Source organism: Mastigoproctus giganteus, chromosome 1, assembly GCF_048544385.1.
Source record: "Mastigoproctus giganteus isolate SK-2022 chromosome 1, ASM4854438v1, whole genome shotgun sequence".
Lineage (NCBI taxonomy): Eukaryota > Metazoa > Arthropoda > Arachnida > Uropygi > Thelyphonidae > Mastigoproctus > Mastigoproctus giganteus.
The window spans coordinates 47,261,780-48,327,285 of record NC_143575.1 but is presented as its reverse complement, the minus strand read 5'-3'; the positions used below and the strand labels follow the sequence as shown (position 1 = coordinate 48,327,285).

The 1,065,506-nt window shown below is 37.6% G+C and overlaps 5 protein-coding genes and 1 long non-coding RNA gene across 14 annotated transcripts; 4 read left to right on the top strand and 2 right to left on the bottom strand.

Annotated features, from left to right (window-relative positions):
• The first annotated feature begins 33,654 nt into the window (after window positions 1–33,654).
• Window positions 33,655–88,267, top strand: Alg11 (ALG11 alpha-1,2-mannosyltransferase). Of its 2 annotated transcripts, none has more exons than XM_090380035.1 (4): window positions 33,655–33,764; window positions 51,442–51,678; window positions 71,343–72,268; window positions 87,924–88,267. In XM_090380035.1, exons 1-4 carry the CDS (start codon window positions 33,715–33,717, stop codon window positions 88,199–88,201), a joined length of 1,491 nt encoding a protein of 496 aa, XP_090236161.1. In that variant the 5' UTR covers window positions 33,655–33,714; the 3' UTR covers window positions 88,202–88,267. The 2 variants fall into 2 exon arrangements, with proteins under 2 accessions (XP_090236161.1, XP_090236168.1); XM_090380042.1 differs by having other exon boundaries at window positions 33,704–33,849.
• A 13,862-nt stretch (window positions 88,268–102,129) lies between these two features.
• On the bottom strand, window positions 102,130–181,486 carry LOC150090770 (fucose-1-phosphate guanylyltransferase-like). Its single transcript, XM_090371545.1, has 5 exons — window positions 181,272–181,486; window positions 146,366–146,530; window positions 128,773–129,057; window positions 112,240–112,458; window positions 102,130–103,169 (listed from the first exon to the last, which is right to left on the bottom strand). Exons 1-5 carry the CDS (start codon window positions 181,354–181,356, stop codon window positions 102,130–102,132), a joined length of 1,794 nt encoding a protein of 597 aa, XP_090227671.1. The 5' UTR covers window positions 181,357–181,486.
• Window positions 181,487–225,160: 43,674 nt separating this feature from the next.
• Window positions 225,161–743,311, top strand: LOC150090769 (E3 ubiquitin-protein ligase HECW2-like). 6 transcript variants are annotated; one of them, XM_090372576.1, is made up of 24 exons: window positions 225,161–225,288; window positions 279,480–279,626; window positions 288,655–288,756; window positions 317,451–317,529; window positions 353,145–353,314; window positions 359,506–359,642; window positions 379,886–379,983; window positions 400,242–402,057; window positions 480,242–480,396; window positions 488,363–488,507; window positions 509,425–509,608; window positions 547,360–547,442; window positions 574,300–574,402; window positions 594,543–594,704; window positions 602,306–602,580; window positions 629,680–629,801; window positions 653,132–653,252; window positions 666,414–666,527; window positions 694,306–694,557; window positions 718,734–719,013; window positions 725,256–725,370; window positions 728,597–728,795; window positions 728,903–728,947; window positions 742,408–742,447. In XM_090372576.1, exons 4-23 carry the CDS (start codon window positions 317,508–317,510, stop codon window positions 728,940–728,942), a joined length of 4,593 nt encoding a protein of 1,530 aa, XP_090228702.1. In that variant the 5' UTR covers window positions 225,161–225,288; window positions 279,480–279,626; window positions 288,655–288,756; window positions 317,451–317,507; the 3' UTR covers window positions 728,943–728,947; window positions 742,408–742,447. The 6 variants fall into 6 exon arrangements, with proteins under 6 accessions (XP_090228702.1, XP_090228674.1, XP_090228693.1 ...); XM_090372548.1 differs by lacking the exon at window positions 728,903–728,947 and having other exon boundaries at window positions 742,408–743,311; XM_090372558.1 differs by lacking the exons at window positions 225,161–225,288; window positions 728,903–728,947 and adding an exon at window positions 267,163–267,267 and having other exon boundaries at window positions 742,408–743,311.
• A 58,675-nt stretch (window positions 743,312–801,986) lies between these two features.
• Window positions 801,987–857,272, bottom strand: ORMDL (sphingolipid biosynthesis regulator orosomucoid 1-like). 3 transcript variants are annotated; one of them, XM_090380018.1, is made up of 4 exons: window positions 857,166–857,272; window positions 826,042–826,228; window positions 819,512–819,663; window positions 801,987–802,795 (listed from the first exon to the last, which is right to left on the bottom strand). In XM_090380018.1, exons 2-4 carry the CDS (start codon window positions 826,213–826,215, stop codon window positions 802,660–802,662), a joined length of 462 nt encoding a protein of 153 aa, XP_090236144.1. In that variant the 5' UTR covers window positions 826,216–826,228; window positions 857,166–857,272; the 3' UTR covers window positions 801,987–802,659. The 3 variants fall into 3 exon arrangements, with proteins under 3 accessions (XP_090236144.1, XP_090236136.1, XP_090236150.1); XM_090380010.1 differs by lacking the exon at window positions 857,166–857,272 and adding an exon at window positions 856,711–856,970; XM_090380024.1 differs by lacking the exon at window positions 857,166–857,272 and adding an exon at window positions 856,711–856,970 and having other exon boundaries at window positions 826,075–826,228.
• Window positions 857,273–873,393: 16,121 nt separating this feature from the next.
• Window positions 873,394–908,048, top strand: LOC150090767 (uncharacterized). The gene is made up of 3 exons (XR_016547306.1): window positions 873,394–873,509; window positions 907,483–907,709; window positions 907,872–908,048. It is a non-coding gene; the product is annotated as an uncharacterized LOC150090767 (long non-coding RNA).
• A 241-nt stretch (window positions 908,049–908,289) lies between these two features.
• LOC150090766 (putative polypeptide N-acetylgalactosaminyltransferase 9) lies at window positions 908,290–1,042,885 on the top strand. The gene is made up of 10 exons (XM_090371424.1): window positions 908,290–908,564; window positions 923,411–923,577; window positions 941,169–941,333; window positions 960,085–960,292; window positions 994,891–995,008; window positions 1,000,617–1,000,796; window positions 1,014,995–1,015,126; window positions 1,024,981–1,025,094; window positions 1,032,754–1,032,879; window positions 1,042,709–1,042,885. Exons 1-10 carry the CDS (start codon window positions 908,290–908,292, stop codon window positions 1,042,856–1,042,858), a joined length of 1,635 nt encoding a protein of 544 aa, XP_090227550.1. The 3' UTR covers window positions 1,042,859–1,042,885.
• Window positions 1,042,886–1,065,506: the final 22,621 nt, after the last annotated feature.

Genomic DNA, 1,065,506 nt, shown 5'->3' with positions numbered 1-1,065,506 from the left:
TAACAAAGTCACACAGAAAATCAACACAGAGCATACATAAACTTTAAAAAATAACAATAATAAGCTGCACTAAATAAAATTTAAAAAATAGTACTAATAAATCTGTCTACTTCATTAATTTCTTTTATATCTTTACTCTTCCTTAGATGTCACAAGGTTGAGAGTGGGGGGGGGGGATTTAAATAGAAAAAATAGGATGGTTTGCTGAACAGATGTAAGTAAATTTATATTCAGCCAAAGAGTAGTTGATGGCTGGAATAAACTTATACCTAGTGTTGTGCCAGTTTTTTGTTGTTTTTTTTTTGCTGGTACTGTATAGGCTTTGCTTCCTTGCATATGCTGCCAAAATGAAATGTATTTACAATATTATAAGTATTTATTCACTATCTTTTCCCTTACAGTTTTGTTCCAACAGTCAATTGCTCATTGCCCAAAAGCAAATTCTCTTCTTTTAGTCTACACTTATTCTTTATGAGTTTTGAACTTCATCATCCATTTTCAATCCACTACAGGATGATGGCCTCTCCAGCAACTTTCCAGTTCCTTCTGTTTTGTGCAATGGCCATCCATTTACTACCCACAAACTCGTGAATTTCATCTGTCCATCTCCGTTGTTGTCTTCCAGGTTTTCTTCTAGCTATGAATTTGAACTTATGTCACCATTATGTGCATGTGCTTTTGAGAACGCTTCCAGTGTTGAATTTTTTTAGCTTTAAAATTGATCAAATTAGGTAATTATCTAGGTGCTCTGTTTCCTGATGCTCCTTGCAGAAGGACTCTCTCTATCCTGGACATTATTGGAAGGGGTACCCTGATTTTCAGACATCCTTCTTTTGCACTACCTCACATTTTTTACTAGCCAGTCAAAGAGATAACAGACAATAGTTTTATAACATAGTTACCCTCCTACACATAAGTAACACTGACATTTTAATTTTATACCTTTTCCCCTCCTAAAAACATTTCTGACAAGGCTGGTGCATCCTATAAGAATAAAACTTCACATCATGTTACACTTCTCTGTTCCCATTCCAGCCAATCTATACATGTTTCTTGAGTATGTAGGTATCTGGTAGAATAATAGGGTTAAATACATTCCTACTAACTGCCTCTTCTTTTTTTTTTTTTAAATATATTCATAAGAAATGAATATTTTGGAACGAAAGCAAATGGCATCATACAAAGAACGAAAACTATTACATGTAACTTAGTTGCTTTTGTATAAAACTTCTACAGCTCACACTCTCCAATATTTTTGTGAATTTTAATCTGAACTTAGAGCATTTTTTTTTTTTATAAACGTTATTCTCTTAATAAATATATATACCATGATTTACATATTAATATCTTCCGCCTTTGCTATATGCTAAAAATGATTTCTAATTGCAAATTAATGAAAGTTGCAATTCGAAAATTAACTACAAAAAGGGTACAACACCTGTGAAGTAAGGTATTTATAATTCCAAAATTTACAGATCTCGTCCGAACACACAAAAAACTCAAACACATTTCACCAACTACTCCTATGAATACCGTATGTAGGTTTTAATTTCTCTATTTTGAAATGAGAAAAACTGCATGACTCTACAGAAGGCGGTGGTGTTCAAATTTCTAATACGATCTTCATTCTTTCACAAGTGTAAGATGAACTTCTATTATTTTTATTTTATTTGTTTGTGCATGTGAGCCTAACACTTTTTTTCATAAAGTGACACTAAACTGTAGCTAGCGTACACTGAAGCCCAAATATACGTTTTGAACAAAACAATAAACTGTTAAGTACAACTGATATTTCGCACCATAAAACAGAAAACGATAAAATGTGGTCAAGCATCAATCCTCTTTTATAACATAAAAGAACACAGAGCAATCTATTCAAGGGAGAAAAATACCTTTAAATTAATTAAACCATGCGTGCCCTACAAATGCTTACAGTACTGAAAGCAGTCCAACGACCGCTTTTTTGCCACGAGATTTCCTGGAAAGCGCGGAGCACTTAAAAGGAAAGTTCCTGCTGAAATTGCCCTTCAAATACATTCCTTTTAAAGCTTATCGCTATCGAAATGTTTATGGCTTCACCAGACTGATTGCATTTTGATCCACATTCTCTTTTATACAGTGATAAGCTCACTAATATGGCTAATAATGTAATTAAGAAGAAAAGGTTATGTAGAATACGAGAATTTTTATAATCAGTGAAGCTCTATTTCACAAATACTGTATTTACAATTAAAAAACATGACAATATCCAAATGCTAATACTCCTTGAATATAGACTGCGTTTAAATCACAAAAGTTAAAACAATACTGACATAAAGCAAAAATTAATAAAATAAAATAAAATAACAAAGTTATGTAAGTTTCAGCACGGGGTGGCTACAATGGGGTGGCTACAATGGCCAGTTGGGCCTTTCAAGTGTTTTTTTTTTTTTTTTTCGATGTAAGTTTTTTAGAAGGGCTGGTGGTCAGCAATGAGAGAATATACTATGATTTTTAGGAAGGTGAAGAATTCATCTACATTTCGTTTCCTTCCCAAGATAAGCATTGGTGTTATAGGTTCTTGTATACTCCTGATACATAAAATTGTTTCTCATCCTTCCAGCAGATAACATGAGCGGTCGACTACAATACATAGGACCACCCACAGAGTAGTAACATATGTTACCTCTCCGGCACCACCCACAGAGTAGTAACATATCTTACTTCTCTGTGGCACCACCCACAGAGTAGTAACATATCTTACTTCTCTGTGGCACCACCGAGGGTAGCGAGAACAACACAGTGAGTACACTACGGAGGGCCTTTGCTTCAGAGAAGGTAAAGATGAGTTATATTAGTGTGCCTAATGCGTGCTTTAGCAAGAACCATTTGTGGCCTTACTTTCTTTTTGTTGCTGGAAGTCCAGAAGACAGCTGTCTTAATTCCATGTCGTGTTGTATGTCGTTGTTGTACAAATAGGCTTTTAGTTTTTCTGGAGGGGTCAAGAACTGTCTTTCTTACAGTTCTGTTATTAAATGTTCTGTTTTACTAATGGGCATCTTGGTTCGGTGGATATATCTTTCGCTACTGTGGATCATCTTGTTCAAGTCTGCATTTGTTGTGTCAGGAGGGTTCTTCGTCTTGTGAAGAGCTCCTTTGCAAAGCAAGAGAAGGCACTGTATTCATCCTGGGTGTCTAAGAGGTGAGATTCTTGATCCTTTGGAATATATCTCATCTTCGTAATGAAGATACAACGAAGGTCCTCATATAGCTGGCAGTCGTAGACAAGGTGACGCCAGCTCTCAAGCCCCCCCCCCCCCTCGTAGGTACATGTTGGGTCCTCTGTGATGCGGAGAGCAGCGAGTTTAGCATTTATAGAACCGTGACCAGTAAGTAAAAATGTTGTATAGGCCTGGCGAGAACCATGCTGGGAGTCTGGGGAAGGTTCTATTGACATCTGGTAGGAATTATTTGGTGATCTCTCCTTGGTCGAGTTTGACCACCTGGATTTCCAACACACACGAGAGTATATCTATGAATGGACACGTTATTTCGCGCTCCTGATTTTTACTTCTAAAATGTGTATATTTTCCAGTCTATAGCTAAAGTTTTCTGCACACAGCAAGTTATCAACATGGGGAACATTGTGGTGAACATAGTTTTGTGAAATTCCTGGGGTATTTACCAGATTTCAACGTTTTTCTCTATTTCCTTTGTTTGTGAGACCGCATGTCACCATGAGGCTCACAAGAAGGACATAGGGAGTGCACCGATATAACGCTGCTGCCGCGCTGAAGTCTGGACCTTGACAGGGGTGCTTCCGAACTGGGAGTAACTTTGGACCAAGTCAGAGTCCCATTTTTGGCCGATGTAAGCGTAAAACTGTCAAATAATGACAATGTTTGTGTTTCCTCTCCCCCTCTATCATAAACTTTCTATGGTGGTATGCAAATATTTTCCCAGTGTACAATGCAGCATATTAGATGTCACCATTATTTCTTGCCACCCCTAGAAAAGTCACAGGGAATTAGTTCCACTCCTCCAGGTGAATTTTAACTGTTGGCTTCCCCCCCCCCATCTGAACACAGTTGGGGATCGGCCCAAATATTTGCTGACGAACTGCTCAGCCCCTATTTCACTTAGAAAAAGGTGACAGGTGTCAATCTCCACCGAGCTACGGACTCTATGAAAATATATAAAAATTATAAATCTATATAAATTTTCTAGACTGTCCGCTAAACCGGACAGTCTCAAAATTCGGATTTTACTCAACATGGAGGCAAAGCCTGAAAAAACCCAGGACATTACGTACCTGAATCCCAACGATAACCCCATCATCATCATTACAGAAAACCAGGATGAAGCGGCGGAATCTCGCACTGGAGCCCCTCAGACTGGCAAGAAAAAATATATAAAGCCAACAGTGCTCAAGTTGGCTTTATATATTATCATATAAAGCCAACAGTGCTCAAAGAACCGAAAGAAATCTAAGATAACCAGCCAAGCCAGTGAGATGCCAGCGATGAAAAATAACCGGAAGCCCCTCTGGATCCGTCCCTGCCGGAGGGCGCCGGTCCCGAGAAGGCAATGTTCCTCAAGGCCGCCCTTGAAACTCTGTTCAAGGAACAGACCAACAGGATAACTACAGCTCTCAGAGGGCAAATTGTCAACCTCTGGAACAAGATAGATAAACTCCTAACCGAAATATACATTGAGAGCGAAAGAGCAACAGCCAAGCTCCAGGCATATATTGAATGTGGTGCGAAACAAATGCAACAGCGTACACCCATGTATACAGAAACGCTGAGGAATTACTCTAATGTACCATATTGACATAGTGTTTTTTTTAAAGCGGCACCGGTTCTTTCCCCACAACTCCGCATTTGGATCTCTTCTGAAGTAAGACAGTACTGTCAAGGCCAGATAGCATATGTTAGTGAATGTTCATATTTGCTTAATGTGAGCTATGTTGTTCATCTGGCCGCTTAGCCTACAGTCTGTGTAGCACTACATACCGCTGGTTACCATCACTGGCATTGGGAGCCGGACCAGGTAAATAGGAAGAGAACTCTGGCTGGCCAACCCCGGGGTTAGCCTGAGCTTCCCAGGGAGGACCCAAAAAATAATAATAATAATAATATTTTTTGAAAATGGAGAAGGGGTGAGAGACTGAGGAGAAGAAAGAAGGTAAGCAGAAGAAAGGGGAGGACGTAGGGTGGGGGGAGCCCACCCTATCTCGCCTTCCCCAGAAAAAGGAGAAAAGACTGTGAGGGCAAGTGACCAACAAATTCAGGTTGCCTAATGGCATGACACTGCATTTGACAAGTCAAATTCCAGTCCCATTCCCGGAGAAGTATTTATGTGAGTTCCTACTCAAGTAGGAAAATCAGATATTGTCCTACACTTCGAAGAGAAGAGATGCCAGCAAGTGAGTGGATCCTACACTGGGCAAGGGCCCACTGTCAGCAATTAAATCTGCTTCGGCCAAGGGTAACTTGAAGGCAATGAGCAGTGTCCCACGCTGCGCAGTGGATTTGGATCATCTTCTCAAGTTAGGGGATGAGAGGAGGCACAGCGATTCATGAAGCTCAAGGATTGCTTGGAGTTCTTGTGTCTATTGTAGAAAAGTCCCGAAAATATACAAACCAAAAACCAACCAGCAAAAAGAAAACCTCTTTTGCCAACTCCCAATATTGTTGTGCTGAGATCACTCACCACTGAAGACACCACCTCCAGTGAAAGTATAAAGATCCACTTTTTACAAGAATTATCTGATGATCTGAAATCGACAAGAATAAAAACAATCAGAAAAACGAGGAATTCGGGAATCATCATAGAGACGGAAACCATCGAAGAAGCTAGCCGGATTATGACGAACCCCAAAATAACAACTATAGGATTGAAGGCAGAATCACAGAATAAAAAAGGACCCTCCATCAAAATATACGACCTGAATAGCAACATTACGCCAGAAGAACTGACCTCTGAGATATACTTCAGAAACCTGCAGAGGTCCCTCCCAAATACCAACATGGAAGAACTGGTCACACCGAGATATGCGATTAAACCCATGACAGGAAACTCCAAGAACAGGGTCGTGGAACTTAGCCCCGCGGCAGGGCAAGTACTTGCCAAGCAAACAAGGATCTTTGTAAACTGGAGCAGCCACAGATTTCACGAACACATTGTGGTCTCCAAATGTTATAGGTGCTGCAAGTTTGGCCACATCACCCATACTAGAGCAAACAGTCCAGAAATGTGCCACTGTGCCAAAAAAAGGCCACAAATACAAGGGCTGCCCTAAGAAAAATGAACAACCAATATGCGCCAACTACAAAGGCCAAAAACTCGATGAAGATAATAAGAGATAATAAACTGAGATAATAAATAAATTTATTATCTCAGTAAGAGCTAATAAATGTCTACATAAAAATCGAGAGTTTGAACCAATCCGGAATCGACTATGGCAGCACACCCTAAGCAATACCACACCACGATTGTCAAATTCTCTCAACACAACGCACAAAGGGCAGGAGACGTAACAGACCAAATCAGGCTCAAAGCTGATGAAGTAAATGCTGACATTATCATCCTACAGGAACCATATACCCATTCCAAACTGGTCAGGGGGTATCCCCTAAAATACAAAATAATACAGACAGGGGAAACAACTCCATGGGCTATAATTCTCATAAGAAACCCGGATATAACAGCCATCAGAGTCTCCCATCTATGCACATCCTCAACGGCCTGCGACCAAGTTATAACCGCAATCGGCGCCTTCTGCATAATCTCCCTGTACTGCAGGCCTGGAGAAGACATCACTACAGCCACCAAATACCTGGAACATATCATGAATACGCTCCAAGACGATAAAATTATCATCGGAGTTGATGCTAATTTCAGATCCCCGGCCTGGTACAGCCACACACCTGACAGGCAGGGCACTAGTAATGGACAGCGACTAGAGGAGTTCATTGCCAGCGCTTCCATTTCTGTACTAAACAGGCGAAACCACATGCCAACATTTTGTAATCTGAGATGGGAAGCGACCATCAATGTCTCCCTCGCCATTCGAAATATAGCGGATAATATTTCTGATTGGACGGTGCAGGATGCCTGGACAACGTCCGACCACAGGGTCCTCACCTACCAACTCAATAGGAACCTCCACAGGCAAGCAACAGCTGGACCGATGCTCCAGCGCTACATGCTCCATACTGCAAACTGGGATCTATTTAAGGATACCCTAAAAATAATTGTTAACAAAAAGAGAACAATGGACCTAGAAAACGCCAGAAGCTCAGACGAATTGCAAAGGACAGAGAGGCACGGAACTCATACACTTCTCTCATACGGAAAAACAAACAAGAATCATGGGAACGACATGTGACTAACACGGCGATACTGACCCCTGGAGCACCGTTTATAAAATCGTCACGAACAAACTCCCCAGGGGGGAGGTAATAATAACTAATAATAACCACGATCACACCAGAAGGTGTTGCAACGTGTTCCAGGGACGCATCAACAAATAACATTCTGGATACTGCCATCCGCCCTCATGTGGACCCACAAAAAAGAGGAATATGTCTGAAAAACGACGCTTATCAAACTGACGATGTGGAGCCAGAATTTTCTTAACAGGAGCTCTTGCAGACTGCATCACTTTTAACTGATATAAAAATGCGTGGGCCCGGACCTTTTGGAGCCCGAGATTATTAAGAAGGTCACTAAAATTGACCCTGATCTATTGCTTCAACTGTTCAGCCAATATGTGCTAGACGCATCCGTTCCACTCGACTGGAAAATAGCCAATGTAAAACTAATAATCAAAAATCCGAACAAACATCTTCATACAGACCAATCGCCCTTTTCACCGTCTGCAGTAAACTTTTTGAAAGATTACTACTAATCCAACACTACTACCATCTAGCAAACCTACCTTCACCCAACCATTATGGATTCCGACAAGGTCACTTCACTGTTGACGCCTTTCAAAGCCTAATCACACAAGCAGAGGAGAAGGATAAAATACCTACTGGCTATTTCCATTGATTTTGCCGGGGCGTTCCACACCCTATGGTGGCCGAGCATCCTGGGCTAGTTGCGGGGGCCAGGGTCCTCTGCAACCTGTACAACGTTATCCGGAGCTACCTCACCGACAGAACGATCATCATCAACACCCCCTACAAGGCAATACAGAAACAAATCCACATAGGCTGCCCACAAAGCTCAGTGTTGAGACCAACTATGTGGAACTTGCTGATGGACGAATTCCTGAACAAGAACCTGGAGGAAGTTCGTTCGCAGCCTTTCGCGAATGACCTTGTCTTGACAATTGAAGCCAACTCCAGACTACAGCTTTAGACCAAGGCAAACCGCACCATACAAACTCTCCAAAACTCTGTTGGACTTCATTTGCTCCAAATCTCACCTGCTAAAACTAACTCCATAGTCTTCAAGGGAACGCTGGATATACGCAGACCTCTCCAGATAAAAATAAGTAATACAACCATCCGATTCAGCAAAGAACTCAAATATCTGGGAGTCATACTTGACACGCAACTGTTGTTCAAACCACACCTCAACCACCTGCGAAAGAAGATACGCTTCTGCAATGCCCTGGTTAAAAGAATTGCCAGGCAAGACTGGGGATTAAACCAACGCAAAATGAAGCTGTACTACAAGGCAGCACTTCTACCAATAGCAACATATGCAGCGGGTGCATGGTATAAAAAAGCCAGCACTGCTGTCAACTTAAGGATCCTGGATTCCACCCACAGAACTATGATATTGTCTAATACCACGCCTGCAGCATGGTGACCACACACGCATTACAGATTATTGCAGGAGCCCTTCCCCTCGATCTTAAGGTGGTCAAAAGAGGCATACTCTATCAGCTCACCAAGGGTACAGCCTGCACACACACACACACACCAGGATTTCAATGCAAACCTTTCAAACAACAACGCTGCAGAAAAAGAACACTCTAGACTCACCTGCTGCAGGTGTGGCAGCGCGCAGGGATGCCTCCACAAAGGGATATTCACCAAAAAATTCCTCCCCAAAGTTGATAGATTTCAGCCGAAGACGCCGGCTTGGTATTCACCAGGCTTAATCACGACCTACCTATTAACAGGACATGGTACCATCAAGGCCAAAATGACCTCACTCGGAATTACAGACGATCCCAACTGTACCTGCGGTAAGCAAGTAAGCAAGAAACCTGGTAGCACCTTATGTGTGACTGCCGCCAATATGATGACCTCCACAGCGAAATGGTCACAAGAATATAAGCTTGTCACAAAGACCAAGAACAACGTCTCTTAGAAGGCAAGGAGACATACATCGTCTTCTCTGAATATTCACAAGAATTATTCGCGAGACGCTGAACCCTGCAACCCCAACAAGTGAACCAAACAGCCTAACCAAGAGGAATAGGAGAAATCCGACACGGAGATGTGGACAACAACAAATCTGATGCAAGGAACAACCACAAACAAAAGGCTCAACTGTTCTAAGTACAAAATATGGCAGGTGGACTAAGATTCACCCTTCCGGAGAACAGAATCCCAGCCACAACAAGAGAGTGACTAATTGGGCACTCTAAAACAAGGAACAACTCAATACTTAACTGAAGACAACATGAACGTGGAACCATGCCACCTGAATGACCATAATATCTAGGACAGGACTGCTACACACTAAGCCCGGACTATGCAGCTTGCTGCCAATAGCCTTATTGGCGACCTGAATCGAGCACTCTAGCCCGTTTCACTTTTAACCGCACTCCCAGGTGGGGTGGAGGAGGAGGCCATCCCCCTGGCTCCCCCTTCCCCCACCGATCCTCTCTTCTTCTGGTGGGGCATGGGCAAGCCCCACTGATCATCTGTGGACACATTCTGTATCGTCTCCATTCATTTGCTTTACCCCCCCAGTCTTCCGCCTTCCCCCAGTCTTCGGCCTCCCCTCCCCCACTCTATCTGCACACAAGCGAATGCCCCACACATCAAATCTAATCACCACCAAATTTATAGTTTCGTCCAATCTCGGCCTATTCATTTGAAGCGACATCCCAACGCAATCGATAATTTTCTCTTTTTTTTTAAGTTCTAGCCTTTAAAACTCAAGAAAGTAGGCGGCAAGGCCTGCCAGAGTACCTAATTAAAAAACTGGTGTACCTGATCTGCCTCCACGGGGCGAAGTGCGGGTAACGTTTTGCCACAGTAGAGGTCCAGCGGCTAAATGGCCAGAGGAACAACGGTACATGACATTACACATTTACAATATCCATACACTTTTAAATCTCTGGCCTTCCCAGTGCACTGGTTCAACTACAATGAAAGCAACGCGGAGATGGGGGAACCCCTGGTGCTGTTTGACATCGACATACTTTACTTTTACCTGGTTTGCCTTTCCTTCTGCAGATGGGCATGGAGGCGATATTTTTCAGCTGTCTTGTCATTTCTGGATTAATTGTAAAGTTGAGGAAGGTTTGTCGGTTTCCCTTAGAAAGGTGGTAGAGTAGACTAGTTCTAATGACCTCGAGGTCGAGAGGTAAGGCACCAGCCAGGACCTGGAAGGCGTGAGTGCTCACTGTGTGGCAGGCACGGGAGGTGATTAGCAGTCTGTAGCGTTGGATGGCATCCAGCGTCCTTCTGTTAGTGGCAGTGGTAGCTTTGGTATACCAAATTACAGAAGCATATATTATTAGCGGTTTGAACATAGTTTTGAAGAATAAAGATAAGGTCTTCCGGTTGAGTCCCCAATCACGATGTGAGACCCTGGCAACCACGGCTGCATAATTTGGTAATTTTTTCCTGAGGTATTTCAGGTTTGATTGGAATGAGCATGTTGTGTCGAAAATAACTCCGCAGGTACTTTAGGCGCCTCCGTAGCCAGGTGGGAAGGAGCAGCAGTGCGTATCACATGCTTCTTGATTAGACCAGGGTTCGAGCCCGTCACCACCAAATACGGAGGATGCGGAAAGGTCAGGGAATGACCATCGCATATCCATGGAGCAATATGGCCTTAGTTGCTAATGCTCCTAAAAACAAAATAACAATAACATAACAAGCAGGTACTTTAATTCTGTTGAAAACTTGATAGTTGTTCCATTGATTCGATCAGGGGATCTTCTGATCTCCAGCTTGCCTTTGAGAAGGAGAGAATTGGTTTTAGTTGGGGATAGATGGAGATTATTGTCTGATGCCCATTCTTGGAGAGTATGGAGGGCTTGGTTTGCCAGGGTCTCGAGGCTGGCTCTGCTGTCAGCAGCCACAGTGATGATGAGATCATCAGCATAAGCTTGTGCATTTACCTCCCCCAGGCCCTTGTTGAGGAAACCATCCATGACAATGTTCCAGAGCAGGGGATCCAACACCGAGCCCTGCGAACAGCTCCGGAGAACTGTTCTATAAACACTCTGGTATGCTGCGTTAACCACTACATTCCTTTTGAGAGGTATCTTTTGATAGTTTTATATAGGTTCCTTGGTAAGGTGGCTCTGCGCAACCTGCCGAGGATTCTCGGCCACCAGAGGGTGTCGAACGCCCCAGCGAAGTCGACAGAAATCAGAAAAAAATACTTTTTGTCACAGTTGGCAGCCGATGTGAGCAGGTTGTGAAGGGCGCCCACAGTAGAAAGTCCAGATTTAAATTCGAATTGGTCAATAGCTGCAAGGTTAGCATTCACATAGTGCTGGAGGATTCTTTGGTGTAGAAGACTTTCAAAGAGATTACTTATACAAGGAATTAAAGCGATTGGCCTGTAGGATTGTGATAAATCAGGGGGTTTTTTGGGATTCTTTAGAATTAGTTTTAAATTTGCAACTTTCCAGTCATTGGGAAAAATTCCAGCTAGTAGGCAGCGGTTGAAGAGATCAAGAATCATCTCCGCACAGAATTCAATGGTCTTTTTGTTATCTCTGGCTCCAGAAAATCTCTCCCTCGGCATTTTTTTGTTTTTAATGAGTGGTGCTAAGCTCTTCCAAGTTAAAGAGAGGTTCCAGGTTCTGCATTTCGTAGTTGTCGTTATCAAGGCAGAGTTCAATTGCTCCTCTGTGACTGGGGCTACGAGCTGCTGGGAGGTGACACTCAGAATGTTGAAGACCGTCTGCTCCCATGAAGTATTCATGGTAACTTGTGGGGTCCTGGTGGCGATGACCACTTCCCCCCTGGGGAGCTTATTGGTGTTGACTTTGTACACCTCCCACCAGGGATTGTCATTACCCGTAGTGGACACTAATGTTTCCCAGGAGCGTTTTTTGCATTCTTTTATCTTTGCTATGTATCTGTTGCGGGCCTCTTTGTATAGGTTTCTGAGGGCTTCAACCTCATGCACAGGGCCAGGAATGCGTGCTCGTTCAAATTACTGTCCAGCAAACAAACAAATCTATGGTCGATTTATCTGTTTGCTGGACGAAAATCCCCAGTTTCTGGTGAAAAAACCTTGCTATCTCTGCCTGACCCGTCTAACTCAGCCACGTAGTGAAAAAAGGGTGTTAAAGTTGCTCACGTCATCGACGGGATTCGAACCCCGGCCTTTTCCACCTGGTGTGTGGAGGACGGTGATGACACCATTGTGCTACCCTGCAGACGAATCAGGGAGAACTAATATAAAAGCAACAATAATGATAATAATAATAATAATAAAGTTCTTGGCTATTGTCCTGGCCAGGTTCATTCACAAGCTTTCGCCAATCACCTGATTCCCACCATAGCTGCAGATTCCAGGGCTGAACTTGAGACCCCGGCAAACTATTCCCTTGGCGTCCTGCAGGAATGGGCATAGCAACATTATCTTTCTTCTTCAAACAGGCCTCTGAGGTTGGGTATATCCATACTGTGACTTTAGTGTTTTGCACCAACCTTGCGTAGAAGTAGAAATAAAAACACCAGGGAAACTAAACTTTTGATAACTGTATTTATAATAAGTCAAAATAACCCGCATCTACAAAAAATTTAACTTTACAATAAACTCTACATGTAAAATATTAAAATCTGCTACATTACAATCAATAAAATGTATAAATATACAGATTAAAACGATAAAAACCGTAGCTTTCAAAGGCTCAGCCTTCTTCTTCAGCGGTAACTCTTGCTATGCAGTACAACTTTAAATATCAGCAGGCTAACGGTACTCCTCACGTGTTTCCATTCTCGTGTGCCTCGTTCTCTCGCGTTGTGGAACTGGAAGCGGCCCGAGTGGAAGCCACACGGAATCGTTCATCTCTTCTGAGGATAATGGTCTCAAAGATGGGATGAATCCGCGTACCTCTATCCCTATTTATGTTAATTGTAGAACAAATCCGCAAACTCTCGAGCCACTTACGGTCCCAAAACTTATGCGCCCGATCGGTGATGATAGCATCGTCCGGGGAGATCTGGTGTTGTTTCTCCCAAAAATGCTCAGCCACGGCGGACTTGCCATATTCCGCATTTCTTATTGCCTTAGTGTGTTCCCCCAGACGATCTTTAAGACGGCGTTTTGTTTCCCCTACATAACACTCCCCACAATCCGGGCATCTAATGCTATATACGACCCCACTAGTGTTCTCTTTTTTAATGGGGTCTTTAACCTGAGACACGATAGTGCGCAGCCTCCGTCCCGGAAGCTGCACACAACGCGTCTGGTACTTTCTTAGTATTCTAGCTATATGATCAGTTAAACCCGGACAGTAGGGAATGTATGCAGTGGCTATCGGTGTAAATGGCTCGCCTCTCCTCTGATTTCCTTTAACATATTTCTCTATAATCCTCCGGGGGTAACCACATTTTGCAAGATCCGTTGCGACCCGTTCATACTCTAATTTTCTATCATCGGAGGCACTGCAATGTGACTTTGCTCTTTCAACTAAAGCTCTTACCACACTGTTCCTATGATGGTTGGTTTGGGCTGAGCTGTATGCGCCCCTGGAAAAGGTATGTGGATGATACGTTTTCAATCATTCGAAAGGGGAGTGAGGATCAAGTGTTGAACAGCTTAAATGGCTTCTCCCCATTCATACAGTTTACATCGGAGGTGGAAGAAGGAGGAGTCTTGCCGTTCCTGGATGTGTTGGTCTGTAGAGAAGGTCGACAGCTGAGGACTAGGGTGTATAGGAAGTCCATGTGTAAAGGGCAGTATTCGCATTACAGCTCAGCCCAAACCAACCATCATAGGAACAGTGTGGTAAGAGCTTTAGTTGAAAGAGCAAAGTCACATTGCAGTGCCTCCGATGATAGAAAATTAGAGTATGAACGGGTCGCAACGGATCTTGCAAAATGTGGTTACCCCCGGAGGATTATAGAGAAATATGTTAAAGGAAATCAGAGGAGAGGCGAGCCATTTACACCGATAGCCACTGCATACATTCCCTACTGTCCGGGTTTAACTGATCATATAGCTAGAATACTAAGAAAGTACCAGACGCGTTGTGTGCAGCTTCCGGGACGGAGGCTGCGCACTATCGTGTCTCAGGTTAAAGACCCCATTAAAAAAGAGAACACTAGTGGGGTCGTATATAGCATTAGATGCCCGGATTGTGGGGAGTGTTATGTAGGGGAAACAAAAGGCCGTCTTAAAGATCGTCTGGGGGAACACACTAAGGCAATAAGAAATGCGGAATATGGCAAGTCCGCCGTGGCTGAGCATTTTTGGGAGAAACAACACCAGATCTCCCCGGACGATGCTATCATCACCGATCGGGCGCATAAGTTTTGGGACCGTAAGTGGCTCGAGAGTTTGCGGATTTGTTCTACAATTAACATAAATAGGGATAGAGGTACGCGGATTCATCCCATCTTTGAGACCATTATCCTCAGAAGAGATGAACGATTCCGTGTGGCTTCCACTCGGGCCGCTTCCAGTTCCACAACGCGAGAGAACGAGGCACACGAGAATGGAAACACGTGAGGAGTACCGTTAGCCTGCTGATATTTAAAGTTGTACTGCATAGCAAGAGTTACCGCTGAAGAAGAAGGCTGAGCCTTTGAAAGCTACGGTTTTTATCGTTTTAATCTGTATATTTATACATTTTATTGATTGTAATGTAGCAGATTTTAATATTTTACATGTAGAGTTTATTGTAAAGTTAAATTTTTTGTAGATGCGGGTTATTTTGACTTATTATAAATACAGTTATCAAAAGTTTAGTTTCCCTGGTGTTTTTATTTCTACTTCTACGCAAGGTTGGTGCAAAACACTAAAGTCACAGTATGGATATACCCAACCTCAGAGGCCTGTTTGAAGAATTATTTCGATGTTATGGCCGTCCAATTGTGCAGTGCGTCAGAGAATTTCAGAGGCATAGTGTTAGGGAGGCGAAGCATGAACAGCATTTGAGGTTTGCCCATCGATGCAAGACGCATAATCTCATTCCACGAGGCTTTCAAACAAAGCTACCCTTTGAGGATGAACGAGTATTTAACGTTACCAAGTGGTATCAAAGGAAGATCCTTAATATATGGATCGGAAAATTACATAATGATTTATACCACATTAGGAGAGGTAAAAGGCAGTGCTTGGATAAGTTAAGTGGTAAGTTGTCTCCGGTACACTTAGCAGGAGTGGTTAGTGTAGTAACAGCTAAAGCAAAACGAATTTCGGACAGTTATAGACGGAGGCAAATGGGGAAGTTTGACAAGCTTAAAGAACGAACCAAGCCTAGGGGCAGTAGTGATAGCACCACCAAGAATTTTGTGGTGAATATGAGCAATAAACAGTTAACTAAGGAGCAGTTGGAGGTTCTAAATTTAGGACCGGAATTTGCCATGGTGCCGCCCAGATTACCCGTTGCAGAAGTAGCTATGGGCGTGGAAAGGGCTATAAGCAAACTTCCCGAAACTACAGCTAATGAAGTTCGAGTAAAAGTAGCAGCGATCCTGAGTCAAGCTAAAGATGCCCCCTCCAATCTTAATGTGAAGCAAAGAATTGCGCTAAGAAGCCTTAAACAGGATGATAGCATCGTAGTCCTACCCGCGGACAAGGGTAGAGCAACTGTGGTTCTTGATAAGGAAGCATATAGAAGCAAAGCGTTGTGTTTATTGGAAGATCAGATGACTTATAAAGTTATTCAGAAAAGTCCTCTTCTTAGGTTGGAACGCCAAGTGAACGGTATGGTACAGGGTTGGCTTAAGGCTAACAAAATTTCTAAGGAACAGTATTGGATGTTGCGCGCTACAGGTAGCCAAATGCCAAGATTTTATGGCTTGCCTAAAATTCACAAAGTGGATGTGCCACTTAGACCCATAGTCTCATTTATAGGCAGTCCAACCTATGCACTGTCTGGTTTCTTAGCCAAATTATTATCCCCACTAGTGGGGCTTTCAGAATACAGTATTAAAGATAGTAAAGACTTTGTTCAGTTTATTAGAAGCCAACCCATAGAAGAAGATGAGATCATGATTTCTTTCGACGTGAAATCGCTATTTACATGTATTCCGATTGATCATGGGGTGTGGTGTGCACGCTTGGCATTACAGAGGGACACCACCCTAAGTACTAGAACACAGCTAAAGCTAGAGGATATTGAGAAAGGAATAGAGTTATGCCTCTCAAGTACCACTATGGTGTTTGGTAATACTATGTATAAGCAGGTTAATGGTGCAGCCATGGGCTCCCCCATCAGCGCAATTATAGCTAATTTAGCTATGGAGGAGCTCGAGGCCAGAATATTTAATGCTAGTGTTCTCCCTATGCGCCCCTGGAAAAGGTATGTGGATGATACGTTTTCAATCATTCGAAAGGGGAGTGAGGATCAAGTGTTGAACAGCTTAAATGGCTTCTCCCCATTCATACAGTTTACATCGGAGGTGGAAGAAGGAGGAGTCTTGCCGTTCCTGGATGTGTTGGTCTGTAGAGAAGGTCGACAGCTGAGGACTAGGGTGTATAGGAAGTCCATGTGTAAAGGGCAGTATTCGCATTACAGCTCAGCCCAAACCAACCATCATAGGAACAGTGTGGTAAGAGCTTTAGTTGAAAGAGCAAAGTCACATTGCAGTGCCTCCGATGATAGAAAATTAGAGTATGAACGGGTCGCAACGGATCTTGCAAAATGTGGTTACCCCCGGAGGATTATAGAGAAATATGTTAAAGGAAATCAGAGGAGAGGCGAGCCATTTACACCGATAGCCACTGCATACATTCCCTACTGTCCGGGTTTAACTGATCATATAGCTAGAATACTAAGAAAGTACCAGACGCGTTGTGTGCAGCTTCCGGGACGGAGGCTGCGCACTATCGTGTCTCAGGTTAAAGACCCCATTAAAAAAGAGAACACTAGTGGGGTCGTATATAGCATTAGATGCCCGGATTGTGGGGAGTGTTATGTAGGGGAAACAAAAGGCCGTCTTAAAGATCGTCTGGGGGAACACACTAAGGCAATAAGAAATGCGGAATATGGCAAGTCCGCCGTGGCTGAGCATTTTTGGGAGAAACAACACCAGATCTCCCCGGACGATGCTATCATCACCGATCGGGCGCATAAGTTTTGGGACCGTAAGTGGCTCGAGAGTTTGCGGATTTGTTCTACAATTAACATAAATAGGGATAGAGGTACGCGGATTCATCCCATCTTTGAGACCATTATCCTCAGAAGAGATGAACGATTCCGTGTGGCTTCCACTCGGGCCGCTTCCAGTTCCACAACGCGAGAGAACGAGGCACACGAGAATGGAAACACGTGAGGAGTACCGTTAGCCTGCTGATATTTAAAGTTGTACTGCATAGCAAGAGTTACCGCTGAAGAAGAAGGCTGAGCCTTTGAAAGCTACGGTTTTTATCGTTTTAATCTGTATATTTATACATTTTATTGATTGTAATGTAGCAGATTTTAATATTTTACATGTAGAGTTTATTGTAAAGTTAAATTTTTTGTAGATGCGGGTTATTTTGACTTATTATAAATAGAGTTATCAAAAGTTTAGTTTCCCTGGTGTTTTTATTTCTACTTCTACGCAAGGTTGGTGCAAAACACTAAAGTCACAGTATAGCAACATTATCTGACCATATCACCAGCAAAGACAAGACAAACTCAATTCTCCTGAAGGGAAAAACTAAATATATGAAGATCGCCCCAAATAAACTAGATAATACCACAAAAAATTTCTGAACAATTAAAATACACACTAAGCGTGTATTTTAATTGTTAGTATTGGTTCAAAGTGAGTAGTATTGGTTCAAAGTGAGTAGTATTGGTTCAAAATCTTCCCTTTCAAGAACACTTGAATTGCTTAGGCTACAAAATACACAGCACTGGCGGCCAGAGTCTCACGAAGGGACTAGGGCCTTGGCAGACAATTTTACATCTATTTTACTAATCCGTCACCCATGCATCTGGGGTCTGGTACAACAAGGCCACCATGGTGGTAAACAAGACAATCATCGACTCCATGTAAAGAGTTATCTTACTCACTATCACCATCGCCTGCTGCACGGTGAACACAGACGCCCTTCAAGGCCTCTGTGAAAATGCTATCATTTTTATCACTTTAGCGCGCTATTAAGAAGCATTTATCCCTCAAAGTGCCGTATACTTTTTCCGCTGCCTGTATAACTAAAGTAGCGTCACTCCATAGGAATCAGTTGCGTTTCACTTTCGTTTTTGGACGCCCCAGGGGATGCGGTCGTTGAAACATTATATCTTCGTTGCGTGTCCAGTCAATTAGAGACGTCAGGTCCCTCTCCCAATAGCAGGCAGGCAGGCAGTAATAGCCCCAAGAACGACGAGGAGAGAACGCGGCCTTTGTCGGAGAAAGGTGATTAAGTAGAAAAAGAGACATGATATCTTACGCAATCGAATCCGATAAACATTGACTGTCATTTCAAAATTCCATACGTAAAAGTGTTTCGTTTTATGTTCCATGACCGCGATAGTAAAACAAAAGAAACTGCCCTACACAAATATGAGATTTCCCTTCTACATATAACATATCATTTTTAGTAGTGTCAAATCCCAAAAGTTGACAGTCCCCAAGTGTAATTTTTTGCCCCACATAATTAACCTGTGAATTCAGAACAGCTCATGGGAAACTTAGGAAGGGGAATGCAGGGATATATATATGAAAGGGGGATAGAAAACGAGACCTTTTTTGGCTAGATTTTGGAGCCTGCAGATTTGTGAGAGGAGATTTGAAAGTCGGTGGATGAGATTCAAGAGTTCCCAGCGTTGAAGAGTTTTCTAGAAGCCGAGTGTAGTCAACAGAGCTGTGAAAAACGCCAGAATAAGAAAACCGAGGAAGATTGCAGATCGTGTCGATTGAACAGGTATCCACAAAAATTGTATTTATGGAGCGAACAGCCAAAGCCAGAAGTACAGAAGAAGAACGACGATTTGTCGGTAAGTTGACTAGAATTTTTTTAGAACAAACCAAACCGGACTACTCAAAGTTAATCCTACTCCTTCCCCTCCTTTAATTTATCCATACCCATGACCTCTCTTCTCATAGACACATTCTGACAATTGTTTGTCTAATTTTAGTAATTAAAATTGAACAGGTAATGAGACTTAATGACCTAGTTGTCAAAAATACTAAATATAATTGTCAAGTTCATATATAACCTTATTCTAACAGTAGAACAGTTATATGGTATGACCGACTCCAGCCATTGTGAATACTCGCGAGAGTAATGGTGGAAGTGCCAACACGAAGAACACTGTAAAACAGTAATAACAGTAGCAGCAAGATTATACCTGCTATCCAGTAATTTCCTAAGCAATCAATTGCCAATAATCTAAAACTTTGACCGGTTTTTTGTAACTATTTGTATGACTTATATGTGTAATAGACCTTGTTTTTTTGATCATTTTGCCTAGTTACATTTCTCTGCTACACTGAGTAGATCATTGATTTTGAACCATAGTTAAGCGGCGCTCAAAGATCCAATTACAAAGAAAGGTTTTTGAGTGAAATCACAACGCAATCTTCGATGCTGCGAGCTTGCTCTCAGTGTCAATCTGAGTGAGTCTTGAGGGCACAAGATTTGTCCTAATCCAAACTACTGGACTCTCATATGAAACCCAGGTTTTCTGGATACACATATTAGCGTGTGTTCTTACCGGCAGTTGTATAATTCACAGAGAGCTTCGCTTGACGGCAAGACTGAACCAGCAGCACATGGGTATGCGCACACACTATAACAGAAAGAGCCTGTGGATCACCTCGCGGGCGCCCGCCCCTTGGACTTAGAGATCGTGCACTGTGGGCTGTTGTTTCACCTTGCCAACGGTATTCCAAACGCTTAGTTTGGCTTCACCACAGATCCCGCATACAACCGAAACGCGAAGAAGAAGCGGCAACCACGAAACTCGTTCTTGATGTCAGCCGAGTCTTCTATAGACTCCCTGTTTGGTGTTCGTCAGGGCTCTATGCCACATTCTTGTTCACGCAACATGGCTCCATAAAAGTCAAGCTTCACTGCCTGACCTCCAAGATTGCCCATCCTGCCACTGTGGTGGACTTGAAAGCTGGCAGCACCTCATATTTGACTGCCAGCTGTATAAGGATTTCCTCAGCATACTCATTACTAAGCTAACTTACTTACCTGAAGGACAGAAGTAAAGTTAGGATGAATATTTGGACTTCTCTCGCTGTGAACAAGACCTCTTTGCGAGGAGAAGGATCTACATCTCTCTCCCACAACAACAAGGACCTCCTGCATCTGTGACAACTGCCCAGCCTAGACAACTTCTGGATTTGACAAATTTCCAAACTGGACAACCAACCAGCATGACCCTCAGACATCAGACCTGTAAAAACCTCACTACACTGGACATTACAGCAAAGCTATCCACTGCCATCACTCCTGGCGAACACGTCCGCTCCCTTGCATGACGTTCTATTTTTTCAACTTCTCCCCCATCCCCTCCTTTCCTGGTGGATCTACACCAGAGACAGACAGGGTAAAAAATTCTTACCGGCAAAACTTGTAGCAGCCTCATACTAGTATTTAAGGCCAAAATGTTTATGACCAAAATCACACCGGTCTCCGACCCACCGGGAATTCTCCAGTAAGTCTTACAGCTAGTCCGCCTGTTATCTACAGCTTTCTTAGGGGATGACTTCTTCTACATCCCCTATACTTCAATTCTGTCTGCATGGTAGCACTGTGGTATAGTCATCGTCTTCCGCACACCGGTTGAAAAGGCCCGGGTTCGAGTCTCATCAATGAACAGAGAAATTTTTATGGGCATTTTTCACTCCGTTGCTGAGAAGTCGATCTCAGGCATAGACAGCAAAGTTATTTCCATGGAACCTGGGGTTTTTGCCCAACAAAGCAGGAAATCGAGCAGAGAACGCACGCAATTTACAGACACAATAAACCTGGGTAGATGAAATAACATTCCAGGTGATCTAATATATAGTTTTATACGTCTGTCTTTTTTAAAAATTTTATTATTATTATTTTTTATTTTAAAAATTTTATTATTATTATTTTTTATTTAAAAAATTTTATTATTATTTTTTTTATTTTTTTATTATTATTATTTATTTTTTTACTTGGAATCTATCCAGGAAGCTCAGGCAACCCTGGCGGAGACCAGCCAGATAACTACAGGCAGCCTGACTACCACCTAGTGGTGTGTTCGGGCAACGTGTGCTTCCAACAGGCCGTCCGACCAAAACGAGGAGGCATTAACAGAACCCTGCACTTAACTTCACATATCACACATAGCACATTTTCTAGCTTTCACAGTGATAATGTTTGATGTCAATGACTGATTAATAACTGCTTTACAATGGTTGCGAGCTTTGATGTAGGCATAAAATGAAACTGAAGAATTAGAAACCAGCCAATCATGATATCAACGTTCTTCTCTTGAACAGCATTGATTGGAAAACCAAGGTTTAGATAAAGGACGAGATTTTAAAGTGGAATGTGGGATAAAGGATTCCATTACTGCAAGAATAATTTCACTGACACGATCTGAGCAAACGTTGAATTCATATGGCGCAGATAAAGTGTAAAGTGTGTTTAGGGTCAAACGGCACCAGGGATTTCTCCCATCTCCGCGTTGTATTCATTGTGGGTGTAGCAGCCTGGTAGCGGGATTGCTGGCATCCACCGGTATTGCACAATATCCAGTGGGTGCGGGATTTATACACAAGGCATTAAAGGTGATAGCAGAACCTGGCTTGGCTCCTTGTGCCTTGGGGCAGCCAGAGGCTGGCTAGGTGTTGTCTCCTCCCTGGTGGTGAGGTGGATTGACACAAGCTACACACCATACACTAATACATAAAGCTTTGCAGAGTTTCTGCACCAAACACAGACGTGCAATATGGAGATGGGCTTAGGCCAAGGAGCGAACCTCGATACAGTTCAAAAAAAACACACAAACTAGTTCAGTACAATATAGTATCCTATATACAAAGGGTACTAGGAAAGTTTTGCAATACAGCTTTGTTTATTTAATTTTTTCAAAGTAATTTCCTCTACATTCAATACACCTCTCCATCCTCCGAAACCAATCATTAAACCAGTTCTTGCCAAGTTTCAATAGGGAGTAAAGCACACTCGTTGTCCCAAGCCCGTAGAAGGTCCTCATCACTGGAAAACCGCCTCCCTTTTAGCTTCATTTTCACATGCGGGAACAGTGCAAAGTCGCAGGGAGCAAGGTCTGAACTGTAGGGAGGGTGCTCGAGAAGTTTCAGTCCTGTCGTGGTCAAATATTCGGTGCAGGCTTTGGCGCGGTGAGCTGGAGCATTATCGTGATGGAGGTACCAGGTGTCCATTCTTGACTTTGGCCGCAGGTTCTTCATAGATCCAATGACTTTAGGCAGGCATTGTTCAGTATACCACTTAGCTGTGACTGTCTTCTGCGTGTCCAAAACGACACGTTCCACAATTCCACTCGATTTGAAAAATACAGCTATCATTTTCTTCTTTACAGATCGGGATTTTCTGACAATTACGGGTGTGTCGTCATCATCAAAGACCCAAACTTTGTTTTGAGCCTTGGTCGGCAGATCGTAATAGTACAGCCAAGTCTCGTCACCTGTCACGATGTTGTTCACATACCGAGATTGTCCCTTATCAAACTTTTTTAACATCTCCCGGCACCAAGTCACACGTCGTGTCATCTGCTCTTCAGTCAGTTGATGCGGCACCCAGAGAGAACAAAGTTTCTTCACGTGCAAATGATCTTGCAGAATCGAACGAATTGCTGGTGCATTTAGGCCCAAAGTATTCTCTATCTGTTGGTAGGTCACTCGCCTGTTTCCGTCAAGCATTTTCCTCACAGCAGTAACGTTTTCCTCCGTAACTGACGTTCGTGGCCTTCCCGGCCTCTCAGAATCCTCCAGAGTGAAATTTCCCCTTTGGAATTCTCTATACCACCTGAATATCGTTGTACGATGTGGACAATCATCATCTAGTGCAAGAGTCATTTCTTTTAAGCACTGGTCTATGGTTAAACCACGCACGAAATTATACCGCAAAACTGTCCTTATCTCATTTCGTGACCACGATGCCATCGCAAGCACTTTACACTCTCACTACTAATGAATAACTGAGCCCATCGACTTGGCGCGGCGGCTACTATGCACGCATGAACATGTCTCAACATGCAGCAACAAGCAGCTTCCTGTGATTCATTGTTGCGTCATATTGCAAAACTTTCCTAGTACCCGCATAATGACAATGCTAATGTATATAAAATTGTTTACATATATATATCTTATTTGTAAGTTTTGTATACAGGGTGTTTCAGTTAAACGTTGCAGAACTTCTAAGAGGGGTAGGGTACATCCTGACAACTCGAAATCATATAGCAATGTGGGGTCGGAAATGCTTTCCTGAAGCGGTGTTGTACACAGAAGCACCATAAAGAAAAGAGACAGTAAGTGAGAAATCGTTTTAATAATACATGAAAAGAAGCAAAAGGTACATGGATTAAAGTAAGTGTTCGAAGTTTCTTCCACGGGCTACAATTCACGCCTCACATCTCCGACGCATGGACATCCGAACATTCTGGAATACTCCAGGCGAATTTCGAATTTCTTCGGCAGCTACTGCGATTCTTGCAACCAGCTCCTCAGCATTGTCAACAGGGTGTCATAAACTAGCGATTTCATATGACCGTGAAAATTCCTTCACAAGGGAAGGAATTTTCAACACGCATAACGACCATATCTGGGCGGTCGAGAACCCGCATGCAATACGACGTCGTGCAGCACAGATTCGATTTTCGGTCAATTTATGGGCCGGTATTATGGGAGATCACCTCATCGGACCTTACCTGTTACCGTGTCGTCTAACCGGACCTATCTACTTGATCTTTCTGCAGCAAGTATTGCCACAACTTTTGAGAGATGAACAGATTTCTGCATCGACGCAACAGACAATGTGGTTCCAACACGATGGAGCCCCTGCCCATTATAGCGGAGATGCTCGTAACTACCTGGATGTCACATTTGGTCAACAGTGGATCGGACGTGGTGGTCCCGTGCGCTGGCCTGCTCGGTCACCCGACCTATCATGTCTTGATTTTTATTTCTGGGGTCATATGAAATCGCTAGTTTATGACACCCTGTTGACAATGCTGAGGAGCTGGTTGCAAGAATCGCAGTAGCTGCCGAAGAAATTCGAAATTCGCCTGGAGTATTCCAGAATGATCGGATGTCCATGCGTCGGAGATGTGAGGCGTGCATTGTAGCCCGTGGAAGAAACTTCGAACACTTACTTTAATCCATGTACCTTTTGCTTCTTTTCATGTATTATTAAAATGATTTCTCACTTACGGTCTCTTTTCTTTATGGTGCTTCTGTGTACAACACCGCTTCAGGAAAGCATTTCCGACCCCATATTGCTATATGATTTCGAGTTGTCAGGATGTACCCTACCCCTCTTAGAAGTTCTGAAACGTTTAACTGAAACACCCTGTATAATTTGTAACTAATTTCTTTTTTTTATATAAACCCCAAACACCAGAGGTATTAGAACCTATAGTACTTATTACCGTGCTTGGGTTGGAGGTTGAGAAGACTAAAGAAGAGTTTGTTGATATTGGACTTCAACTTCTATAGACTGTAATTTTCAGGAAATACGTATGAAGGACGGTTGTTCCAGAAAACGGCAGCTGAATGAATAAACGAGGAAGATGAAAAGTTGGTTCTCTGAGTTAGAAGTTGGACAAAAAATGGATGTTGGCTGGTGGCTGCACGTGTTCAGACTGTTTTGAAAGAGAGAGCGGGAATTATAGAAGCCAATTCAGAAGAAGAACAGTGCCCATGGAAGTATCTGTAGAAGCAGTATGCAGCAGAAACAGTATGTCTATGGGACAGCGAGTGGAGAGACTCTGTTAAAGATGAATCATTAATTAACCTAACTGCCCTCTTCTGAATGGAATCAAGAAGCCTGAGAGAGGTTTTGGGGGCACCACCCCAGATGTGGGAACAATATTCCATGGCAGGGCGGATTTGCGATTTATACAGAGTGAGAAGCTGTTTGGAAGAAAAGTAACGCCGAGAGCGAAAGCGAAAACCAAGTTTTTTAGTTGCAGAGGAAGCAATATTTGTAATGTGCTTGTGCCAAGAGAGATTAGAAGTCAGGGTAATCCCCAAAAGAGATATATCAACTTGCCTAGAAATCAGAGTGTGACCAAAGGTAAGCATAGGAGCAGAAGAATCCTTTTTGGGAGATATAAGACAAGACTGAGTTTTAGAAGGGTTGAAATCAACTAAGTTGTCTTTTCCCCACTGGAGAATTACCTGAAGATCGGCATTTAAGGAATTGGTAGCAGATTTTCGAGAAGTCGAAGCTGACTGTGTAGGGCAAGGTTTCTAAAAATGGAAAGTAGAATGCAATGTGCTATCATCGGCAAAACTATGGATAGGATTTCCAGTCAATGGAAGAAGGTCATTAATATACAAGAGGAAAAGAGTGGGTGAAAGAACTGAACCCTGGGGAACACCAGTATTAGTGGAAAAGTCAGAAGACAGAGAACCATTTACCATCACCCTCAGTGAGCGATCAGAGTATCACTGTATCACACCACAATGCAAGCTACATTGTGGTGTGATACAGTTTGCTGTAAAGACCAGAGATTTAAAAGTATGTGGATCTTGGAGTGTGTGATGTCATCTACCGTTGTTCTTCTGGCCATTTAGCCGCCAGAACACCTTAGAACACCTTTATGTCAAAACGCCTGAACACCTTTAGAACACCTTTATGTCAAACATGATCGAAAGCCTTTGAGATGTCAAGAGCAAGTACTTGAGTTTCACCGAACCTTTCTATTGAATTAGTCCATAAATGGGTAACATAAGCCAGAATATCACCATTGGATCGACACTGACGGAATCAATAATACTGGCGATCGTTGATAAGAAGAAATGTTTTTGTGTAGTTTAAGAGTTGGCGGTAAATTGATTTCTCCATTAATTTAGAAAGAGTAGAAGTAATTGCAATGGGACGATAATAGGATGGGAGGGATAGTGACATAGTGACATAGTGACATAGTGTTTTTTTGACAAGCGGCACCGGTGCTTTCGCACAACTCCGCATTTGAATCTCTTGTGAAGTAAGACAGTACAGTACTGTCAAGGCCAGATATCATATGTTAGTGTGTGTTCATGTTTGCTTAGTGCGGGTTATGTTGTTCATCTGGCCGCTTAGCCTAGGGTCTGTGGAACACCACAGACTGCTAGTTACCGTCACTGGCACTGGGAGCCGGACCAGGTATGTGGAAAGAGAACTCTGGCTGGCCGACCCTGGGGTTAGCCTGAGCTTCCCAGGGAAGGCCGAAAAAAAAAAAAAATAAAAAAAATAAAAAAAATAAATAAATAAAAAAAGAAAAAAAATAAATAAAAAAAAAAAATAAATAAAATAAATAAATAAATATAAAAAAAAAAATAAATAAATAATAAAATAAATAAAATAATATAAAATAAAAATAAAAATAAATAAATAAAAAAAAAATAAATAAAAATAAATAAATAAAGAAAAAAAATAAATAAAAAAAAATAAATAATAAAATAAATAAAATAAAATAAAAAAAATTAATTAATAAATAAATGAAAAAAATTTTTTTTTTTTTTTTTGAAATAGGAGAAGGGTTGAGAGATTGAGAAGAAAGAAGGTAAGCAGAAGAGAGAGGGTGAGGTAGGGGGGGAGCCCACCCTACCTCAGGAAGAAGAGAAAAGGTTGTGAGGTCAAGTGACCCACAAATTCAGATTGCCTAATAGCATGATCCTGCATTTGAAAAGTCAAATGCCAGTCCCACTGCCAGAGGAGTATTTATATGAGTTCCTGCACACGTAGGAAAATCAGATATTGTCATACACCTTGAAGAGAAGAGGTGCCAGCAGGTGAGTGGGTCCCACAATGGGCAAGGGGCCCAGTGTCAAGCAATTTAATCTTCTTCATCCAAGGGTGACTTGTAGGCAATGAGCAGTGTCCCACACTGGGACTTGGATAATCCTCTCTTAGGGGATGAGAGGAGGCACATGGATTCATGAAGCTCAAGGATTGCTTGGAGTTCTTGGGGCTATTGTAGAAAAGTCCTTTTTGGGTTCGTGGGTTTGTCAGATAGCTACCTTTGTGAACGTCGAGAGATTCCTGTTAGGTCATGACAAAGATCAATATTCTGTTTGTGTTTTCTGTGATTCCATTCAGGATATGTTCTGTGAATTGAGTTTTGGGTTCATTATAAGATGGGGGTGCGTTGAACAGTTTGCTGTAGGTGAATTTGACGCATTTCAAATACAGTCTGGGCAAAAGTAGTGAAGGCTTTGTAGTTGGTTTCGTCAATTATGTAGAGGTGTTCCTGCCCACTGGGTATATTTCCAGTTTTGGTGATTAGGAGACTTCTGGGTAAATCATAAAGAGGGCAATTATACATGAGGTGAATCCAGTCTTCATTGTCACCGCATGTGCAGAGAGGAGAATCGGTGAGACCCAGGGCATGCAGCTTGGCCCGAAACGATCCATGACCAGTGAGGAAGAAGGAGACGTGAAGGCCTGGTGAGTACCATGGAGGAGGTTTTGGTGCAGTTATCATAACTTGTGGAAGAAATCTTTTAGTTGTTTCACCTTTGGTTGTTTGCTCCCAAGATCTTTGCCAATGCTGGAAGAGCTTAGAGTAAATCTGTTTCATTTCGTTTTTTGGATCGTTAGCTAGATCGAGTGTTATATCCAGAATGGTGGTGGGAATTCCTCTCTTTATGCGGTATGCAAGACCGCGACGAATAACCTCCAGGTCCAGAGGAAGAGTGCCTGCTAAGACCTGCAGGGCAGGATTACTGACTGTACGGCATGCTCTAGTCACAGTGAGTAGGATATTGCGTTGAATTGTATGTAGCTTTGCTTTATTACGTGCAATGATGGCACGAGGGAACCATATGGCTGCACCATAGCACACAGCTGGTAAGAAGATGGTTTTATAAAGTAGCATGAGAGTCCTCCTTTTCAAACCCCAGTCTGCTCTGCTAATTCTTACGATCATGGCAGTATAACGACGTATTTTATTGGAGAGGTAATTAAGATGAGGTAAGAATGTTAATCGGGAGTCGAAGGTTACTCCTAGATATTTTAGTTCTGTTTTGAGTTGCAATGTCTGCCCAGAGATTTTAATTTGGGGTGGTCTTCTTATGTCCAAGGATCCTTTGAGGAGGATAGTCTTCGTTTTTTCCCCAGAGATGACTAACTTGTGGTTGTTTGCCCAATTTTGGAGGGTCGTTAAGGCAGGGGAGGCAATTTGCTCAAGCTGAGTTCTAGAATCAGCTTTGATAAGGAGGATGAGGTCATCTGCATAGGCCATGCAGTCCACAGGACCCAAATCCATAAGAAGAAATTCATCTAGTATCAAGTTCCAGAAGTAGGGCCCAAGAACAGAACCCTGTGGGCACCCTCTAACAACTGGTCGGGAGGTTTTCTGAAAATTTGTTTGAACAGTGACTGAGCGGTTGAAAAGGTAGTTCTGGAGACAGCGGTAGAGGTTGAGTGGAATATTGATTTGACGTAATCTCCTGACAATGCTGGGCCACCAGATGGAATCGAAGGCACCAGCAAAGTCAATGGAAATAGCCAGTAGATATTTTTCTGTGGTTGAGTTTGCTGTGTTGAGCAGATTGTTCATAGCATCTTCAGTGGAGCATCCTGGCTTAAAGCCATACTGCTTTGGAGAGTCTAAGTTGGCTGTCTGGTAGTAGGTGGATAATCTGGATTGAAGCAGCCGCTCCATTACCTTTCCCAAGACTGGGAGAAGAGCAATGGGGCGGTAAGATTTGGGTAGAGTAGGATCTTTATCTGGAGCTTTTAGGATGAGTCGAAGAGGATGGGAGGGATTTGTCACCCTTTTTTAGGAACTGGCTGATTAGAAGAAATTTCCAAGAAGGAAAAACACCTTTGGAATAAGAAAGTGAAAAAAGGCGCCAAAGAATAGGTTTAAGTTCAGGAGAACAGGTTTTGAGAACAAGTGGAAAAATACCATCGGGACATGGAGCTTTCTTAGCATCAAGATTCGTCAAAAGCCTTCGTGCTTTTGATGGGACACCACAGGAGACATTGAACGAAGCATGTTGGGAATGGTGGGTCGTTTTTACAAGGATCATTAATACATGAATTGAAAGAAAAATGGGATGCTAGCAGGTCAGCTTCATCCTTGGCCGAAGTGACAACAGAACCATCTGGTTTTCACAGAGGTGGGAGCAGAGATGGGCAAAAGTTGCGGTCAATAGCGTTGGCAAGAGACTAGAATACTTGGCTACCATTAGGACAAGAAGCAAGTTTTCTACTCTTAGCCTGTTTAAACTCTAGTTTGGACTGATTATTAACTGCTTTACAATTGTTGCGAGCTTTGGTGTAGGCAGAAAATGAAATTGAAGGATTAGAAACCAGCCAATTACGATATGCAACGTTCTTCTCTTGAACAGCCTTATCACATTTATTGGAAAATCAAGGTTTAGATAATGAACGATATTTTAAAGTGGAGTGTGGGATAAAGGATTCCTTCCTGCAAGTATAATTTCCTGATACGATCTGAGCAAACGTTGACATCAGAACTTGTGAAACAGTAATCCGCCCAAGGAAAAGAAATCTCGCAGGTCATCCCGTTTTGCATCCTTGTAATGCCAAGCAACACAAGGTTGGGAATAGCCATGAGATAAAGGCTCCATTGGAGAAGAGACAATCACTAAGTATTGATCTGAAGTGCCTGAAGAACCCTCTCACTTCAACTGTGTACTTAGAAGGGTTGTTTGTGAGGAAAAGATCAAGCGTGTTGGGGGTATGATTAGGATTGTCCGGTATTCTTGTAGGTAAATGAACAATCTGTGCAAGGTCATTAGTAATTGCAAAAGCCTCAGCTTCTCGTCCAGCTGGGTCGGTGTGACTAGAAATCGGAACCAGCTGGAATTGTGAACATTAAAAGCATCAAGGAAAATCCATCAAAGAGCTCCAAGTGATTAATGGAGTTGGGAGAAAGGTAGAGACAACAGATGAATTTTACACAATGAGGTAGAAAGATTTTATGCCAGACAAGATCGAAGAGAGGAGTTTCTAATTTACCAAGTCTCTGACAGGGAATATCAGAACGGACATATGCACAAGTAATACCTTTGGGGTAAAAGGAATCATACAGCAAATAATTTGGGCAACTGAGATGAGCAGTATTTGAATCAACCGATAACTGAAATTCTGTCAGAAAAAGTACATGGGGTTTTTTTAGACTGTAAGTGGAAATGGACATCGTTGAGATTAGAAATGAGACCACGTATATTTGTGAAATGAATTAGGAAGTGTTTGGGAGGTTTAAATCTTTTCGCAGATAAGCTTGCTCTGTTAGTTTAACAATTCCTTGTCTATTCAATAGTAAGAAAAAGAAAGTGGGACATGCTGGATGAAGTAATGAAATGTTTGGATATGGTGTACACATGGTAAGAATATATCCAGATCCTTGACATAATGTGGCCTCGATAGTGCACCCCGTATACACACTACTCGGACTCCCTATATTCACTATCTGGCAGAGTAGAGGTAGCAAGATTATACACTAGCCGATCCGGAAGCCTCCTAGAGAGTTACCAATCGGTTCGGTCCTGTGTACTAACTAGCGGCCGGCCTGTGAACACCGTTTTAGAGCTCTACCCTCAAAATGTAAGGAATAATGGATCTCTCCACGATGCTCATCATCACCTGAAAAATTATCAATCATACTACATAATCGAAGAGATGGGGAAGGGTTGACTGGAACTTAGCTCTGGAGACTAAACATGGGTTCCACCACTTCAAGCCTCAAATAAGCAAAGTGGTGGTGTTGCACCGGTTGCTGAGTGTTATCTGCCCCCTGGTACTGTCTGTTAACATAGAGGGACTGCATTCCTCCATGTGCTGTGGGCGCCACACCGTTACCCCTGCTTACGTTGGTTCACACCTTGGTGATCACCCACCATGTACTTGTGCATGAAGGTTATACCCAGGATTAGCAACAGTCCTACCCTCGTGAAGGTGCTAGCAGAGAATTTGGCTTCACAGACCGTCCGGACTTCACCGAAATCGGTTCTACTTGAGTTGAGTGTCATCCGAATATAAGTTCCATCAGCGTGTTTGACTCGCTGGTAGGAAGTACAGCTTGTCTGGCCTATGTGAGGGAATGTCTGTGACAACCTCAAGGGCCAATTGTTTATTATTTGGTTTTTAGGAGCATTAGCAACTAAGGCCGTATTGCTCCGGTGATTTGCAGTGGTCATACCCTGACCTTTCGGCATCCACTGTAAATAATTGTGTGTACAAATAAATGAAAAAAAAAAAAAAAAAAAAAAAAAATGGAATGTAGCAGTTCACTGAAAATGCCAGAGATTTAAAATTGTGCAGATATTTTATTTGTTTAGTGTCATGTACCCTTGTTCTTCTGGTCGTTTAGCCGCTGGACCCCTGCTGAGACCCAACGTTGTCCTACGTTTGCCCCATGGAGGCAGACAAGGAAATACCAGTAGACTAAGATTTACTCTGCCAGGTCCTGCTGCTTAATTTCTTTAGATTTCGGCGGCTAAGACCTAAAAAAAAAAAGAAAAAGAAAAAAAAAATAAAATAAAATAAAAGGGAATAGTCGCGGTGTGAGGATAGTGTTAGGATTTGAAAGGCCGGAAATATTAATGGTGGAATGTAATTAGGTCTGGAAAGTGTGGGGCATTCTCTTGCATCAGATAGAGTGGGGGAGGGAGACCGAAGGCTGGCGGGACAGGCAGAAATATTGGAGTCAACAGGCAAGACAACTCCAGATTTCGGTAAAGTGTAAAATGTTAGGGGTATTTAGGGTCAGACGGCAACAGGGGTTTCCCTCATCTTCCTGTAGCTTACATTGTGGTGTGATACAGTTTGCTGTAAAGGCCAGAGATTTAAAAGTGTGTGGATCTTGGAATATGTGGTGTCATGTACCGTTGTTCTTCTGGCCATTTAGCCGCCAGACCTCTATTGAGGGCCGACGTTGCCCGTACTTCGCCCCGTGGAGGCAGACCAGGTACCTAATAGTTTGTATTTACTCTGGCAGATCCTGCCATCTAATTTCATGAGATTACAGTGGCTAGGACCTTGAGAAAAAAAAAAAGTAAATAAAAAATAAATATATAAAAAAAATAATTAAGTAAAATAAACTGCTGCTCGTGCCCGCCTAAATTTGTCAGACAAGACTTTTCATTAACAAACCTGTGCTGTTTCTGAATTATTACTGCAGTCTTGTCTAGATGATCCTGCAATGAATCTTTAATCAGTGACTCCATTATTTTTCCCGGAACAGAATTTAAACTAACTGGTCTGTAATTACTCGTGTTACCCTTAGAAAACCATTTGGAATTGGGGATACATTTGCACATCTCCATTCCACGAATTCAAGGATGCTCGCATAAATATGGCTAAGTGTTTGCTTACTTCCTTTGCCGCCTCCTTTAATATAACTGTATAGATCCCATCCACCCCAGGTGAATTTGTTATATTTAACTTCAACAATTTCTTTTGCACTTTGCTCTCAGTTATTAAAAAATCATTAAGGACCGTGTTACAGTTTGATAAATTTCTGCTATTTTGCTGCCTTAATAACTCCTCATGTGTGAATGTAGATGCAAAATACTCATTCAGATTATCTGCTATCTTAGCATCGGTTCAGTCGAACCATCGATATCAAGAGTACCAATCTGAGTCACCCCTTTCCATTAGCCTCATTAATTTGTCTCACTTTCATTTAGAACTAAATTTTGAGCAGTATTCGGGGTTTGTCAGCTCGCAGAACAGGCAAATCTGTCTACGAACACGCACTTGTATAGAATTATATCCAACAACGCAATATTGCCTTAGTCGCTGATGTGCTTATAATCCTACGACAGCAATAAATAGGACGTCACGTAGGACATGTCATGGGGCATCCAGAAACAGCGTCTCCTCGCGGGATGCTCTATCGGAGATATGTTTTTCGTTTTGCTACTTTTTTTTTGTGTAACCCTCGTATATTTGCTTAAATACACATGTGTAATTTCCCTCTACTTTCATTCCAAGCGATTAATGAGCTGACAGAATACTGCATACTGTACACATGTACACCGTATCTAAATCTAAGGGACTTTATGTATAGTAATTATTAATATGTCCAGTAGATGGCCTTTGTTCATCGTCAGCAAAAGTAGTACGTCTGAGTTGTTTTTAACATGTGTTTGATAGAAGTTTTTAGTGTAACATTTTTTATTTCATTTTGATCTACATATTTTTCTCTATTTTTAACCTTTATAATCCTACTAGCGACCTCATCTTACCTGATTAGATGTGATGAGTGAATCGATGATATATGTTTATGGAGTGTTTTACTCAGTGTTCAAGTAAGTGGCTTGTATCTGTCAGAGCTTAGCCTTATCGGCATAGTATCATATGCAGTATCGAGGTAAACATGAAGTTTAGTACCGGGTAATTATTTGTTTTAATATATTGTAAACTTCCGTTCATTCCTTCCACCCTCAATGATTATTATTATATAAGTAATTTTTAAAATAGATTCAATTTATCATAAAAAGGTATTATAGAGTATGCCTATAAGTGCCAGTCAATTACCCACCACTGATATTCTACATTGAATGCATGACCAGTTAAAGAACGTTTAGCCGTTAACCTTATTCAGTACACTCTCGATAACTCGAGGTTAAAGGGAGAAGAAAAATATGCGAGCTATTGAAAGTTGGGCTTTTAAAAATTTACTGTTATCCGATAAAAAAATAAAGCACTGCCTAAACAAAACGCCGAAAAATACAGTATGCCTTATTGATGCATTGCACCACTGAAAAATTGTAACTGAATTTGGAAAAAAAAAATGTATTGTAGCAACAGAACTATTATGGTGTAATAAAAGTGTAAACAAACTTATGCGCTCATATTTTAACCTTTGACCTCCTAAATGAAACACGAGCCGTGTTGTGTCTGACATTGTTTTTTTTTTTTTCTTTTTCTTCTTTTAATTTTTGTTTTGAATTGAAAATGATGTTTCGTTAATTCTGATATGAATGCCTACATTTCGTTTTTAGAAATTGTTTGGCGCTGCATGCTGTTTCTTCATTATATTATACTCCCACGTCAGCCAATTTCCAGCTTTTTATCGGAAAAACACTCAGTGGAAGATGGAAAATTTCAGAAAAATAAAACAAATTATATTATGTTGGTGCAGATTATGCTGTATTAAAGTAGGTGTAACCGCACTGAGTTACAGTCAAATTTTTTTATGTTTGTGTAGTGGAAATAACAGCATTTCTTGAGCTGCATAAAATATTACCTGTATTTCATTATAGTGCAGCCTTTAATTTCTTTTTGTGGCTGAATACAAATAGACGAAAGCAGCGTTGACGTTGTTTACAAACACAAGGTTTGAAGTGCTCCACAAATGACTAGGCCAGTTTAATGCATCATATACTCAAAAAAGCAACATGACTGAAAAACTGAGGTTTCCATTGGTAATTATCAATGAATTGTCAGTCTTGCTTCCCAGTAGTAACTGATGGCTCCATGATCTAACAAAAGCAAACACAAAATGTACATTATTTCTAAATTATATATTGCTACCTTACAGTGTGTTCTTCAAGATTGTTGACTGCTTTTTTTTTTTTGGCTCTCTTTATTGTTAATCTGTACTCTGCACAACCAGTGAAGAGTAAACTGACTGAATATATATTTTTAACACATTACAGCAAGTTGAAATCATTGCTCTAATGTGTGGAGGATAATATTAAAGTTATATGCAAAATTGAGAACAGAGAAGAGACAATCGCTAATTATCCTGAGTTTCTTTTAGATGGATCAGTGATCCAGGCAGTTTGTAAAACAAACAAGAGATTGAGTCATCGGGGAAAATGTGATTCAAAGGACAGATGACTGATTTCTATTATTGAATAATCGTTGTGAGTTGTAAGACTTTTTTTATTAATCTCATTTTTATAGCAAAGTCTGTTGCATTTAATTTTTTTTTTTTTTTATGTGAACCCCAAACACGAGAGGTATGATGGAAGACCACAGGAGGCATTGAATGGAGTGTGTTGGGAATCGTGGGAGGTGTTTTACCACGATCATTAATACATGAGCTGGAAGAAAAATGGGATGCTAGCAGGTCAGCTTTATCCTTGGCTGAAGTGACAACAGAACCATCTGGTTTGGACAGAGGTGGGAGCAGAGATGTGCAAAAGTTGCGGCCAATAGCTTTGGCAAGAGACCAGAATGCTCGGCTACCATTAGCACAAGAAGCAAGTTTTCTACTCTTAGCCTATTCAAACTCTAGTTTGGACTGATTAATAACGGCTTTACAATTGTTGCGAGCTTTGGTGTAGGCAGAAAATGAAACTGAAGAATTAGAAACAAGCCAATTACGATATGCAACATTCTTCTCTTGAACAGCCTTAGCACATTTATTGGAAAACCAAGGTTTAGATAAAGGACAAGATTTTAAAGTGGAGTGTGGGATAAAGGATTCCATTCCTGCAAGAATAATTTCACTGACACGATCTGAGCAAACGGTGACATCAGAAGTTTTGAAACAGTAATCTGACCAAGGAAAAGAAGAAAAGAAGTCTTGCAGGTCATCCCATTTTGCATTCTTCTAATGCCAAACAACACGAGGTTGGGAATAGCCATGAGATAAAGGTTCCATTGGAGAAGAGACAATCACTAAGTTGTGATCTGAAGTGCCTAAAGGACCTCTCACTTCGACCGTGTACTTAGAAGGGTTGTTTGTGAGAAAAAGATCAAGCGTATTGGCTGTATGAGTAGGATTGTCCGGTATTCTTGTAGGTAAATAAACAATCTGTGCTAGGTCATTAGTAATTGCAAAAGCCTCAGCATCTCAACCTGCTGGGTCGGTGTGACTAGAAAATGGAAGCCAGCTGGAGTTGTGAACATTAAAATCACCAAGAAAAATTACCTCACTGTTAGGAAAGTTGGACTGGAGAAAGTCAAGTTGCAAAGAGAGAAAGTCAAAGAGCTCCAAGTGATTAGTGGAGTTGGGAGAACGGTAGAGACAACAGATGAATTTGACACAATGAGGTAGAGAGATTTTAAGCCAGAGGAGATTCCAAATTGCCAAGTCTCTGACAGGGAATATCAGAATGGACATATGCACAGGTACCACCTTTGAGGCGAAAGGAATCATACAGCGAATAATTTGGGCATCTGAGATGAGCAGTAGTTGAATCAACCGATAACTGAGATTCTGTCAGAAAAAGTACATAGGGTTTGGCAGACTGCAAGTGGAAATGGACATCGTTGAGATTAGAATTGAGACCACGTATATTTGTGAAATGAATTAGGAAGTGCTTGGGAGGTTTAGATCTTTTCACAGATAAGCTTGCTCTATTAGTTTGACAATTCATGGTGTATTCAATGGTAAGAAAAGTGGGTGGGACATGCTGTATGAAGTAATGAAAATTTTGGATATGGCATACACGTGGTAAGAATATACCCAGATCCTTGCCATAACGTGGCCTCGACAATGCTCCCCGCATACACACTACTCGGACTCCCTATATTCACTATCTGGCAGAGTAGAGGTAGCAAGATTATACACTAGCCGATCCGGAAGCCTCCTAGAGAGTTACCAATAGGTTCGGTTCGGTGAACTAACTAGCGGCCGGCCTGCGAACACCGTTTTAGATCTGTACCCTCGAAATGTAAGGAATATTGGATCTCCCCACGACGTTCATCATAACCTCAAAAGTCATCAATCATACTGCATGATGGAAGAGATAGGGAAGGGTTGACTGGAACTTAGCTCTAGAGACTAAACATGGGTTCCGCCACTTCAAGCCTCCAGTAAGCAAAGTGGTGGTATTTCACCGGTTGATGAGAGAGTTATCTACCACCTAGTACTGCCTGGTAACGTAGAGGGGCGGCGTTCCTCCATGTGGTGTGGGTGCCACACCTCGACCCCTGCTTACGTTGGTTCACACCTGGGTGGTCACCCACCATGTACTTTTGCATGGTGGGTGACCATGCATAAGTACACGGTGGGTACAGTGAGGCAAGAAAGCAAGCTTATGTAGCATCAGCCAAAAAAAAAAAAAAAAACTCCCAATTCCTGCACAAGAATTTGTCTAATTCTTTCTTGAATTTATTCAACCCATCCACTTCCACAATAACACATGGAAGCCTGTTCCAACAAGCAGCCACCCGTTGGCTGGAGGCAAACTTCCACACATTTATCTTGCAACCATCCTTCCTCAACTTGAATTTGTGCTCTCCTGTATGTAGTCTCAGCAACTGGAGGAATACCATTAACATTCAGCTTACTCAATCAATTCAAAACTTTAAACACCTCAGTCAGATCTTCCTGCAAGTGCCTAGCCTTGAGATGTTGCAGTTTGCAGACCTGAAGCCTTTCTAGGTAAGAGCACCCTTTTGTTCCCTTCACCACTCTGGCTGCCCTCCTCTGCACCTATTCTAGGAGCTCTACATCCTTCCTAAAATGAGGCCTCCAAACCTGTATACAGTACTCAAGATGTGGCCTAACCATAGTCTTAAGTAAATTGACAATGCTCAAATTCTATGGGGAAAATGCATTTGCAGTTTGGAACAGCAGACTTATTAACTTTTGAAATGAATCTATTCATAAGTTAGGGCCTTTCTTTGTGCTTTTGTTTCATTTCCTCTACATAACAGATTGTCACTTAAGAATTTTTGCATGTATTTTGTTCACAAATTAAGGAGCAAACTTCTATAGCACATTTTACATTTACAAAATTTTAAAATATTTAAAATTCATAAATTTATTTAGTAAATCAAGACAGCATAAAGATTTTTAAATGCCTGGAGACAACAAAGAAAATGCTTTCCCCTTCCTCACTACATGAAGAGGCTCCAGTAATACTGGATTCATTTTCAGTGCTGTATAACTATATGCAAAGGCCCCATTAATGCTGTTCATTTTGCTGTCCCTAAGAGCTTGTGTCCAGACACAGTTGCTTCCAGACCTTCAATCTTAATATGGTGATTGGGTAGACACCTGTGTCTGATTTAATAAAAAATTAATGCAACATTGATGTTTGTTTCAAAACATTGCAGAAATAAACTGTGGCATGTTTCCAATCTTAAACTCTTCTGTGTCAGGTTTGGAAATCTCATTTTAAGAAGGATAATCTGCTGGAAAGGAAGAGAAGAGCAAGAAGATTAGGTGTGGGTACATAATGGTATGCTTATCATGACGACCAACTGGGTTCTGTAAATTGCATTATAAGTTGAATTAACTAAATGCTGAAAGCATATTTACTCTTTCTCAGGCAACACACACACACACACACACACACACACACACACACACACACACACACACACACACACACACACACACACACACAAGGGTCCATAAATTGAAAAAGAATAGGTGTAGAATACGTGTGAATAAATTTGCCTTGAAAGAATAATTTGTTTTTGGAATAAACTTTCATCGGATATTGTGGAAGTAGGTAGTTTCAATAAATTTAAAGGATTGGGCAAATGAAATATGTAAACAGTTTTTTTTTTTTTTTTTTTTTTTTGTTGATGCTGCATAAGCTTACTTCCGTGCATCATTTTGTCAGTGATGCAAAGAGGGGATTGATATAAATCTCCTTCAAGATAAAATCAATTAAATTAGAACACAAAATTTACTTTTTCTAACATTTATCAATTGCAGGCCTCGACTTCTAATCCACTTTTTTGAAGTGATTAATAATTTTAATAAAAATTCCATCTTGTTTCTTACATGTTGTTCCAAATATAATAACTGGTATTTACAATACATCCTGTGAATAAAGTTTAATGTCTAATCATGGGGAATTTTACATTCTGCTCCATCTCATACATTCATATGTGTGAAAGTGGTTCTTGCACTGCCATTGGAACATAAAGCAGCTTGGAAAGCAAGGTGTGGGGATTCCAAGCCCCGATGTGGGTCGTCAAGGAACAAGTAAATACACGGGCTGTGTTAGGGTAACTAAAAGTAAGAATAGGTGCACACATATACTTGCATGTGCAGTAATGCTAGGAGCAGTATAAATAAATTTGATGAATTTGAAGCACAGATTAAGTCATGAAATGCAAATATTGTAAGGATATCACAGATGTGGTGTCACTCAGACATAAGGGATGCAAAAATTGAACATGGAGAGTGCAATGTATACAGATAGGATAGACAGAACAGGAGGGGTGGGTGAGGGGGTTATGCTCTTAGTTAAGAAGCATATTAAATATGCTTCTTAACTAAGCTGCCAGGTCATGAGCTTTTTTCAATGATATACTCTAACATACAGTTCATACAGTGGGCGTGAGTGGCCAGTGCAGTATTGTCAGGGTGGTTTGGCATAAGCACTAGGAAAATGGAAGTGGGAGTAGGAGTGTGTTATAGGCATAATGACAGTGATGAGTATAGAAAACCACTATACAGAGAATTAAAGTGGGCCAGTAAATCAGAACATCTTATAATGGCAGATTTGAACTTTCCAGATATTGACTGGAACTCTTGGGTTGGTCACATATGCACTCACACATTAGCAAGACTTTTGTGGATTTATTAGATGACTGTTCTTTACAGCACGTTAGCCAACAAGCACTACTCTTGACCAGGTTATCAGCAATGATTCTAATGCAGATAAAACCCACTGGGTGGTAGTGATCACAGTGTACTGATGGTGAATTTACTTAAAGATAGGTACTGTCAAGGGTGAAGGGAAAGGCTTTTGTAACAGTGACTACAGTGTTCTCAGAGAGTTTTTTTAAATTCTGTATGGCGGGACCAACTAATGATGTTACCAACAACGAACTCTAAATGGGAAGCACCCAGGGAATTAATCATAGATGCTACTAGGCAGTTTGTACCAACTAAGAAATATTGTTCAAGGTTTAGATCTAATGGATGTCAGATAAAGCAATGAGACTTGTAGTAGAGAAGAAAAATGCATAGGATGCATATAAATTATTAGGTGATACAAAAGCCTATGGTAGATACACTGTTCTGCCACGTTATTAGGTACACCGCTGTTGTGCATGCAAATAGTTTGTCCCACAACTATGCAAGTAACATGACCATAGTTGTGTATATAAATTCAGCAGAACAACCTTTTTAGTATTAGTTAAGCGTCCAAACTGTAGCAAGAATGGGGAAAAGGAGTGATCTGACAGACTTTGAACGTAGCATGGTAGTAGTTGCAAGATGTGCTGGACAAAGCATCTCTGAAATGGCAGTTCTCCTGAACTTTTCGTGCACCACAGTTTCAAGGGTGTATCGAGAATGGTGCAATGAACAGAAAACATCCTCTTAATGGCACTCCCGTGGAAGAAAATCGATTGTTCATGAGACAGAGATCAGAGGAGGATGGCTAGAATTGTGAAAGCAAACAGATGGGCCACAATATCTCACATCACATCAGTATACAACCTTGGTGTGCAGAACAAAATATTGCAACGTACCACTAGTCACACTTTGTCGCGAATGGGCTACGACAGCCGATGGCCACATTGCGTACCTTTGTTATCAATGAAGAACAAGAGAACACGCCTCCTGTGGGCACAGTAACACCAGCACTGGACTATCAAGGATTGGAAAACAGCTGCTTGGTCAAACAAGTCAAAGTTCCTGCTGCATTATATTGATGGAAGGCTCAGAATTTGGCAAAAATAACATGAATCCATGGACCCTTCATGTCTGACGACTACTGTGCAAGGTGGTGGGGTCAGTGTTATGGTGTGGGGAATGTTTTCTTGGCACACGTTGGGTCTGTTGATACCCATAGATTCATATCTGAATGCCACATTGTACCTAAACATTTGAAAGTGTCTGCAATTCTGCCCAGACACGATAGGAGAGAGTATATGATGAGAGCCTTGTCGATCAGTTCGGCCCTGGAAAGATTGTGCAAGGCTCAAGGGGTAGAATTTTTTTTCAACCTGGACTGTACTTGTTAACAGGAGAGACTGCTTCTACAGGGATGGGATACACTTAAATAGAAAGGGTGCAAGAATATTTGCTGATGCTATCGAGGCAGTGTTAGGTGGGTCGGAAAATGCTAGCTTGGGAGGGATACAAAGACTAATAGATTAACAGAAGCCACTGGCAGATGTGAAAGTGATTCTTGCACTGCTTCTATTGGAATGAGCAGAAGCTTGAAAAACAAGATGCAGGCTATTTCCGAGACTGCTGGGAGTCATTGCGGTACAAGTAAACACATGGGTTGTGTTAGGGTAGCTAAGAATAGAAACAGGTGCATGTATACTTGCATGTACACCAATGCCAGGAATTTGGTAAATAAATTTGATGAATTTGAGGTATTGCTCAAAGCATCAAAGGCGGATATTGTTCGGATATCAGAGACGTGGTGTCACACAGATATTAGGAATGCAGAACTGAAATTTGGCGAGTACAGCGTCTACAGAAAGGATAGACAGGATAGGAAGGGTGAATTGGTTATGCTATTAGTTAAGAAACACATAAAATCCAAGGAAGTGAAGCCAGTCGACATCGCTGGACAGTGCAGTGTCGAGTCAGTTTGGTGTGACATAAGCATTGGGAGATCAAAATTGAGAGTAGGAATGTGCTATAGGCCTAATGACTCTGATGAGTATAATAAGAAATTGTGCAGGGAAATAGAGTGGGCCAGTAAATCAGAGAGTCTTATAATGGGGGATTTTAATTTCCCAGATATTGACTGGAATTTGGGGGCTCGTCACTCACACACTAGCAAGGCTTTTGTGGATTTATTGGATGATTGTTTTCTACATCAGCATGTTCGAGAGGCAACTAGAGGGAGTAATACTCTTGATTTGATTATCAGTAGTGATTCTTCATGCATTAAGAATCTGCAGGTAAATGAACCACTAGGTGGCGGTGATCACAGTGTGCTGTGATCACCGCCACCTAGGGACCAACTGATGATGTTACCAACATCATCAGTTGGTCCCAACAGCAAATTCAAAATGGGAAGCATTCAAATAACTTATCTTGGAAGCTACTAGGCTTTACATACCAACGAAATATTGTTCAAGGTTTTGGCCTAAATGGATGTCAGATGAACTAATGAGACATATGACAGAGAAGAAAAATGCATGGGATACATATAAATTAACACGTGACACAGAAGCCTATGATAGATACAAGTTGATCTGTAACCAAGTTAAAAAGGAGGTTAAGCAGGCAAAGGCAGATTACGAGAAATCTTTGGCAAAGGATGCAAAGAAAAACAGCAAAGAGTTCTTTATTTACTTATGTAAACTCTAGAAGGAAGGGGATGAATCAGATTGGTCCACTTGATATCGATGGGTCAGCTGTTGATGATCCTGCTCAGGTAGCTAACAAACTAAATGAATTTTTTGCATCGACATTCACACATGAGGAGTTATTCAGCGAGGGGAATGCCAGAGGTGTATTCAACTCTGGCAGTAAGCTAGAGAATTGTGTAATAATTGAGAGTAAAGTGGAGGAGAAATTGTTAAAGATAAACACAAGAAAGGCACCTGGGGTAGATGGGATCTATCCAGTTATATTAAAGGAGGCATCAAAGGAAGTAAGCAAACCCTTAGCCATAATTATGAGAGCATCCTTGGACTCAGGGCAGGTACCCACAGACTGGAGATGTGCAAATGTGACCCCAATTCACAAAGGAGGCTCAAAGGCTTACACAAGTAATTATAGACCTGTGAGTTTAACTTCTGTTCCAGGAAAATTAATGGAGGCACTGGTTAAAGAAGCACTGCAGGATCATCTAGACAAGACTTCAGTTATAGCTCGGACACAGCATGGTTTTGTTAAGGGAAAGTCTTGCCTGACCAATTTGATTGGATACTATGATGCAGTCACAAAAGAACTGGATGCAGGGAATAACTCTGATATTATATACTTGGATCTTAGAAAGGCTTTTGATACTGTTGCACATGGAAGACTGCTGCACAAATTGGAGCAGTGTGGCATTGGAGTTAAATTGCTGCTATGGATAAAGGGGTGGTTGAGGGGGAGAAGACAGAGAGTGGTAATCAATGGACACTGCTCATCGTGGACTAATGTTATTAGTGGAGTCCCTCAGGGTTCAGTGTTGGGTCCATTATTGTTTTCTGCATTTATAAATGATATTGATGATGGTATATCAAGTGTACTGTCTAAGTTTGCAGACGATACAAAGGTTGGCAGGGTTGTCAAGGACACTACTGACACTATGCTGCTGCAACAGGATTTGGAAAGGTTGAGCAGATGGGCTGAGAGGTGGCAAAAGAACTTTAACATTGACAAATGTAAAGTACTACATATGGGAAACAGCAACCCCAGAGCAACGTATCAACTCTGTGGTACTACACTGACAGTGGTAGAGAATGAAAGGGACCTGGGGGTGGTTGTGCAGGCAGATATGAAGTTTTCTGAGCAGTGCAGATGGGCTGCAAGAGTAGCTCATGGTGTCTTGTCAATCATATACAGGAATTTTTCTACCAGGGATGAGGAGGTGATTATTCCCTTGTATAAGGCAATGGTCAGGCCACTCCTTGAGTACTTTATACAGGTCTGGAGGCCTCATTTCAAGAAGGATGTAGAGCTGTTGGGACGAGTACAGAGAAGGGCAACAAGATTAGTGAATGGAACAAAGGGGTGCTCTTACGAAGAAAGGCTTAAGTTTTTCAAATTACAGTGTCTGGAGACTAGGCACCAGCGAGGTGATCTGATAGAGGTGTATAAAGCCTTGAATGGTTTGAGCATGCTCAATGCTGATGGGATTGTTCTTCTTGCTCAGAATAATCACCTGAGAGGGCATAAATTCAAATTAAGGAAAGACAGATGTAGGATAGATGTGCGGAAATTTGCCTTTAGCCAGCGGGTGGTTGGTAGGTGGAACAGACTTCCATCCCTTGTCGTGGAAGTTGATAGCCTAAATAAGTTTAAGGCTCAGCTGGACAGGTATTTCGAACGAACAGAGGGGTGAAGTGGAAGTGGTTCTTTTTTTTTTATTTATTTATTTTACTTTATTTTTATTTTTTTTTTGGCTGATGCTGCATAAGCTTGCTTTCTTGCATCAAATGCCTCTACTAATGCTAAAATGCTGCTTCCTTGCATCATTTCTAATACACATGCACACCCATACACTATGTATATACATTTTTTCTGAGTTTCCTGGGCTTGGGATTAGATTTTAAATATGGTAACCATATATTTGTAATGTGATTTGTATGGTTATATGCATGTGATTGCCTAGTAATGTTATATCACATTATTTATGGCTAGACATTGAGGGAAGAATACAGCCAGGTCTTGCATAATGTGAGTTCGATTAACGCGTTTTTCGGTTACCGCTATTTGAAAAAATTATACCACTTTTCACTTTACACGATGCAAATTTCCAATTAACGCAACCTTTTTTTTTGTTTTTTTATGCGATGGTTGAATTGCGCGTTAAGCTTACCGTGTGTCGGACGGGCAGTAAACAAACGTTTGCCTGCCTCGGTGTGTTCCATCAACCATTGGAAGAAGACGTGTTACTTGTTTGTCTCCTGCTAATAAAATCAATGCAGACTTGTATTTAAAAATACAAATTTTTAAATGAGCCAGATGAAAATGTTACCGCGACGGAAATAATGGTAAAAGAACTAGATGAAATCTTTCATATCGCAGATAACCTCTGTGATATTTATTTTGCCAGGGCCCAGAAAAGATTCTTGTCGGCTATCAGATTTTGATTGATGAAAAGAGAAAGTCATCACTGTTGAAATATTTCTGCAATAGTCATTTATTCATTGTGTATTTTATGTCAGGGGTTCCCAAACTTTCTCGGTTCAACCTTAGTGGCTCAGTAATTTTTTCACAGTGCACCCAGACAAAAAGAAATACCTAACGGTTCCATTTAGTAGTTAGGTCCAAACAACTTAATAAGAAATAATGAAACTGTGAACTACCTCGAAACTCATTTTTCGATTGAAAAATAGTGGGATGGGAGGGTAAATACCCTACCTAAGCTAAGCACCCCCTCCTTGATGACACAAAACAATCGGAAAGAAAATGCCTCCACGATAATCACCCAATCACAGAACTTGACCGTATAATCACTGTTCTACGATCACATCCACTGAGTGAGTACAATCACAGCACTGAGTGGGAGGTGCCTTCACCCGCCAATCACCGCCGCCTTTCCTCACTTTCATCGGTGTACTCTATACTGGAGTTCAGACAAAAAATTAAAAATTTTTTTTTTTGGGGGGGGGGGGCTCTCCTTGGATACCTGGGCTACCCCGGGGTTTGCCCTGCCAGAGCTTTCTTCTTTCCTAATGTGTCCTGGCCCGCCTCCCCAGGGCGGTGACGGAAACTGTGGGTGTTAATAGCTCTCCACAAGGCCCCATACTGGCTGTGGCCAGAGGAACAACAAAACCCACACTAACACACACTCTCGCCTTATGCAGCGTATTGTATTATACACAGAGTAAAAACACAAAGTTGGGGGAGACCCCTGGTTCTGCCTGGCAAAAAACACTGTCACTATGATTGTTATCTAATCAGGAAATAACCTATGTAATTATTTATCTTATTATTTACCTAGTTATTATTTACCTGCATTTACATAGGTCACTTAGAAAAAGGCTGTTTGCTTCGGGTTGTATGGTGCATGAGGAATATTGTTGCATCATAAAGAGCAGGACTAAAATATTTAACTGAAATATTTACAAGCTATAAAAATATTTAAAATATTTACAAAATACTATTTACAAATATGCAATATTCATTAATGTACAAAAAACATGACAATGGAACGTTTGATGCCAGTTAGATAGAGAAGTATGTGCATGAGGCGGTGAACATTATGGAGGCAGTTGTCAATAATTAATTACCTTCCTAGTGACGTAATTCCCTCGCTCCCTTCTTCCATTGGCTCAAATAAATATCTTTAGGAGGAAAACTTTTTTAATGTATAGAGAGATATTCTTGGAAAAAAACTGTTGTGTGAAGAATTGCCCATGGATTATACGAACGTTTCAGCTTTTCTTAAAGGTTACAATATTTATTGTATGGATCTTTTTATTTTTTAATAAAAAAACAATTTTTAAAAAAATTTTTTTAAATTTTTATATTGTTATTTTGAAAATATCAGAAAAAATATTAATTCTTTGGTAAATTTAAAAAATGTACTAGGAAAAAATATAGACTGGAACTATTATTTATTTTCCAGTGGAAAAGATCATTAAATGCACCAAGTTTTAAATGTGTGCATGAACGTATACACAGTTGCTTTTTATAATATGAACAAATGCTTCTAAAAAATTAAACAATATATGTATGTATAAGTATAGTGCAAAAGCATCAATAATACATAGTCAAATCTGAATGAACAGAATATTAGCAAAGCGGCATAATTTTAAGTTATATCTCATATTGTGAATACCTTCACAACGAGTTGCCATGATATTGCACTACTTCGAATAAGTAACGCTTCACCTAAGGAGAAGACTAATGTTACTTATTCTCAGATGGATACCACCACCCAGACGGCACCGTTTCAGGGCTATTTGGCCCTTCTTCGGTTGGTGGGTAGGTACCCGAGTGATGCAGTGATGGCAAAACAGTTATGAAGTAAAAGGTAAAATGCAGCCATTGTCAACCCACTGCAGGATGGAAGCCTCCTCAACAATTCATGCTGATGGAAATGGACCATAATCTGCTACGCTGGTCCAGTGCGGGTTGGCAGATTGACTGTATTCAGCAGTCAGGGGCTTGAACCCTGGTCTACTCAAAGAGCGCGTGCTACTGCACTCCCACTCGGCTACAGAGGCATATAACTCCACAATATGAGAGATGCCTGATGGTGTATGATGTATTTAGACTATAAAGTGTTTACGGTGTAAGCCTCAAGCTATGGAAAAGTCTAGACTATGTATAAGTATAGTGCAAAAGCATCAATAATACATAGCCAAATCTGAATGAACAGAATATTAGCACTAGGCTTTTCCATAGCTTGAGGCTTATGCCCTAAACGCTTTTATAGTCTAAATACATCATACACCATCAGGCATCTCTCATATTGTGGAGTTATACTTCATAACTGTTTTGCCATCACTGCATCACTCAGGTACCTACCCACCCACCGAAGAAGGGCCAAATAGCCTGAAACGGTGCCATCTGGGTGGTGGTATCCATCTGAGAATAACTAACATTAGTGGCGCCTCCGTAGCCAGGTGGGAAGGAGCAGCAGTGCGTAGCACACGCTTCTTGATTAGACCGGGGTTCGAGCCCGTCACCACCAAATACGGAGGATGCGGAAAGGTCAGGGAATGACCACCGCATATTCCCGGAGCAATATGGCCTTAGTTGCTAATGCTCCTAAAAACCAAAAAAAAAAAAAAAAAAAAAAAAAAAACAACAACAACAACTAACATTAGTCTTCTCCTTAGGTGAAGTGTTACTTATTCGAAGTAGTGCAATATCATGGCAACTCTTTGTGAAGGTATTCACAATATGAGATATAATTTAAAACGATGCCGCTTTGCTACTATTCTGTTCATTCAGATTTGACTATGTATTATTGATGCTTTTGCACTATACTTATACATAGTCTAGACTTTTTCATAGCTTGAGACTTACGCCATAAATGCTTTATAGTCCCAATATATGTATATATTAGATACAATTCTATACTTTAATTTTCATATATTTTCAAAAAAAAAAAAAAATTTCAACACAACATGATATCTACTTATCTTGCTTCTCATAGAGTAGCGTCCATCTTGAATGAATATCATGTTGCATTTCCACATCTTTCCTAGTAAAAACAGTAAAAAAATCTTTCAGAAACAACTCCTGCTTGATTATGGGAGCGAAAAGACGCTTAATCTTGAATGCTAAACAAACATGGAATTCAGGAACTATTGCATTAAAAGTTTGACTGTATTTAAGAAGCCAGAAATAATTTCAAATTTTGAGTTAGTAGTTAAAGAATACAAGTCTTATTTTTGAAAGGCACCCATTAGGTACATTAATTTGCAGGGTTAATGATGTACCATGGAAGAATAATGTAATAAATGATGGTGAAAATTAAATACAGAGAGTTTTCTTAATTCCTTGTGCTTCATTCAGCATTTATGCACTTTAGCATTAGCATTAGTAGAGGCATTTGATGCAAGAAAGCAAGCTTATGCAGAATCATGCAAAAAAAAAAAAATAATAAAAAATAACCACTTACACTTCACCCCTCTGTTCGTTCGAAATACCTCTCCAGCTGAGCCTTAAACCTATTCAGGCTATCAACTTCCACGACAAGGGATAGAAGTCTGTTCCACCAACCAACCACCGCTGGCTAAAGGCAAATTTCGTCACGTCTATCCTACATCTGTCTTTCCTCAATTTGAATTTATGCCCTCTCAGGTGATTATTCTGAGCAAGAGGAAGAATCCCATCAGCATTGAGCATGCTCAAACCATTCAAGGCTTTATACACCTCTATCAGATCACCTTGCTGTTCCCTAGTCTCCAGACACTGTAATTTGCAAAAGTTAAGCCTTTCTTCGTAAGAGCACCCCTTTGTTCCATTCATCAATCTTGTTGCCCTTCTCTGTACTCGTTCCAGCATCTCTACATCCTTCTTGAAATGAGGCCTCCAGACCTGTATACAGTACTCTAGGTGTGGCCTGACCATGACCATTGCCTTATACAAGGGAATAATCACCTCCTTATCCCTGCTAGAAAAATTCCTATATATCATCGACAATACACCATGAGCTACTCTTGCAGCCCGTCTGCACTGCTCAGAAAACTTCATATCTGCCTGCACAACCACCCCCAGGTCCCTTTCATTCTCTACCACTGTTAGTGTAGTACCACAGAGTTGATACATTGCTCTAGGGGTTGCTGTTTCCCATATGTAGTACTTTACATTTGTCAATGTTAAAGTTCTTTTGCCACCTCTCAGCCCATCTGCTCAACCTTTCCAGATCCTGTTGCAGTAGCATAGTGTCAATAGTGTCCTTGACAACCCTGCCAACCTTTGTATCATCTGCAAACTTGGACATTAAGCTTGATATACCATCATCAATATCATTTATAAATACAGAAAACAATAATGGACCCAATACTGAACCCTGAGGGACTCCACTAATAATATTAGTCCACGATGAGGCAGTGTCCATTGATTACCACTCTCTGTCTTCTCCCCCTCAACCACCCCTTTATCAATAGCAGCAATTTGCCTCCAATGCCACACTGCTCCAATTTGTGCAGCAGTCTTCCATGTGCAACAGTATCAAAAGCCTTTCTAAGATCCAAGTATATAATATCAAAGTTATTCCCTGCATCCAGTTCTTTTGTGACTGCATCATAGTATCCAATCAAATTGGTCAGGCAAGACTTCCCCTTAACAAAACCATGCTGTGTCTGAGCTATAACCGAAGTCTTGTCTAGATGATCCTGCAGTGCTTCTTTAACCAGTGCCTCCATTAATTTTCCTGGAACAGAAGTTAAACTAACAGGTCTATAATTACTTGTGTCGCCCTTTGATCCTCCTTTGAATTGGGGTCACATTTGCACATCTCCAGTCCATGGGTACTTCCCCTGAGTCCAAGTAAGCTCTCATAATTATGGCTAAGGGTTTGCTTACTTCCTTTGCTGCCTCCTTTAATATAACTGGATAGATTTCATCTACCCCAGGTGCCTTTCTTGTATTTATTTTCAATTTCTCCTCCACTTTACTCTCAGTTATTACAAGATTCTCTAGCTTACTGCCAGAGTTGAATACACCTCTGGCATTCCCCTCGCTGAATAACTCCTCATGTGTGAATGTCGATGCAAAATATTCATTTAGTTTGTTAGCTACCTGAGCAGGATCATCAACAGTTGACCCATCGATATCAAGTGGACCAATCTGATTCATCCCCTCCCTTCTAGAGTTTACATAAGTAAAGAACTCTTTGCTGTTTTTCTTTGCATCCCTTGCCAAAGATTTCTCGTAATCTGCCTTCACCTGCCTAACCTTCTTTGTAACTTGGTTGCATATCAACTTGTATCTATCATAGGCTTCTGTGTCATGTGTTAATTTGTAAGTATCCCATGCATTTTTCTTCTCTGCCATATGCCTCATTAGTTCATCTGACATCCATTTTGGCCTAAACCTTGAACAATATTTCTTAGTTGGTATGTAAAGCCTAGTAGCTTCCAAGATAAGTTCTTTGAATGCTTCCCATTTTGAATTTGCTGTTGGTAACATCATCAGTTGGTCCCACTGTATAGAATTTAAATACTGTCTCAGTCCATCGTTGTCGCCTTTACGGAAGCAATAACTCTTCCCTTTACCCCTAATGGTAGTTACCTCTTTGAGTAAATCCCACTTCAGCACACTGTGATCACTGCCACCTAGCGGTTCATTTATCTGCAGATTCTTAATGCATGAAGAATCACTGCTGATAATCAAATCAAGAGTATTACTCCCTCTAGTTGCCTCCCGAACATGCTGATGTAGAAAACAATCATCCAATAAATCCACAAAAGCCCTGCTAGTGTGTGAGTGACCAGCCCCCAAATTCCAGTCAATATCTGGGAAATTAAAATCTCCCATTATAAGACTCTCTGAATTACTGGCCCACTCCATTTCCCTGTACAGTTTCTTATTATACTCATCAGAGTCATTAGGCCTATAGCACACTCCTACTCTCAATTTTGATCTCCCAATGCTTATGTCACACCAAATTGACTCGACACTGCTCTGTCCAGCAATGTCGACTGGGTTCACTTCCTTGGATTTTATGTATTTCTTAACTAATAGCATAACTCCTCCTCCCTTCCTATCCTGTCTATCCCTTCTGTAGACATTGTACTCCCCAAATTCCAGTTCTGCATTCCTTATATCTGTGTGACACCACGTCTCTGAAAACCCCACAATATCTGCCTTTGATGTTTTGAGCAATACCTCAAATTCATCAAACTGTTAATTCATCAAACACTTACTGTTAGACCATTAATTTTGGCTATAATGAGTATGTTTTGATTTTGCTAATTGTGTTATAGTAGACTTAATGTAATAATTTTTTAATTTTTTTTAACTTTCAGCTTACTAGCAAGAGTAATAGCACTCTTATCGCTGTTATTCACATTTCTTGTGTTTGCGGTGGTGCTTTTTTACCTACTGCTTCAGTGGTATATTCGTATAGTTTTAAAGAAAGATAATGAAAAGAAACGTGGTATTGAAAAGGGAATAGTTACTGTAGGTTTCTTCCATCCATACTGCAACGCTGGTGGTGGTGGTGAGCGGGTTTTGTGGACTGCAATAAGAGCACTGCAAAAGAAGTGAGTATTATTCTTTGTCTTTATTAGTGTTCGCCATTTTCTGAAATGATGTGTAGTGTTATGTGAGAAGTACAATGTATTTTTACAAATAAGTATTCTTAGAAAATAGCCAAAATATTTGTAAAAGCTTTTATAAAGTTCTGGTTGATGACAGGAAACCTGTTATCCAATAGTGGAAATTTTATAAAGGAATTTACACTCAGGGTTGTAATTAACCAGGTCACATGAAAAATAGTCTACGAATATGCATTTTTCACACGATATACACTGTGCTGCCACTTTATTAATTACACCTCTGCTGTGCACACAAATGGTTTGTCCCACGACGTTGCAAGTCACATGACCACAGTTGTGGATATAAATGCAGCAGAACAACCTTTCTAGTATCAGTTAAGTGTACAAGCAAGAATGGGGAAAAGGAGTGATCTAACGGACTTTGAACGTGGCATGGTAGTAGGTGCAAGACTTTCTGGACAAAGCATCTCTGAAACTTCAGTTCTCCTGAACTTTTCAAGCACCACAGTTTCAAGGGTGTATCGAGAATGGTGCAACGAACAGAAAACATCCTCTCAATGGCACTCCTGTGGAAGAAAATTACTTGTTGATGAGAGAGGTCAGAGGAGGTTGGCTAGAATTGTGCAAGCAAACAAATGGGCTACAACGTTGCACATCACGTCAGAATACAACCATGGTGCTCAGATCAAAATATTGCAACGGACCAACAGTTGCACTTTGTCGCGAATGGCCTACAACAGCCGATGGCCACATTGCGTACCTTTGTTATCGATGAAGAACAAGAGAGCATGCCTCCTGTGGGCACAGCAACACCAGCACTGGACTATTGAGGATTGGAAAACAGTTGCTTGGTCTGACGAGTCAAAGTTCCTGGTGCATCATTTTGATGGAAGGCTCAGAATTTGGTAAACACAACATGAATACACAGATCCGTCATGTCTGACGACTACTGTGCAAGGTGGTGGAGGCAGTGTTATGGTGTGGGGAATGTTTTCTTGGCACACGTTGGGTCCATTGATACCCATAGATTCACTTCTGAATGCCACATCGTACCTAAACATTGTTGCTGACCAAGTGCATCCGTTCATGTTAACAGTTTATCCTCAGCCAGATGGTTACTTCCAGCAGGATAATGTGCCGGTGCACAAAGCCCGAATCACTATGGAATGGTTCCAGGAACATGACAACGACTTTTATTTGCTGCACTGGCCCACTCACTCCCTGTATCTCTATCCTATTGGACATCTTTGGGATGAGCTGGAAAGGGCTGTTCAGTGTAGGCATACGCCTCTGTCGAATCTCAAGAAACTGCGTGACACACTCGTGTCTGCATGGTATTCCATTCCTGCACAACGTTTTCAGCATCTTGTTCAGTTCATGCCTATACAAATTCAGGCTGTTTTGAAGACTAAAGGAGGCTCAACATGCTACTAGGTAGGTGTACCTAATAAAGTGGCAGCACAGTGTATATATAATCCGTAGTCATCATAAGAAGATATAGACTATAATATGTTGGCTACATGCAAATAGGATATGAGGCCAAAAAAGTGGTTTGAAGAAGAGAAGAATCTTTTCATTATAGTAATTCAGTACACCTTAAATGTAGGAAAGTCATCCATTTCAACTTTCATTTTTTTATGATTTGTCCTGGAGCAAGCACACTAATTTCACTCCTATAAGTGGTTGCACCCATACATAAAGTGTACCAGTTATTAATAATAATCTTGAAATAGGAAGCCTAAGGGGCAAGCCAACATTGACATTGGTTCAGGGTACTGAAGTTTACAAGGAGTGCCAAAAATCAAGAGCAATAGAAAAAAATAAAATAAAAAAATAAAATATATATATAACTCTCAATCTAAAAGAAATGGGCGAACAGTGAAAAAAGGAATTTTGTATAGGCAGGCAATTAGTCAAAATGTTTTTGTTTGGGTTGACATTCTAAGCCTAATAATAAAATCATCACAAGCAAAGCCTTCTAAGAGTTAAATTTAAATATGTCGTTCTGCTTTCAGAATCAATCAGATATCATAAAAATTGCAGAATAGATGATAAATTTAAATACCTTTTTAGATGATTGAGAAAAGTTGGCAGTTGAATTGGAAATTGAACCCGAATTTGAGCCAACAAGAATTCGCTGTCAAATTTGATAGTGAACACCAAGACAAAGTTGGAACAATAAAGAAGGAAAATATTACAATTCACTTTGTTGACATTTTTAGACAGTGTAATCTAATTGTGAAAGACAGATTTGAGTTGATCTTAAAGAATAATGATCAGTTCTAATACAGATTTAGAAAGTCTGCTTACAGAGGGTGATCAGAAAGTCATCTCAATTATCAATTTATATGAAGAATAAAATATTTCGAAGGCAGTTGTTCTCGCATTTCATGTGCTCAATTCGACTGTATCATTGGAGAATCCTTGTAGTCTTGCCAGTATCAGTGGCCAGCACTGAAGGGAGCTTTTTCTAAAACCTACGAGTACCTCTGTTACACAACGACATAAGATTGGTTGGATGGTTCGACAATCCTATCAATTGAACATTCGATTGTCATGGATTTAGACCTGGATAAAATGATCCAATTTGTAGCTGTTAAGCTACAAAGTAAGACCCGAAAAGTTAATAATTGAAGCAGAAAATTTAACAAGTATGTAATAATTAATGCTACTTTTTAATTTACTAAATTATATTTTTATTTTAAGATTTTAATAAAATGAACTGAATGAAATAAACAAAATTATCAAAATATTTATTTTATTTTTGAACTAAAAAATCTTTTTTAGTTTATACGAATGGTATGTAGGTGTGTGGGTGCCAAAGTAAAGTTGGCTCGGGACACCCACAGCTGGTTCTGGAAAAGGCAAGTAATAGTTTAAAATTTCACTTTTTGATGTCATTCTTTATTTTAACACTGTTGACACAACTATGAATAATGCATTTTTTAACATTGAAAACATTATATTTATAAACAAATTTTAAAATAGAAACACCCATCGGTGTGCCTGCATAACTCTCATGGAAAGCTTGACTCACATGAGTAGGCATGTGGTGTACTTTCTGTGTCATTCGCTATTGTTGGTGTCATACCAAGAAATCTAGACTTTGAATATCATTCTTTATTTTAACCAACGAAATCTATGCATCCCTTGAAATTGTTGTTTTTAAAATTTAATAAAATTTAAAAATTATATACATTTCTTATTGTTTCCACTCCTGTCAGTAATTAATCAGTTTCATTTAATTTGGGAACCACCATGTATACTGCCATACAGTTTCTGAATACACCATCTTTGTGTACTGCAGTTTACTCTCTAAATAACATCATGTAAAAGACCAATAGATGACATTAAACCGAGAAAGGCTGTTTTTGAGGTTGGGAGTGAAATAAATGAATAATTTATTTCACTCCCGGGTGTTCTTGCCGATGTCGATGAAATGGAGAAATGACAATGGAAAGGTCAACCAAGGCAGTATATCTATATGCTGACAGAGTTTGAGAACTAAATCCTTAAATGCTAATTTAAGAAAAGAAAATAAACTGTCTATATTTGTAGAAGAATAAGAGAATTTTATCCCAATATGATACGTAGAACACTTCCATATGCTACTTTCCAGAAATTAAAACGAATGTAACATTAAAGCAAAATATTAAATTGAAAATAATTAAAAAAACAATGGAACGAATTAAAAAACAATTAAACTAATTTAAAAATTAAAAGAAGTTTAACGCAAATTTTGAAAAACGATTTTCCTTCCTGAAGTTGACAGAGCTTTTCGACCATATGTCGTGATCACAGGAATGGAAATTACTGAGTATGTGTGGGTATGAATCTTAAATAGACATTATTTGGCTTTGTGCATGCACATAAAAGACCACAAATCAGAGATTAGATATGGACGGCAAACGTTAATAGAATTCTGATGTAATTTTATTTTGATGGTTTCTGCAATTACACGAGAATTCTATTAACGAAATAAAATTGCATGAGAATTCTATTAATGAAATAAAATTACATGAGAATTCTATTAACGTTCACTGTCCATATCCAATCTCTGATTCATGGTCTTTTACGCACATGCATGAAGACAAATAATCTCTATTTAAGATTCATGCTCACACATACTCAGTAATTTCCATTCCTATGATCATGACATATGGTTGAAAAGCTCTGTCAGCTTCAGGAAGGAAAATCGTTTTTTTTAATTCATTATTTTACATTAATATTATATTCATTTTAATTTCTGGAGAGTAGCATATGGAAGTGTTCTACGTATCATATTGAGGTCAATTTCTCTTATTCTTTTACAAATATTGAAATTAGCATTAGCAAAGGCACATGATGCAAGAAAGCAAGCTTATATAGCATCAGCCAAAAAAAAAAAACGACAACAACAACAACAACAAAAAAAACCTTATTTCACCCATCCATTCGCTCCAAATGTTTGTCAAATTCTGCCTTGAATCTATTTAAGCTATCAACTTCTACAACGACAGGTGGAAGTTTGTTCCAGCAATCAACCACCCGCTGGCTAAAGGCAAACTTCCGCACATCTATCCTACAACCGTCTTTCCTCAATTTGAATTTATGCCTTCTCAGGCGATTATTCTGAGCAAGAGGAAGAATCCCATCAGCATTGAGCATGCTCAAACCATTCAAGGCTTTATACACCTCAATCAGATCACCTCACAGGTGCCTAGTCTCCAGACACTGTAATTTGCAAAACTTAAGCCTTTCTTCGTAAGCGCAACCCTTTGTTCCATTCACTAATCTTGTTGCCCTTCTCTGTACTCATTCCAACAGCTCTACATCCTTCTTAAAATGAGGCCTCCAGACCTGTATACAGTACTCAAGGTATGACCTGACCATTGCCTTATACAAGGGAATAATCACCTCCTTATCCCTGCTAGAAAAAGTCTTGTATATCATTGACAAGACACCATGAGCTACTCTTGCAGACCATCTGCACTGCTCAGAAAACTTCATATCTGCCTGCACAATTACCCCCCAGGTCCTTTTCATTCTCTACCACTGTCAGTGTGGTACCACAGAGTTGATACGTTACTCTGGGATTACTGCTTCCCATATGTAGTACTTTACATTTGTCAATGTTAAATCAACATAGAACATACTGAGCACCATAGCTCTGGTTTATACTATCAAACTCTGCCTATATATAAAGTACTAAAGCAGGAGGCGGCAACCTTTTTGAGTGAAGAGCCATTTTTGATCTAATTAAAAAAAAAAAAAAAAAGAATCCGAAGAGCCGTACTTCAGCTCAAGCTTAAAGGGGGGTAGTTTTTTAAGAAATGGAATAGAGTGGGAAGGGTTTTATTAAAAAATTATATATTTTGAAATATTATTTATTAATAATATTTCTAATTAATGACTTTTGCTGCTGAACTTCTTGAGTCTCTCAACATCAAGGAAGTATGCCATAATTTTCATCATTAAACATGCTGAGAGACTCGCATTGTTCAGACGGTTTCTTGATTTATTTTTAATATAGTTCATGTTCGAAAATATTTGCCCATAGAAATTCTTTGAACCAAAAACTGAGAAGTCTAAACACAAATATTTTCAAATTTATATACTTGTTTGGTAAGATACACCACGCATCGAACACAATTTAACCTTGCTTTTTTTTTTCAACTCATCTATCGGCATCCATTTATGTAGAAATGCAAGGGCAACCTTTTGCCTCTCCAAATCCTCAATTTCAATTTTAAAGCAATTTAGTTTACACTCCACATGTCCTTGATTTTTAAGTCTTCTAACTCCATTTAATATTGGGCTTCACGTGGGCTAAAAGTTAGAGTCGCAGGTTGCTGACCCCTGTACTAAAGTATAAAGGATGACTAGAAGAAAGTTTATATATGAAAATCTCCAAAATGTCTCCTTTACCATCTTAAAAGTTATCACATTGACTGGAGGAAATTTGGGAAGAAAAACTCCAAAATATTGCTGTGACTGTTTCACTGACATTTTTGAGTTTTTCACTTATAAAATTGTTTTGTTTATTTTGTGCTAAATTAATATTTGTGCTAAAAGTGTCATTGAAACTGCTTAAATTTTATAATATTGGTATAGCTAACAATGTTTATTTTGATAATGATATGTAAACAAAATGACATTAAAAACTTAGTTTACATTGCTACACTAAGAAATTTTAATAATTAGAATATAGGGTGGTGCACTATGGCCATAGATGCCGATGCACCTAATAAATCCCCAAACAAACAAACCATATAGGCAGTAATTTTTACATATTACAAAACTTGGTCTGACATGACTTGACCAACTTTAGAACATTTGCCTAGGCCAAGAATTCAAGATTGCATATCACCAGTTGATTTGGTATCACCTTCCCATGCTGAGCAGTGTAATAAATACCTTTACTGCTTATTAAGTATTTACATGATGTGAGAATGCAAGAAGCAGTAATACCCTACATAGCATACAGCTAGGGATTTCACATGGCATTAATTTTCACTACTTTTATTTTCAATGTATCCATGCATCTCGCATGGCTGTAGCTAGTATATACGTGTTAAGTAATTTTGCTCATTTCTCATGCAGACTGAAATCTCATGTGTTCAATTTAAAATGATTGAAGCAATTGAATTTTTACTGTGAGTAAAAACTAGATGTCAAGACAGTAAAAGAACCTGAAGCAATTGGGAATCATGTAGCAGATAAAAAGTACAATATAAGCAAAAGCTGTCAGCAAATGAAGGAAGAAGAAGAAGAGGAATGTTGTAAAACTTGTAGTAGTTAGGTTTTTTATAGAGAACATGTGAAATAGCAAACAGTTGACCAAAATATGTGTGAACAAGAAGTGGAATTTTGGGAACATGGTATTAACTGTATTGTTCTAGTTGAAAGCAGTGCCAACTGCAGAAGAACTTCAAATCAGTCTTTAAAGCTTCTTGTGGTTGGATGCAGAAATTCTTCATCCAAAAATGTATTGTACTTAAGAAGATGAATAAGCATTTTTCAGCTTCCTGACACATAAATGAGAAAGTTATGTTTTGAGGAATGTATTATATATTTGTAGAAGCAGCATGCTTATAGCCTATCATATACCGGAAATGAAAATTAAAGTTAAATGCCTTAATTCAAAATGCTGCTGAACAACACTGTTAACAGAAAATCTCAAAAAAAGATATCACAGTAAAAACTGACAGCAGCAAGATGTAATGGTTAAGTCATATATCATCACTGAAGATAGAATAATACTGCTATTGTGTGAATTTTTCTAGAAGACTGGATAAAACATGCTTGGTGGAATTAATCCAGAGTGGTTAATATTGCAATGCTTCATTTCCCTGGTGGAATAACCGCTTCTGCAAAATGTAACTGATGTCAGGCAGAGGGATTAGGATTTCACCCATCTGTTATTCCAGGTTAAGTCTGCATAACATGTAAATTGGCCTGTAGATGGACATCTTTACAGACTTAATATATAATAAACTGTATAAACTGACACTCACCATGCCAAAAAATCCTGCAGTCATCTTGCAATATTTCCTAAGTGGATGTTATCTACTGACACTAGGCTCCAACAGATAGAATAAAGTAGCTCAGAATTGAATGGTTGTGTGAAGCATGTATGGGAATGGATAGCAAAATAGTCTGTTTTATTTGAGACAGTGATGCTAGCATCAATCCAACTAGTAATGAGGAGAAATCATGAAAAATGACTTAAGTATACCAAATTTAATTTTGTTTTCTGTGCTTATCTTAAAGTATGATATTAGTCAGTTGTTTCATGCATATCCTGGAGTGAGGCAGAGAAGTAATTACAATGCTGCAACAGTGTATTATTGGTAACATCATGTGACATTTTCTTATTAGAGAGAGATATACAAAGATTAACCCAACCTTGAATTGAAAATACAGTAAACCCCCGCTATTCGCAGTCGCTGATTTAATATAAAATGAAACCTGAAAAAAATGTGAATTTTAAAGCGCCGTGAACATTTTCTGCCATAAAAAAACATGGGCGTGGCTAAAATTATCTTTCCCGGTCAAAACAGTGCTCAACGGGTGGGGGGAGAGGGGTGACAAAATCGCGAGCGTGGATGTTTCTCGCTAATCCTTGTTCAATATGTGTTATGTGCTTGTCATGGAAGGTTTCGTCGTTTGCTTTTAATTTATATGCTTATAAATTGAATAAATTTATAAATTGATATGCTTACAAAAGTGATAAATATACCGTTTTGCAGTAAAAAAGACTTTTTCGAGTGTGTTAACGGAAGAAAATGGACAAGTTCTTTCTAACCCGTACAAAAATATGGCTACGAATAACAAGGAAAATGTGAAAAGATCAAAGATGATGACATTAACGAATAAAATTGAGTTATTAGACAAAATTTCTAATGGTGAAAGTGTCTCCTCAGTGGCAAAACATTATAAAATCAATGAGTTAACGGTACGATCAATCAAGAAATTGGAAGAAAAAATCCGCCGTAGTGTCCGTGAAAACGCACTAATTGCTTCAAAAATTTGCTCTGTAACTCGTGATGTTAAATTAGAAAAAATGGAAAAGGCTTTAAATCTGTGGATACAAGACTGAACTCAAAATAAAATTCCGTTAAATTCACTCATCATTCGTGAAAAGGCAAAACTCCTTTATCAACACTTTAGCAAAACTGGTGATAGCACTGGCGGGATAAGTTTTTTAGCTAGCAAAGGCGCTGGTTTGAAAGATTTGTTTTGAAATTTCTAATAAATATTACATTTAATATTAATTTGTTTCTTATTTTTATTTCGATGCCATATGCTTGCATTTCACTATGTCATATTATGAAGGTACATATAATACATACATAGACAAAATTTTAGACTAGTTTTTCTTATATATTTCATACTTTGGAACGGAATCCCTTTATTATTATGGGAGCCATAACTCAGTATTCGTGTTTTCGGTATTTACGGCATTTCTCAGGAACGTAACCCCCGCGAATAGCGGGGGTTTACTGTATTGCATTTGAATGTATGGGGTAATTTTTATTGTCCATTAAACCATTGTAGTTGCATATATTTTTCTAATCACTGCAGTTTCAGAACTGAAAATTTAATACACTCTAGCTATATATGTGGAATTTGTGTTGGCAATTTTTTTTTTAACCATTTTCATTGTATGAGGGCTGTTCAATAAAAAATGGTCGCAATTTTTTTACAACATACCTTTATTAATTATCCATATTTTGATCCCTATTTGATTAAATGTATTTACTCCAACATTTCTGCCATTCTTCAAAAACATGGTGGAAGCCATTTTTTTAGATGTGTTTGTGAATTGCCTCTGATGTCTTTACAACTTCTTCTCACAACTGTAAATGTTTTCCTTGCAGATCCTTTAACTTTGGAAATAAAAGAAAAATCACAGGGTGCAAGGTCTGGACTGTAGGGTAGATAAGGAACACATTTGACATCAATGCTGGTAAAGTACTCAATGGCAGTATGAGCAATGTGAGGTCTCACATTGCCGTGATGCATCATCCACCTGCATGCTGTTGTGGTTATTTGTGACAAATGTGATCCCACAAAGTATTCAGTACGTTTCTGTAGTTAAGTCCCGTAATAGTCATACGACATGGCACAACATGCTGGTAAACCGAATGTCAAAAAAGAGATGACCATAACCTTTCCTACAGAAGCCACAACTTTTGCTTTTTTCCATGTTGGCGATGACACAGACTTCCAAACAGATCTGTTTTGCTTACTCTCTGGGTAGAAAAGATGAAACCATGCCTTATCTGCCGTTATCACCCTGCGCAGAACCTTGCCATCTTTGGAAACAATCTGTTGCAAACTCCCATGTGAACTTGCTGTTGCTCAGGTGCAAGTAGCCTTGGAATCCAGCATGCACAAACACATCATATGTGAAGTATCATGGAGAATACCATGCATACTTCCTACTGATATTCTCAACATATCTGCCAGTTTCCTTCCTGTTATACAAAGATCTCTCATGATAACAGAATCAGTGTTTATTGTTTCTGTGATGACAGCAGTGGTTGGAGCTCTAGGAAAGCTGATTTTTGTGATTTTTTTTTTTTTTTTTTTTTTTTTTTTTTACGAAAACTCCAAATATGAGCAGTTATAGTACTTAGTATCATGCATGGGTTGAAGGTTGAGAAGATGTTAGAAGATATTTGTTGATATTAGACTTGAACTTCTGTAGATTGTAATTTTCAGGAAATATATATGAAGATTGTTCCAGAAAAAAAAAGTTGAAAGAATAAATGAGGAAGAAGAAAAGTTGGTTCTGCGAGTTTGAATTTGGGCAGTATAAAGATGTAGACTAGTTGCAGAAAGTGTTTGAACTCCTTTGGAAGAGAGGGAGAGAGAGGAAATTATAGAAGCCAATTCAGAAGAACAGTGCCCGTGGAAGTATCTATAGAAAAGGCATGCAGCAGAAACAGAACGTCTATGAAACAGAGTGGAGAGACTGTTAGAGATGAGTCATTAATTAACCTAACTTCACTCTTTTGAATGGAATCTAGAAGCCTGAGAGAGGATTTGGGGGGGGGGCACTGGGCCAAATGTGGGAACAATATTCCATGGTAGGGTGGATTTGTACAGAGTTGAACAGCTGTTTGGAAGAAAAATAACACCAAGAGCGAAAGAGAAAACCCAGTTTTTTAGATGCAGAGGAAGTAATATTTGTAATGTGCTTATGCCAAGAGAGATTAGAAGTCAGGAAGTCAGCGTAATCCCCATAGAGATCTATGATCTTGGTAATCAGACTGTCATCGAAGATAAGCATAGGAATCCTTTTTGCAAGAAATATGATAGGACTGAGTTTTGAAAGAATTTAAATCAACTAATTTATCTTTTCCCCACTGGAGAATTACCTAGAGATTATCATTTAAGGAATTGGTAGTGGATATTTGGGAGGTTGAACCTCTTTGTGCAGGGCAAGGTTTCTCAAGCTGGAAGGTGGAATGCAATGTGGTATCATCAGCAAAACTATGGATAGAGTTTCCGGTCAATGGAAGAAGGTCATTAATATACATGAGGAAGAGTGGGAGAAAGACCCGAATCTGGGGAACAACGGCATTACTGGAGAAATTAGAAGACAGAGAGCCATCTGCCATTACCCACAGTGAGTGGTCAGAGAGTAAACTGAATACCCAGTTACAAAAAACTGTTGGCAAACTATGAGATGGAAGTTTGTTTAGAAGACCTTAAATGTCAAACACAACATAAGCCTTTGATATATCAAGCTGTTTTGAATTTCACCAAATGTTTCCAGTGAATTTTTCCATAGATGGATAACATAAGCAAGAATATCACCAGTGGATCTAAACTGACAGAATGCATACTGGCATTCGTTGATCAATGGAAGGTTTCTAGATGTTTAAGAGTTCGCGATTAATTGATTTCTCCATTACTTTAGAAAGAGTAAAAGTAAATGCAATTGGACGATAATTGGATAGGAGGGATTTGTCATCCTTTTTAGGAACTGGCTGGGATATGGGCAAATTTCCAGGCAGAAGGGAAAACACCTTTGGAATAAGAAAATGAAAAACAGGCGACACAGAACAGGAGTAAGTTCAGGAACACAGGTTATAAGAACTAGTGGAGAAATACTACCAAGACTGGAGCTTTCTTAGCATCAGGATTGGTCAAAATCCTTCTGACAAAGTCCACAGGAGATATCGGATGGAGTGTACTGGGAATGGTGAGAGGTGGTTTACCAATATTGTCAATACATGACTTGGAAGAAAAATAGGAGGCTAGCAGGTCAATTTTGATGATCTTTTTCTAGAGTAAAAAAAAAAGAAAAGTAAATTGCAGCCATTATCAACCCACTGCAGGATGGAAGCCTCCTCAACAATTCATGCTGAGGGAAATGGACCATAATCTGCCACGCTGGTCCAGTGCGGATTGGCAGATCGATCGTATTCAGCAGTCAGGGGCTTGAACCCCGGTCTACTCAAAGAGTGTGTGCTACTGCACTCCCGCTCCTGACCACTCGGCAAAAGTTGTAGCCAATAGCTTTGGCAAGAGACCAGAATTCTCGGCTATCATCTGGACAAGAGGCAAGTTTTCTACTCTTAGCTTGTATGAAATCTAGTTTGGACTGTTTAATAACTGCTTTACAGTTGTTGTGGGCTTTGGTATAGGCAGAAAATGAACTTTGAGATTTGGAAACAAGCCAATTACAATATGCAACATTCTTTTCTTGAACAGCCTTAGCACATTTATTGGAAAACCAAGGTTTAGATAAAGGAAGAGATTTTAAAGTGGGTGTAGAATAAACAATTCCATTCCTACAAGAATAATTTCACTGACATGATCTGAGCAAATGTTGACATCAGAAGATTTGAAACAGTAATCTGACCGAGGAAAAGAAATCTCACAGATCATCCTATTTTGCATTCTTGTAATGCCAAACAACACGAGATATAGAATGACCAGGAGAGAAATGCTCCATTGGAGGAGAAACCATCACCAAGTTCTGATCTGAGGTGCCTAGAAAACCTCGACCATGTACTTAGAAGGGTTGTTTGTGAGAAAAAAGATCAAACATGTTGGCTGTGTGGTTAGGATTGGCTGGTATTCTGGTAGGTAAATGAACAATCTGTGTGAAGTCAGTAATTGCAAAAGCCTCAGCATCTTGACCAACTGAGTCTGTGTGACTAGAAAATGGAAGCCAGCTGGAGTTGTGAATATTAAAATCACCAAGGAAAATTACCTCACTGTTAGGAAAGTTGGACTGGAGAAAGTCAAGTTTCAAAGTTTCAGAGTTCCACGTGATTAGTGGAGTTGAGAGAACGATAGAGGCAACAGATGAATGTGGTAGAGAGATTTTAAGCCAAAGAAGATCAAAAAGAGGAGATTTCAAATTACTATTCTCTGACAGGGAATATCAGAATGGACATATGCACAAGTAATGAAAGAAATATGGCAAATAATTGGCTCAACTGAGATGAGCAGTGGTTGAATCAACTGATAACTGGGATTCTATGAGAAAAAGTGAATGGGGTTGGCACACTAATTGGAAACACAAGCTGGAAGGTGTACCCTTGAAATGTAAGGATTTGGAAATGGACATCATTGAGATTAGAACTGAGGCCACATATATTTGAGAAATGAATGAGGAAGTGTTTGAGAGGTTTAGATCTTTTCAGAGATAAATTTGTTCTGTTATTTTGGCAATTCATAGTGTATTCGGAAGTAAGAAAAGGTGGCAAGGACATGCTGTGTGAAGTAATGAAATTTTTGGATGTGGCGTGAACAGGGTAAGAATATACCCAGCTCCTTGACATAATGTAGCCTCGATAATGCCCCTCATATACACTACTCTGACTCCCTCCAGTCACTATCTGGCAGAGTAGAGGCAGTGAGATTGTACACTAGCTGATCCAAAAGGCTTCTAGAGAGTTACTAATACATTTGGTCCGATGGACTATCTAGTGGTTGGCTTGTGAACACTGTTCTAGAGCTGTACCCTTGAAATGTAAGGAAGATTGAATCTCATCAGTCTGTCCATCCTAACCTCGAAAGACATCAACCATATTACATGATGGATGAGATGGGGGATTGCCGGAGTTTTGCTCTGGAGACTGAACATGGGTTCCAACACTTCAAGCCTCCAATAAGCAAAGTGGTGTTATTTCACCGGTTGATGAGGCATCTACCACCTAGTATTGCCTGGTAATACAGAGGGACAGCATCCCTCCATGTGGTGTGGGAGCCACACTTTCACCCCTGCTTATGTTGGTTTGCACCTGGGTGGTCTGCAGTGTGCTAGGTGCCTTATTTCAGGGCTTGCACATTGGGGTTATATTCATGGTTACTAACGGTTTCACCATTATGAAGGTGCAAGCAGATGATTTGGCTGTCACAGACCAACTGGACTTTGCTGAAATTAGGTCCACTTGACTTCACCCAAATATCAGTTCCATCAGTGTTTTAGGCTCCCAGGTAGCAAACACAGCTTGGCATACCTGAAGAACATCTGCAACAGCCTCAAGGACCAATTGAATGTTTAAAGATGAAAATTATTGATGAGAAACATTCTAAACCACCTGCAAGCTGTGCTATATGGAAGCATAGATTCACCACAAGTTTCTTTTAACATTTCATATGCTTCAGCTGATGTTTTCTTGAGACGGAAACAAAATTTGAGAGTAGCATACTTTTCCTCACGTGTCATGTCCATTGATACATAGGCAAAACTGAATAGGTGTAAACTTGATGAACCTCCAAGATCACATTGTGTGCACAAGTCAACTGCGCAGTTGCTATGAGATGCAACTTGGTTTGGTCTTAAATTCCACAGCTCAGCTAGAAATATCAAGCAGTACGGTTGTTCATGAAAAATTATAATCATTCTTTATTGAACAGTCTTCGTAAAAGAGTTCTGGGAATCATCTAGATATATCTGACATGTGAATGAAAGCAGGCAAAAATATTGAGGGGATTCTAAGAAAAGCTTGCATTGTCTCACAAAATGTGAGCTATAGCATGGCGAGAAAAATCTACCATTCTCTTTTTGAGCAGACATTTATCATCATATAACCCTTAACTGAAATTAGGAAACTCAAGACAGTATGACTTCTTGATTAGACCGGGGTTCGAGCCCATCACCACCAAATATGGAGGATGCGGAAAGGTCAGGAAATGACCACCGCACATTCCCGGAGCAATATGGCCTTAGTTGCTAATGCTCCTAAAAACCAAATAACAACAAGACAGTATGAAGTTTTTATTGTAATTTTTTTTTTTTTTTTTTTTTCATTCCATTATTTTGCAATGAGTTTTCTAATATTTTTGTTAAAAAACTACACATCTTAAATGCAACATGGTTTACTGATAAATCATTTTCATTTAGTTGGTTATATAAATAGACTAAATGCTTGTGTTTGGGCTTTAGAAACTGCTGGTATCATTATTAATAATCTCTTACATTCTGAATGAGTTATAATGAGAACTCCATTCCATTTAATTTCTTTTCTTTTCTGTGATCTTTTCCAGTATTGGCATCTTTGGACGTGCATTCCAGGGTGATTCTATAAGTAGGGTAATTAAGCTGTGCAGATGCATGAATTTTTTTGTCGGAAATTGTAATCTCACCCCCAAAATACTGCATGTATGACTAGATAATCTTCTCAACAATATGTACTTTGCTACAGAATTTACTTGATTAGATATTAACCACCAAACAATACATTAAATTTTACTTTCTAACACTATTTTATAATATTACTGCAGAATTTCATTTTACACAGTGTTTGATCATTAGCAGTGCCCTCCAGTACTATTTCTACATTATCCAAGGTACTATTTCTATATTATTTCTATATTTACTATGCTATTCACAAGTTCATTTCTATGCTATAAAAATGTGCATGCACAGTCACATATACATTACAACCCTTGTTAACAGGGCTGGCTAGCGTTTGTGGCACATGAAGCAAAACCTTATAATGGCACCCAATTCATATTGTTCCATAACATGCATGTATATGCAGTAGCAGATGTAGCAGTGCCTATTTTAGGCGGCACCTGTGGCAAGTGCCTCACTTGCACCCCCCCTAGGGCCAGCCCTGCTTATTAACATCGAAAGCAAGCAAAGTTAAGATTAATTTGAACCTGTAAGGCTAATTTGATACCACAGTCCTTTTAGTCCCCCACACCACGGTACTTTTTAGTACCGTGGTATGGGGGTTGAAAGTTAAGTTATTGGTCATGGGAGAATAGTTATTAAAAATAAAAGTATGGGTGAGCAAACATTAAAAAAATGCTAAATATCATAAATTGCAGCAGGATGTTGATTATCTGAACCACTCAGCTAACTGGCAGATAGTTACATCAGAACTGTTTTTCCTATATTGGAATACTATACACTCAGTGATCACTGAATTATGATTACCTACCTAATACTGCGATAGACCACTGTTTGCACGGATAATAGCCACTATTTGCCTAGGCATTGACTCCACTAGATGTCTGAACATCTGTCGGAATAGATGGCGGTTGTCCATACACCTCACTTCCTGTTCCAAAACATTCCACAGGTGTTCAATTGGATTCAGGTCAGGTGAATTTGGAGGCCAGTCAGGATGGGCGATATCTTCAGTTTGTTAAACAAACCACTTGTGCACAGCGCAGGCCCAGTGACATGGTGCATATTGTGAATACCTTCACAACGAGTTGCCATGATATTGCACTACTTCGAATAAATAACTAAGAAGGGCCAAATAGCCCTGAAACGGTGCCGTCTGGGTGGTGGTATCCATCTGAGAATAAGTAACATTAGTCTTCTCCTTAGGTGAAGTGTTACTTATTCGAAGTAGTGCAATATCATGGCAACTCGTTGTGAAGGTATTCACAATATGAGATATAACTTAAAACTATGCCGTTTTACTAATATGCTGATTTATTCAGATATAGCTATGTATTTCTGATGCGCTTGCACTATATTTATACATAGTCTATGTCCCATATATATTATTTTATCATTCTGACTTGTACGACCAGATGAATATTACCACTGCCCTAGCATATCAAGCTGTTCAGCTTTTTATACTGCGAGCTATGCGGCATAGACCATTACGGATGGGTTGGTCACATTTTAATTATCACTGAGTGCACTTCCATAATGGTAATATAATTTTGTCCTGTATTGTACTTCTATAGCAAGATTATTATGCTGGTTCATTTCAGTGGCATGTTTTTGGAGAAGAGGAAAGGAAAATCCCTCAATCAAAACTCCACTCCAGTTAATTTATTTTCTGTAATTAGATTGCTTCACTTATATATAATAGTGATTAAAAATTGAGGGCGTAGGATTATATTTCAGTAAAATATATACAATTTCTGTCTTGGGGAACTGATCCCTTCGGTGACAGAAACAGACTTTTGGCATTTAAGGCAACTCGGAAATGCATATAATTTTTAAATTATTTCATTTTTCTTGTGTTGAAATATAAACCTGAAACCTTTATTACTGTGCCATGTTGAGCAAACATGATTCCATATTAGGAATGTGTTCAACTGGAAGTTTTTCTTCCATTTACCACTTGGCTGCACACTTAGACTCAATACATTATTTACTGGTTTAAGTTAACGGAGGTCATCTGTCATCTGCTAGAGACCAGTATCACGAAACTGCTCTCATGACGGCACCTGGTTTTTAAAATAAATAGTAGATTACCTGTTTTGACGATGCCATTTATATTTAAATGGTATTAGCAATTTAGGGTAATGGTGCCATCCCTAACATCAGCGTAACCCAGCCTCGAATGCCGAATTTAAGTTTTTTTACTGGAGAGACCAGAATGTTCCCAAGACAGGAATTGAACACAGAAATATGTACTATTTTCAAAATTTCAACTGCAGCATCTTGCTTTCAGCAGTCCATTACTTTTCTTACTCCATGCTATACAAAATTACTTTTAGGTGACTTTATACTCTCCTCAAAGCTTTCCTTGTGAGACCTGAAAATTTATTTATTTTTTTTTTTTTTTTGCCACTGTCCACTAGCTTTCAGATTAATTTTCTTTATATAGCAGTTGTCTTACCTCAATTTCCCGAAATTTAAAATTTGCATTATAATGTATCTTCATTCTTTTATTTCTCTCCATTGTCTTTCACTATGGTTAGTTACACTTGGCTGTAGGCTTGCTGTAAAGGAAACTGAAAAAGGATAGCTTTGAGCAACTTTATGCTGAATTTAGTCTCGTAAAGTGGTGCATGTAATTCACATAGAGCATTAACTGTATTGTTCTTTGCACTTTTTCAGAAAAACAGTGCAAGAACTATTTTCCAAAAAAAAATCAACTTTGTTAATTTGCCTAAAGTTGATTAATATAATTGGGCTCATGCAGTAATTTTTTTTATCCTGGAATTTAAGGAAATATTCAGTTAAAAAAATAAAAATTCATGAAATGATTAGCCTGTTGGTTACATTGGGGTCATTTTGGTGCATGCATTTTTGCAGTTAAAATAATTGTGTTCACTCCGGACTTCACTCTTATTTTGAAGATATTTTGAGGGTCACAATCATTGACCCTCAAAATAACAATATTTTATACATGATTTTACCTGCCAGCAGGTTAAGGAAATGATAGGATTTACTAATAAAATGCAATATTATTTAGCAATACCTTAGCTAAATAGTATTGCATTTGGAGCAGCAGTACGAAAGTAATGCCTCTTATTTTTTCCTCAGAAAATTTAATTCCTACAACTATGCCTTTTACATCCATTAATCCTCAATCATTAATAAACACTTATTTTTCCACAAAGTCACCATCATTTTCTATGCATTTCTGCCATCTGAGTCAGACATTTACTCTTGCTCTGGGGGGCTTTGCGAACACTGTGCTTTGGCTGGTTGTCGTTCACAAAATGGGTTCCATGGAGTGCATCCTCCAGTAGGCCAAAGAGGTGATAGTCTGAAGGTGCAAAATCCAGACTGAGAGGGATGTGAGGAAGAACAATGCACTCCAGTTTTGCAGTGGCCTCCATCGTGCGCAGACTGGTGTGGGGGTCGTGTATTGTCATGGAAAAGAAGAACCTCATTAAGGTTTTTGTCTGGTTGAACTCTGCGGATGCAGGCTTTCAACTTTTTCAACATTTCTAGATATTGATGAGTTGATTGTGTTGCCACGCTCCAAGAAGTCCACAAGCAAGACCCTTTGTCCCAAAACACTGTCTCTATAACTTTACCGACAGAAGGCTGTCTTTTGAACTTCTTGCGTGGTGAATTTTGATGGTGCCACTCCATTGACTGGCTCTTTGTTTCAGGGTCATATTAGTGGACCTGGGTTTCATCACCTGTGACTATGCATGAAAGAAAAACCTCTCCTTCACTCTTGTAGCACTGGAGAAGTTCCGCATAGATGACTTTCCAGGCTTCACCGTGCTTACATGTCAGTATTTTCGGGACCCACCATGTGCAACCTTGTTGTAGCCTAGGTCCTTTATGATGGTTATTACAGCAGGTTATCGATGCACTGATCAAAGATTGAGATGGTCCTCTTTGATCAGTGCATCGATCTGGCTCTTATTGTCTGTTGTCACTGATGTTACTGGCTGGCTGCTTTGGGGCTTGTCAACAATGTGTCTTTCCCCCACTCTTAAAGTGTCATACCCAACATCTAACTGTACTCACGTCTACAGTATTGTCACCATAAACATTTTTGAGATGCTTATGGATTTTGATAGGCTTCACTTCTTCCTTTGTAAGAAATTCAATTACCACTCTTTGCTTGATACGTATATCTGTAACATCCACCATTTTGAACTATCTGTGTGCTGCACTCACAATACCAATTACAGCGCCACTCAGTATGGCGAAACCAAAGACCTCTAGTGACCACTCAGTGATGTGCAAAATGGTCCACCATGCTACATTTGAAAGCAGAAAATTAGGAGGTATATATCTCATTAGGTATATATTAGGTATATATCTTAGAAAAATTAGGTATATATCATTCCCCTTATTTAATAATATAATAATGGTGAAATGTTTTATATATATATATCTATATATATAATTTCCCTTATTAATAATTCTGACATTTCACATTCTTTCTATAGATACTTTTCAAAGTTTAACAGAGTTGTTCTTATGATTATATTCAATTATAAATAGTTGTGTGTTATTTAATTTTCAGATATTCAAATATCCAGTGTGTTGTGTATACTGGTGATATAGATGTGTCAGAGAATCAGATTTTGGAACGTGCAAAAAAATGCTTTAACATAAACTTGGTTGCACCACCTAAGTTCATTTTTCTTACCAAGAGAAGATGGGTAGAAGCAAATATGTATCCTGCTTTCACACTTTTAGGGCAGAGTTTGGGATCTCTGTACTTGGGACTGGAAGCTGTGACATCATTTATTCCTGATATTTATATAGACAGTATGGGTTATGCATTTACTATTCCTGTTTTTAAATATATGGGTGGTTGCAAAGTGGCTTGTTATGTTCATTACCCAACAATAAGCACTGATATGCTTCAGAAAGTTAATCAGCATAAAGAAACAATTAATAACAGTGAATTAATAGCTCACAGCACTTTTTTAACAACATTAAAATTGTTCTACTATCATATGTTTGGAACGTTGTATGCCCTTGCTGGAAGAAGTGCTGATATTATAATGGTGAACTCCAGCTGGACTAAAGGACACATTCTTTCTCTCTGGAATAGAAAAATGAAGACGTTTTTAGTGTATCCACCTTGTGATATAAAAGAATTCCTGAAGATCACCCCAATTTCTAATGTGTCTTTATGTAAAATATTGTCAATTGCCCAATTCCGTCCAGAAAAGGATCATGCTTTACAAATCAGGTCATTCCATGAGCTTCTGCAAAGGCTATCAAAGGAACAGAGGGCACAGCTTCAGTTAACCATGGTGGGAGGTTGTCGAAATGAAGAAGATATTGAACGAGTGAGAGACCTCAAGAATTTATGCAAAGAATTAGCTGTGGATAGATATGTGGTATTCAAACTTAATGTTGATTTTGAAGTTTTAATACAGGAAATGCAAGAATCTACTATAGGGCTTCACACAATGTGGAATGAACACTTTGGAATAGGTAAGCATCTTTTTTAATTTCTTTTTTTTTATCCATTTATTTGAAATACAAATCGATAGATTGTTTAGAGATTGCTTAGGTTTACTAATATACACTGGTGTTCAAAGAAAGTGCATCACCCCTTAAAATTGTAATTGTCATCCAAATAACGTAAGTATATGGCAGTATTTCTTACAGACTGCATCAGATAAGATTAACACGTGTAAGTGATGACGTAATATTGCATCAGCTGTTACTTTCAGCTTTATAAGCACGCTCTGCAAGAGTTGCAGTCTTGCAGAGCGTGACTGCTGTGAACCATTAGATACCATTGCTGTGAACCATTAGATACCATTTCAACTTGCAAAGTAATTGCATCTTTCAGGACGACTCTGCTCCTTGTCATCGGGCGAAAAGTGTAAGTAATTTCTGTAGTTACTTTAGCTTCGTTTCTGCATTAGAGGTTTGATAGTAATGTGTTTACATTTGTTATAAGTGAAAAAATGGTTGGAAGAATGGTCCATTACAACTGTTAGCTGGCTGGAAACAGCCCGGACCTGAATCCTATAGAGAACTGTTGGCATCGTGTGGAATCTCGTTGCCAGAAAGAAACCAAAGACCCTTCGTGAACTTCAGGAAGCCATAATTCGTCTTTGGAACCATGAACTATCAGTTGATTATCTGCAGAAATTGATCTTATCAATGCTTCGATGGTGTGCTGCTGTCATCAGGGCCAGAGGCAGTTCAACTAAATATTAGTTTGCACCTGGTGAACTTTTTATTTTGTTTTCCATTTAAAATGATAAAGCGAAGCAAATTGAGAGCTTCTGATAACATTTCAGCCATAATTGTTGTGTTTACCAAAACTGTTGTATAAAGGTTGAAAATGCTATTTTGGAATAATTTGAGAGCACCTGTCAAATATTACTTAGCTTTGTCTTAACTATTAATAAATATCTTTTGTTTATATTTATATTTGTGATGCTAGTCATTAATGTAACATACCATCACGAAAAAGGGTTAGAAATGTGAAATTCCTAGGTGATGCACTTTCTTTGAACACCAGTGTATAATTTCCAGCAGTAGCTTACTGAATGCTTTCTGTAATATAATTTTTGTGTAGCATTATTGCTTACAGTGCAGTTATACAGACACATATACAGGCAGTTCCCGTTTTACGAGTTCCTGGATTCACGATTTTTTTTTTTTCCCCCCAAATATCAACAAAATTGAAAATATGAACATTAATTACGATAAATAAATGCTAAACATTCATAAATACAGAATTTCAAATCACGCCATAACTATATAATACAGTACTACTGTGTGTGCATTTGTTTGTTCAGGCAGCGATAAGGAGGGAGGTCCAACTCTTAAAGAATTTTGGAGAGAATTCCATATTTTAGATGCAATCAAAATAAAACGAACGTGGGACAAAATTACAGAAAGAAACATGAAGTGTGTTTGGAATAAACTTTCTCATCAGGTTATTGATAACTTTGAAGTATTTCAAGAACCAGCAGAGATTGTACAAAATGAAACAGAAGCGGTTGTAAATGTTGCTAACCAATTTCAGCTTGAGGTTTCTACGACTGATGTCACTGATCTCCTTCATGTAGTAATAGTGGCATGTGATGCAAGAAAGCAAGTGTATGAGTTTATGCAGCATCAGCCAAAAAAATGTACACAATGGAGAGCTCACAAATGAAGACCTCATTGAAATGGCAAAATGTGAAGAAGCTGAAGAAGAAGGTTTAACAACTGAAACTCCTGTTTGTTCCTTCACTCTCAAGGAGCTTGACAAAGCTTTTCAACACAGAAAAAGCAATTGAGATTTTCGAGTTACAAGATTCAAATTTTGAGCACACTAGAAAAGTTGCTACAGATTTAAAAAATTCTTATGCATACTGTCGTGAAATTTATAAAGAAGACCGTCTTGGAAACAACTTTTTAGGCATTTCTGAAGATGATGACTCCTTGTGCTTCCAACAAACCGAGTGCCAAGCCAACAATGAGTGATGAACCATCAATGAGTATGCATTTAGTCGATGATGATGAAGAATAAACATTCTTTAACATTTGTGTGACACAAATAATTTCTTTATTATTACAATTTGCTTGATTTTAAAGGCAATGTTTTCATTTATTTAGATAAATAAATCATTGTTTAAGCATAAACTATTGTTTTGTTGACCTTTGCTTAACATTATTATGGTCAAATTTCATTGTTGAGAATGTAACCTGTTTTTTAACATTGCATTTATGGAAATAAATTCCCGCTTTATGAGTGCGTGCTAGGAACGAATTAACTTGTAAAGTCGGGAACTACCCATATACATATATATACACACACATTTATATACTTGTGTGTGTGTATGTGCATGCATGTGCATACAAACACATACATGACCAAAAAGCCTAGCGAATGTTACAAAAAATTAATTTTATTCAATAATAAATGTTTCCATTGTTAATGTTCTTCAATATAAACTCCTTCTGCAACCACATACTTTCCATTGTGCATGCCACTGATCAAAACAGTTTTGGAAGTCTACTTTTGTGACTGCTTTTAGGCAGTCCATACCATTTGATTGGTTTTCTTGTATGGATTCAAATCATTTCCCTTTTATGTCCTGTTTTAATTGAATAGACAGAAGTTACAGTGCCAAAGCAAGTGAACAAGGTGGGTTTGGCATGATGGGAATGTTTTTTGTTAGTTAAAATTTATTTATTGTCCACATTCAACTTTTGTGATTTTCAGCACATGCAACAAATGAGAAAAATAATATTCATTCAAAGCAGCATTCTGTTATACTGGCACATAACAAGATAAAACTTGGTGTGAACCTGCTCAAAAGATGTTGTTAGCCCCCACTCAATCTTTTAGCTACTGTGGCATGTTCAAAAATTATAAGATTGAACTTTTTTGATAAAATCTTGTGTGTGTACACAAAAATTTAAGGGGCAGCAGTGCGTAGCACACGCTTCTTGATTAGACCGGGGTTCGAGCGTGTCACCACCAAATACGGAGAATGTGGAAAGGTCAGGGAATGACCACCGCATATTCCTGGAGCAATATGGTCTTAGTTGCTAATGCTCCTAAAAACCAAATAACAACAACAACAACAAAAATTTAAAGTGGAAGGAACAGCCAAAAAATAAAAATCTTTGTCTGTAAAACCTTATATCACTTGTATCATACTCCACTGCCAGAAGGTACTGATCCTTTTGCTCCTTGAATTTCACCAGCCAGGATGTTCCAGTGGTCAACAACATGCTGACCAAAAATGTAAACTACATGAGGTCCAACCAGATAACCTAAAAGTGTCTTGTTTCCAAGCTCTGTAACCCAAACCTTTGTAATTGCACCTCATATGGATGACCTTTTGCTGATCTGACTAGCCAAGTCATTTGTCTTTGGACCATTTCAAGAAGCGCAATGTCTTTTAAATGCAGCTCCAAACTTGAACAAATTATTTCAAATGTTGACTAATCTCACTGTTGACTTTTATAACTTCCTTCTCCCTAAACACAAAAGGCAGTAAATCATTAGTAAGACAGGTTGTGTTTTCCTGACCACCTGCTTACACTACATGAAGGTTAGTGTGCAGTATAAGCGGATAGTCAGGAACATATCATCTCTACCCAACCTATTGTATAAGGAATTCTCGGGTTATTATTTCCAAAATGTGGGAAACCTTACTTTTGGCAGCATTAAAATGTAACAGCCATTCTCTGACCATCCACAAAGCCTATTCAAATCATTCTGAAGCAGCCCAGCTTGGTTTACATAATTAACCACCCGCTCAACCTCTGTATCATCTTCAGATTTCAAAATCTTACTCTTTATTCCCTCGGTAATATCATTGAATAAGAATAACCCTGGCCACTCTTTAGAATGACCATTTATAACAACCCTCTCCTCCTATCCTTTGTCCATCCCACAATCCTTCAGGATCTTGCTGTAATCCTAACACATTCCAGCTTATACAGCAACTTGTCAGGTTTTACTGATAGGGCAACCTCATTGTTTTTCTAATTAGACAAATAGTTCAAAAGTCACATTAAAATTTTTGTGACATCTTTGGATCTTTGTTTTCCTAATATGAGTCAGCATTTGTTTATGAGTTTTTGTATAATTATAAAAAGTAAATACACTGATGAGCCATAACATTATAACCAGCGAGTCGTTATGCAAATCGAAGCAATTGCAGGTAAACTACGGTGCATGTGCGGGTTGGGACACAGTATAAAAAACACCTGATACTGAGCTCTGTTAATCAGTGTTACTCTTGTTCTTCAGATGGGAAAGGCAGCAGACTTAAGCGAGTTTGACAAAGGCCAAATTGTAATGGCCAGACGACTGGGTCAGAGCATATCTGAAACGGCATGGCTGGTGGGGTGTTCACGGTCAGCCATGTTAGTGTTGGAATACCTACCAAAAGTATTCCAAGGAGGGGGGAACCCATGAATCGCTGGCGAAGTGTTGGATGACCACCGCTCATCGATGCTCGAGGTGAGTGAAGGCTCTCCCAGATGGTACGTGGCAACAGATGGGCGACTGTGGTGCAACTCGCCGGTAATTGGAATGCTGGTGACAGGAGTAATGTGTCACAACATACAGTACATCGAACCCTGCTGAAAATGGGGCTGCATAGCCGCAAGCCGCTCCGAGTGCCTGTACTAACCACTGTTCACTGGCGACAGCGCCTACAATGGGCACGCAAGCATCGAAACTGGACCTTGAGTGATTGGAAGAAGGTCGCCTGGTCCAACGAATCACGTTTCCTGTTGCACCACGTGGACGGCTGGGTACGTGTGTGTTGTTTACCTGATGGCACCTGGAAATCAAGAACAAGCCAGTGGTGGCAGTGTCATGTTTTGGGTGATGTCTGCTGGGATATCCTGGGTCCAGTCATCCATGTACTGGGCACTCTGATGTCTACCACCTACCTAAATATCATTGCTAACCAGATACACCCTTTCATGGCAACGGTCTTCCCCTCTGACAGTGCCGTCTTCAGCAGGATAATGCACCATGCCACACCGCCCGGATTGTTCGAGACTGGTTTGTGGAACATGAGGAAGACTTCCAGGAATTGCCCTGGCCTCCAAATTCCCCGGACATCAATTCCATTGAGCATCTGTGGTTTGTGTTGGAACAGCAACTCCAATCTGCAGCATCTCAACCACGGACCTTACAGGAGTTAAAGGATCTGCTGGTTGTGTGTTGGTACCAGATACCACAAGACACATTTAGAAATCTTGTAGCATCCATGCCTCGCCGGGTATGAGCTGTTTTGGCTGCACGTGGAGGACCATCATATTAGGTAGTTGGTCATAATGTTTTGGCTCATCAGTGTAGGTATAACACTGTTGTGTTGTATTTTACCTTGTTATATTTTATATTTTATTTTATACTGTAGTTTGGAACAGCAAATTAGAGCTGTAGTTCAAAAGCATAATAATCAGTACTTAGGAATATGTATTTTATGATCTAGTCAAATCAATGTTACACTAATAGCTCACAGTAACATAAGATTAGTGTGCAGCTCTATATTTAAAATTATAGTGAATGATTATTTAAAAAACCACTTCGTTGTATTACAGTTAATGTTTTTTTAATGTTTCATAATTTCAGTTTAATTTTACCTAACAGTTAAATATGGTTTCCATAAGGAAAAGGTGAGCATGGTATGACTCAGGATGGAATGGCTTTGGGAGCAGGGAGGGAATTGTCTTTGGTGATTCACCTCTGAATTGCTTGTGCTTAGTGTGGCATGTATGCAGCGTTTGCCATATAGTGTTTTTCACCATATACAGGGTGTCTCAAAAATATTGTTACAAACGTTTAGGGGAGGTAAGTAACATTTAAAGGAATGTGAATCGCATAGGAACCCATAATCGGAAACGTCATGGGAAAGTTTTTTTTTGCGAAACTCTGCTACTACTTTTGTCACGGGAAAGTAGTAGCAGAGGCACAAGAAGCAGAAATTACATAAGACAGTAATTAGTGGCAAACATTTATTTGACATAATATTAACAATGGAGTACGAGATGGATGCATTTCATGATGTTACAACAGATGCTCGAAGGTTCCATCACGAAACGCAATGAATGTGTGACACCGACGCAGCACGGATTGGCGAACACGGTCGAACACACCTGGAGTTTCTTTCACAGTAGCAGCAGCGCAGACGAGTCTCGCCACGAGATCCATTTCCATCTCCACAGGCGATTCATACACGATAGATTTGAGGGTCCCCACAGAAAGAAATCAAGGCTTGATAAATCAGGTGAGCGTGGGGGCCAGGCAACGGGTCTACCACGGCCAATCCATCGACGCTCAAAACGCCTGTTCAAATGGTCACGAACACACCTTCCATAATGGGCAGGCACCCTGTCATGTTGAAACCAAATGTTGCGTCTCACATTTACTGGAACATCGTCAAGTAACCCTGGTAGAACTTGTTCAAGAAAGATCCGATATTTAGCGGAGTTCATGTGGGATGGTAACAGGTATGGGCTGACTAAGCAGTCACTGACCATACCTGCCCACACATTTATTGCGAAGCGATGTTGTCGCGTGGGGGCGCACACCGTGTGGGCTGTCGTGAGCCCACACATGAGCATTGTGCTGATTGAATAAGCCTTCCCAAGTGAAATAAGCCTCATCCGTGACCAAAACATAGGCTGGAAAATTCAAGTCTTGAACACTTTCTTGGAGAAACCACTGCGCAAAAGCCACACATTCAGGATGAACTTGGGGGACCAGTAACTGAACCCTTTGGAGATGAAACGGGTGTAAAGAATTGTCGTGCCAGACATGCTGTACACTGCAACGAGACACTCCTAAGGCAGAGGCAATAGCACTTGTGCTGGTAGTAGGATTATTCTGGGCGGCATTCAGCATACTTTCTTCCATGGTGGGAGTTTGTGTCGAACGTGGTCTGCCCGCATTACTCCTGTTACCTCTAAATGACCCATAATCGCACAAATTTTGATGCACACGCGCAAACAAATGGTGGTCCGGTACATGTCTGTCTGGTAAATGACAGACATGTACCGGACCATAAATTCGTTGAGTGGCTTGTCCATTGCCCTCTGCTAATCTATACATTAGGTGCATGTCTGCCAGCTCACATTTCTTATATAGATGCATGCTCTTCGTGTGGTGTCTACCGCGCCGTCTACCGACTTACGGTGACGTTTCCGGTTATGGGTTCCTATGCAATTCACATTCCTTTAGATGTTACCTACCTCCCCTAAATGTTTGTACCAATATTTTTGAGACACCCTGTATATCATCCACCATATAGTAGGGTTTTTTTTTTTTTTTTGTATCCTTATATAATGGGAAACGAGATTAGCTCGGTGCGGGCAAAGTTTTTATGGCTCCAGCAAATAGAGAAGTTTATCTTAAATTTTTACCATTTTATTGACTAAATTGGCATATTAATTTATTTTATAGAAGTAGCTTTATATTCTTAGCCACAATACTTAGTTTATTTTGAACTTAGATAGAGATTTTGTGGTTTATTACTTAGTATCAGTAAAACTTGTACCATTTGAAACTTACTGCCAATGTTTAGTATCAATATGGAATAGCATTACGTATATCTCGAACTTGATAGCATAAGGCATAACATAAAACTAGAAAGCATAATACGTAGGACTGTAGTAGGAATCTATTAGCTTAGTATAGTATTGGAAATTAATCAATTAAATTTATGAATCCTTTTAATTTTTATTGTTAACTAAATTGTATTTAAACGGAAATCATGCCCCAGACTAGAGCAGCAAAGCAACTTGCGCAAAGTAGCGAAAGTGCCGTGGTTTGCGGGAGAATCATAAGGGATGATTCTCCAATGCATCAGAGTCTAAAAAAATATGCAAAATGCGATGTTTGCAGATATCTCTCTCTCGAACAGGACATGATCTAGCCATGGAGGATGTCTTTGTGTGTGCTGGGTGAAGAGAATGTGAAGAAATTAGGCACCAACTCAGCTTTCTGATTTTTTTTTTATCGTATGATGTGAGCAATACATGAAGGAACCAGTTTTTTCCTGCTTCCTTCATGTATTGTGGCTGTGAAATCCAACCGGATAGTGCGGCACCATCGTGACATCCAAGCCCGAGGCGAGATTCGAACCTGCGACCTTTGGGTTGCCCTGGAGGCACTTTACCCACCTGGCTAGCCCGGTCCAAAGCATTCTGATGGGCATCTATGATAGCTTGAAGAGTCGGGTGGATGCCCTCAAAGGAATTAAAATGGAAGGCCCATCAAGTTTTCAGCTGCCCAACTCAACGCCAGAGCACACGCTTATGCACCAGGCAACACAGCGGCAACCTTCGAGGCAGAATGCGCTGGTCCCACAGGAGCTAGTTATTGTTGGTGACTCAATTGTCAGGGAAACGGGAAATATATTGTGCAAAAAGGATGGGTGAAATAGGACCAGGGTATGTCTTCCAGGGGCAAAAGTTGATGACGTAGAGCAGATATCATCATTTAAGGGCACAAAAGGTGATATCGTTGTACACATTGCACTAATGACATTAAGTGTAGGAGATCTGCGGATTTACTAACAAGTACAGGTCAATGCTGAAAAAAAAAGTAGCGAGTTAGGGTTAAATTTGAAGGTCTCTGCAATTCTGCACACGATAGGAGGGAGTATATGTTGAGAGCCTTGTCAATCAATTCAGCCCTGGAGAGATTGTGCATGGCTCATGGTGGTAGAATTTTTCTCAGCATGGTCTGTGCCTGTTAACAGGACAGATTGTTTCTACAGGGATGGGATACACTTAAATAGAAAGGGTGTAAGAATATTTGCTGATGCTATCGAGGCAATACTAGGTGGGTCGGAAAACTGCTAGCTTGGGGGGGGGGATTCACAGACTAATAGGTTAACAGTAGCTGCAGGCAGAGGTGGAAATGATTCTTGCACTGCTTCTATTGGAATGAGCAGCAGCCCAGAAAGCCAGTTGCTGGGGATTTCAGGAACTGCTGGGGGTCATGAAACAAGTAAATACATGGGCTGCTTTAGAGTAACTAAGAGTAAGAACCAGGTGCATGTATACTTGTACGTATACCAATGCTAGGAATATACTAAACAAATTTGATGAATTTAAAGTGCTGGTTAAGACATCCAAGGCACTCTTATGCTGGGATTATTGTTGGGATATCAGAGACTTGGTGCCACTCAGATATAAGGGTTGTAGAATTGGAATTTGGGGAGTACAATGTGTACAGAAAAGATAAACAGGACAGAAAGATAGGAGGGGTTATGCCGTTAGTTGAGAAAAACATAAAATCTAAGGAAATGCATCCAGTTGACATAGATGGATAGTGCAATGTTGAGTTAGTTTGGTGTGACATAAGCACTGGGAAAGCAAAAATGAGGGTAGGAGTTTGTTATAGGCCTAATGACTCTGATGAGTACAATGAACCATTATACAGAGAAATAGAGTGGTACAGTAAATCAGAGTGTCTTATGTTGGGGGATTTTAACTTCCCAGGTAAAGACTGGAACTTATGGGTTGGTCACTTGCACATTAGCAAAGCTTTTGCAAATTTATTGGATGATTGTTTTCTACAGCAGCATGTTAGAGAGGCAACAAGAGGGAGTAACACTCTTGATCTGATTATCAGCAGTGATTATTCATGCATTAAGAATTTACAGATAAAGGAACCACTAGGTAGCAGTGATCACAGGATACTGATGTGGAATTTACTTAAAGATGTAACTACCATCAGAGGTAAAGGAAAGGGTTTTTGCTTTTGTAAAGGCAACTACAGTGGTCTCAGAGATTTTTTAGATTCTACACTGTGGGACCAACTGATGATGATGTTACCAACAGCAAATTCAAAATGGGAAGCATTCAAAGAATTTATCTTGGAAGCTACTAGGTTTTTTGTTCCAACTAAGAAATAACTCTCTAAGTTCAGTCCCAAATGGATGTCAGATGAACTAATGAGACTTGTGGCAGAGAAGAAAAATGCATGGCATGCACATAAATTGTCAGGGGACACAAAAGCCTATGGTAGATACAAGCTAGTCTGTAATCAAGTCACAAAGGAGGTTAGGCAAGCGAAGGCAGATTATAAAAAATCAGCAGACTTCTTTAGTTATATAAACTTCAAAAGGAAGGGGATGAATCAGATTGGTCCACTTGATATTAATGGTTTGACTGTAGATGATTAATCTCAGATAGCTGCCCAACTAAATGAGTATTTTGCACCTACATTCACACATGAGGAGTTATTGAAGGAAGAGAGGGCCAGATGTTTATCAAACTCTAACAGGAAGTTAAATGATTTTGTAATAACTGAGAGCAAAGTGGAGGAGAAATTTTTGAAGTTAAACATAAGAAAGGCACCTGGGGTGGATGGGATCTATCCAGTTATATTAAAGGAGGCAGCAAAGGGAAGTAAGCAAATCCTTAGCCATAATTATGAGAGCATCCTTGGACTCGGGGAAGTTCCCCAAGGACTGGAGATGTGCAAATCTATCCCCAATTCACAAAGGGGAATCAAAGGGTGACACGTAATTACAGACCTATTAGTTTGACTTCTGTTCCAGAGAAAATAATGGAGTCATTGGTTAAAAAAGCATTGCAGGATCATTTTGACAAGACTACAGCAATAATTCAGACACAGCATGGGTTTGTCAAGGGGGAGTCTTGTCTAACCAATTTGATTGGATACTATGATGTGGTCATAAAGGAACTGGATGGAAAAAATAATTTTCATATCATATATTTGGATTTCAGGAAAGCTTTTGATACTGTTGCACATAGAAAACTACTTTACAAATTGGAGCAGTATGGCATTATGGGCAAGTTGCTACAATGGATAAAAGATGGTTGAGTGGGAGAAGACAGAGGGTGGTGGTCAGTGAGTACAGCTCTACATGGACTAATGTTATTAGTGGTGTCTCTCAGTTGTTGGTGTTGGGCCCATTGTTGTTTTGTATATTTATCAGTGATATTGATGAAGGTATATCAAGCTTAATGTCAAAGTTTGCAGATGATACAAAGTTTGGCAGGGTTGTTAATAACAGTATGCTATGCTGCTGCAACAGGATCTGGAAAAGTTGGGTAGATGGGTTGAGAAGTGGCAATTGAAATTCAACATTGACAAATGCAAAGTACTGCATATGGGTAGCAGTAACCCCAGAAAACTATACGAACTATGTGGTGTTACACTCAGAGTAGTGGAGAATGAAAGAGACCTTGGAGTAATTGTGCATTCATATGAAGTTTTCTGAGCAGTGCAGACAGGCTGCCAGAGTAGGTCATGTGTTCTTGTCAATTATATACAGGAATTTTGCGTGCAGGTATAAGGAGGTGATTATCCCCTTGTATAAGGGAATGGTCAGGCTACATCTTAAGTACTGCATACAGGTCTGGAAGCCTCATTTTAGGAAGGATGTAGAGTTGCTAGAACAAGTACAGAGAAGGGTTAACAAGACTGGTGAAGGGAAAAAAAGGGTGCTCTTATGAAGAAAGGCTTAAGCTTTGCAAATGGCAGCTTATGGAGACTAGGCACCTGCGAGGTGATCTGATTGCGGTGTATAAGACCTTGAATGGATTGAGCATGCTTAATGTTGATAGGATTCTTCATTTTGCTCAGATTACAAACCTGAGGGACATAGATTCAAACTGAGGAAAGACAGTTGTAGAATAGATGTGTGGAAGTTTGCCTTTAGCCAGTGGGTTGGTGGAACAGACTTCCATCTTTTGCTGTGGAAGTTGTTAGCCTAAATAAATTTAAGGGTTTTTTTTTGGCTGATGCTGCATAAGCTTGCTTTCTTGCATCGTATGCCTCTATTAATGCTAACCTCTTTTCATTAATTATATTGCAGTATTTTTTTTTTTCAATTACTCAATAGTGATAAGTTATACATATTTCCACGCTTCCCCAGTAGAAAATCTTGTATTCCTTATTTTTAACATCTTTTTTAAGGTGTAGTCTTCCTCTTCAGTGTTTGTATCATTTCTTCAAGCACTTTAGCTCCTTAGTCCATGGTTCATATTAAGAAACTTGCATTTGGAGACAAATAAAATAGGAATATTTGTCAGCACTGTATCCATTGTTTGAGAGTATGTGTTATCTAACAGGAGATGGCATTTTTAGGATGGCCTTTGGATTTGGAATATGCTTTGGCTGAAGGCATAAACTTATCTTGGTTCATCCAAGGTAAGTTTATGAAAGATATTTTCATTATAATAGTCACATGGGGAAATTTTAATATCCGCTCCTTTGAAAGATATGGTTTTCTTTGCTTTCCCAACAATTATCAGCTAATTTAGGATTAGTATTAGTAGGGGCATATGATGCAAAATAGTAAGTTTATATAGCATCAGCCGACTACTGCTTATTAGTACTTGTGCTATTTGCACATGTCACTCTTGCTATCCTTTCTTTGCTTGACCTGAAGCTGTTTTTTTTTCTTCTCATTATGTGCATAAGTCTTTTATAGGAAGCACTCTTCCAAAATAAGCCTGACTCACAACATTAAATTTTTTTGTGGGCCAAATCATGGCTTTCTGTTATGCACTAAAAACTTGTAGTAAATAATGTTGTTGATGATTGTTCTTCACTTAATTTTCCCTCCATGAATTTCAAGCTGCCTGATTCCATGCTATTTTTCTAGCAGAAAACAAGACAGCAATTTTTATCTGTTTACGGAAATAGTTTTATCGAAAAGCAAGGGATATCCAAAATCAGCATACCATCTGCATATTTCTGCTTGAACTGCTAATAAACCAAAAAAAAATCCAGCTGACGAAGAGATGACCATTCCAAGGTTTTCCTTTCAGAAGTTCTATAAATGTATGATGAAATATATTTTAAAAAGCTATTTTTTTTTTTTTTTTCTTATAAAGATCATAAACTATTTGGATGCCAAGTCCATGTGAGCAGCTGATTTAGCAGTAGCAAATGATGCAAGAAAACAAGCTTATACAGCATCATCAACAAAATAAAAAAAAAAAAATCCCAATTTCACTTGTCCATTCCCTCCAATAGTTTGTCTAGTTCTTTGAATTCATTTAAACTATCACAGCAACAAGACCAGATGGAAGTTTGTTCTAGCAATCAACCACCCGCTGGCTAAGGGCAAATTTCCACACATCTGTTCTGCAATTGTATATCCTCAGTTTGAATTCGTACCCTCTCATATGCGTAGTTTGAGCAAGAGGAAGAATCCCATCAGCACTGAGCTTGCTGAATCCATTCAAAGCCTTAAACACCTCAATCAGGTTAGTGGAAAATTGCAATATCAGGTCACCAGATATTGCAATTTTCAGAACTGAAACCTATTTTGGTAAGAGCATCTCTTTGTACCCCTCACTAATCTCGTTGTCCTTCTCTGTACTCGTTCCAGCAGCTCTACATCTATCCTAAAAAGAGGCCTCCAGACCTGTATGCAGTACTCAAGGTGTGGACTGATCATTGCCTTATACAATGGGATAACCACCTCCTTTTCCCTGCCTGCAAAATTCCTGTGTATAATTGAGAAAACCTGATCAGCTATCCTGACAGGCTGTCTGCATTGCTCAGAGAACCTCATATCTGACTGCCCAATTACCCCAGATCTTTTTCATTTTCCACTAACCTGAGTGTAGTACCACATTGCTATGTTACTGTGGGGTTACTGCTACCCATATGCAGTACCTGCATTTGTTGATGTTAAACTTCAGTTGCCACCAATCAGCCCATCTGCTCAACTTTTCTAGATTCTGTTCCAGTAGCTACTGTCATTATTCACCCTTCCAACCTTTGTATCACAAACTTGAACATTAATCCTGATATACCTTCATCAGGTATCAATGATAAATAGAGAACAAGAGTGGGCCCAACGTCGAACCCTGGAGGGATTCCACTAATAACATCAGTCCATGAAGAGCAGTGTTCATGGCCACTCTCTGTCATCTTCCACTCACCCATCCCTTTATCCATAGCAGCAGCTTACTCTTAATGTCACACTGCTCTAATTTGTATTCTTTTATGTGCAACAGTATCAAAAGCTTTCCAGAAGTCCAAGTATATGATATCAAAATTATTTTTTTTTAATTTGGTTCCTTTGTCACTGCATCATAGTATCCAATCAGATTGGTCAGATAAGATCTCTTAACAAACACATGCTGTGACTGTAGTAATTGCACTCCTGTCTAGGTGGTCCTGCATTACTTCTTTACCACCAAATACGGAGGATGCAGAAAGGTCAGGGAATGACCACTGCATATCCTCCCGGAGCAATATGGCCTTAGTTGCTAATGCTCCTAAAAACCAAATAACAAACAATTACTTCTTTAAACAGTTGCCTCATTATTTTCCCTGGAACAGAAGTTAAGAACTTAATTGCTCGTGTTATCCTTTGATCCCCTTTTGTGAGTTAGCAATCAAAGCAAACTTTACACTTCCCAGTCCACAGGTGCTTTCCTTGAATCCAAGTATGCTCTCATAATTGTGACTGAGGGCTTGCCTGCCTCCTTTTAATACAATTAGTTAGATCTCAACCACTGCAGATGTGTTTTTTTATGTTTAACTTCAACAGTTTCTCTTACACTTTCCTCTCAGTTATCAAAATCATTAAACTCCCTGTTAAGAGTTTGATAAAATTCTGGCATCCCCTCTCTAAAGAATTCCTCATGTGTGAATGCAGGTGCAAAATACCTATTCAGCCTGGCAACAAACCGAGCAAGGTCATCATCAGTAAAGCCATTAACATCAAGTGGATCCATATGATTCAATCCCCCTTCCTTCTACTGTTAATATAAGTAAAGAAGTCTTTGCTCCTTTTCTTGGAATTCTTTGCCAGAGACTTGTAATCTTCTTTGGCTTGCCTAACTTCCTTTATGAAAGCAAAAACCCTTCCATTTACCCTTGATGGTAGTAGCATTTTTAAGTAAATTCCACATCAATACACTATGAACATTGCCACCTATTGGTTCTTTTATCTGCAAATTCTTAATGCATGACGCTTCTTCATGACGCTGATAATCAGATCAAGAGTACTGCCCTCCCGTTGCCTCTGTAACATGCTGCTGTAGAAAACAGTGATCCAGTAAATCCACTTTTGTGAATGTTTTGGATGACTGTTTTCTAGTGTATGCATGGCCAACCCACAAGTTCCAGTCAATATCTGGAAAGACAAATCCCCAATTATAAGACATTTGGATTTACTGGCCCACTTTATTTTTCTATACATTTCTTTGTTGTACTTCTCACAGTCATTTGGTCCATAACACACTCCTACTGTCATTTTTGTTTTCTCAGTGCTTAATGTCACACCAAACACTGACATTGTACTGGATGCATTGCCTCAGATTTTATGTGATTTTTAACTAGGAGCATAGGTCTCCCCCCCCATCCTGTCTGTCCATTCTGTATACATTGTGCTTGCCATATTGAAATTCTGTATCCCTTATATCTGGTTTAATTACTATAGTCAAATAAACACCATTTTGATTTTATAACTGGAGGAAAATTAATTTGTGATATGCATATAAGTAGTTGGTCACATCTTTAGATAACTGATTTGTTTTTTAAGGTGATAAAGTTTCCTCTCATTTTATAGTGTTTGTTTTTATACAAATGTAAAGGGGTTTGTGTGAATTTTGACTTTTTTTTAAATTCTTAAAAAATAACTTTTGGATTTCTTTTAAACAGGAATAGTGGAGTGCATGGCTGCTGGAATAATAATGGTAGCACATAATTCTGGAGGACCAAAAATGGATATAGTAGTGGATTATAATGGGCAAAAAACAGGGTTCCTTGCTGAAGATGTGAAAAGTTATGCTGATGCTATGCAGAAGGTCATATTTATGTCTGATGAGGAAAGGGCAGCTATCAGGAATAGTGCTCGTTGTAGTGTGAAACACTTTTCTGATGAAGAGTTTGAAAGGAATTTCTTAAATGTTACAGCTGCTTTATTTTCTGACTGTTAGTACACTTTCATATTTTGTTACTTTTGAGTGAAGTTTTAAAGGTCAATAAAATTTTGTGAACAGCAACTTGTTAATTAGTATAAACAAAAAACAGATTTTCACAGAAGTTGTTGCTTTTAATTATAATTCTTTATATCCAAAAGTACACTAAATATCAATCAATTAATAATAAAAGAATAGTGTTCCACATAGAGAACTACAAATTAAGCAGTTCACTGAAACTTAATAGGTATGATTATTCCATACTCAATACTGTGAACTAATTTGCTATTTAATGGCATTTTGGTATCCTTTATCAAGTCGGAAATTACAAAAGTGTTTTGTGTGTCGATGTTTGGTGACAGTTTCTTTACAGGCACTCCTGAATTTTCAGACTTGATAACGGACATCAAAACTTGATCTAAAATTTCATTAAATAGCAAATTAAATGTTGGATGTACTGTGTGCAGAATAATCCCTTTTATTAGACTTCGATAATCTGTTTAATTCTTTGCCATGTGGAGGATAGTTTTATTTTAGTTACTCAACTCGTGACGTGTTATGGCTTTCAACTTTCATTTTATATATGCTAATCATTTATTTTTCTGACAGGTGGGGGAAGAAGATTACAGGATCTTGATAATAAAAATTACACTGGTTGGTATCAATTTCCTCCCTGAAATAATTTTGACTGATTCTCATAGGAAATATGTTCAAAAACTCAGATATATGCTTAAAAAGTTCTCATCACCCACAATTTTCAAATATCATAGGTTAATGACCAAAAACCAAGAGAAGAAAGTGATGGACAAAAAAAGAAGGATTTTTCTTGTTTGAGGCAAAGGTTTCCTTGAATTAGTAAGGCCAAAATAAGAGGGAATTTTTGTTGGTCCTAAAATCAAACTGTTATTTCAAGATGGGGAATTCTTTAAAAAATTAAATGCTACAGAAATAAGAGCATCTGGTAGGCATTCAAAAACGTCTGTTGGAACTTTTTAGGCAGTGAGAAATCACAAAATTACAGTGAAATTGTGGATGAGCTAATTTTAGCATACAGAGTTGGGATGCAATGTGTCATTAAAACTTCACTTCCTACATTCCCATTTAGACTTTTTTCCTGAAAACTCAAGAGTGGTCTCCGATGAAGATCCAAGATATTTCTAAAATGGAAAAAAAAAAGATACCAGGGAAAATGGATGTTGGTAGACTACTGTTCGAATCTTGTACAGTGGACAATTATAAAAGGCAAAACACAACAAAATAAGTGTTTTGTTATCAGATAAACATTTTTGTAAATAGGATAAAGTTAATAGAAACATTGTTCAATATTTAGTATTGTATATAATATTTTTAAAATATGTGCAATTTTTTTTACTAGAAACTTTTTGATTTTAATCCCTTCTACCTTAAAAGTGGTGGGTGTTATACAGCAATATGTTGCCATATTTGAATTCAACAATGCAAATCTACAAGAATCTGAATTTTAACAGGAAGCAAAAAAAAAAAAATTTTTTTTTTTTTTTTGCTGACCGGTGTTATACTTTGTCTCGCTGTCTGTCCAGAAATTTATTTTGACAATAAACAAATTATATAAAACATTACTGAGCAGAACAAGGTTCACATAATGAAATAAATATTGCTTCTACTGATGAAACACAGTCAAAATTAGTCAAGTTTATTAAAAATAAATTAAGTACACAGATTATTATTAATATAAAGAGAATAAAAGTGATAAAATAAGCACAAAGAAGCTTTCAAGGCTATGAGCCTCTTTATCAACTTAAACAAGACACAATAACAGGTCCTTATATTATGCAAAGGTATACCCTTGCACATGTGTTAACAACAGCAGGTGTGGAAGGAAGGGAACAACGAAACACTCAACCATCAGATTCCGTGGGAATAGTGCGCCGTGCACTGACCTTGTTAACCTGCCATCTCTCATCATGATATAAAATAACTGCCTCCATAATAGGATGTGTGGGTCCTAGCGTTTTGATTAATGTTGGGACCTGTCACTGCTATATGGAGGGCCTTCAATCATGAAAAATGATGAGAATCATGGGCATGGTCTAATATTTCAACATTGGATCATGAAATGTAATTAAAATGCTGCTCGCACCAATAATGCTTCACAATGGCCAAGTCGAGGCAGTGTATTAATTATAAAAATGTACATGCCCCAGGGTGTGGTTCAATCAAACTGTGACTATGCAATGGAGAGGAAAGCGGAATTTGCCAGAATCAGGATGGATCTGTCCAAATGTGACTACTCCCCCCCCCCCCCACACACATTCTGGATAAGTAGTTTCAACTTTATGGTAATGGGTCTATTTTTCACTGTAACCAGGATGGTTCACTGACTGCCACTGCTTACATTTTCCACTATCTAGGCATTTCTCCACGCCCTGCCAGGGTGTTATGCTGTTACCACATTGGATGTGTGCAGCTCCCTGGCAGGAGATTACAGTCAACATTGTCAAAAGTGAAATTGACTATTCCATTGTGTGAATGTGGTTTATCACATTACTTGCCTGGATCGTGGGATTTGTTATATCGATGAGTCAGAATGTAGATTGTGATTGTGTCTCTGAGAGTGAGGGGGGGCAGGCTGATTTCACTGATTCTGACATTGCAGAGCATTATTGGTGTGATCAGAATTTTAATTACAATCAGTGACCCAATGTTGAAATATTAGTGCACCTGATTCTTGCCACAGATATATATAGGGCCTCCACAAGATTTTACAATAAAGAGGCTCATTACTTTGAAAGCTTCTTTGTGCTTATTTTATTGCTTTTATTTTCATGCACGTTTTACTGCTTTTATTCTCTTTATATTAAGTTTTTCTTTCATTTATTAGCTGTATATAATTTCGGTTTTACTTTCTACACAGCATATTTATTTTATATTATTTATCAGTGTCCATGTACTTAATTTATTTTTAATAAGCTTTTCTTATTTTGACTGTTTTGTGCAGAAGCAATATTTATTTCATTATGACTGTTCCTGGCACTCAAAGCCTCTTCTCTACCACAAGGTTCGCATACAAAATAAGATTTTAAAATGCAAACAGTCTTCTTTGTTAATAGATCCCACAAATTCTTTAAATGTGTTGCACTCAAGCTGAACAAATACATGTTTTGTTTATAACAAGTGTCTCAGCTTCTGGTAGGATTGTGTGTGTAATAAATTCCTTCCTAGCTTTATATTTTATTTGCTTATAAATATTTATCTAACTCTCTCTTTAAATCTACATAAGCTCTCTGCTTCTCTATGTGGAAAATTTCATAAAATGAAATGCTTCAGGTATATGCTTATATTTAACTATAGAAGCATATTTGCAATGTTACCAGTTCATGTGATGCATTGGAACAGCATTTGTTTGGATGTGTTACTGTCCAAGCCACACTCCAACTGATTCATGAGCATTCATGTGGGAATATGTCAAGAACCTTTCTAAAATCTAAGTAAATTATATTAATGTTTTTTTTCATTCAGTTCTTAGGTGAGTATCTCATATCTTGCCAGACAAAGATCTTGGTTTAACAAAACCAGGTTGTGAATCTTATAATACTGCTATTGCAGTGACCCTGTCTGGCATATAGCAGTGCAGTCACTGCAAATAATTTTTTTTCTACCAAAAAAAGTGAAACTTATAGGTGTATAATTTCCTGGACTTCACTAGAGCCTAAGGATGCCCTCCATTATTATAGATAAGGGTCTAGTTAACATTTTAGCTGCTTCTTTCAGTATATATATATAGCTGCTAACTCACCAGATTTATGTGGGGGGATCTATTTTACTCAGTTTGATCCTTCTCAGTGTCATAATAGAGTTGGTGACAAAGAGTTACTCCATCTTTTTGCAAAAAATCAGATTTTCTCCACCTTTTTCTTTTCACAAAAAAATAAAACTACATTAACATTAGAATTTTTCTTTTTAATTTTGCAAATTTTTGCTTATATTTGTTAACGAATTGGCCATCAGGAGTGCTGTGATAGTCTATGTTGCAAAATAGAAATGTGGGCTAGTAGCACCCATTGTTCTCTGTTATGTCCAGTCATTTCATAGTACTTGTGTAGTGTGACGCTAATTAACAATGTCTTTCAGTAAGATGCCAAAGAAATATGATATGTAAAATTTCAGAAGACACAGATGCAAGATTTGCCATGTCTTGCAAAATCTGAAAGAGGTAACATGTTTGTCTTGCATACCATTATGAGATATGATTTTTCATTTTCAGGTGGTGGGAAATGTGAAATTAGATATTTTGCAAACAAACAAGCATATGTAGTTTCCTTCTACGCAAAAAACAGTGTTACATTGCAAATGGGCCATTTTCGTTTGCTACAGATGGCAGTAACCAAAGTGATTCCAAGCCGTATCCCATTGTGTTGACTTTTTATAATTAAAAAAATAATAATAATAAAAAAAAATAATAAATCAAGCAGCTTGCTTTCAGTGCTAGCACTGAAAGGTGACTCTACAGGGTATAATGTTGGAAATCTGAACAACCTGCACAGTTTGTGGAATTTTTTCAAAAAACTGTCTGGTGCTTAATGTTGATAATGTGCCTGGTAAGCCTAAAAACTGGAATAGCAAGGGTATTCAAAGAGGAGATTGGACACATGTAATAGGCTGTCCTTGTCATCTTAATTTATGCTGAAAAGGGAGCTGCATTTCTTCCTGAGAAAGTGGATGAATACTTGGTGAAAATTTACCATCTACATGTGTTGGCTGCTTTTAACTGTCAGAATGTTTTTCTGACAGTTAAAAAAACAAAAAAAAAAAAAAAAAAAACATCATCCCTAACCTGTACCTGTTCCTTGGTCAATATTGTTAAGTGTGACACGGTTAGATTCTTTCCCATTTTGTAATAAGTGTATATATTTTATTCCTAGTTTTTATGGAATGTAATACATTTTACAGTTACTTGGTATTTTTATTTCTATATTATATACACTGAGTTGGCTTTGCATTAGCAACACTCTCTTATGTTGGAATGGATTGGTCTGTGATGCTGGTGACGAGTCAGGAATGGCTGATATAAGACTAGTTCACACACACACATGGTGATCAGTTTTGAGTGTTTGCAAGGAAGAATGGATCAGCATTGAGATCTTTCGGATTTTGGATGTAGAATGATTGTGGGGACTAAACTTGTAGTGCCATTATCTTGACAGCAGCTACGAGGGGTGTTCAATAAATTATCTACCTACTATGTAGGTTAGTGCAAATGCATCATTTTAACATAGCTATCTACCAAAGTAGTTAAATTGACTAATATGCACTAATCTACATATTAGTCATTCTACCTCGTAGTATGAGGCCTTTGCCCTTAAATACGTTATAGTCTGTTATCTACCTACCTATGAAGGAAATGAGATAGACAAAAATCTGGTTTTATTTTTCAATGTAACTCCCCTGAACTTCAATAGACTTGTTCCATTTTGTCCACATGTGAGGAAATACCAGATAAAATAAAATCTGGTAAAATTCTTTGTCCTGTCCAACTTCAGTTCATCATCAGCAAAGCTACGTCCACATACATTTTTCTTGAGGTGTTGAAATAGTCAATGGGGGCCAGATACGGAATGTAAGGTGGATGAGTAAGTTTTGTAAAGTTACAGTCTCTCAAAGCAGCAAGAACAGCATGTGATCTGTGTACTGATGCATTGTCCTGAAGAAGAAGCACACCTTTGGAAAGTTTTCCACAGCAGTATGACATCCCTTGGGTTGTACAGTAGCGATGCATATGACTCCCCAGTGAATGTCTGTTTGTGTTCCAAGTAGTGAATATACAAAATTCCCTCAGCATCCCAAAAAATTGGTGGCCATAATCTTGCCAGCTGAAGGTTGTGTCCGAAGCTTTTTGGGTGGGGGAGAACTCTTGTGCTTCCACTGCGTCAATTCTTGCTTGGTCTCAGGATCCCAATGTTGAACCCATGTTTCATCACCCATAACAATTCTAGAGATGAAAGTTTCGGGATTCCTTCCTTAAAGCTCTAAATTCTCTTCATAACATCATACTCTGAATTGCTTCTGCACAAGGGTCAGAAATCTGGGGACCCACCTTGCACTGACCTTAGTCAACCCCAAATGTTCATGGAGGATGGTTATAACTGTTCCCTCAGATATGTCATATTCCCTAGAAATTTGGGACACCTTTAAATTTCTGTCATTCAGCACAAGGGTTTCCCCAGCTTGGCACATTTCTGGAGTTGTCTCTGTCACAGTGGATGTGGATCATCTTTGAGGCTCTCTACCCCTACTTTTTTTTTTTTTGTTAGTTGTTGGCGCATCAGCTTCTGTGGCCATAATGCACCTCCCAAAGTTTTTGCATTTTACTCTGATCCAACCCCAGGGTGGGATTCAAACCCACGACCTTTGGGTTGCCAGGCAGGCAACTTTACTCACCTGAGTAGCCTGGTCGGCTTACCCCACTTGAATTGTTTTGACCAGAATTTCACCTGTTACTCTGATGGTACACTGTTACCATACACAACCACCATACTTTCATGAATAGCCTTTGGCCCATTTCCTTCTTTGATGAGAAACTTGATGACTGAACAATGCTCCAATTTCAGCAAATCCATAATTTGATACAGGTGTCTTCCTTCTTTCTGTTACAGCAGCACAACCTACAAACAAAGTGGGAACAAAATTAGTATGATTCAACTTGAGATACATAGGAACACGATAAATCATGAATCAATGAAATATAACTATGGGAAGTACCTTAGGCAAATAATTTATTGAACACCCCTCGTAAGTATGGGAGCAAAAGAATCCTTTTTTCAGGATATAAGACAGGACTGAGTTTTAGAAAGATTGAAATTAACTAAGTTATCTTTTCCCCATTAGAAAATTACCTGGAGTATCAGCATTTAAGGAACTGGTAGAGTATTTAAGAAGTTGAAGCTTGTGCAGGTCAAGTTTTCTCAAACTAGAAGGCCAAATGCAATGTGCTATCATCATAAAAGCTATGGTTAGGATTTCCAGTCAATGGAAGGTCATTAATATATAAGTGGTAAAGAGTGAGAGAAGGAATCTGAACTTTGGGGAACACCTGCATTAGTGGAGAGGTTAGAAGACAGAGCCACCTACCATCACCTGCAGTGAGCAGACACAGAGAAAACTGGATACCCAATTGCAAAAAGCAGTTGGCAAACCATAAGATGGAAGCTTATTTAGAAGACCTTTATGTCAAACATGATCAAAAGCTTTGAAATTCATGAGCAACTGCTTGAGTTTCAGCAAACTTTTCCACTGAATTTATCCATAGATGGGTAACATAAGCCAGAATTTCACCAGAGTGTCGACGCTGATGGAATCCATATTGGCAATCATTGTTCAGATGAAAGGTCTCCAGTTAGTTTAGGAGTTGGCAGTTAATGGATTTCTCCATTATTTCAGAAAAAGTAGAAATAAGTGCAATGGGATGATAACTGGATGGGAGAGGTTTGTCACCCTTCTTAGGAACTGGCTGGATGCAAGCAAATTTTCAAGCAGAAGGAAAAACACCATTGGAATAATTAAGTGTAAAAAGTGACACGAAACAGGAGTAAGCTTTGAAGGTTTTGAGAACCAGAAAAACAGAAAAGAGTTCTTTACTTATGTAAACCCTACAAAGAAAAGGATGAATCAGATTGGTACACTCAGCATAGATAGTTCGACTATTGATAATCCTGCTTGGGTAGCTGATAAACTGAATGACTATTTTGCATCTACATTCACATTTGAGGGGAATCATTCAAGGAGGGGAATGCCAGAAGCTTATCAAACTGTAAAGCTAAGTGATTTTGTAATAACTGAGAGCAAAGTGGAGAAATTGCTGAAGTTAAACATATGGAAGGCACCTGGGGTGGATAGGATATATCCAGTTATATTAAAGGAAGCAGCAAGGGAAGTAAGCAAACCCTTAGCTATAATTGTATAAGAGCTTCCTTGGACTCAGGGGAGGACCCCATGGACTGGAGGGGTGCAATTGTATCTCCCATTTACAAAGGGGGGGGGGGTTCAAAAGGTGACACAAGTACCTACAGACCTGTTAGTTTAACTTCTGTTCCGAGGAAAATAATGGAGTTACTGGTTAAAGAACCATTGCAGGATCATCTAGACAAAACTGAAATAATAGTTAAGACACAGCATGGGCTTGTTAAAGGGAGGTTTTGTCTGACCAATCTGATTGTATACTATGATGTGGTCACAAAGGAACTGGATGAAAAAAATAATTTTGATATCATATACTTTTTAGGAAAGCTTTTGGTACTGTTGTACAAATTGGAGCAGTATGTCATTAAGGGAAAGTTACTATAATGGAGAAAGGGATGGTTGAGTGGGAGATGACAGAGTGGTAATCAATGGACACTGCTCTTCATGGACTAATGTATCAGTGAAGTTCCCCAGGATTTGGTGCAGGGCCCATTGTCCTTTTGTGCATTCATCAATGATATTGATGAAGTTATATCAGGCTTAATGTTGAAGTTTGCAGATGATACAAAGGTTGGCAGGATTGTTAACGACAGTAAAGAGAGTATGCTACTGTAACAGGATCTTGGGAAGTTGGGAAAATGGGCTGAGAAGTGGTAACTGAAGTTTAACATTGACAAATGCAAAGTACTGTATATGGGTAGCAGTAACCCAAGAGAAATGTACCAACTGTGTGGTACTACACTCAGGGAAGTGGAGAGTGAAAAAGACTTGGGGGTAATTGTGCAGTCAGATATGAAGTTTGCTGAGCAGTGCAGATGGGCTGCCAGAACAGGTCATGGAGTCTTGTCAATGATATATAGGAATTTTGCTAGAAGGGACAAGGAGGTGATTATCCCGTTGTACAAGGCAATGGTTAGAGGCCACACTTTGAGTACTGTGTACAGGTCTCGATGCCTCATTTTAAGAAAGATTTAGAGTTGCCAGAACGAGTACAAAGAAGGGCAACAAGATTGGTGAGGGGGAACAAAGGGGTGCTCTTACCAAAAAAGGCTTAAGTTCTGCCTGGGAGCTGCAATAAAAGGCTTAATTGCAGCTCCCAGAGACTAGGCACCTGCAAGGTGATCTGATTGAGGTGTATAAGGCCTTGAACAGATTGAGCAAGCTCAACGCTGATGGGATTCTTCCTCTTGCTGATATTACGAACCTGTGGGGGCATAGATTCAAATTGAAGAAAGACAGTTGTAGAATAGATCTGCAGAAATTTGCTTTTAGCCAGAAGGCAGTTGATTGCTGGAACAAACTTCCATCTCTTGTTGTGGAAGTTGATAGCTTAAATAAATTTAAGGGTGAGCTTAGACAGGCATTTGGAGTGAATGAATGGGTGAAATGGGAGGTTTTGCTGATGATGCATTCTTGCATCATATACCTTAACTAATACTAATCTGAGGACTAGATGACCACTCACCTCGACTGTGTACTTCATAAGGGTTGTTTGTGAGAAAAAGATCGAGACTGTTAACGGTGTTAGAATTGTTATTACATTGTTACTGGAAGAGTGGCAACTGACATATGTAATTTCAATGCCTTATTCGATCTAAAAAAGTGAAATTATTCAAAACACTGGATCATTTACCTATTATACTTGCTGTTGATGTCAATATACAATTGAATTCCAAGAATGGAAAGGAATTTTGTAAGTTTAGGGAAAAAAAATCTTAAATTTGGAATTATCATCAAATACCACATGCAATGGAACCACTATTGATAGTATATTCACTCAAATCTATTGAATCAAAAAATTATGTAACTTAGTTTAGTTATCATAGTCATTAATTTCTGTAGCTGCAATACAGTCTAATGCAGTGGCTATGGATTGCGGGCCGTATCTGGCCGGCGAATAATGTTTATACGGCCCGTGTGGAAAGTGAACTGAAACATTTTAGAGGGTTCCGCCATTTCGTGTACATGTTGTCCAGTGCAGTTATATGTACGCCAAATTACAGTTATGTACAGATCAAACTTTTTCATATTGTGAAATTTTACTATTTTGATATAATTTATTCCTTGTATTGAATTAAAAAAATCATCCTTAAAAAATGTTCCGAAAGAGGAAAGTCGATTTGGAGTGGCATGTTTTTAATTAAAGGTGGACTGAAGACTATTTCTTCATTGAGTATGACAAAAAAGCAGTGTTAGGAGACTGTGTCAGATTTAAAGAATATAATTTAAAATGACACTGATTCCAAGCATAAATCTTATGATCAATATAAAGGAGTGTTGCAAAAAGAAAAGTGTTCAAAGTTACAAAACGAATTAAGAAAACAACAAAACACACTGAAAACCTATCACTCAAGAAATTTATCTGCTGTAAGTGCCAGTTACCAAATTACACATTTGATCGCTTTTGAAAGCAAACCAGTCGGTGATGGTAAATTTGTTAAAAGTTATGAAAGAAATTTTTCTGGAGAAACGAAGTGATACAAGACATTAATTTGTCTTGACAAACAATTATGCAAAGAGTAGAAGATATTGAAAAGAATTTGTTCCAACAAATTTTGTAAAACATTAAACAAATGAAATATTTTACTGGCACTGGATGACAGTTCTAATGTAAATGATACAGCCTAACTCCTTATCTTCATACGTGGAATTAATGATAATTTTGTACCAGTTGAAGATTTAGCTGATCTGCAGAGTATGCATGGAACTACAGTTGAAAATCGTTTTGAAAATTTTTGCCAGTCTATTGAAAAGTTAGGATTAAATATTAAAACCTGGAATGAGTCACAAAAGATGGTGCAAAAAATATGATTGGTAAAAACACTGGGCTTCTGGGTAGAAGAACCAAGAAAATGATAGATAACGGAGCTGAACCTCCAATTGGAATTCACTGCATTGTGCATCAAGAAGCTTTCTGTAGAAAGTATTGTATCTCCAACACATTATGAATGTGGTTATCTCAACTGTAAATTTTATAAGATCACACAGTACTGTTGTACTGAACTAAAAGAGAAACATATAGGGCCGCCGTAGCCTAGTGGTCAGGCGCGCAGGTGCATAAGTACATGTACAATGCCTTGAGTGACCGGGGTTCAAGCCCGTGACTGCTGAATACGGTGCTGTTTCTTGTATTCTGTGTATCTTGTAAACTCCTCTGATCGTTTGGTCGTCCCGGCATATAAACAGAAAATTTATTTATTATTTCCAAATAATTGTTGCCTCTCGTTATTACAATTACTTTTTGACAAGTTTGAAAGTCGATTTGCTGACATAAGATCCCACGAAAAAGACAAGCTTGGTTTTGAGAATCCAATTACTTTATGGCTGAAAACTACAATCCCAGCTTGCAACTTGAAATTATTGATCTTCAAGCCAAAACATGCTTCAAAAATAAGTATTACAGACTGCAAAAATAACTACTTGAATTCCAAGAGGCTGAAGATTTTCCGCTAATAAAAAAAATGCCATGAAAATGGCTACTTTGTTCAAATCAACGTATACGTTTGCAAGCAAATTTTTTTAACGCATGAAATCGAATAAATATTTAAAAAGAAACAAAATAACAGATTCCATATTGAACATTGGCTTCACAAATTTCCAACAATTATCTAAAAATATTCAGCCTTAATCATCTAAATAAACGTTAAGTTTTGTTCAGTAAATGTTATTGTGTATTGTACTTAATAAAATTTTTGAATAATTTCAATTTTTAGGTGTATCATTATATTTATTTATTCACTACTTAATATTGAAAAGCAGTGATCTTTTTCAGGTTGTAAATTTTCTAAAGTGAGCATTTAAAAGCAAAATAGGGTATTTTAAAAAACAAGTAAAATATTTTTGTTAAAAATCAAAAGTTAGTATATTTTTATTATTTTAATAAAATCCAAAAAATAAATCAGACATAGATTTGTTGCGCATAAGTGTTGGGATTTGCATTTTTTTATATATAGCCTGAAAATAAAAAATGGTAACATGAAAATAGAAACTTTCTTTTACATGTAACAACAAATATAGAAAATGTAACACACTAATTTTTCTTGAATCACTCAGTGCTGCCTGCGAAAAAAATCTAACTTTGAATATGGTCCCTGTATGGGAAAAGGTTGAACACCACTGGTCTAATGAATAAATGAATGTTTCAGGGGAAAAAAAAAAAAAAATGTGCATTTTTAATTATTACAACAATCATGGTGTGATGATCTAAAGACGTTTTCAATGTCTGCCGGATTGTGTACCTGGTACATAATATATATATTTTTTTTCTGACGGAGTGGAACCCAATTTGGTTGTTTGCCGTGATACCCCATCTGTGAAAAGGTATAAGTTGTACATTCTGAAATGCCTCTTTGGTTACCAGTGTTGTTATTTGACTGCCTGTAGCCTTTCTGCTATGTTACACAAGTCCTGTCAGCCTTCATTGGCCTCTACTTGAACAAGCTGTTTGTAACCATAGATCGCCACCTCAAGACAGCTGTATATGGAAACTCGAGCGGGGTGGTAATTTCTTATACTGGCACTGACTACCAAGCCACATTCAAAGTCACTAAATTGTTTATCTTGCACATAAACAGCTCTCATAAGTATCTATCCACTGCCCACCTGCTTTATATATATGTATATATGAACAAGTGATATTATTGAACAGTTGCCCCTTATTTATAAATTAAATCAATTAACGTGGGCGTTTTTCAGCAGTGTACATAATACTATTTTCAAACACAAGAATGATTTCTTCTATATCTTTCTTTCCATATAAACTCATTGATCTTCTGATGATGGTTGATATGATGGTTGATAACTTGGTTCTAATAGTATATGTGAATAACTGTGTGAAATTTCATGATCAATATTATAAGTCTTATATTTCAGAACTACACCCAAGCTTAATGTCACAAAATTATATAAGGTGCACTGATATGCCCTGCTTATGACAAGTGTTCCTGTAATTCTTTCCTCAATGTACATTCCTTGTAATGTTGAAAGTTTTACTTCCATGTTATGTCCTTTGTTAGGTGTTTTATGAGAATTTACTGAAAGAAAAACATTGCTGTTTCCAAGTATAATTTTATGCTCCTTATGTATCAAGAAAATCCTACCATGATTTGTACCTCTAAAAAAATTTTGGGTTTTAAATTTTTCTCTAATTCTTTTACCTTTACATGGTGTTATAGAATTTGGATTTGAGATTCACTCCAAAATTTGGAAACAGTTTTGAAGGAAATGGTAGGGCTATATTCAGCCAGTCTCGGGTGGAGGAAGCAGGGTTTTTCCTTCCGTGAATTATGGGCTGAATATTCTAGACTATTTGCCCATAAACCATGTGAACTATAGAATATTACCATTAGGAATGGTAAAATATGGCTTGAGTAATTGATCTGCCAGAAAAGAAAAAAAAAAAAAAGATGAATGGCAAGAAAGAATCATCACTAATACTCTGATAAAATCTTAAAAATAAACTAAACCTTAAATAGAAATAAAAAGTTTTCATTACAAATTTACTGAATGAATAATTTTTAAATGTTGGATCATTCTTGGGAGCAAGCCAAAAAGCAACAAGAAGCATTAATTAAAAAAAATAAATAAAAAACCCCACAAAAATTGTTCCTTATCAGATTTGAAAAAAAAAATATATATATATATATATATATATATATCATGATTGGCAAATTTATACAAAATTCCAGCATTCTCAAAAATTTTTAAATTACATAAAATATTGTTAAAAAAAACACTTAATGATGCCAAAAGTTATAATTCAACTGCAGTATGAAGATACTGCCAGAGAATACTACCTTGATCGGATAATCCCTCGTCTACTTTTTAGCACTTTCAACTTCTACAAAAGTCAAAATGGTCGATGAAAGTATATTGAAGCTTATCCCTCTTATCAAATTATATGGCCCATAACATCACTCACTACCTTATAAGACCAAGAATTTAAGTCAGTGATAGCAGAAGCATAATGATTCAAAAAGAATCCAAAATAATTCTTACTAAAATAATATACTCTATATAATATAAATAGTAGTTTCATTACTTTTAATTTTATCCCATAATACGTGACGATATTCCATCATATTTTTAACATCCTTATACCTCATGCATTCCTCCATGCTCAGATAAACTGAATCCTGGGTAAACAGTTGGCGAATATTGTGGCTGTTAGAAATATCTGTGATTTTAATGGAATTTAACATTTCTAATGTTACTTTAAAGGATTCATCCATTGTAGCTTTTACCTGAAATAGCTTTGCTTCCCAAAGAGAATGCTTAGCTCCATTTTCATTTCTGAATATAAGATCAATCACATTTTCTAAGGATACACCATGATACATCACTTTCTCAGAACCAGACAAAAAATAGAGTTTCTTTAAATCATCATCAATTCCAAATGCTACTGTAACATATCCAGAGTTTCCATCCATTCTTACTGCAACTGTATGTAATAGTGTATCTGATGGGATTTCTATGGGAACTGTCCTAATATTGGTTCCCCGGAGTTGGCAGTTGCTAAGAATACATCTTTTATTGACAGTTACAGCCACTGATATGTCACAGTATTCTATAATGGCAGTTCTGACTATTCTTGATGATGGATGGATAAGGGAATGCATTAAAACTCCATGGCAGTTTCTTAATGGAACTCCATGTTCAGTAAGAGAAACAGAAGTTATTCTATTTAATCCCAGCACTTCAGAGAAAAGGTCATTTGAACATATATTGTCAATATATTCCTTCATTGTTCCTAAGTGATAGAAGGTTGAACACTGCAATACTAAAACATTGAGTGGTATCTCTTTTAGCAAATCATAAATATTTTTTCTTGTGGTAAGCAGATCATCTGTAGCTTCCTTTACATTCTCAATATTTTGAATATATAATGGTGAGGATTGTATCCCCAAAGGTTGTAGAAAATCTCCATAGGAACTGATTTCACATTTGATTGAACTGGTTTTAAAAAAATCCATCATTTTGCACATAACATTACAATCAAAGAAGAAAACACTGTCTGTGAATACTTTCTCCTTTTCCTCTGTATCCTGTAAATCTGAAAGGGAAAAAAAATGGACTTTGTAAAGCACAGTTCATTAATTTGGAAATTTTAACAAATCATCCACTTTAAAAGTTGTGAGATTGTAATTTACTGTGGAGGCTATATAACTTGCATATGAAAACTCACCAAAAATACAGCGTATGTCAGTTTATGTGGGGAAGGGGAGGAATAACATACTTCGGCAAAGGTAAAGAAAGTCAACACGAGAACCATGGCAAACTTCAGGACTACTTATCTGACAAACTCGTTTCCCACTACCACAGTTTCTCCCTGCATTCTCAGTAAACAAATGGTGTGTGTTATCGGTAGCATCAGAAGTCGGTAACGATATACTGATAAGTTTTTTCTCATTATTAAAAGCAGATTATTGGAGTTCATGAGTGTAATGCCTTTGCAGCTGAAATTTACTTATGGGTACACCCTCCAGACTGCCTCAGTCTTAGGGTGTTTATCCCCCCCTTCCCGCTGTTTTAAAATAGGAAAACGACTTCTACAGATGGTGCGTGTCATCGGTAGTGGAGTAGAAGTCGTTTTCCTATTTTAAAACAGTGGGGGGGGATAAACACCCTAAGACTGAGGCAGTCTGGAGGGTGTATCCATAAGTAAATTTCAGCCCACTCATGAACTCCAATAATCTGCTTTTAATAATGAGAAAAACTAATCAACACATTGTTATCGACTACCACTACCGATAATATGCATCATCTGTTGTAGTGGGAAACTAGTTTGTCTGGTAAGTTTTCCATGGTTCTCGTGTTGGCTTTCTTTACCTTAGCCCATACTTTTATATAAGTAAAATAAGCTTAAAACAAATGCTAGGCGCACAGAATCTTAAACAAAAAAAAGTCTCATAATAGCATTACTCTCAAAGCTGTATTAATACTGAAACAAATTATCTGGTATTACACTACCGTTCATTATACGACATGTAGTAAGTGCCGGTCATTTTGATCACGTTTTTGAATTGAGTTATTTTAATTCTATTAAACGGTGATTCTAATAAGCAAAAATAGGAGGAATATTGTCCACAGGCTATAAAAGTAAAGATATAAAGCACAAATTTACACTTTATTACCTTATCAATTAACAAAATTAATGATACATGAAAATCGGAAGAATATTTTCCACAGATTAGCAAAATAAAAAATATATTTACACTTGCATACATAGCTTAATTAATACTGTAATATGTACATACTAACTAATTGATAGTTTACTGACCTGTTTTTTTTTTTGTGTTGTAAGATTTAAAACAGTAAAAAATATAAGCAAAGAACTCGGCACACACAAATTGCAACTTAACAGGATACGTGAAAGTGAGATATGGAGTAACAAGTTTACGAAGCTTTAAAAATAGGAATGAAGAAAAGATTCTGAAAATTTATGTTTTATATATGATTGAAGATTTCATGGAAGGAAAAACACATTTCACTGTAATAATGTAAAAACTCACACATTCCAGCTATCAGTATTATCACAATGCAGTAAGATCAAGTTTACTACCCGTTTATAATCGATTGCACTAAGAGAAAAGCCCAATAAGCCAGAAACTGCAAATTGTTTTTATTGTTTTATGGTAGTGATCTCCAGAAATGTGCTTTAGAAAAATATAAAGGCATTCAAAAATGATTCTTATAACTCAACATGTGATAATGATCCGGCAACTACTTATTTCACTTTAAGATGGACGTACGATTGTCACTGACTGGACCACTCTCAACCAATAGTATCATTTGTAAACATGTTTTGTTTTTGCATCCTTTAGTTGAAGTGATTTTTTGTGTTGTGCTTATTTGAAAATATGGTATTCAGTATTCTATATAAAATTAATACGATTTCCATTATAAAAATTACCTTTCAGAGAGATAAATAACTTAGTTATATAGTGAAATTTTCAACTTCTGTGGTCTTGGAACAAATTACCAAAAAACAATGTGCTATTGGGCCCACATTATATTTTCATGATGTGATGAGGTCTCTGGAACGGATTAATATCGTAAAGCGGGGGTCCACTGTATGTTGCTGTTTTTTTATAACAATATATGAACTCCTCTATAGCTATTTTAATGGTGTTGATATATTCTCGGGATAAGCAATAAATAATAAACATTTCAATTTCGGGAAAAGAAACTTCTACAACCGTAAGTGAAACTAAATTCTGTTCTCCATTAAAACACAAAGCAAATACTTGCCTTCAGCAGTTCAAATGCAAAACCACAATTGTCCTTTCTTTTCTTATTTAATTTATTTCATTTTGAATATTAAGTGGCTTGATACATAGGGGCAGAATTGCACCTTGCTAAGTTCAAAGTTAACTGCAGTAGCAATTTGTTACAGTTTAGTGTTCCTTTTTTCATAAGTCTTAGTGATATTACATTGGTTTTACCCTATAGTAAAGGGGAAAAAAAATTCATGATTTATATATTTAGTAAACTAATAACAAAAAAAGCTCCTCAGAAAGAAAAATTTTATATGAGCAAACCAAGAACAATTCTTTTCTGTGCATCTGTTATATTGCCAATTCATTACTTCAATCAACATATGGCAATAAACAGAATATGTTATTCAGTGCTTCAGCTATAATGAATATGTACAAAAAAAAGAAATGACAATTACCTGATTTCTCTATTTGCCCAATTTTTATGAAATTTGGAATAGCTCAAGAAATCTTTCTAAAAGAGCCAAATAAAAAATTTCATAAAAATTTATCCACTGGGAATCAAGTTTTTACATGCAGATGGAAAGGCAGGCATGGTGAAGACAACAGGTGTTTTATACGTATGCAAATGCACCTAAAAAGAGAGGGGTGGGATGAGAAGGTACAAGATAAGAGGATATCTAGTGCATGAATGTATGTATGTGTTAAGTGCCAAAACAACCACAACTATATGGCATATTGTGTCTGTAAATTGCATGCATTCTGTGGTTAATTTACTGGATGAGAAACTCAAGTTTCCAGGAGAGAAAGCCATATAACATCTGAGACTGATTAACTGAGCCACACTATGAAAAAGGTTCCACACATAACTAGTATTATGTACAACCATATAATGCAAGGAAGCTACAGGCTTTTGTTGCTGCATCGGCCATAGAAAAAGGTAGATAAGAAAATACAAATTATGCACTTCCTCATGTAGGTAATTCTTCAATTGACCCTTGAACTGCCAGCCTCAAATACCTGCAAAGGCAACTCATTCCAGTAATCAACTTGTTGGCTAAAAGAAAACTTCCTACAAATAAGTCTAAACCTGTTCCCCTGTAATTTGAATTTATAGCCCCTCATTCTGGAATACTTCATAACAGTGAAAATTCTGCCTTCATTTATTTTACTAACCCCTCTCAGAGGCTTATAAACCTCAATCATGTCCACCTCTAAGGTGCCTGGTTGCCAAGCTCTGTAGCCCATAATTGAACTCACTTGTCTTTGGACCCTTTCAAGAAGCTCAATGTCTTTTTTTTTTTTTTTTTTTTTTTTTTGAGATGAGGTCTCTGTACTTGGACACCAGTACTCCAAATGCTGTCTTACAAATGCCTTATACAGTGGAATTATAACCTCCCTATCCCTACAGGATAATGTTCAATAAATAATCGATAGAACACCATGGGCTTCCCTGGCAGCCTATTTACACTACTCAGAAAACTATAAGTTTGCCCGTATCGTAACGCCCAGATTCCTCTCTTCCCCTACAGTTTTTAATTCAATCCCACTAAGTGTATAATTTATTTTAAGTTGTTTTTCCCCAAGTATAAGACCTTGCATTTTGCTGCATAATTAACCTCACTGATTCAATATGCACTCTCTCTCTCTCTCATCGCCTCCCTCAAAATTACTGGGTATATGCCATCAACTCCGGGAGCCTTACTTGCCTTTATGCTCGAAAGTTTTTCTAATAAACAGTCATCTGCAATTTCAAAATCACTAATTTCATATGGCTCAGCCACTTCTCAGCACAAAGGGTCTTTCACCAGTAAACACCGATGCAAAGTACCTATCGAATTTATCAGCAAGCAATATCAGCTGGTTTATCTAACACTTTCCCACACTCAGTAAACAAGGGTACAATCTGATTCGTTTTCTTCTTTGTATTCATATAAATAAAAAATTCCTTGCCCAATTATTTGCTCTCTTAGCCAGTATGTTCTCATACGCAGCCTTGGCCTTCCTAACCTTACATGTGGTATTACAGATCAACTTGTAGCTATTGGCTTCAGTACTTTTCACTGCTCTGTAACTATCCCATACTATCTTTTTGTGCTCTATTAGACTGGCCAGCTTTGTATTAAACTATTTTGACATCCTCCTCATGCAGTATTTTCTTAATGGTATGTATGCATTCGTGGCTTCTGTGATTTTTTGCTTTAAAGGTATTTATCTATAATTCAAATGTATTTGCCCTCACTCTGCAATCCACCTAATCAACAGATGCCATACAGTGCCTAAAATTGTCATAGTCCCCTCTTCTGAAATCAAAACCTGTGCCTTTATCTACTACAAGATCTTTCTTCATCTCAAAACTAATGACTGCATGATCACTACCTGTCAATGGTTCCTCTACTTTAAGCCCAGTGATATCATCTGGTTCATGAGTAGTGATGAGGTTAAGAATATACTCACCCCTGATATTTTCTCTAACATGCTGGTACAAATAATAATCAACTAGTTTATTTTAAAAAAAAATTTTCTCCATGGTGACTTTCCCTCCTACTTATTCCAATCAATCTGGAGCAAATTGAAGTCACCCATAATAAGACATTTACACTAGCTTGCCCAATTCCACCTGCAGAGATTCCCGTCATCCTTTTCACAATCTTCTAGTCTGTAGATTACTCCCACTCTCATTATACCTTTACTTCCAACTAACTCACACCACATTCTATCTTCCCTAAATACATTATACATAGCATAGTGGAACTCATCATCTCCGATTTCTGGTTGTACCACGTTTCTGTTAGCCCTTTTATGTCAGAATTACCTGTCCTAACCAGGAGTTTGAATTCAGTCATTTTATTGACAAAACCTCTGACATTACTGTAGACACAGTTAAATCAAAGTATTCTTCTACTACTCTAGTTTACTACTCTGACATACCCCTTGAAGTTAATTAGGTTTGTTACCCAAGCTTTATTTTTCCATCCATTTCAAATGTTGCTACCCTCAAAACCTCTTGCCAGCATCGGCTATTGTGGCAACAAAGTCACTATAAATGCTGGTATGAATTACCCTTCTCCCCACTAACTAGCAGTTTCCTTGAACCCCTCAGGTATCCTCAATGATACTGGCAAAAATCATTGCACAACCTTTGTTCAAATGAATACCAACTCTACAAAATAGATTCCTTTTACTTACAAGTGTGGGCCCTGCTAATAAAAATTTAGCCCCCCCCAGAGTTTTGCAGATTCCCTCAAGTCTTGAGTTAATCCGCCAGGTTTACAGCTATAATCCTTCCTATTTTATCTGAGCAGAATTGCAGACATACATTCTGATTAAACTCGCAGAATTTTTTCAGCATGGTTCTATATTTATCCAACAAAAGGTCAGGTCATGTTCGTTTAATATTATTAGTCCCCACATGAATAGTAATGCTCTCTTTACCCCCTTTAAATCTGACAATCTGTTGGTATCATGATCAATTTTTACTCTCAGCAAACACCCTGGTTCTGGTCCATTCTTTATAACAAAAAATATTATGAGTTTCCCTGACAATAGAGTCTCCCAGTAAAATTAATCACCTTCAACCAAAGCAGTATGCACTTGACTATTTTCTGGGACCCAAATCAGGGGTGAATCACTTGGCAGGTCACAAAATACTTGAGTCTCATTTGTTTCTAGGACAAACACCCGTTTCTTCGTTGACTCAAATTCTTCTTGTAATGCACAAAGTTCTAATTTGAGATCAGTACACTCCTTACATTGGGTGCAAAGAAAAGAATCACCAATTGAACTAATTTGTCTAATAGACCAATCTTAGAATACATGCCATTTGTACTGTAAATGGATCTTGTAACAACCATTATTTAGGTAAAATTTGAACTTTAGAAAGATTAATTTAAATTTATAATATATTACAAAATTTAAATTAAAGTATAAGAGAAATTAAAGTTTTGTTAACAGTTTAATCACCATCCTCCTCACACTGGGTAAAACCCATCTGCATTTGAATCCCATCAGTTTTGAAGGTTTTGTTTTTTTATTCAATAGACTAAACGGTAGTTAATATATAATTTGAATTCCTGTAGTCACATAGAGGAATTTATTGTAGCTTAAACACAGAGCGTACAGATAAAGCAGAAATATATGAGCTTTCGGCTATATGGTAGCCTTCGTCAGAATTAAAATACATGAATGGCAGTTGGAATGAAGATGTGCACTGCCAGGTGCGTGAGACGCGAGGTTTAATTGTTTGTTGACGTCTGTGGCTGTGACGCATGATGACGTGGCCAGCGCTTGTCCAATGACAGAACTACTGACTCTGTGATCGGGTTGACTTGGTAACCACTGTTCCTGTTTAAGGATTTATCCGAAGATTTTATATTTAATGATTCCAACCAGGTACGCTTTAGGTAATGGTGGGATCTGTCTACCACCACGACATCGCGGTGTGGGTCGATGTCGTGGTGGGTTGTCCAGACATGTTCGGCGATAGCTGAGTGTTCTATATCCGCTAAACGGATCGCTCTTTTGTGCTCCGAGAGACGTTTCTCGAGTCGACGTCCAGTCTCTCCGAAGTAGCAGCTAGTGCAGTCACGGCAAGAGATGCGGTAGACTAAACCGCTCTGCAGAAGGGTGGGGACAGGTGTTTTCACGTTGGAAATGAAAGAACGCAGTTTCCTGCCTGGGAGCTGGATGCACTTTATTCCGTGCGTTCTCAGGATTCTGCCGATCTGTTGTGACAGGTTGGGGTAGTATGGGATGAATGCCCTTGTGGATGGCTCGTCACTGTTGGTGTTGTAGCTGGTCGTCACGATGTCACGTGTCTGTAGATCACACCTGTCGAGGACGTCAATGGGGTAGCCACACCTCGTAAGGTCTACTTTGACCCTAGTGACCTCTTTGCGTCTTTCATCAGCGGAGCTGGAGTGTGTCCAGGCGCGAGTAAGCAAGGTTCGGGCCGTGGAGAGGAGGTGGCCTCGCGCGTGTGCTGACCGGAAGTTGGTAAACTGGCCAGCACACATGGGCTTACGATAAACTGTAGTCCTCAGGTATGTGCCTTCACGTCGGACAAGTGTGTCTAAGTATGGTAAAGAGACCATACTCTTTACCATACTTAGACACACTTGTCCGACGTGAAGGCACATACCTGAGGACTACAGTTTATCGTAAGCCCATGTGTGCTGGCCAGTTTACCAACTTCCGGTCAGCACACGCGCGAGGCCACCTCCTCTCCACGGCCCGAACCTTGCTTACTCGCGCCTGGACACACTCCAGCTCCGCTGATGAAAGACGCAAAGAGGTCACTAGGGTCAAAGTAGACCTTACGAGGTGTGGCTACCCCATTGACGTCCTCGACAGGTGTGATCTACAGACACGTGACATCGTGACGACCAGCTACAACACCAACAGTGACGAGCCATCCACAAGGGCATTCATCCCATACTACCCCAACCTGTCACAACAGATCGGTAGAATCCTGAGAACGCACGGAATAAAGTGCATCCAGCTCCCAGGCAGGAAACTGCGTTCTTTCATTTCCAACGTGAAAACACCTGTCCCCACCCTTCTGCAGAGCGGTTTAGTCTACCGCATCTCTTGCCGTGACTGCACTAGCTGCTACTTCGGAGAGACTGGACGTCGACTCGAGAAACGTCTCTCGGAGCACAAAAGAGCGATCCGTTTAGCGGATATAGAACACTCAGCTATCGCCGAACATGTCTGGACAACCCACCACGACATCGACCCACACCGCGATGTCGTGGTGGTAGACAGATCCCACCATTACCTAAAGCGTACCTGGTTGGAATCATTAAATATAAAATCTTCGGATAAATCCTTAAACAGGAACAGTGGTTACCAAGTCAACCCGATCACAGAGTCAGTAGTTCTGTCATTGGACAAGCGCTGGCCACGTCATCATGCGTCACAGCCACAGACGTCAACAAACAATTAAACCTCGCGTCTCACGCACCTGGCAGTGCACATCTTCATTCCAACTGCCATTCATGTATTTTAATTCTGACGAAGGCTACCATATAGCCGAAAGCTCATATATTTCTGCTTTATCTGTACGCTCTGTGTTTAAGCTACAATAAATTCCTCAATGAATCCAGAGCGCGTAGGCCTGTTTCGTTATGTAGTCACATAGCTTAGTTTATTTTTGTATTTAAATAAATATTTGGAAAACTACAGCTTAATATTCAGATAGCCTTTGTTATCAGTATTTTGGTGGGAACTTTGTAACTTCCTACCAAAATAGTGAAGGCCATCTGAATATTAAGCTGTAGTTTTCCAAATACTTATTTAAATACAAAAATAAACTAAGCTACGTGACTACAGGAATTCAAACTATATATTAACTACCATTTAGTCTATTGAATAAAAACACAAAACCCTCAAAACTGATAGGATTCAAATGCAGATGGGTTTTACCCAGTGTGAGGAGAATGGTAATTACATCCACTATAATATCTAAAGTTAATATAATCACTATAGATATAGGCTAATATTTAGTGCACTCTAGTTATAGTAAACCTTGGATTCAGATTAATGGAGATGAAAAAGCATGAATAAAGGAAAACACTGATAATCTAAAATTATTTTATTTTTAGATTTCACATGCATATGAGCCCATCACTCTGACATGTTCTCATACTAATTATAGAAGTGTAGTTAATTCAACGTGGATGGGATGCAGTGGGTGGACTGGAAATATCTGTAACTAATCTATTTGTACCTGCAGTGCAAAGCTTTTTCAACACCTGTGTGTGTTGAAAAACTTGAGTCTCATTTGTTTCTAGGACAAACACCCGTTTCTTCGTTGACTCAAATTCTTCTTGTAATGCACAAAGTTCTAATTTGAGATTGTTTTTCAATTAAGAAATATTTACTAATTACATTGATTTTACATACCTTTCGTAAGATGACTTACAACAGCTCCTTTTTCATACATGGTTTTAATAGATGGCTTTTGTAATACTTCTAAACAAGGACTCATGAAAGAAGGACTGGATGAGCCATCAGGTGGATCTGGCAAAACATAGACACCATGTTTTGTACCAGTTGTCAGTGGGGAAGGATGTGCTACAGCTGTGAAACCACTCTGGTAAAAGTTCCAACATGAATCGTCACCTATAATGAGTAATTTAGTATTAAGGTATGATAGTCGAAAAAAAAAGATGCTTTCAAAAGTAAGCATGTCTTTGACTGCTAATAAGATGGAAATAGCCAGTCACTGTGTGTATGTTTTAAATTAGAAGCATTTTTGGAATTATAATAGATGCCAACTAAATAAAATCCATGTTAAGAAAAAAAAAAAAAAAAATTTCAATATATGGTTCCACAATTAAAGCTAATAAGCATGCAGCTCAAAGTAATCTAATTAAAAGGCATTAAATATCTTTATGTAGACATATATTAATCTACAGAACATAATAATTTGCTATGGCTACAAATACAGTCAAAATATATATTTGGGTCAAAATATAGTCCCTCTGAATCAATAACAGCTCTTTATGCATAAAAGGCAAACACACTATGCTCTTGGAATGCATTCATTATCTCTATTTGGATTGCCTGCATTAGTTGTACAACCTTTTGATCATGTCTGTATTCACGACCTTGAGATAATCCCACAAACTATCAGAAAGGTTCAAACATGGGTTGTGAGGTGGCACTTTGTATCAAAAGCTGGATGAATGTTTCTTCCATCACAATATTCTATTAATAATGCAGTTAGAGTTATTAATAATAACTCTTTGATGTATAAGTGGAAGAACACTTCATCCTGTTATATGGTCTCCTGGTCCAACGCTCCGCTCTACTACACATATCTTCAATTCACAGATACAGTAATGGAGTACCTATTAACAATTTCTTCAAAAATATGGTCCAATTATGAAAGTGGATGTGAAACCACACCATACTGTTACCTTCTCATCATGTAATGGTTTGTCAGTTATTGCATGTGGGTTTTCTCCAGCCCACACAACAGTTATGAATATTAACAGCACCGTGAAGATAAAAGTAAGCTTTGTCAGCTCATAAAACAATAGAGGCCCACATATCAATCTTGGCAGTTAGTGGTATTTGTGATACAACTGTTTATCTTCCACACCAAGGAAAAGACAAATCTTTTTCTTCTTCAATTGATATCAAGATGAAAGTATCTTTTATGAGTGTCTTTCATACCATGGTAGAATAAGTCTGTCACTATGTGAAAGAAACTCATAAAAGTTCTCATATAAACCATTTTTTTATTTTGTTTAATAAAGAAACCACCCACACATAAGCCATCACATACTGATGCCTCATGACCTTAGCTGCATAAATGCATATTCTAAACAACTTTTTATCCCAATAATTGTTTTTGAAGCTGCTCAGGAGCACAAAGAGTTAGCAGCAGAGACTAATCCTACTGTAGAAAATAACACTATCATACCACATACTAATAGAGCAATTAAGGTCATACATGGCTAGGTGTGAATTTTGCTGCCTGTGTACCAAGTTAGCTTAACAATTAAAATAAATGAAATTGATCACAGAATTAAAGAATCAAAATTAAATGCATATTCTAAACAACCTTTTATCCCAATAATTGTTTTTGAAGCTGCTCAGGAGCACAAAGAGTTAGCAGCAGAGACTAATCCTACTGTAGAAAATAACACTATCATACCACATACTAATAGAGCAATTAAGGTCATACATGGCTAGGTGTGAATTTTGCTGCCTGTGTACCAAGTTAGCTTAACAATTAAAATAAATGAAATTGATCACAGAATTAAAGAAAACAAATCTGGATTGTATAGGAACATCTGTTGTTTGCCGTATAGCAGTAAACCACTGAAATACAATTCTTTGGAGCTCACAAAGGCTGATTGTTCCTCTGAAGAAATGTTCTTCAAAGGAACTTGGAGGTTCCATAACTTCATTTTATTTCATTCACCCTTGTTTTATGTTAATTTATTTATTGGGGATGTTGGCATTCTTCCTTTGGAGGCAAGTCTCCTAGGGTAGGGTGATTGTGTATTTCCACTGCTAAGAGGTGGGGGTCAGAAATTTCAACATTGTTTTTCTTTTTTTAATATAATTCTATGATTAATTTATTTTAATTGTAAAGAAACTTGGTACATGGAAGCAAAATTCATGCCTTACTGAGAGTATGCCCTTAACTTTTGTATAAAAAGTTTGTTTACAGGTGACCCAACAATTCAAAGATAAAGAAAAAATGGAATTTGATGTTTTATATATCAATATGATAGTGCCAGGAATTTTTATTTTGTAGTGAACTCTAGAAAATTTTGGCGGCAGATTATTTTGCAAACGCAGTTTAAGAAATTGAATGTGATTGCTTTCTCGGGTAAGATATTTTGGCATGACTTGAACAAACATGACTAGATTGAGCAAGCTCAATGCAGATGGCATTTTTCATCTTACTCAGATTAGCATTAGCAGTAGTTGAGGCATTCGATGCAAGAAAGCAAGCTTATGCAACATCATCTAAAAAAAAAAAATCCCATTTCACCCATCTATTCACTCCAAATGCTTGTCCAGCTCAACCTTAAATTTATTTAAGCTATCAACTTCCACAACAAGAGGTGGAAGTCTGTTCCAGAAATAAACTGCCCACTGGCTAAAGGCAAATTTCCGCACATCTATTCTACAACTGTCTTTCCTCAATTTGAATCTATACCCCCTCAGGTTCTTAATCTGAGCAAGAGGAAGAATCCCATCAGCATTGAACTCGCTCAACCTGTTCAAGGCCTTATACACTTTAATAAGATCACCTCACATGTGCCTAGTCTCCAGGTGCTGCAATTTGCAGAACTTAAGCCTATCTCATACCAGCACCCCTTTGTTCTCCTCAACCAATCTTGTTGCTCTTCTTTTTACTCATTCTAGCAACTCTACATCCTTCCTAAAACAAGGTCTCTAGACATTTACACAGTATTCAAGGTGTGGCCTGACCATTGCCTTGTACAACGGGATAATGACTTCCTTGTCCCTGCTAGCAAAATTCCTATATATCATTGACAAGACTCCATGACCTGCTCTGGCAGCCCATCTGCACTGCTCAGTGAACTTTGTGTCTCACTGCACAATCACAATTACCACCAGGTGTTTTTCACTCTCCACTTCCTGAGTGTAGTACCACACAGTTCGTACGATTCCCTTGGAGTACTGCTACCCATATGCAATACTTTGCATTTGTCAATGGTAAACCTCAGTTGCCAATTCTCAGCCCATTTTCCCAATATCTAGAACAAGTTGGAGTAGCATACTGTCGTTAACAACCCTGCTAACCTTTGTATCATCCGCAAACTTGGACATTAAGCCTGATATACCTTCATCAATATCACTGATGAATACACAAAACAACAATGGGGCCAGCACCAAACCGCAGGGGATTCTACTAATAACTGCCATCGTTATACGATACGTGTGCTAGCGTACGGCTTAATGGAAAACTAGATAGTGAGTACAGTAGTATCAATTAATCAGTAAAATTTATTAATCTTATTAAATTTCATTGTCAATTGAATTGTACTTTTTTAACTAAATAAATATAGCGACCTAGTTATTACAAACGTAACATCATAAATTAATACATATAAGTTAACAGTGGGTAAGAAAGTCATATAATGTATCTCGGAGATAATATTCGATACCGAAATACATATATATAATGTTATAACTGCATTGGGATATAGGTTTAGGGTTATATTTTGTATTGTAATTTTATTTAACTTGAATAGCAATCATGACTCGGACCAGAGCAGCAAAGCAAAAGGCTCAAACTAGTGGAAGTGCTGTGGCTCAGAAGAGAACTGAGGGAGAATGGGCGGTTGGGATATAGGGATATAACTGCATTGGGATATAGGTTTAGGGTTATATTTTGTATTGTAATTTTATTTAACTTGAATAGCAATCATGACTCAGACCAGAGCAGCAAAGCAAAAGGCTGAAACTAGTGGAAGTGCTGTGGCTCAGAAGAGAACTGAGGGGGGGGCAGTTGTCCTCTGAATCACAGTCTATTGAAATGCACTGCTTGTTTGATGTTTATGGAGCAATCAGGAACAGGACGAGATATTGCCAAGGGGAATGTCTTTGTGTGTGCGCGCGATGTAAGAAGTATGAGGAAATCAGGCACCAACCCGGCATTGTTGTGGGCTTATATGAGAGCTTGAAGCACAAGGTGGATGCCCTTGAAGGATTTAAATTGAGGGGCCCATCAAGCTCTCAGCTGCCCACATCAATGCCAGAGCTTGCACTTGAACAACACGCAACACAGCGGAAACCCCCAAGGCAGAATGCGCTGGTCCCAAAGGAACTAGTTGTTGTAGGTGACTACTGTCAGGGAAACGGGAAACATATTGTGCAAAAATGATAGATGGAACAGGACCAGGGTATGTCTGCCAGGGGCAAAGGTTTATGACGTAGGGCAGATATCATCCTTTAAGGGCGCAAAGGGTGATATTGTTGTACACATTGGCACTAATGATATTAAGAGTAGGAGACCGGCAGAATTACTTAACAAGTACAAGACAATGCTGAAAAAAAGCCGTGAGTTAGGGTTCAATTTGCAAGTGTCTGCAATTCTGCCCAGACACAATAGGAGGGAGTATATGATGAGAGCCTTGTCGATCAATACGGCCCTGGAGAGACTGTGCAAGGCTCAAGGGGTAGAATTTTTCTCAGCCTGGTCTGTGCTTGTTAACAGGAGAGACTGCTTCTACAGGGATGGGATACACTTAAATAGAAAAGGTGCAAGAATATTTGCTATTGTTATCGAGGCAGAGTTAGGTGGGTCAGAAAACTGCTAGCTTGGGGGGATACACAGACTAATAGATTAACAGTAGCCGCTGGCATAGGTAAAAGTGATTCTTGCACTACTTCTATTGAAATGCAATTGAGCAGCAGTCTGGAAAGCAAGGCAATGGGAAGTTCCAGGACTGCTGGGAGTCATAGTGGAACAAGTAAATACATGGGCTGTGTTAGGGTAACTAAAAGTGGAAACAGATGCATGTATACTTGCATGTACACCAATGCTAGGAGTATAGTTAATAAATTCGATGAGCTTGAAGTTTTAGTCAAGACATCATAGGCAGATATCGTTGGTATATCAGAGACATGGTGTCACACAGACATAAGCAGTGCAGAACTGGAATTTGTGGAGTACAATGTGTACAGAAAGGATAGACAGGACAGGAAGGGAGGAGGGGTTATGCTGTTAATTAAGAAATACATAAAATCTAAGGAAGTGCATCCAATTGATGTAGGTGGACAATGCAATGTTGAGTCTGTTTGGTGTGACATAAGCACTGAGAAAGGAAAAATGAGAGTGGGTGTGTGTTATGGGACTAATGAATCTGATGAGTATAATGAGCAATTGTGCAGAGAAATAGAGTGAGCCAGTAAATTAGAGTGCCTTATAATGGGGGATTTTAATGTCCTGGATATCTACTGGAATTTGTGGGTTGGTCGTTCACACACTAGCAAGGCTTTTGTGGATTTATTGGATGATTGTTTTCTACAGCAGCATGTTCAGGAGGCAACTAGAGGGAGTAATACTCTTGATCTGATTATCAGTAGTGATTCTTCATGCATCAAGAATCTGCAGATAAAGAAACCACTAGGTGGCAGTGATCACAGTGTGCTGAAGTGGGATTTACTCAAAGAGGTAACTACCATCAACGGTAAAGGGAAGGGTTTTTGTTTTCATAAAGGTGACTACGGTGGTCTGAGACAGTATTTAAATTCTATATGGTGGAACCAACTGATGATGTTACCAACAGCAAATTCAAAATGGGAAGCATTCAAAGAATTAATCTTGAAAGCTACTAGGCTTTTTACACCAACAAAGAAATATTGTTCAAGATTTAGGCCTAAATGGATGCCAGATGAACTAATTACACACGTGACACAGAAGCCTATGATAAATATAAGCTGGTCTGTAACCAAGTTACAAAGGAGGTTAGGCAGATTACGAGAATTCTTTGGCAAAGGATGCAAAGAAAAACAGCAAAGAGTTCTTTACTTATGTAAACTCTAGAAGGAAGGGGATGAATCAGATTGGTCCACTTGATATTGATGGTTCAACTGTTGATGATCCTGCTCAGCTAACAAACTAAATGAATATTTTACATCGACATTCACACATGAGGAGTTATTTAGGGAGGGGAATGCCAGAGGTGTATTCAACTCTGGCAGTAAGCTAGATAATCTTGTAATAACTGAGAGTAAAGTGGAGGAGAAATTGTTGAAGATAAACCCTAGAAAGGCACCTGGGGGTGGATACAATCGATCCAGTTATATTAAAGGAGGCGGCAAAGGAAGTAGGCAAACCCTTAGCCATAATTATGAGAGCTTCTCTTGATTCAGGGGAGGTACCCGTGGACTGGAGATGTGCAAATGCGACCCCAATCCACAAAGTAGGATCAAAGGGACACACAGGTAATTACAGACCTGTTAGTTTAACTTCTTTCCAGGGAAATTAATGGAGGCACTGGTTAAAGAAACATTACAGGATCATCTAGACAAGACTTTAGTTATAACTTGCACACAGCATGGGTTTGTTAAGCGGAAGTCTTTCTGACTAATTTGATTGGATACTATGATGTAGTCACAAAGGAACTGGATGCAAAGAATAACTTTGATATCATATATTTGGATCTTAGAAAAGCTTTTGATACTTTTGCACATGGAAGACTGCTGCACAACATGGAGCAGTGTGGCATTGGAGGCAAACTGCTACTATGGATAAAGGGATGGTGGAGTGGGAGAAGACAGAGGGGTAATAAATCGACACTGCTCTTCGTCTACGAATGTTATTAGTGGAGTCCCTCAGGGTTCAGTGTTGGGTCCATTGTTGATTTCTGTATTTATAAATGATATTGATGATGGTATATCAGGCTTAATGTCCAGGTTTGCAGACGATATGAAGGTTGGCAGTACACTGCTGTAACAGGATCTAGAAAAGTTGAGCAGAAGGGCTGAGAGGTGGCAAATGAAGTTTAACATTGACAAATGTAAAGTACTACATATGGGAAGCAGTAATCCCAGAATAACGTATCAACTCTGTGGAACCACACTGACAGTGATAGAGAATGAAAAGGACCTGGGGGTAATTGTGCAGGCAGATATGAAGTTTTCTGTGCAGTGCAGATGGTCTGCAAGAATAGCTCATGGTGTCTTGTCAATCATATACAGGGATAAGGAGATGATTATCCCCTTGTAAAAGGCAATGGTCAGGCCACACCTTGGGTACTGTATACAGGTCTAGAGGCCTCATTTTAAGAAGGATGTAGAGCTGCTGGAACGAGTACAGAGAAGGGCAACAAGGTTAGTGAATGGAACAAAGGGTTGCTCTTATGAAGAAAGGCTTAAGTTTTGCAAATTACAGTGTCTGGAGACTACGCACCTGCGAGGTGATCTGATTGAGGTATATAAAGCCCTGAATGGTTTGAGCATGCTCAATGCAGATGGGATTCTTTTTCTTGCTCAGAATAATCACCTGAGAGGGCATAAATTCAAATTGAGGAAAGACGGTTGTAGGATAGATGTGTGGAAGTTTGCCTTTAGCCAGTGGGTGGTTGATTGCTGGAACAAACTTCCATCTGTCGTTGTAGAAGTTGATAGCTTAAATAGGTTCAAGGCAGAACTTGACAAACATTTGGAGCGAGTGGGTGGGTGGGTAAAATGAGGTTTTTTTTTTTTTTTTTTTTTTTGGCTGATGCTATATAAGCTTACTTTCTTGCATTATGTGCCTTTGCTAATGCTAACATTAGTCCACAAAGAGCAGTGTCCATTCATTACAACTCTCTGTGATCTCTCACTCAACCATCCCTTTATCCATTGTAGCAACTTGCCCTTAAAGATATGATATGTCTGTTTCTCCACATTTATGAGGAGTATGGCATGAAAAACAGTGACAGATATTGTACAAAGCAAGGTTAAGCTAAAAGAGTTTAAGGAGTCTGAATAAAGTTTTTCCCAACACCTATATGGTTATAGGTGCTGGAAAAAAACTTTACCACTATATGGTTATGGTAAATTGTCTTCTACTAAGTATCAATCAATAAAGTCAAGATAAATAAAAGCTTGTTTTATATTGTTTAGCTTTATTTCTGTGTTTCTAGTGCATACATATACAGAGTAACTGCTTAAATTTTTAATTAAGTGAATTACAAATGGACTCAAAAAATAAATAAACAAACTTTTGATTTAATGGGCTATAATGGACTTCTCCCCCATTTGTCCATCAATTGAGTGTTTACTGTAACAATGAAACAAAAATAAGAAAAAAAGAAGAAGAATGCAGAAACAGTTATATCAGAAATAAGTGTATATATAAACATACACATGTATAATTGTATATATAAACATACCCATACTATACACACCACTATACACAATTATATATAAGCATATACTATATGTATGATGTGTGGCAAATGGTGCTGTTTAGGTTACGTCTGATAAGTTTGAAAATAAACTTAAGTGGTATGTTGTAGCTCAAACTTCTTCCAACAGATGGTGATACAGAGATTGTCCAGTAGGTTGACAGATTGCAAATAACAACCAGTTTCATCAGTTGTGTTAATGTTTTGTGTCATGATTTTGCAATGGAACAATGAACACATATCTTATTTTGAATTAAAGTGTGAAAATCTGCAAAAGAAATGTATGAAATGTTAAAAACTTTTTATGGAGATGAAACATTAAGTCATACCAGTGTGTTTGAAAGGTATAAATGGTTCAAAGCTGGACATGGGGATGTTTGCAATGACACAAAATGTGGGGGTCCATAAATACCCCAGGGGCTCACATCTGGTGAGTATGGGCTTGGCACACCCAGGGTCCTGAGCTGGATATCATCATTCTTCCCTCTCTTGGTGATTCCTTTCTACTTCTCTCTCTCTCTCAGGTTAATTAGGGAATTTTTTTTTTTTTTTTTTGGCCGGTGCAGCATAAGCCTCAGGCTTCCTTGCACCATATGGCTAATAATAATAATAGTAATAATAAAATAATAATAATAAACCTCTTTAAACAAAGGCAGAGTAGCAAAAGTTCAGGAAATTTCAGAAAGCGATCGTTGTTTGGAAATCAGGATAGCTGATGAGTTGGATATGAAAAAGGAGACAATTTGTCAAATTCTGCATGAAGATTTAGAGAAAAGGAAGGTCTGTGCAAAATTTGTGCTTCACAGCCTTACAGATGAGCAGAAGTAACAAAGAGTGTCATCATGCAAAAAGGCTTCATCCAGACTTATCAAGACAATCCTAATTTCCTTAACTGTACTATTACTGGAGATGAATGTTGTATTGGTACAACCCAGAAACAAAGTGTCAGAGATGCAGTGGACTTCAAAATCATCACCAAGGCTGAAAAAATTTTGTTTACATTAAGTCCAGAATCAAGGTGATGCTAACCATGTTTTTCAACAAACAGGGTGTGGCAGACCACGTACCATGACTCGTCCAAGAAATTTGTAACTGAAAAGGAGAGAGTCAATGTTATGTTTCATGAACAGATGCTTCAAAGACTATTGAAGCGCATTTCCCAGGTGAGGCTGCAATTTTGAGAGAAAGGGCAGCTGGTTCTTGATGCATGACATTGTCCTGCCTAATTCTGCACTTGGCGTGATATTATTTCTGATGAAACATAAATCATCCATTCTACTCACCTTATCTAGCAGCAACAAACTTCTTCCTCTGTCCCAAAGTGAAAACTGCCCTCAAAAGAAGATTTGAGAGCATAAAAGAAAATGTAACCACCAAACAGAACATCATCTCTTTGGGCTCCTTTGCTAACTCTTTTCAGAAACATTTAGAATGTTTTTAGGTGTAATAAGTGAATTCAAACAGGTAATGATTACTTTAAAAAAAATTAAACCATTTTTGAGCTCCTTCACTTTGTGTGCTTTTATCGCACCATCCAGGAACTTTAATTACACAACTCGCATATATATATAAACACACACATATGCTTACATATAGTCCCTACGTTAATAGTCCTCACACAACTACATTGTTTACAGGTGAACCTGGAATGTGGAGCTAAAGAAATAACTGAACTTGATATTTTATTTATCAATGTGGTAATGCATGCAATTTGTATAAGGGGTATTTAATAATAGCATTAGCATTAGTAGAGGCTTATGATGCAAGAAAGCAGGCTTATGCAGCATCAGCCAAAAAAAAAAAAAAAAAAAAAACACTTTCCATTTCACCCATCCATTTGCTCCAAATGTTAATTTCGGCACATCTATTCTACAGCTGTCTTTTCTCAAATTGAATTTATGTCCCCTCAGGCGATTAATCTGGGCAAGAGGAAGAATCCCATCAGCATTAAGCTTGCCCGATCAATTGAAGGCCTTATACACTTAATCAGATCACCTCGCACATGCCTAGTCTCCAGACACTGAAATTTGCAAAACTTATGCCTTTCTTCGTAAGAGCAACCCTTTGTTCCATTCACTAATCTTGTTGTCCTTCTTTGTACTCGTTCCAGCCGCTTTACATTTTTCCTAAAATGAGGCCTCCAGACCTGTATACAGTATTCAAGGCGTAGCCTGACCATTGCCTTATACAAAGGGATAATCACCTCCTTATCCCTGCTAGAAAATTCCTGTATATCATTGACAAGACACCATGAGCTACTCTTGCAGACTGTCTGCACTGAACAGAAAAATTCATATCTGACTGCACAATTACCCCCAGGTCTTATTCATTCTCTACCACCCTGAGTGTAGTACCATGCAGTTGATACGTTACTCTGAGGTTACTGCTACCTGCAGTACTTTACATTTGTCAATGTCAATGCCACCTCTCAGCCCATTTTCAAAACTTATCTAGATCCTGTTATGGCATCATACTGTCTTTACTGTTGTTAACAACCCTGCAAACCTTTGTATCATCTGCAAACTTTAAGCCTGATATACCTTCATCAATATCATTAATGAATACACAAAAGAACAATGGGCTCAGCACCGAATCCTGGGGAATTCCACTAATAACATTATTCCACAAAGAGCAGTGTCCCTTCATTACCACTCTCTGTCATCTCCCACTCAACCATCCATTTCTCCAATATAGCAACTTCCCCTTAATGCCATACTGCTCCAATCTGTACAGCAGTCTTCTATGTACAACAGTATCAAAAGCTTTCCTGAAAAAGTATATGATATCAAAATTATGTTTTACATCCAGTTCCTTTGTAACCACGTCACAGTATCCAATCAAATTGGTCAGACAAGACCTCCCTTTAACAAACCATGCTGTGTCTTAACTATAACTGCAATCTTGTCTAGATGATCCTGCAAAGCTTCTATAACCAGTGACTCCATTATTTTCCCCAGAACACAAGTTAAACTAACAGGTCTATAGTTACGTGTGCCACCTTTTGAACCCCTCTTTGTAAATTGGGGATACATTGCACACCTCCAGTCCATGGGGACCTCCCCTGAGCCCAAGGAAGCTCTCATAATTATAGCTAAGGATATGCTTACTTCCTTTGCTGCCTCCTTTAATATAACTGGATAGATTCCAATACACCAGGTATCTTTCTTATGTTTATTTTCAACAATTTCTGCTCCACTTTGCTCTCAGTTATTACAAAATCATCTAGATCACTGCCAGAGTTTAATTCATCTCTGGTATTCCCCTCCCTGAATAACTCCTCATGTGTAAATGTTAATGCAAAATACTCATTCAGTTTGATAGCTACCTGATCAGGACCATCAACAGTTGAACCATCGATATCAAGTGGACCAATCTGGTCTTTGCTGTTTTTCTTTGCATCCTTTGCCAAAGATTTCTTGTAATCTGCCTTTGCCTGCCTAAACTCCTTTTACATCTCGATTACAGACCAGCTCATATCTACCATCATAGGCTTCTGTGTCACCTGTTAATTTATATGTATCCCATGCATTTTTCTTCTCTGCCACATGTCTCATTAGTTCATCTGACATCCATTTAGGCCTAAACCTTGAACAATATTTCTTAATTGGTATGAAAAGCCTAGTAGCTTCCAAGATTAATTCTTCCCATTTAGAATTTGCTGTTGGTAGCATAATCTGTTGGTCCCACTGTTTAGAATTTAAAAACTGTCTCAGACCAGCGTAGTCATCTTTACGAAGGTAAAAACTTAAGTATCCCTTTACACCCCCCCCCCCCAATGGTACCTGCAGGTAGCAGGTAGCAGAGTCATTAGGCCTATAACACACTCCTACTCTCAATTTTGCTTTTCCAGCGCTTATGTCACACTAAATTGACTCGACACTGCACTGTTCAGCCATGTCGACTGGCTGCACTTTCTTAGATTTTATGCGTTTCTTAACTAATAGCATAACCTCCCTTCCCTTCCTATATATCCTTTCTGTACACATTGCACTCCCCAAATTCCAATTCTGCATTCTTTATATCTACGTGACACCACATCTCTGATATTTCAACAATATCTGCCTTTGATGTTTTGAACATCTCAAATTCATCAAATTTGTTCACTAAACTCATCATTAGTTTACACTGTTCTACTATTAATGTCCAGACATCTCCATATTTATAAATAATCTTTATTTACAAGAAAACTAATAAAGTGTACAGAACCCTTTATGACAACCCCTAATCTCCTTGGAACACTCTCCACCCACCAGATTTTTGTAAATGTTCTCCAATATTTTATGCTATTTGACCTCCAAAGCAGCAATTATTTCAGCACTTTTTTTAGGCCATTTCTCCTCACATGTATTTTATGAGGCGATTCATTCCACACATTCTCTGTAGGACTGAGGTCAGGGCTCTGGGCTGGTCAGTCCAACTTTTCAATGTTTCTGTCCTCAAACCAGTTTATGAGCAGTGTAATATTGACCTACTGATACATATACAGGCCTTCCTCAATGTACTGCTACAACACAGATAAAGCATTATCATCCATGATATCTAGATAGACCTCAGCATTCATGGTTTCATCCTAAGCAACCAATGGTCCTGGACCAAACCACAAAAAACAGCCTCAGACCGTCATAGCTTTTTCCAGGCATCTGCCACACCTAGACACAACCATCAGACTGGTCGACCGTGTACCACAACTCATTACTCCAAAAACACAGCTTTCCACTAGTCTATGGTCCAAGGATGGCAGGCCTTCTACCAAGCTAGATGACATTTGGCATTCAGGGGTCATTAGTATCTTGAGGATGGTTGTGACTGTGGTAACCAATATCATGCAGTATCCTATGCACTACTGGTGCTGATATGTGTCCGAATTATCACACTGAGGACCTGCGTATGCTGTAACAATGTCAACCTGCATTCTGAGCAGGTGATCTTTGCAGGCTCTCCTGTCATATTCTATCAGCTTTGGAGGTCTTCTGGATCATTTGTGATAGGTTCAGAATCAGTCTGCTTCCATTTACAAATCACAACTCTAATCATTGATCTAGGGATCTTCAGTGCCATTGAAATGTCACATGCAGAACAATTGCTTATGTGACACATCATCATTTTGCACTGGAAGTCTATTAATACCATTGATTGTGACATCTTGCATTTACAATCATATTACACTCTCCTTAAAGGCCTATGAACATATTTATGGTTGTATCTGATAAGTGGTGCTTAGGCAGAATATGATCAACTATCAATGGAAGGGTGTCCAGATATTAATGGTAGGGAAGTGCACGCACGCACGCACGCACGCACGCACGCACGCACACACACACACACACACACACACACACACACACACACACACACACACACACACACACACACACACACACACACACACACACACACACACACACACACAACTTTTCTGTGTGTGTGTGTGCCAACTTTTCTGTTTTCAGTTTTTTGAAAGTCAAAAAACTGGAGATTGGATAACTGAAAACAGATTTTTTGGCCAAAGCAGGCAAAAATAGAAGGAAAATATACTTTAAAAACCAACTTTTAAAGTAGGTTTTTAAAGTCCACATTGCACTAAAAATTGAAATTCAATGACGACATACACATTTGATATTAAAATACAGCCATAGGATACTATGTACTAGTATACTATGTTATATATATTACTAGTATACTATGTTTTCAGATGTTAGCTTACCAAGGATTTTTCTGCTTTTGGATATCTGCTGGATTGTCTATTAGACATCAGCTGATTGCGAATGGTTCGAGAAAGTACTATTGCAGATGCACTTCTTCAGAAACGTTGAATCAAAGCTTTGTTTATAAAAATGGCACTGCTGTACAGACTTGGCAGTCAAGAACATTTCCAAGGCTTTACCAAAGAGAGAATATTTGAACTCAGTCCCCCCCACCCAAACCGACTGATTATTCTCTCATACTCAGCATTGCTATGAGGAACCGTTAAAATGCAAGAATGATCTGGAATAATTTTTTTATATTTCAAGCTTCTTTGTGCACTTGTTAGCTCCCATATCAATTCTTTCTTCTTTGATAACAGTTTCTGGTTCTCACACTGTAACTTTCATAATAGTTTTAGGTTCTCGCATCAAAAATAACCAAACTGCAAAATACCTCTTTCTTTTAACTTCAATGGTATTGAAAGCTACTGGAAACTAACTTCATTTTTTTTTTTTTTTTTTTAAAGCAATTCATTTCACAATGTGGTTCAAAAATTTATTCAGTACAAAGTACTACTGAATGATGAATTGGTTCTCCAAGTACAATGATTATATTTAAGTTAAAGTTGAATAATACAGTAAAATGAAATCACTTCCCATACCCTGTCAATTTACTATATATCCTTATATAAAAATTTTAATTTCAACGAATATCACTGTAATAAAAATATCAGTTAGCATAATAAAAAATTCCCCTCACTACGAAAAAATATAATTGTTATAATGAAATTTGTAAAAAGAAAATCCTTAAACAATACAAGCATCTAGCAATAATTTACCAACCGGGCTAGCTGGGTGGGTAAAGTGCCACCTGGCAACCCAAAGGTCGTGGGTTCGATTCCCACCTCGGGCTTGGATCAAAGTACTGCAAAAACCTTGGGAGGTGCATTATGGCCACAGAAGCCTATGCGCCAACTACCAAAAAAAAAAAAAAAAAAAAAAAGCAATAATTTAATAACCGGATGGTTATTAAATGCATGAGATTAGTGGCTTTTGATCTGCCTACCTTCATGAAGTCCTACATTAGTAATTTTGGAAGTAATGGTAATTGTTCATGCTGTTACATACTGTAGATGTGGTGTCAACGTGACTGAAATTATGTTTGTATACAGTTTTGCATGAGTAAAACTCGTGCAAAACTGTTTGCATCATATCTCCTGATGGCTGCTCTTATTACAGTTTTATTAATTTTAAAATGGAAAGGATAATGTTTTAATGTTTATAATTTAATGTTGAAAATAAAAATATCAAGCTTAAAAATAAACAATTACATTTAATAAGGTAAGTTTACTTTTTTTTATTATTTTGTAATATGTAACTATCATTCTGACAATTTTTATTACATTTCACTGTAATGAAATTTCATTATACTAAATTTATTTTAGTTGCTCATCGAACTTCATTATACTGATATTTCAATGTACTTGACTTTTTGCTTTCAAAAACTTAGTTGGCAATTTACTATCTGTGAATTCTGTTTGGAAGCAGCAGACTTTCAGATGTTGCAAAGTCTTAGGAATTCACAATACTAAATCACCTGGACAACTCAACTGGCAAAATAAACTGTCTACAATTACTAAATTTATTTATAAAGCCATATAGCATCTGCTACAAGTGTATTAAATATTTGAACTAACACTTCATCAGATCCTATCAGCTCACAAATTACCTCAACGGCATATTTTATTATTATTATTATTATTAGCCATATGGTGCAAGGAAGCCTGAGGCTTATGCTGCACCAGCCAAAAAAAATTCCCGAGTTACCCTCAGAGAGAGAGAGAGAGAGAGAGAGAGAGAGAGAAGGAGTGTCAGATATAGAAAGGAATCACCAAGAAAGAGAAGAATGATGATATCCAGCTCAGGACCCTGGGTATTTTCACATACTACTCATCATCCATCAATCTGTTTAGACATTCGTGATGCTCATCTCTTGCTGATCTTTTACAAATGTTTATAAATGTCTTTCAAATCATTTATAAATGACACGGAAGGCAGCCTCAAAGGGAATGTTTGAAAAATGGTAAAAAGAGCAATGAGGAAGGTGCTTCTGGTCAATTAATTTGTAAGCAAAAGTAAATGAATGATATTCTCATTCATTTACATGATATTCCCATACCCTTTCTATGTTTGAAAGGGTATGGGAATATCATGGTTTCAAAATTATAGTTTCATAAATTCAAAATAGTAATTTCTGTGAAAAAAAATTATATTAAAGAAATAATTCTATAATATGATTAAATCTAATCAGAAATTAATATATAACATTTTATTAAAGATTTTGCAAAAAAAATTCTTACCATCATCAGTGATTAAATATGTGATAATTGCATCTGAACTAGAAATAAACAATCCAGGCTGCATTCGTTTTAAGAAAGGCAGATAAAGAGCTATTATGAAATCCAGTACTTGAAACATAGGTTTCCCTAGAGGCAATGGAGAAAACAACTTTCCAAGTATACTGTGATTTGGCAACCTCTGACTTAATCCACCAGCATGGATTAACAATATTTTCATTTGGAAAAATTTGTCCCCATAAATACCATGCAGCTCTTCCAGTACAACAAAAGTAGACCCTCCACATCCTGGGAAAATAAAATAATGGCATTAGTAAATAAATAAATAATTTATGACCAGTGCTTTTTTTTGTAAAAAAATAGGTGCCGGTACTGATTCTTTGCTCTCAGGAAAAATTGAAAATTAAAAGGATATAAAAGTATTCTAAAAATTTTTTTTCCTAATATTGTTACTTCAGTAGTAATATTTTTAGAATAAGAACAACAAATTAAGTATATTAACACAGTTTATTAAGCATAAATTTATTATTCAAGTATATAAAAAAATAAGTAAAATGTGAGTAAAATAAGTAAAAAATAATTTCTTAATAAAGTTTTTGTAGAATTTTTATTAAGTTCTCATCTGACACCCTATGATCTAATTTTTGATCTAATTAAAAAAAAAAAAAAAAAAAAGAGAATCTGAAGAGCTACACCTCAGCTAAATTTGGGAGGGGGAGGGGGGAGGTGAGAGTTTTTAAGAAATGGAATAGAATGGAAAGGTGTTTATTAAAAATATATATATTTTGAAATATTATTTATTAATACTGAAAAAATGTAACAAACATCCAATTAGGTGCAAATCAATATGACTTTTGCTGATGAACTTCTTGATCGAGTCCCTCAACATCATTCGAGTATGTTGTAATTAAACAGTAAAATGAAATCACTTCCCATAAAATGCAAATTTAGTTAAATAATTTTAAGCTTATTTGAATAGTAGGTAAACATGTGAAAAAAAATTTACGGAATATTACAAATTTCACAGTGCATTGGATCCAAATGTCACACGTCACTAGTAAAGGTGCCAGTACGCCGTACCATTGCATACTGTCTCAAAAAAAGCACTGGTTATGACTAAAATTGTGAAATGCCATTTTACTTTTTCAAAAAACATATGCAGTGCTTAAATTTAAAGAATACTTAATAGTACCACAATTACCTTGTATATATTAACTGTACTCAATTTAAACTTCACTGTGTTGAGCTTTAAAAGATACTTTTAGAGCAATTATGTAAGCCACTTGATTTGTGAAATTATAACACAAAACAAAAGACTAAAGAAGGATTTCATTTGCTAGAGTCTCATTTCATCAGAAACCACAAAGCAAAAGAAAAAAGAAAAAAAAATCCCATACACAAACAACAAACAAGGGCCTAAGCATTGCAGCAATCTTTACACCTGACACTGGACTCTGCTGAAACGTTATGGCTCTATGCCATGAAAAATGAAGTGTGAAAAGTATGAGTTCAAACCAACCGAAAAACCATGAAAAGAAGAGAATGAAAAAACTTCAGTAATACTCTCTCTATGGGCAAAATTATTCAAAATGTTGAAACAAACATTAGAACATTAGCATTAGTAGAGGCATATGATGCAAGAAAGCACAATTCCCATTTCACCCATCTATTTATTGGTAAAAGGCAATTTATGGGATAAAAAAATTAAATAATTAACCAACCCTGTAATTAAAAAATGTAAACACTGAATATTATACACAGTAAGTGCCAGTTATAGTGATCACATTTGCAAATCGAATTTTTTAATTCTAATAAATGGCGATTCTAATAAGCAAAAAACAACAAATATTATGCACAGACTATAAAAATAAAGATATAAAGCACAAATTTACACTTTAATACCAAAAGTTTATGTTTGTTTGTTTGTTATTTGGTTTTTAGGAGCATTAGCAACTAAGGCCATATTGCTCCGGGATATGCGGTGGTCATTCCCTGACCTTTCCGCATCCTCCATATTTGGTGGTGATGGGCTCGAACCCCGGTCTAATCAAGAAGCATGTGCTATGCACTGCTGCTCCTTCCCACCTGGCTACGGAGGCACCCCAAAAGTTTATTATCAATTAAATGATGCGTGAAAACGTGAAAGCCAATATGAAACTATATTCGTGACTAGTTTCAAATTCAAGGGATGAATAACACTTAGGGACTGCATACATGGCTGTGGCCTGCACACTATAAAAGAATGGAGCAAAAGTAGCCTGTGGGTTAGGCACATAGCATAGTTCATTTTGTCTTAGTAGTAAAGTTGAAGTCATAGGTTTCACTTCTCCTCCTCCCAGTAGCAAATTCTGATCCACCTCATGAGATTCATGAATAGGCTCATTGTGCTTTTTAGCAACCAAACCAAACAACCATTTGCCCCCCCCCCCCCCCAACCCTATTTTTTTGATGAGAAAACATCTTTGGCAGTACCTACTACATTTTCAGACCGAGGCAAAACCAACTGGTGATGAAATTTTCTTATGGAAATGACACAAAGGCCATCGCTTCCTACTCAGTTAGAATAAGTAGCAGGCACGAGGATAAAACATTACATCCTTCACATTAAGAGACGGAAATCACACAAATGATGTCACGTCACTAACGCTGAATCAGTAAAGTAAGTAGCGGGGGTAGTACTATTATGCAAGAATAAAAGCTTAAAAGCCACTGAAGAAGCCTCTAGTGTCGAGAAAAGAAGGAGTTCAAAAACATAGAGAACGAAAAAAAATGCAGAGTTTAATTAAATCTGCTTCTGAAGATTTTGATCAACATCAACCTTCTAAGTAGCATAAGTAAGTATTGGGCGTGAGCATAAAATGCTACATCATTCATAACTTTGGTTCTAGCTGTTAGATTTTAATAGCTGTTCAATTAAACTATTTAAAAATTTAAATGGTTGTGATTTAAGAATGCAACAAAAAACAATCACTTCAACAAACAACGATCACTTCTTGCAATAGTTTTTGGTTATGACGTCATACTATTCTACAAATGGATTTTGCTAACTACCGAATTATAAAAATACCAAATCTAATTTCAGTTAACAACCTATAAGAGTATCTCAAAGATAGCTAAAACTCCAGCTGAGCGAAATTGAGAGAATTATGCAAGAGTAAAAGTTTCAAAACCACCGAGAAGCCTCTGAAAAAAGAATGAGTTCAAAAATATAGACAATGAAAAAAAAAAATGCAGAGTATAATAAAATTTGCTTCTCAAGATTTTGATCAACATCAACCTTCTGCATCAACTTCTCAAGAAGCTGGACCATCAACATCACGAAATTATATTCAAGAGCTTCCTGAAGATTTCGATCCAGAAGATTTGAGTTCAAACGAATTACCTGAGGATTTTCAACTGATTCCTGAACTGGCTAGACAGAGTGTACTGCAACAACCAGCTTCAACTGCATCATCCAAAAAGAAACAAAATCATATTTCAGCTCAATAGCCTGTTGTAGACCCTCCAGGTTTCAACGGTAGTTGAGCATGATATCATTTACAAGAACATCGAACATGACTGTAACTCCTATAAAGAATTTAAATGACAGTTTCAGAAAAATACATTTGGAGGTGTTCATAATACGTGATTGATTATGGTATGAAAATGATGTAAAATTGTGCACTCCAGGAAGTTATCCATTACTTCTCTTAGAATTACCAACTGCAGACATAACAACTATGAAGACTCATAATACTTGTTGAGTGTCTCAAAAATGATTCCAATCCAACATTTTCGAAGAAAATGGTTTTGTTTATCCTGCAATTCCACCTTGTCTGCCTTGATTGGATTTAGTGAGCAAGCAGCTCATTTCTCCTCGTGTACCATTCATGCAAATTAGAATACTAAGACATGGTTTCAGCCAATATGGAATTTTGGGCCAAATTATAAATGTTCCTGTAAATGTTAATTCAATGGTCAATCATTTGCCTTGGAGTATTGATGATGATGATTATTGTGCTAACGTTCATATCAAACGTAAGAAAATTCACAAATCGAGTTATTTAATGGGCTTGGTTCGTAATTGAGATGCAAGGGTTTGGTTAAAGTATATACTTATGATTCTTTTGTATTGTCTATATGATATCGAGATTGACGAAGCATTCTTCGATGAAGATACAGAACAAGATGATGCTCCTACACATGATGCTATACCTATTGAAGAAAGTTTAGTCACTCAACAACAAACTCTTTTATGGAGTGACGACAAATATTTACGAATAGCTTCTGGTGAATGAAATGTTCCACAATGTTTACATTTTGATGAACATACCGAAGAATTGTCCTTACCTTGGTTAGTAATGAGAGTTTACAGATAATTTAAAAGTTGTACCATTTATGATGGTATCGAGTGATGCCTTATCATCTTCTTTAAATGGCCATGAAAATAATGAGACTAAGAACTCGAGATTCATTAATAGTTGCTTTTAAATATGTCGGAAAAGACAATAAGCTCACCAAAAAACAAATCCAATCTCGAAAATATGTCAATAACTGCAGTGAAAATAATTTAGCATTTTTGAAATCGATTCCTAATTCAACTTATTACTGGACACAATGTAAAAGAGTTTGTGATGATCAGACAATTGGGCAAACCAATGTTCTTCTTAACTTTGAGTGCAAATGAAATCGGATGGCCTAAATTGCTAAAATTTTTATACAAATTAAAATACAATGGTCTGGATATCCCTGAGCAGGCAGAAATGTCTCTTCATTTTATGGAATGGGCGACATTAGTTAATGATGATGCCGTAACGTGTGCGATTCATTTTAATAAACTTGTGGATTGTATTTTAACTTTACTTCAGTCTAAGCATTTCAGTCCATTTCAACAATATTACGTCGTCAACTATTTTAAACAGATCGAATTTCAATATCGTGGCAGTCCATATGTTCACATTCTTTTGTGGCTTAATAATGCTCCTAAAGAACCTATGGGAAATGGTATGAATGCAACAATAGCAAGGATACATCTGCTCATGTCCGATTCTACTGCAAAAGCCTCTGGTAATAACAAACTCCAATCTCCACTCTTTACAATCTCAAGTGTACATATATCATATTCTAGCTATTACAAACTCACTGTAAGTAAATTAGCTATTGAACATGTATTACAACCTCAAATTGATGAAACTGTTGAAAAAAATAAATGCTTTAAAATGTTAAATGTGTCGTGTTCAGATTCTTTTCATTTCTAAAACCCTTTAACCTCATCCAAGCCAAGGATGTTTGCATGTAAAATAAAACATCTTATGAGCATACAGGGTACATGGTGCTTTTATTATTATTTTTTTTTTTTTGGCTGGTGCAGCAAAAACCTGTGGCTTACTTGCACTATATAGCAAATACTGATACTATACTAAATGACTTGTTTCTATTATATGCTTATGCAATTCATCTTAATTTATTTTTTAGGCTCATTAGCATATAAGCGTAAGTGCCTATTGTCTTTACCATATCTGCCTGTCCACAAAAATGTCTTTTTTACATAAAAACTGTATGTAAAAAAGAAATTTATATATTAAATGTAGTTTTAATGGAGTATTGTTAGCATTAGACAGTCCGTACAAGCTTTCTGTGTATCGATACCTACGATTTGTGAATGGTGTCATTCACAATTGTGAAGAGATATACATATATATAAATGGGTATTCAATGTAACTCTTTAAAGGTAATGTTTAAAGAGTTACATAGAAAAGAGGTATACAGTTGATGAAATGGTTTCAGTGAATGCAAGATTAATAAATTAGGTATGACAGATGCACCTAAAAGTGCAAAGCAGCATTAAAGGATGCAAGAGTATAAAAGAGATGTATTAATATTAAATTAAATTAAGTATGCACAAATGGATGTGAAAGTTACACAAGATGCCAGTAACTATAAGGGTGAAGAAAGTAGAAAAAGAAGAGTAGTAGATTAGTGAAAGGTGAAAGAATGTTAATATCCCAGAGGTTATGATGAATTAAGTAAATTAAAGGCTGAAGTGCCAAGCCAATATAAAGTAGGGGAACTGTAAAGTAAAATTAGTACAACAAAATACTAATAAAATGCAAATAAAAATTAAAATAAAATAAAATGGTATAGCTGTCATCAGATATGGGGGGAGAACATTTTTAGTAAATGGTCTAATATAGGTAATGCAAAAATGCTTTATCTGATGTTAGCTGAAATAAATATTGATACACGATCAGGTATTTCATCAGGGGACTACACCTGACCACGTATCAGGAACTGCATTTCTATATTTGCCCATAGTAGTAGAAGAAAAGTGAAGGGTCAAAAAGAAATGAAAATGAAATTAGCTTGTCCATACTGTATTAGAAAGTGCTAATTTCGACTTTCAAGTCCAGCTGACCCATAAGCTGAATTACTTACTTTGTTGCATATTCAAGGCTTCCTCAGAAACATTTATTATTTTTTTTTTTTTGGTAGTTGTTGGCGCATCGGCTTCTGTGGCCATAATGCACCTCCCAAGGTTTTTGCAGTATTCTGATTCAAGCCCGAGGCGGGATTCAAACCCGCGGCCTTTGGGTTGCCAGGCACGCACTTTACCCACCCAGCTAGCCTGGTTGGCTTACTATTTGTAACAAACTCTGGGAACAACTGCTGCCAGAAACCATTCCTTTATTAGTCCAAGAGTCTCCAATGTTGTTAACTGCATTCTAGACGTTATAACTTGTCCAGAATTCCTTCAATGTAGGTCAATTCTCCTTGGCAGTTACCCAAACAGCCTGGTTAATTGTTTGCCTTATGTAGTACTGCTTGAAAGTAGCTATGACTGTCTGATCCACAGCCTTAGTTCCATACTGCAGGAAATACATGAAGGCATAACAGAACTTTAATTTAATGATAAAGCTCTTATGATAAATGTAGCCCAGGAGCAGTGTACAAACCCAACAATGCCTTGAATGCTAAAGCATGTCTGATGCAATACTAAATACTACACTGAAAGGAGAGAATTCGTGGGACACCTGGTTTCTGGGCAACATGTCACAATCACCCCTCTCACTAGGGGATGTCACAAGTGGTGGGATGTCACAATCATCCCACCGCTTGGCAGGTATATAGGTACACTGCATCACTGCATTCACATAGATGGTAATTTGATGTAAGTATGAATAAACATTGTGAGTTAACTGACTTTGAAAGAGGTATGACAGTGAGTGCCCTACACATGGGTCACTCTATTGTGGAAGTGGTACAGAAATTGCACTATCCCTGTTAGACAGTATCAAGAGTGTATTGGGAATATGCCATTTCCAGAATAACATCTCATCGTGGACAGCGCTGTGGGTGGAGAATGGTGGCGGATGAACATGGCCGTTGACGTCTGTCTCACATTGTTTCAGCCAACTGGAGAGTAACTGGCACAAATCACCGCCGACTTCAATGAAGGAGGTGCCAGAAACATCTCCACCAAGACCATCAGGCGATCATTAGCTGCAATAGGTTATGGGAGCCGCCAACCCACCAGAGTCCCCTTGCTAACACCACGACACAGGACTTTACACCTCAACTGGGTGAAAGCACTGGACCTTGGATGATTGGAGACTGGTCTCCTGGTCCGATCAGCCCCATTTCCAGTTATTTCGAGTGGATGGGAGGTTGTGTATCTGGTGGAAACCGGATGAAGCAATGCACCCGTCATGTCAACAAGGAACTGTTCAGGCAGGTGGATGGTTGGTAATAGTCTGGGGCATGTTTAACTCTGGTACACGTTGGGACCCTCTGGTATGTCTAGATGAATCTCTGAATGGTTCAGGTTATGTGTCCATTCTTGCAGACCATCTGCATCCCTTCGTGGTCATCATGCACCCACAGGGCAATGGACTCTTCCAGCAGGACAATGCACCTCTCCACAGAGCCATGGTGACTACAACATGGCTTGGAGAGCATTTTGCAGATTTTACCACCATCGAATGGCCTCCCCCATTCTTTGGACATGAACCCTGTGGAGCATCTTTGGGATGCTGTGGAAAGGTCCATTCGAGCTTTGGGTTCTCCACCCAGGAATGCGACGGAATTATGGACAGTGGTGTAGCAGGCATGGATGGAAATACTTGTGGAAAGCTTTCATTAACTAGTGGACTCAATGCCTCGCCGTGTGACTGCCCTTATCTGGGCAAAAGGTGGACCTACCCGTCACTAGGCAGGTATCTCATGATTTCTGTCCACTCAGTGTACATGCATCTGTTCTAAGTTTCCCTAATATAGCCCATGATTTTCTTGTTCTATGATGACACACGGCAGGTTTGGAATTCCTGACACCTTGCTTTCCAGGCGACTCCAAGTTCCAATAGAAGCAGTGCAAGAATCACTTTCACCTCTGCCTGCAGTTCTAGTTAATCTATTAGTCTGTGTAGCCTTCCAAGATACCAGTTTTCCAACCTACCTATCATTACCTCGATAGCATCAGCAAGCATTCTTGCACCCCTTCTATTTAAATGTATTCTGTCCCTGTAAAAACAGTCTCTCCTGTTAACAAGCACAGACCATGCTGAGAAAAATTTTACCCCAAGTGTACCAGATTTATAAGGTTCAATTTTATTTTTTCTATAATAATTAGTTTTATGTTACACTGTTATTACTTTTCTTCAGTTTGCAGTTATTAAGAATCTCTGTATGTCTTCCTGCTGCTTTGGCATTCTAAGTAGGACAAACCTTTATATATTAGCATCGGTTTCAAATGATAGAATTGCACCGCCATTGTACTTGAGCAATGCTGATGATATATTTTGAGTACTGCTCTGATATAATCTGATTTTTTTTTAATGTTTTGCTTTAACTTGAGAATGAGTTTATTTAGACTCTTGATGCTTTTATCTAATTATTTATGAAGGTGATCAACTTGTTTTTTGCTTTTCTGCTAATATATTCCTTTTGTTTTGAAGAATATGTCCATCTGCTTTAATAAGTTTTATATTATTTTTTTATAAAAACCACAAACACAAAAGGTATTTTAACCTAAGGTACAGGGAGCCCCTGGTATCTGAGTCCCTGCAGTTACGAGCATTTGAAAATAAAAGAATTAAAGCTTTTTCCCTTGAGAAAATTGACCAAGCATTTGAATATTTTTTGGAAGAACGATCGTCTTCATGATCGTGCAACAAAAGTTAAGCGTGAAGTTAAAGGCATAACTAAATACAATGCAATTTTATCAGAAAAAATACGGCAAAAAAAAAAAACACAAACAAATCTGGATTCATTATTTATTCGTACAACTGAAAAATAGTGTAACTTCAATAAACTTTACTTAACATTACATTGTGCAACATATTATAATAAAAAATGGCTAATAAAATAATTTTCTCATTTTTCAGTTCCTTCATCTATATTTTACTATGTACAAGTACATGATAAACATTACTATATAATATCGGTGTAGATATACCATAGACAACTCTTAAAGAAAAACTACAATAGTAGTGTGAAAGGCATTATTTCATCTGTACTCACATTATGCTCATCCTTCACGAGTTGCCCATGTAATCATCATCATCAGCCATTCTCAATCCATTACAGGATGAAGGCCTCTCCAGCAACTTTCCAGTTCCTTCTTTTTTATGCAATGGCCATCCATTTACTACCCACAAACTCATGAATTTCATCTATCCATCTCCGCCTTTGTCTTCCAGGTTTTCTTCTAGCTCTTCTCGGGTACCATTCTGTTATTTTCTTAGTCCATCTGTCATCATGTCTTCGAGCAATGTGTCCTGCCCACGACCATTTTAGTTCTTTAGTTTTGATAAGAATGTCCTTTACTTGAGTTTGCTGCCCAATCCATGTGTTTCTCTTCTTATCTAACAAAATTTGTTCCATTCTTCACTGTGTAATTCTCAGCTTCTCTTCCATTCTTTTGGTGAATGTCAAAGTTTCACTTCCATAAGTCATGGTGGAGAGTATACATTGGTTCATTATTTTACATTTCAGACAAACTGAGATATTGCTTCTTAGTATGTGACTATATTTCCTGAATGCTATACATCCAAAATTTATTCTTCTCTTGACTTCCAGCCATTTATCATTATTACAGCTAATAACTTGTCTCAGATAATTATAAGACTCCACCTTTTCAATTACTGCTCCTTCAATCATTGTCCCTTTTTGTGGCATACTTGTTCATCATTACTTTTGTTTTAGCCATATTCATCTTTAGTCCAAAATCCTTGATAACTCTGCATTCTTCAGGATTATGGCTTATGACCACAATGTCAACTGCAAATCGTAAATGGTTTAGGTACTCTCCATTCACATTGACTCCTTTCTGCGACCAGTCTAATCTTCTGAAAGCTTCCTCAAGGGCAGCAGTAAACAGCTTCGGAAATATTGTGTCTCCTTGTCGAACTCATTTCTCGATTTTAAATTTGCTACTGTCTTTGTCTAGTCTAATAAAGGAGGTAGAACACTCATATATTTTCTTCAAAATCATAATATATGGGGTATTGCTTCTCAGTATGTCTTTCCAGTGCCGAAACATTGCCTTATGCTGTAGAGTCAAATGCCTTTTCATAATCCACAAATGCCAGGCATAATGGTGTTTTATATTCATTTGCTTTCTCCATTAGCTGTGATATTACGTGATGGTGGTCCATAGTTGAGAATCCTGTCCAAAAGCCAGCTTGTTCTTTCGGTTGATTCTCATCAAGTAATCTTTCTAATCTGTTAGTAATGACCCTTGTGAACAATTTGTAAATGTGAGATAACAAGCTAATTGGTCTATAATTTCCAATTTCTGATTTATCTCCTTTCTTATGCAGCAAAACTATGATTGCATTATTCCACTCCTTAGTCCGACATCCCACCTTTTCTAATGCATTTTGTGAAGAGTCTTGCCAGTGTTTGTGTCATGTCTCTTCCTCCCAATTTTAACAACTCTACAGTAACTTCATCTTCCCACGGGGCTTTCTGATTCTTCATTTTCTTCAATGCATGTTCTACTTGATCAGGAAGTATATCGGGTATGTCGTATGTGTTACTAAATTGTGATCCATCTTCCCCACTGCTGGCTTCATTTCCTCACTCCTTGTATAATTCTCTATAATAGTCTTCTACTATTTGAATTATGCCTTCTCTGCTATTTATAAGTACACCATCGCTATTCTTCAATTTCGGTATCATTTGTCTTTCTGTATTACTGCTCATGGCTGCTGATTTAAATCCTTTGTTTTCCCTTAATGCTTGTTCTACTTTTCTTGTGTTAAATCTTCTTATGTCCTCTCTGAGTCTCTTTCTAATGCCTTTGCATAACTCAGTATACTCAACTTGTTAGTGTTTATTTTGCTCTTCATTTGTTGCCTTCGGTTCATCATGACAAGTGTTTCTTGACTAATTTTTTTCTTCTTTGGATTTCTTTTTACCTATAGGTTTCTTGGGCTTTATCACATTCAGAAAGTTGTAATATTCCTCGTCAATATCTTGGTCCTGAGCAGTCTGCAGAAGCTCGAACTTGTTCTTAAGTTGTATATACTGCTTTATATACAACTTAAGTTGTATATAAAGTACACTTTATAATACTGCTTTTTCTCCTCTTCTGTTATCTCAAAGACCTTCGTATTATTTACTCGAGTCAGTTTTTTCCTTTCTTTTCTTACATCTATATCAAATGTGCATATTATCATTCTGTGATCACTTCCAACATTTACCTTGTTAAGGACAGTAACATCATTCATGATATATCTTCTGTTAGTGAGGATGAAGTCAATTTCGTTAGTTGTTAATCCATTTGGACTCTTCCATGTTCACTTTCCGTTCACCCTTTTCTTGAAAAAGATGTTCATTACTGACAATCCTCGAGATTCTGCAAATTCCACAAGTCTTTCACCTCTTTCACCAATTCCAAAATTTCCTATAGTTCCCCTTTCTGCGCTTTTTTGTCTTTTTCCAATCTTAGCATTGAAGTCCCCTATAATGATGGTGTAGTGGGTTTTCTGCTCAACTAGAAGACTCTCAATTTCGGTGTACATTTCTTCAACCTCTTCATCATCATAGCTCAATGTTGGTGCATAAATCATTATAACCTTTAGCTTGTACCTCTTAGAAATCCTGAGTATTAGTCTTGACACCCTTGGTAATGTACTTTTGAATCCCAAAAGGTTGTTTTTTATATCTTTACGGACCAGAAAGTCAACTCAACCTTTGCTCCTTTCACTGTTTCCATTGGTGTACAGCAGATTTCCACTTGATAAACTTATAAGTGATTCTTTTCTTCTTCTTGTTTCAGTCAAACCGATGATATTCCAATTCACACTTTCTAATTCCTTTTCCAGCTCTAATATCCTGTCTTCACCGATGAGCGATCTTATCGTCGTAACAGGCCAAGTTCAGTTTTCATGCATGACAGCCTGTTCGTACCCAGAGATGCTTAGTACCCTCTGCTTCCACTCTGATCCTCTCGCTGCCGTAAGAGGGGGAGTGAAAGCCACTGGGGACTGAGGGCCATTTTGATCTTTTCCTCTTCACACTGACCAGGCGTCTTGAAGAGAACCACTGTACACGTTCGTTGCCACCTAAGTGACGTAACAGGGCTTACTGTCGAGAAGGTCAAATAAGTAACACTTCACTAATAGAGAAGATTATTGTTACTTATTCTCGGTGGGCACCACCATCCAGATGACACTGTTTCAAGACTAGTTGGCTCATCGGTGGGTGAAAAGCCAACTAGCTTTGAAAGTGTGCCATTTGGGCGGTGGTGCCCACCAAGAATAAATAACAATAGTCTTCTCTATTAGTGAAATGTTACTTATTTGAGGAAGTGAAATACATGGTAACTCGTTGTGAAGGATGGGGAAGTGCTGCCTATTCGGGGGTTTGTGAGTGGTTTAATTCAGTGAGTGAGTGGGAGTAACTCTCCCTTTCTTCTTTCAACGGCATTTCTTCCTCTCCTACTATTACTTTCTTACACCTTTTTTGCTTTACTAAGTCTAATAGGGATAGTATGTGGATAACACATTTGCTTCTCCCATACCATTTTGCAAGCGGTGCATTTGGGTGGTGGTGCCCAACGAGAACAAGTAACAATAGTCTTCTCTATTAGTGAAGCATTACTTATTCGAGGTAGTGCAATACACGGTAACTCGTGAAAGATGAGCACAATATGAGATACAGAGGAAATAATGCCTTTCATACTACTACCATAGTTTTTCTTTAAGAATTGTTTATGGTGTATCTACACTAATCTTAAACTCTTAAAATATTATACCCATTTGCATTTAGTTTTATTTAAATAATAAATATTATGAGGTCTGGTCCTTGAGGCTGTCACAGACATTCTTCAGATATGCCAGACAAGCTGTGCTTGCTACCTGGGAGTCTAAAATGCTGATGGAACTGATATTCGGGTGAAACTCAAGTCAAGCGGACCCAATTTCGGCAAAGTTCAGATGGTCTATGACAGCCAAATCCTCTGCTTGCACCTTCACGATGGTGCGACAGTTAGTAATCCTGGGTATAACCTGCATGCACAAGCACACTGTGGATGACCACACAGGTGTGAACCAACATAAGCAGGGGTCAAGGTGTGGCACCCACACCACACACAGGAATACTACCCCTCTGTGTTACCAGGCAATACTAGATGGTAGATGACTCTCACCAACAGGTGAATACCACCACTTTGCTTATTGGAGGCTTGAAGTGGCAAAACCCATGTTTAGTTTCCAGAGCTGGTCATCTCTTCCATTATGCAGTGTGAGTGATGTCTTTTGAGGTTATGATGAACACCATGGCGAGATCCAAACTTCCTTACATTTCAAGGATACAGCTCTAAAATGGTGATTGCAGGCTGGCCGCTAGTTAGTACACCGGATTGAACCTACTGATAACTGTCTAGGAGGATTCCAGATCAGCTAGTGTATAAACTTGCTACCTCTACAAACTCACAGAACCAACTTTTTATCTTCCTCGTTTATTCATTCAACTGCCTTTTCTGGAACAACCTTCCTTCATACATATATCCTGAAAATTAGTCTGCAGAAGTTCAAGTCTAATATCAACAAATATCTTCTTTTGTCTTCTCAACCTCCATCCCATGCACAGTACTAAGTACTATAGGTTCTAATACCTCTTGTGTTTGGGGTTTTCATTAAAAAAAAAAAAAAAAAGTGGATTCTTTTTAATTGGAATTTTAATTGAAACCATGCATGAAATGAAACTTACATTGTAAAAGTGCTTTTTTGCGTACCATATATAGATAGATAAATATACTAATAAATTATTTCTTCTTACCAATTTTAGGTCCGGGTGGATCAGAAATCACATTAGCATTAGCATTAGTAGAGGCATTTGATGCAAGAAAGCAAGCTTATGCAGCATCAGCCAAAAAAAAAAAAAAAAAAAAAAAAAACCCACTTCCACTTCACCCCTCTGTTCGTTCAAAATACCTGTCCAGCTGAGCCTTAAACTTGTTTAGGCTATCAACCTCCACCACAAGGGATGGAAGTCTGTTCCACCAACCAACCACCCGCTGGCTAAAGGTAAATTTCCGCACGTCTATCCTACATCTGTCTTTCCTCAATTTGAATTTATGCCCTCTCAGGTGATTTTTCTGAGCTACAGGAAGAATCCCATCAGCATTGAGCATGCTTAAACCATTCAAGGCTTTATACACCTCTATCAGATCACCTCGTTGGTGCCTAGTCTCCAGACACTGTAATTTGCAAAACTTAAGCCTTTCTTCGTAAGAGCACCCCTTTGTTCCATTCACTAATCTTGTTGCCCTTCTCTGTACTCGTTCCAGCAGCTCTACATCCTTCTTGAAATGAGGCCTCCAGACCTGTATACAGTACTCTAGGTGTGGCCTGACCATCGCCTTATACAATGGAATAATCACCTCCTTATCCCTGCTGGAAAAATTCCTGTATATCATTGACAATACTCCATGAGCTACTCTTGCAGCCCGTCTGCACTGCTCAGAGAACTTCATATCTGCCTGCACAACCACCCCTAAGTCCCTTTCATTCTCTACCACTGTCAGTGTAGTACCACAGAGTTGATACGTTGCTCTGGGGTTGCTGTTTCCCATGTGTAGTACTTTACATTTGTCAATGTTAAACTTCATTTGCCACCTCTCAGCCCATCTGCTCAACCTTTCCAGATCCTGTTGCAGCAGCATAGTGTCCGTAGTGTCCTTGACAACCCTGCCAACCTTTGTATCGTCTGCAAACTTGGACATTAAGCCGGATATACCATCATCAATATCATTTATAAATACAGAAAACAATAATGGACCCAACACTGAGCCCTGAGGGACTCCACTAATAACATCAGTCCACGAAGAACAGTGTCCATTGATTACCACTCTCTGTCTTCTCCCCCTCAACCACCCCTTTATCCATAGCAGCAATTTGCCTCCAATGTCACACTGCTCCAATTTGTGTAGCAGTCTTCCATGTGCAACAGTATCAAAAGCCTTTCTAAGATCCAAGTATATAATATCAAAGTTATTCCCTGCATCCAGTTCTTTTGTGACTGCATCATAGTATCCAATCAAGTTGGTCAGGCAAGACTTCCCCTTAACAAAATCATGCTGTGTCTGAGCTATAACTGAAGTCTTGTCTAAATGATCCTGCAGTGCTTCTTTAACCAGTGCCTCCATTAATTTTCCTGGAACAGAAGTTAAGCTCACAGGTCTATAATTACTTGTGTCAGCCTTTGATCCTCCATTGTGAATTGGGGTCACATTTGCACATTTCCAGTCTATGGGTACCTCCCCTGAGTCCAAGGAAGCTCTCATAATTATGGCTAAGGGTTTGCTTACTTCCTTTGCTGCCTCCTTTAACATAACTGGATAGATCCCATCCACCCCGGGTGCCTTTCTTGTGTTTATCTTCAACAGTTTCTCCTCTACTTTACTCCCAGTTATTTCAAGATTCTGTAGCTTACTGCTAGAGTTGAATACACCTCTGGCATTCCCCTCGCTGAATAACTCCTCATGTGTGAATGTCGATGCAAAATATTCATTTAGTTTGTTGGCTACCTGAGCAGGATCATCAACACTTGACCCATCAATATCAAGTGGACCAATCTGATTCATCCCCTTCCTTCTAGAGTTTACATAAGTAAAGAACTCTTTGCTGTTTTTCTTTGCATCCCTTGCCAAGGATTTCTCGTAATCTGCCTTCGCCTGCCTAACCTCCTTTGTAACTTGGTTGCATATCAACTTGTATCTATCATAGGCTTCTGTGTCATGTGTTAATTTGTATGTATCCCATGCATTTTTCTTCTCTGCCATATGCCTCATTAGTTCATCTGACATCCATTTTGGCCTAAACCTTGAACAATATTTCTTAGTTGGTATGTAAAGCCTAGTAGCTTCCAAGATAAGTTCTTTGAATGCTTCCCATTTTGAATTTGCTGTTGGTAACATCATCAGTTGGTCCCACTGTATAGAATTTAAATACTGTCTCAGCCCATCGTAGTCGCCTTTACGGAAGCAATAACCCTTCCCTTTTCCCCTAATGGTAGTTACCTCTTTGAGTAAATCCCACTTCAGCACACTGTGATCACTTCCACCTAGTGGTTCATTTATCTGCAGATTCGTAATGCATGAAGAATCACTGCTGATAATCAAATCAAGAGTATTACTCCCTCTAGTTGCCTCCCGAACATGCTGATGTAGAAAACAATCATCCAATAAATCCACAAAAGCCCTGCTAGTGTGTGAGTAACCAGCCCCCAAATTCCAGTCAATATCTGGGAAATTAAAATCTCCCATTATAAGACACTCTGATTTACTGGCCCACTCTATTTCCCTGTACAGTTCCTTATTATACTCATCAGAGTCATTAGGCCTATAGCACACTCCTACTCTCAATTTTGATCTCCCAATGTTTATGTCACACCAAACTGACTCCACACTGCACTGTCCAGCGATGTCGACTGGCTTCACTTCCTTGGTTTTTATGTGTTTCTTAACTAATAGCATAACCCCTCCCCCCTTCCTATCCTGTCTATCCTTTCTGTAGACGTTGTACTCCCCAAATTGCAGTTCTGCATCCCTTATATCTGTGTGACACCACGTCTCCGATATCCCAACAATATCTGCCTTCGATGTTTTGAGCAATACCTCAAATTCATCAAATTTATTTACTAAACTCCTAGCATTGGTGTACACGCAAGTATACCTGCACCTGTTTCTATTCTTAGCTACCCTAACACAACCCATGTGTTTACTTGTACCGCAATGGCTCCCAGCAGTCTCTGAAATACCATGCATCTTGTTTTTCAGGCTTCTGCTCATTCTAATAGAATCAGTGCAAGAATCTCTTTCACCTCTGCCAGTGGCTACTGTCAATCTATTGGTCTTTGTCTCCCCCCAAGCTAGCAGTTTTCCGACCCACCTAACACTGCCTCGATAGCATCAGCAAATATTCTTGCACCCTTTCTATTTAAGTGTATCCCATCCCTGTAGAAGCAATCTCTCCTGTTAACAAGTACAGTCCAGGCTGAAAAAAATTCTACCCCTTGAAACCATGCATGAAATGAAACTTACATTGTAAAAGTGCTTTTTTGCGTACCATATATAGATAGATAAATATACTAATAAATTATTTCTTCTTACCAATTTTAGGTCCGGGTGGATCAGAAATCACATGGAAAGGTACATCTGCAGGGAACTCATGTCTATTGATTTTGTCAAAAATTTGTTGTTTATACACTTCCTTCTGGTAACTGTCACATGCTGTAATAGCTATACAATCCCAAAATGCTATCTTTTTTCTGTTCTCTAGAAAATCAGATATTAATAAACATGTTTAATGAAAATAGATAAACATTACATTCTTCAAAACATGTAACTTTTTTGTCTAAAGGCTACATTGGTTTCTCCTATTTTCAAAAATTAAGACAAAAGATATTTCAGCAAGTATATTTCATTATTCTCTAAATAAAAAATAAAAAAAAAACCAGTCTATATTTGGAGGTACGAATGGCATTCACTTTGCAATTTTAAAAAGCTAATTGAACTATTAATCAACAAGTTCTTGTACTACATTCATGAAGTTCTCTGAGCAATGCAGACAGGCTGCCATGACAGCTCAAGGAGTTTTATCAATGACATAAGTAGCGACCTGGAGCAAGGGGTATTGAGGGCTTCAGGGACAGATGGCAGTCATCCTGAAATAGGTGGGTATATGGGATGTGTTAGGGGGAATAGGAATATGTATGCTTGCATGTATATCAGTGCTAGAAGTATAGTAAATAAATTTGATGAATTTGAAGTGTTGGTCAAGACATCAAAGGCGGATATTGTTGGGATAGCAGAGACGTGGTGTCACACAGATATAAGAAATGCATAACTGGAATTTGGGGAGTACAATGTATTATTGTATTATTATTTTGTAGGAGCATTAGCAATTAAAGCCATATTGCTCCGGGATATGCGGTGGTCATTCCCTGACCTTTCCGCATCCTCCGTATTTGGTGGTGACGGGCTCGAACCCCGGTCTAATCAAGAAGCATGTGGTACGCGCTGCTGCTCCTTCCCACCTGGCTACGTAGGGCCCGCAATACACTGGTCCCAAAGGAAGTAGTTGTTGTCAGTGGCTCTATTGTCAGGGAAACGGGAAACATATTGTGCAAAAAGCATAGGTGGAACAGGACCAGGGTATGTCTGCCAGGGGCAAAGGTTGACGTTGTAGACCAGATATCATCTTTTAAGAGAACAAAAGGTGATATTGTTGTACACGTCAGCACTAATAATGTTAAGAGTAGGACACTGGCGGAATTATTTAAGAAGTACAGGTCAATGTTGAAAAAAAGCCGCGAGTTAGAGTTGAATTTGAAAGTGTCTGCAATTCTGCCCAGACACGATAGGAGGGAGTATATAATATGAACCTTGTCAATCAATTCAGCCCTGGAGAGACTGTGCAAGGCTCAAGGGGTAGAATTTTTCTCAGCCTGCCTGTCTGTGCTTGTTAACAGGAGAGACTGCTTCTACAGGGATCGGATACACTTAAATAGAAAGGGCGCAAGAATATTTGTTGATGTTATTGACTCTAGGACACACAGATTAATCGATTAACAGTAGCCGCTGGCAGAGGTGAAAGTGATTCTTGCACTGCTTCTATTGAAATGAGCAGTAGCCTGGAAAAGAAGGTACAGGGGATTCCAGAGATTGCTGGGAGCCATTGTGGAACAAGTAAATACATGGGCTGTGTTAGGGTAGCTAAGAATAGAAAAAGGTGCATGTATACTTGTGTGTACACCAATGCTAGGAGTTTGGTAAGTAAATTTGATGAATTTGAGGTGTTGGTCAAAAATAAAAGTGAGATATTGTTGGGATAAGAGAGACATGGTGTCACAAAGATATAAGGAATGCAGAACTGGAATTTGAGGAGTACAATGTGTACAGGAAGGATAGGACGGGAGGAGGGGTTATGCTATTGGTTAAGAAACACATAAAATCCAAGGAAGTACAGCCAGTCGACATGGCTGGACAGTGGAGTGTTGAGTCGGTTTGGTGTAACATAAGCAGTAGGAAAGCAAAATTGAGAGTAGGAGTGTGTTATAGGCCTAATGATTGACGAGTAATAAAGAACTGTACAGAGAAATAGAGTGGGCTAGTAAATCAGTGTCTTATTATGGGGGATTTTAACTTCCCAGATATCGACTGGAACTTGTGGGTTGGTCACTCACACACTAGTCAGACTTTTGTGGATTCATTAGATGACTGTGTTCTGCAGCAGCATGTTCGAGAGGCAACCACAGAGAGTAATACTCTTGATCTGGTTATCAGCAGTGATCATTCGTGTATTAAGAATTTGCAGATAAAGGAACCACTAGGTGGCAGTGATAACATTGTACTGATGTGGGATTTACTAAAAGATATAATTACCATCAGGGGTAAAGGAAAGGTTTTTTGCTTCTGTAAAGGTGAGTACAGTGGTCTCAGAAAGTTTTTAAATTCTGTACAGTGGGATAAACTGACGATGTACCAACAGTAAATTCTAAGTGGGAAGCATTCAAGGAATTAATTGTGGATGCTACTAAACGTTTCATACCTATTAAGAAATATTGTTCAAGGTTTAGGCCTAAATGGTTATCTAATGAACTAATGAGACTCGTAACAGGGAAGAAAAATGCATGGGATGCATATAAATTATCAAGCGACTCAGAAGCCTATGGCAGATATACAGCTAGTCTGTAATCAGGTCAGAAAGGAAGTTAGGCAGGCGAAGGCAGATTACGAGAAATCCTTGGCAAAAGATACTAAGAAAAACAGCAAGGATTTCTTTACTTATATAAACTCTAAAAGGAAGGGGATGAATCTGATTGGTCCACTTGACATCAATGATTCGACTATTGATGATCCTGCTCAGATAGCAAACAAACTGAATGAGTATTTTGCATCTACATTCACACATTATCTACATTCATCACAAGTTATCAAATTGTAGCAGGATACTTAATGATTTTGTAATAACTGAGAGCAAATTGGAGGAGAAATTGTTGAAGTTAAACCTAAGAAAAGCACCTGGGGTGGATGGGATCTATCCAGTTATATTAAAGGAGGCGGCAAAGCAACTAAGCAAACCCTTAGCCATAATTATGAGAGCATCCTTGGACTCAGTGAAGGTTTCCACGGACTGTAGAGGTGCAAATGTATCCCCAATTCACAAAGGGGGGGGGATCGAAGGGTGACACAAGTAATTACAGACGAGTTAGTTTAACTTCTGTTCCGGGTAAAATAATGGAGTCACTGGTTAAAGATGCATTGCAGGATCATCTAGACAAGACTGCAGCAATAATTCAGACACAGCATGGGTTTGTTAAGGGAAAGTCTTGTCTGACAAATTTGATAGGATATTATGATATGGTTACAAAGGAACTGGATGCAAAAAATAATTTTGATATCATATATTTGGATTTCAGGAAAGCTTTTGACAGTGTTGGAGCAGAATGGTATTAAGGGTAAGTTGCTACAATGGATAAAAGGATGGTTAAGTGGGAGAAGACAGAGGGTGGTAATCAATGGGTGCTGCTCTTCGTGGACTCCCACAGGGTTTGGTGTTGGGTCCACTGTTGTTTTGTATATTTATCAATGATATTAATGAAGGTATATCAGGCTTAATGTCGAAGTTTGCAGATGATACAAAGGTTGGCAGGGTTGTTAATGACAGTAATGGCAGTGTGCTACTGCAACAGGATCTAGATAATTTGGGCAGATGGGCTAAGAAGTGGCAACTGAAGTTTAACCTTGACAAATGCAAAGTACTGCATATGGGTAAAGTAACTCCAGAGAAACGTACCAACTGTGTGGTACTACACTTAAGGTGGTAGAAAATGAAAAAGACCTGGGAGTAATTGTGCAGGCAGATATGAAGTTTTCTTAGCAATGCAGACAGGCTGCCAGGGCAGGTCATGGGGTTTTGTCAATGATATATAGGAATTTTGCTAGCAGGGAAAAGAAGGTGATCATCCCTCTGTATAAGGCAATGGTCAGGCCACACCTTGAGTACTGCGTACAGGTCTGAAGGCCTCATTTTAGGAAGGATGTAGATTTACTTGAGCGTGTACAGAGAAGGGAAACAAGATTGGTGAGGGGAATGAAGGGATCCTCTTACCAGGAGAGGCTTAAGTTCTGCAAATTGCAGTGGCTGGAGACTAGGCACCTGCCCGGTGATCTGATTGAGGTGTATAAGGTCTTGAATGGGTTGAGCACACTGAATTCTGATGGGATCCTTCCACTTGTTCAGATTACGAACCTAAGGGGGCATAAATTCAAATTAAGAAAAGACAGATGTAGAATAGATGTGCGGAAATTTGCCTTTAGCCAGCAGGTGGTTAACTGCTGGAACAAACTTCAATCTGTCGTTGTGGAAGTTGATAGGTTGAATAAATTTAAGGAGGAACTTGACAGGCATTTGGAGGGAATGGTGTGATTTTTTTTTTTTTTTTTTTTGGCTGATGCTGCATAAGCTCATACACATGCTTTCTTGCACCATGTGCCACTACTACTATATACAGAAATTTTTCTAGCAGGGATAAGGAGGTGATTATCCCATTGTGGTGATTATCCCATAAGGCAATGGTCAAGCCATATCTTGAGTACTGCATACAAGTCTGAAGACCTCATCTTGGGAAGGATGTAGAGCTGCTGGAATGAGTAGAGAGAAGAGCAATGAAGGGAGGGGAACAAACGGGGTGCTCTTACCAAGAAAGGCTTTAGTTCTACAAATTGCAGCATCTGGAGACCAGGTACCTGTGAGGTGATCTCACTGAGGCATTTAAGGATATGAATGGATTTAGCAAGCTCAGTGCTGATGGGATTCTTCCTCTTGCTCAGACCACACATGAGGGAGCACAAATTCAAATTGAGGAGGAAGGAAGGAAGGATGCAGAGGAGATAAGTGGAATTTGCCTTTAGCAAGCAGGTGATTGATTGATTGCTTGAACAAACTTCCATGTGTTGGAAGTTTGTTCCAATCTTGTTATGGAAGTTGGTAGTTTAAATAAAATCAAGGAAGTTTCTTCCAGCAATCAACCACCAAATTTCTGCACATCTATTCTACAACTTGAATTTATGTACCCTAAGGCAATTAATCTGGGCAAGAGGAAGAATCTCATCAGCATTGCAATTGCTCAAACCATTCAACACCTTATACACCTCAATCAGATCGCCTCGCAGGTGCCTAGTCTCCAGACATTGTAATTTGCATGACTTAAGCCTTTCTTCATAAGACAACCCTTTGTTCCATTCACTAATCTTGATGCCCTTCTCTTCACTCATTCCGGCAGCTCTACATCCTTCCTAAAATGAGGCCTCCAGACCTGTATACAGTACTCAAGGTGTGGACCGTCCATTGCCTTATACAAGGGGATAATCACCTCCTTATCCCTGCTAGAAAAATTCCTGTATATCATTGACAAGACACCATGAGCTACTCATGCAAACCATCTGCAGTGCTAAGAAAACTTCATATCTGACTGCAGAATTACCTCCAGGTCCTCCTTTTCATTCTCTACCACCTTGAGGTTAGTACCATACAGTTGATTGATACGTTACTCTGGAATTACTGCTACCCATATGGAATACTTCACATTTATCAATGTTAAACTTCAGTTGCCACCTCTAAGCCCACCTGCTCAACTTTTCTAGATCCTGTTGCAGTAGCATACTGTCATTAATGCCATTAACAAACCTGCCAACCTTCGTATCATCTGCAAACTTAGACATTCAGCCTGATATACCTTCATCAATCTCATTAATAAATAAAGAAAACAACAATGGACCCAACACTGAACCCTGGAAGACTCCACTAATAACGTTAGTCCAAGAACAGTGTCCATTGATTACTACTCTGTCTTCTCCCACTCAACCATCCCTATATCCATAGCAGCAATTTGCCTCCAATGCCACACTGCTCCAATTTTTACAGCAGTCTTCCATGTGCCAACAGTTTACCCATTTTTATCCAAGTTTATCCATTTTTGGAGGCAAAAATTTTGAAGGCAAAAATAGGTAAAAATTAACTATTTTCCATTTTCATGTACTGTATTTAATATCCACCATATGTTTGCAATAATAAATAATCAGTTTTTGATAATTTGTATAATTTGGGTAATTTTAATCATTTAGATAATTTAATCTGTATAAGATGCAGAGTGTTTTCATTAGATTAGTCAAACTGCAATTTGATTTACAGGAGACTTGATAAAGTAAACCTTTATGAGAGCTTGAAGGACAGGGTAGATGCATTTGAAGGACTTAAATTGGGGATCCATCAAGCTCTTAGCTGCCCACATCAATGCCAGAGCTTGCACTTGATTATCAGCCAACACAGCTGCAACCTTCAGGGCAGTGCTCTGGTCTCACAGAAGCTAGTTAATGTCAGTGACCCTATTGTCAGGGAGACGGGAAATATATTTTGCAAAAAAGGATAGGTGGAATAGGACCATGGTATGTCTGCCAGGGTCAAAAGTTTATGCTGTTGTAGAGCAGATATCATCTTTTAAGGGCACAAAGGATGATGTTGTACAAGTTGACATTAATGACATTAAGAGTACGAGATCTGCAGACTTACTTAACAAGTACAGGTCAATGTTGAAAAAAAGTAGCATATCAGGGTTAAATTTGAAAGTGTTTGCAATTCTGCCCAGACATGATAGAAGAGAGGAAGAGAGTATATGATGCGAACCTTTTTACTCAATTCGGTCCTAGAGAGACTGTGCAATGCTCATGGGGCACAATTTTTTTCAACGTGGTCTATCCTTGTTAAGTGGAGAGATTGTTTCTACAGGGATGGGATACACTTAAATAGAAAGGTTGCAAGAATAGTTGCTGATGCTATCAAGGCAGTGTTAGGTGGTTCGGAAAACTGCTAGTTTGGGGGGTGGGATTCACAGACAAATAGATTAACGGCAGCCACGGGCAGAGGTGAAAGTGATTCCTGCAATGCTTCTATTGGAATGAGCCTGGAAACCAAGATACTGGGGATTTCAAGGGCTGCTGGGAGTCATCATGGAAGAAGTAAACACACGGGTTGTGTTAGCGTAACTAAGAGTAAGAACAGGTGTATGTATACTTCCATGTACACCAATGCTAGGAGTATAGTAAATAAATTTGATGAATTTGAAGTGCTGATCAAGACATCAAAAGCGGATATTGTTGGGATATCACAGACATGGTGCCACACAGATATAAGCAGTGCAGTATTGGAATTTGGGGAGTACAATGTGTACAGAAAGGACAAACAGGACAGGAAGGAAGGAGGGGTTATGCTGTTCGTTAAGAAACAAATAAAATTTTAAAAAAGGCATCCAATTGACATTAGCATTAGCAAAGGCACATGATGCAAGAAAGCAAGCTTATACAGCACCAGCCAAAAAAAAAAAAACACACACCCTTCTCATTTTACCCATCCACTCGCTCCAAATGTTTTGAGCAAGAGGAAGAATCCCATCACCATTGAGCATGCTCAAACCATTCAAGGCTTTATACACCTCAATCAGATCACCTCGCAGGTGCCTAGTCTCCAGATAATGTAATTTGCAAAACTTAAGCCTTTCTTCGTAAGAGCAACCCTTTGTTCCATTCACTAATCTTGTTGCCCTTCTCTGTACTTGTTGCAACAGCTCTACATCCTTCTTAAAATGAGGCCTCCAAACTTGTATAGAGTAGCCAAGGTGTGGCCTGACCATTGCCTTATACAAGGGGATAATCACCTCCTTATCCCTGCTAGAAAAATTGCAGTACATGATTGGCAAGACACAATGAGCTACTCTTGCAGACTGTCCACACTGCTCAGAAAACTTCATATCTGCCTGCACAATAACCCCCAGTTCCTCTCTACCACTGTCAGTGTACTGTTCTCGGCAGCTCCTGGTGCTGGTATTTCTCTTCTCGGCAGCTCCTAGCACTGCTGGCTTTCCAACAGAACGTGAACAGATGCAGATCTTTCCAATGAAGTTTGGACTTTGTCTGAAATTTAATTATATGTATATTTTATTTTTTATGTACTTTGATTATTTTTAAATTTGTTCGTATCAATCTTTTTTGGTCATGGCAGGTTTTTTTCACTCCCTGTACTTGGGCAAACAGGAGAGGTAGTATATAAGAGTACTGCTAAATTATGTGTAACTGACAGCAGGATTGTCATTGGTTGGCTGGGGCCGCTTTAAGTAATAAATATCAATATCAGTGTACTACCACACAGTTGATACGTGACTCTGGGGTTACTGCTTCCTATATGCAGTACTTTACATTTGTCAATGTTAAATTTCAGTTGCCACCTTTCAGCTCACCTGCTCAACTTTTCTAGATCCTGTTGCAGCAGCGTACTGTCACTAGTGTCATTAACAAACCTGCCGACATTTGCATCATCTGCAAACTTGGACATTAAGCCTGATATACCATCATCAGTTTCATTAATAAATACAGAAAACAACAGTGGACCCAACACTAAACTCTGGGGGAAATCCACTAATAAAATTAGTCCACGAAGAGCAGTGACCATTGATTACCACTCTCTGTCTTCTCCCACTCAACCATCCCTTTATTCATAGCAGCAATTTCCTCCAATGCCACATTGCTCCAATTTGTGTAGCAGTCTTCCATGTGCAACAGTATCAAAAGCCTTTCTAAGATCCAAATATATGATATCAAAATTATTCTTTGCATCCAGTTCCCTTGTGACCACATCATAGTATCCAATAAAATTGGTCAGACAAGCCTTCCCCTTAACAAATCCGTGCTGTGTCCGAGCTATAACTGAAGTCTTGTCTAGATGATCCTGCAAGGCTTCTTTAACCAGTGCCTCCATTAATTTCCCTGGAACAGAAGTTAAAATAACAGGTTTGTAATTATCTGTCTCCACCTTTGATTCTCCTTTGTGGATTGGGGTCACATTTGCACATCTCCAGTCCATGGGTACCTCACCTGAGTCCAAGGAAGCTCTCATAATTATGGCTAAGGGTTTGCTTACTTCCTTTGCTGCCTACTTTAATATAATTGGATAGATTCCATCCACCCCAGGTGCCATTCTTATGTTTATCTTCAATAATTTCTCCTCTACTTTACTCTCAGTTATTACAAGATTATCTAGCTTACTGCCAGAGTTTAATACACCTCTGGCATTCGCCTCCCTGAATAAGTCCTCATGTGTGAATGTAGATGCAAACTAAAAATTCATTTAGTTTGTTAGCTACCCGAGCGGGATCATCAAAAGTTGAACCATCAATATCAAGTGAACCAATCTGATTCATCTCCTTCCTTCTAGAGTTTACATTGCTGTTTTTCTTTGCATCCTTTGCCAAAGATTTCTCCTAATCTGCCTTTGCCTGCCTAACCACCTTTGTGACTTGGTTACAAACTACCAGCTTATATCTATCGTAGGCTTCCAGAGCGGGCCAGTAAATCAGACCAGCTTATATCTATGATAGGTTTCCGTGTCAACTGTTAATTGATATGGATCTCATGCATTTTTCTTCTCTGCCACATGTCTCATTAGTTCATCTGACATCCATTTAGCCCTAAATCTTGAACAATATTTCTTAGTTGGTATAAAAAGCCTAGTAGCTTTCAAGATTAATTCTTTGAATGCTTCCCATTTTGAATTTAATGTGGGTAACATCATCAGTTGGTCCCACCGTATAGAATTTAAATACTGTCTCAGAGACCATCACAGTCACCTCTACGAAAGCAAAAGCCCTTCCCTTTACCACTGATGGTAGTTGTCTCTTTGAATAAATCTTACTTCAGCACGCTGTGATCACTGCCACCTAGTGGTTCCTTTATCTATAGATTCTTAATGCATGAGAATCACTACTGATAATCAGATCAAGAGTATTACTCCCTCTAGTTGCCTTCCGAACATGCTGCTGTAGAAAACAATCATCCAATAAATCCACAAAAGCCTTGCTAGTTTGTGAGTGACCAACCCACAAATTCCAGTCAATATCTGGGAAATTAAAATCCCCCATAATAAGACACTGATTTACTAGCCCACTCTATTTCTCTGTACAGTTCTTTATTACTCGTCAATCATTAGGCCTATAACACACTCCTACTCTCAATTTTGCTTTCCTACTGCTTATGTTACACCAAACCGACTCAACACTCCACTGTCCAGCCATGTCGACTGGCTGTACTTCCTTGGATTTTATGTGTTTCTTAACCAATAGCATAACCCCTCCTCCCGTCCTATCCTTCCTGTACACATTGTACTCCTCAAATTCCAGTTCTGCATTCCTTATATCTTTGTGACACCATGTCTCTCTTATCCCAACAATATCTCACTTTTATTTTTGACCAACACCTCAAATTCATCAAATTTACTTACCAAACTCCTAGCATTGGTGTACACACAAGTATACATGCACCTTTTTCTATTCTTAGCTACCCTAACACAGCCCATGTATTTACTTGTTCCACAATGGCTCCCAGCAATCTCTGGAATCCCCTGTACCTTCTTTTCCAGGCTACTGCTCATTTCAATAGAAGCAGTGCAAGAATCACTTTCACCTCTGCCAGCGGCTACTGTTAATCGATTAATCTGTGTGTCCTAGAGTCAATAACATCAACAAATATTCTTGCGCCCTTTCTATTTAAGTGTATCCGATCCCTGTAGAAGCAGTCTCTCCTGTTAACAAGCACAGACAGGCAGGCTGAGAAAAATTCTACCCCTTGAGCCTTGCACAGTCTCTCCAGGGCTGAATTGATTGACAAGGTTCATATTATATACTCCCTCCTATCGTGTCTGGGCAGAATTGCAGACACTTTCAAATTCAACTCTAACTCGCGGCTTTTTTTCAACATTGACCTGTACTTCTTAAATAATTCCGCCAGTGTCCTACTCTTAACATTATTAGTGCTGACGTGTACAACAATATCACCTTTTGTTCTCTTAAAAGATGATATCTGGTCTACAACGTCAACCTTTGCCCCTGGCAGACATACCCTGGTCCTGTTCCACCTATGCTTTTTGCACAATATGTTTCCCGTTTCCCTGACAATAGAGCCACTGACAACAACTACTTCCTTTGGGACCAGTGTATTGCGGGCCCTACGTAGCCAGGTGGGAAGGAGCAGCAGCGCGTACCACATGCTTCTTGATTAGACCGGGGTTCGAGCCCGTCACCACCAAATACGGAGGATGCGGAAAGGTCAGGGAATGACCACCGTATATCCCCAGAGCAATATGGCCTTAGTTGCTAATGCTCCTAAAAACCAAATAACAACAACAACAACCACCAGTGTATTATGTCTTGGGAGTTGCCGCTGCATTGCGTGATGTTCAAGTGCAAGCTCTGGCACTGATGTGGGCAGCTGAGATTTAATTTAAATCCTTACAGGGCATTAGCATTAGTAGAGGCATTTGATGCAAGAAAGCAAGCTTATGCAGCATCAGCCGAAAAAAAAAAAAAAAAACCCCACTTCCACTTCACCCCTCTGTTCGTTCAAAATACCTGTCCAGCTGAGCCTTAAACTTATTTAGGCTATCAACTTCCACGACAAGGGATGGAAGTCTGTTCCACCAACCAACCATCCAACCAACAGTATCAAAAGCCTTTCTAACATCCAAATATATGATATCACAGTTATTCCCTGCATCCAGTTCTTTTGTGACTGCATCATAGTATCCAATCAAATTGGTTGGGCAAGACTTCCCCTTAACAAAACCATGCTGTGTCCGAGCTATAACTGAAGTCTTGTCTGAATGATCCTGCAGTGTTTCTTTAACTGGTGCCTCCATTAATTTTCCTGGAACAGAAGTTAAACTCACAGGTCTATAATTACTTGTGTCAGCCTTTGATCCTCTTTTGTGAATTGGGGTCACATTTGCACATCTCCAGTCTATGGGTACCTGCCCTGAGTCCAAGGAAGCTCTCATAATTATGGCTAAGGGTTTGCTTACTTCCTTTGCTGCCTCCTTTAATATAACTGGATAGATCCCATCCACCCCAGGTGCCTTTCTTGTATTTATCTTCAACAATTTCTCCTCCACTTTTCTCTCAGTTATTACAAGATTCTCTAGCTTACTGCTAGAGTTGAATACACCTCTGACTTTCCTCTCGCTAAATAACTCCTCATGTGTGAATGTCGATGCAAAATATTCATTTAGTTTGTTAGCTACATGAGCAGGATCATCAACAGTTGACCCATCGATATCAAGTGGACCAATCTGATTCATCCCCTTCCTTCTAGAGTTTACATAAGTAAAGAACTCTTTGCTGTTTTTCTTTGCATCCCTTGCCAAAGATTTCTCGTAATCTGCCTTTGCCTACCTAACCTCCTTTGTAACTTGGTTACAGATCAACTTGTATCTATCATAGGCTTGTGTCATGTGTTAATTTGTATGTATCCCATGCATGTTTCTTCTCTGCCATATGCCTCATCAGTTCATCTGACATCCATTTAGGCCTAAACCTTGAACAATATTTCTTAGTTGGTATGTAAAGCCTAGTAGCTTCCAAGATAAGTTCTTTGAATGCTTCCCATTTTGCATTTGCTGTTGGTAACATCATCAGTTGGTCCCACTGTATAGAATTTAAATACTGTCTCAGTCCATCGTAGTCGCCTTTACGAAAGCAATAACCCTTCCCTTTACCCTTAATGGTAGTTACCTCTTTGAGTAAATTCCACTTCAGCACACTGTGATCACTGCCACCTAGTGGTTCATTTATCTGCAGATTCTTAATGCATGAAGAATCACTGCTGATAATCAAATCAAGAGTATTCCTCCCTCTAGTTGCCTCCCGAACATGCTGATGTAGAAAACAATCATCCAATAAATCCACAAAAGCCTTGCTAGTGTGTGAGTAACCAGCCCCCAAATTCCAGTCAATATCTGGGAAATTAAAATCTCCCATTATAAGACTCTCTGATTTACTGGCCCACTCTATTTCCCTGTACAGTTTCTTATTATACTCATCAGAGTCATTAGGCCTATAGCACACTCCTACTCTCAATTTTGATCTCCCAATGCTTATGTCACACCAAACTGACTCCACACTGCACTGTCCAGCGATGTCGACTGGCTTCACTTCCTTGGATTTTATGTATTTCTTAACTAATAGCATAACTCCTCCTCCCTTCCTATCCAGTCTATCCTTTCTGTAGACGTACTCTCCAAATTGCAGTTCTGCATTCCTTATATCTGTGTGACACCACATCTCTGATATCCCAACAATATCTGCCTTTGATGTTTTGAGCAATACCTCAAATTCATCAAATTTATTTACTAAACTCCTAGCATTGGTGTATACGCAAGTATACATGCACCTATTTCTATTCTTAGCTAACCTAACAACAACCCATGTGTTTACTTGTACCACAATGACTCCCGGCAGTCTCTGAAATATCCTGCATCTTGTTTTTCAGGCTTCTGCTCATTCCAATAGAAGCAGTGCAAGAATCTCTTTTACCTCTGCCATTGGCTACTGTTAAACTATTCGTCTTTGTCTCCCCCCAAGCTAGCAGTTTTCCGACCCACCTAACACTGTTTCGATAGCATCAGCAAATATTTTGCACCCTTTCTATTTAAGTGTATCCCATCCCTGTAGAAGCAATCTCTCCTGTTAACAAGTACAGACCAGGCTGAAAAAAATTCTACCCTGTCCTTCAAGCTCTCATATAGGCCCATAACAATGATGAGTTGGTGCCTAATTTCCTCAAACTCCTTAAACCGTGCACACACAAAGACATTCACCTTGGCAATATCATGTCCCATTCCTGAGTGCTCCACAAATATTAAACAAGCAGTGCATTTCAAAAGACTATGATTCAGAGGGCAACTGCCACCCTCCGTTCTCCCTTGAGGCACAGCACTCCCATTAGTTTGAGCCTTTTGCTTTGCTGCTCTGGTCTGAGCAGCAAAGCAAAAGGTCATGATTTCTAATCAATTTCAAATTAAATTCCAATACAAAATATAACCCTTAACTTATATCCCAATGCAGTTATAACACTATAGGTATTTATTTCAGTATCAAATATTATCTCCGAGTTACATTATATGACTTTCTTATCTCCTGTCAAGTTATATGTATTAATTTATAATATGTTTGTTACGTTTATAAAAACGTAATATGTATATATGTATTTATACATATATATGTATTTGTAATAACGTAATATCGTTATATGTATTTAGTTAAAAAAGTACAATTTAATTGACAATGAAATTTAATAAGATTAGTAAATTTTACTGATTAATTGATACTATACTTGCTATTTAGTTTTACGTTAAACCATACACTATCTAGTTCAGGGTATAGGGTGTATCGTATAACAATGGTGTCAAGTTATGAACGGTAAATCTATGGACACTAGGTATTAATTACTTTCAAAATCACGCTATATAAATTCAAAATAAACCACAGAGCTTGACTAGGTCTGTAAGTTACTAATAGAAAATAATTTAATATAACAATTAAGTCAATAAAATGGCTAAGTAAAATTAAAAACAGCATTCGCGGGAGCTGCAAAACTTGTCCAACATGTGGATTAGATACCCTTACCGATACTAAGTAATAACCTACAAAATCTCTATCTAAGTTCAAATTAAGCCCAGGGGCTCACATCTGGTGAGTGTGGGCTTGGCACACCCAGGGTCCTGAGCTGGATATCATCATTCTTCTCTTTCTTGGTGATTCCCTTCTATTTTCTCTCTCTCTCTCTCTCTCTCTCTCTCTCTCTCTCTCTCTCTCTCTCTCTCTCTCTCTCTCTCTCTCTCTCTCTCTCTCTCTCTCTCTCCCTCCCCCTCTCTCTCTCTCTCTCTCTCTCTCTTAGGGGTAACTCGGGAATTTTTTTTTTTGGCTGGCGCGCAGCATAAGCCTCAGGCTTCCTTGCACCATATAGCTAATAATAGTAATAATAATAGTAATAAACTGCATATTATTACTAGGAATATAAAGCACTTTAAGAAAATAAATATGCCAATTTAAGTCAATAAAAAAAGCAAAAATTTAAGAAAAACTTCTCTGTCAATGCAATTTTGAGTCAGTGTGGTGTGACATAAACACTGGGAAAGGGAAAATGAGAGTAGGTGCATGTTATAAACCTAATGAATCAGATGAGTATAATGAGCAATTGTGCAGAGAAATAGAGTGGGCCAGTAAATCAGAATGTCTTATAATGGGGGATTTTAACTTTCCAGATATTGACTGGAACTTGTGGGTTGGTCACTAGCACACTAGAAAGACTTTTGTGGATTTACTGGATGACTGTTTTTACACAGCGACATGTTCGAGGTTCAACTAGAGGAAGTAATACTCTTGATCTGATTATCAGCAGTGATTCTTCATGGGTTAAGAACCTGCAGATAAAGGAACCACTAGGTGGCAGTAATCACAGTGTACTGATGTGGAATTTATTCAAAGAGGTAACTACCGCCAGGGGTAAGGGGAAGGGTTTTTGCTTTCGTAAAGGCGACTACGGTGGTCTCAGAGAGTTTTTAAATTGTATACAATTGGATCAACCGATAATGTTACTAACAGTGAATTGTAAATGGGACTTCAGGGACTTAATCTTGGAAGCTACTAGGCTTTTTATACCAACTAAGAAATGCTGTTCAAGGTTTAGGCCTAAATTGATGTTAGATGAATTAATGAGGCTCGTGGCAGAGAAGAGAAATGCATGGGATGCATACAAATTATCAGGCGACACTGAAGCCTATGGTAGATATAAGCTAGTATGTAACCAAGTGACAAAGGCGGTTAGGCAGACAAAGGCAGATTACAAGAAATCTTTGGCAAAGGATGCAAAGAAAAACAGCAAAGAGTTCTTTACTTATGTAAACTCTAGAAGGAAAGGGATGAATCAGATTGGTCCACTTCACATAGATGATTTGACTATTGATGATCATGATCAGGTAGCTAATAAACTGAATGAGTATTTTGCAACTACATTCACACATGAAGAGTTATTCAAGGAGTGGAATGCCAGAAGTTTATCAAATTCTAATGGGGGGGCTAAGTGATTTTGTAATAACTGAGAGCAAAGTGGAGGAGAAATTGTTGAAGTTAAATGTAAGTAAGGCACCTAGGGTGGATGGGATCTATCCAGTTATAATAAAGAAGGCAGCAAAGGAAGTAAGCAATCCCTTAGCCATAATTATAAATGTTTCTTTGCACTGAGCGGAGGTCGTTGTGGACTGGAGGTGTGCAAATGTATCCCCAATTCACAAAGGGGGATCATAGGGTGACACGGGTAATTACAGACGTGTTAGTCTAACTTCTGTTCCAGGGAAAAGAATGGAGTCACTGGTTAAATAAGCAATGCAGGATCATCTAGACAAGACTGCAGTTATAGTTCAGACACAGCATGGGTTCATTAAGGGGAAGTCTTGTTTAACAAATTTTATTGGATACTATGATGTGTTCACAAAGGAACTGGATGCAAAGAATAATTCTGATATCATATACTTGGATTTTAGGAAAGTTTTTGATACTGGGGCACACAGAAGACTACTGTACAAATTACAGCGGTATGGCATTAAGGTAAAGGGACCAGACATGCCGGATTATGCGGGACAGTCTCGGATTTCAGTAGTTAGCATTAGCATTAGCATTAGTAGAGGCATTTGATGCAAGAAAGCAAGCTTATGTAGCATCAGCCAAAAAAAAAAAAAAAAAAACCCACTTCCACTTCACCCCTCTGTTCGTTCAAAATACCTGTCCAGCTGAGCCTTAAACTTATTTAGGCTATCAACCTCCACCACAAGGGATGGAAGTCTGTTCCACCAACCAACCACCCGCTGGCTAAAGGCAAATTTCCGCACGTCTATCCTACATCTGTCTTTCCTCAATTTGAATTTATGCCCTCTCAGGTGATTTTTCTGAGCTAGAGGAAGAATCCCATCAGCATTGAGCATGCTTAAACCATTCAAGGCTTTATACACCTCTATCAGATCACCTCACTGGTGCCTAGTCTCCAGACATTGTAATTTGCAAAACTTAAGCCTTTCTTCGTAAGAGCACCCCTTTGTTCCATTCACTAATCTTGTTGCCCTTCTCTGTACTCGTTCCAGCAGCTCTACATCCTTCTTGAAATGAGGCCTCCAGACCTGTATACAGTACTCTAGGTGTGGCCTGACCATCGCCTTATACAATGGAATAATCACCTCCTTATCCCTGCTGGAAAAATTCCTGTATATCATTGACAATACTCCATGAGCTACTCTTGCAGCCCGTCTGCTCTGCTCAGAGAACTTCATATCTGCCTGCACAACCACCCCCAAGTCCCTTTCATTCTCTACCACTGTCAGTGTTGTACCACAGAGTTAATACGTTGCTCTGGGGTTGCTGTTTCCCATGTGTAGTACTTTACATTTGTCAATGTTAAACTTCATTTGCCACCTCTCAGCCCATCTGCTCAACCTTTCCAGATCCTGTTGCAGCAGCATAGTGTCAGTAGTGTCCTTGACAACCCTGCCAACCTTTGTATCGTCTGCAAACTTGGACATTAAGCCCGATATACCATCATCAATATCATTTATAAATACAGAAAACAATAATGGACCCAACACTGAGCCCTGAGGGACTCCACTAATAACATCAGTCCACGATGAGCAGTGTCCATTGATTACCACTCTCTGTCTTCTCCCCCTCAACCACCCCTTTATCCATAGCAGCAATTTGCCTCCAATGTCACACTGCTCCAATTTGTGTAGCAGTCTTCCATGTGCAACAGTATCAAAAGCCTTTCTAAGATCCAAGTATATAATATCAAAGTTATTCACTGCATCCAGTTCTTTTGTGACTGCATCATAGTATCCAATCAAGTTGGTCAGGCAAGACTTCCCCTTAACAAAACCATGCTGTGTCTGAGCTATAACTGAAGTCTTGTCTAAATGATCCTGCAGTGCTTCTTTAACCAGTGCCTCCATTAATTTTCCTGGAACAGAAGTTAAGCTCACAGATCTATAATTACTTGTGTCAGCCTTTGATCCTCCTTTGTGAATTGGGGTCACATTTGCACATTTCCAGACTAGGGGTTTGCCCCGCATTGCAAACTGTTCAGGAAAATGTCTCTGATTGGATATGTAGCCTCCATACTTAGTAATGGCAAACAATGTTTGCCGGAACCAATGGTACAACGGAAAGAGTTTTTTCAATAGTAAATAAGCTGTGGACTTCAACAAAACACAGCTGACTGTAGAAATGCCGAAAGTAATACTACAAATTAAGTGCAATTTTGCTAATTCTTGTGAAGAATTTTCAAAAGAAATAGGAAATAATGAAGAGTTATTAAAAAAAATTCACTCATCAGAAATATATATTTAATTATATCATTTTAATTGCTCTAGTTTTTATTGTTAAAAGATGTATTATTATTATTACAGAAAAAACCTAACCTTTTTTCACTAAACAAAAATGAAAATTGATTAAAAGCATGACCCCTCTAATAAGTGTTTTTTTCCCTTCTAATTACAATTATTTTTCTCAGTTCATATCCTTTGCACAACTTTCTCTTTGTTACGTAGCGTAAAACGAGGGGTACAGTATGCTGAATTTCAGCCTTTCTGAGAAAAACAAAACAAAAACAACACTATATATATATATATATATACACACACTGATGAGCCAAAACATTATGACCAGCGAGTCATTTTGCAAATCAAAGCAACTGCAGGTAAACTACGGTGCGTGCGCAGGTCGGGATACTGATGTGGACATCATATACTGATGTTGAATTTGATTAAAGATATAACTATGTCGGGATAAGTTTTTTAAATTCTATTCATTTGGACAAGCTGCAAATTCTAAATGGGAAGGATTTGGGGAAATCATCACAGAAGCAACTAAGCCATTACGTCTAAGATAAATTCAAGGCTAGACATAAATGGATGTCAGGTGAATTGATGACACTAGTGGTGGAAAATAAAAACACATGGAATGATTATAAATTATCATGGGATACAAAAACTTACAGTAAGTACAAGCTAGTCTGCAATCGAGGCACTAACGGCATTAGACAAACTAAGGCAGATTATGAGAAATATGGCTAAGAATGCCAAGAATTCTTTGTTAGGTTTCACTGGAAGGGAAAGGATGAACCACATTTGCTCATTAGATATGAATGGCATTAACTATTGATAATTCTGTTCAGAGTGTTTAAAAAACTGAATATTTTGCACTAATGCTCATGCGTAAAGAAATATTTAGATATGAGAATATCAGAAGCATACCAAGTTATAACTATAAATGAAATGATTTTGTGATAACGGAAAAAGCGGAGGAGAAACTGTTGAAGCTAAAAGTAAATAAGACATTTTGGAATGATGATATCTACCCAATTACATTAAAAGAAGCAGCAAGAGAGGTAAAGAAAACCTTTGGCCATTATTATGAGAGAATCATTAGATTCGGTGTGGATCCGTATAGACTGGGAATGTGCAAACATCACTCCTATTCACAAAGGGAATTAAAGGATGAAGTGAGTAAGTACTGACTTGTAAGTTTGACTTCCATTCCAGGGAAAATAATGGTGTCATTGTTTAAAAAAGTATTGCAGGATAATCTTGACAGGAATGTAGTTATCTGAAAGTCACTCAGATATAGCATGGATTTATTAAGAGGAAATGTTGTCTGACCAATCTGATAACCACTATGACGAAATAACAAAGAAACTGGATGCAAAAATTAATTGCGATATCATATTATTATTATTATTAGCCATATGGTGCAAGAAGCCTGGGGCTTATGCTGCACTGGCCAAAAAAAAAAAAAAAAAATTGCCCTATTACCCTGTGAGAGAGAGAGAGAGAGAGAGATAGAGAGAGAAAAGTAGAAATGAATCACCAAAAAAGAGAAGAATGATGATATCCAGCTCAGGACCCTGGGTGTGCCAAGCCCATACTCACCAGATGTGAATTCTGTAAAGCTTTTGCCCCTCTTTCACATGAAAGACTCCTGTACAAAATGACACAGTGTGGCATTTCAGGCAAGATACTGCTATAGATAAAGGGATGATTGCATGAAGCAGATGACAGAGGGTGGTTACATATGGCCACTGCTCTTCCTGAACAAATGTTATTAGTGGAGTCCCTCAGAATTTGGTGCTGGGTTCTTTACTATTTTCAATATTCACTGACCATACTGATGAAGGCATAGCTAGCTTATTGTGCAAATGAGACAATGGGTTGACAGGGTGGTTCATGACAGGAATCAAGACATGCTACTGCAATAAAACCAGAAAAAAATTAGACGTATGGATGCATGGATGGGCTGAGGAAGAGGAAAATTAGCTTTCACGTTGACAAATGCAAGGTACTGCATATGTGCAGCAGTAACTTCAGAATAACATATCATTTCAATGGTGTTGAACAAAAGAGACATGGATAATTGTACAGTCAGCATGAACTTTTGCGAGTAGTGCAGACATGCTACTAAGCCAGCTTGTGAGGTTCTGTCAATGATGTACAGGAATTTTGCCAAGCAGGAGGCTCTGGATAAGGGGATGGTTGGGTAGAACAAGACAGAGAGTGGTAATCAATGGACACTGCTCTTTGTGAACTAATGTTACTAGTGGAGTTCCCCAGGGTTAAGTGTTGGGCCCTCTCGTTGTTTTCTGTATTTATCAATGAGATTGATGAAGGTATATCAGGATTAATGTCCAAGTTTGCAGACAATATGGTTAGCATTAGCATTAGCATTAGCATTAGCATTAGTAGAGGCATTTGATGCAAGAAAGCAAGCTTATGCAGCATCAGCCAAAAAAAAAAAAAAAAAAAAAGTAACATAAATAAATAAAAATAACCACTTCCACTTCACCCCTCTGTTCGTTCGAAATACCTGTCCAGCTGAGCCTTAAACTTATTTAGGCTATCAACTTCCACGACAAGGGATGGAAGTCTGTTCCACCCACCAACCACCCGCTGGCTAAAGGCAAATTTCCGCACATCTATCCTACATCTGTCTTTCCTCAATTTGAATTTATGCCCTCTCAGGTGATTTTTCTGAGCTAGAGGAAGAATCCCATCAGCATTGAGCATGCTCAAACCATTCAAGGCTTTGTACACCTCTATCAGATCACCCCGCTGGTGCCTAGTTTCCAGACACTGTAATTTGCAAAACTTAAGCCTTTCTTCGTAAGAGAACCCCTTTGTCCCATTCACCAATCTAGTTGCCCTTCTCTGTACTCGTTCCAGCAGCTCTACATCCTTCCTGAAATGAGGCCTCCAGGCCTGTATCATTGGCAGGGTTGTTAATGACATATGGTTGGCAGGGTTGTTAATGACAGTACACTACTGCAACAGGATCTAGAAAGTTGAGCAGATGGTCTGAGAGGTGGCAACTGAAGTTTAACATTGACAAATGTAAAGTACTGCATATGGGTAGCATACCCCAGAGTAACATACCAACTGTGGTACTACACACAGGGAAGTAAAGAGTGAAAAAGACCTGGGGATAATTGTGCAGTCAAATATGAAGTTTTCTGAGCAGTGCAGACAGGCTGAAAGAGTAGCTCACGGTGTCTTGTCAATGATATACAGGAATTTTGCTAGCAGGGATGTGGAGGTGATTATGCCCTTGTATAAGGCAATCGTCAGGACACACCTTGAGTACTGCATACAGGTCTGGAGGCCTCATTTTAGAAAGGATGTAGAGCTGCTGGAACAAGTACAGAGAGGGGCAACGAGATTGGTGAATGGAACAATGGGCTGCTGTTACCAAGAAAGGTTTAAGTTCTGCAAATTGCAGATTCTGAAGACTAGGCACCTGCAAGGTGATCTAATTGAGGTGTATAAGGCCTTGAATAGTTTGAGCAAGATCAATGCTGATTGGATTCTCTCTCCTGATCAGATTACTCATCTGAGGGGACATAAATTGAGGAAAGAAAATTGTAGAATAAATGTGCTGAAATTTGCCTTTAGCCTTTAGCAGGTGGTTGATAGTTGGAACAAACTTCCATCTGTAGTAGTGGAGGTCAAAAAATTAATAAGCTCTAGTCTCCGTCACGCTATATCTAGGCAGAACAAGCATTTGGAGTGAATGGATGGGTGAAATGGGAAGGTTTTTTTTTTTTTTTTTTTGGCTGATGCTATATAAGTTTGCTTTCTTGCATCATATGCCTCTACTAATGCTAATACTAAGTAATACAAGATGATCTTGATAGGATTTGGGTGCCATAAGGCAATGACTTGTAATCACTATTTGTAGTCACCCATGAATTTGTGTGATCATGCTAGTATCATGGCTTTGGTCATTGAGGATGTCACAGACATTCTCTCAGATATGCCAGACAAGCTGTACTGGCTACCTGAGAGTCTAAAACACTGATGTAACTGATATTTGGGTGACATTCAAGTCAAGTAGACCCAATTTCGGTGAAGTCCGGACGGTCTGTGACAGCCAAATCCTCTGCTTGCACCTTCACGATGGTGGGACTGTTAGTAATCCTGGGTATAACCTCCAGGGTGACCACCCGAGTATGAACCAACGTAAGCAGGGATCGAGGTGTGGTACCCACACCACAGGGAGGAATGTCGCCCCTCTGTGTTACCAGGCAATACTAGGTGGTAGATGACTCTCATCAATCGGTGCAACACCACCACTTTGCTTATTGGAGGCTTGAAGTGGTGGAACCCATCTTTAGTCTCTAGAGCTAAGTTCCATTCAACTCTTTCCCCCTCTTCCATCGTGCAGTATGACTGATGACTTTCGAGGTTATGATGAACATCATGGTGAGATCCAATATTCCTTACATTTCAAGGGTATAGCTCAAAAATGGTGTTCGCAGGCCAGCCGCTAGTTAGTACAACAGACCGAACCTATTGATAACTCTTTAGGAGGCTTCCGGATCAGCTAGTGTATAATCTTGCTAGCTCTACTCTGCCAGATAGTGACTAGTGGAAGTCCGAATAGTGCGTATGTGGGGGGGGGCATTGTCGAGGCCCCGTTATGTCAAGTATCTGGGTATATTCTTACCATGTGTATGCCATATCCAAAAATTTCATTACTTCATACAGCATGTCCCCCCACTTTTTCTTACTATTGAATACACCATAAATTGTCAAACTAATAGAGTAAGCTTATCTGTGAAAATATCTAAATCTCCCAAACACTTCCCAGTTCATTTCACAAATATGTGTGACCTCAATTCTAATCTTAATGATGTCCATTTCCACTTGCAGCCTGCCAAACCCCATGTACTTTTTCTGACAGAATTTCAGTTATCGGTTGATTCAAATACTGCTCATCTCAGTTGCCCAAATTATTTGCTGTATGATTCCTTTTACCCCAAAGGTATTACTTGTGCATATGTCCGTTCCGATATTCCCTGTCAGAGAATTGGTAATTTGGAATCTCCTCTCTTCGATCTTCTCTGGCTTAAAATCTCTCTACCTCATTGTGTCAAATTTATCTGTTGTCTCTACCGTTCTCACAACTCCACTAATCACTTGGAACTCTTTGACTTCCTCTCTTTGTGACTTTACTTTCTCCAGTCCAACTTTCCTAACAGTGAGGTAAATTTCCTTCGTGATTTTAATGTTCACAACTCCAGCTGGCTTCTGTTTTCTAGTCACACCGACCCAGCTGGTCGAGATGCTGAGGCTTTTGCAATTACTAATGACCTTGCACAGATTTTTCATTTACCTACAAGAATACCAGACAATCCTAATCATACAGCCAACACACTTGATCTTTTTCTCACAAACAACCTTTCTAAGTACACGGTTCTTTAGGCACTTCAGATCGCAACTTGGTGATTGTCTCTTCTCCAATGGAGCCTTTATCTCATGGCTATTCCCAACCTCGCATTGTTTAGCATTACAAGAATGCAAAATAGGATAACCTGCGAGGTTTCTTTTCTTCTTTTCCTTGGTCGGACTACTGTTTCAAAACTTCTGATGTCAACGTTTGCTCTGATCGTGTCAGTGAAATCATTCTTGTAGGAATGGAATCCTTTATTCCACACTCCACTTTAAAATCTTGTTCTTTATCTAAACTTTGGTTTTCCAATAAATATGCTAAGGCTGTTGAAGAGAAGAATGTTGCATATCGTAATTGGCTTGTTTCCAATTCTCCAGTTTCATTTTCTGCCTACACCAAAGCTTGCAACAATTGTCAAACAGTTATTACTCAGTCCAAACTAGATTTTGAATAGGCTAAGAGTAGAAAACTTACTTGTTGCCCTGATGGTAGCCGAGCATTCTGGTCTCTTGCCAAAGCTATTTTCCGCAACTTTTGCCCATATCTGCTCCCACCTCTGTCAAAACCAGATGGTTCTGTTGTCACTTCAGCCAAGGATAAAGCTGACCTTCTAGCATCCCATTTTAATTCCAACTCAGGTATTAATGATCTTGGTAAAACACCTTCCACCATTCCCAACACGCTCTATTCAATGCCTCCTGTGGCCTTCCATCAAAAGGATTTTGACGAATCTCGATGCTAAGAAAGCTCCAGGTCCTGATGGTATTTCTCCACTTGTTCTCAAAACCTGTGCTCCTGAACTTACTCCTGTTCTTTGCCGCCTTTTTTCACTTTCTTATTCCAAAGGTGTTTTTCCTTCTACTTGGAAATTTGCTCATATCTAGCCAGTTCCTAAAAAGGGTGACAAGTCCCTTCCACCCAATTATCGTCCCAATGTAATTACTTCTACTCTTTCTAAGTAATGGAGAAATCAATCAACTGCCAACTCTTAAACTACCTAGAAACCTTCTGTCTGATCAACGATCACCAGTATGGATTCCGTCAGTGTCGATCCACTAATGATATTCTGGCTTATGTTACCCATTTATGGACAAATTCAATGGAAAAGTTTGGTGAAACACAAAGCAATTGCTCTTGACATCTCAAAGACTTTCGATCGTGTTTGGCATAAAAGTATTCCACACAAACTTCCATCTTATGGTTTGGCAACTGTTTTTTGTAATTGGTTATCCAGTTTTTTCTCTGATCACTCACTGAAGGTGAGGGTAGATGGCTCTCTGTCTTCTAAGTTCTCCACTCGTGCTGGTGTTCCCAAGGTTCAGTTCTTTACCCCACTCTTTTCCTCTTGTATATTAATGACCTTCTTCCATTAACTGGAAATCCTATCCATAGTTTTTCTGATGATAGCACATTGCATTCCACTTTCTATTTTGAAAAACTTGCCCTGCTCAATCAGCTTCAACTTCTCGAATATCCACTACCAATTCCTTAAATGCCGATCTCCAGGTAATTCTCCAGTGGAGCAAAGACAACATAGTTGATTTCAATCCTTCTAAAACTCAGTCTTGTCTTATATCTCGCAAAAAGGATTCTTCTGCTCCTATGCTTACCTTTGGTGACACTCCGATTTCTAAGGAAAATGATATATCTCTTTTGGGGATTACCCTGACTTCTAATCTCTCTTGGCACAACCACATCACAAATATTGCTTCCTTTGCTCTCTTTTTCTCTTTTGCTCTCGGCGTTGCTTTTCTTCCAAACAGCTGTTCACTCTGTACAAATTGCAAATCCACCCTACCATGGAATATTGTTCCCACATCTGGGGCGGTGACCCCAAAACCTCTCTGAGGCTTCTAGATTCCATTCAGAAGAAGGCAGTTAGGTTAATTAATGACTCCTCTCTAACAGAGTCTCTCCACTCTCTGTCTCATAGATGTACTGTTTCTGCTACATGCCTCTTCTACAGATATTTCCATGGGCACTGCTCTTCTGAATTGGCTTCTATAATTCCCACTCTCTCTTTCAAAACAGCCCGAACACGTGTCGCTAATGTCCATTTACTGTCCAACTTCAAACTCACAGAACCAACTTTTCATCTTCCTCGTTTATTCATTCAACTGCCATTTTCTGGAACAACTTTCCTTCTTACGTATTTCCTGAAAAATTAGTCTACAGAAGTCCACGTCTAATGTCAACAAATGTCTTTTCAACCTCCATCCCAAGCACGGTGCTAAGTACTATAGGTTCTAATACCTCTCGTGTTTGGGATTTTCATAAAAAAAAAAAAAAAAGCAATCTGATTAGCTATTGTCAGGTTGTCACAGAGGAACTGGACGCAATGAAATGAAATATTTCTGTAACTGAAATAACTGATACTTGAAATATGAAACTGATAATTTCATAATTGACATGTCAATTACATACACAACATTTCTGATGTATGTGACTAACCAAAGCAGTGTTCAGGTGCATTCTAGTCCACTCCAATCCTTAATCTTGTTAAATAATGTTTCAGGAAGTCATCACTGACAACAACACATTATCTCCCAAGTTTATTGCAGTAATTGAGTCCACAGCATTTTCATACATCATGAATGTCAAAAAATATGTGATTTAAAATGAAGCATCTTTTTAATTTTTTTTTTTTTGAGCATCTTTTTTTATTATTATTTCTTTTTCAAGCAAGGTAAACTGCATAAACAGTACTCAGGGGGCTCGCATCTGATGAGTATGGGCTTTTATTATTATTATTAGCCGTATAATACAAGGAAGCCTGAGGCTTATGCTGTACCAGGCGAGAGAGAGAGAGAGAGAGTCAGAAGTAAAAGGGAATCACCAAGAAAGAGAAGAATAATGATATCCAGCTCAGGACCCAGGGTGTGCCAAGCCCATACTCATCAGATGTGAGCCCCTGGGCTTGGCCCACCCAGGGCCCGGAGCTGGATATCATCATTCTGCTCTTTCTTAATGATCCCCTTCTACTTCTCACACTCTCACTCTCTCTCTCTCTCAGGGTAACTCAGAAATTTTTTTTTTTTGGCTGGTGCAGCAAAAGCCTAAGGCTTCCTTGCACCATATTGCTAATAATAATAATTTACACAGTTCACAAAATATCTGGACATGCCTAATGGGGAAAAAACTGCTCAAAAAAGCCAAATGAAAGGACAAATATTATTTATTATCATTACTGTTATAAAAAAAAAAATTCTGAATTACCCAGAGAGAGAGAGAGAGAGAGACAGAAGTAGAAGGGAATCACCAAAAAAGAAGAATGATGACATCCAGCTCAGGACCCTGGGTGGCCAAGCCCATACTCACAAGATTTCAGCCCCTGGGGTTACATGTAATAAACAACTAAAATTAAACAGGCAATATATCAGGTTCATTACAGTACTATATAAGAGGGGTTCAAAAATATTTGTAATCACCCATAAGTATCTGTGATAGAAAGGTGTAAAATTTTTTTTTTTTGATATTTTGAAATCTCTATAGAAACCACACAAATTTTGGTTTTCAGTATGACAATTCATTGTTTTTTTAATTTACAGCACTAAATAAAGTGTCGCAACGGATAAAGTGGAATACAGATTAATGATTCAGTTCCTCTTGCAGCAAGGGAAAAACACCCAAAACAATACATGAAGAAATGGTCGCTGTTTATGCAGATGACTGCCCATGTACAGTATTCTTGCAAGTTGGTATAAATAGCATTAGCATTAGTAGAGGCATATGATGTAAGAAAGCAAGCTTATGCAGCATCAGCCAGAAAAAAAAAAAACTTCCACTTCACCCTTCTGTTCGTTCGAAATACCTGTCCAGCTGAGCATTAAATTTATATAGGCTATCAACTTCCACAACAAGGGATGGAAGTCTGTTCCACCAACCAATTACCCGCTGGCTAAAGGCACATTTCTGCACATCTGTCTTTCCTCAATTTGAATTTATGCCCTCTCAGGCGATTATTCTGAGCAACAGGCAGAATCCCATCAGCATTGAGCATGCTCAAACCATTCAAGGCTTACATTTCATACATTTCTTTTGCAGATTTTCACACTTTAACTTAAAATAAGTTATGTGTTCCTTGTTCCATTGCAAAATCATGACACAAAACATTAACACAACTGATGAAACTGGTTGTTATTTTCAATCTGTCAACTTCTTGGACAATCTCTGTATCACCATCTGTTGGAAGAAGTTTGAACTACAACATACCACTTAAGTTTATTTTCAAACTTATCAGACGTAACCTAAAGAGCACCATTTGCCACACATCATACATATAGTATATGCTTATATATAATTGTGTATAGTGGTGTGTATAGTATGGGTTTGTTTTTATATACACTTATTTCTGATATAACTGTTTCTGCATTCTTCTTCTTTCTTTCTTATTTTTGTTTCATTGTTACAGTAAACACTCAATTGATGGACAAATGGGGGAGAAGTCCATTATAGCCCATTAAATCAAAAGTTTGTTTATTTATTTTTTGAGTCCATTTGTAATCCACTTAATTAAAAATTTAAGCAGTTACTCTGTATATGTATGCACTAGAAACACAGAAATAAAGCTAAACAATAAAAAACAAGCTTTTATTTATCTTGACTTTATTAATTGATACTTAGTAGAAGATAATTTTCCATAACCATATAGTGGTAAAGTTTTTTTCCAGCACCTATAACCATATAGGTGTTGGGAAAAACTTTATTCAGACTCCTTAAACTCTTTTAGCTTAACCTTGCTTTGTACAATATCTGTCACTGTTTTTCATGCCATACTCCTCACAAATGTGGAGAAACAGACATATCATATCTTTAAGGGCAAGTTGCTACAATGGATAAAGGGATCGTTGAGTGAGAGATCACAGAGAGTGGTAATTAATGTACACTGCTCTTTGTGGACTAATGTTAGCATTAGCATTAGCAAAGGCACATAATGCAAGAAAGTAAGCTTATATACCATCAGCCAAAAAAACAAAACCTCATTTCACCCACCCACTTGCTCCAAATGTTCGTCAACTTCTGCCTTGAATCTATTTAAGCTATCAACTTCTACAACGACAGATGGACGTTTGTTCCAGCAATCAACCACCAGCTGGCTAAAGGCAAACTTCCGCACATCTATCCTACAACCGTCTTTCCTCAATTTGAATTTATGCCCTCTCCGGCGATTATTCTGAGCAAGAAAAAGAATCCAATCCGCAGTGAGCATGCTCAAACCATTCAAGGCTTTATACACCTCAATCAGATCACCTCGCAGGTACGTAGTCTCCAGACACTGTAATGTGCAAAACTTAAGCCTTTCTTCGTAAGAGCAACCCTTTGTTCCATTCACTAATCTTGTTGCCCTTCTCCGTACTCATTTCAACAGCTCTACATCCTTCTTAAAATGAGGCCTCTAGACCTGTATACAGTACTCAAGGTGAGGCCTGACCATTGCCTTTTACAAGGGGATAATCATCTCCTTATCCCTTCTAGAAATATCCCTGTATATGATTGACAAGACACCATGAGCTACTCTTGAAGACCGTCTGCACTGCATAGAAAACTTCATATCTGCCTGCACAATTACCCCCAGGTCCTTTTCATTCTCTACCACTGTCAGTGTAGTACCGCAGAGTTGATATGTTGTTCTGGGGTTGCTGTTTCCCATATGTAGTACTTTACATTTGTCAATGTTAAACTTCATTTGCTACCTCTCCGCACATCTGCTCAACCTTTCCAGATCCTGTTGCAGCAGAATAGAGTCAGTAGTGTCCTTAACAACCCTGCCAACTTTTGTATCATCTGGAAACTTGGACATTAAGCTTGATATACCATAATCAATATTATTTATAAATACAGAAAACAATGATTGACCCAACACTGAACCCGGAGGAACCCCACTAATAACATTAGTCCCCGATGAGCAGTGTCCATTGATTACCACTCTCTGTCTTCTCCCCCACAACCACCCCTTTATCCACAGCAGCAATTTGCCTCCAAATGCCACACTGCTCCAATTTGTGCAGCAGTCTTCCATGTGCAACAGTATCAAAAGCCTTTCTTAGATCCAAGCATATAATATCAAAGTTATTCCCTGCATCCAGTTCTTTTGTGACTGCATCATAGTATCCAATCAAATTGGTCAGGCAAGACTTCCCCTTAACAAAACCATGCTGTGTCTGAACTATAACTGAAGTCTTGTCTAGATGATCCTGCAGTGCTTCTTTAACCATTAATTTTCCTGGAACAGATGTTGAACTCACAGGTCTATAATTACTTGTGTCAGCCTTTGATCCTCCTTTGTGAATTGAGGTCACATTTGCTCATCTCCGGTCTATGGGTACCTCCCCTGAGCCCAATGAAGCTCTCATAATATCAAAAGCCTTTCTTAGATGACTAAGGGTCTGCTTATTTCCTTTGCTGCTTTCTTTAATATAACTGGATAGATCCCATCCACCCCAGGTGCCTTTCTTGTGTTTATCTTCAACAATTTCTCCTCCACTTTACTCTCAGTTATTACAAGATTATCTAGCTTACTGCCAGAGTTAAATGCACCTCTGGCATTCCCCTCGCTGAATAACTCCTCATGTGTGAATGTCGATGCAAAATATTCATTTAGTTTGTTAGCTACCTGATCAGGATCATCAACATTTGAACCATCGATAACAAGTGGACCAATCTGATTCATCCCCTTCCTTCTAGAGTTTACATAAGTAAAGAACTCTTTGCTATTTTTCTTTGCATCCCTTGCCAAAGATTTCTCATAATCTGTCTTCGTCTGCCTAACATCCTTTGTAACTTGGTTACAGATCAACTTATATCTATCAGAGGCTTCTGTGTCACCCATTAATTTATATGTATCCCATGCATTTTTCTTCTCTGCCATATGTCTCACTAGTTCATCTGACTTCCATTTAGGCCGAAACCTTCAACAATATTTCTTAGTTGGTATATAAAGCCTAGTAGCTTCCAAGATAAGTTCTTTGAATGCTTCCCATTTTGAATTTGCTGTTAGTAACATCATCAGTTGGTCGCACTGTATAGAATTTAAATACTTTCTCAGACCATCGTAGTCGCCTTTACGAAAGCAATAACCCTTCCCTTTACCCCTGATGGTAGTTACCTCTTTGAGTAAATCCCACTTCAGCACACTGTGATCACTGCCTCCTAGTGGTTCCTCTATCTGCAGATTCTTAATGCATGAAGTATCACTACTGATAATCAAATCAAGAGTATTACTCCCTCTAGTTGCCTCCCTAACATGCTGATGTAGAAAACAATCATCCAATAAATCCACAAAAGCCTTGCTAGTGTGCGAGTGACCAACCCACAAATTCCAGTCAATATCTGGGAAATTAAAATCCCGAATTATAAGACTCTCTGATTTACTGGCTCACTCTATTTCCCTGCACAGTTTCTTATTATACTCATCAGAGTCATTAGGCCTATAGCACACTCCTACTCTCAATTTTGATCTCCCAATGCTTATGTCACACCAAACTGACTCGACACTGCACTGTCCAGCGATGTCGACTGGCTTCACTTCCTTGGATTTTATGTGTTTCTTAACTAATAGCATAACCTCTCCTCCCTTCCTAACCTGTCTGTCCTTTCTGTAGACGTTGTACTCTCCGAATTCCAGTTCTGCATTCCTTATATCTGTGTGATACCACGTCTCTGATATCCCAACAATATCCGCCTTTGATGCTTTGAGCAATACCTCAAATTCATCAAATTTATTTACCGAACTCCTAGCATTGGTGTACATGCAAGTATACATGCATCTGTTCTTTTTCTTAAGTACCCTAACAAATAATTCAAATGTGGAACAACCTCAGTACATGAAGAAGAAATTCAGGATGCTCAACAACTGTCATAACAGAAGAGAATGTGGCAAAAATTGGGTTAATAATCTTGGAAGATTGCATATTAGTGTCAAAGAACTAGCTGCAGAGCTCCAAATTAGTATAGGGTCTGTGGAGAACATCATCCATCAACAACAGCATATAAGTAAAATGTGTGCTAGATGGGTTCCCAGACTTCTGACCCCTTACCAGAAGAGGCACATGAGTTTCTTCTGGTAAGGGATCATAAGTCTGGTTAGATCTAAGAACCATCATAGTGATGGTCCTTAGATTCATCACTATGATTCCAAAACTAAATGAACGTCAACAATGAAAGGATACGGAATCACCCCCCCCTGCAAAAAAAAAAGCAAAGGTAATGCTGTCAGTTTTTTTTTTTTGATCAACATGGCGTAATACTAGCAGATTACCTTCAAAGGGGCTGTACTGTGATGGCAAAGTATTATTCTAATCTCCTACATGTTGCTACAAAAGAAAAAAGATTGGAAAAAGGTGTGCACCCACTCGACAATAACGTCCCTGTGCATTCCTCGCATGCTGCAGTGAGGTGTGCCCACAAATGTGGATTTGTTGCCCATCCTGTTTATTCCCCAACCTTGCACCCTTGGATTTCTTCTCTTTCCTGCCCTGAAGTCTTTTCTTTGTGGAAAACACTTTGCTGCTGATGAGGTGATTTCTCCTGGCAAATTGTGGTTTCAAGGACAACTAGAGGACTTCTACAAAGCTGGCCAAGGGAAGTGTATTGAGAGGTTGCAAAAATGTGTCATTTTGTCTGGGACTATGTTGAAAAAGTGTAATATGTGGTGTGCTTCTGCCTTCTATCACAACTACTTTTGGGTGAATAAAAATATTTTTTGAACCCTCCATCCTACAGATTTTTTTTTTTTTTTTTTGGTGTTATTGGAATAATTTTTTCTTTTATATATTTGTTTTAATTTTGTTGATGATAATAATAATGTGTGTATAAGGTAATAATGCACTTTAGTGTCGTGAGTCACAGTCAGCCATCCAGTTACCGCAGCTCGGAACTGTCGTGAATCGTATTATGACGGGCTGTTCCGACTTGACTGAGCATGCGCAATACTCACCCTATCGCTCGTTTGCTGCTGTGTCTGCCAGCCTACGTGCTGGGAATTGTCACAGAGCATGCGCGACACTCTCTGTATCTCCCGATCCATGTACTGTATTCTGACGGAGAAGTTCGGACTTCACTGAGCATGCGTGACACTAACTATATCTGCTGGTCTGTGCTGTGAATTGTCACGGAACATGCGCCCAGTATTTTTATTTATTTTTTTTTTTCGTTTTCAGAAAGAATAAAAAACAATTTTCTGACTACATAAAAGAATTTGATTTTAAAAATGAAAGTAGATAGCTATAAAACTATAAAGAAAATAAGTAATTATTGTTAATTTTTAATTATTATTTTCAAGTAATATGTTTTGTTTTGCCTGAAAATAATATGAGTATATTTTGTGATTATTTGTAATAAATTGTACACATCGCACAGTTACCAATTAACGTAAAAGACACTTTCCTTTCAATCATAAGGTCCCGTGGGCGACACTTACCTTTCTGTCATAAGGTCCTTCTGAGGAAAAAAAACACTAATAATAACTTTATACTTAAATTCGTACTTTGTACTTAAATTTAATGGGTATATAGCAGTGGCGTGGCTACCGTGTAGGCAGGCAAGGCGCCTCCGGGTCCGGCGTCTTTGGCTGTCTCATCCTTTTGCAATTTTCATTAATTAAGTAGGGGCCTGAACATGTTCTTTGCCTCCGGTCCCGAAAAAGGGTAGCTCCGTCAGGGATTTCCTGCCGGAGAATAAAAAAGGAAAAAAAAGCATTATTGAGGGAGATAGCTGAAAGATGTGGGTAAAAATGCGTCAACTGCGAACACTGTATTTTCTTCGCTTTAAACTTTGAATTAACGCAATGCTGTTTTTCCCTAGACTAGTGGAGAAAAGAAAAGCAAAGAATAACGATACCTTCTTTGCCTTCATCAATTTAGAAACACTCTGTTTCAAGAAAGGAATTATGCCAAGCCCTTTCAAAATATTTCAGTTGATCCAGAGCTTGTGGAACTGATTAGGGCAACGTTTCCCAATTTTTTTTAGTCACGAAACACTTTTCATCTCGCTTTTTTTTCTTTTTCATCTCACTTATGACACACAAGTTTAGTGGAAGCCAAAGAAGACCCCACTGCTCACAGCTGGTGAGTATGGGCTTGGCAAACCCAGGGTTCTGAGCTGAATATCATCATTCTTTTCTTTGCTTTCTTCTTCCTCCTCCTTTTTTATCCCCATCTTTCAGCTATCTCCCTCACTAATGCTATCTGTTTTTTTGTTCTCCGTCAGGAAGCTCAGGCAATCCCTGAGGGAGAGCAGCCAGGGTATCGTGGACAGCCTGGCTCATCTACCAGTGGGGGTTGCGGACAACGTGGAGTTCCACTGGGGACTCTGAAAATAATAATTAAAAATTTAACAATAATTACTTATTTCCTTTATAGCTGTCTACTTTCATTTTTAAAATCAAATTCTTTTATGTAGTCAGAAAATTGTTTTTTATTCTTTCTGAAAACGAAAAAAAAATACTGCGCGTACGTAGTACATTGCTGTTCCTTCCAGCAAGTGCTCCAATACAAAAATATCGTAACCCAACCCCCGCAGCTCACACCTATAGTTGTTTGTTTGTTATTTGGTTTTTAGGAGCATCAGCAACTAAGGCGATATTGCTCCGGGGATATGCGGTGGTCATTTTCTGACCTTTCCGCATCCTCCGTATTTGGTGGCGACAGGCTCGAACCCCGGTCTAATCAAGAAGCGTGTGCTACGCACTGCTGCTCCTGGCTACGGAGGCGTCCATACCAACCTAATATATCAGTGTACTGTGAGTGTCGCGCATGTTCCATGACAATTCGCAACACAGACCAGCAGATATAGTTAGTATCGCGCATGCTCAATAAAGTCGGAACTTCTCCGTCAGAATATATGGACCGACAGATACGGAGTGTCGCGCATGTTCCGTGACAATTCCCAGCACGTAGGCTGGCAGACACAGCAGCAACCGGGAGTAAAGTGAGTGTTGCGCATGCTCAGTCAAGTCGGAACTGCCCGTCATAATACGATTCACGACAGTTCCTAGCTGCGGTGACTGGATGGCTGACCGTGACTCACGACACAAAAGTGCAGGATTACCGTGTATAACATATATCAAAATAAATACTGCATTGTACACCGTATGGGGGAGGGGGTTGGTTGAACTTAAAAAAGGTTTATTCATATTGGCATCCCAATTTTCGTGTGACGTCATTTCCTTTGCTGTTCCTACCAGCAAGTGCTCCAATACAAAAATATCGTAACCCTAGGGACTTCACCCCTCCCCCGCAGCTCACACCTATAGTCCATACCAACCTAATATATCAGAAAGCTATTCTTATTTTTCTCTTTCTAAACAAACATTCTGGATATTCTACAATCTTTACTACGCTGACTGCAATGCTCTTGTAACACAGCCATCTTACCTCGGAATTCACTATAGTTCTCGATTATTTTTTTCATGAAAGAAGAGGTGGTCAACTTTTTATCCTTTGTACACTCTTCTCCCATTTTTACTTAGCCACTTGTTTTCGTGCCCGAAGATACAGCTTACAAAAGTACAGAACTACTTCCACCGATCGCTTATTGCATCACGTATATGTCGTATGCCACAGAGAAGTAAGATATGCTACTCTGTGACGTTTGCTGATTGGCAACACAGTTCAACTCTGTGATAAGACTGAGTGATGTATTTATTTTTGCACACCATATAAATCATAAATTGCTTTTGGTAATTATGATCGCTCAGCCAATAGTCATACTAACTAGAATGCCACTAAGTAGAAAACTACAAGATAAAAAATAACTTGTCTACTAATACACTCCAACCTTGCTCACACGCGCATGACGATTTTTCTAGATTCCGGTGACTGCAACGCCACGAAGTATAAAACGCCAATGAAAATAGAGTTTACTAAAGCACGTTTCAAATTACATTTACTCTATATCCGCAATGAGTAAATGTAACTTAACTGTAATTTACTCTATATCCGCATAGAGTAAATGTAACAACAGTAGACTGTCGAAATAACGGCACATTCAGATCGGATGTTTACATACAGCGCAGATGTCTTTCAGTGCCGAAAAAAAAAAAAAAGGAAACGGCAAGTCACGTGATTACTTTATTTGTTAAATTCGCCATTTTGAAGGTGATTTCTGTACTGATGCTACCATTAGCATCAGTAGAGGCATATGATGCAAGAAAGCAAGCTTATACAGCATAAGCAAAAAAAAAAAAAAAACATTCCCATTTCACCCATCCATTCGCTCCAAATGTTTTTCTAGTTCTACCTTGAATTTATTAAAGCTGAGCTGTCAACTTATACAAAAGATGGAAGTTTGTTCCAGCAATCAACCACCCGCTGGCTAAAGGCAAATTTCCGCACATCTATTCTACAACTGTCTTTTCTCAATTTGAATTTATGCTCCCTCAGGTTTGTAATCTGAGCAAGAGGAAGAATCGCATCAAAATTAGGCCTGCTCAAACCATTAATGCCATATACAACTCAATCAGGTCGCTGACTCTCTTTAACAAGTACAGACCAGGCTGAAAAAAATTCTATCCCTTGAGCCTTGCACAATCTTTCCAGGGCTGAATTCATCAACAAGGCTCTCATCATATACTCTCTCCTATCGTGTCTGGGGAGAATTGTAGACACTTTCAAAATCAGCCCTAATTCTCGGCTTTTTTTCAACAGTGACCTGTACTTAATATCATTAGTGCCAACGTGTACAACTATATCACCTTTTGTGCCCTTAAAAGATGATATCCGCTGTACAACGTCATCAACCTTTGCCCCTGGCAGACATACCCTGGTCCTGTTCCACCTATCCTTTTTACAAAGCATGTTCCCCGTTTCCCTCACAATAGAGTCACCAACAACTACTAGTTCCTGTGGGACCAGCGCATTCTGCCTTGGGGGATTGCCCAAGGCAGAATGCGCTGTGTTGCGTGATGACCAAGTGGAAGCTCTGGCGTTGAGTTGGGCATTTGAGAGCCTGGTGGGCCCTCAATTTAGATCCTTCGTGGGCATCCACCCTGTCCTTCAAGCTCTCATATAGGCCCATAACAACGCTGAGTTGTCACCTGATTTCCTTACACTCCTTACATCGTGCACACACAAAGACATCTCCCATGGCAATATCATGTTCCATTTCAGAGAGTTTGGCAAACATTTCACAAGTTGCACATTTTTTTAGGCTGTGAATCGTTGGAGAATTGCCCCCCCCCTCAGTTCTTCCCCGAGTAACAGCACTCCTGCCACTTTGTGACCGTTGCTTTCCTGCTCTAGTTTGGGGCATGCTATTCTGAATTAATAAGATCAATAAATTAAATTATTTAAATGTCAATACCACATATCTTTTTAATGTCTAATAGAAACAGTGAAGCGTAAAACAGTGAAGCGTATTACTGTTTCTATAATTATACGTTAGAGCTACCTAGTTACCTCAATTAAAAATTTGAATTCCCTACATTATATACAAAAACAATAGCTGCAAGATTCGAACGAAATAACGGTTTTACGTATATTAAGTAGTAATCCACAAAAACTCTTTATCTAAATTAAAATAAAAATTAATCAGCGTAACTATAAATATAAGACTACGTATTAAGTACAATATAAAATAACAATTATGTAAAAAAAAGGCAACCACTTATCGCTTTTTCGGAGCCTGTGACTCACAGCTGTAATTTTTAAAGAGAGTCAGCGCCCTCTTTCAAAGGAGGTTAGGCAGGCGAAGGCAGATTACGAGAAATATTTGGCAAGGGATGCTAAGAAAAACAGCAAGCATTTGTTATACAGTATAAACTCTAAAAAGTAGGGAATGAATCTGATTGGTTCACTTGATATCGATGGTTCCGCTGTTGATGATCCTGCTCAGAAAGCAAACAAACTGAATGAGTATTTTGCATCTAGATTCACACATGAGGAGTTATTAAGGATTTAAAATAATTTTGTAAAAACTGAGAACAAAGTGGATGAGAAATTTTGAAGTTAAACCTAAGAAACGCACGTGGGATGGATGAAATCTATCCAGTTATATTAAAGGAGGGGGCAAAAGAAGTAAGCAAACCCTTAGCCATAATTATAAGAGCATCCTTAGACTCAGGGGAGGTCCTCACGGACTGGAGATGTGCATGTGTGTCCCCAATTCACAAAGGGGAATCGAAGGGTGACACGAGTGATTACAGACCAGTTAGTTTAACTTCTGTTTTGGGGAAAATAATGGAGTCACTGGTTAAAGATGCATTGCAGGATCATCTAGACCAGACAGCAGCAATTATTCAGATGCATCATGTGTTTTTTAAGGGAAAGACTTGTCTGACAAATTTGATAGGATATTATGATGTGGTCACAAAGGAACTGGATGCAAAAAATAATTTTGATATCATATTCTTGGATTTCAGGAAAGATTTTGACACTGTTGCGCATGGAAGACTACTGCACAAATTGGAGCAGAATGGTATTAAGGGTAAGTTGCTACAATGGATAAAAGGATGGTTGAGTGGGAGAAGACAGGGAGTGGTAATCAATGGGTGCTGCTCTTCGTGAACTAATGTTATTAGTGGAGTCCCACTGGGTTCTGTGTTGGATGAACTGTTGTTTTGTACCCTTTTGTATACCTTTCGTATACCTTCATCAATGATATTGATGAAGGTATATCAGGCTTAGTATCGAAGTTAACAGATGATACAAAGGTTGGCAGGGTTGTTAATGAGAGTAATGGCAGTGTGTTACTGCAACAGAAATCTAGAAAATTTGGGCAGATGGGCTGAGAAGTGGCAACTGAAGTTTAACATTGAAAAATGCAAAGTTATAGGACAGATGTAGAATATGTGCGGAAATTTGCCTTTAGCCAGCGGGTGGTTAATTGCTGGAACAAACTTCCATCTGTCGTTGTGGAGGTTGATAGTTTAAGTAAATTTAAGGATGAAGTGGACAAACATTTAGAGAGGATTGTTTTGTATTTTTTTTTTTTTTTTTTGGCTGATGCTGCATGAGTACACTTGCTTTCTTGCATCACATGACACTACTACTAGTACTACTACCTCGCAGGTGCCTAGTCTCCAGACACTGTAATTTGCAAAACTTAAGCCTTTCTTCCTAAGAGCAGCCCTTTGTTCCATTAACTAATCTTGTCGTCTTTCTCTGTACTCGTTCCAGCCACTCCACATCCTTCCTAAAATGTGGTCTCCAGTCCTGTATACAGTACTCAAGGTGTGGCCTGACCATTGCCTTATAATAATGGTAATGGTAATCGTGGCATGTGATGCAAGAAAGCAAGCATATGAGCTTATGTAGCATCAGCCAAAAAAAAATTCACACAACCATTCCCTCAAAATGTTTGTCCAGTTCCTCCTTAAATTTAGTTAACCTATCAACTTCCACAACGACAGATGGAAGTTTGTTCCAGCAATTAACCACTCGATGGCTATAGGCAAATTTCCGCACATCTATTCTACAGCTCTCTTTCCTCAATTTGAATTTATGCCCCGTTAGGTTCGTAATCTGAACAATTTGAAGAATCCCATCAAAATTCAGCGTGATCAACGTGTATAAGGCTTTTGTATAAGTGTTTTGGTTAATTGTATAAGTGTTGTATAAGTTAATTGTATAAGACCCAAGGCCTTATACACCTCAATCAGATCATTTCGCAGGTGCCTAGCCTCCAGCCACTGCAATTTGCAGAACTTAAGCCTCTCTTGGTAAGAGGATACCTTCATTACTCTCACCAATCTTGTTGCCCTTCTCTGTACACGCTCAAGGAAATCTACATCTTTCCTGAAATGAGGCCTCCAGACCTGTACACAGTACTAAAGGCGTGGCCTGACCATTGACTATTATACAAGGGGATAATCACATCCTTTTCCCTGCTAGAAAAAGTCCTGTATATCATTGACAAGACACCATGTGCTACTCTTGCAAACCGTCTGCACTGCTTAGGAAACTTCATATCTGATTGCACAATTCCCCCCTCCCAGGTCCTCCTTTTCAATCTCTTCCACCCTGAGTGTAGTACCACACTGTCGATATGCTATTCTGGGGTTATTGCTATCGATATTCGGTACATTCAGCATTCAGATAATGCTCTACTTGCATTCTATTTTCATAAATGTTTCATGTTTTTTTTTATTTATTATTATTTTTTGAAATTTTTTATTTATTTATTTATTCATTTGTTATTTTTTTCTGTATACATCCTCGTTTTATATACATCCTCTGAGTGATCACTGAATTATGACCACCTACATAATACTTCGTCGGTCCTCCTTTTTCCCTCAGTACAGCATCATTCTGACGTGGCATTGATTCAACAAGATATCGGAAGCGCTCGGGACATATGGACAACCAAGCTGTGTGTAATGCGCCCAGCAATGCACGTATGGAGGTGATTGGTGTATCTGACGCCTGATATGCCTTTCCATATTGATCCACAAGTGCACTATGCTACTGATATCGGGGGAATTTGGAGGCCAATCGATAGGCTGGACATCAGAACTGCGTTCCTCAAGCCCTTCTTGAACAACGTGCCCGATCGCTCTGCACATTGTCATCTTGGAAGACACCATCGCCATTCGGGAAAAGTGTAACATTGCGGGACGTACACAGTCAGCAACAGTTGCTGATAGCGGAGACCACTGATACATAGTTCCACATGCACCAGGGGTCCAAGATCCTGCCAGGGAATCGTGCCCACATCCTACAACTGCCTCCACTGGCCTGCACTTTTGATACCATTCATGATGGATCAAGAGCCTCATGTTGTTGACGCCAAATCCGTACTCGACCATTCACCGTGGGGAGTAAATAACTGGACTCATCCGACCAGCACACCTTCTTCCAGTCTTCTGAGGTCCAACTTGAATGCTCTTTGCACCAGGCGAGTCTTTTACGCCGATGAACCATGGTTAGGAGGGGATGCCACAGGGGTACTGATGATATAGTCCTGTTATAGCTAATACGTGTCTGCGCGCGCAGCGCAGTGGTATCGTCACCGTCCTTTAATTATTCGGGCGGCCTAAAAATAATAGTTAATAACCCATACATGCGAGTGTGCGATGCATGGTCATGCCAGATATTGTTCCGGGTTGGCCCATGTTGTATTATTATTATTATATTTGTGTCTGTAAATTGTGTATGTTCTATGGTTGATTTGCCTGTTTTGCTGGACGAAAAAACCCCAGTTACTGGGGAGGAAAACCTTGCTATCTACGCCTGAGACCAACTAACTCAGCCACGGAGTGAAAAAAGCCCATTAAAGTTCCTCGCGTCATCGACGGGATTCGAACCCAGGCCTTTTCCACCAGGTGTGGGGAGGACGGTGACGATACCACTGCGCTATCGCGCAGACACCTATGTTGTATTGGGTAGTCAAATCTTCAACAGTGGTGGGCCTGTTCACCTGTACGAGTCCTCGAACCCAGCGCTCACCTCTAACATCAACCTTTCGCCGACCTTTGCAGATTTGCTATCGGGTCGTTGCTTGACCGTTTAGATGACAGTCCTGCTACACTTTAACTACGTCTGCTCTTTAGCACCCCAGCAGTTCAGCCATTTGGGAAATTGAGTCACCAGATCGTCGAGCTTCCTTTATAAAAGTGAGATAAATCCTTCCTTTTCCCTATCAGGATCGGAATCTAACTGCGTACTGAACCACTGACACCTTATCTATGCAACGTAGGTCGACTAAATCAGCACTCTCGTACCTCACATGGTCAACGGATCCCATTAAATTTTAATAGGGGTGGTGATAATTCACTGATCACTCAGTGTATATATATATATACTGTATATATTTTTTTATTTTTTCACTCACTCATTCATCTTTTTCTCACACAACAGGGGCGGATGCAATGATATATAGTGTAAATTTAAATACTAATTAAAGCTATGGTTAGCGTGTACTTACCTGTAGCATTTATGGTTTGTGTTCTTTTTCTCACACACACACTCTCATTCATTCTTTTGGCTTTCATTTCATTTGTTCGACTCTTGCTTCCTGCACTGCACTCTCTTGGCACCTTAACTAACTATTATTCTTCAGTTGTGGTGCAGGCCTAGCTGCAAGTTTTTTGCAGGCCAGGGAGAATGCAGTGATAGTGTTTGTGTTGTTAGTAAATGTTTGTTAGTATACAAGGTGTCTCAAAAATATTGGTACAAAGGTTTAGGGGAGGTAGGTAACATCTAAAGGAATGTGAATCGCATAGGAACCCATAACCGGAAACGTCACGGAAAAGTAATGACTCTGATGAGTATAATAAGATATTGTACAGGGAAATAGAGTGGGCCAGTAAATCAGAGAGTCTTATAATGGGGGACTTTAATTTCCCAGATATTGACTGGAGTTTGTGGGTTGGTCACTCGCACACTAGCAAGGCTTTTGTGGATTTATTGGATGATTGTTTTCTACATCAGCATGTTCGTGAGGCAACAAGAGGGAGCAATACTCTTGATCTGATTATCAGTAGTGATTCTTCATGCATTAAGAACCTGCAGAAAAATGAACCACTAGGTGGCAGTGATCACAGTGTGTTGAAGTGGGATTTACTCAAGGAGGTAACTACCATCAGAGGTAAAGGGAAGGGTTTTTGTTTTCGTAAAGGCGACTATGATGGTCTGAGACAGTATTTAAATTCTATACAGTGGGACCAACTGATGATGTTACCAACAGCAAACTCAAAATGGGAAGCATTCAAGGAACTAATCTTGGAGGCTACCAGGCTTTACATACCAACTAAGAAATATTGTTCAAGGTTTAGGCCTAAATGGTTGTCAGATGAACTAATGAGACATGTGGCAGAGAAGAAAAATGCATGGGATACATACAAATTAATGGGTGACATGGAAGCCTATGATAGATATAAGTTGGTCTGTAACCAAGTCACAAAGGAGATTAGGCAGGCAAAGGCAGACTATGAAAAATCCTTGGCAAAGGATGCAAAGAAAAACAGAAAAGAGTTCTTTACATACTTGAACTCGAAAAGGAAAAGGATGAATCATATTGGTCCACTGGATATTGATGGTTCAACAGTTGAGGATCCTGCTCAGGTGGCTAACAATCTAAACGAGTATTTTGCATCGACATTCACGCATGAGGAGTTATTCAGGAAGGAGAATGATGTAGGTAAAGTAAACATTGGCAGTGAGCTGGATGATTTTGTAATAACTGAGAGGAAAGTGGAGGAGAGATTGTTGAGGATAAACATAAAAAAGGCACCTGGGGTGGATGGGATCTATCCAGTTATATTAAAGGAGGCAGCAAAGGAAGTATGCAAACCCCTAGCCATAATTATGAGAGCTTCTTTGGACTCAGGGGAGGTACCCATAGACTGGAGATGTGCAAATGTAACCCCAATTCACAAAGGAGGATCAAAGGCTGACACAAGTAATTATAGACCTGTTAGTTTAACTTCTGTTCCAGGTAAATTAATGGAGGCACTGGTTAAAGAAGCACTGCAGGATCATCTAGACAAGAATTCAGTTATAGCTCAGACGCAGCATGGTTTTGTTAAGGGCAGGTCTTGCCTGACCAATTTGATTGGATACTATGATGTAGTCACAAAAGAACTGGATGCAGGGAATAACTTTGATATTATATATTTGGATCCTAGAAAGGCTTTTGATACTGTTGCACATGGAAGACTGCTGCACAAATTGGAGCAGTGTGGCATTGGAGGCAAATTGCTGCTATGGATAAGGGGATGGTTGAGTGGCAGAAGACAGAGAGTGGTAATCAATGGACACTGCTCAACGTGGACTAATGTTATTAGTGGAGTTCCTCAAGGTTCAGTGTTGGGTCCGTTGATGTTTTCGGTGTTTATGAATGATATTGATGATGGGATATCAAGTTTAATGTCCAAGTTTGCAGATGATACAAAGGTTGGCAGGGTCGTTAAGGACAATACTGACGCTATGCTGCTGCAACAGGATCTGGAAAGGTTGAACAGATGGGCTGAGAGGTGGCAAATGAGGTTTAACATCGACAAATGTAAAGTGCTGCATATGGGAAACAGTAACCCCAGAGCAACGTATCAACTCTGCGGTACTACACTGACAGTGGTGGAGAATGAAAAGGACCTGGGGGTAATTGTGCAGGCAGATATGAAGTTCTCTGATCAGTGCAGACGAGCTGCAAGGGTAGCTCATGGTGTCTTGTCAATGATATACAGGAATTTTTCTAGCAGGGATGAGGAGGTGATTATTCCCTTGTATAAGGCAATGGTAAGGCCACATCTTGAGTACTGTATACAGGTCTGGAGGCCTCATTTCAAGAAGGATGTAGAGCTGCTGGAACGGGTACAGAGAAGGGCAACAAGATTAGTAAATGGAACAAAGGGTTGCTCTTACGAAGAAAGGCTTAAATGTTGCAAATTACAGAGTTTGGAGACTAGGCACCGGCGAGGTGATCTGATAGAGGTGTATAAGGCTTTGAATGGTTTGAGCATGCTCAATGCCAATGGGATTCTTCATCTTTCTCAGAATAATCACCTCAGAGGGCATAAATCCAAATTGAGAAAGGACGGATGTCGGATAGATGTGCGGAAATTTGCCTTTGGCCAGCGGGTGGTTGGTTGGTGGAACCGACTTCCATCACTTGTTGTTGAAGTTGATAGCCTAAACAAATTTAAAGCTCAACTGGACAGGTATTTCGAACGAACGGAGGGGTGAAATGGGAGTGGTTTTTTTTTTTTTTTTTTTTGGCTGATGCTGAATAAGCTTGCTTTCTTGCATCATATGCCTCTGCTAATGCTAATGCTAAGTAGTAGCAGAGGCACAAGAAGCAGAAATGACACAAGACAGTAATTAGTGGCAAACATTTATTTGACATAATATTAACAATGGAGTACGAGATGGATGTATTTCATGATTTTACAACAGATGCTCGAATGTTCCACCATAAGACGCGATGCATGCGTGACACCGACGCAGCATGGATTGGCGGACACAGTCGAACGCAGCTGGAGTTTCTTTGACAGTAGCAGCAGCGCAGACGAGTCTCGCCACGAGATCCATTTCCGTCTCCACAGGCGATTCATACACGATAGACTTGAGGGCCCCACAGAAAGAAATCAAGGCTCGATAAATCAGGTGAGCGTGGAGGCCAGGAAACGGGTCCACCCCGGCCAATCCATCGACGCCCAAAACGCCTGTTCAAATGGTCACGAACACATCTTCCATAATGGGCAGGCGCCCCGTTATATTGAAACCATATGTTGCATTTCACATTTGCTGGAACATCGTCAAGTAACCCTAGCAGAGCTTGTTCAAGAAATATCCGATATTTAGCGGAGTTCATGCGGGATGGTAACAGATATGGGCTGACTAAGCAGTCACTGACCATACCTGCCCATACATTTATTGCGAAGCGATGTTGTGCCGCATGGGTGCACAAACCATGTGTGCCCTCTGCTAATCCATACCCTAGGTGCATGTATGCCAGCTCACAGTTCGTATATCGATGCATGCTCTTCGTGCGGCGACCACTTCTTGAATGAGTAAACCAGAAATTTCCCTCTCACGAACTGATGAACAGCGCCATGTACCGACTTACGGTGACGTTTCCGGTTATGGGTTCCTATGTGATTCACATTCCATTAGATGTTACCTACCTCCCCTAAACGTTTGTACCAATATTTTTGAGACACCCTGCATATAAAGTGGTGTGAGTTGTTATTAACTGTGTATTCTTTCAGCCATTACATTTGCTCTTACACTCTTTCCCATTCACTGTGTCTTTCCCTCATGCTAGGTCATTTTTTCTTTCACCAAAACTGCCATTTATTCCCTTTTATCATAATTCCTAGTTCACTCGGTGCCCAGCCTATTCATTCTGTCTTTCATTCTCATTCATTCGTTCTTCTTTCATTCTCATTCATTCTTCTTTCATTCTCATTCATTCATTCTTCTTTCATTCTCATTCATTATTCTTTCAATCTACATTGCATTCCCTTGCTATTAGCTTACTGATATTTTTCAGCTAATCTGCTTCCCTGGCTGCCTGTACATCTTCCTCTTCTATGTAGAGAGGAAGATGTTGGGTCCCTGGTTCCTACACACGGCAGGGTAGTCCTGGAGTGTTTTACCATGTCTGGTTTCTGTCAGAGCACAGAATACTGCTGTCCTGACAGTTTTTAAGTTATCGTGGGAAACATGCACAATTTTAACTATTGATTATTGTTTAATTGCTGGGGTGCTGAATTGCCATTCTTTGGATAGTTCTGCGCATTTCGAATACTTTCTGTGTGAAGGACGTAAAGGCGTTACAATTTTCCTCTTTTATGATTAACCGATATTCTTGTCCCCTGGGAAGGAGGCCAATCTGTGCTATTAGCTCTGTTCTGGGGAAGTCATACATTATACATTCATATAGAATGTGTGCCCGTCCAGTCTTCACTCTCGCCACAGGTGCAGTTTGGTTCATCAGTCAGCCATAAGGAGGTTAGTTCCGCCTTTAGGGAGCCGCGACCAGTCAATATAAATGTTGTAAAATGTCCAGGGGCATACCACTTAGGTGGCTTTGGGCTAACCATTGCCACCTGCGGCAGAAACCTTTAGGTAACCAGACGTGGTTTCCTGTTCCCACTTTGTTTGCCATAGCTCATGTAGCTTTGTGACTATTCTTTTTCTTTCAGCATTGAAGGTGTTGGTTGTATCAAGGGCTATCCCCAGAAATTCTGTGGGTATGCTCTTTTTAAGTCTATAATACAAGCCTCTTTTGGCTACTTCCGGTAAAGTGGGAGAGCTCTGGCCAAAACTGTAGCGCAGGTGTGTGCTTACTGTGAGACACGCTCTGGTAATAGGAGTAGGATTATCCTTTGTACCGATTCTAATTTGTTCCTATTTCTTACTATGACCGAGCGGGTGAACCATGCACCGGCTCCATAGGTGATAACAGGTAGGAACATTGCACGGTATATGATCCCCAGAGTCTTTCTTTTGAGCCCCAGTCTGTTCGACTGAGCCTGGCAATGTAAATACATCTAAGGATCTAAGTACAGAAAAATTTTGCTTCAGGTCTTTCGAGGGGATCCTCAAGGCTCCATTTTGGGACCACTTTTCTGGAACTTTGTTTTGCAGGGTTGGATAACCCGAACCTTTGACAATGCGAAGATCATCGCTTATGCGGATGATTTGACAGTCCTTCTTAGTGGCAATTCAAGTTCTTCAATTGAAATATCTGCCGAGAAAGTTTTATCTGATCTTCAACAACGGACAGTTGAAAATAAGTTAAAAATTAGTCCGATAAGACAAAATTATGGTTCGTCGACTACCAAGTGTTAAAATAAACAATACACAAATACCTCTAGTAACGGAAATTAAACTTTTGGGAATAACTATTGATTTCTGATCTTAATCTGCGATTTAAGATCAGACATTTGACGGCCCTCTTGCCAGAGTTTCTAGAACTGAGCGGGGTCTTTCTAGAATATCTTTAAGAATTTACTTTAACTCTGTGTTTCTTCCTATGGTTGCCTACGCTGATGGCGCTTGGTTCCTAGAGTGCAGACTGTACAATTTCAATCAAATTTTTGTTATTTCAGCGTACAATGTTACTTTGCCTTTTGTCGAACGGTTTCAACACCTGCTTTAGAAGTTTTAGGTGGGACGTTACCACTCGATCTCCATGTAATTTTCAGAGGCTTATGTTATCTCCTGAAATGTCAGGTTCCCATTCAGATCCTTTGAATTTCTTTTAACACTCAAATCGATGTTATAGCTGAACGACAAAGAAATTGCCAAAAGTTGATCAATTTGTGGCAGAGTAGGTGGGATAGTGCAACATTGGGCAGTGTAACACCTAATTTTTTTTCTGAAGTTGACACTCTTATGGATAAAAAAGCTACAATCTGGTTTAGTCTTGACTTCTCTTCTTCGTATTTGTTATAAGGACATGGATCATTAAATCATAAACCGTTTAAAATTCACTTTCTCTTTCAGAACTCTCTCATTGCGGCGGTGTGGAAGATTGGCAGCACGTGTTGTACTCTTGTCCCTCATAAAACGAATTTCGATTAACTCTGCAGAATGCAATTCCTAACTTTTCATCAGGATTGCAATGGGAATTGAAAGAAATCCGTTCTGCCACTGTGGCAAAGAGGAGTCTTGGGGTCACCTTATGTATGATTGCCCTGTTTACTATGACTGTATGCTCAAATTTTTTACTGAGATCCAGAGAAACCCTCGCAACCAGGAATCATACCTGCTTCGGGATGAAACAACATACAAAGCCCTAACGAGTTACGCGCAAGCGGTCTTTACCATCAGATGGGCAAAGCTTGCTAAACTTTGAGCTGCTCTGAACAACAACCCTCAAGTGTAATCACAAACTGGGGTCGGATAGCATTTTCCCAACTGATAAAAGATTAAGACAAAAGATTGTACTAAAGATTAAGATACTATGCTGGTATGGTATCATCATGGTCAGCACTCCTTGGAGTGCCGACTTCCAGAGAGTGTTTGGCCTTTGGCACTCACACAGGGGCGTCTACCGTTGTTACTTTTGATCCCTTTAACTAGGCATCAGCTCAATAGCTTTGCCATCAACAAAGCTGACTGGAACCTCTTTGAAGAAACTCTCACTGAAGCAATCCACTCTAGATATCAAGAAATCCAAGCGGAGACTGAGCCGGATGCCCAGCAACAAAAGCTACGGATCTCATAACAAATGTTACCCAAATTGCAATTAAAAGAAAAAATCCTATGCCCGGAGCGGTCCCATGGTGGTCCGTGGAACTACAGGAACTCAGGAAGGAGGTAGCAAGAAAAAGAAAGGACTTCCAGCGAGCCCGCAGAATGTGTCCGCGCACGAGGTGGAGGCACTAAAACAACTATATAACTGCTGTCTGAAAGCAGGATACTTCCCAAAACAGTGGAGGACAGCTAGCAAAAAACAAGTATACAGACAAGATTCAGAGAGGTAAAAGAAATGCATGGGAACAACTACTGAAAGCAAAGGGAAACAACGACCCCTGGGGAGTGGTGTACAAAGTTACAACAAACAAACTTCCTAGAGGCGAGGTACTCACGACAACAAGAACTCCCCAAGGCCAACTAACCACTACATGGGAGCAATCAATAAAAAACATCCTGGATACTATCTACAGGGAACAAGTGGTGCCGAGAACTGAACAACAGCGAGACTCTGCCACCAGAATGATAACTATGATCCAGAAGCACAGGAACCCCCCTTCACCTTGGAAGAGCTGCAGCAGGCTGCAGCAAGGATTAGAAACAGAAAGTGCCCCGGTACAGACCAGATAGAACCTGAGATCGTCAAGAGAGTGGTTGAATTGGCACCCAACCTACTTCTCCAACTATATAACTGCTGTCTGAAAGCAGGATACTTCCCAAAACAGTGGAGGACAGCTAGTCTAAAATTAATCCTCAAAAATCCTGGCAAGAGCCCTGAGCAACCAGAATCGCACAGGCCAATAGCGCTCTTAACCATAGCAAGTAAACTCTATGAAAGACTTCTACACAAGCGACTACAGCAACACTATACAGCAGCGGACTTAAATGCACCAAACCAATAAGGTTTCAAGCCTGGATCCTCCAGAACAGACGCCGTGAATAATCTCCTCATTGCAGTGGAAGAATGGCAAAACAAATATTTCCTGGCCATTTTGGTGGACTTTGCCGGCCCGTTCGACTCCCTCTGGTGGCCGAGCATCCTTGGCAGACTCTGACAGGCGCAAACTCCAACAAACCTCTTTCATGCCATCAGCTCCTACCTCTCACAGCGAAAGATAGAATTTCTAACCCCTTACAAAAGATTAGTCAGGGAAGTACACAGAGGATCCCCGCAAGGGTCAGTTTTGGGCCCACTGTTGTGTAATTTCGTCTTCGATGAGTTCCTGCGTATCGACCTGGGAGACGTCAAGTCACAGGCAACGACCTCATATTGACAGTGGCGGCTAACTCCAGAGCCCAGTTGGAAATAGCAGCAAACAAAGCCCTCATCACTCTACAGGAATGGGCAGAAGCGAACTACCTGGTAATATCACCCACAAAAAAAAAACATCTATACTCCTCAGGGGAACCCTTGTACCAAGGAGACCCCCACAGATAAAAATAAACGGAGCCACAAGCAGATTCGCCACCCAATTATCTTGGCATAATCCTCGACACAAAGCTCACGTTCAGGTCATACCTCATATAACTCAGAAAAACAAAAGTAGAAACTATGCTGCCATGGTAGTCCGAGTCACGCTACGAGACTGGGGACTAAACAAAAGAACACTGGCTCTTTATTACAAAGCCACTTTTATCCCCATAATCAGATAAGCAGCCACCACATTCTACCACAGAATGACGATTGTAGCAACAAAGGATCCTTAACTTAATACAACTGTCAATATTGTTGAAAATAACGCATGCTTGGAATACAATCAGCACTGAAGCGCTCCAGGTTCTAGCGGGAGTCTTGCCGCTGGATCTGGAAATTATTAGATGTAGCCTGATATACTACATAATGAAAGGGATTACCATTACTTTCTTGGGGCATACGATAGAACTGGAAAATGGAGGAAAACAAGAGAAAGCACGCTTCCATGCACACCTGAAACAAACGTGGCAGACCAGATGGTCCACCTCGCAGCAGGGCGAGGTAACGAGGAAATTCATGCCCCTTGTAGAAAAAACCTATCCGAAGTCGGCTGCGTGGCTCCACCCGGGCCTCAATACAACCTTCATGCTGACTGGCCACGGGCCCTTTAATGACAAACTCGCCCCGCTGGGTATACCCCAAGATCCAAAGTGTCCTTGTGGAGAAAGAGAAAACTGGGAGCATCTCATGTACCAGTGCCCCATATACGAGGACCTGCGGGGAATCTTCATAACGAGACTGAGATTCATACCCAAACGGCAAGAACATCACCTATTGGATTCAAGGGATGAATACCAAATCCTGTCCAGATTTGCCTGGGACTTCTTCAAGAAGAAGAACTCGAAATGCGATCAAGACTGATGTAAAGTTCCACTGAAGAGAATGTCGTAAGCAAAACCACACAAGCACAAGACATCCCAAGAGACATCGAGTAGGACTCTCAATTCCAACGATAAATCCTCCTGAGCACTGAAAAACAAATTGAGATAACCTGACCAAGCCAAACAACGATGGTGGACGCAGCGCATGCATGGCTGACAGTGATTCGCCACCAGCTGAGACAAATAAGGAACCAATCTCCCCAAAGAAAACACCCAAAGCAGGAATAAAAAAATACAAGACGGGGCTAGCCCCATAAAGGATGCAACTTGAAACGACGAAACAAAATGCAGCCAGCGTAGTTGACAAATGCCATATGGCGACCTGAAGAGGGTACCCTAGCCCAACTTCATCTTTGAATTACATTTCCCTTGACGGGTTTTTTCCCCGTCTCCTCCCTTCCTCACTACCCCCACTTTTCCTCTATAGTGGTGCATGGGCCTGCTCCACTGAAACCTGGGGCCACCTTCTCTATTGGCCCCATGCTTCTGCCTTACTCCCAGCCTTCAGTCTCCCTCCCCTCTCCATCTATACGCTAGTGACAACCCCACACACCTAAATTTAAGCATGTCAAATCACCTTTCGCCCATATTTTGGCGTTTTCAAATTCACGCGACACCACCCTCACGCAATCGATTAGTTAAAAAAAAATTTTTTTTTTTTTTTTTAGGTCCTAGCCGCCGAAATCTCAGGAAATTACGCGGCGGCAGGACCTACCAGAGTAAATGAGTCTACTTGGTTCCTGGTCTGCCTCTACGGGGCAAAAGTGGGGCAACGTTGGGCCGCAGCAGAAGTCAAGTGGCTAAATGATCAGATGAACAACGATACACGACATCGCACAAATACAAAGCCCACACACTTTTAAATCTCTGGCATTCCCAGCAAACTGGTACATCCACAATGAAAGCAACGCGGAGATGGGGGAAACCCCTGGTTTCCCCCATCCTGGTTCCCAGGCGCGCCTGGACACACTCCAGCTCCGCAGATGAAAGACGCAAAGAGATCACCAGAGTCAAAGTAGACCTTACGAGGTGTGGCTACCCCATCGACGTCCTTGACAGGTGTGATCTACAAGCACGCGACAACGTGACGACCAACAGCAACGCCAACAGTGACGAGTCATCCACGAGGGCATTCATCCCATACTACCCCAACCTGTCACAGCAGATCGGTAGAATCCTAAGATCGCATGGGATAAAGTGCATCCAACTCCCAGGCAAGAAACTGCGTTCTCTCCTTTCCAACATAAAAACACCTGTCCCCACCCTTCTACAGAGTGGTTTGGTCTATCGCATCTCTTGCCGTGACTGCACGAGCTGCTACTTTGGAGAGACTGGACGTCGACTCGAGAAACGTCTCTCAGAACATAAAAGGGCGATCCGTTTGGCCGATGTAGAGCACTCAGTGGCTGTGTGCTCTACATGTGGCTGTGACGTATGGTGTAACCACCATACGTCACAGCCACAAACATCAACAAACAATTAACCACGTGCCTCACGCACCATCCTGGCAGTGCATCTCTATTCCAACTGCCATTCAGTATTTTAATCCAATGAAGGCTGCCACCCAGCCGAAAGCTAATTTATTTATTGTAGTTTATTAATGCTCTGTGTAACAAAAATAAAAATAAATTTTCGCATGGGAGTAACGTATCACAACACACAGTACATCTAACCCTGCTGAAAATGGGGCTGCGTAGCCGCAGACTGCTCCGACTGCCCATGCTAACCACGGTTCACCATCAACAGCACCTACAATGGGTACGAGAGCATCAAAACTGGACCTTGAGCGATTTGAAGAAGGTCATCTAGTCCAATGAATTACGTTTACTGTTGCACTGTAAAATAGCTTTATTTTACCTCTTGGACTTCTTTAAAAAGTAATCTTGGAAACGCCAATACTTTGCCACGGCCTGTATAAGTAAAACTTCCTCCCGCCCCAACGGAGAAGGTTGCGTCGCTGCCCCCTGTGGTATGCAGGTGACGCCGCGCGAGTGAAACAGTATCGCCCCGTCATGTGCCGCCCGCTAGCGGAGAGTGGTCATCTTTCCCCAGGCAGCGTGCTGACGCATGTTTACAAAAAAGAGAAAGTGAGATGTGACACTCTGCAGAGAGAAAAGTTGCCCCTGTAAGAGTCATACTACTGATGCCGACTGAATCACGTATCAGCGGAATGTTTGGTAGTGGGGAGACTAAAAAGGGGAGAGGTGAATGTCACATAAACTTCTCCAAAGCAGCCCTGCACGAATATGCAAGCCCCTTCATAAATATCGTCCCTGGGTGAGTCAGGTCCTAAAAGTGTCAAGCAAAAACCCTTTTTGCCTGGCCGTCCAAATGAACACCTGCATCTGCGAGGGAAAAGCAGAAAGGGGACAAACTTATATATAGAGATTGAGAACAAAGGAGAAGTTGTCTGGTTCTAGGAGTCCAGGGAGTGGTCCAGTTGGTTGGTCAGAGAGCTGCAAGTTGCTGTCCAGTTGCTGTCTAGTAGTCGTGGTCCAGTGGTCGTAGTCTAGTTGATTGGAGAGAAGTAAGAAGAAAGAGGCAGAGAGCGCTATTTTCCCGATTAGAAGTGAGACGAGATGATGCCAGAGAGAATGAAGTCTTCGCTCCGACGTGGCTCGGAACTGTGTGGTAAGTTCATTCTATCTTACCAATAGAATTGCACATGATAGAAGGCTATATTACTCTATACATTAAAAGTCATATTATACCCACCTTTCTTCTCAATAAAGTAAGCTTTAAGATGTATTTTGATGTGATGGTAACAGTAAAGTAACATTGTCCAGTGATACTATATTGCTTTTATATTATTACCTTGGCTACGTACTTAACACGAAGATAGGAGAACATCTATGTCATCATTTAAAGGAAAGGAATCATTGTTCGCATAACTACATGAAGATACACAGACTTAATGTACCAACCAAATTCCCCTTAAACTAAATTAACCATTATCTTGATACTAGACACTATTATATTGAGTTTATTGTACATTTATATGTAATGTTGTTATGTAATGTTGTTGTTTAATAAACCATGTTTGTTTGCTAACTTTGCCTCATGACATTCTCTGGTTACACACGGACCACGGAATCCGAATTAAGAAAGAACCTTTATTTGCGGCCACTCTCGAGGCTCTGTTAATTCAATAGAGAATCGGGGTGGAGAACACAACGCCCTCCGATGTTGCCAATTTTATTCCACGAATAAGATTGAAGAACACGTGAGGTTTATGTCCTAATTCAAACTGGTAGACGAACACATTAAAACCCGACTCTCTGGACATTCATTTTAGTGTTGAGCATGCTTGAAAGTTGTATGGATATTGTGAAAGTTACACAGCATGCCCGTGCTATAACGGAGAGAAAAGGCGGCGTTACAGCACCATGTGGACGGCCGCGTACGTGTGCATCATTTACTTTCGAAAGTGATGGCGCCTGGATGCACGTCGGACGAAAACAAGCCGGTGGTGGTGGTGTCATTTTTGGACGATGTTCTGCTGGGATACCCTGGGTCAAATCATTCATGTGCCAGGCATTCTGACGTCTACAACAGACCAAAAGCTACTTGTGTACAAATCTCGTCACTTTCTCATATTTTCTATTTGGTATCACTCTACTGTCCTCCATCTGAAGATATCCAATCTCCATTGTGGCTTAATACCTCCACTGACCACAGAGGACAACTACTGGAGAACTTCATACTAGCACATATCCTGCATGTCCTAAATAAATCCAACCAACCCAGTACCTTCTTCGCAATACATGATGAGACTAACATCAACCCGACTCTCAGAACTGCAGCATCACAAAAAAAAAAAAAATATCAAACTGGGCTGTGATTGAGGATATAACATATACTGACCACCATGCAGTTTCATTTAAACTGACCACAATATCAGAGATGACCTCCTCAAGACTTGAGAAGATTTGCTGTAAAGCATATAAAATGGCTACTGTTCTCGGAATCAGTTAAGCACGACTTCCGTGATGAAATTTTGGTACTCCATTTACCGAATTCATTTAATCAGCTTAATGCCGAAGGACAAGCCTTCTATATCCAAACTGCCTTACTACGATCAACTGAATGCTCGACTAAGAGAATAGCTCCAAAAAATCATCTGTTCCCTGGTGGAATCCCCAGCTAACGGTTTTAAGAAGACGTGTTCACAGAGCAAGGAAACTATATCAAAGACGACGCTCTTGGCCTCCCAATTAAGTACAAAGACTCAGAAATGAATACAGAACCATAAAACATCAGTATAATCTCGAAATCTCAAAGCAAAAAATCGCTACCAGGCAGTCTTTCTTCTCCACTCTGGGCAACTCGAACCCCTCTATATATCTCGGACTACTCTATAACTTAGCAGAGATAAAATGCCAACCAATGATATTTACAACTCCATACTGACGAATGACTCTGAAACTACGACATGGCATGATACTGTCACAGTGATTCTGGATAAACGTTTCCCTTAGGATGATCAGTCAACAGACTCTCCCACTCAATCCATAACAAGAATCCCCAATCTTCAATTGTGGATACTGACCTGTTTACTCAACATGAGCTTCAAACAGTTTAAATAAAATGAATGTCCAAAAATGTCCTGGACCTGACTTGCTGGAGAATACTCTCATTAAGAAGTTCGGAGAAACTTATTCTAACATCCTGTTTAATTTCTTCAACAAATGTCTTCTCTGTGGTACTTTTCCCCATCTCTGGAAGAATGCACTAGTCAAACTACTAAGAAAACCCAACAAGCCACCATCAGATCAGATCCCAGAGCCTTCCGCCCCATTTCTCTCCTACCGAATTTGGGAAAAATTCTATGAACGACTACTCGCCCCAAGAATCTATGATATTTTCCAAGCTCAAGACATCTTTTCACCTCACCAGTACGGATTCGTTAAGGGCAAGTCCTGTGAAGATGCACTTTTGCGTTAAAAAATTACATCCAAAATTCCACGTCAAAATATGAAATGGCCATCTTCATAGACTTCGAAAGGGCTTTTGACTTCCTCTGGTGGGAGAGCGCCCTCGCAAGTCTTCGGAACCTCTCATGCTCCTCTCAGTTGTACCAAGCTATCAGAGCCTACTTTGATCACAGATCTATACAGGTTACTTCAAAAACCTGCAGGGCTCTGTTTTAGGGCCGCACTTCTGAAACATTACACTAAATACATGGCTAACCAGACAATTTGATTTTGCTACTCGTTTGCATATGCTGATGACCTTATCATTGTCTTCTCAGGCAACCAAAGGCAACAAATTCAAGAAAGAGCTTCTCCGGTCTTAAAGGATCTCATTAAATGGGCATCTGCTGACAAACTTAAAATATCACCATTCAAAACCCGGCTCATGGTCTTTAAAGGTCAAATAAATATCCATCGTCCTCCTACCTTGGAAATAGATAACAAGCAAATACCATATGTCAAGCACTTAAAACATCTTGGTGTGATCATTGATGATAGACTCAATTTTACTCTCCACATAAACCACCTAATAGATAAAATCAAGAAATTTACTATGGCTATTGTTCAGATTACAAGAACTGATTGGGGGCTTGGACGCAGAGTTCTCTTATATTACAAGGCAGTATTCATACCTATTGCAACCTATGCTGCTCCGGTTTGGTATGACAGAATTAAGAACGTCAAACTGAAATCAAAACTCCTTGCAAAGATCCGTGATTCTTAATGCTCCGTGTTTGCAGGGCTGTCTCAAATGATGCCTTGCAGGTCATAGTTGGAGCATTACCACTGGACTTAGACATTTTACATCGTGCCTTCTACTACTTTCAAAAACATCAGACCTCCATGGAATTCTATGGAAAACAGAACGATGTCCTTGCAGACACCAAAGCTGAAAAAACCCGGATTTGGTCTGCTTTAATAAAAATTTTGCAAGATTCGTTGGGATACAACCCCTAAATTCAGAGCTACATTTAAATTTATACCAGATGTCTCCTTTACTGCCAACAAGAAAAATTCCCTATCTTTCTCTCCAAACCTCTACACATCATTTATCATAACCGGTTATGGCTGTTTTAACTCCAAACTCTCTCAGTTTAGAATAAGCAATACCGATTCTTGGCTTTGTCTCCAATTGGAAGACTGGTTGTTTGTTTGTTGTTTGGTTTTTAGGAGCATTAGCAACTAAGGCCATATTGCTCCGGGATATGCGGTGGTCATTCCCTGACCTTTCCGCATCCTCCATATTTGGTGGTGACGGGCTCGAACCCCGGTCTAATCAAGAAGCGTGTGCTATGCATTGCTGCTCCTTCCCACCTGGCTACGGAGGCGCCTCGGAAGACTGTAACCAGTTGCTATATCACTGCCTCTTTATGCTGATCTACGGAAATCCATACAAGACTGTATAAACACCTTCTCACCTGGCAACGAAAAATATCTATTAGAATCTGTCTCACACTTTGAAATCCTACAACAATTTGCTTCTGATTTATTTGCTAGAAGAAAATTTCTGTTGGCCAATCCCGCTTCAGCTTCGCCTACTACGGTGCCTCTAGAACCGTCAATAATGTCGTCAGCCTCAACTGTTAGTGGTGTCTTGCAAAGATAAAATATTGTCACCTTGAATAGCTGTTAGATCATCTCTTAGAAGATCACATTGATCCAGTTTTTTTTTTTTTTTTTTACTTTTATCCCCTCAGACCTGGGCAACTGAGGTTGCTGGCACCCACTGGTATTGCACTGCCTCCGGTGCGTGCAGGATTTGTCTAATCTCAGACAATTCACTTTTATTTATTTATTTATTTATTTCTTAAATTTATTTATATATATATTTTTATAAATTTTTTTGTATTAATTTTTTTAATTTATTTTTATTTTATATACACTGTATATATTTTTTATTTTATTTTTATTTTCTTTCTTTATTTATTTATTTTTTGTAATTTTTTTTCTTCTATTTTCTTTAGCTGGACGATCTTGCAAAATTTTTATTAAATCAGACCAAATCTGGGTTTTTTTCAGCTTTGGAGGTGTACAATATGAGATACAGATAAAATGATGCTTTTTTACACTTCTATCGTAGTTTTTTCGTTTAAGAGTATTTACATCGATATCATATAGATAATTTATACTCTTGAACATATTATTAATATTATTATTATTATTATTAGCCATATGGTGCAAGGAAACCGGAGGCATATGCTGCACCAGCCAAAAACATTCCCGAGTTACCCTAAGAGAGAGAGAGAGAGAGAGAGAGAGAGAGAGAGAGACTTAGAAGGAAATCACCAAGAAAGAGAAGAATGAGGATATCCAGCTCAGAACCCTGTGTGTGTGTGTGTGTGTGTGTGTGTGTGTGTGTGTGTGTGTGTGTGTGTGTGTGTGTGTGTGTGTGTGTGTGTGTGTGTGTGTGTGTGTGTGTGTGCCCAGCCCATACACGCCTTGAAACGGCCGTATGGGTGGTTGTGTCCACTGAGAATAAGTAACAATAGTCTTCTCTTTTAGTGAAGCGGTACTTATTCGAGGTAGTGCAATACATGGCAACTCGTTGCGAAGGTGCACAATATGAGATACAGAAAAAATGAAGCCTTTTCCAGGGGCTCACATCTGGTGAATATGGGCTTGGCACACCCAGGGTCCTGAGATGGATATCATCATTCTTCTCTTTCTTTGTGATTCTCTTGTACTTCTGACTCTTGTTCTCTCTCTCTCTCTCTCTCAGGGTAATTCAGATTTTTTTTTTTTTTTTTTGGCTCGTGCAGTATAAGCCTCAGGCTTCCTTGCACCATATGGCCAATAATAATAATAAAATAATAATAATAATTTTACACTACTATCGTTGTTTTTCCATTTAAGAGTTATCTATGGTGTGTTTACACCGATATTATATGACTAAAGAAAATTAGAAGAAAGTCTGGGCAAGTGTGGGTCTTTTTTATTTATCTTATTTCATTTTATTAATCTTTTTATTTTATATTTACAATCATTACCTATTTATTTATTATTTTTTTCTTACCTTTATTTATAATTTTTTTATTATTATTTTTATTTTTTTATTTATTTTTATTTTTTTATTTAATTTTATTTCTCCTTCATTTTATTTATTTATTTTATTAATATTTCTTTACTTTGTATCTATATATATATTTTTTTTTTTAATTATTTATTTTTTTAATACTGTTTTATTTATTTTTTCTACTCTTATCTATAAATTTTTACCTTAGTTTATTTTATTTTACTTTATTTTTTTTTTTTAATTAAATTATTATTATTATTTTTTTTTTTAAATTATGATTTTTTTTTGATTTTTTTTTCTCTATGCTGGTACTCTAAGTTGGGTAGCTGTGGGTACAGGATTTGCTGGCACCCACTGGTATAGCACTACCTCCGGTGAATGCGGAACTTCGCCCCCTTCAGGGCAGACATAGATTGTAATCGTCTATCTCCACTTGGCTAAGGACATATCCAGTTGTGGTCCGTGTCCTCATGGTGTAGAGGGCACTGGGCTCCCTTTCCAGGAGATCGCCTGCCTGGTGGCAAAAAGGTCAAGAACAACACAACACATAATACACGCAAAAATAACACTACACGTTTCTGGTATTCCAGACGTTTGCTAAAGACGTTTTCACGAAAAAAAAAAAAAAACCGCTTTACCTGGCAGCGAATATCAATAACCAAGAAGACACCAATCACTGAAGAAGTAGCAGTTGGAGCAGATAACATCACTGTTATGGCCCTCATGCCACACTAAACACTTTTTTTTTTTTTTTTTTTCCTCACTATACACATATTGCCTTACCTTAACAGAGTCTGTAAAAATGAACAGTGCAACGAGACCATGAACTTCGTTCAAGGAGCCGCTCTTACATAAACACATATATACATACCTAAACATCATGATATATATATATATATATATATATATATATATATATATATATATATTATAGGGTGATTCACTACCAGTGCGACAAACTTGTAGGAAGCGTAGGGGGCACAAAGACGAATCGGATTCACATAGCATTGCAGGGTCCGAAATGCCTTCGTCATGCGGTAGAGGACGTTGAACGGGAGGTCGCGTGAACAGCGATCCCGCTGGAAGTCAGCATTTGGGAACCGGTTCCCGAGGCAGTAGGATGGACGAGTATTCAAACGTTGAACTGGCCGACATGCACCTCGTTTCTTGGCCAACTAGCATTCCGAACCAGGTACCCTAACTTGGTTCACTTTAATATCCCCTCCCCTGGTAGGGAGAGGGAGGGGATGGGTTTCTGTCTCCTCGCTCTCCCTGCTATCCCCTTTTTTCTCCTGGTGGGGCCAATCCCCACTGACCTTTCTGGGGTTGCCTTCATTATCATCCCCATATTTCTATCTGTCCCCCTTCCTCAGTCTTCACCCCTACTCTAACTAAATATTCATTTTATTCTATTTTATTTTTTATTTTATTATAATTTAGTTATTTATCAATACGAAATTTTTAGAAATCTTCAAGTACCGTGTTAGTAGACTAGAAAAGAATAGCGAAAGCTTAAAAAACGGTACTCACCTTGAAATTAATCTGCGATGGTTTACTTAGGTAGCGTGGTTAATGTTTACGTTGAATTGTTAAATTGAAAAATTAAAAGGGAGGGAAGTAAGTAAAGGTTGACTGACATCCAGCTATAGAATACTTCAATATGAAGCTCTAGTTATTGAATGGTACAAGCACCACTCTAACCTACAAATTCTGAATTCTAAACTCCCCTTCAATCTTTCCCCAATTTGGAACCTCTCGAGATTAAAGTTCCCACATGTCAAAAAAGGCATCACGAGAGTATAATTTTTTATTCTTAAAATACCATACGCGTTCTCTCCCCACACATTGCAACTGAAGACGTTCTTTAACTAACGAAAGTCCTCGTAAAGACTATTGGCTTCACCGGATTCACTTACATAGTTTTTAATTATTCTTCTTCTTTTTTTTTTATTTCGATGACAACCAAGGATTGGATGTGTACACTTCTGTTTCCTTGGGCCCATTTAACTCAGTCAACCTTTACTTACTTCCCTCCCTTTTAATTTTTCAATTTAACAATTCAACGTAAACATTAACCACGCTACCTAAGTAAACCATCGCAGATTAATTTCAAGGTGAGTACCGTTTTTTAAGCTTTCGCTATTCTTTTCTAGTTTATTTATTTATTTATTTATTTATTTTTATTATTATTTATTTATTGATTTTTTTATTATTATTATTTTTTTTCTTATTTATTGATTTTTTTAAAATTTATTTATTCATTTTTTATTTATTTATTGATTTTTTTATTATTATTATTTTATTTTATTATTATTTATTTATTTATTTATTATTATTATTTTTTAAATTTTATTTATTTATTTATTTTTTTATTTATTTATTATTATTTTTTTATTATTTTATTTTATTTATTTATTTTTATTTATTTTTATTTTTTTTTTAAGGCCCTTGCCACTGAAATCTTAGGAAATTAGGTGGCAGGGCCTGCCAGAGTAATTACTTCTAATGCGATCCCTCTATGCTTGACCTGCCTCCTTGGGGTTAAGTGTGGGCAACGGGGGGTCCCACTAGGGGCCCAACGGCTAAAAGGTCAGAGGAACAACACAACATGAAACTACACAACATAAACATGTACCTTACACTTTTCAAAATCTCTGGCCTTCACAGTGTTCTGTGTTTCACAAACAGAGTACACAACACGGAGATGGGGGAAACCCCTTGGGCCGTTAGATATTAACACTTTACACTTTTTTTTTTTTTACCTCGCGTATGGGGTTCAACATGGAGATGGGGGAAACCCCTTGGGCCGTTAGACAATGAACACTTTACACTTTTACTTACCTCGCGTATGGAGCTGCGGACTGTTACCGACGCGCCGCTCTGCGCTGGTACCAGGAACGTTTCCCGCACAGGCGTGCTTCTCATCATTCGATTTTCGAACGTGTGCACAGAAGGTTACGTGAGACTGGTTGTTTCACGAGAGGTACCATGGATCGAGAGCAAACGACGAGGACGCCAGAATGAGGAGAATGTACTACGTCTTGCAGAAGGCAATCGGAGTACGAGTACTCGAGGGATAGACCAACGATTGGGTATTTCCCAATCCACTGTATGGAGGATACTGTCAGCAAACCAAATGAGTTCATACCATCTGCAACGCGTCCAATCATTGGAGCCTGCGGATTATCCACTCCGGAGGTCTTTTGCTACTTGGTTTCTTCAACAGAAACGGTTCTCAAATGCTGACTTCCAGCGGGATCGCTGTTCAGGCGACCTCCCGTTCAACGTCCTCCACCCCATGACGAAGGCATTTCGGACCCTGCAATGCTATGTGATTCGGATTCGTCGTTGTGTCCCCTACACAAAGACGAATAATGTAATGGAATGTAATTCCTGTTCCCTATCCTGCTCAGATAGCAAACAAACTGAATGAGTATTTTGCATCTACATTCACACATGAGGAGTTATTAAGGTTCGAAAATGGCAGAAGGTTATCAAATTGTAGCAGGCTGCTTAATGATCTTGTAATAACTGAGAGCAAAGTGGAAGAGAAATTGTTGAAGTTAAACGTAAGAAAAGCACCTGGGGTGGATGGGATCTATCCAGTTATATTAAAGGAGGCGGCAAAGCAACTAAGCAAACCCTTAGCCATAATTATGAGAGCATCCTTGGACTCAGGGGAGGTTCCCACGGACTGGAGATGTGCAAATGTATCCCCAATTCACAAAGGGGGATCGAAGGGTAATACGAGTAATTACAGACCAGTTAGTTTAACTTCTGTTCCGGGTGAAATAATGGAGTCGCTGGTTAAAGATACATTGCAGGATCATCTAGACAAGACTGCAGCAATAACTCAGACACAGCATGGGTTTGTTAAGGGAAAGTCTTGTCTGACAAATTTGATAGGATATTATGATGTGGTTACAAAGGATGCAAAAATAATTTTGATATCATATATTTGGATTTCAGGAAAGCTTTTGACACTGTTGCGCATGGAAGACTATTGTACAAATTGGAGCAGAATGGTATTAAGGGTAAGTTGCTACAATGGATAAAAGGATGTTTAAGTGGGAGAAGACAGAGGGTGGTAATCAATGGGTGCTGCTCTTCTTGGACTAATGTTATTAGTGGAGTTCCACAGGGTTCGGTGTTAGGTCCACTGTTGTTTTGTATATTTATCAATGATATTGATGAAGGTATATCAGGCTTAATGTCGAAGTTTGCAGATGATACAAAGGTTGGCAGGGTTTTTAATGACAGTAATGGCAGTGTGCTACTACAACAGGATCTAGATAATTTGGGCAGATGGGCTAAGAAATGGCAACTGAAGTTTAACCTTGACAAATGCAAAGTACTGCATATGGGTAGAAGTAACCCCAGAGAAACGTACCAACTGTGTGGTACTCCACTTAAGGTAGTAGAAAATGAAAAAGACCTGGGAGTAATTGTGCAGTCAGATATGAAGTTCTCTGAGCAATGTAGCCAGGTTGCCAGGGCAGGTCATGAAGTTTTGTCAATGATATATAGGAATTTTGCTAGCAGAGAAAAAGAGGTGATTATCCCTCTGTATAAGGCAATGGTCAAGCCACGCCTTGAGTACTGCGTACAGGTCTGGAGGCCTCATTTTAGGAAGGATGTAGATTTACTTGAGCGTGTACAGAGAAGGGCAACAAGATTGGTGAGGGGAATGAAATGAACCTCTTACCAAGAGAGGCTTAAGTTCTGCAAATTGCAGTGGCTGGAGACTAGGCACCTGTGCGGTGATCTGATTGAGGTATATAAGGCCTTGAATGGGTTGAGCACGCTGAATTCTGATGGGATCCTTCCACTTGTTCAGATTACGAACCTAAGGGGGCATAAATTCAAATTAAGAAAAGACAGATGTAGAATAGATATGTGCGGAAATTTGCCTTTAGCCAGCGGGTGGCTAATTGCTGGAACAAACTTCCATCTGTCGTTGTGGAAGTTGATAGGTTGAATAAATTTAAGGAGGAATTGGACAGGCATTTGGAGGGAATGGTGTGATTTTTTTTTTTTTTTTTTTTTTGGCTGATGCTGCATAAGCTCATACATTTGCTTTCTTGCATCACATGCCACTACTACTACTACTACTACTATTCCTTCAAGTTTGTCGCACTGGTAGTGAATCACCCTGTATATATATATATATATATATATATTTATATATATATATTTTTTTTTTTTTTTGTAGCCAGTCAGTAGAATTTTTTTCCCCTCTGCCTGCGGGATTTTTTTATTTATTATTATTATTATTTCTATTTTATTTATTTTTTATTTATTTTTTGCCTGCCTGGTGTGGGCAGCTTGGGAGTAGGGAGATTGTTTTTTTATATTTATTTATTTATTGACTAAGCGGTCCCAGCCAGCTATCCTGGCAACCCTGCTACTTATCACAATACTGTACAGATATTTACAGACTTACATCACTAATTCCCGTTCCATTACAAGATATTGAAGTTATGCACTTTATGTTCCCGTACAATTATAAGACATTGAAGAGCTGCAGTTTTATAAAATGAAATTGTAGTCCCTGCTACAAAAAGTAGCTAGTGCGAAATTGCTGTCAGTGCATACTATTTCAATGTAATGTCCAGTCTGAGAAAGAAAAGTCTTTTTAATAAATGAAATATTACCCGGAAAGCAGAATTCCACACCATGGAACTATTCTCAACAGTAAATTGCAGTCAGGCCGGAAAAGCTTGGGAGTAGGGTAAGTCATTGCACTACATCTGGTGGGTGCAGTGTTTTGTGCTCAATGCACTGACAGTGAAGTAGACCTAGGCCTCGATCCTCATGCCCAGGACGGGCATCAGGAAGCAGACTCCCTCGTGGCGAAATGGCCTGTTTTTTTTTTTACATTCATACTACACACACACACACACACACACACTTCTTCATTCATTTAACTGCAGGCCCATTCGTAGAGGTTCGTCTTGCATACAGAGGATACTGGTGGGGATGGACGACAGTCCAGGTGCCACCTTCGGCATAACCCCAAGGGCTCACATCTGGTGAATATGGGCTTGGCACACCCAGAGTCCTGAGCTGGATATCATCATTCTTATCTTTCTTGGTGATTCCCCCCCCCCTCTCTCTCTCTCTCTCTCTCTCTCTCTCTCTCTCTCTCTCTCTCTCTCTCTCTCTCTCTCTCTCTCAGGGTAACTCAGAATTTTTTTTGGCTGGTGAAGCATAAGCCTCAGGCTTTCTGCAACTATATATGGATAATAATAATAATTAACCATAGATGCCTCAGTTATGGAGCAAGCCTTCAAGGGGAACTGCAACCCATACACGACCTACATCGATTACCGCAAGGCCTTCGACTCCGTACCTCATAGCTGGCTAATAGAGACCCTGCAGATCTACAAGGTCAATCCGATAGCGACAAACGTCCTAGGAGCAACAATGGCGAAATGGAGTACCACGATTAAGGTCGAGAACATCACAACCAGGGCAATCCCCATTAGAAGAGGAATCTTTCAGGGAGATGCTCTGAGCTCACTATGGTTCTGTCTAGCACTCAACCCGCTATCCACCATGCTCAACGGCAGCAAGTATGGGTATAACCTCAAAGAAGGAAGAAAGAACCTGTACACCGTCACCCACCTGATGTACATGGATGATATCAAGCTATATGCGGCAACCGAGAAGCAACTCCAGCAACTACTCCGGATCACCGAAGAATTCAGCAAGGACATCAGGATGGAATTTGATCTAGAAAAATGCAAGACACACACACACTGCACCAGGGAAAATTAGTTGGCCGACACTACCAGCTGTGACTGGTAAAGAGATCGAAGCTATGACAGAAGGAGAGACTTATAAATATCTAGGGATGATGCAGGCTGAGTAGTTAGAACACAAGAAAATCAAGAAGTGGCTGACCGAAAAATATCATCAGAGACTCAGAAGCCTGCTGAAAGCAAAATTGAACAGAGGGAACACAGTTAAAGCCATAAACACCTATGCAGCTCCAGTACTAACATACACATTCGGGGTCATAGATTGGACTAACACCGAGCTAGAAGATATCATGCGAAAGACAAGGACAATGACGACCAAGAATTGCCAACATCGCCACCACCAGAAGTCAGCGGTGGAGAGAATAACGATACCTCGGAAAGAAGGAGGGAGGAAGGGGCCTGATAGATCTGATAGAACAACAGAAAACAGCAATAGTTAACCTGAAGGATTACTTCGAGAACAACAGAAAAAAGCGATAGTTAACCTGAAGGATTACTTCGAGAACAGAGCACCACTCCACCAAGCCATAAGGAAGATAGTTAAGGGCTATGCCCCACTCAACCTAAGCGAGGAAACCCCTCCCGCCCAGACGGTACAAGAAACGAAGTTAGAAAGATTGGCAAAGAAGATGGCAGGCACTACAATGACCTCCAACAAGATCACATCGATAACATTGCTTCCAATGCATGGCTGACAAGCGGGACGCTCTTCCCCGAGACTGAAGGATTCATGCCGGCCATCCAAGACCAGGTAATCAACACCAGAAACTATAGAAAATACATCGCAAAGGAGCCTGGAATTTCAGATGACACATGTCGACGATGCCACCTGGCCTCAGAAACGATCCAACACATCACTGTGGGGGTGCAAGGTGATCACCCAGATTGAGTACACTCAGAGACACGACCAGGTAACCAGAATAGTACATCAGGAGTTAGCGACGAAATACCAGTTGACCAAAGAAAGTGTACCCATTCTACAAGTACGAACCCCAAGCAGTACTAGAGACCCGAACCCACAAGCTGTACTGGGACCGCGCCATAATAACGGATTAGACCATCCAACACAACAGACTGGACCTAACCCTTGTGGACAAGATGGAAAAGGCTACCTACCTGATTGACATTGCAGTGCCCAACACTAGCAATGTCTAGAAAACCCATGAGGAAAAAATTAGGAAGTACACGAACCTGAGACATGAGATCAACGAGATGTGGCATAGGGAAGAAGTATCAACTGTCACAATCACCGTGTCAACCACCGGTATGGTACCAAAAACTCTACATAGCAGCCCAGCAGCAGCAATAGGTCTCTCAGAGAACACCTACAAGGAATTCCAGAAAGTCGCAATCCTGAACACCTGTAGGATAGTCAGAGATTTCCTTGACCGACAGTAACACCAGACATTACAACCACCCTGTGTACTTGGTAAAAGTGCCCATCACGGAGTAGAATACCCCAATCAGGGAGAAATAATATAAGAGCAACAACAATAATATTAATAATAATAATATAAAGGGGCGTGATGGCCCAGTGGTTAAAACACTGGACTACCAGCCTTATGGACCCACGTTCGAAACCTGCATTGGTGGAAGCGAACGCGGCTCCATTACGCTGGGAGATCGATATTATAATAATATTAAATGATTAAAAAAAAAAAAAACATCGCGAAAGTTACCCCATTGGACTTACCTTCCCCAGGGTCTGAGTGACGGGTGAGGCAGATAGTGGCGCTATCTGGTGTCACTCGCGAGAACTGAAATAAATAAATAAACCACTGGACATAAGCCGAAGCTAAACAAGTCCACCTCCATAGATGGATGATGTCGCAGATAAATATTATTCATACTGCATCGAGCGTGGCGCAGGATAAAGTCACTTGCATTCAGGCCCTAGGCAGAGGGATCGGTTCGAAAAGTTGGAGACAGTCTCCCGAGCATGACAGTGGAGCAAGTGGTGCTGTCCCCCGTAAGGCTACCACAAGAGAAGGGCAAGACCATCCAGCCCCACCAACTGGAAGTGTTTCCTGCACAACTGCGCTAGTGACCACCCAGGAAGGAAGAAAACGCCAACGCATGAAGTGGAGCATTGAAATGAATACATACATCATGCGAGCATACTATGAAATGACCAGGCTAGAGAACGATAAGACAATGTACAGATCGCGACTACATACCAAGTGATTGGAACGATACCCGGATATTCAGGTCACCGAACAGCGATTAGCAGACCAAAGAAGGACCATCGTCACGAATAACCTAATAGCTCCTGCCATCTTGGAAAAAATCAAGCAGGATGTCAGCGAACTGCTACAAAGCACGAAGAATATGGTAAATATGGAACCAGTTGAGGAACAGTATACCATGGAACCAGAGGAGGAAAAGCAATAATAAATACAACCCAAAGTAGCTGATGTGGAAAGAGACGAGGTCATGCTATCCAGAATAGAAGACGAGTGGAAGAAGGCCCTAACAGAATTCGAAGGAATGGACTCCACAAGAATCCACGTGATACCTAAGAAGAGGCCAAATAAAATCCTGTGGAGAGTAACAGACCACCTCAATCGGCAAATAATGCCACATTACCTTGACAACAATGGTGCAACGCTGAAGGCTATCCACACAGCCGTATACTGTGCGGCCATAGCAGCAACTAGGAGTATTGGAAAAGAAACGAGCAGCAGAAGAACCGAAAACAGAACGAACCACCAGCTTGGGAAAGAAGACTTCAGCAGAAGATAGTAGAATTGAGAGTCAAGATAGGCCAATTGACCCAGTACCAATGGGCCAATAGGAGTAAGAAATTAATTTGGAAAGTGAAGAGCATTGCTGTGGCCGTTGTCTCAAGAGAGACAACGGCCACAGCAAATGTACAAGATCCTGACCAGCTGCATAACCAGGAAGATATCAGACCACTTTTTTTTATTTATTTACATAAAGACAAAAATACATAACATTCTCTATTTACAATCATTGAACCTGAGGAAGAAACTCCAGCAGAAAGTGGAGCTTCTCTTGCAAAATTGTAAAACACAACAAAGCTCTCAAGACTCAAGTAAAAGAAATGCATGTATGCACACTCAGTGACATTTATGTATTCATGTATGTATGTGGCCTGTTTGTAGCGGCTCCAGAACCTGGGTCCATCCCTGCAAATTGTCTCTATCTTGACTACAGAATCAGGGCTTGAAATGTGAGCAGCCAACACCTGATCAACTGCTGCCTGATGCCAGCCCAAAGCACGTAGAGCCCGACATAGTCAACTATCTGCGCTTCGGTAGTGCGCTAAAATCCCGCATCCACTGGAGGTAGTGCAATACCAGTGGATGCCAGCAATCCCATACTCAGGATACCCAGTCCTGAGTACCAGCAGGGAAAAAATAAAATAAATGAATAAATAAAATAATAATAATAAATAAAATAAAATAATAATAAAAAAATTAATTATAATAAAAATAAAATAATAATAAAAAATTAATTATAATAAAAATAAAATAATAAATAAAATATATCAATTAATAATAATAAATAAATATAAAAAAAACACACCAGTGGTTGACATCTCTGAATAACTTCAGAGGTTAAAAGAATTCAAGTCCAGGATTACTGGTAGGTGACAGAGGGAACAGTAAACAATAATTTGTTGAATTATCCAGTGTGGTGAAGCATTTGCATTCTTCTGCTGAAGACGTCGTTGGTGAAGATTTGAAGGGCTTGAAAGTTAGTCTCATTTTCAATTAAGGCTTTAAGATTGACTTCTGAGATGTTCTGAAACTTATTTTAAGTGTTGTAGACATGTAGACATGTATAGTGTCTTCTATATAGCAGCTCCAGGAACATAAGTTCATCTCCACCCTGTTATTCTGTGATGATACAAAACTCTGTAGAGCGGCCAGAAACGTGTTATGTTTGTGTATATTGTGTGTTATTGTGTTGTTTAGTTGTTTCTGGCCTCTTTGCCACCGGGCAGGCGATCTCCTGGAAAGCGTGCCCGGTGCCCGTCTACACCACGAGGAGGTGGTCCACAACTAGATATGTCCTTAGCCAAGTGGGGATAGACCATTACAATCTTTGTCTGCCCTGAAGAGGGCGAACTCCAGGGGCTCACATCTGGTGAGTATGGGCTTGGCACACCCAGGGTCCTGAGCTGCATATCATCATTCTTGTCTTTCTTGGTGATTCCCCTTCTACTTTTGACTCTCTCTCTCTCTCTCTCTCTCTCTGTCTCTCTCTCTCTCTCTCTCAGTGTAACTCGGGAACTTTTTTTTTCTGGTGCAGCAGAAGTCTTAGGCTTCCTTGCACCATATGGCTATTAATAATAATAATAATAATAATAAAAGTCCCGCACCCACTGGAGATAGTACTATACCAGTGGATGCCAGCAAATCCCGTACCCACAGCTACCCAAACTTAGGGTACCAGCATAGAGGAAAAATTAATAAATAAAATCGGAATTTAAAAAAATAATAAATAAATTAGTTAAAAAAAACAAAAAAGTAAAATAAAATAAACTTAATTTAAAAATTTATAGAGGAGTAGGAAAAAAAATAAAGAAATAAAGAAAAAATATAATAAAAAAAATTAAATAAAAAAAATGAAAATAAAATAAAACAGTATTAAAAGAAAAGTAAAATAAAATAAACAAATATATAGATAGATACAAATTAAAAAAAAAGGAAAAAAAAGGAAATTGCTAATAAATAAAATGATGGTTGAAGTAAAATTATATAAAATAAAATGAGATAAAAAAAAAAAAAAAAAAACAGTTGCCCGGACTTCTATTTTCTGTAGCCGGTACGGCTAAAGAAAATAGAAGAAAAAAAATTACACAAAAGTAAAAATAAAATATATTAAAAATTAAATAAATAAAATAAAATAAAATAAAAAAAAGAAGAGAAAAAAAAAGAAATGAGAAAAAAAATATAAATAAATTTAAAAGAAAAAAAAATAGACAAAAATAAATAAAAGTGAATTGTCTAAGATTGGACAAATCCTGCACCCATTGGAGTCAGCGCATACCAGTGGGTGCCAGTAATCCTGGGGTTGCTCAGGCCTGGGGGGATAAAAGTAAAAAAAAAAATAAATAAATAAATGAAAATAATAATAATAATAATAATAATAATAATAACTGGATCTATATGATCTTCTAAGAGCTATTCAAGGTGACAATATTTTATCTTTGCAAGACACCGCTCACTGTTAAGGCTGACATTATTGAAGATGCTGGAGGCACCGTAGGAGGTGAAGCTGAAGCAGGATTGGCCAACAGAAGTTTTCTTCTAGCAAATAAATCAGAAGCAAATTGTTGTAGGATTCTAAGGTGTGAGGCAGAGTCTACTAGATGTTTTTCGTTGCCAGGTGAGAAGGTGTTTATACAGTCTTGTAGGGATTTCCGTAGGTCAGTATAAAGAGAGCAGTGATAGAGCAGGTGGTTCCAGTCTTCCAGGTGGAGAAAAAGGCAAGATTTGGTATTGCTTATTCTGAACTGAAAGAGTTTGAAGTTGAAAGAGCCATGTCCAGTTATGATAAATGATGTGTAGAGGTTTAGAGAGAAAGATAGGGAATTTTTCTTGTTGGCAGTAAAGGCGACGTCTGTTCTTCGTAGTTGGGACAGGACAATAGGATGTGGTTCCAGGATTCCTCTTGGCCAAAGGAGCAATGAGGATTTGTCGCCAGTTCAAATTGGAACAGTTTCGGTTAAAGTGCGCCATGTCCTGTTAGGATGTAGGATGTGCTCATGGATGGGTAGAACGAATTACAACGTTGCTTATTCATGACAAAGGTGACATCCGGAATAAAAAGTCTGGTGACTGCTCCAGTGGGACTTTCATCCCATCTAACCTGCCAAATGGAAAGGAGTTTATTCCATAAGTTTATTTTTTCCTGTTTGATATTTGTAGCAGGATTGCAGTCTATTCCAAGGAGTGAGGTTGGTAGGTTTTTTTGTGTTTGTAGATGAAGTCTTCTTCGTGTTCCGCGAATAACATCAAATTACATAACTAGTACTCCTTTTGACTGACCCCTTTCTATAGCGGTTTTTTTTAAGTTTCTAGCCACTGAAACTTCAGGAAATTAGGTAGGAGGACCTGCCATAAATAACAAGAATACTAGTGTAACTGGTCTGCCTCCACAGGGCGGAATGTTGAAAATGTTGGTTCCATTAGGGGCCCAGCAGCTGAATGACCAGAGGAACAACGGTACACGACACTACACATATACAAAATCCGTACACCTTTAAACCTCTGGCATTGACAATGCTCTGTTTCATGCCTACAATGTATACTACGCAGAGACAGGGGAAACCCTTGGCGCTGTTTCACAGTAAACACCCTTTACACTACTACTCTTTTGAGGATAACAGTACTCCGTAAATGCCAGAAGTATGAAGTGTGGATTTATTGTGTAGATTTATGTCGGGTTCTTTTGTCCTTCTGGCTTTCTGGCCGCGGGTCCTGTTAGGCCTCCATGTTTCCCGTACACACCACTAGGAGGTGAAAAAGGCAGTGCAGTACATATTGCAACTCTTGTTGGTTGCTACCAGGGTCGTTTAATCTTCCTGGACAGAGATCAAGTTAAAAGAGAGAAAGAGAGAGAGAGAGAAAAAAAGATAAGTGAGTTCTTTGCCGTGAGGCGAAGGCAATCTTAGGAGTAGGACAAGTCCTGTATAAGTAATAGTAGCAGTAGTAGTGGCATGGGATGCAAGAAAGCAAGTGTATGAGCTTATGCAGCATTAGCCAAAAAAAAAAATATATATATATAATAATTACATCATTCCCTCCAAATGCTTGTCCAGTTCCTCCTTAAATTTATTCAACCTATCAACTTCCACAACGACAGATGGAAGTTTGTTCCAGCAATTAACCACCCGCTGGCTAAAGGCAAATTTCCGCACATATCTATTCTACATCTGTCTTTTCTTAATTTGAATTTATGCCCCCCTTAGGTTTGTAATCTGAACAAAGTGGAAGGATCCCATCAGAATTCAGCGTGCTCAACCCATTCAAGGCCTTATACACCTCAATCAGATCACCGCGCAGGTGCCTAGTCTCCAGCCACTGCAATTTGCAGAACTTAAGCCTCTCTTGGTAAGAGGATCCCTTCATTCCCATCACCAATCTTGTTGCCCTTCTCTGTACACGCTCAAGTAAATCTACATCCTTCCTAAAATAAGGCCTCCAGACCTGTATGCAGTACTCAAGGCGTGGCCTAACCCTTGCCTTATACAGAGGGACAATCACCTCCTTTCAAGTTCGTCAAGGTTGGGTTGTTTGTCCAAACAGATGTACATAAGAGTCTAATTTAGGTATTTTTTCGTAATTGATTGTCGTTGATATTATTATCCTCTGTTGGACACTTGTTGTGTTTTTCGCCGTGAGAAGAGGTCTTGCGCAAAGCATGTGAAGGCATTTTAAACCTCTTCAGAGTCCAACAGATGGTTCTCTCGGTTTTTTGGTAGGTATGTTATCCTAGTAATGAAGCTGCATCATAGGTCGTCGTAAAATGGACAGTCATACATCAGGTTTTGCCAGTTCTTCAGCCCCACACAGGAACAAGCCAGGTCCTTTTGCAATGCCAAGCAAGGAGACTTTGGCTTTCATAGATTCAAGAAAAAAGTTGAGTACAGGGCGGGAGTGAACCAAAGGGGAACTAGGATACCCTCTGCCAATGTCAGGGAAAAATTTTCTCATGATTTCTCCTTTAGTTGAGTTTGTGCATCTTTCTTGCCATACCTGCTGCAGATGGGTAACAAGGAGTTTTTTCCTGCTCTGTGACTGTTCTCCGGATCCACTGTGAAGCCTAGGAAGGTACCGAGGATCTCTTTGGACAGTTGGTATAGAAGTTCACAGCGGACGATCTCCAAATCAAGTGGAAGGGGGAGCTGCCAAGGTCTGTAGTGCATGAGTGTTAGGTACTGTGCAGCAGGCATGGCTGATGGTCAAGAGGATTGAACGCTGAATGGTTTTGAGGGTCTTCCTATTTGTTGCAGTTGTATCCTGTTTGAACCAGATGCCAGAAGCATAGGTAATAGCTGTGATAAATATGGCCTTGTAAAACAATGACAGAGTGCGCCGTTTCAATCCCCAATCACTTTGTGAGACAGGCAACCAGGGCAGCATAATTTCTGATCTTTGCCCTCAGATATTTGAGATGGGTTGGAATGAGTTTTGAATGATTCTAAGTTATTTTAGCTGCGTTGTTAGTTTAACTGTTTTACCTTCAATTTTTATTTGTTGTGGCCGGCAGATATTTATAGCATCCTTCAGTAGGATAGAGCTTGTTTTCTTTGGGGGAGATCCTGAGATAAAGAGTCACATGAACAAGTTCATCTCTCTCTCTCTCTCTCTCTCTCTCTCTCTCTCTCTCTCTCTCCCCCATCCTGAAAACATGTGCAGTAAATGCATTAAGAGCATTAAATGCAACTTGAGATTGAACAATTAAGGGTTTATTTTCACTAGTGAAGAGTCCTGCGATAAGTTGAAGTTCTTGTCTATAGTCCAAATAGTGGTGACAATCAAGTAAGATATGACCCACGTCCTCTTCACCACCACACAGACAAAGTGCAGTAGGAGACAGTCCCAGTTTAAACAGTCGTTACACTACAAAGATCCGAAGTAATCTCACTTTGACTTTGCCACTTTTCAATGTACATGGAACGCAGTCTTTTCCTTTCAGAAGTCAACGAAGCACACAACTCAAGCTGGAAACAAGGAAACAAGATGTAACCGTATGTAAATTTTTACATATAAAATATATAACCAATAAAAATATGCAACACGCGCATACGCCCTCGTGCGTAGCACAGTTGATAGGATTGCCACCCTCCTCACACCGGAGTCCGTCGATGACGGGAGGAATTTTTATGGGTCTTTTTCATAACGTGGCTCAGTTAATCGGTCGCCTACGACGATAGCATCGTTTTTTCTCCCGGAAACGTGTGTTTTTCTTCCAGTAGACAGAAAATTGGCTTCAGAACTCTCGTAATTTACATGCAAAAATCACGTAAATTAAATACAAGGAGCAAACTATTAGATACAAGGAGTAAAATATTTAGGGTCACCCGGTAAGTTATTACATATACCCATTTGTATTGTGTGTATTCTCTGGTCTATTTGTCTGTTTTTCTGCCCGAAAAACTCCAATTTCTGGGGGGAAAACCTTGCTATCTACGCCTCAGATAGATCAACTAACTCAGCCACGGAGTGAAAAACGCACATACAAGTTCCTCGCGTCATCGATGGGGTTCGAACTCGAGCCTTTTCCACCCGGTGTGGGGAGGATGGTGGCTAGACGCAATATAGCCTTAGTCGCCGAAGCTCCTAAAACGCTACTACAACGTAAACATCAACGCCTCACGAACAACCATAAACCGCAATAATGCCAGTGAAATAGAATATAAGATGGCCACATTTGGGTTTGCTACGCATAATCTTGAATTTTCATGCGCTTGTGGACAAAGTGGCAAATAAATAAGGTGTAAGGTGTAAGGTGTAAGGTATATTGTTGTCATGCGGCCCCGGGGTTTCCCCCATCTCCGCGTTGCTTTCTTTGTGGGTGTACCAGTTTCCTGGGAATGCCAGAGGTTTAAAAGTGCGTGTGGGTATTGTACCTGTCTAATGTCGTGTACCGTTGTTCATCTGGTCATTTAGCCGCTGGACCCCTGCTGGAGCCCAGCGTTGCCCCACCTTCGCCCCGTGGAGGCAGACCAGGAAACACCAGTAGACTAAGATTTACTCTGGCAGGTCCTGCCGCTTAATTTCCTGAGATTTCAGCAGCTAGGAGCTAAAAAAAAAATAAACTTATGTACACATACACATATATGCACATATACACAACAGTGATACATAATATATACAATCGTAATATATACAACCATGCAATCGTAATTACTTTGGGTGTTTGTATACAGCACGTGTGCATGCATTCATATGGCAGGAGTAGGGCATTGCGTAGGATAATTAGGCCGAGACTGGGCAAAGATTATTTTTCGGCTAGATTAAATTTAGTGTGTAGGGCGCTCGCGTTGTGTATAGATAGAGTGGGGGGCGGGGAGGAAGAAGGTTGGGGGGAAAAGGCAGAAGTATGGGGGACACAGAAGAGATTCCCCCAGGTGGTCAGTGAGGCATGCCCATGCCTCACCAGAAGGAAAGGTGGGGTAGCAGGGGGGCGAGGCGACTGGTCATCTCGTCCTCCTGCCAGGAACTTCTTATTGTGCAGTATGTGGAGAGCCAGGCTAGTGCTTGGCTCAGGCCGCCAGAACAGCTGCTATTCGTCCTTCATTCATATTTTTTGTCTATCTTCATGGTTGCTTAGTAGTCCATCTTTGGTGTTATGCACATTTTGGCTTCTAGCCATTATGTGGCTAATGTGCATTCAGGTCCCGTCTTCTTCTGTACAGGGCTTCAGCGAACTTTGAGAAGGCAATATATATTCCTGTCTCCCGTCCAGGAGGTGTTATTCTCTATCTCTGGGCAAAAAAGTGATCCGAGTGATGAGTTGGCAGCGGAGGTCATCATAAAGCTGGCAAATAAATAGGTACATGACTTGAAATGCTCATTGTAAGATGACATGTTACATGAATACGAGCTTCCACACCAGTTCTCAAACTTTGTGATATCGCGACCTGTAAAATGCTAAATGAATTTGTGCGACCTCCGCCCCTTCCTTCATGTTTAAAACTAATGATTACATTGGGGTTAAAATTGGGCAATGAATAAATATCCCAATTGCTTTGATAGCTAATATTTTATTGGAAAAAACAAAAAACATCAAATTTGGAATCCTGTAGTAAGAAATATAAATACTGTTAACCAATACGGTCAAAAGTGAAATCTTTGATAATAATAGAAACAAAATATAACAGCATAAATAGCAAGTGCGCGGAAAAGGTGCTTGTGTCTTGTGATTTGGTTAATGTAGCCAGTGTTAATAACATATCTGAAAGTTAACCCTCATTTTTACTATGAAGGTCGATGATTTTTATACTTTACACATTCAGCCGTATCCAGCTGTAACTCCACCCCTCTAAGATGCTTGCAACCCCCGTGGGTCGCGCCCCCACAATTTGACAAATGCTGATTTTGTCCAACCCGCTCCATGGTCCATCCCTTCTTATTGTGCAGTATGTGGACATATAAACTGATATCTGCCTTTAATGAAAGAGTAACTGATTGTTGGAATAAACTTTAACCAAGTGTTGTGGAAGTGGGTAGACTTCCATAGTTTGAGTAAATTTAAAGGGTTGGACAAATTATTAGGAAGGGGTTGATTGTAAAAAAAATTTTTTTTTTTTTTGGCTGGCTGATGCTGTATAAAATTGATTCCTGGCATCATTTTGCTAATACACTGGTGTGCAAAATTTAAGGACCAGTCAGATTTTCAGCTTCTCAGCCTCCTGTAGCTTCTCATAGGAGTGGCCTGGATATGGGAAAAGCATACCAAAGAAACCTCGTGAGGTACAGAAATGATGAAGGAAACAACACCGACAGAACAACGGAAACAAAACGAACGGTACAGAGGGACTTTATTCAAAAATGGCAACATAGCACTGTCTGCCATGATACAGATGCATCACTGCCAAAGATGGAACAAAGGGAAGAGGTGGTCCTCAGTAGGAGATATGGCCACCCCTAATGTCGATGTAGGCTTTGCATCGCCTGTCCATATTTAGAACAATGTTGTTGATAAGTTCTTGCGGCAATATCGTTCGTCCATTTCTCTGTCAGCGCCATCTTCAGCTGGTAAACATTTTCTGGTGGGTGTGGACGTGCCGCTAGGCATCTCATATGTGTTCGATGGGATTTAGATCGAAGGAAACGGGCACACCAATCCATACGAACAATGCCCTCACTTTCCAAAAGCATATCACAGCTGCAGTGCAATGTGGTGTGGCGTTATCATCCATAAATACGAACTCGAGGCTAACGGCACTTCGGAACAGACGCACATGGGGAAGGATTACCTCAGTACAGTAGCGTGCAGCAGTTACAGTACCGCCTTCCAGTATCTGGAGTTGTGTACGTCCATCCAAGATAACACCTCCTCATACGAGAACACCTCGACAGCTATATCGATCGCTTGCGTGGTGATACCGTGTGCCAACCTCTCGCCAAATTAGCTGACGTCCAGAATCGCTGCTGAGACTGAACCTACTGTCATCAGTAAAGAATGTCTTAAGTAAAGATTTTGTGGTTGTAATCTGTAGAAATAGTGTTGGTCTTTAAGTTTTGCACACTAGTATAGTATGAATAATGGGAAATGATGTTTGCCACTATTCATACGGGTTGAATTCTCACTGGTTGAAAAAAAAAAAAAAAAAAAAATAGCCAGTTAAAGTTCCTGGCTTCTTTAACGAAATTCGAATGAAGGCTTTCTTCCACCCAGTGTGAGGAGGACGGTAATTATAAACAAGATCATTATCACAATTATTCTGTAAGAGGGCACAATAAGTCGTCCTAGTCCTTGTAGCAGAGTTGATATAATCTCTCTTCTCCTCATACTGGACGGTAAAGACCTAAGGTCGAATCCCGTTAATGACTCGAGGTATTTTTATGGGCCTTTTTCACAACATGGCTGTGGTAATTGGTCTTAGGCAAGGCATTATTTTTTCTCTTAGAAACTTGTTTTTCTGTCCAGCAAACAGAAAATTGACCACAGAACACATGAAATTTACAGACAATATATACGGCGCAATATGATCTATGTCGCTAATGTGCCTAAATCTCTACAACATTCAACCATGGGACACTAAGTTATAATACCCTGTATCGGTTCAAGTAGGGCTGGCTTTTTGCACGGGCGGAAGAAGTAATTATCCACAGTTACTGGATGATAAAATGTTCCATGAAAATTGTGTATGGGAGTGAACAATAAATAGTTATCGTTTTTTTCCCCCTTTATAAAAGGGGTTCTCACTGTGTACTGGAGTTTTTTTGTTTGGGATTTTTTTTCAGGGGACATTGGCATCTATGGCCATAGTGCCCCAGTGTACCGGGACAAGGCGGCCTCGATAGTGCTATGCGGAGTGTGCGACGCACAGACATGTTGTAATTCTAAGAGTGCCTATCCTTATAAACACCGTTGTTTAATATTTCAGCTTTGTAGGGAAAATGCACACACACTTCTAAATTAATCTCAATCCAGCGCTGATGATTGCTTCAGTTTACTAAACTCATGAAGTAATATAAACTCTGATATTATGTAAAATTTATTGGGATCCCCTATCTCCCCATTCTTCCATTCTGAAGTCCACAGAGGTGTCCTTTGCACTCTTAGTTATTCTTGGTCCAAAAACCACAAAGGTTTTTGGATGAACTCTAAAATATAAACTGCATTCATCTTGCAATAGAAGTTATAGAGTACAGAGAGTTTATGTGATAACATATTTGTTTAGTTTCGATTAATAGGTTGTTTCCTCTCTCTCCACAGAGTACTACACTGTGTCTCTTTCTAACTATCTATCTGTCTATTCGCGGCGCCACCTTGAAGTCGAAAATCCAGAAAAATTAAAAATTTGCAAATATGCTTGGATAGTATCTTATAAGTGTATACCTTTAATGCAGTTTTTTCGTAATGCATATTATTTTTTAATGCATTTGTCCAATTTAAATTTTCTTTTAAAAATCTATTATACTGCCAGGTGACGAACAAAGATGGAGGCAATAACCAAGGTTTCTTTGCGAAGTGATGACAGTTCTTTTTGGAAGGTAAATTTTTACGATGTACATTTTTGGAGTTTGTGAAATATTGATTTGATACCGCGGATAGAGAGAATGTAAATACCGTGTATTATATGTTTATATTAGTAAACTACTGTATTTAAAATGTAAATTTGATTGTTATATTTTCAAGTGATAGCAAATGCTAGAGATGAGCGAACTGATAAATACTTTCAGTGAAATCCACATTTCTTGCTGTGCCTATATTAAACTCGGCCTATTTATTATTTTATCACAGAACAAGGCGAAGAATTTACAAAGACCATTTTAGAATGGTAATAAGCCGATGTATTCGTCTTCTTTAGGACATGTCTATGAAAAATATGACCGTTAATCACATTAGCAATTTTCTAAAAGGCTGTGCTATTTCTGAACATGGTTAGTTCCAAGCGTACACGTCGTGTTTTTCTTTAGATAGGATTTTTTTCTTGAAATTAAAATTACAGGTAATTTGCATTTCTACACTAATTTCTGTGGTTTCTCCCCGATTTTATTGATATTCCCATGTAGTGCGTACCATATTCTCAAATTGAGTTGGAACTGTCCTATGTTGTATGCTTGCTGTGTGGCTAAAGAAACATCACTGTTTAATATTTTTAATAGTATGGAGAAAATTTCATCCTGCTCACATCCGGATGAAAAATCTAGGCAGTATTAATGCCTCTCCAGGAAATATGAAATCTTGCTCTTGACCTATTAACTCCATGGAGGGGAAGTAACTGAGATTGATGACTCAGTTTGCTGTCCCTGTGAAATTTTTCTCTCTCTCTGGACCATTGCATAGGAAGCACTTGCAGGCATAGTGGTTATGATTGCATTCAGGGCCATTGCATCATAATATGCTATCCAAGACAAGAATATAGACCTATACACTATTGGAAAAAGTGTAGATTTTATTTTGTAGTTTTTAAATAGTAAGTACACATATTTAACTATCTTTTACTAACACATTACATGACACAAAACAACTTGCTGTATATTTCAGCATATAAATAGACTTTTTTTTTGGTTTCAGAATTTGTGTTTAATCATATATTTGGTATTTAAGTCAATCTCTTTTTATAGTTATATTTTGTATTTTGCATAGTGGTGTATTACAGAATCTGCATTAACAACCACTGTCTGTTTTTTAATTCAACTATTTCTGCTCATCCTTTTAAAAGTTTACGTTGTGACAGTTTGTTATATTACACAATAAACTATAACCAAAGCAATGTGTATACAGTACTCCCCTAAGTAGAAGGTTAAAAACCAGACCTTACAGTAATAGGTGATAATGCAAATGAGGCTAATCAGTCTATTTTCAGTCGTGAGAGATGGGATCCCATGGCATCCTTGGATACAGCCATTATTATTTTATAAACCTGGGGTAAAATCCTGTGTTTGGGAATTACCAGTGGCAAAACTAATGCACTGTCAGGCTGTCATTGTGGAGGCCCAATGGCTGGTTCGGTATGGTGGTTAAAGATCACATGAAAATATTATACTCCGACTGGGGGGGGGAAGAGGAAGCAAACTTTATAGCATCCCTTTTGTGGATTACTCACTTTGCTGTCCTATGCATACATTATACTGAAGATGCTTTAGGTATCCAGTATCGTATTGCCTGTTCAGTACTATACTGCAAATAAACAGTGCCTCACTATGAAAACACAATTTACTATGAGAAATTGACACAGTTGAAAGTTTATTATTCAGAACTTTCCACATGGGCGCCTTTGAGCTTCAGTATTCCTTACAGTTGATGTTTCTATAGCTCAAAGATCTGTTGTCTTCCATCTCTGAAGATGCTGTGGAATTTGGCCGCTAATCTAAGGAGTATGAATTAGTTAGCATATGCATAAATATAAAGAATTCAGAATTGGAATTTGTGGAGTATAATGTATACAGAAAGGAAAGACACGATAGGAAGGGAGGAGGGGTTATGCTGTTAGTTAAGAAACACAAACTCTAAGGCAGTGCATCCGGTTGCACTGCCTTAGTCTGTCCACATGGGTGGACAGTGCAATCTTGAGTCAGTTTGGTGTGATATAAGCACTGGGAAAGCAAAAATGAGGATAGGACAAATATCTCTGATGAGTACAATGATCAACTGTACAGAGACAGAGTGGGCCAGTAAATAAACGTCTTATAATGGGGGGGATTTTAACTTTCTAGATATTGACTGGAACTTGTGGATTGGTCACTCGCACATTAACAAGACTTTTGTGGATGTACTGGATGATTGTTTTCTATAGCAGCACATTCGAGAAGCAACCGGAAGGAGTAATACTTTTGATCTGATTATTAGTAATGATTATTCATGCATTAAGAATTTATAGATAAAGGAACCACTAGGTGGCAGTGATCACAGTGTACTGTGGGATTTACTTAAAAATGTACCTACCATCAGGGGTAAAGGGAAAGGTTTTTGCTTTCGTAAAGGTGACTGCAGTGGTCTCAGAGATTTTTTTAAATTCTATAGTGAGACCAATTGATGATGTTACCAACAGTAAATTCTAAATGGGAAGCATTCAAGGAATTAATCTTGGAAGCTACTAGGCTTTTCATACCAACTAAGAAATACCGTTCAAGGTTTAGGCCTAAATGGATGTCAGATGATCTAATGAGACTGGTGGCAGAAAAGAAAAATGAATGGGATGCATATAGATTATCAGATTACACAGAAGTCTCTTGTAGGTATAAGCTAGTTTGTAATAAATTCACAGAGGAAGTTAGGCAAGCGAACACAGATTACGAGAAATCTTTGGCAAAGGATGCAAAAAAAAACCCAGCAAAGACTTCTTTACTTATGTAAATTCTAAAAGGAAGGAGATGATTCAAATTAGTTCACTTGAAATCGATGGTATGACTGTTGATTATTCTGCTCAGATAACTGACAAATTGAATGAGTATTTTGCATTCACACCTGAGGAATTCTGTAGGGAACTGAAGAACAGAAAATTATTAAACTTTAACAGGGATCTTGTTGTTGTTTGGTTTTTAGGAGCATTAGCAACTAAGGCCATATTGCTCTGGGGATATGCGGTGGTCATTTCCCGATTTTTTCGCATCCTCCGTATTTATCATTATTATTAATAGCCATATGGTGCAAGGAAGCCTGAGGCTTATGCTGCACCAAGAAAAAAAAAGTTCCCGAGTTACCCTGAGAGAGAGAGAGAGAGAGAGAGAGAGGAGGAGGAGGAGGAGGGAGAGTCAAAAGTAGAAGGGAATCGCCAAGAAAGAGAAGAATGATGATATCCAGCTCACGATATCATCATTCTTGGCACACCTGGGTGTGCCAAGCCCATACTCACCAGATGTGAGCCCCCGGGGTTAATTTGGTGGTCATGGGCTCGAACCCCGGTCTAATCAAGAAGCGTGTGCTACGCACTGCTACTCCTGCCCACCTGGCTACGGAGGCGCAACAAGGAGCTGAATGATTTTGTAATAACTGAGAGCAAAGTGGAGCAGAAATTGTTGAGGTTAAACATAAGAAAGGCCCCTGGAGTGAATGGGATCTATCTAGCTGTATTAAAGGAGGTGGCAAAGGAAGCAAGCAAATGCCTAGCCATAATTATGAGAGCATCATTGGACTCAGGGGAGGTCCACAAGGACTGGAGAAGTGCAAATGTATCGCCAATTCACAAAAGGGATTAAAGGGTGACACAAGTAATTACAGACCTGTTACTTTAACTTCTATTCCAGCAAAAATAATGGAGTCGCTGGTAAAAGAAGCATTGCAGGATCATTACACAAGACTGCAGTAAGAATTCAGACACAGCGTGCATTTAAGGGGAAGTCTTGTCTGACCAATTTGATTGGATACTATGATGTGGTTACAAAGGAACTAGATGCAAAAAAATAATGTTGTTATCATATACTTGGATTTCAGGGAAGCTTTTGATATCGTTGTTCATGGAAGACTACTGTAAAAATTGTATGAGTATGACGTTAAGGGAAAATTGCTACAATGGATAAAAGGATGGTTGAGTGGGAGAAGACGGACAGTGGCAGTCAATGGACACTGCCCTTCGTGGACTAATGTTATTAGTGTAGTCCCCCAGGGTTCGGTTTTGGGCCCATTACTGTTTTGTATATTTATCAGTGTCATTGACGAAGGTATATCAGGCTTAATATTGAAGTTTGCAGATGATACAAAGGTTGAAAGGGTTGTTAATGACAGTAATGACAGTATGCTACGGCAACAGAATCTAGAAAAGTCGGGCAGATGAGCTGAGAAGTGGCAACTGAAGTTTAACATTGACAAATGCAATGTACTGTATATGAGTAGCAGTAACCCCTGAGATGTGTACCAACTGTGTGGTACTACACTCAGGGTAGCGGAGAATGAAAAACACCTGGGGGTAATTCTGCAGTCAGATATGAAGTTTTCTGAGCAGTGCAGACAGGCTGCCAGAGCAGGTAATGGGGTCTTGTCAATGATATACTGAAATTTTGCTAGAAGGGATAATGTTGATTAACCCCTTATATAAGGCAGTGGTCAGACCACACGTTGAGTACTGTGTGTAGGTGTGGAGGCCTCGTTTTAGGAAGGATGTAGAGTTGCTAGAACAAGTACAGAGAACAACAAGACTGGTGAGAGGAACAAAGGGGTACTCTTACGAAGAAAGGCTTAGAAAGTTCTGCAAATCGTAGTACCTGGAGACTAGGTACATGCAAGGTGATCTGAGTGAGGTGTATAAAGCCATTAATGGTTTGAGCAGGCCCAGTGCTGATGGGATTCTTCCCCTTGCTCAGATTATAAACCTGAGGGAGTATAAATTTAAATTGAGGAAAGACAATTGTAGAACAGATGTACGGAAATTTGACTTTAGCCGGGGGGGGGGGTACATTTCTGGAACAAACTTCCATCTGTCATTGTGAAAGTTGATAACTTAAATAAAATAAAGGAAGAAATGGACAAACTTTTGGAGCGAATGGATGGGTGAAATGGGAAGTTTTTTTTTTTTGGCTGATGCAATGTATATGGCTCTGTAATGCTAATACTAATAACCCATGAGAAACGGCAAAGATGTTTACATTTTATATCTACTTAAATGAAAAACATTCAGTTCATAAAAAGCTGATGGGAATGTGCTATAATTGTGATTTTCTTCATTCTGTTGCAATTTGGTTCTTTGCTGCCATGCAGAAAGAGCAGTAACTAAGAACTAGTCTGTTTTCTTTTTCTATGCATTTTACTGTGGCAAAAGAAAATTGCTTAAGTACAGTTCTGTCTTGTTTACAGCCTATGCTGTTTTAGTACTGAAATAGCATTTTCAGGGGTATTTCATACTAAACACCTCACCCACTTTCCCCCTTAATGTCTTCTTGCTAATCACTTGCAATTTGTGTACAAATTATTCTGGAGCCAATTGTTCTATTATTAGGGAACCATTTGAATCCTTTTCTTGCTGCTGCTCAAAGCATGTGCACATTGGTACCTGTGTAAACTTTGAACATGTATGTTGGCTAACATTTGCATAATGGTAATTGTTGTTCCCTTACTCTGGGCAGTTTACTTGTTTTGCCTATTTCAGCACTGTTACAGCAAGTCAAAAACTTTACATTGCTACCATTTGAAAAGTGTTGCTGCCCCTCTAACTTACCTCTGGTAGATACCCTGGTCTCTGTTCCAGCACACCATGAAGAAAAGGTATGGGTTCAATTCACATTAGCACAGGAGGAATTTTTATATGCAGTTTTCACACTGTGGCTGGGAGTCTGCTAGAAACTGCTCTCTTGTAGATTCTCAGCCTTTAGTCAGGTCGCCTTCTCGCTGGATGATAAACCAACAACTCTGGTTTGTCATCAGCAAACAAGTAAGCTGACTGAAGTATATATGCAGTTACACACAGTCCACATGTAGTAGTAGTAGTGGCATGCGATGCAAGAAAGCAAGTGAACTTATGCAGCATCAGCTGGAAAAAAAAAAAAAAAATCACACTATTCCCTCCAAATGCCTGTCCAGTTCCTCCTCAAATTTATTTAACCTATCAACTTCCACGACAGATGGAAGTTTGTTCCAGCAATTAACCACCCGCTGGCTAAAGGCAAATTTCCACACATCTATTCTACATCTGTCTTTTCTTAATTTGAATTTATGCCCCCTTAGGTTCGTAATCTGAACAAGTGGAAGGATCCCATCAGAATTCATCGTGCTCAACCCATTCAAGGCCTTATACACCTCAATCAGATCACCACGCAGGTGCCTAGTCTCCAGCCACTGCAATTTGCAGAACTTAAGCCTCTCTTGGTAAGAGGATCCCTTCATTCCCATCACCAATCTTGTTGCCCTTCTCTGTACACGTTCAAGCAAATCTACATCTTTCCTTCCGAGGCGCCTCCATAGCCAGGTGGGAAGAAACAACAGTGACGTAGCACACGCTTCTTGATTTGACCGGGGTTCGAGCCCGTCACCACCAAATACGGAGGATGCGGAAAGGTCAGGGAATGACCACCGCATATCCCAGGAGCAATATGGTCTTAGTTGCTAATGCTCCTAAAAACCAAATAACAAACAAGCTACATCTTTCCTAAAATGAGGCCTCCAGACCTGTATGCAGTACTCAAGGCGTGGCCTGACCATTGCCTTATACAGAGGGACAATCACCTCCTTTTCCCTGCTAGCAAAATTCCTATATATCATTGACAAAACCCCATGACCTGCCCTGGCAGCCTGTCTGCATTGCACAGAAAACTTCATATCTGACTGCACAATTACTCCCAGGTCTTTTTCATTTTCTACCACCTTAATTGTAGTACCACATGGTACGTTTCTCTGGGTTTACTTCTACCCATATGCAGTACTTTGCATTTGTAAAGGTTAAACTTCAGTTGCCACTTTTTATGGTATTAGCTGCCTCTGTGCTTATCATATACTATGCTGTAAAAATCTAATACATTAATAGCAGATATATGCAGAGGTGAAAATGATTCTTCTATTGCTTGTATTGGATATGCAGTAGGGAAAGCAAAGTGTTAGGGATTTCAAGGCCTGCTGGATTTTCTCGTGGGACAATAATTGCATGGACTGTGCTACTAAGGTTAAAAAAAAGATGCACATATACTTGTGTGTACACTAATGCTAGGAGTATAGTAAACAAATTTGATGAATTTGAAGTACTAGTTAAATCATCAAATGTGAACATTATTGGGATATCAGTAACATGGTGCCATTCAGCCATAAACGATTCAGAATTTGAATATGGTGAGTAGAATGTGTATAGAAAGGATGGGAGGGGTTATTTTATTAGTAGTAGTAGTATGTGCAAGAAAGCCACAGGCTTTTGTTGCACACTGGCATAAAAAAAAAAAAAAAACCCAAGTAGATAAGAAAATACAAATTATATGCTTCCTTCTCTTACAGGTAACTGTCACGTTGACCTTTGAATTTATTCAAACTGTCAGCTTCAACTACTTGTGAGGGCGACTTGTACAAACAATCAGTGACCCGCTGGCTAAAAGAAAACGTCTTACAATCTAATCTAAACCTCAACCCCCGTAATTTTCTTTATAACAGTGAGAATTTCACCTTCTTTCATTTTACTAATCCCTCTCAGAGCCTTATAAACCTCAATCAGGTCACCTCTAAGGTGCCTGGTTGCCAAGCTCTGTAGCCCACGTAATCAGTCTTTCCTTATATGGTCATCCTTCTGCTGATCTCACCATTCAAGTTGCCCATCTTTAGACCCTTTCAAGAAGCTCAGTGGCTTTTTTCAGATGAGGTCTCCATATTTTAACGCAGTATTCCAATTGTGGTCATACAATTGCCTTATACAGTGCGATTATGTCCCCCCTATCTCAACAGGATTACTTTCAATAAATCATTGATAGGACACCATGGACTTTCCTGGCTGCTGTTTACATTGCTCAGAAAACTATATACCAGACTGTATTATAATTCCCAGATCTCTTTTGTCCTGTATTGTTTTTAATTCAACCCCACCAAGTGTATAATTTATTTTGAGTTTGCTATTCCCCAAGCGTAAGACCTTGCATTTAAGCTGCATTAAAGCATAGCTGCCATTTCTCTGATCACTTTTGAAGTCTGTTCAAGTCTTCCTGAAGGAGCACTGTCTGGCACTGATCATTAACGACTCTGCCAATCTTTGTCATCTGCAGATTTTGACATCACACCTATCCCTTCGTCGATATCATTTATGAAAATGTGAAACAGCAGTGGTCCAAGAAGTGATCCTTGAGGGACCTCACTCCTGACGTTACACCAGTCTGAAGAATATCCATTAACGACAACCTTCTGCACTGCAGTCATCCAGCAATCCATTTTAGAATCTTACCAGTAATCCCAACTTGTTCAAGTTTATACAGTAACCTCTCATGAGGGTCTGAGTCAAATGCTTTGCTAAAATCCAAATAAACTATGTCAAAATTGTTCCCTAAATCCAGCACATGAGTAACTGTGTCAAAATAACCTACTAAAGTTAGTTAAACATGATTTTTCCCTTAACAAAGCCATGTTGTGTGTCCTTCAGAATGCCATATCTATCTGCAATTTTTCCTACCGCTGAAGTCAGACTAACCGGTTTGCAATTACCAACTTCACTCTTAGAACTGCTTTTATGTATTGGCGATATATTGGCACTTCACCAATCCAAAGGAACCTCCACTGAGTCCAAAGGTGCCCTCATATTAACTTCATTGGTTCAGTAATCTCCCTTGCATTCTCCATCAAAACTACAGAGTATATGCCATCAACTCCAGGAGCCTTACTAGCCTTTATGCTCAAAAGTGCGCCTCCGTAGCCAGGTGGGAAGGAGCAGCAGTGCGTAGTACACGCTTCTTGATTAGACCGGGGTTCAAGCCCGTCACCACCAAATACGGAGGATGCGGTAAGGTCAGGGAATGACCACCGCATATCTCGGAGCAAATTGGCCTTAGTTGCTAATGCTCCTAAATAACAAAACAACAAACAAGCTCAAAAGTTTTTTTAATAAATAATCATCTGTAATTATGACATCACTAATTTCAAATGGTTGTCTCACTTGCACAGTCTTTTCTCAGCATGAATGGTTGGGAAAGAGTTATGTTCTTGTTTAAGAAGTACATAGGATCTAAGGCAGTGCACCAAGTTTATGAGTGGCCAGTGCAAGGTTGAACCAGATTGGTGTGACAAGCTCTGGAAAACAATAATGAGAGTAGGAATGTCTTATATGCCAAACAATTGTGATGAGTGTAATGAACAGCTATACAGACAAATATAGTGGGTTAGTAAATTAGATTGTCTTATAATGGGATATTTTAACTTATCATATATTGATGGGAACTTGAGTTGGTCACTTGTACAGTAGCAAGTCTTTTCTAGATTTATTGTAAGACTTTTCTTCACTAGCATGTTATAGAAGCAGCAAGAGAAAGCATCTCTTGATCTGGTTATCAGCAGTGACTCTGTGCATTAGGAATCTTCAGATAAAGGAAAACTATTGGCAGTAAGCAGTGTATTGACGTGGGATCTACTTGATGTAACTACTGTCAAAGGTAAAGGGGAAAGATTTTGCTTTCTTAAAGGTGACTAGCTGACTCAGGTTTAAATTCTATTGATATTTTAAGGAGTCCTTATGTGCTGTAATGTAATAACTAGATCGTACGTATAGCTTAGCTTAATTTTCAGCACTCACCTCATAGTAATCCGCTTAGCTGGTGGAGGGTTTTATCACATACATAGTGGTTATAGGATTCTAATACTTTAAGGGGATTATGGGTTTTAAAATTAAGTTATGGGCTGTAGAAAAATTTTTAAGAAAGGAAAGTGCACCTTCCATGGTTGCCTAATAAAATTAAATTAAGAGAAAGAAAAAAGGGAAATATATAAGCTAATAATCGCGCACGAGCGACTTTCGAGTTTCCTCGTCTTCAGTTAGCTATAGTGGAGGGGGGGAAGAGAGCGCGCTTGTCTTATATACGGGTTGGGTTCCCGAAATGCATTTCAGTGCACGTGGAAACTTGATACGTGCTAAATTCCAAATGGGGGAGAAATTGGCGGGAATCTTTTTGTTTAACACGTTGAGTGATGTATGGCGCTTAAACCATTCAATAACGAGGGCTTCGTTTTCAAGGATTTTGTAGCTAGAATTTAATTTAATTACTGTGATGGCTGAATCGATGAGTGGGTTGTGATTTTGAGATTGGACATGTTGTGTTAGTTCTGTACTTGCCGAGTTAGTTTTGTAGCTATTAAAGTGGTAGTATGCACGCGTGTTCGCGATTTTTGATGTCCCGAATTTTGCTGTTGTACTACCTATGTAACATGCTTGGCAATCTGATTGGCATCTGATCAAATATATAATGTTGTTGTAATCTTGTGTCTCGTACTCATGTGTTGTCTTGATTACAACAAGATTACAACAACATTATATATTTGATCAGATGCCAATCAGATTGCCAAGCATGTTACATAGGTAGTACAACAGCAAAATTCGGGACATCAAAAATCGCGAACACGCGTGCATACTACCACTTTAATAGCTTCAAAACTAACTCGGCAAGTACAGAACTAACACAACATGTCCAATCTCAAAATCACAACCCACTCATCGATTCAGCCATCACAGTAATTAAATTAAATTCTAGCTACAAAATCCTTGAAAACGAAGCCCTCGTTATTGAATGGTTTAAGCGCCATACATCACTCAACGTGTTAAACAAAAAGATTCCCGCCAATTTCTCCCCCATTTGGAATTTAGCACGTATCAAGTTTCCACGTGCACTGAAATGCATTTCGGGAACCCAACCCGTATATAAGACAAGCGCGCTCTCTTCCCCCCCTCCACTATAGCTAACTGAAGACGAGGAAACTCGAAAGTCGCTCGTGCCCGATTATTAGCTTATATATTTCCCTTTTTTCTTTCTCTTAATTTAATTTTATTAGGCAACCATGGAAGGTGCACTTTCCTTTCTTAAAAATTTTTCTACAGCCCATAACTTAATTTTAAAACCCATAATCCCCTTAAAGTATTAGAATCCTATAACCACTATGTATGTGATAAAACCCTCCACCAGCTAAGCGGATTACTATGAGGTGAGTGCTGAAAATTAAGCTAAGCTATACGTACGATCTAGTTTAAATTCTATTGATTGGAAACAAGTGATGATATTATCAACTTCAAGTTCTAAATGGGAAACATTCATCTAAAAGATACCGTTCAGTATTCTCCCAGAAAATTTTGCCAGTCAGGTGACATTATGAAGTAGCTGGGTGGGGAAGTGTAATACTTTGCAATATTATACAACTTTCTGTTATTTATAAATGTGACTTAAGCAATCTAGAGCAAAAATTGCATAATTTAACATTATACACTGGTGTTCAAAGAAAGTGCATCATCCCTTAATATTGTAATTGTCGTCTGAATAACATAAGTATATGGCAATAGTTCTTAAAGATTGCATCAGATGAGATTGACACGTGTAGGTGATGAAGTAATATTGCATCAGCTTTACTTTCAGCTATATAAGCATGCTCTGAAAGCGTTGCAGTCATTTGTTGCTTGTGTCAGGATGGCGAGTTATGTGCAGTTGACGCCATGAAGAGTGCTGTTGTTTTACGCGAGGAAGGATGTTCTTCCTGGCTTATTGCTTATAGACTGTTTTGTAATTAGTCGACAGTGAGTAATTTATTTCCAAACTCAAGAATACAGGTTCTGCTGATAGGAAAAAAGGAACCGGATGCAAACGAGTCTCTACGCCAAAACAGGACCGTGTTTTGAAGCGCTTATGCCTTAAAAACCGTAAAGCTTCTTTGTCTGAGCTGAAAAGAGAATGGGAGGAACATACAGGAATGGTAGCAAGTGCAGTAACAGTCAGAAGACACCTCTTCAAAAATGGACTTGTAGTCCGTCGTTCTAAGAAAAAGCCCCTCCTTACACAAAAAATGAAAAAGGCCCGATTAATATGGTGTAAGGAGCATGTCAAATGGACATGCTCCTTACACCAAACTAATCGATGGACCCCAGAGCAGTGGAAGCCAGTTATTTTCGGATGAGAAGAAATTCAACCTGCATGGCTCTGATGGGAGACAAATGATTCGCCGTAGACATGGTAAAGAATACCATCCAGACTCTATGGTGTCTACAGTGAAATTCCCTACCAGCCAAATGATATGGGGGTGCATTTTGTATTGCGGAGTAGGTCACTTGCAGTTTATAAAAGGTTCCGTAAATGCCAATGGATACCTGGCGATATTGGAAGACAAATTGCTGCCAACTATTAGAGACCATTTCAACCTGCCAAGTAACTGCATCTTTCAGGATGACTCTGCTCCTTGTCATTGGGTGAAAAGTGTAAGTAGGCACTGCTGTAGTTACTTTAGCTTCATTTCTGCATTAGAGGTTCAACAGTAATGTGTTTCCATTTGTTACAGGTGAAAAAATGGTTGGAAGAAAGGTCCATTACAGCTGTTAGCTGGCCAGGAAACAGCCTGGATATGAATCCTACAGAGAACTGTTGGCATCATGTGGAATCTGCAGTTACCAGAAAGAAACTAAAGATCCTTTGTGAATTTCAGGAAGCCATAATTCTTGTTTGGAACCACAAACTACAAAGGGTACTAGGAAAGTTTTGCAATACAGCTTTGTTTATTTAATTTTTTCAAAGTAATTTCCTCTACATTCAATACACCTCTCCATCCTCCTAAACCAATCTTTAAACCAGTTTGCCAAGTTTCACTAGGGAGTAAAGCACACTCGTTGTCCCAAGCCCGTAGAAGGTCCTCATCACTGGAAAACCGCCTCCCTTTTAGCTTCGTTTTCACATGCGAGAACAGTGCAAAGTCACAGGGAGCATGGACTGAACTGTAGGGAGGGTGCTCGAGAAGTTTCAGTCCTGTCGTGGTCAAATATTCGGTGCAGGCTTTGGCGCGGTGAGCTGGAGCATTTTCGTGATGGAGGTACCAGGTGTCCATTCTTGACTTTGGCCGCAGGTTCTTCATAGATCCAATGACTTTAGGCAGGCATTGTTCAGTATACCACTTAGCTGTGACTGTCTTCTGTGTGTCCAAAACGACACGTTCCACAATTCCACTCGATTTGAAAAATACAGCTATCATTTTCTTCTTTACAGATCGGGATTTTCTGACAATTACGGGTGTGTCGTCGTCATCAAAGACCCAAACTTTGTTTTGAGCCTTGGTCGGCAGATCGTAATAGTACAGCCAAGTCTCATCACCTGTCACGATGTTGTTCACATACCGAGATTGTCCCTTTTCAAACTTTTTTAACATCTCCCGGCACCAAGTCACACGTCGTGTCATCTGCTCTTCAGTCAGTTGATGCGGCACCCAGAGAGAACAAAGTTTCTTCACGTGCAAATGATTTTGCAGAATCGAACGAATTGCTGGTGCATTTAGGTCCAAAGTATCCTCTATCTGTTGGTAGGTCACTCGCCTGTTTTCGTCAAGCATTTTCCTCACAGCAGTAACATTTTCCTCTGTAACTGACGTTTGTGGCCTTCCCGGCCTCTCAGAATCCTCCAGAGTGAAATTTCCCCTTTGGAATTCTCTATACCACCTGAATATCGTTGTACGATGTGGACAATCATCATCTAGTGCAAGAGTCATTTCTTCTAAGCACTGGTCTATGGTTAAACCATGCACGAAATTATACCGCAAAACTGTCCTTATCTCATTTCGTTACCACGATGCCATCGCAAGCACTTTACACTCTCACTACTAATGAATAACTGAGCCCATCGACTTGGCGCGGCGGCTATTATGCACGTATGAACATGTCTCAACATGCAGCAACAAGCAGCTTCCTGTGATTCATTGTTGCGTCATATTGCAAAACTTTCCTAGTACCCTTTGTATGATTATCTTCAGAAATTGATCTTGTCAATGCCTTGATGGTGTGCTGCTGTCATCAGGGCCATAGGCGGTTGAACTAAATATTAGTTTGCACCTGGTGAACTTTTCATTTTGTTTTCAATTTAAAATGATAAACTGAAGCAAACCTAGGGCTTCTGATAACATTTCAGCCATAATTGTTGTGTTTACCAAAACTGTTGTATAAAGGTTGCAAATGCATATTTTGGAATATTTTGAGAGCACCTGTCAAATATTACTTAGCTTTGCCTTAACTATTAATAAATATCTTTTGTTTATATTTCTATTTGTGATGCTAGTCATTAATGTAACATACCATTGCGAAAAAGGGTTAAAAATGTGAAATTCCTAGGTGATACACTTCCTTTGAACACCAGTGTATACTCCTGTCTCATTGACTTCGATTGCATAGTATGTTCGAATTAATATTGATCGAGATCAGTGAGCAGTCCATACAGTACTGTGAGAATCACTTAAATTTTAGCCGGGTGGTCAGTTAAATTCACTGGGTGGTGCACCCATTTGATAGGTCCTGGGGAGAACACTGCTGTTCAAAGCTTAGACCTATATGCATGTTAAATAGACTTATGAGATTAGTGGCAAATAAGAAAAATACATGGAATGCATATAAATTATTAGGGGATACAGAAACCTACAGTATGTATAAGCTAGTTTGCAACCAAATTGTGAAAGGGGTTAGGTAAGCTAAAGCAGAAGGGAAGTCTCTGACAAAGAATGCAGAAAAGATTATCGAACACATCATTATCCAGAGATGCGACCAGAGAGAGTAATACTCTTGATCTAGTTATCGCCAGTGATTATTTGTGCATTAAGAATTTGCAGATAAAGGAACCACGGTATGGCAGTGATCACAGTGTAATGATATGGGATTTACTTAAAGATATTACTATCATCAGGGGTAAAGGGAAGGGTTTTTGCTTCCATCAAGATGACTACAGTGGTCTCAGACTGTTTTTAAATTGTATGCAGTGGGACCAATTGATGATGCCACCAGTAACAAATTCTAAATGGGAAGCATTCAAGGAAGTAATTATGGAAGTTGATAGGCTTTTCATACCAATTAAGAAAAATTGTTCAAGGTTTAGGCCTAAATGGATTTTAGATGAATTAATGAGATTTGTGGCAGAGAAAAAAAATGCGTGAGATGGTATAAATTATCAGGCGACACAGAAGCCTATGATAGATATAAGTTAGTCTGTAATCAAGTCACAAAGGAAGTTAGGTAAGTGATGGCAGATTATGAGAAATCTTTGGCAAAGGATGCAAAACAGCAAAGGCTTCTTTACTAGAAGGAAGGGGATGAATCAGATTGGTCCACTTCATATCGATGGTTTGACTGTTGATGATCCTGCTCAGATAGCTGATAATCTGAATGAGTATTTTGCATCTACATTCACACATGAGGGGTTATTAAGGGAGGAAAATGCCAGAAGTTTATCAAACTGTAACAGGTGCTTAATGATTTTATAATAACTGGGAGCAAAGTGGAGGAGAAATTGTTGAAGTTAAACATAAGGAAGGTGCCTGGGGTGGATGGGATCTATCCAGTTATATTAAAGGAGGCAGCAAAAGAAATAAGCAAACCCTTAGCCATAATTACGAGAACATCCTTGGACAGGGGAAGTCCCCACGGACCGTAGATATGCAAATGTATCCCCAATTCACAAAGGGGGATCTAAGGGTGACATGAGTAATTACAGACCAGTTAGTTTATAATGGAGTCACTGGTTAAAGGTGTATTGCAGGATCATCTAGACAACACTGCAGGAATAATTTAGACACAGCACAGGTTTGTTAAGGGAAAGACTTGTCTGACAAATTTGATTGGATACTATGATGGCATTACAAAGGAACTGGATGCAAAAAATAATTTTGATATCATATACTTGGATTTCAGGAGAGCTTTTGACACTGTTGTGCATGGACGACTACTGTACAAATTGGAGCAGTATGGTATTAAGGGTAAGTTGCTACAGTGGATAAAAGGTTGGTTGAGTGAGAGAAGACAGAGTGGTAATCAATGGATGCTGCTCTTTGTGGACTAATGTTATTAGTGTGGTCCTCCAGGGTTTGGTGTTGGGCCCACTGTTGTTTTCTATATTTATCAGTGATCATATCAGGCTTAATGTCAAAGTTTGCAGATGATACAAAGTTTGGCAGGGTGTTAATGACAGTAATGGCAGTGTGCTACAAAAACTGGATCTAGAAAATTTGGGCAGATGGGCTGAGAACTGGTAACTGAAATTTAACATTGAGAAATGCAAAATATTGCATAAGGGTAGAAGTAACTCCAAAGAAACGTACCAACTGTGTGGTGCTACTTAGAGTGGTTGTTGTTGTTTGTATTTGGCTTAACGACACAAGGGCTACTGAGGCCAAATTGTGTCTGCTCATAGTTTATTCAGTCAAAATATATCGGTGTAGATGTTAAATTAAATACTCCTGTATAGGCCAATACATTTTAAAAAGATTATAAGAAGTTCTATGTTAATTTCTGAGGATATAAGTTAAATCAGTGATAGTCCCTTAGAGTGATAGAAAATGAAAAAGACCTGGGAGTAATTCTGCAGTCAGATATGAAATTTTCTGAGCAGTGCAGACAGGTTGCCAGAGCAGGTAATGCGGTATTGTCAATGATATACAGGAATTTTGCTAGTAGGGAAAAGGAGGTGATTATCCCTTTGTATAAGGTAATCGCCAGGCCCCTCCTTGTGTACTGTGTACACGTGTGGCAGCCTCATTTTAGGAAGGATGTAGTGTTGCTTGAATAAGTACAGAGAAGGGCAACAAGGTTGGTGAGGGAATGAACGGGTGGTCTTACCAAGAAAGGCAAAATTCTGCAACTGCAGTGTCTGGAGACTAGGCACCTGTGAGGAGAATTGATTGAGGTGTATAAGGCCTTGAGATTGCTACCTCCTTTATTAGACTAGACAAAGACAGTAGTAAATTTAAAATTGAGAAAGGAGTTTGACAAGGAGACACAATATCTCCGAAGTTGTTTACTGCTGCCTTTGAGAAAGCTTTCAGAAGATTAAGACTGGTTGCAGGAAGGAGTCAATGTGAATGGAGAGTACCTAAACCATTTACGATTTGCAAATGATATTATGGTCATAAGCCACGATCTCAATGAATTAGAGGAAAATCTTAATCAGTTATGCAGAGTTAGAAAGGCTTTGGACTAAAGATGAATATGGCTAAAACAAAAGTAATGATGAACAAGTATGCCACAGAAAGGGATATAATGATTGAAGGAGCAGTAATTGAAAAGGTGGAGTCATATACTTATCTGGGACAAGTCATTAGCTGTAATATGTTAAATGGCTGGAAGTCAAGAGAAGAATAAATTTTGTATGGATAGCATTCAGGAAATATAGTCAGATACTGAGGAGCCATATCCCAATTTGTCTGAAATGTAAAATAATGAACCAATGTATACTCCCCGCCATGACTTATGGAAGTGAAACTTGGGCAATGACCAAAAGAATGGAAGAGTAGCTGAGAACTACACAGCGAAGAATGGAACAATTATATTGGGAATCAGGCTGTTAGATAAGAAGAGAAACACATGGATTAGGCAGCAAACTCAAGTAAAGGATATTCTTATCAAAACTAAAGAACTAAAATGGTCTTGGGCAGGACACATTGCTCAAAGACATGATGACAGATGGACTAAGAAAATAACAGAATGGTACCCAAGAGGAGCTAGATGAAAACCTTTAAGACAATGGCGGAGATGGACAGATGAAATTCATGAGTTTGTGGGTAGTAAATGGCTGGCCATTGCATAAATAAGAAGGAACTGGAAAGTTGTTGGAGAGGCCTTCATCCTGCTGTGGATTTAAAATGTTTGTTTGTTTGTTATTTGGTTTTTAGGAGCATTAGCAACTAAGGCCATATTGCTCCGGGGATATGCAGTGGTCATTTCCTGACCTTTCCGCATCCTCCGTATTTGGTGGTCACGGGCTCGAACCCCAGTCTAATCAAGAAGTATGTGCTATGCACTGCTGCTTCTGCCCACCTAGCTAGATTGAAAATGGCTGTTGATGATGATGAAGGCCTTGAATCGGTTGAGCAGGCTTAATTCTGATGGGACTCTTCCTCTTGCTCAGATTATGAACCTAAGGGGCCATAAATTCAAATTGAAGAAAGACAGTTATAGAATAGATTGTGTGGAAATTTGCATTTAGCTAGCGGATAGTTGATTGCCGGAACAAACTTCCATCTGTCATTGTGGAAGTTTTTAGCTTAAATAAATTCAAGGAAGAACTGGACAAATGGTTAGCGGATAAGGATATGTGAAATTTTTTTTTTTTTTTATTTTTGGCTGATGCAACATAAGCTTGCTTTCTTGCATCACATGCCTCTACTACTGTAGAAGGAAAGGAATGCATTATATTGGTTTATTAAATATGAATGATATTAATTTTGATGCCCATGCTCAGATTTCTGACAAATTGAATAGATATTGCATCTAAATTCACACATGAGGAATTTTTCAGGAACCAGAAATATACAAATTACAGATGCAAAACAATTTTGTAATAGCTGAAAGGAAAGTGGGAGAGAAATAGTGGAAGTTATACATTGACAAGGCACGTGTTGCAGCTGGACTCTATCCAGTTATATCAAGAGTTTAGCCATTATTATGAGAGCATTCTTCGCTTCAGAGGAGGTGTGTATATGCATCCCCAATTCACAAAGGGGAGAATAAAAGAAGTGAGTAATTATAGACCTCTCAACTTGACCTCGGTTCCAGGGAAACTACTGAAGTCACTGGTTATAGAAGGAATGTAGTTTCATGGCAATTACAGCATGGATTTGTTAAAGGACAGTCTGGTCTATCCAATATGATTGGATACTGTGATGCAGTCACAAAGGGACTGGATACAAAAATTAATTTTACATCATAACTTAGACATTAGGGGCAAGTTCTGGATAAATGTTGTGTATTTCCTACATATCTGAAGAATGTCATACATTTCTTACATATTTGAAATGTCTTGCACTTCTTACAATTTTCAATTTGATCCTAATTGGTGTATTACAATATTAATTTAATAACAGTGTTCCATCTGTCGTTGTGGAAGTTGATAACTTAAATAAATTCAAGGAAGAACTGGACAAACTTTTGGAGGAAATGGATAGGTGAAATGGGAAGTTTTTTTTTTTGGTTGGTGCTGTATAAGTTTGCTTTCTTGCATCATGAAATGATGCAAGAAAGCAAACTTATACAGCAAAAATTCTATGACCATTATTATTACCTTTGTAAAAATAAAATTCACTCCTTTTACTCTTTACAATAGTTATTTTTTTTTAATAAATCCCAAAACAGTATGCTATTATTACGTCCACTAGTGGTTCCTTTATTTCTTTATTTGAAGATTCTTAATACACAATGAATTACTGATGATAATCAAATCAAGAATATTGATTTCTGTTTTTTTAGCCTCTCTAGTGTGTTGATATAGAAAGTAATCATCCAGCCAATCCAGAAATAGTAGTAATAGTGGTGGCATGTGATGCAAGAAAGCAAGTGTATGAACTTATGCAGCATCAGCCAAAAAAAAAAAAAAAAAAAAATCACACCATTCCCTCCAAATGCCTGTCCAGTTCCTCTTTAAATTTATTTAACCTATCAACTTCCACAATGACAGATGGAAGTTTGTTCCAGCAATTAATCACCCGCTGGCTAAAGGTAAATTTCCACACATCTCTTCTACATCTGTCTTTTCTTAATTTGAATTTATGCCCCCTTAGGTTCGTAATCTGAACAAGTGGAAGGATCCCATCAGAATTCAGCGTGCTCAATCCATTCAAGGCCTTATACACCTCAATCAGATCACCTCACAGGTGCTTAGTCTCCAGCCACTGCAATTTGCAGAACTTAAGCCTCTCTTGGTAAGAGGATCCCTTCATTCCCATCACCAATCTTGTTACCCTTCTCTGTACACGCTTAAGCAAATCTACATCCTTCCTAAAATGAGGCCTCCAGACCTGTATGCAGTATTCAAGGCGTGGCCTGACCATTGCCTTATACAGAGGGACAATCACCTCCTTTTCCCTGCTAGCAAAATTCGTATATATCATTGACAAAACCCCATGTCAATGAGGTTTGCCCTGGCAGCCTGTCTGCATTGCTCAGAAAACTTCATATCTGACTGCACAATTACTCCCAGGTCTTTTTCATTTTCTACCACCTTAAGTGTAGTACCCCACAGTTTTATAATCATTGAACTACGAATCCACAAGTTTCAGTTAATATCTAGAATGCTAAAATCCTCAATCATTTTGCCTATAACTTTGCCTATTGCCATTTTTGTTTTATGAAAATGTCATTGTCATACAAGACTGACTGAACATTACACTAGCAAGTTGTGACAGATATACTGTTTTAGAATCTGTGTGCTTCTGTAGCATGAGCATAACTCTCCCTCCTCATACTCTGTCCTTTATGTATACATTTTTTTTTGTATAATTACCAATTGTTAAAAACATTCAGTAACTATACAGGCAAATACAAAGTATACGGAAAGGACCTTTTTCCTCTTGTGCTGTCTGTCCTCTTTTGTATACATTTTTGTTACCATATTCAAATTCTGCATCCCCTATGTCAGAATGAAGCTATGTTCCTAGTTTCTGATGTTCCTGTTATGTTAGCATTTGATGACTTAAATGCACACTTCAGAGTCACCAAATTTATTACTGTGCTGCTAGCAGTAAGGTGCCTCTGTAGGCAGGTGGGAAGGAGCAGCAGTGCGTAGCACACGCTTCTTGATTAGACCTGGGTTTGAGCCCGTCAACACCAAATACGGAGGATGCGAAAAGGTCAGGGAATGACCACCGCATATTCCTGGAGCAATATGGCCTTAGTTGCCAATGCGCCTAAAAACCAAATAACAACCACAACATCCTAGCAGTAGTGTATAAGACCTGTACATGTATATTTCTCTATCTTCAATAAAACATTTCTTTAGACTTTGTAGGGTTCCGGTGCCCTCGTAGCCAGGTGGGCAGGAGCAGTAGTGCATAGCACACGCTTCTTGATTAGACCGGGGTTCGAGCCCATACCCACCAAATACGCAGGATGCGGCAGGTGAGGGAATGACCACCGCATATTCCCAGCCCGGATAAAGGGTGAGGGTTGTCGTCAGGAAGGGCATCTGGCCGTAAAATTTGCATGCCAAAACAATAAAAACGCTGAATCCATATAATAATGGGAAAAAGGCGAGGACAAAAGAAAAAAAAAAGAAAAAAAAAAGACTTTGTAGGATTCCTTTGATCATTTCTTTTATTTTACCCTGCCTTAAAATTTCTGCAGATATACTCCTTAATATTTTAATAAGAAGAGGTATATTAATAGGATTTTAGTATTCATAAATGAATGGATTTGCCATTATAGTATATTATAATTAGTTGCAGGTGTTGGGAATTGTTTAGGTATATTGTATATACTGTTGTAGAGTAAAAGATGGCTTTAAGTAGTCTGGAAGAGCATTTAGTGAAAAATCTTACCTATATATTTTAACCATTTGCAATAAAAAGTGTGTATGCCCATAAAATATTTTTAGGAAGGAAGATAGACTTAATAGAAGAGAACATTAAAATCCTTTTATCCATAGGTGACTTTTTTTATTTATCTATAACTTAATTACTTTAATAACCCCAGAGGCTTACATCTGGTGAGTATGGGCTTGGCACACCCAGGGTCCTGAACTGGATATCATCATTCTTCTCTTTCTTGGTGATTCCCTTCTAGTTCTCTCTCTCTCTCTCAGGGTAACTCGGAAATTTTTTTTCACTGGTGCAGCATAGGCCTCAGGCTTCCTCGCACCATATGGCTAATAATGATAATAATAATAATATTGTTGTAGAACCTGCTGGGTAAGTGTTGTTCAGAAGATATTTTTAGTATAAAACAAAGCTATTGTGATCAATCAGTTCTACATTGTATTTAAATATTCAGAAGAATAAGAGAAATTTACCTTAATGCTTTTGGGTTGGGGAGTCTTAGCCTTTGGATTCTGGGTGCGTCAAATCATTGGTGTTGCTGCTGTTGTGTGAGAATTCGTTTAATGTAATTTTATATCCATTTAAATTCTGGAGAGTGTTGTGCTGAAGTGTTCTACAGATGATATTGAGGTAAATTTCTCTTAGTCTTCTAAATATAGAAGATTTTTATACCGATTTGTTCAGTTTGTAAGTGAAGAACTTTTTTTGCTTTGGAGTCATGGGGCAGTTAGGTAGTTGTCAAACAATCGAGAAATTCAGCACAATAGACCATTCCCTCTCACTCAAGCAAGTAACTGGCCCACATTCTAATATCATTTATATTGTGTATTAGTGACAATTTCCCAGTAACCAAGAAGCTTATCATTAGTGTATTCTTCAGTTACTAGTTCTTCAACCCCCCTCCAATGTTGACCTCTCTTCATCAGAGAGGACTAATTTATAGAATCTCATGTCAGCGTAACTTGGATTACTTATCATAGAGCTTTGAAAGGACTGAAAGACACGAGTGACACATAGCACTTGGGTAAGCCAATATCAATGAAGTAGCAGGGTGTAATATCCTGACATGTTACCTCTTTCTTTAATCTAAAAGGAATACATATTTCTGCTGCTAATTATATTAAAAAAATAATAAGCATAAAATATGAAACATTTATTACTCCCAAAAACAGTATTACAAGATGCCTCAATAAGTAGCAATTATTCAAATAGACAAAAAAAATTTATTAGAGAAAAGGCCTCGAACATCAGAATTAAACGTACTAAAACATATTGCCTCAACTAACTAATAAAATAAAATTAAAAAAAACAAAAAAACAACAGTTTATAGAAACAAAAATATATAATTAAAAATTGAAAAGATATAATTAAAAATTACTGTATTATTAGTAAGACTTAAACAAATTAATTAAAAACATTAAAATACAAAGTTGGATTAAAAACAAAATCAAGTAAATGGGGCAAGTAGCTTTCTAGGCAAAGAGCCCCTTTGTCAACTTACTGAAGCCTACGACAGCAGTTGAACTATTATACAGAAAGGCAGCCTTGTGCATGCATGCATACAGATACCCAGCTATGCACCATTCTTGGCAAAAAAAAGAAAAGAAAGAAGGGAGGGCAGTAATAACGGAAGAGGATGTTAATTGCCAGACTCAGCATTGTTGTTGTTGTGATGTACATTAGGCAAGTTGTTAGGTCACCACCTCTCATCACATTGTAAAATGATGGCCTCTGTAATAGGATGTATGCAAATTCCAGCATTACGATTGATGGTGGAATCTTACTGCCACAGCTATATGGAGGACCTCTAACCACGAGAGTTTGCAAAAATTATTAGCCCAATCTATTACTTCAATACTGGAATGGGGATTATATTTGAAATGCTGCCTTATGTTTGTCGCTTGGGAGAGAGTAAGGCCCATTGGCATTCAGTTTATTCAACCTTTTTAAAGAAACCTTTATGCCCTTCTCTGCACCTGTTCCAACAGATGTGTCATTCCTAAAGTTCAGTTTCCAAACCTGTATGCTATTTTCAAGATGTAGCATAACTATTGCTTTATACAATGGGATAAATAATTACTGCTGTCCCCACATTATTGACAAAACTCCATATCTTAATAGCCTTTCACATAACTTCAAGTTAGACTGTACACTTTCAAATTATCAATTATCTTTGAATATGATGCTACATAAATGCATTATCCTGGGATTACATTACTGAAATGCAGTAATGTAATCCCAGCATATTATGTTATGCCCCAGTTGCCATTTTTCAGCCAATATGACTAGTTTGTCTGGATCTTGTTATAGTGGCAAACCCAGATTAATGTCATTAACCACGCTGTTCATCTTTGTATCGTGAAAGTCATCTACCACTAAGTGGCAGATGACTCTCATCAACCAGTGCAATACCACCACTTTGCTTATTGGAGATTTGAAGTAGTGGAACCCATGTTTAGTCTCCAGTGCAAAGCTCTGGCAAACCCTTTCCATCTTTTCCATCATGCAGTACGATTGATGTCTATTGGTTATGATGGACATCATGGCAAGATTCAATTTTCCTTATATTTCGAGGGAACAGCTCTAAAACAGTGTTCACAGGCTGGCAGCTGTACTGTACCTCTTGGTAGCTCTTTAGGAGGCTTCTGGATCGGCTAATGTATAATCTTGCTGCATCTACTCTGCCAGATAGTGCCTGGGAGGGAGTCTAAGTAGTGTGTATGTGGGGGGCATTGTTGAGGCCATATTATGTCAAGGAGCTGGGTATATTCTTACCATGTGTATGCCATATCCAAAAATTTCATTACTCCATGCAGTATGTCACCCCCAACTTTTCTCACTACTGAAGACACCATGAATTTATTATTATTATTAGCCATATGGTGCAAGGAAGCCTGAGGCTTATGCTGCACCAGCCAAAAAAAAAAAAAAAAAATTCTGAATTACCCTGAGAGACAGAAAGAGAAGAATGGTGATATCCAGCTCAGGACCCTGGGTGTGCCAAGCCCATACTTACCAGACTTGAGGCCTGAATTGTCCAACTAATAAAAGAAACTTATGTGCAAATAGATCTAAACCTCCCAAACACTTACTTGTTTATTTCACAAATACATACACGGTCTCAGTTCTAATCTCAGTGATATCCATTTCCACTTAGTTTACCAAACCCCATGTACCTTTTCTGACAGAATCCCAGTTATTGGTTGATTCAACCACTGTTCTTTTCAGTTGTCCAAATTATTTGCTGTATGATTCCTTTCGCTTCCATTGTGGTACTGTGCATATGTCTGTTTTGAGAAATGCAAATTGTGGGAAAGACTTGTAGAACAAACTGAAAATGAAGAACCATGGGGTCTGATCTACAAACTTATGATGGACAAGGTTATTCTGGGTGAAGCCATCTTTGACGCTATAGTCCATCAAAACACTCCCACACAAGAGAACACTTTCCAGACCAACCTTAGGCTTGACCACCTTGCACATGCAGGCATGCCATATGAGAACCTATCACCAAAGATGAAATCGGGGAGGCCATCTGGTTCACCAAATCCAGAAAATGCCCTGGCCTTGACATGCTCGAAGCCAAAGTCATAAAAAGAATATGGGCTGTGAGATCAGAGGTATATTTTTGAAATTTTATTAGTTATTCTTAAATAACTAATAAAATAGTAAACCTGCTGAATGCTTGCATCAGGGATGGAGTCTTTCCAGGCCAGTGGAAAAGGGCCCTTCTCAAGATAATTATCAAAAACCTGAAATGTTGCCCGGCCAACCCACTTCATATAGGCCAATTGCCCTTTTACCCATTATAGATAAAGTACTGGAAAAGATCATAGCCAGAAGATTCCTCACACTATCATTTTTTTTTACCTCTTTTGACTGACGTATAAGCTTGCTTTCTTGTATCATTTGCTACTATTAATACTAATTTTACCAATACTTAATAATCCAGCATCCCACTGAGACGTTGAATTATTGAGTTTTTCAGACCATCAGATGCTGGACTTTTGGACAACTCAAAAAATAAAATGTTAGGTAATAAGCCATTTATACAAAAAAAAAAAAAAAAAAAAAATCAGTGTAATTAATACCAGTGCTCAAGTATGTTTTTATTTTTTTTGAATGGTCATGTAGCCACATCTGTATGCACACATTCTAAAAACTTGCTCAATCTTGTGTTTGTTTCTCTTTGTTTACATCATAGTGCAAAACAGCATTTGCAGCTGTATCAAAGCACACATTTTTTAGCCATCTTGCATTGTTAATGCTAAGGAATCGTAATATTGTGTTTAACCCTGCTAATTAATAATATCCATGTCAAGAATATGCTCTGCAATTGAGAGTGCTGCTAACATAGGTCAAGAAATACAGTATATCTAAAATGTGCTTGCCATTTTAGATATACTGTATTTGCTTACTCATAAATATTTTTTGCTTACTCATAAATATTTTTTATGAAATTTAAAGTTCATAGTATCATTGCTAGGTGGTTCTATGAAATGATGGTATTAGCTTTAACCCCCCCCCCCAACCTTTTTTTTTTTTTTTTTTCAAAATATGTTATTATTTATTCTCAGTTTCTTGGTTACCCAACTATTGAATAAAGTAAGGAAGTTAAAATATAGACCACTAAGATAATTGTAAATTTCTGTTCAACACAAGCTAATAATATTATTTAAGAATAACTAATAAAATTTCAAATATTAGCCTAAATGTATAAAAAAATAAATTAAAAAAAATATATTTTATGAATAAATATCACTATAAATATACTCATAAATATTACTATAAATATACTCATAAATATTACTATAAATATACTCATAAATATTACTATAAATATACTCATTAATATTTTTTTATGAAATTGAAACTTAATAGTATCATTGCTAGGTTCTGCTATGAAATAATGGTATTAGCCTAACCATTCTTTTTTTTTTTTTTTTTTTTCCAAATTAGGTTATTATTTATTTTCAGTTTCTTGGTTACCCAACTATTGAATAAAATAAGGAAGTTAATATACCAGACATTAAGATAATTGTCAATTTCTGTTCTACACAAGCTAATAATATTATTTAAGAGTAAATAATAGCATTTCAAAATATTAGCCTGTATAAAAAATAAATTTTACACATGCTAATATTATTTAAGAATAAATAAAAGGAATTTGTGGAACTACAGGAGCCTGTTCTGTATTCTTCCAGTTGGTCCCATTAGCTGACTCAGCCTACATTAAGGACTTGTACATTATCACTCACTACAGCATCTTTTAGTCATAAGACATTTTCTAGTTTAAAAATTTTTCCATTGTCCCATGCCTCAACTCTGCCCAGCACGTCAGATTCGCCCACACTTGTTAGAGTGAAAGGGCATAAATTCTTCATTTTGTCATATAACACATAGATGAGAGGTTCTGTTAAAGGAAAATTTGACTAAATTCACATTTTTGTCAAAAAATTTAGTTTTGTGTTTTGGTAGAAAAAATAACTATGAAGCTCAGAGTGGTGTTTTTAATATCATAAAAGGCTGGCAGACAGAGATTCAGTTATTTTTTCTACCCTGAGCTCTTAGCTCCAAAATAGTCTTTTTCCTAACCATGCAATCTGGAACCTGTACTGTTTCCTATTTTAATTTTAGTTTATATATCTTTGTAAATGAAAAAAAAAAAAAAAGTAAAATAAATAAAAAAAAATACTAAAATTTGTGTACTAAACTATAAGAATTTGTGTACTAAACTAAACTAAAGAATAATGAGGAAGAGAATAAGGAAAATAAGTGTCATTGTCTTCAATATATTTGTTTATTATATTTCATTATTTAAATACTTGAAATGAAAGAACTTCACCCCTGTAAAGTTTAGAAAATCTATTTATTCCCAAGTTCTGAAAATCATACATTTCGCAGGTACTTTCTCCACTTTGTGATTAGCAAATAGGTGAAAGCACTTTGCCTGTGTAAAATTTACATAGGTGAAGTGCTTTTTCACTTGTGTAAAATTTTACATAGTAATTGAGTTAGAGAGACAACCATTAACTCTGTATCATGAATATTCTGCAAATGCATAAGAGATGCAGCTAATCGAGGTTTTGCCAACCATCACATACAATAAATAATTTTATTTATTTAAATTCTGATAAAAAAAATAACACAAGAAATAAACTTACCTTCTTTATGGGATTTTTAGATGAATTATCATCAAACAATACATTACATTTCTCCTACACAAGGTTTTGCTCTTGATTTTCTAAAATGGTAACTAATAATAACTGCAACTGAAAATAGTAACTTTATAGTGACCTTCAAAAAAACAGTAACGAATACAGAGGCACCCTGTATTGCACTCTTCATGGGAAATAGTGCTAAAAAGATCATTATAAAATGGTACTCATTAAAATTTTAATCCAGCTGTGTCATAGTTTACTTATGAATACTATTGGATATTAGCATTTATATAAATGCCAATACCCAATTGTGTTTCTTGACTATTACTGTTAAGCATAGTACTGTACTGTATATTTCTGTTATACTGATATTATAATACAGAAAATACAATTATAAAAAGTGATGTTTAAATAAAATAATAATTTTAAATGAGTTGCCTGACCAACATTGATCTGCTGCTTTTGATCACTGGTGAGCAGATTTTCAGCTTCAGTCACCACCAATTTAAAATTAATAAATAAGTAATATGTGAGCTCCACTTTAGCTTTCAGAATTAAAGGCAAGCCATTCATTTGAAAGGAAAATAGTTGATAACAATTTAACAACTTCAGAAATTGGCATGCCAATTTTAGTTCTCATTCCCCAGCAGCAACACCTCCTGATAATCAAACAGTAGGACTATTATATTCATTTGTTCTATCCATATATTATGAAAAGCCTGTACCACATTTTTAAAGTTGATAGCTTGATGTGCCTCAATGTATTCTCGAAAATCCAGACTTTTGAATTCAAATGTTTTCATCAGCTATTCTTCGTATATACTGTATGTTTATATATATATATATATATTTTTTTTTTTTTTCCCCCTCATCCTTTTCATCCTTCACAGTGATGAAATCATAAGGATTGTTGATTAGGGATTCCCAGGCATATTGACTGCTTTGGTTGTAGTGCACCTATTCATATGGTACTAGGTGTGATCTTTATTGTGTGTTATATCAACACACTATAAGGTAAAATGAGAGATATTAATGCAGTGGTTTTTGACCATTTTTTAATAATGGCACCCTTAAGTAATTTATTTTATTTTGTGGCACCCCTACTCAATTTTCTGCTTATTAGATCCGATTCCCTCTCTCTGTATGTATATGTATATCTAATATTAAACAATATGTTATATGATAATTATTATAATAATATAAACAAAATTACAATTCATAATACAAATTATATATACTTATATTATAATTTTATTCTTTATATAGAGGTATAAAATTTAATACCTCTCTATAAAGAATAAAAAAACAAATCCTGGAGTATGTTTGTGTCATGTTGAATTGCACTTGACCAGGGAGCACAAAAGGTTAACTGTAATGTAATATTGTATATAATGAAACTGTTATCTTTTATAATGCTAGGTTTTTTGTATTTTTTTATTTTAGAATTATGAATAGAATGATCAGTTGACATATGTAAATACTGTCATTGTGGTTTATGGAACAGAATAATAAGGATGTACTTTTTTATAATGAAATAAACATAAATAAAAAAATAAGTTCCTTCTTCTTCTTTGTCTTCGCCTTTTCCCACGTTATATGGGGTTGGCATTCAATGTTCCCAATTCACACTTTACATCCTCTTCTTCTCTTCTAGTTCAATTAACTTCTTAACCGGAACACATCTATTGGTTTTGGCATAGTTTTTATGACCGGATGCCCTTCCTGACGTCAACCCTCACCATTTATCTGGGCTTGGGATTTAAGCTGCCAATCTACTAATATGGCTGGCCATATAAATGGAGTAGCTCTTATTCAGTGATGAAGCTTCCTCGTGATGTTACAATTTAATAATTTTACGCAATTTATGCCGAATTTCTAGTCACCACTGAACAAGCAGGTGGCACTGCTGTAGTTCTTTTATCTCCTGGAAACATCTAAATGGCTGACTCGGTAGAATTACTGTAACCTTGAAAATACCAATAATGTATAACTCAGCAACACGTGAGTATTTTTAAATACAATTTGGTATCCTGACAACTTCTACATCAAAGCTATCAGGTAGCACAACTATTCTACTACGAATTCCCAGTGACTGATTATAGTTCCTTAAAAATTTAATGACCTTGAAATTTTCTGTTTTCCTATGTCTGAACATAATAATGATAGCCATTTTAAAAAAGTTCACAGTCCGAAAAATAAAACCACCTTTAGGTCCCCAATCTTAACCTATCACTCACCCACACTTATTTTATCTAAAATATAACTTCTTTTTGAGCAACACTCCAAAAACCTTCTTTATTAATTAATTTTAATAGCGCACTAATTTAGCTAGCATACAGCTGGTGCCACCAGCACCACGTTTAAATAAAAAAAATAAGTTTTAATTAACTTAAACCCAAATTTTTTGGCATCCCCGAAATGCTGTTGTAGCACCCTGGTTGAAAACCACTCCATTAATGTATATACTTTATAACTGTAGGATTTTATATTTACAATTTTTTTTCTTTCATTTTTTTTTTTTTTTTGCATCGAAAGCTGTTATAGTAGTAGTTATGTGCATTATATGTTATACATTTCATATTTACATAGGAAATGTATGTACAGTAATACCCCGACTTATGCGAACTCGGAGTTACACGATTCTTGATTTTTTTCTTGCTGTGATACGCATTGGACATGTTTCGCGCGAACTCTACGTGCGCAATTACAATTCGATGATCGATGAAAGTTAAGATTGTTTTGTTATACGATTTCTAAACCCTTAAAAAAACTGTCATTTAAACGACGTAAATCTGATTCTTCTGCACCTAGTAAAAAAAGGAAAACGATATCTTTGGAATGTAAACTTAATATTATCAAGGGTTTTGATAGCAGAATGAAAATTTGTGAATTGGCAAAGAAGTTTGATCTACCGGAATCCACAGTAAGAACAATCATAAAAGATAAAGAAAGAATTCTCAAAGCGGTGAAAAATGCTCAATCCTTGAACTCAAGCATAATTTGTAAATGTCATGGTATTATTGCTGAGATGGAAACAATGCTGAAATTATGGTGTGATAATCAAGTAAAAGTGAAGAATTGTCCAGTTGATCAGAATACTGTGTGTTATCAAGCTAAGTTGATTTTTGAGAGGTTGAAAGAAGAAGCTGGGGAGGCAGACAAAGATGAAAACTTTGTAGCTAGTAACGGTTGGTTCAACCGATTTAAAACTCGCTGTAACTGGCACAGTATCGTGGAGAGGCGGCAAATGCCGATAAAGAAACTGCATCTTCCTTTCCTGAGACACTCAAGCCTATGATAGAAGAAGGTGACTATAGCAGTTAAACCGTATTTAACGTGGATGAGACTGTCCTGTTCTGGAAGAAGATGCCTAAAAGAACTTTTATCCCGCTTGAAGAAAAAACTTTCCAGGCTTTAAGGTTTCCAAAGATCGATTGACAGTGATGGTTGGCCGGAATGCAGCTGGTGACTGCAAATTAAAACCTCTCTTAATTTATCACTCTGAAAACCCAAGAGTTTTAAAAAATATATCTAAAATTAGCTTACGAGTGATTTGGAAGTCAAATCATAAAGTTTGGGTGACAGCTTCCATTTTTGAGGACTGGTTTGGTCACCACTTCATACCCGAAGTCGAACGTTATTGCAAGTCTAAACAGATTCCATTTAAAGTGATGAAAATTTGTGAGTTGGCAAAGAAGTTTGATCTATCGGAATCCACAGTAAGAACAATCAGAAAAGGTAAAGAAAGAATTCTCAAAGCGGTGAAAAATTGACAATGCACCCGGTCACCCTCCTGCCACCCTAATTAATTTCGACCCACATGTGAAAGTTGTGTTTTTGCCTCCAAACACAACCAGTTTGCTTCAACCGATGGACCAGGGAGTCATCAAAACATTCAAGGCTTACTACACGAGGTGCCGACCGGGCTAGCCGAGTGGGTAAAGTACCTGCCCGGCAACCCAAAGGTCGCGGGTTCGATTCCTGCCTCGGGCTTGGATCAAAGTACTGCAAAAACCTTGGGAGGTGCAATATGGCCACAGAAGCCGATGCGCCAACAACTACCAAATCAAAAAAAAAAAAAAAAAAACCTACACGAGGCGTTCGTTTGCATGTCTGAATGAAGTTATGAGACAAAATAGTGAGATATCTGTTAACGACTTTTGGAAACAATTCAATGTTTTAGATGCCGTAAGAATCATTGAAGAATCTTGAGATGAAATTCACAAAAAAATATTGAATGGTGTCTGGAAGAAACTTTGTCCATTTTTTTTCAAAAACGAGACGAAAACAATGCCAGAAACTGATCATGTCGCTCATGTGATAGAAGAAGTTGTTAATCTTGCCAGGCAATTAGACTTGGAAGTCAATGGTGATGATGTCAACAAGCTGTTGGATTCACATAGTCAGGAGCTGACAATGAATGAGCTCAGAGATGCGTGAGCAAAACGTCACTGAAGTATCCGACACTTCAGACCCAGTTCCACCATAAAAGCACATGACAATTTCAAGCTTGACAGAAGGTCTCAGCTCAATTGAAAAGGGCTTAAAAATTTTAGAAAACATAAGACTCCAACAAAGGACACATTATAGCTACAAAGCAAGGAATAAAAAAATTATTAGCTTGCTACGAAGAAATTCAGCGTGAAAAAAAGGCGCTGTGTCATTAGACGAATTTGTTAGATTTTATGACGCCATCGACATCGAAATAACTTTTTTACGTAGCTCATTTATTTTTTTAATACATATTTTGTATTAATATGTATAAAGAACTGCAATTTTATTAAACATTTTTCTTCTAAACTAGTCCTTGGTCCAAATTAAAGAAAATTTATATGTATTTATATGCAAAGTTGTACCCCGACTTACGCGAATTCGACTTAAGCGATTTTCGTCGGACCCACCTATCGCATAACTTCTGGGTATTCTCTACTATAAATTTTATATATATTACAATGTAAAAATGTACAATATATTCTAAATTTTGATATTTTCATTTCTAAAATGCTTGGGTTTTAGCATTAGCAGATTCATATGATGCAAGAAAGCAAGCTTATACAGAATCAGCCAAAAAAAAAAAAATAAATAATTTTTTATTTATTTATTTTTTTAAAATTTCCCCTTCCCATTTTAACCATCCATTCACTCCAAAAGTTTGTCCACTTCTTCCTTGAATTTATTTAAGCTATCAGTTTTTTTATATGAAAACCCCAGACATGAAAGGTATTAAAACCTATAGTACTTAGTACCGTGATTGGGTCGAAGGTTGAGAAGATGAGAAAAGATATTTGTTGATATTACACTTGAACTTCTGTAGACTGCAATTTTCAGGAAATATGTATGAAGGAAGGTATGTTCCAGAAAATGGCAGTTGAATAAATAAACGAGGAAGATGAAAAGTTGGTTCTATGAGTTTGAAGTTGGACAGTAAATGGTTGTTGGCTGGTGGCAGCATGTGTTCAGACTGTTTTGAAAGGGAGAGCGGGAATTATAGAAGCCAATTCAGAAGAACAGTGCCCATGGAAGTATCTGCAGAAAGGCATGTAGCAGAAACAGTAAATCTATGAGACAGCGAGTGGAGAGACTCTTTTAGAGATAAGTCATTAATTAACCGAACTGTCCTCTTATGAATGGAATCTAGAAGCCTGAGAGAGGTTTTGGGCACACTGCCCCAGATGTGGGAACAATATTCCATGGTAGGGCGGATTCGCGATTTGTATAGAGTGAATAGCTGTTTGGAAGAAAAGTAATGCCGAGAACGAAAGAGAAAACCAAGTTTTTTAGATGCAGAAGAAGCAGTATTTGTAATGTGCTTATGCCAAGAGAGATTAGAAGTTAGGGTAATCCCCAAAAGAGATATATCAACTTACCTAGAAATCAGAGTGTCACCAAACATAAGCATAGGAGCAGAAGAATCCTTTTTGCAAGATATAAGACAAGACTGAGTTTTAGAAGGATTGAAATCAACTAAGTTGTCTTTGCCCCACTGGAGAATTACCTGGAGATCAGCATTTAAGGAATTGGTAGTGGATATTTGAGAGGTTGAAGCTGATTGAGCAGGGCAAAGTTTCTCAAAATGGAAAGTGGAATGCAATTTGCTGTCATCGAAAGTTATTAATATAAAAAAAGTTATTAATATACAAGAGGAAAGTTATTAATATTCAAGAGGAAAAGAGTGGGAGAAAGAGCTGAACCTTTCGCATTACCATCACCTTCAGTGAGCAATCAGAGAGAAAACTCTATAACCAGTTACAAAAACAGTTGGCAAACCATAAGATGGAAGCTTGTTTAGAACACCTTTATGCCAAACACAATCGAAAGGCTTTGAGATGTCAAGAGCAACTGCTTGTGTTTCACTAAACTTTTCCATTGAATTTGTCCATAAATGGGTAACATAAGCCAGTGGATTGATACTGACGGATTCCAAACTGGCGATCATTGATCAGACGGAAAGTTTCTAGGTAGTTTAAGAGTTGATGGTTAATTGATTTCTCCATTACTTTAGAAAGAGTAGAAGTAATTGCGATGGGAAGATAATTGGATGGGAGGCATATGTCACACTTTTTAGGAACTGGCTGGATATGAGCAAATTTCCAAGCAGAAGGAAAAACACCTTTGGAATAAAGTGAAAAAAGGCAGCAAAGAATATGAGTAAGTTCAGAGCACAGGTTTTGAGAACAAGTGTAGAAATACCATCAGGACCTAGAGCTTTCTTCTTAGCAACAAGATTTGTCAAAATCCTTCTGACATCCTTTTGATGGAAGACCACAGGAAGCATCGAATGGAGCGTGTTCAGAATGGTGGGAGGTATTATACCAAGATCATTAATACATGAGTTGGGAGAAAAATGGGTTGTTAGCAGGTCAGCTTTATCCTTGGCCGAAGTGACAGCAGAACCATCTGGTTGTGACCGAAGTGTGAGCAGAGATGGGCAACAGTTGCGGCCAATAGCTTTGGCAAGAGACCAGAATGCTCTGCTACCATTACAGCAAGAAGCAAGTTTGCTACTCTTAGCCTGTTCAAAATCTAGTTTGGACTGATTAATAACTGCTCTACAATTGTTGCGAGCCTTGGTGTAGGCAGAAAATGAAACTGAAGAATTGGAAACAATCCAATTAGGATATGCAACATTCTTCTCCTGAACAGCCCTAGCACATTTATTGTAAAACCAAGGTTTAGATAAAGGATGAGATTTTAAAGTGGAGTGTGGGAAAGGATTCCATTTCTACAAGATTAATTTCGTTGACATGATCTGAGCAAATGTTGACTTCAGAAGTTTGAAACAGTACTCTGACCAAGGAAAAGAAAAAAAAAAAGAAATCTTGCAGACCATCCCATTGTGGATTCTTGTAATGCCAAACAACGTGAGGTTGGGAATAGCCATGAGATAAAGGCGCCATTGAAGAAGAGACAATCACCAAGTTGTGATCTGAGGTGGACCACTCACTTCGACCGTGTACTTAGAAGGGTTTGTGAGAAAAAGATCCAGTGTGTTGGCTGTATGGTTAGGATTGTCCGGTATTCTTGTAGGTAAATGAACAATCTGTGCAAGGTCATTAGTAATTGCAAAAGCCTCAGCATCTTGTTCAGCTGGGTCTGTGTGACTAGAAAAGGAAGCCAGCTGGAGCTGTGAACATTAAAAATCACCAAGGAAAATTACCTCACTGTTAGGAAAGTTGGATTGGAGAAAGTCAAGTCGCAAAGAGAGGAAGTCAAAAGAGTTCCAAGTGATTAGTGGAGTTGGGAGAACAGTAGAGACAACAGTTGAATTTGAGAGAATGAGGCATAAAGAGATTTTAAGCCAGAGAAGATTAAAAGAGGAGATTCCAAATTACCAAGTCTCTGACAAGGAATATCGGAACGGGCATACGCCCAAGTACCATCTTTGAGGCGAAAGGAATCATACAGCAAATATGGGGCAACTAAGATGAGCATTAGTTAAATCAGCTGATAACTGAGATTCTGTCAGAAAAAGTACACGGGGTTTGGCAGACTAAGTGGTAATGGACATCATTGAGATTAGAATCGAGACCACATATATTTGTGAAATGAACTAGGAAGTGTTTGGGAAGTTTAGATCTTTTTGCAGATAAGTTTGCTCTATTAGTTTGATTGACAACTCATGGTGTATTCAATAGTAAGGAAAAGTGTCTGGGGGGGACAAGAACATGCTGTATGAAGTAATGAAATTTTTGGATATGGCATAAACATGGTAAGAATATACCAGATTCTTGACATAACGTTGCCTCGACAATGCATCCCCCCCATACACACTACTCAGACTCCCTCCAGTCACTATCTGGCAGAGTAGAGGTAGCAAGAGGTACCAATAGGTTCAATCCAGTGTACTAACTATTGGCCGGCCTGCAATCACCCTTTTAGAGCTGTACCCTCAAAATGTAAGGAAGATTGGATCTCATCATGATGTCCATAGTAACCTCAAAAGGCATCAGTCATGCTGCATGACGGAAGAGTTATGGAAAGGTTGACTGGATCTTAGCCCTGGAGACTAAACATGGGTTAGTTAGTTAGTTAGTTAGTTATTTGGTTTTTAGGAGCATTAGCAACTAAGGCCATATTGCTCCGGGATATGCAGTGGTCATTCCTTGACCTTTCCGCATCCTCCGTATTTGGTGGTGACGGGCTCGAACCCCGGTCTAATCAAGAAGCGTGTGCTGCGCACTGCTGCTCCTTCCCACCTGGCTACGGAGGCGCCTAAACATGGGTTCTACCACTTCAAGCCTCCAATTAGCAAAGTGGTGGTTCCGCAACGACAGATGGAAGTTTGTTACAGCAATCAACTACCTGCTGGCTAAAGGCAAATTTCTGCACATGCAATCTGAAATTCTTTCCTCAATTTCAGTTTATGCCCCCTTAGGTTTGTAATCTTAGCAAGAGGAAGAATCCCATCAACATTGATCTTGTTCAAACCAATCAAGATCAATTTAATTTGAAGTAAGATAATTAAATTTTGAATACCAATTGTTCTATTGCGTGGTATAAATTTGTCATTTATAATGTAATATACAGTAAACCCTCGATTTAACGGACTAATAGGGGAGAAGGGGTGTCTGTTAATGCCGAAATTCTGTTAAATCGAATGTAACCAAGGGGACATTTTTTTATTGTTCTTAATGTAAAAAAAAAAAAAAAAAAAAAGGTTTAATACAATGTACAGTACTGTACAATATAAAATTATTAAATTATAATAAAGATATGTAATATTCTGTTGTAAATATAAAATGTTGCAATTTGGCCTTTGATTTATGGATATCAGAAACAGTTTTTTTACGTCTTAAATTTCATGAACACGTGCTACTGAGACGCCTTGTTCTAATTTCTCAATTAGCTCTAATTTCTGTGCCACATTCAAGTTCACACGCTTTTTTTAACTCCTCTATCATTTAATGCCATTTTAAATTGGAAGGATTGCAAAATTATTTAATAAATAAAGTCACAATTCAGAAATCACAGAAACACTATATACAACCTGACTGCATGATAGCTTGAGAGCCGACCGGGCTAGCCGAGTGGGTAAAGTACCTGCCCGGCAACCCAAAGGTCGCGGGTTCGATTCCTGCCTCGGGCTTGGATCAAAGTACTGCAAAAACCTTGGGAGGTGCAATATGGCCACAGAAACCGATGCGCCAACAACTACCAAATCAAAAAAAAAAAAAAAAAAAAAAAAAGATAGCTTGAGACAGACTCAGACCGAAACAAAGCGAGTTGGTAGACCTGCAGTTTATTGTCCTGTGTAATTTTTAACTCACAAGTCACCGCCTGCTGTTATCTGTAATCACAGCTATTTGAGCATGTTTTCAGAAAGAATAAAAAACAATTTCCTGAATTTAATTATAAAAATAAAAGTAGATAATTATCAAAACAATAATGGAAATAGATAATTATTATTAATTTTTAATTAATAATAACACTGAAGTTTTGTATAACGTAAAAAAAATAAAAAAATAATTATAAAAAAAAAATAATTATAAAAATAAAAGTAGATAATTATCAAAACAATAATGGAAATAGATAATTATTATTAATTTTTAATTAATAATAACACTGAAGTTTTGTATAACGTAAAAAAAATAATATGGTTGAGATTAATATGTATATTACTGTATTATTATTTGTCCGGTCCGTTGAATCTGAAATCTGTTATGTCAGGGTCCTTTAAATCGATGGTTTACTGTATGTGATAAGACAAAGAAATCGTTACAAAGTTGAAGTGCAAATAAAAATTACTAAAATATTTTTGCATTCTCTGACCTACTGTAATTTAGAGAGAGAGAGAGAGAGAGAGAGAGAGAGAGAGAGAGAGAGAGAGAGAGAGAGTCTGTTGCTAAATAGAAAATAAATAGCCAGTACAGTAGATATTAATATAAAAATCAGATATAAAGTATATGTTAATAAAAGTAATAAACAGTACCGAAGTATTGTATTTGGAGTTTTGATATTTCATTTCATGTCAAAATAATAATAAAATTCATTTTGATATTTTTAAAAAATCAAAGTGATTTTTTATTTTTTTTTAAATCAAGGATAAAATCACTTGGTAAACCAGTTTTGCAAACATGTAGTTTTCATAATTCAACTGCTGATAATATCAGTACAAGTTAATTAAGATGATTTAATTACAAAACATGTTATTCTGGTTACAATTACATATTTATAGATTTTATAGTTTAAACTGAATACGGCGCCTCCATAGCCAGGTGGGCAGGAGCAGCAGTGCGTAGCACACACTTCTTGATTAGACCAGGGTTCGAGCCCGTGACCACCAAATACCGAGGATGTGGAAAGGTAAGGGAATGACCACCGCATATCCCTGGAGCAATATGGCCTTTGTTGCTAATGCTCCTAAAAAAAAAAAAAAAACCAAACCAAACTGAATACATTTATACATATAGTTAAAATAATACAGTACAGGTCTGGAGGCCTCACTTTAGGAAGAATGTAGATATGCTGGAATGGACAGAGAAGGGCGAACAGATTGGTGAAGGGAACAAAAGAGTGGTCTTACCTAAAAGACTTCAGTTCTGCAAATTGCGGTATCTTTAGACTAGGCGCCCTTGGGGTGATCTGATTGAGGTGTCTAAGGCCTTCAATGTATTGAGTAAGCTTAATGCAAGTGGCATTCTTCCTCTTGATGAGACCTACACACATGAGGGGGCATAAATTTAAGTTGAGGATGGATGATTGCTCGATAGTTGTGTGGAAGTTTGTCTTAAACCAGCGAGTGATTGATCGTTGGAATAGGCTTTCATCTGTCGCTGCGGAAGTGAATGATTTGAATAAATTCAGGGAGGAACTAGACAAGTCCTTCACCCTTACCTAGACAAGAACTATGTAAGGGTGAAGTGGTTTTTTGGCTGATGCTATCTATATAAGCTTGCTTCCTTGCATTATTTGCCACTACTACACTATTCCAGAAAAATGTTGTGCAGATTAACATTAGCGAAGGCACATGATGCAAGAAAGCAAGCTTATATAGCCTCAGCCAAACCTCCCCCCTTCTCATTTCACCCATTCGCTCGCTCCAAATGTTTGTCTAGTTCTGCCTTAAATCTGTTTAAGCTATCAACTTCTAAAACGACAGATGGAAGTTTGTTCCCGCAATCAACCACCCACTGGCTAAAGGCACACTTCTGCAAATCTATCCTACAACTGTCTTTCCACAATTTGAATTTATGCCCTCTCAGGCAATTATTCTGAGCAAGAGGAAGAATCCCATCAGCATTGAGCATGCTCAAACCATTCAAGGATTTATACACCTCAGTCAGATTACCTCGCAAGCAAGGTTTTATACACCTCAGTCAGATTACCTCGCAAGCAAGGTTTTATACACCTCAGTCAGATTACCTCTCAGGTGCCTAGTCTCGGACACTGCAATTTGCAAAACTTAAGCCTTTCTTTGTAAGATCAACCCTTTGTTCCATTCTCTAATCTTGTTGCCCTACTCTGTACTCGTTCCAGCAGCTCAACATTCTTCTTAAAATGAGGCTTCCAGACATGTATACAGTATTCAAGGTATGAGAGAAGTAGAAGGGAATCACCAAGAAAGAGAAGAATGATGATATCCAGCTCAGGACCCTGGGTGTGCCAAGCCTACTCACCAGATGTGAGCCCCTCGAGTTATCATACAGTATATGTAATACAATAAAAAAAAAAAAAAAGTGAAGTGCACAGATTAAGTTACACAACAATATAAAAGGAAAATTAACTGTGATAAGCTTTTAAAAAAAAGCCAGTAGGTCACACGTCACCAGATTTGGAGTTTATACTATATTTGTTTATTTAGTGTTAATTTATTTTAAATTGATTCTCTGAAATTTAATGTTTATAATGATGTACTGTGTTATTCTTCAGATAAATATTAGGAAAAGAATTTTTGTAGATTAACAAAAAAAGTAAAGGGAATGCTATAATAGCAATGCTAATTTTCGTAAAAATAAAAAAAAATACACACTGTATTGTATTGTACAGAGTGTGAAAGAGATGTGTACACATTTTAGGAAATAAATTAGAAACTGCAGAAATTATTATTATTGCATGTATTTGGAAGCAGTGATTTGTGTCACATGACACAAATCACTGCTTCCAAATCCCCCTTTGTGTCTCATTCACAAAGGAGATCTGAGGGTGACATGAGTAATTACAGACCAGTTAGGTTAACTTCCGTTCCAGAGAAAATAATGGAGTCATTGGTTAAAGATGCATTGCAGGATCATCTAGACAAGACTGTAGTAATGATTCAGACATAGCATGGGTTTTTTAAGGAAGTCTTGTCTGATAAATTTGATTGGATACTATGATGTGGTTACAAAGGAAATGGACGCAAAAAATAATTTTGATATCATATACAGTACTTGGATTTCAGGAAAGCTTTTGACTCTGTTGCTTATGGAAGACTACTGTACAAATTGGAGCAGTATGGTATTAAGGGTAAGTTGCTACAATGGATAAAAGAGCAGTTGAGTGAGAGACAAAAGAGAGGTAATCAATGAACGCTACTAATGTTGTCAGTAGAGTCCCCAGGGTTCGGTGTTGGGCCCACTGTTGTTTTGTATATTTATCAACGATATTGATGAAGGTATATCAGGCTAAGTGTTGAAGTTTGCAGAGGATACAAAGGTTGGCAGGGTTGTTAAAGACAGTAATGGCAGTGTGCTACTGCAACAGGATCCAGCTGTTTACTGCTGCCCTTGAGGAAGCTTTCAGAAGATTAGACTGGTTGCAGAAAGGAGTCAATGTGAACGGAGAGTACCTAAACCATTTACGATTTGCAGATGACATTGTGGTCCCAAAGAATTAGAGGAAAATCTTAATCAGTTGTGCACAGTTAGTAAGGATTTTGGACTAAAGATGAATATGGCTAAAACAAAAGTAATGATGAACAAGTATGCCACGGAAAGGGAAATAATGATTGAAGGAGCAGTAATTGAAAAGGTGGAGTCATATACTTATCTGGGACAAGTTATTAGCTGTAATAATGATAAATGGCTGGAAGACAAGAGAAGAATAAATTTTGGATGGATAGCATTCAGGAAATATAGTCACATACTGAAGAGCAATATCCCAGTTTGTCTGAAACATAAAATAATGAATCAATGTATACTCCCCACCATGACTTATGGAAGTGAAACTTGGGCACTCACCAAAAGAATGGAAGAGAAGCTGAGAACTACACAGCTAAGAATGGAATGAATTATATTGGGAATCAGGCTGTTAGATAAGAAGAGAAACACATGGATTAGCCAGCAAACTCAAGTAAAGGACATTCTTATCAAAATTAAAGAACTAAAATGGTCTTGGGCAGGACACATAGCTCGAAGACATAATGACAGATGGACTAAGAAAATAACAGAATGGTACCCAAGAGGAGCTAGAAGAAAACCTGGAACACAAAGGCGGAGATGGATAGATGAAATTCATGAGTTTTTGGGTAGTAAATGGATGGCCAGCGCTCAAAACAGAAGGAACTGGAAAGTTGCTGGAGAGGCCTTCATCCTGCAGTGGATTGAAAATGGCTGATGATGAACAGTTTGTATAGTAGTCTTTTTATGAACTATTACTTGCTTTTTTAACCAGTGACTATTTTTCTTGGAAAAGAAATCAAAAATCAAGTTAACAGATCTGTAATTACTCATTATAATGTCTCCCTTTGATCGACTTTATGAATTGGGCATCGATTTACACATCTCCAGATTGATAGGTGCCTTTTTTATGTTTAGCTTTAACAGTTTCTCCTCCCTTTTTTCTCAGTTATCACAAGAACTTTCAGCTCTCTGCCAGAATTTAACTCACTTCTGGCATTCTCCATCCCAGAAAAATTCCTTGTGTGAATGTGTATGCAAAATACCCATTGCATTTGTCAGTAACCTGAGTGGGACCATCAACAGTTAGTCCATTCATATCTAGTGGACCAAAGTAATTCGTCCCCTTTCTTCTACTGTTTATGTAAGTAAAGAAGTCTTTGCTGCTTTTCTTTTTATGTTTTCCAGAGAATTTTGTAATCTGCCTTAGCTTGTCTAACCTCTTTTGTGGCTTGATTGAAAACTAGTTTACATCTCTTGTAGGCACCTGCATCATCTTATAATTTATATGCATCCCATGTATTTTTCTTATCTGCCACTAGTCTCATTAGTTTATCTGACATCCATATAGGTTTAAGTTTTGAATAGTATCTCTTAGCTGGTATAAAAAGCCTAGTAAACTCTGTTATAACATTCCTGAATGCTTCCCATTTAGAACTTGCTGTTGGAAACTTCATCAGTTGGTCCCACTGCATAAAATTTATAAACTGTCTGAGACCGCTGTAGTCACCTTTATGAGCAAAACCTTTTTCCTTGCCTTTGACAGTAGTTGCAATTTGCTGGCAGTGATCACTCATACATAGTGATCACTGCCAGCTAATTGGTCTTTTATTTGGAGATTCTTAATTTATGAAGGGTCATTGCTGATAATCAGATCAAGAGTATTGCTTTTTGTTCTTGCTTCTCTAACATGCTGGTGTAGGAAACAGTCATCCAATAAATACACAAAAGTGTTGCTACTGTGTCCGTGAGCAATCCATATGGTTGAGTCAATATCTGCAAAGTTGAAATCCCCATTTTAAGACATTCGGATTTACTGGCCTACTCTATAAGTCTGTATGGTTTTTTGTTATTCTCGTCATAGTCATTAGGCCTATGACACACCCCTAGCCTCAATTTTGTTTTCTCAGTGTTTATGTCACACCAAACTGACTCAGTATTGCACTGCTGTAGATTTTATGTGCTTCTTAACTAAGCATAACTAGCATTAGCATTTTAGCATTAGTAGAGGCATTTGATACAAGAAAGCAAGCTTATGCAGCATCAGCCAAAAAAATTAAAGTAAAATAAATAAATAAAAAATAACCACTTCCACTTCACCCCTCTGTTCATTCGAAATACCTGTCCAGCTGAGCCTTAAACTTATTTAGGCTATCAACTTAAACAACAAGGGATGGAAGTCTGTTCCACCAACCAACCAACCACCCGCTAGCTAAAGGCAAATTTCCTCACGTCTATTCTACATCTGTCCTTCCTCAATTTGAATTTATGCCCTCTCAGGTGATTATTCTGAGCAAGAGGAAGAATCCCATCAGCATTGAGCATGCTCAAACCATTCAAGGCTTTATACACCTCTATCAGATCACCTCGCTGGTGCCTAGTCTCCAGACACTGTAATTTGCAGTTACAGTAGTAACTTATTTAGGCTTTAGGACCAACTGTGTGGTACTACACTTAAGGTGGTAGAACATGAAAAAGACCTGGGAGTAATTGTGCAGTCAGATATGAAGTTTTCTGAGCAATGCAGACAGGTTGCCAGGGCAGGTCATGGGGTTTTGTCAATGATATATAGGAATTTTGCTAGTAGGGAAAAGGAGGTGATTGTCCCTCTGTATAAGGCAATGGTCAAGCCACGCCTTGAGTACTGCGTACAGGTCTGGAGGCCTCATTTTAGGAAGGATGTAGATTTGCTTGAGCGTGTACAGAGAAGGGCAACAAGATTGGTGAGGGGAATGAAGAGATCCTCTTACCAAGAGAGGCTTAAGTTCTGCAAATTGCAGTGGCTGGAGACTAGGCACCTGCGCGGTGATCTGATTGAGGTGTATAAGGCCTTGAATGGGTTGATCACGCTGAATTCTGATGGGATCCTTCCACTTGTTCAGATTACGAACCTAAGGGGGCATAAATTCAAATTAAGAAAAGACAGATGTAGAATAGATGTGTGGAAATTTGCCTTTAGCCAGCGGGTGGTTAATTGCTGGAACAAACTTCCATCTGTCGTTGTGGAAGTTGATAGGTTGAATAAATTTAAGGAGGAGCTGGACAGGCATTTGGAGGGAATGGTGTGATTTTTTTTTTTTTTTTTTTTCCTTTGGCTGATGCTGCATAAGCTCATACACTTGCTTTCTTGCATCACATGCCACTACTGCTATTACTGCTACTACCTGAAAACAATAAAAAAAAAAAGAAGTTAATGTAAACATGTTAATGTCTAATTTTGCCGTGTTTCCGAGTTACAGCCACTTTTATGTTTCAGCAGTTCTTTCTACAAACTGAACTACCATAGCTGACTCCATTCAACTGTTTAGATTATGCATTTGCTGTGATAATGAAGGCTTAATCAAATTGAGAGATGGCAGACATGCATCTCATGTATGGACTTGCTAGATGTGATGCAGCCAAGGCAAGATGTGTGTATGCAAAAAAAACCTTCCATAATTGTCTTGTGCAAAATAAGTAGACATTTCAAAGAATACATGAATGCTTTGGGGAAACTGGTTCATTTAGAAAACAGGTTTCAGATGGTAGTAGACTCATCAGCACCATAACAGCAAATACGACAGACACCTGGACATTTGAACAGGTGAGGAGGTCTATGATGAGGAATTTGCAGGCTTGTATTCACAAGCAGTGGTTATTTTGAGCATTTCCTGTAAATGTAAGCAGATGGTTGCTGGAACAGAAAAATGGCTGTAACTCAGAAAGAAAGTGAAACCAGAGTTATGTTTACATGAACTTTTTTTTTGTTTTTAGGGCCTAAATCCATCCTTGAAGTGTGTCCCACATGTTATGATACACTATGTATTTCTCCTATTCAAATTCTGCATATCTGATATCTGAGTGACACCATGTCTCTGTTATCCCCACAATGTCTGTATTTGATGATTTGATCCGTACTGCACAGTCATGAAATTTATTTACTGTGCTCCTAGCAGTAGTGTTCATACAAGTATTCCTGCAACTGTTTTTACTCTTAGTAACCCTAATAACCCGTATATTTGCTTGTTTCACAAGACCCCCAGTTCATCTTGAAATTCCTTACACCCTACTGTTGCAAAATGTACAGAAAAATGTACTTTTTCATTTTTTTTTTAAGGTCATTGAATAGTATTTTAACATAATTTGATAAAATTGTGCTTTTAATATTTTAAAAAGCACAATTTAAATAGTAGTAATAGATTATGCCATATAGTGCAAGGAAGCTACAGGTTTACTGCTCTGGCAAAAAAAAAAAAAAAAAATCCACCAATAGATAAGAAAATATAAATTATATGCTTCCCTTTTTATACAGGTAACTATCCAATTGACTTTTGAATTTATTCAAACTGTCAGCCTCAGCTACCTGCGAGGGCAACTTGTTTTGGCTGTCATTGACTCGCCGGCTACAAGAAATCTAATCTAAACTTGAAGCCCTATAATTTGAATTTATGACCACTAGTTCTGTAATTTTTATAACTGTGAGAATTCCACCTTCATTTTACTAATCCCCACAGAGCCTTATAAACCTCAATCAGGTGACCTTTTAGCATTAGCATTTAGCATTAGTAGAGGCATATGATGCAAGAAAGCAAGCTTATGCAGCATCAGCCAAAGGAAAAAAAAAAACCTACTCCCATTTCACTCCTCCGTTCGTTCGAAATACCTCCCAGCTGAGCCTTAAATTTATTTAGGCTATCAACTTCCACAACAAGGGATGGAAGTCTGTTCCACCAACCAACTACCTGCTGGCAAGGCAAATTTCTCCACATCTATCCTCCATCAGTTTTTCCTCAATTTGAATTTATGCCCTCTCAGGTGATTATTCTGAGCAAGAGAAAGAATCCCATTGGTATTGAGCATGCTCAAACCATTCAAGACATTATATACCTCTATCAGATTACCTCGCCGGTGCCTAGTCTCAGGACACAGTAATATGCAAAACTTAAGCCAACCCTTTGTTCCATTCACTAATCTTGTTGCCCTTCTCTGTACTCATTCCAGCAGCTCTACATCCTTCTTGATATGAGGCCTCCAGACCAGTATACAGTACTCAAGGTGTGGCCTGACCATTGCCTTATACAAGGGAATAATCAACTACTTATCCCTGCTAGAAACATTCCTGTATATCATTGACAAGACACCATGAGCTACTCTTGCAGCCCATCTGCACTGCTCAGAGAACTTCATATCTGCCTGCACAATTACCCCCGGGTCCTTTTCATTCTCTACCACTGTCAGTGTAGTACCACAGAGTTGATACGTTGCTCTGGGGTTACTGTTTCCCATATGTAGTACTTTACATTTGTCAATGTTAAACTTCATTTACCACCTCTCAGCCCATCTGCTCAACCTTTCCAGATCCTGGTGCAGCAGCATAACGTCAGTATTGTCCTTAACAACCCTGCCACCCTTTGTATCGTCTGCAAACTTGGACATTAAGCTTGATATACCATCATCAATATCATTTATAAATACAGAAAACAATAATGGACCCAACACTGAACCCTGAGGGACTCCACTAATAACATTAGTCCACGATGAGCAGTGTCCATTGATTATCACTCTCTGTCTTCTCCCCCTCAACCATCCCTTTATCCATAGCAGCAATTTGTCTCCAATGCCACACTGCTCCAATTTGTGCAGCAGTCTTCGACGTGCAACAGTATCAAAAGCCTTTCTAAGATCCAAATATAGAATATCAAAGTTATTCCCTGCATCCAGTTCTTTTGTGACTGCATCATAGTATCCAATCAAATTGGTCAGGCAAGACTTTCCCTTAACAAAACCATACTGTGTCTGAGCTATAACTGAAGTCTTGTCTAGATGATCCTGCAGTGCTTCTTTAACCAGTGCCTCCATTAATTTTCCTGGAACAGAAGTTAAACTCACAGGTCTACAATTACTTATGTTAGCTTTTGATCCTCCTTTGTGAATTGGGGTCACATTTGCACATCTCCAGTCTGGGTACCTCCCCTGAGTCCAGAGAAGCTCTCATAATTATGGCTAAGGGTTTGCTTACTTCCTTTGCTGCCTCTTTTAATATAACTGGATAGGTCCCATCTACCCCAGGTGCCTTTTTTATGTTTATCCTCAACAATTTCTCCCTCACTTTCCTCTCAGTTATTACAAAATCATCTAGCTCACTGCCAGAGTTTACTTCACCTCTGGCATTCCCATTCCCGAATAACTTCTCATCTGTGAATGTAGATGCAAAATACTCATTTAGTTTCTTATCCCTGAGCAGGATCCTCAACTGTTGAACCATCAATATCCAGTGGACCAATCTGATTCATCCCTTTCCTTCTAGAGTTTACATAGGTAAAGAACTCTTTCTGTTTTTCTTTGCATCCTTTGCCAAGGATTTCTCATAATCTGCCTTTGCCTGCCTAATCTCCTTTGTGACTTGGTTACAGACCAGCTTACAGACCTCTGAGGTTCCTAGTTGCCAAGCTCTGTAGCCACATAATTGGAGTTTTTCCTAATAGGGCCATCCTCCTGCCAATCTCACCATTCGAGTTGCCCATCTTTGGACCCATTCAAGAAGCTCAATGTCTTTTTTCAGAGGAGATCTCCATACTTGAACACACTATTCCAAATGTGGTCATAAAATTGCCTTATACAGTGGTGCCTCCGTAGCCAGGTGGGCAGAAGCGCAGTGCATAGCACATGCTTCTTGATTAGACCGGGGTTCGAGCCTGTGACCACCAAATACGGAGGATGCGGAAAGGTCAATGAATGACCACTGCATACCCCCAGAGCAATATGGCCTTAGTTGCTAATTCTCCTAAAAACCAGATAACAAACAAACAAGCCTTATACAGTGGGATTATGACCTGTCTATCTCTACTTGCTTGTTTAGCACCTTTCAGAAAACTTCATATCTCCCTGTACTGTAACTACCAGATCCTTTTCCTTCTCCACTGTTTTTAATTTAACCCCACTAAGTGTATAATTTTTTTGTGGGTTGCTATTCCCCAAGTGTTAGACCTTTATTTATTTATTTATTTTATTTTTTGGCTGATGCTGCATAAGCTTGCTTTCTTGCATTATATGCCTCTACTAATGCTAATGCTAATTACAAACAGGTAATAAACTATCTTATTGCATTTGTAATAATACCGGAAACTGGAATTCTGTGGGTTTTTACATTACGGTATTATGGTGAAATGAGTTCCCCTTCACTGAAATCTTCAGTCATATAAAAACATAAATTTTCAGAATCTTCTCTTTATTCATATTTACTTATTATGATGGTGAAGGGAAAGGGACCAATGGAAAGTGCAAGTGCTGACAGTGCTAGGAAACGAAACATAATTTATTAAGAAGTACGAAGTGGGACAAAGTTTGTCATCTGTTGCATGGAATTGGGTCTGTGCTTCAACAGTGAATACTATTTTAAGGGACAGTGTGTGTATAAAAGAACATGTTAAAGGATCAATGCAATTAAGATCAACAGTGATCACAAAACAGCGTTCAGGTGCTATATTTAAGATGGAAAAGCTATTAATAATATGGATGGAAAATCAGATTTAGAAGCAAGTGCCCCCCCCCCCCCCCCGAGTCCAGTGGCCATTCAAGCAAAAGCAAGAAGTATTTATGAAGATATGAAGGTAAGTATGGCGAACTGCAAGCCAAGTTCGTGGCAAGCAACGGGTGGTTGAATAGGTTCAAGCATTGCGCTGGTTTCCAAAACATTACAGTATGCAGTGAAGTCGTCAGTGCTGATTCTGCAGCTGCAGAGAAATTTTGTGATGTGTTGGAAAAAACCCCTTCTGAATCTCCACAGCCCTCAACTTCTGCAGTGGCATGCTTCTCAGCTGGAGAGTTAATTCTGGAAATGATGCTCGCAAGGTAAAACTGGCTGACGTTATGCCTGTCTCCTCTCTCTCTCTTTTTGTAATTTTGTACAGTTTTATAATTTTTCCTGCGCATGAGATAAAAAAAGAATTGAATAAATAATTCTATTTACATGTTTGTCGAATATTTCTTTTTTGCTTCAATCCAACTTGCGAGGGCTGCATAAACATTTAGGGAAATTTCGACTTACATAGAGTTCCGTGGAACGCAACCTTTATGTAAGTTCGGGAATGGCTGTAATTGCATTCCTGTCTAGATGGTCCAGCATTACCTCTTTAACCAATGACCCCATTATTTTCCCTGGAACAGAATTTCCAACAGATCCATTGGGACCTCCCTTGAATCAAAAGGTGCTGTCATAATTGTTGCTAAGGGTGTACTTACTTCCTTTCCTGCCTCCCTTAACATAAACGGATAGATCTCATCTGTTCCAAATACTCTTATGTTTAGCTTTAACAATTGCTCTTCCAGTTTTCTCTCAGTTATCACAAAATCATTTAGCTTACTGTCAGAGTTTGATAAACTTCTGGCATTCGCTTCCCTAAAGAATTCTTCATGTGTAAATATAGTTCAAAATTCCCATTCAGTTTATAAGCAAACCTGAGCATGATCATCAGCAGTTTGATCATTGACATCAAGTGGACCAATATAATTCAGCAGCATCCTTGTACTGTTAATGTAAGCAAAGATGTCTTTGCATTATTTTCCAGAGATTTCTTGTAATCTGTCTTAGCTTACCTAATCTTCTTTGTGACTCGATTACAGACTAGTTTATATCTACCATAGGCTTCTGTATCACCTGCTACTTTATATGGATCCCATGCATTTTTTTCCTTTGCTACAAGTCTCATCGGTTCATCTTACATCCATTTAGGTGTAAGCGTTGTACAGTATTTCTTAGATTGTATGATAAGCCTAGTTGCTTCTACAGTGACTGCCCTGAATGCTTCCCATTTAGAATTTGCTGTGGGTAACATCATCAGTTTGTCTCACTGCCTAGAATTTTAAACTCTCTGAGACCACTGTAGTCACCCTTATAAAACAAAAGTCCTTCCCTTTATTATAGGCAGTAGTTATGTCTTAGAGTAAATCCCACATCAATACTCTGTGATCACTGCCACACAGTGGGTGTTTTACTTGCAGATTCTTAATGCATGAAGAATTGTTATTGATTGAGAATCAGATCAAGTATATTGCTTCCTCTTGTTGCCTCTCTAACATTATGCTGTAGAAAACAAGTCATCCAGTACAGCTACAAAAGTCTTGTTCAGTATCTGGAAAGTTAAAATCACACACTCCCACTCTCATTCTCTTTTTCTATTGCTTATGGTGGGGGATGGGGATGGGAAAGCTTTTAGCCCAAATAGGTTGCAAAAGTTTTCATCGAAGAGAATATTGCCAATCTGTGCTGTGACTCTTCTTGTGTGTTGACAGAAAATTTTAGTTGTGTAACTATATTCTTCTCCTTTACAGTGGGCATTGAAGTGTGGAAGGTGAATGAAGGTGGTGTCTGTTGAAAGAATCAGCACTCTGTAGTCATTGAGTACCTTCATTTAAAGGGAATGTTACCAAAAGAAATTCATGAAGACATGCAGCAAAAACGAGGGGATTCTTGTCATTTATATTGCCACTGTCAGAAGCTGGGTTGCAGAATTTAAGTGCAGACAAGACAGATTTGAAGATACAACCTGCAATGGGAGGACTGTTACTGTATTGACACTTGGAAATGTGGATGACATTCATGAGCTGATCATCACTGCAGAATAACAGTGAAGCACAAGACAAGATTCAACATTTTCCATGGGTGAGCTCACGATGTCATTTATTATTGTTAGTCGTATGGTGCAAGGAAGCCTGAGGCTTATGTTGCACCAGCCAAAAAAAAAAAATTTCTGAATTATCCCGAGAGAGAGAGAGAAAGAGAGTCAGAAGTAGAAGGGAATCACTAAGAAAGAGAAGAATGATGATATCTAGCTCAGGACCCAGGGTGTGTGCTAAGCCCATACTCATCAGATGTGAGCCCCTGTCTTAGGAATGAAGATTTCTTTGAGGTGGGTCACTAAAGCACTGAATGCAGATCAGAAGCAGGAAAGAGAGGCATTGTCATGAGATTGTGCAATAATTTGAAGCTAATGAAGCTTAGTTTTTTTTTGGGGGGGGGATGATAGGTCACTATGGAAAAAACAGTGGAAACATCCTTCTTCCACCCTAAAAAGTGCAGAAGTCTGCCGTGAAAGTTGTGGCATCTGTATTCTCAGATGCATGAGCGATCATTGTTGATTTCATGGAATGAGATGTCACTATCCAATGTCAAGTATTATCCTAACCTACTCAGATGTTTCTGCAAGGAACTGAAGCTCAAGAGGATTGGAAAATTGGCCAAAGTAGTTGTCTTGTATCAAGACAATGCACCGGCACATGCAGTGTTCGTGACTCAGGCAGCACTGCATGAGTGTGGGTTTGACCTGTTACAGCATTTGCCCTACTTACAGGATTTTACCTCCATTGGATTCAGAAAGTGTGTCAACTTAAGTGAGGAGACTGTGTTGAAAAATAAATGGGTTTTCCCAACTTTCAGCATTCCTTCTCTGAGAGGCTAGAAACTTTTCAACCTACCTTTGTATGTCACACCAAACTGACTCAACATTGCTTGGCCATCCCTGTTGACTGAATGCACTGCCTTAGGTTTAATATGCTTCTTAATTAAGAGCATAACCCTTCCACCTCTCTTCCTGTCTGTCCTTTCTATACACATTGTAGTAGTAGGAGTAGTAGTGGCATGTGATGCAAGAAAGCAAGCATCAGCCAAAAAAAAAAAAAAAAAAAAATCACACCATTCCCTCCAAATGCCTGTCCAGTTCCTCCTTAAATTTATTCAACCTATCAACCTCCACAACGACAGATGGAAGTTTGTTCCAGCAATTAACCACCCGCTGGCTAAAGGCAAATTTCCGCACATCTATTCTACATCTGTCCTTTCTTATTTTGAATTTGTGCCCCCTTAGGTTCGTAATCTGAACACGTGGAAGGATCCCATCAGAATTCAGCGTGCTCAACCCATTCAAGGCCTTATACATCTCAATCAGATCACCGCGCAGGTGCCTAGTCTCCAGCCACTGCAATTTGCAGAACTTAAGCCTCTCTTGGTAAGAGGATCCCTTCATTCCTCTCACCAGTCTTGTTGCCCTTCTCTGTATACGCTCAAGTAAATCTACATCCTTCCTAAAATGAGGCCTCCAGACCTGTACGCAGTACTCAAGGCGTGGCCTGACCATTGCCTTATACAGAGAGACAATCACCTCCTTTTCCCTGCTAGCAAAATTCCTATATATCATTGACAAAACCCCATGACCTGCCCTTGCAGCCTGTCTGCATTGCTCAGAAAATTTCATATCTGACTGCACAATTACTCCCAGGTCTTTTTCATTTTCTACCACCTTAAGTGTAGTACCACACAGTTGGTACGTTTCTCTGGGGTTACTTCTACCCATATGCAGTACTTTGCATTTGTCAAGGTTAAACTTCAGTTGCCACTTCTTAGCTCATCTGCCCAAATTATCTAGATCGTGTTGCAGTAGCACACAGCCATTACTGTCATTAACAACCCTGCCAACCTTTGTATCATCTGCAAACTTCGACATTAAGCCTGATATACCTTCATCAATATCACTGATAAATATATAAAACAGCAGTGGACCCAACACCGAACCCTGTGGGACTCCACTAATAACATTAGTCCACGAAGAGCAGCACCCATTGATTACCACCCTCTGTCTTCACCCTTTGTACTCTGCATGTTCAAACTCTGCATCTCTTATGTCCGGGTGACACCATGTCTCCGATAGCCGACCGGGCTAGCCAGGTAGGTAAAGTGCCTACCTGGCAACCCAAAGGTCACGGGTTTGATTCCGCCTCGGGCTTGGATCACAGTAAAATGCAAAAACTTTGGGAGGTGCATTATGGCCATAGAAGCTGATGCGCCAACAACTAACAAAAAAAAAAAAGTCTCCGATATCCCTCCAAAGTCTGCATTCAGTGACTTGATTGATACTTCAAATTCATTAAATTTATTCACAGTGCTCCTAACATTAGCACATGCAAGTATACATGCACTTGTTCTTACTTTTAGTTACCTTAACACAGCCCATGTATTTACTCGTTCATGATAGCTCACAGCAGCCCTTCAAATCCCAAACACTTTGCTTTTCAGGCTGCTGCATGCTCCAATGTCCTGTGGCTCTGTGTATTCTCCAAGCTATCATTTTTCTGACCCATCTAACACTTCGTCAATAGCATCAGCAAATATCCTTGCACATCTTCTATTTAAGTGTATCCCATCTCTCTAAAAAAACAGTCTCGTTAACAAGCATAAACCACGATGAGAAAAATTCTACCCCATGAGCCTTGCACACTCTCTCCAGGGGCAAATTGATTGATAAGACTATCAACATGCACTCCCTCCTATCTTGTCTGGGCATAATTGCAGACACTTTCAAATTTAATCCTAACTTGCGACTTTTTCTCAATGGTGCCCCGTACTTGTTATGTAAGTCCTCAGCTCTCCTGTTCTTAATATCATTAGTGCCAACATTTACAATATCGCCTTTTGTGTTCTTAAATGGTGATATCTGCTCCAAGTTATCTACCTTTGCCCCTGGCAGACATACCCTAGTCCTTTTCTTATCCTTTTTCCACAATATATTTGCTGTTTCCCTGACAATAACTTCCTCCTGTGGGATTAGCATGTTCTGTCTTGGGGATTGCCATTTTGTTGTCTGATGCACAAGTGTAAGCTCTGGCATCGAGTTGGGCAGCTGAGAGCTTGATGGGTCTCCATTTTAATTTCTTTGAGGTAATCAAATTTGCCTTATTCTTCAAGCTCCCACAAATTGCCAGCTTTTTGCACTGAACACACAACAAAGATATCCCCCCCTCCCCTGTCTGTATCATGTCCTGTTCCAAATATCTCTCAAAGAATGCAAAAGCAGGACATTTTCTAAGGCTGTGATTTGTAGAACTACTTCCTTAAATTTTCCCGCGACCCACAGCACTACCACTACTTTGAGCCCATTGCCTTACTGCTTTAGTCTGAGGCATGATTTACATTTAAATTCAATTTAATTTGAGAACACTATGGATTAATATGAATTACATTATCAAGGTTTGTAATGTTAACATAATTTTTAATTATGCATTCACTGTTTTTTAAAGATTACATTTACAAAAATGTATTAATTATTTACAATCAGAAAGCAGTTTACTTGGCATTCAAATTTCATCGATGCATAAATTACATGCATCAAATTCAACAGACTAATAAACTTGCATTTTGACTAATAAACATTCATCGTAAAATTATTTTATAAATGACAGCCATGTTTAAACACATTTATAGATGAATTTTCATGTGTAAAACGTAAATTTTATTCCTTTTCACAAACATATACAGTATATTTATATTGTCATTTTACACAAACGTTTAAATCTTAAAATTAATAAACTAAATTATTTTTAATACAGGTACAATGTTCCGAAACTAGACATCCTTGGAATTTGGAGGATTCCAGTGTTTTGACAGTAGATCAAAATAGTCTGCTCAGTCATGAATGAAGCATGAAGCAAATATTCATCATAATCATTAGTGTATTATTCATTTGTTTGATCAGGGTATGTTTTTTCTTTCTGAAGGTTACATAGTCTTACAACAGAGTGAAACTTGCTCTTTGAAACATAATAGTTCAATATGTTTCGTAGAGTTTTCTATTTATGTTTTGTGTAACTGGATTGTAATTGTTGCAATTAAACTACTTTACATCCATATAGTGTTTAGCCTTTATTTTTTAAACATAAGACTTTACTGTATATTATACCATTTAACCCATTGGTAGTAGTGTGAACTCATGTACAAAATATTGGTGACTTTGTGGCAAAATATTTGGAATCATTTTCACCTCATTCAGTAGAGACGTCTAGACTCCTTGAATTTTTAGTAACGAAACCATGGCAAAAAATTGCAGAAATTAGAAAGCACTGTGTTACTCTTGAATAAACAGAATGGGTCTAGTGAAAAACAGCAAAAAAAAAAAAAAAAAAAATCACTTCCCATTTCACCTAGTGATCTAGTTCTTGGTCACCTGGTGATCTAGTTCTTGAATTTATTTAAGCTATCAACTTCCATGATAACAGATGAAAGTTTGTTCCAGAAGGCAACCACACGCTGACTAAAGACAAACTTCCACACATCTATTTTGCAACCATCCTTCCTCATTTGAATTTGTGTTCAACCATGTGCATAGTCTGAACAAGAGGAAGAATCCCATCAGCATTGAGTTTGCTTAATCCATTCAAAGCCTTAAACACCTCAATCAGATCACCTTGCAGGTGCCTAGCCTTGTTGGCGCATTATAGCCTTAGTTGCTAATCCACCAATAAAACCCAAACCAAACCAAATCAAGCCTAGCCTTATATTCACATCTTGCAATTTGCATTGCCTGGAGACTAGGTACCTGTGAGTAGGGCTTACAATACCAGTCAAAATCTTAATACCGGTCTTTCGGTATTTTTAATTTATGAAACCGGGATACCAGTATTCCAAAAACAAAAGTTTTTCTCAATAAATTTTGATGAGAATTAGTGCAATAAAGTAAGGAAAAAAACAAGTACTGTAATTACTTGAATTCATGTTTTAGATAAACTTTTATTGCAATAATAAATATTCTGAAAAAAATCATTAAAATACAGTTATTCTAAAACCAAAAAAATACACATTGTTACTGCAAAGTTTAGTTATATTTAAGCATCCACACTACCTCTCCGAATAAAGTGAACTCTTGAGAAACATAAGCAATCAATAGTGTGATCATTTAAAATTGATCTAATTTTGGTATATATTTGATTAGCAGCAGAAAACGCCCTTTCGGATTCTATTCTGGTACTATTGTACTGAGATAATTGTAGATGATCTCAGTCCATATTTTCTAGGCTTTGAACTTTTTTACCAAAAATAGTTAAGTATCTCATTAATTTCCGACTCAAGTTCATCTTTTATTAAAATCTCATTGGAGTCAGGCAATTTCTTATTTTGGAAAGAATTTGTGGAACACTGATGTTCTGTTCCATGTTGGTCTTCCATGGTTGAATTATGTTCATTTTCTGAAGGAGAAAGAAGTTTTATTAAGTGAAGTATAATTTTCACTATAGTATCTTTACTGAGTCTGGGACAGAGCAAAGAGTGCAGTTAAGGAATTCTTCACATATATAAATGCAAAGAACAAAAGGACATATCAGATTGGGACCCTTATGTAATGGACGTGGGATAGTATTAGATACCCCAGGTGAAGTTGCAGATGAACTCAGCAGTTACTTTGCATCTATATTTACATAAAAAAAAACCTTTGTGTCAATGAGATATGATGGAAGTGAAGTTGAAAAAAATGTAATGATGTTGAAATTTCAAATGATTATTTAATGAGAAAACTTTCGTGCCTACAGGCGAGTAAGGCTCCTGTGGTTGATGGCATGTACCCTATAATCTTAAAGGAAGTGGCAAGTGAGTGCATTGAACCATTAAGGCTAGTTATGAGAGCATCACTGGACAGGAGAGATTCTGTTGGGTTGGTGTAAATTGGAACATAAAGGCAGTTCTAGGAGTGTAATGGGAAATTACCGACCGGCCAGTCTAACTTCAGTAGTAGAGAAAATCATGGAGGCAATGATCAAAGGTGGAATTCAGGATCATTTAGATGGAAATGGAATTCTGTAGGATGCACAGCATGGTTTTATATAGGGAAAATCATGTTTAACAAATCTGGTTAGCCATTTCGACAGGTCACTCTTGAGCTGGATTTAGGGTATGATTTCAGCAAAGCATTTGACTCAGTCCCGCATGAGTGGTTGCTTTATAAGTTGGAGCAGGCTGGAATCATAGGGAAAATCCTTAGATGGATAGCATGATGGCTTGAGGGCACCAGGCAGAGGGTTGTGATAAATGGTTATTCCTCAGATTTGGTTAATGTAAGTAGTGGGGGTTCCCCAAGGATCAATATTGAGACCACTGTTGTTTTTAATTATCTTAAATGTGACATCTATGAAGGGATGGAGGGCGTGAGGTCTGAACTTGCAGATGATGTAAAGATCAGTAGCATAGTTAATGATCGCTGCCAACAGAGCTTCTTCAGAGTGACCTAGATAGACTTCTGGGATGGTCAGAAAAGTGGCGGCTATGCTTTAATTCAGCAAAATGCAAGGTCTTACACCTGGGGACCAGCAACCCCAAAATAACTAATACACTTGGTGGAGTTGAACTAAAGCCAGTAATGGAGGAATGGGACTTGGGAGTTACGATACGGTCAGACTTGAAGTTGTCCAATAATTGTGGACAGGTTGCAATGTTGCACGGTGTCCTATTGATGATTTATTGAACATTTGCTAGTAGAGATAACGATGTCATAATCACATAAAGGTGATTTTATAACCTTTATGTAATTGAATTATAAACAATTATTTTTTAAAATTAGTACCAAAAAACCGGTATTTTTTGTATCAATACTGGAAAAAAATGACCGGGATCCTGGTATTCGAGATCCTGGGATACCGGTATTGTAAGCCCTACCTGTGAGGTAGGGCTTACATTATTATATTAATAATGCAGTAAGAACTTTAGGTTACTGAAAACAGCAGTTAACCTTTCAAAATTTTCAAACAGTTAAATCAAGATTATTTGAAAATTCTGAAATAGTTAAGGAATTCAGTTCTTTATAAAAGGAAATATTTTTAGCCATAAATAAACAGATCTTACAGTGAACAGGGTTTGTTGTAAAATATATAAATTTTTTTGCCCTTATGGTATTGGCAATCACATTTTTAATTATTTATGGAGTTAAAAAAAAAAAAACAAAAAAAAAACTGGTTGTTCGCATGATTTAAATGCAGAACCATGAAGCTGCCTATATAATATGTCACTATAACAAGACTTATTTTATTTTGACTACAGGATGATTGAACATGTTGCTTTCAGACCATTTTGTGACTTTTTTTTTATTATTATTTTTTTATTTATTGTGCCTTAGCAATATTCTGGCAACTATTGGACGAGTCAATTATCAGTCACTGGAATAGAAAGTGGTGTTGTTTTGCTGTGTTGTAAAAATGAGTAATTGCTTTTTAAGAAATCATTTCCTGTTCATTTCACTTTATTCCAAAAACTCATCTAGACATGATCTTCCCAAAATGGAAAAAGTTTCTCTTTTCATCTTGGGGAAGTCATGTTCAGATGAGTTTTTGGCTAGTTTAAGAGGCTTAAAGAATTCACAGGAATACTAATGACAGCAAACATTGACGTACTTACAAGAGTGATGAAAGCGATCGGTGACAAGCAATTTTGTTCATTCTGATTGATGGTTACCTTCGCACCTTTATCCAAAGAAAATCATTTTGATTGGACACATTTTTCCTTGTGTTCAACAAGGAAAAATTTTTCAAGATGATGCCACATAATTTAGTGGAATAAACAAAAATAGCTAAGAATTCCTATTTGTTTACTAATTCGAGGAGGTACAATAAACAAATATGATTAATTCGAAGTACTGGTTAAGTCATCAAATGGAAATGTTGTTGGGATGTCAGAAACATGGTGCCATTCAGACATAAGAGCTGCAGAATTTCAATATGGTGAGTACAAATGTATAAAGTGTAAAGTGTATTTAGAGTCATACGGCACCAGGGGTTTCCCCCATCTCCGCGTTGTTTACATTGTGATGGGTATGCCAGTTTGCTGGAAATGCCAGAGATTTAAAAGTGTATGGATATTGTTCATATGTAGTGTCGTGTACCATTGTTCATCTGGTCATTTAGCCGCTGTACCCCTACTGAGGCCCAACATTGCCCCACTTTCGCCCCGTGGAGGTGGACCAGGTACACCAGTATTATAATTAATTTACTCTGGCAGGTCCTGCCACCTAATTTCCTGAGATTTCAGTGGCTAGGACCTTAAAAAAAAAAAAAAAAATTTGCACGTTGTATGTTGATCACATACATGTTTCCCGGTTTGAAGGGGTTGCATTTGAAAATTTAATGGCCGGGGAGAGGGCGAAATAATTTAGAGAAGCTAGAATTTTGGTGTGGGTCTTGCGCTGGCATAGAGATAGAGAGGGGAGGAGACTGAAGGCTTGGGGGGGGGAATAGCTAGGAAAGACTGGGGTCAATAGAGTAGATGACCCCAGCATGTGCCAGTGGGGCATGCCCATGCCCCACCAGAGAGAAAGATGTGGGATGGCAGGGGGGAGGCAACAAGAAGGCTGTCACCTCCCCCTCTGCCAGGGAAGGGAGGAAAGTGTGCCCGGCAAGGGAGCCGGCACAGGTCGCCATATGGCCTGGCAGCTGCATGTCTGCTTGAGTCAGGTCCTTGTTGTCCCATCCGTGTGTAGGTTCCTGTCTGTGGTTGTCACTTGGCAGCAGGACAGGTGCCTTAGTCAGGTCCGTAGTTGTGGGTATTTAGTCCAGTCTGTACTTATGTCTCTATCTGGAGTCATGGTCATTAGTTATTGGATCCTGGGTCCATTTGTTGGATCCGAGTTTGTCGAGTCCTGGTGTTTTTTTTTTTTTTTTGTTTTTTTTTTGCTGTTTCTTCCTGGGATGCAATCCCTTTGTGGATTGTCTTGATGGTGACTGGCCGTGCACCTCATATGGTTGTTTGCAAAGTCATATTGTGGGCCTGAGAAACGCTATTGTGGCTGTGGGGGCAGAAGAGTATGCCTTCTGTGAAAAAGATCTTGTGCAAAGTTTGCCAGTGCTTTGTAGCTGTGCTCCTCCTCCAATAAGCGTTCCTCTTGATTCTCTGGTACATAATGTAATTCTGTAATTAGTCGGCATCGGAGGTCTTCATAAAGCTTGCAGTGGTACATTAAATGCTCCCACGTTTCCACTAAGCCACAATGACAGAGGGCAGTGTTGCTCAGTCCAAAGGTCATTAGTTTGAATCTGATGGCGCCGTGGCCAGTTAGGAGGTACGTGGCCAGCAATCCTGGGGAGAGCCAGCTTGGGTATTTTGGGTATACAGCCGAGACAGTTTTCGCGTTATTTGCCCTTTTGTTGAGTTTTGCCACCGTGTTTGCCAGGTTTGCTGAAGATGTACAGTTAGTCTTCTTTTCTCTATTTTCGGTACGCTGGCTCCATTTAATGTGAAATTTAGGCAGGTATCCGGTATGCCTCTGGAAAGGCTGTAGAGGAGTCCACTGTGTATCACTTCCAGGTCCAAGGGGAGGGCACCCGTGAGCACCTGAAGCGTGTGTGTACTCACTGTTTTGCAAGCTCGAGAGATAGTCAGTAAGATGTACCTCTGTATGGTTTATAGTTTTCTTTTATTAGTTGCAGTGGTTGCTTTCTTGTACCAGACACCGGAGGCATAGAGGATGACTGACAGGGACACAGTTTTGTGAAAAAGAGCAAGGGTTTTTCTTTATGCCCCAGTCCTTGCGGGTGATTCTTGCAAATAGTGACGAGTAATTTCTGATTTTATTTCTGAGATAGTTAAGATGGAGAGTGAAGGATAGGTTTCTATCAAGGACAACCCCCAGAAATTTCATTTCTATGGTCAGCTTGACGGTGGTTCCTTGTACTTTTATTTGGGGGGATCTCCTGGTGTCCAGGGTTCCCCGAAGTAGGATGGAGCTTGTCTTAGTGGATGATATCTTCAGGTTATTTTCGTCAGCCCATTGTTGTAGAGTGGCGAGCGCCCGGTTTGCTGTGTTTTCCAGCTGTGCCCTGGAGTTTCGTACAAATGTATAAAGACAGGACAGAAGAGTAGAGGAGTTTTACTCTTGGTTAAGAAGAATATAGAATCTGAGGCAGTGTATCTAGTCAATGTGAGTGGCCAGTGCAACATTGAGTCAGTTTTGTGTGATATAAGCACTGTGAAAACAAAAATGAGAGTAGGAGTATGTTATAGGCCAAATGACTGATGAGTATAACAAACAACTATACTAAAGTGGGTCAAAAATCAGAATGTCTTATAATGGAACTTTCCAAATTTTGACTGGAACTCGTGGCTGGTCACTTACACAATAGCTAGTCTTTTCTGGAATTATTTGATGAGTGTTTTCTCCACTAGAATGTTAGAGCGGCAGCTAGAGAAAGCAACAGTCTTGATTTATCAGCAGTGACTTCATGCATTAAGAATCTGTAGATAAAAGAATCATTGGGTGTCAGTGATCACAGTGTATTTATGTGGCATTTACTTAAAGATATAACTACTGTCAAGGATAATGAGAAGAGATTTTACTTTTGAAAAGGTGACTGTGGTTACCTTTACAATCATCTCAGATAGTTTTAAATTCTATTCAGTGGGATGAACTGATGTTACTAACTGCAACTTCTAAGTGAGAAACATTAAAGGAAGTAATCTTAGTTGGTACTAGGCTTGTTATATTAAGAGAGACTTTTCAAGGTTTAAATCTAAATGGATATCAGATGAATTGAGGAGACTAGTGCTGGAGAATAAAAATGCTTGGGATGCATGTAAATTATCAGGGAATAATTTAGCATGAAGTAGATGTAAACTGGTCAAGTCATGAAAGGGGTTAGGCAAGCTAAAGCAGATTATGATAGATCTTTGGCAAAGAATGCAAAGAAAAGTAGCAAAGATATATGTTAACACTAAAAGGAAAGGAATGAATCACAATGGCTGCTAGATACAAATGACTGTATCTAGCAGCCACTGTGATTCATTATGACTGTTGATGATCCTGATCTGGTTGCTGACAAACTGAATAGATATTTTGCATCCTCCTTCACACATGAGGAATTTTTTAGGGATGAGGATGTCAGAAATATATACAAATTATTAGACGCTAAATGATTTTGTGACAACTGAGAAGAAAGTGGAAGAGAGAGATTGTTGAACTAAAATAAAATAAGATACCTGGGCTGATGGAATCCAGTTAGATTTAGAGAGGTAAGCAAACTTTTAGCCATAATTATGAGAGCATCTTTGGATTCAGGAGAGGTCCCTATGGACTAGAAATGTGAAAATATATATCCCCAGTTCACAAAGGAAGGGGTCAAAGGACAAAATGAGTAACTGCAGACTTTTGTTTCAGGAAAAATAATGGAGTCATTGGGTAAAGAAGTAATGAAGGCCTATATATAGGAATGCAGTTATACAATAGTCACAGCATGGATTTGTTAATGAATAATCTTTCTGACCACACTGAGTGGGTACTGTGATACAGATTTAAAAGCAAATGGATGCAAAAAAATCATTTTTACATTTTATACTTAGATTTCAGAAAAGCTTTTGATATTGTTCCACATAAAAGACTGCTTTATAAATTGGAGCAATGGTGCCTTATTGCCAAATTGCTATTGTGGATAAAGAAATTGTTGAGTAGGAGAAGATGTTATCAATGAGCATTGCTTTTCTTGGCCTAATGGTATTAGTTGAGTTCCCCAAGTTTTAGTGCTGATGGGATGTCAGAAATATATACAGATGTTGTGTTCAGTATTTATTAATGATGTCGATGAAGGCATATGCTTAATGTCTAAGTTTGCAGGTGTTATGGTGGTTGGCAGGGTGATTAATAACAGTAATTAGGGCATGCTACTGCAGCAAGATCTAGAAAAATTAAGCATATGTGCTGCAATTGCAATTGAAGTTTAACATTGACAAGTGCAATGTAATGCATTGCACTTGTGGAGAATGAGAAAGACCTGACATTCTCTGACAGTGCAGATGGGCTGCTAGGACAGCTCATGGGGGTTTTATCAATGATATACAAAAATTTTGCCATCAGGGCTGAGGAGGTGATTATTCTGTTGTATAAGACAAGGGTTAAGCCTCATGTTAAGTACTACATACAGGTCTGGAAATCTTGTTTTAGGAAGAATGTGGATGTGTTGGAATGCATCCAGAGAAGAGCAGAGCAAAGAAATTAATGTGGGGAACAAATGGTAATCTTACTACAAAGACTTCAGTTAGGAAAATTGCAGCATCTGGAAACTAGGAACCTGTGAGGTTATGTAATTGAGGTGTTTAAGGTTTTTAAGTAAAGTAAATGCTGATGGCTTCCTTTTTTCTGTTCAGACAACACAGATGAGGGTGCATCAATTTAAATTGAGAAATGATGGTTGCAGGACAGATATGCAGAAAATTTCTTTATGCAGGTAGTTGATTGTTTGAACAAACTGCAATTTGGTGTTGTGAAGTGGGTAGTTTGAATAAGGTTAAGAAAGAACTAGACAAATTATTAGAGCAAATGGACAGGTGATGTGGGAAATGTTATTTTTCCTTCCCAGGTTGATGCTCTATAAGCGTGCATTGTTGCATGATTTGCTACTACTAGTACTAAAAACTAAAAATTTTAACAAGTATTTTTACCCTTGTTTTTGTACTATTAAGTATAATTTCCAAATTTTGAAACTGGGAAGTGAAGACTACTTAAAAGGAATTGTAATTCTTTAAAGTGTGCATGTGTATTATTATTTTTTTTTTGTTACTTCTAAATGTATGAAATGTTATTTATTGATGCTATTAGTTTGTTGACTTTGTTTAAGAAGAACATGGTGTTAATTTGAGATTTTCCTGGATAAAATTATATAACCAGTTAATGTAGAACCTGGTACACAATAAATCGTTCAGATTTATAATATTATTTGCAGCTTATATAAAAAAAAAGTATATAATTTATATATTATGTTACAGGTATAAAATGCAGTCTTGCAATGCAAGAACATCACAAGAACCTTGTGAGCTGTTGGTCCTTTGCTTACAGATAAAGAGACATTTGATTCATCCAGAATTCAGGTAATTTTTTCTTCTTCTTTATTAATATATATATTTTTTTGATTAGTGTACTTTACAAAAATTGAGAACTTGTTTCAGTGACTTCTGCATTTACAGCCAGATTTAAACCAAGTTTATAATATACAGGGTGATTCACTACCAGTGCGACAAACTTGCAGGAGGTGAATCGGAATCACATAGCATTGCAGGAATGCACAAAGATGAATCGGAATCACATAGCATTGCAGGGTCCGAAATGCCTTCGTCATGCGGTAGAGGACATTGAACGGGAGGTCGCGTGAACAGCGATCCCGCTGGAAGTCAGCATTTGTGAACCGGTTCCCGAGGCAGTAGGATAGACGAGTATTCAAACGTTGAACTGGCCGACATGCACCTCGCGTATGGAGCTGCGGACTGTAATGGGCGTGCCACTCTGCGCTTGTACCAGGAAAGTTTCCCACACAGGCGTGCTCTTCATCATACGATTTTCACAAGTGTGCACAGGTTGTTTCACGAGAGGTACCATGAATCGAGAGTGAATAACGAGGACGCCAGACAATGAGGAGAATGTCCTACGTCTTGCAGAAGGCAATCGGAGTACGAGTACTCGAACGATAGGCCAACGATTGGGTATTTCCCAATCCACTGTATGGAGGATACTGTCAACAAACCAAATGAGTTCATACCATCTGCAACATGTCCAATCATTGGGAGCCTGCGGATTATCCACTCCGGAGGACTTTTGCTACTTGGTTTCTTCAACAGAGTGCGGCAGACAGCGCATTTGCTGCGTCCGTATTGTTCATGGATGAGGCAAGTTTCACAAGAGAGGGAACCTTCAATCAACACAATGCCCATTTGTGGGCTTTGGAGAACCCCCATGGTACGCGAACACGTGCAACTCAACGCTGTTTGTCTGTCATGTTTGGGCCGGCATTGTTGGAGACCACCTCATTGGACCGTACCTTCGGCCCCCACATCTGGACGGTAGGGCATACTTGATCTTTCTACAGCAAGTCCTGCCCGAACTTATTGAAGAAGCACATGTTCCTCAGTCGTTGCTGCCGCTCAATGTGGTTCCAGCATGATGGGGCTCCCCCACATTACACCAGTAACGTCTGCCAACACCTAAATGTTACATTTGGACAGCATTGGATTCGTGGTAGTCTGGTTCATTAGCCTGCTAGATTGCCGGACCTATCATGCCCAGACTTCTTCTGCTGGGGTCAAATGAAGACATTGGTGTACGGGACCCCCGTTGATTCAGTTGAAGACCTCGTCACTCGCATCTCTGTAGCTGCCGGGGAGATTTGAGACACGCCAGGAATCTTCCAGAATGTTAGGGATTCCATGTGGCAGCGCTGTGAAGCTTGTGTCACTGCTTCTGGTCAAACTTTCGAACACCTTCTGTAGCATGGCTTTTTGCCAATGTAAAACTTGTCATTAAAATGATTTCTGTTACACTAACGAGTTGCTGTTTCTGTTCTTTTTCTTTGCTTCTTTGTTCACGCAACCTCCTGCATGATGAAGGCATTTCGGACCCTGCAATGCTATGTGATTCCGATTCATCTTTGTGCCCCCTACACCTCCTGCAAGTTTGTTGCACTGGTAGTGAATCACCCTGTATATGGGGGGGGGAAGGGGAAGTTATTTTGATCTGCTATTATGAAACAAGATAATGGCCAAAGTATAAACATCACCACTTTGGAATTTGTTCCAAACAAAAATATGAACAATATTTACAGAATGCATGTAGCATAAGGATACTTTGATGGGATATGAGTATTTTGGTTCACCATATTCATACAAGATCGAAGTAGGTACTGTTAGGTTTACTTAGGATTTAATTTTTCATGTTTTTTACTTTATTTTATTCTATTCACTTTATCTTATTTAGTTAAGAGCAGAATAAAACAAAACCGGCAACCATTGGATATCAGGGGCTCTAAGTGGAGGTAAGCAGTATAGCATGCCTGGTCCTGCACTTATAATGCCACCCTACTTTGACAAACTTTCAAATATGCCCGATTCTGTTATAACTTGCAAACTGACAATATGTGTGTCAAGTTATGCACGTATTTATTTGACACCTTGTTGGCAATTATGTGCCTGAAAATTAAAAGTTTTGTGAATGAAACTCACACACTGTTACGTTCTTCCTTATTAATGTAATTTCAGTTTATGGTTGCCCACAAGCATATGTTGCATATTTTGTGTGTAAAAACTTATAAGCAGATTCTCTCTCTCTCTCTCTCTCACACACACACAATGGTGTTTTGAAAAATGAAAAGCATTAAATATTGAAACAAAAACGGTTTCTGACGCAGATCTGGACATTGACGGAAGTTGTATTTTTTTAAAAAGAAAATTGGACACTGATGACAGATGCATTTTTAGTTTAGAAGAGAAAAAAAAGCAAGCTAGCTAGGTAACTGATCTTAAATTCATTCTTTAAAAACACTGGCCCAATACTAGAGATTCTCTTTCCCCTCCACTTCTTGGGTATCTTCTGACCTTCATTCGTGCATAACTCATGCTGATACCAAAATGGATGTCATCACTGAACACCATTCCTGTCTCCAGTTGACCCGTGTATGACGTCACTGAAGATATTCATGACAGTGAGCAGGAGTGAGAGTTAAACAAATTAGTGGAGGTGAGATCACATTTCAAATCCACAAAATGACTGCAAACTGCAAAGAATGACATGGGGCATAACAGCTCTCTAAACTGGGCAAAACTGGCTGATCTGTTTGGGAAAAACATCTGTCGGAGATGCCAGCCCTGCTTTTGTGAGTACTTTTCAAAGATCTTGTGCCTGGTCTTTGAGCAATGATGTGTGCCTTTCTCTTCTCATTATGTCCAACAATAATGAAACATATGCACCTCTCTTCCAAATCTTCCAGCAGTATTGCAGAACAACATCCTGCCTTTTATATGCCAACTATCCATTTTCTTTAAGTCTATCAGTTGGGCAGTTTGTTTTTCCTCAGCTTTATTCTAGAAATATATTCACACAAAAACTCAAAATTTATAATTTTTATGTAAAAAAAAAACAACAACAAAAAAAGATTTTTATCATTTATTTATTCCTATAATCCCTTTTAATATTATCACCACTTTTGTCAGAAATGGATCACTTTTGTGGTGCTCTGATTTCCTTTTTCAAGTGTATAACTAGTCTGCAAGGTAAGGCAGATTACAAGAAGTCTCTGGCAAAGAATGCAAGGAAAAGTAGCAGACTTCTTTATTTACATAAACTCTAGAAGGAAAGGAATGAATCACATTGGTCTTCTGGATATGTATGGTATAATCTGCTGTTGATCCTGCTCAGATTGTTGAAAAACTGAATAGATATTTTGCATCTGCATTCTCATTAACAATTTTTTAGTGATGGGGATGCCAGAAGTTTGTCAAAATAATGGGCTCTAAATAATTTTGTGATAAGTGGAAGAGAAATTATTGAAGATAAACATAAGAAGGCACCTGGGGAAGATGGTATCTATCCAGTTATATTGAGAGAAGCAGCAAACCTTTAGCGATAATTATGAGACCATCCCTGGATTCAAGGAAAGTCCCTATGGACTGGAGTCTTCTCCGTAGGTGAACCGTTACTTATTCGAGGTATTGCAATACCATGGCAACTCATTGTGAAGGTATTCACAATATGAGATATAATTAAGACAATTATATCTCATATTGTGAATTAAAACTACCTTGGTAGTATAAATGATGTGTGTGTTATGCATTAACCCATGCAGGTACGAGGTTATCCACACGTTAGGCAAGATTTTGCAGTTCTACTGAATGCTAAGTTTTTATTTATATTTAGCCGTTTTATTGACTTGATTGTCATATTAAATTATTTTCTATAAGTAGCTTTATAGTCCTAGTCAAGCCCCTTGGTTTAGTTTGAATTTAGATAGCGATTTTGAAAGTTAATACTTAGTGTCCGTAACTTGCTGCCATTGTTATACGATACAGAATAGCGTAACGTGTATCCCAAACTCGATAAGGTTTAACGTAAAACTAGATAGCGAAATATGTAGCACTATATTAGAAATCTGTTAGCTTAGTATAGTGTTATCAATTAATCAGTAAAATTTATTAATCTTATAAAATTTTATTGTTAATTAAATTGTACTTAAACAGAATCATGACGCAGAAAAGCAATGTGCACAGATTAGCAGGAGTGCTGTGGCTCAGGGGAGAACCGAAGGGGGCGATTCTCCAATGCATCACAGTCTAAATGTGCGAAATGTGAAATGTTTGCAGACCTTTCTAGAACAGGACATGATCTAGCCAAGGAGGATGTCTTTGTGTTAGGTGCAGAGATAGTGAAGAAATTAGGCGCCAATTCAGCTTTCTGATGGAAGTCTATGAGAGTTTGAGGTGTAGGGTAGATGCCTTCGAAGAAATTAATATGAGGGCCCATCAGACTCTTACCTGCCCAACATATCGCCGGGGCTCACTCCTGTGCATCAGGCAACACAGTGTCAATCTCCAAGGCAGAATGTGTTGGTCCCACAGGAGTTAGTTAATGTTGGTGATTCTATTGTCAGGGAGATGGGGAATATATTATGCAAAAAGGATAGGTGGAACAGGACCAGGTTATGTCTGCCAGGGGCAAAAGTTGATGACATTGTCGTTGTAGAGCAGATATTTTTTTATGGCACAAAAGGTGATATCATCGTACACGTTTGCACTAATGATCTTAAGAGTAAGAGATGTGCAGATTTACTTAACAAGTACAGGTCAACATTGAAAAAAATTTGCGAGTTAGGGTTAAATTTGAAAGTGTCTGCAATTCTGCCCAGACATGATAGGAAGAAGTATATGATGAGAGCCTTGTCAATTAGTTCAGCCTTGGAGAGATTGTAGAAGACTCATGCGGTAACATTTTTTTCAGCGTGGTCTGTGCTTGTTAACGGGAGGGACTGGCGCCTCCGTAGCCAGGTGGGAAGGAGCAGCAGTGCGTAACACATGCTTCTTGATTAGACCGGGGTTCGATCCCGTCACCACCAAATACGGAGGATGCGGAAAGGTCAGGTAATGAACACCGCATATTCCTGGAGCAATATGGCTTTAGTTGCTAATGCTCCTAAAAACCAAATAACAAAAAAAAAAAAAAAAAACGGGAGGGACTGCTTCTACACGGATGGGATACACTTAAATAGCAAGGGTGCAAGAATATTTGCTGATGCTATCGAGGCAGTGATAGGTGGGTCAGAAAACTGCTAGCTTGGGGGGGGGGATTCACAGACTAAAAGATTAACAGTAGCTGTAGGCAGAGGCGAAAGTGATTTTTGCATTGCTTCAATTGTAATGAGCAGCAGCCAAGAGAGCAAGTTTCTGGGGATTTCAAGAGCTGCTAGGAATCATTATGGAACAAGTAAATGTTACCCTGTGTTACGGTAACTAAGAGTAAGAACAGGTGCATGTATACTTGCATGTACACCAATGCTAGAAGTACAGTAATACCCTGACTTACGCAAACTCGGAGTTACACGGTTCTTGATTTTTTCATTTGGTGTATATCTAAAATTAGCTTACCAGTGATTTGGAAGTCAAATCATAAAGCTTGGGTAGCAGCTTCTGTTTTTGAGGACTGGATTGGTCACCACTTCATACCCGAAGTCGAACGTTATTGCAAATCTAAACAGATTCCATTTAAAATGATGCTTCTTATTGACAATGCACCCGGTCACCCTCCTGTCACCCTAATTAATTTCGACCCACGTGTGAAAGTTGTGTTTTTGCCTCCAAACACAACCAGTTTGCTTCAACCGATGGACCAGGGAGTCATCAAAACATTCAAGGCTTACTACACGAGGTGCCGACCGGGCTAGCCGAGTGGGTAAAGTACCTGCCCGGCAACCCAAAGGTCGCGGGTTCGATTCCCGCCTCGGGCTTGGATCAAAGTACTGCAAAAACCTTGGGAGGTGCAATATGGCCACAGAAGCCGATGCGGCAACAACTACCAAATCAAAAAAAAAAAAAAAAAAAACTACACGAGGCGTTAGTTTGCATGTCTGAATGAAGTTATGAGACAAAATAGTGAGATATCTGTTAACGACTTTTGGAAACAATTCAATGTTTTAGATGCCGTAAGAATCATTGAAGAATCTTGAGATGAAATTCACAAAAAAATATTGAATGGTGTCTGGAAGAAACTTTGTCCATTTTTTTTCAAAAACGAGACGAAAACAATGCCAGAAACTGATCATGTCGCTCATGTGATAGAAGAAGTTGTTAATCTTGCCAGGCAATTAGACTTGGAAGTCAATGGTGATGATGTCAACAAGCTGTTGGATTTACATAATCAGGAGCTGACAATGAATGAGCTCATAGAGATGCGTGAGCAAAACGTCACTGAAGTATCCGACACTTCAGACCCAGTTCCACCATAAAAGCACATGACAATTTCAAGCTTGATAGAAGGTCTCAGCTCAATTGAAAAGGGCTTAAAAATTTTAGAAAACATAAGACTCCAACAAAGGACACATTATAGCTACAAAGCAAGGAATAAAAAAATTATTAGCTTGCTATGAAGAAATTCTGCGTGAAAAAAAAAAAAGACGCTATGTCGTCAGATGAATTTGTTAGATTTTATGAAGCCATCGACATTGAAATAACTTTTTTACGTAACTAATTTATTTTTTTAATACATATTTTGTATTAATATGTATAAAGAACTGCAATTTTATTAAATATTTTTCTTCTAAACTAGTGTTTTTGTTAATCCTTGGTCCTAATTAAACAAAATTTATACGTATTTATATGCAAAGGTCGTACCCCGACTTACGCGAATTCGGCGTAAGCGATTTTCGTCGGACCCACCTATCGCGTAACTTCAGGGTATTAGTGTATAGTAAATAAATTTGATGAATTTGAAATGCTTATCAAAACATCAAAGGCAGATATTGTTGGGATATCAGGAACATGGTGTCACACAGATATAAGCAGTGCAGAATTGGAATTTGGGGAGTACAATGTGTACAGAAAGAATAGACAGGGTAGGAAGGGAGGAGTGGTTATGCTGATAGTCAGGAAACACATAAAATTTAAGAAAGTGCATCCAGTTGACATTGGTGAACCGTGAAATGTTGAATCACTTTGGTGTGACGTAAACACTGGGAAAGGGAAAATGAAAGTAGGAGTGTGTTATAGGCCTAATGATTGATGAGTACAACGAATAATTGTGCAGAGAAATTGAGTGGGCTAGTAAATCAGAATGTATTATAATGGACGATTTTAACTTTCCAGATAAATCTTGGAAGCTACTGGGCTTTTCATACCAACTAAGAAATACTGTTCAAGATTTAGACCTAAATGGATGTCAGATGAATTAATGAGGCTCGTATCAGAGAAGAGAAAATGCGTGGGATGCATATAGATTATCAGGTTACACAGAAGCCTATGGCAGATATAAGCTAGTGTGTAATCAAGTCACAAAGGAGTTTAGGCAAGCAAAGGCTGATTATGAGAAATCCTTTGCAAAGGATGCAAAGAAAAAACAACAAAGAGTTTACTTATGTAAACTCTAGAAGGAAGAGGATGAATCAGATTGGTCCACTTGATGATGATTGTTGGACTGTTGATGATTCTGCTCAGATATCTGACAAACTGAATGAGTATTTTGCATCTACATTCAGACATGAGGAATTCTGTAAGGAAAGGGAGGACAGAAGTTTATTAAACTCTAACAGGGAGCAAAACGATTTCGTAATAATGGAGAGTAATGTGGAGGAGAAATTATTGAAGGTAAACATAAAAAAGGCACCTGGGATGGATGGAATTTATCCAGTTATATTGAAGGAGGCAACGAGGGAAGTAAGCAAACCTTTAGCCATAATTGTGAGAGCATCCTTAGATTTAGGGGAAGTCCCTGTGGACTGGAGATGTTCAAATATAACCCCCAATTCACAAAGAGGGTTCAAAGGGTGACACAAACAATTATAGACCTGTTAGTTTAATTTCTGTTCTGGAGAAAATAATGGAGTCACTGGTTAAAGAAGTGATGCAGGAACAACTAGACAAGTCTGCAGTAATAGTTCAGACACAGCATAGGTTTGTTAAGGTGAAGTCTTGTCTGACTAATTTGATTGGATACTACAATGTGGTCAAAGGAACTGGATGCAAAAAAATAATTTTGATATTATATATTTGGATTTCAGGAAAGCTTTTGATACTGTTGCACTTGGAGGACTGCTGAACAAATTGGAGCAGTATGGCATTAAGGGCAGGTTGCTGCAATGTATAAAGGGATGGTTAAATGGGAGACGGCAGGAAGAGAGGTAATCAATGAACACTGCTCTTCATGGACTAATGTTACTAGTGGAGTCCCCCAGGGTTTGTTGCTTTGCCCATTGTTGTTTTGAGTATTTATCAATGATATCAGTGAAGGTATATCAGGCTTAATGTACAAGTTTGCTGATGATAAGAAGGTTGGCAGCATTTTTAATGACAGTAAAGACAGTATGCTAATGCAACAGGATCTAGAAAAGTTAGGCAGATGGACTACAAAGTGACAACTGAAGTTTAAAATTGACAAATGCAAAGTACTGCATATGGGTATAGTAACCCAAGAGAAACATACCAAGTGTGTTGTTACTACACTTAGAGAGGTGGAGAATGAAAAAGACCTCGGGATAATTGTGCAATCAGATATGAAGTTCTCTGAACAGTGCAGGCAGGCTACCAGAGCAGGTGAGGGAGTTTTGTCAAAGATATATAGGAATTCTGCCAGCAGAGACAAGGAGGCGATTATCCCTTTGTATAAGGTAATGGTCAGGCCAAACCTTGAGTACTGCCTATAGGTCTGAAGTCCTCATTTTAGGAAGGATGTAGAGTTGCTAGAATGAGTACAGAGAAGGGCAACAAGATTGGTGAGGGGAACAAAATGGTGCTCTTACCAAGAGAGGCCTAAGTTGTGCAAGTTGCAGCATCTGGAGACTAGGCGCCTGCAGGGTGATCTAATTGAGGTGTATAAGGTCTTAATTGGTTTGAGCAGGCTGAATGCTGATGGGATACTTCTGCTTGCTCAGATTAAGAAACAGAAACTGAGGGGGCATAGAATCAAATTGAGGAAAGACAGTTGTAGAATAGATATGCGGAAGTTTACCTTTAGCCAGCGTGTAGTTGGTTGCTGGAACAGACTTCCATCTGTTCTTGTGGAAGTTGATAGCTTAAATAAATTAAAGCCGAACTAGACAAATATTTGGTGTGACCGGATGGGTGAAATGGGATGGGTTTTTTTTTTTTTTTTTTGTCTGATGTATAGACTTGCTTTCTTGCATTATATTTCTCAACTAACAAGTAAACAATTTCATAAACTGAGGTGCTAGCCAAGAAATGTCTTTTAGACTACTGTAAAAATATGAGCACTGTGACATTAGTGCTGAGATACTGATATGGATAAAGGAATGGTTGAGCAGGAGAAGGCAGAGATGGTTTATCAGTGGGCAATCACTTCTTGGACTACTATTATTAGTAGAGTCCCTCAGAGTTCAGAGCTGGGCAACCTTTTTTTTTTTTTTAAATATTTATTATTGATATTGATGAATGCATACCAGGCTGAATGTCTAAGTTTCCAGATGACACAGAGGTTGGCATGGTGGTTATTGACAGGAATCAAGATACAGTACTGCAGCAAGCCCTACATAAATTGGTTGAGCTGAGAAGTGGCAATTGAGTTTTAATGTTGCTAAATGCAAGATATTGCATATGGTTAGCAGTAATCTCAAAGTAATGTGTCATCTGTTCTATTCCATCGATGGCAGTGAAGAATGAAAAAAGACCTGTAGGTAATTGTTTAGTCAGACATGAAGTTCTCTGATAGTGCAGACAAGCTGCCAGGACAGCTTATAGGCTTTTGTCAATGATATTAGCATTAGTAGAGGCATATGATGCAAGAAAGCAAGTTATGCAGCAGCAGCCAAAAAAAAAAAAAAAAAAAAAAAAAAAACGCTCCCATTTCACCCCTCAATTTGTTCCAAATGCCTGTCCAGCTCAGCCTTATATTTATATAGGCTATTAGCTTCCACAACAAAAGATGGAAGCCTGTTCCACCAATCAACTACTCGCTGGCTAAAGGCAAATTTCTACAACTGTCTTTCCTCAATTTGAAACTGTGCCCCCACAGATTCTTAGTCTGAGCAAGAGGAAGAATCCCATCAGCACTCAGCTTGCTCAACCCATTCAAGGCCTTATACACCTCAATCAGATTACCTCTCCAGGCGCTGCAATTTGCAGAACTTAAACCTTTCTTGGTAAGAGCACTCCTTTGTTCCCCTCATCAATCTTGTTCTCTTCTTTGTACAAGTTCTAGCAACTCTACACCCTTCCTAAGATGAGGCCTCCAGACCTGTACACAGTACTCTAGGTGTGGTCATACCATTGCCTTATATAACGGGATAATCACTTCCCTGTCCCTGCTAGCAAAATTCCTATATATCATTGACAAGACTCCATGACCTGCCCTGGCTGCCCGTCTGCACTGCTAAGTGAACTTCATATTTGATTGCACAAATACCCCCAGGTCTTTTTCACTTTCCACTTACCTGAGTGTAGTATCACATAGTTGGTACGTTTCTCTTCAGTTATCGCTACCTATATGCAGTACTTTGCATTTGTCAATGTTAAACTTCAGTTGCCACTTCTCAGCCAATTTTTTCAACTTATCTAGATCCGGTTGGAGTAACATACTGTCTATACTGTCATTAACAGCCCTGCCAACCTTTGTATCATCTGCAAACTTGGACATTAAACCTGATATACTTTCATCAGTATCATTGATAAATATACAAAACAACAATGGGCCCAACACTGAACCTTGGGGAACTTCACTAATAACATTTGTCCACAAAGAGCCGTGTCCATTGTTTGCCACTCTCTGTCGTCTCCCACTCAACCATCCCTTTATCCATGTAGCAACTTCCCCTTAATTCCATACCTCTCTCCAATTTGTACAGCAGTCTTCCATGTGCAACAGTATCAAAAGCTTTCCTGAAATCCAAGTATATGATATCAAAATTATTTTTGGCTTTCAGTTCCTTTGTGATGACATCATAATATCCAATGAAATTGGTCAGACAAGACCTTCCTTTAACAAACCCATGCTGTCTTAACTATTACTGCAGTCTTGTCTATATGATTCTGCAATGCTTCTTTAACCAGTGATTCCATTATTTTTCCCAGAACACAAGTTAAACTAACAGGTCTGTAGTTACTTGTGTCACCTTTTGAACCCCCTTTGTGAATGGTGATACATTTGCACACCTCCAGTCCATGGGGACCTTCCCTGAGTCCAAGGAAGCTCTCATAATTATGGCTAAGGGTTTGCTTATTTCCTTTGCTGCCTCCTTTAATATAACTGGATAGACCCGTCCACCCCATGTGCCTTCCTTATGTTTAACTTCAACAATTTCTCCTCCACTTTGCTCTCAGTTATTACAAAATCACTTAGCTCCCTGTTAGCATTTGATAAACTTCTGGCACTCTCCTTATTGAATGGCTCTTCATGTGTGAATGTAGATGCAAAATACTCATTCAGTTTGTCAGCTACCTGAGCATGATCATCTATAGTCAACCCATCTATGTTAAGTGGTTCAATCTGATTCATCCCTTTCCTTCTAGAGTTTACATAAGTGAACTCTTCTGTTTTTCTTTGCATCCTTTGCACACCTCCAGTCCATGGGAACCTCCCCTGAGTCCAAGGAGTTTACATAAGTAAAGAACTCTTTGCTGTTTTTGACAAGGATTTCTTGGCAAAAACAGCAAAGAGTGACAAACCAAATGAGTATTTTGCATCTACATTCACATGTGAGGAGCCAAGGATTTCTTGTAATCTGCCTTCGCCTGCTTAACCGCCTTTGTGACTTCATTACAGACTAGTTTATACCTGCCATAGGCTTCTGTATCACCTGATACTTTATATGCATCCCATACATTCTTATTCTCTGCCACTAGCCTCATTAATTAATCTGACCTCCATTTAGACCTGAACCATGAACAGTGTTTCTTAGTTGGAACAAAAAGCCTAGTAGCTTCCAAGATAAATTCTTTGAATGCTTCCCATTTTGAATTTGCTGTTGGTAACATCATCATCAGTTGGTCCCACAGTGTAGAATCTAAAAAATCTCTGAGACCACTGTAGTCACCTTTATGAAATCAAAAGCCCTTCCCTTTAGCCTTGATGGTAGTTACATCTTTAAGTAATCCCCATAACAGTATATTGTTATCACTGTCACTCAGTGGTTCCTTTATCTGTAAATTCTTAATGCACGAATAATCACTTCTGATAATTAGATCAAGGGTATTACTCCCGCTGGTTGCCTCTCGAACATGTTGCTGTAGAAAACAATCATCCAATAAATCCACAAAAGTCTTTCTAGTGTGAGAGTGGCCCACAAGTTCCAGTCAATATTTGGAAAATTAAAATCCCCCATTATAAGACATTCTGATTTACTGGCCCACTCTATTTCTCTGCACAGTTGCTCATTATAGTCATCAGATTGATTAGGTCTATTACACACACCTCTCATTTTTCTTTTCCCAGTGCTTATTTCACACCAAACAGACTCAACACTGCATTGTCCACCAACCTCAGTTAGATGCACTTCCTTAGATTTTATGTATTTCTTAACTAACAGCATAACCCCCTCCTCCTTTTCTGTCCTGTCTATCCTTCCTGTACATATTGTACTCCCAAAATTCCAATTCTGCACTGCTTATATCTGTGTGACACCATGTCTTCGATATCCCAACAATATCTGCCTTTGTTGTCTTGACTAGTACTTCAAGCTCATCAAATTTATTAACTGTTTTCCAAGCATTGCTGTACATACAAGTACACACGAACCTGTTCCTACTCTTAGTTACCCTAACACAGCCCATGTATTTACTTGTTCCACTATGATTCCCAGCAGTCCCCGAAATCTCCATCACCTTGCTTTCCAGCATGTGGCTCATTCTGATAGAATATATATCAAATATTCTGTTAGTATGAGAAATATGTCAGACTAATAGAGTAAGCTTATCTGGGAAAAGATCTAAACCTCCCAAACGCTTCTTAGTTCATTTCACAAATATACATGGTCTCAGTTCTAATCTCCACGATGTCCATTTCCACTTGCAGTCTGCCAAACCCCATGTACTTTTTCTGACAGAAACTTAGTATCTGTTGATTCAACTACTGCCCATCTCAGTTGCCCAAATTATTCGCTGAATGATGCTTTTCACCCGAAAGGTGGTACTTTTGCATATATCCGTTCCGAGATTCCCTGTCAGAGACTTTGTATTTTGGAATCTCCTCTCTTCAATCTTCTCTGGCCTAAAATCTCTCTTCCTCATTCTGTCAAATTCATCTGTTGTCTCTACCATTCTCCTAACTCCACTAATCATTTGGAGCTTTTCAACTTCCTCTCTTTGCAACTTGACTTTCTCCAGTCCAACTTTCCTAACAGTGAGGTAATTTTCCTTTGTGATTTTAATGTTCACAACTCCAGCTGGCTTCCGTTTTCTAGTCACACCGACCGAGCTGGTCGAGATGCCAACGCGTTGGCAATTACTAATGACCTTGCACAGATCGTTCATTTACCTACAAGAATACTGGTATTCTTGTAGGTAAATCCTAACCATACAGTCAGCACACTTGATCTTTTTCTTACAAACAACCCTTCTAAGTACAAGGTCGAAGTGAGTGGTCCTTTAGGCACCTCAGATCACAACTTGGTGATTGTCTCTTCTCCAATGGAGTCTTTATCTCATGGCTGTTCCCAACCTTGTGTTGTTTGGTATTACAAGAATGCAAAATGGGATGACCTGCGAGATTTCTTTTCTTCTTTTCCTTGGATTGTCTATTGTTTCAAAACTTTTGATGTCAGCATTTGCTGAGATCGTGTTAGTGAAATTATTCTTGTAGGAATGGAATTCTTTATTCCACACTCCACTTTAAAATCACTTCCTTTATCTAAACCTTTGAATGTGCTAAGGCTGTCCAGGAGAAAGAGGTTGCATATCGTAATTGGCTTGTTTCCAATTCTTCAGTTTCATTTTATTCCTACACCACAGCTCGCAACAATTGTAGAGCAGTTATTAATCAATCCAAACTAGATTTTGAACAGGCTAAGAGTAGAAAACTTGCTTCTTGCCCTAATGGTAGCCGAGAATTCTGGTCTCTTGCCAAAGCCATTGGCTGCAACTTTTGCCCATCTCTGCTCCCACCTTTGGCAACACCAGATGGTTCTGTTGTCACTTCGGCCAAGGATAAAGTTCACCTGCTAGCATCCCATTGTTCTTCCATCTCATGTATTAATGATCTTTGTAAAACACCTCCCACTATTCCTAACATGCTCCATTCAATGCCTGTTATAGTCTTCCGTCAAAAGGATATCAGAAGGATTTTGACGAATCTTGATGCTCACAAAGCTCCAAGTCCTGATGGTATTTCTCCACTTGTTCTCAAAACCTGTGCTCCTGAACTTACTCCTGTTCTTTGCCATCTTTTTGCACTTTCTTATTGCAAAGGTGTTTTTCCTTCTGCTTGGAAATTTGCTCCTATCCAACCATTCCCTAAAAAGGGTGACAAATCCCTGCCATCCAATTATCGTCCCATTGCAATTACTTCTACTTTTTCGAAAGTAATGGAGAAATCAATTAACTGTGAACCTAGAAACCTAGAAACTTTCCGTCTGATCAACGATCACCAGTATGGATTCTGTCAGTGTCGATCCACCTTGTAGGCCATCTCTTGGCAGGATGAGAAATAATAGATTTTTTGATCCCCATAGTTGATTTAATCCCCAGAGTCATTATACCTTAAGAGAGTATCTTAAGGTATAGTGACATTAAAAAAATCCTGAAATTTCAAGTCTGTATTGTGTTATGATACTGGTTTTGCTTATTTTTGCTTAACCTGCAAAAAAATAAATTACTCAATCTGACTGGGAGTGTCAATACACCTCAATATAGAGGGCCCTGGTACAAGGAAGGGTTCAGGTTGTGTTGTGATCTGAAAAATCATTTATAACTAGCTTCCCTTACATCATCATTTGAAAATTGATGCTCATTCGGGTATTTCTTCAGATTTCTGAAGAGGTAATATCCACTAAGTTCGGGGGATAGGTCTGGAACAGAGCTGCTAGTTTACTTCCTGGAATCTGCAGTCTTAAGAGCAGCAATTTCTTTATGGCCTTGTGTATGGGATCATTGTTTTGAGGAAGCAAAACACATTGTATAAATTTTCCTCTTCTCTATCCCTTTGTGATTCCTCTTAAATATTTGAGAGCAGCAGGATCGGTAGTATCTCTAGTGATTGTTCTCTTATGTGGCATGTATCTTATAAAAAGAATTCCATATCCCAAAAAATGGTGGCCATGATCCAGATTTTTTTGGTGGTGATGACACATTGTTTCCATTACATCGTATGCTACCACATGTAAATTTACTTAACTCTAGATTAAATGTTTCATTAAGGTTAGTAATATATGGATTTCATCAGTGTCGATCCACTGGTGATATTCTGGCTTATGTTACCTATTTATGGACAAATTCAGTGGAAAAATTTCGGTGAAACACAAGCAGTTGCTCTTGACATCTCAAAGCCTTTCGACTGTGTTTGGCATAAAGGTCTTCTAAACAAGCTTCCATCTTATGGTTTGCCAATTGTTTTTTGTAATTGGTTATCCAGTTTTCTCTCTAATCGCTCACTGATGGTGATGGTAGATGGCTGCCTGTCTTCTAACTTCTCCCCTAATGCTGATGTTCCCCAAGATTCAGTTCTTTCCCCCACTCTTTTCCTCTTGTATATTAATGACCTTCTACCATTGACTGGAAATCCTATCCATAGTTTTGCCAATGATAGCACATTGCATTCCACTTTCCATTTTGAAAAACCTTGCCCTGCTCAATCAGCTTCAACTTCTTGAATGTCCACTATCAATTCCTTAAATGCCAATCTCCAGGTAATTCACCATTGGGGCAAAGACAACTTAGTTGATTTCAAAACTTCTAAAACTCAGTCTTGTCTTATATCTCCCAAAAAGGATTCTTCTGCTCCTATGCTTACCTTTGGTGACACTCTGATTTCTAGGCAAGTTGATATATCTCTTTTGGGGATTACCCTGACTTCTAATCTCTCTTGGCACAAGCATATTACAAATATTGCTTCCTCTGCATCTAAAAAACTTGGTTTTTCTCTTTCGCTCTTGCCATTACTTTTCTTCCAAATAGCTGTTCACTCTGTACAAGTCACAAATCCACCCTACCGTGGAATATTGTTCCCACATCTGGGGCGGTATTCCCAAAACTTCTCTCAGGCTTCTAGATTCCATTCAGAAAAGGGCAGTTAGGTTAATTAATGACTCCACTCTAATAGTCTCTCTCCCCTCGCTGTCTCGTAATCATACTGTTTCTTCTGCATGCCTTTTCTGCAGATACTTCCACGGGCACTGTTCTTCTGAGGTGCCTCCGTAGCCAGGTGGGCAGGAGCAGCAGTGCATAGCTCATGCTTCTTGATTAGACCGGGGTTCGAGCCCGTGCCCACCAAATACGGAGGATTTGGAAAGGTCCGGGAATAACCACTGCATATCCCCGGAGCAATATGGCCTTAGTTGCTAATGCTCCTAAAAACCAAATAACAAATAACAATAAATGTTCTTCTGAATTGGCTTCTATTATTCCCGCTCTCTCTCTTTCAAAACAGTCCAAACACCTTCCGCCCCCAGCCAACATCCATTTACTGTCCAACTTCAAACTCACAGAACCAACTTTTCATCTTCCTCGTTTATTCATTCAACTGCTGTTTTCTTGAACAACCTTCTTTCATGTCTTTCATGGAAATTACAGTCTACAGAAGTTCAAGTCTAATGTCAACAAATATTTTCTCTTGTCTTCTGAACCCCCAATCCAAGCATGGTACTAAGTACTAGGTTCTAATACCTCTCGTGTTTGGGGGTTTCATAAAAAAATATATATATACAGAAATTTTTCCCAGTAGTGATAAGGAGATGATTATCTCATTGTTATAAGGCAATGGTTATGCTGCATCTTGATAATTGCATATAGGTCTGGAAGCCTCACTTGGGGAAAGATGTTGCTCTGTTGTTGGAATGGGTGCAGAGAAAAACGGTGAGATTAGCAAGGGAGGGAAGAGGTACTCTTATCAAGAAAGGCTTCAGCTCTGTAAATTGCAGTGTCTGGAAATGAGGCAAATGCAAGGAGATCTGACTGCTGTTGAGGTGTTTAAGGTTAATAAACTTAATAAAGGTGTTTAAGGCTTTAATTTTTTTTTTTTTTTTTTTTTGCTGATGCTATATATGCTTGCTTTCTCCCACTTTTGCTGCTACAAATATATAAAAGAGGAAATAATTAAAGCAATTGATTTTAAAAAAATTATAATTGTGAAGCATTTTTGAGTTCTCTTGTTGCTTTTGGTATTATTAATCTGATAATGTCTTAGTTTTTTAAAATGTAAAGTTCTTTGAATTATACAGTATACTGTTAAGTAACATGAAGTTGAGAGAAGGTGAAAAACTCTTGCTGCTGTTGAAAATTCAACTAATTGAATTATTCTCCTTTTATTTTAAAAATAAGTTGCTCTATGAATATAACTGTAACAGTAGACCAGCACAGAATATCTACTAATGATGCAGATGGCTTGTTTCTTCAGGGCAAAGGATGGGAAGTTGCCAGAAAATTTCCAGGCCATCTCCTTTCGGCTGATTGCTAAGTGGCCAGTCATACAACACACCATGCAAACTTACACATAAAACATACACAACATGCATCTGTATGCAGAAATATTACAACACAGATGATGTTGGCAGTATGTATATTGATCCCAGGGAACCATATATACTGTACATACATACTGTACATATATACTGAAACATATATACTGTACATATATGTATTTTGCTATATCTTCCCTATATATTTGGATATAGGAAAGTACAGGACAAGATGCAGTCATTTTGGTACATGAGATGGTGTGTGACAAGTTGACAGTTGACTGCAAGTGGTAAGTTGACAGTTGACTACAAGTGTTGTAAATTTTACATTAGGCAGACACTTCATAAACACAAGAAGAGGCAATATCCAAAGTGTGTCCCACCATACCAAATAGAAATGACTGTTTTAGCACCAGAAACCCAGAGTTCTCTATGTAATCCACCACCAAAAAATAAGAGCTTTTATCAGAGCCTTTCATATTCAAAGGAACTGTAATAATACAGTCAACAGAAATTTATGAGCAGAATGACAAAACCCCCAGAACATATGAACCCTAGAACATATAACCCTATTCTAAGGAAAGCAAAACCCAATGGAATCAGGTTATTTCCATCTTCACAGAACGAAACTAACATCTCTGATAACAGTAGTAGTCAAGAAAGTCACCCTCAACATAGAACAGATTAAAGTACCCAAAAAAGAAAGCACCATCTAAGCTAGTACATGACTGTGGGGAACACCCAACCCAGACTATCACCATGGCTAGTGGCAAGAGAATACACCACTTGATGACCTTCAGGCTAATCTGGACAAGTTACCCAGCCAGAATGTCTGACAGTCTCTCACCTCATATGACTAATTTTTCCATGATACCCAGCCTCAGACATTTGTCTATCCTTTGCGTTCCACGTACCTCAAGAGATCTTGTTTGTTACTGCAACAGAACATATTAGCAAGATGTTCTGAAGGCAGAAACGTTTCAAATGATCAGGTAGCTAAAGCCAGGGAAGCGAGCTTAAATAACTTTAAGGGGTGTGTCAGGGTAGTCAACTATACAAGGACACAAAGTCTTAATTGTTTATACAGTAATGTCAGAAGTGTCGTCAATAAAATGAGTGAATTCAAACTGCTAGTTAGGACAAGTAAAGTTGACATTATATGGCTTACGGAAACATGGTGCCACCCAGAGATAGGAGATGATGAGTTTCAGTATAGTATGTATTTAGGAAGGATAGGAAAGATAGAAGGGGTGGTGGAGTCATGCTTCTTATCAAAAGCAGCCTGAGCACGATGAAAGTTTCCTGGATTCAGACGTTTCGCAAGCTAGTATAGAATCTGTATGTTGTGAGTTGGTAGCAAAGATATAATTGAGAGTGGGAGTAATCTACAGGCCAGGTAATTGTGAAGATTATGATGAGAGCTTCTACATGCAAATGGAATGGGCAAGTAAACATCAATGTCTTATTATGGATGATTTTAATTTACCTCTAATTGATTGGAGCAAATGGGAAGGAAACTTGACATGGGGGACAAAATTTTTAAATCAACTATATGATTGCTATTTGTATCAACATGTCGAATGTACTAGGGAAAAGAATATTCTAGACTTCATCATCACCCCTGAACCAGATGACATAATAGGGCTGAAAGTACAGGAACCAGCAGCAAGAAGTGATCATGGAGTTCTATGGTGGACGATGAAGAGAGAGAGAGAGAGAGAGAGAGAGAGAGAGAGAGAGAGAGAGAGAGAGGTAGCAGTAGTTAAAGGCAAAGGAATGGGTTATAATTTCAGGAAAGGAAATTACGATGGCTTAAGATGCTATGTGGCCTCTATTAACTGGGTAGATATCTCACAGAGAGCAAATACAATTGAATTATGGTATACCTTTAAAACATTAATCACAGAAACCTTGAATGCTTATATACTATTAAAAAATACTTCATGTGGAAGATTCCAATTTGGATGAATAGGGAGGTTGCCAGATTACTTGAGCAGAAAAAGACAACATAGAAGAGTTATAGAGCAATAAAAAGTACTGAAGCTTATAACAGCCACAGATTGATCTGTAATAGTGCTACAGAAGAGGTTAGGCTGGCAAAGGCAGATTATGAGAAATCACTAGCAAAGAGAGCAAAAGGGGGGGGGGGATAAGGAATCCTTCACATATATAAATGCGAAGAATAGAAGGACAGACCAAATCGGACCCTTATGTAATGGACGTGGGATAGCATTAGATAGCCCAGCTGAACTCAACAGTTACTTTACATCGATATTTATGGAAGAAAAACCCTTTGTGTGAATGAGAAATTATGGGAGTGAAGTTGAAAAAAATTTAATTAATGACGTTGACATTTCACATGTTTATTTAATGAGGCAGTGTTAGGTAGGTTGGAAAATTGCTAGTTCGGGAGGATACACAGACTAAAAGGTTAACAGTGGCCACAGGCAGAGGCAAAAGTGATTCTTGCACTGCTTCTATTAGAATGAGCAGCAGCCTGGAAAGCAAGGCAATGGAGATTTCCAGGACTGCTGGAAGTCATAGTGGAACAAATAAATACATGGGCTGTGTTAGGGTACATGCAAGTATATATGCACCTGTGTAAGAGTAGACACAGGTGCATGTATACTTGCATGTACACCAATGCTAGGAGTATAGTTAATAAATTTGATGAGCTTGAAGTGCTAGTCAAGACATCAAAGGCAGATATTGTTTGGATAACAGAGATGTGGTATCACACAGACATAAGCAGTTCAGAATTGGAATTTGGGGAGTACAATGTGTACAGAAAGGATATACAAGACAGGAAGGGAGGAGGGAGGAGGGGTTATGCTGTTAGTTAAGAAACATAAAATCTAAGGAAGTGAAAGGAAAAATAAGAGTAGATGTGTGTTATAGGCCTAATGAATCTAATGAGTATAACGAGCAATTATGCAGAGAAATATAGAGTGGGCCAGTAAATCAGAATGTCTTATAATGGGAGATTTTAACTTTCCAGATTCGACTGGAACTTGTGGGTTCGTCATCGTACACTAGCAAGACTTTTGTGGATTTATTGGATGACTGTTTTCTACAGCGACATGTTCGAGAGGCAACCAGAGGGAGTAATACTCTTGATCTGATTATCAACAGTGATTAATCATGCATTAAGAATTTGCAGATGAAGAAACCACTGATCACAATTATCAGTTGTTTCCTCATCTGTGATCAATGGTGACAGTGATCACAATGTACTGATGTGGGAATTTCTTAAAGATGTAACTACCATCAAAGCTAAAGGGAAGGGCTTTTGCTTTCGTAAAGGTGATTACAGTGGTATCAGACAGTTTTTAAATTCTGTACAGTGGGATCAACTGATGATGTTACCAACGTTGAATTCTAAATGGGAAGCCTTCAGGGCCTTAATTTTGGAGGCTACTAGGCTTTTCATTCCAACTAAGAAATACTGTTCAAGATTTAGGCCTAAATGGATGTCAGATGAATTAATGAGATTCGTGGCAGAGAAGAACAATGTATGGGATACATATGAAGTATCGGGTGACACAGAAGACTATGGAAGATATAAACTAGTCTGTAATCAAGTCACAAAGGAGGTTAGGCAGGTGAAGGCAGATTATGAGAAATCCTTGGCAAAGGATGCAAAGAAAAACAGCAAAGAATTCTTTACTTATGTAAACTGTAGAAGGAACGGGATGAATCAGATTAGACCACTTAAAATAGATGGGTTGACTATTGATGATCATGCTCAGGTAGCTGATGAGCTGAATGAGTGTTATGCATCTACATTCACACATGAGGAGTTATTGAATGAGGGGGGAGGGTGCCAGAAGTTTATCAACTGGCACCTGGGGTGGATGGGATCTATCGAATTATATTAAAGGAAGCAGCAAAGGAAGTAAGCAAACCCTTAGCTATAATTATGAGAGCTTCCTTGTACTCAGTAGGTCCCCGTGGACTGGAGGTGTGCAAATGTATCACCAATTCACAAAAAAGGGGGGTTCAAATGGTGACACAAGTAACTATAGACCTGTTAGTTTAACTTGTGTTCTGGGGAAAATAATGGAATCACTGGTTAAAGAAGCATTGCAGGATCATCTAGACAAGACTGCAGTAATAGTTAAGACACAGCATGGGTTTGTTAAAGGGAGGTCTTGTCCGTCCAATTTGATTGGATACTATGATGTGGACACAAAGGAACTGAATGCCAAAAATAATTTTGATATTATAATACTTGGATTTCAGGAAAGCTTTTGATACTGTTGCACATGGATGACTTCTGTACAAATTAGAGAGATATGGCATTAAGGGTAATTTGCTACAATGGATAAAAGGATGGTTGAGTGGGAGACGAAAGAGTGGTAATCAATGGACACGGCTCTTCGTGGACAAATGTTATTAGTTTAGTTCACCAGGGTTCGGTATTGGGTCCATTGTTGTTTTGTTTTGTATATTTATCAGTGATATTGATGAAGGTATATCAGGTTTAATGACTAAGTTTGCAGATGATACAAAGGTTGATAAGGTTGTTAACAACAGTAAAGACAGTATGATACTCTAACTGGATCTATATAAGTTTGGCAAATGGGCTGGTAAGTGGCAACTAAGTTTAACATTGACAAATGCAAAATACTGCCTATGGGTAGCAATAACCGAAGAGAAACTTACCAACTCTGTTTTACTACACGCAGGGAAGTGGAAAGTGAAAAAGACCTAGGGGTAATTGTGCAGTTATATATGAAGTTCAGTGAGCAGTGCAGATGGGCTGCCAGGGCAGGTCATGGAGTCTTGTCAATGATATATAGGAATTTTGCAATCAGGGATAGGGAGGTGATTATCCCATTATACAAGGCAGTGGTCAGGCCACATCTAGAGTACTGAGTATAGGTCTGGAGGCCTCATTTTAGGAAGGATGTAGAGTTGCTAGAACGAGTACAAAGAAGGGCAACAAGATTGGTGAGGGGAACAAAGGGGCACTCTTACCAAGAAAAGCTTAATTTCTGTATATTGCAGTGCCTGGAGAGTAGACATCTACAAGGTGATCTGATTGAGGTGTATAAGGCCTTGAATGGGTTGAGCAAGCTGAATGCTGATGGGATTCTTCCTCTTGCTCAGATTAAGAACCTGAGGGGGGCACAGATTCAAATTGAGGAAAGACAGTTGTAGAATAGATGTGTAGAAGTTTGCCTTTAGCCAGCAGGACTGACCGGGCTAGCCGGGTGGGTAAAGTGTCTGCCTGGTAACCCAAAGGTCGCAGGTATGAATCCCGCCTAGGGCTTGGATCAGAGTACTGCAAAAACCTTTGGAGGTGCATTATGGCCACAGAAGCCGATGCGCCAACAACTAACCAGAAAAAAAAAAAAAAAAAAATTAGCCAGCAGGTAGTTGATTGGTGGAACAGACTTCCATCTTTTGTTGTGGAAGTTTATAGCCTAAATAAATTTAAGGCTGAGCTGGACAGGCATTTGGAAAACACTTTTTTGAAAATTAATTTAGCAAAATTAATTAATTAATAAAGAGCAATGAAACATAATTAAATAAATAAATTAATTAATAAAGAGCAATCAAACATAGAATTTTATGCTCTAGTTCTTTCTTGCATTATTCCATGGATCTGAAATAATGCAAATAGTTGTGTAATGGCTACTGTACATTAAATGCCCAAAGCAATTTGATGTACACTGACCATTAGGCATAATAATAATTAATTGAAAGGACAGTTTAAGTCATCCAGATGATTGAAGCTCTTAGATGATTGATTGGAGTGTTACATCTTCAATGATGATTTATAATAGGTGTGATTATTCTTGTAGGTGTAAACTCATTTGCCCTTGGAGATGTAAACAGAAACCCCTTCAAGCCTTTTTATCAACTATTTGGGGGTCATCTCCCTTTGATTTCTCACCTTTCATTTTTTCTACTATATTGGACATATCAGTACAAGATCCACACATCTATACAGGAACATTATAAAATCAGGCTGTGAAAAGACTATTAACCGCATTATAAATATAAAAGCCACTCTCCAGACAGATGTTTCAACAGTTCTTATCACTTCGTTGGTGAAGAGCTAGGCAAAAACAGAAAGACTTAAAGGGTAGACAGTCATAAACCATGTTTTTTTTTTTTTTTTTTGTTTGGGCACAACCATTCGACTAAATGTAAATCGAACAGTATAAGAGAGGGGAAGGGGTGGGGAACCAAATAAAATAACTAAAAACCAGATACCAAAACATAAATCAAAAATATTAAAAAATCTTGTTATTAAATATTACTACCATAGAACTAATGCAACAGTCAAACCTATCATAATGTTTAAATAAAACCACGAAAAAAAAAAATTATAAAGAAATTATCGAAACAGTTGTAAAGAAAACATTAAATCAATTGTAATGAAAAACACCAAAGATTGTGACCGACTTTTGAAACTGCATATTTATTAGAGGGAATGCTAAATTATTAGTATTAGTGATGGCCACATGGTGCAAGAAAGCCTATGGCTTATGCTGCACCAGCCAAAAAAAAAAAAAAAATCCGAACAAAACAATGATAAAAAATAAATAAATAATAATAATTAATAAAAAAAATGGAAATTAAACCTATCATCCTATGCGCTTCCCTTACCCGAAAGTACTATCCAGATGACCTTTGAATTTCCCCAAACTGTCGGCCTCTACCACCCATTTAGGCAACTTATTCCAGCAAATTATGGATGTTAAGTAATTTATGGATGTTAAGTGCCAGAATTAAACATCATAGACTAATTACAGATGAAATGCATGAAGTGACATTGTCTTGTAAACTTATGTAAGCAAATACTACATTGGACATACTAGTGTGAGACTTGCCAATTTATACAGGTACACTATAAAACTTAGCAATGGAATTCTTGTCATCTCTGTGAAGAGCTAGGTGAAAACAAAGACTTAAAGAGTAGACTATCATAAACCATGTCTTTTTTACCATGTCAATTTACCTTTAGTCAAAAGGTTGTGCCTAGGATGCATAAAGGTCATGGTTTATGATTATTTTTTCTTAAGGTTTTTTTCCATTTTTGTTTAGCGTTTCACTGTTGAGTTGATATGATTTGCAAAAACAGCTGTCTGCGAGTGGCTTTTGTATTCATAATAGGTTAAGTCTTCTTTCCATTGCCAGGTTTTATAATGTTTCTATAAATTAGCAAGCCTTGTGGTACGTATAATATAGTATTTGGTTATGAAGTTTATGAGATTATAGCACTTCATGCATTTTATCTGTAATTAAAAAAATGTTCTTGTTTATGCTCCGGCACGACCACCAGGTCAGTGGAATTTACAATAAATCAATCAATACAAATATTAATCATATTTAGCAGTCACGGGCTTGAAGTCTTTTATTCCCTCCTGCTAAGAGCCATTTTCTCTGAAATATCACATTCTCCCATATCTTTTCTCACTTCCAACCATGTCCCAGTGTATTGCATTTAAATCCATAAGTATACAGGATTTGTTCATAGATCAGTAATATGAATGACCCAAAAGTAAGTAAATATGTTCAAAAATCAAATAAAACTTTTAATATCAGATATTTATGCATATTATAAGAATAAACTGTAGCAAAGTGAAGTTTACTGTTAGAAAAGGCTAAGAAGACCTTCAGATTGTGGGGTCACTGTGAATTATCACATCAGCTTTTATGAAGGCAGTGAAAGAGTGGTGACCAGATTAACGTAGATATATTTCTCTCATTCATAAATCAGTTGGTCCAAGAAAATGAAAGGATTAGTTGCATCTCTTAGAATGCTAATAATAGTACCAGCACTACAGGGTTTATTATATGGGAGACAGGTTTTCTCTAGATGTTGCATCTTCAGCTTCTCCTCTGTAATACAAATAAAACAGCACCACTTCAGAGAGAAATAGGTCTACTGATTTGTATTGCAGTGCAATCACCTGGATGGCTGTTTTATTGGTTATTGCTCTTTACTCATTGAATAGGTATCCTGGCAGTGCAGAACTGGACATCTCATTGTTCTGACTTACAAGCGAGTGATGATGCTAAAAAGAAGTGTGTTAATTAAACACTTTAGAGCAGTGGTTCTCAAACTCTTATTTCCGTTAGGAATGCAGCATATTCTGGTAGGGGCAAAATGGACACAATCATAAATTTAATATTTAATATTTTTAAAATATCAAAGCATGAATTAAATTAAAAGCAGAAATTTAACTGATTAATGGATAATAAACCATCTTTATACATGCCCAATGTTGCTAACTCAAAAGTGTGTGATACATTGCCTCAAGCCACAGAATATCTTCATGATCTGGAGTGGGATGTCTTGACAGCTTCCTGTAATTACATTAGTGGGCATAATTTTCAGACCTGCCTGGGTTAAAAGTAAAAGCTTAAATCTTAGTTAAAACTGCATGTAAAACTATTATTACAGTTTTATTTTGAAGTATTGTAATTTTTTTTTCATTGTGATTGACAGGTTTTTAGATAGTAGAAAGTTTTCTTAAAAAAGTTTGTCCCATCTAAATTCAGATGTTGCATCACTCAGTGGCTGAATCCATTTGGATGATGTGGAAATATCAGTTTTATGGTGACTATTTTGTGTAACAGCTGTAGAGTTGTAAATGTAGCAGCTCTGTATAGTTGTAATAACATGCTGGTTATGGATGTAAACAAAATATACTGGCAACCCCTGTATAACAAAGTTTGAGAACTGCGGAAAATCTCGCATAACCCAATTTAAGAACTGCGGGAAATCTTGCGTAACACTGTATTTTTGAGCTTTTGTGCTGGGAAAACCCTGCTATTATGTTAGATGTAATTTTCAATGTTTCCATTCCTTTTTGTGAATCCATGCTGTTGACTCGCTAGTTGTTATCGCCTTCGTGGTATTTTTCTAAAGCACATTTCTGGAGGTCACTACCATAAAACAAAAACAATTTACACTTTCTGGTTTATTGGTTGGTCTTTTCTGTTAGTGTAATCAATTATAAACGGGTAGTAAACTCGACACATTCACCATAATAACGTGAAAACCCACAGAATTCCAGCTACGGGTATTATCACAAATGCGTGGTGAAATGTGTTTTCCTTTCCATGAAATATTCAATCATATAAAAAACATAAGTATAAAGTTATAGAATTCTTATAGTACCGTTATAATAGACTAAATATAAAAGTAGCGAAATGCTTAAAGTGTGGTACTCACCTTGAATATAATCTGCAATAGTTTTATGAAAAGGCTGATGGCTAAATATAATGTGGAATGGTTAAGTTAATGCATTAAGGTGGGATGAGATTTAAATTTAACAGAATTTTAAAATAAGCACAAGGAAGCAGAAGTGCACTACTCCGTCCCTGGTTGTCATAAAGTAGAAAATAGTTAATCTGGAACATAAAAGAATTGATATTGCCAATAGTTGTGACGACAGACTTTCGTTAAGTTATAACGTCTTCAGTTGGCGGTGTTAAATGAGAAGTAGCATTACTTCTCATTTAACACCGCCAACTGAAGACGTAGCATTTCTTCTCATTTAACACCGCGAACTGAAGACGTTATAACTTAACGAAAGTCTGTCGTCACGACTATTGGCAATATCAATTCTTTTATGTTCCAGATTAACTATTTTTACTTTATGACAACCAGGGACGGAGTAGTGCACTTCTGCTTCCTTGCGCTTATTCTAAAATTCCGTTAAATTTAAATCTCATCCCACCTTAATGCATTAACTTAACCATTCCACCTTATATTTAGCCATCAGTCTTTTCATAAAACTGTTGCAGATTATATTCAAGGTGAGTAACGCACTTTAAGCATTTCGCTATTTTTATATAAAAAACATAAATAAATGTTCAGAAACTCATTATTCTTGTATCATGTTTATTGCCACTTGTGCATGCCGTGTTCTTTGTTATTAATAGCGTATTTTTACTGTTTTAAATTTTACAACAAAAAAAAAGTCAATTAACAGACATCAATTAGTATGTACATATTACAGTATGTATTAATTAAGCTATGTATGTAAGTGTAAATTTATTTTTATTTTGCTAACTGGAAAATATTCTTCTGATTTTCACATATCATTTAAAGGGGGAGTCACTGTATTTTGTTGGGAGATCCCTGGGGGGTTAGGTTCTGTGCTATTGTGCTTTTTTGAGATCATAAAAAAATGTGACTTCGAAGCGTGCAATTCGTAACTTTTAAAAAGAGCAGAAGGTACCTAAAATCTAGATGCTGCAGAAGATTGTGCTTAGCAGTGATGAAGAGGAAGAAAATTGAATGAAAGTACATTATCTCACATAAGCATCACAGTTTGTAAGGTAAGACGTTTGTTCGGTTATTACTATTTAAGTTACTACTATTATAAAAATAAAGTTAAAATATTAAGTTATTACTACTATAAAATTTAAGTTTCCGATAGGTATAAAAAAAAAAAAAAAAAAGCATATTTTTGTTAGCTTTTGGAATGTAACCCCCTTTTTGTACTGATTCTTAGTCCTGTATAACACGGTTTCGCATTACATGAGATTTTGTAGTAACCAAACTACCATGTTATAGAAGGGTTACCTGTACTCTGAAGTACAAGATAATGGCAGAAATAATATTCATATTTTATGATGGAGTATATAACATAAGCTTAATTTTTTAAATGTTTTGTTAAATTAAATTGCTCAGAAAGATATATCAAAATTACGTGTGAACTGTTCATTAACAGAGGAGCTAAATGAATTAGTCTTGTCCAGTTGAATATTAGTATAAAATGGTTATTTAGCTACAGTAAATATATGGCATTTAGCTTTCATATACTGTAATAATCAGATTTCAGATTTTGTGGTGTGTTAAAAAAAAAACAAATAAAAACCATTCAGTTTATATTTATGGTTAACTATTAGAACATTTTTCATAATCAGCAAATTGCCTTTGTAAGTGTAAGGTGTAAATAAATAAATTAAAGGAGATATATTTTAGTATAGCATAATTCTTTCTTAATATAGAATGTTCACGAGAGTATTGGAATTGTGGACAGTTCCTGTGAACAGTATCCAGTAGAAATGGTGAAATTTACTCTTTCTAGTAAGTATCTGTATTGAGTGGTATTATTTTTTAAAAATTAAATTATATTGAAATCATAATTATATTCAAATATAATTTAATAATATAATTATAATCAAATTAAATTATATAAATTAAATTGATACTGTTGCACATAAAAGACTGCTATATAAATAACTGCAGCAATGTGGCATTAAGGTCAAATTACTGCTATGGATAAAGGAATGTTTAAGTTTAAGACAGAGTGGTTATCAATGGGCACTGCTCTTCATGGACAATTGTTATCAGTGGAGGCCCCCAGGGTTCAGTGCTGACCCATTGTTTTTTCCAATATTTATAAATGAAGGTATATATCAGGCTAATGTCAAAGTTTACAGATGATACAAAGATTGGCAAAGTGGTTAACAGCAGTAGTCAGGGTGTAACAAGATCAAAGAAAATTGGATCAATGGGCTGAGAAATGGCAAAGTTTAATGTTAACAAGTGCAAGGCACTGATTATGGGTAGCAGTAATCGCAGAGTAACTTATTAGCTGTGTGATACTACACTCCGGGTAGCAGAAAATGAAAAAGACCTGGGGGTAATTGTGCTAGATATGAAATTCTCTGAGCAGTGCAGATATGCTGCCAGAACAGCACATGGGGTATTTGTCAATGATATACAGTAACATTGCTAGTAGGGATAAGAAGGTGATTATTCCATTGTATAAGGCAATGGTTAGGTCACATCTTGAGTACATAAAGGTATGGAGTCTTCACTTTAAGAAGGATGTTGATTTGCTGGAATGGGTATAGAGAAGGGCAGCCAGATTGGTGAAGGGAACAAAAGGGTGCTCTTATCTAGGAAGGATTCAGTTCTGCAAATTGTAACTTGTGGAGACTAGACACCTGCAGGGTGATCTGATTGAGGTGTTTAAGGCCTTGAATGGATTAGTTGCAGGATAGATGTGTGGAAGTTTGCCTTCAGTCAGTGGGTGGTTGATTGTTGGAACAGGCTTCTATCTGTTGTTGAGAAATTGGATGGTATGAATAAATTCAAGGAAGAACTAGACAAATCCTTGGAGGGTATGGATGAGAGAACTGTATTTTTTTTTTTTTTTTTGCTGATGCTATATAAGTTTCCTTTCTTGCATCATTTACCACTACCACCATTACTACACTGAAAGGGCAGAATTCATGGGATACCTGGTTCCTGGGCAATATAACGCTATCACCCCTCTCGCTAGTGGGGGTGTGTCTCGTCTGTCTCGCATTGTTTCAGCCAACCAGAGAGTGACATTGGTTCAAATCACCACCGATTTCAACGAGGGGAGGTGCCAGAAACATCCCCAACAAGACCATCAGGTGATCATTAGCTCCAATAGGTTATGAGAGCCACCGACCCACCCACCAGAGTCTCATTGCTAACACATCATAGGACTCCGCGCCTCAACTCGGTGAAAGAACATCAGCACCGGACCATGGATGATTGGAGATTGGTCTCCTGGTCGGATGAGTCCCATTTCCAGTTATTTTGAGCAGACAGGAGGGTATGTATCTGGTGGAAACCGCACAAAGCTATGCACCCGTCATGTCAACAAGGAACCATTCAGGCAGGTGGATGGTTGGTAATGGTCTGGGGCATGTTCAACTGGCCCATGTTGGGACCTCTTGTATGTCTGGATGCATCTTGAGCAGTCCAAGTTACGTGTCTATCCTTGCAAACCATCTGCATCCCCTCGTGTTCATCATGCGCCCACAGGGCAATGGACTCTTCTAGCAGGATGATGCACCTCCCCACAGAGCTGTGGTGACTAGAACATGGTTCAAAGAGCATTCCACAGATTTTACCACCATGGAATGGCCTCCCCATCCACCGGATATTAACCCTGTGCAGCATCTTTGGGATGCTGTGGAAACGTCCTTTGGATCCTCTACCAAGGAATGCAATGGAATTATGGACAGCGGTGCAGCAAGCATGGATGGAAATACCTGTGAACACTTCGTGAACTAGTGGACTGAAAGCCTCGCTGTGTGACTGCCCTTATCCAGGCGAAAGGTGGGTGTACCTGTTATTAGGTGGGTATCCCATGATTTCTGTCCACTCAGTGTACTACTACTATTGTCATATGTTAAATACACTTTTAACTGTTGTATTTCATAATTTTTTTATTACCTAAAATCATCACTTGCTTCCTTGCATCATTTACCACTACTACTACCCCTACTGTTGTGTCATATGTTAAATACACTTAACTGTATTTCATAATTTTATTACCTAAAATCATGTATTGTTTTCTTCCAACTCCCTAATTAAATTGCTATGAAAGATATATTAGAATTTCATGTGAATTCTTCATTAGCAGAAAGAAGGGCTAAATGAGTTAGTTTTGTCCAGTTGAATATTAGTGTAAAATATGTCACCCATTTAGCATTTTTCCTCCATATGGCAATAAGGTGTTTATAATGTTTATTTCTGTATTGTTTTCATCTAATGTTTCCAATATTCATTTCTGTTCAAGTTGAAACTTTCTTACCCCATTAAAGAATGAGAGATTTGCAAATTTTTAAAAATATAATAAAAGTAAAAAGCTACTTGTAGTAAAGCATCATTATATCCAAACCAAATTAATGATTAAAAATACATAAATACCAAATAAATGACAAGGACTTAAAAAAAAAAAAAAATGTTGTGTATTAGCTTGATGCTTCCATCCATCATGTTACTCTTCCACTAATACAGTAACAGCAACTTTTGACATTGTATCTTATATATCAGTGTTATACACTTCAATTAATTGTTCTGAAGTTCCTGGACTGGTACTGGTGCTGTTGTGTCCATGTTCAGTGATTTTGAATATAAATGGAAGTGGTATGTTGTGGTTGGTTATTTGGTTTTTTAGGAGCATTAGCAACTAAGTCATATTGCTCCGTGAATATTTGGTGGTCATTCCTGACCTTTCCGCATCCTCCGTATTTGGTGGTGACGGGCTCGAACCCCGGTCTAATCAAGAAGCATGTGCTACGCACTGCTGCTCCTTCCCACCTGGCTACAGAGGCGCCATTATGTTGTAGTTCAAACTTCCTCCAACAGATGGTGGTACAGAGATTGTCCAGTAGATGACAGGTTGCTAATAACAACCCAGTTTTGTTAGTAACATTAATGTTCTGTGTCATGATTTTACAATGGAGAAACAATAAATATAAAATTTTGCTTTAAACTGGGAAAATCTGCAACAGAAATGTATGAAATGTTAAAAACTATTTATGGTGATGAAATGTTAAGTTGCACCTCCACCATATCATTCAGTGTGTGTGTGTGAATGATATAAGTGGTTCAAAGATGGACATGAGGATGTTTGGGATGTTCCAAAAGTGAGTATTCATCAACTTCTCGAAATGAAGGCAGAGTGGCAAAAGTTCAGGAAATCGTAGCAAGAGATTGTTGTTTAACCCTGAGAATGATGGCGGTTGAATTGGATATGAAAAAGGAGACTCTTTGTCAAATTCTGCATGTAGATTTAGAGGAAAGGATGGTCTATGTAAAATTTGTGCTGCACAGCCTCACAGATGAGCAGAAGCAATGAAGTGTGTTATCATGCAAAGACTTCATCCATACTAGTCAAGACAATACTAATTTCCTCACCTGTATTGTCTCCAGAGATGAGTGCTCTGTGTTTCGGTATGGTCCAGAAATGAATTGCCACAGCTTGCAGTGGACTTCAGAATCATCACCAAGACCCAAAATGTTTTGTTTACAGAAGTCCAGGACCAAGACAATGCTGATCATGTTTTTCAACAAATGGTGTGATTCACAATGAATTTTTACCTGAAGGGGGAGAGAGTCAATGTTCTACCTATAGGTGCTTCAAAGTCTATTGAAGTGCATTTTCCCAGAAGTCTGCAGTTTCAAGCGAAAGGCAGCTGGTTCTCGTTGCACAACAATGATCCCCCTCCCCATTCTGCAATTGTTGTGAAATGGTGTGATGAGTGCATTCAGTTAGGCAGTGATTATTTTGAATAAAAATAAAAAGATTTTTGAGCTCCTTTAAAAAAAAAAAAAAAAGCATGCACAGCATCAAATAACCTAATATATCATCTGCGGTAAGGCCTGTTCCACATAATGAAGATCTACCCATATGAGATCCCCAAAATCACAGGATAAAGGAAGCAGTGATGAATAGTGATGCAGACTTTGCTGAACAGTCCACTTCAATGGATTTGGACTATCAATCAGAATATAATGCAGAGCACTTACTTCAGCAAGAAGAGTTGAACGATTCAGTTCATGATTTAAACTGATCTAAAGAGCATGCAGAACTCTTTGGTTCTAGGTTATAAAAGGGGAAGTTCTTTGAAGCAGGAACTAAAATTACACTATAAGGAAAACATTGCAAAGTTTTTTTCAAATATTCCATTATGGAAGATGGTACATGTTTATATAAAGATATTGGGGGTCTTATGAATGACCTAAGCACTGAACATAATCCTAATAAATAGCATATATTTATTGATGCCTCAAAATTAAGTTTAAAAGCAGTTTTGCTGCACAATGGAAATGCATTCCTTCCCATCAGTTCCCTACTTCATGCTACTGGCTTGAAAGAAACATATGAAAGTATGTCCAAAATCCTGAGTGCAGTATAGTGCCATAACTTTGCTTGGAATGTTTGTGGTAATCTTAAGATAATTGCATTACTCATCAATGGGTCTACAGGGCAGAGAGGTTTCACAAAATGCAGCTGTTTTCTGTGTTTGTGAGACAGTCATGAAACAGAAAAACATTATATTACACAGCAATGGGAAAACAGGGAGGAATTTTTACAAGAGAGAAGTAATATAAAATATGTTCCACTTGTTAAACAAAAAAAAAAAAAAAAAAAAAAGTTATTTCACCATGCATATAAATCTTGGATTAATGAAGCAATTTGTTAGAGCTCTGGATAAAGAAGGAAGTGGATTCTGCTACCTAAGAGAAGTGTTTTCCAATTTAACAGATTCAAAACTGAAAGAAGGAATTTTCAATGGGCCTTAAAAATAGAGAAACTCCTCAAAGATGGTGTATTTGAAACAAAGCTACAGGATACCGAACTAGCAACTTGGAAATCATTTAAAGGAGCGATGCATGGATTTCTTGGAAGAAGGAAAGATGATAATTACAAATCTCTATGACTCTTCATAGACATCTGGTGCTGCCTAAACTAGGCCTCTGTAGCCAAGTGGTCAGGAGCGGGAATGCAGTAGCATATGCTCCTTGAGTAGACTGGGGTTCAAGCCCCTGACTGCCAAATACGGTCGCTCTGCCAACCCGCATTGGACTAGCATGGCAGATTATGGTCTATTTCCCTCAACGTGAATTGTTGAGGAGGCTTCCATCCTGCAGTGGGTTGATAATGGCTGCAATTTACCCCCCCCCCTTTTTTTTTTTTAATGTCTTTGAAAATTCAATTTCTTCATTACCATCTCAGTTTTTCCCTCAAATTTTGGAAATGTAAGTGATGAGCAAGGAGAAGCTTTCATTGGGAGAAGCTTAATGCCATTGGTGCTTCTTTCCATGATGGGAAAGAAGCACCAATGATGGGAGATGATGGCAGTTTCTTAAGAGGGAAAGCAATGTGGACCAAAAAAAAAAAGCTCTCTGAGTGACAAACATTTCTAAAGAAATAGAATGTACATAGTACAATATACAAGGTGTGGCAATAATGTTCCAGGACTGGTGCAGATGATATATTAGGTTATTTGATGCTTTTTTTTTATTCTGAATATTCCTGAAATTTTTCATTCATAAATAGCACTTGTCAGTGTGACTGCCCCATTCTCATCACACCATGTGAACATCAAAAGGCATACTTTTAATTAATATTCACAGTTAGCTGCGTCCTCAGATTTGTGGTGCAGGTAATGCAACACACATATGGAGGGCCAAGTTTTGTTGCATTCACCAATCTTGTAACCGGAGTACAAAGAATATGCATGTTTAATAATACTGTAATGTTCTTCCTCTGAGTTTTTGTTATAAACTGTCTGTACCTACAGCAGAAATTGTCAGAGTAATTCAGACCTTTTCTTTGCTTCTGCCTAAACATTTTAACCTTATTTTGCTAAGCAAAACACAAAAGCAAATTATATTCAAATAGATATGCAAATAAACAAGGTTGAACATGTTATTCTTCCTCAACATTACTGCCATCTACACTGCCTTGCCATTAATATCTAGTCATCCGCATACCTACAAATAACCTTTACTTGCAATAAACTAATAATATATTTTGAAACTTTTAGCCTTTATGAGAGCTTCTAGTGTTTGTGGAACACCCTCAACCAGTTTTTTTTTTAAATGTCTTCTGATATTTTTTGCCATTCAGCCTTCAAAGTGGTGACCAGTTTAGCTCTGTTTTTTGGGCAGTTTCTCCTCACGTGCACCTGACAATCCATTTCAGCCCAGAGGTTCTCTGTGGGATTGAGATCAGGGTCCTGGACAGATCATAGCAACTTTTTGATGCTCACTTCAGTGAGATCAAAAAGTTGATCTCACAATATGACGTAGAGTGTTGTCCTGCTGAAACAGGTATGCGCCTTCCCAGTTTGATAGTATAAACCACAGCTATGATGCTTGCCACTCAGAGAGCTTTTTTATAGTCCATATTGAGGTAAATTTTTCTTTTTCTTCTACAAAAAAGGCCCTTTTTTGTAGAAGAAAAAGAGAAATACATTATCTATGTTGTGCTGCCACAACATAGATAATGTATTATTGTCTAGGATGTCTAGATAGACCTCAGCATTCATGGTTTTTTCCAAAACAACCAACCAATGGTCACAGGCCAAACCATGAGCATTAGCATTAGTAGAGGCACATAATGCAAGAAAGCAAGCTTATACAACATCAGCCAAAAAAAAAAAAAAAAAAAACCCATTTCCATTTCACTGATCCATTCATTCCAAATTTTTGTCTAGTTCTGTCTTGAATTTATTTAAGCTATCAACTTCCACAACAACAGATGGAAGTTTGTTCCAGCAATCAACTACCTGCTGACTAACGACAAACTTCCACATCGATTCTACAACTGTCTTTCCTCAGTTTGAATCTATCCCCCCCTCAGGTTTGTAATCTGAACAAGAAGAAGAATCCCATCAGAATTCAGCATGCTCAACCCATTCAAGGTCTTATACACCTCAATCAGATTGTCTTGCAGGTGCCTAGTCTCCAGAAGCTGCAATTTGCAGAACTTAAGCCTTTCTTCATAAGAGCACCCCTTTATTCTCTTCACCAGTCTTCTTGCCCTTCTCTGTAGTCGGTCTAGCAATTCTACATCCTTCCTAAAATGAGGCTTCCAGACCTGTATGTAGTACTCAAGGTGTGGCCTGACCATTGCCTTATACAAGTGGATAATCACCTCCTTATCCCTGCTTGCAAAATTTCCTGTATATTATTCACAAGACCCTATGACTTACTCTGGCAGCCTGTCTGCACTGCTCAGAAAGCTTCACATCTGACTGCACAGTTACCCCCAGGTCTCTTTCATTCTTTACTATCCTGAGTGTAACACTACATAGTTGGTACATTTCTCTGGGGTTACTGCCACCCATTCAGTACTCTGCATTTGTCAATGTTAAACTTCAGTTGCCACTTCTCAGCCCATCTACCCAACTTTTCCAGATCCTGTTGCAGCAGCATACTATCATTACTTTTATTAACAACCATGCCAGCCTTTGTATCATCTGCAAACTTTGACATTAGGCTTGATATACTTTCATCAATATCATTGATAAATATACAGAACAACAATGGGCCCAGCACCGAACCCTGAGAGACACCACTAATCACATTAATCCACGTAGAGCAGTGCCCAATGATCACTGATCACCACTCTGTCTTTTCCCACTGAACCATCCTTTTATCAATTGTAGCAACTTGCCCTTAATGCCATACTGCTCCAATTTGTACGGTAGTCTTCCATTGCAACAGTATCAAAAGCTTTCCTGAAATACAATTATATGATATCAAAATTATTTTTTGCATCCAGTTTCTTTGTGACCATATCATAGTATCGCAATCAAATTGGTCAGACAAAACTTCCCCTTGACAAACCCATGCTGTGTCTGAATTATTACTCTGTTTTGTCTAGATGATCGTGCAATGCTTCTTTAACCAGTGACTCCATTATTTTCCCTGGAACAGAAGTCAAATTAACAGGTCTGTAATTACTAGTGTCACCCTTTGATTCCCCACTTGTGAATCGGAGATAAATTTGCACAACTCCAGTCCGTGGGGACTTCCCCTGAGTCCCAGGGTGCTCTCATAATTATGAGAGCATAATTATGAGAGCCTTGCCCTCATACTTCCTCTGCTGCCTCCTTCATATAACTGGATAAATCCCATCCACCTCAGGTGCCTTTCTTATGTTTTAAGTTCAACAGTTTCTCCTCCAAAATGGCGCCTCCGTAGCCAGGTGGGCAGGAGCGGCAGTGCGTAGCACACGCTTCTTGATTAGACCAAGGGTCGAGCCCGTGACCACCAAATACGGAGGATGCGGAAAGGTCAGGGAATAACCACCGCATATCCCAGAGCAATGTGGCCTTAGTTGCTAATGCTCCTAAAAAAAAAAAAAAAAAAAACCCAAACAAAATTCTCCTCCAAATTAGCCCCAGACCATCACAGTGTCTCCACCAAACATTGTTGGTACAGTTCAGTCTGGCAGGTAGAGCCTTGCCCTCATACTTCCTCTGCTGCCTCCTTCATATAACTGGATAAATCCCATTCACCTCAGGTGCCTTTCTTATGTTTTAAGAGGTGGCAAATGAAGTTTAACATTGACAAATGTAAAGTACAACATATGGGAAACAGTAACCCCAGAGTAACGTATCAACTCTGCGGTACTACACTGACAGTGGTGGAGAATGAAAAGGACCTGGGGGTAATTGTGCAGGCAGATATGAAGTTCTCTGAGCAGTGCAGACGAGCTGCAAGAATAGCTCATGGTGTCTTGTCAATGATATACAGGAATTTTTCTAGCAGGGATAAGGAGGTGATTATTCCCTTGTATAAGGCAATGGTTAGGCCACATCTTGAGTACTGTATACAGGTCTGGAGGCCTCATTTCAAGAAGGATGTAGAGCTGCTGGAATGGGTACAGAGAAGGGCAACAAGATTAGTGAAAGGAACAAAGGGTTGCTCTTACGAAGAAAGGCTTAAGTTTTGCAAATTACAGAGTCTGGAGACTAGGCACCAGCGAGGTGATCTGATAGAGGTGTATAAGGCTTTGAATGGTTTGAGCATGCTCAATGCCAATGGGATTCTTCATCTTGCTCAGAATAATCAGCTCAGAGGGCATAAATTCAAATTGAGGAAGGACGGATGTCGGATAGATGTGCGGAAATTTGCCTTTGGCCAGCGGGTGGTTGGTTGGTGGAACCGACTTCCATCACTTGTTGTTGAAGTTGATAGCCTAAGCAAATTTAAGGCTCAACTGGACAGGTATTTCGAGCGAACGGAGGGGTGAAATGGGAGTGGTGTGTTTTTTTTTTTTTTTTGGCTGATGCTGAATAAGCTTGCTTTCTTGCATCATATGCCTCTACTAATGCTAATGCTAAAGTTCAACAGTTTCTCCTCCAAATTAGCCCCAGACCATCATAGTGTCTCCACCAAACATTGTTGGTACAGTTCAGTCTGGCAGGTAGCTTTTTCCAGACCTCTACTGCACTCAGACACAACCGTCAGACTGGTAGAGCATGTAATGTGAATCGTCACTCAAATGCATAGCTTTCCATTCATCTATGGTTCAAGGATGGTGGACCTTGCACAAAGCCAAATGGCATCTGCTATTAGTTGAGGTGATCAGTGGCTTGTGGATGGCTGCATGACCATAGTAACTCATTGTGCAATGTCCTGTACACTATATTGGTGCTGATGCATCCCAGCTGTCTCACTGTGGGCCTGTGTATGTGTGCTGTAACAACATCAATCTGCATTCTGAGCAGTCAGTTCTTTGCAAAATCTTCAGTGTTGTTTAAATATCACGTGCAGACCAATTGCTCACGTAACCTTGTTAACATTCTATGCTGGAAGTCTTGATTCTGTCAATTGCAGACTCAGAACTTGCATTTAAAAATGCATTGCTATCTCCTTGAATGCATACGAGCATATTTTTATTGGTCTGATATGTCGTGCATGGGTAGGATGTGACTAGGGTTGCCAGATTTCTATAACTGGGTTAAAGGACACTTAAAAATAATTAATGCTACCACTCTCCAACTCTCACTCCATCCCTCCCACCTCAAAAAAGTAAAATCGAATGATTTTTTAGTTAATAATTTGTTTATATTTTTTAGATTTTGGTTTAAAAATTATAGTTTTCACAATGACTATAAATATTTGCAAATTTTAGTTTAATTTAGAATTTAAAATATTTAAAGGTAATCCATGGCTTTCTGTGGGGAAGGATATGGATTGATACATAAGGATAATGAACGATATGGATGATATAAAAACCATGAATTGATCCAAATATTTTAATGTAAGTTTAGTGCATTAATTGACATCAAGCTAAAGTAGCTTAGGTAGGTGAAAAAAAACAAAACAAAACAAAAAAAAAAAGCATGCATACTGTTTTAATTGCTAGAAATCATTCACATTGAACATTGTACTACTTTGGGCAGCCTTAAGAACTTGGCATCATTTTTAATTTTCTCAGAAAAGTCTAAACATTATCTTTTAAAATTGAAGTAGATCATTAGTTCGCTTTTTATGAGTGAAACTGAACATCTCTTTCGCCTATCCCTCCACTTCGAGTTCATTGCACTGTATATCCTTTCTCAATTTGCCAAAGTTCTCAGCAGTGAAAAAACAATGGAATGACCTTGAAAATATTTGAAAGCTTAAAATCAACAATTTTCAAAATTAAATGCCATTGAATCGAAGTACTCGAACAAGTTTTAAATTTTTCAGAGGTTGACAGTTTCATAATTTGTTTTCAATACTGAAACTTTATAAAATAAATCATTCATATTTAACTTTAGTTTTTCTATTAATTTAAAATATACTGCTACTTCAACAAATGAGTCATAGTTAGGATAACCATTTTTAAAGTTTAATTTGCTGAGTTTCAAAAAAGTGGTATTTTCATTAAAAATGAATTTCTTTCCTAAATATTTCAATACAGCATTATAAAATGCTTTGATTTATTACTATGCTTTTAACTACAGGGTCTAATTTTTGAAAATTCTGATGAACTTGATACCCAAAAAATTCTTGATCAAGATTCTTTAGTGAATTTTTTTGATCATTCATTATGTAAAAAATACCACTGGCACACGTTTCATTCTTTTCAAGCTCTTTTATTGCTTTGCAAATTATTTCAATCGCATACATTGAGAAAAGAAAATATACAGTGGATTCCGGTTATTTGGGCCACCGGTTAATCGGGGCAGCCGTTTATTTGGGGAAAATCTTAAAAAACAGAACCCAATCGAGAAAATAGCCAGGATTTACTTCGCTTAATTGGGACAAAATGCCATTTAATCGGGGCAAAAGACTGCAGCACTGAAGATTACCCTACAATTGTCCCCAACCATACCATGTAGTTCAGTCGAATTTCTTGAGGTCACAACCATAAAACAATAAAAACAATTAGCAGTCACCTGTTTATTGGGCTTTTGTAATAGTGAAATCTATCATAAACTGATAGTAAACTTGATCTTATTGAATTTGTGATAATACCGACAGCTGGAATTCTGTGGGTTATTATGGTGAAATGTGTTTACACTTCTATGGCATCTTCAATCATATAAAAAAAAATAATTTTCAGGCTCTTCTCTTCATTCCTATTTTTAAAGCTTCGTAATTTGTTACTCCGTTCTCACTGGCGCGTATCGTGTTACTTGCAATTTGTGTGTGTGCGGTGTTCTTTGTTATTGATTGCTTATCTTTTTACTGTTTTAAATATTAACCCCCACCCACAAATGACATTGAACAGAAATGTCAACTAGTTTAGTTAGTATGTACATATTAAAGTACGTATTAATTATTCCGATTATCACATATATTCTTCCGAATTTCAAGTATCATTTAATTTTTTAATTGGTAAGGTAATAAATGGTAAATTTGTACTTAATATATCTTTACTTTTATAGTCTATGGATAATATTCCTCCTATTTTTGCTAATTAGAATCGCTGTTTAATAGAATTAAAATTCAGTTCACAAACGTGATCACAATGACTGGCGCTTATTACACATCGTATAGTGAACGGTACTTTAAATGGTGACTCCATCGTAACGTGATTTGATTGAACAGTGAACCAATTGTAAGGGGGGGGGGGGAGTACATTGTATTTTTAACTATTTTCATGAAACTTCGGATAATTGGGGCGGCCGCTTAATCGGGCCAAAATGCACTAGTCCTGATGTGTCCCAAATAACCGGAATCGACTGTAATTCTATAATTATAGGGACCTCTGTTGAATTTTCATTAATTTGAAGGATTTGAAAAAGCTATTTTGGAACAGTCTTTTGGTTTTCTTATGAAATAAAGGCTCAAAGCCTTCCATGAAAGCAAAATTCGTTCTATACATGGTTGTAAGGAAAGCCATCTAGTTGGTATGTGCCAGAAAATTTCCTTAAACTCTGTTTTCCAAACTCATGAAATTCTTAAAGATTATCCCTTCTTTTAGCTGAAACAGAAAAAAAAAAAAAATGACCATATATTTTCAAAAAGTATTTTCTATATCAATATCTAAATTACTGAAAGCATATTTAGCTAAATTATGAATAATGTGCCTTAAATTTGTTTAGGCTATCAACTTCCACAACAAGAGATGGAAGTCTTCCACCAGTCAACTACCCGCTGGCTAAGGGCAAATTTCTGCACATTTATTCTACAACTGTCTTTCCTCAATTTGAATCAATGCTCCCTCAGGTTCTTAATCTGAGCAAGAGGAAGAGGAAGGAAGAAAAAAATGACCATATATTTTCAAAACAGTATTTTCTATATCAATATCTAAATTACTGAAAGCATATTTAGCTAAATTATGAATAATGTGAGCGTGGCAGTTTGCTTTAATTACGTCTTCATTTAATTTCTTAATATTTTGGAATAAGGATTTTACTCCCAAAATTACAATTTGTATTGTCTGCACTGAAACTACATTAGAATTAGTAGAGGCATACAATGCAAGAAAGCAAGCTTATGCACCACCAGCCAAAAAAAAAAAAAAAAAAAAACCCTCCCATTTCACCCCTCCATTCATTCCAAATACCTGTCCTGCTCAGCCTTAAATTTGTTTAGGCTATCAACTTCCACAACAAGAGATGGAAGTCTTCCACCAGTCAACTACCCGCTGGCTAAGGGAAAATTTCTGTACATTTATTCTACAACTGTCTTTCCTCAATTTGAATCTATGCTCCTCAAGTTCTTAATCTGAGCAAGAAGAAGAATCCCATCAGCATTCTGCTTGCTCAACCCATTCAAGGCCTTATACACCTCAATCAGATCACCTTGCATGTGCCTACTCTCCAGGCACTGCATTTGCAGAACTTAAGCCTTTCTTCATAAGAGCACCCCTTTGTTCCCTCACCAATCTTGTTGCCCTTCTTTGTACTCATTCTAGCAACTCTACATCCTTCCTAAAATGTGGCCTACAGTACACTGTACTCAAGGTGTGGCCTGACCATTGCCTTGTACAACAGGATAATCACCTCCCTGTCCCTGCTAGCAAAGTTCTTATATATCATTGACAAGACTTCATTGCCTGCCCTGGTAGCCCGTCCGCACTGCTCAGCGGACTTCATATCCGACTGCACAATTACCCCCAGGTCTTTTTCACTTTCCACTTCCCTGAGTGTAGTACCAGACAGTTGGTACGTTTCTCTTCAGTTATTACTATCCACAGGCAGTACTTTGCATTTGTCAATGTTAAACTTCATTTGCCACTTCTCAACCCATTTGCCCAACTTATCTAGATCCAGTTTGAGTATGATACTATCTTTACTATCGTTAACAACCCTACCAACCTTTGTATTATCTGCAAACTTGAACTTAGGCCTGATATACCTTGATCAATATCATTGATGAATACACAAAACAACAAGAGGCCCTGCACCAAAATCTGGGGAACTCCACTAATAACGGTAGTCCACGAAGAGCAGTGTCCATTGCTTACCACTCTCTGTCGTCTCCCACTCAACCATCCCTTTATCCATGTAGCAACTTACCCTTAACTCCATACCTCTCCAATTTGTACAGCAGTCTTCCATGTGCAATAGTATCAAAAGCTTTGCTGAAATCTAAGTATATGATATCGGAATTATTTTTTCCATCCAGTTCCTTTGTGACCACATCATAATATCCAATCAAATTGGTCAGATAAGACCTCCCTTTAACAAACCCATGCTGTATCGTAACTGTTACTGCAATCTTGTCTAAATGATCCTGCAATGCTTCTAGATACCTTTTGCTAATCCAATCCTAAATTACTCATTGAATTTTTAGGCATTCAAAATGTGCCATCTGCACTTTCATTGGAATTTTCAAAAAAAACGAACTGAATAGTTTGTAAGACCATATTCTTTGTTGAAGTACTGAATTGACAAAGGAAACATTTTCATGTTCCTTCTATTAAAGCATCAATCTGTAAACAAAAAAATAAAGATGGATCATAATGTTTTAAATTATCCTAAACAATTTGCAATGCTTTTTTTACCTAAAACATTACAAACGATGGCAGCAGATTTAGTTCTTCCACATGATATTTTTGATGCAATTTTTCAATCATTGTAAAGTTTAGAGTTCAATTTCATGCTACAATCTAATGAGTTAAAAAAATGGTGATACTTAATTGAATGATAAATATGAGTTATTACAGCTCTTTTTGACAAGAAACCTATCAAGAAGATTTGAAGAATTTGTTGATTTTTGAGCCGATTTATGAGCTTGAGTCTTTATACTAAGTAACTGCTAAGATGCCCATAGAATCTGCAGGTAAATGAACCACTAGGTGGCAGTGATCACAGTGTGCTGAAGTGGGATTTCCTCAAAGAGGTAACTACCATTAGGAGTAAAGGGAAGGGTTATTGCTTTCGTAAAGGCAACTACGATGGACTGACAGTATTTAAATTCTATACAGTGGGACCAACTGATGATGTTACCAACAGCAAATTCAAAATGGGAAGCATTCAAAGAACTTATCTTGGAAGCTACTAGGCTTTACATACCAACTAAGAAATATTGTTCAAGGTTTAGGCCTAAGTGGATGTCAGATGAACTAATAAGACATATGGCAGAGAAGAAAAATGCATGGGATACATACAAATTAACACGTGACACAGAAGCCTATGATAGATACAAGTTGATCTGTAACCAAGTTACAAAGGAGGTTAGGCAGGCGAAGGCAGATTATGAGAAATCTTTGGCAAGGGATGCAAAGAAAAACAGCAAAGAGTTCTTTACTTATGTAAACTCTAGAAGAAAGGGGATGAATCAGATTGGTCCACTTAACATAGATGATTTGACTATTGATGATCATGATCAGGTAGCTAACAAACTAATTAATATTTTTCATCGACATTCACACATGAGGAGTTATTCAGCAAGGGGAATGCCAGAGGTGTATTCAACTCTGGTAGTAAGCTTGAGAATCTTGTAATAACTGAGAGTAAAGTGGAGGAGAAATTGTTGAAGATAAATACAAGAAAGGCACTTGGAGTGGATGGGATCTATCCAGTTATATTAAAGGAGGCAGCAAAGGAAGTAAGCAAACCCTTAGCCATAATTATGAGAGCTTCCTTGGACTCAGGGGAAGTACCCATGGACTGGAGATGTGCAAATGTGACCCCAATTCACAAAGGAGGATCAAAGGGCGACACAAGTAATTATAGACCTGTTAGTTTAACTTCTGTTCCCGGAAAATTAATGGAGGCACTGGTTAAAGAAGCACTGCAGGATCATCTAGACAAGACTTCAGTTATAGCTCAGACATAGCATGGTTTTGTTAAGGCGAAGTCTTGCCTGACCAATTTGATTGGATACTATGATGCAGTCACAAAAGAACTGGATGCAGGGAATAACTTTGATATTATATACTTGGATCTTAGAAAAGCTTTTGATACTGTTGCACATGGAAGACTGCTGCACAAATTGGAGCAGTGTAGCATTGGAGGCAAATTGCTGCTATGGATAAAGGGGTGGTTGAGGGGGAGAAGACAGAGAGTGGTAATCAATGGACACTGCTCATCGTGGACTAATGTTATTAGTGGAGTCCCTGAGGGTTCAGTATTGGGTCCATTATTGTTTTCTGTATTTATAAATGATATTGATGATGGTATATCAAGCTTAATGTCCAAGTTTGCAGACGATACGAAGGTTGGCAGGGTTGTCAAGGACACTACTGACACTATGCTACTGCAACAGGATCTGGAAGGCTGAGCAGATGGTCTGAGAGGTGGCAAATGAAGTTTAACATTGACAAATGTAAAGTGCTACATATGGGAAACAGCAACCCCAGAGCAACGTATCAACTCTGTGGTACTACACTGACAGTGGTAGAGAATGAAAGGGACCTGGGGATGGTTGTGCAGGCAGATATGAAGTTTTCTGAGCAGTGCAGACGGGCTGCAAGAGTAGCTCATGGTGTATTGTCGATGATATATAGGAATTTTTCTAGTAGGGATAAGGAGGTGATTATTCCCTTGTATAAGGCAATGGTCAGGCAACACCTAGAGTACTGTATACAGGTCTGGAGGCCTCATTTCAAGAAGGATGTAGAGATGCTGGAACGAGTACAGAGAAGGGCAACAAGATTGGTGAATTGAACAAAGGGGTGCTCTTACGAAGAAAGGCTTAAGTTTTGCAAATTACAATGTCTGGGGACTAGGCACCAGCGATGTGATCTGATAGAGGTGTATAAAGCCTTGAATGGTTTGAGCATGCTCAATGCTGATGGGATTGTTCCTCTTGCTCAGAATAATCACCTGAGAGGGCATAAATTCAAATTGAGGAAAGACAGATGTAGGATAGACGTGAGGAAATTTGCCTTTAGCCAGGGGGTGGTTGGTTGGTGGAACAGACTTCCATCCCTTGTCGTGGAGGTTGATAGCCTGAATAAGTTTAAGGCTCAGCTGGACAGGTATTTCGAACGAACAGAGGAGTGAAGTGGAAGTGGTTATTTTTTATTTATTTATTTTTTTTAAATTTATTTTCTGGCTGATGCTGCATAAGCTTGCTTTCTTGCATCAAATGCCTCTACTAATGTTAATGCTAATATAACCAACTTTAAATACATTTCTGCATAGGAGACATCTCGCCTCATGAGGATCATTTGTTGAAGCTAGCCATTCGTATTCTTGCTCCCAATTTTTGTTATAAGAACAAAGCCTCTTCTTTTTTGGGGGAAATTCCATTTTCAATGGCTAAAAATAAAATGTTTTCAAAATATGTTTGTATATAACATGAAATATGTAGTTGCCTATAACCTTATAAATTAAATAGATAAATATTTCTTTGTTAAGTAGTAGGAAAAACAGTTTAAACAAAGCCATTGAACTCCATATTATAAAAAGTGATTTTTCCAATACCTATGATTTTATTAATTATCTAACAATTGCATGATTTGCGTGAAAATTAGATTATGGCCACACAGGAGGCAAGTTTTTATGCTTTGTCAAAAAAAATATAATTTGTTCAAGAAGTATGAAGTTAAATGTATGGTGTTCGTGAAACTACATATGTGAGCCGGAGAGGCTAGAATAGGTTAAGATTATCTCTTTATGATTCATTTCTCAATGGCGGATTTTGTATTTGAGGGTTTTTTTAACATATTCCCTGTTAATGCTTTGAAATGAAATTGTAATTTTTTGTCAATTTTGGGGGGGGGGTGCACATGTGGGATCAGGAGCGTATGCCTGTGTGGAAATCTGTCACTGCCATTACGAGGCATAGACATTGAAAAATGAAAATAAAGGACAAATTGCATCCTTTCTCGTTTCAATAAAGGACAAAGACAGTTTGGCTAAAATAAAGGACGTCTGGCAACCCTAGATGTGATTGACTATCAATTGAGGTGTATCTGTATATAATGGCAGGGAAGTGTGAACAAATGCAAAAATTATTATTTGCTGGTAATACATCACATCTACTTTCCTAAAAAGATATATATATATATATATATATACACACACACAGTGGATTCCGGTTATTTGAGCCACCGGTTAATCGGGGCAGCCGTTTATATGGGGCAAATCTTAAAAAACAGAAACCAATCGAGAAAATAGCCAGGGTTTACTTCGCTTAATTGGGGCAGGAGACCGCAGCACTGGAGATTACCCTACGATTGTCTCCAATGGTACCGCGTGGTTCAGCCGAAATTCTGGAGGTCACAACCATAAAACAATTAGCAGTCACCTGTTTATTGGGCTTTTCTGTTAGTGAAATCTATCAGAAATGGACAGTAAACTCGATCTTGCTGAATTTGCAATAATACCGACAGCTGGAATTCTGTGGGTTGTTATGGTGAGATGTGTTTACACTTCCATGAAGTCTTCAATCGTATAAAAAAATTAATTTTTAGATCTTCTCTTCATTCCTATTTTTAAAGCTTTGTAACTCGTTACTCTGCTCCCACTTGCTTGTATTGTGTTACTTGCAATTAGTCTGTGTTGTGTTATTTGTTATTGATTGCTTATCTTTTTACTGTTTTAAATTTTAACCCCACCCACAAATGTCAGTGAACAGAAATGTCAACTAGTTCATATGTACTTATTACAGTATGTATTAATTATTCCAATTATCACGTATATTCTTCCGATTTTCACGTATCATTTTAATTTTTTAATTGGTAAGGTAATAAAGGGTAAATTTGTGCTTAATATATCTTTACTATTATAGCCTGTGGATAATATTCCTCCTATTTTCTCTAATTACAATCACTGTTTAATAGAATTAAAATTCAATTCACAAATGTGATCACAATGACCGGCACTTACTACACATCGTATAGTGAACGGTACTTTACTATGGTGAGTTCATCGTACGTGATTTGATTGTACAGTGAACTAATTGTAAAGGGGATAGGGGTACATTGTATTTTTAACTATTTATGTGAAACTTCGGATAATTGAGGCAGCCGCTTAATCGGGCCAAAATGCACTAGTCCCGAGGTGTTCCAAATAACTGGAATGGACTGTATATATATATATATATATATATATATTATGGGTAAACACAAAAATATGTATGTGTGGAAATTGTAATGTGATGTGAAATTTTAAGAATTATTTTTGAAATCTACTCATAAAAATTGAATGCAAACACTGATACATTAGTTTAAGGAAAAATCATGTTGGTCAATGTCATTAACATGTTTTATAATTCCAGAAGTGCACAAGTCAAAGATCTGGCTGTATATATTAAGTTTAAGAATTGTAGCTTGCATCAAAGTATACAAAAATGAAATAACACTAATTTTTCTCCACATAGTATGCTAATAATGAAACAGTTGTAACAATCTTTATTTCAGATTTCTCATTTGGCTGTAAAGGTAAAATGCTACATATACTGGAAAGAGCAGTTGGGCACAATTATATATTTAATATAACTGTGTTTTAATATTTTTAAAAAATTAAAGCATGCCCTAAATTAAAAGCAGAAATTGAAATTAATAATGGATCATAAACTATCTTTATACATGCCCGGTGTTGCTAAATGAAAAGTATATGATATCTTGTCTCAAAGTATTTTGGTATCATTTATATGGATTTCAGGAAAGCTTTCAGTACTGTTGGATATAAAAGACCTCTGTACCGATTGTAGCAGTGTGGCCTTAAGGGCAAATTACTGCTGTGGATAAAGGGATGGTTCAGTGAGCGAAAACAGTGTTGTTTATCAATGGACATACTCTTATTGGTCTTCTGTTATCAGTGGAGTTACCCAGAATTCAGTGCTGGGCCCATTGTTGTTTTCTATATTTATTAATGATATTAATGAAGGCATATCAGGCTTAATGTTTAAGTTTGCAGATGATCCAAAGGTTGGCAGGGTGTTTAATGACAGTAATCAAGGTATGCTACTCCAATGAGATCAAAAAAAATTAGGCAGATGGGCTGAGAAATGGCAAATGAAATCTAACATTGACAAATGCAAAGTACTGCACATGGAGCATTTATCCAAGATTAACATTCCAACTATATGGTACTAAACTTAGAGTACTGGAAAATATAGAAGATTTGGGAGTAATTATGCAGTCAGATATGAAGTTCTTTGAGCATTGCAGTGCTATGATGTTGTTATGCACTTCATATTAGCTGCCTGGTGAACAGGCAACATATTCTTGTTCAGTAATTTTAATGCATGGGGAGGTGGGGACGAAAGAAGTGGTAACTAGCAGCTGCTTGAACTTAGTCATCTGTTGCATTGCTGCAGAAGGAAAGTAAGCCTTCTTTTACTGCCTTGAAGCCCGGTAAGCCCTCTTCTCTTTTTTTATGCACATCTTTAATGCATCCTCTTCCAGAAAGGGCCTATTTTATCAACATTAAAAATGTGCTTAGCACTATACTTCTTCTCTACTATGATAGTTTAAATCTCCCCTGGAAACAGCTATAACAACATGATTGATCTGCATTTCCTGCTTTCCCATTCACTTTTAGATTATGGAGGTTCTGTTATTTAATAAATTTATCAGGCTGCTCTTTTTAGTAGTTTTTGAAATTCTGGCTCATCAGAATCATTCTCTTTGCACACATTTACTGAATTTCAGAGCCTTAGTTTTAATTACAGTGCTGTTGCCAAGCCTGCTTTTCTTGTTTTCATGCTGTATGTACATTGAGAGCATTTTCTCTATCTTCTTAATTGCTGGATTTCTTACCAGACCTAATTGTCTTGACAAGACCTAATATCTTGTTTGCATTCTTAATATTATGAATTTTAGAGTCATTTAAGTTATGGAAATGGCCAAGTGCTGATGATTCCCTACCCACCACAGCCCAAATCAGTATTTCTAATTTCAGTTACGATGTTACCTTTCTTTTCTTCCTTTTTATGGGTAGATAGGAGCTAGGAGAAGATAATGAGTGTGTTTGGAAGCCAGTATTAATGGGGGGGAAAAAAAAAATGGATGTTACCTCAGAAAACACTAAGGATTCACTGGAATGATATAGTACAGAACCTCACAGAACTATCATCATCGTTGTCATCAGCCATTTTCAATCCACTGCAGGATGAAGGCCTCTCCAACAACTTTCCAGTTCCGTCTTTTTGTGCAATGGCCATCCATTTACTACCCACATGCTCATGAATTTCATCTGTATCTCCGTCGTTGTCTTCCAGGTTTTCTTCTAGCTTCTCTTGGGTACCATTCTGTTATTTTCTTAGTCCATCTGTCATCATATCTTTGAGCTGTGTCTCCTGCCCAAGACCATTTTAGTTCTTTAGTTGCCGACCGGGCTAGCCGAGTGGGTAAAGTACCTACCCGGCAACCCAAAGGTCGCGGGTTTGATTCCCGCCTCGGGCTTGGATCAAAAGTACTACAAAAACCTTGGAAGGTGCAATATGGCCACAGAAGCCGATGCGCCAACAACTACCAAATCAAAAAAAAAAAAAAAAAAAAAAAGTTCTTTAGTTTTGATAAGAATGTCCTTTACTTGAGTTTGCTGCCTAATCAATGTGTTTCCCTTCTTATCTAACAGTCTGATTCCTAATTTAATTCGTTCCATTCTTCGGTGTGTAGTTCTCAGCTTCTCTTCCATTCTTTTGGTGAGTGCCCAAGTTTTACTTCCATAAGTCATGGTGGGGAGTATACATTGGTTCATTATTTTACGTTTCAGACGAACTGGGATCTCCTCAGTAAGTGACTATATTTCCTGAATGTTATCCATCCAAAATTTATTCTTCTCTTGACTTCCAGCTAATGACTTGTCCCAGATAAGTATATGACTCCACCTTTTCAATTACTGCTCCTTCAATGATTATATCTCTTTCTGTAGCATATTTGTTCATCATTACTTTTGTTTTAGCCATATTCATCTTTAGTCCAAAATCCATACTAACTCTGCATAACTGGCTAAGGTTTCCCTCTAATTCTTTGGGATCGTGGCTTATAACCACAATGTCATCTGCAAATCGTAAATGGTTTAGGTTCACATTGACTCTTTTCTGCGACCAGTCTAATCTTCTGAAAGCTTCCTCAAGGGCAGCAGTAAACAACTTCGGAGATATTGTGTCTCTTTGTTGAACTCCTGTCTTAATTTTAAATTTGCTACTGTCTTTGTATAGTCCAGGGGTCCCTAACCTGCAGGCCGAATCTGGCCCACCAGATGATTTCATCCGGGTCAAAAGACTATTTCATCCGCCTCGTGAAATTTATTCTATAGAAATCTTTTCTGGTTGCTAAGGATATATTTAATCAAAATATAATGTAAATGCATCCAAATATAATTTTGTAACATTGTTGCAACTCTGTGCGCTTCCATTCGGCAGCAGTGTTTCTTGCGATGTCGGAAATCCCAACAGTGTGAGTGCCCAAGGCTATAAGTTTATAGCCTCGAGTATTTCCGGCAAACACGAATTGTCAAAAAGTGAAATAGTAAAGTTAAAATAAGCGACTGTTAAAACAATTACTAAACACTAATCTAAATATTAATTGAGTAAGTATTAGTGAAAGAATTATATGCAATACGTTCTTTGCAGTTTGCAATATAAAGACGAGTACGCGTATTCCTATACATTTTTCCTATATAGGAATATAGGAAAAATTCCTATACATCATTGACAAGACACCATGAGCTACTCTTGCAGCCCGTCTGCACTGCTCAGAGAACTTCATATCTGCCTGCACAACCATCCCCAGGTCCCTTTCATTCTCTACCACTGTCAGTGTAGTACCACAGAGTTGATACGTTGCTCTGGGGTTGCTGTTTCCCATATGTAGTACTTTACATTTGTCAATGTTAAACTTCATTTGCCACCTCTCAGCCCATCTGCTCAACCTTTCCAGATCCTGTTGCAGCAGCATAGTGTCAGTAGTGTCCTTGACAACCCTGCCAACCTTTGTATCGTCTGCAAACTTGGACATTAAGCTTGATATACCATCATCAATATCATTTATAAATACAGAAAACAATAATGGACCCAACACTGAACCCTGAGGGACTCCACTAATAACATTAGTCCACGATGAGCAGTGTCCATTGATTACTGAGATGCTGCAGTTTGCAGAACTGAAGCCTTACTTGATAAGAGCACCCCATTGTTCCACTTACCAATCTCATTGGCCTTCTATGTACTCATTCCAACAGCTCTACATCCTTTCTAAAATGAGGCCTCCAGACCTGTATGCAGCACCCAGGATGTGGTCTGACCATTGCTTTATACAATGGAATAATTGCATCTTTATCCCTTTTAGAAATATTTCTGTATATCATTAACAAAACCCCATGAGCTGCCCTGGCAGCCTGTCTGCACTGCTCCGAAAAATTCATATCTGACTGCACAATTACCTCCAAGTCATGGGCGCTAGCAGCATGGTGCAAGTGCACTACCTCTGGATGTTGAAATAATAAACAATTTTGAATATTCTCATTAATTTATTGAAACATCCAAATAATTTATTAAAACAAGAACAAAATTAAAATAACTCTTGCAAAACAGAATTAGTTCCTGTTAATTTTCATCATTATCTTTAAATAAAAATTTCAGTCTTATCTGCAAATATAGTTTAATAAACAGCAGGCCCCCGTTATAACGCGGTTCACTTTACGCTGATTTGCTCTAACGCTGTTCTTATATTATAACCCATATCTAACTATAACGCTGTCACAGATCACTATAACGCTCTTTTACAGATTGCATTTTTGGCATATTTAATGAAATCATTTCATTTGATGTGGAGTCGATAGCTTGAAAATGAATAGCAAAACAGCATTAAAATGTTTCCCACGCCGACTTGAGAAATTTTCCCACGCTTAGTGAAATTTTCTCACACGCTAATTTAATGGCAGTACAGTGACATATTACGTAGTTCTGAGATCAACATTTTAAAAAATGATCAAGTATATTGCTTGTAATATTTGCGTTATATGCATTTATCCGAAGTCTAGTCATCACTCAGTACAGTATTAGGCATCGTGCATAACGGACAGTTTACTTGAACATTGTATCATAATTAATGCAACCAACGCAGTTACATTTTCGAAGAGTTAATAATAGCCGATAAGAATGAAAAAGCGACAACGTCTGGGCGCAGTACGAAGACTATAAATGTAAGAAAAAGACTGAATATGAAAATTAAATTAGACATTTTGAAGCGAATCGATTCCGGTCAAAGACAAGCAGATGTGTGCCATAATTTAGGACTTGCAAGTTTAACTGTAAGAACAATTATAAAAAAAATAAAGAATTAATTTTAGCAGTGGGAAAGATAGCTGTTCCACTGCAAGCAACTAGGGCCAGGCCGGCTATTAGGATTGAAATGGAAAGACTTTCACTAATTTTATTGAAGATAATATCCAATGCAGAATTCAGTTAAGTTAAATATTATTAAAAAAAAAAAAAAAAAAAAAAAAAAGAGAGAGAGAGATTAGCCAATATAATGATCTGAAGAAAACTCACCTAAAAAAAAAATTTGGAACCATTTAAAACTAGTAAGAGCTGGTTGAATAGATTTAAAATCCAGGGAGAAGCCGCAAGCAGATCAAGGAGCCGAAACTTTCAAAAAAGAACTTGCTAAAATTATTGAAGAGGGGTATTATGTGTTATACTTCTCAACAAGTTTTTAACATAGATGAAGCAGGACTTTTGTGGAAATGAATTCCTAAAAGAAGTTTCATATTGAAAGAAGGAAAAAACATGCCAGGTTTCAAAGCGCCGAAGGATCGGTTGAATTTATTGTTGGGTGGTAACGTTGCGGGGGATTTAAAATTAATACCCCTTTTAGTTTATTTGGAAGAGGGCCAAAGTTCAACCCAAAATCGACACATTTTTCATGATTTTAATTGGAATTTTAAGTTTAATCGTAAACAGTTACTACATAATTATATACGTATGTAATGCAGAATATTTTATATGTACAAATATTTGATTATTAAATATTTTGACTGACATTTGTGCATCTTTTCACTACCATTTATTATTGATTAGGAAATATCCTATGGCACCGACCGCAACTCACAAATGCAAATGTTACCATATGGGAATGCGGCGCTCGCTTAGTGCGGATTCACTTAGCGCTCTGTTTTTCCGGAGCGAATTATCAGTGTTAAGCAGGGGTCACCTGTAGTTGCATTCGTAAAATCTTCATTGCCAGTGATGAAATTTCGCACCTTTTCCTTTTTCACTATGCCCGAATGTGCTTACAGTCTGTGCAGCACTTTCTCCCATCGATCACAAAATGTTGGCTTGGTTGTACATCAGTCAAACGTGACTTAAGATATTGCATGTATTCGAAAATTAGTTGAACAAACCATTTATTCCCACATGCACCATCTTCAGTCTGCACTGATAGCACAGTGGAATCATCACCGTCCTTCCCACACCAAGTAGAAAAGGTCTGGGCTTGAGATGAGGAACTTTTATGGGCTTTTTATACTCTGTGGCTGAGTTAGTTGTTCTCAGGCATAGCACATGCAATTTACAGACAAAATACACATGGGTATATGTAATAATTTAACTAGGTGACCCTAATGTAATGCGATAGAACGTCAGTTATCCGAACTAATTGGACCAGGGTTGGTTCGGTTAATCAAATAGTTCGGATAATCAAATATACATGGGAATACCCATTTTACACGAAACAAAGTGTAATTAGGCCTACAATTAAATTATTGTGTGCAAAGTTATTGCAACTGTATTTTGAAAATGAAGTACAGGCATACCTCGGTTAACGTTACCTCTGATAACGAAGCTTCGATATAACGAAGTCCGCAATTTTAAGCCCCATTTAACATAAAAAAAATATTCCAGTTTAATCACCTGAAATCTAAACAAACTGAAGAAATTACGGAAACCTTTGGGGCTTCTCGTGGTTGGTTCGAGAAATTTAAAAAACGGGCCAGGATTCATAGTGTAAAATTAACAGAAGCTGCAAATAAGTTTCCAGAAAAACTAAAGGAAATAATTGAACGTGAAAAATTTCCACCAAATTTGGTGTTCAGTGTTGACGAAAGCGGTTTGTTCTGGAAACGGCTACCAACAAAAAGCTTCATTTCTATTGAAGAAAAATCAGCTGCTGGGTTCAAAGCAGCCAAAGACCGTTTATCGTTACTCTTTGGATCAAATGCCTCTGGCGATTATAAATTAAAATTGTTATTAGTTTACCATTCAGAAAATCCGAAGGCGTTAAAAGGTAACATAAAAATGAATTTACCTGTAATATGGAAAGCAAATAGAAAAGCGTGGGTTACCAAGGAGTTATTTACTGATTGGTTTGTTAACCACTTTTGTCCTAAAGTAAAACGGTATTGTCAAAAAAACAACTTTGAAGAAAAAGCTCTTTTGTTGTTAGACAATGCTCCGGGACATCCTACTGATCTTAACACGTTGGACACATGCATTCCTGTCAAAGTTGTTTCTTCCAGCAAACACAACTTCCCTGATTCAACCATTGGATCAGGGAATAATAGCATCATTTAAAGCTTATTATCTGCGTCGAACATTAAGCAATTTAACTGAACTAGAGGATAAAGAGGAAATGACAGTTAAAACTTTTTGGAAAAACTCCACCATTAAAAACGCAATTGAAAACATTGATAGTTCTTGGAAAGAAGTCACTAAGAAATGCTTAAATGGAGTTTGGCGCAAAATATGACCAGAAGTTGTACTAGAAGAAGAAAATAACATCCAAGAAATTAGAAATGAAGTTATCCAGATGGCTCAATCAATAGGTTTCGAAAATGTCGATGAAGAGGATGTTAGAAATTTATTGAATGCAGAAGATGATGGTTTTTCAGTGGAAGATTTAGAAAACCTTGTTAGCAACGAAGACAAAGATAATGAAGACGAAGTTAAATAAGTTCCTGCCGAAAAAGTGTTAACAACCAAAGATTTAAAAAGGTGCTTAAATGACATTGAAAACGTTTTAAATTTTTTTAGTAAAAATGATCCTGATTTAGGAGGAAGTTTTATTGTTAAGCAATCTGTGTTAAATGCAATAACTCCGTATAGGCAATTGTTAAATGAAAGAGAAAAAAAGCATAAGCAATCAACTTTAGACTCATATTTTAAAATGTGATTTCACTTTGTATGTAAGTTGATTGTTTATTTAATAAAACTTTTCTTTGTTCGAAAAAAAAGCTTTTCATTTTCTTTACGTAGGAACGTATCCCTATTCTGGCCATAATATTTTTACCTCTGAAAACGAAGTTTCGCTTAACGAAGTAATTTCGTGGAACGCATCCTATTCGTTATTCGAGGTATGCCTGTATTATAAAAAATAATTGATTTAGGAAATGGTTTGTAAATGATAACCAAAATGTTTTGAAGAAACAATGTACAGTAAACCCTCAATTTAACGGACTAATAGGGGAGAAGGGGTGTCCGTTAATTCCGAAAGTCCCTTAAATTGAATGTAACTTCGAGGCATTTTTTATTATTCTTAATGTAAAAAAAAAAAGCTTTAATACAATATACAGTACTGTACAATATAAAATTGTTGCAATTTGGCCTTTGATTTACAAATATCAGAAACAGTTTATTTTTTTATGCAGTAAATTCCACAAACATGTGTTACTGAGATGCCTTGTTCTGATTTCTGTGGCACATTTAAGTTCACACGTTTTCCTTTAACTCCTCTATCACTTCATGCCATTTTAAATTGTAAGGATTGCAAAATTATTTAATAAATAAAGTCACAATTCAGAAATCAAAGAACACTGTATACAACCTGACTGCACGATAGCTTCAGGCAGACTGAGACCGAAACAGAGCGAGTCTGTAGACTTGCAGTTTAGTGTCCCCAGTGACGTTCAGCTTGCAAGTCACAACCTGCAAGTTAGAGGTAGCTTTAACGTATAATTATAGAAACAGTAATACACTTCACTGTTTCTATTAGATAGCGTAGTATTGACATTTAATTAATTTAATTTATTGATTTTATTAATTTAAAGTATCATTTCCCAAACTAGAGAAGCAAAGCAACGGGCACAAAGTGGCAGGAGTGCTGTGACTCGCGGGAGAACTGAGTGAGGCGATTCTCCAACGCATCACAGCCTAAAAAAATGTGCAACTTGTGAAATGTTTGCCGAACTGTCTGGAACGGAACATGATATTGCCATGGGGGATGTCTTTGTGTGTGCGCGATGTAAGGAGTGTAAGGAAATCAGGCGACAACTCAGCGTTGTTATGGGCCTAATTGAGAGTTTGAAGGACAGGGTGGATGCCCTCGAAAGATCTAAATTGAGGGGCCCATCAGGCTCTCAGCTGCCCACATCAACGCCAGAGCTTGCACTTGGTCATCACGCAACACAGCGGCAACCCCCAAGGCAGAATGCACTGGTCCCTCAGAAACTAGTAGTTGTTGGTGACTCTATTGTCAGGGAAACTGGAAACATCCTTTGTAAAAAGGATAGGTGGAACAGGACCAGGGTATGTCTGCCAGGGGCAAAGGTTGATGACGTTGTAGAGCAGATATCATCTTTTAAGGGCACAAAAGGTAATATAGTTGTACACATTGGCACTAATGATATCAAGAGTAGGAGACCCGGCAGAATTACTTAACAAGTACAGGTCACTGATGAAAAAAAGCCGTGAATTAGGGTTGAATTTGAAAGAGTCTGCAATTCTGCCCAGACACGATAGGAGGGAGTATATGATGAGAGCCTTGTCGATCAATTCGGCCCTGGAAAGATTGTGCAAGGCTCAAGGGATAGAATTTTTTTCAGCCTGGACTGTACTTGTTAACAGGAGAGAGTGCTTCTACAGGGATGGGATACACTTAAATAGAAAGGGTGCAAGAATATTTGCTGATGCTATCGAGGCAGTGTTGGGTGGGTCAAAAAACTGATAGCTTGGGGGGATACAAGGACTAATAGTTTAACAGTAGCTGTAGGCAGAGGTGAATGTGATTCTTGCACAACTTCTATTAGAATAAGTAGCGACCTGGAGCGAGGGGTGTTGGGGGTTTCAGGAACGGGTGGCAGTCATCGTGAAACAGGTGGGTATATGGGATGTGTTAGAGTAACTTAGAATAAGAATAGGTGCATGTATACTTGCATGCATGCCAATGCTAGAAGTATAGTAAATAAATTTGATGAATTTGAAGTGTTGGTCAAGACATCAAAGGCGGATATTGTTGGGATATCAGAGACATGGTGTCACACTGATATAAGGAATGCCGAACTGCAATTTGGGGAGTACAATGTGTACAGAAAGGATAGACAGGATAGGAAGGGAGGAGGTGTTATGCTGTTAATTAAGAAAAACATAAAATCAAAAGAAGTGCATGCAGTTGATATAGATGAACAGTGCACTGTTGAGTCAGTTTGGTGTGACATAAGCACTGCGAAGGCAAAAATAAGAGTAGGAGTGTGTTATAGGCCTAATGACTCGAATGAGTACAATGAACAATTTTACAGAGAAATAGAGTGGGCTAGTAAATCGGAATGTCTTATAATGGGGGATTTTAACTTCCCAGATATTGACTGGAACTTGTGGGTTGGGCACTCACACACTAGTCAGACTTTTCTGGATTTATTGGATGATTGTTTTCTGCAGCAGCATGTTCGAGAGGCAACCAGAGAAAGTAATACTCTTGATCTGGTTATCAGCAGTGATCATTCATGCATTAGGAATTTGCAGATAAAAGAACCACTAGGTGGCAGTGATCACAGTGTACTGACGTGGGATTTACTTAAAGATTTAATTACCATCAGGGGTAAAGGAAAGGGTTTTTGCTTCCATAAAGGCGAGTACAGTGGTCTCCGACAGTTTTTAAATTCTGTACAGTGAGATCAACTGACGATGTTACCAACAGTAAATTCTAAGTGGGAAGCATTCAAGGAATTAATCGTGGAAGCTACTAAAAGTTTCATACCAATTAAGAAATATTGTTCAAGGTTTAGGCCTAAATGGTTGTCAAATGAACTAATGAGACTCGTAACAGAGAAGAAAAATGCATGGGATGCATATAAATTATCAAGCGACTCAGAAGCCTATGGTAGATATAAGTTAATCTGTAATCAGGTCACAAAGGAGGTTCGGCAGGCGAAGGCAGATTACATGAAATCCTTGGCAAAAGATGCTAAGAAAAACAGCAAGGATTTCTTTACTTATATAAACTCTAAAAGGAAGGGGATGAATCTGATTGGTCCACTTGACATCGATGGTTCGACTGTTGATGATCTTGCTCAGATAGCAAACAAACTGATTGAGTATTTTGCCTCTACATTCACACGTGAGGAATTATTAAGGTTTGAAAATGGCAGAAGGTTATCAAATTGTAGCAGTGTGCTTAATGATTTTGTAATAACTGAGAGCAAAGTGGAAGAGAAACTGTTGAAGTTAAATGTAAGAAAAAGCACCTGGGGTGGATGGGATCTATCCAGTTATATTAAAGGAGGCGGCAAAGCAACTAAGCAAACCCTTAGCCATAATTATGAGAGCATCCTTGGACTCAGGGGAGGTTCCCACGGACTGGAGATGTGCAAATGTATCCCCAATTCACAAAGGGGGATCGAAGGGTGACACGAGTAATTACAGACCAGTTAGTTTAACTTCTGTTCCGGGCAAAATAATGGAGTCGCTGGTTAAAGATGCATTGCAGGATCATCTAGACAAGACTGCAGCAATAATTCAGACACAGCATGGGTTTTTCAAGGGAAAGTCTTGATGTGGTTACAAAGGACTGGATGCAAAAAATAATTTTGATATCATATATTTGGATTTCAGGAAAGCTTTTGACACTGTTGCGCATGGAAGACTATTGTACAAATTGGAGCAGAATGGTATTAAGGGTAAGTTGCTACAATGGATAAAAGGATGGTTAAGTGTGAGAAGACAGAGGGTGGTAATCAATGGGTGCTGCTCTGCTTGGACTAATGTTATTAGTGGAGTCCTACAGGGTTTGGTGTTGGGTCCACTGTTGTTTTGTATATTTATCAATGATATTGATGAAGGTATATCAGGTTTTGTGTCAAAGTTTGCAGATGATACAAAGGTTGGCAGGGTTGTTAATGACAGTAATGGCAGTGTGCTACTGTAACAGGATCTTGATAATTTGGGCAGATGGGCTAAGAAGTGGCAACTGAAGTTTAACCTTGACAAATGCAAAGTACTGCATATGGGTAGAAGTAACCCCAGAGAAACGTACCAACTGTGTGGTACTACACTTAAGGTGGTAGAAAATGAAAAAGACCTGGGAGTAATTGTGCAGGCAGATATGAAGTTTTCTGAGCAATGCAGACAGGCTGCCAGGGCAGGTCATGGGGTTTTGTCAATGATATATAGGAATTTTGCTAGCAGGGAAAAGGAGGTGATTATCCCTGTGTATAAGGCAATGGTCAGGCCACGCCTTGAGTACTGCGTACAGGTCTGGAGGCCTCATTTTAGGAAGGATGTAGATTTACTTGAGCGTGTACAGGAAAGGGCAACAAGATTGGTGAGGGGAATGAAGGGATCCTCTTATCAAGAGAGGCTTAAGTTCTGCAAATTGCAGTGGCTGGAGACTAGGCACCTGCACGGTGATCTGATTGAGATGGAAGAGATGGGTTCAGCACGCTGAATTCTGATGGGATCCTTCCACTTGTTCAGATTACGAACCTAATTGGGCATTAATTCAAATTAAGAAAGGACAGATGTAGAACAGATGTGCGGAAATTTGCATTTAGCCAGCAGGTGGTTAATTGCTGGAACAAACTTCCATCTGTCGTTGTGGAAGTTGATAGGTTGAATAAATTTAAGGAGGAACTGGACAGGCATTTGGAGGGAATGGTGTGATTTTTTTTTTTTTGGCTGATGCTGCATAAGTTCATACATTTGCTTTCTTGCATCACATGCCACTACTACCTGCTCTTATCTGTTTTCTGCAATCTGGGAAGACAGCTATTTGAACACGTTTTCAGAAAGAATAAAAAACAATTTCCTGAATTTGATTATAAAAATAAAAGTAGGTAATTATCAAAACAATAATGGAAATAGGTAATTATTATTAATTTTTAATTAATAATAACATGAGTTTTGTGTAACCTAAAAAAAAATAATTTGGTTGACATTAATATGTACATTACTGTATTATTATTCATCTGGTCCGTTAAATCAAGAGTTGACTGTATATTATATATTCATTAATTTTGAACTTATCAAATTGTTTTATATGATTTCAACTATAAATCACACTTTTTTTTTTTTTTTTACATAAAAACTGCATAAAAAGAAACACAAATAAGAATATAATGAATCTTGTACATGTTTTTTTAGTTTTTCTATAACACCTTGATCCATTGGCTGTAGAAGGCTGTAACATTTGGTGGTAAAATCCTGACATTGGAAGTTCTCGTCAATTGAATTTATTTTTCAAGCGGGGTTGGGATGGTGCATTATCGATAATAAACAAAACTTTACCAGCTTTACCCTCATTTCTCGATGCATCTTCACACTTGGAATAAAATCTTGGCTAAACCAATCCAAAAAAAAGTTGGAATTCATCCAATCATTTTTCTGCCCTTTTTATCGTACTGATAGGCGTTTTACACCTTTAAAGCATCTTGGATTTCCCAGTCACCAACTATGGTAAACATGCTGTCCCCTTGCATTTGCACACAGCATAACTGTAACACTGTTTGTTAGCTTTGAAACGAGGAGCAGCCATTTTGCGTCGTGATGCAAGTAAGGTTACATGAAGATTTACGAGCAAGTGATTTCCAATTAAGACCAGTTTCATCTGCATTGTAAACGTTATCCTTGGAAAACTTTCTTCCTCCGCCATTTTCAGAAAAGACTTTAAAAGCTTCTGCTTTGGATACATCACCCGATAAAGCTTCTCCTTGAATTTCAAGCTCCCTTATAAGGTGGTAAGGTTTGAAAATTTTCAGCCATCCTTTTGATTCAATTGTAATGCTTTTTCGCATAACAGAGGTCCAGAAATAGGTTTGCCTTGACTTCTCTTTTGTAGACGCCATAAATAAACAGCGTCTTCTAACTAGCTTTTTTCATAGTTTTCCTTTTTTTAGAGCCATGTTCATTGTCTAACTCTGAAGTAAACAAGTCTGAATTTTTGAATTCCTTCATTATTGGTTTGACTTTTGATCTGTATCATTAATTCTTTTGTTAAAGAAGTTTAATTTAAATGCTTGCTGGCATCAGATGATGTTTATGTCTGGAGTAAGCATTTGTGTGACATTCAGTCACTGAGTTATGTGGGTGTGTTTTTAATTTAAAATGATGCGAGGAAGGATGCTTCCTCACATCACTAACAATAATTCTTTCTCAATTTGCTTTACCCACCTCCCCCCAAATTATTATCATATTATTATTATTATTAGCCATATGGTCAAGGAAGCCTGATGCTGTACCAGCCAGAAAAAAATTCTCGAGTTACCCTTGAGAGAGAGAGAGAGAGCGCCAGAAGTAGAAAGGAATCACCAAGAAAGAGAAGAATGATAACCAGCTCAGGACCCTCAGTGTGCCAAACCCATACTCTCACGATAGAGAGAACAGTGCAGTTTATATCAATTATATTTAAAAATAGTGCCATAAAAGTTCATTGCACTATTTTAATCTTATTATTAAAGGTTGAAATAGAGCCTGAGAATTATTTGTGTATTAATTTTATTAAAATTTGAGGTGTTGGGGAAAGTTAAAAAAAAAAAAAAAAAAAAAAAACTTTTCAACCAGCACAAAGTTACTTGCTTGTTTTTTAGTCAGTTAATAATAATTTTTATGAATTTCAATGTTAATTTTTTCTAAATTGAAGGAGCAAGAAGATCAAAAATTTTTTTTCAGAATGAATAAAAATATTTCTATTTTTATTTTTTACCAATTGTGATTCAGAACTGTTGAAAATGATACAATATTTATCCTAAATTACCTAAAATAGTAACAAAACAGTCTCCCCTTGTGGTATGTGACATTGTTTTATTTCTCTTAGTGGTATTTATGCATACAGGGTGTCTCAAAACTATTGGTACAAACGTTTAGGGGAGGTAGGTAACATCTAAAGGAATGTGAATCGCATAGGAACCCATAACCGGAAACGTCACGGGAAAGTAGTAGCAAAGGCACAAGACAGTAATTAGTGGAAAACGTTTATTTGACATAATATTAACAATGGAGTACGAGATGGATACATTTCATGATATTACAACAGGTGCTCGAAGGTTCCACCATGAGATGCGATGCATGCGTGACACCGACACAGCATGGATTGCCGGACACGGTCGAACACACCTGGAGTTTTTTTGACAGTAGCAGCAGCGCAGATGAGTTTTGCCATGAGATCCATTTCCGTCTCCACGGGCGATTCATACACGATAGATTTGAGGGTCCCCCACAGAAAGAAATTAAGGCTCGATAAATCAGGTGAGTGTGGGGGCCAGGCAACAGGGTCCACCCAAAACGCCTGTTCAAATGGTCACGAACACATCTTCCATAATGGGCAGGCACCCTGTTATGTTGAAACCAAATGTTGCGTTTCACATTTGCTGGAACATCGTCAAGTAACCCTAGCAGAACTTGTTCAAGAAATATCCGATATTTAGCAGAGTTCATGCGGGATGGTAACAGGTATGGGCCAACTAAGCAGTCACCGACCATACCTGCCACACATTTATTGCAAAGCGATGTTGTGCCGCATAGGGCGCACACCGTGCGGGTTGTCGTGAGCATTGTGCTGATTGAATAAGCTTTCCCGAGTGAAATAAGTCTAATCCGTGAACAAAACATAGGCTGGAAAATTCATGTCTTGAACACTTTCTTGGAGAAACCACTGAGGAAAAGCCACACGTGCAGGATGATCTTGGGGGAGCAGTAACTGAACCCTTTGGAGATGAAAGGGGTGTAAGGAATCGTCATGCCAGACACGCTGTACACTGCAACGAGACACTCCTAAGGCAGAGGTAAAGGCACATGTGTTGGTAGTAGGATTATTTTGGATGGCATTCAACACACTTTCTTCCATGGCGGGAGTTTGCGTCGAATGTGGTCTGCCTGCACTATTCCTGTTACCTCTAAATGACTCATAAGCACACAAATTTTGATGCACATGTGCAAACAAACGGTGGTCCGGTACATGTCTGTCTGGGAAGCGTTCTCCGTAAACTCGTTGAGCGGCTCGTCCATTTCCCTCTGCTAATCCATACACTAGGTGCATGTCTGCCAGCTCACAGTTCGTATATTGATGCATGCTCTTCGTGCGGCGACTACTGCTTGAATAAATAAACCAGAAATTTTCTCTCGCGCGAACTGATGAACAGCGCTGTCTATGAACTTACGGTGACGTTTCCGGTTATAGGTTCCTATGCGATACACATTCCTTTAGATGTTACCTACCTCCCCTAAATGTTTGTACCAATATTTTTGAGACACCCTGTATTTATGTTCCTCCTCTTTTTTTTTTTAACAGGTTTATATTGAAATTGGTGAATAGTTTTAATTTGTTCTTATTTTACCTTTGGTTGAGTCTCAAAGCTAGTTTTTTTGTTTTAAATAATTATAACTAGAGAAATGTTGTTTTTGTTTTTGCTTACTTTCAGATTTACATGCTCGAAACCTTAAAAAGGGGATGTTTTTCAGTCCAGATCCATATGTTAAAATATCTGTACAACCAGGAAAAGGGGAAGGGATACTCTTGTTACCTCACCATGGCCAGGTTTGCAGAACTGGAATTGTCGAATCTACAACACATCCGTCCTGGCCTGGACAGGTTTGTGTCTTTGCCTTGTTGTTATATTAAACTGTGCTTTTAAGAAACAAGTTGTATTAGAATAACTGTATAAATATCAAAATTATTTAATTCATTTTAGAAGTGTGATTTTAAAAAAATATGGATTAAAAAAAACATCCTGATATTTTGGTTCAAGTCTAAATGAGTTACTGGTTAAAGTTACTATGTATATCTTAGTGCACTTGCATCATTAATACACAGCCAATTATAAATTAGCAAATATTTGCAATAGCGGCATCATTTAACTTACATCTCATATTGTGAATACCTTCACGACGAGTTGTCATGACATTGCACTACTTTGAATAAGTAACGCTTCGCCCGAAGGAGAAGACTGTTGTTACTTATTCTCAGTGAATACCACCACCACCCAGATGGCACCGTTTCACAGCTATTTGGCCCTTCTTCGAAGAAGAAAGGCCAAATAGCCCTTCTCTGTACTCGTTCTAGCAACTCTACATCCTTCCTAAAATGAGGCTTCCAGACCTGTATGCAGTACTGAAGGTGTGGCCTGACCATTGCCTTATACAATTGGATAATCACATCCTTATTCCTGCTCGCAAACTTCCTGTATATCATTGACAAGACCCCATGACTTACTCTGGCAACACATCTGCACTGCTCAGCAAACTTCATATCTCACTGCACAATTACCCCCAGGTCTTTTTCACTCTCCACTTCCCTGAGTGTAGTCCACACAGTTGGTATGTTTCTCTTGGGTTACTGCTACCCATATGCAGTACTTTGCATTTGTCAATGTTAAATTTCAGTTGTGCAGGATGCCAACCTGGAAGAACAAGGGAAAGGAAAGTGTAAGTGTAAGAAAAGAAGATATAAAATGCTGAAAGAATATGAAAAATGTTAATTATTTTGAATAATGTAATGATATAACACATTTATGTGATAATGATTATACCGTATTTCTTCGATTCTAAGATGCACTTTTTCCCCCCTATTAAACATCTCTAAAAACGAGGTGTGCCTTAGAATCGATGTAGTCTTACAATCGCAGTTTTTTTTTTTTTTTTTTAAATTTTCCCATGCTTTGCACACGGCACCACGTTTTGTTTTTACATGGAAACCCCACCTCCAATTTTGACTGTTATCGCATTCTCCAATTCCATTGGAGAATAAAGTGGCGTGGGTGATTTCACGCACTTTTGAAATGTGAAGTCACCGTTATTTCATTATAGTGGAGCTCACTCAGCGAAAACTAGGAAGTTTTTTTTGTATCTTCGAAAGTATGTAAGAAGTCGAGTTACTGTATTTTGTTCATTTTGATCCCTTATTGCACATTAAAGTGTTGTCAAGAAAGATTGCACTACAAAGCCGCACTGAAACGAAAAGTTATTATGTATGCAAAAGAACATAGAATAGAGCTGTGGGTCAACATTTTGACATTAGTGAAGTAAATGTTCGTCGTTGGAGAAATGATCGCAATTCCATATTTTCTTGCAAAGCAACAACCAAGTGCTTTACAGGACATAAGGAACGAAGATTTTCACAAGTCGATGAAGCTGTGATACGTTTTGTAACGGAGACATGCGCAAAAGGATTACCCATCATTCGACAAGCCATGCAATTGAAAGCCGGAGAAATTGCCGTCCCTCAGAATAGAGAAAATAATTTTTAAAGGCAGTCGTGGCTGGTGCAACAGACTCATGTCGTAGCGGATTATCATTAAGGCACCGAACATCTATATGTCAAAAAATTCCTGCAGACTTTCAACAGAAGCTGATTAACTTTCAGAAATAGGTGATGAAATTAAGGAAAAAAAAAGAAACTATGAGTTTAGTCAAATTGGAAATGCTGATGAAACTCCCAGTCTGCTATATGCCTCAAAATTACACCATCAACCATACAGATGCTAAAGAAATCAAGATTTATAAGCACAGGCTACGAAAAGCAGTGTATCACCCCTGTTGGTCGAAAGTTGCCACCATATTTAATTTTAAATCAAAAAACCATACTGAAGAATGAAATTTTCCCCAAAGATATTATTGTGCGTGCACAGAAATATGGATGGATGTCGGCAGAGCTTATGGAAGACTGGCTAAACGTTGTGTGGAATAGACATCCTGGAAGTCTTTGTAACCCATCTAGCATGCTAGTACTTGATGCATTTCACGGACACTTGTCCGAATGGGTCAAAAATAAAATTGTGCAAAAACGTGGTGACTTGATTGTAATTCCTGGTGGCATGACTAGCCAACGGCAGCCACTTGACATTTCAGTCAACAAACCATTTAAGGATTACTTGAGAAAGGAATATGAATCCTGGCTGTTGACTGACAACCTCCCGCTGACAAAAATTAAGAAAGTGCCTGCATCAAAATTGGCAGAATGGGTATCAAGAGCTTGGAAGCTAATCCCAGAAAGAATAATGCAGCACTCATTTAAAAAATGTTGCGATGGCTCAGAAGACAATATATTAAGGGATAATGAAGATAACGACGGCTCAGAAGAATCAGATTCTGAATGTGAAGTAGACTCTGATATTGATTCAAATGCAGATATCGACAGTTCAGAAGATTCAGAAGGAAGTGATGAATAACATAACCTACTGATAAATACTATTGTTGTTAGTAAATTGAGTTCTATTATAATAAAAATATTTGTTAGATATATTTTAGCGTTTTTATTTTATTTATTTATTTTTTCTTAGAATCAAAGCTTTTTTTCTGTTGGTGGTACTGAAATTAAGGTGCATCTTACAATCGATGGTGTCTTAGAATCGAAGAAATACGGTATATACATATTCTTTATAATCTATAAATTTAATTACCAGCATTGATATAAATACAATTACAATGTGAATTTTGTGTAAATTTTGTCTTTATTTGATTAATGTGCAGATAATAATAAGCAATTCTACTGTTAAGGCCTGGGACGAAAATTAATTGATAGAATATCAATGCTGGGAAAGAAGTAAAGTAAAATGTAACATATCAAACTTCATAAGGGGACCACAACTATGATGATCTGTTGGAACCATAACATTACGTACATTTCTGCCAATGCATGTAGATCAAGATAGAAATTGAAAATTGCTCAAAATGAGGCAGTTAGCTGTCCATTCAAGTTGCCTAAAGAGATTTTTATCATACTCCACTGAATCTTTTGGTCTGTAACACCCTGTGATCTTCCCTTTACTGCATGTCATCTTGCACCATACAGACTCAATATCCATCTGACACCTTGATCTGACTCTTAGTGTAGTCTGATAGCTTTCAGAGAGCTTTTGACAAAAAGCATGACTCCCATTTCCTCTTAACCCTTCTATCTTTTTTGAACATGCTGTACACAGTGTAATGAAATTCTTCATCTTCTGTCTGTGGATGATACCAGTGTCTCAGTTATTCCTATTATATTGTAGTAACTTACAATGAAAAGCTCAGATTAGTAGCTCATTAGTAACTTAATAAAAAGCTCAAATTCATTTAATTTATTTACAGTACTTCTAGTGTTACTGTATAGACAAATTAAATTTTGTATTTTTTTGGTTTTAAAACCCTGATGCAAACTTTATGCTTCCTAAACACTTTTCTCTGAACAGTGTCTGGTTTTTGCACATATTTCAGTCTTTCTGTACGTAAGGCAATTATAGGTGAGACGTGCTTACAGGGAGGATACATATGTGAGTTTGGCCCATTACTAATCTGTATCGTTCCAACGATCTGCCATTGCAAAAACCCTTGCACCTTCTCTGTTCAATTGAATTCAATCTTTACAAAACTGATTTCTTTCATTAACTAGGGCAGGCCATGATCCAGTTTTGGGGCTGGACTTGGGAGAGCATTACTGGTATATAATTAGGTACAGTCAGTTCTGCTATTACGCACATTTTAGCAATGCAAATTTGATCCAACGCAACTGATATTTTAGGGAACAGTGCGAATATAACACAATTTTTGCACTGGCTCATGTGCAATTTCATCTGCAAGTAATGCCAGGCAAATGCAAAACTCGGCACCAAGCTTAACATAGCGAACTGTGCAGCAATACATACAAGTTTATGAAGCTTAAAAAATGTCAAATGCATGAGAGCTATATTTCCCATTTACTGTAGTTCTATTGGTCAGAGACACACTGTTCTTATTTGCTGTATTCACAAGATAATAGATGATATTGTAGGCCGACCCACATTTTCAGGAGCTTACATTTTTCTGTTCGAACAGAAATTTTGTGAGGCGGGATAGCATGAGCATTGTAGCACATTTCTGGAGGTCACTACCATAAAATAATAAAAACAAGTTGCAGTTCCTGGTTTTTTGGGCTTTTCTGTTGGTGCAATCTAATTATAAATGGGTAGTAAATTGGATCTTATTGCATTTGCGATAGCTGGAATTCTGTGGATTTTTACGTTATTTTGGTGAAATGTGTTTCCACTTCCATGAAATCTTTAATCATATAAAAAACGTAAATAAATTTTCAGAATCTTATCTTCATTCCTATTTTTAATGTGTGAAATTGCTACTGAATATCTCAATTTGTGCATGCCGTGTTCGTCGTTATTGATTGCTTGTATTTTTTACTGTTTTAAATTTTACAATCTAAAAGAAAAAAGTCAGTGAACAGAAATATCAATTAGTATGTATTATATATTGTATTATATAGTATATATTACAGTGCTATATTTACTAATATTTATTTATTTATTAGAAATTTAAGATGTTTAAACCTGTGTTAGTAGTTTTATTGGGTTTCTAACTTTTTTTAGTGTTTTATTTACCACACTGAACATTATTTTTTTTGAGTGCTCTGTTCCTATCCCTATTTTCCCCCCTAAGAATATCATAACAGATAATATATCTGTTATGATATTCTTTTTAATGCACAAAATACCATAATGCAGAGATTTTTAGGAACACATGTACCGTGTTATAGCAAAACTGACTGTATTTGGGTCTCCATTGAGACTCCCAGCTCAATTTTTCCTGTAGGACATTGACTTGTGTTCTTAACAATTCAGTCTTTCCAACAGTGTCAAAAATGTCATTTCTAACAACAAACTGATTTAAGGTTGCTGCACAGGGAGAACAAGGAAAAGACCATAATTCAGGTGAATTGTCAGTGACAATTCCCCCCTTCAGTCATTATATCCCGTGACACGTTATGTTTATCTTTCCCAATTTATCTTTTTTTCTAGTATCTTTTCCAAGTTTTAAGTACTGCAAAGTGAAATGCGAAGAAAGTGCCGTGTAATAAAGTTACTCTACTCTGTGGAACTCGTGGTAACCAGTATATATATAGGGTGAAGACCATCACATTGCTCTTATTATATTGTGGTGATGCTCTTATTGATGTCATTGTACTGGCATTATTGATATATGTATATGAGTCTTTGATTTTATAGTTATGTGGTTGCTTGTTCATATGGTGCACTGAAACGGATAACTCTGTAGATAGTTTCATTTGGAAGTTTTGATCACTCTAAGAAATTGACAGGTTTAAGTATACTCAGCATTGCTGTCTAATATTTTAATGTTAAGTGCAGTATTATTTTTTATAAATTATGTACTATAAATTACTGTCAGTTGTTCATCAGTTATTTGATAAAATTTTATGTTAGAGGCGGACAGGCAATTATGGGATGTGGTGGTTTTTAATTTTATTTTTTATTTATTTTTTTGACTGATGCTGTATAACCTTTTCTTGCATCACTTCCCTGCCACTGCTAATAATACTGAAATAAAAAATAAAATTATCTGATTATTTCAGAAAAAACACATGTAATGAAGTATATTACAGGAATGTGTATCATTATAATCAATAAAATGTAAGAATATGCACTTTAGTAGTTTTTGTATCTTTTGATTATTATGCATGCATGAAATTAGGTAAATTTTAGTTTTATTATATTATATAACATTATATAATACAGATGTTAAATTTGTCTCCTTACACCCAAATTATGCCAAGGTTGTATTGTTTATTAATATTAAAATATATTTTATATATGTGAATCAGGACAACCCCCCCCCATCCCAACTGCCTTTCTATTGGCATCTTCAATAATGTAACTCCTGAGAACAGTGGCCTCATGGTGCTTTTATGAATAATGTGATTCTGTTTTTATTCTCTTATTAATTGATGCACTCTTTTAGAGTGGTGGTATTTTCCTTGATTACTTTGCTATTTATACTGAAACAGTGATATTCTTTTTGCAGTTCGAGTTTATTGCTTATCCATCAGACCTTTTAGATTTTGAAGTGAAAGACAAATTTGCAAAGAGCAGGCCTATTATTAGTCGATTTTTGGGGAAACTTTCAGTTCAAGTCAGCCAACTTTTGGATCAGTGCACAGGGTAAAAATATTTTCATGAAAACTGCCTTCAAGTATGTACATATGGAAATATATAAATAATACTGAATACATTTATGAATATTATTGATTGAATTAAATGTTCCTTTTTAGCTAGATTCAGTTGGGATTTATTTTTTCACATTAAGTTATTATGTTAAGATCATATCTTTTGCATTTTGACACCAGTTGTTATTGTTAAGTGATTCTAATTGACTTCTGATTATAATATATCTGTTATGTATTTCTTAATAACAGGTATAATATATCTGTTATTAAGAAAATGGTTGTCATACGACAACCATTTTCTTAATGTGCATTGCAATTGTACTTTCCATTTTCATCCTTAAAAATGATCCATTTAATACCTGCTAATGACCTGAATTTCTGTATAGATTTCATTATTATTCCTTTTTAAATATGAAGGTCACTCCAAAAGTGGCTTTCTACGTGGAGCTTAATAGTATAGTAGAACCTCATAAATCCAGCATCCTGGTTATCCAGCAAATGCTGGATTTTTTTTAAAAATTCTGTTTTTTTGCTGGTTATGCACATAGCTTAAGTATTCATAAAAAATTTGTTATTTTTATTACATAATGCAGTGGCAATGACCCATATAATTTCCACAGAATGATAGTTGCCAACATTAAGCCCTTGTACTGCTGGATTGGTCCAGTGGGAAACATAACATTATTGTCTAAAAAATAAAAGTTGTAGGATAGAATGCTGGCTCCAGTATGGTTATCCAATTTTTTTTTTAATATGAGGTATAATTACTGTGATATGATTTCTGCAATCGAATTGCCTTAAAAACTAAATACATACTACTGTACTATCTATACAGCGGAGATGGGAGAAATCCCAGGTGCCGTCTGATACGAACATGTACTATCTATACTATTAAATACTATACTATGAATTGGTATTGAATGTCTTGCAAAATGGATGATTTTATACACTGAAATTACATATTAACAGTAACATACAGTCTAGGAAATATGTAGTGTAAGTAGTCCTCAACCATTTGATATCCCATCTGCTTTTCACTTTTATCATTCTTCAATTTTTTTAATTGAAGTATGGGACATTAAGGATATATGCTGATGAGACCACCTACTGGTATTTGGAATTAGAGGCTCTTACAGACTGAAGAGATTTTCTGTACAGTTGGTTAAAATATGCACGTTACCTTTCAGTTAAGGAAATTTTATGCAAACCACCAATATCTTTTACACTTTTGATTTTTATTAAAATAATAGCTAATAAAATTTTAGGGCAAGAAAGCCTCAGACTATGACATTAGTGTGCACTTGGATCATTGTTGCATAGTTGAATTTTAAGACAAACCGAAGTTTTATTTAGGTATCATTATTGTAACATCTCATATTGTGAAATTCTTCATGATGAGTTGCCCCCCCCCCCATTATACTTCAAATAATTAACACTTTCCCATATGAAGTCTACTGTTTACTTATTTTCACTTGATTACCACCACCCAGATGGAATCATTTTGCAGGTATTTAGCCTCTTGTCTGTGGGCAGCTGTTATACCTCACATACCCTGGAGGTATAAGAGAGCTGGCACAAATCCTTTGCAATCCTTGTATAGGATTTCACAGTATGAGGTGTTATAATAATGATGCTTAATATACAAACTTTGGTTAGTCTTAAACTTCACAAGGAGGTCTAATCTATTTGAATCTTTCCTGTTTACATTGCGATTTGAAATAAAATTTACAACACAAAATTGTCTAGTTGCACTAAAATCGTCTTTATCATCATCATCACTTCTGAACTAGCATATGTGATAAATTGGATATGCTTGAACACAGGTAGTGCAAGGGTTTTTGCAAGTATCAATGAAGACACTTTAAGGGTTCAGGGAAATTGCTAATTGAGTTGGAGGCAAGGGTAATATAGACATGTTTTTATGTGATATGGGCCAAAGTAATGCTTACCTAGAGATCAGCATTTAAGGAATTGGTAGTGGATATTCGAGAAGTAAAGCTATTGTGCAAGCTATTGGACAAGGTTTCTCAAAACTGGAAGGTGAAATGCAATGTGCTATCATGGGCGAAACTATGGATAGGATTTCTAGTCAATGGAAGAATGCCATTATACAAGAGGATAAGAATGTGAGGAAAAAAGTAACCTTGTGGAACACCAGCATTAGTGGAGAAATTATAAAACAGAGAGCTGTCTACCATTACCTGCAGTAGGCAATCGGGGAGAAAACTGGATACTCAAAAAACAATTGGCAAACCATGAGACAGAAGCTTATTTAGAAGACCTTTATGACAAACATGATCAAAAACCTTGGAAATGTCAAAAGAAACTGCTTGAGTTTCACTAAAATTTCCATTGAATTTGTTCATAGATGGGTAACATAAGCCAGTATATCACCAGTGGATTTACACTGACAGAATCCATACTGGCAATTATTTTAGAAAGAGTAGAAGTATGCATAATGGAATGATAATTGGATGGGAGGGATTTGTCACCCTTTTCAGGAACTGGCTGGATATGGGCAAATTTTCAAACAGAAGGTAAAACACCTTTGGAATAAGAAAGTGAAAAAAGGCGACACAGAACACGAGTAAGTTCACAGTACATGTTTTTAGAACAAGTGGAGAATTACCATCAGGACATGGCACTTGCTTGGCACCAAGACTGCTCAAAATTCTTCAAACATCCTTTTGACAGAAGGCCATAAGAGGCTTTGAATGGAATGAAATGACGTGTACTGCAAATGGTAGGAGGTGGTTTACCAAGATCATTAATATACAAGTTGGAAGAAAAATAGGATGCTAGCAGGTCAGCTTTATCTTTGGCTGAAGTGGCAATAGAACCATTCAGTTTTGACAGAAGTGGGAATAGAGATGCCCAAAAGTTGTGACCAGTGTCTTTTCAGCGACAGAAAGCTTGTGTACCATTTGGACAAGAAGCAAGTTTTCTACTCTTAGCCTGTTTGAAATCTAGTTTGAACTATTAGTACTTGTTTTACAATTGTTGCGAGCTTTGGTGTAATCAGAAAATGAACCCGGAGATTTAGATATAAGTCAATTGCAATATGCAGCATTCTTATCTTCAACAGTTTAACACATTTATTGGAAAATCAAGGTTTAGATAAAGCATGAGATTTTAAGTTGGTGTGTGGAATAAAGGATTCCATCCCTATAAGAATGATTTTAGTGACACGATCTGAGCAAATGTTGGCATCAGAAGAGTTGAAGTAATAATCCGACCAAGGAATAGAAGAAAAGAAATCTTGCAGATTATCCCATTCTGCATTCTTGTAATGCCAAACAACACTAGGTTGAGATTGCCCACAAGAGAAAGGTTCCATTGGAGAAGAGACCATCACCAAGTTTTCTGAGGTGCCCAGAGGACCAATCACCTCATCAGTGTACGTAGAAGGGCTGTTTGTGAGAAAAAAGATCATGCGTGTTGGCTGTGTGGTCAGGATTTTCCGGTAATTTGTGTGAGGTAATTGGTAATTGCAAAAACCTCAGCATCTCGATCAGCTGGATCCGTGTGACTAGAAAACGGAAGCTAGCTGGAGTTGTGGACATTAAAATTATCAAATAAAATTACCTCACTGTTAGGAAAGTTGGATTGGAGGAAGTCAAGTTTCAAAGATAGAGACAGTCAAAGAGTTCCAGGTGATTAGTGGGGTTGGGAGAATGATAGAGGCAACAGATGAATTTGACAGAATGTGGTAGAGAGATTTTAAGCTAAAGAAGTTCAAAAATAGGAGATTCTAAATTACCAAGTATCTGACAGAGAATATCAGAGCGGACATAAGCCCAAGTACCACCGTTGAAGCAAAAGAAATCAATCAGCAAATGATTAGGACAACTGAGATGAGCAGTAGTTGAATCAACTGATAATTGGGATTCTGTCAGAAAATGTACATGGGGGTTTGGCAGGCTGTAAGTGGAAATGGACATCACTGAGATTGGAACTGAGACCACATATTTGTAAAATGAACAAGGAAGTGTTTGAGAGGTTTAGATCTTTTTGCAGATAAGTTTGTTCTGTTAGTTTACTACTCATGATGTATTCAGTACTAAGAAAAGGTGAGTAGAACATGTTGTATGAAGCAATGAAATTTTTGGATGTGGCATAGACACGTCAAAAATATACCCATTTCCTTGACATAACGTGGACTTGACAATGCCTCCTGCATGCCCACTACTTGGACTACCTCCAGTCACTATCTGGCAGGGTAGAGGAAGCAAGATTATACACCAGCTGATCCCAGAAGCCTCCTAGATAGTTACCAATAGGTTTGGTCCACTGGAGTATTGAGTGTCCAGCCTGTCAACACCGTTTTAGAGCTATACCTTCGAAATGTAAGAAAGATTGTATCTTGCTATGATGTCCATCATAACCTCAAAAGACATCAATCAGACTGCACGATGGAAGATATGGGGGGGCAATTTCCAGAGCTCTGCTGTGGAAACTAAACATGGGTTTCACACACACAGCACAGACTTCTAGTCTGTGCTGTGGTGTGTGTGTGTGTGTGTGTGTGTGTGTGTGTGTGTGTGTACTATATTATAGTGGAACCAAAAAATGATTGCTACTCTTAAAATTTTAAACTAAAAAAATGTAACTGTTATTAAGACATGAATTTAAAAAAAAAAACGTGTGCACCCTGTAAGCATGAAAGATGTTTCATTTTATGTGAAAACATCTATGGCGGCACTAGAGTAAAACCATTTAAATTTTTGAATGGTTTGATTGAAACTTACATACTTACGGTACTTAGGAGGTTGATGTTGATCAAAATCTTACATTTTATTCTTGCATAATATTGCTACCCACTTTCTTGCACAATATTATCGTGAAATCTTATCACAATTGTAAAACTTTAAATTTTTGAACGGTTTGATCAAAACTTGCTTACTTATGCTACTTAGAAGATTAATGTTAATCAAAATCTTGAAAAGCAGATTTTATTAAAGTCTGCATTTTATTCTTGCATAATATTACTACCAGCTTTCTTGCATGATATTCTGCTTTTATTCTTGCATAATATTACTACCAGCTTTCTTGCATGATATTCTTCTTTTATTCTTGCATAATGTTACTACCAGCTTTCTTGCATGATATTCTGCTTTTATTCTTGCCTAATATTACTAACCGCTGCTTACTCTACTGAATCAACGTTAGTGACTGAGTTGGCATTGTTAGCACCATTTAGGAATGACGTCAATTGCTTCATTTCCATAAAAAAAATTTCATTAACAATCAATTGTATCATTTCCGTTACAAGAAAATTTCGTTACCAACCGATTTTACTCTAGTGCCACCATTGATATTTTCACATCAAAAATATAGCTTACTCAGTGAATCTAATGACAGACCTGCTGTGACAGATTTTTAGCGATTTTGCTGAAATTAGGTGTCAAAGCTAATAATTGACAACAAATGTCTGCTGAAGTGTCAGTCTGTTTCTCTGTTTTTTGATTTTGTGTCACAATGTTTGGCAAACCCATGTTCACATAAATAAGTCATCACAAATGGTAAAAGTTTACAAACTGCTTTGTCTGCTATATTAGGGAAAGAGTCCAACAAACTAACCCAGACATTGGAAAACTAAAAAACTTTTCTTGGAGTGATGTGTCAGAAGAGATATCAATCAGTTATTCTTTTTCTTTTGTGGATAGGACAAAGGTTTTTCAAGAAAGGGTTAGCTTCACCTGTAATTTTCAATGTCTGTATTGACAGGAAAATATTCTTCAAAGAAATCAACAGCTGTTCAAGGTGGTCAGTTATTGCTTTCTGTAAGTCTGACTGCAGAGACATTTTTTCAACAAGATGTGTAGAAAAAGTATCAAAGGTATCATATTGTCCTGCTTCAGCTCTCTTTCTCCAAAGAATAATTTTATCTTTGAATGTAAAGATTTTATCATTAGCCATGAAAAGTGTTGCATTTTTACCTTGAAGTGATAGATTCAGTGTGTTCAGTTTGTCAAATATATTAGCAACTTATGTAACCTCTTATAAATTATAATCACTAGATATAAAGTCGATGAATCTCTGCAGTTTATTTCAAGTTGTTTTTCTTGCGGCTTTAGTTTTACAATCAGTAAGAAACATAACAATTTCAGAGTGTAATTCAGAGAGTCTCATCAGCACTTTACCTCGACTCAGCCAATGTACTTTGGTGTAAAAAAGGAAGCAGTGTAGTTGCTCCCCATTTTGTTGCAAATCTACTGTAAAAGCCTTGTATTTAAACTGCTAGATTTCATATAATTGATGATTTCTATTAGTTTCTTAAAAATATCTTTCAGTTTTGCAGGAATGTTTTTCCCAACTAAATTTTTCCTGTGGAGTACAAATTTACTACTTGAACAGGAAGGGTGTGCTACCGCCTTGATTCTCGTAGCAACACCTGAAATAGGATTCTGCATAGCCTTGCCACTGTCAGTATTTCAATACACTTCTTCCAGTCAAGTTCATGAGCACAAAAAAGCTGTCTAAATTTTTTCAAAAATATCAACTCCTGTTGTAGTGGTTTTAAAATCATCACAGAGAAGAATTTGCACAGCTCATCATTATACAGATTTCGAACAAACACTAATAGCAGAGCTAAGCTACTGAAATCAGTGCTCTGAGTTGCAAGATAAAATAAGGCAATGACTTAATTAAGTCTATGAATGAGTTCATTGATAAGATCAGACGAGCAAAGTAAATTTATTTTTACAGTGTCATTAGAGAGCGGCACCTGTTTTATTTTTGCTGATTGGTTGGGTCTGAATATTGTCTCTCATAGGTCAATAGCGCATGGCATTATCAAATTTTCACCAATAGTGTGGTCCTCTCCTTGATAAGAAGTGCGATAGCTTGCTTTCAGCGAGGCTTCTAATAATTCTTTTTTAAGACTCACAAATATAGTTTCACCCATGAAGTCTTTTTTTAAGTAATACTTTTTCTTTTTGAAATAAGTAATGGACTTATTTCAAATTTCTTATCTGAAGATATACAAGAGTTCATTGAAAACCAGAATGATTTCTTAAGCAGTGGAAAACTCATGGAGCTAGTTTAGGACAGGAGAAAGCCCTCCAAAAGGCCTGAACAGGAGAATTCCCTTCAAAACATTGAAAAGGAAACAGAAAAGGAAGAACTTGAGTCTCCTAAGAGACAACTGAAGGCATGGCTGAGGCTTTCCAAAAGCTTGATGAATTCTTTCTTACTTCACAAACAATGATGTGAATACAGAGAGAGAGAGAGAGAGAGAGAGAGAGAGAGAGAGAGAGAGAGAGAGAGATCCCTCAATGTATGTACAGTGGTTGAAGTTATGAGCTACTACAGGTTAATCATTATAACAAAAATAAAGCCAATTGACAACTCTTTTGGATTCCTTGTTCAGCTCTAAGGGAAGTCAGTCTTCAACCTCTGCTGCTGCAGAGACCTCAGTGAGAAAATATCCTTGCCCACTTTCACGCTGTCACACCACATTTTTTGATTTTGAGTGATCTGATTGTTAACAGTATAGCAAGCTGTTAGTGTAAATAATGTATAGATATAAAATTCCTTAATTTTACGGTAAGTTTCTTGCAATTTCTTGAGCACATATTCATGTTTTATTGCACAATTTATGTACGTAAAGTTTATATTTAAAGGTTTTAATATTGTTATATAGAGAAATACTGCTTTAAAATTTGCCAGAAAGGCTAGTCATACATTCCTTTAAAACTGTTTACATTATTTTCTATGGGGACCCCCCCCCCCCCACGTAATGTAGAATCACTTAGCACTGTTTTTATTTCCTCAACTGAGAGAGAGTGCCAATTGGGGATGGGGATGTCTGTAGATAATTTTAGGAATTAGCCTTAGCATTAGTAGAGGCATGAGATGCAAGAAAGCATCAGCCAAAAAAAAAACGCCTTCCCGTTCACCCATCCATTTACTCCAAAAGTTGGTCTAGTTCAGCCTTGAATTTATTTAAGCTGTCAACTTCCACGAAAGATGGAAGCTTGTTTGTTCCAGCAATCAACTGGCTAAAGGCAAATTCCTGCACATCTATTCTACAACTGTCTTTTCTCAATTTGAATTTATGCCCCTCAGGTTTGTAATCTGAGCAAGAGGAAGAATTCCATCAGCATTAAGCCTGCTCAGCCTATTCAAGGCCTTATACACCTCAATCAGATCACTTCGCAGGTGCCTGGTTGCCAGATGCTGCAATTTGCAGAACTTAAGCCTTTCTTGGTAAGAGGACCTCTTCGTTCCCCTCACCAATCTTGTTGCCCATCTCTGTACTCGTTCTAGCACCTTCCTAAAATGAGGCTTCCAGACCTGTATGCAGTAGACAAGGTGTGAACTCCCATTGCCTTATACAAGGGGATAATCACCTCCTTATCCCTGCTAGCAAAATTCCTATATATCATTGACAAGACCCCCATTAGCTACTTTTGCAGCCCATCTGCACTGCTCAGAAAACTTCATATTTGACTGCATAATTACTCCCAGGTCTTTTTAATTCTCCACTACCCTGAGTGTAGTACCACACAGTTGATATGTTATTCTGGGATTACTGTTACCCATATGCAGTACCTTTTCAGATTCTGCTGCAGTAGTTTACTGTCCTTACTGTCATATAACAACCATACCAACCTTCATATCATCTGAAACTTGGACATTAAGCTTGATATACCTTCATCAATATCATTGATGAATACATAAAACAACATTGGGCCCAGCACCGAACCCTGGGGAACTCCACTAATAACATTAGTCCACGAAGAGCAGTGTCCATTGATTACCACTCACCCTTAATCCATTGGGGCGATTAAGATATACCGCTCCAATTTGAATAACAGTCTTCTGTGTGCAACAGTATCAAAAGCTTTCCTGGAATCCTAGTATATGATGTCAAAATTATTTTTTGCATCCAGTTCCTTTGTGACCACATCCAGTCAACTCGTCAGACAAGACTTCCTCTTAATAAATCCATGCTGTGTCTGAACTGTGACAGCAGTCTTGTATAAATGATCCTCAACTGCTTTTTTAACCAGTGACTCCATTATTTTTCCTGGAACAGAAGTTAAACTAACAGGTCTGTAATTACTTGTGTCACCCTTTGATCCCCCTTTGTGAATTGGGGATACATTTGCTGCACATCTCCGGTCCATGGGGACCTCCACTCAGTCCAGTGATGCCCTCATAATCATGGAAAAAGGCCTGCTTACTTCCTTTGCTGTCTCCTTTACTATTACTGGATAGATCCCATCCATCCCAGGTGCCTTTTTTATGTTTAACTTCAACAATTTGTCTTCTACACTTTTCTCTCAGTTATTACAAAATCATTTAATGCCCTGTTAGAGTTTTTAATAAGCTTCTATCCTCCACTTCCCTACAGAATTTCTCACGTGTTGAATGTAGATGCAAAATACTCATTCAGTTTGTCAGCTATCTGAGGAGAATCATCAACAATTGAATCATCGATATATCAAGTGGAACATTCTGATTCATCCACTTCCTTATAGAGTTTACATAAGTAAAGAAGTCTTTACTATTTTTCTTTGCATCCTTTGCCAAAAATTTCTCGTAATCTGCCTTTTTGCTTGCCTAACCTCCTTTGTGACTTGATTACACGGGGAATATATTTTGTAAAAAGGATAGGTGGAACAGGACCAGGGTATGTCTGCCAGGGGCAAAGGTTGATGACGTTGTAGAGCGGATATCATCTTTCAAGGGCACAAAAGGTGATATAGTTGTACACGTTGGCACTAATGATATTAAGAGTAGGAGACCGGCGGAATTACTCAACAAGTACAGGTCACTGTTGAAAAAAAGCCGTGAAATAGGGTTGAATTTGAAAGTGTCTGCAATTCTGCCCAGACACGATAGGAGGGAGTACATGATGAGAGCCTTGTCGATCAATTCAGCCCTGGAAAGATTGTGCAAGGCTCAAGGGGTAGAATTTTTTTCAGCCTGGACTGTACTTGTTAACAGGAGAGATTGCTTCTACAGGGATGGGATACACTTAAATAGAAAGGGTGCAAGAATATTTGCTGATGCTATCGAGGCAGTGTTAGGTGGGTCGGAAAACTGCTAGTTTGGGGGGATACAAAGACTAATAGTTTAACAGTAACCGCAGGCAGAGGTGAAGGTGATTCTTGCACAACTTCTATTAGAATAAGAAGCGACCTGGAGCGAGGGGTGTTGGGGGTTTCAGGGACGGATGGCAGGCATCATGGAATAGTTGGGTATATGGGATGTGTTAGGGTAACAAGGAATAGGCATAGGAGCATGTATGCTTGCATATATACCAATGCTAGAAGTATAGTAAATAAATTTGATGAATTTGAAGTGTTGGTCAAGACATCAAAGGCGGATATTGTTGGGATAGCAGAGACGTGGTGTCACAAAGATATAAGGAATGCAGAACTTGAATTTGGGGAGTACAATGTGTACAGAAAGGATAGACAGGACAGAAAGGGAGGGGGTGTTATGCTGTTAATTAAGAAAAACATAAAATCAAAGGAAGTGCACCCAGTTAATATAGATGAACAGTGCTCTGTTGAGTCAGTTTGGTGTGAGATAAGCACTGCGAAAGGAAAAAATAAGAGTAGGAGTGTGTTATAGGCCTAATGACTTGAATGAGTACAATGAACAATTGTACAGAGAAATAGTGGGCCAGTAAATCAGAATGTCTTATAATGGGGGATTTTAACTTCCCAGATATTGACTGGAACTTGTGGGTTGGTCACTCACACACTAGTCAGACTTTTGTGGAGTTATTGGATGATTGTTTTCTGCAGCAGCATGTTCGAGAGGCAACCAGAGAAAGTAACACTCTTGATCTGGTTATCAGCAGTGATCATTCGTGTATTAAGAATTTGCAGATAAAGGAGCCACTAGGTGGCAGTGATCACAGTGTGCTGAAGTGGGATTTACTCAAAGAGGTAACTACCGTCAGGGGTAAAGGAAAGGGTTTTTGCTTCCGCAAAGGGGAGTACAGTGGTCTCAGACAGTTTTTAAATTCTGTACAGTGGGATCAACTGACGATGTTACAAACAGTAAATTCTAAGTGGGAAGCATTCAAAGAATTAATCGTGGAAGCTACTAGACTTTATATACCGATTAAGAAATATCGTTCAAGGTTTAGGCCTAAATGGTTATCAAATGAACTAATGAGACTCGTGACAGAGAAGAAAAATGCATGGGATGCATATAAATTATCAGGTGACGCAGAAGCGTGTGGCAGATATAAGCTAGTCTGTAATCAGGTCACAAAGGAGGTTCGGCAGGCGAAGGCGGATTACGAGAAATCTTTGGCAAAAGGTGCTAAGAAAAACAACAAGGATTTCTTTACTTATATAAACTCTAAAAGGAAGGGGATGAATATGATTGGTCCACTTGACATCGATGGTTCGACTGTTGATGATCCTGCTCAGATAGCAAACAAACTGAATGAGTATTTTGCATCTACATTCACACGTGAGGAATTATTACAATTTGAAAATGGAAGAAGGTTATCAAATTGTAGCAGTGTGCTTAATGATTTTGTAATAACTGAGAGCAAAGTGGAGGAGAAATTGTTGAAGTTAAACATAAGAAAGGCACCTGGGGTGGATGGGATCTATCCAGTTATTTTAAAGGAGGCGGCAAAGCAACTAAGCAAACCCTTAGCCATAATTATGAGAGCATCCTTGGACTCAGGGGAGGTTCCCACGGACTGGAGATGTGCAAATGTGTCCCCAATTCACAAAGGTGGATCGAAGGGTGACACGAGTAATTACAGACCAGTTAGTTTAACTTCTGTTCCGGGTAAAATAATGGAGTCGCTGGTTAAAGATGCATTGCAGGATCATCTAGACAAGACTGCAGCAATAATTCAAACACAGCATGGGTTTGTTAAGGGAAAGTCTTGTCTGACAAATTTGATTGGTTATTATGATGTGGTCACAAAGGAACTGGATGCAAAAAATAATTTTGATATCATATACTTGGATTTCAGGAAAGCTTTTGACACTGTTGTGCATGGAAGACTACTGTACAAATTGGAGCAGAATGGTATTAAGGGTAAGTTGCTACAATGGATAAAAGGATGCTTAAGTGGGAGAAGACAGAGGGTGGTAATCAATGGGTGCTGCTCTTCGTGGACTAATGTTATTAGTGGAGTCCCACAGGGTTCGGTGTTGGGTCCACTGTTGTTTTGTGTATTTATCAATGATATTGATGAAGGTATATCAGGCTTAATGTCGAAGTTTGCAGATGACACAAAGGTTGGCAGGGTTGTTAATGACAGTAATGGCAGTGTGCTACTGCAACAGGATCTAGATAATTTGGGCAGATGGGCTAAGAAGTGGCAACTGAAGTTCAACCTTGACAAATGCAAAGTACTGCATATGGGTAGAAGTAACCCCAGAGAAACGTACCAACTGTGTGGTACTACACTTAAGGTGGTAGAAAATGAAAAAGACCTGCGAGTAATTGTGCAGTCAGATATGAAGTTTTCTGACCAGTGCAGACAGGCTGCTAGGGCGGGTCATGGGGTTTTGTCAATGATATATAGGAATTTTGCTAGCAGGGAAAAGGAGGTGATTGTCCCTCTGTATAAGGCAATGGTCAGGCCACGCCTTGAGTACTGCGTACAGGTCTGGAGGCCTCATTTTAGGAAGGATGTAGATTTGCTTGAGCGTGTACAGAGAAGAGCAACACGATTGGTGAGGGGAATGAAGGGATTCTCTTACCAAGAGAGGCTTAAGTTCTGCAAATTGCAGTGGCTGGAGACTAGGCACCTGCGCGGTGATCTGATTGAGGTCTATAAGGCCTTGAATGGGTTGAGCACGCTGAATTCTGATGGGATCCTTCCACTTGTTCAGATTACCAACCTACGGGGACATAAGTTCAAATTAAGAAAGGACAGATGTAGAATAGATGTGTGGAAATTTGCCTTTAGCCAGCGGGTGGTTAATTGCTGGAACAAACTTCCATCTGTCGTTGTAGAAGTTGATAGGTTAAATAAATTTAAGGAGGAACTGGACAGGCATTTGGAGGGAATGGTGTGATTTTTTTTTTTTTTTTTTTTTTTTTTGGCTGATGCTGCATAAGCTCCTACACTTGCTTTCTTGCATCATGTGCCACTACTACACACTAGCTTATATGTACCATAGGAACCTTTGTCACCCGATAATTTATATGCATCCCATGCATTTTTCTTCTCTGCCACGAGCCTCATTAGTTCATCTGACATCCATTTAGGCCTTAACCTTGAACAGTATTTCTTAGTTGGTACAAAAAGCCTAGTAGATTCCAATAATAATTACTTGAATGCTTCCCATTTAGAATTTGCTGTTGGTAATGTCATCAGTTGGTCCCACTGTATAGAATTTAAAAACTGTCTGAGACCACTAGTCATCTTTACGAAAGCAAAAACCCTTCCCTTTACTTCTGATGGTAGTTACATCTTTGAGTATATCCCACATGAGTACACTGTAATCACTGCCATCTAGTGGTTCCTTTATCTGCAGATTCTTAATGCATTAATAATCACTGCTGATAATCAGATCAAGAGTACTACTCTTGGTTGCCTCTCAAACATGCTGCTGTAGAAAACAGTCATCCAATATATCTACAAATCTTGCTAGTGTGGAATGACTAACACACAGGTTCCAATCAATATGTGGGAAGTTAAAATTCCCCATTATAAGACAATCTAATTTACTGGCTCACTCTATTTCTCTGTATAGTTGTTTGTTGTACTCATCAGAGTCATTAGACCTATAACACACTCCTACTCTCAATCACATAAGCACTGGGAAAGTGCTTATGTCACACTAAACTTACTCAACACTGTACTGTCCACCCATGTCAACTGGATGCAGTTCCTTATATTTTGTTTTTTATAACAGCATAACCCGTCCCCCACTTCTATCCTTTCTGTACACATTGTACTCTCCAAATCCAATTCGGCATTCCTTATATTTGTGACACCACGCCTCTGATATTCCAACAATATTCTGCCTTTGATGTCTTGACCAGCACCTCAGATTTATCAATCAAATTTATTTACTATACTCCTAGCATTGGTGTACATGCAAGTTTACCTGCACCTATTCTTACTCTTAGTTTCCCTAACACATCCCATTGATTTCATCTTGGGATTTAAAGGACTTCCAGCAATCCTTGAAATCCCCAGCACCTCACTTTCCAGCCATCTGCTTATTCCAGTAGAAGCAGTGCAAGAATCATTTTCACCTCTGCCTGTGGCTACTGTTAATCTGTTAGTCTGTGAATCCCTCCAGGCTAGCAGTTCCGATCCACCTAACACTGCCTTGATATCATCATCAAATATTCTTGCATATTGCACCCTTTCTATTTAAGTGTATTTCATCCCTCTCCTGTTAACAAGCACAGACCATGCTGAAAAAAATTCTACTCATGAGTCATGCACAATGTCTTCAGGGCTGAATTTATTGATAAGGCTCTCGTCGTATACTCCTTCCTGTCGTGTCTGGGCAGAATTGCAGACTTTTTTGCAACGTCGACACCTCTGGCAGACATACCCTGTTTCTATTCCACCTATCTTTTTTGTAAAATATATTTCTAGTTTGCATGAAAATTGAGTGACTGACAATAACTAGCTCCTGTGGGACCATTGTATTCTGCCCCGAAGATTGCCACTGTGTTGCCTGATGCACAGAGTTTAATTACTTCGAGGACATCTACCCTACTCTTCAAACTCTTATAGACACCCATCAGAATGCTGAGCTGGCACCTAATTTCTTGACACCTAGAACACACAAAGACATCCTCCTTGGCTAGCTCATGTCATTTTCTAGACATTTCCTTAAACATTTCACAAGTTGCACATTTTTTTAGACTGTGATGCATTGTAGAATCTCTCCCTTCAGTTATCCCCTGAACCAAAGCATTCTTTGTGTATGTTGCTTTGCTGCTCTATTCTGGGGCATGATTTCCTTTGAAATACAATTTAATTAATTTACAATGAAAATTAATAAGGTTAATACATTTAATTGATTAATTGACTATACTATACAATACTGTACTAAGCTAATGTAGTGATACTTATTACGCTATCTAGTTTTACCTATATCTTACACTATCAAGTTCAAGATATATGCTATCAAATTATGCTATATTGTAATGATCACAGTGTTAATTTAGGAATATTTATTGCTAAATACAAAAGATATATGCCCAAAAAGTGATTAAAACCTTTAAACTACTTATTTATTACAATTAAAACCATACTATTCTTCTGTTTTATTGGTTACGTGCTACGATATTTGCTCCAAAACACTGCTACAATAGTGGTATGAATAGCAAGTTGTATATAACAAAATGACTAGCTAAATTTAAAAAATAATCTAATGTAAGCTACCTATTTAATATATTTATAAAACGCAAATTAATACGTTAATCAATCAAAAATACAATAAAATTTCTAAGATTTATTTTACTCTAAATTATTTGGAGTAAAATAAATAAATGCAGAAGAATATAATCTGAATGTATAACACACATTAAAAAGCAAAGGGATAAAGACATATAATTGGAAATATAAATATGGATGAAATATATGAAATACATCAAATTTTTACTTGACAACTGTGGATGCATAAAGAGAAAAAAAGAATTTTGTAGTTGACATTAAAATACAAGTTTAAAAACCTCTTATAGTTTAACAAAGAATAAACTGTAAAAGTAGATAAAGCAGCTCAGACAAAATGGCAGTAGAGAACCATTTAGTGTAATAAGAACAATGGTGCCCTCTGAAGTGAAATAAATGTGAATAAGGTGCAGAAAATTAAAATAATTATAACAACAATTAACACAGTAGGTAGAAGACTTATGTTGTTAGATATTTGAATAAAAGCATATTTGAATTATGAGAAATAGAATGTAAAACAGAAACCAAGTGGATCAAGTCACCATATTAATTTACAGCTGTGCATCTGTATGATGTGCACAGATATAATTAGGAATGCCAATATATATATATATATTGAAATTGCAGACTATTTATTTATTTTTATTTAAATCAGTTTGAGATGTACACTTAAGTCCGGCAATGGCCTACATTACCAGGGGTTTTGTTTTGTAACACAAGGTGCACAGAGGATTACATTACTTGAATCACTTCAGTTATTCAACAGTTTTAGCTTAAAATAAATAATGTTCAACAATTAATATGAATAATAAGCTTACATAAATAGATAAACATTAATTATAACTAAAAAAGGAAAATGTACGTGTTTACCTATGAGGTAGCATATTTTTTGTGGCCATTGCCAATCTGGTAGATGCTGGGAAGGTGTTATACACTCGGTACACTAACTCAGACTGATAAGCCTTTTCTTTGCAATATTGTTCACAGTCTATGTTGAGAGTGAAGAACCTTCACAATGTTGAAAGGGAAAATTCTATCAGGATTCTTTATCCCCTTCCTGGGTGGCTGCAGTGTGGTTTGATTATGATGATGGGGCTTGCTGGTGGTTGGGTGGTAGAAAACAATTTCAGTGAGACTTGGAATTTCTATCCTTTCTGTGTAGAGCCAAACAGGTTGAATATGTTCAGTTTGCTAGGGGATCTTATTCAGGTTAGTATGAAGAATTCTTTTAGAGCTAATAAAAATGGCTTTTTAAGTTAGTGATTCAGCTATCTCAGAATCCAGTATTCTGCAAATAGGAATCCCCTAAGATTAACAGTTGGGGGCAGGGGCCCACTGTTAATCTTAAGTGATTCCTGTGTTTCCACTGTTACAGAGGAGGCATATAGGGTAACTGTGGATATGCATCTCATTGTTACATAGCAGGTTACGAGGTTGGAACATCGTATCCCAGATAGCTCTTATCTAACATACCACTGTTCCCCAAGGGGAAACTGTTTGCATCTTCAAAGTGAGGGGCATATGTGAGTTTGCTGTTCAGTACCGCACCATGATCCCTGTGTTGTTGTTGCAACCTCTGAAATGGATGCCTATTTAGGGTAACATCAATGTCTGTATTCAGTGTTTTCATAATAAAGGACATTTAAAGCAGTCTTTTTGGAATTCTTGGAAAGGATGCCTCTAGACAACTCCAAGACTCATGGAATTGTCTAGAGGCATCCTTAAAATCATTTGGCATTTAGATTTTCACTGGAGGGAATGAACATCTTAGATCATCAGCATGTGAAAGGAAATTTGCATGCAGTGACAGAAAGAGGTCAGTATCATTGGCAAAAAGAAAGAGTGCTGCACCTGAGGGATCCCTCTGCTCAGGGTGTAGGTTAGAGTTGTGTTATCTTGAGATATTTGTGTTTTCCTGTTTGCTAGAAGAGCTTCAATTGTGGCAAGGAGGGGTTTCGAACTGAGCAGATGGTAGTCATGCATTATTTTAAGGACTGTAACACAGTCTGTCAAAGTCAGATGCAATATCCAAAAAAAAGTACATCCATTTGACCTCCATTGTATTTAGTCAAAGTTCTCAAGAAGGTTGGTGGTGGTAGATCTCCCTTTAATTGTTGATTAGGTATGCAGGGCAATGACTGAAGCAGTGAATATTAAAATACTTTAATAAAGAGCGCTTTTTCAAAAATTTTCAAAGTGTGGCAACTTATTGAAATCCTTAGGATTTTAATAAGTTGCCACACTTATTGAAATCCAAAGGATCTGTAATCCTTTGAAGTCTTAGGATGGGCATTTTTAGGCCCTGGTCTTGTAAGGTAAAGTTGTCACATTGTTAGTACATTAGCATTTTGGAGAATGTTTTATACTTGGAGGAGTAGATCGATTATTTAGGAGTTACAGATCTTGAACATAAATGGGGAAGCCATCAGGCCCCACAGTAGCCTTGTTTGGGAGACTGTTCAACTCTTAAGTGAGATTAGCCTTTGTTCAGGGTAATGGAGGAGAGTTGTATTCTGTTTCCTTTTGGGACAAAGCTGGTATTTACTCCAGCTATCTTTTCCCAGATCATATTGAAGGTGTTGAAAGTCCATTCTGCAAGAGCATGGTTGCTTAATATTGTTTCTTTATTGGTTCCTATTTTTCTGTTAGTAGTGAGCCTCTTGTTACGGAATCATTTGTGGGCTTCAATCCTTGCTCTCACAAAGGCCATGCTTGTTTGGTGGTAAATCTTCCTATTTTCATGCTGTGGGCATTTCTTAAAGGCTCTGTATTACCTCTGCTTTGTAGTTAAAGAGGGCTATAAGTTCAGGTGAGAACTAGGCTTGGTCCTTTGGCAGATACGAACTTCTCTTGCTGCTCTATTTCAGCAATCTTTTTAAGGTGTAAGGCAATGAAATTAATGATCTTGGCCGATGAAAAGCATTTGATGCCAAGCCATTCAATGGATTGCAAGTACTGTAGGATAATGTCTTTATTGATGATCTTTATGGAACATATTGTCTTGTATGGAGCTTTAGCTGAATGCCTTTGCCCTGATAAAGACTATTGACTGGAACAGCTAAAACAATAAGTCAGTGGTCTGAAGAGAATATGAATTGTGAGTGAGTGCTTCAAACTCCGTTGATGTAGTAAAACCCCAGATCAAGCTGCTGGGATCCTCTTTTTGATGATGTATCAAATTCTTTTACACTGATGATGCTGAGACAGTTTGCTAACCTGTGATTTAGTGTTAGGATAGTTATTATAACGTAGCGTGTGCAGATTTTTAATGGCTTTGTTGAATAAATATTGTTCACTGCACATTCTGGTGATTATAATGATTTGTGATTAATATGCACCTTGTATTTTTGACAGAAATGTTTGAATTTCAATGTGTAAGATTAGATAAGTTAAATCAAACCCCTGTCTTTTATCTGGAAATTCTGTGATATTAGGTTGTAAATTAGCTGTTAAGGTAATATTCAGGTGCGTGCATGAACACACTATATAGCCAAAAGTAACTGGACATCTGCATGTTTCAAGGAACTATTTATACAGTATTTAATAACCTTTGTACTTAATTATGCATTGTATTCTCATCAGTAGCTCAGGGCCAATTTTTGATAACAGTTTTTGATGCGTTATCATGCTGAAACAGAAAAGGGCCCTTACCATACTTCTGCCATAATGTAGGAAGAATGGAATTGTCTAGAATGTACCACATGTCATTCTGTACTCCTGGAAGGAGGTAATGGGTCATGAATATCATTCTCTGAACATCTCCCAGACCCATACATGCCCCGTCAGATTGGAAACGATATATTGTAATTTGTCACTCCCTAACACATCTTTACATTGTTCCTGGGACCAATTACAATGGATTGTGCACTAGGCAAGGTGACACTATGTAATTTATGCCGTGATGTTTGGTTTTTGTGCTATATCTTTTCTGTAAAATTCAATTGCTGTGCAGTTCTCTGTGTATCAACCTTATATTAACATCCTGATTGACAGTATTCGATGAGGACTGACAGAATCTATATACCACTCTTCAAAACACCTTCCAGTCACTCTTGTCAATTTTCTGCGATTTACCTGACTGTTTCTCAGTTGTTGTTGCACTGTGACATTTCAAAATTTGGTGATTATGTCAGACACCATTTGTCTAGAGTGTTGCAATGGAAAGAGTAAACTGATTGCTAGCATGCCATCCTATGATGATTTGAATCGTTGGAATTTGCTAAATGCAACATCTTGGCCCATTTACTGTATTTTGTTGACCTGCTTACTTCTATCATGAATGCAGTTATTCTATTCCTGTTGTGTATAACAGGTATGGTTCATTTATCTCAAATCTCCAGGATGTATGGATACTTTTGGCAGTGGAGTGCGTGTGCGCATGTGCACACACGCACGATTTGTAACCAAGTTAAATGAGGCTGAAAAAACATACAACGAATAATAATGTAGAGCACAGTATTTATTCAAAACTAATTTAATTTAATCTGCAATCAGATCACTTTACGATGGACTCTCCAAAATAAATACCATTCACTATATGATATGTAGTAAGTGCCAGTCATTGCGATCACATTTGCGAACTGAATTTTAATTGTATTAAACATAGAATTTGTAATATAGTAATATTTTATACTCCAATCATGTTTTTGGATGTCGGAAGGAATCCCTTGAAACTGTATTAATATGAGACTACATTTGATTCTTTAGCAGTTTTCAATAATTTTTTGTCTCTGTTTTAGTGTATTGTTTTTATTTGATTATTATGTATTTGACAAATGATGCTTAAGTCACGTTTTGACATTTTAATAATGGGTAAGTGAAGTCTCAAATATTATCACATTACAAATTATTTATATATACATACTTATCCACAGGGTACCACTTGAACTTAGTTTTAGCCTGACCAGTAAAACACCAACAGATCATGTTACAGGACAACTGTTTTTTACTTTCACATTGGAAAATGGCCCAGGTAAGATTTCAGTCGCTTTATAATTTTGTTTTTAAAATCACTTTTATGTTTCTAATAATTTTGCATATTATAATTATATTTATAATGTATTATATCTGTTGACATTTTCCTCTCCATTTTTTAATTTTATGCTTGTTTTTATTATTTTAATATTTCTCATTCAGAAACCAATATTTCACATCTGGTATTCTCCTGTGTTACATTTCTTGTTTTTCGCACACAGCCTTTCTGGAAGTGTTAATGACTGTTTACTTGCATTACCCATTTAGTTTTGATTCCTGGTATTGTTGAAAGTAACTTAATTTGAGCTAAAGCTTTTTGAAGTAGGAAAATTAATCTGTTTCATGCAAAGATGTAAAATGTTAAACATAAACTAACACAAAAAAGGACAATATATGTTTATTCCAATTTGTCTCTCCCATACTAAGTTCAAATGCACCATTGATAGTTGCCTTTAAAATGCCAATATCAATTTTAATGTGGAATAATATAGACAATATTGATATAGACAGTACAGGCGCTCCTCGACTTACATACTTAATATGACCTGTTCTTGGTGCATTATAGCCTTAGTTGCTAATGCGCCAATAAAATCCAAACCAACCAACCAACATACTTAAGTCCATTTTTTACATAAGTCCAACTTCGTCTTGTAAATACAAAATACACGTACAGTACAACGTACTGAGATTATAACCCCCAACAAACTTCATGCACAGCATTTTACAATTTGTAATCTAGTTAAATGAGGCTGAAAAAACATACAATGAATAATAATGTAGAGCACAGTATTTATTCAAAACTAATTTAATCTAAATACGATACTTAATTTAATTTAATCTGCGATCAAATTACTTTACGATGGACTCTCCAAAATAGATACCATTCACTATATGGTATGTAGTAAGTGCCAGACATTGCGATCACATATGCGAACTGAATTTTAATTGTATTAAACATAGATTCTAATAAGTGAAAATAGGAGAAATATTATCCACAGGCTATAAAAGTAAAGATATAGAGCACAAATTTAACTTTACTTCCTTCAGTTAACAAAATTAAATGATGCGTGAAAATCGGAAGAATATTTCACACAGGTTAGCAGAATAAAAATAAACGTACACATACGTACATAGCTTAATTAATAGTGTAACTAATTGATATTTCTGTTCACTGACATTTTTTTTTTGTTGTAAAATTTAAAACAGTAAGAAAATAAGCAATCAATAAAAAAGAACACACAAATTGCAACTAACACAGTACAAGTGAGATACGGAGTAACAATTTTGTGAAGCTCAAAAAAGGAATGAAGAGAAGATTCCAAAAATTTATTTATGTTCTTTTATGTTTGAATATTTCAGTGAAGGGGAAGCACATTTCACCATAATAACATAAAATTCCAGAGAATTCTAGCTATCGGTATCATCGTAAATGCAATAAGATCGAGTTTACTACCCATTTTTAAAAAATTGCACTAACAGAAAAGCCCAATAAACCGGAAACTGCTAATTGTTTTATGGTGGTGACCTTCAGAAATCTGCTTTAGAAAAATATCACGAAGGCATTCAAAATTGATTCTTATAACCAAGCATAGAAACAGCTTTGTGCTTTGTAAGTATCTGCGAGGTGTACGTAAGTAGAGGAGTGCCTATTTAGATGGCTAGTATGAATAAACATTTTACTAGGTATTTATCTGCTTACTCTTATTTATTTTTGTTACTTTTTCCTATTGAAAACTCCTTACTATTTTTTAAAATTCAAATGGCCATAGTTTTGTAACTGTTCAGAATCAGATACAAGTGTGTGTAAACTTTTTTCATTATTTTCAAGTCCTGAAACAATCGTCAATTGATTCACATGTATACACATATAAATAGAGGCATGTGATGCAAGAAACAAGTGTATGAGCTTATGTCGCATCACCCAAAAAAAAATAAATAATAAAATAAAAAAATAGAATAATAATAAATAAAAAAATAATAATAAAATAAAATAAAAATAAAAAATTCACACAACCATTCCCTCTAACAGTTTGTCCAGTTCCTCCTTGAATTTATTTAAGCTATCAACTTCCACAATGACAGATGGAAGTTTGTTCCAGCAATTAACCACCTGCTGGCTAAAGGAAAATTTCTGCACATCTATTCTGCAACTGTCTTTCCTTAATTTGAATTTATGCCCCCTCAGAGGTTCGTAATCTGAGCAAGTGGAAGAATCCCATCAGAATTCAGTGTGCTCAACCCATTCAAGGCCTTATACACCTCAATCAGATCACCTTGCAGGTGCCTAATCTCCAGCCGCTACAATTTGCAGAACTTAAGCCTTCTTGGTAAGCGGATCCTTTCATTCCCCTCACCAATCTTGTTGCCCTTCTCTGTACATGCTCAAGTAAATCTACATCCTTCCTAAAATGAGGCCTCCAGATCTGTACACAGTACTCAAGGCATGGCTTGACCATTGCCTTATACAAAGGGATAATCATCTCCTTTTTCCTGCTAGCAAAATTCCTGTATATCATTGATAAAACCCCATGACCTGCTCTTGCCGCCTGTCTGCATTGCTCAGAAAACTTCATATCTGACTGCACAATTACTCCCAGGGCTTTTTCATTTTCTACCACTCTAAGTTAGTACCACACAGTTGGTACGTTCCTCTGGGGTTACTTCTACCCATATGCAGTACTTTGCATTTGTCAATGTTAAACTTCAGTTGCCACTTCTCAGCCCATCTGCCCAAATTTTCTAGATTCTGTTGCAGTAGCACACTGCCATTACTGTTATTAACAACCCTGCCAACCTTTGTATTATCTGCAAACTTTGACACTAAGCCTGATATACCTACATCAATATCATTGATAAATGTACAAAACAACAGTGGGCCCAGCACTGAACCCTGTGGGACTTCACTAATAACATTAGTCCACGAAGAGCAGCATCCATTGATTACCCCGCTCTGTCTTCTCCCACTTAACCACCCTTTTATCCATTGTGGCAACTTACCGTTAATACCATTCTGCTCCAATTTGTACAGTAATCTTCCATGCGCAACAGTGTCAAAAGCTTTTCTGAAATACAAGTACAGTAAATCTCCGGTAATCCGGACAGCTCTAAAAAAATTTAAAAGTGTAAAAATCAAACGATGATCGGGTTCAAAGGTCATATGTATTGTCCGAAGTCATTTGGCCGTGATGACTCACGCTGCACAAACAACCTGGTTCCCGGTTGCAGTTCAGACAGTTGTTTGTCGTTTGCTCTGCAGTTACGTGCTTCTATCTTTTGTCGTTTGTGCTGTGCAGTTAAACAATGTCTTTAAGTAAGCCTAGTTTAGGACAGAAGCGTAAGCATAAAATGCTTTCTCTTCATGATAAACTATCGGTGATAGAGAAACTTGGAAAAGGAGCTTCAGTATCCAGCATCTGTCTTGAGTACAGCATCGCAAAACAAACCCTGTCGGACATTAAAAAGTGAAATTTGTAATTTTGTTCTCAAGTTTAACCTGGAGAAAGAAAAAAGTAAAGTTAAATGAATGCGGATGCCTACTGATAAAGCACTAGATGATGCTTTGTACAAATGGTTTTCCCAACTTTGTTCATCTGGTTTGGCTGTGTGAGGAATAGAAATTCAAGCACCGGCAGAAAGACTGGCTAAACAATTAGGAATTGAACAATTTAAAGCGAGCTCAGGTTGGCTTTTTGGATTTAGAAGATGGCATAACATTCCAAACAAGAAAATGTGTGGGGAAATTCTTTGTGTTGATTTTGAAGCTGTTGAGCCTTTTAGGAAACAACTGAATGATTTTATTCAAAAGGAGGGTTATCAATTGATCCAGGTGTACAACTTTGATGAGACAGGACTGTTTTGGAGAGCTCTGCCTGAAAACACACAGGCGTCAAAGATTAAGAAAACCACACGTGGAAGAAAAATAAGCAAGGAACTTGTTTCAGCAATGCTGTGCAAATGTCAACGGAAGCCATATATTAAAAACTGTCATCGTTGGTAAAAGCAAAAAACCACGTGCCCTAAAAAACATTGCAGTAATGGACGATCTACCGGTACACTACTACAATTCCCAAATGCATGGTTTACCATGGAAATAACAATGGATTGGTTCCACAAGAAAGCTGTGCCAGAAATCAGAAGACATCAAATCAAAGATTTGAAAATCCCAGAAGACGAAGTAAAGGCCTTGGTTTTGTTAGATAATGCACCAGCCTACCCTGACGTTGACAAACTCGTCAGTCGGGATAAGAAGATTAAGTGCATGTTCCTGCCACCAAACACATCTGTTTTCCAGCTTATGGACCAAGGGGTGATCTACCCGTCAAAGCGGCTCTACAGAAAGAAGTTTTTGAGTTAAGTCCTAGAAGTCGAGGAGCCACTAGTTGGTGAAGAAGACAGAAGAGGACAACAGACATTGAAAAATTTAAAGTCGTGCAATGTAAGATCTATGATTTACAACTTTGCTGATGCTGCAAAAGAAATCAATTCAAAAACTTTGTTGAATTCATGGAAAAAACTTCTCTTAGATGAAGAGGCTAATCTAGAAACAGATGGTTGTGAGACAGAAGACTTTCATGAGACTCTACAACGAGGAGGGGAAAAAGCTGTATCCTTGGAGATGAAGATGATCCTGGCTACCACATCCTGACCAAAGAGGAGATTGCAGATAGTGTAATGGGAGCAGCAGAAAATTCAGATAAGGAAGAAGACGAAGTGAGCAACAACTCAGCCAAAAATTAAAGTAAGCGAAGTGAAAGACCACTTGAACTTCGTAATTCAGTATGTTGAACAATCAACAAATGAAAATGTATCTGTCTATTATGGACACTTAAGACACCTATGCGAATTGGTAGTAAAGGAAATAAATTGCAAACAATCACAAAAAAGATAAGTAATTTTTCAAACTAGTGAATGTGACAAGTGATGTAAGTGAAAATGAACCAGTGCAATCTTGTTCTAAGTGATTATGGACATTATGTTTTGGTTTTTTTTTTTTAAGGAGCATTAGCAACTAAGGCTATATTGCTCCGGGATATGCAGTGGTCATTCCCTGACCTCTCCGCATCCTCTGTATTTGGTATTGACGGGCTTGAACCCCGGTCCAATCAAGAAGCGTGTGCTACGCACTGCTGCTCATTCCCACCTGGCTACGGAGGTGCCGGACATTACGCATTTTTAATGTAAATAAAGTATGTACCCATGTACATACATACATATATTTACTACATATTTTTAATATAAAATAAACATGTTTTTACTGTTATCCATGTACACTATGTTGTTTAAATAAGCTTTACCCACATTACAAAGCATATTTTATATAATCCGGACTTTCATTAAAACGGGCACCTCTCAGCCCCTATTAGTCTGGTTTAATGAGGGTTACTGTATATGATATCAAAAATTATTTTTTGCATCCAGTTCCTTTGTAACCACAACATAGTATCCAATCAAATTTGTCAGACAAGTCTTTCCCCTTAACAAACCAATGCTTGTCTGAATTATTGCTGCAGCCTTGTCTAGATGATCCTGCAATGCTTCTTTAACCAGCAACTCCATTATTTTCCCTGGAACAGAAGTTAAACTAACAGGTCTATAATTATGTGTCACCCTTGGAACCCCCTTTTGTGAATTGGAGATACACTTGCACAACTGCAGTCCGTGGAGACTTCCCCTGAGTCTAGGGATGCTCCCATAATTATTGCTAAGGATTTGCTTAGTTCCTTTGCTGCCTCTTTTAATATAACTGGATAGATCCCATTCACCCCTGGTGCTTTTTGATGTTTAACTTCAACAATTTCTCCTTCACTTTGCTCTCAGTTATTACAAAATTATTAAGCACCCTGTTACAATTTGATAAATTTCTGGCATTTTGCTTCCTTAATAACTCCTCATGTGTGAATGTAGATACAAAATACTCATTCAGTTTGTTTCCTATCTGAGCAGGATCATGAACAGTGGAACCATCGATATCAAGTGGACCAATCTGATTCATCCCCTTCCTTTTAGAGTTTATATAAGTAAAGAAATCCTTGCTGATTTTCTTAGCATCCTTTGCCAAAGATTCCTCTATTTATGTATTAATGTACGATCTTTGTATCTTCCTTTATGTTATACACTTTAACGGTGCATGCATGTTGTGGATCTTATATGTTAATAATAAATTCCTCCGTTAGAACAGGTGCAATGGAAGGTTATATCCACTGACAATTTTAACTACCGATATGGGACGTGTTGATGTGCCTCTCATCTGATGTTCCAATTCATCCATACGGTTCAAATGAGGATGCTTCACAGCCATTTCAACTTTTGTACATTCAAGTCCATGACCCATTCTCAAACAAAATCGATAATGTTATCCTGTCAAAACAATTATGAATCTATACCAAAGAACTGCCACATCATAGACAGCATGTAATTGTTCAAAATGTTAAGACAGTCCTAAGCATTCATAGTTTCCCGCAGAACAACAAAGTTCCTAGGCCATATCATGAGAAACAGTCCTACACCATAACCCGACCTCCTCCGAACTTCCTTGTTGGCACAATGCTCTCCAGTAGCAGACTTTTTCATGGCATTCTCCACATCCACCTGTCTGATCGGAACGTGGTGTAGCGAGACTCATCACTCTGTGAACCAACTGGGATGTTCGTTGCACAATGTTAGGCAAGACTGCTGATTAAGGTCATTTATGTTTGGCTCATGCACTGCCACTCTCCAGTGAAAATCGAGGCTGTACAGCTCCGTACGTGGTGTGTTCTTACCGACCTGTTTATGTCATAAACTCTTCGTCAATATTTTATGTGGAAGTATATACACATACTTCCACATAAAAGGCTTTGTACATATTGGAGAAGTGTAGCCTTAGGAATAAGTTACCACTATACATAACGGGATGGTTAGGTGGGAGAAGACAGAGTGGTTATCACTCTGGGCACTTCTCTTCTTGGTCTTCTGTTATTAGTGGAGTTCCCCAGGATTCAATGCTCGGCCCGTTGCTGTTTTCTTTATTTATTAATGAAGACATATCAGGCTTAATGTCTAAGTTTGCTGATGATATGACGGTTGGCAGGGTGGTTAATGACAGTAATCAAGGTATGCTACTGCAACAGGATCTGGAAAAATTAGGCAGTTTGGACAGAGAAGTGGCAGTTGAAGTTTAACATCGACAAATGTTAGGTACTGCATATGGGTAGCTACCACTATCACAGTAGTGGAGAATGAAAAGACTTCAGGGCAATTGTGCAGTCATACATGATGGTCTCTGATCAGTGCAGATGGGCTGCTGAACAATTCATGGGGTTTTGTCAATGATATACACGGAATTTTGCCAACAGAGATGTATACAGAGGTGGTTATCCTGTTGTATAAAGCAATGGGCGGGCTACATCTTGAGTACGTCATCTGGAGGGCTCATTTCAGGAAGGATGTGGAATCTGGTGGAACAGGTGTGGAGAAGACCAACAAGATTAGTGAGGGGAACAAAGGGACGCTTTTATCAGGAAAGGCTTCAATTCTGCAGATTGCAGCAGCTGGAGATGAAGCATTTGCGAGGAGATCTGATGGAGATGTTTAAGGTGTTGAATGGATTAAGGGGAAGTAAAGGGAAAGTCTTGTCTGACCAATTTGATTGGATACTATGATGTGGTCACAAAGGAACTGTATGCAAAGAATAATTTTGATATCATATATTTGGATCTTAGAAAGGCTTTTGATACTGCTGCACAAATTGGAGCAGTGTGGCATTAGAGGCAAATTGCTGCTATTGATAAAGGGATGGTTTAGTGGGAGAAGACAGAGAGTGGTAATCAATGGACACTACTCTTCATGGACTAATGTTATTAGTGGAGTCCCCAGGGTTCAGTGTTGGGTCCACTGTTGTTTTCTGTATTTATTGATGATGGTATATCAGACTTAATGTTCAAGTTTGCAGACGATACAAAGGTCGGCAGGGTTGTTAATGACAGTACACTGCTGCAACAGCATCTAGAAAAGCTTAGCAGGTGGGCTGAGAGGTAGCAACTGAAGTTTCACATTGACAAATGTAAAGTACTGCATGTGGGAAGCAGTAACCCCAGTGTAACGTATCAACTGTGTGGTACTACACTGACAGTGGTAGTGTGTGAAAAGGACCTGGTGGTAATTGTGCAGGCAGATATGAAGTTTTCTGAGCAGTGCAGACAGTCTGCAAGAGTAGCTCATGGTGTCTCGTCAATGATATACAGGAATTTTTCTAGCAGGGATAAGGAGATGATTTCCCCCTTGTATAAGGCAATGGTCAGGCCACACCTTGAGTACTGTATGCAGGTCTGGAGGGCCTCATTTTAGGAAGCATGTAGAGCTGCTGAAAAGAGTACAGAGAAGGGCAACAAGATTAGTAAATGGAACAATAGTTGCTCTTATGAAGAAAGGCTTAAGTTTTACAAATTATGATGCCTGGAGACTAGGCACTTGCGAGGTGATCTGATTGAAGTGTATAAAGCCTTGAATGGTTTGAGCATGCTTAATACTGATGGGATTTTTCCTCTTGCCCAGGATAATCGCCTGAGATTTTTCCTCTTGCCCAGGATAATCGCCTTTTTTTTTTTTTTTTTGCTGATGCTATATAATCTTGATTTCTTGCATCATGTGCCTATGCTAATTCTAAATGGAGTCTGATTCTCTCAGCTTTCACAAAAACAATTTTATTTACACTGATATCCTTTATATATTTTTTAGAATGTATGAACCCTACCAAATAAAATATTTTGGGTGTGTGATTGCTACCCAATGTAACCAGCTCATGCCTCTACATGTTTATGCTGGTTATAATTGTAGCAACAGCTACAATTATAACCAGCTTATAATTGAAACAATAGCTGATGATTCTGCCTGCAAAATACCAGCTTGTGTATTGGATGTAGGTTTCATTCTTATAAAATGATTCTAGCAATGGACTGTGGCAGAATATTTTTATTAAGAGGTTCATGAAGAATTTGCTTTTGGTACTCTTATATATAGTTTTGGTACTTTTATATCAATAATACGTAACATTATTTTATATATATATGAACATTATATCTTTTACATATATGTAATATTATTTTATATATATGAACATTATGTCTTTTACATATATGTTACTTATATATAAGTGTAATGTAAAGTGAACTTTACTAAAAAAAAAAAAATAATTATAGCATCTTTTTCTATAATAAAATTATAAAAAAAAGCTGTAATTTTATTAAACAAAGCACTCACAATACAGATATATATATATATATATATATATATATATATATAGCATCCAAATATTCCAGAGTTAAATTGCAAAATATATATATAAAAAACTTTTTACTGTGTTACCAAATATAAACTTATTAAGTGTTACTTATAGAACAAACCGATTAATGCCATCAAATGATAGAACATTACATCCGACGTTAGGTATGCCCAAATTATATAAGTTATAGTGTAATGTAAGTAAATCCATAGTTTGAAAATCAATGTAACCACAGGCCAACCATACCTCCAGTATACATGAAAAATTACATGAAAAATTATTATATGAAAATTATAATATTAGTTTAATCAACATAATAAGCCTTACATGGGCACATATTTTGCAAGAGACTTTGTCGAGGGCTAAACCCCTACAAAATAAAAACCCATGTTAGACTGAGCCATCGGTTTCTGTTATCATCTGCCTGTATACCAAATCCAATATCCCTAATAATGGATAATTCAACTAATTTAAAATTAGGTTATAGTGCTTACATAAATAAGTATAAATATAGCCATACCGAAAGGGAAATGGCTAACCAAAATTTGTAAGAATACAGGCTGGATGATATTTAGCCTGACCGATAGCAGCAACATTATAAGCCCAACTGAGAAATTATTATTATTTGCTGAACAATTTGCAGAAAAATTGGCTAAATTAGCTAACTAAAGGCGAACGGAAAGCAGAGTAGTTAAAGCAATAGTACCTCACTCCCCCTCGAATTACTCTAATAGTTCGTGAGATATGAAAATTTAAGGCGAGAGGATAGATAAAAGTAAAACAGAAAAGAAAAAGCAATATATCGATATTACATCGGATTAACCGGGATTGTAAATTCCTGACCCTAAAAGTAGGGATCCTGGTTAAGTGGTAATAGCCGGTCAAATATATCAAAGAATGCAAAAAGCAACAGGAAAAACGGAATGGCTAATTCCTAAGCAAATTTTCTATAAATTTAACTTCAAAAATTAGGTAGTGGCCAACATTATATAAAGCTTTAGACAACAAATTAGGTAGTGGCCAACATTATATAAAGCTTTAGACAACAAAGGAGGGAAAGCCCTTAAACAACAAAGGAGGGAATACCGTAGAACCGGTATATTCCCGTCCAAGAATCTACATTACATACATTACCGTACGCCAGAGGCGGGAAAAAACTAAACGCCTGCAGCAAACGCACAAGACGTTTATAACTGCCGCGTATACAGCGCCACTTAAGATTTGTCCAATAATAGCCAAGTTAGGGATGACCCATAAGTATGAAAGCGCCCTTTGTAGTAGAGAAAACAAAACCAATAATTCTCAGATGTCTAAGAGACTTCTTAGTAAAAAATGAATTAATTCCTACTGCAAAAACACATATAGGTACCACTTTTCTAAGGCGTAAGCTATATATAGCGTGTTTATGCAACAGTACCTAGTATGTACATATATATACAAAGGCTAATTAGTAAACCACTCGCTCCATAGATACTGGTATATAAATCTATAGATACTGATGTATAAAAATCTATACTTCTTTTAAAAAACGAGAAATTATACCAGAAAATAATTCCTTTAAAACCGAGAAACTATGCCCCTTACGTGTAATTCAATATTAATTATGCCTAATAGCATCCATAGTATCCAACTGGTTTAGATCATCGTGGTATTGTTTTTGGGCTATCGATAAAGCCGTACTAATATGTTTCAAAATGAAGTTATATGGGAAACCGTTATCTAATAAATTGTGCTTAATATATATATATATACATACACATACACATACATACATATCTTGCTGAGGGAATGTAAGCAACACATATAATCTAATTGTGTGACTGTCTTTGTTTTATCTTAGATTTATTTAATGGGAAAAGGACAGTATTTCGAGATTGAAGTTCATTTGTGAAATAGAAATCGTTAGCTTAATGCCTTACTGTACCATATAGCTACCAGTGTTTCAGCTGTTTGGTAAATTTATTAGTATTATAAGATATTTAATTTAAATTTTTTTGGTTTCCTTATTTGTTGTGTGTGTGTGTATACACGCACACATACAGGGTTTTTTTTTTTTTTCCCTCATGATATTAGAACCTATAGTAAATAGTACCATGCATGGGCTGAAAATGAAAGAAGATACTTGCTGGTATTAGACTTGAACTTCTCTAGATTATCATTTCCAGGAAATATGTATGTATGAAGGAAGGTTGTTCCAGAAAATTGGAAATTTAACAAATAAATGAGAAAGTAGAAAAGTTGAGTTTGAAGTTGCAGTAAAAGGATGTTGACCAGTTGCAGCATGTGTTCAGACTGCTTTGGAAGAGAGAGCAGGAATTATAGAAGCCAGTTCAGAAGAACAGTGCCCATGGAAGTATCTATAGAAAAGACATTCAGCAGAAACGGAATGTCTCTGAGACAGAGTGTGGAGAGACTGTTAGAGATGAGTTATTAATTAACCTAACTGCTCCTCTTTTGAAAGGAATCTAGAAGACTGAGGGGTTTGGAATACTGAGAATATTGTTCCCACATCTGGGGCACCACCCGAGATGTGCAAACAATATTCCATGGTAGAGCAGATTTGTGATTTGTACAGAGTTAGTGTTTGTAAACAAGTGTTGTGTTTAAATTAGAAATAAAAATCTACAACTTGTTACTTGTGTTCTTATGTGTACATACCTCAACCATACATGAAATATGTCGCATTCTTGCTGATCTAAGCCTGATAGCTTTTGCTACATTTCCAGAGGGGTGGTATTAAAATGGCAGTCTCGTGACACCATTTTAATTATAAAACATATTTTAACTGATTGCATCAATTTTACTTGTACTCGGAATATATGTTTTACCGCTTTTATCCACCTGTCTTATGCACTCAGTCAGATTTTATCAGACAATGACCATGTATCAGATGTTTTTAAATTTTTACAAATTATTAATTTTTACAAATATATATAATTTAGTACATATATTTTTAGACCTGAGTATACTACCATTTATTCTCTTTTACATTTATAAATTTGAGATATACTTTGGGGTGGTAATCTTTCTGAAAGGTTACCATAACTATTTTATGGCATGGTTGTGGTGTACTTATAGCCTCAGTTACTCTTGTACCAGAAGAACAGAAATCACCATCACCAGCTCCTGAAGAGTAGGATGGCTTCTTTGGTTATGAGAGTACCTAGGTGCAAAATATTAAGAACATGGCAAAGGAACATTACTCTGTGTAGATGGGTATTTATTGGTACCCTTTTCTTCTAGAGATAGATTTCACTTAAATGGATAATAAAACAGAGCAGATCTCAAAATGGAAGCTTTTTTTGCCCACTGTCATGCTAGCAGACATTTGAAAATTTTTAAAATTTTATCTGCTTTTAATGAAATAAAAGCAAACAAAATTGAGATTGGGAGAGAGGTGTTATTTGGCCAGGATGAGATATCCCATCTGTAATAACCAGCTAATAGTGATTAAGACCTAAAATTTCTTTCTCTGATAATGAGTTTGTCAGTCTTAGCATGGAGTAAGAATTATGGTTGCCTTTCTTTCATTAATTTCAGTTGTCATTTTTTTTATTTGGGATGAGGAGATTAATATGAATTTTTTATATGTATCATTGAAAATTATATGAGAAATAATGTGAGAGAGAGAGAGAGAGAGAGAGAGAGAGAGAGAGAGAGAGAGAGAGAGAGAGAGAAAAAAAGAAAGAAAGAAAGAAAGCAGTGCAGTATGATAAATGGTTAAGGAGAAATTATTAAAGCAATAAATATACAGTCGGATCTCTCTTTAATGAACTCCCATATAGCGAATTTTTCTGTGTAGAACTTTTAAGAGCTAAAGAGATTAATTCCACGAGTTAAAGGCTAAAGCATTTACAGTTTAGTGATGCCTGTAAAATTCGGCAGGAGGAAACTGGCCAACCACAGCGTGCGATAGAAAAATATGGAAGGTTTTGGAAGAGGCCTTTACCCAGTGTTGGGTCAGCAATGGCTAAAAAGAAGAAAAAGTAAAACGTATACACTACTTTACTGAGAAGTCACGCTGGTCAACTGCTATCTATGTGTCCACAGGCATTGGAAAAGATTAAGGCCTATTTCTGACGCACACATTGGCTCTGGTCAACCTGTTTTCTGCTGTAAGCATCCTATTAGAGAATTAGGAGAGAATGATTTTCCTTTATCCCGGAAATGTTTCAAACAAAATAATGAGTCATCCACACTTTGACTAAATTTCACTTGTTTCTGTTTACATGGTAAGTAAAAGTGATCCCTAAATCATTTTTTTTTAGCTGCTGCAAGTAACCTTACAGTGTCTAAGCAGAAATCCTTGAGTGTAGTGTGAAAAAGTGGAAATGCTTAATAGTGTAGATTGGGGTGTTAAAAAAAATAAATTTCTTTAAAATTTGGTATCCCTGCCAGTAGTGTGTCAACTGAAAAACCGTGTTTTGATTCTGAAACTGTTTGAAGAAACAGAACACAGTCGGAAGCGTGCAAAATTATGCCTGTGTGAAGGTGTAGATGAAGCAGATTTTAAGTTGAAGTTGATTCCAGATCAAAACGTGCTGATATCAGGGCCATTAATGAAAGAAAAGGCTATGGAGTAAGCATCTTTTCTGGGTCATAAAATGTTCCAAGCCAATTCTGGCTGGCTGGATAAATTTAAAGAGTGCGATGGCTTATTTGAAAAAGTTATTTCTGATGAAAGTGGAGTCGCAATCGAAGAAGACTGTACCCATTGGAAAGAAACAGTTTTGAAAAAATTATGGAGAACTACGAGCCTAAAGACATATTCAACATTAATGAAACAGGTTTATTTTTTAAATGTTTGCTGAACAAGACACTGATTTTTCAAGGTGATAAATGTTTAGGTGGGAAAAATAGCAAGGAGAGAATTACAGTCTTGGTTGGTGCAAATATGGTTGGTAATGAAAAACTGAAGATTTTGGTAATAGGCAAAAGTAAACAATTCAGTCCTCGAGGTTGTCACAGACATTCTCTCAAATATGCCAGACAAGCTGTACTTGCTACCTGGGAGTCTAAAACGCTGATGGAACTGATATCCGGGTGACACTCAAGTCAAGTGGACCCAATTTCGCCGAAGTCCGGACGGTCTGTGACAGCCAAATCCTCTGCTTGCACCTTCACTATGGTGGGACTGTTAGTAATCCTGGGTATAACCTCCATGCACAAGTACATGGTGGGTGACCACCCAGGTGTGAACTAACGTAAGCAGAGGTCGAGGTGTGCCGCCCACACCACATAGAGGAACGCCGACCCTCTATGTTACCAGGCAGTACTAGGTGGTAGATGACTCTCATCAACCGGTGAAATACCACCACTCTGCTTATTGGAGGCTTGAAGTGGTGGAACCCATGTTTAGTCTCTAGAGCTAACTTCCGGTCAACCCTTCCCTATCTCTTCCATCATGCAGTATGATTGATGACTTTTGTGGTTATGATGAACGTCTTGGCAAGATCCAATATTCCTTACATTTCGAGAGTACAGCTCTAAAACGGTGTTCACAGGCCGGCCGCTAGTTAGTATACCGGACCGAACCTATTGGTAACTCTCTAGGAGGCTTCTGGATCAGCTAGTGTATAATCTTGCTACCTCTACTCTGCCAGATAGTGACTGGAGGGAGTCCGAGTAGTGTGTATGCGGGGAGCATTGTCGAGGCCACATTATGTCAAGGATCTGGGTATACTCTTACCACGTGTACGCCATATCCAAAAATTTCATTACTTTTTTAGCATTAGCATTAGTAGAGGCATTTGATGCAAGAAAGCAAGCTTATGCAGCATCAGCCAAAAAAAAAAAAAAAAACCCACTTCCACTTCACCCCTCTGTTCGTTCCAAATACCTGTCCAGCTGAGCCTTAAACTTATTTAGGTTATCAACCTCCACCACAAGGGATGGAAGTCTGTTCCACCAAACAACCACCCACTGGCTAAAGGCAAATTTCCTCACGTCTATCCTACATCTGTCTTTCCTCAATTTGAATTTATGACCTCTCAGGTGATTTTTCTGAGCTAGAGGAAGAATCCCATCAGCATTGAGCATGCTTAAACCATTCAAGGCTTTATACACCTCTATCAGATCACCTCGCTGGTGCCTAGTCTCCAGACACTGTAATTTGCAAAACTTAAGCCTTTCTTCGTAAGAGCACCCCTTTGTTCCATTCACTAATCTTGTTGCCCTTCTCTGTACTCGTTCCAGCAGCTCTACATCCTTCTTGAAATGAGGCCTCCAGACCTGTATACAGTACTCTAGGTGTGGCCTGACCATTGCCTTATACAATGGAATAATCACCTCCTTATCCCTGCTGGAAAAATTCCTGTATATCATTGACAATACTCCATGAGCTACTCTTGCAGCCCGTCTGCACTGCTCAGAGAACTTCATATCTGCCTGCACAACCACCCCCAAGTCCCTTTCATTCTCTACCACTGTCAGTGTAGTACCACAGAGTTGATACGTTGCTCTGGGGTTGCTGGGGTTTGTACTTCATACAGCATGTCCCACCCACTTTTTCTTACCATTGAATACACCATGAATTGTCAAACTAATAGAGCAAGCTTATCTGCGAAAAGATCTAAACCTCCCAAGCACTTCCTAATTAATTTCACAAATATACGTGGTCTCAGTTCTAATCTCAACGATGTCCATTTCCACTTGCAGTCTGCAAAACCCCATGTACTTTTTCTGACAGAATCTCAGTTATCGGTTGATTCAACTACTGCTCATCTCAGATGCCCAAATTATTCTCTGTATGATTCCTTTCGCCTCAAAAGTGGTACTTGTCCATATGTCCGTTCTGATATTCCCTGTCAGAAACTTGGCAATTTGGAATCTCCTCTCTTTGATCTTCTCTGGCTTAAAATCTCTCTACCTCATTGTGTCAAATTCATCTGTTGTCTCTACCGTTCTCCCAACTCCACTAATCACTTGGAGCTCTCTGACTTCCTCTCTTTGCAACTTGACTTTCTCCAGTTCAACTTTCCTAACAGTGAGGTAATTTTCCTTGGTGATTTTAATGTTCACAATTCCAGCTGGCTTCCATTTTCTAGTCACACCGAGCCAGCAGGTCGAGATGCTGACGCTTTTGCAATTACTAAAGACCTAGCACAGATTGTTCATTTACCTACAAGAATACCGGACAATCCTAATCATACAGCCAATACGCTTGATCTTTTTCTCACAAACAACCCTTCTAAGTACACGGTCGAAGTGAGAGGTCCTTTAGGCACTTCAGATCACAACTTGGTGATTCTCTCTTCTCCAATGGAACCTTTATCTCATGGCTATTCCCAACCTCGTGTTGTTTGGCATTACAAGAATGCAAAATGGGATGACCTGCGAGACTTCTTTTCCTTGGTCGGATTACTGTTTCAAAACTTCTGATGTCAACGTTTGCTCAGATCGTGTCAGTGAAATTATTCTTGCAGGAATGGAATCCTTTATCCCACAATCCACTTTAAAATCTCGTCCTTTATCTAAACCTTGGTTTTCCAATAAATGTGCTAAGGCTGTTCAAGAGAAGAATGTTGCATATCGTAATTGGCTTGTTTCTAATTCTTCAGTGTCATTTTCTGCCTACACCAAAGCTCGCAACAATTGTAAAGCAGTTATTAATCAGTCCAAACTAGAGTTTGAACAGGCTAAGAGTAGAAAACTTGCTTCTTGCCCTAATGGTAGCCGAGCACTCTTTTCTCTTGCCAAAGCTGATGGCCGCAACTTTTGCCCATCTCTGCTCCCACCTCTGTCCAAACCAGATGGTTCTGTTGTGACTTCAGTCAAGGATAAAGCTGACCTGCTAGCATCCCAAATTTCTTCCAGCTCATGTATTAATGATCTTGGTAAAACACCTTCCACCATTCCCAACACACTCCATTCAATGCCTCGTGTGGTCTTCCGTCAAAAGGATATCAGAAGGATTTTGATGAACCTTGATGCTAAGAAAGCTCCAGGTCCTGATGGTATTTCTCCACTTGTTCTCAAAACCTGTGCTACTGAATTTACTCCTATTCTTTGCCGCCTTTTTTCACTTTCTTATTCCAAAGGTGTTTTTCCTTCTGCTTGGAAATTTGCTCATATCCAGCCAGTTCCTAAAAAGGGTGACAAATCCCTCCCATCCAATTATCGTCCCATTGCAATTACTTCTACTCTTTCTAAAGTAATGGAGAAATCAATTAACCGTCAACTCTTAAACTACCTAGAAACCTTCCGTTCTGATCAACGATCGCCAGTATGGATTCCGTCAGTGTCGATCCACTGGTGATATTCTGGCTTATGTTACCCATCTATGGACTAATTCGATGGAAAGGTTCGGTGAAACACAAGTAGTTGCTCTTGACATCTCAAAGGCTTTTGATCGTGTTTGGCATAAAGGTCTTCTAAACAAGCTTCCATCTTATGGTTTGCCAACTGTTTTTAGTAATTGGTTATCCAATTTTCTCTCTGATCGCTCACTGAGGGTAATGGTAGATGGCTCTCTGTCTTCTAACTTCTCCACTAATGCCGGTGTTCCCCAAGTTTCAGTTCTTTCCCCCACTCTTTTCCTCTTGTATATTAATGACCTTCCATTGACTGGAAATCCTATCCATAGTTTTGTCGATGATAGCACATTGCATTCCACTTTCCATTTTGAGAAACCTTGCCCTGCTCAATCAGCTTCAACTTCTCGAAAATCTGCTACCAATTCCTTAAATGCTGATCTTCAGGTAATTCTCCAGTGGGGCAAAGGCAACTTAGTTGATTTCAACCCTTCTAAAACTCAGTCTTGTCTTAAATCTCGCAAAAAGGATTCTTCTGCTCCTATGCTTATCTTTAATGACACTCCGATTTCTAGGCAAAATGATATCTCTCTTTTGGGGATTACCCTGACTTCTAATCTCTCTTGGCACAAGCACATTACAAATATTGCTTCCTCTGCATCTAAAAAACTTGGTTTTCTCTTTCGCTCTCGGCGTTACTTTTCTTCCAAACAGCTGCTCAATCTGTATAAATCGCAAATCTGCCCTGCCATGGAATATTGTTCCCATGCCTCTTCTACAGATACTTCCATGGACACTGTTCTTCTGAATTGTCTTCTATAATTTCTGCTCTCTCTCTTTCAAAACAGTCCGAACACATGCCGCCACCAGCCAACATCCATTTACTGTCCAACTTCAAACTCAGAGAACCAACTTTTCATCTTCCTCATTTATTCATTCAATTACCGTTTTCTGGAACAACCTTCCTTCATACGTATTTCCTGAAAATTACAATCGACAGAAGTTCAAGTCCAATGTCAATAAATATCTTCTTTTGTCTTCTCAACCTCCAACCCAAGCACAGTACTAAGTACTATAGGTTCTAATACCTCTCGTGTTTGGGGTTCACATAAAAAAAAAAAAAAAAAAACAACCTTGATGTTTCAAAGGAGTAAAATTGTTAGAGTTGGACTACAATTTCATCAAAAAAACTTGGATGATAAGTGAAATTTTTGAGCAGTGGATGTTAAATTTCAATAGAAAGATGACAAAAGAAAACAGAAAAATCACATTGATTGTTGACAACTGCCCCGCCAACTTTCATTCGGTAATTTCGGGAATTACATGTGTGAAACTTGTTTCCTTCTCCCAAATGCCTCATCTAAACTGCAGTAGCCAATGGACCAAAGCATCATCAAGAACTTGAAAATGCACTACCGAAGGTGCATACTGAGAATAGAAGCCAACCAACCTATAGAGTCTATAGCAAAAGCGTTTTAGAAAATTCTAAGATGCTAATTAACAGTGGTGAGAGGGATGAACTACTACAAGACATTAAGCAATTTTGGGAAGAGGTTCAAGCCACATTTGATCAGCGGAGAAATTGTTCTTGATGAATTTTTACTAGTTGATAGTGATTTCATAGTAGTTGAATATCTGAGTGACATTTTGGAGCATATTTAAAGAACTGGACAATATTGACGATGAGTTGGATGACAATGAGGGCAATATTAAACCTTCCAAACAAGAAATGTTGGCAGTATTTGAAACTTTGTGTCGAGACCTTCAGTGGGAAGAAAATGTAACAGAAAATATATTTGAGTGTTTAAACAAATTCGAACATTTTTGCGAACGGTGTACAGTAGAATTCAATGTACAACAAAAAATAACCAAATATTTTACGACATAATTCTTAAAAGTGTACTAATATATTGTGCGCATCATGTAAGTAGTCATTTTTTAATATATATATATTAACAAATTAATTCTTTTAAAATGTTAGAAAATTTATTCATTCCCCATTATTTCTGATTTATTTCCAATCTTTTACTATATTTCTGAATTTACAGTATTTTTCATTGCTGAAAAGGTCATATTTCTTTATAATGAAATTTCTGTTTAGCGAATTTTTTCAAGGGAATGATCGATTTCATTATATAGAGGTCCGAATATATTTGCAATTGAAAGTATTGAATTGAGAATTAGAGAAGAAACTTTCACTGCCTGTAATCTGTGTGTTAAGCTGGACGTATGCTACAAGGTTGTTCCAAATGTTTACCCAAGCAGGCAATTCTGTGAAGCCTTGTCTTCTAGTCTGCCAAATTTGCCTGCAGAAGAAGAAAAAATCTTTCAAAGCTTGATTTTGACCTTGTGCTACTCTTGTGACTCAAGCAAACATGTAAATGTGCCTTTCACAGTTTTACCAGTGGGCAGCTCACAAGGTTAGTTAACTTAATCTCATAATGTCTTTCTTTTGGAAAAGTACAGGTAAACTTGATACTGTAACAGTTAATATATGAAGTAACCTCATATATTAATTATTACTTTGAAATATATAAGTTTTAAGTTCTGATTGATTTATTTCATAAAAAAAGAGAAATGGGCACTTCTTTTTGAAGTTTTCTCACGTACAGTGTATCTTATATAAAACATATCTTATATATGTTAACAGCTATATCATGAAAGTTGAATTTCAGTACCATTTATCTTTCCATTTTTTTCTTTAATTATTTATGCATTTTGAGAACCATGTTCCTTCTTTTTCAGTTGATCCATGGACACATATTCACCAGGTGAATAATCCTATTTATGCATCTGACCTTCCTGATGCCCATATAACGGGGTCCTCCGTCCCTAATACTCCTCAGCATCTTTCAGCATCATGTCGGACCATCCTTACTTCCAATGATAGCGTGGCATATAATAGTGGCACTCATTCTACAGTAGGACAGAGACCAGTAGAATCAAACAAACGAGAAATCCAACCAAGAAGTGTACGATCAGGTAGTGATCATAGTATTAGTAATGTTGCTGTTGCTGCTCCTCTTGCTCGTAGGCCCTCACAGACGGCACCTGTAAGGCAGAGTAGTTCTGGTACTAATAGTGGAAATGGCACATCTGTAACTACGTCTGGTGTAGCATTTACAAATATGGAATACGTGTTTCAAACTACGCCAGATGCTCCAGTTACGACACTTGTACATACAACAGAGCAGGTAGATCTTCCTCCACCACTTCCACCTAAACAAAAGTCAGTAAAACAACAAAGCCACAGACCTTTAGAAAGAACAAAAGCCCTCCATTTGCCCACAAATGTAAACTGTGTAGAAGGTGGTACTAATAGAGGTGCAGCAGAAGTTAGTCAAGTGTTATTGCCTAAACCAAGACCAGCAAGACCTGAAGACAGTTTCTTAATAGAAATTGTAGATACTGATGAACAGAATGGCCTTGATAATGACGAGGATGATAATGATGAGAACATTGACAATAATGAAGAAGGTGATGATAATGTTGTTGTTGTTGTTGATGAAAATGATGAAGAAAATGCCCTTTGTGATCTAACTTCTGATGATAGTGTAGGCGAAATTCCATCTCTAGCACCGGTACTCTCTCCGGACAATTCTAGTCCACCTCCTCCAGCTTTACCACAAAGGACGTCTAGTGGTGCAGCACGACCAGTAGCATTATTAATGCCACACCAGATAAACCTTAACCATCTTATGGAGGAAAGTGTTTCTGAGCAGGAGAGTGGATTTATAAATGAAGATGGCAATAATGACCAAAGAACAGCACCATTGGCAACACCTGAGCATGATTCCATTCATGAAGGTGGCCCTTCCTTGGAAAATATTAATGAAGTCGTGACGTTAGATCCTGATGAGGAGAGCTTTGTCAGTGAAGAACAGTCTCACGACATAGAATTATACGATACATCTTGTCTGGAACCAGAGCCTTATACCTCATTAGATAGTGAGATTGATAATTGTTCCAGGGAAGATATGATGGCTTCATTGAATTTAGCTGAATGTGCAGAATTTGGATTTGATAATGATGAAGTACCACACAGCTACAGTGTTTGTGTCCCTGATTTAGCAACACCTCTCTGTAGTACCCCTTCTTCCCAAACACTAAGTGCTAGTGAAAGTGAAGATCTGTTAACCACTGAAGAAGTGCAAGAAAATGCTTTATTTCCTTCAGATTGTGAAAATTCAGTGCTAGGTAGAGAGGATGTTGAACATTTAGATATAAATTCAATGGAAATGCCAACTGAAAATGAAACATCTGAGTCTGACTTAACTATAGTAACTGATGGTGATTGCATTGAAAATACACATTTTTCTACCTCTGATAGTGAACCAGTTCCCATGTCCCCCAGTGTAGTTGTCACCCCACCATATGAAGACAGTAGTGCTAGTTCAAATGCTCAGGAGGAGGAAGAGGAGGAGGAGGAGTCAATGTCAGTTAATGATTTACAAACATCAGATAATACAGAAAGTGATGCTGGCTCATCACTGTCATGCATTCCAGAACTTTCTTCTCTTAATCCACTGAGAAATAGGAATTTGTTGGAGCACAGAAGAAGGTAAGTTACTAAAGACTCAGGAATTTTAAATTCTGATAACACTATAATGTTAATATGTTGTCTTAGATATATAATATTAAAATAAATAATGATTACACTGGTCGGTATCAATTTCCTCCCTAAAATAATTTTGACAGATTCTTGTAGCAAATAACCAAAAACCAAGACCTGTAGTTGGTTTACTCATCTTTTCCATCTGTTTTATTTATTTATTATTTTTTTTTTCTAGAACAGTTGGGAGATTTATAGAGCATTTAGGAGCTTTCTGCAACATTTGAGAATGTTCTGGAACGTTTTAGAATATTGTTATACATTGGAAGAAAGGTCGGGATGATTCTGGAAGGTTCTAGAACTTTTGACTGAGTTCTCCAGAAACATTATGAGCCTTCTAGAAACTTCTCTACCGGTATATATATGAGTAGGTTCCACACCAAGGAAGCATTTTAATATTTCAAAAAGTGCATGTTTCAGAAAGCGAGTGGTGAATAAATGTTTTAGTGAATTAGAACTTGTAAACAAGTGGTGTGTGCATAAGTGTAAATTGTGAACTGTGTTTAAATTAGAAATACAAATCTGATCATCATTCTAAGGGCCAAGCCCTGTTGCCATAGAGATCTTTTTTCTCCACTGAACCTGAATTTGGGCTTTTTGTTTTGCTTCCCTGTGTAGTTCATTCTTGAGAGTCGGAGCATGTCATCAAGTGGTGTGATTCTTGGTTGTCCTCTGCTTCTTTTCCCTTCAAGCTGTCCTTTTAGTATGTTTATGTCCAATCATTGTTTTCTCCAGAGATATCCTAGGAACCGCATCTTCCTCTTTATTATGGTTTTCTTGATTGTTCTTTGTCCTCAGCTACTCTGAGGACGTCTTCATTCATCTTTTTGTCTCTCCAATTGATTTTCATCAATGTTCTCCAGCAAAACATCTCAAATCCTTCAATTGTTCTCCACTCTGTTGCTGTTATTGACCATGTTTCACATCTATACAGCAGTATACGTCATATATAGGTTTTCATGAATCTCTTCATCTTTTCTTTGTTTATCTTGCTTGCAATAGATGATGTCTTTTTCCAAAGTGCTTCTTTTCTATAGCAATTCTCCTTTTTATTTCTAAGTGGCTTTTGCCATCCTCTTGTTTGTTGCTTCCAAGATATACAAATGAACTTACTTGGTTCAATTTCCTTGTTATCTATTTCTGTCTTGTCTGTTTTTCTTTGACTTTCTTTTCCAGCAACCATTATTTTTGTCTTTTTTGTGTTAATTTTGAACCCGTATTCTAAGAAAACTTCTTCCATTACTTCTATTGTCTTTTCAACTCTTCATTTTCCATTAGTCTGCTATATTCAAAATTCAAATTGAGGAAGGACGGATGTTGGATAGATGTGCGGAAATTTGCCTTTGGCCAGCGGGTGGTTGGTGGGTGGAACCGACTTCCATCACTTCTGTTGAAGTTGATAGCCTAAACAAATTTAAAGCTCAACTGGACAGGTATTTCGAACGAACGGAGGGGTGAAATGGGAGTGGTGTGTGTGTTTTTTTTTTTTTTTTTTTTGGCTGATGCTGAATAAGCTTGCTTTCTTGCATCATATGCCTCTACTAATGCTAATGCTAATATCATCTGCAAAATTTATGAATTGCACCTGTACTCCTATGTTTATTCCTTTGGTTTTACACTTCACCTTTCAACTCTTCTTCATTTGCCGCTAGTGCCACTATATCATCTGCAAAATGTATGAATTTGCACTTGTACTCCTCCTATATTTATTCCTTTGGTTTTACACTTCACTTTCTCTAGTTTCCTCCATGTACAAGTTAAATAGTAATGGTGATAATGCATACTCCTGCCTAACTCTTTTTTTTATCTTGGCTATTACTTCATTATTTTGAATTTCAATTTTTGTTGTTTGATTTTCGTATAGAGTAAACCCTCAATTTAATGGACTAATAGGGGAGAAGCGGTGTCTGTTAATGCTGAAAGTCCATTAAATCGAATGTAACCTAGGGGGCATTTTTTATTGTGCTTTAATACAATTTACAGTCCTGTACAATATAAAATTATATTGTAGTTTGGCCTTTGATTTATGGATATCAGAAATGGTTTTTTTTTTATGCTGTAAATTTCACAAACACTTGCTACTGAGATGCCTTGTTCTAATTTCTCAGTTAGCTCTAATTTCTGTGCCACATTTAAGTTCACACACTTTCTTTTTACTCCTATCACTTGATGCCATTTTAAATTGTAAGGATTGCAAAATTATTTAATAAATAAAGTCACAATTCAAAAATAACAGAAACACTCTGTATACAATCTGACTGCACGATAGCTTGAAACAGACTGAGACCAAAACAAAGTGAGTCGGTAGACCTGCAGTTTAGTGTCCCGAGTCACATTCAGCTCGCAAGTCACCATCTGCTCTTATCTGGGAAAACAGCTATTTGAACACGTTTTCAGAAAGAATAAAAAACAATTTCCTGAATTTGATTATAAAAATAAAAGTAGGTAATTATCAAAACAATAATGGAAATAGGTAATTATCAAAACAATAATGGAAATAGGTAATTATTATTAATAATGACGCTGAAGTTCTGTATAACCTAAAAAAAATAATATGGTTACGATTAATATGTACATTACTGCATTATTATTTGTCTGGTCCATTAAATCTGAAATCCGTTATATCTGGGTCCGTTAAATGGAGGGTTTACTGTAATTTTTGATGGCTCATTGATTCCTCCAATCAAATTGGGCCTTCTTCAAGATTTTGAAAAGCTTCTCCAGGGAACACTGTTAAATGCTTTTTCTAGATCAATAAAAGCTATGTGTGGTTTTATTTATGATTATTCTTCTATCTACAATTGTGCGTAATGCTAAGATGGCTTCTCATGTTCTACAGAATAAAAATATACAATGTTTTAATTGTATTCTTATGTTCACGTACCTCAATCGTGAAATATGTCGCATTCTTGCTGAAATAAGCCTGATAATTTTTATACATTTGCAGAGAAGTCTGCAAATTGTAACAAGTTGTGAGAAAAGCCTATGAAAAGTCTGTCATAAATTGTGAGAAAAGCCTATGAACTCTATTTTGGATATAAGGTCGGAGATCAAGATAAAGTATGGACTGCAAACATTTCCTGTAGCTCATATTCAAGGACATTAACAGGCTGGCTTAGAGGTAGTTGTAAATCGAGGCATTTTGCTGTTCTGGTGATATGGCAGGAACCTCAAGGCCACTTGAACCAGCATATTACCATACGAAAAAGACCTGGGAGTAATTGTGCAGTCAGATATGAAGTTTTCTGAGCAATGCAGACAGGCTGCCAGGGCAGGTCACGGGGTTTTGTCAATGATATACAGGAATTTTGCTAGCAGGGAAAAGGTGATTATCCCTCTGTATAAGGCAATGGTCAGGCCACACCTTGATTACTGTGTACAGGTCTGGAGGCCTTATTTTAGGAATGATGTAGATTTGTTTGAGCATGTACAGAGAAGGGCAACAAGATTGGTAAGGAGAATGAAGGGATCCTCTTACCAAGAGAGGTTTAAGTTCTGAAAATTGCAGTGGCTGGAGACTAGGCACCTGCGCGGTGATCTGATTGAGGTGTATAAGGCCTTGAATGGGTTGAGCATGTTGAATTCTGATGAGATTCTTCCACTTGTTCAGATTATGAACCTAAGGGAGCATAAATTCAAATTGAGGAAAGACAGATGTAGAATAGATGTGCGGAAATTTGCCTTTAGCCAGCGGGTGGTTAATTTCTGGAACAAACTTCCATCTGTTGTTGTGGAAGTTGATAGGAAGCTGATAGGTTAAATAAATTTAAGGAGGAACTGGACAAACATTTAGAGGGAATTGTTGTGTAAATTTTTTTTTTAAATTTATTTTTTTTATTTTTTATTTTATTATTATTATTATTTTTTTTTTGATGCTGCATAAGCTCATACGCTTGCTTTCTTGCATCACATGCCACTACTACATAAACAATTGTTACTTTTGCATGACCAATATTTCTAGTTTTTCTGGGAAATCGAAGCATAAAGTATAGTATTCCCAACATACTTTCTGCTCTAAGGCCGGTTCCTCACGATGATACAATACTAGTGCCAAAGCCACCAAAAACGTATGGACTTGACCCTGATTCAGGATGAGAAAAGGAGTATCCAGAAGATGCAGAACCCATAATGATTACAGGTCCAAATTTTTTTTCAACTCTTGATACTGCAAAGCCACATCTAATCACTCGGGCAGAATTGAACGATTTGGTCAGAGATTTGGACCTCTCCAAAACCATGGTTCAATTATTGGGATCATGGCTTTGGCAGTGAAATCTTCTTGAAAAGGGTGTCAAGGTGTTTTTTTTATAGGAAGAGACAATTTAACATAATGATCTATTACTACATGGATGGTTTATTGTAACCAAGTCCAGGAATTAATGAAAGAGTTACATCTGGAGCACATCCCTGAGCAGTGGAGGCTTTTCATTGATTCATCCAAGGTCAATTTGAAAGCAGGTTTACTCCATAATGGGAATAAGTGTCCATATATGCCATTGGCCCATGCATTTTATATGAAGGAAATGTACAAGAACCTACAGATTCTTTTGCAAAAAATATGCTATCAAGAATACAAATGAAATATCTGTGCTGACCTAAAAGTGGTAGCTTTGCTGACTAGGTTGCAAGATGGATACACTGAATACTGCTGCTTTTAATGAGTGGGTCAGCTGATTGAAAGATTGCCACTACAGGGTAAAAAAAATAGCCAGACCATTCAGAAAGATGTAGGCCAGAAAAATGTAGACATCCTCCTTTGGTGAATAAGTCAAAAATCTATTTAGCTCCATTGCACATCAAGCTTTGTTTGATAAAAATATTTGTGAAAGGGATGAACAAAAAAAGAATGATTTTTCATGTTTGAGGCAAAGGTTTCCTCGAATTAGTGAGGCCAAGATAAAAGAAGGAATTTTGTGGGTCCTAAAATCAAACTGTAATTCCAAGATGGGGAATTCATTAAATTAAATTCTACAGAAATAAGAGCCCTGTAGGCATTCAAAAACATCTGCTGGAACCTCTTTAGGCAATGAGAAATCACAAAATTACAGTGAAATAGTGGATGAACTAATTTTAGCATACAGAGAGTTGGGATGCAGCGTGCTGTTAAAACTGCTGGAATTTAGACTTTTTTCCTGGAAACTTGGGAGCAGTTTCTGATGAACACGGTGAAAGGTTTCACCAGAGTATTTCTTAAATGGAAGAAAGATACTAGAGAAAATGGAGTATACTGTTGGAATCTCGTATGGGAAACACCAATGGATTATCAAAGGCAAAAAATGACAAAATAAGTGTTTTGTTATCAGATAAACATTTTTGTAAATAGAATAATGTTAACTGATCCATTGTTCAATATTTAGTACTGTATGTAACATTATTTTCTTAAAATATATGAATTATTTTTTTACTAGAAACTTAGTTTTGATATTTTATCCCTTCTCCCTTAAAATTAGTGGGTGTTACAGCAATATGGTTTCCATATTCGAATTTAGCAATGTTAAATCTACAAGAATCACCCTGAATTTTAACAGGACGTGTAAAAAAAAAAAAGTTTGTTTGCCGACCAGTATTATTTATTTCATGTTTTATTTGGTTGTGTGTGTTGAAAATTCATAGTTTTACTTGGATATTTCAAATTAAGTGAAACTAGCAGTACCTCTTGTGAAAATTTTGCAATTGGTATCAGATTTTGCAATTTTGCAATTGGTATTTTTTTCCCTAGCTGTCCTAAAGAAATGTAGTCAGTGTTTGGTTGTGAGCAGGTAAGCCAGTACGCATTGAAACTTTTCTTCTTATTTCTGTAAAATAAAATTATTCTTTCTTTTAAGGTAGGCAGCGCTAGTAGAGAAAATTGGCCCATCCTGTAAAATAAAACTATTCGGATTTTGTACTATTCGTAATTTTTATATTATCCAATGTTTTTGCATACCTAGGAAGAAATATCTTCACTTTGAGACCAAATCGGTTAGGCCTATTGTACGCATTGGCTACAGCTAGCTGTACCCAGTTGCGAAAATATCACAACTGGCAGCAGAGTTTTATTATTATTATTATTTTCAGAACAAAGGACACGATTGTGTGAACATGCAAATTGTTAATCATAAAAAAATGCCTTATGAACTTAGACAACTGTTTGTTTAACAGTTAACATCTTCCTCTAGCTCCATCAATGAAGTGAATGTTGAACTATTCTCATTTTTAGTACAGAACTGGCCCGTTCTGTAAAATAAAACAATTCGGAAATTTTAACAACTTTGTGCACATCTTTGTGCACCACTTCCAGCCCGATCGGTTAAGCCTGTCGTTTACACTGACTGTCGAAAGAAAACGCCTTATTTAATTTCTAGTTTCTTTTCTTTTTTTTTTTTTTTTTTTTTTCATAATTTAAGTTCCTTTAGAATGTAACGAAATTATGGCAATTAGTGAAGTTCAATTCTCTTCTCTTTATTGATTAAAAATCTTAAAATAGATTTATCAGTTTATTTTATTTTACATTTAATATAATGTTGATACTTTAAGCATCGTTTTGTGTTAGCTGTGAAAGGCAACAGTTCTGAAAAAAAAAACATCATTTTACAATAAGTCATTGAGAATCCTGTCATGGCAAGTTTCTTTATTCATGCACTTTGATTAATTAGCACTTATTCCAAGGAAGATGTATACTGCTGCTTATTCTCAGTTCAGTGTTCCCACCATCAGTTGATGCTCCCACCAAGACATAATTTCTGAGATTGTCCCCTTGCAGGAGTGATGGTGGACACCCCTAAGTACGGCCGACCGGGCTAGCCGAGTGGGTAAAGTACCTGCCCGGCAACCCAAAGGTCGCGGGTTCGATTCCCGCCTCGGGCTTGGATCAAAGTACTGCAAAAACCTTGGGAGGTGCAATATGGCCACAGAAGCCGATGCGCCAACAACTACCAAAGAAAAAAAAAAAAAAAAAACCCCTAAGTACAGGAGCTGATGTCCCAGTTCTGGTCTGATTCAAAAATATGAGAAGTGCCAAAGGGTGCAGAAAGTTAAAAGAATTCTGTGCATTTTAGAGTGAAAGCTTCAAGATGTGGAATATATACAAATATACTACAGTTCATTAAACGTCATGTCATACATGAGATTCAAATTGTACTTATACATGATTAGATTCACCATGTTGAATGAATCACAACTGGGTTATCGGCTCTTGAATTGAGGTGCCTCCATCGATCTATGAGGAGACAATCTCTGAAACAGTGCTGTCTTGGTGATGGCACTCAACTGAGAATAAATAGCAGTATACTTTTCCTTTGAGACGAGTGCTTCTTATTTGAAGTGCACAAATAGGACAACTAATGAAGGGATTCACGACATGAGGCGTAAAATGATGCATTATATGCAAACTTTCGTTTGCTATTTGTTTTATACGGTTATATACAACACGGTGCTTAATGCACTAATAGTGCTTAGTTTTATATATTCTGTAGCTTGAAGCTTTCACTCTAAAATACACAAAACTTGTTTTTTCCATCGTATTACCAAAATAATATTTATAAAATTATTGAAACATATCTACTGTTATCAAAATAAGTTTTGATTCAGTTACAAAAATTAAAGAAATACATTTGGATAGGTGGGAAATCACTATAAGTTTACACTTTTAAGGGTCAACATTTTCTTATCAAAATATATTGTAAATATAACTGTAATATAAATAACTTTACTTGAACTACTTGATTTTGAAGCATTGGAGTTTTAAGTTGTATAGGCCTGAACTTATATCATGAAAATAGAAATTAACTTATTAGGAGCACTCAAAATTTTGTTGAATTAGGGAAGAGATTAATATAATAACCACCATTAAAAGTGCGTAACACTGGCACTTACAGATGTTTCTCATTAAAATTTTTCTTTCTTTGGCCAATAATAGTATAAGAATTGTAAAGTCGAAATATTGTTTCTTATTGACAATAATTGCATAATATATTAAAAATCAACATAATGTGATGACTAAATGGTTGCAACCACGTTATAAGCTAACATGACTGTGAATATCTGCAGTAAGGCCTCTGAGGTTGGGATTATTCATACTACCAATTTTAAACACACACACCAACCGTTTATGACTGGTTGAATAATGAAATAAAATAAAATAAAATGATAGAAAAGACTGTAAAATAATATTTACAAAAAACTTTTAATCATTTACAAAAAACTAAACTATAACAAAAGTAAAATAAGTAAATAAGTTAAAATGCATTAAAATATAAATATAAAAGCGATAAAAAGACGATAAAAAACACTAGAGCTTTCGGAGGTGTCTTCCTCCTTCCTCAGTAATAGTGAGACTTAAATGACACATCCTTAAATACCAGGTTCACGGCACACGTGGATGACCAGGCGCATACTCAGCATTCCTTTCACTTGTACCGGAACCGGAAGCGGACTGGACACGTGGAAAATTAAAACGTTTGTCTCTTGTCAAAACCACCGCCTCAAAAGGGGGTGAAGCCTAACTCCCCTGTCTCTGTTTATACTATTGTTACCAGAGGATCCAATCCACAGACTTTCCAGCCACTTGCGGTCCCAGAATCTATGCGCCCGGTCAAGAATGACAGCGTTGTCAAGGCACAGACTGTCCAACATAAAAATAGTGTGGCCAGAGCACTTTTGGGTAGGGTGAGAACGCATTGCAGTACCCCTGAGGAGGGGGAGAAGGAAATTAGGCAAATCACGACGGATCTTATGAGGTGCGATTACCCCCAGAGGGTCATTGATGAATACAACAGAGAGGAAGAGCCCAATCGGGTAGTTCCGCCTGTACCGCTTACCACAGTGTATGTTCCCTACTATCCGGGCCTGTCAGATCGCATTGCGAGGATGCTTCGCGACTTTCAGACACTCTGTGTGCAGCTTCCGGGCCGGAGGTGGCACACAGTAGTGTCACAGGTCAAAGACCCCATTACTAGGGATTCTAGTAGTGGGGTCGTGTATGAGATCACATGCCCGGATTGTGGGGAATGTTACGTGGGGGAGACAGGACGGCGTCTCAAGGACCGTCTGGGAGAACATTAAAGAGCGATACGGACCGCAGAGCTCAATAAATCCGCCATTGCCGAGCACTATTGGGAAAAACAACACCAGATCTCCCCCGACAACGCTGTCATCCTTGACCGGGCGCATAGATTCTGGGACCGCAAGTGGCTGGAAAGTCTGTGGATTGGATCCTCTGGTAACAATAGTATAAACAGAGACAGGGGAGTTAGGCTTCACCCCCTTTTTGAGGCGGTGGTTTTGACAAGAGACAAATGTTTTAATTTTCCACGTGTCCAGTCCGCTTCCAGTTCCGGTACAAGTGAAAGGAATGCTGAGTATGCGCCTGGTCATCCACGTGTGCCGTGAACCTGGTATTTAAGGATGTGTCATTGAAGTCTCACTATTACTGAGGAAGGAGGAAGACACCTCCGAAAGCTCTAGTGTTTTTTATTGTTTTTTTATCGCTTTTATATTTATATTTTAATGCATTTTAACTTATTTACTTATTTTACTTTTGTTATAGTTTAGTTTTTTGTAAATGATTAAAAGTTTTTTGTAAATATTATTTTACAGTCTTCTATCATTTTATTTTATTTTATTTTATTTCATTATTCAACCAGTCATAAACGGTTGGTGTGTGTGTTTAAAATTGGTAGTATGACTGTGAATGAATAAATATTTTTTTGTTGCATCTAACCTTCACCTCACGTTAGCCTTAGATGAAAGAAAACTGCTGAACTGTTGTTTTCAAAAATGAATCCACTAAGAGTAAATACTCATACACCTTGTACATTAGTAGTGGTGTGAGAGTCTGTGTGAACGTTTAAAGTAGAAAGCATATAGTGCAGATATTAATTTTTTTTTCCTTCAGTAATGCTACAATCACTGAAAACTAAAATTTAATTTTCATAATCTTGGTCAAACATGTTTGTGCTGATGTTTTCAGTGCAGTTCCATATCCTTTCTGAAAATGTAATGTTATTGACTGAAAATCTTGGAAATATTTGTCTTATTCAAATAAGTTCAAATAAAATTGTCAGAAATGATGTAATAAACAAAATTGAAGCATTGCAGTGTTTTAAGGATTGTGGAATTCATGTGGAATTGCATTATTTCCAGATTTTGACTACTGTTTCAGGAAATACCAGTTTAGTCAGATAGGTGACTGCTATATTCATCATTTTCTTTCACTTATTATCATAAAGCCATTGTTTATTTACTACCTCTATAGTTGTAATGATGTGTATCGTTTCTAACCTGAGATGGTCAAGAATAATTTGACTTTTCATATTTCTGGACTACATAGTAAATTATAAATAAAGGAGAAGAAATCTTGATCATAGTTTTTTTTCTCTTCAGAATTCCTGAATTTTGCAAATAAGTGTTGGTTCCTGTTTATTAGAACAACTTGTATGAGAAACCGTTTATTATCTTCAGATCACGGTGTTGATCTGTAGATAGGAACACGGGCATACTATATTCAGTTGTAATATGTTATGTAGTGTAGAAAAGACTGAAAGGCTGTCATTTCATGTTTGTAAAATATCATGGGATTTAGCATGCTAAAGCCTATGATATTTTATTTGCATATGTGGCACACTATAACAAGTCATATGTGTGATAGTTGAGATAAACAAAAAATACTAGCTGTTAACAAATTAAAAGTTAAAAGGTAAATTCTGAAGGAAAAATGTCGGGAAAAATCTTTTGTATGATCTTTTCATTAATTTTTCAATCATTTTTTGATAGTTATTATTATTGCAACTTTTCACTCATAATTCTATGATGCTACTTCTATGATATTACTCTTACACGAGCAACTTCTGATGTATTATCTTTTATTAGAATGTTAATATAAGATACATAATATTAAATTGATTGTGTTTTACAACTCAGAAAACTACATATAGTAAACAAGGATGGACAAGTTAATTGTGCTGACAAGGAGAGAAAAAAAAAGCTACTATTCCACATGTAGAATTAGGTCTTGGAGTCATTTAACAACTTTAATAATGCTTCACTTGCCGGAATGCTGTCAAAAACATGTACAGCCAGGCCTCCCATAACGCAAGTTCGATTAACGTGTTTTTCAATTACCAGTATTTGAAAAAATTATACTTTTCACTTTACACAATGCAAATTTCCAGTTAATGCAATCTTTTTTTTTTTTTTTATGCGATAGTTGAAAAAGATTTGAATCACACGTTAAGCTTACTGCGTGTTGGACGGGCAATAAACAAACGTTTGCTTTCTGCCTGCCTCAGTGTGTTCCATCAACTATCGGAAGAAGACATGTTACTTGTTTGTCTCCCGCTAATAAAGTCAATGCAGACTTGCATTTAAAAATTCAAATTTTTAAATGAGCCAGATGAAAATGTTACCGGGAAGGAGATTTTTTTTTTTTTTTTTTTATGAGAACCCCAAACACGAGAGGTATTAGAACCTATAGTACTTAGTACCGTACTTGGGTTGGAGGTTGAGAAGACGAAAGAAGATATTTGTTGATATTGGACTTGAACTTCTGTAGATTGTAATTTTCAGGAAATACGTATGAAGGAAGGTTGTTCCAGAAAACGGCAGTTGAATGAATAAATGAGGAAGATGAAAAGTTGGTTCTGTGGGTTTGTAGTTGGACAGTAAATGGATGTTGGCTGGTGGCGGCACGTGTTCGGACTGTTTTGAAAGAGAGAGCGGGAATTATAGAAGCCAATTCAGAAGAACAGTGCCCGTGGAAGTATCTGTAGAAGAGGCATGCAGCAGAAACAGTGTGTCTATGAGAAAGCGAGTGGAGAGACTCTGTTAGAGATGAATCATTAATTAACCTAACTGCCCTCTTCTGAATGGAATCAAGAAGCCTGAGAGAGGTTTTGGGGGCACCACCCCAGATGTGGGAACAATATTCCATGGCAGGGCGGATTTGCGATTTATACAGAGTGAGCAGCGAAAGAGAAAACCAAGTTTTTTAGATGCAGAGGAAGCAATATTTGTAATGTGCTTGTGCCAAGAGAGATTAGAAGTCAGGGTAATCCCCAAAAGAGATATATCATTTTGCCTAGAAATCGGAGTGTCACTAAAGATAAGCATAGGAGCAGAAGAATCCTTTTTGCGAGATATAAAACAAGATTGAGTTTTAGAAGGGTTGAAATCAACTAAGTTGTCTTTGCCCCACTGGAGAATTACCTGAAGATCGGCATTTAAGGAATTGGCAGCAGATTTTCAAGAACTTGAAGCGGATTGAGCTGGACAAGGTTTCTCAAAATGGAAAGTTGAATGCAATGTGCTATCATCGGCAAAACTATGGATAGGATTTCCAGTCAATGGAAGAAGGTCATTGATATACAAAAGGAAAAGAGTGGGGGAAAGAACTGAACCTTGAGGGACACCGGCATTAGTGGAGAAGTTAGAAGACAGAGAACCATCTACCATCACCCTCAGTGAGCGATCAGAGAGAAAACTGAATAACCAATTACTAAAAACAGTTGGCAAACCATAAGATGGAAGCTTGTTTAGAAGACCTTTATGCCAAACACGATCAAAAGCCTTTGAGATGTCAAGAGCAACTACTTGTGTTTCACCGAACCTTTCCATCGAATTAGTCCATAAATGGGTAACATAAGCCAGAATATCACCAGTGGATCGACACTGACGAAATCCATACTGGCGATCGTTGATCGGACGGAAGGTTTCTAGGTAGTTTAAGAGTTGGCGGTTAATTGATTTCTCCATTACTTTAGAAAGAGTAGAAGTAATTGCAATGGGACGATAATTGGATGGGAGGGATTTGTCACCCTTTTTAGGAACTGGCTGGATATGAGCAAATTTCCAAGCAGAAGGAAAAACACCTTTGGAATAAGAAAGTGAAAAAAGGCGGCAAAAAAGATAACAGTAAAAGAACTATACGAAATCTTTCATATCGCAGAGAACCTCTAACCTTTTGTTTGAGGTTCTCTGCGCCATTTTTTTTCTCCAGGGCCCAGAGAAGATTGTTGTCGGCTATCGGAAATTGATTGATGAAAAGAGAAAGTCAACACTGTTCAAATATTTCTGCAACAATCATTTCTTCATTGTGTATTTTATGTCAGAGGTTCCCAAACTTTCTTGGTTCACGGCGCCCCTAGTGTCTCAATAATTTTTTCACGGTGCACCTAGACCAAAAGAAATACCCAACAGTTCCGTTTATTAAGTAGTTAGGTCCAAACAGCTTCAGAAATGTCGAAATTGTGAACTACCTCGAGCTAATAGTTCGCACGGTATCTGACAGATGTTGAGTATCGCTGTGTTTCCCTTGAATATTTAAAATATTCCGCGGTGCACAGTTTGGGAACTGCTGTTTTATGCAATAAACATTTAATTCCATAATTATTTTCATTATCTTTTATATTGTATACAGTTAAAAAGTTATTTAAAAGGTACATGTATTTTTAAAATTCTTTATGGACATTCCAGAAGGTCAAGGACCAATTATAATTTTTCCTATTGATTATTATATTCGATTAACGCTTTTTCCATTTTGCACGATGTGCTCACTGGATGAATTAATCGCGTTAATTGAGGCCAGCCTGTATAGCAAGAGGAACAGTTCAAGCTGTATTTAAGTAGGAAAAAAAAAAATGGTATCACTTTAGACTTACACTTAAAGTAGTATTAAAGCAAAAGATCATGCAAATTAGTTTTTTTACATGTTATTTTTATGGTTAATTTATAATAAAATTTTTTTTAACCACCTTTGTACTATGTATATTTAGTGTAGATAATGTTCATTTGCTTCTACAGGGGATCATTACAGTGAAAAGTTGCATAATTTACTAATTATTATTATTGTAGCACTTCACTCATTATTATTACTGCAGCATGTATGTAATCTGTGAAATTAATATATTAGCTTATTTGGTGATTATCCTTTACTTAATTTAACAGTTAGTATATGCAGGGTGTTTCATAACATGTGGGATCCACTTCTGGGATGGATTTAGGACCTAAAAACAATAAATAAAAGTTCATGTAGACCTAGGTCTAGTTACTCCTTTTTTCCAAGTTATAGCCATTTTTGTGTTCCAGCAATTCTTTCCACAAGCTGAGTAGCATAGCTGCTTCACTCAACTGTTTGCAAAAAGTGCTTGATATCTCATAGAGATCTTTGCTGATAGTTTTGTAAATAAGATCCCATAAGGTTCTCAGAGTCATTTCAGTTAGTTCCCCTGACAAGGGAAATACATTTGGAGCTTGCTATTAACATTTTGATACTGTGCATTTGCTGTGATAATGGAGGCATATTCAAATTGAGAGATGGCAGACATGCATCTCATGTATAGACTTGCTAGATGCAGTGCAGCTGAGGCACACTGTATGCAGAAAACATCTCTAATTTGCTATTGGCCACAACTTTTGCCCATCTCTGCTCCCACCTCTGTCAAAACCAGATGATTCTATTGTCACTTCAGCCAAAGATAAAGCTGACCTGCTATCATCCCATTTTTCTTCCAATGCATATATTAATGATCTTGGTAAAACACCTCCCACCATTCCCAGCACGCTCCATTCAATGCCTACTGTGGTCGTCCATCAAAAGGATGTCAGAAAGAGTTTGACGAATCTTGATGCTAAGAAAGCACCGGGTCCTGATGGTATTTCTCCACTTGTTCTCAAAACCTGCACTCCTGAACTTACTCCTGTTCTTTGTCACCTTTTTTCACTTCTTATTCCAAAGGTGTTTTTCCTTCTGCTTGAAAATTTGCTCACATCCAGCCAGTTCCTAAAAAGGGTGACAAATCCCTCCCATCAGATTATTGTCCTATTTCAATTACTTCTGCTCTTTCTAAAATAATGGAGAAATCAATTAACCGCCAGCTCTTAAACTATCTAGAATTCCGTCTGATCAACGATCGCCAGTGTAGTTTCCATCAGTGTCGATCCACTGGTGATATTCTGGCTTATGTTACCCATTTATGGACAAATTCAATGGAAAAGTTTGGTGAAACACAAGCAGTTGCTCTTGACATCTCAAAGGCTTTCGATCATGTTTGGCATAAAAGTCTTCTAAACAAGCTTCCATCTTATGGTTTGCCAATAGGATCAATTCTGAATGCCTTTGTGATATTTTTCTAAAACACATTCTGCAGGTTGCTACCATAAAACAATAAAAACAATTTGCACTTTCCGGTTTATTTGGCTTTTCTGTTAGTGCAGTCTATTCTAAATGGGTAGTAAACTCGATTTTATTGCATTTGCGATAATAGCGATAGCTGGAATTCTGTGGGATTTTATATTACAGTATTATGGTGAAGTAAGTTCACCTTCACTGAAATGTTCAATCATATAAAAAGCATAAATAAATTTTCAGAATCTTCTTTTCATTCCTATTTACTTATTACAATGGTGAAGGGAAAGGAACTAACGGAAAGTTCAAGTTCTGGCAGTGCTAGGAAACGAAACAAAATTGATTTAGAAATGAAGATGATTAAGAAGTACAAAGCAGGACAAAATTTGTCATCTATTGTATGGAATTAGGTCTCGCTGCTTGCACAGTGAATACTATTTTAGGGGACAGTGCACGTATAAAAGAACATGTTAAAGGATCAACACATTTAAGATTAACAGTGATCACAAAACAGCATTCAGGTGTTATCGAAGATGGAAAAGCTATTAATAATATGGACGGAAAATCAGATTCAGAAGCAAGTGCCCCTTAGTCCAATGGCCATTCAAGCAAAAGCAAGAAGTATTTATGAAGATATTAAGGATAAGTATGGTGAACCCTAAGCCAAGTTAGTGGCAAGCAACAGGTGGTTTAATAGGTTCAAGCATTACGCTGGTTTCTAAAACATTAAAGTATGCTGTGAAGTTGCTAGTGCTGATTCTGCAGCTGCAGAGAAATTTTGTGATGTGTTGGAAAAAACCCCTTCTAAATCTCCACAGCCCTCAACTTCCGCCGCAGCGGCATTCTTATCAGCTGGAGACATTGATTCTGGCAGTGATGCTCAAAAGGTAAAACTTGCCAACGTTATGCCTGTCTCCTCTTTCTTTTTGTAATTTTGTACAGTTTTATAATTTTTTCTGTGCATGAGATAAAAAGAATAGAATAAATAATTCTATTTACATATTCATCAAACATTTCTTTTTTGCTTCAATCAAATTCAGCTTGTACGGTTGTGAGTGCTGCGTAAGCAATTAGGGAAATTCCGACTTACGTAGAGTTCAGCGGAACACAACCCTTACGTAAGTCAGGGAGTGGCTGTATATATATATATATATATATATATATATATAACTACTGATGAATTTAGTAGTTGAGATAGGAAAATTATGAGGAAAAGGGTCTGTACAGGTTCAAGTCCATTATGTTACACTGAGCAGAGGAAATTTTTATTTTTTATTTATTTACAAAAATACATAAACAGAAACACCCTCTAATTATAATCATTCGAACCTGTGTAAGAAATTCCTACAGCAAACGGAGCTTCGCTTACAAAATTGTTAAGCACAACAAAACTTTCAAAGACTTAAAAGTAAAAGAAAAATGTATACATGTATGCACACTCAGTGACATTTATGTATGTGTGTATGTACATAGCCTGTTTGTAGCAGTTCCACAACTTGGGTCCATCTCCACAAATTGTCTCTGTCTTGACTAGAATCTGTGTAAACAGGACCTGAAATGTGAGCAGCCAACACCTGAGCAACTACTGCCTGATGCCTGTCCCAAGGCACGTGGAGCCGGGTATAATCTACTATCAGCACCTCAGTAGTGCACTAAAATCCCACATCCACTGGATGTAGTGCAATACCAGTGGATGCCAGCAGTCCTGTACTCAGGATGCCCAATCCTGAGTACCAGCAGCAACAAAAATAAAATAAATAAATTATAAAAAATAATAAAATAAACAATCAAAAGAATTTAAGTCCAGGATGGCTCATAGGTGACACAGGGAACAGCTCAATAAGAGTTTGTTGAATTATCCAGTGTGGTGAAGTGTCTGCATTGTTCTGCTGAAGACATCATTGGTGAAGATTTGAAGGGCTTGAAAATTAGTCTCATTTTCAATTAAGGCTTTAAGATTGTCTTTGAGATGTTCTGAACCTTATTTTTAAGTGTTGTCCGTTGTTCTTCCTAGTTGGGGCAGGACAATAGGATGTAGTTCCAGGATTCCTCTTCCCCACAGGAGCAATGAGGATTTGTCACCAGTCCGAATTGGAATAGTTTCACTTTAAGAGCACTATGTCCTGTTTGGATGTAGTACGTGCTCATAGACGAGTAGAACCAATGACAATGCAGCTTATTCGTGGCAAAGGTGACATCCGGGATGAAAAGTTTAGTGACCTCTCCAGTGGCACTTTCATCCCATCTAACCTGTCAAAGGGAGAGGGGTTTATTCCGTAGGTTTATTTTTTTCCTGTTTGATATTTGTAGTAGGTTTGCAGTCTATTCCAAGGAGTGAGGTTAGTAGGCCTTTTTTGTGTTTGTAGATGCAGCCTCTGTAAGCTATATATAGGTCCAGGGGAAGGGCCCCTGATACTACCTGCAGTACATCAGTTAGGTTGTTCCTGGTACTTGGTGTGTCGCAAGCAGCATGATTCTTTGCATGGAAAGGAGTTTGGTCCAGATTTTGCTGTTAGTGACCTATGGAACCAGAGCCCAGTAGCATAGGAGGCAATTGGTAAGAACACAGCTTTATGGTAGAGAGATAGGGTTCTTTTGTTGAGTCCCCAGTCCAAATGGGAGATCCTGATGACGGCTGCAGTGAAGGCTTTAGTTTTGTTTGCTAAACTGTCCATGTGTGGTTGGAAACTGAGCCTGTCATCCAATATGATGCCAAGGTATTTAGTTTGTGCCACATATGGAATTTGCTTCCTGTGAATGAGCACTTTAGGGGGTCTGCGGTAATCCAACCTGTTTTTGAAGATCATTAGCTTTGTTTTTGTGTTTGATTTTTTAAATTATTTGTGAGGGTCCAGCTTACCCGGTCATCCAGGACAATATTTGGTCGGTCCTCAAGGTCCTTCTGGATCTTCCTCCAATACAAATAACTAAGTCGTCTGCATAGGCAAAATTGACACAGTTGTCAAAGCTTCTGGTTAGTCACCTGGTCAAGTACGGAGTTCCAAAGGAGTGGTCCTAGCGCTGACCACTGTGGGCAACCTCTGTTTATAAATTTTGAATATGACAGGAAGAGAAACCTTTTTTAAATGCATTTTGAACTGACGCCACCAATTTCTTTGTCATATTTCTTTTAATTTTGTCTACATTGTCAGTATACCATCCTTTTAGCATGAATTTGTTGTTGGGGAATATGTAGTCTGGGGGGGATAAATAAAGGGAATGGTGACCCTTTGCAAAAAAAAAAAAAAAACTCCTTGATAATCAGTGCAGAATGTAGCCTTGCATTGTTATGAAATAGGCATCTACACCTTTTTATCAAAATTGAAGCTTTAATTGGCAAATTCTTTTAGCCAAGAATTCAAACCTTGTGCACTGTATTACCTGGTGATCCAAATTCTTTTGAATGATTATTTTGCAATAAGAACAGTGATAAACATCAATTTGATGTTTCATTTTTGAAAATGAAATTTGCGTTTCAGAGAGCATGTTGATCACTATTCCATACTTTGTTTCCTTATTTGTTGACTGAATTAGAAACCCATGACTTGTCACCTATGATCAAATTGAACAAGAAGAGATCATCATAAATAGCTTAAATAAACTAACTTTTTAATAGTTTATTTAAGATATAAATTATTATCAACTTTTTTCCATTAGTCAAGTATTACAGAAGAAACCCAGTATGGTTCTTCCATTTGCTCATATCATCTGTCAGAATTGCATGAATTGTTTCTTTCTTAATTTGAAGTTGTTCTTCCATTATTCGAAAAGTTATGTGATGATCAGATGCGGTCAGTGCCTGAATATTTTTAATTATTTCTGGGATTCAGAGCATCATTGGGCATCCACAATAATCACTGTGTTTCATATCCCATGTCTTTTATTAGTGGCAAGTTACTGCTATGGATAAAGGGATGGTTGAATGGGAAGAAACAATGAGTGGTTATCAATGGGCACTGCTCTTCTTGGACTATTGTTATTTTGTGGAGTTCTCCAGGATTCAGTTCTGGTTACATTGTTTTCTATATTTATTAATGAAGGCATATCAGGCTTAATATCTAAGTTTTCAAACAATACGAAGGTCAGCAGGGTGGTTGATGACAGTAATCAGGTTATGCAACTGCAACGAGATATTAGAAAAATAAGGCAGATCGCTGAGAAGTGTCAATTGAACTTTAATATTGACAAATGCAAAGTACTGCATATAAGTGGCAGTAATCCAGAATAACATGCAAACTGTGTGGTACTAGGCTGAGTAGTGGAGAATGAAAAAGACCTGGATATAATTTTGCAGTCAGACACAAAGTTATCTGAGTGGTGCAGATGGGCTGCTTAGGACAGCTCAGGGGTTTTGTTAGTGTTATACATCAATTTTGGCAGTAGGGATAAGGTGATTATCCCATTGTATAAGGAAACAGTTAGATCACATCTTGAGTACTGCATACAGGTCTGGAAGCCTCATTTTAGGAAGGAAGGAAGTGGATCTGAATGGATGTAGAGAAGAGCAGTGAAGTTAGTGAGGGGAACAAACGTGATTAGTGAGGGGATAAGGTGATTATCCCATTGTATAAGGAAACAGTTAGATCACATCTTGAGTACTGCATACAGGTCTGGAAGCCTCATTTTAGGAAGGAAGGAAGTGGATCTGAATGGATGTAGAGAAGAACAGTGAAGTTAGTGAGGGGAACAAACGGGTGCTATTACCAAGAAAGGCTTCAGTTCTGCAAATTGCAGGACTGAAAACTAGGCATCTGCAAAATCTGATTGATGTGTTTAAGACTTTGAATAGATTGAGTAAGCTCAATCCTTTTGCTCATATTACACAAGTAAGGAGGCATAAATTCAAATTGAGGATGGTTGGTTACAAGTTGATGTGCAAAAATTTGCCTTCAGCCAGCAGGTCGTTGATTGTTGGAAGTGGATAGTTTGAATAAATTCAAGAAAGAATTAGATGAATTGTTGGTGATGCTGGATAGGTGATGTCGGAGGTGTGTTTTTGTTTTTTGGTTGGTTCTATATAAGCTTGCTTTCTTGCTTCGTTTGCCATTAGTAATGCTAATAGTAAAGCCAGTAAGCTTCAAAATATCTATTCATGTCTGAAACTTATAAATGTGGTTGATCTGTTTAGGTGATGCTCTACAATTTTAAAAAGATATCAACTTAGTCAGAGCCATGGAGATTGGTATTTGTCTCTAAGCTGAGCATAAGCTAAAACCTTAACATCAGCTACTCAGATTTAGCTTTCAGTGGAGTATAATAATCTCCATGATTGAAAATTAAATGCTGTAAAGCATACAAATTTTATTTGATTTCAGTTCAAGTTTCTTAATGATTTCAGATGCGCTCTTCCCCTTGTTGTTGTGCCTCGAAAACTTTGACTAGCTAGTTCATTGACTACCTTAAAAAATTGTTATAATTTGCTAAACAAAAGCTTTCAAATTCTTTTGCTTTTTAATGAGTTAATTAAGCTAGTGCTCCTAATATCATCAACTCACATCATTGTTGCACAAGACAAATTTACAATATTAAAAATAGTTTTTTTTTTTTTTTTTTGGATGAATCTCTTGTACTATGTTTTGCAAACATTTTCTTGCAAGTTCCTCATCAGAAAAATCATTTTAAAGCAGCTGCACTTTCTGTTCTCAGAGCACTGACACTTTTTCGTTGCCTTCAAATTGTAATACCCAGCAGTGTTTTATTCTTTAAAACTACAATACACTACAGATTAACTTGCTCACTGCCTTTACACACATATATGCATAAAACAGCACTAGGAATGATGTCCTGTAATGCATAGGAGCAGTTATTCTTAAGCAAACCAAGTGCTGTAAAGGTAAAGGCATGTGACATTAACAGCTACTCAGTACTGACATACTGATTGAATGTGGCAATGCTTGGCTTTTGTTTATAGACTTGGCACACAGTTTTATTTGTTCTTTGCTTGAGTTTATGCTAATTAAAATTTTAATAAAATTTTAAGTTTTTTTCTGATTTACAGCTCAGCACTAAAGTAAGTGTTCACTTTTAGCAATAATTCCAAACTTTTAATTTTCAACCATTATGTGTGAATTTTCAGAATGCTGGAGGTGGCAATATTAGAATGTTGATTTTTTTTCAATATTCCAAAATTACTGCACATTGAATGGATTCTCTCACATTTAGGTGTAGCCAATGTCTTAAACACAAAGTTTTCCCATTCATAGAAAGACAAATGTTTACTCACCTCTTGTGAAAAATTCTGTAGCCCACTTTACATAGTTATTTTGATCAAGGTATTTTCTGTTTAATTTTGCCTAGTGTTCTTTAATTATATACAGTCAAAAAAAACAACAACTAATATTAGAAAAAGGCAGTTCTAGTTAGCTTAGAACAGAATGTACTAAGAAACAGAACTCTTAAAATTATAGAACAATGCTGTCTACATGTCTTTATGGAAGAGTTGAAGGTTAGTGTCAACATTAATTGCTGCAATTGTTTTTGGTGAATTGATAAGTGAACTCCTTCCTCCCAAAACTAGGAACACACATAGAATAATTTGTAATATTTGCTAATTATTACAAGCAGTTGCACACCTCTTTGAGGTAAACATTCATTGTTTAACTTCTGTTCCAGGAAAATTAATGGAGGCACTGGTTAAAGAAGCACTGCAGGATCATTTAGACAAGACTTCAGTTATAGCTCAGACACAGCATGGTTTTGTTAAGGGGAAGTCTTGCCTGACCAACTTGATTGGATACTATGATGCAGTCACAAAAGAACTGGATGCAGGGAATAACTTTGATATTATATACTTGGATCTTAGAAAGGCTTTTGATACTGTTGCACATGGAAAACTGCTACACAAATTGGAGCAGTGTTGACATTGGAGGCAAATTGCTGCTATGGATAAAGGGGTGGTTGAGGGGGAGAAGACAGAGAGTGGTAATCAATGGACACTGCTCATCGTGGACTAATGTTATTAGTGGAGTCCTTCAGGGCTCAGTGTTGGGTCCATTATTGTTTTCTGTATTTATAAATGATATTGATGATGGATATCAAGCTTAATGTCCAAGTTTGCAGACGATACAAAGGTTGGCAGGGTTGTCAAGGACACTACTGACACTATGCTTCTGCAACAGGATCTGGAAAGGTTGAGCAGATGGGCTGAGAGGTGGCAAATGAAGTTTAACATTGACAAATGTAAAGTACTACACATGGGAAACAGCAACCCCAGAGCAATGTATCAACTCTGTGGTACTACACTGACAGTGGTAGAGAATGAAAGGGACTTGGGGGTGGTTGTGCAGGCAGATATGAAGTTCTCTGAGCAGTGCAGATGGGCTGCAAGAGTAGCTCATGGAGTATTGTCAATGATATAGAGGAATTTTTCCAGCAGGGATAAGGAGGTGATTATTCCATTGTATAAGGCAATGGTCAGGCCACACCTAGAGTACTGTATACAGGTCTGGAGGCCTCATTTCACGAAGGATGTAGAGCTGCTGGAACGAGTACAGAGAAGGGCAACAAGATTAGTGAATGGAACAAAGGGGTGCTCTTACGAAGAAAGGCTTAAGTTTTGCAAATTACAGTGTCTGGAGACTAGGCACCAGCGAGGTGATCTGATAGAGGTGTATAAAGCCTTGAATGGTTTAAGCATGCTCAATGCTGATGGGATTCTTCCTCTTGCTCAGAAAAATCACCTGAGAGGGCATAAATTCAAATTGAGGAAAGACAGATGTAGGATAGACGTGCGGAAATTTGCCTTTAGCCAGCGGGTGGTTGGTTGGTGGAACAGACTTCCATCCCTTGTGGTGGAGGTTGATAGCCTAAATAAGTTTAAAGCTCAGCTGGACAGGTATTTTGAACGAACAGAGGGGTGAAGTGGAAGTGGGTTTTTTTTTTTTTTTTTTCAGGCTGATGCTGCATAAGCTTGCTTTCTTGCATCAAATGCCTCTACTAATGCTAATGCTAGTAAAGTTTTACTAGAACCAAATTTATGGGTCTTACCACCTGTTTTCGTGTTAGTGTTCTATTATTGACATCACAATTCTCTGAAATGAACATTTTGCTTAAAATCAAATTGATTCAGTTGTGGGATTGCGGCACTTTTCCTATTTTTGTACTTAGGAACAGGCCTAGGTTGTAAATTATCTACTTTTATGTTAAAGGAATCACACGAAGAAGTGCCAAAGAGATGTGCCCACTCTGTAGGATATAGATGGAGAACACCTGTTAGTTATAGTTAATTCTGAGGAAGTAAAACAAAATTGTTTCTCCTAAACATAAATTAAAATATAGAGCTATTGTTTTTTGTATCCCATCGAGCTTTTTTTTAATGATATTTGCAGGCCTCAGCCAGTGGTATTAGCATTAGTTGAAACATATGATGCAAGAAAGCAAGCTCATACAGCATCAGCAAAAAATTAAAAAAAAAAAAAAAAACCCTACCCTTCCCATTTCACCCATCCAGTCACTCCAAATGTTTGTCTAGTTCAACCTTAAATTTATTTAAGTTATCAACTTCCACAACAATAGATGGAAGTCTGTTCCATCAATCAACTACCTGCTGGCTAAAGACAAACTTTCACACATCTATTTAACGACTATCTTTCCTTGATTTGAATTTATGCTCCCTCAGGTTCATAATCTGAGCAAGAGGAAGAATCCCATCAGCATTGAGCATGCTCAAACAATTAAGGCCTTATACATCTCAATCAGATCACCTCGCAGGTGCCTACTGTGCAGATGCTACAACTTGTAGAACTTAACCCTTTTGTGTTAAGAGCACCCCTTTGTTCCTCTCACCAATCTTGTTGCCCTTCTTTGTACTTGTTCTAGCAACTCTACATCCTTCCTAAAATGAGGCCTCCAGACCTGTATGCAGTACTCAAGGTGTGACCTGACCATTGCCTTATACAAAGGTATAATCACCTCCTTGTCTCTGCCAGCAAAATTTTCCTATATATCATTGACAAGATTCCATGACCTACTCTGAAAGCCCATCTGTACTGCTCAGAGAACTTCACATCTGACTGCACAATTATCTCCAGGTCTTTTTATTCTCCACTTCCCTGAGTGTAGTACTACACAGTTGGTATGTTTCTCTTGGGTTACTGCTGCCCGTATGCAGTACTTTGCATTTTTCAATGTTAAACTTCAGTTGCCACTTCTAAGCCCATCTACCTAACTTTTTTAGATTCTGTTGCAGTAGGTATACTGCCTTTACTGTCGTTAGCAACCCTGCCAAACTTTGTATCATCTGCAAACATGGACATTAAACTTGATATACCTTGATCGATATCATTGATAAATACACAAAACATCAATGGGCCCAACACTGAACTCTGGGGGACTCCATTAATAACATTAGCCCTCGAAGAGCAGTGTCCATTTATTACCACTCTCTGTCATCTTCCACTGAACCATCCCTTTATCCACTGTAGCAACTTGCCCCTAATGCCATATCACTCCAATTTGTACAGCAGTGTTCCATGTGCAACAGTATCAAAAGCTTTCCTGAAATCCAAGTATATGATATCAGAATTATTTTTTGCATCCAGTTCCTTTGTAACCACATCATATTATCCAATCAAATTGGTCAGACAAGACCTCACCTTAACAATCCCATGCTATGTCTGAACTATTACTGCAGTCATGTCTAGATGATCCTGCAATGCTTCTTTAACTAGTGACTCCATTTTTTTCCCCTGGAACAGAAGTTAAACTAACAGGTCTATAATTATTTGTGTCACCCTTGGAACCCCTTTTGTGAATTGGGGATACATTTGCACATCTCCAGTCCATGATGACTTCCCCGGAATCTAAGGATGCTCTCATAATTATGGGTAAGGCTTTGCTTACTTCCCTCACTGCCTCCTTCAATATAACTGTATCCCCCCCAGATGCCATTTTTATTTTTAACTTCAACAATTTCTCCTCCACTTTGCTCTCTGTTATTACAGAATCATTTAGCTCTCTGTTAGAGTTTAGTTAACTTCTGTCCTCCCCTTCCTTACAGAATTCCTCATGTGTGATTGTATTTGCAAAATATTCATTCGGTTTGTAAGCTATCTGAGCACGATCATTAACAGTCGAACGATCAATATCAAGTGTTATATTATTGTTATATTATTATTATATTATTGGGTTGTATGGGACATATTATGGGTTGTACAAAAATGGATCTAATAAGTAATTTTCTCTACAACTTGCACAGTAAAGTGTTTCCCCCCCATTAGTGGCATTGTATCAGCTTTTTGAATTTGACTTTAAATTGTTTTTACCATTTTGTATCAGATGAAGAAGAAAACAACTTAGGGATAACATTTATACATCACATTGTTACAACAGTTGCAGCATCTCTTGGTGATTCTGCCATATCTTCACATGGATATGTTACTATTGAAAACAATTCTGAAACTCTTCTTTTGAAATTTATTTCAGAATACTAATCTCATTCACTTTGCTGTCATCAGCGAAAAGTTAGTGAATTTGTTGAAAAATCTTTTTCTTTGCATTATCTTAAACCCGAACTTAAAGGGAAAGAAGTTTGGGTGGTAGAGGCTGAAGTTAGTGAATGAAGTGGATGATAAAGGCGACTGTTGATCTTACATTTTAAAATGAGTGTGACTTATTTCTTTAGATAAATTTAACCCTTCTGCAGTTAAGTGTAAAATTAGTTTAAATTACTATAAATTTGGTAGAGGTCTTCAGCTTAGTGAAAAAATACTAAGTAATTAATAACTAAATAATAAATTTATTAATAAGCTTCTTCAACATTGCAGATTTCAGGCTTACGAAGCCTGTAACATTAACTCTCTTAAGAACTGTTTGATCCATTTCTTTCTGGGATACCCTCTGATTCTTTTTATAATAAGTTTGTGATTCATTGTTAATTTTGGTAGCCTCTCCCTACTCATAAGTTAACTTTCTTAAGAACTGTTCGATCCATCTCTTTCTGGGATGTGCACTGTTTCTTTTTCCATTAGGTTTGCGATTCATTGCTAATTTTGGTAGTCTCTCCCTACTCATTCTCTGTACATGTTCTTTCCATTTTAACTGATAATTTTGTATTTCTTCTATTATGTTGGAAGTGCTCAGTCTTTCTCTTATATCTGTGTTTCTTTGGTGATCTAGTCTTGTTAATCCTGATAGTGGTCTGAGAAATTTCATCTGGGCTGTTTCCAGGTGTTGTTTGTCTCACTTCCCGTGTCCATACTTTATTACCATATTTAAATGCTGCCTTTGACGTTATGTTATGTATTTGTGATTTGTTTGTCAAAATTTCTTTTTATTATTCCATTCATTCTATTGTAAGTTTGTAATTTGTATTCCATATCCTTTTTAAATTCTGAAATCCTGTTTCCTAAATATATAAATTCAGTTAATATATAACTTGTTCATTGGTGTTTCCAACTATTACTACTTTTACTCATCTGATATCATTACCACACATTGCCATTGATTTTATTTTTAAAGCCAATATGTTTAAATTATGGTTCTTTGCTACCATATTTAAACGGTGCATTAATATCTGTAATTCATCCTCTTATTTGGCTAAAGGTACTTGATCATCAGCATATAGAATTATGTTAATTTTGCTGTCGTTAGATAACCCCAGGGGCTCACATCTGGTGAGTATGGGCTTGGCACACCCAAGGTCTTGAGCTAGATATCATCATTCTTTCTTGGTGATTCCCATCTACTTCTCTCTCTCTCTCTCTCTCATTCCGAAATTTTATCTTTATTTTTTTTTTTTTTTGGTCTGTACAGTATAAGCTTCAGGCTTCCTTGCACCATATGGCTAATAATAATAATAACTGATTTCCACCTGTTATAAGTTTTTTTCAATTCCTGCAATATTTTAATATAAATATTGAATAGTGTTCGTGATTATCAACAACCTTGTCTTACATCTGAAATATGTCCATTCATGTAGGGGATTTTTCTGATAATTTTATGCAAATTTGTGTCTTTGTATATACTTCTTATTGCATTTATTAGTTCCGGGGGGGGGGGGTTATAATTTTCTAAAATTGTCCACAGTCTTTCTCAATTCAAACTATTATAAGCTTTTTCATAATTAATAATAAATAATAAGTATGTTGGTAAATTTTGTTCTCTTCTTTTTTTGATTATTTGTTGCAGAGTGAATTGCATCTGTGTATCCTCTACCTTTTCTGAATCATCATTATTAGCTATATGGTACAAGCAGTGGTGAGCTGTGAATATTTTAACAATGGGCTCGCAGTTTTTCCGACTTTCTACCGAGTAAATTTGATCGGTCATGGAAGTGAAGTCATCCGCGACTTCCACTAGAGGCACTTCCCATGCTCACTACTAGTAGTGATTATAGTGCGTAACTAATTTTTCGTGACCGGTATGATATCTCGAGTCAGGGGCAAATTTAGGGGGTGACAGATGCAGCTTATTACCCCCTTAACCATGCGTATAAGTGAATGTGTAAAATGTTCCTAGGTCTATCTAAAAAAACAAACAAAAAAAAAAAAAACTTAAAAACCTGGTCATCATGCTTCGCCTTACGATGATAACTGGATACGACGGTGTCTGAAGTTCTAATTTTTTAGAATTTTTGAATAGTATGACGTCACAATCATGCTTCGTGAAGTTACTACTGCAGTAAGTATGATTTCAACAATACAAATATTTGTCAATTTCTTTTTTCGTTACATTCCATTGTTAGGTGCCCCTTACAGCTGTGCATGTTGCTTCAACTAAAAGATCGGTACGTCAATCGGTGCTATTTTACAGAGATATTTAGATACGTTGCAGTAGCAAGTATACATCTCTTACTTTAATTATCATAAATCCATTGTATCTTGTCTTCCAGAAATTATGAAAATGTGTGAATGATCAATAAAATATTTACAATAAAAAAGCTTTTTTATTTCGTAATCGATATATACAAATCAAAATTCCTAAAAGAAACACGAAGGACGTTTCGCATAAACCATCTACTGCGCATGCTCGGTATACGCACAACTTTTTTATTCGACTTTTTTTTTAACAACTAGGGAAATATAATGGATATATTTTTTTCATGATAAAATTTTAATATTGCGAATAAAAAATAACACAAAATATTTCCTATATCACAAATAACATAAAAACTATCACAAAGCATTCCACAATATAAAAACAAATATTACCAAAAAACAAACTTTCTAGAAAAAGTACACAAAAAATCACAGAACATGAAAAAAAATTATTTCACAAATATTCAAGAAAAAAAATTATTTCACAAATATTCAAGAAAAATTTATTCTAAAAATTGCCATATACAATTTACTTCTTTATTAATATTTGTTGTCGATCTGCTTTGCTCAATAGCTGAGCGATGATTACAGAGGAATGATTTGACATAACGATCTGGATCAAATTGAAGCAATGGTTTTCCATTTAGATGTATGCTCATCATGAACTGCAGTGTGTTTAATTGTCAACATTAATTGAAAAGGTAATTTCAATTAAGATAAATGATTTTAAAGATAAACTGTCTTCGACAAAATCTCTAAAATCATTAATTTTTATTTCATATTTTTTCAGAAAACTTAAATTTCTAATTCGGTTTTCACTGTCTTGCCACCGAGACGAAAGTTCTTTCAAATTCACGATTTTGAGTAGCATATATTTAAAATTTTTTTCAGTGGTATTGTTATTTTCTTTATTTAATTTAAAATCACCCTGTTCCATTAATAAGTTATCCTTTAAGGATAAAACAATGCATTTAATAACTTGTCATGATGTAATTTTTTTTCTTTCAATTTTGATTCCTTAAAATTCTTTCCACTTCAACATGCTCTCAGTTTTAGCTTCATAATTTCCTTCAGAATTTTGCAAATTATCAATAGCATTGATAGTTTGAATAATTAATTTATATGCTTTTTACCATTGTGATTCTGTAAAGCTTCTGAAAGGTAAAAGAGCTCTTGCAGGATGTCGACCACTAGTGCTAAATGGTTAAGAAATTCCAAATTTAAAAGTCCATTTAATAATCTGGAATATTTAACTTCTGATTCAAAATGTTTACACAGTGCAGGATAATTCCCTTAACCCGCAATTGCCATCTACAAGCTACTAATCGTGGCCCGAACACACAACTGATCTTTATAGTTTCCACATCAAGTTCTTTAGCATTCATCCTTAATTCGCGCTAGTTTTTTGTTGATTGGTGATACAGTTTTTTTTTTTAATTATTGCCTGTATGCCATTATATTTTAGAACATTTTCTACACAGTGAAAGGCTCGACAAAGTTTCAAATTCTGCCGACATTTCATCTTCGTAAAGTTTATATCTTAGTTGCCTCAACCCCCCCCCCATGTTGCTACTCTCACTAGTTCTTTGAATACTGTGCAACATGTCTAAATCACATGGATATTCTACTACTGCGACACAGACAGGAGAAACTTACTGGAAGGAGTGGATCACTCACTTCTCCGAAAAACATATGTTCCTTTGTTGGAGTAAAGGGGAACCACAACACAGGTTTACCAGAGACTGTAATCTGAGTCGAGAGTCTTCTCAATCCTCTGACTGGCTGTTGAAAGCGTATTGACTAGCGCGTCTTCTTGGTATGTGACTGCATAGGTTTTACGGACACCACTAACATTGTGAAATGGTAATCCCTTTCACCCTTAATTCCCACTTTCTAATTACTTAAATTGCTTAAAGGCCAGAGGTGGGAACAATGCATACACAGTTGTCTCTCCTAATCTGTTCGTTACATGGAAATTTTCTTTGTTCAACGGAATTAAATGTAATTACCAAGGGGACTCAAAACAATTCGCTATAAAGAAGTTCATTAAACAGAGGTCCGACTGTAATTAAATCAAAAATGAAGCAATTTTAAAATACATAACCGATCGATTGCGCCATTAAAATGCTGGAAATGGGGCCCCGTTCGCCCCACCGTTGTTTCGGTTCTGGATGCTCAATAATTGCTTTCAGGATTTCATTTGTAAAATAAATCTCAACAATGGGCTTGCAAATTTAAAAAAAAAAAATAACAATGGGCTCTCGTGAGCCCATGCGAACCCACTATAGCTCACCACTGGGTACAAGGAAGCCTGAGGCTTTTGCTGCACCAGCCAAAAAAAAAATTTGAGTTACCCTGGGAGGGAGAGAGAGAGAGAGAGAGAGAGAGAGAGAGAGAGAGAGAGAGAGAGAGAGAGAGAGAGAGAGAAGGGAATCACCAAGGGAAAGAAGAATGATAATATCCAGCTCAGGACCCTGAGTGTGCCATGCCCATACTCACCAAGGGAAAGAAGAATGATAATATACAGCTCACCATGCCCATACTCACCAGATGTGAGCCCCTGGAGTTTCCACACTGTTCTTCAAAGTATTCTTTTGTGTACTCGTTCAGTTTGTTCTTTCATATACACTGGAAAATGTTTAACATGAAAAATTGGTTAACATGAAAAAATATTCTGATCCCAACAAAATACTATGTGATTTCATACGTTTATTTTCTTTTAACATGAAACAAAAAAAACGCTCACACAAAAAGATTTCGCATCTCAGAAGAACAAAAAAAATATACTGGCTGCTGTGCTGTGCTGTCACTAAATTTTTACTGTTTATGACTTTGACTCAACTTTCTATTGACTGGGCCGACATCTGACAATAAACAATATGTAGATAGTACAAGAATGCTGCTTGCCGCACACCACCCTTATCATTTTAAACAAATGGGATTACCCGTTGGAGGGCAAAACATTTCATTTACAGTCTTGAAGTGAGTGAAACGTACTGTATAAAGTGGTGAATTTTGTTTTTAGTAAAAAATCCCTAAATTTATCACCCTCAACTGTACAATGGAAAAATCAGGGCGTAAACAAAGTGCTACTTCACTTAAAGTTAAAAGGGAGTTGCGTAAAGCAGTAGATGTATGGGGTTTTTCGAAAACAGGCATTTGTAAAAAGCTCGGAATCGCTAACTCTATATTGTCGGCAATCATAAAGAATAGAGACCAACTTACTGCAATATTTGAGCTGGATAGGAAACGGATGAGAATGGCCAAACATGAAGATTTGGAGGCGGCATTGCTTGTTTGGTTCAAACAAGCTAGGTCTCAGAATGCTCCCATATTGGGACCTCTATTAATGGAAAAAGTAGATGTGTTTGCAATTCAAATGGGGATTGAATTCACTGTGAATCCAGGCTGGTTGGAATGTTTCACGAAAAGAAACGGAATCATTTTTAAAAATGTTTGCAGTGAAGCAAATCAAATTTCACCGAGCATGCCATTGGATTGGCTGCAGTCTCCATTGCCCACAGTGCATGAAGAATATAGCATGAGGGATGTCTTTAATGGCGATGAAACGGGGTTGTTCTATCACTGCTTACCCGATAAAACTTATTGTTTAAGGGATAGCAGTGTTCTGGTGGCAAAAAGTCCAAAGAGAGGATAATGGTAATGGTGGCTTGCAATTTTGACAGATCTGAAAAGCTGTCCTTATTCTTTTGGGAAGAGCATGAATCTGCACTGTTTTAAAAATGTAAAAAAATACTGGTTATGTACACGGCAAACAAGAAGGCATGGATGACCGTGACAATGTTTACTGATTGGCTTTTGAATTTAGATAAGTGCTTTTTACGTGAAAAGCGAAAAGTTTCCATGATTGTTGATAACTGTCCAGTTCACTCTGAAGTGAGATTAAAAGCTATAAAGCTTATATTTTTGCCTCCAAACACTACGAGCATTTTACAGCCTTGTGATCAAGGCATAATACAGAATTAAAAATTTTATTACCGAAAACAATTGCTAAGAAAATATTTGGCTGCAATTGAAGCAAAAGAAGATTTCTCTGTCAACTTATTGGAGGTTAGGCAGGCGAAGGCAGATTACGAGAAATCCTTGGCAAGGGATGCAAAGAAAAACAGCAAAGAGTTCTTTACTTATGTAAACTCTAGAAGGAAAGGGATGAATCAGATTGGTCCACTTGATATTGATGGGTCAACTGTTGATGATCCTGCTCAGGTAGCTAACAAACTAAATGAATATTTTGCATCGACATTCACACATGAGGAGTTATTCAGCGAGGGGAATGCCAGAGGTGTATTCAACTCTAGCAGTAAGCTACAGAATCTTGAAATAACTGGGAGTAAAGTGGAGGAGAAACTGTTGCAGATAAACACAAGAAAGGCACCCGGGGTGGATGGGATCTATCCAGTTATATTAAAGGAGGCAGCAAAGGAAGTAAGCAAACCCTTACCCATAATTATGAGAGCTTCCTTGGACTCAGGGGAGGTACCCATAGACTGGAAATGTGCAAATGTGACCCCAATTCACAAAGGAGGATCAAAGGCTGACACAAGTAATTATAGACCTGTGAGCTTAACTTCTGTTCCAGGAAAATTAATGGAGGCACTGGTTAAAGAAGCACTGCAGGATCATTTAGACAAGACTTAAGTTATAGCTCAGATACAGCATGGTTTTGTTAAGGGGAAGTCTTGCCTGACCAACTTGATTGGATACTATGATGCAGTCACAAAAGAACTGGATGCAGGGAATAACTTTGATATTATATACTTGGATCTTAGAAAGGCTTTTGATACTGTTGCACATGGAAGACTGCTACACAAATTGGAGCAGTGTGACATTGGAGGCAAATTGCTGCTATGGATAAAGGGGTGGTTGAGGGGGAGAAGACAGAGTGGTAATCAATGGACACTGCTCATCGTGGACTGATGTTATTAGTGGAGTCCCTCAGGGCTCAGTGTTGGGTCCATTATTGTTTTCTGTATTTATAAATGATATTGATGATGGTATATCGGGATTAATGTCCAAGTTTGCAGACGATACAAAGGTTGGCAGGGTTGTCAAGGACACTACTGACACTATGCTGCTGCAACAGGATCTGGAAAGGTTGAGCAGATGGGCTGAGAGGTGGCAAATGAAGTTTAACATTGACAAATGTAAAGTACTACACATGGGAAACAGCAACCCCAGAGCAACGTATCAACTCTGTGGTACAACACTGACAGTGGTAGAGAATGAAAGGGACTTGGGGGTGGTTGTGCAGGCAGATATGAAGTTCTCTGAGCAGTGCAGACGGGCTGCAAGAGTAGCTCATGGAGTATTGTCAATGATATACAGGAATTTTTCCAGCAGGGATAAGGAGGTGATTATTCCATTGTATAAGGCGATGGTCAGGCCACACCTAGAGTACTGTGTACAGGTCTGGAGGCCTCATTTCAAGAAGGATGTAGAGCTGCTGGAACGAGTACAGAGAAGGGCAACAAGATTAGTGAATGGAACAAAGGGGTGCTCTTACGAAGAAAGGCTTAAGTTTTGCAAATTACAGTGTCTGGAGACTAGGCACCAGCGAGGTGATCTGATAGAGGCGTATAAAGCCTTGAATGGTTTAAGCATTCTCAATGCTGATGGGATTCTTCCTCTAGCTCAGAATAATCACCTGAGAGGGCATAAATTCAAATTGAGGAAAGACAGATGTAGGATAGACGTGCGGAAATTTGCCTTTAGCCAGCGGGTGGTTGGTTGGTAGAACAGACTTCCATCCCTTGTGGTGGAGGTCGATAGCCTAAATAAGTTATAAGTTTAAGGCTCAGCTGGACAGGTATTTTGAACGAACAGAGGGGTGAAGTGGAAGTGGTTTTTTTTTTTTTTTTGGCTGATGCTGCATAAGCTTGCTTTCTTGCATCAAATGCCTCTACTAATGCTAATGCTAATTTCATTTCCTATGTATACTCTAGAGTCTCTAATGTATTTATTCAATGTGTATTAATAAGAATACAGTCAGTCCTTGTATAACACGTGTTTAAACTACACGAATTTGACCATACATGATTTATAAATAGGGGAACGATGTCGCATATAAAACGAACGTAATTCGCTTATGCACAATTTGCCTTTGTGTTTACAAGAAATGATAGTCAAGCGCAGCGTAATCACCCTAACTGAACACAACACAGTAGGAATGATGAGAGGATTCTGAAAATTTTTTTGTTTTTATGGGTTCATGGAAGGGGAAACACATTTCACATAATAACGTAAAAACCCACAGAAACTCCACTAGCAGGAACCCCCAATAAACCGGAAACTGCAAATTATTTTCATTATTTTATGGTAGTGACCTCCAGAAATGTGCTTTAGTAAAACATAAGCATGTAATATGTGAGAATAGTGTGTTTCTGCCTTTACTGCATTGTTTATTCAGTTTCTACACGGGCGCTGCGTCGTTTATTCAGTTGCTACTTGTTTGCTGTGCATTTATGTATACCAAACTTGCCTCCTCATTTTTGTTCTTTTTATTCTTGTGTTCTATTCTCAAAAAATGAGTAAAATACTTGAAAAAAGTGTGAAAGGAAGCGTTCTGGTGAAAATACTTCAGAGAGAAAAATAAAAGCTTTGAGTGGAATGAAAGAACATGCGATATTGTGCGTGTTATAGGCCTAAATGAGGGAACGCTGAGAACAATTAGAAAGAATGCAGAAAAAATAAAAGCCACTTTCATAGCAGGAACAACACAGTGTAACAAAATCAATCTTTTATCTGTTTGGATAGAAGATCAAACAAAGAAGAGATCAGGAACAAGTTTGCTTACGATAAAAGCAAAGGCATTGGCAATATTTGTAGACCTCAGAAATAAAGCTGAAAACCCTCAAGAAGTGCATCCCTTTACTGCCAGTAGTGGCTGGTTCAATAATTTGGAAACGTCATGCTTTCCAAATTGTGAAATTATCAGGTGAAGCTGCGAGTGCAGATGAAGCAGCAGCAAAGGCATTTCCGCCGATACTGAAAAACCTAATTGAGGAAGAGGGCTATACACTGGAATTAAGAGGGCTATACAAATTTTCAACTTTGATGAAACCGGACTGTATTGGAAAAAAATGCCATCACGCACATATATCTCAAGAGGGGAAGCACAAGCTCCAGGCTTCAAAGCTGCTAAGGATAGACTGACCGTTATGTTAAGAGCAAATGCAAGTGGCGACTTGAAACTGAAGCCTGTTGTTGTTTATCATGCAGCCAATCCACGAGTGTTAAAAGGGATCGTAAGGACTACCCTGGGTGTTTACTTTAAGAGCAGCAGAAGAGGGTGGATGACAGGGACTGACCTTCTACTACATGTGTTTGAGGATATGTTTCGAAGCTACTGCAAAAAGAAAAATTTGGATTTTAAGATTTTAATTATTTTGGACAATACACCAAGTCACTCTCCAACCCTTGCTGAACTGTCACAAACATTAAAATCCTGTTTTTACCACCGAACACAACATCTCTTATCGAGCCACTTGACCAAGGAGTCAAGTGGCTCGATAAGAGATGTTGGACCAAGGAGTAATTGCTGCTTTTAAGCACTATTACACAAGACGCACATTTCAAATGCTGATAGCATAAACCAAGGGCGAAAATGCATCAACAGTTAAAGACTTCTGGAAACGATTCAATGTAAAGAATGCAATTTACATAATTGTGGAGGCTTGGAACGAAGTGACAAAAGAATGCTTACATGGTGTTCTGTGGCCTCTTTTACCAGATTTTATTCATAATTTTAAAGGCTTTGATCCTGTAAACGAGCTTCCTAAATTAAAAGCACATTGTGTTGCCCTCGCAAAGCAGGTTGGCCTTGAGGAATTGGAGGAAGAAGGTTTAGAAGAGTTGCTTCAGTTTCATGAAGAAGAACTTTCAACTGAAGAACTGCACCAACTTGTTGCTGGAGGGCAGGTGGAAGATGACAAATTGAATCCCTGAACGCCAACATAAAATAGCTTTCTACTTCAGAGTTATTTTCAGTTTTAAATTCATTTGAGAAAAGTATGCAATGGCTAGGAGATAATGATTATAATGCAAAAAGAAGAGGAAGGGCACTCCATACAATTCGATCTGCTTTGGAGCCATATAAGCAGCTGCTTTGTGAAAGAAGGAAGATTGCAAAACAACAGAAACTAGATATCTTTTTTATGAAAACACCCAAGAAAGAGAGACAGAAAATGGGCCACAGCCCTGTAGTTCTGGTGTAACCACATTTCGTCCAAAGTCCTCATTGGCATCTCCTCCACCTCCCAGTTCCAATAATGATGACAACCTGCCACCACTTCCCCAAAATTCTGCTGCTTCAACCCTTTCTCAAGCCCTTTCCCTCAAGCTGTCTTCATTTATTTTTAAGGTAAGAATCTAAATTTAAATGATTAAATTATTAATTTTACATTTTTCAATTGTGTAAGTGTTTTATTACGATTATTTATTGTTTGGTAATGTTTTAGTTACAAATGTGTGTCCAATCTTGGGTGGTCGGCACCTAACCCTATTTTTCCCATAGGGCCTGTTGTTTATATTGCACGATTTTGCCTTGCACGAGGGTTTCTATAACTATCGTGTTATACGAGCACTGACTGTATAATCAATTACACTAGATTTTTACCTCCAAGAACTTTAATGCTGTTTTTAAACAATTTTTATGTGTAGATTTCGAAAATCACCATGTTAGTTTCACATCACGTCACAGGTCACAGTTTAATAACTGTGATATGATAGTGAAAATAATCTAGCCAGTAATGTATGATTTATTTTGATTTATTTTAACAGATATAAGCTAATTCTCTTAATTTTAGCAATCAATTCTGACCACATTTTCTTGTGATAAACATAATCAGACTTCTACCTATGGTTCTTAGGTTCAAATTCCGATGCAAAATTTACAATTTTTAAGAGAGTGCACTTGGTCTTTTTGGTGAAGATTTTTGTAGGCTTTGCCAAGGTTTTCCAAGTATTAACTGATCATGACATGTTCTCAGGGTTGTAAATCTCTCCTCAAAACATAAAGAGCAACTCGAGAGTAAGAGGATGCTGCCCGAAACCCTTGTGGTAGCAGTAAAGTAATTTCCAGCTCTATCTGCTGATTCACAAATATTATTCCTTTCAGTGTTTTCACATGAGTAGAACTAGTAAGTTGCCACATCTGTGTAGTGATAAAAATTGAATTTGTGGTGCTTTTATATTGTAGTGTTCAAAACTGAATTTATGTTTTCAGAAATTCATTTAGTGCTACAATGAATAAGCAGATGCATAGGAAGTGTATCAATCATCCAGACAATTTTTGTTGTTTGTGGATGGTTTACCCCAAAGACTCAAAGGAACGATATCTATGACATTACAAAACGTTCATGTTCTTTTTATTTCGGATGTAAAATTGGTGATCAAGACAAACCTTGGGTGTTTCACAACTGTTATATTACCTGTACGACAAACCTTAGGAAGTGATTACATGGCAAATTCAAAGTGTTACCTTTTGCAATCCCTGTGGTTTGGTGAGAACCATCTAACTACATTAATGATTGCTACTTCTGTACAACAAATATATCTGGTATGTCTAAAAAAAAGCAAACACTATAATATATCCAAATATACCTTCTGCAATTCGGCCCATTCCACACAGTGCTGGTTTGACAGTACCATTCCCCCCCCACCCAAAAAAAAAAAAAAAAAAAACTTGGGATAACATTAGTGGGAAGGATAATAGTGATCAAGTTCAAGTTGAGGATTCCCCAGAAGCCTCCACTTCACAAGATGTCAACTATCAGCCAGTAAGTTCATGAGTTGAATGACTTGGTTTGAGACTTAAATTTTCCAAAAGAACAAGCTAAACTGCTAAGTTCTAGGTTACAGCAGTGGAATATACTCGCAGCAGAAATGAAGATTTTAGTGTTTTGAAAAAGATGTGAAAAGTTTTTGAAATATTTTACTACGGAGGACAGTATGTGTTTTTGCAAAGACATTATAGGACTTCTGAAAGAACTAGGTGTCGTGCATAAGTCAAATGAATGGCATTTATTCATAAATTCCTCAAAATTAAGTTTTGTTTCATAATGACAATGAATTTCCATCAGTTTCATTCAGTAATTACATTAAGAAAGTCATGAAAGCGTGACTTTCTTAATGTAATTAAGACTTAAAGAAAGTCATGAAAGCGTGACTTTCTTAATGTAATTAAGACTTAAAGAAAGTCATGAAAGCATGTCTAAGGTTCTACATGCTATAAAATACCAGGATTATGGTTGGAATATATGCAGAAAACAACAATATTTTTCACAAAATGTTGTTTTTCTTTTGTGTTTGTGAGACAGCCGTGCAACAGAAGAACATTGTTGTGCAACATTGGACAAGCGGGATGAGTTCATACCAGGAAATGTAATGTAAAATATATTTTACATTACATGTAATTACACAGGTAATTACAGACTGATTGATTTAACTTCTGTTCCAAGGGAAATTAGTGGGGTCACTGGTCAAAGAAGCACTGCAGTATCATCTAGACAAGACTTCAGTTATAGTTCAGACACAGCATGGGTTTGTTAAGGGAAGTCTTGTCTGACCAATTTGATTGGATACTATGATGTGGTCACAAAGGAACTGGATGCAAAGTAATTTTGTTATCGTATACTTGGATCTTAGGAAGGCTTTTGATACTGTTCCACAATCAAGACTGCCATACAAATTGGAGCATTGTGGCTTGGGGGCAGATTGCTGCTATGGATAAAGGGATGGTTGAGTGTGAGAAGACAGAGAGTAGTAATCAATGGACACTGCTCTTCGTGGACTAATTTTATTAGTGGAATCCCCAGGGTTTAGTGTTGGGTCCATTGTTGTTTTCTGTATTTATTAATGATACTGATGGTGGTATATCAGGCTTAATGTCTCAGTTTGCAGACGATACAAAGGTTGGCAGGGTTGTTAATAACAGTATGCTACTGCAACAGGATCTAGAAAAATTGAACAGATGTGCTGAGAGGTGGCAACTGAAGTTTAACATTGACAAATGTAAAGTACTCTGGGGTTACTGCTACCCATAGGCAGTAACCCCAGAGTAATGTATCAACTATGTGATCCTACACTGAGGATCGTAGACAATGAAAAGGACCTCTCCAGAGGATAATTGTGCAGCCAGATATGAAGTTTTCTGAGCAGTGCGGATGGTCTGTATGAGTAGCTCATGACGTCTTGTCAGTGATATACAGGAATTTTTCTAGCAGGGATAAGGAGGTGATTATCCCCTTATATAAGGCAATGGTCAGCCCACACTTTGAGTACTACTTGTATACCGGTCTGGAGGGCCTCATTTTAGGAAGCATGCTCATTTTAGAGCTGCTGGAAAGAGTACAGAGAAGGGCAACAAGATTAGTGAATGGAACAAAGGGTTGCTCTTACGAAGAAAGCTTTTGCAAATTACTGTGTCTGGAGACTACACACCTGCGAGGTGATCTGATTGTGTTGTATAAGGCCTTGAATAGTTTGAGCAAGCTCAATGCTGATTGGATTCTTCCTCTTGCCCAGATTAATCATCTGAGGGGATATAAATTCAAATTGAGAAAAGACTTGTAGAATAGATGTGCAGAAATTTGCCTTTAGCTAGCTGGTGGTTGATTTCTGTAACAAACTTCTGTCTGTCGTTGTAGAAGTGGACAGCTTAAATAAATTCAACTCAGAATTAGACAAACATTTAATGGATGGGTGAAATGGGAAAGAGTTTTTTTTTTTTTTTTTGGCTGTTGCTGTATAAGCATGCTTTCTTGCATCATATGCCTCTACTAATGAAAGCAATATTACTTTAGTGCAATCAAACAAGGTTCTTCTCCCCCCCCCCATCCCACACATGAAACTAGGATTAATGAAAAATTTTGTGAAGGGACTAGATGAGGAAGGTAACTGATTTGCATACTAGAGAAGTGTTTCCTAATTTAACATATGCCAAACTTAAGGAAGGAATTATCATATGACCCCAAATTAGGAAACTCGTGAAAGATGATATGTTTGAAACCAGTTAAAGGCGGTTGAATTGTTATGATTATTCTGGCATTGCAGCTCTAAAAGAGTTGCTCTCAGAGGGTCATGTTAATTTTTATGGAAGGAGAGGGTGTTTTGGTTCATTTGGTGGAGAAAATGTATACAAAGTGGTGGTGAATATGCAGAAAAATGTTAGTATTTAATGACTTAAAATACATAACAGACATTTAAGTTGGACTTACCAGTGGTGGTATTTGAGAGTGACTTTTATAATATCACAATTTTAAGAGCACATTAGCAACATAAACTAAACTTTGGTATGGCTGTAATATGTTTTTTAAACAGTCTTAAAAAAAAAAGCTTTTGTTCAACACTCTTTCTCTGTCCCCTTATGCTCTGTTCCTTTAATGAACCATTTCTCTACCTATTTATCTTACCTTCCCTGTATAAACAATTGATGTCTCTTTATCCTCGCTACCCTAATTCACTTCTTCCGCTTTCCGGATTTGCTTATATATATTTCATGATATATTAAGTGCACTGTAAAAAATGCGATTGGATCTGGCCAGAATTGCAGACACTTTCAAATTTAATTCTGAATCACAGGTTTTTCTCAACATTGCCCCTTACTTAACAAGTCCAGGGTAGTCTTGCATTCTTAATATCATTAGTGCTAATGTGTACAACAGTATCACCTTTTGTGCCATGAAAAGATAACTGCTCTAACATTATTAACCTGACAGACATACTCTGGTCCTATTCCACTGATCCTTTTTGCATAATATATTTCCCAATTCCCTAACCACCTTCTTTGGGACCAGCTGGTTTTGCTATCTATCATTCTTTGAGATAAATGCATTCTGCTATCTATCTTCTTTGGAACCGGTGCATTCTGCTTTTGGGATTGTTGCTGTTGTCTGATCTATGAGTGTAAGCTCTGGCATTGAGGTTGATTAGCTGAGAGATTGATCGCCCCATTTTAATTCCTTTGAGGGCATCAACCCTATTATTCCTGCTCTCATAAACGCTCATCAGAATGCTGAGTTTGACACCTTATTCCCTTGTGCATTGGCCTGTTTTTTGAAACATCCTCTTAAAATGGCCATGTCTTATTAGAAAACTAACATTTCCTATAAACTGAACTCCTTTCCTATAAACTGAATTATAACAAACTAAAATTACAAAAGATTACTGAATGTATTTAATATAATTAAAATTTAACCGTTAATTGTGATTTTGAAGCAAATAGATTTTTTTTTTTTTTTATGATTATGAAACCTTGTTTATTAGAAATATGACTCAAAAACTTTCGAAAATTATCTCATGTGGCCCATGGATTTACTAAGTTTGCATACCCTTGTTATGGGTGTACAAATTGGTATTATTATTTGTAGGAATTGTGTTATATTGTAATTTATAATAACATGAAGAGCTAATTGATGCTAGATTCCCATTTTGTCTCTGTATATGCTGTATGTGACCAAGGAAGATTATAGGTTTTGAAAGATGATAGTTTTTTGTAACTACAAGATTCAAAAAGAAGTAAACAATTATAAAAAAAAATACTATATTTGTTTTTGTAATGAAATGTGAAAAGAATTGCCATGTTATTTTTTTTTCAGCATATGCAGATGGAGAATGTCTGAAAGTCACCTGTAGACCCTACAAGCTGATATGAGCCTGATGAGTCACACATTTATACAATAATATAAATTTGACATTTACTGTTTGATTCATCAGGCTTATACTAGGGTCATGTAGGATATCTGGTTGACAGGGGTGGCACAAAATCTGCATATAATATAACTAGTTGTCCTGTAGTCTCTAGTAATATAGTCAATGAAATTATCTTTGCAAACTGGGTAACACAACATGTTTTTCTATGTAGAATCCATTGAATGGATTCTACACAGAAAATTGGGGATTTTTTAAAAATTTCAGCAGTTATTTGTCATTAGGTAGTTGAGAATTTATTGTTGTATACATGGTTAGTGAGCCTGTAAAACTGTTTACTTCTTTTTTAATTGCTCTGTAATATCGTTATACTATTCTTTTTCTGTATAGTTTTTATTCAAATGTTAAAACTATCAATGTGCTCTTCATACAGGACGCTACTCTTCTCATGGGTATTATTCTACAGTTGGCATTTTTATAGTAATAGATTGTTGTATGTAATCTATACTTGTAAGTACTAATTTATGTATTTTAGTCCAGCAACACACCCTATTATTTGTATTGTGGTATTTATTTTTTTATTTCTCTCATTTTAGGTCATATTAAAATGCAGCTTAATTTGATTTTCATTTTTTTATTTATTATTGGAAGTACAGAAAGAACCATGAAAAGAGTGTAGTTGAAATAATATCATATAATGCTTATTGAAAAAAATCTTATTAAAGTATTTAGGGTGTGTTTAATGGACTACAATGTATAAATTGAATATACAAGAAAAGTTACATAAAAATCTATTGCTGTGCTAATGACCTCAATTTCACCTAGTGCTAAACCTGATAATAAAGAGAAGAGTAGCTGTTCAGTGGATGTTGCCAGCGCAGCACCAAAAGTCTAGAAGAACCACCGATTAGGTTAGTAACGTAAATATTTTCATTCACAAAAAGATAAATTTTAAGTGTGCATTGCCTCTTTAAGTATATTAGCTATGTTTTAATATACTTTGATATACTTTAAGTGTATCTGTTTCTCTATAATTCCTATTTCATAGAAATAGGAGTTATTTTCAGTAATAAAAAAAATGCCAATACAGTTTTTTTTTTGTTTTAAATTATCCTGTTTTATTTTATTCATTTTTTATTTGTTTCTTTCTTGGTACTTTTTGAACGTGTGGTACCTAACCACTATATACTATACATTCTCACTTCCAGTAAATTTGGTGGTATTATTTTTTTATATATACAGTCGGCCCTCTCTTTAACGAACTTCCATATAGCAAGTTTTTCTATGTAACGAACTTTTTTGATTTCCCCTTGGTCATTACATTGAAAGTAGTTTCCCTATAACCAAGAAAATTTTCATATAATGAACTTATTTCAAGAGACCTGGGTACGCATTTGTTCGCACCTCTGGCCTTTAGGCAATATATCTGATGCTGTAGAAAGCACGAATTAAAAGCTAAAAGGATTCAGCATTAATCCCTTTAGCTTTTAATAGCTAAAGGCTTTAATTCCATGAATTAAGAGCTAAAACATTTTACAATTTAATGGTGCCTGTAAAACCCTACAGGAGGAAACTGGCCAAACACAGTACGGGATAGAAAAAGATGGCAGTTTGGGAGAGGCCTTTGCCAGCAATGGTTAAAAAGAAGTAAAAGCTATACAACTTACACATTACTATGCCGAGAAGTCCCGCTGGTCAGCTGTCCGCAGCCACTGGCAAAGATTAAGGCATATTCCCAACGTGGGCAACGGCTCTGGTCAACCTATTTTCTACCATAAGCATCCTATTAGAGAATAGGAGAGAGTGATTTTCCTTTATCTCACAAATTCATCTGTTTCTAAGAAATGAGTCATCCACACTTTCACTAAATTTCACCTCTCTAGCTTTGTTTTAACTGCTGTGCAAGTAACCGTACAGTGTCTAAGAGGAAATCCTTGAGTGTAGTGTGAAAAAGTGGAAGTGCTTAATAGTGTAGATCATGGTGTTAAAAAAAAAAAAAAAATCTCTTTAAAATTTGATGTCCCTGCCAGTAGTGTCAACCCTTCTCAAACTGTTTGAGGAAACATGACCCATTTGGAAGCGTGCAAAATTATGCCTTTGGGAAAATGTAGATGAAGCAGTTTTTAAGTGGATGAATTTGATTTGAGACCAAAATATGCCAATATCAGGGCTGTTAATAAAAGAAAAAGCTATGGAGTATGCATCTTTTCTGGGGCACAAAACATTCCAAGCCAGTTCTGGCTGGCTGGACAAATTTAAAGAATGTCATGACTTGCTTGAAAAAGTTACTTCTGATGAAAGTGGAGTTGGAATTGAAGAAGAATATACCCATTGGAAAGAAACAGTTTTGAAAAAATTATGGAGGACTACGAGTCCAAAGACTTATACCCATATGCAAAGTACTGCATATGGGTAGAAGTAACCCCAGAGAAACATACCAACTGTGTGGTACTACACTTATGGTGGTAGAAAATGAAAAGACCTGGGAGTAATTGTGCAGGCAGATATGAAGTTTTCTGAGCAATGCAGACAGGCTGCCAGGGCAGGTCATGGGGTTTTGTCAATGATATATAGGAATTTTGCTAGTAGGGAAAAGGAGGTGATTATTCCTCTGTATAAGGCAATGGTTAGGCCACACCTAGAGTACTGCGTACAGGTCTGGAGGTCTCATTTTAGGAAGGATGTAGATTTACTTGAGCGTGTACAGAGAAGGGCAACAAGATTGGTGAGGGGAATGAAGGAATCCTCTTACCAAGAGAGGCTTAAGTTCTGCAAATTGCAGTGGCTGCAGACTAGGCACCTGCGCAATGATCTGATTGAGGTATATAAGGCCTTGAATGGGTTGAGCACGCTGAATTCTGATGGGATCCTTCCACTTGTTCAGATTACGAACAAGATTAGGGGACATAAATTCAAATTAAGAAAAGACAGATGTAGAATAGATGTGCGGAAATTTGCCTTTAGCCAGCGGGTGGTTAATTGCTGGAACAAACTTCCATCTGTCATTGTGGAAGTTGATAGGTTGAATAAATTTAAGAAGGAACTGGACAGACATTTGGAGGGAATGGTGTGATTTTTTTTTTTTTTTTTTTGGCTGATGCTGCATAAGCTCATACACATGCTTTCTTGCATCACATGCCACTACTACTACTACATATTCAACGTTGATGAAACACATCTATTTTTTAAATGTTTGCCGAACACGACACTGACTTTTAAAGATGATAAATGTTTAGGTCATAAAAATAGTATGGAGAGAGAATTACAGTCTTGGTTGGTGCAGTATAGCTGGTAATGAAAAACTGAAGCTTTTTGTAATAGGCAAAAGTAAATAACCCCGATGTTTGAAAGGAGTAAAGTCGTTAGAGTTGGACTACAACAAAAAACCTTGAATGGCAAGCGAAATTTTTGAGCAGTAGATTTTAAATTTTGATAGAAAGGTGACGAAAGAAAACAGAAAAATCATATTGATTGTCGACAACTGCCTAGGTAATTTCAAAACTTACTAGTGTGAAGCTTGTTTTCTTCCTGAATAATTCGTCTTAACTGCAGCCAATGGACCAGGCCATTATCAAGAATTTGAAAATGCATTACTGAAGGTGCATCTGAAAAAAATTATACTGAGAATAGAAACCCTGTAGATCCTGTTATAGATTTGTGGATGTGCATATCAGAGTTGGCAAAAGTGTGGAGTCAAGATGTGATGGAAACAATGATTAAGAATTATTTTGTAAAAGCAGGTTTTGTTAAAATGCTAATTAAGAGAGATGAGAGGGATGAACTACTAGAAGACATTGAGCAATTTTGGGAAGAGTTCCAAGCAAAGTTTGATCAGTGGAGAAATTGTTCTTGGCGAAATTTTAGGAGTTGATAATGATGTCATAATAGCTGAATATCCAAGTGACTCCAACGTTTTAGAGCGTATTTAAAGAACCAGTGACAATATCGACGAGGAGGAGTTGGATAAAAATGATTACAATATTAGACTTTCCAAAAAAATGTTGGCAGTGTTTGAAACTTTGAATCGAGGCCTTCAGTGGGAAGAAAATGTAACAGAAAATATATCTGAGTGTTTAAAGTTTAAACAAATGTGAACATTTTTATAAACGGTCTGCAGTAGAATCCAGTGAACAACAAAAATTAACCAAATATTTTATGACATAATTCTTAAAAGTGTACTAATAAATTGTGGGCATCATGTAAGTAGTCATTTCTTAATATGTATTCATTAATAAATTGTTTTAAAATATTAGAAAATTTATTCATTCCCACTCCTTTCCCATCTTTTACTATATTTCTGAATTTACAGTATTTTTAATTGTTGAAAAGGTCATATTTCTTTATAACAAAATTTGTGTATAATGAATTTTTTCAAGGGAACGATCGATTTCATTATATAGAAGTCCGACTATATATATATTGTAACGTAAGTTGGCGCTGAGTTTGGATATTTCCAAAATTAAATGAAATGAGATGATTGTGACCTAGCTATAACTACACATATGTAGCAATATTTTTTTTCCTGCTATGCTTCTAATTCTTTTGTGCTGTTCAATGTTAGTTTTGACAGTTGTTTAACAATTAAATTTGGTTTTAATTACTTTTTATTGTAAGTAAAGAGACAACCATGAAAAGAAACAGAGTATAGTTCAAATAATATCATGGAGTACTTCTTGAAAGACGTATTACATGATATAGACTGCAATGTATAAATTTGAATATACAAGAAAATTTTTATGAATGGCATGAAAGGGAACTTACAGTGCAGCAGGGGAAAGACCTACCTTTATTTTAACATAGTTATTGCTTGTATAACATTTACAAAGTCTATTGTAATTAAAAGCAATTACAAGTCTAGGACCAAGCATGAATTAAAAAAATAAAAAAAAAAAAAAGGTAATCACTTTAATCAGAATGGAAATAACTATTTTTCTACAATGGTGAAAGCAAATAAGTGGGCATCATGTCATATATACATTGCTGCCTAAAAGAGGTAACATATTAGGAAGCAAATAATGTATATATGTTTTGAACAATCTGCTGTTGCTGCCTTCTTTTGTAAATGGAAGGGAGGCAACAGTAGCATTGTTTCATGGGAGTCATTTGTTAGCAAAGCATAAAAAGCCATTTGACAATGGCGAAATATTAAAGAATTATTTTTGGTGGTGGATGATTCATTGTTTCCTTCAGAAACAAAGAGGAAATCATTTCTGCTATTTAAGAGTTACAGCTCTCATGCAGAACCATTATTAGCTGCAAGTAAGCAATGAATTGCAGTTTGATTCAGTAATTGAAACAGAATGTTAATGACTTGTTTCCCACTGTAGTTTGTGAATCAGGGGACAGTTGATTTCTCTCAGCTTTTGCATTTTTAGCAGAATTTGAGGACATGAGTGTTAAGGGAAAATCTTTTGGAATTATTTTCCGATGAATGAGAAAAATGTTCTCAAATCTTTGAAAGGTGGCATTCTATTTAACATTATTCTAGTGTTGAGATGGAAGACTTATGCAACAACATTATTCATTGTTGAGATGGAAGACTTATGCAACAACATTATTCATTGTTGAGATGGAAGACTTATGCAACAACATTATTCATTGTTGAGATGGAAGGCTTATGCAAGTCTTCCATCTCAACAATAAATATCACTAGGTCTGAATATTGCTTCTCACAGACAACCACTAGGATTTGTATTAAGATTATTACTTGCATACCGAATTTTACAACTTTAGACTTGGCGTTGTCAGCATTCTTCATTTTGCTAAATAAATGTGTTTTTGATATGTTATATATTTTTTTCCTTCTAAAATATATATGAAAACAATTTTGTGGAGTGTCCAAAAACTGGACATAACGTTTTTTTTTTTTGTTTTTTTTTTGTTGCACAAAACTTGTTCTTAGAATAGCACTGTTGGTGGGGTAGTAAATGATTATATTCAGTTAAGGATAAATAATATTTAACTTGACACTTCTAAAAATTCATTTGAATGAGCATAGTCCATGTTTGGTTGGCAGTAAATGGACTTTTAACTTACTATGAGTAAACTCTGCAATCTTAACAAACTTGTAATAGTCTGCTGACCACAAGATGTACTCAAACGTGCTCATTTATAGAGTACATATCAAAGAAACCACAGTTACCAAATTTATAAAGTCATATTATTATTCATTGATAATAAAGTTTTTATTTATAATTAAATAAACCCTGTACTCTCACAGTTAATTACCTCAGTCCCAATCAGTTCTTTAACTCCTTAAAGCTTACATCATTGAAATTAATAAACCTACATTACAGCTTTGTATTGACACTTAAAGAGAAATAATAAAAAAAAACAAACACATTTTTAGTAATAAATAAAATATCATTACTCTCTATTTGCATATTGTATTTGATGCTGTGAACTTAACTTTTTCACTAGGAAAAGCAAAAGAAGTAAATGGAGAAAGGTAGTTGGCCACCTATGTTTTGCCAATTTGCCTAAACTTTTATTCCTCTATGAAGGATATTTTTTCAGTAATAATATGGGAATGAGAAGCTCACAATCAAGAAGTATGGGCAGAACATAGTTGTCATACAGCAAACTATTATCAGCAGGAGTTGATTTTTTTTTTTTCTCTAATAGAACTATGCTGAAAAAATTTGTTTGTAAGCTTCATCATGCCTGAAATTTTCAGTTTACAAATTTTAACCAACAGCCAAAGGGGATAAAAGAATAAATAAGAATAAAGTAATACAGTTAATAAATTTAATAAATAAGGTAATAACATAGATTGGCAAAAAAAGGGTACCCAACTTTGCTGACTGAGCAAGTTAGCAGTGCTTTCTCTGTTTATATGAGGTCTGGCAATAAAGTTCTAGCACTGGTGCTGTTGCGGTAATGTTTGACTAGTTTGAAAATAAACTGAAGTGGTATGTTGTAGTTCAAACTTCCTCCATCAGAAGGTGATACAGAGATTGCCCAATAGGTTGACAGGTTGTACGTAACAACCAGTTTGGTTAGTAGCATTAACATTCCATGTCACAATTTTACAATGGAACAATGAACAAATATCAGATTTTGCTTGAAATTATGAAAATCTGCAACAGAAATGTATGAAATGTTAAAAACTGTTCATGATTATGGAATGTTAAGTTGTACCAGTGTGCATAGTGCAATGTTAAGCATAGTGTTGTTTGAATGGTATGAGTGGTTCAAAGGTAGATGTGGGAGTGTTCATGATGACCCAAGAAGTGTGCATCTGTCAGCCTCTCAAAACGAGGACCGAGTTGCAAAAGTTTGGGAAATTATGGCAAGAAATCATCGTTTGACCCTCAGAATGATGACAGATGAGGCGGATGTCAGTAAGGAGGTAATTCATTAAATTCTTCATGAAGGTTTAGTGTAAAGCAAGATCTGTTCATAATCTGTGCTTGCAGATGAGCAGAAGCAAGAGTCTTCATGTGAAGACTTCATTCAGACTTATCAAGCCAATTTTAATTTCCTTGACTATTATCACTGGAGATGTGTTGGGTGTTTCAGTACAACCCTGAAATGAATCACCAGAACATGCAGTGGACTTAAAAATCATTAACATGCCCTCAAAAAGTATTGTTTTCAAAGTCCAAGATTGAGACAATGCTGATCATGTTTTGTAACAAATCGAGTGTAATTCACAAGGAATTTGTACCCGAAGGGGAGACTGTGTTCTATGTGTGCAGGTGTTTCAATGACTATTGAAGCACATTTCCAGAGTGAGGGCACTCTGGAAATGTGCCCTCACTCTGAAACTTTGCATGACAATGCTCATGTCAATTGTGCACTTGTGAAAACATATCTGATGAAACACATTATTGTACAGATCAACCATCTACCCTACTCTCCTGATCTAGCACCGGCAGATGTCTCTCCCGAGGTGAAAACTGCCCTCAAAGGAAAGAGATTTCAGGATGTTGAGGACATAAGGAAAATTGTAAATGCTGAATGGAACATCACTTTTAATGTCTTCATTTAGTTTTTTCAGAAACTTTTAGAACAGTGTAATAACTGCATTTAATCAGGTGGTGATTACTTTGGATAAAAATAAAACCTTTTTTGAGCTCCTTTACTTTGTGTTCTATTTTCATCAGTTTGGGAACTTTATTGCCATACCTTATGTGCTTACTTAGATTTTGATATCTAATTTGACAACTCATTTCGATTTACTGTTTAAAAACCAGTAGTTGCCAGTGTTCAGACAAACCCCCCCCCCCCGCCTTTTTAATGAAAACCCTATATACGAAAGGTATCAAAACCTGTAGTACTTAGTACCATGTGTGCGGGGGGAATTCTGGAAACTTTGCCCTTGACACTAAACATAGCTTGCATTACTTTAAGCCTCCAATGAACAAAGTGGTGATATTGCAGCGTTTGAAGAGTCATCTACCACATAGTTGTTAGTACAGCAGGGCCCCCGTTGTAACACGGTTCGCTTTACGCTGATTCGCTATAACACTGTTCTTATATTATAACCCATATCTGACTATAACGCTGTCACAGATCACTATAATGCTCTTTTACAGATTGCATTTTTGGCATATTTAACGAAATCGTTTCATTTGATGGAGTCGATAGCTTGAAAATGAATATAAAAATACGGTAAAACCTTTCCCATGCCGACTTGAGAAATATTCCCACACTCAGTGAAATTCTCTCACACGCTAATTTAATTGCAGTACAGTGACTTGTTATGTAGTTCCGAGATCAACATTTTAAAAAATGATCAAGTGTATTGCTTGTAATATTTGCGTTATATGCATTTATCAGAAGTCTAGTCATCACTCAGTACAGTATTAGACATCATGCATAACGGACAGTTTACTCGAACATTGTATCATAATTAATGCAACCAACGCAGTTACATTTTCGAAGAGTTAATAATGGCCAATAAGAATGAAAAAGCAACAACGTCTGGGCGCAGTACAAAGACTATAAATGTAAGAAAAATACTACTGAATTTGAAAATTAAATTAGACGTTTTGAAGCGAATTGATTCCGGTCAAAGACAAGCGGATGTGTGCTATAATTTAGGACTTGCAAGTTTAACTGCAAGAACAATTATAAAAAAATAAAGAATTAATTTTAGCAGCGGGAAAGATAGCTGTTCCACTGCAAGAAACTAGGACTAGGCCGGCTATTAGGATTTAAATGGAAAGACTAACTAATTTTATTGAAGATAATATCCAATGCAGAATTCTGTTAAGTTAAATATTATAAATAATAAAAAAGAGAGAGAGATTAGCCTATATGATGATCTGAAGGAAACTCACCTAATAAAAAAAAAAAAAAATTGGAACCATTTAAAACTAGTAAGGGCTGGTTGAATAGATTTAAAATCCAGGGAGAAGCCGCAAGTGCAGATCAAGGAGCTGAAACTTTCAAAAAAGAACTTGTTAAAATTATTGAAGATGGGTATTGTGTGTTATACTTCTCAACAAGTTTATAACATAGATGAAGCAGGACTTTTGTAGAAATGAATGCCTAAAAGAAGTTTCATATTGAAAGAAGAAAAAAAACATGCTAGGTTTCAAAGCGGCGAAGAATCAGTTGACTTTATTGTTGAGTGGTAATGCTGCGGGGGATTTAAAATTAATACCCCTTTAGTTTATTTGGAAGAGGACCAAAGTTTAACCCAAAATCGACACATTTTTCATGATTAAATTCATCAATTAAATTAAATCAATTAAATTCATTATTTTAATTGGAATTTTAAGTTTAATTTTGATACGTAAGTAGTTACCACATAATTGTATACGTATATAATGCAGAATATTTTATATGTACAAATATTTGAATATTAAATATTTCGACAGACATTTGTGCATCTTTTCAGTACCATTTATTATTGATTAGGAAATATCCTATGGCACCGACTGCAACTCACAAATACATATGTTACCTTATGGGAATGCAGCGCTCGCTTAGCGCAGATTCACGTAGCGCTCTGTTTTTCCGGAACGAATTATCAGCGTTAAGCGGGGGTCACCTATATTAGCAAATATTAGTATTATATTACAGTAGACTCTCGATTTTCCGGGATAGATGGTAAAATGAAAATCCCGGCTAATTGATTTCACGGTTAATCCAAAAATACAGCAAGTCCCCGACATATGTTCCAGGACTTCTTACATAAGTCGAGTTTTATGTAACTAGGGAATGACTAATAAAATATTGCTCCTATATCCATGATATGCCAAAATTACAAAAACCACACATCCTCAGAAGAATGAAGCAAAATAGTTATATTTTTTCAATTAGTTAGTTATATATTTTTTATATATATTAGTTATATTTAGAAAAATAGTTATATATTTTTATAGTTCAATTAAAAACTTTATCTGGGGACAGCAGTGAAGTTGTTGGAGTGGCACATACGAAAAGAAAACATTAAAGGAAGAAATTGTACAATAAAAACTGATATGTATTTCGTAGCCTTGGTTATCATAGTTCACTTCATTGGTGCTGATCCCTTCACCGCTTCTCATATTCTGTCTTTTTCCTTTATTATTGTGTTCACTGTTGACACTGACAAATCTAAATTCCGCGTGATACTTGTTCATGTTTGACCATTTTCAAACATCATTTTTTTAATTTTCTGATCCAAATCGATCACTTTCTTTTTTTTTTTGATAATAGATTTACTAGTAGCGCTGTCACTTATTCTCTTAGTTGGCACCATGATAACAGTCAAAACGAAATTTTATATAAAGAATTTCACAGGGTTAAGGCAAAAACTCACTATTATCACCCCACGCAAGCTCACATTTTACTAAAACACCTTTTTGGAGGTAACTACGATAAAACAAACACAATTGCACATTCTGGGTTATTGGGCTTTTCTGTTACTGCAATTCATTATAAACCGGTAGTAAACTCGATCGTATTGCATTTGTGATAATACCGATAGTGGGAATTCCGTGGGATTTTACGTTATTATGGTGAATTTGTGTCCCCTTCACTGAAATCTTCAGCCCTATAAAAAAAAAAACCTAAATAAATTTTAAAAATCTTTTCTTCATTCCTATTTTTAAGCTTGTGATTCCATATCTTGCTTGTGCAATTTGTGCATGCCGTGATCGTCTTTATTGATTGCTTATTATTATTCTGTTTTAAATTTTAAATCCTAAAAAGAAAAAATATTGAGTGAAAAAAATTAATGTAAGTTTGAAGTTACGTAAGTCAGGGACTTACTACAGCACAGTATATCCAAAAATGTTCAGCAACCTACATAAAAAATATGGCGATAGATAAAAACTTACCACGCACTACTATCGTGTCCAATACGATGCTTCCCTTTATTTTTTGATGTTAGATTTTAAATCTAATAACTTCCCTTTACATTTTACAATGTCACGTATGGTTTGAACACCAACATTATAATGGTTCATTAGAGATTTAATGGATGCACCGTTTTCAAACTTTTGAATAATTTCAAGTTTTTGTTTAATTGAAAGCCAACTTGTTTGCATTTATCCATCATTTTTGCGATTTATAAACAAAAAAAAAAAAAAAAAAAAAAAATCGTTATCCCTGACATAAATAACAAAACAATTTTTCTCTTTGTGGTGTGAAGAAACAGAACAATCGAAGCGACGCACTAAAACAAACTAAACATTTCTTCTCTTTTTTTTTTTTTTTTTGAGCATTGGGTGTGAAGACAGTGGGGGGTTGCAAGATAATAATCTCCCAATGACGACTTTATGACGCCCTCCATGTCGCTTATTTACGACTTGCAAAACATCTGTTTATACCTGTTCTAGTTATTACTTAAATTTTATGATTTCTGGTTGATTTTTTTATTTTTTATTTATTTATTTTTTTAAATTTGGAGTCCTGAAGTGTCCTGGTTAAACCGATCCCAGTAAATTGAGAGTCTGCTGTACTATTATATGATAGTATTATATTAGTATTGTTCAATATTAGTACTAGCAGTAACGTGCATAGGTTGATGGGGGTGTGGGTAGGGGATGCCAGAAACTTTGCTCTGGAGACTAAACATGCATTTCACCACTTCAAGCCTCCAATAAGCAAAGTGGTAGTACTGAACCAGTTGATGAGAATCATCTACCATGGTTTGGTACCAAATTGACGCTACCAAAAACAATGGTAGCGTCAAATGATGTGTTCTTTAAAGTCACCCAATCAAGTGACAATGTCTGTTAAAACAGCTGCACTCAAAACTTGCTTTAATGTAGATAAGAAAATAAACTGCAATGAAAGGTGAATGAATCTGCATTCCAGTATCTCGAAAGGTAATAATGCAGTCTACACATTCTGTGCATTGCTGGGATTCATTTGGTGTTCTTGTCAGAAGAGCTCTGCAAGGACTAAGCAGCATGTATAGGTTTATCTTGCCAAGTGCTTGTCCATTCCTTCTGTTTGTGTCCCTTTACCAGAGTATATGAATGGAGAATTTCTTGAAACCATCATATTCAAGTTTAGTGAACTTCAGTTTATTTTTTCAAGCCCATTTTATATTATTAGCTGGAAAAAAATGTGACCATGTCAAATGAAATTATGAATGGTTTAGTCAGATATTGTAAGCATGTTAATGAAGTTCCAGAAAGACTAAAGATGCAGACTATGAGAGTACAATTTTAATAGAAGATCCATGCTTTGTAATACTAAATAAATTTGTACATATGATAGCATGATAAAAAGTCCAAGAGTGTTGAATCATAGTGATCAAACACAAAAGTGAGATTTTTTAAAAAAATTAATTACCATTTTTATATTCTCACACTGCAAAAATGACTCCACTTCAATAAATAACGCTTGCAGTACCTGCAAAGTACTGCAAAAACCTTGGGAGGTGCAATATGGCCACAGAAGCCGATGCGCCGACAACTACCAAATCAAAAAAAAAAAATCAATCAAACCTCAAAAATGGATGGCTGGCTGGATCCTGCACCATGACAATGTGTTGAGTCGTGGCGATGGCAGTTCAGCAGCTCTTAGCTGCAAAAAAATAATAATAATAACTTATGTAGCAGCCTCCCTACTCCCTTGACATTGGCTTTCTGACATCTGGCTGTTCCCTCAACTGAAAATGGGGCTTCAGGGTTGTCATTTTGCTGCTGTGAATAACATAAAGGAAAATGCTGAAGTAGCCCTACTTGTTCTAAAAAAGCACATATAGCGCTATGATTTTAAAGAATGTTCAAAGATTGGGAAGAAGTCAGAGCAAGTGTGTGGGTGCAGAAAGAAGGTGCTTTGAAGGTGATAAGTTTAGTAAGCTCAACTGTTCACTCAATAAACTTTTATAGTAAAATTTCAGGTACTTTTTAAATGTACATTATATATATCAAAATGTAACAGCATGTAGGTCCACTGTTGGTGGCAATCCAGATTGGCACGGCAAATTCTGCATACTGTTGGCGGGCTCTGCATACCATTCTTCAATAATTCACAATGAGTATTATTGTCATGCTGTTGTGGGATGAATCTGGTCTATAAGAATGTTCAGATATGCCCTCTCTGTTACCCTTTCCCCTAGAATAGTGAATACCTACGAGGAACTACCCAAATGTTCCCGAAATTTGAATGTTGCATGGGAACTACATATAGTACGGACTTGTGGTGCTAGGTAACACTACATGCATCCTTTGTGAATCAGTATGCCACGTAGCGTCGGGCTGGATAGTCATTGAATATTTATGCGCAGTTCTTTGGTCGTGTGTTTTTCTCATAGTTTGCAATTGCTGATGATGTGAGAGAGCAATGTGCTTGCATCAAGTTTTGTTTCCTTCTTAACGATACAGTAGTTGAAACAAGCATTTGGTGACAATGCTTTAGGCCAGATGCAGACCTACTACTTGTTTAACCATTTTAAAAACGGTCGAATGCAATTTGATGACGATTGTTCTGGTTATCCATCATTGAGCACTACCCAGGAAAATGTAAAAGTTTGGGCGGTGATCCGTGAAGACCGCAGGCAGGCCACATGTTATTTATAGCATTGTAGGGGGTATCTTACAGCACATGTTAGCAGAGTTGAATATGAGAGGGATTGCAGCCAAGTTCGTGCCACGGTTACTGAGTGAAGACAAAAAGCAGCATCGCATGGAATAGCAGAGATCTTCACGAACGGGCCAGGAGTGATCAAAACATCCTTTCTATGATAGTCACTGGTGATGAGAGTTGGTTATATGGGTATGACCTAGAAACCAAGCAACAATCATTCCAGTGGAAAAGCCCATCTTTCCCCCAACCGAAGAAAGCCTGACAAGTGAGGAGCAATGTGAAGTCCATGTTGATCTATTTTTTGGACATTGACAGGATTATCCATAAAGAATTCGTCCCTTCTGGCCAGACTGGCAATGCAGTGTTCTACTGTGACATTCTGAGGTGGTTAAGGGAAGCCATCAGGAGGAAACATCCAGAGAAGTGACACACAAAGAACTGGGTCCTTCATGACTATGACCCGGCCCACACATCTCTCGCTGTGGTGCAGTTTTTAGCATCCAGCAACATTGCAATCATCCCTCCACCCCCTTATTCATCAGACTTAGCCCCCTGTGACTTCTGTCACCTCTCACTCTGTGTGTGTGTGTGTGTGTGTGTGTGTGTGTGTGTGTGTGTGTGTGTGTGTGTGTGTGTGTGTGTGTGTGTGTGTGTGTGTGTGTGTGTGTGTGTGTGTGTGTGGTTGCTCGCTACCTACTTATTTAGGCTTTCCCATTTATTCACACTCTTTTCGCCTTTGTGAGCTTTAGAGGTATGGCTGTAACAGAACTAGTTAGTCTAGGCATAACTCGTACTTTTTGTTCTAAGTGTAATTAAGTCAATTTTGGTTCTTTTTCCTTTGGTTAATTATCTCGTTACGATCATCATATTCGCCTATCTAGTTCTGCTCTCGTCTAGTGGTTTTTGTATAGGACAAAGTTTCTTATACCCTCAAGATGCAGAGGGAGATTGTTTCTTTCTCTCTCTCCATCCCGCAGTTTGAACTTTAGCATTGTAATTATCAGGTAATTAGGTAATTTAATTACTTGACACTGCAGTTACCTCCTAATCATGCTTTAACATTTAACTCTACTACTTTTGTGGTTGAATGTGCGGTTTTGGCAGTAAAAGAAGAAACCTGAATGACACAGAAACATAACAGGGTTTAATATAACAAGAGAGAGAATTTTACACACTTCACTCAAAAGACATGTTAAGCCATTTCATTAATTAGGATATTTCATTAATAAGGTATTTCGTTAAAGATATTTCATTAAACATGTTAATCAAAACAAGTTCAGCAATTATAAGATGAAGCTTTTTAACTTTAAGGTTTTTCATCTTCAGTTCCAGTAATTAACTTTCAATAGGTTCAGGTTTAGAAATTAGAAAGGAAACATTTTAATGGTCAAAGTCAATCAATGGTCAATTTAATGGTCAAAAATTTTACTCAAAGAAGTAACTACCATTAGGGGTAAAGGGAAGGGTTATTGCTTCCGTAAAGGCGACTACGATGGACTGAGACAGTATTTAAATTCTATATAGTGGGACCAACTGATGATGTTACCAACAGCAAATTCAAAATGGGAAGCATTCAAAGAACTATCTTGGAAGCTACTAGGCTTTACATACCAACTAAGAAATATTGTTCAAGGTTTAGGCCAAAATGGATGTCAGATGAACTAATGAGGCATATGGCAGAGAAGAAAAATGCATGGGATACTTACAAATTAACACATGACACAGAAGCCTATGATAGATACAAGTTGATATGCAACCAAGTTACAAAGGAGGTTAGGCAGGCGAAGGCAGATTACGAGAAATCCTTGGCAAGGGATGCAAAGAAAAACAGCAAAGAGTTCTTTACTTATGTAAACTCTAGAAGGAAGGGGATGAATCAGATTGGTCCACTTGATATTGATGGGTCAACTGTTGATGATCCTGCTCAGGTAGCTAAAAAACTAAATGAATATTTTGCATTGACATTCACGCATGAGGAGTTATTCAGCGAGGGGAATGCCAGAGGTGTATTCAACTCTAGCAGTAAGCTACAGAATCTTGAAATAACTGGGAGTAAAGTGGAGGAGAAACTGTTGAAGATAAACACAAGAAAGGCACCCGGAGTGGATGGGATCTATCCAGTTATATTAAAGGAGGCAGCAAAAGAAGTAAGCAAACCCTTAGCCATAATTATGAGAACTTCCTTGGACTCAGGGGAGGTACCCATAGACTGGAAATGTGCAAATGTGACCCCAATTCACAAAGGAGGATCAAAGGCTGACACAAGTAATTATAGACCTGTGAGCTTAACTTCTGTTCCAGGAAAATTAATGGAGGCACTGGTTAAAGAAGCACTGCAGGATCATTTAGACAAGACTTCAGTTATAGCTCGGACACAACATGGTTTTGTTAAGGGAAAGTCTTGCCTGACCAATTTGATTGGATACTATGATGCAGTCACAAAAGAACTGGATGCAGGGAATAGCTTTGATATTATATACTTGGATCTTAGAAAGGCTTTTGATACTGTTGCACATGGAAGACTGCTACACATATTGGAGCAGTGTGACATTGGAGGCAAATTGCTGCTATGGATAAAGGGGTGGTTGAGGGGGAGAAGACAGAGTGGTAATCAAAGGACACTGCTCATCGTGGACTAATGTTATTAGTGGAGTCTCTCAGGGCTCAGTGTTGGGTCCATTATTGTTTTCTGTATTTATAAATGATATTGATGATGGTATATCAAGCTTAATGTCCAAGTTTGCAGATGATACAAAGGTTGGCAGGGTTGTCAAGGACACTACTGACACTATGCTGCTGCAACAGGATCTGGAAAGGTTGAGCAGATGGGCTGAGAGGTGGCAAATGAAGTTTAACATTGACAAATGTAAAGTACTACACATGGGAAACAGCAACCCCAGAGCAACGTATCAACTCTGTGGTACTATACTGACAGTGGTAGAAAATGAAAGGGACTTGGGGGTGGTTGTGCAGGCAGATATGAAGTTCTATGAGCAGTGCAGACCGGCTGCAAGAGTAGCTCATGGAGTATTGTCAATGATATACAGGAATTTTTCCAGCAGGGATAAGGAGGTAATTATTCCCTTGTATAAGGCAATGGTCAGGCCACACCTGGAGTACTGTATACAGGTCTGGAGGCCTCATTTCAAAAAGGATGTAGAGCTGCTGGAACGAGTACAGAGAAGGGCACCAAGATTAGTGAATGGAACAAAGAGGTGCTCTTACGAAGAAAGGCTTAAGTTTTGCAAATTACAGTGTCTGGAGATTAGGCACCAGCGAGGTGATCTGATAGAGGTGTATAAAGCCTTGAATGGTTTAAGCATGCTCAATGCTGATGGGATTCTTCCTCTAACTCAGTAAAATCACCTGAGAGGGCATAAATTCAAATTGAGGAATGACAGATGTAGGATAGACGTGCGGAAATTTGCCTTTAGCCAGCGGGTGGTTGGTTGGTGGAACAGACTTCTATCCCTTGTGGTGGAGGTTGATAGCCTAAATAAGTTTAAGGCTCAGCTTGGACAGGTATTTTGAACGAACAGAGGGGTGAAGTGGAAGTAGGGTTTTTTTTTTTTTTTTTTTTTTGGCTGATGCTGCATAAGCTTGCTTTCTTGCATCAAATGCCTCTACTAATGCTAATGCTACCATGATTACTATCATTTTTGCAGCTCTAGAGATCACACTGAGTCGATCAATTAATGGGTGTGGCTCTCCAATTTGCTCGGTCGTCTCTGGGCGCTGGCTCGGCAGAATAATGATCAGTTCCTTGCTGGGCTCTTTGGTCCTTCCTTCAAGGTTTTGTCTGTTCCTCTCCATCCGTCTCCTGTCCGCCGTTCGACTCTCCTCCGTCCGACTCCCTTCTCCTTGCGAGGGTCCGCTTTTTATGTCCCAAGCTCGCCCACACTGTTTATACAAAACTTTTTTCTCATTGGCGAGAGCCAAGTCTTAAGATGCTCGATGGTGCGTCATGGAAAAACACTGGGTTCAAAGAGGTATCTACCCACACAAATATCACTGCTTCTTATCCTCTCCCTTTGCCCTAATTTGCATCTTAAAGTGAACGCGTCCATCCGGTGTTTACAAAAATCTTCCTCTTTACACTTGTAAGTGGCTAACTGATATAGCTGTTGCTGGCTATAACTCTAGGCCTCTTTAACACGTGTTTATAACAGTTATAGCGACTAATCTTTGCCATTTCGTTTAGAAAAATATACGCTTTTATTTGAGGATTTTTACTCTGCCTTGAACTTTTCATTTGGTACTTAAAGTACAAAGGGTACTAGGAAAGTTTTGCAATACAGCTTTGTTTATTTAATTTTTTCAAAGTAATTTCCTCTACATTCAATACACCTCTCCATCCTCCGAAACCAATCTTTAAACCAGTTCTGCCAAGTTTCACTAGGGAGTAAAGCACACTCGTTGTCCGAAGCCCGTAGAAGGTCCTCATCACTGGAAAACCACCTCCCTTTTAGCTTCATTTTCACATGCGGGAATAGTGCAAAGTCGCAGGGAGCAAGGTCTGGCCTGTAGGGAGGGTGCTCGAGAAGTTTCAGTCCTGTCGTGGTCAAATATTCGGTGCAGGCTTTGGCGTGGTGAGCTGGAGCATTTTCGTGATGGAGGTACCAGGTGTCAATTCTTGACTTTGGCCGCAGGTTCTTCATAGATCCAATGACTTTAGGCAGGCATTGTTCAGTATACCAAGCTATCATTTTCTTCTTTACAGATCGGGATTTTCTGACAATTACGGGTGTGTCGTCATCATCAAAGACCCAAACTTTGTTTTGAGTCTTGGTCGGCAGATCGTAATAGTACAGCCAAGTCTCGTCACCTGTCACGATGTTGTTCACATACCGAGATTGTCCCTTATCAAACTTTTTTAACATCTCCCGGCACCAAGTCACACGTCGTGTCATCTGCTCTTCAGTCAGTTGATGCGGCACCCAGAGAGAACAAAGTTTCTTCACGTGCAAATGATCTTGCAGAATCGAACGAATTGCTGGTGCATTTAGGCCCAAAGTATCCTCTATCTGTTGGTAGGTCACTCTCCTGTTTTCGTCAAGCATTTTCCTCACAGCAGTAACGTTTTCCTCCGTAACTGACGTTCGTGGCCTTCCCGGCCTCTCAGAATCCTCCAGAGTGAAATTTCCCCTTTGGAATTCTCTATACCACCTGAATATCGTTGTACGATGTGGACAATCATCATCTAGTGCAAGAGTAATTTCTTCTAAGCACTGGTCTATGGTTAAGCCACGCACGTAATTATACCGCAAAACTGTCCTTATCTCATTTCGTGACCACGATGCCATCGCAAGCACTTTACACTCTCACTACTAATGAATAACTGAGCCCATCGACTTGGCGCGGCGGCTACTATGCACGTATGAACGTGTCTCAACATGCAGCAACAAGCAGCTTCCTGTGATTCATTGTTGCGTCATATTGCAAAACTTTCCTAGTACCCTTTGTAATATTATATCGAAGCTTTTGAGAGGGATCTAGCTAGGACGGGTACAGAAAATTAAGTCGTTCATTTTACTGTAAGTTTGAAACATAGGAAAGGGCAGAATTAGCGCTATAACACTTCTTCCTCTTCCCAAGACTGAAAATCAAGCTGAAGGGTCGAAGATTTGACAGTGTAGCGCAGGGTTCCCCAATCTTTTTCGGTCTACCACTCCTTTTAGAGCATATATTTCATCAGTGCTGCCACCCCCCCATAAAGCCAGTCAAAAATTATACATTGAAAATTAAATTTTAATAAAAATCTATTTAAGGTTTAAGCATTTATTTTATAAACAAAAATATAATTGTACAACAGTCTCTAAAAGTACTTGATTTAGTAATATAAAAATAATTAATGTGCAGGATGGGTCTGATGTCGTGAGACTAATTTTTTCACATCTGGCTCAATGCAAGCAGCATTCTTAAATCGCCCCGTTCCACTATTTCTAGTCGGTTTCTCTTTTTCGTCAAAAGTCAGTAACGGCACTAAGTGCACGTTTAACTAAATATGACGCTGGAAACACAATTAGGAACTTTTTCACAATGGTCCATAATCTAGGGTAAAGATTTGTAATTTGTTGCTGCAACCAGAAATAATGGTACCTGTTCTTAAATTTGATCTCAAACTCTTCTTTTGTTTTTTAATTCAATTAATTCTTCTTGTAATTGCATTGCTGTTTCCTCAACACTTGAAAATGGGAATAAAAAACCCAATCTGGAATCTTCATGGCAAGCATATCTTCAGATCGTTCAGAAATGTCCTTATGTAACGTTTCCAGATGATGAAAGTAAGACTTGAATGTCGTCATCATGTATTTTTTTTTATTTTTTTTTATGTAAACCCCAAACACGAGAGGTATTAGAACCTATAGTACTTAGTACCGTGCTTGGGTTGGAGGTTGAGAAGACGAAAGAAGATATTTGTTGACATTGAACTTGAACTTCTGTAGACTGTAATTTTCAGGAAATATGTATGAAGGAAGGAAGGTTATTCCAGAAAACGGCAGTTGAATGAATAAACGAGGAAGATGAAAAGTTGGTTCTCTGAGTTTGAAGTTGGACAGTAAATGGATGTTGGCTGGTGGCGGCATGTGTTCGGACTGTTTTGAAAGAGAGAGCGGGAATTATAGAAGACAATTCAGAAGAACAGTGCCCATGGAAGTATCTGTAGAAGAGGCATGCAGCAGAAACAGTATGTCTATGAGAGAGCAAGTGGGGAGAGACTGTTAGAGATGAATCATTAATTAACCTAACTGCCCTCTTCTGAATGGAATCAAGAAGCCTGAGAGAGGTTTTGGGGGCACCACCCCAGATGTGGGAACAATATTCCATGGCAGGGCAGATTTGTGATTTATACAGAGTGAGCAGCTGTTTGGAAGAAAAGTAACGCCGAGAGCGAAAGAGAAAACCAAGTTTTTTAGATGCAGAGGAAGCAATATTTGTAATGTGCTTGTGCCAAGAAAGATTAGAAGTCAGGGTAATCCCCAAAAGAGAGATATCATTTTGCCTAGAAATCGGAGTGTCATTAAAGATAAGCATAGGAGCAGAAGAATCCTTTTTGCGAGATATAAGACAAGACTGAGTTTTAGAAGGGTTGAAATCAACTAAGTTGTTTTTGCCCCACTGGAGAATTACCTGAAGATCGGCATTTAAGGAATTGGTAGCAGATTTTCGAGAAGTTGAAGCTGATTGAGCAGGGCAAGGTTACTCAAAATGGAAAGTGGAATGCAATGTGCTATCATCGGCAAAACTATGGATAGGATTTCCAGTCAATGGAAGAAGGTCATTGATATACAAGAGGAAAAGAGTGGGGGAAAGAACTGAAACTTGGGGAACACCGGCATTAGTGGAGAAGTTAGAAGACAGAGAGCCATCTACCATCACCCTCAGTGAGCGATCAGAGAGAAAATTGGATAACCAATTACTAAAAACAGTTGGGAAACCATAAGATGGAAGCTTGTTTAAAAGACCTTTATGCCAAACATGATCGAAAGCCTTTGAGATGTCAAGAGCAACTACTTATGTTTCACTGAACCTTTCAATTGAATTACTGCATAAAAGGGTACCATAAGCCAGAATATCACCAGTGGATCGACACTGACGGAATCCATACTGGCGATCGTTGATCAGACGGAAGGTTTCTAGGTAGTTTAAGAGTTGGTGGTTAATTGATTTCTCCATTACTTTAGAAAGAGTAGAAGTTATTGCAATGGGACGATAATTGGATGGGAGGGATTTGTCACCCTTTTTAGGAACCCCCTGGATATGAGCAAATTTCCAAGCAAAAGGAAAAACACCTTTGGAATAAGAAAGTGAAAATAGGTGGCAAAGAATAGGAGTAAGTTCAGGAGCACAAGTTTTGAGAACAAGTGGAGAAATACCATCGGGACCTGGACTTTCTTAACATCAAGATTCTTCAAAATCCTTCTCACTTCCTTTTTATGAATGGAATGGAGTGTTGGGAATGGTGGGAGGTGTTTTACCAAGATCATTAATACATGAGTTGTAAGAAAAATGGGATGCTGGCAGGTCAGCTTTATCCTTGGCTGAAGTGACAACAGAATCTGGTTTTGACAGAGGTGGGAGCAGAGATGGGCAAAAGTTGCGGCCAATAGCTTTGGCAAGAGACCAGAATGCTCGGCTACCATTAGGGCAAGAAGCAAGTTTTCTACTCTTAGCCTGTTCAAAGTCTAGTTTGGACTGATTAATAACTGCTTTACAATTGTCGCGAGCTTTGGTGTAGGCAGAAAATGAAACTGGAGAATTAGAAACAAGCCAATTACGATATGCAACATTCTCTTGAACAGCCTTAGCACATTTATTGGAAAACCAAGGTTTAGACAAAGGACAAGATTTTAAAGTGGAGTGTGGGATAAAGGATTCCATTCCTGCAAGAATAATTTCACTGACACGATCTGAGCAAACGTTGACATCAGAAGTTTTGAAACAGTAATCCGACCAAGGAAAAGAAGAAAAGAAGTCTCGCAGGTCATCCCATTTTGTATTCTTGTAATGCCAAACAACATGAGGTTGGGAATACCCATGAGATAAAGGTTCCATTGGAGAAGAGACAATCGCCAAGTTGTGATCTGAAGTGCCTAAAGGATCTCTCTTTCTCACTTCAACCGTGTACTTAGAAGGGTCGTTTGTGAGAAAAAGATCAAGTGTATTGGCTGTATGATTAGGATTGTCCGGTATTCTTGTAGGTAAATGAACAATCTGTGCAAGGTCATTGGTAATTGCAAAAGCCTCAGCATCTCGACCAGCTGGAGTTGTAAACATTAAAATCACTAAGGAAAATTACCTCACTGTTAGGTAAGTTGGACTGGAGAAAGTCAAGTTGAAAAGAGAGGAAGTCAAAGAGCTCCAAGTGATTAGTGGAATTGGGAGAATGGTAGAGACAACAGATGAATTTGACACAATGAGGTAGAGAGATTTTAAGCCAGAGAAGATCAAAGAGAGGAGATTCCAAATTGCCAAGTCTCTGACAGGGAATATCAGAACGGACATATGCACAAGTACCACTTTTGAGGCGAAAGGAATCATACAGAGAATAATTTGGGCATCTGAGATGAGCAGTAGCTGAATCAACTGATAACTGAGATTCTGTCAGAAAAAGTACATGGGGTTTGGCAGACTGCAAGTGAAAATGGACATTGTTGAGATTAGAGTTGAGACCACGTGTATTTGTGAAATGAATTAGGAAATGCTTGGGAGGTTTAGATCTTTTTGCAGATAAGCTTGCTCTATTAGTTTGACAATTCATGGTGTATTCAATAGTAAGAAAAAGTGGGTGGGACATGCTGTATGAAGTAATGAAATTTTTGTATATGGCGTACATATGATAAGAATGTACCCAGATCCTTGGCATGACGTGGCCTCAACAATGCTCCCTGCATACACACTAATAAATAATAATAAATGAATTTTCTGTTTATACTCTGGGGCGACCAAACGGTCAGAGGAGTTCACAAGATAGACAGAATACAAGAAACAGCACCGTATTCAGCAGTCACGGGCTTGAACACCGGTCACTCAAGGCACGCGTACTTATGCACCCGTGCGACTGACCACTCGGCTACGGCTGTCTACTCGGACTCCCTCCAGTCACTATCTGGCAGAGTAGAGGTAGCAAGATTATAGAGGTAGCAAGATTAAATTCTTCATTGTTTTATACACACAACTGGCTGAATAATCCTTCATTGAGATAATTGTTTCTGATTTTGTTAATTGCTGTAATGACGTATTGCAATGAGCGATGCAAGCACTCACTAAATTTTTTTTGCAACTAAATGTCGATGAATCACGCAATGCACCGCCATTACATTCGGCACCAACTTTTTTAAGTGTGCAGTGAAAGGTGCCTCCGTAGCCAGGTGGGCAGAAGCTGCAGCGCGTAGCACACGCTTCTTGATTAGACCGGGGTTCGAGCCCATGACCACCAAATACGGAGGATGTGGAAAGGTCAGGGAATGACCACCGCATATCCCCGGAGCAATATGGCCTCAGTTGCTAATGCTCCTAAAAAAAAAAAAAAAAAACCAAATAAATAAGTGTGCAATGAATCCACGACGGTAGCCCACCATCGATGGAGCTCCATCAGTTGCAGCTGTCATTATATTCGTAAGAGGAATCTCCTTTTCTTTAAAAAAAAACTCTTCTACAACAAGAAATATCAACTCTCCTTTAGTATCTGTTACCAAATGTCTGGCAAATAACTCTTGAGTTAATTTTTCTTCTTTTATAAACCGAACATAAGCCAACAGTAAGGCTTCATTTACTGGTAGAGTTGATTCATCCAGTTTTAACAAAAATTGGATGGTCCTCAAAAAATTGCATAAAGTGTCTTCCACGTCCTTGCCCATTTCGTCAATTCGTCGTTGCACTGTATTATTGCTCAAAGGAAATTTCTTGATTATGCCAGTTGCTGGCTTGTGTAACACAGTACGTAGAATCTCACTAACAGCTGGTAGAATTAATTCTTCGCCAATAGTATGTGGCTTTCCAGATTTGGCAATCAGTAATGAAATGTTGTAAGAGGAGCGTAACCCATAATTTTCTTGCTTTGATGTGTCTGAAAACATACTTGACAACGTCGGCTGTTTGCAGAATTGGTTTCGAAGTGCTTGAAAATAAAATAAATATTTATTTGTCTTGTAAGGATGAATTTTTTTTCAAGTGCTCTCCTAATCTTGAAGGTTTCATAGATTCATAGGAAAGCACTTTTTGGCAAACCAGGCACATTAGTAATAGCTTGTTTGCAGGTGACAGAATGAAGCCATATTTTAAATATTTGATACTGCGCTGCCTACATTTCTTCTTTGGTTCTGCCATGGCTATATTCGTAAGAGGAATCTCCTTTTCTTTAAATTTTTATATCTGTAAAAAATATATTATTATAATAGATATATGTATTATTATTTATTTTATATATATTATTTATTAAATAAGATAATGCTATCACTGCTCTTAATGCCGGTGACAGTTTTACGAACAACCACTAATTACTTGAATAATTTCATATTAGAGAACTGATCAGTTCTCCAATAGTTAATGCCAAAATACTACAAAGAAAGAAAAAAAAAATGTACTTACAAACTTATGTCTGGATCTGGGTAGAGTAATAATACCAATAACGAATAACAATATGTAGCACACTGTGTATTGCTGCTACCGTCACGTGGAGAATGCCGCATCGTGTGTGTTTACTCCTGTTTAATCGTCCCAAAGAACGAAACACTGGACTTGACAGAACCTGTGCGAGTGCTCACCACTTTGTGCGTGTTTAGTGCTGTTTAGTCTGCTTGATTCATATGGTTGTGACTTGCTTGTTTTCTCGCCATGTTACATCGAATGCGAGAAGCACCATTTCAAAACCTCCTACATATAAAGTCGTATGCTTGAAAAGCTGAGTTCACAGTAGAGCTGTGTGAAGTTTAATGGTAAGTTTTTTGTTTCAAAATAAATTTATGTTGATTTAGTTGTGATTAAATTAGTTAAATAAGTTAATAGAATTCTTTAAATCAGAAAAATGGAAAATATTTGAACTTCAAACAGCTCTACTGTAAAATCAGCTTTTCAGACATAACTTTATGTGTAGGAGGTATCAATTTGTATTCTATGCCTCTTTTGAGCAGCCTTGCGTCCCCTTGCCTTCCAGCACCGCTTTGAGTTTTCTAGTGCCCCCAAGGGGGAAGTAGCACCCACTTTGGGAATTGGTTTCGAATTCAGTTTCAAATGAAGCCTTACTGTTAGCTTAAGTTCGGTTTATAAAAGAAGAAAAATTAACTCAAGAGTTATTTGCCAGACATTTGATAATAGATACTAAAGGAGAGTTGATATTTCTTGTTGTGGAAGAGTTTTTTTTAAAGAAAAGGAGATTCCTCTTGCGAATATAATGACAGCTGCAACTGATAGAGTAGAGGATATCCAAACTGAATTGCAGGCAGTACTGAACACTATGACGAAGGACTTTCAGGATGCATTCAAATCATAGGAGAAGCACTGGGATTGGTGTTTTATGCTCTCAAGTGGGACTACTTTGAAGATGACGGTGGCGAATAAGACCCAGGGTGAGTCTAATTTATTTTATAAATACATTTCGGGAACTTTTGGGTAGCACCTCATGATGTACCATGAAAAAAATTGCCACATAATAGCACCACCACTATTGGTTCTTCTAACTTGTCTTGATGCCACAGGAAATTACTGTGTACTCTGCTGAATCGTACACAATAAAGATGGCGTAATCTCTCTTTAAGATATTTACAGTTCACAGACAATAATCTCTGCAGACTCTTTAAGTGCATTGACAGCCCTGCAAAATAATTCTCAACTTTTCGTCTGCCATTGAAACAAATTGGAACTTTGCTACTTTACCTCAATTGAAATAAACAGACTGTAAAATTTTGCTGGATTTCTGATCATGCTGGAATACTTGAATAAATAATACATTTTTTTATTTTATTAAGCAGCAAGACACCTTTCTGACATAAAAGATTCCTTTTACTGACTGTAAACCAGTCATATGACAGACATACACTGAACAGTGAGCTCAAATACAGTGTGTCCAAACAATTCTCCCAACCTTGGTAATTTGGAATTTCCTCTTTTCAATCTTCTCTGGCTTAAAATCTCTCTACCTCCTGTCAAATTCATCTGTTGTCTCTAACATTCTCCCAACTCCACTAATCACTTGGAGCTCTTTGACTTCCTCTCTTTGCAACTTGTCTTTCTCCAGTCCAACTTTCCTAACAGCGAGGTAATTTTCCTTGGTGATTTTAATGTTCACAACTCCAGCTGGCTTCCATTTTCTAGTCACACAGACACAGCTGGTCAAGATGCTGAGGTTTCAGGTGGTAGATGACTTTCATCAACCGGTGAAATACCACCACTTTGCTTATTGGAGGCTTGAAGTGGTGAAACCCATGTTTAGTCTCTAGAGCAAAGTTTCCGACATCCCCCTCCCCTCATACTTCTCCTTCAACCAATGCATGGTACTAAGTACTATAGGTTTTGATACCTTTCGTGTTTGGGGTTTTCATAAAAAAAAAAATAATAATAATAAGCACTTTCAAATAATAATAATAATCCACTTATATGGAAATCCAGCTTTTGCTTTCATATAACCATTGGAAAGGAAACTTATAATAACTGGTAGCTTTTCCAAACTTCGTGGACAGGGCTGTTTCTGAAAATTTCTTCATACTGTTTACCATACTGAAACACGAATGCACTGAGCAAAGCAAGATGTCAAAGTAAATAGCTGGCATAACTATGGGTAAATTCATTTGAATTTTCTTGCTGGGTAATACACAGTGCAGCAATTGGAAAGTGAGACCGATGCTAGAAAAAAATAATGATCCCATGTATGAGTAAACTCACCATGGTTTATTCAAAGTAACTTCCTCATGTTTCATGCAACACACTGCATGCAATGATCATGAAGTGACTAGAACAGCTGGTGAAAGGCCATGACTGGTATACTGTTCAATGTTCTCGTCACACTCTTTGAATGGTGTCAATGTTATTAAAAATAACAGCTTTTCAGTGGTGCTTTTGGAACAAAAAGAAGTCACAAGGGACTAAGTCTGGTGAATATGGTGGGTGCAACAGAATGCAGACTTTGTTGCTAGCTAAAAACTCACAAACAGTGAGAGGCTTGTGGCTTGGTGCATTGTCAGGCAAGAGGAACCAACTACCGTCTTCTCCATATGATGCATACAATGGATTCTCTGCAACAGCAACAAGTATTTCAAAACATCCAGATAGTAGGCAGCAGTAAAACTTGGGCCATTGGGCACAAATTCTTTGTGCTCAATTCTCTTGCTATTAGTATTGTTGTAGCAATTAATGAGCATTTAGATTTTTGACCGTGATGAATATTTTTGGCTTTAGCAGAGTGTGCCGACTTCTACTCTGCACTTTCTCTTTGTTGTGGGGGTCATACTGAAAACACCACATCTCGTCACCTGTAATGATCAAGTTCAGGAAGTTGGGTTTGCTTTCCATGGCCTTGGTGAATTCTCTGCAGTGTTCAACTTCCCCTTGTCATTGACTGTCTGTTAACGAATGTGGAACAAACCGCGCACAGACCTTTATTTTCTTCAAATTGTGGATTAATTTTTGTTGAATGGTTTTCTTATTAATGCACAGATCTTCTGAAATCATTCAGAGCGTTTTGCACTGGTCATTGGTAATGATTTCCCTCACTTTTTTCAACAAACTCTAGCTTTGAACTTTTTGCTGGGCCCAGATATTCATCATCTTCCAATGATTATGTTCCATAGGCAAAACATTTATGCCACTTGAACACACATGCACGAGACAGAATTCTGTCCTACATTTGCTCATCATTTGAAATTTTACCATGGCACTTCATTTGCCCCAGTTGAACCACAAACTTGATGTGTGTTCTTTATTCCATTGTCCCTCCACAACACAGACACAGGAGAGACGTGCAGTTCGGCCCACTCTACATTCTAAAATTGTGGCAATTGCTGCTAACATTCACTTGCTTGAGGAACAATCACTCTTTCATTTCATGTTTACTTCTAGTAGATGGCAGCACCAGCACTTGTCTCATAACATTACTCTTGTTTTCCAATTGCTGCACTGTGTATCTTCCCAGGTTCTGATATTATGTAGTTTTTAATCTTTTTAATAATAATAATTCATATTATTTTAATAGTGTTGGACTTTGTTGTTTATATCTTGTATAATAACAGGGAGCTAAGTGATTTTGTAATAACTGAGAGCAAAGTGGAGGAGAAATTGTTGAAGTTAAACATAAGGAAGGCACCTGGGGTGTATTTATCCAGTTATATTAAATGAGGCAGCAAAGGAAGTAAGCAAACCCTTAGCCATAATTATGAGAGCTTCCTTGGACTCAGGGGAGATCCCCATGGACTGGAGGTATGCAAATGTATCACCAATTCACAAAGGAGATTCAAAAGGTGACACAAGTAACTACAGACCTGTTGGTTTAACTTTGTGTTCCAGGAAAATAATAGAATCAGTGGTTAAAGAAGCATTGCAGGATCATCTAGACAAGACTGCAGTAATAGTTAAGACACAGCATGGGTTTGTCAAAGGGATGTCTTTTCTGACCAATTGGATTGCTTACTATGATGTGATCACAATGGAACTGAATGCCAAAAATAATTTTGATATCATATACTTGGATTTCAGGAAAGCTTTTGATACTGTTGCATATGGAAGACTGCTGTACAAATTGGAGAAATCTGACATCAAGGGTAAGCTGCTACAATGAATAAAGGGATGGTTGAGTGGGAGACAACAGAGAGTGGTAATTAATGGACACTGCTCTTTGTGGACAAATGTTATTAGTGGAGTTCCCCAGGGTTTTGTGGGGCCCATTATTGTTTTGTATGTTTATCAATGATATTGATGAAGGTATATCAGGTTTAGTGTCCAAGTTTGCAGATGATACAAAGGTTGGCAGGGTTGTTAATGACAGTAATGACAGTTTGCTACTCCAACTGAATCTAGATAAGTTGGGAAAATGGGCTGGTAAGTGGCAACTGGAGTTTAACATTGACAAATGCAAAGTACTGCATATGGGTAGCAATAACCGAAGAGAAACGTACAAACTGGGTGGTACTACACTCAGGGAAGTGGAAAGTGAAAAAGACCTGGGGGTAATTGTGCAACCAAATATGAAGTTCGCTGAGCCTGGCAGATGGGCTGCTAGGGCAGGTCATGGAGTCTTGTCAATGATATATAGGAATTTTGCTAGCAGGGACAGGGAGGTGATAATCCCGTTATACAAGGCAATGGCCAGGCCACACCTAGAGTACTGTGTACAGGTGTGGAGGCCTCATTTTAGGAAGGATGTAGAGTTGCTAGAACAAGTACAAAGAAGGGCAACAAGATTGGTGAGGCATCCCTCATTGAATGTAAATGCAGAATACTCATTCAGTTTATCAGCTACCTGAGCATGATCATCAATAGTCAACCCATCTATATTAAGTGGTACAATTCATCCCCTTCCTTCTAGAATTTACATAATTAAAAAACTCTTTGCTGTTTTTCTTTGCATCCTTTGCCAAAGATTTCTCGTAATCTGCCTTTGCCTGCCTAACCTCCTTTGTGACTTTATTACAGACAAGCTTATATCTGCCACTGTACAGAATTTAAAAACTGTCTGAGGCCCCTGTAGTCACCTTTACAAAAGCAAAAGCCCTGATGCCTTGATGGTAGTTACATCTTTAAGTAATTCCCATATCAGTACATTGCGATCACTGTCACCTAGTGGTTCCTTTATCTACAAATTTTTAATGGATGAATAATCACTGCTGATAATCAGATCAAGAGTATTACTCCCTCTGGTCTCTTGAGCATGCTGCTGTAGAAAACAGTCATCCAATAAATCCAAAAAAGTCTTGCTAGTGTGTGAGTGACCAATCTACAAGTTACAGTCAATATCTGGAAGTTAAAATCCCCCATTATAGGACATTCAGATTTACTGGCCCACTCTATTTCTCTGCGCAATTGCTCATTATACTCATCAGATTCATTAGGCTTATAACAACACCTACTCCCAAAAATATTTAAATATTAAATATCATATGATAATATTTAATATTTAATTTATTTAAATATTATCATATAAACCTTTTGGAATCTTTCATATTGTGTGATTATCTTCACAACTGGGTTGTCATGTCTGCAGTACCAGGGTGCCTGCCCACCCACCAATGATAGGCCAATAGCTTTGAAACGGTGCCGTCTGGGTGGTGGTACTCACTGAGAATAAGTAACAATAGTCTTCTCTATTAGTGAAGTGTTACTTATTCGAGGTAGTTCAATACCATGGCAACTCATGAAGGAAGAGCACAATATGAGATACAGAGCAAATGATGCCGCCCACACTACCATCGTAATTTCTTAAGAGTTATCTATGGTGTATCTACACCGATATATATCTTTCTATACATTAAAATAATTTTCCTCCTAGTGATATTTATTCAGCCAATAGGAGAAGATGGATGCTGGTTATGTGGTAATACATAACAAATACTAAACTACATAACAGAAGCTTGTTTTACTGTGGCAAAGCAGGCTTCTGTTTTAGCATGATCATGCTAGATAAACCTTGTGAATGCACTTTATTTATGTAGTTGACCATGTGGTACCATTTATTGATTTCCATATGTAACGTATTTATGTATTCATAGCTGAGGAACACACAGTGTTGAAAACTTTTGTAAGTATTTTATTTTATCAAAAGAAATGAGTGCAGCGAGAAGGGGGTGAAGACCCCTAGTAATATTTTTTAAAAAAGTTATATGATAGTTATTATAATAATATAATTATAAACAAAATTACAGTTCATAATAATGGCGCCTCCGTAGCCAGGTGGGAAGGAGCAACAGTGCGTAGCACACGCTTCTTGATTAGACCAGGGTTCGAGCCCGTCACCACCAAATCAGAGGATGCGGAAAAGTCAGGGAATGACCACCGCATATTCCTGGAGCAATATGGCCTTAGTTGCTAATGCTCCTAAAAACCAAACAACAAACAATTCATAATTCAAATTATGTATACTGTAATTATATATATAATAATAATTTTATTCTTTATATAGAGGTACTAAATAGGTTTTTTTTATGGTGCAGTAACGACATAGGTACTAAATAAACATCAGTTATAGATCACCAAAAATTAAAAAGATACTGTATGCCTTTTTATAATGAAATAAATATATAAATTTAAAAAAAAAAATGTTTAACTAACCCAGACCCAAATTATGTGGCACCCCAGTTGAAAATCACTGCATTGCTCTGTTTTCAGTTGCCAAAGGGAAATAATTTTACATATTTTTTTGTTTATTTTAACAGTTGTACATCAGTTTTTTACTTTTGTAATTTTGCAGTATTGTTTTAGAATATCAGTGCTTGTAAATAGTTTTTAATCCCTTCTTGCTGGCTCTACAGTGGATTATGCCTTGTTCTATGAAACTTTTATAATGTGTATTAACGTTTTATGAAAAGTCATAAAGGCATAATAAATGGAACTTTTTAAATTCATTAAGAAATATTGCACATTGATCATTATGTATATGCTTAGGCTAGTACTGTCTACCCAGTACATACCAGACCTACTTTTGGTGGAGGGAGAATTTGTATTATTTTAAAGAACAAATAAATCTTTATTAAAACATGCTATCATATGATAAAGAAATAAATGCAGTTCTATTTATAATCTGTACAGATGAGGCCAGAGGAGTTGACAACCTTATAATTATTTTATTGTGGCCTAAAAACAGTTAACAGTGGACCATGCATTTTTTGTGCCAGCACACAGATTTTATTTCTGCATATATTATCCCAGGCATTTCTGCACTTGCTTAAATGCAGGTACAGAAAGCCTGTTTGTAAAGCAACATTTGTGCTATCTAAATATTTATTTTGGCAGCCATCTTCAGTGCATAAATGTATAGAATATAATTTTAATGGTTGTGTTATGAAAAATCTGCTCTAGTCTGTATTCAGATTAATGGTGGTAAGGAAATGTAGCCATTATTGGATGATCATTTGTGTAGAGTGATGGTGCTTGTATTATATCATCATAACTAAAGACTTCTTATTATAATTTAATTCAAGGTCGGTGAGTGTTACTTAGTGCTGAACATCATTACTCAACATTTTTAATAGGACCACCTAAATTTTGAATAACTTCTTGTAGCTCATCTGTATTATATACAGTTATATATGAAGTTCTAAACATTATAAAATATGAAACACCAATAGATGCTTATTCAGGTATACATAAATCATTAATATATGTTAAAAATACTTTAACCTGGCTGTGGTGGAACCCTAAAATCTATCAGAATGGTGGTGGGTCACCTGAAAGGTGCACAACTTTCTTTTAAATTTCTAGGAAATTTTTTGAATTCTGCTTGAATAATAACAATATTTCATCCTTTCTTAGTGGATTGCAATATTTATTAAGTAACTTAAGTTTTAATTTAAAATTTAAAAAAAAGTTGTGCACCACCACCATTCTGATAGTTATATGGTTTAGTTGTACAGTATGGTTATATGGTTTAGACCTTTTATTTTCAAAAAAATATTAATTCTGCTGAAAATTCTACTAAATAAGTTTAATAGCATATATATAAGTTTAATAACATATTAAACATTGAGTTTACAAGGCATGTACTGAATTTACAGTGCCTTTTTATTTCTATTAATTAAAATAATCAGTTTTATGTGAACTAAATATGAATCAAGGGGTGGCCAACTTAATTTGTGATGTGATCTACTTTTTTTCTTCAAAATGTGCCGTGATCTACCATCTCAAGAATTTCATTGCACATGGTTAAAAAAGTTAATCAACACATATTGAAAAATGTTGATTATAAATTTTAAAATTAAATTCTTATTTTAAATTCATACGTATTTAAATTTTTAATTCATGTGAAGTTTGTGACTTCCTGTCATCTGACAAGCTTTCAAAATCTTTTTTTTTTTTTTTTTTTACTTTATTTTTTGTTGGCGCATAGGCTTCTGTGGCCATAATGCACCTCCCAAAGTTTTTGCAGTACTTTGATCCAAGCCCGAGGTGGGAATCGAACCCGCGACCTTTGGGTTGCCAGGCAGCCACTTTACCCACCCGGCTAGCCCGGTCGGCGCTTTCAAAATCTGGGATAGTATTATTATTATCCATATGGTGCAAGGAAGCCTGAGGCTTTTGCTGCACCAGCCAAAAACAAATCAAATTTCTGAGTTACTGTGTGTGTGTGTGTGTGAGTGAGAGAGAGAGAGAGAACAAGAAGCAGAAGGGAATCACCAAGAAAGAGAAGAATGATGATATCCAGCTCAGGACCTTGGGTGTGGCAAGCCCATACCTGATATGAGCCCCTGGGGTAATATATTGTGATAAGGCCAACCGTAAAGAATCTTCTGTATGCAAGTTCTGTAACAGTAGAGCGATTCTTTGTCTTTGTTTGTTTCAAATACGAAAATGCTGATATCATATAGATATGTGGAACCAAAACAGGAATTTAAAAGTTCACTGCATTTTTTTACATTTGGGTACTTTTCTCAGCAAACATATTTCCAAAAGTCCTTTTCTGATGATGTGGCTTTTAGGAAGATACTGTTTCACAATGTAATAATTTCATTTTCAAGTAATATTTTCTGCAATTTGTTTCATATCTAAGTTGACATTAAATGGATAAGAAATGTATTGAACAATGTCTTCAATTGTTTTAAAATCACTGAATCTGGTTTCAGAATCATCCATGACTTTCTCAATTTCAGAAACATATTTCTCACTGTTAAATTCAAAAATGGGATAGTTTTGCAAATGATCTTGCATAATTGCAAAATGATTGAATTTTTTTTTTCTTTGAGATCCTTAGTCATTGCCAAAAATTAATATCTGTATGCAGAAATACTACTAATCATGTCATCAACATTTTTATTTTTTCATTGTAATTCCAAATTCAGATCACTTAATTTACTGGTAAAATCTGCCAAAAGAACCAGATCACACAACTACTCCATATCTTGCAGTTGCTCATAATCCTTTGATCAACAGATTTTATTTCATTCAGCAAATTTAGAAATTTCTGTAGAAACTTACTCTGACTCATCCACCTCACATCTGTGTGTAATGTCAGATCTGGTTCATTTTCATCAAGTTGCATTTTGAAAAGTCTCCTATGAAGAGATTGTCCTCTGATGGAATTCACAATTTTGAAAGCTATGTCCATAACACTCTTAGTATTTAATCTTTTGCTGGCTAATACTTGTTGGTGGATGATACAGTGGTAATTCAAAAAATCTGTGAATTCGTCATCCTTTTGGCACATTGCGATGAATCCGTTAAGATGCCCTGTCATTGCTTTAGCTCCATCTGTTGTTATTGATACAAGCTTAAATGGTGGTAATTTTATAATTTTATTTTTTATAAGGTCACTATTAGGTTGAAAATCTGCTTGGTATTTACCATAGAATGTGTTGAAGTAGTGCCTTTCTAAATTTCCTTTTTTGGGTATAGCCACAGAAGAATTGCAAATCAAACAACAACATTTTTCTCTTATCATTACAAAAAAGTATTCTAGTTCCCACTCTTGATGAAAATGATACATTTTACTCTTTTTCGTAATATTCATTTTAAATTAAAGGGTATTAAATTAATGTATAAGTACTGTTCAGTTATTAATATTAGGTAAGCTAAATAAGAATTCAACACATACACTATGCTCTCCACAACATAACTGCATGAATTTTCACCAGACAAGCCTAATGAATTGCTGCGCAGCGACAAGAGTAGTCATGTGGTTCAACGGATTTGTAATAAGTGTATGCAGTGGTGTGCATAATAATAATAATAACATTTGGATTTTGACTAATCTGTTTTTTATATATATTTAAAATTCATCGTGATCGACTAAAATTAAAGCCACGATTGACCTGTTGGCCACCCCTGCAATAGAAAAGCCATGTGCACCAAAAATTTATGCTTTATCACATTGTGTATTAATGTTAAAAGTTAGTCTTGCATTGTTAAATATGTGATGTAGTATCCTTCACATTGACTCAAATGATTATGAATAAGAATTAAGTTATATCAAGCAAAAATTTCAACAAGGGACATTTAAAAGTCTGATAGTCATACCTCTTTCTGTTTTTCAACCATTTAGAATGGTTTTTCCAAAAGCCATTGGTCTCCTGGCTATTCTCGTTGTTTTTAATAATTTTTAGGTGTGTTAGCATATAAGTGCAATGCACTGTTGTTTTCCTCATATCTGTGTCTGTTCTATCTTTCATTTGCATGGAACAACTCACCTCCTAGTGGATGGCTTTTCATGAATTTTTATATTTGGGCCACTTAAAAAAAGATTTGTCAAACATTTCAAATTTCATTAAAATTGGAACAATAGAAATCCAGCAATTATTATTTTTTTTTTTTCATCCTAATGTTGATAACTTCACTTCCAATGGATGGATTTTCAAAAAATTTTATACTTGGGCGTTTTTTGGAAATATTTGTCAAGACTTCCCAAATTTGATCAAAATTGGAAGTTTTAATGAAATTTGGGAAGAATAGAAATCTGGCAATTATTATTTTTTTTTGTGCATATCACATAGGCTATCTATATACTATATATTGTTGCTGAAGCACTAGTTATGTGTGTTGCTGTGTGGAGGACTGAATCGCCAGTGTGGTGGATGTGCAGATAGGAAACTCTCAATGTGCATATAAGTATTTGCTTTTTGTTCATTTTTTATTTTTATTTTTGGTTATAAATTGTGAATTATTACTATTTGCTAACACACCCGAAGTTAACTAACCTGTTGTTATCAGCAAATAACAACTAGACTAGACAAAATATGCACTTTTTTCCATTTTTCTTTTCATTCTATTTTTGTTTTAATATTCTTCAAATCAAGATTCAATATGACTTATCAAGAAAAGGTGTATTACAATATTTTGGAGTATTTCCAAATTTTTAAATATTTCATTAAACAATAGACTTTAGTGTATTATATATTGCTCTTTTTAAATTTAGTATATTAAATACATTCTTATTGAACAAGTTTTGCCAGAAACAAAAAAACGTTTTGTCACATAATTTTAATTTAATTTTTTCTAGCACTTCTTCTCTTACAAACCTTACAGCTAGTCCACCAAGTAGAAATGAAATGTTTTCAGCTACACTCCAACATTTTCCTACTACTCGTTTACCGTCTATACCTGAAAGGACCATAAGATATCAAAGAGTAGAGCTTGAGGAACCTTTACCCCCACGTAAGAGCATTATATTGCTGTTGAAAATTTAAATTTGCAATATAATTTTTCAGTTGATGTATAAGACTTGCAGACATCTATGCATTATGTATCTCTGGCAAGTTATCGTCATAATTTATACGAGGGTTTTGCAATGTATTTATAATTTAGAGATTTATTCATCATACCATTAGTATTGTCTTCTAAAAATTTTTTGTTGAATAATTTTTTTACATTCAGTAATAGGTATAAAATATACTAGTGAACTCATGCAATAAAAATACATTGAAAATGGGAAAGTATATGACCTCAGAAAAATTAGAGCTTTATTTGTTTTGTGGATTTTAAAATAAAAACCATAATAAAAACAAAACTCTGTTGTTAAGCGAGCCATAGTTTTATTGCATGGACCTGCTACTACTGCCAATAATATACAACCAGAATGAAAGTCAAAATAAATACATCAACAAAATTATTCACAAACTGCAATATAAGCCTACCTGTATAATGGGGGGGGGGTCATGATTTTTCAGCATAGTCTTACTGTGCAGGCCTGCTAATATTAAAAATATAGAAATCATACAGAGTGTTCCAAGGGAAGTTTCCATTTAGTGTTCTGACCAGGCCTGATATTTGTTAACTTTGGTGATTGGATGAGTTCTGATGTGTTCAACTAAGTATGATATTTGTAAAACAATATAACTCAGAAGCTTTCTTTTAAAAAACTTTTTAGAGCAAAGTTTCAAAGAATGAGACCTGTTAATATCTTCAAAGCATAAATTACTAGCTGATCATTGCATGATGTGATGCTGGGAAATGAAAATTTACATGGAGTTAAAAGTACTCCTGGTAAATTTAATAAAATAAGTAAAACCAACTAACTGCATTATAAATTTGAAACCAATTCTCTAATACTAAAAGGTAGACAGCAGTAACTTGAACAAATAATGGTATGGGGGAAAGAAACCAAATAGCATTGAAGGCAAAATAGGAAGGTAAAAGAATAGTGGTATAGCTACCAACTCTTCCTGTTTACAATGAAGAGTCAGTCTCTTTTTTTTTTTTTAATCAGTTTGACCCTTTTTCCATCATACTGCTGTAATATAGTTTTGGTGACAAAGAGTTTTTCCATCTTTTTCTTTTCAAAAAAAAAAAAAAAAAAAAAAGTTAATAGAGTTAACTACATTAAAACTGAAAAATTTTTTCAGCTTATTTTAATTTCTGCTTATTTCTTTAACGAGTTGGCCATTAGGTGTTCTGTGATAATCTCTTTGCAAAATAGGAATATGGGATAATAGCCTCCTTCTCTGTTATGTGTAGTCATTTCATGGTACTTGTATAAAGCTAGTTAACAGTGTGTTTCAGTAAGATGACAAAGAAATATGGCCTAAAATTTCAGAATACCGTAGGCAAGATTTTCCATGCATTGTAAAAATCTGAAAAAAAAATAACATGTTTGCTTTTGTGTACTGTATGTGTGTAGATGTGATTTTTAAATTTCAAGTGGGGAACACTCAGTGTAAACAGATTTGCAAACAAATAAGTGTAAAGACAGTATGCAGTGCATAGAAAGAAATGCAAACGTAGATTTAGCATTTCATTGTGATGATGTCACATGTGCCAAATATTTATTTACGTCTTTTTCATAGAATGTAATCTTCCTCTGAGTTCTGCTGATTGTGTAGGTTTGTTGTTCAGAAATATAATTCCCAGTAGGAAGATAGCAAAAAAAAAAAAGTTTTGGAAGAACAAAAACAGACATTGTTAGCAAAATTGCACAGATAACAGAAGCTGTAGTCACTTTATGAAAGCAAAAACTTTCCTTTTACCCTTGACAGTTGTTTCACCTTTGTGTAAATCCCACATCAGCATACTGCAATCACTGCCATCTAGTGGTTCTTTTTTATGCAGATTCTTAATGCATGGAGAGTAACTGCTGATAATCAGTCAAGAATGATGCTTCTCTAACCAATAGGTTCAGGTGTACTAACTAGTGACCGACCTGCGAACACCATTTTAGAGCTGTACCATCGAAATGTAAGGAAGATTGGATCTTGCCATGATGTCCATTATAACCTCATCAGCCATACTGCATTGATGGAAGAGATGGGGAAGGGTTGACTGGAACTTAGCTCTTGAGACTAAACGTGGGTTCCACCACTTCAAGCCTCCAATTACTTTTACTCTTTCTGAAGTAATGGAGAAATCAATTAATGACCAACTCTTAAATTATCTAGAAACCCTCCATTTGATCAGCGATTGCAAGTATAGATTGTATTAGTGTGGATCCATTGGTAATATTTTGCCTTATGTTACTCATCTGCAAACAAATTCAGTGGACAACTTTGATGAAACTCAAGCAGTTGCTCTTGACATTTCAAAGGCTTTTGATCGTGTTTGGCATAAAGGTCTTCTAAATAAACTTCCATCTTATAGTTTACCAACTGTTTTTTTGTAATTGTGTAGTCATTTCTGACCGCTCACTGCGGGTGATGGTAGACGGCTCTGTCTTCTAACTTCTCCACCAATGCTGGTGTTTCCCAAGATTCAGTTCTTTCCTCCCACCCTTTTGTATATTAATGACCATCTTCCATTGACCAGAAATCCTATCCATAGTTTTGCTGATGATAGCACATTGCATTCATTCCACCTTCCAGTTTGAGAAACCTTGCCCTACTCAAACAGCTTCAACTTCTTGAATATCCGCTACCAATTCCTCAAATGCTGATCTCCAGGTAATTCTCTAGTGGGGCAAAGCTAACTTAGTTTATTTCAATCCTTCTAAAACTCAGTCCTGTTTCATTTCTTGCAAAAAGGATTCTTCTGGACCTATGATTATCTTTGATGACACTCCAGTTTCTAGACAAGATTATATATATCTATATTGGGGATTACCCCTGACTTTTAATTTACAAATATTGCTTCCACTGCATCTAAGAAACTGGGTTTTCTCTTTTGCTCTCGGCATTACTTTTCTTTCAAACTCTGTTCACTCTGTACAAATTGCAAATCTGCCCTACCATGGTATATTGTTCCTGCATCTGGGGCAGTGCTACCAAAATTTCTCTTAGGTTTCTAGATTCCATTGAAAAGAGGCAACTTGTTTAATTAATGACTCATCTCTAACAGAATCACTCCACTCTCTGTCTCATAGATGTTCTGTTTCTGCTATATTCCTTTTCTATAGATACTTCCATGGGCACTGTTGTTCTGAATTGGATTCTGTAATTTTTGCTCTCTTTCAAAGCAGTCTGAATGTGAGCTGCAACCAATCAACATCCTTTTACTGTCCAACTTCAAACTCACATAGCCAACTTGTCTTCTTCCCCATTTTATTCATTCATCTTTTGTTTTCTGGAACAATCCTTCCTTTATATATATTTCCTGAAAATTTCAATCTACAGAAGTTCAAGTCTAATGTCAACAAATATCTTCTTTCATCTTCTCAACTTCCAGTCCATGCATGATACTAAGTACTATAGGTTCTAATACTTCATGTTTGGGATTTTCATATATATATATGTATGTATATATATATATATATATAAAAAATTTAAAAAAATGTGCAAAAGTGGCCAGAGTGAGGATGCACAGATTGGGACATACTTTTAGTTAAATGACCAGAATGCATAGCTGCAAATTGGATGTGAGGCAGGATTTACATTTTTTTGATGATTCAAAATTAGTTTAAAATTGATAAACCCCCTTCAGGTTTTTAAATTTTAAACTGATTTAAACTGTCAGTGGTATTTGTGACAGACCAGTGCCACTGTGATTATACACTAGCAAGATTATACCCTTTTTTTTTTTTAAATTCTGCTTGTTATATACCAATGCTAAACCTTTTTATTAAGGGATTTCAATACTTAATAAATGCCCCTCCCTTTTTTTTTTAAGGAAAAATTTTACTTTAAAAATGTTTTTTAGATGAACCTATTTATTTTTAATGAAAAATTTTAATTTAAAATTGTTCCTTTTTTATATTTGTTATTTGCAATGAAACAAAACAAATTTTTATTACTTCTGCTGAAAATAATAATGAAAAGTTAAGATATTAAAGTATTATTCACAACTGTTTTCAAGTGTATAATAATTGAGAATAGTAATAATAGCAAGAACCCATTTTATGTAATAATTAAATGTAAAATAGAGACTTAGTGAATTCTTTAGCAGTAAAAGGTATATTTATTTGCATTACTCTGAAACTGAATGTAACAAGTGGTATGGAAGAAAAAAAAAGTAACACAAATAGCAGTGCTTTCACTTATTCTTCACTTAATTACTCTGAATAAGCAGTAAATAACTTCCAAAATTACTTAACTAAGAGTGTGTATATATACTTAAGAAGATAGAGAGGGAAACAACCATTAATTTTGGACTGGTGCACAGTGAACAAAGTGGTCCTAAAATCCCCAACAGGTAAAGTAATGTAAGCTTAGTGTAGAAAGGAAATTTAGAAATTTTGATACATTAATTTAATTGTTTTATTCTTATAAATGCCTTAGCCTAGTAAACTGCAGTTTAAAGTATGAAAGTTTATAGTAATGTGAGTTGTAAAGGAGGAATCATTAACCTCAATTTTTTTTTTTTTTTTTTTGGTTAGAATCAAGGAGCTTTAGTTCTGGTCACACACTTCAAATGTTGGAATAATTTATTTATTTATTCATGTACATACATGGTGATATATAAGTGATGAACAGAAACTGGGAAATTAAGCAGTAATATCATAATGATAAACATGCAGTGTGTTTGAAACAATCTAATACATGTCAATGAAATGCACAAATAGTGATGAACAGAATTTGATAGATTTGAACAGATATACAAAAATTGAGCAGCTTTTAAATATTAACATTCAAGAGAAACATTAAATTGTTAAAAATGTGGAATTTAGAATAAGATTATTTTAATACACTGATTAAAAACAATATTAAGAGTAAAATATTTAGGCATTCCCCAGTTTTATGAACTTAATATTCCTTCATAGGGCAGATTTTTGATTTGTATAGAAATTAGTAATAGTAGTAAGGTGCCTCTGTAGCCAGGTGGGCAGGAGCAGCAGTGCATAGCACACGCTTCTTGATTAGAGCGGGGTTCGAGCCCGTGACCACCAAATACGGAGGATGTGGAAAAGTCAGGGAATGACCACCGCATATCCCCGAAGCAATATGGCCTTAGTTGCTAATGCTCCTAAAAAAAAAAAAAAAAAAAACAAATAATAATAATAGTAGTAAATGACAAGAAAGCAAGTATCTATAGCATCAAAAAAACCCCACAGTTCACCCATTTGTACCAAAGTATATCTAATTTTCCCTTGAAGTTATTCAGACCATTCATTTCCACAACAACAGATGGAAGCTTGTTCCAACAATCAACCACCCACTTGCTGAAGGCAAATTTCCACACATCTATCCTGCCACCATCTTTCCTCAACTTGAATTTATGTCCCCTCGTGCGTAGTCACAGCAAGTGGAAGAATACCATTAATGTTTAGCATACTCAGTCCATTCAAGACTTTAAACACTTCATTTAGATCTCCCTGCAGGTGCCTGATCTTGAGATGCTGATTTTTGCAGAACTGAAGCCTTTCTAGATAAGAGCACCCTTTTGTTCCTTTCATCATGAATCTGGTTGCTCTTCTCTGCATCTATTCCAGCAGATCTACATCCTTCCTAAAGGCCTCCTTCCTAAAAGGAGGCCTCCAGACCTGTATACAGTACTCAAGATGTGGCCTGACCATTGCCAAGGGGATAATCACCTTCTTGTCTCTGTTAGCAAAATTCCTGTATATCATTGACAAAACTCCATGAGCTTCAGAAATGAAGAGGACTTCATTACCCCCGGGTCTTTTTCATTCTCCACATTCATGAGTGTAGTACTACACAGTTGGTATGTTTCTCTTGGGTTACTGCTATCCGTATGTGAAGTACTTTACATTTGTAAATGTTAAACTTCAGTTGCCACTTCTGAGCCCATCTGCCTAACTTTTCTAGATCCTGTTGCAGCAGCATAATGTCTTTACTGTCATTAACAACCCTGCCAACCTTTGTATCATCTGCAAACTTGGACTTTAAAGCCTGATATAGCTTAATCGATATCATTGATAAATACAAATTTGTACACAAAACAACAATGGGCCCAGCACTGAACCCTGGGAATTCCGCTAATAACATTAGTCCACATAGAGCAGTGTCCATTTATTACCACTCTCTGCCGTCTCCCTCAACCATCCCTTTATCCATTGCAGCAATTTGCCTCCAATGCCACACTGCTCCAATTTCTGCAGCAGTCTTCCATGTGCAACAGTATCAAAAACCTTTCTAAGGTCCAAATATATGATATCAAATTTATTCTTTGGATCCGGTTCCTTTGTGACCACTTCATAATATCCAATCAGATTTGTCAGACAGACTTCCCCTTAACAAACCCATGCTGTGGCTGAGCTATTACTGCTGTCTTGTCTAGATGATGCTGTATCACCTCTTTAACAAGTGACTCCATTATTTTCCCTGGAAAAGAAGTTAAACTAACAGGTTCTCTAATTATTTGGGCCACCCTTTGTACCTTTGAACCCCCTCTGTGAATTGGGGATACATTTGCACTTCTCCAGTCCATGGGGACCTCCCACGACTAAGGATGCTCTCATAATTATGGCTTAGGGTTTGCTTACTTCCCTTGCTGCCTCCTTCATTATAACTGGATAAATCCCATCCACCCCAGGTACTTTCCTTATGTTTAACTTCAACAATTTCTACTCCACTTTGCTCTCAGTTATTACAAAATAAATTAGTTCGCTGTTAGAGTTTGATAAACGTCTGGCATTCCCCTCATTGAGTAACTCCTCATGTGTGAATGTAGATGCAAAATACTCATTCATTTTATCAGCTACTTTAGCATGATCATCAATAGTCAGCCCATCTATATTAAGTGGTACAATTCATCCCTTCCTTCTAGAATTTACATAAGTAAAGAACTCTTTGCTGTTTTTCTTTGCATCCTTTGCCAAAGATTTCTCGTAATCTGCCTTTGCCTGCCTAACCTCCTTTGTGACTTCATTACAGACTAGTTTATATCTACCGTAGTCTTCTGTGTCACCTGATACTTCATATGCATCCCATACATTTTTCTTCTCTGCCACGAGCCTGATTAATTCATGCAACATCCATTTAGGCCTGGACCTTGAACAGTATTTCTTAGTTTGTATGAAAAGCCTAGTAGCCTCCAAGATTAAGTCCCTGAAGGCTTCCCATTTAGAGTTCGCTATTTTTAACATCATCAATTGATCCCACTGTATAGAATTTAAAAACTGTCTGAGACCACTGAAGTCACTTTTACAAAAGCTAAAACCCTTCCCTTTACCCTTGGTGGTAGTTACATTTTTAGGTAAATCCCACATCAGTACATTGTCATCACTGTCACCTAGTGGTTCTTTTATCTACAATTTCTTAATGCATGAATAATCACTGCTGATAGTCAGATCAAGGGTATTACTACCTCTGGTTGCCCCTTGAACATGTTGCTTTATAAAACAATCCTCCAATAAATCCACAAAAGTCTTGCTAGCATGCGAGTGAACAACTCACAAGTTCCAGTGAATATCTGGAAAGTTAAAATCCCCAATTACAAGACATTCTGATTTACTGGTCCATTCTGTTTCTCCGTACAGTTGTTCATTGTATCATCAGAGGCATTAGGCCTATAGCACACTCCTACTCTCATTTTTGCTTTCCCAGTGCTTATGTCATACCAAACTGACTCAGCATTGCACTGTCCATTGTATGTCTGTTCTTTGGAACCCTTCATGTGTATTTCCATAAAAGTCAATTCCATTTATTCAGGTCCACTGCTAACCCATTCATGGTACTGAATACTATACATTGTTATTAGCATTTCCTGTTTAGAACTAACATTTTTTAATGAAAAAATAAAGAAGAAGAAATGAGAAGGAATGTATTTAGATACAAAAATATTTTATTTTTTTTAATAGATTGGGAGGCAAGAATAGATAGTCATGGACGGATATTTTATATTGATCACCTTAATCGAACAACTACTTGGACACGACCAACCTCTTCACAACAACAAAACTTTGGAGCAGCCAATGAACTCCAGAGGCAGCAGTTAGATCGTAGGTAAGTTAAATGTAATTTAAAATCTCCTACCATTTAATATTAATGGTGGTAATCCATATTTAAAATGAAATAACATGACAATCTTAATGTTAATGTACAAAAACCAAGACATTAATGGGGTTAGAATTATTTTTTATCTTATTTTATGTATTTATTTATTTATTTTATTTTATTTTTGCACACATGTATGTGCAAAAATATATGTTAGGTAATATACAGTGAAGGTGGGGAAAGAATTCAAAATGAAAGATGGATGATAGAAGAACGAAGAAGCTTTAGACCAGCAATGGGCAACAACTTGCAGGCCAGGTCTGACCTATAGATCCTTTTCATGCAGTCAATATTTATTTCTGAAGAAAGCGCTGTTAAATCTTTGTTTCTTATTCTGCAAAAAAATTTAACCAATTGAAGTGTGAGATGGTCCTTCCACTTGAATTAGGGAATGGAACTGTAGTGTATCCTCTAATGTAATCTTTCGTAGCAGTGATCACTAAAATATCCCTAATTGGAAGTGCTGCTAAATATGAACAACTACCCCCCAAAATAAAATACCCACTGAAATCAAAAGAAGGATTGAGACTGACAGTCAAAATAACATAAAAAAAAATTGTAAAGATACATTTTGCAATATGGTTCACCACTTTTCCAAACATGCCTGTGAAAAATGTGCAACTATGAAAGTAGCATCAATACAATCTTTTACTGCTTTCTTTCTTTCTTTCTTGTGTTATTTTTTAATATTTTAATGTTCCATGTTATATTTCTATTGAACTGGTGTTATGTTTAAATTTTTATATTCGTAATGCACAGGAGAGTAAGTAAACTGCAAATTGATGAAGGATATACACAGACTAATAGATTAACAGCAGCTAGAGGTGAAAGTCATTCTTGCGCTACTTAAATTGGGATTGTAAGGCCTTTTGGGAGGGAGGTAGATTCCTGATGGCTCAAGAAAATACATAGGCTGTGTTAGGAATAAGGGCAAAAATAGGTGCGTGTATACCTGCATGTACACTAATGTTAGGAGTAAAGTCAATAAATTTGAGGAATTTGAAGTATTAGTTAGGTCATCAAATGTGGACATTGTAGAAACATTGTGCCAATCAGATATGAAATTTAAATATGGACAGTATAATGTTTACAGGCGGAACAGACAGGACAATGGTGGAGAGTTATGCTCTTGGTTAAGAAACACACTCTAATGCAGTGCACCCATTTGATGTTGGTGGACATTCTAATGTAGTGTTAGTTTTGTGTGAGGTGAGTAGTGGAAAAACAGAAATGAGAGTAGGAGTGGGTTATAGGCAAAATGACTGATGAGTATAATGAACAACTATATGGACAGAATGGGCGAGTAAATTAGAACATCTAATGGATGATTTTAATTTTACAGATATTGACTGCAACTCGTGGGTTGGTCACTCACACAACAGCAGGACTTTTCTGGATTTATTGGCTACATCAGTATGTTAGAGAAGCAAAGAGAGAAAGCAATAGACTTTATCTGATTATCAATAGTAATTCTTTGTGCATTATGAATTTCAGATAAAGGAATCACTTGGTGGCAGGATCACAGTGCTTTGATGTTGGATCTAAGCCCTGTAGATATAACTAGCATCACGGCTAAAGGGAAGCAATTTACTTTTGTAAAGGTGACTACAGTGGTCTTAGACAATTTTAAGTTCTATTCAGTGTGGACAAACTGCTGATGTTACCAATTGCAAATATGTCACCATACTTGAACACAATATTCTAAGTGTGGTCTAACAATAGCCTTGTATAGTGGAATTATGACGTCCTTATCTCTACAAGCAAATGTTCGATAAATTATTGATAGGACACCATGGGCCTTCTTTGCAACCTATAAACAATGCTCGGAGAACCTAGTGTGTGACTGTTTCATAACTCCCAAGTCCCTTTCTTCCACTACAGATTTTAATTTATTTCACTAAGTGTATAAGTTATATTGGGGGTACTGTTCCCCAGGTGGAAGACCTTGCGTTTTGCTGAATGAAACATGGCTGCCACTTCTCTGACCATTCCTGAAGTCTATCTAAGTCACTCTGAAGAAGCTCTTCTTGGCAGTGATCACTAGCTACTTGACTGATCTTTGCATCATCTGAAAATTTAGCCATCAAGCCCTCTATCCATTCATTGATGTCAAAAAACAAAATCAAAAACAACAATGGTCCCAATACAGATCCTGGGGAACCCATATTTGTGCATTAACCCAATTTGAGGAGTAACCATTTATCACAACCCTCTACATCTTTCCCTGAAGCCATCCTGTTATCCATCTAAAGATTTTCTCTGTGATTCCAACCTGCTCCAGCTTACGAAGGAACCACTCATGTGGGACTGAGTCAGATGTTTTGCTGAAATCCAAATAAACAGTATCGAAATTATTCCCTAAATCCAGCTAATGAGTGATCCTCTCAAATTAGCTAACCAGATTTGTTAAACATTATTTTCCCTTTACAAAACCATGCTGTGTATCTTTCAGAATTCTGTTTCTATCTAAATGATCCTGAATTCCACTCTTGGTCATTGCATCCATGATTTTCCCTACTACTGAAGTTAGACTGACCAGTTGGTAATTTTACGCTTCACTCTTAGAATCGCCCTTATGTATTGGAAATACATCGGCACTTTTTCAATCCAATGGAATCACTCCCGAGTCCAGTGATGCTCTCATAATTAGCCTCAGTGGTTCGATGCACTCAATTGCTGCTTCCCTTAAGATTATAGGGTATATACCATCAACCCCAGGAGCCTTACTGGCCTATAGGCTTGAAAGTTTTTTTCATTAAATAAACGTGTGAAATTTCAAATCATTAATTACATTTTTTTCTACTTCACTCCCATAATTTCTCATTCACACACAAAGGGTTTTTCTTCTGTAAATATTGATGCAAAGTAACTATTGAATTCAATCCAATCTACAACATCAGCTGGGGTGTCTAATACTATCCCATGATATTGATGAAAATATATCAGGCTTAGTGTTGAAGTTTGCAGATGATACAAAGGTTGGCAGGGTTGTTAATGACAGTAATGGCAGTGTGCTACTGCAACAGGATCTAGAAAATTTGGGAAGATGGGCTGAGAAGTGGCAACTGAAGTTTAACATTGACAAATGCAAAGTACTGCATATGGGTAGAAGTAACCCCAGAGGAATGTACCAACTGTGTGGTACTACACTGAAGGGGGTTGAAAATGAAAAAGACCTGGGAGTAATTGTGCAATCAGATATGAAGTTTTCTGGGCAATGCAGACAGGCTGCCAGGGCAGGTCATGGGTTTTGTCAATGATATACAGGAATTTTGCTAGTAGGGAAAAGGAGGTGATTGTCCCTCTGTATAAGGCAATGGTCAGGCCACACCTTGAGTACTGCATACAGGTCTGGAGGCCTCATTTTAGGAATGATGTAGATTTGCTTGAGCATGTAGAGAGAAGGGTAACAAGATTGGTGAGGGGAATGAAGGAATCCTCTTACCAAGAGAGGCTTAAGTTCTGCAAATTGCAGTGGCTGGAGACTAGGTACCTGTGAGGTGATCTGATTGAGGTGTGTAAGGCCTTGAATAGGTTGAGCACGCTGAATTCTGATGGGATTTTTCCACTTGTTCAGATTACGAACCTAAGGAGGCATAAATTCAAATTGACGAAAGACAGATGTAGAATAGATGTGCAGAAATTTGCTTTTAGCAATTAACCTAGCGGGTGGTTAATTGCTGGAACAACCTTCCATCTGTCATTGTGGAAGTTGATAGTTTAAATAAATTTAAGGAGGAACTGGACAAACATTTAGAGGGAATTGTTGCATAAATTTTTTTTTTTTTGGCTGATGCTACTTAAGCTCATACGCTTGCTTTCTTGCATCACATGCCACTATTACTACTACTACTATGTCCATTATGTAATTCTGATTTGTAATTCTCTTCTTTACATTTATATATGTGAAGAATTCCTTATCCCCATTCTTTGCCAGTGATTTCTTATAATCTGCCTTTGCAAGCCTAACCTTTTCTGTGGCAATATTACAGATCAATTTATAATTGTTATTGGCTTCAGTACTTTTTATTGCTCTGTAACTTTTCTATTCTGTCTTTTTCTGCTCAAGTAATCTGGCAACTTCATTATTCATCCAATTTGGAACCCTTCTCATGGAGTATTTTTTTAATGGTATATATATAACTATAACCTTGCTGACGAGGCTACTAGGAGACGGTCGTGTTCAAAGCCGCTAAGTGGATCTTTCTTATTTATTGATTTGAAATTATTGTTTTTCTAAAACTTTTGATTTAAATTTAGTAGTATAACATTATTTTGTGATTTTCTGATTAATTTGGTGTATTTATTCTTTACTCGGCCTTGTAATTGCATAAAAATATCGGTAAGGGTATCCACGTGTTTGCAACTCTGCTGAACGAGAAGTTCTTTAGCCATATTTAGCCGCTTGATTGAATATTTTTTACATCGAATTATTTCTGTAAGTAGCTTATAGACCTAGTAAGGATCGTTAGTTTATTCTGAATTGAGACAGCGAGATTTGAAAGTTAATTAATACTTAAGTGTCCGTAGATTTACCGATCATAACTTTCCCGCCTTTGTGATACGATAGTTATATACCGTACTAGATAGCGTTAGTTGAACTTCGTTAGCAGTTAAATTGTACTTATTAAATAAATACATATAACGACTTAGATTACAAACGTAATATAATTAATTATATTTAACATAATTAATAACAACATAATTAATTAATAAATTAATAGACTCATGACTCAGACCAGAGCAGCAAAATAAAAGGCTCAAGCTAATGGAAGTGCTGTGGCTCAGAGCAGAACTGAGGGGGCAGTTGTCCTCTGACTCACAGCCTTATAAAATGCACTGTTTGCTTGATGTTTGCAGAGCAATCGGGTACGGGACATGATACTGCCATGGGGGATGTCTTTGTGTGTGCGCGATGCAAGGAGCGTATCGATATCAGGCAACAACTCAGCGTTCTTGTGGGCCTATATGAGAGCTTGAAGGACAGGGTGGATGCCCTCGAAGAAACTAAAGTGAGGGGCCCATCAAGCTCTCAGCTGCCCACATCAACGCCAGAGCTTGCACTTGGGCATCACGTGACACAGAGACAATCCCCCAAGGCAGAATGCACTGGTCCCGAAGGAACTAGTAGTTGTTGGTGACTCTATTGTCAGGGAAATGGGGAATATGCTTTGTAAAAAGGATAGGTGGAACAGGACCAGGGTATGTCTGCCAGGGGCAAAGGTTGATGACGTTGTAGAGCGAATATCATCTTTTAAGGGCACAAAAGGTGATATAGTTGTACACGTTGGCACTAATAATATTAAGAGTAGGAGACCGGCAGAATTACTTAGCAAGTACAGGTCACTGTTGAACAAAAGCCGAGAATTAGGGTTGAATTTGAAAGTGTCTGCAATTCTGCCCAGACATGATAGGAGGGAGTATATGATGAGAGCCTTGTCGATCAATTCGGCCCTGGAAAGATTGTGCAAGGCTCAAGGAGTAGAATTTTTTTCAGCCTGGTCTGTACTTGTTAATAGGAGGGATTGCTTCTACAGGGATGGGATACACTTAAATAGAAAGGGTGCAAGAATATTTGCTGATGCTATCGAGGCAGTGTTAGGTGGGTCGGAAAACTGCTAGCTTGGGTGGAGACAAAGACCAATAGATTGACAGTAACCACTGGCAGAGGTGAAAGAGATTCTTGCACTGCATCTATTAGAATGAGCAGAAGCCTGAAAAACAAGATGCATGGTATTTCAGAGACTGCTGGGAGCCATTGCAGTACAAGTAAACACATGGGTTGTGTTAGGGTAGCTAAGAATAGAAACAGGGGCAGGTATACTTGCGTGTACACCAATGCTAGGAGTTTAGTAAATAAATTTGATGAATTTGAGGTATTGCTCAAAACATCAAAGGCAGATATTGTTGGGATATCAGAGACGTGGTGTCACACAGATATAAGGGATGCAGAACTGGAATTTGGGGAGTACAATGTGTACAGAAAGGATAGACAGGATAGGAAGGGGGGAGGGGTTATGCTATTAGTTAGGAAACACATAAAAACTAAGGAAGTGAAGCCAGTCAACATCGCTGGACAGTGCAGTGTTGAGTCAGTTTGGTGTGACATAAGCATTGGGAGATCAAAATTGAGAGTAGGAGTGTGCTATAGGCCTAATGACTCTGATGAGTATAATAAGAAACTGTACAGGGAAATAGAGTGAGCCAGTAAATCAGAGAGTCTTATAATGGGAGATTTTAATTTCCCAGATATTGACTGGAATTTGGGGGCTGGTCACTCACACACTAGCAGGGCTTTTGTGGATTTATTGGATGATTGTTTTCTACATCAGCATGTTCGGGAGGCAACTAGAGGGAGTAATACTCTTGATTTGATTATCAGCAGTGATTCTTCATGCATTAAGAATCTGCAGATAAATGAACCACTAGGTGGCAGTGATCACAGTGTGCTGAAGTGGGATTTACTCAAAGAGGTAACTACCATTAGGGGTAAAGGGAAGGGTTATTGCTTCCGTAAAGGCGACTACGATGGACTGAGACAGTATTTAAATTCTATACAGTGGGACCAACTGATGATGTTACCAACAGCAAATTCAAAATGGGAAGCATTCAAAGAACTTATCTTGGAAGCTACTAGGCTTTACATACCAACTAAGAAATACTGTTCAAGGTTTAGGCCAAAATGGATGTCAGATGAACTAATGAGGCATATGGCAGAGAAGAAAAATGCATGGGATACCTACAAATTAACACATGACACAGAAGCCTATGATAGATACAAGTTGATATGCAACCAAGTTACAAAGGAGGTTAGGCAGGCGAAGGCAGATTACGAGAAATCCTTGGCAAGGGATGCAAAGAAAAACAGCAAAGAGTTCTTTACTTATGTAAACTCTAGAAGGAAGGGGATGAATCAGATTGGTCCACTTGATATTGATGGGTCAACTGTTGATGATCCTGCTCAGGTAGCTAACAAACTAAATGAATATTTTGCATCGACATTCACACATGAGGAGTTATTCAGCGAGGGGAATGCCAGAGGTGTATTCAACTCTAGCAGTAAGCTACAGAATCTTGAAATAACTGGGAGTAAAGTGGAGGAGAAACTGTTGAAGATAAACACAAGAAAGGCACCCGGAGTGGATGGGATCTATCCAGTTATATTAAAGGAGGCAGCAAAGGAAGTAAGCAAACCCTTAGCCATAATTATGAGAGCTTCCTTGGACTCAGGGCAGGTACCCATAGACTGGAAATGTGCAAATGTGACCCCAATTCACAAAGAAGGATCAAAGCTGACACAAGTAATTATAGACCGGTGAGCTTAACTTTTGTTCCAGGAAAATTAATGGAGGCACTGGTTAAAGAAGCACTGCAGGATCATTTAGACAAGACTTCAGTTATAGCTCGGACACAGCATGGTTTTGTTAAGGGGAAGTCTTGCCTGACCAATTTGATTGGATGCTATGATGCAGTCACAAAAGAACTGGATGCAGGGAATAGCTTTGATATTATATACTTGGATCTTAGAAAGGCTTTTGATACTGTTGCACATGGAAGACTGCTACACAAATTGGAGCAGTGTGACATTGGAGGCAAATTGCTGCTATGGATAAAGGGATGGTTGAGGGGGAGAAGACAGAGAGTGGTAAACAATGGACACTGCTCATCGTGGACTAATGTTATTAGTGGAGTCCCTCAGGGCTCAGTGTTGGGTCCATTATTGTTTTCTGTATTTATAAATGATATTGATGATGGTATATCAAGCTTAATGTCCAAGTTTGCAGACGACACAAAGGTTGGCAGGGTTGTCAAGGACTACTGACACTATGCTGCTGCAACAGGATCTGGAAAGGTTGAGCAGAAGGGCTGAGAGGTGGCAAATGAAGTTTAACATTGACAAATGTAAAGTACTACACATGGGAAACAGCAACCCCAGAGCAACGTATCAACTCTTTGGTACTACACTGACAGTGGTAGATAATGAAAGGGACCTGGGGGTGGTTGTGCAGGCAGATATGAAGTTCTCTGAGCAGTGCAGACGGGCTGCAAGAGTAGCTCATGGTGTATTGTCAATGATATATAGGAATTTTTGTAGCAGGGATAAGGAAGTGATTATTCCATTGTATAAGGCAGTGGTCAGGCCACACTTTGAGGCCTCCAGACCTGTATACAGGTCTGGAGGCCTCATTTCAAGAAGGATGTAGAGCTGCTGGAACGAGTACAGAGAAGTGCAACAAGATTAGTGAATGGAACAAAGGGTTGCTCTTATCTAGAAAGGCTTAAGTTTTGCAAATTACAGTGTCTGGAGACTAGGCACCAGCGAAGTGATCTGATAGAGGTGTATAAAGCCTTGAATGGTTTAAGCATGCCCAATGCTGATGGGATTCTTCCTCTAGCTCAGAAAAATCACCTGAGAGGGCATAAATTCAAATTGAGGAAAGACAGATGTAGGATAGATGTGAGGAAATTTGCCTTTAGCCAGCGGGTGGTTGGTTGGTGGAACAGACTTCCATCCCTTGTAGTGGAGGTTGATAGCCTAAATAAGTTTAAGGCTCAGCTGGACAGGTATTTTGAACGAACAGAGGGGTGAAGTGAAAGTGGATTTTTTTTTTTTTTTTTTCGGCTGATGCTGCATAAGCTTGCTTTCTTGCATCAAATGCCTCTACTAATGCTAATATGAATTCAGTTTTTCTCTGATTAATGTTTTAAAAGTATTCAATTGTATTCACAAGATATCTACTGTAAGATATCTACCCAGTTAATAGAGGCCATGGAGCACCTTATGTCATTGTAATTTCCTTTCCTGAAATTATAACTCTTTCCTTTACCTTTAACTACTGCTACTTCTCTCTTCATCGTCCACCATAGAACTCCGTGATGCATTCCTGCTGCTGGTTCCTGTACTGTCAGACCTATTTTGTCATCTTGTTCATGGATGATGATGAACAAGAATATTCTTGTTCAAGGTCTAGAATATTCTTTTCCCTGACATGTTGATACAAATAACAATCATCTAGTTTATTTAAAAATTTTGTCCCCAATGTGGAATTTCCTTGCCATTTGCTCCACTCAATTAGAGGAAAGTTTGGGAAGATGGGCTGATTAATCACCCATAATAAGATAGTATTATGAAAACAAAATTTATCTCACACATAGTTCCCCTCCATCAGGATGGGGGGTGGGACAGTTCTATCCACCATTTTACAACAAGATGGCCACCAATATTTGATTTAAATGTTGCTTGTTTATAACTGATTTATTTACTATTATATTCAAACCAATATCATACATTTGGGGTAAGAAATAAGAGAATTGGGGAAGAAAGATTAGCTAAACAATATTCAAAGCAAAAAATAAATAAATATAAAATAATAATAGGAATAGGCCCAGAGGCAGACCAAGAATTAGATGGATTGATGTTGTCAAGCAAGCATTAGTGAAAAGAGGGCTTACTGTGGCTAGCATAAAGACCTAACATGAAGCAGCATTACATGATGTGCAATAGTGAATGGAAGGTTGATTGTCTAGAAGGAGTGATTTTCATTACCATATATCCTGTACCTACTGGATATAACAGAATTCTGTGATATGTTTACCATAAAGGGGATGTGGATGTGTAAGGAGCTGCCCCTAGAATGTCAGGGTCTTGTATCTTCACAGAGATACAAGTCAGTTCAACTCTGACTTGTATCTCTGTGAAGAACACAGAGATACAAGTAGCAGTGGAAATGGGCCTGATATGTGAATAGTGTAGTTTGTGATGTTGTGTTGTTCTGGCCACTTGGCTACCCAGAAGCATCAATCACTTGGAGAGATGATTCTGGATACTCGTCCACACCACAGGAAGGTGGGCAGTCCAGTAGAACTCAAGCTATGTCAGTTTGACTCTGTCCAAAAAAAAATCCTGTGGTGTTGGGAGAAAAAAAAAAAACGAAAAAAAAAAGAGCTTTTGATTCTATCTATTGACTGCCCATAAACAGCAGTCAAATAATGTTAAAATAGAAAATAATAAAATGAAAACTAGGATAAAAAAAATATTGTTTTGCTACTGGTCACTTTTAATGTAATAAATTGTAACTAGTATTTTCCAACTTTTTTTTTTTTTTTTTTTTTATAAAAAGTGTAACTTGTTAAATATTGTTTTAATTTAATTCCTTTTTGGTAATGTTTACTTATTTAATTTGTAGTTCCTTTCCTACCGAGCAAGTAGTTGTTGTTGTGACAGCCTTTTTTTAATATATGATTTTTAAAATGTGCTTCTGGTTTCATGTGCTTTTTGGATGGCCTGATGGATGCTGGACACCAGTGATTTTTCTGTATGAATTGAAATTGAATTAAATTTAATCAAAGGAATAATGAACAAATAAAGATATAAACTGGGAAAAAAACCAGGTATCGGTGGCTGTAAAGCATAATGAACCACATGTTGTGTTAACATTATTAATGTAATAAATTACAGATGTAAACTAAATTAGATATAAGTTTGCAAGATACAAATACAGCTAAAACTAATACTATACCTATAGAAACAAAGAAGATATTAGAAGGGTGGGTATCCAAAATTAATAAAGTGGAGTATTAAGTATGTACTCAGTTAATTAATTGAGTACATACTTAATGGGAAGCTAATAAGGCAAATTTACAAGCCAATGATGAATAAATATAGACCAGCTCCTCTTAAACAATAACAACAAGTGAAAATTTTTGTGAAAAATCACACTGACTGGACTAAAATTTAACCACAACAACGTGAGTAATATTTGAAATAAAAATAAATTAAAACAGAGTGACCATTGAGTCCCATCTAGTCAGAAGGCCACAAGACAGCAATAGACATTTTGGAAGTTCTAACAATCAGTTCCCAGGCTGAAAAATGTATATATGCTTGTGTTCTAGTTTTTTTTTTATTCCTTCCAGTCACTTTCATTTGACATTTAGAGATGTCTTTTTTTTCAGATAACCAGTGTTGGATTGCTTCAGCTGAAATAGCAATTTGTGGTTGATATGCCTTTGCTTTAATTCTCTAAGTTCATCTTGCAGTGCTCGTTTCAGGTACCTGATGACTTGATTTACCTAAAATATTCAGTTGAATTCCTTAATCTTTTACTTCACCTTGTAAATTTTTCATCTTTATCATTGTTCATGTGGTTTTGTGATTCCTGCAGTTCTTTTAAGTTGCTCAGCAAAATTTCTTGGTTTTTGGATTTACTGATCAGGTCTGTGACCCTGGATGTAGAATTCTGTGAGCCATTTCAGAAATCGAACATTTCATTTCAGTCATGTGAAATGATTTCAGTTTTTCTATCTGCACTTATATTCTTTTTTTCCAGATATTTAATTCTCTCTAGACTTCTCTTATTACTGTTCTAATTGAAATGTTAGTCATTCAACTTCCATTCACATTCTCTCCAAATTTAGTTATGTATTTTCTAACTTCATATTATTTTGTCCCTTATAAAGTTTGACAGGCTTTGGAGGACCTGGAAACTGTTGAAGATCTCTTTTTCATCTTTTGCTTAACCATATTATATTTAAGCTGCATTCCTTTTATTTGTCTGCATTGTGCGTTTCAGCTTTTGTATTTTTGCTTCCATCATTTTTATTTTATTTTTTTCTCCATTATATGCTATTCTTCCTTTTGTTCCTTTTCATATACCTTTTTAGCAAATCTAAATTCATATTTCACTTTATGGAATGAATTTTGGTAGTCTGATCTTTACTTTTGAGTCTTTCATGCAGTTGTTTTAATTATTCTTCTAAACATTTGATCACAGTTGATTCATTAGGTGATTTAATACTTTTTAGATCATGGTTTTCTGGTAATGGATGAATAGTAGTTGAAGTTACTCTTAATACCTTTTTGATCTCTTTTTCTAATTCTTTTATTTTCTTGGAATTCATAGGTTGAACTTGAAATGTTTTTTTTTTTTTTTTGGTCGCAGTGTTTTTCTTTTTTCCAGATTTTTTCTTTGTATAATAATTTCCTTATTTCTTCTCTTTGCACTTCTATTATTGATTCATTAGTTGTTAACTTGTTTCTACATTCTCTTAACTGTACTTGAATATTCACTTTCTCATTTTCTGCAGTTGCTATCAGTTCTTTAGTTTTTTTTTTAATTTAATTTCTTTCAATGAGTAGTTTTTGCTGAAAATTCTTAATAGTTTCTTGAAAAATAATTCCTTATATAAATTTGACAGTGATTTTTAATTTAATAAATTCTAAATTATCAGTTGTGTTTTCCTTCTGCAACATTCATGGAATACCTAAATACAATGATAAAAGAGATTATAACAAAGTTGGTTAATGATAACTTTGGCTCTTGGCACAATTTTCTACCACAGTTGCCATTTTGTTCAGTTCGGCACTTGACTCTAGTGTCCAGAAGCCACACTTTTTTTTTATATGGAGACAACCCATCTATGCTGTCAGACTTAACTAATAACAACTATGAGTTGTAATGTTACTGATGAACACTTACAAGAGCTATTAGAGAAATTTAGATCAATCAGCAAGATAATCAAAAATATCAGTGAAAGAACTGGTGAGATAATCAGGACTTATATAAATAGATCTAGGCATATCCATCCTATTAAAATCAGTAATCTTGTATTGTTGCAAAACCAAGGTAGATTGTCTTTGGAGGATAAATTAAGATTAGAAGCAAATGGAATATTGCGGGTAACGCAAAGACTGGCACCTGTAAATTACATTAGTTACTGCTCCATACAGAGAGAAAATAGTTCAAATTGAAAATATCAAAAAATATTGTTGCTAGTGATACCACAGTCATTCCAGGTTATTACATGTACTTTAAAGACATGAAAGTGACCAAATGAGACTAGACTAATGCGTGGAATAAAGATGGTATTGGATATACAGATATCCAATAGCATCTACATCTAAAAATGTGAATTTGGATACTCAAGTTGAGAAAGCAGATGCCTATAATCAAGTAGTAGTAGTAGTAGTAGTAGTAGTAGTAGTAGTGCCATGTGATGCAAGAAAGCAAATGTATGAGCTTATGCAGCATCAGCCAAAAAAAAAAAAATCACACCATTCCCTCCAAATGCCTGTCCATTTCCTCCTTAAATTTATTCAACCTATCAACTTCCACAATGACAGATGGAAGTTTGTTCCAGCAATTAACCACCCACTGGCTAAAGGCAAATTTCCGCACATCCAATCTACATCTGTCTTTTCTTAATTTGAATTTATGCCCCCTTAGGTTCGTAATCTGAACAAGTGGAAGGATCCCATCAGAATTCAGCGTGCTGAACCCATTCAAGGCCTTATACACCTCAATCAGATCACCGCGCAGGTGCCTAGTCTCCAGCCACTGCAATTTGCAGAACTTAAGCCTCTCTTGATAAGAGGATCCCTTCATTCCCCTCACTAATCTTGTTGCCCTTCTCTGTACACGCTCAAGTAAATCTACATCCTTCCTAAAATGAGGCCTCCAGACCTGTACGTAATACTCAAGGCGTGGCCTGACCATTGCCTTATACAGAGGGATAATCACCTCCTTTTCCCTGCTAGCAAAATTCCTATATATCATTGACAAAACCCCATGACCTTCCCTGGCAGCCTGTCTGCATTGCTCAGAAAACTTCATATCTGCCTGCACAATTACTCCCAGGTCTTTTTCATTTTCTACCACCTTAAGAGTAGTACCACACAGTTGGTACGTTTCTCTGGGGTTACTTCTACCCATATGCAGTACTTTGCATTTGTCAAGGTTAAACTTCAGTTGCCACTTCTTAGCCCATCTGCCCAAATTATCTAGATCCTGTTGCAGTAACACACTGCCATTACTGTCATTAACAACCCTGCCAACCTTTGTATCATCTGCAAACTTCGACACTAAGCCTGATATTCCTTCATCAATATCATTGATAAATATACAAAACAACAGTGGACCCAACACCGAACCCTGTGGGACTCCATTAATAACATTAGTCCAAGAAGAGCAGCACCCAATGATTACTACCCTCTGTCTTCTCCCACTTAACCATCCTTTTATCCATTGTAGCAACTTACCCTTAATACCATTCTGCTCCAATTTGTACAGTAGTCTTCCATGCGCAACAGTGTCAAAAGCTTTTCTGAAATCCAAATATATGATATCAAAATTATTTTTTGCATCCAGTTCCTTTGTAACCACATCGCAATATCCTATCAAATTTGTCAGACAAGACTTTCCCTTAACAAACCCATGCTGTGTCTGAATTATTGCTGCAGTCTTATCTAGATGATCCTGCAATGCATCTTTTACCACTGACTCCATTATTTTTCCCAGAACATAATGAATCTTGTGAAAGTTGGACTGGAGAAAGTCAGAGTTCCAAATGATTAGGAGGGATGGGGGGGGGACCAATAGAGGCAACAGATCAATATGATATAATGCAGTAGAGATATACAGTAAACCCCCGCTATTCGCTGGGGTTACGTTCCTGAGAAATGTCGCGAATACCGAAAACGCAAATACTGAGTTATGGCTCCCATAGTAATAAAGGGGTTCCGTTCCAAAGTATGAAATATATAAGAAAAACTAGTCTAAAATTTTGTCTATGTGTGTATTATATGTACGTTCATAATATGACTATGTACATATACAGTACATAGTGAAATGCAAGCATATGGCATCGAAATGAAAGTAAGAAACAATTTAATATTAAATGTAATAAAATGCCTTTGCTAGCAAAAAAACTTATCCCGCCAGTGCTATCACCAGTTTCGCTAAAGTGTTGATAAAGGAGTTTTGCCTTTTCACGAATGATGAGTGAACTTAACGGAATTTTATTTTGAGTTCGGTCTTCTATCCACAGATTTAAAGATTTTTCCATTTTTTCTAATTTAACATCACGAGTTACAGAGCAAATTTTTGAAGCAATTAGCACGTTTTCACGGACACTATGGTGGATTTTTTCTTCCGATTTTTTGATTGATCCTACCATTGACTCATTGATTTTATAATGTTTTGCCACTGAGGAGACACTTTCACCATTAGAAATTTTATCTAATAACTCAATTTTATTCGCTAATGTCATCACCTTCTTTGATCTTTTCACATTTCTCTTGTTATTCGTAGCCATATTTTTGTGTAGGGGTTAGAAAGAACTTGGCCCCAATAAAGTCACTTTCTTTCGTTAACACACTCGAAAAAGTCTGATTACAAAAATGATAAATTTATTCAATTTATAAGCATATAAATTAAAAGCAAACGACGAAACCTTCCATGACAAGCACATAACACATACTGAACAAGGATTAGCGAGAAACATCCACCCTCACAATTTTGTCACCCCTCTCCCCCCACCCACTGAGCGCTGTTTTGACCGGGAAAGATAATTTTAGCCACGCCCATGTTTTTTTATGGCGGAAAATATTCACGGTGCTTTAAAATTCACATTTTTTTAGGTTTCATTTTATATTAAATCGGTGATCACGAATACAGATACCGCGAATAGTGGGGGTTTACTGTATTAAGCCAGTGAATATCGAAAAGAGGAGATTCCTAATTACTAGTCCCTGACAGGGAATATCAATGAACATATGCCCGAGTACCACCTTTTAAGCGAAAGGAATCATATAGAGTATAATTTGGATAATTGAGATGAGCAGCAGTTGAATCAGCCAATAATTGGGATTCTGTTAGAAAAAGTATGTGTGGCTTGGCACACTGCAAGTGGAAATGGACATCATTGAGATTGGAACTGACACCATGTATGTTTGTGAAATGAAGAAGGAAGTGTTTGGGAGGCTTAGATATTTAACCAAATAAGTTTGTTCTATTAGTTTGACTATTTGTGATGTATTCAGTAGTAAGTAAAGGTGGGGAAGACATATCGAGTAATCAAATTTTTGGATATGATATACACAAGGCAAAAATATGTTCAGCTGCTTGACATAATGTACTCTTGACAAAGCTCCTTCATATATGCTACTCGGACTCTCTCTCTAGTCACTGCCGTTTGTTCAAGTCTGTGTGTTGGCCAGTTTTAGATCTGTACTCTATACCCTAAAATTGTAAGTAAGATTGTACCGCGCCATGATGACTATCATAATCTCAAAAGGCATCAATCATACTGCATGATGGAAGAGATTGGGGGGGGGTGGACTTTGGTCGTCACAGAATGTGACGACCAAATAGATAAAGTAGGGCTTATGCCGAAATTTGGTCTACTTGACTTCGGTGTCACCTGAATATCAGTTTCATCAGCATTTTACACTCAACTTGTCATACCTGAGAGAATGTCTGTGATAGCCTCAAGGACCAATTAATGATATTGGGTATTTTAAGCTTATAAATCTATGTGTAAGATTATTTATCTCTGCCTTTGGAGCTCCCTCAATGTGCTAAATTTGACTGCACTTACCATTTGCTTGTATATGACTGATTTTTTATGCACAATGGGATGATAACTTCCAGAGTGTGAATATAAACTCATGTTACTACTTTATGAAAAATCATAGTGTGCAAAATCTTCTATTTTTGCATAATAATGAGGTTTAAAAAATTATGAAAATTTGCTATTTCTACTCTTAATGTATACAGTAAGACCCCTGTATCCGCGGGGTATGTATTCCAAGACCTACTGTGGATGGCTGAAACTGCGGATATAAGTGAACACCTGCTGACCCCATATATAACATGATTTTCTTGTACATAAAATTAAATGTGTTTAATTGATAAATTAAAGACACAGTAAGACATTACCAACATTAAATACAGTAATAATAAAGTACAGCAGATTCAGTTTACTGGGATTGGATTAACCGGGAAACTTCAACTTCAAATTAAAAAAAAAAAAAAAAGTCAACCAGAAATCATAAAATTCAAATAATAACTAGAATAGGTATAAACAGATATTTTGCAAGTTGTAAATAAGCAACAAAAACTGGCATTATAAGTCGTCATTGGAAGATTAGTGTACCTATTATCTTGCAACTCCTGCTGCTCAAAAAAAAAAAAAAAAAAAAAAAAAGTGACCAAATGTTTAGTTTGATTTAGTGCGTCACATCGATTTTTGTGTTCCGTTGCACTGCGAAAGGACAAATTTTGTTTCGTTATTTATGTTAGGGTTGTCAGAATTTTTTTTTGTTTAAAAATCGCAAAAACGATGGGTAAATGCAAGCGTTGTGCTTTCAAATTAAACAAAAACTTGAAAATTTTCAAAAGTTTGAAAACGGTGCATCCGTTACATCTCTAAAGAACCATTATAACGTTGGCGACCAAACCATACATAACATTGTAAAAAATAAAGGGAAGCTATTAGATTTAAAATCGACATCATAAAAATTAAAGGGAAGGATCGTATTGGACACGCAAGTAATAAGTGCTAAGTTTTTTTTAAATTTTTTTCCCCCCGTGGTTAACTGAATCAGCAGATATCGAATCAATGGATTCAGGAGCACAACTGTATTTTAGCCAGTAATGTATGTTATTGAACAGCTCCATAATCTGGTTACCAACCTCCATTATTATGCACTGGTTTTTTGAACCTTTTTTAAAATTTAAATGCACCAAAAAAACCATAAACTTAAAAACCTAAATCTTTTAAAAATATTGGACACTTGTTTTGGGTGATAAGTTTGGGAGTAACTGTACCAAACTGTTGTCTTCTGTTTCTCTGATTATGAGCCTAAAATTCTTTGCAGAAGTGATATTCATTACATTCAAATAAGTCATCCTTTCTCCATCCCTCACCACCCGATGTTTTTCTCTAATAAATTTTGAATCCAATGTAGTGAGGGGGGGGGGGAAGAAAAAAAAAAGAGTACAACCACCTATTGTAGCTTATTGTGGCATATCTGAAAATTAATTTTAGGATGTAAACTGCAGCAGTAAATATTCTTTCCCCCACTAAAAAAAAATCAAATCAATAAAAAAAATACAGCAGACTCTGGATTTACCGGGAAGTGGATTAACCAGGGCACTTCAAGACTTAAAAAAAAAAAAAAAAAAAAAAAAAAAATTTTATTTCGTTATTTATGTCAGGGATAATTTTTTTTTTTTTTTTTAGAAATTGCGAAAATGATGGGTAAATGCAAACGAGTTGAGCTTTCAATTAAACGATAACGTGAAATATTCAAAAGTTTGAAAATGGTGCATCCATTAAATCTCTAATGAACCATTATAATGTTGGTGACCAAACCATACGCGACATTGCAAAAAATAAAGGGAAGCATCGTATTGGACACACAAGTAGCGCATAGTAAGTTTTTTATCTATCGCCATATTTTTTTACGTAGGTTGCTGAACATTTTTGGATATAGTAAGTCGCTGACTTATGTAGCTTCAGACTTTAATTTTTTTCACTAAATTTTTTTTTTTTTTTTTTTCTTTTTAGGATTTTAAAATTTAAAACAATAATAATTATAAGCCATCAATAATGGTGATCGTGGCACATACAAATTGCACAAGCGAGATACTGAGTAACAAGCTTAAAAATAGGAATAAAGAGAAGATTCTTAAAATTTATTTAAGTTTTTTTTTTATATGACAAGATTTCAGTGAAGGGGACATGCATTTCACCATAATAACATAAAATCCCACAGAATTCCAGCTAACTATCGCTATTTATTGCAAATGCAATACGATCGAGTTTACTACCAGTTTATAATGAATTGCACTAACGGACAAGCCCAGTAAGCCAGAAAGTGCAAATTATTTTTGTTGTTTTATGGCAGTGACCTCCAGAAATGTATTTTATTAAAATATGAGCTCATGGGGATAGTGAGCTCATGGAGATATCATGATAATAGTGAGTATTTGCCTTAACCCCACGAAGTTCTTTACAGAAAATTTCATTTTGATGGTTATCATGGTGCTGACTAAGAGAAGCGACGGGGGTACTAGTAAATCTATCAAAATAAAAAAAAAAAAAAAAAAAAAAGGAAAGCAATCGATTCGGATCAGAAAATTAAAATAAGGATGTTTGAAAATGATCAAAGATGAACAAGTATCGCACAGAATTTAGATTTGTCAGTGTCAACTGTGAACATAATAATAAAGGAGAAAGACAGAATATGAGAAACGGTGAAGGGATCGGCTCCAATGAAGTCAACTGTAATAACCAAGGCTACGAAATATCAGTTTTTACTGTACAATTTCTTCCTTTAATGTTTTCTTTTCTTATGTGCCATGCCAGCAACTAGATAAAGTTTTTAATTGAACTAATTAAAAATATATAACTTTTTCTATATATATAACTAACTAATCGAAAAATGTATAACTATTTTTAATTCTTCTGAGGATATTATGTGGTTTTTGTAATTTTGGCATATCACGAATGTAGGAACAATATTTTATTAGTCATTCCTGAGTTACGTGAAAAGTCCTGGAATGTATGTCGGGGCTGGGGCTTACTGTATTTTTGGATTAACTGGGAAATTGATTATTCAGGATTTTTATTTTACTATCTATCCCAGAAAATCAAGAGTCTACTGTATATATATATATATATATATATATAATAAAATAAAATAAAATAAAATAAAATCAGTGAAACTGTGCATATGCACATTGTATGTTTCTGACAGATTCAATCCTCCTCTATGACAGAAAAGTGGTTTTGCCACTTATTGCTCGTTTGGAGAGTTCTGAGTTTGAATTCATCCGTGAATTGAGGAATTTCTAAAGGTCTTCTCAATCAGGACTGTAGTTAGTTGATCTCAGGCAGAGGGAGTAGAGCCCTCCCCAAATTATTCTGGGGTTTTCAGCCCATACAACACGAAGATTGTCCCATTAACACACACTTGTACAGACATAATACACAACAATATGGGGCGCCTCCGTAGCCAGGTGGGAAGGAGCAGCAGTGCACGCTTCTTGATTAGACTGGGGTTCGAGCCCGTCACCACCAAATACAGAGGATGCGGAAAGGTCAAGGGAATGACCACCGCATATTCCCGGGGCAATATGGCCTTAGTTGCTAATGCTCCTAAAAACCAAATAACAAACAACAAACAACAACAATATGATCCAAGTTGCTAATGTTCCTAAAAATCAACAACAATGAACAGTAATAAAGGTTAGATTTAGTAGTATTTTATTCTGAATCCTGCATGTTTTCCCTCCATTTACTTTATTGATTGAATTTCTTTTTGATACTTTTCTTTAACACATCTTTATGTGTACATACTTTTCTCTAAAGATATATTGAGTTTCCGCTGTGTGTGTGTGTGTGTGTGTGTGTGTGTGTGTGTGTGTGTGTGTGTGTGTGTGTGTGTGTGTGTGTGTGTGTGTGTGTGAGCAGCATGTTTGAAGAGTGCAAATAACCTGAAATATTTGCTGAGCAGAAATGATGCTGCATACCCAGTTTTGGGTTTAGGTCGGTATGTTCCCTCAGTATAGGATGCATTAATAGTGTAGCCAGCTAGCCACATCTTTTCACAGGAACATGTATTGCACCCTTAACTGTGTAGTCTGAAGGGTATATGTTTTGCATGGTCAAAAACAGATATGTTTACTAGTGAAATGAATTATGTTCTCTTGAGATTGACTCCACTTAAAAGTTAAAAGAAAAAAGTTAAGAGAATCTATACTGTACTTGTAGTCTTTTCCTCATATGGAGTTTTGTCATCCATGTATTCACAGTATATTTTATGCTCATACTATAACTAAAAACACCTACTAGTATGCATGATGTTATAATGTAAGCCAGTAACCAAACAATACAAATATATGCTGGCCTTAACCACGAAATGTGTGATCTATCCTGTTAGTACTCTTAAATTTTGAATATTCATATATGTATTTCAAAATGGAGAGACATTTTGCTAATGCAGACTGATAAGTTTTAGAATTAAGTTTTGATGAAATAAATGAGGATATTAATTTAGTAATATACATTTAAATTTTAGATACCAGAGTATTAGAAGAACAATATCATCTCGTGTTAATGAGGACTTTACCAATCCTGCCTCATTCTATACACCAGTGCCTTTTTCATCTAGCCCAGAAAACCAACGGGTGCAGCTCTCGCACTCCCCTGCAGTCCGTTTCCTTACACGTCCAGATTTCTTCAATGTGCTTCATATGAATGATGTATGTTTAGTGTTTTTTTGAATTTATTTTAAAACTTTTAAATAAAAATTTGATTAAATTTAATACCTCTTTTTTTATATATGCACAAATTTCTTAAAAATACTAACTGAAAATAATGAATAATATTCTTAAATGAATTTTGTATTTTATTTTTAAGTTTATCTTTTAACTGTATATTTTGAAACAAGAAAAATTTATATAAATAGCTTTGTTATAATTCATTTTAATTAAGTTACAGATATAATTTACAAATATTTATTTTCTTAATTTATTTCTATTTTTTAATTAAATTTTTATAATGTATTCATATTAAACAGATAGTAAATAAACATTAAAGTGATGTGTTCATAAAATGTCATATTATTTAAATCTAAGTTTATTGCAAAATTGTAATATACTGATTTTTAAATATCTGATAAATTCACCCCCCCTACTTGTTATTTTAAAGTGTTAAATACAATTAAATAAAACTAATTTTATTTAATTGTATTTAACATAAATCGTATTTATGTTAAATACAAATAAATTGATTTTGGTGAAATAAGAGTAATTAATAAGAAATAAGAGCATGAAATAAGAGCATAATGTTACCTCTGGTAACAACCATAACATTACTTGAGACAGCCAACTGAACTTTATTAAAATAAATAAAAAAAAATAAGTTGAAAATATGAGTGAATGCAAATAATATATGAAAAATTATTAAAATATATACAGGATAAAATATGTTAAGTTCATAAAATATAAGTGAAAGTAAAATCAGTTAAATTCAAAAATGTGGAAATGGTAGTTTTGGAGGTGGTAGTCTTCTTTTTCAATTGAGGAGTGCATTGCACAGCATGCCATAAATAGCAAGTTTATCATGTGATAGAGGAATGAGAGCAGGATGATGCTCACATATGGGGTTGGGGAAGCAAGTACTCAAGGTCTTGTGTCAAAAAATGTGTGTTGGCCCTGATATTCCAAGTTTACCAGTGCTTGTCAGCTTTTAGGATGGCAGACTCCATAATAGGGTGGATGTGTGTGTGTAGCAATATGGAGTGCCATGAAGGAAAACAGAAATTGTGTGAGCAGTCACTGTCAATGTTTTAGGAGCACTAGCAACTAAGGCCATATTGCTCTGGGATATGCGGTGGTCATTCCCTGACCTTTCAGCATCCTCCGTATTTGGTGGTGATGGGCTCGAACCCTGGTCTAATCAAGAAGCGTGTGCTACGCACTGCTGCCCCTTCCCACCTGGCTATGGAGGTGCCAATTCATTCAAGTAATAACTAGAATAGGCATAAACAGATGTTTTGAAAGTCGTAAATAAGCAAAAAGACAGAGAGACAGATTTTTGTGTGGTCAGTCTTACATGCTATTCATTCTAGTAGTGTTCAGCAATGGCAGATCAAGCAAAATTGAACTTCAACAAGCTCTTAGAGATTTTAATTTTTCATCTGTAAACTCTCTGTAAATTGTACCAGGTTAGCTACTTTGTATTTTCTCTCTCTTATTTTGGCAATAAACGATATCACATGCACACACACACGCGCGCGCGCGCACACACACACACACACACACACACACATGCGTGGCAATAGTTTCCCCGATTGGTTCTGTTGTGGTCATATTCAATGAGTTTGAAAATAAACAGAAGTGGTGTAGTTCAATCTCTCTCTCTCTCTTGATACAGAGATTGTCTAGTAGGCTGATAGGCTTCAAGTAACAACCAGTTTTTGTTAATAGCATTAATATTCCGTGTTACAATTTTGCAATGGAGCAAAGAACGAATATCATATTTTGCTTTAAACCGGGAAAATCTGCAACAGAAACATGAAATGTTAAAAACTATTTATGGTGATGAAATCTTAAATTGTACCAGTGTGTTTGGATGGTATAAGTGATTCAGAGATGGAATGTGAGGATTTTCACAATGACCCAATTAGTGGGTGTCTGTCAACCTCTCGAAATGAGGACAGAATTGCAAAAGTTTGGGAAATTGTGGCAAGGGATTATTGTTTAACCCTCAGAGCGATGACTGATGAGTTGGATTTGAATAAAGAGACAAGTCATCAAATTCTACATGAAGATTTAAGGAAAAGGAAGGCATGTGCAAAATCTGTGCCACACAGCCTTTCAGATCAGCAGAAGCAACAAAGAGTGTCATCATGCAAAGACTTCATCCGGACTTGTCAAGACAATCCTAATTTCATTGACTGTATTTTCACTGGAGATGAGTGTTGGGTCTTTCAGTATAACCCATAGACAAGGCATCAGAGCATGAAGTGGACTTCAAAATCATCACCGAGGCCCAAAAAGTTTTGTTTTCAGAAGGCCAGGATCAAGATGATGATGGTCATGTTTTTTGACAAACAAGGTGTGATTCACAAGGAATTGTACCTGAAGGGGAGAGAGTGAATGCTGTTCTGTGTACAGGTGCTTCCAAGTCTATTGAAGCACATTTTCTGGGTGAGGCCGCAATTTCGAGACAGTGGTTTTTGTTGCGCAACAATGCTTCCGCCCATTCCGGACTTGTGAAGACATTTTCATGAAACATCAACCATCTACCCAGTGGTGAGCTATGAATATTTTAACAATGGGCTCGCAGTTTTGTCGACTTTTTGTTCTGTTTTTTTTTTTTTTTTTACAACTAGTGAAATATACTGAATACGTTTTTTTCATGATAAAATTTTAACATTGCGAATAAAAAATAACGTGAAATATTTCCCATATCACAAATAACATAAAAAAACTATCACACAGATTACATGAAAAAAATTATTGCACAAATATTCAAGAAAAATTTATTCTAAAAATTACCATATAGAATTTACTTATTAATATTTGTTGTTGATCTTCTGCTTTGCTCAATAGCTGAGTGATGATTATAGAGATTTGACGTAATTATCCAGATCAAATTGAAGCAATAGTTTTCCATTTAGATGTATGGTCATTATACCTGCAACGTGTTTAGTTGCCAAAGATGTTCTTTTTAATATTACAATATTATTCATTATGCTGAAAGCTCACTCAGCTACAGCACTGCTAATCATAATGTTTCAAGGATTTTTCTGGCTTTTTTAATTGAAAAGGGAATTTCACTCAATTTTAAGGTAAACCATCTTCTACAAAATCTATAAAATCATTAATTTTTATTTCATATTTTATTAGAAAACTTAAATTTCTTATTCATATTTCACCTTTTTGCCATAGAGACAAAACTTCATCCATATTTCACGTTTCCAGGTAGCATATGTTAAAAATTTCTTTTAATTCCTCATCGTCAATGATATCATTATTTTCTTTATTTATTTTAAAATTACTCTGTTACATTAATAACCAATCCTTTAAGGATACAGTTTAATAACTTGTCACAAGGTAATTTTTTAAATGTGTTCTTACTCTAGATTTTGATTCCTTCAAATTCTTTTGACTTCAACATCTCAATTTTAGCTTCATAATTTCCTTCAGCATTTTTCAAATTAGCAATATTGTTGATAGTTCATATAATTAATTTATCTGCTTTTACTGACCCCGAATGCCAAGCATTTCTAGTGATCAGGTGATCTCTCTGTGATTATAAGGCGATTTCTCTGTGATTATAAGGCGATTTCTCTGTGGTTATATTCTCTACCATATACATAAATTTATGTAGGTGCCTAAAAAGTATTAGCATAAATTTGTAAGAAAGGAAAGATACCTTTCTTTTATTTATATTTTAACTGTACTAACTACTAATCTGCTTCCGCTTGGTCATTAGGTGGCACCACTCCTGCCTCCTGTGGGCCAGAAAACTGGGAAGAAAAGCTCTCACTTCCAGGGCTAAAAGAAGCAAAAATGAGTGATCCAAATGTCACAACCACAGACCCCAAAGATTTGACTCCTTCGAGTTGGGAAAAATGAGGACAATGAGATTATTGTAACTAAAAGACAAAAAAAAAAAGACAAAACTGTCATTTGTCATCCAGAAATGTTTAGAAAGTGACTGAAACAACTAATATTGTCAAGCGACTGAAATTAGGCAACATTCTAGTCGAGACAGCAAATGCCAAACATGAAGAAAGACTGCTTCAAATGACATTTGGTGGGCTCCCAGTAAAGGTCTCTCCCCATAATACACTAAATAAATCGAAAGGAGCAATTTCTGAGTTGAACCTTATTAGCATCTCTGAAGAAGAAATTAAAAAGGAACTTGAAGATCAAGGTGTCATAGCTGTGAGAAGGATTAAAGTTACTAGAGATGGGACACTTGCCCCAACCAGAAATCTCATACTGACAATTAACACTCCTAAAGCACCTACATCTGTGAAGGCTGAATATCTACATTGTAACATCAGACCATATATCCCAAATCCTCTCCACTGTTTTTAATGCCAAAAGTGTGGTCATTCACAAATTGCATTCTGTGGTGTTGCTATCTGTTCCTACTCTGGATCTCAGGAACACATCAATCAAAACTGTCCAGCAGAGAAACCAAATGTTAAAACTGCAAGGGGGACCACTTCGTCTATTCCAAAAACCGAATTTTGGAAAAAAAAAAAAAAAACCAGTCAACAATATAAAGTAGAATTTTCTGTCACATAATAAGAAGCTAAGAGAACTGTACTCCCAACTCTCTTAAACAGACCTTCCTATGCACAGGTCATAAGGAATTGGCATACAAGTATTCAAAGTATTTTATTAAAATTTTGCGAGCTCCAGGGTTTTCCCTGGAGCCTGCAAAAATAGTGTACAATTTAAAGCAACTATATACAACGATAATAATACTTAAATGCTATTTACAATGATGATAATACATAAAAGGTATTTACAATTATGATGATACAAAATAAACACTGGACTTCGGAGTCCAGCAGACAGATTAGTACATCAGGTGAGAGAATCCAAAAACGGAAACAGTCTACAAACAAGCCAAAGTGATCAGTCCCCAACAACCAGCTAACCGTTACAAAGATTTATACTTCAAAAGAATAGTTACAATTTCTGGTTTCCAAAACAATAGAGAGGGCCGTAAACCCTTCCATCTACAATTCAAAAAACCCAGTAAAATCTTTCCAACCAATTGACAGACGGCAGTATTTTTCTATCAATTAACATTAAGTTAGCATTTTACTGAACCTCAGGAGTAAGAAATCTTTTCCTCCATTTAAACCTTTTCTCCGCATAGGTGGAGAAGGCAGCATAATACTCAGGACAGTTGACTAACCTTGGCAGTTCAGAGCAATCGAATACATTTGTGAGAAGTTGAAAGTCCAGTCTTAAATCATCATACAGAGGACAATGAAAGTTTCTCAACAGTTTCTTGAGCACCACAACTGCAGAGAGGAGTGTTACTTAATCCGAATGAGAATAATTTAGAGTTAAGACTGCCATGACCAGTATATATATATATATATATATATATATAGAAAAGTAACATATAAGCCAGGATTTAACCAGTCCATTTTCTTATCATAATCAGCAACCTCGGGAAAATACCTAAAGGTCTCCCTACCCAAGTCAGAAGTAGACCATGTATTTTCCACGCTCTACAATATTCATTTCTAATTCTTTTAATGTCTACATTTTCTTGTAAGTCAGTATTATAAGTAAAACCATTTACAACTGCAGGAACATTTTTTTTTCTACAATATAAAAGATAGCGTAACATTACTTCGCATTGGATTGGCAATCGATGACTGAGGACCTGGAGAGCAGCTGTAGAGACAGTTTGACAAGCTCTGCTTACAGCGAGAAGAAAAAATCTTTGTGCTTGAGTAAGATATTTTTGAACTTTTATATTTTTATATTTTACCTTCCACAGGTAAAGCCTAATTGAAGTGGGGGAACTTAGATTTCTCTCTAAATAGTAATTTAGAAAACGAGAGACAATTAATTTTTCTAGGACTTCATGAAGGATGTGCAGTAGAGCAGTGGGCCTGTAAGAGGCTGGATCATTGGAGGGTTTGTCAAAGGACTTAAACAGAAGCCTGTTTCGAAGGCAACGGGAATAACCCTGAAGACAGACAAGCATATTCATAAGATTTAATATTATTAATGGGCAATTTTTCCAAAATCTTTTAAGAACAGAAACCTCAAGGAGGTCCTGTCCAGGACACTTTCCATCCCTTCCAGCTCAATATCCGAAAATGGAGCCTCAACACAGGGCCCTTGGTATGATAAATGATCTAATCTCGTTGTAGTTTGGATGGTCTTTTCACGGGAGGCAGTGTCCTCTTGGAGCAGCCCGTCCAAAATGGCATTAATTGAGAAGCTCCAGTCCAGGGTTTCATTACCATGCACAGTAATAGATGAGAAAACATCACCAGGATGAATCTTGTTTGTAACAAGTTTGTAGGGTAATCCCCACAGATTTTCATTTATGTTGTGCTGAACAAACCTTGCCCAGGCAAGTTTTTTCTCTTGGTAGATGGTATTGACATAAATCCTTCTGTTGGATTTATAGAACTCAAGTCTGTCAGTCTCAGCCCTGGGCCTGTTAGCAGCTCTTTGCTCTCTGAAAATTACGATGAGCATTTTGTAAGTTTCTTCTGAGAATAATGAGTTTTGGGGTCCACCATGAAACGCAGTTCATTTTTCTTTTTTTCTTTTTTAGAGTGTCCTCACAGACCGTGTTTAGAATCTCTTGGACCCTGGTAACCTGCATATTAGCAGGAAGAGAGCTAAGCTGGATGATTATTTCTTCAGAAATAAGCTCACTAACCTATACATCAAAGCTATTACATTCAACATGTTTTGTTTTAAACCGAGGGAAGTCAAAACAGCACCTCATAGCCCTAGGATTGTTGCTATGACTGATCGTAAAGGTTGCGATCACTCCTGCACCATGATGTATGGCTAAGTCAGCTGGAAAGGCCATTACCAAGAGCAGAGTTTGAAAGGGTAATGTCAATATAGGATTGACCAAGAGACGAAATGAAAGTTGGCAGATGTCCTGGGGTATTTCACAGAGTGAGATTATTGGACTGGATAAGCTTTTCCAAAACCTCCCCCTTGGAATCTGTAGTAGGGCTATCAGCATACAATAGAAACCCAAACAGATTTCACAATTTTAGCATTTAGCATTAGTAAAGGCACATGATGCAAGAAAACAAGCTTATAGAGTATCAGCCAAAAAAAAAAAAAAAAACCTTCTCATTTCACCCATCCACTCACTCCAGATGTTTGTGTAGTTCTGTCTTGAATCTATTTAAGCTATCAACTTCTACAACAACAGATGAAAGTTTCTTCCCGCAATCAACCAACCGCTGGCTAAAGGCAAACTTCTGCACATCTACCTACAACTGTCTTTCCTCAATTTGAATTTATGCCCTCTCAAGCGATTATTCTCAGCAAGAGGAAGAATCCCATCAGCATTGAGCATACTCAAACCATTCAGGGCTTTATACACCTCAATCAGTTCACCTCGCAGGTGCCTAGTCTCCAGACACTGTAATTTGCAAAACTCAAGAAGCCTTTCTTCATAAGAGCAACCCTTTGTTCCATTCACAAATCTTGTTGCCTGTCTTTGTACTTGTTCCAGCAGCTCTACATCCTTCTTAAAATGAGGACTCCAGACTTGTATACAGAACTCAAGGTGTGGCCTTATACAAGGGGATAATCAGCGCCTTATCCCTGCTAGAAAAATTCTTGTATGTCATTGACAAAACACCATGAGCTATTCTTGCAGACTGTCTGCACTGCTCAGAAAACTTCATATCTGCCTGCACAATAACCCCCAGGTCCTTTTCATTCTCTACCACTGTCAGTGTAGTAACCATACAGTTGATATGTTACTCTGGGGTTACTGCTTCCCATATGTAGTACTTTACATTTGTCAATGTTAAACTTCAGTTGCCACCTCTCAGCCCATCTTGCCAACTTTTCTAAATCCTGTTGCAGCAGCGTACTGTCATTAGTGTCATTAACAACCCTGCCGACCTTCGTATTATCTGAAAACTTTGAAAATAACCTTGATATACCTTCATCAACATCATTGATAAATATGCAAAACAGCAGTGGGCCCAACCGAGGGAATTCCACTAATAACATTAGTCCACGAAGAGCAGTGTCCATTGATTACCACTCTCTGTCTTTTCCGGCACCTCCGTAGCCAGGTGGGCAGGAGCAGTAGTGCGTAGCACACACTTCTTGATTAGACTGGGGTTCGAGCCTGTGACCACCAAATACGGAGGATGTGGAAAGGTGAGGGAATGACCACTGCATAACCCTGGAGCAGTATAGCCTTAGTTGCTAATGCGCCTAAAAACCAAATGACAAACAAACAAACAACTGTCTTCCCTCACTCAGCCATCCCTTTATCAGTAACAGCAATTTGCCTCCAATGCCGCACTGCTCCAATTTGTGCAGCAGTCTTCCTTGTACAACAGTATCAAAAGCCTTTCTAAGATCCAAATATTTGATAGCAAAATTATTCTTTGCATCCAGTTCATTTGTGACCACATCATAGTATCCAATCAAATTGGTCAGACAAGACTTCTCCTTAACAAACCAATGCTCTGTGTGAGCTATAACAGAAGTCTTGTCTAGATGATCCTGCAGTGCTTCATTTACCAATGCTTATAGTCCCTGGAACAGAATCAGTGCTTAATTTCCCTTGAACAGAAGTTAAACTAACAGGTCTGTAGTTACTTGTTGTCCTTTCATCCTCCTTTGTGAATTGGGGTCACATTTGCACACCTCTAGTCCATGAGTACCTTCCCTGAGTATAAGGAAGCTCTCATAATTATGGCTAAGGGTTTGCTTACTTCCTTTGGTGCCTCCTTTGATATAACTGGATAGATCCCATCTACCCCAGGTGCCTTTCTGATGTCTGTCTTCAACAGTTTCCCTCCGCTTTGCTCTGAGTTATTGCAAAATCGTCTAGCTCACCCCCAGAGTTTAATTCACCTCTGGCATTTCCCTCCTTGAATAACTCCTTGTGTGTGAATGTAGATGCAAAATACTCATTTTGTTTGTTAACTACCTGAGCAGGATCATCAACAGTTGAACCATCGATATCAAGTGGACCAATCTGATTTATCCCCCTACCTTCTAGAGTTTACATAATTAAATTCTAGAGTTTACATAATTAAAGAACTCTTTGCAGTTTTTCTTTGCATCCTTTGCCAAAGATTTCTAATAATCTGTCTTTGCCTGCCTAACCTCCTTTGTGACTTGGTTACATACCAGCTTATATCTATCATAGGCTTCCATGTCACCTGTTAATTTATATGTATTAGGGCTTACAATACCAGTCAAAATCTTAATACCTGTATTTCAGTATTTTTAATTTATGAAACCGGGATACTGGTATTCCAAAAAGAAACGTTTTTCTCAATAAAATTTTGATTACAGTTAGATGCAATAAAGTAAGAAAAAAACAAGTACTGTAATTACTTGAATTCAAGTTTTAAATAAACATTTATTGCAATAATAAATATTCTGAAAAAAATCATTAAAAATACAGTTATTCTAAAAACAAAAAAATACATATTGTTACTGCAAAGTTTAGTTATGTTTAAGCATCCACAGTTATGTTTAACCAGTCCGAATCAAGTGAGCTCTTAAGAAATATAAGCAATCAATAGTATGATCGTTTAAAATGGATCTAATATTGGTAAATATTTGATTAGCAGCAGAAAACGCCCTTTCGAATTCTATTCTGGTACTATTGTACTGAGATAATCATAGGCGATCTCAATCCATATTTTCTAGGCTTTGAACTTTTTTTAGCAAAAATAGTTAAAAGTATTTCATTAATATCCGACTCAAGTTCGTTTTTTAAAATCTCATTGGAGTTAGGCAATTTCTTATTTTGGAAAGAATTTGTGGAACACTGATGTTCTGTTCCATGTTGGTCTTCCATGGTTGAATTATGTTCATCATTTTCTGAAGGAGAAAGATATTTTATTCAGTGAAGTATAATTTTCACAATAGTATCTTTACTGAGTCTGGCAGAGAGCAAAGAGTGCAGTTAAGGAATTCTTCACATATATAAATGCAAAGAAGAGAAGGACAAATAAGATCGGACACATGTAATTGCGTGGGATAGTATTAGATAACAAAGCTGAAGTTGCAGATAAATTCAACAGTTATATTTGTATCGATATTTACAGAAGAAAAACCCTTCATGTCAATGAGAAATTGTGGAAGTGAAGTTTAAAATAATGTAATTAATGATGCTGAAATTTCACATGTTGTTTTAATGAGAAAACTTTTGTGCCCACAGGTGAATAAAGCTTCTGTGGTTGATGGCATAAACCCTATAATCTTAGAGGAGGCGGCAAGTGAGCGCATTGAACCAGTTATAGTTATGAGACTAGTTATGAGAGCATCACTGGACTTAGGAGAGATTCCGTTGGATTGGTGTAAATTGGAACATAAAGGCGGTTCTCGGAGTGTAATGGGAAATTACCGACCGACTAATAACTTCAGTAGTAGGGAAAATCATGTAGGCAATGATCAAGGGAGGAATTCAGGATCATTTAGATGGAAATGGAATTCTGTAGGATACACAGCATGGTTTTGTAAAGGGAAAATAATGTTCAACAATTCTGGTTAGACATTTTGACAGGTCACTTGTGAACTGGATTTAGAGAATATTTTCAATATTGTTTATTTAGATATCAGCAAAGCATTTGACTCAGTCCCACATGAGTGGTTACTTTATAAGTTGGAGCAGGCTGGAATCATAGGGAAAATCCTTAGATGGATAGCACAATGGCTTGAGGGCATCAGGCAGAGGGTTGTGATAAATGGTTATTCCTCAGATTGGATTAATATAAGTAGTGGGGTTCCCCAAGGATCAGTATTGGGACCACTGTTGTTTTTGATTATAGTGTGGACATAGTGTTTTTTTGTTATGCGGTTCCTGTGGTTTCCCACAAATCCGTGTTAAATACTCTGTTAACATAGCAAAGCCAGTCAGAGTGGGTTATGTGTGAGTAGTGTTTTGTTTATGTTGTTTGACTGGCCTCTTCATTACTGGGAGGCGCGATCACCAGGAAGGAGCCTCCCAGCATCCGTCCACTGGCACGAGGAGCCGGACCAGGGAGTAAAAGACATAAGACGGGCCGTACACACTCTTGGAGGAGCGAGAGTGGGGAAGGCCAAGGAAAGAGCAGAGAAGAGATAGAAAAGTGGAACAGACAAGATAGCGAGGATGACAGAGCGTAGGCATCCTCCCAGGCGAAACGGAGCAGGAAGAGTGCTAGGTGCAGTTGTGGGAGTCCTGGAGAAAGACTGTGGGTAGGAAGAAGAGAATAGGTAAAGTTCAAATTAAAGAGTCCAGGATCATCACAATGGAGAATCACGGAGCGGCGTCGACAGGGCTGGCCACCATTTGCAGTTTCATGTCTGGAAGTTTCTGGTGCTGGTTATCAGTTGCTGTCTAGAGGAGGTTATCCAGGAGTAGTGTTCGGGAGTTGCAGGTGATGCCAGCGACGACGAAAGACCTCGTTGGCATAACTGGTCAGTGCACGGAAGGTATCATTAGATTCCAATAACTTGGCTTATGGCCGAAGTGATGTAGTGTGGAGGTCTAGGAGTAGTTGGATTCTTAGATCTAAGTATACGTTGCATGAGTGCATCACGTGATCCCAGTCTTCAGGTTCTCCGCAGGTACAGAGGGCATCCTCGACTAGGCCGAACTCTAGAAGGCGTCTCTTGAAGGACTCGTGGCCAGTTAATAGGAAGGAAGCATAGATGTTAGGGAAGAACCAAGTGGAACGTTGTTTGTTGATTTAGGTTACCTCAGGAAGGAAAAGTTTAGTAGTTGCACCAGTTGTGGAGTTATTCCAGCGGGTTTGCCATAAGTTTATCAATTCTAGCCACACACGTTTATGTTCCTGTTTGATGTCCGTATTGGTACGGGTTTGAATAGTGAGGAATTCAGCTTCCTTATTCTTCTTAATCGCATTAGAGAGTCTGATAAAAGTGACGTGGAGGTCCAAAGGGAGCCGGCCTGTTAGTGGCTGTAGGGCAGCAGTTGATGTCGTTCTACATGCGCGGGTCATTTGTTGTAGCATAAGTCATTGAATTTGCTGAATTTTACGTTGAGCATGCACTAAAGTCATTCGGTGGTACCAAACTGCAGCTCCATATGTGACAATTGGTATAAATACTGCTGAGTATAAAAGGCGTTGAGTTGGTCCTTTAAGACCCCAGTCCTTGCGGGTAAAACGTGCTAACATGGTGATGTAATTTTTTATCTTTTCTTTGATAGCTTGGATATAGGGGATGAAAGTTCTCCTGTTGTCCAAAATTACTCCCAGGTACTTCACCGATCGGTAGTTTTTCAGTGGGCGGCCATTAAAACGTATGGTAGGAGGTCTGGAGAAATCCAGTTTGCCTTTTAATAGGAGGGTTTTGCTCTTCTCAGTGGAGACTGAGAGTTTATTTTCAGTGGCCCATACGGACAGAGCAGAGAGAACAACCGTGGCCTGGCCTGGGTTTCTATGGACGCGGGTGGGGCCCTCAATGATGATAACCATGTCATCGGCATAAGAAAGCTGAGTAGTGTGTGGGTAGTCCCTCAGGAGCCAGTCGTCGAGTATCATACTCCAGACAGCTGGCCCCAGGATGGAGCCCTGGGGACAGCCTCGGGTTAGATGTCAGGTGATGCAGTGATATTTTGTTTTGATGCTGACCTTGCGGTTAGAGAAGTAGCTTTTGAGGCAGTGGTAGAAATTCCAAGTACAGTTAGAGACTCTGGCCCTCTGAAGAACGCCTGGCCACCACACTGTGTCAAAAGCTCCTTTGAAGTCAATGAAGATTGCCAGTACATAAGTTGCATCCGACTGTTCTGCAACTTTGAGGGTTTTAGATAGAGCATCAATTGTGGAGCACCCTTGTTTGAATCCAAATTGAAGCGAGGATGCCAAACCACGGGCTTCATATCGGGGTTGGAAGTGGGAGAGCAACAGTCTCTCAAAAACCTTGCTGAGAATGGGAAGCAGCGCAATCGGGCGATATGCCTTGGAGGTACCTGTGGGATCCTTAGGTAAGAGCCTCAGGTTAGCATGCTTCCAACGTGATGGAAAGTTACCCTCATTCAGACAGGTGTTGAAGAGCTGAAGAAGTATCATTGGAGCTATGGCCCAAAGACGTTGCACAGTCTCACCTTCAATAAAATCCAGACCAGGAGCTTTACCTTTTTTGATTTTTTTAATTGCTGCATCGACTTCTTCCTCTGTGAATGGTTCCTCCATAATCCTCAGGGTTCAGTGTTGGGTCCGTTGTTGTTTTCGGTGTTTATGAATGATATTGATGATGGGATATCAAGTTTAATGTCCAAGTTTGCAGATGATACAAAGGTTGGCAGGGTTGTTAAGGACACTACTGACACTATGCTGCTGCAACAGGATCTGGAAAGGTTGAACAGATGGGCTGAGAGGTGGCAAATGAAGTTTAACATTGACAAATGTAAAGTACTACATATGGGAAACATTAACCCCAGAGCAACGTATCAACTCTGCGGTACTACACTGATAGTGGTGGAGAATGAAAAGGACCTGGGGGTAATTGTGCAGGCAGATATGAAGTTCTCTGAGCAGTGCAGACGAGCTGCAAGAGTAGCTCATGGTGTCTTGTCAATGATATACAGGAATTTTTCTAGCAGGGATAAGGAGGTGATTATTCCCTTGTATAAGGCAATGGTTAGGCCACATCTTGAGTACTGTATACAGGTCTGGAGGCCTCATTTCAAGAAGGATGTAGAGCTGCTGGAACGGGTACAGAGAAGGGCAACAAGATTAGTGAATGGAACAAAGGGTTGCTCTTACGAAGAAAGGCTTAAGTTTTGCAAATTACAGAGTCTGGAGACTAGGCACGCGAGGTGATCTGATAGAGGTGTATAAGGCTTTGAATGGTTTGAGCATGCTCAATGCCAATGGGATTCTTCATCTTGCTCAGAATAATCACCTCAGAGGGCATAAATTCAAATTGAGGAAGGACGGATGTCGGATAGATGTACGGAAATTTGCCTTTGGCCAGCGGGTGGTTGGTTGGTGGAACCAACTTCCATCACTTGTTGTTGAAGTTGATAGCCTAAACAAATTTAAAGCTCAACTGGACAGGTATTTCGAACGAACGGAGGGGTGAAATGGGAGTGGTGTGTGTGTTTTTTTTTTTTTTTTGGCTGATGCTGAATAAGCTTGCTTTCTTGCATCATATGCCTCTACTAATGCTAATGCTAATAATGTCTGGCTGGAAGCTGGAATTTTGTACTGCTATCTTCCTGTGGATGTCAGTGTCAGAGTTGGTGTTGTCCTGATATATTAGTTCATCCAGAATCCGGTTGATTGTATCTTCCCAGTGTGTAGTCTCAGACGAGTCATCAGAGCGGACAGAGTGTATGACATCCGTGGATCCCAGCTTATTCCTCACGAGTTTGTGGACTAAACCCCACGGATTCCGGTTCGCCTCAGTCTCGACAAGGGTACGCCAGGAGCTTTGCTTGGCATGGTAAATTTTGTTAGTATATTCACGGCGGACTGCTTTGAATCGGTCTCTATACTGTTCTACGATGTGAGCAGGTTCAGTCCTTCTCTTGCGTTGGTATTCTTTCCGAGCATGCTTCAGAGAATTGCGAGGTTAGTGAGTTCCTGCGACCACTATGGAACAGATCTTGGTTTCTTGGAACATTTTTTTCATGGAAGCCTCTGAAGCTTTGAGGAGCAGACTCTGCACAAAGTCTGTTTTCTGCGCACTGTTCATTGATTGGTAGAAGTTGCTAGCTGGGTCATGAAGAACATCTTCAATTACATTGCAACAGTCTTTCAAAAACCTTGCTGAGAATGGTCCCAGTTCACTGTTTTAGTAGAGAATCTTACAATATCCTGGATAGGCACTTGACGGGGGGAGGGCAGAATCGGTGACACTGTAAGTGATGAGGCGATGGTCGCTAGTAGTGGCCGTGTCATGCACCTGCCAATGGAGGAGGAGTCTATTGCTAAGAGAAGAAAGTTTTTTGATTATCTTAAATGACATCTCTGAAGGGATGTAGAGCATGAGGTCTAAACTTGCAGATGATGTAAAGATCAGTAGAGTAGTTAATGATTGCCGCCAAGCAGAGCTTCTTCAGAGTGACCTAGAAAGACTTCCGGGATGGTCAGAAAAATGGCAGCTATATGCTTTAATTCAGCAAAATTTCAAGATCTTACACCTGGGGAACAGCAATCCCAAAATAACTTATACTCTTGGTGGAGATGAACTAAAGTCAGTAGTGGAGGAATGGGACTTGGGAGTTACGATACAGTCAGACACGAAGTTGTCCGAGAATTGTGGACAGGTTTCAATGTTGCATGGTGTCCTATCGATGATTTATCGAACATTTGTTAGTAGAGATAAGGACATCGTAATCACATAAAGGTGATTTTAAAACTTTTATGTGATTAAATTATAAACTTTTTTTTTTTTAAATTAGTACTGAAAAACTGGCATTTTTGTATCAATACTGGTATTTGAATACCGGAAAAAAATGACTGGGATCTCAGTATTGTAAGCCCTAATATGTATTCCATGCATTTTTCTTCTTTTCCACATGTCTCATTACTTCATCTGACATCCAATTAGGCCTAAATGTTGAACAATATTTCTTAGTTGGTATGAAAAGCCTGGTAGCTTCCAAGATTAGTTCTTTAAATGCTTGTTTGTTGTTGTTTTGTTTGTTATTTGGTTTTTATGAGCATTAGGAACTAAGGCCATATTGCTCCAGGCATATGCGGTGGTCATTCATTCCCTGACCTTTCCGCATCCTCCGTATTTGGTAATCACGGGTTCGAACCCCGGTCTAATCAAGAAGTGTGTGCTGCACACTGCTGCTCCTGCCCACCTGGCTACGGAGGTGCCTCTTTGAATGCTTCCCATTTTGAATTTGCTATTGGTAACTTCATCAGTTGGTCCCACCATATAGAATTTAAATACTGCCTCAGTTAAGAGGCGCCTCCATAGCCGGGTGGGAAGGAGCAGCAGTGCATAGCACAAGCTTCTTGATTAGACCGGGGTTCGAGCCCGTCACACCAAATACGGAGGATGCGGAAAGGTCAGGGAATGACCACCGCATATCCCGGAGCAATATGGCCTTAGTTGCTAATGTTCCTAAAAACTAAATAACAAACAAAACAACAAGCCTCAGATCACCATAGTCACCTTTACAAAAGCAAAAACCATTCTCTTTACCTAGGATGGTAATTAGCTCTGAGTAAATCCCACATCAGCACACTGTGATCACTCCCTCCTAGTGGTTCCTTTATCTGCAGATTCCTAATGCATAAAGAATCACTACTGATAATCAGATCAAAAGTATTACTCCCTCTAGTTCCCTCCTGAACATGCTGCTGTAGAAAAAAAATCATCCAATAAATCCACAAAAGCGCTGCTAGTTTGTGAGTGACCATCCTACAAATTCCAGTCAATATCTGGGAAATTAAAATCCCCCATTATAAGTCACGCTGATTTACTGGCCCACTCTATTTCTCTGTATAGTTGTTTATTATACTCATCAGAGTCATTAGGCCTATACACTCCTACTCTCAATTTTGCTTTTCCAGTGCTTATGTCACACCAAACTGACTTGACACTGCACTATCCAGCCATGTCGACTGGCTGTACTTTTTTGGATTTTATGTGTTTGTTAATTAATAGCATAACTCCTCCTCCCTTCCTATTCTGTCTATCTTTCCTGTACACATTTTACTCCTCAAATTCCAGTTCTGCATTCCTTATATCTGTGTGACACCACATCTCTGATATCCCAGCTTTATCTGCCTTTGATTTAACAACACCTCAAATTCATCAAATTTATTTACCAAACTTCTAGCATTTGTGTACATGCAAATATACATGCATCTTTTCCTATTTATATCTACCCTAACACAGCTCATGTATTTACTTGTTCCACAATGACTCCCAGCAGTCTCTGGAATCCCCTGCACCTTGTTTTCCAGGCTGCTGCTCATTCCAGTAGAAGCAGTGCAAGAATCACTTTCACCTTTGCCAGCGGCTACTGTTAATCTATTAGTCCATGTATCCCCCCCCCAAGCTAGCAGTTTTCTGACCCACTTAACACTGCCTCGATAGCATCAACAAATATTCTTGCACCCTTTCTATTTAAAGTGTATCCCATCCCTGTAGAAGCAGCCTCTCCTGTTAACAAGCCGTGACCAGGCTGAGAAAAATTTCCCTTGAGTCTTGCACAATCTCTTGAGGGCCGAATTTATTGACAAAACTCTAATCATATACTCCCTCCTATCATGTCTGGGCAGAACTGCAGAATCTTTCAAATTCAACCCTAACTTGCGACTTTTTTTTTTCCAAATTGACCTGTACTTGTTAAGTAATTCTGCTGGTCTCCTACTCTTAATATCGTTAGTGCCAATGTGTACAACAATATCAACTTTTGTGCCCTTTAAAGATGTATCTGCTCTACAACGTCATCAACTTTTGCCCCTGGCAAATGTACCCTGGTCCTGTTCCACCTATCCTTTTTGCACAATATGTTCCCCGTTTCCCTGAAAATAGTCACCAACAACAACTAGTTCGTTTGGTGCCACTGCATTCTGCCTTGGGGGGCTGCTGCTGCATTGCCTGATGTTCAAGTGCAAGCTCTGGCATTGATGTGGGCCGCTGAGAGTCTGATGGGCCCTCAATTTAAATCCTTCGAGGGCATCCACCCTGTCTCTCATGTAGGACCATAACAATAATGAGTTGGCACCTGATTTCCGTTCACTCTTTACATTGTGCACACACAAAGACCTTATGTTAAACCTTGGCAATATCATGTCCTGTTCCTGATTGCTCCACAAACATCAAACAAGCAGTACATTTCAAAAGGCTGTGATTCAGAGGACAACCCCTCTCAGTTCTTCCCTGAGTCACAGCACTCCCATTAGCTTGAGCCTTTTGCTTTGCTGCTCTGGTCTCAGTCATGATTTCGATTCAATTTCAAATAAAATTTCAGTTTCAATACAAAAATAATACCCTAAACTTATATCCCAATGCAGTTATAACACTATATATATATATATATATATATATATATATATATATATATATATATATATATATATATTTTGTATAATATTGAAGATAATAATATAGAAGTTAATTAAAGAAGACAATACCAAGATGGCTAGATTTAAAGAAACGCAAGGGATATAAATATATATATTTTTATATAAAAAAATAATAATAATAAAAAAAAAAATTTTTTTTTTTTATGTGCACTGATAGCAATACACTTAGCTATCAGTACTAGAGATTATTAATAATTATTAAATTATGTTCTTTGTCGAGTCAGCAATGTTCAATATATGCTTACATTTATAATATCTTTATTTTGATTCTAAAAAATTAACTACCTTTAATTGGTTTAGATTCAAATTACTTAATCTCAGAATTTTTATATATCTTAGCAGATATTGATCATTACAGAAACAGAACTCCTTGTCATTTTTTTGCCTTCAGTCTGGCTGGTTGGCCCCAGTTGAAGTCATCTAGAATTTGGGTAGACGACGATAAGTTTTATATATATATATATATATATATTTTTTTTATTATTATTATTATTATTTTTATATATTTTTATATCCCTTGCGTTTCTTTAAAAAATCCAGCTTGGTATTGTCTGCTTGAATTAATTTCTATATTATTATCTTCAGTATTATACAAAATATTTTATACACATTGTGGTCGTAATGCATAATTGCTCTAGCAACTGCATTGGCCCATAAGTATTAGTTACAGCTTGATACAATTTATTAACTTTCTTTCCATATTACTCATATATATATATATATTTCAGTATGGAGTATTATCTCCGAGTTACGTTATATGTATCAATTTATAATGTTACGTTTGTAAAATCTAGGTCGCTATATATATTTAGTTAAAAAAGTACAGTTTAATTAACAATGGAATTTAATAAGATTAATAAATTTTACTGATTAATCGATAATACTATACTAAGCTAACAAATTTCTAATATTACGTGATTCGCTATCTAGTTTTACTTTAAACCTTATGCTGTCTAGTTCGGGATATACATTGTATCGTGTAACAATGGCGGCTAGTTACGAATGGTAAATCTATGAACACTAAGTATTAATTAACTTTCAAAATCGCTGTCTAAATTCAAAATAAACCGAGGAGCTTGACTAGGTCTATAAGCTACTTATAGAAAATAATTTAATGAAACAATTACGTCAGTCAAATGGCTAAATATAATTAAAAACTTAGCGTTCGCTGGAGCTCCAAAATCTTGTCCAACATGTGGATTGGTTACCCTTACCGACAATAAAACTGCAAAAATTTAAGAAAAACTTCTCTATTAGCTGGAGCCATAAAAACTTCGCCTGCACGGAGCTATTCTCGTTCCAAGTTGTCGTTCCAATTCCTCCAAAGAAGTCCATTTCAGACTGGGCCCAAGCACTACTCATAACATCCCAGCCAAAACAAAAAGATAAACGCACTGACACACTATTTTCTGTACCTGCCGATACAAAACACTCAACGAAAGCCCCTCAGGGAAAAAGTAATATCAGAAGTCAACTGAACAAATGGATACAAAAGGAACCAACTAAGCAGACGAATCAGTACTAGAGATTTTTGCGGAAGAAGATATGGGCACTGGTAAACCATATTTTCCAAAAGAAAAACTTACGTTTGAAAGATTTAAAACAGCATCTAGGAAATAGTCTGGATGCCTCTCCAAAACCAAATAATGAAAACCGTAATCCAGTGGAACTGCAGAGGATTTTGCACTAACAAAGATGACATATACGATCTGATCGCACAGTGTACTTTGCTATGTCTTTGCTTACAAGAAACCTACCTCAAGACTGTACCTCAATAAAGAACTATACAGCATATCGAAATGACAAAGTACCGTGCACCACAGCCCTTGGCAGTGTCGCAGTACTAGTAAATTCTTGCATTCCTTCCCAGATTGTTCTGCTAAACACAACCTTTGAAGCAGTTGCAATACACATAGCCACTACATCCCTCATAACAGTAATAACAATTTATATTCTACCAAGCCAAAATTTACTACAACAGGATTTAGAAGATACCCACTGCCTTCAGTATATTGGGTGACCTCAACGAATGTAGCCCTGTGTGGGGTAACACAACCACAGATCAAAGGAAAACAAATTGAGAAATGGATAGACGAGAATGATTTAACTTTGTTGAACGATGGCACACATACATATACACATCTTCCTTCTGGAAATAGCACAGTTATTGACCTGTCTGTATGTTCTCCAATATTATTTCCAATACTGGATTGGTTGGTACACAGTGATCCTTTTAGTAGTCATCACCATGGCATTAGGAAGTACATGTGTGTCATGTAGAACTCCCAGATGGAAAATAAATCATAAATCAAGCAGATTGGGAAACGTATAAATCTTTTACAAAACTAAATGTTGATACTATCAAGCAGAAACCGTTAGATGCAGCAGTATAATATGTAACATTTAAAATAATTCAAACCGCTGATCTGACTATTCCAAAAACATCGACACATCCAAAATCATGGTGGAATGAAGAATGCTTACTGGCTAAAAAAAGAGAGAAACAAAACCTGGAATACTTTTCGAAGATATCCAACTATAAAGAACCTCATATTGTTCAAGAAGGCATGGCAACAGCCAGATATATTAGGCTAGCCAGTAGGAAAGTATCCAGGATAAAATTTACATCTACATTAACAAGTTCCACACCATCTCAAACTGTCTGGAATAAATTTTAACAAAATGAATGGCAGATACCAGATTACTCCAACTCAGATCCTAAACTGGAATGAACAAGGAACTGCTGAGCCAAAAGAAACAGCCAAACCTTTGCCAAAATATCAGCGACTACATCATATACTCCCAGTTTTCAAATATACAAGGCAAGAATAGAAAGACACATTGAATTTTTCCACAAGAAATGATGAACAGTACAACCTACCTTTAACATTCCATGAATTGAAACATGCTCTATCACAGACAAAGCAAAGTGCTGTAGGGCCAGACCAAATTCACTACATGCTGTTAAAGCAGCTTGATGACCAATCCCAAATGACATTACTGGAATTATATAAGAGAATCTTCCTATAAAACCAATTTCCAGACAGTTGGCATCATGCAATAATTCTAGCTTTCCCAAAACCTTGGATAGATCTCTCTGACCCATGCAACTACCGTCTAATAGCTCTAACAAGTTGCCTAGGAAAAGTTATGGAAAAAATTATCAATACTGAAACTATGCTGTATTCTATAAAGCATTTTAGAATACAGCATGGTTTCAGGAAAAATTGCTCAACACTAGATTTACTTATCAAAGATTTACTTATCAAATTAGAAAACAGTGTACAGAATGCCTTTATTCAAAAAGAACACCACATAATGATCTGTTTCTATATAGAAAAAGCTTGCAATACAGCATGGTATTATGGAATAATTTAAAACCTCCATCATCTTGGATTACGTGGACATCTTCCCAAATATATTCAAAATTTCTTACAACACAAGACATTTCAAGTTAGGTCGCAGAATGCTCTTTCAAAAGTTTTAACCCAAGAAGAGGGCATGCCTCAGGGATCCGTGCTTAGTACTTACCTTCTTTGCTATCAAAATAACTCCATAACTGAATATATACCAAAACCTGTTGCTACTGCTTCTGCAGAAAATGAAATCTATACCCTGATCTTGAACTTAAACTGGATGTACATGTGATCCCTGTAGTACCAAACATAAGGTTCTTAGGGCTTCTCTTGGATAAAAAAAACTAACATTTCTTTCTAACATATCAAAGAACTCAAACATTTGTGCATCAAGAAATTAATTATACTCAAAGTACTTACTTTCTGAAACAACTTGAGGTGCAGATCTGTATACACTACTTAAACCTTATTGAGCAATAGTGCGTTCCAAGCTAGATTATGGAGCACATGTTTACAACTCTGCGAAACCAAGTGCACTGAGATGGTTAGATCCCTATACAAACTCCAAGTGCTCTCCACTTGGAGCTTTCCGCACTTCACCTGTACAAAACCTTTATGCAGCAGCCCATGAACCTTCACTACATCTTAGACGATAGAACTTTGTTGTTATTCTATGCTGTCAAGGTAAAATCTATACATATACCAACATATACCAAATCTATACATATACCAAAAACATATACCAACCCACCCACAGATGAAATGGTCTTGCTAACATCTGCCTAAATGATTTACTGTTAAGCTGAGAACTTAACTATAATAACATAGCTACAATGATGGCAGAGATCATTCCACCATCGATTAGAGTTCAACCCATATATGACCAGTATTTTCAATCCTGGGGGAAAACAACTCTATCGAGAACAAACCGCAACAGCTATATGCAGCATACAAAGCCCAATATGCACATCATACTTTCTTATATACTGATGGGTCAGAAAAGGAGACTTGTGTAGGAGCTGCAATATATTTTGAAGATAACACCATCATCCAACAACTCCTAAAAGAATGCAGTATTTTTACTGCCAAATTACAAGCCATTTTAATGGCTGTAAACAAAATTAAATGTGAACAGATATAATTTTCAATGACTTGCTTAGTTCTGTTACTGCCTTGCAGAATGCTAATACCATAACACATCGCCGACCGGGCTAGCCGGGTGTGTAAAGTGCCTGCCTGCTGGCAACCCAAAGGTTGCGCGTTCGAATCCCACCTTGGGCTTGGATCAAAGTACTGCAAAAACCTTGGGAGGTGCACTATGGCCACAGAAGCCGATGCGCCAAACAACTATAAAAAAAAAAAAAAAAACCATAACACCCATATCTACAATAGGTCCAATATTCAGTATCAAGACTGTTACAAATAAATCACAATATCAGAATCTGCTGGATCCCAGGCCACACAGGAATAACTGGAGAGGAAAGAGCAGACAAAGCAGCAAGAGAAGCTGCCAGCTGTAAGTAAGCCTTTCGTTCAATACCATATACAGATTACAAGGCCCTAATCCACCAAAAAATTTACACAATGGCAACAACATTGGAATGAGCAGACTAACAACAGATTTCGTGTAATTAAACAAACACTTAGACAATGGCCTACTAGCTCCCGATCCAACAGACACGAAGAAGTGACCCTTGGCTCGATTGCGAATCTGGCTTACACGTATGACTCACTCATACTTACTTGGAGGTGAAGACCCTGCTCAATGGCAGAACTGTACATCACTTCATGGTGAACTGTCCAAGATTTAATAGGGAACATCTAAGAGCATTTCAAACAATAATGACAATTTTAGATGACCGGCAAAATATTAACTACGGTTTCTTTTTCCTTAAGGTATTCGGATACTCACAAAACATAAAATGAATAGTATAACTACATGATCATGAATATATAACTACATGATTATGAAACAAAATTTTGGCTTTATTCTAAACCTTTTTAGAATAAAGTTGCAAAAAATAAATACGGAAATGTTGAAATACGAAACTCTCCTAACCTAAGTTAGGCGCATTATAGTCTAAGCTGCTGTTGTGCCAATAGCTTTCAAAAAACAACAGCCTGCGTTTACTATAGTGATGCTGCAACTTTGTAAAGCTTCTGAACAGTAAGAGAGCTCCCACTGGATGTCAATCATTAGTGCTAAATCAATATGAAATTCCAGATTTAAAAGTCAGTTTAATAACTCAAATATTTAACTTTTGATTCAAAATGTTTGCACAAAGCAGGATAATTCCTCTAAACTGCAATTGCCATCCACAAGCTACAAGCTGCACATCGTGGTCCTAACACACAACTGATCTTTATAGTTTTTCCAAACCAATTTTTTTCGCAGTCATCGTTTACTCTCTCTCTAGTTTTTAGTTTTTTGGAGATTGGTGATATAATGCATAAAGGTTTTTTTTTTTTTTTTTTTTTTTTTTTAATTATTGCTTGCATGCCATTATATTTTGGATCATTTTCTTCACAATGAAGGCCTCGGGCCTTGATGCAGTTTCAAAATCTGCCAACATTTCATTTTTGGAAAGTTTATTTAATATCATAGTTGTCCTATTCCCCCCCCCCCCCCACACACACCTGACGTTGCTACCGTCACTAGTTCTTTCAATACGGTTCAAAATGTCAGAATCACTCAGATATTCAGCTACTGTGATCATGTAAACATAGACAGGAAAAATTTACTGAAATACGTGGACCACTCACTTTTGCGAAAAACAGATGACTGCTTGCCACAACACAGGTTGACACAGAGGCTATTATCTGTGTCAGGAATACACATTAATCTTTTGACTGACTATGGAAAGCACGACTTCTCAGTATGTGGGATAGGTGGCTGCATAGGTTTTATGGGCACCACTAACGTTGCAGAATGGTAATCCTTTTAACCCTTAATTTGCACTTTCTAATTGCCTAAAGGCCAGGAGTGGGTACAACAATGCGTACAAAATTAAGTTTCTCGTAATCCTTTCGTTACATGCAAATTTTCTTCATGCTATGGAAACTGCTTTAAATGTAATTACCAAGAGGAATTCAAAAAAATTTGCTATAAAGAAGTTTGTTAAACACAGGTCCGGCTGTAATTAAATCAAAAAAAGCGAAGCAATTTTAAAACACAAAACTGTCCAGGTGCACCCTTAAAATGCTGTGCCGGGAGCTGGGGTCCCGCTTGCCCCATCATAGTTCTCGCTCCAGATACTCAGTAATTGAATTCAGGATTTAATTTGTAAAATAAATGATTGTTTCAAAAATGGGCTTGCAAATTTTCAAAAAAATAAAAATGAGATCTTGCGAGCCCACTATAGCTCACCATTGTGTCTACTCTACTGTTCTGATCTAACACAAGTGGACTTCTTCCACTTTCCCAAGGTGAAAACTGCCCTCAAAGGAAAGAGATTTCAGGATGTTGAGGTCATAGAGAAAACATAACTGCTGAACTGAACATAATCTTTTTTGGACACCTTCACTGACCCTTTTCAGAAACTTTTATAATTGTATAATAAGTGCATTCAATCAGATAGTGATTCATTTGAATAAAAATAAAACCATTTTTGAGCTCATTTGCTTTGTGTTCTTTTTATTGCACCAGTCTGGGAACTTGTTGTCCCATCTTAATGTACATGCATGCATGCATGCTTATGTATAACCTATTGACTACAAACATAATACTATATGCTCTGAAATTATACAATTTATTTCACTTGATACTTTCAGAATGATTAGTTGCTGTCATCAGAGAATTTGTATTTAAAGGTTTTAGAGTTGTCACACCTCTGCTTAACAGACTAGTTAAGTAGAGGTTAATACTAGCCAGTGATGTCACAGTGACACCTGAAAGGATGATGTGACAGAAAATACAAAAATTTGAACTATCAGTAAAGTGTGCAAAAACCGCTTTAAAAGTAAGAAACACTGCAGATTAAATTAAGAAGTTGAAATATAAATAAATGTGAAGTACCGTCACAGGATTTCTGATTAACTTATGATGCAGAAGAGAGTAAGTTGTCACTCAGAAGTATTAAAGCAAGTTGGAAATGTGAGAAACATTGTTTTCTTATTTTACTTGATGGAAGAAAAAAAAAAGAGATCAAATTTTAATTGAATAAAAGTTGTGATCAATGAAAATAAAGGAATAAGGTTGGAGCAGACAGTACCAGGTAGATTAATTTTTAATATCAGCCTTTGATTGAAGAAACACCCTTTATTCTGATAATCTCAAAATTTAGGTAGGTTAAGCTGCTTACAGTAAGTATAGGCCAGATTTATAGGCTGACAAAATCAGTGCATCTTCCCCCCCCCCAAATAATTAAGTCTTTACAGGATTGATAACATTTATTATTGTCTTTGGTGGCCCCTAGACATTTGTCCAAATCCACCTAATATACTTGATTTTATTATCCTTGTACAGGATACCTAGCCACCAGAGAGCAGTCATCACCTAGGATAACTGCTACCTGATGCTTGTCCTTATGAACGTGGAGAAAGCAATTTCAAAAGGCGAACTGTACTGTCTGTGCTGACCGCACAAAATTCCCGCAACCTCTGGTGGAAGTGCTAGACCAGAGGGTGCCAGCAATCCCACACCCAAGCCTGAGAGCAAAAAAAAAAAAAAAAAAACCGTTACCCCCCCCCCCCCCACACACACACACCCAACTCTCACCCTGGCAATTTATCCCACACTATGTTAATTTCCACAGTGCCAGCAAACAAAAAAAAAAAAAAAACCCTCTACCCCCCCAACCCAAATCTCACCCTGGCAATTTATCCCGCACTATGTTAATTTCCACAGTGCCAGCAAACAAAAAAAAAACAAAAAAAAAGTAATAATAAACTAAATAAATAAATTAGAAAAAAAAAAAATAAATAAAAAAAACCCAGGATAATAGGATGGCGGGAGAGAGGGGAAAAAAATAATAATAATAAATAAAAAAATTCTATACAGTAAACATCTATTATTTTACAAATATCCAGGCTGATAACTGTCTTATTTTTAGAAATACAGAAATAGCAAACCTTTGAAAAGCAACAAACTTATTATAATCTGACAAGTAGTTATTTTCATTTCCATATCTCAAATCACTAATTACATTCTTTAATTGAGCTCTGTAATTCTCATACAACAAACAATCATACAATACATGGCACCAAGTTTCTTCAACACCACATACACAGTAAGGGTTTGATTTTAATCCAAAATAATATAATTTACTATTCAAAGAACCATGCCCTGTTAACAAAAAAGAAGTCTCCATACTAGAAAAAAACCACTTGTTCAGTTTAAAACAGGAAAAAGAAACATTTGGAATAAAATGTCTGGTGACCGCACCAGTAATACTATCCGTCCATCTGACTTGCCAAATTTCCATTAGCTTCACATATATTCTTTTCTTTTCAACCTTAGCATCAGTGTTAAGGTCACACACAATGTTTAAACACGTGAAATTATTATGCTTCCTAATATGGTAACAGAAAGCTCTATATATTATAAAAAGATCTAACGGCATGTGGCCCGCTAATACCTGCAGGGCATTTGTTGACACAGTTCTGCAAACCCTCTGAATTGCCAACAGCATTGTTCTTTGCACAGAATTTAACTTGGCTTTAAACTTAACCTTATTCACACAAGTTACCAACACTGATGATACATAAGTCACTATTGGCAGAAAAACTGCTGTATAATAAAGATTTAAAACTGATCTACGTAAACTGATCTAGAAATCCGTATTACTGCTGCACTAAAATGCTTAATTTTGTTCATCAAATAATTCAGATGTGGTACTAAAGTTAACCTAGCATCTAATAAAACACCTAGATACTTAGTTTGGGTAACAAATTTAATTTGCTTACAATTTAACAAAACTTTTGGTGGTCAATTGATATCAAGGTTGACCTTTAACTAACATCATGACTGTTTTTTCTTCTGAAACTGTTAATTTATTTACAGTACCCCATGATGTTAGACTCTGAAGAACCATTGCAGCCTTCTCTTCAGTATCCCTTCTTGAGTTACCAGGCACACAGATAAGCAGATCATCGGCAAACGTTTGTCTCAATTTAAGCCATTGGTTCAGAACCAAATTCCAAAATAGGGGACCTAACACAGATCCTTGTGGGCATTCCCTAGACACTAATTTCCTATAAGTTAGATGCTGTGCCCTTACAATTATCTTGAAGTTAAATAGCTTGTTACAACCCAGTATATTTTCCCTGGACAATGGAGCTGTCTTAACGAGTAAAGAATACTTTCGTGCCAGACTGAATCAAAAGCTCCTGCAAAGTCAATGAACAGAGCAAGAACATATTTACTGTCTGCATTTTTAACGTAAAGCACTAAATCATTAATCGCGTCCTCAGTAGATTTGGATTTTCTAAAACCATACTGAAATGGCAACTCAATGTGGTGTAAATTCATGAATTCACTTAATCACTGGAAAACCAATCTCTCAAACAACTTGCGTAGCTTAGGTAACAGCGATATTGGTCGAAAGCTCCTGGGGCTTGTTTTTTCTTTACCTGGTTTTTGCAACAATTTCAGAAGGGCACATTTCCAGAAAACAGGAAATGTGCCTTCCAATAGACATTTGTTGTACATATTAAGCAGAACTGGAGGGTATATCTCTAATAATTTACTGATACTGTTATTCTCAATTAAATCAATCCTCGGAGTCTTATCAACATTTATCTGTTTACTGACTACAAGTAACTCCTCTGCTGTAAAAAGAGAGATATTCTCATCGTTGACAATCTCTATTATCTGCTCTTATCTCACACTGTTCAAGAATATCGTTACTTACACAATCCTTGGGAAACAGTTTGTCTGTGACAACTTTAATAGTTGTCTCCCTATTAATAACAGTGTTTCAAAAAGACAGCCCCTTCATATCTTCCAGTGTTTAGTAATGACTAGTCATAAGTGTATAGCAGTGGGCCAAAATTTCAGCCACTGTGAGACTTTGGAGTTAAGTGATCAAAGATGGTAGAGGATTGTCAATAGTGTTAATACTACACTCAATGCATGAACAATAAACAAATGCTACCAGAAGTTAACAGATGCTCTTACAGAACTAAAGAGATTGAGTTGACCTTGGAAACTACCGAGAACATTAACAGAAATAAAAAAAAATAGTGAAAATCATGGCAAAGCAGTTTATGAAGCTCTTCTGAAAGTGGGCTAACTCATTGCACAGTGCAGACAATTCTTAAAAGAAAATTTGACTCTCAAACTGTGGCTGAGTTATGTGCTACAATTGTTTTATGGAGACTGGATGGAATTGGCAGAAATTTATATGAATTTAAAGGTTTTGTCTGTGGGTACAGTAGCCATTATAGGACAAAATAAAATTTAGATGAATGATTTCTGTGACATGATCAGAACTGTGCAAAAATATAAGTTTTGTGTGGTATGACATTTATAAAGGCAGGTTGTTGCAGCATTCACCTTTCAAGATATGGTGAATGCTGCAAGGTACTTGAAAATAATGAGACAGGTTATGGTCAGTCATTTCTTTCTTTGGAAAAGCATTGAATCTCTTCCACTTTGTGGAAGATAACACACTTCCACTTTGCCAACATTGTGTACAAGCATAACTGCACCAACATTTTCCCAGCAAGCATATTGGAAAATGTGATATGCATGAAAATCTATGCCTAGTTTACTACACAACACAAACAACTTTGCAGGTTTTGGTTTTTTCTGCATTGTGAGATCATCTTTTGTTTTTTATGTTGCTACAAGTAACACACATTATTTGTGTTTGTTTTATGTTACTATAACTACTTTTCTAATACTCTTAACTATTATGATTTGCTTTTCATGAAAGGTTTTAAAGAATTGGAGTTTTACTGATATATTGAAAAGTTTTAATATCAAAAGTCAAAATAAAATATTTTGACTTTTGACAGTTGGACTAGGTGAATCCATGTCGTGGCCTCCTTGATTACTAACCTCATTCCCTTGGATTTTTCTTCTTGAGAAATTTGTTAAACAGCATAATCATATGCTGTTTAACAGAATATCTGTAATGCTTAAACACTTTAAATGCCACATCACTTGTGCTCTTTAGCAATTTTTTTTTTTTTTTTTTTTGTTTTTGTTTTTGTTTTTTGGTAGTTGTTGGCACATTGGCTTCTGTGGCCATAATGCACCTCCCAAGGTTTTTGCAGTACTTTGATCCAAGTCCGAGGTGGGATTCGAACCCGCGACCTTTGGGTTGCTAGGCAGGCACTTTACCCACCCGGCTAGCCCGGTCGGCGCTCTTTAGCAATTACCAGCAACAGTATCGTCTGGTATAAATGAACTGATGATTCATTTAACGTATCTGGGAAGCATTAGTAGAGTCATAGGATGCAAGAAAGCAAGCTTATATAGCATAAGCCAAAAAAAAAAAAAAAAACCCCTTCCTGTTTCATCCATCCATTGACTTCAAAAGTTTGTGTAGTTCAACCTTGAACTTATTATTTAAGCTGTCAACTTCAACAATGACAGATGGAAATTTGTTCCAGCAATCAAAAGCAAATTTCCACACACTTTTTTACAACCACCTATCCTCAATTTGGATTTATTCCCCCCCCCCCCCCCCCCCGCATTAGCCTTGAATGGTTTGAGCTTGCTCAAACCATTCAAGGCCTTATACACGTCAGTAGATCACCTCACAGGTGTCTAGTCTCCAGATGCTGCAATTTGCAGAACTTAACCCTTTGTTCCCCTCACCAATTTCATTGCTCTTCTCTGTACTTGTTCCAGCTACTCTACATCCTTCCTAAAATAAGGCCTCCAGCGCTGTATGCAGTACTCAAGGTATGGCCTGACCATTGTTTTGTAGAACAGGATAATCACCTCCTTATCCCTGCTAGGAAAATTCTTATATATAAGGGGTGGCCAACAATTCGATTGCCATCTACCAATCGATTGCAATTGTAATTTAAGTCGATCACAGTGAGTTTTAAATATATATTAAAAAAAATAGATTAGCCAAGATCTAAATGTTATTATTATCGCCCACTTGCATACGCTTATTACAAATCTGTTGAACCACTTGGCTACTCTTGTTGCCATGCATCTGCTAGGCTTGTCTTGTGAAAATTCACGTAGTTATGTTGCCGAGAGCATAGTATACGTGTTCAATTCTTATTTAGCTTACTTAATCTTAATAACTGGACAGTACTTGTACATTAATTTAAAATACCCTTTGATTTAAAATGAATACTTCAAAAAAGAGTAAAATGTATCATTTTCATCAAGAGTGGGAACTAGAATACTTTTTTGTAATGATAAAGGAAAAATGTTGCTGTTTGATTTGCAATGCTTCCATGGCTATACCCAAATAAGGAAATTTAGAAAGGCATTTCAATGCACTCCATGGTAAATACCAATCAGATTTTCCGCCTAATAGTGACCTTAGAAAAAATAAATTAAAAGAACTTAAATCCAGATTATTTTCAGAATAAAATTTTTTCATGACACAATTTACAATCCAAATCAGTAACTGTGGCATCATTTAAAGTGAGTCATCTTCTTTCAAAAAAATGCAAGTCATTTTCTGATGGTCAGTTCATCAAAGATGCATTTTTAGAAATAGATTCTATTTTTGAAAATTTTAAGAACAAAAATGAAATTAAAAGTGCTCTTCAAGATTTGCAATTATCTCGAAATACTGTGATGCGACACATCGAAAAAATGAGTAAAAATGTGAGTGAACAATTGCGTGCTCATATTGCTAATTAATTGTGTGTCCTTTTCTTTACAACTGAATGAATCTATAGAAAACCATATGAATTTTTATTCATATGGTTTTCTATGATTCTGCCACTAAGCTGAGTATGGTTTCATTAAAAAAAAAGAACTAATGGTCTTGATATATATAATGCATTCAAAAATTTTTTTTATTGAAAAAATTAAATTGCCACTATTTAAGTTCGTATCAATAACAACAGATGGAGCAAAAGCAATGACAGGGCATCTGAACAGATTCATCGCAACGTGCCAAAAGGATGATGAATTCCCATATTTTTTGAGTTATCACTGCATCATCCACCAATGAGTGTTAGCCAGCAAAAGATTAAATACTAAAAGTGTTATGGACATAGTTTTCAAAATCCTGAATTCCATCAGAGGACAATCTCTTCAGAGGAGACTTTTCAAAATGCAACTCGATGAAAATGAACCAGATCTGATATTACACACAGATGTAAGGTGGCTGAGTCAGTTTCTACAGAGATTTCGAAATTTGCTGAATGAAATAAAAAAATTTGTTGATCAAAGGGGAGATGATTATCAGCAGCTACAAGATCTGGTGATCTTCTTGTGATCTGGCTTTTTTGGCAGATTTTACCAGTAAATTTAAGTGATCTTAATTTGTAATTACAAGAAAAAGAGGAAAATGTGGGTGACATGATTAGTAGTATTTCTGCCTGTAAATATCGATTTCTGGTAATCGCTAAGGATCTCAAAGAAAAAAAAATTTGATCATTTTGCAAATATGCAAGATCATTTGCAAAAATATCCTGTTTTTGAATTTAATATGAGAAATATGTTTCTGAAATTAAGAAAGTTGTGGATGATTTTGAAACCAGATTCAGTGATTTTAAAACAATTGAAGACATTGTTCAATACATTTCTTATCCATTTAATGTCAACTTAGATACAAAACAAATTGCAGAAAAAATCGTGAGATTTTTGTCATGGAGAAAAATATTACTTGAAAATTAAATTATTACATTGTGAAGCAATATATCTTCCTAAAAGCCAGATCATCAAAAAAAAATACTTTTGGAAATATGTTTGCCGAGAAAAGTACCCAAATGTAAAACAATGCAGTGAACTTTTAAATTCCTATTTTTGCTCCACCTATCTACGTGAATCGGCATTTTCGTATATGATACAAACAAAGACGAAGAATCGCTCTACTCTTACGGACTTGCGTGCAGAAGATTCTTTACAGTTGGCCTTATCACAGTATATCACCGTTTTTGATAGCTTGGCAGATGACATGAAGATGCAAAATTCACATAAATTAAAAATTTAAATACGTATGAATTTAAAATAAGAATTCCGAATTGTATTTAATTTTTAAATTTATAAACATTTTTCAGTATGTGTTGATTAACTTTTTTAACCATGTGCAATGAAATTCTTCAGATGGTAGATCGTGACACATTTTGAAGAAAAAAAGTAGATTGCATCACAAAATAGGTTGGCCACCCCTGCTATATATCATTAACAAGATCCCATGAGCCAATCTTGCAGCTTGTCTGCACTGCTCAGAAATCTTCATATCTGACTGCACAGTTACTCCCAGGTCTTTTTCATTCTCCCCTACCCTGTGTGTAGTACCCCACTGTTCATATGTTACTCTGGGGTTACTGCTACCCATACCTGGCACCTCTGTAGCCAGGTGGGAAGGAGCAGCAGTGCATAGCACACGCTTCTAGATTAGACCGGGGTTCCAGCCCGTCACCACCAAATAGATCATGCGGAAAGGTCAGGGAATGACCACCGCATATCCCGGAGCAATATGGCCTTAGTTGCTAATGCTCCTAAAAACCAAAAAACAACAGCTACCCATACGGATTACTTTACATTTGTCAATGTTAAGCTTCAGTTGCCACCTCTCAGCCCATCTGCTCAACTTTGCTAGATCCATTTGCAGTACCATACCATTCTTGCTGTCATCTTCGTATCATCTGAAAACTTGACATTAAGCCTGATATACCTTTATCAATATCATTGATAAATAAAGAAAACAACAACGGGCTCAACAAGGACCCCTTGGGGGACTCCACTAATAACATTGGTCCATGAAGAGCAGTGTCCATTGATTACCACTCTGTCTTCTCCCACTCAACCATGCTTTTATCCATTGTAGAAACTTGCAACCCTTAACGTCACACTCTCCAACTTGTATAGTAGACTTCCATTGGCAACAGTATCAGAAGCATTTCCTAAAATGCAAGTATATGATATCAAAATTATTTTTTGTATCCAGTTCCTTTGACCGCATTGTAGTATCCAATCAAATTTGTCAGAGAAGACTTCCCCTTAACAAACCCATGCTATGTCTGAAGGAGAACTGCAGTCTTGTCTAGATGATCCGGCAGTGCTTCTTTAACTAGTAACTCCTTTATTTTCCTGGAACTGAAGTTAAACTAACGGGCCTGTAATTACTTGTCACCTTTCAATCAACCTTTCTGAATTGGGATATGTTTGCACATCTCTAGTCCATGGGTTCTCCCCCGAATCCAAGGATGCCTTCATAATCATGGGGCTGCTTACTTCCTTTGCTGCCTCCTTTAATATAACTGAATAGATCCTATCCACATCAGGTGCCTTCCTTATGTTTAACTTCAGCAATTCTCCTCCACTTTGTTCTCAGTTATTACAAAATCATTTAACTCCATGTTAGAGTTTTTTGATAAGCTTCTAGTCTCCACTTCCCTACAGAATTCCTCATGCGTGAATGTAGATACAAAATACTCATTCAGTTTCAGCTTCTTGAGCAGCAGAATCATCAACAATTGAACCATCGATATCAACATGTTTGTCACCTCTCTGCACTAGTTCAAAATAAAGTTGTGTGGCAAAACTCATCTTGTATATAAACCTACTTTTGCATCACACTGTATTACATTGAAAAGGTAGAGGTTGGCAGAAAATAAAATGCAAGTTAATTCGATATTATGCAGCAGTTTTAATTTTATTGTGTGTAATAACAAAGAAGTGGACATTAATTACATTTGCTGTATTAGGAAGTAAGAATAATTTTTCATTTGATTGTAGTTTTAAACTGTTATTTTATGATATTGTTGGAAGGTCTTTCAAAATTACATCTATATAATTTGGAAAAAACAAACACAAAAAAATAGCGGTACTCTGCATAGAAAAATAAAATGAAAAAATATGTTGATTCCATCCTAATCTTTTTCATTGGTGAAATCACCAAAGAGTGAAGGTAGTAGTTTAAACAGTCATATCTACAGAATTTAACAAATTATTGTATTATGTTATAAGTGAGATACTAGTTGTAGAAAAGTATTTCTTCATCAGTTAATTAAAAATGGAAAAATAGTAATGATCTCAGTTTGAATGACAAAAACCAGATATTGGTTATGATGCTTGTTATAATTTCCCTTCTTATTTGATGGACAGGATTTGCAATTTTTTTTCCTTATCAGACAGTTTTTTCGTTATCCTCTAATGTTACATAGCTGTTAATATTTGCTCCTAGAAGCACTACAGCAGTTCAGATGTCTCAGGAGCAGCAGTGTGTAGCACACGCTTCTTGATTAGACCGGGGTTCGAGCCTGTCACCACTAAACACAGAGGATGCGGAAAGGTCAGGGAATGACCACCGCATATCCCGGAGCAATATGGCCTTAGTTATGGTTTTTTTTTCTTTAAAAAAAAAAAAAAAAAAAAACAAACAAACAAACAAGCAGATTGAGGGAGTTTTACTCAATCTCAAGGATTTTCTAAAAGTTATCCTAGTGTTGGTATTGTCACAACAGCTATTGACAAACTGTTTCAGCCTCAGTAGTCTTCTGAGATGTGGGTGATAGGATGTTATGCTATGTTTTTTTTTTTTTTAATAATTTATTTTTTTAATGGGATTTTAAAAAAGCTTTCATTGCTGAGGAAGTTTCTCTCCACTCCAGACTGTAGTAATAATGGAGGGCACTTTATTTTTTGTTTTATCAAATTTATTTTTATATACAAAAGTGTTTTTATTGAGATTAAATTTAATCTTGCCTCTACCTGGCATTTTACTATTACATTAGAAATATTCAACTTTAATAACTTCAAAATTATAAATGAATTTTAATTTTAATTCTCTCATGAATGAATAATACATGGCACTGTACATCTGTTGAAATGTATAATATATTCCAACTGGATCCATGAATTTCTCTGTGATAGCATGGTGAGTTTTACTTATGACTCATTTGATTGAACTGTATAATTCTGATTGAGGTGTATAAGGCCTTGAATGGTTTAAGCAGGCTCAGTGCTGACAGGATACTTCCGCTTGATCAGATTAAGGGGGCGTAGATTCAAATTGAGGAAAGGCAGTTGTAGAGTAGATGTGTGGAAATTTGCCTTTAGCCAGCGGGTAGTTGATTGCTGGAACAGACTTCCATCTGTTGTTGTTGTTGTGGAAGTTGATAGCTTAAATAAATTTAAGGCTGAACTAAACAGACATTTGGAGTGACTGGATGGGTGAAATGGGAAGGTTTTTTTTTTTTTTTGGGTGATACTGTATAAACTTGCTTTCTTGCATCATATGCTGCTAATGCTAAAGAATTCTCTAAACCCTACCAATACACTAGTGGAATTTATAAAAGCCTTCTTCAATTGGGCAACAATCAGTTGATCTCAGATGGAGGGAGTATAGATACCCAATTAATTATGCAAATTAGCCTGTGAACACACACATTTGTACAGGTGTAATAGTATTTGTCATATAGTGCAAGGAAGCCACTTTTTCTGCACTGGAAAAAAAAAAAAAAAAAAAATACCAAATAGGTTATATGCTTCTCTCCTCACACAGGTCAACCTATCCAGTTGACCTTTGAATTTATTCAAACTGTCAGCCTCAATTATGTACGAGGGCAACTTGTTCCAGCAATCAGTGATTTTTCTGGCTAAAATAAAACTTCTACAAACCAATCTAAACCTCAACCCCTGTAATTTTAATATATGGCTCCTAATTCTGGAATTCTTTATAACAGTGAAAAGTCCACCTTCATTCATTTTACTAGTCCCTCTCAGAGCCTTATAAACCTCAATCAAGTCGCTTCTGAGGTGCCTGGTTCCCAAGCTCTGTAGCCCACATAATCTGAGTCATTCCTCGTACGGTCATCCTTTTGCTGATCTTGCCATTTGAGTTGCCCGTCTTTGGACCCCTTCAAGAAGTTCAATGTAGGTTTCTCATGGATGTGATCTTTTATCATAATACATGATAAAAGATCACATCCAGTAATATATGAACCAATGCGCTATGAAAAAATAGTTACTGCATAACAACCAGCCATCAAGGGTGATTAAAATTCAGTTTGTTTAACTAACCAGAAATTTGCTTACCTATTTTATATCTATGTGTGGTTGTTAGGTTTTAGGCACATCAGCGACTTAAACCATATTTTGCCATTGTACATTGTTTGTAGAAGTGTTGTTCACAAGTTGATTTGTATGTTGTGTGGGCTGAAGAACCTGGAATAACTCATGGGGAGGGAACCCTACTTCCTCTGTTTGAGGTTGGCTAACTGCAGCCTTGTTTGAAGAGGTCCTTAGAAATTTCTCCAATCATCAACATTACTTGAACCCAGATCTCTCCAAATAAATAACAATTGGTGAAACTCCTATACACACAGATTGTGTTCTGTATCTGAAGCTGCATGAGGAGGGCTGCCTTCCTTAGACATTAGTTTATTAAACATTATTACTTATAGTAGTAATTTTAGATTACTGTGTCTTAAGTAGAACTGTTTGACTTACATTCTGCTCTTGAAACCAAGGTAACATCTGAAGAAGTCATTGAAGTGCTTCTTCATTCATCAAAGAACCCTTTTTATGAATCTGTGTAAGATTTGTTTATGGCATCTTTTGTTTATTCTTACTACTTGTAACTTGAGTTTCCTAAAGTTTTAGCAGAACTTTAGGTAACTATTTAAAATTTATTTTACAATAGAATTCTTATTTGTATTGTAAATGATAAGAGCTGTCCTAAGTAGCATACATATATACTTTTCTATTAAAAAAAAAATAGGTTTTTCATCAGACTGAAAGGGGTAATTTTTATTTATTAATCACAAAATAAAATCAGAATTTAGATGTTTTTGATCTCTCATTTTTATTCTGGATTGATATTGGGATTATATTGGGAGTAGTGTCATTGCAATACAAATTGAACCATGAATAGTTCTATAGAAAATTTGATAGTTCAGAAGTGTTATTTATTTAATAATTTTTTTTGGTGTTCACTTTCTTGTTAATACACTTGCATGGTCTTAAATTGTGCATATTTTATTCATTTTAATGAAATTATTAGTTGTTATTTAAAGGAAAGGAATCTTTAGCTTCTTTTTTTTTCGAAATTTAAGTCAGTTACTTTCTTTTTAATGCATTTTAGTATGCTTAAAAAAGTTAAGATAATGGGATAACTAAAATTTCTGAACTGTTATTCGTCTGTGGCTCTGCTATATATAAATGTATTGACCATTTAGATAAATTATTTGCTTTTAAGATAATATGTTGTATTGCTATGTTTCCTTCATAATTTTAGTTTAACTGTTGTTCAAATTGCAGGATGCTCTTGCAATTTATAATCGTAGTTCATCCCTAAAACACATGATTACTAAAATTCGTAGGGACCCCTCATCATTTGAAAGGTAAATAAATAATCTTAATTCAATTGGTTATTTTATTCAGTCTCTAGTTTTTTCATTATTGGTGGTTTAATTCTTTTGTAGGATAAATTTGCAGTTGTATACTGTTACTGTTTGTATTATGAAAACACTCAAAGATATATAATATGGAATTATAAAAATGTTACTAGGACTATTCATGAAAATCATAGAATGCAGTTTAAGGAGAGATCACTGGTGCAAATGAATTTGAGAATGTAGGAAAACTGAATATCCTTTCAGAATTAAAAGGTTTTAGAGGATTTTAAATTGAATAGAAGATACAATGAAAAGGAAAAGTGTTAAACAATTTATTGAGTAATTGCAGAGATTTGGTCATATGTTAATAGAATAGAAATGTTAATAGAAAATAGAATAGCAGGGAGACAAAAAAGAGTTGATGGGCTGTTTGAGAAACTTTGGTGCCCATTATTCCTTAACTTAATGAATTCTTCCAGTAGTGTTAAAAGATAAAAGATGTCTACCTAACAAAATAAAAGATGTCTGACAATTTCGGACATTATGAACTAACCTTTCACAAATATTGAATTTAACTTGCTTTAAAAGTGAAAGAAATTACACCAAAAATATAGTAGTTGGTATTAATAAAATCTACATGGAGGAAATATAAAGAATATATAAACATAACTTCTGACCAGGCAGAGATTTTTTTATGACTAACAAAAGGGAAGACTAGGAATAATGGAACAGAATAGAAATTATACATCTGAACTGCAGTAGCTTTAGTTAAAATTAATTAAATTGTAAGAAAATAATGTTGGTTATGTCATCCTAGGAGATAGTTGAGAAACTACAGCCAGGCCTCGCATAACGCGATTTTCAGTTAGCGCTATTTGAAAAATTATACCACTTTACACGATGCAAATTTCCAGTTAACGCAATCTTTTTTTTTTTTATGCGATAATTGAAAAAGATTTGAATCGTGTGTTAAGCTTACTGTGAGTCATACGGTCAATTAACAAACATTTGCCTGCTGCCCGCCTCGGTGTGTTCCATCAACCATCGGAAGAAGACATGTTACTTGTCTCCTGCTAATAAAGTCAATGCACACTTGCATAAACCTTCAAATTTTTAAATATGCCAGATGAAAATGTTACCTCGAAGGAGATAACGGTAAAAGAATTAGATGACATCTTTCATATCGCAGAGAACCTCAAACAAAAGGTTTGAGGTTCTCTGCAGTATTTATTTCACCAGGGCCCAGAGAAGATTGTTGTCGGCTATCGGAAATTGATTGATGAAAAGAGAAAGTTAACACTCTTCAAATATTTCCGCAACAGTCATTTCTTCATTGTGTATTTTATGTCAGAGGTTCCCAAACTTTCTCAGTTCACGGCGCCCTTAGTGTCTCAGTAAATTTTTCAAGGCACACCCAGACTAAAAGAAATACCTAACAGTTCCGTTTAGTAGTTAGGTCCAAACAACTTAATAAGAAATGCTGAAACTGTGAACTACCTCCAGCTTAGTAGTTCGCGGGGTGTCCGACAGATGTCGAGTATCGCTGTGTTTCCCTTGAAAATTTAAAATATTCCGCGGTGCACAGTTTGGGAACCGCTGTTTTATGCAATAAACATTTAATTCCATAATTATTTTCATTATCTTTTACATTGTATACAGTTAAAAAGTTATTTAAAAGGTATTTTTAAAATTCTTTATGGACATTCCAGAAGGTCAAGGACCAATTATAATTTTTCCTATTGATTATTATATTGGATTAACGCGTTTCCATTTTGTGCGATGCGCTCGCGGGACGAATTAATCGCGTTAATTGAGGCCAGCCTGTAGTGTCACTGGTTTCTCAATTGTTTATAAGTACTCCAAACTCTAACAAACTCTGATCTTCCTGATGTTCAAGAGTTGTTTCAAATTGAATTATCATAAGCTTTTAAAATTCTGTACTTGTTTTACCTTGTACATAGATATACGTCTAAATTATGATTAAATAGTTCCCCTTTGCTGTAATCACAATGTTATCGTTGTTCAAAAAACTTACTAATATCCATCATTAACATGTCCTTCAAAATCACCTCTTCTTGTTTAATCACCATTTCTGGAGAGTTGAAATTATGGTGCTTTTAATTTTTATTTTTTTTTCTTCAGTGTGCCAGGTCTAATCTGCACAAGGATGTTAAGTCCAGAGAACTAGGAGCTAAGGTCATATGCTCTTAAATATTGGTGATGTCAGGAGACCCATGACAGTTACAGTAACATGAGGACACACATTGTCATGATGGAGAACTTAGCTATCACTGTACATGTGTGGAGATAAGGATATTTTTGGAAAATGTTATTCAGCAGTGCCTTATGCACAGAAACATAATAGTGGCTAGTAACTGTTGTGTGGGGTGGCACAACTTACTGGTATATGCCGTTTAAGTAATATTAGAGAAAAAAGTTGATTAAATTTTCCAAACAGTCTTATGACCCAGTGTGTGCGTGCGCGCGCGCGCGCACACACACACACACACGTGTAAATGGTTTTGTGCTTTGATATGAATGCTGTGTAAGGATACACCCATGACATCACTAAAGCTCCTCAGAGATATGTGCCAATCTTCAGTATTGAAATAACACTGATATTTTGATCAATTACTGCAGACATTTGACCATCTAGATCACTGGTCTTTGTTGTTGACTTGCATCCATTTTTAAATTCTTTAAACTCCTCCCTAGTTGTGCTAATGGTTCGTGTAACATGATTAATCTTCTCTACCAGTATATCTTAAATGGATGCTGCAAGATTAGGAAAAACTCCGTTCAGTTCAATAGCAGGGCACTGTTGTGTGCTGCATCTTTTAACTCCAAGTTTGACTTCAATGACAAATTTTCAGAACCAGTGGTTCTATAAACCTGTATAAGAAATTAAATGTTTTATAAATTCACTTCCTTAGTGCTTACTTGCTTTATATTCTTGAAGGACTGCTTTTTTTTTTTTTTTTAATCATTATCTTTTAGAACAGCTCCTTGTTATTGACATTAAAGACTTGTTTAGGATTGTATCCAGTGATCAATCATTATATCAGAAATTTTAAATTAAAGTAATAAATCATGTTAATTATTTTCATTGATTATTTTAAACCTTATGAAATATGCTGATAAACTAATATAAAAAATAGCAAAATGCTTAAAGTGCAGTACTCACCTTGAATATAATCTGCAATAGTTTTATGAAAAGACTGATGGCTAAATATAAGGTGGGATGAGATTTAATTTAACGGAATTTTAAAATAAGCGCAAGGAAGCAGAAGTGCACTACTCCGTCCCTGGTTGTCATAAAGTAGTTGATCTGGAACATAAAGGAATTGATAATGCCAATAGTCGTGACGACAGACTTTCGTTAAGTTATAAAGTCTTCAGTTGGCGGTGTTAAGTGAGAAGTAACGCGTGCTGTATTTTAAGGAATTTTCTATACTCTCGTGATGCTCTTTGGAACACGTGGGAATCTCAGATATGAGAGATTCCAAGCCGAATCTCTCACATCTGAAATTCCCACGTGTTCCAAAGAGCATCACGAGAGTATAGAAAATTCCTTAAAATACAGCACGCGTTACTTCTCACTTAACACCGCCAACTGAAGACTTTATAACTTAACGAAAGTCTGTCGTCACGACTATTGGCATTATCAATTCCTTTATGTTCCAGATCAACTACTTTATGACAACCAGGGACGGAGTAGTGCACTTCTGCTTCCTTGCGCTTATTTTAAAATTCCGTTAAATTAAATCTCATCCCACCTTAATGCACTAACTTAACCATTCCACCTTATATTTAGCAATCGGTCTTTTCATAAAACTATTGCAGATTATATTCAAAGTGAGTACCGCACTTTAAGCATTTCGCTATTTTTATATTAGTCTATTATCACGGTACTATAAGAATTCTATAACTTTATATATGCTGATAAATTAATTCTGCTGAATAAATAACATGGAAAATTTAAAACAACAACTTCAAGTCTAAGTTTCATACATTACACTCAGTATATTGGACATTGTACCAATTCAAATTAATATCCATTTCTTGATGGCCCCGGGTGCCAAGCGATTGTGACTGAGTGATTTCTCTTTGTGCTTTTACTGCAATTTTGCAATTTTCTAAAAGATGAATTCTAGTTCTCTTTTATGTACCTCTCCTTAAGAAATCCTTTTATTTAATAGCAGCTCTTGTATCAAAAGTACTGGTAGAGAGCAAGGAAGGAAAGTAACCTTTCTTTATTTTTCATATTTAATAGACTAACCCCTACTAATTTCGCTTAGTCACACCAGGCACTGCTCTTGCCTCCCCGTGGCGGGGCTGGTAACCTTGGCAGAAAAAGTTCATCTGCAAAGGGCAAAAAGGAGCCAACATGGAACACAATATGTTTCCCTCTTTAGAATGGCCAGAAACAGAAAATGAGCACGACTCATCGCAACCAAAGAGGTTAAAAACCATTTCCTCTGCAATAGAGTTTCCTGCATTCTTAATAATGCACTCATTATCAGAACAGCCTCTTAGTAATCTATCCCCTTTTCTAATCCAAAAACACTTAGAAAGTATTGCAGGGTCTCCCAAGACGGTTAAGAGACTGCAATCAGGGGACTTACTTGTAGAAACTGTCATTCTGAAAAACTCTTACAAATCACAAACTTTGCTAAAATTCCAGTGAAAGTAACTCCTCATGCAACCCTAAATACATCTAAGGGTGTTATATCTAGTTGGGACCTTTTTAATGTGACAGAGGAAGAAATTAAAGCAGAGCTTCAGGAACAAAACATAATTGCTGTCAAAAGAATTATGACTAAAAGGGACAATATACTCACACCCACCAGAAATATCATTCTCACCTTTAAGAGTCCAAATCTACCCTCATCAGTAAAAGCAGGATATCTACTTTGTCACATTCATCCTTATATTCCTAATCCGTTGAGATGCTAATAAATGCCAAAAGTGTAGCCACTCTCAAACGGCATGCAGAGGGAACCCAGCTTGTCCCAACTGTGGATCCTCCGATCGCAGTCAAAATGATTGTTCTGCAAAAGAAATGACCTGTCCCAACTGCAAAGGTAACCATCCTGCTTACTCTAAGACATGTGAGAGATGGAAAAATGAGAAAAAAATTGTGAAATATAAAGTTGAAAACAGAGTTAGTTATTAGGAAGCAATAAATTAATTGACCCACTATACCTAACCGTACCTATGCCAATATTGCAAAAAAATATCAAACCATTGCCACACAAACCAATGTTACCGTTCCTTCAAACACTTCAATCTCTGACTGGGCTCGAGCTGTCCTCTCTCAGCAACAGTCCAGTGCCCTGAAGAACTCAGACCAAGCAAGTAATATGCTTCTTACGATTCCAGTAAAATCTCCTCCTCTGCCAGTGATTGCTGCTACTTCAAATAATCCTAGTTTGACTTCAAAAAAGATTATTCAGGACACGTCGATGGATGCAGAGTACTCATCCAAACAGGAAGGTCTGATTCTGGAAATATTTGTAGAAGAAGAAGATATGGACACAGGTCTCCCTACCTTTCCAAAAAGAGACAAACCAAAGCCAGAACACCATAAGATAGCCACGTCAGATACAGCTTCAAAATTCAAATAATGCCTTACATTTTACAGTGGTATTGTAGAGGCTTTCGTGGTAACATTGACAACATTCAGTACTGACGTAGCCCAGTGGTCAGGAGCTAAAGTGCATAGCACGCGTTCCTTGAGTAGACCGGGGTTCAAGCCCGTGACTACTAAATACGATAAATATTTGTATTGACGATTTATTGTAAACTCTACTGACTTGGTTGTCGTGCCGGAGTATAAACAAAATTTTTTTTTTTTTTTTTTTTTTTTTACTTAATTAGACTCTACTCTCCAGTGGATTTCTGTTTCCATGAAAAACTACTCAATCTATCGAAGAGATCGGAATGCATCCGACTCTGCTCGTGGTGGTGTAGCTATCTTGATTAACTCAAAGATCCCTGCTAGTCAAATCATTCTCCAAACCCAAATTGAAGCCGTTGCTGTGCATTCTGACTACTCAGATTGCGTTTACGCTAGTCCCAGTCTATCTCCCACCAAATTATATATTATTTGATAATATATAATTATCAAGTATTATAATGATCTTGAAGAAATTTTAATACAGCTCCCCTTCCCTGTCTGCTTGCCAGGGGATTTCAGTGGCCACCACCACCATTCAATTAGATAGACAAGGCCAACTGATTGAATCTCTACTAGATAAACAAAACCTCACCATTCTTAATAGTGGTACACACACCCATATACAGTTATCTACTGGACAGACTTCTGCAATTAACGTCTCGTTTTGTTACCCGATACTGTTTCCAATCATTCGACGGTCAGCTATGGATGATCCCATGGGCAGTGACCACTTTCCAATTCATAACCTGCTCACTACACAACCACCATTAGACCAACCCTGCAGGAAATGGAAATTTTCTAAAGCCAGTTGGGCCAAATTTCAGTCAGCAATCACTCTGGACAAAAAAACTATTCAACTGCAGCCTATAGATAAAGTAACTGATTATATCACATCCCATCTTTTAGTTGCAGCTAAATACTCAATTCCATTATCAAATCCCCCAACCCGACAGCACTTCAACTACTGTTGGAAAGAAGAGTGCAAAAGCAAAGAAGGAAAAAAAATAAAGCATTCAATTTATTCCATCGATTTCCAACCACAGCTAATCTAATTAGCTACAAGAAGAAAAAGGAAAAAGTGCGGTTCATTCAAAGACAAGCCAAGAAAGATTCTTGGACTTGGTTTGCATGTACTATCAACAGAAATACCAAATCCAGATTAATATGAAAGAAAATTAGGCAGCTTTCTGGGAAGTTTCCAATCATCCCTTTCCCCAATTCTTTCCTGCAATGGGCAAGAACTCTCTGATCCTCTTAGATGTAGCAAATGCCTTGGGCAAAATCTTTGCCTAAGTCTCAGCTGCATCAAAATACACTCCCAATTTCCAAAAAAATTAAGACCGTCACCGAACAGAGACCCATCAACTTTAGAACCTCACTATCACTTCCATATAATCAGCCTCTTGAATATTGTGAACTTTTGCAAGCAATCAGAACAACACGAAACAGTGCCGCTGGGCCAGATGACATATATTATGCCATGCTGCAGCATCTTGATGACAAAAACTTACAATTGCTGCTAGTCTTCTTTAACCGTATCCTCCTGGAAAATGTTTATCCAACATCTTGGCACTATGCTACAGTTTTGACCTTTTTGAAACCTAGAAAAGATCCCTCCAGACGTAATAGTAACAGACCAATCTCTCTGTCAAGTTGCCTGGGTAAAATTCTTGAAAAAATTATCTCCAGTCGACTCACCTGGATCATTGAAACTCAACATCTACTGAGTAATTGTCAACATGGCTTTTGCAAAAATAGGTCCTCCTTAGATCTGATGATCATGACTGAATCCGAAATTCGCAATGCCTTTGAAAAACGAACACCTTTTTATGGTCTCCATTGATATAGAGAAGACATTTGATACTAACTGGCGGTATGGCATTCTCAGTGACCTACATAATCTTGGTCTACGAGGCAACCTGCCTGTATTTATTAGGAACTTCCTCCAGAGCTACTCTTTCCAAGTTCGATACCAAAACTCCTTTTCTTCTACATTCTCGCAGGAAGAAGGAGTACCACAGGGGTCGGTATTGAGTGCAACCCTATTTGCCCTTAGAATTGATTCCATTACAAAAGAACTTCCAAATACTGTGGAAGCCTATCTTTATGCTGACAATCTCTCTATTTCTTGCCATTCTCAGAACATGAGAGCTATTGAGCGGCAGTTGCAGATGTCCCTCAATAAAATACAAAAGTGGGTTGAGTTCAGTGGATATCGTCTTTCTCATCAGAAAACAGTTGCAATCAACTTAAATTGCATATAGACCTTGAACTTCGGATATCATTCCACCATCCCGATTGCCAACAATATTAGATTCTTGGGATTGACACGACAACAAGTTAAACTTCTTTGAGCACATTAAAGTATACGTACTACCTGTCTGAAAAAGCTGAAAACGCTAAAATCTCTATCTGCCCTGTCTTGGGGAGCAGATTGTACAACTTTGCTGCTCTTATATAGAGAACTGATTAGATCCTGTTTGGATTATGGTGCCCCAGTTTGATTCTGCCCAAAGAGTGTATTACGCTGGCTCGATCCTGTACAACACAATGTGCTGCAGATTGCTCTTAGTGCTTATAGGACATCTCCAACCTATAGTCTATATATTGAAGCCCATGAGCCCCCTCATTACCTCTGCAGAAAAATGTTACTACTTAAATATTCAGTTAAAATACAAAATTGTTCTATGCATCCAATTCAGCCATACTTCTTTAATCCACCATTTCACAATCTCTATAGAAATAAATCAAATAAAATACAACCAGCAGGCCTACAGCTCCTTTAAATATCACAAAATTGGAATGTTCCTCTCCATAGTAGGCAGCAGATAAAGAATTATTCTCACCCACCGTGGACTCTCTTTCCTCAACTGTCCTGTGATACTTATTTTCTCCAGTGGGGAAAGAATCGTCTACCGACTCTGAATGTGCAACAACTCCATGCTAGCCATATTCAAAACTATTTTGACTTCTTACTGATATATACCGATGGTTCCAAATCTCATTCAACTGCTGGAGCAGCAGCAGTGTTTCCCTCTGCTATCATATCAGTTTCTCTTCTGCCCGAGTACAGCAACTTTTAAGCAGAACTATTTGCAATACAATTAGCTCTAGAAAATTTGACTCTTCACCCATCTGCAAGATATTTAGTTTACACCAACTCTCTCAGTTTAATTAGAGCAATGCAGAATTCCTCTCATATGGATCACCCTGTTTTAAATGAAATCAGAAATTTGCCGTTGAAAATTGAAGATCGTCAGTAACGAGTGAACTTCTGCTTGATTCCAGTACATTCAGGCATTAAAGGGAATGAAATGGCTGATATTTCTGTTAAAAATCCATCAACCTTAGACGTAACATCTGTCTTCATTCCAGCTTCTGATTATAATATCATAATTAAAACAGCATACGATGCACAGTGGACAGAGCTAGGGCATAAACAAACAAATAATAAACTTTTTCCAGTTGAAACAGGACCCAAAATTTTGGCACTCGTGCATTGCGGACAGTTCGGCAAGAAGAAGTGGTACTCGCACAGATTAGAATAGGGCATACTCATCTGACTCACCTCCATCTACTGACAGGCGATGATCCTCCTCAGTGTTCACACTGCTCTGAACATGTAACAGTCAAACATATTTTGCTTGACTGTCCACATTATCAACAACATCGAACTTCAATATTTCATTCTCTGGCAAATCTCCGAGAACAGATAACATTAAATCATATCATTGGTGAAGACACAAATATTAATGAACTTTTCTGTTATTTGAAACAAATAGAAATGTATGAGCGACTATGTTTAACTTTTGACATGAAATGAAATTGAACTGTCTTCATATAAAATATTTATTTTTTTTCAACATTCCTATGAATAGGCGTACTTTAGCCACAGCAGCTTGTGCAACATTAAACACCCATACCCCACACATGCACACACAATTTCTTGAGCAAATAAACAATTTAAAAAATATATAAATTAAATGAAATTAAAATAAATTTTAATGGGAAAAATTCTCCTTCCAACAATATTGTTGTCATCCCTAGACGTGTTTTATCATGTAATAAATTATTAATAAATAAAAAAGAAAGAAAAAAAATCAAAATTTATTTAAAATTTTTTCTAAGTATATATTTTATTATTGATTATAGGTATACCAAACAGAACAGAAAAGATATTAACAAATCAGGCAACTACTGAAACAAAAAATAAAGTAAACCAAAAATCTGAATATCTTTTGATTGCAGTTGATCTTTCAGCATAGCAACTCTCATTGCTGTTTTTCATTGTATATAGCTTTTGTTTAGAATAATTCTAAAAATTGTATTCTTATTTGTAGTGTAAAGATATTTAATTCCATTTTCTTATCATTGTTCACTTTGCAAATATTCCTGAAGTTATTCAAGTTCATGCTATGCATTTTCACATGTACATGAATTGTTTGCTTAGAACTATTTTTTGAATTATATGATACTTTTTGAGTTAATGAAAATCTGTAATCAGCCTGCCACAAGGAAGCACATATCTTATAATAAATTATGATTTTGTATGCTTTCACATGTACATGAATTGTTTGCTTAGAACTATTTTTTGAATTATATGATACTTTTTGAGTTAATGAAAATCTGTAATCAGCCTGCCACAAGGAAGCACATATCTTATAATAAATTATGATTTTGTATGCTGTTATAATCTTAGTTAAATTTTATAAGTACCTATAAAATAGTATCGAAAGTACAATGTCAGCCACATAAATTGTATCACTGTAAATTTTCTCCTAGAATGAGCATTAATTTAAATAATTGCCCCTATAGCCTCAATTTGCAATGCACTGATGTTAAATAATTATGCTTTTTATTGAAAAAAAATAAATATATATGTGGGTATATTTATTTATAAATCACAGAAATATGCTACAGATCATATAATTGCCTTTTCATTGAAAAAAATGTTTGAAATTAACATTTTGTAATAAGATGAGGGGAAAATGAAATATACCAGCAGCAAACAGATATAGTTGTGTACCATTAGGTCTTCTATAACAGATATTAGTATTTTGTTGACCCGATGCCTACTTCTTTCTTTGTTATTGTATCCCCCAACCATCTGGCCCAATGGAAACTTTACTTTTGATTGAATACAGTCATGGTGATGAAAAGCTTCGTTAGATCTTTGCTGAATGTAATATTTACCAGCTGATCTATGGAGTTTAAATTTGAATTCATCAGTGAATATTGCAGATTCCTATTACTCAGTTATCCAGTTAGTATGTTTTTATAACAAGCTTTTTTTCTCATGAATTTTGTCAGTAGGGCTTCTTACGAGGTTAATATGCTCTTAGACCACTTATAACAAGTCTTCTTTGGAAAGTTCTATCACTTGCATTTACCTGAGTATGTTCTTTCCACGTAGATTTTATGGGCAATTTGCATAACCATTACAGAGACATTGATGCTTCAGAACTGTCGTGTTGCAATACTTTTTTGTTTTAGTCTGGTTCAAGATTTTTTTTTTAACATGTCTGTCTTGCATTTCTTTTTAAGTATCCTTGGCACAGTAAACTGGTTATAGCCAATTTTTGCATCTATATGTTGACTAGAGAACCCTCCATATCAAGAGCAATGATTACACTTTATTTCCTTTGAAATGGACTAAATGTATACCATACCATTGTTGAATAGGAAGTGAAGACAGACAGCAGCAATTGTAAACAAGATGGTGCAATGTCATATTAGTTTTACAGGAGAATGTAATAGTGTCTTGAGATGACATAATATATCTGTAGAGAGAGTTATTAATAAAATACTAAAAGTTTTTTAAAAAAAACAAAAATAGAACAGCCTGAACCAGAGCATCAGAAATAAGTACACTGATGTTCAAAGAAATTGCATCACCTAGGAATTTCACATTTCTAACTCTTCTTCACGATGGTATGTTACATTAATGACTAGCATCACAAATCCTGAAAGATGCAGTTACTTGGCAGGTTGAAATGTGCTCTAATGGTTGGCAGCAATTTGCCTTCCAATATAGCCAGGTATCCATTGGCATTTACAGAACCTTTTATTAACTGCAGGTGACCTACTCCGCGATACGAAATGCACCCCATATCATTTGGCTTGTAGGGAATTTCACTGTAGACACCATACAGTCTGGATGGTATTCTTTACCATGTCTACGGTTTACCATGTTTACCATGTCTCCCATCAAAGCCATGCAGGTTGAATTTCTTCTCATCTGAGAAAATAACTGACTTCCACTGCTTGGGGGGTCCATTTGACATGCTCCTTACACCAAATTAATCTGGCCTTTTTAATTTTTTCTGTGAGGAAGTCCATTTTTGAAGAGGCATCTTCTGACTGTTACTGCACTTGCTACCACTTCCCATTCTCTTTTCAGCAAAGACAAAAACTTTATGGTTTTTAAGGCATAAGTACTTCAAAATGCGGTCCTTTGGTGTAGAGATTCGTTTGCGTCCAGTTCCTTTTTTCCTATCAGCAGAACCAGAATTCTTGAGTTTGGAAAGAAATCTACTCACTTCGACTAATTACAAGATACTCTATAAATATGAGGGGAAGAACATCCTTCCTCATGTAAAGCAACAATAGCACTCTTTTTCGTGGCGTCAGCTGCACGTAACTCGCCATCCTGACTGCACTCAAGGAATAACTGCAACTTTTGCAGAGCATGCTTATATAGCTGAAAGTAATAGCTGATGCAATATTACATCATCACCTACATGTGTCAATCTTATATGTAATCTGTAAGAAATATTACCATATACTTACGTTATTCGAATGACAATTACAATTTTAAGGGGCGATGCACTTTCTTTGAACACCAGTGTATTTTCACTTTACACAGTGGTTTATAGGAACAAATTGTATAACTAGAGGGATACCTGTACCTTTGTTAAAATTATTTGAACCAGGGTAAAACAAAGCAAAGAACCTAATAAATACAGTAACTGGTGACTTTTTTTTTTTTTACAACAGTTGTAAAAAAATTCTCTTACATTTTGTAATAAGAGTATTTTATTGAATATACTGTAAACTTCTATTACAGCATTATCAAAGTAACTGTCCCCAAAGAGCACTGTAAGCAGCAATTTGTAAATAAGTGAGGCCCCCCCCCCCCTTTTTGGTAGTAACATTGACATTTTTTAGCCTTTTGTTTCTACCTCCCCATTTCTTGGTTGCTGCTGCTTTTTGTGTGTGTGCATTCTTTCAACCCCATTTTGCTTAAAAAAATTAAAATTTTTAAAAAGATTTTATTAAACTAAATTTATTTTATCCAGTGAGTTATAAATTACTGGAATAAGTTACCTACATGGATGGTAGAGGGTGACAGTTTGGGAAAATTCAAAGGTCACCTGGATAGTTTCCTACGGAAGGAAAGAAACGCATAGGTTGTCTATTTCCTTTTCGTTTATTATTATTTTTATTTTTTGTAGCTGGTGCAGCATAAGCCATAGGCTTCCTTGCACCATGTAGCCATTACTAATACTAATTACTATATAAACATTATAAGTATTAGTATTAACATAATAGTAATAATTATTATTTAATATTGCTGTCATTATTGAAATTTATTGATGCCATGTTGAACTTATGCCCAAGGAAAAGACATTGATTTCCGTACTAACAAGGAAAGTGGACAGATAATGTTGAATTTTAAAATCATTGAGGAGAGTATGGAAATGTAATGACAAACAGATAAACACTGAGTTGTAAAGAGCTATCTATCTATCTTCAAAGGTTCGTTACACACCGGCCAACCCTGGATTTAAGGTGGAGAATCCATATTGTTTTTACTTAATTTCTCTGCCTTTCCATATCTAGACTTTGTAATGTAGTTGTTGAAAAGGAGGAAAACAGAAAAAGAGTGATTTTTGGTTAGTGATATGATTATGAGAAGCACCTGTCAGAAAAACTGTTGAGGCCGAAAGAGAGTAAAGCTCCTGAGCTAGATGACTTGCATTTAAAGAATGCTGCTAGAGAGTTCATCATATCATTAGACTTGCTACTGAGATCATCACTAGACTCGGGGGTGATTCCTTTTGATTAGAGAAGCACCAAATTTCTCACCCTTTTGTATGGGAGGGACTACGTTGGAAACGAGTAATTATAGATGAGTTTGACTTTATGAAATTGGTGATTAAGAATAAAATACAGAAACATTTTGATAAGAGTGAAGCCCTAAAGCAATTACGGCATTGGTTTTTTGTAGGGAAAGTCTTGCCTGACAACTGTGGGTAATTACAGGTAGTTCCTGACTTTACGAGTTAATTCATTCCTAGCACACTTGTAAAGCAACAATTCTTTTCCCATAGACAAAACGTTAAAAGTAGGGGTTACATTCTCAAGAATGAATTTAGTTAGCTAATTAGTTTGTTTAAACAATGATTGATTTATCGAAAGAAATGAAAACGTAGCCTGTAAAATCAAGCAAATTATAATAATAAAGAAATTATTTATGACTTAAAGAATGTTAAAGAATGTTTATTCTTCATCATCATCATCAACTAAATGCACACTCGTTAATCACTCATTATTTATTGGCTCGACACTCGTTGGTTTGTTGCACAAGGAGTCGTCGCCTTCAGAAATGTTTCAATAGGCATTTGATTCCAAAATAATCTCTTTTATTTATAAATTTCAATAGCATGCATAAGCATTTTTTAATGGAATGCACAAATTGCAACTAACACGATTTGCGCAGAGTAACAAGTTTGCAAAGCTTAAAAAAAAAGAATGAAGAGAAGATTCTGAAAATTTATTTGTTTTTTATACAATTGAATATTTCAGTAGAGGGGAAACACATTTCACCATGATAATGTAAAAAAACCACACAATTCCAGCTATCGGTATTTTCACAAATGCAAGAAGATCGAGTTTACTACCCGTTTATAATTGCTTGCAGTAACAGAAAAGCCCAATGAACCAGAAAGTGCAAATTATTTTTATTGTTTTATGGTTGTGATTTTCAGAAATGTGCTTTAGAAAATATCACAAAGCCATTCAAAGTTGGTTCTTATAACAGAACATATAACGATGAAAGCATACTGCATTTTAATGATTTGAATTGGTAACTAATACAATTTACACTATAAAAACGATCTTTTAGGGAGTTATATAGCGAAAATTTCAACTTCCGAGGTCGTGGAACGAATTACCAAAAAACGTGTTATTGGGTTCACATTGTGATATTTTCACGATATGATGGTGTCTCTGGAACGGATCAATATCTTAAAGTGGGATGCACTGTATTGTATAGCTACGTGCATGATTTGAAATGCGGTATTTATGAATGGTTAACATTTCATTTTTTGCAATTAATGTTCATATTTTCAATTTTGTTGATACTTGATACTCAGAAAAAAAAAAAAACCTCGTAAACAAGGTAACTCGTATAGCGGGAACTGCCTGTATTATTATGAAATCATAAAGCATTTATATTGCAGAAACAATTTAAATATTGTATATCTAGATTTCAGTGAAGTTTTTGATTCTAATCCCCCTGAGAGGCTGCTGTGTAAACTGGAGCATGCCTGTCTGACTCAAAAGTTCTTCAAGTGGATTATGGGCTTGGGAGTCAGTGTCGAGGGCCCCCCCATCTCATTTCTGATTTTCTTCAGTAATATCAATGTGAATATCCAGGGAAAGGTGTGAAAGTTTGTTGATGATTTAAAGGTGGGTGGGATGGTTAACAGTAGGGACTAAACCATATTGTTTCAGACTAGTTGATACAAAAAGCATGTGGCTGAGAGGGTTCAGGGCATACTATCAGTGTTGGTAGTCTCTTTCCCAGCATGGAGAAGGATGTTATTATTCCTCTTTATAAAATGATGCTGACATCACGTTTGAAATATTGTATTCAGGTCTGGAGGCCTCACTTAAAAAAGAACACAGCACCTCTAAAGAAGATCCAAAGAAGGGCAGCTAGATTGGTGGGAGTGTTAAGGATCCCTATAAGGAACACCTTAGAAAATGTGCACTGTAGAGCCTGAAGACTAGATGCTTCGTAGGCGATCTGATAGAGATTGAATTCCTGAAAAGAACAATCTTCAATCACGTAAAAAACATTAATAAATTTTCAGAAATTCCTCTTCATTCCTATTTACTTATTACAATAGTGAAGGGAAAGGGACCAATGGAAAGTGCAAGTGCTGGCAGCCCTAAGAAACGAAACAAAATTGATTTTGAAATGAAGATGATTAATTAAGAATTACGAAGCAGGACAAAGTTTGTCATCTATTGCACGTAATTAGATCTCGCTGCTTCAACATTGAATACTATTTTAAAGGACAGTGCACGTATAAAAGAACGTGTTAAAGGATCAACACATTTAAGATGGAAAAGCTATTAATAATATGGATTTGGTGAGTATGGGCTTGGCACACACCCAGAGTCCTGAGTTGGATATCATCATTCTTCACTTTCTTGGTGATTCCCTTCTACTTCTGACTCTTGTTCTATCTCTCTCTCTCTCTCTTTTGGGATAATTGAGCAATTTTTTTTTTTTTGGCTAGTGCAGCATAAGCCTCAGGCTTCCTTGCACCATATGGCTAATAATAATAATATAATAAGGATAAGTACGGTGAACCCCAAGCCAGGTTCGTGAAAGCAGTGGTTGGTTTAATATGTTCAAGCATCGCTCTGGGTTCCAGAAGGTTAAAGTATGTGGTGAAGTTGCCAGTGCCGATTTTGCAGCTGCAAAGAAATTTTGTGGTGTGTTGGAAAAAAACCCCTTCTAAATTTCAACTTCCATAGCAGCGCGCTTATCAGCTGGAGAGTTAATTCTGGCAATGATGCTTGAAAGGTAAAACTCGCTGACTTTATGCCTATCTCTTCTCTTTTTGTAATTTTATAATTTTGTACACGTTTTAATTTTTTCTGCGCATCAGATAAAAAAAAAATTGAATAAACAATTCTATTTACATGTTCATCGAACATATCTTTTTTCCTTCAATCAAACTTGCGAGTGCTGCATAAGCAGTTAGGGAAATTTCGACTTCCATAGAGTTCCGCAGATCTCATCCCTTACGTAAGTTAGGGAGTGGGGCTGTATTCAGATGCTGTTAGAAATTGTCAAGCATACATTGCACTGATTGTTAGTAAGCATTTGAGGCACCACATGCTGATAAATCCAACGTATTCATATCATCACTTAAAATCCATGATGACTTTCATGTGAAATGTGAAGCTTCTGAAAGTTTATCAACAGTCACACAGTGCTTCTTTTGCATGAGTTGTTATGCTGTTTCAATTTTTTTGTGTGTACTAGCAGATGAAGGCCTACCTACATAGTAATTATCAGCATAGTAACTTTTCCTTCCATTTTTGAATCTCTGTTACCTTTCAAACATAGTATTATGAAGCAGAGCATCCTCCTCATAAATCTGATTCAGGATGCAGCATCTGATCCAGATGCTGCATCAGGACTTCTAATGTTTCAGAAACTCAAACATTGGAAATGCTGAACATGATGTTTAAAATATGACATTTTTAACACTCAGAAATCATGATAAAACAAAATGCATTTCATAAGCAAATGAAATGCATTTTGTTGAATGAAACATGTATTGAATGATTAACAGTCTTCTACATATGTGCATTTGTTGTGTTTACTGGCTGCAGCACTCTTCAACCAGTTCAGCAACTCCTTGCCTGTACCACATATGAGGGTTGTTCATATGAATTTTAAAAAATATCAAATAAAGAGAACCTAGTTTGAACTAACAGATGTATGTATTTGCTAATGTTTGCGTATATAGGTGTAGGGTGGCATACTGCAATGTGTGTTTCTGACTGAAGGAGAAGCAAATTTATAGGAAATTCTGTCTGAGGAAAGCAGCATTTTTAAAAGATGTACAGTATGAAAAGGTAGTTCTGCTGTGAATTTGCAATGACCTGATACAGTAACATTTTCACATAATTAGCATTAGTAAAAATACTAATTATGAATCACCTATCCATCCTCTCGAACAGTTTGTCTCTAATTCTTCCCTGAATTTATTCAGGCTATCCACTTCCACAATGTCAGACAGAAATCAACCACCCATTGGCTAAAGGCAAACTTCCACACATGTTCTGGAACCATCCTTCCTCAATTTGAATTCATGCCTCCCCATGTGCATAGTCTGAACAAGAGCAAGAATCCCATCAGCATTGAGCTTGCTTAATCCATTTAAAGCTTTAAACACCCCAACAAGAAAACCTTTAAAGCTTTAAACACCCCAACAAGAAAACCTTGTAGGTGCCTAGTCTCCAGATGCTGCAGTTTGCAGAACTGAAGCCTTTCTTGGTGAGAGCACCCTTTTGTTCCCCTCACCAATCTTGTTACCCTTCTCTTTATTCGCGCCAGCAGCTCTACATCCTTCATAAAATGGGGGCTCCTTACCTGTGTGTATGCAAGTTGTGACCCGACCATTTCCTTATACAATGGAACAAATACCTCCTTATTCCTTCTAGTAAAATTCCTGCATATCATAGATAAAAACCTATATCCTAACCTGGCAGCCTGTCTGCACTGCACAGAGATCTTCATATCTAACTTAGGACTTACAATACCAGTCAAAATCTAATACCGGTATTTGAGTATTTTTAATTTATGAAACCGGGATACCGGTATTCCAAAAACAAACGTTTTTCTCAACAAATTTTGATGACAATTAGGTGCGATAAAGTAAGGGAAAAAAAAACAAGTACTGTAATTACTTGAATTCATGTTTTAAATAAACTTTTATTACAATAATAAATATTCTGAAAAAAATCATTAAAATACAGTTATTCTAAAAACAAAAAAATACATATTGCTACTGCAACGTTTAGTTATGTTTATGCATCCACACTCCTTTCTGAATAAAGCGAGCTCTTAAGAAACATAAGCAATCAATAGTATGATCGTTTAAAATGGATCTAATTTTGGTACATACAATATTTGATTAGTGGCAGAAAACACCCTTTCAGATTCTATTCTGGTACTATTGTACTGAGATAATCGGAGACGATCTCAGTCCATATTTTCTAGGCTTTGAACTTTTTTTAGCAAAAATAGTTAAAAGCATTTCGTTAATTTCCGACTCAAGTTCATCTTTTAAAATCTCATTGGAGTCAGGCAATTTCTTATTTTGGAAAGAATTTGTGGAACACTGATGTTCTGTTCCATGTTGGTCTTCCATGGTTGAATTATGTTCATCATTTTCTGAAGGAGAAAGATGTTTTATTAAGCGAAGTATAATTTTCACTATGCAAAGAACAGAAGGACAAATGAGATTGGACCCTTATGTAATGGATGTGGGATAGTATTAGATAACATAGCTGAAATTGCAGGTGAACTCAACGGTTAGTTTGCATCGATATTTAAATAAAAAAAACCCTATGTGTCAATGAGATATTAGGGAAGTGAAGTTGAAAAAATGTAATCAATAATGTTGAAATTTTGAATGATTATTTAATGAGAACTTTCGCACCTACAGGCAAGTAAGGCTCCTGGTTGATGGCATATACCCTATAATCTTAAAGGAGGTGGCAAGTGAATGCATTGAACCATTATGAGAGCATCACTGGACTACAGAGATTCCATTGGATTGGTACAAATTGGAACATAAAGGTGATTCTAGGAGTGTAACGGGAAATTACCAACCAGATAGTCTAATTGCAGTAGTAGGGAAAATCATGGAGGCAATGATCAAGGGAGGAATTCGGGATCATTTAGATGGAAATGGAATTCTGTAGGATACACAGCATGGTTTTGTAAAAGGGAAAATAATATTTAACAAATCTCGTTAGCCATTTTGACAGGTCACTTGTTATCTGTATTTAGAGAATAATTTCGACATTGTTTATTTAGATATCAGCAAAGCATTTGACTCAGTCCCACATGAGTGGTTACGTTATAAGTTGGAGCAGGCTGGAATCATAGAAAAAATCCTTAGATGGATAGCACGATGGCTTAAGAGCACCAGGCAGAGGGTTGTGATAAATGGTTATTCCTCAGATTGGGTTAATGTAAGTAGTGGGGTTCCCCAAGGATCAGTATTGGGACCAATTTTGTTTTTGATTATCTTAAATGACATCTATGAAGGGATGGAGAGCATGAGGTCTAAACTTGCAGATGATGTAAAGATCAGTAGAGTAGTTAATGATTGCTGCCAAGCAGAGCTTCTTCAGAGTGACCTAGACAGACTTCCGGGATGGTCAGAAAAGTTGCAGCTATATGCTTTAATTCAGCAAAATGCAAGGTCTTACACCTGGGGAACAGCAACCCCAAAATAACTTATACTCTTGGTGGAGATGAACTAAAGTCAGTAATGGAGGGATGGGACTTGGGAGTTACGATACGGTCAGACTTGAAGTTGTCCGAGAATTGTGGATAGGTTGCAATGTTGCATGGTTTCCTATCGATGATTTATCGAACATTTGCTAGTAGAGATAACGATGTCATAATCACATAAAGATTATTTTATAACCTTTGTGATTAAATTATAAACAATTATTTTTTTAAAATTAGTACCAAAAAACCAGTATTGTTTGTATCAATACCGGAAAAAAATGACCGGGATCCCAGTATTGTAAGCCCTGATCTAACTGCGCTATTACCACCAGTTCTTTTTCATTTTTTCACTACCCTGAGTGTAGTACCACACAGTTGGTATGTTAATGCAGGTTTTATTTGTTGGCTGGCTAAATGAAAGGTGACCAAGGATAGTAATTGGTGGGGCCATCAGGATTCAGTGCTGAGGTCTCCTCCTTCTCAGATCAGGTCAAATCAGATTGGTCAACTTAATGTAGAGGGTTTGACTATTGATGATCATGCTCAGGTAGCTGATAAACTGAATGAGTATTTTGCATCTACATTGACACATGAGGAGTTATTCAAGGAGGGGAATGCCAGAAGTTTATCAAACTCTAACAGGGAGCTAAGTGAGTTTGTAATAACTGTGGACAAAATGGAGGAGAAATTGTTGAAGATAAACATAAGAAAGGCACCTGGGGTGGATGGGATCTATCCAGTTATATTAAAGGAGGCACCAAAGGAAGTAAGCAAACTCTTAGCCATAATTATGAGAGCTTCCTTGGACTCAGGGGAGGTACCCATGGACTGGAGATGTGAAAATGTGACCCCAATTCACAAATGAGGATCAAAGGGTGACACAAGAAATTACAGACCTGTTAGTTTAACTTCTGTTCCAGGGAAATTAGTGGAGGCACTGGTTAAAGAAGCACTGGAAGATCATCTAGACAAGACTTCAGTTATACCTTGGACACAGCATGGGTTTGTTAAAGGGAAGTCTTGTCTGACCAATTTGATTGGATACTGTGATGTGGTCAGAAAGGAACTGGATGCAAAGAATAATTTTGACATCATATATTTGGATATTAGAAAGGCTTTTGATACTGTTGTAGAAGGAAGACTGCTGCACAAATTGGAGCAGTGTGGCATTGGAGACAAATTGCTGCTATGGGTAAAGAGATGGTTGAGGGGGAGAAGAGACAGAGAGTGGTTATCAATGGACACTGCTCTTCGTGGACTAATGTTATTAGTGGATTCTCCCATGGATCAGTGTTGGGTTATTGTTGTTTTCTGTATTTATTAATGATATTGAAGATGGTATATCGGAGTTAATGTCCAAGTTTGCAGACGATACAAAGGTCGGCAGGGTTGTTGATGACACTGATGACAGTACGCTGCTGCAACAGGATCTAGAAAAGTCGAGCAGATGGGCTGAGAGGTGGCAACTAGTTTAACATTGACAAATGTAAAGTACTGCATGTGGGTAGCAATAACTACAGAGTAATGTATCAACTGGGTTGTACTACACTCGGGTAGTGGAGAATGAAAAGAACCTGAGGGTAATTGTGCCGTCAGATATGAAGTTTTTTGAGCAGTGCAAAAATAGCTCACAGTCTTGTCAATGATATGCAGGAATTTTGATAGCAGGGATAAGGGGGGTGATTGTCCCCTTGTATAAGGCAATGGTCAGGCTACACCTTTACTGTATACAGGTCTGGAGACCTCATTTTAGGAAAGATGTAGAGCTGCTGGAATGAGTACAGAGAAGGGCAACGAGATTGATGAGTGGAACAAAGGGATGGTGTTACCAAGAAAGGCTTAAGTTCTGCAAATTGCAGCTTCTGGAGACTAGGCACCTGCGAGGTGATCTAATTGAGTTGTATAAGGCCTTGAATGGATTGAGCAAGCTCAGTACTAATGGGATTCTTCCTCTTGCTCAGATTACTCGCCTGAGGGGGCATAAATAAGTTAAAAGGCAGAACTAGACAAACATTTGGAGTGAATGGATGGGTAAAATGGGAAGGTTTTTTTTTGTCTGATGCTATATAAGCTGGCTTTCTTGCATCATATACTATGCTAATGCTAATCTGGGATTACTGCTACCCATATGCAGTACTTTATATTTGTCTATGTTAAACTTCATTTTCCACTTCTCGGGCCAACTGCCTAATTTTTCTAAATCTTGTTGCTGCTGCATACCATTATTATTGTCATTAACACCTTGCCAACCTTCGTATCATCTGCAAACTTTCGATGGAAAAGAATATTCAATCTGTTTAGTTGTAATACATTTCTGATGTGTTCATTAAAGGCATATTTTAAAGGCACATTGTTTAGATGTAATACATTTCTGATGTGTTCATTAAAGGCATATTTGTAACACAGGTAAAAAATTTTACTTAAAAGAACGATACTTCATTGCATTCCTTGCAGAAAACTCCGTGGGTAAGTCTTTGGTCACCAAGAACTTGCTCCATGGATTTTTCTAACATGGGGCCACTTTTTTAATAATCAGACACTGCATAATATTTTTCTCTACAACTTTTGTGTTATTACTTGCAAAATAAATAGTGCCAAGACATAAACTTGATGAAATGGGAGGAGCAACTCAAAAAATATTTGGAATCACTGGAGACTGCATGTGAATTGACATCAGTTCATGTTTAGTTGTAGATATTTCCTATCATTGAGTTATCAGGTTGTTCGCTCAGTGTCTACTTCTTCACTGAGGAGGCCCAAAGTGAGTTGGGGCGAGGGTAAAACTGTGAAGGAATGGTATACATTCTAATAAATAACAGTATACTTTTCCATTGGAGTTTAATGTATGTAGTAGCAAACTTAGTTTGCATAGTGCTACATATGAAGTCAGGCTGTGCCCTACTTCATCAATAATGTAATAACAAAATGTCATCAAAAGGCAAAATTGCCTAGTCTTTGATGTTTAAAACTTATTCAAGTTAGTCTTTGCCCAAATTAGTTTTAATCTAGCAATTTTTAACTTTGTGCTGGTGTATCTGCTGTAATCAATTACAGTAACAATCTATTCTGGCCACTGTGTCCTCTCAGAGGTATGAACAAAAATTTATTATTTGAAGACCAGTCATCTAGTGATATTGAGTGTGGTATGTTACAAACCATACTGAACAATAATACTTGCAGTATCATGCCTCTGCTCCCCCCACTTCTATTATTATGCTGGAAGATTTTGTTGAGAGAGTGTTGAGACATTGTAGCTATAATAAATAAGAACTGTCCTAATGTTGTATTGTAAATTGTAGCCAGTTTCCCAAATTTTACAAAGCAGTATTTGTGTGGCGTTTGCAGAAATTGCTAAAATCTACAGTAATTTTTTTGTAATCCATTGCTTACAAATGAATAAATGTGGTACATTTTCTGAATTTTATTTGAACAATCCTTGTATATGAGAAAGAAAGAGAGAGATAACAAAAATATAATAAATAAATGCAGTGATTTCTTGGTTTATGAACTCATTACAACTAGAAAATTTCAGAAAAAAAAATTTAAACCAGTTAACATTAAAAATAAATATATCTCACCTTCCAAATTCATTAACTTTGGGCACATGGCCATTAATAAATTTCAGAGTGAAAGCTTATTGACATTTGTTTATAATGAAAGCTTGTTGATAGTTAGTGCTTGAACTGAAAAATGTTGACATCCATAACACTAATATTTGGCCAGAGAAAAAAAATAATGATAAAATGAAAAAGATTATTAGGTATATTTTTATATAAAATTTAACCAGCACTTGTTCTCATTGGTTCTGACTTTTCAAGGAATTGTGATTAATTATGAATGTACTCAGGCATATAATTGGGTGATTAAGGCCAATTAAAACATGCAGAAATAACACGATCAACAAAGTGCACTGCACTGTTTGTTACTGTATTCTGATGCACTGTGCTTTATGTATTGCATCATATAATGCAGTGGTTCCCAAATGGTGCACGCGAGAGGATGGCAGGTGTGGTGAGAAGATTCAAAGACAGTCAGGGATGTAGACATTTTTAAAACATTCATATGCCAAAAATAAATATGAAGGTCATTTTCTTATTTATTTTATACATATATTTATAATATGGTAAATATATGTATAGAAATCCATAGAATTTTCCAGAAGTTTCCAGATTTTAATAATAATAAAAAAATAGTTAAAAATAATGTAAATTATAAATATACTATTTAAAATGTCTTTAACCATTTTAAAAAGAGAATTTTCCGATCTTTTGTAGAAATTTTTATGCATTTCATGAATATATTAAAATTATATATAAGGAGAGTGGTAAGAACTTTCAGTCAGCTTTATTATAATGTATTTGCAGATCATAGCTAGATATTTTTCCAAAGTGAGAGCAAGATCATTAAGTGAGGATGATCTGGAATCGTCGTCTTCAAAATCATACCAACAGGTTGAACAGAGCGCTGAAGGAAACTCATCGAATTTGACACCAGTAGCAGGCCCAAGCAAACCTCCAAAAAAGAAAGTTTGTCAACAATACATGGATAGCTATCTGAGTCTCTGTTTCACGTGGACTGGAGATAAAAACGTACCTCATCCTATGTATTTGAACTGTGGTGAGACGCTTTCCAATGCCAATATGGTTCTAAGCAAGATGAAAAGACATCTGTTGTCGAAACATAAAAATCAGGCAAACAAGGATGCTCAATATTTTGAAAGAATTTTGGAACAGCAGAAATTCCAGCAATCATATTTTGAAAAACAAATGCCAGTCTCAGATAACATGCAGATTATATCTTACCAAGTGGCTGATTTGATTGCTCAACAGACAAAACCACATACAATAGCTGAAAAATTGATTCTGCCTGCCAGCTGCTTGGTTGTGAAAATTGTTTTGTGATGATGATGACCGAGAAGTTATGAAAATTCCTTTGTCTGATAATTCAATTTGCAGAAGAATAGTTATGGCAGCTAATATTGAGAAGCATGTTTCTGAAAGTATGAAGAATTCTAAATTTGCCATTCAAGTTGATGAATTGAGTGACATTAGCGGAAAAACACAGTTGCTGCCTATATCAGATTCATTCACAATGACAAAATAATCACACAGATTTTATGTTGCAAGAAACTTGAAAAACATAACAGAGGACAAGATATTTTCCAAACCTTGCCTGAGTATTTTGAAAAGGTTGAGATTTCATAGGATTCTTGTATTGGAATTTGTACAGCTGGAGCCCCATCTGTGATAGGGAATGTGAGAGGCTTGGTGCCACTCATCAAACAGAAAAATCCAGATGTAATATCAACTCACTATATTTTTACACAGTTGCATTAGTTACCAAGATGCTTGTAGCTGATTTAAAGTTGGTTGTAGATCAGGCCATGCACATTGTGAACTTCATTAACGTAACCACTAATGACGTGGTTATTTGCTCAACTATTCAGTGACTATGAATCAGAACACTAATGCCTAATTCTGCACACCGAGGTTCGCTGGCTGTCTCGCGGAAAAGTTTTAAATTGGGTTTTGGAATTGAAGAACGAGTTAAGAGCATTTTTTGAACAAGAAGGGAACCCATTGTACCACTATCTGGATGAGAATGACTGGTGTGCAAAGCTGGCATATTTGGCCGATATCTTTTCCCCGTTGAATGTGCTCAACAGCCTTATGCAAGGCCGCGATGACAGTATCCTCATGACTACAGACAAACTAACTGCATTAAAAAAAAAGCTTCAGCTCTGGTTCAGAAGAGCAATGTAACATAACTTTGAAATGTTCCCACTGGTAAAAAGTTTTAAAACAAGCAATGAATCGTATGGCCTCATACAGGGATGTCTTGCAACACAGGTAGGAAAGATTGATCAGTGCTTCCCATTGTTGTCCACCAAATACGGAGGATGTGGAAAGGTCAGGGAATGACCACCGCATATTCCCGGAGCAATATGGCCTTAGTTGCTAATGCTCCTAAAAACCAAATAACCCATTGTTGTCTACAGAAAAATTTGACTGGGTTAGTGATCCCTTTGCGAATTCAACTGTTCAGATCTGACATTAGGTGAGGAGGAAGAGGAAATGACCTGCATTTTGAGTGATTGCACCTTGAAATTGAAACATGGGAGTATGCCACTGGACTCTTTTTTTTTGGATATACAACCAGATCCCCACATCTCTTCAAGAGCATTATTCATTCTTCTTCGGTTCTCCACTACATATTGTTGTGAACGGGGATTTTCAGCTCTGACAAATATCAAAGACCAGAAAAGAGAAAGGCTTATTTGTGTTGATGAGAAGATGAGAGTTTGTTTGTCTCAAATTAGACCTAATATAAATGAGATTATCTGACAAAAACAAGCTCTCACCTCTCATTGAATTTGTATATTTTGTGATTGAACATGTTTTTGTACATTGTGTTGTATTTTCTGGATATCTCATAATCATATTATAAAGTAGTTGTGTTCTATGTTATAATTAAAACACTGCTAGGAGTTGATTTTTTGTTTTTGAAGGTATTTCTTATCAATAAAAAATTCAGTGTGGCGCAAGCAAATTTTCATTCCAAAAGTATGGCAAAGCGAAAAAAGTTCGGGAAGAATAATGTATTAGGATGAAAACAAAAAAATGTTATCAGGCTGATTTTTTTAATAATATATGATTGGTCTGTACCTTATTGCCCTTGCTGACTAAGCTTAGCCTGGCTTTGTAATTTTCACAGTTCTAAAGGTAAAAACTCAGTTTTTTTTTTTTTTTTATTATTATGAATTCTTGTATATTATATAAAAGAATTCATAAACTTTGAGAACAGTTCTCTCTAGAATATATTGAATAAAAATATCCTAAAATTTTTAATAACTGAAAATTCAAAGATTAAATGTATTCCATAATTTTCAATGTAATGTTTTATAGATATCAGCACAACAGAGATCTTGTAGGATTACTGAATAAATTTGCAGACACTGCACGGGATTTACCAAGAGGATGGGAAACAAAGTTGGATCGCTCAGGAAAAGTAAGAATATTGGCTTACTAAAATGTAGCCTAAAAAGGTATAGAAATAACATTACAATAAATGTAACCAAAACAAAATGTTTCAAAACTCCCTACTTAGAGGAAAATTGAAATTTTATTTATTAATTCATCAATTCCTTTATAACCGCCAAAGAGGAGTTAAAAAAAAAAAAAAAAAAAAAAAAACAGTGTTCCTGATACAACAAATCTAGGAGAGCCTATAACAAAAATAAAATAACCGTCTAGTCACTCTGTCTACAAGTTTGATAATACATATACGGTAGAACGTTGGTTATCTGGAAGTCAGTTATCTGGAACATCAATTATCCGGAATAATTTGAAAGGCTGATCTTTCTTATTTTTTTTATTAATGGAAGTACAGTAAGTTCCGGTTATAGCAGTGACGTTTTAAAATTGAATTTTGATTATAATAAGAGAAAGATCGAGTTTACTACCTGTTTATAAAAGATTGTACAAACAAAAAAATATGGTTGTGACCCCACTAGAATTCTACGTACCTTCAGAAATGCCAATGCTGTAACAGAATGTGTCGATTACGGATACAGAAGCAGGATCTAGCAAGAAAAAGATATGTCGAAACCTGAAAATGCCGCTTTAGAGAGTGCACTCACTTTATTTTTTTTTGTTTTCTTCAGAGTGAAGTTTAGGTGAACCAGTGTCTGGCCCAATTTTCTGTGAAAAAGCATTGGATCTTAATCGAAAATTAAGAGGTAATGAAGATTTTAAGGTAAGCACAGGTTGGCTGAAAAACTTTAAACTGAAACACTGTATAGTTGAACTAGATATTAAAGGTGAGAAACTTTCTGCAGATGAATCGGCAGCGGTGTCCTTTAAAAGTAAGTTCGCTTCAGTTATGCAAATTACGAGAAAGAAAACGTTTATATTGAGACAGGCTTATTATGGAAAGCAGTGCCGAGAAATGCCCTAGCCACTAAAAGAGAAATGCCTGCACCAAGTTTTAAGATAAGAAAAGAGAGAGTTACAATTGCTATGGTACAAATGCCACTAGGACACACAGATTGTCTGTACTCATCATCAGTAAGTAAAAAACTGAGAAGATTTAAAAATCTTTCTAATTTTCCTGTTTTCTATAAAAATGCCTAGATGGATGTTTCTGTTTTCCGAGATTGGTTTATAATTTTTTTTTATTTAATTAATCTTACCTTACGATTAAATTAATTATGATTAAATAAACCTTACCTTAAATTTATTTAATCTTACCAGAAAAATTATCCAGAAAATTTTTCGGTTCAATTAACTGGAAAATTTAGCTATCCGGAAGAGGTCTGACATCAATTATTCCTGATAACCGACGCTCTACTGTACTTAAAATTCATTACTAGTTAACTTAATTGTCTCTTCTTTGTTGTTTTTTTGAAACAAACCAAAGTTTAAAACAATGTTAAAATGATTAAAATCTATATGCTACAATTCATAGATAAAATTCTAACTTCCTTGCCCAGCAGAGCCAGAACAGAGCACTGATTTTTATCTGGCAGTTTATAGGGGTATTTTTAATTTTGTTTTGTGGTACATAATCAGGCTATTTATGAACACCAAAATTTCTTAATTATGCCTCTTACTGACTTCTATAGCATAAAGAAAACTGACTTCTATAGCTGCATAAAGAGTTACTAACTTCAACTAATAGATTAACAGCAGCCGCAGGTAGAGGTGAAAGTGGTTCCACTGCTTCTTTCGGGACATACATCAGCCTCAAAAGTGAGGTGTCACAGATTACAAGAATTGCTGGGCGGGGGGGAAGGATCATTGTGCTACAATCAAATACAATGGATATGTTAGAGTTACTAAAAACAAAAACAGGTGGATGTATACTAATGCTAGGAGTATATTAAACAAATTTGATGAATTTTAAGTACTGTTTAAGTTAACAAATGTAAGACATAGTAGGGATATCGGAAACATGATACCACTCAGATATAAGTGATGTGGAATTTGAATATGGTGTGAGTAAGCTCCAGGACCATATGGTCTTGGAGCTTATTCTTTATTAGTGGAAACATCCAACATTGTTGTCCAAGCTTCCATCATATTTTCAATGTTTAGAAGGGATTATAAGGAACTAGCGACTTACTAACAAGGATTCCAAAGCAATTAATTAAAAAGGATGTGACAAAAGCAAGCTTTGAAGTGGCTTACCTGATTGCAAAATCAAAGATGCCACACACACACAATAGGGGGAAACGTTCATCCGGCCAGCTGCTATTCGCATCAACGAAATAATGTGTGGGTCTGACCAAGCACGAAAAGTGGCAGCAGTACCATTGTCCAATAATACCATTAGTCATCAAATTGAAATCACTGCTGAAGACATGAAGCAGAATTTAAAAACAGTGGTCTCCGACAGTTTTTAAATTCTGTACAGTGGGATCATCTGACAATGTTACCAACAGTAAATTCTAAGTGGGAAGCATTCAAGGAATTAATCGTGGATGCTACTAAAAGTTTTATACCTATTAAGAAATATTGTTCGAGGTTTAGGCCTAAATGGTTATCTAATGAACTAATGAGACTCGTAACAGGGAAGAAAAATGCATGGGATGCGTATAAATTATCAAGCGACTCAGAAGCCTATGGCAGATATAAGCTAGTCTGTAATCAGATCACAAAGGAGGTTAGGCAGGCGAAGGCAGATTACGAGAAATCCTTGGCAAAAGATGCTAAGAAAAACAGCAAGGATTTCTTTACTTATAAACTCTAAAAGGAAGGGGATGAATCTGATTGGTCCACTTGACATCGATGGTTCGATTGTTAATGATCCTGCTCAGATAGCAAACAAACTGAATGAGTATTTTGCATCTACATTCACACATGAGGAACTATTAAGGTTTGAAAATGGCAGAAGGTTATCAAATTGTAGCAGGATACTTAATGATTTTGTAATAACTGAAAGCAAAGTGGAGGAGAAATTGTTGAAGTTAAACATAAGAAAAGCACCTGGGGTAGTAGTAGTAGTAGTGGCATATGATGCAAGAAAGCTTATGCAGCATCAGCCAAAAAAAAAAAAATCACACCATTCCCTCCAAATGCCTGTCCAGTTCCTCCTTAAATTTATTCAACCTATCAACTTCCACAACGACAGATGGAAGTTTGTTCCAGCAATTAACCACCCGCTGGCTAAAGGCAAATTTCCGCACATCTATTCCACATCTGTCTTTTCTTAATTTGAATTTATGCCCCCTTAGGTTCGTAATCTGAACAAGTGGAAGGATCCCATCAGAATTCAGCGTGCTCAACCCATTCAAGGCCTTATACACCTCAATCAGATCACCGCGCAGGTGCCTAGTCTCCAGCCACTGCAATTTGCAGAAATTAAGCCTCTCTTGGTAAGAGGATCCCTTCAATCCCCTCACCAATCTTGTTGCCCTTCTCTGTACACGCTCAAGTAAATCTACATCCTTCCTAAAATGAGGCCTCCAGACCTGTACGCAGTACTCAAGGTGTGGCCTGACCATTGCCTTATACAGAGGGATAATCACCACAAAGCAACTAAGCAAACCCTTAGCCATAATTATGAGAGCATCATTGGACTCAGGGAAGGTTCCCACAGACTGGAGATGTGCAAATGTATCCCCAATTCACAAAGGGGGGATCGAAGGGTGACACGAGTAATTACAGACCAGTTAGTTTAACTTCTGTTCCGGGTAAAATAATGGAGTCACTGGTTAAAGATGCATTGCAGGATCATCTAGACAAGACTGCAGCAATAATTCAGACACAGCATGGATTTGTTAAGGGAAAGTCTTGTCTGACAAATTTGATAGGATATTATGATGTGGTTACAAAGGAACTGGATGCAAAAAATAATTTTGATATCATATATTTGGATTTCAGGAAAGCTTTTGACACTGTTGCGCATGGAAGACTATTGTACAAATTGGAGCAGAATGGTATTAAGGGTAAGTTGCTACAATGAATAAAAGGATGGTTAAGTGGGAAAAGGCAGAGGGTGGTAATCAATGGGTGCTTCTCTTCGTGGACTAATGTTATTAGTGGCGTCCCACAGGGTTCGGTGTTGGGTCCACTGTTGTTTTGTATATTTATCAATGATATTGATAAAGATATATCAGGCTTAATGTCGAAGTTTGCAGATGATACAAGGGTTGGCAGGGTTGTTAAGGACAGTAATGGCAGTGTGCTACTGCAACAGGATCTAGATAATTTGGGCAGATGGGCTAAGAAGTGGCAACTGAAGTTTAACCTTGATAAATGCAAAGTACTGCATATGGGTAGAAGTAATCCCAGAGAAACGTACCAACTGTGTGGTACTACACTTAAGTTGGTAGAAAATGAAAAAGACCTGGGAGTAATTGTGCAGTCAGATATGAAGTTTTCTGAGCAATGCAGACAGGCTGCCAGGGCAAGTCATGGGGTTTTGTCAATGATATACAGATACTGCGTCTATGTCAATGATATACAGATGCAGTAAACCCTCGCTATTCGCGGTATCTGTATTCGCGGTTTCGTGTATTCTCGATCGCTGATTTAATATAAAATGAAACCTTAAAAAAAATGTGAATTTTAAAGTGCCGTGAATATTATCCGCCATAAAAAAACATGGGCGTGGCTAAAATTATCTTTCCTGTTCAAAACAGCGCTCAGTGGGTGGGGGGGAGAGGGATGACAAAATCGCGAGCGTGGATGTTTTTCCTAATCCTTGTTCAGTATGTGTTATGTGCTTGTAATGGAAGTTTTCGTCGTTTGCTTGTAATTTATATGCTTATAAATGAATAAATTTATCAATTTATAAATTGATATGCTTACAAAAGTGATAAATCTACTGTTTTTCAGTGTAAAACAGACTTTTTCCAGTGTGTTAACGGACGAAAGTGACTTTATTGTGGACAAATTCTTTCTAACCCGTACAAAAATATGGCTATGAATAACAAAAGAAATGTGAAAATATCAAAGAAGGTGATGACATTAGCGAATAAAATTGAGTTATTAGACAAAATTTCTAATGGTGAAAGTGTCTCCTCAAAAAATTGGAAAAAAAAATCTGCCGTAGTGTCCGTGAAAGCGCGCTAATTGCTTCAAAAATTTGCTCTGTAACTCGTGATGTTAAATTAGATTAAATGGAAAAGGCTTTAAATCTGTGGATAGAAGACCGAACTCAAAATAAAATTCCGTTAAGTTCACTCATCATTCGTGAAAAGGCAAAACTCCTTTATCAACACTTTAGCGAAACTGGTGATAGCACTGGCAGGATAAATTTTTTTTTTTTTTTTTGTTTTCTAGCAAAGGCGCTGGTTTGTAAGAATTGTTCGAAATTTCTAATAAATATTACATTTAATATTAAATTGTTTCTTATTTTCATTTCGATGCCATATGCTTGCATTTCACTATGTACTGTCTATGTACATAGTCATATTATGAAGGTACATATAATACATACATACATAGACAAAATTTTAGACTAGTTTTTCTTATATATTTCATACTTTGGAACGGAACCCCTTTATTACTATGGAAGCCATAACTGAGTATTCGTGTTTTTGGTATGCGCGGCATTTCTCAGGAACGTAATCTCCCCCCCCCCCCCCCGCGTGAATTGCGGGGGTTAAATGTATAGGAATTTTGCTGGCAGGGAGAAGGAGGTGATTGTCCCTCTGTATAAGGCAATGATCGGGCCATGCCTTGAGTACTGCGTACAAGTCTGGAGGTCTCATTTTAGGAAGGATGTAGATTTACTTGAGGGTGTACAGAGAAGGGCAACGAGATTGGTGAGGGGATTGAAGGGATCCTCTTACCAAGAGAGGCTTAAGTTCTGCAAATTGCAGTGGCTGGAGACTAGGCACCTACGCGGTGATCTGATTGAGATGTATAAGGCCTTGAATGGGTTGAGCACGCTGAATTCTGATGGGATCCTTCCACTTGTTCAGATTACGAACCTAAGGGGGCATAAATTCAAATTAAGAAAAGACAGATGTAGAATAGATGTGCGGAAATTTGCCTTTAGCCAGCGGGTGGTTAATTGCTGGAACAAACTTCCATCTGTCATTGTGGAAGCTGACAGGTTAAATAAATTTAAGGAGGAACTGGACAGGCATTTGGAGGGAATGATGTGATTTTTTTTTTGGCTGATGCTGCATAAGCTCATACACTTGCTTTCTTGCATCACATGCCACTACTACTACTACTTATTCCCTATATCATTTGGAATGGTACATTTGCTATTCAACTGGACGAAACCACAGATGTCTCCAATGACTTGCAGTTGATGGTCTACATCCATTATAAGTTTGAAACCACAGTTGAACAAGATCTTCTCTGCTGCAAGCTTTTGAAAACAATCTGTAAAGGAATTGACATATTCCACGCTATTCATGCATTTTTTAGTGAAGAAGCTTTAACGTGGGATTCCTGTGTGGGGATTAACAGTGATGCTGCTGCCTCAATGTTGTGTCAGCGTTCAGGCTTTGTAGCTCATAGCAAAGCAACACAACCCGAAAATTCTGTCAACACATTGTATGATTCACTGCCAAACTGTGGCCATCAAAGGTCTCATTCCTGAACTAGAGGAAGTCATGAAAAATGTCATTACCATAGTGAACTTAATCAAGGCAGGTGCTTTACACACGAGACTCTTCAGAACCTTGTGTTCCGAAACTGATGCATAAAAGCTTTGTTTTCTATGCAGGGACCCGTTGGCTCTCAAGAGGAAATGTTCTGAATCACTTTTGGGAGCCAAGGACTGAAACTGAGATGATTTTTGGTTGAAAAGAAGCATACTCTCGTTGAAAGAATTTCCAAAATGAAGTGGTTATCGCAACTTAATTATTTAGTTGATATTTTCTCCAACATGAATGCACTTAATCTGCAACTTCAAGGAAATAAAGGAAAATAGGATTTCTGCAAGTGAAAAAATAGCACATTTTTTAGCCATTGCTCGAGCAGTTCAAGAAAAGGTTGATTATTGGCTTAAAAAGGCAGAGCAACATAAAATTGCATCCTTCCCCACCCTTTCTTTGTTCTTGGAGGATGCTGATGGGGTTGATTTCAGTGAAATCAAGGATGACATGATATCACCCAGTTAACAAAACTCTCTTTGCGTTTCAAGAAATACTTTCCTGAACTAGAAAGATCTATATATTATTGGATTGTAAACCCATTTTTGTGTGACTTGACTGAAATCCCTGGTAGTGTTAATGGTTTTGCAGAGCAAATGATGGAGCTTAGGTCAAGCAGTCAGTGCAAAATGTTATTTGAAGAAAAGGACCATTTGGAGTCTTTCTGGTTAACAATTCACGATGAATGTCCTGTGGTAGCTGGGGAGGCTGCGATGCAATTATTGCTGTTTCCAAGCAACTACATGTGTGTACTAGGATTTTCCACTCTTGCCTTCATAAAGAGCACAAAACAAAACTGTTTGCTGAACCACGAATACGATGTGAGGTGTGCTCTGTCTCCAATTGCTCCCAATTTTGTGGAACTAGTAAATAAGATGGAGTAGCGGCATTGTACTCATTAGTTGGGACCTGTGTGATGAAATATTCATGGTGAATAATTACCAAATTTTTTGTGGCTGCTAAAATGTTTAGAGTTGTTAAAAATAAAGACATTGCATCAAACATATTGTTTGCTTCCTATTTTTTGCCGATCTCTCTTCACTTGTCATATATGTTTTCTGTGCAGTTAGTGTTTTACCTATATTGGGTAAATCTTCACTAACACTGATATCTCTATAATTTTTTCTACTTATAATAAGTTAGGAGCCCCTTTTAATAAATATAAAGAAACCCGCATTTACGACACTAAAGACATCAACAACATAGTTTATTTAATCATATGTCAACCCGACTGAAACGCATGCTACGTCTGGAGCACTACTAATAAATTTGGATCATCCACCGTCGCAAACACATGCGCCTACTACCACGTCCATAGTTTTCGGACACAGCAAGGAAATACTGAACTGTCTCAACATGTACACACTCATAACAACAACCATCGTCAAATTAAATTCAAGTTACAAACTCCTTCTATACGAAACCCTCGTAATAGAATGGTGTCATCTCAACACCGATCTTGACGTCTTAAACACAAAACTTCCAGTTACCTTGTCTACCATTTGGAATCTCACGCAAATTAAATTACCACGTGTCCAGCACAACATTTCGGGTACTTAAGTTCTACAGCAACCCTTTCGCTCTTCTTTTTTCGCCAACTGAAGATGAATCATCGAAAGTCCGTCATTCTCGACTATTGGCTTTAATCCTTTTTTTTTTTTTTTTATTTTAATTTCAGATAATTTCAGACAACTAGAGGACGATATGGTGCACCCTACTCTAGGATAAGTTTTTCAATTACTCTTTTTAAACCATGCTTCCTTATCGCGATTTTTAAACACCGTTTTTAGTTTAACCAATGATTTCTCACACTACTGTTTTATGATTCGTGTAACCACAATGGATTATTGAGGTGAGTGCCATCTCTTTATCAGGCTTTGACTAAATGCATATTTCTACTGCACTGCTTAACTGGAATGGACAGGAGCTTTCTACTCCTACAAAAATCTCAAATGCACTCTGAGCCATGTTTTCTCAATAATCCTGCTCTACCTCTTATGATCAATCATTTCAAAAAATTAAAGATGTCACTGAGAAATCCAAACTGAATTTCACTTACACCTGTGCTTTCCTTGCCTTATAATCAACCATTTACCATGTTTGAACTGCAGTAATCTCTTACCAACTCAAAGAATGGTGCTGCAGTCCCTGATGGGATATATTATGTAATGCTCCAAAATCTAGATCAAAGATCACTGTCTTTGATGCTGATTTTTTTTTCAATCAAATCTTTACTGAATATACTTTCCCAAGCTCCTGTCATCATTCCTATGTACTGGCAATCCCAAAATCTGGGAAGACCATTCCATTCCTCATAACTATAGACTGATTTCTCCTACCAGCTGTCTGAGCAAATCCCTCAAAAAATTGATTCGTTGTTGTGTCCCTTGGTATCTTGAGTCCCAAAACTTGATTAACAGCAATCAATTTGGATTCTCAAAAAATCAATCATCATTGGACCTCATGATTAAAGCTGAAGTGAACATCAAGAATGCATCATCAGAAATTAACATCTCATCATTGTATGTTTTGACATTGAGAAAGCTTTTGACTCCACATGCCATTTCAGCATCTTAAAGGGTCTATATTCTCTTGGTCTGAGAGGTCATTTACTGCATTTCATCCAAAATTTCCTTCAACAAAGATCTTTTCAAGTTTGTTATTTGCAAACTCTCTGTAAAAACTTTGGTTCTGTTTTCTGTGCCAGCAATTAGAATGAATCATATAATTGAAATCTTTTCAAAAACAGTGGCTTTCTACCCTTATGCTGATAATCTCACAATTTCCTGTTATTCTCAAAACAAAATGGTTATAGACTGTTTAGCCAGAAATCTGCAGCCATTCAGTTCTGTACCAGACATGAAATGCATCCTGAACCTGAACCCCACTTCGATAACCATCCTCTTCCAATAGCAGATAGTATTTGTCTGCTAAGTTTAATTTTTGACAGCAAGTTAAACTCTCAGAAGCACATTGAACATCTCTGGACTGCCTTGTCAAAAAAAAAATAAAAAAATAACATACTCAGAGCCTTTCCAAAACTTGATTAACAACAATCAATTTGGATTCTGAGATGACAGAAAAGATCATCCTTATCGACAACAACCTAAAGAGCAGATCATTACACCTTGCTCCATTTTTTTAGATCCATAATCAGATCACTCCTGGACTGTGGTGCACCTGTCTTGGATTCTGCTAGGGAGAGTGCTTTATCCCACCTCAACTATACACACTCACATTCAGCTTTTAGGATAACTCTAGGTGCTTTCAGACCATCTCCAGTGCAAAGTCTGTATATTGAAGCCTATGATGCTCCTCTAATTATCAAGAGAAAGATGTTATTATTGAACTACACAACCAAGATCCAAAAGCAGTCAACTCATTCTATTTGGCCAATACTTAACAATCCACAGTTTACGACCTTTTACAAAAACAAACCACATGCAACTCAGCCTGCTGGTATTAAATTAAAGGAACTAATAGAAAATTGGAATATACAGGTATCCCTCATATAACACGGTAGTTTGGTTCCTACAAAATCTCATGTAGTGCAAAACCATGTTATACGGGACTAAGAACCAGTACAAAAAGGGGAGTTACGTTCCAAAAGCTAACAAAAATACACCTTTTTTTTTTAAATAAAAATAACTACCAGAAACTTGATTTATATAATAGTAATAACTTAATATTTTAACTTTATTTTTATAGTAGTAATAACTAAACAAACCGTCTTGCCTTACAAACTGTGATACTTATAGGTCAGATAATGCATTCATTTAATTTTCTTCCTCTTCATTGCTACTAAGCACAATCTCTTCTGCCGCATCTAGATTTTGTATATCTTCTGCTCTTTTTAAAAGTCACTAACTGCATGCTTCGAAGTCACAATTTTTTATGGTCAAACACAAGTTCAATAGCACAAACTTCATCCAGGGATCTCCCAACAAAATACAGTGGACCCCCGCTTTAAAGATATAAAGCAAAAATTTAACTTTATTACTTTACCAATTAACAAAATTAAATGATAGTGAAAATCGGAAGAATATTTTCCAGTTAGCAAAATAAAAATAAATTTACATTTACATACATAGCTTAATTAATACATAATACGTACATACCAACTAATTGATACTTCTGTTCACTGACTTTTTTTTTTTTTTTTGTTGTTGTAAAATAGTAAAAGTGATAAGCAATTAATATCAAAGAACACAATACGCACAAGTGAGATATGGAGTAATGAGTTTCTGAAAATTTATTTATGTTTTTTTATATGATTGAATATTTCATGGCAGGAAACATATTTCAACATAATAACGTGAAAACCGACATAATTCCAGCTGCTTGTACTATAGAAAATGCAAGAAGATCGAGTTTATTACCTGATTACACTACTACCGATTACTACCTGATTACACTAATGGAAAAGACCAATAAACTGGAAACTGCAAATTGTTTTTATTGTTTTATGGTAGTGACCTCCAGAGTTTGTGCTTTAGAAAAATACCATGAAGGCCATAACATGATACCATGAAGGCGAGTCAACAGCATGGATTCACAAAAAGGAATGGAAACATTGAAAATTACATCTAACATAATAGCAGGGTTTTCCCAGCACAAAAGCTCAAAAATACCATGTTATGCGAGATTTACCACAATTCTCAAACCGCGTTAGAGCGAAACAGTGTTGTAGAAGTACCGTATTATATGGGGGTTGCCTGTATACACATTGATAAAGTCCTCCAAGATCATATAGACCATGACCTTCCATGGTCTGCCATCATGCTGTCTTGTGACAATTATTTCCATCAGTAGGGAAGACACTCTCTAGCAGACATTAACATCCAACAGCTACACATTGCTCATACACAATATTATCCGGACTTCGCTAAAATTTATACTGATGGATCGAAGTCTGAGACTGGAGTGGGTGCAGCAGTAGTACTCCCCGACACTGCCATTTCTGTATCTCTTCTCACAGAAATTGCTAGTTGAACTATTGAATTATATGCCATAAAGTTTGCTCTAGAAAATATAGACTTTGTTTATGTAAGCATTAGCAAGGGCACATGATGCAAGAAAGCAAGCTTATATAGCATCAGCCAAAAAAAAAAAAAAAAAAAAACACCACCACCTCATTTCACCCACTCACTCACTCCAAATGTTTGTTCAATGGAAATTTGTTCCAGCAATCAACCATCTGCTGGCTAAAGGCAAACTTCTGCACATCTATCCTACAACTGTCTTTCCTCACTTTGAATTTATGCCCTTTCAGGCAATTATCCTTAGCAAGAGGAAGAATCCCATCAGCATTGAGCATGCTCAAACCATTCAAGGCTTTACACACCTCATCAGATCACCTCGCAGGTGCCTATTCTCCAGACACTGTAATTTGCAAAATTGAGGCCTTTCTTCGTAAGAGATCCCTTTGTTCCATTCACTAATCTTGTTGCCCTTCTCTGTACTCATTCCAACAGCTCCTACATCCTTCTTAAAATGAGGCCTCCAGACCTGTATACAGTACTGAAGGTGTGGCTTGACCATTGCCTTATACAAGGGGATAATATTTTCCACCTCTCAATACAGAAGAGTATAATATACACGGATTTAGAAAGTGCCTTATTAGCCATGCAAAACACCTCCCCACCTACTCATCATTACTAAAGCTTATCAGAAAAAAGCTGATTCAACTCAGAAAGCATTGGCAAAAGATTATCTTCTGTTGGATCCCAGACCATGCTAAAATACCAGGAAATGAAACCGCAGATGATGCTGCTAAACATTCATCAATCACAGTCCCAATGAATTTTCTAGTACCATTCACCAATTACAAAATGAATATATGACGTACATTCAGTTCTCGCTTTACCATTCTCGAGTTTGAGTTTTTTTCCCCCAATTATCAAATCAATCAAATCGAAAATATGAACATTAATTGCAAAAAATGAATGTTAAACATTCATAAATACCGCATTCCAAACCGTGTGTGTAGCTATACAATGCAGTGTACCTCGCTTTACAATATTAATCAGTTCCAGAGACACCATTGTATCATTAAAATATCATAATGTGAACCCAATAACACATTGTTTTTTGGTAATTCGTTTCAAGATCTCGGAAGCTGAAATTTTCGCTGTATAACTAAGCTATTTATCTCTCTAAAATGTCATTTTTAAGGTCATGAGTGTGACCTTAAGGCCATATAAAAGGTCGTGCGTGTGGTTTGTAAATTGTATTAGTTACCAATTCAAATCATTAAAATGCACTACACTTCCATGGTTATCATGTGTTCCGTTATAAGAACCAATTTTGAAGGGCTTTGTGATATTTTTCTAAAGCACATTTCTGAAAATCATGACCATAAAACAATAAAAACAATTTGCACTTTCTGGTTCATTGGGCTTTTCTGTTACTGCAAGCAATTATAAATGGGTAGTAAACTCGATCTTCTTGCATTTGCAAAAATACCGATAGCTGGAATTCTGTGGTTTTTTATGTTATTATGGTAAAATGTGTTTCCTCTTTAATCAAATCTTCAATCGTATAAAAAACATAAATAAATTTTCAGAATCTTCTCATTCCTTTTTTTAAAGCTTCGTAAACTTGTTACTCCATGCGAATCATGTTAGTTGCAATATGTGTGTGCCATTAAAAAATGTTAATCATGCAATCATTAAATTTATAATTAAAAGAGAAAATTATCTTGGAAACAAATGCCTCTTGAAACACATCTGAAGAACGCGACTCCTTGTGCAACAAACCAGCGAGTGCTGAGCCAGTAATGAGTGATCAACGAGTGTGCATTTAGCAATAGTGAAATTATAGTAACCTTATAGTAACCTGCATTTAGTCGATGATGATGAAAAATAAACATTCTTTAACATTTGTAAGTCGTAAATAATTTCTTTATTATTATAATTTGCTTTATTTTTACAGGCTACGTTTTCATTTCTTTCGATAAATCAATCATTGTTTAAACATAAACTAATTAGCTAACTAATTTTATTGTTGAGAACGTGACCCCTATTTTTAACCTTATGTCTGTGGGATATAATTTTCCGCTTTACGAGTGCGTGCTAGGAATGAATTAACTCATAAAGTCGAGAACTACCTATATATATAAAGGACAGTGGACACTTCAATGCAAATGCATAATAAACCCATCAAATTAAACCTGTACCATAATTATGAGCTTCCAGCTTCAATACAAACAGATGAAAAGTAAACATAGCCAGAACCTGAATAGGCCATACTCACCTGGCCTACCTATTATTTTTGTGAGGACATGTCTACTCCACAGCGTATGCACTGCCACATGCCACTCACAATAAAACATATACTTTTGAAATGTGCTTTATATACAGGGATCACATCTGGTGAGTATGGGCTTGGCACAGCCAGGATCCTGAGCTGGATATCATATCCTCTTTCTTGGTGCTTCCCTTTTACTTTTGTCTCTCTCTCTCAGGGTAACTCGGGAATTTTTTTTTTTTTTTTTTTTTTGGCTGGTGCAGCATAAGCCTCAGGCTTCCTTGCACCATATAGATAATAATAATAATAATAATAATATGATAATCCCAGTCTGTTGTCATTCAGCTCTCCCCCCCCCACATGGGATGCACACTGATACACCTTACTATATCTTTATTGTGCAAATTATTGGTCTCAAGTATAGTCATCATTGGAAGAAGATGCACTATCTTTATTTGTTTTAATGGAAGCAGGTGTCTCTTTATTATGCTTTCAAACTGAAAGCCCTGAAAACCCTGCATAGGCATCTGTTTTGAGCTATGGTGGAAAAACTTGTGGGGCTGCCATTTATTTTACTCCAAGAATTACTTTTGCCAAGACAATCCTTTCTGCCCTGTAATGCTTATACAGGGTGATTCCGTACCAGTGCGACAAACTTGCAGGAGGTGTAGGGGGCACAAAGACGAATCGGAATCACATAACATTGCAGGGTCCGAAATGCCTTCGTCATGGTTCCCGAGGCAGTAGGATGGACGAGTATTCAAACGTTGAACTGGCCGACATGCACCTCGCGTATGGAGCTGCGGACTGTAACGGGCACGGCGCTTGTACCAGGAATGTTTCACGCACAGGCGTGCTCCTCATTATACGATTTTCGCACGTGTGCACAGAAGGTTACGTGAGACTGGTTGTTTCACGAGAGGTACCATGAATCGAGAGCGAACAACAAGGATGCCAGACAATGAGGAGAATGTCCTACGTCTTGCAGAAGGCAATCCGAGTACGAGTACTCCAGCGATAGGCCAACAATTGGGTATTTTCCAATCCACTGTATGGAGGATATTGTCAACAAACCAAATGAGTTCATACCATCTGTATGAACTCATTTGGTTTGAACGCGTCCAATCATTGGAGCCTGCGGATTATCCGCTCTGGAGGACTTTTGCTACTTGGTTTCTTCAACAGAAACGGTTCGCAAATGCTGACTTCCAGCGGGATCGCTGTTCACGCGACCTCCCATTCAACGTCCTCTACCACATGACGAAGGCATTTCGGACCCTGCAATGGTATGTGATTCCGATTCGTCTTTGTGCCCCCTACACCTCCTGCAAGTTTGTCGCACTGGTAGTGAATCACCCTGTATATAAGCATGTTACTTCATCAAAAACTGGGAAAAGTCTGATAATCTGCTTTCCATCTGCCTGCACCTATTCAGCACACAGATCTGAACACTGACTTCTTGCTAGTTTATACAGATGGCTTGAAGTCAGAATTATCTGTTTGATCTACTGCTGTCCTTCCAGATGTTACTATATCTGAGCAGATTCCTCTTGAATTCAGCGTATACATGGAAGAGTTGCATGCCATAAAGTTAGCCTTGGTTCACATAAGAATGGGCCAATATTGTCAGTGTATTATATACATAGATTCTTTCAATGTGTTACAGGCTTTATTGGTGATGAGGTATTCTGTTTGCTTTGCCCTGTCCTGGTTCCAGCATATGTTCAGTGATTGCTGCCAAGCAGAGCTTCTTCAGAATGACCTAGATAGACTTCAGGGAAGATCAGAAAAATGGCAGCTATGCTTTAATTCAGCAAAGTGTAAGGTGTTGCACCTGGGGAACAGTAGCCCCAAAATAGCTTAAACACTTGGTAGAGTTGAACTAAAGCTTGGTAGTGGAGGAAGGGACTTGGGTATTACGATACAGTCAGATATGAAGTTCTCCAAGCATTGTAGATTGGTTGCAAGGGAGGCCCATGGTGTCCTATTGATGATTTATCGATCAATTCCAATAGAGATAAGGATGTAGTAATCCTATTATATAAGGCTATTGTTAGACCACACTTGGAACACTGTGTTCAAATATGGAGACTGCACATAATGAAAGACATTGTGCTTCTTGAAAGGGTCCAAAGACGGATAACTCGCCTGGTGAGATCGGCAAAAGGGCGTCCATATGAAGAAAGACTTCGAATATGTGTGTTGCAGAGTTTGGAAACTAGGCACCTTAGAGGAGACTTGATTGAGGTGTTTAAGACTCTGAGAGACATAAGCAAAATGAATGAGGATGAAATTTTCACGGTTTTAAATGATTCTAGAACTAGGGGCCATAATTTCAAGTTACAGTGGTGGGGAGATGTGTAGACTGGATTGTATGAAGTTTTATTTTAGCCAGCGAGTTATAAATTACTGGAATAAGTTACCTACGTGGGTGTTAGAGGCTGACAGTTTGTGGAAATTCAGAGGTCAGCTGGATAATTACCTATGGGAGGAGGGAAACACATAGGTTGTTCATTTCCATTTCTCTTATTGATTATTATTTTTATTTTTTAAATTTTCTTCTTATTATTATTATTTTTTGTTGTTTTATTTTATTATTATTATTTTTATTTTTTATTTTTTTGGCAGCATAAGCCACAGACTTCCTTGCACTATGTGGCCAATGCTAATACTAATATGTTAATGGATTTTTTTAAACTTGAATTTGACATCTGTCTTGGCTGGATTCTTCTTACATTGTGATTCATCATTTGAGTTGCTTGCATCTGGAATGCCTCCCTGGGCCAAAGCCCATCAGCATATTAGACTTAACTTTTGCCTTATTTCAAAGTGTAACTAAGAAATAACTTTTGTTTTGTTTCACAGCTAAACTTTTGTCTTATTTCACATTTATAAGAAATTTTTTTTATATATAAGTGCAGCTAAGTTACTTAGGTGATGGTTGCAGGAGAGCTTGGCCACTCAGTCCTCCATAGTAGGAAATGGGATGTGATGTTATCCATTGCTTTGGGTTACCATTCATATCACAAGGAGATGGGCCTATACTATCTTTCAATAGCTTTCCTGCAGAATACAGTTCTTAAAAAAACTATTTAAACATTTAAATTCAGTTGAAGAAGAGAACACTTCCGACAAGGTTGAAGATTTTCCTCTCAAGCTGAGCCCTCATAAGCGCATAGTTGTTATGGCAGAACATCACGTGCAAGGCAGTCTGTGGTTTGAGAACTATGCAAATACAGTGAACTTGCATAGTTCTCAGACCATATCCAATTAGAAGGATGCTGGCGTTCATCCCAAGCTCATGCCATGTTTTTACTGTTGGTCAACAGTAGCAGTGAAGAGGAGAAAAACATGTCTCTCAGCCTTTCTCAGAGGAATCTTATCAGTGTTGACAAATGGACATCAACTCATCATTTATATGTCTATGCTCTGTTGGAATACTCACTGGAGTGCCATCACCCACACCTCCAACTGGGTAGCACCACCAGGTGCTCAAAGTTTCTTCTAAGGTAATCTCTCTTAGCACTTTCCAAAAAACCTTGTACTTTTATATTTTTTATGGAGTGGTCTTGGTGCACTATAGTCACTGATGTGCCAGTAAAACCAAGCCATATTTCACTGTTTTGAAAAATCGCCAGTTCAACTCACCATTCAAAATGATATATCTCTTTTGGGGATTACCTTGACTTCTAATCTCTCTTGGCACAAGCACATTACAAATATTGCTTCCTCTGCATCTAAAAAACTTGGTTTTCTCTTTCGCTCTCGACGTTACCTTTCTTCCAAACAGCTGCTCACTCTGTATAAATCGCAAATCCGCCCTGCCATGGAATATTGTTCCCACATCTGGGGTGGTACCCCCAAAACCTCTCAGGCTTCTTGATTCCATTCAGAAGAGGGCAGTTAGGTTAATTAATGACTCATCTCTAACAGAGTCTCTGCACTTGCTGTCTCATAGACGTACTGTTTCTGCTGCATGCCTCTTCTACAGATACTTCCATGGGCACTGTTCTTCTGAATTAGCTTCTATAATTCCTGCTCTCTCTTTCAAAACAGTCCGAACACGTGCTGCCACCAGCCAACATCCATTTACTGTCCAACTTCAAACTCAGAGAACCAACTTTTCATCTTCCTCATTTATTCATTCATCTGCCGTTTTCTGGAACAGCCTTCCCTCATATGTATTTCCTGAAAATTACAGTCTACAGAAGTTCAAGTCCAATGTCAACAAATATTTGCTTTCGTCTTCTTAACCTCCAATCCAAGCATGGTACTAAGTACTATTGGTTCTAACACCTCTCGTGTTTGGGGTTTACATAAAAAAAAAAAAAAAAAAAAGTTGTCTTGTCTTTGGACTCTTTCAAATGGTTCAATGTCTTTTTTCAGATGAGGTCTCCATACCTGAACATTGTATTCCAAATGTGGTCTTATGTTTGCCTTATACGGTGGGACTATGACCTCCATATCTCTACAGGATAATGTTCAATAAATCATCAATAGGACACTGAGCTTTCCTGATCTTTCCTCATCAATAGGACACTATGAGCTTTCCTGCCTGTATTATAACTCCCAGATCCTTTTCTCCTCTACTGTTTTTAATTCAACACCACCAATTTATAATTTATTTTGTGATTGCTATAAGACCTTGCATTTTGTTGCATTAAAACATAGCCACCACTTTTCTGACCATTCTTGCAGCCTGTTCAAGTCATCCTGAAGGAGCTCTGTTTGGTTACTAAACATAGTTTAGAAACAGTGGAAAATAAGATAAGTAAAAAGATAAAAGCCTGTGCTATATCAAAAAATACCTGATAAGCAAAATCTGAAAAAGAGGAATGTTTAGAAAAAAGAAACTAAAATTACATCAAGGGAAAATAAGATTTTTCCAGAAAAAAAACTGTTTAATGCTTTGTTTAAAAACAGACTTGGTTATTGTTTTATTGACTTGTCTTCCACAACATTCAACTGATTCAAGAGAAATTTTGTGATACTTTTTTGTTTTATCTTCTGACAGTCTTATCCAAAGTCAGTTTTTTCAAACACTAATATATTATTGTGATATTTTGTTTGACACAGTGCAAATGTATTACTGTGATATTTTGTTTGAGACAGTGCAAATGTATTACTGTGATATTTTGTTTAAAACTGTGCAAAAATTATTTAAAAGTCCATGTTGGATCCACAGTGTTGTTTACTGTTTTTTTTTTTTTTTTTTATCTCCTAAAAAAAAAATATGTTATTGAAAAACATTGTAAAATCGATTTTATATACAGAAGGTTAAATTTACTTTGCTGCTTTAAATATTCTGATTTATTTTAAACAAGACTATTTTGAAATGCCGATTATATTTATAACTGAAATGCAATTCTAATGACTAAACATACTCCATGTTGCTTTTGAGAGGGAGGGATTTTTTTCACTTGCTCAAGTGCTGAAGTTTATGATGATGGTGAAAATTGGTTAGTTATTTTTCAGTGTTGGTGAGTTGCTGAGAGTGGCACCCACTATGTTTGGAAAAAAGTATATCCTGAAGTAGTTCATGATTTGGTAGACTGAAAACATTATTCAAACAGTTGCTGATGAAATTGTCACACTGGCAAAAAAAAAAAAAAATGTTGATTTAATGAAGCTGATACAGACAGCATACATGAGATTTTGAATTCTAATGAAGGTAGTTCAGCATAGAAGATCTTAAGGAGCTTACAGAAATTCATATTACAAACAGACACAATCAAGGGGTTGTTCCTGACAGAAAGGTCCTAAAAATTCTTTCTGACACTAAACAAAATTTCAAATATATTAGAATTTCAAATGGAGCATGTTCCTGATTTTGAGTGAAGCATTATCATTTGTAACATTATGAACAGTATCATTTGCTATAATATTCTTAACGAGATGGCTGTGCATTCCCTCTTTAAAAATCAACATTTGTTACTAATATGACAAAAAGAATTGTAACCTATTCGATCTCCCTAAAAATCGTTACTGGTGAGTAGACATATTTTTCAGAATGATGTATGTAGTGGTGCTTTTTGGTTTTTTTTTTTTTTTTCTATTTTTTTCATCACGAATACATATTTGTTTTATTTTCTTTTTACAAAGGTTAGGAATGCATTTACATATTTTTCCTGATTAGTTATTTGATATAAAAAGTTTTTATATATGAAAAAGGTTTCAGGAATGCATTTACTTTATATGTTGAGGTATTATTATGTTTAAATTCCTGAATTTTTGGGGGAGATATAATAAATTGTGATTGAAAAATTTATCTTTGTATTTCAGCAATTTTTTATTGACCATACATCTCGATCTACTACATTCATTGATCCAAGGCTTCCTATTGAAACGCCATACGTAAATCCTAACAAGTTGCCTGTACCATTGGCAAGAAGACGAAGCAGAAGTGCTGGAGAAGAAGAAATACGACCTGATTGTGCTAACAGAGTAAGAGGATTTTTTTGTAATTGTTAACATGCAGAATACTTCTGTTAATAAAAGAATGTAATACTATGAGAACAAAAACACTAGTAGAGATGAATTCAAGTTACAAGCCATTATTAGAAGAGCAAATTTGGCCTTTAGGATGGTATTATCATGCTGTCTATAATAAATGAAGTTAATAGTCAGTCAGTCACTGACATTATGGAGAACATGAGTTTGAAAAAAACAGTGCATATTTAGAGACATTTTTATTGGACTGAACTAATATTTGGGAAGTGATGAAGCTGACCAGCTGTTTGGAATGGATCTTCATCGAAGTGGTCTACTTGACACTTTAACACCAATTTCAGTGCTTCTACGGGTGTTCTGATTGGCTTCTTTTTTGGAATTGCTATTATTTTCTGTGTCATGTTATTTAATAATTTCCTCATTTGCTGCAAAGCTGAGGCCTTTCAAGGGGGCTTTAAACTTTGAAAACAAAACAATAAAAAAAAAATTAAAATATAAGAAAATAATCACAGGGAACTAATTTCAATGAGTATAGATGGTGGACAACAGTGATGGAGTGCTTCACAACAAATTCTTGAATGGAAATAGCCAATTATGCAAGCATTACCATGATGAAAGCATAATTCTCCAAAGCTTACTTTACCACCTGTTTTCTCTGAATAGCATTGTGCAATTGCATTAGAGCTGTTTGAAGTATTCCTGGTTCATTGTTTGGTTGTGTAGGACAAATTCATAATGAACAGTGCCCTACATGTCAAAAAATACAATACGCATGAACTTCTTGTATTGCTTTTTTGGTCCAAAAATGGGGCTTTGTTTCTGAGTTTTAGCCATAATCACATAATTTTTTCATCACCAGTAGTGATAGAAGAAACAATGTGTGATCAGCAGCATGTTGACAAAGTTTTGTAATTAACTGATAAGGGAAACAATAAATGTCTCTTGGGTCCATGTCAATTTGGTGCATGATAGTTCACAGTCTCAGACAGTTTGGTGCATGACATTTTACTATATGTGACAATTTAGAGAGTAAGATGATCATTTTCTAATGGGCATTCTACTTTTTTTTTAGGGAGATCCTATAAAAAAGTACCACAGACAGGTTAAATATTGGGAAACAAGAATTTTCACACTTTACTTGAAATTCTGCTTAGAAGCAGAATGCTTCCATAGGTTGTATTTTTAGGAAATACGTGCGGAGGTAAGTTATTCCGGAGGCCAAAAGTAGAGATCATTAATGGATTTTGGCTGGTTAATGTGCATTTTCTGATGTTCTTTTGCTATTCTAAAGTTATTGGTGGGCTGACGATGGTTAAGGGCAGGAGCATTGAAAGGGGCAGATAGGTTTGCTTCTCTGGGCATTGTGGAGAGGGCCCAGAATTTTAGTCTGGGCCACCCTCCTACAGAGAAAGGTAGTGTGGCCCAGTGAGGAGTGTTCCCCAGGGTCTGTGACTCTTGATGCCCTTGATTAAGGAGTTGGTAAGCCAGAAGGCATTTGGTAACATGGAGGGTTTTAATTTTTTCATCAAACTAGAATCAGCTTGAATACTTTTACACAGAGTAAATTAATAAATATATATTCTTTTCTTTTCTGTACAACACCTTTCTAAGCGAAAAAATTATATTGATTTCTCAAACCTTTTACTTTTTTCCTAATTTCTGATCTCTATGTGATAATGCACCATATTATTCTGTATACACCATCACACACGAAATTGTACACTGAACTGTTGTATGATGAATTGCCTTCCACCCAATGAGATGATCCCACATCTCCTAGGTGGCTAGAATCTTTAATGGTTTTCTCATTTTATTTTATTTTGCTTTTCATTGTTGCTTTTCAAAATATTCTTCCAAGTTGTGCAGTGTAAAAAACATGTATTGATATATGTCATGTTTCATAATAATTTAGTAAATATATATAGTATAAAACTGGAGCCCCCAAAAATGGTCCCATATGTACAGTATTATAATTTTTGTTATGAGAACTGTCTTCTGTCAGGAACTTAGCTACAAGTGATAAACATCGCCGTGCATAAAGTTATTTTGCATAAAATGTGGAGAACACATTAACACGGTTAGACAAGAACTATTTGTACCTTCTGTAAGGAACTTAGCTACAAAACCGGCGGAATTACTTAACAAGTACAGGTCACTGTTAAAAAAAAGCCGTGAATTAGGGTTGAATTTGAAAGTATCCGCAATTCTGCCCAGACACGATAGGAGGGAATATATGATGAGAGCCCTGTCGATTAATTCAGCTCTGGAAAGATTGTGCAAGGCTCAAGGGGTAGAATTTTTTTCAGCCTGGTCTGTACTTGTTAACAGTAGAGACTGCTTCTACAGGAATGGGATACACTTAAATAGAAAGGGTGCAAGAATGTTTGCTGATGCTATCGAGGCAGTGTTAGGTGGGTTGGAAAACTGCTAGATTGGGGGGATACAAGGACTAATAGATTAACAGTAGCCACTGGCAGAGGTGAAAGTGATTCTTGCACTGCTTCTATTGGAATGAGCAACAGCTTGGAAAATAAGATGCAGGATATTTCAGAGACTGCTGGGAGTCATTGGGGTACAAGTAAACACATGGGTTGTGTTAGGGTAGCTAAGACAAAGAACAGGTGCATGTATACTTGCGTGTACACCAATGCTAGGAGTTCGGTAAATAAATTTGATGAATTTGAGGTATTGCTCAAAGCATCAAAGGCGGATATTGTTGGGATATCAGAGACATGGTGTCACACAGATATAAGTAGTGCAGAACTGGAATTTGGGTTGTACAACATCTACAGAAAGGATAGACAGGATAGGAAGGGAGGAGGGGGTTATGCTATTAGTTAAAACACATAAAATCCAAGGAAGTGAAGCCAGTCGACATCGCTGGACAGTACAGTGTCGAGTCAGTTTGGTGTGACATAAGCATTGGGAGATCAAAATTGAGAGTAGGAGTGTGCTATAGGCCTAATGACTCTGATGAGTATAATAAGAAACTGTACAGGGAAATAGAGTGGGCCAGTAAATCAGAGAGTCTTATAATGGGGGATTTTAATTTCCCAGATATTGACTGGAATTTGGGGGTTGGTCACTCACACACTAGCAAGGCTTTTGAGGATTTATTGGATGATTGTTTTCTAAATCAGCATGTTCGGGAAGCAACTAGAGGGAGCAATACTCTTGATTTGATTATCAGTAGTGATTCTTCATGCATTAAGAATCTGCAGATACAGGAACCACTAGGTGGCAGTGATCACAGTGTGCTGAAGTGGGATTTACTCAAGGAGGTAACTACCATCAGTGGTAAAGGGAAGGGTTATTGCTTTCGTAAAGGCGACTACGATGGACTGAGACAGTATTTAAATTCTATACAGCGGGACCAACTGATGATGTTACCAACAGCAAACTCAAAATGGGAAGCATTCAAAGAAATTATCTTGGAAGCTACTAGGCTTTACATACCAATAAAGAAATATTGTTCAAGGTTCAGGCCTAAATGGATGTCAGATGAACTAATGAGACATATGGCAGAGAAGAAAAATGCATGGGATACATATAAATTAACATGTGACACAGAAGCCTATGATAGATATAAGTTGATCTGTAACCAAGTTACAAAGGAGGTTAGGCAGGCGAAGGCAGATCATAAGAAATCTTTGGCAAGGGATGCAAAGAAAAACAGCAAGGAGTTCTTTACTTATGTAAACTCTAGAAGGAAGGGGATGAATCAGATTGGTCCACTTGATATTGATGGTTCAACTGTTCATGATCCTGCTCAGGTAGCTAACAAACTAATAACAATATTGTTATAAACTAATAACAATATAATATTTTACATTCACACATGAGGAGTTACTCAGGAAGGGGAATGCCATAGATGGAGTAAACACTGGCAGTGAGCTAGATGATCTTGTAATAATTGAGAGTAAAGTGGAGGAGAAATTGTTGAAGATAAATACAAGAAAGGCACCTGGGGTGGATGGGATCTATCCAGTTATATTAAAGGAGGCAGCAAAGGAAGTAAGCAATCTGTTAGCCATAATTATAAGAGCTTCCTTGGACTCAGGGGAGGTACCCATAGACTGGAGATGTACAAAAGTAGCTAGTCCCTATTCACAAAGGAGGACAAAGGGTGACACAAGTAATTATAGACCTATGAGTTTAACTACTGTTCCAGGAAAATTAATGGAAGCACTGGTTAAAGAAGCACTGCAGGATCATCTTGACAAGAATTCAGTTATAACTCAGACACAGCATGGTTTTGTTAAGGGAAGGTCTTGCCTGACCAATTTGATTGGATACTATGATGTAGTCACAAAAGAATTGGATGCAGGGAATAACTTTGATATTATATATTTGGATCTTAGAAAGGCTTTTGATGCTGTTGCACATGGAAGACTGCTGCACAAATTGGAGCTGTGTGGCATTGGTGGCAAATTATTGCTATTGATAAAGGGATGGTTGAGTGGCAGAAGACAGAGTGGTAATTAATGGACACTGCTCATCGTGGACTAATGTTATTAGTGGAGTCCCTCAGGGTTCAGTGTTGGGTCCATTGTTGTTTTCTGTATTTATAAATAATATTGATGATGGTATATCAAGCTTAATGTCCAAGTTTGCAGCCGATACAAAGGCTGGCAGGGTTGTTAAGGATGGTACTGATGCTATGCTGCTGCAGCAGGATCTGGAAAGGTTGAGCAGATGGGCTGAGAGGTGGCAAATGAAGTTTAACATCGACAAATGTAAAGTACTACATATGGGAAACAGCAACCCCAGAGCAACGTATCAACTCTGTGGTACTACACAAACAGTGGTAGAGAATGAAAAGGACCTGAGGGTAATTGTGCAGGCAGATATGAAGTTCTCTGAGCAGTGCAGATGGGCTGCAAGAGTAGCTCATGTGTCTTATCAATGATATACAGGAATTTTTCTAGCAGGGATAGGGAGTTGATTATTCCCTTGTATAAGGCAATGGTCAGGCTGCACCTTGAGTACTGTATACAGGTTTGGAGGCCTCATTTCAAGAAGCATGTTGAGCTGTTGGAATGAGTACAGAGAAGGGCAACAAGGTTAGTGAATGGAACGAAGGGTTGCTCTTACGAAGAAAGGCTTAAGTTTTACATATTACAGTGTCTGGAGACTAGGCACCAGCGAGGTGATCTGATAGATGTGTACAAAGCCTTGAATGGTTTGAGCATGCTCAATGCTGATGGGATACTGCCTCTTGCTCAGAATAATCACCTGAGAGGGCATTAATTCAAATTGAGGAAAGACAGATGTAGGATAGATGTGCGGAAATTTGCCTTTAGCCAGTGGGAACAGACTTCCGTCCCTTGTTGTGGAAGTTGATAGCCTAAATAAATTTAAGGCTCAGCTGGACAGGAATTTCGAACGAACAGAGGGGGTGAAGTGAAAGGGTTTTTTTTTTTTTTTTTTGGCTGATGCTGCATAAGCTTGCTTTCTTGCATCATATGCCTCTACTAATGCTAATGATGGATTGCCTTCTACCCAATGACATGATCCCACATCTCCTAGGTGGCTAGAATCTTTAATGGTTTTCTCATTTTATTTTATTTTGCTTTTCATTGTTGCTTTTCAAAATATTCTTCCAAGTTGTGCAGTGTAAAAAACATGTATTGATATATGTCATGTTTCATAATATTTTAGTAAATGTATATAGTATAAAACTGGAGGCCCCCCCCAAATGGTCCCATATGTACAGTATTATAATTTTTGTTATGAGAACTGTCTTCTGTCAGGAACTTAGCTAGAAGTGAAAAATATTGCCGTGCATAAAGTTATTTTGCATAAAATGTGAAGAACACATTAACACTGTTATACAAGAACTATTTATACTCTGTTGTTTTGTGATTTCTCTCAGTTTATACTCTGTAAATATGGAATTCTTTAAAATCCAACACATTTTTTAAAAATATATCAACTTGCTAAAATCTGAAAATATTAAGAAAGCATTCCAGCACTCATATCAATGATCACATTTGTCTTTTAGAATACATACAAAGAAAGAGTGACATTTCTCTGTTTATAAGATTTTTTCAGGACTTGTTTTATCCTTTTGAACTGTTTTTGCAACCAGCAAGATTTAAATTGCATAGATAATACAATGATCTTAATTCTTAAAACAGAACAAAATTGCCTTTTGCAATGAGTTGCCTGGTATTGCCCTACTTCTAAAGAAATGACTTTGCCAAAAAGTTGATTTGCCATTTATTTAAAAGAAGACACAACTGTGACAGCCTGTTTCAGGACTAACTGATCCCTCATCAGATAGCAGGTGGTTTTTAGTGACAACATGCAGACAAAGCAGTCATAAGGAAATTCATTGTGAACTGCTCTGTGGTATATGAAATTAGAGTTATTTAAAAGTTGTAATATTGCTGATGCTAATCTGTTTTTACAATGCTATCTGATGAGAGATTAGTTAGTCCCAAAACAAGTTGTCACAGCAGTTCCATATTTTAAACAAATGTTAACCTTCTTGAAAGGTCATCTGTTTGAAAGCGGTGAAATTACCAATGCAACTCATTGCAAAGGCAAGTTTGTTCTGCTATAAGAATTAAGACTATTGCATTGTTCTTATAATGGTCTCAATTATTTAAATTTTGCTGGCTGCAAAAACAGGTGAAAGGACAAAGTAATCATACAAATATCTTATAATTTCTCTCCTTTAATGCTGTTTCTTTTTCAGTAAATTTGTAACTTAGCATGAACTGCTTCTGCACACTGGATGAGCTGTGATCAGTTTGACATCGCCTTTGGATAGCTGACAGCATAGAGAGATTTAAAATGCTCAATGTGGATACAGCTGAAAAAAATATATGCTTAAGCAGTGACTTTTTGATGCCACAATAACTAGTCATACAACTTGTGAGCTACATCATTAAAGTAGGGAACAAACAAGTGGCTTGACTTGGCTTCTCGCTCCATGCTTATGCTAGGCCTTCTCTTCTGCATTTGTATGCAGAAGAGAAGGCCTAGTGATTATTATTGACCACCTGTTGTTTTTCTCTCTGCTATAGCTATAATGGCTGCAAAAATGAAGCTTAATGATCTTTGTTATTGTGTCAGAAATTGATTCAATTTTGCCCCACTATATTATTAAATGCAAAATGTGTAAATTGATAATGATTGCCTCATTATCTCTATTCCTCAAAATAGATTCCTCAAGAAGAATATATATATATATATATATTTTTTTTTTTTTTTTGTGTTATTCTTCATTGCAGGAGTAATTTTTCTGTGAAGCACATGCATTGATATTCTGACATTTTCTGACTTTGTGTATTATTTGTTCTTATTTAATAACTGAAATGTTATTTACATTTTAACCACTAGTACCATCTTTTATTCAATATAAACATTCACCGAAAATTCTGCTGGTGCCAGATTTTAAAGAGTTCACTGTATCATGTTTAATATTTGTATGGGTTTTATGTATGTACTTGTATTATAAGATACTTGTTTTCATCCAGCCATTTTTTGGTACTAAAGAATCATTTAGAAATCATTTGGTTGTTTTCATATGAAGAATAATTTTAGTTGTTAAGGTCTAAATCTTTAATGCATTAAATACTTTACAGTCCTCTGCAATGATACTGGGGCCCATTCCTCCTCCCCGGCCTCCAGCCACTACTTCCTCTACAGTGCCTCATGTGGTGTCCCATGTGCCCACTGCTTATAATGACAAAGTTGTGGCTTTCTTGAGGCAGCCTAACATTATGGATATTTTAAAGGAACGTTATCCAGTTATTGCTGGTAATCAGGCTCTGAAAGATAAAGTGAATGCCATTCGAAATGATGGTACAGCTGCCTTGGATCGCCTGAGTCATGACATTGATCTAACTATACTTCTAAGGTGAGTATAATCTTATGATTTTCATTTGTTTGTTTTATTTGCAGTTAAGTCATGAACACTTATTACTATGCAGAAAAGATAAATGAGCATGTATGATGAAGACAGGTAACGTGAGTAAACTAATTTTCTGAATTTTAATTTTGCTTTTCTTGAGATTCAGAAGTTTAAATCAATATATATAAACTATAATTTTATATATATATATATATATATGAAGAAATTGGGTAAGTGTGAAAAGTAAATGATTCTATTTTGCCAGCATTCTCACTCAAATAAGTGAGAATGCCAGCAAACTACTAGAATACTTAGCAACTCTCAGTTTACTCTTATTTAATAACTGCCTTGGTATGTAAAAATATTCATTGCTCTGGACAGTGTGCTCACTACACTTATACAGTAATTAGGTTCATTGTATCATTTCTGACTGGTAAATCATTACGATCCTCAGGAATTTATTACACAAGTCATTTAGTAAAAATCTAGAAAATCTGATAGTTTTAAAAAACTCTTCTCATTACATTCTGCATCCTCAGTGATTTTTGACACATGTCACTTGTTTGGAGAGGTCTAGGTTGAAATCCTCTTTAAGGTTCTTAACTTGCACAAAATACAAATCAGCCCATGTTCACACACCTGTATAGGCATAATGCATACAGCAGAATATTGCCATTCTGAATCACTATATAATAATAATAACAACACAACAAACATTCTGCAATCTGCTTTTAGGTAGAAAGTTGCCATTGACTGCAAACAACTCAAAATTCATAGGATACTCTAAAAAAAATAAAAAAATAATAGTAAATAAATAAAAATAAACTAGTTTGAAATGTCTATGCTTAAGTACAGGTTGTCCACAAACCACCTTTACAAAAATGTAATGCAAACTTAAATGAACTTTCAGGTGATTGAAGATATCTTCAAGTTTTTATTTGCTAACTTGAAAATGTAAATCTTGCAGTAGATGGTAGCATAATTACAAAACTATAATCTCAGTAGAATTTGTCCTTTAATACAATGGATTTTTGCAAAGTGTACAGACCTTCCTTTTTCTTTCGAGAAGTTACTGCCTCAGGCATTGTGTTCTGGGCATGTTTTAGAATTTCCTGATGCTCCAAATGCAGGATGAGAGTGATTTTGATTTGATTTTCGACAAGACAGAGCACTGCCACATTACCACAAAAAAGATTGTGCATACCTAAAGTGGAATGGAAGAGGAGGGCAGATTTCGTGCCCCCCACCATGATCCCTTGATCAGCATTGCACTGTCCATCCATGTCAACTAGATGCACTTCCTTAGATTTTATGTATTTCTTATTTAACAGCATAACCCCTCCTCCATTTCTATCTTGTCTATCCTTTCTCAACACATTGTCCTCCCAAATTTCAATTCTGCACTGCTTATATCTGTGTGACACCACATCTCTGTTATCCTGACAGTATCTGCCTTTGATATCTTTACCAGCACCTCAAATTCATGAAATTTATTTACTAAACTCCTAGCATTGGTGTACATTCAAGTATACATGAACCTGTTCTTACTCTTAGTTGTCCTGACACAGCCCTATATTTACTTGTTCCATGATGACTCCCAGCAAGCCTGGAAATCACCTGCCTTGCTTTCCAGGCTGCTGCTCGTTCCAATAGAAGCAGTGCAAGAATCACATTTGCCTCTGCCTACGCTATTGTTAATCTATTACTCTGTGAATACCCCCCAAGCTAGCAGTGTTCTGATCCAACTAACACTGCCTTGATAGCATCAGCAAATATTCTTGCACTCTTTCTATTTAAGTGTATCCCATCCCTGTAGAAGCAGTCTCTCCTGTTAACAAGCCCAGACTATGCTGAGAAAAATTTTACCCCATGAGCCTTGCACAATCTCTTCAGGGCCGAATTGATATGACAAGGCTTTCATCATATACTGCCTGCTATTGTGTCTGGGCAGAATTGCACACACTTTCAAATTTAACTGTAACTCTTTACTTTTTTTCAACATTGACCTGTACTTTTTAGCATTAGCATTAGCATTAGTAGAGGCATTTGATGCAAGAAAGCAAGCTTATGCAGCATCATCCAAAAAAAAAAAAAAAAAAAAAAACCCACTTCCACTTCACCCCTCTGTTCGTTCAAAATACCTGTCCAGCTGAGCCTTAAACTTATTTAGGCTATCAACCTCCACTACAAGGGATGGAAGTCTGTTCCACCAACCAACCACCTGCTGGCTAAAGGCAAATTTCCACACATCTATCCTACATCTGTCTTTCCTCAATTTGAATTTATGCCCTCTCAGGTGATTTTTCTGAGCTAGAGGAAGAATCCCATCAGTATTGAGCATGCTTAAACCATTCAAGGCTTTATACACCTCTATCAGATCACCTCGCTGGTGCCTAGTCTCCAGACACTGTAATTTGCAAAACTTAAGCCTTTCTTCGTAAGAGCACCCCTTTGTTCCATTCACTAATCTTGTTGCCCTTCTCTGTACTCGTTCCAGCAGCTCTACATCCTTCTTGAAATGAGGCCTCCAGACCTGTATACAGTACTCAAGATGTGGCCTAACCATTGCCTTATACAAGGGAATAATCACCTCCTTATCCCTGCTGGAAAAATTCCTGTATATCATTGGCAATACTCCATGAGCTACTCTTGCAGCCCGTCTGCACTGCTCAGAGAACTTCATATCTGCCTGCACAACCACCCCAAGTCCCTTTCATTCTCTACCACTGTCAGTGTAGTACCACAGAGTTGCTCTGGGGTTGCTGTTTCCCATGTGTAGTACTTTACATTTGTCAATGTAAAGTACTACACATGGTACTACACACTTCATTTGCCACCTCTCAGCCCATCTGCTCAACCTTTCCAGATCCTGTTGCAGCAGCATAGTGTCAGTAGTGTCCTTGACAACCCTGCCAACCTTTGTATCGTCTGCAAACTTGGACACTAAGCTTGATATACCATCATCAATATCATTTATAAATACAGAAAACAATAATGGACCCAACACTGAGCCCTGAGGGACTCCACTAATAACATTAGTCCACGATGAGCAGTGTCCATTGATTACCACTCTCTGTCTTCTCCCCCTCAACCACCCCTTTATCCATAGCAGCAATTTGCCTCCAATGTCACACTGCTCCAATTTGTGTAGCAGTCTTCCATGTGCAACAGCATCAAAAGCCTTTCTAAGATCCAAATATATAATATCAAAGTTATTCCCTGCATCCAATTCTTTTGTGACTACATCATAGTATCCAATCAAATTGGTCAGGCAAGACCAATTTGATTGGATACTAACCTTCCCTTAACAAAACCATGCTGGGTCTGAGTTATAACTGAATTCTTGTCTAAATGATCCTGCAGTGCTTCTTTAACCAGTGCCTCCATTAATTTTCCTGGAATAGAAGTTAAGCTTACAGGTCTGTAATTACTTGTGTCAGCCTTTGATCCTCCTTTGTGAATTGGGGTCACATTTGCACATTTCCAGTCTATGGGTACCTCCCCTGAGTCCAAGGAAGCTCTCATAATTATGGCTAAGGGTTTGCTTACTTCCTTTGCTGCCTCCTTTAATATAACTGGATAGATCCCAAACACCCCGGGTGCCTTTCTTGTGTTTATCTTCAACAGTTTCTCCTCCACTTTACTCCCAGTTGTTTCAAGATTCTGTAGCTTACTGCTAGAGTTGAATACACCTCTGGCATTCCCCTCGCTGAATAACTCCTCATGTGTGAATGTCGATGCAAAATATTCATTTAGTTTGTTAGCTACCTGAGCAGGATCATCAACAGTTGACCCATCAATATCAAGTGGACCAATCTGATTCATCCCCTTCCTTCTAGAGTTTACATAAGTAAAGAACTCTTTGCTGTTTTTCTTTGCATCCCTTGCCAAGGATTTCTCGTAATCTGCCTTCGCCTGCCTAACCTACTTTGTAACTTGGTTACATATCAACTTGTATCTATCATAGGCTTCTGTGTCGTGTTAATTTGTAAGTATCCCATGCATTTTTCTTCTCTGCCATATGCCTCATTAGTTCATCTGACATCCATTTTGGCCTAAACCTTGAACAATATTTCTTAGTTGGTATGTAAAGCCTAGTAGCTTCCAAGATAAGTTCTTTGAATGCTTCCCATTTTGAGTTTGCTGTTGGTAACATCATAAGTTGGTCCCACTGTATAGAATTTAAATACTGTCTCAGTCCATCGTAGTCGCCTTTACGGAAGCAATAACCCTTCCCTTTACTCCTAATGGTAGTTACCTCTTTGAGTAAATCCCACTTCAACACACTGTGATCACTGCCACCTAGCGGTTCATTTATCTGCAGATTCTTAATGCATGAAGAATCACTGCTGATAATCAAATCAAGAGTATTACTCCCTCTAGTTGCCTCCCGAACATGCTGATGTAGAAAACAATCATCCAATAAATCCACAAAAGCCCTGCTAGTGTATGAGTGATCAGCCCCCAAATTCCAGTCAATATCTGGGAAATTAAAAAAACTTGTTAACTAAGTCAGCAGATCTCCTACTCTTAATGTGATTAGTGCCAACGTGTACAACAATATCATCCCCTTTTTGCCCTTAAAAGATATTTGCTCTACAGCATCATCAACTTTTGCCCCTGTAGACATACTCTGGTCTTATTTCACCTATCCTTTCGCCTGATATTTCCTGTCTCCCTGACAATAACTGGCTCCTGTGGGACCAGAGCATTCTGCCCTGAAGATTGCCGCTGTCTTGCCTGATGTACAAGAGTGAGCTCTGGCATTGAATTGGGAAGCTGTGAGAGCTTGATGGGTTCCCCCATTTTAATTCCTTTGAGGGTATCTACCCTACTCTTCAAACTCTCATAGATGCCTATCAGAACGCTGAGTTGGTGCCTAATTTCTTGACACGCTCTGCACCTAGCACACACAAAGACATCCATCTTGGCTAGATCATGTCCTATTCAAGAAAAGTTTGCAGACATTTCACAATTTGCAGATTTTTTTCAGGCTGTTATGCATTGGAGAATCGCCTCCTTCAGTTCTCCTCCAAGCTACGACAATCCCGCTACTTGTTGCTTTGCTGCTGTAGTCTGGGGAATGATTTCCATTTGCAGTAATATGTATTACGCTATCTAGTTCTTACATTATACCGTAACGATCACAGTGTTAAATTAGTTATATACCTAGCTAAATACAAAAGATATATGCCCAGCAATTGATTAAAACCTTCAAACTACTTATTTATCATGATTAAAACCTTACTATTCCTCTGCACTATTGGTTACGGTCTACGATATTTTCACCAAAAACAGAGATACAATAACAATACAAGCAGTGAGTCATAACTGACAAAAATCACTAGTTAAATTTAAAAATAAGCTAACAAACACTACTAAGCCTATTTAATATCTTTGTAAAACACAATTTAATGTGTTAATTAATCAAGAATATAGTAAAAATATCAAAAATACTTATCCATTTGCAGGAGCTGGTAGGTTTACCCCACTGTTCACCTACACTTCTCAATTGTGGATAGCAGTGTGGTTCTTCAGGCATTCTGTTATGAATACTTCATCAAATATTTGTTTGATTAAATTTTTGGAAGTCGATATAATGCCTTGATTCAAAGATTAGATCTTTGAGGTTCTATTCTTTGGCAAATAGCTCACCTTTATTTTACTGTCACTGATTATGAGTTTATCTTCTGGAGGGTGGGTGGGCAAGACAATTGTCCAGCAGCAAAAATGCTTTTGGTTCCATATTTTTCTTTCTTAAATGAGCATGCATGGATTGCACAAAAACTTTGAGACCATTCCTTGAAAATCTGTGCTGTCATCCCGGAATTCTTACTGTGGCGATATAAAAGTACTAACAGCTGCATGTTTTTGTGGTGGAAACACCTTGGTGCCTTCGATTTTACTACACACAGTGGTTTGACTTTGTGTGTGCCTGTTTTATTAACACATAACAGCAATGTCACCATCTTCTTCAACACTTTAAAGCCCTGTGGTCACCTTCTTGTAAGATAACTTTTAAATGTTAAGAATAGTCATCAGCAGCCTCAGTGTTTGCAGATCAAATTTAACTTGAAATTGCAACTTGGTGAATTCCATTAGCTGAGCCACTTTGCTCACTGAATTCTTTCTCATATGTTTGTACTCCACGCTGGCGCTGCCTGCCTAAGTCTTTCTTCAGTTTGTTAGCTTGGCTCCTGATGATTTCACCTGATATAGACATTTCTTCTGCACATTGTTGTGTGAATCATGTGAACAGACTTATCCTGTCGGCTTGTCTTAAGTTGCTTTCACTGAAGGCCTTCACCAGCATCAAAATCACTTGTGGCTTGCCATAGCTAAGTTTCATCTTTTATCCATCTCCTGAGAGTGTGGATCCCTTCCCACACCTATGTGTGGAGATACCTCTGCTTGCTTCCCCCGAGTGCCAAGCGTTTTTCGAGGCCAAGTGACACTGCGACTTAGAGTTCTCTTGATAAGTGAATAAAGTTATTTTTAAGTTCCTGTCTTTTTCTCAACAGTTTTATTTAAAAACAGTTCCATACTTGAAACCTACAAGTCAGAACACAGAAAGGAAATTCGCCTTTTGTTTCTTTTTTCATATATTTCTAATTCCACTAACCAACTAGCACTTCAACCTCTTGGTATCCTAGAGGCACTGCTCCTGCCTCCCCATGGCAGGGCTGGAAACTTTGTCAGAAAAGTCCTCTTTCCAAGGGCAAAAAGGAGCAAACATGGCAGGCACAGATCATGTTTCTGCTACTCAATTGAAAACTAGACGAAATGGTTCAGGTACAGCTAAGCGACAAAAGACAGACACTCCTTCTCGTTGCACCGCTGTTCTTAATTATTCATTCAAAGAATGAACAACCCATCAGAGGTTTGTCACTATTTCGAATCAAAAACTCTCAAAAGCATAGCTAGCTCTTCTAAAACAGTCTTACTTACTTTCTCCATGGCACTACGATCCTCGTAGAACCTTGACCTCCTCAATGATTTTCTTCCAGCTGTCTCTTTCCCTGGCCATTGTTCTCTATCATCTCACCGTAATTTGTCGTAGGTCATTCTCTATGTCATCCATCCACCTCCTTCTCAGCCTTCCTCTCAGTCTTCTTCCTCCTGGTTGCCCTTCCCTTGCTTTCCTTGGCCATCTGTATTACATGGCCTGCCCATCTAAATCTTGAGCTGTTTAACACTCCTACTATATCCGGTTCTCCATACAGTTCCTTCAGCTCTTAGTTTGTACTTATTTTCCACTCTTCCATGACTTTAACTGGGCCAAGATTTTCCTTAATATCTTCCTCTCCGACTCATTTAAAGATTTTTCATCCTTCTTTTTAAGCACCCATGTTTCACTAGCATAAGTCATGACACGCCATACCACCGTTTTGTATAACACTAATTTCATTCTTCTAGAGAGTAGTTTTTATTGAAAGTGTTTCTGCAGGAAAAAATAGCATCTGTTACCAGCATTAAGGTGAGCCTGAATTTCTGGGGTTTTACTACTATCACGTTGAATCATAACTCCCAGATATTTGAAGGATTCTGATCTATTGAAACTATGCTTCACTGTTTCCCAGATCTGTTCAGTACTTTGTCTCTCCTTCCAACCTGTAATCATAAACTTCATTTTATTTTCATTTACCTTCAATCCTACCCTTGCTGCTGCTTTCTCCAACTCATCAAAAGCTATCAGAAGACTAAAATCAGGGGATCTACTAGTAGAGATAACAGACCAAAAACAAGCAGAGCATCTAATGAAAGCAAAAACTTTTGGAGATATTCCAATAACAGTTACTCTTCATTCCACCTTGAATACCTCGAAAGGAGTAATTACAGAATGGGACCTCCTCAATGTTCCCAAAGATTAAATCCAAGAAGAGTTGAAAGATCAAGGGGTTATTCAAGTCAAAAGAATAACAATTAAAGGAGATGGAGAAATTATCCCAACAAGGAATATAATTCTAACCTTCAATAGTACAAAACCACCAACAACTGTAAACGTTGGAAACCTAAACTGCCCAGTGAGACCATACATTCCAAACCCTGTCCGATGTTTAGTGTCAGAAGTACAGACACTCTCAAGCAGTATGCAGAGGTTTCGCTAGCTGTGCAAAATGTGGGTAATGAGAACACACTCAACAAGACTGTACCTCACAAAATTCAAGATGTCCCAACTACAGAGGAGAATATAATGCCTATTTGAAAGAATGTGAAGAGTGGAAAAGAGAAAAGAGAATACAGAAATATAAGGTTGATGACGTAGAGCGGATATCATCTTTTAAGGGCACAAAAGGTGATATAGTTGTACACGTTGGCACTAATGATATTAAGAGTAGGAGACCGGCAGAATTACTTAACAAGTACAGGTCACTGTTGAACAAAAGCCGAGAATTAGGGTTGAATTTTAAAGTGTCTGCAATTCTGCCCAGACATGATAGGAGGGAGTATATGATGAGAGCCTTGTCGATCAATTCGGCCCTGGAAAGATTGTGCAAGGCTCAAGGAGTAGAATTTTTTTCAGCCTGGTCTGTGCTTGTTAACAGGAGAGACTGCTTCTACAGGGATGGGATACACTTAAATAGAAAGGGTGCAAGAATGTTTGCTGATGCTATCGAGGCAGTGTTACGTGGGTCAGAAAACTGCTAGATTGGGGGGATACAAGGACTAATAGATTAACAGTAGCCACTGGCAGAGGTGAAAGTGATTCTTGCACTGCTTCTATTGGAATGAGCCGCAGCCTGGAAAATAAGATGCAGGATATTTCAGAGACTGCTGGGAATCATTGGGGTACAAATAAACACATGAGTTGTGTTAGGGTAACTAAGAAAAAGAACAGGTGGCATGTATACTTGCGTGTGGTAAATAAATTCGATGAATTTGAGGTATTGCTCAAAACATCTAAGGCAGATATTGTGGGGATTTCAGAGACGTGGTGTTACACAGATATAAGGAATGCAGAATTAGAATTTGGGGAATTTGTACTCCCCAAATATCCTGTCTACAGAAAGGATAGACAGGATAGGAAGGGAGGTGGGGGGTTATGCTATTAGTTAAGAAACACATAAAATCCAAGGAAGTGAAGCCAGTCGACATTGCTGGACTGTGCAGTGTCGAGTCAGTTTGGTGTGACATAAGCTTTGGGAGATCAAAATTGAGAGTAGGAGTGTGCTATAGGCCTAATGACTCTGATGAGTATAATAAGAAACTGTACAGGGAAATAGAGTGGGCCAGTAAATCAGAGAGTCTTATAATGGGGGATTTTAATTTCCCAGATATTGACTGGAATTTGGGGGCTGGTCACTCACATGCTAGCAAGGCTTTTGTGGATTTGTTGGATGATTGTTTTCTGCATCAGCATGTTCGGGAGGCAACTAGAGGGAGTAATACTCTTGATTTGATTATCAGTAGAGATTCTTCATGCATTACGAATCTGCAGGTAAATGAACCACTAGGTGGCAGTGATCACAGTGTGCTGAAGTGGGATTTACTCAAAGCGGTAACTACCATTAGGGGTAAAGGGAAGGGTTATTGCTTTCGTAAAGGCGACTACGATGGACTGAGACAGTATTTAAATTCTGTACAGTGGGACCAACTGATGATGTTGCCAACAGCGGATTCCAAATGGGAAGCAGTCAAAGAACTTATCTTGGAAGCTACTAGGCTTTACATACCAACTAAGAAATATTGTTCAAGGTTTAGGCCTAAGTGGATGTCAGATGAACTAATGAGACATATGGCAGAGAAGAAAAATGCATGGGATACATACAAATTAACACGTGACACAGAAGCCTATGATAGATACAAGTTGATCTGTAACCCAGTTACAAAGGAGGTTAGGCAGGTGAAGGCAGATTACGAGAAATCTTCGGCAAGGGATGCAAAGAAAAACAGCAAAGAGTTCTTTACTTATGTAAACTCTAGAAGGAAGGGGATGAATCAGATTGGTCCACTTGATATCGATGGGTCAACTTTTGATGATCCTGCTCAGGTAGCTAACAAACTAAATGAATATTTTGCATCGATATTCACACATGAGGAGTTATTCAGCGAGGGGAATGCCAGAGGTGTATTCAACTCTGGCAGTAAGCTAGAGAATCTTGTAATAACTGAGAGTAAAGTGGAGGAGAAATTGTTGAAGATAAATACAAGAAAGGCACCTGAGGCGGATGGGATCTATCCGGTTATATTAAAGGAGGCAGCAAAGGAAGTAAGCAAACCCAAGGAAGCTCTCATAATTATGAGAGCTTCCTTGGACTCAGCGGAAGTACCCATGGACTGGAGATGTGCAAATGTGACCCCAATTCACAAAGGAGGATCAAAGGCCGACACAAGTAATTATAGACCTGTTAGTTTAACTTCTGTTCCTGGAAAATTAATGGAGGCACTGGTTAAAGAAGCACTGCGGGATCATCTAGACAAAACTTCAGTTATAACTCAGACACAGCATGGTTTTGTTAAGGGGAAGTCTTGCCTGACCGATTTGATTGGATACTATGATGCAGTCACAAAAGAACTGGATGCAGGGAATGACTTTGATATTATATACTTGGATCTTAGAATGGCTTTTGATACTGTTGCACATGGAAGACTGCTGCACAAATTGGAGCATTGTGGCATTGAAATCAAATTGCTGCTATGGATAAAGGGGTGGTTGAGGGGGAGAAGACAGAGAGTGGTAATCAGTGGACACTGCTCATCGTGGACTAATGTTATTAGTGGAGTCCCCGAGGGTTCAGTATTGGGTCCATTATTGTTTTCTGTATTTATAAATGATAATGGTATATCAAGCTTAATGCCCAAGTTTGCAGATGATACGAAGGTTGGCAGGGTTGTCAAGGACACTACTGACACTATGCTACTGCAACAGGATCTGGAAAGGTTGGGCAGATGGGCCGAGAGGTGGCAGATGAAGTTTAACATTGACAAATGTAAAGTACTACATATGGGAAACAGCAACCCCAGAGCAACGTATCAACTCTGTGGTACTACACTAACAGTGTTAGAGAATGAAAGGGACCTGGGGATGGTTGTGCAGGCAGATATAAAGTTTTCTGAGCAGTGCAGACGGGCTGCAAGAGTAGCTCACCTAGAGTACTGTATACAGGTCTGGAGGCCTCATTTCAAGAAAGATGTAGAGATGCTGGAAAGAGTACAGAGAAGGGCAACAAGATTAGTGAATGGAACAAAGGGGTGCTCTTACGAAGAAAGGCTTAAGTTTTGCAAATTACAGTGTCTGGAGACTAGGCACCAGCGAGGTGATCTGATAGAGGTGTATAAAGCCTTGAATGGTTTGAGCATGCTCGATGCTGATGGGATTCTTCCTCTTGCTCAGAATAATCACCTGAGAGGGCATAAATTCAAATTGAGGAAGGACAGATGTAGGATAGACGTGAGGAAATTTGCCTTTAGCCAGTGGGTGGTTGTTTGGTGGAACAGACTTCCATCCCTTGTCGTGGAAGTTGATAGCCTAAATAAGTTTAAGGCTCAGCTGGACAGGTATTTCGAATGAACAGAGGGGTGAAGTGGAAGTGGTTATTTTTTTATTTTATTTTATTCTTTTTTTTTTTTGGCTGATGCTGCATAAGCTTGCTTTCTTGCATCAAATGCCTCTACTAATGCTAATGCTAATAAAGTAGAAAACTATGTAACATATCAAGAAGCCAAAAGAACAATACACCCACAATGATCAAATAGACCATCATACACACAAATAACACAAACTTATAAAATAATAGAAACATACAGAAGTAATGGTCCCACCAAAAAAATCCATTTCAAATTGGGTGCTTTCACTGCTCATTAAACAAAAACCAGAACAGGAAATAAACTCGCCCATTACAATACTACCAACTAGAGAAACCACCAAATCCACAAAAACAAGATAGAACCTCTGAAGTAAATGGGAATAAAATGGACAATATGGAAGTAGAAGAAAAGAATCAGACAGAAGAAACAATACTAGAAGTTTTTGCAGAAGAAAAAGAGATGAATACTGGAAAGCCATACTTCCCTAATAAAGGAAGACAAAAAAACAGAGAACTCTAGGGCAACAACCTCAAGAAAACATACTGAAAGTGCTAACAGAACCAAATAATGAATACATTTTTACATTGGAACTGTAGAGGATTCTGCAGCAATTTTGAAGATATCCACGACCTCTTATCACAGTACAGTCCAATTAGTCTATGTTTGCAAGAAACAGATCTTAAACCAGAATTAACATTAATAATAAGAATTATTAGATGGGAAATTTTAACTATAGTAATATTAGTAATATTAGAATAAAATAACACTAAAACATTACAATACAGGTGACCCCCCGCTTAACGCTGATAACGCTTCCGGAAAAACAGAGCACTAAGTGAATCTGCACTAAGTGAGCGCCGCATTCCCGTAAGGTAACATATGTATTTGTGAGTTGCGGTCGGTGCCATATTTCCGAATCAATAATAAGCGGTAGTGAAAAGATGCACAAATGTTGGTCAGAATATTTAATTTTCAAATATTTGTTGTTATTTGGTTTTTAGGAGCAGTAGCAACTAAGGCCATATTGCTCCGGGATATGCGGTGGTCATTCCCTGACCTTTCCACATCCTCCATATTTGGTGGTGACGGGCTCGAACCCCGGTCTAATCAAGAAGCATGTGCTACGCACTGCTGCTCCTTCCCACCTGGGTATGGAGGCGACTCAAATATTTGTACATATAAAATATTCTGCATTACATCTGTATATAATCGTGGTAACTACTTACGTATCAAAATGAAACTTAAAATTCCAATTAAAATCATGAATTTAATTGATCTAAATTGATTTTAATTTAATTGATGAATTTAATCATGAAAAATGTGTCAATTTTGGGTTGTACTTTGGCCCTCTTCCTGGTAAACTAAAAGGGGTTTTAATTTTAAATCCTTCAATGCTTTGAAACCTGGCATGTGTTTTTTCTTCTTTCAATATGAAACTTCTTTTAGGCATTCATTTCCAAAAAAAGTCCTGCTTCTTCTATGTTAAAAACTTGTTGAGAAGTATAACACATAATACCCCTCTTCAATAATTTTAACAAGTTCATTTTTGAAAGTTTCGGCTTCTTGATCTGCATTTGCAGCTTCTCCCTAGATTTTAAATCTATTCAACCAGCCCTTACTAGTTTTTAATGGTTCCACATTTTTTTTTTTTTTTTTTTTTGGGTGAGTTTTCTTCAGATCATCATACAGGCTAATCTCTCTTTTTATAATATTTAACTTAACTGAATTCTACATTGGATATTATCTTCAATAAAATTAGTTAAAGTCTCTCCATTTCAATCCTAATAGCCAGCCTAGCCCTAGTTGTTTGCAGTGGAACAGCTGTCTTTCCCGCTGCTAAAATTAATTCTTTATTTTTTATAATTGTTCTTACAGTTAAACTTGCCAGTCCTAAATTATGGCACACATTCGCATGTCGTTGACCAGAATCAATTCGCTTCAAAATGTGTAATTTAATTTTCAAATGCAGTCTTTTTCTTACATTTGTAGTCTTCATACTGCTTCCAGGCATTGTTGCTTTTTCATTCTTATCTGCCATTATTAACTCTTCGAAAATGTAACTGCATTGATTGCATTAATTATGATACGATGTTCGAGTAAACTGTCCGTTATGCAAGATGTCTAATACTGTACTGAGTGACGACTACACTTCGGATAAATGCATATAACGCATGTATTACAAGCAATATATTTGATCATTTTTTAACATGTTGATCTCGGAACTACGTAACAAGTCACTGTACTGCAATTAAATTAGTATTCGAGAAAATTTCACTGAGCGTGGGAAAATTTCTCAAGTCTGTGTGGGAAACATTTTAATGCTGTTTTGCTATTCATTTTCAAGCTATCGACTCCATCAAATGAAACGATTTCGTTAAATATGTCAAAAATGCAATCTGTAAAAGAGCGTTATAATGATTTGTGACAGCATTATAGTCAGATACGGGTTATAATATAAGAACAGCATTATAGCGAATCAGCGTAAAGCAAACCGCATTATAATGAAGGCCTGCTGTATATACAGAAAGGACAGGATTACCAACCAACAGTACAGCACATGGTGGAGTAGCAATCTTAGTAAATTCCACTACCCAACGAGTTCACTTGCAGATTAATCTAGAGATAATAGCAGTATGCATTGCAGTAAACTTTCATGTAACAGTTGCCTCGTGTACTTACCACCAAACCAAGATATAAGTTATACAGAACTAGAAGACCTAGTAATCCAACTATCACCTCATTTATGTATCATGAGAGATATAAATGGCCATCATCCTCTATGGGGAAATGAAAACATAGATAAAAGAGGTCAAATTTTTAAAAAACTACATAGATAACCTCAGCCTAATACTCTTAAATGGTGGGACACCCACATATATATGTCTACCACAGGAACTAGCACAGCAACCTTTCTGTATGCACTCCATCATTATACCCTCCACTAGGTAGTGATCATTTTCCAGTAAATATTATTTTAAACGAACTGACCCCTTGTCAACCAGAAAGAACTCCAAAGTGGAGATTAGATAAGGCAAATTGGGCAAGATATAAGCAGCTGGCCATTTGACTCTGCAGTGAAATATGTAACTGATAAACTCCTCCATACCGCAAAACTAACAATACCAAAAACTTGTTCAAAGTTTCCCATACATCCAAAGCCATGGTGTAACAATGAATGTACTCTAGCAAAACAAGAGAAAATCAAGGCATGGAATAATTTCCAAACATAAAAAAAAAAAAAAAAAAAAAAAGGTAAAGTGCAGCCATTATCAACCCACTGCAGAATGGGTTGATAATGGCTCCTTAACAATTCATGCTGAGGGAAATGGACCACAATCTACCACGCTGGTCCAGTGTGGGTTGGCAGATCGACCATATTCAGCAGTCAGGGGCTTGAACCCTGGTCTACTCAAAGAGCATGTGCTACTATTGCACCCCCCGCTCCTGACCATGTGGCTACGGAGGCCTATCCTACCACAACTAACCTGATACAATTCAAAAAAGGCAAGGGCAAATGTCAAACGCATTACTGAGATCAGTAAGAAACAATCTTGGATTCATTTTGAGAAATTACTAGAAAAACAGCCAGCTGGAAGGTTTGGGACAAAATAAATAAAATAAACAACAAATACCAAAGAATTGCTCCTTTTACAAATTGGAATGGAAAAGATATAGCAAAACCTGAAGACATAGTAGATGCTCTTGGTAGAACCTTTGAAAAAATATCAAGCAGTAGCTCCTATGAACCAGGTTTCCAAAAACATAAAGCAAATACAGAAACATATAAATTGACTTTTTCCCATACAAGTAACAAATCCTATAACCAACCATTCACTCTCAGCAAACTTCATAAAGCCATTTCACAGACGAAGCAAAGCACAGCGGGTCCAGATGAAATAGTATACGTGGTATAACAGTTTGTTGAGAAATCATTGATATCGTTGCTCTTCTTGTATAACAGGATATACACCTAGAAAATTCCTTTCCAAATCAATGGCATCACACAGTAGTCTAGCGTTTCCAAAACCAGATAAAGATCCCACAAATCTGAATCACTATCGCCCAATAGCCTTAACTGGCTGCCTTGGAAAAATACTTGAAAAAATGGTAAATGTCTGACTAATGTGGTTTCAGAAAGAACAGTCCATTTAGACTTAATGATAAAAGCAGAAAACAACATCTAGTAATAATATGTTTTGATATAGAAAAGGCATATGACACAACATGGTGATATGGAATACTTAGAGACATTTATGTCTTTGGGATGAGACGACATCTCCCAATATATATCTGAAATTTTTTTGCAACAATGAACTTTCCAGGTTAGGATATTAACCCCACAGCCACAGGGATCAGTACTTATTGCTACCCTGTTTGCCATAAAAATAAACTCAATAGCTAAACAAATACCAAGTACCGTAAGAAATGCTGAAGAAATGCTGAAATCGTAATGTTGACGATTTCAGCATTTCTTGTCACTTGCAAAATAGACAATTTCAAGTCACCCTAAGCAAACTGCTTAAAAGAAAACAAAACGTTACCTTTTGTTAGATTCCTGGACATACGGGAATTAAAGGAAATGAACAAGCTGACCATGCAGCAAAAACGGCAACGGGCATCTTGCCATTGACCACCAGAGTACCATTTACAGACTATAGATATAGAATCAAAGCGAACAGCAAGGAACAATGGCAAAAAATATGGAATGAGAAAACTTATAATAAACTTTTTCAAATTAAACCAGTGTTAAAGAAGTGAAAACCAGTGAAAGACATGTCCGAAAAGAAGTAACCTTACCAGGTTAAGAATAGGACACACATATCTTACTCATTCTTATGTACTTAGAGCCGAAGAACCATCTCACTGTAATCAGTGCAATGTACAACAAACAAACATTTACTACTAGTTTGTGCCACCTTTACAAACAAAAGAAAAATAGCCTTTAAGTCTGAAACTAATATTCAATATGCTTTGCTTTGGAAAACATTTTAAGTGAAGAAAGTAATATACAAGAAGTCTTTCACTACCTGGAATTAATAGGCTTTTATAATCAGATTAAAAAAATAAATAAATAAAATAATTTAATTGAACTTCATCTGCTAATAACGTCGGGCATTAATTTGAACTGCTATTGCAAGAAACCAGACTAGAAAATGCAAAACTATGAGAGGCGCATTATGGCCACGGAAGCCGATGCCAGCAACTAACAAACAACAACAACCTCTGCTTGCATCTTTCCCCATTTTAGTAAGTCCAGTGCAGCTAGCTTTTCTTGAACTGATCATGCTTTTCTTTTTTCTATTGAGAACTTTCCATGGACATTACTTTTTTTTTTATTAAAAAGGAAAGAAGGGAAAACAAAACAAAATTTGAAAACACACACTAATGTTATGTAGAATAATAAGCTTATGTCCAATTTCCAAACAGCATATGTGTACTTTACCGCTATTGCATCTTTTCAGGACAGCTTTAAGCTCATTTGCATCACTGAACTTACCTGCCATGGATAGGGTATACAGGTAGAGTGGGGGAGGCTGTGAAGACTGGGGGGTGAAAGGCAGAAGTATGGAGACGATAGAGAAGGCGACCCCAGGTGGTCAGTGAGGCAGGCGCATGCCTCACCAGGCGAAGAGATGAGTCAGCGGGGGAGGGAGGAAACAGAGCATGTCTCCTCTCCCTCCTGCCTGGATAGGGAATTAAAGATGAATAGGGTTAGGGTACCCCATTCAGATCGCCATATAGCATTTGGCAACGGAGCTGCTGGTGATCCTGGTCCGTTCTGCTGTCTTTACAGTCAAAAGGACCAGGTTTGCTTGTCGGCATTTGTGGGGTCTTTCTTGTGTCATTTCCCATCCATGTGGTATTTGCATCACTGTTCTTTATAGAGCCATTTCTCGTTAATTCGACTTTAGATCCACTTCAGGGTTTAGTGCCTTGATCATTGGAGGCCATTGGGTCCCAGGCGTCTACTGTGGGGTGATTGCCTTCGAAAGATGACTCAAACAACAAAAGAAATTAAATGTGGTATTATAAAGGTTATTCATAGGGCATCATGTTTACAGATAGCAGTTATGCTAATTGCACCATGAGACCTTTAAAAAATCAACAACTATAAATGTTCATCGAACTAGTAAATGAGTACAGGAACAAATGATCAAATTCGAAGCATGTGGAAAGGGGGGGGATGGAATTGGGATCCAACCTTTGACTGCGTTATAAGTGATTCCACATTATATTGGGTCTACAATGTGCTTCCAACATTGTCATACAACAAAACATTTTAGTAACAATAAAACTGCAGCTTGCCTGATCTGTCAACATCGATTGGTTTTTATGTCACTCCAAAGTAATGCTTTGGTGTCCTGTGATATATTTAAGGTTTCTAAAAACAACTTCCATTTCTGGCATCTGATATTTGTAGTTGATGGTTTATTTGAAAGCCATCAGTTGACAGTATCCGGCCTGTTGAATTTAAGGCTCCTATATAGTCAAGTGCAGGCTATTAGTGACAAATATGGTGGCCAACTGTAATTGAGCACCATATCTACAGGGTTAATTTTGTGATTGACTTATGTGGAGGATTACTTGGATGTATATTACGATACTTAGTTTAATTTTTAACTTCGATAGAGATTTTGTAGGTTATTAGTTAGTATTAGTAAGGGTATCCAATCCACGTGTTTTACAAATTTTGCAGCTCCGGCAAATGCAAAGTTTTTAGCTATATTTAGCTGCTTTATTGATGTAATTGTTATATTAAATTATTTTCTATAAGTAGCTTATAGACCTAGTCAAAATCCTTGGTTTATTCTGAATTTAGATAGCGAGATTTTGGAAGTTAATTAATACTTAGTCTCAGTAGATTTACCCGTTTGTAACATGCTGCCATTGTTATATACGATACAACTTTATATCACGTACTAGATAGCATTACCTTAGTATAGTATATAGTATTATCAATTAATCAGTAAAATTTATTAATCTTCTTAAACTTCATTGTCAATTAAATTGTACTTTTTTAACTAAATACATATAACAACTTAGATTTTGCAAACGTAACATTATCAGTTAATACATAACTTGATACGGAAGTTATATAATGAAACTCGGAGATAATACTTGATACTGAAAAAAAAAAAAAAATATATATATATATATATATATATATATATATATATATGGTGTTATAACTGCATTGGGATATAAATTTAGGGTTATAATTTTGTACTGAAATTGAAACCTTTTGAAATTGAATCGAAATCATGACTCAGAGCAGCAAAACAAAAGGCTCAAGCTAATGGGATAGCTCAGGGGAGAACTGAGGGGGGCAGTTGCCCTCTGAATCACAGCCTTTTAAAATGCACTGCTTGTTTGATGTTTGTGGAGCAATCAGGTACGGGACATGATGTTGCAAAGGGGAATGTCTTTGTGTGCGCGCGCGAAGAAAGGAGTGCGAGGAAATCAGGCGACAACTCAGCATTGTTATGGGCCTATATGAGAGCTTGAAGGACAGGGTGGATACCCTCGAAGGATCTAAATTAAGGGACCTATCAAGCTCCCAGTTTCCCACATCAACGCCAGAGCTTGCACTTGATCATCACGCAACACAGCGACAACCCCCAAGGCAGAATGCGCTAGTCCCACAGGAACTAGTAGTTGTCGACGACTCTATTGTCACGGAAATGGGGAACATATTATGTAAAAATGATAGGTGGAACAAGACCAGGGTATGTTTCCAATGGGCAAAGGTTGATGGCATTGTAGAGCAGATATCATGTTTTAAGGGCACAAAAGGTGATATTGTTGTACTTGTTGGCACTAATGATATTAAGAGTAGGAGACTGGTGGAATTACTTAACAAGTACAGGTCACTGTTGGAAAAAAGCCGTGAATTAGGGTTGAATTTGAAAATGTCTACAATTCTGCCCAGACACAATAGAAGGGAGTATATCATGAGCCTTGTCGATCAATTCGGCCATGGAGAGATTGTGCAAGGCTCAAGGGGTAGAATTTCTCTCAGCCTGGTCTGTGTTTGTTAACAGGAGAGTCTGCATCTACAGGGATGGGATACACTTAAATAGAGAGGGTTAAAGAATATTTGCTGATGCTATCAAGGCAGTGTTAGGTGGGTTGGAAAACTGCTAGCTTGGGGGGGAGGGTGATACACGGACTAATAGATTAACAGTAGCCACTGGCAGAGGTGAAAGTGATTCTTGCACTGCTTCTATTGGAATGAGCAGCAGCCTGGAAAACAAGATGCAGGGGATTTCAGAGAATGCTGGCAGTCATTGCAGTACAAGTAACACATGGGTTGTGTTAGGGTAGCTAAGAATAGGAACAGGTAGATGTGTACTTGCGTGTACACCAATGCTAGGAATTTGGAATTTGACCAACACCTCAAATCGATGAATTTGAGGTGTTGGTCAAAATATCAAAGTTAGATATTGTGGGGATATCAGAGACGTGGTGTCACACAGATATAAGGAATGCAGAACTGGAGTTTGGGGAGTACAATATGTACAGAAAGGATAGACATGATAGGAAGGGAGGAGGGGTTATGCTGTTAGTTAAGAAACACATAAAATCCAAGGAAGTGAAGCCAGTCATTTATGGACAGGGCAGTGTCGAGTCAGTTTGGTGTGACATAAGCATAGGTAAATCAAAATTGAGAGTGGGAGTGTGCTATAGGTCTAGTGACTCTGATGAGTATAATAAGAAACTGTACAGGGAAATAGAGTAGGCCAGTAAATCGGAGAGTCTTATAATGGGGGATTTTAATTTCCCGGGTATTAACTGGAATTTGTAAGTTGGTCACTCACACACTAGTAAGGCTTTTGTGGGTTTATTGGATGATTGTTTTCTATATCCGCATGTTTTGGAGGCAACTAGAGGGAGTAATACTCTTGATCTGATTACCATTAGTTGATTCTTCATGCATTAATAATCTGCAGATAAAGGAACCACTAGGTGGCAGCGATCACTAGGTGTGCTGTCCCTTTGAACCCAGAATAATGTTTATTTCTGTTATGAGTATTTACACACTGAAACTGTACCATGGTTTTAAGTTGAGTTAGTGCTGCTGGTTTGAATAAATTTTTTTTGTAGATGAGAAATGCTATTTGACTGTGGTTTGGTTATCCTAGGCATATTTGCTTGCATCAGTTAAGGATGATATGGGGGAATTCCTGGGATGTCTTATTTGAGGTGGAAAATCTCCTGGATGAAGTATAAGAGAATGAATAATTTACTCAAAGAGGTAACTACCATCAGGGGTAAAAGGAAGGGTTTTTGCTTTCGTAAAGGCAATTATGGAGGTCAGAGACAGTATTTAAATTCTGTACGGTGGGACCAACTGATGATGTTACCAACAGCAAATTCAAAGAATTAATCTTGGAGCTACTAGACCTTACATACCAACTAAGAAATATTGTTCAAGGTTTAGGCCTAAATGGATGTCAGATGAACTAATGAGAAGTGGCAGAGAACAAAACTGCATAGGATACATATAAATTAATGGGTGACATGGACACCTCTGATAGATATAAGCTGGTCTGTAACCAAGTCACAAAGGAGGTTAGGCAGGCAAAGGCAGATTACGAGAAATATTTGGCAAAGGATGCAAAGAAAAACAGCAAAGAGTTCTTTACCTGTGTAAACTCTTGAATGAAAGGGATGAATCAGATTGCTCCACTGGATATCAATGGTTCAACTGTTGATGATCCTGCTCAGGTGGCTAACAAAATAAATGAGTATTTGGCATCTACATTCACACATGAGGAGTTATTCAGGGAGAGGAATGCCAAAGGTGAATTAAACTCTGGCATTGAGCTAGATGATTTTATAATAACTGAGAGGAAAGTCGAGGAGAAATTGTTGAAGAAAAACATAAAAAAACCATCCGGGGTGGATAGGATCTATCCAGTTATATTAAAGGAGGCAGAAAATGAAGTAAGCAATCCCTTTGCCATAATTATGAGAGATTCCATGGACTGGAGATGTGCAAATGTAATCCAAATTCACAAAGGAGGATCAAAGGGCAACAAAAGTAATTATAGACCTGTTAATTTAACTTCTATTCCAGGGAAATTAATGGAGGCAGTGGTTAAAGAAGCACTGCAGGAACATCTAGACAAGACTTCAGTTATAGCTGGAATAGAGCAGTGTTTTGTTAAGGGGAAGTCTTGTCTCACCAATTTGATTAGATACTATGATGTGGTGACAAAGGACTGGATGCAGGGAATAACTTTGATATAATATATTTGAATCTTTGAAAGCTGGTGATACTGTTGCACATGGAAAACTGCTGCACAAATTGGAGCAGTGTGGTATTAGAGGCAAATTGCTGTTATGGATAAAGGAATGGTTGAGTGGGAGAAGACAGAGAGTGGTAATCAATGGATACTGCTCTTTGTGGACTAATGTTATTACTGGAGTCCCTCAGGGTTCAGTGCTGGGTCCATCGTTGTTTTCTATATTTATAAATAATATTGATGATGGTATATCAAGCTTAATGTCCAAGTTTGGACATAATGTCCATAAGGACACTATGCTGCTGCTGCAACAGGTTCTAGATAAGTTGAGAAGATGGGCTTGAGAGGTGGCAATTGAAGTTTAACATTGACAAATGTAAATTTGTCAATGTCAGTGTTAAAGGTAGATTCTCTACCACTGTCAGTACTACACTGTCAGTACTACACAGGAATTTTTCTAGCAGGGATAAGGAGGTGATTATCCCCTTGTATAAGGCAATGGTCAGGCCACACCTCGAGTACTGCATACAGGTCTGGAGGCTTCGTTTTAGGAAGGATGTAGAGTTGCTAGAATGAGTACAAAGAAGGGCAACAAGATTGGTGAGGGGAACAAAGGGGGTGCTCTTACCAAGAAAGGCTTAAGTTTTGCAGATTAGTGACTGGAGACTAGGCACCTGCAAGGTGATCTGATTGAGGTGTATAAAGCCTTGAATGGTTTGAGAATGCTCAATGCTAATGGGATTCTTCCTCTTGTTCAGAATAATCACCTGAGAGGGCATAAATTCAAATTGAGGAAAGACAGTTGTAGGATAGATGTGCAGAAGTTTGCCTTTAGCCAGTGGGTAGTTGATTGGTAGAACAGACTTCCATCTTTTGTTGTGGAAATTGATAGCCTAAATAAATTTAAGGCTGAGCTGGACAGGTATTTGAAACGAATGGAGGGGTGAGATGGGAGCTTTTTCCCCCCCTCTCTCTCTGATGCTTCATAAGCTTTTTCTTGCATTGTATGCCTCTACTAATGCTAATGTTTGAAGTCTCCTTCTGCTAAATTGGCTTCAATTTTGGGGACAAGAAGAAATGGCCTTTTTTGTTCCATCAACAAAATTGAGCTTTCAGACTTTGATAGGTGCTTCAATCGACTTCTTTACACCAAGAGGCTTAATTATTAATACTTCTATGTCTTTTCCTTGACTGTAATTCCACCTGAAGGGAAAAGAAGGATAAAATAGTGGAAGAAACTTTTAAAGTTAATGATATATTATTACTTGCAATAAAGTTGGATTTTCCTTTGAAATTATTTAGGTTTAAAACATTTACCAACAGGAAGGACATCTGCAGACTACAATTGTTTGCAATATTTAAATAAGGCTGTGTGCTGTCCCTTTGAACCCAGAATAATGTTTATTTCTGTTATGAGTATTTACTCACTGAAACTGTACCATGATTTTAAGTTGAGTTAGTGCTACTAGTTTGAATAAGTTAGATTTGTAGATGACAAATGCTATTTGACTGTGGTTTAGATTATCCTAGGCATATTTGCTTGCATCAGTTAAGGATGATAGGGGAAGTCCTGGGATGTCTTATTTGAGGTGGAAAATCTCCAGAATGAAGCATAAGAGAATGAATAAGCTGTTAATGCGAAAGCTGCTACTGAGTTGAAGATAGTAATAGTATTTGCCATATAGTGCAAGGAAGCCACAGGCTTTTGCTGAATTGGCAAAAAAAGAAAAAAAAAAAAAAAAAGACCACAAGTAGATAAAGATTGTTAATTATGAATTGAGTCATACTTCAGCTTTGATGAAAGTTGGTTCCTGGGTGTTAGGCTCTCTTCAGAGAATTAGAGACCATTGAAAAAGTAGTTTTCATCCCTCTTATGATGCAGCAGCCTAAGGGAATCTGATCAAGTTCCAGCACAGCGTAGTTGAGTTTCAGATAGCACTAGACTTTCACTGCCCACTCAAACCAGTGCGACCACCTATCTCCTATTGCCACTACACGGTGAGGCATGGACTCAATAAGGCCTCTGAACATTGCAGAAGGCCACGTTGTACCATGTCACCAGGATTGTGTCCCACATATCTGTAATAGTCCATGGTGGAGGATCCAAATGCTGGATCTGTTGATCCACATAATCTCAGAGATGTTCTTTGAGATTCATATCCAGCAAATTTGATGGTCAAGGTCCCACTTGTAAGTCACTTTTTTGTGTTTTGTTTACCACTCTCCAACAATACTGGAAACGTGGTAGCCACATTATTCTGCTAGAACACAGTTGTGCCATCCAGGAAGACAGTCAGCATAAAGAGGCAAACCTGGTCAGCCACAGTGGATAGGTAATTTTTAGCATTCAGAGTGCATTCCAGGAGTATTAGCATCACTTGCCAGTTTCTCTCGGACCAGGACATCGAAATCATTCATTCCTCTCCTTGGTACTCTCCATCTACCATCCACACAGCATAGCAGGAAACATGATTCATTGGAAAAGGCAACTTTTTAATGTGCCTCATCACTTGTTTAGCTGAAACAATTTCATTTGAAATTGTAGAATATTAGCAGTTGCAGCTGTTGTGGCATGACATGTTTGGTTATATTATTAATAGGATAAGACTGAAAAGTCTGGTCATCAAAAGAGGCGTATTTTCTCCAATCTGCTCTAGCAGAAAATTTCCATGTTATCTGAGTTTCAAGTGATATGGAATAGGATGTCTAAATTCTACATATTACTGGATAGTAATTGCTTTATAGAGTGGATCATCAAGTGCTACTCAGGTAGATGACAGAAAGCAATGGAGAGATCAGTTGCAGACGTTGGTCCTGTGGGGAGGTCATTTCTGTGAGCTGTCCTTGTCTGTTTGCAGTTGGAGAACTCCATAATGAATGTCAATTGAAGTTGCCCAATAAACAGAATAGAGATGGCAATTGCAGAACAAGGTCTCTCAAGTTCCTGCATGGTACAGGAATGATTAGGCAGAAGATAGGCAGAAGGTTTTCATCAGAATAAGTTAGTATAGAATGCTTGAGTCTACTAGGATTGCTGCACCTCTGTGGGCTAAAAAGGTTTTCAGCAGAATAAGTTAGTATAGAATGCTTGAGTCTACTAGGATTGCTGCACCTCTGTGGGTGAAGGAGGCTGAATTTCTGTCATTTTGATATATATTTTTTGATTCTGAGAGTCACCCATGGAATTAAGTTAGTTTCTTGCAAGCAAAATAGCAAACCATTGAGGTCATCAATATTCTTTCAAAGGCTTCTACAATTCCATCGCATGGTATGGTGCATCACTCAAGTTTTGAATAGGAAAGCTGATTCTCATGTGCAGGAATCGTAAAGAGGAAGTTGTTCTCGCCCGGACCCGCATAGGACATAGTCATTTGACTCATTCATTTTTGCTGAGGGCTGATGACCCTTCTATGTGTGTGTGTGTGTCCTGTGGCACAATTTTAACGATCAGACACCTTTTAATTGACTGTCCAGATTTTAGCAGCACCCGTTTTACCGCTTTTAATCATCTGACTGAGCCTTATACACTCAGTCAGATTTTATCCGACAATGACAACGTGTCTGCTGTTTTTAGCTATTTTAAATCAATAGAAGTTTTTAATTGTATTTAAAATTTATGTTATTGTTATCTCTTTGATTTATTTTTTAGATATTTGTTATTATATACCTGGACATGGTGGCCTAATTAATTTGGTCACCGAGAGCTTAAATTTTTAGATATTACCTGGCCTTGGCGCATTGTAGCCTTAGTTGCTAATGCGCCAAAAAATCCAAACAAACAAACAGCTGATTCTCTCGGTTTTTTTATGAACCATTGTGATGGTCATAATTGGTCTTTTTCTTCCTGAGTCACTGTTCTCTTCTATATCTGTGTTTCTATTAATAGTACATCCAGTCTCCATATCATCTCCTGCATGAAGATCAAGACGATTCGTCTAGGGTCATGTTTTCAGTGTCCATACGATTTGGATGTTGTCTCACTTTAATAATACTGTAGTTTGAATGCCTGGATTGAGATTTTTCTGTCACCAAGTCTCCTGTATATTTTCTCTTTTACTTGATAATCTGAGGTGTCAGAAGATATTAAGAATGGGATATTGTTTATTTGATATACCAGATGTGGCTTGGATCCGGGGGATATAATTTGATGAGCCAGTATTCCATAATATTAGATTATCTCAATCAGCATTTCAGCTCACTGAAGTGCTGATTGAGAGTGAACTGATCAAGCTCATTCTTCAGTCAGTATGCCCCAGGGGATTGACGCATCTATTTGAGTTGTTATAGCCTGTCAGTTTAGTATGTGGAAGTATAGGTGTGTTTTGGCATGGTGTGGCTGACCTAACTTGCTTCCTCCTCTTTTAGTATGAGGTAGCCAGGTGGGAAGGAGCAGCAGTGCGCAGCACACATTTCTTGATTAGACCAGGGTTCAAGCCCGTCACCACCACATATACGGAGGATGCGGAAAGGGCAGGAAATGATCACCGCATATCCCGGAGCAATATGGCCTTAGTTGCTAATGCTTCTAAAAAAAAAAAAAAAAAAAACCTCTTTTAGTATGAAACCCTATTTTCAATCGGATGTTTTTGTATTTTTTATACTATTGTCCATTATTCGTAAGATTTAGAATAAGCCAGATGGTTTCCTTTTCAACTGGGGCATTGTGAAGTTATTGCAGTGTATTCTGTTTGTGAATGGTTTTGGAATTCACAGTTTGGACATGTAGCATTACCAATGACAAAATTTTTGGTAGTTGTAACAGCTTTTAGGATTTGGGATGTATGGGTGAAACAGTGTAATTAATCTGCTTTAACTCAGATTAGCAAATTTGGTGTATTGAAAGTCAGAATGATGTATGATGGGACTAGGTTGCTATCTTTTCATATCATAATTCTTGCTTGTACAGTATTACTTTGTTGCCATGTCATTTTTTGGCATATTTAATAGATCCTATTTGCTCTGCATTTTTTCACTTCAAATTTTTCTCAAGAGCGTGTAACATTGGAAGGGGGTCACACTTATTGTATTCAGTATTTTTAAGATATAATTTCAAAATTTGTGAAATCGATATAGTTCATTCTGCTTTTTTTTTTTAATTAAAAAAAATTATCTGCTATCAAAATGTGGCAGTTGTTTTTGATGGATTCTGGGTTAAGTAGCATTTGTGTTCTCCTCTTCCAATAACCCTATAAATTTGAACTTTGAACAAAACCATTTTTAATGATCAGATTTATAAATAAAAAAGAAAAAATATATATAATAAATGAATAAAGTAGAATGGCTTATATATTTTTGAAAATTGTAATTCTCTTTCTCTGTATTATAGTTTATTTGAGCAAGAAATTATGTCCTATATTCCTGCTTCCTATAGCAATGGGAACACAAGCAGCAGCAGTACACCACGATCACCCCGTGGATCACCTCAGCCCTCTCCACAGGCTTCTCCAGGTGGTATATTATTAATTTTAAATTTTGTTAATCTTTTGCCATGTTAAATAAGTTAAACTAAGAAAGTTATCTTAAATGCCAGGCAGTTTAATTAAAGTTCTCTCTGGCTGAAAGCTAATTTTTGCACATCGATTTTGACTTTATAGGTGCATTATGGCCTTGGCTGCCAATGCGCACATTAAAAATCAAATCAAAATCAAAGAACATCTGTCATGCAACCATCTCAATTTAAATTTATCTTCTATTGTATGCATGATATGAAAAAAAAAAAAGAGTAATGATACCATCAACATATAGTTTAATCAATCCATTTAAAGCCTTAAGCACTTCAATCATAGGTGCCTAGTTTCCATGCTCTGTAATTTGTAGAAATAAATTTTTGCAAGGGTACCCTTTTGTGTCCCCAACAAACTTTGTTTTTCTTCACTACGCCTCTTACGACTGATCCACATCCTTCATAAAATGAGGCTTGCAGACCTGTAAGTTGTACTCAAGATGCATGCTAACCATTGCCTTATGCAAGAGGATAATCGCCTCCTTGTCTCTGTTGGAAAAATTCCCATATGTTATTTAACCGAACCTCATGAATTTGTCTGTACTGCTTAGAGAAATTCATGTCAGAGTGTACAGTTATTCCCTAGGTCTTTTCCATTCTCCACCTATGATACTATCTAAATAATATGTTGTTCTGTTACACTGATAAATGTGGATTAAAAATAAAAAGATAAAGGTAAACTGCAGCCATTATCAACCCACTGCAGGACAATTCATGTTGAGGGAAATGGACCATTCATGTTGAGGGAAATGGACCATAATCTGCCATGCTGGCTCCATTGTTGGTTGTCACATTGACCGTATTTAGCAGTCAGGGGTTTGAACCCCCAGCCTACTTGAAGAGCGTGTGCCACTGCACTCCCGCTCCTGACTAAAAATGTAAGGTACTGCTACCCATATACAGTACCTTACGTTTATCAGTATTACATCTCAGCCAATCTGCTTAATTTTTCTGTCTTGTTGCAGTGATATACCTTGATTCCTGTCATTAACCTCCCTGACAGCCTTTGCATCATCTGCAAACTTAAACATTAAGTTTGATATGCTTTTAACAATGTTGCAAACAATAAAAGACCCAGTACTGAACCCAGAGGGACTTCACTAATAACATTAGTTCAAGAAGAGCAGTGCCCATTAATAGCCACATTGTTGTTTCCATTCAACCATCCCTTTAGCCACAGCAGTAACTTGCCCCCAAATGCCACACTGCTACAATTTGTAGAGCAGGTTTTTTTTTTGTGTGTGTGTGTGTGTGGAATAGTATCAAATGAAATCTAAGTGTATGATGTTAAAATTATTTTTTGCGTGCAGTTAGCAAATCTGTGCTGCATTTGAAATATAATTGCATTCTTGCCAAGATGACCTTGCATTAATTCTTTAACTAGTGATTCCATGATTTTTCCTAGAATAGAACTCAGGATTACGTGTCTGTAATTTATTTGATCCCCTTTTTGAATAGGATTTGCACATCTCCAATCTGAGGAACCGTCCCAGAATCCAAGATTGCTCTCATAATTCCCCTCATTATGGGCACCTGTAATGTGGTGAGGGGACCTCAAAGTGATGCTGCTGCTGGGCTTCCAGATTAGCATCACTGGAATCCATTGCCCACAATCTAGGTTCCAGGCTACCACCATAGGAATATGGCCTGTTTTCTGTGCTTTGCGACCTGTGGAAATTCATAAATGGGGATCCTGGTGGTTGAGGGACCCAGCTTCAACACAACACTTTGACCCCTGCTTCGACAAGACGCATGGTCCTGGTAGGCCCAGCCAGGATCAATTGGCTAGTGGGTTCACTTGCAAGAGTCATCTGTGTCAATGCCATGCCCCCACCTTCATGGTCCAAGGAACAGGATTTAGGCTGGTGGCAGTGAGGGAATGATGGCTGGGTAGCCCTGCCATCCCACTCCTGAGCGTATTTATTGCTTGTGAAGTAGTGAACATCCCATTTGGTCTCTGTGATGGGTGGGAAGCCTGGACACTGAACCAAATTAAAAAAAACATGAATCCTGATAAACTTATTTCTTCAGGGGCACCAACATAGTCCCTATCTGAAAATACAAATGGTGAGACAGATAATGCTAATGCAGCAAAGAGACCCAAACTGAAATACTGTCAGGACCTGTCCCAAGATTTTTAATCATCCATTCTAACACTGAGAAACCTATTGGGAAAATTGTCTTCTTTTATACAGAAGGGTTTAGAGGAGTTAGTAGGTTCCCATAAATCATTTAAGAGGCTTCGTTCTGGGGACCTCGTAATTGAAACCAAAAACAACAGGCACTCTGTTCTGAGCTTCTGAGCAGCTGTTCTGAGCAATATCATTTGGAGGAATACAGATTACTGTAACACCACATAGGACATGAAACTCATTGAGATGTTCAATTTTAGAGTGGGACCCACTTAAAGTTACTTAGGAGGAAATCTGCTGAGAACTAAAATCATGGGGAGTGATCGCAGTTAAAAGAATTTTTGTGCATAGGGATGGGAAACTTGTTTCCACTAGAAACATCAACCTGGCATTCAATTCATCAAATCTCCTAATGAGATCAAAGCTGGCTACATCAATTTCTCCATATATCCCAAATCCCTTATGGTACTTTAGGTGCCAGAAATATGGACACTTGCAATTGGTCTGGTTCTCTTGCATGCACTCAATGTGCTGCAAAGGACTGTTAAACTACATCATATTCAGCCACAAAACTGACCTGCATTAACTGCCAGAGAATACCCTGCTTACTCAAGAGCATACCAGAGATGGAGAGAAGAAAAGTGAATTCAATAACTTAAGGCAGAGCTGAACATATATCAGGAGGCAAGAAAAGCAGTGAAACCTTTAAATATAAACAAACCCACCTACACCCAGAAGGTAGCAGGGAGATGCTCCATCAGAATTCAGACTGAAATGACCATCCCTCCAAAAGAAGCATTCACTCCCATCGCATGCTACCTGTTAAGCTCACAAAAACCCACACAGAAAGATCATTCATCTGCCACTTCCATATCGGAACCTCATAATGCTTCAGCAATAACAAAAGAAATTGGTAGAGAAAAGACTAAGAAGCCTGAAGCACCCTGTAGTTTCCAAGAAAATATAGATGTCGAGGAGAAGGAAGCACCAAATGATTCAGTATTGGAACTCTTTGCGGAGGAAAAAATGGACATAGGACAACATCTATACTTCACCAAAAGAGATAAAACCAGAACTGAGAAAAGTAAGTCCTCAGCACTTTGGAAGCCACCTGATGGACCCACTGAGCCAAAATAATGGCTAATTCCTACAATGGAACTGTAGTGGATTCTGGCAGTGTCAATAATGGCATCAAGGCCCTCCTGCAAAAGCATGAGGCAGTATGCTTTTGCTTACAGCAGACATATTTGAAGCCAACTGAAAATCCTTCCTTCTTTTCATGATACTACTATTACTTAAGGATAGAACTGGGGATGGACATCATTAATGACATCAAGGCCCTCCTGCAAAAGCATGAGGCAGTATGCTTTTGCTTACTGGAGACATATTTGAAGACATATCCAAGAGCTGCTCAGAGAGCTTAACATCACAGTAGACCATGTTTCCCTATCACCAAGGTAACTTAGTGATAGAGCTACTTCCTGGTGATAGTAACCACCTTGGCATGCTTAGGGCTGCCACCTCTCTAACCTTAAAAATGAGGACTTTTGAGGACACCTTTCCCTATTGTACCAAAACACACCTTACATTCTCTTATAGTCTTTTCAAAAATGCCCACGCCTTTAATAACAGTTAATTATGATAATAGGGTAATAACACAGTCACTGGCAAAGTAATAATATGTTAAATATTTTAATTGAATATCTAAAATCCCTTAAATTAACAGAATTCACACTTTCCATTCTTATGCAGATTGCTTAACTTGTAAAAAATGAAACATTAAAAATTTACTAATGGTATGAATAAAAAAAATACTTTTACTTTTCTCAGCGTAATTTATTTGCTGTTCTCTACATTTCTTTTATATTTTCCACTGATGCAATTTTTCTCTGTAAATCTGTTTTGGATATCTTTACACAGCATGTCACTGCAATTGAATTTTGTAAGCATTAGTCCCTTAATAGAATCCACAGTAAACAAGTTTCTATCCTTAGACCACTGCATCTCCATCATTGAAAACAGTCTTTCAATAAATGCATTATGTGGTAGTATGGAAAAGAAAAATTGAGCAATTATTAACAGCTCTGAGAAAAACTCTTCATTCTTACAGTGGCTAAAATAATTAGCCCATCTTACATTACAAGGAACAGAAACATCAGTATCCTTAATTTCTGCTATAATTTTTTTTTAAATTACAAAACTGATCAAAGAACTCGACATCATCTACACATACTCCTTTTGTCTGAAGGTATCTAATTGTTGAGACCACACTATCCCATTCAAGTGGCTCTCTTAAAGACATCCACCTGAATGAAGAAACTTCTTCCAGTGGTTTCAACCACCTGTCCAAGTATTCAGTACAGTTCTGGATATTTCTTCTGAAAACTCCACAGTTCTCTGTATATCCCTCTTTTTGCACATTGTCCAACATTTCCTTCACTTTGAGGGAAATGAACTGACATTTACTTCTTTCTGACAGAATATCCCTTACGGAAGCAAGAGCTTCAATAACCTCTATCAAAGAATTGTCATTCCTTTCAGTGCTCATTATATGCAAATTGAAGACTGACATTACAGTTTGGCAGTGAACAAGATAAGTTTCACTAAACTCATCTTCAAAGAAAAGTTTTAAAATCTTGGGGGTGGGGGGGAATAGAGAAAGCCAGTGTGTTCTGCTATGATACAGAAGTTTTTTTATAGGTAACCTCTTTAAATTCACAGAATTTTTTTAGGTTTTGAACACTTACAGTGTAGACACTGAAATAATTAAAAATCTTAAGAACAATGGAGTCAATATATACATCAATTGCATCTGCTCCATGCTGGATACAGTTATGCAGAATGTGGGCAGGGCAACCCAGTCCTATTAGTGATTGACCAAATCCTCTAAACATAGTGTTACAATTATCTCCACCAAATGCAATACATTTCTCATCCAGGCCACTTTTACACAAGGTCTCATAAGCATAGCCAGAAATAGTAGCTGCGGTCTCATCTGCCTTGCTATTTAATTCTATTAGCTTAATCTTTGAGTCACCATTTTTTCAGCCAAAATAATGCACAAGAATAGGGAAAATTTTCAGAAATCCATGATTAGTGGCGTCAGTGGAAATTCCAAAAACTGTACATTCTGCAGTGACTTAATAACTTATTCAACTGAATGGACTGCTAAGACAGAATTAATTATGGCTTCAGTCTTTGTTTTTGCACAAGATAACCTCCTAGCAATATCTGAATCAGAGTATCGACTTTAATAATTCTGCTGTACAAGACATTGATTTATAGCTGTGGTGATGTGCCACTGTATGAAAGGCAAGGGTTCCTTCAGCAACAGAAACTCTTGCATCAAGCCTTTTAGGGGCATTTACTAAAAAGTCCGTTACCTTGCTGCAGGATTTTTCAAATCTAATGTTCTTCTTATGTTTCTCTGAATTCACGTGGATGTCCAAATCAGCTGAACCCTTGTTAGCAACTGAGATGTAGCTTTCTGGACCGCAAACGATGCATTCTGCCTCCTCATCTACTCTTCCCTTTCAAAAACCTGGATATTTCATCCTCAAGTCGTCTATAAACTTGCACTTCCTTTTCGGCATAATGGGTATTCATGAATTTATGTAAATTAAAGAATTATTTTAATTTAAATAGTAGAAATAAAAAATTATTTGAAGAAGTGACTGATTATTTCATCAACTGATAATTAAGAAATATTGCATACAAAAACTATGCTTACTCGTAAATAAATACGATGAATTGAAGCTGGACATATCAAATTATTGTCTATACGAACTGCTGAAAGAAGAATATAAAATGAGATCTCTTAAAAAAACGTGGAATCATAATTTTAATTTAGAATAAATTCACTTAATTAGAATGAATTTCAGGTAAAATATATAACGAGAGAAAATTTATTTTGAATTGTCTATTCACCAAGAATGTAAAAGAAAATAAAAATTTAAAAAAATGGAGTGAAAAAGTCAAACTGCGCGAACAAAATGTCAGTAACTCCAAACGCATGATAAACTCCTCGACGTCTGATAGGTATTGTTTGCAGCTGGAAGTGGAGAATTTTGGAATTACTTCCGCAAAGCTGATTGCCATACGCCTTACAAATTTTAAGACCCAAAATTCCGGATATTTTCAAAATTTTAGAAATTCCTCCTGGACAATCCATGATATGTAAAAAAGGACATGTCCAGGAAAACGAGGACGTATGGCAGCCCTAGGCATGCTCAAACACCATGCAACTTCTCTCTTAACAAGTAGGGAAAGACCACCACTCCAAATTTTGTCTACCAACAAATCTGTGCTGCCCACTGAGCCAAATACTCTGGGTTCTTGCCTGTCTTCACTGATGGCTCGAGGTCAGAGTTATATGATCTGTGAGGTTTTCTGTCAGCTTCCCAAATAACATTTTATCCTTGAAGATACCTGATGAATGCTGTATATACTCATCAGAGTTATATGCTATTGAATTAGCCTTGGGCCATATTAAAACCCACAATTACCAAAGGTGTATGCCGTATACACTCTTTATGTATACTGCTGGCTTTATCAGGAATAAGACAATCCTCATCCATTCCTGACCCAGGCTCCATCAGATGTTACATTTTCTTTTTGTGTCTTCTTTTGACGTTGGACGGCTTGAGACCGGGTGGTCAGAGGCCCCACACTTGATGCAATGCAAAAGACGAGCTGAAATCCCCTCTAGGATGAGAGGAATTATTATGACATTTTTCACATGTTTGAGTTAGTATTTGTATCAGTATTATTAATGGCAAATGGTGCAAGATAGAAAGCTTACAGAGTAACTCTATAAGCTTTCTATCTCTCTTATAACTATAAGCTTATAGTTATAAGAGCGACATTATCCACAAAATTACCCACCTTACTCAACTATCCCTCCAAGCCTTTGTTTACTTCTGCCTTGAATTTTTTTCAAACTATCCACTTCCAGAACAGATGGAAGTTTGTTGTAATATATTACAAGTAAGCCTCCTTTCCCATGGAAACTTGGGCCTTTCATCCAAGAAAACAGACAAATCAAACCGAGAACATGTTCTTGGGTAGCTCCAGTTAGACCATTTCTTTTTTTTTATATATATACGTATGGATTGAAGAGTTATAAGAGCGACTCTCTTAAATATTCAACCCATTTTATTTTTGATGTGTTGTTTCATACACATTGTGTGAAACAACACATGTTGTAGCATACTGTATGTTTATTAAATGCTAAAAAATTTTCTAGCTGTGTTATTACTGGCATGAATATTTTACAGATAATTCTGCCCGTATAGACATAATCTTTAACATTCTATGTTTTTTTACTGACCGCCCACAAATATAAAAGGATTTCAGCCTGTAAGGTGCTCTTATTTTCAGGCCTATCATGACTGTGAAGAACTAACTATAAGTGATCATTATAAACTAACTTTTTGTTATGGGTGTCATTGATGTTAACATATGGTGCTTTGACTTTTCAGTTAACTTTAAAAATGTCTTGAGACTTAACAAGTAGCAAAATAAAGTTGAGCAGTAGTTGTAGAATCTAGTTTTCTGAGGATGGAAGAGAACAGAGAGCAAATATTATCTGATTTTTCAGGTTTCTTTGTCACAATCTTTCATTCGTGTATTATTTTTCAATGGTGTATGATTATAAAAAAAAGGGGGGAGATTAAGGAAACGTAGTGCTTCATATGAGAATTGTCCACATTTTTATTGAAAATGTTTTTTAGGAAAAGTACTTTTTATATGTTTCTTATGATTTAATGTGCATCCATTTTGCTCATCAGAGGCTTGAACTGTTGATGTTAACAGCTGATATTTGCCATGACACTAGACAACCATTTTTTTTTTTTTTTCTTCTTCTCGCAAAATGCGATATACCTCAGAAATTGCCTAGCACCCACAGATTTTGAGAGGAATGCAGATGAATAAATGATAAAAAAAATTTTTCCATTTTTCCCAATATTTTTCTCCTTTTGTAATTGTTAGGAGCCTCTCTGATAAATGTCAGTATACTGGGCTTCCAACTTCTTGGGTAGTGTAAGCTTTTCATGAATTATCAGACTTTTTCTCAGATTAGGAGTAGAAGATTATCTAAGGGGAAAATCTGAATATGAGAAGGGAGGTGGTGTATTTTTAGAGGCATATTGCAACTGAGATTCTGGTGAACTTGTAATAAAATCTTAGTCGGGGATTTATAGTTGTCTGTTGTCCAAAAATGGTCATAAACTTCCTTGTTTATGAAGATTTTTTGGATTTCCAGGCTTCATTTCCAAAGGATTTACGACTCTTTCAAAATGTTCATCAAAGCTACTCAATAACTGTCTGATCTGCAGACTGACAAATATGCATTTTTTGATTTTGGCATGGAAACTTCAGTTTTAAATCTATCACCATTCCTGTCCATAAGATTCGCATAATTTTTCATTAGACATAACACTATGTGAAAATAAAATTTAAAAATATGTTTGATCAGCAAGTGGCTCATAAAAACATTTTACTCTCCAGGTACAAGAGTCATGTGAAGGGGTCAAATCTTAGTTATGTAATGGATGGTTTTGGTTTTCATCTATTCCACTCACATAGAAATCAATAGTATTTTGTAAAATATTGTTCTGACCCGATCTTAGAACAGAAAAGTTTGCTGACCACTGCAGGAAGATTTAGAAGACTCCCGACATCAGAACTTCTCAATCATCAGTCCACCTTATATAACTGGGATTTCAGGCCCTATTGTGGGTCATCATAGATCAAATGAATACATGTGCTGTGTTAGAGTAACTAAAAGTAAGAACATGTGCACTTGTACTTGAATATACACCAATGTTAGGAGCATTGTAAGTAAATTTAGCCAGTTTGAAGTACTGATTAAGTCATCAAACGTAGACAATGTAGGAATACCAGAGAGATGGTGTGACTCAGACATAAATGATGCTGAATTTGAATATGGAGAGTACAATGTATACAGGAAGGACAGACAGGACAGAAGAAGTGAAGGGGTTAGATCAACTATTCAGGAGAGGTCAAATGAACTATTGAGACACTTGGCATAGAAGAGAAATGCATGAGTTGTGTATAAACTATCAGGTGATACAGAAGCTATGATAGATATCAATTGGTCTGTAATCAAGTCGCAAAGGAGCTTAGGCAAGCTAAGGCAGATTATGAGAAGTCTCTGGCAAAGAAAAACAGAAAAAACTTCTATGCTTATATTAACAGTAGAAGAAAGTGGTTGAATCACATTTGGCCACGATGTGTATGAGTTAACTGGTGATGATCCTGCTCAGGTTGCAGATAAATTGAATGAATATTTTGCATCTACATTCACACACAAGGAATTTTGTAGGGAAAGGGATGACGGAAGTTAACGAAACTAACGAGGAGCCTGAAACTCTAACGAACAAATTGTGCAAGACTCGTGCAGTAAAATTTTTCTCAGCATGGTATGTGCCTTTTAACAGGAGAGACTGCTTCTACAGGGATGGGATACACTTAAATAGAAAGAGTGCATGAATATTTGCTGATGCTATCGAGGCAATGCTAGTTGGATCAGAAAACTGCTAGCTTGGGGGGGGGAATTCACAGACTAATAGGTTAACAGTAGCTGCAGGCAGAGGTGGAAATGATTCTTGCACTTCTTCTATTGGAATGAGCAGCAGCCTGGAAAGCAAGGTGCAGGAGATTTCCAGAACTGCTGGGAGTCAAAGAACAAGTAAATACATGGACTGTTTTAGGATAACTAAAAGTAAGAACAGGTGCTTGTACACTAATTCTAGAAGTTTAGTAAATAAGTTTCAAGAATTTGAGGTGCTGGTAAAGATATCAAAGGCAGATATTGTCGAGATAACAGAGACGTGGTGTCACACAGATATAAGCACTGTAGAATTGGAATTTGGGGAGTGCAATGTGTTGAGAAAGGATAGACAAGATAAAAACGGAGGAGGGGTTATGCTGTTAAATAAGAAATACATAAAATCTAAGGAAGTGCGTCCAGTTAACATGTTGAGTCAGTTTGGTGTGACAACCACTGGGAAAGTAAAAATGAGAGTAGGAGTGTGCTATAGGCCTAATGCCTTTGATAAGTACAATGAACAACTGTATAGACAAATAGAGTGGGCTAGTAAATCAAAATGTCGTATAATGGGGCTTTTAACTTTCCGGATATTGGCTGGAACTTGTGAGTTGGTCACTCGCACACTAGCAAGGCTTTTGTAGAAAGAATTTTGTAGTTATTGGATGACTGTTTTCTACAGCAACATGTTTGAGAGGCAACCAGAGGGAGTAATAACCTTGATCTGATTATCAGCAGTGATTTTTTTTTTTTTTTTTTTTTTTTTTTTTATGTGAACACCAAACACGAGAGGTATTAGAACCTATAGTACTTAGTACCATGCTTGGGTTGGAAGTTGAGAAGACGAAAGAAGATATTTGTTGACATTGGACTTGAACTTCTGTAGATTGTAATTTTCAGGAAATATGTATGAAGGAAGGTTGTTCCAGAAAACGGCAGTTGAATGAATAAATGAGGAAGATGAAAAGTTGGTTCTGTGGGTTTGAAGTTGGACAGTAAATGGATGTTGGCTGGTGGCGGCACGTATTCAGACTGTTTTGAAAGAGAGAGCGGAAATTATAGAAGCCAATTCAGAAGAACAGTGCCCATGGAAGTATCTGTAGAGAGGTATGCAGCAGAAACAGTACGTCTATGAGAAAGCAAGTGAAGAGACTCTGTTAGAGATGAATCATTAATTAATTTAACTGCCCTCTTCTGAATGGAATCAAGAAGCCTGAGAGAGGTTTTGGGGGCACCACCCCAGATGTGGGAACAATATTCCATGGCAGGGCAGATTTGCGATTTATACAGAGTGAACAGCTGTTTGGAAGAAAAGTAACGCTGAGAGCGAAAGAGAAAACCAAGTTTTTTAGGTGCAGAGGAAGCAATATTTGTAATGTGCTTGTGCCAAGAGAGATTAGAAGTCAGGGTAATCCCCAAAAGAGATATATCATTTTGCCTAGAAATCGGAGTGTCACTAAAGATAAGCATAGGAGCAGAAGAATCCTTTTTGCGAGATATAAGACAAGACTGAGTTTTAGAAGGGTTAAAATAAACTAAGTTGTCTTTGCCCCACTGGAGAATTACCTGAAGATCAGTATATAAGGAATTGGTAGCACATTTTCGAGAAGTTGAAGCTGATTGAGCAGGACAAGGTTTCTCAAAATGGAAAGTGGAATGCAATGTGCTATCATCGGCAAAACTATGGATAGGATTTCCAGTCAATGGAAGAAGGTCATTAATATACAAGAGGAAAAGAGTGGGGGAAAGAACTGAACCTTGGGGGACACTGGCATTAGTGGAGAAGTTAGAAGACAGAGAGCCATCTACCGTCACATTCAGTGAGCGATCAGAGAGAAAACTGGATAACCAATTACTAAAAACAGTTGGCAAACCATAAGATGGAAGTTTGTTTAGAAGACCTTTATGCCAAACACAATCAAAAGCTTTTGAGATGTCAAGAGCAACTACTTGTGTTTCACCGAACCTTTCCATTGAATTAGTCCATAAATGGGTAACATAAGCCAGAATATCACCAGTGGATCGACACTGACGGAATCCATACTGGCGATTGTTGATCAGACGGAAGGTTTCTAGGTAGTTTAAGAGTTGGCGGTTAATTGATTTCTCCATTACTTCAGAAAGAGTAGAAGTAATTGCAATGGGACGATAATTGGATGGGAGGGATTTGTCACCCTTTTTAGGAACTGGCTGGATATGAGCAAATTTCCAAGCAGAAGAAAAAACACCTTTGGAATAAGAAAGTGAAAAAAGGCGGCAAAGAATAGGAGTAAATTCAGGAGCACAGGTTTTGAGAACAAGTGGAGAAATACCATCAGGACCTGGAGCTTTCTTAGCATCAAGATTCATCAAAATCCTTCTGATATCCTTTTGACGGAGACCACAGGAGCGTGAATGGAGCGTGTTGGGAATGGTGGGAGGTGTTTTACGAAGATCATTAATACATGAGCTGGAAGAAAAATGGGATGCTAGCAGGTCAGCTTTATCCTTGGCTGAAGTGACAACAGAACCATCTGGTTTGGACAGAGGTGGGAGCAGAGATGGGCAAAAGTTGCGGCCAATAGCTTTGGCAAAAGACCAGAATGCTCGGCTACCATCAGGGCAAGAAGCAAGTTTTCTACTCTTAGCCTGTTCAAACTCAAGTTTGGACTGATTAATAACTGCTTTACAATTGTTGCGAGCTTTGGTGTAGGCAGAAAATGAAACTGAAGAATTAGAAACAAGCCAATTACGATATGCAACATTCTTCTCTTGAACAGCCTTAGCACATTTATTCGAAAACCAAGGTTTAGATAAAGGACGAGATTTTAAAGTGGAGTGTGGGATAAAGGATTCCATTCCTGCAAGAATAATTTCACTGACACAATCTGAGCAAACGTTGACATCAGAAGTTTTGAAACAGTAATCCGACCAAGGAAAAGAAGAAAAGAAGTCTCTCAGGTCATCCCATTTTGTATTCTTGTAATGCCAAACAACACGAGGTTGGGAATAGCCATGAGATAAAGGTTCCATTGGAGAAGAGCCAATCACCAAGTTGTGATCTGAAGTGCCTAAAGGACCTCTCACTTTGACCGTGTACTTAGAAGGGTTGTTTGTGAGAAAAAGATCAAGCGTATTGGCTGTATGATTAGGATTGTCCGGTGTTCTTGTAGGTAAATGAACAATCTGTGCTAGGTCATTGGTAATTGCAAAAGCCTCAGCATCTCGACCTGCTGGGTCGGTGTGACTAGAAAACGGAAGCCAGCTGGAGTTGTGAACATTAAAATCACCAAGCAAAATTACCTCACTGTTAGGAAAGTTGAACTGGAGAAAGTCAAGTTGCAAAGAGAGGAAGTCAAAGAGCTCCAAGTGATTAGTGGAGTTGGGAGAACGTTAGAGACAACAGATGAATTTGACACAATGAGGTAGAGAGATTTTAAGCCAGAGAAGATCAAAGAGAGGAGATTCCAAATTGCCAAGTCTCTGACAGGGAATATCAGAACGGACATTTGCGCAAGTACCACCTTTGAGGCAAAAGAATCATACAGTGAATAATTTGGGCAACTGAGATGAGCAGTAGTTGAATCAACCGATAACTGAGATTCTGTCAGAAAAAGTACATGGGGTTTGGCAGACTGCAAGTGAAAATGGACATTGTTGAGATTAGAATTGAGACCACGTATATTTGTGAAATGAATTAGGAAGTGATTATTCATGCATTAAGAATTTGCACATAAAGGAACCACTGGGTGACAGTGAACACAGTGTACTGATTTTCTTAAAGATTTTCTTTCAAAAGAAAATCTTAAAGATTTTCTTTTGCTTTCATAAAGGTAACTACAGTGTGGCCAACTGATGTTACCAACAGCAAATTCTAAATGGGAAGCATTCAGAGAATTAATCTTGAAAGCTACTAGACTTTTCATACCAAATAAGAAATATTGCTCAAGGTTTAGGCCTAAATGGATGTCAGATGAACTAATGAGACTCGTGGCAGAGAAGAAAAATGCATGGGATGCATATAAATTATCAGAAGGCACAGATGTCTATGGTAGATATGAGATAGTCTGTAATCAAGTGACAAAGGAGGCTAGACAGGAGAAGTCAGATTACGAGAAATCCTTGGCAAAAGATGCAAAGAAAAACATCAAAGAATTCTTTACTTATATAAAGTTTAAAAGGATGGAGGATGAATCTGGTTTGTCCCCTTGATATTGATGGTGCGATGATGATCCTGCTCAGATAGCTGACAAACTGAACGAGTATATCACATCTACATTCATATATGAGGAATTCTGTGAGGAAGTGGAGGGACAGAAGCTTATTAAACTCTAACAAGGAACTAAATGATTTTGTATTAACTGAGAGCAACATGGAGGAGAAATTGTTGAAGTTAAACATAAGAAAGACACCTAGACTTGATGGGATCTATCTAGTTATATTAAAGGAGGCAGCAAAGGAAGTAAGCAAATCATTAGCTGTAATTATGAAAGCATCCTTGTTTGTTTCAGAGGAGGTCCCCATGGACTAGAGATGTGCAGCTGTATCCCCTATTAACAAAGGAGGTTCAAAGAGTGAAATGAGTAATTACAGACCTGTTAGCTTGACTTCTGTTCAGGGGAAAATTATGGAGTCACTGGTTAAAGAAACATTGCAGGATCATATAGACAAGACTGCAGTTATAGTTCAGACACAGAATGGGTTTGTTAAGGGAAAATCTTGCATGACCAATTTGATTGGATACTATGATGTGGTCTCAAAGGAACTGGATGCAAAAAATTATTTTGATATCATATACTTGTATTTTAGGAAAGCTTTCGATACTGTTGCTCATCGAAGAGCACTGTACAAATTGGAGCAGATAGCATTAATGGCAAATTCCTGCTATGGATAAAGGGATGGGTGAAGGCAGAGAGTTGTAATCAATGAAAACTGCTCTTCATGTACTAATATTATTAATGGTGTGCCGCAGGGTTCAGTGTTGGGCCCATTGTTGTTTTCTGTATTTATTACTGATATTTATGATATCATGCCTAACGTCCAATTTTCCAGACGATAAAGAAGGTTGGCAAGGTTGTTAATGACACTAAATAACAGTACGCTGGTGCAACAGGATCTAGAGAAATTGAGCAGATGGGCTGAGAGGTGGCAGCTGTACTTTAACATTGACAAATGTAAGGTACTGCATGTGGGTAGCAGTAACATATCAATGTATGGAACTACACAGCATGGTGGCGAACGAAAAAGACCTGGGGGTAATTGTACATTTAGATATGAAGTGTTCTCAGCAGTGCAGACAGCCTGCAAGAGTAGTTCTTGGTCTCTTCAATGATATACGGGAATTTTATTAGCAGTGATAAGGAGGTGATTATCTCCTTGTATAAAGTAATGGTCAGGCCACACCTTGAATACTCTATACAGGCCTGGAGGCCTCATTTTAGGAAGGATGTAGGGCTGCTGGAACGAGTGTAGAGAAGGGAAACAAGATTGGTAAGGGGAACAAAGGGCTGCCTTGTTGAGTGTGAACTTCAGGAATGGGAGAACCATCTAATCAGACCAGTGAAGGAGTTCCTCCTTCCCAGGAGAAGCATATGACAATTGTACTTAATACTTCTACTGCTATCGGACTGGACACTTACAAAGAAAGTTTTAAGTTCTGCAAATTGCTGCATCTGGAGACTAGGTACCTGCGAGGTGATCTGATTGAGGTGTATGAGGCCTTGAATTGTTGAGCAAGCTCAATGCTGATGTGATGACATTCTTCCCTCGCCCAGATTAATTGCCTGAGGGGACATTTCAAATTGAGGAAAGATAGTTTTAGAATTAATGTGCAGAGATTTGCCTTTAGCTAGTGGGTGTGTGTTTTTTTTTTTTTTTAATGAAATCCCAAAACAAAAGGTATCAAAACCTATAGTACTTGGTACCATGCATGGGTTGAAGGAGAAGTGGGGGGGGGGGTGCCGGAAACTTTGCTCTAGAGACTAAACATGGATTTCACCACTTTTAATTGCTGCAACAAACTTCCATCTGTTGTTGTGGAAGTTGGAAACTTAAATAAATTCAAGGCAGAACTAGACAAACATTTGGAGTGAATGTATGGGTGAAATTGGATGTTTTTTTTTTTTTTTGACTGATGCTGTTTAAACTTTTTCTTGCATCATATGCCTCTAGTAATGCTAATGCAATATCTGTTTAGCTAAATTGTACATTAAATTGTCCAAGTTTACATGCTCAGTGACAATCTCACTGATGCAGTCACACAATAATCCAGTTTACTTCTACTTTCTGAAACATGGCTAAATAACAAAGAAAAAAGTGAGCAACTTTGATTGTGTTGTTCAATTCAAATGAGAAAATCAACAAGCTGGTGGTGTGGCAGTTTATCACAAGAGAGAAAATCGTACTCATGTTGTTACTTCTCATATGGAAGTGATTTATCAATAAACTGTTGGCAAATCCATGAGTGTTGTACCTGTGGAGACATTTGTGCAGCTAATTGCCTTCTTCCTGATGGCCAAATGATATTGTCGGTAGTCATTTACGTTTCAGCTAACCAAAAGATCGAACACAGAATTAAATTATCCATTTCATTTTACTTCCTTACATGATTGAAGGAGCTGCATTGCTACAATAATTTTCTCACAAGAAATGCGACTAAATCCAATGATACTTAGTGGAAATTTCAACTTTATTTTGCAGATACTCAATCCAAACCTTTGACTGATTTCTTAGAAAATATATAAACCCCTTTAACCTCTTCTAAGCTAAGGATATTTTCACCTGAAATAAAACATCTTTTGTGCGCACAGGGTACACCAGTGTTTTTTTTATTTTGTTTTTTTATTAGTATTGGCAATGTGATGCAAGGAAGTGAGTTTATATAGTAACAAACAAAAAAAAAAAAAAAAAGGGAAAACACAAAATAACCAGTGGAACCTTTCCTCGCATAATTTATCCAATGTTTCGTTAAATTTTGATATGCTTCCAACCACCAAATTGGTGATAGTTTATTCAAATAGTCATTCACTCTTTGACTGATGAAAATTTGTAAGTATCTGTTCAAAAATATTGACACTCAATTTAAATTTATTTCTTTGTGTATGTCATATGACTAAGTGTAAAGTTGCCCTTATTTGTTAGTTTATTAACAAATATTTTTAATACTTCAGTCGCATTATTCTACAGAAGCTTTGTTCTCAAGCAGTGTGACTTACAGAGTTCAAGTCTCTGTGGATAAGAATATTCCTATATTTGTTTTAATTTTGATGTTCTCTGTATCCTCGCCAGTAGGTCTGCACCTTTCCTAAAATGTGGCTTCCACATTTTCCTAGCCTGCTTTAAACTCTAATGGAATAATCATCTCATTATCAATAAAGTTCTTGTATATCTTTACAGACCCTTCTGAACAACCCCGGGGGCTCACATCTGGTGAGTATGGGCTTGGCAAACCCAGGGTCCTGAGCTGGATATCATCATTCTTCCCTTTCTTGGTGATTCCTTTCTACTTTCTCTCTCTCTCTCTCTCTCTCTCTCTCTCTCTCTCTCTCTCTCTCTCTCTCTCTCTCTCTCTCACTCAGAGGGTAACTTGGGAATTTTTTTTTTTTTTTTTTTGCTGGTGCAGTATAAGCCTTAGGCTTCCTTGTACCATATGGCCATTAATAATAAAAAAAACTGTCCTCACAGCTTATCTGCACTGTTAAAAGAATTTCATATCACATTGTATAGCTTTTCCCAAGGCCTTTTCAGCAACTGTCATAAGTTTGGTGTTTCCCAAGTGGTATGTTACTTCAGAATTGCTACTGTCTGTCAGCAAACAGACATTAAACTTGAAATACCTATATTAATATTATTAATAAATAATAATAAGTTCAATGTGAAATCTTGTGGGACTTCATGATATTAGTCCATGAAGAGCAGTGACCATTTATAACTCTTTCTTGACACGTTCACTGCCGCTTATATTTACAAGAGTTCTTTTGTGCCTGGAGGCACTTATCTGGACACTGGAACAAGTAAGCAGTGCTTTTTAGTAAATGGAATTCATCTGAGGATTTATTACTCTAAGATTTATTGAAGATTTATTACTCTAAGTTATGCAAGTACCTGTACTCAGTACTCAAGGCAACAGGTGCATATGAACAAGATTCAGAATCTGCATCATTTAAATAGACAAAATCATTTAGATAGACATCAGTACCAAATGGCATATTATTATAAAGAACTGATTCAATGTAGTAGTAGTAGTAGTAGTGGCGGCATGTGATGCAAGAAAGCAAGTGTATGAGTTTATGCAGCATCAGCCAAAAAAAAAAAAAAAATCACACCATTCCCTCCAAATGCCTGTCCAGTTCCTTCTTAAATTTATTTAACCAGTCAACTTCCACAACAACAGATGGAAGACTGTTCCAGCAATTAACCACCCCCTGGCTAAAGGCAAATTTCCGCACATCTATTCTACATCTGTCTTTTCTTAATTTGAATTTATGCCCACTTAGGTTCGTAATCTGAACAAGTGGAAGGATCCCATCAGAATTCAGTGTGCTCAATCCATTCAAGGCCTTATACACACCTCAATCAGATCACCGTGCAGGTGCGTAGTCTCCAGCCACTGCAAGGCCATGCCTGTACTCAAGGCATGGCCTGACCATTGCCTTATACAGAGGGACAATCACTTCCTTTTCCCTGCTAGCAAAATTCCTATATATCATTGACAAAACCCCATGACCTGCCCTGGCAGCCTGTCTGCATTGCTCAGAAAACTTCATATCTGATGCACAATTACTCCCAGGTCTTTTTCATTTTCTACCACCTTAAGTGTAGTACCGCACAGTTGGTATGTTTCTCTGGGGTTACTTCTACCCATATGCAGTACTTTGCATTTGTCAAGGTTGCAAAGTACTGCATATGGGTAAAAGTAACCCCATAGAAATGTTATCAACCTTTGTCAAGGTTGCAAAGTCCCGCATATGGGTAAAAGTAACCCCATAGAAATGTTATCAGCTTCAACATACTGTCTATCCCTGTTCCTTTTCAGCCTTTACGTTCCAGTCTGTTAAACCATTATAACAACCCTTAAGGTAAAATTTTATAGGAAAACACTTTTTACACAAAATTTTATCAATAGACACACACACTAAGGATGATGTTTTGATTTCCACAAACTAAAGAATTAAAATTCAGCAAGTATAATCTTCAAAAATTTTTACCTTTTCTTCTTGTGGAAAATACTAAACTAGATAAAATAACTTCAACATAAGCAAAGAACATATGACAGTGAACGAAGTATACAGCTTTTATAGCACTTCCTAGATAACTTAATTGATACTAAGCAAAATCTCAGCCATAATGCCCATGGTTCAATCAGTGTATTGATATCACTCAGTTGTTCATTACACGAGCACTGTAAAAGGAGAAAAAGACTGTCAGGCAGTTTTTTTTCCTTTTACAGCACTCATTTATTGACTGAAATTCAGTGGACGCATATTTGCTTTGAGGCACAAAAATTGCTGTTTGTTTTGATGCAAGTTTGTGTTCAGGCAGTGAATCAGTTAGCCAACCCTTTATCTGTAGCTGTAACTTATCCCTAATGTCACATTGTTCCAGTTTATACAACAACTGTTACTGAAATCATTGTAAATTATGTCAGAATTATTCTTTGCATCCAGTTCTTTAGTGACAACCTCCCAGTAGCTATTAAATTAGTGAGACATGAGCTTCTTTTAGCAAAGCTATGATGCAGTCCCCTTGTTATTCCATTCTTGTCCAGCTTACCCAGTATTATATCCTTCAGTAAGGACTCCATATCCTTCACAAACATGTAGGTTTGTATTTTCTCATTTCTCCTTTGAGTCACCTTTATGAATAGCCAAGACATTTGCATGTCTATTCTGTCCGTATGGATTTTCCCAGAATCCAAGGATGCTCATATAACTTTCATTTGCCCATTCCTTCTAATAATTTGTCCAGTCCTTTAAAATTATTCTTAGTATCTTATTACTCTTTGTCTAAAGAATAAATTAGACAGAGAGTAAGATTGTGCAATCATCCTTTTATGGTTTAGATTTATGCCCCCTTTTAATTGTCATCTGAGAAGGGATAAAGATGTCATCATCATTTAGTTTATGCAAACCTTTTAGAGCCTGAAACTTTTCAATTAGTGAAGTATTGGAACACATCAAAATGCCAAATATAGATTTCCATAATTTTTTAGAAATAAATTTTGAAAAACATTAATCAAGTTTTTATTGAACCATCCACGCTATCTTGTATACTTATACTTTTCGAAAAAATAGTATTAGAGGTCACATAGGCCAAAAGAAAAGGGCCAATGCTTCAGTCCCTTCTGTGGGTTCCACTAAGCCACCTTCCTTCTGTGGGTTCCACCACGAACATAGTCAGGCAGTCTTTTTCTTGATAAGAATATCCTTTTGACCCCTTCCCACTCCATCCATGTCAGTTAGGTGAATTCTGCATTCTTATATTTTCTTCATGTTCTAATGAGGATATAGTAATTTTATTTTGTACTAAATTTCTTAAATTTTTGGCATTATTCATATAAAAGCCATTAAATTTTGAGAAAGAAGTATCAAATAAAACTGAAACTTCTTTATAATAATATTTAATTTCCTCAATACAAGATGATGATTACTTTTATTCTCAAATCATTTATTATATACCTTATATAAATAGTGCGACAGTTAGAAAACGAGACTGATGTTATGAGACAAGTGCTGGCACTGCTATCCTAGAAGTAAATGAAATTAAAGATTAATAAATCCTTGCGCACTGCAGTGATGGTCAGTGGAAATTGTCACCATTTCAGAATGTGTAGTGCTAGCTGAAGTACACATCTCTCCTGCATCAGCATTGTGGAAAGACAATGGAACAAAGAGCGAACATCAAGTTTTGTATCCAGCTGGGCAAAAGTGCCACAGAAACATTTTAAATGATGAAGTAAGTGTATAGAGTGACTTGTCTCTCTCGAGCACATGTGTTCGAGGGGCATAAATGTTTTGCCCATGGAAGAGAAATACTGGAAGACAACAAACATCTGGGCCCCGCAGAAATGGTTCGAGCCTAGAGTGAAAAGCTATGGTATATCATTACCATTGAACAATGTGCAATGCTCTGAATGATTTCAGGAGATCTGGACATTAATAAGGAAACCATTCAACAAATAATAACCTAGGATTTGAAGAAAACGATGGTCTATGCATGGTTTGTTCCACATTTGTTAACAGAGGGTCAAGGACAAGTGTGATTTGAACACTGCAGAGAACTCAACGGGCCTGCTGAAAGCAAACTCAGCTACCTGAATTTGATTATGGGTGATGAGATGTGCTTTCAATATGGCCCTGCAACAAATTGACAAAGTGCAGAGTAGAAGTTGGTAAACTCTCCCAAAGCCAAAAAAACATTCATCGAGGAAGGTCAAAAATCAAAACCATGCTCATTACTATCTATGATAACAAGGAATTGTGCACAAAGAGTTTGTGCCCAATGGCCAGAGTGTTACTGCTGCCTACTATCTAGAAGTTTGTAGCAGAGAATCTGTCATATGTGGCCTCAGTATGGAAAAGATGGCAGTTGGTTCTTCTTCACAAGAATGCACCAAGCAACAAGACTCCCGTTGTTTGGATGGTTTTGGCTAACAAAGAAGTGCGTGCTATCGCACCCACCATGTATTCACCAGACTTAGCCCCATGCGACTCTTTTGCTTCCTAAAACTCAAACCACCACTGAAAGGCTGTTATTTTCATGACCTCAACACCATTCAATGAGTGTGACAAGAACATTGAACAGTATATCAGTCACAGCCTTTCACCAGTTGTTCCAGTCACTTCGTGGTCATTGCATGCAGTTTGTGGACATGAGAGGAAGTTACTTTGAATAAACCAAGGTTAGCTTACATGGGATCATTATTTTTTTTTCTAGTATCATTCTTGTTTTCCAGTTCCCTCACTGTGTACATCTTCAACTAGTTTTAAAAATGCTTTTCTTATAGTGATGTAGCCAGTTATAATTATATTGTTTTTTGCTCCCTCCATGTAAACCTGTATATATTTTTACACTGAAATACTGTTTATAATTAATATAATGTTTTATAATTAGCATTTATAATCTAGTATTTATAATTATCTTTCTACTTATTGTTAGGATTTTGCCTCTCTTTTTTTGAAATTTTCTATTCTTTCTTTTCCCTTAATTTCTGCCATTCTTTTAACTGTGCTACTGTGTTCTCAAGTTCTGAAGTAAATTATTTTACTTTCTGTTGAGATGCCAATAGTATAGCAACACATATCAGGCTATTAACACCACATTACAAATAAATTGAAATATAAGTTGAATATACTGGCATTTGCATCCCAGTATTGTAACACCACAGAAATTAGATATGTCAGTAAACAAAGCATGCAATTCCTTGAGTCAGAAAAATGAAAGGAGTGTACATACTATGGTGCCTCCATAGTCAGGTGGGCAGGAGTATCAGTGCGTAGCACACTCTTCTTGATTAGACCAGGGTTTCAGCCCGTGACCACTGAATATGGAGGATGCGGAGGATGAATATGGAAGATCAGGGAATGATCACTGCATATCCCGGAGCAATATGGCCTTAGTTGCTAATGCTCCTTAAAAAAAAAAAAAAAAAAAAAAAAAAACAACCCCAAATAACAGTGTACATACTGACCTTTGCATACTGAAATGGTAATATAGACAGTTGCATCATTCAACAGCATTATTGTCCCTCCAATGAAGATGATGAGAAACTGACAAATCTGTGTGATTAGGAGAAATGGTCTTTAATAAAATTTCAAAAATATAGAAACAGCTGATACAGTCCATAAAAATTTATATTTCTGGATTAGATAATTCATGATTGATTAATTTAATAGCATTCTGCTTAATTATACTTGCACAGAATCCATCCAGGTGTGATACTCTTAGGCTTTTGGTGACTATTGAAAGTCTGTTTTGTACTCTTTTTCTTGCAGTTTAGATGAAATGTGTAAAAAAATTGTGCACTGTGCTTTCTGGTATTACAGAAGAAATCTTGCATACAGTCACTAACAATTTAATTTTTCATATGGAACAATGCTCAGAAAACTGCAGAGGACAATTGAATTAGTATGTGAGTGTATGTTCATGTTCTGTTGTGAACTTTATAATTTTTGCATCACATAATTACTGTTTCCTTTTTAATTACTATGTTATATTGCCTGAATCTGTACCTGCTTTATACTTAAAGGCAAGTTTTATTTATTTATTTTTTTTATTTTGAATGTATTAAGAATATTTGAATAAGAATATCAAATATTTGATTCTTCAATTAAAATTATTATCTGCTTTAATTATATTGTATATATTATTTTTATTATTACGAGAGCTATGATTTTATACCATATCTTCTTGTATTTTAATTATGTCTGCCCATTATTCATTTTTCAAATAAAAATGTAAATTTTTTATTTATTCCAGTGAAACATCTTCCTACCTTTGTTTGTCATCAGACTGTATTTATATTCTAAGCATAATTAATACTATGAAGAGAGTAATTTCTTTGATTTTTCTGTATCCCACCCCATAATTTTAGGACTTCAGAGAGCTAATGTAAGGGCCCCTGCACCCTATCGTAGAGATTTTGAAGCAAAGCTTAGAAATTTTTATAGGAAGCTAGAGTCAAAAGGTTATGGGCAAGGACCAGGAAAACTAAAGTAAGCCCTAGTGAAGCTCATTGTTATATCATCTCATCTTATTTATCGTATTATCAGAAATATAAATTAAAATGTTTGATAACAATTCAGTTAAAAAATTGTATCATCATCATCTTTCTCCGTTGTCAATCCACTGCAGGATGAAGGCCTCAGCAAGCGTACAGCAGATTTCACAATTTCATCAGTCAACCTCATCTTTGGTTTTTTTTTTTTTTTTTTTTGTTTAGAGCCAAGACAAAAGACAATATCCAGTCCAAAATTTGTTAGGTCTATCTATTTTCATTTCTTCTTGATATGTGACCTGTCCATTTCCATTTTAATCTCTGTGTTCTTTCAGTGACGTCATAGACCTTGGTCTGTTGGCAAATCCATGCATATGTTTTTTAGTTTATTTTGGTTTTATATTCAAAATTCAGCACTCCATACTTCTCTGTATGACACCCTCAGTCTTTGCATATCTTTGGCATTCGGTATCCAAGTTTCACAACCATATGTTAGGACAGGGAGGATACATTGAATGAAAACTTTCCATTTGAGACAAAGTGGCACTTGAAGACTATAGTAAGTTTTCCAAAAGCTTACTATTGCCAATTTTATGCAAAAATCAATTTCTAACATGATATTTCCATCTGTTGAAATTTCTTGTCCAGGGTAAACATATCTTTCCACTTTTTCCAGTTTTTGTCCTACGGCTTGATATTCGTCTTCAAACCAAACTTCTTGATTTCATGTTGTAATTCTTCAATATTTTGCTGCAAATCTTCCAGATCATTAGCGAATGATATCATCTGTAAATCATACGTGATTTGGTTAGTCTCCAATTATCATAAGTCCTTTATTATCCCAATTTAGCTTGCAAAAAATTTCTTCTAAACAGGCAGAAAATAGTTTTAGAGAGATTGTGTCAGCTTGTTGGATGTCTTTTTCTATGTTGATTTGAACTTTCTCATTGTTGACCCATAATGATGCAGTCTCCTTTTCATATATTGATTGGAGAATGTTGATGTAAGCTCTATCTGCACCTTTGTTGATTAGGGCATTGTTTTGTAACCGAGTTCAATGCTTTTTTTTTCATAGTTGATGAAGGCTATACATAACGGGAGCTTGTATTCATTGTGTTGCTCTGTAACTCGCTGTGCTATTTGAATGTGATCCAATGTACTGACACCACTTCTGAAACCTGCTTGTTCTTTGGGTTGTGCCACATCAACAATTTTGCCTATTCTTCTTGAAAGTATTTTTGCGAAATAGACAACTGGCAATAGGCTTATCGGCCGGTAGTTTTTTAAATCTGCTTTGTCACCCTTTTTGTGTAGTACGATGACTTCTGCATTTTTCCTTGCTACAGGCACTTTAAATAGAAGGTATTTTGAAAAAAAGTTTAGTCAGAGCTTTATATACCTGCTGGCCACCAGCTTTTGACATTTCAACAGTGACTTTATCAGGTCCCGCTGCTGCTTTGCCATTTTTCATTGATTTTATAGCATCTGCTACTTTTTCTACTTTTTCTATTTTTGTTATAGAGATTTGAATAAAATTCTTCCACCCATTTTAATATTTGTTGCTGGGTTTTTGTTGTTGTGACATCTTATCTTTGAGCTTCAAACTGAATTTGAATATTGTGTGTAACCATTTTTTGTTTTGTTTTCTTTGCTCTATGATTTTCTTCCAGTGTTCTTCTGACAAGATCAACATTGAACCTGTGCATTTCTTCTTTTATGGATTTCTTTTTGAACTTGCACATTTCTACATATTCTGCCCTGTTTGTTATGTTCATGGCAATTGTTTCCTTTGATATTCTGATTGGGTTTTCTTGTTTTACTGTTACAGGCTCTACTGTCAATGAAGTATCACTCTCATCCGGTCTTGTCCCAGATCCAGCAGTTGCTTTTTCTCTCTTAGAATCAGAATTTGACATTCGCTTCTGCTGGATCCCAAGCCACATTGGGATCTGGGAAAACAAATTAGCTGATACCACTGCCAAATCAGCCATTTCTTTGAATAATCTTTACCTGTCAGTCCCTTATACAGACTACAGGCAAATAATATGCTCTAAACTATATTCCCAATGGCAATATTTTTGGCATGGACAAGCGACAAATAAACTACATCACATTAAGCTGGTAATCATGCAATGGCAGTCCAGTCTACACAGGGTCTAAAGAGAGAAAGTTGTTCTTGCTCAGTTCCACATAAGTCATAGTCATCTTACGCACTCCTTTTTGCTGAAGGCAGATGACCCACTGTGTGTGAGGTGTAACAATGTATTAACTATTCTTCATGTTTTTACTGAATGCCTTGTTTTTAGAGAAGCACGCTACTTATTTTTTAGGACTTTTAATAATCTGGCTGAACTATTTACACTCAGTCAGATTTTAGGTGACAGAGACAATATGTCTGATGTTTTTAACTTTTTACAATCGATTAATTTATATACAAAGATTTAAAGTTCATATTTTATATTTTCTCTTTAACTTTATGCTGTAGTATATTGTATTTTTATCTTTTTGACGTGGTAGCCTAATTATAGGCTACCAAAAATTTCCTATACTGGTTTTATTTTGACTTGGTGCATTTATGGCCTTAGCTGCCAGTGTGCCATTAAAAACTAAATCAATCAGTCGATCAATCTCTGTAGATGCAAGGGCACAGACAGTGTTTACAATAGTCTTTTGGACTTGACACATCATGCCCTTAGTCGCCCTTGCCCCATAAAAACTGAAATCATATCAGTAGTCTTAATGACTTTGTCAGTTGAAATATCTGTGCCAGAAAGTCTTGCAGCACATGAAAACAATTGGACAGTTCTTATTCAAAGTTTTTACAATTTCTAACAGTTGGTTAGTGTCGATCTTCTTTGTTTTTGTTGACTTGATCAATTTCTTTCATTCTTTCTTGCAATAAATTTTGATTTTTGCTCTCAGTAACCAATGGTCACATCAACATTAAAATGGTTCAAGACTGAGCAGTCAGTAAACATCATTTTATTGTTTGTTATTATGAAGTCAGTTTCAGTAGTATTTTGAAGAGAGCTGTTCCACATCCATTTTCCTTGAAGAATGAGTTTGTGATGTATAAACTTTGTTCCTCCACAAATTAAGTGGAGGAAAGATGCACACCTTCTGTGTGCATCTTTCTGTATAGATGAAAATTCATTGGTTAAAGAGAAGTTTAAAAGGTTAATTTGGGAATATTTCTGGCTTAAAAAAAAAAAAAAAACTAATGATTCATAGAGCCATTATTTTGAATGAGTTAGTAATAAGAACAATATTTGGTTTATTAATCTGTGGGTAATATCCCGCATTATGGCAATGAGTTTAGTTTAGTCTGCAAAGTTTTTTTTTATTATCATTACTATTATAATAATAGGTTAATCTGTATAATGTTCATCCAATATAAAATAGCATCATAATTTTTTTTGATATGATATTCTATAAACAGTACTATTTGAGTTTCTGATGTCTTAGTTTTTATAAAATTATATACTTACTGAACGTAGCAAGTAACTTGTTTAAGATTGCTAACAAAGTGGCTATGATATGTAGTATAAGCTATATTTACAAATCAGAGTTTAGGAGCATGGCAATGTTCCTAAATCCTGATTTGACTTGATTAAATGTTAGGAGAGTTACAAACCCTTAAAGGATGGTTTTGTAACTTACTCCTAATAACCTGGTTTATTAGTTTTATAGGATATAGCATAATTCTTAAAAACTTCAGTTAGGTACCAAAGCTGATTTTGTAAATTGCTGCTGTCTTCAGAACTGTATCTGGTGGCATTATTTATTTATTTATTTATTTTTTTTTTTATGTAAACCCCAAACACGAGAGGTGTTAGAACCTATAGTACTTAGTACCGTGCTTGGGTTGGAGGTTGAGAAGATGAAAGAAGATATTTGTTGACATTGGACTTGAACTTCTGTAGACTGTAATTTTCAGGAAATACGTATGAAGGAAGGTCGTTCCAGAAAATGGCAGTTGAATGAATAAACGAGGAAGATGAAAAGTTAGTTCTGTGAGTTTTAAATTGGACAGTAAATGGATGTTGGCTGGTGGCGGCACGTGTTCGGACTGTTTTGAAAGAGAGAGCAGGAATTATAGAAGCTAATTTAGAAGAACAGTGCCCATGGAAGTATCTGTAGAAGAGGCATGCAGCAGAAGCAGTACGTCTATGAGACAGCGAGTGCAGAGACTCTGTTAGAGATGAGTCATTAATTAACCTAACTGCCCTCTTCTGAATGGAATCAAGAAGCCTGAGAGGTTTTGGGGGTACCACCCCAGATGTGGGAACAATATTCCATGGCAGGGCGGATTTGCGATTTATACAGAGTGAGCAGCTGTTTGGAAGAAAAGTAACGTCGAGAGCGAAAGGGAAAACCAAGTTTTTTAGATGCAGAAGAAGCAATATTTATAATGTGCTTGTGCCAAGAGAGATTAGAAGTCAGGGTAATCCCCAAAAGAGATATATCATTTTGCCTAGAAATCGGAGTGTCACTAAAGATAAGCATAGGAGCAGAAGAATCCTTTTTGCGAGATATAAAACAAGACTGAGTTTTAGAAGGGTTGAAATCAACTAAGTTGTCTTTGCCCCACTGGAGAATTACCTGAAGATCAGCATTTAAGGAATTGGTAGCAGATTTTCGAGAAGTTGAAGCTGATTGAGCAAGACAAGGTTTCTCCAAATGGAAAGTGGAATGCAGTGTGCTATCATCGGCAAAACTATGGATATTTCCAATCAGTGGAAGAAAGTCATTAATATACAAGAGGAAAAGAGTGGGGGAAATAACTGAACCTTAGGGGACACCGGCATTAGTGGAGAAGTTAGAAGACAGAGAGCCATCTACCATCACCCTCAGTGAGCGATCAGAGAGAAAACTGATTAACCAATTACTAAAAACAGTTGGCAAACCATAAGATGGAAGTTTGTTTAGAAGACCTTTATGCCAAACACAATCAAAAGCTTTTGAGATGTCAAGAGCAACTACTTGTGTTTCACCGAACCTTTCCATTGAATTAGTCCATAAATGGGTAACATAAGCCAGAATATCACCAGTGGATCGACACTGACGGAATCCATACTGGCGATCGTTGATCAGACGGAAGGTTTCTAGGTAGTTTAAGAGTTGGCGGTTAATTGATTTCTCCATTACTTCAGAAAGAGTAGAAGTAATTGCAATGGGACGATAATTGGATGGGAGGGATTTGTCACCCTTTTTAGGAACTGGCTGGATGTGAGCAAATTTCCAAGCAAAAGGAAAAACACCTTTGGAATAAAAAAGTGAAAAAAGGTGGCAAAGAATAGGAGTAAGTTCAGAAGCACAGGTTTTGAGAACAAGTGGAGAAATACCATTGGGACCTGGAGCTTTCTTAGCATCAAGATTCGTCAAAATCTTTCTGACATCCTTTTAACAGAAGACCACAGGAGGCATTGAATGGAGCGTGTTGGGAATAGTGGGAGGTGCTTTACCAAGATCGTTATTGCATGAGTTGAAAGAAAAATGGGATGCTAACAGGTCAGCTTTATCCTTGGCTGAAGTGACAACGGAACCATCTGGTTTGGACAGAGGTGGGAGCAGAGATGGGCAAAAGTTGCGGCCAATATCTTTGGCAAGAGACCAGAATGGTCGGCTACCATTAGGGCAAGAAGCAAGTTTTCTACTCTTAGCCTGTTCAAACTCTAGTTTGGACTGGTTAATAACTGCTTTATAATTGTTGCGAGCTTTGGTGTAGGCAGAAAATGAAACTGAAGAATTAGAAACAAGCCAATTACGATATGCAACATTCTTCTCTTGAACAGCCTTAGCACATTTATTGGAAAACCAAGGTTTAGATAAAGGATGAGATTTTAAAGTGGATTGTGGGATAAAGGATTCCATTCCTGCAAGAATAATTTCACTGACACGATCTGAGCAAACATTGACATCAGAAGTTTTGAAACAGTAATCCGACCAAGGAAAAGAAGAAAATAAGTCTCGCAGGTCATCCAATTTTGCATTCTTGTAATGCCAAACAACACGAGGTTGGGAATAGCCATGAGATAAAGGCTCCATTGGAGAAGAGACAATCACCAAGTTGTGATCTGAAGTGCCTAAAGGACCTCTCACTTCGACCGTGTACTTAGAAGGGTTGTTTGTGAGAAAAAGATCAAGCGTATTGGCTGTATGATTAGGATTGTCTGGTATTCTTGTAGGTAAATGAAAAATCTGTGCAAGATCATTAGTAATTGCAAAAGCCTCAGCATCTCGACCAGCTGGGTCGGTGTGACTAGAAAACGGAAGCCAGCTGGAGTTGTGAACATAAAATCACCAAGGAAAATTACCTCACTGTTAGGAAAGTTGGACTGGAGAAAGTCAAGTTGCAAAGAGAGGAAGTCAAAGTGCTCCAAGTGATTAGTGGAGTTGGGAGAATGGTAGAGACAACAGATGAATTTGACACAATGAGGTAGAGAGATTTTAAGCCAAAGAAGATCAAAGAGAGGAGATTCCAAATTGCCAAGTCTCTGACAGGGAATATCAGAATGGATATATGCACAAGCACCACCACCTTCGAGGCGAAAAGAATCATACAGCGAATAATTTGAGCATCTGAGATGAGCAGTAGTTGAATCAACCAATAACTGAGATTCTGTCAGAAAAAGTACATGGGGTTTGGCAGACTGCAAGTGGAAATAGACATCGTTGAGATTAGAATTGAGACCACGTATATTTGTGAAATGAATTAGGAAATGCTTGAGTGGTTTAGATCTTTTCGCAGATAAGCTTGCTCTATTAGTTTGACAATTCATGGTGTATTCAATAGTAAGAAAAAGTGTGTGGGACATGCTGTATGAAGTAATGAAATTTTTGGATATGGCATACACATGGTAAGAATGTACCCAGATCCTTGACATAACGTGGCCTCGACAATGCTTCCCGCATACACACACTACTCGGACTCCCTCCAGTCACTATCTGGCAGAGTAGAGGTAGCAAGATTATACACTAGCTGATCCAGAAGCCGCCTCCTAGAGAGTTACCAATAGGTTCGGTCTGGTGTACTAACTAGCAGCCGGCCTGCGAACACCATTTTAGAGCTGTACCCTCGAAATGTAGGGAATATTGGATCTCCCCACGATGTTCATCATAACCTCAAAAGTCATCAATCATACTGCATGATGGAAGAGATGGGGAAGGGTTGACCGGAACTTAACTCTAGAGACTAAACATGGGTTCCATTTATATAGGTTCCATATTTATAATGAGGTGGCTTTAACCTTTTGTGAACACTCTTAAACATATTCAAAATTTTGATAACTTTGATGTTAAGATGAATAACAAGTTATCCACCTAAGGAATAAATAATTTAGATCTCTACGAAGGATTAAAAACAACACCCTCAACAGCTGACGGGTAAATTTCTGAGAGTAGAGCCAAGAATGCTTATTGGGAGAAAAAAATTTGTAAATATTTTATATTTAAAATGTTTTGCTTTTGTTAAAAGTTGATTTTACTGAAAACGTAAGAAAATTGATAAAAAAATTTGCTTATATATGTGGAAAATAATTTATTAACATCAGAAATATTTGACTATTAGTATAGACAAGAATATCAAAATACTGGTATTGTGCACGAATATTGGAATAATAACTTCAAAACAACAGATTACTGTCAAGAAGTTGTGTGGTGTGCAGTGTGGTACAACCTAAAACATCTGACCGGGCTAGTCGGGTGGGTAAAGTGCCTGCCTGGCAACCCAAAGGTCGTGGGTTCGATTCCCGCCTCGGGCTTGGATCAAAGTACTGCAAAAACCAATGGAGGTGCATTATGGCCACAGAAGCCTATGCGCCAACAACTACAAAAAAAAAAAAACCTAAAACTTGGATGAATGCACAATCTTGCATCACATTAGGAACACATATATTCTCTTCTTTTCTGTTTTTCTCTATTGGTCTTGTACAAACATGGTATTAGTTCATTACATTTTTCTTGCATGGGAGTACTAGGCATAATAGAAGGAAAATGATGTTCACATAGTCTTAGAAGATTTTCACTTGATGTTCTTCTGCCACCTTTTTAACTACATAGCTTTTAAAGTGTAATGTTTTATCAATCAACATCTCAATAGGCAAATATATACACCATGAATACTGCAATGGCAATACATGACTCTCCTCATGATTCTGCTATATTTCTATAAATATTGAAATGTCTATGTGGTCATGAACAAATATTCTGCCTGAGAAATACAGGCAGGATGTTTGTTGATGACTCAGATTCTGCTACAAATTCGAAGGCAAGATTTGAATACCATCCTTGGTCATGTTACATAGGTGGGTTTTTTTTTTTGGTTTTTTTTGTCTTCCAGAAAAACATTCTTGACCCATTTCCTGTTGTAAAACTTGTGTGTAATAGTTATTAAAACAACTAAACTTATCAATATTCAGCATATCCTCATGGTGCAGGTAGGAGACCACTCGATGGAGAATCATCATGTTTCTTTGCCCATTTATTAATTTGTTTCTCTGATTTGGCATTCCTTGCACTCTAGGCACTGGTTCTTCCAATTCTGCTGTGGATTTTTTTGGAACTGGGGTGTCAACTTGTGAGGCTACAGCTAAGCTTTCTATAAGGAAGCTGTGGGGACATTATACAATTTAAAGATTCTGGGTATCTCTTCCCTTATACCCAGCTAAAAAGGTACTGGTATCACAGCAAGAGTTGCAAAATGAACTTAGGTTTGTTGGTAACTATTATCTAGACCTAGAATCACTTTTGTGGTCAGCAGGATCATTATGAGAATCAAATGTTGCCATGTAGTGTCTGTGTCATGTGTGCTTCTGTGGTGTATTTATCAGACCTTTATCATACTGAAGTTTCTGCCCACTGAAACAATTTACAATTTTAAAAATTGTAATTTGTGTAAACTGTACAGTTTAAAGATCTTAGATACCTGTTCCATTTTATCTTGGTAAAAATTACTGTATTGCTAGCTAGTAAAAAGCTAGGAAATGGAGGTGAAAAGTTAAAGCCACTTTTCACTGGAAAATACAAAAAAGCATCAATGGTGTAACATATTCTACTTCTGATTACAGAGCCAACAGAATTGCTTGGATGACTGGTAAGCTATTTATGGAATGGCTGTGTGTGTGTGGGTGGAGAGGCAATAGCCAGCTTGAATAGTGAAATCCTTCTGATCGCGGATCAATGTGCACATGCAAGTTCTGTTCTTGCCAAACACAACTAAGCTATCTGCAACTCCTACTCCTGGGTATTATTAGCCCCACCTCAAAGCATCATACTGGAACTGTCTGGTGTGATATTATCTCCAGGAGATCAGACTTAACATTCCTTTTTGAGAATTCATGAAATAGTGTGTCCTGGATGCCATGCAATGTATAATTATGGCATGAAATTCAGTGGTGTCCAGCTTAATTGTAAAGAACTTTTCTGAAACTAGGTTTATTTATAAAGAAATAAGCGCCATCAAAAAGGATGATGGCACTACTTTTGTATTCAGCAACTAGGAGGATCTGAGTCCATAATGCATTCAACAATTTTGTAAATGTTGAATGTGTGGCTGCATCTTCTGGCAATGCCATGGAGTTCGTTGAGACCCAGGAAACTGCCGCCAATCATGCAGAAGAAGAGGAGAATGAAAATAATGACACTTTCTGAACCTTGGAATACTTCCCTTATTGAAACATTCTTTCTTTTCCTTTTTTTTTTTTTTTTATGAAAACCCCAAATACAATAGATATCAAAACCTATAGTACTTCGTACCTTGCATGGGTTGAAGGAGATGGGAAGGAATGCTGGAAACTTTGCTCTGGTGACTAAACATGGGATTCACCACTTCAAGCCGCCAATAAGCAAAGTGGTGGTATTATGCCAGTTGATGAGAGACATCTGCCACCTAGTGTTAGTATTAATATGATATTATATTATAGTTTTGTATTAGTGATAATTTATATTATATTATAGTTTTGTATTAGTGATAATTTATATTATATTATAGTATTGTATTAGTGCTAATTTATATTAGAATCAGTAGCGGTACTAGTTAGTAGTAATACTTTTTACTTTTTTAGTAGTAGTACTTTTTACTAGTAAAAAGTGTTGAAGGAGACAGGGGGGGAGGATGTCAGAAACTTTGCTCTAGAGACCAAACATCGGTTTCATCACTTCAATAAGCAAAGTGGTGGTATTGCACTGGTTTTAGTATTAGTACGTATTATTATAGTATAGTATAGTGCATTGCTATTTTATACTAGTATTAGTACTAGTACCGTGCATGGATTGAAGGAGAAGGGGGGGGGGATCAGGAAACTTGCTCTAGAGACTAAACATTGGTTTCACCACTTCAAACCTCCAATAAGCAAAGTGGTGGTATTGCACCGGTGGATGAGAGTCATCTACCACCTAGTGTTAGTATTAATACAAGTAAGTATTAGTAATATATTATAGTATCATATTATTGGTGTTATGCTAATATTAGTAATGGTTTTGAGAATAATACTATAATTAGTAGTAACTGTAGCATTATTCTCGAAACTTAACTTACTTGGAATTTCAATTCCAGACCATTATGGTACTATCAAACAGCTGGTGAAATCTTCCAGAATTTCTATGCCAGAATTTCTATGTTAACTAATGATCTAATGTCTGAATAAACTGTCCTCTTGGCATTGCTAATCTTTTTGCTATCCATTTTTCAAAACTTTGTTCTCCTGGGAACATCAACAAATGGATAACAGAGAACAATCTGTTCTCTGTTATCCATTTGAATATAGAAGAGAAGGATCACAATGAAATAGTCATTTTGAAACTAAAGCAATCAAAAGGAATAATTAATCAAAAGAATAAGGTTAAAATGGATGAAGCATGCTTTATGATTTGAGCGAGCACCGTCTTAGGAAGAATACAGTGCAAGCACAGCTAGCAATGATAAACAAAATGATTTTATTAATATGTTCAGAAAGATAAAGAATCAAAATAAAATAGCTAGACATCCAGCTGTTGGAATGACTGCTGGACATTGATTGACACGATGAAACGTGATTAACAGCCTTCCTTCCTTCCAAACTGAAAGGTATACAAGGATAAAAAATAAAAAATAGAATATATAACTGTTGAAAACAGTTATACTAAAGATTTACTAAAGATGACCTATTAAGATTTACTAAAGATACATGTTTACTAAAGATGACCTTATAAAAGTGATTAATAGCCTTTCAAACAAATCAACAACTGGACCAGACCTTTTTCTCATATTCATGCTGAAGATCTGTAATGCATCTGTTGTAGCTGTGCTGCTGCTGCTGCACAATTTTATTGAAATACTGAGGCCCAGGAGCATCCTACAAATTTGGAACTGTTATACAGAAAAACTGATTGCAAAGGTCAGACGTCCAGGCAGTAGGTAATAGGCAAATTTCATTGGATTCACATTGCTCAAAGCCTTTGAAAATAACCTTACTCAAATTCCTAATCCATTCTCTTTATGGACATAGACTAGGATATTCACCAGCAATATGAAACCCAAACAGCAGTACTCCGATTTAGGCTGTGATCATTTTAACAACAGCTACTAGTTACTGATTTTCGATAATATCAGACAAGCCCTTCATGCCTATTGAGTTAGGCAGAGTTGTTGTTTTCTCTTGTGGTGGATGACAAGCTTTTCAGTTTATTCAATCTAATGCACCAGAATTCTGCAGAAAGGAGTGGAGGATAGATTAATGATCTATATTCTAATTATTTTGAGGACCCCCTGACATAAATCAGATGTTGCTTGGCTATCCATCAAAGACCGGTGGCTCTGGACATAAGCTTGTCTACTGTGGGGAAACTTCTAATTTGTAAGCATAAAGAACTAGATATGCTAATGCCAAACCCATGAAACTGTTGAGCCAATGAACTAGCCACCACTCAAGCTTGAGATACTTTTCTCTGTATGTGTGGGGGCAATAGACAAGTTTATAGAGGCATATAGGGCAATGCACAGTGTGTCTCTGTAAGTACTGGATTGCCAGTCAGCACATCCAATCACGCTGTGTGTGTGTGTGTGTGTGTGTGTGTGTGTGTGTGTGTGTGTGTGTGTGTGTGTGTGTGTGTGTGTGTGTGTGTATCACAGCAAATAAGGCTATGAGGCATTAGTATAGTGAATCTGTAAATTGCATGTATTCTGTGGCCAAAAATCCTGGGTTTACAAGGGAAAAATCGTGCACATCTCACCTGAGACTGACTAACTCAACCAACTTGTTAAAAAAGCATAAAAATTCCTTACATTATTAACAGGATTGAAAGTCAGGTATGTTTTACCAGATGTAGAGAAGATGGTGATTATATTTATATTCACTTTACTAGCTATGAAGACTTAACTGCTGTCAGCAGCTCTTGTTTTGAGAAAGTGGAGTTGAAATGAATCATCCCATCAGTCCTATATATGTGTATGTGCATATTTGCAAACTGTTGCACACAATATAGTGAAATTTCCATTGGAATTTTTGAAGGTGTATATATGTTTTGAATTCTACTACACTCATAATTTGAATTCTGAATTTAATTTGAAGGTGGTATTTTAAGATTTGATTAAGGAGGTTTTTCCATATTTGAATTTTACATTAGTGATGTGTGTTATTTCATCTTATATACATTTTGAACATCACAATGGTTATTCCCATTACAAGAGACCTTTTAGGTAATAGTAAAATTTTAATAAGCAATTGTTCAGAACTTCTGGCATCTTGCTAAATTTCTTTGTTTGTTGGGCCAAAAAAAAAAAAATGTAAAAGCAAAATGTAAAAAATGTAATTACATTTGTAATTCAAATTAAAGAAATGCATCAGCAGGTGCACTCAAATAAACAATGCTAATATCATCAAAGTGCATTTCTCTGTTTCACTTAATTGTTTAATTATAATTTAATATAAATTTTAATTTAATTTGAATATAATTGCAATTACATAGTTTTGATACTATTAATGCTCCTCTGAATCTGGCCAGATGATAGGATACCGTAGTGTATCCAGTAAAAATTTCATTGTTTACTTAATGGATCATGCTGGGTTGGACCTCTTTAACATAGTTTTCTGACCACACTTTTATTGTTATCTAAACAAACTGAATGCAAAATTGCTAATGCATTAATACATTTTTTCCTAATTTTTTTCTGTTTATAAAGATTAAATATAAGAAGAGACCACTTATTAGAAGATGCATTTACAAAAATAATGGCTGCATCAAAGAAAGATTTGCAGAAATCACGATTGTATATTAGTTTTGCAGGAGAAGAAGGGTGAGTAAAAAATTGTTTCAGTGATATGTTTTACGTTATTATTTCACCATAATTTTTCACTCAAAAAGTGTAAAAGCATTATATCATTTTTTGCTTATCCCCTTTGTACAGAGTAGTCATAAAATAGCTTAATATATAAAAATATGTGAATGGTTTGATGTAAACGTGTCAATCTACCAAGTTTTATTGTGGAGCCTCTTCAAAAGAAAATGAAAAGTAAGGAATATGTTGATCTGTGTTATGCAGATTAACTTGTATGTATATTACTAAAACATTTATCACCTCATGAATCGTTTAAAATTAAATGTATTACTTACATGCTTGGATTAGTCATCATAATCAGAGTTAAAAATGCTTTGTCAAAACTAAACTTCATATGCTGTGTTATATATAAAAGGAATGGAAAGTGAAATAGCAGAATCTGTAGTTAGCAGAGTTTCTCTTTCTTTGTAACAATGCATTTCTCCTTCCTGTGTTTATTATCTAATTGGCTGTAATACTACAACTGCCCCTCAAAGCCAATAGAAGAGAATAGAGAACAAAAAAAAAAAAAAAAGTGCTTGCCTAGTTCAATTATTGAAGGCATTGATATTAAGATTAGAATAGACTGGATATGTTACAAGTAGAAATATTTATCAAGTTTAGCCAAATTGTAGCTGAATTCTCCTCAGCTTAATTGTTATTAAATGCAGTGAAAGAGAAAAATATATAGACATTTACAAATATCCTTGGATATTTGTAAACATTTTCAATGCAAGACATTGCACTGAAAACTGTGACCAAGATCCTGAAGTTACACTTTCATAAGTTCAAAACAATTTGAGAGTTGTCCTCTTACCCAAAAGTCACTCTGAATTCTTTTCACACATCAGTATATCACACAAAACTTGGATATGACTAGCAATGATTAGGTTGCATTTTTTGGTCTAACAAAGCCTATACATGGTCAGAGGAATTTACAATGTAGAGAGAATACAAGAAATATCACAGTATTTAGCAAGTACAGGCATAATTCTTTGTGTGACACTAGAAAAACCACATGCATAATGGAAAACCATTATATGATGAAAAGATAATGCTACAGTACAATTTCACAATTGAATTGTATTTTTTGAAGAACTTATTATTGGATTTTTTTTTTTTTTTCTTTTACTCTATCCATGAATGAATGGATTATGTCATTCAGGCCATGAGACAAAGATGGATGTTGGTGATATTTCTACAGGATGGATTGCATCTAATGTTCACCAGAAAATTTCCTGCATTATTAATAGAACATTTTGGTGGAAGAAAAGTTGGTAGACTTTTTGAAAAAAGTGGCCACTTGGTAGATCAGCTTTGAACCCTTCTGTTTACTAGTTTTGGGATTATCTAAAAGGCTATAACTGCAGACATGACCCAGATGTGCAACTAAAGAGAATGATCCAAATAGAGATGTCAATTCATATACATATTTTTTTCATTGTTACTTTGTGACCGCCCTCTAGTTAATGTATATTGATGCAATTTATGCAGTCTAAAAATGGATACATATCTGTGTCATATACCTCCTCAATTACTCATTGAAACCAAAGAAGGATATTAGGTTATTCATCGGTTAGTTACTCTTTCAGGTTTTGGGAATACATAACTAATTAAATTATATAATTAGTTATATAACAGAACATTGTTTTGACAGCGATCCCAAAATTCTCAATAAGTACAAAAGATTCTGTTGCTCCATCTCATCTGTAATATTGACAAAGTATGTATTTTAGACATCTTAGACTGTTGTTATAAGAATTAACCTAACAACACACTATTCTTATCTTATCAAATTATGGTTGCAGAATATCAGCAAAACTTCCAAAATCATAACTTTAAGATGCTATGTTCATATCCTCAAATGAATGATTTTGTTGTTTTAGAATTAACATGATTCAAGGAAGTAACGATTATACATCACCAAAGAAACTTTGTTAGCCCATTCCTTCTCATCATTTGTCCAAACTTTTTAAAATTTATTCAAACTATCCACTTCTATAACACTAGGTGAAAGTTAATTCAAGTAATTATTTGCTCTCAAGCACCCAACCATTTCTTATACAACGGGATGGTCGCCTCTTTATCTCTGCTGACAAAGTTTCTGTATATCTGGACAGAACCCCAAGCTGTTCTAGCAGACTGCTTGTGCTGCTAAACAGGATCCCTAGATTTTTTCTTTTATCAAACTACTTTGAGTTTGGTGCTACCAAAACGGGATGTTATTCCGGAATTACTATTACCCATTGCATTTATCAGTGTTAAAATATCAGTTGTCATTTTTTAGTCCATCTGTTTACTTTATCCAGATCTTGGAGTAATATACTCTAATTACTGTCAATAACCACACTGTCCACCTTTATATTGTCAACAAACTTTGACATTGAACACCATATGGGGGGGGGGCATTCACTGAATCTTGTAATACACCATAAATACACCATATCTCATCTATAAAGAGCAGTGCCTTTTTATAACTACTCTTTGATCCCTTCACTTAACCTTCCCTTTATCCATAGTAGTAACTTTCCTCTAATGCTATATTGTTCCAAGTTACACAAGTCATTCAGTATTAAAGGATTTACTGAAATATAAGTATATGATGTCAGAATTGTTCTTTGCATCCATAGCTTTGGGACAGCTTCATATTATGTGATCACATTGGCTGAACATGATCTGCCTCTTAACAAATCCATGTTGTGATTCCCTTATTGCTACACTTCTACAGAGATAGTCTTGTATATTATTTCTTTAACCAGTGACTCCATTATTTTCTCTGGCACAGAGGTCAAGCTGACAGTTCTGTAATTACCCACTTCATCCTTTTGAACCACCCTTTTGAATTAGAGATATCTTTGCACATCTCCATTCTGGAGATACTGCCCCTGGATCCAAGGAAACTCTCATTATTACAAGGTTTGATCAAAATGTTAGAAATATATATATATATATATATATATTAAATGATATTTGTATTGTTAATACCCTTCAATATAATCTCTTTCTGCAACTACTCTCTTGTTCCATCATGCCTGGCATTAATTAAACCATTTTTGGAATTTTTCTTTTGTGAATGCTTTTAGGCAGTCTCTTATGTTTTATTGGATTTCTTCAGTCAACTCAAATTATATTCCCCATCATGTTCTATTTTAATTTTGAGAATAGCCAGAAGTCATATAGTGCCAAATCAGGTGAATTAGGTGATGCAACATGTGGAAATGTTTCTATCAGTCAATAATTGCTAGCTGTCTAGCAATTATTGACTGATAGAAACTGATGTGGCATGGTGTACAGTTGCAGTGAGGGAGCCAACCAAATTGCCATTTTTTGGGCCACTTATGCCAGATTTGCATATCTCTCTCTCAATTTATTGTTTGTCATTAACCTATACAGGATCATAAATAGTTATGCCATTCATATCTAGGGGTTGGTTCATCATTTTCCATTTTTATTAAAATAAGCAAAGAATTCCTAGCTATGTTTTCTTTCCATTGTTAGAAAATAACTTTTCATAAACTAGCTTGCCATGCCTAGCCCCACTTGAGTAACTTGATTACAGACTTGTTTGTCTTTACCATAGAACTCTGTGTTCTGTGACAATTTTTAATCATCCCATGCATTTTTTTTTACTAAACTCATCAGCTCATCTGGCATCTATGTAGGTGTAAAACTTCAAAGAGTAAACCTTGAACTAAACTGTTGTTGGTTTAAAACTCATAATTTCTGTGGATTTCCTGAACATTTTCTGTTTGGCATTTACATTTGTAAAAGTCATCAGTTGGTCCCACTGAAAAGAGTTTAAAAAATGTCTGAATCCATTATAATCACCTTAGCAAAAACAAAATACCTGCTCTTTACCCTTGAGAGTAATTATTTCTTTGAATAAATGCCACATCAATATGCTATGATTACTGCCACCTAATGGTTCCTTTACTTGACAATTCTTAATACATGATTATATCATTGCTGATAACTAGATCAAAAATGCTGCTTTCTTTTTCAGCTTCTCTAATATGTTGGTGTAAAAAGAAGTTGTCTAACAAGTCCACAAATCTGCTACTGAGTGAGCTTTCATCTCCTTGAGTTCCAGTCTTTCCTCTTTCCAGATACTGGAAACTTGAAATCTCCCATGATAAGACATTCTGATTTGTTGGCTCACTCTATTTGTGTGCATAGTCGTTCGTTATTCTCATCACAGTCATTTGGCCTATGCTTCTTTTGTAGCTTCTCTAACAGGTTAGTGTAGAAAGAAGTTGTCTAGCAAGTCCACACATGTTCTGCTATTGAGTGAACTTTCAACACCTTGAGTTCCAGTCTTTCCACTCCAGATACTGAAAACTTTAAATCCCACGATAAGACATTCTGATTTGCTGGCCCAGCTGGGTCAACTGACATCGCAGTCACTGGTACTTTATCATATGCTCTTTCAGGATACAAAAATCCTAAGTACAGGTCCTTGTTATATCCCCATAGCTTATCTATAATTGCCTTAGTATGAATATTTGATCCTAGTATTCCTTCTTTGATTTTAAACCTGATTTTGTCCCCAAATTTATATTCAACCATAATTCTGATCCTCTCTTCTTCTTCAGGTTCCATGTTCAATTTTAACGTTGGAGACCAACATTTTCCAGTCAATTGTGGTCCTGCTTTGTGAAATAGTTCTTGTGTTGAAAGATCCCCTGTCCATTCTTTGCTGTTATCAAGCCACTTTTTTCTTTGTCTTTCTTTTACCCTTAATCTTCCCTTGCAGGATTAGTCTCTGCAGGTCATATTGAGGGCCTCTTATAATATGCCCAAGGTAGGCAGTCTTCCTCCTTGCATTTGTAGTCAGTAGCATTCTTTTGGTCCTTGCCCTCTTAAGGACCCACTCATTGGTGACCCAATCTTTCCATGGAATTTTGAGAATTCTTCTGAGCGCCTACGTCTTGAAGGCTTCCAGTTTCTTGATTTCTGCTTTCCACATGACCAAGGTCTTGCATTCATATAGGAGGGTGCTCCATGAGTAGCATTTGGCCATTCGATATCTTTTCTGGAAATCCAGTTTAGTGTTGCAGAGGAAGTTCTTAAGATTCTTAAATACCTCTTTCGCCATACCGATTCTGTTTCTAATTTCTATGCTTTGGTCTTTATTATTTTTAAAAACCTTCCCTAGATATTTAAAGCTATTCACTTGTTCGATGGAGGAGTTACCGCAGCATATTTTGATTGTAGGTGAGGTGTTTTTGCTTATGACCATAGTTTTGGTCTTTTTGGCATTAATTGTTAAGCCTGTCTGTTCATTAGCTGCTACAATTTTGTTGAGGAGTATTTGTAACTTTTCCTCTGATGTTGCAATGAAGGCAGTCATCTGCATATCACAGGCTACTGATAACTGAACCATTAACAGTAATTCCTTCTTTAGGCTCTTGTAATATATCTATAATGGTTTTGACATTGAGATTGTACAGCATAGGAGACAACACACAACTTTGCCTAATTCCTTTCTGAATTTGTACCCAGTCATTGTTTTCTTCCTCTATAGTTGATTGTCACTTCTTGCTCAAGTTATAGTAGCTGTAGTATCCTTAGTTCCTTTGGATCAATATTAATTTGTTCAAGGGCTGGAGTAGAATATAATGTCTCAAGCAACCGAATGCTTTGTTAAAGTCGATGAGGCAAACAAATAGGTTCTGCTGGTGTTCAGTTGCTCTTTCTGCCAGTATATTCAGAGCAAATATTGCTTCTCTTGTGCCAACCTCTTTTTAAAACCCATCTGGTCTTTTCCAATTTGCTCTTGCACCTTGCCTTCAATTCTGCACAGAATCATCTTCAAAAGAACTTTCATGGTATGGCATGTGATTCTTATTGTGCGGTGGTCTGCACATTTTGCTGCTCCTGTCTTTTTTGGTATGGAAATTAAGATGGATCTCAGAAAGTCATAGGGAAGGTTTCCTCCATTGAAGATATCATTGAAAATATTTAAGAGCTGTTGTTTTCCTCTTGTTCCGAGGTACTTGAGCATTTCGGCTGGGATGTTATCAATGACAGTTGTTTGTTATTTTCATTGACTTCATCACTTGCGTTCTACCATCAGAAAGTCTCTATGTTCACCATCTGTTTGTGTGTTATCATTTCTTAGTTGTCTGTCCTCATCGCAGTATAGTTCCCTCAGATATTCTTGCCATCCATCCATCCTTTTTTTTTTTTTGTTGCTTGTCCACTATTTCCCTGTTGTTTATATCTAGAATATGACCTCTTGCATGGTTTTTCTGATGTTACAAAATTCCTTCACTTCTTTGTGGACTTTATGTTCCTTATGCTCATTTTGAAGATATTCGCATCTATTCTCCATCCATATTTGTTTTCCTTTCTTATTTCCATTCTAATCAAACTGTTGTATATATTATATTTTTCCTCATCATTGTTTTCAAAGTTTTTCCTGTGCTCCATTAGCTCTAGTATCTCACTTGTCATCCATTGCTGCTTAGGTTTCCTTTGGGCCCATCCAAAAGTTGCATTTGCAGCATCTGTCATTATTTTCTTGAACTGGGTCCACTCTGATTCTGAGTCTCTATTCAGCAGATCAGAATTACTATTTTCCATTCGCTCTTTCACTTTGTGGTCTTTCACTGTACTTGTTTCGTCTTGTCCTGGCCAAACAGCAAAACCTAGGCACCTCCCCTAAGCCTAGGATATCAGTGTTTGTGTTGTCAAATTCTTTTGCAACATTTTCTGGCGCCTCAAGAGCCAAGTGGGAAGGAGCAGCAGTGCGTAGCACACACTTCTTGATTAGACCGGGGTTCGAGCCCATCACCACCAAATACGGAGGATGTGGAAAGGTCAGGGAATGACCAACGCATATCTCAGAGCAATATGGTCTTAGTTGCTAATGCTCCTAAAAACCAAATAACAAACAAATAACAACAGTAGCAACATTTTCTAATTTCCCTGCTTGATACAGACTTCTGACATTCCATGTTGCAATTTCAAGTGGTTGAGGCGCCTCCGTAGCCAGGTGGGAAGGAGCAGCAGTGCGTAACACACGCTTCTTGATTAGACCGGGTTCGCGCCCGTCACCACCAAATACGGAGGATGTGGAAAGGTCAGGGAATAACCACCGCATATCCCAGAGCAATATGGCCTTAGTTGCTAATGCTCCAAACAACAACATAATAACATCAAGTGGTTGATCTTTGTTTTTAAATTTAGTTCTATAAGCATCTGGCTTATTGTTTGAGGAAATAAACCAGGGGATTCTTTGCACCCACTGGAAATTTAAGACCTGCCGAAGACTGAGGGCCATTTTTGTTGTTTGGCTAGTCAATGTGGTAGTTTCACCTTGCTTTCCACATTTCTGTGATATAGCCATATGCTTGCCTAAGTCTTCAGATTTACAATCCTGATTCTGGTTGCTGTAACCATCTCAGGTTGGTAATAGTGAGTGCTGTACCTACCACTATGGTTTCTATCAGAGTTTTCCTTTTTTTCCTCTTTAAGACAAATACATTTTATCTGGTATACAAAGGAATGAAGTTTCTTTGTCATTTCCACATTCAGCTTTATTTGTATATATTGGTACTCGTAATACCTTGGTTTGATCTTCTGGACCTTCCCCCTCAGAAAACAACTGGTTAGAATAACATATTTACCATTACATCATCTTCCTACTGCCTCAACACACTTGATATTTTGCATGACTTTTTCTACCTTAATAATTGAGATAGTATCCAAAATCCCCTCTCCCATTTCAATATTTTCCTCTTCTTTGGTGATATCTTCAACTCTCTCATTTAGCAAATTATCAAAGTATTTACTCCATAATTCTAAAATATCCTTTCCTTCTGTTTTAACTTTGCCATTATCAGTTTTGATTACTCTCCTCTTCTGAGATTTTTAGCTGAATGCGAAAACTTTTTTCTACCTTCCCAGTAAATGTTTTCTAAAATCTTCCCATGATTTCTTTAGCCACTTTTACACATATCTTGACCTTGTACTTTTCTTTATATTTCTTGAAAATATATTAGATTTATTTGCAGAATATTAATATTTTTTATTTTCTTTTGGTTACCTGTTTAACATCTTCGGCCCACCACAGTTTCTGATTTTCCATGTGTACAAACCTTCTCCCACTTCTATTAAAGCTCTCTTAAATTGTTGTTATTCTTTATATATATAGTCATGCTAACATCAGACATGCCATTTAACTTTTTAATTTTAATTACTCTTGACTAATCTGAGGCCTTTTTGGTATTTGTGCCTTTTAACTCTATTTTGTGCATTGTATTTTTAGAATTAATTACCCTTTTTAATTTGTTCGTAAAAAGATGATGGTCACTTCAGATCATATCTCCTCTATGTACCCTTGTACCTTCAATTACTTGTTTAAAATCTTTTTCTGTAATGTTAGGTTTTGCCTTTCTCCTTTCTCTTATGCTCCCTCCATGTAAACTTGTAGCTATCTTCATGCTGAAGTACTGTGTTTGTAATGAGAACTGCATGGGTTGTGCAAAATACTAGTACCTTTTACCATTATTATTAGGTTTACTTTTCTCTCCAGATTTTCCTCAAACATCTCACATGTAATAGTCATTTCCTACCTTGCTATTTAATTCTCCAGTCGGTATTTTTTTTTTCTTTCTCATTAGTTTCTGCTGCTCTTTGAAATATTAAAGAACTCTTCTATTTCTGTTCTTTTTGTGGGCCTTTTACTGGACCATATGCACAGCCAAATCTTTTCTCATCTTTCTATCTTTAGTTTAGTTAATAAATTAAATTAATTTATTTTTGTAATTAAATAAATTTAATTGGAAAATATAATTTTAAAGCTGTTGCCATACTGGTCTGCATTTTATGAAATGTTCTGTGATGTTTTACTGCTGATAAGAAAATCTTAACTACATTTTTAATGGAAATTTCAATAATTGTTTGAATTTACTCTATGTCAATTTCTTACAAAAAAAAAAAAAAATTGGAGAAAGTGCTTCTCCTTTTTTGTACTTTTATAAATAAGTTATTTTTATATAAAAATACTGATAAAAATACATAGGGAAAAAACACATTAAAGGTTGCATCCTCCTGTCAAGAATAAATGGACAGAAATTGGATTTTTTATACACTGGACTGGGTTAAATTTTCACCTTTTTTTTTACTTCTTCAGGTAGATAGTTTTTGTAACTTTTCCTCTTTTTAGCATCCAGCAGTAGGGCCCCGAGTGCCAAGCGAGTGATCATAGCGATATTCCAAAGTGATTTGAAAGCGTTTTTTCTCTAAGCGACAGATTGTAGAGATTGTTAAAACCCTCTTTATTTATAAAATTATTTAATTTTGGCTTTTTCTAAATAAAGAACTAAGCTTTGTATCAAGGAAGGAAAGACACCTTTCTTTTATATTTATATATATATAACCAATTTCTCTAACACACTAACCACTAATCTCTTATCGCTTGGTCACTGGTGGCACCGCTCCTGCCTCCACGTGGCGGGGCTGGTAGTCTGAGTATTAATCTAATACTCAGGGCGAAAAGGAGCAAACATGGATCCATTAATATCACCGACTGTAGAGCCTACGTGCCTCGCATGAACTTGAGTCATCTCAAGCAAAAAGAATCAAAAAAGATGATTCTTCACATGACATACCTGCCTTTCTAATTTTACACTCTTTATCAACGAAACCTCTTAGTAGCTTATCGCCATTTCTTGTGCAGAAAAGCATAGAGGCTGTAGCAGGTACTCCCAAAATTGTCAAATGCCTTCGCTCAGGAGATCTTCTTATAGAGACTTCCCATCCCAGTCATTCTAGACAACTCCTGAAGCAAACGACCTTCGGAGGCCTTCCCATTTCGGTAACCTCGCACAGAAGTTTAAACACCTCAAAGGGAGTCATCTCGGAATGGGACCTCCTTAATGTTTCTGAGGAAGAAATTGCCGAAGAACTTAAAGCACAATGTGTTGTCGGTGCTAAGAGAATTATGACCAAACAAGATGGTGTCCTTACACCCACAAGAAATGTTATCCTTACCTTCAGCAGTCCGAATCTACCAGAATCAGTAAAAGCTGGCTACCTTTCCTGTAAGATCCGACCATATATACCAAATCCACTTAGATGCTTTAAATGCCAGAAGTATGGTCATTCTCAAACAGCATGCCAAGGTAAGACAATCTCTCCCCTGTGTGGCTCATCAGACCACTCCCAAACTGAATGTACAGCAGCAACGCCAAAGTGTCCCAATTGCCAGGGTACTCACCCCGCATATTCTAGAACTTGCGAATTATGGAAAACGGGAAAGAAAATAATGAAGTACAAGGTAGAGAAAAATGTATCTTACCAAGAGGCACGTAAACAGATATTAAATGTGATGCCTGCCAAAACATATTCCAATGCAGTCAAAAACACTAAAGAATTTTGATCTTGCTATTTCCTGTCAATCGTCGAACATGGCTACCATTGAAAGACAACTACAGATAGCAATAAACAAAATTGAAACTTGGACAGAAAGCAACGGCTATTAATTAACCGAGGGGAAAACAGCAGCAATACACTTCTGTAAATTACGATCGCTTCATCCGGAACCTGTATTAAAACTGAAAGGCAGAGAAATACCGATGACAGACTGCATAAGATTATTGGGTCTGAATTTAGACACCAAATTAAATTTTCGTAAACATGTAACCTATCTACGAACTACGTGCCTCCAGAAACTAAACATCCTTCGTGCAGTATCCTCAACATCTTGGGGTGCTGATAGACAGTCATTGCTGAATTTATATCGTGCTCTAATCCGGTCACGATTAGACTATGGAGCTATAGTATATGCATCAGCTAAAAACAGCATCTTACGGTCTGTGAACACCATTCAACACAGTGCCCTTCGATCAGCACTAGGCGCCTACAGAACCTCGCCAGTTCAAAGCTTGTATATAGAAACACACGACCCTCCGCTTTATCTTAGAAGACAACGCCTACTCTGCCAGTACGCTGCCAAAATAAGAAGCTTTCCAACTCACCCCTGTTGGGTATACCTCAACCAACCTTTATGGCCAACACTTTATGAATCCAAACCTAATGAACCCAGACCTGCTGGAATTCGTCTTCAAGAAGTAATAAAAAAGTGGAAACTCGATCTCAATAAAATTGCGGAAAGTGCAAATATGCCTTTACCTCCATGGAATAGACATCATATAAACATTGATCTTTACTTCGCTCAGTGGCCAAAAAATACCATTCCACTATGTAATATCCGACAGTTGCATGCCAACTATACTTCGCAACACACTGGGAAACTCATAATCTATACGGATGGATCTAAGACCCAATCACATGTAGGTGCAGCAGCCGTGCTCCCGTCGCATGTAATTTCAAAATCCCTTCCAGTTGAGTGCAGCATTCTATCTGCAGAACTGTATGCTATACAGCTTGCATTAAGTGAAATATGTCAACAGTCGTCCCTCTCTGTCTTAATATATTTGGATTCACTCAGTGCTATCTCAGCCATACAGGGAAAATGACATTCTCGTCATCCTCTCCTACAAGAAATTGACTTTCTAATCAACCTCTGTCAAAAGAAACAATCTGAAATAACTCTTTGCTGGATCCCAGGACACTGCGGAATAGAAGGCAATGAAAAAGCAGACATTGCAGCTAAGTCAGCATCAGAACTGCCAAACAGAACAATGCTAGTTCCACACACTGATTATAGTCCAATCATTATTAGAGAAAGTGAAAATGAATGGGCCCAAATATGGAAAAATGAAGTCAACAATAAACTACATGAAATAAAACCTAATCCAGAAATATGGAACTCAAGCATCAGAGAGAGTCGCAGAGAAGAAGTAATACTTGCCAGACTGAGAATTGGCCATACTCATCTTACTCATTTTCATCTATTGACAAACAAAAATCCCCCACTCTGTTTTCAATGCCAAGTTCAACTTTCAGTAAAACACATTCTTTTGGTATGCTCTCGATTCAGGAATTCCAGATTCCTTTGTTTTCAGAGTTTATGCAATAACCAGAATCAAGTTACCCTTCAACAGATCTTAGACAACTCTGCGAATATAGATAAATTATTTAATTTTATTCGGCAAATCAGATTTCATAAACAAATCTGAAAAAAAAATGTTTGATTTACATTAAAAACTTGGAAAGACACATCTTGGCCATTGATGCCCTTGTGTCTTAAAACCCTTAAACAACAACAATCCAGCAGTAGTCTGGATTCCCCCCCCCTTCTTCACTTAAACTACCTAATTCTGAGAAATAGTGGAGATTGCAAGAACAGTGCAAGAAGTTTGCCTTAAGACTCATGTTGTAACTTTTTCTTTCTGTTATTGTTCTTTGTATATTCTTTTTGTTACTTTTTTTTTTCTGAATTTCTGTATCATATCACTCGCAATCATCTCATAATATAGTTGTTTATTGTTAACTAAAAAATTATCTACTACATTTTGTAAAGCCAGTCGAACTCTCTCATGGTTCATGGATTCATCAGTTACAGAGTCTAGCAGCAGCTTGCAGATTTGAGGTCCAACAAAATTTCCTGCTTTGATATTTTTTTTTTTTTTTTTTTTATATCTAAGTGATGAGAATTTAGTGCAAACATAGTTGAAACAATTCCCTTCTTTATTCAGGGCTTGGATGAACTGTTTTATTAAACTTAGCTTTATATGCAGAAGAGGTAACAGTACTTTGCTTCAGTCTACTAGTACCTCATATTTAATTCTTTTTGAACCTCTTGTCAGAGACTGCTTTGGTGGCCATGCTTTCCTTTCCCATTGTTCACTTCTTGCCAGACTATCCCACACTCACAGAAAGCAAGCCATTTTTGTGTAACCAAGTTGTTGGCTGAGTAGCAGACTAAAATCTCCATGCACTAGCCAACCATAATCTTTGTACTGAATGTTTTCTAAAAGAAGCTTAACATTTTTGTAATTTTTTTCTAAGTGCTGAATGGTTTACTGGAATGGAGATATACTTGTTTCCATTATGAGGGTGAAGTCCTTTAAGACTTTGCTTTGATAAATGATGATTAGGTGTTTAGCCAGTAAAATAATATCTTTAATACAAACAGATACTGAATATCTTTAATTACAAATAGATACTGTAGGTTTCGAGACAAATCGTGTCTCTTCTTCAACAGAAAATGGAAACTTTAGAGCTAAAATTATTCTAACCAACACAGTTGTGCGTGCAAGGGCACAAGGTAGGTCATCCCACCACGACCTCAATCCCAAGCAGGACTATGAAATAATTGACTGCTCCCGACATTTTTGCCACTGCCTCTGGTTAGAGTCACTCAATATGTTGTGTAATTCGAGAGCCATGAACTGCTGCAAAGGCATGAGACTACACCCCATTAGAGACAACCATTTTAGGTCTAGATAAGCACTGGAGAAAAACTACGCACGTCAATGCAGCAACAATAAACACCAGTTTAATGATTGAGTGACCTACCTCGTGCCCTCATACGCCTCACTGTATGCACAACTGTGTCCGTTAGAATAATTTTATCTCTGAAGTTTCCATTTTCTGTTGAAGAAGAGACACAATTTGTCTCGAAAGCTACAGTATCTATTTGTAATTAAGGATATTATTTTACTGGCTAAACACCTAATCATCATTTATCATCCTATGGATTCTAGTACAACAGGCCCATTTACCCTCAGACTTTGCTTTGATGAGTCAATACATACCATCTACTCTGTCGGTTTGTAGAAAATTGCAAAAAAGTTCATAACTGCAGGAATGTTGTTGTAATATATTATTGAGCTGGGAAAAATTAGGAACCAGTTCTTTTTTACAATATTTATGTCATGAAAAGACTGTTTCTAGAGAACCTCAGCTTCTTGGATTTCAGTCTTGACCCTAAAAGCTTTGCAGCCCATATGGGTATATTTAAATCTCTCATGAGATCATGGAGTTCATTTTGTGTAAACAGCTGTGGTCCAAAATTGAATTTCTTTATTAGAGTAGGTTTTATCATAATCTAGGTCCCAAATGTCATATTTGGGAACTGATGGCATATGTTCAAGAACAAGTGGTGAAGGTGGGTACTGGTAATTCAGGTCCATGTGGGGGGGAAAGCTTTACAGCAGAAGTAATATTGTTGGGATACACGATGCTCTGCTTGTTCTTTGCATTATAATCAACTACATTTAGGGAACAAAAGTAGAAGTAATTAATTAATATGATCCCAAGAAACCTCAACACCATGGGAATGGCAAATGTCATGGCTTTCATTTTACGACAGTTCTGCAATCACGGGCCCTCCACACTTGTAGGGCTCACTTTATGGAAGAAGGTAACTAGTTACCTAATTTACTTCCAAAATATGCAGCATATACTTTCACAAATGATGTACGTTATCTCCTGACTTTGTTTCACCACAACAAAGTTTATCACAAATGTAAAAAAATATATTTGGATCGAACAACCATGAGTTGACATTGCTGAAGACACAGAATATGAAAGTCGTGTTAGAAGCAGATACTAGTTATGACTACACCAGAAAACAAAAATGTGAAAGAAACACTTTGCAGGTTTATATAACTATCTGACTTAAGGTCTTTACGTGCTCAAGTACATCCAATACATCTATACCTGTCAGTCACAAAGGAAGTAGTGCGCATATTGTGTATACATGGAATATGTATCTAAGAAAGAAAAACAGTTCTTACTGCTTACCAAAAAAGCTGTATGTGATAAGTAAAAACACTTTTAATATTTAGAATTAGCACTAAAAGTACACCCAGAAAACCATGAATTTTGGAAACATCAGAATCTGTGCACTCACACTCACTGTAATTATCATTTAGACTCAGCTCCGCTGTATTTATCCTTTTGGTTTCTGTGATATCTACTATTCTCATATATTGACCTAGTCCTGCTAATTCTCTTTCTTTACCTTTTAAGCTCTAATATTGATGGTTGTTCCAGTAGCATATTTAGCACTGTGGTCTTGATCCCCTTACAAAAACAGCAAGGAACTTACTGACCTGCATAACATCCAGTTAGTAAAAGTTTTAATTGCTTTGTTCTTCTGTGGTGTTGAGGTTTTAGCTTATAATTTATCCACTTTGGTCATCTTAGTTCCATATTGGCATCTTTCTGAAAAGTTATAACACTAACAGATGAGAAGTAACTCGAATATGATTTGAATTGAAGAATTTCATTGTATAATAATGGGAAAAATCAAAGCTGCTGTTTAGTGCTGTACTGTTTTTTGCAACTGAGGTCAAATTCAACTAGTCCCCCCCATTGTTTTATGATGGATTTTATGCTAATTTCATGATAAATCCCTTTATTGGTGATTAACTCTTAATGTATGAAAATAGCCAATTTTTATCTGTAGTAATGAATGCCACTAAAAATGAAAGTTCTGAATATCATACAAATTCCATAAAATTTGTCTTACTTTAAAAACTGACTACAAAATAATAATCAGTTAATGGTCAGTTTTAAAGGAAATTTATAAGAAATTAGTCATTCCAGTCTGTAGGTCTAATTTGAATAGCTTGACATAGATCAGTTTTTTTGTTATTATTGTTATTCTTGTCTGAGAATCAGTTTCATCAGGTGAAGGGCAATAATTACATTTAAGTGAGCAAAATAGTTCCCTTATCTTGAAATTTGAAATTTTGAGCTTGTGTTAGCAGGTAACAATTTGGTATCACCCTCAGCTTAAGCTTTGTAATAAATGATTGTGCAAGTTAAGCTGAACAATTTGCTAATGAGGAATTTCTCAGATGTAAGCTAAGAAATTCTCCATTAATAAAATGACTTTTCTCTGGCTTTGCATGCTATCATTAAATGCAAAAAGCCATTCTTTAGAATGGCTTTTCCTATTAAGCCATGATTCTTTTTTTCATTCTTTCTTTTTTTTTTTTTTAATTAAATTTCTAGATTACTGGAATATTAACTGTGTGCTTGTAAAATAGCAAATCTTGGCTGGTCTGTAAGTCGCTAGGACCCTTCTTCTCAGCATCATCATTGTTTGTGTAAACAGCAACAGTAATTTGTTCCTTGCTGAGCTTTTCCTCATGATATGTTTCCCCTTTTAATGTGCAAGTCTTATTTAGTGTCATCTTATGAAATAAAGCTGTTCCACCACTGTTACAAATATTCACATGCATTGTACTTTACTAGATTTTCTCTGCAGCCCTTAAGCAGTTATGAATGACTTCATCGTTGACTGACTGACTGACTTTGCTGATTGGCCTCCATTTTAGGTGTGTATTTTCTTTAGGTTATGAGGTGAGTTTTGATATAGGCCTTTGCAATTTATTATATTAACTATTTATCACAAAACTTGAGGCCTTTGCCTTAAATCTATATAGTTGCCTGTTTTTCTTAACTGATTGTAATCATCCATTAAAAGGTATGTCCAGCTTTTTGAATAGCAAGGCCTTTGCCCTTTATTTTTGAAAGAGGACCACTAATGAGAAGACACTGCTCTGACCTTGTGGTCATCCTGGAATATAAACAGAAAATTTATTTATTTTTTTAACTTCATGAAAATATTGACTTGTTGATTAGTGGATGATTTTTCTTATTTGCGTTACTGCAACTCATTCATTGAATTTCTTCAGTTGCTCTTTCTGTTTTATTATTGCCTGAAGACCATTATATAAAATTTCATACTTAAATCTACTAATGTCAGTCTTTTTAAGCCCTTATCTGCTTCATTTAAAATTGTTTTGTTTCTAAAGTAAGCCTTTCTTTTCCTTAGCCCTGCCTCATTTCTTCTAATTATAGGAAAAGCTAGATGACAGTCAAATACCAGAAATAAAAGAAATCTGCTAATGGGAAGCAACAAATAATGGATTTGTTGCATTAGTTTTAAAAAAAATATTGCTTTCATTCCCCTAATGTAATTCTCTACTAGAGGAACCTGCAGAGTGCTGTATAAGTATTTTCACTAGTCAGTTTGCATGTTGTGTAGGCTGAAAAACTCATGAGGGGAAATCCATCTCTCCCAGTCAGAGATTAACTGCATCTCCAACTGACAAGAGTTAATAATTCCTCTAGCAAGCAAGCAATGGGATTTGAACCCAGTTCTCTTCAAATGAGAAGCATGGCAAAACATTTATTACTACCTAATGCTCCCTCTCACATGCATGCTCATGAGTGTGTGTGCGTGCGCACGCACGCACGCACGCACACGCACACCACTAGAAGTAAAATGGCACGAAAAGTGGGAACTGCAATAGATGAACAAAACATAGCTCCTTCAGTAGTGCTGAATGCTTTTGCATAGCAGTTCTAAACTTGATTATTCTCCCTCCCTTCAGAAGGTCTTTGATGAATACTATAAATTAATAACACAAAGAACTGAGCTTGTTCGTGACCAATAATTAGATTACGGAATGATCAGTGATTGGGTTTTTGTCAAAAAAAAAGTTGATAAAATAGAAAGTTGACCAACTGCTTTATCAGATGATAATACCATTATTGTTTTCATATTTAATATTTTAAATATTATTATTTTTAATCTTATGAGTTTCAATTAGATAAAATTTATTGAATAGCTTAGAGGGTTCTTCCTCACCCCCAGAAAAAGCATATTATTAACTTCACTGTAACAATATAGCATTATTAATGGTATATTGTTACAGTGAAGAATTCATTGAGTTTCTATTATTATTAGAGGTAGCAAAATGATACAAAAAAGTCAACATATGCAGCATCAGCCAAAAAAAAAAATCTATCCACATTATTTGTATTAATAATTTGTATAATCCAATAATTTTTCTATTCCTCAAGTCTTCCTTGGTAAAAGTACCTTTTTGAACCCTGACTGATCTTGTTGCACTACTTTGCATTGCTTTCAAGAGATCCATATCCTTTCTAAAGTGAGGTTTCCAGACCTGTATGCACTACTCAAGGTGCAATTTATTCATTGCCTTATACAAAGGGATAATCACCTCTTTGCCCCTGCTGGAAACGTTCTGGTATATCATTGACAGACCCCCCCCCCCCATGAACTCTTCTAGCAGCCTGTCTGCACTGGTCACAGAACTTCATGTAGGACTATACAATTACCCATACATCCTTTTCATTCTCTGCTAACAAGATGCATTACCTTGTATTTATCAGTACTAAACCTTAATTACCACTTTTCAACCCATCTCCCTAATTTATCCAGTTGTACTTGGAGTCACACACCCTTATTATTGTCATTAACTACACCTTATTATTGTCATTAACAGTTATACTTCATAACTGTTTTGCATCACTCGGGTACCTACCCACCCACCGAAAGGTCTGGGTGGTGGTATCCATCTGAGAATAAGTAACATCATCTTCTCCTCAGGTGAAGCGTTACTTATTCAAAATAGTGCAATATCATGGCAACTCGTTGTGAAGGTATTCACAATATGAGATATAACTTAAAACGATGCCGCTTTGCTAATATTCTGTTCATTCAGATTTGGCTATGTATTATTGATGCTTTCACGCTATACTTATACATAGACTAGACTTTTCCATAGCTTGAGGCTTACACCCTAAACTCTTTATAGTTTATATACTATACTGAAAGATTAATAAAGAACTGGACTAATATTTTTTGCAACCAGATGATGTCGGTGCACAATGCAGTGTATTGCAAGAACTTCGGGACATACTTCCTTTAGGTGGACTATAAAACCTTTAACTTCCAACAGTGAAGGTAGCACCATCAGTGGCACAGGATACCAGATTTTCCGATGGTACTTGTTTTTCATCAAACCTAAACCTTTATAGTTTATATACTATACTGAGAGATTAATAAAGAACTGGACTAATATTTTTTGCAACCAGATGATGTCGGTGCACAATGCAGTGTATTGCAAGAACTTCAGGACATACTTCCTTTAGGTGGACTGTAAAACCTTTGACTTCCAACAGTGAAGGTAGCACCATCAGTGGCACAGGATACCAAATTTTCCTATGGTACTTGTTTTTCATCAAACCATGTTTTTAAAGCAGCAAAAATGGATGCTCTAGTACAGTCAGTTTCTATAGATTTTACAAACATCATCGAAATAATGAACATATGCCACTAGAAGGGCCTTATTGTAAGTAACTGTGGATTCGTCAATCTGAATAGAAAATTTTCTCATTTTTAGTTTGTGAATTAGCTGCTCTTCAATGTTAACTTACATCTCATTGATTCATCTTCGAATTGAATCATTGCTCAATAGCAATGCTTTTAAGATACTGGAAGGATTTTAATTAGTCTGTAATGCAGATCATATCATAGTCTCAGCAACTGTATGAGCACTACCAGTTCTTGCAATGATTTCTGCAATTTTATAAGATGGCATCATTCCATCGTCATTTGTTTGTGTGTTCTTCTTAAATAAGGAACTAACAGTGTTACTTTGCTCAAATTCTGTTTTAAATTTTTAAAATATTCGATATGTTTACCAACTTTATCAGGATGTTTCCTTTTTAAGTGGTCTAAAAGTCTTGATGGTTTCATAGCATAGCCTCATTTAATAAAGAACTATTACATATAAGATACATAGGCTGTCTTGAGTCGAATGGGCTTTCAATAAAACCATAAGCTTCCATAGATATACCAAAACCATAGATATTCATCCAGATACTGTTGACATTTTTTCTTTTCAGCACTTGACATGATTGATGATGGGTTGAATAACTACAAAGAATTAAATAATAAAATACAAACTATTTTTATTTAACTCTCATAGCCCAGGTCACCCAAAAGCACTGTGGATCAAGAAGAATAAACAACTTCCACAAGGAAACAATAAATCAATACTAATTGTTGCTTAGAAAGTAGAAACAATAGACTGAAACATTTCCTCATCCCATCCCATCCCTGCCTCATATATTGACCAAAGAAACAAAAGAATAAATAAATCATGCCCACCATGTGTTTCCACCAAGGTCGCAGCTTTCGGAAAGAAGCAAATGCCAAGGATTGCAGAGATATTACCTCTGTAAGCACTTAAGCATTTAATGCCTGTGAAAACCAAAGATGGTTGAATTAAATCACGCCCACTATCTTTGTTTTATCAATTTTTATCACTAACTCCTGTTAAAAATCAGTTGTCTCAGAGGAAAAGAAAACCCAATGAGAGAAATTAAATATTAAGGAATAAGATGTCATTGGGTAGGGTTGAACTTTGGAGAACCACAAACCATTGTAATACCCACGATTCCCCCCCCCAATCAATTTTCACTCCTGTTGAGAATCCCTGGTCTAAACCCTTAGTGATTTGGCAGAATAGTTTAAACTTAAGTGTGGTTTTTTTTTTTTTTTTTTAATCCCTTTTTATTATTTTTTTTATCCTTTGATTATTATTAAACTTAGTGTAGTTTGTTGTTTTTTTTTTTCCCTTGATTATTTATAATCGCCCCATGCATTTTTATTCTCTGTCACTTCATCAGTTCATTTTATTCCAACTATCCTTAGTTGGAATAAAATCTTAGTAACTTTTCTGAATGGTTACTTTTCTGAATGATTCAGAAATTTTCTTTCCATTTAGAATTTGCAATTGGTAACATCATCAGTTGCATGTAACCACTGTTATCATTTTAAAAATGAAAAATACCTTCCCTTTATCACTAAATAGTTGTTATATCTTTAAGTAAATAAATCCCACATCAGTAGATTATGATCACTGCTACTTATTCGTTTTATGCCTGAAGGGTCACTGCTGATAACACCACTCTGCATGGTTTTTGATGTTTGCAAATTAATAGCTGTTTTTAACTCAGTTTTTTTATGTTGATTTCAGAAATTTTCATTTTTTTTCTATCATGTATTATTGAATGTATTAAGTTAGAAGTAAATGCTGGGAATTTGAAAACTAAACCTTCACATGTTAGCAACACTGCCTTCAGTCATTTGTTTCTTGATCTTCAGAGCCCCATGCAGCAGTGTTTATCTGTGGGATCTCCATTTAATTTTGAATTTATTGTGTCAAACTTATGCCGAAAAGTGAGTAAAATTCGCAAACTGATCAAGGACCAATTTTTTAAGAGAACTATAAATAAAGGAGAAAAACTGGGGTGGATTGGCTTCAGACCTGTTGAAAACTTCTTAGAGAACAACAAGGATCCAGACTATATGAATATAGTTGAAAATATGTTGGCAAATTTCAAGAAGCTGGGCTGCAATATGAATGTAAAAGGTACATTTTTTACACTCCCACATCAACTACTTCCCACAAAATCTAGGAAGTGTTAGTGAAGAACAGGGTGAGAAGTTTCACCAGGTCATTAAAGACCTGGTGATGGGAGTAACAGGGGGAGGTGGAATGTCAATATAATGGCTTACTATTTAGAAGGATCTGCAAAAAACAAAGAAACGAAAATTTGACTCATCGCAGATCAGTTATTAAAATGAGAGGTGCGTGGACTTTTTACCACACTGCCCTTTTTAATAGTGTTTTCAACATGAATTTAAATATAATAGTCTGGTAAAAGTAGCATTTTGTTATAATTTCAGTGCACACATTCTGCACTGAAATAACAACAAAATGTGCTGCAGCCTAATTTGCTGCACCAGCCAAAATTAATAAAAATTTGTGAAAAATCAAATTTTCTTTCTGATTTTTGAAGAAGCCCAATGTCATGGAAACAAACAAAAGTCATTTAAATCAACATTAGAAAATGATTCAGAAACACTGTTTTCTGAGAAAATATCAGTGATTTTTTTTTTTTTTAACAGAGTAGTGTAATCAGCTCAAGAGTGTTGCTTTCTCTTCTTATCTCTCCATATCTGCCAACTCACTGGATTTAAGACAGAGAATCTATCTTTTTTACTTGATGTGACCCTTCTCCATCTTTTTGTAAAAACTCGGTTTTTTCTAATTTTTTTATTTATTTATTTTTTACAAAAAAACAATAAACAATGTCAAAATGAGATTTTTTTTAAAAAAAAAAATTCCTGAATATCTGCTTATTGTCATTAACGAATTGGCCATCAAGTGTGCTGTGGTTGTCTATGTCACAAAATAGAAATGTGGGATAATAGCATTGTTCTGTAAGATCAAAAAATACAATGTAAAATTTCAGTACACATATATGCAAGATTTTCCACATGTAAAATCTGGAAAAGGTAATATATATACTTGCTTTGTGTACTGTATTTAAATATGATTTTTCAATTTCAAGAGATGGGAAACAGAATATAAGCAGACATTTGCAAACAAACATTACAGTGTGCAGTGCATAGCAATAAATGCAAAAATAGATGTGGTATTTTGTAATGATGATGTCATAAGTCTTGAATGTTTATCTTAGATGGATTCTTATTCTGAGTTGCTGGTCATGCAAATGCATTGTTAAGAAATACCTTTCCCAATAGTGATATAGCAAAAAAAATGTTTGTGAAAACACAGAAACAATAGGCAGTGTTAGCGGAATGGCACAGATAGGGAAAGAAGGGGTAGCAATGTATTAGAAGTCCAAAACTAAGACTAATGCGGCACCAGCCAGAAGAAAAAGTAAAATAATAATAATTAATAAGAGAAAAGGAAATGGACAACCTATGCATTTCCCTCCTCCCATAAGTAATTATCCAGCTGACCTTTGAATTTCCCCAAACTATCAGCCTCTACCACCCATATAGGTAACTTATTCCAGTAATTTATAATTCACTGGCTAAAATAAAACTTCCTGCAATCCAGTCTAAACATCTCCATCTGTAACTTGAAATTATGGCCCCTAGTTCTAGAATCATTTATAACCGTGAAAATTTCATCCTCGTTCATTTTGTTTATGAATTTCATAGCCATGCATTTCATGACCTTGGTCAAGTCTCCTCTAAGTTGCCTAGTTTCCAAGCTCTGCAACCCACATATTCGAAGTCTTTCTTCATATGGACGCCCTTTTGCCTATCTCACCAGACGAGTTACCCGTCTTTGGACCCTTTCAAGAAGCACAATGTCTTTCATTACATGCAGTCTCCATACTTGAACACAGTATTCCAAGTGTGGTCTAACAATAGCCTTGTATAACGGGATTATAGCATCCTTATCTTTACTAGCAAATGTTCCATAAATCATCGATAGGACACCATGGGCCTTTCTTGCTACCTGTCTGCAATGCTTGGAGAACTTCATGTCTGACCATATCGCTACTCCCAAGGCCCTTTCTTCCAGGTGCCTCCGTAGCCAGGTGGGAAGGAGCAGCAGTGCGTAGCACATGCTTCTTGATTAGACCGGGGTTCGAGCCCGTCACCACCAAATACGGAGGATGCGGAAAGGTCAGGGAATGACCACCGCATATCCCGGAGCAATATGGCCTTAGTTGCTAATGCTCCTAAAATAAAACCAAACAAACAACATCCCTTTCTTCCACTACTGACTTTAGTTCAACTCCACCAAGTGTATAATTTATTTTGGGGTTGCTGTTCCCCAGGTGTAAGACCTTGCATTTTGCTGAATTAAAGAATAGCTGCCATTTTCTGACCATCCCTGAAGTCTGCTTTGGTCACTCTGAAGAAGCTGTGCTTGGTGGTGATCATTAACTACTCTACCGATCTTAACATCATCTGTAAATTTAGACATCACTCCCTCTATCCTTTCATCGATGTCATTTAAGCAAATAAAAAACAACAATGGTCCCAATACTGATCCTTGGGGAACCCCACATCTTACATTAACCCAATCTGAAGAATAACCATTTATCACAACCCTCTGCCTTCCCCTGAACTTTTGTGTTGTGTGTCCTCTGTATCTATTGTTCTATCTATTTTACCAGTTTTGGCAATTTTTTTATTTTTTACTTTTTAAAATTTTTATTTTCTTCTGCTTAGGATCAGCATTTGGGTTTATTTATTTTCCAAAATGATAAATGAGATCCCCCCCCCCCAGGCATGATAATTTATGCTTGAAATAAGGATCTCTAAGTCAAGTGAAAGTTTATTAAGCAAAACATGAAGAGCTGGAATAGAGACAGTATGACAGGCTTGAGTGATTTGCAAAGGCATGAATCTCTGAATTTCTTTTGGGTGTTTTCATATTGTTACTTTCATAACTTCTTTGTATAATAGATGTTAATGCCTTGCCAGTAATACTCAACTCGGTTCTGAAGGTATAATCGTGGCATACAAGTTTCTTAACTTTATCTTTAATATGAAGAACGTGATGTGTAAAGTTGAGCTTTTCACCAGTTATAATAATATTTATTTATTAACAGTTATTTAATAGTAGGCCATCTGTTTTGGTTTAAGTTTCTCCTTGAAACATTACATTACTCTCTCTCTCTCTCTCTCTCTCTCTCTCTCTCTTTGTGTGTGTGTGTGTGTGTGTGTGTGTGTGTGTGTGTGTGTGTGTGTGTGTGTGTGTGTGTGTGTGTAGAGAGAGAGAGAGAGAGAGAGAGAGAGAGAGAGAGAGAGAGAGAGAGCACGAGAAACTAAGTTTGTTCACAGAATTTTGGTATGCAGTTCTTTTAAAATGGCAGTTGAGTTATTTTCTATTTCAGATATGGAAGAGCCTTTCACTGTAATTAGTAGGTTGTCTGTGTACATTATTTCCACACTGTCATATTTTGTCTGCAACCATTCATCAAATACTATATTCCATTCATTTGTTAAGGTATTTTAACTCAGTCTACATAAAAGAGAGTATGCTTCTGAGCTTTACAAGTGTTAGCTCTAGTCTAACTGACTTCTTCATTATATGTAACTAAAAACATTTTAAGAGCTCTTTTAGTAACTTTATTGTTCTCATTGAATAAGTTTACCAACTCAAGCTTAACTTTTTAATTGTTTTCTTACAATCTCTACTGATGGGAAGAGAGGGATTTCTTATCTTCCAGAGTAATAAGTTCAGGGAAAAGATCCTTTGAAGGTATCGTCAGAATTTTTTTTTTTTTTGTTAGTTGCTGGCGCATCAGCTTCGATGGCTATAATGCACCTCCCAAAGTTTTTGTATTTTACTGTGATCCAAGCCCGAGGCGAGATTCGAATCCGCGACCTTTGGGTTGCCAGGCAGGCACTTTATCCACCTGGCTAGCCTGGTCGGCTCATCAGAAATGCTCTCTGAACCACTCATTTTGTGTTCTTAAGAAACCTTTCCATTAAATATGCTAATTATTGGCTTCATGTATCCATTAAATATGATAATTATTGGCTTCATGTATGCAAAATTCAGAATTAGCATGATGATAATTATTATTTTTAAATTCACTTTTGGGACATTGTTTCAGATTTTTAGTTGTATGAACCCTCCCCCCCTTTCCTCTTTTTATGCTGTGGTATAAGTTAGGTATTGTTCTGTATTACTCCATTATTAGACCTTAAATTTTTCCAGTCCTAGTGAGAGCTTGAGGTTTTTCTTTTAAATATAACGATTTACTTATTTTACAGTAATACTTTTTTTGAATAATATATGGAGCACCCTAGATTCAGGGAGATACACCCATTTTTGACTGAAAATGTCTTCAGAATAGTGGGGAGAGTTTTATGGCCCAGCAAGTCAGCTGACCATGCAAGAGGAATAGATTTACTGACCGTGCGGGTGAAACACCTGCTCTAACACAGGTCAAAGGATATGGCAAGTGACTTTATGGCAGACATAGTATATGAGCATGGCAGTAAGGCATAGAAGAAAAAGTATCTTACTATTGATGTTCTGTAGTGAGAATCAACCTCAGAGAGAGAGAGAGTAATGTCCTAATTGAAAGTGACTACACATCATTCATACAAAAGCAAAGAACTCCAGAAAGAAACATTCAATCACTAAAAAAAGCAAGGAAAAGCAGGAGCACAAAAACAGAGGAACTACACTACACTTTTTTAAAGGGATTCAAAGAGCTTCTAGGAAATTTTATAAAGAAACACCAGTTTAACTTGGTCTGGGATTTATAGATTAGTTTTGTTGGTTATAAGTTTCATAAGTTGATGTCTCACCTAAAGCTATTTGAAATTAATCTGTCTTCAGAAATACTCTGGAATATGAGTATACTTAATGTAACTGGTCTGTGGTCATTTAACTGATGATTTATAGTTGTATGCCTCAATAGCCTGGTTGCAAAGGTGGGGGGGGGTTGCTTGTCAGTTAATGAGGTAAGAATTAGCTTTATTTTTATGTTTTAATAGTTAATTTTAAATATTGAAATGTTAACTTATAGAAAGGCACTTTGGAACAAAGTGCCTTTCTATAAGGCACATATACACACTTTTTTACAGAACAGAAAGAAATATTTTGTGTGATAAAAAGGATAACTGTGTGAATGACCTCACAATTAATGAATTGCAATGAATTTATAAATTCACTGAAATTCATACAGTTATAGGTAGGATAACAAATTTCTAATTCTAATGAGGTAAGAATTAGCTTTATTTTGATGTTTTAATAGTTAAATTTTTCAATTTTAATTATTGTAATGTTAACTTATAGAAAGGCACTTTACTGAATGGGAGACACTTTATTACAGAATAGAAAGAAATATTTAGTATGATAAAAAGGATAACTGCATGAATGACCTCACAGTTAATGAATTGCAATTGCAGTGAATTTATAAATTCATTGAAATTCATGCAGTTATAGGTAGGATAACAAATTTAGGTTCAAATTTTGGAAAACAACAAGTAGGGCCATACTGATCTATTTTCCAGGTATCCTTCCTGTTACAAATAAAATAATGAAAATAAGAATTCCTTGGACTTGAATGTTTAGTTTTTTTTTTTTTTTTTCCCCAGGATATGATCCCTGTGGTCTGTTCCTATCTGTAGAGAATGGGCTGGGCTGAGGAAATAAATCACAAAGTGCAGTAGCCAAGCAGTTAGATGGAGTTTTATGACATGGTATGGAGTCACAGTCAGATTGATGAAGTGCCAATTGTAGGAGGCTATCTGCCTTGCCATTAACTGTTAATTGTTTATAATTATTACTGGGAATTTGTTGGTATTTTTTGAAAAATCAATAAAGTGAGTTGGAGTTGGATACCTCCCTTTGTTTTTGCTAATTTTAGGAATATATGCTAACTTTTATGATCTAGGCCTTCTTGAAGTCCTCCTGCCATTCCATACAATATGCAGAATTTTGAGGCATTCTAAAATGTATCCCTCATCAATGCACAGTCCCATTGATCACATTCTGAAAGAAAGCTGAACATACAAATCCTAGGAATTCTAATTTTTATTAATTTTTGCCACTTTAAGATCTGGAAAACAGATTGAAACATATGATTGTTTGTTTTATTGAACAAAATTTGACCTATGTATAACTGCACCAGATTCAAAATGATTCATAAATAAAACTGAATTGTAGTTCTTCTGACCAATTACCCATTTTATTAATATTTCATTCTACTCTGTTTCCCACACATCAAACTGTCTTTTTATTAGTGATTTATACCTGCATGTTTTAACATCTTTCAACATGAATACAAATCATATATTATATTCTAAAGCTTTAGCTTGTTATAGGATAAATAACAAGTATATATAACAACTGGAGCTACTATATCCTATAACAAGCTAAATCCCATATCCTGTATACACTACATCCTATATTTTTTTGTAGAAATTTTTCTCACTTTTAATCAATAAACCGTTGTTTTTTCACATGGGAAAAGTTCACCTGTTTTAATTATATTTATAGTTATTCTGCCATTTAATGTACTTTATAAATCGAATAATAATTATCAGATTTATGTTTCCTGTGGTGAATTACTCCCACATTAATTACTTTATAATTTTAAGTGATTTTGTATTGAAAGAATTTGTTCTAGGCAATCTATTATACTTATTACAAAATAAATATCTAGATAAGTAAATTACTCATTTTCCTTCTCCCCTTTTATCTTTCTTTAGGTTAGACTATGGCGGACCTTCTCGAGAATTCTTTTTCCTCCTTTCCCGAGAATTATTTAATCCATATTATGGATTATTTGAATACTCTGCCAATGATACATATACAGTTCAAGTGAGCCCAATGTCTGCATTTGTGGATAACCAGCATGAATGGTTTCGCTTTAGTGGGCGTGTTCTTGGGCTCGCATTGGTTCATCAATATCTCTTAGATGCATTTTTTACACGTCCTTTTTACAAAGCCCTCTTACGAGTGTAAGTTTTTTTAATAGCGATTAAGTTCTGCAGTTAAGTTTTTGTTCTTTAAATGGATTTGAGTTACAGAAGTATGTTGTGATTCAGTTTCAACCTTACTATAATGAATTTAAATAAAACAAACCATTACAATATGAAACAAATTTGGTTATGTTGAATTTTTTATGTTTCTCTCTTAATGTAGCTGTCCTAAACAAAATTGGTTTTGTTTATACAGCATGATATTTGGGAGGGATCTCACAAGGGTTCTGAATGCATATAAATATATATATTTTTTTCATTTAGTTTCAGATTATTATGGCTGCCATCTTGAGGTTATTGTTTTCTAAAAAGTCCTGCTATGTCTGCAGACACGGCTATAGAACAATTATATTGTATATAGTAGTCAGAGGAAAAATTTTTTAAAAAAATGAAAAATATGTCAAAAATTTCCCTGACTTGCATATTAAATGAGACACTCTCAGAGTATTCCCTTTGAGTATTAGTACACTATTGAACTATTACTCAAGGATTAGTAGTCCGAAATCTGTTTAAATCGTTATTTAAAATTTCCTAACAGCTTCCGTGTGAAAGGTTTAAAGCTTCTTTAAGTTTATCAACAATCACATGGTGGTTCTGATGCAAGTGCTGCCTAGTCATTTCAGTTTTATTTTTGCGTATAGGAGTAGGTAAAGATCTTTCTCTTTTCCTCTTTGAATCTATGATGCCATTCAAACACATGAATCATTCAAAAACGTTGTGCGCATTTTGTTTCGGTTGAAGATTTATACTTTCTGACGCTTTCTCTACCAAAATGCACACCTTGTTTTACTCAGTGTTTTTGAATCAATATTTTCTGTTTTCACAGAGTAATTGCATGAAAAACTTGACAGGTTTAGTGTACCAATTTGTTAAACTTTTAGTGTTCTCTGGCTTTCCACTCTTCACAGGTGACACTCCTGTTTTGTAATATTAGTATGAGATAGTAGTAGTAGTGGCATGTGATGCAAGAAAGCAAGTGTATGAGCTTATGCAGCATCAGCCAAAAAAAAAAAAAAAAAACACACACCATTCCCTCCAAATGCCTGTCCAGTTCCTCCGTAAATTTATTCAACCTATCAACTTCCACAACGACAGATGGAAGTTTGTTCCAGCAATTAACCACCCGCTGGCTAAAGGCAAATTTCCGCACATCTATTCTACATCTGTCTTTTCTTAATTTGAATTTATGCTCCCTTAGGTTCGTAATCTGAACAAGTGGAAGGATCCCATCAGAATTCAGCGTGCTCAACCCATTCAAGGCCTTATACACCTCAATCAGATCACCGCGCAGGTGCCTAGTCTCCAGCCATTGCAATTTGCAGAACTTAAGCCTCTCTTGGTAAGAGGGCACTTCATTCCCCTCACCAATCTTGTTGCCCTTCTCTGTACACGCTCAAGTAAATCTACATCCTTCCTAAAATGAGGCCTCCAGACCTGTACGCAGTACTCAAGATAATGAAATGCAGCAAATCATGCTATGTTTATTAACTGCACCCATTGTATAGCCAGTCTGAGAGCCTTCTGACTGTGCCACATATCCTTTAAGGCAGAAAAGATGATATTTCTGTACATGTAGATAATAATGGTAGGCGATTGTTTACATAGACAATCTGAGGTTTTACTTCATAGTTTTGAGATGACATTGGGAAAAAGTTGTGAGATAGGACTGAATTTGAAATCATCTGGAATCATAACTTCATGATAATTTTGTAAATCAATCAGTTTAGCTCAGGAGAGATTGGGAATTAAAGTTCTTAGCTCTCTATAGAGTCCTGAAAAGTCTGCAGACACAATTATAGAAGTTGCCATCTTTTAAGGGGACAAAACATTTTTTTTCTTTTAAGAAAACTCTAAATATGAGAGGTATTAGAACCTGTAGTGCTTAGTACCATGCTTGAGTTGAAAGTATAGAAAAAAAAGAAGATATTTGTTGACCTTAGACTTGAACTTTTGTGGACTGTAATTTTTAGGAAATACATATGAAGGAAAGTTGTCCCAGAAAACGGCAGTTGAATGAATAAACGAGGAAAATGAAAAGTTGGTTCTCTGAGTTTGAAGTTGGACAGTAAATGAATATTGGCTGGTGGCGGCACATGTTCAGACTGTTTTGAAAGAGAGAACGGGAATTATAGAAGTCAATTCAGAAGAATTGTGCCCATGGAAGTATCTGAAGAAAAGGCATGCAGCAGAAACAGTATGTCTATGAGACAGAGAGTGGAGAGACTGTTAGAGAGGAATCATTAATTAACCTAACTGCCCTTTTCTGAATGGGATCTAGAAGCCTGGTTTTGGGGGCACTGCCCAAGATGTCGGAACAATATTCCATGGTAGGGCAGATTTGCGATTTGTACAGAGTGAACAGCTGTTTGGAAGAAAAGTAACGCCAAGAGCGAAAGAGAAAACCAAGTTTTTTAGATGCAGAGGAAGCAATATTTGTAATGTGCTTGTGCCAAGAGAGATTAGAAGTCAGGGTAATCCCCAAAAGAGATATATCATTTTGCCTAGAAATTGGAGTGTCACCAAAGATAAGCATAGGAGCAGAAGAATCCTTTTTGCGAGATATAAGACAGGACTGAGTTTTAAAAGGATTGAAATCAACTAAGTTGCCTTTGCCTCACTGGAGAGTTACCTGGAGATCGGCATGTAAGGAATTGGGAGCGGATATTCGATAAGTTGAAGCTGATTGAGCAGGGCAAGCTGATGATAGCACATTGCATTCCACTTTCCATTTTTTCAAAATGGAAAGTGGAATGCAATGTGCTATCATCAGAAAAACTATGAATAGGATTTCCAGTCATTGGAAGAAGGTCATTAATATATACAAGAGGAAAAGAGTGGGTGAAAGAACTGAACCTTGGTTCAGTTCTTTCACCCACTCCACCTACCATCACCCTCAGTGTGTGATTAGAGAGAAAACTGGATAACCAATTACAAAAAACAGTTGGCAAACCATAAGATGGAAGCTTGTTTAGAAGACCTTTATGTCAAACACGATCGAAAGCCTTTGAGATGTCAAGAACAACTGCTTGTGTTTCACCAAACTTTTCCATTGAATTTGTCCATATGGGTAAGCCAGAATATCACCAGTGGATCGACACTGATGGAAACTATACTGCGATCGTTGAACAGACGGAAGGTTTCTAGATAGTTTAAGAGTTGGCGGTTAATTGATTTCTCCGTTACTTTAGAAAGAGTAGAAGTAATTGAAATGGGACGATAATTGGATGGTAGGGATTTGTCACCCTTTTTAGGAACTGGCTGGATATGAGCAAATTTCCAAGTAACAAGAAAAACACCTTTGGAATAAGAAAGTGAAAAGGGCAGCAAAGAATAGGAGTAAGTTCAGAAGCACAGGTTTTGAGAACAAGTGGAGAAATACCATTAGGACCTGGAGCTTTCTTAGGCATAGAGATTCGTCAAAATCCTTTTGACAGAAGACCACAGGAGGCATTGAATGGAGTGTGTTGGGAATAATGGGAAGTGTTTTACCAAGATCATTAATACATGAGTTGGAAGAAAAAATGGGATGCTAGCAAGTCAGCTTTATCCTTTTCTGAAGTGACAACAGAACCATCTGGTTTGGACAGAGGTGGGAGCAGAGATGGGCAAAAATTGCAGGCAGTAGCTTTGGCAAGAGACCAGAATGCTCGGCTACCATCAGGGCAAGAAGCAAGTTTTCTACTCTTAGCCTGTTCAAAATCTAGTTTGGACTGATTAATTTTGCTTTACAATTGTTACAAGCTTTGGTGTAGGCAGAAAATGAAACTGAAGAATTAGAAACAAGCCAATTACGATATGCAACATTCTTCTCTTGAACAGCCTTAGCACATTTATTGGAAAACCGGGGTTTAGATAAAGGACAAGATTTTAAAGTGGAGTGTGGAATAAAGGATTCCATTCCTACAAGAATAATTTCACTTACACAATCTGAGCAAACGTTGACATTAGAAGTTTTGAAACAGTAATCCAACCAAGGAAAAGAAGAAAAGAAATCTCCTGGGTCATCCCATTTTGCATTCTTGTAATGCCAAGCAATACGAGGTTGGGAATAGCCAAGAGATAAAGGCTCCATTGGAGAAGATACAATCACCAAGATTGTGATCTGAGGTGCCTAAAGGACCACCCACTTTGACCATGTACTTAGAAGGGTTGTTTGTGAGAAAAAGATCAAGCATGTTGGCTGTATGGTTGGGTGTTGTCTGGTATTCTTGTAGTAAATGAACAATCTGCACAAGGTCATTAGAAATTGCAAAAGCCTCGGCAACTCGAAGAGCTGGGTCGGTGTGATTAGAAAACGGGAGCCAGCTGGCATTGTGAACATTAAAATCACCAAGGAAAATTACCTCGCTGTTAGAAAAGTTGGACTGGAGAAAGTCAAGTTGCAAATAGAGAAAGCCAAAGAGCTCCAAGTAATTGGTGGAGTTGGGAGAACGGTAGAGACAACAGATGAATCTGACACAATGAGGTAGAGAGATTTTAAGCCAGAGTAGATCGAAAAGAGGAGATTCCAAATTACCAAGTCCCTGACAGGGAATATCGGAATGTACGTGCACAAGTACCACCTTTGAGGTGAAAGGACTTATACAGCGAATAATTTGGGCAACTGAGATGAGCAGTAGTTGAATCAACCGATAACTGAGATTTTGTCAGAAAAAGTACATGGGGTTTGGCAGACTGCAAGTGGAAATGAACATCATTGAGATTAGAATTGAGACCATGTATATTTGTGAAATGAGGTTTATATCTTTTTGCAGATAAGCTTACTCTTAGTTTGACAATTCATGGTGTATTCAATACTTAGAAAAATGGGGGGGGGGACATGCTGTATGAACTAATGAAATTTTTGGATATGGCATACACATGGTAAGAATATACCCAGATCCTTGACATAGCGTGGCGTCGACAATGCCCCCCCCTGCATACACACTACTTGGACTCCCTCCAGTCACTATCTGGCAGAGTAGAGGTAGCAAGATTATACACTAGCTGATCCGGAAGCCTCCTCGAGAGAGTTACCAATAGGTTCTGTCCAGTGTACTAACTAGCGGCCGGCCTGCGAACACCATTTTAGAGCTGTACCCTCAAAATGTAAGGAAGATTGGACCTTGCCATGATGTTCATCATAACCTCAAAAGTAATCAGTCATACTGCATGATGGAAGGGTTGACCGGAATAGATTATTAATCTTGGGTTTATATTTTATGGCTTTAGCTGTTTTTTTTAAATAATGTGTGAAAAACAGAATTTTTAAGTATTTAATGTTCTTATTAAAAATAAGAACTTAAATCTGTAAAGACAATCTGAGGCTTTACTTTAGTTATGAGGTGATATGGAGAAAATGCCACAAGCTATGACTGAATTTTTAATTTTTTGAATTTGGTTTGAAATGAGAGAGTTCATAATAAAAGCCATGGAGAGATTGTACAATGCTCACAGAGTCAAAATTTGTTATTGAATAGAAGGTTTGTAAGAATATTTGTTGATTTTTTCGCATTATTGTTTGGTTTGGGGTACACAGAAAAATAATTGCATTCTTCCATTGCTTCTAATGGGGAATGCAGAAAATGGAAAGTGGGGGGGGGGGGTGATTTACAAGCTCCCTTTGGCTCCTCATGGAACATGCAGCTATATAGGCTCTGTTAGAATAACTAAGAATGGAAACACAGGCATATGCACGCTGAGCCAAAAGTCGGGACAAGTTAAAAAAAAAAAAAAAAAGTGAAAACTATTGTTTTGAAAGCTTTTATTATTATTATTGGAAGAAGTAAAGTCTTATATTCTGCTAATCTTCCTAGAATCTGAAGACCACATGAAGCTTGAATAGAAAATAATGTTTAAAGTTCTGAGTCATCCCTGGACTGAACCTTCCAAAAACCCATAGGTAGGTTTTCATGCAAGTTAAAAATACCTGTAACTTCAGTATAAAAAATTTTGAAAGGTTCAGGAAATATGGCTTACATTCCAAAATTGCATCTCACACTCAACGAGGATGAACCTAATATGAGAGTTGATTTTAGAATGGTTTCTCCAGATATGCAAAATATAATGAAAATTTTCACTATGAAATCTCATGATCTAATGAGGCATTTTCAAAATCACTGAAAATGTTTGTTTATTCAGTTCTTACTGGGACAATTGAGAATCCTTATATCCAAATCAAAAGAATTAAATCTCCAGATATTGCTTGTACCAGAATTTTCTCTGAGAGGATGGATAGTACACTTTTTTTCCAATGGAAATGCAATTTTAGATTACTGTTTATCAGCGTTGTAAGATTTTGCTTATTTCCTAAAATAGAAAGAAAAGACCTTTTCTTCTTCATACAGGAGGCTTCCCTAGACATTATTATGCTATAGTTAGAAATCATTAAATGAAAAATTTAAAAACAAGTGTATTGGGCATCAAGCAACTATTGAGTGGTCGCACGGGACACTAGATTTAACTCCTGAAGATTTTTTTTCTGTGGAGATATTTAAAAAAACGTGCCTATATAGGAACTGTCATACTATAGAAAACCTAAAAACAGAGAAAACTGAGAACTATTGCCAAAATTTAATGTGTTTAAAACTTTGTGAAAATGTGCCAATCTGCATTAAGAATCACTGTCTAGTTTTAATTTAATTATTTTTGATCTTTCTTTTAAAGGTATACATCAGTGATATTTTATTTCACGATGATAAACCCTATATAAGTTGACCTTAAAATTTTAGAAGGATTTTTAGTGCTACAAAGGTCAACTTATAAATGGAATATGGTAAATTGTTGACAACTTTAATGTCGTAGGAATCACCTTTTTTTTTTTTTTTTTTGGTACAGAGCTCAGAAAGTTGAATTCTGCTCACTCACTCAGCCTTGTTAGCAGTTCTCTATACTTGATCATATATATATATGAATGTACCCAACAATCATAAATAGATAAATAATTGTAGGAGATTAGGTTTGTTAATGTGGCTAGTGGTCACTAGGTAGTATAATCAACTGCTAGTTGAAATTATGGAATAGAAGTCATAAAAAAGGCCAATTCGTACTTGCAAAAATAAAGGTAAAAACATATTATCAAAAATAATATACAAAAAGTACTTAATGTTTATGGCCATTCAAGGCCTTATACACCTCTATCAGATCACCTCACAGTTGCCTAGTCTCCAGAAGCTGCAATTTGCAGAACTTTAGCCTTTCTTCGTAAGAGCACCTCTTTGTTCCTCTCACCAATCTTGTTGCCCTTCTTTGTACTTGTCCTGGCAACTCTACATCCTTCCTAAAATAAAAATTCCAGACCTGTACACACAGTACTCAAGGTGTGACCTGACCATTGCCTTATACAAGGGGATAATCACCTCCTTATCCCTGCTTGCAAAATTCCTGTATATCATTGATATGACCTACTCTGGCAGCCTGTCTGCATTGCTCAGAAAACTTCATATCTGGCTGCACAATTACCCCCAGGTCTTTTTCATTATCCACTACCCTGAGTGTAACATCACCCAGTTGATACATTTCTCTGGGTTTTTGCTACCCATATGCAGTACTTTCCATTTGTCAATGTTAAACTTCAGTTGCCACATCTCAGCCCATCTGCCCAACTTTTCCAGATCCTGTTGCAGCAGCATACTGTTATTACTGTTATTAATAAATCTGTCAACATTTGTACCATCTGCAAACATTGACATTAAGCTTGATATAATACTTCATCGATATCATTGATAAATATACAAAACAATGAGCCCAACACCAAAACCCACTAATAACATTAGTCCACATAGAGCAGTATCCATTGATTACTACCACTCTCTGTCTTCTAACTTTCCCTTAATGCCATACTGCTCCAATTTGTACAGTAGTCTTCCATGTGCAACAGTATTAAAAGCTTTCCTGAAATCCAAGTATATGATATCAAAATTATTTTTTGCATCCAGTTCCTTTGTGACCACGTCATAGAATCTAATCAAAATGATCAGACAAAACTTCCCCTTAACAAACCCATGTTGTGCCTGAATTATTGCTGCAGTCTTGTCTAGATGATCCTGCAATGCATCTTTAACCAGTGACTCCATTATTTTACCCAGAACAGAAGTTAAACTAACTGGTCTGTAATTACTCATGTAACCCTTTTATTCCTCCCTTTGCGAATTGGAGATAAAATTGCACATCTCCAGTCTGTGGGGACTTCCCCTGAGTCCAAGGATGCTCTCATAATTATGGTGCTAAGAGTTTGCTTACTTCCTTTGCCACCTCTTTTAATATAACTGGATATATCCCATCTACCCTAGGTGCCTTTCTTAGGTTTAGCTTCATTAATTTCTACTCCACTTTGCTCTCAGTTATTACAAAATTATTTAACTCCCTGTTAGAGTTTGATAAACATCTGGCCCTCTCCTCCTTGAATAACTCCTCATGTGAATGTAGATGCAAAATACTCATTTAGTTTGGCAGCTATCTGAGAATGATCATCTAAAGTCAAACCATTGATATCAAGTGGACCAATCTAATTCATCCCCTTCCTTTTAGAATTTATAAAGGTAAAGAAGTCTTTGCTGTTTTTCTTTGCATCCTTTGCCAATGATTTCTCATAATCTGCCATCACTTGCCTAACCTCCTTTGTGACTTGATTACAGACAAGCTTATATCTGCCATAGGCTTCTGTGTCACCTGACAATTTATGTGCATCCCATGCATTTTTCTTCTCTCCCACGAGTCTGATTAGTTCATCTGACATCCATTTGGGCCTAAACCCAGAACAGTTTTTCTTATAGGAACAAAAAGCCTAGTGCTTCCAAAATTACTTCCTTGAATGCTTCCCATTTTGAATTTGCTGTTGGTAACATCATCAGTTGGGCCCACTGTATAGAATTTAAATACTGTCTCAGACCATCATAGTCGCCTTTACGAAAGCAAAAACCCTTCCCTTTGCCTCTGATGGTGGTTGCTTTATCTATAAATTCTTAATGCATGAATAATCACTGCTGATAATCAGATCAAGGGTGTTACTCCCTCTTGTTGCATCTCTACCATGCTGCTGCTGCTGCAGAAGAAAAAAAAATCATTCAATAAATCCACAAAGGCCTTGCTAATGTGCTAGTGACCGATCCACAAGTTCCAATCTATATCTGGGAAGTTAAAATCTCCCATTATAAGAAACTGATTTACTGGCCCACTCTATTTCTTTGTATAATTATTCATTGTACTCATCAGAGTCATTAGGCCTATAACAAACTCCTACCCTCATTGGCCCCGGGTGCCAAGCGATTGTGACTGAGCGATTTCTCTTTGTGCTTTCACTGCGACTTTTTGATAGGTGAATTCTGCGTTCTCTTTTACATTCCTCTCATTGAAAAATCCTTTTATTTAGTAGCTCTTGTATCAAAAGTACTGGTAGAGAGCAAGGAAGGAAAGTAACCTTTCTTTATTTTTCATATCTAATAGACCAACCTACGAATTTCACTTGGTCACTCCAGGCACTACTCCTGCCTCCCTGTGGCAGGGCCGGTAACCTTGGCAGAAAAGTTCATCTGCCAGTGGCTAAAAGGAGCCAAGATGGAACAAAATATGTTTCCTTCTTTAGAACCGACAAGCAGTCAGCTAGACGCAGAACATGAGCGTGACTCTTCACAAGCAAAGAGGTTAAAAACCATTTTCTCTGTGACCGAGTTTCCTGCATTTTTAATAATGCATTCATTATCAGAACAGCCTCTTAGTAAGCTATCCCCCTTTCTAATCCAAAAACACTTGGAAAGTATTGCAGGGTCTCCCAAGACGGTTAAGAGATTGCAATCAGGGGACTTACTAGTAGAAACTGTCAACCGCAGGCATTTTGAAAAACTCATAAAAGTGACAAACTTTGCTAAAATTCCAGTAAAGGTAACTCCCCATGCAACCCTAAATACATCTAAGGGTGTTATATCTAGTTGGGACCTTTTGAATGTGACAGAAGAAGAAATTAAAGAAGAGCTAAAGGACCAAAACGTAATTGCAGTCAAAAGAATTATGACTAAAAGGGACAATATACTCACACCCACCAGAAATATCATTCTCACTTTTAACAGTCCAAATCTACCCACATCAGTAAAAGCAGGTTATCTACATTGTTGCATTCATCCTTATATTCCTAATCCGTTGAGACGCTATAAATGCCAAAAGTATGGCCACTCTCAGACAGCATGCAGAGGGAACCCAGCTTGTCCCAACTGTGGATCTTCTGACCACAGTCAAAGTGACTGTTTGGCAAAAGAAATGACTTGTCCTAATTGCAAGGGTACCCATCCTGCTTACTCTAAAACATGTGAGAAGTTGAAAATGGAGAAAAAAATTGTAAAATATAAAGTCGAAAACAAAGTTAGTTATCAGGAAGCAAGAAGATTAATTGCACCCAGTATACCTAACCGTACCTATGCCAGTATTGCAAAAAAATATCAAACAATAGTCATGCAAACTGATGTTACTGTTCCATCCAACATATCAATCTCCGACTGGGCTCGAGCTGTCCTTTCTCAGCAACAGTCCAATATCCTGAAGCACTCAGACCAAGCAAGTAATACGCCTCTTACGATTCCAGCAAAATCTCATTCGCCAGTGATTGCTACTACTCCAAATAATCCTAGTCCAACTTCAAAACAGATTATTCAGGACATGTCAATGGATCCAGAGTACTCATCCAAACAGGAAGATCCGATTCTTGAAATATTTGTAGAAGAAGAAGATATGGACACAGGTTGCCCCACCTTTCCAAAAAGAGATAAACCAAAGCCAGAACACCACAAGACAGCCACATCAGGTACAGCTTATTCTAAACTCAAATAATGCCTTATATTTTACAGTGGAATTGTAGAGGCTTTCGAATCAACATCGACAACATTCAGTACTTAATTAGACGCTACTCTCCAGTAGGTTTCTGTCTGCAGGAAACCTATTTAACTGCTCAAATTTATGTTTCTATAAAAAACTACTCAATCTATCAAAGAGATCGGAATACATCCGACTCTGCTCGTGGTGGTGTAGCTATTTCAATTAACTCAAAGATCCCTGCTAGCCAAATCATTCTCCAACCCCAAGTTGAAGCCGCTGCTGTGCGTCTGATTACTCAGATTGCTTTTATGCTAGTCTCAGTCTATCTACCACCAAACAATACCTACTCTTATAAAGATATCGAAGAACTTTTAATACAGCTACTCTCCCCAGTCTGCTTGCTAGGGGATTTCAATGGCCACCAACATTTATGGGGATCCTCTAAATTAGATGGACAGAGATGACTAATTGAAACTCTACTAGATAAACAAAACCTTACCATTCTTTATAGTGGTACACATACCCACATACAGTTACCTACTGGACAGACTTCTGCAATTGACCTCTCGATTTGTTCTCCGATACTGTTTCCAGTCATTCAGTGGTCCGCTATGGATGATCCAATGGGCAGTGACCACTTTCCAATTGTCTGTAACCTGCTCACTACAAAACCACCATTAGACCAACCCTGCAGGAAATGGAAATTTTCTAAAGCCAAATGGGCCAAATTTCAATCAGCAATCACTCTGGACAAAGAAACTATTCAGCTACATCCTATAGATAAAGTAACTGATTATATCGCATCCCGTCTTTTAGTTGCAGTGAAATACTCAATTCCATTATCAAACCCCAACACGACAGCACTTCAACTACTGGTGGAACGAAGAGTGCACGAAAGCAAAGAAGGAAAAAAATAAAGCATTCAATTTATTCTGTCGATTTCCAACGACAGCTAATTTAATTAGCTACAAGAAGCTAAGGGCAAAAGCGTGGTTGATTCACAAGCAAGCCAAGAAAGATTCTTGAACTTGGTTTGCATGTACTATCAACAGAAATACTGACTCCAGATTAATATGGAAGAAAATTAGACAGCTTTCTGGGAAGTTTCCAATCATCCCTACCCCAATTCTTTCATACAATGGACAAGAACTTTCTGGTCCTCTAGATATAGTGAATGCTTTAGGTAAAACCTTTGCCAAAGTCTCAGCTGCATCAAACTACACTCTGAAATTCCAAAAAATTAAGACCACCACCGAACAGAGGCCCATCAACTTTAGAACCTCACTATCACTTCCGTATAAGCCTCTTGAATATTGTGAACTTTTACAAGCCATCAGAACAACACGAAACAGTGCAGCATATATTATGTCATGCTGCAGCATCTTGATGAGCAAAACTTACAAATGCTGCTAGTCTTCTTTAACCGGATCTTCCTGGAAAATATTTATCCAACCTCTTGGCACCGTGCTGCAGTTTTGGCCCTTTTGAAACCTGGAAAAGATCCTTCCAGTCCTAATAGTTACAGGCCAATCTCTCTGTCAAGTTGCCTTGGTAAAATTCTTGAAAAAATGAACCACAGTTGACTCACCTAGATCATTGAAACTCAACAGCTACTGAGTAATTGTCAACATGGCTTTCGCAAAAATAGGTCCTCTCTAGATCTGATGATCAAGGCTGAATCTGAAATTCGCAATGCCTTTGTGAAAAACGAACACCTTGTCATTGTCTCCATTGATATAGAAAAGGCATTTGATACTACCTGGCGGTATGGCATTCTCAGTGACCTACATAATCTTGGTCTATGAGGCAACCTGCCTATATTTATTAGGAACTTCCTCCAGAGCCGCTCTTTCCAGGTTCAATACCAAAACTCCTTTTCTTCTACATTCTTGCAGGAAGGAGGAGTACCACAGGGGTCGGTATTGAGCGCAACCCTATTTGCCCTTAGAATTGATTCCATTTCAAAAGAACTTCCAAATACTGTAGAAGCCTATCTTTATGCTGACGATCTCTCCATTTCTTGCCATTCTCAGAGCATGAGATCTATTGAACGGCAATTGCAAATGTCCCTCAATAAAATTCAAAAATGGGCCGAGTTCAATGGATATCGGCTTTCCCATCAGAAAATAGTTGCGATCCACTTTTGCAATCAACATAAATTACATATAGACCCTGAACTTTGGATATCAAATTCCACCATCCCGATTGCCAACAATATTAGATTCTTGGGATCGATACTGGACAGCAAGTTAAACTTCTTTGAGCACATTAAAGTAATACGTACTACCTGTCTGAAAAAGCTGAAAATGCTAAGAGCTCTATCTGCCCAGTCTTGGGGAGTAGATCGTACAACTTTGCTGCTCTTGTATAGAGCACTGATTAGATCTCTTTTGGATTACGGCGCCCCAGTTTATGATTCTGCCCGAAAGGGTGTATTGCACTGGCTCGATCCTGTATAACACAATGCACTGAGGATTGCTCTTGTTGCTTATAGGACATCTCCAACCTATAGTCTATATATATTGAAGCCCATGAGACCCCTCTGTACCTCTGCAGAAAAATGTTACTACTTAAATATGCAGTCAGAATACAAAACTGTTCTCCGCACCGCATTCAACCATATCTCTTTAATCCACCATTTCACAATCTCTATAGAAATAAACCAAATAAAATACGACCAGCAGGCCTATGGCTCCTTGAAATAGCACAAAATTGGAATGTTCCTCTCCACAGTAGGCAGCAGAGAAAGAATTATTCTCACCCACCATGGATTCCCTTTCCTCAACTGACCTGCGATAATTATTTTCTCCAATGGGGAAAGAATCGTCTACCGCTCTGAATATGCAACAACTCCATGCTAGCCATATTCAAAACTATTTTGACTTCTTACCGATATATACTGATGGTTCCAAATCTAACTCAACTGTTGGAGCAGCAGCAGTGTTTCCCCCTCTGCTATCATATCAGCTTCTCTTCCACCTGAGTACAGCAGCTTTTCAGCGGAATTATATGCAATTCAGTTAGCTCTAGAAAATTTGACTCCACCCATCTGCAAAATATTTAGTTTACACCGACTCTCTCAGCTCAATTAGAGTAATACACAATCTCTCTCATAAGGATCACCCTGTTTTAAATCAAATTAGGAATTTGCTGTTGAAAATTGAAGATCGTCAGCAACAAGTGAACTTTTGCTGGATTCCAGCACATTCAGGCATTAAAGGGAACGAGCTGGCTGATATTTCTGCTAAAAATCAACTTTAGACTTAGCCTCTTTCTTTATTCCAGTTTCTGATTATAATATTATAATTCAAACAGCATACCATGCATAATGGACAGAGCTATGGCATAAACAAACAAATAACAAACTTTTGCAGATGAAACAGACCCAAAATTTTGGCACTCAGACATTTCGACGAGAAGTGGTATACTCACGGATTAGAATAGGACATACTCATCTAACTCACCTCCCTCTACTCACAGCCGATGATCCTCCTCATTGTTCACAGTGCTCTGAGCATCTAACAGTCAAACATATTTTGATTGATTGTCCACATTATCGACAACATCAAACTTCAGTATTTCATTCTCTGTCTAATCTCCAAGAATGGATAACATTAGCATTAGAAGAGGCATTTGATACAAGAAAGCAAGCTTAAGCAGCATCAGCCAAAAAAAAAAAAAAAAAACCACTTCCACTTCACACCTCTGTTCGTTCAAAATACCTGTCCAGCTGAGCCTTAAACTTATTTAGGCTATCAACTTCCACAACAAGGGATGGAAGTCTGTTCCACCAACCAACCACTCACTGGCTAAAGGCAAATTTCCGCACGTCTATCCTACATCTGTCCTTCCTCAATTTGAATTTATGCCCTCTCAGCTGATTATTCTGAGCGAGAGGAAGATTCCCATCAGCATTGAGCATGCTCAAACCATTCAATGCTTTATACACCTCTATCAGATCACCTCGCTGGTGCCTAGTCTCCAGACACTGTAATTTGCAAAACTTAAGCCTTTCTACATAAGAGCAACCCTTTGTTCCATTCACTAATCTTGTTGCACTTCTCTGTACTCGTTCCAGCAGCTCTACATCCTTCTTGAAATGAGGCCTCCAGACCTGTATACAGGTCTGGAGGCCTCAAAGTGTGGCCTGACCACTGCCTTATACAAAGGAATAATCACTTCCTTATCCCTGCTAGAAAAATTCCTATATATCATTGACAATACACCATGAGCTACTCTTGCAGCCCGTCTGCACTGCTCAGAGAACTTCATATCTGCCTGCACAACCACCCCCAGGTCCCTTTCATTCTCTACCACTGTCAGTGTAGTACCACAGAGTTGATACATTGCTCTGGGGTTGCTGTTTCCCATGTGTAGTACTTTACATTTGTCAATGTTAAATTTCATTTGCCACCTCTCAGCCCATCTGCTCAACCTTTCCAGATCCTGTTGCAGCAGCATAGTGTCAGTTGCGTCCTTGACAACCCTGCCTACCTTTGTATCGTCTGCAAACTTCGACATTAAGCTTGATATACCATCATCAATATCATTTATGAATACAGAAAACAATAATGGACCCAACACTGAGCCCTGAGGGACTCTACTAATAACATTAGTCCACGATGAGCAGTGTAGTAGTAGTAGTAGTGGCATGTGATGCAAGAAAGCAAATGTATGAGCTTATGCAGCATCAGCCAAAAAAAAAAAAATCACACCATTCCCTCCAAATGCCTGTCCAGTTCCTCTTTAAATTTATTCAACCTATCAACTTCAACAATGACAGATGGAAGTTTGTTCCAGCAATTAACCACCCGCTGGCTAAAGGAAAATTTCCGCACATCTATTCTACATCTGTCTTTTCTTAATTTGAATTTATGCCCCCTTAGATTCGTAATCTGAACAAGTGGAAGGATCCCATCAGAATTCAGCAAGCTCAACCCATTCAAGGCCTTATATACCTCAATCAGATCACCGCGCAGGTGCCTAGTCACCAGCCACTGCAATTTGCAGAACTTAAGCCTCCCTTGGTAAGAGGATCCCTTCAATCCCCTCACCAATCTTGTTGCCCTTCTCTGTACACGCTCAAGTAAATCTACATCCTTCCTAAAATGAGGCCTCCAGACCTGTACGCAGTACTCAAGGCGTGGCCTGACCATTGCCTTATACAGAGGGATAATCACCTCCTTTTCCCTGCTAGCAAAATTCCTATACCTATATATCATTGACAAAACCCCGTGACCTGCCCTGGCAGCCTGTCTGCATTGCTCAGAAAACTTCATATCTGCCTGCACAATTACTCCCAGGTCTTTTTCATTTTCTACCACCTTAAGTGTAGTACCACACAGTTGGTACGTTTCTCTGGGGTTACTTCTACCCATATGTAGTACTTTGCATTTGTCAACAACCCTGCCAACCTTTGTATCATCTGCAAACTTCGACATTAAGCCTGATATACCTTCATCAATATCATTGATAAATATACAAAACAACAGTGGACCTAACACCGAACCCTGTGGGACTCCACTAATAACATTAGTTCAAGAAGAGCAGCACCCATTGATTACCACCCTCTGTCTTCTAGCACTTAACCATCCTTTTATCCATTGTAGCAACTTACCCTTAATACCATTCTGCTCCAATTTGTACAATAGTCTTCCATGCGCAACAGTGTCAAAAGCTTTCCTGAAATCCAAATATATGATATCAAAATTATTTTTCGCATCCAGTTCCTTTGTAACCACATCATAATATCCTATCAAATTTGTCAGACAATACTTTCCCTTAACAAACCCATGCTGTCTGAATTATTGCTGCAGTCTTTTCTAGATGATCCTGCAATGCATCCTTAACTAGCGACTCCATTATTTTATTCGGAACAGAAGTTAAACTAACTGGTCTGTAATTACTCGTGTCACCCTTCGATCCCCCCTTTGTGAATTGGGGATACATTTGCACATCTCCAGTCCGTGGGAACCTTTCCTGAGTCCAAGGATGCTCTCATAATTATGGCTAAGGGTTTGCTTAGTTGCTTTGCCGTCTCCTTTAATATAACTGGATAGATCCCATCCACCCCAGGTGCTTTTCTTACGTTTAACTTCAACAATTTCTCTTCCACTTTGCTCTCGGTTATTACAAAATTATTAAGTATCTTGCTACAATTTGATAACCTTCTGCCATTTTCAAACCTTGATAATTCCTCACGTGTGAATGTAGATGCAAAATACTCATTCAGTTTGTTTGCTATCTGAGCAGGATCATCAACAGTCGAACCATCGATGTCAAGTGGCCCGATCAGATTCATCCCCTTCCTTTTAGAGTTTATATAAGTAAAGAAATCCTTGCTGTTTTTCTTAGCATCTTTTGCCAAGGATTTCTCGTAATCTGCCTTCGCCTGCCGAACTTCCTTTGTGACCTGATTACAGATTAACTTATATCTGCCATATGCTTCTGAGTCGCTTGATAATTTATATGCATCCCATGCATTTTTCTTCTCTGTTACGAGTCTCATTAGTTCATTTGACAACCATTTAGGCCTAAACCTTGAACATTATTTCTTAATAGGTATGAACCTTTTAGTAGCTTCCACGATTAATTCCTTGAATGCTTCCCACTTAGAATTTACTGTTGATAACATCGTCAGTTGATCCCACTGTACAGAATTTAAAAACTGTCGGAGACCACTGTACTCGCCTTTACAGAAGCAAAAACCCTTTCCTTTACCCCTGATAGTAGTTAAATCTTTAAGTAAATCCCACGTCAGTACAATGTGATCACTGCCACTTAGTGGTTCTTTTATCTGCAAATTCCTAATACATGAATGATCACTGCTGATAACCAGATCAAGAGTATTACTTTCTCTGGTTGCCTCTCGAACATGCTGCTGCAGAAAACAATCATCCAATAAATCCACAAAAGTCTGACTAGTGTGTGAGTGCCCAACCCACAAGTTCCAGTCAATATCTGGGAAGTTAAAATCCCCCATTATAAGACATTCCGATTTACTAGCCCACTCTATTTCTCTGTACAATTGTTCATTGTACTCATTCAAGTCATTAGGCCTATAACACACTCCTACTCTTATTTTTCCTTTCGCAGTGCTTATGTCACACCAAACTGACTCAACAGTGCACTGTTCATCTATATCAACTGGATGCACTTCTTTTGATTTTATGTTTTTCTTTATTAACAGCATAACACCTCCTCCCTTCCTATCCTGTCTATCCTTTCTGTACACATTGTACTCCCCAAATTCCAGTTCGGCATTCCTTATATCTGTGTGACACCATGTCTCTGATATCCCAACAATATCTGCCTTTGATATCTTGACCAACACTTCAAATTCATCAAATTTATTTACTATACTTCTAGCATTGGTATACATGCAAGTATACATGCACCTATTCTTATTCTTAATTACTCTAACACATCCCATATACCCACCTGTTTCACGATGACTGCCATCCATCCCTGAAACCCCCAACACCCCTCGCTCCAGGTCGCTACTTATTCTAATAGAAGTTGTGTCCATTGATTACCACTCTCTGTCTTCTCCCCCTCAGCCACCCCTACCCCTTTATCCCCAGCAGCAATTTGCCTCCAATGTCACACTGCTCCAATTTGTGCAGCAGTCTTCCATGTGCAACAGTATCAAAAGCCTTTCTAAGATCCAAGTATATAATATCAAAGTTATTCCCTGCATCCACTTCCTTTGTGACTGCATCACAGTATCCAATCAAATTGGTCAGGCAAGACTTCCCCTTAACAAAACCATGCTGTGTCCGAGCTATAACTGAAGTCTTGTCTAAATGATCCTGCAGTGCCTCTTTAACTAGTGCCTCCATTAATTTTCCTGGAACAGAAGTTAAACTCACAGGTCTATAATTGCTTGTGTCAGCCTTTGATCCTCCTTTGTGAATTGGGGTCACATTTGCACATTTCCAGTCTGCGGGTACCTCCCCTGAGTCCAAGGAAGCTCTCATAATTATGGCTAAGGGTTTACTTACTTCCTCTGCTGCCTCCTTTAATATAACTGGATAGATCCCATCCACCCCAGGTGCCTTTCTTGTGTTTATCTTCAACAGTTTCTCCTCCACTTTACTCTCAGTTATTACAAGATTCTCTAGCTTACTGCTAGAGTTGAATACACCTCTGGCTTTCCCCTCGCTAAATAACTCCTCATGTGTGAATGTCGATGCAAAATATTCATTTAGTTTGTTAGCTACCTGAGCAGGATCATCAACAGTTGACCCATCGATATCAAGTGGACCAATCTGATTCATCCCCTTCCTTCTAGAGTTTACATAAGTAAAGAACTCTTTGCTGTTTTTCTTTGCATCCCTTGCCAAAGATTTCTCGTACTCTGCCTTCGCCTGCCTAACCTCCGTAACTTGGTTACAGATCAACTTGTATCTATCATAGGCTTCTGTGTCATGTGTTAATTTGTATGTATCCCATGCATGTTTCTTCTCTTCCATATGCCTCATCAGTTCATCTGACATCCATTTAGGCCTAAACCTTGAACAATATTTCTTGGTTGGTATGTAAAGCCTAGTAGCTTCCAAGATAAGTTCTTTGAATGCTTCCCATTTTGCATTTGCTGTTGGTAACATCATCAGTTGGTCCCACTGTATAGAATTTAAATACTGTCTCAGTCCATCGTAGTCGCCTTTACGAAAGCAATAACCCTTCCCTTTACCCCTAATGGTAGTTACTTCTTTGAGTAAATCCCACTTCAGCACACTGTGATCACTGCCACCTAGTGGTTCATTTATCTGCAGATTCTTAATGCATGAAGAGTCACTGCTGATAATCAAATCAAGAGTATTCCTCCCTCTAGTTGCCTCCCGAACATGCTGATGTAGAAAACAATCATCCAATAAATCCACAAAAGCCTTGCTAGTGTGAGTGACCAGCCCCCAAACTCCAGTCAATATCTGGGAAATTAAAATCTCCCATTATAAGACTCTCTAATTTACTGGCCCACTCTATTTCCCTGTACAGTTTCTTATTTTACTCATCAGAGTCATTAGGCCTATAGCACACTCCTACTCTCAATTTTGATCTCCTAATGCTTATGTCACATCAAACTGACTCGACACTGCACTGTCCTGCGATGTCCACTGGCTTCACTTCCTTGGATTTTGTGTATTTCTTAACTAGTAGCATAACCCCTCCTCCCTTCCTATCCAGTCTATCCTTTCTGTAGACATTGTACTCCTTTCTGTAGACGTACATTAAATGATATCATTGGTGAAAATGTCAATATTAATGAACTTTTCTGTTATTTGAAACAAATAGGAATGTATGAACGACTATGATTAGTTTCTGACATGAAATGAGATTGAACTGTCTTCACATTAATTATTTATTTATTTTTATTTTTTTTTCAACATTCCTATGAATAGGCGCAATTATAGCCACAGCAGCTTGTGCGCCATTAAACACCCATACCACACATACCCTACCCTCATTTTGCTTTACCAGTGCTTAAGTCGCACCAAACTCGCTCAACATGGCACTGTTCATCTATGTCAACTGGATGCACTTCTTTTCCCAGAATAAACCACTCACATCCACATTAAATGTGGATGGAACTGGTTTATTCTAGAAAAGAATGCAAATCTGGGCATTACTTTTCAAGTAGGTCATTAATTTTCAAGTAGTTTTAAGCCTATGATTAGTTGCTTTAAATGTCAGCCCTTTTTGCTGGGAGAAGAGGTGGGAAAAAATTATGAAGGGAATTTTTAGCTTAAGTCTATTCTTATTTATCATTTTGATGATCCGAAAGCTCTTAGAAATAAAGTGAAACAAAAAGGTTGGGTTATTCCAAATGTTAAATTTTATCATTCTCTTTATTAAAGCAGGGGTTCTCAAACTGATACCACATATTAGCATTAGCAAGGCACATGATGCAAGAAAGCAAGCTTATATAGCATCAGCCAAAAAAAATACACACATCCCCTTCTCATTTCACCCATCCACTCGCTCCAGTTGTTTGTCTAGTTCTGCCTTCAATCTGTTTAAGCTATCAACTTCTACAACTACAGATGGAAGTTTGTTCCAGCAATCAACCACCCGCTGGCTAAAGGCAAACTTCTGCACATCTATCCTACAACTGTCCTTCCTCAATTTGAATCTATGCCCTCTCAGGCGATTATTCTCAGCAAGAGGAAGAATCCCATCATCATTGAGCATGCTCAAACCATTCAAGGCTTTATACACCTCAGTCAGATCACCTTGCAGGTGCCAAGTCTCCAGACTCTGTAATTTGCAAAACTTAAGCCTTTCTTTGTAAGAGAAACCCTTTGTTCCATTCACTAATCTTGTTGCCCTTCTCTGTACTCATTCCAACAGCTCTACATCCTTCTTAAAATGAGGCCTCCAGACCTGTATACAGTACTCAAGGTATGGCTTAACCCTTGCCTTATACCTCCTTATCCCTGCTAGAAAAATTCCTGTATATGATTGACAATACACCATGAGCTACTCTTGCAGACCATCTGCACTGCTCAGAAAACTTCATATCAGCCTGCACAATTACTCCCAGGTCCTTTTCACTCTCTACCACTGTCAGTGTAGTACCACACAGTTGATACGTTACTCTGGGGTTACTGCTTCTCATATGCATTACTTTACATTTGTCAATGTTAAACTTCAGTTGCCACCTCTCAGCCCATCTGCTCAACTTTTCTAGATCCTGTTGCAGCAGCGTACTGTCATTAGTGTCATTAACAACCCTGCCAACCTTCGTATCATCTGCAAACTTGGACATTAAGCCTGATTTACCATCATCAATATCATTAATGAATACAGAAAACAACAATGGACCAACACTGAACCCTGGAGGACTCCACTAATAACATTAGTCCATGAAGAGCAGTGTCCATTGATCAATGGACACCACTCTGTCTTCTCCCTCTCAACCATCCCTTTATCCATAGCAGCAATTTGCCTCCATTGCCACACTGCTCCAATTTGTGCAGCAGTCTTCCATGTGCAACAGTATCAAAAGCCTTTCTAAGATCAAAATTATTCTTTGCATCCAGTTCCTTTGTGACTACATCATAGTATCTAATCAAATTGTTCAGACAAGACTTTTCCTTAACAAAACCTTGCTGTGTCTGAGCTATAACTGAAGTGTTGTCTAGATGATCTTGCAATGCTTCTTCAACTAGTGTCTCCATTAATTTCCCTGGATCCCTTTGATCCTCCTTTGTGGATAGGGGTCACATTTGCAATTTCCAGTCCATGGATACCTCCCCTGAGTCCAAGGAAGCTCTCATAATTATGGCTAAGGGTTTGCTTACTTCCTTTAATATAACTGGATAGATTCCATCCACCGCAGTTGCCTTTCTTATGTTTATCTTCAACAATTTCCTCCACTTTACTCTCAGTTATTACAAGATTATCTAGCTTACTGCCAGAGTTTAATACACCTTTGGCATTCTCCTCCCTGAATAACTCCTCATATGTGAATGTAGCTACCTTTTGTTAGCTACCTGAGCAGGATCATCAACAGTTGAACCATCGATATGAAGTGGGCCAATCTAATTCATCCCCTTCCTTCTAGAGTTTACATAAGTAAAGAATTTTTTGCTCTTTTTTTCTTTGCATCCTTTCCCAAAGATTTCTCACAGACCAGCTTATATCTATCATAGGCTTTGATTAATTTGAATGATTTGATTTGATAGAGAGCTTTTGATTGATTTAAGAGCGAACTACAGTGGTTGAAAAGAATCCATAAGAAAATTTTTGGTTGTCTAAATGGGTACTTCTGAAGACTGATGTTGCTGGGAAACAGTTGGCCTCTCATTCTAACAAACTCTGCTGTAGACCTGCTTGAGTTGAAGTCCTTGCATAAGGAAAATGGAACCTAGAAGAAATTAATTGACGAGAAGGTTTTAAATTTCATGGAAGAATGTGATGTCAATGTTGAATGCTGCTTTTCAGTTGTAAAAGCTATAAAAGGAGAGTTTTCATGCTACTCTGGACTTTAAAATTCTCTGACATAATCTATCCAAGCTCACCTAGCTCAATTCTTCAAAAGGCCTGTACAAAACGTGAGACTGAAACTGATTTGGCTAACAACTTTAAACCTGTTGAATTTGGCATAAAATCTTCTCTAATTCATGTATCTTCCAATCATGGGAACCCGGATGATCATTAGAGTCCTGACTATTGACCCTCTGTCTTCTTCAAAATTCCTTCAATAATAATTTATCTTCTTGCCTCATTACAAACTTAATGGTTTGAATGATGACCAAAGTTTATGAAGTAAAATTGAATTTTTAAGATTAAACATTAATAATGTTGTTCTTTGTGTTTTAAACTATTTTATGAACTGCTTATGCTAATTAATATTTTTAATACTTTATATAATACTTTTGGGACTTAATTGGCAGGGGGAAAAAAGTATTTAGGCTTTAGCATGGAACCCAACCCCCTTTTAGCATATAATTTCAGTACTCACTCAATGTGCTTTCACTTTATATATGGAAACCCACGAATGCATCTGTATGTTATAGTGTTATACTGTATGTTATAGTGTCATCTAACTAAGTGATGGTAAAGATGATCATAGAGTAGCTTTGCCAATAGCTATTGAAATGCTATTTCTGCATTTTGAAAGTTTCTCTATATAGCTATAAGTGTATTTTCATGTTCTCTGGAATTGAACTTTTAAAGTTTACATGTAGAGTTTTGCATTTGTTCTTCTCTTTCACTGGGTTAAATAAACATTGCTATGAGCTTATATGTAAAATAAATATTTTCTGGTGAACCATTGTTTATATAAAAAAATATTGATATCATAAGGTCACCTCTTGGGAAACAATTGAACTAGCCATCTTCCAGGAGGGTTACTGATAAAGAACATTTGACTCTTGAATTACTTGGAACTAATGGTACCTTTGTCCATCTGCACAGTTAATCATACAAAATTAATACTGTCTGTAATTATCCTCATACCAAATGTATAATGTTCACATTAGTGGTTATATATAAAAATATGAGTGATATTATTAAGACCAACCTCTTTGTAAAGAATTCTAGTGAGTTTTACTGATAGGGACATTTGAGACTTCAAATTACTCTGAACTAATAGTATCTCTTGGACATCTAGATGATTTCACTTATAGAATTAGTACCTTCTCTGTAATTTAACCTCATGCTGAATACATAATATTCACTCAGTCGCACAGCAAGATTAAATTATTAAAAAGTGAACATTTATAACTTCAGTACGATGGTGGTTAAGCTCTATGTTGGGCCACTGCCTAAACTTGGCAAAAATTATTAGCAAAGTAACATTTTTTTTATATTTAAATATATAATTGTTTTCTTTTGTTTTTATAAAATAATGTTTCCTTTTGAAGGCCATGCTCATTGAGTGATCTGGAATACTTAGATGCAGAATTCCATCAGTCACTATCATGGTTAAAAGAAAATGATATATCTGATATGGGCCTAGACTTAACTTTTTCTGTCACAGAAGAAGTAGCTGGACAGATTGTTGAAAAAGAGCTTAAAATTGGAGGACGTAACATCTCTGTTATTGAACGCAACAAAAAAGAATATATTGAAAGAATGGTAAAATGGCGTTTAGAGAGAGGTGTGGCTGAACAAACAGAATCATTAGTCAAAGGATTTTATGAGGTAATTTTTTCTGTATTATTGTATGAAACTGTACTTATATCATAGAATAAGACTAATTTTCTCTATGATTAGGAATAATTATAAAATCATAAATTGCAGCCAAGAGATATTATTTTGATGGTTGGTACTTGTCCATGATTTATTCAGATTTTCAGCCTGGAAAATGTGCAAATCAGCTCGCAAACTTGCATTTATACAGACATCATACTTGATAAAGACACCATAAAAATTGACGAATATAACAACAACAAAAAAACCCAGCAGATTCAACCAAAAAAACAACAGCAACCATTAAAGTACAAAGTGACTGTAATTAGAGTTCACCTATTCTGGTTTGTCTGTAGAGAAATGGAATTGACAGAAAGCAATCATGTTTGGTCACTACAATGTAGAGGAGCACAGAGGAGAATTAAGCAAAAAACCAAAAGTTTGCTATTAAAGGCATGTGTGGTCAGTTGCATGCAAATGAGCATCATTCACCAGGATAAAACTAAGTGTCAATGGCTTTGTATGCCAGGAAAAAAAAATAATGATATTGTCGAATAGTTATCAAACTGATCGGCACAAAAGGTGGTGGTGTTATACAATCAGATACTGTAGTTATAGGACAGTGTTAAAAAAAAAAAAAGAAAGAAAAAGAAAAGGTAGCCTTTGTAGTTATGAGGCAAGGTTGAGAAAAAGATGCAAGATAGAATTTAATGTGAAAGAATTTGAAATATTTCTCAGATATGACAGGAGGGAGTTTTTTGTACAGTTTTAATTCCAGCCTGGAATTGAAGACTGTGCAAAACTGAAGGGGGTAATATTTTCTTAGCATGGCCTCAGCTTGTTAACAGAAGGGACTGCTTTTGCAGAGGTAGGATACACTTTAATAGAAGAGGTCCAAGGATATTTCTCATGCTATTGAGATGGTATAATATGTTTTGAGAAACTGTTATCTCAACTAATTTTTCACCTCGTATATTTGAACTGGCATATAGATTTTCCAGTGATACCTTGAAGCACTAATAGAAATAGGAAATTTGTACATATTTCACAAATATACACTTTTTTATAAATGGATGTCGTTCTGATTAAATTGATCTAATTTAGTATTAAAATGAAGTGGCAAATGATGCAAGAAAGCATACACAGTATCAGCCAAAAACACACACACACACACAATGACAAATTCCTTTATTATATGTCCATCCTCAGTTTATCTAGTCCTTCCTTGAATTTATTTAAACTATCCACTTCCACAGCACTAGATTAAAGTTTGTTGTTTGTTCCAACAAATGACCACCCACTGTCCGAAGACAAATTTCTGCACATCTGCCCTCCAACTATTCCTTCTCAGTTTGAATTTATGTTCTCTCATGTGTGTAGTCTGTGCAAGAAGCAGGATGCCATCAGCATTGAGCTTATTCCATCCATTCAAAGCCTTAAACTTCTTTCAGACCTCATTGCAGGTGCTTAGTCTTCAGACATTGTAATTTGCAGAACTGCAGCCTTTTCTGATAAGAGCACCCTTCTTTTCCCTTCACTGATCTTGTTTCTCTGGATAAAGACATCATACCTTCCTTCATACTATTTCATCTAACATCTCCTTCTTCTGATTATCTGCAACTCTAGGTAGGTAGGTAGGTAGGCAACCGCCCATCAAACCAACTGCAACTGTATATCACCCATGAAAAACTGCTAGTTTGAAGGAGCTATATTCAGACTAATAGGTTATTGAACACAGGTGGAATTGATGCTTGTATGGCTTCTGTTGGAACATGCAGTAGCCTAAGAAGCAGGGAGAAGGGAATTACAAGGCCTGCTGGGGATCCACATGAGACTAGCAATTATATGGGCTGTGTTAGAGTTAACTAAAAACACAACCAGGAGCATTATACACTAACTAGGAGTATAATAAATAAAATTGATGAATTTGAAATATTAATTCGTCAAATTCTTTTGTTATAGGGCTGTCATAAACATAATGTCACTGATACTGGGATTCAGAATTTGAATAGACTTGAGTACGTTGTGCACAGCAAGGACATACATGGCAGGAGTTGGGGAGAGGAGTTTTTAACACCCTTTGCAGTATTTCTCAACCGTTACGTTTTGTGCTCATTTATTACACATTATATCATTATCTTTATATTCTCCACACAACTTTTAGAAAATTTACCAAATATCTCTACAAAAAAAAACTTCAGAAAGAGTTGGCTAAGGGAACCATTTATTTCTAGAGTAAACTTAGTTCTAGCAGCTCAAAGCAGTAAACATACTGCTTTGAGAAGCTATAACTGACATGGGTCATGTTTCAGGATGATATCTAACTCACTGATTGCTACAGTAATTCAAGCTGTGCATTGTATAAACTTGAACAGTAATTTTTTTTTTTTTTTAATTAAACTTCACATGTAGGAATTAAAGTTAATAAGGTAAGAAATATAAAAGCCTTTAACACATTAACTGCTATGACACATTACAGTTCTGTCTCAGTCTTTCCAGTTTACTGCATTTAAAGCCACCTGCCATGTCACAAGCTATTTATTCATCCGAGCTGTGTGAAATAGCAGACAATTATCACTGTGTGTTATATCATACACATTTTAAGTAGATTGTCCGAGGAACAAATATGATTTTACCGTGCAGTTACCTGAAACTGTCTAACATATAATTAAGCTGCTATAATGAACCATACTTTTAACTTTACCTTTATTATATTCGAGAGGGAGAGAGAACTATTAGAGGGCAATTGAAAACTTTGTGGGCTGAGTATGAAGGGTTTGAGGTACTTTTCAACATAGTCCCCTTTGGAGTCAATACACTTTTGCCACCAATATTGCAATGTATTGATTTTTGCAATGCAATGCAATGTGCTGCAAAGTTAGTTTTCTGTCTTGAGCCTCCAGAAATGATGTCACTGTTGGTAGGAAAATGAATGACAGTCAGATATTTTTTCAAATTAGGGAACAGGTGAAAACCTGATGGTGCTAGATCTGGTGAATATGGGAGATCATCCAAAGATTTCAAAGCACCCTTGTGCAGTCCTAGTGGAACAAAACTTCTCTACTGAGGTTTTCTTGGCATTTGTCTTTGATGTTTCATACATATGCTTTGCAAGGTCTGTGTAATATGCCCTTGTGACTGTCTGGCCTTTTTGAAGGTAATCAAGTGTTCAAGTATGGAGACCGCACCTAAAGAAAGACATTGTTCTTCTTGAAAGGGTCCAAAGATGGGTAACGCACCTGGTGAGATCGGCAAAAGGGCATCCATATGAAGAAAGACTTCGAATATGTGGGTTGCAGAGTTTGGAAACTAGGCACCTTAGAGGAGACTTTATTGAGGTGTTTAGGGCTCTGAGAGGCATAAGCAAAATGAATAAGGACAAAATTTTAACGGTTATAAATGATTCTAGAACTAGGGGTTACGGGAGGAGTTGCTTAGACTGGATTGCAGGAGGTTTTATTTTAGCCAATGAGTGATAAATTACTGGAATAAGTTACCTACATGGGTGGTAGAAGCTGACAGCCTGGAGAAATTCATAAGTCAGCTGGATAATTACCTAAGGGAGGAGGGAAATGCATAGGTTGTCCATTTCCTTTTCTCATTAATTTTTATTATTTTTTAAAATTTCTTCTTGTTATGAATTTGTTTTTATTCTCATTTTATTTTATTATTATTTTTTGGCTGGTGGAGCATAAGCCTTGCACAATGTGGCCATTACTAATACTACTACTACTAATAATAATAATAATCAACTAGCAACGCTCCATCAGCATCCCAAAAAATTTATGCCATCGCCTTGTCAACAGAAGGAATCGATTTGGCTTTCTTTGAAGGAGGAGTAGAAGAGCTGTGATTCCATTCTTTGGACTGATTCTTTGTCACTGGCTGAAAGTGATGGATCCATATCATAAACCTTGCAAGGAAATTTGCTGAACTGTTTGAAAATTATGCAAATGTTCACTTGACAACTCTTGTGCGATTTTGATCTGCTATCAACAACTTCGGGACCCATTGTGCTGACACCTTTTTCATAGCAAGAACCTCTGTACAACATGTAGAACATATGTACAACATAATAACTTATGTTGTACACATGTTCAGATTAGATGCCCAAGGTGCTGGCAATGTACCAAACTGTCATTCATCAATCACTCATCACCAGATCATGCACACTGTTAACTTTTAAAGTGATGGACGTTGCAGGTCTTCCACAGCATGGGTCATCTTCCAGGCTCTCCCTCCCTCATTTAAATTCTGCTGCCCACTTCTTAACCATGGAATAGGAAGGGGCATCGTCCTCCAATGTTGTAATCATATCCTCATGAATTGCCTTTGGCATTAGTCCCTCATTCCCCGAATGTTGGATGACTACACAGTGACTGATTTTGTCCATTTTTCCTCATTCACACAACTTTGTTGACTTCAGGACTTAAAAAAGATGTTGCAAAACTTGGTGGGTTATTATTTGAAGTATTGTACATTTTAAGTACAAAAATTTTTAACACTGTACTACTACCCTTTCATACTCACCAGGCCAAAATCCTTATACCCCCTCCCCCCATATATGACAGGCTTGAAAAATACAGTAATGCAGATATAATAATTAATAATATTTCAAATTGATAACAAACAAACTCATGTAACAAAGGGAAAATTTTTAAATTTAAAAAAATATTTATACTCCCAACTAAATATTCATATTGCAGTTGTATTCATGTAAACTTTTTTATATTGAAAAATTTTGAAAATAAAAACATCCTCCCAGTTAGAGGCCTTGTAAAAACTTTATTCCACATATTACTAATTTATTTTGTTTATGCTTATCCATAAAACAAAACATTTCACATGCTGTTTTGTTTATTTACTCCAAGATATGGTTTTTGGCTCTCACTGATCATTGTTCCATACGGACATTTCAAGTAGGTGGCCTGGAGAACTCAAGTATAATCCCACACTACAGTTAGGTTATTTTTTATATAAATTAGCATAATTATTGTTTGTAACTGTGTAACTTTATAAACTCACATCCACTGTAAAAATAAATAGCTTGAATGTAAACAAGCATTATAGGCAAGCAGTATGAGATGTGCGAAGCATATGTCTCATGGCCAGAAATGACAATTTTTACAGTTGAATGAAATAAATAGTTGTAAATTTTTCTGACCTATGTGGCAAAGTACAAACAGGGCATTTTATTACTTTGAATAAATCCCACATCGATACACTGATTATTCCCACCTGACAATTCCTTTACTTGAAGATTCTTAATACATGATAATCACTGCTAATGATTAGGATAAGAATATTGCTTTCTCTTTTTGATTCTCACGTTGGTATAGAAAGCCGTCATCCAGGAAATCCAGAAATGTTGTCTGAGCAAGCTGGCCACAAATTTCAATCAATATCTTGGAAGTTAAAATCCTCCCATGGTAAGATATTCTGAATTGTTGGCTCACTGTGTTTGTCTGTATAGTTGTTCGTGATACACATTACACTTATTCAGCTTTAAAAAAATATTCCTACTGTCATTTTTGTAATTTCTTCTTATTGGATTTACATTCCATTTCACACTCTTATATGATTTATGCCTTACATGATTTCTCTTCCTCTTTTCCTTGGTTGGACTACTATTTTAAAATTCTAGGAATGAAATCCTTTCTCTTATATCCTAAACCCACATCATTTATCCAAATCATGGTTTTCCAATAAATATGCTAAGACTTCAAGATACGAACATAGCATATTGCAATTGACTTGTATCCAGATTTCTAGCTTCATTTGCTGGCTTTTCACAATGGATATTTTTATTTCAATCTGTCACCTTGAAAGAAGATGGAAGTCACCCACGTGATATGCATCACCCTCCTGAGAACTTGTATTTTTACAATAAGTGGAAGAAGTCCATAGTTATTCTGATTGAAGGTATTTTTTATTTTGGTCCACTATCTTGAAATAAATGAAATCAGCTCCATTATCCACCATTATTCTTTTGAATGCAAGAATGGCTGCAAGTAGATACTATCATTCTAGTTAGAACTTCTTTTATTTATAAAGAAGTAGTAAATTTAAGATTAGTTGCCATATCAATTAATATTACAGTTGGACCTGACAGTTCTCATTTTATTATGCTAAAAAGAAAATTTTAACACATTTGAAGTGTATTTCCTCCACATTTCATAATTGTTGCCATGACATTAAATTTTGACTTGTGCTTTTTTCTCTCAGGTTACAAAGAAACCTTTTATTTCTTTTAGGTTGTAGATCCAAGGTTGGTTTCTGTATTTGATGCTCGTGAACTAGAGCTAGTAATTGCAGGTACTGCAGAAATTGATGTTACTGATTGGAGAAAGAATACTGAATACAGATCAGGTTAGTTTATTTGTTCATGTTGAAAGAAAAATATTTTAATACATTGTTTCCGGCACTTTCCTAACTCTTATTGTATATTCTACATTAGCTAACAATTAGAAAATACTATTAATAGCTACCTTGTTAATTAAATCAGCAGATCTCTTACTCTTAAGGTCATCAGTGCCAACGTACAACAATGTCACCTTTTGTGCCCTTAAAAGATATCTGCTCTACAGCATCAACTTTTGTCCCCGACAGATATACCCTGGTTCTGTTCCACCTGTCCTTTTCCCATTATATATTCCCCGTCTGTCTGACAATAGAGTCACTAACAATAACTAGTTCCTGTGGGACCAGTGCATTCTGCCTTGGAGATTGTCTTTGTGTTGCCTGATGCACAGATGTAAGCTCTGGCATTGAGTTGGGTGGCTGAGAGCTTGATGGGTCCCTCTTATCAATTTCCTCAAGGGTATCTACCCTACACCTCAAACTCTCATAGATGCCCATCAGAACACTGAATTGATGCCTAATTTCCTCACAGTCTCTGCAGCTAGCACACACTCAAGGAGGATATCATGTCTTGTTCTAGACAGGTCCACAAATATTTCACATTTCGTGCATTTTTTTAGGCTGTGATGCGTTGGAGAATCACCCCCTTCAGTCCCCCCCCCCCCGAGCCACAGCACTCCAGCTAATCTGTGAGCATTGCTTTGCTGCTCTAAGTCTGGGTCATCATTCCATTTAAGTACAATTTAATTAACAATGAAATTTAGTGAGATTAATAAATTTTACTGATTAATTGATAATACTATACTATACTAAGTTAACAGATTTCTAATAGTGTTACATGTTTCGCTATATAGTTTTACATTAAGCCTTATGCTATCTAGTTTGGAATATACGCTATATCGTATAACAATGGCGGCAAGTTACAAATGGTAAAATCTAGGGATTTGGTAAAAAATAAGTACAGGTGACTTCTGCACAAATGTCGGTCAAAATATTTAATATTCAAATATTTGTACATAAAGAATATTCTGCATTACATATGTATGTAATTATGTGATAACTACTTATGTATCAAAATTAAACTTCAAATTCCAATTAAAATCAAGAATTTAATTGATCTAAATTGATTTTAATTGATTTAATTTGATTGATGAATTTAATCATGAAAAATGTGTCGACCTTGGATTGTACTTTGGCCCTTTTCCTTTTAATTTTAAATCCCCGCAGCGTTGCCACCCAACAATAAAGTCAACCGATCCTTCGCCACTTTGAAACCTGGCATGTTTTTTCCTTCTTTCAATATGAAACTTCTTTTAGACATTTGTCTCCAAAAAAGTACTGCTTCATCTATGTTCAAAACTTGTTGAGAACTATAACACATAATACCCCCTTCAATAATTTTAACAAGTTCTTTTCTGAAAGTTTTGGCTCCTTGATCTGAACTTGCGGCTTCTTCCTGGATTTTAAATCTATTCAACCAGCCCTTACTACTTTTAAATGGTTCCACTTTTTTTTTTTTTTTTTAGGTGAGTTTTCTTCAGATCATCATATAGGCTAATCTCTCTCTCTCTCTCTCTCTCTTATATTTAACTTAACTGAATTCTGCATTGGATATTATCTTCAATAAAATTAGTTAAAGTCTCTCCATTTCAATCCTAATAGCCAGCCTAGCCCTAGTTGCTTGCTGTGGAACAGCTGTCTTTCCTGCTGCTAAAATTAATTCTTTATTTTTTATAATTGTTCTTACAGTTAAACTTGCCAGTCCTAAATTATGGCACATATCCATTTGTCATTGACCGGAATCGATTCGCTTCAGAACGTCTAATTTAATTTTCAAATTCAGTCTTTTTCTTACATTTGTAGTCTTCGTACTATGTCCAGACATTATTGCTTTTTCATTCTTATCCGCCATTATTAACTCTTTGAAAACGGCGGTGGTTGCGTTAATTATGATACAATATTGGAGTAAACTGTCCGTTACACACTATGTCTAATACTGTACTGAATGATGACTAGACTTCGGATAAATGCATATAACGCAAATATTACAAGCAATATACTTGATCATTTTTTAACATGTAGATCTCGGAACTACGTAACAAGTCACCGTACTGCAATTAAATTAGCGTGCGAGAAAATTTCATCGAGCGTGGAAAACATTTTAATGCTGTTTTGCTATTCATTTTCAAGCTATCGACTCCATCAAATGAAACAATTTTGTTAAATATGCCAAAAATGCAATCTGTAAAAGAGCATTATAGTGATTTGTGACGGTGTTATAGTCATATATGGGTTATAATATAAGAACAGCATTATAGCGAATCAGGGTAAAGTGAACCGTGTTATAACGAGGGTCTGCTGTATTAATTTTCAAAATCGCTATTTAAATTCAGAATAAACCAAGGAGCTACTTATAGAAAATAATTTAATATAACAATTAAGTCAATAAAATGGATAAATATAATTAAAAACTTGGCATTCACTGCAGCTACAAAATCTAGTCCAACATGTGGATACCCTTACCGATACTAAGTAATAACCTACAAAATCTCTATCCAAGTTCAAAATAAACTAAGTATCGTAAATAGGAATATAAAGCTACTTCTAGAAAATAAATTAATATGCCAATTTAAGTCAATAAAACAGCAAAAATTTAAGAAAAACTTCTCTATTAGTTGGAGCCATAAAAACTTCACCTGCACGGAGCTTACCAGTGGTGGATATTTTGAACATTTGACCTCCTCAAACTGTTTATATGTAATTTTGTATTATCTGTATAATATAAGTTATATTTGGGTCATACTCCAGATTATGGGTACATTTTGACCATTTGACCACCTCAAAATGTTTATACGTAATTTTGTATTATCTAGATAATACTTTATAAGTTATAATATTTGGGTTATACTCCAGATTATGGGTACACCTCCAAAGGAAGTGGTTTCTTTTGCTTGAATTTTATTTAGTGTTTACCCCCCCCCCCCCAGCTACTGTTTTAAAATTGGGAACTCGTTTTCCAGTTTTCAAAACAGCGGCAAGGCCAACCAATATTAAAATCAGGGGTTAGTGTCTTTAGCAAAAGAAGCCACTTCCTCCAGAGGGGTGCCCATAATCTGGTGTATAACCAATATTGGAGTCTTTATTGAATTCAGTAGCCACCTGTTAGTAAATATTAATTATTTCCTTTTTTTACCTCCTTTTTCCATTACTATAATTCAGTTATTTTAATTTGCAGGATATCATGACAGCCATCCAGTAATTCATTGGTTTTGGATAGCTATTGAAAAATTTGATAATGAGAGGAGATTAAGGCTCTTACAATTTGTGACAGGCACTTCTAGTATACCTTACGAGGGTTTTGCTGCGCTTAGAGGAAGTAATGGACCAAGAAAATTTTGTATTGAAAAATGGGGAAAACCAACAAGTTTACCAAGGTAATGGAATTAACTTAATATATTCTTGTACGTATATTTTGATTTAATTAATTATGGTGAACAAAAAAGTCATTTTAGACCATTGTTTTTCAAACTGTTCTCCATAGCATTCTAGATCTAAAGGATTTTGCAGAGAAAATTCAGTAGTAATGGTGAGCAAATAAAACTTTTTTTTACATGAATAATTATATTAATAATTGGCAACTCGGTAACATTATTGCCTCTTAATATTCATGATATACTTCATGCTCTAGCATAGCAAATTTTGTCTAGCTACAATTGGTTGTATTAAATTTTTTAAAAGTTATATTAATTGTATTAATATAACAACAGTATAAACAACTATGTTTGATCTTTATTTATAATGTAAGTGAATGTATTACTTATTATATTTTTTGTACCTTATTAACCTTTTCTGGAGTATGTATACGTAAATGTGCATGCGCATGCACCCACTCACACATGCATTTTTATGGTCATTTCAAGTGTGTTTCAAATACTATGTCCATTTTTTATTTATGAATTGTCTCGATCTTCCAGACAATGGTAGACAAGATTTGAAATCAATGGCAGCACAAAAAATAGATTTTAAAATCAGATGAAAAGGACATCATGCCTGTCAGCTGTTTTTATCAGATTTTGGCTTACAGAAACTGAAATTCTATGGAATTCAGATCTGGAAGTTGATGAAATTAAATGAAGTGACAAATAGATGTAGAAGATAATATTACATCAAAAAAGAAGTAATTGAGGTATTTTTCCTATGTAAAAAGTTTTAAATTTTAAATATGAAAGTGATATGTTTGTACAAATGACTAGCTGCCATTATAAATCAGGATATTATAAGCACAATGATAATAGTTGAATGAGTAGTCTAATGGATGAAAATTTTCATGTGTGTTTTTATTATTCCAGCTATACATGATTAGATCCAAATAAAAGTCAATGGGAGAATGGGAGGGAATTTACTGATTAAATAAACTAAACTATTGAACATTAAACTGAAACCTTATTTTTGATCTTTATAACCAGCTTACACAGTATTCTCCAATTCATTTGGATTACAAATATCACAGAAAAGACTCACAGAATCCTGCATACCGCCAGGTAAAGTACAGTGACTGCTTTGCATATGTGTTGTAGAAATATAATAAATGGTAGTATACTAACTATTGCCCTCATAAGTAGCACAGTGCACCTAAGCCCTACCCACCCCACACTAGATTTAAAAGGTCTGGATATTCAAACCCAGGCCTATGAATGATGTGAGGAATTTTTATCGGATTTTTTCACAACATGGCCGAGTTAGTCTATCTCAGAAAAGGTTATATGTTTTTTGTCCAGCAACAGTCAAATCAAACAGAACACTTCTGATTTTACAGACATAATATATATGGTGCATTATGATCTAAGTTGCTGATGCGTCTAAAAACCTACAACAACAACAGTACTAACTATTAACATTCATTCTAAATATCTTTGAATACAGTCAACTTTTCAAAAACATTTATTACCAAAACAAATCATCACAAGACAGTACAGTCGGTCCTCGTATAACACGTGTTTGCATTACACGAATTCGATCATACACGATTTATAAATAGGGGAACGTTATCTTATATAACACGAACCGAATTCGCTTATACACGATTCGCCTTTGTGTTTACAAGAAATGGCAGTCGAATGCAGAATCACCCCAACTGAACGCAACACGATAGGAATGAAAAAAGATTCTGAAAATGTATTTATGCGTTTTATATCAGTGAAGGGGAAACATATTTCACCATAATAACGTAAAAACCAACAATTCCAGCTATCGATATAATCCCAAATGCAATTAGATGGAGTTTACTACCAGTTTATAACAGATTCCACTAGCAGAAACGCAACTGGAAATCGTTTTTATTGTTTTATGGTAGTAACCCCAAGAAATGTGCTTTAGTAAAATGTGAGGTGTTAATAGTGTATCTCGGCCTTTACAGTGTTGTTTATTCAGTTGCTACACGCGCGCAGCTTTGTTTCTGTGTATCAAGCGTGCCACCTCGTTTGTAATCGTGCTTTATTCCCTAAAAATTAGTAAAATACTTAAAAGGTGTGAAAAGGAAGCATCCTGGCTAAGACACTGCAGATTCAGAGAGAAAAAAAAAGAAGCAATATCGATAAACAGAGGCGGACTGGGTCAAAAATTCTTACCCGGGAAAATTTGTAGTGGCCTCATACTACGGTTTATGGCCAATATCACACCGGCCTCCGGCCCACCGTGGTTTCCCCCGTAAGGTTTATGGCCAGTCCGCTTCTGTCGATAGAGAAAAAATATGAAATTGTGAAACGCTTTGAGCGAAATGAAAGACCACGTGATATTGCACGTGCTACAGACCTAAATGAGGCAACGCGGAGAATTACAAAGAATGCAGAGAAAATAAAAACAACTTTCATAGCGAGAACAACTCAAAGTGTAATTAAAATCCATTAGATTAAGACACAAAGAAATTGGAAGAGATGAAACGGCTGTCATCTCTTTGGATAGAAAATCAGAGAAAAAGCAAGTTTGCTTACGATAGAAGCAAAAGCATTAGCAATATTTTATTACGACTTACGTATTATAATTTATACTTACGTATTATAAAATACGTATTTTATTACGACTATTTTATTTAATATAATAAATTTTTACGAATAAAATATGTATTTTATCCGTAAAAAATACTTTTTTAGTATTAAAAAATACTAAAAATACTTTATTATAATATAATATTATTTTTATTACGTATTTTAATCGTTATAAAATACTTACGTATTTTATAACGATTAAAATTACCCGATTATTTATTGTGTTTGGTAATGTTTTGGTTCCAAATGTGTGTTAAATCTTGGGTGGTCGACACCTAACCCTACTTTTCCCATAGGGCCTGTTGTTTATATTGCACGATTTTGCATTGCACGAGGGTTTCTAGGAACGCAACTATCGTGCTATACGAGGACAGACTGTACTTTAAATCATGCCTTGTGGTACACTGTGTTAAGTCAACTTGTTTTACATTTTCCTAAATCTTTCTTTTGTGTGTTCTTTTCTTTAATAATTTTCTTATTATTAGCATCTAAAACTACTCATGTCAGGCATGTAAAACTGGTAGGCTGCATGTGGACATCAAACATTTGTTGTGGTCCCCAAGTGTTATTAACTTAGATTTAACAATGTTAAATCTATACTGGCATGCAGGTTAATGCAAATGCAAATGCATCATTTTAGTATGCAGCAACTTACTAAAGTAATTAAAAATTGGCATCACATAAGTATATCTCATATTGTGAACACCTTCACAAAGATTTGCTGTGATATTGCACTACCTCAAATAAATCTTCACCAATGGAGAAGACTATTGTTACTTATTCTCGGTGGATACTACCACCCAGATGGCACCATTTTGAAGCTTATTGGCTTCTCATCGGTGGGTGGGCAGGTACTATGGTGTTGTAGTGATGACATCACAGTTATGAAGTATAACTCCACAATATGAGAGATGCCTAATGGTGTGTAACTTTAGTATGTTTATTTTGTGTATGCTTTGTTAAATCTATATTCAAATAATGGCAAACCTAAAATTTAAATAAAATTCATAACTTATATGAACCTTCATAAATGTTGCTGGTCATCAGATAGGATATTATTGTAGAAAGGAGAATGTATACTTGAAAATATTTGATCTGTTTCTTTCAGTAATGCTCCATGAATATGTTTTGTCAATACTAGTGCAGCCCATGAGCCTCCGAAAGCTATTTGGACGATCATCCACATCGTTGCTTATATGGTTGATCTGGTGTTCCTTATGGGTGGAAGCTCTCATAGGGAGCTGGAGGAGAAGGTGCCTGCTTGCCTCCTGACCATAAGCTAAAAGTTTCTGTGCAAAAGTCAATAGCGTTGCTGCTCAGCAGGCAGTTAAGCTGGTTGCAGCCACCTGTTTTTAGATCTGGAGACTGCTCGATCAAGTTGGTTAGACAGATCATGTATGAGGGATGATCATTTAATTCGTGGACTGGTGCAAGATTTTTGCTATGCAAACTTTCTTAACTGACACTAGAAGCACTCTCCTGATCACCTGAGCAGACTCTATGCGCATGCCAGTACTTGTCAAGCTAGTGTTGTGTGAAGAGTTTTTTAGCTACATCTCACTGATAACATAAAGTGCCTCTGTAGCCAGGTAGGCAGGAGCAGCAGTGCATAGCACATGCTTTTTGATTAGTGGGTTTGAGCCCGTGACCACCAAATGCGGAGGATGCGGAAAGGTCAGGGAATGACCACCGCATATCCCCAGAGCAATATGGCCTTAGTTGCTAATGCTCCTAAAAACCAAATAACAACAACTGATGACATATCTCTTGGACATACAGATTAAACAGCAATATGTGATTCGTTATTGTGTCAGACAGGGCTTAAATGCATCAGAAACAGTTAAAGAGATTGATGAAGTGTATGCTAATGAGTGTCTTGGTAGGATGGCCATATTTAAATGGCACAAGTGATTCATTGTAGGCCGTGAGTCTGTTGCAGACGCCCCAAGACCTGGTCAGCTGTCCTCCTCAACAACTGAGCAAATCGTAAAGCCCAGGAAATCTTGGATGGGGACAGGCGAATTACACTTCATGAATTAGCTGTTAGAATGTTAATTTCGTACAGTTGTGCTCACAATATTGTGAAAGATCACCTAAAAATGTCACAAATTTGTGCCCGTTGGATTCCACATAATTTGATTCCAGAACAAAAACAGCAAAGAGTAGACTTGTGCAAAGAAATGATTGATAATTTTGAAACACAGGGTCAAAACTTCTGAAATCGAATTGTGACGTGATGAAACTTGGGTTTTTTACTATGATCCAGAGACAAAACAACAGTCGAGTGAGTGAAAGCATTCTGATTCATCAAGACCTAAGAAATTTTAAGCTTCTTTTTCGGCTGACAAACAAATGGTTCTTGCTTTTTTTGACATAAAAGGCATTCTTGTTACAGATTTTGTGCCTCGTGGAACAACTAAAAATAAGGAAAAATACTCTGAGGTTCTCAGAGTCAAACTTCAGCACACCATTGATGAAAAATGTCAAGAACTTTCTAGTGTGAAGTGGTTTTTCCATCAAGACAATGCTGGACCCCATACAGCTAATATTATGCAGCCAGTGATCACCGCCATAGATGCCAAGGTTCTGCCACATCCCCCTCATTCACCACACTGAAGAAACTCTGAAAGGCAAGCATTTTGCGTCCACGATGTTCACAGAACCACAGTAGAAGCACTTCCCAGCCATTTTGAAAAATGGCTTGCAAGAAGCATTTAATGTGTGAGTACAATGGTGGCAAAAGTGTGTAAAGTTCAAGGGAGAGTATTTTGAGAAGGAGAAATCCATAGAAGATTCAGATTATGACAATTAAGATATGGGCGGGGTGTCACTAACAGAGCATCCGTAGATCCCTTCTCTCGGCACAGAGATTCAGTCTTCTAGATATCACCCAAGCTTCTAGAGCCATTGCTACTGAGACATTGTGTGTGTTAGCGGGGAAGGTCCTGTTTCCAATTATGCCTTGAAGAAAGAAGTTTCTAGAGAGATTATGGGAGTCTGGTCATGACTGGTTGGGGTGGTGACCGATGGCCTGGATTTGACATCTAAGCAGAGGCAGATTGATGATGAATTAGAGACCATATGGCAAGCCCAGTGGACTAATTCTGAGAAAGGTAGACAGTTGTACCCCTTTTTGCCCTCCGTTCGAACTGTTGACCATAGGCTTCGACGTTGGTTGCAGTTTGAGCTGTCAGTTTGTGTCCTAACGGGACATGGCTTGAAGTCCAGGCTGTGCCAGTTGGACTTAGCACCCTCAGCTAAGTGTCTCTGGCTCACAAGAGGGTGAGTACCCTCTTGTGAGCCAGAGACTGGTCTCCACATTGTGCTCAATTGTCCTTATTATGAGGACTTGTGTGCTGTGCTGGAGTGAAGGATTCTCACTTTTCAAATAGATACTCTCTTAGAACTCCTTGATAGCTGGGAGTGGTTCAGAAGGTTTTATGAATTTATTAATGATTAAAGGTTTAAAAGGAGGGCATGATTAAATAAGATTGTGGTGACTTACCTCCCCGTGGTGGGACAGTAACTCACAGTGGGGGTGTGATGGCCCATCCCTACCACGAGGCTAAATCATTGCTCTCCAAACATGACTTTTTTATTTTATTTTGTTTCTTTCATTTGAATTGGCCCAGGTGGGGGGCTCTACTTTCATGGTTTTGATGCAGTGTTCTCCCTAGAACGTTTTGCCAGCTGGGTGGCATTATGAAGTAGCTGGGTGGGGAAGTGTAGTACTTCGCAATATTATAAAATTTTTTCTGTTATTTATAAATGTGACAATGCAATCCAGAGCAAAAATTAATTGCATAATTTAACATTATATGCTCCTGTCACATTGACCTCAATCACATAGTATGTTTGAATTAATATTAATATTGATCAAGAACAGTGAGCAGTACCATACAGTACTGCGAGAATCGCTTAAATTTTAGCCGAGCGGTCAGTTAAATTCACCAGGCGGTGCACACATTCAATATGTCCTGGGGTCAACACTGTGGTGCTCATGTACAGATGGTAGTCACATATGGGCAAAAGCCCGGATGGTGACTAAGATGAGAGCTCATTCAAATGAAATGAAAATTAAATGAATTCATCACTCAGACTTATTCAGCAACTCAATGTTGATATATTATTCTCTGTAGATCGCCAATACTACAAGGAAAAAATTGATGCCATTCCTATCTACTAACCTCTAGGGCTGTGTTTTTTCTTTTTTATTATTATTATTATATGACAGGTTTAGCTATTAAATAAAACTGCGAGTGCAGCCACTACACACCAAGCACCACTTGTGAAACAAAGGCACAGCAGTTGACCTTGAACCTTTCCCTACTTGTCTGCCAAGTCACATTCCAACACGCTCATTTGCTTTGCAGTGAGACAGATTTTCTTTATCTTGTTTTTTGCACTTTTCCAGAAAAATTACAGACAAAAGAATCTAATGACAAATCAACCTCAAATTTTTAACAAATTAAAGAAAATAGCAACTGAAAGTTATGAGTTGTTACATCAGATTTATGGGGGGAGATACTATGTCAAGAGCTTGCATGTTTGAATGCTGTAAAAGATTTTTAGAAGGAAGAGAGAACATAGAAGACAATGAATGACCAGACCATCTGGTATCCATGAAAACTGATGAAAATGTGAACCAGGTAAGGACACTGATTAGAAGTGATTGTCATTTAAGCATTACAATGGTTGTGTCAGAACTCAATATGGACAAAGAAACAGTTAGGCAAATTTTAACTGAAAATTTAGGCATGAGAAAAGTGTGTGACAAGATGTGAAAAAAGTGTGTGACAAATATTTTGAATGAACATTGAAGAATGAGAAGACTCTAATTTTGCGAAGATGTTTTGAAAAACATTGAAAAAGATCCAGACTTTCTAAGTGCTGGCTGTAATTACTTGTGATAAAAGTTGGCTGGTCCATTACGAACGAGAAACTAAAAGACAGTCAATACAGTGGAAGACAAAACAATCCCCTGGACACCAAAAAAAGCAAGAATGTCAAAATCAAAAATGAAAACCATGCTTCTTGTTTTCTTCAATATTAAAGGAATTATTATCACTGAAAACATCCCACCAAATCAGACTCTCTGCCAAACATACTACAGTAGACTGTCGAAATAGTGGCACTCCAAATAACGGATCATTCGAGCTAATGGCACATTGAGATCAGATGTTCACATACAGCACAGATGTCTTGCAGTGCCGAAAAAAGAAAACTGCAAGTCACATGATTTGTTTATTTTGTTTGTTCGCCACTTTAAAGTGAATTCTGTACTGATACAATGGATTATACCACTGTTTTACATTTAAGTTAAAAACCCCTCACTATGACTCCTAAAGTTAATAAACCTCATATAGAGAAGAAAAGAAGAACATTAAAGCTTAGTGACAATCTTGATATAATTCAAACTTATATTAGGGTCACCAAAAAGTTAATTCATATAACCATTGTGTATTGTATCTGTAAATTGTGTGTTCTCTGGTCGATTTGCCTGTTTTGCTGGATGAAAAACCCCAGTTTCTGCAGGGGAAAACCTTGCTATCTTACACCTGAGATCGACTAACTCAGTCATGGAGTGAAAATGGCCCATAAAAGTTCTTTGCGTCATTGAATGGATTCGAACCCAGGCCTTTTGCACCCAGTGTGGGGGGGGGAGGATGGTGACAATACCACTGTGCTACCCATGCAGACTAAACGATATAATAAAGAAAATAGAACAGGGCATAAGCAGGAGTGCATTAATGGCAGAATATAACATTGGATTGTCAACATGTTTGTTTTTTATGTGCAGTTAATAAAATTGCATTCTTAATCTCTATTTCTTATTTAGCCTCATTATTTCTGCATTAAATATGGGCGCTTTCGTAGCCAGGTGGGCAGGAGAAGCAGTGCGTAGCACACGCTTCTTGATTAGACCGGGGTTCGAGCCCATGACCACCAAATACGGAAGATGTGGGAGGTCAGGGAATGACCACCGCATATCTCCATCCCAGAGGCATCAGGAAGGGTATCCGGCCATAAAAATTTCATACCAAAACAGTGAAAATGGCCTCATATAATAATGTGAAAAGGGCGAGGACAAAAAAAAGAAAAAAAAAACGCATTAAATATATTAAAATAATGGCACCTTGAATCCCCGAAGGTGCCATTATTCCGAAAATCTATTGTACGTTGAAGTTGTGACAATACTGCGTGAAAAAATTTGAAGGAAGAAACCTGAATTGTGGAAGGATGGTTGAATACTCATCAAGGCAATGTTCCAACATACAGAGTGCACTTTATTTGCCATTTTCTGGCCAAAAAACAAATCTGTATGTGAACATGCACCTTGCTTGCTTAGACCTAGTCCCTTATAACTTTATTTATCTTCCCTGAACTGAAAACTGCAATTAAAGGAACCCATGTTCAGTCCATTGAAGACATTCTGAAAATAGTATCCAAACCAAAGGCAATTATTTTGAATGGGGTATGGTCTGAAATATTTCATTATATTTATTTTATTTACATTGTATAAAAAAACATTATTGGAATCCTGTTGTCTTGAAACTTTACTAGACATGTTGGACCGACAACTTGTGTGATCAAGACCCGCTAATATTCATAAACTCAGATAATGCTATTATTGTGATTTTCTCTTGTAGAGAATCTATCCTCATTTTGAATTTAAGTCAATGTTTTGAATTTAAACCAAATAAAAATAGAATAATAAATATAATATATAGGATATTAAGAAATATTATATCTCTTACCTGAGATTTTTTTCAGGAATAACTGCATCCACGTAAGATGTAATCAGAATAGTTGGAAATTATTTAAAAGACCTGCTTAAAGATGGAAGAACCTTGCAACAGGACAAAGGAATAAAAGCAAGCTTTGACCCTAAATCCATGCATGTCGAATAATTGGAAGAATAATGGGAGGTAATTACCCAAAGCTAGATGGGGGCTTTTTGTTTATACCATCTTCAAATGCAAGGTCTGACATTTGCATAAATAGCAACTCCAAAATAAATTATCTTGGGGTTGAATTAAAAAACTCAAACTGGCTTTCGTTTTCTAGTCACATGGACCCAGCTGTTTGAGATGCTGAGGCTTTTGCAATTACTAATGACCTCGCAGATACCAGAATACCAGACAATTCTACCCACAGAGACGATATGCTTGATCTTTTTCTCACAAACAACCCTTCCAAGTACATGGTTGGGGTGAGTGGTCCTCTAGGCACCTCAGATCACAACTTGGTGGTGGTCTCTTCTCCAGTGGAGCCTTTTTCTTTCACTCAACCTCGTGTTGCTTGTTAACAAGAATACAAAATGGGATGATCTGCATAATTTCTATTCTTCATTTCCTTGGTTGAATTACTGTTTTAAGTCTCCTGATGTCAGTGTTTGTTCAGATTGTGTCAGTGAAATTATTGTTGTTGGGATGAAATCATTTATTCCACACTCCAACATAAAATCTCATCCTTTATCTAAACCTTGGTTTTGCAATAAATATGCTAAGAATGTTGCATATTGGAATTGGCTTGCATCCAAACCTCAAGGTTCATTTTCTGCCTACACCAAAGCTCACAACAATTGTAAGCAGTTATTAATCAGTCCAGACTAGATTTTGAAATCTAAGGGTAGAAAACTTTCTCATTGTCCAAATGGTAGTCAAGCATTCTGGTCTCTTATGAAAGCTATTGGCTGAAACTTTTGCCCATCTGTATTCCCACCTGTGTCAAAACCAGATGTTCCATTGCCACCTCAGATAAAGATAGAGCTGACCTGCTAGCATCCTACTTTTCTTGTAACTTTTCATGTATTGATGATCTTGGTAAACCACCTCCTACCATTCCCAGTACATTCCACTCAATGCCTCCTGTTGTATTCCATCAAAAGGATGTCAGAATAATTTTGAACAGTCTTGATGCCAAGAAAGCACCAGATCCTGGTGCTGTTTCTCTCACTTGTTCTCAAAACCTATGTTCCTGAGCTTACTCCTGTCTTGTGTCGCCTTTTTAAACATTCTTATACCACCAGTGTTTTTCCTTCTGCTTGGAAAATTGTCAATATTCGGCCAGTTCCCAGGTCCCATCGCATTTAATTCTATTCTTTCTAAAGTAATGGAGAAAGCCATTAACTGTTGACTCCTACACTATCTAGAAACCTTCCATCTGACTGCCAGTATGGATTCTCAATGTCGATCCACTAGTGATATATTGGATCATGTTACTCATCTATGGACAAATTCACTGGAAAAGTTTGGTGCAACTCAAGTAGTTGCTCTTGTCATTTCAAAGGCTTTTGATCATGTTGCACCCAGTGTGGGATGCAACATGATCATGGGCATAAAGGTCTTCTAAATGTGCTTCCATCTTCTGGTTTACCAACTGTTTTCTGTAAATGGGTATCCAATTTTCTCTCTGACTGCCCACTGCAGATGATTATAGATGGCTCTCTATCTTCTTACTTCTCCACCAACACTGGTGGTCCCCAAGGTTCAATTCTTTCTCTCACTCTTTTTCTCTTGTATATTAATGATTTTCTTCCATTGACATGAAATCCTATCCATAGTTTTGCTGATAATAGCAAATTGCATTCTACTTTACAGTTTGAGAGCCCTTGCCCTGCACAAATAGCTTCAACTTCTCAAACATCCACTACCAATTCATTAAATGCTGATGTCCAGATAATTTTTCAGTGGGGCAAATATAACTTAGTTGATTTAAATCCTTCTAAAATTCAGTCCTGTCTTATACCTCATGAAAATGATTCTTCTGCTCCTATGTTTATCTTTTATGAAATCAGATTTCTAGACAAGGTCACATATCTCTATTAGGGAATACCCTCACTTCTAATCTCTCTTGGCACAAACAAATCTCTTGGCAAATATTGTTTCCTCTGCATCTAAAAAACTAGGTTTTCTCTTTTGCTCTCGGCATTACTTTTCTTCCAAATGGCTGCTCACTCTGTACAGATCTCAAATCTGCCCTACCATTGACTATTGTTCCCACATCTGGGGAAGTGCCCCCAAAACCTCTCTCAGGCTTCTAGTTCCATTCAGAAGAGGGCAGTTAAGTTAATTAATGACTCATCTCTAACAGTCTCCCTCCACTCTCTGTCTCATAGATGTTCTGTTTCTGCTGCATGCCTTTCTACAGATACTTCCATGGGCACTGTTCTTCTGAGTTGGTTTCTATAATGCTCAAACCATTCCGAACCCTTTTATTGTCCAATTTCAAACTCTCAGAACCAACTTTTCTTCTTTCTCATTAATCCTTTAACTTCTATTTTCTGGTACAACCTTACTCCATACATATTTCCTGAAAATCTAATATCAACAAGTATCTTCTTTCATCTTCTCAACCTTTAACCCGTGCACAGCACCAAGTACTATAGGTTTTAATACCTCTTGTGCTTGGGATTTTCATTAAAAAAAATCAGTAGAGGAAGAAAGGAACTGGGAGTTATGATATAAGTGTCTTATTGATGATTTATCAAACATTATCCTGTAGAGATAGGGAGATCATAATCCCACTGTATAAGCAATTGTAAGACCCTCATTTGGAATACTGTATCCAAAGATGAGCAACTTGCATGGTTGAGATCAGCAAAAAGGGGCCATATGAGGAAAGACTGATTATGTGGGCTACAGAGCTTGCCAACCAGGCACCTCGGAGAGGACCTGAATTAGTTTTATAAGGCTCTGAGAACAGTTAGTAAAATGATTGAAGGTGGAACTTTCATTGTTATAAATAATTCCAGAACCAGGGGCCATAAATTCAAATTTCTGGTGAAGAGGTTTAGGCTAGATTGTAGGAAGATTTCTTTTAGCCAGTGAGTTGTTGAATACTGAAACAAGGTGCCTCTGCAAGTAGTTGAGGCTGACAGTTTGAAGAAATACAAGGGTCAACTGGATGATAGTAACTTTCATGAGGAGGGAAGTGCATGATTTGTTGTTTATTTTTGGCCAGTGCCTCAAAAGCCTTGACTTCCTTGCACTATTTGACTAATACTAATCCAGATTGACTCAATCCTGGTTTGAAACTGTCATTGGAAAAGCCAACAACCAAAGTGGTAATTCATCTTGTGCATTATTAAGTCAGTACAGACCTGACAACTTTATGAAATCACAAAATTTTTAATACAATTTGGCTTTCAGCTAGAAGAAACAAGAAAGAATATTGAGTTTCTCAAGAATTGTGATATATGCTTTATCATAAGTAAACTTAGCTATCAGATCACATTAATTATACTTATAAAAACAATCAAAAATGTAGATAATCGAATTGCATCTACTTGCCTGTAGTATTTCAGGCTGACAAAATTAAATGCATATCAGGAAATTGATTTAATATTATTTCAATTTAATCAATATTATAATATTATTTACATTCAGTCAATATTATAAGTAGTTGGGGGCCTGCGCACACATACACACTTGAAAAAACATATTTGAATTTAATCATTTTAGAATTGAATTTTAAAGGAAGAGTTTTAGGAGCATTACAATGGATTATATATATTTTCTCTCCTTAGGTGAGAAAATATAATCTACTTTAGGAAGGAATGAGTTAGACTGTCACATTTATATAAACTGACTACTATTAATTATTATTAATGCTTAAAAAAAAATTCACAAACTTAAAAACAACATACCATCCAATAATGTGTGATTTAATAACCAGTTTATAGAGCATAAGTGCCAATAATGCAATGAATTAAAAATAAATAGCATTTTCTCCATCTATAAAATGGAGAAACCATAAAAAAAATAATAATAATAAAAAATAAAAAAAAACTTGGGTGCATAAAATTTGGCAATACATGAAAAATTGGCAGATCTGTCAATGTATTTTTTTTCTGTATGTTTGTGCATGCATGCATGTGTGTGTGTGTGGTAACTTTGGTTGCAGTTATTAGTACTACTATTATGTTTTTAGTTTGGTGTGTGTGCACGTGTATACAATAACTTGTGCACTAATTTTTTGTTTTTCTCTTATTTTTCAGAGCACATACTTGTTTTAACAGGCTGGATTTGCCACCATATACTTCATTTGAAATGCTGTATGAAAAGCTTCTACTGGCTGTTGAAGAATCTAGCACATTTGGCATAGAATAAAGCATTATTGCCAAAATATTAAAGGGAAAACATACGCTGCTGGCATGGTGTATGTGTGCACGCATACATGTAAGAAAGACAGCAGACCCAGTGCATTCTTTAGGAATGTGTGAGAATTATTGCCTTTGCCTCATAAGAAACACTCTATAATATTAAAATAATGCTTCATGTGTTATTGAGGACAATAGTTCTTCCTAAAATGAAAAGAGCTATGAGGAGACAGCCTTTGGCACTTTACTATCAGGAAAGTTCCTCTAGCACTGCTGACTTGACAATCTCTTTGCCTTTCTTTTCTCATGGAACATTGTAAGTCATGGAGAGAGGGGGGGAAAGGGAGACCACGCCATACAATAGCCTGTGTCATTCTCCTCAGCTCATACTATTTATGCAAGGACTGGGACTGTCTAGCCCAATCCATATCTAAGGCCTTGAATACAACCCTCCATTCTTGGTATTTATAATGCCACAGAATCCCTATTCTGCAACAAATAGCAACAATTCTAGTACTTGGGCAGTGATAATAATTAGTGATCTAGTACATGTGGTTAAATGATGATTCTCTCCCTGCCTTACTTAAAAATATATTCCACTACCCATTTAGTCATAAATGAATTAGCTCTCTTATTATTGCTCTTCAAACTACCAAAATTAAATTTTTATTAGTATTGAATGATCTTTTCCCCCTCCTCTCCTATAGGCTTCTGTGATGAATGGAATTTATTTTCAAGAATAACTTTTTTCCTTCTAGAATAACTGATAGGTTATTTCAGTAGTTGTATACTAGATGGTAATCCAATTGCAAAAATGTACATTCTAGTGAAAAATTTGTATATTTCTTTCTGCATACTGTGACAGTTTGTCCTAGGTTCTTTTTATAATGCTTCTTATATATAATATATATTTATGTATGTGTGTGTGTATATATATATATATATATATATATATGTGTGTGTGTGTGTGTATGTATGTATATATATATATATATGTATATATACACACACACGTACATATATATATATATATATATATATATATAAAGATAGTTATCTAGATATTAAGCTTTTTACTAGTTGAGATATGACTAATTAAAATGAGGTTGTATGGTATACACATGACAAGTAACAGAATTAAACTTCACTTGTCTGTGATTTTCCAGAAGTTGTGGTTGTTTACCACCAGTTTTTACTCAAACTACTTGTCAAGACTTGTAATAAATAATTTTTTCCAAAGAAATGAAACATTTGAAAATTGTACTGAACTGCCTTGAGCAATAACTGTAAACTTAGCATTATTGTTCATAACTTTGCATTGTGCCACATTTGCCTGATGTGTTTGTGGCTTTTTTTATTTAGTAACATCATTATAATCTAGGTCTATGTTTAAGTGTTTAATATGTATGCATGTATATACGTGCACACTTATACTTTTTCACTTGCATTAATTACATAACAATAGGTATAGTAAAAGTGGAGCTGTTTTCCCCCAAAATGTGCTGTGACTTGAAATTTACATTTGTTCAGAAGTCACCAAACTGTGGAAGTGTCTGAGTAGATTCATCCTGTAAAGATTAATTTACTTGAAGCTGATTTTTTTAATAAAATTGCTTTGAAAATAACACCTTTCTCATTGATATTTGTCACATGTAATGTTGATATATATATATATGTAAATAGGGTATTATAATTATCTGACCTCCTAGGAATATCATGAAAAGTTATTTATTGAAGCAAATGTTCAAACTGTTTGAGCATACCAAACAAACACTAATCTGTTCATGACATTACATAGCATAGCATCTATAATGTTTCATATTACTCCTATTTTCAGTACTTCAATAGGTTGATGTGTAGCTATTAGATTTCAGATGTCTGTGCATAATTATCTAGTGGCATTAGCTTGGGACTTCTTGGAAGCATCTGTACTACACCTCTTTATCATTGCCATTGATCAGAGAATTACTCGAGTACAGACACTGAAAAATGGGAGTGTGCACTGTTCTGCTGAAACCACACCTATTGTCTAGTAGTGGTTGGCAGATTATCAACATATGGTTCAATCACATCATTTAATGTTAACATTAGCATTAGTAGAAGCATATGATGCAAGAAAGCAAGCTTATGCAGCATCAGCCAAAAAAAAAAAAAAAAACCACTCCCATTTTACCACTCCGTTCGTTCGAAATACCTGTCCAGCCAAGCCCTAAATTTATTTAGGCTATCAACTTCCACAACAAGAGATGGAAGTACGTTCCACCAACCAACTAACCGCTGGCTAAAGGCAAATTTCCACACACCTCTGTATTGTCTGCAAACTTGGACATACCATCATCAATATCATTTATAAATACAGAAAATAATAATGGACCCAACACTGAACCCTGAGAGACTCCACTAATAACATTAGTCCATGATGAGCAGTGTCCATTGATTACCACTCTGTCTTCTCCCCCTCAACCATCCCTTTATCCATAGCAGCAATTTGCCTCCGATGCCACACTGCTCGAATTTGTGCAGCAGTCTTCCATGTGCAACAGTATCAAAAGCCTTTCTAAGATCCAAATATATAATATCAAAATTATTCCCTGCATCCAGTTCTTTTGTGACTGCATCATAGAATCCAATCAAATTGGTCAGGCAAGACTTTCCCTTAACAAAACCATGCTGTGTCCGAGCTATAACTGAAGTCTTGTCTAGATGATCCTGCAGTGCTTCTTTAACCAGTGCCTCCATTAATTTTCCTGGAATAGAAGTAAAACTCGCAGGTCTATAATTACTTGTGTCAGCCTTTGATCCTCCTTTGTGAATTGGGGTCACATTTGCACATCTCCATTCTATGGGTACTTCCCATGAATCCAAAGAAGATCTCATAATTATGGCTAAGGGTTTGCTTACTTCCTTTGCTGCCTCCTTTAATATAACTGGATAGATCCCATCCACCCTGGGTGCCTTTTTTTTTTTTTTATGTTTATCCTCAAAAATTTCTCCTCCACTTTCCTCTCTGTTATTACAAAATCATCTAGCTCACTGCCAGAGTTTACTTCACCTCTGGCATTCCCCTTCCTGAATAACTCCTCATATGTGAATGTAAATGCAAAATACTCATTTAGTTTGTTAGCCACCAGAGCAGGATCCTCAACTGTTGAACCATCAATATTCAGTGGACCAATCTGATTCATCCCTTTCCTTCTAGAGTTTATATAGGTAAAGAACTCTTTTTCTGTTTTTCTTTGCATCCTTTGCCAAAGATTTCTCATAATCTGCCTTTGCCTGCCTAATCTACTTTGCGACTTGGTTACAGACCAGCTTATATCTATCATAGGCTTCCATCACCCATTAATTTATATGTATCCCATGCATTTTTCTTCTCTGCCATATGTCTCATTAGTTCATCTGACATCCATTTAGGCCTAAACCTTGAACAATATTTCTTAGTTGGTATGTAAAGCCTAGTAGCTTCCAAGATAAGTTCTTTGAATGCTTCCCATTTTGAATTTGCTGTTGGTAACATCACCAGTTGGTCCCACTGTATAGAATTTAAATACTGTCTCAGACCATCGTAGTCGCCTTTACAAAAGCAAAAACCATTCCCTTTACCCCTAATGGTAGTTACCTCTTTGAGTAAATCCCACTTCAGCACACTGTGATCACTGCCACCTAGTGGTTCATTTATCTGCAGATTCTTAATGCATGAAGAATCACTACTGATAATCAGATCAAGAGTATTACTCCTTCTAGTTGCCTCCTGAACATGCTGATGTAGAAAACAGTCAATCCAATAAATCTACAAAAGCCTTGCTAGTGTGTGAGTAACCAACCCACAAATTCCAGTCAATATCTGGGAAATTAAAATCCCCCATTATAAGACTCTCTGATTTACTGGCCCACTCTATTTCCTTGTACAGTTTCTTATTATACTCATCAGAGTCATTAGGCCTATAGCACACTCCTACTGTCAATTTTGATCTCCTAGTGCTTATGTTACACCAAACTGACTCGACACTGCACTGTCCAGCGATGTCGACTGGCTTCACTTCCTTGGATTTTATGTATTTCTTAACTAATAGCATCATATGTCTATCCTTTCTGTACACATTGTACAGAAAATTCCAGTTCCGCATTCCTTATATCTGTGTGACACCACGTCTCTGATATCCCAACAATATCTGCCATTAATGTTTTGAGTAATACCTCAAATTCATCAAATTTATTTGCCAAACTCCTAGCATTGATGTACAATCAAGTATACATGCACCTGTTCCTATTCTTAGCTACCCTAACACAACCCATGTGTTTACTTGTACCGCAATGAGTCCCAGCAGTCTCTGAAATACCCCGCATCTTGTTTTCCAGGCTGCTGCTCATTCCAATAGAAGCAGTGCAAGAATCATTTTCACCTCTGCCAGTGGCTACTGTTAATCTATTAGTCCTTGTATCCCCCCCCAAGCTAGCAGTTTTCCGACCCACCTAACACTGCCTCGATAGCATCAGCAAATATTCTTGCACCCTTTCTATTTAAGTGTATCCCATCCCTGTAGAAGTAGTCTCTCCTGTTAACAAGTACAGACCAGGCTGAAAAAAATTCTACCCCTTGAGCCTTGCACAATCTTTCCAGGGCCGAATTGATCAACAAGGCTCTCATCATATACTCCCTGCTATTGTGTCTTGGCAGAATTGCAGACACTTTCAAATTCAACCCTAATTAACGGCTTTTTTTTTCAACAGTGGCCCGTACTTGTTAAGTAATTCTGCCAGTGTACAACTATATCACCTTTTGTGCCCAAAAGATGATATCCGCTCTACAACATCATCAATCTTTGCCCCTTGCAGACATACGCTAGTCTTGTTCCACCTATCCTTTTTACAAAGCATGTTCCCCGTTTTCCTGACAATAGAGTCACCAACAACTACTAGTTCCTGTGGGACCAGCACATTCTGCAGGTATGAGTTTCTGCTAACAGTTTCTACAAAGATATAGGGACAAACAGATTTGTGCCATGAATACCATACCATACACTGACCAAAAAATGAACAGTATGGCAATTCACCAAACCTTTGAAGCACAGTTGGGCTTCATTACTGGAAATAATATGCACAGGCTGCAAGAGATGGATGAGCTGTCATATCCATCATCCATTCACAGAATTGTGGGCAATGGTCAGTGTCATATGATAGTAACTTCCAAATGCTGGAAACTTTATATGGGAAGAACTTGGCACTTTCAAGATTCTTAATACAACTTTTGTGTCAGGCAGTTGCACCGCTGATAGTAGCAGTACATTGCTGGCATTTTCTTAGTGTGATTTGCTCATGTCGAATGCTATGATGCATTGCTGTCATCAGTGGTTTGCCATGCAGATAGACCCTTCATCATTCTAGTCAGTGCTACAGGGATATGATTACTGAGACCAACATGTCATGTCAAATCCACTTTATTATTCACAGTAAAATTCTTCAGTATCCCAAAATGGTTTCTCTTATTGTGCTGGTAGGGAGGATTCAGCAGAAATAAAAATTAATCATGTACTTCCCCCTTGATTGTTCACAAACCTGGCATATGCCATTAAATTAGCATTACTTAAATAAATAAAAAAAAAACCCTACTTTAAAAGTAAATAGAACTCTTGATATAATAAAGGACAAATGGGGCAAAGGTTTTCAGTGTGCAAAGATTGGTACCAATGATGTAGATCAGCCTGCATCTGGACGGCCCAATGATTTTTCATTAACTGCAAGTGTTTTAAATGTAAGTTGGCAATTTATACATTAATTATTTTTACTTTTTCATCTTTGTAAGTTTTCTTAATTTAATGTGACATTTAAAAATAATTCATATGCTATGCTGAATTCCATTTCCCTTCTTCACATTACTGATGCCATAAAACTTATAAAATATATACAATTTTATTTTATAATACAATTTATAAAATTAAATGAATGATTATTGAAGTAGACAGTAATTTGCTTTCTTCACATTACTAATACGATAAAACTTATAAAATCTACATAATTTTATTTTATAAACTAAGTTATAAAATTAAATAAATTTTAAATTGAAGTAAACGGTGTAACATTTAGCACTGTCCCACTATGAGCTGTATATACATTAATTAGCATTGTAGTGGCTAAAATTAAGTACATACCAAAATTTGATTTTTCTAATGACTGTGTGTGTGTGTGTGTGTATATATACAGGGTGTATCATAGCACGTGGAGACGCCTCCGTAGCCAGGTGGGCAGGAGCGGCAGTGCATAGCACACGCTTCTTGATTGGACCAGGGTTCGAGCCCGTGACCAGCAAATACGGAGGATGCGGAAAGGTCAGGGAATGACCACCGCATTTCCCTGGAGCAATATGGCCTTAGTTGCTAATGCTCCTAAAAACCAAATAACAACAAATAACATAGCACGTGGAACCCACTTCAGGGATAGATTTAGGACTTAAAAACAATAATAAAAAATAAAAAAAACTTGTTTCCAGGTTACAGACTTTTTTTTTTTTTTTTTTTGTGTTCCTGCAATTCTTTTCACAAACTGAGTTAGCATAGCTGGCTTCATTCAATTCTTTACAAGATCACATGATGTTCTTTGAGTAATTTCAGTTAGTTCTCCTGAGAACACTATATTTGGAGCTTGTGATTAATGTTTTGATACTGTACACTCACTATGATAATGGATGCTTATTCACATCGAGAGATGGAAGACATGAATCTTGTGTATGGACTTGCTAGATGTAGTGCAGCCAAGGGCAAGGTGTCTAAATGCAGAAAACTTCCCTAATTGTCACATACCAAATAAGAAGGCCTTTCAGAGAATACATGAATGCCTTGTGGAAACTGATTCATTTAGAAAATGCATTTCAGATGGTGGTAGACCCATCAGCACCAGAAAAGCAAATCCAATAGATATCTGCAACTTTTGAGTGTGTGTGGAGGTGTATGATGAGGCATTTGTAGGCTTGTATTCAGGTGCACGGTGATTATTTTGAGCACTTCCTGTAAATGTAAGCAGATAGTTGCTGGAACACAAAAATGGCTGTAACTTGTAAACAACGAAAAATCAGATCTATGTTTACATGAACTTTTTTATTGTTTTTAGGTTCAAAATCCACCCATGAAGTGCATCCCACATGTAATGATACATGCTGTATTTATAATTATAAATATTATTTCTAAGTGTTCTGTAAAAAAATTGTTTTTGATAATAAGACTACTGTTACTACAAATTTTAAACTATTTCTTGCATTTTCCCCAAAAATATTGAATGGTATATAATGTATGTATACTAGTGCACCTGCTGGCATGATTTTCACTAAACTGTCAGACTTTCATTTGCCACATCCTTACTCAACAAAAGTTGGAACTCACTAAGCATGAAGGCTCTAAAAGTGTAGAAAGAGAATCCCTCAAAACCATATTGAGGACCACCAAGAAAACAATCCGTAAGAATGGGCTATCATCACAGTAATATCGTAGACAAAACTGTATCTGAAACCAAGAACTTTGCAACTCTCAGAACTGAAAGACAACTGTATCAAGGCACATTATAGCCACAGCAGCTTATGTGCCGTTAAACCCCCATAACACACACACACACAACTGTATCATAATTCCATGGCCCCGGGTGCCAAGCGATTGTGACTAAGCGATTTCTCTGTACTTCCAGTGCGATTTCCAGAAAGCGATTACAGTTCCTTTTTGTCCTTATCGTTAAAAAATCTATTTATTTTATAACAGCTCTCGTAACAAAAGTCCCTGTACAGAGCAAGGAAGGAAAGCCACCTTTCTTTATTTTCTCATAGTATATTACTAACCCCTACTACTCTTCGCTTGGTCACACCAGGCACTGCTCCTGCCTCCCCATGGCAGGGCCGGAAATCTTGGCAGAAAAGTCTCTCTGCCAAGGACTAAAAGGAGCAAAGATGGACCATACCAATACTGACTCTTGCGGGATCAATGCCCCATCACATTCTAGAGAGCAGGAATATAACAACCCTTCCTTTGCAAAGAGACAAAAGAAGGATACAGAGCAGAATATCTGGCCTCATTTCCTCATAATACATTCTTTGACTGACCAGCCAGTCAGCAAGCTTTCTCCTTTTCTGATCCAGAAAAGTTTAGAGAATGTCGCTGGCTCACCAAAAATGGTTCGCAGACTAAAATCAAGTGACCTGCTTGTTGAAACAACACAATCCAAGCATTCCGACAAGTTACTTAAATTGAAAACACTTGGAGGAACTCCCATAGAAGTGTCACCTCATGCCACCTTAAACTACTCAAAAGGAGTTGTAACAGAATAGGATCTTCTACGTGTATCCGAGGAAGAAATTAAACAAGAGCTTTCAGAACAAAATGCTATTCAGGTAAAAAGAATACTAATCAAAAAGGATGGTTCACTACTTCCAACCAGAAACATTATACTAACTTACAATTTGCCAAATCCACCAACATCTGTAAAAGCTGGATACTTGAACTGTCATGTCCGACCGTATATACTGAACCCAATCAGATGTTATAAATGTCAAAAATTTGGGCATTCACAGACAGTATGTTGAGGGACTGCTGTATGTTCTTCATGTGGATCTAAAGACCATATCCATACCGAATGCTCTGCACAAACCTTACAGTGTCCAAACTGTAGAGGCAACCATTCCGCCTACTCCAAAGACTGTAAAACATGGAAAAAATAAAAAATGATTCAGAAGTATAAAACCGAGCACAAAGTCTCCTACCCTGAGGCAAAGAAACAAATATCACCAATTACAATAACGCTCATATGCAGCAACTGTCCAACAGCATAAACAGATAACTGCTGTTACCACCACTACCACTTCGGTTCAAACTAATGTTACAGTTCCACCCAACATCTCTATTTCTGATTGGGCTCGCTCAATCCTAGCTCCATCAGCAAAATCATCTTCAATCTCAACTTCTAATCAAGCCATAAATACACCTGTTACAGTTCCACCAACAATGCCTTCTATGTCATGGCCAACCATAAATACTAAAAACATAGATATAGATGACAAACTCCCTGCCCATGATCATATGGATACATGTGAAAAAGAAGTCCCAGAAGAACCAATCTTAGAGATACATGCTGAGGAAGAGATGGAAGTTCGCCCAATCTTCCCCAGAAAAGAGAAAAGGCCTGAGCGATCTAAGCAGACCCCCACTCGTAAAAAGTCAGAAACAAATACAAACACAAATCCAATATAATGCACACAATAATACGGTGGAATTGTCGAGGTTTCCGCAGTAACCTTGATGACATTCGCAACCTAATTGATAAATATCACCCGGTAGGCATCTGCCTTCAAGAAACTAACCTAACTCCACAAATAAATGCAGCAGTAAACCACACAGTACCTATAGACAAGACCGATTTTCCAGAGGAGCTCATGGTGGAGTTGCAATCTTAATTGATTCCAAAATTCCGTGTAAACGCCTCCAACTACAAACTTTTTTGGAAGCAGTTGCAGTTCGAGTCTCAATACAATTTACTTTCTCACTGGTCTCACTCTCATCATCATCATCAGCCATTTTCAATCCACAGCAGGATGAAGGCCTCTCCAGCAACTTTCCAGTTCCTTCTGTTTTGAGCACTGGCCATCCATTTACTACCCAAAAACTCATGAATTTCATCTATCCATCTCCACCTTTGTCTTCCAGGTTTTCTTCTAGCTCCTCTTGGGTACCATTCTGTTATTTTCTTAGTCCATCTGTCATCATGTCTTCGAGCTATGTGTCCTGCCCAAGACCATTTTAGTTCTTTAGTTTTGATAAGAATGTCCTTTACTTGAGTTTGCTGTCTAATCCATGTGTTTCTCTTCTTATTTAACAGTCTGATTCCCAATATAATTCGTTCCATTCTTTGCTGTGTAGTTCTCAGCTTCTCTTCCATTCTTTTGGTGAGTGCCCAAGTTTCACTTCCATAAGTCATGGTGGGGAGTATACATTGGTCTCACTCTACCTCCCCCCAAATCAAGAATTTTTTCTTTCAGAATTGGAAGAGTTAGTAACCCAGCTCCCACCTCCGGTCTGTATCATGGGAGATTTAAATAGTCACCATCCTAAAAATGTTGGCAAAGGTTGGCAGGGTTGTTAATGACAGTAATGGCAGTGTGCTACTGCAACAGGATCTAGATAATTTGGGCAGATGGGCTAAGAAGTGGCAACTGAAGTTCAACTTTGACAAATGCAAAGTACTGCATATGGGTAGAAGTAACCCCAGAGAAACGTACCAACTGTGTGGTACTACACTTAAGGTGGTAGAAAATGAAAAAGACCTGGGAGTAATTGTGCAGTCAGATATGAAGTTTTCTGAGCAATGCAGACAGGCTGCTAGGGCAGGTCATGGGGTTTTGTCAATGATATATAGGAATTTTGCTAGCAGGGAAAAGGAGGTGATTGTCCCTCTGTATAGGGCAATGGTCAGGCCACGCCTTGAGTACTGCGTACAGGTCTGGAGGCCTCATTTTAGGAAGGATGTAGATTTGCTTGAGCGTGTACAGAGAAGAGCAACACTATTGGTGAGGGGAATGAAGGGATTCTCTTACCAAGAGAGGCTTAAGTTCTGCAAATTGCAGTGGCTGGAGATCAGATCATTCAAGGCCTTATAGACCTCAATCAGATCACCTGCGCGGTGATCTGATTGAGGTCTATAAGGCCTTGAATGGGTTGAGTACGCTGAATTCTGATGGAATCCTTCCACTTGTTCAGATTACGAACCTACGGGGACATAAGTTCAAATTAAGAAAGGACAGATGTAGAATAGATGTGCGGAAATTTGCCTTTAGCCAGCGGGTGGTTAATTGCTGGAACAAACTTCCATCTGTCGTTGTGGAAGTTGACAGGTTAAATAAATTTAAGGAGGAACTGGACAGGCATTTGGAGGGAATGGTGTGATTTTTTTTTTTTTTTTTTTTTTGGCTGATGCTGCATAAGCTCCTACACTTGCTTTCTTGCATCATGTGCCACTACTACTACTATCCCATGTGGTGGGGATCCCATCACCAAGACAAACGTGGTAAATTGATTGAGAAATTACTGTAAGAGCAAAACCTCTCTCTCTCCCCTTAATACTGGAACTGAGACATACATCCATTTGCCCACTGGAACAGCCTCTGCAATTGACATATCCATATGTTCACCTGTCCTATATCCATTGATTGAATGGTCAATATTAAATAATCCGCTAAATAGCGACCATTTTCCTGTGGTCTGCAAAATACTAACAAATGATGTTGCACATCACGAATGGCCAAAAAAGATGGAGATTCCATAAAGCTGACTGGACTAAATATAAAACAATTGCAGCAATAGACGAACAAATAATCACCACTCAGCCCATAGACAATGCTACATCTCATGCCTCAAACCAAATTTTAATAGCAGCTGAAGCTACAGTTCCTCGGTCATCTGAAAAATACCATAAACATGACAGCATGGTGGACTGAAGAATGCAGTATGGCCAAAAGAGAGAAGAATAAAGCTTGGAATCTCTTCCGAAAATATCCCATTTTCATCAATCTCCTAAATTTTAAAAAAAGCCACAGCCAAAGCTAGATATCTCCAGCGTAAAAGTAGAAAGAAATCATGGATACGTTTCACCTCCACAATTAACAAAAATACAGATACCTGTGTCATGTGGAACAAAATCAGAAAACTAAATGGGAAATCTCTTTCAGTTCCAACTCCACTAATAATCTGGAATGGACAGGAGATAACCAACCCCAAGGAAATCGCAAACTTACTGGCAACTACTTTTGCAAATATATCAGCAGTATCGGCATATACTCCATATTTTCAAAAAACGAAAACTGTAGCTGAAAAATACAGACTAAATTTTAATACCAACCAACAACTCCCATATAACCAACCTTTCAACATAGAAGAATTACAAAAAGTTCTGGCTAAGTCTAGGAAGAGTGCAGCAGGACCTGATGGAGTTCACTATGAAATGATCCAACAACTTAATCAAAAATCTCTAAAGGCATTGCTTATGCTATACAATAGAATTTATATGGAAAACTACTATCCAAATTCCTGTCTTCACTCCCTTATAATTGCCTTACCTAAACCTGCAAAGATCATATGATCCTTACAGATTATCGACCAATAGCGCTAACAAGTTGCCTTGGGAAAATCCTCAAGAAAATGGTGAACAACAGATTAACCTGGTTTCTGGAAACATATAATGTACTTAACATAAATCAATACGGATTTCGTAAAAACAGATCATCTCTGGACCCCCATGATAAAAGCAGAAGCAAATATCCGCAATGCATTTCTAAGGAATGAGCATCTAATAATTATCAGTCTTGATATAGAAAAGGCCTTTGATACTACCTGGCGATACGGCATTCTTAAAGATCTCCACAGTATTGGTTTGCAAGGAAACTTACCACTCTTGGTAAAAAACTTTCTGAAAGTTAGAACCTTCCAGGTAAAATATCAAAACAATCTGTCACAAATATACACACAGGAAGGAGGAGTACCCCAAGGTTCAGTGCTGAGTGCAACCTTATTTATCATCAAAATATACTCTATTATAAAAGACCTGCCAAAAACAGTTGAAACATTCCTTTATGCAGTTACTATTTCGTGCCATTCACAAAACATGAACATGATAGAAAGACAATTACAAAGTGCAGTGAACAAAATAGAATTGTGGACTAAAAACAATGGCTACAGATTATCACAACAAAAAACAATAGCCATACATTTCTGTAGAAAACAAAAAATGCACCCAGATCCAGAAATAAAACTAGAAAACCAGCTGATACCTCTAGCAAATAGTATACGTTTCCTTGGCCTGGTTCTTGACAAAAAAAACTTAACTTTTTGGAACACATCAAATTCCTCCGAACAACCTGTCAAAAAAAATTAAATATTCTCAGAGTTCTTTCTGCAATGAAGTGGGGAGCTGATCGGTTCACACTTCTTCACCTATACCATGCTATAATCAGATCAAGACTTGACTATGGGGCCCCTGTGTATAGCTCGTGCAGACCAAGTGTCATAAAATGGCTTGATTCCATACATCATAGCGCCTTACAAATCTCTTTAGGTGCATACAGAACATCACCAGTACAAAGCTTATATGCAGAGACTCATGAGCCCTCATTATATCTCCAGACGGCAAATGCTGCTATTAAACTATGCAATTAAAATCCGAAGTCTTCCTCATCATCCTACTTGGCAGTATCTTTTCAATCCACAGTGGGAAATCCTCTACAGCAATAAACCCACAGTAAATAAACCAGCCGGAATACGACTAAAAAAAAACAATCTCAAAATGGGGCCTAAGCTTTGACAATGTACATGACATGAGGATAATAGCATAAGTATTCCACCATGGCACACTTCCACGCCAAACTGTGACACTTATTTTCAACAATGGGGAAAAAGCACTCTGGCAAATGTCAACATAAAACAGATGCATACAGCTCACACATCACAGTTCTCGGAATACCTTCGTATATATATACAGACGGCTCTAAAACAGACACCAAAGTTGGTGCAGCAGTGGTCTTTCCACACACACTGTTCTCTCACAACAACTTCCAAACCAATGCAGTAGCTACTCTGCTGAACTATTTGCCCTACAAATGGCCTTAAAATACATAGCTTCTTCCCCTCTTCTAAAACATCTCATATACACAGATTCATTGAGTGCAATACATGCTCTCCAACAAAGACAGACTCCATCACATCCCATTCTCTATCAGATACAAGCTCACCTTGTGAAACTTAAAAGCAAAATGAGGCAAGTAAAATTCTGTTGGATCCCAGGACATATAAAGGCATTGAAGGTAATGAAAGAGCTGATCGAGCAGAAAAGAATCCTACAAACACAAATCAAAGGCTTTACAAAGTTCCATATACCGATTACAGACCAATCATAAAACAGTTTCTCCACAATCAGTGGTCACAAATGTGGCAAAATGAATCAAACAATGAACTGTTTCAAATAAAACATGAACTACAGCCATGGAAATCACGTCTTCGCAAGAATCGGCACGAAGAAGTCATTATATCCAGACTACGCATTGGACATACACATCTTACGCACAATTATTTACTCACCAAAGCAAATCCTCCAGAATGCCTTCACTGTTCTTGTCAACTCACTGTAAAACATTTCCTTATAGAATGTCCACAATACCACATGGCGCGACAATCATTCTTCCATCTCCCTATAAATTTCCAAGATTCTCTTGACATTATCACAAATCCTAGGCGATAACTCCAACATTGAAAATATATTTACTTATTTAAAATTAATAGGATATTTTGACCAGATATAAATCATATTTAAGAAATATAAACATCCTTGTCACTAAACATTAATAGATAGGAGCAATATGGCCAAAGTTGCTTTTGCACCAAAAAACCCAACAACCATACCTAACTCTGAGGGGACTCCACATACCACATTAGACGTAACTGTGGAGGATCTGTGTATATTTGATGAGTCCTGTTGGAGTTTTAGTGTACAGCTTTTTCTTTCCTGGCCAGAAACATTTTTCCAAATCATATTAAATTTTGTAATCTGTGAAATGATATGATTGGCTTTTGTTTTTATAAAATCAGTCCAAAAGCTTAGCTGCTTGAACTTCTTCACTAATAGTTGGAACTTTGAGTTCTATATCTTCATCATCTTCTTCATCTCCATTTTTCCCTCCCATTTGATTCCTTACTTTGTCAACAGTCATTTGTTGAAGTGTGCAATGTGATTATGTCATTATCAACCATAGAATAAGCCTCTAAATGATGGTAATTTAAATCATTATGATTTGCTTGGCAAATTCATTCAGATAAAGGATAACCTTCCTTGTTAGTATCAGTTTCAGACAAATGCATCATAATATTCACTTAAAAACTAATCTCATACCTCAAACCTCATGAGAGAATTCCAGTCCATAAAGGTCTGAGGTTTCCTCTTATAGTTTTTAATAGTAACTTTAGTAGGACATATTGAGCTTGATCACCCTTACGATCTTAATTATTAATCATAATTCAATATATTCCTGGTGATATATTCATAGGAGTTTCTCTACTAAATCTTGCATGATAAGAAGCTTATAAATGGTTTTCTAAGATACTCTGTTCCGTGCCTTTTCTACATTCTCTACTACATCCAGTAATGTTATTGTGCAGATTTTCTGTTTCAAGACAAGCAGTCATTTTAAGCAAAATAAATTTTCATGTTTATTTGTTTTTTTTTTAATCACTTTGTGTGCCTTGCACTCCAAAAGAAGGAAAATGTTTCAATTATGTCTCCATAAATTTGCACTGTATCAAACAGGTAAGTTTTAATGTTTTTTGAAACATTGTGGGTTTTTAGATTTTCCTGTGACAAACATTTCCTGTGCAAATTAGGACTGTACATGATCTCTTCATAATTTACTTGAATTTTGATATCCTGTGAAGACTTAATTTACAAGAGTCCTTGCAGTGCTTATCTGCATTAAAAATGCATTTGTCTGTGTACCTTCACACTCTGGGCAATACCAAATTTAACCACTATAGAACAGTTATATTGTCATGTCTTTTGCTTTGCTTTACCCATACCGTTTCCAAAGCATACATTGTGACACAACTTAAATCAATCTGTGGAACACAAATAATTTGGTTTTAATCATTAAAAGTAGACCGTTTACTGTGATATTTTCACTTCTTTACTGTTTAAAATCACTTCAAAATGTTTGGATTTGCATATGCGTTTAATTTTGTTGCAATTCTTTTCAAATGATTCGATAATTTTTTGTTTTGAATTCCAAATTGTGTGGTGTTGAGTTCAGTAAATGAAATTCACAAGCAACACATGTCTACTTTTCATTTGATGTCCATTTTACACTTGATGACAAGAAAAACATTTACAATACAGTACAGTATGGTTTTTAGGCCTTACTGTATATGGTGTAAAAACCGTTTTAATTAACCTTTGCAGTGGAGTGATGCCAACTGAATGGAATTCAAAACGATAACAATGTTCTCAAGCAGAGGGTAACTACACATGTACAGCTGAAACTAAATGCTTGAAAAGTAAATTTTCGAGAGTGCCAATTTCCTATAGCAACCATGCTTCCATATTCAGGCAGTGTTTTACAGAGAAACAAATTTGCAGTATAATACTGTGTTTTTTTTTTACTGCAAAGGCATAAAGGAATGTCTCAGTTAATTGATCATAGCCTCCCATGTAAACATATAACATCGATAAGAGTGGTGCCACATTCTTACCTATGCATGTAAGTTTTGGATTTGTGACCTACATAAGGGAACTATACACTTACTGCTTCCCTCACAGTTTACAATGATCTCAGAATGTAAACTTTTAAAACAGCAGAAATAATTGAATTAAAAGTGGACAGCAGTTTTCTATGATACACAACTATGCAAGGTGCAAAAAGTGACTAAAATAGGGAATCAACTTATACGGTGAATACATTTTGCTGGCCATTTCAAAAATATATAAAATATTATGTTATGACCAAGGTATGGCATTTTGAAATGACATTCTAACCAAGCATGAAGATTTTTTTTAACTGACTTAACTGTGACGTTATAGCCAATGTCAGTTTAACTGAGTTTGACTGTTCAGATTTTCTTAATCTACAGACACATGCTGTTATCTATTAATTGTGTTTATAAGTAATAGTAGCCATTTTTAATTTAGAGTACTTTTGAAAATTGGTGTAGGAAGGGACATATACCTTTTCAGCATTTCAAGATGATGTGAGCTTACACAACCTGAAACTGAAGTTCTCTGGAATTCATTACTGCAATGAACAAAATAAGTAATGAGTTATTTTTTAATGAAATTTTGATTTTATTTTTGACAATAATCCTATTCTGATGTTCTATAAAGTCAAAATAGGAAAAAATTAATATTTAAAAGCATTTTTGAATGCAAAAAAATTCATTCCAGACTGCGTGCATGCTGCCCACTAACAAAAGGGTTAACAAGGAGCAAGGCACTAACTGCAGGGTACTTCATGAAAAAATTCTCTCAAAATTAAAAACAAACACATGAAGACATTTGATTTCAGCTTGATAACTAAGATAAAAACCAAATCAAACAGCTGCATTGGAGCCATATAATGACCGTTCCAAGCAAGCAAAACATCCAAATCAATCAAAAGTTATTCTTATTAGCCATATGGTGTAAGGAAGCCTGAGGCTTATGCTGCACCAGACAAAAAAAATTTCTGAATTACCCAGAGAGAGAGAGAGAGAAGTAGAAGGGAATCACCAAGAAAGAGAAGAATGATGATATCCAGCTCAGGACCCTGGGTGTGCCAAGCCCATACTCACCAGATGTGAGTCCCTGGGGTTGAAGAAGAAAGCAAGAAACCATGGTTATGACTGATGCAGCAGGACTAAGTCAAAACATTAACTTGGCCTATAAGCCCTATGTGATATATCTGATTATTTTAAAAGAAGCAGCAGAGGAGGTAAGAAGGCCTTTGGCCATAATTATGAGAGCATCTTTGCAAGTGTCTCTCCTATTCACAAAGTGGGGAAAGGGGAGATCAGAGAGCAAAGTGAGTAATTACAGTAATGACCTCTGTATCAGGGAAAATAATGGAGTCAGTGGTTAAAGAAATATTTCATTGCTGTCAAAAGACATCTTGACAGGAATGGAGTTAAGTGGAAATCACAGCATGGATTTGTTAAGGGGCAATCTTGTCTGACCAATCTGATTGGCTACTATAACACAATAACAAGAGAACTTGATGCAAAAAATAATTTTGACATCAGATACTTAGATTTCAGTAAAACTTTTGACACTTCCACACGAGACTGATGTACAAATTAGAGCAGTGTGGCAATGGGGAAATTTACTGCTAGAGATAAAGGGATGGTTAAGTGGTAGAAGGCAGTGGTTATAAATGATCAATGCTCTTCTTGGACTAATTTTATTAGTGGAGTTCCCCAGTTTTCAGTGCTTGGCCCATTGTTGTTTTCAATATTTATTAACAATATTGATGAAGGGATCAAGCTTATTGTCATTTGCAGATGATGCAAAGGTTGGCAGGGTGATTAATGACAGTAATCAAGGTATGCTACCATGTGATGTTCTAGAAAAATTAGACTAATTGGCTGAGAAGTGACAGTTGAAGTAACATTTGACAAATCCAAGGTACTGCATATGGACAGCCTTAATCCCATAATAACATACCATTTAAGTGGTACCACACTCAACGTGGTGATTCTACATCAGCATATGGTATTATGATCACTGCCCACTTAGTGATTCCTTTATTTGGATATTCATAATGCATGAGGTATCACTGCTAATAATTAGATCAAGAGCATTCTTTAATATAAGTAGATGTACCCCAGGAGCATTATCCTCTTTCATCCTCAACAGTTTTTCTGGAATGTGCTTCTCAACAATCATTATATCATTAATCTTACTGTAATCTGACTCTCTTTCTCTGTATTCCCTCCCCAACCCAATATTCTTTCAGTTATATGTCTGCACAGGAATATCCAGTTGGAATTGTCTAATGATATCACAGAATTCAAACTGGATCTTCCTGTGATATAAATTTGGACCTATATGATTTACTGTCTTCTTTTTTACATTAACATGGGATAATTCCTTATCCTCATTCTTAGTTTGTTTTGTGAATGATTTATTGTACTATGATTACTCAACATTTTGTCTTTTTTATCCAATCACTAGTTGTCAGATATCAGCTTACCTTTGTGATAGTCTCTTACTTGACACTGCCACATAATCTGGAACTATCCCTGCCCTCTTTAGCTATAAAATCTGTCAACTCTCTCTCTCTATCTTATCATCCATTTTGGCATTCTGCTTTTTTGATACTTTACCACTTCCTGGATAATTTGTTTAAATATTTTCTATGAGCCATTTTATTCAACAACCTGAAATTACCACCCCACAGTTGACAAATCTAAAGAGCGCTCATCCCATGATGGTCCCCTTCGTAAAATTAAATCCCTCTCCTTTATTATTAAATCCCTCTCCTGAAATTTCCATTGATACTGTCCATTTTCTAACATGGTCATTATCTGCTAGTTTTTCTTGCATTGCCAAATCTTTGATAATTCTTGGATCCAGAGTAATAAACTATGCAAGGAACACTTAATCTTAACTGTGTCTCCAGCAATGCCAGAAGTATTGTCAATAAAATGAATTAATTCAACTACTGTTAATACAATAATTTACTGTACAATAAATAATTTAATGAATTTCATTATGGTGTACGTACAATATACACTAAAGGAAACAGAAACCAGAAGACCATAAAAGAGTGACCAGATGTGGCCCAAGTTGGCAATAATATTAAGGATTATAGAAATAATGATTCAATTTTTAGGGAATTTTATTAAGTATTAAAAGAGATCTAATGTTGCTTGTGAACAAATTCTAGAGTTTTTTTTTTTTTTTTTTTTTACATAAAAAGATATAAATTTTTTGAAATTTTTGATGAAAATTTATTATTCTTAGAGTAATGCCAAGAAGAAGATAAATTTCTCCATATTTAATAGATGGACTTCAAACAAGAATGGATAGTCTGCCTATAAGAGTATGTAGGATGTTCCACAACATTGCCAAATGAGTTGGATGAGAAGTACCCACAATTCATCGATGGGAAGAGAAAGGCATATACGTTCAAAGACCAGGCATAGAACCTCCAAGAAGCACCAACGACAGGCAAGCCAGACGTATCTGACAGATGTCTTTGGCAAACAAGTTGGCCACTTCTGCCCATTGAGTGTTGTGCTCCACATGATCTCTCGTACAGTTTACAATAATGCTGGAAGTGGGCTGCAGTCTTGCTTTATATTGAACTGTTTGTCTTACACTCCTACTCATCTTCAACAGTGTCTTGGAAGCTGGAGTGGCTTTCAGTAGTGTTTTCTGATGAGAGCTGTTTCAAGCTCAGTGTGAGTAATGGATGAATAAAGGTTAGAAGATACTGAGAAGAAAGAGAGAAAAAGAGCATACTATATAACGGAGATGCCTATCACAACCACCCAGTGATTTGGGGCAAATAATAACTCATTATTCTAATGATTTCTAATGAAAAAAATTAGCAAAAAGCAATGACGTGTGCAAAAACAAAATTTTTTTTCTCCACATCCACCACATTTCCCATTCATTCTTCCAAGTACATCACAACAAACATAATATCCAGTGCTTCAGTTACAATATATAGTGCACAGATAGCCTATGTGATATAGATGAAAAAAAATAATAATAATTGTTGGATTTCTATTGGTTCAATTTTAGTGAAATTTGGGAATGCATCACAAATTTTTCTAATAGAGTGAATTATAAAATTTCATTAAAATCCATTCATTAGGAACTCAACATTGAGTCCTGTGTAGCTGAGTGCTCAAGCGTGAGGGGTCAAAAATGCCTGCTACATTGAGCAATAATAGTTCAAGCCTCTCCGATCACATCATACAATATAATATTTTAGACAGGGAAATGGAAATAAATTGGGCAAAAAGGATAGGTGGAATAGGACCAGGGTGTCTGCCAGGGACAAAAGTTGATGTTGTCGAGCAGATATCTTTTAAGGGCACAAAAAGTGATACTGTTGTACACATTTGCACTAACAACATTAAGAGTAGGAAATCTGCAGACTTCCCTAACAAGTACAGGTCAATGTTGAAAAGTTGCAAGTTAGGGTTAAATTTGAAAGTGTCTGCAATTCTGCCCAGACATGATAGGACAGGGTATGTGATGAGAGCCTTACCAATCAATTTGGCCCTGGAAAGATGGTGCAAGACTCAAATGGTAAAGTCTCAGCATATCTGTGCTTGTTAACTTGAAAGACTGCTTCTACAGGGATGGGATACACTTAAATAGAAAGGGTGCAAGAATATTTGCTGATGCTGTCAAGGCAGTGTTAGGTGGATCATAAAACTGATGGCTTTGGGGAGGTACAGACTAATAGATCAACAATAGCTGCAGGCAGAGGTGAAAGTGATTCTTGCACTAGTATTAGTATTAACAGTTGCCACATGGTGCAAGGAAACTTATGGCTTCTGCTGCACCAGCCAAAAAAAATATATTATAATAAATAAATGAAATAAAAAAATAATAATAAGAATTTTTTTTTTAAAAAATACATAATAAGAGAAAAGGAAATAGAGAACCTATGCATTTCCCTCCTCCCATAGGTAATTATCAAGCTGACCTTTGAATTTCCCTAAACTTTCAGCATCTACTGACGTGTAGGTAGCAGAGGCTGACAGTAGTAGAGTAATTTATCCCAGTAATTTATAACTTGCTGGCTAAAATAAAACTTTCTGCAATCCAGCCTACAGATTCTATACTTGAAATTATGGGCCCTAGTTATAGAATCTTATAACCGTGAAAGTTTTGTCCTCATTCGTTTTACTTATATCTCTCAGAGCCTTAATCAAGTCTCCTCTAAGGTGCCTAGCTTCCAAGCTCTGTAACCCACATATTTAGTCTTTCCTCATATTGATGTCTTTTGCCAATCTCACCAGGCAAGTTACTCATCCTTGGACACTTTCAAAAAGCACAATGTCTTTCTTTAGGTGTGGTCTCCAGATTTAACATGGTATTCTAAGTGTGGTCTAACATGGGATTATGATGTCCTTATATCTACTTGCAATTGTTTGATAAATCTTTGATAGGAAATCATGGGCCTTCCTTTCAGCCTGTCTGCAATGCTCAGAAAGCTTCATGTCTGACCATGTCGTAACACCCAAGTTCCTTTCCTCCACTACCGGCTTTAGTTTAACTCCAAGTGTATAAGTTATTTTGGGGTTACTGTTCCCTAGGTGTAACAGTTTACACTTTGCTGGATTAAAGCATAGCTGCCATTTTTCTGACCATCCCTGAAGTCTGTCTAGGTCAGTCTGAAGAAGCTCTGCTTGGCAGTGATCATTAACTACTCTACCAATATTTACATCATTTGCAAATTTAGATATCACGACCTGTATTCTTTCATCGATGTCATTTATGAAAATTAAAAACAACAGTGGTCCTAATACTGAACTTTGGGGAATCCCACATCTTACATCAACCATGAGGCATCCAGATAACTATTCACCGAATACAATAAAGATATAATAACCCAATCTGAGGAATAACAATTTATCACAACCTACCTCCTGCCCTGAAGCCATCCAGCTATCCATCTAAGGATTTTCCCTGTGATTCCAACCTGTTCCAGCTTATAGAGTAACTGCTGATGTGGGATTGAGTCAAATGCTTTGCTAAAATCGAAATAAACTACAGCCACTCCCCAACTTACGTAAGTCAGAATTTCCCTAAAAGCTTATGCATCACTCGCAGCTATGCGTGCTGAATTTGATTCAAGCAAAAAAGAAATGTTCGACAAACATGTAAATAGAATCATTCAATTTTTTTTATCACATGCGCAGGAAAAATTACAAAAAGAGGAGACAGGCATAACAGCAAGTTTTACCTTTTGAGCGTAGTTGCTGGAATTAACTCTCCAGCTGATAAGCAGGCTGCTGCAGAAGTTGAGGGCTGTGGAGGTTTAGAATTACAAAAAGAGGAGACAGGCATAACATAAGCAAGTTTTACCTTTCGAGCATAGTTGCTGGAATTAACTCTCCAGCTGATAAGCAGGCCGCTGCGGAAGTTGAGGGCTGTGGAGATTTAGAAGGGCTTTTTTTGAACAGATCACAAAATTTCTTTGCAGCTGCAGAACTGGTGACTTCGCCACATACTTTAATGTTTTGGAAACCAGCGCGATGCTTGAACCTATTAAACCACCTGTTGCATGCCACGAACTTGGCTTGGAGTTCGCCGCATTTATCCTTAATATCTTCATAAATATTTCTTGCTTTTGCTTGAATGGCTATTGGACATTGATGCTTACTTGCCCATTCCATTTGCATGTAGAGGCTCTCATCATAATCTTCACAATTACCTGGCCTGTAGATTACTCCCATTCTCGATTATATCTTTGCTACCAACTATCTCACAACATACAGATTCTATACTAGCTTGCGAAACGTCTGAATCCAGGAAAACTTTCATCGCGCTCAGGCTGCTTTTGATAAACAGCATGACTCCACCACCCCTTCTATCTTTCCTATCCTTCCTAAATACATTATACATATCATACTGAAACTCATCATCCCGTACCTCTGGGTGGCACCACATTTCCGTAAACCCTATTATGTTAGCGTTACTTGTCCTAACCAGCAGTTTGAATTCACTCTTTTTATTAACGACACTTCTGATATTACTGTACAGTATAAACAATTAAGACTTAGTGTTTTTGTATAGTTAATTACCCTGACACATTCCTTAAAGTTATTTAAGCTCGCTTCCCTGGCATTAGCTACCCACTCATTTGAAACGTTTCTGTCCCCAGAACATCTTGCTAATATGTTCTGTTGCGGTAACAAACAAGAACTCTTGAGGTATGTGCAAGTGTTATTTTGACCAGTATTATCAGATAAACGCATATCTGTATTACCCTTGGCCCTCCCAAACTAGTAGTTTCCCTGAACCTTTAAGGTATCCTCAATAATACTGGCAAAAACCCTAGCACCACCTTTGTTTAAATGTATCCCTTCTCTACAAAACAAATTCCTTCTACCTTTGTTTGTGGGCCGAGCTGAGAAATTTCCCCCCAAAAGCATTGCAGAGTCCAAGTCTTGAGTTAATCCACAAGGCTTTCAGCATATAATCCCTCCTATCATACTTGGGCAGAATTGCAGACACATAGACATTGTGACCTAATTTGCGACATTTCTAACAAATAGATTGTTTATGCTTAATGTCATTTACTCCCCTTAAAATCTGACAGTGTGTTGGTGACATCATTAATAGTTGCTCCCGACAGACATACCGTTGTTCTATTCCACATATCCTTATTACAAAAAATATTTCCCATTTTCCTGACAATGTAGTCTCCTAATAGGACTAAGTCCTTTTGAACCAGAGTAGTTTGCACTTGGTTATTCTGTTCAGGGGTCCGAATCGGGAATGTAACACTTGGTAGGTTACTAGTCTTGAGTCCCTAATGTGCTCTTAGTTACAGCCAGGCCTCGCATAACTCGAGTTTGATTAACGCGTTTCAGTTACCGCTATTTGAAAAAATTATACCACTTTACACGACGCAAATTTCCAGTTAACGCGATTTTTTTTTATGCGATAGTTGAAAAAGATTTGAATCACGTGTTAAGCTTACCGCTTCAGACGGGCAATAAACAAACTTTGCCTGCTGCCCTCCTCAGTGTGTTCCATCCACAATCGGAAAAAGATGTGTTACTTGTTTGTCTCCCGCTAATAAAGTCAATGCAGACTTGCATTTAAAAATTCAAATTTTTAAACGAGCCAGATGAAAATGTTACTGCAAAGGAGATAACAGTAAAAGAACTAGATGAAATCTTTTGTATTGTAGAGAACCTATTTATTTCGCCAAGGCCCAGAGAAGATTGTTGTCGGCCATCGGAAATTGATTGATGAAAATAGGAAGTCAACACTTCAAATATTTCCGCAACAGTCATTTCTTCATTGTGTATTTTATGTCAGAGGTTCGCATACTTTCTCAGTTCGTGGCACCCTTAGTGTCTCAGTAATTTTTTCACGGTGCACCCAGACCAAAAGAAATACCTAACAGTTCCGTTTAGTGGTTAGGTCCAAACAACTTAATAAGAAATGTTAAACTGGGCTACCTAAAGCTAGTAGTTCGCGTGGTATCCAACAGATGTCAAGTATTGCTGTGTTTCCCTCGAAAATTTAACATTCTGCGATGCACAGTTTGGGAACTGCTGTTTTACGCAATAAACATTTAATTCCATAATTATTTTCATTATCTTTTACATTGTATACAGTTAAAATTTTATTAAAAGATATTTTTAAAATTCTTTATAGACACTCCAGAAGGTCAAGGACCAATTATAATTTTTCCTATTGATTATTATATTCGATTAACGCGTTTCCGTTTTATGCGATGCGCTCGCGTGAAACGAATTAATCGCGTTAATCAAGGCCAGCCTGTATATTATTTTCGAGGCACTGCTTCTATTGGAATGAGCAGCAGCCTGGAAAGCAAGGTGCTGGTGATTTCAAGAACTGCGAGTCCATGAAAAAATTAAATACATGGGCGGTGTTAGGTAACTAAGATTAAGAACAGGTTCATGTATTCTTACATGTACACCAATGCTAGGAGTATAGTAAATTCAATGAATTTGAAGTGCTAGTCAAGACATCAAAAGCAGATGTTGGGATATCAGAGATGTGTTAGATATAAAGAATGCAGAATTTCAATATGGAGAGTACAATGTGTACAGAAAGTATGTATAGTGTAATGTGATTAGTGGCACCAGGGGTCCCCCAACTCTGTGATTGTTACTCCGTAATATGCACACAGTGCCGTCGTATAGTAGGCACAGGGGTGTTTCTAGGGTATGTGGTGCCTGGGTGCCCATTGAAATCTGTCACCTCCCCCTAAAAATTTTCTTCATATATCGTGTTTCAGGCACCCCTTGAACATTGGGGCCCGAGTACAGGGCACCCCTCATGATATCCCCCCCCCTGGGTAGGCATCCAGGCAAATGCCTAGGATGCCATTTGGGTAGGGGTGCTTCACCTTCATGCAGATTATTTAATTTTATGGGTAATCCATATGCCCTAAGCAAATGCTTGATACTCATGACAGCATTGCTTAAAAGGCGCCTCCGTAGCCAGGTGGGAAGGAGCAGCAGTGCGTAGCACACGCTTCTTGATTAGACCGGGGTTCGAGCCCGTCACCACCAAATACGGAGGATGCGGAAAGGTCAGGGAATGACCACCGCATACCCCGGAGCAATATGGCCCTAGTTGCTAATGCTCCTAAAAAAAAAAAAAAACCAAACCAGCATTGCTTAAAGAACTCTATATAGACCAGATGCTAAGTTAGCAATTGTTTGTGAAATTATATGTATAATCTTGCTGTCGGTGGCACCCAGGCCTATCTCAACCTGTGTTCACTATATACAAAAACAAAAAATTTTCAACTGTATTGTCCTGGCCTATAAGGGTATTATGCCTCTATACCACCAGGGAACAGCCATCAAATAGACACGCAACCCGAATGGCATCCCTGGCACAAGGAGCCAGGCCTGGGTTCACTATCTAATTCTGTGCAGTTAAACACGATCATCCTGCACCCACCCACCAGTGAAGTGCAAGACTGGTGGGTGCCTGCACTCCCGCTCCCAGGCTGCCCAAACCCGGGAGCTCTCAAACAAACAAAAAAAAAAAAAAAAAACACACACACACGGATACACACAAAAAAAACCACACACACACACAAAGGTATACACTACTTACAAACATCAAAAAAATAATAAAAATAACCTTCAGTATTAACCCTTAATGCATAATTGCAAGGTTAATCCAGTCTTCTCTTAAACACGGCAACACAATATTGTTGCTATGCTTCGAATCTAAATTTACGAGCCAAGTAAGTACCTTCATTACCATAGTTAAAATCCTCAATTTGAGACATCAAACTTGCTTTTTGCACTGTATATAAATTACAGTCATAAAAACATATCTCCAAGTTTCAGGCAATCCACAAATATACAATGGAGAGTTTACCAACAAGTACTGTAAAAGTGACGCTGGGACAAATAACTTAGTTACTTTCCCAGTGTCACTAGAATCCCACCTTTCTTGACATTTACATATCAACTGCTGTAATATATCCTTTATGGCCATGGCCAAATCACTAGTTGGATCAAAAGTAATGTTCATGAATGAGACATCACACCTTTCTTAATATAATGAGCCCCATAAACTGCATTATCAAGGGCACATGATGCAATAAAGCAAGATTATATAGCATCAACCAAAAAAAAAAAAAAAAAAAAACTTACACCCCTCTCATTTCACCCATCCACTCGCTCCAAATGTTTGTCTAGTTCTGCCTTGAATATGTTTAAGCTATCAACGTCTACAACAACAGATGGAAGTTTGTTCCAGCAATCAACCACCTGCTCGCTAAAGGCAAACTTCCACACATCTATCCTACAACTGTCTTAACTCAATGTGAATTTATGCCCTCTCAGGCGATTATTCTGAGCAAGAGGAAAAATCCCATCAGCATTGAGCATGCTCAAACAATTAAGGCCTTATACATCTCAATCAGATCATCACTCGCAGGTGCCTAGTCTGCAGATGCTATAACTTGCAGAATTTAAGCCTTTTGTGTTAAGAGCACTCCTTTGTTCCATTCACTAATCTTGTTGCACTTCTCTGTACTCATTCCAACAGCTCTACGTCCTTAAAATGAGGCCTCCAGACATGTATACAGTACTCAAGGTGTGGCCTGCCCATTGCCTTATACAAGGGGATAATCACCTCCTTATCCCTGCTACAAAAATTCTTGTATATCATTGACAAGACACCATGAGCTACTCTTGCAGACTGTCTGCACTGCTCAGAAAACTATATCTGCCTGCACAATTATCCTCGGGTATACAAATCCCCCCACAATTACCCCAGGTATACATATACAAATCCAATGGTTAATGGCCAGTAAGAACTTGTATAGCATTGGTTGAAACTGTTCTACATACATACATTCATTATAGCCTAAATTATAAGAGAAAACCTCATACCTTTATTGTATGATTAATTGTTCCAATACTCAATCGCATATAAAGGTATTCTTATGTGAATTAGCGTATCATGTGTTATTTCACAAGAATACATTTATACGCGGTTGAGTGAATTACAGTCCTACAATAAAGGCAGTGGCGGACCGGAAAAACGGGCCCTAGGCACGATTCTCATATTAGGCTCCACTTGGGGTTGGCACCTTTCAGAAATTGTAATGGAGGATACAGTTAAGTAACTAAATCTACCTAATCAATGTACGACTAGCTCTATCTGGTGAATCATCATGTATACCGTGCCTGGCACAGTATACACGATGATTCACCAGATAGCGCGGCATGCAAAGTTGCTTTGATTGATCCGCGTGAAACAAGCGGAACATTATAGATTTATTTAAAATAAAATAATGAAAAAATTTATAATAAAACCGTTTTACAGGCCTTAGGCAGTTCCCTAGTCTGCCTAGGCCAAAGTCGTCCTCTGAATAAAGGTATGAGCAGAGGTGTATTGCTAAAAAAAAAAAAAAAAAAAAATAGTTCCGTAACGCTCCTTCTCCAGAAGACTATATGATAACGCCACATCGACTGTACAGTAACTGAATCACGCTTCAGACTCACAGTTCATAGAACAACCAGTTCTAGCGTTCGACTGATGGCGAATCAAAATGCTGTGTTCGCACGCATCACAGTATCACAGGCTGCGAGAGAAGCTCGTGGGGGTCTTGTCAAAGATATACAGGAACTTTGCTAGCGGCAATAAGGCAATGGTCATACCACACGTTGAGTACTGCCTCTAGTCTAGAGGCCTCATTTTAGTAAGTATATAGAACTGCTGGAACGAGCAGTTCAATGAGATTCGCAAGGGATACAAATTGTTGCTCTTACCAAGAAAGGATTAAGTTCTGCAAATTGCAGCGTCTGGAAATAGGCACCTGTGAGGTTATCTTCTTGAGGTGTATAAGACTGAATGGTTTGTGTAAGTTCAATGGATTCTTCCTTTAGCTGTTTTTTTTTTTAACTTGAGGGGAAAAATTCAAATAGAGGAAAAACAGTCCAGAATAGATGTGTGTAAATTCGCTTTTAGCCAGTGCATGGTTATTTTCTAGAATGCTTCCATTTGTCGTGGAAGACGTTTCCTTAAATAGATTTTTCGAGTGGTTGATTTTTCTAGTTAGGGTACCAGGACTGGCGTCAAAAATCGAACCGACGGCAAAACATGCAAAGGTCAGCGAAAGGTTGATGTTGGAGTTGAGCGCCGGGTCAGACGACTCCTACAAGCGAACAAGCGCAGCACTGTTGAAGAGTTGATTACCCAATACAACATGCACCAACCCAGAACAATATCAGGCATGACCATGCATTGCACAGTTATGCCATACAGCATCCTCTCCTAACCAAGGTTCATCAGCGTAAAAGACTCACCTGCTGTAAAGAGCATGCAATTCGGACGTTAGAAGATTGGAAGGTAGTGTGTTGGTCGGATGAGTTACGTTATTTACTCCACATCATGGATGGTAGTGTACGGATTTGGCGTCAACATGAGGCTGTTGATTCTTGGTATCAAAAGTGCAGGCAGGTGGAGGCGGTTGTATGGTGTGGGGCATGTTTCACTGGCAAGAACTTTGACTCCTGGTGCATGTGGAACAACGTATCAGTGGTCTCCGCTATCGCCAACTGCTTGCTGACTGTGTACACCCCGATACGTTACACTTTTTCCCGAATGGCGATGGTGTCTTCCAATATGACAATACGCCGAGCCATCGGGCACTTGTGCAGGAATGGTTTCAAAAACAGAGTTTTGAATTCCAGCATATCGATTGGCCTCCGAAATCCGCCGATCTCAATCCTATAGAGCACTTGTGGAACAATATGGAAAGACATATCAGGCGACTGGATGCACTTCCATACCTGCATTGCTGACAGCATTACACAGGTTGGTTGGCCATATCTCCCGAACGCTTCCGACATCTTGTTGAATCAATGCCACGTCACGTAGCTGCTGTACTGAGTGCGAAAGGAGGACCTACGAAGTATTAGGTAGGTTTAGGTATAATTCAGTGATCACTCAGTGTATACATGTCAAATGGTACCCAGATGATAATCCATTGTGCTTGTGTTGAGGTTAGTTTATTTACTTGGAATAAACTTTTGGTAATTTGAATTTTTGTTGCTTTATTGTGTTCTTTACATTATGGCACATAACTGATATACTCATCATTGGTGATGATCATGTTTATCACTATCCTCCCACACCAGGTGGGAAAGGGCCGAGTTCAAATTCTGTCAATGACATGAGGAACTTTTAATCGGTTTTTTTTTTTTTAACAAGAAGAGGTTAGTCTGCCTTGGAAAAGGGTGCACATATTTTTTCTTCGGAGACTACCCTGACTATGTAGACATCCTGGCGATTAAACGGGAAATTTATAAGCATAAATAATTATTCGAATAATTAACAGCTTATCAGAAAGAAAAGTTCTTACAACCTAGTCGAAATTTCTTTCTCCCTAATTTGAATTTATTTCCCCTAATTCCGTTATCATTTACAACAGGGAAAATTTCATCCTCCTCCATTTTCCTTTCTACTCTTATAACTAGATACAGGGTTGTTAAAATTAAAGTATCCCTATGTAGAGGGCTCTGGAGCGAGTCTTAAGGCTCGTACTGAAGAGAAATTTGGACAACAGGTACAATAAAGAAAGAGCTCGCCATTTATTGAAAAAAAAAAAAAAATAGTTACAAAATTTGTAACTACATAGCGCTGCGGCAATACAAATCACTTCAGCAGGGCTACAATTGTTCAATGGGAACAGTTTCCAGTCGAAGAACAGCATTTTCTACAGCAGAACGTAACATGTAAACTGGAATAGCCACTACACGACGTCTAATTCTGTCCTTCAGATCTGCCAGTTTGACATCCTTCCCAATACACCTGTTTCTTCAAAAAACCCACACCCAGAAGTCGCGTGGGGTGAGGTCCGCTGATCGGGGTGGCCAAGATGTCTGGAAACAACGGCTGATGACCCGTTCGTCTGTAAAGTGTTGCCTTAGCAATCTTTGGACACAACGGTGGATGTGGGTTGGTGCACCATCTTGCATGAATGTGGTGCTGGGTCCAGTCGGTGTTATCTGTTCAAAAAAATATATGGCCCAATCATGAAGGTGGCCATATATCCACACCACACTGTCACTCTTGGAGAATGCAACGGGACCTCTTGCATAACTTGGAGGGTTTTCTGTTGCCCAAATGCGACTTTTGTGCATATTCACTTGTCCATTTAAGCAGAAGTAGGCTTCAATACTCCAAAGGATGTTCCATGGCCAAGTGATATCAACTGTCATCCGCGCCAGAAACTGAAGTGCGTATGTGAAACGAATATCTGCTTAACTGCTGTGGCATGAGCATCTTGGAAGGATAGTACCGCAACATCTGATGCATTACTAGCCTTACAGTGGAATACGGCATGTCCACTTCATGAGAAAGAGCTGGCACACTTGAGCTACCACATGGAGATTGACTTGATAAATCCTCGACAGCCATAGCCACATCTTCAACACAAGAGGAGTCCACTCGTTTTCGACCTCTACCTGGTTGAACACCAAGATATCTTGTTGCTTCAAATTTCGCAATCATTTTGTAGACAGCATAAACAGTCATAGGTCCACGGCTTATGCGCTTCTGACGCCGGAATTCTCTGATAGCTGCAACTGCATTGTTGCTGTTCTAATAGTACAGCTTCACTAATAGCGCCTTTTCCTGCAATGTTTGTTGACATTGCTGCTGGTGCAGGAAAACATCTACTGTATGATTTTGAAGAGACTGCTTTGCTTTTATACAATACAGTAGAGCTGAGTAGTGTCGCTATGGCAATAACTTACGATTATGCAAATAACGTAAATCATTTGCATAATCGTAACTAAGACAGTTACACACCACACAGTGATAAATTTTGTAACTAATTATTATTTCCAATAAATGGCGAGCGATTCTTTATTGTACCTGTTGTCGAAATTTCTTTTCAGTACAAGCCTTAAAATTTGCTCCAGAGCCCTGTACATATGGATACTCTAATTTTAACAACCCTATACATCTCAATCAGATCTTCTCTAAGTTGCCTAATTACCAAACTCTGCAGCCCACATGTTCAAAGTCTTTTCGCTCACATGAACTTCACCAGGTGTGTTGCTTATCTTTGTCACCCTTCCAAGAAGCTGAACGTCTTTGTTTAAGTGCAGCGTTACATTTGCCTTGCACAGAATGACACAGTAGTTACTCATAACTCAGCTTTTGTTTCTCTGTGACAGAAGTTAAGAAGCCCAGAGTGTGTATAAAGTGTGGTTTGTGTCAATGTAGGTCTGTGTTGTTGTTCAGCCATGGAGCCTTTTGCTGTGACCCCACGTTGCCTGTCACTACTACAAGGAGGTAGGTAGGCAGGTCAGGAGAAAAAACTCTGGCTACTCCCACCACAGAGTTGCCTGAGCTTTCCGGGGCAGAACCAGAGGGGAAAAAAAGTTTTTATTCAAAAGGTCAGAGAATAGAAGTTTTAAAGGGGCCATTGTAATTAAGGCAACCATCCGACGTAGTGGCTATTAGTCAGATAAAAAAGGGGGGTAGTGGGGGGGGAGAAAGAGTTGAGAGCCCAAAGTAAAAGACAATAGGCTATACGGCGAGCTGAAGTCAGCAATTTATTTTCATCCGGGTAATAGTGAAGAGGCTTAAGTCCTTTTTAGTTTTATCTGGTGAAAAGTATTTAGTTCAGACAACGATGGTAAGGTTTCCCAGGGTATTATTCCTGTGTCTGGTAAAAGCTTCTTCGGCAAACAGTGAAAGTGCAGTGTAACATTTCTGACTGCTAAGGTAGAAGCGCTCCTGACCTGAAGGAAGTGTTCATAAGGTGTAATTAGGTTAGCTCTGTAATCATCGGAGTGTGGGCAATGGTTAGTTCCCAGTACTCTGGGAGTCTGCAGTTGTAATGGTTTGCGAGCTGTCTAGTTTGGCATTTAGAGATGATGAAAGAACAAACAACCCTGGGGCAAACCAGGGAGGAGGTTTTGGGCTTATGAAATTAACTTTTAGGATGAATTGTTTGGTAACACAGCCTTTCGGTGTGATATCCCATCAGGATTGCCATATTTAATAGAGGCGGTTGGAGATGCTCTACTGAAATTTGAGGTTATTAATCAGATTTATGCTTATAGTCAAGGATGGTAGTAGGAACGCTTTTCCTGAGACAGCCAGTAAGTCCGTCGGAACCTATACTCCTGGCTACAGAGTCATCTCCATAACAGATTCATCTCTGCTTCCTCCAAGCAAGCCACTCGTTCTGTCACCAGGGTTTGTCCTCAATGTTTAGTCCTTAGGCCTTTCCTGTGGTCCATTTTTGATGAATTTCTCTGAAAGGAGTTGGGTTATCAATGACACTGCCATTCATTACACAAGCGTCCAATCTGATTCATTCTTTTCTTTTTGTATTCACATATATAAAAATTTCTCACTTTTTTCTTAGCCAGCGATTTCTCCTAATTAGCCTTTGCCAGCCTAACGTTTTCTGTAGTACTGTTACAGATTAACTTGTATGGGCTTCAGGACTTTTAATTTCTCTTTAATTTTTCCATGCCATCTTTTTCTGCTCTAAACTGGCTATCCCATTATTCCACCATCTTGGCATTCTCTTTGTGCTTTTTTTTTTTCTATGGTCTATATGCATTTATGCCTTCTGTAATTATTGCTTTCAATGTGTTTCATAATTCTGATTTATTTTCCTTCCAATTGAGGCGCCAGTGTAGCTTATGCGCCATGAAACACCCATAACACACACACACACCCTTCCAATTGCTATTTCCTCAGTTGACAGGCCATGTAGCAACTCAGGCTGTCGTAGTCTCCTTAAAATGCATGCCTTTGCCTTTAACAATTGCAACTTATCTCCTCATACTCCAATCTAGAATTTTGTGATTGCTCCCTTCTAATGATTTTTGTACTGTCAATCGTATGTAATTCATGGGTAATGAACAAGTAATTAATATCATCTAGTTAATTAAAATTGTATTTCTCATTGTAGAGTTCCCTCCCACTTGCTCCAGTTAAAGGGAAAATTGAAATCACCTGTACTAAGACCTTCATCCTCGCTCATCGATTCCATTCTTAAAAGCTCTAGTCATAATATTTTGGTGTGTAAATTACGTCTAATCTCAGTCTCTCTTTTTCTTCTAACTAATTCACACAGATCCTGTACTATCTGTGCACTGACCAGTAAAGTGCACCGACTTTACTAGCATGCTTAACTTCTGAATTTGCAAAAGCTTTTGTCAGGCTCACACTTCTTTTGAGAAGTATGACTCTACCACCACTTCTATCCTTCCTAAAAATACTGATGCAAACATAAACCAGAAGAGCATGAAAGAGTGATCCCAATTTTGACCACAGTTGGAGATAACGTTAGAGTGATTATAGGAATAAATGCTTACATTTTCAAATGATTAACATTGTGACCTTCTCATGCTTGAATTAAAGCACTGATTTAAGTGCGCATTCGGTAGAAGAGTTGTTAGACATTATATTGCAGAATTCCAGGCTCAATGCACTGAAGCTATAAATTGGGAGATAAAAAGTGTAGCTTTCAAATTTGACATCATACCTTTCAGTCATATCCTAAGCAACCAATCTGATAATGTTAAAGTATAGGTGGATGGATGTTCAGAACATTGTATTATTCATATTCACCAAAAATGAGATAACCACTGGGTTAATAACATTTCAATGTAATTAGCATTAGTAGAGGCAAATGATGCAAGAAAGCAAGCTTATGCAGCGTCAGCCAAAAAAAAAAAAAAAAAAACCATTTCACCCCTCCATTCGTTTCAAATGCCTGTCCAGCTCAGCCTTAAATTCATTTAGGCTATCAACTTCCACAACAAAAGATGGAAGTCTGTTCCACCAATCAATTACCCACTGGCTAAAGGCAAATTTCCGCACATCTATTCTACAACTGTCTTTCCTCAATTTGGATCTGTGCTCCCTCAGGCTCTTAATCTGAGCAAGAGGAAGAATCCCATAAGCATTCAGCTTGCTCGACCCATTCAAGGCCTTAAACACTTCAATCAGATCACCTCGCAGGTGCCTACTCTCCAGGCGCTTCGATTTGCAGAACTTAAGCCTTTCTTAGTAAGAGCGCCCCGTGGTTCCCCTCACCAATCTTGTTGCCCCACTTTGTACTCGTTCTAGCAACTCTACATCCTTCCTAAAATGAGGCCTCCAGACCTGTACACAGTACTTTATGTGACTGTACAATTATCCCCCCCCCAGCTCTTTTTCACTTTCCACTTCCCTGAGTGTAGTATCAAACAGTAATAATGAGTTGTTCCCTATTCCTGGAATCATTAAATGATTCCAGAAATAGGGAACTATAAATTGAAATAACAGGGAAAGAGATTTAGACTGGATTTTAGAAAGTTTTCTTTTAGCCAGCAAGTTAATTACTGGAATAAGTTAACTCCATGGGCAGCTGAGGCTGGTAGCTAGGGGAAATTCGAAGGTCAACACAAGTTTTTTTTTTTTTTTATATAGTTATTTTTTGGCTGGTGCAGTTAAAGCCTCTGGCCTTCTTGAACTATATGGCTAATACTACAGTAGACTTCGAGTATTCACGATGTCGTTATTTCGATTTTTCCGTTATATAGAAAGTTTTATTTTTAATATATTTAATGCGGAAATAATGAGGCTAAATAAGATACAGAGAGATTAAGAATGCAATTTTATTAACTGCACATAAAAAAAGAAACATGTTGACGATCCAATGTTATATTCTGCCATTAATACACTCCTACTTACGCCCGTTCTATTTTATATTATTATACAGTTTGTCATTAAGCTTTAATGTTAATTATTATTCTTTTCTTCTCTGTATTAGGTTCATTAACTTTAGGAGCCATAGTGAAAGATTTTTAATTTAAAATACAGTAGAGCGTCAGCACTTTACCAACCCGGAAGCCGACCAGGCTAGCCGGGTGGGTAAAAGTGCCTGCCTGGCAATCCAAAGGTCGCGGGTTCGATTCCCGCCTCGGCCTTGGATCAAAGTACTGCAAAAACCTTGGGAGGTTCATTATGGCCACAGAAGCCTATGCACCAACAACTATCAAAAAAAAATTTATCCGGAATAATTATACAAGTCTTCCGCATGGAAGATTATTGTATAATTATTGTATAAACTGTAGCAGAATGGTATTAAGGGTAAGTTGCTACAATGGATAAATAGGATGGTTGAGTGGGAGAAGACAGAGGGTGGTAATCAATGGGTGCTGCTCTTCGTGGACTAATGTTATTAGTGGAGTCCCACAGGGTTCGGTGTTGAATCCACTGTTGTTTTGTATATTTATCAATGATATTGATGAAGGTATATCAGGCTTAGTGTCGAAGTTTGCAGATGATACAAAGGTTGGCAGGGTTAGTAATGGCAGTGTGCTACTGCAACAGGATCTAGATAATTTGGGCAGATGGGCTAAGAAGTGGCAACTGAAGTTTAACCTTGACAAATGCAAAGTACTGCATATGGGTAGAAGTAACCCCCAGAGAAACGTACCAACTGTGTAGTACTACACTTAAGGTGGTAGAAAATGAAAAAGACCTGGGAGTAATTGTGCAGTCAGATATGAAATTTTCTGAGCAATACAGGCAGGCTGCCAGGCCAGGTCATGGGGTTTTGTCAATGATATATAGGAATTTTGCTAGCAGGGAAAAGGAAGTGATTGTCCCACTGTATAAGACAATGGTCAGGCCACGCCTTGAGTACCGCGTACAGGTCTGGAGGCCTCATTTTAGAAAGGATGTAGATTTGCTTGAGCGTGTACCGAGAAGGGCAACAAGATTGGTGAGGGGAATGAAGGGAGCCTCTTACCAAGAGAGGCTTAAGTTCTGCAAATTGCAGTGGCTGGACACCAGGCACCAGGCACCGTGATCTGATTGAGGTGTATAAGGCCTTGAATGGGTTGAGCTCGCTGAATTCTGATGGGATCCTTCCACTTGTTCAGATTACGAACCTAAGGGGGCATAAATTCAAATTAAGAAAAGACAGATGTAGAATAGATGTGCTGAAATTTGTATTTAGCCAGCGGGTGGTTAATTACTGGAACAAACTTCCATCTGTCGTTGTGGAAGTTGATAGGTTGAATAAATTTAAGGAGGAACTGGACAGGCATTTGGAGGGAAAGGTGTGATTTTTTTTTTTTTTTTTTTATATTTGGCTGATGCTGCATAAGCTCACACACTTGCTTTCTTGCATCACATGCCACTACTACTACTAATTAATGTTACACCTCTTCGGATAGCCAAATTTTCCCGATAATCGAACGTAAGATTAAATAAATTTAATATTACCTTACGATTAAATTCAATAATTTAAAATAAATTAATAAATATATAAATAAAATAATTTAATTAATATTAATTAATTAAAACAAAAATATCCATCCAGTCATTTTTATTTTTATACAAAACAGGAAAATTAGAAAGATTGATACTTACAAATACAGCTGGCCCCCGTTATAACGCGGTTCGCTTTACGCTGATTCGCTATAACGGTGTTCTTATATTATAACCCGAATCTGACTATAACGCTGTCACAGATCACTATAACGCTCTTTTACAGATTACATTTTTGACATATTTAACAAAATCGTTTCATTTGATGGAGTCGATAGCTCGAAAATGAATAGCAAAACAGCATTAAAACGTTTCCCACGCCGACTTGAGCAATTTTCCCACGCTCAGTGAAATTTTCTCTCACGCTAATTTAAGTACAGTCACTTGTTACGTAGTTCCGAGATCAACATTTTAAAAAATGATCAAATATATTGCTTGTAATATTTGCGTTATATGCATTTATCCGAAGTCTAGTTAATCATCACTCAGTACAGTATTAGACATCGTGCGTAACGGACAGTTTACTTGAACATTGTATCATAATTAATTCAACCAACGCAGTTATATTTTCGAAGAGCTAATAATGACCGACAGGAATGAAAATGCAACAACGTCTGGACGCAGTACGAAGACTATAAATGTAAGAAAAAGACTGAATTTGAAAATTAAATTAGACGTTTTGAAGCGAATCGATTCCGGTCAACGACAAGCGGATGTGTGCCATAATTTAGGACTCGCAAATTTAACTGTAAGAACAATTATGAAAAAATAAAGAATTAATTTTAGCAGCGGGAAAGATAGCTGTTCCACTGCAAGCAACTAGGACTAGACCGGCTATTAGGATTGAAATGGAAAGACTAATTTTTTTGAAGATAATATTCCAATGCAGAATTCAGTTAAGTTAAATATTAAAAAGAGAGAGAGAGAGAGAGAGAGAGAGAGAGAGAGAGAGAGAGAAGAGATTAGCCAATACGATGATCTGAAGAAAACTCGCCTAAAAAAAAATGTGGAACCATTTAAAACTGGTAGAATAGATTTAAAATCCCGAGAGAAGCCGCTAGTGCAGATTAAGGAGCCGAAACTTTCAAAAAAGAACTTGTTAAAATTATTGAAGAGGGGTATTATGTGTTATACTTCTCAACAAGTTTTTAACATAGATGAAGCAGGACTTTTGTGGAAACGAATGCCTAAAAGAAGTTTCATATTGAAAGAACAAAAAACATGCCAAGTTTCAAAGCGGCGAAGGATCGGTTGACTTTATTGTTGGGTGGTAACGCTGCGGGCCATTTAAAATTAATACCCCTTTTAGTTTATTTGGAAGAGGGCCAAAGTTCAACTCAAAATCCACACATTTTTCATGATTAAATTCATCCATTAAATTAAATCAATTAAATTCATTATTTAATTGGAATTTTGTTTACTTTTGAGACGCAAGTAGTTACCACATAATTATACGTATGTAATGCAGAATATTTTATATGTGCAAATATTTGAATATTAAATATTTTGACCGACATTTGTGCATCTTTTCATTACCGTTTATTATTGATTAGGAAATATCCTATGGCACCGACCGCAGCTCACAAATACATATGTTACCTTATGGGAAAGCGGCGCTCGCTTAGCGCGGATTCACTTAGCGCTCTGTTTTTCCGGAACGAATGATCAGCGTTAAGCGGGGGTCACCTGTAATGAGCACGGAAAACCTGTGCATCCCAAGTGCCATTTGCACATAGCAATTGTAACGCGTTCTTTTTTTTTTTTTTTTAAACCTGATGCAGGCATTTCTCTTTTTAGTGGCTAGGGTTTTTCTCTGTAATGCTTTCCACAATAAGTACATCTTATCAACATTTTTCTCGTAATTTACTATAACTGAAGCAAACTTACAAGGTCACCACTGCCGATTCGTCTGCACAAAGTTTGTCGCCATGAATATCTACTTTACGTGTACCGTGTCTTGGTTTAAAGTTTTTCAGCCAACCTGTGCTTGACTTAAAATTTTCATTACCTCTTAATTTTCGATTAAAATCTAATGCTTTTTCACACAACGCCGAGCCAGAGACTGGTTCACCTAAACTTCGCTTCTGAAGAAACCACAAATAAAGTGCACTTCTAAAGTGGCATTTTCAGATTTCGACATTTTCTTTTTCCTGCTAGATCCTCCTTCACTATCCATAATCGACACAAATTCTGTTATAGCTTTGGAATTTTTCTTGATGTCGTAAATTGTTGAAGTCCTCCCCACATTAAATTGTATTAATAATTTCCGTTTTTTTGTTCCAATGTTAAAACTACACGTTTTCATTTTTCACATTTTACTGTAAACAATAATAAATTACACAGTTTCGGGCGGATATTATTCTTACCGAATCTGGGGCCAAACTAATCTGAAATTCACTCATGGTTTCCGAGAAAACTCAGCGGTCTCTGCAACATTTTTCTAAAGTAAATTTTTGAAGGTCACAACCATAAAACAATTTGCAGTTTTCGGTTTATTGGGCTTTTGGTTTGTACAATCTAATATAAGCACCATTACAAGGATTTGCTAACCCCAGGGGCTCACATCTGGTGGCAGACCTAGGGTCTGAGCCGGATATCATCATCATTCTTCTTTTTTGGTGATTCCCTCCTACTTCTCTCTCTCTCTCTGTACTTTTTTTTTTTTTTTTTTTTTTTTGGCCAGTGCAGCATAAGCCTCAGGCTTCCTTGCACCATATGGCTAATAATAATAATAAACGGGTGGTAAACTCTCTTGTCTTTAGCTTATTAGAATCAAATTCAATTGGCAAACGTAATCACTATAACCGGTCTTACTGTACTAACGTTAATAAAAAAAGAACAGCCTTTCAAATTATTCCAGATATCAGTTCTACTGTAAATGTATAACAGCATATAACATGATATCAGTACAGAACTCACTTTCAAAATGGCGAATTTAACAAATAAAGTAATCTCGTGACTTGCCATTTTCTTTTTTTTTTTTTTTGGCACTGCAAGAAATCTGCGCTTTGTGTAATGTCCACTCTTAATGAGCCGTTATTTGGGGTGCCATTACTTCGACAGTGGACTGCATATTGTGTCTGTATCTGCATCTATTTTTCAGTTAGTTTGATTGATCTCAACCTAGGACCTTACAGGAGTTAAAGTATCTGCTGGTTACGTGTTGGTACCAGATACCACAAGACACAGTTCGAAATCTTGTAGCACCAATGCCTTGCCAGGTACATGTGGATGCACGTGGAGGACCAACATATTACGTAGGCAGTCATAATGTTTTGGCTCATTGGTGTATGTATGTATCTTCATGCCTCTCCATCTGGCTATGGTGGCCTCTGTGGGTAGTTGTGGTGACAGCTTGGGAAGGTTCAAAGTTTATTTGGATAAGTACTTATGTGAGAAGTGAGCCAAATAGGTGGTTTATTTTATTATTTAATCTTATTCAGCAAAAGGCTCAAACTTCCTTGCACCGTATGGCTAATAATAATATGGACCGCTAAGATTAATCATGTGAGAAATTATTTTGTTGGACTGGGGAAGTGCCAATGTACTGCCAATACACAAAGATGGTTCTAAGAAATAAATGGGTAACTACTTGCCAGCCACTCTGACTTCAGTGGTAGGGAAAATCATGGAGGCAGTGACCAAGCATGAATACATGGTCAGTTGAGAGAAATGGAATTCTATGAAATACAGCGCAGTTTTGTAAAGGGAAAATCATATTAAACTAAACTGGTTAGTTAGCTGTTTTGACAGTCACTGATGAGTTGGATGTAGGAAATTCTTTATCTGGATTTTAGTATTAGTAATGGCAAATGATGTAAGAAAACAAGCATATAAAGAATCAGCCAAAAAAAAAAAATAAATAAAAAAACACACCCCTTCCAATAATTTGTCTAGTTCCTTGAATTTATTCAAACTGCCCACTTTCACAACAAATGGAAGTTTGTTCCAACAACCAACCACCTGCTGAAGGCAATCATCCTTCATCAGTTTGAGTTTATGCCCCTCGTGTGTAGTGTGACCAAGAGGAAAAATCCCATTGGCATTAAGCTGACTCAATATATTCAATGCCTTACACACCTCAGAGAATCTCACAGGTGTCAAGTCTTCAGACACTGTGATTTTGTAGGAGTGAAGCCTTTCCTGGTAAGAGTACCCTTTTACTCTACTCACCAATCTTTGTTGCTTTTCTCTGCACCCATCCCAGCAGCTCTACATCCTTCCTATAATGTGGCCTCCAGACCTGTATGTAATACTCAAGATGTGGCCTAACCATTAGGATAATCACCTCCATTATCTCTACTAGAAAAATTCCTTTATATCACAGACAAAACCCCATGAGCTGTCCTGGCAGCCTGTCTGCACTGCTTGGTAAACTTCTTATCCAAGTGCACAATTACCCCCAAGTTTTTTTTCATTTTCTACTATCTGGAGTGTAGAACCACACAATTGGTACATTAATCTGCGATTACTACAACCCATATGCAGTACCTTCCATTTGGGTCTGTCAATGCTAAACTTCAGTTTAACGTTGACAATGTTTGACAGTTACGGTATCATACTGTGATTAATTACCCTGCCAATCTTCGTATTATCTAGAAAAATAGACAGTCTTATATGCATTTATCAATATCATTAAGAAATATAGAAATCAATGGGCCCAGCACTGAACCCTGGGGTGGCTCTGCTAATAAAGTTTGTTCATGAAGAGCAGTATTTGTTGTAACCACTCTGTCTTCTCCCACTCACCATCCCTTAATGCTGTACTCTCCTATCTGTACAGCAGTCTTTTATGCACAATAATATCAAAAGCATTCCTGAAATCCAGTTATATATAAAAATTTTTTGCATCCAGTTTTTTTGTTACTGTACCATAGTATCATCACCAGGTGCAAACTAATATTTAGTTTGCACCTGGTGAACTTTTAATTTTGTTTTCCATTTAAAATATTAAATTGAAGCAAATTGAGGGCTTCTGATAACATTTCAGCAATAACTGTCATGTTTACCAAAACTTATATAACGTGTTTACCAAAACTTTGTTTGAACACCAGTGTATGTCGCTTCGTTATAAGTCATGCTTTTTAGGAACATAACTACAATGCATATTGAGGATCCCGGTACCCATTTCAGGTTGTCAGCAACCTAAGCAGGATCATCAACAGTTAAAATAACGATATCAAGAGGACTAATGTGATTTATCCTCTTCTTCTAGTGGCTAAATAAGCGAAGAATTAAATAAGCAGACTCCTTCCCTTTACCCTTGATGACAGTTAAATATTTAAGTAAATCCATCAACTGGTTGTTTTTTTTTATCTGCAAATTCTTAATGCATCAAGATGTTTGTTTGTTTGTTTGTTTTTTGGTTTTTAGGAGCATTAGCAACTAAAGCCATATTGCTCCGGGATATGCGGTGGTCATTCCCTGACCTTTCCACATCCTCCGTATTTGGTGGTCACGGGCTCGAACCCCGGTCTAATCAAGAAGTGTGTGCTATGCACTGCTGCTCCTGCCCACCTGGCTACGGAGGCACCTATGCATCGAGAATTACTGCTGATAATCAAAGAGAGTACTCTCTCTTGTTTCTCTAACATGCTAGCATAGAAAACAGTCATCCAATAAATTTAAGAAAAGTCTTGCTGGTGTGCAAGTGACTAACCCACAAGTTTCAGTAAATATCTAGAAAGTTAAAATCCTCCCATTATAAGACAATCTGATTTACTGGCCCATTCTATTTCTCTATATAGTTATCTGTTATACTCATCACAGTCATTGACCCAAGTTGCACTGGCCATCCATGTCAACTGGATTTACACTGAAAGGACAGAATTCGTGGGATACTTGGTTCCTGGGCAATGCAATGCTGTCACCCCTCTCACTAGTGGACGAACCCACCACTTGGCAGGTATATAGGTACTGCATTCGTGTAGATGGTTATTTGATGTCAGTATGGATAAACGTTGAGTTAACAAACGTTGAAAGAGGGATGATAGTGGGTGTCTGACGCGTGGGTCACTCTATTGCAGAGGTGATACGGAAATTTCAGTATCCCCATTTGACAGTATCAAGAGTGTATCAGGAATATGCCATTTCTAGAATTTCTCCACCCACAGAGCTGTGGGCGGAGAAAGGTGGTGGTGGTGGGGGAGCATGGCCGTCGACATCTGTCTCACATTGTTTTAGCTAACCAGAGAGCAAAAGGCATAAATCACCGACTACAATGAGGGAGGTGCCAAAATTGTCTCCACCAAGACCATCATACGATCATTAGCAGCAATAGGTTATCTGAACTGCCAACCCAAGAGAGTTCCACTGCTAACATCACGACATAGGACTCCATGCCTCTGGGCAAAAGAACATCTGCACTGGACCTTGGCTGATTGGAGACAGGTCTCCTGGTCAAATGAGTCCAGTTTCCAATTATTTCATGCATCTGGGAGGATGCATATCTGGCAGAAACTGCATGAAGCTATGCACCTGTCACATCAACAAGGAACTGTTCAGGCAGGTGGACGGTCGGTAATGATCTGGGGTGGGTTCAACTGGCACACGTTGGGATCTCTGAATGGTCCAGGTTATGTGTCCATCCTTGCAGATCATCTGCATTCCTTCATGGTCATCGTGCACCCACAGTGCAATGGACTCTTCCAGCAGGATGATGTGCGTCCCCACAGAGCTGTGGTGACTAGAACACGGTTTTAAGAGCATCCTGCAGGTTTTACCACCACGCAATGGCCTCCCCATTCAACAGACATGAACATGTCTACTGGATATTCATGTGGAATTCATGTCTGGTGGCTCCACAGGATGCTTTGAGCTTTGGATCCTCCACCCAGTAATGCAATGGAATTATGGACAGCAGTGGAGTAAGCATGGATGGAAATACCTGTGGAATGCTTTCACGAACTGGTGGGCTCAATGCCTTTCTGTGTATGCCCTTATCCGGGTGACAGATGGGCCTACCCATTACTATGTGGGTGTCCAATGATTTCTGTCCACTCAGTACTGCCTTAGATTTAATATTTAGCAAAGCATTTTACTCAGTCCGACATGAGAAGTTACTATATAAGCTGGGGAATGGGATCACATAAGATCTTTAGACAGATCACAGGGTACCTCTGGTTGCAGGACAGGATTAATGCTTCATATTGGGCTAATATAAGAGGCGGGGGGGCCCTCGAAAATCACTACTGGGGTCTCTGTTTCTGCTTTTCTTAAATGATAATGAAAAAATATAGAGCATTATGTCAAAATTTGCAGATATCATGATCAAGAGAGTAGTTAATGATTGCTGCCAAGTAGCACTTCTGAAGATGACTGACTTAGATTGGCTTTGTGGATGGTCAGAAAAGTGACAGATATATTTTAATGCAGCAAAATGCAAGTTTTACACTTCAGGAATAGCAACCCCAAAATAACTTATACATTTGGAGAAGGTGAAGTAAAAAAAGTAGATGAAGAAAGGGATTTGGGGGTAACAATACAGACAGAGATGCAAGTGTTCCATGCAGTGCAGATAGGTGGCAAGGAGGCCGACCCATGGTGCCCTATTGATGATTTATTGAAGAGCTGCTTGTAGAAATTGTGATTCACTATACAAGGCAATTGCATGACCACACAATTGGAATAATGTACCCCGGTAATATAACCTGAAAAAAAGCATTGAATTCTTTGAAAGGATCCAAAGATGCATAACACACCTACTGAGTTCAGCAAAAGTGTACCCATATGAGGAAAGTCATTGAATATGGACTAGAGAGTTTAGTATCTAGGCATCTTAGAGGGGGACCTTATTGAGGTCTATATATTTTTGAGTAAGAGTAATGTATGCTATGCATATATATATCATATATATATTAACTCATCTTCGGTCCCAAGAGGAGCTAAAAGAATACTAGAAAGACAACGGAGATGGATAGATGAAATTCAAGAGTTTGTGGGTAGTAAATGGAAAGCCATTGCACAAAACAGAAGGAACTGAAAAGTTGCTGGAGAGGCCTTCATCCTGCAGTGGATTTAAAATGGCTTATGATGATGATTGTACACTATTGCAATTTTTGTAATCTGATATTTTGCACGAATTATTTCTGAAAAATAATTTGTAATTTTATTTAAAATTGTTTCCTTTTAACAGTATCACTATAGTATCTAAAGTAATAAGATTACAGTAATAAGTACTTATTACTGTAATAATAATAAGATTATTATTACTGTAATAATAATAAGATTATATAAAAAGTCAGAAATATTTGCTTTATGTTAAATTCTGTTATATTTCCATTTACCAGTAAACACATCCTCTCTGTCACAGTTAACGTGCCACCATTCAGGATAAGTCTAAAATTCAATTCCTAGATTAGACCTGCAGGCACTTTTTGATAATAGTTTTTTCAGCTGGAGTTGTCTCAAGGTAGGATATTTTCTCCTACAAACATTTGTTTTCAGGAAGTTTTCATAGGCAATTGCCTGCTCAAATATCTTATTGAGACACAAAAGTTGTGGGGGGGGAGGGGAAAAAATCCACATTCTTGAGTGTTGGGGGTTTAAATTAGCCCTTGTGTACATGCAGAACAGCTTAGAATTCTTAATTTACAGACATGATATAATGACATCTCATGCATAGAGTTAGTTGCTGTAGCACTTATCACATAGAGACGGCCTCCGTAGCTGAGTGGTCAGGAGCGGGAGTGCAGTAGCATACGCTCTTTGAGTAGACCGGGGTTCAAGCCCCTGACTGCTGAATACGGTCGATCTGCCAACCCGCACTGGACCAGCGTGGAAGATTATGGTCCATTTCCCTCAGCATGAATTGTTGAGGAGGCTTCCATCCTGCAGTGGGTTGATAATGGCTGCACTTTACTTTTATAATGACATCTCATGCATAGAGTTAATTGCTGTAGCACTTACCACATATAGAATTAAAGACTGAGTCCAAAACAGAAATCATTACAAAATGCATAGTTTTCTTCCAAACAGCAAATGCAAGAAAAACTTAACTAATGATTATTACGAATCACATTTTGTGCACCTCCTTTAACAGAACACATAAGTTGTTTTTTTAATTAATCAACTTTAAAATATATTGCAAGGAATTAACTAGCCCATTATCAACAGTTCTGCATTCTAAAATATAAGAGATGGAAAATTTTTTCTAGTAAATACACAATACACTTTAATTTAAATGATAAATAGAAATAAGAAGCACTTACAGATTCTCCATAATAAGACTGAAGATCTTAAGGTCCTCCAACACTTCAAGAAGACCACTGCTTTTTAAAACCAAGAACGACTATTAACTATCATTTCTCAACGGCAGTTCATGAAAATATTTCTAGCATTATTATTGTATTGACATACCTTCCAACCCTGGATTTACAATGAAGAATCTCTATTTTTTACCTTATCCATTTCAGCATCACAATACAAGTTTTCTCTGTCTTTTTTTGCAGAAAAATAGCAAAACATTAAATTCAGAACTTTTAAAAAATTCTGCCAATTTATTTTGGAAATGGAAAATAGTGATGAACACAAACCTCATCTCTTAGGACATGAAGTATTCCTCTACTTCATAGAAGTAGCAGCCAAACTCCAGTCTTCTCCTTACATCCTATTTGGCCTTACCATTTTAACCCTTCTTTGGTAAATGGTAAATTATTACAAGAATAAACCAACTGAATGTAAACCTTCTGGAATCAGGGGTGAATACAATGCAGAACTGCAATGTCCCGCTGGACAACAGCTACATGGATGCAGAAACAGTGGAGCCACCTGCTGCAGGCATTGAGAATAGATTTACAGAAAAAGCCTGATGTTATACAGGCTTTTGTGATATATTAGATGATTGTTTTCTACAGCAGCATGTTCGGGAGGCAACTAGAGGTAGTAATACTCTTGATCTGGTTATCAGTAGTGATTCTTGAAGCATTAAGAATCTGCAGATAAAGGAACCACTAGGTGGCAGTGATCACGTGCTGATGTGGGATTTACTCAAAAAGGTAACTACCACATCATGGGTAAAGAGAACAGTTTTTACTTTAGTAACGGTGACTATGATGGTCTCAGAGTTTTTAAATTCTATACAGTGGGAACAACTGATGATGTTACCAACAGCAAATTCTAAACAAGAAGCATTCAAAGAATTAATCTTGGAAACTACTAGGCTTTTCATACCAATTAAGAAGTACTGATCAGGGTTTAAGCCTAAATGGATGCAAGATGAACTAATGAGACTCGTGGCAGAGAAGAAAAATGCATGGGATACATATAAATTAACAAGTGACAGTGAAGCCTATGGTAGATATAAGCTGGTCTGTAATAAAGTCAAAAGGAGGTTAGGAAGGCAAAGGCAGATTACGAGAAATCTGTGGCAAAGGATATAAAGAAAAACAGCAAATAGTTTTTTACTTATGTAAACTCTAGAAGGAAGGGGATGAATCAGATTGGTCTCCTTGATATCGGTTCAACTGTTGATGATCCTATTCAGGTAGCTAACAAAACTGAATGAGTATTTTGCATCTATATTTACACATGAGGAGTTATTCAGGGAGGAGAATGCCAGAGGTGTATTAAACTCTGGCAGTGAGCTAAATGATTTTGTAATAACTCAGAGCAAAGTGGAGGAGAAATTGTTAAAGATAAACATAAGGAAGAAATTGGGGTGGATGGGATCTATCCAGTTATATTAAAGGAGGCAGCAAAGGAAGTAAGCAAACCCTTAGCCACAATTGAGAGCTTCCTTGGACCCAGGGGAGGTACCTATGGACTGGAGATGTGCAATGGACAATGAAAAAGAACTGGGGGTAAATGTGCAGTCCAATATGAAGATTTTTGACAGTGCAGACAGGCTGCAAGAGCTGAGCAGATGGGCTGAGAGGTGGCAACTGAAGTTTAACATTGACAAATGTAAAGTACTGCATATGGGTAGCAGTAACCCCAGAGTAATGTATCAACTGTGTGGTACTACACTGAGGGTGGTAGAGAATGAAAAGGACCTGGGGGTAATTGTGCAGTCTGTCCGCAAGAGTAGCTCGTGGTGTCTTGTCAATGATATGCAGGAATTTTTCTAGCGGAGAAAAGAAGGTGATTAGCCCCTTGTATAAGGCAATGGTTAGGCCACATTTTGAGTACTGTATACAGCTCTGGAGGCCTCATTTTAGGACGGATGTAGATCTGCTATAATGAGTACAGAGAAGGGCAACAAGATTAGTGAATGGAACAAAGGGGTGCCTTACGAAGAAAGGCTTAAATTTTACAAATTATAGTGTCTGGAGACTAGGCACCTGCAAGGTGATCTGATTGAAGTGTATAAGGCCTTGAATGGTTTTGAGCATGCTCAATGCTGATGGGATTCCTCCTCTTGCACAGATTAATCACCTGAGGGGACATAAATTCAAATTCAGAAAAGACAGTTATAAAATAAATGTGCAGAAGTTTGCCTTTAGCCAGTGGGTGGTTGATTGCTGGAACAAACTTCCATCTGTTGTTATAGAAGTTGACAGCTTAAATAAATTCAAGGCAGGTAGACAAATATTTGGGGCGAATGGATGGATGAAATGGGAAGGGTTTTTGACATTAAAAACGTTTTTACTGGCATTATTTGGAAAAAAAGCATTACATTACCTAGAAATCGTCACGAAACCCAATGCGCATGCGTTGTACTTGTGTGCAGTGACACAAGTACAATTGAGCAGTGACGCACTATGTTATACCAGCATAATGATTAATACATGAGTGACTGTGCCAAAATCTACAGCCCAGTGTTCGAAGGAATATTGTGAAAGAAAGAAAGGCAAATTGGACAGAAATGTGAATCCGGATGAAATTCAACAAGTGTTTTGTTATACCTGGGAGTTCTCAAACTGCACCCAAAAAAACTCTAGCTGAAATAGTAAAGGAATATTGTGAAAGGAAGAAAAGGAAATTAGAAATTCAAACTATTCTGAATCACGATGAAATTCAACCACAGAGTTCTATTATGCCTGATACTTATCAGGAATCTGAAACTCCAGTAGAACGAATGAAGAAATATCATGCACGAAAAAAAGCAAAATTAGAAATGACTAATGATTTCATTAGCCATTTCTAATCTCTGAATGGTCTGAAGATAAATATTTATGTATAGCACCGGGTCAGAAATCATCTCCCACAAGTTTCACATTTGATATACATGCAGAACTTTCTTTTCCAGCTATATATTTGGGACATGCACGACAATTATTGCATTTAAATCAGCAGGAATTAAATCAGCAGGAATAACAGCTATCGTTACTTGTTCTATATTGGAATCGAAAGAATTTATAAACAAGTCAGAGTCTAACTTGGCAAAAATCAATTTTCTAAAACCAATTCCCAATTCAGCATATTATTGGAGCCAACATAAACGAGATGTGTTTGCCATGATTCATCAATTAGAAAACCTACAATGTTCTTGACGTTGAGTGCATGTAAACCAACATGGCCCGTATTACTATGTACGTTATACAAATTCAGATATAAACAAGAAATTGCAACTAACGAAGTTATGGATCTACCTTACATGGAAAGAGCTACATTAATAAATGAAAACCCCGTAACGTGTGCCATAAACTTTAATAAAATTGTTGGCAGTATACTCAAAATTTAAAAATTTTAGAATCTATAGTCGGCAAAGGTAAAGAAAGGCTGCACGAGAAGCACGCAAAAGTTCGATGAAAGTTACTGGTAAAAGTACTTTGCCGTAGTGGCATTTGTATTGTTGCTCGCTCGGTAAACATACGATGGGTGTTATCGGTCAGGAGTAGAAATTGAATGCCATGGGAGATTGAAACCCTCCCGAAGTGGAGGGGATAGCCTGACCTTTTTTCTTTAGAATCACTGGTGGACTAGTGCATAAATTGTTTATTAAGAAAAAAAAAGGCAAAGGAAGCCCACACGAGAAGCACGGCAATTTTTGAAAAAGTTTACCGGTGAAACGACGTTACGAACATTTTTTACAACGCCAGAACTTCCAATATGACTGTTCGTGATTCAATTAGTGATTCTAAAGAAAAAAGGTCAGGTTACCCCCCCCACACACTTCTGGAGGGTTTCAAGCTCCCATGGGATTCAACTTCTACTCCAGACTGATAACATCCACAGTCTGTTTACCAAGCGAGCAACAATACAAACACCGTTACGGCAAAGTATTTTACCAGTAAATTTCATTGAACTTTTGTATGCTTCTCGTGCAGGCTTCTTTACCTAAGTCCTATAGTCCTTTTGGGAAATATTATGTTTGAATTTCTTTAACCGCATTGAATTTCAACATAGAGGAAGTCCACATGCACGTATATTATTATGGATGAACAATGCACCCTCTGCACCATCAGAAAAAAAAGGTGGGATGGAAGAAGCAATCCAAACGATAGTTGTATTATGTTCTATGGAGAATTAACTTCAGATTATTCAAATTTACAGCAACATAAACATACTTTTACCTGTTATAAAAATAATAACGCAAACCAATGCGAATGTCGATGTGAAGCACCTTTTTGGGCCACAGATGACAATCGAAGATTAGCTTATCGCAAAAAATATAGTAAAATGCACGACTCATTACAATTGGATAATCATATTAATTTTGAAGAATTTCTTATATCAAATCAATGCGAATCAGAAGAAGAATATCTGAATATATTGAGGGCTGGTATCAAACGACCACATGTATTTCTGAAATGCAAGATAGAAAATAAATTTTTGAATAATTACAATCCTTGGATTTTAGGAGTGCTCAAGTCTAATTTGAATTTACAATTTATCATAGAAGAATATTCATGTGCAGCATATGTAGTTGAATATGTGAATAAAACTAATAGAGGAATAAGCAATCTGCAAAGGAAAATTATAGAGCTACAAGAAGAATATCCTGATATGGATATAACTGATCTAACACGAGCATTAAATGTAGATGTATTGAATTCTGTGGAGATGAGTTTACAAGAGGCAACTTGGTATTTATTACGATACTCTATGTCATGTCTTCAAGAGTGATGGAATACGTGCCAACGGTATGGCCACATGAGCGTCAGAAATTATGTACATCAAAAGCTGAACTGGATGAACAACAAGTTGATAGTGAGTCTTTGGATATATGGAAAGATAGTATTTTTGATAAGTATAAAAAACAGGGTGAAACCTTAAGAGATAACCCTTGCACAATTTACTGCTCATCATTGAAAAGGAAATGAGGGATGGGTGAAAAGAATTTCCTAAAATAATTTGGTATCGGAATTATAATACATGTCTTCGTGAACATATACACGAAATGGTAACTTTACACATACCATTTATCAATGAGGAGAATGAAAATAAATATTTTGAACTTTATGAAATCAACAAAGAGATAATTACCTTGAGAAGAAAAGAGTTTGAATTTGATATTGATAAGATGCTAGCAATTTGTAGGCAACTTTGTATTGAACTTGATGAGAATGATGAAGATGGACTGGTGGTGGAAAAAAATGAAGAATTTCTTAAATCAAAAGAAATTGATTTCTTTAGCGACAAGAAAACTATTGATGAGGAGATGAGAATGCCGATGATGGATAAATTATCATCTGTCGTTTGATGAGTAGTACTAATAAAGAACAACGCCAATTATTACTTGGCGGTAGCTATCTACCATCAAATTGATAATCAGATACATGAACTGATACAAGTATTTCTCACTGGACCTGCTGGCTGTGGAAAGACATTTATTCTTAAATCATTGATGGAAATGTATAATCGCTTTTGTAATGTATCAGAGATTCACAATGCATATGTTACTTGTGCCTCCACAGACAATGCTGTGGCAATCGATGGTACAACAGTGCATTCTGATTTCCATATATGTCTATTAAATAATCTTCAACTTAGTAATGAAATTCTTCAACAATATAGAACTGCATTTCAACATGTACGTACTATTATAATCGATGAAATTAGTATGATTAATGCAGAACTACTATCGATTATAGATGTGTGTTTAAAGCAGATAACTGGTGTTCCTGAAATACCATTTGGAGGTATGAATATATACTTCATTGGAGATTTACAGCAATTGCTTCCAGTGCATGCTACACCTATATATAAACACCTGAAGAACTCGTGGATTGCTCCAGAACTATGGCATTCACTACAATTTCACAAATTAGTGAAAGTTGTTCGACAGTCTGATAGCACATTTTCGAAAATTCTTAGAAAAATAGGCAACGGAGAAACGTTATTACCAGATGAACTTAAAATTAAAGAATTGAGATTTGTTACCAAAGGAGATGCTACTAATTTATGTCCACAAGGGATTAGACTATTTTTAAGAAATAGTGATATAAATGCCTATAATACAAATGTTTTAGTTGCAGATGAAACCCATTAAGTGGCTGCACAAGATTTATACCATGGATATCATTTTGAAGAACAATTAGCAAGTATGTGAAATAAAATTCATAAAATGTCAGTGACCAAAACTGCAGTACTTCCATACATTCTACCATTATTGAACGGAAAACCGTACACGATTACTACAAATATAGATGTGGTGGATGGATTGGTAAACAGTGCAATCGGTACTTTAATATATTTCAAATTTGAGGATGACGAAACAGTTAAACGAGTATGGATGAAATTTCCTGTGTCAAAAATAAAACAACCTTCAATCTCATTATAAACAATATGTGAAAGATAAACATTTACCTAGTCAATCTATACTTATAAAATGATCCACTACAATTCCATTCAAGAACAATAGGAAATTAACATGTAGACATACAATTTCCTTTAGTATGTGCTTGTGCTATACACAAATCTCAAGGAGGGACCTTCGACAAAGTTGTATATAATTATGAGATCATCAACAGCAACTTGTATACGTGGCGTTATCTTAAGTGACCTCATTGCAAGGTTTACATATTACAAATCCCCACAACGATTTCACATTTCACCACAGCAAAGCTACTAGTAATATAGAACTTCGTGCTAAACTAGACTGCTTGAAAAATAAGCCACCATCTGTACAGGATGAACTGCAAGATTTTATACAAAGTGGTATATCTATATCGTCAATGAACATACAAAGTTTACGGGCCCACGTTTGAGAGATCGAAATGCACACAATCTTACAGCAATCCAAAATATTGATATTAAGTGAAACGTGATTAGATAATGATGAACATATATTACTTAAACCATTCCAATGTGTGGCTCAATTTAAAATGTCAGATGTTCTTAGTGGTGGTGTTGCAAGGTTCAACTATCATCAGTACACCACATATCTTTGCACAACATAATAGCAGCAATGCGACAGTGGTATCAGATAAAATTGGAAACATTTGTGGATCTTTGCGCAAATTCAATAGTGAATCTATTTTCATCGTTGCCATATATATCACTCCAGGGATGTTAGATATAATTAAAAAATTCATAAACAAGAATGATGCCATATTCCATTGAAGGTGCAAAATTATTGGAAGAGCCACTGGATCGTATACCTATAGTTCTCGCTGGTGATTTCAATCTAGAATTAAATTTTGAGGCTGGAAAGAAGTTTTGTAAATTTATAAAAGATGTCTTCAATTTATATATTAAGTCAAATACTTAATAAATAGTACACGCAATGGAACGACAATTGGAGTATTCACTCAGGAATTAAAATCATTTGAGTGTCAAAATTATACATCTTATTTCAGTTACCATAGACCAATAATTTTAGTATTATAATATATTCTATACAAATTATTTCATTATACACTAGTACAATAAAAAATTTCCATTCATTGTATTGAAATTATTTTTTCAATAAAAATAATGCGGCAATACTTTTTATTTTACTGTACCAGTTTCATAATGAGTTTCTGCAGTAAAAACGTTTTTAACAGTTGCCGCTGTGACATTATCAGTAGCACTATCAGTCTCAGAGTAGAGTGGCAGCAACTCGTGTACCTAGTACATAATAATTTTTGCTTTCTTGCATCATATGCCTCTGCTAATACCAATATAGAAAGAAATGCAAAAACAGTTGTATCATTTCACAGTGATTATGATGTTATACATGCCAAATGTTTCTCAATAGTGAAACAGCAAAAAAATAAGGTTGTGGAAGAACAGAAAAAGCAGGCAATGTTAGTGAAACTGCAAAAAGGGAAGGAAAAGCTTGCTCTTGGTGCAAACATTTGGTGTACATTGGGCATCTTCTAAACAACCTGAAAGCATGTGGGGCATGCTAATAATATTAATGATAATAATAATGCCTGTTATGGTAGATTAAAAGATTAAGCACGTGATGGTAATAAGCCATCCTTGTCATCTCATTAATTTGAGTGATGAAAAGGGGACTGCATGCATAACTGGGCAGATATTTAATACTGTCTGGAAAGAAGAACAATGTCCCTTTTAGGACATTTTTCTTCTAATGTTCACCAACTGAAGATGGCACTGACAGAGGAATGGACGATGTTACCGCAAGAACTTATCAACAGCATTGTTCGAAGCATGGACAGGCAGTGCAAAGCCTGCTTCGATATTAGAGGTGGTCATTTCTCCTACTGAGGACCACCTCTTCCCTTTGTTCCATCTTTGGCTGTGATGCATCTGTATCATGGCAGCCAGTGCTGTGTTGCCATTTTTGAATAAATGCCCTCTGTACCATTTTGTTTCCGCTGTGTCGGTGTTGTTTCCTTTATTTCTGTACCTCACTAGGTTCCTTTGGTATATTTTTACCATATCCGAGCCACTCCCATGAGAAGTTACGAGGTGAAAACCTGACTGGTCCTTAAGTTTTGCACACCAGTGTAGTAAACTCTTGATTATGTGGGGGCAGATTATCCATGTTATGGCTTAACTAGGATCTCTATGGCCCAAGGAAGTCTAAATCAGGTAACAAAAATAAATACATGAAATCCCTCAGATGTGTTTGTTTGCATTTTACAATGTGTCCCAAGGTTACCTTTCTTAAAAGGGATGGGGGAATCAGATCAAAAGCAGCTTGCTCTCAGTGCTAATGTTGTAATGCAAATCTACAGATTACAAAAACTGGGCATCTTCTGAACAACCTGAGAGCAGTTCGGATTCTTTTAAAAAACTGTTTTGCACTTAGCATTGATAATGCCTCTGTTATAGTAGGTATAAAAATTGGAGGAGTTGAGCACTTGGTGGTAACAGGTGATCCTTGTTATCTCATTAATTTTTGTGCTGAAAATGGGAGCTGTATGCCTTCCTTGAAAGTGATTGAATACTTGGAGAGTCACTTCTATCAAGAAAAGAAAATGCTAAAAGAAAAGATACACTTACATAGTTTCAAGTAATGCATGTCACTGAAGTAGGAGTACGCGTGTTTTGCTAATGTGCAACCGAGAGCGGATCGTGTGGGATCTTCACTGATGTCTGCCCTTTGTCTATCCAGTCCGCACAGCTGAAACTAACTTTCAATGGAAGTATTTTCCTTAAATGCTGAATGAAATTCTATAAATCTTAGTTATTGTTTAAAAGGTGAAAATGCAGAATTAATTAAGCCTCATTGCAATTATGTACATACTCTGAAAAAACATGAAGTTAAAATTATGGCAGTTCATTCAGGGAGTCTGGCTTCTCTCCAATTATTGGATGTTTTACAATGGACACCATTTGCTGTCAATCAAAGATAATAATGGAGATCATATTCAAATAAGAGAGGATAAAAAACATATCTAAAGTGCTGCAGAGGGGTTTAATTAAAAAAAAAAAATTTGTTTTAATTGTGAAAAATTGTGTTTAGAAAAGATTGAAAACAAAAGTAGCATTAAAGGGTGAACAATTTTGAATAATTTCTTGCTGATTTTTAAGGATATAAATGGTTATAATTTTACACCCTGTCAAGCGAATGTACACATGAGGAAAAGAAAATCACTAGCATGATTTTTCCCTGGTTATGGGTTAAAGCTTGTGTTTACACATTGGTTGTCCCTGGGTAAGTGTTTAAGTAGCTAGTAGAAAAGTGGAAACTGCTAAGTCTATTTAGAGAAGAGGTTAGAAGTGATGAGAAAAGCCCATGTCAGACTGCAAAATTTAACTGTTGTCTGAATTAGTTTCAGGCATATTATCTGCATGCTTGAAACTCGTTCACAATTTATATTTTTTTACAATCCACAGCTGAAGACAATAAACAGATACCTTCTCTCAATGTTTATACACAATGAACAGCCAATACTAGTACACTGTACTTCATTAAATTATTGAATGCTGAAGCTACCACATGAGAAACTTATGTCCTTTGTACAACTTTACTGCAAAACCTCAATAAGGAGGAGGAGCTTGAGTAGGGAAAAAAACAAAAAAAACTGAAAGCCGACTACTTTGGAGGATTTTAATTTCCCAGATATTGACTGGAATTTGGGGGCTGGTCAATCACACACTAGCAAGGCTTTTGTGGATTTATTGGATGACTGTTTTCTACATCAGCATGTTCGGGAAGCAACTAGAGGGAGTAATACTCTTGATTTGATTATCAGTAGTGATTTTTCATGCATTAAGAATCTGCAGGTAAATGAACGACTAGGTGGCAGTGATCACAGTGTGCTGAAGTGGGATTTACTCAAAGAGATAACTACCATTAGGGGTAAAGGGAAGGCTTATTGCTTTCATAAAGGCGACTACGATGGACTGAGACAGTATTTAAATTCTATACAGTGGGACCAACTGATGATGTTACCAACAGCAAATTCAAAATGGGAAGCATTCAAAGAATTATCTTGGAAGCTACTAGGCTTTCCATACCAACTAAGAAATATTGTTCAAGGTTTAGGCCTAAGTGGATGTCAGATGAACTAATGAGACATATGGCAGAGAAGAAAAATGGATGGGATACATACAAATTAACACGTGACACAGAAGCCTATGATAGATACAAGTTGATCTGTAACCAAGTTACAAAGGAGGTTAGGCAGGCGAAGGAAGATTACGAGAAATCTTTGGCAAGGGATGCAAAGAAAAACAGCAAAGAGTTCATTACTTATGTAAACTCTAGAAGGAAGGGGATGAATCAGATTGGTCCACTTGATATCGATGGGTCAACTGTTGATGATCCTGCTCAGGTAGCTAACAAACTGAATGAATATTTTGCATTGACACACGAGGAGTTATTCAGCGAGGGGAATGCCAGAGGTGTATTCAACTCTGGCAGTAAGCTAGAGAATCTTGTAATAACTGAGAGCAAAGTGGAGGAGAAATTGTTGAAGGTAAATACAAGAAAGGCACCTGGGGTGGATGGGATCTATCCAGTTATATTAAAGGAGGCAGCAAAGGAAGTAAGCAAACCCTTAGCCATAATTATGAGAGCTTCCTTGGACACAGGGGAAGTACCCAAGGACTGGAGATGTGCAAATGTGACCCCAATTCACAAAGGAGGATCAAAGGGCGACACAAATAATTATAGACCTGTTAGTTTAACTTCTGTTCCTGGAAAATTAATGGAGGCACTGGTTAAAGAAGCACTGCAGGATCATCTGGACAAGACTTCAGTCATAGCTCAGACACAGCATGGTTTTGTTAAGGGGAAGTCTTGCCTGACCAATTTGATTGGATACTATGATGAAGTCACAAAAGAACTGGATGCAGGGAATAACTTTGATATTATATACTTGGATCTTAGAAAGGCTTTTGATACTGTTGCACATGGAAGACTGTGCACAAATTGGAGCAGTGTGGCATTAGAGGCAAATTGCTGCTATGGATAAAGGGGTGGTTGAGGGGGAGAAGACAGTGAGTGGTAATCAATGGACACTGCTCATCGTGGACTAATGTTATTAGTGGAGTCCCTCAGAGTTCAGTATTGGGTCCATTATTGTTTTCTGTATTTATAAATGATATGTCCAAGTTTGCAAACGATACGAAGGTTGGCAGGGTTGTCAAGGACACTACTGACACTATGCTACTGCAACAGGATCTGGAAAGGTTGAGCAGATGGGCTTTGAGGTGGCAAATGAAGTTAACATTGACAAATGTAAAGTAGTACATATGGGAAACAGCAACCCCAGAGCAACGTATCAACTCTGTGGTACTACACTGACAGTGGTAGAGAATGAAAGGGACCTGGGGGTGATTTTGCAGGCAGATATGAAGTTTTCTGAGCAGTGCAGACGGGCTGCAAGAGTAGCTCATGGTGTATTGTCGATGATATATAGGAATTTTTCTAGCAGGGATAAGGAGGTGATTATTCCTTTGTATAAGGCAATGGTCAGGCCACACCTAGAGTACTGTATACAGGTCTGGAGGCCTCATTTCAAGAAGGATGTAGAGATGCTGGAACGAGTACAGAGAAGGGCAACAAGATTAGTGAATGGAACAAAGGGGTGCTCTTACGAAGAAAGGCTTAAGTTTTGCAAATTACAGTGTCTGGAGACTAGGCACTGGCGAGGTGATCTGATAGAGGTGTATAAAGCCTTGAATGGTTTGAGCATGCTCAATGCTGATGGGATTCTTCCTCTTGCTCAGAATAATCACCTGAGAGGGCATAAATTCAAATTGAGAAAAGACAGATGTAGGATAGATGTGAGGAAATGTGCCTTTAGCCAGCGGGTGGTTGGTTGGTGGAATAGACTTCCATCCCTTGTCGTGGAAGTTGATAGCCTAAATAAGTTTAAGGCTCAGCTGGACAGGTATTTCGAACGAACAGAGGGGTGAAGGGAAGTGGTTATTTTTTATTTATTTAATTATTTATTTATTTATTATTATTTTTTTTTGGCTGATGCTGCATAAGCTTGCTTTCTTGCATCAAATGCCTCTACTAATGCTAATACTTGTTCGTGTGTTTTTCTAATCTGCAAGTTTAAAAAATAAGCATGGCTGATGTGCAGAGCAATTTGAACCACAACTGAGTGACAAAAACAAATTCACACTAATACAGACCATTAATATTAAAGGCTATCCCTACATTGTTGGAACCAGAATTTACTGTGCTGGCTTGACACTTTTATGAACTTTTTTTTCAGTCTTAATGTATAGTGTCTTTTTTTAAAGAAATTAGAGTGCACACAAGAATTAAAAGTATTAATCCATTAGCAACTTCATGAGTCATTTTTACCTTCCATTTTTTAAGCCAATCTTAACTCTAAAATAACTCTTTACCCAGCTGTAACTCACAATACAAAGAAAAATTCAAGAAATATGATAATACCACTGAGTTTTCATGGGAATATCACTAGGTTGTTTTGAATAACCCAAGTCATGCCAAATCATAAACCGACAATACATTTCATTCATAAAAGTCAAAAGATCAAGGTAGTAGCACCAGACACCCAAATAGTCCAAGCAGATCTGTGTAGAAATTTAGTATGAAATCACTGCAGTACATATTGTATGCATTTCTCACACACCTGAACAGATACAGCCAGAAAACATTACCAGGAGTGGTCCCCAAAAGTAATGTTTATTTCACTTTAATTCTAAATGATTTTGAAAAAAAGTAAATTCAGTAATAGTAGCAAGAAAACAAGTTTATTTCCAAATTAAACACATCCTTGGTGAGAAAATTACAGAATTTTATATATGCAAATTTCACAAACTGAAATATAAGTAAGAAAATTCACATTGACATGATAATACATTACACACCCCTAGTGTCTGTCACTCAAGATAGAATTATATTAAATACTGCAGACATTAATAAAAGAGCAGTAAGGGGCCATATTCAGATAAAATAAAATATGACAGAAAAATTAACTATAACAGTAAGCATTTAAAGTTTCAAAATCTTTTGTTCACAAAAACCACCTTATCACTGACCCATAATATATTTTTAAAGACATTAAATTCCTGAACATTAACAACATAACTATTAAATGTCACAGACAGATCATTTTATAAAAATTAAGTGTGCACAAAAATAAGTATAATGTATGTATATATATAGTAATACACACACACCCTTTCATCAGTTATCTGAAATTAATCTTAGACTTGGTACTGTGGTCAATTCTGTTGTCTTGAGCTTAATACATCTCAATCTTTATGTCAGAAGAGCAAGATTATTCACACTTAAACTTTGAAATTTTGACACTTGATACCTTTCATAAGGAGATCACAAATTTGACAACTAGTTGGTCTTTTCTTTCTACTTGTCAATTCAAAATAATTTCTTCCTTTGGTGTTTCAGTATCGGTTGATATCAAAAAGCCTCACCAAGTGAAACTGAGGCAATTTTGGCAATAACACAAGCATTAAAAATATAAAATTTATTCCGAAATGCACAGAATCATACTTGGTATAGAAACTTGTCAGAAAAAATCTGGAATAAAAACAAAATATATCTAATGTACAGAAGTCTGTTCAAAATAGACTATGAAGTTAAGGTATTGAAAAACATGCATAAATTCAGTGACAGATAATTAAATAACACAATTTATTTATTTTAAATGTTTTCAAGTAAGGATGCATAATACTAATCATATTTTCTGGATAAGAAGCATAAAATTATTTTATTGCATATATTTGAAATAGAAATTCATAAGTAAAAGGTATTTTATTGACTTGGGAAGTACCAAATGTCTTTCAGCTACCCTGCTTTCATGTTTTTAGACCTAACACCTTCAATTTGAAGCCAAAAGTGCACAGAAAACTTTTTTGCATTATACCCATATTCATCAGAACTACAAATTTATAAATTAAAACTACTGTACTGCACAAAGCACGAGATATTAAAGAAATGTTTTTCTCTCAACTAGCGATCATTCATTTATAGAGGGGATTACGGATTCATGGTCATGGATAAGATCAACTAAATGATTAATACCAGTAATTTGTTAGTGTTGCTTGTACACGTAACATCAACAGGAAGCAGCGGGGGGGGGGGGGGAGAAGTTGGTGTCTTGAAGGTAAGGCAGCACTACATGGTAATTTCCTGTAATCCTTTCCAGAAAAGCCCCCCCTCCCACCACCACATGGAAATAAAGGATAAGTTCTAGTGAAAAATGTAAGCCCTCACTCAGATGTGCTAAGTAATAACCAGTGGTGGCCAATCTTACTGCAGCATACCATTTATGTTGAAAGCATGTTGTGTGCCACCTAACGACATATTATTATTTTTTTTTTTTTTTTTTACAGAGTGGTAGGTGTGCCACTAACAAGAGATGTGTGTAGCAAGGGTGTCACAGGGTTGGCCACCTCTGCAATAATATAGTCTGATCTAGATCTTTAAAAAAAAATAGCTAGTACATGTATATACATTTGAATCACAAGGCAGGGGAATCTTAGGCAACATTTTTTCAGTATGTCACTTATGGTCCAGCAAATATGGTAACTTGATAACATGTAATACTTAATAGACAAAGTAATATTTAATTTTATAGGAAAGAAATTTGTAATTTACCAGGAGGAGTCAGTATATCACATACAGATAGCTCCATAAAATAAATACTAAATGAACAACTTCCAGTTTTTAGCAATAGGTAGCAAAAAATTCCAGAGTAGTACAAAGTGCTATTCTTTGCACTCTCATCAGGTAAAGGTTAGTTTTGCATGATGAAAGATGTCAAGTGTACAACCAAAGAACAGTATACTGTTGCAATTTTCTTTGTCCCAAAGGACATCAACCAAGAAATGCTTTCAGTATATGGTGAGAACTGTTTATCATTACAACTGGGCTGGAAAATTTTCACGAAGACATTCAGTACCTCAGGAAAACTACAGGTCAGGGAATTGGTAAGAATCGACAATGTAGTAAACACTGTAGAGTGTTCCTATGGTTTGGCCTATAGTTTTTAGACTGCAAGCTTTTAGCAATAGGTGGAAAAACACTCCATGATGATAAAAAGCAGTGTTCTTTGCACTCTCAGTTACTAGTCATCGTGCATCATGAAAGATCGCAAGTATAATGTTGGAGTGTAAAACTAAAGAACAGGATGTTGTTGTGAATGTCCATTGGCCCAAAGAAATGCTTCCAGTATAAGGTGAGAACTGTTTATCATGGAAGGCTGTTTATTACAACTGGGCTGAAACACTTTCAAATACATTCAATATCTCAGGACAATGCCAGGCCAGAATGTTGGTAAGGATTGACAATGTAACATACTATGAGATGTTCCCAAGGTTTGGCCTATAGCATAATTACCTCAAATTCCAAAAACTGGGTGCACAATGGCATCACACAGAAATGAAACATGAACAAAAAAAAAAATGTGTGGGACTTGTATTAGAACACCTGTCACTATAAGGTAGAGGATGATGACACACTGAAAATGATTGTCACAATAACTTATGAATCCACCACTTTCAAACTAAATGCAAGTGTGCATCAATGCAATGACAGCATTGTGGTTTGAACTCCCCTCCCCAACCAAAAAGAAATTAAGACTATGCCAGCAGTAGAGAAGGTAATCATGACTGCTTTCATGGCATTCTTCTCATGCTTTCAAAAGCCTAGGGATACCATACATACATCGTATAACACACTTCTGAAAGAACTTAAATATAAAATTCATGGAAAATGGTTTAGGCTATTGATATGTAGAGTGCTGCTGCTTATAGCATGTGCATCACAAGAGGCCATTAATTATGTTGGGGCGAAATCATCCACCATAGAGCACTGACTTTGTCCCTAACAATTTCATTTGCTTAGTGCAATTGAACAACAGCATGATGGTAAACATTTTTCTGATGATGCGGAAGATAAAAATATACACACACTACGTTCAAGTCAGTGTCAAAGTTTAATTTTTTTTCACATCACAATTAATTTTTCCTGTTTTCCAATTAATTTTTTTTTTTTTTTTTATAAGTTACTGACACCCTCTTTTTTTTTTTTTTAATTAAAAAACCATACACACACACCTAACAATTAGTAATTTTATTCAATAATATATAGAATGACATAGTTTTGGATTTTGGACTACCTGGCTGTACCACCTTTGGCATGTGCCACAGTCTGGATATGTCACAACATGGTTGTTGCTCTGGAGGTTTAATGGCACATCAGCTGCTAAGGCTATAATGTGCCTATTCACTTATTATATTAAGACATGAGTTTTCTCTAAATCAAAAGAAAATCAGAAATAATTGAAAAGCCCAGTTTGCCTGAGAAAGTCAAAAAATTCAGAAATATTTGCCTTATCACCAATCAGGTTTTCAAGAGTAATTGGTTTATGTAGATTAACCAGTGAGATCAAGGATGAAGTTCTCGCTTGTTTATAATAGGGGCAGCCAATAAGAATATGTTTTACAGTCAAATTGTTAGAACAATGTGTACATTGTGGTGGATCATCTCCTCTCAGTAAATGAAGGTGGGTCAGATGTGTATGTCCTATTCTTGCCCTTGAGAGGACTACTTCTTCTCGTCTCGATGTACGGACACTGGAGCGCCAAATTTTCGGGTCTTGTTTAAACTGAAAGAGTTTATTATTAGTCTGGGAGTGCCACAGGGCTGTCCATTGTGATAGGCAAGCAGCATGAATGGTTAGTGCATAATCTGATGCTGGAACAGGGATGTTGGTTACATCTAAGGTAGTTGGATTTTTTGCAGCTTTATCGGCCAGTTCATTTCCTAAAATACCGGAATGTGCTGGAATCCAGCAAAAAGTGACCTGTTGATTGGGTTCTTTAATTTGCAGTAATAAGCTTCTGATTTCATCTAGAACAGGGTGAACTTTATCTGAGGAATTACATAACGACATGATTGAGCTGAGGGAATCAGTGTAAATGACAGATTTTAAGGAAGAGTTAAAATGAAGATTTTCTAAAGCTAGTTTTATTGCGTATAATTCAGCAGAAAATATACTAAATTCTGACGGAAGGGAAGCTGATACAATTGTATTTGGAAACACTGCAGCTGCTCCAACATTTGAATTAGATTTAGAGCCATCTGTATAAATTGGAGAGAAATCAGAATATCTTTCAATGTGAACTGCGTGAATTTGGTTGATATTTGCTGCTTGCAAGGAATTCTTTCTCCATTGACAGAGGTAAGTGTCACAGATTGGAAGAGGAGGAGGAGTCCATGGAGGTTGAGTATAAGTTGCTACCTGCTTTACGGAATGGATGGAAATATTCCAAACTTGCACAAGTTCAAGAAGGCGAAGACCAGCTGGTTTTACTATGCTAGGTTTGTTTCTGTATAGGGTTTCTAACGGTGGGTTAAAAAGGTATGACCGAATGGGATGAGAAGCACAGCTTTGTATCTTGACAGCATATTTGAGTAACAGTGTTTTCCTGCGTAAAGTTAGTGGGGGCTCATGAGCATCAATGTAGAGACTATGTGCTGGCGACGTTCTGAATGCACCAGTTGCAATTCTCAAAGCACTGTGCTGAATGGGATCAAGCCAGCGTAATGCACTCTTTCTGGCAGAATCATAGATTGGAGCACCGTAATCGAGACGAGATCTGATTAATGCCCTGTATAACCGAAGAAGTGTGGTACGATCTGCACCCCATGTTTGGGCAGATAAAGCTCTGAGTATGTTTAACTTTTTTAGACATGAAGTCCGTACATTTTTAATATGATCTAGGAAATTTAACTTATTGTCAAGGGTTAATCCTAGAAATCGGATGTTGCTGGTGACCGGGACAAAGATGTTAGAAATTTGAAGTTCAGGATCTGGATGAAGTTTGCGTTGTCTACAGAAATGGATGGCAACTGTTTTCTGTTGTGAGAGCCGATAGCCGTTGAGGCTCGCCCATTGTTGAATTTTATTAAGTGATATCTGAAGCTGTCTTTCAATAGACCTCATGTTTTGAGAATGACAAGAGATGGAAAGGTCATCTGCATAAAGGTAAGTCTCAACTGTATTTGGAAGCTGCTTAGTAATACAATCTATTCTCAGGACAAAAAGTGTGGCACTCAGTACTGATCCCTGTGGAACACCTTCTTCCTGGATGAAAGTTGGGGAAAGGGCATGTTGATATCGAACTTGAAATGTTCTTGTATGTAGAAAGTTCTGAATGAATATAGGAAGATTGCCTCGTAGTCCGAGAAGGTAAAGATCACTAAGAAAGTTCTGAATGAATATAGGAAGATTGCCTCGTAGTCCGAGAAGGTAAAGATCACTAAGTATACCATACCGCCAGGTGGTATCAAAAGCCTTCTCTATGTCTATTGAAACCATTACTAGATGTTCATGTTTGACAAAAGCATTACGGATGGCAAATTCGGCCTTGACCATAAGATCTAAGCATGATCTGTTTTGGCGAAAGCCATATTGACAATGGCTCATTAGATGTTCCGACTCAATGATCCAGACGAGTCTTCTGTGGATAATTTTCTCAAGGATTTTACTGAGGCAGCTTGAGAGAGATATGGGTCTATAGCTATTTGGGTTTGATGGATCTTTTCCAGGCTTCAGGAATGCCAAAATTGTAGAGTGATGCCAAGATGCTGGATAAACATTTTCTAAAAATATGCGATTGTAAAAGACCAGGAGGCAGCGCAGAGCTTTGTCATCAAGATGTTGTAGCATGACATAATAAATTCCATCTGGTCCAGCAGCACCATTGCGAGCTGTTCTAATGACATGTAAAAGTTCAGAATATTGCAGAGGTTTGTTATATGGGAGAGGACGGGTAGTTTGAAAATGAATAGCATGCTTTTCTTTAGTGATTTTAATTCTTTGGAAAGAGGTAGTATAGGCTGACGTTGCTGAGATTTCTGCAAAAGTATTGGCTAAAGCATTAGCTATATCTACAGGATTAGAGAGATCTTTTCCATTCCAGGAGAGGATTGGAGAAGGTATGGTAGGAAACTTACCAGACAGCTGTCTAATTTTTTTCCATATTATTTTGGGATCGGTATTTCTGTGAAAAGTGGATGCAAAACGGGTCCAGGATTCTTTCTTTGCCTGTTTTTGTATGAAGCGTGCTTTTGCCCTTAATTTCTTATAATTAATGAGATTGACTGTGCTCGGACATTTCCGAAACAAATTCCAGGCTTTATTTTTTGCTCTCTTTGCTGTGGTGCATTTGTCATTCCACCAGTAATTATAATGCTTTCGGCCCGGCGGATTTGATATTGGTATTGTGTCTTTAGCCACATTTAGAAGATGCGACGTGATGTAATCTGTCACATCATCAATGTGCTGGAGGCGGATTTTTTCCTCATCGAGGTCAATTGATGATTGAAATTTTGCCCAGTCTGCTCGGACAAATTTCCACTTTCTGCAGGGTTGAATTGAAGGAGTCTTTGCTTTTAGAAAGTTGCATACTATTGGGAAGTGGTCACTGCCCATGGGATCGTTTATTACATACCACTCTATGGCTGGGACTAGTACTGGTGAACAAATTGAGAGATCTATTGCTGAGGTGTGTCCTGTTGGAAGCTGTACGTGTGTCGGTGCACCTGTATTGAGTATAGTGAGATTTAGTGCATCCAAAAAACTTTCAATTAGTCGGCCTCGTCTATCCAATTTAGGAGAGCCCCATAATGGGTGGTGCCCGTTAAAGTCCCCTAATATACAGAGAGGTGGAGGTACCTGTATAAAGAGGTCTTCAAGATCTTTTAAAGAGTTAGTACAGTTTGGCGGTAGGTATATTGAGACTAGTGTTATTGCACTATGGAGAATTATACGAACAGCAACAGCTTCTATATTAGTTTGGAGTGGGATATGTTTAGTTGGGATCTTTGAATTTACTAAGATTGCCACACCACCATGGGCAGCGCTAGCGGTATTTCGATCTCTTCGATAAATGCAATAGTTCTTTATCGAAGGAGAAATTTGTGTGGTTAGGTAAGTTTCCTGTAAACAAAAGGCAACCGGAGAATATTGATTAATTAGGTATTGAATATCGTCTGTGTTTGAACGAAAGCCTCTGCAATTCCATTGTAAGATGCTGTGGTTCATTTTGGTTTAGATGAGGACGATTCATCTGACTGTTTTTTGTTTGAGGAGGATTTTTTTCGGTCTCTTTTCGGGAAGGTAGGGCGACCGGTATCCATAGTATCGTTTGCGTGAAGTTCTAGTATTGGTTCTTCATGATCTGGGTTTACATCTACTTCCATACTACCAGTGGATGATTCAGGTTTATTGTTGTGTTTAGTAGTTTTCAGTTTTTCTTTGTCATGCGGGACTGTCCGAGTCTCAACTGGGATACTGATTGGAGTGTTGGTCGATTCAGTGGTTTTAATTTGATGTGTGTCTTTGACAGGGCTTGATAATGTGTTTTTAACCCATTTAGATAGAGATGTGCAGGGAGGTATGGATACATCTGTTTGAGCTGCTGTTGAATTAAAGCTTCGAGTGTGAGCTGCATATGAACGACTGGGCATGGTCGACATAACCTGTCTGCGTGCCTCAGGGTACGTGACTTTGTGCTCTATTTTATATTTTTGGATTTTCTTCCCCGTTTTCCACATTTCACAAGATTTGGAAAAGGCTGGGTGACTTTCTTTGCAGTTTGGACAAATGGGACTTGAGGCTGAACAGTCTGTTTGTGTATGCTCCTTGGAACCACAAATTGGACAAATGGCATCACCTCTACATGCTTGTTGCGAATGTCCATATTTTTGGCATTTAAAGCAACGTAGAGGATTAGGTATGTAAGGCCGTATTTGGCAGTTTAAATAGCCAGCTTTTACTGAGGATGGTAAATCTGGGGTGCTGAATGTTAAAATTATGGATCGGGTTGGAACAAGATTTCCATCTTTTTTGGTTTTTATACGTTTTGCACTAATTACTTTTTGATTGCCCAGTTCCTGTACTAGTTCCTCTTCAGATACTGTAATCAGGTCCCACTCTGTGATGACACCTTTTGACGAGTTTAACGTATTGTGGGGAGTTACAGATACGGGTAGCCCAGCAAAGGTTGTTGTTTTAAGCAGCCATTCTGAATGTTTTGAGGAAGCTGTTTCGATTAGTAGGTCTCCGGACTGCAGACGTTTAACCATTTTCGGCGTACCAGCAATGGATTCCAAAAATCTTTGGATGACAAATGGTGACAATTTGCCAACAGGCTGGTTGGAGAGCGAATGTATTACAAGGAAGTTTGGCATCTCATTGCTCTGCACTTCTCTTCGGAGCCTTTTTGGTTGGTTTAGGTCATCATCATTTGGTATGTCTGGCCTTGAATTTGAAGGCTCTAGAGGTGGATAGTCATTTATATCCATCGTTACTCCTTTTCGCCCTGGAGGATAACTTTTCCCCCAGGTTACCGGCCCCGCCACGGGGAGGCAGGAGCAGTGCCGCTCGGAGGCCAAGCGGTTGAAGTGTTAGTTAATTAGTAAAAATATAAATTGAGGAAAATGTAAAGAAAGGTGTATTTCCTTCCTGTGTTCTACTTGTTACTTTTCAAGTATAGAACTGTTTTTTAAAGTAAAACTGTTTATAGAAATGTGAACGTAAAATATAATTTCAATCACTTATCAAGAGCACTTTATAAATCGCAAGAATATAGCTTGGCCTCGAAATACGCTTGGCACCCGGGGCCGTCACAACATGGACATTTGAAGGTATGTACAGGTACAGTAACCCATGCTCAAAGGTTGAACATGGGTTACTATGGGTCACCCTGCATTCCACAGCTGCCAAGTGTTTGATGGTACTCCATTCAGGTGTTGAATGGCCAGCCCATTCCATAATGTGTCACTCATGTTCAATTTTTATTATTATTATTATTACCTACATGGTGCAAGGAAGCATGAGGCATATGTTGCACCAGCCAAAAAAAAAAAAAATCCCAAGTTACCCTGAGAGAGTCAAAAGGAATCACCAGGAAAAAGAAGAATGATGATACTCAGCTCAGGACCCTGGGTGTGCCAAGCCCATACTCACCAGATGTGAGCACCTGGGGAGGGGGGGGGTTGAGCCAAGATCAAACCAATAGTAGTGTCAAGTGATGCAAGAAAGCAAGTGTAGTGGAAGAATCCCATCAGAATTCAGCATGCTCAACCCATTCAAGGCCTTATATACCTCAATCAGATCAATGCGCAGGTACCAAATTGCACCACTGCAATTTGCAGAACTTAAGCCTCTCTTGGTAAGAGGATCCCTTCATTCCCCTCACCAATCTTGTTGCCCTTCTCTGTACATGCTCAAGCAAATCTACATCCTTCCTAAAATGAGGCCTCCAGACCTGTACGCAGTACTCAAGGCATGGCCTGACCATTGCCCTATACAGAGGGACAATCACCTTTTTGCTGCTAGCAAAATTCCTGTATATGATTGACAAAACCCCATGACCTGCCCTGGCAGCATTGCTCAGAAAACTTCATATCTGACTGCACAATTACTCCGAGGTCTTTTTCATTTTCTACCACCTTACGTGTAGTACCACACAGTTGGTACGTTCCTCTGGGGTTACTTCTACCCATATGCAGTACTTTGCATTTGTCAATGTTAAACTTCAGTTGCCATTTCTCAGCCCATCTTCCCAAATTTTCTAGATTCTGTTGCAGTAGCACTTTGAACAGAATTTAGTTGCGGCGGCGGCTGCTAGTTGGCGCTGCCATCGAAACACTTTGAACAGAATTTCACGTCGGGTAGTCTTCCACCCCCCCCCCTGCTAGGTGGCGCTACAATCAAAACACTTTAAACAGATTTTGTCAGTGGGTGGTCAACCCTCCCCTCTCTGCTGCTGCCATTGAAACACTGAACCTAGCTGACCAGGGGCAGTATTCCGCCCTCACCACCCCTGCACACAGATGTTGAATCTTTGAATGTGATGACATCACCAATCACGTGAGTCCTTCCCATAATCCTTTGCACAATTTCTCCTCAGGGCTTTTGTTTTTGACTTCCCATGATGGTTTGCGCTCACCGAATTTCGTTATTTTTTTATTTTAAATTTTGCTGCTGGATGGCAGCACATGTATATTTTAAAAAGAATTTTAAATGAGAAGACTATTTTAAACAACATGTTAATGTTATTTTTAGGCAATAAATTAATTAGTGCTATTTTGAATTGTTTTTACTTTAAAGTATTCATGAACAAATCAACGGTATTATTTGAACAAAGTATACATGACCAATATTTTTAACCAATGGTATTTTGTCAGTTGAAAGTGATTTTCAATATAATTTTTAATGAAGACAGATTTTAACAGATGATCTTTTTTTCTTTGAATACTGAACTACAGTTGCTTTCGAATAGATTTGATTAAATTTGTACCTCAACGTTCTCGTGAATATTGTTGTTTGCCGTACAACGAACAGTCAAACACATTCATGGCAAGATTTCACTGGTTCTCTTTATTTCAAACAATTATAATTTGATTAGTGTTATTATTTGAATGCAATTAATGTGTTTTTTCATAATCATAAAGTTAGAAATTAATTTAAAATGGTTGAATTTTAAGAAGAAATTAAAAAGTTAAAGAAATTTCGCAAAAGTTGTGTGAAAATTACAAGGTAAACATCGTAACTTCCAAGCTATATAACATTCTTACTATTCTGGTTAAAATTCTAAAATCTTCATTGCAGACACAGTTTAAACGAGCTTTTATCGGAATTCTAAAGAGACAATATAAGAGACTGCACAGGTCTTTACTAATAATAAAATCTCAATTTAGATTGCATACTGTTATGAGAACAATCCATTTTTTGTTTTCCCGTATGAAGTTTTCAAGTATAGTTCCAGAAAGTGTTCAGCATTCAGTATGGAAAAATTTTCGAGCTCCACAAAAATAGACCGGTGATGCTAAGTTTAAGTACTTAGCAATTAAATTTAACTTATTTACATAGTTTTGACATACCACACACAAAGAAAAAGTTAAAAAGCAAAATACAAGGAATTTAAATCGTACTTTAATCATAACATACAAAACCACTCACCTAGTTTTATTAGAGTTAACATTTAGTCTTTCCAGTGATCAAAATTTTTACACACACACACACACATAGCTGAACGAGAATGGTTCGCATTTTAAATTGTATGTTACCCAGAGCCACAATCCTTGATACGTTGTCTTCCTTTTGCTGCGAATATTTTATCAATTCTGGACGTTTCTTCTCCATTTAATAACAACAACACAAGAATCTGAATGGAGGGTTGAAAAATTCACAAAACCAACACGAGCAATCCATGCTTGTACCGTGCTTGGGTTGGAGGTTGAGGAGACGAAAGAAGATATTTGTTGACATTAGACTTGAACTTCTGTAGACTGTAATTTTCAGGAAATACGTATGAAGGAAGGTTGTTCCAGAAAACGGCAGTTGAATGAATAAACAAAGAAGATGAAAAGTTGGTTCTGTGAGTTTGAAGTTGGACAGTAAATGGATGTTGGCTGGTGGTGGCACGTGTTTGGTCTGTTTTGAAAGAGAGAGTGGGAATTATAGAAGTCAATTCAGAAGAACAGTGCCCATGGAAGTATCTGTAGAAAAGGCATGCAGCAGAAACAGTACGTCTATGAGACAGCGAGTGGAGACTCTGTTAGAGACGAGTCATTAATTAACCTAACTGCCCTCTTCTGAATGGAATCAAAGTCTGAGAGAGGTTTTGGGAGCACCACCCCATATGTGAGAACAATATTCCATGGCAGATTTGTGATTTGTACCGAGTGAGCAGCTGTTTGGAAGAAAAGTAATGCTGAGAGCGAAAGAGAAAACCAAGTTTTTTAGATGCAGAGGAAGCAATATTTGTAACGTGCTTGTGCCAAGAGATATTAGAAGTCATTTTGCCTAGAAATCGGAGTGTCACCAAAGATAAGCATAGGAACAGAAGAATCCTTTTTGCGAGATATAAGACAAGACTGCGTTTTAGAAGGATTGGAATCAACTAAGTTGTCTTTGCCCCACTGGAGAATTACATGAAGATCGGCATTTAAGGAATTTGTAGCAGATTTTCAAGAAGTTGAAGTTGATTGAGCATGGCAAGGTTTCTCAAAATGTAAAGTGGAATGCAATGTGCTATCATCGGCAAAACTATGGATAGGATTTCCAGGCAATGGAAGAAGGTCATTAATATACATGAGGAAAAGAGTGGGGGAAAAGAACTGAACCTTGGGGGACACTGGCATTAGTGGAGAGATTAGAAGACAGAACCATCTACCATCAGTGAGTGATCGGAGAGAAAACTAGATAACCAATTACTAAAAACAGTTGGCAAACCATAAGATGGAAGCTTTTTTAGAAGACCTTTATGCCAAACACGATTGAAAGCCTTTAAGATGTCAAGAGCAACTATTTGCGTTTCACCAAACCTTTCCATTGAATTAGTCCATAAATGGGTAACATAAGCCAGAATATCACCAGTGGATCGACACTGACGGAATCCATACTGGCGATCGTTGATCAGACAGAAGGTTTCTAGGTAGTTTAAGAGTTGGCAGTTAATTGATTTCTCCATTACTTTAGAAAGAGTAGAAGTAATTGCAATGGGACGATAATTGGATGGGAGGGATTTGTCACCCTTTTTAGGAACTGGCTGGATGTGAGCAAATTTCCAAGCAGAAGAAAAATACCTTTGGAATAAGTAAGTGAAAAAAAGCAGCAAAGAAAAGGAGTAAATTCAGGAGCACAGGTTTTGAGAACAAGTGGAGAAATACAATCAGTACCTGGAGTTTTCTTAACATCCAGATTCATCAAAATCCTTCTGACATCCTTTTGACTGAGACCATGGGAGGCATGGAATGGAATGTGTTGGGAATGGCGGGAGGTGTTTTACCAAGATCATTAATACACGAGTTGGAAGAAAAATGGGATGCTAGCAGGTCAGCTTTATCCTTGGCTGAAGTGAGAGCATAATCATCTTGTCTGGACAGAGGTAGGAGCAGCAATGGCAAAAAGTTGCGACCAATAGCTTTGGCAAGACACCACAATACTCGTCTACCATTAGGGCAAGAAGCAAGTTTTCTACTCTTAGCCTGTTCAAACTCTAGTTTGGACTGATTAATAACTGCTTTACAATTGTTGCGAGCTTTGGTGTAGGCGGAAAATGAAACTGAAGAATTAGAAACAAGCCAATTACGATATGCAATGTTCATCTCTTGAACAGCCTTAGCACATTTATTGGAAAACCAAGGTTTAGATAAAGGCCGAGATTTTAAAGTGGAGTGTGGGATAAAGGATTCCATTCCTGCAAGAATAATTTCACTGACACGATCTGAGCAAACATTGACATCAGAAGTTTTGAAACAGTAATCCGACCAAGGAAAAGAAATCTCGCAGGTCATCCCATTTTGCATTCTTTTAATGCCAAACAACATGAGGTTGGGAATAGCCATGAGATAAAGGCTCCACTGGAGAAGAGACAATCACCAAGTTGTGATCTGAAGTGCCTAAAGGACCTCTCACTTTAACCGTGTACTTAGAAGGGTTGTTTGTGAGAAAAAGATCAAGTGTGTTGGCTGTACGGTTAGGATTGTTGGGTATTCTTGTAGGTAAATGAACAATCTGTGCAAGATCATTAGTAATTGCAAAAGCCCCAGCATCTCGACCAGCTGGGTTGGTGTGTCTAGAAAACGGAAGCCAGCTGGAGTTGTGAACCTTAAAATCACCAAGGAAAATTACCTCGCTGTTAGGAAAGTTGGATGGGAGAAAGTCAAGTGCAAAGAGAGGAAGTCAAAGAGTTCCAAGTGATTGGTGGAGTTTGTAGAACGCTAGAGAGAACAGACGAATTTGACACGAGGTAGAGAGATTTTAAGCCAGAGAAGATCGAAAAGAGGAGATTCCAAATTACCAAGTCTCTGACAGGGAACATCGGAACGGACATATGCACAAGTACTATCTTTGAGGTGAAAGGAATCATACAGTGAATAATTTCGGCAACTGAGATGAGCAGTAGTTGAATCATCCGATAACTGCAATTCTGTCATGGGCTTTGGCAGACTGCAAGTGGAAATGGAGATCGTTGCGATTAGAATTGAGACCACGTATATTTGTGAAATGAATTAGGAGGTGTTTGGGAGGTTTAGATCTTTTCGCAGATAAGCTTACTCTATTAGTAAGAAAAAGTGTGAAAATTATTTCACAAAAATCAAAGTTTATGAACTATTTCTACTATAGTTTATAAACTGTATCACCAGATCTAATATAGTTAGAGAAGGACGTTACATGGTTGTTTCCCATTAAGATTATTACTATATTTAATACCACTCATATACCACGTGAAATTAATAATATACAGGTAGTTCGACTTCACGAGTTAATTCGTTCCTGGAGCGTGCTCGTAAAGCGAGAACTCTTAAAGTGGGAATTCATTTCCCATAGACGATACATTAAAAACAGGGGCTATGTTCTCAATAATGAAATTTGAACATAGTAATGCTAAATAAAAGTCGACAAAACGATAGTTTATCTTAAACAATGATTTATTTATCCAAAGAAATCAAAACAGCGTTTAAGATCAAACAAATTATAATAATAAAGAAATTTATGTCATACAAATATTGATGAATGTTTATTCTTCATCATCGACTGAATGCACACTCGTTGATTGTTCTTTAACAGTCATTCCAGCTGCATGTTTCCTTATGATCTCATTTTGTTTCCAATGTTATTCCTTTTCACTGTTTCTTTTTATTAACATCACTCCTCCATAGTATTATTTAGTTTTGGCATACTGTACAGTATTAATAAGGGGGATAAATTTGAAATAAGACAAGATAGCAAAAATGAGGAGCAACACAACCACTTTCAGCAAATCTGATTTAAATAAATAGATAAAATAAAACAAAGAACTGCTTTGTTTGTGAGTCAGTGAGATGCTCTTCTGGCTGAACAAACAAATGTACATGTAGTACAATACTACTGTATAGCTATGCACATGGTTTGCAATTAATGTTCATATTTTCAATTTTGTTAATACTTGAAAAAAAACTCTTAAACTTGGGAACTCGTAAAGCAGGGATTGCCTTTAGTTTATTAAGCAATCGCCTAAACCAATATACATTAAAGTGATGTTTCAGGCATCTTGCCGATACCCATCATCAGACCATGCTGTTGGGGGAACAGAACAGCATCATCTGATGGGTATCGGAAAGATGCCTGAAACAAACTTATTTTGTTCGCAACCCCCTCTAATAAATAATAATAAAAAAAAAAAAACATGCAACCCCTCAATGTAAAACCTAAGGTAGGATGACCAGATTTTAGTGAGGAAAAATAGCATTTTATAAATTATGTAGTAGAAAATTTTACTTGACTACTGAGAAAGGAATAAAAAAATTGTTTCCATTATGATTTACACATTAAAATAATTATTTAATATTTTAATTGAACACAGCAAAAACAACACATCAAATTCTTATTCTTCAATTAAGATTACAAAACAAAACAATTAATGAGAAGGATGAGCTTGGATAACCGATAATATTTGATCCATATTTGAAATTGCTAATCTCATGTCATCTTCTGGATCAAGTGTGGAATGCTGTTTTGTTTTTATAGGTGTTAATTTTGAGAAGCCAACCTCACATAAATGTAAACCAGAAAGATAGCAATGTTTGTATTGCTGTTTTTGATAATTCTGGTTACTTGTCTTGAAGAGAAAGCCAAAACGTTTCACAAGTTGAAGTCGTGAAGCACATAATGCTGTCAGTGACAGGTAGATAAGATCTTCATTTTGCTCAATGGTAATTTCGGGGCATGAAGAAATTTCAAAAACAAAGGGATCACGAATCCAATACAACTTCTTTTTTTTTTTGTCAGGAGATACATTAAATTGTTTGGAAAAATTCTTAATTAGCATTGTTAGGTAGGTGGCAATGATATTCTTAAATTGTAAAATGTCAATATTATTAACAAAATCAGAAAAACATGGGAACATTTCAGTATTACATTCAAATTCAGTTTTCCAAAGATTAAGCTTCTTTTTGAAAGCTTCTATTTTATGACTGAGTATTAATATTTGGATCGAAGTTTCAAAATAATCTCCAATTGAAAGTATTCTTTATTTTTCACCATTTGTTTGGTGAATATACATCACTTGAAGACTTAAATTTAAATCAATAAGTTTTCGAAATATATCAACAGGGTAACTAAGTTTCCCAAGCTATTTTTGAGTTATAAACAATTCAGCAAGATTCTGATTTTTATCCGATAAAAAACAATAGAACTTAATGTTTGAGGCCAAAAAGATGTCGCAACACTTAACCACTGGAAAACCACCTCTCATACATAACAGAAGCATTTCATAAGCAGATCCCATTTCGTTGCGAAGTATAGTGAAAAGTCCGCTATTTAAGCTTCTACTTTTAATAGAGCTGATCACACTTACTGCATCTTTCAAAACTTTGCAAGAGAGAACAAGAGATTCAGCAATAGTGTGTGATTACAAATTATTTCCTATTAAATATGAAACTTCCAACGATGCTCTTAAAGCTTTGCAAGGAACTGTCGTACGTTTCTTCATGAAAGATTTCAGACCTTGTATGGCATCCCATATGGCCCACAGTTTGCACACCAACCACTGTTTAGTTGATAGCTTAAACTATATTATTAATTTTATGTGGTATATGAGTGGTATTAAATATAATAATAATCTTAATCTTAGATATAGTGTATCACCAGAATTTTAATTTTACTAACGCATCTCAATGCTTTGGAAACGAGTAATACTTATGACAAACCCACAACCTTTTTTTCTCTCTTTCCTTTCTCTCCTCTTAAAAATTAGGTGCCATGCAAATAATAATTAATGGGTCCACAATTTGTTTTGGTCACATACATTTTGACAGGCCTGTATTACTGAAAACTAACTCCAAATACCTTTAAATGTACTTAGTGTAAAATTATTTCTCTTGCAAATTATCATGCACAGCACCTTTTGCTAAATTACTTAGTCCATTAAAAATTAAGTTCCAACTGCCTCTCCCAAGATTCAAAATAATCTCCAATTGAAAGTATTCTTTATTTTTCACCATTTGTTTGGTGAATATACATCACAATAAATCAAAACTAATATTTAATTAAATTTAAATCAAGTGAAACAAAAAAGATCAGTCTCACAGATAAGCACAAAATGATCCCAAAAAAATATACATGGAAATATATTAAGCATTAAAGGAAATGCTCTTTTGCTTATTAGTTTAAATTTAAAATACTGTATATATATAAAATATATAATATATTCTAGAAAAATTTTTACTTACAAGACAATTGGAACAACAGTTAAAAATTTTCTAGTTGCTGTAAATTGCACCCCATTGTCAATTTGTTCCCAGTGTGTCAAATATCTCACTTTTCCTTGGTCACCAGGCTCCCATGGAGTACCTTTCACAATGTGAAGCATAATAAACATTGCCTGAAAATATTTAACTGAATTTGCATTTCCTATGAAATTTTTTTTAATAATCTATTCTATTAAAAGTATTTACAGCACTGACTTTATTTTCAAATATATACATTGCTTACCTTTAGGCAAAAAGTACACTTCTCTTCAGAATTACAATCTTGATTGCTCCTCACATTAAATATGAAATTTACTCCACAGTAATTAAAGAACAAACCTCACACAAGTACATGTAATTGCTTTTCATCACTTTCCAAAAATAAACATTTCATAGCAGTCACATTTTGATTTTTGAAAAGCTGGGAGAAAGCAGGAGATGCTCAGAAACAGCAGAAGGAAGGCAAGACATTTAATTATATTTCACTGACAACATATCCATTTTATATTAATAAACAATCACAAAATTATTTACAAGTACAATATGCTTTAAAACATCAGCTTACCTAGAATTTTTATCAGTGAATGTCTCTTTGGATAACTATCACATACCAAGTGTGATTATGATGGCTTCAAGAAAGCTATCTTGTACACTCTTCCCTCTTCAGAAATGTTCAGTTGAATATCCTCTAACACACTGTTAAAATGCCAAATTATTTTCCTTGAGGAGTTCATTAATTTGTCTTCTTTCAAAACTTCTTTTGGATCATAAACTGGATTTGTATATGAGTCAGTACCACTTACCAGTGACTGCTTGTTTTACTTTTCAATTTGATAACTCTGAAAAGTGCTTGTATAGCTTTTCTTATTATTTCTAACTTCTTTAAACAGACTTACCAGAGGCTGCCAATGTTCTGCCAGCCTTTCTTAAACATTTACCCAAAAGACAGCCAACATGAACACACATCCTTTAAAATATTTTTTACTTCAACAGCAAATATTAATTAAAACCATTTTTAAATCTCTTTAGCATTTCTTTCTAGATGTTTGAATAAATGTTTGCCAAATATTCATCCACTTTAACAGGAAGGCATGCAGCTCCCTTTTCAGCACACAAATTAATGAAATAATGGTAACCCATTACACATGTAGAACAAGCATTAAGGAAAAACAAAGGATTTAAATCAGCAGCCATGAGCAGTAATACAGAAAGACAAATGATACTGAAACTGAAGAATAGCGATGGTGTACTTATAAACAGCAGAGAAGGCATAATTCAAATAGCAGAAGAGTACTATAGAGAATTATACAAGGAGCGAGGGAATGATACCAGCAGTGGGGAAGATGGATTGCAAAGTAGCAACACATACGACATACCCGATATTCTTCCTGATGAGGTAGAACATGCATTGAAGAAAATGGAGAATCGGAAAGCCCCAGGGGAAGATGAAGCTACTGTACAGTTGTTAAAATTGGGAGGAAGAGACATAACACAAAAACTGGCAAGGCTCTTCACAAAGTGCATTAGAAAAGGTGTGACGCCTAAGCAGTGGAATAATGCAATCATAGTTTTGCTGCATAAGAAAGGAGATAAATCAGAAATTGGAAATTATAGACCAATTAGCTTGTTATCCCACATCTACAAGTTGTTCACAAGGGTCATTACTAACAGATTAGAAAGAATACTTGATGAGAATCAACCGAAAGAGCAAGCTGGTTTAGGACAGGATTCTCAACTATGGATCACCTTCACGTAATATCACAGCTAATGGAGAAAGCAAATGAATATAAAACACCATTATGCCTGGCATTTGTGGATTATGAAAAGGCATTTGACTCCATACAGCATAAGGCAATGTTTCGGGCACTGCAAAGACAAGGCATAGATACCCCATATATTATGATTTTGAAGAAAATATATGAGAGTGTTACCTCCTTTATTAGACTAGACAAAGACAGTAGCAAATTTAAAATCGAGAAAGGAGTTTGACAAGGAGACACAATATCTACGAAGCTGTTTACTGCTGCCCTTGAAGAAGCTTTCAGAAGACTAGACTGGTCACAGAAAGGAGTCAATGTGAACGGAGAGTATCTAAACCATTTACGATTTTCAGATGACATTGTGGTTATAAGCCACGATCCCAAAGAATTAGAGGAAAATCTTAATCAGTTATGCACAGTTAGTAAGGATTTTGGACTAAAGATGAATATGGCTAAAACAAAAGTAACGATGAACAAGTATGCCACAGAAAGGGAAATAATGATTGAAGGAGCAGTAATTGAAAAGGTGGAGTCATATACTTATCTGGGACAAGTTATTAGCTGTAATAATGATAAATGGCTGGAAGTCAAGAGAAGAATAAATTTTGGATAGATAGCATTCAGGAAATATAGTCACATACTGAAGAGCAATATCCCAGTTTGTCTGAAACGTAAAATAATGAATCAATGTATACTTCCCACCATGACTTATGGAAGTGAAACTTGTGCACTCACCAAAAGAATGGAAGACAAGCTGAGAACTACGCAGCGAAGAATGGAACGAATTATATTGGGAATCAGACTGTTAGATAAGAAGAGAAACACATGGATTAGGCAGCAAACTCAAGTAAAGCACATTCTTATCAAAACTAAAGAACTAAAATGGTCTTGGGCAGGACACATAGCTCGAAGACATGATGACAGATGGACTAAGAAAATAACAGAATGGTACCCAAGAGGAGCTAGAAGAAAACCTGGAAGACAAAGGCGGAGATGGATAGATGAAATTCATGAGTTTTTGGGTAGTAAATGGATGGCCAGTGCTCAAAATAGAAGGAACTGGAAAGTTGCTGGAGAGGCCTTCATCCTGCAGTGGATTGAAAATGGCTGATGATGATTACACTAAGTACTTTATCTCCTTTAGCATTAGCAGAGGCATTTGATGCAAGAAAGCAAGCTTTCTTGCATCAAATTTAGTACATTACTAAATATAGGTAGAACCTTTGTATCGCTGATTTGGCACAAATATCATATCTCTTAATTTTGTACTGTAGTGCGTGGAAGGGAAATTCTAGTGTTTTATTGTATTAAATAGATATCTTGAAAGTTCGAATCTTGTAAGTTAGCATTAATAGATAATTTTATTTGCTATTATAATTAACTTATAACTTTACAAGCATAATAGCATGATGTAAACTTCATAAAGCAATCCCTATAACTAACTCCATAAAGTAAACTTGATATCTTAATATATATATTGTTGGCATTGTATCAAAACCTCATATGTTGAAAATGTCTACTTCTCAGAAGAACCATAACATGTGAGGTTTTGATGGTCACAATATGCAGCCAATGACATGAAGTTTCTGCATTGTCTTCAAACACTTGTTTTGATCGGTTGATTACTTCTGAGGTTTTGGAAGGCAATGCAAGATCAAAAATGAAACTCATTACAAACAAAATCAATTTCTTACAAATTCAACATATGAGGTTTTGATTGAATGCCAACGATATTTAATAACATAAGCTTGACAGTGTGATATTATTTCTGCATAACTGGCACAAAGTGTTATTAATGCATTTATGTATATTACCTTAGTGTAGTATTATCAATTTATCAATTAAATTGAATGGAAATCATGCTCCAGACCAGAGCAGTAAAGTAAAAGTTCTCAAAGTAACAGGACTGCTGTGGCTCAGGGAAGGAATGGGATGGAACAGTTATCCTCTGCTTCACAATCTTACAAAATATACTACATGTTTGATATTTGTGGATCTATCTGGAATGGGATACGACACAGACAATTGGATTGCCTTTGTGTGTTCAATGTAAAAAGTGTGAGGATATTATGCATCACCACAGCATTCAGATGGTCATTTATGAGACTGTGAAGAGCAGAACAGATGATGCACTTGAAGGAATTATGTTGGGGGGGGGGGGGCTTTCAAGCTCTTAGCTGCCCACCTCAATGCCAGAGCTTGCAGTTGCACATCAGGCAACCCCCAAGGCAAAATGTATTGGTCCCACAATAGGCAGCTATTGTCAGGGAAACAGAAAATATATTATGCAAAGAGGAATGGACAGAAGAGAACCAGGGTACATCTGTCAGGGCAAAGGTTGATGACATTGTAGAGCAGATATCGTTTAAGGGCGCAAAAGGTGATACTGTTGTGCATGCTGGCACTAATGACATTAAGAGTAGATCTGAGGACTTACTTAAAAAGTACAGATCAATGTTGAGAAAAAGTAGCGATTTAGGGTTAAATTTCAAAGTGTCTGCAATTCTGCCCAGACACAATAGACAGGAGTATATGATAAGCGCCTTGTCAATCAATTCAGCACTAGGGATGCTGTGCAAGGCTCACAGGAAGCAAAGTGATTTTGTAATAACTGAGCAAAGTGGAGGAGAAATTGTTGAAGTTAAACATAAAAAAGGCATCTGGGGTGGATGGGATCTACCCAATTATATTAAAAGAGGCAGCAAAGGAAGTAAGCAAAACCCTTACTTCCTTTGCTGCCTCCTTTAATATAACAAAGGAGCAATGTAGCCATAATTATGAGAGCTTCCTTGGACTCAGGGGAAGTCCCCATGGACTGGAAATGTATCACCAATTCACAAAGGGGGTTCAAAAGTTGTTGCTGTTTGATTTTTAGGAGCATTAGCAACTAAGGCCATATTGCTCAGGGGATATGCGGTGGTCATTCCCTGACCTTTCCGCATCCTCCGTATTTGGTGGGTACGGGCTCGAACCCTGGTCTAATCAAGAAGCATGTCCTATGCCCTGGTGCTCCTGCCCACCTGGCTACAGAGGCGTGGGGGGGTTTCAAAAGGTGACAACTATAGACTTGTTAGTTTAACTTGTGTTCTGGGAAAAATAATGGAGTCACTGGTTAAAGAAGCATTGCAGGATCATCTAGACTGCAGTAATAGTTAAGACAGCAGGGGTTTGTTAAAGGGAGGTCTTGTCTGACCAATTTGATTGGATACTATGATGTGGTCACAAAGGAACTGAATATTAAAAATAATTTTGATATCATATACTTGGATTTCAGGAAAGCTTTTGATACTGTTGCACATGGAGACTGCTGTAAAAATTGGAGAGGTATGGCATTAAGGGTAAGTTGTTACAATGGATAAAGGGATGGTTGAGTGGGAGACGACAGAGGGTGGTAATCAATGGACAGTGCTCTTTGTGGACAAATGTTAGTGGAATTCCCCAGGGTTCAGTGCTGGGTCCATTGTTGTTTTGTATATTCATCAATGATACTGATGAAGGTATATCAGGATTAATGTCCAAGTCTGCAGATGATACAAAGGTTGGCGGGCTTATGCCAACCTTTGTATCATCTTAGTAAAGACAGTATGCTACTCCAACTGGATATAGATAAGTTGGGCAACTGGGCTGAGAAGTGGCAACTGAAGTTTGACATTGACAAATGTAAGATACTGCATATGGATAGCAATAACCAAAGAGAAACATACCAACTGTGTGGTACTATACTCAGGGAAGTGGAAAGTTAAAGACCTGGGGGTAATTGTGCAGTCAAATATGAAGTTTGCTGAGCAGTGCTGACGGGCTGCCAGTGCAAGTCATGGAGTCTTGTCTATGATATATAGGAATTTTGCTAGCAGGGACAGGGAGGTGATTATCCTGTTGTACAAGGTAATGGTCAGGCCACACCTAGAGTACTGTGTACAGGTTTGGAGGCCTCATTTTAGGAAGGATGTAGAGTTGCTAGAACAAGTACAAAGAAGAGCAACAAGATTGTTGAGGGGAACAAAGGGGTGCTCTTACCAAGAAAGGCTTAAGTTCTGCAAATTGCAATGCCTGGAGAGTAGGCACCTGCGAGGTGATCAGTTTGAGGTGTATAAGGCCTTGAATGGGTTGAGCAAGCTGAATGCTGATGGGATTCTTCCTCAGATTATGAACTGAGGGGCATAGATGGTGGAACAGACTTCATGTTTTGTTGTGGAAGTTGATAGCCTAAATAAATTTAAGGCTAAGCTGGACAGGCATTTAGAATGGAGGGATGAAATGGGAGGTTTTTTTTTGCTGATGCTGCATAAGCTTGCTTTCTTGCATCGTATGCCTCTACTAATACTAATATTTTTGTAGCAGAGTATGGGCTCATCTCATAGTGCACTTACCCCCACCCATATATGTAACCACAATCATCCACATTGTTTCTACACTTAGAGTTACTATAAGGGGATATGGTGAATTAAACATTGATGATAAAATACTGCTGAAGAACTTTTGAACTATATCCAGAGTAATATAAACATAATACTGGAAGTTGCTATAATATGCATCTCTTTATATGCTAAAATTGCTGCTTCAGTTATCAAATATAGTCTCAAAATAAAATACCAAATTATTTTATTTTTACAGAATATAATGCAAAACATTTACATAAGATAACATAAATCAGTCAAAAAGATATTATGTTACAAATTTCTTTTTTTATAATTTAAAGAAAATGAAAATTAACTTTTAAAAATATCTAAATGATTTTGAATTAAAACTTACTATATTATGAATTATATTAGTCAGTGTCCATACCCAAGCAACAGTAAGGAAAGGAAAACTAAGAAGCACAAGGTGAAGTAGCAAAACTCCTAATCCATATGATAGCCACATGCCTTTGCTGCTTAACCAGGAACTATTTGGATTTACTTCACCTGGTGTGCCTCCAAGCATCATTGTTAATAATTATCTGCAAAACAAAAATACTATGTTTAGCCATCTTCTGAACTGAAACTTACATTTTAGATAATTTCGTATATCGTCATTTTGCACAATAAAATCAAAGGCCACTGTTCAATGAACATTTCATATCTAAGAAAAAAAGATCAATCAAGCTGGGCAACACATTCAATGTACAGCAATAATGGAGCATTCACTTCATGCAGAGTGTCAGACAGTCACGCTGGTCATCGTCACTTACCACTTTATATATTATATTGGGAGTTCAACCTTTTTTGGTAATGTACTACTTAAAAAAAATTGGAGTTATTGTACAAACACAATAATAAATCATAAAACTTAAAAGGTATGAAAGAAAAGCATTTATTTTATTTATTTATTTATTTAAGCCACCATAGCCAAGTGGTCAGTGCAATGGTGCATAAGTACACATGCTTTGAGTGACTGGGGTTCAAACCCATGACTACTAAATATGGTGTGGTTTCTTGTATTCTCTCTATCTTGAGCTCCTCTGACCATGTGGTCATCCAGGTGTATAAACAGAAAATTTATTTAATTATTAAAACCATATTTCTTATTAAATTAATTTATTATAACATTAAATACAGTAGTATCGTTAATCAGTTACTGGTCATTTGGGATAATTATTATTGGCACTTCTATTATCAGATTGTCCATCTTGATCATTGGATATGCTAAAATCAAAATTAAATGAGGAAAAAATTAAGAAATGCTATTTTTAATTAATGTAAGGACTGTGCTTGCTTCATTAAACAATTTTCAGAATTACAGTTCTCTTGCATAGTACCCTTGGACCCATAGTTGCAGCAAGTTGAGTCTCCCCAGCATATTGTTTGTGAATAGCCAAATTCTTGACATTTAGCATCTTATCAGGTTTAGTATATATGGATGAATATGACACAGGAGGTATCCTGCTTTTACTGTTGTTGGTAAGATCGGGGTATTGAAGGTAAGTATAATGTTATGAATAGGTACAAGTTCACCATCTTTTTTAGTCATTCTTTTTGCATGTATGACTTTTTCTTGTAGTTCTTGTGTTATTTCTTCTTCCAATATGTTTTGTAAGTCTGCTACAACTCCCTTTGAGGTGTTTAGAGTTGCATGAGGGGTTATCTGAATGGGAATATGTACCATTAAAACTTAACAGTTTAAGCAGAGCTTCAATATGCTTTGTGTCAGTTTCTATACGAAGATCCCCTAATCGGTCTTTTAACTGCTTCAAGGTGGACCAGCAGCATTTTCTAAACATTTCTGAAAAAGGAATGGAGAAAGCTTACTCATAGGTTGATTTGTCAAGGAGTGGATTATGAGAAATGGTGCATTGTCTTGTTTGCACATTTCTCTTCTCACTCTTTTTGGATTTGAGGCATCACAATTCGTCTCAGAGTCTCAATATGTTGAGCCTATGGGCAAGAGTGATGGAAAAGATTGGAGATCCATTTGGCTCATTTTAGCCCTGAGGGTTGGCTCTTCCACCCAGGTTACCAATTCCACCAGTGCCTGGTGTGACCGAGCAAAGGTTGGTGTTAGTGATTATGGTAGAAAAAAATAAAGAAAGGTAACTTTCCTTTCCCATTCTCTTCAAGAACTTTTAGCAAGAGAAACTGCTTGCAAATAATAAGATTTAATGAACTCTGGAAATTAAAGAAACCACTACAGTCACTTTGAAGAATCACAGATCTTGCTCAGTCACAAATCGTTTGGCACCCAGGGCCATGTATTTCCCAAAAGTTTCAATGTACATAAATTTAAGTCTAATGTCAACAAGTTTGTTGTTTGTTATTTGGTTTTTAGGAGGATTAGCAAGTAAGACCATATTGCTCTAGGGATATGCGGTAGTCATTCCCTGACCTTTCCGCATCCTCCGTATTTGGTGGTCACAGGCTCGAACCCTGGTCTAATCAAGAAGCATGTGCTACACACTGCTGCTCCTGCCCACCTGGCTATGGAGGCACCATGTCAACAAGTATCTTCTGTCCTCCCAACCTTCAGCCCATGCTCAATACCACATCACTAAGTGCAATGGGTTCTAGTACCTTTTATTAGCATTAGCATTAGTAGAGGCATATGATGCAAGAAAGCAAGCTTATTCAGCATCAGCCAAAAAAAAAAAAAAAAACCCACTCCCATTTCACCCCTCTGTTCGTTCGAAATACCTGTCCAGTTGAGCTATAAATTTGTTCAGGCTATCAACTTCAACAACAAGTGATGGAAGTCGGTTCCACCAACCAACCACCCGCTGGCCAAAGGCAAATTTCCGCACATCTATCCGACATCCGTCCTTCCTCAATTTGAATTTATGCCCTCTGAAGTGATTATTCTGAGAAAGATGAAGAATCCCATTGGCATTGAGCATGCTCAAACCATTCAAAGCCTTATACACCTCTATCAGATCACCTCGCCGGTGCCTAGTCTCCAGACTCTGTAATTTGCAAAACTTAAGCCTTTCTTCGTAAGAGCAACCCTTTGTTCCATTCACTAATCTTGTTGCCCTTCTCTGTACCCGTTCCAGCAGTTCTACATCCTTCTTGAAATGAGGCCTCCAGACCTGTATACAGTACTCAAGATGTGGCCTAACCATTGCCTTATACAAGGGAATAATCACCTCCTTATCCCTGCTAGAAAAATTCCTGTATATCATTGACAAGACACCATGAGCTACTCTTGCAGCTCGTCTGCACTGCTCAGAGAACTTCATATCTGCCTGCACAATTACTCCCAGGTCCTTTTCATTCTCCACCACTGTCAGTGTAGTACCGCAGAGTTGATACGTTGCTCTGGGGTTACTGTTTCCCATTATGTAGTACTTTACATTTGTCAATGTTAAACTTCATTTGCCACCTCTCAGCCCATCTGTTCAACCTTTCCAGATCCTGTTGCAGCAGCATAGCATCAGTAGTGTCCTTAACGACCCTGCCAACCTTTGTATCATCTGCAAACTTGGACATTAAACTTGATATCCCATCATCAATATCATTCATAAACACCGAAAATAACAACGGACCCAACACTGAACCTTGAGGAACTCCACTAATAACATTAGTCCACATTGAGCAGTGTCCATTGATTACCACTCTCTGTCTTCTGCCACTCAACCATCCCCTTATCCATAGCAGCAATTTGCCTCCAATGCCACACTGCTCCAATTTGTGCAGCAGTCTTCCATGTGCAACAGTATCAAAAGCCTTTCTAAGACCCAAATATATAATATCAAAGTTATTCCCTGCATCCAGTTCTTTTGTGACTACATCATAGTATCCAATCAAATTGGTCGGGCAAGACCTGCCCTTAACAAAACCATGCTGCGTCTGAGCTATAACTGAATTCTTGTCTAGATGATCCTGCAGTGCTTCTTTAACCAGTGCCTCCATTAATTTACCTGGAACAGAAGTTAAACTAACAGGTCTATAATTACTTGTGTCAGCCTTTGATCCTCCTTTGTGAATTGGGGTTACATTTGCACATCTCCAGTCTATGGGTACCTCCCCTGAGTCCAAAGAAGCTCTCATAATTATGGCTAGGGGTTTGCATACTTCCTTTGCTGCCTCCTTTAATATAATTGGATAGATCCCATCCACCCCAGGTGCCTTTTTTATGTTTATCCTCAACAATCTCTCCTCTTTCCTCTCAGTTATTACAAAATCATCCAGCCCACTGCCAATGTTTACTTTACCTACATCATTCTCCTTCCTGAATAACTCCTCATGCGTGAATGTAGATGCAAAATACTCGTTTAGATTGTTAGCCACCTGAGCAGGATCCTCAACTGTTGAACCATCAATATCCAGTGGACCAATCTGATTCATCCCTTTCCTTCTCGAGTTCAAATATGTAAAGAACTCTTTTCTGTTTTTCTTTGCATCCTTTGCCAAGGATTTTTCGTAGTCTGCCTTTGCCTGCCTAATCTCCTTTGTGACTTGGTTACAGACCAACTTATATCTATCATAGGCTTCCATGTCACCCATTAATTTGTATGTATCCCATGCATTTTTCTTCTCTGCCACATGTCTCATTAATTCATCTGACAACCATTTAGGCCTAAACCTTGAACAATATTTCTTAGTTGGTATGTAAAGCCTGGTAGCCTCCAAGATTAGTTCCTTGAATGCTTCCCATTTTGAGTTTGCTGTTGGTAACGTCATCAGTTGGTCCCACTGTATAGAATTTAAATACTGTCTCAGACCATCATAGTCGCCTTTACGAAAACAAAAACCCTCCCTTTACCTCTGATGGTAGTTACCTCCTTGAGTAAATCCCACTTCAACACACTGTGATCACTGCCACCTAGTGGTTCATTTATCTGCAGATTCTTAATGCATGAAGAATCACTACTGATAATCAGATCAAGAGTATTGCTCCCTCTTGTTGCCTCACGAACATGCTGATGTAGAAAACAATCATCCAATAAATCCACAAAAGCCTTGCTAGTGTGCGAGTGACCAACCCACAAATTCCAGTCAATATCTGGGAAATTAAAATCCCCCATTATAAGACTCTCTGATTTACTGGCCCACTCTATTTCCCTGTACAATATCTTATTATACTCATCAGAGTCATTAGGCCTATAGCACACTCCTACTCTCAATTTTGATTTCCCTATGCTTATGTCACACCAAACTGACTCGACACTGCCCTGTCCATCGATGTCGACTGGCTTCACTTCCTTGGACTTTATGTGTTTCTTAATTAATAGCATAACCCCTCCTCCCCTCCATCCTTTCTATACACATTGTATTCCCCAAATTCCAGTTCCGCATTACTTATATCTGTGTGACACCACGTCTCTGATATCCCAACAATATCTGCCTTTGATGTTTTGAGCAATACCTCAAATTCATCAAATTTATTTACCAAACTCCTAGCATTGGTGTACACACAGGTATACATGCTTAGTTATGTTTGAGATTTTCATAATAAAAAATAATAATAATATAATAAAATAAAATGTACTGTATTTTATTTATAATCTTTTATTATAGAACAAATCAGCTAAAATGAATTATTAATCTAATGAAATCCAGCAAAGTAACTTCACTATTATGAAGAACTGGTATTGTCCCTTTGTACCTATGTTAAAGTTACCTCTAGTTCTTTAGTAGAGGTATTACTGTAAATTTAAAAATAAAAAAAATGGAGATGTCTTTCTTCTTTTGTAGGTGGCAAAAACTAGAGGACATGTACTTAAGTAAAGAAGAAAAGTTGTAGATGGAACATAAGAAAATCTTTTAGCCAGAGAATTAACTGTTTGTACAAATTAACACCTAGTCTTGTAAAAGTAGATAGCTCATAAATTCAAGGGTAAATACCTAGATCAAACCAATGACTTTTTTCTTAAGGTAGATACTAGAGGTCTGCATGGGCCTGAGCCTTGGGCTGGATAACACGAACAATGTTTGGATTCAGGTCAGGTACAAATAATCATAATGAATTGTCATTTCAAACATTTCTGGGCTATTTCATACATATATTTTTTTATTAAAAGTTTTTTAGAAAAAAGTTGTGTATTATTTGTCTGTTGGCACTTTTAATTATTATTATTAGCCATATGGTGCAAGGAAGCCTGAGGCTTATGCTGCACCAGCTGAAACAAAATTTCAAAGTTACCCAGAGAGAGAGAGAGAGAGAGAGAGAGAGAGCAAAAGAGTCAAAAATAGAAAGGAATCACCAAGAAAGAGAAGAATGATGATATCCAGCTGAGGCCCCTGGGTGTGCCAAGCCCATACCAGATGTGAGCCCCTGGGGTAATTTGACCAATAAGGTGCATTTTGGCAATGTCTCCAAATTTCAACAAAATTTGTGCACTCTTTCATGGAAATGACTCGCCAACAGTGTAAACTTCAAAAGAAATTTTAGTGCAGCCAGATTAGCATTGCAAGGGTGCTCAAGCAATTTAAGTGGCAACGGTGTTGACTATTTTATTTCTGTACAACAATTTGCAATAAAAAGCATATGAAGAGAAAGGTAGCTGGATGGTAGAAGTTCGATGTCGATATTCATCCTGGAATTATATTATGAGATAAAAATTGGTTCGGGTACATTCACGTACATTTTATCAGAAACAGAACACTGTCAAGCCAGAGATTTAAGTGTGTGGGTCGTGGGTAGTGCAAGATGTTGTGCCCATTTTTCCTCTGGCTTACTGGCCACCGGCTCCTGTTGGGAACCAACATTGCCCATACCCTGCCCCGTGGAGGCTAGCCAGGTGTTACCAGTAAGTGATACTCTGGCAGGTCCTGCCACCTACTTTCCCGGGATTTCAGTGGTGAAGACCTAAAAAAAAAATGGTTGAAATGATTACGGTTGAGTTAGGTAAGATTTTGTTAAAGAGTGCTGTGTGGGGTTGTATGCTGAAAGGACGAGTTCTAGGAGCCTAAAAGGCCAGGCAAAATTTTGTTGTAATTTAAGTTTAGACGTGTGGGGCAAATGCTGTGTAAGAGCAAGTATTGGGAGGGGGGGGGGGCTGAAGACTGGAGGGTGAAATAGGAAGGAAGGGGAATCGATAGTGAAGGTGACCACCTTTTTTTTTTTTTTTTTTTTTTTTTCAGTGGGGCATACTATGCCCCACCAGAGTGAAAATTTGGGGAGGCAAAAAAAAGAGAAAAGGAAATCCTTTCCCCCTGGAGAGTTGGAAGGAAAGATCCACTCAAGGGAAAGTGGATTAGGAGTCGCCAACAGACCATTTCTATATCAGGGTCACCATAATGATCCATGTCCAGGTTTTGTCCATTTGAGAGGGGGGGGCAGGGAAGTCCCGTCCGAGAATCATTAGTAGTGAGGTTAGGTTCAGAAATAGTCCAGTATTCCGTGGGAAAACAAGATTCTATACTTGGGTCCATTGCTCTATCCATTGATAGAGGGAGAGCCAGTTGTTCCTTTAGGAGTGGAGACATCCTGTCTATGCCTTCCTTTAGGGCAAAGTCCCATCTTTGGTTTCATGTTGTGGTTTTTAAAATGTCCTGGAAGGGGGGGGAATGGGACCAGAGGGAGCCCATCCCTGCATGCTTGAAATCACACCAGTAGAAAGTTTGTCTGTTCCAATGTGACATTCATGGGATCAGGGGGTCCCATGTTAGGGTCTTCACATGGAGTCCTTGGTGTTGGTATTGGCTATCAGGATTGTGCTCTGTCCTCAGTTCTGATATACAGTGGTGGTATAAGCCAAGATTATGGCGGTGGGAGGGTCCTCCTTCTGTAAAAGAGTTCCTGTGAAGTTGGTAAAGGCATAGTTCTGGCTGGATTGAAAGAGGTAAGGCTCTTGGTCCTTTGGATTAAAGTGTATTTTGGTAATTAGTACACATCTTAGGTCTTCGTAGATTGGGCAAGTATACATTAGGTGCTCCCAGGTCTCTGGAAGCCCGCAGGAGCATAGGGGGTTGTCTGTTAATCCCATTGTTATTAACTTTTCTCTGATGGCCCCATGCTCAGTAAGTAAGTATGAGGACAGTAGGCCTTAGGAAAGCCAGACTGGCATTTCTGGATGAGTTTTTTTTTTTTGAGGTCTGGAATGAATTTTTTGGTAATGGCACCCTTTGTGCTATCATTCCAGCGTTGCTGCCAGAGATATGCAAGTACTCGTCAAACGGTTTTCCATTTTGTGGTGGTTTGCTGTGTTTGAGGTGAAGTCTCGGAAGGTGGCAGCATTTCCTCTGGTCAGGATGCCAGACCGCACTACCTCCAGGTCCGGGAGGAGAGCCCCCGAGGGCCTGCAGGGCATGGGTGCTGACCGTGCAGCAGGCTCGAGAAGTTGTCAGCAATACTGTCCTCTGGATAGTTTCTACCTTCCGCTGATTAAAGACCATTGTGGTTTTGTTGTACCAGAGTGGAGCGGCATATGTAATAGTGGGTAGAAAGACTGTCTTGAAGAATAGACTAAAGGTTCTCCTTTTGAGCCCCCAGTCTTTCCTAGTAATCCTGGCAAACAGTGCTACATAGTTTTTAATTTTCCTCTGCAGGTACTTGAGGTGCAGTTTAAAAGTAAGGTTATTATCTAGCAGGAGACCCAGGTATTTAAAGCTGGGTATCCATTCAAACTGTTTTATTTTGAATCTTTATCTGTGGTGATCTGTTTTAGTGCAGAGTCCCTTTAGTTGGACTGAGCAGGTTTTAGTGGCAGAGATTTGTAGATTGTGTTGGGTAGGGTTTCGAGGGCTCTATTTCCTGAAGTTTCCAGTTGTGTCCTGCTGCCTGCAGCAAGCATCAAGGACAGGTCATTGGCATAAGCCAAAGATGTAACGTTTCCTAGGTCTTTTTGCAGGAACTCGTCAAGTACTATGTTCCATAACATGGGGTGGAGAATTGAGCCCTATGGACAGCCTCTGTGCACGTGCCATGTGACTTGAGTGTATAGGGCTCTCAGTGATTTTCCTATGTGAGAGATACTGTGCAATGCATTTAAAGACATTTGTAGGGAGATTTGCCCTTCTTAGCCTTGCCAGGATGCTCAGCCACCAAAGGGTGTCGAACACCCAGCAAAGTTGACAAGGAAATATTTTTGATCACAGGTGCTGGCCACATTTATAATTTGATCCAGGGCATCAATAGTAGATTTGCCTTTCCTGAAAATAATACATCTCAATACTTCTCAATAATACTTCTTTTGTTTCATCATGTATTCAAATACTTCTCAATTTTGTTTCATCATGTATTCAAATACAGTAAATTGTCCATTTAATGGACTAATAGTAGAGAAGGGGGGTGTCCGTTAATGCCGAAAGTCCGTTAAAGCAAATATAACCTGGGGGGGGGGATTTTTTATTGTTCTTAATGTAAAAAAAAGCTTTAATACAATATAAATTTATTAAATTATAATAAAGAATATGTAATATTCTGTTGAATGATTTGTAGAATTTCTTAAGATACAGATTTAGATTGACTCAAGTTAATAGCGTAGCTTAATTTTACGGTACTCACCTTTTTTATTATCTGCAGTTGATGCTTAGGATAGGATGGATACTAATTTGAGTTTAAAATTGGGATTAGTATGGATAAATTTAATTTTGAAACAGAATTAAAATATGCCCAAGGAAATAGAAGTGCACATCTTCGTCCTTGGTTGTCATAGAATTTAAGGTTGAAAGTGATTGAAACTATATCTGTAATTGAAACTGAATATCTGGAATTGATATCTAGTTTTAAAATTTTTCAGTACAAAGCCCTCATTATAGAATGGTTTCGCCATCATTCTAATTTTAACGTAATAAATGCCAAATTACCCTATAACCTCTCTCTGGTTTGGGATCTCATGCACCTGAGATTCCCACATGTATCAAAGAGCATCATGGGAACATAGTCCTTTAAATATGCGAACTGTTAACTGAAGACGTTAACAATGAAAGCCAATTCGTTACAGCTATTGGCCTCCTCGGTTTACAGATAGTTTCAATCACTTTCAACCTTAAATTCTATGACAACCAAGGACAAAGATGTGCACTTCTATTTCCTTGGGCATATTTTAACTCTGTTTCAAAATTAAATTTATCCATACTAATCCCAATTTTAAACTCAAATTAGTATCCATCCTATCCTAAGCATCAACTGCAGATTATAAAAAACAGGTGAGTACCATAAAAGTAAGCTATGCTATTAACTTGAGTAAATATAAAATGGTGCAATTTGGCCTTGGATTTACGAATATCAGAAACAGCTTTTTTACGCCGTAAATTTCACAAACACATTAAAGTTCACATGCTTTCTTTTTAACTCCTCTATCACTTGATGCCATTTTAAATTGTAAGGATTAGAAAATTTAATAAATAAAGTCACAATTGAAAAATCAAACATTCTGTATACAACCTGACCGCACGATAGCTTGAGGCAGACTGAGACCGAAATAAAGTGAGTTGGTAAACCTGCAGTTTAGTGTCTCAAGTCACGTTCACCTCACAAGTCACAGCCTGCTCTTATGTTATCTGTAATCTGGGAAAACAGCTATTTGAACAATTTTCAGAAAAAATAAAAAACAAATTTCCTGAATTTGATTATAAAAATGAAAGTAGATAATTATTAAGTTTTAATTAATAATAACACTGAAGTTTTGTATAACCTAAAAAAACTAATATGGTAGAGAATAATATGTACATTACTGTATTATTAATTGTCTGGTCCTTTAAATCCGAAATATCGGGGTCTGTTAAATCAAGGGTTTACTGCATTTTACTTATGACTGATAGTAAGGCAATTGGGCAGCAAGATTCTGGTAAGTCTTGTCTTTTTGATGATTTTTTTTAGGATTAGCCAGACACTAGCTGTTCGTGAGTCGAGCAGGAAGCAGCCCTCTCGTAGACAGTGGTTGAACAGGTTTAAGAAGAGCTGCGGAACATATTCGATTTAAATTATCAAAATTTCTTATACGTGGCAACAATTTCTTGATATGCCAAGTTATGTGTACCAGATAATTGCCATCTCTGGCCTAGGATAATAGGTGGTAGATGACTCATCACATGGTACAATACCACCACCACTAATTATTCAAGGTTCAAAGCCGTCAAAAGCATTTTGCCCAAAAATATGACTTATTCAGCATGTATCATGTCTTTTAAGGTGGAAACACACTATTATCATGTCACGGGACTCTCGTCATGTTGCTGTTTAGTGTAAACTGTGAAGTCGGTCTGAGAAGAAGCATCACTGTAATGTAGGGTGACCAGATTAAAAATTTGATCTTGGGGGTAGTCATGCTCGGGTTTGGGGTATTCATTCCTCGTTTAAGGGTACTCTCATATCTTAAGAAAACTGAAGAATTTTAACAACCATTTTATTTCTATATTTTGTTGATTTTTACAAGTTTGTGGAATGCAAAAATAGTCAAATATTAATAAAATTAACCAAATTATAGCCATGCTTTAATTCATTTAATTCGAAAAATTTTATTGCAAGAGTTCTAAACACCAAAGGAAACTTTATAAATATTAACATCAAATGTTTAACATAATTGTTTACAATATACATTCAATAAACCTGATTTATTTTATCAAAAAGAAAATATTTACCTAGCAATACTTTTCATTTGAGCGAATTTTCTTTAACAATTTTTCATTTTTTAGCACATTTGCGTAAAATTCTTTGCATGACATATTGTGATTGGTTTTCGGCAACAGTTCTCCTTCAACATTCTTATTTCTATATTCTTATTCAACATTCTTATTCCTTTTTCCACACGTTAAACATTGAGCTAAATACTCCCTCACTCATTGCACTTCAGTGAGGCAAAGCAAAAACAAAATTAAGTTTTTTCTGTATTACATACTTAGTACGCATTTAAAATTTTTATCCAAACAGCTGTGGTATTTCTGAGGTCTTTTGTTGCAATATTTTTATGGAATGATTTCAACAGAACATATTCTTCATACAGCAAATCGATATTGATATTGTAAATTTTAAATAAAAAAAAGTTTGTTGCCTGAGCCTTAAACCATTACAACGAAATAAAAAAAAAAAAGAAGTCAAGTAGAATGTAAAAGGTTACAAAGTAAGAATAATATAAATATTCTATAACCCTCTTTGTAAATAGGATAGAATGTTGTTTCTTGAGTCTTTAATTAAGGGTCAATTTCAACAACTTTATCATCAGTTAATTCTTTCTTCCTAAATAATCATCTCAACAAGTTGTTTTATGATTTCTGCTTTTTTCAAATTCCCCATTTCAAATATTAAAAAAGGGGTATCTTGGAAATTTTATAATTCCAATTGGGGTACATCTGGCAGCCTATAATGTTGTGTCATTCTCTTTGAGAAAAGCTGAAGCAAAATGAATTGCCACAGTTCATCCTCCTCTTCAGATTTTGAAGAAGATTACGAAAATACATGTGCTTTTCTTATAGCTGAGAAAACAAAAAGAGTAAGCAATAGATACATGGCATAAACTGGAAGAGAACAGAAAAAGGCGAATTGCATCATTTACTGCAGGACTTAGAAGATGAAAATCGTTTCAAGATGTACTTACAGAATGAATAAAGAAGAATTTAATTTCCTATATAATCCAATTAAGAATGACATTCAATGACATAATCCAATTAATAATGACATACGCAAGAGTTGTAATTCTGTTGATCTATTTTCCTCCATTGGTCATTTTTGAGCGTCCCTGTGACTGAACATTTGCAGTGAGTATGCCAAGTTGTTGTTATTGGAGTGGGATTTATTGGCACAAGGGCTGCTATGACCAAAATGCGCCAAAGTATGCCAAGTAGCTGGTCAAAGTGGAGGGTGCTTTGGAATAGGCACAGGAGCAACATCCTTGATGTCGTTATTTGTATTCGGATATTCTTACTTATGAGCTCAAAACAGATTTACCTCTAATTTAATTTTCTATTAGCATTTCCTCCATTTTCCTCTTGTCACGCAGTCCCGCTTAACGAAATTTTTGTTCAAACAGAAAAATCTGAGTTCCTAACAATGTCATTTGGCCTTGAAGTCCGACGTGTTATCTTGTGAATACAGCCAATGACAACAGTGCATCTGTGAGCAATAAACTAATTGGTAAATATAGCTCCCCTACATTTGACGTTATACATGTATACAAGTCAAGTCTCGTGAAGAGATAGTAGTGTGTTTCTGCCCTTAAGGTTATAAATATCACGTTGAAAACTGATGATCCTTACCTTTCACGGATCTTTACAACTTTAAAATGCTATTCACTAAATAGAGACTACCAGATGGAACCTATTCATCATTTGCATTAGCAGAGGAATAATGCATGAAAGCAAGCTTATATAGCATCAGCCAGAAAAAACCTTCCCATTTCACCCACTCATTCACTCCAAGTGAATATATCCAGTTCTACCTTAAACTTAAATGAAGTTTTCAACCTCCACTATGACAGATGGAAATTTGTTCCAACTATCAACCACCCATTGGCTAAAGGCAAATTTCTGCCTTTTCTACTACAATCTATTCTACAATTGTCTTTCCTCAATTTAAATTTATGTCCCCTCAGGTGAGTAATCTGAGCAAGAGGAAGAATCCCATCAGCATTGAGCTTGCTCAAACCCATTCAAGACCTTATACATCTCAATTTGATCACCTTGCAGGTGCCTAGTCTCCAGATTCTGCATTTTGCAGCACTTAAGCCTTTCTTGCTAAAAGCAACCCTTTGTTCCACTCAGCAATCTCGTTGTCCTTCTCTGTACTCATTCCAGCAGCTCTACATCCTAAAATGAGGCCTCCAGACCTGTATGCAGTCAGTACTGAAGGTGTGGCCTGGCCATTGCCTTATACAAAGGAACAATCACCTACTTAACCCTGCTAGCAAAATTTCTGTATATCATTGACAAGACACCATGAACTACTCTTGCAGCCTGTCTACACTGCTCAAAAAAACTTCATATCTGACTGCACAATTACTCCCAGGTCCTTTTCATTCCCTACTACCCTGAGTGAAGTACCACACAGTTCATGTGTTACTCTGGAATTACTGCTACCCATATGCAGTACTTTACATTTGACAATATTAAACTTCAGTTGCCACCTCTCAGCCCATCTGCTCAACTTTTCTAGATCCTGTTGCAGTAATATAGTATCATTACTGTCATTAACAACCCTGCCAACCTTTGTATCGTCTGCAAACTTAGACATTAACATAGGCATATGATGCAAGAAAGCAAGTTTATGCAGAATCAGCCAAAAAAAAAAAAAAAAAACACATTCCCATTTCACCCCTCCGTTCGTTCGAAATACCTGTCCAGCTGAGGCTTAACTTTATTTAGGCTATCAACTTCCACACAAGGGATGGAAGTCTGTTCCACCAACCAACTACCTGCTGGCTAAAGGCAAATTTCTGCACATCTATCCTACATCTGTCTTTCCTCAATTTGAATTTATGCCCTCTCAGGTGATTATTCTGAGCAAGAGGAAGAATCCCATCAGCATTGAGCATACTTAAACCATTCAAGGCTTTATACACCTCAATCAGATCATCTCGCAGGTGCCTAGTCTCCAGACACTAAAATTTGCAAAACTTAAGCCTTTCTTCGTAAGAGAAACCCTTTGTTCCATTCACTAATCTTGTTGCACTTCTCTGTACTCGTTCCAGCAGCTCTACATCCTTCTTGAAATGAGGCCTGACCACTGCCTTATACAAAGGAATAATCACTTCCTTATCCCTGCTAGAAAAATTCCTGTATATGACTGATAACACACCATGAGCTACTCTTGCAGCCTGTCTGTACTGCTCAGAAAACTTCATATCTGCCTGCACAATTACACCCAGGTCCTTTTCATTCTCTACCACTGTCAGTGTAGTACCATAGAGTTGATACATTGCTCTGGGGTTTGTTTCCCATATGTAGTACTTTATATTTGTCAAAAACTTCATTTGCCACCTCTCAGCCCATCTGCTCAACATTTCCAGATCCTGTTGCAGCAGCAACATACTGTCAGTGTCCTTAACAACCCTGCCAACCTTTGTATTGTCTGTAAACTTGGACATTAAGATTGATATACCATCATCAATATCATTTATAAATACAGAAAACAACAATCGACCCAACACTGAACCCTGAGGGACTCCACTAATAACATTAGTCCACGATGAGCAATGTCCATTGATTACCACTCTTTCTTCTCCCACTCAACCATCCCTTTATCCATAGCAGCAATTTGCCTCCAATGCCACAATTTGTGCAGCAGTCTTCCATGTGCAACAGTATCAAAAGCCTTTCTAAGATCCAAATATATATTAAAGTTATTCCCTGCATCCAGTTCTTTTGTGACTGCATCATAGTATCCAATCAAGTTGGTCAGGCAAGACTTTCCCTTAACAAAACCATGCTGTGTCCGAGCTATAACTGAAGTCTTGTCTAGATGATCCTACAGTGCTTCTTTAAAAAGTGCCTCCATGATGATATTTTTAAGGAGTCCTTATGTGCTGTGATGTAATGACTAGATCGTAGATATAGCTTAGCTTAATTTTTTCAGCACTCACCTCATAGTAATTCGCTTAGTTGGTTGAAAGTTTTACCACGTACATAGTGGTTATGAGATTCTAATAACTTACGGGGATTAAAAATTTTAAAACTAAGTTATGGGCTTTAAAAATTTTTCTAAGAAAGGAAAGTGCACCTTCCATTCTATGGTTGTCTAATTAAAATAAATTAAATGAAGTGAGATAAAAGCTAATAGCTGTGCACGAGCGACTTTCAAAATCGTCTTCAGTTAGCTATAATGGGGAGGGAAGAGCGCACGAGTGTGTTATATACAGGTTGGGTTCCCGAAATGCATTTCAGGCACGTGGAAACTTAATACGTGCTAAATTCCAAATAGGGGAGAACTTGGTGGGAATCTTTTTGTTTAATACATTAAGTGATGTGTGGCACTTAAACCACTCAATGAAGAGGGCTTCGTTTTGAAGGATTTTATAACTGGAATTTAGTTTAACTATTGTGATTGCTGAATCAATGAGTGGATTATGATTATAAGATTGAACATGTTGTGTTAGTTCTGTACTTGCTAAATTAGATTTGAAGCTATTAAAGTGGTACTATGCAAGCGTGTTAAAAATTTTTGATGTCCCAAATTTTGCCATTGTACTGCCTATGTAACATGCTTGACAATCTGATTGGCATCTAATAAAATATATGTTATAATAATCTTGTGTCCCATACTCATGTTTTCTTGTATGAATTGAATTTAGAACTTAATTTGTTATAAGATGTAAATATTAATTTGATATCTCTATTCATAAAAATCTGTTTAAGTCGTCTAGCATATTGTTGATGGTATGGGAGGACGATAAGGGGTTTGTGTATCTTAATCTTGTGGTTATTAGTATTATTATGGACTTATCTCACTTCATTTAATTTATTTTAATTAGACAATCATAGAATGAAAGGTGCACTTTCCTTTCTTAGACAAATTTTTAAAGCCCATAACTTAGTTTTAAAATTTTTAATCCCCGTTAAGTTATTAGAATCTCATAACCACTATGTACGCAGTAAAACTTTCAACCAACTAAGCTGATTACTATGAGGTGGGTGCTGAAAAAATTAAGCTAAGCTATATCTACGATCCAGTGCCTCCATTAATTTTCCTGGAACAGAAGTTAAACTCGCAGGTCTATAATTACTTGTGTCAGCCTTTGATCCTCCTTTGTGAATTGGGATCACATTTGCACATCTCCAGCCTATGGGTACCTCTCCTGAGTCCAAAGAAGCTGTCATAATCATGGCTAAGGGTTTGCTTACTTCCTTTGCTGCCTCCTTCAATATAACTGGATAGATCCCATCCACCCTAGTTGCCTTTTTTATTGTTTATCCTCAACAATTTCTCCTCCACTTTCCTCTCAGTTATTAGAAAATCATCTACTCACTGCCAGAGTCTACTTCACCTCTGGCATTGCCCTTCCTGAATAACTCCTCATGTGTGAATGTAGATGCAGAGTACTCGTTTAGTTTGTTAGCCACCTGAGCAGGATCATCAACAGTTCAACCATCAATATCCAGTGGACCAATCTGATTCATCCCTTTCCTTCTAGAGTTTACATAGGTAAAGAACTCGTTTCTGTTTTTCTTTGCATCCTTTGCCAAGGATTTCTCATAATCTGCCTTTGCCTGCCTAATCTCCTTTGTGACTTGGTTACAGACCAGCTTATATCTATCATAGGCTTCCATGTCACCCATTAATTTATATGTATCCCATGCATTTTTCTTCTCTGCCATATGTCTCATTAGTTCATCTAACATCCATTTAGGCTGCAACCTTGAACAGTATTTCTTAGTTGGTATGTAAAGCCTAGTAGCTTCCAAGATTAATTCTTTGAATGCTTCCCATTTTGAATTTGCTGTTGGTAACATCATCAGTTGGTCCCACTATACAGAATTTAAATACTGTCTCAGCCCATCGTATTTGCCTTTAAGAAAGCAAAAACCCCTCCCTTTACCCCTGATGGTAGTTACTTCTTTGAGTAAATCCCACTTCAGCACACTATGATCACTGCCACCTGGTGGTTCCTTTATCTGCAGATTCTTAATGCATGAAGAATCACTACTGATAATCAGATCAGGAGTATTACTCACTCTAGTTGCCTCCCGAATATGCTGATGTAGAAAACAATCATCCAATTAATCCACAAAAGCTTTGCTAGTGTGTGAGTGACCAATCCACAAATTCCAGTCAATATCTGGGAAATTAAAATCTCCCCATTATAAGACTCTGATTTACTGGCCCACTATTTCCCAAGGATTTCTCATAATCTGCCTTTGCCTGCCTAATCTCTTTTGTGACTTGGTAACAGACCAGCTTATATCTATCATAGACTTCCATATCACCCATTAATTTATATGTATCCCATAGGTAAAGAACTCTTTTCTGTTTTTCTTTGCATCCTTTGCTAAGGATTTCTCATAATTTGCCTTTGCCAGCCTAATCTCCTTTGTGACTTGGTTACAAAGTTCCTACTTTCAATTTTGATCTCCCAAATCTTATGTCACACCAAACTGACGACACTGCACTGTCCAGCTATGTCGACTGGCTTCACTTCCTTGGATTTTATGTGTTTCTTAACTAATAGCATAACCCCTCCTCCCTTCCTATCCTGTCTATCCTTTCTGTACATATTGTACTCCCCAAATTCAAGTTCTGCATTCCATATATCTGTGTGACACCACATCTCTGATATCCCAACAATTATCTGCCTTTGATGTTTTGAGCAATACCTCAAATTCATCAAATTTATTTACCAAACTCCTAGCATTGGTGTACACGCAAGAATACATGCACTTGTTCCTGTTCTTAGCTACCCTAACACAACCCATGTGTGTCCTTGTATCACAAGGACTCCCAGCAGTCTCTGATATACCCTGCATCTTGTTTTCCAGGCTGCTGCTCATTCCAATAGAAGCAGTGCAAGAATCATTTTCACGTCTGCCAGTGGCTACTGTTAATCTATTAGTCCTTGTATCCCCCCAAGCTAGCAGTTTTCTGACACACCTAGCACTGCCTCGATAGCATCAGCAAATATTCTTGCACCCTTCCTATTTAAATGTATCCCATCCCTGTAGAAGCAGTCTCTCCTGTTAACAAGTACAGACCAGGCTGAAAAAATTCTACCCCTTGAGCCTTGCACAATCTTTCCAGGGCCAAATTGATCGACAAGGCTTATCAATTGATTAAAGGTATATCAATTAATCCTGATATACCTTCATCAATAGCATTGGTAAATACAGAAAACACTGAGCCCAACACCGAACCCTGAGGGACTCCACTAATAACTTTAGTCCACGAAGAGCAGCGTTTATTGATTACCACTGTCTTTTCCCACTCAACCATCCTTTTATCCATTGCAGCAACTTGCCCTTGATTCCATACTGCTCCAATTTATACAGTAGTCTTCCATGTGCAACAGTATCAAAGCTTTCCTAAAATCCAAGTATATGATATCAAAATTACTTTTTGCATCCAGTTCCTTTGTGAACATATCATAGTATCCAATCAAATTTGTCAGACAAGAAGCATCTCAACTTTGCCAGCTCTGACTGGGGAAGCCATTATGTGTGTGTGGGGGGGGGAGAAGGGAAGGAAACACTATGGCTATACTAAGTAAAAAACTTCTACTATCTAAAAAAAACTATTTAAAAACTTCATTATTTCAAGCAACATTTACAACTTTTGCCTTATCCATATCATTAGCAGTGAAAAGCAATAGAACAGACTTATCTGTGAAAAAATTTGCAGAAAACTTCCTAATTCATTTCGCAAGTGTTCTCGGATTGAATCTTATCGATGGCCATTTCAATCTACAATCTTCTAGCCTAGTTATTAGCCTAGTTATTTAGCTCTGACAGAATTTTAATTATTGGCTGTTTTAGTTGCTACTCCTCATAACAAAAAGGACTGCATGGTACCTGACAGGCAACCAACTTTTTTTTTTTTCCTGGAAGTGTTCCTCCTCCCCCAATTCTGCTCATAGAACAAGCAGACCCTTTGCTAATGAATTGCAATACTTATTCAATGCAATTTTTTCTTTTGATAGTAATCAAGGAGTATGGATTAAGTAAACTCAATCATAATAGTAACAGCCATATAGTACAAGGAAGCCACAGGCTTTTTGCTGTACTGGCCGAAAAAAAAAAAAAAAAAAAAGTAGATAAGAAACAAGATCTAGGAAAATTAGGCCAATGGGGCTGAGAAATAGCAACTGAAGTTTAACGTTGACAAATGCAAAAGACTGCATGTGGGTAGCAGTAATCCCTTATTAACATACTACTGTGTGGTACTTTAGTTCTGCAATCTGGGATTAATATTTTACACTCAACATGGTTTAAAATAGAAAAACCTGGGGGTGTAATTGTGCAGATAAATATAAAGTTCTCTGAGCAGTGTACACAGGCTGCTAAGGTACTCATGGAGTTTTGTCAATGATATATAAAACTTTTCTGGCAGAAATAAAGTGATTATCCCTTTGTACTAGGCCATGACTTGAGTACTGTATATAGGTTTGGAGGCCTCATTTTAGGAAGGATATAGATCTGCTGGAATGGGTGTAGAGACAGGCAACAAGATTAGGGAAAGGAACAAAAGGGTACTCTTAACAAGAAAGGCTTTAGTTCTGCAAATTGCAGTATCTGGAGAGTAGGCATCTGCAAAGAGATCCGATTGAAATGTTTAAGGCCTTGAATGGACTGAGTATGGATTAAGTTATTATTTGGTTTTTAGGAGCATTAGCAACTAAGGCCATATTGCTCCAGGAATATGCGGTGGTCATTCCCTGACCTTTCCGCATCCTCCGTATTTGGTGGTGACGGGCTTGAACCCCAGTCTAATCAAGAAAGCGTGTGCTATGCACTGCTGCTCCTTCCCACCTGGCTACAGAGGTGCACTATGGATTAAGTAAACTCAATCGTAATAGTAACAACCATATAGTACAAGGAAGCCACAGGCTTTTGCTGTACTGGCCGAAAAAAAGAGTAGATAAGAAAATACAAATTATTTGCTTCCCTCCTCACATAGGCAACTATCCAGTTGAACTCTGAATTTATTGAAACAGCCAGCCCCCAACTACCTGCGAAGGCAACCTGTTCCAGCAATCAATGACTTGCTGACTAAAGGAACACTTCCTACAATCTAGTCTTCCCCTGTAACCTGAATTTATGCCCCTGAGCTCTGGAATATTCTGAAACAGTGAAAAGTCCCCATTCATTCATTTTACTAACCCCTCTCAGAGCCTTATAAACCTCAATCAGGTCACCTCTGAGGTGCCTGGTTGCCAAGCTCGGCAGTCCACATATATACAAAGTCTTTCCTCATATGGTTGCCCTTTTGCTGATCTCAACATGAAAATTACCCATCTCTGGACTCTTTCAAGAAGCTCAATGTCTTTTCAGATGAGGTCTCCATGCTTGAACACAGTATTCAAAATGTGGTCATAAAATTGCCTTATACAGTGGGTGACCTCCATTTTTCTACGCAGTAGTGTCCAACCTTTTCCCCTACAGGGGCCATACTCAAAGTTAGATTTGTTTTGCAGGTCGCACTGAATGATTCGAGAAAAATTTGTGTTACATTTTCCATATCTTGTTAGATCTAAAAGGAAGTTTGTTTTCATGTTACCTTTTTTTTATTTTCAGGCTATATATATAAAAAATGCAAATTCCCAACACTTATGTGCAACAAATCTATGTCAGTGATTTATTTTTAGATTTTATTAAAATTATAAAAATGACTGACTTTTGTTATTTTAAAAAAATACTCTACTTTTGCTTTTAAATGCTCACTTTAGAAAATTTAAAACATGAAAAGGATCACCTCTTTTCAACGTTAAGATGAATAAATAAATATAATAATATATCTAAAACCACTGTACTGTATTTGAAAATTTTATTAAGTACAATATGCAATTACCTTTACTGAACAAAACATTTAATGAGAATTTTTTTGATAATTAAAAAAAATTAAATGCTGTTCACTTGTCGTGAGGGCTGTATAAAAACAATTCACAGACCACATTCAGCCCACTGGCCATGGGTTTAACACCATTGCTCTACAGAATAATGTTTATAAAATCATCAACACGACACCACGGGCTTTCCTGGTTGCCTGTTTCGACTGCTCAGAAAACTTCATATCTGCCCATTTCTATTTCAACCCCACCAAGTGTATACTGTGGGTATTTTGGGGTTACTATTTCCCACATGAAAGACCTTGCATTTTGCTGCATTAAAACATAGCTGCCACTTTTCTGGCCATTCTTGCAGCCTGTTTAAGTCATTCCGAAGAAGCACTGCTTGGTACTGATCATTAACTACTCTACCAATCTTTATGCCAACTGCAAATTTTAACATCAAGCCTTCAAAGTATATGATATAAATTATTTTTTGCATCCAGTTCCTTTGTAACTACATCATAATATCCAATCAAATTTGTCAGACAAGACTTTCCCTTAAGAAACCCATGCTGTGTCTGAATTATTCAACTGGACTGAGATCTGATGAAGGGGAGGCCACTGCAGAAGGCTGAACTCACTCATGTTTTTGGAGCCAGTTCTTCCCAATTCTGTCCTGGCGACATGGCACATTATCCTGTTGGAAGAACCAATTTGCAGATGGATACATTGCAAACATGAGGTTGGTTTAACACAATTTTCAGATAACCTACAACATCCAAATGTTGTTCTAGTGGTATTAAGGGGTTCAAATATTCACATTGAAAACATGCCCCCCAACACTATTACACTGCCACCACCAGCCTACACTGTCGACACCTGGCAGAATGGGTTCACGGACTTGCTGCTTTTGTCATATTCTGGTCCTTCCAACAATGTGAAGTAGCAGGAACTAGGATTAATCACACCAGGCAATGTTTTTCCAATCGTCCACTGTTTAGTGTTGGTGCTCCTGAACATACTGTAATCACTTTTTTATATTATCTGGCATTACAGGTATGCTCAATGTGATGATCTACATAATCTGTATTCCTCTTTTCCTTGGTTAGCCTAGTTATTTGTGGTTTTTAGGAGCATCAGCAACTAAGGTCATATTGCTCCGGGGATATGGCGGTGGTCATTCCATGACCTTTCCGCATCCTCCGTATTTGGTGGTCATGGGCTCAAACCCGGTCTAATCAAGAAGTGTGTGCTATGCACTGCTGCTCCTGCCCACCTGGCTACGGAGGCGCCAGCTGGTTAGCCTAGTCTTTTAAAATTTTCTGATCCTGATTGACAGCAGCTCAGATTGTGTCACTGAAATTATTCTTATAGGTGTAAAATCCTTTATTCCTAATTCCATCCTAAACTCATCCTTTATCAAAACCATAGTTTCCTACAAAGTGTGCTGCCTTATGCTGCTCAGTAAAAGAATAAAGAACTTTTCATGACTGACTTCATCATCTCCTTTTTTGCTTACATTAAAGCTTGCAACAGCTGCAAACATATCATTTAATAAATAAACTTTTTTGAGCAATCCAAGGGCAGAAAACTTGTCTTTTGTTCAAATGGTAGTAAAGCCTTCTGGTCTCTTTGCCAATGTTACTGGCTGAAACTTCTCTCCATCTGTAATTCCACCTTTGTGTATCCTGATGGTTTTATTGTATCCTCATCTAAAAATAATGCTGTTATTAACATCTGACTTTTCTTTGCAGCTTTGCATTGACATGCTTGTTAAATATCCTCCTACCGTAGCAAACACATCCCACTCAATACCTTAGCTATCTGAGAAATTGAAGTTAAAAGAAGTCCGAACAATCTCAATGCCAAGAAGTATCCTACTCCTAATGGCATTTCATAAAATCAGCATTCTGCAGTTAATTCCTGCTTTGTGCTGCCCATTTACACTTTCTTGTTGCATGGGTGTTTTTGATTCTGAATGGAAAATTGTTCATATCTACCTAATTTAAAGATTAACAGATCCTCTCTATCATCCTATTGTGCAACCTTTCCAAAATAATGGAGAAATCTATCAACTGTAAAACCATTATTTTAAAACTTTCTGATCACACCATCTGATTAATGATTATCAATTTGGGATTCTATTAGTGATGATACACTGGCCAAATCTCGACTTATTACACAGAATAAAATTAGACAGACTGTCTACATCTGTAAACAAATTCTGTGTTAAAGTTTGGTGAAACTTAAGCAGTTACTTTCAGTGGTGAGCTATAGTGGGCTCGTGAGAGCGCATTGTCATTTTTTTTGAAAATCTGCGAGCCCATTGTTGAGATTTATTTTACAAATGAAATCCTGAATTCAATTATTGAGTATCCAGAACCGAAACTACGGTGGGGCGAGCAGGGCCCCATTCCCAGCATTTTAATGGCACAATCGATTGGTTATGTATTTTAAAATTGCTTCATTTTTGATTTAATTACAGTCAGACCTCTGTTTAACGAACTTCTTTATAATGAATTTTTGATTCCCCTTGGTAATTACATTTAAAATAGTTTCCGTTGAACAAAGAAAATTTTCATGTAACGAACGGATTACGAGAGACAACTGTGTATGCATTGTTCTCACCTTTGGCCTTGAGGCAATTTAGGTAATTAGAAAGTGTGAATTAAGGGTGAAAGGGATTATTGTTTCATAATGTTAGTGGTGTCCATAAAACCTATGCAGTCACATACCGAGAAGTCATGCTAGTCAATATGCTTTCCATAGCCAGTCAGAGGATTAAGAAGATTCTCGACATGGATTATAGCCTCTGGTCAACCTGTGTTGTGGTTCCTCTTTACTCCTACAAGAAGTCATGTTTTTTGGGAGAAGTGAGTGATCCTTGCCTTCCAGTAAATGTCTCCTGTCTATGTTTACATGGTCACAGTAGCTGAATATCCGTGTGATTTAGATATTTTGCACAGTATTCAAAGAACTAGTGGGAGAGTAATGTAGAGGAGGTGGGGGGAGGAATTGAGGCAACTGAGATATTATATAAACTTTACGAAAATGAAATGTTGGCAGATTTTGAAACTTTGTCAAGCCTTTCACTGCGTAGAAAATGTTCTAAAATATAATGGCATACAGGCAATAATTAAAAAAAAAAAAAAAAAAAAACTGATTGCTAAAGAACTTGATGTGGAAACTATAAAGATCGGTCATGTGTTCGGGCCACGATGGGTAGCTTTTAGCTGGCGGACGACAATTGTGGGTTGGAGGAATCATCCTACTTTGTGCAAACATTTTGAATCAGAAGTTAAATATTCAGGATTATTAAATCAGCTTTTAAATTTGGAATTTCTTAACCATTTAGCACTAATGGTCAACATCCTGCAAGAGCTCTCTTACCTTTCAGAAGCTTTACAGAATCACAATAGTAAAAGCATATAAATTAATTATTTGAACTATCAATGCTATTGCTAATTTGAAAAATTCTGAAGGAAATTATGAAGCTAAAATTGAGACCATGTTGAGGTGGAAACAATTTGAAGGAACCAAAATTGAAAGTAAAAAAATTACATTGTGACAAGTTATTAAATGCATTGTTTTATCCTTCAAGGATAACTTATTAATGGAACGGGGTGATTTTAAATTAAATAAAGAAAATAATGATACTATTGAAAAAAATTTTAAACATATGCTACTCGAAATGGTGAATTTGAAAGAACATTCATCTCGGTGACAAGACAGTGAAAACCAAATAAGAAATTTAAGTTTTCTGATAAAATATGAAATAAACATTAATGATATTAGAGATTTTGTCAAAGACAGTTTATCTTTAAAATTGAGTGAAATTCCCTTTTCAATTAAGAAAGCCAGAAATATCTTTGAAACCATTGCCATTAGCAGTGATGAAGCTGAGCGAGCTTTCAGCGTAATGAATACTATTGAATGAATGAATGAATGAATAATGTTGACAATTAAACACGTTGCAGATTATGATGCCCATACATCTAAATGGAAAACCTTTGCTTCAATTTGATCCAGATCGTTATGTCAAATCATTCCTCTGTAGATGATTACATCTACAGCTATTGAGCATCATCGCTCAATAGCTGAGCGATGATGCTCAGCTATTGAGCAAAGCAGAAAATCGACAACAAATATTAATGAAGAATTGGCAATTTTTAGAAAAAAATATTTGTGAAATAATTTTTTTTAATGTAATCTGTGATTTTTTGTGTACTTTTTCTAGAAAGTTTGTTTTTTTATGTAATATTTGTTTTTATATTGTGGAATGCTTTGTGATAGTTTTTATGTTATTTGTGATTTGGGAAATATTTCATGTTATTTTTTCTTCGCAATATTAAAATTTTATCATGAAAAAAAAATTTACATTATATTTACCTAGTTGTTAAAAAAAAAAGTCAAATAAAAAAGTTGCGCATATGCCGAGCACGTGCAGTAGATGTCCTTTGCATTTTGTTTAGGCATTTTGATTGGTATATATCAATAACGAAATAAGAGCTTTTTTATTGTAAATATTTTATTGATCATTCAGATTTTCATAATTTCTGGAAGACAAGATACAATGGATTTATGATAAACAAAGTAAGAGATGTATACTTGCGAGTGCCATGTATCTAAATATCTCTGTAAAATAGCACCGATTGATGTACCAATCTTGTAGTTGAAGCGACTTATGAAACTGTTAGGGGAACCTAACAATGGAATGTAAAGAAAATACGAGACAAAAAAAGAAATTGTTGAAATCATACTTACTGCAGTAGTAACTTCAGGAAGCATGATTGTGATGTCATACTATTCAAATATTCTAAAAAGTTAGAACTCCAGACACCGTCGTATCCAGTTATCATTGTAAGGCATGACAACCAGGTTTTTAAGTTTTTTTGTTTTTAGATAGACCTAGGAACATTTTACACATTCACTTATACGCATGGTTAAAGGGGTAATAAGCTCCAACTATCCCCCACTAAATTTCCCGACTCGAGATATCATAGTGGTCACGAAAAATGCGTCACGCGCCTCTAGTGCAAGCCGCGGATGACGTCACTTCCGTGACCGATCAAATATTCGGTAGAAAGTTGGAAAAACTGCGAGCCCATTGTTAAAATATTCACAGCTCACCACTGGTTACTTTTGATATTTCCAAAGCTTATAATTGTGAATCGTGTTCAGAAAACCTCTAAAGAGCATTCCACTTTTACTTCTGCCTTCCAGTTTTTTTCAATTAGGTAGTTTTCCTCTCTGACTACTTGCATAATGGGCTTTAACTTCTCAACTAATAACAGTAGTTTCCCATGTTCTTTCACCCACTCATTTATTTCTACATATTTATATAATTTCCTCCTGTACATTAATACAGTGAAAACAAACAATATTGAATAAAGACTTGGTTATTAGAATGGCAAACCCAAGTAAACTGCAAATTTAAAGAAAACTAGCAATATATACACAGTTATTCTAAATTAAGAATAAATAAATATTTTGCTTATACTCAGGGATGACCACAAATTCAGAGGCAGTTACAAGATAGAGAAAATACAAGAATACTATTTAGTAGTCAGTTACTTAAATGAACATACTCCTGTACCCTCACACTTAACCACTCAGCTATGGCTGTCAAGAGTATTGCAGAAAAATATTCTTACAAATAATTTAGAATAAATTAAATTGCTATATGGCAAATTAAAAGGAAATTAGGATAAATTTAGGCAGTGCCCCCATTATAGCACCATCTTTCAACTTTTCATGGCCCTGCAGTGAAAAGTTGTAAGATTATAATTGTTATGATCTTACAATTATAATTTCAATTATAATCTTACAAATAATTGTTAAGTTGTATTTTAATTGTTAAAATCAATGCACCACTTATACTGCCATCTATTTCTTTAATTTTATATTCTCTATTTAAGTTTAGTTTTTACAAGCAGTTTGGTATTGCACTGGTGCTAAGAGCTTTTATGTTTCAACTTTTCAGCATAAGAGCTACCATTACTCAAATGTATTATGTCAGTTTTTTTTTTTTTTGTTAGTTGTTGGTGCATCAACTTCTGTGGCCATATTGCACCTCCCAAGGTTTTTACATTTTCTTCTCTGATCCAAGCCCAAGGCGGGATTGGAACCCGCAACATAATAGCCGACCCGGCTAGCCCGGGTCGGCTATTATGTCGTGTGCTCATTTATTAATCTATCAGTTGTGGTGATACATCGATTTGTTTAACATTCAAAATGCAATTCCATAGTCATTTTTGGCTTGTGGCATTCTGACAAGATGAGGCTCAATGGTAAATCCATTTTGATTTATATTTGCTTCAAATATTGGTCATGTTGCAGTAAGTTTTCAGTATCCTTTACTAGTGACATTTCACGCTATTTGGCTTCAGTGCCATTGAGAGGGCACCAGTCTAAATTTATCCTTATTGGTAATTCTAAATTTACCATATTGGTCCTTTTGTTTAATTTAGTCTAAATTATTTTTAAAAACATTCCTTCTGCAATATTCATTGTTAATTTAGTGCTGTTTGTCTCTGTGCATATGTTACTAGTTTTTTTTTTATATTCACAGCTTACTTGGCTTTGCTATTCTGTTTACTTGGTGTTAATTTACATTTTGATATACATTAATTAGCATTAATATACTAGTATATATAAATTCTATTTATAATTTTGATGAGAGTAGACTACATTCCACTTTCCCATTCGAAAAACCCTCATCTACACAAGCAGCTATAACTTCTAAAATATACACCACTTTATATCTCACTTGTTTAGAATAGTCCCCCCCAAGTTATTATAGGTTTTTCAGCCTATAACAACTATGGTATTAGATGCTAATGTGCTATATAAATAATCACAGCAACAAGGAATAATTTCTAATACATTCATAACTCACTTTACATAGCCCCATTTTATGTTGTATCATTATACTACAAGTACTGTTAACTCTTTGTAATCCAGTTTGAATAACTTCCACTAAGCGAATCAGTACTCACATATAGTGGACCCTCACTTTACAATATTAATCCATTCCAGAGACACCATATCGTTAAAATATAATGTGAACTCAATCATTCCAAGACCTTGGAAGTAGAAATTTGCTATATAACTAAGCTATTTATCTCTCTAAAAGATGATTTTTATAATCGAAATTGTACATATTGATTTAAAAAATTGAATAAAACAAATATATTGATTAAAGCATAACACAAAAAAAATCACTTCAACAAAAGTATGCAAAAATAAAACATGGTGCCAACACGTTTACAAATGCTGCTATTGGCTGAGAGAAAGGACCATGTGGTCTGGTTGGAGACATCGTAAGACCATCTTTAAGTGAAATAAGTAGGTGCCAGTTAACATGATCACTGCTTAGTAGAATCAGCTGCTTTATAAAATCAAATTTCAAAAAACCAATTCAAATCAATAAAATGCACTACACTTTCAGCATTATCATATTATTATTAGCCATATGGTGTAAGGAAGCCTAAGGCTTTTGCTGCACTAGCCAATAGCCAAAAAAAAAAATTCCTGAATTACCCTGAGAGAGAGTCAGAAATAGAAGGGAATCACCAAGAAAGAAAGAAAGAAAAATATGATATCCATCTATTATAAATGGGTAGTAAACTCGATCTTATTGCATTTGATAATATGGATAGCTTGAATTCTGTGGGTTTTTGCTATTATGGTGAAATGGGTTTACCCTTCAATGAAATCTTCATTCATATAAAAAACAAATTTTCAGAATGTTGTCTTCATTCCTATTTAAGCTTCATAAAATAGTTACTCCATATCTCACTTGTGAATATCGTATTAGTTGTATTGTGCATGTTGAGTTCTTTGATATTGACATGTAAAATTTACACAAATTTTATTGAATTCGTGTAAAATTTAAAACAGTAAAACTGTTTTAAACTTTAAACACCACCCCCACCAAAGATGTCACTGAACAGAAATATCAACTAGTTAGTATGTACATATTACAGTACTTATTAATTAAGCTATGTACATAAGCTTAAATCTATTTTTATTTTGCTAACCTGTGGAAAATATTCTTCCGATTTTCATATACCATTTAATTTTGTTAATTGGTAATGTTATAAATTGTAAATTTGTGATCTTTACTTTTAGAGCCTGTGGATAATATTCCTCCTATTTTTACTTATTAGAATTGCCATTTAATGGAATTAAAATTCAATTTGCAAACATGATCACAATGATCAGCGCTTACCACATATCATAGCAAATAGTATTTTATTATGGAGAGTGCATCATAAAGTGATTTGATCATATAGTGAACAATCGCAAAGCAGGGGTCCACTGTATCTTTCAATCAATCAGCACATTCTGGAAGATATACAAACACTGTCTTGTTGTTGCTCTCTACTTTGCCATTAGTAGCTGTTCCATCTTGATAAATTATTTACTGATACTTTTAACAATAAGACTTAGAAAATAAGATCTGGTAAATATGACTCCTAAATACCAAGTGAACCAAAAATCCCACATAAAGCAACACTCTGGAGATAACCATGATACATAAAAGAAATGACTGAAAACCACTGCTCTACAAAGCTTTTAAACTGTTCTGTTAAAAAAAACAAATCAACATAGCAGTTTTCATCCATTTGTATTTAGCCAGAAAAGGGGATGTAAAATCAAAGATTTTTCATTTCTAACAAAATAATACCTTAAAGGAGCTTTGTCCACTGTTCACAATCTCAGTGGATTGTGGTGGTTCAAGGTGCATTGATCATCTATTGTGGCAAAACTTACATTGTTAAAGAAATGCTATACAAGGTATGGCATTAGTTCATTTTGTGTACAGCTTATTTTGGAAGAGGAAATAATTATTTTAATTTTATATTTTTATTGTACAAGTGGGAAACCTCTGGTGCCATCAGACAATTAATGCACTTTAAAATTCCTCCAAAAAGTACAGTATAATATTTTTCCACAGACTGGAATGTTTTGCTGTAAAAGTATCATGCAATTTTACAACAAACTGCGGTATAGAAATTCATTTTATTTTATTTATTTGTTTGTGTGTGATTATAACCGATAAATTCTAAGATTTGGTTCGGATCAGGTCACAAATTGCTATATTTGGGAGTTTTTACTGTAATTAAGAAAGAAAAGAAATTAAAATATGAAGGCAACTTCACGTTAATGCCGGGTAAGTGGGGCAGTACTTGTATATTCTAACTCGTCCTGCTTCACCACCTGGCAGGCCGTGTATAATCTAACAGGGAAATGCATAGAGTGGGGGCTATGTAAAGTGACACGCGTTCAGAGTTATTCCTTGTTACTATGATATTTATAAAGCACATTAGCATCTAAGGCCATATTGTAATATGTGTGAGTGTGGGTATTGTCTGTAACAGCTTGAGGACAAGTTCAAACTATTTGAATGCATGTGATAATTACCAAATGGCAATCTTAAAATGCGAAATGAATATTGCTTTCTGAAATTTTTTACTATCAGGTTTAATATTTGTTATCCTCATGGTGGAATTAAATCATCGAAAGAGGTGAAGTTTCGAATGTCCAATTTAAATTCATTTTCTAAAGCAAGCTGTTATTACTCGGGAAAAATAACGTTCCGAGTAGCAGGAAAACCATATAAGTCATAATGACCATAAAAAAAAAATACTTACAAAATTTAACACGCTGTTTGACGAGTAATAACCTGTATTTTCAAAAGGTTATGCAATATTCTAACATCGCCTCGTATAAGTTTATATATGGTAGCATAAGATAATCAGTTGTCGTTTGTCTCTGCCCACAATTTTTACATAATATACAAACAGAAACCAATTCATACACAAAACGTAAACCAAACTAAACGTAACATCTAAAATATATTTCAGCTGTCTAAATAACGGTTCCGTGGAAAGCCGTCAGTGACACCTGTAAAACCAAACGCACAGGCATATCTCCAACACAAACATTTTGATTGAATTACTGTACTGCAATATTGTTGTTTTGCCATAAAGTATTAAATATTTCCGTGGTGAAGTTATTCACATCGTAGAATATAAAAATACACTATAAAACGAAAGTAAAGTGTATTCCACTTAGATTAATTAAGCAATACAAAAAGCGCCAGTACATTGAGCCAATTTACTATCTTCACATGACAGTGAAATAAACCTCAATAACCTTGTGGAGAATTATAAAGTGGAGACACGTCGACTGGCTGTCCATTGACACGGTTTGAAAAGGCTTGGGTTTGGAATCCCACCTAACGGAAGGAGTTTAAGGCAGTTTTCAGGGTTTCACTTTTAATTAAGGGTTGCATGGCTGTGGCTCAGAAAGTTCGATTTTTCATCCCACTTTCGTGTATTGTGTTGCATTAAATAGATTATCCATGGGGGCTCTGTTTCCTATTAATAATATGTCGTCCGCATACCGCATATACAGTTTAATACCGGGAGGGAAAAGTTGGAGTACTTGGTTTTCGATCGCTGCGAAGTAGATTTCTGATAAGGGAGCTGAAATTCCTAATCCAAAGGAGATTAGGAATTATATAGCGGTACATTAAGAAGCTCTATAAATCATCCAAGTGCAAGTCAATGTTGCAAAAAAGTCGTGAGTTAGAGTTAAATTTGAAAGTGTCTCCAATTCTGCCCAGACACGATAGGAGAGAGTACATGATGAGAGCCTTCTCAATCAATTCGGCCCTGGAGGGAATGTGCAAAGCTCAAGGGGCAAAATATTTTTCAGCGTGGTCTATGCTTGTTAACAGGGGACACTGGTTCTACAAGGATGGGATATACTTAAATAGAAAAAGTGCAAGAAAATTTGCTGCTATCCAGGCAGTGCTAAGTGGATCGGAAAACTGCTAGCTTGGGGGGGGGGGGGATTCACAGACTAAAAGGTTAAAAGTAGCCGAAAGCTACTTTTAATAGGAATTTTAGTCTGTGAGGTGAAGTGCACTTCTTGCACTACTATTAGAATAAGCAGCGGCATGGAGCGAGGGGTGCTGGAGGTTTCAGGGACTGATGGCAGTCATCATGAAATAGGTGGGTATATGTGATTATTATTATTATTATTATTATTATTATTATTATTATTATTATTATTATTATTATTATTATCTATATAGTGCAAGGAAGCCTGAGGCTTATGCTGCACTAGCCAAAAAAAAAAAAAAAAAAAAATCCCGAGTTACCATACCCTGAGAGAGAGAGAGAGAGAGAGAGAGAGAGAGAGAGAGACAGAAAAGTAGAAGGGAATCACCAAGAAAGAGAAGAATGATGATATCCAGCTCATTAGGGTAACTAAGAATAAGAATAGGTGCTTGTATACTTGAATGTACACCAATGCTAGGAGTATAGTAAATAAATTTGAAGTGTTGGTCAAGACATCAAAGGCGGATATTGTGCGGATATCAGAGACGTGGTGTCACAGATATTAGGAACGCAGAATTGGAATTTGTGGAGTACAATGTGTACAGAGAGGATAGGAAGGGAGGAGGAGTTATGCTGTTAGTTAAGAAAAACATAAAATTAAAAGAAGTGCATCCAGTTGATACAGATGAACAGTGCATTGTTGAGTCAGTTTGGTGTGACATAAGAACTGCTTAAGCAAAAATAGAAGTGGAAGTGTGTTATAAGCCTAATGACTCGAATGAGTACAAGGAACAATTGTACAGAGAAATAGAGTGGGCTAGTAAATCAGAATGTCTTATAATGGGGGATATTAACTTCCCAGATATAGACTGGAACTTGTGGGTTAGTCACTAGCACACTAGTAAGACTTTTTTTTTTTTTGGATTTATGGGATGATTGTTTTCTGCAGCAGCATGTTCCAGAGGCAGGCAGTGGGAGTAATACTCTTCATCTGGTTATCAGCAGTGATCATTCGTGTATTAAGAATTTGCAGATAAAGGAACCACTAGGTGGCAGTGATCACAGTGTACTGATGTGGGATTTACTTAAAGATATAATTACCATCAGGGGTAAAGGAAAGGGTTTTTGCTTCCGTAAAGGTGACTACAGAGAGTTTTTAAATTCTGTACAGTGGGACCAACTGATGATATTACCAACAGCAATTTCTAAGTGGGGAACATTCAAGGAATTAATCATGAACGCTACTAAAAGTTTCATACCTATTAAGAAATACTGATCAAGGTTTAGGCCTAAATTGTAGTCAAATGAACTAATGAGACTCGTGGCAGAGATAAAAGATGCATGGGATGCATATATATTAAAAGGCAACACATAAGCTTATGGCAGATAAAAGCCAGTCTGCAACCAAGTCACAAAGGAGGTTAGGCAGGCGTAGGCAGATTACGAGAAATCTTTGGTAAAGGATGCTAAGAAAAACAGCAAGGATTCCTTTACTTATATAAACTCTAAAAGATAGGGGGTGAATCTGATTGGTCCACTTAAAATCGGAGGTTCGACTGTTGATGAACCTGCTCTGCAAACAAACTGAATAAGAATTTTGCATCTACATTCACACAAGAGGAGTTATTAAGGTTTGAAAATGCAAGAAGGTTATCAATTTGTAGCTGGGTGTTTAAAAATTTTGTAATAACTGAGAGCAAAGTGGAGGAGAAATTGTTGAAGTTAAACATAACAAAGGCACCTGGGGTGGATGGGATCTATCCAATTATATTAAAGGAGACGACAAAGGAAGTAAACAAACCCTTAGCCATAATTATGAGAGCATCCTTGGACTCAGGGGAGGTCCCCACGGACGGGATATGTGCAAATGTCTCCCCAATTCACAAAGGGAGCACCGAAGGGTGACATTAATAATTACAGACCAGTTAATTTAACTTCTGTTCCAGGTTAAATAATGAGGTCACTGGTTAAAGATGCATTGCAGGATCATCCAGAGAAGACTGCAGCAATAATTCAGACACAGCACGGGTTTGTTGAGGACAAGTCTTGTCTGACAAATTTGATTGGTTATTTTGATGTGGTTACAAAAGAACTGGATGCAAAAAATAATTTTGATATCATCTACTTGCATGTCAGGAAAGCTTTTGACACTGTTGCGCATGGAACTACTGTACAAATTGGAGCAGAATGGTATTAAGGGAAAGTTGCTACAATGGATAAAAGGGTGGTAATCAATGATCGCTGCTCTTCGTGGACTAATGTTATTAGTGGAGCTCCACAGGGTTCGGTTTTGGGTCCCTGTTGTTTTGTATATTTATCAATGATATTGATGAAGCTATACCAGGCTTAGTGTCGAAGTTTGCAGATGATGCAAATGTTGGCAGGGTTGTTAATGGCAGTGTGCTACTGCAACAGGATCAATAGAATTTGGGAAAATGGGCTGAGAAGTGACAACTGCAGTTTAACATTGACAAATATAAAGTACTGCATATTGGTAGAAGTAACCCCAGAGGAAAGTACCAACTGCGTGGTACTACACGTAAGATGGTAGAAAATGAAAGAGACCTGTGAGTAATTGTACAGTCAGATATGAAGTTTTCTGAGCAATGCAGACAGGCTGCAAGAGCAGGTAATGGGTTTTGTCAATTATATACAGGAATTTTGCTAGAAGGGAAAAGGAGGTGATTGTCGCTCTGTCGCGCAGAGGGACAATTTTTGAGTACTGCATACAGGTCTGGAGGCCTCATTTTAGGAAGGATATAGAGTTGCTTGAGCGTGTACAGAGAAGGGCAACAAGATTGGTGAGGGAATGAAGGGATCCTCTTACCCAAAGAGGCTTAAGTTCTGCAAATTGCAGCGGCTGAGGAATATGCACCCGCGAGGTGATCTGATTGAGGTGTATAAGGCCTTGAATGGGTTGAGCACGCTGAATTCTGATGGGATTCTTCCACTTGTTCAGATTACTGTCCTAAGGGGACATAAATTCAAATTGAGGAATGTCAGCTGTAGAATAGATTGTGCGAGAATTTGTCTTTGGATAGCGGGTGTTTAATTGCTGGAACAAACTTCCATCTGTCGTGGAAATTGATAGGTTAAATAAATTTAAGGAGGAACTGGACAAACATTTAGAGGGAATGGTTGTATTATTATTATTATTTTTTTTTTTTTTTTTTGGCTGATGCTGCATAAGCCGATACGCTTGCTTTCTTGCATCCCATACCACTGTTACTACTACTGCTACTACTACTACTATTCGATAAATATTTCATTCATTCAATCGCAATAAAAGCTTCATGAATGCACCCTAAGACGACTACAATGTCATCGAAATTCCTCCCATCACCAGGGAATTTGAACCCAAACGTTTGCGTGAGTAAATGTTGTCCTCTAGAGAAGATATTTTTAACCACAGTCGTGGATAGTATATAAAAAAAAAATCTCTCAAGTAAATTATCAGAACATGTAAATAAAAAATTTAAAAATGATGCTCCGGTCTATTCCGAACCCTGTATGAGAATAACTGAATCACAGCGAAGATACACTGGTGTGCAAAACTGAAAGACCAACACTATTTCTAAAGGTAACAACCATAAAATCTTTACTTGAGGTACTCTTTACTGATGACAGTAGATTCAGTCTCACTAGCGATGCTGAACAGCAGCTAATCTGGCGAGAGGTTGGCACACGGTATCACCCTAAAAACATCACTGAAAGAGATCGATTTGGCGTCGAGGTGTTCTCGTCTTGGGAGGCGTTATCTTAGATGGACGTACACAACTTCAGATACTGGACGGCGGTACTGTAACCGGTGCACGCTACTGTACTGAGGTAATCCTTCTCCATTTGTGTCTGTTCCGAGGTGCCATTGGTCCCGAGTTTGTGTTTATGGGTGATAACGCCATACCCCATCGCACTGCATCTGCTAATATGCTTTTGAAAAGTGAGGACATTGTTCGTATGGATTGGACTTCCCATTCCCGTGATCTAAATCCCACCGAACACATGTGGGATGGTGAGTCGCGTAGTGGCACGTCCATACCCATCAGAAATGTTTACCAGTTGAAGATGGTACTGACAGAGGAATGGACGTGTTACCGCAAGAACTTATCAACAACATTGTTCTAAGTATGGACAGGCGGTGCAAAGCCTGCATCTACATTAGGGGTGGCCATATCTCCTACTGAGGACCACCTCTCTCCTTTTTTCCATATTTGTTAGTGCTGCATCTGTATCATGGCAGCCAGTGCTATGTCGCCATTTTTGAATAAAGTGTCCTCCGCTGTTGTGTCGGTCCTGTTTCCTTCGTCATTCATGTATCTCACGAGATTCCTTTGGTATGCCTTTTCGATATCCAGACCACTCGTATGGGAGGCTACAGGTGAAAACCTCACTGGTCCTTAAATTTTGCACACCAGTGTAGTATGGCACTAAGGTCTTTGTGTGGATGTAATAAGCATACAGGAGGCCAACGTGGCGCTTTACCATCGAGGCGCAATAGGTTAATAACATGAGAAAAATGAAGTTTAAAATACAAAAAAAAAAAAAAAAAAAAACAGGTTGGGTGGGTGCCTCAGATTAATATTTTACCGAAGTACGAAATTACAGCTCTTCGTCACACACACCCACAGCAGGCACAAAAATTCTGTGCCTACCTTTTAATAGCCATAGTCTGCGGGATAGCACATTGGTTATAATCAACGCCCTCCTCACACTGGAAGTTTATCAAACTGTAAAAAGGGTGCCTAATGATTTTGTAATAACTGAGAGCAAAGTGGAGGAGAAAATGTTGAAGTTAAACCTAATAAAGGCACCTATGGTGTAAAGGATCTATCCAGTTATATTAAAGTAGGTGGGAAAGGAAGTAAGCAAACCCGTAGCCATAATTATGAGAGCATCCTTGAACTCAGCAGAAGTTCTATATACTGGAGAGGTGCGAATGTATCCCCAATTCACAAAAGTGGCCAAAGGGTGAGACGAGATATTACAGACAGTTAGTTTTCCTGCCGTTTCGGGGAAAATAACGGAATAACGGAATCACTCAGTTATTAAAGAGGCATTGCAGGTTAAAGGTGCCTTACATCTAGACAAAACTGCAATAATAATTCAGACAAAGAACGGGTTTGTTACGGGAAAGTCTTGTCTGACAAATTTGATTTGATACTATGATGTGGTTACAAAGGAACTGGATGCAAAAAATTATTTTGATATCTTATACTTGGATTTCAGGAAAGCTTTTGACACTGTTGCATACAGAAGACTGCTATACAAATTGGAGCGGTATGGTATTAAGGTTAATTTGCTACAATGGATAAAAGAGTGGTTGAGTGGGAGAAGACAGAGAGTGCTAATCAATCAACGCTGCTCTTCGGGGACTAATCTAATTAGTGGAGTCCCTAGGGTTCGGTGTTGGGCCTGCTGTTGTTTTGTGTATTTATCAATGATATCGATGAAGATATATTCGGCTTAACGTCAAAGTTTGCAAATGATACAAAGGTTGCAGGGTTGTTAAAGACAGTAATAGCAGTGTGCTACTGCAACAGGATCTAGAAAATTTGGGCTGTTTAACATTGACAAAAGCAAAGTACTTAATATGGGTAGGAATAATCCCAGAGAAACATATCAACTCTGTTCTATGCAGTCTCCTTCCATTTATATAAATAAAGAAATGATTCTACCAACTTAGGGTGGTAGAAAATGATCTGGAAATAATTGTGCAGTCAGATATGAAGTTTTCTGAGCAATGAAGATGGGCTGCCAGAACAGATCATGGATTATTGTCAATGATATACAGAAATTTTTCTAGTCAGGAAAAGGAGGGTATTAGCCCATTTGTATAAGGCAATGGTCAGGCCACGCCTTGAATAATGAGTACAGGTCTGGAGGCCTCATTTTAGGAAGGATGTAGAGTTTCTTGAGCTTGTAAAGAGAAGCGCAACAAGACTGGTGAGGGGAACGAAGGAGTCCTCTTGCCAATAAAGGCTTAAGTTCTGCAAATTGCAGAAGCCGGAGACTAGGCAACTGTAAGGTGATTTTTGAGGAGTGTAAGGCCTTCAATGGACTGAGCAGGCTTGATTTTGATGGGATTCTTCCTCTTGCTGAGATTACGGACCTGAGGGGGCATAAATTCAAATTGAAGAAAGACAGTTGTAAAATGTAAAATAGATGTGCGGAAATTTGCTTTTAGTCAGCGGTTGGTTAATCACCCGAACAAACTTCCATGTGTTGTTCTGAAAGTGTTAACTTAAATAAATTTAAAGAGGAACTAGACAAACTTTTAAAGGGACTGGATGTGTGATATTGTTTTTTTTTTTTTTTTGGGCTGATGCTACATAAGCTCATACACTTGCTTTCTTGCATCACATGCCTAAATGACTACTACTACTAGTTGAAAAAGGCCCTGGTTCGTTCACATACCATCAATTAAGCGAAGAACTTTTATGTAATTTTTTCACTCCCTCACTGAGTTCGTTGGTCTCTGGCGTGATTGGCCAGGTTTCATCCCCGGAAACTCGGGTTTTTTTTGTCCAATAAAACAGTCAAATCGACGAGAGAACTTTTATGCCCATGTGTATTATGTGGACATAATATACATGGGCATGTACGTAAGTCAGTTCTTGGGTAGCTGTGATAATATATTGTAGCTGTAAATTGCATTTATTCTGTTATAGATTTGGCTATTTGCTCGACAAAAAAAAACGAATTTTTTGGGGAAAAATCATGCAACCTGTGCCTGACGCCGATTAGCTTAGCCACGTTGTGAAAAGAAGGCCCTCGTGTTATTGACGGCATTCGTACTCAGCCCTTTTACGTACACCGTGGGAAGGACAGTGATTACATTTACTGTGCCACACAAAATGACATACCGCTATGTCATTGCGTTGCACATCGATTCATAATAAATTACAATCAAGTCCGTTTATTAAGATATTATTTAGAGCATAACGCTGCTAACACAACGAAATCTTCCAAGGTAGAAAGAGCTGTTCGCACACGAAGTAGCATTGTCGGTGTCTTTTGTTTTGTAAAAAGGACAAGCGGAATAGATCCAGGGATCTGTTTCTGTGTGGGAGGTTAATGTTGACGAGGTTTTCGAGCAGTTATCTTTATTATTATTATTATTATTATTAGCCATAGAGTGCAAGGAAGCCTGAGGCTTATGCTGCACCAGCCAAAAAAAAAAATTGTTTTTCTGAATTACCCCGAGAGAGAGAGAGAGAGAGAAATAGAAATAGAAGGGAATCACCAAGAAAAAGAAGAATGATGATATCCAGCTCAGGACCCTGGGTGTGCCAAGCCCATACTCACTATCTTCTTTTAAGGAGCCAAATGGTTATGTTGTTGTACAAGTTAGAAGTAATCATAACTATTAGAAAAATAGGAAATCTGAGTATTTACTGAACAGAGATATGGCAATGCTATGAAAAGTCTTGAATTAGGATTAAATTTAGGATTAAAATAGTGTCTGCAATTTTGCCCAGGCGTGATGGGGCTTGAGGAAACATGACCAGAAACTTTCCTTACATGGTCATCCCGAAATATAAACAGCAAATTCATTTCTTTATTTCTATAAATGGAAGAAGACTGCATACGACAGATACATCGATGAGCCAAAACATTATGACCACCTACCTAATATGATGTTGTTCCTCCACGTGCAGCCAAAACAGCTCGTACCCGGTGAGGCATGGCCGCTACAAGATTTCTAAATGTGTCTTGTGGTATCTGGTAACAACAAGAAACAAGCGGATCCTTTAACTCCTGCAAGGTCCGTGGTTCAGACGCCTCAGATCGAATTTGCTGTTCCAACACAAACCACAGATGCTCGATGGGATTGATGTCTGGGAATTTAGAGTCCAGGGCAATTCCTGGAAGTCTTCCTCATGTTCGGCGAACCAGTCTCGAACAATCCGGGCGGTGTGGCATGGTGCATTATCCTGCTGAAAGACGGCACCGCCAGAGGGGAAGATCGTTGCCACGAAAGGGTGTACCTGGTCATCAATGATATTTGGGTAGACATGTATAGTATCTTCTGTATAGCAGCTCCAGGAGCATTAGTTCATTTCCGCCATGTTACTCTGTGATGATACAAAACTCTGCAGAACGGTCAGAAACATGTAGTGTTATGTTTTCGTAAGTAGTATCGGATGTAAGTATGAACCGATTTAACCCAGAATTCTTTGCGAGAGGGGTGGGAGGTAAACATGGGAGATGGGAAAAAAAATCGGTTTATATTTTCTGGTGTTGGTTTGTTTTTCTCTCGATAGATGGTGTAAGTGGTAATTTCAGAATTAAAATTTCCAATTTATTATTTGGGTCAGGGGCGCGAACTGTGATCGTCATGTGTAGTAAGCAGAGACATTGCTTCGTGACTGTGCGGGTTGCCCCGCTGGCTTCGGTTTAGATGTAGTCTTTGAATGTATCGACAGTGACGTCATAATGTTTTAAACGTTAATTTTGTGGCAGTGCATTGTGGTTCTTAATTGAGAAGGTGTATCTTGGGGGATGCTTATGCTGTGGGGAAGGCCGCCGCGTCGCAGACGCAGCACCATATGTGCGGGATGAAAAACTTTTTTCCGCTGAAAGATAAATTCTTTACTGTTTCCATCTGTTGTTGAGACCTGAAAATAAAATCTGTATTCTTAAAGTTTTTCCTTCCAAAGTTCCATCTGTTCTTGAAAAGCTGAAAATTAAAACTTTCCTTGAAGTCTTATGAAGTTTATCTGCAATGTTGATTTGTAAAATCTATTCCAAAGTAAAATTTAAGATTAAGCAGTTGTTAAAAGGTTATTACCTGTTCTTTGAAAGCTGAAAAATTAAACCTATGTATTTCTTGAAGTGTTATCAAGTTTATCTGCAATGATTACGTTTTTGTTTCTCTCAAACCTCTGTATATTTTGATGTGTAAGATTTAAATTTTAAGATTCTAAGATTAAGCTGTTTAAGTTTTAAAATTAACCAGTTATTAAAAGGTTATTTTTCTCTATAATACCTTGCTGTTTCCATCTGCTGTTGAAAATTGATAATAAATTCCTTGCTGTTTCCATCTGATGTTGAGATCTGAAAATAAAATTATCTGTATTCTTAGTTTTTCTTGACCAAAGTTACACCTGTTCTTGAAAAGCTGGAAAATGAAACCTATGTGTGTTTCTTGAAGTGTTATCAAGTTTATCTGCAATCTGTTATTTTCTCAAACATCTGTATATGTTGATGTGTAAAACTTATTTAAGATTTAAAATTAAGCAGTTGTTTAACGCTTAAAAGATTATTTTTTCTCTAATATTAAAGAATCACACAGACACAGATAATATTATAAATTCTAAAGAAGCTAGTAAGCATATAACATTTTTTCTCCACTTGCAACAGAATGTGAAATTCATGTCCATAAATATAATTGTCACTCACATTTTTTTTTTTTTTTTTTCGCAGAGCACATTTTTCTGTCCCTCTTCCATCTAGTTAAACGGGAAAGCGCTATATTTGAAAGAATAACCAGCCTCTAGTTTTCTAATCATAGTTACAACAACCTGGTAGATACCATAGGAGTTGAATTTGGGATGTCTATCTTCTCTCTTACATTTAGCTAAAAAAAGTTTGCACCGTAATAAAAGAAATTGTGGTGCGTAGGTAGTGTTCCCCTGTGAAAATTACAAGAGCAAAGCTAATGGTGTTTGATGAGTTTAAAGTTTCAAAAATGTAGCTGCATACAATGGACAAAAAATATACATATAAATTTCATTCCAAAGATGGGAAATAAATATGAGGTTATATTTTCAATCAATCAGAAATCGCAATGTCTTTGTAAATAAGCGGATGCTAGAGAGTGTTTGCTAGTTTGAGAAGATACATCCAAAAGGATATGTGATGTCAAAAAGCTCAACAGGATATGACTCACAGCTGAAAAGAACAGGTTCGGGCTTGTTTCCGTTAAACGTAGGAGCCCCTAATAAGGAAAGAGGGGACGTTGATGAAGATTACTGTGCATGTCACAGCCGAAGAATGTATGCTCTGGTTTAAGATTGTCATTATCAGTTTAGTCTCTGTTTGTACGGTTCGTAAAAATGACAAGTGTTACTAAATACAATACGTCCGTCTTGGAAAAGAAAAATGTTTTCTGTAAGCGTTTGGGTACGTACTCAACGGTTTGAGTTTTGTTTTTTGATTTCCAGCCATCTCTCTTGTTGGAAGATGTTAAAAGCTACATAAGACTATCCAAAAGCCAATGGCTAGAATTGAAGTCAAAAATTTGTGAAACTGTTTTATTCTTACGTGGTAGGCAGAAGAAACTTTACATCTCCACTGGTTAACAGCTGAAACAGGTAATTCCAAAGCAACTATAAAAGCACTCACTGACAAAGGGACAAAAGTTCAATTAACTCTTGACATTTCCGAGCTGGAGGTATTATGCATTAAAATACTGTATACTGATGATTCCTTACAGCAATTGGAATTAGAAAAACCATTATTCCATCAAATGGAGCTAATAGTCATGGAAGACCTCGATCAGGTACGTGAGCGACTGAGATCTGAATATTTTCCAGGTTCGTTCGAAATGCCTTTTTTACCTGTTTATGAACACTATCTATGCACAGCAAGTCGTTTTATTATGGTGCAAAATTTTTTTAGCTGAATGTAAGAGAGAAGATAGACATCCAATATTTAACTCCTATGCCATCTACCAGGCTGTTGTAGCTACGATGAGAGAACTAGAAGCCGGTTATTCATATGGTGGACCCTGCCGTCCATGTGGTTCAACAGGAAACATGATTCATCGGACCAGACGATCTTTTTCCAATCACTCAAGGTCCAGTTTCCATGCTGGCGTGTCCATTGTAGGCGCTATCGCCAGTTAGCATGGGCTGTCGTGGTTAGTACGGGCACTCGGAGTGGCCTGCGGCAACGCAGCTCCATTTTCAGCAGGGTTCGATGTACTATGTGTTGTGATACATTACTCCCGTCACCAGCATTCCAATTACCGGCGAGTTGCTCCACAGTCGCCCTTCTATTTCCACGTACCATTCAGGACAGCTTTCGCTCAACTCGAGCATTGATGAACCGTGATCGTTCAACACCTCGCCGGCGGTTCGTGGGTTTTTCCTCCTAGGTACTAAGCATGACTGACCATGAGCATCCCAACAGCCGTGCCGTTTGGGATATGCTCTGACCCAGTCGTCTGGCCATTACAATTTGGCCTTTGTCAAACTTGCTTAAGAACGCTGTCTTTCCCATCTGAAGAACAAGAGTAACACTGATTAACGGAGCTCAGTATCAGGTGTTTTTCATACCACGTCCCGACCCGCGCACGCGTCGTAGTTCACTTGCAGTTGCTTCGATTTGCATAACGACTCGCTGGTCATAATGTTTTGGCTCATCGGTGTATATGGACTTGGTTAGGGTTACCAAACGCAAAAACAATGCATCCATACTGCATATACACTAATGCTAGGACTATAATTAATCGGTTTTGGATTAGGGCAAAATGTTTATTTTTCCCATAGACTGTTTTTGTTTTCCAGCAAACAGAAAAATCGACGACACAACACACACACACACACACACACAGTTTACATACAACATGCATCATCGACTAGGCATACCGCAGTATGGCATGGCCTAGTTGATGATGAGGTATGGCCTAGTCACTGATGTGACTAAAGCCCTATAATTACAACAACGCCAAACAGAACAGGAATGGAAGTATATTAAACAAATTTGATGAGATGAGTGAATCATCAAACGCCGGCTTATAGGGTTATAGAGCGACGTAAACATAAGGGATGCAATATTTGAATATGGTGAAAAATAAACTATAAAAACTATAAAATTGGGCCCAACATGAATTATCTCGTTCATCTGTATGTATAATGTCTGAAATTTCCATGTATTCCCTGGTCGGGTTGCCAATCATGAACGAATACCCGAGTTTCCGGTGGAAAAAAAAAACAGGAAGGAGATGTATGTACAAGTTTAAATCCGGCACTGACTATGTTTCTCAAACAATGCGGAGATGGGGGAAATCCCTGGTGCCGTTAAAACTTTACACTTTATCTGTACTTACCATTCTGTTTACATACACTACACTGAAGGTAGTGGAGAACGAATAAGTCCTGGGGTAAATGCACAGTGAGATATGAAGTCGGGTTGCTAAAACAGCTAATGAGGTTTTTTTCAATGATATATAGGAATTTTTTCCAGTAGGGATAATGAAGCCTAACTGTTGTCTTTTTACACTGAGTAATCACTGAATTATGACGATCTACCTAATATTTCGTAGGTCCTCCTTATGCACTCAGTACAGCAGCTATCCGACGTGGCATTGTCTCGGAAGCGTTCGGGATGTATGACCAACCATGCTGTGTGTAATGCGGCCAGCAATGCACGTATGGAGGTGATTGGTGTATCCAGACGCCTGATATGCCTTTCCATTGTGTTCCTCGAGTGTTCTATGGGATTATATCGGCGGAGTTCGGAGGCCAATCGATATGCTCGAAGTCAGAACTGTGTTCCTCAAACAATTCCTGCCCAACTAGTGCCCGATGGCTCTGCGCATTGTCATATTGGGAGATACCATCGCCATTAGGGAAAAAGTGTAACTTATTGGGGTGTACACAGTCAGCAAGCAGTTGACGATAGCGGAGACCACTGATACGTTGTTCCAAATGCACCAGTGGTCCAAGTTCCTGCCAGTGAAACCTGCCCCACATCAAGAGCCTCATGTTGACGTCAAAATCCGTACACGACCATCCACGGTGTGGAATAAATAACGTGACTCGTCCGACCAGCACACCTTTTTCCAGTTTTCTAACGTCCAACTTACATGCTCTTTGCACCAGGCGAGTTTTTTCCGCCGATGAACCTTGGAATTGTCACTGGTCGTCTGCTGGTACAGCCCATATGTGCGAGCGTGCGATGTATAATCATGCCAGATATTGTTCCGGGTTTCCGGGTTGGCCCATGTTGTATTGGGTAGTCGACTCTTCAACAGGTCTGCGCCTTTTCGCCTGTACGAGTCGTCTGATCCGGCACCCACCTTTAACCTGAACCTTTTGTTTGATGTTTTGTCGCTAAGCCTGGTACACTTTAACTATGGTGGCTCTGGATCACCCCACCAGTTCAGCCGTTTGGAAAATTGAGGCACTAACTCGTCGAGCACCCACAATCTGTTCTTTTTAAAAGTCCGATAAATCTTTCCTTTTACCCATCACGCTCAGAATTTTACTACCTACTGAACCACTGACACCTTATTTATGCTATGTAGGTTGACTAACTCCGCACTCTCGTTGCTCATGTGGTCAACGGATTACATTCAGTTTTCATAGGGATGGTCATAATTCAGTGATCACTCAGTGTATAAGTCAATGGTTAGGCACCTTGAGTACTGCATACAGATCTGGTAGCATCATTTTAGAATGGATGCAGATCTGTTGGAACAGTTACAGAGAAGAACAACAAGGTTCGGGAGGGACTCAAAAATAGATTCTTATCGAGAAGGCCTTCGTTTATGCAAGGTGCAGTGTGTTTAAACCAGTCACCTGGGAGGAGTTATGATTGAGTTAAGACTTCGAATGGACTAACATATATGTTAGTGCAAAAGCATCATTTTAACGTAGCCATCTACCAAAGTAGTTAAATTAATTAATTAAATTGGCATCGTTTTGGTTATATCTCATATTGTGAATGCCTTCACAACGAGTTGCCATAGTATTGTACTACCTCGAATAAGTAACACTTATTCGAGGTAACACTTAAGTCTGCAAAGGTCAACGAAAGGTTGAGGTTAAAGTTGGGCACCGGGTCAGACGATTCGTACAGGCGAACAGGCGCAGCACTTGTTGAAGAGTCGACTACCCAATACAACATGGGCCAACCTGAAACAATATGTTAGTCATTCTACCTTTGCCCTCAAATATTATATAGTCTATATCACTGCACACCATTAGGCCTCTCATATTGTGAAGTTATACTTCATAACTGGGTTGTCACTATTGCAACACCAGCGCACCAGCCCACCGAGGAGAAGCCAACAAGCTTTGAAACAGTGCCGTCTGGGTTGTGGTATCCGCTGAGAATAAATAACAGTAGGCTTGCCACTGGTGAAGTGTTACTTATTCGAGGTAGTACAATACCATGTCAACTCGTTGTGAAGGCATTCACAATATGAGATATAACCCAAACAATGCCAATTTAATTAATTAATTTAACTACTTTGATAGATGGCTACGTTAAAATGATGCTTTTGCGCTGACCTCTTTGTTAGTCATTCTGCCTCGTAGCATGAGGCCTTTGCCCTTAAATATTTTATAGACTTTGAATGGATTAAGTAAGCTAAATGTTTATGGCGTCTTTACTTTCGCTTTACAAGGAGGCTTAAATTTAAATCGCGGGAAGATGGTAGTAGAATAGAAACTTCCTTCAGCAGTGGGCAGTTGATGGCTGGAAGAAACTTCCAACTGACATTTTGGCAGCGGATAGTTTTAATAAATACAAAAAGCGGTAAAATAGTAATGAGACTGGATAAAAAAAAAATTTAAGCTAGTATTCCTTGGGGAAGTGGGAGGCATGGCAGTGCGATTTTCGCAGTTCCTCTAATTCAAACAAGTTGGTTTTAAGTTGCTTTGTTGCGCTGGCGATCTCTGGGCATCGTGTCTAACGTCCCTCTCAGAAATCAAAGAATCGACATAAAATTTTGTGAAGCTGTGGAAATATCTCACTGAAAATTACCCCCAGGGGCTCACATCTGGTGAGTATGGGCTTGGCACACCCAGGGTCCTGAGTTGGATATCATCAATCTTCCCTTTCTTGGTGATTCCTTTCTACTTCTCTCTCTCTCTCTCTCTCTCTCTCTCTCTCTCTCTCTCTCTCTCTCTCAGAGTAATAGGGAAATATTTTTTTTGGCTGGTGCAGCATAAGCCTCAGGCTTCCTTGTACCATATGGCTAATAATAATAATAATAATAATAATAATAATAATATGCACAATGTGTTTGCTACACATTGTACATAACCGCTTTTCGGATGAGGCGCTTTCTCCAGCACAAACATTGTTGCTTTAAGAGGGGCGCAGCTGTTGCAGACGATCCTCGATATGTACGACCAAAATGATCTGAATTGCGAATTTTGTCAGCCAAATCGGCTGACAAAATTCGCAATTTACAAGGAAATGACTGATGATTAACATTGCGAATCCTAGCAAATGAGTGAAATGTAAATAAGGAATTGATACGCTCCATTAATACAACAGACTTTGGAAAAAAAAAAAAAAATTCCGAGTTTGTTCCACAGTGCGTAATGATAAAAAAAAAAAAAAAAAAAACCCCGATGATTGGATGCTTCAAGGATTTTGTTGAAACAGCTGAGATTGAACCCGGTTTGTTAAACAGCATTACTATTGGGGACGAGAGTTGGTGTTGAAATTCAGAGTAATAAGAGAAAATACACAGAGTTATAAGATGTTCAGATAGAAAGGACAACAAACTGATGTGTTTACGACTTTTTGTTTTTGTTATCACATTCTTCAGAGCAGACGAGTTTTCTAGCTCTTCAACGCTTGTGTGAACTTTGTAACAAGTATATTCAGTTCCTTGGGAACTGTTTTGAGGAAGACGCGTAAGAAAATATTTTCCTTATCCATATTTTGCGTTATTTGAGTTTATTCTCGTTACTTTTTTTTGTCGCAAATTAGTAGGACAAAATTTGTGTGTAAAATTAGGCAAATTATTAGAGGGGCTGGACAGGTGGTGTGAGTTTTTTTTTGTGTGCTGATGCTGTAAGCTTGCTTCCTTGCATCATTTGCCCTTATCAATACTCATACTATACAGAGGCGCCTCCGTAGCCAGGTGGGAAGGAGCAGCAGTGCATAGCACACGTTTCTTGATTAGACCGGGGTTCGAGCCCGTCACCACCAAATGCGGAGGATGCGGAAAGGTCAGGGAATGACCACCGCATATCCCGGAGCAATATGGCCTTAGTTGCTAATGCTCCTAAAAACCAAATAACAAACAAACCGTAGCCAGGTGGGAAGGAGCAGCAGTGCGTAGCACATGCTTCTTGATTAGATCGGGGTTCGAGCCCGTCACCACGAAATACGGAGGATGCAGAAAGGTCAGGGAATGACCACCGCATATCCCCGGAGCAATATGGCCTTAGTTGCTAATGCTCCTAAAAACCAAATAACAAACAAATATACTATGCAGTTATCGCAAAATAATACTTTAGCTTTTGAATTACAGGTGAAAAACATTTATTATTATTAATATCCATATGATGCAAGGAAGCCTGAGGCTTATGCTGCACCAGAAAAAAAAAAAAAAAAAAACTTCCCGAGTAACCCTGAGAGAGAGAGTCAAAAGTAGTAGTAGTAGTGGCACATGATGCAAGAAAGCAAGTGTATGAGCTTATGCAGCATCAGCCAAAAAAAAAAAAAAAAAAAATCATCACGCCATTCCCTCCAAATGCCTGTCCAGTTCCTCCTTAAATTTATTTAACCTATCAACTTCCACAACGACAGATGGAAGTTTGTTCCAGCAATTAACCACCCGCTGGCTAAAGGCAAATTTCTGCACATCTATTCTACATCTGTCCTTTCTTAATTTGAACTTATGTCCCCGTAGGTTCGTAATCTGAACAAGTGGAAGGATCCCATCAGAATTCAGCGTGCTCAACCCATTCAAGGCCTTATAGACCTCAATCAGATCACCGCGCAGGTGCCTAGTCTCCAGCCACTGCAATTTGCAGAACTTAAGCCTCTCTTGGTAAGAGAAACACTTCATTCCCCTCACCAATCGTGTTGCTCTTCTCTGTACACGCTCAAGCAAATCTACATCCTTCCTAAAATGAGGCCTCCAGACCTGTACGCAGTACTCAAGGCGTGGCCTGACCATTGCCTTATACAGAGGGACAATCACCTCCTTTTCCCTGCTAGCAAAATTCCTATATATCATTGACAAAACCCCATGACCTGCCCTAGCAGCCTGTCTGCATTGCTCAGAAAACTTCATATCTGACTGCACAATTACTCCCAGGTCTTTTTCATTTTCTACCACCTTAAGTGTAGTACCACACAGTTGGTACGTTTCTCTGGGGTTACTTCTACCCATATGCAGTACTTTGCATTTGTCAAGGTTGAACTTCAGTTGCCACTTCTTAGCCCATCTGCCCAAATTATCTAGATCCTGTTGCAGTAGCACACTGCCATTACTGTCATTAACAACCCTGCCAACCTTTGTGTCATCTGCAAACTTCGACATTAAGCCTGATATACCTTCATCAATATCATTGATAAATACACAAAACAACAGTGGACCCAACACCGAACCCTGTGGGACTCCACTAATAACATTAGTCCATGAAGAGCAGCACCCATTGATTACCACCCTCTGTCTTCTCCCACTTAACCATCCTTTTATCCATTGTAGCAACTTACCCTTAATACCATTCTGCTCCAATTTGTACAGTAGTCTTCCATGCGCAACAGTGTCAAAAGCTTTCCTGAAATCTAAGTATATGATATCAAAATTATTTTTCGCATCCAGTTCCTTTGTGACCACATCATAATAACCAATCAAATTTGTCAGACAAGACTTTCCCTTAACAAACCCATGCTGTGTTTGAATTATTGCTGCAGTCTTGTCTAGATGATCCTGCAATGCATCTTTAACCAGTGACTCCATTATTTTACCCGGAACAGAAGTTAAACTAACTGGTCTGTAATTACTCGTGTCACCCTTCGATCCACCTTTGTGAATTGGGGACACATTTGCACATCTCCAGTCCGTGGGAACCTCCCCTGAGTCCAAGGATGCTCTCATAATTATGGCTAAGGGTTTGCTTAGTTGCTTTGCCGCCTCCTTTAAAATAACTGGATAGATCCCATCCACCCCAGGTGCCTTTCTTATGTTTAACTTCAACAATTTCTCCTCCACTTTGCTCTCAGTTATTACAAAATCATTAAGCACACTGCTACAATTTGATAACCTTCTTCCATTTTCAAACTGTAATAATTCCTCACGTGTGAATGTAGATGCAAAATACTCATTCAGTTTGTTTGCTATCTGAGCAGGATCATCAACAGTCGAACCATCGATGTCAAGTGGACCAATCATATTCATCCCCTTCCTTTTAGAGTTTATATAAGTAAAGAAATCCTTGCTGTTTTTCTTAGCATCCTTTGCCAAAGATTTCTCGTAATCCGCCTTCGCCTGCCGAACCTCCTTTGTGACCTGATTACAGACTAGCTTATATCTGCCACAGGCTTCTGCGTCACCTGATAATTTATATGCATCCCATGCATTTTTCTTCTCTGTCACGAGTCTCATTAGTTCATTTGATAACCATTTAGGCCTAAACCTTGAACGATATTTCTTAATCGGTATATAAAGTCTAGTAGCTTCCACGATTAATTCCTTGAATGCTTCCCACTTAGAATTTACTGTTGGTAACATCGTCAGTTGATCCCACTGTACAGAATTTAAAAACTGTCTGAGACCACTGTACTCCCCTTTACGGAAGCAAAAACCCTTTCCTTTACCCCTGACGGTAGTTACCTCTTTGAGTAAATCCCACTTCAGCACACTGTGATCACTGCCACCTAGTGGTTCCTTTATCTGCAAATTCTTAATACACGAATGATCACTGCTGATAACCAGATCAAGAGTGTTACTTTCTCTGGTTGCCTCTCGAACATGCTGCTGCAGAAAACAATCATCCAATAAATCCACAAAAGTCTGACTGGTGTGTGAGTGACCAACCCACAAGTTCCAGTCAATATCTGGGAAGTTAAAATCCCCCATTATAAGACATTCAGATTTACTGGCCCACTCTATTTCTCTGTACAATTGTTCATTGTACTCATTCAAGTCATTAGGCCTATAACACACTCCTACCCTTATTTTTCCTTTCGCAGTGCTTATCTCGCACCAAACTGACTCAACAGAGCACTGTTCATCTATATTAACTGGGTGCACTTCCTTTGATTTTATGTTTTTCTTAATTAACAGCATAACACCCCCTCCCTTTCTGTCCTGTCTATCCTTTCTGTACACATTGTACTCCCCAAATTCCAGTTCTGCATTCCTTATATCTTTGTGACACCACGTCTCTGCTATCCCAACAATATCCGCCTTTGATGTCTTGACCAACACTTCAAATTCATCAAATTTATTTACTATACTTCTAGCATTGGTATACATGCAAGCATACATGCTCCTATGCCTATTCCTGGTTACCCTAACACATCCCATATACCCAACTATTCCATGATGACTGCCATCCGTCCCTGAAACCCCCAACACCCCTCGCTCCAGGTCGCTTCTTATTCTAATAGAAGTTGTGCAAGAATCGCCTTCACCTCTGCCTGCGGTTACTGTTAAACTATTAGTCTTTGTATCCCCCCAAAATAGAAGGGAATCACCAAGAAAGAGAAGAATGATGATATCCAGCTCAGGACCCTGGGTTTGCCAATCCCATACTCACCAGATGTGAGCCCCTGGTGTTGTTTATTTGAAAACTTTTTATGACGTTTACCCAAAGAAATACAAGTGGAATGCATCTTGTCAATATTACATGTATTCTGATTGAAAAGTAATTTTTATTTAGCGTGGCTATCTCGTACGTATCTACTGAGCTAAACGAGGGTTTCCCCTAAGTTCAGTAACTGATAGAGCCATTTATAGAATGCCCCCAGGTAGATTTCAACTACACATACCTCATAGAGTTACTTGTATATCTTTTTCTGAAGATAATTCTGAAAACTTCCTGTGATGCAGTAGATAGCACAGAGAACTAGATATGTTACTACTCTGTGGTGATGGTGTCACATATGTGGGATGAGGAAACAAAACCACCGGGATTTCAGGTTTTTTTCAAATGTGAAATTTTCACTTTGCATAAGGTTTATCATCATCATTATTATTATTACTATTTTTTTTTTTTCTAGAGAGTTGGGTGGCTGTGTGTGTGTGTGTGCTGTTTATTTTATTTCAAAGTTAGTTTTAGGAAACATTAGAAGTTGGGATTTTTTTTTTTTTTGTTTTTAAGAAATTAATTACCATAATTTTGAACATGTGATTTAATTTTAAGTAAGTGTAATTATTGAAAAGCAGAGAAGAAAAAAAAAAAAACATTCTGAAATAGTATTAGCATTAGCCATAGATGAAAGGAAATTTTAGGCTTTTGTAGCACTAGCAGAAAAAAAATAAACAATAAAATATATTAAAAAAAAACAAAAAAAAACATGTGTTTTCTCTCATCACATAGGTACCTACTCAGCTGACCTTTGAATTTACTCAAACTGCCAGTTTTAATTTATTCCAGTAATTATTCATATTTGGCAATGTTGTAAGCTTCTGAAAAGTGATAAATGAAAATTGGCATTTTTCATCCCATATATTACATTTTCCCACTCTGTGCAATGCTTATGCTAGAATTTTATTTAAGTTGTCAATAAAATTAATGAAAGTATAAAATAACAAGAGCCCAACCATAGAACCTTGAGGGACCCCATCCATGGCACTAGTCTGTTTGGAGACTGTTTGGAGTAATATGGCAAGGTTAGATACCCGTTGCTGGTGTCTTACAGATGCCATGTAGGAATGGGAGCTACCTAGAAGAAAGGTAGGCCCTTTTGCTCACATTGTGTCTGTTAAGTGCCAAACAAAAATTTAATGTATCATAATTCATGAAATGTATAGAAATGAAAACAGAAAATGCTGTATAACCAGTTAAAGACTATTAGTGGACAAAGGTACATGGAAGGATTTGATTTGATTTACTAATTAAAAATATTTTTAAAATTGGCACCTATTGGACACTGTATCAGCAACGGAAGGTTAATAAAACTGGTCTGTAACATTTCTTATAATGCCATTCCTGTTTAGTGGCTCTGAACAACATCCTTAATCATGGATTCCATAACTTTTACTGCCAACAGACTTACAAGGCTTTAGTTTGTATCACTCTTGGAATCGCGTTTCCAAGTGTGTAAGAGATGTTTCCTATTTCTTGTCTTCGGGAACTTCACCCAAGTTTAGTGACTTTTTTTTCCCCCTACTGTAAACTGTGACTGCTTTCTGTGTGGAGGCTGAGCTGCAATTTGTGTAGTCTGGATGCCATATGTAAATTACTTTAACCAAGTTGATTTATTTACTGTTGAGAAAGTTACATTTATTGGGTTTTGTTCCACTTGCTTCATTAAATGATAACATTGCTATGTTATTATTTAATTAATTACTTTAACTTATTAAGTTAAATCATTTGATTTATTGTACAGTGTGATGCAAATATCAATTGACAAATAAGAAAAAAAAAACTTTGCTTGAAATCTTATTTTTTAAATGAGTGGTGATGCAAAAAATATTTTCCGTTGTGTTTCATGAAGAATATTTTGAATGGTCCCACTGTTTTTTTTTCTTATTTGCCATTTAATAAATAACAAAGCAATCCATATATTGTGTTAGTTTACAAAAAAGCTTGCATAACATCCTTATTTTTTGCCATTTAATAAATAACAAAGCAATCCATATATTGTGTTAGTTTACAAAAAAGCTTGCATAACATCTTTATTTTTCAACTAGCAGGGCTGCTTGAAATATTTTTATCTTCATGAACCATAATGCACTACATTATATTGTATTTTGTTTTGCATTTTGCAGTTTTTTTTTCTCATTTGTCAACTAACTTTTGTGTCACACTGTAAATGATATTTTGCTGCATCAGAATCTCAATTAACCAAAACACTTCAGAACGAAGATCTTTTGGATAGGCTATTTTAAATGTAATCTATCTATAGTACAAAAGGTAAGCAGGAAAAAATTAATGAGTGAAAAATCGATTAGATAAGATTATTTCCACGTGTGTACTGTACATGTTTCTACAGATATAAAATAATTGTATTTTTTGCTTGAAATATGCTAATCTTTTTTTTCTGCTGAGATATTTAATGTTGGTTTGTATTCAGTTGATTTTATGTTTTGGCCCAACTGGTAGTAATGTGAAGGGCACAAAATGCTTCATTACCTGTTAGTTTTCACGTTGTGCATTTATAAGTGCCCCTTGTCATTTTTAAAGTCTGTCTGAATTGGATTAGTATTTGATGATGATAACCCTTTTGTCACTTGTAAAAAGGTGATAACCTCGATCATCTGCATCTTTGTTTATCCACATTCTTTCCTTCATACAAATTGATTATTGTATAATTTTTTTTTTATTGGCTGTTTTATTTTTCAAGAAGAGTTTTTTATTTTTCAAGAACAAATTATGTGGTGGCAAATTTGTAGCTTTTTTTTGCAGTGAATTTTTTGTGCATCATATCGGTGTGGCTAGTATTGGACAAGATGTCTAATATAAAATAATTTTTGCATAATGGAAATTTTAGATTACTGGAATTCTCATGCACTTGTATTATGCATTTTGTTATAGTATTAGTAATGGGCAAATGATGCAAGGAAGAACTTATGCAGCAAAAGAAAAAAAAAATACTCATAGCCCACAATCCAGACCCTGTAATAATTCCAATTCTTCCTTAAATTTAAACTGTCATCCACAACACCAGATGGAAGTTTGGTTCAACAATAAATTATTCTCTGGATGAAAGAAATTTTTCTCACATCCATCGTTTTTTCAGTTTGAAAAAAATGAAGTGAGAGAATGTTATTTACAATTTTCATTGTTTATTATCATTTTTATTGTTATTTTCATTGTTCATCATTATTTTTATTTCCATTTTCATTAATATAATTTAATATAGGCCTTCCAGGCTAGTTTACTTTTACTAACTTGTTAGTTTGGTCCTTATACACCTAATTCCCTACAGATAGATACTATTAAATAAAATTGACTAATATAATTTCATGCACGTATAATGCCTAATTGCCTTATGTGCAATAGCATTAACGTTGCACAACTGACAGGTATACCTAATACGGCAAACTTTACCAAATATCATTTTTATAGTCTTCAGTAAGAACACAATATATATGCATACAGGCAACCCCCGTATAACACGGTTTTGCTCTAACACAATTGATAAACTGCAGAAATCCTCACACAACACGATACTTATATAACACAGTTTTGCTCTAACACTGTTAGAGAATTTCGGTAAACCTCGCATATAATGTTGGATGTAATTTTTCAACATTTCCACTCTTTTTGAATCCCCTCTGTTGACTTGCTAGTCAAATAAAATTATCGAGAAATCCCTGTGTTACATTCTATGCTATTTGTGCTTGTTGAACTTGTGGAAAAATGTAGATTTCATAGTTTTATTACTATTGGATGGCACACCAGGTCATCCAAAAGATTTAAGTCATCCACACATTGAAGTTATGTTCCTACTACCACCACAGTTGTACTAGGTTAATACAACTTCTTTCATTTAGCCGTTAGATCAAGGCATTTTATCCACCTTTAAAACTCATTACATCAGAAAATCATTACAATGGATTTTGGAAAAAAATGATTCCGAATCTATTGAAGTAATGGAGGCATGGAAACATTTCCCAATTGTCGACTGTATCAGAATCATAGCTTTATCACTGCAAGAAGTAAAACCATCAACATTATTGTGTGTGGAAAAATGTATGGCCAGAGTCAGTTCATTCAGGAAATATGGTCGAACTGGCAGAAAAAGGAATTGATACATAGTAGAACTTGCCACGTCGGTAGGAGGGGAAGATTTTGATGATATGGCTACTGAAGCCCTCGTGGGTAGCACAGTTGATAGAATGATAGCACAGTCACTGGGTGGAAAAGACCCGAGTTCGAATTCCGTTGATGACGGGAGAAATTTTTACGGGTCTTTTTCACAATGTGGCTGAGTTAGTTGGTCTCAGGCGAGGGTAGCATGGTTTTTTCTCCTGGAAACTCAGGTTTTTTGTCCAGCAAAACAGAAAACCTCAGGACACATGCAATTTATAGACAATATACACAGATAAACATGGCCTTAGTCACCTATGCGACCAAAAAGTAAAAAGTGATATGATTACTGAAGACGTCTAAGAATTATTGGTAGAAAAAGAGGCTGGCGAAGTGGATTTGGTGGAAATAGCATCGGGGGTAAAACCAAATCAATTCAGAGGATGATAGCACAGATGAAAATTCTAAACTTCCAAATTTTACACTAAAAAGCATACAGGAAGGCATAAAGTTAGCCGAGCAATTAGAATCTTATTTTTTGAATGCAGATTCTTGAATAAAAGGAGCCCAAAGTTCAAAAGGGAGCTTCAAAAATGCTTAGTTCCATACAATGAAATACACAAAATTTAGAATGGTGTATTTTTGTTAGCTTTAGGAATGTAACCTCCTTTTTGTACTTTTTCTTAGTCCTGTTTAACACGGTTTCACACAACACGACATTTTATAGGAACCTATTACCATGTTATATGAGGGTTACCTGTGTATGTATTAGATACTATTATTTATTTCCATTTTCAAATATTTTCAAAATTAATTACAAATTTTATGCTTCACAGTACACAACATTTCAAAGTATGTTTGCCGTTTCCCACAGGATAGCGACTATCTTGAGAGAATATCAGGTTCTGTGTTCTCACGTTTACTATGTGAAAACAATAATAAATTTTTCAAAAATAACTAGGAGAAGACTGTGGATGTTTACTGAAGTAGTGGAGAGTAAAAACAAGTAACCCGAAACTATAAACAAACATGATTCTAAACTTTATGGTGGGTCATATGTCAGGAGACCCACCATAAAGTTTAGAATTATGTTGCAAAATGTGGTGAGCCACCTGACAGGTTTTTGCACCCATTTACACTGGGAAACTAGAAAATTACTTTAGAGTCAATTGCAGTAAAAAATTGTCTGTATTTATGGAGGTAGAAAAAATTTTAGATTTTTAATTACTAATTTACAGTTAACATGTGATCACTGTTTACTAAACTACTATACATTAAGGATACATTTCAGGTGTCTTACATATACCCATCATCAGACCGTACTGTTGGGGGAAAAAAATGGAAAGGTTTACAAATTTGAATACAATTACCAATATTACGGTTATAATTACCAATATAGTAATAGTAGTAGTAGTCGCGGCATGTGATGCAAGAAAGCAAGTGTATGAGCTTATGCAGCATCAGCCAAAAAAAAAAAAATCACACCATTCCCTCCAAATGCCTGTCCAGTTTCAACCTATCAACTTCCACGACAGATGGAAGCTTGTTCCAGCAATTAACCACCTGATGGCCAAAGGCAAATTTCCGCACAGCTATTCTACATCTATCTTTTCTTAATTTGAATTTATGCCCCCTCAGGTTCATAATCTGAACAAGTGGAAGGATCCCATCAGAATTCAGCATGCTCAACCCATTCAAGGCCTTAAACACCTCAATCAGATCATTGTGCAGGTGCCTAGTCTCCAGCCACTGCAATTTGCAGAACTTAAGCCTCTCTTGGTAAGAGGATCCCTTCATTCCCCTCACCAATCTTGTTGCCCTTCTCTGTACGTGCTCAAGAAAATCTACATCCTTCCTAAAATGAGGCCTCCAGACCTGTATGCAGTACTCAAGATGTGGCCTGACCATTGCCTTATACAGAGGGACAATCACCTCCTTTTCCCTGCTAGCAAAATTCCTATATATCATTGACAAAACCCCATGACCTGCCCTGGCAGCCTGCCTGCATTGCTCAGAAAACTTCATATCTGACTGCACAATTACTCCCAGGTCTTTTTCATGTTCTACCACCTTAAGTGTAGTACCACACTGTTGGTACGTTTCTCTGGGGTTACTTCTACCCCTATACAGTACTTTGCATTTGTCAAGGTTAAACTTCAGTTGCCACTTCTTAGCCCATCTGCCCAAATTTTCTAGATCCTGTTGCAGTAGCACACTGCCATTACTGTCATTAACAACCCTGTCAACCTTTGTGTCATCTGCATACTTGGACATTAAGCCTGATATACCTTCATCTATATCATTGATAAATATACAAAACAACAGTGGGTCCAAAACACTGAACCCCCGGGGACTCCGCTAATTAGATTAGTCCCCGAAGAGCAGCGTATATTGATTACCACTCTCCGTCTTCTCCCACTCAACCATCCTTCTATCCATTGTAGCAACTTACCCTTAATACCATTCTGCTCTAATTTGTACAATAGTCTTCCATGCGCAACAGTGTCAAAACTTTCCTGAAATCCAAGTATATGATATCAAAATTATTTTTTGCATCCAGTTCCTTTGTAACCACATCATAATATCTTATGAAATTTGTCAGACAAGACTTTCCCTTAACAAACCCATGCTGTGTCTGATTATTGCTGCAGTCTTGCTTAGATGATCCTGCAATGCATCTTTAACCAGTGACTCCATTATTTAAACCGCAATAACTAGGTCGCTATATTTATTTAGTTAAAAAATTACAATTCAATTGACAATGAAATTTAAGAAGATTAATAAATTTTACTGATTAATTATACTACTATACTCGCTATCTCCTGGGGTCCTTGAGGTTGTCACAGACATCCTCTCAGATATGCCAGACAAGCTGTACTTGCTACCTGGGAGTCTAAAACGCTGATGGAACTGATATTCGGGTGACACTCAAGTCAAGTGGACCCAATTTCGGCGAAGTCCGGACGGTCTGTGACAGCCAAATCCTCTGCTTGCACCTTCACGATGGTGGGACTGTTAGTAATCCTGGTTATAACCCCCATGCACAAATACATGGTGGGTGACCACCCAGGTGTGAACCAACGTAAGCAGGGGTCGAGGTGTGGCGCCCACACCACATGGAGGAACGCCGCCCCTCTATGTTACCAGGCAGTACTAGGTGGAAGATGACTCTCATCAACCGGTGAAATACCACCACTTTGCTTATTGGAGGCTTGAAGTGGTGGAACCCATGTTTAGTCTCTAGAGTTAAGTTCCGGTCAACCCTTCCCCATCTCTTCCATCATGCAGTATGATTGATGACTTTTGAGGTTATGATGAACATCGTGGCGAGATCCAATATTCCTTACATTTCGAGGGTACAGCTCTAAAACGGTTTTCGCAGGCCGGCCGCTAGTTAGTACACCGGACCGGACCTATTGGTAACTCTCTAGGAGGCTTTCGGATCAGTTAGTGTATAATCTTGCTACCTCTACTCTGCCAGATAGTGACTGGAGGGAGTCCGAGTAGTGTGTATGCGGGGAGCATTGTCAAGGCCACATTATGTCAAGGATCTCGGTATATTCTTACCATGTCCAAAAATTTCATTACTTCATACAGCATGTCCCACCCACTTTTTCTTACTATTGAATACACCATGAATTGTCAAACTAATAGAGCAAGCTTATCTGCGAAAAGATCTAAACCTCCAAAGGACTTCCTAATTCATTTCACAAATATATGTGGTCTCAATTCTAATCTCAACGATGTCCATTTCCACTTGCAGTCTGCCAAACCTCATGTACTTTTTCTGACAGAATCTCAGTTATCGGTTGATTCAACTACTGCTCATCTCAGATGCCCAAATTATTCGCTGTATGATTCCTTTCGCCTCAAAGGTGGTACTTGTGCATATGTCCGTTCTGATATTCCCTGTCAGAGACTTGGCAATTTGGAATCTCCTCTCTTTGATCTTCTCTGGCTTAAAATCTCTCTACCTCATTGTGTCAAATTCATCTGTTGTCTCTACCGTTCTCCCAACTCGACTAATCACTTGGAGCTCTTTGACTTCCTCTCGTTGCAACTTGACTTTCTCCAGTCCAACTCTCCTAACAGTGAGGTAATTTTCCTTGGTGATTTTAATGTTCACAACCCCAGCTGGCTTCCGTTTTCTAGTCACACCGACCCAGCAGGTCGAGATGCTGAAGCTTTTGCAATTACTAATGACCTAGCACAGATTGTTCATTTACCTACAAGAATACCGGACAATCCTAATCATACAGCCAATATGCTTGATCTTTTTCTCACAAACAACCCTTCTAAGTACACGGTTGAAGTGAGAGGTCCTTTAGGCACTTCAGATCACAACTTGGTGATTGTCTCTTCTCCAATGGAACCTTTATCTCATGGCTATTCCCAACCTCGTGTTGTTTGGCATTACAAGAATGCAAAATGGGATGACCTGCGAGACTTCTTTTCTTCTTTTCCTTGGTCAGATTACTGTTTCAAAAGTTCTGATGTCAACGTTTGCTCAGATCGCATCAGCGAAATTATTCTTGCAGGAATGGAATCCTTTATCCCACACTCCACTTTAAAATCTCGTCCTTTATCTAAACCTTGGTTTTCCAATAAATGTGCTAAGGCTGTTCAAGAGAAGAATGTTGCATATCGTAATTGGCTTGTCTCTAATTCTTCAGTTTCATTTTCTGCCTACACCAAAGCTCGCAACAATTGTAAAGCAGTTATTATTCAGTCCAAACTAGAGTTTGAACTGGCTAAGAGTAGAAAACTTGCTTCTTGCCCTAATGGTAGCCGAGCATTCTGGTCTCTTGCCAAAGCTATTGGCCGCAACTCTTGCCCAGCTCTGTCCAAACCAGATGGTTCTGTTGTCACTTCAGCCAAGGATAAAGCTGACCTGCTAGCATCCCATTTTTCTTCCAGCTCATGTATTAATGATCTTGGTAAAACACCTCCCACCATTCCCAACACACTCCATTCAATGCCTCCTGTGGTCTTCCGTCAAAAGGATATCAGAAGGATTTTGATGAATCTCGATGCTAAGAAAGCTCCAGGTCCTGATGGTATTTCTCCCCTTGTTCTCAAAACCTGTGCTCCTGAACTTACTCCTATTCTTTGCCGCCTTTTTTCACTTTCTTATTCTAAAGGTGTTTTTCTTTGTGCTTGGAAATTTGCTCATATCCAGCCAGTTCCTAAAAAGGGAGACAAATCCCTCCCATCCAATTATCGTCCCATTGCAATTACTTCTACTCTTTCTAAAGTAATGGAGAAATCAATTAACCGCCAACTCTTAAACTACCTAGAAACCTTCCGTCTGATCAACGATCACCAGTATGGATTCCGTCAGTGTCGATCCACTGGTGATATTCTGGCTTATGTTACCCATTTGTGGACTAATTCAATGGAAAGGTTCGGTGAAACACAAGTAGTTGCTCTTGACATCTCAAAGGCTTTTGATTGTGTTTGGCATAAAGGTGTTCTAAACAAGCTTCCATCTTATGGTTTGCCAACTGTTTTTAGTAATTGGTTATCCAGTTTTCTCTCTGATCGCTCACTGAGGGTGATGGTTGATGGCTCTCTGTCTTCTAACTTCTCCACTAATGCCGGTGTCCCCCAAGGTTCAGTTCTTTCCCCCACTCTTTTCCTCTTGTATATCAATGACCTTCTTCCATTGACTGGAAATCCTATCCATAGTTTTGCCGATGATAGCACATTGCATTCAACTTTCCATTTTGAGAAACCTTGTCCTGCTCAATCAGCTTCAACTTCTCGAAAACTGCTACCAATTCCTTAAATGCCGATCTTCAGGTAATTCTCCAGTGGGGCAAAGACAACTTAGTTGATTTCAACCCTTCTAAAACTCAGTCTTGTCTTATATCTCGCAAAAAAGGATTCTTCTGCTCCTATGCTTATCTTTAGTGACACTCCAATTTCTAGGCAAAAGGATATATCTCTTTTGGGGATTACCCTGACTTCTAATCTCTCTTGGCACAAGCACATTACAAATATTGCTTCCTCTGCATCTAAAGAACTTGGTTTTCTCTTTCGCTCTCGGCGTTACCTTTCTTCCAAACAGCTGCTCACTCTGTATAAATCGCAAATCCGCCCTGCCATGGAATATTGTTCCCACATCTGGGGTTGTGCCCCCAAAACCTCTCTCAGGCTTCTTGATTCCATTCAGAAGAGGGCAGTTAGGTTAATTAATGATTCATCTCTAACAGAGTCTCTCCACTCGCTGTCTCATAGACGCACTGTTTCTGCTGCATGCCTCTTCTACAGATACTTCCATGGGCACTGTTCTTCTGAATTAGCTTCTACAGGGTGTTTCAGTTAAACGTTTCAGAACTTCTAAGAGGGGTAGGGTACATCCTGACAACTCGAAATCATATAGCAATGTGGGGTCGGAAATGCTTTCCTGAAGCAGTGTTGTACACAGAAGCACCATAAAAAGAAAAGAGACCGTAAGTGGGAAATCGTTTTAATAATACATGAAAAGAAGCAAAAGGTACATGGATTAAAGTAAGTGGTCGAAGTTTCTTCAACCTCGTATTGCTTTCCCACAGTGGTACCTTGGAAAATGTGCTACAAATCCCCTTTTTCCTGCTGAAGTGTTGTTTTCCGATGAGGCATCCTTCACAAGGGAAGGAATTTTCAACACGCATAACGACCATATCTGGGCGGTCGAGAACCCGCATGCAATACGACGTCGTGCAGCACAGATTCGATTTTCGGTCAATGTATGGGCCGGTATTATGGGAGATCACCTCATCGGACCTTACCTGTTACCGTGTCGTCTAACCGGACCTATCTACTTGATCTTTCTGCGGCAAGTATTGCCACAACTTTTGAGAGATGAACAGATTTCTGCATCGACGCAACACACAATGTGGTTCCAACACGATGGAGCCCCTGCCCATTATAGCGGAGATGTTCGTAACTACCTGGATGTCACATTTGGTCAACAGTGGATCGGACGCGGTGGTCCCGTGCGTTGGCCTGCTCGGTCACCCGACCTATCATGTCTTGAATTTTATTTCTGGGGTCATATGAAATCGCTAGTTTATGACACCCCTGTTGACAATGCTGAGGAGCTGGTTGCAAGAATCGCAGTAGCTGCCGAAGAAATTCGCCTGGAGTATTCCAGAATGTTCAGATGTCCATGCGTCGGAGATGTGAGGCGTGCATTGTAGCCCGTGGAAGAAACTTCGAACACTTACTTTAATCCATGTACCTTTTGCTTCTTTTCATGTATTATTAAAACGATTTCTCACTTACGGTCTCTTTTCTTTTTATGGTGCTTCTGTGTACAACACCGCTTCAGGAAAGCATTTCCGACCCCACATTGCTATATGATTTCGAGTTGTCAGGATGTATCCTACCCCTCTTAGAAGTTCTGAAACGTTTAACTGAAACACCCTGTATAATTCCCGCTCTCTCTTTCAAAACAGTCCGAACACGTGCCGCCACCAGCCAACATCCATTTACTGTCCAACTTCAAACCCACAGAACCAACTTTTCATCTTCCTCATTTATTCATTCAACTGCCGTTTTCTGGAACAACCTTCCTTCATACGTATTTCCTGAAAATTACAATCTACAGAAGTTCAAGTCCAATTGGCAAAGGATGCAAAGAAAAACAGAAAGGAGTTCTTTACATACTTGAACTCGAGAAGGAAAGGGATGAATCAGATTGGTCCACTGGATATTGATGGTTCAACAGTTGAGGATCTTGCTCAGGTGGCTAACAATCTAAACGAGTATTTTACATCTACATTCACGCATGAGGAGTTATTCAAGAAGGAGAATGATGTAGGTAAAGTAAACATTGGCAGTGAGCTGGATGATTTTGTAATAACTGAGAGGAAAGTGGAGGAGAGATTGTTGAGGATAAACATAAAAAAGGCACCTGGGGTGGATGGGATCTATCCAGTTATATTAAAGGAGGCAGCAAAGGAAGTATGCAAACCCCTAGCCATAATTATGAGAGCTTCTTTGGACTCAGGGGAGGTACCCATAGACTGGAGATGTGCAAATGTAACCCCAATTCACAAAGGAGGATCAAAGGCTGACACAAGTAATTATAGACCTGTTAGTTTAACTTCTGTTCCAGGTAAATTAATGGAGGCACTGGTTAAAGAAGCACTGCAGGATCATGTAGACAAGAATTCAGTTATAGCTCAGACGCAGCATGGTTTTGTTAAGGGCAGGTCTTGCCTGACCAATTTGATTGGATACTATGATGTAGTCACAAAAGAACTGGATGCAGGGAATAACTTTGATATTATATATTTGGATCTTAGAAAGGCTTTTGATACTGTTGCACATGGAAGACTGCTGCACAAATTGGAGCAGTGTGGCATTGGAGGCAAATTGCTGCTATGGATAAGGGGATGGTTGAGTGGCAGAAGACAGAGAGTGGTAATCAATGGACACTGCTCAACGTGGACTAATGTTATTAGTGGAGTTCCTCAAGGTTCAGTGTTGGGTCCATTGTTGTTTTCGGTGTTTATGAATGATATTGATGATGGGATATCAAGTTTAATGTCTAAGTTTGCAGATGATACAAAGGTTGGCAGGGTCGTTAAGGACACTACTGACGCTATGCTGCTGCAACAGGATCTGGAAAGGTTGAACAGATGGGCTGAGAGGTGGCAAATGAAGTTTAACATTGACAAATGTAAAGTACTACATATGGGTAACAGTAACCCCAGAGCAATGTATCAACTCTGCGGTACTACACTGACAGTGGTGGAGAATGAAAAGGACCTGGGGGTAATTGTGCAGGCAGATATGAAGTTCTCTGAGCAGTGCAGACGAGCTGCAAGAGTAGCTCATGGTGTCTTGTCAATGATATACAGGAATTTTTCTAGCAGGGATAAGGAGGTGATTATTCCCTTGTATAAGGCAATGGTTAGGCCACATCTTGAGTACTGTATACAGGTCTGGAGGCCTCATTTCAAGAAGGATGTAGAGCTGCTGGAACGGGTACAGAGAAGGGCAACAAGATTAGTAAATGGAACAAAGGGTTGCTCTTACGAAGAAAGGCTTAAGTTTTGCAAATTACAGAGTCTGGAGACTAGGCACCGGCGAGGTGATCTGATAGAGGTGTATAAGGCTTTGAATGGTTTGAGCATGCTCAATGCCAATGGGATTCTTCATCTTTCTCAGAATAATCACCTCAGAGGGCATAAATTCAAATTGAGGAAGGACGGATGTCGGATAGATGTGCGGAAATTTGCCTTTGGCCAGCGGGTGGTTGGTTGGTGGAACCGACTTTCATCACTTGTTGTTGAAGTTGATAGCCTAAACAAATTTAAAGCTCAACTGGACAGGTATTTCGAACGAACGGAGGGGTGAAATGGGAGAGGGGTTTTTTTTTTTTTTGTTTTTTGGCTGATGCTGAATAAGCTTGCTTTCTTGCATCATATGCCTCTACTAATGCTAATGTCAACAAATATCTTCTTTCGTCTTCTCAATCTCCAACCCAAGCACGGTACTAAGTACTATAGGTTCTAATACCTCTCGTGTTTGGGGTTCACATAAAAAAAAAAAAAAAAAAAAATCTAGTTTTCCGTTAAACTTTCCGCTATCACACGTTGTATCGTATAACAATGGCAGCAAGTTACGAACGGTTAATCTACGGACACGAGGTATTATTTATTTCCAAATCGCGCTGTCTAAATTCAAAATAAACCATGGAGCTTGACTAGGTCTGTAAGCTACTTATAGAAAATAATTTAGTCTAACAATTAAGTCAATAAAGCGGCTAAGTATGGTTAAAAACCTTTCGTCCGCGGGAGCTGCAAAACCTGTCCACACGTGGATTTGATACCTTACCGATACTAAGTGATAACCTACAAAATCTCTATCAAAATTCAATTTAAACTAAAGTATTGTTACTAGGAATATAAAGCAACATAAATTAATATGCCAATGTAAGTCAATAAAAAAGCAAAAACTTCTCTATTTGCTGGAGCCGTAAAAACTTCACCTGTTCACATGTACTCTCGCACCTACTCTCTCATGTAATATTATGAATATTACAATTAAAATTTGCAAATAAACAATTCTAAGTTTGGATTATTGTTACAATAGAACCAGATATTAAATTAAGTAAATACAAAGAGATTAAATTCTTACTTGCTGTCAGACTCCTCTTGCTGATGCTCCCAGAAACTTGATGTGCATACAGGCAAGAGGCCTGCCAGCAGTTAATTTATAGGTGAGGGATTAACTCCAATAGCCAATAGAATTGTGCCAGGATTTTTATCCTCTATCTGTGGTGGACTCCTGAGGTTACCTTTGCTCTCCTACTCTGGACATCAGGGTTTGTTTGCAGGCTGGTTTTGGTGGTCTGGAAGGGTTGTATGTGGGTTATTCCTCTGGAAAGTGGCCTATTTTCTTTTCCTGGTTTCTCATTTCTTCTTCTATTTTCTTTTTAAAAAGATGAAAATATTGCGGGTTGAACTCGACTCCCTGTTTTCTGTCGATGGCTGAGACTCCAAATATTATTTTATGAGAAAAGCTTCTTTCAATTTCCTTCTGTTATATTATTACTTATCTTCCTTCTGTTGTATTGCCTATCTGTAGAAAGGATTCTCGTGTTCTTGAAATCCCATGTCACCACTGGAAAGTATGGAGGACTGTGTTGGACTGTAGAACTCTCCCATATTGTACATCTTATGTGCTCTTTTATTCTGCATTGCACATGTCTGTAATACAAATGTCTGCAATGCAGAATAAAAGAGCACATAAAAGATGTACAATTTGAAGAGTTGAAGTCTTTTATTGTAAGAGCACTCTTTTTTTTGTCCTTGACTAGTGTTGTAGCTCTTATCTATACCTGTTCAGAGTTCTATGTCCTTTCTAAAATGAAGCCTTCAGTCCTGTATGTGGTACTTAAGATGTGGCCTAACCATTGCCTTATACAAAGGTTTAATCACCTCCTTATCTCTGCTTGAAAAATTCCTGTATATCATTGACAGAACCTCCATTAGATGTCCTAGCAGCCTTTTGGCACTGTTCAGAGAATTTCATGTCAGACTATACAGTTACCCAGATCTCTTGTTCTCTACCACCTTGAGTGTGGTACTTTTTGAAAAAAATTAGTTAAAATTGTTTGCTTAGAAGCATGCTGTTTTTCTCTATAAATTTCTTCATAAGGAACTAAATCTAATAAAGTTCTGTGAAAAATTTAAACTCCTCTCCAAATTAGGATCCATATCCAGAGCTTCTTGGCTAAGCTGATTTGCAAGTCTTAAAAACTCAGCTGGCCTCTTCGCAGTTTTTTTGTGCGTTGTCTTTGTTTTTATCATTTTTTTTCATCTTCACATTGGAAAAAAATATCGTCCACTGATAATTGTTCTCTATGAGATATCGAGGACTTCTGTGATATTTGCTAGTTCCAGTTCTTCAAATCCCTCTCCACTAATCATTTTGCCAATTCTCACAATTTAAACTACCTCCGGCATTTCAACCGTGGCTTCTTTAGTGCAGCTTTGTGGCCACAGCTTTTTCCACACTACATTTATTGTTGAGTTCTTAACTTCACTCCATGCGAATTCAATATTTTTTATAGCATCAAGAATGTTATAATTCCACCAATAATCTCGAAGTGAAAGGCTGCCTATTCCATCAGTAGCTTCTACCAATTGTAAAAAAGATCTTAGGTAATAAAGTTTAAAGGAAGCTATAACACCTTGATCCATCGGCTGAATTAATGAACTTGTATTCACCAGAAGAAAGGTAATGTTCACATTTGGGTGCAGATCAAACAAATGGCAGGATGACTGGGTACATTGTCAAGAATGTGTAAGATTTTGAGTGCTGTGTTCTTCTTCAGGCAACATCTTTTTGTTTTGATGCAAAAGCAATTTAAAAACCAATTCTCAAAGATTTTACCATCATCCAGGCTTTTTTGCTCGATTTCCAATGAACTGATAAGGAGCGTTTTGATATTCCTTTAAAAGCACAAGGATTTTCTGAATTATAAATTTGAAGCGGTTTACACATAAAGTCATCCTCTGGATTGCCACATAACAAAAGTGTTAACCTATCTTTTGCAGCTTTGAAACCTGGGGTGGTTTTCTCTTCTTTTAAATGAATGTTCAACTTGGCATACACTTCCAAAATAAGCTGGTCTCATCAGCATTAAACACTTGACTTGCTAGATAGCCCTCAGTCACAATAACATCCTTGAAAGTTTTCAGATACAAAGAAGCAGCTTCCATATTTGCACTGGCTGCTTCACCCATTAATTTTAGATTGTGAAAACTGTTTTTTAAAATTTTCAAACTAACCCTTACTGGCCTGAAAGACGTTTTGCATTGGATGGACCAGCTTCTTCTTGTAAGCGATTAAAATTTTGCAGAGCTTTGGTATGAATAATATCTGAACTAAGAGGCATTCTCTTTTGGTTAAGATCTTCAATCCAGAAAGAATAATTTTTCAGTTTTCTCTATGAACGGATTTCTCACTTTTGTAGTGCTTTTTGCAGCCAATGATGTGGAACAGATAACTGAACTTTTTTAATTTTCTTTTTCATTTTCCCTAATTCATCTAATGCTAGATTCATTTATGCATTTTCCCTAATTTGTTGAATGCTAGATTCATTTATGCTGTATTTCTTGGCCAATGTCACAACCTTTTTGCAATTTTCTAACTCCTTAATGATTTTTAATTAGTTTTTAATTTTTTAATTTTAGGCACTAATTAAACACACTTTATATAGACAAGAAATATTAAATCAGAAAAAGCAATGCTTACCGAATAAAACACTTTACGTTGTGCAGACCAGAAAAAGATTCCATCTGATCAGCTAACGTAGAATAACTGATGAAGGGGGTTCCCAAATGAGGAAGTTGTTTTAAAAATAACCTGACAAATACACCACCGTTTATTGCTGTGTTTGGTTATAAGAATCAGTTTTGAATGTCTTTGTGATATTTTTCTAAAGCACATTTTTGGAGATCACGACCATAAAATAATAAAAATAATTTGCACTTTCTGGTTTATTGGGCTTTTTTTTTTTTTTTTTTTTTTATGAAAACCCCAAACACGAAAGGTATCAAAACCTATAGTACTTAGTACCGTGCATGGGTTGAAGGAGAAGTATGGGGGGAGGGGGATGCCGGTTAGTGCAATCTAATTATAAACTGATAGTAAACTCTAACTTATTGAATTTGCAATAATACTGACAGCTGGAATTCTGTGGGATTTTACATTATTATGGTGAAATGTATTTCTCCTTCAATGAAATCTTCGATCATGTAAAAAACAAATTTTCAAAATCTGCTCTTCATTCCTATTTTTGAAGCTTCGTAAACAAAAATTGCAGAGGTAGCAAAACTTGCCGTGCAATCTAAAATCTAAAATTTTGGTAGTAAATATCTGACAGTGCAATAGCGAAACTGGGTATTAAAAAACAGCACAAATTGAGGGATGATGGTACTTTCATTAGTATCAAAATATTTAAAACAGTTAGGGGCTCAGCACTGAACTCTCATGGACACCTCTAATAACGTTAGTCCAAGAAGAGCAGTGCCCATTTATAACTACCCTCTGTCTTCTGTTACTTAACCAGTGTTGCTGCATGCAGGTGTGAGATTGTGCATTGGGTAAACTCATCTAATCAAGGGGAGCACCATCCAGAATTTAATAATATACAAATTTTAAAAATTAAAAAATAAATAAAAGTTTAAAAAAATATGAGAATTAAAAACAATAACAAGAATGAGTATGTGTTCTTTTTTTTTTGTTTGTAGTCTACTATAAACATTACTAAATATTTACTGGCCCATTACATGATTATCTTAAATTTGTTTTTTTACTGTGAAAACATCAGCCATAAATTATAAGAATACCATAGTTATTAGCCATGCACTGGCTCAATCTACTTAGTTTTACACTTTCTTATGTGGCTAGCTGTTTTGGCAAGTGTAATTCATAACTCTTCATTTTGTGCTGAGTTGTGTGTAGGGCATTATTAACCATTACATAAAAGTGCATGGGGCTCAGATGACAGAAGGGGCATATCAATGACTGACCCTAGACCAAAAGTAGACCAAAAGTTGGAGACAAGTGCAACAGTATCAGCCACACTGGGCCTCATGCAATCAAAATTATCCCTGTTATGCATTGGAAATATAGGTACAGTACTTAACAAGTTGGGCGCCTCTGTAGCCAGGTGGAAGGAGCAGCAGTGCGTAGAACACGCTTCTTGATTAGACCGGAGTTCGAGCCCGTTACCACCAAATATGGAGGATGCGGAAAGATAAGGGAATGACCACCGCATATTCCCGGAGCAATATGGCCTTAGTTGTTAATGCTCCTAAAAACCAAATAACAAACAAACTTAAGTTATATACAAAAAAACACCTTAAATTTGTTTTATGTATGGTCTTTGATTTGGTTTTTTTTTTATGATCAAATGGAAGTGAAGAAAGCTGTATCGGTATTGTTTACAGTATTGATAAAGCATTGGGTTAGCTCAGAGGTTCTTCAACTTTTTATACCTTGAAATCCCTTAAAATTTTTCACGAATTTCATGTGTGTCCCCCCCCCCCCCAAGTTCTAGAACAAGTGCAAATATGAGATTTGACATAAAATTTAGCTATATATATATATACTTTTATGAGTTAATATATATTTCAATACATTTAATCTCAAGAAATAAAATGTGAATAATAGAATAAAAAAATAAAACAAAAAAAAAATGCTTTGTACCTGAATTAGCGGGTTGGTTTGTCCATATTTTGTTAAAGTGCTTCATGAAAACAACTGCCCCCCCCCAGTTTTTCCTCACAATTTGGATTAGCTTATGGACCATGAAGAACTGCAGGACTGGGAACTTTTCATCACTAATTAACAATGATTCACTAAGTCGCTGACTGTTGAACAGCAGCACAGTCCTTTGCTCTTTGGGAAAAATGCCCCAACCAGTCATAAATTGATTACAACTGCCAAAAATATATTTCCATGTTGTAAAACAAACTGACTGACTATTCATTTCAAACTGGTTGTAGCAAGCCAAGTAATTTATGGCTCCAAAGTGAAGTCTTCACCCTATCAACAGGTAAAGAATTAAATGGCCGAATTATTATTATTTTTTGTTTCATTATATAATGCAATGAGTAAGTTGAAATAACAGTGTAAAATATAAAGTTATATGAGAAAGTGGGAAGAGAAAAAAGAAGGTTGCTGTTTACTGTGAGTTTTGCTTGATTATCTCAGTGGTGGACAGTTTTGTATAACTGACGAAGATTGAACTCATTGAGAGGGTGCAGTACTATTGTTTCTGATTTTCATAAACAATATAAATGATGGAATAGAAGGCTTGATGTCAAAATTTGCAGATGATGTAAAGATTGGTAGAGTAGTTAATGATCGGTACCAAGCAATGCCCCTTAAGGATGACTTGGCCAGAAAAGTGGCAGCTATGTTTTAATGCAGCAAAATGCAAGGTCTTACATGTGGGGAATAGCAATCCCAAAATATATACTTGGTGGGGTTGAATTAAAAACTTTAGAGAAAGAAAGGGATCTGGGAATTATAATAAAGGCAGATATGAGGTTTCCTGAGCAGGTGAACAAGCAGCCAGGAAACACCATGGTGTTCTATCGATGATTTATCGAACATTATCCTGTAGAGATATAGAAATCATAATCCCACTATATAAGGCAATTTAAGACAACATTGGGAATACTGTTTTTTTCAGATGAGGTCTCCAAGTATGGAGACCTCATCTGAAAAAAAGACTGAGCTTCTTGAAAGGGTCCAAAGATGGGCAACTTTCATGGCGAGATCGGCAAAAGGGCAACCTTATGAGGAAAGGCTGTATAAGTGAGCTGCAGAGCTTGGCAACCAGGTGCCTTAGAGGTTACCTGATTGAGGTTTATAAGGCTCTGAGAGGGGTTAGTATAGGGGCGGCAAACCTATGGTACACATGCCCGAAGGGGCATGCATACAAATTCTTTGGGCATGCGGAATTCAGAGCATCCCAAAGGAAATTTCAAACCTCGAACAACATCACTCCAGGAATCCACCTTGAGTTTTGATCTCCGAAAAGTTCTCTCTGCCAGGCATGTACTGATGTTAAACCATTCAGTAAATAGGTTTATTCATGCAGTGATTTGTTTCTGAACCAGTCTGCACTCCAACTGATGTTCTTTATGGATTTCGGCTCGCATTTAAATGGCTTGAACATCAAATTACAGGGCTACTAAATTTGAAATTAAGTTGGTAGTTTTAAATGTGATGTTGACATTGACAATTTTAAATATTTCCCAAATCTAAAATGATACATCACTGATCATGAAACTGATGAGAAAACAGACCGTCAGAGCCTTCAAATGCTATCTCTGAACGTCATTGAGTCAACTATTGAACAGTTTTCTTCGAGATTTGTCAAGTTCTGAGAACTGGAAGAAACTGCAAAATTCATTAAGTTTGCAGGCAGTGTAAAACTAGCCAAACCGAACCTGAAAACATTTCAGTGGATGATTTTGAGATGCAATTGATTTTCAGAGCAGCTAAATTTAAAGGCAAAAATTTATCGATCTCAGAGCTGATTTAGAAGAAAATAATGCTGATTTAGAAGAAAACAAAGAAATTATTGAAAGGGAATGGTTAGTGACAGGATTAGTAAAGAAAACTGCAGAAAATGAGGTATTAAAAGTTTGGAATTCCTTTCCTGAAACTTCTGCTCAAAAAATAAATCTGGCAACAGATTACTAACAATTTTCTCATCAACATATTCTTGTGAATTGTTCTCAGTGATGAAATTTGTTAAGTCATAGGAGTAGTGTTACTGATGAAACTAGTGATGCATGCATAGCACTAAAAGTTAAAGTATAAGACTAATGTAAAGTATCTGTCATCAATGGTGACAGAAGTCTCACTGATGAGACTTCTGTTATATTATATATATATATATACACCTCTCTTATATTATATATTTATAATATAAGAGGGGTTTATTATTTTATATTAAATTTGTTCTGTAAGCTAAAAGTTACATTTTTGTTATTGAAGGATTTTATTTTAATACCTTTATTAAAGCATCTTTGAAATAATGTCTTTTACTTCATTCTTTTTTTGATTATGCTTTTGTCAAGTAAAATTTATGAGAAAAATAATGATACTGTACTTTGCAAAATTCTGAGCAGCATACGAGGGTAGTTTTTTTTTTTTTTAAAGATTGTCTATTTTGGAACCCTTAAAAAGGTTCGCCACCCCTTGGGTTAGTAAAATGAACAAAAGTTGAATTTTCACAGTTATAGAGAATTCTAGAACTCGGGGGCATAAATTCAAATTATAGGGGAAGAGGTTTAGACTGGTTTGTAGAAGTTTTCTTTGAGCCAGTGTGTTGGTGATTGCTGGAACAGGTCAGGTTGCCTTCACAAGTAGTTGAGGCTGACCATTTGAATAAATTCAAAGGTCAACTGGATAGTTACCTATGTGAAGAGACAAGTAGATAATTTATATTTTCTTATCTATTTTTTTTTTTTTCCTGGCCAGTGCAGCAAAATCGTGTGGCTTCCTTGCACTATATGGCTATTACTATACAAATGATGGGAGATCAATTTTATATTAATATTTTTTATATTATATTATATTATTTTTATAATATATTACCTAGGGGCTCTGCCCCTGCTCACATTGCTCGCCAACCCCTGCGCATGCTTTTCTATGTAATATGTAGAGGTATGATGGAGTAAGTCCAATCATTTTCTACATAAATGACACACCTGTCGAAACACACTGATCGATATGTAATCAGGAAATGACCTGTGTAATTATTTACCTGTGTATTTGTAGTGTGCGGCATTCTCAAGGTAGAATAAATATCACTATGTAATTATTTACATGCGTTTACATAGGTCACTTAGGAAAAGGCTAAGTGACTAAGCTAAAGGCACTTTGGTAAAAATTCAGACCTTGGGTACCACTCCATACTTTGACTAAAAGTCAGGAAGAAGGCAGTGATTGGCAGGCGCCACTTGCTGTTTAGCTCTGCCTCCTTTCCTCTTAGGTTGACATACTTAGGGTGTTTATCGCCCACTTGTCACTGTTTTAAAATCGGGAACTCGTTTTCTGATTTTAAAACAGCAGGATGGGGGGATAAATACCCTATCTAAGCTAAGCAATCCCTCCTCGACATAAAACAATCAGAAACAAAATGCATTCACAGTAGGGACAGGGAGGTGATTATCCCATTATACAAGGCAATGATTGGGCCACACCTAGAGTTTGTTTGTTTGTCTTGTTTTTTTAGGAGCATTAGCAACTAAGGCCATATTGCTCCGGGATATGCGGTGGTCATTCCCTGACCTTTCCACATCCTCCGTATTTGGTGGTGACGGCCTCGAACCCCGGTCTAATCAAGAAGCGTGTGCTACGCACTGCTGCTCCTTCCCACCTGGCTACTGAGGCACCACACACCTAGAGTACTGTGTACAGGTCTGGGGGGTGGACCTAATTTTATGGGATGTAGAGTTGCTAGAATGAGTACAAAGAAGGGCAACAAGATTGGTGAGGGGAAGAAAGGGGTGCTCTTACCAAGATAGGCTTAAGTTCTGCAAATAGCAGTACCTGGAGAGTAGGCACCTGCGAAGTGATCTGATTAAGGTGTATAAGGTCTTGAATGGGTTGAGCAAGCTGAATGCTGATGGGATTCTTCCTCTTGCTCAGATTAAGAACCTGAGGGGTTACAGATTCAATTTGAAGAAAGACAGTTGTAGAATAGATATGCTGAAATTTGCCTTTAGCCAACGGGTAGTTGATTGGTGAAACAGACTTCCATCTTTTGTTGTGGAAGTTGAGCCTAAATAAATTTAAAGCTGAGCTGGATAGGCATTTGCAATGAATGGAGGGGTGAAATGGGAGGGTTTTATTTTTTGGCTGATGCTGCAAAAGCTTGCTTTCTTGCATCTTATGCCTCTATTAATGCTAATGCTAATTACTTTAAGTTTTGGCCAGTTGTATCATCAGACAAAGAGCAGTAGTATAATTGCCACCTAGGTCACCTGACCTTATGTCAATGGACTTATTCTTTTGCGGAGTGATCAGAGATAAAGGTATACACATAAAGCCAGAACAATTCAAGGGTTGCAAGGTTACTACATCAAGGATGCTTTTAAAGAAATAGACAATGATCATGACTTTCGCGATAAGGTAATTTCAAGTATCCAGGGCAGGTTGCAATGCTGTATCAATGTGGGAGGTAATCACTTTGAATACTTAAAATAAAATATTATAGATCTTTGTTTGTATAACAGTATTTATATGTGTATTTGTATTAAACCTATTTCTGAAAATATTGTATCCTGACTTTTGCTCCACCCTATTTTGTTTTATTTATTATTTATTTTTTAAGGATTATTTTGAGCCCTCTTGTTAAAAATTAGTTTAATAACATATCACAGACTATTTTAACTGGGGATGAATCTCAGCAGAAATTCTTCTCAAACGAGCCCTTTGTTGACAAATTGATAGTGACAAATTTCTTCAAAGCAATTTAGTATAGCACTCAACAGTGGAATATCTGTGATGACCTCAGTTAGTATGTTGATGGGTATTCAAGGTTAGGAAAATATTGGTTCTTATGCCAATGGGACAATCATTTTACTGCAGACCATTATATCAGATATGGCTGGCCTAATAGAAGTACATATGAGTCACGAATGAGTAGTGTGCAGGTTCCATTTGTGGATCTGATGAAGGTTTTCCATCCATCTCTCATTAGATTTGCCCTAATCTTTGCAGAGAGTCAAATCAGAGAGTTTCTGCAGGATGAAAGCTTTGAAAACATGCTGGCAGCCTTTCAGACTGCTCACGCATGTAAAGAAATGGGATGTTATATGTTGCTGAATCAAACTTCATTTATTGCATTTAGACTTCTTTTTTTGGAAATTCTGGCAGGGTGGGTGATGAGCAGGAGAACAATTCCATCAAGACATTGTCAGAGGTTTCTGAAATGAACGTATGTTGTGATAGACTACTACTGGATGTTCCAAAAAATCATTCAACTCTTACCTGAAACTAACTCAGACACGTGAAATAAAAGAAAAAAAAATCTCATTAATGACAGGATTTGAACTTAGGTCTTTCCACTTGGAGTGCTACATGTGAGGATGATAAGATAATGTGATAATGTGCAGCAAAACAATGGATAAAAAATAAAATTAGAATTTTGTTATGCCTATGCTATTTTTTGTAATTTTAAAATGTTACGAGGTATAATAAAATTAAACATACTATACCTAGATGTATTTTTTTCCTTATTTTTTAAAGAAAATTTAATTCGATTGTTTTTCTGTTTTTATCCTGTTATAATTTATGTGTTAATGCAATGGTATGATAAACTTTCTCATAAAAGCTGTTTTTTATAAACCGTTAGAGTATAGGTTTAGTTTTTTTTTTTAAATTCCAAAATATATTTTTTTGTTTGTTAATTGAACATTATTGTAGTAGTAGTAGAAGCATGTGATGCAAGAAAGCAAGTTTGAGCTTATATAGCATTGGCCAAAAAAAAATTTTCACACATCCATTCCCTCTAAACGTTTTTCCAGTTCCTCCTTGAATTTATTTAAGCTATCAACTTCCACAACAATAGATGAAAGTTTGTTCCACCAATCAAATACCTGCTGGCTAAAGGTAAATTTCCGCACATCTATTCTACAAATGTATTTCCTCAATTTGAATTTATGCCCCCTCAGGTTTGTGATCTGAGTAAGAGGAAGAATTCCATCAGCATTCAGCTTGCTCAACCCATTCAAGGCCTTAAACACCCTCAATCAGATCACTGTGCAGGTGCCTGGTCTCCAGCCACTGCAATTTGCAGAACTTAAGCCTCTCTTGGTAAGAGGATCCCTTCATTCCCCTCACCAATCGTGTTGCCCTTCTCTGTACATGCTCAAGCAAATCTACATCCTTCCTAAAATGAGACTTCCAGACCTGTATGCAGTACAGAGGGATAATCACCTCCTTTTCCCTGCTAGCAAAATTCCTATATATCATTGACAAAACCCCATGACCTGCCCTGGAAGCCTGTCTGCATTGCTCAGAAAACTTCATATCTGACTGCACAATTACTCCCAGGTCTTTTTCATTTTCTACCACCTTAAGTGTAGTACCACACCGTTGGTACGTTTCTCTGGGGTTACTTCTACCCATATGCAGTACTTTGCATTTGTCAAGGTTAAACTTCAGTTGCCACTTCTTAGCCCATCTGCCCAAATTTTCTAGATCCTGTTGCAGTAGCACACTGCCATTACTGTCATTAACAACCCTGCCAACCTTTGTGTCATCTGCATACTTGGACATTAAGCCTGATATACCTTCATCTATATCATTGATAAATATACAAAACAACAGTGGGTCCAATACCGAAACCCCGGGGACTCCACTAATAACATTAATCCACGAAGAGCAGCATACATTGATTACCACTCTCCGTCTTCTCCCGCTCAACTGCCCTTTTACCATTGTAGCAACTTTCCCTTAGTGCCATACTGCTCCAATTTGTACGGTTGTTGTCCATGCGCAACAGTATCAAAAGATTTCCTGACATCCAAAGTATGTGGTAATCCAAGTACAGTATATCAAAATTATTTTTTGCATCCAGTTCCTTTGTAACCACATCATGGTATCAAATCAAATTTGTCAGACAAGAATTTGCCTTAACAAACCAATGCTGTGTCTTATTATTATTAGCTATATGGTGAAGGAAGCCTCAGGCTTATTCTGCAGCAGCCAAAAAAAAAGAGAGAGAGAGAGAGAGAGAGAGAGAGAGAGAGAGAGAGGGGGGGGGGGAATCACCAAAAAGAGAAGAATGATGATATACAGCTCAGAACCCTGTGTGTGCTGAGCCCATACTCAGCAGATATAAGCTCCTGGGGTTAATTATTACTGCAGTCTTGTCTAGATGATCCTGGAATGCTTCTTTAACCAGTGACTTCATTATTTTCCCTAGAGCAGAAGTTAAACTAACAGGTCTGTAATTACTCTTTTCACATTTTGATTCCCCTTTATGAATTGGGGATACATTTGCACCTTTCCAGTCCGTGGGGATTACCACTGATTCCAAGGATGCTCTCATAATTATGGCTAAGGGTTTGCTTACTTCCCTTGCTATCTCCTTCAGTATAACTGGATAGATCTCATCCACCACAGGTGCCTTTCTTGTGTTTAACTTCAACAATTTCTCCTCCACTTTTCGATTATTACAAAATCATCAAACTCTCTGTTAGAGTTGAATAAGCTTCTGTCCTCCACTTCCCTAAAGAATTCCTCATGTGTGAATGTAGATGCAAAATATTAATTCAGTTTGTCAGCAATCTGAGCTGGATCATCAGTATCAAGTGGACCAAACTGATTCATCCCCTTTCTTCTAGAGTTTATATAAGTAAAGAAGAAGAAAAACTTGCTGTTTTTCTTAGCATCCTCTGCCAGAGATTTATCATAATCTGCTGTCACTTGTCTAACTTCCTTTGTGACGTAATTACAGACTCGCTTATATCTGCCATAGGCTTTTCTGTCACCTGATAATTTATATGCATTTTTCTTCTCTGCCATGATTCTCATTAGTTCATCTGATATCCACTTAGGCCTAAACCTTGAACAGTATTTCTTAATCAGTATGAAAAGCCTAGTAGCTTTCACGATTAATTCCTTGAATGTTTACTATTTAGAATTTCCTGTTGGTAACATCATCAGTTGATCCCACTGTATATAATTTAAAAACTGTCTGAGACCACTGTAGTCACCTTCACAAAAGCAAAAATCCCTCCCTTGACCCCTAATGGCAATTGTATCTTTAAGTAAATCCCACATCAGTACACTGTGATCACTGCCACCTAGTGGTTCCTTTATCTGCAAATTTTTAATGCACGAATAATCACTGCTGATAACCAGATTAAGAGTATTATTCTCTCTGTTTGCCTCTCAAATGTAATACAGAAAACAGTCATCCAATAAATCCACAAAAGTCTTGCTAGCGTGCGAGTCACCAACTCACAAGTTCCAGTCAATATCTTGGAAGTTAAAATCCCCCATTAGAAGACATTCTGATTTACTGGCCAACTTTATTTCTCTGTACAATTGTTCATCATGCTCATTAGAGTCATTAGGCCTATAACAAATCCTACATTCAGTTTTGTTTTCCCAGTGCTTATATCGCACCAAACTGATTGAACATTGCATTGTCCACCAACATCAATTGGATACACTTCCTTAGATTTTGTGTTTCTTAACTAACAGCATACCCCCTCCTCTGTTCTTACCCTGTCCTTTCTGTGCACATTGTACTCCCCAAATTCCAGTTCTGCAGTGCTTATATTTCTGTGACACCACATTTCTGATATCCCAACAATATACATCTTTGATGTCTTGACCAGCACTTCAAATTCATAAAATTTATTTTCTATGCTCCTAGCATTTTTGTACATGCAAGTATACATGCACCTATTCTTATTCTTAGTTACCCTATCACAGCCCATGTATTTATTTGTTTCATGATGACTACCAGCAGTCCTGGAAGTCCCCAGCACCTTGCTTTCCAGGCTGTTGCTCATTCTAATAGAAGAAATGCAAGAATCACTTTCACCTCTGCCTGCGGCTACTGTTAACCTTTTAGTCTGTAAATCCCCCCCAAGCTAACAGTTTTCCGACCAACCTAACATTGTCTCGATAGCATCAGCAAACACACTCCTGCACCCCATCTATTTAAGTGTTTTCCATCCCTGTAGAAACAGTCTCTCCTGTTAACAAGCACAGATCATGATGAGAAAAATTCCACCTCATGAGCCTTGCACATATTTATCTCCTGGGCAGACACTTTCATATTTAACCCTAACTCACGACTTTTTTTCAACATTGACCTGTACTTGTTCAGCAAATCTATAGATCTCCTACTCTTAATGTCATTAGTGCTAACGTGTAAAACAATATCACTCTTTGTACCCTTAAAAGATGATACCTGCTCTGCAATATCATCAACTTTTGCCCCTGGCAGACTTACCCTGGTCCTATTCCACCTATCCTTTTTACACAATATATTACCTGTCTCCCTGACAATAGAGTCACGGCGCCTCCATAGCCAGGTGAGAAGGAGCAGCAGTGCGTAGCACATGCTTCTTGATTAGACCGGGGCCTCCATAGCCAGGTGAGAAGGAGCAGCAGTGCGTAGCACATGCTTCTTGATTAGACCGGGGTTCGAGCCCACCACCACCAAATACGGAGGATGCGGAAAGGTCAGGAACTGACCACCGCATATTCCCGGAGCAACATGGCCTTAGTTGCTAATGCTCCTAAAAACCAAATAACAACAACAACAATAGAGTCACCGACAATAACCAATTCCTGTGGGACTAGCTGATTCTGCACTGGAGATTGCTGCTGTTTTGCTTGATGCACAAGGGTGAGCTCTGGTGTTGAGTTGGGCAGCTGAGAGCTTGATGGATCCCCACTTTAATACCGTCTAAGGCATTTTATGAATATATTATGAAATATATTAATAAAATATATTAACTGTCTTGAATTACTTGTTATTCTTTTTGTAAGGGTGCCAATAAGACTATGCTCAAAAATACCTCATAGGTATATGGCCGTCCTGTACTCAACCATCTGTTTTTCTCATAGCAATAACTTTTCCCTATTGCCATACTACTCCACTTTGTATAGCAGTCTTTCATATGGAATTGTCAAAAAGGTTTGCTGAAATCTAAGTATATGATGTCAAAATTAATTTTTGCATTCGGTTCCTCTGTTATATAGTAGCCAAATTGGTGAGACAATCTCTCCTTAACAAATCAATGCTATGATTTTTGTATAACTGCATTCCTGTCAAGATGATCCTGAAGTATTTCTTTAACTACAGATTTCATTATTTTCCATTGAAGAGAAGTCAAGCTCACATGTCCATGGTCACTCACTTTAACCTTTAACCCTATTGAAATATTTACACATCTCCAGTCTATAGGTACCTCCTCTGAAATCCAATCATGCTCCCATAATTATAGCTATAGGATTGTTACTTCTCCTGCAGCACCGTTTAATATAATTGGATAGTTTTATCATTCTCATCTGCCTTATTTTATTTTATATTTTTTAGCTTCAACAATTTATCTTTTATATTTTTTTAGTACATTCATTTTGTTAAATATACAAGAGATATCTGCACATCTCCAGTCTATACATACCTTCTCTAAATCCAAGCATGCTTTCATGATTATGGCTGTAGGTTTGCTTACCTCTCTTGCTGCATCTTTTAATATAATTGGTAGATTCTATCATCCCCACCTACCTTATTTATTATTTTTTTTTTAGCATTAATATTTTCTCTTCTGTGTTCTTTTTGGTACATTCATTTTGTTAGATAGAATGCATTAATATACATATATTTTTGATTTTATTTTGGTGTTTTCCTCATACTTAGACTTAAGCTAATTTATTTAAACCTATACATCACTTGGTTTTAGCAAACATTTTTTAGTCAAAATCATTTATACAATAACTCTCTTAGATCATTTATAGATTCTTATAAAATAGAGTTTACGACCATAGTACCTTTTAGTAATTTACACACAAAATGTACAAAGCAGTGTCTTTCCTGCTGATGTCATAGTGGGAAAATCAATCCTTACTACATCAGAGCAGAAAGAACAACCAAGATCTCACTCAGTCAGACTTCAAAAGGAACATTAAATATGCCTTTGTGGGAGGCCTAATTACTTGGTGCTCTTACCTAATAGTTCCACTCTTGTGGGATATGCAAAAAATATCCTATATGCTAGTCATCTCCAGACTGCATAATCAATTCAGTTAACAATAATTAAATTCATTAGATTACATATTATGCTATTATGAGAAATATATTTGTTAGTTATAAAATGTTCATAAAAAAATAATTGTCTATGTTTACAAATTATTTGAATTCCAAATTACTTTCCTACAGATACACAGCTTATGCTTTCAGTTGATGGCAGTAATGTGTGGATAACTAATCAGCCCCACTATTTGGACTACAAAGAATCTATTTTATGAGTAGTGTAATGGATGCTACTGAATGGAATGGTTGTCATGATCATTGATTCCAAATTAAGTAGGGCAAAATTTGGACCTTTGGTACTAGCAACTCAGTCACCAAGAAGTTTCATTTAACAGCATGGAAGAGACATTCAGGTAGCAGTTAAATTACTTTTATCTTAAGATACTATACTTGACCAAGAATATCAATTTTAATAAATTTCATGTTGTTATTGATCACTCTTCAATTAATTTTGTACTTTGTACTACTATTTCCTTTTAGTAATAGTGATGTTTTTCTGTTTGACTGTCTTTTAGGACACCATGTCTGGATTTGCATAAGATATCAATCCCTAGTTTTTCATATGCCACTTCCTCTCTCTCTCTTGCTATCAGTAGAAGATAGCAGAATATTGATTACAAGAAAAAGAAAGATGGAGATTCACAAGAAATGACAATGACTTATACATCAGTTAAACAAAACCTAATATCTAAAAAGACACCAATATATTTATAGTTATGACTGTCAATTTTTGAGAGAAAAATGTTAAGTTCCATATTCAGAATTTCCTAAGGCATGTTTTACTGGCTGATCACATTTACAAAATATATTTTTAATTTGCAGAATTTTCTAAATTTCATATAGTACTGATTTTTGAAATTACCAACAGTTATGATTTTCCATTTCAAATATAAGAGACGCTGTGGATTTATCATAGGATTTTTATTACTTGTGATGATTGTTTACTTTTTACAGCATCATAAAGTACAGAATAGAGATACATATGGAAATTTTGAAAAGTCAGTAGAGCAGATGGAAACTAGATATTTTAATAATGCTAACCATCATGAAGGAATCACATTTTCTTTTAAGCCAGTAAAGCAAATGGATTTGGCAGAAGATGATGAATATAGATTAAAAAAAATAGGTTGGAATCATCATGGATTTAATCAATATCAGAGTGATTTGATATCCCTACATCGTCTGCTTCCCGATGTTAGGGATAAACAGTAAGTTGATTACTGAGGCTTATTTTCTTATAATTTTATGTATATTTTATTTATTGGTTTATGTTAGTTTTTATTTTTATTTATTATTTTTGAGTGAATAAGAAAATCTGTCATTTCTGTTATATTGTATATATTTTTGAAATATTGAAAGAAATAAAGAGCTGCGGGTATCTCATTAAATTTACCAACTGTAAAATACCAAAATGTGTATTACCAGAAGAAGTGATGTGATCAATAAATGTAATTTAGATTGATTGTATTGTATGTTTGATTTTATATTAGCAAAATGAAGCAAGGAAGCAAACATAAGTTTGCTTCCTTGCTTCTTTTGTTTTGCTAATATAAAGTTTTGCTTCCTTGATTTTTGCCAAAAATCAAAACAAAATAACATAACCAATGTCACCTTCCCTCTTTTCAGTTACCTATTTCTTTCAAGTATCTATCCAGATCCTTCTTAAATTTAGATGAGCTTCAACCTCTACAAGAGCAGGTGGGAGTTTATTCCAACATTCAAAATTCTTTGATTAATGAAGAATTTTCAGACATCCAGTCTATAATTATCCCTTCACTGTTTAAATTTATGCTCCCTTGTGTATGTTACATGACTAACCATAAAACTTCTCTCTCTGCATTTAGTTTACTTAAACCTTTCAGCCTTAAACAGATCATATCACAGATATCTGGTTTCAGGACACTGTAATCTAAACTCAAGTACAGTCTGTCCTCGTATAGCACGATATTTGGTTCCTAGAAACCCTCGTGCAATGCAAAATCGTGCAATATTATTATTATTATTATTATTATTATTAGCTATATAGTGCAAGGAAGCCTGAGGCTTATGCTGCACCAGCCAAAAAAAAAAATTTCTGAATTACCCTGAGAGAGAGAGAGAGAGAGAGAGAGAGAGAGAGAGAGAGAGAGAGAGAGAGAGAGAGAGAGAGAGAGAGAGAAGGGAAGGGAATCACCAAGAAAGAGAAGAATGATGATATCCAGCTCAGGACCCTGGGTGTGCCAAGCCCATATTCACCAGATGTGAACCCCTGGGGTTACCAGATGTGAACCCCTGGGGTTAATATAAACAACAGGCCCTATGGGAAAAGTGGGGTTAGGTGCCGACAACCCAAGATTGAACACACATTTGGAACCAAAACATTACCAAACACAATAAATAATCGGGTAATTTTAATCGTTATAAAATACGTAAGTATTTTATAACGATTAAAATATGTAATAAAAATATAATATATATTTTTTATTATAATATAATAAATAATAAAAAATAAATATTTTTATTATATTATAATAAAGTATTTTTAGTATTTTTTAATACTAAAAAAGTATTTTTTACGAATAAAATACGTATTTTATTCTTAAAAAAATTATTATATTAAATAAAATAGTCGTAATAAAATACTTATGTATTTTATAATATGTAAGTATAAATTATAATACGTAAGTCGTAATAAAATACTTAACGTATTTTATTACTTACGTATTTTATTACGTAATAAAATATTGCTAATGCTTTTGCTTCTATCGTAAGCAAACTTGTTTTTTGTTTGATTTTCTATCCAAACAGATGACAGCCATTCCATCTCTTCCAATTCTTTGTGTCTTAATCTAATGGATTTTAATTACACTTTGAGTTGTTCCTGCTATGAAAGTTGTTTTTGTTTTCTCTCCATTCTTTGTAATTCTCGGCGTTCCCTCATTTAGGTCTGTAGCGCATGCAATACGCATGGTCTTTCATTTCGCTCAAAGCGTTTCACAATTTCATATTTTTTTTCTCTATCGACAGAGGGGGACTGGCCATAAGCCTTACCGGGGAAACCCCGGTGGGCCAGAGGCCGGTGTGATTTTGGCCATAAACCGTAGTATGAGGCCACTATAAATTTTTGATCCAGTCCGCCTCTGTTTATCGATATTGCTTTTTTTTTTTCTCTCTCTGAATCTGCAGTGTCTTCGCCAGGACACTTCCTTTTCACACCTTTTAAGTATTTTACTCATTTTTAGGGAATAAAGCACAATTACAAAACGAGGAGGCACGCTTAATACACATAAACAAAGCTGCGCGCGTATAGCAACTGAATAAACAACACCGTAAAGGCCGACATACACTATTAACACTTCACATTTTACTAAAGCACATTTCTGGGGGTTACTACCATAAAACAATAAAAACAATTTCCAGTTTCGTTTCTGCTAGTGGAATCTGTTATAAACTGATAGTAAACTCCATCTAATTGCATTTGCGATTATATCGATAGCTGGAATTGTGTTGGTTTTTACGTTATTATGGTGAAATATGTTTCCCCTTCACTGATATAAAACACATAAATACATTTTCAGAACCTTCTTCATTCCTATCGTGTTGCGTTCGGTTGGGGTGATTCCGCGTTCGACTGCCATTTCTTGTAAACACAAAGCGAATCGTGCATAAGCGAATTCGGTTCGTGTTATATAAGATAACGTTCCTCTATTTATAAATTGTGTATGATCGAATTCGTGTAATGTAAACACGTGTTATACGAGGACCGACTGTATCTTGATAAGAATACCCCTTTGTGCCCTTAATCACTCTTGTCACCCTTTTCAATGCCTGTTCCAACAGGTCCACTTCTTTGCTTAAATTGGGGTGTCCAAGTTTGTATACAATATTCAAGATGCAGCTTAACCATTGCTCTGTATAATGGAATAATCACCTCTATTTCTACTGGCAAAGTTTCTATATGATAGTGAGAGAACCTTATGAGTTGTCCTAGCAGCCTATCTACACTGCTCAGAAACCTATAGTACTTCAATATGGTGTAGCAGTCAAGAAGAAAGAAGATACTAGCAGACAGACTTGGATCTCTTCAGATTTTAATTGTCAGGGTATACATAAGAGGGAAAGTTATTTCAAAGAACAGAAGCAGAAGAGATAAACGAACAAGAGGGAATATTAATGCCAGCTTTCACACTTCTGCAGTGACCCTGAGGGATCTGAAATGAGAGGTGTTTTATCACTTCATAGCACCATGTGATCCTGCAGTGCTTCTTTAACCAGTGCCTCCATTAATTTTCCTGGAACAGAAGTTAAGCTCACAGGTCTATAATTACTTGTGTCAGCCTTTGATCCTCCTTTGTGAATTGGGGTCACATTTGCACATTTCCAGTCTATGGGTACCTCCCCTGAGTCCAAGGAAGCTCTCATAATTATGGCTAAGGGTTTGCTTACTTCCTTTGCTGCCTCCTTTAATATAACTGGATAGATCCCATCCACCCCGGGTGCCTTTCTTGTGTTTATCTTCAACAGTTTCTCCTCCACTTTACTCCCAGTTATTTCAAGATTCTGTAGCTTACTGCTAGAGTTGAATACACCTCTGGCATTCCCCTTGCTGAATAACTCCTCCTGTGTGAATGTCGATGCAAAATATTCATTTAGTTTGTTAGCTACCTGAGCAGGATCATCAACAGTTGACCCATCAATATCAAGTGGACCAATCTGATTCATCCCTTTCCTTCTAGAGTTTACATAAGTAAAGAACTCTTTGCTGTTTTTCTTTGCATCCCTTGCCAAGGATTTCTCGTAATCTGCCTTCGCCTGCCTAACCTCCTTTGTAACTTGGTTGCATATCAACTTGTATCTATCATAGGCTTCTGTGTCATGTGTTAATTTGTATGTATCCCATGCATTTTTCTTCTCTGCCATATGCCTCATTAGTTCATCTGACATGCCATTTTGGCCTAAACCTTGAACAATATTTCTTAGTTGGTATGTAAAGCCTAGTAGCTTCCAAGATAAGTTCTTTGAATGCTTCCCATTTTGAATTTGCTGTTGGTAACATCATCAGTTGGTCCCACTGTATAGAATTTAAATACTGTCTCAGTCCATCGTAGTCGCCTTTACGGAAGCAATAACCCTTCCCTTTACCCCTAATGGTAGTTACCTCTTTGAGTAAATCCCACTTCAGCACACTGTGATCACTGCCACCTAGTGGTTCATTTATCTGCAGATTCTTAATGCATGAAGAATCACTGCTGATAATCAAATCAAGAGTATTACTCCCTCTAGTTGCCTCCCGAACATGCTGATGTAGAAAACAATCATCCAATAAATCCACAAAAGCCCTGCTAGTGTGTGAGTATCCAGCCCCCAAATTCCAGTCAATATCTGGGAAATTAAAATCTCCCATTATAAGACACTCTGATTTACTGGCCCACTCTATTTCCCTGTATAGTTCCTTATTATACTCATCAGAGCCATTAGGCCTATAGCACACTCCTACTCTCAATTTTGATCTCCCAATGTTTATGTCACACCAAACTGACTCCACACTGCACTGTCCAGCGATGTCGACTGGCTTCACTTCCTTGGTTTTTATGTGTTTCTTAACTAATAGCATAACACCTCCCCCCTTCCTATCCTGTCTATCCTTTCTGTACACATTGTACTCCCCAAATTCCAGTTCTGCATCCCTTATATCTGTGTGACACCACGTCTCTGATATCCCAACAATATCTGCCTTCGATGTTTTGAGCAATACCTCAAATTCATCAAATTTATTTACTAAACTCCTAGCATTGGTGTACACGCAAGTATACCTGCACCTGTTTCTATTCTTAGCTACCCTAACACAACCCATGTGTTTACTTGTACCGCAATGGCTCCCAGCAGTCTCTGAAATACCATGCATCTTGTTTTTCAGGCTTCTGCTCATTCTAATAGAAGCAGTGCAAGAATCTCTTTCACCTCTGCCAGTGGCTACTGTCAATCTATTGGTCTTTGTCTCCCCCCAAGCTAGCAGTTTTCCGACCCACCTAACACTGCCTCGATAGCATCAGCAAATATTCTTGCACCCTTTCTATTTAAGTGTATCCCATCCCTGTAGAAGCAATCTCTCCTGTTAACAAGTACAGTCCAGGCTGAAAAAAATTCTACCCCTTGAGCCTTGCACAATCTTTCCAGGGCCGAATTGATTGACAAGGCTCTCATCATATACTCCCTCCTATCGTGTCTGGGCAGAATTGCAGACACTTTCAAATTCAACCCTAATTCTCGGCTTTTGTTCAACAGTGACCTGTACTTGTTAAGTAATTCTGCCGGTCTCCCACTCTTAATATTATTAGTGCCAACGTGTACAACTATATCACCTTTTGTGCCCTTAAAAGATGATATTCGCTCTACAACGTCATCAACCTTTGCCCCTGGCAGACATACCCTGGTCCTGTTCCACCTATCTTTTTTACAAAGCATGTTCCCCGTTTCCCTGACAATAGAGTCACCAACAACTACTAGTTCCTTCGGGACCAGCGCATTCTGCCTTGGGGGTTGTCTCTGTGTCACGCGATGCCCAAGTGCAAGCTCTGGCGTTGATGTGGGCAGCTGAGAGCTTGATGGGCCCCTCAATTTAGTTTCTTCGAGGGCATCCACCCTGTCCTTCAAGCTCTCATATAGGCCCATAAGAACGCCGAGTTGTTGCCTGATATCGATACACTCCTTGCATCGCGCACACACAAAGACATCCCCCTTGGCAGTATCATGTCCCATACCCGATTGCTCTGCAAACATCAAGCAAACAGTGCATTTTATAAGGCTGTGAGTCAGAGGACAACTGCCCCTAGGCCGACCGGGCTAGCCGAGTGGGTAAAGTACCTGCCCGGCAACCCAAAGGTCGCGGGTTCGATTCCCGCCTCGGGCTTGGATCAAAGTACTGCAAAAACCTTGGGAGGTGCAATATGGCCACAGAAGCCGATGCGCCAACAACTACCAAATCAAAAAAAAAAAAAAAAAAAAAAAAAACAACTGCCCCCCTCAGTTCTGCTCTGAGCCACAGCACTTCCATTAGCTTGAGCCTTTTGCTTTGCTGCTCTGGTCTGAGTCATGATTCTATTAATTTATTAATTAATTATGTTATGTTATTAATTATATTACGTTTGTAATCTAAGTCGTTATATGTATTTATTTAAACGTACAATTTAACTGCTAACGAAGTTCAACTAACGCTATCTAGTACGGTATCACAATGGCGGGAAAGTTAATAACGGTAGCGGTAGTTACGAACACGTGGAAACCCTTACCGATACTTTTACAAGGCCGAGTAAAGAATAAATACACCAAATTAATCAAAAAATCACAAAATAATGTTATACTACTAAATTTAAATCAAAAGTTTTAGAAAAACAATAATTTCAAATCAATAAATAAGAAAAATCCACTTAGCGGCTTGGAACACGACCGTCACTAGTAGCCTCGTCAGCGTCTCTGTCAGCGTGTCCATAATGTGTCCAGAGCTCATCACATGTCAAGTATGTAGCAATTAAGAAATATATGTAAATCTTAAATATATTATTTAATAATTGTATTTTAATCAATTACATCAATATACACAGTGAAGTTAAATCAGAGTGAAAACAATGGTGAAATGATACCAAAATTTGACAACAACCATTAGGACACAGACTGATAGATTAACTAGAGTAGCAGGCAGAGGTGAAGGTGATTCTGCACTGCTTCTATTGGAAAATGTAGCAGCCTGGAAAGTGAAGTGTCTGAGATTTCAGGCCCTACTGTGGGGTCATCAAGGAATAAGTAAATATGTGGGCTGTGTAAGGGTAACTAAGAGTAAGAATATGTGCATGTGTACTTACATTTACAGTAATGCTAGGAGCATTGTAAATATATTTGATGAATTTCAAGTACCGATTAAGTCATCAAATACGGACATTGTAGGGATAGCAGAGACATGGTGTCACTCAGACATAAGTGATGCTGAATTTGAATATGGGAAGGCAGTTGATCCAGTCGAGATGGACAAGTGCAATGTTGAGCCAGTTTGGCGTGATAAACACTAGGAAAACAAAATTGAATGTAGGATTGTGTTATAGGCCTAATGACTATGATGAGTATACCAAACAGTTATACAGAGAAATAGTGGGCTAGTAAATCAGAATGTCTTATAGTGTGGAATTTTAACTTTCCAAATATTGACTGGAATTTGTGGGTTGGTCACTCACACACTAGCAAGATATTTTTGGATTTCTTAGTGACTGTTTTCTATAGCAGCATGTTAGAGAGCCAACAAGAGGAAGCAATACTCTTGATCTGGTTATCAGCAGTGATTCTTCATGCATTAAGAATTTGCAAGTAAAAGACCAATTGGGTAGCAGCGATTACAGTGTACTAATGTGGAATTTAATTAAAGACATAACTACTGTCAAGGGTAAATATAAAAAAAAATTTTTTGCTTTTTCATAAGGGTGACTACAGTGGTCTCAGATAGTTTTTAAATTCTATGCAGTGGAACTAACTGTGATATTACCAACAGCAAATTCTAAACGGGAAATAATCACAGAAGCTATTTGGCTTTTCATACCGACTAAGAAATACTGTTCAAGGAGTAGACCTAAATGAATGTCAGATGAACTGTTGAGACATGTGGCAGAGCACAAAAGTGCATGGGATGCATATAAATTATCAGGTGATGCAGAAGCCTATGGTAGATATAAATTAGTCTATAATCAAGTCGCAAAGGAGGTTAGGCAAGCTAAGGCAGATTGAGAAGTCTCTAAGAATACAAAGAAAAGCAGGGAAGACTTATTTGCTTATATTAACAGTAGAAGGAAGGAGTTAAATCACATTGTGCCACTTGATGTCATTGAGTTAATTGTTGATGACCCCACTCATGTTGCTGACAAATTGAATAGGTATATTGACTCTACATTTACACGTGAGGAATTCTTTAGGGAGGGAATGATAGAATTTTATCAAGCTTCAGTGGGGAGCTAAATGACTTTGTAATAACTGAAAGGAAAGTTGAAGAGAAATTGTTGAAGTTAAACATGAAAGGCACCTGGGGAGAATGGGATATATCCAATTATATTAAGAGAGGCAGCAAAGGAAGTAAGCAAACCTTTAGCCATAATTATGAGAGCATCCTTGGATTCAGGGGAGGTCTCCACAGATGGAAGAAGTGGGAATGTATCCCCAGTTCACAAAGGGGGTTCAAAGGGTGATGCAAATAATTAGAGACCTGTTAGTTTAACTTCTGTTCCAGGGAAAATAATGGAGTCACCGGTTAAAAGAAGTAATGCAAGATCATCTAGACAAGGCTGCAGTTAAATTTCAGATATAGCATGGGTATGTTAAGGGGAAATTTTGTCTGAACAGTATGATTGGATACTATGATGTGGTTACAAAGGAACTGGATGCAAATAATAATTTTTATATCATATACTTGGATTTTGGGAAAGATTTTGATACTGTTGCACATAAAAAAAAAAAAAAAAACTGCTATACATGCTATACAAACTGGGACATGTGGCATTAAGGGCAAGTTACTGCTATGGATAAAGAGATGGCTGAGTGGAAGAAGACAGAGAGTGGTTGTCAATTGGCACTCCACTTCATGGACTAATGTTATTAGTGGAGTCCCCCAGTTTTCAGTACCTACCTGCCCCATTGTTTTTTTTTTTTTTTTTAATATGTATTAATGATATTAATGAAGGTATATCAGGCTTAATTTCTGGGTTTTCAGATGATACAATGGTTGGCAGGGTGATTGACAGTAATCAGGATAAGCTACTTAAACAAGATAGGACAATTATTTCGATGGCTGAGAAATGACAGTTGAAGTTTAATGTTGACAAATACAAGGTGCTGCATGTTGGTAGCAGTAATCCCACAGTAACGTATCATCTGTGGTACATCTGTAACTCAGGGTAGTGGAAAACAAAAAATACTTTTAGTTAAAGACCTGTTTGAGCAGTCAGATACAAAATTCTCTGAGCAGTACAGACATGCTGCCAGGACAGCTCATAGAGTTTGTCAATGATATACAGAAACTTTGCTGGCAGGGATAAGGAGGTTATTATCCCTCTTGCAAGGCCATGGTTAGACCGCATTTTGAATATTGTATACAGGTCTGCAGGCCTCACTTTAGGAAGGATGTAGATCTGCTAGATTATATGCAGGGAAGGGCAAAAGGGCTCTCTTACCTAGAAAGGCTTCAGTTCTGCAAATTGCATCTGGAGTGTAGCCACCTGCAGGGTGATCTTATTGAGGTGTTTAAAGCTTTGAATGGAGTGGGTAAGTTGAATGTGAATGGCATTCTTCCTCTTGCAAGCTGGCATAAATGAGGGGTCATAAATTTAAGTTAAGGAAGGATGGTTGCAGGATAAATGTGTGGAAGTTGGCCCTCTACAAGCAGTAGTTTGAACAGGCTTCCGTCTGTTGTTATGGAATAGTTAGTATTAGTAGAAGCATAAGTTGCAAGAAAGCAAGCTTATGCAGCATCAGCCAAAAAAAAAAAAAAAAAAACCCCACCTCAACCATTTCACTACTCCATTCATTCCAATTGTCTATTCAACTCAGCCTTAAATTTATTTAGGCTATCAACTTCCACAACAAAAGGTGGAAGACTGTTCAATCAATCAACCACATGCTGGCTAGAAGCATATTGGTTAAAGGCAAATTTCCACACATATATTCTACAACTGTCTTTCCTCAATTTGGATCTATGCTCCCTCAGGTTCTTAATCTGAGCAAGAGGAAGAATCCTATCAGCATTCAGCTTGCTCAACCCATTCAAGGCCTTATACACCTCAATCAGATCACTTCGCAGGTGCCTACTTTCCAGGCGCTGAAATTTGCAGAACTTAAGCCTTTCTTGGTGAGAGCATCCCTTTGTTCCTCTCGCCAATCTTTTTGTTCTTCTTTGTACTTGTTCTAGAAACTCTACATCCTTCCTAAAATGAGGCCTCCAGACCTGTACAGAGAATTTCGTATTGCCTTGTACAACGGGATAATCACCTTCCTATCCTTGCTAGCAAAATTCCTATATATCATTGACAAGACTCCATGACCTGCCCTGACAGCCCATCTGCACTGCTCAACAAACTTCATATTTGACTGCACAACTATCCCCAGGTCTTTTTCACTTTCCACTTCCCTGAGTGTAGTACCACACAGTTGGTACGTTTCTCCTGGGTTATTGCTACCAATATGCAGTACTTGGCATTTGTCAATGTTAAAACTTCAGTTTCCCTTCTCAGCCCATCTATCTAACTTTCCTGATCCTGTTGTAATAGCATACTGTTTTACTGTTGTTAACAACCCTGCCAACCTTTGTATCATCTGCAAACTTGGACATTAATCCTGATATACCTTCATTAATATCATTGATGAATACATAAAACAAAAATGGGCCCAGCACTGAACCCTTGGGAACTCCATTAATAAGATTTGTCCACGATGAGCAGTGTCCATTGATTACCACTCTTTGTCGTCTCCCATTCAACCATCCCTTTATCCATTGTAGCAACTTACCCTTAGTGCCATACCTCTCCAATTTGTACAGCAGTCTTCCATGTGCAACAGTATCAAAAGCTTTCCTGAAATCCAAGTATATGATATCAAAATTAGTTTTGATATTAAGTTCCTTTGTGACCACATCATAGTATCCAATCATATTGGTCAGACAAGACCTCCCTTTAACAAACCCATGCTGTGTCTTAACTATTACTGCAGTCTTGCCTAGATCATCCAGCAATGCTTCTTTAACCAGTGACTCCATTATTTTCCCTGGAACAAAGGTTAAACTAAACAAAGGTTATAGTTACTTGTGTCACCTTTTGAACCCCCTTTGTTAATTGGTGATACATTTGCACACCTCCAGTCCATGGGGACCTCCTCTGAGTCCAAAGAAGCCGTCATAATTATGGCTAAGGGTTTGCTTACTCTCTTTGCTGCCTCCTTTAATATAACTGGATAGATCCCGTCCACCCCACGTGCCTTCCTTATGTTTAAATTCAACAATTTCTCTTCCACTTTGCTCTCAGTTATTACAAAATTACTTAGCTCCCTGTTAGAGTTTGATAAACTTCTGGCATTCCCCTCATTGAATAACTCGTGTGTGAATGCAGATGCAAAATACTCATTCAGTTTATCAGCTACCTGAGCATCATCAGTTGTCAACCCATCTATGTTAAGTGGTCCAATCTGATTCATCCCTTTCCTTCTAGAGTTTACATAAGTAAAGAACTCTTTGCTGTTTTTCTTTGCATCCTTTGCCAAAGATTTCTTGTTATCCGCCTTCATCTGCCTAACCTCCTTTGTGACTTGATTACAGACAAGCTTCTATCTGCCATAGGCTTCTGTGTCACCTGATAATTTGTATGCATCCCATACATTTTTCTTCTCTGCCATGAGCCTCATTAATTCATCTGACATCCATTTAGGCCTGAACCTTGAATGGTATTTCTTAATTGGAATGAAAAGCCTAGTAGCCTCCAAGATTAAGTCCCTGAAGGCATCCCATTTAGAATTCAACATTGGTAACATCATCAGTTGATTCCATTGTGCAGAATTTAAAAACTGTCTGAGACCCCAGTAGTCACCTTCATGAAAGCAAAAGCCCTTCCCTTTAGCCTTGATGGTAGTTACATCTTTAAGTAATTCCCATATCAGTACATTGTGATCACTGTCACACAGTGGTTCCTTTATCTGCAAATTCTTAATGCATGAATAATCACTGCTGATAATCAGATCAAGAGTATTATTCCCTCTGGTTGCCTCTTGAACGTGCTACTGTAGAAAATAGTCATCCAATAAATCCAAAAAAGTCTTGCTAGTGTGTGATTGACCAATCCACAAGTTCCAGTCAATGTCTGGAAAGTTAAAATCCCCCATTATAAAACATTCTGATTTACTGGCCCACTCTATTTCTCTGCACAATTGCTTATTATACTCATCAGACTCATTAGGCTTATAACACACACCTCTCTCATTTTTCCTTTCCCAGTGCTTATTTCACACCAGACAGACTCAACATTGCATTGTCCACCAACATCAATTGTATGTCCTTCCTTAGATTTTGTGTTTCTTAACTAACAGCATGACCCCTTCTCCCTTCCTGTCCTTTCTTTCCACATTGTGCTCCCCAAATTCCAATTCTGCACTGCTTATACCTGTGTGACACCATGTCTCTGATATCCTAACAATATCTGCCTTTGATGTCTTGACTAGCACTTCAAACTTATCAAATTTATTAACTATACTCCGCACCTGTTTCTACTTTTAGTTACCGTAACACAGCCCATGTATTTATTTGTTCCACTATGACTCCCAACAGTCGTGGAAATCTCCATTGCCTTGCTTTCCATGCTGCTGCTCATTCCAATAGAAGCAGTGCAAGAATTACTTTTGTCTCTGCCTGCAGCCACTGTTAACCTTTTAGTCTGTGTATCTCCCTCAAGCTATCAGTTTTCTGACCCACCTAACACTGCGTTGATAGCATTAGCAAATATTCTTGCACCCTTTCTATTTAAGGGTGCAAAAATATTTGCACCCTTAAATAGAAAATTAAGGGTGATGGCTTCTACAGGTACCCTGTCCCTGTAAAAGCCATCTCTCTTGTCAACAAGCACAGACCAGGCTGAAAAACATTTTATCCCTTGAGCTTTGCACAATCTCTCCAGGGCCGAATCGATCAACAAGGCTCTCATCATATACTTAATTCACGACTTTTTTCAACAAATTAAAGGAAGAACTAGACAAATCCTTGGAGGGTATGGATGGATGGATGGATGAAGTATTTGGTGTTTTTTTTTTTTTTTTTTTGCTGATGGCTATGTAAGCTTGCGTTTTTGCCTCATTTGTTGCTATTCTCCTACTTCACACCACTTTACCCATTTTGGAAAGGTCTGCATTATCTCTTCTTCTGGACTTTGCATATTCTAATTATCATTTGGTTGGCCCATTAAGAATTGTGGGATGGTACAAATTTAAAAGCACTGATGAAGTCATCAAAGCTGTGCAATTCTTGTTCTAACAAGCACAAAGCTTATTTGAAATGGCATTTGGAAGTTAACTAAAGATTCAGAAGTATTTAGATAAAAGAGATACTGAAATGTAATGATGTTTGTATTATTGATATTTTGTACTAATAAAATTTTATTAAATTATTCTCATACGGTGTGCAAAAATGAATGCTCGAGTTCAATCCCTGTTCACTAAACAAAGCAAGTTCACTTCTGTCGGGAATGAGAAAAGCTTTCTTTACCTTCAACTTTGTGGCTGAGTTAGCCAGTCTAAGTGGGAGCGACAACTTTCTTTTTCTTTTGTCAGTTCAGGGTTTCATCCAGAAAACACGCATGCACGCACGCACACATACGGAGAGAGAGAGCTGACCAAGTATATGCACTATTATTATGAACAAGATATATGTGTATACAGTCTGTCCCCGACACACTTAAGAGATACATTCCAGGACTTCTTACGTAAGTCGATTTTTATGTGACTCGGGAATGACTAATAAAATATTGCTACTATATCCCTGATATATCAAAATTACAAAAACTACCTAATATCTTCAAAAAAATGAAGAAAAATAGTTATATGTCATAACAATTAAAAACTTTATCTGGGGACAGCAGTGAATTAACCGGAGTGGCACATAAGAAAAGAAAACATAAAAGGAAGAAAAAACACATGTTACTGTACTATAAAAACTGATGTGTATTTTGTATGCTATGTAGGCTTTATAAGGGCTACTAAAGGATCAAAACTAAAGTGTACATATTTACACTTCAAAGTGTACACTTCAGGTGTGATGAACTGTAGGTAACTTAAAACGAGCCTTGAAGCATTAATAAGACGCATTAATCACAGGGTGTTGTAGGCTGAGTAGAGATCAGGGAGGTAGTATGTGATATGAACTCTTCAATCTTCATCTGTTTCATATGCTTTTTGTTTTCCTCTTCATAAATTTTGTAGTAAGCAATCTTGAACTTGTCTTTCTATTTTCAAGAAATGTTCAGTGTTTTCATCCATTCCATCAAACAGAGACCTTCCTGAATTTTACAAAACGCTTCTGCCACTTCCTTTAATTTGAACTGCTTCTTGGGTTGCTATGGTTCCTCAACAGATTCGGCTTTCCCTTGCTCCTCAACTATTTGTGAGCATCACCCAAAAAAAAAATAAATCTTCATTTCACCTATCCATCTCCTCCAATAGTTTGTCTAGTTCCTTGAATTTATTCAAGATGGATAGGTGAAATGGAGATTTATTTTTTTTTTTGGGTGATGCTTATAAGCTTGCTTTCTTCAACTCATTCATCCACAAGCTTGTCTACATCTTCGTTCTCCAGGATCAGTTTACAATTTTCTTTGGTAACAGAAGGCATCAGCTTATCTTTGTTGAGGCCTTCGTTGTCAAGCTCGGAGTTTTTTAGAAGATTTTTCCAAACTCTGCTCATAAATTGTTGTCAAATCATTCTGGTCTCTTGAAATGTTGCATATTCCATCAAGGATATTAAAGGGATAGAGTGCAATTCTCTGAAGAAATGGTTGATGGGACACAGTCCATGTGGTTTAAATGTTGTGGGGATTTCTCTGAAGTGCTTCAACATAGTTCACCTGTCTCAACACGTTGAATATTTCTTCAGAATTTTTAAAGCAGAAAATGAAATTTATTTACCTAGATTCTTATTACGCCGCAGGTTATTATCCAACATAGTTTGTATAGGAACAAAAATAAAAACTTATAACTTATTGTTCCTTCATTCAACTTCATTCTTAAAAATTATACAGAAAGTATTTTCACGATTTTACCAAAAATATTTACCCAAGTCTGAATTTATGTAACTTGGGCTTACATAAGTTGGGGACTAACTGTGTATGCCTTTACTGAGAGACTAAGGACATAAGAAAACAAAATTCTGAAGGATTGAGATAGTATATGTTAAGGGTATATAATGAGCTGAAGTGAAATGAGTGGCAGCAATTTTATCTAACTCTGTGTAGTTTCATCTACTATACATATAAATAAAAGGGTTGAATATGCATAGTATGTTTTTTTTTTTTTTTAGTTGTCAAGATAAGACATACTTAGAATCCATATTGGTCACAAGTGTCATAATTTGCTTCCACAACGAAGCTTGGAGTACTCTTCTCCGTACAGTCCACAGTGTTTTGGATAATTCTCCATCTCATCTTTTGAAGAATATCATTTTGGTTGATGATTATTCAACCTTTGGTAAGTAGCAGTGTGGTAGTATTCTATTTTTTCTAGAACTGACTTGGCTATTAATAAATAATTAGAACCTTACCCTTCAGGGAATTCTACGGACTCAATTAGACAAATCTGATCTTGTGTACAAATATTGAAGATTCTGTTTTGAGATTGTTTCCGGCATTATGGATAGTTAGTAGTGACAAATGATGCAAGAAAGCAAGCTTATAAGCATCACCCAAAAAAAATAAATCTCCATTTCATCTATTCCCTCGAATAGTTTGTCTAGTTCTTTGAATTTATTCAAACTAAACACTTTCACAATAACAGATGGAAGCTTGTTCCAGAAAACAACCACCAGTTGGCTAAAGGCAAACTTCCACACATCTATTCTGCAACCATTTGTCTTTAGTTTGAATGTATATCCCCTTATGTTTATAGTCTGAGCAAGAGGAAGAACCCCCCCCCCCATCAGCACTGAGTTGGTTCAAGCCATTCAAAGCCTCGAACACATCATTCAGATTACCTCACAGCTGTCTAGACACTGCAGTTTGCAGAACTGAAACCTTTCTTGGTAAGAGTACCCCTTTGTTCTCCTCACCACTCTCATTGCCCTTCTCTTTATTCAGTCCAGCAGCTCTACATTTTTCCTAAAATGAGGCCTCCAGACATGTATGCAGTACTGAGATGTGACCTGACCATTGCTTTATCCAATGGGATAATCATGTTATCCTTGCTACCAAAATTCTTGTATATCATTTACATAACCCCATGACCTGTCCTGGCAGCCTGTCTTCACTGCTCAGAGAACTTCATATCTAACTGCACAATTAGCCCTAGGTCCTTTTTATTTTCCACCACCTTGAGTGTAGTACCACACATTTGGTATGTTACCCTCAGATTATTGCTATCCATATGCAGTACCTTGCATTTGTCAATGTTAAACTTCAATTGCATTTCTCAGCCCATCTGCCTTTTTCTTGATTTTGTTGCAGCAAAAAATCTTAATTACTGTCGTTTACTACCCTGCCAACCTTTGTGTCATCTGTATTATCTAAGCCTGCTATCCCTTCACCACTATCATTAAATGCAGAAAACAACGAGCCCAACACCGAACTCTGTGGAACTCAACTAATAGCAATAGTCCACAAAGAGAATCAGAATTATTTTTTGCATCCAGTTTCTTTGTCTCTATATCATAGTTTGTTTGTTTGTTGTTTGGTTTTTAGGAGCATTAGCAACTAAGGCCACATTGCTCTGGGGATATGCGGTGGTCATTACGTGACCTTTCCGCATCCTCCGTATTTGGTGGTGACGGGCTCGATGTATCATAGTATCTAATGAAATTGGTTAAACAAGATCTCCCCTTAATGAATCCATGCTGTGACTGAAGTATAACTGTACTTCTGCCTAGGTGGTCCTGCATCTCGTCTTTAGCCAGTGGCTCCATTATTTTTCCTGGAACAGAAGTTAAACTAACCGATCTGTAATTACTTGTCACCCTTTGGCTCCCCCCCCTCTGTGAACTGGGAATACATTTGCACGTCTCCAGTCAACACGGACTTTGGTTGAATCCAAAGATGCTCTCATAATTATGGCAAAGAGTTTGCTTTCCTCCTTTAACATAGTTGGATATATCCATTCACCCGCGATATCTTTTTTTATGTTTAACTTTGACACTTCCTCTTCTACTTTTCTCTGAGTTATTACAAAATCATTTAGTTCCCTGTTAGAGTTTAATTAACTTCTGACATCCACTTCCTTAAATAATTCCTCATGTGTGAATGTAGATACAAAATACCTATTCAGCCTGACAGTAACTTGAGCAGGATCATAAGAGTTAAACCATCGACATCAAGTAGATCAATGTGATTCATCCCTTTCCTTCTACTGTTAATATAAGTAAAGAAGTCTTTACTTTTGAAGAGGCTTCTTGTCATCTGCCTTAGCTTGTATAAACACTCCTTTTTGATTTGATTACAGACTGATTTATACTACCATAGGCTTCTTTATCACCTGATAATTTATATGCATCCCATGCAATTTACTTCTGTCATGTGTCTCCTCTACTTCCTCCTCCTCCTTCTCCTCTCTGTCCCTTCTGTATACATACTCCCCATATTCAAATTCAGATGATCAGATGGATGTTAAATGATCTTATCAGATCTTCTGACATCCATTTTGGTCTAATCCTTGAACTGTATTTGTTAGTTCTGATGAAAAGCCTAGTATCTTCTATGATTATTTTCCTAACTACTTCTCATTTAGAATTTCTTGTTAATATCATTATTTGTTCCTTGTGTATAGAATTTAAAAACTCTCTGGGACTACTGTAGTCTCCTTAACTAAAGCAAAAATCCTAACCTTTACCCCTGACAGTAGTTATATCTTTAAGTAAATCTCACATCAATACACTGTGATCACTGCTACCTATTGGTTCTTTTATCTGCAGATTATTAATTCATGAAGAATCACTGCTGATAATCATATTTAGAATAGTGTTCTCTTGTTGCCTCCTTAATATTCTGTTATAGAAAACAGTCATCCAATAAATATGCAAAAGCCTTGCTAGTTCCAGTCAATATCTGGAAAGTTAAAATCCTCCATTATGTGACATTCTGATTTACTGGCCCACTCCTCTCTATAGTTGTTCTTGGTACTCCTCACAGTCATTGGGCCTATAACATATCCCTACAATCAGTTTTGCTTATTCAGTGCTTATGTCAAACTGAACAGACTCAACATTGCACTGGCCATCCATGTCAACTGGATGCACTGCCTTAGATTTTATGTGCTTCTTAACTAAGAGCATAACCCCTTCCATCTCCTTTCCTCTCTCTGTCCCTTCTATATACATACTCCCCATATTCATATTCTGCTTCCCTTATATCTGAGTGGCACCACATCTCTGATATCACTACAAGGTCTGCATTTGATGATCAGCACTTCAAATTCATCACATTTATTTACTGTGGTCCTCACATTGGTGTACATTCAAGTATATATGTACCTGTTTTTACTCTTAGTTACACTAACACCGCCCATGTAATTCCTTGTTCCAAGATGGCCCACAGCAGGACTTGAAATCCCCAGTACATTGATTTTTGGGCTGTTGCATGTTCCAATAGAAGCAGAAGTGGAAGAATCACTATTACCTCTGCCCATGACTGTTGTTAATATATTAGTCTGTATATCCCCCCCAAGTTAGTAGTTTTCTGACCAATCTAACAGTTCCTATTTTTGCACTCTTTTTATTTAAGTGTATCTCATACCTGTAGAAACAGTATCTCTTGTTAAAGAGCACAGATCACGCTGAGAAAAATTCTACCAAATGAGCCTTGCACAGTCTCTCCAGATCTTAATTGATTGACATTATGTAGACCTTCCTATCGTATCTGGGCAGAATTGCAGACACTTTCAAATTTAATCCTAACTCGTGACTTTTTCTCAACATTGCCCTGTACTAAGTAAGTCTTAAATCACCTACTCTTAATGTCATTAGTGCCAACTGGTACAAAAATATGATCTTTTATGTTCTTAAAAGGTGACCTGATTTTGTCCATGTAATACATACCCTGATCCTATGCTATCTATCCTTTTTGTTTGCTTAGTGGGCTAGCCAGGTGGGTAAAGTGCCTGCCTGGCAACCCAAAAGTTGCAGGTTCGAATCCCACCTCGGGCTTGGATCAGAGTAAATGCAAAAAAACTTTAGGAGGTGCATTATGGCCACAGAAGCCGATGCGCCAACAACTAACAAAAAAAAAAAAAAAAAAAAAAAATTATCCTTTTTGCACAGTATATTTCATGTTTCTCTTACAATAAGTACCTCCTGTGTTACCAGTGCATTCTGCCTTGGGAGGTTGTGTTGCCTGATGCGTAAGTGTGAGCTCTTTCATTGACTTGGACACCTCAGAGCTTTATGGGGCCCCAGTTTAATTCCTTCGAGGGCATCCATTCTTCAATCAGGCTCATGAACACCCATCAGAACATAGTTGACACCTAATATCCTCACTCTCTTTACATTGAACACCAGCAGCAAAGACATCCCACTTGGCTGTGTCCTGTCTCAGATTGATCTGCAAACATGAAACTAGTAGTACATTTCATAAAGCTGTGATTCGTAGGGCAACTTCCCCCCCACAAGCCACAGCACTTCCACTACTTTGAGCCCTTTGCTTTGCTGCTCTGGACTGAGGCATTATTTTCATTCAAATTCAATTTAATTGAGAATACGGCACTAAACTTATACTGCACTCCTTATAATAAAATGCTCTAATGACACTATTTATCGATTATGCAGCAATAATAATTATTACATAATCAAGTTTACATTATTAAATATATGTTATTTGTTTTTTTTGTTTTTTTTAGGAGCATTGGCAACTAAGGCCATATTGCTCCGGGGATATGCAGGGGTCATTCTCTGACCTTTCCGTATCCTCTGTATATGGTGGTCACGGGCTCGAACCTCGGTCTAATCAAGAAGCGTGTGCTACGCAATTCCGCTCCTGCCCACCTGGCTACGGAGGTGCCTTAAATATATGTATTACGACTTAAAGTTTACACTATATGTATTACGCATACTGTTACGCTTCTAAAGTATAAGTTAATTATAATAGAAAATAAAATTATCTATTAACACCAACCTTCATGATTTGAAATTTGGAGATACCTATTTACCACTGTTAAAACAATAGAATTCACCTATAAAGGCTAAAGTGCAAGTTAGGAGATAAGATATTCTCACTAAATCACTGATGTAAAGGTTCTGCATATACTTAGTTGTAACTTACAAAATCTCTAGCTAAATTTAAAAATAAACTAATGAATGTGACTAGGACTATAAAGGTATTTATAGAATACAATTTAATATGCTAATTAGGTCAATAAAAATGGCAAAATTTTTCAAAAACTTATCCATTCCTGGCTTACATAGCATCATATGCCTCTATGAATGCTAATTCCCAGGAGTTCAAAATTATTTGACTTTGCAGTTCACAATCTAAAACCATGTTGTTTTTTTTTTTTTAATTTTTAGTAATACAACTAAGGCTATCAGGCATCAGTGTATTATGTTGATAAAATGTGTGTACAGTCAGTCCTCGTATAGCACGATATTTGTGTTTCTAGAAACCCTCGTGCAATGCAAAATCGTGCAATATAAACAACAGGCCCTATGGGAAAAATAGGGTTAGGTGCTGACCACCCAAGATTGAACACACATTTGTAACCAAAACATTACCAAACACAATAAATAATCGTAATAAAATACTTACGTATTTTATTACGACTATTACATAATAAAATTTTGCTAATGCTTTTGCTTCTATCGTAAGCAAACTTGTTTTTTGTTTGATTTTCTGTCCAAACAGATGACAGCCATTCCATCTCTTCCAATTCTTTGTTTCTTAATCTAATGGATTTTAATTACACTTTGAGTTGTTCCTGCTATGAAAGTTGTTTTTATTTTCTCTGCATTCTTTCTAATTCTCGGCATTGCCTCATTTAGGTCTGTAGCACGTACAATATCACATGGTCTTTCATGTCGCTCAAAGCATTTCACAATTTCATATTTTTTCTCTATCGACAGAGGCGAACTGGCCATAAGCCTTACCGGGGAAACCCTGGTGGGCCAGAGGCCGGTGTGATTTTGGCCATAAACCATAGTATGAGGCCACTATAAATTTTCCCGGTTAAGAATTTTTGACCCAGTCCACCTCTGTTTATTGCTATTGCTTTTCTTTTTCTCTCTGAATCTGCAGTGTCTTCACCAGGACGCTTCCTTTTCACACCTTTTAAGTATTTTTACACATTTTTAGGGAATAAAGCACAATTACAAAATGAGGATAGGCACGCTTGATACACATCAACAAAGTTGCGCGCGGTGTAGCAACTGAATAAACAACACTGTAAAGGCAGAGATACACTATTAACACCTCACAGTTTACTAAAGCACATTTCTAGGGGTTACTACCATAAGACAATAAAAACAATTTCCAGTTGTGTTTCTGCTAGTGGAATCTGTTATAAACTGGTAGTAAACTCGATCTAATTGCATTTGCGATTATATCGATAGCTGGAATTGTGTTGGTTTTTACGTTATTATGGTGAAATGTGTTTCCCCTTCACTGATATAAAAAACATAAATACATAAATACATTCTCAGAATCTTCTCTTTCATGTTGCATTCGGTTGGGATGATTCTGCGTTCGACTGCCATTTCTTGTAAACACAAAGGCGAGTCGTGCATAAGTGAATTCGGTTCGTGTTATATAAGATATCGTTCCCCTATTTATAAATCATGTATGATCGAATTCGTGTAGCGTAAACACGTGTTATACAAGGACTGACTGTATTCTATGGTTTGTTTATTTTGTTGGATGAAAAACCTGAGATTTTGTTTGAGGAGAACCGTGCATGGACATGGTGTTAAAAAAAATTCAAACCCATTTCCATCCCATCTTAATGAGATTCAAACCCAGGCCTTTTCCATGTGATGTTGATGGGCAGTCGCTATAACTGCTCTGAGGGTTCTACGTTATGGCAACTACAGTGGCATAACAAGTAATAAACAAAATATCTCAGGATTTTTTTTTTTGTTATTAAAAAATGCTTAATGTATTCAGAATCAAACTCCTGTAGATTTATGTGCACTATATATAAGTTTTTAGCACCTGAAAACGATAATATCACCACTTATTACAATGGTAATGGCACCTTTTCTGACAGATCCAAAAAGGTTTTTCTTTATTTCTGAAAAAAAGTTTGGTTTTTTTGAATTCTGCTTGGAATATATATTGAACTTTTACTAATGGATTGCAATGCTTATTAAATATACTAATGTCCTCATTAAGAAAATTTCAAAGATTTAAAAATGTTTTTTATTTCTCTACCTGTTACTTTTATCAATTCAGCTGAAAATTTGAAAAATCATTATAAACATGAAATTATTACTCTTTCATTTTCAAATTTATAAAATCATTAAGATTAAGATATAAAATTTCATGCATAAAATCATATGCATGAAACTTCAGTGTATGTAGCTGAAGATGAAAGCCTCTTTCAGATTCAGTTGTTACTGGTGTATTAGTATTAGTATTAGTATTAGTAATGGCTGCATGGTGCAAGAAAGCCTATGGCTTATGCTATTAAGCAGAGTGAAAGGATACTAATGCGTATTAAATATAACTTTATCTGCTTAATAATGATTAAAAAAATTCAACTTCAAATGTACTACAATTGCTATGGCCATAATATGATTGAATTTGAATTGCTAAATTTTATTATTTAATTAAATTAAGTATTTACAACACTAATCTTGAAAATGACTAATGTGCACTTAGCTATCTCTCCTTTTTTTCCATAAGTGAAAGGCAAAAATTGTAACATGGATGGTGGTGTAGATTTAATAGACCAAGTGATGGATCCTGGTCTATTAGATCTTTTTTGCCTATAATTCCCAGAAAATAATAATAACACAATTTCCATAATTGCTCAATAAATCTACATGCATACTTAGGACGGCACATATTTTTTTGAACTAGAAATTATATCCAGACTTTGATGAAGCTTATGATATTGTCCCTCATGGAAGACTGCTATATAAACTGGAAGAAGTTGAAATTACTGATGATCCTATGCTGAATCACAGCCTGACTAAAAGGTCATAAATGGTCAGTCTTCAGGGTGGTCTCTCAGTGATTGGTTTTAGGTCCTCTCCTATTTCTGAATTTCATAAATGATATTGACCCGGGTATCCAAAGTAAGCTGTCAAAGTTTGCTGGTGATTTGAAGGTAGGTGTGAAGTGTGGTTAACAATTCATGCCAGGCCATGTTGCTTCAAAAAGACTTAGATTGGTTGTATATATGGTCCAAAAGGCAACCAAAGTTTAAAGCTCCCAAATGTAATGTTATGCATTTGGGAACCAGAAATCCTGGAATGACATATATAATTAGAGAGGAAAAGAGGAGGTAAAAGTGGTTCAAGATGAAAAAGACTTAGGTGTTGGATTCAGTTGGACATGAAATTTTTCATCCAGTGTAAATAGATGGCTAGGAAGGCACATGATATCCTGTCTATGATTTATAATGTCTTTGCTATTTAGGAGAAGGACATCATTATCCCTCTTTACAAGGCAATGGTTTGACTGCATTTGGAATATTGTATTCAGCTCTGGAGATCATGCCTAAAAAAAAAAAAAATCACTTTCTGGAGAGGGTGCTGAGAAGGATAATCAAATTAGTGATGAGTGCAAAGAAATGCACATATGAAGAATGGCCTAGGAGGTGTAGATTTCAAAGTTTGATGATATCTAAGGGGAGATGTAATTGAGGTGTATAAGGCACTGAAAGGATTGAGTAAAATGAACTAGGAAGGTTTGTTCTTCCTTGCTTCCTAATATGGTAGAGGCAGTGAGCCTGGCTAATTTTAAGCAGAATTGGATGATTGCCTTTTAGATATGGGAATAGTATGAATATTCTGGGGTTTTTTTTTTTTTTTTTTGTTATTATTTTATATATTTATTTATTTTTGGCTAATGCAGAAAAGGTTTGCTTCCTTGTATCATATGGCCTTACAAATACTAACCAGATCTTGAATCAGCAATTAATGCACAATAGATATTTTGCTGAGGAGTCTGTTAGACTAGGTACCATTACAACCAAGATGCGCCTCCGTAGCCAGGTGGGAAGGAGCAGGGGTTCGAGCCCGTCACCACCAAATATGGAAGATGCGGAAAGGTCAGGGAATGACCACCGCATATCTCGGAGCAATATGGCCTTAGTTACTAATGCTCCTAAAACACCAAATAACAACAACAACAACAACAACCAAGATGATCACCAAAATGGTGAATCAACTCCATATCATTTTTCTGAGTTTAATCTGGTAATGAAACTGATATGCAAATGCTATGGTCCTTTCTGAAGAATGTTCCATAAAATTTCTATAGTCCATCAGTAATCAAAAACTCAGTTGTCTGCAGCTGTTAGGTGAGACAATCCACAAATAACTTTAAATTCTACGTATTTTGAGTTTTTTCTTTTTACTTCTGAGTTTTGTCAGTCTCTTTTTCTTTTTATGTCTCTGTTTTGTGATAACATTTTTCTTTCTCTCTGATTTACAGCATATCTTGTATTCCTGTTTTCATTTTAGTGGCACATTATAATTTGCAATTACTCTTGGTAAAGTTTTAAATTTGATCAATTTCTCCAATTTTATAGTAGGAAAGAAGACTGAAAATTTTTCAGATAGTCCTTTGTAATGTACTTAAAAGCAAGCTCGTATTGAACATAATAGTTTCAACACCTTCCAATGTTTTCATTAGTGATAACAGAAAAATAGAAATATTTATATAGAAAACAATAGACTTTTATATAAAATTGGCAAAAAAATCTTGACTAGCAAAAATGAAACCAGAATTATTCTTGAATAGCTGGTTCTTTCATCATGCTTTAGAATGTTTCCTCCAGCAGGAGATATTCAAAAATGTGATGTGGTGTGTATTAGGCAGAAGTAATTCGCCTCACTTCTTTTGTAGAAATAAGTTTTAGCAGATAATGGAAAAATCCAAACAGGATTTTTCCATCATTCAACTTACAGAAAAAAAGCACAGACAGAAAACAAGCACATCCACAGGAGCATCTGTGGAGTTATCAGTTAGATTCTGTCAGTGTAGACAAATTAGAAACCTAGTTACAGGTGATTGAGTGATCTGAGTTGTAGTCAGTTTAAGTTGTGCTCAAGTGATGTGAAAGTGGTGAATTAGCTGATCAGGCCAGCACTGTTGACTACACAGACTATGGCTAATGGGTTTTCAAGCAGGCATCAATGACAGATTCTCTTGGGCTGAGAGTTTTCAGTGTTTAAAATATACAAGCAATATGTGTGTGCCATAAAATTGTCAGTATCTCTCTGTTGCTGATTTCTGTCCATAGTGATTTGAAGCTATATTGTAGCCTTCAATCGTTGTCTCATTACTAATCTGTGTGAGTGTGAAGTGATTTTGGATCTGGAACTGTTGAAGTAGATAGTTCAGTGACCTGTTGTTGAAAATTATGTGGGAAAAATCAGGTTAGGGAAGACTGACATTGCACAGGTTATATTTTGATGTTGTAGACATCAAAATCCTGGACCTTCTTAAAATCTAAGAGTGATTTTAGTCTTGAGTTTGGAATCTGTTGATGATCTGTCATTGTTGTGTGAATTAAATCTTCTGGATATCCATTATATTCGAAAAGCTAGTTGATGTGAACTATTTTCATGCTAAGACCCTCAGCTGTGTAACAGGTCTGGAGGACTACAAGGATAAAGGATCACAAGATCTTTTATACTTATCATTCCAACTAGACCAGCAGTTCCCAACCGGTAGTTTGCGAACCCCCTGGGAGTTTGTGAAAGTGTTCCAGGGGGTTCGCACAAAAAATTCACTAATGGCGTCTGCTTAGATTTACATAGGTATATTATTGTAAATTTCAAAATATAACTAATAATACACAATAAAGTGAATTAAAATTAAACAAAAAGTAAAGAATTGCCAAAGAAAGAAACCACATATCCCACAATTCCTTAGAATTAGTTTACTATCTTACAGTATATCATGTTAAATAAATATAATATGTTTTTCATACTAAATTTTTTTTCATTCTCAAGGACCATTGTTATGTATAGGTACTTTTCTTTTTTTAAGAACATATAGTACTTAGTACCATGCATGGGTTGTTGTTGTTGTTATTTTGGTTTTTAGGAGCATTAGCAACTAAGACCATATTCCTCAGGGGATATGCGGTGGTCATTCCCTGACCTTTCTACATCCTCTGTATTTGGTGGTCACGGGCTTGAACCCCAGTCTAATCAAGAAGCGTGTGCTACGCACTGCTGCTCCTGCCTACCTGGCTACGGAGGTGCCTATGCATGGGTTGAGGGGTGAAAAGATGAAAGAAGATTAGAATGACAGAATTGAACTTTTGTAGATTGTAATTTTCAGGAAATACATATGAAGGAAGGTTGTTCCAGAAAACAGAAGTTGAATGAATAAATGAGTAAGAAGAAAAGTTGGTTCTGTTTGAACTTGGACAGTAAAAGGATGTTGACTGGTTGCAGCATGTGTTCGGACTTCTTTGAAAGAGAGAGAGAGAGAGAGAAAGAGAGAGAGAGAGAGAGAGAGAGAGAGAGAGCGGGAATTATAGAAGCCAATTCAGAAGAACAGTTCCCATGCAAGTATCTATAGAAAAGGCATGCAGCAGAAACAGAAATTTGTGTCTATGAGACAGAGTGGAGAGACTCTGTTACAGATGAGACAGCACCTCCGCAGCCAGATGGGAAAGAGCAGTAGTGCGTATCACGCACTTCTTGATTAGACCGGGGTTCGAGCCCGTCACCACCAAATACGGAAGATGCAGAAAGGTCAGGGAATGACCACCGCATATCCTGGAGCAATATGGCCTTAGTTGCTAATGCTCTTAAAAAAAAACAAAAAAAAAAAAATAAAACAAAAACAAACAGATGAGACATTAATTAACCTAACTGCCCTCTTTTGAATGGAATCTAGAAGCCTGAGAGAGGTTCGGGGGGGGGGGGGGGTACTGCCCCCAGATGTGGGAACAATATTCCATGGTATGCCGGATTTACAATTTCTACAGAGTCAACAACAGTTTGGAAGAAAAGTAATGCTGAGAACGGAAGAGAAAACCCAATTTTTTAGATGCAGAAAACGCAATATTTGTAATGTGCTTTATGCCAAGAGAGATTAGAAGTCAGGGTAATCCCCAAGATCTTGCCTAGAAATCGGAGCATCATCGGAGATAAGCAGGGGAGAAGAAGAATCCTTTTTGCGAGATATAAGACGGGACTGAGTTTTAGAAGGAATGAAATTAAGTTATCTTTGCCCCACGGGAAAATTAACTGGAGATTAGCATTTAAGGAATTGGCAGTGGATACTTGAAGTTGAAGCTGTTTCAGCATGGCAAGGTTTCTCAAACTGGAAGGTGAAATGCAATGTGCTATAGTCAGCAAAACTATGGATAGGATTTCCGGTCAATGGAAGAAGGTCATTAATATATACAAGAGGAAAAGAGTGGGAGAAAGAACTGAATATTGGGGAACACCAGCATTAATGGAGAAGTTAGAAGACAGAGAGCCATCTGCCATTACCTGTAGTGAACGGTCAGAGAGAAAACTGGATATCCAATTACAAAGAACAGTGGCAAACCATTTGGATGGTATTTTATTTAGAAGGCGTTTATGCCAAACATGATCAAAAGCCTTTGAAAAGTCAAGAGCAATGGCTTGAGTTTCACCAAATTTTTCCATTAAATTTGTTCATAGATGGATAACATACACTGCTCTACCATTAATATCCAGACACTAGCCTTTAGACAATAAAAGAGCTTTTATTATGTCATTTAAAATTTTGTCCTGAAAACATTTTCTTTTACGACGGCCCTTCAATCTTCGTGGAATACTCTCAACCAGCATTTTATAAATGTCAGGTGAAATGTTCCTCCACTCAACCTTTAATGCAGCCACCAGTTCGGCCTTGTTCTTTGGGCGATCTCGACGTGCACGTATCCGACGATCCAATACATCCCAAAGATGCTCGATAGGGTTCAGATCAAGACTGGGCTAGCCAATCCAACTTTTCTATACCCATTCCTCAAACCACTCTGTTACGATTCGAGCAGTATGGCATGGTGCATTGTCTTGTTGATACAGGTATAGGCCTTCTCCGAAGTATTGCCATAATATTGGAAGTGCATAATCGTCCACAGCATTCATTGTTTTGTCGATAACAACTAATGGACCCAAGCCAAACCATGAAAGGAGACCCATACCATGACACTGCCTCCACCAAACTTCATTGTAGAGAGGATACAATCAGGAAGGAAGTGTTCCCCTGGCATTTGCCACACCCAGGAATGGCTATCAGACTGGTAGAGTGTGTACCTCGACTTGTCTGTCTATAGGATTGTTTCCCACTGCTCTACAGCCCAGGATTTGTGCTCCTTACACCATGTTAATCAGCATCTAACATTTGATTAGATCAATTCTTTTGAGCTATTGAGGTAATTCTGCTGAATGTGTATTCTTGCATGCCTGCTTTTGCAATTATCTGTTTGAAGCCCAGCGTGCATATTTATAGCAGGTTCTGTGACGTGTTGCATGCATAGGACCTGTTTCCCCATCCATGGAGGGGTGTCCAGATATTAATGGTAGGGCAGTTTAAGCCAGAATATCACCAGTGGAACGATACTGACGGAATATATACTGGTGGTCGTTGATCAGATGAAATATTTCCAGATGGTTTAAGAGTTGGTGGTTAATTGATTTCCCCATTACTTTATAAAGAGTAGAAATAACCGCAATGGAATGATAATTGGATGGAAGGGATTTGTCACCCTTTTTAGGAAATGGCTGGATATGAGCAAATTTCCAAGAAGGAAAAACACCTTTGGAATAGGAAAGTGAAAAAAGACAACACAAAATAGGAGTAGGTTCAGGGGCACAGGTTTTGAGAACAAATGGAGAAATACCATCAGGACCTGGAGATTTCTTATCATCGGATTCATCCAAAATTATTCTGATATCCTTTTGACGGAAGACCACAGTAGGCATTGAATGGTTTGAGGTGATTTACTAAGATCATCAATACATGAGTTAGAAGAAAAATAGGATGCTAGCAGGTCAGCTTTATCTTTGGCTGATGTGGCAACAGAACCATCTGGGTTTTGACAGAGGTGGGAACAGAGATGGGCAAAAATTGCAGCCAATAGGTTTGGCAAGAGACCAGAATGCCTGGCTACCATTTGGATAAGAAGCAAGTTTTCCACTCTTAGCCCGTTCGAAATCTAGTTTGGACTGAATAATCACTGCTTTACAAAGTATAAATAATATTTAAAAATTATTTTTTATTATTACACAATGTCACTTATAAAATTGAAGTACTGGAAATATTTTATAATAAAAATTCGGAAAAATTATAAGATTTCAGAGAATATAGGCTTAGTGTTTCGCATTAAAAATATTATGTTGAAAGGGGTTCGCCAGTTAAAAAAAGGTTGGGGACCGCTGATCTAGACCATCAAGATGCTACGAGATTCATTAAGGACAAAGGATCATGAGATCCATTATACTTAGTGGTGTGTCCTCTTCAACCATTCCCTTTAATTTAGGAAAACTGTAATGGAAATTATGAATAGAGAATTTGATATATACATTAATTCATCTGATTTGATGATAAGGAAGTTCAGGAATGGCATTTATTTATCCTTTTCCACTTCACGGTTGAACTCAATGTTGGGATACATAAGAAATGCAAGAAATGGTAGAAGGAGTGTAGGTTGTTAGTGCTCTGGTTCCAGCATTTATCTACGATTTTGGATTGTTCAAAGCTATGGATAAATCTTTCTGTTACTGTGAAGCAACAGATTTGGTTTTTTCTGTGAATGGAACCGATTGCATAAAATTATGCATTAGCATTAGTAGAGGCATATGATGCAAGAAAGCAAGCTTATGCAGCATCAGCCAGAAAAAAAAAAAAAAAACTTCCACTTCACCCCTCCGTTCATTTGAAATAGCTGTCCAGCTGAACCTTAAATTTATTTAGGCTATCAACTTCCACAACAAGGGATGGAAGTCTGTTCCACCAACCAACTACCCGCTGGCTAAAGGCAAATTTCCTGACATCAATCCTACATCTGTCTTTCCTCAATTTGAATTTATGCCCTCTCAGGTGATTATTCTGAGCAAGAGGCAGAACCCATCAGCATTGAGCATGCTCAAACCATTCAAGGCTTTATACACCTCTATCAGATCACCTCGCCGGTGCCTAGTCTCCAGACACTGTAATTTGCAAAACCTAAATCTTTCTTCGTAAGAGCAACCCTTTGTTCCATTCACTAACCTGGGCGCCTCCGTAGCCAGGTGGGAAGGAGCAGCAGTACGTAGCACACGCTTCTTGATTAGACCGGGGTTCGATCCCGTCACCACCAAATAGGAGGATGCGGAAAGGTCAGGAAATGACCACCGCATATTCCCGGAGCAATATGGCCTTAGTTGCTAATTAGTTAGTTAGTTATTTGGTTTTTAGGAGCATTAGCAACTAAGGCCATATTGCTCCGGGATATGCGGTGGTTATTCCCTGACCTTTCCGCATTCTCCGTATTTGGTGGTGACGGGCTCGAACCCTGGTCTAATCAAGAAGCGTGTGCTACGCACTGCTGCTCCTTCCCACCTGGCTACAGAAGTGCCTTAGTTGCTAATGCTCCTAAAAACCAAAAAAACAACAAACAACAACCATTCACTAACCTTGTTACCCTTCTCTGTACTCGTTCCAGCAGCTCTACATCCTTCTTGAAATGAGGCCTCCAGACCTGTATACAGTACTCAAGGTGTGGCCTGACCATTGCCTTATACAACGGAATAATCACCTACTTATCCCTGCTGGAAAAATTCCTGTATATCATTGACAAGACACCATGAGCTACTCTTGCAGCTCGTCTGCACTGCTCAGAGAACTTCATATCTGCCTGCACAATTACCCCCAGGTCCTTTTCATTCTATACCACTGTCAGTGTAGTACCACAGAGTTGATACGTTGCTCTGGGGTTGCTCTTTCCCATATGTAGTACTTTACATTTGTCAATGTTAAACTTCATTTGCCACCTCTCAGCCCATCTGTTCAACCTTTCCAGATCCTGTTGCAGCAGCATAGCGTCAGTAGTGTCCTTAACAACCCTGCCAACCTTTGTATTGTCTGCAAACTTGGACATTAAGCTTGATATACCATCATCAATATTATTTATAAATACAGAAAACAATAATGGACCCAACACTGAACCCTATTAACTTTAATAGTTCAGTGCACACTCTCTCTCTCTCTCTTGCCCTTAACTGAGCACAAAACATTTTTAATAAACTGATGTGATCAGTAAAGGTTCAAGGAATGGACCAGTTATTAGAAGAAATGGACAAAAAAGAAGGGTTCTTTAAGCTAAAATAAGCTTTACCCACTGCTTTGAACATTTCTTCTACTATTTTTTTTCTCTTGAAAAAAAATCCTTGTTCTCTTAGACCCTGAACCTGGTACAGGTTTAAAATTACTACGTATATGGCACCAACTCCAGGGGCCTTGCTTGCCTTTAGCCTTGAAATTTTTCCTAACAAACAACTTCTGTAATTTCAATATCGCTCATTTTGTACAGCTCAGCCTCACTTGCACAGTCTTTCTTCACAGTAAACGATTGATGCAGAGTTGGCAGAAAGCAAATTTTTTTTCACAACTCTCCTGCAAACCACCCCTTTTGGGTTTTGTCCAAGAAAGAGTAAGATGCTATCAGCATCTACTTTACTCAATCCATTTAAAGCCTTGAATATTTCAATAAGGTCTCTTTGTAGCTGCCTAGTTTCTAGGCATAGCAATTGCAGAAGTGAAGTCTTTCTTGGTAAGAGTATCCTTTTGTGTACCTCACTAATCTTATTCTCCTCTGTGCCTGTTCCCCAGGTCCTAAAATGGGGTTTAGAGACCTCAGTATGTGGTCTAATCATTACCTAATACAACAGGATAATCACTTCCTCATTTCTGCTGGAAAATGTCCTGTATACCATCGGCAGTCCTCAGGAGCTGCCTTGCATCACTGCACTGCTCAGAGAACTTCATGTTGGACTGTACAATTATCCATAGGTCTTTTTCATTCTCTGCTGCCTTGAGTGTGGTAATACCTAGTTGGTATGCTAATTAATTGCCACTTCTCAGCCCATTATAGGTCTCGCTGCAGTAGCATACATTAATTCCTGTCATTAATTGCCCTCCTCTCAATCTTTGTGCCATCTGCAAACGTAGTCATTAAGCTTGAAACGTCATCATCAGTATTGTTATTAAATTGAAATTTGTTGAAACCGCCAAACCGCCAAAGGGTCAAGCACTCAATCTTTAGTGATTTTTACTAATAACATTAGTCCAAGAAGAGTGGTGACCATTAATGACATTCTCTGTCTTCTAACATTCATCCACCCATTTTATCCATAGTTAGTAACTTGCCTCCAGTGCCTCAATTTTCTTTAACACTGTTTGAATTTGTACAGCAACTTTTCATTTGGAACAATATCATAAGCTTTACTGAAATGTAAATATACCCCCAGGGACTCACATCTGGTGAGTATGGGCTTGTCACGCCCAGGGTCCTGAGCTGGATATCATCATTCTTCCCTTTCTTGGTGATTCCTTTCTACTTCTCTCTCTCTCTCTCTCTCTCTCTCTCTCTCTCTCTCTCTCTCTCTCTCTCTCTCTCTCTCTCTCTCAGGGTAATAGGGAAATTTTTTTTTTTTTGGCTGGCGCAGCATATAAGTCTCAGGTTTCCTTGCACCATATGGCTAATAATAATAATAATAATAATGATGTCAAAATTTAAATTCATGCTTCATTTACACAATGTATAACAATACAATATAATAATATAATAGTTTTACACAATTCACTTTAGTGTGATTTTTAGTTATATTAATATTTCTTGCATCCATCACCTTGTCTTTAAATCTTACATTCTTAAGAAATGTTACATATAGAAATTAAACATATATCATAGCTAAAAGTGATGACATTCAGTTTCTTCTGTTGTAGCTCACTTAAAGAAACCACTGGAAGAGTATATTGCTCTTTTACCAAAGGTAAGACTCATTCGAACGCACCGACGTGAAGGACTCATTCGATCCAGATTAATTGGCGAGACCCTTGCAACTGCACCAGTTTTAACTTTTCTCGATTCACACTGTGAATGCACTAAAGGTATGATTTCTAAATATCTAGCTTGCTTTGTTTTGATATTATTTTATGAGTTTCATTTTTGGTTAAAGAAAACCTATAAAAAAGACTATGAAGGGTAAAATAGTGGGGTTTTTTTTTTAAAGCTTGGCCCTTTTTTTTCAGCTATACATATGTGTAAAGTGCCTGCTGTCTTCATTTTATTTGTTTTAACCCAAAAATTTTGAGTTATCTCGATATACAAATTGATATACAAGTTGATTGCTCAATATCCAGCAATCAACTACCCCACTGGCTAAAGGCAACCTTCCGCACATCTATTCTACAACTACCTTTCCTTAATTTGAATCTATACCCCCTCAAGTTCTTAATCTGAGCAAGCAGAAGTATCCCATCAGCATTGAGCCTGTTCAAACCATTCAAGGCCTTGTACACCTCAATCAGATCACCATGCAGGTGCCTAGTCTCTAGATGCTACAACTTACAGAATTTAAGCCTCTCCTGGTAAGAGACCCCCTTTGTTCCTCTCACCAATCGTGTTACCCTTCTCTGCACTTGTTCTATCATCTCTACATCCTTCCTAAAATTAGGCCTTCAGACTTGTATGCAGTACTTAAGGTGTGGCTTGACCATTGCCTTATACAGAGGTATAATCTCCACCTCGTCTCTGCTAGCAAAATTCCTATATATCATTGACAAAACTCCATGACCTGCTCTGGCAGCCCATCTGCACTGCTCAGAGAACTTCATATCCAACTGCACATTTAACCCCCTGGTCTTTTTCATTCTCCACCTCCCTGAGTGGTTCAAGAGAAATGTACCTCAGTTGGTACGTTTCTCTTGGGTTACTGCTACCCATATACTTTGTATTTGTTAATATTAAACTTCAGTTTCCACTTCTCAGCCCATCTGCCTAACATTACTAGATCCTGTTGTAGCAGCATACTGTATTTACTATCATTAACAACCCTGCCAAACTTTGTATCATTTGCACACTTGGACATTAAGCCTGATATACCTCCATCGATATCATTCATAAATACAGAAAACAACAGTGGGCTCAGCACCGAACCCTGGGGGACTCCAATAATAACATTAGCTCACGTAGAACAGTGTCCATTTATTACCACTCTCTGCCATCTCCCACTCAACCATCCCTTTATCCATTGCAGCAACTTTCCCTTAATGCAATACCACTCCAATTTGTACAGCAGCCTTCCATGTGTAACATGGAAGGCTGCTGTATAAATATGAATTTATGAATATACAAATATGTACAAATATTTGTACATATTTGTATATTCTGCTGTACAAATATGAATATTGAAATCCAAATATATGATATCAAAATTATTTTTTGCATCCAGTTCTTTTTGTGACCACATCGTAGTGTCTGATCAAATTGGTCAGACAAGACTGCCCCTTAAACCCATGTTGTGTATGAACTATTACTGTAGTCTTGTCTAGGTGATTCTGCATCACTTCTTTAACCAGTGACCCCATTATTTTCCCTGGAACAGAAGTTAAACTAACAGGTCTCTAATTATTTGCATCACCTTTTGAACCCCCTTTGTGAATTGGGGACACATTTGCACATCTCCAGTCCATGGAGACATCCCCTGAATCTAAGAATGCTCTCATAATTATGGCTAATTGTTTGCATACTTCAATATAACTGGATAGATTCCATCTGCCCCAGTTCTCTTTTTTATGTTTAACTTCAACAATTTCTCCTCCACTTTGCTCTCTGTTATTACAAAATCATTTAGAGCTCCCTGTTAGAATTTAGTGAACTTCTCTCCTCTCCTTCCTTACAGAATTCCTCATGTAATGTGATGTCCCCATGTGATGACATTCTGTGGAACAACCTAAGAGCAAGATTAAAAACCCAATGTGTATATGTACCCTCTAAAAATCCATGTTAATTTGACTATGTATGTCAAACCATTGGCTGTACTGCTCTTTTTTGAGTAGCAATGACAGCAAGTAAGTATAGTACTAGATCTTTTGTCCAGAAAACTTGTGAGCAGAGGCTTTATGGATTTTTGGTCCTTGAGGTTGTCACAGACATTCTCTAAGATATGCCAGACAAGCTGGACTTGCTGCCTGGGAGTCTAAAATGCTCATGGAACTGATATTCAGGTGACATTCAAGTCAAGTGGACCCAATTTCAGCGAAGTCCGGATGGTCTGTGACAGCCAAATCCTCTGCTTGCACCTTCACAATGGTGGGACTGTTAGTAATCCTGGGTATAACCTCTATGCACAAGTGCATGGTGGGTGACTACCCAGGTGTGAACCAATGTAAGCAGGGGTCGAGGTGTGGCACCCACACCACATGGAGGAATGTCGCCCCCTCTATGTTACCAGGCAGTACTAGGTGGTAGGTGATTCTCATCAACCACCTAGTACTGCCTGGGTGGTAGATGACTCTCATCAACCGGTGCAATACCACCACTTTGCTTATTGGAGGCTTGAAGTGGTGGAACTCATGTTTAGTCTCCAGAGCTAGGTTCCAGTCAACCCTTCCCCAACTTTTCCATCATGCAGTATGACTGATGATTTTTGAGGTTATGATGAACATCGTGGTGAGATCCAATCTTCCTTACATTTCAAGGGTACAGCTCTAAAATGGTGTTCGTAGGCTGGCCGCTAGTTAGTACACCGGACTGAATCTTGCTACTTCTACTCTGCCAGATAGTTACTGGAGGGAGTCTGAGTAGTGTGTATATGGGGGACATTGTTGAGGCCACATTATGTCAAGAATCTCGGCATATTCTTACTATGTGTATGCCATATCCAAAAATTTCATTACTTCGTACAGCATGTCCCCCCCACTTTTTCTTACTATCGAATACACCAATGAATTGTCAAACTAATAGAGAAAGCTTATCTGCGAAAAGATCTAAACCTCCCAAGCACTTCCTAATTCATTTCACAAATATACGTGGTCTCAATTCTAATCTCAACAATGTCCATTTCCACTTGCAGTCTGCCAAACCCCATGTACTTTTTCTGACAGAATCTCAGTTATCGGTTGATTCAACTACTGCTCATCTCATATGTCCAACTTATTTGCTGTATGATTCCTTTTGCCTCAAAGGTGGTACTTGTGCATATGTTATTATGTCTGTTCTGATATTCCCTGTCAGAGACTTGGCAATTTGGAATCTCCTCTCTTTGATCTTCTCTGGCTTAAAATCTCTCTACCTCTTTGTGTCAAATTCATCTGTTGTCTCTACCGTTTTCCCAACTCCACTAATCACTTGGAGCTCTTTGACGTCCTCTCTTTGCAACTTGACTTTCTCCAGTCCAACTTTCCTAGCAGTGAGGTAATTTTCCTTGGTGATTTTAATGTTCACAACTCCAGCTGGCTTCCATTTTCTAGTCACACTGACCCAGCTGGTAGAGATGCTGAGGCTTTTACAATTACTAATGACCTTGCACAGTTTGTTCATTTACCTACAAGAATACCGGACAATCCTAATCATACAGCCAATACGCTTGATCTTTTTCTCACAAACAACCCTTCTAAGTACACAGTCGAAGTGAGAGGTCCTTTAGGCACTTCAGATCACAACTTGGTGATTGTCTCTTCTCCAATGGAGCCTTTATCTCATGGCTATTCCCAGTCTCGTGTTGTTTGGCATTACAAGAATGCAAAATGGGATGACCTGCGAGACTTCTTTTCTTCTTTTCCTTGGTCGGATTACTGTTTCAAAGCTTCTGATGTCAACGTTTGCTCAGATCGTGTCAGTGAAATTATTCTTGCAGGAATGGAATCCTTTATCCCACACTCCACTTTAAAATCTTGTCCTTTGTCTAAACCTTGGTTTTCCAATAAATGTGCTAAGGCTGTTCAAGAGAATGTTGCATATCGTAATTGGCTTGTTTCTAATTCTCCAGTTTCATTTTCTGCCTACACCAAAGCTCGCAACAATTGTAAAGCAGTTATTAATCAGTCCAAACTAGAGTTTAAACAGGCTAAGAGTAGAAAACTTGCTTCTTGCCCTAATGGTAGCCGAGCATTCTGGTCTCTTGCCAAAGCTATTGGCCACAACTTTTGCCCATCTCTGCTCCCTCCTCTGTCCAAACCAGATGGTTCTGTTGTCACTTCAGCCAAGCATAAAGCTGACCTGCTAGCATCCATTTTTCTTCCAACTCATGTATTAATAATCTTGGTAAAACACTTCCTACAAGGACTAATAGATTAACAGTAGCCACTGGCAGAGGTGAAAGTGATTCTTGCACTGCTTCTATTGGAATGAGCCGCAGCCTGGAAAATAAGATGCAGGATATTTCAGAGACTGCTGGGAATCATTGGGGTACAAGTAAACACATGGGTTGTGTTAGGGTAGCTAAGAAAAAGAACAGGTGCATGTATACTTGTGTGTACACCAATGCTAGGAGTTTAGTAAATAAATTTGATGAATTTGAGGTATTGCTCAAAACATCAAAGGCAGATATTGTGGGGATTTCAGAGACGTGGTGTCACACAGATATAAGAAATGCAGAACTGGAATTTGGGGAGTACAATGTCTACAGAAAGGATAGACAGGATAGGAAGGGAGGAGGGGTTATGCTATTAGTTAAAAAACACATAAAATCCAAGGAAGTGAAGCCAGTCGACATCGCTGGACAGTGCAGTGTCGAGTCAGTTTGGTGTGACATAAGCATTGGGAGATCAAAATTGAGAGTAGGAGTGTGCTATAGGCCTAATGACTCTGATGAGTATAATAAGAAACTGTTCGGAGAAATAGAGTGGGCCAGTAAATCAGAGAGTCTTATAATGGGGGATTTTAATTTCCCAGATATTGACTGGAATTTGGGGGCTGGTCACTCACACAGTAGCAAGGCTTTTGTGGATTTATTGGATGATTGTTTTCTACATCAGCATGTTCGGGAGGCAACTAGAGGGAGTAATACTCTTGATTTGATTATCAGTAGTGATTCTTCATGCATTAAGAATCTGCAGATAAATGAACCACTTGGTGGCAGTGATCACAGTGTGCTGAAGTGGGAGTTACTCAAAGAGGTAACTACCATTAGGGGTAAAGGGAAGGGGTATTGCTTTCGTAAAGGCGACTACAATGGACTGAGACAGTATTTAAATTCTATACAGTGGGATCAACTGATGATATTGCCAACAGCAAATTCAAAATGGGAAGCATTCAAAGAACTTATCGTGGAAGCTACTAGGCTTTACATACCAACTAAGAAATATTGTTCAAGGTTTAGGCCTAAATGGTTGTCAGATGAACTAATGAGGCATATGGCAGAGAAGAAAAATGCATGGGATACATACAAATTAACACGTGACACGGACGCCTATGATAGATACAAGTTGATCTGTAACCAAGTTACAAAGGAGGTTAGGCAGGCGAAGGCAGATTACGAGAGATCCTTGGCAAGGGATGCGAAGAAAAACAGCAAAGAGTTCTTTACTTATGTAAACTCTAGAAGGAAGGGGATGAATCAGATTGGTCCACTTGAGATCGATGGGTCAACTGTTGATGACCCTGCTCGGGTAGCTAACAAACTAAATGAATATTTTGCATCGACATTCACACATGAGGAGTTATTCAGCGAGGGGAATGCCAGAGGTGTATTCAACTCTAGCAGTAAGCTAGAGAATCTTGTAATAACTGAGAGCAAAGCGGAGGAGAAATTGTTGAAGATAAACACAAGAAAGGCACCTGGGGTGGATGGGATCTATCCAGTTATATTAAAGGAGGCAGCAAAGGAGGTAAGCAAACCCTTAGCCATAATTATGAGAGCTTCCTTGGACTCAGGGGAGGTACCCATTGACTGGAGATGTGCAAATGTGACCCCAATTCACAAAGGGGGATCAAAGGCTGACACAAGTAATTATAGTCCTGTGAGTTTAACTTCTGTTCCCGGAAAATTAATGGAGGCACTGGTGAAAGAAGCACTGCAGGATCATCTAGACAAGACTTCAGTTATAGCTAGGACACAGCATGGTTTTGTTAAGGGGAAGTCTTGCCTGACCAATTTGATTGGATACTATGATGCAGTCACAAAAGAACTGGATGCAGGGAATAACTTTGATATTATATACTTGGATCTTAGAAAGGCTTTTGATACTGTTGCACATGGAAGACTGCTGCACAAATTGGAGCAGTGTGGCATTGGAGGCAAGTTGCTGCTATGGATAAAGGGGTGGTTGAGGGGGAGAAGACAGAGAGTGGTAATCAATGGACACTGCTCATCGTGGACTAATGTTATTAGTGGAGTCCCTCAGGGTTCAGTATTGGGGCCTTTATTGTTTTCTGTATTTATAAATGATATTGATGATGGTATATCAGGCTTAATGTCCAAGTTTGCAGACGATACGAAGGTTGGCAGGGTTGTCAAGGACACTACTGACACTATGCTGCTGCAACAGGATTTGGAAAGGTTGAGCAGATGGGCTTCGAGGTGGCAAATGAAGTTTAACATTGACAAATGTAAAGTACTACATATGGGAAACAGCAACCCCAGAGCAACGTATCAACTCTGTGGTACTACACTGACAGTGGTAGAGAATGAAAGGGACCTGGGGGTGGTGGTGCAGGCAGATATGAAGTTCTCTGAGCAGTGCAGACGAGCTGCAAGAGTAGCTCATGGTGTATTGTCAATGATATATAGGAATTTTTCTAGCAGGGATAAGGAGGTGATTATTCCCTTGTATAAGGCAATGGTCAGGCCACACCTAGAGTACTGTATACAGGCCTGGAGGCCTCATTTCAGGAAGGATGTAGAGCTGCTGGAACGAGTACAGAGAAGGGCAACTAGATTGGTGAATGGGACAAAGGGGTTCTCTTACGAAGAAAGGCTTAAGTTTTGCAAATTACAGTGTCTGGAAACTAGGCACCAGCGGGGTGATCTGATAGAGGTGTACAAAGCCTTGAATGGTTTGAGCATGCTCAATGCTGATGGGATTCTTCCTCTAGCTCAGAAAAATCACCTGAGAGGGCATAAATTCAAATTGAGGAAAGACAGATGTAGGATAGATGTGCGGAAATTTGCCTTTAGCCAGCGGGTGGTTGGTGGGTGGAACAGACTTCCATCCCTTGTCGTGGAAGTTGATAGCCTAAATAAGTTTAAGGCTCAGCTGGACAGGTATTTCGAACGAACAGAGGGGTGAAGTGGAAGTGGTTATTTTTATTTATTTATGTTACTTTTTTTTTTTTTGGCTGATGCTGCATAAGCTTGCTTTCTTGCATCAAATGCCTCTACTAATGCTAATGCTAATGCTACCATTCCCAACACTCCATTCAATGCCTCCTGCGGTTTTCCATCAAAAGGATGTCAGAAGGATTTTTACGAATCTTGATGCGAAGAAAGCTCCAGGTCCTGATGGTATTTTACCACTTGTTCTCACAACCTGTGCTCCTGAACTTACTCCTATTCTTTACTGCCACCTTTCACTTTCTTATTCCAAAGGTGTTTTTCTTTGTGCTTGAAAATTTGCTCATATCCAGCCAGTTTCTAAAAAGGATGACAAATCCCTCCCATCCAATTATCGTCCCATTGTAATTACTTCTACTCTTTCTAAAGTAATGGAGAAATCAATTAATCGCCAACTCTTAAACTACCTAGAAACCTTCTGTCTGATCGACGATCGCCAGTATGGATTCCGTCAGTGTCGGTCCATTGGTGATATTCTGGCTTATGTTACCCATTTATGGACTAATTCAATGGAAAGGTTCGGTTAAACACAAGTAGTTGCTCTTGACATCTCAAAGGCATTCGATCGGGTTGGGTTCGAGAGTAGCCTGTGCGGCCGCAGCTATTTTGCAGCTCCTGGAGAAGAGAAGTTTTTTCTGATTTATTTTCTGTTTTATTAGCTTAAATTGGCATATTTACTTATTTTCTAGAGTAGTTTTATATTCCTAGTTATGATACTTAGTTTAAAGTTTAACTTGATAGAGATTTTGTGGGTATTACTTAGTATCGGTAATGGTATCAAATCCACGTGTTACAAATTGCAGCTCCGTTGAACGAGAGGTTTTTAACCGTATTTAGCTGATTTATTAACCAATTGTTATATCAAATTATTATCTATAACTAGCTATAGACCTAGTCAGGATCCTTAGTTTATTCTAAATTGAAACAGCGAGATTTGGAAGTTAAAATCAATACTTAAGAGTCCGTAGAAGTACCGTTCATAATTACCGCCATTGCAACACGATACAGCATATCCGGAATTCGATAGAATTAGCTTTGTATAGTATTGTGCATAATATAATATTGTCAATTAATCAGTAAATCTATTAATCTTGTTAAACGTCATTGTCAATTAAATTGTACTTTTAACTATATATATATAACGACTTAGAGTACAAACGTAACAAATAATTAATACGTAACTTGATATGGAAGTTATATAAAGGGAACTCGTAGATAACACTCAATATTGAAAAATAAATATAGCGTTATAACTGTGTTAGGATACAAGTTTAAGGTTTTAATTTTATTCTGAAATTGTAATTTTATTGACATTAAATCGAAATCATGACTTAAACCAGAGCAGCAAAGCAAAAGGCTCAAGCTAATGGGAGTGCTGTGGCTCATGGGGGAACTGAGGGGGGCAGTTGCCCTCTGAATCACAGCCTTTTAAGATGCACTGTTTGCTTGATGTTTGCGGAGCAATTGGGTACAGGACATGATACTGCCATGGGGGATGTCTTTGTGTGTGCACGATGCAAGGAGTGCAAGGAAATTAGGCGACAACTCAGCGTTGTTATGGGCCTATATGAGACCTTGAAGGACAGGGTGGATGCCCTCGAAGGAAATAAATTGAGGGGCCCATCAAGCTCTCAGCTGCCCACATCAACGCCAGAGCTTGCACTTGGTCATCTTACAACACAGAGGCAGCCCCCAAGGCAGAATGCGCTGGTCCCACAGGAACTAGTAGTTGTTGGTGACTCTATTGTCAGGGAAATGGGGAACACGCTTTGTAAAAAGGATAGATGGAACAGGACCAGGGTATGTCTGCCAGGGGCAAAGGTTGATGACGTTGTAGAGCGGATATCATCTTTTAAGGGCACAAAAGGTGATATAGTTGTACACGTTGGCACTAATGATATTAAGAGTAGGAGACCAGCGGAATTACTTAACAAGTACAGGTCACTGTTGAAAAAAAGCCGTGAAGTAGGGTTGAATTTGAAAGTGTCTGCAATTCTGCCCAGACACGATAGGAGGGAGTATATGATGAGAGCCTTCTCGATCAGTTCGGCCCTGGAAAGATTTTGCAAGGCTCAAGTGGTAGAATTTTTTTCAGCCTGGATTGTATTTGTTAACAGGAGAGATTGCTTCTACAGGGATGGGATACACTTAAATAGAAAGGGTGCAAGAATATTTGCTGATGCTATCGAGGCAGTGTTAGGTGGGTCGGAAAACTGCTAGCTTGGGGGAAGACAAAGACTAATAGATTAACAGTAGCCACTGGCAGAGGTAAAAGAGATTCTTGCACTGCTTCTATTGGAATGAGCAGAAGCCTGAAAAACAAGATGCAGGATATTTCAGAGACTGCTGGAAGTCATTGCGGTACAAGTAAACACATGGGTTGTGTTAGGGTAGCTAATAATAGAAACAGGTGCATGTATACTTGCGTGTACACCAATGCTAGGAGTTTAGTAAATAAATTTGATGAATTTGAGGTATTGCTCAAAACATCAAAGGCAGATATTGTTGGGATATCAGAGACGTGGTGTCACACAGATATAAGGAATGCAGAACTGGAATTTGGGGAGTACAACGTCTACAGAAAGGATAGACAGGATAGGAAGGGAGGAGGGGTTATGCTATTAGTTAAAAAACACATAAAATCCAAGGAAGTGAAGCCAGTCATTTATGGACAGGGCAGTGTCGAGTCAGTTTGGTGTGACATAAGCATAGGTAAATCAAAATTGAGAGTGGGAGTGTGCTATAGGTCTAGTGACTCTGATGAGTATGATGAGATACTGTACAGGGAAATAGAATGGGCCAGTAAATCAGAGAGTCTTATAATGGGGGATTTTAATTTCCAGGATATTGACTGGAATTTGTAGGTTGATCACTCACACACTAGCAAGGCTTTTGTGGATTTATTGGATGATTGTTTTCTACACCAGCATGTTCGGGGGCAACTAGGGGGAGTAATACTCTTGATCTGATTATCAGTAGTGATTCTTCATACATTAAGAATCTGCAGATAAAGGAACCACTAGGTGGCAGTGATCACAGTGTGCTGAAGTGGGATTTACTCAAGGAGGTAACTACCATCAGAGGTAAAGGGGAGGGTTTTTGCTTTCGTAAAGGCGACTATGATGGTCTGAGACAGTATTTAAATTCTATACAGCGGGACCAACTGATGATGTTACCAACAGCAAATTCAAAATGGGAAGCATTCAAGGAACTAATCTTGGAAGCTACCAGGCTTTACATACCAACCAAGAAATATTGTTCAAGGTTCAGGCCTAAATGGTTGTCAGATGAACTAATGAGACATATGGCAGAGAAGAAAAATGCATGGGATACATACAAATTACTGGGTGACATGGAAGCCTATAATAGATATAAGTTGGTCTGTAACCAAGTCACAAAGGAGATTAGGCAGGCAAAGGCAGATTATGAGAAATCCTTGGCAAAGGATGCAAAGAAAAACAGAAAAGAGTTCTTTACCTATTTAAACTGAAGAAGGAAAGGGATGAATCAGATTGGTCCACTGGATGTTGATGGTTCAACAGTTGAGGATCCTGCTCAGGTGGCTAACAATCTAAGCAAGTATTTTGCATCTACATTCACACATGAGGAGTTATTCAGGAAGGGGAATGTCGTAGGTGAAGTAAACATTGGCAGTGAGCTAGATGATTTTCTAATAACTGAGAGGAAAGTGGAGGAGAAATTGTTGAGGATAAACATAAAAAAAAGGCATCCGGGGTGGATGGGATCTATCCAGTTATATTAAAGGAGGCAGCAGAGGAAGTAAGCAAACCCCTAGCCATAATTATGAGAGCTTCTTTGGACTCAGGGGAGGTACCCATAGACTGGAGAGGTGCAAATGTAACCCCAATTCACAAAGGAGGATTAAAGGCTGACACAAGTAATTATAGACCTGTGAGTTTAACTTCTGTTCCAGGAAAATTAATGGAGGCACTGGTTAAATAAGCACTGCAGGATCATCTGGACAAGAATTTAGTTATAGCGCAGACACAGCATGGTTTTGTTAAGGGCAGGTCTTGTCTGACCAATTTGATTGGATACTATGATGTAGTCACAAAAGAACTGGATGCAGGGAATAACTTTGATATTATATATTTGGATCTTAGAAAGTCTTTTGATACTGTTGCGCATGGAAGACTGCTGCACAAATTTGAGCAGTGTGGCATTGGAGGCAAATTGTTGCTATGGATAAAGGGATGGTTGAGTGGCAGAAGACAGAGAGTGGTAATCAATGGACACTGCTCAACGCGGATTAATGTTATTAGTGGAGTTCCTCAGGGTTCAGTGTTGGGTCCCTTGTTGTTTTCTGTATTTATAAATGATATAGATGATGGTATATCAAGCTTAATGTCCAAGTTTGCAGACAATACAAAGGTTGGCAGGGTTGTTAAGGACACTACTGATGCTATGCTGCTGCAACAGGATCTGGAAAGGTTGAGCAGATGGGCTGATAGGTGGCAAATGAAGTTTAACATTGACAAATGTAAAGTTCTACATATGGGAAACAGTAACCCCAGATCAACGTATCAACTCTGTGGTACTACGCTGACAGTGGTAGAGAATGAAAAGGACCTGGGGGTAATTGTGCAGGCAGATATGAAGTTCTCTGAGCAGTGCAGATGAGCTGCAAGAGTAGCTCATGGTGTCTTGTCAATGATATACAGGAATTTTTCTAGCAGGGATAGGGATGTGATTATTCCCTTGTATAAGGCATTGGTCAGGCCACACCTTGAGTACTGTATACAGGTCTGGAGGCTTCATTTCAAGAAGGATGTAGAGCTGCTGGAACGAGTACAGAGAAGGGCAACAAGATTAGTGAATGGAACAAAGGGTTGCTCTTACGAAGAAGGCTTAAGTTTTGCAAATTACAGAGTCTGGAGACTAGGCATCGGCGAGGTGATCTGATAGAGGTGTATAAGGCTTTGAATGGCTTGAGCATGGTCAATGCCGATGGGATTCTTTCTCTTGCTCAGAATAATCACCTGAGAGGGCATGATTTCGAATTGAGGAAGGACGAATGTCAGATAGATGTGCGGAAATTTGCCTTTAGCCAGCGGGCAGTTGGTTTGTGGAATAGATTTCCATCACTTGTTGTTGAAGTTGATAGCCTAAACAAATTTAAGGCTCAGCTGGACAGGTATTTCGAATGAACGGTGGGGTGAAATGGGAGTAGTGGTTGTGTTTTTTTTTTTTTTTTTTTGGCTGATGCTGAATAAGCTTGCTTTCTTGCATCATATGCCTCTACTAATGCTAATCGTGTTTGGCATGAAGGTCTTCTAAACAACCTTCCATCTTATGGTTTGCCAACTGTGTTTAGTAATTTGTTATCCAGTTTTCTCTCTGATCGCTCACTGAGGGTGATGGTAGATGGCTCTCTGTCTTCTAATGTCTCCACTAATGCCGATGACCCCCAAGGTTCAGTTCTTTCCCCCACTCTTTTCCTCTTGTATATTAATGACCTTCTTCCATTGACTGGAAATCCTATCCATAGTTTTGCCGATGATGGCACATTGCATTCTACTTTCTCTTTTGAGAAATCTTGCCCTGCTCAATCAGCTTCAACTTCTCAAAAATCTGCTATCAATTCCTTAAATGCCGTTCTCCAGGGAATTCCCCAGTGGGGAAAAAACAACTTAGTTGATTTCAACCCTTCTAAAACTCAGTCTTATGTCTCGCAAAAAGGATTTTTCTACTCCTATGCTTATCTTTAGTGACCCTCTGATTTCTAGGCAAAATGTTATATCTCTTTTGGGGATTACCCTGATTTCTAATCTCTCTTGGCACAAGCACATTACAAATATTGCTTCTTCTGCATCTAAAAAACTTGTTTTTTTTTCTTACGCTCTTGGCATTACTTTTCTTCCAAACAGCTGCTCACTCTGTATAAATTGCAAATCCTCCCTGCCATGGAATATTGTTCCCACATCTGGGGTGGTGTCCCCAAAACCTCTCTCAGGATTCTTGATTCCATTCAGAAGAGGGCAGTTAGGTTAATTAATGATTCATCTCTAACAGAGTCTTTCCACTCGCTGTCTCATAGACGTACTGTTTCTGCTGCATGCCTCTTCTACAGATACTTCCATGGGCACTGTTCTTATGAATTGGCTTCTATAATTCTCACTCTCTCTTTCAAAACAGTCCGAACACGTGCCGCCACCAGCCAACATCCATTTACTGTCCAACTTCAAACTCACAGAACCAACTTTTCATATTCCTCATTTATTTATTGAGCTGCCGTTTTCTGGAACAGCCTTCCTTCGTACGTGTTTCCTGAAAATTACAGTCTACAGAAGTTCAAGTCCAATGTCAACAAATATCTTCTTTTGTTTTCTCAACCTCCAACCCAAGCACGGTACAAAGTACTACAGGTTCTAATACCTCTTGTGTTTTGGGTTTATATAAAAAAGAAAAAAACAGAATATAAAAATTAAAATAGTGTATTTGCAAAATAAAAATAAATACAGTAAAAAAAAATAAAAAAATTATTTTTTTTATGAGAATCCCAAGCATTATGAGAGGCATTAGAACCTATAATACTTAGTACCATACATGGGTTGAAGTTTGAGAATATGAAAGAAGATACTTGTTGACATTACACTTGAATTTCTGTAGATTGTAATTTTCAAGAAATATGTGTGAAGGGCGATTGTTCCAGAAGTTGAAGAGAAAAGTGAGAAAGAAGAAAAGTTGGTTCTGTGAGTTAAGTTGGACCAATAAAATGATTTTGACCTGTTGCAGCATGTTTGGACTGGTTTGGAAGGGGTGGGGGGGGAAATTATAGAAACTAATTCAGGAAAAAAGTGTTCATGGATGTATCTAAAGAAAAGGCATGCAGCAGAAACAGAATGCCTATTATGGGACAGAGTGGAGAGATTTTGTAACAGATGGGTCATTAATTAACCTAACCAATCTCTTTTGGGTGGTGTCTAAAAGCCTGAAAGAGGTTATGATAGACACCACCTCAGATGTGGGAGTAATATTCCACGGTAGGGGCGGATTTGAGTTTGTACAGAATGAGTAACTTTGGAATAAAAGTAATGCTAAGAGTGAAAGAGAAAACTCAGTTTTTTAGATTCAGAGGAAGCAAAAGAGAAAGAGAGAGAGAGAGAGAGAGAGAGAGAGAGAGAGAGAGAGAGAGATTAAGTCAGGGTAATCCCTAATAGAGATATATTGTTCTTGTATAGAAATCTGATTATCATTACAGATAAGCATAGGACCAGAAAAATCCTTTTTATGAGCTATAATACAGGACTGAGTTTTAGAAAGATTAAAATTAACTAAGTTATCTTTCCCCACTGAGAATTACTTGGAGATCAGCATTTAAGGAATTGGTAGTGGATATTTGAGAAGATGAAGATGTTTGTGCAAGGAAATGGTTTTTTAACCTCCTTTCATGCGATGTCTGAGAAAATAAAGATACCATCACTGCTGATGCCATTTAAAGCAGTTATACACTTTAATTAGGTTATCATGCAGTGACTTTTTTCCAGATGCTACAATTTGCAGAACGCCGCAGTCTCTCTTGGTCAGATTGTCCTATTGTGTCTTTATCCCCTTTCTAACAGATATTTTTTCTGAAATGAGGTTTCCAGTGTATTCATTATTTCCATATGTCTAACCATTACCATATATAAAGGGATAATCAACTCTGGCTGATTATCCCTTGATAATCAACTCTTGTTCTTGCTGATGAAACTTATTGTATATCATTGATAGAACCACATGAGCTGTTCCAGCATCCTGATTGCCCTGATCTGAGAACATCATGTTGCACCGACTATCTTTTCCTTATCAGTTACTTTCAGTTTGCTACCCAAATACTACATTATTCCAGGATTATTGCAACCCAAATGCAGTACCTTGCATTTTTCAATTGTAAACTTTATTGTAAAGTTTGCCATTTTTAAGCCCATTTATTAATGATTAATGTCGTCAAACAACTTTGCCTGCCTTAGTATTGTCAGCCAACTTGTATATCAATTTTGAAATATTCGCATCAATACATTAATAAATATTAACCTGAAACTGTGTACATATGGTGTTCGAAACTTCATGTGATTTAAGTGATGTTGCACTCTGTCGGCACAGCAGAAACTCCCAATACCTTTCAATAAAAGTGTTTTCTTTGATTTCTCTATTTAATATTCCAGAAATTTTTGTTAGTTTATTGTGCAAACAGAAAAAAATGCAGGATCAAATTAAGCCTATTTTCAATGATTATATGCCTGTGCTGAAAAACAAGAATTTAAAATTAGCAGCATCTATCATGTACAGTTATTGAAGCATGTTGGCTTTGTGTTATAAGGCTTTTCCTCCAATTGTTGCACTTTCTGGCTTTGTGTCATGCTGGCATCCAATTGCTGAAGTATACTTATTTTCAATTTGTATTTTGTTTGAAAACAGTGAATAAAGATTTTTGATTTACATTTCATTCACCCCTATAAGGAAGATAAAAAACACGTATAAAAGCACATGTAAAGTGTAATAGAAGGAATTTTATTTTAAAAACAATTTATTTAATAAAAAAAATGTATTTTCCCTAATTTTGCTCATTGAAAATGATTGAAAATAAAGGTGGCATCAAAAAGGGAACAATTTTGAATTATTTATTGTTAATTTTTAAGGCTAAAATGGACTAACTGTTACTGAGTGTGCCTGGTCATGGACTAAAAATGGTAAAGAGCTTAATGCTGATCCCCAGTTGTTACATTAGTCTGTGAAGAGTAGTAGTCATTTATACCTACTGTGTGTTCCTTACCAATTAACCAGCTCTTTAAGCCTGTATCACTCGCCCATATTATTGGAAACAATGCAAATTTAAATGAACTATTTACCTTTCTTAAGCAGATATGAATATACGATTTTCTATGATGGCAAATTAGACCCAATTTTTATATAAAAACATGTCATAGGAATAAGCACATTTTGGCCCCAGTTGTCCTTGTGCCCAAAAACAACAACAACAACAACAACAACCAGCTCTTTATCTAATGCCACATTTCTGCAATTTATACAACAATCGTTCATACAGAACAGCATCAAAGGTTTTACTGAAATTTCATATATGATGTCAGAATTAATCTTTGCATCCAGTTCCTCTGGGACAACCTCATAGTAGCTAATCAGATTGGTCAGCAGGCATGATTTCTCTTTATGAAATCCTTGCTGTTATTGCCTTATAGCTGCATTCCTATCAAGATGTGCTTGATAGGAATGAGCTGTTACAAAAGACTCATTAGGAATAATACCTCTTTTGTATTGTAGTCATTACAATACAAAAAGGTATTCCTAATACTTTTTTTTTTATAATTAGAGTATGATTTTTTTTATTTAAAGAGTATGATCACTCTCCTCCATATATCATTTTTCCTTAATAGCAGAAAAAAAGTCTTTACTTCATTTAACTTAAGTGATAAACTGAGGATGCAAAGTGTTTGGTAGTATTTTAAAAAATCTGCTGTTGAACACTTATTCTCTGAACAAACCATTTTTCTGTTGCTTTATCCTCACTGTAATTGGCAAAAAGTACCCACTGAAGTAGACCCAGAAAATGTAGGTTAGAAAGCTTGGTAACAAGATACTTTAGAATAAATCTGTTTGAGTTTTGTAAGGCTCTGAGAGGGATAGTAAAGTGAACAAAGGGAAAATGAAATTAAAACTAAAGGTCAGGAGTTTAGACAGGATTTAGGAAAATTCCCTTTGCTTGTGAGTTTTTTTGATTATTGGAATAATTTGTCTCCATGGGTAATTGAATCCAATGATTTGGAAAAATTCAAGACGCATCTCTCTCTCTCTCTCTCTCTTTTTTTTTTTTTTTTTGCATGGTGCAGCTTTGGTTTCATTTAATTGTATTGTTAAATTATACTAAGAGTGATATTATATACAGTTATATATTAATTTTTGCAAGTAACTATGACCCTAAAAATATTGGACATGCCTACTAAAGGCATTCTATCTGTCATACTTTTTGTTGCCACTGTCATCCTTAGTGGCCAGTTTTTTTCAAATTTCACCTTCACAAATCCCCCACGTGTCAAATTTATTTTTTTTATTAGATATATGAACTTTTTAATAGAAATTGTTTTATAATTCAATTTGAGATCTATTTTTAAATGGCAGATTCCTTTCATAGAAAACTTTTTACAGATTCCCTTGCCAGTATAAATGAATTGTATGTTCACATCTTGTTACCCAAGATAATTTTTTAAAAAAAATGCTCAAGAATCAAGCTCCAAGATGTAGAGTAAGGTCTCAAAGTATGCGAGGGTTATATTCCTGGTACCTCACATAAGTGAGAATTTGTGTAAGTTGGGTCCCTCCTGACCCCTCCACAGAAAACTCTTGTCCACCTAGTTAAGGTAAAACTAGGTGGATTCCTATAAACCATGTATACATGTATATATACTTTATTTGTGTAAATTCAGTGTACATAAATTTTAAATAAAGTACAGTCAGAATGAGTTTGTCCTCCTTTTGAGGAGGACATGTTTAGGCTAAAAGCACATCATCCAGAATATAGTTATAGCATGTCTATTTTACGATGGCAGTCAGTGATGTAGAAGGTCACTGTCATATTAGATGTGCAGTATCAGCTTTTCATTCAGATGAATAAGAATTTTGTACTCACACTAGATGACCTTATAGATTAAGCTATGAATCATAATGGGGTCAATGATGGGGATCAATTGAACATGAATTGTTATGAATCAGGGGGTCAATGATATGAGCAGGTTTGTACTTTGGGACTGCTTCTTGATTAGACCGGGGTTCGAGCCCGTCACCACCAAATACGGAGGATGCGGAAAGGTCAGGGTATGACCACCGCATATCCCGGAGCAATATGGCCTTAGTTGCTAATGCTCCTAAAAACCAAATAAATAAACTTTGGGACACAACTTTGTATATTTCTTATATTTTTATTTTATCTTAAGAATGCGATGCCAGAAATTGCTTCTTTAATTTTGTACATTTGTTTCTTGATTATGTTCTTGGTAATTTTGTGTATTGTTCATTTCAGGAAATTTTTTTGTGAAGGTTGAGGCAATGGTCATGGAAAAGCTTCTAAAAGCATTGTTTTAAGCTTTAAAGCAAAGCAAAACAAAAAACCTGCTTGCTTTTAAAGTTTGAAACACATGAGACAGTTTTATTATCACTGAACCATCCAGTTCTATTATATTACATTGGCCATGACTATATTTACACAAATTGTATTAATTATATTAATATAGTTTGCAATACAACAGTTTTTTTATCTTTCTTTATTTTTAAGGAGATATTTTTATCTTTATTTTTAAAGCATATATTATGATGTTCATGAATCATCACTGCTCCCTTGGAAGCGTGCATAACATTTCTACAGTAAAAAGGATGCACAGTGATTTCTGCAGTTGTTGATATTCCATGTACTTTACTGACTGTACAGTACAGTGTGGTGTTAAGTTTCAAAAATCTGGCAAGCATTAAGTTCCTGTTTTTATGTTTTATTATATATAAATTTCAATTAGATTTTCTATTTCAAATATTAGATTCAATAATATTTGATAATATTAGATTTTCATCTAAGTTAGGATGGTTGATACCTCTCCTGGACCGTATTACATGGAATTCAACTATCATTGCTTGTCCTGTAATTGATGTCATTAAGCCAGATACTTTTCAGTATGTTGTTTCTCCTGATGTGAATATTGGAGGATTTGATTGGGAACTCAAGTTTATTTGGCATTCGTTACCTGAAACATTAAAAAAACAGAGAAATGATGTGTCTGATCCTGTTCAGTAAGTATGATTTTTTTATTTATTTATTTTTTTTTATAAATATGATGGCTTTTCTAAAAAGAATGATCTAAGTGTTACACATTAATTTAAAAAAAAAAAAGCTAAATATTTCTGATTTACTGACACACAGAACTATCCTTTACTTAAGCATGTGCATCTCAGCTATACTATATTGTATAGGCAATTGGCATAGTGTGCATGAAGTGTACATTGTCATCTTATCTAGCATTACTGGAATGGTGCACAAATATGTATTTCTGCCTTATAAAACAGTTAATGGCCATTATGATGTCTCTGTGCTTTAAACGCCTCGAGAACATCTCCACTGGAAATGTCCTAGTCTCCATAATGTAGTTGGATGCTCTTTCATGACAACTTGCACTCTCATGCTGTTTTAGTTGTCATGAAGTTTTTGATTTCCATCAATGTTAGATATGTACCATATCCTCCGTTTGACTCTTGACTTGATATCTGGTGACTTTGCCTTTTCCTACCTAAAACAAAAAAAAATAAGGGGATATAATTTCACTCTTCAGAAGCTGTGATCAAGATGAAGGAAATTTTTAAGATGTCAAAGAATGGATTTTCACAAGTATTTAGAGGTTGTTTCAGGATAAGTGTATATCAAACAGGAATGTGATCATTCTTTTTTGAATATCCTTTGTAAATACTACTCACTAAGATAGCTTTAACAGTTAACTTAATTTCTAAATACATATCTTAGATGCAAACTGAGTTATATATTTGTCTACATATACTACAACCATATTAAGATTATGTGCACACTTTCACTAGGGAATATGTGATAAAAATTTGGCCATGCCTGGTTGATTGATGTTACGTTATATATGGGCTGTTGAGAATCATAGTGGTGTAAATCAGTAATTTTATATATATGAGCTGTTCATATTTCCCACCTTCTCTAGGTGTCCACTGTTTAATTTCATAACAAAGTAAGTCAAAGTTGCAGCTCTAACCAAGATATGTCAGCACATATTTTGAATAGTTAACAATATGAGCAAAAGGTTTAGAATCATAATGAAGTAAGTCTGACTTACACCATTCTGTTCCTAAACAGCTTGTATGATGAGGGTTACGTTTCAAGTTTGTTTCATTGTAGCAAGATGTCTTTTCCTATTTCGTATTTCACATTTTCATGTAGCAAGATGTCTTTTAAGTTGAAATCTCAATAAATGGGGGATTTTAAGTTGTCTTTTAAGTTGAAATCTCGAGAAATGGAGCACGCCAAAATGCCAACCAAGTAGAAGAAGCATGTCAGGAAACTTCCTTCAGACCTAGAAAACGTAAAAGGAAAGAGTCAAAAAGAGCTGTGGCCAGAAGACTTCGCATTTCATGTCAGGCGTATGTGAACTCAAAAGGAACAAGTTGAGTGTTTAGCAGTTTGAAAACATAGATTGTAGTTATAAAAAAATATACATAGCTTCCTTAACAGAAGAGGAAAGGAGAAAGCAATGTGATAATTTTATATCCATGGCCGATTTTTCTTGACAGAATGCATATTTATGCAGTCTTATACATCATGAACCTATAAAGCAAAGGTGGCCTCAGAATGGCAGTTAGGGAGGAAAGCAATGTACAAATCTGTCTTAACGAAACAGGCCTACGCGCTCTGGATTCATTGAGGAATTTTATTGTAGCTTAAACACAGAGCGTACAAATAAAGCAGAAATATATGAGCTTTCGGCTATATGGTAGCCTTCATCAGAATTAAAATACATGAATGGCAGTTGGAATGAAGATGTGCACTGCCAGGTGCGTGAGACACGAGGTTTAATTGTTTGTTGACGTCTGTGGCTGTGACGCATGATGACGTGGCCAGCGTTTGTCCAATGACAGAACTACTGACTCTGTGATCGGGTTGACTTGGCAACCACTGTTCCTGTTCAAGGATTTATCCGAAGATTTTATATTTAACGATTCCAACCAGGTACGCTTTAGGTAATGGTGGGATCTGTCTACCACCACGACATCGCGGTGTGGGTCGATGTCGTGGTGGGTTGTCCAGACATGTTCGGCGATAGCTGAGTGTTCTATATCCGCTAAACGGATCGCTCTTTTGTGCTCCGAGAGACGTTTCTCGAGTCGACGTCCAGTCTCTCCAAAGTAGCAGCTAGTGCAGTCACGGCAAGAGATGCGGTAGACCAAACCGCTCTGCAGAAGGGTGGGGACAGGTGTTTTCACGTTGGAAATGAAAGAACGCAGTTTCCTGCCTGGGAGCTGGATGCACTTTATTCCGTGCGTTCTCAGGATTCTACCGATCTGTTGTGACAGGTTGGGGTAGTATGGGATGAATGCCCTTGTGGATGGCTCGTCACTGTTGGTGTTGTAGCTGGTCGTCACGATGTCACGTGTCTGTAGATCACACCTGTCGAGGACGTCAATGGGGTAGCCACACCTCGTAAGGTCTACTTTGACCCTAGTGACCTCTTTGCGTCTTTCATCAGCGGAGCTGGAGTGTGTCCAGGCGCGAGTAAGCAAGGTTCGGGCCGTGGAGAGGAGGTGGCCTCGCGTGTGTGCTGACCGGAAGTTGGTAAACTGGCCAGCACACATGGGCTTACGATAAACTGTAGTCCTCAGGTATGTGCCTTCACGTCGGACAAGTGTGTCTAAGTATGGTAAAGAGTTGTTCGACTCCAGCTCAATCGTGAATTTTATGAAGGGCGATAGTGAGTTGAGGTATGATAGAAGTCGCTGACCTGAGTCTCTAGGGATGACCACGAACACATCGTCAACATAGCGACACCAAAAGGCGATGTGATCAGGTGCGTGTGCAAACGCACGTCCCTCTAACTCCTCCATCACGATGTTTGCTGTGACTGAGCTGACCGGGGAACCCATGGCCGTGCCATGTATCTGCTGGTAGACTGAGTCATTAAATATGATCGCACCCCCTGTTAAGCACAGTCTGAGGGCGGTGGAAATGTCATCGGGTGTGAGACCAGTTCTTTCGTTGAGGGTTCTATCATTGTCCAAGAGTTGTTTTGCACAAGAAATGGCAAGTTCCACAGGGATGGAGGTAAAGAGCGATATGACGTCGAACGATGCCATAACTTGATTCTGCGAGATGGATACAGTGCGAATCCTCTTTATGAATTCAACACTGTTGGAAACGGTGTGGGTGGTCTTGCCAACCAGAGGAGAAAGAAGTCTCGAGACAAATTTAGACAGCTCGTAAGTCGGTGATCCACAGTAGGATACAATTGGTCTCAGTGGTGTGTCTTCTTTGTGCACTTTCGGTAGGCCGTAAAACCGTGGGATCTGACATCCGGAAGCACGGAGGTGATTACGGGTTGACTGTGTGATCTTCCCTTGTTTCAGCCAACTGTTGACGAGGATATTCACCTCTGATTCCCATCGTTCTAAAACTCTGTTGGGGTTGATGGTCAGGGGTTTGTATACGGTAGTATCCCGTAAAAGTAGTAGCGCTTTCGCCGTGTAATCAGTGTGATCCATTACAACCGTACGGCGGCCTTTGTCTGCCGGTAGAATGACGATGGACGAATCCTGTTTCAATGCCTTGAGGGCAGAGAACTGTGTACGGTTGAGGTTAGAAGAGACGGGGCGAGCACGGTGTAGAACTGCTGCAGTCTTCAAGCGGATTGTGTTGGCTACATCTTCTGGGAGGCGTGATAAGCTGGCTTCCACACCTAAGGCGATGTCGGTGATCGGCGGGTGCTTAGGAAGAACGGCAAACGTCATGCCAAGAGTCAATAAGTTTATTTGGTCCGCAGATAACTGTTTGCTGCTTAGGTTCAATACGAAGTCCGTGGAATTAGTGAGAGGGGTATTACATTGGCTGCGCAATTGACGGGATTCATTAATCAAATTACAAAACTTACGTTTCTGTCGGGTACAATAAAGATCTGATTCTCTGATGGCCTGGTGACATAAAGTGTTGACCACATCGGTGTAAACGGGATCGGGAATCAGAGTCTTAAGGTCGGCTAGTAGGGTTGCCTTGCTCGCTGAAGCACGTTGTATGTCATGATGGAGGCAGCCGATCCATATACGTAGGGTTTTGAGGCCGAAGTTCCGACAGGCACGTCTCATGCGCTCATTAGAAAACGGTTGTTTGTAGCGAAACCCTTTCGGTATAATCTCGTTAGCTTTGCACCTATGCGCAAACCTCAGGTGTTGTCTACTACGGGCTATGAAGATAAAATCTTTCTGTAGTCTCACGACCATGTCGTATGCTGGTTGGCCAAGAATAGTACGAACATAACGAAACAGGCCTACGCGCTCTGGATTCATTGAGGAATTTTATTGTAGCTTAAACACAGAGCGTACAAATAAAGCAGAAATATATGAGCTTTCGGCTATATGGTAGCCTATCGCCGAACATGTCTGGACAACCCACCACGACATCGACCCACACCGCGATGTCGTGGTGGTAGACAGATCCCACCATTACCTAAAGCGTACCTGGTTGGAATCGTTAAATATAAAATCTTCGGATAAATCCTTGAACAGGAACAGTGGTTGCCAAGTCAACCCGATCACAGAGTCAGTAGTTCTGTCATTGGACAAACGCTGGCCACGTCATCATGCGTCACAGCCACAGACGTCAACAAACAATTAAACCTCGTGTCTCACGCACCTGGCAGTGCACATCTTCATTCCAACTGCCATTCATGTATTTTAATTCTGATGAAGGCTACCATATAGCCGAAAGCTCATATATTTCTGCTTTATTTGTACGCTCTGTGTTTAAGCTACAATAAAATTCCTCAATGAATCCAGAGCGCGTAGGCCTGTTTCGTTATGTTCGTACTATTCTTGGCCAACCAGCATACGACATGGTCGTGAGACTACAGAAAGATTTTATCTTCATAGCTCGTAGTAGACAACACCTGAGGTTTGCGCATAGGTGCAAAGCTAACGAGATTATACCGAAAGGGTTTCGCTACAAACAACCGTTTTCTAATGAGCGCATGAGACGTGCCTGTCGGAACTTCGGCCTCAAAACCCTACGTATATGGATCGGCTGCCTCCATCATGACATACAACGTGCTTCAGCGAGCAAGGCAACCCTACTAGCCGACCTTAAGACTCTGATTCCCGATCCCGTTTACACCGATGTGGTCAACACTTTATGTCACCAGGCCATCAGAGAATCAGATCTTTATTGTACCCGACAGAAACGTAAGTTTTGTAATTTGATTAATGAATCCCGTCAATTGCGCAGCCAATGTAATACCCCTCTCACTAATTCCACGGACTTCGTATTGAACCTAAGCAGCAAACAGTTATCTGCGGACCAAATAAACTTATTGACTCTTGGCATGACGTTTGCCGTTCTTCCTAAGCACCCGCCGATCACCGACATCGCCTTAGGTGTGGAAGCCAGCTTATCACGCCTCCCAGAAGATGTAGCCAACACAATCCGCTTGAAGACTGCAGCAGTTCTACACCGTGCTCGCCCCGTCTCTTCTAACCTCAACCGTACACAGTTCTCTGCCCTCAAGGCATTGAAACAGGATTCGTCCATCGTCATTCTACCGGCAGACAAAGGCCGCCGTACGGTTGTAATGGATCACACTGATTACACGGCGAAAGCGCTACTACTTTTACGGGATACTACCGTATACAAACCCCTGACCATCAACCCCAACAGAGTTTTAGAACGATGGGAATCAGAGGTGAATATCCTCGTCAACAGTTGGCTGAAACAAGGGAAGATCACACAGTCAACCCGTAATCACCTCCGTGCTTCCGGATGTCAGATCCCACGGTTTTACGGCCTACCGAAAGTGCACAAAGAAGACACACCACTGAGACCAATTGTATCCTACTGTGGATCACCGACTTACGAGCTGTCTAAATTTGTCTCGAGACTTCTTTCTCCTCTGGTTGGCAAGACCACCCACACCGTTTCCAACAGTGTTGAATTCATAAAGAGGATTCGCACTGTATCCATCTCGCAGAATCAAGTTATGGCATCGTTCGACGTCATATCGCTCTTTACCTCCATCCCTGTGGAACTTGCCATTTCTTGTGCAAAACAACTCTTGGACAATGATAGAACCCTCAACGAAAGAACTGGTCTCACACCCGATGACATTTCCACCGCCCTCAGACTGTGCTTAACAGGGGGTGCGATCATATTTAATGACTCAGTCTACCAGCAGATACATGGCACGGCCATGGGTTCCCCGGTCAGCTCAGTCACAGCAAACATCGTGATGGAGGAGTTAGAGGGACGTGCGTTTGCACACGCACCTGATCACATCGCCTTTTGGTGTCGCTATGTTGACGATGTGTTCGTGGTCATCCCTAGAGACTCAGGTCAGCGACTTCTATCATACCTCAACTCACTATCGCCCTTCATAAAATTCACGATTGAGCTGGAGTCGAACAACTCTTTACCATACTTAGACACACTTGTCCGACGTGAAGGCACATACCTGAGGACTACAGTTTATCGTAAGCCCATGTGTGCTGGCCAGTTTACCAACTTCCGGTCAGCACACACGCGAGGCCACCTCCTCTCCACGGCCCGAACCTTGCTTACTCGCGCCTGGACACACTCCAGCTCCGCTGATGAAAGACGCAAAGAGGTCACTAGGGTCAAAGTAGACCTTACGAGGTGTGGCTACCCCATTGACGTCCTCGACAGGTGTGATCTACAGACACGTGACATCGTGACGACCAGCTACAACACCAACAGTGACGAGCCATCCACAAGGGCATTCATCCCATACTACCCCAACCTGTCACAACAGATCGGTAGAATCCTGAGAACGCACGGAATAAAGTGCATCCAGCTCCCAGGCAGGAAACTGCGTTCTTTCATTTCCAACGTGAAAACACCTGTCCCCACCCTTCTGCAGAGCGGTTTGGTCTACCGCATCTCTTGCCGTGACTGCACTAGCTGCTACTTTGGAGAGACTGGACGTCGACTCGAGAAACGTCTCTCGGAGCACAAAAGAGCGATCCGTTTAGCGGATATAGAACACTCAGCTATCGCCGAACATGTCTGGACAACCCACCACGACATCGACCCACACCGCGATGTCGTGGTGGTAGACAGATCCCACCATTACCTAAAGCGTACCTGGTTGGAATCGTTAAATATAAAATCTTCGGATAAATCCTTGAACAGGAACAGTGGTTGCCAAGTCAACCCGATCACAGAGTCAGTAGTTCTGTCATTGGACAAACGCTGGCCACGTCATCATGCGTCACAGCCACAGACGTCAACAAACAATTAAACCTCGTGTCTCACGCACCTGGCAGTGCACATCTTCATTCCAACTGCCATTCATGTATTTTAATTCTGATGAAGGCTACCATATAGCCGAAAGCTCATATATTTCTGCTTTATTTGTACGCTCTGTGTTTAAGCTACAATAAAATTCCTCAAATCTGTCTTACATTCAAAAAGAAAATACCATAGTACATGTTTGTAAAAAATTCTTTCTTGACACTTTTGTTGTATCTGATGGAAGGGTGACAAGAGCTTTAGAAAAAGTAAGGAAGGGGAAGTCTGCAGGAGAAGATTTAAGGGGTAAACATGTAGCGGCACAAAAGATAACTGACAAACAAAAACAGTTACTTAAGGATCATGTTTATATTTTCCCAGCATTTCAGTCATTACACTCGAAAAGATAATCCGAACAGGAAATGGCGCCTCCGTAGCTAGGTGGGCAGGAGCAGCAGTGCGTAGCACATGCTTCTTGATTAGACCGGGGTTCAAGCCCGTGACCACCAAATACGGAGGATGCGGAAAGGTCGGGGGATGACCACCGCATATCCCCGGAGCAATATGGCCTTAGTTGCTAATGCTCCTAAAAGCCAAATAACAATAACAATAACCAAACAGGAAGTTCCTTAGCTCTGACTTGAACAAAAGAAAAATGTATGTGCTTTATTGTGAATGGTGTGAGCAAAGAGAGACTGCACCTCTTAAAGAGTATTACTATAGACATATCTTCAACACAGAATTTAATTTACATTTTCATGTTCCTCGAAAGGATACTTGCAAGGCCTGTGGCAAGTATAAACAGTTGATTGATGTAGAAAAGGACAAAGAAAGGACAGATGATTTGGAGGAGCATCATGTTTTGCATTTGGCAAAAGCAGAGAATGCAAGAAATCAACTAAAGGGCTGGCGGGAAAAGGCCCGAGGAAATTCTGACAGCTATACAATCATGATAGATTTACAAAAAGTCCTGCCATTCCCAAAATTAACTGTTTCTGAGGTCTACAATAGGTGCAATATGTACTGCTATAATTTAGGTTTGCATGATGTCACAAATAACCTTTGCTGCATGTATGTTTGGGATTGAGACCATTGCATCCAGAGGTTCACAAGAGATTGCTTCTTACCTGACTAAGCATATTAAGTTGAACACAAAAAAAGCATGTGATGATATACAGTGACACATGCACTGGCCAAAATCAGAAAGACAAGGTATCCTTATCATTAATGAAACTGATTCAAGAAACTTCAGTTGAAGTCATAGAATTCATAGTTTCTGGCCGCTCTTACCCTCCAAATGACTCAGACTTTGGGCTCATTGAGCAAGCTGGAAAAAACAAGATTATCTGTGTTCCAGATGGATAGTATAATACTATGAAGTCTGCCAGAAGGCACAACAGGTTTGTGGTTGTAAAGATTCAACAAGATTACTTTTTGAAAACAGAAGCTCTTGAAAAAGCCATAACAAAACGGAAGAAGAATGTTGAAGGCGAAAATGTAAACTTTTAAAGGTTGAAAATATAGTGGCTCCATTATGAAAAGGAAATCCCCATTCACGATTTTCTACAAGTATACATTGGATGAAGACATCCCTTTCAGGGAACTGAATGCCAAACGCAATAAGGAGGGTTGACCTAAGAGCTTGAAAAGTACCGAACAAGAAAAGTTGTATGAGGGTCCTAGAGTGCTGAACTTTCTAAAGAAAAGCGACTTGCTATACTTCTCAAATACATCCCCCCCCCAGTTCACCCTGCCTGCTTTAAAGATATTAGAAGCTCAAAAAAAGTTCAAGATCTAGGTCACTTATCTGACTACGAGGAAGAAGAAGATGAAGCATAAACAGTAGTTTGTGGTGACAGTATTTTATGATTATAGAATTAGTGATGATGACTTTAATTCCTTTCTTTTAAAAAAATGAGAACGTCAACAAAAAGCAACTATAATTTTGCGACCATCTTTTACATTATAATTAAATTTATTATGGTTTATTATGTTCATCTTAGGCTTTTTTATGATCATTCTGCAACAACTAAGACAATCTTAACTATTTTGACAAAAAATTCCCAATGTGCCTATCGCTCAGGTTTTTTAAAATTTTGTTATAGTGTACTTTTTACAGGAAAAAAATATAATCTCTTCTGTATGAAATCATAGTTTTGATTACACAGTCATATCCACATTACACAGTCACAATCAAATAGGTTACACAAATGATTACACAGTCACAATCAAATAGGTTGTTGTTGTTGTTGTTATTTGGTTTTTAGGAGCATTAGCAACTAAGGCCATATTGCTCCGGGATATGCGGTGGTCATTCCCTGAATGACCTTTCCGCATCCTCCGTATTTGGTGGTGACGGGCTCGAACCCCGGTCTAATCAAGAAGCGTGTGCTACGCACTGCTGCTCCTTCCCACCTGGCTACGGAGGCGCCATCAAAATAGGTAAACTGCTTAGAAACATAATGGTGTAAGTCAATTATATAAACACTGCTGACTAAAAAAATTGAATATTAACAAAAATTGTCAAGCTCATGTACATTTTTAAAGTTTTTTTGGCCTCCATGTGTATCACAATTCATTAAATAAAATTTTATTAGTTTTTTATGAATGCAAACACAAAACACCTTGTTCTCAAAAATGAGAATAGACTGACTTACACCACTATGAATCTCAACCCTCCATATGATCTGTCATACAAGTGAAAGTTATTATTGTTCAGAAAACCTCTAAACCTGTTATATGTGCATTTTGATTGATGTTCCTGGTGTCGCTTTACATAAGAACATATATACATGATGGTAGAGATTAAGAGATTAGCTCCAGGGTGTGTTTTTTTTTTTTTTGTATTGAGTCAGAAAAGTATTCTAGTTCTTCCTTAACTTTTTGAGTGAAAGATATTATTGTTCGGAAAACCTGTAAACCTGTTATATGTGCATTTTGATTGATGTTCCTGGTGTTGCTTTACATAAGAACATACATACATGATGGTAGAGATTAAGAGATTAGCTCCATGGTGTGTTTTTTTTTTTTTTTTGTATTGAGTCAGAAAAGTATTCTAGTTCTTCCTTAATTTTTTGATCCAGTAATTTAATTTTAAAGAGCAATACATGGGATCCTTGATTTATGCCAATTTGAATATCTGCCAGATTGAAAAATTTCTAGTAATTAGCATTAGAATTAGCACAAGAAAGCAAGCTTCTGCAGAACCAGCCAAAAAAAAAAATAAAAATAAATAAAAAACACACTTCCCATTTCACCTATACATTCCCTCCAAAAGTTTATTAAGTTCTTCCTTGAATTTATTTTAGCTATCAACTTCCACAGTGATAGATGGAAGTTTGTTCCAACAATCAACACCCACTGGCTAAAGGCAAATTTCCACACAATCTATTCTGCAACCATCTTTCCTCAGTTTGAATTTATGCCCCTCAAGTGCTCAATATGAGCAAGAAGAAAAATCCCATCAGCATTGAGCATTCTCAAACCATTCAAAGCCTTAAAAATTACAAAAAGATAATCGTGCAGATGCATAGTCTCCAGACACTGCAATCTGCAGAACCTAAGCCTTTCTTGGTAAGAGAACCCCTTTGTTCCCCTCACCAATCCTGTTGCCCTGCTCTGTACTTGTTCTAGCAATTCTACATCCTTCCTAAAATGAGGCCTCCAGACCTGTACACTTGTTTAAATATAAGATTGATATCATACCTTTATTGTAGGAAATCTTGACCCGACGCTGACATCAAACTGATCCGGTTAATGTGATATAAAATCTTTAAGTATTAAAACTTGATTTTTCTTGTTCCAAGAAAAAGAAAAATCAAGTGAGAACTCTATAAACTTTCTTAACTTTACGTTAAGAAGGGTTAACAATAACATACACTTTAAAATATATTGGAAACCTACTAATACAGGAAAATTTTTACATTACTTGAGCTACCACCCTTTTATGTATAAAAGGAGTATCATTTTCAATCAATTTCACAATGTACAGATCTAGTTCTACACAAGAAACCCTTAATGACGAACTCAGGAAACTTACAACAAGATTTTTAAACAGGGGATATACACTTGGTATAATTAGGAACATTCAACAACAGGTGAAACTAAAATCTGAATTGGTTCCGGTGATTAAGAACACCACACAAATATTTTATTAAAGTTCCTTATTTACAACAATGGTATGAACAGTTTATTAACATTTTTAAAAATACAGAATTCAAAACAGTTGCACAAATGATAAGTAAACTTCAGACAATATTGAGGGCAAGGAAACTAACCTCAGCCTCTAACATGGAGCAAACCAATATTGTCTATAACATTGCTTGTGGGGAGTGCAACTCCTTTTACATCGGTTCTACCCAAAATTATCTTTCGATGCGTTTACAACAACAACAAAAGGCATTTGTGAGGGCGAAAAGGACAGGTGCTTCTGAACTTTCCTTTCACACCATTGAGGAGAATCACACGTTTTTCTTTAACGACGCTAAAGTAATAAATTCACGGAAAGAATACATAAAACTGTAAATACTGAAACACTTGAAATGAAACTAAACTGTTATTCTATAAATGTACGGAGACCATATACTGTTTCGGACTCGTGGCCCTTCATGCACATGTGTGACTAGCACGATTCACGTTGATTAACGAAAATAATCTTGTCACGATGCGCATATTTTAAAGTATAAGAGAGTGGATATTGTTTTAACTCGTTACTTCTTGTGAGCATGGTTCATAACTGAAATACCTGGTCATGTATTAAGAAGTCTGGCGTAATAATATTTTAATGTGGTTTTTAATTCAATATAGTTTTTAATACAGTTTGACAATTGTCTTCTCTTTCTGGTCTATCATTGCTGATGGGTTTAGTTTGGGGTAGGTTGATGTGCACTGGCTGCACTTTGTTCTTCCTTGATAGCAGTTAGCAGACTATGTGAATTGAAGACAAGATTAGTTTTATTTAATATCACATAAATTAACAATCCTTTAATAGAGATATGTTCACATTTTAATACTTAAAGATTTTGTATTACATTAACCGGATCAGTTTGATGTGAGCATTGGGTCAAGATTTCCTACAATAAAGGTATGATATTGATCTAATATTTAAACAAGATTACTTAAAGTGGGAAAAATTGGGCTTCATTGCTCTTACATTTTGAAATCTGAGACCTGTACACTGTACTCAAGGTGTGACCTGACCATTGCCTTATACAAAGGGATAATCACCTCCTTATCCCTGCTAACAATTCCTCTATATCACTGACAAGATCCCATGACCTGCTCTGTCTGCACTGTTCAGAAAACTTCATATCTGACTGCACAATTACTCCCAGGTCTTCTCCACTACCGAGTGTAGTACACACAGTGGTTACATTTCTCTGTGGTTACAGCTACCCAAATGTAAAGTACTGCATTACGTGCAGTTAAATGCAAAGTACTACATTACATTCCATACTTTGCATTTGACAATGTTAAACTTCAGTTGCCACTTCTCAGCCCATCTACCCAACTTTTCTAGACCCTGTTGCAGTAGCATACTGTCATTACTATCATTAACAATCCTGCCAACCTCTGTATCATCTGCAAACTTCGACATTAAGCCTAATATACCTTCATCAATATCACTGATAAATGTATAGAACAACAATGGGGCCCAACACCGAACCCCGGGGACTCCACTAATAACATTAGTCCAATATCCATTGATTATCCAGTCTCTGAAGAGCAGTATCCACTGATTACCACTCTGTCTTCTCCCATTCAACCATCTTTTTATCCATTGTAGCAACTTGCCCTTAATGCCATACTGCTCCAATTTGTACAGTATTAGTAACTCTCTAGAAGGCTTCTAGATCAGCTGGCATATAATATCACTGCCTCTACTCTGCCAGATAGTGACTGGAAGGAGTCTGAATAGTGTGTATGTGGGGGCATTTTCGAGGCCACATTATGTCAAGGAGCTGGGTACATTCTTGCTGTGTGTGTGTGTGTGTGTGTGTGTGTGTGTGTGTGTGTGTGTGTGTGTGTGTGTGTGTCACCATATCAAAGAATTTCATTACTTCATACCATATAGCATGTCTCTCCCCCTCCCACCTTTTATTGCTACTGAATACATCATGAATTGTCAAACTAATAGAACAAACGTATCTGTGAAAAGATTTAAACCTTCCAAATACTTCCTCATTCATATATCACAAATATACGTGGTCTCAGTGATGCCATTTCCACTTACAGTCTGCCAAACCCCATGTACTCTTTCTGACAGAATCACAATTATCAGTTGATTCAACTGTTGCCCATCTCAGTTGTCCAAATTATTTGCTGTACGATTCTTTTCATTTTAAAGGTGGTACTAATGCATAATATCCATTCTGATATTCCTTGTCAGAAACAGTAATTTGGAATCTCCTCTTTTTGATCTTTTGCTTAAAATCTCTCTTCTACATTATGTGTGAAATTCATCTGTTGCCTCTATTGTTCTCCCAACTCCACTAATCACTTGGAACTCTTTAACTTGATCTCTTTGAAACTTTACTTACTCCAGTCCAACTTTCCTTACAGTGAGTTAATTTTCATTGGTCATTTTAATGTTCACAACTCCAGCTGGTTTTTGTGTTCTAGTCACATGGACCCATCTGGTCAAGATGCTGAGGCTTTTGCAATTACTAATGAAATTGCACAGATTGTTCATTTACCTACCAGAATACCATACAATCCTAACCATGCAGCCAACACGCTTGATCTTTATCTCACAAACAACTCTTCTAAGTACATGGTCGAGGTGAGTGGTCCTGTAGGTATTTTCAGATCACAACTTGGTGATGGTCTCTTCTCCTATGGAGCCTATCTCTCATGGCCATTCTGAATCTCATGTTGTTTGACATTAAAAGAATGCAAATGGGATAATCTGCAAGCATTCTTTTCTCCTTTTCCTTGTTTGGATTACTGTTTCTAATCTTGTGATATCAACGTTTGCTCAGATTGTTTCAGTGAAATTATTCTTGTACGGATGAAATCCTTTATTCCACACTCCACCTTAAAATCTCGTCCTTTATCTAAACCTTGGTTTTCCAATAATTGTGACTGTTCAAGATAAGAATGTTGCATGTTGCAGTTGGCTTGTATTCAAATCTCATTTTCTGCCTACAGCAAAGCTCGCAACAATTGTACAGCAGTTATTAATCAGTCCAAACTGGATTTCAAACAGGCTAAGAGTAGAAAACTTGCTTCTTGTCCAAATGGTAGTTGAGCATTCGCTGACTGGGCTAGCCGGGTGGGTAGTGTCTGCCTGGCAACTCGAAGGTCGCAGGTTCGAATCCCACCTCGGGCTTGGATCAGAGTAGATGCAAAAAAACTTTGGGAGGTGCATTATGGCCACAGAAGCCGATGTGCCAACAACTAACAAAAAAAAAAAGTTGAGCATTCTGGTCTCTTGCCAAAGCTATTGAACACACCTTTTGCCCATGTCTATTCACACATCTATCAAAACCATATAGTTCTATTGCCACTTCAGCCAAAGCTGAATCTGACTTGCTATCATCCTACTTTTCTTCGAACTCACGTATTAATGATCTTGGTAATCCACCGCCTACCATTCCCAGTACACTCCATTCAGTGCCTCCTCTGGTCTGTCAAAAGTATGTCAGAAGGATTTTGAACAATCTTGATGCTATGAAAGCACCACATCCTGATGATATTTCTCCACTTGTGCTCAAAACCTTTGCTCCCGTTCTGTGTCGCCTATTTTCACTTTCTTATTCCAGAGGTGTTTTCACTTCTGCTTGGAAATTTATTTATATCCAGCCAGTTCCTAAAAAGGTGACAAATCCTTCCCATCCAATTATTGTACCATTGCACTTACTTCTACTCTTTCTGAATTAATGGAGAAATCAATTAACCACCAATTCTTAAACTATCTAGAAACCTTCCATCTGATTAACAATCACCAATATGGATTCCATCAGTGTCGATCCACTGGTGATATTCTGGCTTATATATTACCGATCTATGGACAAATTCAATGGAAAAGTTGGTGAAACTCAAGCAGTTGCTCTTGACATTTCAAAGGCTTTTGATCATGTTTGGCATAACGGTCTTCTAAATAAGCCTCCATCTTATGGTGTGCCAACTGTTTATTGTAATTTGGTATCCAGTTTTCTCTTTTACCACTCACTGCATGTGTTGGTAGATGACTCTGTCTTCTAACTTCCTCACTAATGCTGGTGTTCCTCAAGGTTCAGTTCTTTCTCCCACTTTTTTCCGCTTGTATATTAATGACCTTCTTCCATTGATCAGAAATCCTATCCATAGTGTTGTTGATGATAACACATACCATTCCACCTTCCAGTTTGAGAAACCTTGCTCAGCTCAAACTGCTTCAACTTCTTGAATATCCACTACCAATTCCTTAAATGCTGATCTCCAGTTAATTCTGCAGTTGGGCAAAGATAATTTAGTTGATTTCAATCCTTCTAAAGCTCAGTCCTATGTCTCTCAAATAGGATCCTTCTGCACCTATGCTTGTGTATCTTATCCTTCTTCTGCTTATCTTCAATGATACTCTGATTTCTAGGCATGATCATATATCTCCATTGGAGATTACCCTGACTTCTAATCTCTTAGCATAAGCACATTACAAATATTAGCATTAGCATTAGTAGAGGCATACGATGCAAGAAAGCAAGCTTATTCAGCATCAGCCCAAAAAAAAAAAAAAAAAAAACCCTCTCCCATTTCACCCCTCCGTTCGTTCGAAATACCTGTCCAGTTGAGCTTTAAATTTGCTTAGGCTATCAACTTCAACAACAAGTGATGGAAGTCGGTTCCACCAACCAACCACCCGCTGGCCAAAGGCAAATTTCCGCACATCTATCCGACATCCGTCCTTCCTCAATTTGAATTTATGCCCTCTGAGGTGATTATTCTGAGAAAGATGAAGAATCCCATTGGCATTGAGCATGCTCAAACCATTCAAGGCCTTATACACATCTATCAGATCACCTCGCCGGTGCCTAGTCTCCAGACTCTGTAATTTGCAAAACTTAAGCCTTTCTTCGTAAGAGCAACCCTTTGTTCCATTTACTAATCTTGTTGCCCTTCTCTGTACCCGTTCCAGCAGCTCTACATCCTTCTTGAAATGAGGCCTCCAGTGTATACAGTACTCAAGATGTGGCCTAACCATTGCCTTATACAAGGGAATAATCACCTCCTTATCCCTGCTAGAAAAATTCCTGTATATCATTGACAAGACACCATGAGCTACTCTTGCAGCTCGTCTGCACTGCTCAGAGAACTTCATATCTCCCTGCACAATTACCCCCAGGTCCTTTTCATTCTCCACCACTGTCAGTGTGGTACCGCAGAGTTGATACGTTGCTCTGGGGTTACTGTTTCCCATATGCAGTACTTTACATTTGTCAATGTTAAACTTCATTTGCCACCTCTCAGCCCATCTGTTCAACCTTTCCAGATCCTGTTGCAGCAGCATAGCGTCAGTAGTGTCCTTGACGACCCTGCCAACCTTTGTATCATCTGCAAACTTGGACATTAAACTTGATATCCCATCATCAATATCATTCATAAACACCGAAAACAACAACGGACCCAACACTGAACCTTGAGGAACTCCACTAATAACATTAGTCCACGTTGAGCAGTGTCCATTGATTACCACTCTCTGTCTTCTGCCACTCAACCATCCCCTTATCCATAGCAGCAATTTGCCTCCAATGCCACACTGCTCCAATTTGTGCAGCAGTCTTCCATGTGCAACAGTATCAAAAGCCTTTCTAAGATCCAAATATATAATATCAAAGTTATTCCCTGCATCCAGTTCTTTTGTGACTACATCATAGTATCCAATCAAATTGGTCAGGCAAGACCTGCCCTTAACAAAACCATGCTGCGTCTGAGCTATAACTGAATTCTTGTCTAGATGATCCTGCAGTGCTTCTTTAACCAGTGCCTCCATTAATTTACCTGGAACAGAAGTTAAACTAACAGGTCTATAATTACTTGTGTCAGCCTTTGATCCTCCTTTGTGAATTGGGGTTACATTTGCACCTCTCCAGTCTATGGGTACCTCCCCTGAGTCCAAAGAAGCTCTCATAATTATGGCTAGGGTTTTGCATACTTCCTTTGCTGCCTCCTTTAATATAACTGGATAGATCCCATCCACCCCAGGTGCCTTTTTTATGTTTATCCTCAACAATCTCTCCTCCACTTTCCTCTCAGTTATTACAAAATCATCCAGCTCACTGCCAATGTTTACTTTACCTACATCATTCTCCTTCCTGAATAACTCCTCATGCGTGAATGTAGATGCAAAATACTCGTTTAGATTGTTAGCCACCTGAGCAGGATCCTCAACTGTTGAACCATCAATATCCAGTGGACCAATCTGATTCATCCCTTTCCTTCTCGAGTTCAAGTATGTAAAGAACTCTTTTCTGTTTTTCTTTGCATCCTTTGCCAAGGATTTTTCGTAGTCTGCCTTTGCCTGCCTAATCTCCTTTGTGACTTGGTTACAGACCAACTTATATCTATCATAGGCTTCCATGTCACCCATTAATTTATATGTATCCCATGCATTTTTCTTCTCTGCCACATGTCTCATTAGTTCATCTGACAACCATTTAGGCCTAAACCTTGAACAATATTTCTTAGTTGGTATGTAAAGCCTGGTAGCCTCCAAGATTAGTTCCTTGAATGCTTCCCATTTTGAGTTTGCTGTTGGTAACATCATCAGTTGGTCCCACTGTATAGAATTTAAATACTGTATAGAATTTAAATATTGCTTCCTGTGCATATAAAAAAACTGTTTTCTCATTCACCCTCTGCTTTACTTTTCTTCCATACAGCTGTTAACTCTGTACAAATCACAAATCCACCCCACCATGGAGTATTGTTCCCACATCTGGGGCAGTGTCCCCAAAAACTCTTCTATAGATACATCTACGGGCACTGTTCTTCTGAATCAGCTTCCATAATTCCCACTCTCTCTTCCAACGCAGTCTGAACAAGTGCCGCAACTAGTCAACTTCCATTTACTGGCCAACTTCAAACTCACAGAACCAACTTTTCATTTTCCTTGTTTATTCATTCTTCTGGACAAACCTCCCTTCATACAGTTTCCTGAAAATTACAATTTACAGAAATTCAAGTCTAATATCAACAAGCATCATCTTTCATCTCTGTTGAAAAAAAGCCATGAATTAGGATTGAATTTGAAAGTGTCTGCAATTCTGCTCCGACATGATAGGAGGGAGTATATGATGAAAGCCTTGTCGATCAATTTGGCCCTGGAAAGATTGTGCAAGACTCAAGGGGTAGAATTTTTTTCGGGCTGGTCTGTACTTGTTAACAGGAGGGACTGCTTCTACAGGGATGGATACACTTAAATAGAAAGGGTGCAAGAATATTTGCTGATGCTATCGATGCAGTGTTAGGTGAGTCGGAAAACTGCTAGCTTGGGGGGGAACAAGGACTAATAGATTAACAGTAGCCACTGGCAGAGGTGAAAGTGAGTCTTGCACTGCTTCTGTTGGAATGAGCAGAAACCTGGAAAACAAGATTCAGGATATTTCAGAGACTGCTGGGAGTCATTGCAGTACAAATAAACACATGGGTTGTGTTAGGGTAACTAAGCAAAAGAACAGGTGCATGTATACTTGCGTGTACACCAGTGCTAGGAGTTTGGAAAATAAATTTGATAAATTTGAGGTATTGCTCAAAGCATCAAACGCGGATATTGTTGGGATATCAGAGAGAGATGTGGTGTCACACAGATATAAGGAATGCAGAACTGGAATTTGAGGAGTACAACATCTAAAGAAAGGATAGACAGGATAGGAAGGGAGGAGGGGTTGTGCTATTAGTTAAGAAATACATAAAATCCAAGGAAGTGAAGCCAGTCGACATTGCTGGACAGTGCAGTGTCGAGTCAGTTTGGTGTGACATAAGCACTGGGAGATCAAATTGAGAGTAGGAGTGTGCTATAGGCCTAATGACTTTGATGAGTATAATAAGAAAATGTCCAAGGAATTGGAGTGGGCCAGTAAATCAGAGAGTCTTTTAATGGGGGATTTTAATTTCCCAGATATTGACTGGATTTGTGGGTTGGTCACTCACACACTAGCAAAGCTTTTGTGGATTTATTGGATGATTGTTTTCTACATCAGCATGTTCGGGAGGCAACTAGAGGGAGTAATACTCTTGATTTGATTATCAGTAGTGATTCTTCATGCATTAAGAATCTGGAGATAGATGAACCACTAGGTGGCAGTGATCACCGTGTGCTGAAGTGGGATTTACTCAAAGAGGTAACTACCATCAGGGGTAAAGAGAAGGGTTATTGTTTTCGTAAAGGCGACTACGATGGTCTGAGACAGTAGTAGTAGTAGTGGTGGCATGTGATGCAAGAAAGCAAATGTATGAGCTTATGCAGCATCAGCCAAAAAAAGAACAGTATTTAAATTCTACACAGTGGGACCAACTGATGATGTTACCAACAGAAAATTCAAAATGGGAAGCATTCAAAGAACTTATATTAGAAGCTACTAGGCTTTACATACCAACTAAGAAATATTGTTCAAGGTTTAATGAGACATATGACAGAGAAGAAAAATGTTTGGGATACATATAAATTAACATGTGACACAGAAGCCTATGATAGATATAAGTTGATCTGTAACCAAGTTACAAAGGAGGTTAAGCAGGCGAAGGCAGATTACAAGAAATCTTTGGCAAAGGATGCAAAGAAAAACAGTAAAGAGTTCTTTTCTTATGTAAACTCTAGAAGGAAGGGGATGAATCAGATTGGTCCACTTGATATTGATGGTTCAACTGTTGATGATCCTGCTCAGGTAGCTAACAAACTAAATGAGTATTTTGCATCTACATTCACACATGAGGAGTTATTCAGCGAGGGGAATGCCAGAGGTGTATTCAACTCTGGCAGTAAGCTAAATAATCTTGTAATAACTGAGAGTAAAGTGGAGGAGAAATTGTTGAAGATAAACACAAGAAAGGCACCTGGGGTGGATGGGATCTATCCAGTTATATTAAAGGAGGCAGCAAAGGAAGTAAGCAAACCCTATAGCCATAATTATGAGAGCTTCCTTGGACTCAGGGGAGGGGAGGTACCCATAGACTGGAGATGTGCAAATGTGACCCCAATTCACAAAGGAGGATCAAAGGCTGACACAAGTAATTATAGACCTGTGAGTTTAACTTCTGTTCCAGGAAAATTAATGGAGGCACTGGTTAAAGAAGCACTGCAGGATCATCTAGACAAGACTTCAGTTATAGCTCGGACACAACATGGTTTTGTTAAGGGAAAGTCTTGCCTGACCAATTTGATTGGATACTATGATGCAGTCACAAAAGAACTGGATGCAGGAAATAACTTTGATATTATATACTTGGCTCTTAGAAAGGCTTTTGATACTGTTGCGCATGGAAGACTGCTGCACAAATTGGAGCAGTGTGGCATTGGAGGCAAATTGCTGCTATAGATAAAGGGATGGTTGAGGGGGAGAACACAGAGAGTGGTAATCAATGGACACTGCTCATCGTGAACTAATGTTATTAGTGGAGTCCCTCAGGGTTTAGTGTTGGGTCCATTATTGTTTTCTGTATTTATAAATAATATTGATGATGGTATATCAAGCTTAATGTCCAAGTTTTCAGACGATACAAAAGTTGGCAGGGTTGTAAAGGACACTGCCGATGCTATGCTACTGCAACAGGATTTGGAAAGGTTGAGCAGATGGGCTGAGAGGTGGCAAATGAAGTTTAACATTGACAAATGTAAAGTACTACATAACATTGACAAATGTAAAGTACTACATATGGGAAACAGCAACCCCAGAGCAACATATCAACTCTGTGGTACTACACTGACAGTGGTAGAGAATGAAAGGGACCTGGGGGTAATTGTGCATTCAGATATGAAGTTCTCTAAGCAGTGCAGACGGGCTGCAAGAGTAGCTCATGGTGTCTTATCAATGATATACAGGAATTTTTCTAGCAGGGATAAGGAGGTGATTATTCCGTTGTATAAGGCAATGGTCAGGCCACACCTTGAGTACTGTATACAGGTCTGGAGGCCTCATTTCAGGAAGGATGTAGAGCTGCTGGAACGAATACAGAGAAGGGCAACAAGATTAGTGAATGGAAAAAAGGGTTACTCTTATGTAGAAAAGCTTAAATTTTGCAAATTACAGTGTCTAGAGACTAGGCACCGGCGAGGTGATCTGATAGAGGTGTATAAAGCCTTGAATGGTTTGAGCATGCTCAATGCTGATGGGATTCTGCCTCTTGCTCAGAATAATCACCTGAGAGGGCATAAATTCAAATTGAGGAAAGACAGATGTAGGATAGATGTCTGGAAATTGGTCTTTAGCTAGTGGGTGGTTGGTTGGTGGAACAGACTTCCATCCCTTGTTGTGGAAGTTGATAGCCTAAATAAATTTAAGGCTCAGCTGGACAGGTATATTGAACGAATGGAGGAGGGGTGAAGTGGAAGTTTTTTTTTTTTTTTTTTTTCTGGCTGATGCTGCATAAGCTTGCTTTTTTGCATCATATGCCTCTACTAATGCTAATGCTAATCTTCTTAACCCTCACACCTATGCATGGTGCTGAATACTGTAGGTTTTATTACCTCTCGAGCTTGGGGTTCTTGTAAAAAAACAAAAACAGTCCTGCAACCATCCTTCCTAAACTTGAATTTATGTCCTCTCATGTGTAGTCAACAAGAGGAAGTATGTCATTAATATTTAACTTAATCCATTCAAAGATTTAAACATCTGTTACATCTCCCTGCAAGTGTCTATTCTCTGGTTGCTCCAATTTGCAGAACTGAAGCCTTTCTAGGTAAGAGTGCCCTTTTGTTCCCTTCGCCAATCTGGTTGCCCTTCTGCACCCATTCCAGCAGATCTACATCCTTCCTAAAGTGAGGCCTCCAAGCCTGTATACAGTATTCAAGATGTGGCCTAACCATGGACTTGTACAAAGGGATTTTGAATCACCTCCTTATTCCTGCTAGCAAAGGGATAAGAAGTTGCCCATCTTTGGATCCTTTCAAAAAGCTCAATTCTCCATATTTGGACATAGTATTCCAAGTGTTGCAAATGTGAATCGAGAACATTTATTTACTGTTCATCCAACACATTGTCCATTAATTCCTCGAACCAGCATGTCACAGTAAACATAATATCTAGTGCTTCACCTACACTATGTAGCATATGGATTGCCTATGTGATATTTATGAAAGAAATAATTTCCAGGTTTTTATTGGTCTGATATTAATGAAATTTGGTACGTCTTGACAAATTATTGTAAAAGAGCAAAATGTAAAATTTGAATATAAATCTAGGAGTAGTTATTACATGCAGATAGACAGACAGAAATAATAATTGCTAGATTTCTATTGGTCCAATTTTAATGAAATTTGAGATGGCTTGGTAAATCTTTATAAAAGGACTAAATATAAAATTTCGTGAAAATCCATCTGCTGATAGTTGAGTTAATATGTGCAGATTTAAAAAAAGAAATAATAATTGCTGGATTATCCAGTTTTAGTAAAATTTGGGATGGCTCAACAGATTAACTTTTTAAAAGGCCTAAATATAAAATTTAATAAAAATTCATTGGGGAGAGGAGAAGAGTTATTACAAGCAAATGGATGTGGTAAAGGCAATATGTGCATTATGCATATGCCTTAGAAATGAAACATCTGAAAATTTGCATTGTTTTGAACTAAGGTTCAAAACTACGGAGGGTTTCAAATATCTTGGCAAAAACGTTAGTAATAGGCAGTAGGATTGAAACTGAGATTGAAATCAGATTGATAGACAGACCTCTATACTCCAAGATATTGATATTTAGAAAGCAAAAATTAAATTATACACAACCATCATTATACTTGTCCATAAGCTACCAGTCAGAAACGTGGAGGAAAAGATGCTGCAAACCTATGAAAATAAGGTAGTACTCAAATCTTTGAACCAGTATTTGATACTGAACATGGTGTCGTCAGAATGAGAAATTCAGAAATTGGGAAATTCATGAAATGTACAAAAAAAAAAAAATCAAATCCTAATAATATATTATATCAAAAGCAACAGACTGAAGTGGGCCAACTACTAAATTTGCATGCCAGGAAACAGAATACAAAGAGAATCCTCACAATGGATATGGTGAGAGAACTAGGGAAAGACCCAGGAAGAGATGCAGTGTTCTCCCCAGAAAGTTTTGCCAGCCGGGTGGCATTATGAAGTAGCTGGGTGGGGAAGTGTAATACTTTGCAATATTATAAAATTTTCTGTTATTTATAAATGTGACTTAAGTGATCCAGAGCAAAAATTAATTACATAATTTAATATTATATTGATTTAATGATAATTTGTGCAGCAAACATTAAAAAAATTTAATATTGGTATTGACTAGTTTTATATTTTTTAACTAAAAAAATTCCAACACATATAAACACACTAAATTTAACAAATAAGGTACTTTTTATTTAAAAAGTAGAATGTTTTAATAACAAATTTAAAAACACAATTTTATTAGAATTCAATATAAAAAATAATAATGAAAAATGTTTAAATCCATGTAATGATTTTAACTCAAGATTAACATTTTATATATTAATTCTTTTCTTCTTAGAGGCCCAGTTGTCTGCAGCTTTTTTATAATCAGTCTGTTGGATCTGGACCTTCTAGTGAAATCAAAATAAGATTATTTAGTGTACACTGCTTCATGCAATTCTTTAAACAGGTTTTAATTTGTTTTAGAGTGGAAAATCATCTTTCACATTCAGCTGTGCTTACAGGTATAGCCAGTCCAATGGCAGCTAGGTTTGCTAAATCTGGGAAAGATTCTTTGAGCTCAGGTGTTGTTGAAAATTTAAGCATTATTTGTTTCATCTCTAGATTTTTGTATGATTGTTTTTTAAAACAATTTGATGCAACTGCCCATTCTAGTTTACTACTTTCATAGTTTAAAATTTCAGGACTTCCATTTTTAGAATAATGCTCAAAAAGAATCTCAGAAGCCTCATTTTGATCATGTCTTACTGGATTGAAAACTCTTGAAAATAGGAAATGACTGGCATATCCGAAAATCTTACTTCTAGGTGGGTAATAACGTGTCTATGTATTTATCATAGATTATAGTCTTAAAAGCAATAGCATTAGCATCTGAACAATCAATACGAAGGTTCATCTACATCTTGCAGCTGAATATTCACCTGCAAGATGTAGATGGAGATTTTTAAAAGGATTAGTAGAAGTGTCTTTCAATTCCATAATGCTTAGTTTTGTGGCTTCTAAGATTGGGTCTATTTCTGTTAAATTAACATCTTGCCTTTGCCAAATTTTAGATAATTTAGACAAACGAGGTAGCACATCTAAAAGCATCATAAATGAAGCTACAAAATTGTATGTTCTTATATATCTGCTTAAACCTTTAGCTGTGATGTCATTTCTTTTGATGGCTTCTCTTTCGAGTGCAGCAATGACACTCGCCAAGGATTCTGTTAAAGACTGTACAGTAAAGTCAACAGACAGTCACCTAGTGTCACAAGCCATTTTAAGTTTAATCTGAGGAATGTCCAGTATATTTTGGATTTTAGTTAAACCAGCTATCCTAACGGATGAATTTGGGAAAAAGAAAAACAGTTGTCTTAAGATATTGTTAAATTTTACCAAATAAGGCACCTCAGCAGCTACTTGGGCACTAGCAGGAGCCAGGCAGTGGTTTATACAATGGCAGTTGACCATGAACCCATCTGTTTCATCTTTTGAAACTTGCCACATGATGTCAGCATGATGGTCGAGTAAAGTGTGTTAGTTGTCTGACGGCGCCAGGCATTCCCCCCATCTCCACGTTGTATTCTTTGTGAGTGACACAGAACTCTGTGGAGGCCAGAGATTTAAAAGTGTGTGGGGAGTGGTCTGTTGTGTAGCATTATGTTCTGTTGTTTCCCTGACCATTTAGCCATTGGGACCCACTATCCTGCAACCATCCTTCCTAAACTTGAATTTATGTCCTCTCATGTGTGTAGTCAGCAAGAGGAAGAATGTCATTAATATTTAACTTAATCCATTCAAAGATTTAAACATCTGTTACATCTCCCTGCATTGCCCACACTTTGCCACGACGAGGCAGGTCAGGCACCAGTAGGTTATTCAAGTACTCTGGCAGGCTCCACCAGCTAATTTCCAAGGATTTCAGTGGCAAGGTCTATAAAAAAAAGGGATGTACATTAGAATTTGACAGAAAGAGATTCACAAGAAAATGGTAGAATTTAGACGTTTATTAGAATTTGGCGGCATTGTTAAAGGGTGTACTCGGTCAGTTTAGTGAGAGAGGGGGAAAGGCTGAAGACTGGGGAAAATAGAAATAGAGTAGACATCCCCCAAAGAGGTCAGTGGAGACGAGCCCCACCAGGCAAAGTATGGGGGGAGGCATGGAGGGGGGAGACACCTATCTTTCCCCCTGCCCCGGGATGTGGTTTTAAAGTCAACTGGGTTAGAGTCCCAGTTCAGATTGCCAATGGCATGTTGGTAGGAAAGCCTCAGAATGTCTTCGTCAGTGATGGTTGTCATGTCCATGTAACGTCGAATCCGGTAGGAAGGTCAAACTGCCCATCCCGCTCCTAGGGTGGGGATATGTTAGCTGGCAGTGGGTAACCCACCGGGCGAAGGGTGGCAGAGATTTACTTCATTCATAATCTGCATTCTCACTCTACTTGCATTCTATTTTTTTTTATGCTTTTTTTCTTATATTTTATAATTTTTTTTTATTCCAATTTTTATATATATATACAGTGTATATATATATATATATATATATATATATATTTTTTTTTTTTTTTTTTTTTTTTCACTCACTCATTCATTTTTTTTTTTCACACACCGGGGAGGGGATGCAATGACGTGTAGTGTAAATTTAAATACTAATTAAACTAGAGTTAGTGTGTACTTAACTGTAGCATTTATGGTTTTTCTCACACACACATTCATTCATTCTTCTGGCTTTCATTTCATTTATTCGATTCTTGCTTTCTACACTGCACTCTCTGGGCACCTCAACATACTGTTATTTTTCAGTTGTGGTGTAGGCCTAGCCATAAGTTTTTTGCAGGCCAGGGAGAATGCAGTGATAGTGTTTTTAGTTAGTGAATGTTTGTTAGTATATATAAAGTAGTGTAAGTTATTTTTAGCTTTGTATTCTTTTGGCCAATTACATTTGCTCTTCCACTCATTCCCATTTACTCTCTCTTTCACTCATGCCAGGTCACTCTTTCTTTCACCAACACTGCCCTTTATTATTCCCTTTTACTATAATTCCTAGTTCGCTCAGTGCCTAACCAATTCATTCTGTCTTTCATTCTACATTGCATAGCCTTGCTACTAGCTTATTGATATTTTTCAGCTAATCTGCTTTCCTGGATGCCTGTACCTCTCCCTCCCCTACTTGGCTACTTATTTGGCGTGGGGCCCCAGGTTCCTGCAGGGTAGTCCTGGGGAGTTTTGTCATGTCAGATTTCTGTCAGGGTGCAGAATACTGCTATCCTGACAGTTTTTAAGTCATCGTGGGAAACTTGGACAATTTTAACTATTGATTATTGTTTAATTGCTGGGGGACTGAATTTCCATTTTTGGATAGTTCTGTGCATTTCGAATACTTTCTGTGTGAAAGATGTAAAGCCTTTATAAATTTCCAATCCTATGATGAACAGATGTTCTTCTCCCCTGGGAAGGGGGCCAATTTGTGCTATTAGCTCTGTTCTGAGGATGTCATAAATTATACATTCATATAGAATGCGTGCCCAGTCTTCACTCTTGTGAGTCTTCACAGGTACAGTTTGGGTCATCAGTCAGCCCTAAGGAGGTTAGTTTTGCCTTTCGGGAACCGTGACCTGTCAATATAAATTACAAAAAGTCCAGGGGCATACCACTTAGTTGGATTTGGGCTAACAATTGCCACCCGTGGCAGAAACCCTTTGGTGATCAAGGGCTATCCCTAGAAATTCTGTGGGTACGCCCTTTTTAAATCTATAATATAAGCCTCTTTTGGCTACTTCCATGTAAAGTGGGAGAGCTCCGGCCAGCAACTGTAGCGCAGATGTGCTTACTGTGCGACATGCTCTGGTAATAGTGAGTAGTATTGTCCTTTGTATTGATTCTAATTTATTCCTATTTCTTACTATGGCTGAGCGGATGAACCACGCACCGGCTACATAGGTGATAACAGGTAGAAACATTGCACGGTATATGATTGCCAGAATCTTTCTTATGAGCCCCCAGTCTGCTTGACTGATCCTGGCAATCATACCTGCATAATTTCTCACTTTCTTCGCTAAGTAGGTCTAATGGGGGTAAAAAGTTAATTTTGAATCAAAGACCACTCCAAGATATTTTAGTTTTGTTACCATTTTTATAGTGGTTGTGTTAATTTTGATTTGTGGACGTCTTCTTATGTCCAAATTGCCTTTTAGAAGTATTTGTTTGGTTTTTTCAGGCGATATTTTGAGCACTTGCATTTGTGCCCACTCCTGCAGCTGCAAGAGGGTGGCATTTGATCTTTGCTCTACAACGACTTGCGTGTTACCTTTTACAAATGGTAGAAAGTTATCAAATTCTAGCAGGATACTTAATGATTTTGTAATAACTGAGAGCAAAGTGGAAGAGAAACTGTTGAAGTTAAACGTAAGAAAAGCACCTGGGGTGGATAGGATCTATCCAGTTATATTAAAGGAGGCGGCAAAGCAACTAAGCAAACCCTTAGCCATAATTATGAGAGCATCCTTGGACTCAGGGGAGGTTCCCACGGACTGGAGATGTGCAAATGTATCCCCAATTCACAAAGGGGGATCGAAGGGTGACACGAGTAATTACAGACCAGTTAGTTTAACTTCTGTTCCGTGTAAAATAATGGAGTCGCTGGTTAAAGATGCATTGCAGGATCATCTAGACAAGACTGCAGCAATAATTCAGACACAGCATGGGTTTGTTAAGGGAAAGTCTTGTCTGACAAATTTGATAGGATTTTATGATGTGGTTACAAAAGAACTGGATGCAAAAAATAATTTTGATATCATATATTTGGATTTCAGGAAAGCTTTTGACACTGTTGCGCATGGAAGACTATTTAATATAATATCGGTGTTTAGATACACCATAGACGCTCTTAAAAAAACTACAAAGTAGTTGTTGTGGGCATCATTTGCTCTTTCTCATATTGTGCTCTGCCTTCACGACGAGTTGCCATGATACTGCACTACCTCAAATAAGTAACGCTTCACTAATAGAGAAGACTATTGTTACTTATTCTCAGTGAGTACCACCACCCAGACATGTTTCAAGGCTATTGGCCTATCATCAGTGGGTGGGCAGGTACCCTAGTATTGCAGACATGACGACCCAGTTGTGAAGTTAATCGCACAATATGAGAGATGCCAAAAGGTGTATAAGATAATATTTAAATATTATCTGCAATACTAGGGTACCTGCCCACCCACTGATGATAGGCCAATAGCCTTGAAACATGTCTGGGTGGTGGTACTCACTGAGAATAAGTAACAATAGTCTTCTCTATTAGTGAAGCGTTACTTATTTGAGGTAGTGCAGTATCATGGCAACTCGTCGTGAAGGCAGAGCACAATATGAGAAAGAGCAAATGATGCCCACAACAACTACTTTGTAGTTTTTTTTAAGAGTGTCTATGATGTATCTAAACACCGATATTATATAGATACTAAACTCTTAAAGTATTATGCCATGTGCATTTAATTATTTTAAATGCATAAGCTCATACATTTGCTTTCTTGCATCACATGCCACTACTACTACTACTACTACTACTACAAGGAAAATCATGTCATCTGCAAAGGCCAGGCATTCTACGGGGCCCAGATCCAAGGCCCAAAATTTATCCAGAACAATGTTCCAGAAGAAAGGGCCAAGGATTGAACCCTTTGGGCAGCCTTTATTCATAGGGCATGCCAATTCCTAGAACCTTGTGTGTACTGAGACACCTCTGTCTGTAAGGTAGTTGTTTATTACCTTAGAGTTTTGTGGGGCATTTGCTTGGCGGAGTCTCCTAAGGACACTAGACCACCAGAGTGAGTGAGTCAAATGCCTCAGCAAATTCAATGGAGATTACCAGCATATATTTCTCCTCTGAGTTTTTAACTGTTGTCAGTAGGTGGTGCATAGCATCCTCTGTAGAGTTTCCCTGCTTAAAACAATACTGATTGTTGCAATGTAAACCTGCTTCTGTAGTATTGAGCTAATCTTCTATATATTAGTCTTTCATATATTTTCCCTAGTACAGGGAGTAGGGCTATTGGTCTATATGATTTGGGATCAGTAGGTGGTTTCTCTGGGTTTTTGAGAATTAATCTTAACACAGCTTTTTTCCATATTTTTGGGAATATACCTTCTGTCATACAGTGCTATTAATTTTTCCTGGTGCTATTTCTGCTAACTTTTTTGATAATTTCAACCTCTAAGAGGTCAAAACCTGGGCATTTATTGTTTTTGGTTTTAGATAGTGCTGTTTCTAAGTCTTGTATTATAAACAGAGGTTCAGTATTGGCATTGTCATATTCAGTGTTTTCTTTTGTAATGTCTAGCTGGGTGGAGCAATATTCCTCAGTTTCAGTCTGAATTATACTGTCGTGGATGTTATTTACAGAATCTGCCCAATGCAGGGTTGGGGTTCCATCTGGTTTGACAGTAGTTTCCAAAACATCACCTCTTGGCAGCTTGTTGGTCACTATTTTTGGTTATTGTTTCCAGTAGTTCCCACCAAGTGCCTCCAGCATTTCTTTTTCTTGTCTGTTCTGAGGGCTGTATACTGATTCCTGAGAGTTCTATAAGAATCTCTCAGTGCATCCACCTCATTTTGTGGCCAAGATGACTCTTTGAAAATTTCTCCTCGCCTGGTGCACCCTTCTCCTGAGTATAGTCAGCTCAGGGCACCACCAGGGGACTGCCTGCTTTCTTGGTTTTTTCTGTGGGGATAGACAGGTTTGCTGTTTTTGTGAAAATGTTTGTCATAGTCCGTGCTTGTTCGTCCAAGCTACAGCTGTCTGATCTAGACCACTTATTTTCCTGTTTTTTGCAGCTCAGCTGCTGTATGTTCTGCAAAAATCTGCCAGTTTGCCTTTTTAAGGTTATACCTTTTGATATCCAACAAAGAGTGTTGGGTTATTTGTAATTGCCTGTTTAGTTTGATGGCTCTATGATCTGATGTGGTCCAGGATGGCTGGATACACCAGTTGGTAATTTTATAGGCTATTGACTTGGTGGCAAGAGTGACATCAGTGTCACTCTCCCACATGTTACTCCTAAAAGTTGGTAAATTATTAGGTTGATTTATCACTTGAAAGGATGAGGTGGCTATAAAATCTGACAATACCTGGCCTTTGTGTGTGCCTACTCTGTCTTCTGTATGGCTACCATAAGGCTGACCAGCAGTTGACATCAGCACGCATTATGATATTTGCTGTAGGTAGCAGGTCTGTGATTGCTTGTAAATATTCTGTTGTAGGATTTATATCTTCGCCAGGTCTGGAATAAAGTGAGATAACATAGAACTGTCCCACAGCACTAGTGATATGAACACACACTACTGTTGGGGAGCAGAGGTGATCCACCTCTGTGACTGTAAGGGTAGTGTTTTTAACTACTATTGCTGTAGAAGGGACACCCGAGGTGCATTCTATGATTTTGTAGTTTCTTAAGTTTCTTAGGTATCCTTGAACCCTACTCATGTGTGTATGGTTCTTGGAGTACCAAGATGTGTAAGATGTCTATGTAATTTTTTTCTAATTTGAGCTTGATCTGATCTATAACAGCTCTTGCTCTTTGAGCATTCAATTGGTGAGATTTAGAGCTCTAGTCACATTTATATTTTTAATCTGGCCCATAATTGGTCCTAGATTGTATAAGTTTTACCATTTTTTTATAGCAGGGATATTTGTCATCCCTGATGCTGCATGCATAGTCAGTCAGCTGTGCTGCCTTGCAAGTAGCACATTTTGGCTGCTGAGACTTATTTTTGCAGCTTTTGTAATTGTGGCCAGTGACTGCACAGTGACCACAGATGGGTTCTTTTTGACTGCAGTCCCTGGCAGTGTGACCATACTTATGACATTTAAAACATTTTTGTATACGGAAATGTTCCCTGAATCTATGGCTGGTCCAGCCAGCATAGATTCTCTGTTGTTCCTGAAGTGCCTTCCATATTTTAGGTGTAATTTCTGCTATTATGTTAAATAATCCATTTCTTTTGCTTTTGGTTTCTCATTTTAGAAGGAATTCAGCAGCAAATTCATCTATTGTCATTATGCTACTAAAGTTTATATAATATATATCGATCATTAGGTCTTTTTCTAATGTTGCTTCTGGTACATCAAAAATTAAGATGTGAGGATTTTTTCCTTTTAGCTTTTCTGTTTTAAGCCCAAGTTTTGTGACTTCAGGTATTGCCTCCACCTTTTTTAAATCCTCTTTATTTGCTACTTCCAGTAACACCCCATTTTCTTTCACTTTTCTCATACTGTTAATTTTTATGTCCTTTAAGTAGGACTTTAGTTGCGTCATCACTGTTTCTTTGACCTCTTCATTTGACTATCTGTAGTCTTGTTGCAGATGTTATTCTATTTGTTTGCTTGTGGTAAAGATAAAATTTTAACTCTTTAATTTGTCTTCTAGGTAAAGTTTTAACTCTTTAAATTGTCTTCTAGGTAAAGTTTTAACTCTTTAATATGTCTTCTAGGTAAAGTTTTAACTCTTTAATTTGTTTGATTGGTTCTTGAATCTGGTCAATGGTTTCAAACCTTATTTCCTCTTCTGTTCTCTGTATTTTCATTGCTATCTTTTTCTTTGTACTCTTTATTTCTGTTTGATTTCTTCCTTTTTTTTGTCCTTTTCATACCAAGGGGGTCTGAGGGACAGGCTTCAGTGTCTTCGTTATTTATTTGCTCATTATTGTTGGGGGTTCTTTCCCTAAAAACTCTGATGTCTGAGTCTGGGATATCCTTTATATTTAAGTCAGGTTGCCTCCTGGTTTCTGCATTTTTTTTGTCCGTATTTAGGTCCTTTTCAGTCATTCTGCCCATATTATATTGTTTCTTCCGTTGGGAGAAATAATTTTGATGTGTCTGTTCAAAATTAGACCTGTTATAACCCAAGTAATGGGATTTCCCAGTTTTGGCGGGAAAATCGCCATGAACAAAGAAAACTATCTTAAAAACTAAAAATATCTTAAATATATTACTAGTTCTAAGTTCCCCATTAAAGATAACCTTGATATAACTAGTTTTCTGTCTAATATAGTTAAAAATTTTGGGCCTTTGAGTTGTAGGCAAGTCAAGGGTTTTGACAGCAAGATCGCTAGCGCTATAGTGATTGCACCATGCAGAAAAACGCTCAGAAATACCAAAATATATACGAATTTTTGGGGTAATTCGGGAGGTCTTACCCCAGGGTAAGACCTCCCGAATTACCCCAAAAATATATACAAACTATCAAGAACAAAACTCTTACCTCAAATAAATTACTTCTCTTCATCTATGGTTACCTTAAGAATCAAGGGAACCATGTTAAGTGCTTGAGGAAAATACAAAATCCAGCTGAGTCGTCCTACAATCCCCATCCATCCTCTACATCAAGTGGAGCATTGTGCAAATGTGACCTCTGCACCCTTCCACGATGGCCGAATAGTGGGAGGTCTTACCCCAGGGGCTCACATCTGGTGAGTATGGGCTTGGCACACCCAGGGTCCTGAGCTGGATATCATCAGTCTTCTATTTCTTGGTGATTCCCTTCTACTTCTCTCTCTCTCTCAGGGTAACTCGGAAATTTTTTTTTAGCTGGTGCACCATAAGCCTCGGGCTTCCTTGCACTATATGGCTAGTAATAATAATAATAATAATAATAATAACTGCGCAGGTAAGTTATGTACCAGAAAGCTGAGTTCTACCAATCTTTCGGCATCCAGTCACAATTCCAGCTGGACTTGGCACCTGCTCCTGTTACATTGATCTCAATCGCATAGTATGTTCTAATTAATATTGATTGAGATCAGTGAGCAGTACCATACGGTACCATGAGAATCGCTTAAATTTTAGCCAGGCAGTCAGTTAAATTCACTGGATGGTGCTCCCATTCGATAGGTCCTGGGAAGCACATCGAGATGAGAGGACAGTATGAGGAATGATATAAACAGGCTTGGGATTGTAGACTGGAGATAGACAGTAGAAAACAGAGAGGAGAGGAAAGGAAGAAATATTGTGAAGGCATCCAGAGTCCATAGAAGCTGAACATAATAATGATGGACGTTGTATAGCCAAAGCTGAGTTCATTATGGTGAAGAAAGAAAAAATTAAGTTTGTCAGAAACCTCTCTTGTTTCTTCTCATCTTTTCTTTGTGATCCAAAGGCTTGATTTAAATTTGAAAGTTTAATGATATTAATAAGCACATTATCAATTCCTTATTTATCATATCTCTTCTAGGTTTGATTGTAGTGTGGAATTATTCAAAAAAAGAAATTAGTAGTGTTGCCCCTGGCCTCTTGTGCCTCTTAGACCCTACAGTGTTGCTAATTTTGTTATAGAATTGATATATATTCTTGATCTTTATCTTCAGTTGCTGTCTGGAGAAACAATTTTTTCATCCTTTGTAGTTATGTTGATTTATCACATTTTTCCCATGCCAAAAAGTTCTAAATCCAGTGTCTATTTATCCATTTAAGAGAGGCTATTGCAGAAGAAGTTTAGACTTAATAATCATCCAGAGGATTAAGTAATAAAGAATATGATTAGTATTAAAGAATATGCCAGATTGTATTCTTTAATAGTTAATTAAAATGTGAATCCAGAATGAATAATGCACAAAAGCAGGCTATTAAAAAAATTGGAAAAAGGAGGAAAAAAAAAAAAAAAAAAAAGGTGATAAAGCTGTCTTAAACAGCACAGTAAATTAAATGAGCTAGTAAGTGCATGCGTCCCCTCTGTTATAAAACCCCCTTTTCTCTCACACATACCTTATTATGGAAACCCAACTCTCCATCTTATTTTATTTTTGCAAACATGTGTTCCTTCCATGTTTTTAGTTGGCATTCCAAATGAACAATGTCTTAATAGAATATTTACCATTTTTTATTCCTTTTTTTCTTCATTTTGTTTCTCATAAGCAAACGTATATAGATATAGAGGCAAGTTACTATTATAGAAGCATTGCTATTAATTTACTATCATGCAAATTTAAATTACTGTTTTCATTCAATTGAGAATAAAAGTTTTTAATATTCAAGTGTTTTTTTTTTTTTTTTTTTTTTTTTTTTTTGTTTATATAGGTCTCCGACAATGGCAGGAGGAATTTTTGCAATTAGCAAGGATTTTTTCCAAAAGTTAGGGACTTATGACAGTGAGTTGGAACTCTGGGGAGGAGAAAACTTGGAACTTTCATTTAAGGTAAGTATATGTACAAGGGGTTTCCGGAAAAAAAATAACACATTTATGAGAGGTTTCTGAAAAGTAAGGTAACACATTTACGATGGGTTTCCAAAAAGTTAGGTAACACATTTTTTTCTTGATGAAGTTTAATACGAAGTTGAAATTACACACCAAGAAATAAGTGAACATGCACTACTTCTCCAGGTGCCTCCGTAGCCAGGTGGGCAGGAGCAGCAGTGCGTAGCACACGCTGCTTGATTAGACCGGGATTCGATCCCGTGACCACCAAATACGGAGGATGCGGAAAAGTCAGGGAATGACCACTGCTCATCCCCAGAGCAATATGGCCTTAGTTGCTAATGCTCCTAAAAACTAAATAACAACAACAACAATGACTTCTGCACAGAGTCTCCAGTTTTATTGATGCACTTGTCCCAATGATGGATCAGTTTATCGATACCAGTACTGAAGAAGTCACAGTGCCCACACGCAGTAACCAACATCGCACTACCTGATGAACTTCCCCATCTGTGGTGAAATGCTTTCCTGAAAGGTGTTTTTTCAGAGGGCTGAACAAATGGAAGTCTGAAGGCGCTAAGTCTTCAGGGGGTTTTGTGACAGAGTTTCCCAACGATTACGGCGCAACCATTCACGAGTGGTGTGGGCAGTATGTGGAGTTGTGTTGTTGTGCAACAAAATCACGCCACTTGTCAGGAGTCCTGGTCGTTTGAATGATGTCTTTCAGTTTTTCCAACGTTGCACAGTAAAGCTGTGCATTGATTGTTCCTCCCTTGAGCAAGAAATCCACCAACAAAATGCCTTGGCGATCCCAGAACACTGTGGCCGTGACTTTTTGGATACTGGGAACAGTTTTGAATTTTTTGCGTACTGGAGATTGTGGATGTTTCCAGGTCATTGGAGTCTTGTTTGCTCTCCAGGATAAAGTGATGAACCCACGTTTTGTCACACCTCCGTAGCCAGAAAAGGAAGGAGCAGCAGTGCATAGCAAATGCTTCTTGATTAGATCAGGGTTCGAGCCCATCACCACCAAATACGGAGGATGTGGAAAGGTCAGGGAATGACCACTGCATATCCCGGAGCAATATGGCCTTAGTTGCTAATGCTCCTAAAAACCAAATAACTAACTAACTAACCCACGTTTTGTCTGCTGTGACTATGCGAGCGAGCGAGCGAGAAAATCCTTTCCTTCATCGCTGTATCACAACATTATCATTTTGCTTTGTCCTCCTCTGAAAATAGTCAGGGCACCCAGCGGCAGCACACCTTTCAAAAGCCAAGGACGTCGTGAACAGTTGACTTACTCATGTTTACTATTTGTGCAATTTCACAGTTTCACTCGCCTGTTTTCAAAAATGATGCCCTTAATGTGTGAAGTGTTGTCTTCTGTCTTGCTCGATGAAGGCCTGCCCGCCCGCCTGATGTCGATCTTCAATGTCAGCATGGCCCACTTTAAATTTGTTGCACCAAAAACACACCTGCTTCTTTGTCATCACCTTTTCGCCATACACAGCAACCAGTTCACAGTGAATGTCACTTGGTGAAGACCCTTTTGCTTGCAAACACTTTTGGACCACACTCGCACTGTAACTGCCATTTTGCAACTGGAATCTGCTGTGAGGCGACAGTACCACAACACTGCACTGGTGGTCTTTTTGAACGTTATTAACGGATCTGTCTGTCCCCCACATTTCATCTCATTCCCTTTCACCATTATTAAGAAAAAAAATATGTTACTTTACTTTTTGGAAACCCCTTGTATATATACAAGGTGTTTCAGAATTGCATGGAACAAATGTTGGGGCATATTCTACAGCTTAAAATAAGATAAAAATAAGAAAATAATACACCTTAAAATAATTTTCTGTAAACATGTCTCAGAAGTCTTTATTTCTGAATTATTAAACATTAATCATATTAAATCATTAATTAATCAGTAGCATTGAATCTTTAATCATATTAAACATTTACCATAAATTATAAATCAAAAAGAAACAAATAAACCTCTTAATGGAAAACATCTAAAACAGCTGTTCACTTTCTTCGATGAAGCATTCATCATGACAATTCTGATCTGCTGGAGTGCCTTATCATTTCCTTAATGATTTCAATAGCATCCGGAATGTGAATTCTGTTTGCCCTGTGTGGTAATGCACATAGAATAAACCACAGAATTCATATGACCAACACAGAAAGTAATTTAAGGATGTATAAGATCAGGTGATCACAGTGGCCATTTTACAGGTCTTTTCCAGCCAATCTATTGGTTATTATACTTTGTATTTAAAAATTTAGAAACATCATAGAAAAAAGTAGGCATCTGCACTGTTGTACGTAAACCACATCCTCTACTGATTTTCAAAAAATCGCCTGATACGAAAGTAGTAATTTTTGTAATGGCTGTATGATGTATTTATGAACATGCAGTGATGATTTTTTTTGTTTCTTGCAGGTAGTACTGTGATGGAATGATGATGAAAACTGATGTTTATTTAAAAGTGATATAAAAATGTACATGAAGAAAATGACTGACCTGTCTGAATTTCAAAGAGGTCAAATTGTTGGTGCACATTTAGCAGGTGCATCTGTGGCTAAAACTGCTGATTTGTTTAACCTATCCACTGTATTGGAAGGCTACATTTACTAGTAAAATGTTTTTTTAATATGGTGGTCCATATTAGAAAAACAAAATCTGATAGAATGAATTGTGGCAGAAATTTGAAGCTGATTGAAAGAGACCTTTGGGCACTGAAAAGGATTGTAGCTTGAAAACATAAAACTACTGCCTCAAAAATAACTGTAGAACTTAATGTGAGTCTTAGCAATCTACTTTATAGCAAAACAGTTTGGTGGAAACTCCCTAAAGCTGAAATTTATTTATGGCAGAGCTACTATTGTCAAGCTACTCATTACTGATGGTAATGCTAGAAAGAACATGCAGTGGTGTAAGGAGCACAAAAACTGGACACTTGATGATTGAAAACGTATCATCATTCACAGTTTTTCCAACATCAGGGAGAGTTTACTTTTGGCAAAGGCCTAAGGAAGCACATCATCCTGACTGTTGTGTGCAACTATCAAACACCGAGGGGGATCAACAGTGCTTTGGTTTGAGCAGCAATATATTGGTATTTTTTAGGTCCTGTCATCCCCCTGAACAAGTGAATTACTGCCACTAATTGGCTTGATATTTAGAGTGACCAGGTTCATCCCATGGTGCAAGAGTATTTTCTCATAAATAATGCCATGTTCCAAGATGATAATGTTCTAATACACACAGCTAGATGTGTCCAATCTTGGTTTGAGGAGTATGAAACTGAGACTATACATCTTCCATGGACTGCACCTCACCAGACTTAAACATTATCGAGCCACTGTGGGCATATTTGTAGAGGAGAGTGAGAAGCAGATTTCCTCTATCTTCATCACTCAAAGAGCTTGAAACATTCCTCCATGAAGAATGGTCTAATATTTCTCTTATATAGTTTAAGATTTTTTGAATCTATTCCACATAGAATACAAGCTGTTTTAAAAGCAAAGGGTGGTCCATATTAGTGCATAGCAGTAACTCTTATCACAGGTGTTTCCATTATTTTGTCCACCCTCTTGTAGGCATGCCATTCCCAAAAGACAACCTTAGAAGACAACCTTATTGATTTTTATTTTTTTACCATATCTGCTAAAAAAATAAAAATCAATAAGGTTGTCTCCGTGGACATCCCATCAAATGTTAAAGCAAAAGGTATGTTGATAATTAGTACTGACAATTGTATGTGGGATTTCTTCAGCTCAGGTATGAGTGTTTCAAGAGTTGAGAATTTCATTTCTTGATTCATCTGAAACCAGAATATGGCTGAGAAATTGAGTGTGCATTTCAGAGAGTCATTGATAAAGGTTTCTGCATTTATTCATATCTTGTGGCAACAATTTTTGTACAGGTACTGTGAAATACATACAATTGCAGTTCATGTAATGCCCTCCATATGCTTGTAGATGAAACATTTATGTGACCTGAAAAACTTCTGGAACTTGTGATAGGAGATACTGGTACTGCACAAAATATTTGCCCTTTAATAACTGCAGTCCATCAAAACCTCTCTCTACCAGCATTTACTCTTGCTGGTTTCAGCATACCCGTTTCTCTAATTTCTCTCTATAGTAGCAAATGTTTTACAATTTGATACTCATCAAGTTGGAAATTTTTTGAAAGAACTCTGAAACTACTGTGAACAGTAGTTTCAGAGTTCTTGTGAAGCTTGTCACATTATCATATTAATTTAGTCAGCAAAAGTAAATAGATTTTCAATGTTCCCCATAATATTATTAATGAATACCAAACTAAACAAATAACAGTTTAGGATAGAAAGCCTCAAACTATATAAAATTGAAATTGTGATATTAGTGCATTTCCATCATTGCTACATAGTTGAATTTCTAGAAAAACAGAAGTTTATATATTGGCATCATTATTGTAACATCTCATATTGTGAAATCCACAATGTGTTGCCCTCCTTAACTTCAAATAAGTAATGCTTCTCCATTAGAGAAGACTACTTTTACTTATTTTCAGTTGAGTACCATCACTTAGTCGGCCTCTGTAGCCAAGTGGTCAGGAGTGGGAGTACAATAGCACACACTCTTTGAATAGACCGGGGTTCAAACCCCTGACTGATAAATATGGTTGATCTGCCAACCCACAATGGACCAGCTTGGCAGATTATGGTCTATTTCCCTCAACATGAATTGTTGAGGAGGCTTCCATCCTGCAGTGGATTGATAATGGCTGCAGTTTACCTTTTTACCACCACTCAGACAGCACTATTTTGAAGCTATTTGGCTTCTCATTAGTGAGTGGGTAGGTACCCAGTGGTAAGGGGTGAAAACCCAGTGATTTATTCTTACAATATGAGAGAGCACACCTTTTGGCATTTCTCATATTGTGTAAATAAGTTGCAACTGAGATCTACTTGCTCACTGATGAGAAGCCAAATCGCTTCAAAACAGTTCTGTCTGAGTGGTTGGTAATCAACTGTAAATAAATGACAGTAGTCTTCTGTAATAGAGAAGTGTTCTTATTTAGTATAAGGAAAGCAACTTGTGAAGGATTTCACTACATGAGATGTTACAATAATGATTCAATGTAAAACTTTGTGTTTTTTAGAAAATTTCAGCTATGTAGTAATGATGCAAATGCATTAATTAATATCATAAATGCTGAACTGTAAATGAGGCAGCCAATTAAAAAAAAATTTCACTTTTGAAAAGAGCACACACCAGCAGTGTCAACGAACACATTGACACTGCTGGTGCGTGCTCTGCCACACTAATTACAACTGAGTAATTCATATAGTAGAGCAACACTATTCACATCTCTTTGGTACTTGTATTTTGTACTGTTTTAAAAACTCATTTTACACAGTCATATTTTTATGACATAAATTTGAACATAAAAAAAGATTTTTCAGACCTTTGTTTACAGGAATTTTTTTTGAAGCTGTGAAACATCTTCCTGCATTTGTTCTGTGCACTTTTGATGCTCTGTGTAGGCATTGCTGTTCTCATCTGTATTAGAATCGTGAATCATAACATTTCCTTTCAAATTTTTCAGACCTGGATGTGTGGAGGATCAATAGAGATTTTACCCTGTTCTCGTGTGGGACACGTCTTCCGAAAATATACACCTTACAAATTGGATAAAAAAGTGCTGATTCGAAATTTAGCTCGGGTGGCTAATGTTTGGATGGATGAATATGCAAAATATTTCTATGAAAGAACTGGATACAGTTTGGTAAACACACTTAGGTTGGGTTTGCCCCCTAATTATTAATTTAAATTTATTTTTAATATATTTTTAATTAATCAATTATTATAGGCCTTATTAATGCTCATTTAGATGTGGAAAAGTAAAACATATTTTTAAAGGTCTAGTAATGGTTAATTGCCAAAGAGCATGACAGCACATAGGTATATATTACTGGGAAAAAGGAATTTCACAGTGTGATTAAAGGAACTGATGTTTAATAAATAAATGTTTTACTGAAGCTGCAATTAAGGCTATATGTGGATTTTTTTGAATTTAGACCAATTGTGTATAAAACAGTGTCAACTTGGTACAAAGGTAATTAAAATGAAATTTGCAAAACCAATTTAAATTGTATATTATGCAAAAACTGTTGATAATCTTGTGTCAAATTATTGATTGATGTCTGTTGACACCACTTAACACCTATATGGCACCATTTGCTGACATTTGTACACAGCCAATTTTCTACATGGCAGCACCATGTCAAAATTGGATGTGTACAAGTTTGGTTCATGACAGCACCTTTGCAGTCATGAACCAAAGTAGGGATATAATATGCAGTTGGATTTTATTTAGAATGAATAAAATGTGCTGAAACCTATCACAGAATGTTGGCTCAGTACTGTGAAGTGGCATGAATTAAATGCAACTCTACAAGTGAGTGAATAAGTTTGAGAATGGTATTAAAAGTGTTGAGGAATCTCTTTGACTAGGGCAAATACATCATGTTGTGACACCAGAAGTCATGACAGCAATGGAAGAATTCATATGAGGAAACTGTTACATTACAGTTGAAGAATTGGGAAGAAATGTTGGATCAGTGCATACTATTATTAGTGAGAAATTGCACTTTTGAAAAGTGAAAGTGTATGTTTGATGGATTCCTTGTTTAACACCAGAACTGAAGGAACAACAACTTAATGTGTATTCTGTGTTCAGTATATGCCTTCTTAAAACACACAGTGACTGGAGAAATCCTGGGTGTACTATTTTGCCTGAAACACACAAGTTTAGAATCTTGTCTCAAGAAAGGCCACACCCAAGCATATCTTTAAAGCAATATTCACAAAAGCCACAAATGCATTTATATCATTATGAAAATATAGCATAAGGAAGTTACGGAGATGGATGAATACAGAGCTGGCTAGTCTAATAGAGCAGAAAAAGATGGCATGGGAAAATTACAGGGTAATGAAAAGTTTTAAAGCCTATAACAGCTACAAGCTACTCTAATACTGCCACAGAAAGGATTGTGCTGGTAAAGGCTGTTTATGAGAAATTGCCAGCAAAGAGAGCAGTGGACAAGGTGTTTCATGTGAATACAAAGAAAAAAATGAATGAATGATTGGACCCTTGCTTAATAAGGGCAGGAGAGTCTTAGATAACTCAGCTGATGCTGAATTTAACAGGTACTTTGAAATGATCTTTACAGATGAAACAATCTTTGTAGTGAGGAGAAACTGTGTGAGTGAGACTGGGCAGTATAAATGTAGTATTATTGTAATTTGTTACATTGGCTTTTATCTGGGCATCAGTGTTATGCTGGGCTGGGCTTTAATTTTCTGAATTACCTAAAATGCTTTGAACACTGCTCAAGTTCCAGGAATGGTTTCAATGTTACTAAACCTTAATTAAAGCATGTCCCAGTACACGCCAACAAACTTATGTGATTGTCTAGTGGTTTTATGATCTCTGTGCCCTAAAGATCTATTTATCGTCGTGGTAAATAGAACTTGCAGCTTGAATCAGCATTGTGTTTTTCACTCTAAGACCCTGTCTATTATAGTCAGGACTTGGAATGCCGCACATTATGGTTCCTTTACTATAAATCTTGTGCTAAGGATAAGGTGCAGCAAGAGAATGGGTCAGTGGCAAGGATACTTAAACGAAACATAATTTATTCATTACTACATTCACAAAGATAATTAATATATACAGGACAGAATGTCTTTTTCTCACACTAACATAAATAGAAATGATACTTTATATGTCTATAGCTGGTGATATGTTTGTGGTCCTCCTGTGGTATCTTGTTTGTACTCTAGTTTACAGTCTTAATCTTACAAGAGTACACAGGTATATATACATACAGGTGCTGTACTAAAACCTTGTGTAACAATCTGGGTTTGTGCAATCCCATTAACACTAATAGATTAACTAGACAAGTTAGACTCTAATTCGTAAGCAATGTATCATGAAGTGTTATATCAGTAGATGTGCTAATGAGGAGGGATGCTTATGTACTAATAAAAGAGTGTAAAAGGAAGTAAAACTTACCAATATAATACATGTTTCTGGTCCAACTGTATCTGGTACGATGACTGTATCACTCTCGTCCTACACTGGTGTGCAAAACTTAAGGACCAACACTATTTCTAAAGGTTACAATGACAAAATCTTTACTAAAGGTACTCTTTACTGATGAGATTAGATTCAGTCTCAGCTGTATTCTGGATGTCAGCTAATCTGGCGAGAGGTTGGTACACAGTATCACCCCGCAAACATTACTGAAAGGGATCGATATGGTGGTCAAGGTGTTCTCATCTGGGGAGGCGTTATCTTGGATGGACGTATACAACTCCAGATACTGCAAGGCGGTACTGTAACCGGTGCACACTACTGTACTGAGGTAATCCTTCTCCATGTGTGTCTGTTCTGAGGTGCCATTGGTCCCGAGTTTGTGTTTATGGATGATAATGCCACAGCCCATTGCACTGCAGCTGTGATATGTTTTTGGAAAGTGAGGACATTGTTCGTATGGATTGGCCTGCCCGTTCCACCGATCTAAATCCTATCGAACACATATGGGACGCCTTGGGGAGACGCCTAGCGGCACGTCCACACCCACCAGAAAATCTTCACCAGCTGAAGATGGCATTGACAGAGGAATGGACGATGTTACTGCAAGAACTTATCAACAACATTGTTCTAAGTATGGACAGCAGTGCAAAGCCTGCATCGACATTAGGGGTGGCCATATCTCCTACTGAGGACCACCTCTTCCCCTAGTTCCATCTTTGGCAGTGATGCATCTGTATCATGGCAGCCAGTGCTATGTTGCCATTTTTGAATTAAGTCCCTCTGTACCGTTTTTTTTCCCTTTGTTGTGTCGGTGTTGCTCCTTCATCATTTCTGTACCTCAGAGGTTCTTTTGGTGTGCTTTTCCCATATCCAGGCCACTTCTATGAGAAGCTACAAGTGAAAACCTCACTGGTCCTTAAATTTTGCACACCAGTGTATTAAGACTTACTGGAAGCTTCAGCTGGAAGGTCTTTGAACAGTGAAACTTCAGAGTAACTGCAGTTTCGTCTTCTTTACTCTGAGGAGTAGGGCTTTGACATGGAGATGATCATCAGACCCAGAAAAAACAAGAACAAGGAGTGGCAATTGGCAAGTAGCGGCAATCTTGTTAGGAGAAACTGGGTTTCTCTAAGATTTTGGGCCAGTCTTCAATCCATCTGGCACCTTTTCTCCACTCTTTGAAGCTCTCTACTTGAAGCAACTCTGAACTGCACTGACTCTCTGCTTTGTTCTAAGCTCTTTTTGCGTCCTTTGTCTTACCTGAGTATAAATAGGTTTCCCCCCTTTACACTTTACATACTCCCATTGGTCCGGAGCTTGTCTTAGTGGGGGTACTAAATTTTCAGGGCTGATATCTGGGGACCAAAGTACAACAACAAAAAAGGAGTTACATCAATGTGAAAATGAAACTCATATTTGTTCGGGGTGAGAGTCCTGATCTCTGAACTCTTATCTACTCTGCAATTACTAGATTTGGGTTACCCCTTGAAGTCTGTTTTCAGTTATCATAAATTCTTCTTATCCAATGAAGATAATCAAGTACGTCTTTATTATCTGCACTTTCCATCTCCCAAACTGGTCAGAAAATGATCAAATAACAGCATCTCGCTGTGCTGTGACCCAGCTAATAAAGGTGGAATTGCAACATAATTACTGACCTTACTTAATATGATGCCAGAAAGATGTGTGCTCTAGTGGGGGAAAGAAGGAAAGGAATGCTGATAAGGCGGTGTTGTGTTTCGTACTCCCTATAGTACAGTAGAGGGAAAAAGTATAGGGGTAGCTTGGCCTTTTAAGGCGGATATATGGTGGAAATACCACTATTTCTACAAATTATAGATGGTTGCCTTTAGGCTAGAAAGTTTCTAATAAAACAAATAAGGCTGCTCCTTATTTATGGCATGCACCCAGTAATTTTGACGGAAGTAGGAGAGTACAATGGAAACCTGGGAGACAGTAACTGAGATGGACAGACGAAATTCATGAGTTCGTGGGTAGTAGATGGATGGCCATTGAACAAAACAGAAGGAACTGGAAAGTTGCTGGAGAGGCCTTCATCCTGCAGTGGATTGAAAATAGCTGATGATGATGATGAGGAGAGTGCATCGAACAGTTAACATTAATCATTGGACTCTGGAGAGATTCTTTCTGATTGGAGAAGTGCCAACATTTTTCCAACTCAAAGGGGGTTCCCAGTGCGAGGTGAATAACTTCAGTGGTAAGAAAAATCATGGAAGCAGTAATGAGTGCAATACAGGGACATTTAATGGAAATGGATGCACTACATGGATTATATTAAGGGAAAATTGTGTTTAACTAACTTAGTTGTGTGTTTTAGATATTGATCTTGAAAGAGCCCAAAGATGAGCAGCCCACTTAAATGAGATCTGAAAAAGGGTGCTCATATTAGGTGTTAAATATGTGGGCCTATTAGAGGTTGGTAACTAGGCACCTTAGAAGAGACTTGATTGAAGTCTGCAAGGCTCAGAGGGGAGAGTAAAATGAACAAAGGCAAATTTTCCACTATTATGTTTCCAGAATTAGAGGCCACTAAATTACAGGGAAAGAGATTAAGACTGGATTGTAGGCTGGTCTGAATTTGTTACTCTGCCTTATTCAGTGTTCTTTTACTCTGATTTTTCTCTTGCTTTGTCCTTTGAAAACTTTAGGACAACTCTACATTGTAGCCAATATTTAGAGTTGTTAGTGGTGAGGGCCTTGATGGGGCTAGTCAAGACAGGGTTTTTAATGTCTTTTATAGTTGTGATTTTAGTATATCGGTAAAAATCATATTTTTTTAGCTATTTGAGCTATTCATCCTGTGCATCACTGATATGTGATGCACAGGGGATGATGATAAATTGCATATTTTTGTCAGGAATACTGTTGAGTGTATTGGAGAATTTTTATTATTTTGCTTTTTATTGTTTTTGATATGGATTTATATGCATATCTACAGTTACTCAAGGTATGAGTTATCTGGGAAATTTTGCCTTTTAGAGCTTGACCCTCAGTACGAAGCCCTCTAGGATACCTATTTTTGTGTTTAAGGTTTGACGAGAATCGGAGGACAGATTCTGTCAGTAGATTTTCTGTAAATTTGTGTTGGAATGGTGTAGTTTGTTCTGCTTAGTAATAGGTCAGGAAATTGTAGTTTTTTTTTAATCTTCTAATTTGATTTTGAATGAGATGTGTGGATGTTGGCTTTTGATAGGTAAATGAAAGTTGAGTTCCTCAATGCCATGTGGCCAAATGGTAAGGACATCATCTCTATATCTAGTCTATACTTTAGGTTTAAAGGTAGCTTTTTCTATGGCTGGCCTTGTTTTCATTGGAATTCATAAAAAATCTGTGCCAGTAGGGAGAAGAATGGATTGCCTATGCTTAGATCTTGTTTTTGTTTATATAGGTTATTTTTGAAGATGAAGTACCCTTCTTTCGACAAATATATTAAATCAAGAATGTCCGAAATATCAGAGTGTTAGTGGGGGAAGGTAGTGTGTATCTGATCACCTAGTATTTGGTGAAGGATGGCCTTAGTCTCTTCTAATGAGTACTAACGCGCATGTACTGGGTACGAGGTTATTATCGTGTTGGCTACGATATTTGCAGCTCTGGCGAACACTAAGTTTTTATATAACCCTGAACCTAGACCTAGTTGCATAGAACCCTGACCTAGTTGCAGAGGTGCTAGCCTGTTGATTCTTGGCACAGGTTTTAGTCCTTCTCTACATAGCCACCGTGCAGATTTACACATTTTTCCCATTGATGGATGAGGGTACAGATACTGTTTTTGTAGAAGTGGCGAGGTTGGTCTTTGAACCATGACCCTGTTGCAGAAATGAGTGTCTCATCAGGGAAGTGGGTCCCCCGAAGAAATGATTTGAGGGAAAGAAACAAGAAGTCCGATGGTGTAAGATTGGGTGAGTAGGCTGGATGGGGCAGCATTTCATATCCACAAGTGGTCGCTTGTTGCCCTTCTTTGTACTCGTTCCAGCAGCTTTACATCCTTCCTAAAATGAAGCCTCCAGACCTGTATACAGTACTCAAGGTGTGGTCTGACCATTGCCTTATACAAGGGAACAATCACCCCCTTATCCCTGCTAGCAAAATTCTTATATGTAATTGACAAGACACCATGAGCTACTCTTGCAGCCTTTTTTCACTGTTCAGAAAACCTAGATCCTTTTCATTCTCCACTATCCTGAGTGTAGTATCACCCAGGTTGATATGTTACTCTGGGGTTATTGCTACCCATATGCAATACTTTACATTTGTCAAAGTCCAGATTCCACCTCACAGCCCATCTGCTCAACTTTTCCAGATCCTGTTGCAATAGCATACTATCATTACTGTCATTAACAACACTGCGAACCTTCATATTGTCTGCAAACTTAGAAAACAACAGCCCAACACCGAACCCTGGGGGACTCCATTAATAACTTCAGTCCATGAAGAGCAGTGTCCATTGATAACCATGCTTAATACCATGCTGCTCCAATTTGTACAGTAGTCTTCCATATGCCACAGCATCAAAAGCTTTCATAAAATCCAAGTATATGATATCAAAATTATTCTTTGCATCCAATTCCTTTGTCACCACATCATAGTATCCAATCAGATTTGTCACACAAGACTTCCCCTTAACAAACCCATGCTGTGTCTGAACTATAACTGCAGTCTTGTCTAGATGATCATGCATCGCTTCCTTAACCAGTGACTCCATTATTTTCCCTGGAACAGAAGTCAAACTAACAGGTCTGTGTCACCCTTTGATTCCCCCTTTGTGAATTGGAGCACATTTGCACATCTCCAGTCCGTGGGGACCTCCCCAGAGTCCAAGGAAGCTTTCATAATTATGGCTAAGGGTTTGTTACATTCTTTGCTGCCTCCTTTAATATAGCTGGATAGATCCCATTCACCTCAGTTGCCTTCCTTATGTTTAACTTCAACAATTTCTCCTCCACTTTGCTCTCAGTTATTACAAAATCCTTTAGCTCCCTATTACAGTTTGATAAACTTCTGACATTCTCCTCCCTTAATAACTCCTCATGTGTTTATGTAGATGCAAAATACTCATTCAATTTATCAGCTACCTGAGCATGATCATCAATAGTCAACCCATCTATGTTAAGTGGACCAATATGATTCATCCCTTTCCTCCTAGAGTTTACATAAATAAAGAACTCTTTGCTGTTTTTCTTTGCATCCTTTGCCAGAGATTTCTCGTAATGTGCCTTCGCTTGCCTAATCTCCTTTGTGCTTGATTAAAGACTAGCTTATATCTGCTATCGGCTTCTGTGTTGCCTCATAATTTATATGCATTCCATGCATTTTTCTTTTCTGCCATGAGCCACATTAATTCATCTGATATCAATTTAGGCCTAAACCTTGAACAGTATTTCTTAGTTGGTATGAAAAGCCTAGTGGCTTCCAAGATTAATTCCCTGAAGGCTTCCCATTTAGAATTCACTGTTGGTAACATCATCAGTTGATCCCACTGTATAGAATTTAAAAACTCTCTCAGACCCTGTAGTCACCTTTATGAAAGCAAAAACCCTTCCCCCTGATGGTAGTTACATCTTTAAGTAAATCCCACATCAGTACACTCTGATCCCTGCCACCTAATGGTTCCTTTTTCTGCAGATTCCTAACACATGAAGAATCAGGATACTTCTGCTTGCTCAGACTAAGAACCTGAGGATGCATACATTCAAATTGAGGAAAGACAGTTGTAGAAGAGATGTGTGGAATTTGCCTTTAGCCAGCAATTAGTTGATTGCTGGAACAGACTTCCATCTGTTGTTGTTTAAGTTGATAGCATAAATAAATTTAAGGCTGAACTAGACAAACATTTGGAGTGACTAGATTGGAGAAATGGGAAGGTTTTTTTTTTTTTTTTTTTGGCTGATTCTGTATAAGCTTGCATTCTTGCATCATAATATGTCTCAACTAATGCTAATGGAACATTACTGGACATGTTATCAGTGTCAAAGGAGAGCAGATTTTCGCTATTATTAAACGTTTTTTTTTTTTTTTTTTTTTTATCATTATAGTGTTTGCAAATAAGGCTGGTGTCATGGTTTTTACAAGCCATTGGTCCATTTTGCCCTGGATGGTTTCTCCCATTAATTATGGATCTGATAGGAAAGTTAGCTTTGTGTGCTTTGATGTTTCTGAACAACATCGGAAACTCAGGATTTGATGGTAGAAGTTGCTTGTAGGTGGTGTCATTAATTTTGTTCTGTGTCAGTAAGAGTTTGAATTTTGTTTTTATCTTTGTAGCTGTGGAATTGGTAAGGTCTCTGTTGATGATTCTATAGATATTATCGCCTGCTAATAGGGATAGGATTTTATTGTTATAATCTTTGGTTTTTATAATCACTACTACATTTCCTTTGTCAGATTTGGTTATGTGTATTGGTAGTATTAATAGAGGAAAATGATGCAAGCAAGCTTATACAGCATCAGCCAAAAAAAAAAAAAAAATTCCCATTTCACTGATCCATCACCTCCAATACAGCCAGGCCTCGCATAACGCGAGTTCGATTAACGCGATTTTCAGTTAACGCTATTTGAAAAATTAGACCACTTTTCACGATACAAATTTCCAGTTAACCGATCTTTTTTTTTTATGCGATAGTTGAAAAAGATTTGAATCGCGTGTTAAGCTTACCGTGAGTCATATGGGCAATAAACAAACGGTTGCCTGCTGCCCACCTCGGTGTGTTCCATCAACCATCGGAAGAAGACGTGTCACTTGTTTGTCTCCTGCTAATAAAGTCAATGCACACTTGCATAAAAATTCAAATTTTTAAATGAGTCAGATGAAAATGTTACTGCGAAGGAGATAACAGTAAAAGAATTAGATGAAATCTTTCGCGTCGCATAGAACCTCAAACAAAAGGTTTGAGGTTCTCTGCAACATTTATTTTGCCAGGGCCCAGAGAAGATTGTTGTCGGCTATCGGAAATTGATTGATGAAAAGAGAAAGTCAACACTGTTCAAATATTTCCACAACAATCATTTCTTCATTGTGTATTTTATGTCAGAGGTTCCCAAACTTTCTCGGTTCACGGTGCCCGTAGTGTCTCAGTAATGTTTTCAAGGCGCACCCAGACCAAAAGAAATACCTAACAGTTCCGTTTAGTAGTTAGGTCCAAACAACTTAATAAGAAATGCTGAAACTGTGAACTACCTCGAGCTAGTAGTTCACGCGGTGTCCGACAGATGTCGAGTGTCGCTGTGTTTCCCTCGAATATTTAAAATATTCCGCGGCACACAGTTTGGGAACTGCTGTTTTATGCAATAAACATTTAATTCCATAATTATTTTCATTATCTTTTACATTGTATACAGTTAAAAAGTTATTTAAAAGGTATTTTTAAAATTCTTTATGGACATTCCAGAAGGTTAAGGACCAATTATAATTTTTCCTATTGATTATTATATTCGATTAACACGTTTCTGTTTTGCACAATGCGCTCGCGGGACGAATTAATCACATTAATCGAGGCCAGCCTGTAGTGGATTAGTTTGAATTTATTCAAACTAATCCACTTCCACAGGAACAAATAGAAGCTTGTTCCACCTGTTGGCTGAAGTTTTGCATGTCTATTTTGCAACTGTCCTTTCTCAATTTGAATTTATGTGCCCTCATTTGCATAGTCTGAGCAAAAGGAAGAATCCCATCAGCATTGCATTTACTCAAGCTATTGAAAGCCTTAAGCAGCTAATTCAGATTATTTTGAAAGTGCCTAGCCTCCAGATTCTTCTCACCAATACCAAATCCCACACTTCTCCAACTATCTCCATTCTCATTTCAATATTAACTAGTGTTCTTCCAGAAGTCTATGGAGAGCCTAGTAAGAGTTCCTGCTAGCAGAACCTGGTGTGCCTCCATGCAGCTTAGGATGGGTGTCTATTGTCCCCTGGCTGCTAAACACCAGTTGCCAGCCAACAATACAAAATCAGAACGATACATTACATCTGCTCAAACCTACACTTCACACACTGTCACAGTGGAATTTTGTGCTTCTCATTTAATTAGATTTATGTAAATTTAGTGCCAAATTAACACACCTTGGTTAATGTAAGAATAACCCACCGTTTTGATTTTTAAATCTCATTGTAAAACAAGGTATGTGTAGGAACATAGGTGTCGTGAAATCCCACTGTAACAGAGCCATAGGAGCAGTTGTAAAGGCCTACTGGTGTAACCGGAGAATCGTAGGTACCGCTCACAGGTCAGTAGAGGTCAATAAAAGCACGTACGTGGGTAGGTTTTATTTTGTGCATTGGGGGAGCAGTGCAGAAGACACTAGCTCTGTCATGTGAGATGTTTTCAGCCTAAGAAAGCAGTGACCTCATGCATATGCGCTATCGCATTGCAATTTTCATAAAAGGGTAATGTGGAGTTCGGACATTCAATTTATAGAACTGTGTGGGTGGATGTGGGAATAAAAGGTGTTTTCAAACTTTTATTGTGAGAATAAAAGTTTGAAAACACCTGTCCCCACCCTTCTGCAGAGCGGTTTGGTCTACCGCATCTCTTGCCGTGACTGCACTAGCTGCTACTTTGGAGAGACTGGACGTCGACTCGAGAAACGTCTCTCGGAGCACAAAAGAGCGATCCGTTTAGCGGATATAGAACACTCAGCTATCGCCGAACATGTCTGGACAACCCACCACGACATCGACCCACACCGCGATGTCGTGGTGGTAGACAGATCCCACCATTACCTAAAACGTACCTGGTTGGAATCGTTAAATATAAAATCTTCGGATAAATCCTTGAACAGGAACAGTGGTTGCCAAGTCAACCCGATCACAGAGTCAGTAGTTCTATCATTGGACAAGCGCTGGCCACGTCATCATGCGTCACAGCCACAGACGTCAACAAACAATTAAACCTCGCGTCTCACGCACCTGGCAGTGCACATCTTCATTCCAACTGCCATTCATGTATTTTTAATTCTGATGAAGGCTACCATATAGCCGAAAGCTCATATATTTCTTCTTTATTTGTACGCTCTGTGTATAACTATAATAAATTTCTTAATGAATCCAGAGCGCGTAGGCCTGTTTCGTTATGTTCGTACTATTCTTGGCCAACCAGCATACGACATGGTCGTGAGACTACAGAAAGATTTTATCTTTATAGCCCGTAGTAGACAACACCTGAGGTTTGCGCATAGGTGCAAAGCTAACGAGATTATACCGAAAGGGTTTCGCTACAAACAACCGTTTTCTAATGAGCGCATGAGACGTGCCTGTCGGAACTTCGGCCTCAAAACCCTACGTATATGGATCGGCTGCCTCCATCATGACATACAACGTGCTTCAGCGAGCAAGGCAACCCTACTAGCCGACCTTAAGACTCTGATTCCCGATCCCGTTTACACCGATGTGGTCAACACTTTATGTCACCAGGCCGTCAGAGAATCAGATCTTTATTGTGCCCGACAGAAACATAAGTTTTGTAATTTGATTAATGAATCCCGTCAATTTCGCAGCCAACGTAATACCCCTCTCACTAATTCCACGGACTTCGTATTGAACCTAAGCAGCAAACAGTTATCTGCGGACCAAATAAACTTATTGACTCTTGGCATGACATTTGCCGTTCTTCCTAAGCACCCGCCGATCACCGACATCGCCTTAGGTGTGGAAGCCAGCTTATCACGCCTCCCAGAAGATGTAGCCAACACAATCCGCTTGAAGACTGCAGCAGTTCTACACCGTGCTCGCCCCGTCTCTTCTAACCTCAACCGTACACAGTTTTCTGCCCTCAAGGCATTGAAACAGGATTCATCCATCGTCATTCTACCGGCAGACAAAGGCCGCCGTACGGTTGTAATGGATCACACTGATTACATGGCGAAAGCGCTACTACTTTTACGAGATACTACCGTATACAAACCCCTGACCATCAACCCCAACAGAGTTTTAGAACGATGGGAATCAGAGGTGAATATCCTCATCAACAGTTGGCTGAAACAAGGGAAGATCACACAGTCAACCCGTAATCACCTCCGTGCCTCCGGATGTCAGATCCCACGGTTTTACGGCCTACCGAAAGTGCACAAAGAAGACACACCACTGAGACCAATTGTATCCTGCTGTGGATCACCGACTTAAGAGCTGTCTAAATTTGTCTCGAGACTTCTTTCTCCTCTAGTTGGCAAGACCACCCACACCGTCTCCAACAGTGTTGAATTCATAAAGAGGATTCGCACTGTATCCATCTCGCAGGATCAAGTTATGGCATCGTTCGACGTCATATCGCTCTTTACCTCCATCCCTGTGGAACTTGCCATTTCTTGTGCAAAACAACTCTTGGACAATGATAGAACCCTCAACGGAAGAACTGGTCTCACACCCGATGACATTTCCGCCGCCCTCAGACTGTGCTTAACAGGGGGTGCGATCATATTTAATGACTCAGTCTACCAGCAGATACATGGCACGGCCATGGGTTCCCCTGTCAGCTCAGTCACAGCAAACATCGTGATGGAGGAGTTAGAGGGACGTGCGTTTGCACACGCACCAGATCACATCGCCTTTTGGTGTCGCTATGTTGACGATGTGTTCGTGGTCATCCCTAGAGACTCAGGTCAGCGACTTCTATCATACCTCAACTCACTATCGCCCTTCATAAAAATTCACGATTGAGCTGGAGTCGAACAACTCCTTACCATACCTAGACACACTTGTCCGACGTGAAGGCACATACCTGAGGACTACAGTTTATCGTAAGCCCATGTGTGCTGGCCAGTTCACCAACTTCCGGTCAGCACACGCGCGAGGCCACCTCCTCTCCACTGCCCGAACCTTGCTTACTCGCGCCTGGACACACTCCAGCTCCGCTGATGAAAGACGCAAAGAGGTCACTAGGGTCAAAGTAGACCTTACGAGGTGTGGCTACCCCATTGACGTCCTCGACAGGTGTGATCTACAGACACGTGACATCGTGACGACCAGCTACAACACCAACAGTGACGAGCCATCCACGAGGGCATTCATCCCATACTACCCCAACCTGTCACAACAGATCGGTAGAATCCTGAGAACGCACGGAATAAAGTGCATCCAACTCCCAGGCAAGAAACTGCGTTCTTTCATTTCCAACGTGAAAACACCTGTCCCCACCCTTCTGCAGAGCGGTTTGGTCTACCGCATCTCTTGCCGTGACTGCACTAGCTGCTACTTTGGAGAGACTGGACGTCGACTCGAGAAACGTCTCTCGGAGCACAAAAGAGCGATCCGTTTAGCGGATATAGAACACTCAGCTATCGCCGAACATGTCTGGACAACCCACCACGACATCGACCCACACCGCGATGTCGTGGTGGTAGACAGATCCCACCATTACCTAAAACGTACCTGGTTGGAATCGTTAAATATAAAATCTTCGGATAAATCCTTGAACAGGAACAGTGGTTGCCAAGTCAACCCGATCACAGAGTCAGTAGTTCTATCATTGGACAAGCGCTGGCCACGTCATCATGCGTCACAGCCACAGACGTCAACAAACAATTAAACCTCGCGTCTCACGCACCTGGCAGTGCACATCTTCATTCCAACTGCCATTCATTCATGTATTTTTAATTCTGATGAAGGCTACCATATAGCCGAAAGCTCATATATTTCTTCTTTATTTGTACGCTCTGTGTGTAACTATAATAAATTTCTTAATGAATCCAGAGCGCGTAGGCCTGTTTCGTTATATAATTATTTGAGTCTAACAGTACAATAATTTTTTGGGTTACAGATGTATAATTTGTAATTATGATCTCAGGATCAGCAAGTAGAAAGTTTTCAGTGAAGCTTCAAAGTAATGCAGGTTTTCATGTTTTTTTTTTTTTTTTTTTTGTTATCAGGCAAGTGATGCTGGTGATGTCAGTAGTCGAAGAGAATTGAGGCAAAAATTGAAATGTGAAAACTTTGAGTGGTATTTGAAGAATGTGTATCCTGACCTATTTATTCCAGGTGATGCCATGGCATCTGGTAAAGTAAGTCTACCATTCATTCGCATGCTTTTCCATAATCGTTGCATTATATGAGGTTGAATTTATTTTACTTCTGACAGATTAACTGAATTCCAGCCTAAATATGTGCACTGTTACCTGTATTTTTGATTTTTTTGTCATACTGAAGACCAAATATTTGTATAAGTTGAACAAGAATTTGTCTCTGATTTGAATGGAAGGCCAAGCCTTAGTTCTGATTCCATGGTGACTTGGCTTATGTTCAACTTAGGCAGAATTGTTGATAACAGTATTTGTCTGTAAGTTACTAATATCTTTTTAAATTGCATATTATCACCCAAATATGTGAATTCACTATACATTTAAAAATCTGAGACCCAACTAAGGCAGCTGTTTTGAAGCTTATCATCAGCTGGCAGGGGTATCTATTAGCAAACATGTGCTGAACTATGAATAATGTATTTTGTATGAGTGAACAGTCAAGCAGTGTATAGAATTTAAACTTTCTTCCAAGAATATAACTGTTATGTTTCCATTTAACTCCTAGAATTGAGCTACATTTGTTCTACATAGTACAATACTGTAGAATTATAGTGGTATTTCAATGTTAAAATAAAATCAAAATTCATACTCATTGTATTTGATTTGAATGATGGAGAGGCAGTCTGCTTTCACCAGATGCTGAATTCAGCTAAATCGTTATCAAATCAATGCATGCAAATTTTGATTTATATCAACTGCTGCATTGAAATACCCTACAATCATATAGTATTAGCTGAATTCCTTTCTGACAAGACAATATAAACAATATGTAGTACGACTAAATACTTCTGATTCAAGTCAGAAATTGTGACTTTATGTCTAACTGAGAGTAAATTTAAGGTTTAACAGTAATATTAGTAGCAGCAAAATTATTTATCGAAGAAAACACACTATTTATTGATTAGCACTTGCATAAGCCAATGATTGATTTGACATCACCTTAAAATAACTGAAACCAAAAATGTCTGATGTGATTACAGTTGTGAAATTTAAAATTTTATCTTAATGTGTGAAATTTAATTTTTTTTTGTGTGCTTGAATAAGTCGCTACATGAGGGTAATATTAACCATGAAAGCTGCTTGAAAGGAAAAAGGTTGTTAAATAAAGTATCTCTCTCTCTCTCTCTCTCACACACACACACACACACACACACACACACACACACACACACACACACACACACACACACACACACACACACACACGTGCGAGAGATTTTCAGGACGTTAGGATTGTCTATTTCATATGTGGGAATATGTGATAAAATTTTTATATCTTTTGTCTTTTAACTTGGTTCAGCAAAGTAGTATTGAAAACAAGAGGAAAACTCCTAACGAAGCTTTCTCCATTAATCTCCTTTGTAAATAAGCAATTTAATTTCAAGCAACCAAAGATTAAATTTCAGAGCTGCAATCAAAAATACATCTTTCCAGCTATAGTCACACAGCGACAATTTTCTGTCTATCTCTCTCTCTCCCCCCCCCTCCAGTCATCTGTTATTCACAGTCACAGCGCCAATTTATTTTCTCTCTCTCTCTCTCTCTCTCTTCAGTCACAGCTGTTATAAAGTAATGTCAAACTTGGTCACTGGGTTATGTAAGTACTGAATAGCTGACAGCTGTAATTTGCAAGAGCTAAGTTACAAAATTTGATAAGAGAGAAATGTCACCATTTTTGCATAGATTAAAAGTATTAAACAATAAATAATATCCCAAGATGTGGACTCTCTCTCTCTCTTGTATGTATGTATGTACAATTTTACATAATAAACAACGGTTGCATGACAAAAATTCCACACAGAAAAAATCCCAGTCATAAATGCTCACATGAAAAATACCCACACGGAAAATTGCTCACACAGAAAAATATTCACGTAGAAAAATTCTCACATTCAAAATACTATCAATTAATACACTCTTAATAAGGCGTTATGTGCATGCTATGATTTGAAGTTCAAACATGCAGTATTCTTATTGACACGAATGAAGAATGTTTATAAATGAAAAGTGCTGTAAAGTTAACGTTTGCCGTGCTAGCTCACGTCAGCGCAATCAGTCTGCCCACTCCCACGTTGATCTGTGACGAGCCAGCCATATGCCCCCATTGAAGCTGAGTCCGATGGCATGTGGCAACCTATGCAGGCATAGGCAATGCATATTCGATGCGGCACCGTGTAGCTGCTGAGTGAGCTGGCATGGCTGTAAGTGGAAAACTGTTGAGCTCACCGGGGCAAGCAGCGGTGGTGGGCTGAGTTGAGTCGGGCCGCGAGAACATTTGAGTTGGGTTTAGCTACATTTTGAGTTCCTGCGCAGGACTCTGGTCTATTGGTTAAACATCACCCCATCCTCTCGGTCTTACCCATCTACTGATGATATCAACTTGGTTGCCAAAAAACGTATTGAGTAATACAGCAGACTCTTGATTTACTGGGATCAGATTAACCGGAAAGCGGATTAACTGGGACACTTCAAGACCCCAAATTAAAAATGGAGATTAGTGTACCTATTATCTTTAGTTTAGTAAGTTGTGTTGTAATACAAATGTTTAGTTTGATTTAGTGTGTTGCATCGATTGTTGTGTTTCGTCGCACCGCAAAAGTACAAATTTTGTTTCATTATTTATGTCAGGGATGTCGGTATTTTTATTTTATTTTTTGTTTTGTTTTGTTTAGAAATCGTGAAAATGATGGGCGAACGCAAGAGTTGTGCTTTCAATAAAACAAAAACTTCAAATTATTCAAAAGTTTGAAAACAGTGCATCCATTAAATCGCTAATTGAACCATTATAATGTTGGTGACCAAATCATACACAACATTGTAAAAAGTAGAGGGAAGCTATTCGATTTAAAATCTACATCGTAAAAAATAAAGAGACATCATACTGGACACGCGAGTAGTGCGTGGTAAGCTTTTTTCGTTTTTTATCTATTGCCATACTTTTTACGTAGATTGCTGAACATTTTTCGATACAACAAGTCCCCGACTTACGTAGATTCGGACTTACGTTATGTTAAACAATATGAGAAGTGGTGAAGGGTGAAGTCAACTTTAATAACCAAGACTACGCTATGAAATACATATCAGTTTTTACAGTACAATAACATGCGTTTTTTTTTCCTTTTAATGTTTTCTTTTCTTCTTCTTATTATTACTATTATTAGCGGTATGGTGCAAGGAAGTAGAAAGGAATCACCAAGAAAGAGAAGAATGATGACTTGCCACTCTGGCTACTTCATCGCTGTCCCCAGATAATTTAATTGAACTAATTAAAAATATATAACAATATTTCTTCATTCTTCTGAGGATATTATGTGGTTTTTATAATTTTGGCATATCAGGGATATAGTAGCAATATTATATTATTCATTCCCGAGTTAGTAAAACTTGACTTATGTAAGAAGTACTGTAACATATCTCTTTATGTATGTTGGGGACTTACTGTATTTTTGGAATAACCGGGAAATCGATTATCCGGGAATTTTTTTTTTTTTTTTTTTTACCATCTATCCCGGAAAATCAAGAGTCTACTGTACTTTAATGTGTGTAGGCAACGTGAGCTGTTCTGTTTCTTGGCCAGGCAGTTAGCTACAACATTTTGGCAACATATTTATTACAACTTGTGACTACACACTCACACCTTACAGCCAAGGAGTTTAACACATTGACTGCCGTGTCGGCTGTTCTGACACATACAGCCGACACGGCAGTCAATGTGTTAAACTGTAAATGTGTTACGTTTTTCAGATGCCGCGTTGGACATATATTTCTGACACCTACTGTTTCAATGGGAGCTGAGCTGGCTGTATAGCACTGACGAATGTTTGAAATTTACATTATTTTTGAAAACCGTGGCCTCTGATGTTACATGTGATGAAATTTGCATGCCACTATGAGAAAAAATAAGCGGGCAACTGGTCATTATTTAAAAATTCTTTATTATTACAAAATTATAATTATATTTATTTTGATTTATGCTGGTGTCCAAAACATATGAAAAGCTGATGACTACAGTCTGGGCAATACATCGAAACTCTTTTCCCCTTTCTGCTAGCAACTGATCTTCCTTCCAACTCTTTCAATTTTGCGTAACAAAAAATGCACATCCTTCTAACTTTCTTGTTGTTTGCATCGATTTTTGTCTTTAGTATACGAGTGTTACCACATTTTGGCTTTTCACGTTTCTCTTTCTGTTCTATATTTCGTAAATACCTCTTCCCGAAAGCTTACCGTATTTTTATTTGTTTTGCGTAGCACTTTTGTATACCACATACGAATTGACAACTGATATTCTGAGTATGCAGGGTGTCTCAAAAATACACGGCATAACTTCAGGAATGAGTTCTTCATATGTAGGCAATAAAAATATTTTATATCAACATAGTTCCAGAAATTCTTGGTTTCCAAGTTTTGAAGGTCTGTCTATGACACTTAACTGTTCACATCACCTTATAGTAATTGTGCCTGAATACAGGACTCACATCGATGTCTTGTGGACTTGTGAAGACTATGCCAAATTTCTGGCATGTTTCGTATTGTCTCACAACCTGCCACAATTCGATTGCAGAGAGTTTCCACATCAACTACTGGAGTCGAATACACTAATGACTTTAAATGGCCCCACAAGAAGAAATCTAGTGGGTTTAAATCAGGTGAGCACGGAGGCCAGGCAGTTGGTTCACCTCTACCTATCCGCTGACCAGGAAACCTTCGATTCAGGTAATTGTGGGCTTTTTTTTTTTTTTGGTAGTTGTTGGCGCATCGGCTTCTGTGGCCATAATGCACCTCCCGAGGGTTTTGCAGTACTTTGATCCAAGCCCGAGGCAGGATTCTAACCCACGACCTTTGGGTTGCCAGGCAGGCACTTTACCCACCCGGCTAGCCAGGTCGGCTAATTGCAGGCTAGGTGGCTGAAATGTGCAGGAGCGCCATCGTGCATGAAGTGTGCTTGTTGACGAATGATCAGTGGCGTGTCGTCCAAGAAAGCAGGCATGTTGTTTTCCAGAAAGTTTCTGTACTCCTGCCCTGTGAGTTTGTTTGGAAGTACATGGGGACCAAATAACTTATCACCAAAAACACCCGCCCAGATGTTGAGGCTGAACCGCTGTTGTTGATGTGATGGAAGAATTGCATGTGGGTTTTCCTCAGCCCATACATGCTGGTTGTGAAAGTTTTGGATTCTGTCTCGTGTGAACTGTGCTTCATCTGTGAATATCACTAAGGCAAGAAAGTGAGGAGCTGTACGACACTGCTGCAAGAACCACTGGCAGAATGTTACTCACGCAGGGTAATCTGCTGGTGACAAGGCCTGTACCCGTTGCAGATAGTAAGGATACAGTTGGTGTTCTCGCAACACTCTCCAAATAGTCAAACGTTGAACAGTCAGTTGCATTGCTATTCTGCATGTGGTGATTCCAGGAGTGGCATGCACAACATCCAAAATCTCCTCCTCTACTTCAGGAGTCGTAGATCTTGGTTGTCCTCTGTCGGCAGCATGAGGTGTAAAGGTCACAAAGGTGGTGATGGATGCCTTCAAACGTTTTCCTGTCTGGACATCTTTGTTCTGGGAACCTTGCGTGGTACAAACAACGAGCCTCCAGAGCATTACCATACACAAAGTGCATATCCGCTTGCTCCTGATTTGAGTACATGGTCGGAATGGAAAACCACCAGATTCTGTCAGTACCTTGTGATGAGGGAAATCACCTGAGGGAGATAAGACATTCCAGTTAATAACTTGGGAACCAAGCATTTCCAGAACTATGTTGATATAAAATATTTTTATTGTCTACATACGAGGAACTCATTCCTGAAGTTATGACGTGTATTTTTGAGACACCCTGTATATTCTATTGATAATTTCCGGTACCACTTTACCCCCTTTCTTAGCATTGTGGCATACAAACTCATTTGATCCGACAGATCAATGCCTGCCTTTCCCTTATTATAAGCTAGAATAGGAAGTGGTTTTTTTTTTTTTTTTTTTTTGCTTCTTTCCATCTTCCTTTACTGGTGGAGGGTCCATCAACCATTTTTGGGGCGTGCTTTGTTGTTAGTAGTCTTGAGCATCTCGCTACTTTAGAATAATAATTCCATTTTTTTTCTTCCTTGGCGATCATCTTCCCTTTATTTAGCTTTGAGTATATGACTTCTTTGGGCATAAAATTTTTATTTGCTTGTAGTGTACCAACAATGTGAGTTTTTTTATGAAGAAACGATAATGGCAGATGGTAGCTGGTATAAAAGTAGTCTATGTATGAGGTATAAAAGTTGTCTACGTGCAACCTTCATTTAGAAGTCCTCTTCAGCAGCTAAACCTGCGGATTTTATATAATTTTCAGATTTTCCTGAATAGATCTTACTCGACCAGGTATATTCTTCAGTGGAACATAACTTGAACAACTTGATTCCATACCTGTGTGCTTTATTTGGAATATACTGTTGGAATATCAGCCTGCCCCCTCCAAGGAATAAGAGTTTTGTCAATGACAAAATCTTCACCAGGGAAAAATATTTTCTGATATTTCAGCTGCACTGTATCTTACTGTGTCTGTCCCCTGGAATAGCAGTTTCATTGACTGAAACTGCTTCAGTTTCCTCTGTATTTTCAAATTGTTCATCTGTGTTTTCTTCTTCCAGCCAGTCTTGAAGCACTTCTTCAATATTTTCCAGTATTTCAGTATCTCCTTCATTTGAAGAAATATCAGTCAGGACCTTTTACTGAATCATCAGAGTCAAAATCTTTTTTTCATCTTCAGAACTACTACAGATTTTCAGTTTTCTTAGTTCCTCTTCTTTAGCCATTGCTGTTTAGATTTTTTTTTTTTACAACACACTTGTACAAACTTGCGGAGAAACACAACACAATAATAATGGGGATAATACAGTAGTGCACTAATGAACTTGTTTTCACAAAATCTCTAACAATACTGACAAACTTATTGCGATGTTTGAGAGTTTATTTTATCGTGATTAGTTTTATTGCAGCAGCGCCGTGCGTGAAATAAACTAATCACAAACGACCTACATATGTATGCCGTAATAGCGTTACACGTATGTGGTCGATATAGCATCTCAAGAAATAAAGTTACCTACTGGGCCACGTCAGCCACATATATGTGACACAAAAAAAGGACTCTTTTTTTTTTTTTTTTTTTTTTTTTGATATTTAAAAACTGCATAACACTGACATTTCAATATTTATTTTAGAATTACTAATCAAATTATTTACTAAATATTTTTTGGCCCCAGGGAATTTTTTTTTCTTAAACTAGCTTGGCAGTCAACGTATTAATTTGAACGATTAACAATATCTTATGCCGGGATCACGGTATTTTTCCGGATAATACAGTTTTCCGTCAATTTCAGGGTCCGTTTAAGGTAGATATCACTGTATTATTATTAAATTTCTTAATAGAATTTTTGTAAAGAATTTCTAAACAATTTGAATACCTCATGTTCTATTTTAATGCGCTGTATTGTACTTGTTAAGACGCTGAAATATTCTATATTTTTATTTATGTGATTGCTGACCGGCTAGCCGGGTGGATAAAGTGCCTGCCTTGCAACCCAAAGGTCGCAGATTCAAATCCCTCCTCGGGCTTGGATCAGAGTAGTGCAAAAACCTCAGGAGGTGTATTGTGGCCACAGAAGCTGATGCGTCAACAACTAACAAAAAAACTTGTGATTAAAAACGTAATCTTGTTTTAATATTGTCAATTTAGTTTCTTATACGCAGTAATTTTGTAACCTGTATGGGCGCTTAAAATTGCATAGCTTATTGTTAGGTAGAATACTGATGATGATATTTCCAGATTAATTTCTACATTTTCTATTAATATTGTTTTTTCTTTTAAATCTACATTATTATATTAAATATTATAGTTATATTAATTATTATTATTATTTTTTTTTTTTTTGGTAGTGCCAACAATGGAATTTAAGCAGTCAGAAGGGCAACCAAGTTTTGACTTACTTGGGTTTTGAATATCTGTCTTTTCACACTATAAATAGAGTGCTAACTTGGAAATCCAGTCAGAGTCACTCTATAAAGTGTCATTCAACAATGAAGACAAAAGATGGCAACATAGTACAGCAACCAACTGACACGGGATGCAAGATATGTTTCCACGATTTTTTTAAAGTTTGTACCGGCCAGCAAAAACTTACGTAAAGTTGAATTTCCATAAGTTGAGTATTATGTAAGCCAGGAAGTGCTTGTAGTTTGAAGGGGCCTGCTTATAAAAGTATTTTTTTTTGCAACTATGCATGCAGAATTTAATTGAAGTAAAAAAGGAATGTTCGATGAACATGTAAATAAAATTATTTATTCAATTTTTTTATCTTGTGTCAGGAAAAATTACAAAAGTGTACAAAATTACAAAAAGAGAGAGGAGACAGGCATAACGTCAGCAAGTTTTACTTTTTGAGCGTAGTTGCTGAAATTAACTCTCCAGCTGATAAACACACCGCTGCGGAAGTTGAGATCTGTAGAGATTTAGAAGTGATCTTTTCCAACACATCACAAAATTTCTCTGCAGCTGCAGAATTGGCACTGGCGACTTCACCACATACTTTGTTTTGGAAACCAGCGCAATGCTTGAACCTATTAAACCACCCGCTGCTTGCCACTAACTTGGCTTTAGGTTCGACGTACTTATCCTTAATATCTTTATAAATGCTTTTGCTTGAATGGCCATTGGACTCATTGGTGCACTATAGCCTTAGATGCTGATGCACCATAAAAATCCTAATAACCAACTAACCATTGGACTCAGGGGCACTTGCTTCTGAATCTGATTTTCCCTCCATATTATTAATAGCTTTTCCATATTCGATAACACCTGAACACTATTTTGTGATCACTGTTGATCTTAAATGTGTTGATCCTTTAACATGTTCTTTTATACATGCACTGTTCCTTAAAATAGTATTCACTTTGAAGCAGCGAGACCTAATTCTGTGCAATAGATGACAAATTTTGTCCTGCTTCATACTTCTTTATTAACCCGCTTCATTTCTAAATCAATTTTGTTTCGTTTCCTACCACTGTCAACACTTGAACTTTCCGTTGAACCTTTCCCTTCACAATTGTAATAAGTAAATAGGAATGAAGAAAAGATTTTGAAAATATATGATTGAAGATTTCAGTGAAGGGGGAACTCATTTCAGCATAATACCGTAACATAAAAACACACACAATTCCAGTTATCGGTATTATCGCAAATGCAATAAGATCGAGTTTACTACCCATTTATAATAAATTGCGCTAACAGAAAAGCCCAATAAACCAGAAAGTGCAAATTGTTCTTATTGTTTTGTGCTTTAGAAAAATATCAAAAAAGCATTCAAAATTGATTCTTATAATGGAACATATGATAACGATGAAAGTGTAGTGCAATTTCCATTATAAAAACGACCTTTAAAGAAATAAATAGCTTAGTTATATAGTGAAAATTTCAACTTCCAAGGTCTTGGAACGAATTATCCAAAAAAGAAAATGTGTTATTGGGTTCAGATTCGATATTTTCACGATACCTCCATTTATTCCTACGGGATGCAAGATATGTTTCCACGATTTTTTTAAAGTTTGTACCGGCCAGCAAAAACTTACGTAAAGTTGAATTTCCATAAGTTGAGTATTATGTAAGCCAGGAAGTGCTTGTAGTTTGAAGGGGCCTGCTTATAAAAGTATTGTATTATATCCTAATTTTTTTTTTTTTTTTTTTTTTAAAGTCTTGTAACTTTTTGATTACCTACATTTTCTAATACGTACATCTGTGTAGTGTTGGCCTTTTGTACTGTTTATCTGTAATTTTGAAAGAGATTTTGTTTTGTAGCTAATCAGCCTCGCAGAAGAAGTAGAAAGTAAATGCCTTGAAAAATCACCATTTAAACTTGGGGCATATTACAAGGTTCAGATGTGGGAATGTGTTCCTGGCCGTTCATACCAGGTGAGTATTTGAAATCACTTCTTACACCATTTCAGTGCATTGTTAAAATTACCCACCCAAATGCCCTATTATATTTTCATAACAATTGGACACCAAGAAACTTTGTATATATATATTTTTTTTACGAAAACCCCAAACACAAGAAATATTAGATGCTGCGGTGCTTGGGTTGGAGGTTGAGAAGACATAAGAAGATATTTGTTAACATTAGATGAACTTCTGTGGACTGTAATATTCAGGAAATACGTATGATGGAAGGTTGTTCCAGAAAATGGCAGTTGCATGAATAAACAAGGAAGATGAAAAGTTGGTTCTGTGAGTTTGAAGTTGGACAGTAAATGGATGTTGGCTGGTGGCGGCACATGATTGGACTGTTTTGAAAGAGAGAGCAGGAATTATAGAAGCCAATTCAGAAGAAATTTAGAAAGGCATGCAGCAGAAACAGTACATCCATGACACAGCAAGTGGAGAGATTCTGTTAGAGAGGAATCATTAATTAGCCTAACTGTCCTCTTCTGAATGGAATCTAGAAGCCTGAGAAAGGTTTTGGGGACCCTGCTACAGATGTGGGAACAATATTCCATGGTAGGGCGGATTTTCGATTTGTATAGAGTGAACACCTGTTTCGAAGAAAAGTAATGCCGAGAGTGAAAGAGAAAATCAAGTTTTTTAGATGCAGAGGAAGCAATATTTGTAATGTGCTTGTGCCAAGAGAGATTAGAAGTCAGGGTAATCTCCCAAAGAGATATATCATTTTGCCTAGAAATCTGAGTGTCACCAAAGATAAGCATAGGGGCAGAAGAATCCTTTTTGTGAGATATAAGACAAGACTGAGTTTTAGGATTAAAATCAACTGTTGTCTATACCCCGCTGGAGAATTACCTGGAGATCGGCATTTAAGGAAGTTGTAGCGGATATTCGAAAAGTTGAAGCTGATTGAGCAGGGCAAGTTTTCTCAAAATGGAAAGTGGAATGCAATGTACTATCATTGGCAAAACTATGGATAGTATTTCCAGTCAATGGAAGAAGGTCATTAATATACAAGAGGAAAAGAGTGGGGGAAAGAACTGAACCTTGGGGGACACTGGCATTAGTGGAGAAGTTAGAAGACAGAGAGCCATCTAATATCACCCTCAGTGAGAAAACTGGATAACCAATTACAAAAAACAGTTGGCAAACCATAAGATGGAAATTTGTTTAGAAGAACTTTATGCCAAACACAATCAAAAGCGTTTGAGATGTCAAGTAAAACGAGCAATTGTTTTACTTGACTTTTCACTTGATTTGTCCATAAATGGGTAATGTAAGCCAGAATATCACCAGAGGATCGACACTGATGGAATCCATACTGGCGATCATTGATCAGACGAAAGGTTTCTAGGTAGTTTAAGAGTTGGCAGTTAATTAATTTCTCTATTACTTTAGAAAGAATAGAAGTAATTGCAATGGGATGATAATTGGATGGGAGGGATTTGTCATCTTTTTTAGGGAACTGGTTGAATATGAGCAAATTTCCAAGCAGAAGGAAAAACACCTTTGGAATAATAAAGTGAAAAAAGGCGGAAAAGAACAGAAGTAAGTTCAAGAGCACAGGTTTTGAGAACAAGTGGAGAAATACCATCAGGACCTGGAACTTTCTTAGCATCAAGATTCATCAAAATCCTTCTGATGGAAGACGACAGGAGGCATTGAATGGAGCATGTTGGGAGGTGTTTTACAAAGATTATTAATACGAGTTGGAAGAAAAATGGGATGCTAGCATGTCAGCTTTATACTTGGCTGAAGTGACAATAGAACTATCACGTTTTGACAGAGGTAGGAGCAGAGATGGGCAAAAGTTGTGACCAATAGCTTTGGCAAGAGACCAGAATGCTTGGCTACGATTAGGGCAAGAAGCAAGTTCTCTTATTCTGCTCAAAATCTAGTTTCGACTGATTAATAACTGCTTTACAATTGTTGTGAACTTTGGTGTAGGCAGAAAATGAAACTGAAGAATGGGAAATAAGCCAATTATGATATGCAACATTCTTCTCTTGAACAGCTTTAGCACATTTATCGGAAAACCAAGGTTTAGATCAGGCCTGGGCAAACCTTTTTGGCTGAAGGGCCACATTAGGAATTCGAAAAGAAAGTGGGCCGCACACAAAATACTATTTTTAGATATACAGTAATCCCCCACTATTCGCGGGGGTTATGTTCCTGAGAAATGCCGCGAATACTGAGTAATGGCTCCAATAGTAATAAAGGGGTTCCGTTCCAAAGTATGAAATATATAAGAAAAACTAGTCTAAAATTTTGTCTATGTACGTATTATATGTACCTTCATAATATGAATATGTACATAGACAGTACATAGTGAAATGCAAGCATATGGCATCGAAATGAAAATAAGAAACAATTTAATATTAAATGTAATATTTATTAGAAATTTCAAACAAATCTTTCAAACCAGCGCCTTTGCTATAGCTAAAAAACTTATCTCGCCAGTGCTATCACCAGTTTCGCTACGGCGGATTTTTTCATTGATCGTACTGTTGACTCATTGATTTTATAATGTTTTGCCACTGAGGAGACACTTTCACCATTAGAAATTTTGTCTAATAACTCAATTTTATTCGCTAATGTCATCACCTTTGATATTTTCACATTTCTCGTTATTCGTAGCCATATTTTTGTATGGGTTAGAAAGAACTTTCATCCGTTAACACACTCGGAAAAGTCTGTTTTACACTGCAAAATGGTAGATTTATCACTTTTGTAAGCATATCAATTTATAAATTGATAAATTTATTCAATTTATAAGCATATAAATTAAAAGCAAACAACGAAAACTTCCATTACAAGTGCATAACACATACTGAACAAGGATTAGTGAAAAACATCCACGCTCGCGATTTTGTCACCCCTCTCCCCCCACCCACTGAGCGCTGTTTGACCCGGAAAGATAATTTTAGCCACGCCCATGTTTTTTTATGGCGGATAATATTCATGGCACTTTAAAATGCACATTTTTTTTTAGGTTTCATTTTATATTAAATCAGCAATTGCGAATATGCGAAACCGCAAGTAATGGGGGTTTACTGTATATTATTTTTTATCATGAAGAAGAAATATAACATAAAAAAAAATTATTCTCTAACAATCAAGAATTTAATGAGATGAATGGAACTGTTTTACATCTTTTAACATTTTTTTTAATTTCGGGTGTTAATTTGGTAGTTGAGATTCTTAAAACTGCTTGTAAATGTTCATTGGTGATGCTTGATCGTAAAGAATTTTTATTTAGAAAATGTTTGTTCACATACATAGGTTGATCCAAAAATAACCAACATTTTTTGGGCAAAATCTTTAAGTTCATCGAATTTAGAGTATTGTAAAATTTACAATATTTCCTCACGACTGTGAAATTCCCTTAAACCGGTATCGCACTGCAGATCTATAATCTGAAGTTGTGGTTCACTTGGTGCCAGTGACGGATTTAGCACTTGAGAGGCCCCAGGCGCAATTCAATTTTGAGGCCCCCCTCTAAATATTTTCGGTACCACTACAGTGTGCATTCTACACTCATGTTTTTACTATAGCACGCGCTCTAAATTTGGTGTTGCGGTTTTAATCATTTTGGTTGTGCAATTCTTTCATACATATTTTAACTAATGTTTAAATGAAAAAATGACACAGCTACCATCCCTCCCAAATCTAACATTAATACATAAAACATAAAATCTAGCATTAATGATAATATGTATTCTACTTCAGATTCACTTAGTTTGCATAGATATTTCATATAATATGTGGGGATATTCGCTAAGAGTTTAACTTCTCATATTAAATTATAGTTTTATTCAGTAATGGTAATAAAGATGAGTGTAAAAATTTAAAATGAAACAATTTTATTTATTTTTTTTTGAGACCTGAGATTTGAGGCCCCCTCGATTTAAGAGTCCCCAGGCACGCGCCTCGTGTGCCTGTGCGGAAATCCGCCACTGCTTGGTGCACTATCTATTTCTATTGAAAATGGTTTGCGCACTATTGCCAAACTTGTCTCAATTTTTCGGAAGTCGCCAAATCTTCGTGAAAAGTCGTCATTCAGTGTTGATAATTTCACAATATTTTTCAAATTTACTTTCTGGAATCTTCAGCAACTTCATGGTTGGAAAGTGGTCTACCTTGTTAGTCAATAAATATCGAAGGAACAACTGGCGTTTTAATTGAAATCCATTCAAAATTTTTACCATATCATGGGCGTATAAATTTTTCCCTTGTAACATGGTGTTGAAAGTATTTAAGTGTGTCACGATGTTCAAGGTAAATGCAAAATCACAAATCCAGTTATTATCAGTTAATCCGGGAAAGTCTATAATATTTTTCAGTTTTAAAAATAGAATGATGTCATCTTTAGGATCCAATACTTGCCGAAGAACTTTTCCTAAGCTAAGCCGCCATTGAATTTGGCTATGATAAGGAATATCTGTGTACTCGAATTCAATATCTTGAACGAATTGTCTGTGTTTCGGGCCCCTCGATCGTATTAAGTTTACTAGTTTAATAATACAAGATGTGACATGTTCAACTTTTAACATATTTTTACATAATACTTGTTGATGTATAATACAATGAATTGTAATTAAATTATAATCAGGATAATTTTCACAAATTTTATCCTTAATTTTCTTTAACGCTCCAACATTTTTACCTGTCGAACTTGCTGCTCCGTCAGTTGTTATGCTGACCATTTTGTTCCATTGTAAATTATATCTTGTTAAGCATTTTTCAACTCTGTTACTGTTAAACATTTTTCAAATTATACCGTTATAAAAGCGCCCGTTGGCTTGCTCCGGTTTGAGCACAATTTCAAATTCTATCTCAATTTGAACAATACAGAGATGGTAAAACGATTTACGAGTTGACAAATTCTGTAATGTATTACATATACAAATTTATTTTTCAAAAAGGCGTCGCAAAAGGCATAAAATAAGTAAACTTTTTTCGAAAATACCATTAAAGCTTGCGGGCTGCACAAAAATGTGCAGCGGGCCATAGTTTGCCCAGGCCTGGTTTAGATAAAGGATGAGATTTTAAAGTGGAGTGTTGAATAAAGGATTCCATTCCCACAAGAATAATTTCACTGACACGATCTGAGCAAACATTGACATCAGAAGTGTTGAAACAGTAAACAGTTGAAAAGAAGAAAAGAAATCTCGCAGGTCATCCCATTTTGCATTCTTGTAATTCCAAACAATAAGAGGTTGGGAATAGCCATGAGATAAAGGCTCCACCGGAGAAGAGACAATCACCAAGTTGTGATTTGAGGTGCCTAAAGGACCACTCACTTTGACTGTGTACTTAGAAGGGTTTTTTTGTGAGAAAAAGATCAAGCGTGTTGACTGTATGGTTAGGGTTGTCCGGTATTCTTGTAGGTAAATGAACAATCTGTGCAAGGTCATTAGTAATTGCAAAAGCTTCAGCATCTCGACCAGCTGGTTGGTGTGACTAGAAAACGGAAACCAGCTGGAGTTGTGAACATTAAAATTGCCGAGGAAAATTACCTTAGCAATTAGCTGCAGGCAAAGGTGAAAGTGATTCTTGCACTGCTTCTATTGGAGTGAGTAGCAACCTGGAAAGCAAAGTTTCAGGGATCTCGAGGACTATTCGGAGTGATCATGTAACAAGTAAATACATGGGCTGTGTTAGGGTAACTAAGAGTAAGAACAGATTCATGTATACTAGCACGTACACCAATGCTAGGAGCATAGTAAATAAATTTTATGAATTTGAAGTGCTGGTCAAGACATTAAATGTAGACATTGTTGGGAAGTGGACGCTTATCAAACTCTAACGGGGAGCTAAATGATATTGTAATAACTGAGAGCAAAGTGGAGGAAAAATTGTTGAAGTTAAACATAAGAAAGGCACCCAGTGTGGATGAGATCTATCCAATTATATGAAGGGAGGTTTTTTTTTTTTTTTTTTTTTAGGAGCATTAGCAACTAAGGCCATACTGCTCTGGGAATATGCGGTGGTCATTCCCTGACATTTCTGCATCCTCTGTATTTGGTGGTGATGGGCTCGAACCCCGGTCTAATCAAGAAGCGTGTGCTACGCACTGAAGGGAGGCAGCAAAGGAAGTAAGCAAACCCTTAGCCATAATTATGAGAGGATACTTAGATTCAAGTGAGGTCCCGCATACAGAAGTGCGAATGTACCTTCAGTTCCCAAAGGGTGACAAGTAATTACAAACCAGTTAGTTTAACTTCTGTTTCAGGGAAAATAATGGAGTCTTTTTTTTTTTTTTTTTTTTTTTTTTTTTTGATTTGGTAGTTGTTGGCGCATCGGCTTCTATGGCCATATTGCACCTCCCAAGGTTTTTGCAGTACTTTGATCCAAGCCCGAGGCGGGAATCGAACCCGCGACCTTGGGTTGCCGGGCAGGTACTTTACCCACTCGGCTAGCCCGGTCGGCATAATGGAGTCACTGGTTAAAGAAGTAATGCAGGATCATCTAGACAAGACAGCAGTTATAGTTCAGACACAGCATGGATTAGTTAAGTGGCAACAGGATCTAGAAAAGTTAGGCAGATGGGCAGGAAGTGGCAACTGAAGTTTAACAAACTGAAGTGAAAAATAGTACTATATATAGGTAGCAGTAACTCCAGAGTAACATAACAACTGTGTGGTACTCAGGTTAGTGCAGCATGAAAAAGAACTGGGGGGGGGGTAATTGTGCAGTCAAAAATGAAGTTCTCTGAGCAGAGAGACACTGCCAGGACAGCCCATGTGGTTTTGTCAATGATACACAGGAATTTTTCTAGCAGAGATAGGTTGATTATCCCTTTGTATTAGGCAATGGGCCAACTGCATACAGGTCAGGAGGCTTCATGTTTGAAAGGATGTAGAGCTAGAGCTGCTGGAATGAGTACAGATAAGGTCATCAAGATTGGTGAGGGGAACAAAGGGGTGCTCTTATCAAGAAAGGCTTCAGTTTTACAAATTGCAGCATCTGGAGACCAGGCACCTGCAAGGTGATTTGATTGAGGTGTTTAAGGCTTTGAATGGTTTGATCAAGCTCAATGCTGATGAGATTCTTCCCCTTGCTCACATTACACACTTGAAGGGGCAAAAATTCAAATTGAGGAAAGACAGTTGCAGAATAAATGTGTGGAAATTTGTTTTTAGGCAGTGAGTGGTTGATTATCGGAACAAACTTTCATCTGTTGTTGTGGAAGTTGATAGCTGAAATAAATTCAAGGAAGAACAAGACAGACTTTTGGAGAGAATGGATAGGTGAAATGGGAAGGGTTTTTTTTTTTTTTTTGAATGATGCTGTATAAGCTTGCTTTTTTGCATCATATGCCACTGCTAATGTTAAAACAAATTTACTTTCCAGTGGACAAATAAATAGAAAAACCACCAAAATTTAACAGAAACCCACAAAAAAAAAAACTATCGCTAAGTACAGTTGTCTATCCTTAGACAACTTTGTTTTCTTCTGTAGTTTAAGATAAAAATGACAGATGATTATATTTAAAAAAAATTATATCAAATAGACTTGAATAGTATTATAAGAAAAACATATGCAAATGTGTATATGATTGGGAAAGAGAAGGATGAATGAATGATTTACTTTATAGCACTTAACTTTGTGGAACTGGTTTAATTACAGTTTTGGATGTTGAGTAACAATGGAGAAATAAGATATGATAACAACTGTTTAACTTATATTGGAAAAGATATCATCATATACCCATGCAGTGGATCTGAAAGAACTGCCTGGATTTACGATCCAAAGGTAACATTATAATTTAATTTTATTATAAATAATAGGAATTTTTTTCCAAGTAAATGGCATCTGGTTATGTTTAATTTCTAATTAAATGAGTTAAATTGTCAGCATTTTTTCAAGAGAAAAATTGTAATATGCAATTTTTATGTTGAACATACATTCATTATTATAATACAAAAAACTCCATTTTTTAAAATATTCACACTAATGCCAAAGGAAATTGGCTTGTTTTATTTAATCTATTCTTTCTTTCTTCAATACAAACAAGGGAACTAACAAATATAGGAACTATATCATTTAATGGTATGACTAATCTTATGATGATTAATTCCGAGATTGTAGTAAAATTGCTTACTTAATGTTTTTATCCTGTTAATTCATTTTGTATTGAGCTGAACTAGAATATTGTAATTCTAATATACAGTGGAACTTATGTAGGTCAAGCTTAAGTAAGGCTAAAAATATATTAAAATAAAAAAAATATTCAACTTATAGAAATGCATTTACGTGTGTTCTTTATCAATAAAAAAATTCATTTATTCAAGTACAATATCTGTAACATTAACAAAATCAAGAACAATATCTTTATGAATAATTCCCCGATAAAGTACATTGGAGCTGGTAATTACATTCATTCATGTCATCAGATATTTTTTTTTTCCATAAAAACATGAAACTTATATTGTTACACACCTGGAATTAACAATGCTCAAGTACAATGTTTGTACTTGATGCTTTTTATTTTAAATAAAACAAAACTTAATTCTGCTGTAAAAAAAGAAAACCTAAATCTCTTCCATTTTCAAGTTTATAAAACCTAATAAATGTAGCTATCTGATGATATAAGATAAACAGGCTTCACACAAAACTGTAACAACATGTCATTTCAAGAACACTGGTGCCTCATCTATATGTTTCATGAAATATGTAACTCTGCAGAAACAACCCCATCAATACCAAAATTACTTTCTGTTTACCTTTCTGAAGTTACTTCCAAGTAATTTTAGGAAGGTAGGTAGATCAAAAGCTACTAATCTCAAACAACAATGAACTGCCCAGTTAATAAGTCATTGCAGCACTGCCAGATGCTAAAGATCAAAAAATGTATGCCACAATGTTTATGGATTTTATTTTTAGAGATTTTATTTTTTGTAGTGGCATGAATTTTTATTGTGCTAAGCAAACTAGACTGATATAAGTTAAAATGAAACATTTTCACATAACGATGTATAATAAACTGATTGGAAATGATTTTGATGTATTGAATATTTCATTACTCTGGCATTCTTTACACTGACATCTTACTGTAAAAATAAAATATTCTGGGAAAAACAAGTAGTTGGATGAGACAAAATATCGTCAGTGTAGGATGACATGTTTACAAAGAACTTTGACTTATAGATAATAATAATAAAAATAATAAATAAAAAAATGTTTTCTCCTTTGAATTATAAAGTTCCATTGTATGCTTGCCGACGTATAATTTTTCTGTAGAGTTTTGGGTTTCTCTTGCTCCATGATGCCGTGCATTCAAAGTGAGTTAGCTGGGAAATACTTTATTTTGATAATGAGACTCAATTACTAAAGAAGTTATCTGTTCTTATTATTAGAATAAATAATATATAAAGTGCACACCGTTTTAAACTATTTCTTATCCCCCCCCCACTTTTTTTTTTTTTTTTTCAAAAAATATATTGTTTTGCATGCAATGCAAGAGCAATCTGCTCATTTGACTACTAGTGTGCCCACTGGAAGGAGTAAACATGTAAGTATTATTAAAATGAAAAGAAACACCTCTGGGTGAGTGGAATGTAACAAATAATGTCATTATAGAAATTGTGGAATTAGGTATGAATTAAAAATTAAAATCACGTTTTTGGTCTGTCTCTTCCAAACCTTCCCACTGTAGTTTAGAACAGAAAACAAAGGTTTGCATAGCCTGTTTCACTCTGCCTTCATTTAAATTAATTTCTTGGAATTCTGGGGTTTGGTTAAAAGAGAAACAGAGGCTATATAAGCCTCTGTTTCTCTTTTTCTTTGTTCTAAGCAATAGTAGGAAGATTTGGAAACAGTAGACCTAAACATATCCATCATCAGCCATTTTCGATCCACTGCAGGATGAAGACCTCTCCAGCAACTTTTCAGTTCCTTCTGTTTTGTGTAATGGCCATCCATTTACTACCCACAAACTCATGAATTTCATATGTCCATCTCTGTTGTCTTCCATTCCAGGTTTTATTTTAGCTCCTCTTGGGTACCATTCTTTTATTTTCTTAGTCCATCTGTCATCATGTCTTTGAGCTATGTGTCCTGCCCAAGACCATTTCAGTTCTTTAGTTAGTTTTGATAATAATGTCCTTTATTTGTGTTTGCTGCCTAATTCATGTGTTTCTCTTCTTATCTAACAGTCTTCTTCCTAATATAATTCATTCCATTCTTTGCTGTGTGGTTTCAGCTTGTCTTCTATTGTTTTGGTGAGTGCCCAAGTTTCACTTCCATAAGTCATGGTGGGGAGTATATTGGTTCATTATTTTATGTTGTTGTTGTCGTCGTTTTGGTTTTTAGGAGCATTAGCAACAAAGGCCATATTGCTCCGGGATATGCGGTGGTCATTCCCTGACCTTTCCGCATCCTCCGTATTTGGTGGTGACGGGCTCGAACCCACCTCTAATCAAGAAGCGTGTGCTATGCACTGCCACTCCTTCCCACCTGGCTACGGAGGCGCCCATTATTTTACGTTTCAGATATTGCTTTCAGAAATTGGGATATTGCTCTTTAAGTATGTGACTATATTTCCTGAATGCCATCCATCTGAAATTTATTCTTCTCTTGACTTCCAGGCATTTATCATTGTTACAGCTAGTGACTTGTCCCAGATGAGTATGACTCAAACCCTTTCAATTCTGAGACTGTAGTAAAATTGTTCAATTCTGAGATTGTAGCTTATGTCTGCTCCTTCAATCGTTATATCCCTTTCTATGGCATACTTGTTCATCATTACTTTTGTTTTAGCCATATTCATCTTTAGTCTGAACTCCTAACTCTGCATAACTGATTAAGATTTCCTCTAATTTTTTGGGATTGTGGCTTATGATCACAATGTCATCTGAAAATTGTAAATGGTTTAGGTACTCTCCATTCACATTGACTCCTTTCTGCGACCAGTCCAATCTTCTGAAGGCTTCTTCAAGGGCAGCAGTAAACAATTTTGGAGATATTGTCTCCCCTTTTGAACTCCTTTCTGAATTTTAAATTTACTACTGTCTTTGTCTAGTCTAATAAAGGAGGTAGCATTCTTATATATTTTCTTCAAAATCATAATGTATGAGATATCTGTGCCTTGGCTTTCCAGTGCCCGAAACATTGCCTTGTGCTGTATGGAGTCATGCCTTTTCATAATCCACAAATGCCAGGCATAATGATGTTTTATATTCATTTGCTTTCTCCATTTAGCTGTGATATTACATGAAGGTGATCCATAGCTGAGAATCCTGTACTAACGCTAGCTTGCTTGCTCTTTCGGTTGATTCTCATTAAGTATTCTTTCTAATCTGTTAGTAACGACCCTTGTGAACAACTTGTAGATGTGGGACAACAAATTAATTGGTCTATAATTTCCGGTTTATCTCCTTTCTTATGCAGCAAAAGTATGATTGCATTATTCCACTCCTTAGGCATCACATGCCTTTCCTAATGTATTTTGTGAAGAATCTCACCAGTTTCTGTGTCATGTCTCTTCCTCCTAATTTTAACAACTCTAGAGTAACTTCATCTTCACCCGTGGCTTTCTGATTCTTCAATGCATGTTCTACCTCATCGGGAAGGATATTGAGTATGTTGTATGTGTTGCTAATTTGTGATCTATCTTCCCCACTGCTTGTATCATTTCCTCGCTTATATAATTCTTTATAGTAGTTTTCTGCTATTTGAATTATGTCTCCTCTGCTATTTATAAGTACACCATCGGTATTCTTCAGTTTCAGTATCATTTGTCTTTCTATATTAGTGCTCATAACTGCTGATTTAAGTCATTTGTTTTCCCTTAATGCTTATTCTACTTTTCTTATGTTAAATCTTCTCATGTCCTCCCTGAGTCTCTTTCTAATGACTTCAGTATACTAAATTTTGTTCTTGTCAGTGTTTATCTTGCTTTTCATTTGTCGTCTTCAGTTCATCATGACAAGTGTTTCTTGACTAATTTTTCCTTCTGTGGATTTCTTTTTACCTATAGGTTTCTTGGGCTTTATCACTTTCAGAAAATTGTTGTATTCCTCATCGATATCTTGGTCCTGAAAGGTCTTCAGATGTTCAAACTTGTTCTTAAGTTCTAGTACATACTGCTTTTTCTCATCTTCTCTTATCTCAAAAACCTTTGTATTATTTATTCGAGTCAGTCTTTTCTTACATCTGTATCGTGTGCATCTTACCATTCTGTGATCACTTCCATCATTCACAATATATCTTCTGTTAGTGAGGATTGTTATTGATTAAGGGTTTTAAGACACAAGGGCATCAAGGCCAAGATTCTTCAATGTAACCAGTTTTTTTTTTTTTTTTTGTGACTATTTTCAGATTCGTTTGTCAAATCGGATTTTCCAAATGAAATTAAACAGTTCCTCTAGATTTGCAGAATTATCTAATATCTGTTGTACGGTAGGTGGATTCTGGTTATTACATAGACTTTGGAAGCAAAGTAGTCTGGAATTTCTGAAGTGCGGGCATACTAATAGGATGTGTTTGACACTAAGCTGAACTTGGCATTGAAAACAGAGAGGGGGATTCGCATTAGCTAGTAGATGATAATGTGTAAGGTGAGTGTGGCCAATTCGTAATCTCGCAAGCATTACTTCTTCTTTGCGACCCTTTCTGATGCTTGATTTCCATATTTCTGGATTCGGTTTTATTTCTTGGAGTTTATTATTAGTTTAATTTCCCCATATTTGAGTCCATTCATCATCACTTGCTCTAATAATAATTGGTCTGAAATCAATGTATGGTACTATCATTGTTTCATTTGATAGTTCTGATGCTGACTTGGCTGCATTGTCTGCTTTTTCATTGCCTTCTATTCCAGAATGTCCTGGAATCCAAAAAAGAGTTATTTCAGAGTGGTTTTTTTTTTTTGACATCTGTAGATAAGAAAGCTAATTTCTTGTAGAAGGGGATGGTGAGAATGTTGTATATCCTGTATGGCTGAGATAGCACTGAGAGAATCAGTATATATTAAGACAGAGAGGGATGACTATTGACATATTTCACTTAATGCAAGCTGGATAGCATACAGTTCTGCAGATAGGATGCTGCACTCAACTGGAAGGGATTTTGAAATTACATGTGAAGGGAACACAGCTGCTGCACCTACATGTGATTGTGACTTAGAGCCATCCGTATAGATTATGAGTTTCCCAGTGTGTTGCGAAGTATAGTTGGCATGCAACTGTCAGATATTACATAATGGAATGGTATTTTTTGGCCACTGAGTGAAGTAAAGATCAATGTTTATATAATGTCTATTCCATGGAGGTAAAGGCATATTTGCACTTTCCGCAATTTTATTGAAATTGAGTTTCCACTTTTGTATTATTTCTTGAAGACGAATCCCAGCAGGTCTGGGTTCATTAGGCTTGGATTCATAAAGTGTTGGCCATAAAGGTTGGTTGAGGTATACCCAACAGGGGTGAGTTGGAAAGCTTTTTATTTTGGCAGTGTGTTGGCAGAGTAGGCGTTGTCTTCTAAGATAAAGCGGAGGGTCATGTGCTTCTATATACAAGCTCTGTACTGGCGAGGTTCTGTAAGCGCCTAGTGCTGATTGAAGGGCACTGTTCTGAATGGTGTTCACAGACCGTAAGATGCTGTTTTTAGCTGATGCATATACTATAGCTCCATAGTCTATTCGTGACCGGATTAGAGCACGATATAAATTCAGCAATGACTGTCTGTCAGAACCCCAAGATGTTGAGGATACTGCACGAAGGATGTTTAGTTTCTGGAGGCACATAGTTCGTAGATAGGTTACATGTTTACGAAAATTTAATTTGGTGTCTAAATTCAGACCCAATAATCTTATGGAGTCTGTCATCGGTATTTCTCTGTCTTTCAGTTTTAATACAGGTTCCGGATGAAGCGATCGTAATTTACAGAAGTGTATTGCTGCTGTTTTCCCCTCGGTTAATTAATAGCCGTTGCTTTCTGTCCAAGTTTCAATTTTGTTTATTGCTATCTGTAGTTGTCTTTCAATGGTAGCCATGTTCGACGATTGACAGGAAATAGCAAGATCATCTGCATACATATAAACTTCTACCGTGGCTGGGATGTCTCTTATAATGCTACTGGTACGTAACGCAAAGAGTGTGGCACTTAAAATCAATCCCTGAGGTACTCCTTCTTGCGTGTGAATTTTGGACAGCTCATTTTGGAATCTTACTTGAAAGGTCCTGAGGTGAAGAAAATTCTGAATGAATCTAGGCAGGTTACCTCTCAGTCCAAGTTTGTATAAGTCTTGGAGGATTCCATATCTCCAGGTTGTATCGAATGCTTTGGTAATATCGAAAGTTATCATTACCGTGTGCTGTTTTTTAAGAAAAGCATTTCGAATGTGAGCTTCAGCTTGATGTGAACATCAGTTGTACACCTGTTACGGCGGAAACCAAATTGATGGCATGTTATAGCATCTTGATCTTCAACAATCTAGGCGTCTCTTGTGAACCATCTTTTCTATTATCTTTCCTAAACAGCTGGTCAAAGATATAGGACAATAACTATTGGGGGAGGCAGCATCTTTCCCGGGTTTCGCTATGGCTACCACAACTGACTGATGGCCATATATCAGGGTAAACATTCTCCTCAAAGATTCTATTGTAAAATTTCAGTAGTATAGAGTTTGAGTTGAGGTGGCAAAGCATTATGTAGAAAATGCCATCTGGTCCAGCGCAGAACTATTTTTAGAATTCTGGAGAGGTTCGTTGAGTTCATTCATAGTGAACGGAAGGTTATAAGAATAAGATTGCTTTGTAACAAAGTTAATTTTATATTTTTCCACAGACATTTTTTTGCGTCTAAACGAGTCTTCGTAAGATTGAGATGATGAAGTGACTGCAAAGGTTTCTGCTAATGCCTCTGCAATATCAGTTGGAGAAAAAATATCTATTCCTTTCCAGGATAGGATTGGGGCTTTGGTTTGTTGACACTTTCCACTGAGGATACGGATCTTTCTCCAAATTATTCTGGGGTCAGTGTTTCTGCAGATGGTAGAACTGAATCGAATCCACGCATCCGGTTTAGCTTTTCTACGAATTCTGCGTGCTTCAGCCATTTATAGTTTATAAGGTTCTCCATTGTAGCATTTTGGCGAAAAATGTTCCAAGCTTTGTTTTGTTTTCTTTTGGCAAGAAAGCAATCCCTTGTCCAACTATTATATCTTTGTTTCGTAAGTTTTACTTTCGGTATTACGCTGGCAGCAGCTCCAAGTAGTTCTTCTACTATATGTCTAGTGACATTATTAATAGATGCAGTAAGAATAAAATGGTTATCAGATTGCACTGTTTTCGAAAACTTCTCCCAGTTAGCTCGGTGAAAATTCCACGTAATTCTTTGGTTAGATGTATAGTTTGTATCCGTCTGTATTTTGCAAATTATAGGAAAGTGATCACTGTTGTGAAGGTCAGTTAATACTGTCCAATCAAAGCTAGGATTAACGGACGAGGAACATATGGACAGATCCAGAGCAGAGCTAGAACCTGTAGGCAAGTAGATATAAGTATGCACACCGGTATTCAGTAGTGTTAAGTGATGGTTATCAAGTACAGTTTCGATCATCCTCTCTCTATGATCTATGTTCGGAGAACCCCACAAAGGATGATGAGCATTTAGATCACCTAGAAAGCATACAGGGGCAGTTGATTAAGTAAATTGTCAATTTCTGCAATGGAACATGAAACGTTTGGCGGAATATAAATGGAGATAAGAGTGAGATTAATTTCAAGAACAATACGAATGGCTACTGCTTCTAGATTAGTGGAAAGCTGAACAGGTTTCGATGGTACATTATTACGAACTAATATTGCTACTCCACCCCTTGCCGGAGACTCAGAACATCTGTCATGTCTGTATAACGTATAATTTGATGATAAATAAGTTTCCTGTAGACAAATACATGCAGGTGCATTAAGTATTTTAATTCGTCAAGATTGCTTCTTAGTCCTCTACAATTCCATTGAATAATTTTCTGCATTACTTGGGTTTAGGTTAAGTGGATTGGTCTTATCATTTGTTTTTCCCTCGATCCTGTTTATATTTCTCTCATTTTGAAAAGACTGGGTGAGTAATATCCATCTCATCATCAGCATGAAGCAGGAGCACAGCATCATCATTATCTAACTTCTCATCGATTTCCATATTTTCATTCAGTTGGTTTATTTTGTGAAAGATGCTCATCGTACACATGTGCCTGAGTTGGAAACGTCTTGTTGTGACTTGGATGGCTTTGTATTAGTACAATTTGATGGACTCTTTGTCTCTGTTGCTGTCAGTGTCTCACCATCCGCAAGGATGGACTAGCCCATTGAGCAAGAGATAATTTAGGAGGAATAGTAATATAAGTCTGTGTTGAAAATTCTTCAGTGTTTTTGACTGCATTGGAATATGTTTTGGCAGGCATCACATTTAATATCTGTTTACGTGCCTCTTGGTATGATACATTTTTCTCTACCTTGTACTTCATTATTTTCTTTCCCATTTTCCATAATTCGCAAGTTCTAGAATATGCGGGGTGAGTACCCTGGCAATTGGGACACTTTGGCGTTGCTGCTGTACATTCAGTTTGGGAGTGGTCTGATGAGCCACACAGGGGAGAGATTGTCTTACCTTGGCATGCTGTTTGAGAATGACCATACTTCTGGCATTTAAAGCATCTAAGTGGATTTGGTATATATGGTCGGATCTTACAGGAAAGGTAGCCAGCTTTTACTGATTCTGGGAGATTCGGACTGCTGAAGGTAAGGATAACATTTCTTGTGGGTGTAAGGACACCATCTTATTTGGTCATAATTCTCTTAGCACCGACAACACGTTGTGCCTTAAGTTCTTCGGCAATTTCTTCCTCGGAAACATTAAGGAGGTCCCATTCCGAGATGATTCCCTTTGAGGTGTTTAAAGTTCTGTGCGGGGTTACCGAAATGGGAAGGCCTCCGAAGGTTGTTTGCTTCAGTTGTCTAGAATGACTGGGATTGGAAGTCTCTATAAGATCTCCTGAGCGAAGGCGTTTGACAATTTTGGGAGTATCTGCTACAGCCTCTATGCTTTTCTGCACAAGAAATGGCGATAAGCTACTAAGAGGTTTCGTTGATAACGAGTGTAAAATTAAAAAAGAAGGTAGGTCATGTGAAGAATCATCATTTTTGATTCTTTTTGCTTGAGATGACTCAAGTTCATGTGAGCACATTGGCTCTACAGTTGGTGATATTAATGGATCCATAATTGCTCCTTTTTGCCCTGAGTATTGGATTATACTCAGATTACCAGCCCCGCCACGTGGAGGCAGGAGCAGTGCCACCAGTGACCAAACGATAAGAGATTAGTGGTTAGTGTGTTAGAGAAATTGGTTATATATATATATATTATCTAAGCTCATTTGCAAAATTATTTATTTTTACATTAAAGATTTATTTATGTTCTAGGCAGAAGAAAAAATGGGTAGTCATTGTCTTTCTGATCAGAATAATATGAGTAAACTTCAGTGACATAAAGTAAATACTATGAAACAACACATTCATATATATTTTATTTATGAGTTCAGAGTACTTTAAGCTTTTTTTTGTTTTTTTTTCCCTCACCACAGGTTCATTCTCTTCGGGAGAGCAGAAGTGGAAGGTGTTTAGAGATAACAGAAAACAAGATATATGTGATATTGAACACTTGTACATCCAGTGTCCGACAGAAGTGGATATTTCAGAATAATAACACTGTGAATGCAGATGTTATTTTCTAAGTTGTATTTGGATTTGTTGTAATAACATTGACGAAAAAAAAAAAAAAACCCACCCTCCAGAGCCAAAGTTGCAGATTATAAAGGAAATTGATCTACTGATTCCAAAAATACCAAAATTGTCTTTACCACATCTCCATTGAAAGATACACTAAAATTTCAGTAATGAACAATCAATTTTAAATATCACAATGATACATATGCTCTCTTAAAAATGAGGAGTCTCATTCATTTTAAATTACTTTAATCAAACATAATGTACTACATACATTTTATTTCCTTAGCAATATTTGCCATTCAGAGTTTTTGGTATAGTCCATTTTGTTTTCTCTCTCTCTCTTAAGAAATGAGCAGCAATTTCTCATCATGACAATATCCCAGTGACCTTGGTACTGCTTTTCCATTGTTGATATGACCTGATAAAAGCATTCTCCTTGCTTGTCACTTATCTCTCCCAAATTCTGAAGAAAATGAATTTTTAAAGACATTTGGCAAGAAATATCTTAATAAACCCACAATCTTTATTATATTGCAATAAAGTTGACACTGGAAATCCATAATTATTTTCTTTCCTTCTTACAAGAAACCCATGCACAACTGCTTTAAATGATCACTAGGCTGCTAGTTCAGTATCCTGTAGCTTTGTTTCAGATACATCATTATTGAGTTTCTTTATTGGAAGACTACTGAAAATTACTCCTTGCAATTTTGCATTTGATAAATTGGGAAGCACTTTCCTTAAGTAGCAGGATCCACTTCCTTAACAAATTATTCATAAATTCAAGCTTCATCTGCAAAGGTGGAAGAAGAATCTTTTTTGGTTCAACCAGTAGAACATACTTTATATTACTTCTCCTTGGTAAAATTTCCTCCCTCTTTTCACACATTCCGCAAAATATGATTTTCTGTTGCACAACTGTTCCTCAAACATAGAAAATAATGGTATTTTGTGAAACCTCCCTATAGACAATTGAGTAATCTGATTATCCCACAATCACCACACATGTTCCAAGCATTGGTACATTATTGCACTCAGGATCTAGGACACACTTTTATGTTTCTTTCAACTGAACAGCTTAACATAGAGGAATTGATGAGAATGCATTTCCATCACATGGAGACTGCTTTTAAAATTAATTTTGAGTTTAAATGTCCAGTTTATTCAGAAGACTACTATTATCTTTACAGAAACACATACCTTATTCCATAATGAAATATTTCAAAAACACTGACATTTTTGATATACTATAATTTTAGTTCCTGCTTCAAATAGCTTCCACTGTTATTATTAGCCATATTGTGCAAGGAAGCCTAAGGCCTTTTCTGCACCAGCAAAAAAAAAAAATGAAGGTATATCAGGTTTAATGTCCAAGTTTGCAGAGATGATACAAAGGTTGGCAGGGTTGTTAACAACAGTATGCTACTCCAACTGGATCTAGATAAGTTGGGAAAATGGGCTGAAAAGTACTGCATATGGATAGCAATAACCAAAGAGAAATACCAACTGTGTGTGGTACTACACTCAGGGAAGTGGAAAGTGAAAAAACCTGGGGGGTAATTGTGCAGTCAAATATGAAGTTTGCTGAGCAGTGCAGATGGGCTGCCAGTGCAGGCCATGGAGCCTTGTCAATGATATATAGGAATTTTGCTAGCAGGGACAGGGAGGTGATTATCCCATTATACAAGGCAATGATCAGGCTACACCTAGAGTACTGTGTACAGGTCTGGAGGCCTCATTTTAGGAAGGATGTAGAGAAGATTGCTAGAACGAGTACAAAGGGATGCTCTTACCAAGAAAGGCTTAAGTTCTGGAGAGTAGGCACCTGCAAGGTGATCTGATTGAGGTGTATAAGGCCTTGGATGGGTTGAGCAAGCTGAATGCTGATGAGATTCTTCCTCTTGCTCAGTCTAAGAACCGGAGGGGGGCACATTTCAAACTGAGGAAAGATAGTTGTAGAATAGATGTGCGGAAATTTGCCTTTAGCCAGCGGGTAGTTGATTGGTGGAAGAGACTTCCATCTTTTGTTGTGGAAGCTGATAGCCTAAATAAATTTAAGGCTGAGCTGGACAGGCATTTGGAATGAATGGAGGGGTGAAATGGGAGGGTTTTTTTTTTTTTTGGCTGATGCTGCATAAGCTTGCTTTCTTGCATTGTATGCCTCTACTAATGCCAATTTTACATTTACATAGCTACCAGTCTCCAATTTACATTGGAGAATCTGTCTTTTTTATTTAGTTTGATCTTTCTAAATTACACCATCTTTATATAATAGAGAACAATATTCTATGTAGGCAGATTTGTATAGTTGTTTAGAAAAAAGTCCAGTATTTTTAATGCAGAGGAAGCAATATTTGTGATGTGCTTATACCAAGAGAGATTAAAATTTCAGTAGTCATTGAAGATGAGCACAGGAGCAGTGCATTCTTTTTTTGTAAGAAATAAGACAGTACTGAGTTTCAGAAGGATTGAAGTTAAGTCTTCTTAGAGGTGAGAAGCTGTTTGTTGGGCAAGTCATCTCAAACTGTAACGTAGAATATAGAGTACTATCATCAGCATAACTGTAGATAGGATTTGCAATCAGAGGAAGGAGGTCACTAATATACATACAGGTGTTATTTGTTATTTGGTTTTTTTTTTTTAGGAGCATTAGCAACTAAGGCCATATTGCTCCGGGATATGCGGTGGTCATTCCCTGACCTTTCCGCATCCTCCGTATTTGGTGGTGACGGGCTCAAACCCCGGTCTAATCAAGAAGCGTGTGCTACGCACTGCTGCTCCTTCCCAACTGGCTACGGAGGTGCCTACATACAGTTGTGGGCGAAAGAACTGCACTTTAGGGAACACCAGCATTAGTGGAGAAGTTAGAAGACAGAAAGCCATCTAAAATCATTTGCAGCCAGAGAGAAAACTGACTCAGTTGTAAAAATCAGTTGGCAGCCCATAAGATAGAGCTTGTTTTGAAGAACTTTCTGGCAGATCTGATCTGCCTTAGAAATGTCAACAGCAATGACTGGTTTAAAGATGGATCCAGCTGATGAAGAAAATCAAGATTCATTCATTTGCTGAACATGATTAAATTTCAACCTTTAGTATTTTTGCATACAGTTTTTTCCAAAATTGAATAACAAGCCAATATTTTATGAGTGGATCAATACTAACAGAATGCATAATTAAGTGATCATTAATCAGATGGAAGGTTTTGAGATAGTTTGAGTTGGCATTTGATGAATTTTTCCAAATACTTTGGAAAGATTGGAGTTAACTGCAATGAGGAAAAACTGGAAGGAAGGGAGGGAGGGATGGCTGGATATGGACAAATTTCTAAGCAGAAGGAAATACTATCAAAAGCTTTCTTGGTATCAGTATTGTTCAAAATTCATAACCTTCTGTTGGAAGGCCATGGAAGGTACTGACTGAGTGGAATGTACTGAGTTTTTCAGGAGGTGGATTGCAAAGATTGTCCACAGAACAGTTTGAAGAAAATTAGGACACTAGTAAGAGGGCTTTGTCTTTAGAGGATGCAATAGAACTATCAGGTTTTAATAGAGATGGGAGTATGATGGGCAAAAGTGGCAGTAGCTTTGGCAAGAGACCAGAATACTTAACTATTGTGTGGAAAAGAAGTTTTCTACTCTTAGCCTGTTCTTGTTTGTACTGATTAATAACTGCTTTACAATTGTTGCAAGCTTTAGTGTAGGCAGAAAATGAATCTGAAGATTTGGATGCATGCCAATTGCAACATTCTTATCTGGAACAGCCTTAGCACATTTACTGGAAAACTGAAGTTTAGATAGTAGATAACACAAGATTTTAGGATGGAATGCAGAATAAAGGATTCCATCCCTATAAGAATAATTTCACTGATGTGATCTGAGCAAACATTGGGATCAGAAGATTTAAAACAGTAATCTAACCAAGGAAAAGAAGGATATAAATCTTGAAAGTTATCCCATTTTGCATTCCTGTAATTCCAAACAACAAGCATGAGATTTTGATTATAAAGGTTGTTGGTAAGAACAAGATCAAGGGTGTGTGGTTACTGCTGTCTGGTATGCTGGTAAATAAATGAACATGCTGTGTAAAGTCATTAGTAATTGAAAGCCTCAGCATCTCAACTAGTTGGGTTTGTGCAACTAGAAACTTCAATTTCCTAGTTGCACAAAGTTTCTAGGTGCATATGTTACAGATATTCTAGACAGAGTAGATATTTTAGAGATATTTTACAGATATTCCTTTTCAGAAGTCTCTGAAAAGGAATATCAGGGTGGACATATGCATAAGTACCAACTCTGAAGCGAAAGGAATTGCGGAGCAAATAGTTAGGGCAACTGATAATTAAGAATGTCAGAAAAATTAAGTGGAGCTTGGCAGACTGTAGCGTGATATCTTTGAGACTGGAACTGACACCTCATGTATTTATGAAACTAATGAGGAAGTTTTTGGAAGGTTTGGATTTTTTTACAGATAAGTTTGTTCTTATCATGATCCATTCAGTAAAAAGTAAAAGTGGAGGGGAACGTATGTATGAATTAATGAAATTTTTGGATATGGAGAGAATGCACTCATTGTGACGTAATGTGGCTTCAACAATGTGGTGTCCCTCCCACACACACCACCTGACCTACCAATCACTAGCCAGCAGAGTAGAGACAGTGAGATTATTACTAGCTGATCCAGATGCCACCTAGAGAGTTACCAGCAGGTACAGTTCAGTGGACTGTTGAGGTGTTCAGCTTGTGAATACTGTTTTAGAGCTGTACCCTCAAAATGTAAGGAATGTTGAATTTCACCATGATGCCCAAAAGACATCATCCATATTAGCAGCCGCTGCTTAGCTCTGGAGACTAAATATGGGTTTTGCCGCTTCAAGCCTCCAATTAATAGAACCACCAATACTAATATAATATGGAATACAAAAAATGAACAGATACCAAAATTTAACAAACCCAGTTATCAGTTAGTCAGGGCAACATATAGCTAAACCTGGAGATATAGCAAATGTCTCAGGTGAAACTTTCACTAAAATATCTGCCTCTGTCCTGTCCACTAAAGTTCCAGGGGTATAAGAACTATACGCCTGAATTTATCCACAAAATGTATAGAACCCAATATTTAACATATCAGAACAGATAAAGTGCTATTGCAAAGCAACGAAGGACCAGACTGCATCTATAATATGATAGTTGCAATAGTTGCTTGCAGAGGCAAGCAACTATTGCCTACAGTATACTCTTTATGTACAATAGAATCTATACGGAGGAAGAGTTTCTAGATAATGGCATCACATGACAGTTCTTTTTTCCCCAAAACCTGGCAAGGACCCTATGGACCCAAATAACTACTGTATCTAGAAAACCATAACCGCCTGTGCCTAGCAAAATGAGGTTTCAGGATCTCTCGTAAAAATGGAAGGCAACATATCATTGATAACACTTCCAAACCTTGTAATCCAATTTTTGCAAAAATATTAGTTTTTGGCTTTTTCTATAGCCCATATGTTTTCCCATCTAATGACCAAACCTTGTGTGCTTGTCTTTTGTTATTTTGCTGTAATTTCAACTAAGCCAAGCCAAACCAAACCTCATGTTTTTCTTGCCATGAAATGGAATGACCAAACCTCGTAATTATGCACAACTGCATATACTAGGTTTGGCCTTTTGCTAAAAGGTAAGGTTACACAAGATTTCATTATTCTAACCTTGCAAGTTGCTCATTAGTAGTTCAGTTCGAAATAAAAAGTTTCATTTAAGAGTGACAGTAATGCTTCCTCAGGATAAAAAGATGGCTGAAATGGTGATTGTCAGTCTAATGAGTGTTTACATTTTGAATCTGTAATTTCTTTGAACAGGTTCTACAAGTTACAAACATAGGTAAGTACACAACACTAATAACATAAATTATGATTAGGCCTCAAATTGAGCAATGCACATCTTTAATGTGCCTTGATTAAAAAAATTTACAATATTTCAGAAATTCTTAGAAAAAGAACATACCTAGATTAGCTGCAACTCAGTATCACCAAACAGAAATTGAAGAATAAGATCATAAATGTTCCTTCTGATTATGTGACTATCATAAAAGAAGCCAGGAAGGTTCTACAACTCTGCGAAGTGCATTATTTGAATTGCACTTTTATAAAAATTAAGGCAGTTTAAAATTTTATTCTTCAATCCATCTTGGAATGAAAGCTGGAAACCCCATTGTAACTGACATAAGGGCATTAAAGTACAGCCCAGATGGAATCATCAGTTACAAATTGCTCCTTACAGACAACTGGAAGTTGTTACCCAAAGGTTGTGGATCAGTACACACTGAAAAAGTAGCAGGTTTGCATAATGAAAGGCTCAAAATCACCAGAGAAAAATTTCAAGACTTCCAAGATCCAAAAAGATTTTGATTTTTTTTTTTTTTTTTTTTTTTTTTGATTTGGTAGTTGTTGGCGCATCGGCTTCTGTGGCCATATTGCACCTCCCAAGGTTTTTGCAGTACTTTGATCCAAGCCCTAGGCGGGAATCGAACCCGCGACCTTTGGGTTGCCAGGCAGGTACTTTACCCACTCGGCTAGCCCGGTCGGCTATCCAAAAAGAGTAATGCCATGTGATTATCATTCCTTTTATGACCAACTCCTTATGGCAATAAAAAGAAAAAGTGAAGAAAAAACATTTTAGATTTTAAGATAATTTTTCATACTTGTTCTCTTAAAGATTAAATTTTTATGTAATGAGTTAAAATTTAAAAATGTGCAATTAATTATTTAAAACTCCAGTTTTTATAAATCTACCTTTTTATTATAACCTCCACAACCTCTTATGTTATTAGATGATAATAAGACATCATTATTATATTAAAACCATTCTTATACTACCTGAAAATGAATAATATAGTTTATTAGGCTGTTTTCCTACATTACTGTACATTAGGGTGATATTTTGGGTATCTTACCGATACCCATCATCAGATCAAGCTGTTGGGGCACAGAAAATAGAGTTACAAATTTGAATGATATAGAATATTACAGTTACCAATAATAAATAATACAGTTTACAATTACAATTTGCCAATCATGGTTCTAAAGTTTTAAGTTTTGAATTGTCATTACAATAGAAAACATGAAATCTAAGAAATTACAAAGCGATTAAATTCTTACCTGCTGACAGACCCCCCCCCTGCTGATGCTTCAGAAACCTGATGTGCATACAGGAAAAAGGCTGCCAGCAGTTAAGTTGTAGCAGGGATTAACTCCAATGGCTAATAGGATAGTGGCAAGTTTTTATCCTGGAACCAGAGTTCTTAGAAGCCTGGGGTGACCTTTGCTCCGTACTTTTGACCTGGATGTCAAGAGTACGGAGCAAAGCTGGTTCAGGATCTTGCTGATACCCATCATCAGACCTTGGTTCAGGTTGACTAGAGGAAGAAATAGCTAGTCTTTTTTTTTTTTTTTTTTCTCTTCTTCATTCCTTCTGTTTGAATTTGCTATTTCCTATTGCTTTCTGAGGTCCAAACCATTCTGTGAAGAAGTCGATAATTAAACGGACTGTTGTTGGTCCGTACTCTAGATTCAATATAGTTTGGGAAGGATGCTACAGGGTTGTTTTTCCATTAAGGTTATTATTATATTAAAACCACTTGTGAAAATTAATGATATAGTTATTATGCTGTTCGCCTACATTAGGGTGACATTTCGGGTATCTTATACCCATCATATTGGATCTAGGTATGGATTTGTCCTTCCCAAACTATATTGGATCTAGGTATGGACCAACCACAGTCTCTCTGATTTGTGACTTCTTTCCACTACTTTTTCACTGAATTGTTAGGAACCTCAGAAAGCAATAGGAAACAGCAAATTCAAATAGGAATGAACCGGGGAAAAAAAAAAAAGACTAGATACTTCTCCCTCCAGTCCACCTGAACCAGAAGCAAGATTCTGAACCAGCCTTCATACCAACCCCAATGTTTAGAATACAAGAGCAAAGGTTACCCCAGGCTTCCACTACACAAGTACCCCAGATCCAGGATGAAAACTCGGCACCAGAAGCATGGTCTAACGTTAGGTATCAGTAAGATCCTGAACCAGCCTGCACACCAACTCTGATATAAAGAGTATAGGACCAAAGGTCACCCCAGGCTTCTAAGAACAACAGATCCAGGATAAAAAGTTGGCATTATCCTATTGGCTATTGGAGTTAATCCCTCTCCTACAAATTAACTGCTGGCAACTTCTTGCCTGTATGTACATCAGGTTTCTGGAGCATCAGCAGGAGGGGTCTGTTAGCAGGTAAGAATTTAATCTCTTTGTAATTTACCTTAGATTCATGTTTTCTATTGTAACGACAATTCAAAACTTAATTTAGAACCATAATTAGCAAATTGTAATTATAAGGCATTATTTATCATTGGTAATTATAATATTCTAAACCATTCAAATTTGTAACTCTTTCTATCTCCTGTTCCCCCAACAGCTTGATCTGATGATGGGTATTGGTAAGATACACGAAACGTCAGCCTAATGTATAGTAGTAATGTAGATAAACAGCCTACTAAACTATATTATTAATTTTCACATGGTATAAGAGTGATTTTACTATAATAATACCCTTAATGGAAAAAACAATCACGTAGCGTCCTTACCAAACTATATTAAATAAAAGATTGTTCAATTAAAAACGGTTTTTTGGCCATTCTGCAAAATTTCCATTTTGTCACTTACAAGGAAGTGTCATCAACGACACGGAATGCTTTCATGAGAAAAGAGCATTTAGTCATGATCTGTTTGTATACTGAGAAAACATTACTGTTTGGCATTATGGTATAGTCCAACCCATTGACTTGAGATTAAGAAGGTATGCCACCACCCTTTGTTAATTCAGAACTTTTTACACCAAAAAATTTTCCAAGTACAAATACACTCCACTCTCAAAGGTCTTTCTTTAAGGAGTACCACAGGGATCTGTTTTCAATATTGCTGTTTGCTATAAAAATAAGCTCGATAACCCTAATAAATACCATCATAAACATTTCTTTAGGTTGATTTAAGTATCTGAACCATTCATGAGAACATGAGAACAACAAATGCCAATAATAAGGTGCAATTAATAGACAGAAACTTACTTCATAAAACAAGTAGGTTCAGAATCACCTTGACAGCCTACATTTAGATCTGGAATTACAGGTTACTTGAACAGATAATCCTGATTAAACCTACCATAAAATTTCTCCAATTCATTCTTGTTTTAAAAAAACAAAGTTCTTCAAACATACATCAGTTAGAACAAACTGCATCAAGAAAGTAAATATTTGGAGTGTTATCAGCATGGTCTGGGAACGAGACTATAGATGTGAATAAGTGGACTTCTGGAGCTGCTGCAAATGGATAAGTTTTCTTTCAAATTTTATCATATTTTTGATTAGTTAATGTATTAATTTATTATTCTTTCACCCCCCTTCCCTTCAGTACAATGTGTACAGAAGGGAAGGAGGAGTGATGCTGTTAAGAAACACAAATTTAAGGAAGTACATCCAGTTGACATGTGTGGACAGTGCAGTGTTGTCAGTTTGGTATGACATAAGCACTGGGAAAACCAAGTTGATAGTAGGAGTGTGTTACAGGCCTAATGACTATAATGAGTACAACAAACAACTGTACAGAGAAATAGAGTGGGCCAGTAAATCCGGTTGTCTTATAATGGGAGATTTTAACTTCCCAGGTATAGACTGGAACTTGAGCGTTTGTCACTCACACACTAGCAAGACTTTTGTGGATTTATTGGATTATTGTTTTCTACAGCAGCATGCTTGAAAGGCAACCAGAGGGACTATTGATCTGATTATCAGCAGTGATTCTTCATGCATTAAGAATCTGCCAATAAAGGAACCACTAGGTGGCAGTGATCACAGTGTACTGATGTGGGATTTACTTAAGGATGTAATTACCATCAGGGGTAAAGGGAGGAGTTTTTGCTTTCGTAAAGAACAGTGGTCTCAGATTTTTAAAATTCTATACAGTGGGAGAAACTGATGTTACCAACAGCAAATTTTAAATGGGAAGCATTCAAGGAATTAATCTTGGAAGCTACTAGGCTTTTCATACCTAGTAAGAAATACTGTTCAAGCCTAAATGGATGTCAGATGAAGTTACCAACAGCAAATTTTAAATGGGAAACATTCAAGGAATTAATCTTGGAAGCTACTAGGCTTTTCATACCTAGTAAGAAATACTGTTCAAGGTTTAGGCCTAAATGGATGTCAAATGAATTAATGAGACTCGTGGCAGAGAAGAAAAATGCATGGAAAGCATATAAATTATCAGGAGACAAAGATGCATATGGTAGATATAAGATAGTCTTTAATCAATTCACAAAGGACGTTAGGCAAGCAAAGGATGAAAAGAAAACTGCAAAGACTACTTTAATTATGTAAAGTCTAGAAGGAAGGAGATGAACCAGATTGGTTCACTTGACAGCGACGGTTCGACTGTTGATGAACTTGCTGAGATAGCTGACAAACAATGAGTATTTTGCAACTACGTTCACACAAGGAAGTCTGTGGGGAAATGGAGGCCAGAAGCATATCAAACTCTGGCAGGGAGCTAAATAATTTTGTAATAACACAGCAGGAGGAGAAATTGTTGAAATTGAATATAAGAAAGGCATCTGGGATCTATCCAGTTATATTAAAGGAAGTAAGCAAACCCTTATCCATAATTATGAAAGCTTCCTTGGACTCAGAGGAGGCCCTAATTCACAAAGAGGGTTCAAAGGGTGACAAGTAATTACAGACCTATTAGTTTAACTTCTATTCCATAGAAAATAATGATGTCACTGGTTAAAGAAGCAATGCAGGATCATCTAGACAAGACTGGTTATAGTTCAGACACAGCATAGGTTAAGGGGTTGTCATGTCTTGTCTGACAAATTTGATTGGATACTATGATGTGGTCACAAAGGAACGATGCAAAAAGTAATTTTGATATCATATACTGGGATTTTAGGAAAGCTTTTGATACTGTTGCACATGGAAGACTACTGTACAAATTGGAGCAGTATGGCATTGACAGGTTGCTACGATGGATAAAAGGATGGTTGAGTGGGAGAATACAGAGTGGTAATCAATGGACCCTGCTCTTCATAGACTAATGTTATTAGTGAGTCCCCCAGGGTTCGGTGTTGAGCCCATTGTTGTTATTATTTCTATATTTATCAATAATATTCATGAAGGTATATCAGGCTTAATGTCCAAGTTTGCAGATGATACGAAGGTTGGCAGGGCTGTTAATGACAGCAATGATAGTACGCTACTGCAACAGGATCTGGAAAAGTTGAGCAGATGGGCTGAGAGGTGGCAACTGAAGTTTAACATTGACAAATGTAAAGTACTGCATATGGGTAGCAGTGACCCCAGAGGAATGTACCAACTGGGTGGTACTACACTCAGGATAGTGGAGAATGAAAAGGACCTGGGGGTAATTGTGCAGTCAGATATGAAGTTTTCTGAGCAGTGCAGACAGGCTGCAAGAGTAGCTCATTGTGTCTTGTCAATGATATACAGGAATTTTGCTAGCAGGGATAAGGAAGTAATTGTTCCCTTGTATAAGGCATTGGTCATGCCACACCTTGAGTACTGCATGCAGATCTGGAGGCCTCATTTTAGGAAGGATGTAGAGCTGCTGGAATGAGTACAGAGAAAGGCAACAAGATTGGCGAGTGGGACAAAGGGTTGCTGTTACCAAGAAATTCTGCAAATTGCAGCGTCTCAGGACTAAGTATCTAATTGCGAGGTTATCTAATTGAGGTGTAAGGCCTTGAATGGTTTGAGCAAGCTCAATCAGTGAATTTTTGGGGCCTTTTGTACCCCTAAATTTTGGCGCCCTGTTCGGGAGAACTGCTCGATCATGCCAGTCACTGCAATTATTCGGAGCCTCATTATATGATCTCAGCTGATAACAGCACCTGTGTATAACTCAGCCAATTTAAGTGCCCTTAGATGGTTGATTATAGTGCTCTATGATACAGTGAATCCAATTTTAGGAGCATACTGCATGTTAGTATTGAAAGTCTGTGAGTAGAAGTCCACAGACCACTGTTGCAACTTTAGAGAACTTGCTGTTATACCATGCTGCAAAAATAAGATTAATACCAGACTGCCCTTGATAATAGATAATCTTATAGGAACCGAGATTGGAAAACATATAGAGCATGCTCAAATATCAATAGAACAACAGGCATGTACTTAAAAGATCTGATATTACAAATTAATTTAAATGTTAATCAGGTAGTAACTTCACCTAAATTCCATATCCACCATGGAATATTGTGCAGACAACGTTGGCTCTTCCAAAAATAAATTGAATAAGAATTCCTTAAGCAATTTTCCAAGTTATATGAAGCTCAATATTGCAACTTCGCCCTGATATACACAAGCGGTTCCAAAACAGCAAATGCCATACTCACTCCTACTGAGAGCAGTATTTATAGCGTGGAACTTGAAGTAGGTACAGCCGTCCATCTCATCCATCATGCAGTATGATTGATGTCTTTTGAGGTTATGAATGTCGTGACAAAATCCAATCTTCTTTACATTTCGAGGCTACAGCTCTAAAACGGTGTTTGCAGGCTGGCTAGTCCACGGACTGAATTTATTGGTAACTCTAGGCTTCTGGATCAGCTAGTGTATAATCTTGCTGAATCTACTCTGCCAGATAGTGACTGGAGGGGATCCAAGTAGTGTGTATGTGGGGGCATTGTTGAGGCCACATTACAGTAGTAGTAGTAATGGAGGCATGTGATGCAAGAAAGCAAGCGTATGAGCTTACGTAGCATCAGCCAAAAAAAAAAAAATCAATTTCACACATCCATTCCCTCTAAAAGTTTGTCCAGTTTCTCCTTGAATTTATTTAAGCTATCAACTTCCATAATGACAGATGGAAGTTTGTTCCAACAATTAACTACCTGCTGCCTAAAGGCAAATTTCTGCACATCTATTCTACAACTGTCTTTCCTCAATTTGAATTTATGTCCACTCAGGTTCGTAATCTGAGCAAGCATAAGAATCTCATCAGAATTCAGCGTGCTCAACCCATTCAAGGCCTTATAAACCTCAATCAGAACACCTCGCGGGTGCCTAGTCTCCAGCCACTGCAATTTGCAGAACTTAAGCCTGTCTTGGTAAGGGATCCCTTCGCTTCCCTCCTCCTCCATGCCCAAGCAACTCATCCTTCCTAAAATGAGGCCTCCAGACCTGTATGCAGTACTCAAGGCATAGTCCGACCATTGCCTTATACAAAGGGATAATCCTTTCCCCTACTAACAAAATTCTTGTATGTCATTGACAATACCCTATGACCTGCTCTTGCAGCCTGTCTGCATTGCTCAGAAAACTTCATATCTGACTGCACAATTACTCTCAGATCTTTTTCATTTTCTACCATCGTAAGTGTGTTACCACACAGTTGGTACGTTTCTCTGGGATTATTTCTACCCATATGCAGTATTTTGCATGTCAATGTTAAACTCTAGTTTCCACTTCTCAGCCCATCTGCCCAAATTTTCTAGATCTTCTTTCAGTAGCGTACTGACATTAAACTTGATTTTATATTAAATTATTTTCTATAAGTAGCTTAGATCTAGTCTTAGATCTTGGTTTATTCTGAATATAAATAAAGAGATTTTGGAAGTAGATTTACCGTTTGTAACTTGCTGCCATTGTTATACAATACAACATTATATGCCGTACTAGATAGCATTAGCTTAGTATATAATATTATAAATTAATCAGTAAAATTTATTAAACTTCATTGTCAATTAAATTGTACTTTAACTAAATACATATAACGACTTAGATTTTACAAACGTAACATTATTAATACATAACTTGATATGGAAGTTATATAACGAAACTCGGAGATAATATTCGATACTGAAAAAATATATATAGGTGGAACAAGACCAGGGTATGTCTGCCAGGGCAAAGGTTGATGACATTGTAGAGCAGATATCTTTTAAGGACACAAAACGTGATATTGTTGTACATGGCACTAATGATATTAAGAGTAGGAGACGGGCAGAATTACTTAACAAGTACAGGTCACTGTTGAAAAAAAGCCATGAATTAGGGTTGAATTTGAAAGTGTCTGCAATTCTGCTCAGACACGATAGGAGGGAGTATATGATGAGAGCCTTGTTGATCAATTCTGCCCTGGAAAGACTGTGCAAGGCTCAAGGGGTAGAATTTTTTTCAGTTTGGTCTGTGCTTGTTAACAGGAGAGACTGCTTCTACAGGGATGGGATAAATTTAAATACAAAGGGTGCAAGAATATTTGCTGATGCTATCGAGATGGTGTTAGGTGGGTCAGAAAACTGCTAGCTTGGGGGTATATATGGACTAATAGATTAACAGTAGCCACTGACAGAGGTGATAGTGATTCTTGAACTGCTTCTATTGGAATAAGCAGCAGCCTGGAAAACAATTTGCAAGGTATTTCAGAGACTGCTGGGAGTCATTGCAGTACAAGTAAACACATAGGTTGTATTAGGGTAGCTAAGAATAGGAACAGGTGCATGTATACACCAATGCTAGGAGCTTGGTAAATAAATTTGATGTGTTGGTTAAAACAAAGGCAGATACTGTTGGGACATCAGAGACGTGGTGTCACACAGATATAAGGAATGCAGAACTGGAATTTGGGGGGTACAATGTGTATGTATAGGAAGGGAAGAGGGGTTATGATATTAGTTAAGAAACACAAAATCCAAGAAGTGAGGTAGTTGACATTGCTGGACAGTGCAGTGTCGAATCAGTTTGGTGTGACATAAGCACTGGGAGATCAAAATCGAGAGTAGCAGTGTGTTATAGGCCTAATGACTCTGATGAGTATAATAAAAAACTACAGGGAAATAGAGTGGGCCAGTAAATCGGAGAGTCTTATAATGGGGATTTTAATTATTTCACAGATATTGACTGGAATTTGTGGTTAGTCACACACACTACAAGGCTTTTGTGGATTTATTGGATGATTGTTTTCTACATCAGCATGTTTGGGAGGCAACTAGAGGGAGTAATACTCTTGATCTGATTATCAGAAGTGATTCTTCATGCATTAAGAATCTGCAGATAAAGGAACCACTACATGGCAGTGGTTCCATCTAGTGGTTCCTTTATCTGCAGAAGTGGGATTTACTCAAAGAGGTAACTACCATCAGGGGTAAAGTGGAGGGCTTTCGTAAAGGCGACTACGATGGTCTGAGACAGTATTTTAAATTCTATATGGTGGGACCAACTGATGATGTTACCAACAGTAAATTCAAAATGGGAGGCATTCAAAGAATTAATCTTGGAAGCTACTAGGCTTTACATACCAACTAAGAAATATTCAAGGTTTAGGCCTAAATGGATGTCAGATGAACTAATGAGGCATGTGGCAGAGAAGAAAAATGCATGGGATACATATAAATTAATTGGTGACATGGAAGCCTATGATAGATATAAGCTGGTCTGTAACTAAATCACAAAGGAGATTAGGCAGGCAAAGGCAAATTATGAGAAATCTTTGGCAAAGGATGCAAAGAAAAACAGCAAAGAGTTCTTTACCTATATAAACTCTAGAAGGAAAAGGGATGAATCAGATTGGTCCACTGGATATTAATGGTTCAATTGTTGATGATCCTGCTCAGGTGGCTAACAAACTAAATGAGTAGTTTGCATCTACATTAACACGAGGAGTTATTCAGGGAGGGGAATGTCAGAAGTGAATTAAACTCTGGCAGTGAGCTAGATGATTTTGTAATAACTGAGAGGAAAGTGGAGGGGAAATTGTTGAAGATAAACATAAAAAAGGTGCCGGGGATCTATTCAGTTATATTAAAGGAGGCAGCAAGGGAAGTAAGCAAACCCTTAGCCATAATTATGAGAGGTTCCTTGGACATAGAGGAGGTACCCATGGACTTTAGATGTGCAAATGTGACCCCAATTCACAAAGGAAGATCAAAGAGCGACAGAAGTAATTATAGACCTGTTAGTTTAACTTCTGTTCCAGGGAAATTAATGGAGGCTGGTTGGTTGGTTTTGTTTTTATTGGTGCATTAGCTACGGAGGCTATAATGCGCCAAGACCAATTAATGGAGGCACTGGTTAAAGAAGTACTGCATGATTGTCTAGACAAGCATCAGTTATAGCTCGGACACAGCATGGTTTTGTTAAAGGGAAGTTTTGTCTGACCAATTTGATTGGATACTATGTGTAGTCACAAAGGAACTGGGAATAACTTTGATATCATATATTTGGATCTTAGAAAGGCTTTTGATACTGTTGCACATGGAAGACTGCTGCACAAATTGGAGCAGCGTGGCATTGGAGGCAAATTGCTATGGATAAAGGGATGGTTGAGTGGGAGAAGACAGAGAGTGGTAATCAATGGACATTGCTCTTTGTGGACTAATGTTATTAGTGGAGTCCCTCAGGGTTCAGTGTTGGGTCCATTGTTGTTTTCTGTATTTATAAATGATATTGATGATTGTATATCAGGCTTAATGTCCAAGTTTGCAGACAATATGAAGGTTGGCAGGGTTGTTAAGGACACTAATGACAGTACACTGCTGCAACAGGATCTAGAAAAGTTGAGCAGATGGGCTGAGAGGTGGCAACTGAAGTTTAACATTGACAAATGTAAACTACTACATATGGGAAGCAGTAACCCAAGAGGAACGTATCAACTCTGTGGTAGAGAATGAAAAGGACCTGGGGGTTATTGTGCAGGCAGATATGAAATTTTCTGAGCAGTGCAGACAGTCTGCAAGAGTAGCTCATGGTGTCTTGTCAATGATATACAGGAATTTTTCTAGCAGAGATAAGGAGGTGATTATCCCCTTGTATAAGGCCACACCTTGAGTACTGTATACAGGTCTGGAGGCCTCATTTTAAGAAGAATGTAGAGCTGTTGGAACGAGTACAGAGAATGGAACGAAGAGTTGCTCTTAGAAAGGCTTAAGTTTAGCAGATTACAGTGTCTGGAGACTAGGCACCTGCAAGGTGATCTGATTGAGGTGTATGAAGCCTTGAATAGTTTGAGCATGCTCAATGGAATTTTAATGCTGATGGGATCCTTCCTCTTGCTCAGAACACCTGAAAGGGCATAAACTCAAATTGAGGAAAAACAGTTGCAGGATAGATCTGCGGATGCCTTTAGCCAGTGGGTAGTTGATTAGTGGAACGGACTGACATCTTTTGTTGTGGAAAAGTTGATAGCCTAAATAAATTTAAGGCTGAGCTGGACCGGTATTTGGAATGAACGGCAGGGTGAAATGGGAGCAGTTTTTTTTTGGGTGATACTGCATAAGCTTGCTTTCTTGCATCGTATGCCTCTGTTAAAGTTAATGCTAATGTACCTTCATCTATATCACTGATAAATATAAAAAAAGAATGGGTCCAACACCTAATCCTGGTGGACTCCACTAATAATAGTCCATGAAGGGCAGCGTCCATTGATTTCCACTCTGTCTTCTCCCACTCAACCACCCTTTTATCCATTGTAGCAACTTACCATTAATACCATACTGCTCCAATTTGTATAGTAATCTTTCATGTGCAATTGTCAAAAGCTTTCCTGAAATCCAAGTATATGATATCAAAATTATTTTTTGCATCCAGTTCCTTTGTAACTACATCATAGTATCCAATCAAATTATGTCAAGGAGCTGGGTATATTCTTACCATGTGTACACCATATCGAAAAATTTCATTACTTCACATAGCAGGTCCTTGCTCCCTTTTCTTCTGAATACCATGAATTGTAAAAAAAAAAAATTTTGACCAAGCTTATCTGTGAAGAGATCTAAACCTTCAAGACACTTCTACTTTCATTTCATAAATATATATAAATATATATGGTCTCAGTGATATCCATTTCCACTTAGTCTGCCAAACCCCAATGTATATTTTCTGACAGAATCCCAATTATTGGTTGATCAACCATTGATCATCTCAGTTGTCAGAATTATTCATGGTATAATTCCTTTCGCTTCCAAGGTGGTACTTGTGCATGTGTCTGCTCAGATGTTTTCTGTCAAACACTCAATAATTTGGAATCTCCTGTTTTCAATCTTCTCTGGCTTTAAATCTCATTCTACCACATTCTGTCAAATTCATCTGTTGCCTCTATCATTCTCCCAAATCCACTAATCACTTGGAATGTTTTGACTTACTCTCTTTGAAACATGACTTTCTCTATTCCAATTTTCATAACAGTGACAAAATTTTCGTTGGTGATTTTAGTGTTCACAACTGCAGCTTGTTTCCGTTTTCTAGTCACACAGACCCACCTGGCGAGAGGCTGAGGCTTTAGCAATTACCAAAGACTTTTGCAGAGATTGTTTATTTACCTAAAAGAATACCATACAGCCCTAACTACGCAGCCAACATGCTTGATCTTTATCTCACAAACAACCCTTCTAAGTACATGGTTGAGGTGAGTATTTCAGATCACAACTTGGTGATGGTCTCTTCTCCAATGGAGCCCATCTCTTGTGGCCATTCTCAACCGTGTTGTTTGGCATTACAAGAATGAAAAATGGGATGATCTGCGAGATTTCTTTTCCTTGTTCGGATTACTCTTTTAAATCTTCTAATGTTAAATTTTGTTCTGATCTTGTTAGAGTAATTATTTGTGTAGGCTGGAATCCTTTATTCCACACTCCACATTAAAATCTCATCCTTTATCTAAACTTTGGTTTTCCAATAAATATGCTAAGGCTGCTCAAGAAAAGAATTTTGCATATAGTAATTGACTTGTTTCCAAATCTTCAGGTTCATTTTCTGCCTATGTTGAAGCTTGCAACAATTGTAAAGCAGCTGTAATCAGTCCAAACTATATTTAAAACAAATTAATGAGTAGAAAACTTCCTTCTTTTCCATATGGTAGCCGAACATTGTGGTCTCCTGCAAAAGATATTGGCCACAACTGTTGCCCATCTCTGTCAAACCCCAATTGCTGCTTCAGCCAAAGATTAAGCTGACCTGCTAGCATCCTATTTTCCTTCCAACTCTTGTATTGATGACCTTGGTAATCCACCTCCCACCAATCTCAGTACATTCCATTCAATGCCTCCTGTATTCTTCTGTCAAAAGGATGTCAGGATTTTGATGAACTTCAATGCTAAGAAAGCTCCAGATCCTGATGGTATTTCTCCACTATTTCTCAAAACCTGTGCTCCTGAATTTCTGTTCTGTGCCACCTTTTTTCACTTTCTTATTCCAAAGCTGTTTTTCTTTTTTGCTTGGAAATTTGCTCATATCCATCCACAATCGCACCTACCTTTACTCTACCTGAATTTCTGTTCTGTGTCACCTTTTTTCACTTTCTTATTCCAAAGGTGTTTTTCTTTTTTGATTGGAAATTTGCTCATATCCATCCACAATCGCACCTACCTTTACTCTTTCTAAAGTAATAAAGAAATTAATTAACTGCTCTTAAACCTTAGCCCAATCTTCTAAATAAGCTTTCATCTTATGGTGTGGCAACTGTTTTTTTGTAATTGGATATCCAGTTTTCTCTCTGACCACTCACTGAGGGTGATGGTAGATCACTCTCTATCTTCTAACTTCTCCACTAATGCCGATGTCCCCCAAGGTTCAGTTCTTTCTCCCACTCTTTTCTTCTTGTATATTAATGACCTTTGATTGACCAGAAATCCTATCCATTGTTTTGCTGATGATAACACATTGCATTCCACCTTCCAGTTTGAGAAACTTGCCCTGCACAAACAGCTTCAATTTCTCGAATACTCACTACCAGTTCCTTAAATGCTGATCTCCAGGTAATTCTCTAGTGGGGCAAAGATAAATTAGTTGATCTGAATCTTAAAACCGCCCTGTCTTATATCACAAAAAAAGATTCTTCTGTTCCTATGCTTTGTTTTGATTACACTCTGATTTCTAGGCAAGATCATATATCTGTATTGTGGATTACACTGACTTCTATTCTCTCTAGGTGTAAACACGTTACAAATATTACTTCCTCTGCATCTAAAAACTGGGTTTTCTCATTCACTCATCGTTACTTTTCTTCCAAATAGATGTTCACTCTGTACGAATCACAAATCTGCCCTACCATGGAATATTGTTCTCACATCTGGGGCAGTGCCCTCAAAACTCTCTTGTGCTTCTAGAGATTCCATTCAAAAGAGGGCAGCCAGGTTAAGACTGTTAAGTCTCTAACAGTCTCTCCACTCTGTCTCATGGATGTTCTGTTTCTGCTGCATGCCTTTTCTATAGATATTTTCAGCACTGTTCTGAATTGGCTTTTATACTTTCCACTCTTCCAAAGCAGTCCAAACATGCACTGTAAGCAGGCAACGTCCTTTTATTGGCTAACTTCAAACTTGCAGAACCAACTTTTCTTGTTCTTCAATTATTCATTCAAATTCTGTTTTCTAAAACAACCTTCCTTCATATGTATTTCCTAAAAATCCAACGAAATATTAGTGTATATTTTGTTTTGTTTTTTGGTTATATAGCTGCCTGTCATCTGAGTATGAGCAAAGTAATGAAAAAAATCACTACTTTCATAGAATTTTTGTTATGTGAACCATAAGTAACATGCTGTTATTTTGGAGAAATGTACTTATTTCATTGTATTATTTACCAATAAGGCAAAAAGTAAATTTTTCTGCAATTAATAGTTCCACGTGTATTGTTATTACTTTACTGCTACATTCTTTCAGCTTTCATACTTTACTGCTACATTCTTTCAGCTTTCATACTTTACTGCTACATTCTTGTTCTTTTAGCTATTTCTAAAAGATCAGCTGCCAGCATGAGGAAAAACAACCTAAAAATTAGGTGATGCAATTTTTTGAGCATTACTGTAAAACAGAATCTCCCATTTTCTAGACAAGGAAATATAAACTATGCATAATAACAAAAAAATAAAATAAAATAAATAAACCATATGATTGCAGACTAAAGCTGATGCTTTCAGCGTGCAGACAATGCCAAAATAACAATAAAGAACTATTTTAATATTCCCAAGATGAGAGAGGGGAGATCACTTGTAATATCAAGTAATGCATCTGGATATGCCAACTTCAAGAATGGTGGAAGGAGATAATTTTAAACTGGCAGTTTATCTCTGCTACCAGTTTTCCTCCTGTGCAAGTTGGACTATATTCATAAAGTCAGACCATCCTTTAAGTTTCATTTAAAACATGAAAACAAGTATATTTTGAAATGGACATTATAACTTCAGGAATATGGTATGAGGTTAGAATACACATATAATTTGCTTAATAAGATTGTTTAGTTCCTCAAAAATGAGTCAAATGAATGGTGATTTTTTATATACTCCCACGTTATAATGAAATAGATGCATTCCTTGAAAAAAAAAAAAAGTAGAAATTTGAAATGTAACAGTTGTTAAAGAAGATACCTATTTTGAATAAATTATACAATAATAAGCTTAGGTTTATTTAATGTGGAATCATCCTCATCAGGCTTATAACCATAGAAGGAAGCTAGATCATACAATATTTTATTTTATTTTTTTTTTAAAATCTTAGTATCACTCAAAATTAAGGTACTCCTGTTTGTGGCGATTTGAGACATTTAAAACAACTCTATTGACAATAGTTGTTTTAAATCTATATACCCTCCCTCTTGTTTTTACACTAGCTGGTAATATATTTCTTTGTGCTTCTTATGTTACTATTACACTGTTTCCTGTGTTTTTTCATCTTTCTCAGCAAAGATCACCATTGCAGCTTCTAAATTAAGAAAGGATTCTGATGTGTCTGTGGTTATTAATTTTTGGAACTGCAGTATTAGCATTCCTTTAACCTTGTTTTGCATTCCTTGGTTTTCAAGGTTGAAGGAATTCATTGGTAATCAAATCTTTACTATGTGACTCAAATCAACATCTTCAGTGTTATCCAGGCTGCATTCTCTTCTTTTGCATTCTCTGCCATGAGAATGCAAAATGCAAAATTATGCACTGGTTTTCCCAATTCATGGTAATTTTGCAAATAATGTGCTTTGCGCTGCATTGTGGGTTGCAGAAATTTGAAATGCATTTTTTAGTTGGAAAACAACAAGTTAACCTCCAGTCCATTCATAAGTGTTTTGGACTTATTTTAAAGGACTATTAAGGTAAAATCAATAAATGAAAAGCAAACACAGAACAAGTGAAAATAGCATATACAGTACCTTCTACTTACTACACAGTACTTTTATTTTGTGGGAAACATTACAATGATGATTAATTTTTAATCAGTTTGTACTGCTGCAATTGAATGGTGTGCTTTTTTCTAAAAATAATTTTTAAGATATCATTATAATGAGGCATGAGATGTTGAAAACAAAATACTGGTAGTAATTTTCAAGTATTACGTGAAAGAAATGTTAAGCAAGGTATGCCTGTACATTTCTGGAAATAAAAAAATGGGCATTTATTTATTTTTTAAATGAAAATTGCAAATATGAAAGGCAGACTTATAGTACCTAGTACTATGCATGGATTTAGAAGACACTTGTTGACATATTGCTGAATTGCAATATTTGGGAAATACGTGTGAAAGAAAGTTGTTCTAGAAATCTGAGTGCCATCAAAGATAAATATAGGAGCAGTATATTCTTTTTGCAAGAAATAGGACAGAATTGAGTTTTAGA

Excerpts from the sequence above, each read along its gene's own strand:
- Alg11 (XM_090380035.1), top strand. The coding sequence starts at position 33,715 with ATGAGTGAATCGATGATATATGTTTATGGAGTGTTTTACTCAGTGTTC. Across the intron at positions 33,765-51,441 it reads GTGTTTTACTCAGTGTTCAA|CTTACTAGCAAGAGTAATAG; the intron begins GTAAGTGGCTTG and ends TTTAACTTTCAG. Across the intron at positions 51,679-71,342 it reads ATAAGAGCACTGCAAAAGAA|ATATTCAAATATCCAGTGTG; the intron begins GTGAGTATTATT and ends TTTAATTTTCAG.
- LOC150090770 (XM_090371545.1), bottom strand. The coding sequence starts at position 181,356 with ATGGGAGAAGAGTGTACAAAGGATAAAAAGTTGACCACCTCTTCTTTC. Across the intron at positions 146,531-181,271 it reads GAACTATAGTGAATTCCGAG|AGAACAGAAAAAAGATAGCA; the intron begins GTAAGATGGCTG and ends CTGATTTTCTAG. Across the intron at positions 103,170-112,239 it reads TGTAAGTCATCTTACGAAAG|ATTTACAGGATACAGAGGAA; the intron begins GTATGTAAAATC and ends TTTCCCTTTCAG.
- LOC150090769 (XM_090372567.1), top strand. The coding sequence starts at position 317,508 with ATGGTGAAATTTACTCTTTCTA. Across the intron at positions 547,443-574,299 it reads GACCCCTCATCATTTGAAAG|ATATCAGCACAACAGAGATC; the intron begins GTAAATAAATAA and ends AATGTTTTATAG. Across the intron at positions 602,581-629,679 it reads GATCTAACTATACTTCTAAG|TTTATTTGAGCAAGAAATTA; the intron begins GTGAGTATAATC and ends TCTGTATTATAG.
- ORMDL (XM_090380018.1), bottom strand. The coding sequence starts at position 826,215 with ATGATGCTTGGAGGCACACCAGGTGAAGTAAATCCAAATAGTTCCTGG. Across the intron at positions 819,664-826,041 it reads CTAATATAATTCATAATATA|GCAATGTTTATTATGCTTCA; the intron begins GTAAGTTTTAAT and ends AAATATTTTCAG. Across the intron at positions 802,796-819,511 it reads ACTGTTGTTCCAATTGTCTT|ATTTTTTCTGACAAGTTTCT; the intron begins GTAAGTAAAAAT and ends TTTTTATTCCAG.
- LOC150090766 (XM_090371424.1), top strand. The coding sequence starts at position 908,290 with ATGATTGTTTACTTTTTACAGCATCATAAAGTACAGAATAGAGATACA. Across the intron at positions 995,009-1,000,616 it reads ACTTGGAACTTTCATTTAAG|ACCTGGATGTGTGGAGGATC; the intron begins GTAAGTATATGT and ends CAAATTTTTCAG. Across the intron at positions 1,000,797-1,014,994 it reads AAAGAACTGGATACAGTTTG|GCAAGTGATGCTGGTGATGT; the intron begins GTAAACACACTT and ends TTTTGTTATCAG.